Source organism: Lepus europaeus, chromosome 4, assembly GCF_033115175.1.
Source record: "Lepus europaeus isolate LE1 chromosome 4, mLepTim1.pri, whole genome shotgun sequence".
NCBI lineage: Eukaryota > Metazoa > Chordata > Mammalia > Lagomorpha > Leporidae > Lepus > Lepus europaeus.
This window is the reverse complement of record NC_084830.1, coordinates 140,522,262-141,632,159: the sequence shown is the minus strand read 5'-3', so window position 1 is coordinate 141,632,159 and position 1,109,898 is coordinate 140,522,262. Positions and strand designations below refer to the sequence as shown.

The 1,109,898-nt window shown below is 46.2% G+C and overlaps 17 protein-coding genes, 4 non-coding genes and 1 pseudogene across 32 annotated transcripts; 9 read left to right on the top strand and 13 right to left on the bottom strand.

Moving 5' to 3' along the window:
- Positions 1-727: 727 nt before the first annotated feature.
- On the bottom strand, positions 728-15,242 carry LOC133758025 (bromodomain-containing protein 8-like). The gene is made up of 6 exons (XM_062189085.1): positions 14,964-15,242; positions 10,692-10,846; positions 4,772-4,861; positions 3,483-3,551; positions 1,364-1,541; positions 728-796 (listed from the first exon to the last, which is right to left on the bottom strand). The coding sequence occupies exons 1-6, from the start codon at positions 15,240-15,242 to the stop codon at positions 758-760; spliced, it is 810 nt and encodes a 269-aa protein (XP_062045069.1). The 3' UTR covers positions 728-757.
- Positions 15,243-17,672: 2,430 nt separating this feature from the next.
- Positions 17,673-39,340, bottom strand: BRD8 (bromodomain containing 8). 3 transcript variants are annotated; one of them, XM_062189080.1, is made up of 22 exons: positions 38,961-39,340; positions 37,630-37,726; positions 34,064-34,133; positions 32,055-32,104; positions 31,727-31,849; positions 31,526-31,606; positions 31,049-31,113; positions 28,687-28,823; positions 27,964-28,182; positions 27,446-27,590; positions 26,361-26,570; positions 25,690-25,970; positions 24,901-25,353; positions 24,490-24,583; positions 24,245-24,291; positions 23,267-23,481; positions 22,647-22,739; positions 22,391-22,459; positions 21,690-21,867; positions 20,197-20,301; positions 19,699-19,743; positions 17,673-18,055 (listed from the first exon to the last, which is right to left on the bottom strand). In XM_062189080.1, the coding sequence occupies exons 1-22, from the start codon at positions 38,977-38,979 to the stop codon at positions 17,996-17,998; spliced, it is 2,856 nt and encodes a 951-aa protein (XP_062045064.1). In that variant the 5' UTR covers positions 38,980-39,340; the 3' UTR covers positions 17,673-17,995. The 3 variants fall into 3 exon arrangements, with proteins under 3 accessions (XP_062045064.1, XP_062045065.1, XP_062045066.1); XM_062189081.1 differs by lacking the exon at positions 26,361-26,570; XM_062189082.1 differs by lacking the exon at positions 27,964-28,182.
- A 105-nt stretch (positions 39,341-39,445) lies between these two features.
- Positions 39,446-49,189, top strand: KIF20A (kinesin family member 20A). Its single transcript, XM_062189083.1, has 19 exons — positions 39,446-39,553; positions 39,989-40,175; positions 42,305-42,391; positions 42,478-42,597; positions 43,175-43,313; positions 43,439-43,626; positions 43,715-43,844; positions 44,007-44,201; positions 44,308-44,419; positions 44,527-44,595; positions 45,409-45,552; positions 45,694-45,859; positions 45,948-46,112; positions 46,245-46,384; positions 46,496-46,598; positions 46,867-47,065; positions 47,248-47,339; positions 47,583-47,720; positions 48,634-49,189. Exons 2-19 carry the CDS (start codon positions 40,011-40,013, stop codon positions 48,952-48,954), a joined length of 2,673 nt encoding a protein of 890 aa, XP_062045067.1. The 5' UTR covers positions 39,446-39,553; positions 39,989-40,010; the 3' UTR covers positions 48,955-49,189.
- A 52-nt stretch (positions 49,190-49,241) lies between these two features.
- Positions 49,242-76,271, bottom strand: CDC23 (cell division cycle 23). The gene is made up of 16 exons (XM_062189084.1): positions 76,082-76,271; positions 75,922-75,994; positions 71,847-71,984; positions 69,487-69,529; positions 68,547-68,652; positions 68,312-68,444; positions 64,594-64,771; positions 64,415-64,512; positions 63,917-63,998; positions 57,318-57,471; positions 57,081-57,200; positions 55,111-55,186; positions 54,741-54,802; positions 51,734-51,812; positions 51,538-51,657; positions 49,242-50,634 (listed from the first exon to the last, which is right to left on the bottom strand). Exons 1-16 carry the CDS (start codon positions 76,240-76,242, stop codon positions 50,464-50,466), a joined length of 1,794 nt encoding a protein of 597 aa, XP_062045068.1. The 5' UTR covers positions 76,243-76,271; the 3' UTR covers positions 49,242-50,463.
- A 29,341-nt stretch (positions 76,272-105,612) lies between these two features.
- GFRA3 (GDNF family receptor alpha 3) lies at positions 105,613-130,082 on the bottom strand. The gene is made up of 8 exons (XM_062189947.1): positions 129,962-130,082; positions 129,205-129,534; positions 114,420-114,512; positions 112,842-113,154; positions 107,248-107,351; positions 106,950-107,084; positions 106,519-106,607; positions 105,613-106,309 (listed from the first exon to the last, which is right to left on the bottom strand). Exons 1-8 carry the CDS (start codon positions 130,080-130,082, stop codon positions 106,220-106,222), a joined length of 1,275 nt encoding a protein of 424 aa, XP_062045931.1. The 3' UTR covers positions 105,613-106,219.
- Positions 118,876-171,284, bottom strand: CDC25C (cell division cycle 25C). Of its 6 annotated transcripts, XM_062189073.1 has the most exons (16): positions 170,966-171,284; positions 170,463-170,690; positions 169,687-169,781; positions 168,557-168,602; positions 166,082-166,115; positions 165,877-165,966; positions 164,820-164,918; positions 163,224-163,382; positions 151,598-151,747; positions 149,398-149,499; positions 147,157-147,219; positions 142,168-142,266; positions 140,253-140,386; positions 139,437-139,548; positions 139,121-139,276; positions 118,876-118,943 (listed from the first exon to the last, which is right to left on the bottom strand). In XM_062189073.1, exons 2-15 carry the CDS (start codon positions 170,654-170,656, stop codon positions 139,127-139,129), a joined length of 1,527 nt encoding a protein of 508 aa, XP_062045057.1. In that variant the 5' UTR covers positions 170,657-170,690; positions 170,966-171,284; the 3' UTR covers positions 118,876-118,943; positions 139,121-139,126. The 6 variants fall into 6 exon arrangements, with proteins under 6 accessions (XP_062045057.1, XP_062045059.1, XP_062045055.1 ...); XM_062189071.1 differs by lacking the exon at positions 118,876-118,943 and having other exon boundaries at positions 136,965-139,276; XM_062189072.1 differs by lacking the exon at positions 118,876-118,943 and having other exon boundaries at positions 136,965-139,276; positions 171,080-171,284.
- LOC133758980 (small nucleolar RNA U13) lies at positions 143,298-143,403 on the bottom strand. Its single transcript, XR_009865874.1, has one exon. It is a non-coding gene; the product is annotated as a small nucleolar RNA U13 (small nucleolar RNA).
- A 5,504-nt stretch (positions 171,285-176,788) lies between the features above and the next one.
- FAM53C (family with sequence similarity 53 member C) lies at positions 176,789-188,265 on the top strand. 2 transcript variants are annotated; one of them, XM_062189078.1, is made up of 5 exons: positions 176,789-176,847; positions 179,995-180,226; positions 180,619-180,676; positions 183,593-184,377; positions 185,246-188,265. In XM_062189078.1, exons 2-5 carry the CDS (start codon positions 180,149-180,151, stop codon positions 185,501-185,503), a joined length of 1,179 nt encoding a protein of 392 aa, XP_062045062.1. In that variant the 5' UTR covers positions 176,789-176,847; positions 179,995-180,148; the 3' UTR covers positions 185,504-188,265. The 2 variants fall into 2 exon arrangements, with proteins under 2 accessions (XP_062045062.1, XP_062045063.1); XM_062189079.1 differs by lacking the exons at positions 176,789-176,847; positions 179,995-180,226; positions 180,619-180,676 and adding an exon at positions 182,189-182,319.
- A 3,267-nt stretch (positions 188,266-191,532) lies between these two features.
- KDM3B (lysine demethylase 3B) lies at positions 191,533-273,774 on the top strand. Its single transcript, XM_062189070.1, has 24 exons — positions 191,533-191,724; positions 214,228-214,395; positions 216,739-216,852; positions 218,200-218,305; positions 220,788-220,912; positions 223,542-223,616; positions 226,193-226,789; positions 232,232-233,477; positions 234,345-234,546; positions 236,366-236,580; positions 237,197-237,349; positions 244,567-244,674; positions 248,330-248,457; positions 251,043-251,322; positions 252,064-252,320; positions 256,380-256,646; positions 258,147-258,318; positions 259,470-259,560; positions 259,667-259,797; positions 260,766-260,885; positions 262,572-262,711; positions 263,957-264,133; positions 265,334-265,468; positions 272,377-273,774. Exons 1-24 carry the CDS (start codon positions 191,533-191,535, stop codon positions 272,455-272,457), a joined length of 5,280 nt encoding a protein of 1,759 aa, XP_062045054.1. The 3' UTR covers positions 272,458-273,774.
- Positions 273,775-275,437: 1,663 nt separating this feature from the next.
- On the top strand, positions 275,438-280,444 carry REEP2 (receptor accessory protein 2). 2 transcript variants are annotated; one of them, XM_062189756.1, is made up of 8 exons: positions 275,438-275,531; positions 277,041-277,113; positions 277,412-277,488; positions 279,005-279,125; positions 279,311-279,424; positions 279,768-279,909; positions 280,009-280,139; positions 280,218-280,444. In XM_062189756.1, the coding sequence occupies exons 1-8, from the start codon at positions 275,500-275,502 to the stop codon at positions 280,284-280,286; spliced, it is 759 nt and encodes a 252-aa protein (XP_062045740.1). In that variant the 5' UTR covers positions 275,438-275,499; the 3' UTR covers positions 280,287-280,444. The 2 variants fall into 2 exon arrangements, with proteins under 2 accessions (XP_062045740.1, XP_062045739.1); XM_062189755.1 differs by having other exon boundaries at positions 279,762-279,909.
- Positions 280,445-295,087: 14,643 nt separating this feature from the next.
- On the top strand, positions 295,088-298,843 carry EGR1 (early growth response 1). The gene is made up of 2 exons (XM_062189069.1): positions 295,088-295,652; positions 296,292-298,843. Exons 1-2 carry the CDS (start codon positions 295,355-295,357, stop codon positions 297,626-297,628), a joined length of 1,635 nt encoding a protein of 544 aa, XP_062045053.1. The 5' UTR covers positions 295,088-295,354; the 3' UTR covers positions 297,629-298,843.
- Positions 298,844-313,646: 14,803 nt separating this feature from the next.
- Positions 313,647-335,648, top strand: LOC133758801 (uncharacterized). The gene is made up of 5 exons (XM_062189946.1): positions 313,647-314,088; positions 314,533-314,638; positions 315,934-316,070; positions 327,267-327,392; positions 335,512-335,648. Exons 1-4 carry the CDS (start codon positions 313,647-313,649, stop codon positions 327,302-327,304), a joined length of 723 nt encoding a protein of 240 aa, XP_062045930.1. The 3' UTR covers positions 327,305-327,392; positions 335,512-335,648.
- ETF1 (eukaryotic translation termination factor 1) lies at positions 328,187-362,426 on the bottom strand. Its single transcript, XM_062189068.1, has 11 exons — positions 362,314-362,426; positions 362,049-362,152; positions 338,729-338,904; positions 338,280-338,419; positions 334,412-334,550; positions 333,911-334,101; positions 333,017-333,146; positions 332,324-332,479; positions 331,638-331,702; positions 330,723-330,870; positions 328,187-330,487 (listed from the first exon to the last, which is right to left on the bottom strand). Exons 2-11 carry the CDS (start codon positions 362,132-362,134, stop codon positions 330,405-330,407), a joined length of 1,314 nt encoding a protein of 437 aa, XP_062045052.1. The 5' UTR covers positions 362,135-362,152; positions 362,314-362,426; the 3' UTR covers positions 328,187-330,404.
- A 9,801-nt stretch (positions 362,427-372,227) lies between these two features.
- Positions 372,228-391,465, bottom strand: HSPA9 (heat shock protein family A (Hsp70) member 9). The gene is made up of 17 exons (XM_062189067.1): positions 391,273-391,465; positions 390,086-390,144; positions 389,498-389,585; positions 387,960-388,141; positions 385,424-385,548; positions 383,860-383,933; positions 383,377-383,483; positions 380,541-380,703; positions 379,760-379,852; positions 377,964-378,173; positions 376,827-377,054; positions 375,743-375,847; positions 375,045-375,162; positions 374,275-374,369; positions 373,874-373,966; positions 373,216-373,356; positions 372,228-372,960 (listed from the first exon to the last, which is right to left on the bottom strand). The coding sequence occupies exons 1-17, from the start codon at positions 391,351-391,353 to the stop codon at positions 372,883-372,885; spliced, it is 2,040 nt and encodes a 679-aa protein (XP_062045051.1). The 5' UTR covers positions 391,354-391,465; the 3' UTR covers positions 372,228-372,882.
- On the bottom strand, positions 377,538-377,612 carry LOC133758953 (small nucleolar RNA SNORD63). The gene has a single exon (XR_009865850.1). It is a non-coding gene; the product is annotated as a small nucleolar RNA SNORD63 (small nucleolar RNA).
- Positions 391,466-555,321: 163,856 nt separating the features above from the next.
- CTNNA1 (catenin alpha 1) lies at positions 555,322-723,743 on the top strand. Its single transcript, XM_062189066.1, has 18 exons — positions 555,322-555,421; positions 583,757-583,863; positions 586,059-586,254; positions 616,095-616,261; positions 616,745-616,864; positions 628,588-628,860; positions 632,705-632,908; positions 684,525-684,605; positions 685,774-685,926; positions 698,610-698,702; positions 708,055-708,211; positions 715,004-715,204; positions 715,702-715,853; positions 719,444-719,554; positions 720,422-720,603; positions 720,694-720,799; positions 721,929-722,063; positions 722,706-723,743. The coding sequence occupies exons 2-18, from the start codon at positions 583,759-583,761 to the stop codon at positions 722,991-722,993; spliced, it is 2,724 nt and encodes a 907-aa protein (XP_062045050.1). The 5' UTR covers positions 555,322-555,421; positions 583,757-583,758; the 3' UTR covers positions 722,994-723,743.
- On the bottom strand, positions 671,791-673,745 carry LRRTM2 (leucine rich repeat transmembrane neuronal 2). The gene is made up of 2 exons (XM_062189388.1): positions 673,742-673,745; positions 671,791-673,413 (listed from the first exon to the last, which is right to left on the bottom strand). Exons 1-2 carry the CDS (start codon positions 673,743-673,745, stop codon positions 671,867-671,869), a joined length of 1,551 nt encoding a protein of 516 aa, XP_062045372.1. The 3' UTR covers positions 671,791-671,866.
- Positions 723,744-733,579: 9,836 nt separating the features above from the next.
- On the bottom strand, positions 733,580-1,049,206 carry SIL1 (SIL1 nucleotide exchange factor). 3 transcript variants are annotated; one of them, XM_062189064.1, is made up of 10 exons: positions 1,049,023-1,049,206; positions 913,481-913,595; positions 906,090-906,225; positions 832,059-832,179; positions 825,242-825,341; positions 807,431-807,622; positions 800,774-800,895; positions 737,927-738,023; positions 736,964-737,128; positions 733,580-734,100 (listed from the first exon to the last, which is right to left on the bottom strand). In XM_062189064.1, the coding sequence occupies exons 1-10, from the start codon at positions 1,049,115-1,049,117 to the stop codon at positions 733,744-733,746; spliced, it is 1,500 nt and encodes a 499-aa protein (XP_062045048.1). In that variant the 5' UTR covers positions 1,049,118-1,049,206; the 3' UTR covers positions 733,580-733,743. The 3 variants fall into 3 exon arrangements, with proteins under 3 accessions (XP_062045048.1, XP_062045046.1, XP_062045049.1); XM_062189062.1 differs by having other exon boundaries at positions 906,090-906,228; positions 1,049,023-1,049,196; XM_062189065.1 differs by lacking the exon at positions 1,049,023-1,049,206 and adding an exon at positions 1,030,043-1,030,153 and having other exon boundaries at positions 906,090-906,228.
- LOC133758198 (nucleophosmin-like) lies at positions 836,606-846,308 on the bottom strand (annotated as a pseudogene).
- Positions 930,803-930,929, bottom strand: LOC133758969 (small nucleolar RNA SNORA40). The gene has a single exon (XR_009865864.1). It is a non-coding gene; the product is annotated as a small nucleolar RNA SNORA40 (small nucleolar RNA).
- Positions 1,049,207-1,054,782: 5,576 nt separating the features above from the next.
- Positions 1,054,783-1,054,942, top strand: LOC133758986 (U1 spliceosomal RNA). The gene has a single exon (XR_009865879.1). It is a non-coding gene; the product is annotated as a U1 spliceosomal RNA (small nuclear RNA).
- Positions 1,054,943-1,067,925: 12,983 nt separating this feature from the next.
- LOC133758800 (large ribosomal subunit protein uL23-like) lies at positions 1,067,926-1,068,378 on the top strand. Its single transcript, XM_062189945.1, has one exon. It carries the CDS (start codon positions 1,067,926-1,067,928, stop codon positions 1,068,376-1,068,378), a length of 453 nt encoding a protein of 150 aa, XP_062045929.1.
- Positions 1,068,379-1,109,898: the final 41,520 nt, after the last annotated feature.

The following is a 1,109,898-nucleotide window of genomic DNA, read 5'->3' as shown; positions in this document are numbered from 1 at the left end:
CGCCCCACAGGACCCTCTCTGCGTACATGCAGGTCCCCAGGTCCTCTGTCTCTCTTTGGGCTGGATTCACACACTCCATGTCTGACCCTCTCACTCACCTCAGCGCTAGCTGCTCCCGATGCGGTGCGGCAGCTCGTTGCTAGGATACCTGAAGCCTCGGCCTAGGGACAGTGGCCGCTGAGGGCCAATCCCAGCAACAGGTTTGCAGCTTCTCAGGATCGTTTTAATCAAGGACGTCAGCCACCGGCATTTTACTCTCCTTGTGAATCTCAGAGCGCTATTCGTTTCTTAACATTTCCCTCACAATTTTTCTTATGCGGCCCTCCTGCCAATTAGACACTGCCGTCCACACAGACCTGTGGCAAGCACCTTCTTGTTCTATCAGATCATGCTGTTCCCTCTATTCCCAGTTTCTTTAAAATTAAAAAGCAATCTTTGTTTGTGAAATATTTATTTATAAAGCAGTAATAAAATGTTTAATTACCTCTAAATTGGGCTTATGGAACAAAGATGTGGGGTAACATTTATGACATAAATCCAAATCTCAACCCTCCTCCCTTCAATATTATATCCACAGGCACTGGTGCCTCCTTTTACTAGAACAGACAACAGAGAAGTGGTAAACAAAGTGTTAGGATTTCTCTGGGCCAGAGTTTCAGGAAGAGGTCCAAACTTGAGAAAAAAGGTCAGAGTAGCAGCTCCAGGTCAACCAAATACATTTTCATCACCCACTGGATTGGCTGGTTCTCACTCCAGACTACTTAAGTCTCCTTTTGTCTAACCAGATACTCAGCACCTGCAGGGTCAAGGCACAAATAGCGAGCTATGAACTTAAAAGCTAGAGGATTCAACATAATTTTCCCCTTATTTGGCAAATAGATGCAATTAAACTTTTTTTTCTTTAAAGTATAATGCTGCCCAGAAAAGAAACCCCCCAATGTTTCTTTAAAGCTACTAAGTCTTTTCCCCCAAAGATAGAAAACTGTGATGTGATTAATAGCAACAGTTGTAGTAACCAACAAATGGACAGTGACTCCAGCCTTCGGTTTGCTGTTCAGTCTTCCGACTTGAGGCTCTAGAAGCCGGAGTTCCCATCACTTACCTATCCCCAGCTTTCTTGAGAGGTCTTCACTGTTGCCTGTGTTGCTAGACTACATCACTTCACCTCACTCTCTACTAAAAATAGAACCTACTGAGGCTCAGGGTCCAAAGCAGCAGACACAACACCAGGTGTTGAATCACCTCTAAATATAAACTTTGGAAACACAGCACCACCTCAACATCACCTTTACTGTCACAGACTTTCCAAAACCAGATCGTAGTGGCTACACCCCTTTTACTTGCAGCACTCTACAAACAGTACCTGAATCTGCTCCAAGACTTCTCGCTGCATCTCCACAGCCATATGGTACACATGATGATCAGAATCATTGTACATCACAGCATTTTGGAACATCAGCATCAGGTCCCGCTGGAACTGAGCCAAGGTGCGAATTCGTCCCTTAGACAGATTTCTCTTCAGACTAGTTAAGTCCATGGGTCTGTAAATTGGCCAAGAGAAAGAGAGGAGATCAAACATTAATATGGAAGAGGTGGTGACCTACCATGCTCTTTTGGAGAATTGGTTCCTAACAAAAATAAATAGCAAAGTAACAACTCCCATCAGATAAAAGTAACTGCGATTAACATTTGACTGTTCATAGTAGGCTAACTTCTACTATAGGCACTTTCTGTAGTAACTTAGTCCTCTGAACCCATAAGGTAGGTATCATCATTATTTCCACTTAACCTCTAGAGAGGTTAAGTACTTGCCTAATGACACACAGCCTGGATTCAAATTCAAATCAACCTGACTACAGAACCCCATGGTCCAAGCCACTATTCTTACTGTGGGTGGTTGGCCAGGCATCAGAGCTGTAAGGGGCCCCAATTATCAGTTTGTCACACAATAGTTTTTGGCTGTTGGCAATGTAGTCATATAACAGGTATTTAATCTACTTCTCTTGTTGCATAAATCAAAAGTGAATTTTTTTCTCCTTTCACTAAGATGAAAAGAATGGAGATCAAATGAATAGTCACATAAATAAATATTTACAAAGAATAGATATATAGGAGAAAGCACAGCAGTGTAGAAAGGGCTGAACTGGAAGTAAGAATCTATAGCTTGGGGCAGGCGCCGTGGCGCACTAGGTTAATCCTCCGCCTGTGGCATCGGCATCCCATATGAGCCCCAGGTTCTAGTCCCAGTTGCTCCTCTTCCAGTCCAGCTCTATGCTGTGGCCTGAGATAGCGGTGGAGGATGGCCCAGGTGTTTGGGCCCCTGCACCCACATGGGAGGCCAGGAAGAAACTCCTGGCTCCTGGCTTCGGACTGGCGCAGCTCTGGCCATTGCGGCCATTTGGGGAATGAACCAACGGAGGGAAGACCCTTCTGTCTCTCCTATAAACTGTAAACCCTGTAGACTCTACCTATCAAATAAATAAATAAATAAATCTAAAAAAAAAAAAAAGCATCTATAGCTTTACTCTGCTATTAACTGTTGGTTGTTCATAGGTAAGTCACAACCACCTCTGGACATTAATTTCCCCATTTATATTACAAAGGAGTTTGTCTCTGCTATAGTTTCAATGATGATGTTCTCTCTGAAATTCACATTGAAACATATTCCCTAATGCAACAGTACTGAGTTATTGGAGAGGTGATTAAGTCATGAGGACGCCACCCTCATGATGGGATTAGTACCCTTATAAAGGAGGCTGAGATTGAGGGAAGCCCTCCTGCTTGTCTATTCTTCCTACCATGTAAGAACACAGCATCTGCCCCCTCAGGAGGATGTAGCAATAGGGCACCATCTTGGAAGCAGAGAACAGCCCTTTAGATATCAGTCCTGCAGGCAACTTGATCCTGAACTGCTCAGCATCCAGAATCATGAGAATAAATTTCTGTTGCTTATAAATTACCCAGTCTGTGGCATTTTATTTTAGCAGCACAAATGGACTAAGACAATCTCCAAAGATTCTTTCCTGATTACCATACTGACAGCATTTACGACACAATTTTAGATGAAGTATACTACAAAATTCCAAAATATTACAATTAACCAAGGTTTGTAACCAAGGTTTAGGTTAACATCTTTGCTTTAGCACACCTATAACTAACTACCTGAATAAGTATAGGATTTCTTTTAAAATTTCATTCCAAAGAACAGGGTCAAAACTAGCAAAGACTAATATATAATGAACGGACTGTAGTACTTAGAAGTCAACACTGCAAATAAATAATAAATAGCCTACATGATCCTTTTGTTCCCTGTATTCTTTCCCTAAAGAATACACTGAGCTCACCATAACTTACAAACTTCTTAGGCTGTAAAATGTATCATGAGTTTACATGTAAAAATAAATAATTTAATGGATGGGAAATAAAAATCGAAGTCAGATCTAAAAGCAACCAACCTTTTTTTTAACCCCTTTTCCACTGACCTTTTTACCACATCCTTGTATCCTGGGGCCTGCCTTTCTGACACAGGCTTCAGAAATGGACTGCTGAATCTGTTAACGGACAAACCCAAAGAGGATGAAGTAATGCTGGAAAATCATTCTAAATGAAAAGAGTGAACAAAAACACTTAAAAACTATGGAGCAGAACTTAGTTCTTGTTAGACCTGTCTTAGGGAATGCCAACTGTGAGTGCCATCAGGAAGAATCTATTAGTTTTCTCTTGCCAAATAGGAATAGCTGAACAAAAAACTACACAATATTTACTACTATACTGATTAATGGTTCAAAAATTTATTCAAGGGGTTGGTGCTGTGCGCAGTGAGTTAACACCCTGGCCTGAAGTGCCAGCATCCCATATGGGCACCAGTTCAAGACCTGGCTGCTCCACTTCCAATGCAGCTCTCTGTTATGGCCTGGAAAAGCAGTAGAAGATGGCTCAAGCCCTTGGGACCCTGCATCCACGTGGAAGACCCAGAAGGAACTCCCAGCTCCTGACTTCAGATAAGTGGAGCTCTGGCTGTTGCAGCCAATTGGGGAGTGAATCAACAGATGGAAGGCTTCTCTCTCTCTCTCTCTGTGCCTCTCCCTCTCTGTGTAACTCTGATTTACAAATAAATAACCTTTAAAAAAAAAAAGAAATTTATTCAAAGTTCCTGTGTTCTCTGTGGAAAAAAAGAGAGTCCACCATTTTGAAAAGTAGGTATACCTAGTCTAAATACAAATGTTATCATCTCATTGGAACGAATTTGTAGATGCAGTTTAAATGTCACTGCAAGTATGTTTTTTAATATTTATTTATTTGAAAGTCAGATTGAGAAAGAGAGAGAAAGAGAGAAAGATTTTCTATCTGCTGGTTCACTCCCAGATGGCCACAAAAGCTATGTGTAGGCCAGGCGGAAGCCAGGAACCAAGAACTCCATCCAGGTCCTCCCATATGGGTAGCAATTGCCCAAGTACTTGGACCATCTTTTGCTGCTTTCTGAGGTACATTAGCAGGAGGCTGGGTAACCAGCAGAGTAGCCAGGACTCAAACTGGCACTCTGATATGAGATGCTGGCATTGCAAGCTTAACCCACTGTGCCAAAATATCAGCCCCAGCAACTATTTTTTGTATAGACTAGTGAAAGCAGATATGTGTACTTGTGAATAGGCCAGGTTTAGATATAAGATCTGACTCCCAACTATGGATTGTGTGATGGGTGAATTATCTCCTTAATACATGATACTGCTTTAGTTCTAGACATAATCTTATTATCATTTTGGGGACCTACCTGTGACTAGCAATCATCTTCCAAACTGGCATAACAGTCTTCTTAAACAGCAAATGATCCTGAAGAGGGTCATCTTGGCTTAGACCAGTCCTATGGCATAAAACATGACAGAGACAGTAACTTCACAAATGGTATTCTGTCTCCCCAGGTGGATAAAGAGGTTTTCTCAAGACATCTGCTTCCAATTAACATCTGAAGGAATATAACACCACAGGAATAAAAATATACTTAATGCTTCTTAATGGACTCCAAACTCTATATTTTTGTTTATTCCCTTACTTATCACTATTACCCAATGAAGTAGTTGCCTTCTTATAAAGTGTTCTACAAATCTACAATTGCCTGTGGTGCCTTTTCCACTCACTCTAATTTGCTTTTTAGCACTTGTGATTTTAAAGAACTGGTCAATGAAAGTAGTGTGTTCACTGAAGTTTACCAAGTGCCTTTTACAGTTCCTAATACATAGCAGGTGCTCAATAAATATCTAATAAATTAAACTGATCCTGTTTTTATGCAGAAACATGCTACAATGATAAGTATCTTGCCCATGTTTCCAGGGAAGGAAATATTTTGTTTACATACCAAAGAATTCTCTTATGTTTCATCTGAATGCCGTACAACTTTTTTTCTTTTTCGCTCTCTTCCACATAGTAACCTTTAAGATACCTAAGAAAATTTCATTTTTTTTTTTTTTAAATTTTTGACAGGCAGAGTGGACAGTGAGAGAGAGAGACAGAGAGAAAGGTCTTCCTTTTTGCCGTTGGTTCACCCTCCAATGGCCGCCGCGGTAGCGCGCTGCGGCCGGCGCACCGCGCTGATCCGATGGCAGGAGCCAGGTGCTTATCCTGGTCTCCCATGGGGTGCAGGGCCCAAGGACTTGGGCCATCCTCCACTACACTCCCTGGCCACAGCAGAGAGCTGGCCTGGAAGAGGGGCAACCGGGACAGGATCGGTGCCCTGACCGGGACTAGAACCCGGTGTGCCGGCGCCGCAAGGCGGAGGATTAGCCTAGTGAGCCGCGGCGCCGGCCGAAAATTTCATTTTTTCTCATGATCCCTCTCTTTTCTTCCCCTCTCCTATTCTTCCTCCCTCCCTCCCTTCCTTCTTTCCTTCTCTGAAGGAATTGTCTTATTTACTTGGCTTTTCTTTAGAGATGCAACTGTCAAATGTTTTGTTTTATTTTTAATGAAAATGTCTAATGAATTTTAAATGAATTCATATTTATAATGAATTAATGAATTTTATAATGAATATTATATTTCCAGTTGGAAAACTGTCTAATTACTGGATAGTTAAACATCATGTTACACTGCTTACTTTATACCCTCTAAATAGGTTCTCTTCACATCCTCATTTTGCATTATGGAACCAGATGGTGTTTACCTATCTTTAAAAATATTTATTTATTTATTTGAAAGAGAGAGAGAGAGTGTGTGTGCACACACGCGTGCAAGCACAAGCGTAAGCAAGCCATTCTTCCATGTGCTGGTTGGTCACTCCTCAAATAACCACAATGGCCTGGGCTGGACCAAACTGAAGCCAGGAGCCTGGAACTTCATCCAGGTCTCCTATGTGGCTGACAAATGTACAAGTACTCGGGTCATCTTCTGCTGTTTTCCCAGGCACATAAGCAAGAAGCTGGATCAGAAGAATACACAGGAGTTGAACTGGAACTCTAATATGGGATCCCACCATTGCAAGCAGCAGCTTAAACCACTATGACACAACATCAGCCCCTGTCCACCAATTTGAGAACCATAACCTTCATTATTTTTCTTCAATCTGAGCACCTCCACGTAATTATTCATCTTCATTATATCACACTTCACCTATATCTAAATCACATACCACAAAAATCATACAGGTTTCACTGTGGTCTATAGTCAACATACCCTTCAATGCTGTTATAGAATCCTACCAGAACAACACATTTAAAGCCCCCAAAACAATTCTTTCTTTGTTTCTGGTCACTCAACTATAATCAGCAATAATTTCTTGGTACTGGTGGTATAACTTCATTCATACATCAGCGTTAACAGATACTTAATGTTTCCAGTGTATGAAAGATATTATGCTAGTTTCTGTAACCTTAAAATCAACCAACTTTGTTACATTTTTTAATTTATTTTTTATTTTATTTATTTATTTATTTTTTGACAGGCAGAGTGGATAAAGAGAGAGAGACAGAGAGAAAGGTCTTCTTTTGCTGTTGGTTCACCCTCCAATGGCCGCCGCAGTTGGCGCGCTGCGGCCAGCGCACCGCGATGACCCGATGGCAGGAGCCAGGTGCTTCTCCTGGTCTCCCATGGGGTGCAGGGCCCAAGCACTTGGGCCATCCTCCACTGCACTCCCTGGCCACAGCAGAGAGCTGGCCTGGAAGAGGGGCAACCGGGACAGAATCCGGTGCCCCGACTGGGACTAGAACCCGGTGTGCCGGCACCGCAAGGCGGAGGATTAGCCTAGTGGGCCGCAGCGTAGGCCCAACTTTGTTACATTTTATGAAACAATCTCTTGCACATTTTTATATTCATCTACTGGGGAATAAATGTCAAGCAACTACAAGTAAAACTGGGAGAGCAGAAAGGTGGTGCTCCAAAGGCTCTAATTCTCTACTCCTCAGAGTTAAAATAGCTTAAGAGAAAAGCCAGAGAAGAGGTGCCTAGAGAATGTCTCTGTTTTAAAGTAGTTTTAGGGGCAAGTGTTGTAGCACAGTGGGTTAAGCTGCCTCTGGAGACTCACACCGCTTATCAGAGTGCTGGTTCAAGTCTTGGTTTCTCTGCTTCTGATCTAGCTTCCTGGTAATGCACTTGAGAAAGCAGCAGAGGATGGCCCAATTACTTCGGTTACTGCCACCCATGTGGGAAACCTGGTGTTTTCAGTTCCTGGCTTCAACCTGGCTCAGATCTGGCTGTTACAGGGATTTAAGGGGTGAACCAGTAGATAGAAGATCTCTCTTTCCCTCCCTCTCACTCTCTCTCCCTTATCACGCTACCTTTCAAATAAATAAACAAGTAAATAAATTTTCAAAGTGCAAACAAACAAACAAAAAACCCTTAAGAACCCAGCTCTCTATCTCCCCTTAAGGTATCTGGTCAAGTAGACTTAATAATTGGTATCTATTATTTTCTAATAAAGATCTCATGTTTAACATAAATTCTAAGATAAGCTGATAAGAAGCACCATCCAACAGACTGAATGGTTAGGAGATAAAATGTCTCAGATGTCAAAATTTTCTATTTTTGGTAAAGTCACACAATGTCATGGAAGTATTCTCTTGCTCTTACTTGCATAAGGAGTTATAAAAAAGCAAAATAAGTCATTCTTCAACAAGCTAGGTTTCAAGCTATAGTTATGTACACAAATTTGAAATCTGTTTTAAAAATATATGCATGTTTCAGCTGTACACACAAAATTACACTAGGACAATTATCGGTTTTACCTTCCCACAGCTAATGTGGATGGATTTGGGATGTAGTAAAGAAAAAAATAGTTCAGACTATATTCTCTCATTAGATAAAGACCAGAAAAATAACTATTTATTTATTGCCATAATAAAAATAACTTTGCTATTCTGCTTTAAAAATTCATTCAATTAACTAAAAATAATCAATATTCTAAAATGGGCTCTTTAGCCCCCATAATTATCTATGAGACAATTATATAACAATTTCCCAAGATATGTGAAAAAGAAACCAAAGAAATCATAAACTTCAAAATAATTTTTATTTTAAGTTCAGAGGAGTTATTTCAATACTTTTAAACGAGGTATAGTTTGGGGGCCGGAGCTGTGGCACAGTAGGTTAATCCTCCACCTTCAGTGCCGGCATCCCATGCAGGTGTTGGTTCGAGTCCCAGCAGCTCCTCTTCTGATCCAGCTCTCTGTTATGGCCTGGGAAAGCAGTAGAAGATGGCCCAAGTGCTTGGGCCCCTACACCCGCGTGGGAGACCTGGAGAACACTCCTGGCTCCTGGTTTTGGATTGGCTCAGCTCCGGCCATTTGGGGAGTGAACCAGTGGGATGGAAGACCTCTCTCTCTCTCTGTCTCTCCCTCTCAATGTCTGTAACTCTACTTCTCAAATAAATAAATATTAAAGAGGTATAATGGGGCCGGCACTATGGCATAACAGGTAAAACCGTCACCTCCAGAGCCAACATCCCATATGGGCACCAGTTTGAATCACCGCTACTCCACTTCCAATCCAGCTCTCTGCTATGGCCTGGGAAAGCAGTAGAAGATGGCCCAAGTGCTTGGGCCCCCACACCTGTGTGGGAAACCAGGAGGAGGCTCCCAACTCCTGGCTTTGGATAGGCAAAGGTCTGGCTGGTGTGGCCATTTGGGGAGTTAACCAGCAGGTAGAAGACCTCTCTCTCTGCCTCTCCTTCTCTCTCTATGTAATTCTTTCAAATAAATAAATAAAAATCTTTTTTTTTTTTTTAAAAAAAGAGGTATAGTTTGTATGATATTAGACTTTAAGAGTTAATGACTCAGTAATGTTTCCTGAATAAATGTAGCTAGTAATTAGGATTATTATGGGACATATTTCTTTTTTAAAAATTAATTTCAGAGGCAGAGAGATAGTCAGCGAGAGACAGAAAACAAGCTCCCATCTGCTGGTTCACTCCCCAAATGTCCACATGGGCCCTCAGAGCTGGAGCCAGGGACTCAATCTAGGTCTCCCACATGGGTGGTAAGAATCCTACTATTTGAGCCATCATTGTTGCCTCCTAGTCTTTACTTTAGAAGGAAGCTGGAGTCAAGAGCCAGAGCTGAGTATGGAAATCTAAACACCTGCCCCATATGAAAAAGAATCTTAATGTTGATCAAATACTTGTTTGGGGCTTGTGTTGTGGCACAGCAGGTTAAGCTGATATGTGCAACGTTGGTATTCCATATCAGAGTGCTGTTTCTAGTACCATTTGCTCCACTTCCAATCCAGCTCTCTTCTAATGTGCCTGGGAAACCAGTGGAGGATGGCCCAAGTACTTTGGCCCCTGCCACCAATGTGGGAGACCCAGATGGAGTACCAGGCTCCTGGCTTCAACCTGGCTCAGCTCTGGCCATTGTAGACTTTTGGGGAGTGAACCAACAGATGGAAGATCTCCCTCTTTCTTTCTCTGTCACTCTGCCTTTCAAGTAAATCTTTAATTTTTTTTAAAGAAACTTTTTTTTTTTTTGACAGGCAGAGTGGATAGTGAGAGAGAGACAGAGAGAAAGGTCTTCCATTTTGCCGTTGGTTCACCCTCCAATGGCTGCTGCGGCCGGCACATCACGCTGATCCGAAGCCAGGAGCCAGGTGCTTCTCCTGGTCTCCCATGCGGGTGCAGGGCCCAAGGACTTGGGCCATCCTCCACTGCACTCCCGGGCCATAGCAGAGAGCTGGTCTGGAAGAGGGGCAACCGGGACAGAATCCGATGCCCCAACCGGGACTAGAACCGGGTGTGCCGGTGCCGCAAGGCGGAGGATTAGCCTGTTAAGCCACGGCGCTGGCCTAAAGAAACAATTTTAACAGCAAAGCATACAGGATTCTAGTTATGTGATGTTAAAATTGTATTTAATTCTATGGGGCTGGCATTGTGGTGTAGCAGGTTAAGCTGCTATCTGTGACACCAGCGTCCCATATGAGCACTGGTTTGAGTCCCAGCTGATCCAGCTTTCTGCTAATGAGCCTGGAAAAACAATGGAAAATGGTCGATGTGTTTTGTTCCCTGCCACTCGTGTGGGAGACCTGGAGTCATTTGGGGAATAAATCAACAGATGGTAGCTCTTCTCCGTGTCTGTCTCTCCCTGTCTCTGTAATTTCGCCTTTCAAAACAAAAAAAAAAACTTAAAAAAACTTTCAAATTGCATGGTAAATTCAAATAGGCATAAATAGAAGTAAAATATAAATCTTCACAACCTTGTATAAAAATCTATACTTACAGCTTTGAGGAGGTTGCATGGCTGAAAAGGATATCCACCAGGGGAGTCTCTTGAATGCTGAAGCCATCATCACACTCACCTGAAGGGGACTCTTCCGTCTCTGACACATACCCTTCACCCTGGTCCTCCTCTTTGGATTCTTGTTGAGCCTGCTCCTAGGAATCCAAGCAAACGCAGGCAATTTTAGAAACAGATTGATGATACTTTACTTGCACAGAGTAAATGAAGGCCAATGTTAACATAAGAAGAGGCCAATTATATGAAATTGTAATAGAAAATAGATAAAGTTGATTTTAGTAGACCCAAGTCAATGAATTATTAATAACAATCTTGCTGGACAAATTTGATTCTGCCCCTCTTTCCCACTCCCCTACAATGAAAAATCACTACTTAGTCAATTCTAGTTGGATGCTACATGCTTTAAAAACTATCATCACTGTGGCCCTGGGGTTAACTATACCACCTGGCCAGATAAAATTCATAACGGGATTTTTTTTAAAGATTTATTTATTTATTTGAATGTCAGAGTTACACAGAGAGAGAGAGAAGAGGCAAAGAGAAGGGGGGGGGGGTGTAGATCTTCCATCCACTGTTTCACTCCCCAACTGGCTGCAATGGCTGGAGCTGTGTTGATTCGAAGCCAGGAACCAGTAGCTTCCCCTGGGTCTTCCCAAGCCGGTGCAGGGGCCCAAGGACTTGGGCCATCTTCCACTGCTTTCCCAGGCCACAGCAGAGAGCTGGATCGGAAGTGGAGCAGCCAGGATCAGAATCGGTGCCCATATGGGATGCTGACACTGCAGGAGGTGGACCTACCTGCTACACCACAGCACCGGCCCCCATAATGGTATTCTAAATTTTACTGATTGCTTATTATAAGTGAGGCACTCTTCTAATTGCTTTACACGAACTGTCTTATTCAAACCACACAGCAAACTACCAAGTAGAAGTAGAGCACTATTATTTCATTTATAGCAGAAAATACTGAGCTTCTAAAATGTTCAGTAACATTCCTTAGGTCACACAACTAAAACTGGTGCTGGCCAGCGCCACGGCTCACTAGGCTAATCCTCCGCCTTGCGGCGCCGGCACACCGGGTTCTAGTCCCGGTCAGGGCACCGATCCTGTCCCGGTTGCCCCTCTTCCAGGCCAGCTCTCTGCTGTGGCCAGGGAGTGCAGTGGAGGATGGCCCAAGTCCTTGGGCCCTGCACCCCGTGGGAAACCAGGATAAGCACCTGGCTCCTGCCATCGGAACAGCACAGTGCGCCGGCCGCAGCGCGCTACCACGGCGGCCATTGGAGGGTGAACCAACGGCAAAAGGAAGACCTTTCTCTCTGTCTCTCTCTCACTGTCCACTCTGCCTGTCAAAAATTAAAAAAATAAATAAATAAATAAAAAATTAAAAAAAAAATACTGGTGCTAACACCATGATTTGGACTCAGGTATTAAGTCTCTGGAGTTAGCCTACATGCTAACCTGCGCAGAATACCAACTAGACAATTGATTTAATTATTCACTTACCTCTTCACTCTCTGTGGTTAGTCCCTGAACTGCACAAATATCCAAAGGAACTGGAGCTTCCTCTCGCTTTCCATTGTCTCTCAGTGACATTTTTTCAGCTTCTAAGGGGTCTACACTGGCTGAGAGCTCTTCAGTCATTCTACAGGACTCCCTTTCTCCTTTTGTAGCTTCAATTTTCCTTTCCTCTCGTTGCCTGGTACAGGATGGAAGGCAGCAGCCTTCACTTGATTCTCTGCTGCTAATGCACAATGGCTCCATTAAATAAGCTACCTGTAATCCAAGTTTCTTATTAGATGCATAGAAACATCAAGGGAAATCATCATCTTCATAATAATGCCACATGCTCACACTGTTACTGTGACTAAGTCTGAGATGACAAGTGGGCTTACTTAGTCCAATCATTTAAAGTTTATGACATCTCATATACACAGGTGCTAGATTAGTTGCTTACGTTATAACAGTGATCAAAACAGACAACGGTTCTTGCCTCTTCCAGGAGCTTATGTTCTAGCTTTTCATCTGAAGTATCAACCAGCGGCTTTTTTTTTTTTTTTTTTTTTTTTTTTGGCAGGCAGAGTGGACAGTAAGAGAGAGACAGAGAGAAAGGTCTTCCTTTTGCCGTTGGTTCACCCTCCAATGGCCGCCGCGGTAGGCACGCTGTGGCCGGCGCACCGCGCTGATCTGATGGCAGGAGCCAGGTACTTATCCTGGTCTCCCATGGGGTGCAGGGCCCAAGGACTTGGGCCATCCTCCACTGCACTCCCTGGCCACAGCAGAGAGCTGGCCTGGAAGAGGGGCAACCGGGACAGGATCGGTGCCCCGACCGGGACTAGAACCCGGTGTGCCGGCGCCGCAAGGTGGAGGATTAGCCTAGTGAGCCAAGGCGACGGCCAACCAGTGGCTTTCTAGGAAAAATGTTGACAACTTTGTGTCACAGACACTTCAGAGAGAAGGAGCAACATATGAACTGAATACTTAAAAGATCTTTACCTAGGTTCTTCTCAATGTGTTCAGTTGCAACTATCCAATTCTGTTTACTTTGGTCCTGAGGGTAACGACATTTTAAAAACACTACCTTGGGGCCAGCACTGTGGCATGTAGGCTGTCTCCATCCGCAGCGCTGGCATCCCATATGGGCACTGGTTCGTGTTCCAGCTGCTCCTTTTCTGATTTCCCCTCACCCCCATTTATGGCCTGGAAAAGCAGCGGAGGATGACCCAAGTGCTTAGGCCTCCACACTTACATGAACACTTGGATGAAGTTTCTGGCTCTTGGCTTTAGCCTGGTCCAGCTCTGGTCATTGAGGCCATTTTGGTAGTAAACCAGAGAGTGGAAGATCTAGCTATCCTTCTCTCTCTTTGTAACTCTGCCTTTCAAATAAATAAATAAAAATCTTAAAAAAAAAACAAAAAAAACCCTATCTTATGGGGCCCGTGCTGTGGCATAGCGGATAATGTGGCATAGCTGCAGTGCTGCCATCCCATATGGGCACCAATTCAAGTCCTAGCTGCTCCACCTCTGATCTAGCTCTCCGCTATGGCTTGGTAGAGAGGCTGGCTCAAGTCCTTGGGCCCCTGTACCCGCCTGGGAGAGGCAGAAGTGAAGCAGCTCCTGGCTTGTGGCTTCAGATTGGCCCAGCTCCTGCCACTGTGGTCTTCTGGGGAATGAACCAGTGGATGGAAAGCCTCTCTCTGCCTCTGCCTCTCTGTAACTCTCCCTTTCAAATACATATATAAATCTTTTAAAAAATAGTATCTAGAAGTCATAGCTTTTTAAACTTCAAGCAGGGGGACAGCAATATGGCACAGTGAGTTAAACTGCCACTTATGAGGCTGGCACCTAGTATGAGAGCCAGTTGGAGTCCCGACTGCTCCACTTCAATCCAGCTCCCTATTAATGTGCCTGAAAAAGCAGTGGGAAGTGGACTAAATGCGTAGATCCCTGCACCCATCTGATAGATCCAGATGAAGTTCCAAACTACTGGCTACTGGTTTTGGCCTGGACCAGCCCTGGCCATTGCAGCCATTTGTGGAGTGAACCAGTGGATGGAAGATCTGCCTGTCTCTCCATCACTGTGCCTTTGAAAATAATCTTTAAAGAAAAAAACAAACAAACAAACAAACTCAAGGAGAATTTATACAAGATTAATCTTCCAGATACTCTCAAGGCAATCTTATACTCAGAAATTCCAGTTCTGGGTCGGAATCAGGCCCCTAATGACTGGAATCTTGAAACAATGTCAAAAAGTATATTTGGGAGCTTACCCTATGACACAGCAGTTTCAGCTGCCACTTGCAATGTTAGCATCCCATACTGGAGTGCTGATTCAAGTTCTAGCTGCCCTACTTCCAATCCATTTTCCTGCTAATGCATATGGAGGAAAGCAGCAGCAGGTGGCCTAAGTATTTGGACTCTTGTCACCCATGTGGGACCTAGTTGGAGTTCCTGGTTCCAGGCTTCTGCCTGGCTCAGACCTGGCTGTTGTGGACATATGAGTGAACCAGTGGATGGAAGATCTTTCTCTCCCTTCCTGTCATTTTGTGTTTCAAATAAATAAATATATTTTTAAAGAATGCACTTGGTGCATATTCTGTATCAGCACCAAGTGCCAGGGATACAATATTAAATCATTTCTGTCAATGTGAGTCTCGTATTTTAGTAAACAATATTAAGAACATTAGAAACATGTGAGGGTAAACATTCTCTTAGAAAGTGGAGGTTCTCCCAGCTTTGGAAGTAGCAGCTCACCATTACCTCAGAAAGAAAGTGGAGGAGGTTCTGGCGGTTCACTTGCTCAGCCTCTCTCTGAGATTCCTCACTGCCTTCATCCCCCGCAAGCAGCTCACTAGGTTCTCTCCTTGGGCTGCTTTCTTCTAGTTCCTCAGCCCCTGGATCCTCAGTTTCCCTCCAGCTGCCCACATCAAGATCCAGACTGGAGTCCCATGAGCTGAAGAGGGACCTGTAGTAGTTGCTCAACTCAGAGTCATTGGGATAGTCTTGTACAGAATCCAACCAAACCCACTCATGCCCCATCTGTAAATACACAGAAAAAAAAAAAAAAAGCATTAAAATAATTCAAATTCATATTCCCAGGGACCTCAACCTCCTAAGTGCAGTAGAAAGATAAATACCAGAAATGACTTTCATCATCAAGAAGTATAAAACACAGCAGAAGAAAAATGCTGGGAGATGAAAATGATCTTAGGAATAAAAGTCCCATTTTAATAAAATAAAGATGTTAGGCTGTACAGTGCAGTACAATATATTACCCAATAACTATTATTTCCTCATACTCCAAAAGGGAAAGACCTAGAGCATAGCTAACGTAACAGACTTCCTGTATCCCCCAGTCACCCATAAACTCAGTTTCAAGGCAATAAACTTAAAGGAACACGGGATATTTTCCTTATTTTTTTAAGCTGTTTACCATTATATACTGAAAATACACTTTGATATTACCTTTGGCATCCTTATGGTCAAATCCACAATCACTTCTCAAAATGAGATCCTCAAGTTTCAAAAATACCTTCCCTTGCTTTCTAACTACCCTATTCTGATTTTCTTACAACTTTCTCCACTCCCTTTTGACTTTCAACAAATTTTGGTGTTCTATTTCCTTGCATAGTCCTGCTTCCTTAACACTTCCTCTAAAAAATAAAGCATTTTTTAAAGTTTCAACTTCGACCTCTATGATTTTGTTTCTTATCATTGTGTATACACACAATGTACACATATGTGCATACTGTTTCAACTTTGTACTCTCTGTAACTACCAAATCTCTCAACTTTTTATGCATTCTGATCTCATGCATCTGAAAGCAAATTCCCTTTTGAAATCCTACTATCTGCTTTAACTCAGCATTTTTACAACTAAAATCAATATTCTTCCTAATTTGCTCTCAATTTCTTTATCCCTATCACCACCACCATTTTCTTAGTCTACACAACTCAAAACTATTCTTAAAGTCAGCAATTTTTTCACAACTATCTTTTTGTCGTCATCCTTTGTTTCTGGGGAAATGCCAGGCTCCTTAAGAGTTTAACAATCTTTACTTCAACCTGCTCTCCGCCAAGTGTCAAGGCTTAAGAACAGCTATCGCCGGCGCCGCGGCTCACTAGGCTAATCCTCCGCCTAGCGGCGCCGGCACACCGGGTTCTAGTCCCGGTTGGGGCACCGATCCTGTCCCGGTTGCCCCTCTTCCAGGCCAGCTCTCTGCTGTGGCCAGGGAGTGCAGTGGAGGATGGCCCAAGTGCTTGGGACCTGCACCCCATGGGAGACCAGGATAAACACCTGGCTCCTGCCATCGGATCAGCGCGGTGCGCCGGCCGCAGCGCGCTACCGCGGCGGCCATTGGAGGGTGAACCAACGGCAAAAGGAAGACCTTTCTCTCTGTCTCTCTCTTCACTGTCCACTCTGTCAAAAATTAAAAAAAAAAAAAAAAAAAAAAAAAAAGCTATCATCTCAAACATGTTCTTAGTCTACCACTAAGTCTTCCATAATTAGTCCTACTTTATCCCCTTGACTGGTGTTATATCTCACTATTCCTTAGTATGATCATTGTTCTCTTATCTCATTGCTCCTACCATGGATGTGCAACACTATTAACTCATCTTGCATAGCACATCCATCCCTTTTCTAAACCAATACCTATGTCCTTTAATGGACTTTCCCCACAAACCTGCAATTTTTATTGCTTCAGTGTTTTTATCACATGCCTGTTTGTGGACTGCTTTGGCAACCAAATACTACAGGTACTTCATTTTCTAACTGTTGGATTGATTCCTTTCTATCACTACACAAGGACTATTATTTCCTACTTCCTGACAAGTGTTGTAATTCCTTTTGAAGGCCAAAAAATATTATCATGATCTTCTTAAACTCTTTCTCAACAGTGCATAGTCTAGATAACACCCCATTAATATCATCTCTATATAATAAAAAGGCTCATAATTAGTTCATTATCACTAATGAGCTAAAGTTTTTGTTGTTTAGTTAACAGAAGTTGGAATAGAACTCAGTGCCTAAATTTGTTAATTCTTAAACTGAGATTAGCCTTCCAACAGCAATGTGAAGAATTCTATTCACAAGAGCCCTACCCACAGAAAAGAAGGAAATGGTAAAATCTTATCCAGAAGTATGATCTGCAGATAGTCTGAAGTAGAACAAATTTTCCTGAAAGGTTAATGCTACCCATGTAGCATGCTTGAATCTTCTTTTAAAAGTGCCATGAATTCAACTCAAAAAACTTGTTTTCTCATTCAAAAGCTGAATAACCAAGTTCTTGCTAAACAATATCTCAAGACAGTAATTATAAATTCAATCCTGTTTACTCACCGTCTCAATTGAGTAGGCAATTCACATTATAAAGTCACTTTATCCTCTAATAATATTTTCACAAATAATGTATTACGTAGGAAGAAACAAAATTTTCAAATATACATACACACAAAAAGCACACACCAAAGGCTAGCATTTTTCTTTTACATTTATTGTATACACATACATTTCACAGGTTTATTTTAAAAAAATCTGTACACTTCACAGACAGTACAAACTAGCTACAATCTGTTAGCTACACATTAGGACATTAACACAGCCCATGATTTTTGCCCTAAAACAGACAATTGTGCTACTTCAACTCTCTGAGAGAGATTTTCCCAGCTTATGTCATGTGGCCCAGGCACTCCTCTTCCGTAACTTCCACTTCTGGAACTGGGCCTGCAAGCCCAAGCTTTATCTTGTTTACTTCTATTTCAGAGTCAGCTCAAAGAGGATACTCTCAGGCTTCACTTTTTCATCTTCATATCTGCTTCAATGGCACAGCGGCGTCCCCTGGTTCCTCCATCCTACATGACAACAGAAAAAGAAACGGAGCATGAGTGAGCTGGTTAGCCGCTGACAAAGTACAACAGCAAGGTTGGGGATTTGATTTCTTGGGGTAAAAGGGAAAGAATCAGCAGAAAAAATCCAGAGTTATGAGGGGTGTATTTCTGTCTTCCCAGAGAGTGGCTAAAGAACACGTGGTAGTTTTTAAGAGGAAATGCAGGACAGTATCCTGCTCTTGCCCACCACAGAGTCCTTGAAATTCACCTGGGGTCCCACAGTGATTAATAGTCATCCCACCCAGGCCCAAATCATGTGTAAAGAAAAGGAAGACTGAAAGAAAGGTGGGAAAGTAAAAGGGCAGTGGATAGTGAGGTTCTTGGCTAACATACCTGTCCAGCTGCTGGTCCCTATAAGAAAGGCCTTTCCTGCAGACTGACCCTGGCACTAGTTCCCTAGCACCTCCTGACAGTTGTTTTCCATGACATCAGGACAATCAGAAGGCTTCTTTCCATTTGCTGTTCTCTCCCTGCAGCCCAGCTCCTTCCTCTTGTGCAATACTTTGCTGTCTTCATCAGATAAAAGATCCTATTAACCAGCCTTGCGATAGCCAGCCAATTGCTTGGGGATCCAGAGTCACTGTCGCAGGCCAATAAGAGCAAACGGAGATTATAGTGTTCTGTATGTTGTACAGGCTGAGAGGCCTGTAGGCAAGATGAACTAGTGAACACTTTGTTGGGCCAGACCATTTTAACATTTCTAATATGCAAGGACTCTTAACATTTTTAGAGTTTGTGAACTTAAGTTGCATGTATGGCAACAATAAGAATCAAAATACCACCTTGCATTTACATAACATTCTTTTTTTTTTTTTCTTTCTCAAGCCAGTTCCATACCTATTGTCTCATTTGATCCTCACAACACCCCTGTGAGGTAGTCTGGACAGGTACCTCGTTATATGACCTCCATCACACAAAAGAGAAAAATAAGACCCCCAAAAATTATCTGAGCAGCTTAAGACCATACAGTTTTCTAGCCTGATGCCCCTCTTCCATTACATCATGCTCATTGCCCCATAATGAATAAACAGAGTCAGAACTTTTTAATTCATGGAGGAAAAGAATAAAATTCTTTAGGCTAGTTCTACTAAGCTTACAAGTAATTCCATCAGTCACTACAGTATACAGTTGTCATTGTTACTGAAACATTTAACTTATAATTTACTTATATTGTTTGTGTACCAGATATTAGTCTTGCAATTAAATTTTAGGAGAAAAGAGAAAAACTATGTGCCAAGTATCTGCCAGTACCAGTACAAAGCCAGGTAACAGCTGCTGTTCTGCAAAACCCATTTGTAAGAAAAGAGCTGATAAAAGATGTAGTAAAGAAATGAGGAGCAGATGCATCCTAGATACTTTATCGCCAGAATACCTCATTTCAGCCCAGTGATCTCATAAACGATCTCTACCCAGCATCCTCTTGCCCTAACCACCCCCACATGCAGAAAGACAGGAATGCAGAAGACATTTTCTTATTCAATGACCCGAATAAACAAAAGTTCAAGACATTGCAACAGTCTGAGTATTGGATTTCCCTCTGTCACTCATCCCCAGAAGGAGCTGAAACTTTCTGGCAACACCACCCTTTGCAGCCATTCAATACTTACAAAGAGAGAGAGAAGGAAGGCAGGAGAGCCCATGGGGACACTGTCCTGTGAGAGCACAAACAAACACTGATCAGGTTCCAAAAAGTCAGCTACAAGCACCACACAGCAGGACAGACACAAGCACCATTCACACAAACACGAAATTAAAAAACTTAGCAGCAAGAGAGATATCCCATGGCATTCTAGCCATTTTGTCTCTCAATAGGAACTGCTGCAAGCTAAGGCCTTTCCCCCACCTTTGAGAATACTTTCCCAGAGGAATTAATTCACTTACTTAGCTCACAATTTCTCCCATGTGACTGGACCTCACAGTCATAAGCTTCTTCAGTGTTTAGTGTTTTAAGTGGGAACAAATAACAATCATTCTAAGACCTGAATGTCTTTCCACCACTTGAAGGTAGAAGCTTAGAAATACAAGTAGTAACACAAGGTTCCCTCAACAGTTCAGACTTCTAGCACTAAAACACTGGTTCAGTGGCTCCTTCCTGGTCTCCTCACCTTCTCTGAAGAATCCTGTTTGCGGGTAGAATCTCTCCCTCGAAGACTTTTAGCACTGATACCAGACTCCGATGTTTGCATAATCAACTGTGTGGCCAAGAATTGCTATACATAAAAGAAACAGAGTTGGGCATAGAGACTTGATTCAGTGGGGAAAAATTATAACACTTCAGTCTTTGTAATTAGGACTTTGTATAGCACCCTGCTACTTTAACCCTTTTTGACTTATTGGAAGTTTACCTTAGTTTTTTTTTTTTTTTTTTTTTTAATATTTATTTATTTGAAAGTCAGAGTTACAGAGAAAGAGAGAAGAGGTAGAGAGCGAGAGTGAACGAGCAAGAGAGAGGTCTTCCACCCACTGGTTCACTCCCCAGATAACTGCAATGGCCAGAGGTGCACCTATCTGAAGCCAGGAGCTTCTTCCAGGTCTTCCCATGTGGGTGCAGGGGTCCAAGGACTTGGGCCATCTTCTACTGCTTTCCCAGGCCACAGCAGAGAGCTGGATGGGAAGTGGAGCAGCCGGGAACCGAAACAGGGCCCATATGGGAAGCTGGCACTGCAGGTGGTGGCTTTACCCACTATATCACAGCACCAGCCCCTACCTTAGACTTTAATTATAGTTACAGGTGTGCTGAAGAATCTGAAATGCCAAAGAGCCTTAATTTTTTTGTTACAATATAGCCTACTTGAACAAAACCTCTATCTTTTAAGAATGAGAAAAATAGTAAGAACAGGATGAACCAAAAACTATACAGCAATTTAAGTAATTAGGCAGACTCCACGAAGATATACAATATTCCTTTAGGTTCAACATCCCAAAGAGTACCTGGCAATTCAAGTACAGAGACATATTATTTGTAACATAAAAGAGATAAAAGGGCCTGTTGTTGTGGCAAGGCAGGTAAAGCCATTGTCGGCATCCTATATCAGAGTGCCAGTTTTAGTCCTAGCTATTCCACTTCTCATCAGTTCCCTGCTCATGTGCCTAGAAAGGCAGTGGAAGATGGCCCCAGTATTTGGGCCACAGTTAATCCACTTGGGAGACCCAGATGGAGTTCCAGATTCCTGGCTTTGGTCTGGCTTAGCCTTGGCCATTAGAGCCATTTGAGAAGTCAACCAGCATATGGAAGATCTGTCACTCTGCCTTTCAAATAAGCAAATGTTAAGAAAAAAAAAAAACAAAGAAAAAGAAAATAAAAACTCTTTGTTGAGTGTCTTTTATGTATTACTACTTCACAAAATTTAAAAACATGTATTTACTACTTACAGAAAATTTTATTAAAAAACTTCAGGGAGCTAAAGCTATTTGCCCAAGAAAGATATTCTATCATAACTCTTTCATCAAACCAGGGAAAATCAACCTGAGTTCAGTATGAACCAAAATATTCTAACTGTGTCCCCAGTGGCTATTCCGAATAAAAGCCACAGCACCTTCCCTTCTGTTGAGAATTTTCACTTCATTCTTCCCGAAACACAAAGGATCCGTGAAGTACCTGGATCTGTTCCAAGACATCTCGCTGCATCTCCACTGCCATGTGATAGACATCGTGGTCTGAGCTATTGTACATCACAGCATTCTGAAACATCAGCATAATGTCACGCTGAAATTCAGCTGTGCTGCGAATCAGTCCATTTTCAATGTTTTTCTTAATAGTTGATAAATCCATAGGCCTAAAAAAATGAAGAGGGGTAAAGGGCAGTAGAAGTGGGAAGAGGACTCACCTGATATCTAAATAAACGATAAACATAATACATGATAAACTTTCTTACATATACTTTATTCCTTCATTATTAGCTGCTAGGACACAAACGCCAAGCCCCCACTCCAAAACATGCACTTAAGACAGAGAGAGAAATCTTGCATCCACTGGTTCACTCCACAAATGCCCACAACAGCTGGGGACAGCCCAGGCCAATGCCAGGAGCCAGGAACTCCACCCAGGTCTCCCACATGGATGGCAAGATCCCAAGTACATGGGCCATCATCCACTGCCTCCCAAGTGCATTAGCAGTAAGCTGGATTGGAAGCAGAAGAATGGGACTCAAACCAGCACTGCAATATGTGATACGGGTGTCTCAAGCAGTGGCTTAACACACTATGCCACAACATCTACCTTTGTACTTAGATCTAAAGTAAAAATTCGCTAAGACTGGACAGTTTATAATTCAGGCAAGTCAGCAGAGCATGGCTTACCTCTGTACAATGCTGTGATAACCAGGTGCTATGTCATCTGTAACAGGCTGTAAGAAGACATTCGCATATCTGTCCAAAAATAATTAACATGCAATTACTAAACAGATGCACATGGGAAGGAACTTAGATTAAGTAGCTAAAGGTAGGCAGAGACACCACCAACAGTCCCACAGAAGCCTACTTAGACTGCTTTCTTTTTATCTACAAAGAGGAGGACCAGGAGGGAATGAACCTATTGATGGGTAAAGCCACTCACCTATGATTAGCTGCTGCTCTCCACACAAGCATGATGGCTTTCTTCCATATTTTCTGTGCTTGAATAGCTTCTTGATCCTCACTACAGACAGAACTGAAATAGACACACAGATCAGTAGGCAAGGTGAAAGAAAAAAAAAAAAGCCCTAATTATTTCATGTCAGCTATTTGTTCCAGGACAAGAATAGGAAGGTGAGAAAATAAGATTAAAGAAAAGGGGGCTGGCATGTGGCATAGCAGGTTAAGCCACCACCTGCAACACTGGCAACCATATGGGTGCCAGTTTGAGTCTTGGCTACTCCACTGCTGAGCCTGGTAATGCTCCAGGGAAAGCAGCAAATGGCCCAAGTACTTGGGCCCCTGCACCCATGTGGGAGACTGGGATGAAGTTACTGGCACCTGGATTCAGCCTGGCCCAGCCCCGCCTGTTGCCACCATTTGGGAAGTTAACCAGCGGATTAAAGATCTCTCTCTCCCTCTCTCTATCACTCCGCCTTTCAAATAAATAAGTCTTTAAAAAAAAAAAAAAAAAAAGAAACACAGTAAGACTAAAGAAAAGATTCTCTCCTACTTCTCACCTTGACTGCCTTGGACTCAAACAAAGAAATCTCTGATACTCACAACTGTGAAGAAGCAGGGCTGCTGGGGATGGAGTCGGCCAGTGTATGTGACTGCAGTGTAGCATTGTGTATGCTAAAGCCATCATCACTCTCGCTCACAGGGGGTTCATTATCCATTTCTGACAAATAGCCTTCTCCTTGATCTTCTTCCTTAGGTTCCTCTAGGCTGGCTGCTTCACTGACCCCATCTTCTTCCTCATCCTCACCTGGGGCATCCTTAGACACAGTGTGCTCCAGTCAACAAATGCACGTAAAGCTATCCAGCAAAGCATCATTAAACATGGTCTGTCTTTTGGGTTAGATCAACTCTAGAAATGGCCTCACACTTTCTTGACTGAGCCCTCTATCACTCATACTACCATCTACTTAGCAGACACTGACTAAATCAAGTAATCTAGAACCTGGACAAAGAATAAAATCCAGGATCTTTTTAAAAGGAAGAAAAAAAAAAAAGCTACTTACTTAAGACTAAGCTAAGAGGCGTTCCTTCTTTCCCCTTGCTCTTGAGAGGAACTCTGACCCTGGGTACAAAGTTATCAAAAATAGTTTTTACTTCGTGTCTCATTTGATGGAGCAAGCTCACATCGCATTACTTCAAATCTTTTTTATTACTGCTCTAGTAACTCTAAAATGAAAACTTCGGATGATTCTCTTTGAATAGTCTAAAAAAATCTGATTTTCTATAGTTTCTTCCTGGCTCTAGTATTCCTATTCACTCCAAATCACTTGGGGTGCATCAGAGCTTCTTTGTATACTACATGCCAAGAAAATAACCGTGTAATGTTCAGATGGGTAGCACGTGCAGTAATTATATGTACTCCCATATGCCTGACTGTCCACTACAGCTTTTCCCCATGCAACTCCTTACCAGTCTCATCTCAGAGAATAAAGCTGTGAGTTTACTGAAATTCATTAAAAAAGGGAGTGCTATAGGGAAATCTATCACATGGCAAGAGGAATAAAGAAAAATCTGAAATACCTTTATCTGGCTTCCAAAAATAGTCCCTGATTCTTCTTTCAATGAGTCTGCAGAGGAGAGAAAGACTACCTGAAGATTTTTCCACCTTAGCCTTCCCCTACTATGGACCGTAATCCCCTGCAGCTCTCCTTTCCATGCTGACCTATTCTACTTCCTGTACTTGCCCACAACCCACAATCCCTTAGAAGCCAAAGCAAATGATTTCAAGTTAGTCACAGAGTACAGGTTTCCTGGCCTTTATTTACCTGACATTTCAAATTTGTGTTGAGTCTCTGTCTCTAAAGGATCTTCAATGGGATTTGAGCCATGTGAGGGAGATAACATGCTCTCAGGGGATGCCTAAAGACCCAAAAACAAACAAACAAACAAACAAACAAACATCAATACTCTAAGTAATGGTAAATTCTAAGAGTTCACAAAATTTCATTTTTCAATAATAATGAACCTTACAGAGAATTCTAAGTCCTACTCATATAAAGACTCCAGTGGTCATCTTAACTGGAATAAATACATACAACAATAATCACAACATAAGTGCTTTTGTAGGATGCACCAAACATGTGAGAACTTCAGAACCGAATAAGAAAACAAAAGCCTGTCACCTTTTCCCTATAGTATAACTCTCCATCCTCCCAACCCTCAATCTTATTAAATACCTCTGTCTTCACAGTTGTAAGTGTGGTCTCATCGCCTTTCCCACTGGAAACATCTGCTTCAGAGATCTCTCCAGTTGCAATACTTCTGGGTTCTTCATCTAAGTCCTGACTCCTGAGTTCAGGTGGTTCCATACTCGTGGCTGGGACAACTCCAGCTACCATTTCAGGCCCCGAAATGCCTGGCTCTGTTTCCGCAGGTTCCACCTTGATCTCAACACTGGGTTCCCTCATGTCCACCAGTTCATGGATCCCCTTGTTTTCTGTTTCCTCAAAGTCCAATCTCTCTTGCTTAACCATCAGTTCTGGTGCAGGGAGAGGTACTGGCTTGTCCCGCTCCTGCTGGATAGGATGCTCCCAGGGGCCAGGCAGGGACTGGGGATCATCATTCTCTTCACAGAATGACAGTGCTGCTTCCACTGCTGCCACATCCAGCACTTCAGGGTGGTCATCTACCTGTCCCACAATACACAGACTGTTGAGGTCACAGATAGAAGCCCGAGTCCCTTAATTTTGTTAGCATTGAATGAGATGGCCTGAATCTGCAGCTTCTCTCTCCATCTTCTCCACGTAGTGGAAACAACCAGTGGATACCCACCTGTCCTATGCAAACCAGTAACACAGGAATGGCTGGGGAGATGACTAGCAAGTCAGCACCAAAAGGAATTGTGGACTACAGATATGGAGGTAGGCAGAAGAAGGAGAGCTGTTTAAGTAATTCTAAGACAGGCAGAGGAGAGCGGCCTAGGTAGGATGCACAAGAGACTCTCTAGGGCCTTGCTGAATAGTTACCTTGTCCTCAATGATGGCAATGATGTCTCCAACAGTTTCAAAGTCCAGTTCTTCACCTGTGTAAGACACAGCAATATCCATCTTCTCAGCCAGATCTAAATCTTCCTTCCCGTCTATGCTGGGAGGTTTTGATCCTCCAGGGGCCTCTGTTACCCCTGATCGGAAACACTCTTCTTTGATAGAATTAATAATCATGGAGATTTCACTGCTATCCATGGAAACAGTCACTGTATGTGGATCTCCCACAGTCTCCATAGGAACACAGGCATCAGGCTGACTCACTGAATAACAGGAAGAGAAACACATCTCAGACACTTACTGGGTACGAAGTAACCACCCAGAGATCACACCAGGACTGTAGACAGATGTCAAGAACCCACACAGTTGCAGTGAGAAAGCTGCATTTGCCCATGGTTTTCTCCACCCCAGTTTTGAGAGTTAAGCCTGCTCATATTTGTATACTTAGCCATTTCCCTACCTCCAAACACTTTCATGCCCACCCACCTCTTCTCACATTCTTTATTTTCTAAGGCTAAGGAAAGCTTATGTCTATGGAGAACAGAACAGATACATCTGAATGGAGTTGATGCGCTTGGTTATCTTTCTCTAACTGAAGCTCAAAATGAAATTCTGGACCTAGTGGCTGCTCAGGGCGTGGGTCAAGGACGCACCTGGAGCTACACTTTCAGGAGTGGAGACAGCCGGAGCAGAGGACGGTGCTGGCAGCGCAGGCATCATGACAATGGTAGCCTGGGACACAGACTCTACAGGGGGTGGCACAAGTTTAACTGGAGGCTCACTGGCAACAGTAGTGAAGGAAGCAAGAGGTGTGGTAAACTGTGTAGGACCAGCTTCTAAAAGCCGGGAAAGAGTGGGAGCACCTAACAGACAAAGAGGTACACAAAATGATGTAAGAAGATAGCATGTGAACAAGAAGTAATAGCCATTTAAAGACTCAACCAATAAAAATTTTAGTCTCAAAGGATGAAAGCCAACTCCTGTGCTGAACAAGCTAATTATCTATATCCTTAGTTCTCCTAATCTCACTTAAAGACTCTTCTCCAAATTAAGAATGAATCAAACAAAGCACTAGAACACACAATGTGTAAGGAAAACAGTGGCAATTTTTCTTCAGAGGAATATGAAATGATCTTCAAAAACAAAACAAAAAACTAGTATGAATAAGCCTGTCACTTCTGTTTCAGATCAGCATGCTGTAAACCATCCAAGTTCAACATCAAATAAGTATCAGTATCTTATGCCTATATAGCATTTCTCAAAGAACTTTTAATTTGGCTTTACATTCACTACATCATTCAAGTATCACGTGCTTGTGAAGCAACACCATTAGTAAAAAGGGTAACCAACGCTCAATAGTTACTCATCCAAGGTCACAAAACCAATGTGTGGCAGGCCCCAAATTCAAGCCCAGTTCATTGGTTCTCAAGCTCTCTCATTCTATAATCTCTAGTGTACATAAAGCCTTTCCACAATTTTGCAAACCACATAAAAGCAGCTTTACTGTGACTTTTGTCAGTATGTATGCTGTGGTCAACAGGGTTGTGAATAATCTGAATAAGGAATGGATTTGTAATTGGTAGCATTATGTCGTTTAATATGTAAGGTAGTTCCAAAAAAAAGTTAGAAAAGGCATTTGGGCTTTAAATCTAGGATTTATAATTGCTTAGTAACAAACTCTAAAACCATGGACAGTCAATGCCAAAAACAGCATCTCTGGAGTAAAGAAATGACTTACCTGAGGCAGCAGGGGAGGCTGCAACAGTATTGGGTGTTTGCTGTATCTCCCCACCATGTATCATGGGAAGGACCCCGCCTACCTCCAGGAGAACACCTGTACTGTTCAGGTGGCCAGAAGCCACAGCCATTTCACTCTCATTGACCTAACAGGGAAGAATAGAGGTGAAGGCTACCCTCAAGCTTTCCTTTACTACTATTTCCCAAAAAAAGCTCCAGCAGTCAACCAAACTTCATGAAAACTATAATATCCACAGAGAGGGAAAATGTAAACTGTAATATTCAGAACTTATTTGACTAGAGTTCTCTGGAGAAGAGAACCAAAATAATTGTAGTTCAGAAACCTCAGGGCCCAAGGACACTAGCAACTTATTATATATTTTTTTAAAAGTCAACAATTTAACTAAAAGATCTCTTCCTCTTTTGAACTTTTTTTTCCATGTTATATTTTAGGTCCCAGGCACTCCCTTCCAAGTACTAATCACCACAGCTCTCAAACACCCACAGAAGTCTCCATACCAGTCTGGGGCTAGTAGGCAGGAGGCTGCCCTTCTTCAAGAGCTCTGACAGCAGAGGGGAGGGGGGTGGAGTTGCTTTCTGTCCAAGCATCTTTTTCTGGGGTGAATCATCTGTTACTGGGGTCATGGGGGCTTCTAAGGGTGCAGAGCCTGGAGGAAGGGTGTCAGGAATCCCAGGAAACGAGGTGACTGGGGTATTCGGCAAAGTCCCAGGGGTTACCTAAGAGACAACAGAGAACCTTTATCTGACTTCTCAAACTATGGAAGGTTCTACTAATCTGGATGGGTTAGTGTGTGTCTATTACTTTATTAGTTCTGAGTGAAATTACCCAGAAACCCTCTACCCCTCCTATTCTAACCCATGTTCTTACAGTTTTTTCTCTTCTACCCACCCATTCAAACCTACAGTGACCCAACTACTCCTGCCTTTTACAAATTCTTCACTCACTATCAATTTTATTTACAAGGAAATTCTCTCTCATTTCATCAGGAATGTCATATGCCTAGTACTTAGCAAACAATGATTAACATGGTCCTTTATCTATCTCACAAAATGCCTTTGTCTCTTTATATTCAACCTTAACTTAGAACTAAATTAAATCATTTGTAATCAGACCAAGAGAGAAAGTTTGCTTTAGGCCAAAAGTGGTTTCCTCATCACTGATCTCTCTCCTGGCTTATGGACCCTTTGCTGATCAACTCCAAAGAATGGAAATATACTCACCCCAGAGGTGGCCTCTTCCATAGTAGCTGGAGTCAAGTCCCCAAGTGGATAATCACCTCCAGGGGAGGCAGAATCTATAGGAGAGCGGACCATCACAGTGGGTAACCTCCGAGGGGGTGTTTTTACTGCTTGACGGGCTAGAATATAAAAAAGAACAATACCCAAATTTTCGAGGGTAAACACAAAGTAGACCCTACTCTGCTAATACACAATAAAGGAAAACAGGAATGAAGCCATCACCAGAACAAAATTAGGACCCTGGGATTAGAAAACCTTCTGTAAATGCTTTTGGAGAAGGGTCATTTTTGTCCCAGGTTTTTCTAGGGACAATACGCATACTAAACAAACTCATTTAAACATTTAATTATTTGAAAAAGTCCTTAGAGGGGGTAAAAAATCCCTCAATATCCTCTTCAGCAACTTGTTTAAGATACTGCTTTTACAATAGAAGATGGCCCAAGTCCTTGGACCCCTGTACCCACATGGGAGACTAGGAAGAAGCTCTTGGCTCTGGATCAGCGCAGCTCTGGCTGTTGCGGCTAATTGGGGAGTGAACTGGCAGATGAAACACCTCTCTTTCTGCGCCTCTCCTTCTCTAACTCTGACATTCAAATAAATTTATCAATAAATCTTGAAAAAAAAAAAAGATTAAGATACTGCTTTTAAAATGAGGGAAAGATCTCATCGGTTCACCCCACATATTTGTAGAGTTGGAAACAACTAATTTTCCTGTCCTCATCTAATGACTCAGTTATTTTCAGTGTTTTCAAAGGCCTTTGACTTGACTTTTTTTAAAAATATTTTTGACAGGCAGAGTGGACAGTGAGAGAGAGAGAGAGATAGAGAGAGAGGTCTTCCTTTTTGCCATTGGTTCACCCTCCAATGGCCGCCGCAGTAGGCGCACTGTGGCCGGTGCACCGCGCTGATCCGATGGCAGGAGCCAGGTGCTTCTCCTGGTCTCCCATGGGGTGCAGGGCCCAAGCACTTGGGCCATCCTCCACTGCACTCCCCGGCCACAGCAGAGAGCTGGCCTGGAAGAGGGGCAACCGGGACAGGATCGGTGCCCCAACCGGGACTTGAACCCAGTGTGCCGGCGCCGCTAGGCGGAGGATTAGCCTGTTGAGCCGCGGCGCCGGCCAAAGGCCTTTGACTTCTAAAACCTCAATTACATTCAGTGTGCTATTGTCAAGTTCCTGTGTCTTCAAAGTTAATTCAGTCAAGTGAGATCTGAAGAGAACTAAAGAGACTTTTCTTCTAGGCATTACAGAATGTTTATATTCTAGTAAAGGAGAAGAGCAAAGGGCAAGGTTTGCAAGTAAATCTAAACTGGTGAAATACGTATTACAAAACAGTCTTCAGAGGCATGTATTAAACTTGGTGGTTAAGACACTGACTGAGATGTTTGCATCCCATGTTAGAGTACCTGGGTTCAATTCTTGGCTCACTCTCAATTCCAGCTTCCTGCTAATGTACACCTGGGTTGGTTCATGGAGGAAGACCTGGATTGAGTTCCCTACTAGCAGCCTGGCCTAGCTGCAGCCACTGCAGACATGTGGCAAGTGAACCAACAGATAGGAATTCTCTATTTCTCAAATAAATAAATTTTCTAAAAGTCTGTAAGGGGCCTACTTTGTGTTATAGCAAGTTAAGCTGCCACCTATGAAGCTAGCATACCACATGAGCAGTAATTCAAGTCCTACCTGCTCCACTTCCAATTCAGCTCCCTGTTAATGTATCAGGGAAAGCATTAGTAAGTGGCCTTGGTGCTTCAGCCCCTGGCACCCATATGGGAAACTCCAGATGGAATTCCAGGCTCCTGGTTTTGGCCTGGCCCACCAACAGCCACTAGAGTCTTTTGCAGCGTGCATCAGTTGATGAAGATCCCTTCCTGTCTCTCCCTCTAACTCTGCCCTTCAAATAAATTAAAAAAAAAAAAAAATTTTTTTTGACAGGCAGAGTGGATAGTGAGAGAGAGAGAGAGAGAGAGAGAAAGGTCTTCCTTTTTGCCGTTGGTTCACCATCCAATGGCCGCTGCGGCTGGCACATCTCGCTGATCCGAAGCTAGGAGCCAGGTGCTTCTCCTGGTCTCCCATGCGGGTGCAGGGCCCAAGGACTTGAGCCATCCTCCACTGCCTTCCCGGGCCATAGCAGAGAGCTGGCCTGGAAGAGGGGCAAGCGGGATAGAATCTGGCACCCCAACTGGGACTAGAACCCGGTGTGCCAGCGCTGCAAGGCGGAGGATTAGCCTGTTAAGCCACAGCGCCAGCCCAAATAAATTAATTCTTAAAAAAATAAAAAGGCCCTAAATGTCATTAGTATGTAGTACTGTATAAATTGCTAAGACACACTAGGTTTAGCTTACCCTGATATGCAGCATCTGTAGCTTTCCTTTTTACTTCAGCCTCTTCTTCCTCCAATTTCTTTTTCCTTGAGAGGGAATTAAGGGTTAAATGTCAGCAAGCTCTAGCTCCTCTCCACAGTTCAAAGCTGCCTTCCAAAGAAATTTTTAGGAAAACCAGTATTTTGTGGAGAAAAGGTCTCAATAGGAATACCAACCAGCAAAACAGAGAATTAATTCCCAGTTCTTTACTCAGGCAAAACAGACTCACTTTGAGGCAGAACAAAGTTATGTTTGCGTATTGAAATGTCCAATTGCATCCCCATCTAGGACTCACTCCCACTCCCAGCCACTACGCCACTCTACATGTTTCCCTTTCCAGAACTTTCTTAAGTTTAAAGGGAAGGTAGATGCAGGAAATAAGCCAGATTACTCGAGAGGGAAAGAGAGTGAAACAACAGAAAAAAAGCACAAACATATGAACAACACAATATAACCCACATTGCAATGTCATTGCAAAGTTCATCCAGTCTGCTATCCATGTGTCCAGCTTGAATTAGTTCTGCATCTCTTTTTAGCCGTCTGTAGGAAGAAAGAGAGGTAGACTTGGTCTTTTAATCTGCTATTTAAAAAAATGCTGACTAGTATCAGAAGTTAGCCACTTGTTTTTCCCAACCACTTGGCATTTTCTCTGATAAGTACCTATATCTCTCCTGGGTTTCCTTTATCACTTTCTTCAGCTCCTCTACTCGCTCAGCAGTCAATTTCCGAACAATCACATCCTCAACAGTTTCTACCACCTCTCCCTTCTCACCCCGTTTCCGTCTGTGGAAAAAATTTTTTAAAATAACAGTAAGATAAATTCACATTTGAATAAGACAACATTAGTTCTCACTCCCACTTGATTTCTGCCTTTTCTACCACTCAGTAACAGATAACTTCTGCTATACTTTCACCACCAAGTACTATAGACAAAAACGAGACTTCCTCAGTAAACATTCTCCACTAAAAGATCTGGCTTTGTACTCACTTTGGAGTTTCAGTGGTCTCCAGAAGCTCTGAATACTGAGAAGCACAATGCTACGGAGAAAAACAGTGAAAACATGATAAACAAGCTTTGAAAGGAGTGATCTTTCAAAGTTTCAACAGATTAAGGTTGGCAGAGGAAAGCTACATGTAAGATGTGAGTGGTTTCAAGGAGGACAATTTCTTTTCCAATCAAATTAGTTCAAAATAATCAAAAGCAAGACATAGATAGGGCCATCTTCTGGTCTAGAATTTGTGTATTTGGGGAAAATCAACTGTATGTCAGTATTTACAGCTACTATCAACTGCTCACCACATGAAAGGCTCTGTGCTAAATGCTTTACACATACTGGTATTACAATTAACTTTACACTACTCCAGAAGCTATTCTATTTATAAATGAGAAAACAGTCCAAAGAATTAGGTAAAGACATACTTAACCCAGATCTAATCTGCAATTGTGGGTTCTTATTTGTTATGCTACACTGACAAAGAATTTGTAAACAAGCAAACATACAATACAAACAAGGATGAAGTAAAAAGGCATTCCATATTATTCTCCCACTTCATGACATAAAAGCCTTGCAATTACAAGACTTGAAGTTGGTATTGTAGCACAGTGAGCTAAGTTGCTGCCTACAATGCCAGCACCCCACATCAGAACACAGGTTCGAGTCTCAGCTGCTCTGCTTATGACCCAGCTCCCTGCTAATGTACCTGGGAAGGCAGCGTAAGATGGCTAAAGCACTTGGGCCTCTGCCACCCGTGAGTTCTGGACTGAGTTCTCCCCTCCCAGCTTCAGAATTGCCCAGCCCCAGCCATTGTGGACATTTGGAAAGTGTACCAGTGGGTGGAAAAACTTTCTCTCCCTATCTTTTCCTTCTGCCTTTCAAATAAACAGTCTTAAAATAAATGAAGTCTTTTAAATAAATAAAATTATCAAAAAAAAATTTTAACAAAGGACCTAAGCAGAACCTATCTCACATCCCAAAGACTGCTCTAAAAGAGCAGTTGTAGGGGCCGGTGTTGTGACGCAGTGGGTAAAGCTGCCGCCTGAAGTGCCAGCATCCCATATGGGCAACGGTTCTAGTCCCGGCTGCTCCTCTTCCAATCCAGCTCTCTGCTATGGCCTGGGAAAGCAGTAGAAAATGGCCCAAGTTCTTGGGCCCCTGTACCCACATGGGAGACCTTGAAGAAACTCCTGGCTCCATATCAGCACAGCTCCAGACACTGTGGCCATCTGGGGAGTGAACCAGCGGATGGAAGACATCCCCCTGTCTCTGCCTCTGCCTTTCTGTAATTCTGCCTTCAAATAAATAAATCTTAAAAACAAAAAAAAGGAGCAGTTGTAGGGCCATTGTTGTGGCCCAGCTGATTAAGCTGCTGCTTGTAACACTGGCAACCCAAGCAGGCTCTGATTTGGCTTCCTGTGAATGTGCCTGGGAAGGCAGCGAAACATGGCTCAAGTACTTGGGTCTTTGCCACCCATGTGGGAAACCTGGATGGAGTTCCCAGAACCTAGGCTCCTGGCTTTGTCCTGGCCCAGCACTGGTTGTTGCAGCTATTTGGGGAGTATACCAGCGGTTGGAAAACCTGTCTCTGTTGCTATGCTTTTCAAATAAATAAAAATAAAAGCTTTTAAAAAAGAATAGGGGGCGATGTTATGGCTTAGCAGGTAAAGCTACTGCCTGCAGTGCCGGCATCCCATATGGGTGCTGATTCGTGACCTGGCTGCTCCACTTCTGATCCAGCTCTCTGCTATGGCCTGGCAAAGCAGAAGAAGACAGCCCAAGTCCTTGGGCCCCTGCACCTGTGTGGGAGATCCAGAAGAAGCTCCCTGGCTTCAAATCAGCATAGCTCCGGCCATTGTGGCCAACTGGGGAGTGAACCAGTGCATGGAAGACCTTTCTCTCTATGCCTCTCCTTCTCTGTATAACTCAGACTTTCAAATAAATTAATAAATCTTTAAAAAAAAAATAGTAAGAATAAAAAAGCATTTGCTCGGGAACTTACTTTTTGGGAAAACCAGTCTGGAGGACGTCCAGGTTCTGCGAAGGGCTTGATTGCTCTGCTAACTGATACCCTACAAAATCAGAAAAGCCTTATTACATACTAAACAAAAGAGGGGAAAGTATGCTGAGAGTTCAAGGTTTGGAGTTCAAGTTTTGAAATAAAAAACTACCATTGCGGGGTGGATGTTTAGACTACAGCTTAAGATACCCATATCCTGCATCAGAGTACCTGGATTTGATATCCAGTCACAGCTCTTGACTTCAGCACCCTGCTAATGTAGTCCCTGGTAACCAGCAGAGATGGTCACATAACTGGGTTCCTGCTCATGTGAAAGACTTTGGACCAGCTCATTTTCACTTAGTGCAGGCATTTGGGAAGCAAACCAACAGATCAAAGCTCTATGTCTAACTTCGTCTCTGCCTCTCAAAGAAATAAAAGAAAAAAAATTGTAAACCTCACCACTGGGGGGGAAAAAAACTACCACTGGTTGGCCGGCGCTGTGGCTCAACAGGTTAATCCTCCCCCTTGCGGCGCCGGCACACCGGGTTCTAGTCCTGGTCAGGGCGCCAGATTCTATCCCAGTTGCCCCTCTTCCAGGCCAACTCTCTGCTATGGCCCGGGAAGGCAGTGGAGGATGGCTCAAGTCCTTGGGCCCTGCACCCGCATGGGAGACCAGGAGAAGCACCTGGTTCCTAGCTTCGGATCAGCGTGATGTGCCGGCCGCAGCGGCCATTGGAGGGTGAACCAACGGCAAAAAGGAAGACCTTTCTCTCTCTCTCTCTCACTATCCACTCTGCCTGTCAAAAAAAAAAATAAATAAATAAAATAATAATAATAATAATAATAATAATAAAACTACCACTGGGAAATATTCCGGACGAGAGGAACAGAAAGTCTTTGCTAAATAGTTTTCCTGGGTGAAATACTTATTGGGTGAAGTGAAGTCAACCTCCTAAGCTGTTATTTCTGTTCATCTGGTTTGGTTTTTCTAAAAAAATAGCTGCCTGGGGCAAGTACTGTGGCACGGCAGGTTAAGCTGCCATTTGTGATGCCAGCTTAATATATCTGTGCCAGTTTGAGTCCCAGCTGTTCTACTTTCAATCAAGCTTCCTCCTAATGTGCTTGGCAAGGCAATGGAAGACAGCCCAAATGCTTGGGCCCCTACTACCCATGTAGAGAACAGAATGGAGTTCCTGGCTCCTGAACTCAGCACGGCCCAGCCCAGACTGTTGTAGCCAACTGGGGAGTGAATTAATGGATGGAAAATCTGTCTCTCTCTTTCACTGTGCCCTTCAAATAAACAAATAAATCTTAAAAAAAAAAAAAAAAGATCTGCCTTTTGAAAAGCAACTTGTAATATACTCTATAGCCAAAAAGTTATTATCTTTTGAGTCACTACTATGGTTCCTGGGAATATAATGTAAGGATGTAATTCAACAAAAAGAAAGTAAGCACCAAGAGGTTCACATAGACCTCTTCAGACTGACTAACAGTTGGCTTTCTCCACAAAAAATGCAACAGGATGTCTAATTTATTAATCTCAATTTGATGGAATGTTAAAAAGCCCACAAAAATAATTAAACATGATTAGGAATATATTTATAATACAATGTTAACTGAAGAAAGGATATAATTTTGTTATGACTGCAAATGTCTTTTTCTTTTTTAGAAAAGATCTTTTTATTTATTTGGAAGGCAGAGTTACAGAGAGACAGAGGCAGAGATAGATCTTCCATCCACTGGTTCACTACCCAAATGGTTGCAATGGCCAGAGCCAACCCAAAGCCTAGAGCCATGAGCTTCTTCCCAGTTCCCCACACGGGTGCAGGGGCCCAAGCACTTGGGCATCTTCTACTGCTTTCCCAAGCCACAGGAGAGAGCTGAATTGGAAGAGGAGCAACCGGGACTAGAACTTGCACCCATACAGGATGCCAGCACTGAAGGCGGAAGCTTTACCCATGATGCTACAATGACAGCTCCTGTAAATGCCTTTTAAGTCATAGGTATGGGACTGGCACTGTGACATGAAAGTTAAGCCTCTGCCTGAGTGCCAGTATCCCATATGGGTGCCAATTCAAGACCCAGATGCTCTGCTTCTGATCCAGCTAATACAATCCAAGTAGGAATATGGGTTTTAATTCAGCTTCCTGTCAATGCGCCTGGGAAAACACCGGAAGATGGCCCAAGTCCTTGAGCCCCTGCATCCATGTGAGAGACCTATTAGAAGTTCCTGATTCCTGGAACTTCCATTGCAGCCATCTGGGGGGTAACCCAGTGGATGGATGATCCATCTCTCTCTATTTCTGCCTTTCAAATCAAGGAAGGGTGTAAATTGTGCCCAACTGTGTCTGTTTATTTCTTTATTAAGAACAATGAGGGTATGGGCATGAGTTTGTGTCCCAGGTACTGCTTTTCCAATCCAGCTCTCTGCTATGGCTTGGGAAAGCAGTGTAAGATGGCCCAAGTGCTTGGGCCCCTGTACCTACATGGAAGACCTGGAAGAAGTTCTTGGCTCCTGTCATCAGATCTGCCCAGCTCTGACCAATGTGGCCATTTGGGAAGTGAACCAGCAAATAGATCTCTCTTTCCTTCTGTCTATAACTCTGTCTCTCAAACAAATAAAATCTAAAAAAATAAAAAAGAACAATGAGGGATAGGGGCCAGTGCTGTGGCACAGCATGTTAAGCTGTCACCTGCAATAACAGTATCTGATATGGACGCCAGTTCAAATCTTGGCTATTTCACTTCAGATCCAGTTCCACACTAATGAGCCTGGAAAAGCAACAGAAGGTGGACCCTGCCTCCTTTTTAGGAGAACCTGATGAAGTTCTCGGCTTTGGCCTGGTGGTTATGGTCATCCGGAGAGTGAACATTGAATGGAAGGTATCTCTCTCTCTCCGTAAGTCTGCCTTTTAGATAACAAATATCAACTGAAACAAAAAACAAAACAAAGACTCCTGGTTTTGGCCTGGATCATCCTGGGCAACTGTGGTCATCTGGGGAGTGAGCCAGCAGATGGAAGAGCTCTCCCTTTCTCTCTGTAATTCTGCCTTCCAGATAATTAAGTAAACCTTTTATATATTTGCACAATGAAATAAATCATTTTTGTAAAACAATAAAAATAAAAATAGTGGAGGAGCAGGCATTTGGTGTGGTGGTGAAGATGCTGATTGAGATGCTTACGTTCCATATTAGAGTGCCTGGGTTCAAATCCTGGCTTTTGATTCCAATTCCAGCTGCCAGCTAATGTACATTCTGAGAGGCAGCAGTGATAGCTTAAGTACTAGGGACCCCACCTTCCATGTGGGAGGCCTGACTTGAGTTCTGGGCTCAGTTCCCACTGATGCAGGCATTTAGAAAGTGAAACAGTGGATGAAGACCCATCTGTCTCAGTTCTTCAAATAAAATGAAAATAAATTTTTTTTAGGGAGAAGGAATACTTGAAATGAGTTAGTTTTACAAATTATATACCACTAAAGCTACTTACTACTCATACTAATATGACTAAAAAACCCATTAATGTTAAAAATACGCAACAATTCCTAAGATCCAAAAAAGTATCTTACCAATTTTGATCTCCACTCCTCATGACAGAAGATGCTAAACACAGCTTCTCTCGGATAGACCATGGCTCTGTGGGGCCAGTACTCAGCAGCTTGTGTTCTGAAAGGAAAATAGGCTAGGAGACCACCACTGGGAAAGTTGTCTGTGTCAAAGAAAGGACTGAAAGCCCAATACAAATATCAAAGATTCTTGATTTTCACCACACCACCGGCGATGGCACCTACTATATTCTTTACACTGGAATTATAGCATTATATTTTTTCAAATGCCATAGCTCAAGCTCAGATTAAAAAAAAAAAAAAAAAGGCAGGGAATGGGGAGGGAATGCCAGATTAAGATGAATCAGTTGGGGTCGGTGCTGTGGCATAGTGGGTAAAGCTGCCGCCTGCAGTGCCGGCATCCCATAAGGGCGCCGATTTGAGACCCGGATGCTCCACTTCCAATCCAGCTCTCTGCTATGGCCTGGAAAAGCATAAGATGGCCCATGTCCTTGGGCCCCTGCCACAAGGGAGACCTGGAAGAAGCTCCCGGCTCCTGACTTGGGATCAGTGCCGCTCTGCCGTTGCGGCCAATTGGGGAGTGAACCAGTGGATGAAGACCCCTCTCTCATCTCTCTCTCTCTCTCTCTCTGCCTCTCCTTCTCTCTCTGTGTAACTCTGATTTTCAAGTACAAATAAATGAATCTTAAAAAAAAAAAAAAAAAAAAAAGGTGAATCAATTATGCCAAGAGGCTGTTACTAGAATACAAGGATTCCAATTTGAACGGAAGGGCTTATTTCCCAGGATTCCGAGCGGCCGCCGGCCCCGCCTCCCTCTTAGCATAAACTTGTTTACTCCCAACCGCCCCTTCCCCCAACCGTCGGGCCTGAAGGTCCTCTCCTACCCCAAACACGGAAACGGCTGAAACCCACGAAACGCAACTTCCCCACGGGCAGAAAAAGCCCACGGCTCAAATACCCACTTCCACTGCCTCGCCACGTTGGTCCGAGAATGACTGGCTCTTTGAAACGCCTGCCACTCCCCACAGGGCTCGCGACAACCCTTCATCAGCAACCCCAGGTCTCCAAGCTGCCTTTACCTGTTACCCTCCACAGCTCATAACATAAAAATTCACGGAGCTGTCTTTCTCGCCCTTCTCCCGCCCTGAGGTGAAAGACCGTAAACTCTGGGGCCCTCCGACGCTTATCTTCACGACACGGCCTAGCCCACGTCCCTGAGGACTCCGGGCTCCCCGCCAAACCACTCTCCCGATTTCCTAGCCGTGCGACAGAAATGTGGTGTTTAACCCCGGCTCCCCAACGGCCTCCCAGACAAAAGCAGCTGCGATACTCACTGCCCGTCCCCGCCGCCATCTTGGCCCCGACGTCTAGCTCCTGAGGAGAGGCAGTCCGACTCGGCCGATCTCCGGGAACTCTGGGAACTAGAGTGCGGGCGTTGCTTCGCGGTGCCTCCTGGGAAATGTAGTTTTCCCTCCGAAGACGTAGCGAACGCCCTGAGCCAGCGGTCTTGTGCGTTCCGGGAAAGGACTGTTACCACAAAAAAAGACAAAATGGCGACTAAAACTTCACGACTTCTTTTAGGCCTCTTGGGGACGAAATGTCTAGACTTCAAGGAAAAGAGTCAGGAATCCCAGGTGAAACACCTGAGAGCCCGCAACGGTTGGTAACCCGGACCCACATGGCCGCGGAGAGGTCAAGCTTCAGCAAAACGGTCTCCCAGTCGTCCCCGCCTCCTTCCCTTACGCTGATTGGTAGCTACAGGCTTCGCCCGCTGATTGGCCGAGCGGACGCAGCGCGTAGTTTAAAACATTGTATCGGGAACAAAGCTGCACCTCGTGGGCGGAGTTCTGCTCCCAGGCAGCCGACGAGGTGATTCGGAACGAGACGTAGGCGGGTGCCGCAGAAGGAGCGAGCGTCGCGGCCTCGGGTGAGTGTGCGGACGGGCTGCACGCAGCGTTACCAGCTCTTGCCCGCGAGGAGCAGGCGTCCGGAGGGCGGAACTGGAGACGCCTCGTCTCGGTGGGCGTTGGGGTGAAGTCGGAGGAGCCTGCGATCCTCCCAGCCCCGGCGAGCCAGGCTCCCTCCTCGGAGCGTGGCCTTCCGCTTTTGCAGCCTGATGGCCCCGGATTAACGTTCGCGTTCGAAAATGCCGCCTTAGACTGGATTAACTTTCAATCCTCATCGCTTTTCCCTCTGCAGATAAGATACTGGGGCTGGGGGGGCGGGGGGAGGGCGTAGCAGTTCTGGCAGCCGGGCCGGGTGTCTTGGGACTGGGGCTTTTTTTTTTTTTTTTTTTTTTTAACCTGCAGTTTGAAGCCTCTTCGTCCCAAGTCCTTGGCTTCACTTGCTTGTCTCCTTTCAGACCTCGGCTGCCCCCTGCTGTCATGTCGCATGGGATCCTTTCTCCGCCCACGGGCTTTCTGTCAGATGAGGAGGTGGGCGTCTCCCCCATGTTTGAGTCCACAGCTGCAGATTTGGGGTCTGTGGTTCGCAAGGCACTGCTGTCGGACTGCTCCGTCATTTCCGCCTCTCTAGAGGACAAGCCACAGGTAAAGGAGTAGGGGGAGTGGCTCGGGCGGCAGAAGGCCTTAGCCACAGTTGTCCACGCAAGGTGGGAGTTCTGAGATAGCAATTCAGAATTAAGGGCACGACAAGCAAAAAACCCGTAGAATATGTGGCCTCAAGTACCTGCTCACAGTTAGCTCCAAGGGAGAGAGAGCAGTTACTTCTCTTCACCACGAGGCCCAGTTAAGTGTTAGATAATTTGCACAAGTTCGTCCTGGTGTTAAGTAAGTGGAATGGCTTAGCAACATCAGCCGTTTGTTTAGCTTTCCACTAGGCCAAGGTTTCTCAGCCACAGCATTATTGACATTTGGGGCCATAGTCTTTCTTGTAGGGGTTGGTCTTTGTATGGTAAGGTGTTTAACAGCATTCTTGGCCTCTGTCCACTGGATGTCAGTAGTAACTTCCCTCTTCTGATGACCAAAAAGTCTAGAGATCACTAAACGCCCCTTGTAGCTGGGAGAAGTGGAGAAATGGCCCTGGTTCAGAGCCACTTTACGAGGCCCAATGCTGAATATGTGTGTGTGTGTAGTTTTTTATTTTTATTTTTAATATTTATTTATTTATTTGAAAGGCAGAGGCAGAGAGAGGTATCCATCCACTAGTCTACTCCCCAGATGGCCACAAGGGCCGGAGCTGAGCTGTTCTGAAGCCAGAAGCCAGGAGCTTCTTCTGGGTCCCCGACACGGGTGCAAGGGCCCAAGGACTTGGGCCATCTTCTACTGCTTTTCCAGGCCATAGCAGAAAGCTAGATCAGAAGTGGAGCAGGCCGGCGCCGTGGCTCAACAGGCTAATCCTCCGCCTTGCGGCGCCGGCACACCGGGTTCTAGTCCCGGTTGGGGCACCGATCCTGTCCCGGTTGCCCCTCTTCCAGGCCAGCTCTCTGCTGTGGCCAGGGAGTGCAGTGGAGGATGGCCCAAGTGCTTGGGCCCTGCACCCTATGGGAGATCAGGATAAGTACCTGGCTCCTGCCACCGGAACAGCGCGGTACGCCGGCCGCAGCGCGCTATCGCGGCGGCCATTGGAGGGTGAACCAACGGCAAAAGGAAGACCTTTCTCTCTGTCTCTCTCTCTCACTGTCCACTCTGCCTGTCAAAAATTAAAAAAAAAAAAAGAAGTGGAGCAGTGGTCTTGAACCAGCGTCCATATGGGATGTTCACACTGGAGATGACAGCTTTATCCAGTATGCCACAGCACCAGCCCCTGCTAAATGTTAACATCCTTTGTTATATTGTCTTTTCTTCTTTTTTAAAGATTTGTGGAGAGAAAGAGATAGAGATCTTATATCTGCTGATTCACTCCCCAAATGGCTGTAATAGCTGGAGCTGGGCCAATCTGGAGCCAGGAGCTAGAAGCTTCTTCTGGGTCTCCCAGGGCCTATGCCTGAGGGCCATCTGCTGCTGCTTTCCCAGGCCATAGCAGAGAGCTGGATCAGAAGAGGAGCGGCCGGGATAGGAACAGACCGGCACTCATGGGATGCAGGCGCTGCAGGCACCTGCACTGCATGCCACAGTGACAACTCCTGTCCTTTCTTAGAGTTTTTCTTAGGGACTTATAAAAGTTCCATCATAATCGAGTCCCTGACAATGTCCCTCATGGACTACCAGAACCTGTTGGAGTTTGGGCCACAGTGGGCACTTTGAATGTCTGTTGAATGCTTGAACTGGTTGCCATTAACTCCATTCTACAGATGAGGAAACTGAGGCAAAACATTTTAAAAGTTGTTCAAGGCTTCATAGTTACTAACTGATGAAATTGGGACTCAAATTCAATTGCGTCTGCCTTGCAGCCTCCCAGCAGCTTAATGACTTGATATTCAATAGTATCACATACTGATTTTCATACCAATCAACCACTTCTAACTCAGGTAATTGGTATGGCAAACCAGGTTTGGAGGATACTGATAAGACAGAAAAGGGTGAGAAAGTAGTAAAAAGAGAAAAAAAGAAAAGTCTGTGTAGGTTGGAATGATTGTGGAACCAAAAGAGTAGCTGCACAGACATTTGAAATGGAATGGGTGATGTCAGCGTGGTTCCTAGGAACGGTGCTGTTTGCCATTTGCTCAGAGGGGGCTGCTGAGATTAATCCATGATTCCGGATTGGAATTCTGCCATAGGTTCCACCTGACAGTGCGGAGAAGGTGAAAGTTTACCTGAGGGTCAGGCCCTTGTTACCTTCAGAGTTGGAACGACAAGAGGATCAGGTGAGTGAGGAGGGAGTAATTTAAATGGAATAATGTACTAGAGAAGAGGTTCCCCCCTGTGTGACAGCTATTTCCCCCCATCAAAGGGCTGTGTCCGTATTGAGAATGTGGAGACCCTGGTTTTACAAGCACCCAAGGACTCCTTTGCCCAGAAGAGCACTGAGCGAGGAATTGGCCAAGCCACCCACAAGTTCACCTTTTCCCAGGTATGGAGGAACTGGTCTGTGAATAAGGGACAAGCTTCCAGGGGCAACTTGTTTCCTCTTGAGAAGGAGGGCTTCTCTCTAAGTTCCTTATTTATGCGCACGTCTACAATTCTGGGGGCCCTTGACATGTGCTCATCATTATGCCAGTTACTTCATGTGCATTAATATCCGACAGGTCTTATTATTACCATTGTCCCTGTTTTCTTGACAAGGAGTCTCTGGTTCAACAACAGTAATGTTGCCAAAGCCAAGCTGATTGTTAGTGGTGGAGTTAGGACTTGGATCCAGATCGTCCATCTCCAAAGCCTGTGCTTGGGACCATTGTGTTGCCTCGCTGGGTGTGCAGCACGGGGCCCAGCGCACAGCACTGCCGAAGTATTTGTTGAGCTGGATGAAAGACGCACTAGCAGAGTGGTTAAGTTGTCGGCATTTGGGGAACTTCCGGCAGCACTACAAGAAGGAACTCTGGGGTAGTTTCCAGAGCAAACCACGATGAAGGGATATGCCATGCTGGCTCTGCATGGGAGGAGAAGGGAAGGGAAAGGATCTGTCTCTGAGAAGCTGGGTCTGTCTCTAGATCTTCGGGCCGGAAGTCGGACAGGCGTCCTTCTTCAACCTGACTGTGAAGGAAATGGTGAAGGATGTAATCAAAGGGCAGAGCTGGCTCATCTACACCTATGGAGTCACCAACTCAGGGAAAACCCACACAATTCAAGGTGAGTAGTACAGCTATACAGTGTTGCTGACTGGCTTATAATGATTTTTTTTCTTTACTTTTTGATGCTCCAAGTTAGGGACAGAAAGGACTTGTTTCAGCTGTCCATCTTCTGTATGCCTCTAGGTACCATCAAGGATGGAGGGATCCTGCCCCGATCCCTGGCTCTGATCTTCAGTAGCCTCCAAGGCCAACTTCATCCGACACCTGACCTGAAGCCCTTGCTTTCCAATGAGGTAATCTGGCTAGACAGCAAGCAAATCCGACAGGAGGAAATGAAGAAGCTGTCCCTACTAAATGGAGGCCTCCAAGAGGTAAATTGTTGGTCTACATGGATGCTGGGGCAATAGCTACAAATCTCAAGAAAGTTTTATGCTAACCTTGTCCTTGCCGCCCCTCCAGGAGGAGCTGTCCACCTCCTTGAAGAGGAGCGTCTACATTGAGAGCCGGATGGGTACCAGCATCAGCTTTGACAGTGGCATTGCTGGGCTGTCGTCCACCAGTCAGTTTACCAGCAGTAGCCAGTTAGATGGTATGTACTGTGACTGCGTTCTATGTCAGGTAACAGTAGGAATCCATTCTTTGATACCAATAGGTGCCAGAGGTCTGAGCTCTGCCTTCTGAGGCTCCCCACAGGCCAAAAGTGAGATAGACTGTGCTAGGGCTAATGCTTATATGTTGGCTTCTTCCCCAGAAACAAGTCACCGATGGGCACAGCCAGACACTGCCCCAGTAAGTGTCCCAGCAGACATTCGCTTCTCCATCTGGATCTCCTTCTTTGAGATCTATAATGAACTGATTTATGATCTGTTAGAACCGCCTAACCAACAGCGCAAAAGGCAGACTCTACGGCTATGTGAAGATCAAAATGGCAATCCCTATGTAAAAGGTATGGGACTATTAGGGAGGCTGGCGTGAACCCTAGAGGGGACTTGGGGAGACACTAGGAAGAGCTAGGAGTTTGTATCTTATGCCCCTCTCTACTTTGACCTCAGATCTCAATTGGATTCATGTTCAAGATGCTGAGGAGGCCTGGAAACTCCTGAAGGTGGGTCGTAAGAACCAGAGTTTTGCCAGCACCCACCTGAACCAGAATTCCAGCCGCAGGTAAGTGGATTGTAAAAATAAACTCTTCACTATATCCAGGCATTATTAGTCCTGCATCTCGCCATGGAAAATATGAAATGACTTTTCTTCTTTTTCTTAACTTGTAGTCACAGCATCTTCTCAATCCGGATCCTGCATCTTCAGGGGGAAGGGGATATAGTCCCCAAGATCAGCGAGTAAGTTTTTCCATTTATAAATTGGGCTTTGGGGGCCTGTGTTGTGGCTCATCAAGTTAGCCCACTGTTGTGACATCAGCGTCCCATATTAGAATGCAGGTTCAAGTCCTTGGTACTCTGCTCCCAATCCAGATTCCTGCTAATGTGCCTGAGAAGGCAGCAAATCCCTAGGCCCTTGCCACTCATGTGTGAGATCAAAATAGAGCTCCTGGCTTTAGCCTGGCCCTCCCTGGACTTTTGTGGCCATTTGGGGAGTGAATCAGTAGGTGAAAAGATCGATCTCTCTCTCTTCCTTTCCCTCTAACTGCCTTTCAAGTAAATAATCTTTTCCGGAAAAAAAAGGTGGGGGAGGGGGCAGTGCTGTGACATAGCAGGTTAAACCACTGATATGGGCGCTGGTTTATGTCCTGGATGCACCACTTCCGATCCAGCTCCCTGCTGATGTGCCTGGGAAAGCAGTGGAAGATGGCCCAAGTCCTTGAGCCCCTGTACGTACATGGAAGACCCAGATGAAGCTCCTGGTTTTGGCCTGGTCCAGCCCTGACCATTGAAGCCATTTGGGGAGTGAAACAGAGAATAGAAGATTTTTTTTTCCTCTAACTCTTTCAAATAAATTTTAAAAAGAAATTTGGGCTTCTTATCCATAATAGATCCATAAATGGTAACTGGGGAATCAGGAGGCCCTCAAAATGATTTCTTTTCCTTCTTTGGGTACGGAGATTCTTGGTGGACCCTCCCTCTGAGAACCATATGAAGAGCTAAGAGGTTTCTAACACGTGAGGCCCTGCCATCCGGTTTTGTGCATTATTCTAGGCTGTCACTCTGTGATCTGGCTGGCTCAGAGCGCTGTAAAGATCAGAAGAGTGGTGAACGGCTGAAGGAAGCTGGAAATATTAACACTTCTCTCCACACCCTGGGCCGCTGTATTGCTGCCCTGCGGCAAAACCAGCAGAACCGGTGAGCTTGACTGTAAGCTGGGATGTCCTTGGGTGCTGTAGTTTGCTAAGAGACTTCCTGGTCATCATTGGATATGGTGCTGGGATACCCCAACGACTGCAGTTCTGCTGACAGCTCTATTATCTTTGATTTTTCTGCCAGGTCCAAGCAGAACCTGATTCCCTTCCGTGACAGCAAATTGACTCGAGTATTCCAAGGCTTCTTCACAGGCCGAGGCCGTTCCTGCATGATCGTCAACATCAATCCCTGTGCGTCTGCTTACGATGAGACTCTTCATGTAGCCAAGTTCTCAGCCATTGCCAGCCAGGTGAGACACTAAAGGGGTAATGGTCTGATAACTTTAAAAAAAGCTATCATGGACTGGTTATAGAATTAAGTTTTTTCCCCCCCTCTAGCTTGTACATGCCCCACCTGTACAACTGGGACTCCCATCCCTGCATGCATTCATCAAGGAACACAGTCTTCATGCATCCCCCGGCTTAGATAAAGGGGCTAAGGCAGGCCCAGGTCTTGATGATGACACTGAAAATGAAGCTGACATCTCTGTGTATGGCAAGGAGGTGAGAATACAAGGAAGCTTTGGGGCCACAGCTTAATGGCTACACATTTTCCATGCTACCTTCTCAGTGCACATGACCCTTCTGAGGCATGACTCTCTAAATAGTGTCCTCTGACATGGGTGTTCCTTTTAGGAGCTCCTTCAGGTGGTAGAAGCCATGAAAGCACTGCTATTGAAAGAAAGACAGGAAAAGTTGCAGCTGGAGATGCAGCTCCGTGATGAAATTTGCAATGAGATGGTGGAGCAGATGCAACAGCGAGAACAGTGGTGCAGGTACTAGCTAAGACACCCTCTGGCCCTGTGACAGACCCACCTGGGACAGGGTGGGAAAGTAGGGACTGAGATGGGATTGTCCCTCACAATCTTTACTCACTTCTCTGACAGTGAACATTTAGATACCCAAAAGGAACTACTGGAGGAAATGTATGAAGAGAAACTAAAAATCCTCAAGGAGTCCCTAACAAGTTTTTACCAAGAAGAAATTCAGGTAAGTTACCTTGAACCAGCCCCAACTAGCTGTTCAGATCACTAGGTAAATAGATTTTATAAATGCTGGCAAAGGGCAGGAATGAGTTAAGTCGCTTCTCTGTTCCCTTTAGAGCTTTGTAGGCATTCAGTCTATTTGCTGAAATAATTAAGGGTTTAGTTGGCCAGGCTTTCAAGCCTGGAGTGTCAGGAAAGTTTTATTCATTTGTTCAGACATCTATTCCTGCAGTATTTGACTCTGGACAAAACTGCTTTCTGCTTCCTCTTAGGAGCGGGATGAAAGGATTGAAGAGCTAGAAGCTCTCTTGCAGGAAGCCAGACAGCAGCCAGCGGCCAATCAACAGTCAGGGTCTGAACTGTCCCTACGGCGGTCACAAAGGTTGGCAGCTTCTGCCTCCACTCAGCAGCTCCAGGAGGTTAAAACTAAACTAGAGCAGTGCAAAGCAGAGCTACACTCCACCACTGAAGGTGAGGAAGGAGAGAAGGCAGAAAGCCCAACAGTGGTTCAGGAACAGCTGTTATTCAAACTGGGCTTTCTGAATCCAATTCCAACATAATTTCTTCAACTTTGAGCTATGTCCCCGATCTACTACAGGCTACTGTTAACTCAGTAAATCTACATATTTAGGTTCTCTGCTTCCTTCCCTCAGAATTGCAGAAGTATCAGAAAATGTTAGAACCACCACCTTCTGCCAAGCCTTTCACCATTGATGTGGACAAGAAGTTAGAGGAGGGCCAGAAGGTAATTTCCTGTGTTACCAGATCTCCTTTTTTTTGTCTGTAATATCCAGAATCATTATCACTGATTCATGTGAGGACAAGATATACTTTGTATATATATGTATATATAATGGTCCTAGAGTGGCTACTTCATTTAGCCAACCATCCTTTCTAATTTTACTTTTCTCAAATGGACAACGAGCCTATTCAGATCATTATCCAGGATGAACTTGGCCAGTTTGATCTCTTATTTCTCCTTTTTCAGAATATAAGGTTGCTGCGGATAGAGCTTCAGAAACTCGGTGAGTCTCTCCAGTCAGCAGAGCGAGCCTGTTGCCACAGCACCGGGGCAGGAAAACTCCGACAAGCCTTCACCACTTGTGATGACATCTTACTCAAACAGGTTAGGGCAGCCTATGTACCCTTTCCTGTCCTGCCAACCCTCCCCAGAGCACATGCAAGAAAACAGGAGTGAGGGGTGGAAGAGAAAAGGTGAATATTTTTTTAGGCTGTTTCTCTGTTCTAACAACACTGAGAGGTGGATACAGTCATATTCCCTCCAAGGTGCCATGGACATTTTTATGTACTATTAAGAAAAACATTACATTTGTTATCAATAAGATGCATCCTGATGCCAAAAATGCTAAAGAGGCCGGCGCCGTGGCTTAACAGGCTAATCCTCCGCCTTGCGGCACCGGCACACCGGGTTCTAGTCCCGGTTGGGGCATCGGATTCTGTCCCGGTTGCCCCTCTTCCAGGCCAGCTCTCTGCTATGGCCCGGGAAGGCAGTGGAGGATGGCCCAAGTCCTTGGGCCCTGCACTCACATGGGAGACCAGAAGCACCTGGCTCCTGGCTTCAGATCAGCACGATGCGCTGGCCACAGTGGCCACTGGAGGGTGAACCAATGGCAAAAAGGAAGACCTTTCTGTCTCTCTCTCACTATCCACTCTGTCAAAAAAAAAAAAAAGAAAGAAAGAAATGCTAAAGAAAAATGTACAACTTTTGACTAAACATTAAATTTGATGGGGGAAACTGAAGCTCTTGGAAAGTAAACCTATGCAGGCTCATATTATGTGTTACAAAATGTCATACTCAGATTACTTATGTTTGAGTCTTGTTCACCTTTTTGAAGAAAATATTTATTTATTTATTAATTTGAAAGGCAGTTAGAGATCTTCCATCCACTAGTTCACTCTCCAGATGGCCAAAATGGCCAAGGGTATGCCAGGTCAAAGCCTTGTCAAGCTTTGTCTTCTTGTTTCTCCAACATACCAGGAAGAAAAGTGAGAAATGTGTTTTTTTGGTCTTCCTTTAGGACCAGACCCTGGCTGAGCTACAGAATAACATGATGCTAGTGAAGCTGGACCTGCGGAAGAAGGCAGCCTGCATTGCTGAGCAGTATCACACTGTGCTAAAACTCCAAGGCCAGGCCTCTTCTGCCAAAAAACGTCTTGGTGCCAACCAGGAAAACCAGCAACCAAACCAGCAACCCCCAGGGAAGAAACCATTCCTTAGAAATTTACTTCCCCGGACACCCACCTGCCAAAGCTCAACAGACTGCAGCCCTTATGCCCGGATCTTGCGCTCACGGCGCTCCCCTCTACTAAAATCTGGACCTTTTGGCAAAAAATATTAAGTCTGTAGAAGGAGAGCTTGGTTATTGCTCTCAGGTGATTCAGCTGCTCAGCTTAATAGGTCTCTTTTAAGCTTTACATTATACTTGGAACGCTATGCACAATGTAATACTCGGATACTAGTTGTTTTTCCCATTTTGTATTATAATCTACCTATGCAATCTCATATTTTTTCACTCACATGGTTTCTATGCACACAAAGAAGTATATAAAATAAAGATATTATTGTTTACATTTTTATTGGAATTCCAAATTTAGGAAAAATAATTAAAACATTATAAAATGGGTGTAAAAACAGAATCAAACACCTGGGAATGGCAGTGGAGACGAGTAACTAGTGTACAACTAATCTGACTTACTAAGAAATAAATTCAAGTGGCATGAGCTATTCTAACTTTTCTTAATATAAAATGAAATGTCATACGTTAGGAGGTGAACAGGTAACAAATGATGTTCCAAGAATAAAAAGGAAGGAAAGCTGGAACCTGAGCTCAGGATGGTCCACAGATCTTCTGTACAAATTCATTATAGCAGACATTACAATGAGAGCAAATTACCTCCTGAACACACATGCACAGGACTGGAACCCTCCAAGACCACAGTAAGAATGATTCCCTTTACCTTGTCTAGACAGATAAAGGCTGAAAAAACATGTGTTCTGTTGGAGATAGGAGGCAAAAAGATAATTACGCATAAAAAATTAAAACAGACTAGTTTGAAGTGAGTTTATTCCCATCGGTGTAGTAGCAAAAGTCATTTTCAAATGTCCATGAAAGCATCTGTAATCCTGTCTCCTTGGTTTGCTTTGGTAGGGGTATAGCTAACACTATAGCCATCTTTGGCCCTCAGTAAGGGTCATCAGCAGTTCCATGCTTCAGTGAGTTTCTTTTGTCCTTTTATTCAACTCTAGTAACTTCCAACTTGAAAGCTTTTAGAAGACTCCTTCTCAAACCAGTTTTGGAAGAATGCCTCCCTTGAGAAAGTACAAATGGATAGCTCTACTCCATTTAAACCTAATCTCTGACTTCAAAATTGGGGTCATGCTCAGCTGATCCAAGAATGAGGTTATTTCTACAAAGTGCCCTGACCTCCTCCTAGGGTACTCAGTTATGGCTACTGCCAGCAGAAAGTACAGTGGCAGACTTTGCTTCCTTCCTTGTCTCTCGCACTCCAGAAGCATTAACACTTTGTTCCTGAAGCCTGTGCTAAAGTGCTGTAAAAGGGATACTTTTAGGGGGATGAAAAATGCCTCTGTGAAGAAGACCAAGATCTGCAGCCACTCTGTGAACGGAAGAGACACAAGTGCTCCTAACTGGCAAAAGACAAAATCTGTACCTGCCAATATTCATCTGTCAGTCCGCCTCTGGAGGTGATTATATACACTGTCCCCAAGGAGCTGTTTCCATCTGTAGAAATGAGAGCTGAGGTCCTTGGATGAACAACATGGCCATTCTTTACATGGAAGTAAGGCTTACTATGGGTCTAGCAATGTACTTGCTTGAAGTAGCCAATTACGGTGTGACAGAAGACAAGTTGAGTGGAGAAACTCTGCGGGTGGGAGTGTTGTTGGCAGACAGCGAGGCAGGGAGGAAAAAGGGAGCAGGCATCTCACTGGTCGGAGTCTCGCCTTGGTTCCGGAGCTGTAGGATTTGCCGAAGCAAGGCCTTACCTTCTTCCCGGGTCTGAAACAAAAGCAGATGATCATTTCAAAATATGCCCAACGCTGCTTTTTTTTTTTTTTTTTTTTTTTTTTTGGACAGGCAGAGTTAGACAGTGAGAGACAGAGACAGAGAGAAAGGTCTTCTTTTTCCGTTGGTTCACCCCTCAGATGGCCGCTATGGCTGGCGCACTGCGCTGATCCAAAGCCAGGAGCCAGGTGCTTCCTCCTGGTCTCCCATGCAGGTACAGGGCCCAAGGATCTGGGCCATCCTCCACTGCACTCCTGGGCTACAGCAGAGAGCTGGACTGGAAGAGGAGCAACTAGGACAGAATCCGGCGCCCCGACCAGGACTAGAACCTGGTGTGCCGGCACCGCAGGTGGAGGACTAGCCTATTGAGCCGCGGTGCCAGCGCAAGACTATTTTTAAAAACAAGTTATTGGGGCCAGTGCTGTGGCACAGCAGGTTAACGCCCTGGCCTGAAGCGCAGGCATAGTATATGGGCACCAGTTCGAGACCCGACTCCTCCACTTCTGATGCAGCTCTCTGCTATGCCCTGGGAAAGCAGGAGAAGATGGCCCAAGTCCTTGGGCCCCTGTACCCGTGTGGGAGACCCAGAAGAAACTCCTGGCTCCTGGCTTCAGATCAACGCAGCTCCGGCCATTGTGGCCAATTGGGGAGTGAACCATCGGATGTAATACCTCTCTCTCTCTCTCAGCCTCTCCTCTCTCTGTGTAACTTTGACTTTCAAATAAATAAATAAATCTTTAAAAAAAAAAGTTATTGAGGTACTGATGATATACGAGTTCCACAAATCAGAGTAGGCTTTTCATTTACATTCTTAACCACTCTCCACCCTCACATTATAGTAAAGACCTTACATTCTAGCCTAAAATCCAAAGCCTTTATTAAAGAACCGATACTCACATCATTGAATGCACAACACTTCTGGGCACAAGTTGAAGCTTCATCCCACAGCTTGCACTTAAAGTAGTACTGGGCCAGATAGCGGAAGGCTGTGCTTTCCTCCAAGTGTTCCACTATCTCCTAGACAGGGAAAGCAGGAATGACTGCGGTGGCAAGAACAAGATGAACGACACAGTTCTCATGCTATGACACATACCCCACAGGAATAGATATCTTGAATATATTTGATGTAGCACTGGGCAGCCTGTTCTGACTCTGTCAACTGTTCATGAAGCCTACAAAAAAAATTGGCCTTTTAGTACAAATCAGATCTCAGAGCAAATTAATGATAAGTATAAGCACACAATGAAGACATAAAATTACAGTACAGATGGGTATAAATTTTGGCATAAATGGTACACTGAGACCTGTAAGCATGAATACCAACAGATGTCATGGTTTCTGTTATCAAAGCTAGCAGATTCATTACTCTGCTACTAATGATGAAGGAAAGTTAGTGAATACTTAAGTTGGATAACACATTCTCACTAAATTGTCTGCTAATAACTAGAGTGAGATTTTAAAAGGACATTAAGGGGCCAGTGCTGTAGCATAGCGGGTAAAGTCACTGCCTGCAGTGCCGGCATCCCATATGGGCGCCAGTTCAAGTCCTGGCTGTTCTACTTCCCATCCAGCTCTCTGTTATGCCCTGGGAAAGCAAGAGAAGATGGCCCAAGTCCTTGGGCCCCTGCAACTGTGTGGGAGAACCGGAGGAAGCTCCTGACTCCTGGCTTCGGATCGGCATAGCTCTGGCCAACTGGCGAGTGAAATAGCAGATGGAAGACCTCTCTCTCTCTCTCTCTCTGCCTCTCTTTCTCTCTCTGTAACTCTGACCTTCAAATGAAATAAATAAGATCTTTAAAAAAAAAAAAAAAAAGGACATGAAAGAATTCAGGATTAAAGAATACAGAAGGGGCCAGCACTGTGGCGCAGTAGGTTAACCCTCCACCTGTGGCGCCAACATCCTATATGGGTGCTGGTTTGAGTCCCAGCTGTTCCACTTCTTATCCAGCTCCCTGCTATAGCCTGGGAAAACAGTGGAAGACTGCCCAAGTCCTTCGGCCCCTGCATCCATGTGGGAGACCCAAAAGATCTGGAATAAGCTCCTGGCTCTTGGCTTCAGATCAGCCCAACTCTAGCTGTTGCTGCCATTTGGGGAGTGAACCAGTGGATAGAAGACCTTTTTTTCTCTCTCCCTTTCACTGTCTATAACTCTACCTCTCAAATAAATAAAAATCTTTAAAAAAAAAAAATACAGAAAAGAACAGATAGAAATGAAACTGCATTTTTTTTTTTTTTTTTTTTTTTTTTTGGACAGGCAGAGTGGATAGTGAGAGAGAGAGACAGAGAGAAAGGTCTTCCTTTTTGCCGTTGGTTCACCCTCCAATGGCCGCTGCGGCCGGCGCATCACGCTGATCCGAAGCCAGGAGCCAGGTGCTTCTCCTGGTCTCCCATGGGGTGCAGAGCCCAAGGACTTGGCCCATCCTCCACTGCCTTCCCGGGCCATAGCAGAGAGCTGGCCTGGAAGAGGGGCAACCGGGATAGAATCTGGTGCCCCAACCGGGACTAGAACCCAGTGTGCCGGCGCCGCAAGGCGGAGGATTAGCCTGTTGAGCCACAGCGCCGGCCTGAAACTGCATTTTAAGAATCTCCTTGGCAGTGCTGCCATCCCATATGCGTGCTGGTTCATGTCCTGGCTCCTCCAGAACTTGGGACCCTGCACCCACGTTGGAGACCCAGAAGAAACTGCTGGTTCGTTCGTTTGTTCGTTCTTTCTTTCTCTCTCTTTTTCTTTCAAGATTTATTTATTTGAAAGGCAGAATCACAGAGAGGCAAAGAAAAAGAGAGAGAGAGGTCTTCCATCCGCTGCTTTACTCCCCAAATGGCTGCAATGGCTGCAACTGAGCCAATCTGAAGCCAGGAACCAAGAGCCTCCTCCAGGTCTCCCACGTGGGTGCGGGGGCCTAAGGACCTGGGCCATCCTCCACCACTCTCCCAGGCCACAACAGAGTTGGACCGGAAGAGCAGCCGGGACTCGAACCAGCACCCATATGGGATGCTGGCACTGCAGGTGGCGGATTCACCCACCATGCCATAGCACCAGCCCCTCTCTTCCTCTGTAACTCTTTCAAATAAAGATGCCAATAAGTCTAATACATCTATCTCTACATATAGAGATAGATATAGATATATCTACCGCCTGACCATGAAACAGGTGTTTGGCCTAACTATGAAGATGCCTGAATCCCAGTTCAGAGTGCTTGGGTTTGAAGCATGGCTCCAACTTCTGACTCCAGCTTCCTGCTAATGCAGACCCTGGGAGGTAGAGTGGTGATGGCTCAAGTACATGGGTTCCTGCTACCCATGTAAGAGACCCAGATGGGGGCCGGTGCTGTGGCGCAGCGGGTTAACGCCTGGCCTGAAGTGCCGGCATCCCATATGAGTGCGAGTTTGAGACCCAGCTGTTCCCCTTCCAATTCAGCTCTCTGCTATGGCCTGGGAAAGCAGGAGAAGATGACCCAAGTCCTTGGGCCCCTGACCAGCGTGGGAGACCCAGAGGAAGCTCCTGGCTCCTGGCTTCGGATCAGCGCAGCTCTGGCCATTGTGGCCATCTGGGGTGTGAACTAATGGATGGAAGACCTCTCTCTCTGTGCCTCTCCTCTCTCTGAGTAACTCTGACTTGCAAATAAATAAATAAATATTAAAAAAAAAGACAGAGACCTAGATGGAATTTCTGGCTCCTCACTTCAGCCTGGCTAACCCTTGGCTGCTGCAGGCATTTGGGGAGTGAACCAGTGGATGGAAGATCTCTGTCTCTCTCTGTCTCTTCCTCTCTCTCTGTCACTCTGCCATTCAAATAAATTACTAAATAAAAAAATATTTAAGGAAAAAAAGGCCATTTCCTAGATTGCTCTCACATAAAAATACCATTTTTTTCTTCAATTCACTCCTGATCCCTTGCCCAATAAGAAAGCAATTCTCCTTTCAAGAAGTAACATTCTCTCAAGATGGCTAAATTCCCAGACCAGCATTCAGACATCCTGCTATATCTACATATTCATGTAGGAAAATGGGTGACAGGAGGCTCTGGAGCACGCAGGTAGGACCCACTAGCCCAGAGAAGCCAACAGAAACAGCAGCAACATTGTACTCCTTTCACTCACTTTGCCAGTTTCACCAGAGCCATCTTCTCCACATCTCCCACGGCATAAGCTCTCCAGTAACACTGTCAAAAAAATAAACTGATCATTTTGACCACTGACCCATGTGTCACAGTTAATCACAAAAAGGGTAAGGCCCTGCAAACTTCCCAGAAGTTCTGACCTGCAGGATACAAGGCATTTTAACTAGTTCTGATAGGTGCTGAAACTCCCTCTGATCATCCCAAATCAGCTTTGTTTTTATCTTACATTAACTAATATTCAGACTTTCCTATGCACATAGCTCAGAATAAAAACTTAGAGCACAAATAGTTCCACCTGCATCTAAACAGCAAATTTCCATTCAAATTTTTCAGGGCCCAATTTCAGGTACCTTTTTGGCTTCTACTAGTTGATTGAGTTTCTCATAACATTCTCCTAAAGCAACCAGCATACGAGAATCATTGGGCCTGAGGAAGAAGAACAGAAGTCTCAGCAAACACGTGATCACTAACGAAGCCCTCGCCCCACTATTTTGCATCTACTCAAGGACTGGTCTCTAACACTTCATGTAATTAGATTAATTAGTGTTCATAATTATGCTATTAGTGAAATATACTAAATTCAACATGTATTAGCAAGTTTAAACTCAGGTCTCCAATAATCAAAACCATTTGCTGTGGGGCTGCATTGTGGCACAGCAGGTTGAGTCACCACCTGTGATGCTGGTATCCCCTATGCAGGTTCTGGTTCAAGTCCCAACTACTCCACTTCTGATCCAGCTTCCTGCTAATGTGTTTGGCAAGTCCTTGGGCCCCTGCCAACTATGTGAAGACTCAGATAGAGTTCCAGCCTTCTGATTTTGGCATGACCTAAGCCTGGTTGTTGCAAATAATTAATTAAAAAAAAAAAAAAACATTTGCTGTGATTAACGGCTATCAAAGAGAAAGGAGATGGTGAGTAGTGGCACTGGTGGCACCTGGGGTACCTCCATTGCTGCGCACATTTGCCCACCGTGCCTGTCTCCTCAGGTTGCACCTTCCTGAAGCAAGGTCAGATCTGTGTGGTGCACTACAACTGGATGCTTGCAGATGGAAATAAATTTTATTCCTCCAGAGACAGAAACAAGCCTTTTAAGTTTATACTGGGCAACAGGGAGTGACCCGAGGCTAGGAAGAAGTTGCCCAGATAAGTCCCCAAAATATGCCCACAATGTCACTGGGCATCTGGGCACCATCCTACCACATGCCACTCTCATCTTTGATGTGGAGCTTCCAAAAGTGGAATGACACGAATGGCATCCCCTCTTAGCTCCTGGTTCTTATATCCGCCGTGGAGGGGTCCGGTACTCAAGACGTGTAAACATGGCTTCATGCAGAGCTTTGCCTGTGGTTCTAGTACGTTCTATACAAACATCTGCCTGACTAAATGGATTCCGTCACTCAGCTTTGCATCTGACACCCCTATTTCCTTTGCCCTTCTTCCTGTGTGTGTTCACCTAAGTATGTCATAAACCTCAACTGACTCTTTTTATTTTGTTTTCACTTTGGGGTGAAGACTGAGTTTCAGCCTTGGATCTAGGTTTCCAGTTGGGATGCAGTCAGGTATTAACCGCATGGTGCTAGGTAAACTTTAGAACAGGAATTGGTGGTGGGGGGACAGGTTTTTGAGAATCTTTATTTTTATTATTTTTTGGATGAATTTTCTATCTATGATGTATTAAACCATCTTGCTACTGCACTGCAAAGTCAGCAGATTCTAGACGCTGAATTATTCTGCAATCTGAGCGATGTCCTTGGGTTAGATTAACAGCCCTGCCCAAAACTGAAGTTGGGAGGGGGAAACCCTTTGCGTCCACAGCCCCAGCCCAGCCTCCCTGTGATGCTGAAATACTATAGGTTCTTGTCTCCAGGGACCAATGAAGTCTTGTAACCTGGCTTATTTATTTATAATCTCCTAACTCTCCAAACTCTTCCAACACTTCCTAAATGGTAAGAAACTCTAATTCACAGTTTAAACTGAAGGTGCTGTTTGTAAAAGCCTGGCCATCACGACAAATCTTTCGAGTATTCTCTTGAGAAGGTGATGCTGCTACTCACAGGCTCAGCACCTCCCCGTGTTTGGTGCTTAGCTCTCTGCTCATTTCAGTTTCCTGGCTTTTCCTCCCCAGCCCTTCGCACCCCTCTGCTGTCCTGGTGACACAAAATACTGCTGCCCATCCCTGCCCGTTGGCACTACACATGAGTTTTGAGTCTTATTACTGCAGTAGAAGAGAGGGAAGAAGAGGAAGAGAGAGAAAGAAGGAAAAATGGGTGATCATCAGTCCTTCCCACACCAAATACACTGTCAAGTGACCAGACTTACCGAAGCTGGTGGGCTCGTCTGTAATAATAAAGGCAGTAAAATGGCATTTTAAGGATTTCATAGGTCTGCCCAAGGCCATACCAGGCTCTGTAGTCCCGCTTGTTGACTTCAATGGCATGTCTAAGAAGCAGAAAAGACAGACTGGTCAGAGGGCAGAATCAAGGTTAGCCAGTGCATGTGCATCACTGTCTGACAGTAGCGCCGCCTACTCCACCTCACCCTCCACTATATGCTCACCTGTAAGCCTGGATAGCAGCAGAGGTGTTCTTCATTTCCATGTACTCGTGTCCCATCAGTGTCCAGGCCCCTAGGTACCGAGGATTCAATTTCAGGGCTCTCTGGAAATATAAGGCTGCTTTCTCATGCTGAGAACGTAAACTGTAATAATTACCTGATTAAAAAACAACAGAAAACTACAAATAAGTAGAAAGGTAAAAATAAAAGTCTACTAAAATAGATAACCCACTAAACAGCCATGAAACTATAACCTCCTAACCCCAAAAGTTCTGGCAAAAAAACCTCAATTGTACACAGGGAGTATCATCATTCTCTTGGGAAATATAGTTCATCTTTTATAGACTATTTTTTTTTTAAAGTATTCTGAAACACTGAAAGTTTCTCTAAATTTTATCTCATCTGGATACAGCACTTACATAGTTTCTTAATTAAGAGTAGGAAATTTTGAAAGTATGCTTTAGATTAGGGTTTTCTATCTATATTCCTCCGAGCCTGGGTTTCACAGGGTCCAAGGAAAGGCAGAGCTCTGAGCTTCCCTTTAGCTCAGAAGCCAAAAACATGCCTGAAATTGGACCCTGAAGAGTTTGAATGGAAACCTGCTGTTTAGACGCAAGTGGAACTATCTGTGCTCGAATTTTTCTTTATTTTGTGAACAGGAAAAGTATACCTTGAGAAGGAAGCTCTGAGCTTCCCTCTCCCACAAGAATCAGAGCAGCTCTATTATCATTAGTTTTGAAAAGGTTAACTGAAAGACTTTAAGGCTCTGTGAAAGATTTTATTTGAAGAGTATAAAAGCTCTGTCTTATATCAACTGGTGAATGGATCAAAAAAATATGGTACACATGGGGTGAGCATTTGGAACAGTGGGTAAGATGTCACCTCAGACACTTGCATTCCATGTGAGAGTATGTGCGAGCCAAGTCCCAGCTCTGTTTCTGATTTGTTTCTTGCTGACATGCACCCTTGGAGGCAGCAAGCCCAAGTAACTGGGTCCCTGCCACCCACATTAAGTTCCCTGCTCTAAGCTTTGGCCTGGCCCAACCCACGTGTGAACATTTGGGAAGTGAACAAGGGATGGGTGTGGGGAGGGTTCTCTGTTTCTGAATCTTTCTCTCTCATTCTCCAACTATCTACCTTTCATATAAATGAAATTATTTTTAAAAGAATTACTGATAAACATACAACATGGCTGAATACTCAAAATATGTTGAAAAAAGCCAGACAATAAGACTAAAGATTACAGGATTCCATTTATATGAAATCCCAAAACTATAGACAGAAAGCAGTGGTTTCTGGGGGAAGATAATGGGACTGACTGCAGAGACAAAAGGCAACATGTTAGGGCGCTACAGCATTCTAACTGAATTACAGTGATAGCTACAAAACTGTGTGAATTTACAAAAAACTCATTGAACTATAAACTTAAAATTAGTGAATTTTATGGTATGTAAGTTGTACTTCAATTAAGTTTTTTAAAGGAATGAATCACTATAAAGACTTGGAGGGATTATAGTTGAATGAGAAAAGTGAAATGCAGATATATGTATATCTTAATAGCCCATTAAACCACGCATATGTGTATATACACTTTTATGTGATATGAAAACATGCTAACATATATAATGGGAGAAGGGTGCAGCAAGCAAAAGCAAACATAAAACTTTATACTAAAAAAAACCCTGCTTTATGTATAAATTGTATTGCATAAACAAATCAGATGAAAAGACAGATGTTATATATACTAATGTGTAAAGATCATCAGATACTGTCAAGAAGAAAAAGCAAGTTAGATTTATTTATTTATTTCAAAGGCAGAAATACTGAGAGAGAAGGAGACATGGAATGAGAGACAGAGATCTTCCACTTGCTGCTTCCTCCCCAAATGGCCACAATGGCTGGGACTGGGCCAGGCTGAAGTCTGGAGCTTCTTCTGGGTCACCCACATGAATGCATGGGCCACCTTGCACTGTTCTCCCAGGCACATCAGCAGGGAGCTGGATCAGAAATGGAGGCAATCAGTACTCCAACTAGCACCCATATGGGATATTGGGACTGCAGGCGGAGGCTTAACCTTCTACACCACAGCACCAGCCTTATCCATATATGTTTTAACTGTCTAGATTTAGCTTTTTAGTCTGATTCAGGAGAAATCAATCACACCAATTATCTACCCTTCATACCTGATTACTTAGGTTCAAACTCAATTTCATGTTCATCTGGGAAAAAGCAATAATGGAGGGTTGAATGTCCTACAGGATATATTTGCTTTTGCCACTGACTCAGACTCAAATATAGGAGGTGTAAGAAGACTCTAGGCAGAGTCCCTAAAAATTAACTTCTGTAACAGAGTAGAGAAGTAGGTTAGCGGCAACAAGAGTTCAGACCCTGGCTGCTAAAGAAGTCAGCATGACAAGGAGATGTTAAGGGAAGCAGAATAAGCAAGTCCAAAAATTAAGTAGATGAGACTTGTTAACCAGTTGGAACAGCTAAAATGAACTGAATGAATACAATAAGCTTGGCAACTTACATTGTTACAAATACTTTATACAGAAAAGGAAGACTTCAAATTCATGGAAGGAAGTAACAGATAAGTTTATTTTGGCAAAGAAAAAATAATTTTATACACAGGTATTAATTTATTTGATCTTGACAAATGCATGAGGAAAGGTTCTACTTGTTATTCTCCCTTTATTGACAAAAAACTAATGCACAGAGAAGGGTGGGCATTTGACCTTGAAAAAAAAAAAAAAAAAAGTTTTTGAAGATTTACTAATTTTAAAAGCAGCCGGCACCGTGACTTAACAGGCTTATCCTCTGCCTTGCGGCGCCGGCACACCGGGTTCTAGTCCCAGTTGGGGCGCCGGATTCTGTCCTGGTTGTCCCTCTTCCAGGCCAGCTCTCTGCTATGGCCCAGGAGGGCAGTGGAGGATGGCCCAAGTGCTTGGGCCCTGCACCCGCATGGGAGACCAGGAGAAGCACCTGGCTCCTGGCTTCGGATCAGCGAGATGCGCCGGCCGCAGCGGCCATTGGAGGGTGAACCAACGGCAAAAAGGAAGACCTTTCTCTCTGTCTCTCTCTATCCACTCTGCCTGTCAAAAAAAAAAAAAAAAAAAAAAAAAAAAAGTAAAGGCAGAGTGACAGAAGGAGAGAGAGAGACATAAAAAGAGAAAGAGAGAGATATTCTATGTGCTGGTTCACTCCCTAAATGCCCACAACAGCCAAGGCCTAACCAGACCAAAATCAGGTGCCAAAAACTCCACTGGGGTCTCTCACAAAGGTGGAAGGGACTCAAGTACTTGAGCCATCATCTCCTGCCTTCCAGGTGCATTAGCAGAGAGGTGGATCAGAAACAGAGAACAGACTTGGACTCTTACTCTGATAGGAGATAAGAGTTCCCAAATGGTGGCCCAACCTGCTACAACACAACGCTCACATCCAAACATGTAAAAACAATTTTTTTAGATTATTATACAAAAAAAATTTTCAGTTAATAAAATCAAAAGTTTATTTGAGGGGCCAGCATTGGGGTGTAGTGGATTAAGCTGTTTCTGTGACGCTGGTATTCCATATTGGCGCACTGGTTCAAGTTTAGTTGCTCTGCTTCCATCCAGGTCCCTGCTACCGTACCTGGGAAGGTAATGAAAGATGGCTCAAGTGCTGGGGCCCCTGACATTCACACAGGGCACCCGCATAGAGTTCCAGGCTCTTGGCTTTAGTCTGGTCCAGCCCAGCCTCTGTAGTCATTTGGGGAGTGAACCAGTGAATGGAAGATCTCTTTCTCTTTATGTCTTTTGCCCTCTTTCCTTGTTGATCTGTCTTTCAAATAAATAAATCTTTACAAATAAGTAAGTTATTTGTTCATTTATTTTCATTTTACTTGGAAGACAGAGAGACAAACAGAACTCTTCCATTCAGGGGCCGGCCAGCACTATGGCATAGCGGGTAAGGCCACTAGCTGCAGTCCCGGCATCCCACGTGGGTGCTGGTTCGAGACTCAGCTGCTCCATTTCTTTTTTCTTGACAGGCAGAGTGGACAGTGAGAGAGAGAGACAGAGAGAAAGGTCTTCCTTTGCCGTTGGTTCACCCTCCAATGGCCACCGTGGCCGGCGCGCTGATCCGATGGCAGGAGCCAGGTGCTTCTGGTCTCCCATGGGGTGCAGAGCCCAAGGACTTGGGCATCCTCCACTGCACTCCCTGGCCACAGCAGAGAGCTGGCCTGGAAGAGGGGCAACCGGGACAGAATCCGGCGCCCCGACCGGGACTAGAACCTGGTGTGCCGGCGCCACAAGGCAGAGAATTAGCCTATTGAGCCATGGCGCCAGCCCTGCTCCATTTCTGATCCAGCTCTCTACTGTGGCCTGGGAAAGCAGTAGAGGATGGTCAAAGTGCTTGGGCCCCTGCAGCCACATGGGAGACCTAGAAGAGGCTCCTGGATCCTTGGCTTCGGATAGGCCCAGCTCCGGCCGTTGTGACCATTTGGGGAGTGAACTAGCAGATGGAAGATCTCTCTCTGCCTCTGCCTCTCTGTAACTCTACCTTCTAAATCAATCTATCTATCTATCTTAAAAAGAAAGAAATCTTCCATTCACTGTTTCACTCCCCAAATGCTCCCAAAGCCGGGAGCCCAGACCTCCCAGGTGAGTAGCAAGGACCAAAGGACTTGAATCACTACCTGCTGCTTCCATGGGTGCACATCAGTAGGAAGTCAGAATCAGGAGAGGAGCCAGGACTCAAATCTGCATTCTGATATGGGATATAGGTCCCAAGTAGCATCTTAACCATTGTGCCACCTGCCCAAAATTTCAAAATTTTTTTTGTACCAAAACACACTTTGTAATTCCATTTTTCCATGAACTTTTTGAAGTCCTCAAATTTTTCAAGCACAATGTCTGTTCCACACTTAATATTGCCAAAAATCACTTTCTTCAAGAAACCTCCCTGAGTCTCAAACTGGATCACTTTTTCTATATACTCCCAAAGCATCCTACATTTACCTCAATCGCAATACTCAATCCACTGTGTTAAAGCTGTTTTCTTATCAGTCTTCACTGATGGACAACTAGGGTAGGTATTTCAATACAAAGCACAATACCTAAGATACAAATGATGCTCAAAAGGTGTTTTTTAACAAACTAGGGGTTTTTTTGTTTTTATTTATTTTTTTTTTGACAGGCAGAGTAGACAGTGAGAGAGAGAGAAAGGTCTTCCTTTTCCGTTGGTTCATCCCACAATGGCTGCTGCGGCTGGGATCTGAAGCCAGGAGCCAGGTACTTCCTCCTGGTCTCCCATGCAGGTACAGGGTCCAAGGACCTGGACCATCATCCATTGCACTCCCGGGCCACAGCAGAGAGCTGGACTGGAAGAGGAGCAACCGGGACTAGAACCCGGTATGCCGGCACCGCAGGCGGAGGATTAGCCTATTGAGCTGTGGCGCCAACCCAAACTAGGGTTCTACTCTCACCTTAATAGACTTTAATCCGTAAAGCTATGATGTTGAAAAGATCACTTATTCCTACCTTATTTGTGTTTCACAGCACTTACTACACTTCATGTAAATGCTTACTTCCTATACTAGAACCTAACTTCCTCAAAAGAGCCAGAAATATTTATTGAATCACAGATAAATTAAAATCCCATCAGTTCATTAGTAATATCCTGAACTGCAAAAGCACAAATGTATGCTTTCAATGTAATGTGATCAAAGCCCAAGGAACATGCATCTCTTTCATCTCCAAAAAGCCTAGGCTCTCAATCACAACCAACCAAGGTTACTTTCACCAAGGAGTGGTTATTTACCTGTCAACTGATTATCATGCCACAGTGTGGCCAAGTACACAGAACCATGATTCTCAACCAAGGATGACTCTAACTCCCACAGGGCATTTGACAGTGTCTAGAAACACTTTTAGTTGTCATAACTGGGGGAAACAGGTTTCTAGCTTATAGTGAGTAGAGCCTAAGGATACTACTTAGACCTAAAATAGGACAGACCATCCCAAACAACAACAAACAAATGACCTAGCCCCAAAAGTCAACAATGCTGAGAATGGGACATCCTAATCCAGGAAGTAGGCACTCTCATATCTGTCTGTAGGACTGTCTTAGAAACATTTTAGTTACATTAAAGTTTAAGCATACTCACCTTTGCCCTAGCCTTTCACTGCTATTAACTTATTATACAGATAGTTCACAGACATGCAGAAACAAATGTACATACACAAACACATTCCCTGAAACAATCTTTATAATAGAAACACTAATCACAATTTACATAATAGAAAACTTACATAAAAGTAATATAAATTAACATGTACTAACAGGTAAATATAGCAAAGATATATCGAACTTTAAAAAAGGGAGTTCCAAAGTAATAGGTAGCATATTGATCTAGTCATTGCAAACAAACTATTCCATGCCAGTCACACTTTCAAAGTATTTGCGCAGAAAAATATCCTAGAGTCACATTCATCAGTCTTACAGTAGGATTATAGTGAGTTCTCACATTCTGTGGTGTATTAATTTTATTACTTTTGACAGCTTAAAAGTTATTTTTATATTTGTTACTTAAAATATAAGAAAAAAATGTAGTTAACTCTTACCAATTACACAGCATGTTTCTACACGATATTTATCAATCTCACAGAGGTTATGAGCCAAATAACTCAATTCAGATTTCATACTCTGGAAGAAAAGACAAAGATAATCTAAGCATGAAAAAGAACTCCCTAGGGAGTGCGCATCTGGCCTAGTGGTTAAAATACTAGCCTGTGTTCCATATCAAAGAGCCTAGGTTCAATACCTGCCCCACTCCTGACTCCATCTTCCTGCTACTGCAGACCCTAGTTCAAGTGGCTGATTCTTGTCACCCACATAGGAGACCTGGATTGCGTTCCAGCTCCTGGCTTCTGCCTGGCCCAGTCCCAGCTGTTGCAAGTTTTTGGGGAGTGAACAAACAGATGGGAGCATTCTCTCTCTATGCCTCCCATATTAAATAAACAAGAACTGACTCAATTATTTTTCATGTACTAAGTGACGACTCAACCCAGTAGTACAACACAAATGAGCATAATCAAGCCTGAGAAAGGGAAGCAGCTCACTCTGACATAAAGCAGGTTGGAGAATGTGTCCATATTTTCAATCCTGTAAGGGTCTTGCTTCCTCAGCTCATTAAAAATGGAGAGGGCTTTGTCGATATCTGCAAAAAGATGACAGAATTCAGAAAAAACATCAAGCACACTCCAGGAATGATGGTATGTCATTGTCTCTATTAACTCACCTCTGATATTGTGATATGCAACTGCAATTTGGGAAACAATATAAGAGCTTTTAGAAAAGCCCACATCAATGAGATTCTGATACTTCTGAAGGGCCTCCTCTATCAACTGCAACTCTGTGTATATATGAGCCAGAAAAAACTCTTTCATCCAGGTGTCTGGCAAAGACAGGAACTTCAGCTGGGCAGCAGGAGAGAGAGGGACATATTAATATAATTTGACTTCTCCCCCAAACATTAAGAAACTATATTATCTAAAAGAATTTTTTTTTACAAAATTATTTATTTATTTATTTGAAAGAGTTACAGAGAAAGAAAGAGAGGCAGAAAGAGAGAGAGAGAGAGGCCAGCACTGTGGCTCAATAGGCTAATCCTCCACCTGCAGTGCTGGCACATCGGGTTCTAGTCCCGGTCGGGGAGCCGGATTCTGTCCCGGTTGCCCCTCTTCCAGGCCAGCTCTCTGCTGTGGCCTGGGAGTGCAGTGGAGGATGGCCCAAGTGCTTGGGCCCTGTACCCACATGGGAGACCAGGAGAAGCACCTGGCTCCTGGCTTCGGATCAGCGTGGTGTGCTGGCCATGGCGGCCATTGGAGGGTGAACCAACGGTAAAGGAAGACCTTTCTCTCTGTCTCTCTCTCTCTCACTGTCCACTCTACCTGTCCAAAAAAGAAAAGAAAAAAGAAACACAGAGAGAGAGAGGTCTTCCATCTGCTGGTTCACTCCCCAGTAGGCCACAATGGCCACAGCTGTGCCTATCCAAAGCCAGGAGTCAGTTGCTTCCTCAGAGTCTCCCACACGGGTGCAGGGGCCCAAGCACTTGGGTCATCTTCCACTGCGTTCCCAGGCTACAGCAGAGAGCTGGATCGGAAGAGGAGCAGCTGGGACTCAAACTGGCGCCCATGTGGGATGCCAACACTGCAGGCCGTGGCTTTAACCGCTATGCCACAGTGTCAGCCCCTCTAAAAGAAATTTTGTCACTAAAATTTTATTAGAGTGCCTACTAATGAACACAGGTAGTCCAATTAAGTGAATATGACATACAAGCACAACAGGGAAGAATGGCCTGGTCAGGAAAGGATCTGAGGTAAATCTTAGAGGATGAGTAAGATTTGAATAGAAAAGAGGAAAGGAAGAGAAAGAAAACAGTATTGTAGGCTCAGGCAACAACAAAAATGGAAGTCATAAGTGTACGTAAGCAGGATAAGGAAACTAGCTTGGTCTGACATGAGGCTATGCGTTGCAAAGAAGTGGAAAAATAAGACTGAACTGGTAGGAGAGGTTCTACTGTGCAACAGAAAAGGCAATGTAATAAAAAACTACTGTAAATTTTTGGCAAGAAAATGACATGATGACGTGTGTTATAAGAATAAGTTTGGGGGGCCAGTGCTGCAGTGCAGTGGGTTAACGCCGTAGCCTGAAGTGCTGGCATCCCATATGGGCGCCGGTTCTAATCCCGGTTGCTCCACTTCCAATCCAGCTCTCTGCTGTGGCCTGGGAAAGCAGTAGAAGATGGCCCAAGTCCTTGGGTCCCTGCAACCGCATGGGAGACCCAGAAGAAGCTCCTGGCTCCTGGCTTCGGATCAGCGCAGCTCTTTCCATTGCAGCCATCTGGGGAGTGAACCAGTGGATGGAAGACCTCTCTCTCTGCCTCTCCTCTCTCTGTGTAACTCTGACTTTCAAATAAATAAATAAAAATATTTAAAAAAAAAAAAAAAAAAGAATAAGTTTGGGGGCCAGTACTGTGGCACAGCAGGTAAAGCCACTGCCTGCAGTGCCGGCATCCCATATGGGTGACGGTTCCAGACCTGGCTGTTCCATTTCCAATCCAGCTCTCTGCTACAGTCTGGGAAAGCAACAGAAGATGGCCCAAGTCCTTGTGCCCCCGCACCCACATGTGAGACCCAGAGGAAGCTCCTGGTTCCTGACAGGCACTGCTCCAGCCACTGTGGCCAACTGGGGAGTGAGCCAGCAGATGGAAGACCTCTCTCTCTCTGCCTCTCCTTCTCTCTGTGTAACTCTGACTTTCAAATAAATAAATAAATCTTAAAAAAAAAAAAAAAAAAAGAGTAAGTTTGGAAAAAGGATAAAAGATGGCTTGGAAATGGAAGTGCAAGAATGGAAAAGCTAGATGGAAACTATTACTTATATGTAATCCAAATGTGAGATGATAATTGAGATGGCAAGAGACACCAAGAGAAGAGATGTATATGAAAGTAACCATGGCAATGTCTCATGACCGACTAGTTAGAGAGAAAAGAGAAAGGGAAAAGATAAATATGATTCTGAGGTGTCAAGACTGAGTGTTGAGACAAACACTAGTGACATCAGTGAGGGTCTATTAGGTTGGGATGAAGAAAGAGAATTTGGAAATCAAGAAAAGAAATTTGGTTTTGCATATTTTGAATTCAGAGATAAAAGAAACTTCTAATTAAAGTCTATTAGAAAGACAGGAATACAAATAAACCAAGATAAGGTTCCAGTCACAGAATTAGTAGTCTGAATCATTATTAGGGAAAATCAACCAGTCTTTGGCTCTTTAGGCCAACAAAAGGAAGAGTGTCATTGCTTCTATTAACTATAAAGAACAGCAAAATTAACACAATGGACAATGTTCTCTAATAATGACTAATAAAATGACTGCAGTTATAGAGTATTCACATACATTATTTCATTAACAAATCTTCAATATTTTTATAGAATCCATGACAGCTCAAAAGAGGCCTAGGCCAGCACTGCGGCTTACTAGGCTAATCCTCAACCTGCAGTGCCGGCACCGGATTCTGTCCTGGTTGCTCCTCTTCCAGTCCAGCTCTCTGCTGTGGCCCGGGAAGGCAGTGGAGGATGGCCCAGGTCCTTGGGCCCTGCACCCGCATGGGAGACTGAGAAGCACCTGGTTCCTGGCTCCTGGCTTCGGATTGGTGCAGCTCCGACCGTAGCAGCCATTTGGGGGGTGAACCAACAGAAGGAAGACCTTTCTCTCTGTCTCTCACTGTCTAACTCTGTCTGTCCAAAAAAATAAAAAGAGGCCTAAAAAATGTTTTAATTCAATCCTTGATATCAGAGAGAACTTTCCTATGCCATCTTTGGAATTAGGGAAGAACTCTAATATATGTAGCATTTAGTATACAAAACAAATTATAGTAAGAATTGAATTTGAAAACTTGAATATGAAAAAATATTCTGAGGCCAGAGTAGTGGTGTAGTAAGTAAAGCCACCACCTGTGAAGCCGGCATCCCATATGGACACTGCTCTACTTTTCATCCAGTTCCCTGCTAATGCACCTGGGAAAGCAGTGGAAGATGCTCCAAGTGCTTGGGTCCCTGCACGCACATGGGAGACAGGGATAAAGCTCTGGCTCCTGGCTCCGGCCTGGCTGAGCCCCAGCCACTGCAGCCATTTGGGGAGTGAACCAACGAATGGAAGATCTCTCTTCCTCTTTCTGTCTCTCCCTCTTTATAACTCTTTCAAATAAAGAAACAAATCTTTTAAAAAAGGAGAGAAAATATTCTAATAGAACTGGATAAAAATTCAACAACTACTGAACAAAAGGTAGTCATGTGTCTTTCAAATCAAGACTTCAATTCTAAATCAGTGAAAGAGACACAGCAAAGAGCTGGCTTTAACCAAAGGTCAGGCAAAACTCTGCCTACTCCTTCCTACATTACTGCAAAATTATATAAGATTGGCGCATAAAGTTTTCATGTAGCTCCTCTCAATTTACCATCTCTTTGTCTGTGATCAGGTTACAAAGTTCTAACCAGGCTCCCCAATGCAAAGGTAAAACATGGGTGGCCTCCACAAACACATCAATGGCCTCTTTCACCAAGTCCAGTTTTCGAAGCACCACACCATACCTGGGAAAGAAAGACACAATCACACAAGTTAATGCTTTATGACATCACCCTTCTACTCATAAGAATATGTTACGGAACGTTCCAAATTACTATTACACTTACAGATAAAGGCCAAATCCATCAAGTTCCCGAGCTTGGTGTTTTTTGCTAAGCTCCACTCTCAGTTCTCTAAGAGCCTCATTTTTCACTTGTCCTTTTTCCAAGGGGCCTAGGAAAGAAACAGTCTCTAATCCAGGGGAAGGATAATGGTTTTCATTTTCACAGACCTAGACAATCCCTGAAACCTCTAGAAAACACTCCCAAGTGGCCAACAGTATCTTACACAATTAATTTACTTTATTCTAAAATTTGTCACTGATAATGGGTCTGTAGTCATATTTTGCTAGACTCATACAGTTTTTAAAATTTTTGAATTCATGGGACAGCACTATGGCATGGTGGGTAAAGTTACTGCTACAGCGTTGGTGTCCCATATGGGCGCTGGTTCTAGTCCAAACTATTCCACTTGTGATCCAGCTCCCTGCCAGTGTACCTGGGAAAGCAGTGGAGGATGGCCCAGGTACTTGGACCCCTGCACCCACGTGGGAGACCTAAGTGAAACTCCTGGCTCCTAGCATCAGCCTGGCCCAGCCCTGGCCATTGTGACCATTTGGGGAGTGAACCAGCAGATGAAGCTCTTTTTTTTATTTCTCGCTGCCACTCCCTCTCATGGCTCTGCCTTACAAATAAATAATAAATTTTTAAAAGCAAAAAAATTTTGAATTTGTGTTTCAAAGAAACCTCAACTAAAAATCTGAATATCCAGCTTCATATCACAGGGACAGAGAAGGGCCAAGGGATAAAAACGCTACAACATCAGGCCCAGATTCCTCACTGAAGTTCAACCATAGCTAGGTGACAACCAGGCAGCTGACATAAGCCATGTGCTCTCCAATTTGCAATAGTCCTCTCAGTCCATCTGTATTACCTGCCTGGCTCCTGTAGGCATTTAAGTTTGCAACTCTGATTTCTAGGTGAAAAGGTAAGAGAAAGATTGTCATACCTAGGCTATCAACTGTTTCATCATCCTTCTTTTTCTCTCCAGACTGTAAGAGAAAATCAACAAATAAGTCTTTTTTCATTTTATTCTAAAATACATTCTAAAGCTTGCAATGTGATTCTACCTAAAAGGCCCAAGTCCAACCAAAATGCATCTACCTTTGATTACTATGTAAAATAAGTATAGCAGGGTTTTCACCAGACAAATCTGGGACAGCCTGAGTATCAAAACAATTAAGTAATGAATTATAAACAATCAAAATATAGGAATTGATGAAAAAAAAGAATTAATGAGTCCATATTGGTGATAAGTGGATAAATAAAAGGGGAAGGGGAAGGAAGGCTCTCGCTTAGAGTACCAAGTGTTCAACAGTAAATGTACTATTATTCATGCTTCAGTAGAAAATCATCATCTTGCAACATCATAGTAAAGAGTGCTTTAGGCAATAATTAACAATGGATATTAAATTTAGGGAGAAATTTTGAAGAGCAGGACATTTGCATATCCTTCAGTGTATTCTTGTAGACTGCTGATTAGCTGCTAGAGAAGTGATAAATACAGTGGAGAAGGACTATCAACACTATTAACAAATGATCAAAATTATCATTATCAGTGAGGGGTACACAAATATCATATATCACCAGATACAATGCCCTTATGAGATTCCACTTACATACTATACTGGCTAGGTTGTATATAACTAGAATAAAACTATGAAGAAATATCAGACATACCCAGAGTAAAAAATGTTCTATTTTTAAAGAGAAAAGGGATAAAAACGCATAGAACACAAAATACAGAGCAAAACATGCATTTCTGTTGAACATAATGTGTCAATGCTGTTTCACTAGTTATAATACATATACCACACTAGTGCAGGATACTGATAGAGAAGGTGGCATATGGGAACTCACGTATTCCCTGCTCAATTATACTGTGAATCTAAAACTGCTCTACAACAATAAAGTCTGTCAATTAAAAAGGGAAAGGAGAAATGGAGAACTGTCAGCTTTGAAACTTGTCAATGTTACAAAAGACAAAAACTGTTCTGTATTATAGATTAAAGGGACATGAAAAGTAAATGTAATTCCTGATAATAGTTTTTACTGAGGGGGAAACACTATAGAAGACATTGCTGGGCCAACTGACAAGATTAGAATTCAATGGTAAGGGGCCAGCGTTGTAGTACAGCGGGTTAACCCCCTGGCCTGAAGCGCCGGCATCCCTTATGGGCACTGGTTCGGGACCCGGGTGCTCCACTTCCTATCCAGCTCTCTGCTGTGGCCTGGGAAAGCAATAGAAGATGGCCCAAGTCCTTGGGCCCCTGAACCTGCTTGGGAGACTCGAAACAAACTTCCAGCTCCTGGCTTCAGATTGGCCCAGCTCCGGCCGTCGTGGTCATCGGGGGAGTAAAACAGCGGATGGAAGACCTCTCTCTCTCTCTCTCTCTCTCTCTCTGTGTGTGTGTGTGTGTAACTCTGACTTTCAAGTAAATAAATCTTAAAAAAAAAAAAAAAAAGAAAAAAAGAAGCCAGCCACAAAACCATAAATACTATAGGATTCCACTTAGATAGTTCTATAGTAGTCAAAAATCTCAGAAAACACAAAGGTGGCTTAAAGGGTTGGGGAAGGGAAAATAGGGAGTTATTCTTTAACTGGTAGAGTTTCAGTTTGACCAGATGAAAAGAGTTCTGCAAATGGATAGTAGTGATGGCTGTATAATATTATGAAGGTATTTAATACCATTGAATTACACATTAAAGAATGATTAAGATGGTGAATTTTACAAATAATTTATCACCAAAAAAAATTGGGGGAAAAAGATAAATTAAATGTAATCCAGACTGCAAATACAGACTATGCTAATAACCTGGATATGAATACAGAAAGTTTCTTAAAAATCCATTTACATAGAACAGAACAAAGAAAAACTAAGAGAGTACACTAATAAATTATAGTTGAATTGTTACTCAATATAGTATTAAACTATTTTACTTGCATTTCTTCACATTCATAATCTTAATAGCCAAAAAGTAAAAACAATATAAATGCAATGATTGATTTTATAAATTTAAAAATCAGCCCAGGCTTTTGAACTTTTTTTTTTTTTCTAACTTAACTCTTAAACAATAATATCAATCCGCTGGTATAAAAAACATATATAATCTAAAGAAAATGATCAGGATTGTTACTAATCATCCTCTTATTCCTAAAGATATTATCTATCATACTGTCTTTTTAAAAATTTATTTATGGTATATCTGGCCCACTGCTAAGCTATTTAAAAGATTAAACTTTTTCTACTGGGCTTTCAAAATGGATGCTTCACTGAAAGCATAATGGCAGCTTCAAACAGTGCTCACCAGGTATCTGGAATACATGTACAGGAAATAGGCTTTCTTGCTATTGCAGCCATGCAGGAAATGTGCTGCCCGATCATACTCTTTAACATCAAAGTAGGCCTTGGCCAGGGTGTAAGCATCCATGTCCTGGGCATCCTCCTAGAAAGAGACAGGTTTATATAAATGGTTGTGAATAGGATGACAAAAGTTCAGATCTAAGAAGCACAGTCCCTAATTTCAAAACACAGCAAAAAAAGTTGTTTTCCTCCTTCTAGAATTCTAACATACATAAAGATGTATATATACTATTGCTATGTTTCATTACTATGTAAAGCTATAGAATTTTTTTTTTTCAAAATGTATGTATTTTTAAATTTATCTGAGAGGGGAACAGAGAGACAAAGAGCTCCCTCATCCACTGGTTCACTCTCCAAATGCCCACAAGAGCTAGAACTGGGCCAGGTGCCAAAGCTGAATGCTGAGAACTCAGCCGTTCTCTGCTGCTTTCCCAGGTGGATTAGCCCAAATGAGATGCCGGCGCTGCCCGTGGCAGCTAAACCTACTCTGCCACAATGCCAGGCCCCAGACTCCAGCTTCTTGTTAATGCAGCAGTGATGGCTCAAGTAACTGGGTTCCTATTATCCACGTGGGAGACCCAGATGAAGTTCCCAGCTCTTAGCTTCAACCTGGCCTAGCCCTAGCCACTGTACACATTTGAGAAGTGAATCAGCAGCTAGAAATGCATCCACTCTCAAATAAATTCCTTCATAAGTGCACTCTACCGTGCAGTAGAGTACTTATGTTTTACATTTCAATAGTTTTGTCATAAGTTAGTATTGCTGAGAGATAGAACATGGCTATGGCCGGCGCCGTGGCTCAACAGGCTAATCCTCCGCCTTGCGGCGCCGGCACACCGGGTTCTAGTCCCGGTCGGGGCACCGATTCTGTCCCGGTTGCCCCTCTTCCAGGCCAGCTCTCTGCTGTGGCCAGGGAGTGCAGTGGAGGATGGCCCAAGTGCTTGGGCCCTGCACCCCATGGGAGACCAGGAGAAGCACCTGGCTCCTGCCATCGGAACAGCGCGGTGCGCCGGCCGCAGCAGCTATTGGAGGGTGAACCAACGGCAAAAGGAAGACCTTCTCTCTGTCTTCTCTCTCTCTCACTATCCACTCTGCCTGTCAAAAATTTTTTAAAAAAAAATTAAAAAAAAAAAAAAAGAACATGGCTATAATTTTCTATGTAAAACATGGCACAATCAAAACTACAATTCCCCAAATTCTAGGGATGAGTTGATTAAAACTTGAATTTAATTTTCCTCATTCTTCTAATCCCAAATATAACCAGTACAAAACTGGAACTAAAACATATTTAGTGTTTTGTTCCACTGGATCAACATATCCTAAATGTAGCCGTTCAGTTTTCAGATTCTAAACACTCTTCATATCCACTCACTAATTGCTTATTTCTTTGCCCCTGCCCTCACTTGCATTATACCATTTTTTGAGTAAGAGATATTTATTGGTTTTGAGTGGAGGAAAAATTTTATCTTCAGGAAAAACAAATGGATTATGATGAAAATCATTTAGATTACAAAAGGCTATGTAAACATACACATTATAGTCCATACATTAAAATACATTCATGGGGCTGTCACTGTGGCATAGTAGGTTAAGATGTTGCCTGCAGTACTGGCATCCTATATGGGGGCTGGTTCAAGTCCCAGCTGCTCCACTTTCGATCCAGCTCCTTGCTGATGGCCTGGGTAAACAGTGGAAGATGGCCCAAGTGCTTGGGCACTTGCACCCAGGTGGGAGATCCAGATGAAACTCCTGGCCCCAGCTTTGGGTCAGCCCAGCTCTGGCTGTTTAAGCTATTTGGGGAGTAAACCAGCAGGTGGAAGACCTCTCTCTTTGTAACTCTGCCTCTCAAATAAATAAATCTTTAAAAAAATATATATGTATATATATTTTTTTCAGATCAGCCCAGCTCCAGCTATTGCATCCATTTGGGAGTGAACCAGTGGATGGAAGACCTTTCTGTCTGTCTCTGTATCTGTAACTCTTCTTCTCAAATCAAAATCTTAAAAATATATACATATTAATAAAACTCAGAAAGTTTTAGTATTTGAATTATAAAGTGCTTAAAATTTTAGTTCCATTCTTTATTTTTTCTTAAGATTTTATTTCTTCATTTGAGAGGTAGAATTAGAGAGAGAGAGAGGAAGGTCTTCCATTCACTGGTTCACTCCTTAGATGGTCGCAACGCCAGCACTGAGCTGATCTAAAGCCAGGAGCTTCTTCCCAGTCTCCCATGTGAATGCAGGGGTCTAAGCACTTAGGACATCTTCCACTGCTTTCCCAGGCCATAAGCAGAGAGCTGGATCGGAAAAGGAACAACCAGGACACGAATTGGCATCCATATGGGATATCAGTGTCTCAAGCAAAGGCTTAACCTACCATGCCACAATGCCAACTCCAGTTCCATCCTTGCATATGGGAAATACCTAAAAAGTTCCACTTAAAGTTATATATAACATCGAGAAGCATTTAGCAGTGTGGTTAAGCTTTTAAATCAAGTTGTCACAATTGGTCCTAGTCACATCTCATTATTCAGAAAAGGTAAGTTTAGGGTTCAAGACAAGAGTATAACAAGCTAAAATACTCAAATGCTTTTTTGTTAATGTTTATAAAACATCGACAGTAAGCTATAACAAACACCTACTAAACAGATTTGAGGAAACCATAATAATCAATATCAGCAACTCTCTAAAGACCACAAGAGGTTTGGTCTAGTTTAGGTCAAGGCAGAAAAATTAGATCAAAATGTCTCTCTGGGGTTTTTCAGAGATACTCCTTACCTAGAGAACACCACAAAACACTAAATGTGCAACAAATTAGCCAACAGGCTACTGAATCAGTATACCCCACAGCAAGTTGAAAGTTACTAAACCAACCAATAGCTAATACTTTCCAATAATTCAATAATGGTCAGGTATCTGCAGTATGTTAATCCTGATGTATTATACAAACTCGGGAGAGCGGGCTATTAACAGACTCTTCCTCAGTCTCTGTGCTCTATTTACTCATTCAACAACTGATTTTCCTTTACAGGATGGAGAAGGTGCCTAGGCACCTGTGAAAGAAGATACAGAGGGGAGAATGCTAATAATATAGATATAACTCACATTCATACAACAATTAATGTAAGTATAATGTATGTTTTATCTTTATGGTCTTAATAAATCTTTTTGAAAGCCCAGCAATGATTAATAGTATCTACAAATGAGATCGGTATCACTTAGAGATCATTTGCCCACATCGATGCTACCAGTTAAGAATCCAGATGCAAATCTACGTCCACCTAGCAATAATCCACTATCACTCCTTATCCAATCGAAACAATGATTAACAGCTCATTTTACTCAGTCCTATGTGCCAAGTACGCTTCTAAGGGGTTTCAGCATGTAAATATTATTTACCTGATTCTCTCAATATCCCCATAAACTACAAACTTTTTGTCTTTATTTCAGGGATAAGGAAACGGGATGAGGAGAGATAGGTGCTAAATGCCACCAGTTTGAGACCTGAACTCAAAACCTTCTCAGGGCAGAGACCACACTTTTAACCAATTCTCTATGCCACACTAACAGCACAGGAACAGTTTCACACTGCTGTAAAAAAAAAAAAATTAAAAAAAAAAAAAAAAACCTCGGTTCTCATTTTCATGAGGGCTGTCTCCAACTTGGGGTACAGAAACTTAAAAGGCTGAAATTTTTAGCAATGACTATTTAGCAATTCTCTCCAGCATAAGTAAGAGCATCGCCAGATGTTTCAAAACGGGTAAAACCGCTGGTTAGCAACCTGCTCTTCCAAGGCGCGCCTTCCCCGCGACTCCCTCCTGCTGGGCAGAGCAATCCGCTCTCCTCCATCACAGGGCCCTCAGCGCGCGGGGCCCCCCAAAAGTTCGTGGAAATGGGGGAAAAACAAAAAAACTTGGCACGGATTGCAAAACTCCTCCCACCAACATAAGTTTATCTCTGGATTCCGTTCCTCGGCGATCCTCCCGATACAACCCTGCGTGCACGGACACCGCTCCTTACCTCGGTAACAGGCGGCGGCGGCTGCAGCTCGGCCAAAGGCAGGGCCGGGAGGGAGAAGGCCAACTCCGCCGACCTGCAACAGCCACACGAACTGCATCAGCTCCACAAGCCCCCGAGGCCACGTATCCGAGCCCGGCCCCTGCCAACCCCCAGATCTCACCATTTGCTACTGTGCAGCAGGCCCCGCTCCCGGGTAAGGCCTGCGATCAGCAGCAGCTGCTTTTTAATTTCCCGCAAATCTGAGAAATCGGCGTTCGTGGCCAGGACAGGCACCACAGCCGCCGTCACAGCCACCGGGGCTACGGACGTACTCGCGGCCATTTTCCTGGCTCGGGCCACTCCAGCCAATCACCGGGGACAATACTAACTGATCGGATGCCTCTAAAACGTCTGCCTATCATTGGCCGGGTCTTGTTCCGCAAAAACCAATCACAAGTCTCTCTTGCAAACGTCACGAAAAGGCGGGAAAAATAGACAATTACATCCCTGATTGGCCACGGGCTGCGGAGGCGGGAAAGGTAGAGTAAGAGCTAAGGGAGGACAGGATCTGCGAGCTCCGGAAGGGGCGCAGAGGAAATAAGGCCCTGGAAAGGCGGGCTGCAGCCGCGGAGTCGGGGCGAGAAAGGGTGCAGGTGTGGTTTCAGAGAAGATCCTGCACCGGGGGATGCGGACGACGGGGTGTGCTGGTCCGTGGTCTAGCAAGGATGCCCAGGAGCCTCTGGATTTTTCTTTCAGCTACCCTAAGAGGGCGACTGGCCCTGTTACCGGAGAAATTGCAGGGTTCTTGTCTTCGCGCAAGAAAGAACTCAGGCGTGAGACAGAGTAGTGGGAGGTAAAATAGCAAGGTTTATTAGGGAAGGGACATCCGTAAGGATGGATGGGCACCTCTCCAGAAAGGACCTGAGAGGGTGCCCAGTCGCTCGGACTGGGGAGGTGGAGGGGGCGAGGTTACTGTTGAGTGGAGAGATTACACCTGGCCAGGCCAGGCAGGCAGCTCAGCAGAGAGGCAGAGGGCTGAGCGCACAGTCCAGTTGAGGCTGGGGGTTTTTAAGGAGATGGGTCTTGCTTCCCCACTTCTGCTCCTCTTAGAACAAAGGGCTTTTTGGATGTAAATAGAAAAACTCCTCTCTTGAAGGTCTGAAACCAAGGACTTTATGGATGCAAGTGTTATCAGACTGGAGGAAGGGAGCTGGGTGTTTGAGATGCAGATACTGGGCTGCACCTGGGAGGTTGTGGAAGCTTGTCAGGCAGAAGGGGTGGGGACCTCCACCTGGCAGGTTATCTGGTAGCAGGGGGCAGGGCAGGGCAGGATGTGAATACCGGGCTGCCCCTGAAACACCATCGGGATGACCTTGAGATGCAGCATATGCTGGACATAGATGTTATGTCGCACACACATAAGCTCATAACTGACTTCCTACCTAACATCCCCATGTGGAGGATTCTTCCTCTTGTTTACCTTTTTAGTTTTTAATCCCAGGGGAGACTGAGGATTTATGCTGCGACAGGTTCTGTGCTTTTTTTTTTTTTTTTTTTTTTTTTTTTTGACAGGCAGAGTGGACAGTGAAGAGAGAGAGAGACAGAGAGAAAGATCTTCCTTTTGCCGTTGGTTCACCCTCCAATGGCCGCCGCGGTAGCGCGCTGCGGCCGGCGAACCGAGCTGATCCAATGGCAGGAGCCAGGTGCTTCTCCTGGTCTCCCATGGGGTACAGGGCCCAAGCACTTGGGCCATCCTCCACTGCACTCCCGGGCCATAGCAGAGAGCTGGCCTGGAAGAGGGGCAACCGGGACAGGATCGGTGCCCCCCCCTTTTTTTTTTTTAAAGGCAGAGTTGCAGAGAGCGAGCTCTTCCATCCACTGGTTGACTCCCCAGATGGCTGCAATGGTCAGAGCTGCGCAGATCCGAAGCCAGGGGCCAGGAGTTTCTTCACGTTCTCCCGTGATGGTGCAGGGGCCCAAGCACTTGGGCCATCTTCCTCTGCTTTCCTAGGCGCATCAGCAGGGAGATGGATAGGAAGTGGAGCAGCTGGGACTCGAACCTGCGTTCATATGGGATGCCAGCACTGCAGGCAGTGGCTTTACTCACTATGCCACAGTACCGCGCCTGAGTTCTGTACTTTCTCAGGAATAATCTAGTCTAACCTTAAAAACAGCAGGAGGATATTGATAGCAGCTCACTGAGGTCCTGTTACTCTTCCAGGGAGAGTGTCTAGATTATAACTCAGATCTGACTCCACACCTGGTGTTCTTAAACATTACATGAATATTTTTCAACATTTAAAAAAATATTTATTTATTTAAAAGGCAGAGTTACAGAGAGGTAGAGGCACAGAGAGAGAGAGGTCTTCCATCCGCTGATTCACTCCCCAGATAGCTGCGACGGCCAGAGCTGGGCCGATCTGAAGCCAGGAACCAGGAGCTTCTTCCAGGTCTCCCACGCGGGTGCAGGGGCCCAAGGACTTGGGCCATTTTCTACTGCTTTCCCAGGCGATGGCAGAGAGCTGGATCGGAGGTGGAGCAGCCAGGTCTCGAACCAGTACCCATATGGGATGCTGGCACTGCAGATGGCAGCTCTACTTGCTACACCACAGTGCCGGCCCCTTTTCAACATTTTTTTGCTTTTAAAAATTTTTATTTGTTTATTATAATTACTTAAAAGGCAGAGACAGACACACAGAAATAAGTCTTCCACCTGCTGATTCATCCCCAGATGCCCACAATAGGGCTCCCATATGGGTAGCAGGGGCCCATGTAGTTGAGCCATCACCTGCTGTCTCCCACGGTGTGCATTAACAGGAAGCTGGAGTTGGAAACATTCTGATAGGGGACTCTGGCATCCCAAGCAGCATCTTTTTTTAAAAAATATTTTATTTTATTTTATTTAGTAAATATAAATTTCCAAAGTACAGTTTATGGATTACAATGGCTTCCCCCCCCCCCATAATTTCCCTCCCACTCGCACCACCCCATCTCCCACTCCCTCTCCCATTTCATTCACATCAAGATTCATTTTTCAATTATCTTTTTATACAGAAGATCGATTTAGTATATATTAAGTAAAGATTTCATCAGATTGCACCCACACAGAAACACAAAGTGTAAAGTACTGTTTCAGTACTAGTTATAGCATTACTTCACATTGGACAACACATTAAGGACAGATCCCACATGAGAAGTAAGTACACAGTGACTCCTGTTGTTGACTTAACAATTTGACACTCTTGTTTATGGTGTCAGTAATCCCCCTAGGCTCTAGTCATGAGTTGCCAAGGCTATGGAAGCCTTTAGAGTTCGCGGACTTCAATCTTATTCCGACAGGGTCATAGTCAAAGTGGAAGTTCTCTCCTCCCTTCAGAGAAAGGTACCTCCTTCTTTGATGGCCCTGTTCTTTCCACTGGGATCTCACTCACAGAGACCTTTCATTTAGGTCTTCTTCTTCTTCTTCTTTTTTTTTTCCAGAGTGTCTTGGCTTTCCATGCCTAAAATACTCTCATGGGCTCTTGAGCCATATCCGAATGCCTTAAGGGCTGATTCTGAGGCCAGAGTGCTATTTATGACATCTGCTATTCTATGGGTCTGCTGTGTCTCCCGCTTCCTATGTTGGATCGTTCTCTCCCTTTTTGATTCTATCAGTTAGTATTAGCAGACACTAGTCTTGTTTGTGTGATCCCTTTGACTCTTAGACCTATCAGTGTGATCAATTGTGAACTGAAATTGATTACTTGGACTAGTGAGATGGCATTGGTACATGCCACCTTGACGGGATTGTATTGGAATCCCCTGGCACATTTCTAACTCCACCATTTGGGGCAAGTCCGATTGAGCATGTCCCAAATTGTACATCTCCTCCCTCTCTTATTCCCACTCTTATATTTAACAGGGATCACTTTTCAGTTAAAATTTAAACACCTAAGAATACTTGTGTGTTAATTACAGAGTTCAACCAATAGTACTAGAACAAAAAAAAATACTAAAATTAATAAAGTGTTACATTGTACATCAACAGTCAGGATAAGAGCTGATCAAGTCACTGTTTCTCATAGTGTCCATTTCACTTCAACAGGTTTCCCCTTTGGTGCTAGTTAGTTGTTGCCGATCAGGGAGAACATATGATATTTGTCCCTTTGGGACTGGCTTAATTCACTCGGCATAATGTTTTTCAGATTCCTCCATCTTGTTGCAAATGACCGGCTTGCTTTCTTTCTTTCTTTCTTTTTTTTTTTTTTTTTTTTTTTGACAGGCAGAGTGGATAGTGAGAGAGAGAGACAGAGAGAAAGGTCTTCCTTTTTGCCGTTGGTTCACCCTCCAATGGCTGCTGCGGCCAGCGCATCTCGCTGATCCAAAGCCAGGAGCCAGGTGCTTCTCCTGGTCTCCCATGCGGGTGCAAGGCCCAAGCACTAGGGCCATCCTCCACTGCCTTCTCAGGCCATAGCAGAGAGCTGGCCTGGAAGAGGGGCAACCGGGATAGAATCCGGCGCCCTGACCGAGACTAGAACCTGGTGTGCTGGCGCCATAAGGCGGAGGATTTAGCCTGTTAAGCTACGGCGCCGGCCAGGATAAACTTTTTTAAAAATGTCTAAGTCACTGCTGTGTTTAGAATGTGCAGCTCCTGGTTCTGTGGAAACTCTTGAGCCTCCTCCAGAAACAAGTCAGAGACCCCAGGCCTTTCTCTAATTATCTCACCTGATTTACCACTAAAACTCCCTCCCCATAAGATAAGACAGAACCTCCCCCCCCTGAAGGGAAGGAGGGTACAGAGGAGACCAGAGTCCCAGTCCCCCAGCTCACTGTGGATCTCTGTACTATTGTCCCAGGTTGTATTTTCCCTTCGAATGAGTCCCCACTGTATCTGTTCATTGATCATGATGCTCTCAAGTCTGAACAACAATGTTCAGCATGGGACCAGAGTTTTAGTTTAACAGGTAAAGCCTCTGCCTGCAACACCAGCATTCCATATGGGTGCTGCTAATGGCCTGGGGAAAGCAGCAGCAGATGGCCCAAATGCTTGGGCCCCTGCACTTGACAGACTCAAATAAAGCTCCACTTCCCATCGAGTTCCCTACTGATATGCCTGCGAGGGTAGCAGAGGATGGCCCAAGTGCTTGGGCCCCTACACCTACATGGGAGACTCAGATGCAGCTCCTGGCTTTGGTTTGGCCCAGCCCTGGTCAATTCGACCATTTGGGAAGTGAACCAGAGGATGGAAGACCCTGTTCTCTGTTTCTCTGTAATTCTGACTTTCAAATAAATGAATCTTTAATTTAAAAAAAAATGACAACTTCAGTGGCAAATATTCTTAAAAAATTTTTTTTTAATTTTTAAATTTTTTTTATTTTTGACAGGCAGAGTGGACAGAAAAAAATTTTGTTTAATGAAAAAAAGTAAAGCTAACAGAGCTGAATTCTGAGCTCTGGAGAAGCTGCTGCAAGCACACAGCTGCTGTTAATTCTCCATTGTGGGAAAATGGATCTGGATAAAGAGGAAGAAGTGAGAGGGAGGAGAGAAACATCAACCTTTATGTCTGCTGTGTGGTCAGTCCCACCCATGGGTGGCATCACCCTCACTCTGTGGATGTCTGTGCCTTGCATAAAGCCACGCTGCTGGCCGGCACCACAGCTCAATAGGCTAATTCTCTGCCTGCGGAACCGGAACACCATTCTAATCCTGGTTGGGGCGCCAGATTCTGTCCTGGTTGCTCCTCTTCCAGTCCAGCTCTCTACTGTGGCCCAGGAAGGCAGTGGAGGATGGCCCAAGTGCTTGGGCCCTGCACCCCATGGGAGACCAGGAGAAGCACCTGGCTCCTGCCTTCGGATCAGCGCAGTGCACTGGCTGCAGCAGCCATTGTGGGGTGAACCAACGGAAAACGAAGACCTTTCTGTCTCTCTCTCTCATTGTCCACTCTGCCTGTCAAAAAAAAAAAAGCCACGCTGCTGGAGAATCAGAGAACCAGTGTCTGATTCCAAAGTGCACGCTTATCTCCATGGTGCCACAGAGTCCTATCAGAGGAGAAGGTGTTTTAAAATAATAATATTTAGGCCGGCGCCACGGCTCAATAGGCTAATCCTCCACCATGCGGCGCCGGCACACGGGGTTCTAGTCCCGGTCGGGGCGTCAGATTCTATCCCGGTTGCCCCTCTTCCAGGCCAGCTCTCTGCTATGGCCCAGGAAGGCAGTGGAGGATGGCCCAAGTGCTTGGGCCCTGCACCCCATGGGAGACCAGGAGAAGCACCTGGCTCCTGGCTTCGGATCAGCGTGATGCGCCGGCCGCAGCGGCCATTGGAGGGTGAACCAACGGCAAAAGGAAGACCTTTCTCTCTGTCTCTCGCTCTTCACTGTCCACTCTGCCTGTCAAAAAAATAAATAAATAAAATAAAATAAAATAATATTTATAGAAACAGCTCCCAGTTATTGAGTGCCAATTGTATGCCAATATCTGTGCTGGGGCTTGACGCAGAGGTTCCCATTTAACCCCTACACAGACATTATTTCACTAAGTTTCACAATAAGACAGTAAGAATGGTACTGTTATTATTCCCATTTTATGGAAAAGAAGAATGTGGGGGTTGGGGGAGATGTGAAAAAAAAGAAGTGTGAATAAAAAAATATTGAAGCCCATAAGAATTAACTATCTTGCTCTATATTTCACAGCTATCAAAAGAGGGCTGCACTGTGGCACAGTGGGCTAAGCCTCTGCCAGTGATATAGGCATCCCAGATGGAAGCACCAGTTCGAGCCCCAGCTTCTCTAACTTGATTCCTTTGAGGGCCAGTGCTTTGGTGTAGCAGGTAAAGCCAATGCCTGAGGTGCCATCAACCCATATGAATGCCTGTTCGAGTCCCAGCTGCTCCATTTCCTACCCAGCTCACTGCTAATACACCTGGGAAGGCAGCAGAAGGCGGCCCAAGTGTTTGGGTCCCTGCCAAGCCCAATATGTGGGTTTCCCACACGCAGATGGAGTTCCAGGCTTCTAACTTTGCCCTGGCCCAGCCCTGGCTGTTGTGGCCATGTGGAGAGTGACCAGTGGATGGACAAGTTCTCTCTCTCTCTGTTATTCTGCCTTTCAAATAAATAAAACACAAATAAGTCTTGAAAAAGAGAAAAAAGAAGGAATTTTCCTCTAGAATGGAAGAAGTAAAGCATATATGGAAAAAAAGGAAAGGGAAAAAAATCAAAGAGAAAATGAGAAAGGAAGGAAACAGAGCTGCTTGTGTCACTGCGACATGCAGGTTTCTAAAGATCTGGTTGTGGTCTGTCTTAATCTGAGTAGTGGGATGTGCCTGATTCCTTTAGTCTTATTTTTTTTTTTTAAAAAAAGATTTATTTATTTATTTTAAAGGCAAAGAATTACAGTGAGGCAGAGGCAGAGAGAGGGAGAGAGAGAAACTTCCATTCCCTGGTTCAAACCCCAAATGGCCGTAATGGCTGCAGTTGGGCTGATCTGAAGCCAGGAGCCAGGAGCTTCCTCCGAGTCTCCCACGTGAGTACAGCGGTCCAAGCACTTGGGCCACCTTCCACTGCTTTTCCAGGCCATAGCAGAGAGCTGGATCAGAAGTGGAGCAGCCGGGATTCAAACTAGCGCCCATATGGGATGCTGACACTGCAGGCGGCAGCTTTAACTGCTACACCACAGCACCAGCCCTTAATCTTAAACTATATTTATATACTGTGTACTATATGTACGTATATGAATGTGTTGCAAATGACATAAATGTATCATGTTTCACAATTTGAAATAATCAGAAGGAATGCATTTCAAGCTGCTAAACATAACCCCAGGCCTTAAACTCATGCTTGTCACACATGCTAGCTTCAGTAACAAATTTATCCAGTCACATGCTGCCCCAGAGAACTTTGTCCCACTCCCAAAGTCGACCCACCAGAGGCCCTTCCAGGAAAATTGTTGCCTTCTCCTGTTGTGGTCCCGGATCTGGCCAACAGGTGGAGCCATTCCCTCCTTTCCCAGCTCATAGAAGCACAAGAGAGACCAAAGCAAGGCAAGGCCTGGCTGCTACTTGGAAGAACTTAATACATCTACACCCTGAAAAAACTGAAAAAACAGCCAGTTCCCAGCAAAGTTTCTGAACTCCAGCACAAGTGACATTTTGGCCTGAACGATTTTAGGATGAGCAGTGTATCCATTTAACAACTTCTTAGCCCCTACTATGTGCCAAGGTATGCGGATAGACAGATGAACGTGATAGTCAATCTTTACTCTCGTGGACATTTTTTGTTTGTTTGTTTGAAAGGCAGAGGGACAGAAAGGCAAAGAGAGATCTTCCATTTGCTGGTTTCCTTCTCTAATTCCTGCAGCAGCCAAGGCTGGGCCAGGCCAAAGCCAGGAGTCAGGAACTCCATTCTGGTCCCCAGTGTAGGTGGTAGGGGCCAAAGTACTTGAGCCCATCTTCTACTGCTTTCCTGGGGACAGTATCAGGAGCCGGATCAGAAGCAGAGCAGCTGAGATTTGAACCTGTGCTCCAATGTGGGATGATAGTATTGCAAACAGTTGCTTAACCTGATGCATCACCATGCCAGCCCCAGCCACTATTTTCTTATGGAGCTTCACCAGAAGCCTGTACTAGGCTGTGGGCAAAGATGGCCACAAGTCCTCCATCCCTGGCTATATGCTCTTTTGCAATATTACTTTGCATCCGGAGGTGAGTCTATATCCGGATCTTGAATCTGCACTGGCCCCGTGAACTGCTTTAGCCAAATGAACGTATTCATTAGAAGTGAGTCTTGACCTCAAGAGACCTTGCACCTTTAACTTTTGTTCTCTCGCTTTGCTGAAGCCACCACGTAAGGAAGCCCCAGATTGACCTGTTAGCTGTCCCAGTCCTTTCAGCGCTTCCTGCTGTCCCCACCACTTTACCTAAGGCTCCAGACCTATGCCCAAGGATATGCAGGACCAGCCAGCACTCAGGCAACCTGACAACTGACTGCAGCTGCAGAGGTGACCCAGCAAGACCTCCCCAGGAGGCCAGCGTTGCAGCTCAGTGGGTTAAAGCACAGATTGCAGCACCAGCATCCCCTATGGATGCCAGTATTATTCCTGGCTGCACCTCTTCTGATCCAGCTCCCTGTTAATGCATCTGGGAAGGCAGTGGAAGATGGCCCAAATCTTTGGGCCCCTTTACCCAAAAGGGAGACCTGGATGGAGTTCCAGGCATCTGTCTTTGGCCTGGCCCAGCCTGAGTCATTGTCATTGTAGCCATTTGCGGAGTGAACCAGCACATGGAAGATCTCTGTCTCTACCTTTTGCTGTAAGTCTGCCTTTCAAATAAATTAATTTTTAAAAAAATGACATAGCCCAACCAGAAATGCAGAATCAAGAGTAAATACCTGATTGGGAACTGTTTGCTGTGCAGCAATGGGAAATCAATACAAGGCCCTAACCTGGCTTGGGGTAGGACAGGGGGCCAGGGAAGGCTTCCTTGAAGAGGCAGATGTAGTTCTTAGCACAAAGCCCTCCAAGTGTTGTCTCTGCTGCCTGGCTGCCATTCCCCTGTGCTCTACTAGTCTGGCTTCCACTTACCTTTATGCCCCAACTTACACTTAGGTTTAGTAGACCCTGACCAGTGAGGGCAGTGTTTGACTTACCACCCACCATCCACCCCCTTCCCTGGGCCAACTTTCAGGTTTTATCACATTCTAGGTACATCCATGGGCTGTGTCAAGTACCTGCATCTCATCCACTATGGTATGTTGAAGAACCAAAAATTGAAAATACAGATCAACATTAACCTGCCTCCAAGAAGCTTGGGGAAGGTTGAGTCACTGCCTTCTGGGGATGAATGCCATGAGGATGACAAGGAAGCCTGAGCAAGGGAGAAATGTGTTTTTAATAGCTATGATGGCCGTCAAAGCTATTATGGCCCCATCTTCACTGATCTAAGCTCATACTTAAATGGAAATTCACTTGAAAAGCCCTTTCTTTGCATAATGGAAAGGCAAGCTTGTCCAATTCCAGCTCCCCAAGGTAATGACCCCAGGACGTAATGGGATCCTTCATTGCCAACTCAGCATGTTAGGGGCTCCTACTCTGTATGGCTCAGCCTGGGTACCTTCCCTTTCCAGCATCCTTCGTTCCTATTACTCAACAAAGTTCCCCCAAGGATGCCTCACCTCCAAGGTCACTGTTGAGCACTGCTGGAAAGAGGGGGAATTGATTGGGCTGATGTCACTGTGTTGCTCTGCTTCTCCATCTGTCTAGGGAAAGTGATCCAGCGGAACTCCCCTTCGGGGCAACAGGCTGAGCCTGATTGCAGCAAGCTTCCCATCAGACAGGCAAGAGCAACTCAAAACCCTATACCCAGGCACTTCAATGGTTCCAGTAGTCTGAGGACAGAGACAGGATAAGCCCAGCTCTGAGTTGACTGCCTTGGCTTCATCCTTATCCTGTTGGGATGAGGGTCCCACTACTAACCCTTATCAAAGAGACAGGTGCTTACCTTTTTTTTTTTTTTAAAGTTTATGTATTTTCATTTTATTTGAAAGGCAGGGAGATGGAGATCTTCCCTCTGATGATTCATTTCCCAAATGCCTACAACACAGTTGAGGCTGGGCCAGGCCCAAACCAGGAGCCTGGAACACTATCCAGGTCTCCCAACATGGGTGGCAGGGGCTAAAGTAGTTGAGCCATCGCTGCTGCCTCCCAGGATGTGCACTGAGGAAGCTGGATGGGAAGCAGAGTGGCCATGACTGGAACTGATGGGAAATGTGGACACCCCCATGGCAACTTCATCATTATGCCAAATGTCTACCCCCACATTTTTTTAAGTACAAAAACTGAACGTTTACTTAACATTAACTTTTTGGGATAGGTCTTTGGCCTAGTGGCTATCATGATGATTGGGATGCCTGCATCCCTTATTGGATTGCCTGGATTCAAACTTCAAAGGGAGAACTTGGAATGAGTTCTCATTTTCAGGCTTCAACCAGTCCAGCTCCAGCTGTTATATGTGACAGGTCTCCCTGTCTTTGGATGGCCTCCGGATAACACAGCTCATACCTGCCTACTCCAAGCCCCATCTGAGTGTTGGAGGCTGAACTCTGTGGTTCTCGCCTCCTCCTGCTCTGCCCTCCAAGCTGAGGCAGGTCTCAGGCTGACCCAGTTCCATAAACACATCTCTACAGTGGAAATATCCTGGAAGTGGCTTCAGGATCTTCCCCGAGGGGCCAGTAAATGGCCCCATCCATGCTGCCCTAAGGAGGAAGGTTGTGAGTTCCCGTTTATCAAGCAGGGTTAGGAGTGGGGGTGCACATGCAGGTAAGCACTAACAACTTCAGATGCCTGGTTTCTCCAATCCTTACCACCCTGGGAGGGAAGTGTTACCATTTTCTTTTCACACAGGAGGAAACAGGCTGTGGGAAGTTAACAGAAAAAGGAAGAAGCTGGTGTGTGGCCAAGCTAGGACCCAAACCTAGATTTATCTCAAAATCTTGTTTTAACCAGTACATTTCCATTTATTTATAATTATGTGATTTCTTTTTTTTTTTTTTTCATTTTTCAGCATTTATTTTCACTTTATTTGAAAAACAGAGAGATAGACACAGAATTTCCATCTGCTGTATCACTCCCCAAAATGCCCACAACAAGCTGGGCTGGGCCAGGCTGAAGCCAAGAGCCTGGAATTCCATTTGAGTCTCCCATGCAGGAACACAAGGACTTGAGCCATCATCTGCTGCCTCCCAGGGTGCCCATTAGCAAGAAGCCGGAATCAGAAGCAGAGAAGCTGGGACTTGAACCAAGCATTCTAATATGGGAAGCAAGCTTCCTAAGCTTTTGAACCTCTGAACTAAATGCCTGCCTCTATTTCCATCTAAATTAATGTTCTGTAGGGAAGGTTAATGTTCGGAACTCACAGATGAAAAAAAAAAAGACTCAGAGAAATTTGGTAACAACCTTGCAATCCATTCCACAACTATTCCTCTGTCCCTCTGACTCTGTTTGCTGATGGCCCACATCCCTGTTGATGCTGTTTCAGAAGGAGCTGCTGAGCAGGGGTCCAGGCCTCCCTCTTTGCTCCTGTGCTGTGCCCAGGATGGATCTGCCTGTAGCCTCCTCACGTAGCCAGTGCTTGCTAATTGAAACAAAACCCCGATGACTGCCAGAGCCTCTTCTTAGCCCTTGTCTCTAAAGGTCCCTTGGGCCCAAAGAAGTGTGATGACCTCAGATTGGGCCAAAGGCAATAACCAAGAGCTGCCGGCATCCAGCCTGAGGTAGCAGCCAGAAGGCCCCAGAGCAACTGATTTAATCCCATAATGGAATGTGACTCAGATAAGGCTTTTAAAATCAGTGCTTCCCGAGCTGTGGAACAAAAAGACCACCCCAGGGTCATGGAGGGACACTTTCCACTCTTCTGGGCCTGCCCAGAGGTCCCAGAAGGCCTAACCCCACAGTGGTGGGGGTGCAGTGTCCAGAGGACAGTGGAGATAGCAAGGAGCCTTAGTCCCAGACTTTCAGGAGTGAGGAAACAAATGGAAGAGGAGGAGACTAGGGCATCCACACATTCAAGCAGAGAAATCAAATGTTAACAACACTTAATAATAACAGCTATTACTTATGAGGCACTGTGTTAAGCATTTAAATGCTTTGTCTCACAAAATCCTTATTTGGGAGGTGCCCTCTGGCAGGTAAGTTGCCTGTCAAAGGTCATGCAGCTGTTAAGGTGCCACAGCTGGGGAGAAGGCATTTGGTACAGCGGTTAAGATGCCACTTGGGTGTGCACATGCCGTATCCAAGTACCTGGTGCTACTCTCTATCCTAGGTTCCTGCTAATGTACACCCTGGGAGGCAACAGGTTATTGCTGAAGTACTTGGGTCTCTGTCATCCACGCGAGAGACCTAGATTGAGTTCTGGGCTCTGGGCTTGGCCAGGCCCAACGCTGGTTGTTGTGGACATTTGGGGAGTGAATCAACAGATGGACCATCTCTCTCTCTGTCTTTGTCTCTGTGCCTTTCAAATAAATAAAAAGTCAGTAAAAATTATAAAAATTGAAAAAGGCAGAGGGGTGGGATTTACACCTCAATCTGCTTGGTTCTGATGCCCTCCAGCCTCACAGTGGTGCTGATGCTGACACAGGTATTCTCAGTCACGTGCTGCTTTACCCCCTGAATCTTTGTTTGCCAAGACCTCCACACTTGCCCTTTTCCTAGGAGAATTCCAGGAAGCTTTATGTAACCACAAGGTTCTCCTTCCCCATCACCCCAAAAGGGAGGAAATAAAGGAGAAAGCAAGGTGCAATGACCAATCAGGAGTAGAGGGGCCATTCAGCCCCCACCTCCCAACCCCCAGAGGCAGCCACACCAAAGGCAAAGTGGAGTCTGGCGCCCTGCCAACTGCTTTCTCTGTGCCCCTTCCTCCTTTCCTCCCCCAGTCCCACCCTCTCCACCCCCTCTTCTCATTCTTCCCTCGATCAACTTGGCTTTCCAGGCTCCCACCCCACTGATCTTGCCCGTTCAAGAACACTTCTAAATACCTACCATCACCAACAGACTGGGGAGTCACCTCCTTTATCAGACAGAAGCACAGATAATTCAAGATTAATCAAAACAGCTTACACTTAATGAACACTTACTATGTGCCACTCACTTTTTTTTTTTTTTTTTCATCTTGAGCTGAAAAGTGCAGGCGGAACCAGCAGCAGCTTTTATGTCAATTACAACAAGAATAAATCAGACAAGGGGCGGGATCTGATATCCCATGAGTTTTTTGATTTGCTGCCCAGGACCCTCTCAGGAGCCAGAAGAAGGTGAACTTGGAGCTCACGCAGACTTGGGTCTGAAGTCAGCTTCATTGCTGACAAGCAGTGCATTTATAGATAAGCTAATTCTCTGAGTCTCAGTTTCTTCATGTACGAAGCTTAGATAATAGCAGCTCTCATCTCCTGGGGTTGATTAAAGAAATGAAGTGTGCAGTGCTTGGCCAAGTCCCTGACCGATTAATAATCAATGTATAGCAGTTATTATTACTTATTAAATTAGTGTGAAGGTGAAATAGCCAAATAACTCCAAGCTTATTTTTAAAGCTCTTCAGATCTAAGTAGCAATTATTATTATAATTTCTTAATTATATAGTTGATGTTGAGTGGACTTGAAGTTACTGTGCTCCTTGTGACTTGTCAAGGGCTTTCCACCTTGTTTTTTCATTTTTAATTTTTTAAAGATTTTTATTTATTTATTTATTTGAGAGGCAGTTACAGACAGGGAGAGGGAGAGACAGAGAGGTCTTCCATCTGCTGGTTCACTCCCCACATGGCCACAATTGCTGGAGCCAGGCCAATCTGAAGCCAGGAGCCAGGAGCAAACACTTGGGCCATCTTCTACTGCTTTCCCAGGCCATAAGCAGAGAGCATCCTGGATGCCACAGGCGGAAGCTTAGCCCCCTATGCCACAGCGCTGGCCCCTCTACCTTGTTTTACCTAACACACATGGCAGGAGCCGTTATAGCAGAAATGATTCAAGGTGAGAAGATACAGAAGTAAATACCTGGACTTGGGAGAGCCAGAAAGGTAGCATTCTTGGATTTTTTTGTTTTTGTGTATCATTTTTCTAGGGATGCCATAACAAAGTACAACAGCTAAATGGCTAAAACAACAGATATTTACTTTGTTTATTTAGTTTTATTTATTTAATGGTAGAGAGAAGAAAGGGAGGGAGAGAGAGACAAGTCTTCCATCCACTGCTGGTTCACTCCCCAAATGGATGCAACAGTCATGGCTGGGCCAGGCTGAAATGAGGAGCCTGGAACTCTGAGTCTGCCACACGGGAGGCAGGTCCCCAAGCATTTGGACCATCTTCCGTTGCTTTCCCAGGAACATTAGTGGGGAGCTGGACTGGAAATGGAGCACTTGGGACTCCAACTAACACACATATGGATGCTGGTATGTCAGGCAGCAGTTAAATGTGCTGCGCTACAGTGCTGGTACCCGAATTGTGCTTTTTTTTTTTTCTCCCCAAAGATTTATTTATTTATTTAAAAGGCAATTACAGAGAGGCAGAGGCAGAGAAAGAAAGAGGTCTTCCATCCGCTGGTTCACTCGCCAAATGACCACAACAGCTGGAGCTGGGCCGATCAGGAGCCAGGAGCTTCTTCCAAGTCTCCCACATGGGTACAGGGGCCCAAGGACTTGGGCCATCTTCTGCTGCGTTCCCAGGCACATTAGCAGGGAGCTGGATCGGGAAGTGGAGCAGCCAGGACTCAAACCGGCACCCATATGGGATGTCAGCACTGCAGGTGGTGGCTTTACCCGCTACGCAACATGTGCTCTTAACCACTAGATAGGAAGTTTCTGCTATTGCAGTAAAGAGCAGTTTTTAGCTGCTGGATTAGCTTAAAACCGTAACCTCAAATGCTTATGTAAGGTCTACAAACTTCCTTAAATTGCATTTACATCAATGACTTATAGGAGCCCACAGCAACACGTGAAACAGGTCAGGTTCACACCAAGTGCCTTGTCCAGCCACAAAGGTGGGACTCTTGGTTCCATGGCTGAAGACCTGTCTATTATCAGTAGTTGTTTGGTCGTCAAGAGCAGTTTCTGGACCTCCACAGATGCCCCAGTCTCCTGGTTCTCCTGCATCACTGAGGATTGTGTGGGTTTTAGAAGTTCCTCTCCCCAACTCCCACTCCAACCTGTGTACCCTCCCCCAGCAAACTTTGGCCTCTGTAACCTCCTTGCTGATAATAAGAGATGGTATCCCTCACGTTTAGGCAGAAACACACAACAAGGATTTCTGGTTAGGGAGAAAACTACCTGATTTATACTGGGCTTCTTTTCCATTAAGATTGAAAGTTGCAAATCAATCAGGAGAAAATTACCCTGGGGACCACTGAGCAGACATCTTCACTCAAATCAGGCCATGAGTGTGTGTGTCAAAAGCACCTCGCACTCTCGTTCATTGCCAGCTGAGTCTCTGGGGCAGTCCAATTGATTTGGAAGCCTTCAGTCAGAGCTAATGTTCACGGCATACATCTTCTGCGCATTGTAGCTGCCAGGTCAGCCATCTGATTACAACTTCACGTTTACTGCCCCAAGGGGCAAGATGAGCATACAGTGTGGCAAGGAGAATACTAGGGAATGAAAGACAGAGCTATTGTCCTTCACAGTCCAGGACTACTGAGCTCAGAAGACTGAGGCATGGCAAATTGTTGCAGTTTTAAAGGAGTCCTGGGCAGAGGCATTTGGCTCTGTGGTTAGGATGCCACTTGAGGGGCCTGAATCCCCTATCAAGCGCCTATGTTCAAATCCTGGCTCCACTTCCAATTTTACTATTGTGCGTGCTAGGAGGCAGCGGAAGACGGCTCTAGTGCTTGAGTGTCTGCCACCCAAGCAGGAGTTCCAGCCCCCAGGCTTAAGCCTGACTCAACCTCCACCATCACAGGTATTTGGGGAGTGAACCGGCAGATCCAAGATCTCTGTCATGGTCTCTCTGCCTCTCAAATAAAAATAAATAAAGTCAGGACTGGCTTTGTGGCATAGCAATTTTTTTTTTTTTTGACAGGCAGAGTGGACAGTGAGAGAGAGAGAGAGAGACAGAGAGAAAGGTCTTCCTTTTGCCGTTGGTTCACCCTCCAATGGCCACCGCGGCCGGCGCACTATGGCCGGTGCACCATGCTGATCCGAAGGCAGGAGCCAGGTGCTTCTCCTGGTCTCCCATGGGGTGCAGGGCCCAAGCACTTGGGCCATCCTCCACTGCACTCCCTGGCCACAGCAGAGAGCTGGCCTGGAAGAGGGGCAACCAGGACAGAATCCGGTGCCCCAACCGGGACTAGAACCCGGTGTGCCAGCACCACAAGGCAGAGGATTAACCTATTGAGCTGCGGTGCCGGCCGTGGCATAGCAATTTAACCACTGCCTGCAATGCTGGCATCCCACATGGGTTTCAGTTTGCAATCCAGCTCCATTCTAATGAGCCTGGGAAAGCAGCAAAAATGGCTCACATGCTTGGGCCCCTGCACACACATGGGAGACCCAGAAGCAGCTCCTGGCCCCTGGCTTCAGCCTGGGACAACCCCAGCCATTTTGGCCATTTGGGAAGTGAATCAATGGATGGAAGATTTCCTATCTCTCCCTCCCTCTCTCTCTCTCTGTCTCTTCCCTCTCTCTCTATAACTCTGCTGTTCAAATAAATAAATAAATCTTTTAAAAATAGTGAACAGGGGCTGGCGCTGTGGCATAGCGTATAAAGCCGCCGCCTGTGGTGCCGGCATCCTATATGGGTACCAGTTCAAGTCCCAGTTGCTCCACTTCCAATCCAGCTCTCTGCTGTGGCCTGAGAAAGCAGTAGAGGATGGCCCAAGTGCTTGGGCCCCTGCACCTGCATGAGAAAACCTGGAGGAAACTCCTGGTTCTTGTCTTAGAACCAGCGCAGTTCTGGCCCTTGCAGCCAATTAGGGAGTGAACCAGCTGATGGAAGACCTCCTCTCTGCCTCTCCTTTCTCTGTGTAACTCTGACTCTAAAATAAACAAATAAATCTTTAAAAAAATAGTGAACAATTCAATGTTAAATATATGTTAACATTTACATATATAATATTGGGGCCAGCACTGTGGCACAGCTTAATCATCCACCTGTGGCACCCGCATCCCATACAGATGGCAGTTCTAGTCCCTGCTGCTCCTCCTTCTGATCCAGCTCTCTGCTATGGCCTGGGAAATAAATGGAAGATGGCCCAAGTGCTTGGGCCCCTATACCCATGTGGGAGCCCTGGAAGAAACTGCTGGCTCCTGGCTTCGAATTAGCCTAGCTTTGGCCATTCCATGTGGCCATCTAGGGAGAGAACCAGTGGATGGAAGACCTTTCTCTCTGTCTCTCCCTCTAACTCTACCTCTCAAAAAATAAAAATATATATTCTATGTTTAATATATAAGGAGTTGAGGGTGGGTTTATCAGATTCTTGGTGTACATCAGCTCATTTAATCTTCATAAGTCTACCAGGTAGATGTTATTATTACCTTCATATTTTTGGGCAAGTGTAAATAATATATTAGCTATGGAAGACAGATTTGTTTTAAGATTTACTTTTTATTTATTTGAAAGGAAGCATTACAGAGAGAGGAGGAGAGACAGGAAGAGGGAGAAGGAAGATAGATCTTTCATCTGCTGGTTCACTCCCTAAATGGCTGCAGTGGCTGGAGGTAGGCCAGGCGGAAGCCAGAAGCTTCTTCTTTTTTTTAAGATTAATTTTTTAAAAATTTATTTTAAAGGCAGAATTAGAGAGAGGCAGAGGCAGAGAGAGAGAGATGGCCCAAGGACTTGGACCATCTTCTACTGCTTTCCCAGGCCACAGCAGAGAGCTGGATGGGAAGTGGAGCAGCTGGGCCTCGAACCGGTGCTCATATGGGATGCTGGTGTTGCAGGCAGTGCCTTAACCTGCTATGCCACAATGCAATAAGTTCTGGTGACCTGCGGTGACACAGGGGAGCAATGGATCTGAGGGCAAACAGGCAAAGCAGGGGCCCAGCTCCTGCTAGTTAAGGGCTTCCTTTATAAAATGATTTCCATCTTGGGGCTGGCGCTGTGGCACAGAGAATTAAGCCACCGTCTGCAGTGCTGGCATTCCATCTGGGTGCTGGTTCAAGACCTGGCTGCTCCACTTCCAGCTCGATGGTAATGTGCTTGGGAAAACAGTGGAAGATGGCCCAAGTCCTTTGGCCCCTATACACATGTGGAAGAACCAGAACAAGCTACTGGGTTCTGGCTTCAGCCTGGCCCAGCCCCTGCCCTTGTAGCCATTTGGGGAATTAACTAGCAAATGGAAGATTTCTGTCTCTTCCCCTTTCTCTGTAACTCTTGCCTTTCAAATTAATAAATAAATTTAAAATAAAGCAAGATTTCCATTTCACAGGGTTTTTGTGAAAATTGAATGAGCAAATATAAATGAAATCTAAGCATAGTCCCTGACACCTAGTCTGGAAGCAGCACCAGGAGAGCTTCCCGAGGTCCCGGTGCGGACCCTGCCTGCCCTGGGTCACCGACCCCGCATTCAGGCCCGGCCTGCGACCACCTTTCCAGCCTTCCCAGCAGGGCCCCGCGTGCTCTCTTCGTTTGGCTCCTGCGCTGCGGGGCCGAGGGTCGGCTAATGAGAATCAAATCTCTGCTTGCTTGCTTGCTTGGGCCCGCGGCTCGCTCAGAGAGTGCGGCGGCGCTGCCAGAGTCTCTTCATTCCCTTTGCATCGATCTCGCCGTTAATGACATAACCTTCTCCCCTAATTAACTGACAACTGCATTAGGCTGCGAACCTCCTCTGCCCACCGCCCGCGGCTTCCCGCCGCGTCTCCACCCGCAGCTACCGCCTTCACTCAGCCGGGGTTCTGCTACTGGAGTGAGGAGAGCCAGTGTTTGGGATTTCTGTCCTCCCTTATGTAAGCAGCTCCCTGGGCGCCAACACTGCGCTAAGCACCTCACAGACTGAGTCCGTCCGACCGCCCAGAGGCAGAGCGGAAGCTGGGGCTCGGAGGTTTGGGGAGGCACCTGCAGCAACCGCGGATGCGCAGCTGCGACACTGGGCAGGCAGCGCTCCCAGCCTCCGAACCAGCCCGCTGGGCTACAAGTCTGTGTGGATAACTTCCAGGCAGGCCACCTCCCAGTGTATAATTAAGACTTCCCAAAGATACTAGATTGAAGAAGAGGAGCTGGCAGATTGTGAGCACTCACAAACTCTTTTTTTCTTTCTTTTTCTTTTTCTTTTTTTTGAGAGGCAGACACGGAGAGAAAGCTCCCATCCCTAGTTCACACCCCCAGATGCTTGCAACCGCTGGGGCTGGGCTGAGGCAGAAGGGAAGAACTCACTCCAGGTCTCCCACATGCATGGCAGGGACCCAGTGACTTTGCCATCACTGCCTCCCAGGATCTGCAGTAGCAGGAAGCTGCAGTCAGGAGCTGGAGCAGGCATGGAAATGCAGGCACTCCCAGGGGTCTTAGACCTCTCAGCTAAACAGCTGCCCCTGCAATGGCATTTGAAGGTGAAGATACAGGCTTGGGAGAGTATCATGGAATTGTCCTGCCATGGCAATGAGGCGTAAGGCCTGGAAACCTCCTGCACCTGTTTCATCTACCGTCTCTTTCCCTTCAATTGCTGGGAGTTGTCTTCCTGCCCAAGCTCCTGGTATCTCATACTCAGTGCACTTCCTGTAGATTTGACAAGTCCTCACCACCCAACACCTAACTATTAGATCAGTGTACTCCCCAGTCAGCCCTTTCTTGTCCTGACAAGTCCACTGGACACCACTCTGTAGCTAACAGGGCATCAGTTTTTAGATGGAGAGACTGAAACTCAGCAAGACCAAGCAACTTGTCTAAATTCACCAGCTAAGTGGTTTTGCTGACTCAAACCCAGGTCGGGCTGGAACTCCTTTGCCTTGTACCTATTAGGTGACAACATGCTTTTCTTGAACAACCAAAGGGCCTCGTTCCCTAAGACAGTCATGACATGTAATTCCTGGGGAACCAAGTCCCTTTCACTTGAGAGTTCATTTCTGGGACCCTGCATCACAGATCTTGCTGTCTTTCCTATAGTGGGGGGTCAGTCTGAGTCAGAAGGCCTCTTTTGGAAGACACAGGAGGCTTTGTGGTGGAGGCTGTTTGAAGGCCACAGCAGATCTGCCTGGGGCAAAGTTGGGAAGCAGGCCAGTGTCCTAAGGGCCAGACTCACCCCTTTACTGAAAAGGGGTGAAATCGGCTACCCTCTGACATGCCATTATCCCGCAGGCTCTCTCCCTGGGCCTCCTTCCCTCCCTTCTTGAGAAACACTTGACACTGCTATGTTGCTGGCTGGGCTTCTCTATCATTTGTGTTTCGATCACTACAAGCTGAATTACCTGCCTCCTCCTCAGACATCTCAGAGACCCACAGCAAGCACAGAATCGGCTCCAAACCCACTTGTCAGTGATTAGTTTTGTGACCTTGGGCAAGATTTAGCCTCTAGGACATCTGCTTCTACATCTGTAAAAGGGGAACAATATTCACAGGTGCTCACCCTCACAGCTCTGTGAGGAAGTTTAAATTTGATTACATATGTGAGCTAAAGAAAAAATCATTAACTATATACTGTTTCGTGGCCTCAGTGTTTCCTCTGGGAGAGTATGGAGGGGAAGAGAGAGTTGGGCTGGGGGACTGCTTTGTGCATGCAATACAGAGAGAGATGAGGACAGAGGGTTTTAAATCTTGGAGGCAGCAGATGATGACTCAAGTACTTCAGAACCTGCCACTCACATGGGAAAACTGGATTGAGTTCTGGGCTCCTGGCTTTGGCCTGGGCCCAACCCTGGCTGTTGTGGGCATTTGGGGAATGAGCCAACAGAGGGAAGATTTGTATGTCTCTGTCTTTCAAAAAAAATAAATTAATGTATTATATCTTTCTGAATATATTTTTCAAAAGACTGTGCAATTATTATTTAATTTTTTCCCAGATTGGCACCATGTGGAGACAAAACCGTGAGGCAGCTCAGCTTTAAAACAGATACACTTACAGAGCTCTTAATGTGGTGTTTTACATTTAACCAGTACTCAAATCATGCCATCTCTACTGGTTGTTTCCACAACAAAACTTGTCTTTATCTCTGTGTCAACCTACTGCCTGCCTTCCCCAAGCCACAGCAGGTACTCAGAAACCCAAAGCCAACCAAAGTTCAGGGAAGACTAGGCTTTCGGAAGAAATGTCCTACCGTTTACAGCAACTGGTGTTAGGGTCAGCGCCAGGCAAGGGCTGTGTGCAGGGCCCCTTCTGTGGGGGATGGGCTATCCCATGCTGCTTGTCACTGTTCCCAGCCCAAACACAGGCTCCTTTCATCCTCTCACCCACACACACTGACCTTTGCCCTGAGATGTCACACAAGGGTTGAGAAGCTATGGAGCTTCCCACAGCCAGAGATACCAAGCATGCTAGGGCAGAATTCTGCACACCCGTTCCCTAGGACTGCTGCCTGCTCACTGGACCAGGCTTGCAGACCCACAGTCCCGCAGCTGGGTGTGTCTGCAGAGGCTGTCCCTTCCCCTTGCACAGTGAGGGGGTGAGGGTGGTGGGGAGAAGACTGACAAGAAGACCTGGGAGCAAGTCTGCTCACACAACTCCAGTCACAGCAGCCTCCTTGTCATCCCCCAATGCTCCCTGCCCTTTCCTTCCTCTGGGTTTGCTCATTCTGATCTCTGGGGTGCCCTTTTCCTGTTTCTGCCTATTAAATCCTCCCCATTCTTCAAGGCTTGACCCAAATAGCTTCTCTTACAAGAAACCCTCCCCACCCTACCCCCCAATCCTGGCCTCTACTATGGTGCAGGATGTGTGATCTCACCCAAATACTACATGAATGTGACGAGTCACAGACTGTGCCAGAGAATCAGGAAGACTTGGGTTTGATTCTGGGATCAGCTCTATAACCTTGGACAAATTTGAAGGCTTTGCTAAAACCTTCTTATAAAATCAGAAAAATAATACAGGATAGTTATGAAAATTAAATGTAATATGCATATTAAGTCATTAACAGGGAGCCTGGTACACATTAAACACTCAATAAATACAATATCTCATTATTGTCATCCAGCCACAGAATCCCAGATAAGCCTTCGACTAGCTCAGTATTTAAAGGTAGAATTTTTTTAATCAAATTTCTCAGGTTCCAGACCTCCTCCAGAGAGAAACAGAGATGCCAAAAAGAGACTGAAGTTTCTAAGAACCAGAGAACCCAAGAGAGGAATGAGGGCAAGAGCCCACAACTATTGGTCAGATGGGCTATAGAGGGGAAGACGGCGGGTTATCAGCCAGGAAAGTAGTACTGTTTTTGTTGGGTAGGAAAAAAAAAAAAAGCTTTTCCTTTATTCTCTTATGTTCAGTGTGTGGAGGCCCACGAACCTAACAAATGGAAGATTAGCAGGAGAAAAGGCACACAACTTTATTAATATATGCATAAGAGTTCACAGAAAAAAAGCAAAAGGCAAGGAGCAGCTAGACCTGGGAACTTAAGAAAAAGGATTTGGACTTGAAGGGACAGTAAGTGGGAAGGTGACCAGGATATACCGAGAGAACTAACGAAAGCCAAGTGCTATTTGGGTAAGGTCTGTTTATGAAAACTCGTCTTGATGTCAAGCCCCTGTTTTTGATGCTAAGTCACTTTCCTCATTCTGCTAGAGGGAAGGCACCTTCCTCAAAGGAAAATTTACATCCTGCTTTCAGGCAGATAAAGGGAGGACAGAGAACTTTGCCAGCTTCTGCTGCTACTCGACTGCCTTCAGCTCTAAGCCAGCTCCAGCCAAAGTGGCATATAGGGCACAGGATATTCTGATGCCCTGCCTTTGCCTTATTCTTCAACTGCCAGCCCCAGAAGTCTAGCAAGCACCCCAAAAGCAAATCCCCCTCCTTCACCCATGAACCACCTCCACTCAGATCTACTCCCAGGATGGTTCTCAGAAACGGAGGAGCTGTAGCATTGCTTCTGCGATCCTGCAGCCCACCTCTTCAGTGCATCCAAGAAGGAAACTGAGGGAAGATACTCCTAGGCCTGGGAGTAAGCCACAGAAGAAACCAAGTCAGAGCCCAGGTGATTGTTAGATACTCCAGCTCCCTGGTGGGTCCTCCGGACCTGCACTGCCTTCTCTGAAAACTGTTCTCCACTAATAGGTTTGGGGTCCCATAATTACTGCAGTGGCATATGTCCCTTTGTTTCTTTTACCCAGCTAACAGGTCTGGGCTGGATCCTTCGCCCAGAAAAGCCAGTCTAGAACCTGAACCCAAATAATCAGATTTCCTTTCTCTGTGAATTTGGAATTGGGATGGGTGTAGGAGATTAGGCAGCTGCAGACCCTGGAGTGAGAGGTCATGCAAAGGAAGGTCTGCAGAGAGTCCAGTGGATGGTCTAAGGTGTCCAGCCATTCAAGAGATGAGGCCCAAGACTGGTTCCTCACTTTCCCAAGGGCTGGCCGAACTTCCTGGGACTGGGTTGCAGAACATTCCCCTTTTACAAAGTAATTCCAATGTTTCTTTTTGCCGTTGTTTCTTTTTATTTTCATTTTATTTGAAAGTCACAGAGACAAAGGGAAGGAGATCCTCCAATTGCTTATTCACTCTCTATACACCTGCAACAGGCAGAGCTGGGCCCGGCTGAAGTCAGGAGCCCAAAACTCAATCTAGGTGTTCCACATAGGTGGCAGGGACCCAAGTACTTGGGCCATCACCACTGCATCCCAGGGTGTGTGTTCTCAGCAAGCTGGATTGGAAGCAGATTAGCCAGCACTTTAACCAGGCACTCTGATAGGGTATGGAAGCAACCCAAGAGGTAACTTAACCCCTACATGAAATGCCTGTGCCTCCTCCCAACCCTACCCTTGCCATGTTTCTGTTCCTCCTACCCATCAGAGCACTAGCTAAGACACTGACTTCCTCTGCTTTCATGATTTGTTCAAGGCCCCTCAAGGCCTGTGTTACAGACTCAGACCTCTGGCTTCCATCTTGATTAACAAGTTGTCCTGCTTTCTCCACCCAAAATTCAGTCCACAACTGGAGGGGGAGTCAGCACCATCATCTTACTACTGTTCCAGGGCAGAGAACAGAATACATGGTACCTCCCAGAAGTAGTAAAAATGAAAGCTGTCATTTACTGAGTGTTCATCCTATACCAGGCACCATAGTAAGTGTTACAAGTTCCATTCCTCAAAACAACTGAGTTGACTTTAAATATTTTTACTGTTATCTAAATTAAATATGCATGGATATAAAAATGGGCACAGATACTTCATGCTTAGAAGCATCTGTAGAAATAGGAAGTCAGAAACACATGTTAAGATACTGCTTGAAATATCTCATATTTAAGTACCCGGATTTGAGTTCTGGCTCTGCCCTCCATTCCAGCTTCCTGATAATGTACACCCTGGGAGGCAGCAGGTGATGGCTCAAGTTGTCAAGTCCCTGCCACCCAAGTGGGAGATACGAATTGAGTTCTAGGTTCCTGATTTCTATGTGACCCATCCCTGGCTAGTGCCGTCAACCGAGGAGTAAATCAGCAGAGGGGAGATCTCTCTTTGGTTGCCTCTGTCTGCGTTTCTCTACTTTTCAAATAACTAAATAGAAATTGGAAGCCAAAAACATTGCCAAATAAAACCATTAAAACTGATATATTATTTGACATTGCCAATTAGACTTTTGATAGAAATTAAATTAAATCAGATTTAGGCTAATGTATTTGTTAAGAAAAAAATAGCAAAGCAAAAACAATGAAGAAACATTGGCTCAGAGAGGTATGCAAGGTTTCCCAAGGTCAAACAGCTGAATGTTAAAATCAACCAAGGTATTTCAAATAAATAAATAAATAAATAAATATTTAAAAATAAACAAAACATCTAAGCAATGAAAACAAAATCAATCAATCAATCAATCAGGATAACTGGAGACTCCCAACTGCCTAAACTTAGGTGAGTCCTGGGCTGCCGCTTCACTGAAATTGTAGCTCATGAGTGGACAGAGACAGACTTTTTTTTTTTTGTAAAAAATTCAAAGCCGGCTGGCGCCGCGGCTCAGTAGGCTAATCCTCCGCCTTGCGGCGCCAGCACACCGGGTTCTAGTCCCGGTCGGGGCACCGATCCTATCCCGGTTGCCCCTCTTCCAGGCCAGCTCTCTGCTGTGGCCAGGGAGTGCAGTGGAGGATGGCACAAGTTCTTGGGCCCTGCACCCCATGGGAGACCAGGAGAAGCACCTGGCTCCTGCCATCAGAACAGCATGGTGCGCCGGCCGCAGCGCACCTACCGCGGCGGCCATTGGAGGGTGAACCAACGGCAAAAGGAAGACCTTTCTCTCTGTCTATACTGTCCACTCTGCCTGTCAAAAAAAAAAAAAAATTAAATTAAAAAAAATTTCAAAGCCTAGGACAGAGACACCAGTTATTAAAAGTTTACTGAATGATAAAACAACAAACAACAACAAGGGTTTACTGAATGAATGAATGATTGAATTTGGAGATAGTTGTTTCAAAGACAGCCTTTCCACCCCAGACTGTAATTCAGCACTCTCCATTTACCAAAGCTGCAGCAGCCCTTCCCACCTTGTCACCCAGAAGCTACGCTAATGGCATTAACCATCTCAGCCAGCCATAACACCATTTAAAGCTTTAGCCCAGTCATTGTGCCCCCACTCCAGGTCTTGGCTCTGGTCCCTGGGCTGTGAGAGTAGTCTGATTGTTTACCAGGAATTTGGACCCTCTTCAGAGAAAAGCATAGATGACCTATTAGTCTAATTCAAGCACTTAGCAAGGAATGTCTGTACCATTCACACCCCCAGCCCCAGCCTAATGGAGCCAAGGCAAATGGAGAGGCCTTGACTGCTCAGAGATCTTTCTGGGAGGGAGGAGGAAGGAAGGTCGACCCAGTGTACCTCTGGAGTTTGCAGGGAGTCAGCTTGGCTGAGCATTTCCTGGGGCTTGGCAGGCTATGGGAATACAAGAATGCTCAGGGTGAGGCTGGCCTATTCCACCCACCACTCCAGCAGCTCCTATGTATATCCTATCCCCAGTTACCTCCTTCACTGCTTTAAAACTGAGCTCAGACACAGGGCCGGCACCATGACTCACTTGGTTAATCCTCCGCCTGTGGCACCGGCATCCCATCTGGGCACCGGGTTCCAGTCCCGGTTGCTCCTCTTCCAGTCCAGCTCTCTACTGTGGCCCGGGAAGGCAGTGGAGGATGGCCCAAGTGCTTGGGCCCTGCACCCGCATGGGAGACCAGGAGAAGCACCTGGCTCCTGCCTTCGGATCAGAACAGAGCACTCATGAGCTACAATTTCAGCATGCCAGCTGTAGCGGCCATTTGAGGGGTGAACCAACGGAAAAGGAAGACCTGTCTCTCTGTCTCTCTCTCTCACTGTCCAACTCTGCCTGTCAAATAATAAATTAAAAAAAAAAAAACCAAAACTGAGCTCAGACAAAAACAGGAAGGTAACCAAATATTCGTCAATACAGAACTGGTTAAATAAACTACATATATAGAAATATGCACTCACACAAGTCTACGTCATGTATCTGACAAAAAGGTTGATAGAGACCAAGTTCTATTCATGGATGCTAGAAGACGTCTGTAACTTACCCTTTGATATTGTTGACCTAAAACTCTGGAGGTACACAGATTACTGAAATAAAAGGACTTATTGAGCCATTAAACATGCTAGCCAGGGCCAGCGCTGCGGCTCAATAGGCTAATCCTCCGCCTGCGGCACCGGCACACTGGGTTCTAGTCCTGGTCGGGGCGCCAGATTCTGTCCTGGCTGCCCCTCTTCCAGGCCAGCTCTCTGCTGTGGCCAGGGAGTGCAGTGGAGGATGGCACAAGTCCTTGGGCCCTGCACCCACATGGGAGACCAGGATAAGCACCTGGTTCCTGCCTTCGGATCGGAGTGGTGCACGGGCCACAGTGCGCTGGCCGCACCGGCCATTGGAGGATGAACCAACGGCAAAAGGAAGACCTTTCTCTCTGTCTCTCTCTCTCTCACTGTCCACTCTGCCTGTCAAAAAAAAAAATAAAATAAAATAAAAATAAAAAAATAAAAATGCTAGCCAGAAAGAAAGACTGTTGCTGGGACACTGACGCTGTTTCCTGAGTCAACAGCAGCAAGACTAGGTAGCAGCTGCACTAGACCTAAAAACCCAGGGTATTTGCCTAAGAGATGTTTTGGGAAACAAAAGCATAAAATGCTTTCACTGAACTTACATGGGTTATAGGTAAGAATTCTGGGTGGGACACCGTGAAGAAGGCAGTTTTGGGTTAAGAGGACAACCTATAAGGAAAAGAACTTGTTTCTTGATTGGTTAGAGTGGTAAACAGGAAGCAGTGGTGCCTTGATAGTCAACCTCTCAGGGTTTTAAATTAAGGTTTCAACATACATTGATAATATGGGAAGGTTTTTTTTATGTTTATTTTTATCTACTTGAAAGGCAGAATGAGAAAGAAAGAGAGAAAGAGAGAGAGAGAGAATCTTCCCTCTACTGATTCACTCACTCCCCAAATGTCTGCAATAGCTAGGGCTGGGCCACGATGAAGTCAGAACTAGGAACTCCATCGGGGTTTTCCATGTGGGTTGTAGGGGCAAAAGCACTTGAGCCATTGTATTCTGCCTCCTAGGATCTGTCACTAGGAAGTTAGATCTGAAACAGAATAGCCAGGGCTTGAATGTGTATCCCAAGCAGTAGCTTAACCTGTTGTGTCACAATACTGCCCCTGTGGAGCATGTTGTTGGTTTGGCCCAAAGCTGTTAGCTTTTTTAAATTTTTTTATTTTTTAATATTTATTTTATCTATTTGAAAGGCAGAGGGAGAAAGGGAGAGACACAGAGAGGAAAGAGAACTTCCATCAACTGGTTCACTCCCCAAATGGCCACAACAGCCAGGACTGAGTCAAGCCAAATCTAGGAGCAAGGAGCCCAGAACTCCATCTGGGTCTCCCACATGGGAGGCAGGGACCAGGTATTTTTGAGCTATCATTCACTGCCTTCCCAGGTGCATTAGCAGGGATGTGGATTGGAAGCAGAGCAGCCAGGCCTCACAGCTTAACCTGCTACTGCTACGCCAAAATGCCAGCTCCAGTTGGCTCTTATCTTTCCTTCCCTCCATCCTCTGGCTCTTGTAATTAAATCTGGGATATTTCAGAATTTAAAAAATCATCAATATGCAGTATGTGTAAAATTATAGATAGAGATATAGATTTTTATGGTTACAGAGGTACAGGAAGCAGTCTGGAAGCTTGAGAGAGAAATTTTAAAGATTTTGTTTTCTTTAGAATTGTTTGTACTGCCCAAATTGTCTACAAAAGCCATACACGAGAATTGCTATCTTTTTTGCTTTCTTACTATGTGTCAGGCATTATGCCTTTCTTTACACAATTAGCTCATCCTTGAGGAAGTGGGTTCTGTTCTTTTCCATATTACAGATTTGGATAGTGAGGCCCAGAGTAAGCTCAAGATTACAGAGTCTGGTGCTGCTGGAGCATTAAATGAACTGATGCATGTACTTGCACACAGTAGGTGCACAGTAGTATTTGGTACATGGTAGGGGTCAATAATTGAGGGTTGTTATTATGAATATTGAATAGCACTGATCACACTGCATTGCTCTTATTGACTATCATCTGCGTCTTTGCTCTGGAGTGGGAAAGGTCTGAAAATAAAATCTGCATCTTATTACTTCGGAATCTCCTGCACTAGGACAATGTCTTGTAGAGCCAGCACTTATCGAATGCTTATGGGAAGAGTAAGGGAATGAATTAATAGACAAATAGCCACAGCCTTTAAATATATTCTTCCAGCTACTTCACATGGGTAGGTGTTTCCTCATCCTAATAGGATTACAAATTCTTTGAGCTCCAGTCTCTGCTTTCTTCTGAAACCCACTGAGATCTGGGGCAGACCAGCAAATCAAGCAAGTGCTCAATAAATGCTACGGAAGGATAAGGATGCCTATCTCAGCAGTCTGAGCAGATGCCCCAGAGACGACTGGGACAGGTACCAGGTCCAAAGCCTCACATAAGCTATGTTTTCTTCCAACTCCATGTCAAGGACACAGAGGGAGGCTGAGAGACTTGCCTGAAATCATACAGTAGTTGGTAGTAGGGTGGCTGTGTCTCCTCATCGGCTGGCCTGTACTCTTGTGTCCGTATACACTTAGTTCTGCATAAGCTGCATAAGTTCATAATTTGAGAAAATGAGAAAAGAGCAAGGTCTTCAAATTGTTTAATCATGATCCAAGAGGCTGGGGGGACTTGGGGACAGCAGCAGGAACAAAGCAAGCCCAAAGGCTCCGACTCCTGATTCCCACATGCTCTGTGGGATTCTGCAGGCAGACCAGGGCAGATGACAGGTTCCCACCCCCATTCGGAGAAGGAGACAAGGGCACAGGAGTCCTGCTCCAGACTTCCTCATGACAGGGACTATCTTTCTAGGCTGCCTCGGAACACTCAGCCCTACCCACCTGGAAGATGAAACAGAAACGACTGTTTTGTCAAACTTCAGGTAATGGTTGTGGGGATTAGGAAAAAGCTTGGTGGAGCTGGTCACCACCAGAGGATACAATTAATCTGTGGTCACCAAGTCCTAAAGAGGAGCAGCCTGACTCAGAGGTGGGAGTAGGAAGGTAAGGCAGATGCACCAGCCAATAATCAAGATCTGGAGGTCTTCACAGTCCCTATTTCTACCATGTCCACACCTGGACATGCCAGGTAGGTCAGGGTTGCAATGCTATGCTCAGCACCTCCTTCCTGTCTTTTGCTCACTCTTGCAGGCTGCAAGTCTGGCTGGGTGTGGTGGAGGGGAAGGGGGCCCCCAGGGAAGTCCAGCTACCAGAGGCTCAGAAGCAGAATCAAGATAAGTGTGCAGGAGAACAGAAGGAGCAACCAGGGCTGTGGCCGCAGAGCAGGGTTTTGATTCTGTGGAAGAAATGGAATGGAGTCAGCTCAGGGAACTACCTCCACCTGGACCACCTCAGCCAAGACTTCCTCCTTTCCCTGGGTTGTTGATCAGAGGTCATAGCACAAGGAGGTCGACCTTTTGCCCTCACTCCCCTTGGTCTCACTGCTTTGGGTTTTCCCCAGCTGGGCCAGTAAAGCTATCAAAGGATTAACACAAGAGGCCCTACCTGGTGTTCCATCACGGAAAAAGTAGAGTCCGCCCCATTCTGGGAGAAGAATTGGCTGTGAAAACGCATCTTAGCTGCCATGGCCTTCACTGAGTAGAGGAGAGAAAGCAGGTTGAAAAGGGTGGTGGCAGGGTGTCTCACAGACTCCCAAGGAAGGTAAAGGAATGTCATAGGGAATCGGGGACACGAGACAGTGGGGTGTGGGGGTGGGAGTGGGAATTGGATATTATCTCATTGCTTGAGGGGCCAGACAGGCTGAGAAGACAGGGTGTGGGAGTATGGGGGCCACTCAAGAAAGGCCCAGACTGAGAAGGGGCTGCTCTGTCTGAAGGAGACAGAGCCAGTTCTAGGCCACAGAGTTGGCCCTTTCCTTCCCCCTGGCTCCATCTAACTTGGCCACAGGGGCTGGGAACAAATGGGGGCACACTCACTGAGGCAGGGGTTGTGGGAAAAGGACGCTTCCAGCCGCTCACACTCCTCCTGCAGGTTGCCACTGCCTCGGCAGGTGCAGCTTAAGGCAACACTGGTATTGATGTTGCTGACAAAGTTGGGGGTCATGGCAGTCCCTGTGGGGTGAAAAGGGGAAGGGTTTATCAGGGCCTAGGCTAACCCAAACTTTAGCTCCTGACCCTCTCCCACCTGTCTCTGGATCACACCACATGGGTTCCAGAGCATTCTTAGCCTCAGGGGCAGCCCGCCTGTGGCTCCCTATCTATTCCCCAGCCTTACCAATCAGCCCCAGGTATGCTCGTAGACATCTGGACTGCTCTGTTGCACAAGTCCCCAAGATATCCATGGGATGGCAGTGGGTCTGGAAATCTGCCAGGCGTGATCTAGCAGAAGGGAAACATCGTTAGACCGGCTGAGGGTCTGGCCTGCAACCTTCACCTTGGCCACCCTTTTACTTGGCAGGTCCATCTTCCTGTCAAATCCTCCTCTGCCTTCAGGGTCTGGCCCAGGGCCTCCTCCCCACGAAAGCCTGCCCCTAGTACAGTGATATGTACCACCTCCCATTCCCCATAGCATGTCACTCTGAATTTGGACTCCACAATCTATAGTTACGAGACCTCAGGCAGCTTCTTTCACCTGTTCTGTGGACTATGAAAGAGAGGTTAACAGTACCACCTCATGGAGTTCTGTGAGGATGAAATAAGAGACTGCATGTATCAGGAGCTGGTGTTATGGCACAGCAGAGTAAGCCACTGCTTACAATACTGGTATCCCATATTGGAACTCTGTTCAAGTCCTGGCTACTCTACTTCTGACCCAGATCTCTGCTAATGTACCTGAGAAAACAGAAGAAGATGGCCCAAGTACCTGGGCCCCTGCGACTCATGTGTAAGACCAGGCTGGTGTTCTTAGCTCCTGGTTTCCGCATGGCTCAGCCCTAGCCATTGCAGCCATTTTGGAGGGAACCATCAGATGGCATATTCTCTCTCTCTCTGTAATTCTGCCTTTAAAAGAAACAATTTTTTTTTTAAATTAAAAAGAAAGAATGCTGCATTGCATTTGGCATAGTGCCAGGTACATATTAAGTGTTCAATATATGTTATATATTGTTTTATTTACATTCATCCTACAATAGGTAAAGCTGATTATTTTCAGGTAATGAGATTATGAATATGTTTTTCTGTACACATTTCTATATTTTGTTACATTTTGCCTTCTTTTAGGTTAATAGTTCATTTCCCTGTCACTGCTACTTAACTATGAACTCCTTGAAGACAGGGACAGTATGTTAGCCATCTAGCCCAGGAACTGCTATGACGTGGTGTATTTTCATTGTGTTGGGGTAGGCTTCACTGAAGAGGACTAGTAATACTTCAAAAAGTTCATGGAAAAATGGAATTAAAAGATAAGCTTATTTTGGTACAAGAATTTTGAGGGGCTGTCATTGTGATGTAGCCAGTAAAGCCACCACCTACTACACAGTTAGAGTCCTGGCACCTTTACTTCTGATCCAGCTCCCTGCTAATGGCCTGGGGAAAGCAGCACCAGATGGCCCAAGTACTGGATTAAGTTCCTGGCTCCTGACTTTGGCCTGGCCAAACCCTGGATATTCTGGCCATCTGTGGCATGAACCAGTGGATGGAAGACCTTTCTCTGTCTTCCCTCTCTCTCTGTCACTCCGACTTTCAAATAAGTAAATAAATCTTAAAAAAAAAATTGAAGCCCACATATAGGTTTTTCTTTAATACACATTCCATAAACTGTTTGAAGATCCCTCTTATGCATGGATTTTAAGATTTTTTGGGGAGCCGGCACTGTGGCGTAGTGGGTAAAGCTGCCACTGCAGTGCTAGCATCCCATATGGGCACCAGTTCAAGAGCCAGCTGCTCCACTTCTGATCCAGCTCTCTGGTATGGCCTGGGAAAGCAGTAGAAGATGGCCCAAGTCCTTAGGCCCCTGAACCCACATGGGAAGACCCAGAGGAAACTCTTGGCTCCTGGCTTTGGATCAGCACAGCTCTGGCTGGTGCAGCCATTTGGGGAATGAACCAGTGGAGGGAAGACCTCTCTCTCTCTCTTCCTCTCCTTCTCTCTCTGTGTAACTATGACTTTCAGATAAATAAATAAGTCTTTAAAAAACATTTTTGTGCCAAAATAAGCTTTTTACATTGCATTTTCCATAAACTTGTATAATACGTAGGGCAGAGCAGTTAAGATGAGCAGGTCCTAAACCAGGTCCTCCATATTCCAAACCTAACTTAAACCCAACTAACTAGCTGGTTGATCTTGAGCAAAGTTGATCTTGAACAAGGTTTTTAACCTCTCTCTATTCTGGTTTCTTCATTTTTAAACTGAGAATGATTTTTTAAAATAGCACCTATCTTATGGGGTTCTTGTGAAAATCAGATTAGTTAATACATGTTAAATACTTTAAAAAGTATTCAGCAAAAAGTGAGTACACAGTAAATATTAGTATTATGATTATTGAGAGCCTTGAATATGCAGAAGTTGAGGAAAGTAATAGTCACAGAGGTTAAGTAACTTGCTCAAGGTTACAAAGAAGTAAAAGGTAGAGCTAAGTTGCAAATCAAGGTTGGCATGACTCTTATTGTCAACCATGTCACTTTAAGAGATGACAACTTCAAAGGCAGAGGAAACCACATCGGAGTTTCAGAGTTTCTGAACAATACATTATAAATCTTCATGTCCTCTAGTCTAGTAATAGAACTTGCAGCAACACATCCTAAGTAGAAATTGCATTTATGCACAAAGTTTAAAGAGTGTTTATTGTAGCTTTATTTATGGCAATAAAGAAAACAACTGAGGGAGCCAGCGCCATGGCGCACTAGGTTAATCCTCCACCTGCGGCACCGGCATCCCATATGGGTGCCAGTTCTAGTCCTGGTTGCTCCTCTTCCAGTCCAGCTCTCTGCTGTGGCCTGGGAAAGCAGTGGAGGATGGCCTAAGTGCTTGGGCTCCTGCACCCGCATGGGAGACCAGGAAGAAGCACCTGGCTCCCGGCTTCGGATCGGCGTAGCTCTGGCTGTTGCGGCCATTTGGGGAGTGAACCAATGGAAGGAAGACCTTTCTCTCCCTCTCTCTCTCTCACTGTCTGTAACTCTACCTCTCAAATAAATAAATAAATAATTAAAAAAAAAACCCTGAAATATCTAACAACAGAATGATGGTTAGAGTTAAATAGGGGGCATCCATACAATGCAGGTGTTCAAAAATCAAGTTCTTTAAGGATAACAAATGATAAAAATAAGTACTATCATTTACTGAGCACTTACTCTGTACTGACAAGCTAAGCTAAGTACTCTACATAAAATCTAATTTAATTCTCACTTGAATCCCAGGAGGTTTTCATTACTAGCCCAGATATTACAGAAGACTAAGCAGAACCTTAGGTTAAGTGATGGAATTTCAGGTTAACTGGCGAGCTCTAGATTACACTGACCCTAGACTTAATTTCTTATCTGTCTGACATCAGAGCTGATCTTAACTCCATACTGCTTCTATGGGAAAATGCTCATGAAATATGTACCATAATTTAAAAAAAAAAAAAGCAAGTCACAATAAAAAGGTACTTCAGAAAGTGGAATTAAAAGATAAAATTTTTGGCCGGCACCGCGGCTCAATAGGTTAATCCTCCACCTTGCGGCGCCGGCACACTGGGTTCTAGTCCCCATTGGGGCACCGGATTCTGTCCCGGTTGCCCCTCTTCCAGGCCAGCTCTCTGCTGTGGCCAGGGAGTGCAGTGGAGGATGGCCCAAGTGCTTGGGCCCTGCACCCCATGGGAGACCAGGAGAAGCACCTGGCTCCTGCCATCGGATCAGTGCGGTGCGCCGGCTGCAGCGCGCCGGCCGCAGCGGCCATTGGAGGGTGAACCAACGGCAAAGGAAGACCTTTCTCTCTATCTCTCTCTCTCACTGTCCACTCTGCCTGTCAAAAAAAAAAAAAAAGATAAAATTTTTGAAATCCATGCATATGAGGGGGTCTTCAAAAAGTCCATAAAAAACATGGATTTCAAAAATGTTTTGCACCATTTACATGAGCTTAAAATAATTTTTTAAAGATTTGTTACTTATTTGAAAAAGTTACAGGTGGTGGGAGAAACAGAGAGAGGGAGATTTTCTTTCTGCTGGTTCACTCCCCAAATGGCCACAATGGCCAGGGCTAGTCAGGTTTGAGTCAGGAGCTAGGAACCCCATCCTGGTCTTCCATGAGGGTAGCAGGGTATACAAGGATTTGGGCCACCTTCTTGTTTTTAGCAGGAAGCTGGGACGTGAACCAGTGCTCACCTGTGAAGCCAGTATCACAGACAGCAGCTCAACCCACTTTGCCACAATGCTGGCCAAACTTAAACATTTTTTTAATTGCATTTTATTTACTTGACAGAGAAAAATAGAGAGAGAATCTCCCATGCACTGGTTCACACCCTAAATTCCTGCAAAGGCCAGAGCTAGACCAGGCTGAAGCCAGGAGCCTGGAACTCCATCCTGTTCTTCCACATGAGTGGCACTTACTACTTCCAAGGGCATAAGCTGGAATCGGGAACAGAGCTGGAGCTCAAACCCAGGTACTCTGACCAACCACTAATGCCCACTCCTCTATGAACTATTTTTTTTAAAAGATTTATTTAATTGAAAGGAAGAGTGTCAGAGAGAGGAAGAGACAGATACAGAGGGAGGGAGAGAGAAAAGAGAGAGAGAGAGACATTTTCCACGTGCTGGTTCACACCCACAATAACCAAGCCTGGGCCAGGTCAAAGCCAGGAGCCAGGAACTCTACCCTGGACTCCCACATGGCTAACAGGGGTCCAAAAAGCTGCACCTTCCCAGCAGCATGAACAGAGTGGTCTGACCAATCACTGCTCAGATATAGGAAGCCGTTGTCCTAAACAGCAGCTTAACCTGCTGCCCTGCAACGCAGCCCCTCCAAGAACTTCTTGAAGTACTCCCCACCATTTAAAATTTTGTCACTTGAAGATACCTTACCATATTTTGAGGAGCATTTCTTCCCAGTTATCTTTCTTTTGTTTTTAAGTTATCATGCATTTAAAAAATTTTTTTTAAATTTATTTGAAAGGCAGAGTTATACAGAGAGAAGCAAAGAGCAAAGACAGTGAGAGAGAGATCTTCCAGCTGCTGGTTCACTCCCCAGGTCACCACAATGGCAGCGGCTGGGCTAGGGCCAGGCTGAAGCCAGGAGCCAGGAGCTTCCTCCAGGTCTCCCATGAGGGGACAGCGGTCCAACACTGGGCCATCTCTGCTGCTTCCCCTTCTGCATTAGTAGGGAGTTGGTTCAGAAGTGCAGCAGCCTGGTCTTGAATTGGTGCCCACCTGGGATGCTGGTTTGGCAGGCGGAGGCTCAACCCCTAAGCCACAGCACTGGCCTCTCCCAGTTGTCTTTCTATCCAGATAACAAAAATGGCCTGGGAAAGCAGTAGATGATGGCTCAAGTCCTTGGACCCCTATACCCGTTGGGAGACTGGAGAAGGCTCCTGGCTCCTGCCTTCGGATCGGCACAACTCCAACTTGTTGCAGTCAATTGGGGAGTGAACCAGCGGATGGAGGACCTCTTTCTCTCTCTGCCTCTCCTCTCTGTAACTCTTTCACATAAACAAATAAATCTTTAAAATGTTTTAAATCGATCCATATGAGTATTTTTATGTATTTTTAAAATATTTTCTGAAGTATTTAGACAAAGACAGACATTCTTTCCAGAACAGTTGCACAAACTGTTTAAGGTGGCCACCTGGCTTAGCAGCCAACGGATCCACAGTCTCCTGGGAAGTGAGAACCAAGCCCGCAGAGGGAGGAGGCGGAAAGGAAGGGTGCGGCTTGGTCCCCGCCCACCCACGCCCCGCACCTGCACAGTGGGTCCGAGAGGCAGAGGCGCCGCAGCTCCAGGCAGTTGGAGGCCACCCGTGGCAGCGCGCAGCTGGGGGCGATGGTGTTGCGGCGGCGCTCCCCGCAGCCCAGGTCGGTGGACGCGCACGGGCACAGCAGCAGGCCTTGAGCGTGGGGCTCCGCCGCCTTCTCGAAGAAGGCGCGCAGCTGCTCCAGGCAGGCGAGGCGTTGGCAGCGGGGCCCCGAACAAGCCTCCACATAGGCCTTGCGCAGCCGGTCGCACTTGTCATTAAGAGTACACAGCATGGCGGACTTGAGACAGAGGTCTGAGCCTAGGGGAGGGGAGCACTGAATCACCGGGCACACCTGGTGCCCAGTCTCCACTGGAACATGAGCAAATCTCCGGTGTGACAAAGAAAAAAGCCAAGATTGTCTTGAAGAAAGCCACTCCTAAGCCAGGGCTTTCCCTCTAGCCACAAACCAAACGTTTCTGCCTTTGGCATCCTGCTCCTCACCCTTATCATCATCGTCACCACCACCACCACCACCACTATCTTCATCACCATCATGATCATCATCATCACCTACTAACACACATTTATCTAGAATTCAAGCAAGGAGGAAGCTCAAATACCACCCCCCCCAAAAAAAAAAAAAAAAAAAAACTAAAAACAAACAAACAAAACCCTTGACTCAGGCTTGCAGTGAGGTCTGAGGAGGGAAACCATAACTTGAGACCCTGCTATATTCTAAAGCACTTTCTGCAGGTCCCAAGCAGATGTCACCAAACTCTATTCAGGCCTTTGGTTTGTCTTACACCTGTCAATGCCACTCAATTTAAAAGTCATCTGTTCATCTTTCACTTGCTGATTCGTGTAGAAAGTTCCCTATACTGTGAGACTTGGGGAATTATGGTGATGTTTCTATTAACAGAATATTTCAACAGCCAGCATGACTGAGTCATTGGAACAGGCTATTTACTAGTGAGAGTTTGTCATGTATAACTCTCTATGCTTTTTTTCCCTCAAAATGTGAATATATAGAACTGATTATACAAAAAAGCTCACATTTCTCAAAATAAAAGTGCATGTGTGTATGTTCTTTCTCAATTAACTCTCAGGCCCACTTTCCTGAAAAACAAGCATCATAGTTCTTGACAGGCCGATGGCTCTCCACCACTCACATCTCTCTCTGTTCTCCTTGCCTAACACCTCACCCATCCCATTAGAATGGTTGAAAACAAGCAATTTCCTGGTCTTCAGGGACAAAAAAACTACTTTACTGGCTGCCTTGAATGCGGGTAAATAGTCCATTTCAACACATTTTTTCTGGAACTGCTGCCACTCCTAGTGCACCCTTTGCAGGTCCCGCCTGTTGGAACTAGGGAACTCTAATGGGCTCTCTTTGATGGTTATTCTGGGAGGACTCCAGTGAGAATAGATCATGAATCACAGCTCAGACCTCTACCCTGACAAAGTGCACCTGCAATCACATGAAAGACTAGGAACTTTTCCTGTATGAATCTCCCAGTTTGTGCCCCACCCTTCCCCAGGCCCAGGCCCAGCTTCCCATTCCCAGCCTAGGGGCGCCCTCCAACCTGGTTTGAGCATGTTCAGTTTGCTGAGGTCCATTTTCCAGGGTTTGCTGGTCACCGTGTCTTCGTAGGGGGAGACATCCAGCTCGTAGTCACCTAGAGAGAAGGTGGGGACAGCAGAATGCTGAGGAACACGGCAGAGTGGGGCAGGAGGAGCTCAGGCTGCTGAGTCAGACCTCAAACCCCTGCACAGAAAAGGAAAAGGCACAGCCTCTACTTAACCAGCTGCAAGCTGTGCAAGCTGAAAAAAAACGCAGGGCAGTAAAGGCACAGGTTGAGGTCAATGAATGAGCTGATGAGAATAGAAAAGCTAACCATTTGCCGAGCACACCGTATGCTGGCCACTACAAGGCATTTCCAAAGTTCATGGGAAATAGATGAAAACATGTTTATTTAGGTGCAAAACTTTTTTGGAATCCATGCACTGTTTCTTTATAGTATGCATTCTTCCTGAACTTTTTAAAGATCCATTGGATTTCAAAAAATTTTGCAGCAAAACAAACTGATCTTTTAATAAAAGTTCTTTTTCAAGAACTTTAAAATTATTTGTTTATTTTCATTTTATTTAAAAGGGAGAGAGAGAGAGAGAGAGAGAGAGAGAGAGAGAGAAACATATGTAGAGACAGTCCATTTGCTGGTTCATTCCCCAAATGCTTACCCCAGACACAGCTAGCTAGACTGATTTCAGAAACCCAGCCCCAGAGCTCAGTCTGGATCTCCCGAATGGCTAGCAGGAGCCCATGTACGTCAGCCATCATCTGCTGCCTAGCAGGATGTGCATTAGCAGGAAGCTGAGTGACCAGGACAAGAACCAGCACTCTGACATAGGATGCAGTTGCTTCAAGTGGTGACTTAACCAGCTGTGCATATGAAAATGCATTGGTACCTAGAAGCAGTGTGCTACAGTAACAACAATAAAAAAAGAAAACCTGAAATGCGTGGCACTGGCTTTTATACTAGGCAGTAGGTGGTGAAGAAGCTGCTATTGGGGGATGGAAAGATGGCAGACCTCATTATGTACAGCGAAGCATTTGGTAAAATTGCTTCCTGCAGTAACTTGGAAGAAAGGTGATATGATGATGAGCACGTGCTTTAAAGGGAAGAAGATGAGAAGCAGAAGGTTACTAGAATGTCTTGATTGCTATGGGCTGCATTTAGCAAGGTGCTATCAAAGAAGGCTGTAAGTTCAGAAAAGAATTGGCCAGTTTGCAAGGAGAGAGGAAACAGAAAAGAGAATCCAGAAATTCCAGGACTTGCAGAATTAAAGGTACCACTGTTTCTCATATTCAAATGGCACAAGATAAAACTGAAGAATACTTTGAGTGATAAGGTTGATTACAGCTCAGCCTTGGGAAAAGACCAAATAAATTATGTGACTATCATTCCGTTTGTGATCTCCCAATTGATTAAGATGATATCCAATAAATCCTGCCAGTTGGACAAATGCACTTAGAGAAAGAAAGGCTAAAGTAGTGGCTCTCCCACAGAAGCCTGATAAGGACAAGGTGCCTCTAATTAGGTCTAGGAAAAGATGCCTGGCTTGAATTGTGGGAAAAGCTACTGGCACACAAGATGACAGAAATCAAAGATATAAAAAGCAATTATGTTTTGAGAGAGTTGTGCTGCTAAGAGCTGGATTAAAGGAGACTGGGACTATTGAGACTTAAAATGCCCCCAGAATTCCTCAGGCAGGAAGCAGGTTGAGCATTTTGGTCAGTCCCCAAGGAGGTTGTAGTCTCTGATGCCCTTCTACAAAAAGGACAAAGAGAATAACAGGAAAGGAAGGACCTCCCAGAGGGCTGGGCCAAGAGCCCCAGAGAACCTTGGGGAGGGCTACTACTCCCATCGAGCAGAAACGGGGCCTTATTAAAGAAAAATCCCCATTTCCAGGAAGAAAACATGCCTAGCAGGATTTCAGAAGTGCTATGAATCAATGTCTGCTGTGTGCCTCCCATTCTTCCCCTTTCTGTGAGTGCTTGTTAGGTAATCCTGTCCTGTTCCTTTATTGTACACTGAATATACATTGTCTTTCTAGCTTATATGTTCATACATCAAGAGGAGCCCACATTGGGGGCCAGTGTTGTGGTGCAGCAGGTTAAGCTGTTACCTGTGACAATGACATGCTATATTGGAGCACCAGTTGGAGACCTACCTGCCCTGCTTCTGATCCAACTCCCTACTAATGTGCCTGAGAAAGCAGCAGAAGATGGCACAAATACCTGGGCATCTGCCACCAACATGTGAGACCTGGATGGAGTTCCAGACTCCTGGCTTCAGCCTGGCCCAGTTCTAGCTATTATGGTCATTTGGGGAGTGAACCAGCAGATGGAAGATTTCTCTCTCTTGCTCTCTCTCTCTCGCGCTCTCTCTCTCTCTATCTGTGTGTCACTCTACCCTTCAAATAAATAAAATAAATCTTTAAAAAAGGCACTTACTAAAAAGGAGGAGCCATATCTAGAGCCAATGTAGAAACTATCATGAGATCCTAATGTCATGTTTGGAAAGAACTTTTAGGACTATTCCTTAGAAGGTGGGTAGGTGTATCTTACTTGTGGAAGGGAGGGAAATGAATATTTTTGACCAAGTGGTGGAGTATAGTGGACTACATTACTTTTTCCAATTACTCTTTGCCTTCTTTTTTATTTTTCTTTAAAGATTTATGTGCTTTGAAAGACAATTACAGAGAGAGATAGAAGGAGAGACAGAAATCTTCCAACCTACTGGTTCACTCCACAAATGGCCACAATGGCCAAAGCTGGGCCAATCTGAGCTTCTTCCTGGTTTCCCATACGGGTTTGGGGACCCAAGGGGCCCAAGGAAAGAGAGCTCTTATATGCTAATTTGTTCCCCAAATGTTGGCAATGGCTTGAGCTGGGCCAGGCAAAGGCTGGAAGGTGGGAACCCAATCTAGGTCTCCTATGTGGATGGCAAGGAACCAACCCCTAGGGTCTGCATTAGCAGGCAGCTACAATTGGGGGCAGACCCAGAACTCAAATCCAAGCATTTTGAAATGAGATATGGGCATCCCAACTAGTGCCTTAACTGCTAGGCCTAACACCTCCCTTACCATGTAATTTTTGATGTCTCCTTGTGGGAGAAGTACACTTCTCTATCATATCACAGCGATGTCGCTTAGCTGTGTGATTTGCTGTGAATGTGAGAAGTAGCATATGTGACATCTAGGAAGCTTCTAATGACATCACATGGTGTTGCCAATGTCCATTTCCTTCTGCCATGAGAAGGGAACATCTTAGAGAGACTGCACTTTCAGTCTGAAACCCAAAATGAAGAAGATACACGAAACAGCCAACATAGAACATGAGCAAGAACCCAACCTGTGCTTGGCAAGTCATTGTTTAAAAGTGGCCACAATAAAAATAATCCAATAAAAGCTGACTACTATAGATAGGAGTTGAGATGGTGTTGTGGTACAGTAGGTTAAGCCACAGGCTGCAATACCAGCATCCAATATGAGCACCAGTTTGAGCCCTGGCTATTCTATTTCCAATCCAGCTCCCTGATAATGCATCTGGGAAATATTTTTAAATTTGAGAGGCAGAGAGAAAGAAAATGACAGCTAGTCAGAGACAGAGAGTTCTCAACTACTGCTTCACTCCTTAAATGTCTACAACAGCCTGTGCAGGGCTGGGCTGAAGCTGGGTCTCCCACATGGGTGGCAGGGACCCAACTACCAGAGCCATCCATGATGCATCCTAGGGTATGCAGGGACATGAAGCTCAAATCAGAGGCAGGGATCAAACCCAGGTATTGTGATGTGGGGCACAAGTTCTTTAACTGGCAACTTAACCACTAGGCCACATGCCTGCCCTGGGTTTGACTTTTCATGTCCTTTTTCTTTCTTATCATCTCCCATCTGGTTAACAAGTGTCCTTTCTGTTAAAGGCTGGAACAAGGTGTTACCTCCCTGTAGTTGTGGATTGCACGTTCTTTGGAGTCTATTTGTGGGTTAAGCCCCTTTTATTTGACTCATCTCTACTGCTTTATGTTCCAGGTTGAGCCTCAGCCTCCTTTGGAGCTCTGCTCGGAGGGAGCTACACTGCCCGAAGGAAGGGCAGTGTGGTGGAGGCCACAGAGGATACTGGCCCTTTCCTCTCCCACCTTTCACTCTAATGCATAGCTTCATCATCACCCCCATAAGCAGCTACCATGAGGCCCAAACCTTGTACGGTTATAAAACAGATGCCAAGAGTCATGCTCCCCAGCTTAGTCTGCTCTTACCAGGGCTGCGGGCAGGGTGAACAGTCCAATAGATGTCTAGGCAGGCAGTTTGATGCTTCATGCGCCGGTGGCATGTGCAGCCTATCAGAGAGCTGTTTTTGAGTTGTTGTACTGCCTCTAGGCACTCTGCAGGGACTGCAGGCTCCTCTGAGGGCAACAGGGTGCTTAGATTGGAGGTGCAGGAACCCAGGTGGTCGTAGGCAGCCTTGCAAGTGGGGTTGGCCTGGCACTTCCTCCTGGCTTGGATACAGCTGTTCATGAGCCGGCTCTCTGTGGGAAGGGGCTCTCCTGGGGAAGGAGAGATCAGGTGAGGCTCACATAAGGGCAAAGTAGCTATCTGGGAGTACCAAGTCGTGAGGCAGGGTGGGGAGGATTCCCGATTAGACCTTGAAAGTCTTTGGGGAGCACGAAAGGCATTTAGGAATTAGTGTGGGGAGAAGAAACTCAGCAGGACTAGACACTTGCTAGCTGTCATAATCTAGACAGAACAAATCATGCTCAAGAAAGACAGGGGTTTGAAGAAAGGCTGCTTAGCTTCTAGGGAGGTGAAAGAAAGCAGAGGCTTGAAGCTGAGCCTGTTGACCCTGCCAGGAACAATAGAAGAGGGCAGGGCCATGCCTTGGACAGGGCTAGCATCATAACCACAGAGTTGAGAATCGCAAAACAGTGTGAAATCAGAGTTAGCAACAACTTTGAGTCTTTCATTAAAAATCATTTCAAATTTTGGGTCAGCATTGCAGTGCAGCAAGTTAAACCATTTGCCCATGACGCTGGCATCCCATATTGGTGTGCCAGTGCAACTCCTGGATAACCCCATTTCAGATCCAGGTTCCTGCTAATGTGCCTGGGAAAGCATAGAAAAACGGTCCAAGTGCTTGGGCTCTTGCCACCCATACGTGATACCTAGATGGATGATACCTAGATGGAGTTCCTGGCTCCTGACTTCAGTTTGTCCGGGCCCTGGCCATTTGAGAAGTAAATCCCCTGATGGAAAATCTCTTCCTCCCTCTTTTTCTTTCTTTCTGTCACTATTTCTTTCAAACAAGCAAAATATTTTTTTTGAAAAATCATGTAAAAATATCTAGGGGCAGGGGTTTGGTGCAGCAGTTAAGCCACAGTTTGGGATGCCTGCATCCCATATCTGAGTGCATGGATTTTAGTCCTGGCTCCACTTCCAGAATGAGCTTCCTCTTAATGTGCACACTGGGAGGAAGCAGGTGATTACTCAACTACTTGGGTCCCTGCTATTCATGGATGGAGTTCTTAGCTCCTGGTTTTGCCCTGGCCCAGCCCTGGTTCTTGCAGATATTGGGGGATGTGAACCAATAGATGGAAGACCTCTCTCTCTGTCAGCTTCTGTCTTTGTCTCTCGCTACCTTTCAAATAAATATAAATAAATAAATATTATATTTTAAAAATAAAGTGGGAAATGGCTGAAACTGGGGTGGGGAGTTATTGCCAAAAGGGAAGAAAATACAATCTGACCCTATCACTTACTGAGAAATACCAGGGTCGGTTACTGCTCAGCTAGAGGAAGACCCTGCATCCTAGGACACAGAGTCCCTGTCATGGGATGACACCATTCCCCTGCCCACCTGTTCAAAATGAAAAATCTAGGAGTCATTCTTAATTCTTCTCTTTTCTTCATGTCCTATGTTCAGTGCAACAAATCCTGTAAACCCCACAACACACCTGGAATCTCTCTACTTTTCTTTATGTCTGCCACCACCATCTCCTTTGGTCATCGGCCAGAGGCTTTTTTTAAGATTTTAAAAATTTATTCAAATGCCACAGTAACAGAGAGGGAGAGAGGGAGAGAGGGAGAGAGGGAGAGAGGGAGAGAGGGAGAGAGAGAGAGAGAGAGAGAGGGAGAGAGGGAGAGGGAGAGAGAGAGAGAGAGAGAGAGAGAGAGAGAGAGAGAGAGATAATCTTCCATTTGATGGTTCACTCTCCAAAAAGCCAGCTGGGCAGTGCCAGGCTGAAGCCATGAACCCAAAACTCCATCTGGGTCTCCAACATGGGCGGTAGGGACTCAAAGACTTGAGTCATCATTTGCTGCCTCCCAGTGTTCACAATAGTAGGAACCTGAAATAGAGAGCAGCAGAGCTGGGACTTGACCCATGCATTCTGATAGGGGCATACCAACAGCATTTAAACCACTGCACTAAATGCCTGCCCCAGATGTCTTTTTAAATGAACCTTTATTTTTTATAGAGGCTAAATTCAAACAACTTAACCTTTTTAAAAATGTACAATTAAGTGGCATTTAGTACATTCACAGAGGCCAGTGCTGTGGCATACTGGGTAGACACTATCTGTAATGCTGGCATCCCATATTGGTACCTGTTCAAGTCCCAGCTGATCCACTTCCAATCCAGCTCCCTGCTAACGTGCCAGGAAAAGCACCAAAGGATGTCAAGTGCTTGGGCCCCTGCATCCATGTGGGAGACACAGAAGCAGCTCCTGACTCCTGAGTTTGGACTGACCCAGCCCTAGCTGTTGTGGCCATTTTGGGAGTGAACTAGCTGATGGCAGATCTTTTTGTCTGTCTGTCTCTTCCTCTCTCTAAGTAAATAAAATAAATCTTTTTTTAATAAAAAGAACATTCGCAATATTGTACAGCAATCATTCTAAATAATTCTAATATATGATTATCACCCTAAAAGGAAACACACATCCATTAAACAATCCCTTCTCGTGGTCCCTCGACCCCCAACCCCCAGCCTCTGGTAACCACTAATCTGCTTTCTGTCTTGATGGATTCACCTATCCTGGATATTTCGTGTGACTGGAATGAGCCGATTCCATTTGGTCTTCTGTCTGGCTTCTTTCACACAGCATGATGTGTTTAAGATCCATCCACACTGTAGCATGTATCACTGCTTCACTTCTTCCTGTGGATGACTATTCCAAGGCCCAGATGCCACATGTGGCTTAGTCACTCATCAGGTGATGGGCATTTGGGTTGTTTTCACCCTCTGGTTATTGTGAATAGCACTTCTATGAACATTCACGTGTAAGTATTTGAACACCTGTACTGGATTCACTTGAAGGTATAGCTAGCAGCAGAATTGCTGGGTCATATAGCAATTCTGTTTCACTTTTTGAGGAACCGCCAGATTGTTTTCCAGAGCAGCTGCACCATGTTACAGTCCTACCAGCAATGTAGGAGGATCCCAGTTTTTCCACATACTTTGCCAGCTCTTGTTATTTTGCATTTTACTTTTATTATAGCCATCCTGTGGGTGTGAAGTGGTACCTCATTGTGGTTTCTGTTTGCATTTTCCTAATGACTAAGGATGTTGAACATATTTTTATATGCTTGTATTTTATGCAATTTGTACATCTTTTTTGGTAGTAAGCTTTTTACTGAAGTATAATATATAGAATAGTGCATGAATCAAAAATGTACCACTCAGGGCCAGCATTGTGGCACAGTGGGTTAAAGCCCCCACCTGCAGTTCTGGCATCCCATATAGGTGCCGGTTCAAGTCTTGGCTGCTCCACTTCAGCAGCGGAGGATGGCCTAAGTGCTTTGGCCCCTGCACCCACGTTGGGGACCTGGAAGAAGCTCCTGGCTCTTGGCTTCATATGGGTTCAGCTCCACTGCGGCCATTTGGAGAGTGAACCAGTGGATGAAACACCTCTCTCTCTGTAACTCTCTCAAATTTTTTTTTAAAGCTTTATTTTATTTATTGGAAAAACAGAGTTATAGAGAGAGGTAGAGACAGAAGGAGAGGTCTTTCATCCACTGGGTCAGTCCCCAAATAGCCACAACATCCAGAGCTGGGCCGATCCAAATCCAGGAGCCAGAAGCTTGTTCCAGGTCTCCCACATGTGTGCAGGGGCCCAAGCACTTGGTCCATCCTCCACTGCTTGCCCAGGAGCATCAGCAGGGAACTGGATCAGAAGTAGAGCAGCCAGGACTCGAACCAGCACCCATATGGGATGCTGGTGCTGCAGGCCAGGGCTTTAACCCATTGCGCCACAGAGCCAGACCCTCAAATAAATGTTTTTAAAAATGTATTGTTCAGGGATTGGCACTGTGGCGCAGGTTAATCCTCTGCCTGGTGTGCTGGCATCCCATATGGGTGCCAGTTCGAGTCTTGGCTGCTCCTCTTCCAGTCCAGTTCTCTGCTGTGGCCTGGGAAGGCAGTAGAAGACCGCCCAAGTCCTTGGGCCCCTGCACCCGCATGGGAGATTGGGAAGAAGCATCTGGCAGCTGGCTCCTGGCTCCTGGCTTCAGATCAGTGCAGCTCCGGCCATTGCAGCCATTTGGGGAGTAAACCAGCGGATGGAAGACCTTTCTTTCTGTCTCTCCCTCTCACTGTCTGTAACTCTACCTCTCAAATAAATAAAAAATAAATCTTAAAAAAAATGTACTGCTCAGTGAATTTCACAAATGAATACACAAATGAATAACCGGAAGCCAGATAAAACAATAGGACATTACCAGTAACCCAGAAGCCTTCTTCCAGCCACTGTCTCCCCAAGGAAACCAGTTTCCCAGATCCTAACACCAGATATTAGTTTTTGCCTTTTTTTCTTTAAGATTTATTTATTTACTTGCAAGAGAGAGAAAGAGAGAGAATCTTCCATTCACTGGTTCACTCCCCAAATGGCTGCAATGGCCTGGCTAGGCCAAGCTGAAGCCAGGAGCCAAGAATACCATTTGGGTCTCCCATCTGGATGACATCTGCTATGTTCCCAGGCACATTAGTAGGAAGCTGAATCAGAAGTGGAGCAACCAGGACTTGAACTGGTGCTCATATGGAAGCTGGCATCACAGGTAGCAGCTTAACCTGCTGTACCACAATGTTGGCCTCTTGACTGTTTTTCTTTTCCTTTTTTGTCAGATTTTAAAATTTATTTATTTTCATTTTATTTGAAAGGCAGAGAGATCATCTATACCCTGGTTCACTCCCCAAAAGGTGCAAACAGCTGTGGCTGGTCCAGGCCAAAACCAGGAGCCCATAACTCAATCCAGGTCTCCCATGTGGGTGGCAGGGGAGTGAACCAATGGGTGGTAGACCTACCTCTCTCTCTCTCTCTCTCCTCTCCTCTCCTCCTCTCTCTGTGTAACTCTTTCAAGTAAATAAATAAATCTTTAAAAAAAAAAACTATAAATCAGATCATCTCATTTTTCTCCTTAAATGTCCCTAGCAACTTCCACAGAGAGAAAGGTCTTCCTTTTTTGCCGCTGGTTCACCCTCCAATGGCCGCTGCGGCCAGCGCATCTCGCTGATCTGAAGGCAGGAGCCAGGTGCTTCTCCTGGTCTCCCATGCAGGTGCAGGGCCCAAGCACTTGGGCCATCCTCCACTGCCTTCCCGGGCCATAGCAGAGAGCTGGCCTGGAAGAGGGGCAACCGGGACAGAATCCGGCACCCCAACCGGGACTAGAACCCGGTGTGCCGGCGCCGCAAGGCGGAGGATTCGCCTGTTAAGCCACAGCGCCGGCCTAACTTCACCTTTCAACCCTCTCTCCTACTCCTACTCCTCTTCAGCCACAGTGGCCTCCCTTCTGGTTGCCTCTGAGCAGGACAAGCTACAGTTGTTACCCTGGGCTTTCTTTTTGCTTGGAAAGCCCTTCCATCCACCTTCTCATGGCAGCCCCTTCTGACAAGTCAGGTTGCAGCTTATAGTTTCGGAAGGGACTCCCTCAACCAGTGTAGACTCCTAGTCACTGTCATTGCTCTACTACCATTGCAGCACTTACTGCCATTGGATTTTTCTTGGTTGGTGTTTTTATTGATGAGCTCCCCTCCAGACTGCCATGTCTGTCTTATCACCACTTTATCTCCAGGGCCAACGACAGTGATTGTTTACTGTGAGCTCCTGTTTTTTTAAAGAATAAACAAAACTAAATCAGGGACATGCTGTGAGGCACTTCTACAATTTCTCCGGGCCTGTTCCCTCTATTTAAAATTAAAGGGTCCCAGAATTGGAATGGACCACTAGTTTAACCTCCTCTTCCAATCACATCATAACCAATCAGATAAATTACTGAGCTACACATTTCTGAGTCTCACTGTAGTCCTAATGAGTCAGAATCTCTGGGGATTAAGCCTGGAAATCTGAATTGTGGCACATTCACTGGTGAGTCTGAACTCCTTAAAGTTTCAGAACTGGTGTCACATCTAGTGCGTAAATACAGGATCCACAATGATTCTTCCTTTTGCCCCAGGATCCAGTGTGCCTCAGTATGGCACTGTTACTCTACTTAAAATTTTGATATTTTGTTCATCATAGATTGCATAGAATTAATTTTGATTTTTAAAGAAACACTGCAGTAAAGTATTATTTATCTCAGGGCCAGTGTTGTGACATGGTGGGTTAAGCTGCTGTCTCCAACACTGACATTCCATATGAGTGCCAGTTCAAGTCCCAGATGCTCCACTTCCAATCCAGTTCCCTGCTAATGTGCCTGGAAAATCAGCAGAAGATGGCCCAAGTACTTGGGCCATTCTCACCCAGATGGGAGATCCAGATGGAATAACAGGCTCTTGGCTTCCGCCTGGCCCACCAGTGACCATTATGGCCATTTTGGGAGTGAACCAGTAGATGAAGAGCTCTCTTCTTTCTCGCTCTCTCCCTCTCCCTTCTTTCTCTATGTAACTCTGACTTGTAAATAAATAGATAAGTAAATCCTTAAAAATATTATATAGCTCTACTACTCATTTTCTTGGTATCTCTTTCCCTTGCCTCATCCAGGACCTGGCCCTGCCTAGGGTAATTGACTTAACCTCTGGACCTTATTTTCTTCAATTGTAAGATGAGGGAATTGGATTAGTACAGAGTTTTTCAGTGAAGGGGATTTGGAGAGCACATTAGAATTTTTTAAGGGGATGTATAGTTGGAAAAAAAGTGAATTTTTATATGTAGTAGGTGAAAAAAAACTTTAGAAATTCAAAATCTTATTTAAGTAAGATATTATTTTTTACCCTACCAAAATGAGGGTATGGATTTGAATGGGCTGAACAATTATAAAAAATGTAATGTTACTTCAGATAGAAACCCACTAAGTGTCCGTATTGAAAGAAATGCAGCAGGTTCAAGTTTTATTGTTGTAACTGGACTATATATTTAACTGGACTAAATATGGATTCATAACTGTTTTTGAAGGGAAACCTCTCTAATTTCTTAGCTGATAGTTCACTAAGTTTCAGCCATGATGGAGTTAAGGCATTCAGGCTCAACAAATAACTTGAGGTCTTTATTAAATTTCATCACAACATGGTGGAATTTGTGTTTCTAAGATTGTGAAACACAGAGCTTGATCCAGCAAAAAGATTAAGAACTGTCCAGTATGCAAATAGACAGAGTATTTTCTTTGTTTCTGTTTTGCAACTTTATATATAATATTTTCTTAAAGTTTCAATTGTTAGTCAATATTTAAAAATCAGAAGATTTCATATAAAATTATGGACTTCTAATTTCTCTTAACAAATGAAAACAGCTAGGACCATGTGCCCACAGTGTAACTGCTGGAATGGAGTAGTGAATGCCCCCTTCTGACAAGGCAGGCCTTTTCAGTTTGGCACAGTCCCTATCACTCACTAGTGTACCTGCCCTACCTCTACGTCTACACTGCCACTGCTGTGTCTATTCCATACTTGTTAGGCAACAGCCAGGTTTCTGGACTTAGTTCTCTGCTTCTTAGTTCATCAGAAAATGCCTGGCTGCAAATGGGGCAGATCAAGTCAGGCCATAGGACCTTCACTTGTTCCTCTTTGATGAGGTCCATAGCATAGGGCACCCAATTTATAGACAGACAAGCAAAGAAAACTAAGAGAGGCACCAGGAGACGCAGCAAGTCAAGACTGAGTCAATGTCAAACCAAGGACTCCACCTCCATCCAGTTTTTAAATGTGTTTTAATTAATTAATTTCATTTATTTATTTGAAAGAGAGAGACAATGCCTATAACAGACAGGGCTGGGCCAGGCTGAAGCAACAATCTGGGTGGCAGGAACCCACGTACTTGAGCCATCACCAGCTGTCTCCAGGATGCATGTGAACAGAAGCCAGGATCAGGGCTGAGTCTTAAATCCAGGCACTCAAACATGGAACATGGGCATCTCAAGTGGCATCTGTTCTTTCTTTCTTTTTTTTTTTTTTTTTTTTGACAGGTAGAGTTACAGACAGTGAGAGAGAGACAGAGAGAAAGGTCTTCCTTCTGTTGGTTCACTCCCCTAATGGCCGCTACTGCCGGTGCTATGCCGATCCAAAGCCAGGAGCCAGATGCTTCCTCTTGGTCTCCCATGTGGGTGCAGGGACCCAAGCACTTGGGCCATCTTCCACTACCCTCCCAGGCCACAGCAGAAAGCTGGACTGGAAGAGGAGCAACCGGGACTAGTGCCCGGCACCCCAACTGGAACTAGAACCCCGGGGTGCCGGTGCCACAAGTGGAGGATTAACCAAGTGAGCCATGGCACCGGCCTCAAGTGGCTTCTTAACCACTGTGTCAAACACCCTCCCCTCCTACCTGGTTTAGAATGATTTTCAGTATAAGCTACCACTTCCCTGAGAATGACAGTTCTGCTTTAAGCTTGGCTTTTTTTTTTTTGACAGGCAGAGTGGATAGTGAGAGAGAGAGACAGACAGAGAGAAAGGTCTTCCTTTGCCGTTGGTTCACCCTCCAATGGCCACCGCAGCTGGTGCACTGTGGCCGGCGCACCGCACTGATCCGAAGCCAGGAGCCAGGTGCTTATCCTGGTCTCCCATGGGGTGCAGGGCCCAAGCACTTGGGCCATCCTCCACTGCACTCCCGGGCCACAGCAGAGAGCTGGCCTGGAAGAGGGGCAACCGGGACAGAATCTGGCGCCCCGACCGGGACTAGAACCTGGTGTGCCGGCGCCGCAAGGTGGAGGATTAGCCTATTGAGCTGCGGCGCCGGCCTAAGCTTGGGTTTTTAAAATATGTTTTTATTTATTTGAGAGACAGAGGCGAAGCTGCCATCTATGGGCTTACTCTCAAAATGCTGTAGTCCTGCACATCAGCAGAAAGCTAGAATTGGGAACAGAGCCAGGATTCGAACCCAGGCACACTGATATGGGATGTGGGCATCCCAAGAGGCAGCTTGGCTTTGGGAGGCCTGGAATGGTGGTACTTTCCAGGCAGCTGTTAAAAGCTTCTGTTGGTTTGGGCTCCTGGGAAGTACCTGGCCCTACATGGCAGCTCTTGGATTGCTGTTTATGGATTTTCCATAAGGCCACTTCTCCAGGAATCACTGCTGTCAGCCAAGCACTACCATGGAAAAGAAACCTGTTGGGGCTGGTGCTGTTGGCCTGGAAAAGCAGCAGAAGATGGCCCAAGTCTTTGGGCCCCTGAACCCACATGGGAGACCCGGCAGAAGCTCCTGGATTCTGGCTTTGGATTGGCCCAGCTCTGACTGTTGCAGCCCTCTGGGGAGTGAACCAGTAGATAGAAGACCTTCTTTCTCTCTGCTGCTCTGTAACTCTGCCTTTCAAATAAATAAATAAATATGAAAAAGAAAAGAAACCTATCACCCATTCTCCACTTAATTAGTTAATGAGGAAGGTGTTTAGTGTTTACCTCAGGTCCCAACATGTAGCCACACTGTTAGAGTTCATGGAGTTTCCTGGGTGGCCAATTCACATCTGGGTTGTGGGGCTGCCCTGATTTCTTGGTGGAGTCGGACAGACCAGTCCTTTCCAACCTGCAGTGCCACCTTGGGAACCCAGGTGTCAGGGCCATGTGTGTGGTCTCTGCATCAGAATTGTATCCACACAGGCTCTGGGCTGGAGCCCCACCAAGAGATTCCATGCACTGTCCCACTCCAAAGGCCATGGGCATGTTTCCAGGGATCCCAGGCTTCCCTTCTTGGGGGAATGGCACAGTTCCAAAACCACGTCTTGGACTTATACTACTCACTACTACTGTGGCTCTGTTATCCACAGGACAAGGCTTTGCACTGGGCAGCTTGCAGGGACAATGCCATCCTGTCCAAGAGCTGCTTTTCTGCACAGATTAAAATGGTAAGCATAGCCCAGGGGGATAGGGGAGAGGTACAGGTTGCTGGTAACAGTCTAGCCAGTATAACCAAACAATGGTTTTAGCAAGTTCTGGGCAGTAGTTTACAACCCTAATCTGTGACAAGTCACTTCTAACAAACTTCTCTTCATTCCTACTGCTTCCTCATTCAGAAAGGGGGTGCAAGTCTTGAAGAAGCCCACGTGGAGCGAACAGCAATCTAGCTTCTGATTAGATTCTCCCTGCCTCCAGGGGCCACCGGTTTGGCAGTGTAGACACAGCTCAAAAGAAAGTAGTAAAGGGAACCAGGGGCAGGAAGATGCCTGGGTGCCCAGGCCACTGCTGCCACTCACTCTGTATCAGTTCAGACACTGTGTGAGGCACAGAAACCAAACCCTTCCTAGCACCCTGAACTAGCCTTTCATGGTGGTTGAATGCCCGGGACCAGGCTGTGCCCTCTCTGGGACGGGGTGACCAGGACCACAAGCACACTCCTCTTCACTTCCCTTTACAGCCCTGACTGGTGCGGGATCCGTGAACGGACGGACGACACTCACCAGCTCCGAGAGGCAGCAGCAACGGCAACAGCAGGACCACTAGCGGCACGGGTCGCAGGTTGCTGGGACGCATCATGTTGGGGGTGTAGCGCCTGGTGTCCGCCCCGGACCGCTCAGCCCTGTGCCGGGCAACAGGCTCGCCGCTCTTCGCGCTGGAGCTCAGCGATCCCTGGGCCCCAGGACCGGCGCCTCCCACCAGCACCTCCCACCCCTCCCGGCGCAGCGCTGACACTCGCCCACCAGGGTCCTGGGCGCCGCCCTCCAACTCTACGGCGCGCGGCCGCACCACACCGCTTCTAATGCTGCCCCAAGCGCGCGCCCCAGGAGCGGCTGGGGTTTGGGGCAGAAATAGGTGCCGCGCCCGAGTCTGCCCACCTGCTGCACTCCCGCTGCCAACTTCGCTCAGCAAGAGGGGGTGGAAACTGCTCCTGGACACTCGCAAATACTTCCAAAAAAAAAAAAAAAAGTCTCCTTTCTCACTTTCCAATCCCCAGCTCCTCCCCGGGAATGACTGCCAACTACCACAAATAAAATCGCGTATCAACTCTTGAACAAATCAATGCAAAGGCACTTGCACTTCTACTATTTTTCTTAGAGTTTGCACAACTGTGATCTCATTTTTCCCTTCATAAATATTTTCAAGAGTAAGATTCAGATTAACCCTGAGATTCTGCAAAAATAGGTCCCAGACAGGTAAAACGACTTTTCTGGGAGCAGACCTGGGGCCAGAGCCCAGGAGCTTTGTCAGTCTAGACACCAAAATTCAGCTCCTTGGGTGTCAGAAGGGAAGATGACTGGGTTAAATCCCTGAGACTAAATAGCACAGATTTCCCTGGACCAAAGACAAGGGCACTGAAGAAGGTGACCGCTAAGACCATTTACGTGCCATTATTTTTGGTTGAAGACAATTTCAGAGAGCAAGCTGTTCTACCAGTATTAAACAATAAGGTAGAGACACCACTGTGCCCAGAATTCATGATGTCTACCCATATGGAAAAGGGTATTTATTAACCATGAGCCTGATTACCACCAGCTTGGAGGGTAAATATAGAGGCAAGAATGACTTGGAAGAATGAGAACCAGACAGTGCACAGAAACACAAGAGGAGGATGAAAGAAGTGTAGGGTTTCATCCCCCAACCCTTCAACTTGGGCCCCTCCTTACTTCCACAGCCTGCCTGGCAGAGGGCCAGGAGGGAGGGAATTGAGAAGCTCAATAAAAACCTCAGAGATTTATTGGCTGCTGCTTCTGAATACGGCCATCCTGCTGTGGCCTCTGGGGGGCATTTGCCGATGTAATCAGCCCAGAAAGAGAGTCATTCCAGCCAGGGGTGTAAATCACCCTTCACAAAGCTACTAGAGAGACATGTGGCCCCAGATAAGGAAGGAGACTGATGTGGCCTCTGTGCCCCTCCCTCCCTTCTCCTGCCCAAGGGGAGCTGGTTCCTGAGCTGTAATGCACTTTAAATGGAGTTTGTGCTTCATTTTAATCTATATCTGCCCTGCCGGTTTTATAGGAGAGCTGTGAAAGTGAACATCTGGCTGCCGAGCTACTGCACAAGGGCCTGTGTTCCCCAGCGCCACCCTATCTCTATGTACCTTTCTCAAGCCCCTCCCTCTCAGTAAGGTTAGGCAATCTGAAGCTGGAGAGCAAACAGCCCCCTCTTGCCACTCCCCTCTGGAAAGAGAAATTTACAAAACAAAAGGTAACCAGGTGGTTGGGATGCTAGGGAAGGGCTGAGGCTCATGAACCAAAAAAGATGTGAAGTTGTCAAGGGGTATCAATTCTGCCTTGCCTCTTCTCCAGCAACCAAGCCAAGTTTGCATAGGAGGGGTACCTCTCTATTACTAGTATCCCCCATGGAATGGACCAAGAATCCAGAAACAGAGTCAAGTTAATGGGGTGGGGAGCAACACCCAATACCATCTGCAAGAGGTTAGCCTTTCTCTGAGAGTGCATGAGGTGCCTGGAGGATCTTTCTACCTGGACACTGGAGTAGAGACTAGTATCAGAGGGCCTTGAGGATTGGTAACCAAGGCTAGGGGAGGTTTGAGGAGCCTGTGCAAATAAACAGGACTCTAAGACTAATATTGACAACTCTTAGCATACTCTCTCCCCACCAACCATGTCCTCTGTGACTGCCAACACCTGCTAGATAAGCAGCATTGCCGTTGGGAACCTTGTGGATAATGACAAATGAGCCAGTCCTTTCTAGAAAGATGATGTTACTCAGCCGTCATTCAATTCGGTAATGTCTTTTGATTATGGATCCAGTTTTGTGCTAGGTGCAAAATGATGAAGACACAAACTCTGCCTTTCAAACCAGATTATCAGGGCTTCAAGGTCCAGACTGTATCTTACTCCACTTTCATCTGTAATCTTGATTTTCTTCTCTTAAGGTTGGACTATATATGTGGATTATGCCTTCTTTCAAGTGTATTTTTCCTGTTGAGCCTTAATCTCTGCTGCTATCCTAAATTATGTTAGCAGTATAGTGAATAGTTAAGACTACAAGCTTTATAGATTGCTCAGGTTCAATGCCATTTACAAATACTTGTTGGGTGATTTGCGACAAGTCATGTTTTTTGTGCTTTTGTTTCTTCATCTTTAGGGATAATAGTATCTATTGCAAATAATAGTTGTGAGAACTTAACAAGTACATATTGGGGGAAAGGGTTTAACATAGTTCCTGGCACATAGCAAATCACTGAATAAATGATAACATCCCAGGCAGCATGTGGAGTTAATCTGGGAACTAGAATATTCCTCATCACCAAACCTGCTGATCTGGAGCTGGAGGTTGCTGTATTTATTTCTTCTTTTTTTGAAGATTATTGTGGGCAAGGGTGCTTGTAGTGGTAGAAACAACGAACCATTTTCCTACTTTGTGCATTTAAAACATTTTTAAACTTATTTCATTTTATGGAGGCCAGCACTGTGGCTCAGTGGGTTAAAGCAGCAGCCTGCAGTGCTGGCATCCCATAAGAGTGCCGGTTTGAGTCCCTGATGTTTCACTTCCAATCCAGCTCCCTGCTAATGTGCCTGGGAAAGCAGTAGAAGATGGCCCAAATGCTTGGGCCCCTGCACCCACAAGGGAGACCACGAAGAAGCTCCTGGTTCCTGGCTTAGGCCTGGCCCAGTACAGGTTGTTGCAGCCATTTGGGGAGTAAACAAGCAGATGGAAGATCTCTCTCTCTCTCCTTCTCTCTCTGTAACTCTACTTTTCAAATAAAATAAAATAAATTTACAGAGAGAAGAAGGAGAGAGAGAGAGAGAGAGATCTTCCGTCTGCTGGTTCACTCCCCAAATGGGGATACACACACACACACACACACTTTCCCTTCTTTCTCTGTAACTCTACCTTTCAAATAAATAAATCTTAAAAATAAATTTACATATATAGATATACACATACATACACACACATATGGAGAGAGGGAGAAGGAGAGGGAGAGGGAGAGAATATCTCTCTAACTGGCTGTAACTGACAGAGCTGACCAGATCTCTCACGTGGATGCAGGGTCTCAAGCACTTGAGCCATCTTCAGCTGCTTTCTCAGGCACATGAGCAGGGAGCTGGATCAGAAGTGGAGCAGCTAGGACTCAACTGGCACCCATATAGGATGCCAGCATTGCAGGTGGCAGCTTAACCTGCTACATCACAACACCAGCCCCTGAAAATACTGTTTTTTTAATTTCTCTCTTTTTTAATGTTTCTCATTCTTATTTTTTCTATATTCTGTTTTTTAAAATATTTATTTATTTATTTGAAAGGCAGAGCTACAGAGAGGCAGAGGCAGAGAGTGAGTGAGAAAGGTCTCCTATCTGCTGGTTCAGTTCCCAGATGGCCGCAATGGCCGGAGCTGTGTTGATCCAAAGCCAGGAGCCAGGAGCTTCTTCCAGGTCTCCCACACGCTTGCAGGGACCCAAGAATTTGAGCCATCTTCCACTGCTTTCCCAGGCCTTAGACGTGAGATGGATTGGAAGTAGAGCAGCCAGGACTTGAACCAGGGCCCCTGTGGGATGGCGGCACTGCAGGCCACAGCCTTACCTGCAATACCACAGCACCGGCGCCTCTCATTCTGATTTTTTAAAGATTTTATTAGTTTTTAACTGATTCAATATAGTTCATAGAAAAAATTCTAAGAATATGATATTCCCTTCCTCTCTCCTTAAAACATTTTAATATTTTGAGAGGGAGAGAGATAGAGAGAGCGAGAGCGAGCGAGAGCGCACCCTCCTATCCACTGGTTGATTCCCAAATGCCTGCAATGGCAGGGACTGGACTGGGCTGATGCCAGGAGCCAAGAACTTGATCCAGGTCTCCCATGTGAGTGATAGGAACTCAATTACTTGAGCCATCACTGCTGCCTCCCAGGGTCAGCATTAGCAGGAAGCTAGAGTCAGGAGCTGGAGTCAAGTATTAAACTCAGGTACTTAAATATGAAATGCAAGCATCTTAACTACCAAGTTTTGTAGCTTCACAGACAGTATTGGCAGGCTCTATTGGTTTGGCTGTCTGGTGAGGCCAGAGGATGACACTCATGGAGTGTGCACAGGAGAATGACCACATGGTGATCCAAGAAGCAGAATTAGGAGGTGGGGGTGGGTTATAGGTTCTACTCAACTTTATATAATCAACCTTCCAGTGATCACTTTCTTGTGAGGGTATGCTACCAATGATCTAAGGATATCCCACTAGGCTCATCTCCTAAGCATAATTGAACAAATCTCCACCTTGTAGTATCATTAATTCATTAATTCATGACGTTGGGACTTAATTGTCAGCATGAGGTGGGTAGCCATGTCATGTTTCAACTATGGCACCAACTTTTCAAGAACTTAAAATTGAGGCTTTTACAGATTTAACATCCAGTACACTACGAATTATAGAAAAGCACACTGTTCTTTGGTGAGAATTTGTTAACAGCAAAAATCACAAAGGGCAATAACTACTGAATCATATTATCTGGGTTCAAAGCCCAACTCTGACATTTATTAACTGTGTAACCTCAAATAAATTACTTAATTCCTCTGACCCTCAATTTTTATATCTACATGCCTGGCAGAACTGTTGTGAAAATTAATTTGCTTTTATATAAAATGAGTTTAGAAAGTCTTATACAGTATGCAAGGAGCACCTGAAAAAAGTTAGCTAATACTTTTATTCCTGAAAATTACATGAATCAGATCACATGGTGCCCCCACACAATGGGAAGATAAGAACACGGTACTGGGGCCTGCACTGTGGCACAGTAGGTTAATCCTCCGCCTGCAGTGCCAGCATCCCATAAGGGCACTGGTTGTAGTCCCAGCTGCTCCTCTTCCAATCCAGCTCTCTGCTATGGCCTGGGAAAGCAGTAGAGGATGGCTCAAGTCCTTGGGCCCCTACACCCATGTGGGAGACTGGATGAGGCTCCTGGCTCCTGGCTTTGGGTCGGCGCAGCTTCGGCTGTTGCGGCCATCTGGGGAGTGAACCAATGACGGAATACCTTTCTCTCTGTCTCTCCCTCTCACTGTCTGTAACTCTATCTCTCAAATAAACAAAATCTTAAAAAAAAAAAAAAAAAAAAAAAGCATGGTGCCTTTGAGCAAACACAACTTTTCACTGAGTAGATAACTAAGTCCAAGCTTTTTGTCTTGAGACACGGAACTTGCTACTTAATTAAAATTACTGAAATGTGAATATATGTACACCAATGTCAGGGCTTAAATCTGTCTTTCTGGGGAGAATTATCAGTAAATGAGGCACAAGGACAGGCAGTGAACTGGGAACCATCCTCACACTTGGAAGAAGAGGTGTTTCAAGCAGTTTTTCCCTTGGGCTACTGGGAATCCCTGCTTAGGGGACAGGGGATACGTGTGTGGGTCAAATGAAGAAGAGCAGTGTTCCCCCAGGTGCCTCCAGCTAACACAGCAGCAGCTCTCCTCTCCGTTGTCCTGTCAGCCCTCTGAGCTCTGAGCTCTGAGCTCTGAGCTCAGGCAGAGGGTTGGGGAGGTAGCTGCATTCTTGATGACAGGCAAGCGCAGTAGGTAGCAGTGGAGGCTGTCCTGGAGAATACAGCACTGCCCTCTGCTGTGAGGTCTGCACATGGCAATTCAGGGCAGGGGCAATGCACAAAAAACCTCGCAAAAAAACCAATCCAGTTGCCCAGGCTGCCCTGTGACTACAACCCTTCTTCCCTCTCAATTAAAAAAAGATAGGTTAAAAAAAAAAAAAGTCTCCCTGCTCCAGAACCTAGAGAGTTATTTCTGTCTCTATTTTATCTGAAGCCTAGGCTTCAGAGCACTTTGCTCTTTTCTAGTCCTGGGCTATCAGTCTACTAGGATAATGCCAGAAAACGATAATGTTCAGCCAATTCCATGCCACCCTTGGCCAAATCAGGCTATGCCTCACTGTTCAGATAAAGCTTACCCACCTTAAGAAGCTCTAAGGAAGCAAAGCCTGGGATGAAACTGAAGATTACAGTTTCAAAGATTTTTCTTATGTCTAATGATCTAACTTGATACTTTTATTTTATTTGTATCAGTATATCACAAATCTCTACTTCCAACCACCCCAAATCCTAAACTTACGAGAAACAGAGTAAAGAGTTTGAAAAAGTCAAAACTCCACTGCAGACTGGAACCTTTTGAGCCTCATCCAGATCAATGATTTGCCTTAGAGAATGCCAATCATCTTGGTTTTCCTTTTTAAAAAAGTTAAACCAAGATTGCTAATGTGTTTTTTTTTTTAAGATTTATTTATTTATTTGATTTATTTATTTGAAAAACAGAGTTACAGAGAGGCAGAGGCAGAGAGAAAGAGAGAGAGGTCTTCCATCTGCTGGTTTTCTCCCCAGATGGCTGCAACGGCAGGAGCTGCACCAATCCGAAGCCAGGAGCTTCCTCCAGGTCCCCAAACAGGTGCAGGGGCCCAAGGACTTGGGGCATCTTCTACTGCTTTTGCAGGCCATAGCATAGAGCTAGATCAGAAGTGGAGTAGCCGAGACTCGAGTCATCAGAGAGGTCTTCTTGTCGTTGCTTCACTCCCCAAATGACTGCAATAGCCAGGAACTTCATCTGGGTTTCCCACGTGGGTGGCAGGGGCCCAATCACTTAGGCCATCTTCTGCCACTTTCCCAGGCCATCAGCAGGGAGCTGGATCAAAAGTGGAACAGCCAAGACAGGAACTAGCGTTCATAGGGGATGTTAGTGTTACAGGCAGCAGCTTTACCCACTAAACCACAATGCCAGCCCCTATTATATCTTTTATAAAGAACTCCTCCAAAGGGACTGGCTCTGTGGTACAGCAGTTAAAGCTGCTGCCTGCCGTGCCGGCATCCCATATGGGCACCAATTCCAGACCCGGCTGCTCCACTTCCGATCCAGCTCTCTGCTACAGCCTGGAAAAGCAGTAGAAGATGGCCCAAGTGCTTTGGCTGCTACACCTGTGTGGGAGACCCAGAAGAAGCTCCCGGCTCCCGGCTCCTGGCTCTTGGCTTCAGAGCAGTTCAGCTCCAGACATTGAGGCCATCTGGGGAATGAACCAGCGGATGGAAGGTCTCTCTGTGCCTCTGCCTCTCTGTAACTCTGTCCTTCAGAAAAAATAAATAAATGTTTAAAAATTAAAGAACTCCTCCAAGACCTGGAAGAAGCTCCTGTCTCATGGCTTTGGCCTGGCCCAGCCCTGGCCATTACAACCATTTGGGAGTGAATCAGCAAATGTAAGATGTCTCTGTCTCTCCCTCCCTCCCCACCCCTGCAACTCTGCCTTTCAAATAAACAAAATAAATATTCACAAAAAAGGCAGGCAGGGTGATGTTGTGGAATGGTGGGTTAAGAACTCTCCCTGCACCCATGTAGGAGACCGGGAAGAAGTTCCTGGCTCCTGGCTTCTGCTCAGCCCAGCCCCAGCCATTTGGTCATTTGAGGAGTAAACCAGCAGATGGAAGATGTCTCTTTAACTGTAATTTTCAAATAAATAAATGAATCTTTAAAAGAAAACTAAGAGTTAGAAGATTCCTAACACAAAAAAATGACAAATTTTTAAAGAACTAGATATGTTAATTACCCTGACTTGATCATCACACACTGTATTCATGCCATTTATGAACCGAATTATCACAATGTAACCTATAAATACATACAATTATTATTTGTCAATTAAAAATACATAAAACAAGTGCTGGCATTGTTGTGTAGCAGGTAAAGTCACTGCCTGTGATGGTGGCATCCCACATGGGTGCCAGTTTGAGTCCAGATTGTTCCACTTCTGATCCAGCTCCCTGCTAATGGCCTGGGGAAAGCAGAAGATGCCCCAATGGTTGGGCCCCTGCTATCCAAGTGGGAAATCCAAATGAAGTCCCTAGCTCCTGGATTCTGCGTGGCCCCATCCAGGCCACTGCAGCCATCTGGGGAGTGAACCAGAAGATAGAAGATCAATCTCTCTCTCTCTGTGTCTCTCCTTCTCTACAACTCTTTCAAGTGAATAAAAAAAAATCTTTTTTTAAAAAATACATAAAGGTGAAAGCATTGTGGTGTGGCGGGTAATGCCACCACCTGTAACGTCGGCACTCTGGTTTGTGTCCTAGCTGTTCCACTTCCAATCCAGCTCCTTGTTATCGGCCTGGGGAAAGCAGCGGAAGATGGGCCCAGTGTTTGGGCCCCTACCACACACATGAGAGATCCAAAAGAAGCTCCTGGCTCCTGACTTCATCCTGCCCCAGCTCTGGACATTGTAGCCCCCTAAGGAGTGAACCAGTAATGTAGGGTCTCTCTCTGTCTTTCCCTCTCTCTCTGTGACTTTCTTTTCTTTTTTTAAAAAAAGGTTTACTTTATTTGAAAGACAGAGTTACAGAGAGAGATGGAGAGAGAGAGAGAGAGAGAGAGAGAGAGAGGTCTTTCATCTGCTGATTCAATCCCCCAATGGCCACAAAGGCCGGAGCTGAACCGTTCCCAAGCCAGGAGCTTCTTCTGGGTCTCTCACATGGTACAGAGGCCCAAGCATTTGGGCCATCCTCTGTTTTTCCCAGTTGCATTAGCAGGGAGCTGGATCAGAAGTGGTACAGCCTGGATGCATATGGGCCCAAATGGGATGCCAGCGCCAAAGTGGTAGCTTTACCTGATAACCCATGGCACTGGCCCTTGGACTTCCAAATAAATAAACCAATCCTAAAAAATAAATACATAAAGAAAAAAACCTTAAAAAACTCAGATTTCTGGGCCTTAACATAATAGGTTCTGATTTAGTAAGTCTGAAGTGAACCTGAAAATTTCCATCTCAAAGTCAGATGATGCTGATGGTCCAAGGACCCAGCTGAGACCTAGCAGTTTACAAAAAAGCACCTTGGTCTTAGCTGTGAACAAAGACAGTTACACCTCTATGTCCAAAGGAGTCTAAATGAGTAACCTCTTGCTTCTATATATTCTAGGAGCAGTCTGGACTCACAATTGCATCTGATTCTGCAATGTTTATTTTCTATTTAAAAAAAAAAAAGAGAGAGAGAGAGAGAGAAGGGGAACAAGAAAACAGAGAGAAAGAAGGTGGAAAACTGTTCTGCCTATGCAGAAGCCCAGCATGAGAGAGTCTGGCTGGCTTGTGAGGAACCATGAGTAGTTGGACAGAAGCGTGCAGGAGCTCCTGGAAGCAACACACATCTCTATGAACTCAAGGCCACAGCTTCACAGGGCCAGCTCCAGGACTCAGCTGCCAGCCAGCCACCAGCCAGCGCTCTGATGAAATCTAGACAATCCCAGGCCTAAAGTTACAACAGTTTGGCAGCCCGTTGGCTCGTGAACATCTTTTAACAAAGAATCTTGGAGCTATGTAGACGATATCCTCTACAAAGCCTCTATATAGTTGCACAGGTGACGGCCTCTTTCTGCTCATGGTTTCTACAGTATCCTTGGTGACTCCTTAGCAGCCAGTGGCTGACCTGTTCTCAGGGACAAACATCCTTCACCAGCAGGGCAATCTGCTCCCTCAGCTGCCGCTCCCCTTCCTCTGCTTTGCTCTGGCTTCGGCACTTCAGCAGCTCAGCCTTGTGCTCCAGGTGATGCATAGGACAGTAGCTCTGTGGTTCACACAGTTCCTGAAAGGTAGAAGACAGAGTAAGAGATTTCCTAGACTGTGGAACTTTGCCTACCAAGTATGACAGAACATGGCTGCCAGCAGCGGCTGAGAAGGAATAGCAGTAGGCCCTGGGAACTGCATGCTAAAAGTGGCTATCCCAAGAGTTAGCTCCCCTTTACCATATATTCTGGAAAGAAGTCTCTGTAACCCCCTTTGAGGATATACAGCTCTGGGTAGTGTAATGCAGGATACCGGTTCAGCGCCCTGTCCTCTTCTCTTAGAGAGCGGCACCTTTAGAGAAAACCCAGAGATAAGTGGGAGGGAAGGCAGCAAGGTCAGTATCAGACACGTTGTCACTGGGGAAGGAGGGAGAAGGACAAACTTGTTAACCCCAAAGGGTCTTCAGATCTCACTGTCTTTGCAAAGGGAGGTCCAAGGAGCACCACCCTTCCCTCTTCCCTCCATTAGGACCTCACTTGTAATCCTTTTTTCTTTACTGCTCCAAACTTTTTGGGTTTAGAAATTCCATTCTTCTGGCCAGCACTGAGCTCACTAGGCTAGTCCTCCGCCTGCAGCGCTGGCACCCCGGGTTTTTGTCCCAGTTCGGGCGCCGGATTCTGTCCCGGTTGCTCCTCTTCCAGTCCAGCTCTCTGCTGTGGCCCAGGAAGACAGTGGAGGATGGCCCAAGTGCTTGGGCCCTGCACCCGCATGGGAGACCAGGAGGAAGCACCTGGCTCCTGGCTTCGGATTGGTGCAGCGTGCTGGCCATAGTGGCCATTTGGGGAGTGAACCAACAGAGAGAAGACCTTTCTTTCTGTCTCTCTCTCTCACTGTCTAACTCTGACTGTCAAAAAAAAAAAAATTCCATCCTTCTACCTTCCTCACATGCTTCAAGCTGTGGTGGAGAGCACTCACTCAGCTGCCCTCTTTGAACTGCTGTGGGGACTCCACCTTAAGATCCACCACGATCACCCGCTCTACCCACAGACACTCACATTCGGGGGCCCCTCTCAGACGAGAATTCACAGTGGAACACGAGGATTATTCTTTTCTGGACATCCAAGGGGACAATGGGCTTCTTCAGAAAGAAGTTACGCAGTTCTTCTTGACTATACAAGTTTAAGGCGCCCTGCCGAAGAAGAATTTTATTTTATTTTATTAAAGAAGAATTTTAAATATTTCCTCAAGGGCCTGTGGATGCTATGAGATACTGTCAATACTTAGAAATGGCTGTGATCCCATCCTAGGATATTTGGGCCAAAAAAGCCAAATTATAAGCACTTTCAGGGCAAAGAGTTAAGTATGAAGGTACTTCAAAAAATTCATAGAATAAAAATAAAATGAAACATTTATTTTATTGCAAGATATTTTTGAAATCCAAGCATAGTTTTTTCAAATATGTATCTCCCATGAACTTTCTAATGACCCCTTGTATATCTTTCTTTGTCTCTAGCCCTAGGGCCTAGCATAGAGCTTGGTATGCAGTAAATGCCCAATAAAGTGTTCACAGAACTAAACTGCCTCAAGTGTAGGGACCACTGCAAGTAATGTCCATGAGCAGTGTTTGCAGAGTGCTTCTCAGTCCTGGTATTAATGCTTCATTTCAGGTTGGAGCCCTTGACTACTGTAGAAAAGAGAGAGAGGTCTAAGAAAGAAAGGGAAAGTAAGTTATTGAAGGTATAAAGAATTAAAACAGGTGGCTGGCATTGTAGCAGAGAGAGTCAAGCTGCTGTCTACAAAGCTGGCATCCCTTAACTGAGCACTGGTTTCTGTCCCAACTGCTGTTTTTCCGATACAGCTCCCTGTTAATGCATCTGGGAAAGCAGCAGATGATGGCCCAAGTGTTTGGGCCCCTGCTACCCACTTGGGAGACCTGGATGGAGCTCCAGGCTCCTGGTTTTAGCCTGGACCAACCCCAGCAATTGTGGCCATTTGCGGAGTGAACCAGCAGATCTGTTTCTACCCTATTCAAATAAATATTTTTTTTTAAAGATTTATTTATTTATTTGAAAAGCAGAGTTGCAGAGGCAGAGGCAGAGAGAGAGGTCTTCCATCCACTGGTTCACTCCCCAAGTGGCCACAATGGCCAGAGCTGGGCCAGTTGGAAGCAAGGACCTAGGCTGATCTGAAACTAGGAACCTGGAGCTTCTTCGTGGGTGCAGGTGCCCAAGGACTTGGGCCATCTTCTATTACTTTCTCAGGCCATAGCAGAGAGCTGGATTAGAAGTAGAGCAGCTAGAACTCAAACCAGAGTTCCTATGGGATGCCAGCACTGCAGGCAGTGACTTTACCCACAGCACTGGCCCCAAAAAAATAAAATTTTTTTTTCCACGCAGTCAGGCCAGTCACGTAGCCTTTTTTTTTTTTTAAACGCTTTTTTTTTTCTTTGACAGGCAGAGTTAGAGAGTGAGAGAGAGAGACAGAGAGAAAGGTCTTCCTTTTTCCATTGGTTCACCCCCGAAGTGGCCGCTACGGCTGGCCAGTGTGCTGTGGCCGGCGTGCTACACCAATCCAAAGCCAGGAGCCAGGTGCTTCCTCCTGGTCTCCCATGAGGGTACAGGGCCCAAGGACCTGGGCCATCCTCCACTGTACTCCTGGGCCACAGCAGAGAGCTGGACTGAAAGAGGAGCAACCGGGACAGAATCTAGTACCCCAACCGGGACTAGAAGCCGGGGTGGGGTGCCAGTGCCGCAGGTGGAGGATTAGCCTAGTGAGCAGCGGCATCGGCTATAAATAAATCTTAAAAAAAAAAAAAATTAAAACAGGAATGAGAACTTCAGTCTTGATGTGTTCCAATTGCGTGACTTTTGTCCTGGACCAAGAGTCCATAGGATACTTTGTCCACAAACTCTTAACAATAAAGAAGTATCTCTGGCCCCTTCCCTGCTAATATTCACAATGTACTCTCACCTGGATGTGTCCTCCCAGGTACTCATAGGGATAGCGGCAATCGATGATATAAAACTTTTCAATCAGACCCTGGAACTTTCCCAACAGTAAATCAGCCACCTGCACAGAAACAGTAACTCTCAGGGACAGCACTGCCAGTCACCCAGATCCTTACATGCACACTCCCAGTAGTCACCCAGGATTCCACCATCTGCCCAGTCTCCAAAGGCAGCTTGTATCTGAAATGTGGCAATGGTTTAGCCCTATCACACATAAGATGATGAAATAGGAAGTGGTTTTTGTAAAGAAACAAAATAGCTGGTACTGCCAAGATACCAAGGAAGACCGCATACTGGTACCCACTCGGAGGCAGGCAAGCCTGGAGTCAATCCCTCAGAAAACACCCAAGGACTTCTGCGGTGGCAGAGGTGGCAGCCAGAGGTCCTGATTTTGCAAAAAGAGTTGAGAAATGATTACCCACCCACCCACCATTATAAAGAAAGCAAGTCTTTCACAAAAGGATATGTAAGAAGGTTGATACATAGAGAAGGAAAGTTAAGCCACTAGTAGGAGTGTAAATGACTTCAGTCTTTTTTACAAAGGTAACTTTGTAAATATATTTTCTTTTTTTTTTTTTTAAAGATTTATTTATTTGAAAGTCAGAGTTACACAGATAGAAGAGAGGCAGAGAGAAAGTCTTCCATCCGATGGTTCACTCCCCAGGTGGTCACAATGGTGAGAGCTGCACTGATCCGAAGCCAGGAGCTAGGGGCTTCTTCCAGGTCTCCCATGTGGGTGCAGGGGCCCAAGCACTTGGGCCATTCTCTACTGCTTTCCCAGGCCATAGCAGAGAGCTGGATTGGAAGTGGAGCAGCCGGGACACTAGAACCAGTGCCCATATGGGATGCCAGCGCTTCAGGCCAGGGTATTAACCAGCTGCGCCACAGCGCCGACCCCTGTAAATATATTTTCAAAAATGCAATTATACCTCAAAAACATGAATATGATATGTTTTCTTTGATTTGTGGGAATATAGAGTACCAAAAAAAGTAAATAGAAAAAAAGTAAAAATAAATATTTTGTTCTCAAAGAAAATACGTAGTTACACTTTGACTCAATAAATCTTTTCTAACATCTTTTTTTCTTTTCCACTTCAGACAGGTATTGTGCCACTGTCATAATGAGGTTTACAGAGAGGCACATCTCACAAAGATGTGTGTACATCCAATCACCACACTTATGAACCACAAAAAGGATTTATTTTCTAGCATCTTAAGTAAACATAAAAGTATACCAAGATTGGAGCCAGCATTGTGATGCAATGGGTTAAGCCACTACTTGTAATAAAGGCATCCCAGTTTGACTCCTGGTTTGCTCTGCTTCTGATCCGGCTCCCTGCCAATGCACTTGGGTAAACAAATGAAATGGATCTAGTACTTTGGCCCTCGCCACCAAGGTGAGACACCCAGAAGGAATTCTGGACTCCTGGTTCTGACCTAGACTAGCTCTAGCTGTTGCAGTCACTTGGGAGGTGAACCAGTGAATAGATGTCTCTCTATCCCTCTATCTCTGTTGCTCTTTCAAAATAATTAATTAAATCTTAAAAAAAATAAATAAAGGGGCCCACACTGTGGACTAATGGGTTAAGCTGCTACCTGCAGAGCGAGCATCCCATATGGGAGCCAGTTTGAGTCTCGGCTGCTCCACTTCAGATCCAGGTCCCTGCTAATGTGCCTGGGAAAGCAGTAGAAAATCATCCAAGTTCTTGGGTCCCTGCACCCATGTGGGAGACCCAGAAGAAACTCCTGGTCCTAGCTTCAGCCCGGCCCAATTCTGGCTGTTGTGGCCATTTGGAAAGTGAATCAGAGGATAGAACATCTCTCTTTCTTTTTCTCTCTCTCTCATCCCCTCTTTGTAACTCTCCCTTTCAAATAAATAAATCTTTAAAAAATAAAAATTAGGGATCAGCGCTGTGGCATAGTAGGTAAAGCCGCCACGTACACTGCTGGCATCCCATGCGGGCGCCAATTCGAGTCCTGGCTTCTCTACTTCCAATTCAGCTCCCTGTTACAGCTTGGGAAAGCAGAAGATGGCCCAAGTCCTTGGGCCCCTGCACCAGCGTGGGAGACCCAGAAGAAGCTCTTGGCTCCTGGCTTCGGATCAGTGAAGTTCTGGTCATTGCGGCCATCTGGGGAATGAACCAGCGGATGGAAGACCTCTCTCTCTCTCTCTCTCTCTCTCTCTCTCTCTCTCTGCCTCTCCTCTCTGTATAACTCTGACTTTCAAATAAATCTTTAAGCTCCCTTTCAAATAAATAAATCTTTAAAAAATAAAAATTAGGGGCCGGCGCCGTGGCTTAACAGGCTAATCCTCCGCCTTGCGGCGCCGGCACACCGGGTTCTAGTCCCAGTTGGGGTGCCAGATTCTATCCCGGTTGCCCCTCTTCCAGGCCAGCTCTCTGCTATGGCCCGGGAGTGCAGTGGAGAATGGCCCAAGTGCTTGGGCCCTGCACCCGCATGGGAGACCAGGAGAAGCACCTGGCTCCTGGCTTCGGATCAGTGAGATGCGCCGGCCGCAGCAGCCATTGGAGGGTGAACCAACAGCAAAAAGGAAGACCTTTCTCTCTGTCTCTCTCTCTCTCACTATCCACTCTGCCTGTCCAAAAAAAAAAAAAAAAAAAAAAAAAAAATTAGGGACCGGCACTGTGGCATAGTAGGTAAAGCCTCCACCTGCAGTGCTGGCATCCCATGTGGGCGCCAATTCGAGTCCTGGCTTCTCCACTTCCAATCCAGCTCCCTATTACATCTTGGGAAAGCAGTAGAAGATGACCCAAGGAGCCGCTACACCCATATGGGAGACCTGGAAGAAGCTCCTGGCTCTTGGCTTCAAATCAGCCCAGTTCTGGCAGTTGTGGCCATCTGGGGAGTGAACCAGCAGATGGAAGACCTTCTCTCTCCCTCCCTCTCTGCCTCTGCTTCTCTGTAACTATGACTTTCAAATAAATAAATATTCTTTTATTTATTTATTTATTTATTTATTGACTGACAGGCAGAGTGGACAGTGAGAGAGAGAGACAGAGAGAAAGGTCTTCCTTTTGCCGTTGGTTCACCTTCCAATGGCTACTGCGGCCGGCACGCTGCAGCCGGTGCACCGCGCTGATCCGAAGCCAGCAACCAGGTGCTTCTCCTGGTCTCCCATGCGGGTACAGGGCCCAAGCACTTGGGCCATCCTCCACTGCACTCCCGGGCCACAGGAGAGAGCTGGACTGGAAGAGGAGCGACCAGGACAGAATCTGGTGCCCTGACCGGGACTAGAACCCGGTGTGCCGGCGCTGCAGGCGGAGGATTAGCCTCTTGAGCTACGGTGCCAGCCAAATAAATAAATATTCTTAAAAAAATGAAAATTAAAATAAAACAATAAAAACAGATATAGATGCAATAACGTTTACCTCAGGATTGTTTTAGTTTATCAACATATTAGAAATGATTAAATATTCCAAAACAAGTTTGATTAAAAAAAAGAGTAAACAGGACTAAATAAATTTAAACAATATTAAATAAGATCATCCCAGCTCTGGCCAATGCAGCCATTTGGGGGTGAGCCAGTGGAAGGAAGACCTCTCTCTCTCTCTCCGCCTCTGCCTTTCAAATAAAATAAATCATTAAAAAATTTACTATTAAATATTGTTGAATAACAAATATTCAATAAGTTTGATTAAATAAATTATACATGAGTAGAAAAGATTATATATCCACTAAAATTATAATGTAGTAACTTTTTATTGATATGGAGAGATGATTATAATATCTTGTTAAGCTAATTGCAACATTGTATATTCATCATGATCCCATTTAAAAAATTTGTTTATTTTCATTTTATTTGAAAGGCAGGGAGACAGACACAGAGTGAAAAAGAGCTATCTCCATCTACTGGTTGACTCTCAAATGCCTGCAACAGCTGGATCTGGGCCAGGCCAAAGCCAGGACCCCAGAACTTAAACTGGGTCTCACATATGAGTGGCAGGGGGTAAAGTACTTGAGGCACTACTTGCTGCCTCCCAGAGTGTGCATTAGCAGGAAACATACTGGAAGTGAAGCTGAACTAGAACCTTCGCACTCTGGTACACAAAGTAGGTATCCCAAGCAGCATCCCAACTGCTGCGCTAAATACCCATCCCAACAATCCCACTTTTATAAAACAGATGTTAGCATAAAATCTAGAAGGCCATAAGGACAATATTATTTCTGATTATCTTGGGTAGAGAGATTCCATGTAGAATGACCCAATAATTATTGTATAAATTAAGAGGTTTTGGAAATGAACAAGAACAATATCAATAATTATCCTCACTGGGGCCGGTGCTGTGGCCTAGCAGGTAAAGCCGCCATGCCGGTGACCCATCTGGGCGCCGGTTCAAGTCCTGGCTGCTCCACTTCCAATCCAGCTTTCTGCTAAGGTCTGGGAAAGCAACAGTGGATGGCCCAGGTTCTTGGCTCCCTGCATCTATCTGCACGGGAGAGCCGGAGGAAGCTCCTGGCTCCTGGCTTCGGATCAGCCCAGCTCCAGCCAAGGGGTGAACCAGTGGATGGAGGACCTCTCTGTCTCTCTCCCTCTTTCTCTCTCTACCTTTCTGTAACTCTGCCTTTCAAATGAATAAATAAATCTTTAAAAAAAGTTTTCATTGTTTTTCTGCCTTTTAGTTAGAAATGGGATCATAAAATGTAAAACAGGATGTACAGTTATTCTAACTGAATGAGCTTTCTTTTTTGTGTTTTGTAGTTTGTTTTCTTCTCCCCCTTTTTTCCCCTCCCCTCTTTTTTAAACAGATTAAAATAAGAGAGATATAAGAATGATACAAAAGGGGGTCCTTTAGTACAAGCTACAGTTGAATAAAGAGCTTATGTGAGTGAACACAGTAAAAGAAACACAAATGGAAGTGGGGATTTTAGGGACAGAACAGACCAGATGGTAGCTTATGTAACCAGTTGCCATCTCCAGCAATCTGCTTACTGTTTCTGGGTTGATGTACTTCAGATCTTGGTGTCTCCCTGACACGGTTGGCAGCACACATACCTAGAAATACCCAAGAGTTGAAATAATAGCAAGTATTCCATACCCAAGTTTGGGATCAAAGACCCATATATTGTCCTTTCCAAAAGACAATTAAAAGCACAGAAATCTTCAAAAATCAATGGCCTTTATAAAATGCACATGCAGCAGTTTTTGAGAACTGAATCCGAGGAACTAACCAAAGATGTGCACAAAATTTTAGATTTCTCTATAAATTATGTTCATCTTGGCACCATTCATAAGGAAAAGTTACAAAACTAAATATTCAGTCAGCACTGTGGCATAGCTGGTAAAGCCACCGTCCTGCAGTGCCGACATCCCATATGGGCACCAGTTTGAGTTCCAGTTGCTCTACTTCTGATCCAGCTCTCTGTTGTGGCCTGGGAAAGCAGTAGAAGAGGGCTGAAGTCCTTGAGCCCCTACACCCATGTGGGAGACCTGGAAGAAGCTCCTGGCTCTTGGCTTCAGATCAGCCCAGCTCCAGCAGTTGTAGCCATCTGGGGAGTGAACCAGTGGATGGAAGCTCACTCCCGTTCTTTCTCTCTTTGCCTCTGCCTCTAACTTTGCCTTTCAAATAAATAAATAAATTCTTAAAAAAAAAAAAAAAACCTAAATATTCTGGGGCCGGCACTGTGGCATAGCGGGCAAGGCCACTGTCTGTAGTGCCAGCATTCCATATGGATGCCGGTTTGAGACCCGGATGCTCCTCTTCTGATCCACCTCTCTGCTATGGCCTGGAAAAGCAGTGAAAAATGGCCCAGGTCCTTGGACCCCTGCATCCGCGTGGGAGACCTGGAAGAACTCCAGGCTGCTAGCTTCGGATCAGCACAGCTCCGGCCACTGCGGTCAATTGGGGAGTAAACTAGCAAATGGAAGACCTCTCTCTCTCTCTCTGCCTCTCCTTCTCTCTGTGTAACTCCAACTTTCAAATAAATAAATAAATTTCTTTAAAAAAATAAGTATTTGACAAGAAAGGATTTATAAATTAATTATGAGTAGCCAAAAAATGCACCGGCGCCGCAGCTCAATAGGCTAATCCTCTGCCTGCAGCACCGGCACACTGGATTCTGTCCCGGTCGCTCCTCTTCCAGGCCAGCTCTCTGCTGTGGCCCGGGAGTGCAGTGGAGAATGGCCCAAGTGCTTGGGCCCTGTACCCGCATGGGAGACCAGGAGGAAGCAACTGGCTCCTGGCTTCGGATCAGCATGGTGCACCGGCCGTAGCAGCCATTTGAGGGGTGAACCAACGGAAAAGGAATACCTTTCTCTCTGTCTCTCTCTCTCACTGTCCACTCTGCCTGTCAAAAAAAAAAAAATACAATAACATGTAGTTGTTAGAAATAATGAGATGATACAGAATTGTTATTGATATGAAAATATGCCTCTGATACAATTTTTAAAAATATTTATTTATTTATTTATTTATTTGAAAGTCAGAGCTAGGCAGAGAGGAAAGGCAGAGAGAGTGGTGTTCCGTCCAGTGGTTCACTCCTCAGTTGGCTGCAACGGCCGGAGCTGCGCCAATCCAAAGCCAGGAGCCAGGAGCTTCTTCCAGGTCTCCCATGCAGGTGCAGGGGCCCAAGGACTTGAGCCATCTTCTACTGCTTTCCCAGGCCACAGCAGAGAGCTGAATCAGAAGAGGAGCAGCTGGGACTAGAACCAGTGCCCATTTGGGATGCCGGCGCTTCAGGCCAGGGCGTTAACCCGCTGTGCCACAGCGCCAGTCCCACCCCTGATATAATATTAAATGGGGCAGAGGGCAGGTAACCCAGCAGATCATAAGCTATTATAAACTATTTCTGTGGAAAAACTAAACAAAAAAGTATTTCTGGGTTTTCTAGGTGTGCATGTGTTTGTGAAAATATATAGAAAAAACTGTGGTACATACACTAAGAAATAATTACTCTGGTTAAGTTTTGGGATAAATCTCTTCATTTTCTGCCTTTTCTGTAATGATCAATATTATTAATATAAAGATGCTTTTAAAAAGGTGAAAAGTTTTATACTTTCTTGACTGTTCTAGATTTTCCTAGAAGAAGTAAGGAATACTTTCTCACTGGAAGGGCTTAAGGTTTAGATCTTAAAATGGTGCTTGGTGAGGACACATAATTATATTCAGTGTTTCTGCAAAGACAGAGGACAAAAGATTCAGCTGCAAAATGAATTACTGAATATGGGACTCACCTTGGAGAAATCACCAATCAGATGCCCCTGGTTAGACTCTTCTTCCAGCATGTGAGCAATATTAACGTCACAGAGGGAAAGTGTCTTCTTTGGACCCACACCCTGAAAATGACAAGATTCCCACTGATGCCCAATGCTCGTGTTAAGGGTTTAGAGATCAGAGATAGGGGAGTGGAGGTTCTTTAATAACAGCATACCTCTCTCCCCAAGGAAATAAAGATAAGCACAAGGACTTGGCAATAAGGATGGATATCCCAGCATGTTCATAACAGGATACAAACACTAATAAATCTTATAGGATCTTGGTTAAACAAATCACATTCCACACATTATAGATTGCCATGATAGAGTACAAAGTATGGTGTTGGTTAATTTTACTGACATGGAAATAAGTTTATCATTAAGTGTGTTACAAATCACGTACTTTGTAATACCACTTTAATACAAGATAGGTAAAAAGGCCTGGAAGACCATACATCAATCAAGTGCTAACTGTAATTATTGCTGACATGTGAGATTATGAGTACTTTACACTAGCTGCTTTTTGCTCATTTTGATTTTTAATTTTCCTATAGTATCATATACTGGTTTTAAAATATCTAATGATATTCAGAATTTTTTAAAAGGGGAACCAGGGCTAAGTTTTCTGGAAGTGGCTTTCTATCACACTTGTGTGTTCTGAGAGGTGGTTTCTGCAGACTACACAGAGCAGTATTAAGGCTCCATCCCAGGTAGGTTCCCCTGCATTCTCTCAGGTTTTAGAAGAGAAGGTTGTCGTTGTGCACTAACTTCCCACACAGGACCTCTGCCCTCAGAGAGTTTTATGATGAGAGTTAACAGTAAAACTTGTTTCTCAGCCGGTGCTGCAGCTCACTTGGCTAATCCTCTGCCTGCAGCGCCGGTACCCCGGGTTCCAGTTCCAGTTGGGGCGCCGGATTCTGTCCCGGTTGCCCCTCTTCCAGGCCAGCTCTCTGCTGTGGCCCAGGAAGACAGTGGAGGATGGCCCAAGTGCTTGGGCCCTGCACCACGTAGGAGACCAAGAGGAAGCACCTGGCTCCTGGCTTCGGATCGGCACAGAGCGCTGGCCATAGCGGCCATTTGGGGGGTGAACCAACTGAAGGAAGACCTTTCTCTCTGTCTCTCTCTGTCTAATTCTGCCTGTCAAAAAAAAAAAAAAAAAAAAACTTGTTTCTCAAAGATTTATTCATTTCATTTTAGTGATTAAGTGGAGGATATTCTTATGTTCATAAAAATAAAAAAGTTGTAGGGATCGGTGCTGTGGCGTAGTAGGAAAAGTTGCTGCCTGCATTGCCGGCATCCCACATGGGTGCCGGTTCAAGTCCTGGCCACTCTATTTCCCATCCAGCTCTCTGCTATAGACTGTGTGCGAAAGTAGTGGAGGATAGCCCAAGTCCTTGGATCCCTGTAGCCACATGGGAGACTTCAGGCTCCTGGCTTTGGATCGGCTCAGCTCTGGCTGTTGCAATCATCTGGAGAGTGAACCAGCAGGTGGAAGACCTCTCTCTTTGTTTCTGCCTCTGTCTCTCTGTAACTTTGCCTTTCAAATAAATAAATATCTTAAAAAAGAAAAAAGACAATGAAGAGATAACCTAAATAGTTGCTTAAAAAAAGGCTGTAAAGACAGTATGATGATATCACTTCTTAAACTATGCTATAACATATTTATTTTTTATAAGTCTTTTTTTTAAAAAAGATTTATTTTATTTATTTGAAAGAGTTACAGAGAGAGAGACAGAGAGAGAGAGGTCTTCCATCTTCCCAGGTGGCCACAATGGTTGGAGCTATGCCGATGAAGGCAGGAGCCAGGAGCTTCTTCCAGGTCTTCCACGTGGGTGCAGGGGCCCAAGGTCTTGGGCCATCTTCTACTGCTTTTTCAGGCTATCCCAGAGAGCTGGACCAAAAGAGGAGCAGCCAGGACTAGAACTGGCACCCATATGGGATGGGGGCACTTCAGGCCAGGGCTTTAACCCACTGCGCCACAGCACCGGCCCATAATATATTTATTGTTAAATATTTTATGTATGTATAAAATATTTTCTGTATAAAGAACAAAAAAAAAAGCAGCAAAGATCAAATAGAGAAAAGGAAAAGGAAAAAGACAAAAAAGCAATTCCCAGACCAGAAAAGTAGAGAGGACAATGAGAAAGAACAACAGGTTCTGATCTTAAAAAGTTCTTACCTTCCTGAACATCTTATGGCCAGAACAATACTTTTTGTATACTTTATTTGGTATCATGTTGTCCTTGGATTTTACCTGCTTTAGTCTTGGCCCGTTCAGACCCTCTGGCATCGAGGGTGAGCGATAAAGGCAGCTTCTGTTCAGGGATGCCTGTTTGGGAATACCAAGTGAGAAGCCAAAAAAGTTAGTCTAAATAAAGATTATATTTTTTTTTTTTTTTGACAGGCAGAGTGGACAGTGAGAGAGGGAGAGACAGAGAGAAAGGTCTTCCTTTGCCGTTGGTTCACCCTCCAATGGCCACCGCGGTTGGCGCGCTGCGACCCGCGCACCGCGCTGATCCGATGGCAGGAGCCAGGTGCTTCTCCTGGTCTCCCATGGGGTGCAGGGCCCAAGCAGTTTCTAGGTAAAAAAAAAAATGAGTAAAGTGGAAACAGTTGCAAACCATAAAAAAAAAAAAAAAAGAAAGAAAGAAAGAAAAGAAAAGAAAGGAAGAAATGGAGCAGCTAGGATATGAACCAGTGCCCAAATGGAATGCCAGTGTTGCAGGCAGCAGCTTAACTTACTACACCACAACACAGGCCCTAGGTGAAAATTATTAAACAACATATGTGTATGTCACTTTTTTGGTAGTAGTTTCTTTGAGTGAGAGAGAAAAAATATAAGCCAGTTTTTTTAAAAAGTAATTATTAATGGAGAAGGGGAAAAGTCACAAATTAAACATCATGCAAGAAAAAGAGAAACACTAGAATCATGGAGCAGGATGACAAATATAGGATTGACACTATGAAGCTCATCAGGAAAAATATGGACAAAATACTATGAAGAATTAGCCCTGAGAGTTGTTGACATAGAAATGGACTAAAGTACAGAGGACAGATTATTGCTTATTTGAAAGGCCTTATTTGGGCATATTATACCCAGAGGTAGGGAGATCTATGAAATGATTTGTGATAACTACCAACTAATGCAAGATTTTATCATTGGTCCAAGATACCTTCTACCTTGGGCTGAGATAACAGGCAAAAGCTCTCTCTCTCTACAAAGTCACCTCACCAGTGTTATGAATTGGTTTAGGAGAGGGCTAGACAATGAGGGAGCCATTAGTGGAAGACAGCTGATGGACAATGATTTCTGAGGGAAGACAATAGGAATATTAATATTTTACTTTATACCAACTATGCCTATCATGTTGTTTATTATATCCACAGTTGGCCCTTGCTCATGGGCCAGTTAGCTACGCAGTGCACATTTTATATACCAGTGTTCTACATCCACCCCTTCCCTTGGACAATCCTCCTTATGTCTCTGTCTACTGGACCCCTAGCCACTGATGACAGAACTATAATGCAGGTTGATCACACCTATTTAGTGGTGTATTTTGTTGTTGTTGTTGTTTTTAAGATTTATTTATTTATTTACTTGAAAGTCAGAGTTACACAGAGAGAGAAGGAAAGGCAGAGGCAAAGAGACAGAGAGGTCTTCCATCTGTTGGTTCATTTCCCCGCTGGCCACTATGGCCAGAGCTGTGCCAATTCAAAGCCAGGAGCCAATGTCTTCTTCCAGGTCTCCCACACGGGTGGGAGATGTACTTGAGCTATCTTCCACTGCTTTCCCAGGCCATAGCAGAGAGTTGGATCGAAAGAGGAGCATTTGGGACTCAAATCAGTGCCCATATGGGATGCTAGCACTGCAGGCAGTGGCTTTACCTACTACACTACAGCGCCAGCCTGTAGTGGTATAGAATCAGAAATAAATGACCCAGGCCTATCAGATTTCCTTTTTTCATGTCTAATCTGGAAAAATGAAGAAGTAATTAAGCTGGTAGGGGCCGGAGTTCTGGAGTGGCGGGTGGGGCCACCGCCTGCAAAGCTGTCATTCATATGGGCGCCAGTTCGAGTCCCAGCTGCTCCACTTCCGATCCAGCTTTCTGCTGTGGCCTGAGAAAGCAGTAGAAGATGGCCCAGGTCCTTGCCCCTGCACCCACATAGGAAGACCCAGAGGAGGTTCCTAGCTCCTGGCTTCAAATCGGCACAGCTCCAGCTGCTGCAGCTGTTTGGGGAGTGGGCCAGTGGATGGAGGATCTCTCTCTCTTTCTGGCTCTACATCTCTCTGTAACTCTGTCTTTCAAATAAATATTAAAAAAAAAAAAAGGAAATAATTAAGATGACAAGAAGGAAGCCAAGAGATACAGCTGCAGTCAAGCAGACAGAAGAAGGGAGTTTATGAGAGGAGTGGTCAGGAATTGAGAAGCAGGTTGCCTAGGCTCTGTGACAGACTTCCCTTTATGTAATTTCAGTTTTTCCCTGAGAGGGCAGGACAGAGTTAGATCAAAATTCAAATTTGCAGGCCTTAGTGTAATCTTTGTTGTATCCGAAAGAGCATCTCCAGGAACACAACATAATTGTTAAGGTAAACACTCATTTTATAGAGTTTGCAATTAATTAACTAAATGAAATGGATCTAACTTTCTGTACTGCATCTAAGGAATTTTTATCTAACTGAAAGTCACAAAATTTTTCTCCAATGTTTTCTTCAAATGTTGCAGTTTCTGTCCTGCAATTCCTGTCCTGGCTATTCCACCTCCAATTCAGCTACCTGGTGATGGCTAGGAAAAGTAGCAAAATATAGCCCATGTTTAGGCCCCTGCCACATACTTGGGAGACCTGGATGAAGCTTTTGGCTCCTTTCTTCAGCATGGCCCAGTCCTATCCATTGCAGCCATCAGGGGAGTCAATCAGAGGATGGAAGATCTCTCTCTCTCTCTCTCTCGCTATCTCTATCTCTGACTTTCAAATAAATGCTTAAAAAAAAGAATACTAGCTCTCAAACTTCAGTGTGCATCAAAATCACCTGGAAGAATAGTAAAAATACAAATTGTGGGGCCAATCCCAGAGTCTCTGATTCAGAAGCTCTAGGATGGGACCCATAAATTTGCATTACTAAGAAATTTGCTGGGAGGGCGGCGCGGTGGCGTAGTGGGTTAAGCCGCAGCCCGTATTGCTGGCATCCTATATGGGCACCAGTTCGAGTCCCGGCTGCTCCACTTCTGATCCAGCTCTCTGTTGTGGCCTGGGAAAGCAGTGAAAGATGGGCCAAGTCCTTGGACCCTTGCACCTGTGTGGGAGACCCAGAAGGAGCTCCTGGCTCCTGGCTTCGGATTGGTACAGCTCTGGCCGTTGCAGTCAATTGGGGGGTGAACCAGTGGATGGAAGACTTCTCTTTCTACCTCTCCTTCTCTATGTAACTCTAACATTCAAATAAATAAATAAATAAATAAATCTTTAAAAAAAAAAAAAAAGAAATTTGCTGGTAAGTAGTAAGTGTTTAGCCTGGTGGCTGGGAGGCCCGAGTCCCACATTCTGGTGTCTTGGATGCATTCCTGGCTCTGGCTCCTGAATCTAGCTTCCTGCTAACGCAGACTCTGGGAGGTAGCAGTGATGGCTCAAATTATTGTGTTCTTGCCTATCACATGGAGACTTGGATTGCATTCCTGGTTCCTGGATCCAGCCACTGCCAGCATTTGGGGAGGAACCAGCACAGTACCTTGGTTGCACTAGCCATATATATTAAGTTCTCAATAGCTACAAATGGTTAATGGCTACAGTATTGGACAGATATGAAACATTTCTTTACTCTCAGAGAGTTTTTCTTTTAAAAAAAAAAAAAACTATTAATTTGAAAGGAAGAGTTACAGAGAGACAAGGAGAGACAGAGAGAGGTTTTCCATCTGTTACTTCACTCCTCAAATGGCTGCAACAACCAAGGTTGGGCCAGGCTGAAGCCAAGAGACAGGAGCTTCTTCCAAATCTTCCACGTGGGTGCAGGGGCTCAAGGACTTGGACCATCCTCTGCTACTTTCTCAGGCTTATTAGCAGGGAGATGGGATTGGAAGTGGAATAGCTGGGACATGAACCAGTACGCATATGGGAGGCTGGCATCATAGGTGGTGGTTTAATCCACTATACCATAGTGCCGGCCCCTACTCTCAGAAAGTTTTTCTGAATAGCATTGCTCCAGATAAAAAAAACAATGCTGAATCAATTTTTTCTTTTTAATTTACGTATTTGAGAAGTAGTTACAGACACAGGGAGGGAGAGACAGAGAAAGTTTTCCCATCCATTGGTTCACTTCCCAAATGGCCACAATGGCTGAAGCTGAGCCTATTTGAAGCCAGGAGCCAGGAGCTTCTTCTGGGTCTCCCACAAGGGTGCAGGGGCTCAAGCACTTGGGGCATCCTCCACTGCTTTCCCCAGCTGTTACTAGAAAGCTGGACTGAAAGAGGGGTAGCATATATGGAATGCCAGCCCTATAGGTGAAGGCTTAGCCTACTATGCCACAACTCCAGCCCCTCAACATTATTTTTATACTTTATTCAAACTCTGAGGAATTAAGTTTATCAACCTTATTGAAAAAAAGCAATTATCAATGTTACATATTCCTAGGAAGATTTTTACCTCTCAGGTATCTTCAACAGGAAACACAATATTATTCAGAACACAGGCTAGAGGCAGGCAGGTCTCAGTTTAAGTCCTGGCTCTGTCACTTTAACTATGTGACTTTAGATAAGATACTTTACCTCAAGGCCCAATGGCCTCCCCTTAAAGTGAGAGATAATATTCATTCTTCTGACAGAATTAAATGTGGCATTAGATACTGATGTAAACTGTCCAGTGCACGCTAAGTAGTCAACTAACAGGAGCTATAATGAGCCAGCTCTCATTCTTCTTTCTCACCCTAGTCTTTTAGTATCTCCAATACTAAAACCAACAGCATTTCCTTTTTTTTTTTTTTAAGATTTATTTTATTGATTTGAAAGACAGAGTTACAGAGAGAGAGGGAGAGACATTTTCCATGCACTGATTCTCTCTCTAAATGGCCACAATGGCCAGGGCTGGCTCAGGCCACAGCCAGGAGCCAGGAGCTTCTTCCAGGTCTCCCATGTGGGTGCAGGAGCACAAATATTTGGGTAATTCTACACTGCTTTCCCAAGCCATTAGCAAGGAGCTCCAAAGTGGAGCAGCAGGGACTTGGGTGGCAGCTTAATCCGCCATACCACACTCTGGTCCAAACATTTCACTTTCCTACAATGCTCATTAATAATGCTTTGGAAAGTGACTTCATAACTCATCAAACGCCTGCACTAAGCTTTTCCAGCACCCTGCATTAGGCTCTCACAAACTGATATTTAAAAAGAAAAAATCTACTCTACCACCAAGAGGTCAAATGCAATATGGCCTCAGACTGACTAAAATCGCTGTCGGGGCTGGTGTTGTGGCACAGTGGGTTAAACTGCCACTTGCAGCACCAGCATCCCATATGGGCACTAGTTCAAGTTCTGGCTACTCCACTTCTGATCCAGCTCCCTGCTGCTGCACATGGGAAAGCAGCAGAGGATGGCCCAAGTGCTTGGGCCCATGCACCCACATGGGAGACCCAGATGGAGTTCCAGGTTCCTGGCTTCTGCATAGCCATTGCAGCCACATGGGGCACGAACCAGCAAATGGAATATCTCTGTATCTCTCCCTCTCTATGTAACTCAGTCTTTCAAATAAAAAAAAAAATCTTTATTTATTTATTTATTTGAAAGGCAGTGTTACAGAGGCAGAGAGAGAGAGGAAGGCAGGTCTTCCATCACCTGTTCACTCTCCAAATGGGCACAATGGCTGGAGCTGGGCCAATCAGAAGCCAGGAGCCTAGAGCCTCCCCCACATCTTCCACATAGGTGCAGGGGCCCAAGGACTTGGGCCATCCCCTATTGCTTTCCCAGGCCATAGCAGAGAGAGGGATCAGAAGTGGAGCAGTCAGGACTCAAACTGGTGCCTAAATGGGACACCGGCATGGTGGCTTCATCTGCTAGGCCACAGCACTGGCCCCATAAATAAATCTTTAAAAAAACAAAATCTCCCCCATCTCTCAAACTTTCTGTCAGCAACTTCTAATCACATTACTGTCCTTACCTTACTGTGTCTACCTAATGGGATCCTGCTTCCCACCCAGGTTTTCATTTGTCACTGTTGACTGCACGGCTACCTTTAGCATCATCACCTTCATTTACCGTGGGCAATCCCCCACCTCACTTAATTATCCCTGGCTTTCCAAAGCCTCCACTCTTGCTTCCAGGCCAGAGCATTCTTGTAGGAAGACATTAGGCTATGCAGGTCTATCTTACAAGACCACACAAATATAATCTTATTAACCTTTTAGTAATTCTGTAGTATATAAAAGTCAACCATACTCTTTCTCTCTCTCTCACTGTCCACTCTGCCTGTCAAAAAAAAAAAAAAAGAGTCAACCATAGCCTTCTTAACACTCTTCAAGACCCTTAGCTACCAATCTTCTCAGAGCAATCAAATTACTTTCATGTTTACTCTGCTGAGACCATCAAGGCCAACAAGCACCCCTTACTTATCAGCCTTCTTCATAACTCCACATATTTCACTCCTTAGCCTACGATAATTAAGCACTTGTATTACATAGCACCAATAATTAAGCACTGTTGACAAGTATTGTTCTATAAGCTTTATGTGTAATTATCTCATTCGATCTTTATGGTAACCCTACCAAATAAACATTAAAACTATGTCTGGGCCAGTGCCTGCAGGCCCGGCACACTGGGTTCTAGTTCCAGTCAGGGCGCCAGATTCTGTCCCGGTTGCCCCTCTTCCAGGCCAGCTCTCTGCTGTGGCCTGGGAGTACAGTGGAGGATGGCCCAAGTGCTTGGGCCCTGCACCTGCTTGGGAGACCAGGAGAAGCTCCTGGCTCCTGGCTTCAGATCAGCGCAGTGTTGGAGGGTGAACCAACAGTAAAGGAAGAACTTTCTCCCTGTCTCTCTCTCACTGTCCACTCTGCCTGCCAAAACAAACAAACAAACAAAACTATGTCTGTTTTATAGATTTTTTTTTTAAAGATTTATTTACTTGAAAGTCAGAGTTACACAGAGAGAAGGAGAGGTAGAAAGAAAGATAGAGAGGTCTTCCATCCGCTGGTTTCCTTCCCAATTGGCCTCAATGGCCAGAGCTACACTGATCTGAAGCCAGGAGCCAGGAGCCAGGAGCTTCTTCTGGGACTCCCACGCGTTTGCAGGGGCCCAAGCACTTGGGCCATCTTCTGCTGCTTTCCAAGGCCATAGCAGAGAGCTAGATCGGAAGTGGAACATCCGGGACTCGAACCGGTTCCCATATGGCATGCTGGCACTGCAGGCAGAGGCTTTACCCGCTATGCCACAGCGCTGGCCCCGTTTTATAGATTAAGAAATTAAGGTATGGGGCCGGCATTGTGGCATAGTGCTTTAAGCCACTGCTGGCATCCTATGTGGGTGCTGGTTCAAGACCCGGCTGCTCCAAATCCACCTAGCTCCCTGCTAATGTGTCTGGGAAAGCAGCAGACAATGGCCCAGGTACTTGGGCCCCTGCCACCCACGAGAGACCCAGAAGTTCCAACTTCCTAGCTTCAGCCTGGTACAGTCCCAGATTTTGCAGCCATTTGGGAAAGAACCAGCAGATGGAAGATTTCTCTCTCTCTATTTCTGCCTTTCAAATAAATAAAAAAGAAATTAAAAAAAAAAAAAAAGAAATTGAGGTACAGGGAGGATTCCTCCATGGTCATACAACTACAAGTGGCAGGGTTAGGCTAGGCACTGTGGTGCAGCAGGTTAAAATGCTGCTTGTGATGCACATATCATGTACTGAAATGCTGGTTCAAGTACTAGCTATTCCACTTCCCTTCCAGCTTCTTGCTAATGTGCCTAGAAAGGCAGTGGCTGATGACCCAAGCATTTGGGTTCCTGCCATGCAAGTGGGAGACCTGGATGGAGTTCCTGCTTCCTGGCTTCAGCCTGGCCCAGACCTGGCTGCTGTGGCCATTTTGGGAGTGAACCAGCAAATGCAAGATTGATCTCTCTCCCTCCCCATCAACCCTGATACTCTATCTTTCAAACAAATAGTAAAAATAAATTATTAAAGAATCATTAAAATGGTAAACTTTATGTACCTCATACTTTATTACAATTTTTAAAATGCATAAAGTGAACAAGTATATATAAGGGACCATTACTTTTATATATTTATTTTTAAATTTTTATTTATTTTCCCTTTATTTGAAAGGCACATACACAGATAGAGATATATCTTCCATTGGCTGGCTCATTCCCCAGATGTTCACAATAGCTGGGACTGGGCCAGGCCAAAGCCAGGAGCCAGGACTCAATTTGAGTCTCCCACTTGGATGGCAGGAACCCAAGGACTTGAGCCTCCTGTGCAGCCTCCCAGGGTGTACATTCACAGGAAGCTGGCCTGGAAGTGGGACAGCCAGGGTGCAAGCCAGCACTCTGAAGTGGGACATGAGAGTCCCAAGCAGCGGCTTAATCTGCTGGTCAGGACACCAACTGTTGCATCTTTATTCTGAATCACTACTTTCTAGTTTTTTTAGGCCGGCGCCGCGGCTCGATAGTCTAATCCTCCGCCTTGCGGCGCCGGCACACCGGGTTCTAGTCCCGGTCGGGGTGCCAGATTCTGTCCTGGTTGCCCCTCTTCCAGGCCAGCTCTCTGCTGTGGCCCGGGAGGGCAGTGGAGGATGGCCCAAGTGCTTGGGCCCTGCACCCCATGGGAGACCAGGAGAAGCACCTGGCTCTTGCCATCGGATCTGCGCGGTGCGCCGGCCGCAGTGCGCCAGCCGCAGTGGCCACTGCAGGGTGAACCAACAGCAAAAGGAAGACCTTTCTCTCTCTCTCTCTCACTGTCCACTCTGCCTGTCAAAAAAAAAAAAAAAAGATCTAGTTTTTGACTGATATTACTCCTTTCCTCAGTAGCTACTATGGAAAGCTCTTTCTCTCTGCTTTATACTTGGAGTCATTAGCCTTCCTTGTCTCTTCTATGCAGTTGGTCCTGAAGGCTCCAACTCCTTATTCTGTATTTCCATTTAAATTTCCCGTGATCATCTCTAACTCAAATGCCTAAAACAGAACATATTTGGTCCCTTTGAATTTACCTTTATTTTCTTTTTTTAGATTTTTTTTTTAATTTATTTGACAGGTAGAGTTACATACAGTGAGAGGGAGAGACAGAGAATAAGGTCTTCCTTCCGTTGGTTCACTCCCCAAATGGCCACTACGGCCGGAGCTACGCCGATCCGAAGCCAGGAGCCAGGTGCTTCTTCCTGGTCCCCCACGCGGGTGCAGGCGCCCAAGCACTTGGGCCATCCTCCACTGCCTTCCCGGGCCACAGCAGAGAGCTGGACTGGAAGAGGAGCAACCAGGACTAGAACCCGGAGCCCATAAAGGATTCCGGCGCCACAGGCGGAGGATTAGCCAAGTGAGCCATGGCGCCTGCCCCATACCTTTATTTTCAAATTTATTATAGTATTACCAGTTATTATAGTATCACCAGTATCTCTACCACTCAGAATAAACCCAAAAGTTGTATCCTCACAAACTTCTCTGTCCTTTTGTCAGATCACCCTGTCATTGAAAGCACTTTTGGCTGGCGCCGCGGCTCAATAGGCTAATCCTCCATCTGTGGTGCCAGCACACCGGGTTCTAGTCCCGGTCAGGGTGCCAGATTCTGTCCCGGTTGCTCCTCTTCCAGGGCAGCTCTCTGCTGTGGCTCGGGAGTACAGTGGAGGATGGCCCAAGTCCTTGGGCTCTGCACCCCATGGGAGACCAAGAGAAGCACCTGGCTCCTGGCTTCGGATCAGCATGGTGCGCCAGTGCACTGGCTGCGGCGGCCATTGGAGGGTGAACCAACAGCAAAGGAAGACCTTTCTCTCTGTCTCTCTCTCACTGTCCACTCTGCCTGTCAAAAACAAAAAAAAAAAACAAAAAAAAACAAAAAAAAGCACTTTTGACAAACTGCTATTATCCTACTTATTGGATGACTTCTTTATATTGTTTATCTTCTTAATCAGAAAAAAATAAAGTACACTCTTCATGAAAATTATAAATTGAGTTTGGGGCTGGCAGTGTGGCATAGTGGGCTAAAGCCTCCACCTGTGGCACTAGCATCCCATATGAGAGCCAGTTCGAGTCCCAGCCGCTCCTCTTCCAATCCAGCTCTCTGCAATGGCCTGGGAAAGCAGTATAAGATGGCCCAAGTGCTTGGGTCCCTGCAACTGCATGGAAGATCTGGAAGAAGTTACTGGCTCCTGGCTTCAGATCAGATCAGCTCTGGCTACTGATCAGCATTTGGGGAGTCAACCAGCAGACAGAAGACCTGTCTGTCTATCCCTCTCTCTGTCTGTAACTACCTCTCAAAATAAATAAATATTTTTAAAAAAAGAATATCTTCTAAAAAAATTGTGTGTTCTCATCATGACAGTGTCCTCAGTTCTAATATAGCACCTGGTGTCTATCAGTATCATAATAAATAGTGAACATTGTTACTAATTCCATTCATTTTTATTCTTAATAATAAAGTATGTGGAGTATGATAAACTGCTTTAAAAATTTTTCCAGTTTTATTGAGGTTTAATTGACAAAATCAGCATTTATTCAAGGTATACAATATGCTGATTTATATACTCTTATGCATGTGTAATGATAACCACAATTAAATTAATCAGCACATCCTTCAGCACAGTTATTATTTTGTATGTGAGAGAGAGAGAAACAGATGGGGGGGGTAAGATAAAGAGGTGAGCACACAAACTGCTTTACACTGTGTCACATATACAACAATCCTATTGAAGGAGTAGATCATTATTATGCTCTCCACTGAATAATAAAATAAACCACAGAATGGTTAACTGTCTTGCAAATGGTTTCAGTATTAGCAAACAAGAGAAGAACTAGAATCCAAGTGTTCCAACACCACTATACCATATTTGTCTTGTATAATGAACACATGTTTAGGGGCCAGCATTGTGGTGCAGCAGGTTATGCCACCATTTGTAACACCAGGATGCCATATCAGAGTACCGGCTCCAGTCCTGGCTGCTCTGCCACTACCAGTCCATCTACCCACTAATGTGTCTGGGAAGGCAGTGGAAAATGGCCCAAATTAGGGCCCATGTCACACACATGGGAGTTCCAGATGGAGTTCCAGGCTTCTGTCCCAACCCCAGCTATTGAGGCCATTTGGTGAGTGAACCAGCAGATAGAAGATCTGTCTCTTATCTCTCTATCATTCTGCCTTTCAAATAAATACAAAAAGTGTAAAAAACCACATTCATATCCATATTTGTTTCTAAGAAATTAAATAGATTCAGAAATGAAAAATGCTTCAAATGCTCTTAAGCATATCAGTATGTCCATGGCCTATAAGGTTCAGACCCTAGATGTATCTGCCAGTGATGTGTCAAAGATAAATGGAAACAGAAGAAGGATACTGTGAGATACCTGAAAAATCCTGTCAGGTACATTCCATCTATTACTATTATCCTGGAGTTGGTACTTAAAAAGTATCTGTGGTGATCTACTCAAACTACTAACTGCAACCTGCCCACCCAGCAAAACAGTCACATGGTGATGTGACACCCTATCAGTCAGGGAACTCTTAGAATCTAAAAGCCACATCTTCTTGATTTCAACAGCCTAAGCATTTGGTACAGTGGTTGTACCATATGAATACAGACAATACTCTTTATTCAAGAATGAAGGAATGTGGAGAATACAAAACATCAGAGAACACCTTACCTTGCCCTCTTCTTGATCCTCCAAGGAAAATTCCATCAATTCATCTGAAATCTCTTCTGCTCTATCTTCTACTGCTTCTGGATTTTTATCCAATTTTGGAAATAGAGTAATGGGACTGCCCAAATAATTCATCTCACTTTCCACCAAGTCTCCATTGTCCTACCAAGTATATGAAAAATATTAAAAACTCTTCAAGATCCTTGCCTTACACTGTATACAAAAATTAACACAAAATATATCAGAGGCTTAAATGTAAGAGCTAAAACACTAAACCTCTTAGAAGAAAACACAGATGGAAAAGTTTAATGACATTGGATCTGGGAATGACTTCCTGGATCCGACACCAAAACTTCATGTTCAGCAAAATGAAAAACTTGTGTGTATCAAAGGACACTGTTGAGGATGGCATTATCATAGAGTGGGTTAAGCTGCCAACTGCAAAACAAGCATCTCATAATATAGGCACCAATTTGAGTCCCAGTTGCTTCACTTTTGATCCAGTTCCCTGCTAATGTGCCTGGGAAAACAGAAGATGCCCCAAATGCTTAGGCACCTGCCAGCCACATGAGACCCAGATGGAGTTTTAGGATCCTGGCTTCTGCCTGACTTCAGCCTGGTCCAGCCGTTAAGACCATGTGGAGAGTGAAGCAGCAGATTTAAGATCTTTCTATTTCTCTCTCTCTCTCTCTCTCTCTCTCTCTCTCTCTCTGTAAATCTGCCTTTCAAATAAATCTTTAAAAAAAAAAATACTAATACAATTGAGAACATGAAAAGACAACCTAGAAAATGGAAGAAAACATTTGCAAATTATAGATTCAACTAGGGCTTAATATCAAAATATTATCTCAGAGCTGAACAATAAAAAAAAAAATACCCCAAACAAGACTCAAATAGACATTTTCCCAAGGAAGATACACAATGGTCAAGAAAGCACATCATAAATGCTAACTGCTCATTGATCATAGCAGCTCAACATAAATAATCATTTGTGAAATGCAAATCAAAATTACAATGAGATAAGATTCCAAACCAACCAGGATAGCTATTAGGACCTTTCAAAAGTTTGTAGGGGAATGGAATTAAGTTTATTCTGGTACAAAAAAATTTTAAATCCATGCATAGTTTTTTCATTATAGTCATTTTTATGAACTTTCTGAAAAACAGAGACACAGGCTCCCATCTGCTTCCCAAATGCCTGCAATAGCCAGAGCTCAATACAGGTCTCCCATGTGGATGGCAGGAATCCAACTACTTGAGCCATCATTTGTTCCCCACAAGGGTGTGCATTAGCAAGAAGTTGGAATAAGAAGTGAAACTGGTACTTAAACCCAGGCACTACAATTTGAGAGGCAGGTATGCCAAATGGCATCGTAACTGCTCCAACAAACCCCCACCTCTCCTCCTTAAATTTAAACAAATGAAAAGGTCAGAGGACATATGGCTTCTCTCTTTCATTGTTCAAACTTTACTTCTCCCATCCCTTTTCTCATCCAAGTCATCTGAGAAAAAAAAAAAAAAGGTCATAAACCCCACAACTGCCATCCCATAGCTCCTATTACCTAAATAAACCCTTAAGCACGATGTTCAGAGACTCACCAGCAAAGAAAGGGGTGACACGTAAGGCCCCCTTGGTCTCTTTTGAAACCTCAGGTTCCTGGGTGCCTGCCACTGGGAAGGCTTCAAAGTGTTGCGTGCCTACATAAAGAAAATGCATTGGCAGGAGGAAGAGATGTACTAGTGGGCCCTGCCAAAAACATTTCATCTGATCACACCATGAATAATCTTCATGAAGCACATTAAATGTAATCAAGGCTGACCCTATATCCTGAAGATTCAAATTATGGTTTGAGTTTTATGAGTGGCCCAGATTTACTGTGGAGGATACTAATCTGATGATCACAAGCAAAATGAATGGGGGGATTGGGGAGGAAGCCTGCCTGGGGAGAGGATGGTGAGATTTTTAAAAAGTGATTATAAAGGGAGATTAGAAAGGTAGTATAAAATCAAGAAAAAGCTGATTACAATAGCCAGAAACATGGCATATCTTAGTCAATGGAAGAAAAGAACAGCATCTATCTTTTATGCACACTGACCTGGGGGAAGGGAAGCAGGAAAGAAACAAGATGGCTAGAAAAAGGGATTAGGTAGAGAATTATCTTCATGATTAGGGGGCTCTGGAGAGGCCAGTTTCAACTTGGAACTGAAGGATGTCCTAAGACTTAGACAGGGAAGGCCATGGCTTCCTTAGGATGGGGGCTCTTAAGCTAGACTAAGGGGAAAATAAGAAGAAATCTACATTTGTATGTAAAGCTATGTAAAGAATCTCTGAACAGATTATGTAACTTAAACTATCCCTTTAAAAGAAAAACAAATTCCCAGTTCTTTACACTACAGTAACAGCCATTTTTGTTCTCACAACAATTGAATATGAGTAATGATAATAACTTCCTATGGGGGACTTTGAGCTAGGTTTCTCTTCTAGGACCAAACCTCAATAAGAAAACAAAACAAAACAAAACAAAACGTTTCCCCGTACTGATTCAGTTTGCTTATCTAGCATATGAACTGCTCCACATCTCACAATGATACCAATGAGTTGCTTCACTCAAAGAAATAAAATGCTAATGCATTTAAGTTTCCATTAAACACTCACATTTTCTTTATTTGTAGATGAGGTACACACTGCATCTTTCTTTCTGCGCCCATGGCCCAAAGCATTTGGAGTACTACAAAGAAGCTGCGCCTAAAAGAGATTGCTTGCTGAGAACATCCAGAACGCCCAAGCCACAGGTGAGTTGGAAACCCTTTGCCTCCCACCTGAGAAACTCACTCAAACCCAAAAAGGAGGTGCTACTTACTGGGCTGCTTTTCAAAGGGCACTGGTGGTGATTCCTGCAAATGAAAGCCAACTACCAGTCAAAGTAAGCCCCAAATACTCCGTTTATTCTTCAGCAAGATGGGGGCAGCCTATCTTGTCTTTCTTCCATTCTAGGAGCCTTATTCCTACTTGCCATTCCTAGTTGATCCAATAATACATAGTGTATTCTCTATGATAAACATTGTGTCTCCAGTAATATGTTGAGACTAAGGCCTTCATTTCTCTTGTGTAGGCATTTATAGAGATAAGCACCAAAGATGAGTGAGTTTATCTTACATCTTCTGTAGACATGATTTGCAATTTATTAATTTTCCAGCATTGACTACTGGGGGCTAATTTTTCTTTATGTCTATCCTTCAATTTCTATCTTTCCAGTCTGTAAATGATTACAACATTTAAAGCAATTCAAAGAAAATGCATGCAATACAAATGAAAATTTCACATATATTGATGAAAACAGTCATGGAAAGACTTCTCTAGTGCATTGAAGTACTACCTAATTCACCTACACATCAAAGGATAAAGTTCTAAGAATAAAATGGTCAAGGAGAAAATTTACAGTAAGTTTAAGAAGGGCTGAACTAAAATTTACTCCCTGAGTATTCTATGAACATTTTAAGTTTTCCAACAAGGAATCCATAATAGTAATAGTAGCAAACAGATCAAACTACTTGGTATGTGTGAGACACAAATTTTCATTTAACCCAAACAATAGCTGTTTATGAGAAGTGCTTTGATTACCTTCATGCTGCAAATGAAGTTAAGAAACTTGTCAGAGTCAGCTGGTGTAGCAGTAAATCACCAGAATATAGATAATCTGATTCCAAAGCCTGTATTCTGTTCTTTAAATTTCTTTTCAAATACATTTGAGTGGCAGAGAGAGAGAGAGAGACAGAGACAGACAGAGAAATCATGTACTGCCATCTGCTAGTTTATTTCATAAATGCCCATGGTGAGGAGAGGCTAGGAACTCAATCCAGGCATCCCATGTCAGTGGCAGGAACCTAACCATATGAGTCATCAATGCTGCTTCGCAGGTTCTGCAGCAGCAACAAGCTGAAATCAATAGTTGGAGCCAAGAGTGTAACCCAGATACTCAGATATGAGATCTGGAAGTTTTAACTGGTATCTTTACCTCTAGGTAAAATGCTCACCCTTCCCCTACACCCCCACCTTTGTGTGTGTGTGTGTGTGTATGTGTTTTCCCAAGCACATAAGTAGGGAGCTGGTTCGGAAGTGGAGCAGCCAGGACTCCAATCAGCACTCATATAGAATGCCAGTACTGCAGGGAGTGGCTTTACCCACTAGGCCACAGTGCCGGCCCCAATCCCTGTCCTTTTTTCCTTTAAGATTTATTTATGGCCGGCGCCGTGGCTTAACAGGCTAATCCTCTGCGTTGCGGCGCCGGCACACCGGGTTCTAGTCCCGGTCGGGGCGCCGGATTCTATCCCAGTTGCCCCTCTTCCAGGCCAGCTCTCTGCTATGGCCCGGGAAGGCAGTAGAGGATGGCCCAAGTGCTTGGGCCCTGCACCCGCATGGGAGACCAGGAGAAGCACCTGGCTCCTGGCTTCGGATCAGCGCGATGAGCCGGCTGCAGCGGCCATTGGAGGGTGAACCAACGGCAAAAAGGAAGACCTTTCTCTCTGTCTCTCACTATCCACTCTGCCTGTCAAAAAAAAAAAAAAGATTTATTTATGGCCGGCGCCGTGGCGCAATAGGCTAATCCTCCGCCTTGTGGCGCTGGCACACCGGGTTCTAGTCCCGGTCGGGGCACCAGATTCTGTCCCGGTTGCCCCTCTTCCAGGCCAGCTCTCTGCTATGGCCCAGGAGTGCAGTGGAGGATGGCCCAAGTCCTTAGGCCCTGCACCTGTAAGGGAGACCAGGAGAAGCACCTGGCTCCTGGCTTCGGATCAGCACGATGCGCTGGCCGCAGCGCGCCGGCTGCAGCGCGCCGGCCGCAGCGGCCATTGGAGGGTGAACCAACGGCAAAAGGAAGACCTTTCTCTCTCTCTCTCTCTCTCTCTCACTGTCCACTCTGCCTGTCAAAAAATAAAAAAAGATTTATTTATTTGAAAGGCAGAGTTACAGAGTGCCATAGCTGGTAAAGCCTCCGCCTGCAGTGCTGGCATCCCATATGGGAGCTGGTTTGTATCACAGCTGCTCCACTTCTGATCCAGCTCTCTCCTATGGCCTGCAAAAGCAGTAGAAGATGGCCCGAGTCCTTGGGCCCCTGCACCCACATGGGAGACCCAGAAGAAGCTCCTGGTTCCTGATCGACGCAATTCCGGCTGCTGCAGCCATCTGAGGAGTGAACCCACGGATGGGAGATCTCTCTCTCTCTGCTTCTGCCTCTCTGTAACTCTTTCAAATAAATCTTTAAAAACAAACAAAAAAATCCTTTGACCAGCACTGAAATGGCTTTAGCATGGGGTTCATTTAGCAAAAATGAACTTACATCTCAGCTAACTGTACTTCCTGAGGTTCTGAAGAATCCATGTGACCTGCAATCAGACATAAAGAACCAGTAAGAGGCATTATTCTTATCCATGCATCTGTTTTTTCCTTCAGAATTTCTCCTTTACCAGTAAGTTACGTTAATTTCAAAACCTGAACTTAGCTTTTGAACACAAAACCTCTTGATTGGTAGCCATTTCATAGTAAAAAGTACCGAGGTACAAGGTACAAATTCATGGAAGTTTAAGGATTTACATGTGTCGCTGAAAAAAAAAATTGCTGGTAATACTGCACTATGTTAACATACAGAACATTTTTTTCATGAATAGAAATAAAAGATATCACTCAGGAAATTTGAAATTAGAATACTAGAATGATTGATTATTGAACCATTCCTTTTGTACACAGACCTATAAACACACATAAGAATTAAATGGATCCTCCGCCTTGCGGCGCTGGCACACCGGGTTCTAGTCCCGGTCGGGGCACCGATCCTGTCCCGGTTGCCCCTCTTCCAGGCCAGCTCTCTGCTGTGGCCAGGGAGTGCAGTGGAGGATGGCCCAAGTGCTTGGGCCCTGCACCCCATGGGAGACCAGGAGAAGCACCTGGCTCCTGCCATCGGAACAGCGCGGTGCGCCGGCCGCAGCGCGCCTACCGCGGCGGCCATTGGAGGGTGAACCAACGGCAAAAGGAAGACCTTTCTCTCTGTCTCTCTCTCACTGTCCACTCTGCCTGTCAAAAAAAAAAAAAAAAAAAAAAAAAGAATTAAATGGAAAAGTATTTATGTTGGTTTCTTTGCCTCAGCGGGGATTACATCAGGGCACAAAACTTCTCAGGTCCTAACTATTAGGCTTTCATTCTCACCATTAATCAGTCAATAAAATATATTCCTTTTTGTCTAACTGCTTCAAATACAAAGTGACTTCTTTTAGTGTTACTATCTTTCTCTGTTGGCCTCATCATTTAAGAATGGAAAAAAAAAAAAAAAAAACAAAACCCTAGTTATCCAGGAAATTCAACTCTTTAGAGGGGATCTCTAACCTGCTTTCTCCAACTTCTAAATCTAATCTACTACTCTGTTCTCTCCCATAAAAGTTACTGGTCCATTTGAGATCTCGAGCTTCTCCCTACCAGTTTCATCAAGGTCTGCAGAAGTGGCGAGCTGAGTGGCAAACATCTCCCCATTGCTAAGATTCGAAAGATCAAGGCAACGTTTTGGGGTTTCTCTGTTGAGACATAACAGTACATTAAGATCCCTGTTAGATCGTAAAATCCTTAAAAGGCAAAGGTCATTTGAAACACCTTTAATGTCTATAACATGAGCTGAACAGTGTCAAAACATGAGTTAATCTAATTGCTTTTTGGAAATATCTCAGACTGGGCAGAGAAAAATCTCCCATATTTTCTTGACTCCAATAATCAGTACCCCATTATCTCTTCATCAACATAATGAGACAGTATAACTCTACTTTTATGGGGCTCAACTTTATTTACAAAGGGATTTCTTGACTTCATCATATCCTCTGTGCTGTGCACCATGAACACACAGATTTGGTTTCTTCTTGGAATCTGTTACACTTCTGTTTGGTAGCCAAGGTATCACGACATGGTATGGCCTGAAGTACAAGACCTCCACCGCCAATATTACCAGAAATAAAGTGACCAGCTCACATAATGATATGGAGTTTTCCCAGATATCACATTATTTAACTCCTACCAGAACCCAGGAAGACAGGAAGAGATTATTAGTTCTGTGCGACAGAAAAGTAGTCTGAGATTCAAAAGGGTCAGAGCAGAGCTGAGACTCCAATGTTGATCTTTGAGCCAGGATAATTAAAAAACTAAACACACACACACTTGTTTAGAGAAGTCAAGGAGATAGGCTGTAAGAATAAAGGTGCATTTACCCAGACAAAACGCTGAGATTTGCAGAATCACTAAGCAGTCTGTCCCCTGGAGTTCTCGGGAGCTCTGGACAGAGGGTAAAGGAATTGTCTCTCTCCAAGAGCAGGTGTAGCATCTTCCTCTGATTGCACCTAAAGCTGGGGCCTGAGCCAAAGCTCCCCTCCTCTCTCGTGGACGAAAAGAGATCTGCAGACATGGTCTCGGAGCTCTCACCAAGGAAAAGGCGAAACCTAGCGAGCAGAAGAGAGAACGTCGCTCCTGTAAGTGCAGCGCAGCCCCTTCCGATTCCCAGCCCCTCAGGTGTGAGGTCAAGGGGACCGGAGCCGCACCAGGGGCATCCGCAAAGGGCGGATCACCGCCTCGCTCGGCGCTGAAGGCACTTGCCCCAAGCGGCTGGGCGTTTTCGTCAGAGCCTGAACTTACCGAGAGGCCACCTCAGGACTTTAACCGCGGAATACAGACAGACCTTCGACCTGCTCAGAGCCACACAACCGGACACTCCTACCTGGAAGGGGCTCAGCTCTCCCAAGTCGTGGCGATGCCCATTCGGTCCTCTGAACTAATCGAGGGGACAATGAGGTCCCGGGCACTCTGTGGCGGAGACTGCGGCCAAGTTTACCTCACGTTTGTAGTCTGACACCGGCCTTCGGGAGAAAGTGGGTAGCGGTCGGACACGAGTGAAGACTCGAGCAGAATGAAAGGACGCGGTTCACCAGCCTGAAATTCCGCTTGTCGACTGCGTAGGCCAGGGTCGGGCTTCGCCGACCCTCAGGTCAGAAAGCCAGCGCTAGACCATCAACAGCCGCGGGTCTCGACCATTCAAATCTTCCGCCCTCCCAATGACCTATCCCCGCTGGCCTCCAAGACGCGTCAGCCAATCTCCGCGCGCCCGCCCACATCCTGGCAGCCAATCTTTTGGCTCGTACCTCACCCGGGGGGCGTGAGCAGGTTCCGGAAGTGGGGCAAAACATGCCCCACCCCTGGAGCCAGAGCAGGGTGGCGATTGGTGCACTAGCGTCGGGCAAGCTTGTGAATAGGCTCCGCCCCGCAGGGAGCCTGACGCACCACTGGCTCTCCCTCTGGCCAATCGCCACACCTTCTCTGTACTTTCCCTTTGCCCCGCCCCGCCAACCCCGGGAGATTTAAATTGCTCCTCGTTAACCACCACCATTTGCTAAGATACTAGAAGAGATAATTAGGGGTGTGAGGGTGTTTTAAGCATTATTTTTTCCTTGCTTTTCTCGCGTCGTTATGGGACCTTTCCGTTAGTTTTGCTAGCTTTCCTCTGAGGACCAGGCATTTGCTGCGGGGGTGGCAGGTGGAGGTGTGAGCAGGTGTGTGTGTTTATGCTAAGAAAGATAGGTGCCTTCCAAGGAGCTTCCGTTGTCCGGTGCCCCTTTGAGAGCGCAGCAGCTCACAGTCGATAGATTATGTGGTTAAGAAGAAATTGCTTCTCAGGGAAAGTAAGGAAGTTGAATCATCCAGGCACAATCCATCCTTATCACAGTGCAAAAGATCTTTAGAAATCTGAACACTGACTAGTTGAAATTTTTCAACGCTGGGAAGATGCTTCTTAATAATTGGGTGGTTTGTATATGAGATTTGTCATGACTGTTGGGTCATGGAGGTGTCCATCATATTAGGGTTTCCTAAAATTTAGTTTTGCCTTCTAATCATCTGGAGATCCTGTCAAAATGCAGATTCTGGTTCAGTAGGGCTGCATTGTGTCTCAAGATCCTGCACTTTAAACAAATGCCCAGCTGATGTTGAGGCACTTGGACTTGGGAGCACACTTTGGTGAGGGATTATGCTATACTCGTCACACTTCAGTGAGAATTTAGAATGGCTCATTAAAAAAAAAAGCTTTATAAGCTTATAAAAGCTGTTTAAAATGCAGGCCTCCAAAAAGATGTTGCCATAGGTGTAGTGTGGGGACCAGGTATTATCAAGACCTAACCACCTCACCCCAGGGCACTACCCATACAGATGGCTCACAGACCCCACTTTGAGAAATAAAAGTCAGAAATGCAAACGTTATCTTTGAGATGCAATAAATCAGCAATACAACTTACATTGACCTCAGGATCTTGGCGATGGCAGTGAATGAGCAGTGCAGACTAGTCAGATGGGTTTTATTTTAACTTTGTCATCTGTGGAGCCTGCTTCCCCAGAAAGGAGGTGTGTGAACAGTCTTTGTCCTCCAGGACAGAGGTGGTGAGTGTGGGAGTCAGCACGAAGCCTTACTCTACCAAATGAGCTAGAAAATCAGACAGAAATTAAGAGTGTGTGCATTGATTTCTGCTTTGATATATTTTAAAGGGAAGTCAAATTTTGTCTTTTATATCTTGACTTCTGAGAGGATTGGAATATATCTAATTTACACTTCCCAGAAGAAAGAACATCAGGGTAGTAGAAAGCTAGGTGTTTAGACTGACATGAAGATGAAGATGTACTTTTTCTGTTAGATAGAGGATATTGATCTTATGTCATTCTCAGAAATTACTATCTAGCCTCCCGATTCACTGTGATAAGCAGTGAGCAGTGTCTCTTCACACTGACCTCAGTGTGACCCATATTTGTTATTGCCAGGCCACAGTGACAGCCAGGGCTTCACCTTCAAACCTCAAACAAGAACAGAAGGTACAGCCATTGCTCCTCAGATATCCAGATTAGGTAATGGAGAAGGGCCCTACACACCTGGGACCCCTACCCACCTCCGGCCAACCTCTACAGGGCAGGGTGTCACTACTCCTGCTTACTTCCATGAGTGATGGACTGAGGTCTGCCTCTCTCCACTTTGCAGAGGTTTACTTTTCCCTGGGTGAAAAGAGAGCGTCTGCATGAATGCATCTGCCTCTGACTACCTTTGTAGGCAGGGAATGGAGAGACCCCCTCAAGCAAACGGATTCTTCCCTTTGGAGGACTTCCTGGATGACTGGCCCCAGGCCCTGGAAACCTCATTGAATTTGCATGGACACCAGGAGGGGGCCCAGGAAGCATACTCTGTTGAAACTCTTTGGAGCAAGATCACAGATGGAGTCTGATCCATGAGGGCACAATTAAGATTGGACTCCGGGGCTGGCATTGTGGCATAGCTGGTTAAGGTGCTGCCTGTGACACTGGCATCCCATATAGATGCTGATGGTTTATGTCCCAGCTGCTCCATTTCCTTTCCAGCTCCCTACTATGTGCCTGGGAGGGCAGTGGAGGATGGCCCAAGTGCTTAGGCCCCCACACCCACACAGGAGATCTGGAGGAAGCTTCTGGTGCCTGGCTCAGCCCGGTGACCATTTGGGGAGTGAACTGGCTGTTGGGGGATCTCTCTCTCTCTTTCTCACTCACTCACTCTCCCTGTAACTTTATCAAATAAATAAAAATAGCTATTTACAAAAAATAAAAAAAAAGTAGAGATGCTTTGAACAGCCCTTGTTTCTACTGTTGAGAAACACTTGTGTGTGTGTGTGTGTGCAAATTGTTGAACCCTTTACTTAGTATAGAGTTGGTCTTCTGTGTATAAGGTTAACTGAAAATGGATCTTAGTGGAGAATGGGACTGGGAGTGAGGGAAGAGGAGGGTGGCAGTGTGGGTACGGTGGGAAGAATCACTATCCTACAGTTACACTTATGAAATGCATGAAGTTTGTATTTCTTCAATAAAAGGTTTATTGAGGAAAGAATAAAAAGATTGGATTCCAAGTAGTAGCCTAAGAGTGAAGAATAAAGGGGGGGTGGTGCAGGGAGAAAAATAGTAGGACATCAGTAAAAAAAAAAAAAAAAGTTGAGAACAAAAGGTGGCAGAAAGACATTTAATTGTGGGCAGGAGTGTTAGGCTGTATGGGGTGGGGTGGGGGGGGAGGCAGTGAATTATTTTATACTTGACGAAAGGATGTAGCCTTCCTATGAAATGAGGCCTGAGATGTCACTTGCAGGGATTTTCTATTCTTAAGCATCATAATTTCTTTCAGTGTTTTGCAAATGAGCCAATGCCACCTTAACTTCTTTTACTCAACCATTTAACTTAGTAAGCAAGGTTAATAATAAAAAGGGGAACAGCCTCGTGGTGAAAGGCAGGGCTTCAGAGCCTTGGACTGCTTCTTGAGACTACTTTTGCCTACCCACGAGCAGTCCGTTAACTTCTCCAGCTCTTTCATCTGTGAAATAAGGAGTTTTTTTTTTTTCATTTGGTGATTGTAAGCAAAAATGAGAATACATGTTTGAAGTATGTTGCATGGTATCTGGCACATCATATGTGCAGTTACAGAAACCATCTCCCCTACACTTCATGGCCCCTGCCTCTGCCCCTTCTCCTTTGCTAAAGGGAAATGTGCAGTGCAAGGTAAATGTGTCCACTGCTACTTTCTCAACTGATACCTCACTTTTCCTTTACTCTCCCATTTCAGTTTGCAGATTCGGTTGCTTCTGCTTGTTTCCTTTCCTGGCTCAGCGAGGAAGATTCCCCATCACTGGATCACTGGCTCTGCTTTCTTGCTGATCAAAGCTTTTACCTATCCCAGGTTTGAGTAGGGCTGAAAATATTTACGGAAAACATAGGTCTCTCGGGGAGCTTGCTGCCGAGTGTTAATAATGAACATGACCTGCATTACTATTAATTTCCAATCAATTTTAAAAGAAATATAGACAGCAGAGTTTGGCCTGGTAGCTAAGGAGTGCATCTCAGATACAAGGTACAGGGTTCAGTACCCACCTCTGGCTCCTGACTCTAGCTTCCTGCTAATTCAGACCATCGGAGGCACTGGAGATGCCTCACTTAACTGGGTTCCTGCCACTCTTGTAGGAGAGCTGAGTTGAGTTCTGGTTTTTGACTTTTTGGCTCAGCCCTAACAATTGTAGTCATTTGGGAAGGAAACCAGGGATGGGGATACTTGCTCTCACTCTTGTTCTTCTCTCTCAAATAATTAAAAAATTTAAAAAAAAAATAAAAAAATAAAAAACCTAAAAGACTGCCCTACAAAGAGCTCATAATCCAAAGGTGTTATTTCAAGCCTTATTTTTCCATTTTTTTTCTTGTCTTTCCAAACTGTTTTTTAAATTTTTTTATTTGCTTTTATTTGATTTGAAAGGCAGAGTGACAGAAAGAAAAATACCCTTCATCCAATGGTTCACTCCCCAAATGGCAGCAACTGCCGTTGTTTGGGCCAGGCTGAAGCCAGGAGCCAGAAACTCCATCCGGGTCTCCTGCGTGGGTGGCAGGAACCGAAGCACTTAAGCCATCACCTGCTGCTGCCCTAGGGTGGGCCTCCCGTTCGGGGGTTTGGGAGTCCCAGCTGGAGCCACCTACCTGCCCCTCTCTGCGCCATCCTTGATGTTGAGACTGAAATCTACCTAACAGCCAGAAGCCATCTAACCAACCTATTAATGCATACATTCAGTTTCTTAAAAAAAAAAAAAAACTTTGCTGGGGTGGTGATAATGATGGAGACTTAATAAAAGGTGGTTTCCTCGAGGAACATAGCGCAGCCAACATCTTCTCCCATCTGCCCGTTTCCACGCTCCCTGTCTTAAGGAAAGTGGTCCAGCTGTAACCACCGTGCTCCCCCGCTCCCCCCTCCCCCGCAAGCCACTGAACCGCCTATGATGTCATAATCACAATCCCATTACCTCATCCTGCTGAGGGGGGCATAGCGGGAGGGGAGGGAGTGAACGGCCCTGGGCCCTCCTTAGCTCTGCAAAGTGTGCTGGGTAAGGGCAAACTATAGAACCAAGCGGGAACGTCCCCGCAACCGTTCTAAGGGCTGGATTTATAAGGTTCGAGCCGATCCGGTTTCTGGAAGAGCGGCTCCTGGGACTCAGAGCAGGCCCTAATCGGCGCTTGGACTACACTTCCCAGCAGCCTTCGCGCCTAGGACTGGTCCTTTGCTGGGGGAAGGGGGATTCCTCCAGAGAAGTGGCCGTGGAGGGCGGGGCAAGAGAGCAGGTGAGAGGCACCGTGGCTAATTCTATTACCGGAGCGGACCCAGTGGGAGGCTGCAGTTGAGCCGCTGTGGGAATGGAGGGCAGGGATGATGGCTTTGTTTACCTTCGTCCGACATGGCCTCCCCCGCGGATTTGAAGATATGCCTCCAACTGGGCCCATCCACTTTCACCGATATTTTGGAGGGGGTGACTCGTTACTGAAGAAACATCCCCCGTCCCTGAATCAAGGTGCCAGGCTCGTTTCCGACAGCGCTGTCGGAGGAAGACTTTAAGAGACAAGTGACGCTGGGCCTGGGCCTCCGCGGGTGGTTCCGGTGATTCCGCGAACCGGAATCATCCCCCTACGCTCCTTAGGGGCCAGTTGGTTCGCGCCGGCGCCTTTTAAGGGCACCGTGGGGCGAACGGAGCGCTCAGAGCTGCTCCGGCCGCGGCCCTGGGAACTGGAGGAGCCGCGGTAGGTGGCGGAGGGCAGGTGGCGCTGGGGCCTCGGGGCGGGCACCTCGACCGTCCCTCCCTCCTTCCCTCTTTCCCCTCCCCCAGCCCGGCCGCCCGCGCGGCCCGGCCTCGCAGGCCGCCTCCGCGGGGAGAGCACGGGACCCGGTGGGGGAGGGGGTGGCGGAGTGCTAAGTCCCAGACCCTCCCCATCCCCTGCGTTCTGAGTTCGCCTCCCGCGGCCAGATGATGGACCTGGAGTGGGAAGAGGCGGGCGACAACCCCCATGAGCGAGGCCTGGCGCCCCCCCCAGGGGCCCCGGATGCCCCAAGCCCCACCCCGCGGGGACGTGCAGGGCAACAGAGGGAGAGGTGGAAGATTGGGGTGGGGGGGCAAGCCTTTTGCTTCTTCATCGGTGGGGGGAGGGGTGCTCCCCACTTGTCACTCCTATCTCCACCACACCATATGGAGGAAGAGCAGTCAGGTTCCCCCACTTACCTGTTAGTGCACCTCCCTGTCTCCCTCGTGTTTTCCTTCTATCTCCCCCAGAGGAGTGGGCTGAGACCTGGGGGAAGGTCTCCGGGGGATTTGAGTCTCGCCTCCCCCTTGGCCTGACCTGCTCCTGGTTGCCCAGGTTTCAGCACAACCTCAGCAGCATCCCTCAAGCACGGGTGTCAGGGGTTCCTGCCAACCAGTAGGCCATGGGCTGGGGGATTTGATCTTTGTGTTTGGGGAGCTGGTGGTGAGGAGGGAAAGCCTGGTCTGAGAGTTGGGCCCGGTTGCAGGGAGGGCGCAGCGGCCTGCTGCTCCGCGAAGGGCTGAGCCCTGTGCCAGTTGTTAAGCTGAGAAGTTTTAACTTGTTCAGTGAATGTTCAGGACTGTCCCCAGCCCTCAGATACACAAAATGGAAGGGGAAGGAAGGCGGCAGGAGAGGGCTTCTTGCACTTTTTCAGTGCCTGCTTGAGAAAGAGGAGGCCCCTCGTGGAGCTGGTTTGCCTTCTTTTGTGTCCTGGTTTGATTCCTTATGGCTTCCGTTCTGTTCCCCCTCTCAGCCTGGCCTGCTTTAGGAGACTCAGGCCGAGAGTATCAGTTGTGTGCTGGTAGTTGCATTGTTCCAGTTACCGCTGTGTGTGGCCACATCCCAACAATTAAAATGCAGAAAAACACAAAATCACTCTCTTCACTTGATCCTAGCGAGGGCTGGGAGTTCGCTGTTTGTCCAAATGCCTCATGAAAAGCTTGAAAGAGTTTGCTTCACTCCCTGCGCCTCGTGGCTGGTCAGCCTGAGGCCTGGGGTCTCTAGGGTAAAAGCCTGCAATTAGGTTCCCTCTCTGGTTTATGTTTTAGGGCAGAGTTGAGAAACCAAGAGCAGAAGTGATAGAAGCTTCAGCTTCTCTCACAAGAAGTAAGGGAGCTCTCAGGAAGCAGGAACTTTGTCCGGGGCGTTAAGAATAATTATGCATGAAAATGATAGTTAACTCTAATGATGATTGACTTCTGCACCTTTCTTCCAAAGAACTCTGAAGTACAGCCCAGCGTCTTTCTCTGCTCTTCCTGGTGGCCTCCCTCTGAGGCGAGTATGGGGTAGAGATAATTCTAGATCACAGGCAGAGTGATCTGCCCCCAAGGTCACAGAAGGAAGAGCCCTCTCCCGGGCCCCTTGGTGTGCAGTGAGGGTCCGAGAGACCCCATCTTCTTCCTAATGGTAGCATCACTCGAGGCATTCTGCAGCTTTGAAGAGCAATCCACAGGAGGGATGAGAAACAGCATTCTACATGGACTTCTGGTTTTACAGGCCAGATGGCGTGCCTGCGCATATTTTGATATTTCTTATGTTGTTCCTGTGCTGCGTTAAGATTATTCTGCCCATTTTACATATGGGTAAACCGAAGTCAAGAAATGTTCAGTGCTTTGCCTAAACTATCTGCAAACCTGATTACAATTTAGATTTCCTGATTGATTGCTCTCTCTGTAGCGAATGCCACGTATATCCTCTGGTGAGCTGTCTGCTGGCTCGCCATTTGTGGGAACAGGCAGAACAGAATCAAAACACCGTGTTAACCTCCCCTTTTCCCTGGAGCGGGGCCCTTCAGGCGTTTGTGTGGGCTTGAAGCCTGTTTGTTGATAGTTTGGCTGTATCAGAAACTGAGCATCTCGATTAATTCTATTTATGGTCTTTAAGATCAGGTAACAAATTTAGTTGAACAAAGACATGGACTTTTTAAACATCTGTAGAATTGAAATGTAGTTGGAATTGTCTTGACCATTTCCTTACCTCCTTCTCATTTTGCAAGTAGCTATTGGAAAATATTGTTCAGCTGGTCAGTCTCTCGGGAGGATATAAAATCCCATTTTCTCTGATTTCAAGCAGAAAGTTGTGCCTACAATCACTGGTCCTCCCTCTTCTCTAGTTCTGTTTCTGTAATGTCATAGAAGGGTCCCTCTTTTTGCTTCTGACTGGAAGGTAAAGAAAATATTGGGGGAAGAGTGTGAGGAGCAGCAGTTACGTCAGTTCTTCAGACGCCCACATCCCATATCGGAGTGCCTGGTTTGCGTCCCGGCTTCTACATTTTCAGTCCAGTTTCTTGATAATGAGTGCTCTGGGAGACAGCAGATGCAGGCTTGAGAAGTTGGGTCCCTGCCACCCATGTGGGAGACCTGGATTGAGTTCTGGGTTCCTGGCTTCAGCTTGTCCTCGACCTGCGTTTTGCCAACCTTTGAGGAGTAAACCAGTAGATAGAAGATCTCTGTCTCTGTCTCTGCCTTTCAAATAAAATGAAAATAAATTTTACTCTTTTTTATAAATGAAAGAAAAAATATTGGGCTAGTCAGGTTGGAAATAACTATTTGGGCATTCCTCTGTCTCACTGTTTTTTAAGTGGCACTGGAACTCTAGGAGAAGCAGCAGAGCTTGAACCAGGTTAGGAGTGGCAAATAGGTTTCAACTTGCTCATCAACTCCAGTTTACTTGACTGGATAGCTGGAGTGCTAAGTTCAGAATGTCTCTGAGGCTGTGTTTAGGCTTAACAGGAAAGAGCTGTGACGAGTTAAAGATGTCTGCCAGAGGCCTGGCGTAAGGGGTGCTGTGGTATGTGTGCCATGCGTTTTCCATCTCTGGACCAGGTACATCTCTAATGTCGCTTGGGGCTGGTCCCTCTGTAATTGGCAGACTCAGCAGGCATGACTGGCGAGGGAAGTCCCAATGGTGCTAGAATGGTGCTGCAGTGGCAGAAGACGGCTCACGAGTGAGGTCTCTGGAAGAACAACAGGGAAGACATCCATCATTTGCTCCAAAGTGTGCAAGTCAAATCCTGGGGAGAATCATGATAACCCTGATCACTGAGCAGCTACAGAAGCAGACTCTGGATGAGCTGAAATGCACACGCTTCAGCATCAGTCTGGTAAAAGACCAGTCTTCCTGCTTCTCCACGACCCCCTCCCCCTTTTTTCTGAGGCTGTTTGTTGCTATTACTTTACCCTTGTCCTGTGTTGTATGAATCATGGTGTTTGTACTGGAAGAGCCCACCAAGGGCTCAAAACCCAGCTCAAAAGGAAGGGGGCAGGGATTTTTCCACCAGTAGAGAAGGGACCCCAAACATGGGTGGAGAAGGGTTTGAGATGTTGATGGATGTGAATTATTTTACTCACTAACTTTGGGAAGACGAGAGGAAGAACACACTTAGGAGTCCCTAACATTCTCCTAGCCCATGAATCGCAGGGGAGAACTGAAGAGGGCTTCCTAGACTCAGTGTATTCTGAACCCGCGTCATGATCCATGTTCTCTCTCTCTCAGCCTTTGCCTGATCATGCAGACATCTCCAACTGTGGGAACCCTTTCCAGCTTGTGTCTGGTAAGGCACTATGTGTGTGTGTGTGTGTGTGTGTGTTTGCTCACGCCTCTGTGCACACATTTCTTTCATTGGTTTCCAGTGACCAGGGTTACCTAGCCTACCTCTAGAACTTTGTTTCAGGGTCACCTTCTGAGATTGGCACTTGTCTCCATTTTACTGACCCAGCATAAGATTTACCTATTTAGTTTGCTTTGATTCTAGCCTTGTGGGGACTGTTAGAATCAATTTTTTTGGCTAGCTCGTATATTCACATGGTTTGTAGATTTAAAAATAACAGAAAAGGTATTCTGAGGAAAGTCTCCCTTCCTCCCTCTGCTATCCCCTACCCACTCAGCTCCTGCCACCTCCCTAAAAGAGATTCCTATTACTAGTTTCTTGTATATTCCACTAGAATTTTTCTTTTTGTTAGAATTTTTTTAAATTTATTTATTTAGGGGTGGGTGGGTGAGTGGGTGGTGCAGCCACACTTGGGATACCCACATCTTGTATCAGAGTGCCTGGTTCGAGTCCTGGCTCTGCCTTCTGCTAATGCGCACCCTGAGAGGCAGCAGGTGGTGGCTCAAGTTCTTAGGTCCTTGCCACTCAGGTGGAGACCTGGATTAAGTTCCTGACTCCTGGCCTCAGCTTGCCTCAGCCCTGGCTGCTGGGGCCATTGGAAGTGAGCCAGTGGTTGGAAGATCTTTCTGTATCCGTCTGTCTGTCTCTTTCTGCCTTACTAAATAGATACTTTTAAAAATCTGATATAATTTGGAAGTTACTTATTATAATTTTATTTGAAAGGCAGAGAGACAGAGACAGATACAGTGAGAATTTCCATCTGCTGATTTAGTCCCCAGATGCCCACAATAGGCAGGAGCTCTAAACCCAATCCAGATCTCCCATGTGGGTCGCCATCACCTGCTGATGATGACCTGAGCCATCACCTGCTGCCTCCCAGGGTGTGTATTAACAGGAAGTTGGATTGGAAGCAAAGGACCCAGGACTCAAACCAGGGACTCTGTTAAGGGACACGGGCACCCCAAGCAGCAGTGTAACTACTGCACCAAACACCCATCCCTGGAATTCCCTTATGCAAATACAAGTTAATAAAAGTATGTATATTTATCACCACTTTTTTTTCTATGCAAAGGGTTGCATACTATATAGCAATCTGGTTTTTTTGTTGTTGTTTTTGTCTTCACTACAATATACCCAGGAGTCTGTCAGTGTGCTGAACAGTTCCTTATTTTATGTAACTGCATATAATTACCTTGTCTGAATATACCATAATTTAACCAGTCTCCTACTGATGTACCTTCAGGTTATTTCCCATCTTTTGGTATGACACACAGAACTCATGCATAGGTCATTTTTAACATGTGAGCATCTATCTGAGGTACAAATTCCTAGTTATGAGATAATCAAAGGGTCTCTGATTGTGAGAATATTTAGATAAAGGCATCACTAGTAGACAACCAGAACTTTCTAACCTGTGCTGCTGGGCTGTTCTACATCTTGTTGCCTTTTCTTAGATACCTGGCAAAGGGAGTTGGTTGGCAAAAGGATCTTCATGCAGTCTCTTCCTCCTAATTATTAATTACGAGCTGAGAGCCAGATGTTGGGCCACCAGTTAGGGGGAAGAACTGTTGACCAAGTAGAATCAGGTACGAGTTTTGCCATGATCAAGTCTGAGTACATAAACTTGTTGTTTGCTCCAAATATCCAGCCCATGCAGAATTCTAGCCAGCTAGCCAGGGGACTTTGGAGTAGGCTGTTTGTCCCTTAATGAGCTACATGACAAAAGTCACCATTTTGGGCCGGCGCTGCGGCTCACTAGGCTAATCCTCCGCCTTGCGGCGCCGGCACACCGGGTTCTAGTCCTGGTCGGGGCACCGATCCTGTCCCGGTTGCCCCTCTTCCAGGCCAGCTCTCTGCTGTGGCCCGGGAGTGCAGTGGAGGATGGCCCAAGTGCTTGGGCCCTGCACCCCATGGGAGACCAGGAGAAGCACCTGGCTCCTGGCTTCGGATCAGCACGATGCGCCGGCAGCAGTGCGCCTACCGCGGTGGCCATTGGAGGGTGAACCAACGGCAAAAGGAAGACCTTTCTCTCTGTCTCTCTCTCTCACTGTCCACTCTGCCTGTCAAAAAATAAAAATAAAAAAAAAATTTAAAAATAAGAAAGTCACCATTTTGGTTGGAATGCTGTAAGTTAGAATCATTTCTTTCATCATATCCCCCTTCTCCCCATGGTCCCTCCATCCATTTGGATACGAGAGAAGGCCTAGGAAAAGGGAACCAGAGTATGTGGCTGGCCAGACAGAAAGGAGTGTGAACGACACGAAGAATTAAGGCCTCCCAAGCCCCTGTTCCACTGTCAGAGGCCTCCCCTACCTTAGGAATAAAAGTGATCTCTTACCTGCTTGATTACCTCTTACTTCCTGGCAGCCCTAACTCATGTTTGGTGCTGTTGACACATGAGAAGGGAAAGGTCAACGAAGGAGAGCATAGGGCTGCTTTTCAGAAGCCAGGGATGGGGCCGGGGGCAAGGGGCAGCATTGGCAAACAGGGCCAGGTGGGGTGGTGTGAGGGGTGGCAGGGATGCACAGGGACTTGTTTCTCTTGTCCTACCTTTGGGATGAAATGGCAGGTAGAATATGAAATATGTTTTGATTCCTCACAATGGGCACTGCAGCACAATGGTTAGGAATCCTAGCTGAGACATCAGACGGTCCTGGGTTTGACTGGGGTTTGCTGGGGTGGTTTGATGGCTGGGTGATTTGGACAAATCACTGTGCTACTCTCATGTGAAATGGGAATTGTCATAGTATCTACCCCATGAGATTTTGGGACATACGTAAAGTGCTCACTACATTGTGTGGCACTTGGTAAGCTCTTCCAAGGGATGTTGGCTATCGCTAATGTTATCTTCACTTGCAGAAGGTGCTTCCTGGAGGGGCCTGCCCCACTGTTCCTGTGCTGAGTTCCAGGACAGCCTCAGCTTCAGCTACCACCCCTCAGGCTTGAGCCTGCACCTCAGACCACCAAGTCGGGGAAACTCCCCACAGGAGCAACCTCTCTCCCAAGTCCTAAGCCCTGAGCCCCCAGACCCAGAGAAGCTTCCTGTGCCCCCTGCCCCTCCATCCAAAAGGCACTGCCGCTCACTCTCAGTGCCCGTGGACCTGTCTCGCTGGCAGCCGGTGTGGCGGCCCGCCCCCTCCAAGCTGTGGACTCCCATCAAGCATCGGGGCAGTGGTGGAGGGGGTGGGCCGCAGGTGCCTCACCAGAGCCCCCCAAAGCGGGTCTCCAGCCTCAGGTTCCTCCAAGCTCCCAGTGCCTCTTCTCAATGTGCCCCAACCCACAGGCCCTACAGCCCTCCTTTCTTCAGCTTGGCCCTAGCCCAAGATTCTTCTCGACCCTGCGCTGCCTCCCCTCAGAGTGGCTCCTGGGAGAGTGATGCTGAGTCCCTCTCGCCTTGCCCACCCCAGCGCCGCTTCTCGCTGTCACCCAGCCTGGGCCCACAGGCAAGCCGCTTCTTGCCCTCTGCCCGGAGCTCCCCTGCATCCTCCCCGGAGCTGCCCTGGCGACCTCGAGGTCTGCGCAACCTTCCCCGAAGCCGATCACAGCCTTGCGATTTGGATGCCCGCAAAACTGGGGTCAAGCGACGGCATGAGGAGGACCCCCGGCGGCTGCGGCCTTCCTTGGACTTTGACAAGATGAATCAGGTGGGGCCGATGAGAGAGACTAGGGGAGCTGGGATGGAAGCTGGGGGGACTGTGTTCCCACTTGTGAGCTGCCCTCCTGGCAGGGCCTCCCCAGGAGTTCCTTGCTGTCTGAGCTTTTACTAGGGAAACCCATTTTGCTGATTTGCCTAACACTGTCCCATTTGGGTGCTGGAAGTCCCCTGTTCTGGGGGACTCTTCAGTCCTTGAGGTTCCAGAGAAACTGGGGTGAGAGCTGTGTTAAATCTTCCGGCAAGGATCCCACATTGGCCTGCTAGAGGGACCTTCTTTCCTCTCTGGAATGCATAGGCCAAAAACGTCCCATCGCGGTGCCCTGCTGCTCCTCGTACTCGAGGCTGATCTTGCCACTTGCCCTTCGCTGTCTCAAGTGGGTCCGTGAGGGCTTGCGCGAGATGGGCCGCTGCATCACTTGTGTTCAGTCAGTGGTGCTTGACTTGCTCATGTGAGCACAGTTGTTGTATGTACTTGCCCACCTTTTTTCGTATGCTTTTTTTTTTCTATACCACTGAGTCACTTTCAGAATTTACTCGTAGAGTTATCCAACCAGTCAGCAGGCATTTAGTAAATACCTACTATATACTGGGCACTCACTGCAGAGGAGGTGATGCTCCTGCCTGCATATCCACAAATGTTTGTGCTTGAATCTGATGGATTCTGTGGACAATCTGAGAAATGTGTATGGAACACTAACCTTGTTAGGTTTTATTAGAAGGTTTACAAACCTCACACTAAAGCCTAGGTTTCCTGCTTTCTAGTGTAACTGATAGCGATACTTTGAAATATATCTTAGAGTGCTCTGGGAAGTTGGTGTCTTTGTTGGAAGTTCTGAATTCTGTTGTTTGTTTTACAGAAACCATACTCAGGAGGTCTCTCTCTCCAAGAAACAGCCCGGGAAGGCAGCAGCATCTCTCCACCGTGGTTCATGGCCTGTAGCCCCCCGCCCCTCTCTGCTTCCTGCAGCCCCGTTGGGGGTTCCTCCCAGGTGCTGAGTGAAAGCGAAGAGGAGGAGGAGGGGGCCGTCCGGTGGGGGCGGCAGGCGCTGAGCAAGCGGACACTGTGCCAGCAGGACTTTGGGGACCTGGACTTGAACCTGATTGAGGAGAACTAAAACCGAGAGGCTGCTTCCTGGGGCCACACAGACTGATTCTCTTATGGCTACTAACAAGTGTCGAGGCTCCAAGGCTGGGAGTCCAGCCTGGGAATGGGGGTGAGTGGAGGGCTCCGACTCAGGGCAGCCGGAAATCTTCTCACTCCAGCAAGCTCGACCATGCCAAGAGACTGGCCAGGACAAGATAAACGGAGCTGGTGGCGGGAGGGACAGCCCCAGAGCAGACCCTTCCTATGGCGGCCCTGAGTGTGAGTATCCCTGCCACCAAGAGAGCAATGGGCAGGGAAGGAAGGGGTCTACTGACCCCACCTCGGGGAATTTCACTAGCCCCTTTGCTTCAAAGGGCACTTGTGTCTTAGAATTTGGCCAGGGTGGGGGGTTCAGCCTCCATGGAGAAACTGTGTGAGAGTGTGTGTGCATGGGAGTGTACTTGAGCAATGGTGTGTTTGCGTAGCCTTAGGGAAGGAAGGCGACAGCTCCTTAACAGCAGAGCATCGTGACACCCCCAGGAGCTTGAGTTTTTGTAGGACAGTGGGCTTGTTCAGGGAGTCGAGAGGAGGGCTCCACGTTTTCCTTTTTTCTAAATAGCTCTGGAACCAGGCTTGTAGTCCATAGCATCACTGGCTCTGCACGGGATTCTGTGTTGGGGTACAGCAGGGTGTTTTAAGTGCTCTGATCTCAGCGAATGGTCTTTTCCTCAACCCCAACCCCTCCCCACTAGGTAGATGTAATATTGCAGGCTGCAGGGGGTTGCCATGTATAATCTGAGCTGGCCTTTTTTCTCACCAGATTGTCTAGTCTGTGTACAGCCTGCCTCTCTTGCTCTCATGTGCAAGCACACGTGGACAACCGAGGCAGGGTTGAAGGGCTCCACCTCTCTCTTCTCTTCGGAGGGAACCCTTTCTCTTTTCCCCCTCACCCACTGACACCCCAGATCAGAGCCAAGGTAGGAAGGCCCTGTACTGGTCCTTCTGTACTGCGGCAGCAGAACTGACATTCAGTCCCTGCAGGCAGGAGAGCGCTCAGTCCAGCCCTGCCCTTTGGAAACAGACCGCTGGGAAACCAGTTCTTACAAGATCTGGGCCCAGCCTCTTCTGTAACCTGCTTGAGAAGGAGGAAAGGGTGTTCAGCATTTAATAGTTTGCTTGTCTTCCACTTCTGCCAGGAAATGTTTATTTGCCTCTAATTGGCCCTGAGGGACTGCAGGGAGGTAGCGGCTCACTGAGGGATTGGCTGAGGATGTGTAAAGCAGAGGCTGTGAGAAGCAGTTGGGAGTTTGTTGTTGTTGGACTGAATTTCCTTTTTTGTTTCTCACCCACTACTTGATCCAGGGCAGCAGGTTCCAGTGGCCACAGCGATGGGCTCAAGGGCAGGAGGTACTTTGGTAGGGCTGGCACCAGGAGAAAAGCATACAAAAGCTGCTGTCAGAGTAGTTTGTGGGGCTTTGTCCAGCTTTGGTTAGACCCAACATGGCCAAATTGGACTTGCCCTTCATGTTTATTGCAAGAAGGGCATTTTTCTCTTTATTTTTTCAGGATATCTTAGGACCCAATTCCTCAAGGTAGGGAAGAAGACCAGGGTCTGTGTTTTCTTCCTCACAGAATTGAACCTGACGTTTTCTGGGTCTCCCACATGTTGGATAGGAGCATCAGTGAGGCTTCAGCCTCCTCACCTCCACGCCAGAGGGGTGGCCGTGTCTTCTTGAGCTTCTAGCCCCCAGAGGTTCTGCCCTTCTAGGGCTCCTCCCCTTCTCCTGGCTGGTGACCACGTGTTGCCCCTAGGCTACCAGGTCCTTAGGGGCCTGCGGGAGGCTCTCTGGAGAACCCAGGGAAGCTGTGAGCCCAGGAGTTGCCCGTCCTTGGTTGCATCCCTCTCCTGGCTCCTCTTCTTTGGGCCATAATTTCCCTGGTGCCAGCTTCTTTTCCTCCTGGGCCATCCTCATCCCTGGGCCCTCTGCTGCAGATTGGCTGTGCCAGCCTCCAGGAGGCCACTGGCAATGCCAATGGGGTCTCTGTAGGCCCTAAACTGAAGAAGTGAGGGCAATAATTCTGCCTCCATCAGGGCTTCCCCAGAGTCCTGGAGCACCATCCTTAGGGGAGGAGGTCTACAGTTACTGTGTTGTAATACTATTACTTTAAGTCTGGAAAGTTAAACTAGTCAGAACTATCATCTGCTTCCCAATCTCGGCACCTGTGGCCCTGGAGCAAGCCTTTTCAAGAAGTGGTTCATTTTGCTTTACACAGTAGGTCTGTTTAAACAGTGCTGTGTAAACCAAATGCTGTTCTGATGCATTTGGACTGCTGACCATTTAAAAGCAGCCTATGATTGCTTCTGTTGTAAAGCAAGCAACTTCCCTCTACTCTAGCTGTTTTGACTATTTGGATTTCACATCTTGGGCTCACCCAGAGTGGTGCACACCTCCAGGGCTTGTTGCTGACGCTGGGTAGACGTCTGCATCTGTGCTGTGTGTGTGGCGTGGCTGGCCAGTAGGTGAGTATTCCTGCGTGTGTGAGTGAAGCCACTCCCAGGCTGGTGCTCTCCTCCTGTGCCCAGTGACTGCCCAGTGGCAGCCCCAGCTGCCCTTCACTCCCACCTGCTGCCAAAGTCCCTATGCTAATGGGATTACAAATACAAAAAGTGGAAAAAAAATTTTTCGTAAACTTTGTTTTATATTAAAAAAAATCCATAAGTCTGTGTGTGTTAAACATGAGGTTCTGCCTCTGTGGCTGTGTTTGAAAAAATAAAGTTTTATTAGAATAATCCATTTTCCCAAGCAATCTTGTGTACTACAGTGTCTTCTTCCCTTCCCCATAAAGAAAGGCAAGGAGGAAGCAGGGAAAAGGCCAGCTACTTGTTCTAGCTCTTTCCTCTAAGACAGGGTGGCAAATCTTTTTTTCTGCCAAGGGCCATTTGCATATTTATAACATCACTTCGTGGGCCATACAACATTATCAGCTTGAAAATGACCCTGCTATGGACTTAACTGAATTTTGAGTCCTGCCTGTGGCTGCCTTGGCAGGACCAGACTACATGATTTTGCAGGTTCTATATGGCCTGTGAGCCAGATGTTCCCCACCCTCACTCTGCGACATGGCTGAGCCTTTTCAAAAAGGCCAGTATCTGATCTCTAGGCCATTTGCCAGCCACACCAGATTGTATCCTATGGCCCAGGTTTCTGCGAAGGCCTCAGTTATTTCTGACAGTCTGCTTTTGTCTCCTTCTTCCTGGCAGTCATACCTGTCCCCTTTTCCTTGCTGTCATTCTCATTTCCAGCAGGTTGAAATACATTCCAGCCCCCTGAGGAATGCTTGGTGGTGTAGTCAGGAAGTTGCCTAGATTACTTTGTAGACTTTGAGAGGCAAGGGGAAGGCAGGAGTGGGAGGTGACCAGGAATCTTTTCCTTTCTTAAGAGTTTTCAAATGTTGCATCCAAGAGAGATGAAGATTGTTATCAGGATTCAGATTCTGAAGACCTACGCAATTTGTCCATCCTAAAAATACCGCTTTTGGAAAATTAGCCTTGCAGCAAAGCCTCTCTTTTGTCCTAGGAGAGAGGGTATTTTCCCTAAAGCTTCAATTTGGAATCCTCATTTGCTGAAAAAAGCTATGTGGCTCACTCTTACTCTCTCTTTAGACCTTTCTATTTCACCCTTTCTTCTCCCTATGTTAGCATTCTTCCAAATGTGTGGGTGAAATGTAGTTGCTTAGAGATCCAGGCAGGAGTCTCTGTCCCTAAGGCTCAGCCTTTCCTTACCAGTTGTGACGTTGACTTGCCAGACAGCAAGAAGAGTCAAATTGCTTAGCCTACATCCTAGTTTCCTGCTTCAAATTGGTGGCACTCATCATGGAATACCAATGAAGTGTGCAGGAGGGCAGGATTGGCTTGAGTACCTGTGGCAGGAACCTGTGTAAAACTACAATTTGAGAGTGGGGACTTGTTACCTGCCTTGGAAGTGAAGGGAGGGTCTGCAGGATGAATTAGGGCAACTGACGGGTGGTTCAAACTTCAAATTACAGTTTTTCACTTTATTTAAAACCAAGGTTTTGTTTCACCTGTTGCTTGAGCTAGGGGGTAAAGTTTGAACAACTAAAATGAATTTAACCCCACCTCCCTTCCCTTTCTTTTGAATTGTTATAGTTGGGTATTTTTAGTGTTTATTTTCTGGGAAATCTAGAGTAATTTCATTTTTCATTCCTGAAGTCTTGCTAGCACAGGAAAGTAGACTCCATGAGGGCAAGGGTTTTGTTTTATTTGGTGTTGTGTCCCAACACTTTGAAAAGTTCCTGGCACATGAGAAGTGCCTGCCCTGTTTGTTGAATGAATTTCCCCTTTGCCCTTCCTGTCCCTCAGCTTCAGCACATGTCTGTCTTTGGTGTGGGGAGAAACCAGCCTTCCACAGTGGGGCAGTAATTCAAGCCCTGCATAGGAGAAAGTCCCAGAAGTTTTTACAAAATGTTTATAGAAAAGCTGTAAGGCAGATGTGTCCTGTATGACTCCATCCTTTCCCCCTTCTTACTAACTACTACTACTGGGCTGTATGCTTTAAGAAGTTTCTCTCAGCCCAGAAAATTATTCTGAATCAGGCCTCAGGTTGGCTGCAGGAGACAGAAAAAAAAAAAAAGGGGGGAATACAGAAGGAATGGCTTCATTGGTGCTCCACAGGGTTGGTCCTAAAATGACTTCTAGACATGTTGTACTTTTATTGAAGCCAATAGTTGGTGCCTGCCTCTTTGTAACCTTTGCTATAAGAAAAACAGGTCAAGGGTATAGACAAGGTATGGATAGGACATAACTGGATAGGCCCAGAAGCCTTGGAGAAGCAGCTACTGCTGTTTCCTGTATATATGGCAGATCAATGAAACAAATAACCACTTTTAGAGCACACAGTTATGGGTTATTTTCAGGCCCTTTATGTTTCTGATTTGTTTATACCCAGTCTCTGCATCCGTGAGACCAATGGAGCATGCTAGTTTGACATTACCAGCATGAAATGATTGACATTTCCCATGGCCTGTTGTGGAGTAACATTCTAGTCCAAAATCTCAGCATGTCCTCATCTCTACAGCCTCCTTTTGTAATCAGGAGCCATCATTCTCAAACAGGTATCAAGGAGTTCATATAGGAGTTAGGGGATTTTCACTACTTGTGTAGTAAGTTGAGGTGCTACTGAATCAGGGACAAGAATCTCCTTAACTACTAGTTTGTTCCAATACTCCCAAGAGTTGAGTTGAGAAACACCTACATTGAGTAACACTGAAAGACTAGGGAGAAAAGCTTTGGGTTTAAGGCAAGACATCAGAATGTTAGAGGCAAATTGGCCTTTTGCCAATGGATAGAGTGGTATTATCACATCCAATGGGTGTAATACACTGACGAATTGGAAAGGAATATATGAAGTACTGGCAATATAGAATAGAATGGTACTAGGTGATGGGCCAATGAGAATGGAGGTACTGTGTCCCATGGACCAATGGGTGAACATTTCCTAAAAGAACTCAGAAGGGGTAGTTCATTTTCAGAATAGTAAACCAGTGGGGTACTGAGGACACTAATTAGCTCAAGTACCTTACCCCTTGGCCCCCAGCTCAAAAGTCTTCGTTGTCCAAGGAGGGTAAGCTAAGGCCTTCTCAGATGTGGACCCCCTGAAGAAAAACTGGGTCCAGGGATGGTGCCATGGGGACCTGAAGGACCCTCCCACTTCCCCACCCCCGGCCGCACCTGCAATTCCCCTCCCGGCCGCAGGGGGCACTGCAGGCCCCGGGGAGGTTGGGGCGGAGCGCTGCGAGGGGCCCGGAGCTGTCGCCCCGCTCCAGAACGCGGGGGGCGCTGTGCGGGGCCCGGGCTGCGGCTCCGCTCCCGGCCACGGGGGGCGCTGCACGGCGCCGGTGGTTGGTGGTGGCTGTTGGGGGGGTGGGGGGGAGCGGCGGCCGCGGGTGGTGCGGAGGGAGGCCTTGCGGGCGGATCGGGCGCTCGGCGGCGGAGGTGGTGGGAGGCGGCGGGCGGGAGCGCGGGTCCGGCTGGTCCTGGCGATGGCGGACGCAGCGGCCTCCCCGGTGGGCAAGCGGCTGTTGCTTCTGTTCGCGGACACCGCGGCCTCAGCTTCGGCCTCGGCCCCCGCGGCGGCGGCAGCAAGCGGAGATCCGGGGCCTGCGCTGCGCACTCGGGCCTGGCGGGCCGGCACGGTGCGGGCCATGAGCGGGGCGGTGCCCCAGGACCTAGCGGTGAGTGGCGGCCGTGGCGGGCACTCGAGGCCGGGGCTGTGGGGCCTGTGGGCGGCCTCCCCGGGGGCCTTTGTGAGGGGGCGGTGGGGTGGGGGTGACCCAGTTCCGCGCCCCTGGGTCTCCTTAGCGCCCCCCGCCGGTACGTTGGCACCCCGACACCCCGAGCTCTGTCCGGCATGGCTTCCGCGTCGGGGTGTGCGCCCCGCTTTCCCCCCGGGGGCGTCCAGGGCGCCAGGAGCTGCTGTTTCCAGCCGGCAGGCCCCGCCTCCTGGGCGACCCTTTTCTCAGCGTACCCCCCCAACCCGCCTTCCGAGCAGCCCCTCGAACCCTGGACCCCCGAGCCCCTCAATTCGCTTAGAAGAAGCGGACCTGTGGTCCCCAGCCTCTCCCAGGAGACCTGCTCCCTGCGCCGTGTTGCCTTCCTCCCGGAGCCCCGAGTGGGGCGGGAATGTGGGCAGCGGTGGGAGGCACGGAGGCTGCAGTTGGAGCTGCTCGGGGCTTTTTTATCTGGCACTTACTTCCTCCTTGTCTGAGCCAGGCTCGGCCTGGCACTCTCCAGAAAGGCCAGCTCTCGAGGCTGTCTCGGGCTCTCCTCTCTCAGCGCCTCTGGGTGACAGGAGCTGCAGTTGTGGTTGTTTTTTGATAAGTTTGAGAGGTGTCTTAGGCAGCCGAGTGGGGCTGCTGGGTGGTGCTTGCTTGCTACCAGCTCGGCTTCTCTCAGCCTTTGGAGAGGTTTTGTTTTGAAACTTTGTGCTGGGGCATGGCGGCTTTAGAATGCTTGCCTCGGTGTATTTCGTGATTTGAGTTGCTCGGTGATAGACCTTAAGTAGCATTCAGAACAGTGTTATTTTTGTTAATGTGGCGGCAAAATACTGGCTTTGAGTTTTGGCAGCTTCTTTAGTTCCTCATTCTCATAGCGGCCCTGGCTTCTCCGGTGAGATAAGGCTATGAAAAATGGGGAGCCGAGAGTGGAGGGAGGTTTACTCTGAATTATAATAGATTGGCAACCAGAAGGTAATTTTTCTTGATGAACTTGCTTCTGCCGACGTGTTGTTCACTGTAACCGGGGATGCATTTTGTGTGATTTGGAAGTAATGCTGCAGGTTTCTGATGTTCATTTTTCTTCCTATTGATCAGCAGTGTTAGACCATCTTTTTTTTTTTTTTTTTTCCCTGATGTAAAAGCTTTATGGATTGTTTGGCTTGTGGTCGGCTTAGGCTTTGCTTCTGCTGTGTTTGAGTTCACTTGCTTTGATCTTTTTTCTATGCTCTTTAAGAAAAGCTGCTAGAACACTTAGGAGGTTTCCTGGAGGGGGGGATTTGTAAAAAGATCGAAGGGATATAAGGGGGTGGTGATGATGATTAATACTGAGACTTGGATCTAAATTCGTTTCCCTTAGAAGATGGCTAGGGTGAGGGAGAATTGTCCCTTTCATAGCCAGTAATTCACTGTACCCTCTTGGAGGCAAAACATTCTTGGGATCCACCAGTATGTGCGTTCTTTGACCTAAGGCCAAAACACCCTAGGTTTTCAGTTGGGATTTTGTGTTCCGTTTTTTTCCCCTTGGTTTTTTCCTCCATCAGATGAATTGCTAATGAGCTCTGCACCTGAAATGGCTACCCAGTCACTTTGTTTGCCCGGCTCCCTAAGGGCAGAGGTTTTTGAAGCTTGCTGAGATGCTGGACATCTACTAAGCTAAATACTGCATAATGTTACTGCTGGGCCCATGGAACTGTGTTCTGAAACCAAGTAAAAAGTTGCAGTGATTCTTGGAAATTAAAGCAAGGTGCATGTTATGACTGTGTTGAGATCTTACATGAGGCTGTGAGAATGTAAAAGCAAAGGCAAGCTTGGGTTTTGAGACAGATTTATGCATGTTGTGGATGTATATCCAGAAGATAGATAAGAAAACAGCCACATCAAAACTTAAGAGCCTTTAGATTTTTTTTTTCACTAGCTTGTAAAATTGCTCAAGAATTGCAGTTATGTTGAGGTTCTGTTAATGACAATGACTAATACAGGATCAGAACTGGCTGTTTTGTTTTCCTTTTTCATTAAAGAGATTTCCTTTGGACTCTGGGCATGTGGACCTTTCCAATTTGCACCACACTCCGTAGTAAACACAACCGTCTTCCAATCAAAAGTGTTCTTCCTGTACTCATGGGTGGAGTTTTCAAGCAGCTGGCCTCTGATTGGGCAGATTTTCATTCAGTTATGTTTAAGATGTTTTCAGGCATGCTTGGTTTTGAGTAATGCATAGCAGGGCGCCCCCTGTTAAGGATGAGCAATTGAGGGTTGGATGAATGAGTTTCTAAACTGATTGAAAACATATTTCTCAATTTTAGGCTTCATTAATATCCTCTTTCTAAATACTTTTTGATCCAGAAATCCTTCTAGATACAACACCAGTCCATTTAAGGAAACCTTTTTTGGAAAGCAATCCTGAAACTGTGTGCTACCTTAAGATGACTTACTAGAAAGGGAAAGCCAGTGTCTTCTTGGTTGGGAGTTTTTTGTTAAGGATGATAAAGGTGGCATCATCACCAGCAAATCTGTGCTGACAAGTAACTACTGAGATTTTTTAGCCAAAGAAGGAAGAAAGCTCCCACTGCCTTGGAATAGTAGTTTTGTTGTTCAAAATAGACCTGTTATGCTTTAAAAAAAAAAAAAGAAGAAGAAGAAGATGATGAAGTCCTGTTGCAAAATAAATCTAATGGCTTTTTGTCTCTAGTTTTTCTTACCTAACCCAGTGCCCTCTTTTTGTTCCTAAATTGTTATTGGTTGTAGAGACCTGGGGGCCTTCACATGTGTAGCCTTCATGTGTTCTCCTTTTTTTTTTTTATTGTTATGAAAGCAAAACTTGGAGTTTGCAAAACATCATACATAGGTGTATACAACAATCTCTGTCCTCTGCTAGCTTCCTCTTAGCAAAGAAGGGTAAGTTACCTACCTTTGCTCATCTTTCTTAGCAATAGTATCGATAATATGGAAACATCTGTATACAAAGATGTACAGTATCGCTATCAGATGACATCACACTGCACAGTGTCTGAAGTCTGCATTTTTTTTAACAGTGTACCATGGACCTCAATACCTATAGATCTTACTCATCATTTTTGATAACTACAGTATATATCCATAGAATGTACCATAATTTATTCACTCACGCTGCCTTATGATGGATGTTTGGGCTTTTTTGGTGCTGCAAACAATGTTGCCATTTATATACTTGTACATGTGTCTTCATGTAATTCAATGTTTATGTATTTTAAGCATCCATGAGTGAGATTATTAGGATAAATAGTATAAGTATTTTTTTATTTTACTAGGTACCATTGGTTATTTTCCAGTAAGATTGTAGCATTTCATACTCCCACAGTGCTTTTTGGCTTGTCCTATTTCCCTTCACCTTTGCATGTGCTGGTATAATCAGTCTTTTTTTTTTTTTTAAAGGTTTATTTATTTATTTGAACGAATTACAGAGAGGTGGAGAGACAGATCATCAGTCTTTTTAATTTTTGTCACTCTACTGGGTGAAAAATAATATCTAATATTTTCATGGCTGCCGGTATTTTTCTATGTGTATTGGCTTTTTTACATTTCTTTTATTACTTATTTTTGTGTATTTTCTGCCTGTTTAAAAAAAAAGAGTTGTTACTCTGTATAAGTCTTATGGGTGAACTCCTTTACCTTTCTAGTATGTTGCAATTAATTTATTTTGTCTTTTGACTTTGTTCATTTGTTGCTTTATCAAATAGAACAATAAAATTTTTGTCACCCAAGCTTTCAAAAAGTTTTTCTGTAATTTTTTTATTGATTTTATTTATTTGAAAGGCAGAGAGAGAGATAGGGACAGACAGACACCTTGTATCTACTGGTTCATTCCGCAAATGCCTACCACACCTAGTGCTGGGGAGGTCAAAGCCAAGAGCCTGGAATTTCAGCCCTGTCAGTGGCAGGGACCCATCACCTACTGTCTCCAAGGCTGCACTTGAGCAGGGAGCTGGAACGGAGAGAGGGCTAGGAGTCTGACCCAGGAATTCTGATAGGGATGGGGATGTCTTTCCTTCTGTGGCAAAGGCCTACCCCTTCAGGCTTCTCTGAATGATTTCTGGATTTGCTTACTTGGCAAGAGCTCTCTCAAGCCTACATAAATATTCTTCAAACTTTATTTCTGTTTTCACTTTTTTTTTTTTTTTTAATGTCTGTAATATCTTTGGATATTTGGTGTTTAAGGTAGGGGAAACAAAGTTTTGTGTTGTGTTTTTTTTTCTACTGAGTAATTGTGGCAGCACTAAATTCCATTAAATATACCATCCTCTTATTACAGTATAGTAGAATTAAATGATGCCATAAATGTGGCACCCTTTGTGTGTGTGTGTGTGTGTGTTGATTCCTTTTTTTAAAAACTTCTTTTTTCTTTTTTTCTTACCGATTTGTTTTGAATGTTTGTCATAGCTACTTCAAGCATCTAGAACTTCCAACAGGAATGAAAGTACATCTGCCTTTTTTTTTTTTTCCTCTCAATCTTTCATCTCTATCTCAAGAGAAAGATGCACTCTAAAATACTTCTTCCCCTTGATTGGAGATAATATAGTAATTGTAGCAGAGTCCAGGTAGTGCCCTGTTTCTTTTATCTGGAAGTCTTCCAAGAAGAGTGAAAGTGTATCTGCCTTGTTTTTTATCATCCTCCCCCACCCTTTGCTTGTTTCAGGGGGGAGTGATAGATTCTCAAATACCTATCTCTCTTTACTTTGTTTCTGGATAATGTAATTATAGCCAGGTCCAGGGTAGTACCATATTTCTGATACACAATCCATTGTTATTTATTCTGTACCTGTTTTCAGACCTGGAATTTCAACCCTAAGTGAATGGGAGTTTCTGGTCTCTTAAATAGTTTTCCTCAGTTCCTTCTCTCTCTCTCTCTTTTATTTTTTAAGATTTATTTATTTATTGGAAACAGCTACACAGAGGAGAGGCAGAGAGAGAGAGAGAGGTCCTCTATCTGCCAGTTCACTCCCCAAAAGGCCACAACGGCTAGAGCTGTGCTGATTGGAAGCCAGGAACCAGAAGCCTCGCCCAGGTCCCCCATGAGGGTGCAGGGGCCCAAGGACTTGGGCCATCTGCTGCTGCTTTCCCAGGCCACAGCAGAGAGCCGAATCGAAAGCAGAGTAGCCAGAACTCGAACGACTCTCACCCGCCATGCCACTGTGCTCCCCTCACCCCAGTTCCCTTTCCTTTTTTTTTTTCTTTTTTTCTTTTTTTTTTTTTTTTTTGACAGGCAGAGTGGACAGTGAGAGAGAGAGACAGAGAGAAAGGTCTTCCTTGGCCGTTGGTTCACCCTCCAATGGCTGCCGCGGCCGGCGCACTGCCCTGATCCGAAGGCAGGAGCCAGGTGCTTCTCCATGGGGTGCAGGGCCCAAGCACTTGGGCCATCTTCCACTGCACTCCCTGGCCACAGCAGAGAGCTGGCCTGGAAGAGGGGCAACCGGGACAGAATCCAATGCCCCTACTGGGACTAGAACCTGGTGTGCCAGCGCTGCAAGGTGGAGGATTAGCCTATTAAGCCATGGTGCCGGCCCCCAGTTCCTTTTCTTACAGTGCCAAAAGTTAAATAATATGAGTGATACCATAATACCTTATGCTCTGGCTCACTTGGCTAATCCTCCACCTGCAGCGCCAGCACCCTGGGTTCTAGTCCCAGTTAGGGCACCAGATTCTGTCTCAGTTGCTCCTCTTCCAGACCAGCTCTCTGCTGTGGCCTGGGAAGGCAGTGGAGGATGGCCCAAGTCCTTGAGCCCTGCACCAGCATGGGAGACCAGGAGGAGGCACCTGGCTCCTGGCTTCAGATTGACACAGTGTGCCGCCTGTAGCGGCCATTTGAGGGGTGAACCAACGGAAAAGGAAGACCTTTCTCTCTCTCACTGTCTAACTCTGCTCGTTCAAAAAAAAAAAAATACCTTATGCTCTATTTTTTAAAGTAGATCAAATATGATCTGTTGGTCAGTGTATGGTTTAGAGTACTTTAAAAATGAGTTTGTACTTATTTGAAGACAAGAATATCTTGTTTGTTTATTTTTTAAAAAGATTATTTATTTGAAGGGTAGGGTTACAGAGAGGCAGTGGTGGGGGTGGGGAGTGTCTTCCATTCACTGGTTCACTCCCAAAATAGCTGCAATGGTGGGAGCTGAACTAATCCATAGCCAGAAGCCTGGAGCTTCTTTTGGGTCTCCCAAGCGGGTACAGGGACCCAAGGACTTGGACCATCTTCTGCTTTCCCAGGCCTTACCAGAGAGCTTGATGGGAAGTGGAGCAGCTAGGACTCGAACTGGCATCGTATAGGATGCCGGCGCTACAGGCGGCAGCTTTTACCTTGCTACACCACAGTGCTGCTCCAAGAATATTTTTTTAATAGTGAGGCTCTCCAAGCACACTTACCTTAACTTTTCTCCTCAGCAGCATATCTGCTTTACAAATCCTGAGCTATGGTCCCATTTTTCAGGCACTCATGTGCTTTGTAAAGTTCACATTTTTAAACACTTGGCTTATTGTGGGTTTGTGTTTCTATGTATGTGATTTTTAGAAACTCCATTTTGGTTTTTTTTTTTTTTTTTGAGATTTATATATTTATTTATTTGAAAAGCAGAGTGACAGAGAAAGAGACAGAAAAATTTATCCGCTTGTTCACTTTCCAAATCACTACAACCAGCAGATTTGAGCCAGGCTGAAGCCAGAAGTCAGGAACTCCATCCTGGTCTTTCACATGGGTGACAGGGGCCCAAGCAGTTGGGCCATCCTCCGCTGCTTTCCCAAGCATATTAGCAGGAGGCTGGATCATGGAATAGTCTGCTTTCTGATACGGGGTGCCAACATCAAAAGGGATGGCTTAACCCACTGTGCCACAACGCCAGCTTCAGTAGCTCCATTTTAATTTGCCTCTGTATTCTGTTTGTTTCAGGGCTGTGCAGTGATAACGTTGTATACTGCTCAGTTTGTCCAGTGTTGTCTTCCTTTACAACACAATCAGCTTTTCCCTCTTAATTATTCTTTTTTTTTTTTTTTCCTAAAGGACTTGCTTTATTAACTCCCTACCTGCCAAGGGCTTATTTTCTCCTTTGGTTTCATTCCCAACTCGTTCTGGTTGATTTAGTTCCCCCTTAACTGTCAGATTTAAAATGGTATGTAAGAAACATAGGATTTTCTCAACAGATGGAATGGGTTCCTATAGGCTTTCCTCCCACAAAGCTTGAGGTATACAACACCTGTTGTTGCTCCTCACTTTTCCACTGCCTTTGACAGGTTGGTGATTTTTAAGCCCTCCCCACCACACCATCCCCATTGTTAAAGTGTCTTTCACCCTCATTCTTTAGAGGGTAAGACCTGCCTGATTGTTTAATAATGACTCAAATGGTGTGACCTGTCTTGATTTTTGCAAGGGCAGAAACTCCATTTCTTTAGTGATTTCAGAGGTAAACAGGCTCTAGGGAACTGATTTTCACTAACCAAATTCTCTGGGGTCTGATTTGTAAATCTACGTGCAGAGTTATTAATTTACAGTGGGAGGTATTTCTTTCCAGAGGTCTACAGAGGGTCCCCTCCTGGTCTACTCAAGAGACCAAATTACACACGAGAAGGATACTTGGTGTGCAAAGAACCAGACAAGGGACGCTGGGTATTGCCAAAAGGATGTTCATAGCAAGCAGCCCTGATTTGGTGATCCTCCACTTGCCTACTTCTTTCTGACTTCCATTGTTTTGTTTTGTTTTTAATTTTTTAATTTTTTTTGACAGGCAGAGTGGACAGTTAGAGAGACAGAGAGAAAGGTCTTCCTTTATCGTTGGTTCACTCTCCAATGGCCGCCACGGTCGTCGCACCACGCCGATCCGAAGGCAGGAGCCAGGTGCTTCTCCTGGTCTCCCATGGGGTGCAGGGCCCAAGCACTTGGGCCATCCTCCACTGCACTCCCAGGCCACAGCAGAGAGCTGGCCTGGAAGACGGGCAACCGGGACAGAATCTGGTGCCCCAGCCGGGACTAGAACCAGGTGTGCCAGCGCTGCAAGGCGGAGGATTAGCCTATTGAGCCGGCCCTTCCCTTAACTCTTTGTTATTAATGTTGTCATTCATCAAAATCTCATCAAGAGAAAAGAAAACCTGCTTGTCCTTCAAGCTGGTTTATCCTAGGAGCTCCAGCCCCTGTTAAGCATTTCTGAATCCCCAGCATGTTGTTTTGTTCTTTGCTCCATTAGCATTCTTTGGGAATTTTTATCATAGTCTTTCTTGTTAAAGATATGTAGCAAGATATTTAGCTTGCTTATCTGTTCTACTAGATTGTAAGTCCAAGGACAGGAAATGCATTTTTCTAATATTGTTTGAAAAGGCCTTTCCTGACCACCACATCTAAAAAAGTAGATTCTTAAAACTCCATTATCTGGCTAATATTCACTTAAAAATTTTTTTATGGAATTTCTACTCTGTGGCCCTCTGTTTTATGTATTTATAATTAATCTAAGGGTTTTTTATTTTGTGTATTTTCATTTTTATGGACTCACTAATATTTTTATCTTGATGCTGTTGGAATCAAATTGGGAACCCTGAGGCCGGCCCATGCCGTGGCATAGTAGATTAAGCCCCCTCCTGCAACACCAATATTCCATATGGGCACTGGTTTGATCCCTGACTGCTCCACTTCTAATCCAACTCCTGCTGATGTGCCTGGGAAAGCAACAGAAGGTAGCCCAGATACATGGGCCCCTGCACCCACATGGGAGACACGGAAGAAGCTCCTGGTTCCTGACTTCAGCCTGGTGGTTGTGGCCATTTGGGAAGTGAACCAGCAGATGGAATAACTCTGTCTTATTATTGTTATTGAATTCATAACTGTATTTCCAATTTTGAGGTATGCTTTTTTACTTAACATAGCAATTTTTTATTACTGAAAATTCTTTCTTTATGGGTGGTTTTAATTTTCTTTGTGCTTTTGTGTCTTTTCTTTTTTTAAAGATTTATTTACTTATTTATTTGAAAGAGTTACACATGGAGAGAAGGAGAGGCAGAGAGAGAGAGAGAGAGAGAGAGAGAGAGAGAGAGAGGTCTTCATCTGCTGGTTCAGTCCCCAATTGGCTGCAGTGGCCGCAGTCCGAAGCCAGGAGCTTCTTCTGGGTCTCCCACGTGGGTGTAGGCCCCCAAGGGCTTGGGCTTGGGTCTGGGCCATCCTCTACTGCTTTCCCAGGCCATGGCAGAGAGCTGGATTGGAAATGGAGCAGCCAGGACTTGAACCAGCATCCATATGGGATGCCAGCACTGCAGGCGGCAGCTTTACCTGCAGCGCCAGCACCTTGTGTGTTTTCTGTAGGTAACATATATTGCTATTATAACTGAAAGGAAAATAATAAATGCTCTGTAAGAATATCTTACAAATATATGTTTTTTTGGGTGGTTTATTCCTCTTTCATTGGAAGTTCTTTGGAATTTGAGGCTTCATCAGTAATGCTGTAATGGGTATTTTTGTGAATAAATTTTTTGAATTATTTTCTAGGATTAACACCAGGACTGCTATTATAGAGGCAGCGTATGCACATAGTTAAAATTCTTGACATACAGGAAATTTCTTTTTTAAGTCATACCAATTTATACCCTGACTAGTAGTATGAGTTTAAGGAATGAGCGTCAGGAGACTGTGTTGTGCTAGGCATCTTACTAGATTTCATATAATCCACAGGCAATCCTTTGAGTTCCTTATTGTCCCTATTTATAGGCAAAGGCAATAAGGCTCAAAGAGGTTAAAGTAACTTGCTCCAGGCTACACAGCTAAGAAGTGAGGGAGTTGGAATGTAAATCCTAATATTTGTGATTCCACAGCTCTTAAACTTATTCAGATTTTCCCTGTTGTACCCAAGTACTTCACATTTAATTTATTCAGGGTGTTAGAAAGTTTTGTTTTGTTTTGTTTTGTTTTTTAAAGGGAGGAGGGAAGGGTATGGATACTTGGTAGGAAGCTATCCTTGAAAATCGAAGAACTATAAAGTGAAAACTATTTTTTATTTGAAAACAACAATATTCTAGTTAGGCATCATTCTCCACCTTGGCTGATGAGACCAAATCCCTATACAAATGACCCAGCCTCTCATCTGTCTCTCTTAGTCCATGGTGTCCTTGCCTGTATTTTAGGATTAACCACTTATCAAGAGGAATTCACTGAATTTAAGGAATAGTACAGCTGGCCCTGCAAGAGTCTAATCACTTAGCTCAGGAAGTCATTTGCTTCTCCGATAGATAAAAGTTTGTGGGGCCATCCTCCACCTGGGGCATCAGCCTCCCATATGGGTGCTGTTCACATCCCAGCTGTTTCTCTTCTGATCCAGCTCTCTACTATGGCATGGAGAAGCAGTAGAAGATGGCCCAAGTCCTTGAGCCCCTGTACCCACTTGGGAGACCCGGAAGAAGCTCCTGGCTCCTTGATTTGGATAGACCCAGCTCTGTCTGTTGTGGCCATTTGGTTAGTGGATCAGGAGGTGGAAGACCTTCCCGTCTCTCCTCCTCTCTCTCTCTGTAACTCTATGTCTCAAATAAATAAATAAAATCTTTAGGCCGGCACCGCAGCTCAATAGGCTAATCCTCCGCCTGCGGCGCCGGCACACCGGGTTCTAGTCCCTGTTGGGGTACAGGTTCTGTCCCAGTTGCTCCTCTTCCAGTCCAGCTCTCTACTGTGGCCTGGGAGTGCAATGAAGGATGGCCCAAGTGCTTAGGTCCTGCACCCGCATGGGAGACCAGGAGGAAGCAATTGGCTCCTGGCTTCAGATCAGCGTGGTGCGCCGGCTGCAGCACACCTGCCACAGTGGCCATTGGAGGGTAAACCAACGGTAAAGGAAGACCTTTCTCTCTCTCTCTCTCACTGTCCACTCTGCCTGTCAAAAAATAAAAAATAAATAAATAAAATCTTTTTTAAAACAAACTTTCTTGGCCGGCGCCGTGGCTTAACAGGCTAATCCTCTGCCTTGTGGCGCCGGCACACCGGGTTCTAGTCCCGGTTGGGGCACCAGATTCTATCCTGGTTGCCCCTCTTCCTGTCCAGCTCTCTGCTATGGCCCGGGAAGGCAGTGGAGGATGGCCCAAGTGCTTGGGCCCTGCACCCCATGGGAGACCAGGAGAAGCACCTGGCTCCTGGCTTCGGATCAGAGATGCGCTGGCCGCAGCAGCCATTGGAGGGTGAACCAACAGCAAAAAGAAGACCTTTCTCTCTGTTTCTCTCTCACTATCCACTCTGCCTGTCAAAAAAAAACCAAAAAACCAAAAAAACAACTTTCTTGGCCAGTGTTATCTGGAGGGCTTTTTTTTTTTTTTAATTACTTTAGGGTTTTAATTTTATTTTTTTCCCAAATCTTTTATTTAAGGAATATAGATTTCATAAGTATAACTTTAGGAATACAGTGATTCTTCCCACCGTACTCACCCTCCCACCCCTACTCCCACCCCTCCACTTCCTCCCTCTCCCATTCCCAGTCCCATTCTCCATTAAGATTCATTTTCAATTAACTTTATACACAGAATACCAACTGTATACTAAGTAAAGATTTCAACAATTTGCACACACACACACACAAACTATTTGAGAATAGTTTTTACAGTTAATTCTCAAAGTACAACTCATTGAGGACAGAGGTCCTACCTTGGAAGTTAGTGTTGTTAATTCAACAATTAACACTCTTATGTATGACATCAGTGACCACCCAAGGCTCATGAGCTGCTTAGCCTATGGAAGTCTTTTGAATCCACAAACTCCATCAGTGTTTAGACAAGGTTATAAGCAATGTGGAAATTCTCTCTTCCCTTTAAAGAAAAGTACATTCTTTTTTTTTTTTTTTGACAGGCAGAGTGGACAGTGAGAGAGAGAGACAGAGAGACAGGTCTTCCTTTTCCGTTGGTTCACCCCCCAATGGCCGCTGCGGCCGGCGCACTGCAGCTGATCTGAAGGCAGGAGTCAGGTGCTTCTCCTGGTCTCCCATGCGGGTGCAGGGCCCAAGCACTTGGGCCATCCTCCACTGCCCTCCCGGGCCATAGCAGAGAGCTGGCCTGGAAGAGGGGCAACCGGAACAGAATCTGGCACCCCGACCGGGACTAGAACCCGGTGTGCCGGCGCTGCAGGCGGAGGATTAGCCTAGTGAGCCACGGCGCGGGCTGAAAGAAAAGTACATCCTTCTTTGATGGCCACTTCTTTTCCCTGGGGTCCTGGAGGGCTTTTGTTGATGATTCCATGTCTGTGGCGGAATATAACTACCACCTGCATGTAACACCCAAGACCAACTGGAGCCCACCTGGCTAGCATGTGAATTCCCTGAAGAGGTCGGCGCACTGACCAATCAGAGGAAGGCTACAAGCATCACTGACCAACCAGGAACTTGGACACAAACTGATCATGCACCTCAGAGCCCCAACTTTAGTCCATATAAACCTTCTCCCTGAATCCCTTGGTGAGCCTCAGAATTAAGCCACAGCTACCCAATTCCTTGCTTTGCGCTTTGCAAATAAATACCTGCTGTCTTTTACCACTCCAGTGTCAGTGATTGACTTTCTGTGCATCTGGTGAACAGACTTCAGGTTTGGGGGTTTATAGCAACACCTCCAGCTGGTTTGGGGGTTTGTTGTGCAACAGTTTTTAAAGTCATTTAACAGAATTCACATTTTGTTTAGAATGTAGGAAAGAAATTTGAAAAGGTTAGGGATCTTGGAAATTAATCTCCTATTTTCTCTACCTTCTCACAATCATCACCATATCCTGTTTTATTTCTCTCTCTTTTTTTTTTTTTTTTTTTAATATTTATTTAGTTGGGGGCCGGTGCTGTGGCGCAGTGGATTGTTGCCCTGGCTGAAGCACCAGCATCCCATATGGGTGCTCCATTTCCAATCCAGCCCTCTGCTATGGCCTGGGAAAGCAGTGAAGGGTGGCCCAAGTGCTTGGGCCTCAGCACCCATGTGGGAGACCCGGAGGAAGCTCCTGGTTCCCAGCTTCAGATCGGTGCAGCTCCAGCCATTGTGCCCAATTGGAGAGTGAACCATCGGATGGAAGACCCCTCTCTCTCTCTGCTTCTCTTCTCTGTGTAACTCTTTCAAATAAATAAATAAATCTTTTTTAAAAAAGATTAGTTGAAAGTCAGTGTTAAAAAGAGAGGGAAAGAGATACAGCTCTTTGATCTGCTGGTTCCCTTCCCAGATGGCTGCAATGGCCAGTACTGTGCCAAGCTGAAGCCAGGAGCCAGGAGCTTCCTCTAGGTCTCCCACATGGGTAGCAGAGGTCCAAGGACTTTGGTATCCACCGCTGCTTTTCCCAGGCCATTATCAGGTAGCTGGGTCAGAGTGGAGCAGCCAGAACATAAACTGGTCGATACAGGATGCTGACATCTCTGGCAGCAGCTTGACCCACTACACCACAATCCTGGCCTCTTCAAATATACTTTCCAATCATGTAGTCTTCTTACTAGTCTAGACATTTTCCATTTCTTTGAATTATTTTATTTATTGAATTTATTTGAGAGGCAGATAGGCAAAGAGAGATTTTATTTTTATTTTTATTTTTGAAGATTTTATTTATTTATTTGAAAAGTAGAGTTACAGACAGTGAGAGGGAGAGACAGAGAGAAAGGTCTTCCATCTGCTGGTTCACCTCAAATGGCCACAATGGCCAGAGCGGAGCTGAGCCAATCCGAAGCCAGGAGCCAGGAGCTTCTTCCAGGTCCCCGACATGGTGCAGGGGCCCAAACCCCAGGCCTCCTCCTTCTGCTTTCCCAGTTGATATCAGAGAACTGAATAGGAAGAGGGGCAGCCAGGACTCCAACCGTTGCCCATTTGGGTTGCTGCTGCTGCAGGTGGATGATTAACCTACTGTGCCACAGTGTCAGCCTCAAGAGCTTTACTTTTTACTTGCCAAATGCCCACAAGGGTTGGAACTGGACTAGGCAAAAACCAGGAGCTTGTAATTCAGTCTAGGTCTCTCCCAACACCCACATCTCCTCTGCATGGCAAGAACCCAATTACTTGAGCCATCATTGCTGCTTCTTAGGGTCTGCATTATTAGGAAGCTAGATGAGACAAGAACCTCTTAACATCTAGATCAGACTGCTCTCTCCCTTTTTAATCTCTTAACTAGATTACTGTTGCTTTACAATTGGTCTCCCTGCCTGCAGTATTTTTCCCTCTACCATCTTCCAGTCTGATCCCAAAGTTAATTCTTTTTTGTTTAAAATGAAAAAAAAAAAAAATTGTGGAGTGGGCATTTGGCACAGCAGTTAAGACACTGCTTAGGCCACCCACATTCCGTAAAGAGTGCCTGAGTTTAAGTCCCAGCTCTGATTCCAATTCTAGCTTCCTGCTGATGTACACGATGGGGGTAAGCAGGTGGTAGCTTAAGTTTTGGGTTACTGCTACTCATGTGGGGAACCCAAATTGAGTTCTGGACTTCAGCTTGATTCAGCCCTTGCTGTTGCAGACATTTGAAGAGTGAATGGAAGATTGAGCTCTGTCTCAAATAAATACAAATAAGCAAATTTTTTTCAAAAAAGGGTGGAGTAATGGTGGCTACTTAATGTATGTATAGTCCCTAATGATGTTCAAATGCTCATTAAAGGCCAAGAGGCAAACACTCCACTGGCCAAGCAACACACTTTTGCCAACAGGTTTCAAGTTATCATTCATTAACGTGCCAGGCAGAGCCCTCTGCAGCTTGCTTATTTACCAGCTTCTCCTCCTTCCAGAACAGTTGGTCTGTTTTCTATTTCTCTGCTTTTGAACCTGCTGGAAAGTCTTTCCCTCACTTCTTTGCCCAAAGAATGTAGCGTGTAGCTTGTCCTTTAAGTCCCGATTTGCCTTCTGCTACCTCTTCTGTGAAGACACTGTACTTCCAAGGTAGATGCTTAGTCCACCCTAATGTAGAATGTTCATATCTTTATTACTGCTTATTACATAGATCTATAATAATTTCTGTACTTCTTGTTTGGCTCGGGAAGAGTATGAGTCTCTCCTGCAAAGTTCTACCTTATTTACCTTAAAAAATATATATATTTAAGATTTCTTTATTTACTTGAAAGGTAGAGTTAGAGAGATCCTCCATCTGCTGGTTCACTCCCCAGATGGTTGCACTGGCCGGAGCTGGGCCAGCTAAAGCCAGAAGCCAGGAGCTTCCTCCAGGTCTCCCACATAGGTGGAGGGGCCCAAGCACTTTGGCCATCTTCCACTGCTTTCCCAGGCCCATCAGCAGGAAGCTGGATTAGAAGTGGAGTGGCCGGCCGGCGCCGTGGCTCAATAGGCTAATCCTCCACCTTGCGGCGCGGGCACACAGGGTTCTAGTCCCAGTCAGGGTGCCGGATTCTGTCCCGGTTGCCCCTCTTCCAGGCCAGCTCTCTGCTACGGCCCGGGAAGGCAGTGGAGGATGGCCCAAGTGCTTGGGCCCTGCACCCCATGGGAAACCAGGAGAAGCACCTGGCTCCTGCCATCGGATCAGCGCGGTGCACTGGCCGCAGCGCACCAGCCGTGGCGGCCATTGGAGGTGAATCAACGGTAAAGGAAGACCTTTCTCTCTCTCTCTCTCTCACTATCCACTCTGCCTGTCAAAAAAAAAAAAAAAAAAAAAAAAAAAAAAAAAGAAGTGGAGTGGCCAGCACTCAAACAGGCGCCCAAATGGGATGCTGGCATTGCAGATGGCTTCTTTACCCACTCTGTCACAACGCTAACCCCTACATTGATATTCTTGGGCCTCACAAGTTCTGTACGGGTAAGAGATGTCCTAGTTTTGTTGAATGAGTAGATAAATAAATAATCTTATTAATTGTAGTAAGAATGGTTTTGTAGAGAGCCAGAATCCAAACTGATTACGTGATCATTCAACAAACATGAAATCTTGTGCATCCAGATTATTGCCATATGATTTTATGAAACTTAAGGTAATTTTATTTATTTATTTTTATTTGAAAGGCACAGATAGACACAGATCTCCCATCTGCCGGTTCATTCCCCATTGGCCACAACAGCAAGGGCTGAACCAGGCCAAAGCCAGGAGCCAGGAACTCCATCCAGGTCTCTAGCAGGAAGCTGGAATTGAGAGCAGAGTTGAGGCTCAAACCCAGGCACTTTGATATGGGATGCAGGTATCCCAAGTGACATCTTAAATTAAACCACATAACAATCCCAGCTTTTTTTTTTTATGAATTTATTTGATTTTATTGTCACTTAGATGATTGTATAATCATCACTATAGACCGTAAAGAGAATTTTGAAATGAGAGTTTAATACTAACTTGCGTTAATGAATAAAATGCATTATATTTGATCCTTGGGGATCAGGTAGCTAGTGTAGTAGTATTTGCTACTTTTTCTAGTGGTAGAAATGTAATCAGACTTTTAAAAAATTATCTCAAAGTATTTTAATACTGTTCTATGTAGATTCCAACCTACTTTGGTCATCTCTGACTCAGTCCAGCCACTACCATTGATTTTTTTTTAAAGGTTTCATTTTTATTTATTTGAGAAATAGAGTTACACACACAGAGAGAGACAGAGAGACAGAGAAAAAGGTTCTGCATCCACTGGTTTGTTCCCCAAATGGCCTCAGTGGCCAGAACTGAGCCAATCTGAAGCCAGGAGCTTTTTCTGGGTCTCCTACATGGGTGCAAAGGCCCCAAGCACTTGGGCCATCTTCTGCTGCTTTCCTGCTTCTACTGCTCTCTGCCTTAAGCAGACAGCTGGGTTGGAGGAGGAGCAGCTGGGACACTAATCGGCACCTGTATAGGAGGCCAGTGCTGTAGGCAGAGGCTTAGCACCAGCCCCAGTTTTTATTTGTTTATATCCTTTCTTCCTATCCCATGGACTAGCCCAGTACCATTTTAAGACTTTGTTTTGTGTACTTCAATTTGAAATACTTCTTTACTTTGTATATTCTGATTCCTTCCAGTTCTTTAGTTAGTAAGTGAAGTGCAATGCTAGAGCCAGTTCTCCTTACTATTGGGAAAACACGTTTACATGTATCCATATTACATATTGCTCCCAAAACAAATTTATATCATTAGCCTGGAGCTATTGCTTCATCTCACAATGTAGATAAGGTAGTGGTTGGCAAGTCACTTTATTCCATATCCTTTGCCCAGGCAGGTTAAAAGATAATTGCTTTTAAATTGAGTAAAATCTGGCTCCCATGTATATTTCAACTTTTCTCTGATGTTTTCAGATACATGATGATAGCATTTGAGTTTTAGCTTGTAGAATGTTGAATTTCTTAGTAACAGAGGGAAAAAAAAGCTACCACTTTAGCACAATCACTTATTTTAGTGTTGTATGTTGGTATTATAGACTTTTATGACTCTCATGTTGATTTTTAAAGTCATTGGGAGATTAGGAGGACAGCAAATGGAGCCTCAACTTCTGGGTTTTTGATGATGTGTGGGAGAATAATGTCCAACTCAGGGTCAGATCCAGCTGGTATTGAAGCACTCTACTGTTTTTCATGGCTTGCAAAGTCTTGTGTGTCATCTAGCTATCATCTCCTAATAGCAGTTTATCTTTGTAATGGCACTACTTCCATTAGTCTCTGATTCAAAATCCAAGTCATTTTCGAAATCTTCCTGACCTCTCTGTCCAACCAGCCATCAAACTCGGTAACATGGCTCATGGGTTCCCACAAGCACCAGTCACTTCTTTTCTTGCTGTTCGCACTCTAGGCACTGTAAGAACACCTGCTACTCCCAAACCCCTCCCCTCAGCAGCAGCTAGATGGAGCCCAAAGTTCTTTGTATATATACTGCTTTATAATGCACCAAAGTATTTTTACTGATTTTTTATGTTATGAACCCCTTAAGTAGATACTTGTTTATTTGAAAGAGAGAAACAGAGCTCCCATCTGCTGTTTGACTCTCAAAATGCCCACAACAGCAGCTTCTGGTCAGGCCCAGACTGAGACCCAGGAACTTATGTGAACCTTCACCTGCTGCCTCTCAGGGCACACATGAGCAGGAAGGTGGAACGGAGATTGGAGTTGGAACTCAAACCCAGGCATTCTGATGTGGACTGCAAGCATCCCAAGTGACAGCTTAACTGCTAGGTCAAAGGTACACACACACACACCCAAGTATATGTGAATGTTACCTCATTCAATTTTCTTTTTTTTTATTATTATTTTTCTTTTTTTATTTTTTATTTTTGGGCAGAGTGGACAGTAAGAGAGAGAGACAGAGAGAAAGGTCTTCCTTTGCCGTTGGTTCACCCTCCAATGGCACTGCGGCCGGTGCACCACGCTGTTCCGAAGGCAGGAGCCAGGTGCTTCTCCTGGTCTCCCATGGGGTGCAGGGCCCAAGGACTTGGGCCATCCTCCACTGCCTTCCTGGGCCATAGCAGAGAGCTGGCCTGGAAGAGGGGCAACCGGGACAGAATCCAGCGCCCGGACTGGGACTAGAACCCGGTGTGCTGGCGCCGCAAGGCGGAGGATTAGCCTGTTGAGCCACGGTGCCGGCAGTACCTCATTCAATTTTCATAGCCAGTCTGTGAGCTAAGAAAGGGCGGTGTGGCTTATCACAAGAAAGGAGAGCTGGATCAGAAGAGGAGCAGCTGAGACTAGAACTGGCACCTATATGGGATGCCGGTGCTTCAGGCCAGGACTTTAACCCGCTGTGCCGCAGCACCGGCCCCTCTATTTTTTATTTTTTATTTTATTTATTTATTTTTTTTGACAGGCAGAGTGGATAGTGAGAGAGAGAGACAGAGAGAAAGGTCTTCCTTTTTGCCATTGGTTCACCCTCCAATGGCCACTGCGGACGGCACATCTCGCTGAACCGAAGCCAGGAGTCAGGTGCTTCTCCTGGTCTCCCATGGGGTACAGTGCCCAAGGACTTGGGCCATCCTCCACTGCCTTCCCGGGCCATATCAGAGAGCTGGACAGGAAGAGGGGCAACCGGGACAGAATCCGGCACCCCAACCGGGACTAGAACCCGGTGTACCGGCGCCACAAGGCAGAGGATTAGCCTGTTAAGCCACGGCGCCGGCCTTATTTTTTATTTTTAATAACATTTTTCTACAGTATTATTTTTAAAATTTTGTTACTTATTTGAAAGGCAAAGCAACACACACACACACACAGATTTTCCATCTTCTGGTTAACTCCCTAAATGTTCACAACAGCCAGGTTTGGGCCAAGCCAAAGCCAGTAACCTGGTCTCCCACATGAGTGGCAGTGGCTCACCTCTTGCTGTCATCTGGCTTCCAGAATGCTTAGCAGGAAAGGATTGGAAGTGGAGGAGCCAGGACTCAAACCAGGGACTCCATTATGGGATACTTCCTGATTAAATTTTCCTTTTGTCACTTCTGTAGTGATTTTCTATTGTAGTTTACTTGCCTCTGATTTTTTTTTAAAGATTTACTTATTTATTTGAAAGGCAGAGTTAGAGAGAGGCAGAGAGAGAGAGAAAAGTCTTCTATCTGCTGGTTTACTCCCCAGACGGTCACAATGGCCAGAGGTGGGTTGATCCAAAGTCTGAAGCGAGGAGCTTCTCCAGGTCTCCCATGTGGATGCAGGGGTTCAAGGACTTGGGCCATTTTCCACTGCTTTCCCAGACCATAGCAGAGAGCTGGATCAGAAGAGGAGCAGCTAGTACTAGAACCAACGCCTATATGGGATGCCGGCATTGCAGGTGGTGGCTTTACCCACTACATACCGTGCCAACCCCTTGCCTCTGATTTTTTAACATGTTTTGTTTTATTGCATATGTTTCCCAAAAGTCAACTAAAATTCTTTTTTGAAGATGAAATGGTATATAAATACATAAATACTTTAACCCTTCCTTGTAACCAGCTATGTGTCAGGCACTGGACATATCTATACTCATACCTACATGTGTATGTCTTGTTGTTTGTGCTGTGTTGAATCATGGGCAGAAGTCAGAATTTATATAGAAAGCCAAATCTAAGCATATTTTTCATTTAGTATAAATTGCTTTCAAAAACTGACACTTTGAGATGCAGTGGTTTTAAACAGCCCTTGCTTTGACTGTTGAGGATCAATGTTTTTCTTTTTTGTTTATTGTTGTTGTTTACTTTTTTTTTTTAAAGATTTTTAAAATTTATTTGTGAATTAGAGTTATAGAAAATGAGAGGGAAAAACAGAAAGGTCTTCCATCCACTGGTTCACTTCCCAAATGGCTGCAATGGCTGGAGCTGCACCGACCCGGAGCCAGGAGCCAGGAACTTCTGGGTTTCCCATAGTTGCAGGGGCCCAGGTACTTGGGCCGTCTTCCACTGCTTTCCCAGGCCATAGCAGAGAGCTGGATCAGAAGAGGAGCAGGCGGGACGAGAACCAGTGCCCATATGGGATGCCAGCACTGCAGGCAAAGTTAATCTACTGCACCACGGTGCTGGCCCTTTTTACTTCTTTTTTCTTCATACTAATCGTGAACTCTTTACTTAGTGTAAGAGTGTAAAAATTAACTGAAAATTGATCTCCATAGAAAGTAAAAATAGGAAAGGAAGATGGTAGACAAAAAAAGGTGGGAGTATGGCTGGGAGTAGGGGGTGGAATCATCATGCTCCCAAATCTGTATATATTAAATGCATGAAGTTGTATTCCTTAAACAAAATTTAAAACAATTTTTAAATGGACTTGGATGAATCTGGAGATGATAGATACTTAATGAAGGAAATAAAGGAAAAGGAACTTTTGTAGTCTGAAGGGACAACTTCTAACTTCAAAAGATAAGTGTGTGGTTTCTGTCATTGTAAATGACACAGTTGATAGTTTTCAGAAAAAATAGATGAACAAGACAAAAAAATCACTTATGATACCACCATTTAGTAATATGCCACTTAAAATTTTAAACGTAAAGTTATAGTATTTTTCCATGTAAATAAAGATATTTCTTCAGTGCTTGCCGTATCTTCACCGTATCTTCTTAAGTATATCTCAGGAAGTAAGACTGTCTCTTCAGGGAGGAAGTAAAGCATTGTTGCAACTACACTATGCTTTTGGATAGCAGATAGGAGATCACTTCTGGCAGGAGCACTTAAAAATCTGTATCCAGGACTAGGAGAGAAATTCTTTACTTTTCACTGCTTATTCTTTTAAGATTTATGCTATATGCATACATTACTTAGACTATCATAATGGCTCAGTGGATTAAAGCCAGCATCCCATATTGGAGTGCTTGTTCAAGTCCTGGCTGCTCTGCTTCTGATCTGTTTTCCTGCCAATGGTTTGGGAAGGCAATGGATGATAGATAGCTCAAATGCTTCCCACCACATTGGAGATTCACATGGGAGGCCAGTATGGAGTTCCTGGCTTTTGGCTTTGGCCTGGCTCAGCCATTTGGGGAGTGAACCAGTGAATGGATGATGTCTCTCTTCTCTCTGTCACTGCACCTTTCAAATAACTTTTCTGTAAATATTTATTTTATTTATTTGAAAAACAGAGTGACGGAGTAAAAAGAATAGACAGAGAAAGAGATCTTCCATCTGCTGGTTCACTCCCCAAATAGTTGCTACAGCCCTTGCTGTGCCAGGCTAAAGCAGAAACCAGGAACTCCATCTGGGTCTCCCACATGAGTGACAGGGATCCAAGCCATCTCCTGCCATCTTCCTAGGCAGTATTGGTGCTCTGATATGGGATACTGGGTCACAAGTGTAGCTTATAACTCACTGTGCCACAACTCTGGCCCCCAAATAAAAATCAATAGAAGTATAAAATGTTCCTCCTCTTATTAAACTATGAGCTCTCTGAGACCAGGAAATGTGCCAGATTCCTCTCTCCATTCTTAACCCAACACAGTACCTTATAGATAGCAAGCCCCAACTTTGTGTGTGTAGAAATGAACTGGAAAGTAAAAATTGACTAAAAATTATTGAATGGCTATAGATAATGCATCCATTTTATTTATTTATTTATTTTTTATTTTTTATTTTTTTTTTGACAGGCAGAGTGGACAGTGAGAGAGAGAGACAGAGAGCAAGGTCTTCCTTTTCGCCGTTGGTTCACCCTCCAATGGCTGCCGCGGTAGGCGCGCTGCGGCCAGCGCACCACGCTGTTCCGATGGCAGGAACCAGGTGCTTCTCCTGGTCTCCCATGGGGTGCAGGGCCCAAGGACTTGGGCCATCCTCCACTGCACTCCCTGGCCACAGCAGAGAGCTGGCCTGGAAGAGGGGCAACCGGGACAGGATCAGTGCCCCGACCGGGACTAGAACCCGGTGTGCCGGCGCCGCAAGGCGGAGGATTAGCCTGTTAAGCCACGGTGCTGGCCTAATGCATCCATTTTTTTAGAGTAGGGCTGAGACCAGGTTCCCGGTTCCAAAGTAAATCAGTTTTTATTGACATCCTTTAAATTCTGCTAACTTAAGTTAGCAGAATTTTCCTTGGTCAATTGTTCAAAACAGGGGTTTATGTTTGTTTATATGTTATAGTGTGAGATTTTTCCAAGTGTAATTTCCAACTGTTTATCGCTCTCTCTTGCTCTTTTTTTTTTTTTTTTCTTCTTTTTTCTTTTTACAGATCTTTGTAGAATTTGATGGCTGTAACTGGAAGCAACACTCCTGGGTTAAAGTTCATGCTGAAGAAGTTATTGTGCTTCTACTGGAAGGGTCACTTGTGTGGGCACCTCGTAAAGATCCAGTCCTTCTCCAGGGCACTCGAGTTTCAATTGCACAGTGGCCAGCCCTGGTAAGTGGCTTTTATTTGATCTTTTTTCAGATAACTTTACTATTTATCCAATACCTGAACTTTTTAGAATTCTCAGAAACTACTTGTGTGTGCCTTGTTCGTAAGTCACTTTTATTCTGAAGTCACTAAAGCAAAATTTAGGAAAAATCTTTTCTCATATGTTCTCCAAAACTTTCTGTGTTAGATAATATTTGATACTTTCTCATTTCTAAAGAACTGTTTTCACCATTAGTCTGTTCTCATACCAAAGTTTTAGTTTTTTTTTTTTTTTTAATTATTTATCTGAAATGCAAAGTTACAGAGAGAAAGAGAGAGAGAGAGAGAGAGAGAGAGAGAGAGAGAAATCTTCCATCCTCTGGCTCACCCCCCAAGTCTTCGCAACAGCCAGGGCTGAGCCAGGCTGAAGCCAGGAGCCAGGAGATTCATCTGAGTCTCCCATGTGGATACAAGGGCCTCAGCACTTGGGCCATCTTCTGCTGTTTTCCCAGGCACTTCAGCAGGGAGCTGAATTGGAAGTGGAGTGCCCATGCGGTATGCCAGCGTCACTGGCAGCAGCTTAATCCGCTACACCACAATGCCAGCCCCATGCCATAGTTTTAAAACAGTGCTTGTAATCCTTGAAGTTTTTGAATTATCAAGTTTGGTTTTGTGAAATGAGACAAAAGCTATAAAATTTAATTCTAAGAGTATCTATTTATTTCAATCCTCTTAGCAAAGCATAAGCATAAAATGTCAACATTTTTATAAAAAGTTCATTCTCCTCTGACACTTTTTTCTTAAACATATTTCCTTTTTTTTTTTTTTAAGATTTATTCATTTATTTGAAAGGCAGAGTTACAGAGAGAGGTAGAGACAGAGAGAGAGGTCTTCTATCTGCTGGTTCACTCCCCAGATGGCCACAATGGCCAGAGATGTGCCGATCCAAAGCCAGGAGCCTGGAGCTTCTTCCGGGTCTCCCACGTGGGTGCAGGGGCCCAAGGACTTGGGCCATCTTCTATTGCTTCCCAGGCCATAGCAGAGCGCTGGATCGGAAGTGGTGGAACAGCTGAGACTAGAACTGGTGCCTATATGGGATGCTGGTGCTTCAGGACAGGGCTTTAATCCGCTGCGCTACAGCACTGGCCCCTCTCCTCTGACACTTTTTTTATTTTTGACAGGCAGAGTGGACAGTGAGAGAGGTCTTCCTTTTTGCCGTTGGTTCACCCTCCAATGGCCGCCGTGGCCGGCGTGCTGCAGCCAGCGCACCGCGCTGATCCGAAGGCAGGAGCCAGGTGCTTCTCCTGGTCTCCCATGGGGTGCAGGGCCCAAGCACTTGGGCCATCCTCCACTGCACTCCTGGGCCACAGCAGAGAGCTGGCCTGGAAGAGGGGCAACTGGGACAGAATCCGGCGCCCCGACCGGGACTAGAACCCGGTGTGCCGGTGCCGCAGGCGGAGGATTAGCCTGTTGAGCCATGGCGCCGGCTCCTCTGACACTTTTTAAAACATATTTACCTATTGTTTGTACATGTCATCACTTAGTAATCTGCCTTCTTTCATTTGTTATTAAGGCCACTTTCCAATTGAACTTTTTGTTGAAGCTCTTTTATATGTGGATATGGAATCTAGTTACTTATGAAATAATAAGAATTTACACATACCTATTTATTATATCAGTGATACTTTCTACACTGTAAGTTACAATTTTATCTTTTTTTATATTTATGTCTTTTTATTTGTTTGAAAGGCAGAGAGAGAGATTTTCCAGTCATGGGTTCGCTTCCCAAATGTCTCAACAGCCAAGGCTGGGACAGGCCCGTGCCTGGAGCTTAAAATTTTATCCATGTTTCCCATGTGGGTGGCTGAGAGTCAAGTACCTGAGCCATCATCTGCTGCCTCCTAGAATGTGCATTAACAGGAAGCTGGATTGGAAACAGAGTAGCCAGGATTTCATCTAGGCACTCTGATAGATAGCATGTCAGCATTCCAAGCAGCTGCTTAACAGTAGTGCCCCAACAGTGTAGCTCTTTATTCTGGGAATTTATTGAAGCTTGGACTTCGTAAAGCCTGGCAAGATTAGTCAGATACCTAGGGAGAATTTGGAGTTACTCATTCCTGTTGTCTTTTTAAACCGTAAGTAAGAGTATTGAGTTGCCTTTCTGGTTTAGTTTGCTCCTATGATTATTTGAAGGACAGCTGCCAAGTTGGGAATGTTTCCAAGGACTTATGCTTTAGCTTATCTCCCCCACAGGGATGAAAGATTTAATAATAGGGAATGCTTTCTCTAAAGTAGAGAGATTCTGTTGAATTGTTACATATTTTCATTTCAGAGTTCTAATAAAATTCTTGTCATTGTACCTCACAGACCTTCACTCCTCTAGTAGATAAACTGGGTTTGGGTTCTGTGGTTCCAGTTGAATACCTTCTGGATCGAGAGCTTCGATTCCTGTCAGATGCTAATGGCTTGCACCTGTTCCAGGTACTTAACACTTGCTCTAGTCCTGAGCCTGCTGTTTCCCTCCTTGTTGATTGCTTTGTTGATATGAGTATTTCCTATTTTCATTCAGCATTTCTTTATTACTCCCACCCATAAATTCCCCTAATCCTTTTTTTTTTAAGAAATTTTTTTTTTTTGACAGGCAGAGTGGACAGTAGAGAGAGACAGAGAGAAAGGTCTTCCTTTTTGCCGTTGGTTCACCCTCCAATGGCCGCCGCGGTAGGCGCGCTGCGGCCGGCGCACCGCACTGTTCCGATGGCAGGAACCAGATGCTTCTCCTGGTCTCCCATAGGGTGCAGGGCCCAAGAACTTGGGCCATCCTCCACTGCACTCCCTGGCCACAGCAGAGAGCTGGCCTGGAAGAGGGGCAACCGGGACAGGATCGGTGCCCCGACCGGGACTAGAACCCGTTGTGCCGGTGCCGCAAGGCGGAGGATTAGCCTATAAATTCCCCTAATCCTTTTAAAGTTTCATGTTCCCTAGAAAAGTACATTTCATGTTCCCTTGAAGCTTCTTTCCTGTTCTGCCCACCTCCATCATACCCTGAACCACCAAGACTTAAGACCACACTTCTAAGAGTCTCTTCCAAAGAGGTTGCTTTCCTGAGATGGCTCTTCTGTAACTTGAGTCTGAGGGGCCTCTGTTTACATTAGTGGCAGGTAGGCTGAGGGAGTTTGGGCTGGTTTCAGGCAGAATGAATTATTGAATGACGAAGAAAAGGGGAAAGCTAGTAGTGAGAAAGGAAAAGGATGTTAGTAGCTTAAACAACTAACATCTGAGTTGCAATTTCAGAATTTAAGAAGGGTAGTATTCATTTTTTATTTGTAAGGGTTGCTAACTGAAGGTTAAAAATTAGGATATTTCCGTAAGTTTTGTGGCAGCCAACAGCATTATTTCCTCAACTGTGTTTTTTGAGATATTAATGATGATTTCTTTGTTGATATATCTTCCTCCTTGGTTGTCCTCATTCTCATGGTTAAATCAGTATGAGAAACACTGTCCAAAATAAGTTTCTTTCCTATGTGATTTCTCAGAGCTTTAATATGCTATTACATGTGTTATTTCCTAAGCCCAGTTGATCTTAGTATTCTTAATTTTTGCAAAGCAACTCATAAGATGAGTTCTACAGACAATCTTAAAAAAATATTGGTATAGAGCTCCTTAGGGTATATTTTCTCCTATGCTATTCATTTTAATATTTAGTTGTTTTCTTTTTTTAAACTTTTATTTAATAAATATAAATTTCCAAAGTACAGCTTTTGGATGGCAGTGGCTTTTTCCCCCTATAACTTCCTTCCCACCCCAGTTGTTTTCTTTTATCTTTACCAGATGGGAACAGAGAGCCAAAACCAGATTCTTTTGGAACATGCTGCACTGAGAGAAACAGTTAATGCTTTGATCAGTGACCAAAGGCTACAAGAGATATTCAGCCGAGGTAAGAATGGGTAGTCTTCTGTCCCTGAATACTGAATCAAGTGAATGGCCAATGTTGAGTGATAGAATGGGACACCACACAACTTTAAACATTTATTATTCTTTTTGTGGGAGGAGATGGAGTATTTTCAATTAGCTGAATCTCTAGAATAGGCTGGAAACATGGGCTCTCACTAAGACTAGTGTTTCCTTTCCATTCTGATTTCATGCCCACAGTTTTCTTGCGAGTTTCTGTTGATTTTTCATTTCTTTTTTGAATATTTTATTAAAATAATTACCAAGAAATGCAATAAGTATACTTTTAACCAACACCCACCTTAAGGACAAAGCATTACTAGTAGTCCAAGAGTCCTCACTATTCTCTCCTTCCATTTCTTTCTTTTTTTTTTTTTTTTTTTTTTCCATTTATTTGACAGAACTATAGACAGTGAGAGAGACAGAGAGAAAGGTCTTCTTTCCATTGGTTCACTCCCCAAATGGCCGCTATAGGCGGCACGCTGCATCAATCTGAAGCCAGGAGCCAGGTGCCTCTTCCTGGTCTCCCATGCGGGTGCAGGGGCCCAAGCACTTGGGCCATCCTCCACTGCCCTTCCGGGCCACAGCAGAGAGCTGGACTGGAAGAGGAGCAACCGGGACTAGAACCCGGCACCCATATGGATGCCAGCACCGCAGGCGGAGGATTAACCATTTCTTTTTTTTAACATGTGAAATAAGAATAGATTGTCATTTACATGATATGATTCAATTAAATACCATTTATAACTATACCGAATGATATGAAATCCAATTTTTATACTCCATATGTTAACTACCAAGAGAAAACATGATATTTGTGGTTTTGGGTTTTTCTTTTCTTTTTTTTTTTTTTTTAAAGATTTATTTATGTATTTGAAAGTCAGAGTTACACAGTTACACAGAGAGAGGAGAGGCAGAGAGAGGTGTCTTCCATCCTCTGGTTCACTCCCTAATTGGCCACAACGGCCGGAGCTGTGCCAATCCAAAGCCAGGAGCCTGGAGCTTCTTCCAGGTCTCCTGCGTGGGTTCAGGGGCCCAACAACTTGGGCCATCTTCTACTGCTTTCCCAGGCCAAAGCAGAGAGCTGGATCGGAAGTGGAGCAGCCAGGTCTCGAACCAGCGCCCATAGGGATGCTGGTGCTTCAGGCCAGGGTGTTAACCTGCTGTGCCACAGTGCCAGCCCCAAGGGTTTTTCATTTCTTAAATATGTGTTAAAGACTTACCATGTGCTAAACACTATGTTGAGACAATGGAGATATAGCTTGAGATGAAAAATCTTATTTTTCTTGATTATACTGTATGCACATTTCTCAAGAACTAAAGATTGTTAACACCAACAAATAACTTGGTGTGCAAAGTGTATTCATAAAACATTGCATCCACAGACTCATTCACATTCACAGCATGTTATCTTTAAGAACAAAAAATTGTTACTAAAGTTGACATACAGATTTTACCTAAGATTCTACATGAATGATAGACTTGTTTCATTTATCTTTCTCTTCGTCTTGTACATCCACTCCCCTTACTTCCTTGGCCTCCTGATAATCTTAATTTTCAGTGAAAAACTGTTCTTGGTTCTCTTTTGTCAAAATAAATACAAATAGGTAAAGGTAAGAAAACAACCTATTGAGGAAGGAAGATGTGGGGTAAAATGATGTTTAGTAACCTGGGAAAGATATGGAAGAAGAAAGAATATGAAGAAAAATTGGTAGCAGAAAAGAAAATTGGACAGAAGGAGAGGTGGGGAGTGTGAGTGTATATATAAAAATTAAAGAATCTTAATTATAGCTCTGAGAGAGAATAATCTAAAATTAGTAATGATTTAGCCATATAACCTCAAATGTATAAAAATATAGGATAGAAAAACTGCCCTTCTTGGTGGGCCAGCTGAAATCGCAGGGTAACATTACCTGCTGATAAAATAGTATCTTTGAAACTCTGCATTCCTAGAAAGACAGGTGCATATTTGTTTCGACTATTATTAGTACAGGGGCTGCAAAACTCATAAATTGAACTCTTTACCCACTGTTATTGAAAGTCAGGTAGCAGAATATTAATGGTCATATAAAATTTCTGCAGTCACTTAACATAGTAGCACATTTAACTTAGTGGTTTCCCACTTTTTTCATGTACATGTCATGTATCTGAGTGCATTTCCATGTTTTCTGTAGTTTTTGACTTATAGGTTATCTTTCCCTTCCTGTTACCTCCAGAATTGAAAGATTAAGAAGTGGTGGAATCAGGGGCCTCTGAGATTTTAAGGAATCTCCAAATATATGAAGAACTTAGGGAGATCACTCAGAAAAATCATTTATGTTTACTTTTTCTGAGTTTAATAGATCTGGACTTGCTGAGATCTGAAAGCACCAAATGTTTACATCATACAATTGCCCTTCTTCTTTTAGAAACAACTATGAAGTATAGCTTAGCCAAAACTACTCAGTGCTGATTAATCTCTCTTTTAGGTCCCTATAGTGTTCAAGGTCACAGAGTCAAAATATATCAACCAGAGGGGGAAGAGGGGTGGCTCTACGGTGTCGTAAGTCATCAAGACTCCATCACGCGTCTTATGGATGTGTCTGTTACTGAGGTGAGGCTTTGTGTCTATCCATCTACGGTCCATCCATTCCTGACACTGGGGTAGGGAAGGTGAACACTTCATTACACATAAGAAGACTTGAATTCCTTCTCTGGTTCTATTGGTTTATGATAGTATGGCACTGTGTAAGGCTGTTCAACTTTCTCAGTCCCACTGTTCTCATCTGTAAGTTGGAGATAATTATATAAAGTTCCCACTGACCTCACAGCACTACTTTGGGGACTGTCATAATGTATTTAAAAGTTCTCTAGTATCTGTAAAATAATATGCAAATGAAAATTGTTATTAACATTTTATTATATTTTCATAAAGGTTAGTAGTTGGTTCGTCAAAAGTAGAAAGTATTAGTCAACATTTGTTTCTGTAAGGTTTTTGCTGCTGTATCCTAGATGCTAAAACAAATGAATTGTTTCCAAAAATAAACAGAGGGTCCTCTGGTGTTTGGCCTAACACTTAAGATGCTGAAAAGGACACCCATGTCCCACATTGTGTGTCTGGGTTTGTCTCCTGGTTAAAGCTCCTGATTCCAGATTTCTGCTAATTTGGACCCAGATAGGCAGCAGTGATGGCTCAAGTAGTTGGATTCCTGCCATCCATGTAGGAGACCTGGATTGATTTCCTGACTCCCAGTTTCAACTACCTTCCCCGCTGCCCCTGGCTATTCCAGGTATCTGAAGTGTGAACCCATGAACCTCTCTTTTTCTCTCTGTTTCTGCCTCTCACATACAGAAAAAGGAAAAAAAGAAAGAATGTAGCATATAGAGATACATAGAGAATTATTTAAGAAAATAATAGATGAGTATTTTGAGGCAAACAAATAGGCATTTATGATACCCTTCATTTCAGAGTTGCCCTTAGCAGTCACATAAAATATAAGCATAACTGTTTTTTTTTTTTTAATTTTTTTGACAGAGAGAGTGGACAGTGAGAGAGAGACAGAGAGAAAGGTCTTCCTTTTCTGTTGGTTCACCCTCCAATGGCCACTGTGGCCGGTGCACTGCGCTGATCCGAAGCCAGGAACCAAGTGCTTCTCCTGGTCTCTCATGTGGGTGCAGGGCCCAAGGACTTGGGCCATCCTCCACTGCACTCCCAGGTCACAGCAGAGAGCTGGCCTGGAAGAGGGGCAATCGGGACAGAATCCGGTGCCCCGACTGGGACTAGAACCAGGTGTGCCGGTGCCGGCAGAGGATTAGTCTATTGAGCCTTGGCGCCAGCAAGCATAATTTTTTTTTTAATTATCCAATTAAAAATATTAAGATAATCTTCATTTCCAAATTTCAGAAAATATACTTATCTATAGTAGGTGCTAAAACTGTCCATTCCCCTACTAGGGGTGAGGAATGTCTAGAATGTGGGCCTAGAGTATAACTCCATAATTTGGTCTGACCCTGCCAAGGCAACTACAGGCAGGGCTCGAAGTTCAATAAATATAGTAACTGATTTTTAAGTTGATAATTTTGTATGGCCCACGAATGATGTTATAAATATCCAAATGGCCCTTGGCAGATTAAAGGTTCCCCACCCATGTGCCTAGGCAAAAATCACTCCATATTCTTCCAAATAATTTCTATTTGTGAATGTGTTTGTATATATAATGACATTTATATGTTGTGTATTCTAGAAATAGATCTTCCATCTGTTGATTGACTCCCCAAATGGCCACTGGTCACAATAGCTGGATCTGGGCCAGGCCAAAGCCCAGATCCCAGAACTCAATCGAGGTCTCTCACTTGGATGGCAGGATCCTAAGTGTTTTCCCAGATGCCTTATCAGGGAGCTGGGTTGGAAGTGGGACAATGGGGACTTGAACCAGCACTCCAATATAGGACACAGACATTAATCCACTGTGCCATAATGCCTGCCTCTATATTGTGTATTTATGTGATACATAATTATGTCACACTTTAGGAACAAATATCATCATATATAAGGTTATATAATTTATCTTTTTTACTTAATTTTATATAACATGTAAATATAGAGATCTGTCTCATCCTTTTAAAATAGATGTGGACTATTCCACTGAATGGATGTATCGTAACTACTTTAATCTAAAATTGATGAACATTAAATTATTATCAGTATTTTCACTATTACTGTACAAGTAATGCCACACTGAACATTTTTGAACATTTATTGTTTTTTGGAATAAATTCCTAGGTATTTAACTGTTAGGTCAAAGGATATGCATAATGAATTTGGCACCTTGTCAAATCCCTCCCCACCAAAGGTTTTTTTCCCTTTAATAGTAAAGTGATACTTATACTGCTTGCCGGTACTGAAGATTTGGGTTTCATATAGAATGGAGAATTTGAAATTAACATCTAAAAGACACACTACGGCATTGAACTCAATTCTTTCATTCATTAACTTAACAAATAATTGAATACTTACTGTATTCCAGATCTTATTTCAGATGTTATCACTATAGCAATGGTCATTGTAGCAGCGAATGAGGGAGTTGACATGTCTGCTCTCATAAGGCTTTCATTCTAATGGGGAAGTAGAAATGATAGAGATAACCATATGGATTAAGAGAATATATAAATTATGTCTTGGTGGACAGACATTGAATATTTTCCTCCTTTTTCATATTTCCGCTGTCCTGCTGATACTGTAGAGTGGTGAGATCAAGTCAGTAGATCCAAGACTAATCCATGTGATGCTGATGGATAACTCGACGCCTCAAAGTGAGGTATGGTAATAGATGGAATCTTTGAGCAGACTCATGAGCTTGCATTGTCTTGTCATGTAGATTTCTCATGTGTTTTCTGTGGATGCTTTTGGGTTATTTAACTCTGCTCACAGTCTGTCTAGTTATGGGAGATAGTCTCAAGAAGAAGGCCTATTTTGAGTAAACTGTTTTAATAATGTCTGTGTTCCCTAGTTACTTTTAAAATCCTAGGGCTAACTGCTTTATTCTCTTAGGACAGGCATATTTGAAAGATTGTAGACAGTTAACACTGTAATATGCAGTAGTAAATTCATGAATATTCATGACCTACCCAGTTACAAGAATTGAAGAACCAGATGTGGCCTTTTTATCCCCTCATAAGATGGCAGTGAGCTCCAAGGGAGTCTGCCTTTTGTATTCGCAAGTAGAATCAAAGAAAACAGGTGCCTGGTTCATTGCTCAGCACACAGTGGATTGCTCTGAATCATTATAAACCAGGTCTACTCTTGGTTCATTCAGAATGATCATAGCCTAAAAAAAAAAAAAACCATTATAAATCTGTGCCTACTCCAATCAAGGAATCCTGTGTGAATTTCCTTGAGTTGGCCAATTGTCCACATATTCCTCATCATATCTTTGCACTTCTGTAAATATTGCTGACTTGGCCACTCTTGCTAAGTGTACAGTTCTTCCCCATCATTATCCAGTTAATCTTCACTTGATAATGAAGAACAGAGTAGGAAAAGAAGAATCAAGCATGAATTTAATAACACTTTATTCTCTACTATATTACCACAAATAGAATAAATTTCTTGACTGTATCTGCATGGATGAAAACACCTATTACTTTGAATGGTATATTGGGCCCCATTTTTATTACTTTCTTTATTTGTTAATTAAGCACCTACTGCATGCAAGGTACTATTCAACCAGCCAAGTGTAACTAGAGAGTACTGATCTCAGTGTTCTAGGCTGCCTACTCATGTGTGAGTAGCTTGCTATACGTAAGACATACCTATAAGTTGTTGTCTAATGAACAGTAAGAGGTTGCTGTGAGTCAGACTCTGCAGGGGACTGGATGAATTAGAGATGGAATCTGCAACAGAGATTGGCTCTTCCCTTTTTGGCTTTGCCAGGATGTGACTATTTTCTTGGCTGGAAAATTATGATTATTGATAGTTCTGCCAGGCTTTCATTAACCTGTCTTAGAGATCTGTGATCACCTTATCTCCTTTAAGTATGAATATGAATAAGCAAGCAAGCAAGAACAAATTTTGCTGATTGTACTTATGTAGTTCACAACATTAAAAACTATGTAGTGATAGAAGTTGAAGAAAGGATAAAATTTTAAAAGAGGATCAATTGAAAATAGGGCTTAGCAAAAACAGACAAACAAAAAACAGTTCCTGAGCAATAGATTTGACAGTCTTAGATTAATACTACCAGAAATGTGGGAAAATGAAAGTAAATCTTGCGCTTCATTTTAAAGTTGTAGAATAAAATTAAAAGAGAACAGATAGAAATGAAGACAACAAATAAAAATATATGTATGTATATATACTGGCAAGCAGATATATAAAATTTGAAAAATTATCCATTATAACAGGTATAATAATGATTATAATAAACATACAGTTCTGCAGAGAATCTTAAATATTCAAGAGCTATAAAAGTAAATTAATTGATAAATATGAATGGCTAAATAACTATGTGTCACTAGCTTGTTACCACCCAAACACACATTCCTGAACAAAGCCAAAACAAATAACTGCTTCATAGTGAGACACCAGTCTAAAACCTTCTGAGTATAAGTCTTTGCCACGCAGAGATTGCTCTAGAGAAGGTTAGCTGTGTCCCACTCCCCCGTACTCTTTTCATTCTCAAGGAAGGGTTTTATTCAGAGATAAGAATTGTCCCTTGTAATGTGATATTTCTGGAGATTTTCTGGCCCTTCAAATAAGACATGTAAGATTTCATGAGATAGTCTGAGATGATTAGAAGATATAACTGATTTGACTTTTTGGTGACTTGCTTCCACCTACCCCTTCCTTTAATACTTTGAAGTAAGGTCTGGAGATTAATGATTTATAGTCTGTATATAAGCAGTACAAACCTGTCTGTCAGACTTACTTTTCCTTTGGTCACATTCACAAATGCTGGTTTTAGGGACTTCTGGTAAAATGAGATTTCAGTACTTGAAATGCAAGTTTCTGTCAAACAAGGAGATAAATATGTAATAAAACAAATTATTTCATCAAGGAACGTATGAATGCCCAGCCTAGCTCTCGCAGTCTATTTTATAAAAGAAATTCAACAAATTGTTAAAACCCTCAAAAAGGTCCATTTGAGGAAGTAATGCGTTTTATTCAGGAGGTTTACCAAGTGAGTTAACCTCTAATATATGTTATTTTAAATGTGTGTGTGAATTGAGTTGCAGGAAGATTGGAGCTTTTTTGACAAAGGGTGTGTCTTAGAGCTGGCATTGGAACTGGCGTCTGTGCCTGCTTTGCTTCTAGAGATGGGAAAGCTAATGGTTTATGGTTTTCACAAGATGAAAGGTCCCTTGTAATAAATCTTTTTTGAATTTTGTTTTGTAGGGGGGTACGTTAAAAGCAGTAAAATCTTCCAAAGGAAAGAAGAAGAGAGAGAGCATAGAGGGGAAAGATGGCCGGAGGAGAAAAAGTGCTTCGGACTCTGGGTGTGACCCTGCATCAAAGAAATTAAAAGGAGACAGGGGTGAAGTAGACAGTAATGGGAGCGATGGAGGTGAGGCAAGCCGAGGGCCCTGGAAAGGAGGGAATGCCAGTGGAGAGCCAGGGCTGGATCAGAGAGCCAAGCAGCAACCATCTACATTTGTCCCCCAGATTAACCGCAACATTCGCTTTGCCACTTACACCAAAGAAAACGGCAGGACTCTGGTGGTGCAGGATGAGCCTGTAGGTGGGGACACACCTGTACCTTTCACTCCATATTCTACAGCCGCAGGTCAGACACCTTTGGCCCCAGAGGTGGGTCGAACCGAAATCAAAGAGGCAGGAAAAACACTGGAACAAGTTGGCCAGGGAATGGTGGCTTCAGCTGTGGTCACTACCGCCAGCTCCACGCCAACCACAGTGAGGATCTCAGACACTGGCCTTACAGCTGGGACTGGGCCGGAAAAACAGAAAGGCAGCTGGTCGCAGGCCTCAGGAGAGGTGAGTTGCTTCAGGGGCAGATTTGCAAGTTTGGGGTTACTCTTTCACGCTTCTATGTTAACACACTAGAATACATCCCAAATGCCACAGGGAAGCAATATTTGCTAGATGTGCTGAAATTATACTCTGGATAGTCCTTTACTGCTCATTGGGCAAATGCGTATGTTTTAGTAACTTCTTCAGCTCTTAAGAAGTTACCTGAACAATTGGTCTCATCAAAAAATGATTATACAATACAACCCAATGTAATGAGATGTTAAAATAGATCTGGTGGGGGATCTTTTAGCTTGAGTTATCTATTTAGTTCACATAGTGATTGAGCCTCCACCAGTCCTATGAGAGGTAAGATTAATGAATTACAATGTTGGTGATAGTGAACACTTTGATTATGGTTATGTGTACAAGCTGTTGTTATTCTGTTTTCAGTTCATCATTTTCTGTGATATTTTCCCTTGAGGCTAGGTTGCTTTCCATCATGTGGTAGGGCCATAAAGGTTTGTTTTGGAAAATTTTATGGCATCAATCTCAAGTAACCAGTTTACTGTTACCGTCTTGTTCATTTGATTTGCATACATTGTTGCTAAAATGAAACTTTGCTTAAGAGTAATTTAACATCAGTTTGGCTCCCCAGTTGAAACTTGAAACAATATCAAAATCACTTGTAGTCTTACTGACTGATTTTGATCACCAGAGTGTGGTTTATGGGGCTAGCCTTATTTTTTTTCCCCAAAAGGGACTGTTAACTTGAGCTAAAATATAAACTACAAAGATGAAATGTGTAGTGATAATTGAAAAATTATATATAGGAAACTACTGTGTGCCAAATAGTGTATATAATAAAATAAATGAAATCCCTGTTTGAAGGAGCTTACATCCTAAAATGAAACCATTTCAGCTATGAAGATGCCAGATAAAGTATGGCATATGCATTTCATCGGATTTTTCCTCCTCTGCACATGAACATGGTAATCCCTAGTGAATAGGGATGGGGAAGGAAATGGTATGTCCAGGCAGAAGAGGAGAAGGCCTGTAAATGTGAATTTGACAGTGTTTATGGTTTGCTCTCTGTCATTGACCAGTATTTCCAAGAGAACCAAGTGAGGATTTTTATGTGAATTTCCTGTATGTGCATGAGTTATTTAAAATCAACTCCATGTCAAAGACAGTGTGAATGTCAATGAGGCTTACAAAGTAGATCAAATTTTATATGCTTTGAGAAGAGATTCCCCGAAAACTGCTATTATTGAAGTGGCAAAGCTGAGTAGATGAAATGTAGATTCAAAAGTATTTCTTGTGAACAGGTTGGAGAAATTTCTGAGACAGTCATTTTGCTAATGTTTCAACTTGACTCTTCTCCAGGGATATGATTTAAAAGTATAGAAATGAATGCTTCTATTACAATGTCTAATGTACAATAAGGACATAGCCATCAGGAAACTTCTTGTCCTAAAAATTGAGTTCAAATCAATTTGTCATCACTCTCTTATAAGAAAAGGATTTGGAATTTAATCATTTGAAAGAAAATGAAAGGCCATCCAAATTATTTTTCATTCATGTGTGTATTTTTAAAGGGTAACGTTAGTAGTGTAACATGAGCTACTACCCATGCCAGTTCCTTGCAGTCATGCAGGTGTCAAGGCTCCTTGCCAAATCCTGCAACAGCAGAACCTCAGGCCTCTGTCTGTCTGTTCTCGTCTCTCTTTTGGGGAAGGGGTTTAAGTCACTGCTTATTGGTTAGTGGGAAGAAAATGAATTTTAATTTTTTAACTCTAAAGTGTCTGAAGCCATCTCGGTAGCAGATGTCAATTGGAGGCTAGCCATAAATAGGCTGCCTGGTGTTTATACCTCTGCATCATGCTCAAAAGAGAGCATGAATGTTGATTCCTCTTGCATATTTAAAAAATAACTGTAATAAATTAAAACTCTGTTTTAAAAAAATCTTTTGTTTAGCTTGATTAGTTCTTTTTAATTAGAATAAAATACACATAACACTGCTCTTGCCTGTTTTCCTGATATACTATATATATATATATATATATATATATATATATATATTTTTTAAGATTTATTTATTTATTTATTTGAAAGAGTTACAGAGAGGGAGAGGCAGAGAGAAGTCTTCCATCGGCTGGTTCACCTCCAATGGCCAGGGTTGGGCGAGACTGAAGCCAGGAGCCAGGAGCTTTATATGGGTCTACCACATGGATATAGGAGCCCAAAGGCTTGGGCCATCTTGTATTGCTTTCCCAGGTGTGTTAACAGGGAGCTGGTTGAAAAGTGGAGCAGCTGGAACTTCATCTGGTGCCCATATGGAACACTAGCACTGCAGGCAGAGACTTTACTTGCTGTGCCACAGCACCAGCCCCTTTTGGTTGTTGAACTCTTTTATTTAGTAAAGCCATTGAGCCTTTGACTATAATGTAACTTAAAAATGTTATCTCAGAAAATAAATATAAAGTTGAAAAAATAGGGGCCGGCATTGTGGTGTACTGGGTTAAGCTGCCTCCTGCAGTGCTGGCATCCCATATGGGCACCGGTTCAAGACCCGGCTGCTCCACTTCCAATCCAGCTCTCTGCTTTGGCCTGGGAAAGCAGTAGAAAATGGCCCAAGTCCTTGGGCCCCTGCACCTGTGTGGGAGACCTGGAAGAAGCTCCTGGCTCCTGGCTTCAGATTGGCACAGCTCCAGCCATTGCAGCCAATTGAAGAATGAACCAGTGGATGGAAGACCGCTCTCTCTCTGACTGCCTCTCCTTCTCTCTTTGTGTAACTCTGACTTTTAAATTAAATAAATAAATCTTTTTAAAAATGAATACACATAAGATTTCCCATTTTAACAAATTTTTAGGAGATTGATTTATTTGAAAGGCAGAGTTAGAGATGTAGAGAAGGTGAGAGAGAGAAAGAGAGAGAGAGGGAAACATGCGTGCATGAAAGAGAGTGAGTTACCTTCCATCCACTGGTTCACTTCCTAAATGGCCAGGACAGGGCTGGGCCAGGCTAAAGCCAGGAGCCTGGAACTCCATCCAGGGATCCTACATAGGTGGCAGGGGTACAGGCATTTGGGTCATCTTCTGCTGTTTTTCCAGACAGATTAGCAGGGAGCTGGATCACAAGTGGAGTAGCTGGGGGGCCGGTGCCATGGCATAGTAGGTAAAGCTGCTGCCTGCAGTGCTGGGATCCCTTATGGGTGCCGGTTCAAGTCCCAGCTGCTCCACTTCCTATCCAGTCTCTGCTATGGCCTGGGAAAGCAATGGAAGATGGCCCAAGTTCTTGGGCCCCTACACCTACATGGGAAGACCTGGAGGGAAGCTCCTGGCTCCTGGCTTCAGATCGGCACAGCTCTGGCCGTTACGATCAGTTGGGGGAGTGAGCCAACAGATGGAAGACCTATCTCTCTCTCTCTCTCTTTTTTTTTTTTTTTTTTTTTTTGTTGACAGGCAGAGTTAGACAGTGAGAGAGAGAGAAACAGAGAGAAAGGTCTTCCTTTTTCCACTGGTTCACCCCCAAGTGGCCGCCATATCCGGTGTGTTGCGGCCAGCACGCTGCGCCGATCTGAAGCCAGAAGCCAGGTGCTTCCTCCTGGTCTCCCATGCGGGTGCAGGGCCCAAGGACCTGAGCCATCCTCTACTGCCCTCCTGTGCCACAGCAGAGAGCTGGCCTGGAAGAGGAACAACTGGGACTAGAACCTGGGGTGCCGGCACCACAGGCAGAGGATTAGCCTAGTGAGCCGTGGCACCAGCCGGAAGACCTCTCTTTCTGCTTCTCCTTCTCTCTCTGTGTAATTCTGACTTTAAAATAAATAAATGAATCTTAAAAAGAAATGGAATAGCTGGACTCAAACTGATGCTCATATAAGATACTGGCAGTGCAGGCCAACACTTCTCCCACTGCTCCACACCATTGACCCTCACTATTTTAACCATTTTAAAATGTGCAATTCTGGTTAATTTCATGTATACACACTGATCAAATAATCACCACTATCTGGTTCCAGGAATTTTCATCATCCCAGAAGGAAACCCCCATATTCATTAAGCACCGTGGAATAATTTTTATTTCTAATATTTTGAAATTTCTTTTTAGGGATATTATCCTCTACTACTTGAAAGTTAATTTTTATAGTAATCTGATTGACAAATCAAGTGTTAGGATCTGAATTTTATTTAATTAACAAGTATTAAGTAAGAGCTCTATATATCTATGGGTGTCTATCTGTGTATATGTATTGGGGTCTATAATATATGTGAAAGTGTCCTTTATCCACATAATCATTCACATGTAAAAGTTAATGTTTTATTTTTTAAAAAATTGATTGATTGATTTGAAAGGCAGAGTTACAGGGAGGTAGAGGCAGAGAGAGCAGAAAGGTCTTCCATGCATTCATTCACTCCCCAGATGGCCACAACAGTCGCAGCTGTGCCAATCTGAAGCCAGAGGCCAGGAGCTTCTTCCGGGTCTCCTATGCAGCTGCTGGGGCCCAAGCACTTGGACCATAGACTACTGCTTTCCCAGGCCATAGCAGAGAGCTGAATCAGAAGTAGAGCAGCAGGGACTTGAACTGGCACTCATTTGGGATGCCAGCACTGCAGGCAGCAGCTTTACCTGCTACACCACAGCACCAGCCCCAAAATTTAACATTTTCAAGGTAAAAGGGAAGGAAGGTGTTTTATCATTTCATTATCCAGTTATACTGTATTTTTATTTGGCAGATATTGACAGTCTATACATTTCACCTCCAGAGTCTTGTTAACTCCTAGTTACAATAAAAGATCTCAATAAATAGTATGTTTTCCTTTGACTTAGTGTTGTTAAATATAATATTAATCAAGATGCAACTTTTAGGTTAACTTGAACCCATAAATGGATGGCTTCATTCCATAAGGAACCATCTTGTGGAATTCCAAATTAATTAAGAGAATATATTAATATGCTTATCATGGGACTAAAGTCACTTTTTATAAGATGGGCAGTTTTTAGTAGCTTAAATATTTACTAATAGCTTTTAAGGTCATTGAAATAGATTGCTCTTTCCAACTGTCTCTAGGTGTATTTTAGATTAAAAATTGTTCATGTTCAGGAACCCTTTCCCACAGTTCCCTAGTGGAGACTCTCTACTTTGTGATACTATGGATACCAAGAAGCTGCCGCCACAACCTAAAACTGTGCCAGCCAACTGGGTAACAGCCAAGGGAGTGGCAGGATGAATGACATCTTGCTATTTCTGGCTCCCCTTGCTAAAGATGCCCTCTCTGTGGTCTTTGGCAGATTTCTTCCCCATTGCTGGTAAAATCCAGTTCCAAGAGCAGATCTGTGGAAATGTGACAGAGAAAAGTTAATCATCTGACGAGAAATGTTGATCCAGCAATAGCTAGGTCAAACAAAGAGATCTTTAGGTCATCTTGAGTAACCAGCATCACTAACTCAAGCTGTCTTCCTTTCAGAATTCAAGAAATTCTATTCTGGCCTCTTCTGGATTTGGAGCATCCCTCCCAAGTTCTTCACAACCTTTGACTTTTGGAAGTGGAAGGAGTCAATCCAATGGAGTTCTAGCCACAGAGAACAAACCTTTGGGCTTTTCTTTTGGCTGTAGCCCTGCACCAGAGTCTCAGAAAGATTCTGATCTCTCCAAAAACTTGTTTTTTCAATGCATGTCCCAAACTTTACCCACCAGTAACTACTTCACTACGGTTTCAGAGAGTTTGGCTGATGATTCCTCTAGTCGGGACTCATTCAAACAAAGCCTTGAGAGCCTGAGCTCAGGCCTGTGTAAGGGCAGATCCGCTCTTGGAGCAGATACTAAGCCAGGCTCTAAGGCCGGTAGCTCTGTGGACCGGAAAGTGCCTGCAGAGTCCATGCCTACCCTCACTCCAGCCTTCCCAAGGAGCCTCCTAAATAACCGTACCCCAGAGAGTCATGAAAATCTATTTTTACAGCCCCCCAAACTGTCCCGAGAAGAGCCTTCTAACCCTTTCCTGGCATTTGTGGAGAAAGTCGAACATAGCCCTTTCAGCAGCTTTGCATCTCAGGCATCAGGTAGCTCTTCCTCTGCTACCACTGTCACCTCCAAGGCAGCACCCAGCTGGTCCGAGTCTCACTCTGCAGATTCGGCGTCTTTAGCAAAGAAGAAAACCCTCTTCATTACAACTGACTCCTCCAAGCTGGTGTCTGGTGTTCTCGGCTCAGCTCTTACCAGTGGGGGCCCAACCCTCTCTGCCATGGGCAATGGCCGCTCCAGCTCTCCCACCAGCAGCCTCTCCCAGCCCATTGAGATGCCTACTCTCTCCTCCAGCCCCACAGAGGAGAGGCCAACTGTGGCTCCTGGGCAGCAGGACAATCCCCTCCTCAAAACCTTTAGTAACGTCTTTGGCAGGCACTCAGGCGGCTTTCTGTCCTCCCCGGCAGATTTTTCACAGGAGAACAAAGCTCCTTTTGAAGCTGTGAAAAGGTTCTCACTGGATGAGCGAAGCTTGGCTTGCAGACAGGACTCGGACTCCAGCACCAACAGTGACCTGTCAGATTTGAGCGATTCTGAGGAGCAGCTGCAGGCCAAGACTGGCCTGAAGGGGATTCCGGAGCACCTGATGGGGAAACTGGGCCCCAACGGGGAACGCAGTGCTGAGCTATTGCTGGGCAAAGGCAAAGGAAAGCAGGCCCCCAAGGGCCGGCCTCGGACCGCCCCCCTGAAAGGTGATCCTGCTGGGGCTGTACATGGGCTTTGCATGGCATTAGCTTCCAATGCCTGTTGTGCTCTTGTGCAAAAGAGGCCGTCGCTTTGGTGGAAAGTTCTATAATCTCGTGGAATTACAGAGCCAAAAGGGCCCAGCAGAGAGGCCCCTCATCAGACCTGGTTTAGGGCAGGATTGCATCTAAATCAGCACTCTAGGAGGGATACCTGTCCCATATAATGATAATCCCACAGAAGAGGACTCTTGATCTTTGTCATTGTGTTACTTTTGGTCAGGAACTATTTCCTTGTGTTTATCTTAGCCCTTTTTTCTTCGCCTTGGCCCATCGTTTTTAACTTACTTCGGAGGCATTATTGACAACCGGTCTCCATTTCCACATAGCAGCTTTTTGTAGAACTGATGAAGCAAAGAGAATCCCCCTCAGATTGCTCCCTTGTGAAACACACATAAGGATTTTGACACCTCTCCCATCAACTTTCTCTGATGTGAGATTATAGTCCAAAAGTGTGCAAGAGAAAATCTGGAGGTAAAATTAGCTGTTTTCATTAGGAATCTGTATCCCATGGGAGCTAAAGATTAATTAACAGAATAGCCAGATCCTGAGAGACTAAGGTCTTCTGTCCCCTTGGCTTTTTAATACTTACAGTCAGAGTTGTTTTGTGCAGTGGGCCACTTCCCACAAATTCTTCATGTACTGTAGTTCCCAGTTAAGGGCTCCTTGTTCCCTTTCTGGGTCCCTACTGAGTACATGCCCAAGCAGTGCAGTAAAGAGTAGCTTAGATCAGGGCAAATGTCTTTCCCTAAGAGGACAGCTCATTGGGCTCTATTTTTCCTCTCATGACATCCTCTTCTCCATCCCTTGCCACAGTTGGCCAGTCAGTGCTGAAAGATGTGAGCAAAGTGAAGAAGCTGAAGCAGTCTGGAGAACCCTTCCTGCAGGATGGGTCATGCATCAACGTGGCGCCTCACCTGCACAAGTGTCGCGAGTGTCGCCTGGAGCGGTATCGGAAGTTTAAGGAACAGGAGCAAGATGATTCTACTGTAGCCTGCCGCTTTTTTCACTTCCGGAGGTACCCAGACTCCTATCTTTGCCTCCATTCCCAATTTTTGTTAGTGACACATATCTTCGATTCTTCTCTGAATTTTTAAATATCTCACCGTCTTCCTCCTCACTTTCCTTTACCTATTTGCTTCAAGTCTTTGCCAAAACTCTATAGTTTAGTAGTTTGGATTTTGAAGTGACATGTGGCTTTGTCCTTGGAGAATGGAAGTTAAGCAGTCTTAGTTGCAGCTGTAGTTCAGAGTAGCAGATCAAAGGGAGTACAAGGGTCAGTTGCAGTAAAGTACAGTAGAGTGATGAAAGCCTGCTGTAGAAGTTCTCTGACTCCTCCCTACTCAGTGGAGTAGGAATTGAGGGCTTGTGGAGCGATAAATATTGGAGGTTTGAAAAGACAGAAGGTATGAAACAGGTATCTAGGAGAGGGAGTGCACCAGGAAACCATACTGACTGTCAGGCAATATTATGGGATTGCCTGAGGTAGGTGGATGTCAGTGTATAAAGTGTGAGGCATTAATGTCTTTATTTCTGGTCACATTCAGTGCCATAGGGGCAGGTGTAAAACAGGTGGATAAAAAAAACTAATAACTTTGGTAACAGCTTCTTAAAGAATTGAAACCTACTGAGTGTTAACAAGCTTTTCTATTAGCAAAGAACAGAGTTGGTCCTCTGTGTGCATTAAGTCTCCATACATATGGGTTCTGCATTCACAGATTCAACCATGGATTGAGAACAGATTTAAGCCAACAACATTGATAAATGAACATGCAGAGACTTTTTTCTTGTCATTATTCCTTAAACAATATAGTATTAAAAACTATTTCCACAGCATTTACAGTGTATTAGATACTGTAAGTAATCTGGAAATAATTTAAAATACACAGGAGGGGCTGGCGCCGCGGCTCACTAGGCTAATCCTCCACCTTGCGGCGCCGGCACACCGGGTTCTAGTCCCGGTCGGGGCTCCGGTTCTGTCCCAGCTGCCCCTCTTCCGGGCCAGCTCTATGCTGTGGCCAGGGAGTGCAGTGGAGGATGGCTCAAGTGCTTGGGCCCTGCACCCCATGGGAGACCAGGATAGGCACCTGGCTCCTGCCATCGGATCGGTGCAGTGCGCCGGCCGCAGCGCGCCAGCTGCGGCGGCCATTGGAGGGTGAACCAACGGCAAAGGAAGACCTTTCTCTGTCTCTCTCTCTCTCTCACTTTCCACTCTGCCTGTCAAAAAAAAAAAAATACACAGGAGGGTGTATTCGTTAAATGCAAACTATACAATTTTACCTAAGGGATTTGAGCATCTACGAATTTATCTCAAGTATCTCACATATATTTTATATCACATGCTGAGGAGAGCTAGAACCAGTCCCCAAGGGATGACTGTACTGTGTTGGTTAAATATCGTGAAAATTCTTAGCTTGATTACTATTAAGTATCATTTCAGGTTCTAGTATTTTACATGCATGTTAGTTTGCATTGCTTGTGCAGTTGGCCCTTGGTATCCGCAGCTAATGCATCTACAGATTCAGCCAACTATAGGTCAGAAGTATTTCAGAAAAAAAATAGAGCTGTGATGAACATGCAGAGATTTTTTTCTTGTCATTGTGCCCCAAACAATACAGTGTAACAACTGTTTACGTAGCATAGACATTGTATTAGGAATTAGAAGCAATCTGGAGATGAGTTAAAGCATGTAGGAAGATGTATACAGGTTCTATGCACATACTGTACCCTTTTATACAAGGGATTGAGCATCCCAGAAGTTGAAGGGAATGCCCTGGAATCAGTCCCCTGGGATACCAAAGGATTACTGTGTTTCACTGTCTGCTTTCCTGTCTCAGGTTGATCTTCACTCGAAAGGGGGTACTTCGTGTGGAGGGATTTCTAAGCCCTCAGCAAAGTGATCCTGATGCCATGAACCTGTGGATTCCCTCTTCCTCCCTAGCAGAAGGGATAGACCTAGAGACCTCAAAATACATCCTGGCCAATGTTGGGGACCAGTTCTGCCAGCTTGTAATGTCTGAGAAGGAGGCTATGATGATGGTGGAACCACACCGTAAGGACCCTCTTGCTTGTCTTCCAGGCACTCCCACTTCAAAACTTTGATTTTCTTTCACCTAAAGGAGGATTGGGAGAAGTGGCAGGTGGCATTTTTTGTGGATGAATGAAAGCTTCAAGACTTCTCTTTGTACCAACCTGTAGCAGAGGCTTTAACTGTATCCAGCAGACCTCATTCAGTCTAAGACAGTTGGGTGTGGTTTGGCCTAAATATTTTCAGTTTGCTTTGAACCACTTTCAATAAACAGTACCCTATGATTTGTGAATAAATGAAATTCTACTGTGTGCTGTGTTTCACAGGAGAACCCACATTATTCAGACATTGATCATATTTCCATGTCTATAAGCTATTACTCCCTTTTCCAAACCAAGAGAAATTATACCACGAAATTACACCCTAAATTTCAGCAGAAGAATCCTCTTATCTCAAACTACCCAGTGGGAAATTTTACAGTATCTTGCTTATTAACATGTAGCATTAATTCTCTGTGGACCCTAGGTTAAATCATATTATCATAAACCCTTGTAATACTAGAACAGCTTGAATGTGGAATTGGGGTCTTTTGCTGCTTGTTAGGATGGCTAATACCTGAACTTCGTTCTCTGTCCACCAGAGAAAGTGGCGTGGAAGCGAGCTGTGCGCGGTGTACGGGAGATGTGTGATGTCTGTGAAACAACTCTCTTCAACATCCACTGGGTTTGTCGCAAATGTGGATTTGGGGTCTGCCTTGACTGTTACCGGCTGAGGAAAAGCCGTCCACGCAGTGGTGAGCATATGTTGTCCTATGTGGTTCTAAAGGTAACCTTTGTAGGTATGTGTCAGTCGAATTATGAGACTTGGAAATTGAAGCAAGAATGGGCATGTGGGCTCTCTTTAACTGCATAGCTTCACTGTTTTATTGTTAAGATCTTAAATTGCCATTACTGTGCCTAACTGGGAAGGCTAAAAAAAGCCAAGAGAGATATTCTATATTTTTTTAAGATTTATTTATTTATTTTAAAGGCAGAGTTACAGAGAGAGAGGTCATTTATCCCCTCGTTCACTCCCCAAATGGCCATGATTGCTTGAGCGGGGCCCATGCAATCTGAAGCCAGGAGCCAGGAACTTCCTCTGGGTTTCCCACATAAATGCAGAGCCCCAGTAACTTGGATCATCTTCCCCTGCTTTCCCAGGCACATTCTCAGGGAGCTGGATCAGAAGTGGAGCTGCCAGAACTCAAACTGGTGCCAGTATGGGATGGCAGCACCACAGGTGGCAGCTTTACTTGCTGTGCCATAGCGCTTGCCCCAAGAATATCTCTTATCTTCCTTTTTAAAAAACATCTTTATAGAGAGATAATTCACATACCATAAAATTCACCCTTTTACTTATTTATTTGAAAGGCAGATAGAGAAGATAGATCTTCTACTTGCTGCATTCCCCAAATGCCCATAAGCCGTGGGTGAATTTTGAGCCAAGCCAAACACAGTAGCTGGGAACTCAGTCCAAGTACCCCATCTGGGAGGCAGGTACCCAAGTACTGAGCCATAGCCTACTGCCTCCCAGGCTGTGCTGTAGCAGGAAGCTGCATCAGAAGTACAGTCAGGAGTTGAACTTAGACACTCAGATATGAGATGCCAGGGTCCCAAACAGCATATTAAACCGCCTCATGAAATACCTACCCCACAGTTCACCCTTTTAAAATACACAGTCATTGGTTTAATTCACAAAGTTCTACAACCATCACAAATATCTAATTCTATTTTCGTCAGCCCCCTCAAGAACTTTGTGCCCATTAGCAGCCATTCCCCAACCTCCTTCACCCAATCCTTGGTAACTACTGATTACTTTTTTTATCTGTAGATACCTCTATTCTGGACTTACCATATCAATGGAATCATGCAATATTTGGCCTCTTTTACTCAACGTAATGTTTTAAAGTTTCATCCATGTTATATAGCACATATCAGTAATCCATTCCTTTGTACTGCAGGTAATATGCCATAATACAGACACACTACAATTTTTTCATCAGTTGATAGCTATTTAGATTGTCTCCACTTTGGGCTATTATAAATAATGCCATTGTTGGCCAGTGCCACTGCTCACTTGGCTAATCCTCCGCCTGAGGCACCAGCACCCCGGGTTCTAGTCCTGGTTGGGGCGCCGGATTCTGTCCCGGTTGCCCCTCTTCCAGTCCAGCTCTCTGCTGTGGCCTGGGAAAGCAGTGGAGGATGGCCCAAGTCCTTGGGCCCTGCACCCGCATGGGAGACCAGGAGAAGCACCTGGCTCCTGGCTTCGGATCAGCGAGACGCGCCGGCCACAGCAGCCATTTGGGGGGTGAACCAACGGAAGAAAGACCTTTCTCTCTGTCTCTCTCTCACTGTCTAACTCTGTCTGTCAAAAAATAAATAAATAAATAATGCCATTGTAAATATTTGTGTGCAAGTTTTTTTTTTTCTGTATCCTTGAAGATTTATTTCAACTATTTGAAAGCCACAATGACAAAGAGAGAGCCAGAGACAGAGGATTTTCCATTTGCTGATTGACTACCCAAATGGCCTCAATGGCCAGGACTGTGCCAGGCCATAGCCAGGAGCCAGGAGCTCCTTCTGGGTCTCTCATATGTGTGGCCAGGGCCCCAAATATTTGGGCCATCTTCCTTTTCCCAGGCACATTAATAGGGAGCTGGATTAGAAGCAAGGCAGTTGGAACTTGAACTGGTGCTCTGATATGGCATGCCAACATCACAGGTGGTGGCTTAATCTAGTCTGCCACAATGCTAGCCTCTTTGTGCAGGTTTTTGTGTGGACATGTGTTTGCAGTTCTTGGTTTTATGCCTAACAATGGAATTGCTGGGTCATATGATGGTTCTACATTCAAGCTTTTGAGGAACTGCAACTGCCAAATTGCATTCCAAAGTAGCTGCACCATTTTTCAATACCACCAGAATGTATGAGGGCTCCAATTTTCCTATATTCACGCCATCACTTGTCATTCTTTGTCTTTTTGTTAGACGTCATAGTGCCTGTGAAATAGCATCTCTTTGTGGTTTTGACCTGCATTTCCCTGATGACTAGTGATGTTTATTTTTATTTGTTTTCATCTGCTTAAAAGACAGAAACAGGGAAAAATATATCCACTGGTTCACTCCTCAAATGTCTGCAACAGCCAGGGCTGGGCCACACTGAACCAGGAGCCTGTAACTCTATTTGAGTATCTCATTAGGGTGGCAGGGACCCAAGTACTTGAGTCAGGATCTGCTGCCTCCCAGGATGCATTAGCAGGATGCTAGATTGGAAACAGAGTAGCTAGGACTTGAATCAGCACTCCAAATAGGACGTGGGCATCCCAGGCAGCAGCTTAACTTGCTGCACCACGGCACCCTGTTGTGAAGTATCTTTTCATGTGCTTATTGTTCATTTGTTTATTTTTTCTGGAGAATGTCTACTCAGATTCTTTGTTTCTTTTGGTTATTGATTTATCTTATTACATGCCAACAGTCCTTGCCCCTTGATCTTCTCATTCTTGCTTCAGACATACAGTGTGACCATTATAACGTGATTTATTAAAGATGTATATATTTGAAAGGTAAAGTTACTGAGATACAGAAGGAGAGAGAGAGAGAGAGAGAGAGAGAGAGTTATCATCCATTTGTTCAGAGAGAGAGAGAGATCATCCATTCACTGCTTTAGAGAGAGATCATCCATTCGCTGCTTTACTCTCCAAATGGCCACAATGGTTAGGCCTGTGCTAGGCCGAAGCCAGGAGGCAAGAGCTTCTTCTGGGTCTGCCATGTAGATACATGGACCCAAGGACTTGGGCCATCCTTTGCTGATTACCCAGGTGCGTTAACGAGGAGCTCGATTAAAAGTGTAGCAGTCAGGACTCGAACCAGCATCCATATGGGTTGCCAGCACTGCAGGCCATGGCTTAACCTGCTGCTCTACAGCACCAGCCCCAACAGTGATTTATTTAGAGCTTAGGCTACTAGAATTTGAAAGCTACTTCTGTGAAATATTGTTAGACCAACTATGGTATCTTAACCCCTCAGAATCTCAATTTCCTTGTCTGTAAAACAAAGATAATTCCATTGCTTTCCTTACAAAATTGTTGTTATATTGTATAGTGATTAGTAAAAAACCTGACTACACACTATACATTCCATAAATGTTAGCTGTTAGAATTCTTCCCTTCCTCCCTTTTGTCCCCTCTGCCATGATCAACAAGTATACTAGGTAAAATATAGGAAACTACAGTTTGAAACATTTGACAATAGGGAATGTGATCTGTGAGAGAAAGGAGACAAGGTGAGCCCTGCAATTGCCCTGGCTTACTGCCTAGAGTCAGTTTGCAGGCTTCCGCAAAAGAAAAGGGGACTAAGACAGCCTGGCAACCTCAGAGTTGAGACAGAGATCAGAGTTTGAGAAGAATCAGAGTCCAGAAAAACTAGGAACTGCCCAGAGAGAACACCAGAAATTTCCAGAGAGATCCCCTCCATGTTTGCCTTTATTTTGTCTACCAACAAAATCCGGTACCCAGAAACCTAATCACAAAGCTCTGGATTCAATCAGTAGTTATCAGGTATGCAGAAAAGCAGGATGATATGATCAATGAGCTGGAAAAACAAGCAGTAGACACAAACCCAAAAATGACAGTGGAATTGGTAGAAAAAGACCTTAGGAGCAGATGGTTTGCACGGTAGTTAAGATACTGCTTTGGATGTCTACATCCCATTTTGTGTTGCCTGTGTTTGAGTCCCAGCTCTGTTCCACTTTCCAGCTTCCTGCCGGAAGACAGCCAATGGTGGCTCACTGCCACCCATGTCGGAAACCCAGATTGAGTTCCAGATTGCTATTGTGCTGTTGTGGGCATTGAGGGAGTGACCCTCTGGATAGGAGATCTCTGTGTCTGTCTTTCTCCCTCCTTCCTTCCCTCTCTCTCTGCTTCTCCACCCCCCCCCCCCATCATTCTCCCTCTCAGATAAATAAACTTTAAAACTATATATGGTAGTTGGTGCTGTGGTATAGCAGGTAAACCTGCCACCTGCAATGTGGACATCCCATATGGGCACCAGTTCAAGACCTGGCTGCTCCACTTCTTTTTTATTTCAAGATTTTTATTTATTTATTTATTTGAGAGGTAGAGTTACAGACAGAAAGAGGGAGGGATGGGAGAAAGATCTTTTATCCACTGGTTTCTCCCCAAATGGCCACAATGGCCAGAGCTGGGCCAATCTGAAGCCAGAGGCCAAGAGCTTCTTCTGGGTCTCCCATGTGGGTTCAGGGGCCCAAGGTCTTGGGCCATCTTCTGCTTCTTTCCCAGGCCACAGCAGAGAGTTGGATCTGAGGAGGAACAGAAGGGCCTTGAACTGGTGCCCATGTAGGATACCAGCAGTGCAAGTGGCAGCTTTACCCACTACGCCACAGCACTGGTCTTGGCTTCTCCACTTATGATCCTGCTCCCTGCTAAAGCACTTGAGAAAGCAGCCGAAGATGGCCCAAGCACTCGGGCCCCTGTGCCCACATGGGAGACCCAGAAGAAACTCTAGACTCTTGGCTTGAATTGGCCCAGCTCATCATTGGAGCCATTTAGAGAATGAAGAAGCAAGTGGAAAATCGGTTCATTCTCTCTCTCTCTCTCTCTCTCTCTCTCTCTCTCTCTCTCAATCTGCCTTTCAAATAAATAATAAATCTTTTGGAAAACCTAGATGGGCTGAAAGTAAAAAGATGGAACATGATATACTATATGTCTCATTCAGTTCAAAAGAAGCCTAGGTGATCATTAGCAGGAAGCTGGAATTGAGAACAGAGCCATGTTGTGGAAACAGGCACTCCAACATGGGACACAGGTGTCATGGGCAGCATCTTTTTCCCCCCAAATATTTATGAATCCTTTAAAGATTTATGAACTACATGAATATCAGAAAAGGTAGATTTCAGAGCAAAGACTATTAGTAGTGGGGGAGGTATTTGGTGCAGTTGTAAAGGTGCCACTTGTAGGGCTAGCGCTGTAGCATAGTAGGCCAGGCTTTCTGCTTGTGGCACCAGCATCCCATATGGATGCCGGCTTGTGTCCTGGCTAATTATCTTCTGATCTAGCTCTCTGCTATGGCCTGGGAAAGCAGAAGATGGCCCAAGTGTTTAGGCCCCTACACACACGTGGGAGACCTGGAAGAAGCTCCTGGGCTCTGGCTTCAAATCAGCCTATCTCTGGTCATTGCAGCCATTTGGGGAGTGAACCAGCAGATGGAAGACCTTTCTGTCATTCTCTTTCTGTGTCTGTAACTCTACCCCTCAAGTAAATAAATAGGAAATCTTAAAAAAAAAAAAATGCCACTTATGGCTCTGTTCCCAGTTCCAACTTCCTACTAATAAACACCTAGGGTGACAGCAGGTGATGGCTCAATTAGTTGGATCCCTACCATCTTACCTAGATGAAGTTTTTCACTCCTAGCTTCAGCCTGACCGAGCTTTAACTGTTTTTGGCCATTTGGGGAGTGAACCAGCAGATAGGTATCTCTCTCTCTCTGTCACTCTGCCTTTCAAATTAATTAATTAGTTAATAAGAGGATATTCCAGGGGCCGGCATTGTGGGATAGCAGGTTAAGCCACCACCTGCAGTGCCAGCATTCCATATAGGTACTGGTTTGATTCCCAGCTACTGCACTTCTGATCCAGCTCCTTGCTAATGTGCCTGAGAAAGCAGAAGATGGCTCAAGTGCTTGGGCCATTGCACCCATTTGGAAAACCCGGAGAAAGCTCCTGACTCCTGGCATCAGCCTGGCCCAGCTCTGGCCATTGTGGCCATTTGGGGAGTGAACCAGTGGATGGAAGACCTCATTCTGTCTATAGCTCTGCCTTTCAAATAAAAAACAAAACTTAAAAAAAAAAAAAAGATATGCCAGTGGTAATAAGAATGTAGAGAATTGTCATTATCATATTTACTAGGGAAACGCAAACTAAAACCATAATGAAAAGCCAGGTAGCCACCAGAATGGTTAAAATTTTAAAAACTGACAATATCAGGTATTGTGAGGATTTGGATGAACTAGAATACTGGTAGAGGGGACGGCACTGTGGCATAGCAGGTAAAGCCGCTGCCTGCAGTGCCGGCATCCAGTGTGGGTGCCAGTTTGAGTCCTGGCTGCTTACTTCCAATCCAGCTCTCTGTTGTGGCCTGGGAAAGCAGTAGAAGATGGCCCAGATACTTGGGCCCCTGCACCCATATTTGGGGCCTGGAGGAAGCTCCTGGCTCCTGGTTTTGGATCAGCATAGCTCCAGGCATTGCAACCATCTGGGGAGTGAACCAGCAGATAGAAGAATTCTCTCTCTCCCTCTCTCTCTCCCTCCCTCTCTCACCCTCTCTCCCTCTCTCCCTCTGTCTCTCCGTCTCTCCTCCCTCTCCCTCCCCCTCTCTCCCTCTCTCCCTCTGTCTCTCCGTCTCTCCTCCCTCTCCCTCCCCCTCTCTCCCTCTCTCCCTCTCTCCCTTCTTCTCTCCCTTCTTCTCTCTCTCCCTCTCCCTCCCTCCCTCTCTCCCTCTCTCTCTCCCTCTCTCACCCTCTCTCCCTCTCTCCCTCTGTCTCTCCGTCTCTCCTCCCTCTCCCTCCCCCTCTCTCCCTCTCTCCCTTCTTCTCTCCCTTCTTCTCTCCCTCCCTCTGCCTTTCTTTGCCTCTGCCTCTGCCTCTCTGTGGCTCTGCCTTTCTAGTAAATACAGAAGTGGAGTAACCCTGCACAAACTGGTGCCTTTGTGGGATGCTGGCATTGCGGATGGCTGCTTTATCCGGTTTGCCACAGCACAGGCCCCCCTAATACTTTTGTTGAAACTTATTGTGATACACAGTGAGTTTAAGTTGTTGAGTTTATTATATGTAAATTATACCACAGCAAAGCATATTTTTAAAAGGTAGCTGTTAACCTTCTTTGTTTATGGTTCTGAAACTCCCAGTCACTGAGGAAGATCCATCTTGTGACCCTATGTGAAGTTATTTTGTTTCTGTTTCAGAGACAGAGGAGATGGGTGATGAAGAAGTTTTCTCCTGGTTGAAGTGTGCAAAAGGACAGTCACATGAACCAGAGAATCTCATGCCCACCCAGATCATCCCTGGCACAGGTAAAGAAATGCCTTTTTCACATTTCACATGAAAATATTTGCACGTGTTTTTAATTGAGATACTCACATACCATAAAATTTGATGTAATGGTTTGTCTTTACCAGAGGTTTTTTGTTTTTTTTTTTTTAATGTCTATTAATGAATTCAAATGCTGGTTTCTTTCTTTTTTTTCTTTCTTTTTAAGATTTATTTCTTTTTAAAGTCAGAGTTACAAATTGAGAGGGAGAGACAGATATCTTTCTTTTTTTTTTTTTTAATTTTATTTAATGAACATAAATTTCCAAAGTACAGCTTATGGATTACAGACAGATATCTTTCATCTGCTGGTTTACTTCCCAGATGGCTGCAACAGCAAGCACTTAGCCTTGCAAAGCCAGCAGCCAGGAGCTTCAACCGGGTCTGCCACATGGGTGCAGTGGCCGAAGGACCTGGGCCATCTTCTGCTGCCTTCCCAGGCCATTAGCCAGGAGCTGGACCAGAAGTGGAGCATCTGGGAAACCAGTTAGCACCCATAGAGGATGCCAGCATCATGGGCGGCAGCTTTACCCACTTTGCCACAAAGCTGCGCCTGCCTGATTTTTTTTTTTTTTTTAAGATTTATTTATTTATTTGAAAATCAGAGTTACACAGAGAAAGAGAGCTCTTCCATCCGATGGTTCATTCCCCAATTGGCCACAATGGCCAGAGCTGTGCCCATCCAAAGCCAGGAGCCACGAGCTTCTTCTGGGTCTCCTATGCAGGGGAAGGACTTGGGCATCTTCCACTGCTTTCCTAGGCATAGCAGAGAGCTGGATCAGAAGTGGAGCAGCCAGCAGCGCTCACTTGGGATGCTGGCACTTCAGGCCAGGGCATTAACCCGCTGTGTCACAGCGCTGGCCCCTGCCTGATTTTTTTTAAGCCTTATATTTTTTTGAGAATTTGAGCCTTTAGATGTGTGTTAGAGAGCATGTAGCTACTGCACACTCTGCTACCCATTTCTCATCAGAGGAGCTAGTAATATTTCCAGACATCATTCCGCATTCCCATGGTTGGCTGAGCCTGAATAAAAAAAGCCAGTCCCTAGGCTTCCAGAAAGTACTCTGGTTTTAGGCTTGCAAGAATCTAACTGAAGGTAGTCAAATCTCTTAACTGCTTAAGGAAGGGAGCTAGCTTAAAAGAAGGAAATAAAGATTATTTTTGTGTCACAATCCCATTTTCTCCAAAAATTCTGATTTCTCAAAAAATCTATGTATTAACATAGATTCAGTACAGATAGGTGAATCCACAAAACTAATGCCTATATTCTCCTCCACTTAAGAGAGCTTTTGAGGGTGTGGGCACCCCTTGGGTCCTTTATACCCTGTTGCTTCCACATCGAAGGCTTCTTGAACACAGTGATGGGCAAGCTGTCTGCTGGTCTAAGCATGGTTAAATGTTTCCCCGTGTAAAATTTCCATTGATTTTTTTTTTTTTTTACTTTTTTTTAAAGCTGTAACGTACAGTAAAGTGTACAATTCAAAATGTTTATCTCTTGAACATAAGTAATGTGCCCCTACATTTTCTCCTGGAAAACACCCTATTAATATTTACTAAAGGAGGGGGAGACATTATAGCTTAGCATGCACAGAACTTTTGGACTCGATACAAATTTAACGTGGGTTAAAGCCTAAGTGCTTAACATTTCCCAATTTGATGCACTTATCTTGGCAAATGACTTGACTTCTCTAAGTCTCAGTGTGATCATGAAAACTTGAGGACAAAAGTAGCTACCTTACTGAACTCTAAGAATTGAGGCAGATAATGTAAAGAAGATCCTTAAAACAATTTGTTCAGGGACTGGCACTGTGGCATAGAGGGTTAAAACACCACTTGCAGTGCCAGTATCCCATTATGGGCTATAGTTGGGAGTCCTAGTCGCTCCAGTTCTGATCCAGCTCCTTGCCCAGTGCACCTGGGAAAGAAGTAGAGAATGGCCCAAGTACTTGGGCCTCTGTACCACATGGGAGACCCGTATGAAGCTCCTGTCTCATGGCTTAATTCTGGCCCAGCCCTGGCCATTGCAACCATTTGGGAAGTGAACCAGCAGATAGATAGATAGGTAGGAAGATAGATTTCTTCCTCTTTTTCCTCTCTCCCTCTCTTTCTCTAATTGTGCCTTTCAAATAAATAAAGAATTCTTTAAAAAAAATATTTAATTTATTTTCTTTGAAAATAAGTTACACAGAGAGAGAAGGAGAGGCAGAGATAGAGGTCTTCCATTCAATGGTTCACTCCCAGGTGGCCGCAACAGCCAGAGCTGCACCATTCTGAAGCCAGGAGCCAGGAGCTTCCTCTGGGTCTCCCACATGGGTGCAGGGGTCCAACAACTTGGGCCATCTTCTGCTGCTTTCCCAGGCCATAGCAGAGAGCTGGATCAGAAGTGGAACAGCAAGGACTCGAACCAGTGCCCATATGGGATGCTGGCACTGCAGGTAGCAGGTTAACACCCTGGCCTGAAGTGCCGGCATTCCATATAGGCACCGGTTCTAGTCCTGGCTGCTCCTCTTCCTATCCAGCTCTCTGCTATGGCCTGGGAAAGCAGAGGAAGATAGCCCAAGTCCTTGGGTCCCTGCACCCACATGGGAGACTCAAAAGAAGCTCCTGGCTCCTGGCTTTGAATCAGCACAGCTCCGGGCGTTGCAACTGATTGGGGAGTGAACCATCAGATGGAAGACCTCTCTCTGCCTCTTCTCTCTCTGTGTAACTCTGAATTTCATGTAAATAAATAAATCTTTTTAAAAAATAAATAAATAATTTATGTATGTTTGAGGGGGCTTCTAAAAGTTTATGGAAAATGGAACTAGAAGATAATGTGCTTTTTCCATGAATGCTTTTTTTTAAAGATTTGTTTCTTTATTTGAAAGGCAGAGTTAAAAAAAAAAAAGAAAGAAAGAAAAAAAAAAAGGTAGAGTTAGGGGCCAGCGCTGTGGTGGAGCGGGTAAATCCGCTGCCTGTGGTGCTGGCATCTCATATGGGCAGTGGTTCAACTCTGCTACTCCACATCCAATCCAGCTCTCTGTTATGGCCAGGGAAGCAGAAGAAGATGGCCCAAGTCTTTGGGCCTCTGTACCCATGTGGGAGACCAGGAGGAAGCTCTTGGCTCCTGTCTTCAGATTGGCACAGCTCTGGCTGTTGCTGCCAACTGGGGAGTGAAACAACAGATGGAAGACCTCTCCTCTCTCTCTGCCTCTCCTTCTCTGTGTAACTCTGACTTTCAAATAAATAAATAAACCCTTAAAAAAAAAAAAAAAAAAAAGGAAGGGAAGAAAGAAAGGCAGACTTAGAGAGAGGGAGGGAGAAAGAGGGGTCTTCCATGCACTGGTTTACTCCTGAAATGGCTGAAGTGGTCGGAGCTGCAGATCTGAAGCCAAGAGTCTGAAGCTTCTTCTGGGTTTCCCACATGGGTACAGGGGCCGAAGAACTTGGACCCTCTTCTACTACTTTCCCAGGCCATAGCAGAGAGCTGGATCAGACGTGGAGCAGCCTGGACTTGAACTGACGCCCATGTGGGATGCCGGCACTGCAGGTGGCGGCTTTACCCACTATGCCACAACACCATCCCCTCCATTAACTTTTTGAATCTTCCTAGTACAAATGTTGTTGTGTCGATTGACATTATTAATTTATTTTTCCTAGCTCTTTATAATATTGGAGACATGGTACATGCTGCCCGTGGCAAGTGGGGAATTAAAGCAAACTGTCCTTGTATAAGTCGGCAAAACAAATCTGTGTTGAGACCTGCTGTCACCAATGGGATGTCACAGGTAAAAAAGTGTGTATGGGTATAACTGAGTGACTCAAATTCTTAGGACCAGAAATACCTCATTTTTACCTCTGTTGTTCCTTGCTTTTATGGAATTCCTGGAAAAATTAAGGTATGGTTAAGTCTTTCTAGAAAGAATCCAAAAAAATTTATCCAAAGGGACTTTAGTTACCTTTGACTGTTAAGATTTCTGTACATTCACTTTTTTTTTTTTTTTTTTTTACAAGCAGAGTTAGACAGAGAGGAATGTCTTCCTTCCATTGGTTCACCCCACAAATGGCCACTACAGCTGGTACACTGCGCCGATCCAAAGCCAGGAGCCAGGTGCTTCCTCTGGTCTCCCATGCGGGTGCAGGGCCCAAGGACCTGGGCCATCCTCCACTGCCTTCCTGGGCCACAGCAGAGAGCTGGACTGGAAGAGGAGCAACCAGAACAGAATCCGGTGCCCCAACTGGGACTAGAACCCAGGGTGCCGGTGCCACAGGCAGAGGATTAGCCTAGTGATCCGTGGCGCCGGCCTGTACATTCACTTTTAAACCAGTTCAGGCTTGGTTGATAAATAGCACAAAGAGATTCTTTGCATCTTTTTTTTTTTATAAGATTTTATTTAGGCCGGCGCCGTAGCTCAACAGGCTAATCCTCCGCCTTGCGGTGCCGGCACTCCGGGTTCTAGTCCCGGTCGGGGTGCCAGATTCTGTCCCGGTTGCCCCTCTTCCAGGCCAGCTCTCTGCTATGGCCCAGGAAGGCAGTGGAGGATGGCCCAAGTTATTGGGCCCTGCACCCACAAGGGAGACCAGGAGAAGCACCTGGCTCCTGCCTTTGGATCAGCGTGGTGCGCTGGCCGCAGCGCGCCGGCCGTGGCGGCCATTGGAGGGAGAACCAACGGCAAAAAGGAAGACCTTTCTCTCTCTCTCTTTCTCTCTCTTACTGTCCACTCTACCTGTCAAAAATAAATAAATAAATAAAAGGATTTTATTTATTTATTTGAGAGGTAGAGTTACAGACAATGAGAGGAAGAGACAGAGAGAAAGGTCTTCCTTCCGTTGGTTTACTTCCTAATGGCCACAACAGCTAGAGTTGCGCTAATCCAAAGCCAAGAGCCAGGAGCTTCTTCCCGGTCTCCCACACAGCTGCAGGGGCCCAAGCACTTGGGCAATCTTCTACTGCTTTCCCAGCTTATAGCAGAGAGCTGGATCAGAAGTGGAACAGTTGGGCCTTGAACCGGCGCCCGTATGGGATGCCGGCGCTGCAGGTAGAGGATTAACCTACTGCGCCACAGCCCCGAAATTCTTTGCATCTTATGATATATACCTCATGGTGTATGAATTAGGGAAGAGTGTAGGAAAGGTGACTCGGAATGCCATTGTTCTCAGCCATATCTCTGAAGGTGCATGAACTTATCTCTGGGTTCACCTTAACTATAGAGGACAGAAATATGGAAATTGGCCCACTGAGCTGGACTCATTCTACCCTCAAAATAATCCTAAGGCTCTAAGAAGAAGCAGTGGTTTTCTCATTGCTTCGTCACACACAGAGGTCATTCTGATTTGGTAATCACTGGTTTGAACATGCAGGTTTTGTTTTGTTTTGTGTGTGTGTGTGTGTGTGTTTTTTTTTTTTTTTTTTTTGACAGGCAGAGTGGACAGTGAGAGACAGAGAGAAAGGTCTTCCTTTGCCGTTGGTTCACCCTCCAATGGCCGCCGCGGTAGGCACACTGCGGCCGGTGCACCGCGCTGATCTGATGGCAGGAGCCAGGTGCTTATCCTGGTCTCCCATGGGGTGCAGGCCCAAGGACCTGGGCCATCCTCCACTGCACTCCCTGGCCACAGCAGAGAGCTGGCCTGGAAGAGGGGCAACCGGGACAGGATCGGTGCCCCGACCGGGACTAGAACCCGTTGTGCCGGCGCCACAAGGTAGAGGATTAGCCTAGTGAGCCGCGGCGCCAGCCTATGCAGTTGTTTTTTTAAAAAAACACACAACACACACAGAACCAACTGTTGATCCCATGAGGCTTTTCTAGAATACTACCAACACATGGTCAATGATAAGAGGCACAGGGATTACTGCTGAAGGATCTAGAGACATATTTTTAAAAGAGTTGACCTATAAGAATAAATTATTTGGAAAATTTAATAATCAAGTAACAAACATTTATTGAGCTTTTATGTGTGCCAGAACTGTGCTAAGACCTGTTAATGCCATAGTAGAGAGCTGAATCAGAAGTGGAGCGGCCAAGACTTGAACTGGTGCTCTTGCAGAGTGCCAGCACTGTAGGCGGTGACTACCTGCTACACCACAGTGCCCGTGTGAAGTGGAGTTTTAATCCCCAATTTGCCATTATAGGAATTGTTTCAGGCATGATAAATAAATATTTTAGGTTATAAACTTCAAGACTTGTTCACTGCTCTTCCCACATCTATCACAGTTTGGCACAGAGTGAGACCCAATAAATATATGCTGAATTGCAGAATGAATGAAATAACTTATGGGACAGTTTTGGATTATTCTTCCCAGACCCATTTAGTGTCAGAAGCCATGACTAATACCAAAAAACATACTCTAACTATGTTTGCTTCTCTGGTTTAGCTTCCTAGCATCAACCCTAGTGCCTCTTCTGGAAATGAAACTACCTTCTCAGGTGGAGGAGGAACTGCATCGGTAACAACTACGGAGACCGACCATGGTCCCAAAGCCGACAGCACTGACAGCAGATCTGAAGAGCCTCTGAAAGCAGACAGTTCAGCAGCAAATAGCAATAGTGAGCTAAAAGCCATCAGGCCTCCTTGCCCCGACACAGCCCCACCCTCCTCTGCCCTGCACTGGTTGGCAGATTTAGCAACTCAGAAGGCTAAAGAAGAAACAAAAGGTGAGATAAACACAAGCCTCTGCCCTGTCAGTTAATGAGACCTATGGGTTATTTGGGGATTCTTTAATTCACAAATTACCATCTCATTTATGAAACATACCACTTGCTTTCTCTGGCTGTTCACATAAAATTAAGGAATCTCTCTCGCCTTTTTACTAGAAGTGGAGCTTTTTTTAAAAAGTACATGCCTGGGCCCTAGGCTAGGCATCTTTAATCAGAGTTGATCATGGTTTTAACAAGCATCCCAAATGGTTCTGTCATGCAGCCAGGGTTGAGAGCTAGGCTTAGAACAGTAATTTTCACTGGGTACAAGAACCAAGTCGGAAACTATTAAAAGTGCAGATTCCAGGGGCAGGGGTGGAATAAAAAATGCAGATTCATGTGTCCCACCCACAACTATTAAATCAGAATCTCAGAGTAAGATCAAGTCTCCATTTTTAACAGGCACTCTGGGTAATTCCAGTACTGGTTCCAGAAACCCACTTGAAATAAATGCTGACTTAGTGAAGAAGATGAAAGATAGATGGGAACAAAAGAAAGAAGTAGGAAATTTTCTCCTTGGCCATTAAACCTCCTGTTTTATAGCTTGTCAGGCTTGGCCCAGGCAAACCATCCATAGTTTGAGGGACAGGGCGGGAGAGGGTGTTTTCTCTTTCCCAGTGGCTGATTTTTAGGAATCAGATGCATGCTGGATATTCCTTGTTGTGCGTAATGCTGTTTTTCCTGGTTATGTTCTTACAGAAGCAGGGTCCCTGAGGTCGGTGCTCAATAAAGAGTCTCATTCACCCTTTGGGCTGGACTCGTTCAACTCTACTGCAAAGGTCTCTCCATTGACTCCAAAGCTTTTTAACAGTCTGTTACTGGGTCCCACTGCCTCTAACAACAAAACCGAAGGCTCTAGCCTTAGAGACCTCCTCCACTCTGGGCCTGGAAAGCTTCCTCAAACCCCTCTGGACACAGGCATACCCTTCCCCCCGGTCTTCTCTGCCTCTTCAGCAGTAAGTGTCAACAGCCCCAGCCTTTGTGCTTTTCCATGAAAACACCGTCAGGGGTCTGATGATTGGATTAGGGGGTATGTGGGTGATTTGTGTGTCCATATTGTCAAAGGGACACGATTGCTCTTTACATTAAATTCTGGAAATGTCTGAGAACATTTTAAGCAGTGAGTGAGCCTTTTGTCCTATGTTGAGATGTCAGTAAAAGTTGATATTTTTCAGTCAGCATCAGAAAAGTTACTATATTGCTCACCTGATTTTATTGATAATGACAGACTTTAAATTTGGCCAGGGTGGAGTGGCGGTGGGGGTGTGAGGAATTGTGGTGCAACAGATTAAACTGCCACTTACAACACTGATATCCCACATCAGAGCACCAGTTTGAGTTAGCTGTTCCACTTCCAATTCAGCTCCATGCTAATGTGCCTGGGTAAGCTGCAAAAGATGGCCCAGATACCTGGGCCCCTGCCACCACATAGGAAACCAGGATGAAGTTCCAGGCTGCTGGCTTCAGCCTGACCCAGCCCCAGCTGTCAGCCAGTTAATGGAAGATTTCTCTGTCTCTCCTTCTCTGTTGCTCTGCTTTTCAAATGAATAAGTAAATCTTTAAAAATGATTTTTTTTAACCTAAGAAGGTCTATTAGTAGTATTCTGGGTATCTAATGTCAAAGCTTTAACATATTTTAGACTGAACCCCCAATCTGCCTATAAGCCTGCTCCTCAGTTTTCTTCTCTTGATAAGTGGTATTTCCAGCCTTGCAGTTGCTCATGCTGAAACTCTCAGGCTTGTTTGGGTTTCCCTTCTCTTACATTTCTTATCAGTCTGCAAATCCTTTCAGTTTGGTCTTCAAATGTCTTCACAGTCCACACATTTCCTCTCTGGTCTGGGCCAACATCCTCTCAGGCCTAAAATTTTGCAGTAAATTCTTTATAGCTGTCCTTGATTCTATCATTCACAGCTTAGCAGCCATGATAATCCTTTTGAAGTTGAAGTCACATCATGTCACCTAAGTCCACCATTCTTCTAGGGCTTCCGATTTCTTATTAAGAACAGCAGAGTGTTATAGTGGACTAGGAGCCCTGGCTCTGTCTGTGCTTCCTCACCTGTTCAGCTTTGGCTGCTTCTCTTCCTCACTCTGTTGTAGCCACACCTGCCAACTTGTTCCTTGAACGTGGCCTGGCGTACTCTTCTTCACATCTTTGCACCTGTTGTTTCCTCCACCTAGAATTCCTTTCCCTTAGAACCAGTGGTTGCTTCATTAGATTCCTTGCTTCCCTCCTGAAATGTCATCCTCAATAAGCCCTTTTTTATATGAGAGTACTTTGGAAAGTTCATGGAAAATTGAATTAAAAGAAAAATGTATTTTGGCACAAATACTGAAATCCATTTATGGTTTCTTTATTATATGCATTCCCATAAACTTTTTGAAAACCCCACAGATGTATGGATTTCTTTTTTTCGGGGGGAGGGGAGTCTTCGAAATAAACTCATTTTAGGGCCAGCATTGTGAAATAGTAACTTAAGTCACTACATGCAATGCTAGCATCCCATATTGGAGCACCGGTTTGAATCCTAGCTACTCCGTTTCCTCTCCAGCTCTCCACTAATTTGTCAGGGAAAGCAGCAGAAGATGGCTCAACTAGTTGGCTCCCGCCACCATGTGGGTGACCAAGATGGAGTTCCACAGCTCCTGGCTTCAGCCTGACCCAGCCCTGACCATTGCAGTCATGTGGAAAGTGAACTAGCAAATGAAATCTCTCTATGTATAACCCTGCCTTTCAAATACATGAATCTTAAAAATAAACCTATCTTTTAATTTGTTTTCCACAAACTTGTTAAAGTACCTTTATATATGAACCATCTTAAAAGCCCATGTGCTTTGTCATCTGCCCTACTTACTATATGTTTTATTACTGTCTGTCTTTTTCTTTTCCTAAAGGAATTTTTGACTCTGATTCACTGGTATATGCCTAGTGCCACAGTGTTTGATATATAGTCATGTTTGTAAGCCTTTTTGGAATGAATGATGTCACAAGATACAAATTTTAAAGGATCCAAAACATTTGCACAAATGTTCTACACTTTGCTTTTCTGCTTTCAGTTTATGTATCTTACAGATAATTTCAAACAGATATATGAGTATATTTGTCTTGGGGTGCGTGTTGGGTATAGTGATTAAGTCCCAACTTGGGATGCCCACATGCCATATTGGAATGCCTGGCTCAAGTCCCAGCACTCCACTTCTGATTCAGTTGCCCTCTAACATGCATCCTGGGGGGGCAGCAGATGATGGCTCAAGTACTTGGGTCCCTGCCACCCAAGTGGGATTTAGGGCCAGGTTCCTGGCTTCAGGCTGGCCCTACCCTGGCTGTTGTGGGCATTTGAGGAGAGAATCAGCAGATGGAAGATCTCTCTTTCTCTCTCTCTCTCTCTCTTTCTCTCTCTCTGTGTGTGTGTGTTTCTGTTTCTATCTCTGCCTTTCAAATAAATAATAAGGAAAATAATTTTTTTAAAGATTATTTTATTTGAAAGAGTTACAGAGAAGGAGAAGCAGAGAGAGAGAGAAGCCTTCTATCCTCTGGTTTACTCCCCAAATGGCCCAATGACCAGGGTTGGGCCAGGCTGAAGCCAGGAACTAGGAGCTTCATCCAGGTCTCCCATGTAGATGTCAGGGACCCAAGGTCTTGGGCTGTCTTCCCCTGCTTTCCCAGACTTAGAAGCAAGGAGCTGTATCGGAAGTAGAGCAGCCAGGTCTCAAACCAGTACCGTATAGGATACTGGCACTGCAGGTGGCAGCTTTACCCATTACACCACAGAGCCAGCCCAAATAAGATTTTCTTTAAAAAAGGATCTCGAGTACTTTAATCATAAAAAATCTATGTTTCTAATTCTGTTTTATGATTAATGAGTGAAACTGATTTGATGAACTATGAGTGATTGAACCCTGTACAATTAGAGTTCTTTGCTTTTTTAAAAAGCAAAACAGAGTCATTTCTTTTGGTTCTTTTCTATTTGTACTTGCTTATACCTTCAGTTCTTTTTAAAAATTTTCAGAATGTTAACGTATTTATATACTTTATAGAGATAGTGATTAGCAGTACTTCAGACATTAGATGATCAAGTTTATAAAAGACCTGTTCTATGCCCTTAGTTGTGTCTCTTTTGTCTCTAGGCCAGAGCTTTCATATCAGGTGAAATAGATGAGATTCTCAATGGGCTGTGGTAAGGGAAGGATTGGAGAGTGGGAGGCTGCTTTCAGAATATACCTTCTCTCAGATAGTCTGGTACATCCCTTTAGTGAAGTACTCCCTGCTATAAAGTTACTGCCTTAATAAGTCTTTCCAGTTACATAATTGAAATATTGTATTCTTTGGGTATGCTGACTAGAAAAAATGTAGAACTCCCAAACTAAATGATCATTTTTACTCATTTATAGCATTTTTTGAACTCTGTAGTCTATATGCATATGCTTAATACAAGACTGAATGGGAAAGATGTTTTAGGTTTCAAATCTCTTGAGGCAGATAGGATCTTTCTCTACTCTTCTATCATAAATGTAATGTGAAATAGGAAAGATAATAACTTTTATGGAATTTAAGAAGATTGGTGGGAGGCCAGCGCCGCAGCTCACTAGGCTAATCCTCTGCCTTGTGGCGCCGGCACACCAGGTTCTAGTCCCGGCCAGGGTGCAGGATTCTGTCCCGGTTGCCCCTCTTCCAGGCCAGCTCTCTGCTGTGGCCAGGGAGTGCAGTGGAGGATGGCCCAAGTGCTTGGGCCCTGCACCCCATGGAAGACCAGGAGAAGCACCTGGCTCCTGCCATCGGATCTGCGCAGTGCGCCAGCCGCAGCACGCCAGCCGCGGCAGCCATTGGAGGGTGAACCAATGGCAAAGGAAGACCTTTCTCTCTGTCTCTCTCTCTCACTGTCCACTCTGCCTGTCAAAAAAAAAAAAAAAAAAAAAAGATTGGTGAGAACTTGTAAATACTAATTGTGAAATAATTTTTTGAGTATTCTTCTTATGGTACCTCATCAAGTTTATCCAATGGATTTGTGCCTGGCAGGGAGTGAAGAGCAAGGCCAGCCTACCCAACTTTCTTGACCACATCATTGCCTCAGTGGTAGAAAATAAGAAAACCTCAGATGCTTCAAAGCGGGCCTGCAACTTGACTGATACCCAAAAGGAAGTGAAGGAGATGGTAATGGGGTTAAATGTGCTAGACCCCCATACTTCTCACTCCTGGCTCTGTGATGGAAGACTCCTGTGTCTCCATGACCCTAGCAACAAAAACAATTGGAAGATCTTCCGTGAGTGTTGGAAGCAAGGCCAGGTAAGTAAGAGATAGTTCCTAGCTGGCTGGCTGCTTACTACAGCTACCAAGACAATTCCAGGTCTCTGAGAGATTTTTTGCCAGGGATATTCAGGAATAGTAAACTTGTTATAGACAGCCTTTATACTTCACACTCCTTGGGTTTTTAAAATCAAAGAGATTCCTAAAAATATATTGTACATCACTTTATTTCTAGCTGTGTTGCTGTGTTCTTAAAAGACGAGTATTAGTTCTTGTTAGCTGTGATGACACTTTGAAGGAAAGTCCTTAAGTGTGTTATGGCATGGAGTGAGGGTGTGAATGGAAGTGGGTAGTGCTTTACTAGGTAAATGTTTCAAGGCCACAGAAGTTTATATGATATGTGGTAATAACACTCTCATAGTTTTATCCTATAGGAGATTCTTTAGGAAGGGGGAGCTTACCAGTTTTTCATTTTCAGTGTAATGAAGTCTTCTCAAAGTTGTATCTGTCAGCTTTTTGTCCTTTCAACTCAAAATAATAGTAGATCTGGGCCGGCGCTGTGGCTCACTAGGCTAATCCTCCGCCTTGCAGCGCCGGCACACCGGGTTCTAGTCCCGGTCAGGGCACCGATCCTGTCCCGGTTGCCCCTCTTCCAGGCCAGCTGTCTGCTGTGGCCAGGGAGTGCAGTGGAGGATGGCCCAAGTGCTTGGGTCCTGCACCCCACGGGAGACCAGGAGAAGCACCTGGCTCCTGCCATCGGATCAGCGCGGTGTGCCGGCCGCAGCGCGCCAACCGCGGCGGCCATTGGAGGGTGAACCAACGGCAAAAGGAAGACCTTTCTCTCTGTCTCTCTCTCACTGTCCACTCTGCCTGTCAAAAAAATAAAAAATAAAAAAATTTTAAAAAAAAAATAATAATAATAGTAGATCTGAGGCCAAATTAACAATTTCTGTGGCATGCCACCTAGGGTGAAATTCAGGGATAAAAATGGAGTAGAAACAGTTTCCATTCACTTGAGCTGACATGTTGAAATCCATAGATTAGGGGCCAGGGCTTTGGCACAGCTGATAAAGCTGCTGCCTGCAGTGCCAGCATCCCTTCTGGGTACCAGTTCAAGTCCTGCCTGCTCCAATTCCTGTCAAGCTCTCTGCTATGGCTTGGGAAAGCAGTAGAAGATGGCCCAAGTCCTTGGGCCCCTGCACCCACGTGGGAGACCTGGAAGAAGCTCCTGGTTCCTGACTTCAGATTGGCACAGCTCTTACCATTGTAGCCATCTGAGGAGGGGACCAGCGGATGGAAGACTTGTTTCTCTCTCTCTCTCTCTCTCTGCCTCTGCCTCTGCCTTTCTGTAACTATGCCTTTCAAATAAATATATATTTAAAAGAAAAAAAAAAGAAATCTATAGATTATAAAACTGGGTAGGAACAATAGATTTTTGTGAAAAAGAAAAGACCCTTACCAGGAAACCCTCCTATTTTGTCCCTTGGCCCTGGACCTAAGAGTATTTCTGCTCTGATTGCGATGTTTTTATTTCTACAGCCTGTGCTGGTTTCAGGAGTACATAAAAAGCTCAAGTCTGAACTCTGGAAGCCAGAAGCCTTTAGCCAGGAATTTGGAGACCAGGATGTTGACTTGGTAAACTGCAGGAACTGCGCTATAATTTCTGATGTCAAAGTTCGGGACTTCTGGGATGGCTTTGAGATCATATGCAGTAAGTAGCTTTGCTGTCTAGTTCAGTGAAGGCATACTGGGAAGTAAGCATCTATATGCCCATCACTGCTCCTGGAGTAACAAATATACCCTCTTGGCTGGAGGAACATTCTCTCCTGGTGCTGATCGTAGCGTAGTTTGCCTGGCAGTTTCATGGGAGGCCATGGGGTATATGTAGCACTTTGACTCCGAGGAAGGGTGATAGAATCCCTGTGAAGTGGAAAAACAGAGTATATACTAAAGCAGTGGGTGAGAAAAATAAAACCCAAATAACCTAGTCCTTATGTAAGTTTACAAGTCTGAAATAAGAAGTTGGCCTTTGGGGCCAGCATTGTGGTTAAGCCACCACCTGCAATGCTAGTATTCTATTTTGGGTGCCAGTTTGAGACCCACCTGTTCCACTTCCAATCTGGCTCCCTGTTAATTTGGGAATTCAATGGAAGATAGCCCAAGCGCTCGGACCCCTGCACCCATGTGGGAGACCCAGAAGAATCTCCTTGCTGCTGGCCCCGGCTATTGAGGCCATTTGGGGAGTAAACCAGTGGATGAAAGATTTCTGTCTCTCTCTCTTTGTGTAACTCTGCCTTCCAAATAAATTTTTTTAAAAATCGTTTAAAAAAGGGGCGGGGGGGGGGGAGGAGCCATTGTAATCCATAAGCTGTACTTTGGAAATTTATATTCATTAAATAAAAGATAAAAAAAAAAAATCTTTAAAAAAAAATGTAGGGGCCAGTGCTGTGGCTTAGCAGGTAAAGCCACCACCTGCAGTGCCGGCATCCCCTTACAGGTGCCAGTTTATATCCCAGCTGCTTCACTTTCAATCCAGCTCTCTGCTCTGGCCTGGGAAAGCAATAGAAGATGGCCCAAGTCTGTGGGCCCCTGCACCCACATGGGAGACCCGGAAGAAGCTCCTGGTTGCTGGCTTCAGATTGGCTCAGCTCCAGCCATTGTGGCCAACTGGGGAGCTGAACCAATGGATGGAAGACCTCTCTTTCTGCCTCTCCTTCTCTCTCCATGTAACTCTGACTTTCAAACAAATAAATAAATCTTTAAAAAACAATTTAAAAGAAGTTAGCCTTCTAAGATCTTTAGTCTCTGGAAAATCAGGCAGAGGTACAGCAGGTGTTCACGGAAGTACTGTCTTTCTTCTAGAGCGACTGAGATCAGAAGATGGGCAGCCAATGGTGCTCAAACTCAAGGACTGGCCTCCTGGTGAAGATTTTCGAGATATGATGCCAACAAGGTGAGTGACCTACAGTGGTCATCACAAAGTAACCAGAAAAGTAAATTTTGCCTCTTTGCTTTCTTTGCCTGTCACAAGCTGAGTTATCTTTGTTGCCCTTTTATAGGTTTGAAGATCTGATGGAAAACCTTCCTCTTCCAGAATATACCAAACGTGATGGCAGGCTCAATCTGGCCTCGAGGCTGCCCAGCTACTTTGTAAGACCTGATCTGGGCCCCAAGATGTACAACGCCTATGGTATGAGGGAGAGGTCTGATTGGCCTCTTTGGGGACTGTTCTCATTTTAGTTAGAGAGGGTGATTTGTGGTCTGGGTCATGTGTAGAGATGACTGAGCCAAGTGGCAGATACCAGAGAAGTTAAAGGTATCCAGAATGTTGGTTTTTTTTTTTTTTTTTTTCTTTTTTAATTAACAGATAGGGTTAGACAGTGAGAGAGAGACAGAGAGAAAGGTCTTCCTTCCGTTGGTTCACCCCTCAAATGGCCGCTATGGCTGGCGCACTGCGCTGATCCAAAGCCAGGAGCCAGGTGCTTCCTCCTGGTCTCCCATGCAGGTGCAGGCGCCCAAGCACTTGGGCCACCCTCCACTGCCTTCCTGGGCCACAGCAGAGAGCTGGACTGGAAGAGGAGCAGCCGGGTCTAGAACCTGGCACCCATATGGGATGCTGGTGCCGCAAGTGGAGGATTAGCCAAGTGAGCCATGGCGCCGGCCTCCAGAATAGTTTTAAATGTGTTTGCTTTGATCATACTAATTTGTGTAACATCCATATGGGCCCATTCCATAAGCATGTATATCTCTATGAGTTGGAAGTCTCCTCAAAAATGCTGCCAAAGGAGACATAAAATAACAATGAAGAGTGCTGGCTGCCATGTTCCCCAGCCAGAGCTTTTTGAAGTCCACTAATGACCTAAATCACCATGAAGGTGGGCTTCACCTGAATGTCCTTATTGCTCAAATCTGTTTTACTTTTCAAGGAGAGATCAATTGGGAGGAGTGAATGGGTTTAATGGCCAAAGCTAATGATAGTGCCAACCGAGTTAGAAATCAGTCTGCACTAGTATAAAAGATACAAGGCGAGTGATTTCTTGGTAAGCGTGTATTTCACTCCCATGTTACTCATTTGAGGCCATCCTTGAGCATGTTTTTCAGTCTGTGGATTTTCAGAACGTTGCTCCCTCACTTTGCTTGTTTCCTTTCCCCCTGTAGGCTTGATAACAGCAGAAGATAGAAGAGTCGGCACAACAAATCTTCACTTGGATGTGTCTGATGCCGTAAATGTGATGGTGTATGTTGGGATCCCCATCGGGGAGGGTGCTCATGATGAAGGTATGACTTCCAGATAGCCAGTCTTGACCTTGGGGTAGAACTGGGTGTTTTCCTCCTCAGCCAGGGCCAAGGGCTTTTCCTTTTTTATCTCCCTAGTGCTTTTTCTCAAGTTTCTACCAGGCTTGATGCATAGTAGTTGTCCAGAGGATATTGCTAAACAAATTGAGGCTCTACAGAGAAGAGAGGCACTCATATGTCTTTGACCCAAGCTGTTCTCTTTCTGGAAATGATGCCCTTTTCCGCTGAATTGTGGCATCACAGTGAGAAAAAAGAAGGAAGGGCAAACCTCTCTGCTTGGTCCCTCAGCCAGATCGGCTGTGGAGCAACAAAGGGTGCAGCCAGGTCATCTGCACAGAAGTGAAACATAAAAGTGATGCTTAGCTGCACTCTTACTTTCTCTCCCTGCCTTGTCAATATTAAAGTTAATAGGTGTTCATTTTGGAAATTCAGAATAAAACCAAAAAAAAGTAAAATAAAAATTTAAAATAACTTAAAATATCAAGGTTCAGTGTCACTACTTTGGTGTATTTCCAGCTACACATTCCATTTTTAAAAAAATATTTAACTATTTGAAAGCCACAGTGACAGAGGGAGACACAGAGAGATCTTCCATCCACTGGTTCACTTCCCAAATGGCCATGACACCCAGGGCTAGGCCAGACTGAAGCCAGGAGCCTGGAGCTCCATCCAGGTTTCCCACATATGTGTCAAGTACTTGGGTCATCTTCTGCTGATTTCCCAGGCACATTAGCAGAGAGCTGAATTGAAGTGGAACAGCCGCCAGGACTCGAACTGGCGCACATATGGGATGCCAACATTGCAGGCAGTGGCATATCCCGCTGTGTCACGATGCTGGCTCCCTGATTTGCTTTTGATGCTGCACACCTATAGACCATTCTATTTTGTTGTCTTTTAGGGGATTATAATAGAAAAGCATTGAAAGCCAGCCCTCTTAACCTGAAAGAGAAGCTTTATGCTTTGTGGGCTGAAATCCACAAAATCCTAGAGTTTGAAGAGCTCTTGGGAAAATATATAGACTCCATCTATTTGTAACAGAAAATAACCCAAACTTTGTCATGAAATACATGGCTACAGAGTTTAAGCAAGAAGTGTGTTTTAAAGGAAAACTATACCTCCAGGAATTCTGGGTCTTTAATAAGTGAGGAATGGGGCTAGCACTGTGGTGTTTGGGTAAAGCCGCCCCCTGCAGTACCAGTATCCCATATGGGTGCCGGTTCAAGTCCCGGCTTTTCCACTTCCAGTTCTCTGTTATGGCCTGGGAAAACAGTAGAAGATGGCCCAAGTCCTTGGGCGCCTGCACCTGCATGGAAACCCAGAAGCGGCTCCTGGCTTCGGATCGGCCCAGCTCCAGCCATTGCAGCCATTTGGGGAGTAAACCAGTGGATGAAAGACTTTTTCTCTCTCCCTCTCTCCCTTTCTCTCTGCCTCTGCCCTTCAAATAAATAAATAAATCTTTAAAAAAATAAGTATGGAAGATTTTATGTTGCTTTTCCTGTGTGTAGGGAAACTTTGACCAATATGAGTTTTGAGTCTGATTCTGCCTTACATTATTACTCCAGAGAGATGGAGAAAATAAGACTAAGCCTTTTTGAACTGGATGTCAGGCTTCACTTAGAGCTAGTGAAGCGGCTGGTTACGTTGAAGGTGTCATTTTGCTCTTTTCAGAGGTGCTCAAGACAATTGATGAGGGAGATGCAGATGAGGTGACAAAGCAGAGGATCCATGATGGAAAAGAAAAGCCAGGTGCTCTGTGGCACATCTATGCAGCCAAGGATGCTGAAAAGATCCGAGAGCTACTCCGAAAGGTACACTTCTGAGTGGGCTGAGTCAGCCTATATAGGAGGAGACATATGGAGTCATTTGGCGTTAAAAAGTATTAGCCATAGTGCCTCTTGTTGAAATGCCCAGAGGACGTGTATCTACCCCTAGAAGACATTGAATAGGGTAAAGCAGAAGCTTTGGCCTAACAGGGACGTTGTTGCAGCAAGTTGGATTTACGCTGTTAGTATTTATGTATCCATAGTAGTCACTCCCTTATCCATGGGGGATACATTCCCAGACCTGCAGCATATGCCTAAAACTGCAGATATTGGTTTTTTATCCTGTACATACATTTTTGTGATAAAGTTTGATTTATAGGCCAGCATTGTGGTGTAACAGGTTAAGCCTCTGCCTGAGACGCCAGCTTCCCGTTTGGACACCAGTTTGAGACCCCACCCGGCTGCTCCACTTCTGATCCAGCTCCCTGCTAGTGTGCCTGGGAAAGCAGCGGGAGATGGCCCAAGTACCTGGGCCTCTGCGCCCATGCGGGAGACCTGAAAGAAGTTCTGGGCTCCTGGCTTCGGCCTGGTCCAGCTCCGGCCATTCCTGCCATTTGGGGAGCAAATCAAAGATCTCTATCTCTGTCTTTCCTCATCTCTCTGTAACTCTGCCTTTCAAATAAATAAAATTAAATAAATAAATCTAAAGTTTAATTTACAAACTAGACACAGTAAGAAATTAATAGCAGTAGCAAGTAATAAGATAGAACAACTACAGTTGTACACTGTAATAAAAGTTATGTGACTGGACTCCCACGTTCTCTCCCTCTCTGTCTCTGTCCTCCCCTCTCAAAATATTTTATTGTACATTTACCACTGCACTCACAGCTTCTCTTGGTGTATCTGAATTATCAGCATCACTAGTCTTATACCTTGGGGCCTTTATTAAGTAAAATAAGAGTTAGTCAAACGTAGACGCTGCAAAACTGGCACAGCCAGTCTGATAACCAAGATGGTTACTGAGTGCCTAACAGGCAGGCAGTGTATATAATGTAGACAACGGGACAGAGGAGTGATTTATGTCCCAGGATGAATGGACAGAACACTGCAAAACTGTATCATGCTGCTCATAACAAGAGTCATTTGAATTGTTTATTTCTGGAATTTCTCATTTAGTATTTTCAGACCTCAGTTTATTGTGGGTAACTGAGACCACAGAAAAGGGAACTGTGGACAAGGGAGTACCACTGTAGTGGTTTTTTGATTTTTTGATTTCAATCGTGGCTTTAGGTTGGAGAAGAACAAGGCCAAGAGAATCCCCCTGATCATGACCCAATTCATGACCAAAGTTGGTATCTGGACCAGACCCTCCGGAAGCGACTTTATGAGGAGTATGGTGTACAAGGCTGGGCTATTGTGCAGTTCCTAGGTGATGCTGTCTTCATACCTGCTGGAGCCCCTCACCAAGTAGGTTCCATCTTGGGGGCTGGACTCAACAGTTCTGTGGGCTTCCTTATCTCTGCTTTCTTTTCAAATCTTGCAAGGATTATACTGATTGTTCTTAAACTGTTTTTTGTTTTGTTTTGTTTTGCTTTTTACTTTTCTCCTTGTGATTTTAAATGCTTGCTTTAAAAAAATTTATTTTATTTTATTTTATTTTTTTTTGACAGGCAGAGTGGACAGTGAGAGAGAGAGACAGAGAGAAAGGTCTTCCTTTGCCGTTGGTTCACCCTCCAATGGCCGCCGCGGTAGTGCGCTACGGCCGGCGCACTGCGCTGATCTGATGGCAGGAGCCAGGTGCTTCTCCTGGTCTCCCATGGGGTGCAGGGCCCAAGCACTTGGGCCATCCTCCACTGCACTCCCTGGCCACAGCAGAGAGCTGGCCTGGAAGAGGGGCAACCGGGACAGGATCGGTGCCCCGACCGGGACTAGAACCCGGTGTGCCGGCGCCGCAAGGTGGAGGATTAGCCTAGTGAGCCGCAGCGCCGGCCTTAAAATTTTTAAACAGGGGCCAGCGCTGTGTCACAATCAGTTAAGCCACCATCTGCAGCGCCGGCATCCCATATGGACACCGGTTTGAGTCCCGGCTGCTCCACTTACGATCTGCCTCCCTGCTAATGCTCCTGGGAAAGCAGCAGAGGATGGCCCAAGTGCTTGGGCCTCTGCACCCATGTGGGAGACCTGGAAGAAGCTCCTGGCTCCTGGCTTTGACCTGGTCCAGCCCTGGCCATTGTGGCCATTTGGGGAGTAAACCAGCGGATGGAAGATTCTTTCACTCACTCTCTCTCTCTCTCTCCCTCCCTCCCTCTCTTCCTCTCTCTGATTTATAAAGTAAATGTTTATGTTTAAAAAAGTTTTTTAAGCAATTTAGACTATCAGAGAACAACTGAAAATCTCATCTCAGCTGCATGTGCCATACTACCCCTTGTCAGTCCATCCCAATCTAGTTTCCTTGCCTTGAGGTAGCTACCATTTACAATTTGCTATATATTTCTCCAGGGCATTTTCTGTGAATATTTTTTATTGATACATTTGCACTTCAGTTTTTCTGTTTTGTCATTATTATAAAAATGAAGTGTTAATTGTTTTTAACTGTATCATGGACATTTCCCGTGTGTTACTGAATCCCTAATGTCTGATGTCTTCCTTCTGAACTTTCCCTCCCAGGTTCACAACCTGTACAGTTGCATAAAAGTCGCAGAAGACTTTGTGTCTCCGGAACATGTAAAGCACTGTTTCCGCCTGACTCAGGAGTTCAGGCATCTCTCTAACACTCATACAAACCATGAAGATAAACTGCAGGTAGGTAACTCCTGTGTCCCCGCCTCTGTCTGCCTGTCTCACACTAACATCCATGTTCGCCTTCGTGAAGGGCTGACTCTGGAGGATAAATGACTCAGGGAAACCATGTCTGGGGATGTGGAGTCTCCTTTCAGGAAACATGTGACCGGTCTCCCTCAGTTTGGTCGCACAGAACACTCATTTTAAGCTAATTATTTCCGGTGACATAGCGGGTCTGTGTTAGTAACTGGTTAGACTGCCCTCCCCAGTCAGGTGTTTACCAGAAGAGGAATTGACCTGCAGCTGCTGCTTAGAGCAGATTTCTGTGCAGATTCAATTCCAGGTCACTACCAGAAATGCAGTCCATCTCCCTAGGAACTGCACTCCCAGGGAGCAGGGCTGTGTTCTCTCCCAGGAAGCTGGGCTGGACAGTTAGCTTAGCTTTCTTCTGCTTTTGAAATACATTGGAATTTTAAGGACAGAATTTCATTATTGGTATATTTGGTCACCTGAGTAGCATAAAATGAACAAAGAATAAGGAAATAAGATTCTCCACATCAGCAGTGTGAGTGCACAACTCCCAGCCTTTCATTGGGGCCTGCTTTCTTCCATCAGGCCTGTGGCTTGGGGAATCTTCGATTGGTGATCCATCAGGTTGCAGGTGATTTTTCTCAATCATCCTCAACCCTGAATCTGATCTGCTTTTCCTATTTCAAAATTATGAAGCATTTCAGCTGTAAAATTCTTATACAAAGTGTAAGTACAGATATACAGCTATACATGTTTCAGACCCTACCTCCTTCAGGTCTCTACTTGTAACTTATCACTTAACCGTCAGACCTTACCTGACCACCATACTAAGAATAACATCAGGGCAGGCATTTGACCCAGCAGTTAAGATGCCAGTTAAAGGGCCGACACCATGGCACAGTGGGCTGAACCACATATTGGCAATGCTGATATCCTGTATTAGAGAACTGGTTCGAGTCCCAGCTGCTCCACTTCCAATCCAGCTCCTTGCTAATGCACCTGAGAAAGCAGCAGAGGATGGCCCAAGTATTTGGGCCCCTGCCGTCCATGTGGGAAACATAGATGGAATTCCTGTCTATTGGCATCTGTGTGGCCCAGCCCCAGCCATTGCAGCCATCTGGGGGATGAAGCAATGGATAGAATATCCTTTTCTCTCTGTGTCTCTTCCTCTTTCTATGTCACTGTGTTTTTCAGATAAAAATTAAAAAAAAAAAAAAAAATGGGGGACAGCGCAGTGGCGTAGCAGGTTAGGCCTCCACCTTCATTGCTGGAATCCCATATGGGCACCAGTTTGAGTCCCGGCTGCTCCATTTCCGATCCAGCTCTCTGCTGTGGCCTGGAAAGTCAGTGGAAGGTGCCCCGAGTCCTTGGGCTCCTGCGCCCGCATGGGAGACCTAGAGGAAACTCCTGGCTCCTGGCTTCAGATTGAAGCTGTTGCAGCCAATTGGAGAGTGAACCAGCGGATTGAAAGACCTCTCTCTCTCTCTCTCTCTCTCTGTGTGTGTGTGTAACTCTGAGTTTCAAATAAATTAATAAATCTTTAAAAAAAAAAAAAGATTTTCAGTTAGGATGCCCATATCCCATATCAGAGTACCTGGGTTCAAATCTGCAGTGCCCTCCATGCCAGTGTCCTGCTAATGCAAACCTGACAGGCAGCAGGTGATGGTACAAGTAGTTAGGCCCCTGCCACCCACACTGGAGACCTATATTGAGTTCCCAGCTCCCATTTTGGAAATGAAACAGCAAATAGGAGCTCTGTGTCTCTGTCTCTGTCCCTCTTTCCATCTCTCTCTGTCAAACAAACAAAATTAATAAATACAAATGTTTTAAAACTTTAGGGGAGGCTGGCGCCGTGGCTTAACAGGCTAATCCTCCGCCTTGCGGCGCCGGCACACCGGGTTCTAGTCCCGGTCAGGGCACCGGATTCTATCCTGGTTGCCTCTCTTCCAAGCCAGCTCTCTGCTATGGCCCGGGAAGGCAGTGGAGGATGGCCCAAGTCCTTGGGCCTTGCACCCACATGGGAGACCGGGAGAAGCACCTGGCTCCTGGCTTCGGATCAGCGAGACGGGCCGGCCGCAGCGGCCATTGGAGGGTGAACCAACGGCAAAAAGGAAGACCTTTCTCTCTGTCTCTCTCTCTCACTATCCACTCTGCCTGTCAAAGGAAAAAAAAAAAAAAAAAACTTTAGGGGAGAGGCTGGTGCTTTGGCCATCGGGTTAAGCCACAGACTGCAGCACCAGTATCCCATATGGATCCCAGTTCAAGTCCCAGCTCTTCTATTTTTGAACCAGCTCCCTAACTAACATTCCTGAGGACACAGCAGAGGATGGCACAAGTATTTGGGCCCCTGCCCCCACAGAGACCCAGAAGAGTCACCTGGCTCCAAGATCCAGGCTCTAGCCTGGCCCAGGCCCAGTCGTTGCAGACATCTGGGAAGTAAACCAGCAGATGGAAGATCTCTCTCGCTGTGTCTCTCCTTATCTCTTTCAAATAAATGAATAAATATTTAAAGATAAAAATAGGAATGAGACTTAAAGTCTCATTCTAGAAAAAGATGTTCAGGGAAGAGTGAAATTCAAAGATAAGTTTATTAAGACAACATCAGCTGCAGTACTCAAATACCTTTTCAGCATTTATTTTTTGCAGTAGCATTTCTACTCATCTGACATATATCTTGTACAATGTCTGGCACATAGGAGGTACTCAGTAATTAATACTAAAAAAGAGAATAGCATAAGAGGGACTTGTGTACTATCATTCTGTTTAAGAAATAAGATGCCATGTACGTGTACAGCCTGCACACATACAGCCCATCTGCAGGGAGCACATGTGTACATAAACAGCATGTGCACATACAACACCTGCACTGCTGATACTCCATGCACCCTTCCCATTTCCCTACTTGCCTTCCTCAGTGATAACCACAGTCTTCATGTCCTTTTAAAAAACTTAGTATCTTCAACTGGTTCATTTTATTTTAATAACTTTTGTTGTTGTTTCTTCCAGCTTCACATGTCACATGTGTTCATTTTAGACTAATTAGAAAATATATATATATATAACTGCAAAGGGAAAAAATATCCCATAATTGTGCCTTACACTGTTGTTAAGTTTGAGGACCAGCATTGTAGTACACCAGTCTAGCCACTGCTTGCAGCACCAGAATATTGTATCAGAGTACTGGCTCTGGAGCCGACGCCGTGGCTCACTTGGTTACTCCTCCACCTGCGGCGCCGGCATCCCATATGGGCTCTGGGTTCTAGTCCCGGCTGCTCCTCTTTCAGTCCAGCTCCCTACTGTGGCCCGGGAGGGCAGTGGAGGATGGCCCAGGTGCTTGGGCCCCTGCACCTGCATGGGAGACCAGGAAGAGGCACCTGTATCTGGCTTTGGATCAGCATGGCACGCCGGCTGTAGCAACCATTTGGGGAGTGAACCAACGGAGGGAAGACCTTTCTCTCTCTCTCTCTCTCTCACTAACTCTATCTGTCAAATAAAAAAGAAATAAAGTACTGGCTCAAGTCCTAGCTGTTCTACTTATAGCTTCCTGCTAATGCATCTGGAAAGACAGCAGAAGATGGCCCAGGTGTTTGGGCCCCTGACATCCTACTTGGGAGACCAGGATGGAGTATCTGGCTCCTGGCTTCAGCCTGACTCAGACCTGGCTGTTGTAGCCATTTGAGGAGTCAACCAGCAGATGGAATATATCTGTGTGTATGGTTGTCTCCCTCTTCTCTTTGTCACCCTGCCTTTCAATTAAGTAAATCTTTAAAAGAAATAAATAAAAGATAAGTTTATGGTAGGCACTGCAGCTGTGGTAGGCATTGGGCCTAGTATTGAAGCCTGCACTTGGGCTGCTGCTCCCTGTCCTGGCTTCCTGCTCACATGCACCCTGCTGGCAGCAGGTGGTGGCTCAGGTGCTTGTGTCCTTGCCACCCAGGTAGGAGACCTGGACTGAGTCCCACTCCTGGCTTCAGCCTGGCCCAGCCTAGGCTGTTGCAGGCATTTGAGGAGTGAACCAAAGAATAGGCAGTCTTTTATTTTGTCTCTCTGCCTCTCAGATAATTGGGCGGGGTATTTATTTTAGTGCAAAAAAAAAAATAAATGTTTACATGTATACATAAAAAGGGTTTTTTTGTTTTTTAAGATTTCATGTAGAGTTACATACAGAGAGAGTGAGAGACAGAGAGAAAGGTATTCCATCCACTGGTTCACTCCCCAAATGGCCAGAACGGCCAGAGCTGCGCCTATCTGAAGCCAGGAGCCAGGAGCTTCTTCCGGTCTTCCACACGGGTGCCGGACCCAAAGACTTGAGCCATCTTCTACTGCTTTCCCAGGCCATAGCAGAGAGCTGGAAAAAAAGGGTTTTGTTTTGTTTTGTTTTTCTTGACAAGCAGAGTGGACAGTGAGAGAGAGAGACAGAGAGAAAGGTCTTCCTTTTGCCATTGGTTCACCCTTCAATGGCCGTCGTGGCCAGCGCGCTGCGGCCGGCGTACCGCACTGATCCGAAAGCAGGAGCCAGGTGCTTCTCCTGGTCTCCCATGGGGTGCAGGGCCCAAGCACTTGGGCCATCCTCCACTGCACTCCCTGGCCACAGCAGAGAGCTGGCCTGGAAGAGGGGCAACCGGGACAGAATCCAGTGCCCTGACCAGAACTAGAACTTGGTGTGCCGGCGCCGCAAGGCGGAGGATTAGCCTATTGAGCCGCAGCGCCAGCCTTGTTTTGTTTTGTTTTTGTTTTTGTTTTTTAAAAGATTATTTACTTGAGAGGCAGAGTTACAGACAAGAGGTCTTTCATCCGCTGGTTCACTCCCCAGATAGCCACAATGGCTGTAGCAGGGCTGATCCAAAGCTAGGAGCCAGGAGCTTCTTCTGGGTCTCCCACGTAGGTGCAGGGGCTCAAGCACTTCAGCCATCCTCCACTGCTTTCCCAGGCCATCAGCAGGGAGCTGGATTGGAAGTGGAATAGCCAGGACTCGAACCAGTGTCCATATGGGATGCCAGCACCATAGGCGGATGCTTAACCTACTGTGCCTCAGCACAACCCCATAAAAAGAGTCTTTAAAAAGGACATGGGGGGCCGGCGCCGCGGCTCACTAGGCTAATCCTCCGCCTTGCGGCGCCGGCACACCGGGTTCTAGTCCCGGTCGGGGCACCGATCCTGTCCCGGTTGCCCCTCTTCCAGGCCAGCTCTCTGCTGTGGCTAGGGAGTGCAGTGGAGGATGGCCCAAGTCCTTGGGTCCTGCACCCCATGGGAGACCAGGAGAAGCACCTGGCTCCTGCCATCGGAACAGCGCGGTGCGCCGGCCGCAGCGCGCTACCGCGGCGGCCATTGGAGGGTGAACCAACGGCAAAAGGAAGACCTTTCTCTCTGTCTCTCTCTCTCTCTGTCCACTCTGCCTGTCAAAAAAAAAAAAAAAAAAAAAAAAAAGGACATGGGGGTCAGCATTGTGACATAGCGGGTAAAGTTGGTGCCTGTGACACCAGCATCCCTTATGGGCACTGGTTTGAGTCCCAGTTTGACATCTAATCCAGCTCCCTGCTGGTGGCTTGGGAAAAGCAGTGGAGGATGGCCATTCATTTGGGAGACCCAGGTGAAGCTCCTGGTTCCTGGCTTCAGCCTGCCCAGCCATCTGGGTAGTGAACCAGCAGATAGAAGATTCTCTCTCTCTGTGTCTGTCTCTGTCTCTCTGTCTCTCTCTCTCTCAATTTCTCTGATGCGTGTATGTATCTCCCTCTCTCTGTAACTCTACTTAAAAAAAAAAAATTTGATTGATTTGAAAGGCAGAATTAGAGAGAGACAGGGAGAGAAAGAAGTCTTCCTTCGACCTACTGGTCTACTCCCTGCATGGCCACAACAGCCAGAGATGGGCTGATGCGAAGCCAGGAGCCAAGAGCTAGGATCTTATTCTGGGTCTCCCATGCCACAGTGCCGGCCCCTAAAAAAAATATTTTAGGTGCATGGAAAGGCAAATGTGTAGCCTGGTAGTTGAAACTCTGGCTGAGACACCCTTGTCTCATATGGGAGTGCCTGAGTTCAGTGCCTGGCTCTGGCTCCTTACTCTAGCCTCCTGCTAATGCAGACCCTGGAAGGCAGCAACGATAACAGAGGAACTGAGTTGCTGCCACCCTCAGAGGAGACCTGGATTGTGTTCCTGGCTCCCAGCTTCAGCCACGTGCCAGCTCTGCCTTTGCAGTTATTTGGAGAGTGAACCAGCAGATGGGAGTGCTCTCTTTGTCTCTGTCTCTGCCTATCAGATAATGGAGTTATTTTGTAATGAAAAAAATAAATGTTTTCATAAAAGTTATGCAGGGCTTTTGACTTCTGTGAACAAAAATAACCTTTAATTCCTTTCTTCCACAAACTTTTTGAGGTACCCTCATAGTAAGCATATAGGTGATGGTGCATATAAACTTTCTAATGATTGTATCCTTTTCTTTTGAATACAAAGTTTTTTTTTTCTGAGAGGCAGAGAGAAAAAGGGAGCTCCCATCCACTTGTGGTTTACTCCCCAAATGCCTGCAATGGCTTGCGTTGGGCAGTGGCCTACACACAGGAGCAGAAACACAATCAGGATTTTCCCATGGAGGCAGCAGGAAGGCAATTCCAAAAGCTATCAGCGCTGCCTCCCAACGTCTGAATTGTCAGGGGGCAAGCCAGGCATCAAACTCAGGAGCTACAGTATGAGACCTGGGCAGCTCAGCTGGCATCCTCACCTGCTTTAGACCTTATATCTTACGTGGCTTGCAGATAAATTTGGGAATGATTTGGGAAGCACACAGTCATTGTTGGGGGTGTCCTCCTCAACCTGAAGGCATATAGTCAGGGTACAGCGTGCATTTACAAGCGTAGCACACAGCGTGCGACTGCCATGAGCTGACTGTACTGCTTGCTTTCTCCAGGTGAAGAACATCATTTACCACGCAGTGAAGGATGCTGTCGGCACTCTGAAGGCTCATGAATCCAAACTGGCCAGGTCTTAGACACGGAGAAACTCCAGACTCCCTGTGAAGCAGGTCTTTCACTCACAACACTTACAGGGAACGGCAGGGTTCTCTGCTGGAGCAGAGGCCCTTCACCCAGAGCCAGTGTGGTCAGTATTACAAACTCTCCAGCCACTCTTTTCTCGCTGCCTCAACACTGAAGGTTGGCACAGGAAGGTCGCACTGTTCACACACACAGTTTCAGACTCCAAGCCAAGGGTGCCACATCCCCATCCTGTGGCCTTTTGGGAATTCAAATTGCCTGAACGTCCCTGGGCTTTCCTTCACACTCTCCTGATTGGAGATTCATGGAGACCAGGAATGTGGGCACAGCTTTGTTTTCTTCTCTTGGGCCTCCCTACCTGGAATGTGTTTGGAGGTAGGGGGAATCATGTAGCTGATGCAGGTGGAGGGCGGGCATGTCAGCATGCCTGGCGGGAGCCTGACTGTGTCTCAGCACCTGACCTCTGACACAGCCCATCCCAGGGGACGGGGTGAAGCCATTCCCCACACTGTCCCATGAACACTGGAGTCTGGCAGGACCCAGGGAGAACCCACTGCTTTTCCCAGGAGGCTCCAGGATTAGGAAACGTGTGTATTTAGTGAAAAATAGGTTTGTAGTGAAATAGTTACTATTTCATGAAAGTAGATATTTTTAGAATTTTTGAAATACCACAGTTGTTTTCCTGGATTATGAGGAAAGGCACATTACATTTAGTCTTCCTTTCGATAAAACTCTTTGAAGAAATAGGATTTTTAGAAATCAGTTGCCCACTATAGCACAAAGTCAGCCAAAGCAGAATTTGAAAGAATTGGCTTTTTAGGATTCTTTTAGTTTCTCCCCCTCTCCTCTCAGTCTTGCCTTGAGGGAACAGTCATCTGCGAACTTCGTCATGTCTGAGCTGTGGTGTGTTCCCCACACACACTGGTGACTCCGGGAACCATTTTCACCTAGTACCAGCGTTCCCTTGGGACTCCTCCTGTGTTTCCAAATGCAAAGGAAAGTTTGATTTCCAACTTGAAGTTTTTTTGTTTCTTGGGTTTTTTGTCCAGAAATATTTTCAACAAAACTTTCCAACTCAGTGAAGTTTTATTAAGGATTTATTTGAAAATGATGGAATTCATTGGCCCATAGGTACATTGGGAATGTATCTCTTTCCAGCTGTACTGTAGTGCCCTGCCGGTTTGTTTATATGTTCACAGTTAACTTTTTTTTTTTTTTAAATAAAAGTCATTTACTGTAGAATACTTTTAATTTCACTTTCTGTATTTTAATTTTGTTGAAGGGCTGATTGGGATTTCCATGTTCTTATTAAAAAGCTAACAAATTTGTTTGGAGTGGACTGAATTCTTCCCTTGCCGATCCTTGTGAACTCAAGGCCACGTTGCGGGCCAGGTAGGAGCTGGGGGATACATTACTGTGCTGCGCCTGATCCTTACTCTGCTTCCTGAACTTTTCCCCAGTTGGTAGAAAGAAAAATGCCAAGGTGAAGTCAGTGTGGTTCGGAGGCTTTTGAGAAGGCACCAGGACACATGAGTCAGGGCTGGGAGGAGAGAAAGGTGTCCCATAGTTACTGCTTCTACTTCCCTGGGGCTGAGTGTTGAGGGGAAAGGCCATGAGGTATGGCCTGAGCATGGCGTGGGGTAGTCCGTGGTGGGATTCCTCAAAGCACAAGACCCTGGCTGCCCATAGACAAAACCCAGTCGGCCTCGCTGATGGTGGAGAAGGCCCATGGGATTTATTGCTTATCAAGGAGCAGTGCAGCATCTTGAAGGATGAGTACAGGCTGCAACCAGCCAAGAGGGCTTTGGGAAAGGAGGTTGTTAAAAAGATAGCAAGAGGGGTCATCAGAGGCTGCTTCTCTGGAACCTACTGGGAAACATCTTCCAAAGGGTTTGAGCCTCGAAATGTAATTAGCAGGTTGGAAATGGACTATTGTGTGGTCAAGACTGAGGTTGAATTACGACAGAACTCAAGTACGGAACTCTGTGTCCTTTTAGCCTGGAGGGGCATAGATTGATGCTGTTGTCACCATAGGATTTCACCTCAACATAAAAGGGAGAGGAGCACAAAAGCTCCAAAGTGGGACAGGAAAGCAGAGCAGTGGGAGGAGGGGCATTGGAGCCTGGTGGCTTGGTGAGGATCAGGAGCTGCACTAGCCTACATTCTGGATACCAGCGTCTTCAGAATTAGGACATCCACCGCACCAGTTCCGCTCATGTTGGCGGCCCAGCCCCTCCTCCACCCTCTCTGAAATGAAGGTCTCACCCTGCCGCGCAGTGCAGGGGCCACCACCTGTGTCCTCTCAGCAGGGGGTTGGTAAGGGTGGACAGGTGCAGCTGTGCCTCTGCCTTCAAGAGCTCAGGTGTATGTCGTTTCTGGGTCCATAAATGGGGATGGGCTGGGGTGTGGAGGCTGTCAGAATGTAGGCTTCCTGCCTGTTTATAAAGCCTGCCCACTAGTGGCTTTGTGATCCGCAGCAAATTATTGAATCTCCCTAAGCTTCCCATTTTTCTTATCTTCAAAATGAGGATAATTATAACTCTCCCTTATCAGGTTGTCCTAAGAATTTGAAATCATGCATGTGAAGCTCTTAGCACAGGTCTGTGCACACAATGAGCACTCCACACAGGAGCTATGATTTCCTCCTAGGATTTTTAGGCCTTGCAGCTTGAGGTGGGCTGTGGCTGAGGTCTGGGCGAAACCAGCCTCCAGAACCTCAGGCCTAGCGCTCGAAACGCAAGGAAGGTGAACAAGCAATTACCAGACAGGGCACTGAGGGTCGAAGGCGCATGCCCAGCCACAGCAGGTGCCGGGGTGGGGGCGCGCCGTTGCTGCCGCGGCCTCCCCTTTAAGAGCGCCACCGCCCACAGCCGGTGGCTGCGGCAGGGACCTCCCCTTTAACGGCGGCGGCTTCGCGCTCCGCTGCCCCCGCGGCGGCTGCTGCTACTGCGGCTCCTGCTGCCGCCGCGGCTCGGCCTCCGGCAGCTGCATCCTCGGCCCGGGCCGGGTACCCGCCCGGCGCCGAGCGCGGCCCCGCCATGGTGTCCTGGATCATCTCTCGCCTGGTGGTGTGAGTGTGGAGACGGCGGGCGCGCCCGGCGGGGAGGGCCGGGGCTGGTGATGGAGGAGAGGCGGGGGTGGACAGCGCCGGGGCTGCTAACGGCAGTCACCTCGAGGCACGCCGCCCCTGGTTGGTGTCCCCGGAGACATGGAGATGTGGGCCCTGAGGGGTGCACCCCATTTATTTTTAATAACTCCTTTTATTTTTAATTTCCCTGCTTCCCGCACGGCGTGATTCATTAAGGGGCACAACGCCCTCCCACCTAGCCTATTTGGGAGCAGCTGGGGAGGGCGGGGGCCCCCAGGCCAGGGGCAAGAGAAGAGCGTGGGGGCGAGGCAGGGCCTCATTCCTGAGCTTACAGCCTTTGCCAGCTGCCCGGCCGTCCTCCCCGCGTGCTGCCTGTCCAGAAGCTGGGGGTGAGGACACATGTTCTGAAGGCCCCGGGCAGCCGGCTGGAGGACAGGGTATGGGAGGAAGCGGAGAGGGGGTGTGTGTGTGTCTGCAGCCGGGGTGCGCAGGCCACTGCAGCGAGGACCTCCGTTCCAGGCTGCCAGCCACACTGTGGAGCTGTGTCCCTGACGCTTCCCCAGGCTCCCGAGGGAGCCGGCACACACATCCCACCAGGACCCCAGACTTTGTCCTTGACGACAGCACTTTGCAAGTATCCTGCCTTCACTGGGCAGGTCCATGTGGAAACAGCACTCACAGCACTCACTCCCACCCCAGCCCAGGACCCTGCCACTCGGTCTCCCACCGTGGGACTGCACCCAGCAGCCCCGCCCTGCTGCAGTCTCCCCATGCCCTGCTGTCACGCGCTTGTGCGCTGGACCTACCGAATCTCCTGCCTCCTCAAGAGGGAGTCTGGGGCCTCCCACCTCCATGTGGCCTTGAGGGGGCTGGGCTGCTTCTGTCCAGCCTGAGCAACATCCCCAAGGGGTATCACTGTCCCATCTGTGTTCTGTAACGGGATCGCTCGGCAGGGCCTTGAGCCCAACCCCTCCCCTGAGCTTGTCCCAGGGGTACGTCCATGGGGGGAAATAAACCTCTTTGTCCCTCACAGGCCCTCTTGCCTCTGTGCCCTCTGCTCCCCACGTCCCCAGGGTCACAGTGGTGCCTCAGACTGGCAGGTGGAGTGCCCTGTTAGGTGTGTCGGGTTCCCTCAGGGAGCTGGCCCTGCCTGGGCTGCCTGAGACTGGGAGGTGGAAAGTAAGGGCAGGTGGGTGTGAATGGGCTTGGAGCTGAGAAGGGAGACACCAGCCATCCCCAGGGCAGTGACCAGACTTCCACTCCCCACGACACGTGTGTGTATAACCAAGGGCCATGACTAAAGGGATCGCTTGGAGCCTCTGACCTCCAGGTCGCTCTGCCTTTTCCGGGTAGGAAGGAGGGTCACCAGCCGAGCTGGCCGGAGCTCTGTGCTTTGACCTTAGCACCTGTCTCAGTCCCTCTGCCTGGCCCTCTGGAGTCGTGGGCCAGTGGCCCCTTCCCTGGGCCCCAGTAACTGTGCTGCCTCCCCAGGCTCATCTTCGGCACCCTATACCCAGCCTATTCTTCCTACAAGGCCGTGAAGACGAAGAACGTGAAGGAATATGTGAGTGGGAGACCCTTCCACACAGGCAAGAGAGGGGAGAGCAGCAGGCGTGTTTACATGGGGCGACTTTGTGCCAACACTGTCAGCCGCCAACGGGACCCTGGAGCAGAGGAGGTCGCCGGGTGGCCTGATGCCCCAGGAAGTGAGGTCCCGGGCGTCCCTTCCTGCTGTAGCTGAGGCAGAGCGGGGCTCCCGGGTGTTGCCCACAGCCTTGTCATGATCAGCAAGCCGTGCTGGGGGCCCCAGGGTGGGGGTTCCTCCGGCCCAGCCCCCGCCGACAGTGCCCCCGCTCCCTCAGGTGAAGTGGATGATGTACTGGATCGTCTTCGCCTTCTTCACCACAGCCGAGACGCTCACCGACATCGTGCTCTCCTGGTGAGGCCCAGCGTCCCCTCCCCACCTCTGTCTGCCCAGGCCCAGCAGGCCACTGAGACCCAGCTCAGGGTCCTCCATGCCCTCCGTGCTGACCTGATCAGCAGAGCGAGCACAGACCCAACCCCCTGCTTCTCCTCCTGGTGGCAGCAAAGCGCCACAGGTGACTCGGGAACCCTGCTTCTGTCAAGCTTCCCAGGTAGCAATTCTCAGCCTCAGGGCCCCCATCTGTCAAAGAGGCGTGAGAGTCAGTGCTGTCAACATTGGAGGCTTGCGATTCCGAGGCGTTCTCCTCCGGCACCGTTAGGCTGTGTATGTGTGAGCGCTCTGAGCCCAGGGAATAGGTGTTCAGAAACCTTTATTGAATGTGTACATGGCTCTTAGAAGAAAGGATTAGCCACCACATTGCAAGCCAAGGGAAGAGACTTGTCCTGGGGACCGTGGACTAAAGATCATTTGGACTGCAGATAAGTCCTTGTGTTTGAGCAAAGTAATGCTAGCAGAGGAAGGAGATTAGGAAAGCCGGGCTTACACATTGAGGGTTGGACTGCACATCTGACACAGTGGTTAAAACACCACTCAGGAACCTGCACCCCAGATCAGGGCCCCTGGGTTCAGGTCGTGGCTCCACTTCCAATTCCAGCTTCCTGCTAACGCATAACCTGGGAGACTTGGGTCACTGCCACACATGTGGGGGACTCAGGTTGAGTTCCAGGTTCCTGACCTTGTCCTTGCCCAGCCCTGGCTTTTGTCAGCATTTGGGAAGTGAACTAGTAGATGGGAGATCTCTTTCTCTCTCTGCCTTTCAAATATTTTTTTTTTAACTTGGGGCAGGCATTTGGCATAGCAGGTAAGATGCCACTCAGCAAGCTGACATCACATATCAAAGTGCCTAGGGTTGACACCCAGCTGGCTTCCCTGTCCCAACTTCCTGCTAATGCACACCCTGGGAGGCAGCAGTGATGGCTCCAGTCACCGGGTCCCTGCCACCCACACGGAAGGGACTGCTGGCTTCTGCCTGGCCCAGCCCCAATCGCCACCTGCATTTGGAAAGTGAACCAGCGGATGGAGGATCCATCTCTCTCCTTCTCTGCCTTTCAAATAAATTAATGAATTTTTTTAAAAGGGGCCCTGTTTAAACAAAAATAAATAAATAAATGAAGGCATTTCAGAAGCCGTGTGACCCAAGCTCAGGAGAGAGCTTTCCAAGGGCTGGGTGAGGACACGGCAGGCCTGAAAGACTCTGGCTTGTAGAAGAAGCTGAGGGCTGGAGGGGCCCTGGCCTGGGCCTGGCCAGTGAGGGGGGTTCCCCTGGGTGCTGACCCAGAGCAGAGGAGCTAGGGGTCTTCTGCAGGAGGGTGAGGGCAAGGAGAGCCACTCCAGCAGGAAATTCCTTCCGGGGTCACTTGCTTTCCTCCCACCTTCTGGGTGAGGAATGACCCAGCCCAGTGAGAGGTGAGGGGGTGTGCCCTCCTGACTCCCCGCCCTGTGCTCTGCGCTTGCCCCCGTCTCCCAACAGGTTCCCCTTCTACTTTGAGCTCAAGATCGCCTTCGTGATATGGCTGCTGTCTCCTTACACCAAGGGTTCCAGCGTGCTCTACCGCAAGTTCGTGCACCCAACCCTGTCCAACAAGGAGAAGGTTGGTCCCTACTCTCAGCCACGTACCTCCCTGCCCTCTCTGGGTGCCCAGAGCCTGGAGAGACCTGGCAGGACCCCAGCCTTCTGGAGCAGACACTGCCTGTGTCCAGGGGTGAGCCAGGATAGGGCAGGGCCCCTAGCACAGCACCAAGTCTCACCTCCTCCTCCTTCCCCTACCCCACTCAGGAAATCGACGAGTACATCACACAGGCCCGAGACAAGAGTTATGAGACCATGATGAGGGTGGGCAAGAGGGGCCTGAACCTTGCTGCCAATGCCGCTGTCACAGCTGCTACCAAGGTGAGATGGGGGTGGGCCCGTACTCCCACGGCCCCCCTGGGGTCCATCATGTGCCCCAGGGCAGGGCCCCTGGGCACCCAGCCTGTCTTTGGGTCTTTGAAACTCAGGGTTACAGCCCTGGCTGTGCCACCCTCCAGCTGAGTCACTTCCACTGGCCAGCCTGAGCTTCCTCATCAGTCCAAAGGGGCAGCACAGCCCCGGACTCAGCACTGCCTAGGCCTCGGTGATGACTGTGTAGGGAGGACTCTGAGCCTGGGGGCAGCTGCCGCCGCCCTGGTGACCTCTGTCCCCACCCCGCCCCTGCCCCTGCTCTCGCGGTGCGTGGTGGTGACCCTAGGGCCAGGGGGTGCTGTCGGAGAAGCTCAGAAGCTTCAGCATGCAGGACCTGACCCTGATCCGGGACGAGGATGCGCTGCCCCTGCAGGCGCCCGACAGCCGCCTCCGACCAGGCCCCGGCAGCCTGCTGGACACCATCGAGGACTTAGGTACCGCCGGGACCTGGGGCTGAGTGAGGGTGGGGCTGAAGGGCAAGGAGGCAGAGCAGAGACCCCGGGAGCCCTGCTCTGCTTATGTCCTGCGAACAGGAGATGACCCCGCCCTGAGTCTAAGGCCGAGCACCAACCAGGCAGATCCCCGGACAGAGGCCTCTGAGGAGGATGTGGGAGACAAGGCCCCCAAGAGGGTCAAATCCATCAAAAAAGTGCCCAAAGCTGAGGTGAGAGCCTGGGCCAGAGCTTGGGAAGGTGGAAAGCATGCAGCTCCGGCTGAGCTGCCCCTCGCCTTCCCTTCACAGCCACCGGCCTCCAAGACTCTGAAGACAAGGCCCAAGAAGAAGCCTGTGGGCGGGGGTGACTCCGCTTGAGCCAGAAGGAAGCTTCCCGGTGGGCCTGAGCCCAGCCCCTGCTCCAAGCTGTGCCACTGGCCTGGCTCTCTCAGGCCCCTGGGGCTCCTCCCACGGCCAGTTCTGGTGCCTGTCCAGGGGCCACTCCTCTGGCGGGGCAGGAGGGGGGGCTTGGAAGAGAGAGGGGTGGGCCCAGCTGTAGGGTTTGGGGGGTAGAGGCTGGCCCAGGGCCTGAGCACTGAGCCACCCAGGGAGGCGGGGGCTCCTCGGCCCGCCCCGCCCTTCTCCCCATGGCAGCCCCGCCCCGCCCACCCAGTGCCTTGCTGAAGACCGTGGCCATTCCCTTCTCTGAGGTCCCACCACACCCCCACTGCTCTCCGTGGGTTGGAACAGCACAGGCCACCGCCCAGATGGACCAAGGCTGGGCCTGAAGGTGCCTGTGAGAAAAGGGGGCTGCAGGCTGCCCTTATGACCGGAGGGCGGGGGTCAGCGTGGGCTCAAATGACCAACAGGGCCAGGCCAGAGCTGCAGCCGGCTTGGCGCGTGCTGCATGTCCCCTTGGGAGGTGGGTGTCCCTGGGGCTGTGGTATGGCTGGGCGTGGCTCTCCAGGGCTGGGCTGGCCTCCTCTGTTCCTCCTTCTACCCTCAGCCCCACAGCAGCTGGCCGCTCCCCCTCCTTCCCCTGCCTCCCTCCCCTCCCTGCCTCCTAGTCTCTGAGTTCAGAGAACCCCAGCCCTTCAGAGAAGGGGGCTCTGAGGGATCCCACTCCCCCACTCCCGCAGCACCCCGTGCTGAACTCCTCCACCCCTCGGGACTGGGGCCTCCTTCCCCACGGCCCTCATGTCCCCTTGCTGTGCCAAGCAGACTGGCCCTGTATGAGCCCAGGCTCCATGCCACATCCTGCTGCAGCTTCTGCCATGGCATCAGTCAGGTCAGGAAGAACCTGGGAGGAAGATGAGAATGCAGGAGCCAGCCGGGAGCTCCCGAATCCTTGGGAAGAGGGTGCTCGTTGGACCTTCAGCATTGGATGAGCCAATAAACCGAACGCTGGCACCTCACTGACTTTGGCCTCTGAGCATTGTTCTTGCCTCCCTTGGCTGACAGGCAGGAAGGATCCAAGTAAGAATTAGCAAGGCCTAGCTGTGGGATGTGGGGTGGGGGCCAGAGAAGCAGACCAAACCCAGGAGCTCTGGTCTCCAGGGAAGAGATAGGCTTGAGCTGGTCTTTCTGGGGAAATGGTTTGGGTGTTCAAGATAAGGCCAGGGGCCTAAGAGGCTAGGACTTCAGGGCCAGAGGGAAGGGTGTTGTGGCACAGCAGGTTGGTCTGCCCCTTGGCATGTCTGCGTCCCATACTGGAATGCTGGTTCACACTTCCAATCCGGCTTCCTACTAATGCACCTGGGAAGCAGCTGATGGCTCAAGTATTTGAGTTCCTGTTACCCAACTGGGACACCTGAATGGAGCTCCTGGCCCTTGGCTTTGGCCTGGCCCAGTCTCTGCTGTTGTGGCCGTTTGAGGAATAAACCAGTGGATGGATGGAAGACCTCTCTCTGTCTCTCGCTTGCTCTGTCACTCTGCCTTTCAAGTAAGTAAATAAATCTTTAAAAAAAAAAAAGTGAGCCAGAGGCTGCAACCCCCAAAATCAGGCTTTTTTTTTTTTTTTTTTAATAAAAAAGAATTAAAAAAAAAAAAAAAAACATTTGTTTGTTTGAAAGGCAGAGCAAGAGATCTTCCATCTGCTGGTTTACTCTGCAAATGTCTGCAACAGCTGAGGCTGGGCCAGGTGGGAGCCAGGAGCCAGGAGCTCCACCTGGGCTCACACTTAGGTGGAAAGGATCTACCACCTCCCAGGGAGAACATCAGCAGAAAGCTGGATTGGAAGTGGAACGGGGACTTGAACCTAGGGACCTGATATGGGATGTCGGCATCCCAAGCAGTATCTTACCCACTGTATTAAATGCCTACCCCCAAGACTCCAGTTGGACCTTCTGGTATCCCACCGAGAGATACGGGCTATGGGAACAAAGGCCCCAGAGAATGGCTAAGGGCCTGCTGGGGCTTGGGCGGTCACCATGCCAAGAGAGGCCAAAAGACGCCAAGGGGTTAAGCCAGAGACACAGAATGTTGAGGAAAGAGGCAGAGATTAGGAAGCCAAGAAAGGGGGCTATGCAGAAAACAGCCCCATCGCTCCCGGGCACACACAAGGGAGACAGGGCACCAAGGGCTGGGACCGAAGAGGCACACCCTGAGGAAGGAAGGGGACAAGGCCTGAACTGCTGGGCCAGGTTGCAGAAGAAAAAGGGCTGCAGGGCATGGGATGCGAGCCCAGGGGAGGTCGAGCCAAGTCCACCAGAAGCCAAGAAGCAGAGTTAGCTGCAGATGAGATCCCAGAAGCTGGGGCCCAGGAGAAGGGAACGGGTGGCAGAGGAGCAGTGGCAGCGACACAAGAGAGGTCAACAGAGGCAGAGAGTGGAGGGGCAGGGAGGGAAAGAGCAGCTCATCCTTGGGGGCACAAACAGAGGATCCAGAGCATAGCATGGGGTAGGGGTGTGAGTGGGGTCCTGCGCCCAGGCTCTGGACCACAAGTTTTGGAAAATGCCCCTTGTCAGTCTCTCCTCTCCTTCCCTGGTAGCATGGGGCATGTCCACCTGCTACACTTGAGCCAATCTACTTAAAAACCTCCTGAACTCAAGGTCAAAGTAGGGGCAAGAGGTGAGATGACCCTTTAGACTCCCCTGGTGTCCTCCGGTCAACCAGCCCTCTTCCCAGCTCTTCTGAAGGTCACTGCCTTCAGCACTGGTCTCCGAGAAACTGGCCCCTTTCTCCATCAGGAGAAGGTACCAAGGAACAGATTTGTTCTAGAAAGATCCCCAGAAACCAAGATGCTGCAGCCCCATGCTAGTAGGTTCCATATGGTCAGTAAACCAGATTAGGCACTGTCCACCTGAATCTCATCTGCTTGCACACACACACACACATGCTCACACCCAGGTGTGTGCTTGTACCATCATGGCTTAAGGAGATCACTGTGAGGTTCGGCACTGCCAGGCACTCTGTACACATTTGGGTTTCTCAATGTTGACAGGTACATGCTCAGATTGCTAAGTGCCTTGGTCTGTTGCCATGGAAACATGCAGGTTTCTAGAACTGTGGGCACAGGGCCTGCCCCCTGTGGTGCAGGAGGAGAGAGGAGAGAAGCGGAGGGTGACAAAAAGGATGGATGGAAAGGCCCCTGGGAGCAGGCTGGCCAGTGGGACACATCTGGGTCCAGGGGACCTCTCACTGTCACCCCACGCCCTGGAGCCACCTGCCCTTCTAGAAGGCTCTGCCTCAGCAGATCTCTCCGGGACAGGGGAGTGGAGAACAGAATTGTGTGGCCAGAGCTGTGTAGAGGGTCCTAGATCTGTGCCTGGACCCCCAGGGGCTTTGAGAGGTATTCACTTGGGCTGGGGGCAGGGAGCTGGGGGCTGGAGCTCTGCATGTAGGCCTCCTGGGGGATACTGGGCAGCCCTCCAGGCCCAAGGCTCCTGGCTGGAATAGCTTCAATCCTGGCACAACTTCAGCTGGCTCCCCCTCCCTTTCTTGTGGGTGCCCCACACCCAGAGAACCTGCTTAAAATGGGATTTCCAGGCTGTGACGTCAAAGGAAAGCCAGCAGCAGTTCCATCCAGCCTCCACCAGCTCTGCAAATCAGCTGAGCTCTGTCCAGCCTTGCTCGCCTGGAAGGAGGCAGCACTGGCAGAGGGAGCAGGGAGTGGCCTGGAGCACTGGGTTCTGGTCAGCATCCAGGATGAAGGCTGAGGTTACTTCCAAGCCAAAAGCCCCTGATGGCTTCCCCAGTACCCTTAAATTTCAGCCAATACATGATCATCTCCTTCCCAAACTCCCCTAGTGTTTCTTTCTTTCTCTGAGCTGGGTCAGGTCTGTGTGGAGCTGGAGGGAACCACATGTTCCAGCATTGGGACTGGTTCCTGTCTGCGAGGAAGTCCCAAATCTAGGCAGGAGGCAGCAAGGGTGGTGCAGAGCCTGCAAGGAGACAAAAGGCCACTAGATGGCGCAGCTCCCTCCCAATGCAGGCATCTATAGGCACAGGCAGACAGGGACAATTCTCCCCTGCAGCCGGTGGCTCAGGGTTTGTTGAGCAGTGTGGCCCGTGCTCCTCTCCCTAGAGCTGGAGATTGTTAAGAAAGCATCCTTGAGGGTGGACAGGACAGCTGAGGGCTCCAAGCAGTCTCTTGCCAAGCCCAGCCTGTTGCACACAAAGCACGGGGTGTATCCTGAGCTGGGACGGTGCCAGGCCGACCTTGGGAGGGCCCTGCGGCCCAGGGCACCCACCCTGGGCTTCTGAAAGTGCATCTTGGTATCCCAGGCTGCTGGAACTCATTTGGGAGTCATGAGGGGACAAGGACCCACAGGAAATGAAGAGGGTGGGGCTGGGGTGGGGAGGGCTGGGCCCAGAGGGAGACCGACACACACTGGCCTATTCCTAGGATGTGGCCTACCGGTGGCCACCATGGCAGTTCTGGGCCTGCTCCAGATTCTCTTGCCCTCTGCCCCTTCCTTTATAATAATCCAGGTACCGTGGAGTTGAAATGAGAGAGTAGACCCTGGGACCCCGAAGTGTTCTTGCCAGGGCCTGTGGTGGGGCCCCTGACCAGCCTAACCTTTCCCTGACCTCTTTCCCCAGCTGACCCCACCAGGCCTACATCCCCTATAAATTACACTCTGCTTTTGTTCCAGCCAGAAGAGTGATCAATAAATAATGCTGCTTGAAATATTGATGGCAGGTTTTACACCTGCATCCCTTAGCTGTGCCCATCAACTGGGAACTCAAGTGCCGGTGGGGAAATACATGACCCCCAGATGGCTCTTCCTGTGTCAGCCAACAGAGGCTTCCTTTTTCAAGATTCTGCCCCATTCCGATCTCAGCCAGAATTACTGGTTAGTCCCGTCAGCTAAGAAGAGGAGGAGGGTTTCCCCAGAGATCAGCTCAGCCAGCTCCCTGAGAAGCACGGGATACGCTGAACCAAGCAGAGACCCTCTTGGACAGCCTGGTTTCCCACGATGAGATCAAAATCCCTTCCTCCATTCTGCCAGGCCCTGTTCTGCAAGTGACCAGCTCAGAAGGCGACTACAGCCTTCCAGGCCCCACCTGGACTGTCTGGAGCCCAAGCAGACTTCTCTGGTGCAGGTCACTCTCATCTGGGAGAAGAGGAGGGGGTGGGGAACAGGCAGCAGGGGAAGCTCTTGAGCCCTCCTGAGCTCTCTAGAGTCCAGCTCACCCAGTCCCAGTTCCCGTCTGCAGAAACCGAGTCCACTCAAACCTCGGCATTCACGGTCTCTTCTGTCCAAAGCACATGTGTTCTCCACCAGGTCAGCTCCTAGCTACGCTTCAGGTCTCAGCTCAGACACAGCTCCCCAGGCCACCCCACCCCAGCTGGCAGACACCCCTCCAGACCCCTCCGAATCTGTCCTTCCCCGCTGACAGCACGCATCACCCTGTTTGGTCGTTGCCTATTTCTTAGTCTGTTTCCCTGCCAGGCTAAGCTGGGTGAAAGTCGTTGAGTACAGCTGGTTCGCTGTTTGCCCAGACGGTAGCACAGGGCCTGGCACACACCAGGCACGTTTCTGCAGGATGCCTGGATGGCGCCCCTGCAGCATTCTCCCACTCCTGTTGAAAGAACCGTCAACGGTCAATAGGTCAATATCTCTCCACCCGGTGCTTGCCTGCCCCTGAGAATGGTGTCTGCCCTGGACTGGAGCTGCTCAGATGGGCCGCCCTCGCTGCACTTCCCCCAGCCTGAGCCGTGCTCACTTGCTCTCCTAGTTTCCTCTCACACACACAGATGGGAGCCAGCTTTCCAGCCACATTCAGTTCTCACTTTAATTCAAATGCTAAATTGGGAAGAAGAGCAGCTTCACACTCCCAATTTAGCCTGGAAGAGAAAAAGTGAGAGAGCCTGGATGTTGCCAGGGAAAGAAGAAACTTGGGTCTGAGTTTGGGGTGGGGGTGGCAGAGACACCCAGAGCCCAACAGGAAATCACAAAACCCCTACTACCCAGCTCTAAAAATAAAACACCCAGATCTATGGCCCCAGGGTGACCCCTAAAGCCTCTTTCTATACCAGGGCATTACCTTAAGTCTCAGGGGAGGGTTAGGGCGAACAGAGAAGTCTCTGGTTATTAAAACCATCTAGGAGGGAGATGTTACTGCTTTGACTACTGGTAGTAGGACAGCGGAAGTTCTTCCTAAATCTGACTGTAATCCCCCTAGCTGTAGCTGTAGGTTAATATCTATAGATGTTGACTTCAGACCCTGAGCCCACAGATTCTTGCGCACTGATACTTACAGCAGTGTCACTCATTCACACAATAGCCAAAAGGCAGAAGCAGCCCTTTACCCACGAGTAAATGAATGGATAAGCAAAACGCAGCACACCCATACAATGGAATATCATTCAGCCTTAACGAGGACCAACATTGTGATACACACCGCCACAGTGACGAAGGGGAAAACAAGGAAGGAGGCCCAACACACAAGGACCTGCATTTTGTGACTTCACTCATGTGCGCTCTGAGAGCTGTCAAATTGACAGAGACAGGAGCGGCAGCAGAGGTTTGCGGACCGAGGGGCAGTTATTGTTTAGTGAGTGCACGTTGCTGTTTGGAAGATGAGAGAGTTCTGGTAACAGATGGTGCAAATAGTGAATGTGCTTAACACCACAGAATTGTAAAAATGATTAAAATGATAAATTTTAAGTGGAGATTTTAGTCAAATTAAAATGTAAAAGACACTGAGTTTAGTGGTAGCTTTTTTTTTTTTTTTTTTTTTTGACAGGCAGAGTTAGTGAGAGGGAGAGACAGAGAAAGGTCTTCCTTCTGTTGGTTCACCCCCCAAATGGCTGCTATGGCTGGCGCACAGAGCCGATCTGAAGCCAGGAGTCAGGTGCCTCCTCCTGGTCTCCCATGCGGGTACAGGGCCCAAGCACTTGGGCCATCCTCCACTGCACTCCCGGGCCACAGCAGAGAGCCGGACTAGAAGAGAAATGACCGGGACAGACCCCAGCACCCCGACCAGGACTAGAACCCAGGGTACTGGTGCCGCAGGTGGAGGATTAGCCTAGTGAGCCACGGCACCGGCCTTAGTGTTAGCTTAAAGACATCATCATCATTATCAATCAAGGCCAGCGCTGTGGCGTAGTGGGTAAAGCCACCCCCTGCAGTGCCGGCATCCCATATGGGTGCCGGTTCCAGTCCCGGTTGCCCCACTTCCAATCCAGCTCTCTGCTATGGCCTGGGAAGGCAGTAGAAGATGGATGGCTCAAGTCCTTGGGCCCTTGCACCCGCGTTGGAGACCGGAAGAAGCTCCTGGCTCTTGGTTTCGGATTGGCACAGCTCCAGCCGTTGGGGCCACCTGGGGAGTGAACCAGCAGGTGGAAGACTCTTCTATCTCTCTCTGCCTCTGCCTTTCTGTAACTCTGCCTTTCAATTAAATAAATAAATCGTTAAAAAAAAAAAAAAAAGACATCAGGCCGGCGCCATGGCTCAACAGGCTAATCCTCCGCCTTGCAGCGCCGGCACACCGGGTTCTAGTCCCGGTTGGGGCACTGGATTCTGTCCCGGTTGCCCCTCTTCCAGGCCAGCTCTCTGCTGTGGCCAGGGAGTGCAGTGGAAGATGGCCCAAGTGCTTGGGCCCTGCACCCCATGGGAGACCAGGAGAAGCACCTGGCTCCTGCCATCGGATCAGTGCGGTGCGCCGGCCGCAGCGCGCTACCGCGGAGGCCATTGGAGGGTGAACCAATGGCAAAAGGAAGACCTTTCTCTCTGTCTCTCTCCCTCTCTCCACTCTGCCTGTCAAAAAAAAAAAAAAAAAAAAAAGACATCATCATCATCAGAGAGCTGGAGCTGTGGCGCAGTGGGCATCCCATATGAGTACAATCTGGAGTCCCAGATGCTCCACTTCTGATTCAGGTCCCTGCTAATGGGCCTGGGAAAGTAGCAGAAGATGGCCCGAGTGCTTGGGCCCATGCACCCAGGCCCTGGCTTCAGTCTGGCCCACCCCTGGCCATTGCCGCCATTTGGAAAGTGAACCAGTTGATGGTGAACCAGTGGATGGAAGATTGTGTGTGTGTGCATGTGTGTGTGTGTGTCTCCTTCTCTGTAACTCTGCCTTGCAAATAAATAACCTTTCAAAAATAAATAAATCTTACAAAAACAAAACTCCATCATTTGCCATGACAGCTCTCTCTGCAACTGGACCCTGGGGAAAAACTGGCTGCTCTAAGTCCCAAACACCTTCCCCTCCTTTCTTTGCCTGCCGGTCAGTGCGGCAGTGCTGCCTCTACCCAGGACAAAGTGACTGGGGACAGGAGCTGGGCCTCTTTCCTCCTGTTGCTCCTTGGCAATCTGATCATCTAGACAAAGCTCTTCCTCCCGGTGCTGGGTGCCAGCTGCCTCTTCACTCGTTTGACTTTGTCTTAAAACAGGCTTCCCATTTGGGGGAAATCCATAGGAGAGTGGTTGGAGGAGGAAGAAGAAAGGGGGCCCTCCCCCAACCCTGTCACCATGGTATCCAGGGGAACAGATACTCCTTGGCGCTGAGCTGCCTGTCAGCAAATTTCGGAGTCACTCTTCTTGCTGCCTTCCTGCCTGTCCCTGCGAGGCCCCAAGGGAGGCCCCAAAGCTGCTGCTGCGCCGTTCACACACCCAGATCTCACTCTCCTGGGCCATGGCACGGTTGCCCGTGGGCCTCCCACATGCCCTTCCCCAACCCCCAGCCTCCTGCAGTTATCCCTAAGTGGCAAGTTTGGAGCTCAGACTGCTGGGGAAGCATGTCAGTGGGTGGGAGCAGGGTTAGGGGCTCCCACCCTCACAGTGCTCCCTGGGAGAGCCCACTTCACTGTTTCCCTCACCTGACTCCCTCACTGGGCTGTAAGAGGGGGACCTCCTTACTTCTCTGTGCCCTGAATGCCTGGACCAGAGATGATGTTGATAGAGAACTGCTGGGTGGCATCTGTCGCCATGTCATCTGCCTCCCCCAGCCGCCTGCATTCAACAACCCTGCAGTGAAAGCTCTGCCTGACTCATTCCCAGACCCCAGAGAACAGTTCTTGGTAGGAGCTGGACGGCTAGAGCCCGCTCAGAGTGAGAATGGCCTTGGACGCCAAACACCTGTCACACCACACAGTGAATGTGCTGGGAGGGTGGGCAGAGGAGTGGGGAGTGCATCCCAAGGTGGAGGAAAACCCGAGGAAGCTCGCACCACAGAGAGCATCCTGGTGTCTGTTGAGGGGGAGGGAAGGCCAGCGCCAGAGCAGGGTAACCCCAGGGGTTTCCCTCTGCTCCCGCCCCCTCCCAACCCGATCTGCAGAATGCACGCTCACCCACCAAGAAGCAAGGCAGCCCCACGGTGGGCGGTGGTGAGGGGCCAGAAATAACCGCCCTTGCTGTTGCTGCCTTTCTGGGCTGGGTGGAAACGCTGCTTTTCTAATCTAAAGGCAGCTCTCGACTTCCTGCACATCAGTGGGCTCTTATGTAACACTCCCCTCCCTCTCCTGCCCAACGAGCTTCCAGAGATTTCTGCAGTCGGCTGGCTTTGCCGCACACTCTGCTGGGGGTGGGGGCAGCAAAGATTGTCCTCCAGCCTCAGACCTGGGAGAGGACTGGACACCCAAGGACAGCAGCCTCTTTCTGTACCTGCAGGGCACTTGCCGACAGAGAGGGGCAGATGCCCCACCCCAAGCGCCCATCTCCCTCCACCCAGCCATCCCCCTTCCTCACAGAACCTCAAGGGGACAGACTGTTACCACCCCAAGTTGCTGTGCCCCAGAGTCCTCCATGCTAGGCCTAACCTAGCTGGTCACCCATCCTCAGGCCATACCCTAACTCTCTCAGGCAGCTCCCCGAACACCTGCAGCCAAATCCTCCCTGGTCTCTTCCCCTGCATCCCTGGATCCTGGGCACCCTCTTCGTTCCTGTCTGCCCAGGCCTCACTCTCACTCTGCACGGGCTGCCTTCTGTCTTAGGGCCCGGAGTTGTCCCCTGGCACCAGAGCACGTGAGGGGGTGCCACACTTCAGCTCTATCCCCGTCTTTGCCCGTCTCCCCACACTCTCATGTCCCTTCTGCCCCACTCCATGCCTAGGCCCCTCAGGCTTCTTGTCACCACTTAAGGTCCTCCCTGCAGTGGGAGCAGAGCTGCCCCCAGACCCATTCAAGGCCAAGGCCTCCGTGTTTCCAGTGGGGCCCATCAGCCGTCATCGGAAAGTGTGACGGGAGCCCCAAACTGAACCCAAGAGTCACTTCCTGAGCCCCGGGCCGGCCACAGCCATGGCAAACCACGGCCTGAGCTGTGCACGTGGGTGCTGACGTGGCCGGGGCTGAGGAGGAGGAAGTGGCAATGGAAAAAGGGGCTTGTTTTCCTCGGGGAGTTCAGCCTGCTCAGCCCGGGGCTGGTTGTGCGGGACAGGATGGCTCCCTGGGGTCCTCTCCCCTTGCAAGGAGTGTCTGACTGAAGATAGCAGCTCTGGCCAGCAAAGCCACCGAGGGGCTCCCACCTTTCCCAGGGCTCTGGCTGGCAGGGTCTGAGGGCAGCCTGAAGCACCCCTTGGTCAGCTGCAGGAGAAGCTCAGGGCCTCCCTAACCTCCAGGCTGGCTTACACAGGCCCCACTCCAGTTCTTCCATCTGGGCCTTGGGAGGGGCCAACACTTGTCCCCACCTCTTCACCCCTTCCTGCTCCCCTAGCCACAGCCGACAGAAGTGTGCCATTGGCCAAAGACAGACCAGAGGTGAAGGGGATGTCCCGGAGGCCCCCAGCTCCACTGCTGAGAAGTCAGGCCACAGAATAACCCTGGCTAGGGAGGGGACCCTCAGGCCTGCCTTCTCACCAGTTTTTCCACCCCTGTTCCTGGGAGGAAGGTGCCTTCCCGCGACTTACCCTGCAGAGGCGGCCAGCACTGAGCTCATCTTCTCCTCGTATGAGCCAGGAGAGCAGACAAGGGAGGAGTGGAGCGAGGTGTAGCTCTAGACGTTGCTCTGCCCACACCGGAGCCTGAGGCCCTAGGCTGGCCCCAGCAGGAACTCTTTCCTTGGCAAGGCTGTGCCTTTGCCTCGAATGCTCTCCCCACCACACTCCTCCGTGAGGCATCGCTGTCCTCTCATCTTTTCTGTCTCTGTATAAATGTCACCTCCTCCAAATGCCTTCCTCGCCTCCTCGGTATGCAAGCTGCTTTCCATAATCTGAAATTACTCCTTTTATTTGCGTCTTGTTTACTTCTGCCTACGCCAGCCAGTGAATGAGTTTCCCCAGGGGCTAATGCTCTTTGCAATCCCTGAGACACAGCCCTGCTCCTGATAGGAGCAGCTGCCACCAATGAACCTTCTTGGGAAGAACCAAAGTTTTCTTTAACCCTCCCTTCTGCTGCCTCCAAACAGGAACCCTGTCTGCTGCAGCCCATTCTCTCACGTCCACTCGTCCTAGCCTGAAATAGCTTCTCCCCTCCCCCCAAGTTGGTGCTCCCCAAGTTCACTCTCCTCTAGAATCTCATCATGGTCTCTGCCCTCCTCTCATTCCTGTGCCCTGTTGCATCTCTGACTTTCGCTGGCTAATGGGGCCTCTTCTTTGCCACGCTTTTTTAACACAGACCCCGGGGCTCCCATTCACCCAACTGCAAGCTCCTTAGAGGCTCTGCTGTAGGTGTGATTCCCAGACCGTGCCTGTGAGAAGCCCTCGTGGCAAGCAACAGAAAGTTGGTGCTGCTGTTGATAACAGGTGCATTCGTCGGAACCTGTCGTGTTATGAGCAACAGAAGCTGAACGGAGGCTGGGAGGCTGCGTTACTTTATCAAAAAGGGAATCATCAGCCTAACAAAAAGCCTAACCAGAGTCTAGGGGCTTACACTCTGTGTCTTCTCTCTGACTTTCCCTCACTGGCTCTTTCTCAGGCAGTACTGCCCCCTCCAGCAGTAAATCTACTGGTTTACTGCTAACTGGGGATGAGAATTTCTTTTTCCCAAGAGCTCTAGAAAAAGCCCCAGGACGATTCTCATTGCTTGGCTGAGGTCCCGTACCCAACCCTGTGGCCAGGGAGAAGACGTGCTCCTAGCTGGAGGAGCATCCTAGATGGATGGCCAGGCCTGGGTTGCAAGCTCCTCCGAGACCTAGGGTGAGGGTACAGTCCCTCAGCCCTTGGATTGCGGTGGTTCCCCTAAAGAAGTTACCATCCTAGGAACAGTTAAGAAAACAAAGGGGAATTGATGGTGGCCACGCAAAACCAAAGGTGTGGATTGCAAGGATTCCCATGCCCCGCTGGACAAGGACCTGAAGATACCTTAGGTCGGCTTGCACAGTCCAGTCACACGGCAACAGTTTGCCCTTGCTGGAGGAGGGGGAGGAAGAGGTTCTCGCAAAGCCGGAGGAGGATCCCAGGATGAGGTGCCTACTCCGTTCTAGCACCCACAGTTTCAGGAAGATGGTGATTTTGTTGCACCTGTCAAGGTTGAAAACAATGTGCTGTAGGAAGTGGTGCAGTAGGGACTCAGGTCAGCTCCTAGGGACACGTCCCTGCGTTAGCACTGGTTTCTGGACAGTTTTCCAGAAAAGGGTCACTGGGGTTTCCTTAGAAACTCGGGATGGGGGTGGGGTGTGAACTGTGGGTGATGCCAGAGTCCAAAGCCCCGGAAAATAACAGTAGCCACTGATACAACATCAGCTGTCAGGCAGACGTGGGCTTTGGGATTTCACAGATGGGAGCTCCTGTGGATTTCATCTCCACAACCACCAATGCCATCCCCTTTATTACAGAAGAAAGTGGGATAAACAGCGAGTGTGGCCAAAGCACCCTCCTCAGGGAGGGGCAAAACGAGGGTTCAGACAGCAACTCTCTGACCCTGCCCTGCCTTGCCGTCCTACACCGCAACAGGGGCCTGCCCCTAATGGACAACTTGGTGGGCAGCAGGAAAAGCCCCCCTCCCGCCTCGCCCACGCAATTGAGCGGTGGGGAGGGGCCTCAAGAATCGGGGAGTCCTGGTTCACTGCTAGATTCTTTAAGTCGATTTTTGTAAGAAAATGTGGGGGTGGGGAGAAGTAGAGACGCAGGTATGAAGTCCTAGAGAATTCCATCCATCGCCCTAAAACCTCCCTGGCCCTGGGCTTCCCTCCTGGGGCTGTCAGCACCCTCCTTCCACACACACACACTCTCTGCTTTCTTCTTAAATTCAGAAAAAACAGCACCTCCCTGGATTTGCAGCGAGAGCAGGAGCCTTCCCTTCCCGGAATCCCTGTTTCCTTCGGAGTGCGCATTTGGTTGCGAGGTGGGGGCGGGGAGGGCTTCCCTGTTCGCCGCTCGCTCCCGGGAGACCTGGGGGGAGCGTTCCGCCCAGCGCCCCCGCCCGTGGCCTGGCTCAGGGAGGGGAGTGTCATCCCGCAGCCTGGGCGCCTCGGCAGCGGCGCCTCCCCGGAGACTGCAGGGAGAGCCCGGGCCGCGGCGCCTGCTCAGTTCGCGCGCACTGCGTCGAAGGCTCCCCCGGCCAGGCTTGGCTGCGCGCCCAGCACCGGGCGGGAGGGGAGCGTGGAGGCGGCGGAAGAGCCCGCTCGGCCGGGGGCCGACGCCGGAGCGGGGACCTCCAGGGGGCAGCAGCGAGCCTCCCGCCAGGTCCTCTCTTCGCGCCAAGCCTGGGGTCCCCAGGCATCCCGCAGGGAAGCCCCCTCTTCGAGGTCCCGCCGCGTCCGCGCCGCCCCCAACTAGGCTGGGTAAAAGTGGGGAGGCGCCCCCGCGGCCCTTCCCAAACCACTAGCTCCCGCTGGGGACACAGTCGGGTCTCTCCTAGGGCAATCGAGGCCCCCAGTCCGCCCCCCCCCCAAAGGTGTGCTCTTTTCAGGCGGAGACCAGGGAGCAGGTTTTCGGTTCTGGGTGGCGCTGAGGGTCTCAGGCCCCGACTGGTGGCCAGGAAGCAGGCGCCCCACTGCCAAGCGGTGTCCCCAAAACACGGGGCGCTGCGTCCCTGGCCTCAGTTTCCACGGCGACACCTGGAAAGTGGCCGTGTCATTGGTCCAGGCCCGAGGTCAAGGCTCCGCCCCTCCTGGGCGGCCTCTGCCCCCGCCAGCCCAGCCGCTCCTCCCCTCCGCTACCCGCTCGCTCCCACGGTCCCCGAGGTGGGCGGGCGGGCCTTGGATGACGGCCGCAGAACCCTGGCCCGTCTCGCCCTCGCCCCCGCTCCGGGTCCGGCTTTCCCCAGCCCAGTTCGCGCCCGGCAGCCGCCGGAGCGGCCGCGCGCCCAGCGCTCCGCGCCTCGCGCCCTCCCCGCCCGGGCGTCCCTGGCCCCTGCGCGCGCGCTCGGGCTCCCAGCTCGGACCCGGGGAGGAGGGGGGACCGAGGGAGCAACCGGCAGCGACCCGGAAACACCATATAAGGAGCAGGAAGGATCCCCCGCCGGAACAGCCCTTATTTGGGCAGAGCCTTATTTGGAGCGGCCAGATATGGTCCGGCCGCTTCCGGCGCGGGGAGGAGGGGAGAAGGCGGAGGGAAGGGGCGGGGGCAAGCTGGGAACTCCGGAGCGGCCGGAGTCCGGGAGCCCCGGGCTTGTGGCTCTGGCCCGGGGGCTGCCCCGGAGCCTCGGCGCCCGCGATGCGGGAGCGGGCGCGGGGCCCCGGTGCGGGACGGAGGCGCTCCCAGCTCTCCGAAAGGGGGCTTCACGTCACTCCGGGTCCTCCCGGCCGGTCCTGCCATATTAGGGCTTCCTGCTCCCCAAATATGGCCATGTACGTCACGCCGGAGGCGGGCCCGTGCTGTTACAGACCCTTCAAATAGAAGCGGATCTGGGGAGCCGCGAGAGATCCCAGCGCGCAGAACTTGGGGAGCCGCCGCCAGCCGCCACCAGCCGCCGCCGCAGGACCGGCCCCTGCCCTGCTCTGCAACCGCGCCGTGTCCACGCCCGCCCGCGGCGAGGGCGAGCCGGGACCCCGCAGCGCTCGCCCCAGTGCGCCCCGCATGTGACCGGGCCGGGCCCCTACGAGTGTGTCCCCGGCAGCGGCGGCCCCGGGCTGCGCGCACCCGCCCCGACACCAGCTCTGCCGTCCGCCCGCCGGTTCGGGATGGCCGCGGCCAAGGCCGAGATGCAGCTGATGTCTCCGCTGCAGATTTCCGACCCCTTTGGCTCCTTTCCCCATTCGCCCACCATGGACAACTACCCCAAGCTGGAGGAGATGCTGCTGCTGAGCAACGGGGCTCCCCAGTTCCTCGGGGCCGCCGGGGCTCCAGAGGGCAGCGGCGGTAGCAGCGGCGGCAGCAGCGGGGGCGGTGGAGGTGGAGGGGGCGGCAGCGGCAGCAGCAGCAGCGCCTTCAACCCTCAGGGGGAGACGGGCGACCAGCCCTACGAGCACCTGACCGCAGGTAAGCCGGGGCCTACGCCACCGTCCTACCCTCCGGTCCTTCACCCGCAGGAGTGCTCTGGGGCCTTGGGGATGCGACCGGGGTTTCCCTTCTCCTCCTCGTGTGTCCAGGGTCAGGTGGTCAGAGGGACACCTGGGACACCCCTGCCCTGGTCCTCGGCGCGCAGAGGAGCGAGCTTTGGCTCTGCGTGGAGAGCTCCGGAGCTGCGTGGGTGGGTGGAGCGGGCAGCCGCGGGGTTGAGGGGGGGGACTTGTTTTGCTGAGCAGCGATGCGCCCCCGTGCAAAAAGCCTTGCCTTGCCTGCCGCCGGTTCCCAAGGAAGGGCCGGCATCCGAGGCCGGGGGCGCGCCCCCGCCGCGGCCGTGGGGGTGCCGGCGGGAATCCTCGCCCGCGCAGCCGCCGCTGCGCAGCGCTGGGAGCCGCAGTGGAGGGGGATCCTCCGTGTTTGCGTCAGCTGTTGTTGCAATGGGCCCTGCCGCTGGAGCCGAGCCAGGAACATTGCAATCGACTGCTATCAATTATTAACTAGCTCGGGAGTCGGTGGTGGCCGCGCGACCTCTTGTCTGGCAGCTGGGGTCGTCCTCGTCCGCCAGGGATTGCTGTCCGGTAACCGGGCCTCCATCCTCTGTTTCTCCTGCAGAGTCTTTCCCCGACATCTCTCTGAATAGCGACAAGGCGCTGGTGGAGACCAGTTACCCCAGCCAGACCACACGGCTGCCCCCCATCACCTACACCGGCCGCTTCTCGCTGGAGCCCGCGCCCAACAGTGGCAACACCCTGTGGCCCGAGCCCCTCTTCAGCCTGGTCAGTGGCCTCGTGAGCATGACCAACCCTCCGGCCTCGACCTCGGCGCCGTCTCCAGCAGCCTCCTCAGCCTCGGCCTCTTCCTCCTCCTCTTCCTCCTCCTCTTCCTCCTCGGCCTCCCAGAGCCCACCCCTGAGCTGCGCCGTGCCCTCCAACGACAGCAGCCCCATCTACTCGGCGGCGCCCACCTTCCCCACGCCCAACGCTGACATTTTCCCTGAGCCTCAGAGCCAGGCCTTCCCCGGTGCTGCGGGCGCGGCACTCCAGTACCCGCCTCCTGCCTACCCCGCCGCCAAGGGCGGCTTCCAGGTCCCCATGATCCCCGACTACCTGTTTCCGCAGCAGCAGGGGGACCTGGGCCTGGGCACCCCAGACCAGAAGCCCTTCCAGGGCCTGGAGAGCCGAACCCAGCAGCCCTCCCTCACTCCACTCTCCACCATCAAGGCCTTTGCCACCCAGTCGGGCTCGCAGGACCTGAAGGCCCTCAATGCCACCTACCAGTCGCAGCTCATCAAGCCCAGCCGCATGCGCAAGTACCCCAACAGGCCCAGCAAGACGCCACCGCACGAGCGCCCCTATGCCTGCCCGGTGGAGTCCTGCGACCGCCGCTTCTCGCGCTCTGACGAGCTCACCCGCCACATCCGCATCCACACGGGCCAGAAGCCCTTCCAGTGCCGCATCTGCATGCGCAACTTCAGCCGCAGCGACCACCTCACTACCCACATCCGCACCCACACAGGCGAAAAGCCCTTCGCCTGCGACATTTGCGGGAGAAAATTTGCGCGGAGCGATGAACGCAAGAGGCACACCAAGATCCACTTGCGGCAGAAGGACAAGAAAGCAGACAAGAGTGCCGTGGCCTCTTCGGCCACCGCCTCCCTCTCTTCCTACCCGTCCCCGGTCACTACCTCTTACGCGTCCCCGGCCGCCACCTCGTACCCGTCCCCGGTGCCCACCTCCTATTCCTCCCCCGGCTCCTCCACCTACCCGTCCCCGGTGCACAGCGGCTTCCCCTCGCCGTCGGTGGCCACCACGTACTCGTCCGTGCCTCCCGCTTTCCCCGGCCAGGTCAGCAGCTTCCCTTCCTCGGCTGTCACCAGCTCCTTCAGCGCCTCCACGGGGCTTTCGGACATGACGGCGACCTTTTCTCCCAGGACAATTGAAATTTGCTAAGGGGAAAGAGGAAACGAAGGGAGAAGGGAGAGAAAGAAACACAAGAGACTTCAAGGACAGGAGAGGAGGGTGTGGCCGGAGTCTTAGGTCAGATGGTGGAGGGGCTTCCCTCTGCTGCAGAGTGGAAGGTCCAACGGCCTACAATCCCTTCTGTCCACTTCCCCTCCCCCCGGTTCCCATTCCCTGTGACTTCAGCTGCCTGAAACAGCCATGTCCAAGTTCTTCACCTCTATCCAAAGAACTTGATTTGCATGGATTTTTGGATAAATCATTTCAGTATCATCTCCATCATACGCCTGACCCCTTGTTCCCTTTGATGCTAGAAAATCAAGTTGGCAAAAATGGGTTTTGGGCCCCTCAGAGCCCTGCCCTGCACCCCTGTACAGTGTCTGTGCCATGGGTTTTGTTTTTCTTGGGGTACTCTTGATGTGAAGATAATTTGCATATTCTATTGTATTATTTGGAATTAGATCCTCACTTTGGGGGGGAAAAAAAAGAAAAGCCAAGCAAACCAATGGTGATCCTCTATTTTGTGATGATGCTGTGACAATAAGTTTAAAGCTTTCTTTGAAACAGCAGTCCTCGGTATTAATCAGAGCATGTGTCAGAGTGTTGTTCCGTTAACCTTTCTGTAAATAGTGCTCGATTGTACTCTCACATGTGGCAAAATATGGTTTGGTTTTTCTTTTCTGCTTTTGGAAAATGTTTTATTTTTGTCCTCTCGGTTCAAAAAGTTTCACGTCTTGGTGCCTTTTGTGTGATGCGCCTGGCTGATGGCTTGACATGTGCAACTGTGAGGGACATGCTCACCTCTAGCCTTAAGGGGGGCAGGGAGTGACAATTTCGGGGGAGGCTTTGGGAGCAAAATAAGGAAGAGGGTTGAGCCGAGCCTCGGTTCTCCAGAATGTAAGGAAACAAAATCTAAAACAAAATCTGAACTCTCAAAAGTCTATTTTTTTAACTGAAAATGTAAATTTATAAATATATTCAGGAGTTGGAATGTTGTAGTTACCTACTGAGTAGGCGGCGATTTTTTTGTATGTTATGAACATGCAGTTCATTATTTTGTGGTTTTACTTTACTTTGTACTTGTGTTTGCTTAAACAAAGTGACTGTTTGGCCTATAAACACATCGAATGCGCTTTATTGCCCATGGGATATGTGGTGTATAGCCTTCAGAAAAATTAAAAGGATAATAAAGTAGCTGTGATTGGATATGTGTTTCCTGGGCTGGGGGAAGCATGCAGCAGCAGCATCTCCATCCAGGGGGTGAGGTTTTCTGAAGACTCTGGGGCCTTTAGAGATAGGAAGAGGCTCCAGCCAGTGTCATACCGTCTGTGTGTCGCTGGAGTGAATTCCTCATGAGGACTAAGTAGGGGTCTCCTCTTCTTGATACTGGGCCTATTCCTCTTCAGTTATTTTGGGCTACAGTTTACCTTGGGAGATTAAAGCTTAAAGGGGAAAGGGAAAAAAAAAAAAAAATCCCAGAGTTAGGGAAGGGACACGTCTGGCCAGAGACAGTGCTACCTTCCAGGCATCAATTGTTTGGTTAGGCCTGCCCGCCACCTCTACCCAGGGTTGGGAAACCCTGCCAAGTGCATTTGGAGGAGATAGGGTGAGCACAGGACTGGGAAATAATAATGATCAGCACAGCTCCTTCGACCTCTACTGCCCATCCCCCACGTCCCCAGCAACTGGAGGGCATCAAAGAACCATAGTTGAGGCCAGGGCCAGTGCTCAAGCCAAGAATCCTTCCAGGAAGAAAAATATCATTTGCCAGCTGGAACTGTCGTCCTTGGCAGTTTCCTGGGACACGGGGCAGAGTGGATAGGAGGCTGGCTTGATGTCTCAAGTTCCCAACCAGGCCAAGTCTGCCCCCACTGTGTGGGCGGCAGACAGTGCTAGGTTCTTTGGGCCCCAGCTCCCTAAGCGTTTATTGTCACTGCTGGAACAACCCTTATGGGCATGTGAGCATCTGTCTGCTCTGAGAGGCCTTGACCTGGCCATGGCAGAACAGCTTCTATTCCAAGAATTCAGACTGTTGGTCAGGGAGACAGAGATGTAAGCCAGGAATGACAACGTGGTGTTAAGTTACATAACATGGGCAAGTGCGAGGCTCTGTGGGAGCATAGGGTAGGGCACCCAGCTGACCTAGGGGCTTAGGAGATGTGGAAAAGTTGAGTTGGGAAGCATAGATAGGAGTCAACTCGATTGATTAGGTTTGTATGTGAGGCAGGGAGGATGCTGGCTAAGTCTCTACCAAAGAGCATGGCTGGGACGGAAGCACCACCTCCAACCCTGATGTCTGTGTCTTTTCTGAACTGGTCGGACACCATTGGCCTTTGAACAGATGGGTGCAATAGATTTGGTGTCTCGGGGATGAGTGTTTGGCCTGGTGGTTAAGAGGCCCACATCCCAGCCCTAATGATTAAGTTCCGGCTCCAATTCTGATTCCAGCTTCCTGCCAATGAGAACCCTAGGAGCAAGTGATGGCTCAAGTAGTTGGGTTCCCTGCCACCCACATGGGAGACTTGGACTGAATTACTGGCTTCCAGATTTGGCTTGCCCCAGCCAAAGGCATCTGGGGAGCGAACTAGCAGATAACTCTGTCTCTTTGTCTGTCTCCCCTTCCCCCCTCTCTCTCTCTCTCTCACTGTCTCTCTTGCCTTTCAAATAAAGAAAAGAAAAGAAAAAAAGAAAGAAAGATAAAAATAAAAAAGGAAAGCTTTGATATCCTGGGATTCCCAAACGTTTGCTCTCCCTCCCAGTGTCTGACCCCTAAAATCAGAGACAATGAAGTATTCTCTCTGCCCACTGCAGTTATTGGGCCCTAGAACCCCTCCACCCCGTCTCCCTCTGAGGGTCTCCCAGGTTCTCACCAACACCTCCTTGAGCTAGGAGAATTTCAATAACCCTTGGCATCAGCTCTATTCTTTCTCTTAGATTCTAGCTTTCTCCCTCATGACCTCTTTTGCTCTCCGCCCTTTCCCGTGACAACTCTTCTGCCTGCAACAGCGGTGAAACAGGCACCCCCTCTAGCAAAGGCCCCTCCCTGGGTGCCTCCTGGTGAGCTTGCCAGGTCCTCATAGGACACTGTTTATGCTGGTGCGCCTCTTCTCAGCTTCACCTACCCCTCCTCCCCACCTCACTCTGGGCCAAAGAACACAAGTCTCTGCCTGTTACACATTCTTCAGAGTTCCTCACCCCAGACTCTCAAGAGGCAGAACATAGCAAAAATAAGACATGATGGAAGGTGCAAGGAGACTCTGTTCCTTCAGAGCACAGGGTCTCATCTGTCACAGCGCATCAGGAGATTCCCAGGTCCACGTCCAGAGCATCCTGTGGATACCCTGCATCTGGATGTGGTCCTGGAGCTGACTTTGGCATCAAGGCTGCTCCAAACAGGTGGCTTGTAGAGGAATTGTGCCAAGCTTGTTAGCTAAGTTTTATTAGTACCACCACCAGGGTTTCTTGAGGCTCTGAAATTCTAAATTTCGCATGGCTGAAATGGAGCACAACTCAAAAAATTGCTCCATTTTCTGGTCCTGAAGACTCACCCCTGCTCCTGTGCAGGCAGCGCTGATAAGAGCTGTCATCATCATAAAGGTTGGGGCTTGGAAGGGGCTTGAACAATTGACCGCTGCCTGGGGATGCCGCCTAGGGCTTCAGGAATGTGAGGAGGGACAAAGCAAGTAGGACCGAAGAGGGGAGCTAGAGAGGAAACTCAACTAAGGACGGGTTAGCTTCTGAAGAGAGCTAGGTCCTAAGGAGCCTCCAGCCTTCTTCCTGGTACCTGAAAGGTGCTCTTTTTGTTTGAATTTCAGGACTGTTCAGTCTCATCTATTTTGAAGGATTCTGAGCACTCAGCGAGCTGGAGCCTAGCCTGGCTGTGAGGCGAAGGTGGGGGGGAGGGTTGCTGTGCTCTTCCTTCTACCCCCTCCCAAATGGACAGCCCCTCGCAAAAAAAGGAACCAGGTATGTATACTACAGGGTCAGAGGCACTCCTTGCCCTATCTCCCCTCCTTTCCCCAGCTTTTTTTTTTTTTTTAAAGATTTATTTATCTATCTGAAAGTGAGAGTCACAAAGAGAGGGAGAGAGCGAGCGAGCGAGAGAGATCTTCCAGGAAGAGAGAGAGAGAGAGACCTTCCAGGGTCACCCCTCCCAGATGGCCATAACAGCTAGCCCTGGGCCAGGCTGAAGCCAGGAGCCAGAAACTTCTTCTAGTTCTCCCACGTGGATGTAGGAGCCCAGACACTTGGGCTATCTTCCACTACTTTTCCCAGGCCATCAGCAGGGAGCTGGATCAGAAGTGGGGCAGCCAGGACTCAAACCAGCATCCATATGGGATTCCAGTGCTGCAGGAAGCAGCTTTACCCACTGTGCCACAACACCAGCCCCCATTTCTATCTGTTTTTCATGCTTCATGCCGCACTTAGTGCAGTTGGAGAGGGAAGACATTGGGTAGAGTGAGATCCTGGGGTCCTAAGGGAAATGAAGCCAAGTTTAAAAGAATCAGATGTCAAGCAAACAACATTTTAACATTTTAATGAGAGACCTGTGGGTACCTGCGATTTCCGCACCCGAGCAGCACATCTCACCCTGCACTTGAGAGATGTTTTTTCCCCTATCCCTCTTTCCTCATCACTAGGACTTTTGCAGCTACACTTGGCTTGAGATGATCTCTTAGGTCAAACTGATGACTCAGTTTCTCAGCTCCTTTTAAATCTATCTCATCTCCCTTTGGGGGGAGATCTATCCATCAAGCTATTCTCATAAACACTTAGAGTTTTAAAAAACACTATTGCCACTCTATTGTGGTACAATAAACTGTCTGTATAAACTGCACAATTTGATGAATCCTCACACATATACAAACAGGTGAAACCCCCACCACAATTAAAGCAGTAAACATATCCATTGTCTCTAAACATTTCCCCATGCAGCTTGGAAATCTTTCCACTCCTGTCCATCTGCTTTCCATCACGGTAGATTTGTTGGCAGTTTCTAGAGCTTCTTATTAGCGGACTCATGTGCAGTAGGTGCTTGTTGGTTCTAACTTCTTTCACTTAGCATCTTTCTGTTGAGATTCATTCATGTTGTTGTGTGTACAAATAGTTATTCCCTTCTACTACTGAGTGTTCTTCCAGTCTCTGGCTCCACCACAATCTGTTTATCTTTTTTTTTCTTCCCCTGTGGAAGGCTATTGGGGTCAGTTCCCTTTTAGGACTGTTAACACATAAAGCTGCTGTGAAGTTTTGGATACAAGGCTCTGTGTGGATGGTCCCCACTTACTCCAAATGCTCCCTCTACCTTCTGGTACCTCTTCAACCATATTCTCATTTATTCACTTCCCTCACCTCTGAAACTACAATCATCCATGTGTTCCTGCCCCCTGCTACCCCTCTCCAGTCAGGGTCCGGCCTCCTAAAAGATTTGCTTCTTTCATCTCTCCTTGAGTAAACAGAGCCAGCCTCTGTATATATAAAATATCATTTTTATTACTGTACTCCAAACTCTCTCTTGTTTGTTTATATCTTCCTGGTAATGAGATGTTTGTTTGTTTATATCTTCCTGGTAATGAGATGTCTGGGCTAAGCAATGTATATTCTCATTATCTACGCAGCTCAGCAGACGTACATATGGCCTTGATGAAACTTTGTTAAGGAAGAAAGGCACATGGCCCAGAGTGGCCAGGGACTGCATAGCTGCCATCCCAAAAAAAGAGGAAGGGAACTGAGCATTACACAGTGTAGACAGGGATGGAAACATCTCATCAAACCCCATAAATAGGTATAATTTTTAGGTACCAGTTAAAGATAAATTTTTTTTTAGGATTTATTTATTTATTTGAAAATCAGTTATACACAGAGAAGAAGTGAGAGAGAGAGAGAGTGAGAGAGAGAGAGATCTTCCATCCTCTGGTTCACTCTCCAAATGGCTACTGGGGATGGGCTGATCTGAAGCCAAGAGCCAGGTCTCCCACGTGGGTGCAGCGGCCCAGTCACTTGGGCCATGTTCCACTGCTTTTCCCAGGCCATCAGCAGGGAGCTGGACCAGAAGTGGAGCAGGGGCCAGTGCTGTGGCACAGTGGATTAAAGCCCTGGCCTGAAGCACTGGCATCCCATGTAGGTGCTGATTCTAGTCCAGGCTGCTCCACTTCCAATCCAGCTCTCTGCTATGGCCTGGGAAAGCAGTGGAGGATGGCCTGGGTCCTTGGGCCCCTGCACCCATGTGGGAGACCCAGTAAAAGCTTCTGGCTCCTGGCTTCGCTCAGCTCTGGCTATTATGATCATTTGGAGAGTAGACTAGCAGATGGAAGACCTCTCTCTCATTCTGTAACTCTTTCAAATAAATAAAATAAATCTTAAGAAAAAAAAAAAAAGTGGATCAGCTGGGTCTTGAACTGGAGCCCATATGGAATTCTGGTGTCATATGTGGCAATTTTATCTGCTGTGCTGCAATGCCAGCCCCTAAAGATAAAAATTAAAAAAAAAAAAAAAAAAAAGAGGAAGAGGGGAGGGTGGGCATTCAGCACAGTGGTTAAGTGGCCACTTAGTTGCCCCCCACCCCAATCCTATATCAGGTGACACGCCTGGGTTTGTGTCCTGGCTCCACTCTCCATTGCAGCTTCCTGTTAATGCACACCCTGGGAGGCAGCAAGCAATGGCTTAAGAACAAACAGAGTTCTTGGCGCCTGGCTTCAGCTTGGCCCAGCCTTGCCTGTTGCAGGCATTTGGGAAGTGAACAAGCAGATGGAAGCTCTCTCTTTGTGTATTTCTGTCCCTGACTTTCAAATAAAAAGAAAACAGTTACAAACGTAAAAAGAATTATCCTTTTTTTTGCTGTCTTTGCGCCCATTCTCCAGGTGGGCCCCCAGCTTTCTTCCCATCTTATCTGCCTTTCTTCCACCTCCGGGGTGACCCCTAGGCCCTGTCTGCTCAGGAGCCTGCTCAGACCCCAGGCTAGTTTCCGAACTGAAGGCCACAGAACCAATCCTGGAATAGTGGGCGGTGAGGCCCTCCTAAGATTCTCTCTAGAGGCTCCTTTTGACGGAAGGGACTCAAGAAACCTGGGGGAGTCTTGCGGGTAGAAATGAACCTCTCCTGAGGTCCCTTGTTCCCCAGGTAAACCAGGCTGCCCAGCGGGCCCAGGTGCTCTGTCAGCTCCCAGGCAAACCCAGATGCTGCCGTCTCCGCTGAACCAGCAGCGGGATCCCTCCTGGGACGAAACGGTTTCAGCCTCCTCAGAAGCTCGCTTCCCCTCAGAATCCACTTTGCAGCGGTTCCGTGGCTCACTAGGCTAATCCTCCGCCTGCGGCGCCGGCACACCGGGTTCTAGTCCCGGTTGGGGCGCTGGATTCTATCCCGGCTGCTCCTCTTCCAGGCCAGCTTTCTGCTATGGCCCAGGAAGGCAGTGGAGGATGGCCCAAGTGCTTGGGCTCTGCACCCGCATGGGAGACCAGGAGAAGCACCTGGCTCCTGGCTTCGGATCAGCGTGATGAGCCGGCCGCAGCGGCCATTGGAGGGTGAACCAACGGCAAAAAGGAAGACCTTTCTCTCTGTCTCTCTCTCTCTCTCTCACTGTCCACTCTGCCTGTCAAAAAAAAAAAAAAAATCCACTTTGCATCCTAGAGCCTTCATGACGGGGGCTCCGGAGAACCAAACTGCTTCTCCTCCATTGAACAGTCAGTGGAGCTCCTTCTGTGAGTGGCTGGGTCTTGGCAATCTGGGGGGCGTCTGGGAGAAGGAAGAACTAAACCGCTCTAGTCTGGCCAACCACTTTTGAATCTCCTGCAGACTAACTTTGAATTCCCTCTGAAGGGCTTCTCACACACAGCGCTTCCCCGCCAGCTGCCTGACCAGAACGGGTTTATAGCCGCCTCAGCACCCCCCGCCCATCCACGCTGCTCCTCAGACCCAGCTGACTTGGTCCCTTGGTAACCTCAGTTCTTAACCACACCAACACAACTTCTATCATCCCCAAGTGCCCACAAAGCAGAAATTCTCAAGTGGAGACCGCTTCTGGTTTCATCACAGCAGCCTGAGAACCGATTTTGTCACCTCGGATTGGTGATGACGCCCCTGGGACTGCTGCGTCCTCAGAGCCAGCATTCATTCTCTTCAGAGCCACATTTCACTCTTGGCTCATGAAATGACCAAAGTCCTTAGAACTTGCTTCTCAGATTGTGCCTTGGTTCTACCTAGGAACCCTTTGGGCCTTCTCAGGCCCACTGTCAGTCTTCATGAAGTAAGTTTTATTTTTAAAAAATTTTGCTTATTTATTCTCATCATTTAAAAGGCAGGAAAACAGAAAGAGGGAGAGAGACAAACAAGAGGCAGCAAGAGCAAGAACTCTTCCATTTGCTGGTTCATTCCCCAAATGTCCACCACAGCCAGCACGGGGCCAGGGTGAAGCCAGCAGCCAAGAACTCCATCCATTCTAGGCTCCTATGTGGGTGACAGGAACCTAAGCACTTGGGCCAAATATCTGTTGCCTTCCCAGGCAGCATTAGCAGGAAGCCGGAATGGTAAGTGTGGAGCAGTGGAGACTCCAGTCACCACCCTGATATGGGATGTGAGCATCCCAAGTGGCATGCACCAAGTGCTGCACCACAGCACCTACCGCAAAGCAAGTTTTTATATTACCCATCCATGGGCATCAGTCTCTCCATCTGCTTGCAGAGAAAGGAGTGCTGCTGATTATCTTATTCTTCCTTGGGAGGATAAAACAATTTTTTTTTTTACTACAAAATGCATTCATGGTGAAAATATTAAGTGTCTTCCTTTTCCACACATTAAAAGAAAGAAAAGCACTTTGATGCATGAAACTTTCCTGTGTGGGAAAGGCCAGCTTTCCTGAGGGTGCTGCAACAGCAGGAACCAAGAGCCTTCTCAAGATTCCTACCTTGTCTCCCAGCGGTTCTGCCAGGGCTGCTGTGAACCACACCAGGTTATGTAATGGAGGAAAAATGGCAATCATATAACTATCTGGTGCATGATGGCTGAAATGAATGATCATATCATATGGTGGACTGCTAGGCAGTCACTTTAAATCATGTCCTAAAATAATTATTTTTTTTTACTTATTTTTTAACTTTTTTTATTTATATAAAGAAAACACATTTCATGTATTTCATATATACAGTTTTTTGTTTTTGTTTTTTTTTTTTTTTTGACAGGCAGAGTGGACAGTGAGAGAGAGAGAGAGAGAGAGAGAGACGGAGAGAAAGGTCTTCCTGGGCCGGCGCCGCGGCTCACTAGGCTAATCCTCTGCCTTGCGGCGCTGGCACACCGGGTTCTAGTCCCGGTTGGGGCACCGATCCTGTCCCGGTTGTCCCTCTTCCAGGCCAGCTCTCTGCTGTGGCCAGGGAGTGCAGTGGAGGATGGCCCAAGTCCTTGGGCCCTGCACCCCATGGGAGACCAGGAGAAGCACCTGGCTCCTGCCATCGGAACAGCGCGGTGCGCTGGCCGCAGCGCGCTACCGCGGCGGCCATTGGAGGGTGAACCAACGGCAAAAGGAAGACCTTTCTCTCTGTCTCTCACTGTCCACTCTGCCTGTCAAAAAAAAAAAAAAAAAAAAGAAAGGTCTTCCTTTACCGTTGGTTCACCCTCCAATTGCCGCTGCAGTCGGTGCACTGCGGCCAGCGCACCGCACTGATCCAAAGCCAGGAACCAGGAGCCAGGTGCTTCTCCTGGTCTCCCATGGGGTGCAGGGCCCAAGCACTTGGGCCATCCTCCACTGCACTCCCGGGCCATAGCAGAGAGCCGGACTGGAAGAGGGGCAACCGGGACAGAATCCGGCGCCCCAACCGGGACTAGAACCTGGTGTGCCGGCGCCGCAGGTGGAGGATTAGCCTATTGAGCCGCGGTGCCAGCCCTAAAATAATCATTGACCTGAAACATGCTCACAATATTATACTAAGTAATACAAGTAAACCCTTATATGGCACGATTCCAGTTTTATAAAGTGCACATGCACAAATCCTATACATCAGAGGCTAATAGTTGTTATTTCTAGATAGTGGAGTTATGGGTAATTTTTATTTTGTTTTTAAACCTTTCTTTATTTTCCAAATGAGCAAGTGTTTCTAACATTAGCAGAGAATTATTCTGTTTAAGAAAGAACAATTTGGGGCTGGTGCTGTGGTGTAGAGGATTAAGCTGCCCCCTGTGATGCTGGCATCCCATATAGATGTCAGTTTGATTCCTGGTTGCTCCTCTTCTGATCCAGCTCCCTGCTAGTATGTCTGGAAAGGCAGTGGAAAATGGCCCAAGTGCTTGGGCCCCTGCACCCACATAGGAGACCCAGAAGAAGCTCCTGGCTCCTGGCTTCTGTCTGGCGCAGGTCTGGACATTGTGGCCATTTAGGGAGTTAACCAGCAGATAGAAGATCTCTCTCTCATCTCTCCCTCTCCCTCCCTCCCTCCCTCTCTCTCTTTCTCTCTAACCCTGCCTTTCAAATAAAATTAATAAATCTTTTAAAAAAGAGAAAAAATTTTTAAAATGAGACTATGTAAGTAATTATGGCTTAAAATTATGGTAGGGCTCTTTAAGAGGGCCTTCCGATGGAGTATTTTCTCTTTCTGCAGAATCTGCCCCTTCATTAATGAAAGCATTAAAGAAGAGTGATAAAACAAGTAGGGGGTTGGGGGGGCTTTGGCACAGTGGTTGAGACGTCGCTTGGGATGTCTGGATTCAAGTTCCGGCTCTGCTCCCATCTCCAGCTTCCTGTTATGCTCGGAGGCAGCAGGTGATGGCTCAGGTACTCGAATCCCCGTCACCTACATGGGAGACCTGGACTGAGTTCCTAGTTCTTGGCCTCGGCCTGGTCCAGTCTTGGCGCTTGTACTCATTTGGGAGGTAAACCAGATGGGAGGTCTCTGTCTGTCCTTCTGCCTTTCAAATAAATTAAATTTAAAAAATAAAGACATCCTAGGAATTTGGGGTTCTAGGTTCTTTACTGAATAGATGCAAATTGTTGTTCAATACTCCCCATAGGTGGATTTTCTGTTACAGTCTTGCAGGATGGAATCACCAGACAGCTAACAGTACAATTCTTTTTTTTTTTTTTTAAAGTAAGGAAAGGTTATTTATTAGTTAAGCAAGCTCCTTCACCTATCACCTAGAGACCTTCTGAGATCCTGCCCACCACTGGATTCCCTATCCATCCCCACTTCCAATGTACCCACTCTCACATCTACCACTAAGATCAAAGCCTTTCTCTTTTTTTTATTTTTATTTATTTTTTTAAAGATTTACTTATTTATTTGAAAGGCAGGATTACACAGAGGCTGAGCCAGAGGCAGAGAAAGAGAGAGGTCTTCCATCTGCTGGTTCACTCCCCGTAATGGCCACAATGGTCAGAGCTGGGCCGATCCCAAGCCAGGAGCCAGGAGCTTCTTCCAGGTCTCCCATGTGGATGCATGGGCCCAAGCACTTGGACCATCTTCTACTGCTTTTCCAGGCTATAGCATAGAGCTGGATATGGGATGTTGGCACTGCAGGTGGGGGCTTTTACCCACCATACCACAGAGCCAGTGCCCTATTATTTTACTTATTTATTCCCCCCCCCCAAAAAAAAGCATTTATTTAAGGAATACAAACTTCACGTATTTCTTAAGTACAACTTTAGTGCAACTTCCCACCATACCACTCTCCCACCCACACTGCCACCCTTCTTTCTCCTCCCTCTTCTATTCCCATTCTTATTTTTTACTAAGATCTATTTTCAACTAACTTTTTGCACACATGATTATCTCGAAGTGTCAATTTCACTTCCGTAGCTTACCTTTTTGTGCTCTATTAGTTATCACAGAGCAGGGAGAACATATGGTATTTGTCCTTTCAGGACTGAAAGCCTTTCTCTCAAACTCCTTTCTTCTGCTTGTTCCTGACTTGATGTTAGCCAGGTGGTTTTGCTGGTTATGCTTGGGTCAGGCTGTGCCTTGTTGCTCCCTGCTTTAGTGGGCACCTCTTAGATGGAAGAGCCCAAGTCTGGGTAACTTTCTCCTGGCCGCACACAGTAGTGGGCCATCCTAAGTGATTCCTTCAGTCACTGAGCCAAAATTGATCTAAAAAAATGACATCATGCCTACTTAGTGTCAGACCCTGAGCATGTAAACAGGATAAACCAGCAGCAGCAGCACTGACTTGGGTGGGGGGAGACTTAGAAATACAGACTTGCCCTACAGTGTGATATGTAAGATGCCTAAGCAGAGCAAGGAGTGGCCAATTCTATTCAAGGAGCAGAGAGGTGAGAATAGAGTGTAGGAGGGAGGCGGGAAAGGCCAGTGTGTTTGGGAAACAGCAATTAGTGGTGGCGTGGCCAGGAAGCGAGGAGAGGCCAGGAGAGGCTGGCCAGGGAGTGCGGCTGGAAAGGCAGGTTGGGGCGAGATTCGGAAGGACCTCAGTGACAGTCCAGTGAACTGTACTTTCCCTGGAGGCATTCCAGAGTAGGCCAAGAATTCAGTTTGTATTTCTGGGTGTTTGAAAGATTGCATGGCTTCCTGCCTCCCCACTCCTGATCCAGTTACTGTGATAATAACAATAATTTAGACCAATCACTTCAGATTTTATGCGTGCTTTTTATTTTCTGCTTTCAAATAAGTATGAGTCACCTCAAACTCAATTATTCTATTTTTGATATTTTTCTCTAAAAAAAGATATCACTTCCAACTATGCTCTATTTTCACAGATAGATTAAGCCTTATTTTAAAAAATTGTGTATATTTTCAAACATTCACAAAAGTAAGGGGGTTTAGTGTAAGGAATCTCTCTGTATCTGTCTCCCAGTTTACAATGATCAATTCCTTTATACTCCTCTTCTCCCTCCACTTTGAAGCAAAGTTCAGACATTATATAATTTCATCTGTAAATACTTCAGTGTATATTTTTAAAATGAATTTTTAAATTCTATTTTTATTTAAGAGGCAGAGTGACAGAGAGACACAGAGATCATCCATCTGCTGGTTCACTCACCAAATGCTTGCAACAGCTGTTCAGAGGTGGAGAGAGGGAGAGAGAGAGAGAGAGAGAGAGAGAGAGAGAGAGAGAGAGAGAGAGAGATTTAATCTGCCGGTTCACTCCCCAATGGCCACAACAGCCAGGACTTGTCCAGGCCAAATCCAGGAGCCAGGAGCTTGCTCCTAGTCTCCCACATGGGTGCAGGGACCCAAGCACCTGGGCCATTCTTTGCTGCTTTCCCAGGTGCATGATCAGAGGGAGTGGATTGGAAGTGGAGCAGCCGGGACATGAACCAGTACCCATATGGGATGTTGACGCCACAGGCCATGGCTTTAGCATGCTGTACCACAGCACTGACTCCTATTAATACTGTTAATACCTCCCCAGTTTTGCTTTAGGTCACAGCCCCACAGTTCCCCCTCCTGGTTTCTCCCAAGCCCTTGTTCCTGTTGCCAGAGAAAGGCTCTTCTAGTCTATTCAGCCAGCAGAAACAGGAGCAGGAGACCTGCCTCTCCTTTCCTCCCACCACTCTCTCAAACCCAGGGCTTTCCTGCTAGCGTCTACTGGGTGGAAGTTCTGCCCAAGGGTTCATTTCAGAGACGTCTGTAATCCCAAGAGGATCAGCTTTAAGCTTCCCCACCTACAAGATGAATGGCAGCTTGAAGCCAAGTGCTTCCCAGCCAGGGAGAGAGACCCGGATGTGTCCTTTTCTCCTCTCTGTCTCCCCCTCCCACCCCCTTGTGCAGGGGAGCTGACTGTGCTGCTCTGGGGAGGGACTGAGGGAAGCTGGGCTGGCTCTGGTGCAAGTCGCCAGCACGGAGCTGGCAGCAGAGAACCACTTTCTCTCGTCTTGCCCCCTGCTGGGGAAACTCCAAGACAGAGCCGGGAGAAGACTCTGGATGGGAGCTCCCAGGCTGCTGCAGGGCCAGGCAGGGCCACACAGGGCCACACAGGACCACGTGGGCCATGGAGGCAGAGGCTGATGCCACCTTTCCTTCCAGAGAACTCCCTAGAAAGGCGAGGCAAATATCAAGGCCCACGGGACAGGGTGGAGCGTGTGGGACTGGGGACTGCAGACCTGCGTCCTGGACCTGTGGCTACCACTCCATGGCTGTGTGATGTTTGGTTAAACTGTTTAGGATTTCTGCCCCAATTCTAGCTTCTCTATTTATAAAATGAGTGTGGTTTGTAATACCTCCCTCCTAGAGCTGTGGGGGAAGAATTAGCTGAAAGAACGGATGGGGAGCTGGAACATCGGGAGCTGGTTAATAAATATTCATTGATTCCACAGAGGAACTGGAGAGAAAGGAAACCACTGGATTCTGGAGGCTTAGCGAATTCTCGGCTCATTCTATAGAATTCTGTACTGGATGACAGGCATCTGTCACGCTTCTGGTTTTCAGCGAAGATGCATGTTTATCGTTCACCACGAGATCCCAAGAGGCTCCCTAAATATTCTGGGCTTCAGAAGGGCTTTCTCTGGCCTGCTGCAGATCAACACGGAGGGCAGAAGGAGCCTGCTCCCCGGAGATCCAATGGCCTCTCTCTCAAGCCGTTTGCTGCCCTGTGAGAAGCAGCCCTTCCTCCATGCTCCCAGCTGCTCGGTCCTGTTCTGGGGGAGGCCAGAATGACACAGCTCCATGTCGCCTGCCCTGTGGCCTACAGTGGGGGAAGGAGCTGTGTCCCTGCTGGAACTGAAAAACATCATCAAGGGCTGCAACTTTTACAGGGAAGGTTACCATGCCAACCACAGCCTCCTTGCCCAACAGGAATGAAAGGAAACAAGGCCGTAGGTGACATGTGTCTATTGTGTGTCCAGAAACTTGCCTGCAACCTATTGGGGGCTGCTAGCTGCTACTCAGCAGGATGGGGTGCAGGGATTCAGGTTGGATTGCAGTGGGACTCCGGCGTGGCAGGGCTGCTGAGGGCAGGGTGGACCCAGAGCATTGGGAAACTGTCTTCCGAGATTGATACCCATCTCTTGGTGAGATGTGTGGGTGTGGTACTGACAGCAGGCGTGGGAGGGGATGGTGTCCTAGATACCAGGTTCTGGCTGCGACGGGAACTTCAACTTCCTCCAGGTTCCTTTTGCCCTTGCCAGGGAGCACAGGAGGTCACCGCTGCTGGGGGGCGGGGGGCGGGAAGGGGGGAGAAGGGCAGCCAGCAGGGACTGCACTGGGAAAGGGGACGGGCAGGGACACAGATGCCCCTCGGTGAAGGTACCAAAGCTTGGCAATCAGGGCCCAGACATGCCAGAGGAGAGGCGGTGCCCCCAAGGGGGAGGAAAGGCCAAGGGCTCAAACCTCCACTCCTGAACTAGGAAATTGTAGAGACTTAAAGTGACATTTATGAAGCACCTGTCCTGCATCAACCATTCGACACCAGTTCGCGCACGCGCGTGTGTACACACACACACACACACACACCTCGTTTCACTCGATTATGAGAACAAAACTGCAAATCAGTAATTATTCCCCCCCATTTCACCAATGAGATGAGGACATTAGGCTGACAGAGGGTAATTCTCTTCCCCAGCATCAGACAGGTCGTCAGGGCATTGGAACTCCCTCTGCCTGAGTCCTGCGTGGGAAAACTCCACGAGATTACGGTTGCCCTATTTTCTTCTGGAAAGATCTCCTCCCAAGCTCCCCAGGTTCCGGCTTCCCAGGGACCAAGGCGGTTGGGAAGAGACTAAAGGTCGACCACGGCTGGTTTACCCCCAGCCCTAGGCCACAATAGCTAGGGCGAAGGAGCGGCGCCAAGAGGCGCTTCATCTGCACCCACTCCTTTGATCCCACCATCCCTGGGGCGGCGAAAGCCTCTTGCACAAGGTCACTGAGCTAGCGCCTGGCCGAGCTGGGATTCCCACTCGGCTCGGCCAGGGGTCAAGGCTGCGCGGAGCCCGCGAGCCTCCTGCGGCGCCCTAGGGTGGTGCAGCTCCCGCTGGGGGAGGGTCCAAGGGGCTGGGGGTGGGCGCGGGCGCGGCGGCGGAAGCGGCCTCCATCCCGGGCAGGCTCCCCGCCCCCGGCCCGCCTCCGCCCGCCCCGCGCCATGTATGGTGCTTCCTCCCGGAGCCCTACAAGGCGCTTCCTCCCTGCCAGAGGCCCATACAAGGCGCTTCCTTCCCGGCGCGTCTGGCAGGCGGCCCGCGGGCGGCTGCGGGCTGGGAGCCCGGGCTCGGAGTCCGCCCGCACCCGGGAGCCCGCGGTCAGGGGGACCCGCTGCCAAGGAGGGGGCGGCCGGCGGGAGGGGCCGGGAGAGCGCGGCCCGGCGCGGGGAAACGCGCACAGGGCGGCTTCGAGGCCGTTGGCAGGCGCAGTCCCTTCCTCCACACCCCGGAGGTCGGAGGCGCCCTCGGCTCCCCACAGCTTTCGCATTTCCCCCCACTTCCTTCCCCGACCCCTTGCTGGAGATCCGTCAGCAGCTCCCAGCCCGGAACCTGAAGCCCCAACTCCCAAGCACCGCGTCCGAGCCCGCCCGCTCGTCTCCTGTGTTTGGCAAGTTGGTCCTCGGTCATCCCTAACTGCTTCTCCCTGTGCCTTCCTCCCTCCTAGCCGGTTCCCGCTCCTCCCTGCCTTTCCTCCAGCTGTCCCCATGTTCCCGGGGGCCCCTCCCACAACCATTCTCTGAGCGAACGCCTCACCCGCGTCCCGGCGGTCAGGAGACCTATGACCTTGACAATTGGCTCCCGCTCACCTTTGCGTTTCTCCTTCTGACCTCGGGAAATGGTCACTAGGATTGTATCTGGGCGAGGGGAAGTGGGGAAGGCCTGTTTTTACCTCAGAGGACCTTGATTTTACCTTCGGTCTGGAGTTAGATGAGCAGCTTTACGGTGTAGGGGAACTTGGATGGGTGGGCTGGGATGCGTGCAGACCGAGAAGGGGCTAGCAGTGCCTGCTGGGTGCCCCCCTCCCGAACGGCCTCTGTTGCTCCACCTACAGATCTGGTCAACCCACTACTGCAAGAATCCCCCAGCCCCCACGGGCTCTCCCCAGAGCACCTCCAGAGACTTAAACCCGGCCCAAACACGTGGCTACCCTGCCCTGGGTGAGGACCAAAGGGACAGGATCTCAGCAGACACAGAAGCAGCCGCAGGTCCCCAGCTCCCATCCCCTAGCTGGGACCAGCATGTTCCAGCGGCACAGTTGTCCTCAAAGCCCAGGTTTTCTGCTGGGGAGGAGACAGGCCAGCCACCATGTGGCCAGCTGGGCTGAGTGCCCTGATTGTGCCTCCGCAGGTGAGGCAGGTAAAGAGAGGCTCCGAATTTGGGGATGACCGGAGTGTGTGTGTGTGTGTGTGTGTGTGTGTGTGGTGACTTGCCAAAAAGGAGCTAGTGCCAAACAGCTTCTGGGTCTGATCCAGAATTAAAATCACTCAAAGGCTTCCGGACACACACGTGCGCAGTGTGATTGTAAATAAGAAGCTTTGCGGGTCTTCCCAGCCCCAGAGCTGCTGAGTGCCTGTGAATAGTGTGCATGCATAGAGAGGCTTCCAAAAATCTGGAGTCAGGTTTTGTAAAAAGCTGGGACTCAAGGCCGAGCCTCGCAATCCTGGCCTGGAACGCCGCCTGTCCTGTTTTCCCAGCCAGGGCTGCAGGTCCCCCACAAGCCTACGCGCCCGGTTGCCACCTAGGATTGTGGGTAATGTAGTCCATAGAAGCCAGGCTCCCTGCGACGGTGCTTCCCGCCCTTTTCCCGCTTCCTCTCCGCCCCCTGCCGGCCATCACCCGCTCCTGCCTGAGGCTGAGGGAGTGAAGGGTGAGCCGTGTTTGCGGGCTGGGAGATCCCCGACGGGAAACCAGCGAGCTATTTATAACGGAGCCTGGAGGAGGGGAAGGCCTGAGAGGAGGTGGGGCGTCCCTGGAGGCTGCCGCAGAATTTTCAGGAACCCCAGGCCCCTGCCTGGGCAGGACTTCTGTTCTCTTCCGTGTGAGGGCACTGGGAGCACCCGAAAATCCTGTGAAGCATAGAGGTCCTGGGCTGTTCCTTGGCTTGAGAGGACGCAGTGGACCCTGGAACCTGGCCTTTGGGCCTTTCTGTGGTGGGAACATTGAAACCTGGATTTTGATAAACAGGCTTTTTATGGGGAGGAAAAAATCGAGTGAGACACCCTATTAAGATCAATTGGCTGATATGAGGGTACTTAAAAAAAAAGATTTATTTATTTGAAAGGCACAACGTTAGAAAGAGGGCGAGATGGAGAGAGAGAGATCTTCCGTCTTCTGGTTTACTCCCCAAACGGCTGCGACGCCTGGGGCTGAGCCAGGAGCTAGGAACTCCATCTGGGTCTCCTGTGTGGGTGCAGCAGCCGAAGTACTCGAGTGTCCTCCGCTGTTTTCCCAGGTGCAGTAGCAGGGAGCCAGGCTGGAAGCAGATCAGCTGGGACTCAGTCAGCTCTCACATGGGATGCCGGCGGCGCCAGAGGCGGCCGCTGTACAAGAGTACTTCAACAAGAGTTTCTGGAGAAGTGCAGCTACTAGGTAAGTTTATTTTGGTGCCAACAATTTTGAAGGAAGATGCATTGTCTTCTCATTGCTTTGCTGTGCTTTCTCCTCAGCCAAATTAGATGCTCTTTACAGACAGGAACCAAACCCCTCAAAATGGTACCCACCCCTCCTTACCACGACTGGATTGGGTGCTGTTTTTCATACTCCCTGCACCTTTGCTTCTTGGTGATGTGGACTGTGTCTTTATTATATCCCCCTTGCCTGACATAATATACAGTTGTTGAATGAATGAATGTGTGACTATGAATCAGTGATAGTGCACACTGTTTGTGAAATGCTTGATAAGTACTGCCTTGACATCTCCTCAGTGTTTTGTGGACTGCAAACCAGCTTCTATTGTTTAAATGCTTGTCACCAAGATCTTTTGTGTTTGAGCGGTGATAGGAACTGGTACCTGGCTTCAGATGGACGCTTAGCTGTGGCCAGAGTTTGCCTTCCTTCCTGCTGGCTGCCCAGCAGGCGGATGGGCGAGGGGGTAAACAGTGGGAACTGGACTGAGCCTCCTGCTGTGCACACCTGTCATGGCCCTCTGACATAGCCTTTTTTTTTTTTTTAATGTTTACTTATTTATTCCCTTTTAGAAAAGCAGAACAATAAAGGAGACAGCTCCCTGTTCCATCTGGTGGTCCAGAAAGAGAGAGCGAGCGAGCTAGGGAGAGAGGGAGGGAGGGAGGGAGGGAGGGAGACAGCCAGCCAGCCAGCTCTCTTTTCCATCTGGTGGTCCACTCCCTGCGAGAGGCTGGGTTGTGTGAGGCAGAAGCCAGAGCCTAGGCGCTTCATCCAGGTCTCCCATGTGGGTTTCAGGGACCTAAGTACTTAGGTCATCATCTGCTTTATCCCAGCGTGCCTTAGCAGGGAGCTGGACTGGAAGGGGACCATTTGGGACTGAAATTAGCACTCTGACATGGGACGCCAGTGTGCTAAGCAGTGACTTACCTCACTGCACCACAAAGCTCACCCCTGATGCAGTACTTGAGTCAGCTTGAACAGCTGCACTGAATTCTGAGACGCTAATGAAAAAAACCTGCTCCAGGGGAGTCCTGAGCTGCCGCAGTGGGACTGGATCCAGCAGCCCCCTTGGAGGGTTGGCCATTGTCTGCTGACTCCCCAGTTGTTACCAGGGACCTCCTGTCTCTGAATCAGTAGGACTTTTTCAGTCTTCACATGGTTTGACTGTTTCCTAGCAGCATTTGACTTCTTTGTGATCATCTCTCTTTCAAAATCCTCTTCAATCCTGTCATGTCGATTTTTAGAGAGAGTGATTGATTTGAAAGGCAGAGTTATAAACAGAGGCAGAGAAAGAGAGATCTTTGATCTGCTGGTTCACTCCCCAAATGGCCGCAATGGGTTGGCCTGGCCAGGCTAGAAACAGGAGCCAGGAGTTTTTCTGGGTCTCCCATGTGGGTGCAGGGGTGTGGGCCATCTTCCACTGCTTTCCCAGGTGCATTAGGAGGGTTCCTGATCGGAAGTGAAGCAGCTGGGACTCGAACCGGCACCCATATGCAATGCTGGTGCTGCAGGCAGTGGTTTGCCATACTTCACAGCACCTTCCCCCTTTTAAGACTTATTCAAACATTTACCTGAAATACAAAGTGACGTGAAAGAGAGGGAGGGAGGAGGAAAGAGAGTGAAAGATCTGTCGGCTGGTTCATTTCCCCAAACTCCTGCAACAGCCAGATTTGGGCCAGGTGGAAGGCCGGAGCCCGGAACTCCATCCTTGTCTCCCATGTGGGTGGCAGAGGCCAAGTATGCTGGCTATCTTCATCTTCAGCTACCTTCCCAGGCACATTAGCAGGGAGATTGCAGAGCGAAGCAGCTGGAATTCAAACTAGCATGCTCATAAGGAATGCTAGCATTGCAAGTGGCAGCTTCTCACTCCCATTTCTTTTTTTTTTTTCTTTAAGAGATTGATTTATTTATTTGGAAGGCGTACTTATAAAGACAGAAGTTCTCCATCCGCTGATTCACTCCCCAAATGGCCACAACATCGGAGTTGGGTTGATCTGAAGCCAGGAGCCAGGAGCTTCCTCTGGGTCTCCTATGCGGGTGCAGGGGCCTAAGGACTTGGGCCACATTCCACTGCTTTCCCAGGCCATAGCAGAGAACTGGATGGTAAGTGGAACAGCCGGGACTCAAACTGGTGCCCATACAGGATGCTGGCATTGCAGGTGGCGGCTTTACTTGATATACCACAGCTCCGGTGCCCCTCCTTTTTTTTTTTTTTTTTTTTTAAGGATTTTATTTATTTGAGAGGTAGAGTTACAGACAGAGGGAGAGACAGAAAAAAAAGGTCTTTGGGGCCTGCACTGTGGCGCAGTGGGTTAACGCCCTGGCCTGAAGCACCGGCATCCCATATGGGTGCTGGTTTTAGTCCCAGCTGCTCCTCTTCCGATCCGGCGCTCTGCTATGGCCTGGGAAAGCAGTAGAAGGTGGCCCAAGTCTTTGGGCCCCTGCACCTGTGTGGGAGACCCAGAAGAAGCTCCTGGCTCCTGGCTTCAGATCGGCGCAGCTCTGGCCATTGCGGCCATCTGGGGAGTGAACCAGTGGATGGAAGACCTCTCTGTCTCTGCCTCTCTGTAACTCTGTCTTTCAAATTAATAAAATAAATCTTTTAAAAAAATCATATACCTTTTTTAAAAAAAGAAAGAAAAAAAGGTTTTCCGTCTGCTGGTTTACTCCTCAAATGGTTGCAGATGAGCCAAATAGAAACCAGGAGCATCTTGCAGGTCTCCCACGTGGGTGCAGGGGGCTAAGGACTTGGGCTATTTTCTATCGCTTTCTTAGATCATAGCAGATAGCTGGATTGGAAGAGGAGCAGCCAGGACACGATCTGGCGCCCAAATGGGATGCCGGCACTGCAGGTGGCGGCTTTACCTGCACCACAGCACTGGCGTCTGGGAGTTTGTTTTCAGTGCAAAGAATAAGGAGTCGGGCAGATACCACCTAATTCTACGATTCCTCAACGGATTAAAGGCAATGAATCTTTTTTTTTTTTTACTTTAAAAAAAAAAATTTTTTTTTTGACAGGCAGAGTGGACAGTAGAGGGAGACAGAGAGAAAGGTCTTCCTTTGCCGTTGGTTCACCCTCCAATGGCCGCTGCGGTAGGTGCACCGCGCTGAGCCAAAGACAGGAGCCAGGTGCTTCTCCTGGTCTCCCATGCTGGTGCAGGGCCCAAGAACTTGGGCCATCCTCCACTGCACTCCCTGGCCACAGCAGAGAGCTGGCCTGGAAGAGGGGCAACCAGGACAGGATCGGTGCCCCAACCGGGACTAGAACCCGGTGTGCCGGGACCGCAAGGCGGAGGATTAGCCTACTGAGCTGCGGTGCCAGCTAAAGGCAATGAATCTTAATAAGTGGGGGTCGAGCAGTGCCTGCTCATGTGCAGACCCCTGAATGGTTCACAGTGCTATCGGTCAGCGACAAGAAGCCACTATTTTCTGAAGATATTGATGTTGGTAAGGAGTTGGGGACCAGAGAAAACTGGCAGAAACAGGTCACCATACTGTTCACCAAGGTAGTCTCTAAAATTGCTCCCATAGGAACAGAGAGTGGGACAGTAGGCTAAACTACTGCTTGGGATACCAACATCCCATATCGGAATGCTAGTTCAAGTCACAGCTCTCTGGTTCTCATCCAACTTGCTGCTTATCTGTCCAGTGATGTAGCACATGATCATGGCCCAGTAATTGGATTCTTGCCACCCACATGGGAGATCTTGAAGGAGTTCTAGGGTCTTGGCTTCCACCTGATCCAGCCCTGGCTGTTAGGGGCATTTGGGGAGTGAATCAGCAGAAAGAAAATCTCTGTCTCTCTCATTTCTGCCTTTCAAGTAGATGAAAATAAATAAATGTGAAGGAATATTTAAAAAAATAAAATTCCTCCCACTGCCTGCAACCCAAGATCATCACTGTAGCAAAGCCACAGCCCAGAACCAGCTCCTGCAAAAGATATCTAACATTGCTTCTGACTGCGTCCTGTTACAATATCATTACCTATTACAATATCATTATAATTAAATTATCATGGCAGAAATTCCCACTCCCATCATGTACCTGAAGCTACTTCCAAGACTTCCTAAAAAGGTCAGAAAGCTGAAGGTCATCAAACTTCTGGAAAACTCCACCCAAAGTACCACCCACTGTGCCTCCAGATCACATAAAGCAATGACCCCATAACTTGTGGGTTGCAGCTCACTCTTGAGCATGCCCTGCTCCCCCTCTTTTTTAAAGATTATTTATTCACTTGAAAGTCAGAGTTACACAGAGAGAGGAGAGAGAGAGAGAGAGAGAGAGAGAGTCTTCCATCCGATGGTTCACTCCCCATTTGGCCACAACAGCTGGAGCTGTGCCGATCCGAAGCCAGGAGCTTCTTCTAGGTCTCCTACATGCGTGCAGTGTCCCAAGGACTTGGGCCATCTTCTACTGCTTTCCCAGGCCATAGCAGAGCGCTGGATTGGAAGTGGAGCAGCCAGGACTAGAACCGGCACCCTTATGGGATGCTGGTGCTACAAGCCAGGATGTTAACCCACTGTGCCCCAGCCAGCCCCAGCGCCCCCTCTTGAGAGTATATTTTTGATTTTATTAATACATCTTGTTCCTCTGCTAACCTTCATTTGTGCCCCATCCTCAAATTCTTTCTTGCATTGGAGACAAGAACTTGAGCTCCTTAACTCCTAAAACTGACTCCCTTGGGAGTCTGTGGGTAGATGGGTTACTACTTTGATCAGGGCTTGAGGGTCCTGCAAAACTTCTCAGAATAGTCTAGTAGTAGGAAGTCAGCCATGGAGATGACTACTGAATTCTGAGTCTTGTAATCCTTGCCAGCTTGACCCTTATGGCACCCCTTTAATTTAGTGGGTTATTAATATTTAGTGAGGATTTAACTTGTAACCACCACAGTGAGGATTTAACTTGTAACCACCACAGAAAAATTGCAAGCTCAGGGAGAGAGACTGGGGCCTGATACAGTCTGCATCAAAGCCATTAGAGATGGGGGCTTGGTTCCAATATTCCAAGGTGTGGCACAGTGTCTGGCTGTAGTAGACAGTTATTTTATGTAGCAAGTTAAGTAAAAACTTTAATAAAATACTCCATTATAAACATGAAGAAACTGAAAGAGAGCTTAAGTGACATATCCAAGGTCACACACTGGTCTAGTAAATGGCACAGTCACTCCCTGGACATCTGCCTCCACTCTGCCAGGCACTAGTAAACAGGGAGGGAAGGAGAAAGGTATTTGGGAAACAAAAGGGGCTACTCCTTTCTCCACTCAAGGAAGTGCAAAACTGGAGGTTAACCGGGAAAGATCACACTTCTCACACACACACAAACACACACACACACAAATACTGGAATGGTTTCTATGCACATGAAAAGATGCTCAATAGCACTGTAATTGGGGAAAATGCACATCAAAACCAGAGTGACACCAGTAATGAACAATCTTATCAAGAAATTCAGGAGGCTGGCGCTCTGGCATAGTGGGTAAAGCCACTACCTGCGGTGCTGGCATCGCATATGGGTGCCGGTTTCGTTTGAGTCTGGGCTTCTCCACTTCTGATCCAGCTCTCTGCTGTGGCCTGGGAAAGCAGTGGAAGATGGCCCAAGTCCTTGGGCCTCTGCACCTACATGGGAGACCTGGCAGAGGCTCCTGGCTCCCAGTCAGTGCAGCTCCAGCCATTGGGGCCAACTAGGGAGTGAGCCAGTGGATGGAAGACCTCTCTTTCCACCTCTTCTGTGTAACTCTGACTTTCAAGTAAGTAAATAAATTTTAAAAAAAAATTCAGAAAACCATTCCACTTAAAATAGCATCCAAAAGAATAAAATGTTTAGGAATAAATTTATTTTTTTAAAGATTTATTTATTTATTTGAAAGTCAGAGTTAGACACAGAGAGGAGAGCCAGAGAGAGAGAGAGAGAGAGGTCATCCATCAGCTGGCTCACTCCCCAATTGCCCGCAAAGTCTGAGAGAGAGAGAGAGAGAGAGAGAGAGAGGTCATCCATCAGCTGGCTCACTCCCCAGTTGCCCGCAAAGTCTGGACCTGGGCTGATCCAAAGCCACGAGCTAGGAGCTTTTTTTGCGTCTTCCACATGGGTGCAGGGGCCCAAGGACTCGGGCCATCTTGTACTGCTTTCCCAGGCCATAGCAGAGAGCAGGATCGGAAATGGAGCAGCCGAGACTCGAACCGGTGCCCATATGGGATGCTGGCATTGCAGGAGGCAGCTTCATCTGCTATGCCACAGTGCCGGCCCCAGAAATAAATTTAACCACCTTAAAAGACTTAAGAACTGTAAAATGTTGCTGAAAGAAATTAAATAATACCTAAATAAATGGATAAGATTCTGAGTTCATGGATTGGAAAACTTTATATTGATAGTGGTGCTACCTAAAGCAATCTACAGATTGAATGCAATCCATATTAAAAATCCAGTGGCCTTTTTGGCAGAAATGGAAAAGCTGATCTTAGTTTACTGTGGGACTTCAAGAAGCCCTAAATAGCTAAAACAATATTGAAAAAGTTGGAGGACTCAGTCTTATTGATTTCAAAATTCTCTACAGGGGTGGACATTTTGGTACAGCAGGTTAAGGGTTGCCTGCATTCCATTTCAGAGTCCAGGCTGCTCTGTTTTTGATGGAACAACTATCTGAGTTCCTATCACCTTTGTGGGAGACTCAGATAGGATTCCTAGTTCCTGGCTTCATCTTTGCACAGACCTGGCTGTTGTGGGCATTTGGTGGATGAAAGATCTCTGTCTCCATCTCTGTTGCTTTCACATAAATGTATAAATCTAAAAACAAAGACTGCTGCCATTCCTGCCTGGAGCCTTCCTCAAGTTTCCAGCCTTCTTCCCTGGTCTCCTGGCTTTACTGCTTTGCTGTTTTGCTGTTTAGGTCTCCCTTCGGTGGGTCTGGAGAGCCCAGCAGGAGGGGCTAAGCCTAGATGGGGTTTGTCAGCAGAGAGGACAGGAGCTGGGAGCCAGTGGTTGGCAGGGAAAGCTCCATGAAGCTGGTTAGGAAGCCCAGGGGTGCGGGAGAAGTTAATCTCTGTATGCTCAAGTCAACCCTGACTCACAGGGAAATGATTTCAGCTCCCACAACCTCTTGGGATGTTGGCCGTTTCCCTTCTCAGCTCTACCTTGGCTTCAGGCCACTCCGTTGCCCCTTCTGATCCTCTCTTTTCTCATCCCCAGCACTGGAGACAATGAGGCTTAGATGAAGGGCTAACAAGATCACTCATGTGTTAAGAGCACTGAGTTTGGAGTTCAGCACTAATTGTTCACATTGTTTCTGCTGATTGGCTTTGTGAACCTGACAGGCCATCGTGTTCTCTGGGCTTCAGCTTCCTTCTCTCTTCAGTGAGTCCTTTGGACGAAGTAAGGTTCAGGGCCCTTTCAAGTGCTGAGAGGTGTCCCAGAGAAGAGCCGTTTATGGGGGAGGCGTAAGCAGAACTGCAGTCTGAGATACTGGTCCTGAGAATGGGTTCCCAGTACAGTAGACCTGTGCCTTCTTGCCATCACCTCCAGGGTTGCTCACCAAGCCACAGGTCCAAGGGCCTTCCACAAGGCCCTTGTCCTTCACATTGCCTCAACTGGCCTGGCACCCAGGGCTGATTTCACTTTGGATGCCTCTGCTGCCTCCTTTTTAGTCTGGGCTCTGTCTCCCAGGCCTCAACCAGTTCCACTGGTTGCCTCAGGACAGATCTCTTCTGAACTTCAAGCCCTGCAGAAAGGACTCTTAAAGGCTGACGAGTAAAACCAGACTTCAGTGAAGAATCAAACTGAATTTTTATAATGCATACCTTGAGCCTAGTAAGATCCCAAATGCTATACATATCATGTTCTAAAATGGGTGTTTGTGGCCGGCGCCGTGGCTTAACAGGCTAATCCTCTGCCTTGCGGCACCGGCACACCGGGTTCTAGTACCGGTTGGGGCACCGGATTCTATCCCGGTTGTCCCTCTTCCAGGCCAGCTCTCTGCTATGGCCCGGGAAGGCAGTGGAGGATGGCCCAAGTGCTTGAGCCCTGCACCCACATGGGAGACCAGGAGAAGCACCTGGCTCCGGATCAGCACGATGAGCTGCAGTGGCCATTGGAGGGTGAACCAACGGCAAAAAGGAAGACCTTTCTCTCTGTCTCTCTCTCTCACTATCCACTCTGCCTGTCAAAAATAAAAATAAATAAAATGGATGTTTGTGACAAACCTAAATTACTAAAAAATGGCAGCCAGTATTGTGTCACAGCAGTTTAAGCCACCACCTGTGACACTGGCATCCCATATGAGATCCAGATGCCCACTTTTTAAAGATTTACTTATTTATTTGAAAGAGTTACACAGAGAAGGAGGCAGAGAAAGAAGTCTTCCATCTGCTGGTTCACTTCCCAGTTGGCCGCAACGGCTGGAGCTGCACTGATCTGAAGCCAGGAGCCAGAAGCTTCTTCCAGGTCTCCCACGCAGGTGCAGGGGTCCAAGGACTTGGGCCATCCTCTGCTGATTTCCCAGGGCATAGCAGAGAGCTGGATCGGAGGTGGAGCAGCTGGGTCCTGAACCGGTGCCCACATGGGTAGCTTTACCTGCTACACCACAGTGCCGGCCCCAATGCTCCACTTCTGGTCCAGCTCCCTGCTAATGTGCTTGGGAGAGCAGTGGAAGATGGGTCAAATGCTTGGGCCCCTGCACTTGCATGGGAGAGCAGGATGGAGTTCCTGACTCATGCCATTGGCCTGGCCCATTCCCCATCAGTACCAGTGGGATGGAAGATCATCTCTCAAATTCTGCTTTTCAAATAAATACCAGTGGATGGAAGATCATCTCTCAAATTCTGCTTTTCAAATAAATACAGTTTTTAAAAAATGTGTGATGTTGAGAACATTTAAAAAATGATAGTATGTTTTCTCTATTTCTGAAGTTTCAGTAATTTCCTTATTGAATTTTTTTTCTAAACTCCTTCATACTTTAATATACATTTCCTAAGAAAAAGTATTGTTATAAAACCAGTGGTTATCAAGCTTAGATTTACTATTGATAATAGCACTTTTTATCTATAGTCTACATTTCAAATTTGTTACAATTGTCTAACTTAATGACAGATTTTAAGAACAGGGGCAGACAACACTTTAATATCTGAGAAGTCCCCTTGTATGTGTCCATTCTTCACTGAGGATACTGGATAAATTATAGGGTCCTCTCCAGAGAATCCAAGGGCACATTCCTTTTATCCATCCTCATCCATGGCTGTGGCTGTGCTTAGCAGTCCACATGTGTGGGGGGAAGGATGTGTTAGAAACACTCAATGACTTTCAGGTGCTCTCCAAGCTACTGTTAGTCTCTGAAAGCTCAGGAGGGGTGGGTGAGATGAGTCCTGTCTTCTCGGCTGTCCCAGGAGGGTTCTTTTTTTTTAAAAATTTTTGACAGGCAGAGTGGACAGTGAGAGAGAGACAGAGAGAAAGGTCTTCCTTTTGCCGTTGGTTCACCCACCAATGGCCGCCGCGGCAGCGCGCTGCAGCCGGCGCACCGCGCTGATCCGATGGCAGGAGCCAGGTGCTTCTCCTGGTCTCCCATGGGGTGCAGGGCCCAAGCACTTGGGCCATCCTCCACTGCACTCCCTGGCCACAGCAGAGAGCTGGCCTGGAAGAGGGGCAACTGGGACAGGATCGGTGCCCCGACCGGGACCAGAACCCGGTGTGCCGGCGCCGCAAGGCAGAGGATTAGCCTAGTGAGCCGCGGCGCCGGCCCCAGGAGGGTTCTTGAGTGAGGAATGACCCATATTGGCATTGGCTTTGGCACAAAACAGAACTGAGTCCCAGATTTTGCCACTTTGTAGGTTGTGGACTAGGACAGGCAGAAATCAAAAGATGCAATCTCTACCTTTCAAATAAGTAAATAAACCTTTAAAAAATCAAATGACATAACGCATATTTTTAAAAAAGCTTTACATAACTGTAACTGTTCAATAAATGTCAGTGACTAAATTATTTTACAGATGTCTAGCTCAAAGGCCAGATTGCTGAGTGCTATAAAAACGGGACTGAGCTGGAGTGAGACTCCTGGGCTCTCCTTTCATTCATCCTCACTTCTTTTGGTAGACTGCCCATTCTATTTCTCCAAAATTTAAGGGCAAAGCAAATTGTCCTAGGCATCTGTTTATCACTTACCAGAAAACAGCTCCTCCTTAGGAGTTAAGTTTACACAGCCCATATCCTTCACTGTAGCACCACCTTGTGGTCACCAGTACAAACTCACCCTGGCCACCTCCAGAGGATGGACTTGGCAATGGAGGTATCCTTACCAAAGCAGCTCCCAATTCCTGTGGTAGGTAAATGCCAGGCACTATATACTACGTCGTTCACTTATCTTACTCCATTAAAACCTTGTTACCCCAATATTCACGAAGCAGGCATTGTTACAGGGAGGAAAACTTGCACAGAGACATGGGGTAATCAGCCAGTGTCCCAGGGAAAGCCAAGATTTTCTACCCCAGGCCTACTTCACTGCTCCCCCTCCTGACTTGGATATCCTAATGGAAAAGCCCTTTAGATTCAAGGCATGCCTTACATTGACAGGGAAATCAAAAGTCAGGAAAGGACTTACCTGATGTCACAGCCTAGCTAATAGCAGAGACAGAACAAAGAACCAGATCTCTTGATAAGACCCCTTGTCTGGGCTCTTAGCTGAGCACACCATGTCTTGTAGGGATATTCCTAGAGGTGTCTACCTGAAGCAGAGTTCACTGAGACAGGACTGAGACTTGATTTAGAAAATCCTGGAGGAAGTGACTTGTTTGTCCATGTTATCTCTAGTTGCTCTGTTGTTAGCAACTTGTGGCACCCACCCAATCTGCTACAAAATGAGCAACCATGCCCCATCTCTCTGGTGTTACTGCGATGCTCCCACACCCTCTGCCTTGTCAGTTCCTGTCCCCTAAAGTGCAGTCCCATCAGGGTGGGACTTGGCAGGAGGAGTCCCAGCTGGCACACACTCAAATTGGCAACAAGGGAGAAGCTGGCATGAGGCTCAAATTCTGCCTTGGCACTTAGCCCTGAATCCACTGTGCCTGTCTGGGAGCGCCACAGCATGGGAACCAGAGCCAGAGAACAAAAGATAGCAAGTGCAGCAGGCCCAAACAGGCAAGCACCGTAACCCACACCCGGCACCACTGTGCTTCCTTCCAGAAATCCCAACTTCAAGAATAGCACCTAGGGATGCATGATGATGAGAAACGCCAGCTCCACCTGACCAGGCATGCTTGCCCTTTGCAGAGGACAACTGGATTTCAGCAGGGCCATCATGCAGATCAGGTGAGAAAGCAGTGAAAGTGTGCTGAGAGCACGAAGTCACAGAGAAACTGCTGGCAGGGTGCCTTTATTGAAAACATCTTTCTCAGGTCTGGAGAGCACAAGCCACATACCACCTTGGCTCTTTAGTGAAGGCTTCAGAAACTACCAAATAAGGTCTAGCACACCTCATACTTCGGGAAAATAACACAACAGTCCCTCTTCTGCTCCTAACCTGAACCGAGGGCCCCCACTCCTCGGGCCAACCCGACTTGCTCTCAGATTACTCTGCTACCCAATATGAGGTATGCAGCACTGAGGCAGAGTGGGAGGGAAAGGGCCTAGCCTAATTTGTCTGCTCTTCCATCTGGACCACTCTATTGTAGGGCTCAAAGACAAACAGATGCAGAAAGAGCATCAATTGTGCAGGTAGGCCTGGGGTGAAATTTTGGTTTCACCACTGGCAGGCTGTGACTTAAAGCTCTTTTAGTTGATTTATAAAACGGAGCACATCTCCCTGTTATGAGACAACATACTTGAAAGTGGGGGAAATAGTTCCCTTTTGACAAATGTATATGGAAAGGAGGGAAGTGGGATACAATCAAGTTGAAGCTCCCTTCTGTAGGGTAATCTTGAGATCATACCTCAGACGTCATATGCATATGCCCTTCCATGGGCAGTGTATGGAAAACTCAGATCTAAGGCTGGGAAGTTACTAGCCACCACTGATCTGACATATGCCTCGGAGAACTCATACCTTTCTAGGAACCTCAGACCTTTCTAGGAACAGTCCTAAAAAATCTCAAGCACACAAAGTGTATTCTTAAATATGGTTTAATACTCTTCTCCATTTCTGTACATCACAACACCAAGATTTTGCTGCTTAGGATCTCTCTGCAGAGGCTATAGAGAATGCAAAGGCTACGGTTTTCACCCCCTCTTATTTCTGTGTTTGTAAGTGTAAGTGTAATACATATCAGTATATATTGATACACACATCAATATATAATGCAATATATATCACTGAAGAGAACACATTGATTAAAGAAATACAAAATTTGGCATCATTTCCAAACTTAAATAGTAAAAATAAAAACTACAAAAGGAGCTGCATACCCTAAATGTATCATGTGAAACAACAAGCATATTTAAAAATGTAAATTTACATCCAATTTCTCTGGTCTTGTCATATCACATTAGACCCATTTACAATGGCAAAACCCTAAGGTACTGCTGTGAAGAGAGCATGTTTGCTTGCTCTTGGGTATTCTGCAAACAAACAGCAGAGCCCAAAGCAAAAGCCGGTGAAGCCTCCCACGCTGGTGAACAGCAGAGTTGACTCTTCTCGCTGGGGGTTGAGACAACAGGTTACGCATCGACAGACAGTCATTTGGACCTCTGAGTACAGTGTGAGAACCACAAGCTTTACATTTAAGACATACTCCCTTCATTCAAGTGAAACAGGATTATTGGAACGATAGGCAGGTCTGTAACCTGGGAACAAAGAGCTGGTTCAGACCAGTAAAGCTACAAGTGACTGAGTCAAGTCAGTGAAGAACAGCAGTCAGGCACTATAGTGTTAAAAGTACCCAATTTGAAAAACCAAATGCACCCCATGACCCTAACCAGGTGTGAGAGTGATACCAATTGACTTTTAAAACCTTTGGTCCTTCAAAGCCCATTTGGTACACTTTTTTCCATTGCTGCTACTGGGCACATCCTATACGTTTTGTTCACTGTCACCTCGAGCACGCCATGACCTTGCATATCAACTGGGTTCACATCCTAAGGACGGCCCAGCTGTGAAGCACATGCTTCAGGTTTTCAGGTCAATTTTTGGATTCAACATGGTAAAGTCCATGGTGCCAGAAGCTGTGTCCCATCCCTTCCCCGCCCCTGCCCTACCCGCCCCACTCCCATAATTTCTCCTGTGAGAGGTGCTTGTAAAGTCCCACATTTGAAACAGATGCTCCAACCCCACCAGGAGGTCAGGGGCTTATAATTACATGCACAGTCATACATGTTTTGTCTGTCGTTCCTGTGAAAAATCTTGCAGTTCATTTTTTAAAAATCAAAACATTCACATAATCTCATGCCATCCAACACAAGGAAAACACACCCACCTCCCTTTTACCAAGGATAGACCCAAGCAAATAAACTTTAAATTTCTTCACTTCCACTGAAATTGCATGTTTTATTTCTCCCAATCCCAGCAACAGCACAGAAGCCCCATCATATCCATCTCCAACTGGTTTCTAATAGGCTAGGATTAGGGGACCTTTGTCAAAGCAACTGATACAAAGGGCTCCCAAATGCTGTGCCCAAATGCGGCTGCCAAACACATGGAAGTAAACAGTGCACTGGCCCAGATGCTTCTTGAGTCAGTTTGACCTTGCAATGCAGTTTGCATCCTTGAAATTGACAGTCTGTAGGGGAAGGGAGAGTGTGAGGGAGTGAAGATGACATTGCCTCCTATTAGCTCACCCTTTCAACATTAAACAGAGACCAAGAGAGAAATGGTTCCAACATTTCACCACATATATTTCTTCTTATGCAGTCTAAGCTGAGAATGCCATGTAAATGGGTCACTGCGAAATGCAGCAATTTAATTTTTCTCCAATCAAAATAAGAAACAAACCAGTATGATCTCACTTCTATTAACTTTTGAAGGTTTACAGCAGTTAAAGTATTTTTGCTTCTATGTATGAAGGTTAAAAAAATCATTTTTTCATAAAATACAAGAGCAACCAATTTCACCATCGAGTAAAAGTAAAAATTGGGATTCTTTTTTAAATTAGTCCAAAGTGGCATTTAGGAACTTAGTTGTAGGCTGCTGCGCTGACACCATGACAAACCAAAGTGTAGGGTTGGGCCTGGTTTTGTTTCGGTTTTCTTTTCAATATCCAATGCTCATGGATTAAGTTCTGGAAATGTTCCAATTGTAAGGCAGGGATCTGTTTGGATTCCACCACGGGTATGCTCCTTGGGTTGGATGCTGGAGGGCGAGGCACGTTTTGCCGGACCCATGTCGACTACCTAGTAGTCATCAAGGTCAAAAAATTCATCGTCTCCTCCTTGATATTCCATTCCCTGGAAATCTACTCGGTACCGCAAGATACCTGGAGAAAGAAACCACAAATATAAAGACCAGCTCTCTTACACAATTATAGAAAAACAAAGAGATAATGATAAAAACTGGTCCAAATCAAAGATTGTGTAACCATCTGCGTCCCAACCACCTGCCTCGGTAGCCAATGAGTACAGCTAATCTGAAGTAATTTATTTTAGGCTAGTCAGCATAGGCCTTGGCCTGAGACCCTGTTTTTAAGTTCATTTTGTTGATACGCTACTCACCTCCAATTCCACCAAATCCTTTCACAAACTGGGATCCTTCTTGTGACTTATCTGTGACAATTTCCAATGTAGCTCCAAATTTTTTATAGTTGTTAGCAAACCATTCCAACAGGGGCATGCTCTCGATCAGCTCATGTTCCTGTCCTGTCTACAGGGATTCACCAGAAGACAGCAAAATCCAAGTGATTAGGACATAGCAAGGCCTCACTCCCTCACTTCTCTTGCCTACCATCATTTGGTGCTGTCACTCATTACATATGTGTGTGTGCACGTACACCCCTATAAAACAAAGTGAATTCTGGTTTCTAATAACATAATACAGACTGCAGAGAAATTGTGGGATTATTTTAAATACTCCTCCTTGGGCTCGAGCCTCAGTCATGAGATGTCAACAGACACTCCAGTGGTTTTGACTTTTATGACTCCTGCTGACTCTGGAAGTCAGGCTGCTGCAGTGTCTCTATGTGGCAGCCATTCAGCAGACCAGAAGAGACATGCCAGAACTGCTCTTGGGAGCGGCTCTTAAAGAACAAAGTCCAACAACTCAGAGTTTGAGGAAGCTACCACTTAAAAGTCATCTTGTGGTAAGGTGACACTTTAAATTAAATGTCATGACACATTTAGACCAAGCCCAAAGATGCTGTTGTGGTGGAGCAGCTAATAAAGTAAGTGAAACAAAGCAGCACAGGTTTCAGAGCGTGAGAGGCATATTCAAATAAAATCTTCCTCTCTATTATTTCAAGGATAGGGGAAAGTTCTCCTTAGTGCTTAACTACCTTAAGAAAAAAAATCCCCACTGAACTCCTCAAGCAGAATGTGGTTTGATTTCCCAAGGCTGACACTGTAACTGCCTGAGCTCTAACACACAATCATGTTTCCTTGCGTGTATACCAAACCAAGAAAATAACCACATACCTCTTTGTCTGTGAAATGAGATTTATCCTTCTCTTGTTCTGGAGTTAGGTAAAGAATTTTCTCCTCTGTAGTATTAAAAGGAAAACAATGTGTTAAACTGGTTGTCAAATACTAATGGGTGTAAGTCCTACGAAATGAGGCCAGTTGGATAAGGAAAGGGCTTCTCGATTCATTCTATAAACTTCCTTTCCACCAGCATTCACTGAGTGTCAAGCAGGTAAATTGCTCCCACCATAAAAAAATAAATAAATAAATAAATAAAATCAAAGACAATAAACACTGGCCCTCAGGTGAGTGGTCTGGCCCAATGGTTGCTTGAGTTCCAGTTTTGGCTCTGCTCTGGGTTTATATTTCCTGACAATGTGCATCCTGGTAGACAAAAAGTGATGTCTCAAATACTTAGGTCCCTATCACCAACCCATTTGAGCATTTGGGGAATGAACCAACAGATGAGAGCTCTCTTTAGCAAGTAAGAAGAACAAAAAAACAGAGACTGCTCTTCAGGAAATATAATCAGACATTAAGCAGTTCAAGCTGAAAAATTTACGCAGGTATGTGCTATGACCAAAGCAGTGGAGAAAGGAGAGTAGATCTGACTTCTGACTGCTCAAGAAATCAGCCATCCCTCAGGCTTCCTGAATGCACAGATCAGTATCAACTAGCAACCTATTTTCTAATTCTCATACCTTCCGTGCCTTGGCAATGAAGAACGTATCTCATTATATCCAAATTTTCATAGACTATTAGAATTTCTACGGCTCCCATTTCCAAAGCTTTTAGCGTATCTTCAACTCCAAAACAGTACTTGCCCGTGTCTTGACTGATTTCATCAAAGTATCGTCCTGTGGTATTAGTGACAGGTCAATAAAGCATACAATTGGATTTTATAATCCGCAGATTCAACCAACTCAAGATCAAAAAGATGTGTGTGTGTGGGAGAACCAGTTAAGCTGTCGTTGAAAAGTACTTTATAGCTGGGCCTGAATATGTAACAAACATGTACAGATTTTTAATCCTGTCATTATTCCGTACACAATACAGCATAATGCCCACATACAAAAACTATGCCATTTTATAGAAGAGATTTAAGCATCTGTGGATTTTGGTATCAGGGTAGAGAAGGAGAAGGTCTAGCACCAGCCTCGATCAGGTACTGAAAGGTGAACGTACATTGTTTTCCCTTGTGGATATGAATATGGTTAAGCACACTTATTAGACCTAATGACTGAATATTAAAAATAATGATTCCACAGAAGCAGAAGATTTAACAAAATACTTCATCTTTTTTTTTTTACCTTTCCAGTGTCTCGTTTCATACATATCATCCATACACATTAATACACAAAAACATATAATAAGTAGCTGCATTTCATTGATACCTATTAATTTCTTCTCTTGAATGAATTTCACGTTGGAGAGGACCTCAGTAGATAACTCAATAGCTTGGTTGAATCCATTTTCACCGCCATAGGATATATCAACTAATTTTAAAACTTTTGACTGCAACCTCTGACACAATTAAAAAAAATCATTATTACTTTAAAACATCTTTACCAAGACTCCTTTACCTCTTAATGACATGCAAAGATTAACACTGTAATCACTAATGTCTAAATATGGAGGATTCCTATTTATTCAAGGGCTAACTCAAAAGTGAGCAATGTTGCCAGAGCAAACTTTTATAGCCATTCATACGACACATTATGTTAAACCTACAGTAGGATAACTCATTCGATGTACACAAAAGTAAGTATCTTAGGAATAAAAGGGGGAGCTACTGGCTCCTGCCACTTAAGAATATAAGATGGTATCTTTGGTGATACTGTCTACCATATTGCTATCTCTCCCATAAGAACTCCTTGGGAATAGGTTATGGCTGAGCCTGTATCTTGAACCAGAAGATCCTTCTGGATTAAATGCTTTAGGCTTAATACCTCTGTCATTTTGCTGCTTTATTTACCTTAGGAATAAATCAGAATAAGACAGTAAAGAAGTTTATAGTTTCTGTGAAGTCAAATTCTTTTTTAAAACCAATTATGCCATAGCACCCCAACTCAAAAATGGCTGACTTCAAAAGAGGAAGGATCCAGAAAAGCAGGTAATGTTTCCTAATAAACACCTATAAGCCCACCATCATTTATCTTAAAGCTATGTTTTTGACCCAGGGAAGGTATTGTAAATTCAAACAGGTATGTGTACCCAGTGCTCATACAAAGGACTCAACCTACTCATACCCATAGACATATACAATGGACTATCTACTTCTCACTTACCTGATCAAACATATCAGATTGACTTAGTTCAGTTTTAAAGTCAGCTGATCCAGCTAAAACGAGACCAGCCACATTCACTTTGTCCCCAGAAATAAACAGCTGTACAGCAGTCTCTGCTACTTTCCGAACATAGTTGTGTCGCTTTTCCATTCTTAAACGGGCAAAACGCAAGGCTGACTGACCTCCTCTACCTTTGACATAAAAGTAGTGAGAGAAAAAGGCAATTATTAAGAAGTACACAAGGCCTTGCATTTTAAAAAGCAATAAAATAAAAAACAACCATGCATGTTATTATCCAAGGAAAAAAAATTACCATCCTTGAACAAAAGGTCTAGCATAAACTGTTACTTATTTTTTCAAAGAGTTAACTACTAAATCTACCACTAAGTCCAGGATGACTTCCTCTCTATTACCTAGATCTCCTGCCCCCCCATCATACTATTTGGGTTTCCTTATTGTTAAGCAAAAGACAAATAGGGTCGTGTTCTCTTTCAATATTACCGTGTTTCTTTGGGAGATCCACAGTGAATTTGTGCAGGACTTCTCTTGTATTTCCCTGCAGTGTGCCAAAAAGCGCACCACTACCATCTATTACAATGAAGCCAAACTTGCTATCATCTGAAAGTAGTGCTGTAAGAGCCTGAAAAGCAAACACAAGTACCACATGATGAATTCCAAATCTCTGTTAAGGTCAGAACCTGGAAGGACACATATAAGCCCTTTTATTCCACTCATTGTGGTATAAGAGCTATGAAAAAAATGATTTAATGAAATAATTTAGAAACTTCAGATGTAGGTAAGTAATCCTTATAGACAAATTTTAACTGATGTCATAATAGTCAGTGGTTATCTATGTGGAGTCCTTCAATACACTTGACCTAGGTATGTAAACACAAAACCAATACAGATTTAAAAATATTTCTATACTCATGTTTACGATATCATTATTCATTTGGAAGTAACCCGTCTATCAATGGATAAATGGATAAGCAAAGTAGATAAGTGGTATATCAATACACTGAAAAATTAGTCTCAAAAAACGTAGCTAATTTTGCAATATGCTATAACATGAATGAATAAGGACATACTATGCAAAGTGAACTAGGCTAGTTACAAAAAAGACAAACACTGCATGATTTTATTCATACAGGGTACTAAGGGTAGTTAATGGTGGTTACCAGGTGTTGGAGGGAAGGGGAAAACGGAGTTTTTTTTTTTAAATAATTTATTTGAAACAGTTTTGGACACAGAGAATGAGCTCTTCCATCTGCTGGTACACTCCCCCAAATAGCCACAGCCAGAAAGTCCATCCACGCATCCCACGTGGATGGCAGAGTAGTACTTGTTCCATGTTCTGCTGCTTTCCCAAGTGCATTAGCAGGGAGCGGGACCAGCAGTAGAGCAGCTAGGACTTGAAGTGGTGCTCACATGGGACACTTGCATCACAGGCAGCAGCTTAACCCATTGTGTCATGATGCTGGCCCCAGGAGTTATTTTTTAATGAGTATTAAGTTTCTGCTTTGCATAATGAAAAGAATTTTGGAGGTAGACATATGGCACAGTGGCTGGCACACTTATGACACCCACATTCCTTGTTACAGTTGGTTTGAGCCTCAGCTTCCCTGCTTCTGATACAGCTTTCTGCCAACACCAGGCCTGGGATGAAGCAAGTCATGGCTCCAGTATACTTGGGTCCATGACACCCTCACGGAAGACTCAAACTGAGCTCCATTAATGATGCCTGGATGTTAAACTCAAAATATTTAAATAGTCCTGTGGGCCACCACTATGACATAGTAGGTTAAACTTCCATCTGTGGCGCTGGCATCCCATACAGGTGCCAATTTGTGTCCCAGCTGCTTCACTTCCGATCCAGCTCTCTGCTAATGGCCTGGGAAATCAGTGGAAGAAGGCCCAGTGCTTGGGCCGCTGCTCCCCTGTGGGAGACCTGGAGAAGGCTCCTGGCTTCCCCCCATCAGCCCAGCTCTGGCAGTTATGGCCATTTGGGGAGTGAGCCAGCAGATGGAGTACCTCTCCATCTCTCCCTCTCCTGTAACTTTACCTCTCAAATAAATTAATTAAAAAAAATAGTTCTGGGACCCATAGACAGATAAAAGTTTTCATGATGGAATTTGAATTCTATGGGCTTGGCAGATCACTAGTTGCCAGGTGACAATCTCTTTACAACTAAAAAATTATTAATACTCCTTGTTTTCTCCAATTATGTATTCATTTATTTGAGAGACAGAGAAGGAGAGGGAGAGAGAAAGCAATGAGCTCGCCTGTCTGCTGGTTCACACCCCCAACTGCCTGCAACAGCTGGGACAGGCCAAAGCCAGGAGCTGGGAACACGTGGGTGGCAGAGCCTTAAGTACCTGAGCCACCACCTGTGCCTCCCAGGGTCTGCACTGGTAGGAAGCTGGAGTCAGAGCTGAGTTGGGTACAGAACCCAGGCACTCCACTGAAGCATGGAGGCATCTTAATCAGCTTAACTGCTAGACCACATGCAATTACATTTTTAACTGAGGAAGAAAATAGCTCCTTCAAGAACTGCCTACAAAGGAGATGAATCTACTAGGAATCCATCTTTAACCAAACCACCCTCGATAATTAGCATAAAGACATGAATACTGCACATGTTAAAAACAATCGCTTTTTTGGCCGGTGCCGTGGCTCACTAGGCTAATCCTCCGCCTTGCGGCGCCAGCACACCGGGTTCTAGTCCCGGTCGGGGCACCGATCCTGTCCCGGTTGCCCCTCTTCCAGGCCAGCTCTCTGCTGTGGCCAGGGAGTGCAGTGGAGGATGGCCCAAGTCCTTGGGCCCTGCACCCCATGGGAGACCAGCATAAACACCTGGCTCCTGCCATTGGATCAGCGCGGTGCGCCAGCCGCAGCGCGCCTACCGCAGCGGCCATTGGAGGGTGAACCAACGGCAAAAGGAAGACCTTTCTCTCTGTCTCTCTCTCACTGTCCACTCTGCCTGTCAAAAAAAAAAAAAAAAAAAATCACTTTTTTATAATGTCAGGTAGCTTGAGGTTTCCAGCAAGTCTGCTTGTCAAGGAATAGATTTATCCCTTACTACATTCACTTCTATTATTCACAGATCAGTTAAAACCAAAATATACAAAACTAGCAAAATTAAACAGTACCTTAAAGGAAGAGTTAAGGCTTAGAAAAATTAGTGTAAAGCTAGACAAAATGGGTACAAGATACTGCTTAAATCAAGATTCAAGACTTGCTTTCATCAAAACAACATAGGTAGTAGGACAGAATAGTTAAGATCCTCCCCAGTGAAGCCCCTGCCAGGAGGCGGCTGTGGTAGTTAAGAGAAAAACAGCCTGGATCATCTAAGCAGTTGACTAAGATCCAACTGGAACTGGACTTCCTGTCAAGTTAGCAAAAATCATCCATTGTAAACTGTGTCGACAAATGTCAGTTCTAATTCCACTGTAGAGGTTTTTCCCTTGGTCGATGAAAAGCAAGAGACGGAACTAGGAGCCAGCTGTGAATTCCTGATTGTTCTACTGTTGACTGATTTAGGTCACTCTAATGAGGTTTCCTTTCCACCATTAAAGTTCATCTCATGGCAGCTCCTGTCATTCAAAAGTTTTATGGTGGGGTGAGGGAAGCAGCTTATAGTTCCATTACTAAAAATTTTACAATTTGTGAGCTAAAAACCAGGCTGCAATGTATCACTAGTACATTGGGAGAGATGGAGACCAAGTAGCCTATTAATTTTTTTTTGTCTCTAATTAGTTCTCCAAATCTAGTTAACCACTTCCCTCAAACAAGCTGAATGACTCTTGCCACAAAAAATGTAAGCTATTCTACTTTGTGTAATAGCCAGGCATATAAAAAAGTTAAATGGTTTGGAAAACAGTCTGATGATGTCTCTAAAAGTTAAATGTAGTTATCACATGACCCAGCAATTACACTCCTAGATATAAGAGAAACGAAAATAGTCATATTAAAACTTGCATATGAATGTTCACAGCAGCATTATTCACAAAAGCTTAACAATGCAAACAACCTAACTGTACATCAATGGATAAACTATGTAAAATGTGGCATTCCTGAATAATGAAATGTTATTTGGACACCAAAGAAAAGTAGTAGTACTGACACATATTACCACATAGATGAACCTTGAAAACATAAAGCTAAGTGAAAGATGCCAGTCACAAAAGGCCACAAATTGCATTACACCATTATATAAAATGTCTACCATTAACAAATTAATAAACAAAACAGATTAGTGGTTGCCTAGAGCTGAGAGAGGTTGGTGGTGGGCAGGTGATCTCACTGACTACTGATGCATGTGGCTTATCTTTCTGAAGTGATGAAAACGTTCTGTGCTTCAGTATCTTACCTCTGTATGGAATTTGTTGTCACACAAATACAATGACGTATTAATTGGTTTGAAAGGTTCAAAGTCAATGTTGACTTTCTTTTCCTTTCCTTCTTCTGTTACAATTGTTCCACAGTAAACAACCAGACCATTTGGAGGTACTGAAAAGAACATAAACAAGTTCTCTAACTTTAAATATTCCCAGTCTATTGTTCCTTGCCCCTTTATTTAAATATTAAATCATCATTTAAATAAAATAGAAATATGCTTAACTCTCTCAGGCAGAATCTTTTAATTTTCAATAAAAAATGCAACAAAACAAAGAAGTTAAAAACACAAAAGCCAAAGAGACACCAATGACAGCTGCTAGAAGGAAACACTAGGGAAGAAAGCACCACAGCAGGGTCAAAATGGAAAATATAACCAAGACAAACAATGCAGAAAAGAAACAGGGTCCAGCTCTAGATTACCTTTGTTATAAAGTTTGAGTCTTTGCTGTACAGATGTAATGGCTCCCAGGACTGAAAGGCGGTTTACTCGGGACTTAATGTTGGATGCAGTTCCAAATTCATCTGCTAACATTTTTGCCACTCGGGAAATCTGGTCTTTGGGAGGAATGATCAATGATATCATGCTGGTGCCATTGCTGTGGAGGAAGGAATAACGCATTAGAAGTTCAAATACTGTAAGTAGAGAGTTTACATTAATTTATCTTTAGTAAAGTGAGCTAGCATGAAACGCCTCTCAGTTAACAGAAACAGGTCACTCCCAAGGTGACCAGGAAGGTAGGGACTATAGTCATAGTACTCAACCAAGTTTACCGACAGGTACAGTGTTCAGACAAAATAGGTGTTCAGTTATTTGAATGAATAATGAGTGACACAAACTATAAGGAAAGCATCTGAAGGGATGAGTGGGAAACACTTCAATCCCCTAGGATGAAGCTTTGACAAGGGGGTGTCAGTAGAGTAGAACTTGGCTATGAGGCCCCATCCATGGCAGAGGCTTGTCATCTGGTGGCTCTTCAATGGGAGATGCCACATGCCAGGATGAGGCAACTTTTTCCAAAGCCTAGAGGAAACAACAGTATCATCCTTTTCTCTCCTTAAAAAAAAAAAAAAGCAAAAAAATTCAGGCTCACCACGAAAATTTATAAACATTAATTTGGTGGCCAAGTACTTTGATAATGAGAACAGTAGAGCTTTGGAATTCACACAAATATCTCAGTTATGAAATCTCTTTCTCATATTCTGCAACCACCACCAAGAGCCTGCCAGAAGGAAGTCCCATCTGAATAGCCATCAACCCCTCTCTCACCTCAATTCTTTTGCCAATCAACACAGGTAACTTTAATCTGCACCTTCCCAAGATACTTATTACCACTTCCAGTTAAGAAACACTTCATTTTGAATATTCCTCCTTCTACCTGAAGCAAACATAAAACTACATATTCAAAACATATCAATCCATCACTAACCATTAGGGAACTACAAATCAAAACCACAATGAATGGTGGCTGGAATATGGCACAAGAGGCCAAGCCACCACTTGGAATGCCCATATCCCTTATCAGAGTGCCAGTTTGATTCCTAGCTATTCTGCTTCTAACCCAGCTCCCTGCTAATGCACCTGGGGAGCAGCAGATGATGGCTCAAGTGCTTGAGTGCCTACCACCTACCTATGTGGGAGACCCAGATGGAGTTTCTGGCTCCTGGCTTCAGCCTGGCCTATTTGGGAGTGAAACAGTGGATGGGACATCTAGCTCTATCTTTCTTTCCAATACAAAAATAAAAAGAAATAAGCAATAAAAACAATTTAAAACATAATTCCTCCAAAAAATAGTTCTCAACCTTGCCTATGCATTGCAATCATGGGACAAGTTCATTCTAGGAGGTTCCTATAAATTTTATTTCTTCTTATCCTGACCTGTCATAAATATTATGTAAAAAAAAAATGGGGCCGGCACCATGGCACAGTAGGTTAATCCTCCACCTGCGGCATCAGCATCCTATATGGGTGCTGGTTCTATTCCTGGCTGCTCCTCTTGCAATCCAGCTGTCTGCTACGGCCTAGGAGAGCAGAAGATGGTCCAAGTCCTTGGGCCCCTGCACCCACGTAGGAGACCGGGAAGAAGCTCCTGACTCCTAGCTTCGGATCGGAGCAGTTCCAGCCGTTGCCGGTCATTTGGAGAGTGAAACAACGGAAGGAAGACTTTTCTCTGTCTCTTCCTCTCACTGTCTTTAACTCTACCTCTCAAATAAAATAAGTAAAATCTTAAAAAACAAACAAACAAGGCTGGCGCCGCGGCTCACTAGGCTAATCCTCCGCCTTGCGGCGCCAGCACACCGGGTTCTAGTCCCGGTCAGGGCACCGATCCTGTCCCGGTTGCCCCTCTTCCAGGCCAGCTCTCTGCTGTGGCCAGGGAGTGCAGTGGAGGATGGCCCAAGTCCTTGGGCCCTGCACCCCATGGGAGACCAGGATAGTACCTGGCTCCTGCCATCGGAACAGCACAGTGCGCCGGCCGCAGCGCGCCTACCGCGGCGGCCATTGGAGGGTGAACCAACAGCAAAAGGAAGACCTTTCTCTCTGTCTCTCTCTCACTATCCACTCTGCCTGTCAAAAAAAAAAAAAAAAAAAAAAAGGGGGGGGGTGGGGGAGCGATGCTGTGGCTCACTTGGCTAATCCTCTGCCTGTGGCGCCGGCTTCCCATATGAGCACTGGTTCTAGTCCCGGTTGCTCCTCTTCCAGTCCAGCTCTCTGCTGTGGCCCAGGAGGGCAGTGGAGGATATCCCAAGTGCTTGGGCCCCTGCACCTGCATGGGAGACCAGGAAGAAGCACCTGGCTCCTGGCTTCGGATCGGTGCAGCACCGGCCGTAGTGGCCATTTGGGGGGTGAACCAACGGAAGGAAGACCTTTCTGTCTATAACTACCTGTCAAATTAAAAAAAAAAATTATGTAAAGAATATCAACAACATATGAAGAACTCTTACAACTCAACAGCAAAAAGACAACCTGAATAAAAAAGTGGACAATGGGAGTGGATAGATAATTTCTCTGAAAAGATACAGCACTTGGAGACATTGAAACTCATTGGAAATTCCATGATAAGCATGACTCACACTATTGAAAAAGAGCAACTGTATATTTATTTACATCACACCAAGTAAATGTAATCACAAAGACCATGTATTGTGTAGTTTCTTTTATAGAAAATGGCAGAATAGACACTCTAGAGAGTGACAAACAGGATATTTCCTTTACAGTTTGGTGGTCTTTTTAAAAAAGACTTATTTATTTTATTTTGAAAGTCAGAGTTACAAAGAGAGGGAGCAAGATACCTTCCCCATCAGCTGGCTCACTCCCCAAACAAATGGCCACAAGCAGGACTGGGCTGGCTGAAGCCTGGAGCCTGGAACTCCATCCAGGTCTCCCACGGGGGTTGGGGACCCAAGCACTGGGGCCATCTTTTGGTGCCCTCCCAGGTTCATTACCAGGGAGCTAGATTGGAAGTCAAGCAGCTCAACTCTGCTGCAATGCCTGTCTTTTTATTTTTTAAAAGATTGGCAATTTGAAAGACAAAGGGACAGTGAAGAGTGAGTGAGTGAGATAGAGAGAGAGAACTTCCATCTATTGTTTCACTTCCCAAATGGCCAGGGCTGGAGACAGGCTGAAGCCAGGAACCTAGAATTCCATCTGGGTCTCTCCTGTAGGTGGCAGGTGCCCATGTACTTCGGTTGTCTTCTGTTGCTTTCCCAGGTGTATCAGCAGGGAGCTGGATGGGAAGTGGAAGAGCCAGGACTCAATGAACACTCAAATGGGATGCAGCTTAACCTGCTGCATCACAATGCTAGGCCCTGGTGGTCTCTTAACCTGACAGCTTATTCTGGAAAAGCCAAAGCATGTTTTCAAGAGCAATGTTAATTTGTGTTACTAGATCACCAATAAATTTATTTCATCATATGGAGAAAACTAGATTACCAGTTTTAAAAGGAAAAAGACTGACAATATGAACAGACTGAGTCTACATCATGAAAAATTTAAAGGCCCAGAACTAACATGACTAGATTGAAAGTCTAGCTTCATTACAATAGAGGGGATTTATACTGTGAAGGGAAAAGTTGATCTGATCTGATGTCAAGCACATTAAGATTTTTTTTTTTTAATCATTTTTCAGCTGTTCCTACTTTCTACTTAGGGACTGTTACTTCTTGAGACCTTTATGGATCAACCTCTTAGAAAGCTGTAAGTTTAAAAATTAGACTTATTAGTGTCCTTGGATAACAGGTGGGGTACAAGAAAGGTAAATTGGGAAGACTGCCAGAAATGTCTCAGCTTTCCCCTAATACAGCAGCCCAACATGCCAGCTTTAATAGAATTTCACACATCCCAGAGTTCAACGAAAGCTGGCAAGAAAAAGAAACTAGAAAGCTGGGTACAAGTCAAATGAACCATGTGCCAAGTGACTGCTAAGAAAAAATGGAAGCAGCACTGTGAGGAGATTGCTAAGATGTAAAGAAACCTCCATATAGCTTTGTAACTACAGGTGTTTGAAATCTAAGAATGTATGAAATAAGGTCCTAGGGTATTTCAGAAAGTTCATGGGAAACAGAAATTAAAATAAGGGGTGAGTATTCAGCACAGTTTCACTACTTGGGACACTGCACCCCTTATCAGAATGCCGAATCTGAGTCCTGGCTTTTCTGCTTCCAATCCAGCTTCCTGCTAATGTGCATCCTGTGAGGTAACAGATGATGGCTCAACTACGTGGGTCCCTAGCTTTAGCCCAGCCCGGCCCAGTCCTGCTTATTGTGGGCATTTGAGTAGTTTTCCAGAGATGGAAAACACATGTCTCTTTCTGCCTTTCCAAAAACTTTTTTTTTTTTTAAAGATTTTATTTATTTTACTTGAAAGGCAGAGTTACACAGAGAGAAGGAGAGGCAGAGAGAAAGAGAGAGAGAAAGAGAAACAGAAAGAGGTCTTCCACCCGCTGGTTCACTCCCCAGATGGCCACAACAGCCGGAGCTGAGCTGATCTGAAGCCAGGAGCTAGGAGATTCTTCCAGGTCTCCCACAGAGGTGCAGGGGCCCAAGGACTTGAGACATCTTCCACTGCTTTCCCAGGCCATAGCAGAGAGCTGGATTGGAAGTGGAGTAGCCAGGTCTCGAACCAGCCCCCACAGGAAATGCCAGCCAGCAATGCAGGCAGCGGCTTTACCTGCTACGTCACACTGCTGACCTCATCTCTTGGTAAATTAAAGGAAGTTAAAGAAAAAAATTATTTATTTTTTAAAGAGATTTATTTATTTATTTGAAAGACAGAGTTACAGAGAGAGGTAGAAACAGAGAGGTCTTCCATTCTGCTGGTTCACTCCCCAGATGGCTGCAATGGCCAGAGCTGCACCAATCCGAAGCTAGGAGCCAGGAGCTTCCTCCGGGTGTCCCACATAGGTGCAGGGGCCCAAGGAGTTGGGCCATCTTCTACTGCTTTCTAAGGCCATAGCAGAGAGCTGGATTGGAAGAAGCACATCCGGGACTTGAACTGGCGCCCATATGGGATGCCGGTGCTTCAGGCTAGGGCATTAACCTGCTGTACCACAGCGCTGGCCCCAAGAAAAAATTTAAAGTGTTAAGTTTTGCTGCAAAACTTTGATACCCATACATGTGATATGTGAGGAGGTCTTCAGAAAGTTCATGGAAATTTCATGCTAAGAAAAAACTGTGGGGGGGGGGTGTGCTGGTGGTGTGGCATAAAGGGTAAAGTCACCACTTCAATGCCAGCATCTCATAGGGGCGTTGGTTTGGGTCCCGGCTGCTCCACTTCTGATCCAGCTCTCTGCTATGGCCTGGGAAAGCAGTAGAAGATGGCCCAAGTTCTCGGGCCCCTGCATCCGCATGGGAAACCCAGAGGAAGCTGCTGGCTTCGGATTGGCCCAGCTCCAGCTGTTGTGGCTAGCTAGGGAGTGAACCAGCAGATGGAAGACTCTCTCTCTCTCCCCAACTCTGCCTTTCAAATAAATAAATAATTAAAAGAAAAGAAGAAGAAGAAAAAGGATGGCCTATGGGCTACTGCCACCCATGTGGGAGACCTGGATGCAGTTCTTGGCTCTGGCCTAGCCTATTCCCTAGCTGTTGCGATCATTTGGGAAGTGAACCAGTGAATGAAAGACAGATCTTGAGATATGTTCCTTTCAAATAAATAAATCTTGGAGAAGGGAAAAAAAAAAATCAAAATAAAAAACTACATGAATTCCTTAAGATTTTGACTCAAACTCATCCTTGTTTTCCATGAACTTTTTGAAATACTGTTGTACTTTCACATAGCAAAGGTATTTTTCTTTTTTAAAAAAGATTTATTTATTTATTTTTAAATGTTTGTTTATTTGAAAGTCAGAGTTACACAGAGAGAAGGAAGCAGAGAGAGGTCTTAAGCCAGGAGCCAGGAGCATCTTCTGGGTCTCCCATGCAGGTGCAGGGGCCCAAGAACTTGGGCCATCTTCCACTGTTTTCCCAGGCCATAGCAGAGAGCTGGATTGGAAGTGGAACAGCCGGGATGCAAACCGGCGCCCATATGGGATGCCAGCACAGCAAGTGGTGGCTTCACTCACTATGCTACAGTGCCAGCCCAAAGATAATTTCATATGTATGCACCATGGTGCCTTCCCTTCATTATTTCCATTAGGGAGAGACCTCATATCGGGAAGTTTACTCCTAGGTAGAGCAGTTTTCTTCACAAGCAGACAAATTTGGTATCCAAGTCTTTCACTATGACGAATAGTTACTCTCAGATTGTCAGGTCAAATTACTTCTCTAACACCAGTACTATTTCTGTTGGAGTGTCTACCTGAAACCTAGAAGGCTGGGTCATAATCTTTGTGACATTTTCCCCAATAAGCTACAAGTTTTGAGCAGTAAACAGAAGACAGTATGGTGTGCTCTGCTGCCACCCCTTGGATAGGGGCGCAAGGATTCTCAGCATACTGAGGAATCAGGAAATGTATGACCATTTAATTTCAGTTGTCATCACAAAGATTTGCTGGGCTTCTAAAACCAAGTATCTGAAAAAAATTTTTGATGATTCTTTTAGGAGTTACATCAGAGTCTAGAGATCAAGCAAGAGAAAAGAAATTTGCTTTGAGTGGGCCTAGTAACATTTGGCAGGAAAATTCAACTTCAAATATGGTCCAAACTGTAGGTGCCACCTACTTGTCTTCTATGCAGAAGTCAAATCATATATATGAAAAATGAGGACAGCCAAGTTTGAAAAGCAACTCTGCTAGCTTGTGCTGATTTTCTGATGAACAATTCTCAAGAGGGCACGTATCTTCACACTAGGTTCTCTTGGAATTTTTAGGAGCCAAGGGAGTTAAGGGTTCAGTGTTTTAAAGAGCTGACATGTCCTGATTTATAGAGTAGTTTTTTAGGAGATGAAACTAGCACAGAGGCAGTCAGTAGGGAATGGAATGAGGATGGGCTTCAAAGATAGTAGGGGTAGGGGCTGGCTATTATAGTACAGTGGGTTAAGCTGCTGCCTGCAATACTGGCATCCCATAGGGTACCAGTTCAATTCTCTTCAAATGAGCCTGGGAAAGCACTGGAAGATGGCCCAACTGCTTGGGCCCTTGTACCCATTTGGGAAACCCAGATGGAGTCTTAGGATCCTAGTTTCAGCACAGCCCAGCCTGAACTGTTAAGGCAATTTGGGGAGTGAAACAGTGAATGGAATATCTCTGTCTCTTCCTCTTCTCTAACTCTTTCAAATAAATAAAGGAAATCTTAAAAAACAAAACACTCTTTTCTTTCTCCTCAGCTCGTGGATCCAGGAAGAGCAGAGCAGGTGGGTTAAAGCCCCAGCCTGCAGTGCTGGCATCCTATATGGGCACTGGTTTGAGTCCCAGTTGCTCCACTTCTGATCCAGCTCCCTGCTAATGTACCTTGGAAAGCAGCAGAGGATGGCCCAAGTCCTTGGCCTCCTGCACCCATGTGGGAGACCTGGAAGAAGCTCCTAGCTTCGGACTGGTTCAGCTCCAGCCGTTGCAGCCGTGTGGTGAGTGAACCAGAGAATGGAAGACCTCTCTATTTCAAATAAATAAATCTCAAAACAAATAAATAAATAAACCTTACCATGCTAGGGAGAGAAGAGAAAGAGACAGCAGTTGTGAAGGTTCACAGCTGAAGAGAGGACAGACAACAGACTCCAATGGATTAGAAAGTTTGAGGCCGAGGAGGATGTTGGGACAAATTAACAATGTGAATCCAAAACACAAGCAAGACAAGGATGTGGATGGAAGGTAAAGCAATGACCTTAAGATAAACCTCTATTTACTTTCCACTGCAGATAGGTTAAGAAGATAAACATTCATTATGCAACTTTACTGTATAACACAGCTGGACAACCTTATACTCACATCCATTCTAGAGAGGGCAAAGAAGTGAATACACACCTAAGAGCATGATCTTGTCCGAAGAACCCATTTTTAAAAATGGTTCAGAAGCACAGCTTGCCAAAGAACAGTTCTGTTAGATTTCTATCAGGCTGTTAAATCTGAAACACTACTTGAAAGCTAGTCTAGGATTCTCACTCCTTTTGAATTTTGTGTGAAAAATTACCTTTCATGAGTCTCCTCGCACACCTTTCCCTACCATCTGTGGGAAAACATTTTATTTGAAGACACCTGACTGGAGGAGAAATACATATTATGAAATGGGTGGCTTCCACTTTAAAACTGTAAAAGCTACTTTAAAAACCCCTGCTTTATAAGTCAGGTTTAATACAAGCAGATTATAGTTTTTCCAGGAAAGTTTCCAAATAAGATAAACACTCATTTACCCCTGAGGCAAGACAATCAAAGTTGTCAGACCAGTTTGTGTAAACAAAAAAATAAAAATTAAAGAGTCTCATGTTAAAGTAGAGCAAACCTCTTGGAGAGAATGAAAAATAAAGCTGTTGCATTAAGAAGTGCTCGCTGCATAGGCAACCTGTAACATTCTTTAATTTTACTAAGTTTCCCCCTATTTTACTGCTGCCACTATATCCCTTTTCCAAAATCAAAAAGGCTTAGGGGTTATTTTGCCTAGCAGTTAAGATGCTCACATCCCATACTGGAACACCTGGGTTTAGTTCCCAGCTCCAGCTTCCTGCTATTGCAGACCCTGGGAGGCAGTAGTCTACAATTGAGTTCTTCCAATTTTAGTTTATGTGCTGCCCTAGAGAGCACTGCAACTGAGTTCTTGCCACCCATGTGGGAGACTAGGACTGAGTTCCCTGCTCCTGACTTTGGTCCCAGCTATTGTGGGCATTTGAGGAACAAACCAGCAGATGGGGAGTTCTCTCTCTCTGTCTCTCTCTCTCTCTACACACACACACTCTCTCTCTCTCTCTCTCAGATCCAATTTTAGGGGGCACACTTCCTTATCAAAGATGTTTTCAACAGTGTTTCCACCCAGGGGATTCATTTCAGAAAATGAAATAACTAAGAAACAGGAGGAGGAAGCGGTTGTAAATAGACTAAATAGAATAAACAGAACTAGACCAAACAAACAAACAAATCCCCAAAACAAAAACCCTGGAATTTAAAATAGTTGTCAGCTTTCCCTTTCCTCTCCTCCAAAGGCACCATCTGGAGCAGACTTTGAGGGTAGGGACGGCTGGTCAAACACTAAAACCTGCCGGCACCTTGATCTTGACTTTCTGAGCTGCCAGAACTCCATAAAATCAGGTTTTTTTTTTTCGTACTTTTTTTTGGGGGGGACAGGTAGAGTTATAGACAGTGAGAGAGACAGAAAGGTCTGTCTTCCTTCCATTGGTTCACTCCCCAAATGGCTGCTACAGCCGGCACTGCACTGATTTGAGCCCAGGAGCCAGGTGCTTCCTCCTGGTCTCCCATGCGGGTGCAGGGCCCAAGCACTTGGGCCATCCTCCACTGCCCTCCTGCGCCATAGCAGAGAGCTGGACTGGAACAGGAGCATCCAGACTAGAACCCGGCGCCCATATAGGATGCCGGCACTGCAGGCGGAGGATTAACTAAGTGAGCCATGGCGCCAGCCCCATAAAAATCAGTTTCATTTAAAACCTACCCACTCTGTGGTCTTGTGACAGCAGCCCAGATTACAGTATTCTAGCTCTAACATAACTAAATTGAATAGTGAAAGCTCAGGGGTCCCTGGTTTCTTTTCAAGAGTTATTTATTTATTTGAATGGCATAATTACAGAAAGTGAAAAAGGGAAATCTTCCATCTGCTGGTTCACTTCTTGCCAGAACGACCAGGGCTGGGCCATTCTCTACTGCTTTACCAGGTGCATTAGCAGGGAGCTGGGTCAGAGTGGAGCAGCTGGAACATGAACTGGTGCCCATATGGGATGCCGGCATCACAGGCAGTGGCTTTATCTGCTATGCCACAACACTGGCATGAGGCCCCAGGTTTTACAAGCTGGAACACTTCCCATCAAATGCCCTGCCATCCAACTCATCACTCTTACTAGAGGAGCTCCTTTCAAGTCAAGATCAGGAACATTTTAGAGACCACTTACTAAAAACTCCAGCTGGGATTCAGAGTACCTGCTGCCCAAACAAGCTTAGCGTTGTGCCGAAGATACAGATGGCCAAGGATTAAAAAAAAAAAAAAAAAAAAAAAAAAGATTTATTTTATTTATTTGCAAGGCATAGTTACAGAAAGAGAGGTCAATCTTCCATCCACTGGTTCAGTCCCCAAATGGCTGCAATGGCTATGGTTGGGCCAGGGCAAAGCCAGGAGCTGGGAGCTTTATCTTGGTCTCTTGCGTAGGTGCAGGAGCCCAAGTACTTGAGTAATCTTCCGCTGCTCTCCCAGGCGCATTAGCAGGGAGCTGCATCAGAAGCAGAGCAGCTGATACTTGAATCAGCATCCATTTGGAATGCTGGCATTAGGCAGCGGCTTAACTCACTATGCTATGCTACCAGCCCTAAACGATTTCAATCATCCTTTTTTCAAGTTCATACCCATTAGTGTCTCAACAAAGCTCAACTTAAATCTCAGCAGGAAAAGTTCTGGCAAAGTAACTAAGCTTGCAGTATGATATGGATCACCAGCTAAAATATCAATCAGTTCCCCTCCAATTTCTACTCCATTTCCAAAATTGCTTTATTCACTGTGGGTTTTCCATTTATCTTCTCCCAAATGAGTAAAACTAAGTGCAAACCTTAAAAAATATTATATTTTAATTTTTAAAAATATAGATACACGGGGCCAACGCTGTGGCGCAGCAGGTTAAAGCCCTAGCCTGCAGGGCTGGCATCCCATACAGGCGCTGGTTTGAGTCCTGGCTGCTCCACTTCCAATCAGCTCTCTGCTATGGCCTGGGAAAGCAGTACAAGATGGCCTAACTCCTTGGGCCCCTGCACTTGTGTGGGAGGCCTGGAAGAAGCATCTGGCTCCAGATCAGTTCAGCTCTGACTGTTGCAGGCATTTGGGGAGTGAACCAGTGGAATGGAAGACCTTTTTCTCTCTCTGGCTCTACCTCTCTCTGTAACTGTCTTTTAAATAAATGAAATAATTTGGCCGGCACCGTGGCTTAACAGGCTAATCCTCCGCCTTGCGGCACCAGCACACCAGGTTCTAGTCCCAGTTGGGGCGCCGGATTCTGTCCCGGTTGCCCCTCTTCCAGGCCAGCTCTCTGCTATGGTCCGTGAGTGCAGTGGAGGATGGTCCAAGTCCTTGGGCCCTGCACCCCATGGGAGACCAGGAGAAGCACCTGGCTCCTGGCTTCGGATCAGCACGATGCACTGGCCGCATCGGCCGTTGCAGGGTGAACCAACGGCAAAAAAAAAGGAAGGCCTTTCTCTCTATCTCTCTCCCTCTCTATCCACTCTGCCTGTAATTAAATAAATAAATAAATTAATTAATTAATGAAATAATTCTTTAAAAAAAAAAAGGTATATGCACTTAAACTTTTTAAGAGGCAACGATACAGAGCATGTGTGCCAATCTGCCGGTTCATTCCCCATATATGTCAATGCAACTGGGAGCTGGGAACTCAATCCTTGTCTCCCACATGGGTGGCAGGGACCCAGTTATTTGATCAATCACGTTCTGCCTCCCAGGGTCTGTGACAGCAGGAAGATGGACTCAGGGAACGGGGCTGAGACTAACTGAACAATATTCCAATATGGCATGTGGGCTAAACATCTGCTCCAAGTCCACCCTTTTGATGTGACTTTAATATGGGACTCGAGTAAGTGCACAGGGACTGGCACTGTGGTCCAACGGGTTAAAGCCCCAACCTGCAGTGCCAGGATCCCATACAAGCGCTGGTTTGAGTCCTGGCTGCTCCACTTCAGACCTAGCTCTCTGCTGGGGCCTGGGAAAGCAGTAGAAGATGGCCCAAGTCCTTGGGCCCCTGCACGCACATGGAAGACCTGGAAGTGGCCGGTGCCGCGCCACAATAGGCTAATCCTCCGCCTGCAGCGCTGGCACCCCGGGTTCTAGTCCCGGTTGCTCCTCTTCCAGTCCAGCTCTCTGCTGTGGCCTGGGAGTGCAGTGGAGGATGGCCCAGGTCCTTGGGCCCTGCACCCGCATGGGAGACCAGGAGAAGCACCTGGTTCCTGGCTTCGGATCAGCACGGTGCGCCAGCCACAACGCACCAGACGTAGCAGCCACTTTGGGGGTGAACCAACGGCAAAAGGAAGACCTTTCTCTCTGTCTCTCTCTCACTGTCCATGCTGCCTGTCATTAAAAAAAAAAAAAACAAAAAACAAAAAAACTGGAAGAAGCTCCTGGCTTTGGATCAGCTCAGATCTGGCTGTTGCAGTCATTTGGGGAATGAGCCAGCAGACGGAGTATCTCACCTCTCTGTAACTCTTTTTCTTCTCTCTTTTTTTAAGATTTATTTTATTTATTTGAAAGAGTTAGAGAGAGAGGTCTTCCATCTACTGCTTCACTCCCCGATGGCTGCAACGGCCAGAGCTGCACCGATCTGTAGCCAGGTTCTTCTGGGTCTCCCACGTGGGTGCAGGGGCCCAAGGAGTTGGGCCATTTTCTACTGTTTTCTCAGGCCATAGCAGAGAGCTGGATTGGAAGAGGAGCAACCGGGACTAGAACCGGCGCCCATGTGGGATGCCAGCGCTGCAGGCCAAGGCGTTAACACACTGTGCCACAGCGTCGGCACCAACTCTTTCATATAAATAAAATAAATCTTTCTTTTTTTAATAAGTTTATAGGCTTTACAATCAGGCAGATTCAGGCTCATGTCCTATTCTGTTTAATGGCTGTGTAACCTAAGGAAAATCACACAAACCCCTGGAGGTCTGTTTCTACTTACTTAACAAGGTCATGAGGATTCTATAAGATAATATATGTCAAGTGATAGTTTAAATATTAAGTCACCACTAAATCTAGATGGAGCTCCAGGTCTTTTCCTCATCTAGTCCTTCCCTTTAATAGTTCATTAAAAAAAAAAGTACCACAATATAGCTAGAAATAAGGGGAGAAGGACTGTCAGGTAGTGTCAATGTCTAAGTCTATTTATTGTTAAGGGAGAACTAAAGCTTTGTTTCCCCCTGAAACTTTTTTTTTCCCAGATTTTATTTGAAAGGCAAAGTTCCAGAATTTTCCATCTGCTGGTTTACTTCCCAAATGGCTGCAACAGCCAGGGCTGGACCAGGCTAAAGCCAGGATCCAGGAACTTCACCCAGGACTCCCATGTGGTTTTCTCAGGTGCATTAGCAGGGAGCTGAATCAGAAGTGGAGCAGCCAGGACTTGAAATGTTATGCCCATATGGCATACCGGAGTTGTAGGTGGCAGCTTAACCTGCTCTGCTTGCTACAACATCCGCCCCTCTCTCCCCTAAAACTTTAATTACCTGTATTATATAAAAGCCTAAGTGGCTCTAGCCTACAGCTGTAGCATACGATTAGTATTCTGAGATAACCAAGGGATCAATCACTTCAAAGGGCACCGACATAATCCTCTGCCTGCAGCGCCAGTACCCCAGGTTCTAGTCCCGGTTGTTCCTCTTCCAGTCCAAGCTCTCTGCTGTGGCCCGGGAAGGCAGTGAGAGGAGGATGGCCCATCTGTTTGGGTCCCTGCACCTGCATGGGAGACCAGGAGGAAGCAACTGGCTCCTGGCTTTGGATTGGCACAGCGCACCGGCGGTAGCAGCCATTTGGGGGGGGTGAACCAATGGAAGGAAGACCTTGCTCTCTGTCTCTCTCTTGCTGTCTAACTCTCCTGTCAAAAAAACAAACACACACACACACAAAAAAACCCTGGTGCCTTTCAAATAAATAAATCTTGAAGAAAAGTATACTAGGCTAATTAAAGGCACTGACATTGACTTCTATTCTCTCTCCCACCAAGAATCAAATCATGAAACACACTGCTAACACTAGGTCTGTGTAAGCTTCTTGGGGGGGTGGCAGTGGTGGAGAAATCATTTTAACACAAAGTAGTGCTCACAGATTTGATGAATGGATAAATGGTTAATCTTTAACATCAAAAAACAGTACTGGGGCCTGGCCTTGTAGTGCAGTAGCTTAAGCTGCCAGTATCCTATATGGGCTCTGGTTCAAATCCTTTCTAACGCACCTGGGAAGGCAGAAGATGACCCAAGTGCTTAGGCTTCTGCCGCCCATGTGGGAGTTCCAGGCTCCTGGCTTCAGGCTGGCCCAGCCCCAACCATTTTGGACATTTGGGAAGTGAAATCAGTGGATGGAAGCTCTCTCTGCCTCTCAAATAAATGTCTTTTTAAAAAATACAGTTTCCTCAATATACTCTCTTCTATGCAGACACCAGATCTATTCTCAACCACCGAATAAAACACCAATTTATTTAATTAATTTATTTGAAAGGGAGAGTGAGAATGAGAGGTCTTCCATCTACTGGTTTATTCTCCAAATGGCCACAATGGCCAGGGCCTGGGATTCCAGAGCTCCATCTAGGTCTCCAACTTGGGTGGCAGGGACCCATGTACTTGGGCCATCTTCTACTGCTTTCCCAGACATGAAAGCAGGAAGTTGGGTTGGAAGCAGAGCAGCTAGGACTTGAATTAGCATTCCTATATGGGATACTGGCATTGCAGGCAGCAGCTTAGCTGGTTGTGCCACAATGCCAGCCCTCAGTTTTCATCTCCTTTAAAGCTGTGTTTTTCACACTTTAGTCTTTACCCTAACAAGACCAACACTTTCATGTCTTTTTACTTCATTGAAATTCACTGTGATGTCCTTCTCCATCACTGCTGCTGCCATCGTTAAGTGATAGGTTAGGAGGCAGACATACCTTCATACAAGGAGTTGCCTTGTTTAAAGAGCTTGGTTAGAGGGCCCAAAACTGTGGCACAGCAGGTTAAGCCATCGCCTGTGACAGCAGCATACCATAGGAGTGCTGGTTCCCTTCCCAGCGGCCCAATTTCTAATCCAGCTACCTAATAAAGCACCCAGGAATGCAGCAGAAAATGGTCCAAGTACTTGGGTCCCTGACACCCACATGGGAGACCTGAATGGAGTTCTAGGCTCCTGACTTCAGCCTGGCCCAGCCCTGGCTATTGTGGCCATTTGAGGGATGAACCACTAGATGGAAGATTTCTCTTGGGGCTGGTGTAGCGGCAAAGGGAGTAATGCCACCGCCTGCAATGCTGGCATCCCCTATGGGCACTGGTTTGTATCCGAGTTTCTCCACTCCAGCTCCCCACTGATGGCCTGGGAAAAGCAGTGGAAGAAGGCCCAGGTGCTTGGGCCCTGCTAACCATGTGGGAGACCTGGAAGAAGTTCCTGGCTTCAGCCTGGTTGCTGTGGTCATCTGGAGAGTGAACCAGTGAATGGAAGATCTCTCAGTAACTTGGACTTTTAAATAAATAGATAAATCTATAAATAAACACTTTAGAAAGAATAATTTTGTTACTGTTCAAAGGACCTACGAAAGTTACCTGAAATTGGCTCAAGCAATTAACTTTAGGGTCCCGATGCTATTAACAGATGGGAAAGGTACCAAGAACTTTCTGAAACATTAAAGTAGCCTCTATCACAGGATTCAGAATAACTCCAATGTCTCAACAATTTTCAGCAGATACTTAATAGAAATTTTTATTATAGTGTTTTATCTCAAAAAACACAAGGATTAGGCAGCCATCTAACACAAAGTACACTTCTGGTGGAACATTTTTTCTACAATTATAGGCACTGACTTTATCTTAGAAAAAGTAAATAAAAGAATTTTACAAAACTAACCTAGTGGAATATTCCACTGAGGAGGAGCAAAGGGTGGAAAATTTCTTTCGTGTTTTCCTAAGCAAACACAGTTGAGTTAGGGTCATACTACCAATGTTCTATATGGGATCCTATAAATGATAAGAGTCTTTTTCTTCCTTGACCACTATGGAAGTACTTTTCTATAAGGCAAAAGTCACTGCCTTCTTGTTAACCTTTTTAATACACAAATGAGCTTCTGGGGAGGGATTTGGCAACAAGTTATTCCCTCACCACTGATGTTCTTCCTAGGGTAGAAGTACAAATAGCATGTCTATTTTCCTTCCATCTTTGCCTCTGGGTTTCAGCACACCTGCTCCCCCTAGTAAATTACAAGTCTCTCTGGAGAGGAGTCTCCCTTTCAGAAGTGGGTAAGAAATGTTTCTATTCAGTAAAAGAAACAGTTTCCAAAGAACAAGGTAGTATAGTACAATTTAGGATCGGTTAGGTTTTGAAATCAGAAAAGTGGCAACAGAATCTAGCACTGCCACTTAGTAGGCTGTGATATTAGACAGTTACTTTCTCTGTACTTCAAATTCTTCTTACATGCACAGGCAATAGCTTTCCCTACACAGCTGTTAAAAGGAACATGCTATTATCTTCAGAAAACTAGTTTCAGCATTTGACTAACATATATCTCAGGTCTGAACTTCTAACCCTGTGTCTTTACTGAGGCTCTACTTTGTTCAACAAGTTAGTAAGACCACAAAATAGTGTTGCACATTAAGAAAAAGGAATTCTTTTTGGTAAAAAGCTAAAAATACCAGAGATATAACGGCATTAATGCTTGGGGATAAATACAAGTACATTTTCATTTCCTGTAAGTTTATTTAGGCTGAAAAAGTTGTGTTAGGATTGCCTTAAATTTTGCCATGCCAACTTTACCAACAAAGCACATATATGCAAATGTTCCGCACTATTTCAATTCCCTGACAGCTTACCATCAACCAACACAAAGCTTTTCAATATACTTTTAGGCTAGCTGGCATTTAGTTGAGAATGATTTTCAATCAGTTTCAAAGTTGCAGATCAGTGACAGTTCCACTCCATCACTGTATCAAAGTTACTGTATCAGCCAAATAGAACTAATGCCCAAAGTAACACTTTGTAACACTGGCTTGCCTTACCTAGGAAATCTGCTACATTTTGCCTGAATAGTTACACAATAATCTCTTTTCAGTTTTGACAATGATGAACACCTCACTCAAGACCCCAATCCTCTGTGTAACCCCCCTTCACTATGTGCTTTGCTATTGTGTGCTTAGGAATATGAGGCTAGATATGGTTTATTAGCACTCCAGCATTATGTAGCAGACCATGTTCTCATTTTATTACAGACTTCTTCCAAAGTGTCTAGTGGTTAACTCACAGAAACCAGCTAACAGTAAAAACACAATTTATGAGCTTCATTTTTCACCTACATGTGTTTGGGGGAAAATAGCTAGATGTGCTTTGACTAGGATCATTCTTCTAAAGGTGATCTGAAAATGTCAAGCCCTGAACCTGGAGGGAAAGATATGACAATAAAGACAGTAGGCAAGGGTCCAAAGTGTGTCCAACAGAATAAGATACAGCTGTTATCAGAGTGAGCTTCATTATGCTGAAGAGTGTGCCCCAGGGTGAAGCCTCATAATTTCTAACCTGCTGGAAAAGAACCCCGAAGAGCCCCAATCCCTTCGCTAAGATAGCAGGCTGGTGCTAAAGAATTAAGACACACCTACAGAATGTATCCTAGGAGAAGATTCTATTCTGAGATCCCTGGAAAACAGGCTGGACTCAAGAAGAAATTTGTTGTTCAAGTTCCCAGCTGGACAGATTCAGCAGTAGAAAGGCCAATTTCTCCTTCTTCAAATAGCATCTAAGACCATTTAGCAGGGCTGCAAAGCTGACACCTGAAGTTTTCTCAAACCAAACTTTCCGAGCATAGGTGGCTGTGCTGTGCTTCGCGTATTAACCTCAAATTCAAAGAAAAAAGGCCCTCTGTGAAACGGATCCAACTGGTGTACGTGTAAAAGACAGGACGAGTCCATAACCTACATTGTATTCTGCCTTAACTGGCATTCTAATTAGGTACTCTTGCTTACCTAGGAGTGTGTCCAGAGTAAGCCTTCCTTCACTGGAAGGGTAAGTGTATCTGCTATTACAATGAGAAGCCTGTCAAGAGTTGAAATTCAAAGAGAGTAATTGTTCATTAGGTCCACAGTGTGCAGAATACCAAGCCAAAATACAATGGGTATTAGAACTAGCTCTGAGTAGAGGCAGGCAGCTTATGACACTTGGGGGAAACTGAGGAACAGTACCACATGCTATCACATATACTCTCATCTCTCTACCCCTTATACAGTCTTTCCTCATTTTTAACTCATATCTTCATGACTGTTACCACCCAATCCAAGATCATGGTCCGTAGTTACGCATATGGAAACCAAGGCTTGAAAAGAATAACTTCCCACAGCTTCATATAGCTCATAAGTTAGAGACCACCAAGAGCTCTGTAGTTGCTGGGTCCAGAATCATCTTTTCTCACAAAACTTGTAACATTCTAATACTTGATTTTCTCTCAAATGGTCTTTAACTATCAGTGATTGGGGAAAAAGCTAAAGCAGAAGACAGGAAAAAAAGTCTTCTTTAAGAGTCTAAACCTTGAATGGTCCTGAAATCTGTATGAAAAGACTACAAGATATCAATTTAGTTACAATTAGCCCTACAAGGATATCCTGATGTCAAAGTTTAAAAAGTACCTGTAGTATAGTGATTTGACAACATTCCTTGTATCATCATTTAGGTGAATATTCTATTAATCAACAATGTTCACATGGGGAAGCAAAAACATTTAGCATACTTCAACTTACACAAATTATACAGATTTTAAAAATCCAGGGGCTGGCGCTGTGGTGCAGTAGGTTAATGCCCTGGCCTGAAGCGCCAGCATCCCATATGGGTGTTTGTTCAAAACCTAGCTGCTCCACTTCTGATCCAGCTCTCTGCTGTGGCCTGGGAAAGCAATAGAAGATGGCCCAAGTCCTTGGGCCCCTGCACCTGGAAGAGAGACCCGGAAGAGCTCTTGGCTCCTGTTTTCAGATCGGCACAGCTCTTACCATTGTGGCCAATTGGGGAGTGAACCATCTGATGGAAGACCTCTCTCTCTCTCTCTGCCTCTCCTCTCTCTGTGTAACTCTGACTTTCAAATAAATAAATAAATCTTTAAAAAAAAAACCCATATAATCTGATTACCTTATTTATCTAAGATTTAAAGAAGTTAATGATCTCAATTAACTTTTAATTCAACATAATGTGAGCTGTCTATACAGAGTCTTTAAATGGTTATATGTGGGGGCAGGAAAAGAGTTATATATAAAATCAGGTTATTTCTATTTCTATTGACAATTAATATTTGAAATATATACTAGAGAAGTAAAAAAAAATCACCTAGATATAACTTAACCCAAAATAACACTTTATTTATAATATTCTCTGCTGTCCTTGGTTAGAACAGGCTCTGGTTGTGATTTTCTTACCTGCAAACTATAAAGCTTTGAACACTATTTCTGGGGCTACTTCTGGACTACTCAAAAACACAACAGATGAAAAAAAATCCCCACCTATCTTTCTTGTAACACATGTTCACCTGTTTTATTTCCTTATTTAAGACACCCAAATCCACAGTTTTACTCTAGTTCCAGTTTTGTCTTTCTAAGGCAACCATAAACAGGGACAAACTATCACCCACTTTAAGTGAGGCTTACATATAGCACTGGTCTTATATGAAACAAGGCAGGTAAGTATATTCATTTCAACTCAAAAAAGATTAAGCATATTGCTAGTTAAAAAACCAAATACTAGGCCGGCGCCGTGGCTTAACAGGCTAATCCTCCACCTTGCGGCGCCGGCACACCGGGTTCTAGTCCCGGTTGGGGCGCCGGATTCTATCCCGGTTGCCCCTCTTCCAGGCCAGCTCTCTGCTATGGCCCGGGAGTGCAGTGGAGGATGGCCCAAGTCCTTGGGTACTGCACCCGCATGGGAGACCAGGAGAAGCACCTGGCTCCTGGCTTTGGATCAGCGAGATGCGCCGGCCGCAGCGGCCATTGGAGGGTGAACCAACGGCAAAAGGAAGACCTTTCTCTCTGTCTCTCTCTCTCTCACTATCCACTCTGCCTGTCAAAAAAAAAAAAAAAAAACCACACACACCAAATACTAGTAAACTCCCCATTTTAATAATTTGATCCCTATGAAATGATCATCCACAGACATAACATAGTTTATTATAGCTCAGATTGCAAAGAGTAAATCTAGCTTTATATTTTTTGAGTAAATACATATGGTGTAGCACAGTGGATCAAGTTTTGGACTCTATCATTTTTGTGACATTTTGGACATTATTATTATTATTATTACTTTTTGACAGGCAGAGTGGACAGAGAGAGAGAGAGACAGAGAGAAAGGTCTTCCTTTTGCTGTTGGTTCACCCTCCAACGGCCGCCACTGCCGGCGCACTGCGGCCAGTGCACCGTGCTGATCCCAAGGCAGGAGCCAGGTGCTTATCCTGGTCTCCCATGGGGTGCAGGGCCCAAGCACTTGGGCCATAGCAGAGAGCTGGCCTGGAAGAGGGGCAACTGGGACAGAATCCGGTGCCCCAACCGGGACTAGAACCTGGTGTGCCGGCGCCGCTAGGCGGAAGATTAGCCTGTTGAGCCACGGCGCCGGCCCTTGGACATTAATTTTTCTAACCTCTCAGCCTCAGCTGTCTTGTCAAATGGTGGCAGTACATATTGTTGAGATTAAATGACATAAAGCACAGCTTAGAACAGAGCCTACAACATACTAAGTCCTCAAAAAATTATTCTGTCTGGGTACTTGACTCTGTTCAGATGTACTCTGTAAGTCTATTTGCAGGTGGTCCCTTTTTAAAGCTACATTGTTTTCGTTATGTATCAAGACGATTATATTGTGACAACCTTAATCTCAAATTATTTATTCTAACATACTTTCAAAGCTAGTATTAAAAATAAACCAATCCTTGATTCTCATATCCATAATTCCACACTGCTTGGGGGACAAGAGTTAGAAAAATGTGCTTTCACACTTCTAAAACAGTTCTGATAACCCATCACCAAGCTTCAGTGCCTTGTGCTAATAACCATGATTAAACACAACCTCAGTCTGTTCCTGAAACCCACATGGTACCCTATAAACATCAGCAGGCAGGATTTATTTCACCATCGTCTGTCTTTAAAAGTCCAATACAATTGTCCTAAAAATATCTTAGTATTGAGAAATACTTCTCATTGTATGCTAAGAAAATCAAGTCGATGAAAATACAATCTTGCTATTTCCCAAAAGAAACTGATGTATAATAGGAAACTTCTGAGCCACAGAGAATAAACTTCTAACTTCCCAACCAACACCCAGAGATGGCCAAGCTTTCAGATTTTCATGTGGGATCAAGATGCAACCAAATCTTGACTAAAAGCAAAGTAAAACATGCCTTACTTATTTAGACGAACATCTCCCAGAAATTTTAGAGTTAAATACTGCCTAAAATATTTAAACTCTATCACTTGGAAGACAAGTTGTGCCTAAAAACTTGCACTTTTAGCATTCTTTAAACTTTACTAAACTTGGCTAACCGAAAAGATAAAAAGTTTTCAAAAACTTTAAAGAGGGTTTTAAAAGTTTCAGAGTCACTATGTAATATGCCTAGGAGTAAATTTAAGAATGAGCTTCCTTCATCAAGCAGTAGAAAGGAATGCTGTTACTTATTAAGCAGTGTTATTGTGAATGTTTCTTCACTCAGACAACAAGCAAATTACAGTGGTAAATTAATATTTTAAACTGCTTTTCAAAGAATACAGTGTATGCAAATTATAACTATGAACCTGTCTCTAAATTAAAGTCACAAGAATAAATTCACAGGTGACATCCAACTTTAAACACAACAATCTGTAAAAGTCAATGAACAGTTCAAATAACACAACAGAAGCTCCAAGTGAAACAAAGGAACCTGGCTAATTCCAGGTAATGTATTATAATGGGTCATGACCTATATTACCCTTCCTCTACCCGATTCTCACATTTTGGGAGTAATTATTCACTTTATCATATGGCACAAGTTCCTGTGAGATCACTAAGTCGGTGTGAATATTCTATCAAATCCAAAGAAAAACCTAAGGAACAAAAAATGAGTTGTTACCTTCAGTTCATGTTAATTTCTCCAGCACACCAACGGAGTGAGCAAAAGTCCAAGTCACAGAACCACTCACTGCTAATTTATTAAGAACGACACACCACAGCAAAACCAGCCTGTTAAACCTGGGCTTTCAGTAGAATTAAGCACATGGTTTCAAAAAATAATAAAGAGCTGGGAGAGGTGGTCATCCCACCATTGCAAATCTACCCCTCAATGACAAACCTGGGCCAAAACCCAAAATGTCTAATTCTTGGGCTGAAATCAACTTTCCACATGGCCTGGGGCAAACCACTAATTATCCTAAGAATGCTCAGAAATATCAATACAAAATGTTCCAAACATTTTTTTTTGGGGGGGGGGGGAGTGGGGAACGACCCTGTAAGTAAAAGGTTTCTATGTCTGGGGAAGGGACAAAATAGAGTAGTAAACTGAGGAAACAAGAACACCATTGGCACACCTTCCTTATATGAGCAACGTTAAAAAAAAACAAACACGGTTAATTTTAATCTAGCCTACTCTTCCCACAATGGACACACCTACAGTTTGTTATCAAAACTTTCAAGTGAAGACTCACAGCCCACTTAATTCAGTTCTGAATTTAACAAGCATCAGTACATCAAGCACCTCTCTAGTGACATCCTCCACAAGTTCCAGAAAAAGGCCATTAGGGACTCTTACGTCAGGCACACACACATACAGATCATCAGCCAAAACCTATCCTACCCACCCTCCATCCCGCACACGCTGGCAGTTTCAATTTATAGGCGGGTCTTGGAAGAGCTGCAACCAGGAAGCTCCAGGCGTAATGAGAGGACTTGCGGAAGTCATCTCAGGGAAGGTGGAAGACCCAGAGAAATCAAGGGAGTCAGGAGGAGGATGTCTCTCCTGACTCCCCGTCCCCGTCCCGTCTAAACTTCACACACCCGGGCCCAAGGAGCCCAGGAGGGGGTGGCCATTTTAATGAGGCCCTGCTTAAGGGCATGAAGGGACACGGAGAGAGGAAATCAGGGAAGGGCGATCGGAAAGGAAGGCCGAGCCCTTTCCCCCAGCAGCACCCGACTCGGCCGGCAGTCCCTAAAGCCTGACGAGTAAGGAGTTGGATTTAAGGGCCCGAGAGGGGTACAAAAGTAGCAGTGTAATATCACGAGGGGGGCCGAGCGGTCTGAGCCCCGGGGGCGCGGGCCCCTTACCCCCAAGCGGGGCAAGAACCCCTATTCAGGCCAACCGCGCCGACCCTCGGCCCCGGCGTCAGGGGCTACTACCCGGAGGTCCAGAAGGCGGGAGTTGGCTAGTGCCCGGTTCTCCTCATCCGGCCATGCGGCGCGGGGGCGGCCATCCTGAGGGGTCCGGGAACCCAGAGGGCACGGGGGGGCCGGACGCGGCGCTCACCCGCGGGCCGCCTCCAAGCTCTTAATGAGCTTCTTGATCTTCCAGATTTCCACGTTCCTGTCGGCAGCACTGGGGTCGTCCGCCATCTTCTCGCCTCCTCCTCCCTAGAGCGGCCCGGCGGGGCCCGGAGACACCAAGACCACAGAGTTAGCGCCGCCGCTGGGGCAGAGCGGCCCCCTTCCTCGCCGCCCCCGAGAGGCCCTCCTCTCCCCACCCCGCGCGGACCGCCGCGTAGGTCGCTGGGCTCTCCCTTCCCCTGACTTACCTAAGGGCCCAGACCTGGGCGGCAGCGGCTGCTCCTCCCCGGCGGCGGCTCCGCGGCGGCGGCTCTGACGTAGGACACCGGCTCCCTCTCTCCAGGCAGCTGCATGTGTTGCAATCCGCTCACATGGGGCCTGTGACATCACTTCCTCCGCCAGAGGCGGAGTGGAAGGCGGCGGGCGGAAGGGAGGGGGCCGGTGCGGACGCAGGGAGGCGCTGCGCGCGCCGCGACTTTCCATTGGTTCTCGGCGCCGCGGCCTACAATGAGCCCGCTGATTGGTCGCAGCGGGGGCCGCGCTGTCTTGTGAGGTAGAGGCCGAGGGGCGGGAGGCGCCGCCTTTCTTCCGGCCCGGCAAGCTGAGAGGAGGAAGCCCGAGGAAGCCGGCGGCTCTCGCGAGGGTTTATCCAGCGCCCCGCCAGTTGTATGGGGGTTCTTAAAGGGCGAGACGCCGGAGTCATCATCTTCTGCGTCCCTCTTCTGAAGTGGGCGTCTGAAGCTCTGCGACGCAAAGCTAGACCCTCGGGTCCGGACGCGCGCGGGGGCGAATGGCGCCCGAGGAGCCTTCAAAGTAAGCCCTTCAAGCCTCGCGGCTTCATCGGTCACGAAGTGCTCTGGCCTGAGTGCGTCCCGGCTGCGCGAACCAATGTTCCGTCTCGACCAGCGATTCGGAAGAGGGGCCTGACCGGCTCCAGAGTGGACCCTCACCCTCAGGAGCGAAACCGGCACGTTCCCTGTCGCCACAGTGCTTGGGGCTTTGTGGGGTTGAAGAAACAGGGGCTGCCGGAGGTAGGCGACCTGAGGTAGCGGACCCCGTGAGTGGCTGGGTCTGAGCAGCTGGATGTTGAAGCAAACCGAGTTAGTGCTTGTCTTACTGAGCTAGGCTGCTGGATGCCTCCTCTCACTGCACTTGGCACTCGTGCACATGCTGTAGTTCAGACGGGGTGCTAGATCCTGTTTTCCTGGGGACTCCGGGGTGAACCAAACAGGAGACCGTTAGTAGGGTCTAGTTGCGTTTATAACTGTTTGCGACTTTATACTTCTGTGTAATAAAATGAGCGGATGCTTAAGTGCTTCAAGGTGGTCTGAGAGTTTGTGAAATGAGACCCACAAGCTAAGTAGGAGTTTGTCCAGAGGGAGCCTCCCACGTTTGAGGGACGACAGACTAGACAGTGTGCCGGAGGGAGGTCAGGAATGGGGAGAGTGCTGTGGAGAAGCGGCAGAGAAATATCATCAGGGCCCTTTTTAAGTCAGGATTTGGAGTCTGGCTTCTTTTCCGTGGTTAGAGCCCTCGCGTGGGTTGGAGAGAGCAAAAGTGGAAGCTTAGAGACCGTTTTCGCTACTTCAGTCTCCAGTGAGAAGATTGTAACCTTGTCCAGGGTGGCAGTGGAGGGCGTGGGTAATGATACAGTGTGTATGAGGGCTACAGTGCGCAGGACTGGTTGGTGGATTGGATGTGGAGGATGAGGAAGAGCAAGAATGGCTCCCGGAGTACCGAAATGATGACATTTACTGGCGTGGCAGAGATGAGGAGTCACTTCCTCTTTGGGGGGGATGATTCAGAATTTCATCAGGGCCTACTAACTTTGAGGTTGGCCTATGTGAGGTCAGTCATGCAATTGGATTTGTCTGGGGGCCTTGAATATTTTGCATGTTTTCTTTGCCCACACTTTGGAGGTGGGGTATTATCCCCATTTCATACATAGGAAATCTGTGGCAAAGTGAAAGGGAATTGCTCAGTTTATAACTTCCAGTCTCCAAGTTCAGTGGCCAGTGCAGTTTATCATGCACTGACTTAATTATCTATATTCCATTGGGATGGGACACAGACTTCTGTTGGGCTTATCCCTCTCCCAGGAAATGAATTCACAGGAAGAAATCTCTTAGGTTGAATAGTTTTCAGTGTGTGTTCATTGGTTATTTTTTTATTTTTTGACAGGCAGAGCGGATAGTGAGAGAGAGAGACAGAGAGAAAGGTCTTCCTTTTTGCCGTTGGTTCACCCTCCAATGGCCGCTGCAGCCGGCGCATCTCGCTGATCCAAAGCCAGGAGCCAGGTGCTTCTCCTGGTCTCCCATGAGGGTGCAGTGCCCAAGGACTTGGGCCATCCTCCACTGCACTCCCTGGCCATAGCAGAGAGCTGGCCTGGAAGAGGGGCAACCAGGATAGAATCCGGCGCCCCAACCGGGACTAGAACCTGGTGTGCCGGCGCCGCAAGGTGGAGGATTAGCCTGTTAAGCCACGGCGCCGGCCTCATTGGTTATTTAATATTGCACTACTGTGTACCGCTCACTGTACTTATTTTTTAAAAGATTTATTTACTTATTAAACATTTATTTTATTTGAAAGACAGAGTTACAGAGAGAGGTCTTCCATCCACTGGTTCATTCCCAGATGTCTGCAACAGCCGGAGCTGCGCTGATCTGAGGCCAGGAGCCAGGAGCTTCTTCCGGGTCTCCCACAGGGGTGCAGGGGCCCAAGGACTTGGGCCATCTTCTACTACTTTCTCAGGCCATAGCAGAGAGGTGGATTGGGAGAGGAGCAGCCAGTTCTAGAATTGGCGCCCGTATGGGATGCCAGCGCTTCAGGCCAGGGCTTTAACCTGCTGCGCCATAGCGCTGGCCCCTAAAAATTTATTTATTTGAAAGGCAGAGTTACAGAGACAGAGGGAGAAAGAGAGAAACAGGAAGATCGTCCATCTGCTGGGTCACTTCCCAAATGGCTGCAACAGCCAGAACTGGGCCGTTCCAAAACCACGAGCTTCTTCCAGGTCTCCCATGTGGGTTCAGGGCCCAAGCACTTGGGCCATCTTCTACTGTTTTCCTAGGCCATTACCAGGGAGCTGGATTGGAAGTGGTGCAGCTAGGATTCGAACAGGCACAGTACTGCAGGCAGAGACTTAACCCACTACACCACAGTGCAGGCCCTGTAGTGACTTTTTTTTTTTTTTTTTTTAAATCCCGCAGTCAGGCCAGCAGGCCTGGCCGCGCTGGGCTTGGTCTGCCTCTCACCTGCCCCAGGGCACGCAAGAGCCAGCCCGGTGCTCCAAATGGGCCCCAAGTCCTACCTAGAGGCTGAGGCCTGCCTCTGGAGGCCTCAAGCACACCACATCTTTTAAAATAGTTGTAAACACTGGCCGGTGCCACGGCTCACTAGGCTAATCCTCCGCCTTGCGGCGCCGGCACACCGGGTTCTAGTCCCAGTCGGGGCACCGATCCTGTCCTGGTTGCCCCTCTTCCAGGCCAGCTCTCTGCTGTGGCCAGGGAGTGCAGTGGAGGATGGCCCAAGTCCTTGGGCACTGCACCCTCATGGGAGACCAGGAGAAGCACCTGGCTCCTGGCTTTGGATCAGCACGGTGCGCCGGCTGCAGCGACCATTGGAGGGTGAACCAACGGCAAAAGGAAGACCTTTCTCTCTGTCTCTCTCTCACTGTCCACTCTGCCTGTCAAAAAAAAAAATAGTTGTAAACACTGCTTACAGACTACAGTGTGTTCCAAATTTTTTCCCTACTTCATTTCCCTAGTCTCAGTTCCTGGTGTTAGGTTGCCTTGGTCTGTCTTTCCTACTTATAGTTAGGTTTGTGTTTGTGGCATTGCTTTAGGTCTATTTTGAAGGTGTGTTTATTTTCTGTGTGATTCATACGGAAGTAAGATTGTAACATCCCAGATAGGATTGCCACTTTTTAGCCTTTGAATTCATCAAACTTGTTTCTTAGGATATTGCAGACCTAGGCAATTTTACTGTAGCCCCCAAATCTCAGTTGACCAGTAGGTACAAATTCATCATCTCACCGTTTAGAACTGGAAATCAGTACATTAGAGACAAAGGCTGTGATGAATAGTAGAAGAGATTTTGGGGGAATGGAGCCGAAATCCTAGTCCTTTCAGCAAGGCAGAGCCTTTTTAAATGGGTCTGTGACCATCCAGTGTTGAGGAAGAACTTTGTGTGTTAGAAGGGTGATACAGAATTTTTAAAACTGTTACATGGTGAAGATAGGCTGTATAATCCCTCTAGCCTCAGATTCTCTGTAATTGTTCACAGTGGTCTCAGAACTACTTCTGTGGCTCTGATATTAGATAATCAAGTTAAATATTGGGACATAGGTGATATTCCCAATGTGTGGAATTTAGGGAAGACTACAGATGGATTGTGAGTTTTGATGCTGAAAGCACAAACAGATTAAGAACTGCTGGTGCCGCAGCTCACTAGGCTAATCCTCCGCCTGCGGCACTGGCACCCTGGGTACTAGTCCCAGTTTGGGGCGCCGATTCTGTCCTGGCTGCTCCTCTTCCCGTCCAGCTCTCTGCTATGGCCCAGGAGGGCAGTGGAGGGTGGCCCGAGTCCTTGGGCCCTGCACCCACATGGGAGACCAGGAGGAAGCACCTGGCACCTGGCTTCAGATCGGCTCAGTGCGCTGGCCGAAGCGGCCATCTGGGGGGTGAACCAATAGAAGGAAGACCTTTCTCTCTGTCTCTCTCTCTCACTGTCTAACTCTGCCTGTCAAAACAACAACAAAAAACCAAAACAGTACTGTTGTCCAAAGAATAAGATTAATTGGCTGCTAATATGAAGGCCAATTCAAGAATAGCCAAGATGGGGAAGGCAGAAAAAGAGATGATTGTACAAAGATTTGTTAAGAGCAATACCCTGAACCTGAGTCCCTGAACTTAAGTGATTAAGTGGGAACTGAGAAACTGCTAATGACATAACAGGGATGCAGTCTGTAACATCTGAAATGTAGGTGATGCTGCAGGACCAGTGGTTCAGTTTCTTCAACAAATTACAAGGGAGAAAAAAAGGCAGGTAAGTCTATAAACTTGCGCAACCTGTAAACCAAGATAACTCAGACCCTTATCTGATTCCTCACTCAAATCTGTTTTGAAGTTAAGAAAGTATTGGGAAAAACTCAAAACTTGGTGTTTACTATTAAGGAGATGCTTTTTTTTTTTTTTTTTTTTTTTTGGTGTCAAAATGATGGATTTTATAGAATAATGCTTTTAGAGGTATACAATGTTTGGGTAAAATTATGAATTCTGGAATTTGTTTCAAAATAATCCAAAGTAAGGTGGGGAAAATAAGAGATAAGGTCCTGGGCTGGCACTGTGGCCTAGCTGGTAAAGCTGCTGCCTGCAGTGCCACCATACTTTATGAGCGTCAGTTCAAGTCCCTGCTGCTGCACTTCTGATCCAGCTCCTTGCTAATGCTCCTGTGAAAGCAGTGGGAGATGGCCCAAGTGTTTGGGCCCCTGCACCAACATGGGAGACCTGGAGAAAGCTCTTGGCTTTGGAGCAGTCCAGCTGCAGCCATTGTGGCCATTGGGGAGTGAACCAACAGATGGAAGACCTCTCTTTCTCTGCCTGTAAATCTGCCTTTCTAATAAATAAATAAATCTTTAAAAAAAAAAAAAAGCCAACTTGCTAATTTGAACGTTAAGAAGTTAACAAGACAATTTGAGTGTAATGATTGATGTGGGTTGAGTGGGGCAGGCTTCATGGAGGAGTTAGGTAAACCAAGTATGCTTAAGACATAGGGCCGGCTCACACCATGAGGTGGCTCACTAGGCTAATCCTCCACCTGCAGCGCTGGCACCCCGGGTTTCTAGTCCTGGTTGCTCCTCTTCCAGTCCAGCTCTCTGCTGTGGCCCGGGAAGGCAGTGGAGGATGGCCCAAGTGCTTGGGCTCTTCACCCACATGGTAGACCTGAAGGAAGCACCTGGCTCCTGGCTTCGGATCGGCGCAACGCGCTGGCTGTAGCACACTGGCCGTAGCAGCCATTTGGGGGGTGAACCAATGGAAGGAAGACCTTTCTCTAACTCTGCCTGTCAAACAAACAAAAAAACCAACTCAGACATTATTGAGTGGATGGCAGATGGCAGGAGCAGTTAGGAACCAGAAAGGTTTCCCTTGAATTTAAGCCAGTAAAGCTACTAAGGTATTTGATTTCCCAGATAGGGAAGCTGTATAGGTCACAGAAACCAACCAAAAGCAAGGGATCATTTCCCTAGAAAAATGGTCTAACACAGTCCTGAGGGGTGTGTGTGTGTGTGTGTTTTAAAGATTTCTTTATTTGAAAGGCAGAATTAGAGAGAGCTGCACTGATCTGAAGCCAGGAGCCAGGTGATTCTTCCTGGTCTCCTGTGTGGGTGCAGGGGCTTCTGCTTTTCCAGGCCACAGCAGAGAGCTGGACTGGAAGAGGAACAGCTGGGACTCAAACTGGCATCCATATGGGATGCTGGCGGCACAGATTAATCTACTGCACCACAGCACTGGCCCCCATGATACTATGCTTAGTTTTTAGATTGGTAAATTTCAAAAGTTGGAAAAAAAAAAATTCCACCTGCCTAAATAGCACTTATTTTTTTCAAGATCACACAGGTGGCCAGTGTAGAGGGAAAAGCTACCTGCAATGCTGGTATTCCATATGGGCCCATGTTCAAGTCCTGGCTGCTCCAGTTCTGATCCAGCTCCTTGCTAATGGCAGCAGCAGATGACCCAAGTGTTTGGGTCTCTATCACCCACGAGGGAGACCTGAAGCTCAAGTTCCTGGTCCGTGGTTCAAGCGTGGCCCAGTCATAGCTGTTGTGACCATCTGGGGAGTCAGCTAGAGAATGGAAGATAGATCTCTCTCTCTCTTTCTCATATATTGTTATAGTAGCACAAAATGGACCAAGATGGTGTTTCTTCTGGTCAGTATAATTTTCTTTATTGGTTTTGGAAAACCTCAGGCAGGCTACATTTCTATTTTTTTAAAAAACATTTTCATTTTTATTTTAAAGGCAAAGAGAGATCTTCCATTAGCCAGGGGTGGGACAGCTGAAGCCAGGAGCCTGAAACTTCCATCTGGGTCTTCCACATGGATGGCAGGGACCAAACTGAGCATCTCCTTCACCCAGGATGCACATTCAGGGTAAACTGGATGAAAAGTAAAGGAGCTGGGACTCAAATCAAACACTCCCATTAAGGAATGGGAGCATTCCAAGCAGCAGTTTTAACTGGGTTCTTCATAGGTTGTCTCCAATATGGAGTTGAGAATGCTGATTTGCGTATGTGCTAGGCACTGGGAAATGGCAGTGAAGCAAAGTTACTCATGGAGGTTACATTTTTTTTTTTTTTTTTTTTTGGACAGGCAGAGTGGACAGTGAGAGAGAGAAGAGAGAAAGGTCTTCCTTTTTGCCGTTGGTTCACCCTCCAATGGCGGCTGGCGCATCGTGCTGATCCGATGGCAGGAGCCAGGTGTTTATGCTGGTCTCCCATGGGGTGCAGGGCCCAAGCACTTGGGCCATCCTCCACTGTCTTCCTGGGCCACAGCAGAGAGCTGGCCTGGAAGAGGGGCAACCGGGACTAGAACCCGGTGTGCCGGCGCCGCAAAGCGGAGGATTAGCCTAGTGAGCCGCAGCGCCGGCTGGAGGTTACATTTTACGACAATAAATTGATACTGCCATGGCCAAAGAGGAGAATAAGAAAATAGGAAATGAGAGGGACTTGAGGAGGGTTTACTTAACGATAGGTCATAACATTATGCAAAAAGTGAGTGAACCAAGTTGAAATCTGGAGGTAAAGGCTGCAAGATAAATTGAGAGGGGGAAACACCAGAGCACATTAAGCCTGTGGTCAGAGGCCTTTGGCAGAGCTTTCAGCAGGAGACACAACTATCTGAATGCTGTGGGAAAGACCTAGGGTATAAACAGAAGCCCAGTTAAAACTGGAATCATCCAAGTTGCAACATAACACTAAACGGAGTAGGGATCGTGATTCTGGATGTTAAAATTTGCTGATTCCAGGATCTTTTAACTGTGCAACCCTAAGAAACATTAACTTTTGAGATGGATAAGGCCAGTTAAGAAAAGAGGAAGAGAGAAATCATAAGTTACTTTTGGGATGAACACTAAAAATAAAACCAAACCATTTGGTTTTGCCTTTTGTGATGGGTATTTTATAATGTCCCTTTGACTAGTTGATGGTATGCCAGGTACCTGATTCAGCATTTCTGGGTGTCTATGGGGGCGCTTCCCTACAAGATAAAAGTGCTGAACTGGGATGAAGCAGACTGCTTATTTCAATGTAGGCAGGAAATTATTCAGTTAAAAGGCCCAGACAGAACAGAACTAAACAAAACCAAAAAGCAGAATTTGGAATTCTGTTAGACATAATACCATAGTGTTCCCCATGACTAGTGCTTTAAGATTTTTATTTATTCAAGAGGCAGAGCTACATGGAGAGAGACAGAAAGAAAGGTCCTCGATCTGCTGGCTACCCCAGGGCACTGGCAGAGCACTAGCTGGGAGAAGAGCAGCTGGGATGTGAACCAGTGCCTGCATGGGACTCTGGCAGCTCAGGCAGAGGCCCAGCCTACTATGCCACAGCACTGGCTTCTGGGAGTTTAACCTTTTAAAAAATGTATTTTGGTTTCAAAGGCAGAAACAAATCTGCTGGCTGACTTCTCAAATGGTGCCAACAGCTGGGGCTGAGCTAGGCTAAAGCCAGAAATCCTGAGCTCAATAGGGTCCCTCACATGGGTGTCAGGGTTCCAAGTACTTGAGCCAGCACCTACTGATTTTCAGCATATACCTTGGCAGGAACAAGAAATTGGAACCACAGGTGAACTCAAACACAGATACTGTGACACACAATGTAGGTGTCCCCACCTGCATTTTAACTGGTGTGCCAAACAAATGCCCAGGTACCTGGAATTTTACACTGGTTTTCTTATGTTGCCAGCTTAAAATAGACTCCTCAGCTTCTATAATTATGTTGAGCCAACTCTGTTTTTTGGGGGAATCCTAGTATACCTTTATTGATGATATATATTACATATATTGATAATATAGCTGAAAATCTGAAGCACAGAAAAATTTTCAGAAGTGTCTTTTATATGAGTATTGATGAACACTCAATATTCAGGAGTGTGATTATTGTCTGATCATTTCCTTAACCTTGGAATCTGATTTCTTAAATTGGTTTTTTAAGAGTTCAATTTCTAGGTATCTCTACACAGCAGTATAAAACGGAGACATTAAGTTTCATGATTTAAGTCTATTTTCTTTTTTTTAATTTTTAATTTTTTTTGACAGGCAGAGTGGACAGTGAGAGAGAGAGACAGAGAGAAAGGTCTTCCTTTTGCCGTTGGTTCACCCTCCAATGGCCGCCGCGGCTGGCGCGCTGCGGCCGGCACACCGCGCTGATCCGATGGCAGGAGCCAGGTGCTTCTCCTGGTCTCCCATGGGGTGCAGGGCCCAAGCACTTGGGCCATCCTCCACTGCACTCCCTGGCCACAGCAGAGAGCTGGCCTGGAAGAGGGGCAGCCGGGATAGAACCGGCGCCCCGACTGGGACTAGAACCCGGTGTGCCGGCGCCGCAAAGCGGAGGATTAGCCTATTGAGCCGTGGCGCCGGCCTTAAGTCTGTTTTCTTAATAAAGGTTCCTTTAGTCACAGTATGGTAATCCACAAAACTGAGGAATAATTCTTAAGTTGGTAATTCTTAATGCTTAACAGGGCGTGCAAAAAAATACCTAGTCACTTTCTGTTTCCTAAGCAGTCAACATGTGATCATTAGAAAATCTGGACAACCAGGAAACTCAAAATGGGAAAGAAATAGGGAAGGAACCTGTTATTTTGGAGACACTAAAACTTTAACTTCAAACTAATTATTGGTTAGCAGTTTCTTTGATGTAAGCCAGTCTGTTTGGACTTTTTGGTGGTTAGAAGTAAAAGTAACCTGAAAATAGTAGCCCTATGCTAGATGGTGTTTCAAGATTCACAATTTAAAACTGGGAAACCAGTTCTGCCCATGTTGATACTCAACATTAGAAAATCTCTTATTTCCTCCACTGAGAAAATGAGTCATGTCATATTCCTTAAAGCTCAATCACAGAGCCTCAATTCTAAAAAACAAGAGATAAGAATGTGTTTCATATTTATTAAAAAAAAAAAAAAAGTGGATCCAAAGAACAACCTCAGGGATGGAGGTGTCAGGACACAGACCCATAGGTAGCTAGAAAAGTATGCCTTAGGGAAATTTAGGGAGCCTCATTACTACCTTGTTTACATGCTATAAGTAGCTAGCTTAGTTTTCCATTCTTCTGTCCCACCCACTTACAAACATGGCACAGCTACTGGCTTGCCTAGTAAGGCCTCAGTTAAAGGACCCCATTTACACAGATTCGGTACAGCAGTACTTCTAACTTAAAAAGATCTCATCCCCATACAGTCTTGTTCTAGATCTTTGGCTGACTATCTTTATTGTTGCGTGTGAGATGGTTTCACCCCTTGAACACACAAAGCCATGTTAAGTCTTTATAGTTATCAATAAATTGTACTGCCCTCTCTTTTACATGCAGCTAAAAAATGGCGAAAGGCCAGGACAAAACACAGTGAATGCTATACTGTTGCAATTATCACCCATTAAACGATCATTTGCTAATAACGGTCACTAAATTTATATATTAAAGAAATTATATATAGAATACTGCAAAAACACAGTAAAAAGACTGAAATTTGCTCATTTCTGCTCAGGAAGTCCCTTCAATCCCAAGCTTCATCATATGCCATCCTTTCAGCTTCAAAATTTACTGCTGTTACTACTGCTTCTCCTCCTTTTGATCTTCCTTTTGTTCCCCAGTGCCAGAACTTCCAGAGCCTTCTCGCTCGGATGCCATCTGTTGAGAAAATATTAGAGAACCACTTAACTTCAGGGCTAACAGTTTGTTTTCTGTTGTACACAAATGAAAAATATTCTTACACTATCTTCACTTCCAAACTAGAGTCAAGAAGGCAAGAGACTATTTTCAACTTCAACACACCCTCTCAGTTACATACATGTCTATGAAAGGAGCAGGAACCCACAAGTGACAGTAATCAAGAACAGTTACATCAATTACATAAGGATCCAAACAACCCTTCAGCGCTTGTACCTTTTTGTATGCCATTTCGAAGAGCTTCAATGATGCCTGCTGAAGGGAAGATGCTGCCTGCCTAATGTTTTCTCCTGTTTCGCTGTCTTTTCGAGCCAGGAGCTCCCTCATTTTGGAAATCTCTTCTTTTAGCTTGTTGCACTTAAAAACAGAAAACAAAAATTGTTGCTTTTCCAGGTCTCCTGTCATGTCACATCTAGCAGTAATCAGAAACATTTTTAATCTTTTTATTATTATTATTTATTTGACAGATAGTTTCTCAAGAGAGAGAGAGAGAGAGAGAGAAAGGTCTTCCCTCCATTGGTTCACCCCCCAAATGGCCACCACGGCCGGAGCTACGCAGATCTGAAGCCAGGAGCCAGGTGCCTCCTCCTGGTCTCCCATGCGGGCACAGGGGCCCAAGCACCTGGGCCATCCTCCACTGCCCTCCCGGGCCACAGCAGAGAGCTGGATTGGAAGAGGAGCAGCTGGGACTAGAACCCAGTGCTCATATGGGATGCTGGCACCGCAGGTGGAGGATTAACCAAGTGAGCCACAGTGCTGGCCCCCAGAAACATTTTTAAAAAGCTAAATCCCTATTAAGACCCACAGTAAAGTGAACTTCACTGACACGGTTAATGCTTCCTCCATTACTCCTTATTTTTAAGATAGAAATCACCTCATCAGCAGGCAACTGGTCCTTGAATTCTTCCATCTTGGTTTCTGTGTCATGAATGATTCCTTCAGCCATATTAACTGCTTCAACCCGTTCCTTAGAGAAATTAAAAGTTTAATCAACCAAAGTTTTCTAAACAAGATAAGCTTTCTACTGCATACAGAGTAAAAACACTTAAGAGGCAAAAATAATTATTGTCCGAGGTAATCTGGAATAGACTTAAGAGAGCTGGAGTCTTAAATATGAGAATTTCTGGCAGAGGGGCCATTCCACCCTTAAGTTATCACAGTCAAAGCAGAAGGAAAGCTAAACAGAAATATGCCCAGTATCATGTCTAGTTTTCCATTTTAATGTCCTATCTTTGCTAAAATTAAGCACTAAGAATAAAGGCAAAAAGTTATCACCTTCTTTCGCCGGTCTTCCTCAGCATACTTTTCTGCATTTTTAACCATATTTTCAATGTCATCTTTGCTTAATCCACCTGAAGACTGGATTACAACTACAGTAAAAAGAAGCCATCTCATTAATTCCCAGACAAAAAATATATACCTCTTTGTTCTCTACTGCCTCAAGAAAGAGTGCGTCTTCTCATAGCTGATCTTGATACAAATTATGAAGAGTAACCCAGGCAGGTGTTGTGGTTTAAGTGGGTAAAGCTGCCACCTGCCATGCCCGCATCACATATGGGCACAGGTTCACATCCTGGCTGTTAAACTTCCGATCCAGTTCCCTACTGATGGGAGAAGCCATGCAGAATGACCCAGGTTGTTTGGACCCCTGCCACTCTTGTGGGAGACCTGGATGGAGATCTTGGCTCTTGCTTGGCCCAGTCCTGGCCTTTGCAAGCCATCTGGGGAGTGAATCAGCAAATGGAAGATCTGTTTCTCCTTTTCTATGACTTGTAATTGTCATACAAATAAATCTTAAAATAAAATAAAATTAAAAAAAAGTAATTCCCTAATGTCCAATAATAAGTAAAAGAAAACAAAAAAAACTAACTTATCTTTAGAACATGTGGCCTACATACCTAATGAAACACCACTACTGTTATAAAAGGGACTGAAAGGATGGACTCATTATCCTTCCCCAGAGTCTTGGAGAACAAGATGTGAATAACAGGTTCTATTTCTCAACAGGGGTCCCTCAACTCTGAGTCTGATAAATAAGGACTTACTCTGCTGCTCGCGTCCTGTGCCCTTATCTTTCGCAGAAACATGTACAATCCCATTGGCATCAATATCAAATGTAACTTCAATCTGAGGGACTCCTCGAGGTGCTGGAGGAATTCCAATCTAAAATAAGTAAACAAAGACTCAGAATAAGCTCATCTCATAGGAGTCCAATCTTCTAGTTCCAAATAGGCAATCTTTTCTAGTAAACAAATTACTTAGTTCCTAGGTAGAACAAGTGATACCATCACTTAATGTACATAAACACAGGTTTTTAAGTGAGGGCAGTAGTTTCATTGGTGCCTGAAATCATCAGGGGTTAAAACCACAGAAGGTCAACTACACGAAGTAGTCACAGTGGCTGTACTGGACTCAGCGATGGTGAATGACAGCAAACTTCCCTTCTGTTGTTCATACCACCAAAAACCAGTAAGAAATGCTGATCAGAAGTACCAAATGTCTTTTAAGTAAGTAGTCAAGAATTCTCTGATGTAAGTGTTGTTTTTTAACTTTCCGCTGGCTCTTTATAAACTTAATAGAGCAAGGTTTTTCAGTAAAAACTGAAGTCATATCTAGTTCCACAATCTGTCTGCATACCTTTTCAAGATATGTTGTACCTCAGCAGTCTAAAGTATTCTTTTCAGGGGTTAGCCTACATTTACATGAGGAAATTGAGCACAATTCAGGATTCATTAATACGTACCAAAGTGAACTGTCCAAGAAGTTTGTTGTCTCCAGCCATCTCTCTCTCCCCCTGACATACTTTAATCTCGACTTGAGTCTGCCCATCAGCAGCAGTAGAAAACACCTACAAAAAGAAAATTTCCTGAGTTGGCAATGTGATTAAACTAGTCCTCTTATACAGACAAAAGACAAGCAAGAGAAAGAAATTCACATCCCAACATTGGAAGGATCCTAATATACACTATATTCAGAAAAAAATGCTCATCTTTACAGGGAAGAAGAGTAAGATTAGTACAGCAAAAGGACAGACGATAGCTACTGCTTTGTAGCATTAGCAGAGAAGGGCTCAAGACAAGGAGCTGAAATGCTGAAATGTGCTATTTGGGAAACAGGTGATATATGTGCTCAGTTCAGGAAGTCACCACACACTTTTTCAGGATGATGTGTCGAAAAAAAACATTACAAAAATACAGCAACAGCCACAGTTCTTCAGAAAAAAAGACTGAGAAAGTGAGGAAATAATAATTTATGATAGACCCAGCCATGTCTAAATGGCCCTGCTTGATATCTGAGATCCCCACCCTCATTTACCCATATACAAACATACTCCCCTTGTCTATGCCAGGGTATGCTTTTTACTGTTCTTGAATACAGAAGACTACGGAACATTCAGTCCCAAATTATGAAGGAGAGGCTACTGATGCCCTCCCTACAGAATCACTGCTAGCTGACAAATAATGAACTTCTCCCAAACAAAAAGTTCTCACCACCCTCAGTCAACCTGTCTGGACCACAAACAGAAAGCAAGTTTTTCCTTCTAAAAAGGCTCACAAAAGTGCCTGCAAAGGTTGGTGTTTGGCTTAGTGGTTAATTTGGAATACCCACATCCCACGCGAGTGTCTGGATTCAACCACCAATTCCATTCCAGATTCCAGCTTCTTGCTAATGTGCTCCTGGGAGTTAGCAGGCAATAGCTCAAATAGCTGGGTCCCTGCCACCCACAAGGGAGTCCTAGATTAATTATGACTTTGGCAGGTTAAGGTGCTAGGAGTATTTGAGGAGTGAACCAGTCCCATAACAAGGTAGGAATGGGTGGCTCTTACCTGGCTCTTTTTGGTTGGAATAGTGGTGTTCCTGTTAATAAGCTTGGTGAAGACACCTCCTAGAGTCTCAATACCCAGAGACAGGGGAGTGACATCCAGGAGCAGCACATCTGTGACATCACCAGCCAATACGCCTCCTTGAATAGCAGCTCCAATAGCCACAGCTTCATCAGGATTGACAGCTTTACTTGGGGCTCGGCCAAAAAGATCCTGCACAGTCTGCTGGACCTGGGCAACAGAAGAAAGAAATCTGTTACCCAACATCGAGGGTAACTGCCTGAGAAGAGTGAGAGCACGCATGTGTTAAGACCTCAACGCAATCTCAAGGCAGGCTAATTCAGATCCAACAAGGTTTACTCAAATTATTGGTTCACAGCTCAGTTCTTGTTAAAGATCCAGTAATACGTACTTTACTCATCATCTGAAATGGTAATAGGCAAGGGGACTTATATATACATTGTGTACTCCAAGTTCTCTTTTACACAATTAAAGGAAGCCATAGAAATAATGCAATACGGTTACCAATGACATGGTTATCCCTCCTGTTTATCATATTAGGGTTAAGAAAAAGTGTGTTTAAATAGTATCTGGGAAAACTTAACGTAAAAGGCTCTAGCTCAGAGCCTTTAATTTTCTTAGGTTTATCCTGTGCATATTTCCATGATTACTTAACTCCAGCCTAGGATAATCATGTTCAGACTTCAACAGGTTTGTGCTCAGTCATTAGTTCTCCACACATCTGTGAGTTCAGAATGATGTGTTGTTAAATAAAATGCATCACTGCACAAAATCTGTTGAAGAGATGGTAAGGTACGGTGTACAAAGACACATGTCTAAAGACCCTCACGGCTTGTGACCAACATTCCAGTCTCAGACCTTAAACTTAGTTTCATTCCTAAAAATCTACAAGACAGAACTTAGGGTCCTCCCTGAGGATATTCTGCCCCTGTTAATTTTTAATACCAACTTAAAAAAAAGGCAGAACAGAAACCTTAAGTGAGGATACAATCTTATTCTTCTTTCAAGCCACCCTGGTAAAAAGAGCAACATGCTTACATCTGCAAGATAGGCCACCTGTCCCAAGAGTGTTTTATGGGGTGACCCCTTTTCTATGTCAAAAATTCCAAGGGTCCATACCTTGGGCATCCTAGTCATGCCACCAACAAGAATCACTTCTCCTATGTCACTCTTGCTAACTTCTGCATCTTGCATAGCTTTCTGGCATGGAGCTATAGTCCTCTTGATCAGATCTGCAACAATTCCCTCAAATTGAGCCCGGGTCAACTTCATGTTCAAATGCTTGGGTCCGGAAGCATCCATCGTAAGATACGGCAAGTTGATGTCGGTCTGCAAAAGAAATGTTTTATCATTCAGTGTGAGACAAATGGTGGTTACATTTTATTATTTTAAAATAAGACCATACACTAAGACAGGCTTGAAAAGCCACAGCAATGATCAAACCTGGTTTATTTGAGCAGCTACTAAAGACAGTGACTGGGAAGATGCAACCTCCCACCTCCCTACAGAAACCATTTAAATAAAATCTATAGTTATTAACAATGAAAAATGGAGTACTCAAGTAGTTCAAATTCCTCTTCACACTAAACATTAAGAATTACAATACAAGGGCTGGAGCTGTGGTGCAGCAGGTTAAATTGCTGCTTTGAACTTATCCATTTGCCAGTTTGAGTCCCAGCTGCCCCATTTCCAATACAGCTTACTGATAATGCACCTGGGAAGGCACAGATGATGGCCCTAGTACGTGGATTCCTGCCACCCATGTGGGAGACCTGTCTTCTGGTTTCACCCTAATCTGACCCAGGCATTGAGAGTAAAAATGGAATCTCTGCCACTCTGCCTTTCAAATATACAAACAACTTGGAAACTCTTCTGGTGTTTGTATTCCTCTTTCACAGATCTCAGTTCTACAGAACACAGTAACTCACTTGGCGGGCTGGCCTATGCCTGCCCCACTTTATCCACTATGGCCCTTTCTCAGGTCTTCACCCTTTTCCTTTTATCTTTTCAAGGTCAATTTCATCTCTCAGAAGTTATTCTAATTATGCCAAACATCTGTCAGATTCTTTTCTGTAATTATAAATATAATTGGCTTTTAAACCACTTCTTACATTAATAAATTAGGAGAACATGGCCCAAGTCCTTGGACCCCTGCACCAGATGAAGCTCCTGGCTCCAAACTGATGCAGCTCCGGTCATTGTGACCATCTGGGGAGTGAATCAGCAGAAGGAAGACCTTTCTCTCTCTGCCTTTCAAATAAAAACAAACAAACAAAAAAAACCGAGGTAGGGACTTGAACCTAAGCATTCTGCAGTACCATTTACTCTGTATCACTTCAGGTTTGACATTTATTAATGCAAGGACCTAACTGTCTTATCAGACCACACTGTTAACTCCACAAGGGTAAAAGTGTCCAAGAACACAGATTTACAATCACCTATGCAAACCTCAAAGTACAAGGATGCTCAATGCAATTTATTAGAATAGCCAAGTGCTGAAAAATAATTCAAATGCCTATCAGTAAAATACAGCCTACTAATTAAAACCAAGCAATGTATTCCAACACCTCACCCCAGCAAAAGTATCCAACTCCAGCAAAGAATTAGAAGCTATCTTCTGGCAGTCCCACAAATTTCAGTATCAAAGCTAATGCCATGTTGCAAAATTCTGCAACTTCACATGACAGCAGGAGCAAAGTAACCCCCAAAATGGATACATGTATAACTTTGTCACTCCTCACAGCTACTTTTAAAACACCTCGGGTTTGACTGCAGGTTAATCAGCACAACCACTTTACATACCTCTTCCCTGTGGCTGGCTAAACTAAGGCAACAGCTCTGTTCTTCCTGCTGCTGCCCAAAAATGGGGAATAAATCTAAGAAAAAAGAAAGACTGGAATTAGTCCATGTCTCACCTGCACAGATGAGGAGAGCTCACATTTGGCTTTCTCAGCAGCTTCTCTCACTCTCTGCAGTGCCATGTTGTCTTTGGTCAAATCAACTCCTGTCTACAAAGTGATGGCATGAAAGAGAATTAGCAAAGTGATGAATATTATTTTATTTGCAAGTATTAGAATAGGCAAGCATGAAGCACTTTCTTTTGCTCTTAAAAAATTAGACAGGCATGGGTGTTTTGGTACAGCAGGTTATGCTGTACGTGGGACCCCCATATCCCATTTCAGAGTGCCAATTAGAGTCTGAACCAGCTTCCAGCTAATCCTTGGAGGCAGCAGATGATGGCTCAAGTGCTTGGACCTCTGTCACCCACAAGGTTCTTAGCTTCAGCCTAGCTGAGCCCCAGCTACTGCAGGCATTTGGGGACTGAACCAACAGACAGAAGATCGGTTTCTTTCAAATAAAATAAAAACTTTTAAAAGGTAGAGAAACAAACAAAAACCCCCCTACTTTGGAAAAGTAATTGGTGCCTGCAAATAGGCCTGAACTAATCTTCAGTTCTTTCCAGTCCTAGGACTGCAGTTCAAAAAAAAGTCCTCCAAATTCCTTTTCCAAAGTGGCATACTGATTGCCTTATACTTAGGTCTCCTGTTTGCTCTCAATGTGAAGATTATAGTAACTAAATAGTTCATTCTACCCAGGAACCTGAAATGTAATTATTTCAGTGCTCTATTAAAGCAAAAAAGCAATCATGAACAAAGAAATTATCCCAATGTCTACATATTAACCACAATAACTGACCTCCCTCTTGAACTCCTTCACAATGTGTCGTAACAAGGCCTGGTCAAAGTCTTCACCACCTAAGAAAGTGTCCCCATTTGTGGATTTCACTTCAAATACTCCTTTCTGAATTTCCAGGATGGAAATATCAAAAGTTCCACCACCTAAATCATACACAGCAATGCTAAAAAGAAAAAGAGTACCTTAAGGAATGAAACCTATCACAAGAGCATAAATTTCAATAACCAAATGAAGACAAGCTTAGCCATTTCCCTGAACTGCAATAATTCTAGAATTTGTTAACTCCATCGGTGACTTGTTAACATGTGCCCCCAACAGGTTAAATGTAAACTGCACAGCTAAAATGAAACCCACAAATCAATCTAACCAATGGCATTTGGAAGCCAGTGTTGTGGCACAACAGGTTAAGTCACTGCCTGTGATGCTGGCATCCCTCTGAGTGCTGGTTTAAGACCTGGCAACTCCACTTCCAATCCAGTTCCCTGGGAAAGGAGTGGAAGATGGCCGAAGTACTTGGGCCCCGGGCCCCTGCCAACTACATAGGAGACCTGGATAAAGTTCCTGGCTCCTGGCTTCAGCTTGGCCCAGTTCTATTTGCTACAGCCGCTAGGCAAGTTAACCATTAGACAAATGCTCCTTCCCTCTGCCTTTCTAATGAATAAATCTTTTTTAAACTTTTATTTAATAAATATAAATTTCCAAAGTACAGCTTTTGGATTACAGTGGCTTCCCCACCCCCATAACTTCCCTCCCACCTGCAACCCTCCCATCTCCTGCTCCCTCTCCCATTCCATTCATATCAAGATTCATTTTCTATTATCTTTATATACAGAAGATCAGTTTAGTATATATTAAGTAAAGATTTCAACAGTTTGCACCCACACAGAAACACTAAGTGTGAAATACTGTTTGAGTACTAGTTATAGCATTAATTCACATTGCACAGCACATTAAGGACAGAGATTCTACATGGGGAGTAAGTGCACAGTGACTCCTGTTGTTGACTTAACAAATTGACACTCTTGGCCAGCGCCGTGGCTCAACAGGCTAATCCTCCGCCTGCCGCGCCGGCACACTGGGTTCTAGTCCCGGTCAGGGTGCTGGATTCTGTCCTGGTTGCCCCTCTTCCAGGCCAGCTCTCTGCTATGGCCCGTGAGTGCAGTGGAGGATGGCCCAAGTGCTTGGGCCCTGTACCCCATGGGAGACCAGGATAAGCACCTGGCTCCTGCCTTCAGATCAGTGCAATGTGCCGGCCATTGGAGGGTGAACCAACGGCAAAGGAAGACCTTTCTCTCTGTCTCTCTCTCACTGTCCACTCTGCCTGTCCAAAAAAAAAAAAAAAAAATTGACACTCTTGTTTATGGCATCAGTAATCACCCTAGGCTCTTCTCATGAGTTGCCAAGGCTATGGAAGCCTTTTGAGTTCGCTGAGTCCGATCTTATTTAGACAAGGTCATAGTCAAAGTGGAAGTTCTCTCCTCCCTTCAGAGAAAGGTACCTCCTTCTTTGATGGCCATGTAAGGACTGCAGAATCATTTGGTCTGACCCTGTCAAGGCAACTGCAGTGTTCAAGCTACCAGCAGGCTCTTTTTTTTTTTGACAGGCAGAGTGGAGAGTGAGAGAGAGACAGAGAGAAAGGTCTTCCTTTTTGCCGTTGGTTCACCCTCCAATGGCCGCTTCGGCCGGCACGTTGCGCTAATCCGAAGCCAGGAGCCAGGTGCTTCTCCTGGTCTCCCATGCGGGTCCAGGGCCCAAGGACTTGGGCCATCCTCCACTGCACTCCCGGGCCATAGCAGAGAGCTGGCCTGGAAGAGGGGCAACCGGGATAGAATCCGGTGCCCCAACCGGGACTAGAACCCGGAGTGCTGGCACCGCAGGTGGAGGATCAGCCTGTTAAGCCACGGCGCCGGCCGATGGCCCATTCTTTCCACTGGGATCTCGCAGATCTTTCATTTAGGGTTTTTTTTTGTTTTGTTTTGTTTTTGCCAGAGTGTCTTCGCTTTCCATGCCTAAAATACTCTCTTGGGCTTTTTAGCTGGATCCAAATGCCCTAAGGGCTGATTCTGAGGCCAGAGTGCTGTTTAGGACATCTGCCATTCTATGAGTCTGCTGTGTATCCCGATGGATACACACGTTCTCTCCTTTTTAATTCTATCAGTTAGCATTAACAGACACTAGTCTTGTTTATGTGATCCCTTTGACTCTTAATCCTATTATGATCAACTGTGAACTGAAACTGATCACTTTGACTAGAGAGATGGCATTAGTATATGCCACTTTGATGGGATTGTATTGGAATCCCCTGGCACGTTTCTAACTCTACCATTTGGGGCAAGTCAGATTGAGCATGTCCCAAATTGTACATCTCTTCCCTCTCTTATTCCCACTTTTATATTTAACAGGGATCACTTTTCAGTTAAATTTAAACACCTAAGAATAACTGTTAATTAAATAGTTCAAACAATAGTATTAAGTAGATCAAAAAAATACTAAAAGGGATAAAGTATTATTAAGTTAGTTATTCATCAACATTCAGGACAGGGCTGATCAAGTCACTGCTTCTCATAGTGTCCATTTCACTTCAACAGGTTTCCTTTTTGGTGCTCGGTTAGTTGTCAGCACATGTATCAAAGAAAAATGACACAACCCAAAAGTAAACAAAGGAATGATCTTGAAATGAATACAAAATATATACCATATAGCCTAAAAGGTAAAAGAAGTATTTTTACTTGGAATACAAGGCTCAGTCACAGAGAAATACAGATTATAAAGGGTGCATGTCATATATCGATGACCTTAGTTTTATACAACCAGGAGGCATTTACTGCAAACTTACATTTTATCTTCAGATTTGTCTAGACCGTAGGCCAGAGCAGCAGCTGTGGGTTCATTAATCACCCGAAGCACATTTAGGCCAGATATCTGACCAGCATCCTTAGTAGCCTAGAGAAAACAAAAGGCATTTTCTCACCTTGTGTCCCAGGTACCACTACTTTTTGTGAGTAAGACTATTTAGGAGGCTGGCATTGTTGATGCAGATGGTTAGTCTGCCGTCTGCTGCACTTCTGATCCGGCTCCATTCTGATGCACCAGAGAGGGCAGCAGAGGATGGCCAGAGTCCTTGGGACCCTGTCACCCACATGGGAGACCCCAGTGGAGTTTTAGGTTCCTGGCTTTGGACTGCCCTAGCACTGGCCATGCAGCCTTTTAGGGAGTAGACCAGAAGATGCAAGCGCTCTCTCAGTTACTCTTTCAAATGGATAAATAGATCTTTCAAAACAAAAACAAACAAACAAAACACTCGACTAATTGGTCTCACCTGTCTCTGTGAGTCATTGAAATAAGCTGGGACTGTGATTACAGCATTCTTTGCCGCGTGTCCCAAGTAGTTTTCTATGAAAAAGCCAAGAACAAAATTCAATCATAGCAACAATTACTAATGTAGCCTAACCTCCATCATCCTCTTTTGGAGCCACTGACAACATCAGTTAGTTTTCTGGCAAGTGACCTAACATACAGAACCCTCTTAGGAAAACACTCCATTTTTTAAATTATTATTATTTGACAGAGTTATAGACAGTGAGAGAGAGAGAGACAGATAGGAAGGTCTTCCTTCCATTGGTTCACTCTCTAAATAGCTGCCACAGACAGCGCTACACCAATCTGAAGCCATGAGTCAGGTGTTTCTTCCTGGTCTCCCATGTGGATGCAGGAGCCCAAGCACCTGGGCCATCCTCCACTATCCTCCTGGGCCACAGCATAGAGCTGGACTGGAAGAGGGGCAGCCGGGACTAGAACCTGGCACCCATATGGGATGCTGGCACCGCAGGTGGAGGATTAACCAAGTGAGCCACGGCGCCAGCCCCAAAACACTACATTTTTAAAGACACCTTCAATACTTTACTGAAGGTCCACCAAGCTACAATGTAAAATGTAAAAGTCACTAATTTCTTCAAATGTAAATTTCTAAGTTTTACCTAACAGGGACAACAGCTTAATGTGTGGATTTCTGGCTTTCAAAAAAGAGCACTACCTGGGGCCAGCACTGTGGCATGGCAGGTAAAGCCACCACTTGTGATGCTGCCATCCTATATGGTCACCAGTTGAGTCTCAGCTAGCTGTTCCACTTTGATCCAGATCCCTGCTAGTGCACCTAGGAAACCAGCAATAGATGGCCAAGTGCTTGGGCCCCATATGGGAAACCCCACGTGGGAAACCCAGAAGAAGCTCCTGGTTTTGGTCTGGCCCAGTCCCAGTCATTGCAGCCATTTGGGGAGTGAACCAGAGGATGGGAAGATCTGTCTATAACTCTGACTTAAAAAAAAAAAAATCGTAACACACACATACACACACACACAAACACCACCACCTCATTGCCCACTACTGGAAAAAAGCAGCTATCCAACATTAGGAAAACCTGAAGAATCTGCAAAGTATGAAGCATAACATTCAGTAAACTTTACTCTTTTTCAATATGGAACTTTTTTTTACCTTTTTCAAGAACATTACAATGTATAAATATATTTCCCACATGGACTAAATATTAAATACAGATAATGAAAATTAGCTTGCTAAATAATATGTCTAAATTCCATTTCATTCTGTATTAAAATAAATTGAATAAAACTGAGTTTATACTGGGAAGGAATTACTTTAACAACTTTGTGTACACTGCTATGTAGATTTAAAGTGAATTATAATAAACATGTTTGCCCACTTCTATATTTTCTGTACAAAGGGTACCACAGAACCCTGGGGTCATGGAGTGATGCCCACTTCTATATTTTCTGTACAAAGGGTACCACAGAACCCTGGGGTCATGGAGTGAGTGATCGCAGATCACCTAGTTCTCTGAACTATCCCAGATCCCAACAAAAGCTCACCTGCAGTCTCTTTCATCTTCATCAACACAAATGCTCCTATCTGACTTGGAGAATAGAGCTTTCCATGAGCCTCAACCCAGGCATCGCCATTGGAGGCACGGACTATTTTAAATGGAACATTTTTACTGAAAGACATAAAAAATCATTTGAGAGAAAATGTACCATAGCCACCTACCATCACAAAGTTACCACACACCAAAAAAATCCATCTTCCAACCTCTATAGAGACTCTGGCCAACAAGTTAACTTCAGAAATGAATCTCATGAAAACCTCTGGAAACCAACCCTTAAAATGTGAAAACATCATTCTAATGAACGCTGAACATTACTTCACCAAGTAGCTGCTCTGGAAGTGGTCTAGCAGCTCTAGCTGAGGGTGAAACATGACCCAGAAATTCCAATACTAGGAATCTATTTTAAGGTAAACAAACCACACTTATGACAGCATTATTTCTAATAAACAAAAAGTAAAATCCCAAATGTCCCATCAACTATCAATACACAAAAAAGTGACCACAAAAAGGATCAAGAGTAATACATGCTACAACATGGATAAACTTTGACAATATGCTAATTCAACCAAGTCACACTGCAGTCCACATATACAATGATATATTTTTAAAAATATTTATTTATTTGTAAGTCAGAGCAACATGGAGAAGAGAGGCAGAGAGAGAAGCCTTCCATCTGCTAGTTCATTTTTTTCCCCAGTTGGCTGCAGCAGCTGGAGCTGTGCCGATCCAAAGCCAGGAGCCAAGAGTTTCCTCTGGGTCTTCCCATGTGGGTGCAGGGGCCCGAGGACCTGGGCCATCCTCTACCACTTTCCCAGGCCACAGCAGAGAACTGGATCGGGAATGGGGCAGCCGGGACTTGAACCAGCACCCACAAGGGATGCCAGCATGGCAGGTGGCAGCCTCATATGCCACGGCACAGCACCAGCCCCTACAGTGATATTTTTAAAAGTTCATGGAGGGGTTGGCATTTGGCAGAGTGGTTAAGATAGCCATACTGGAGGGGGCCGGCACAGTGGCATAGCGGATAAAGCCACAACCTGCAATGCTGGCATCACATGTGGGCACTGGTTCTAGTTCTGGCTGCTCCACTTCCGATCCAGCTCTCTGCCACAGCCTGGAGAACAGTGGAAGATGGCCCAAATCCCTGGGCCTCTGCACCCATGTGGGTGACCTGGAAGAAGCTTCTGGCTTTGGATTGGCCCACCCCTGGCCATTCTGGCCATTTGTGGAGTGAACCAGTGGATGGAAAATCTCTCTCTCTCTCTCTCTCTCTCTCTGCCTCTCAAATAAATAAATAAATCTTTATTTAAAAAAAAAAAAAAAAAAAGATGCCCATATCAGAGTGCCTTGGTTCAAGTCCCAGCTCTGCTGTTGACTGCAGCTTTCTGCTAATGCACACCCTGGGAACCAGCATATGATTCCTCAAGTAATTGGATCCCTCCTACCCACATAGGAGATCTAATCCCAGCTGTTGTGGGCCTTTGGGGGGAATGAACCAGTAGATGGAAAATCTTCATCTTTCTGCCCTTAAAATAAAATGAGACTAAATTTTAAATATTCTTAAATTCTATCAGCCTATTTTCTAAAAGGTTCATGGAAAATGAAATTTTTGTTATGGGACAAAAATTTCTGAAATCTGCATGTAAGTAGTTTTCAAACAGTTGATGGAAAATGCTTATCAGGAAAAAATTATACATGTTCTAAACATCTAAACAAAACAGACTCATATTTTGATTTCATTTTTTTCAGTAACTTTTTGAAGTACCCTTCTCTATGACTCCATTTGTAACCAAATAAAGCCATTTAAAAACAGACTGAGGTGCTAAAGGCTGGCATTGTGGCACAGCAGGTTAAACCACTGATTACAATGCTGGCATCCCATATCAGAGTGCTGCTCTGACTCCTGGTTACTCCACTTCCAATCAGTTCCCTACTAATGGGCCCTGGGAAGGCAGAAGATGATGGCCCAAGTACTTGGGCTCCTGCCACCTGTGTGGGAGACCTATATGGAATTCCTAGTTCCTGGCTTTGGCCTGGCCCAAACCTGGCTGTTGCAGCCATTGAGGGAAAAGAACCAGGGGATGGGCTCTCTCCTGCTGCTGCCCTGCTTTCATATAAATTTTTTAAAAGGCAAAACCCAAAAAATTGCAATATAAAAAATGTACCTCTAGTATGTTTAATCTGAAGGAAAAAAGTTTGTTTTTCTTCCATGTATATACATATATAATATACATATATCTAATCAACACATGAATCCATGACATTATTTGCTTCATGTGTTAAACACCAATTCAGGAAAGCTTCACAAATCTTCACAGATCATGTCAATATTTATATACCAAAGACCTAATCTGTGAAGGCAAAAATAAATCTCTTAAAGAGTTCCCACGAGGCATGGATTTTCCCTAAGGACAATGTCAGTATGTAACATGACCAAAGTGAAGTGTCCACAGAACCTGAACAACCTTGAAAGCTTCTTTTAAATGACCTCTGTAAACAACTGTGCCTTTGCTATTACTCACATGTCTTTCTGTACTTCAGGGTCATCATAGCGCCGGCCAATAAGACGTTTGGTGGCATAAAATGTATTGTTCGGGTTAGTGACAGCCTGTCGCTTGGCTGGCATGCCAACAAGACGCTCACCATCTGCAGTAAAGGCCACAACGGAAGGGGTGGTCCTGGCACCTTCGGCATTCTCCAGCACCTAAAACTCCCCAAATAAGAGAATCATGTTCTAAGTCATCAGTGGCATCACTGTAGCAATTTAAACTTTAAGACACAAAATGGTCCCAAATCACAAAATAAATACTCAAGTAACAGTTTCAGGGGGCATGCCTTACCACTATGAATGCTGACCCAATAAATGCTTATACTTAATACTTAAGAAAGCAGATATTTAAGGTATCTTATACCTTTAGTCCTTTACCTTGAAACAACTTACAAAGTTAAAAACCAAAAATGGAACAGAGACTATAAACCAGCATTTTAATACTTGAACTTATAATACCGTTCATAAATAAATTCTACTTACTTTTCAAACTTTCCTTTCATGGAGGCTACACATTTCAGGTGTATAGGACTGAAGTGCTAAGAAGCATAAATTAAGTTGCAGGAAGGAATCAGCTCTTAGTTCCCAAAAAGTGGGAATAAAAGTCCCTGGACAGCTTAGGATGTTTCAGAAAAGTACATGCAGGAGAGATGCCACAGAAAATGAATAGAGGCAAAATTAAAAAATCCCTGGTGTTCTAAATCTTGGTTAAGAACCTAAAGGGAATAGGTTTCATACCCAGAATAAAGACTGAACAGCCTTTACCACACCAGGGAGCTCCCCAAAACAAGATTTAGGATGTTGAACTCTACATGCTTCTAGTCTGTCTTATCCCCAACCTTGGTTCAACTGACTTACAAAATGCAGAACTTTGATTACATGATTAATCAACAGTCTAACTGTTCCAATTCCTCCTAATGATAAATTCGTCTCATCCCCACACTAGATGACGCATTAAAATCCTAGTCTGGGGGCCGGCACCGTGGCTCAACAGGCTAATTCTCCGCCTTGCAGCACCGGCACACCGGGTTATAGTCCCGGTCTGGGCACCGATCCTGTCCCGGTTGCCCCTCTTCCAGGCCAGCTCTCTGCTGTGGCCAGGGAGTGCAGTGGAGGATGGCCCAAGTACTTGGGCCCTGCACCCCATGGGAGACCAGGAGAAGCACCTGGCTCCTGCCATCGGAACAGCGCGGTGCGCTGGCCGCAGCGCGCCTACCGTGGTGGCCACTGGAGGGTGAACCAACAGAAAAAGGAAGACCTTTCTCTCTGTCTCCCTCTACTGTCCACTCTGCCTGTCAAAAAAATAAATAAATAAATAAATAAATAAATTCCTAGTCTGGGAAGTCAAATCCATTCAACAATCAGTACCATAAAAGTGCACAAGAGCCTTAAAAACATCTTAGTTTCTAAATACAAACCAGGTCTCAGAATCCTAATTAAATCAAAGGGCACAGGTCTTTGTATGGGGGACAAGACATCTTTAAGTTACCTGCAGTTATCAATCATGCTCACCTTTGCTTGTTTACCTTCCATAACTGCAACACAGGAGTTTGTAGTACCCAGATCAATTCCAACAACTGCACCCTTAATTGCTTCTGACCTGCAAGATATTGAAAACAATGCCATGGTTATCATTATCAACAGTAGTCTCTGAAATGACTACAGGAAACAATGGATTTGATAAAGGAGTGGGGGGGGAGCACAATACATAACCTACACAATTACAGTTAAGTAACTATAGAGGAATGGTTAATCACAAATGTAGAGGGGTCGGCACTGCAGTGGGTTAGGGCCCTGGCCTAAAGTGCCGGCATCCCATATGGGCACTGGCTGCTCCTTTTATGATCCAGCTCTCTGCTTTGGCCTGGGAAAGCAGTGGAAGATGGCCCAAGCTTAGGGCCCCTGCACCCACATGGGAGACCCAGTGTAAGCTCCTGGCTCCTGACTTTGGATCAGCTCAGCTCTGGCCGTTGTGGCCGTCTGGGGGGTAAACCGGAGGATGGAAGACCTCTCCGTCTCTACCTGTCTCTATTAACTCTGTCTTTCAAATAAATAAAATTAATCCCTGCTTTCTCTCAAAGGACATGAAGGTATACTTACGCATAATCCCGCCTTGAAACAATTCTGAACGCCTCATGACTAAAGCCATTCCAGCCATCCTAAAAAAGAACAAAACTGCATCACCCCTCAACTATATAAGAAAACAAGCTCGTTCCAATTATGCTAAGAAAAAGTTTCCAATTTGCACTCTGCTGAGCAGCTACCATGTGTAAAACCACAGTGGAATGAAATACTGCAGACTGTTTAAGAGACATTATTATGGCACTAAAACAGCAAACATTTAGTAAACATAACAATTTTCCATGTAAAACAAATATAGGATTTCTCAACCTTAGCACTAATCTTGAGCCAGCTCTTTGTTGGGCGGGGGCTCTTCTGTGCCTTGTAGGATATTCTGCAGCATCCCTGGCCTGTACCCACTGGAAGCCAGTAAGCAGCAACCCATACTCCTAAAGCACAACAAACACTACCAAATGTCCCCAGGAGGTAGAATGCCCCGAGTAAGAACCAGTGCATTCATTACACACTGCTCGGATCGCTCTCAATCTCCCTGTAGCAGCATGTAACTTCCCCTGACGCTGTCATGCAATCGCCTTCAGCAAAGTAGCATCAGCGATTTGTGGAGCCACGAAAAAAATTACACAAAAACGTTAGCTTGCTTCCAACAAGATAACGACCTTCGTAACGACCTACCCTCAGGCCACTTGCAAGCCCTCCTTCAGGCCCACCCTGAACAGATACATTTCCTAAGATTTAAGAGATGCTCGTTATTTTTCAGAGCGAGCAAGCGCCCCACAGCCTTTTCCCCTTCTCTATTTTTATAAAGAAACAAACGAGTTTTCAACCGAAAACTTTGAAAAAACGTTACTAACTACGAAAAATCGGAGCTGGAGTCTGTGACTTTGGATTTACCGTTTAGATGCTTTCTTTGCACTCTTAAGAAAAATAAAACCCAGGCCACGGTTCTCTCCCGAGACTGCATGCCTCGCTCAAGGCCGAATGTGCCCATCAGGACCACTACCGTGAACTCGTGGGGAGAGACCCGATCCCGAGTGTGACTCAGCAGGGCCCGAGGCACGGAAGCAAGACCTAGATCAAGTCCGGACCCGGCAGCGCTCACGGGGCCAGGCCCGTTATTCTCCTGCTGTCCCGATCTCTCGCGGAGGATTCTGACCCCGAGGCCCCAGGCCGCGAGCCCTCTCCGGAAAGGCCCGACGGTTTCTCACCTGGTGGCGGGCGGCCGCGGGGCCCCGGGAGGCTGCGGCGCCTACAAGGCGAGCTGCTGCGGCTCGGCTGGCACTTATCATGGCGACGAGACGGAGGGCGTACGAGGCTGCAAAAAAGAGCACCCGGGCGCACAGGAGCTGCGCGGAGCGGCGGTGGCAGCGCTTCTGGAAACCTCCAACCACGTGGGACGGGGGGCGGGGGCCGGTCACTGCCTCCCTAAGGCCCTCTCTTCCGCTGAGGAGGCCCCCGCGCCGCCTGACCAGCGATTGCCTGACTGAGGCTCCCGGAGCCAGGGTCTCCAGGTAATGTGCTTCTCAGCATGATGACTGAAAAAGACCTGCCCTCCCTTTGCAGTGGCGGCTGTTCTGGGGTCAGCGAGAGGCGACGAGGCGAAGAGAGCGACGAAGGCAGCGCCGCAGACAGCCCCGGTCCTTGGCGGCAGGAAAGACTCAAGGTCACACGGGATAAACTGCGAACCGATTACAGTCTCCTTGCGTCAGTTGCGCGAGAGGAGGAGCTTGTTGCGCTTGCGCAGCTGATATCCGTCTGAGGGTCTAGAGCGCATGTGCACAGAGAGTGGCGGAAAAAGAAGGTTTAGGCTCGTTATGGCGCTCATTGGATGTCCCAACGCTCGCGAGTCTGACCTGAGAGGAGCCCGGGGCGAGCCCGGGCGCGTGCACGCTCCACGCGCGCGGACGTGTTCCTCGCCTCCGCTCCGCGAGCAGGGCGCCATCTTGCCCTGGGACTTTAAAACGAGACGACGGAATGGTGGTTACCCGGTCTCGCTGTTTGTCCACAACGTGAAAGAACACCCGGATAAGCAGATCTGAGACTAAGTCCGGGCTGCGCTTTTACCACAACTTCAGGTTTCCATCTACTAAAGCAGTGTTTCGTTCCCTTATAGCATTGAGTCGCCTTCGGCTAATTGTCGTGGAAGCCCTCAAGGGAAAAATTCTTATCCCAGCTCAGGATCGTCCCCGCCCTGCGGTGCTGGGCCTCACTGAGGCCCATTCGGCACATTTGAAACTTTGTGCTGGTTGCCAGATTTTAGTTACCACCCTGTTCTGTGACCAGCTAGGATTTTAAAGAAAAAACTGGAACACCTGTCATGTCAGGCTCTGCTCCAGGGGTGAGAACACAGTGAAAGCAAAAACATGAAGCCACTGATGAGATGGCAGTGAGATTGAACTTGATTTGGAGGTGACGTAATTTGTCCTTGAAAAGTGCTTCAGGCCCCTACCACTTCCTTCAGGAAAATCAGTAAGTGATCACTGTGTGAGCAGTTGGGAAGAAATTGTTGGGAAAAATTGGGGAGGAAAAGAAACTAACAGAAGAGTATATTCTGAGGGGGATGCAGTGGGAGTGAGAAACAGAAAAGTCAGACATACATCGATTACAGATTATGCAGATTTTAAAAGTTTAAAAAAAGCCTCCTACACCCTTTTCCTTAAGTGTTAGCTATTGTTATATCACCCTCACTATTTAACACCCTGATTTCTCTTGCTTTTTAATTCCATGAGGTAGGCTTGCTTTCCCCCGGTTATCAAAATTAGAGGCACATAAACCCCTATTTGTAGGAATTTATGTTCTAGAACAATATGGTGCAAAAAACATAGTCATGGCAAATAAATAATACTAAACATTGAAGCAAAATAGAAATTGAGACCATCTTCACCTTATGAGAGAGGAGGGCAGGTGAAAACTCATTCTCACTTCTCTCTTCTCTCAGTCTGTTTTAAGAGTTTCCTTTTCTTCTTTTAGCTCGGTACATTGAAAAGCCACAATGTGTTAATCAGAAGAATCCAGGAATCAAACGGTGTTAGCTGAAGGGTTTCTGAGCCCATGATTAAGTGGATACGAATTTGATGGCATCTTGGCGGTTTCCCCAGGCGCCTGGTGTATATTCCCCATGACCACGAGGGGGATGTGGTATCCCTGGATATTCGAAGCAGGAGCCTGAGAATGAGGGCTTTGTAATACATGCCAGCGTGAAGGACGGGCTTCTGGGCTGCTTTGCAGATGACCAGAGCTGAAGGCTTGAAGAAATGAGCCTGAATCCAAGGAAAGATGGGGTTCAAATGAAAAACAATGGGTAGTTAGATCCACAGCAGAGTGGTGTAACTCATCACCAGGCAGCACATACTGTATTCGATTTCTTTGTTGTCATCTCATTGTTACTCTGGGAAATGGAAGGAGCTGGTATGTAATTTGCATGTAGATGAAGATTTAGCAGACACAACAGGTGGCTGACCACTACATGTGCATACTATATTTTTTAATGTTCTGAACAAGCATGATTATTTTAACACATTTGAGAATAGGTAGCTACCTTTTAGTATTTGATGCTGTCATTATTATGAATTGTCATTAGAATAGGAATAGCTAATAATGGTTGTTGAGTGTTTATCCAAGTGCCACCTACTATCCTAAATGCTTTCTGTACATTGTCTAATGGCATGCTCACAAAAATGGTCTCAAGTAGGTAACTTGCTATTCCCATTTTACAGATGTAGAAACTGAGGCTTAGAGTAGTTAAGTGTGTTACATGGGGTCACAGAGCAATTGAATGGTAAAGCCAGAATTTGAAGTCAGACGGTCTGATTCTAGAACCTACACCAGTAACCGTTAGGTTCTGCCACCTTGTAACCACACTGGGTCTGATGTTTTACCTCTGCATTTATTTATATAGTAGATGAGTCTTAGAATACTAGCCTATATAATAACTATAAAAACAGCAGCTATTTTAAGCACTGGAATTAAAAAGTTGGAGGGGCCGGCACTGTGCGCAGTGGATTAAAGCCCCAGGCTGCAGAGCCAATATCCCATATAGGGGTCAGTTTGAGTCCCAGGTGTTCCACTTCCGGTCCAGCTCCCAGCTAATGTGCCTGGGAAAGCAATGGAGGATGGCCCAAGTGCTTGGGCCCCAGCATCCACATGGGAGGCCCCGGAAGAAGCTTCTGGCTCCTGACTTCAGATCTCTGTCTTTCAAATAAATAAAATAAATCTTTTTTAAAAAGTTGGAAATATTTAAACTTTTTTTAAGATTTATTTTACTTATTTGAAATGAGAGAGAGAGGTAGAGACAGAGTTCTTCCATCCGCTGGTTCCCTCCCCAGTGTCCGCAATGACCAGAGCTGAGCCTATCTGAAGCCAGGAGCTTCTTCAGGGTCTCCCACGTGGATGCTGGGGCCCAAGCACTTGAGCCATCCTCCATTGCTTTCCCAGGCACATTAGTGGGAGCTGGATCGGAAGTGCAACAGCTGGGACTCAAACTGACCCCCATGTGGGACGTAGGCACTGCAGGCCAGGGCTTTAACCTGCTATACGCCAGAGTGCCGGCCCCTACTTAAACATTTTTTAAATATAGTTTAGGTTCTAGGACAACCATGAAAGTTTGATCTCTAATCTAGTTCATAAGATCAAGTTGATATCTTAAAAGCAAAGTCTTTTTATAAAGTGGTGACTCAGAAAATATTTTATTCCATCTCCTCAAAGATGACTGTCAAGCTGTGGTACCTTCCATCTTCAGGAAATAAAACTGTGGCATACTGCAGGGATTTATCACTTTCTTTCTCTTGGAATCTTTCATGTACCTGCAGCAGATTTCAGGAGGCAGGTCCCACTTTTCTGGTTTGGCATGAGTTGCACTGTATTGGTGTGCATTACACGGTGTCGCGCCACTCAAGCCTGGTTCAACAGAGCTTGTCCCAGTGAAGCATAGGAAGCATGTCAGGTGATGTCTTTGTCCTTAGGAGCAGTGACAATTAGCAGGTTTCGTTCTCTGCTGAGTGCCCAGTAACCCACCAAACTGCCCTCTTCTGATAGGAGAAAAATAATAGGATGGCCCTGAAAGAAAAGGAAGCAGTAAATCAAAAAAGCTGTCACTTTGATTAGATAGGACATTTACATTCCAGTTATAATGTAGTCTTATTACACAGGAAAAAGCAGTCAGTGAATCCAACTGGATTTTCTTTCAGGTTTGGAGAACAGTTAGCTGTTGAATAGGTCAAGGACTTCTGCAGGAAGTTTCTATTTGGGAAGGGGATAGGAATGACAAAACCCAGAGATTTGCTCTTCATGAAGATCCACTTAAAATTTGATACTTGGAGGCAGGCATGTAGCACAGTAGCTAAGACACCACTTGGAATGTATCACATTATGGAGCATGGGTTCATGTCCTGGCACCACTTCTGATTTCACCTTCTGGCTAATGCACATCCGTGGAGGCTGCAGATGATGATCTTGAGTCCTTGCCACGTGCGTTGGAGACTTTGGTTGAGTTCTGAAGTCCTGGCTTTGGCTTGACCCAGTCTCTGCTGTTGCAGGCATTTGGGGAGTGAACCAGTGGATGGAAGAGCAATCTCTGTTTCTGTCTCTCTGCCATTCAAATAAAACAAAAAATAAACAAAAATTAAAATTTAGTTATTAAGAACATAGGAAACTTCTCTAAAGGTTTTAGTTTAAGGGCTGAACTTGTGGCACAGTGGGTTATGTTGCCACCTGTAATGTTCACATCCCATGTAAACTCTGGTTCGAGTCCAAGCTGCTCCACTTCTGATCCAGCTCCATGTTAATGTGCCTGGGAAAACAATGGAAGATGGCCCAAGTGCTTGGGTCCCTGATGCCCATGTGGGAGACCTGGGTGGAGTTCCAGGCTTCTAAAGTTGGCCTGGCCCAGCCCTGGCCATTGCAGCCTTTTGGGGAGTGAACCAGCAGATGGAAGATCTATGTCTCTCACTTCCCTATGTAACACTGTCTTTCAAAGAAATAAGAAAATAATTTTTTTTAGTTTAAAGGGCTAGAGTTTTACTTTATTCTTGACCATCATGGTTATAGTGAAAAGAACTCCAGTTTAGGTATTGAGCTTGAATTTTGATTCTAGGAATATGAGCAGGATCTTAGATATCATTTAAATAATAAAATCAGTTAATTGTCCAAGGTCACACAGACAGTGTGGGTATGTGATTTATAGCCTCCTTGTTGACTTGCTGTGTTTTTTTAGAAATCAACCACATGATTTCTGATTAAATATTCAATCAGTACAGGACCTTTTTCATATGTTTTCAGACAACTCTGGTTCTTATCTCCTCTTCTTCCTATCTCATCCTCACTCTTTAAGACACATTATTAGTGAGATCATGTCATCTTTTGTTTTTCTAAGATTTGTTTGCTTATCTGTTAGGCGAAGTGATGGAGAGTGGGAGACAGATCTCCCATTCACTGATTCACTCCCCAGATGGCTACAATAGCCAGGTCTGGACCAGGCAGAAGCCAGGAGCCAGGGACTCCACTCCATCTTGGTCTCCCACATGGGGCCAGAGGCCCAGATCCTGTCCGTCTTTCACTGCCTTCCCAGGTGCATTAGCAGGAACATGAGTCAGAAATGCAATAGCTGGAACTTGATCCTACACTCTTGATATGGGATGCTGGCGTCACAATGTCAGTTTAATTTGCTCTGCCAGAGCTGTCGTCCTAATTGGCTTGAACTGCCTGTGCTGTCTCTGTGAGGGACTGTTGGTTTATGCTAGGGTCCCTAATCCCCAATGTGATGGTTTTCAGAGGGTGACCCTGGGGTTAATTAGGTCATGAGAATGGGCCCTCTGGATAGAATTAGTTCCCTTCTAAGAAGTTGCTCAAGGAACAGTTGATCTCTCCACCATGAAAAGAGCCCTAACAAGACTCCTACCTTGTTGGCACCTTGATTTCAGACTTCTAGCCTCAAGAACTGTAAGGTATAAATTTCTTTTGTTTATTTTATTTACTTGAGTTACAGAGATGGGGGGAGAGAGCTGGTTCACTTCCTAAATGGCTGTAACAGCTGGTGCCAGGCCAGGCTAAAACTAGGAGTCCGGAGTTCCTTCTGGGTTTCCCACATGGGTGCAGAAGCCCAAGCAGTTGGGCCATGCTCCGATGCTTTCCCAGGAGCAACAACAGGGTGCTAGTTCAGATGTGGAGCTGGGCCGGCACTGTGGCATAGTGGGTAAAGCCGCCACCTGCAGTGCCTGCATTCCATATGGGTGCCAGTTCAAGTCCTGCTGCTCCACTTCTGATCCAGCTCTCTGCTGTGGCCTGGGAAAGCAGTAGAAGATGGCCCAAGTGCTTGGGCCCCTGCACCCACATGGAAGACCCAGAGGAAGCTCCTGGCTCCTGGCATTGGATCAGCTCAGATCAGCTCAGCTCCGGCTGCTGCAGCCAGTTGGGGTATAAACCATCAGATGAAGACCTCTCTCTCTTCCTCTCCTTCTCTCTCTATGTAACTCTAACTTTCAAATAAATAAATCTTAAAAAAAAAAAAGAAAAAAGTGGAGCGGCCGAGACTCAAACCAGCACACAAATGGGATGCTGATGCTACAAACAGCAATTAACTCACTATGCCACAGCACCGGCCCCACCAAGACAGATTTCTAAGGTTCCCCATCTGTCAGCACAGGAAATGGCCAGGTTCCCCAGGTGATGAGGATGTAATGGAAGACTAGGGAAGTACAGCATTATCTCAATATCCATAGACAGTTCTGGAAGGACAGGGATGGTGGTTCTTCCTCCCTGGTTGGGCCCTGGCAGGAGCTACACTGCCGTGTTAACTCATCTTCCTCTCAGAAATAGAATTCGGGCTTTCTTGTTTCTAGTGACTGCTCTTTTCTTAGCTCTGCTTCTTTGTTTCTCTAATTCTGCTACTTCAGTGATTCCCACATTTCAGGAGGAATCAGGAGCTCCCGAACTCCCCTCCCCTGGACATTCAGGTCCTAAAGGTCTGAAGTAGGTGAAGTTTAACAAGTTCCACAGGGAATTCTGATGGGGAAGTGGGTATGAAGGACCACATATCCTTATTAGAAGAATACTTGAGGGGAGGTCAGGTATTTTGGTGTGGTGGTTAAGACACTGCTTGGGATGTCCACATCCCATACTGAGTGCCTATGTTCAAAATCTGGCTCTGTTTGCAAGTCCAGCTTCCTGTTGATGTACACCATAGGAGGCAGCAGGTGATGGCTCAAGTACTTGGGTTCCTGCCATCCATATGGGAGACCCAGATTGAGTCCCTGACTCCTGGCTTCTGCCTGACCCAAGGTCAGCTGTTGTGGGCATTTGGGAATTGAACTACTGTGTGGGAGATCTCTCTCTCTCCACCTTTTTTTTTCTCTCTTTTTTCAATCTCTCTCTCTCCTTCCCTCTGTTTCGAATAAATAAATAACAATATTTGAGTAGTGGATATTTGACCTAATGGTTAAGATGCCTGTGTCTCCTGTATCAGAGAGCCTGGGTTTGATTTCTGGCTCTGGCTCCTAACTCCAGCTTCCAGCTAATGCATTACCTTGGAGGCGGTGTTGATGGCTCAAGTAATTGGGTTCCTGCCATCCACTTGGAAGATCTGGATTAAGTTCCTAGCTGCTAGCCTTGTCTCCCTCTCAAATAATTTTTTTAAATGTTCTTATTTTTTAAAAAGATTTTTCTGTTTAAAAAGCAGAGTTGGAGAAAGAGAAGGAGAACAGATCTTCCAGACAGTGGTTCACTCCCTGATGACTGGAACAGGAGCCTGGAACTCCATCTGAGTCTCCCATGTGGGTGGCAGGGGCCCAAGTACTCAGGCCATCTTCTACTGCTCTCCCAGGTGCATTAGCAGGAAGCTGGATTGGAAGTGGAAAAGCCAGACTTGAACTAGTACCCATATGGCATTGCAGGTGTTGGCTTAAGCTGCTGAGCCACAATGCCAGCCCATGAATTTTTTTAAAAGAAAAAAAAATTTTTTTTAAAAAAGGAAAAGTGAGCACATCCTATCATGATGTATATATTTATGTACAAATATTTATGAACTACAGGCACGTACCATAATTGAATATATGTAAAAACAGGAAAGATAAATATAAATGGGAATAGGCCATTTTGGATGCCTGCATCCCATGTTAGAATCCCTGGTTTGAGTCCTGGCTCCTTTTTTTTTTTTTTTTTAAAGATTTTTATTTATTTATTTGAAAGGTAGAGTTACAGACAGTGAGAGGGAAAGATAGAGAGAAATGTCCTCTTTCCGTTGGTTCACTCGCCAAATGGCTGCAACAGCCCGAGCTGCACTGATCCAAAGCCAAGAGCCAGGTGTTTCTTCCCAGTCTCCCATGCAGATGCAGGGGCCCAAGCACTTGGGCCATCTTCTACTTCTTTCCCAGGCCATAGCAGAGAGCTGGACTGGAAGAGGAGCAACCGGGACTAGAACCGGCGCCCATATGGATGCCAACGCCACAGGCAGAGGATTAACCTACTGTGCCACAGCGCCGGCCCTGAGTTCTGGCTCCTTTACTTCTCATCTAGCTTCCTGCTGATGTCCACCTTGGGAGGCAGCAAATGATAACTGAAGTACCTGGGTTCCTGCCACCGAAGTGGGACACCCACATGTGCTCCTGGTGTCAGCGTCACCTAGCCCTGGCTGTTGTAGGCATTTGGAAAATGAGCCAGCAGATGGAAAATTACTCTGTCTCTCTCCACCTTTCAAGTAAAAATTTAAAATATAAAAAGATAAATGGGCCGGCGCCATGGCTCAACAGGCTAATCCTCCGCCTTGCGGCGCCGGCACACCGGGTTCTAGTCCCGGTCGGGGCACCGATCCTGTCCCGGTTGCCCCTCTTCCAGGCCAGCTCTCTGCTGTGGCCAGGGAGTGCAGTGGAGGATGGCCCAAGTGTTTGGGCTCTGCACCCCATGGGAGACCAGGAGAAGCACCTGGCTCCTGCCATCGGAACAGAGCGGTGCGCCGGCCGCAGCGCGCTACCGCGGCGGCCATTGGAGGGTGAACCAACGGCAAAAGGAAGACCTTTCTAACTGTCTCTCTCTCACTGTCCACTCTGCCTGTCAAAAAAAAAAAAAAAAAAAAAAAAAAAAAAAAAAAAAGATAAATGGATTGTATTTTCTGTGCCCTATGGCACAGAATCCCTTGGACTGCCTGCAGCACCGTTGCTTCCTTTCTTTGAGTGGCTTGAGTCACATCATCTCACAGGGACTGCCTTTACTGGCTAGAATAAAGGTTCAGTAAAGAGCCAAGTGCCATGACCTGAAGCAATCTGGTTTACCTCAAAGGAGCCCTGTGACCACTTCTTCAGGTGAAAGGGGGCTCTGGGAGCCTGATAGCTGCTGAGCGTCTCAGGAATGCCTCTCCTCCATAGGATAATGAACTCTTTCTAGGCCTGGCACAGTGCAGAGGCAACCTATGGTGCTGTGAATGAGGCTACCCTGCCTATGCTCTGCAGTTTTTTTCCAGAAGGAAGTCTGTGCACCACGCTGTTTGTGGAGATGTGTGTGTTTGGTACTGGCCCACTTCTTATTCCATTATATCATGAATGGCTGGCCTGAGCTGGAGAGATCCCTCTCAAGATGAAAGACAGCACACAGAACACAGGCACCCATAGCCCTTGAGAAGAGCAGTGGAGTGTGAGTGGTCAGGTGTCCACCGCCTAAGGAAAAGTGGTTACCTAGTCCCTGAGCCCAGGTGCACCTCCTCCCTGGGGTCCAGCTCCATCTCCTCAGCACTCAGGTATCTTCCCAGTTGCTAGAGAGGCATCGTTTTTCCTGGTGCATAATAATTGGTTCTCTTGTTTTAAGGCACCATTATGTGAGTGAAACATTGGTTCTACGTTGGGATCAGCACATAGGCATTACTAGAGCACAGATGACAAATAGGCAAATCCCAGACTCGTTTCAGAAATCAAATGACCAAACAGGAAGGAACAATCTCCCCCAAAGGCATATGTAATGATTAACTTTGGAGATGAGCTCCTTCCCTTCCTTTTTCTTAAATTTTCTGCTCCTACTTTTTACATTTTAACCTTTCTTCCAAGGACTTAGTTATTTGACTGCTGGTGTTCTGTACTTTCAAAGGCCAGAGAGGGCCTAACAGCGTTCAGGGAGCTCTGCAAAGAAGGAAGGGAGGAACAGTGTTTCTTGGACTCCGGGCAGTTAGCAGCTGTGTGTATTTTTCTGTGTATATTTCTATTTCCTAATGGATAGGACTATTTGAAAGTATACCATTGAAAATATCAAAGCTCGGCCGGCGTCGTGGCTCACTAGGCTAATCCTCCGCCTTGCGGCGCCGGCACACCGGGTTCTAGTCCCAGTCGGGGCACCGGATTCTGTCCCAGTTGCCCCTCTTCCAGGCCAGCTCTCTGCTGTGGCCAGGGATTGCAGTGGAGGATGGCCCAAGTGCTTGGGCCCTGCACCCAATGGGAGACCAGGAGAAGCACCTGGCTCCTGCCATCGGATCAGCGCCGTGCGCCGGCTGCAGCGTGCCGGCAGCGGCGGCCATTGGAGGGTGAAGCAACGGTAAAAGGAAGACCTTTCTTTCTGTCTCTCTCTCTCTCACTGTCCACTCTGCCTGTCAAAAAAAAAAAAAAAAAAAAATCAAAGCTCAAAAGCACCGTTTTTTTTTTTTTTTTTCTGTCATTTTGTATACTGCTGTTTTAGCTTAGCCTTATCTTATGTAGGATTTTTTACATGCCAACCTGTCCCAATATACATGACTTTTTTTTTTTTTAAAAGATTTTTGAAGATTTGCTTATTTATTTGAAAGTCAGAGTTGCACAGAGGGAGAGAGAGAGAGAAAAAGAGAGAGGTCTTCCATCTGCTGATTCACTCCCCAATTGGCTTCAACAGCTGGAGCTGTGCCAATCTGAAGCCAGGAGCCAGGAGCTTCTTCCAGGTCTTGCAGGTGGGTACAGGGGCCCAAGGATTTGGGCCATCTTCTACTGCTTTCCCAGGCCATAGCAGAGAGCTGGATTGGAAGTGGAGCAACCAGGACTCTAACTGGTGCCCATATGGAATGCCGGCACTGCAGGCGGAGGCTTTACCTGCTATGCCACAGCACTGGCCCCCATATACCTGTCATTTTTAATGGCTGTGGATATACTCTTATTCTTTGTTGGAAGTACATAAATTTATTGCATGTAGTCTTCTGTGCTTCCACTTTGTTGTGTAGGGTATGGGGAAAGATCAGCTGCATTTCTGAAATATCTGTTAAAACAAGCTGCAGATGGGAACCTGAATCACCTTTTGATTTTCTTCACTTTGAGAGCATACACAGGAAGCCATTGGACACAACAAGCTATTGAATTACCTTCTCTGAAGTCCACATCTGTGGGTCTGGCTGGGCCACTTGATGAGAAATCTCAGCAAGAAGCCTCAGACACCAAACTGGGGGAAAAATTGAACTGACAGAATGCTTGATATTTCCAAGGAGTCACTTAGGTTCTGTCTTATTACTGCAGTGTTCAAAGCACAGACATAGTTCAGTGCTGTGATTAAAGTGACTTTTGCTGTTAGCCTCTTTGTTCATGTAGGATATAGTGGTGGGCTATTGCTATTTCATCATTTGGGGATGTAATGGTTAGCTAAAGCTATTTTTCTCCACAGGGCCAGTTATTTCTTTAGTTTTTCTCCAAAACTTCAGCTCTAGCAGGAAGAAGCCATAAATTCTGCGACATAGCTGCCTTCTTATCTGTCTTGGGAGTTATAGACTACACATAGATGACAATTCATGTACCTCTGCATAATGAGGTGAGTTTTATAAATCATAAATCTTCACTTAACATGCAGGTGGTGTTGGGTGCCAGGTTTAGAAAAACTGATGTAGTTGCCAAGTTCATGAATGTCGTAAATCATTCATGCTAAGGTAGCCTGTCCTCTGAGGCAGACCAATTTCAAGGTGATTGTTAAACACAAAAATGTGAGTCTCCATGATTGTTTTTCAAAATCAAATGCACTTTTTATTTAAGGATTAAATACCAAATGACCTTTCATTTTTTAGCTGAAGTCAGTTCTGTAAGACCCTCCTTTTTACCTTTAAAGAATCTATCAGTGATGTCTTTCCTTCCTTGATCCCTGAATTCTAATCAGAAATACAACACAAAATATATAATCTGTGCATTTGCAATCCAGATCTTTAATGTGCTGAAAATGAAATTTAGACATTTCACTAAATCTTGAGACACCCCCTGGAGATTTGAGAATTATCTTTTTGTTTTATATTTTACCTGTCACCATGAATTAAAGAAACAGTTATCTTAGTAGGCAGGTATAGCCCTGTTCCACACTGCTTGTCCTTTGTGGTCAAAGGCAAGGAAAGAATAGGGCCTACAGAGATGTGATCCCCAGTCAGTGAGCTTGAATCTCTATGGTATAATGTACCCTCCGAGTTCCCAGGCTTTGTCCAGGTTCCTGGGACATATACATTAAACTGAAGTGCTTTTGCTGAAAGTTGCTCACTGGGTAGATGAAGAAATCTATTACTGAGCAATAAAAACCTGCCAGTGGTTTTGGTGAAAAGCCGTCAATATGAAAATAAAAAATAAAAAAAAAAGAGAGAAAAATGATTTTGCCTGAGGCTATCAGGTTTTCCAATAGTAAGTATGTGTCAGTATGTCTTTGTGTGGTCTGGCACAGAGTCATATAGTAGCAGATTACATGGGACTTCCCTTTGGTGTACCTTGGAACTCCTTCTGTGGCAATTATGTGGATATCAGTGTTCATAATCTGGGTAGCTTGCCCTTGGTTAAAGATTGTAGGGACAGGCTTAGTGGGTAAAGCCATGCCTGCAGTGCCAGCATCCCATATGGATGCTGATTTGAGTCTTGCTGCTCCACTTCCAATCCAGCTCCCTACTAATGCACTGGGAAAGCAGAGGAAGATGAACCAAGTCCTTGGGCCCCTGCACCAGCATGGGACACCTGAAAGAAGTTCCTGGCTCCTGGCTTTGGACTGGCCCACCTCTTCCTGTTGAGGCCATTTTAGTGAGTGAACCTCTCTGTCTCTCCCTCTCTTTCTTTCTGTTACTCTGCCTTTCAAATAAATAAATAAATATATATATATATATATTTTTTTTTTTTGACAGGCAGAATGGACAGTGAGAGAGAGAGACAGAGAGAAAGGTCTTCCTTTTTCCGTTGGTTCACCCCCCAATGGCCACTGTGGCTGGCGCGCTGCGGCCGGCGCACCATGCCTATCCGAAGCCAGGAGCCAGGTGCTTCTCCTGGTCTCCCATGCGGGTGCAGGGCCCAAGGACCTGGGCCATCCTCCACTGCACTCCTGGGCCACAGCAGAGAGCTGGACAGGAAGAGGAGTGACCGGGACTAGAACCTGGTGTGCCGGCGCTTCAGGTGGAGGATTAGCCTATTGAGCTGTGGCACTGGCCAATATTTTTAAAAAATTGTAAAGACATGGGGCTGGCATGGTGCAGTGGTTAAGTTATGTTTGCAACAGCCAGATTCCCTATCAGAGTGCCTGCTTTGAGGCCCAGCTCCTGTACTTCCAATCCAGCTTCCTCCACACCCTTGGAGGCAGCAGGTAATGACTCAAGTACTTGGGTTTCTGCCACCCATGTGGTGGATCTGTGGTGGAACTAGAGTTCTGGGCTCTTGGCTTTGTCCTGGCCCATCCCTGGCTATTGCAGGCATTTAGAGAGTGAACCAGTAGATATAAGATGTTTCTCTCTCTGCCTTTCAAATGAAGTGAAAATAAATAAAGGGAGGGAAAATGGTTGTAGGAACCAAGTCCAGGCAGGCAGAACATTGTTTTCACTGAGTGCAACTGAGTTTCATCTTTGCTATGATTTGGATGTATTTTGTGCTGGAAGCTTGATTTCCAGTGTAGTGGTCTTGAGGTGGTTGAAGAGGTGAGACATAGCAGAAGGTGGTTAGGTCTTGAAATCACTGCCCTCAAAAGGGATTAATGCTGGTCTTATGGAGTGAATATATAACACGAGTGGATTGTTCTAAATATATATATTCACTTTTCCTGTAATGCCCATGGCCAATTCCTTTTCTGCTTCTTTGTGGATATAGCTGGAAGAGCCCAGAAGATGCTGCCATTCTGCTCTCAGAGCTTCAAAACTGACCCATATCACCTCTTTATAAAGTATCCAGCCTCTGGGCCGGCACCACGGCTCAACAGGCTAATCCTCCGCCTGCGGCACTGGCACACCAGGTTCTAGTCCCGGTCAGGGTGCCTGATTCTGTCCCGGTTGCCCCTCTTCCAGTCCAGCTCTCTGCTGTGGCCCGGGAAGGCAGTGGGGGATGGCCCAAGTGCTTGGGCCTTGCACCTGCATGGGAGACCAGGAGGAAGCACCTGGCTCCTGGCTTCAGATCGGCACAATTCGCCGTCCATGGCGGCCATTTGGCGGGGGTGAACCAACGGAAAAGGAAGACCTTTCTGTCTCTGTCTCTCTCTCTCACTGTCTAACTCCGCCTGTCAAAAAAAAAAAAAAAAAAAAAAAAAAAAAAAAAAAAAAGTATCCAGCCTCTGGTATTTGTTACAACACAAAACAGATTAATATAATCTATTGCAGTGATCCCACTTACCCTGTAACTCCTACTCCAAGGCTTGGAAATAGCTCTATTTTTGAATTGGCAAAATCGTTTATGTGATCTTTGTAATGAAATTCATCATGTGAAAATACTAGGAAGCTAGTTTCCTGCCAACTTGTTTACTTTTCCTAACCTCTCCCCATCACAAGTACCACTTTTTTTATGATTTCCTACTTTGTGCATTCTGTTCCCACTGTCTAGAATTCTCTTTCTTATCCAAATGTTGAAATGCTAGTCATCCTTTCAAAGCCACATAAATCTCACCTTCTCTGTAAAGTTTTCTCTGGCTTTCAGAGGCAGGTATTGTCACTTGATCCTCTGTGCTTCTTGGGTGCTTATCCACAGCTTTGTCATGACACATCACAGGGCTTAAATTATTTGTTGACCTGTCCATCCCTCCCATTAGATATAGTGAGCATCTCAAGGACACGAACAGAGTTTTAGTAACTTTAGTATTATTAGTACTCCACTGTACCCACTGTATCTGATAACAAAGTAGAGACAAGGAGAGTAAATCTCTCTTTTTTTTTTTTCTCCTTGTCCACCTGAGCTCTAACACATATTCTTAGGAGGATAAAAAGCTTTTTTAGTTGCATTTTTTCAGAACTTAGAGATGATGACAGTCACTCATAAAGCTTTTACTTGGGGACCGGCGCTGTGGCATAGCGGGTAAAGCTGCCGCCTGCAATGCCGGTATCCCATATTGGCACCAGTTCAAGACCCGGCTGCTCCACTTCCGATCCAGCTCTCTGCTATGGCCTGGGAAAGCAATAGAAGATGGCCCAAGTCCTTGGGCCCCTGCACCCATGTGGGAGACCCAGAAGAAGCTCCTGGCTCCTGGCTTTGGATCAGCACAGCTCTGGCTGTTGTGGCCATCTGGGGAATGAACCAGTGGATGGAAGACTCTCTTTCTCCCTCTCTCTCTGCCTCTCTGCTTGTCCTCTCTCTGTCTAACTGTGACTTGTAGGTAAAATAAATAAATCTTAAAAAAAAAAAAAAGCATTTTACTTGGTCTCTATGCCTTATGGATAGAGAGCAACAGAGACAAAGAGAATTTTCTTGCATTCACAGTGTGTCCTCAGGTTTTCTGTAGATTGTGGGTAGATCAAGTGCTATTCTTTTTTTAAATTATTTGACAGGTAGAGTTATAGACAGTGAGAGAGAGACAGAGACAGAAGGGTCTTCCTTCCTTTGGTTCACTCCCCTAATGGCTACCACGGCCAGCGTTACATCGATCCGAAGCCAGGAGTTGGGTACTTCCTCCCGGTCTCCCATGTGGGTGCAGGGACCCAGGCACTTGGACCATCCTCCACTGCCCTCCAGGGACACAGCAGAGAGCTGGACTGGAAGAGGAGCAACCGGGACTAGTGCCTGGTGCCCCAACTGGGACTAGAACCCGGTGTGCCAGCGCCACAGGCCCACAGCCAAGTGAGCCATGGTACCGGCCCAAGTGCTATTCTTTATTCCTACATCTCTAGGACTCTTATATCTTTGTCTTCATTGTAGTCATTTTAATCTAGGTCTCATCACACTTGAACCGTAGCAGTTGCAGCAGATATGACTTTCATTTATAAATTCTTATGTGTAGGAAGTATCACATTTATTTATATTCTTGAATAAAGGTAAACTCCCATTATATGCTCTGATCCCATCTGACTGATGAAAAATTTCACCTCATTTATTTCTTTTCTTTTTTTAAAAAAAATTATTTATTTTATTTATTTATTAATTTGACAGGCAGAGTGGACAGTGAGAGAGAGAGAGACAGAGAGAAAGGTCTTCCTTTGCCATTGGTTCACCCTCCAGTGGCCACCACGGCCAGCACACTGCAGCCGGCGCACCGCGCTGATCCGAAGGCAGGAGCCAGGTACTTCTCCTGGTCTCCCATGGGGTGTAGGGCCCAAGCACTTGGGCCATCCTCCACTGCACTCCTGGGCCACAGCAGAGAGCTGGACTGGAAGAAGGGCAACCGGGACAGAATCTGGTGCCCCTTCCGGGACTAGAACCCGGTGTGCTGGCGCTGCAAGGTGGAGGATTAGCCTATTGAGCCACGGTGCCGGCCCTATTTATTTATTTGAAAGTAAGAATTACATAGGGAGATGGAGAGAGAGATCTTCCATCCATTGGTTCATGCTCCAAATGGCTGCATTGGCTAGGGCTGGGTCAGGCTGAAGCCAGCAGCTTTATAAGGATATCTCACATGGGTGCAGGAGTCTAAGTACTTGGGCCATCTTCCGATACTTTCCCAGGTGCATTAGCAAGGAGCTGGATTGGAAGTGGAGAAGCCAGAACTCAAACCGGCCCCATAAGGGTTGCCATCACAGGCGATGCTTAACCCACTATGTCACAACACTGGCTGCCACCTCATTTATTTCTCATTTGCAGGTTTGGATTGTGGCTACAGGGGCTTATACATTGCATGAGATTAGAGAGAGCTTTGAATTGCTGGTTACTGCTGAGATATATGCTGTCCTACCATTTGCACGATCTCTCTCTCTCTTCTCTCTCTCTCTCTCTTTTAATTACTTGAGAGGCAAAAGAAAAGACAGACCAAGAGAGTGAGAAAGACAGAAAAATAGAGTTTGAGCTCTCATCTGCTGGTTCATTTTCCAAATGCCTGCAAAGGCCAGGGCTGGGCAAGTGCCAAACTTGGGAGTTAGGAACTTAGTTCACATCTTTCCCAATCACTTGAGCTATTACTGCTGCCTATGCATTAACAGGAAGCTGGAATTGAAAGCAGAGCTGGAACTTGAAACTGGCACTCTGATACAGGATGCAGGCACCTTAACCTCTAGGTCAGATGTCTGCCCCAATTTGTGCCGTCTCTCCAGGTCCAGGTACTGACTGCCTGCTATTTACCCTCACCTCACAGGAATATTTTATGAGGCCATGAAGCCTGCTGCCTAGGGTCTTTCTTAGATGTACCATGTGGCCAGCCCTCTCTTAGGTCTTGCTCCCTCCTCAGGGACTGCCAGGGAGCAAGGCCCAGGTCCACCCCTTTCCTACCTAACAAATCATCCTCCTTCCCAGGCTCAGGGAGTCTTTCTAATTTGCATGAAGTGTCTTCCTCCACACACTGTCTGAGGCCAGTTTCCACAAGTTGTAGCCTTCCTCTTCTTCTTTTACAGTGTAGTCTTTGATGGTCTTTTAAGTTGCAAACCCCTTTCACTACAACCTCATGGTGATTATGACTACCTTTTGTTGCATGTTTCTGTCTTCCTCATCTAGATTTGTGAGTCTCCAGTGTAGACCTTCATTGTCTTGCTTCTTTGAGGCACCACATATTTCTTGTTGATTAATGGTGATGATAACATAGGCCTGAGACCCTTCCTAGCACACCCAGCTTTGCCATTCGGTAGGTACTATACATGGGTGTTTCACTAGTTTGTATCACCAAGAAATAGCCTTTTTGTGCTGTTACCAGCACAGAGGCATTCCCCTACTTTTGATGAACAAATCCCACTTACCAGGTTCCGCGAGCTATGGCTCCTCTGGGCAGTGGCCACACTGGATTTTCTGTCCCTTGGCTGCTTCACAGAGTGCCTTGCCTAGCCCTCAACTGTAGGTTGCTGTGTCATAAATTCAAGTTAGCTAGGTCCTCTTGAACAAATGAACCTCCCTTACACTTGCTCAAGATAATTACTCTTCCAATGAGCTATAGTGAATAGACATGAATGGTGGTTATGCACTTCACCTCCGTCATCCTGTGAACAAATCTTCATGTAAATAAGTTGACCAGAGGGCCAGCTCTGGTTCCTTCTCTGGTGTCAGGGAAATGGAACCAAGAACCCTCCCGCCTCAGCTCTTGGGTGGTCCTGGGTACTTCACTGGCTCTTCTGCCAAGTCAGAGGTGGTTCCTGTGATTCCCTGCCAACTCCTTTCTGGCCTCCACAGGTGATATGGAATGGACAGAGAGGATTTCCAACATCACTTGGATGGTTGGGCTGGATAACCTTTAAAGTTCCTTCTCATCTTTGAATCTTTGATCCTGTAATTTTTGCTTCCTTTGTTCTTAAGCTAAAATCTCCTAGCCTCCTGCTGATCCCTCCAAACTCCATCTCGATCCCTTTTCCCACTTGATAGATAAATTGGCTTCAGCTACACTGGCCTTGCAGTTCCTTGAATGTTCCTTCTGCATTCTCAGATGTTGTTTCTTCCTGGATCACTGTTCTCCTCACAGTCGTTTGTGTAGCGCTTTATAGGCTTCAGGCTCTATTTTATTTTTATTTTTTAAAAATATTTTTTTTATTTTTTTATTTTTTGACAGGCAGAGTGGACAGTGAGAGAGAGACAGAGAGAAAGGTCTTCCTTTTACCGTTGGTTCACCCTCCAATGGCTGCCGCGGTAGGCGCGCTGCGGCCGGCGCACCGCGCCGATCGGATGGCAGGAGCCAGGTGCTTCTCCTGGTCTCCCATGGGGTGCAGGGCCCAAGCACTTGGGCCATCCTCCACTGCACTCCCTGGCCACAGCAGAGAGCTGGCCTGGATGAGGGGCAACCGGGACAGGATCAGTGCCCCGACCAGGACTAGAACCCGGTGTGCTGGCGCCGCAAGGCGGAGGATTAGCCTAGTGAGCTGCGGCGCCGGCTAAAAATATTTTATTTATTTATTTGAGAGGTAGAGTTACAGACAGTGAGAGGGAGAGACAGAGAGAAAGGTCTTCCAACCATTGGTTCACTCCCCAAACTGCAATGGCCGGAGCTGCATCGATCAGAAGCCAGGAGCCAGGAGCATCCTCTGGTCTCCCACATGGGTGCAGAGGCCCAAGGACTTGGGCCATCTTCTGCTATCCCAGGCCATAGCAGAGAGCTGAATAGGAAGAGGAGCAGCCGGGACTAGAACTGGCGTCCCTATGTGATGCCGGTGCTGTAAGCGGAGGATTAACCTACTGCACCACCATGCTGGCCCCTTCAGGCTCCATTTTAAATGTCACTTGTATAGACAAGCTTTTCTAGGCCCTAATTAGATTAGATTAATGCCTAGACCAACCCTGCATGTTATCTTCCATAGCATTTTCCACATCTATATCCACAGATACTTAAAAAAAGATTTATGTATTTCTATATTTAAAGAGTTATAGAGGAAGGAAGGGAGGGAGGGAGGGAGGGGGAAGAGAGAGAGAGAAAGATCTTCCATTGCTGATTTACTACTCAAATGACCACAACATCTAGGTTTGAGCCAAGCCAAAGCCGAGATCCAGGAACTCCATCTGGGTCTCCCACATGAATGGCAGGTGTCCAAGTACTTGGACCATAATCTGGTGCTTTCTGAGGCTATAGCAGGAAGCTGGATTGGAAATGAAGCATCTAGGACTCTAGCTGGAGTTCTGATATGGGATGCCAGCATCGCAAGTGGCAGCTTAACCATGTATACCACAATGCTGACTTCTTTAAAAATACTTTCATGGAGTAAAAGCAGTAAAAAGATGTTTGGTATTTATCTTGGTTTGTAACTTGAAATCTCCATGTGTATGAACTGTGTCTATCCTATTCAAAATGTCATTCCCAGGACCAACCCCAAAACCTGACACGTAGTAGTTGTTTGGTGAACAGTCTTTGGCCACATCTGGGTCATGCATTTACCCTGCTGCTGTTCATTCATAAGTTGTTTTCATGCTATTTATGTGTTTACACTTGTCTGTTTAATGTAGCTGCCTTCAGTAGTACGTTCCTGGGGAGCAGAGAATCCATGTATATAATTTTCTTTGCATAGTGCATTGTACGTGGGTGTATGTATGTGTATCTCACCCTTTGACTGTAGGAAAAGAATGAAAAGGTAAAGCGGAGAAATTGGCAGTAAGTGCTACCTTGGAGGAGACTCTAAAACTCCGTTGAGATGATTTTTGAGTCTCTGTGTTGTCATTAAAATGGGCAGGGTGCAAGGGGCAGGGTTAGGTTAGGAATGTGACAGCACAGGGGGTTCTGGGACATTGTTGAGAGTAACTGCACCCAGAACTGTGGTACACACTGCAGGGTAACAGAAGAGAGGATGCACTGGGAAACTGAGAAGGAAGAGAAGTGAGCAGAGCTTAAACCTGTAGGCCTCATTTCCAAAGGATGTCCAAGTGCTGTTAAGTCAAAGTGAATGATTAGGTCTGACAGCAGCTTTTCTGATAGTGACCACTTTGGTGGTGTTTGGTTTTACAGTTTTTTTTTTTCCCTTAAGATTTACTTATTTATTTGAAAGGTAGAGTTACAGAGGGAGAGGAATATAAAGAGAAGTCGATCTTCTATTTGATTGTTCACTTAGCAGGAAGCTGGATCATAAGTGGAGTAGGAAGGACTCTATTGGTATTCATGAAGGAAGCCAGCATTGCAGGTAGCAGCTTAACCTGCTGTGCCACAATGCTGGCCTCTAGGTTTTTACTTATTTATTTATTTTAAAGATTTATTTATTTATTTGAAAGGCAGAGTTACAGAGAGATAGAGTGAGAGAGAAGTCTTCTATTTACTGATTCACTCTGTCAGTCCCCAAGTGGCTGCACTGGCTGGGGCTGGGCCATACTGAAGCCTAGAGCCTGAAAGTCCATTCTGGACTCCCACATGGGTGGTAGAGGTCCAGTTACCTGGACCTTTCTCTGCTGCTGGACTGGAAGTAGAGAAGCTAGGATCTGAACCAGCACTCATACGGGATACTGACATTGCAGGCAGCAGATTCTGGCACCCATTTAAATTTTTTTTTTAATTTGTAAATTTATTTTTTATTTTTTGACAGGCAGAGTGGATGGTGAGAGAGAGAGAGAGACAGAGAGAAAGGTCTTCCTTTTTACCGTTGGTTCACCCTCCAATGGCCACTGCGGCTGGCTTGCTGTGGCCGGTGCACCATGCTGATCTGATGGCAGGAGCCAGGTGCTTTTCCTGGTCTCCCATGTGGGTGCAGGGCCCAAGGACTTGGGCCATCCTCCACTGCGCTCTTGGGTCACAGCAGAGAGCTGGCCTGGAAGAGGGGCATCCGGCACAGAATCTGGCGCCCCGACCAAGACTAGAACCTAGTGTGCCACTGCTGCAGGTGGAGGATCAGGCTATTGAGCTGTGGCACCGGCCCCCATTTTAATTTTTTAATTTTTATATTATTTCAAAGGCAGAGAGGGGCCGGCACCGTGACACAGTAGGTTAATCCTCTGCCTGTGGCACTGGCATCCCATATGGGCACTGGGTTCTAGTGCTGGCTGCTCCTCTTCCAATCCAGCTCTCTGCTATGGCCTGGGAAAGCAGTAGATGGTGGCCCAAGTGCTTGGGCCCCTACATCCATATGGGAGACTAGGAAGAAGTACCTGGCTCCTGGCTTTGGATCGGTGTAGTTCTGGCCATTGCGGCCATCTGGAGAGTGAACCAATGGAAGAAAGACCTTTCTCTCTGTCTCTCCCTCTCACCAGTCATAGAAGCAGAGCACCTGGGACTTAAACTGGCACCCATATGAGATGCCAGTGCCACAGACAGAGGTTTAACCTACTATGCCACAGCACCAGCCCTGACTCAGGCTTCTTAATCTATCTTTTTTTTAAAAAAAAATTTATTTATTTATTTGAGAGGTAGAGTTACAAACAGTAAGAGAGAGAGACAGAGAGAAAGGTCTTCCATCCATTGGTTCATTCCCCAGATGGCCACAACAGCCAGAGCTGCGCCGATCCGAAGTCAGGAGCCAGGTGCTTCTTCCCAGTCTCCCATGTAGGTGCAGGGGCCCAAGCACTTGGGCCATCTTCTACTGATTTCTGAGGCCACAGCAGAGAGTAGGATTGGAAGAAGAGCAGCTGGGATTAGAACCGGAGCTCATATGGGATGCTGGCACCGCAGGTGGAGGATTAACCTACTATGCCATGGCACTGGCCCCAATTCTTAATCTATCTTAACCGATAGGCTTGATGCCCACCTGAGTGGTGTTTTCATTATGTTTTTAAAGTAAGGATTAAGAAACAACTTTGATAATTGCAACTGGAAAACTGACATGGGGTATAATCATAAGAGGAACTTTGTTTTTGGCTTCCGTTTTTTTTTTTTTTTTTTTTTTTTTTTTTGACAGGCAGAGTGGACAGTGAGAGAGAGAGAGACACAGAGAAAGGTCTTCCATTTTGCCGTTGGTTCACCCTCCAATGGCCGCCGCGGTTGGCGCGCTGCGGCCGGTGCACCGCGCTGATCCGATGGCAGGAGCCAGGTGCTTCTCCTGGTCTCCCATGGGGTGCAGGGCCCAAGCACTTGGGCCATCCTCCACTGCACTCCCTGGCCACAGCAGAGAGCTGGCCTGGATGAGGGGCAACCGGGACAGGATCAGTGCCCCGACCAGGACTAGAACCCGGTGTGCCGGTGCCGCAAGGCGGAGGATTAGCCTGTTGAGCCGCGGCGCCGGCCTGCTTCCGTTGTTTCTTTAAACTTGCTTTGTAGTGATGGTCCTAACTCTCCTATTGGACAAATACTTTTCTGGATTTCCTGTAGGTGTGAGGAAGTCCCATAGTCATTTTCCATAGTAATATGTACTTTTCGTTAGATACTTAAAATGCTCACTGGTGGAGAGAGTTAGGCTTATAGCACAGGGGTTTAAGCCAACACTTGGGATACCTATATCCCAAATCAGAGTGCTGGTTCAAATCCCAGCTAGTCTGCTTCACATCCAGCTTCCTGATAACATGCCTGGGAAGGCAGCAGAAGATGGCCAAGGACTTGGCCCCTGCCACCAATGTGGGAGACCTGGATGGAATTCCAGGCCTCTGGCCCAGTCCCGGTAGTCGCAACCACTGGGGGAATGAATGAACCAGCAGATGGAAGATTCATTCCCTCTCTCTCTGTGTCTCCCTCTGTAACTCAGTATTTCAAATAAATAAATCTTTTTTTTTTTTTAAGGTGAGCTGTTTGTCCTTTCTCATGTGGGACTTGCTGTAAGTCTTGAATTTTCTGACACTGCCAGGATTAGAGCACAAGGAGTGGGAAGTAATAGTAAATATTGTACTTGTCTCGTATTGTTGGAGCTTTGTGCTCCCCAGGCAGAGCCAGTGTTTAAATCTGACTTGCTTTACACACACACACACACACACTCACACTTTCTCTCTCTCTCTCCTTCTGTCTGTCTGTCTCTCTCTCTCTCTCTCTCACACACACACACACATTATCTCTCTGTTTCACACACACAGGCATACTTTCTCAGACACATACATTCTCCCACAGACTCACACACATACTCTAACTCCGACACACACACACATACTCTCTCACTGTCACACACACATGCATTCTGCTGCAGTTCCTGTGACATGAATGACCTGGGCAAGTGCACTCCCTTTGTAAGTTGCCCTCTTCCACTGTGCTCCTTAATGCACCAGTCTGTTTCCATTTTGCAGCTAACATCCATCGAAAGCCTTTAAGATGATCTCTAAGCCATCCCCCCAAACATGTGGCCTGCCTCAGGTTTCTAAGAAACACACTTTGCACAAAGAAACTCTGAAACCATGGGCAGATCCCAACATCAAAAAACAGCTGCTGGCATATATTGCTACCCATAAGTTTCTTAGGCTGGAACCGTAAATTGGTCCACTCTGCCCTGCTAACTGCAAGAGATACAGCATTCATCCTGTGGTGAAACACAGGTATCTCTCTTTGCAGCAGGGTACTCTTAGCTCACCAATATTTCTTACTAAATCTTTTTCAAAAATATTCTGTTGGGTTCAGCATTGTGGCACAGTTGGTTAAGCTACCTCCTGCAACCTTGGCATCCCATTTGAATGCCATTTGGAGTCCCACCTGCTCCATGTCCTATCCAGTTCCCTGCTTATGCACCTGGGAAGGCAGCAGAAGATGGCACAAGTGCTTGGGTCCCTGCCATTCATGTGGAAGAACAGGATGGAATTCCTGACCCATGGCTTTGGCCTGGCCCGGCCCCAGCCATTGTGGCCATTTGGGGAGTGAACTAGTGGCTGGAAGGTCTCTTTTCTCTGTCTCTCCCTCTCCCTCTGTAACTCTTCCTTTCAAATAAATAAATCTTTTTTGGAAAAAAAAACATTAATATTCAACAATTTTTTTAAAAAGAGGTTTATTGATATATTTGAACAGCAGAGGTACAGAGAGGCATAGGCAGAGGCAGAGAGAAAGAGTTCTTTCATCTGGGCCAGCGCCGTGGCTTAACAGGCTAATCCTCCACCTTGCGGCACTGGCACACCGGGTTCTAGTCCCGGTTGGGGTGCCGGATTCTATCCCAGTTGCCCCTCTTCCAGGCCAGCTCTCTGCTATGGCCCGGGAAGGCAGTGGAGGATGGCCCAAGTGCTTGGGCCCTGCACCCGCATGGGAGACCAGGATAAGCACCTGGCTCCTGGTGCTCCTCGGATCAGTGAGATGCGCCGGCTGCAGCGGCCACTGGAGGGTGAACCAATGGCAAAAAGGAAGACCTTTCTCTGTGTCTCTCTCTCTCTCACTATCCACTCTGTCTGTCAAAAAAAAAAAAAAAAAAAAAGAAAAGTTCTTTCATCTGCTTGTTCATCCCAAGGTGGCTGCAACGGCCTGAGCTGAGCAGATCTGAAGACCAGGTCTCCCACACTGGTGCAGAGGTCTGAGGACTTGGGCCATCTTTCACTGCTCTCCCAGGCCACAGCTGAGAGCCGAATCAGAAGTGGAGCAGTTGGGACTCGAACTGATGCCCAAATGAGATGCCGGCACTGCAGGCAGCAGCTTTACCTGCTATGCTACAGCACCAGCCTCCAACAGCTTCTTCTTCTTCTTCTTCTTCTTTTTTTATTTAAAGATTTATTTACTTCAAAGTGTTAACACAGAGAGAGGAGAGGCAGAGAGAGAGGGAGAAGCGTCTTCCATCTGCTGGTTCACTCCCCAATTGGCCACAACGGCCATAGCTGCACCCATCTGAAGCCAGGAGCCAGAAGCTTCTTCTGGGTCTCCCACGTGGGTGCAGGAGCCCAAGGACTTGGGCCATCTTCCACTGCTTTCCCTGGCCATAGCAGAGAGCTGGATCAGAAGTGGAGCAGCCGGGACTCGAACCGACGCTTATATGGGATGCCGGCAATGCAGACGGCGGCTTTACCTGTTACATCATAGCACCGGCCCCAAACAACTTCTTTTTAACCCTTGTTACAGGTGAAAAGTTTCAGAGTCCCATAACTGATTTCCAACTGTTGTCCATGAAAATGCTCTCTGTGCTGGCCGTGCTGGCTCCTCACTTTGATGTGAACCAGGGACTAGATATGGGAATATCTGCTGGTTTAATGTCCAGATAATACAATGCAGTTGCTGTGGTCAAACAAGGGATTTCAGAAACCAGGTAATTAAGTTCTGAGTAGGGGTAGGTAATGACATCATTGTTTTCTGTAATTGTCTTCAGTGCATTAAATGGAACCCCATCCTTTCCTTGACTTCAGAAAGAATAAATAAGAAACTGAGCACTGGGACTGGTGCTGTGGCGTAGCAGGTAAAGCTTCCATCTACATTGCCGGCATCCCATATGAGTTTTGGTTCAAGTCCTGGCTGCTCCAGTTCCAATCCAGTTCTCTGCTATGGCCTGGGAAAACAGTAGAAGTTGGTCCAAGTCCTTGGGCCCCTGCACCCACCTGCAAGACCTGGAAGAAGCTCCTGGCTTCTGGCTTCTGGCTTCAAATAAGCCCAGCTCCAGCTGTTGTGGCAATTTGGGGAGTGAACTGGCAAATGAAAGATCTTTCTCTCTCTCTCTGCCTTTCAAATAAATAAATAAATCTTAAAAAAAAGAAAAGAAAAGAAAAAGAGCAGAAAAATGAATCTGGATGGCCCATTGATCCTGTGGAATAGTTAAATAATTGCAGAAGAAGCTTTTTATACAAAGAAAGCCACATTGTTGTTAAGATTTATTTATTTACCTGAAAGTCAGAGTTACACACAGAGAGAAAGACACACACACACACACACAGAATTAGAGAAATCTTCCATCCACTGGTTCACCCCCTAAATGGCTGCTGGGACTGGGTCAGGCCCAAACCAGGAGTCAGGAATCTCCTCTGGGTCTCCCACTGAGTGCAGGAGCCAAGCACCCAGGCCATCCTCCACTGCTGTCCCAGGCACACCGCAGGGAGTCAGACTGGAAGCAGAGCAGCCTGGACTTGAACCAGCACCCATGTGTCTCAGGTGGCAGCTTTACCTGGTACACCACAACAGTAGCCCCCCCCCCCCCTTTGTTTTATTGTTTGAAAGGCAGAGTTTCAGAGAGAGAGCGAGAGACTTCCCATCTGCTGGCTCACTCCCAAACAGCCTCAGCGGCCAGAGGTGAGCCATTGTGAAGCAAGGAGCCAGGAGTTTTAACAGATCTCCCATTTAGGTGCAGGGGCCCAAGCACTCGGGCCATCTTCTGCTGCTTTCTCAGGCATATTAGCAGGGAGCTGGATGGGAATGGAGCAGCCAGGACTTGAACTGGCATCCATACAGGATATTCGCACCTCAGGCAGTGGCTTTACCCACTACACCACAGTGCTGGCCCCCGAAGAATTTCAAGTTAGAGAAGGGCTTGATGGAAACATGGAAATGCAAACCTCACCTGTGTTTTTGTACTCTCCATCCTTGGTTTGAAACTGTCTTCTTCTTGTAAGCAGGCCTCCATATTACTCCAAAACAGTGCTTGCCCAGAGCAGACCCAGAGGCTGCTGGACTTGCTTGCTTCCCCAGGTTCCTTTAGAAAGATCAGTAATCCTTGGCTCTGTGGTTTTTAGCTGCATTTGTGTCTGTGGGTTTTAGGCGGGAGGGGTAGATGGCATCACCTTTGACAAAAGTGCTGAATATATTTTTTCTATCATGATGGAAAGACATTTTGGTCTTCAGTTCAGAGCCAGAGTCTGCCTTGCCAAGCAATTCAAGGGCTCCTACCTGAAGCCTCTGTCAAACCAGCAGATGGAGTAGCAGTCCTTCTCTGTGTGTCTGTGTGCCCACCTGGGCATTGTGCAGGGTGATGCTGGACCCAGCTCTGGGGCCAGAAGGGACAGGCAATGCATAAAAATTGATTGTGCCTGTTGCTGTAACTTTTGTCCTGTCTGCGGAGAACTTTGCTGACGTATGAGCCATGGGAGGTTGTTTTCACCTATGTCCCTGGAATTACCACGGAAGCAGTCAGAAGGAGTGAGTGCTTTTGTGCCTGAGATAACAACAAGGCATAAGGGAGGGGAAGATAACAGAACCAAGTTCTTGGTGGTACAGGACTATAGCATAATAACCTTACCCTAGAAAACCTGAGGCAGGACACGGGATCTAACCAGTGGCTTTTGGTGGGAAAGAGGAGCCTTAAGAGGAAAGTTGGATAATGAACTTGAATTACTATCTGCCAGACTCACTGTTGTCTGAATTGTAGGCACTGGGGTCCCTGTTACTAAGCTCTGTAGACTGCTTCAGAAATTGACTTTGGGGCCAATACAGTTTAAGCTTCTCTGAGATTACTTTTTACTGCTTTCAAAGCACCTGCCACACAGCTGGATAGATGGAAGCTCTTAAGTAACAGAGGTGTGAATGGCATTCTCACTGAGCCTGCTCCTCTGCCCGTGTCCAGCCTATCGGAATTCTGTGAAGTAGAGTCCTCCCCACCTCCCCTCTTAGCTGCAGAATGGAGGAAGGGGAGTGGATGGATTCTGCTTTCTGAAGGCAGGACCCATGACCCTCCTTGACTTCCTCTATGGAAATAGCCCAAATCCAGGAGTAGAAGGGGGTGCTCAGCAGAACAGCTTCTATGACCCTAGCCCAGCCCCAGCAGAATGTTTAGGAAGCCAAAGGGAGGGCCAGCCTCCTGGCTGGTCCTTGCTCAATCCTGAACTCATCTGCAAGGCGAGTGAGTGTGTTTGGGTTCTTAGCTGCAGGGCTGGTGGCATAGTTTCTTCATTGGGAATCCGAAAGTGTCTGGCAAGCCTCTTGGCCACAGGCGTCCCTGGAGCCCAGAGATCTTTGAAGAGAAGAAAAGGTTCCAGGAACAAGAAAGCTGCTTCTCTTGATGAGAAAGTCAGGAGGGAAGAAAATGAGACTAACAAGGGCTGAAGAGAACTGTCTGCATGCTGAAGAGAATGTTAATGGCTCTGCTCCCGAGCTTCAAAGCCTGAGCTGGGTGGGAGTGCGCACAGATGCCTCTGCTGTCACCTACAGAATACTTACCAAGGACTGAGACTTGTGAACAGTCCCAGCCTGATTTTCCTGGAGCAAAAAGCTGCACCTGCAGAGAGAGAGGAAAGTCAAACAGTTGGGAAATCCTAGGCCTGGCCCAGATATTTGGCATCTAACATCTCTTTTGCATCAGTCAACAAATGGGATTCCTGGAAGAATGTAGATGCAAGGGAAATGGCTGGCCAGAAACAGCTGCATTGAACAAATCTGCCCAACGTTTGCCTGTTTTCCCTGTTTACAAAATGATAGCTGCTGTGGACTGAATTATGTGTCTCCAAAATTCATATGTTCAAGCCCTAACCCCCCAGCATGATGGTATTTGAACCCAGTGATAGGTTTAGATGAGGTGAAGATGAGCCTGGATGGTGATGGTTAGTGCCCCTTTAGGAATAATACTGTGGGGCTTTCATTGCACACATTCTCTCTTGCTCTCTCACACATTTTCTCCCTTCTTCCCACTCCCAACACAGACTTGCAGCTCCAGAACTGTGAGAAAATACATTTCTGTTGTTTAAGCCATGCAGTCTATGGGGTTGTGTGATAGCAATGCAAGAGGAGGCAGTCTTGCCATGAACCTGAGGGTTGTTCCAGGAAGAGCAGCCTGCCACACAGTAACATGTAGTTAATGTTTGTGGAATGGCTTCTCAGAGGATCATAGGCCAAAGAGGAAGCTGAGAGAAGCAGAAAGAGTTCCACTCTGACCAAGTCATGTTGCCACAATTTGCCAATACTAAACTAGAGCTAATAATTTAGGGTTTTCCCACCTTAAAATGGTTGATTTGTTGTCTTCATTCTAAACAGCTGGTAAATGTATAACTTAATAGTTCACAGTGGGGGGCAGGGCAGGTATGAGATAGGAATGACAGGTGGGTGCTGGTCTCAGGGCCAGAATCCTCAGAAACAGGCAGTCTTCCTTCTGTGAATGGCTTGTAGACTGTGATATTGCAGTAAATTCTCACAATTACACCTTTCATGAAGATTACTCAACCAGAACTTACAGTAACGTTTTCTCACCTGATGGGCCTTTGGGAGGTACTTGCAGATAGACACTGCCCACCAGCCTCCTCCCATCTCTCCATGTGCTGTCTTTGTGGCTGGCAGCTAGGCAGACTCTAAGCAAGCATGAGATTCTCAGGGAGTTGCCATTGAATGACCTGGCTGAAGCACAATGTGGAAATGAAAAGATAAAAACCTGAGATTATGTGGTGGGGGCTGCGTTTTTGAATAAATGGGTTCAGGCCCTCTGCCCAGTTAGCCTAAGGCTCTGGCAGCTGCTGCATTTAATGGATGACTCCATTAACATCTCCCTTGGCCAGGAGTGGGGAGAGAGAAATGTGTGTTAGGAGAAAACTAAAAAGGCTTGGAGCTTTCCTGCATGTCCACTTGGAGTCACTCTTTACAGTTGATAAGTCTGTTTTTGTTGGCTTCTTCTTCTTCTTCTTTTTTTTTTTTTCTTTTTTTAAGTTTCCCAGGGGAACTTTGTGGTTCCCTTAGTGTGTGTGCCTTTACAGGCACAGGTAGCTGGGGTAGAACTGGCAGGAGTAGCAGTTTTGGTAGGTAGAAGTAGGGCTCAGACCACCTGCCTTCTCAGCGCTACAAGTGAAAGAGGAGAGAAGGAACGAAGAATGTATGCCTCCGCTGTCCCCCGTAATAAAGTCTCAGTCGCAGGATTCAGAAGATAAAAACCTGGGGACTTTGGGATGCTCTCAGAGATCTGTGATGATGCTAGTGACTGAGGAGAGGGCAGGGAAGACCCATGATTCTAAAGACACTGGTTCCCAGAGAAGAGGGACAGGTCTAAAGAGGGGAACCAAGGGAGAAGTCAGACTGCTCGTTCTCCTAAGAGTGCTTTGATTCGGGCCTTCCCTGGAGGTCAGAGAAGGATGAGACATCTCTTACCATGGCTAATGAATGAGACTCAAAACCCATCTGATAATTGTGGTGCTTGAGACTTTCTGAGTCCCTGGTAACTCAGAGATCAGAAACGGTGGTAGCAAGAAACCATGTTTCCACTGAGGGATTTTCAGTCTTCGTATCTTCCCACTCCAGCCTTTTAGCTGCTGTCAGACCATATTAGGATAGAATATTGAACCTGACCATATCACAACTACTGGGAATTTCCCCAGAGGAGGGTGTGTGACAAGAGCAGGCAGAGTCGCTCTGATCCAAGACTTTGCTTATGGCATCTCTGGATGTCCTTGCCAGCTCACCTCCTCTCAAAAGTGAGTTCCAGAATCTAAGCTAGGTATTTGGGGTGCAGCTTCCCCACAAATCCACAGAACTGAGTATGACCTGCCCAGAGACATGTTCAGCAGAATGGTTGATTCCTGGTCTAGCCCTGGGTCCTGAGGCTATACTGGAGGGAACAGTTGATCGACCCCTGGCTTAAGATGAGATGTGCTGAGTTCAAGTTCTGGTTCTACTCTGTGTGGTTATATGACCTTGAGCTTTAGTTTTTCATATCTAAAATGGAAATACTAATGACTCTCAAGAGCTATTAGCCAAATCAGATAAAGTAGTATAACATAAAATTTTACCTTGTGAAATTTCATATTAGTAGAAATAATTATTTCCTTCATTTCTTCATTCTGTCTCTTAAATCCAAAGGCTTCTCTTTGGGATGTGTGAAAGCTGTTGGATTTAAGGTAAGCCACTAGAAAGATATGTGGGTGGTGAGATCAAGGAAAAAGGGAGGGAGAGTAGAAGATGTGGGGAACTGGTATCCTCTGTAGTCATGGAAGATATGGCATTAGCTTCTGGCTCTTGACAGTGAGAGTCTATAAACACCTATTGAGTTGGCATCCCAGCCAGGAAGCAGCTAGCTTAAAATATCTGAGGGCCAAAGCTGCTCTAATAAAAGGAGGAAAACAGGGTGCTATGGTTTGAATATGTCCCCCAGTGTAAGTGTTGGAAACTTCATCCTCAGTGCATCAGTGTTGGGAGGTGGGGCCTATTGGGAGGTGTTTAAGTCCTGAGCGTGGAGCCCTCATGAATGGTTTGATACTGATGATAAATAAAAGGACTTGAGGCAATGATTTCAATCTGTTGTTCTTTCATGTGTGCAGTCTGCTGTGGAATGACAGAGCGAGAATGCCCTCACCAGGTACAGGCTCCTTGACCTTGGACCTCCCAGCCTTCAGAACTGTAACAAAAACAAAACAAAGCAAACAAACTGTGTTCTTTTAAATTACCCAGTCTCAGATATTCTGTTACAGACACGCAAAACAGATTGAGACATTGAGACACAGGGACAGCCAGAAATGGGACTGGAGGTATGGAAAGTGAGGGGCAGATTCTGGGCAAAATTGGTTGCTTTGACTCTTCTTTATTAGCTTTATTTATTTGGGAGGCAGAAAGGAAGACACGGGGTTGGCGCTGTGGCATAGCAGGTAAAGCCGCCGACTGCAATGCTGGCATCCCATGTGGGCACTGGTTTGAGTCCCAGTTGCTCCACTTCTGATCCAGCTCTCTGTATGGCCTGGGAATGCAGAGGAAGACGGCCCAACTCCTTGGATCCCTGTACCCGCATGGGAGACCTGGAGGAAGCTCCTGGCTCCTGGCTTTGGGTCAGCACAGCTCTGGCTGTTGTGTCCAATTGAGGAGTGAACCAATGGATGGAAGACCTCTCTCTGTTTCTCCTTCTCTTTCTGTGTAACTCTGACTTTCAAATGAATAAAATAAATATTTAAGAAAAAACAAAGTGGACACACAGAGATTGCACTCCCGTGTGCTGGTTTACTCCCCAAATGCCTACAACAGCTGAGATTGAGCTGGTGTGGAAGCTGGAGCTGAGAACTCAACTCAGGTCTCCCATTCAAGTGGCAGAAAACCAGAGTAAATCAGAGCCAGGAATTGAACCCAAGTACACTGATTTTGGACATGGATGTCTTTTTTTTTTTTTTTAAGACTTATTTATTTCTTTGGAAGTCAGAGTGGGGCCGGCACTGTGGTGTAGCAGGTGAAGCCCACCACCTGCAGTGCCAGCATCCCATATGAGCACCGATTCAAGTCCTGGCTCTTTCACTTCTGATCCAGCTCTCTGCAATGGCCTGGGGAGGCAGTGGAAGATGGCCCAAGTCCTTGGTTCCTGCACCCGTTTGGGAAGCCCGGAGGAAGCTCCTGGCTCCTGGCTTCGGATAGGCACAGCTCCAGCCCCTGAGGCCATCTGGGGAGTGAACCAGTGGATGGAAGACCTTTTTCTCTCTCTTTGCCTCTCCTTCTCTCTCTGTGTAACTCTGACTTTCAAATAAATAAATAAATCTTGAAAGGAAGGAAGGAAGGATGAAAGAAAGAGTTATACAGAGAAGGAGAGGCAGAGAGAGAGTGAGAGAGAGAGGTCTTTCATCCACTGGTTCACCCTCCAGTTGGCCACAATAGCCAGAGCTGCACCAATCCAAAGCCGGGAGCCAGGACGTTCTTCCAGGTCTTTCCATGCAGGTGCAGGGGCCCAATTACTTGGGCCATCTTCCACTGCTTTCCAAGGCCATAATAGAAGAGAACTAGATCGGAAGTGGAGCATCCGGTACTCAAACTGGCACCCATATGGGATGGCGGTGCTGCAGGCAGCGGCTTTACCAGCTATGCCGCAGCGATGGCTCCAGGGACATGGATGTCTTAACTTGCAACTTAATTGCTAGAGTAGACAGCGACCCTTGGATACTCTGTATACATCTTTCCAGCTTTTACCTCCACTGTTGGACATTTGGTCCCATGTTCATTCTGAATTCTCCAAAGAGAGAGTCATAGCTTGTAAACAGCTTCTGTATGCTTACTCTGTACTGAGGTAGTGCTGTGGGTGAAGCTACTCTGCTAAACAAGAGTGGTGGGTGTGTAGGCAGTGTGCTTGACATATGTAGTCCAGATGCATCCTGCAGGAGGCAAGGCAAACAAACTGGATTCCAGAATCTTCCAGCTGTTTATAAGTGCTCCTTTAGGAGCAATGAATGGGTGTGGCATGAAAATCATTCCATTGCCATTTAAGGTTGGTAAACGCTAATGAGACGGGTCTATAGCCCCCCTGACATATTCCACTCAAGAGACTGTTTTTCCCATTGTTAAATCTAGAGTTTCCCAACATTTTCTGAGCCAAGAGCTCATTTTTTTTTTCTTTGTAACATAGCTGTTAATATACAATGGACCTCAGGACTGCTGGTTTAGGAAATGTTCTTCTAGACTGTTCCTCCAGCCTGTTCCCCTCAGCCCCTAGGAGTAACGGCAGCACCTTTCATAGCAGCTAAGATGTCTGTGAGCACAAATTACCTGGTGGCCAGTTGGCTCAGAAGGCGACCACGGAATATTAAATTAACCCAGGTTAGGTAGCTGCGGAAGTTTCCAGGTTACATAAAGAAGCCATCCAACAGAGCTGGGTGGTTTGTTTCTTCCTAGCATTTCCCCACTGCTGCTTTTGTCTAGACCCTTCTCATGTCAAGTCTAGACTGTCAAGACAGCCTCCTGAATAGTCCCCCTTCCCTTCTGTTCTCCCCTCCAGTCTGTCCTGCACACCTGGCTGGATCTGTCTTCCTAAAGCACTGCTTTGAGCTTGCCACTTCCGTGGCCTAAATGTGTTAATTCAGCTTTCAAGACTGCCCTGGATGGCCCCAGCCTGCTCCCTCCACACAGCCAGCATTGTCGGCGAAGCTGAGTCATAATGGAACCCCTCTGTGCTCTGCTGCTTTCTCCCAGTGCTACCTCCCATGTCTTTCTCTTAGTGTGTTATGTTTCTTTTTATTCACTTACCCATTCAAGAAGCATTTATTTTGTGCCTGTGTGCCATGCCATTTTGTGCTAGAATAAGATGCATTCCTAAAGAACCTTATAAAAACAGATAAATGTTAAACCATGAGGTATGTTAGGGTAACAATGATGCACGGGGGTTCATGGGCAGGGATACCTATGCTTGCTTGGCACAGAAAATGATAGGATTCCTGGAGAAATGGATGTTGAAGCTTAAAAGTACAAATGAGGGCCAGAGTCCTGGCTCAGTGGGTTAAGTCACTACTTGCAACACCAGCATCCCCCATCAGAGTGCCAGTTCAAGTCCTGACTGCTCTGCTTCTTCTTCTTCTTTTTTTAAAGACTTATTTATTTATTTGAAAGGCTGCTTTACAGAGAGGCAGAGGCAGAGAGAGAGAGAGAGAGAGAGGTCCTCCATCCACTGGTCCACTCCCCAGATGGCCATGATGGCCAGAGCTTTGCCAATCCGAAGCCAGGAACCAGAAGCTTCTTGTGGGTCTCCCATGCGGGTAGAGAGGCCCAAGCACTTGGGCCATCTTCTACTGCTTTCCCAGGCCATAGCAGAGAGCTGGATCAGAAGTGGAGCAGCAGGGACTTGGACCATTGGCCAAATGGGATACCAGCACTGCAGGCATAGGCTTTACCTGCTATGCCACAATGCTGGCTCTTGGCTGCTCCGCCTCTGATCCAGCTTCCTGCTAATGTTCCTAGGAATGCAGTAAATAATGGCCCAACTACTCCCTGCTACCAACCAGATGGAGACCAGATGGAGTTCCTGGCTCCTGGCTTCAGTCTGTCCCAGCCCTGGCTATTGCAGGTATTTGGGGAGTGAACCAGCAGTTGGAAGATCTCTGTTTCTGCTGTGTCTCTACCTTCCATATAAAATGAAAATAAGTAAAAAAAATATTAAAAGGATGAAATAGTCATTTGAGAACATACAGTGTGCAAGGAACTGGCCAAGCTGACCTGTTGACCTGAGGGAGACAAGGGAAGGGACACACTTAACACTCTTCAGGAGAGTGGGGTCTCAGGCAGGGAGCAGGAAAGAAGGACAATGACTGACATTATCCCTGCATCCAATGGTTCAAGGGCTGCCCCCCTCCTCCCCGGCTCTCAGCTCTCCTCTAAAAGATAACAGCCACTGAAGCAGCTTGGTTGCCAAGGGCAACCCCAGAATGCAGCCTCATTCTAAAGGCAGACACTGAAGCCCCCTACCAGGGGCCTTACAATCTGGCTCCAATAGACTGTGGGTAGCTGGCTCAACTCAACCAGTCCCCTCTAGGCAGTGCTGAGGTACATCTGAGTGGAGGGTGTAGAAGATAGCCCTTCAAGCTACTAAGCAGGGGCCTGAGAAAAGAAAGGTGGCTTGAAAAACACTAGGTAGTGTTTGAATCCGTGCTAATACTTGATATGAGGAACATAACCTGGATTTTCTGAGACCCAGCCTAATTTATTTTGGGCCTCAGGCTTAGTAACAGCATTGACAACCTGCAGGTCTGAGGCACATGTGTGTAGGTTTGCAGTGCTAATGAGATTGTGCAAGTGGTGACTTGTTCACCATTTCTCGCCTGTGGAGGTTGTTCATCTCTAACTTTCTCCTCCTAAGCAAGGGCCAGTGACCTGGGAATATGGGTACTACTTAGGGGAGCAGGCAGAGCAGGCAGCCTCCTTTGAGAGAGCATCCCTCGTGCAACTGGCACGTAATTGGGTTTACCAAGGCTCCCTGCTTCTTTCTCTTGTTCCTGATGGTCTGCCTGCTTGAACTGCCTGATGCTCTTCCTACAATGAGGGAAGCCTGTGCTACGTAGTCAGAACACTTGGGTTTCATTTTCTGCTCTGTAACTTGAGTGGTGTTTTTAACATTCCTAAGCCTCAGTTTCCTTTCCCATGAAATGAAAACAGTGACACCTGCCCACTCAATAACAAAGTTATTGTTATAAATATGAAATGAGACCTCTTCTGAGAAAGTGCTTCCTAAACTGTAAGCAGCATCAATAAGCCAATTATTCAATGATTGCTGTACCAATTTCTGCCCTGTTTACATGATATCTTTTTAATCAAGGAATTATTTTTATTAAGGTAGTCTCTGTCCTGTAAGACTCAGCTCACAATTCACTTTCTCCTGAAAACTGCTTTGGGTGCTCTTCATTGTGTTGGTTCCTAGCTTCTCTGAACTAGTGCACCATCTAGGTTAACTCACCATCATTTCACAAATTCAAGTTCTGTCTCCCCAGCTGCATTATAAGGTCCTTCAGGATAGGGACTAGGTGTTCTGTTTCACTTGGCTTTCCCATAATAGTGAACATGTATTAGGTACTAATAGAAAACTTGATGTTGAAAATATCTGGTCACAAAGCTATTGCACAAATTTAGAATTCCCTATATTTTGCAAAGTAAGGGTGGAGATGTTTGTCTTTGCCATCAGAAAAGGACCCACCTTCCCCAGTTAGGAGGGTAATCGTCACCCTCGCCAGGATGATTCCCATTACCTGGGCTGGGAGTTCTAATTGTAGGACCTGCCTCTAGAAATGTAACCATGGGGCCAGTGCTGGCATTCCATATGGGTACCAGTTTGAGCCCCAGCTGCTCCATTTCTGATTCAGCTCTCTGCTGTGGCCTGGGAAAGCAGTAGTAGATGGCCCAAGTCCTTGGGCCCCTGCACCCACGTGGGAGACCTGGAAGAAGCCCCTGGCTCCTAGCTTTGGACTGATGTAGCCCCGGCCATTGAGGCCAGTCGGTGAGTGAACCAGTGGATGGAAGACCTCTCTCTCTCTCTGCCTCTCCTTTCTCTGTTTAACTCTGACTTTCAAATAAATAAATAAATATTTTTTTTAAAAAATGTCAAACTGACTCTAAGACTGAAGGACATAGCAAGGAAGCCTAGAGTTAGCTATCAGGAATGTCTTCTCTCCCACCCCAGTGTGAATACTCAGGAGCAGGGATATATGGACATTAGACTTTAAGTAGAGAAACTTCCTGCTTCCTAATTCTCTCCAGCTCATCTTAAATCACTGCTCTCTGGCCTAGCCAGCATGCCCCAAACACATAACCCTCTTGTCTCACCCTAGGACCTGCCATGTCAAGTCTAGCTCAGAGCCTTTGTACCAACTATGCCCACAGCCTGGAAGCTGCTGCTCTGACATCTTCACTTCCTGAAACCTCATCATTCAAGTTTTAGCCAATATTACAAGTCTCCTCTGTTCTCTCAAATTTAAAATAAATTCCTTAAGGACAAAAACAGACTATTCACATGTACTTGTTTTTGTATGAATGACTTTCCCCGGAAGAATGCACAATTAACATTTGGTGCTCACAGAGAGGGAAGTTGGATAGCTGGGAGGCAGAACCAGGAGAGAGACTTCTTTGCATAGTGTTTTCTATTTAAAATGTGTAGACTTATTAAGTATATTATCTTTTTTAAAAAATTCTTTAAAAAATACAAATTAAAGAAGAAAAAATAAAGTAGCCCCCTGCCAAGCATTCTTTCTTTGTTTTATTTGCAAATTTTATTTACAGAGCAGGTGGTGGGCCAATTTGGCCCACAGACCTTGGTTTGCTGATCAGTCCCTGCCCTGCTGTATCATATCATCTTATTTAAGATTCATCCTAGCTCTGATTATTGATTTGCTTATTTCTTGTTTTAATTTTTGTGTATTTTCATTCTATTTGAAAGAGAGAAACAGAGATCTTTTATATGCTGGTTTACTCCCCAAATGCTTGGAACAGCCATGGCTGGGACAGTCTGACACCAGGATCCCGGAGCTCAGTCTGAGTCGCCCATGTGGTTAGCATGGTCCCAGTTATTTGAGCCATCATCTGCTGCCTGCCAGAGTATGCCTTAGCAAGATGCTGAGAGCCAAGACTTGAACCAGGCACTCCCACGAAGGATGTAGGTGTTCCAAGCAGCAACTTAACTGCTGTGTAAAGCACCAGCCCCTGGGTTGCTAGTTTCTTATTTGCTTTCCCCTTAGAACTCAAGCTTCAGGAGAGCAGAGTGCTTTCTGTCTGTTTACTACTTTGTCCCTGCACCTGGTGTGGGTGGGTTCTAGCTTATGGAGACTCAGTAAATACTTGTTGAATAAGTGAGAATTTGAATGAATTGTTTGGGCTGCAGGGAGGAGTAGTCCTGTTTGGAGGAAGATAAGGGGTAACCTTTTACTGACAGCCCCTCTTGGAAGAGGACTCTTCAGTGTAGTCAGCCACAGGAAAGTCCATAGTTCTTGCCTCATGAAGGAGGTGCTCAGGCCTGCTTCCTTAAATCTAGTATGAAACTAAGTACCTGCCATGCTAGGACATGTTCCGAAGATAGGGAAACCAATGAGTTTGCCAACTGACAAGGAAAAAAATACAGCTTACACACACACACACACACAGACCTTGGAGAGACTTCAGAACCTGGGGAGGCTGCACAGTTGGTAAGCTGAGTTTTGCAGACTATCAGTCTTGCCTGCTTGAGGTAGTGCAGAATGACTTCCCTGCCAGAGTGGCAGGGGTGGCAGCCAGGACCTGGAGAGGAGGTGGAGCTGGGGGAAGTAGGAGGAGGAAATTTGGCACATTCCAGTTTAGGCAGCATATCACTGAACAAACAGCCTGTATCACCATGTGCTTATTAATTTAAAAAATGCGTCTGAGTCAACACATTCTTTGCATGTCCGGGGCTGGGCATTTTGTAGTCATGTAACACATTGGCCAAGAAAGGGGAGTCCTGGAGGAGAAATGGCTCTAGATGAATCACCCATGGCATTGGACACTGTCTAACCAGGACTGGCAGTGAGCCTATATCATAGTACTTGCACAAAACTAACTGAGCATACAGAGATCCAGGTTGCACTACACTTTATCCCTCAGAAGGTCAACAGTGGCATAATGGATAAAGTTGCTGCCTGCAGTGCCGGCATCCCATGTGTGTGCCAGTTCAAGTCTTGGATGCTCCATTTCCAATCCAGCTCTCTGCTGTGGCCTGGGATAGCAGTGGGAGATGGTCCAAGTCTTTGGGCCCCTGCACTCACGTGAGAGACCCAGAAGAAGCTCCTGGCTCCTGGCTTCGGATCCGCACAGCTCTGGCCATTGTGGCCAATTGGGGAGTGAATCAGTAGATGGAAGACCTCGCTCTCTCTCTCTGCCTCTCCTTCTCTCTGTGTAACTCCAACTTTAAAGTAAATAAATAAATCTAAAAAAAAAAAAAAAAAGGTCAACAAGGGGCTGGCATTGTGGCTTAGCAGTAAAGCTGCGGCCTGCAGTGATGGCATCCCATATGGGCACCGGTTTGAGTCCCGGCTGCTCCACGGAAAACAGTGGAAGATGGCCCAAGTTCTTGGGCCCCTGCACCTGTGTGGGAGACCCAGAAGAGGTTCCTGGCTCCTGGCTTCAGATTGACCCAGCTCCAACTGTTGAAGGCATCTGGGGAGTGAATCAGTGGATGGAAGATTCTCCCTCTCTGTGCTTCTGCCTCTCTGTAACTCTGCCTTTCAAATAAATAAATTAATTAAAAAAAAAAAAAGTCAGTAGGCAGGTGCCCCCTCTGTCTTCCGCAACACTATCTTCACTGCCAGACACATTTCTCCCAGCCCCTCAGAGAAATCTGGGAGGGATTCCAGTGGCATGTCCTTGAGATGCTATAGAAAGGGCAAAGGTTCTGACTTATCCAGGCCTGTGCCAATCCTGGGTCCTTCATTTGCTGGCCCTGTAATCTTTATCAAGTCATGTAAAATCTGTAATCTCCCAAGGGTTCTCAACTTTCTCTACAATAAAACCTTATGGAATTATTTAAATTTTTAAAATTTTTACATACAGCACAAGAATTAGGGGCAGGTGTTTGACACAGACCTTAATGACCTGCCGTCCACATCAGAGCACCTGGGTTCAAGTCCTGAGTCTCCTTCCAATTCCTGGTTCTTGCTAATGCACACCTTGGGAGGCAGTAGGTACCTGGGTTCCTGCTACTCACATGAGAGATCCAGATTGAATTCTGAGCTTCTGGCTTCAACCCTGGACCAGCTCTGGCTGCTGTGGGTATTTGGAGAGTGAACCAGCAGATGGAAGATCTCTGTGTCTCTGGCTTTCGAGTAAATAAAAATAAATGAACAGGGAAGTAATTTAAATTATTGAAATATAAGAATTTGTTTAGATACCTAATAGAGAGGAAGATGTAGGCAGGGAGGGAGGCAGCATTATTTCCCACTGGTGGCTATGAGACTGGCTACTCAGAGCTGAGCCCATGCTCTCAACTTGTGTCCCCTCACCACAGAGAATGTCCTTTTCACTTTCCTGACTAGGATTAGCTTGGCAGCAGTGGGTCCTCTGGTTTTCAGTACATCACCTGGCTTCTCTTGGTTGGTTCGCCTGGAGCTTTGGGAGAGCTCTCAGAAGCCATATCCTTTCTCTTTTCCTTCATGTAGCAGGGCCTTACCTTCAGAGAGGCTCCAGACCTACTTGCTATCAGTTGAGCCTGAAGAGAGTGAGGCCACAGTCTATGGGCTACTGCCCCTCTCTTCCGCCCTCTGACCAGGACTTGCTCTGTTTTCCAGGGTGTGCTGTTGGAGCCCTGAGGACAGGTATCTCTGGTTCCTGTGTGCTGAGACTGCTAAGCCGGTGTCAGGTAGGCTGCTGGCACTGCCACCATCAGGCCCTCTGCTTGAAGTGTGCCCTTCTCATATATCACGGTTTGCTCAGGCCAGGGGAGAGGAGGGCCTACGCAGCATTGCTTTGGGCAGATTCACGCCACTGAGAAATGGGATTTCCTGCCTGACTGTTACTGTGGGGCGGTGCTGCCCGTGATAGTCCTGCGCGTGTGTCTGTGTACGTCTGTACAGGCGAGGGAGGGGCTGCACAACTCTGTGTGTTCATTCCATGCTCAGGGTCAGCTGGAGGGAGCTTCTAGGATTTGTTGGTAGCCTGATCTCCTGGAGGGGGAGCTGTAACTCAGCCCTGAGGTACCTAGCTGCACTCCCCTCCCCCAACCCAGCAGCATCTCACTGTCACAACAAGGAGCTTTGGCAGAAAGGGGGGGAGCGTGGGTGCCGCACAGAGAAAAACACCCTGAAGTTTCAGTAAAATGGCAGGAGAGATGCCAGCATGCAGAGAGCAGGAGCCTTCTGCTTCTCACAGCCTGCACTGCTAGGCCTGGGTGGAGACCGTGATTTCCCTTCCTTCCTTCCTCCTTTCTTTTCTTCCCACCCACCCTGGGAGATATTCAGGAAAGGGAACCTTACGGTGAGGAGAAAGGGAACAGAGACATGCTGTTTGGAAGGATCTATGGATTTTTTTGTAACTGCCTGCTTTGAGCAAAGTAGGGTGTGTGTGTGTGTGTGTGCGCGCGCACGAGAAAGAGAGAGAGAGAGAAAGAGAGAGAGAGACTGTGTCTGTGCATGTGGTGTTGGTGTGTGAGTACTTGTGTCTGGGAGTGTGTGTGTTGAGGGGCAGTAAAGATGAAGAGCAAAGAGAACACAAAGACACAAACACAGCACAGTCAGGTAGCTGCTTAGATGATCCACACATGAATAATCCAACACCAATGGTGTTTGTGCAGTGGGTTGGCCGTTACTTTGCAATTTTGTGGCAGTAGAATAAAGATATGTAAAAAGAAAAACCTCAAGATTGACATTTTTCCCTCATACTTTTGAAATTAGGGCATCTCATTTGGGCAGTGGCTTCTACTCAAAGTTCAAGCAACAGTTTTGTGATCATTTCACCTAATAAGGAGTTTATCTTAGCATTATTTGCTTACAAAATGTTTGAGTTTGCAAACAAGATCCCACAGGGAATGTTCATCCCACTCCATAAAATGAGTTCGTTTTCACTTCTTTTAAGATCTATTTGCATTCGAACAATATGATACATAAATCACTTTTTTATAACAATTCATTAAAGCAACTCCTAGAAGCAATAGTTTTAAAAAATAGTAAGGCTGTGTTTTTTTTATTTGAACAGTAGAGTTATAGAGAGGCAGAGGCAGAGAGAGAGAGAGAGGGAGAAAGAGAAAGAGAGATGTTCTGTACACTGGTTCACTCCCCAGATGTCCACAATGGCTAGGACTATGCCAAGCCGAAGCCAGGAGCTTTCTGCAGGCCTCCCACATTGGTAGCAGGGTCCCAAGCATCTAAGCCATCCTTGGCTGTGCTTGCCAGCCCATCAGCAGGGAACTGGATTGGAAGTGGAGTGGCTGTGACTTGAAACTGTGCCTGTATGGGACACTGGCATTTGCATGTGGCAGCTTTTCCTGCTTTACCATAGTGCTGACCTCCCATACTTTCTTTTTAAAAACTTGTTTTCTTTCCATTATTATTATTATTACTTAAGGCGAAGAAACAGAGACTGACAGAGAATAACGTCGGTTCATTCGGGAAATGTCTGCAATAGCTGGGGCTTGGGGACATCAAAGCCAGGAGCCCGGAACTCAATCTGAGTCTCCCATGTGTGTGCAGGGACCCAGGTACCATCACCTGCTGCCTCCCAGGGTGTGTTTTAGCAGGGAGCTGGCATCAGAAGCAGATCTGTGATTGGAACCCAGGCACGGTGATATGGAATGCAGACATTCCAAGTGGCCTATTAACTGCTACACCAGAGTCCACAACACCAGGTACTTGCTTAAATGCTTCATATGCATGTTCTCATTTGGTGCTCCCAACATTTGTAGAGAAGTTAAGTAGCTTAATTAAGGTCATGTAGGTAATAATGTCAGGGAAGAATCTGAATTCTGGTTTTGACTCCAAAGCCCCATGCCTTATTCCAGGTGCGCAATGTGTCCCTTTATATTTTACTGACCAAGGATGTTAAACCATGCGGCAAGAGGAGCAACTACATGCATGCCTGTAGAAGCCTGTCCCCTCCCAAAATCTTAGCTCCTGGTCCAGTTCAAGTGTCAAGGCTAGTCCAACTCTGAGCATATAATTCCTGTTGTTGGGGTGGGTGAAGATAAGTCCCACTGTGTTTTGACTCAGTTCTCTCTGGGACAGCAGATTTTTGTACAGGTCATCTCTGGTCAAAGTATATGTGGTGGGATAGGGGTGATATTATGTAGCAGGTTTAGCTGCCACTCAGGACACCCACATCCTATATTGGAGTGCTGGTTTGAGTCTCAGCACCTCTGCTTCCAATCCAGCTCCCTTCCCAGAAGGCTGAATACAATGACACAAGTGCTTGGGCCCTTGCCACACTTATGGGAGACCCAGATAGAGTCTAGAATCCTGGCTTCATCCGGACCCAGCCCTGGCAACTTTGGGCATTTGAGGAGTAAACTAGTAGACAGAGGCTCTCTTGTCTGTCTGTCTGTCTCTCTCATTCTTCTTTTCAAGGAGATGAAAAAAAAAAAAAAGTATACCTGGGATGTTGGCCTGAAGAAATCAGTGAATGCAAAGCCTATTATGAGGTATTTACAATTATCTTCAAAAAGTTCATGACAAAATGAATTTAAAATTGTGAAGACCGATCCAGCTGAGAATGAGCTCAGAAGGTTCTAGGAAGAATGCACAACTTTGAGGATGAGCGGTGATCCTGAATTCCCTCTGGAGGGAGTGAGGAGAGGAAGCAGAGGGAGGAAAGGAAGGTGATGGGTAGAGGTTGAGGAGGGGCCTCATGGGGCTTGTCTGACTGGGAGGAAGCATACAACCAGATAAATTATGGAAAGTATCTTTATTACTTTGACTTTTTGAAATAATAACTGGCTATGAAGGTAGGGGAGCAAGCAGCCTGGGAATAAATTAAATGGGAAAGGAAATTGAAGCCATCATTTTTGGCCTGCTGATGAACAGATGTCAGCAGGCCCCTAGCCTCTTGCTGTATTCAGTGCTTTTCTAGAGATAAATGGTAGAGCTCAAAGAGGTTCCAGCAGGGCCTGTGCTCAAATCTCGAAGGCCCTGGGATATTTTGGTCACAAGAAAAGAAAGAGGGTTGGAAGTTGGAGACGAGGCTTCTAGTCTCCGAGGATTTTTTTTTTTTTTTTACATGAGCTATTTCACTATTACCACTGATTTTAACTGCAAAACTGAAGGTAGGTAAGGTAAAAATTTATAAAAGAAAAGGTCATAAGATGTTGGAATTCTTTAGGGACAGATTTGTTGGGAGATCTAGAAGGCAAAATACCCTCACCAAGCCACTGAGACGCCTGGCAGAGCAGAGTTCTTGGAGCAAATCCTGCCTTTAGGCCCTTCCTTAAGAGAAACCAGAGCAGGGGAGACAGGGTTCAGTAAGCAGCTAGCTGAAAGAGACAGGGAGGGAGGCTGGTGAGAGACCCAGCCTGGGAAAGCAGCCCCTGTGCTGAAATGAATGAGCAATTCTCTGTGAAGACTAACCCTGCAAAGGGAGATAGGCCGAGTGCACCCTGAAGACTAGCATCCAAGTCACTGTTTTCTTTGGCTCTCCTCCAGATGCTGCCAAAAAGAGTTATTTACCAACAGTTGCGGGAATCTGGCAAAGATGACAACTTGATGGATTAGCCAAGGTCTTCGGCCCTCCTTTTTGGGGTACAGACCTAGCACAGAAAACAGTTTTGCCTGTGGGGTAGACCTTCCTGACTCAAAATCTATCCAACCTGAAAACCTGTCTCTAACAGACAAGATTGAGGGCCTGAGATAGAGAGAATTTCAGGGGTGTCATGAATACCAGGATCCCAGGATTTTGATGGCTTAGAGGTTGGATTGTCCTGTTGGAAGTCTAGCCCATAAATAGTGCTGGAATCAATAAGTACTTATTGAATATCTTTTGAGGTTATAAAGAGGATGCCAAAAAAAAAAAAAAAGGAGGGGGCATAAGACTGCTCTTACTATAGAGGAAATTAATGTTTCTGCTAATGAGGTTGGCCCCCTCTTCATGCCCCTTGCCGCAGTCATTGTTTCTCATGTGTGGTCATTCACCTCTATTTCCTCCCTCTTGTCCTCTCATCTTCCTTCTCTGACTCCTTCCCACTGCTTTTGGTGATATTCCTCTCCAAAAATTTTTTTTGTATTGTTTTGTTTTAAGATTTTGTTTATTTGAAAGGCAGAGTTACAGGGGGTGAGGGGGAGAGAGACAGAGAGATTTTTCCATCCACTGATTCTTTCCCCAAATGGCCACAAAGACCAGGGCTGGGCCAAGCCAAAGCCAAGGACCTGGAACTCCATTCCATCCAGGTTACCCACATGGGTGGCAGGGACTCAAGTACTTGGACCACCCTCCACTGCTTTCCTAGGCACATTAGCAGGGAGTTCTATTGGAAGTAGATCAGCCAGGACTTGAATTTGTGATCATATGGGATGCCAGCATTGCAGACAGTGACTTAACCTGCTTCACCACAACGCCTACCCCCTCTCCAGAATTCTTTGTTCAGTCTTCTACATGGTCTTTCCTAACCTCCGATTACTTTTTCTCTTGATTTTTACAAGTCTTTTCCTGTTTTGGGGTAATGATAACCTAGCAGCACTATGGACTCCAGATTGCTATAAGGCTCCTGGAAAAGTTGAAATTCTGTGATCCTGCACTTGATTCCCCATAATTTAGAAACTGCTCAGTTCTGCTGAGGATTCTATGATTGAGTCCAGGAGATACACTGATAGTAGGTAGAGAAACAGGGGGAAAGTATCCAAGTTTATCATATGCATGGATTCATCATATGAAGGAAAAGTACCCAGTGAGACCTAGAAGCTTATATATCTTCTTCATAGGGAAGAGGTGAGAGAGGACATAGCCCGTTTTGGGGGCTCAGTGATCTGGGAGATAGACAAATGGGCCCTTTAGAAGAATAGATGATAGCCTGTCACCAATCTCATCTGGGTGTGTTGTGGCCCTCCAGTCTCCTTTCCTGTAATCTGAGTTTAGTGTAACTTAGTTGGAGAAATTCCCAGGCAGGGAATTCATGACAATTAAGTTCCTTTTAGAGGATCTGTCTTTGGACGGAAAAGGGAAGTTCAGAGAAAGCCGATCCCTGCATTTGCCCCTTCCCAGGTATCCTCAGTTTGAAGTTCAAAGCACCAAAGTATATTGGGGGGTACGGGGTGGGGCGTGAGGGTGTAGGGAGTGCTACGGTTTAAATATGGTTTGTTAATACCAAAACTCATGTTGAGGCCACAGTGTTAAGAGGTGTTGGGGCCTTTAAGAGGTGATTAGGTCAGTAAGAGGGATTAGTGTTTTTCCTGAGGGAGTGAGTTGTGTTTACCTTCACTGGTGAGAGTGGATTATTATGCCAGAAGGCCCTCCCATGCGCTCGCTCAGCTCCTTCTGTGCTGGCCATTTCCCGTTCAGCTTCTCTGTCTTGAGCTGAACAGCCCACAACCATTACCAGAAGCCAAGCAAATGCCAGTGTCGTGCTCTTGTACCTCCAGAACCATAAGATAACTAAGCCCCTTTTCTTTATAAATCACTCAGCCTTGGGCATTTTGTTATAGCACTAGAAAACGGAATAAGACAGGTGGCATTTCCTCCCCTCCCTCAGAACTAATCTCTCAGAAGGCAGGTGGAGTCTGGGTGAGAGGAGTGTTAGCCATGCCCAAGTTATATTAATGCGTGAGTCAGGAAGCACATGCTGCCCCACTTTTTTTTTTAGGATAATGGCTAAAAGATATATAAGAAATTAATGTGGAGTTGATGGAGAGTGACTCATTAAAATTATTATAATAATTAGGAGCAAGCAGAGAAAGACCGTAGAAAGAGGATGGTTTCATGTGTGAGATCTTACGTTTTCCCACATTTTATATTTGGAGAGTGTGTAGGAGTGATCAACACAGTCACACTCTACTCATCTTCAGCTACAACTTCAGTTTCAACAAAAAACTTATTTTGAAGTCCTCACCCCAGACTCTTTCCTTGTACTGAGCACTAAGGCTCCTGTAGGTATTCTTGGCAGCTGTGGCTCCAGGGTGGAGGTAAATGGGTTTGTGTAAATGACTTTTTAAAAAGTTATTTATTTTCATTTTACTTAGATAGGCAGAGACAGAGATCTATCTATGGTTGATTTCCTAAATTGATCACAACAGGCAGGGCTGTCACTCAATCAGGGACTTCCAAGTGGGTAGCAGGGACCCAAGTACAATTATCTGTTGTCTCTGAGGGTACACATTAGAGGCCAGGTGGATCGGAAGCAGAGGATCCAGGACTTGAATCAGGCACTCCAGTATGGGATGCAGGTATCCCAAGTGGTGACTTAACTGCTGAACCAAACATCTGCCCCCTGGTTTTTTGTTTGTTTGTTTGTTTTTGTGAACCAGAGGGAAAGAGATGGGGCAGAAATAAAGAGACAGAAAGATAAGGAGAGCTTCCATCAACTGATTCACTCAGATACCTGCAATGGCCAGGTCTGGCCAGGGCTAAAGCCAGGAGCTGGTAATCCATTCCAGGACTTCTATGTGGGTGGCAGAAAAACAATGCTTGAGCCATGACCACTGCCTCCCAGGGTTTTCAGAAGCAGTTAGCTGGTGGCAGGAGCTGGAGACAGGCATGGAAGCCAGGTACTTTGGTATGGCATTTGGTCATCTGACCCACTAAGCCACACACTCATCCCAGTATAAGTGACTCTTTAGGTAAAATGATACCTGGATTTTCCTTGTCCAGCTTCAGCGATGCCTAAGGCATTAAAAAGTAACAAGGGCTGCTGTGGGGCTTTGGTCAGAGAGTAGAGTTGTTTCAGACTGCTTTTTATTCCCTATAGGTAGGAACCTAAAAATAAAATTACTTTATTCCACATTGCCTCTAACTCTGGACTGCCCAGAAAGAAAGGGAGTTGGTTGGTTCATTGTCCCCCCTCCACACTGGCCCTTTTCAGTCACAATGCCAAACATTGAAGATGTAAGAATGGAAAGTCAATGTACCTGTCCTTCATGAGCCACAGTCTTATAAAGGAGACAGGTAGAAATCACTATGCAAGTTGGTAATTGCTCTTGTACTGGTATTCTGTGATTTCAGAGGAGAGGAGAGCACAGCTAACATTAAGGAGAGAGAGAAGCTAGATCCTAAGGAGTTTGGAGTCGGCTAGTCCAAAAGGAAAAGCAGATTCCAGGCAGAGAGAATAGAAGATACAAAGGCACAAAGGAGGCACGTGCTCGGGAGAATGGGCAGCTACTGTGAGTAGAAGTGAGGAACTTCCTGCAGAAGGATCTGAAGGATCCAGAGGGAGGCTGGAGAACAAGTGTAAAGGCATTGGGTGGTGTGTTCCGCTAAGGAGCTTGGACTTCCCTGCATAGGCAGTGAGGACATGTTGAAGACTATTGAACAAGAGAGTAGGATAATCAGAGATTTGCATTATAATAAAGAGGTCACAGAGTAGAATTTAGTGTAGACAATTTATTCCAAGGTCCCAAGTACAGCAGGGCTTGACATCTGTCCCCTACCCCGTTCCTCAAATGGGGAATTCCTTCCTTCCTCTCTTCTTGTCCTTCCTCCTTCCATGAACATGTGGTGAGTATTAACCGTAAGCCTGGCTCTGAGTTAGGTCCTGGGAATACCCAAATGGGTAAGTACCATTCCCTGCCTGGAGGAGCTCACAGGCTGTTGTTGTTCTTCCTAAAGTCTGGTCCATTGTACCATCATGCTGAAATGAGAAAAGGCAAGGACAGTGCAGTGAGTCTTTAAATGAAGCTAAGTATATTCAGTGTAGAACCCTTCTTCATTAGCTTGAAGTTATTATGTATATTTTTTTGCTTGAAAGAAACTGGTGGTAGATAGTAGTTGTCTTTGGGTTTTTTCACTTGCTTATTTATTTCCTTTCTTGGCAAAGTGAACTTTAAGCAATCCTTTGTCACATTCCAGAAAGAATGTGTGTGTGTGTTGGGGATTGTTGCTGGTTAAAGATTCGTTTCATCTTCCAAGGGTGGGTTTTTTTTTTTAAAGATTTATTTATTTATTTGAAAGTCAGAGTTACACAGAGAGAGAATGAAAGACAGAGAGAGAGAGGTCTTCTATTTGCTGGTTCACTCCCCAATTGGCCGCAATGGCTGGAGCTGTGCCGATCTGAAGCCAGGAGCCTTCCAGGTCTCCCACATGGGTGCAGGAGCCCAAGGACTTGGACCATCTTCCACTGCTTTCCCAGGCCATAGCAGAGAGTTGAATCAGAAGTGGAGCAGCCGGGACTTGAACCAGCGCCCACATGGGATGCTGACACTGCAGGTGGTGTCTTTACCCACTATGCCACAGTGCCAGCCCTCCAAGGGTGGGATTAAGAGCCAGTCTTTCCCATCTGTTTCAGGGCACATGTGTTGACTGGACATGACCGAAAGAAAAGCAGGCTCTCATGCCATTTCCCACCCTACCTAAACTCAGAAGTGGGGGAAAGGGAAAAGTCAGGAGATCAGGATTTGGCAGTGTCCCTTCTAGACAAGGGTTGTTGCTCCTGACAACACAGAGGAGATAACTGATACTATAGCAGGCCACAACCTGGGGTACCTGGGTTCATCTCCCTTGGGGCTGTGGTAGCAAGTCTACAGAAGGTTTAAGCAGGCTGAACAGGAAAAGTTGGTAAAACAAGAACAGGCTGAGCTCTTCAACTCCACCCCCAGAGAAGAGAGCTTCTGGCTCTGTCTTTTATGGGATTATTGAATATGGTCACCAATTTTTATTGAAATTAGCTAGGCATTCATGGTTTGCATGGCCCAGGCACAAATAACCCACCCACCAATCCTTTAAAATTATCTCCCTTACCCAGTCACATATTTGCTCTCAGCATAGCATCAATAACAAGGCCACATCATCCTGCTTATAACTTAAGGTTGAAACTAGTTTAGGAGTCAGTCTGGGGACCAGAGGGAGAAAGTGTTATTATGAGCTGGCAATTTGCTTAGAGACTAGGATGCAAATGAAATCCAGAGGTTGGGGAACCAGTAGTTTTATGAGAGTTAAATATGTAAGCAGTTATCTTAGTACAGATTATTAAATGCAGGTATAGAGGCACAAAGAACCACAGTATAAGCGAAGAAGGGTGTGTTCAGTATGAGTGGAGGTATAGAGCAACTGTTGAAGTGCCTGAAAGGACTTGCAAGGGAGATTGGAGCCTAACTACCAAGGGGCAGACTCAGAGGAAATTTTTGAGAAGCAGAGCTGAGGGGAGAGCTGCTGGCGTATGGACTAGGTAGGGGTGTTGGGAAAGGTTTTCCCAAAGAGCGGTCACCTGAGATGGAGTCTCTCTTCACTGTCTGCTTTAAGGTTCTCTTCCCTGTTTTCTTTCCCCCTGCCCCACATTTCCAGTGTGTGCCAGAACATCATCACAGGCTGCTGCTCTAATTACTTCATTCCATTTTAATTCTGCTGAGTTAGGAGCCTGTGAACTCAAGAGGAAATTCATGCAAAATACTCAACAAATTGGATGTGCTGGCGTTTTAGAAAAAGGCCTGACCCTATCTGCCCTCTTCATTCTCCCTTCCTCTAGCTCTGCTTCTATCCAGTGACAGCTTGAAAAATCCTGGGGCCAAAGTGCTTGGGGAAGAGGGTTGGCATTGATGGATACGATTGGTTGGACTGAATCATGTGAGCCATTTCTATTGGAAGGTGAGAAGGATAGGATGGTGGCTCTTGCATGGGGGCTTCTATGAGACTCTTTTGGGAACTAAGAATGTCTTTCTCTAGAGCTCTGAAATACTGTGTTAGTAAGTCATAGTGTTTCCTCATCCCTTGAGATACTTCAAATTAGGGAAGATTCCTAAAAGTAAGCTCTTTGTTCACTGAGGCAAGAGGATGGCAGTTCTTAAATCAGCAGTTCTCAAACTCTTTGGTCTCAGGATTCCTTTCTACTGCAAGAGCTTTTGTTATGTGGTTAAATCTATCAATGGTTACTGTATTAAAATTGAAAACTAAGAAGTTAAAAGAATATTTACCAATTTATTTTAAATGACAATAAACCATTGTAAATAACACATTTTGGTGAAAAAAAACTATATTTTACTCAAATATATTGATAAGGTTGTCATGTTTTTTTTTATTTTTGACAGGCAGAGTGGACAGTGAGAGAGAGAGAGATAGAGAGAAAGGTCTTCCTTTTGCCGTTAGTTCACCCTCCAATGGCCGCCGCGGTAGCGCGCTGCGGCCGGCGCACCGCGCTGATCCGATGGCAGGAGCCAGGTGCTTCTCCTGGTCTCCCATGGGGTTCAGGGCCCAAGCACTTGGGCCTCCTCCACTGCACTCCCGGGCCACGCAGAGAGCTGGCCTGGAAGAGGGGCAACCGGGACAGGATCGGTGCCCCGACCGGGACTAGAACCCGGTGTGCCGGCGCCGCAAGGCGGAGGATTAGCCTAGTGAGCCACAGCGCCAGCCGGTTGTCATGTTTTAAATACTTATAACTCTACTTAATATCTAGCTTAATAGAAAACGTCTAGATTTTCATATCTGTTTTTGCTTTCAACCACTTTCAATATGTTGCTTTAGTTGAAGTATAGGAAGGAAATCTGACTTCACAGAGTTGGAAAAGTGAGGAATATTTTGGTTTTCAAAAAATTTTGGGTTTTTTCTTTAGTATTACCCCAAAACTCAACACATGATAGTTTCCTAAAGGTAGTTGCAATGTAGAATGGGAGACCTTACCTATCACTTTGTATTCTATGTCATTAAAATCCATTGGTTTATCTTGAACTTCAGAGAGATTTTGTAATGCCATGCATTGGTGATTTGGAAAATACAGATCCACTGAATGATATAGATCTCCCAAATGTTGATATATTTTGTTATACAATGTTTAAAAATCACATTCGTTATATTACCATCAATCTCGTCAGGGAAATCTTCAAGTATTGAGAAACTTTCAAGTTCATGGTGGTAGGCACAAGTGTTCCAAATTCTAATTTTTCACTTGAAAGCTTGAATTTTATCATTGGCAACAAATGCCATCAGTTGTTTTCCTTGAAGTGACAGGCTCACTTTGTTCATTTGTGAGAAACTATCTGCCAAGCACTCAAATCTGAATAATCATAGTTTATCTCTCAGTCATTCTTTCAAGTAAAAATGATGGTTCATGAAAAAAAGAGGCTAGTTCAGCTTGAAACTCAAACAATTACAGAAATGCTTTCCTGGAGGTGTAATTGTTATACTTTGGGATATAGCAGAATTACTCTGTGAGTACTTCCTGTTTTGCCTGACAGAATGCTGAAAAGATATACTCAAGGTTGAGATTTAGTAGAAATTAATCATTTTTACCATATTATCAAGAATGTTCCTAAGTGAAAGTGGAATCATTTAAGTGCATGTGTATGGCAATGAAGAGTCCAGTGACTACTAGCAGCACAGTTTAGCATCACTGCTTTGCTGTGGTACAAGCTGTTTGACACACAATTGCTTGTACACCATCAGTGCAAGTGTCACCACAATAAAAAAGGTGAATAATACCATTTAGTATTATGCAAATAGTTTCTTAAAGATGTATTTATTTGAGAGGCAGCGTTATAGACAGAGAGAGGGAAAGACACCGAGAGGTCTTGCAGATTCACTCCCCCAATGGCTTCAACAGCCAGAGCTGGGCTGATCTGGAGCCAAGAGCCAGGAGCTTCTTCTGGATCTCCCACATGGTTGCAGGGGTCCAAGTACTTGGGCCATCTTCTACTGCTTTCCCAGGCTATTAGCAGGGAGTTGGATTGGAAGTGGAGCAGCTGGGACTCAAACTGGTGCCCACATGAGATGCCAGTGCTGCAGGCAACAGCTTAACCTACTACAGCTGCTATGCCACATTGCTGACCTCTATGAAAATAACTTTAACCTCAACCTTGAGAGAGCCTCAGGGATCACCCAAGCTTCCCTGGACTACATCTCCTGAACCACAGCCCTAAATGGCATGTCTGAGTTCCTCAGGGTTTGGCCCCAGGCTTTCTTTTCTTCTCATTCTCTACTGTCTACTGCCTCTGAGCAAATGACCTACACAATTATCATCTCCACCCTTGACCTCTCCCTGGATCTCCAGCACATGTATCCAGCTGCCAACTCAATTTTGGCACATGGACATATAAAAGGCAGCGTGTCCCAAGGCATTGTTTGAGGTCTTTGTTCAGTTATACAAGCCACAATTTTTGTCCTCGTTACATTCCTCCTCACCCCATATACAATCATTAAATCTTATAAATGTCATCTCCTGAATCTTTTCTTAAAGATTTATTTATTTATTTGAAAGGCAGAGTTACAGAAAGCCAGAGAGAGAGAGAAAGAGAGAGGTCTTCCATCCACTGGTTTGCTCCCCAAATGGCCCAAATGGCAGCCACAGCCTAAGCTGGGCCAAGCCGAAGCCAGGAGCCAAGAACTTATTCTGGGTCTCCCAAGTGGGTGCAGGGGCCAAGGAATTGGGCCATCTTCCACTGCTTCCACAGGGCATAGCAGAGAACCAGATCGGAAGTGGAGCAGCCGGGACTTGAACCGCCGCCCATATGGGATGCCAGCACTGCAGGCGGTGGCTTTACCTGATATGCCACAACACCAGCCCCTCCTCAATCTCTTTAATCTATAATGTCTCTCTATATCTACTACCACTACTAGCCCCAAAGCCAGATACCATTATCTCTTACTGAATTACCACAACAGTACCTTTTTTTTTTTTTCTTTCTTTCTTTTTTTTTTTTTAAGGTGAATAGAAGGGAGCTGGTGCTTTGTGGCATAGATGGTTAAGCCTCTGCCTGTGGTGCCAGCATCCAATATGGGCACCTGTTAGAGTCCCAGCTGCTTAATTTCTGATCCAGCTCTCTGCTAAGGCATATGGGAAAGCAGTGGAAGATGGCTCAAGTCCTTGGGCCCCTGCACTCATGTGGAAAACCTCGGAGAAGCTTCTGGCTCCTGCCTTCTGACCAACCCAAGTCTGGCCGTTGCAGTCATTAGGTGAGTGAACCAGCATTTGTTAGATCTCTCTCCTCTCTCTCTGTGTTTCTGCCTTTCAAATAAATAAATCTTAAAAAAGGTGAACAGAAGAACAGTATTTATTTAAAGGCCAAGTGATAGAGAGAATTGCTCAGTGTATTTGTCCTGTAGCCAGAGTAATCTTTCACAACACAAATATAATCATGCCAAACCTTGTTAGAAACCTTCCATGGGATGGGCATTCGGCACAGCAATTAATATACTTCTTGCGGGGCTGGTGCTGTGACATAGTGGGCTAAGCCTCCTCCTATGGCGCCGGCATCCCATATGGGATCCGATTCGAGTCCCGGCTGCTCTTCTTCCATCCTAGCTCTCTGCTATGGACTGGGAAAGCAATAGGAGGTGGCCCAAGTGTTTTGACCCCTTATCCACATGGGAGACCCGAGAGAAGCTCCTGGTTCCTGGCTTCTGATCAGCAAAGCTCTGGCCATTGAGGTCATTTGAGGAGTGAGCCAGTAGATAGAAGACCTCTCTTTCTGTCTCTTCCTCTCTCTATCTGTAACTCTAGCTCTCAAGTCAATGAATAAATATCTAAAAAATTTTAGAGGCCAGAGCTGGGGCTCACTTGGTTGATCCTCCGCCTGCGGCGCCGGCATCCCATGTGGGCGCCAGGTTCTGGTCCCAGTTGCTCCTCTTCCGGTCCGGCTCTCTGCTGTGGCCCGGGAAGGCAGTGGAGAATGGCCCAAGTGCTTCAAACTAGTTACAATGATGGATTAAGGCCATCAATATGCAAACATTCTCAACTATTGAAAAAATAAAATAAAATAAAATTTTTTTTTAAATTTAAAAAAGATACTACTCGTAATAACTGTATCCCTATCAGAGTGCCTGGTTCATGTCTTGGTTCCTCCTTTAATCCAGCTTCCTGCTAATGTGCATCCTGGGAGGCAGCAGATGATGGTTAGGTTGCAGTTACTTATGTGGAAGACCAAGATGAGGTTCTGGATTCCTGGCTTCAGTCTGAACCAGCCCACGTTATTGTAGACATTTAGGGAGTAAAATAGTGAATGGAAGAGCTCTTTCAGTCTCTTCCTCTCTGTCTGTCTTTGAAACAAAATTTTAAAAATAAATAAAATGAAATTAAAACCCTTCAACAATCTCCCCTTACTCTCAAGATGAAGATCAAAATTTTAACGTGATCTAGTCCTGCAATCTAGTCCTGCTAGATTTTTTTTTTTTAGTTTTATTTTCTTATTGTTTAAACATTTATTTTATTTGAAAGGCAGAGTTTACAGAGAAAGAAGGAGACAAAGAGAGATCTTCATCTGCTGGTTCACTCCCCAGATGGCTGCAACATCCAGGGCTGGGCCACGCTGAAACCAGGTGTTAGGAGCTTCATCCTGGGCTACATAGTTGCAGGGGCCCAAGTACTTAGGCCATCTTTTGCTGCTTTTTCACATGCATTTAGCAGGAATTGTTTTGCAAGTAGAGCAACCAGGACACGAACTGGTGCCCATAAGGGATGCTGGCATCATAGACAATGGCTTAACCACAATACCGGCCCCTCTAGGTCAGAATCTTTGGTATATGTTCTCATAGAATCATGCACCTTTCCTTCTTAACATTCTTCTTACAGTCTATTCATTAATAGGATTGTTTGATTTATGTCTGTTCCTGATAAGGTTGTAAGTTTCATGAGAGCAGAGACAGGCACTTAGTAGACATTTGTAAAATATTTGCCATGTCAGTGGTTAAATGAAGTCTAAGACAACCACTCTGAGCATGGATTAGGCACAGAAAAATCAGTCTTCTCTCTAGTGCCCTCGAGTTGGGGGAAGACCTATTTTTATTTTTATTGTCTCGTGGCATTTCAAAGAAAAACGCTCCCTTGTCCCAGGCATTCCATCAAAGTGTCCTCCTAAGCGTGAGGGCACATTTATCTTCCTTTTGATATAGGAGCCCTCTTTGCTCCTGATCACTCGTCCTGCCAGGAGCTCTTAAAGAGCGTTAGCTAGCAATCTTGGCCCTCAGGTTTATGAGAGAGGAGATTCCATCTTTCTGTCTTCTAGGTACTTGACCAGGAGGCCCTTTGAGCAGCAGAGATCAAAATAGAGTCAGTCCTCCCTGCTGTCTGCATATTCCACCACATCTACATATTCAACCAACTGTGGATTGAAAACTCTCTTAAAAAACTGTCTGTTCTGAACATGTATAGAATTTTTTCTTTTCTTTTTTAAAAGATATATGTATTTATTTGAAAGGCAGAGTTACAGAGAGAAAGACTGAGACACACACACATACACACACACACAGAGAGAGAGAGAGAGAGAGAGAAAGAGATCTTCCATCCACTGGTTCACTACCCAAATGGTCGCAAAAGCCAGGGCTGAGTAAGGCTGAAGCTAAGAACTTGGAAGTCCATCTGGGTCCCACAAGTGAGTGGCAGGGACTCAAGCACTTGGCCATCAGTCACCGTTTTCCCAGTCACTTTGGCAGGGATCTGGAGCAGAAGGGGAGTACCCAGGACTCAAACTGGCACTCACATGGAATGCCATCATGGTAGGCGATGACCTAACCCAATGTCCCACGACGCCAGCCCCAGACTTTTTTTTCTTATATTTCCCTAAGCAATGCAGCATAACATCTGTTTACATAACATTTACATTATATTAGATGTTATAAGTAATCTAGACAGTATTTAAATTATATGGGAGATGGTGGGCCGGCACTATGGTATAGTGGGTAAAGCTGCAGCCTGCAGTGCTGGCATCCCATATGGGCACCAATTCTAGTCCTGGCTGCTCCTCTTTCAATCCAGCTCTCTGCTATGGCCTACGAAAGCAGTAGAAAATGGCCCAACTCCTTGGGCCCCTGCACCTGCATGAGAGACCTGGAAGAAGCTCCTGACTCCTGGCTTCAGATCGGCGCAGCTATGGTGGTTGCGGCTAGTTGGGAGTGAACCGGCGGATGGAAGACCTCTCTCTTCCTCTCCTCTCTCTGCGAAAGTCAGAGTTCTGACTTTCAAATAAATAAATAAATCTTTTAAAAAATATTATATAGGAAAGGGGGCTGGCATTGTGCCGCAGCAGGTTAAGCCACTGCTTACAGAACTGGCATCTAATAATGGAGTGCCGGTTTGATTACCAGCTGTTCTGCTTCTGATCCAGCTTTCTGCTAGTGTTCCTGGGAAGGCAGCAGAAGACTGCCTAGTACTTGTGTCTCTGCCATCCATGAGGGAGACCCAGTTGGAGTTCCTGACTCCTGGCTTCAGCCTGGCCAACCACCATCTGTTGCGACCTTTTGAGGAGTGAATTAGTAGGTGAAAGATTCTCTCTCTCTCTGCCTTTCCAATAAATCAATTTATTTATTTATTTATTTATCTCATATGAACCAGTGCTCATATGGGATGTTGGCATTGCAGGCAGTGACTTAATCTGCTGCATCACCATGCTGACCCCCAAATAAATTTTTAGAGGCAAAAATTAAATTATTCAGGAGAATATGTGTAGGTTATATGCAAATACCACACTACTTTATATAAGGGATTTGAGCTTCTTTGGGTTTTATTATCTTCAAGGAGTCCTGGAACTCCGTAAGTACTAAGACGAGACTAGATGGCCTTTCTTCCAGAAGAGAAGGGAAGACAAACCATCACTTAGTAAGCACCCACTGTGTGCTAGGTACTTTTACTTTGTTCTCCTATCTGATCTTTACAAAAATCTTGTGAAATAAGAATTGTTACATTTATGTAAATAAGAAAACAACTGAGCCCCAGAGAAGTGAAATAACATGCCTAAAGCAACACTGTATAATGTATCAGACCCATTTACCTACTTACTCCACAGATCCCCTCTAAGGCAGTCTGTACTGGCCAAGACATTGCAGTAGGCCATATTATATACCATATGACACCCTGCCCACCCTCTTTCTTAAACCTCCACTTACTTATCCCTGTTCTCTTCTGTGCTGGGTGATTAGGCCAGAAGGAAGTTCTAAACTAAGGCCCATCAGGGACTGACCAGTTACCTCTAACTTACAGCTTGGTACACAAAATGAGTGTAATCAATAGCATTCCCTCTCAGAAGCATCAGCTCAATGCAAAGAGTTCCCTAGCAGGGAGCAAAGCCTGGAAGAGAAGCAGACAGGTCCAGTATGGTTGAATCACACCAAGGGCTGGCAAGCCTGAGAAGGAAGAGCTGGCTGGCGCCACGGCTCAATAGGCTAATTCTCTGCCTGTGGCGCTGGCACACCCGGTTCTAGTCCTGGTCGGGGCACTGGATTCTGTCCTGGTTGCCCCCCTTCCTGGCCAGCTCTCTGCTATGGCCCGGGAGTGCAGTGGAGGATGGCTCAAGTCCTTGGGCCCTGCACTCCATGGGAGACCAGGAGAAGCACCTGGCTCCTGCCTTCAGATCAGTGCAGTGCTCCGGCCACAGCGTGCTGGCCACGGTGGCCATTGGAGAGTGAACAAATGGCAAAGGAAGACCTTTCTCTCTGTCTCTCTCTCACTGTCCACTCTGCCTGTCAAAAAAAAAAAAAAAAAAATTTAAAAAAAAAAAAAAAAAAGGAAGAGCCATGACCTGTAGCCACTGAGGAGTTTTCAATCCTGATTCCTCCCCAACTTCAGCACCTGCCCTGGGATTTTCCTGAGAGGCCCCTCATGTCATGCATTTACTGCTGACCTTCTGTACTTGCACTAACACAAGGGGTGTGTTTTCTCACAATTCATGGTATTGAGAATGAAGGCTTTGAACTCAAAGGAGCAGGCATTGTGGTGCAACACCTGAATCCCATATCAGAGTGCTGGATTGAGTACTGGTTACTCCACTTGTGATCCATTCCCTGCTAATGCATCCTGGGCAGCAGCAAATGATAACTACTTGGGCCCCTGGCACCTATGTGGGAGACACAAATGGAGTTCCTAGTACCTGGCTTTGGCCTGGCCCAGCTCTGGCATTTAGGGAGTAAACCAGCAAATAGATAGATAGATAGGCAGACAGACAGACAGAAACCCCTCCCCCCCTTCTGTCTCTGGTTCTGCTTTTCAAGTAGATGGAGATAAATTTTTTTAAAAAAGAATTTGAACCTAAGCTTGTGTGATCACATAGCTCCTCCTCCTTTTGTTATTCCACACTGCAGAGAGTGAGTCCCTGAGCAGAGTCAAGGGCACAATATCCTGGGAATGAGCACCGTCAGCTTTGGAGAAAGGAACCAATGTGTGGAAGGATGTGTGAGATCTCTCCTGCTGGGGCTGTGGAATGGTGGAAAGGCTGGTGAAAAGTACCTGGCCTTATGTTGGGAAGCCTTCCTCAGAAGTGCAAGCCATGCTATCTAGCAGCCTTCCTAGAAACATAGAATTAAATAAGAAAGAAGGAAAACCCAAAAACGACAGCAACAAAGTTAAAGACATTGAAGCCCTCCCACTGTGATCACAGTGCAGTGTGTGACATCATGTGTGAAGTCATTCGTCATCAGTAGTGTCAGTAATGACACTTCCAAAATGGCCCTGGAACATTAGCAGCTCAGGGTGGGAAACCAGAAAGACAGATGCTTTGGAATCAGGCAGACTGGGGTTCAAGTCTTCTTCCTGACTGCTCTTGGGAGAGACAGCACTGCTTTCCTGTCAGCCCCTCAGCTTCCTCATCTGTAAAAATGGGGTAATCCCTGCTCCACAGTAGGCATGGCAAGAGATAAACGTAAGGTCCTACACTGGAGGAAGTTAGTGTTTAATGGGTACAGAGAAGATGAAAAAGTTCTGGAGACAGTTGATGGTGAAGGTTATACAACAGTGTGATACACTAAATGCCACAGAACTGCATGCTTTAAAATGACTAAAACAATAATAAATTTAAAATAATAAAGGCCTAAAATTGTAACTTTTATGTTATGTATATTTTATAACATCAACAACAAAAGACCTTACCTTGGACCGCCCATGTAGCAGGTGTGTTATAAATGCTGATTTTCTGTCTTTAACCCTTGTAGCTGAAGCCGAAGTCAAGTCAATCCTGGTGCCCTTAACCTAAGGCACCCCTCTCTTCTCCAAGATCTTGCGGCACAGAGAGCCCCTATCCCTGAGAGCTGGAGGCCATCGGAATGATGAAATAGGCTTTTCAGACTTGGGAGATCAGGACGCTCTTATGAGCTGAGCATTCCAGGCCAGAGGTCAGGACTTGAAGTTGTTGGGACAGAGGAGGGTTGGATCTAAGCCTTATCCAGGCCAGTTCCAAGATGCCAGGCCACAAGGAAATGTCTAGGCCTGCTGAGGCTGTCTCTGCTGGACAGAGGAACACCAGGAGGCTCTTCATCTGGCAAGGGTGGATGGGTGAGTTGCATCTGTGCCGGAAATTCCAGATCTTGTCTGCTGTGGAAGGGCTCCTTTCTCTCTAGCCATCCGTTTTCTGATCACACCACTAGCACTGCTCATTCTGTGCAATGTGGAGCTGGCCTGCTGCCCCCATCTCTTCCTCACAGCAACCCCCCTGCTTCCCCCAAGCCAGTGCCCGTGTTAATGTGATAATGCCATGATAATGGTCAGGAGATGTCTTCAGCTCGCTGATTAGGCTCTCTGGAGTAGCATCCAAGGCTCGGGCTTAATTCTCCCTGGTGAGGAGGCAGTCGGGGCCCGGGCTGGAGCACAAGGCGCTGGCTGGGAAATTGCATCTGGGAAAGCACTGAGGGGGAAAATTGGAAGTATCAGAATTTCCCAGGTTGCTATTCCATAGGGGCCAAACATCGTTAGCAGCAGCACTAATTATGATCCAAGAGAGTCAGGCCTGGCTGCCTCTCCTGCCAAGGCAGTCCTTGAGAGTGGCCTTGGGAGTCAGTAGGGCAGAGGCAGAGTTGCAGGGAGGCTGGGGCTCTGCAGTAGCTGGAGGAATTTGGGAGTGGAGGGACTGTAGGCTCCTTCAGATTCATGGGGAAGTGGAGCTGGATAGGTTAGTTGCTGGGTGTCCTCATGTCCTTTAAAAGGCTTAGAGCTTACTCTGTCTACTTGCCAGGAATTCAGAGTTATCCCTACCAATCCTCTCTCTCTTTCTCTCTCTCTCTCTTTTTTTTTTTTTTTTACAGGCAGAGTGGATAGTGAGAGAGAGACAGAGAGAAAGGTCTTCCTTTTTGCCGTTGGTTCACCCACCAATGGCCGCTGCGGCTGGCGCATCGTGCTGATCCGAAGGCAGGAGCCAGGTGCTTCTCCTGGTCTCCCGTGCGGGTGCAGGGCCCAAGGACTTGGGCCATCCTCCACTGCCTTCCCGGGCCATAGCAGAGAGCTGGACTGGAAGAGGAGCAACTGGGACAGAATCCGGCGCCCCAACCGGGACTAGAACCCGGGGTGGGCGCTGCAGGCGGAGGATTATCCTAGTGAGCCGCAGCGCCGGCCCCCCATTTTCTCTTGTCCCCATTGCTCCACAGAAAATTCTCTTTTCACTGTCACCAGTGACTTCCATGTTGCCAATTTCAGCTGTCTTTTCTTAGTCCTCATCTTACTTACCTTAGCATCAGCATTTGACACAGATGGACACTTGTGTTCTTCCCCTCCTTTTTTTTAGGTTAATTACTTATTTGAAAGGCAGTGGGAGGGACAGAGAGAGAGAGAATCTTCCATCCACTAGTTCATTCCTCAAATGCCTACAACAACTAGGGTTAGACCAAGCCAAAACCAGGAGCCAGGAACTCCAGCGGCTCTCCCATGTGAGTGGCAGGAACCCAAGTTCTTGGGACATCATCTGCTGCTTCCTAGGCTTATTAGCAGGGAGCTACATCAAAAATGTGGAGTAGCTGAGACTTGAACCAGGCACTTCAATATGGGATATGGGTATCCCAAACAATGGCTTAGTCTGCTGTGCTACAACACCATCCTGTTTGTTTGTTAAGACATTATTTCTGTTTGTCCTCTGTGATACTCCTTTCTAAGTTCTCTTCCTACATCTGTTGCTGCTCCACATCTTCCTTATCTCTGGATGCTCCAGGATTGTCCTTGTACCCCTATTCTTCTCTACCCATTCTTACCTCATAAATAACTTTACCTAACTCAGGTCTCTTTTTAAAATTTATTTTTATTTATTTTAAATGGAGAGAAAGAGAGAGAGGTCTTTCATCCTGTGGTTCACTCCCCAAATGCTCCCAACAGCTAGCTGTAGGGTCCGGGTAGGGGATGGGATGCCCAGGCTGAGCCAGGCTGAATCCAGGAGCTGGGAATGACATCTGGGTCTCTTACTTGGGTGGGAGGGACTCAAGTACTTGAGCCATCATCTGCTGCTTTCCAGGACATACATTTGTAGGAAGCTAGAATTGGAAGCAGAACCAGAAATAGAACCCAGGGGATCTAATATGGTATATGAGGTGTGTCGATGTCTGCCATTAGCTGAAGTCCTTAAAGCCAGCTATATTGACCAGTCCCAGTCAAGTCCAGCCACCACTTGCCATCTCCAGATGAATGTGCCTCATAGTTTTCTCAAACTCTCAATGACTCCCAGGTCTTCTCCAAGTCTTGCAATACATGCAGATCTTTTTTTAAAAAAATTATTTATTTGAAGGGCAGGATATAGAGAGAAAGGGATAGACAGAGAATGAGATGTTCTATCCTCTGGTTCACTCCCCAGATGATCACAGCAGCTGGGGCTGAGGCTGTGGCTGTGGCTGGAGCTGGGGCATAACTGGATGTATGTATGCAGAAGAATTAAATTAGATCCATATACCTTTCACCATATACAAAAATCAACTGAAGATGGATCAAAGACCTAAATCAGTGTCTGTGTGCATGTACATGGATTAAGCTATGGGCTATCTGTTCTATTATCTATGCCAATACTATGCTGTGTTAGTTACTATAGCTTTGTTGTATGCTTTGAAATCAAGTATTATGATGCCTACAGCTTGAATTTTCTTGCTGAGGATCCTTTGGTTATTTTAGGTCTTTTGTGATTCCATATGAATTTTAGGATTTTTTTTTCTAATTCTGTAAAGAATGCTATTGGTATTTTGACAGGGACCGCATTGAATGTCTAGATTGTTCTAGGTAGCACAGACATTTTATTTATTTATCTATTTAAAGATTTATTTGTTTATTTGAAAGGTATACTTACCAAGAGAGAGAAAGAGATACAGGATGGAGAATCACCGAACAACCTCTATACTTTGGTTACTTAGGTACTCATCACCACTTTCAAAAATTTACAGAGTGTGAATGAGAACTAACTGTTGATTAAATTTATGAAACCACAGAAAAGAAATAAGAATATGAATTAAAAGTTTCAGTTATCGCTTCTATTCCCATTTTGTTGGTTGCGTTTTGTCACCGGGCCGTACCTGGCTACAAGTGATGTTGGGCAATGTAGTCCTTTTTCTGAGGAGCCAACTACCTAGCTAAAATGTGGAAGGAGATAATAAATTTGGGGGGACAACTCTGGCTCTTCTACAGTTTCCTAAATAGTTTCTTGTATCTGCCTTCTACAGGTTCTCAATACAACAGCCAGAGTAGTCCTGTTAAATCAGAATGTGTCACCTGTTTGTGCATAACCGTCCAATGACTTCCCATCTCACTCAGAATTAAAACTAAAAAGAAGGCATTGTGGGAGCTAGTGCAATGTGGTGCACTAGGTTAATCCTCTGCCTGTGGTGCTGGCATCCCATATTGGCAGCAGTTCTAGTCCCTGTTGCTCCTTTTCCAATCCAGCTCTCTGCTGTGGCCTGGGAAAGCAGTAGAAGATTGCCCAAGTGCTTGGGCCCCTACCATCTGCATGGGAGACCAGGAAGAAGCACCTGGCTCCTGGCTTTTGATCGGCGCAGCTCCAGCCATTGCAGCCATTTGGGGAGTGAACCAACAGAAGGAAGACCTTTCTCTCTGTCTCTCTCTCACTGTCTGTAATTCTACCTGTCAAATAAATAAATAAAATCTTAAAAAAAAAAAAAAAAGAAGAAGAAGAAGAAGAAGGCTTTGTGGCACAGCAGGTTAAGCTGCTTCTTGGATCAACTGCGTCTATATCAGGGTTCCTGGGATCCAGTCTTTTTTTTTTTAATTAATTAATTTATTTGAAAGGCAGAATTATAGACACAGAGGTAAAGAGAGCAAGAGAGTCTTCTATCCACTGGTTTACTCCCCAAATGGCTGCAACGGCCAGAGCTGGTCCCATCTGGAGCTAGGGGCCTGGAGTTTCTTCCAAGTCTCCCACATGGGTGCAGGGGCCCAAGGACTTGGACCATTTTCTACTGCTTTCCCAGGCCATAGCAGAGAGCCCCATAGGAAGTGGAACAGCTGGGACTCAAACCGACGCCCATATGGGATGCCAGCACAACAGGCAGCAACTTAACCCAGTATGCCACAATGCCAGCTCCTGGGATGGAGTCTTGCCTCTGCTTCTGACTCAGCCTCCCTGGAAGGCAGATAACTCAGGTATTCAGGTCCCTGCTACCTACATTGGAGACCCAAATGGATTTCCTGACTCCTGGTTTCAGCCTGGGCCATCCCTGGATATTGCAGGCATTTGAAGAGTCAGCCAGCAGATGGAAGGTATCTCTCTGTCTCTTGCTCTCGCTCTGTCAAATAAATAAATAAACTTTTAAAAATAATTCTAAAATTCCTGCCATTGTAGCAAGGTTAATAGGGTGCAGGCAACTAAGCACAATAAACCGTACTAATCATAGACTCTAGGGTCATTGGGCCTCCTAATGATTAATGTAACACTGGAATCTTAACACAATACTTTGTCTCTTTCAGATTTAAGCCAAATAATGTTTTTCAGGTACTCACTCATGCAGAATATCCTGTTATGTTCCACCCCTGTTAAGATCAAGCCGTCAGTCTCCTTTAAACATGTTTCTCAAGAAACTGGGCTAATGTTTAAGATATCTTAGGAAAAAAAAAACCCTGTTATTAGACCCACAACTCATCAACATTGGTTTTCTACTCCTGAGCCCCTGCTTTGAATTCCTGATGTGCCGTTAGTCATGTCCTTCCAAGTACAGCTTCCCCTTCTGAAATACTTAAAACCCTGAGCTGCCCTTACTCAGCACAGTAGAGACATTTGCTATCTTCTTTGTTTACCAGGAGATTTTTTTTTTTTTAAGGTTTATTTATTTGAAAGGCAGAGTTACAGAGAGGCAGAGGCAGAGAGATAAAGAGGTCTTCCATTTGCTGGTTCACTCCCCAGATGGCTACAATAGCCAGAGCTGCACCGATCTGAAGCCAGGATCCAGGAGCTTCTTCCGGGTCTCCCACATGGGTGCAGAAGCCCAAGGATTTGAGCCATTTTCTATTGCTTTCCCAGACCATAGCAGAGAGCTGAATTGGAAGTGGAGCAGCTGGGTCTTGTACCAGCACCCATACGGCATGCCAGCACTGTGGGCGGCAGCTTTACCTGCTATGCTACAGTGTCAGCCCCTACCAGTAGGTCTTAAACTTTTTCTTTCCTTTATCTTCATGCTTGGTCCACAGCACCATTGACAAGGACCAGACTTTCAGTAAACCATCATCTACAAGATCCTGCATGATTTGAGCACCAATTTGTCTTTGCCCTTCTCTCCTACCTCTCTCCATTGCTCAATCCACTCGAACCATGCTGGACTCCTTGTAAAATGCCTCTGCTTCAGAACTTGTGAACTTGCTATTCCCTGTGCCTGGAGCCCTCTTCCCCTAGATAGCTTTATTTCTAGATCCTTTGCCTCCTTCAGGAATCTGCACAAATGTCTCCCTCTTAGAGGGCTTTCCCTGACCTCTCTTCCCACCATCCCTCATCCCTTTACTACACTTAGTTTTCCCCTGAGGCTATTAGTACTTCCTAAATATTATACATTTGCTTACCTTATGTCTGTTCCCTCTACTGGGGCACGTGATCTGGGGTGCAGGTGTGCCACACATGCTTACTGAATGGATGAATGGAGGAAGATGCCCATGCATGACACAAAGGTAGCAGAGTGTGGCTTCCTCCTTGCTCATTTCAGGAAGACTCATTTCTTGATCTTTATTGTGGTTCCAGTTTACAAATAGGCTCCTTAGTTTACTTTATCAAATATTCATTACACATCTAGTGTAATAGCTATCTGTTATTGTAGATCTAAAAGGAGAACAAGCTAAAGGCCAGCACTGATCCTCAGGAAACTTGTGCATTGGTTAGGAGTTCCAATTTTATTCTTTATTTTTTCCCTTTGCAAGTGTGACCATTCAGGCTTGCCATAAAAGAAGCATCAGGTAAAGACTGGCTTCTTTCTTTAGGGTAGCACCACGCTGGTGTTGCCTAGATGGGGGGAGAGGGAGGGGTATGAAGGGGGATGGCTTACCATAGTTCTAGTTTTTATTTTATTTTTTAAAGATTAACTTATTTATTTGAAAGAGTTATAGAGATGGGGAGAGAGACAGAGAAAGCTTCCTTTTGCTAGTTCACTCCCCAAGTGGGTGTATCAGCCAGAGCTGGGCCAGGCCGAAGCTAGGAGCCAAAAGCTTCATCTTGGTCTCTCACATGGGTGGCAGGGGCCCAGTCACTTGGGCCATCTTCTGCTGCTTTCTCAGGCCTTTAGCAGGGAACTGGATCTGAAGTGGAGCAGCCAGGTCTCACCTCGAACCAGTGCCCCCATGGGATGATGACATTGCAGGTGTTGACTTTACTCACTATGCCACAATGCTGGCCCCAGTTCTATGTGTATGGTGGGCTTTTTCTTCTTCCCTTCAGGGGAGGGCTTCACTAAATGCTAGTGTACTTAAGAAACAATTTGAATCAGCTCTCAATTAGTGGGTGATGGGAAAAGAAATTGGGGGGGTAGTCCAGCCAGAGGGCTGGGGGAAATAGAGAAATAGGCAATAGGGGGAGAGCTGGGAGTGTCAGGGAGGGAAAGGTAGCTGAGAAAAGCTGGTGCTGAGCAGGAGATAAATTACCTGAAATGATTGCTCCATTATCCTTTCCTGCTCTGGGCAAAATGCAAAAGGTCATGGTTGGTTATTTTCCCCAGATTCCTCCTAGCTAGGCCACTTAGACATTGCTCTGACATTTACAACTAGAGAAGATCAGAGGCCTCCTCGGAGGCCTGGCTCTGGGATTCCACATTAGGAAAGTTCCATTTTTTCCCCTTTGAATGAAGCTGCTTGTTGCATGTCCTCCTGATTCTTCCTGCTCTTTGCATTCCCTTTCCATCTGAGGGGAAAGGCCAAGAGCATTGGTTATCGAAAATATGTTGGGCGGGGCAGGGGGGAGTTGTCTTGTTGAACCGCGTTTACCTAATGCCACACCCATAGTTTCTGATTCAGTAGGTCTGGGGTAGGCCTGAAAACTTAGATTTCTAGGAGGCTCCCAGTTTCTGCTGCCAGTCGCAACCCTATTGGGAGAACCGTTGGCCTAGAGCAACGAATGCAAGTCTAAAACTTCCACCTTCGGATCTTCCCTCTTACCCTTCAACCAAGAGGAAGTGGGCTTGAGTTATCACAGATTCATTCACATTTGACTTCCTGAGCATCAGGGTTGGTGGCCCAGGCAGTTTCTGGATAATTCCTCCCACCCCACCCCACCCCCCACCCCCACGTACATCTTTGAGAATCTCTTCCATTCACATATGTCTGGGTGAGTAAAGACTTGTTCTCCTCTTCCATCACCTCTTTCCTGATCAGAAGGGATCCCTGGACCTGAGAATTGCAGAAACTTACAGGAGGAACCAAGGATGCAGAATAAGTGGAAGGAAACCCCTCCCCTCCTAATCTTCTATGTCTTTGAGATTAAAATATTTGTTTTCTTCCTGGGCTGTGTTCATGCAGATGTCTGGGAAATCATTTGTTCTAAATGTCCCCAAACTATTAGCAGCCCAGCGTGGGACTCTCTAATCAGGCTCCTTAATGGCAGTCCTGTGAAGAGTGAAGTTGTGAGTATCTGTACCAGCTTTCCCAGTCTCAGCTGGAAAGGGAGCAGCTTGGTATAGATTAGGGCCCAGGTAGGCTCAGAGGTACCCTGAAAATGATTCATGCCAGCTTAGGGACCGACCTGCTGATAACCTGCGCTCTACCTCCATTTTTGTAGGAGTGACAGAATAGGGTCCTTTTTACCTTGACTGAAGTAGCAAGACCCTACCACTTCAACTGTAGCCTTCTTTTCTCAAATTAGAGAACACTGGCCTCCTTTGGAACATATTCCTGTCCCAGTGGTCCTCATCCAGTGTTTATTGACTACCTCTATTCATGAATGATTCTGCACATCACTTGCTTCCCCCTTCAAAATCCAAAAGCCTATACTCTAGTCGAGGGGTTGGGAACATCAGGCCTGCAAGCCATATAAGGCCCAGGAAGTCTTCTGGTCTGTCGCTGCCAAGGCAGCTGCAGGTGCGGCTTGAAATTCAGTAAATCTATCGCAGACTAATTTTTAAGCTGATCATTTTGTGTAGTCCATGAATGATGTTATAAATATCCAAATGGCCCTTGGCAGAAAGAAAACTTCCCCACCCCTGCTATAGATGGTGAAGGCCTTTGCCATGGAATCTAGGGGAATTCCTGAGGATTTTTTGGCACTAAGAATTGGTGCTTCTGAATTTGCTACTACTTCTGCTACTACCCTTGAAGAGCTTGGGTTCTGTAACTTTGATCTACAGGAGGAGCGTTTAGAGTATTCTCATTTACAAATAACCAGACATATGCTCAGAGATGAGGCTAGTCTTGAAGAATTGTCTCTTGATATTCTTGACCTCATAATGTGTTTGGTCCTTCCTACAGGCTGAATGTTTGTATCCCTGTACATGAAATTTGTGTACTGGAACAGTATGACGATATTAGGAGGGGGGACCTGTCAAAAGACAAAAATAGAACCAATGAGATTTAAAGATATGAATTGGCTTTTATTTGAAATTCTATAGTTGGGCAACAATTCATTCCATAAAATAGAAGGGGTGCTCCAGTGAGCTGAGCAGAGGAGGCTGGTTTTGTGGACAGAATTCTGGCTGAGGAAAGTTGAATCAGAGAACAAAAAGCAGATAGTTTGTTTTGAAGTTAACTTTCTTTATAAATGTTAAAGCAAAGGGAGCTCCTTTATCATACCAGTTAGAACTGTCTTGCTTGGGAATTTGACAATAATCTATTCTTCTGATTTCTCAGAAGATCAGGTAAACAACTTTATTTCACCTTGATGATGTGAAACTTTATCATAAGTAACTCCAATCTGGTTTGGCCAGCTGGGCCTAGTACAGGACCTCCATCCACACCAATGGGCTCCTATAAATTTTATTAAACAGAATTAGGCATTGTAGCATAGCAGATTTTGAGGCCACTTGGGACACTCAGATCCTGACATCCTAGTTGAAGTCCAGGCTCCTCCACTTCCTATCCAGCTTCCTGCTAATGCATTCTGGGAGGTAGCAGATGATGGCTCAAGTACTTGGATCCCTGCCACCCATGTGGGAGACCTGGATGGAATCCCAGTGTTTTGGGCATTTGGGAGTAAGCTACTGAATGGAAGATCTGTCTTTCTCTGTCACTCTTTCAAATAAAATAAATATTAAAATTTTTTTGTTGAGTAGGCCTTTGGGAAGTGATTAGAATTAGATGAGGTCATGAGGGTGGAGCCCTCATGAATGGGATTAGTGTTCTCATAAGAGTCATGAGAGAGCTTGTGTCCTCTTGGCCCTCAGCTGTGTAAGGATACAATGAGAAGTTGGCCATCTGCAGCCCACGAGAGGACCCTCACCAGAACCCAACCAGGCTTGTACTCCAGGCTTGGATTTCTGGTCTTCAGAGATGTGAGGAATAGATCTCTATAGTTCGAGAACCACCCAGTTTGTGGCGCTTTGTTACGGTAGCCTGAACCACATCAGACTACTCAAACCACTGGCTACCCTGCAAGATGCTGGAAGGGAACAGTACTCTGCTCCTACCTACATTCACCAAAACACTTGAGAAAGTTGAGTGTCTACTAAGAGTCATGGAAGGTGGAGAGAACCAGCTAGTGCCAGTAATTGTTCCTATTCACCATCCCTTCAATTCTGGAAACTTCAGGACCTGGAAGAGGTAGAGCACCTCTAATGGGGACCCCAACTCTGAGCCTCAGCCATTAGGTTCATGGGGCTGGAAAATGCTGACTTTGCTCCTTCCAAGCAGGGAGAGTCCATATGGGCACCTGTATTCCAGTTACCAATAAGCTGACAGATTGACTAAGAGCTCAGTGGCGTCTTCTCTCCTGCTTTTACTATCCTGGCTCCTCAGCCTCAAGCCTGAGCCATGGGAAACCCTCTCCAATCTGCTGGAATAGAACATCTGAGACTGCTCCTGTTGTGGTCTGGGCCACTAGCTCCCCAGCCTGCTGCTGCTAGAAGAAGGCTAGGATGTTAGTAATCAGTCCACAGCACCCCTCCACACGCCAGTCCCTCTGTGGGAGGAGACTGCCCATTTGGAAAGAATCACATCTGAAGCAGGCAATTTGGAGAGCATAGGGAGAATGGAGGAAAGCAAAAGTGCTCAGATCGCCAATTGTGTAAAGCTGCGTTTCAGCCAGGCCACATTAAGCCTATGCTTCTCCCTCAGCCCAGCCTTCCACATGGCCAGTTCAGGCCCATCTGCCCAACTTTCTTCCTTTTGCCTGCCTCCAGGCCCTGTCGAAATGCCAGCTCTTCCCTCTCTGTCTCTACTGCCCTCCAGGCCCCACCTGGCCCATCCCCAAGATGTACAAACCTCCCAGCTGGAGGCTGGCTTGGCAGCAGGCAGTGTGAGCAGGGCACAGGCTGGCACTCTAAGTCTGAGCTAGAGAACCTATGTTCCAGAGCCAAGGGAGGTAGGCACACTCAGCCCTGAAATGCTACCTGCTTCCTGGTCCCCTTCCCCACTAGGACACAGTCTCCCTAAAGGCAGACTTTGAGGTACCTATTCCTCCCTGTCTCTTTCCAGCTTTGGACACATTGGCTCCTCACTTGCTCATCAGTAGAGTGAGGGCAGTACTTAGGGTAATTTGGGAGGGAATGAATGAACTCGGAACTGCAGTGCAGATCTCTGGTATCCCCATGTCCTCCCCTTTGGACCTTCTGCCCACAAAGGAGATGCTCTCTTTTCTGCCAGAGGAGTTGGGATGCTCCCAGCAGGCAGCCCCACTCTGCCCAGGAGCAGCCAGTGCCCTAAAACCTGCAGGAAGCGGAGGGTGAGTCCACATCCACATGGTCTTTCCACAACCCATGGAAGGGGAAGTGGACAAGAACTTAGGTCAGAGGAGACCTTGTCAGGTGGCAGGGCTGGGACAAGGACTCAGAGCATAAGCACCAGGTACTCCTGCCTGGCCCTGGCCAAATTTAAAGGAGGAATCCCCACAAGAGAGTGATGTCACGGCTTGCCTTCTCCTCCCCAGTCTCATCCTTGGGGACTTAAAGAAATTATTTGGAAACAGGAGTTAATGGAAGTGGCTTGCTAGTGTGTGGGCGAATTCATCACTGTCTCCCTGCATTCCAAGAGCAGATCTGTCTTTCAGGGTGTGATGTCCTGGAGCGACTTCTCAAGGTCTGAGAAGTACAGGCTGCCTGAGAGTACGGGGCTGTGGCCAGCCTGGGCAGAGATTTTGGAAAGCTGGGCTGACTGCAAAGTGGTTCTAAGCACTGACAGGAAGGGCTTTGCCTTTTGTTTCTTTAATTACAGAGAGAAGGAAGACAGAGGGTATTGGCATCCATGGGGATGCTGTTGCTCCAGGCCTCTCCCCAGCTACCAGTCAAGCTGTCTCCTGCCCTGGGCAATAGGCAGCCCAGTACTCTTACAGCTGCCCAAGGCAGTGATGAAAGAGGAGCAGGGGAGGTAGCACTCTGGGTGGAAGAAAACTCACTCCCCTCCCTTCCAACCCCCCAGCCCCCCACCCCCTACCCCCAGTCCTGTCAGCTCAAGGAGGGAGCTGCTTTGAAAAGCTGCTTCTAGTGCTAGAAGGCTGGCAAACTAGGGGCAGGGAGGGGATTATGATGAGGGGAAAGATAATTCTGTAGGTGGGGACAGAACTCATTGATGCAAGAGAGGAGAGCTGCCCTCTACTACCCTGTACACAGCCAGCCAATCTCTTCCCACAGTGCAGGTACATGGAGAGGGAGAGGGAGAGGGAGAGAGAGAGAGAGAGAGAGAACGCACACGCAGGCGCACACGCACTCAGACATAACTAGACAGGAGCTGAACTTGCTCTCTACCCCTCCCGTCACTCACATGGTTTCTTCCAGACATTTATTTAGGTTTTATTTGGTCATCTGTCTACTCCTTTACTCTCAATTCTTCTTTCTCCTCTCTAAGTTTCTCAGCTTTTCCTCTCTTTTCCCTTCCGTCACTCTTTCTGATCATGAAACTGGGGCATGTTGGAGTGGAGAGCCTCCCTCCCCGCTGCCACTATTTCAGACGCAGCGAGACAGATTCGTATCTGGGAGGAAGGAGCTAGAGAGGGCAGGAGTGGATGGTTCAGGAGAGAAGGAAGTCACTGCGGCGGGGGTGGAGCTCCGTAAGTCTGTAGAATGTTAGAAGCAAACCTGAGGAGTCCTTGAGTCTCTCCTATGTTTACAGACAAGGAGCAGCAGGTTTTTTTGGAAGTTGCTGTTACTGTCTGTCAGTGGCAAATGTGGACATGTCCCCGGAAGGTTTGTGGAGAACAGGGGTCCTCAGGGCTGGCAGATCCGCCACTACATTTGCATTGCCCTGAGATAATTTCCTCTGTGTGTCTCAGCCTCTTCTTTTGCAGGCTCAGAGAGAGACTGGGTTTGCTATGGGGACATGGCTTTCTCTTGAAGCTGGGGACATCAGCAGGCTGGACACTCTACAGAGCTCTGGCTTGCAGGACCCCATCAATGACAACCTAGGCATCCTTCCCGTGGGTCAGCTGCTTTCTAGACATCCTTCTCCGTGGTCCTGATGGCCCCTGGGCAAGTCCAGGCTCTGGCACTGTGTTGAGGGGACAGTCTCAAAGCCAGGCCTGCGTCAGCAGCTGTGTTTGAGTATTACAGATAGAATCTACTTGAACTGTTCTTTTCTTCCTTACCCCCAACTAGCTTCAGTCAAATCAGACAGCAGGGGGTGCTCCTGGGTCATCCTAGGGCCCTGATAACTTCACTTTGGCTCAGAGTGTTGGACATTTTGTCCAACCTTTTATCTGAAAATGGGCGAGGCAGATCCTTTGAGACCTGGAAACATTCTTTTTTCGATAGGCAGACTTGAGAGTTTTCTGGTTTGTCCTGAGACTTATTAGGTAGATCAGCTTGTGGGGCAGGTCATATGGGAGCCATGGCCAAGGCTGGCTGGGTCCTAGTTTTGGGACAGTGTAACTCCTGGAGCTTTTCCAGACCCTAGCAGCCCACTCTGGTTTGGTTTTCCTGAGGGAGCTGAAGGGTCCCAGTTTTCTTCAGAATTGTTTCTTGAATATTTCTGTGTTGCTGTTACCCAGGCCTGCCTAATGGTTCTTGATGGGGGAAAATGTGGCTTTCCCTTTCTCCCAGACCTACCCAGTCCTCTTTACCTGGACCTGTCCCTGAGTCCAGAGTCCGATGGTGCTGGCCTGAGGCTGAGAGCTGAGCAGGGCGGCAGGGTGTGGCACATTCCTGACCAGGAAATTGACCTGGCAGGAGATTTAGGGGCAGCAGATGCCCTGAGGAAAAGCCTCAGACGGGGAAGGGGCTTTCCAAGGTCCCAATCAATCCGGTTTTCTGTCTTCCTTAGGCTTCCTCTCCCCCCATCCCTCATCCCACAACCCCCACCCCATTACCCCCAAAGCTACCAACCCTTAGGAATTTCTCCATTCCAGTAAAAGGGCTTGTGTGGGGACAGGGAGATAGGGAGCTGTGTCGGGTTACACAGCCCCAGAAGAGGAGCTTGGCCTTTGGCACCTGGCGCCTCTACATTCTCTTTGTTCAAGGCACAGTGGCTGGTGTGAGGACAGACAGTTGGGATGGAGACAGAGGTTTTGTTGCCAATGGAGCTGAGAACAGGCCTGACCTGTGAATTTGTCCTAAAGGAAGCTGTGCCTGAGTCCTGGGCATCCTTTTTATTTTTTTAATGTTTGTTTATTGATTTTTATGTATTTTAAAGCCAGAGTGACAGAGACAGAAATAAAAAGAGAGATCTTCCATCTGTTGGTTCATTTTGCAAAGCCTTTAATAGCCAGGGCTGGGCCAAGTTGAAGCAAGGAGTCAGGAACTCCATCCAGGTCTCCCATGTGCGTGACAGGGACTCAGTACTCCAGCCGTCATCTCTATCTCCTATGTGCATTAGCAGAAAGCTCGGTTAGAAATAGAGACATAGGCATGCCCCAATCCCAAACATCTGATGGATTCAGGCATCCCAAGTATTGGCTTACCCTGCTAAACCATAATGCCTATACCCCAGATCTGAGCATCCTAACTGGCAACCTAACTGCTAGGTTAAAAGCCCGCCTCAGCAGTATTTTTGTTTAACTGACTCAGTGCCAGGCCCTGTGCAAGCACATACTATCTATGGTACTATTAAAGCCTGGAAATTCATCATTAATTAAAAATTATCCCTATTTTTAGCTAAAGAAACTGAGACTGACTTGAGAAAGATGTGATTTCCCCAAGGTCATGAAGTCTTAGACAATAACCAAGCCAGAGCCAAACCCACTTCTGTCTGATTCCAGTGCAGCCCGTGTACACAATGCCTTATTGTCAGGATTGCTTCCTGAGGGCCATCATGTAGGTTACCAGAGTTCCATTATCTTTTTTTTTTTTTATTTTTTATTTTTTTATTTTGAGAGAGAGAGAGAGAGAGCTCCATATCTTCTGGTTCACTCCCCAAATACCCGCAATGGCTAGGACAGAGACTGGGTTGGGCTGAAGCTGGGAGCTGGGGACTCAATTCATATCTCCCATGTAGGTAGCAGGAATTCAATTATTTGAGCCCTCAGCACTGCCTCCCAGGGTCTGGGAGTCAGGACCTAGGGCCAGGTATTGAGCCCAGGTATTGAATTAATAAAATGGAATATGGGCATCTAAACATACTAGGCTAGATGCTTGCCCCCTCTGAGGCGAGAGGTGCTTCTTTGAAAGCAGGAGTACTCTTGGCCATGGGCAGGAAGGGGTAGGGGGAGCTGTATTGTCAGGCATGCTTTGAGGTTGTGGAGGCGCTTCCCCTGCCCCCATCCTCATCCCCACATGACAGGGAAGGAAGATTTGATAGTGTCTTCTCATTCACCTGAGACTGAACTGTGTAAAACCAACCCAGACCCTGCAGGAAAACAGATCCTAGCACAGGCTGCACAAGAAGGCAGGAGCTGTTTGCTCTGGCTTGGAACCCCTGCCTCCCTGCTCACTCTTGGATGTGTGCCCCCACCCTGGCATCCTGTCCAGGGCTCCTGTCAGTCTCTGCTCCCTCTCCAACATCACTGTGAATCTTGCAGAGCTGCCGTTGCCTTGGTAACTTGATGAGAAGCTCTTGAGGTTTTCTGGAGCCAGACAGGGCTGTGGAGGAAAGAACCAGGCTTTGTTGTGCTGCTGGTCACATAAGAGAAGAAACCACTGCAGTGCTTTCTGGCCCTGAAGCCAGCCAGTCCTTCCTCTGGTCTGGCCTCAGCCCTTCTATTGCATCTGCAGGGGCTTTGTTCACATGGCCTTTGGGACTAGGCCTAAGGGGAGGGAGTTACAGGGACTGCTCTGTCCTTGGAGCTGGCTTCCAGTGTCACCAGAGCTCCCGGGACTCCTGCTTGCTCCCATGCCCTGGCCCCACCGTCTTAATTGGTTTTATGAAGTTCAATGCCTATTTTTTATGAGACAGATAATTACAGTGAGGGGAGGTCAGGCCCTCCTCTGCTGGACTTGGCGGGGCCTCCAGAATTGCTGACTTTCCAATCAGCACCAAGCAGACTTATGGGATCAGGGTGGACAGAGGCAGCCAGACCTCTAGGTCACTCACTGTGGAAGTGGGGGGCTGAGTCCCCACCTTCCGGTGCCTGTGATGGGGTCAGGGTAGAGAATGTACTTGCCTTGTCAAGGGCAAACCCCCTTATGTCCTTGCCGTTGGCACAAGCAGGGGCTGAGGAAGGTGGGGCTAGACTGGGGGTGGGGGGATGGGGTAGAGCAAGACACTGTGCTGACACTGGGGTAGCTCTTCTCCAGCCCTCTTGGCCAGGAAGAATATGGGGCTCAGGGGCTTGTGTGCTTCTCTCCAGGCTAGGAGCTATTGTCCAAGATTGTGACTTCCAGAGGGGACGATAAGTTGGTTCTAGTCTCCAAGCTGAGTCCCCTGCTCCCCTTAGCCGTCTGGGAAAAAACTCTGGCAACCTGCTCTGGCTCTAGTTACTCTGTCTTCGTCTCCTCCTCCATAGGAGGAAAATATGGGGGACAAAGGGGACCTACCATTCATGGCAGATACAGAACTTCACTGTAAGACTCAGTCAGTGCTGAGTCTCACACTGAGGTGTGACACAAGGTAACCTCAGGAAGACCCTTATCTACTCAATGTATCCCCATCTCCCTGCCCTCCCTTGCTGTTTCGCTCAGTAACCAATACCCCAGGAGTTGTTTCCTCTTTTTATAATGTAGAGTTTATTTATTTTTAGTACGTGAAAGGCAGAGATCCTGCATCCACTGGTTCACTTCCCAAATGCCCACACTAGCCAGGCTGGACCAACCTTAGGCCAGGAGCCAGGTCTCCCATAGGGCTGGCAGGGACCCAAGTACTTGAGCCATCATCTGCTGCCTTCTAGGAGCATTATTAGCAGGAAACTGGATTGGAAATGGAGGTGGGGCTTCATCTCAAGCACACCAACGTGGGATGACACAGGAGTGGTCTAACCCATGCCACAATGCCCGCCCTGCTTCCTCTTTAGGGTAAGTCCATTATTGCAAGAGAAAAGAGGGGAAGGGGATGGCACTGGGGCGTAGCGGGTTAAGCCGCTACCTGTAGCACTGCATCCCACTTCCCTCCAGCACCTGGGAAAGTTGCAGAGGATGGCCTAAGTGCTTGGGCCCCTGCACCCACACAGGAGACCCAGAAGAAGCTCCTGGCTGCTGGCTTCAGTCTAGCCCAGCCCTGACCATTGCAGCCATTTGGGGAATGAACCAGTGGATAAAACTCCTCTCTCTCTCTCTCTCTCTCTCTCTCTCTCTCTGTAACTCTTTCAGGTAAATAAAAAATAAAGCTTTAAAAAAGAAAGGTAGAGAAGGGAAGAGTGAGTTGAGCTTCCCTGGTCACAAAGCCTGGAGTACCCCACTGCAGGGGCCAGGCCCTTCTTCCTCTCTGCCCCATCCTCTCCTCCATTTAATTAGATAATGTCTGCAAAGAGCTGCGTGATAGAAAAGCCCTATACAAATGTTGAGCACAATTTCATTTCCAAGGCTAGCCAGGAATATATTTGCAGACTTGAGAAAAAGGTCACTGAGTCTGCCTGGGCCAGAGGAAGGACTCCCTACAGCACCCAGAGGGAGGATGCCCTTGGGAGGCTGGGACAGGTGGAGCAGAGGCCATGTCAGGGCCACAATGCGGGCCAGGTGCTTTCCTCCTTGCTCCTTGAGTGCGGTATCTCGGCACCATGCCTGCTTCTCATTGCCCCCAGCCCCACCTGACTCCCAGGGTCCTAGAGGTTGAGCCCCTCTGCAGGGCTTTCCTCCAGGAGATTATGCTAGTACAACTGCTAATATTGAGCACTTACTGTGTGCCAGACTGTGCTGAGGAGGCTGGAGCTCTCCCATGTGGAGACAGGTGGCTGCCTCCAGGGATGGGCTGGAGGCACTTTTCCTGGGTGATGTGAAATCTCTCTGGAACCTTGACAAAGGGTCATTGACCTCTGAGCAATGAGAGGAGTCAGTGGTTTGTGACCTCCCAAGTCGCTCAAGTTATAGATGTTCGGTGAGTTTCTGTATGCTCCTTTCCTTTCCTCAGTGAAAACTTACCCGGCCCTAAATCCATTATGAAAGAAGAGTGAGGCCAATTAGCCTCAACAGACCCCATATCCAAAGGGCGACTTTCCAGTTTCTGGTCCTCCAAGACCTGTAGGGGCCACCTATGTGTCCCTGCCTGCTCAGGTTTCTGTTATCTGTGCTCTCAGTGCGCCCCTTTCTCCATCTCAGGGCATGCCCTGCCTTTGGGTCAGGGCCAAGGTGGAGGAGGCTGGGAGAGAAGAGCCAGCCAAGCCCTCATAGCTCCATGGTCAAGGAGAGTGCTTTGGAGGGCAAGAGAGGAACATATGGATTGGAGGGCTTGGGAAGAGGCGTACAAGACTGCCAAGGATGTGGATAATATGTTTCTGGCATCTCCTAGGCCTCCTTTATCCCATCCCTTTCCCTTCTATGAGCTCAACAAAAGGGATGGGCTTTCCAGGAGATGTCCTCCAGCTCCCAGGCCCTGCTGACCTCCACTTTGTTCCCAGACACTGCTTCCCTGGCGTCTCTCCCAGGGGCCTGCGTGTGTGTCATCAGCTCGCTATCGTTCTGATAAGTCATTAGACCTTGAAAAAGCATGACTCCCCCACTGAGGCCACTCACCCCTCCACCCCCGCCAGCCTAAGAGGAATACAACTAGCTGGAGACATGAGGGCAGGGATGGAACAGACACAGCAAGCACAGGGCGCCCATTACTCCGGTGTGCATGAATGGACACACGTCCCCCGACTCAGACAGCCACACACCTTTATGGGCCCACAGAGCTGTGCGGCTGCGCTCCCAGAGTTTTGCACATCCTTGAGCCTCAGCAGCCTCAGCTTCTGGCAAACACAGAAGCCAGGCCCCAGGCCCTGGGGGTTGGGGTGGTGTAGGAGTGAAATATAGAGACAAAGGTGAGCAACCTCTGGGTTCCATTAGCCACAAGAAGCATATCCTGAATGTAAAAGCTGTGGAAGAAGAGCGGCTTCTGACAGCAGCCTGCTTCCCACCCCTTCCCCCACCAGGGTGCTCCTGGCTGTCGCAGAGTCATTTAGGGATTAGAGCAGCTCTCTCCATAAAAGCTGCTTACTCAAAAGGTACTTTCAGTGCATTTACATTTCCTTCGTGGGTATTAGAACACACGCAAGAGTTTCCGCCTCATTCCATTTGCTGTCCTCAGCTTGGATCCCTGGCCCACGCTAGGTGTTAGTTTGAATACTCAGTGGGGAGTGGGAGGTGGTAAGCACCAGCCCCAGAGAGCAGTTTCAGGGACAACCAGGAAGGGCCACAGTGGAAGCGAGTGCTCCCAAGGGAGAAGGAGGGCAGGGCAAGGCTGCTATCTTCGGGAAGGGTGAGGCTTACTGTTTATGAGTGGGAGTATAATAAGGGATGGGGTGGAGCAGGCCTCGGCCTCCAGGATCAACTCCTGGCAGCCACCCTCCATGTACTCAGTTCATTCAGAGGCTACTTAGTTAATGGCCAGTGTGTGCACGTGGAATAGAGTGGCAAGTAAGACAGTGTAGCCACTGCCTTTGTGGAACGTGTACTCTAGGAAGGAAAACCCAAAAATGAGGAAACTAGACAATAGATAGAGAATTATGAGTTATTGTGAGTACTATAAAATGAACAAACATGGTGTCAGGACCAGAAGTAACATATCAGGCCTGGGGGACCTGTTTCAAGTGGGGTCATCAGTGTAGGACAGTTATACAGAAACAGGCTTAATAGGGATGAGGAAATCAGGTTTTAGCAACCACCAGTGCAAAGGCTCTGTGGCAGAAATGCTGGGGCAATAAGAAGCAGAGTGGCTCCAGTGAGGTGATGAGGGGAGGACTGGACCAATGAGGTTGACAAGGCAAAAGTGGGAAGGGTCAGGCTTTGTGAGGCCTGGTAGGGAATTTTTAAAAATTAATTATTTAATTCATTTGAAAGGAAGAGTTAGAGAGAGAGATAGAGATTCCATTTGCTGGTTCACTCCCCAAATGCTCTCAACAGCCAGGACTCAGTCAGGCCAGCCAGGAGCCAGAAGCCTCCTCCAGGTCTTCCACATGAGTGCAAGGACCAAGCACTTGAGCCGTCTTTCACTGCTTTCCTAGGAGCATCAGCAGGGAACTAGATTGTAGGTAGAGCAGCTGGGACAGGATGCTAACGTGGGCATCTGGCATTGCAGGCTTTAACTGTACCCTCTAAGCCACAATGCCTGCCCCCTGGTAAGGAATTTTATGTTGTCTTAAGAGAGGAAGGAAGCTTCTAAAGACATCTAAATAGGGGAAGGAAGGGCTGGCCCTTGTGACCATTTGGGGAGTGAACCAGCAAATGGAAGCTCTCTCTCTCTCTCTTTCTCTCTCTGTACTACCTTTCAATAAAATTATTTAAAAATATTTAATTTTTTGAAAGTCAGAGTTACACAGAGAGGCAGAGAGAGAGAGAGAGAGAGAGAAAGAGAGAGAGGTCTTCCATCTGTTGAGAGAGAGAGAGAGAGAGGTCTTCCATCTGTTGGTTTATTCCCCAACTGGCCACAATAGCCGGAGCTGTGCCAATCCGAAGCCAAGAGCTTCCTCTGGGTCTCCCATGCGGGTGCAGGGGCCCAAGGACTTGCTTCTTCCACTGCTTTCTTCCACTGCTTTCCCAGGCCATAGTAAAGAGCTGAATCAGAAGTGGAGACACCGGAACTCAAACTGGCGCCCATATGGGATGATGGCACTGCAGGCGGTGGCTTTACCCACTATGCCACAGCGCCGGCCAATCAATACTTTTTTTAAAAAAATGAAGTAAATGGGGGAGAGAGAGGCATGGCCTGGCTTCCATTTGGCAAGGCAGGCATTAGTGGGTACTAGCAGGTATAGGCACAGTGAGGAGTGAGGCTAGTGTCATCCTTGAGCGAAGGAGGGCAGGAAGGGAAGAAGGAAAGGACTTAGCTTTTTTTTTTTTTTTTTTTTTTTTTCCCAAGAGGATCATCATCCTCAAGATCCCTGTGACATACAATTCACGAATGTTTCTCTTCACTTGTCCTTTTATCACCCCGGAGGTACATCATGGGGTCTCCCATTCCAACTCAGGGAAGCACCATCTCCTTAGCAGCCTACAGCATGGGTGCTGTTTTTTGAGGCTCTTCAGGGGAGGGGACCAGTTGCTTGGTAAGACACCCAGCAGGACTGGAGAGAGCTTGCTATTATGGGGGAAATGTCATTGCCTTCCAGCCCAGTCGATGTGGAGCATGTCCAGCCTGGCTGAGGAAGCTGCCCATACCCATTGCTAACCCAGGGGCCCAGAGATCCTCAAGCCAGTTCCACTTTCCTCTCACCATCAGTCAGGATAGGGACTGTTTCAGGACTGGGACTTGGGGAAGCAGGAGCCTTATCGGAGCCTGAACCACTCCTCAGGGACAGAGGAATATGAGGCAAGGATCCTGAGCTAGAACATTTACAGGTAGCACTCAGGATTGAAAACTGATTTATAGTCGGAAGGCAGGCAGGAGGGAGCAGGAGGAAGGCAGGGAGCTGCGTGTACAGTGCAGCCTTGTGGGGCGGTGGTAATTATATATTACATTGAACTGTCCTTGCAGCCCAGTGAAGGGCAGAGGGAATGAGACTCTAAATCACGCTTTCCTGATGCTCCTCATAGCTCACCTCCCTGTGATGTGGCCCCAGAGCCCAGGCTGACACTTCCACTTTCTCTCTCTCTCTCTCTCTCTCTCTCTCTCTCTCTCTCACACACACACACACACACACACACACGTGCGCCACAGCCTGAGGGAAGCAGCCTGATTGCAGAGGGACCCAGAGAGCAAGAAGATGGGATGTTATCAATTCTGGCAGCTTCTAGGGGGCTGGCCATTCTACAGGCTGCATTGTTATTGCCTACCCACCCCCAGCCTCCCAGGTCCCTCTCCCTTCTTCCCTGGAATGTGGCCATGCTGTGTCCTCCCTTCCTTCCTTCCTTAGCCACTGCAGCGCTTCTCTTCTCCATAGCACGGTGGCTGCCTTTGCTTTGTTGGGGACTTCACTATTTATCCCCTGGATTTTCAGCACCATTTCTTATCTAACTGTTCTCTCCTAGCTCACCCCCACGCCTAGTCCATCATCCTTTGCTTCATTGCCCTAGTGATCTCCCTAACCATGCCTCTGACTTGACTCTGGAACATTTGTCTGGGGATTCCAGGAGTGGGGGGGGGGGGGTGGTCCTGCTTTTGTTTGGGAGGACCCTGGGGGAAGCTGGAATTGCAGCTTCTGTCTTGGCACCCAGGCTCTTGGCAGGTTGGTGGATGCTGGCTCACCTCATTCCCGGAACTAAGGAGGAATGCTAGTACTCACCCTTCCTGATTGGGAACGTGGCTAGACCCAGGCCCTCAGGCCTGGTCACCTGGACTTCAGCCAATCCTCTGTGCTCCTCGCCAGGCCCCTGCATGCCCTGACTCACAGGCACTGGGAGTGCTTAGTGGTGAAGAGAAAGGGTTCTTGGGTCAAACAGATCTGGATTTGAATTCCGGCCTTGGTCATGCCCAAGTTATTTGAGTAGTGTACTGATTGAAGTCTGCAGCTAGGTGCCCAGTGTTTGGCCAGTGGTTAAGAGGCCACTTGGGATGTCCACATCCCAAATCAGAGTGCCTGGGTTCAGATCCTGGCTCCACTTCTGATTCTAACTTCATTCTTCTTCTTCTTCTTTTTTTTTTTTTAATTTTTTTTTTTTATTTTTTGACAGGCAGAGTGGACAGTGAGAGAGAGACAGAGAGAAAGGTCTTCCTTTTGCCGTTGGTTCACCCTCCAATGGCCGCCGCGGCTGGCGCACTGTGGCCGGCGCACCACGCTGATCCGATGGCAGGAACCAGGTGCTTCTCCTGGTCTCCCATGGGGTGCAGGGCCCAAGCACTTGGGCCATCCTCCACTGCACTCCCTGGCCATAGCAGAGAGCTGGCCTGGAAGAGGGGCAACCGGGACAGAATCCGGCGCCCCGACCGGGACTAGAACCCAGGAGGATTAGCCTAGTGAGCTGCGGCGCCGGCCCATTCTTCTTCTTTTTAAAAGATTTATCTATTTATTTGAAAGGCAGAATGAGAGTGACAGAGAAGCAGAGAAAGATAGTCCATTCATCTGCAGGTTCGTTCCCTAAATGGTTCCAATAGTCAGGCCACAGCCAGGAGCCAGGAACTCCATCCGGGTCTACCACTTCGGTGGTAGGGGCCTAGCACTTGTGCCATTATTTTTTTTTTTTTAACAGGTAGAATTATAGACAGTGAGAGAGAGAGAGAGACAGAGAGAAAGGTCTTCCTTCCATTGGTTCACCCCTCAAATGGCCGCTATGGCCAGAGCTGTGCTGAAGCCAGGAGCCAGGTGCTTCCTTCCAGTCTCCCATGCAGGTGCAGGGTCCCAAGCACTTGGGCCATCCTCCACTGCCCTCCCGGGCCACAGCAGAGAGCTGGACTGGAAGAGGAGCAACCGGGACTAGAACCTGGCGCCCATATGGGATGCCAGTGCCACAGGCGGAGGATTAACCAAGTGAGCCACGGCACCAGCCCTGCCATTATATGTTACCTTCCCCAGCACATTAGCAGGAAGCTGGATCAGAAGCAGAAGAGCTGGGACTTAAGCTGGTATTCTGTATGGGGTGCCAGTGTTTCAAGTAGTGGCTTAACCGACTGTACTATAGTGCCAGTCCCTCCAGCTTACTTCTAATGCACACATTAGGAGACCCAAATTGAGCTCCAGAATCCTAGTGTCAGCTGACCCAGCCTCAGCTATCGAAGGTATTTAGGAATGAACCAACAGATAGAAGATCTCTCTCTGTTTCTTAAAAAAAAATCTGCAGCCAGACAGCTTTGGCTAACTAACAGCAAGTGGCTTAACTTCTCTGTGCAGTGTTCCCATTTCTAAAATGAAGATAATGATAGTATCTACCTCACAGGGTTGTTGAGCAGATGAAATGAATCAATATAGGTGATTATTGCTGCTAACACAACAGCTTTGTGCTGATGAGCTATTATTACTGTAATTTGACCTTTGTGAGCCGCAGTTTCCTTGTCTGTAACAAATCTCCATAGGGTCTCTCCTTCTTGCCTCAGACTTATGAATATCATTTTCCCTTTGCATACTCTGAGAGGCTTCACAGACATGAGGTATTATTGTTTATTAATAGCACTTGCTCCTTAGGGTTCTCAGGATTTGGGCAAGAGGACCACATTCTTCTTGTATGCAGTGAAACAGTAGCTACCTGCTTCCTCGTCCTATACTAGCCTCAAAGCACAAAACTGTGAAGTTCTGAAAGTAGGAGCAGTCTTGCAGGTCATGGGGTCCTCTTCCACTCACAGGAGGGGGAATACTAGAGGACCTCAAAAAGTTCATGGAAAGTGGGCTGAAAAGATAAGTTTATTTTGTGCAAATAATTTTCATATCTAGACATACTTTTTCCATAATAACCATGTCCCACGAACTTTTCGAAGACCTGTCATATAAAGCCATGTGAGAAGGCCATGTGAACAGACACATCTCTGGTAGAGAAAGATGATCTTTAAAGGAGGCTGCCAATTAAACTAACAGCAGAGGGCTTACCAGCATTTTATGCAACTACCTGCTTCATTGCAGAGGTAGGTGCAGGTTTTGTGGGGTCCAAAACCTATGCCATTTGGGGAGCCCTCTTTAAGAAAAAATGCAAAATTATGAATATGAAAACTGCTAAATGTAGGCTTTGGAAGAGACCTGTGTGAATGAAGAATTGTGAAGCCTAAGTTTCATTAGTCAGGTGAGTGTTTGAAACACACTTACCAGTTGGTTACCTATGACCAGGACAAACTATTGCCATCAGCCACAGGTGGGCCAGTATCTCCGGGGACTGGAGTAGCTACATCTTTCACCCAGACTCTGGAAGTCACCCCATTACTAGGCTGTGGCTTCTCCATTGGCTTCACCTCAGGCTAATTGTTCTTTTTCAAGACTCACCAGCTATTTATTTTTGCTCTTGATATATTTGCATTTTATTTACATAACATTAGTATTCGCACTCACGTTTGGGAACCTTTTCTGTGTCCCAACTTAAGCTGAATTCCTGGGATGTAGTTACCTGGCGAGTTACAACTTTCTCTCTCCCAGAATCGAGGGGAATAAATTCATTCAATTTGAAGGGAGAGGAGGATGAAAATGACATTTGTCCTGGATTCTGTTTCTAAAGTCTCTGGCCCCATCCAAATTATTCTCCTTCATGCATCCCCTCTGCTTCCACCCCCAGCCTCATTGCAACCCAGTTTCCCTCTGATTACGGAATTGGGAATGCACATTCTTGGGACACACACACCTGCCCAAATGTGTGGATTATTTGTGCTTAAGATGTGGCCCCCAATGTGAGGAGGTGCCTGGCATCAAAATGCCAGCAGACAAGAGCACGCAGGGGCTCCTCCTCAGTTTGCCCCCAGGGAGGGTCAGCACCCTAGTCCCCTGGCACCATTTGGAGGTCCAGTTTCTATGATTCCCCTCACTGCAGGAAACAGGTGGCAGATAAGAGGATGGGTGAGTGTGTGTGTGCATGTGAGGTGTGCATAGAGGAGTATGCACCCATCTGTGACACAGCCAGTGCCCACAAGCACATTATAACTCCGACCCAGACATGCACACTGAGGTTCTTTTTTTTTTTTTTTTTTTTTGCCAGGCAGAGTTAGACAGTGAGAGAGAGAGAGAGAGAGAGAGAGAGAGAGTTATAGACAGTGAGAGAGAGACAGAGAGAAAGGTCCTCCTTCCATGAGAGAGAGAGAGAGAGAGAGAGTTATAGACAGTGAGAGAGAGACAGAGAGAAAGGTCCTCCTTCCATGGTTCACTCCCCTAATGGCCACCACTGCCAGCGCTACGTCGATCTGAAGCCAGGAGCCGGGTACTTCCTCCCAGTCTCCCATGCGGGTACAGGGTCCCAAGCACTTGGCCATCCTCCTCTGCCCTCCCAGGCCACAGCAGAGAGCTGGACTGGAAGAGGAGCAACTGGTACTAGTACCCGGTGCCTCAACTGAGACTAGAACCTGGGATGCCAGCGCCGCAGACAGAGGATTATCCAAGTGAGCCACGGCACCGACCCCACACTGAGGTTCTAAACATCCTCAAAGGTAACACTTGCTTGCCCAGCGCTGTCTTTTAATGGGTAGGCAAAAAAGCTGGCAAGGCAAGAAAAGGTTTCTGGGCGGGCATGAGGTACAGCTGCCAGTGTCACCACCAACCCTAGCAGTGACATCACTCTCTCTGATCCCTCCCCTGAGATGGTGAGTCATCAGAGTCCAATCGATACTGCATTCCATTTGTCTGTGCCATCTTCATGCTCTCAGGGACCAGCCCTGCCCCCATGTGCCCTGAGGAGCCTGCCCTATCCCAGCCCTGAGGCTTAGCTCTGTTTTCAGTCTTTTGTCAGAGAACAGGAATCTCTGCTTCTGGGTCAGGCAGTCAAAGACACAAATATGAAGAGAGAGAGAACAAGATGAACAGAGAGAAAGACTCTTCTGTATGTGAAGCGGTCTGGGAACAGAAGTTGAAAACTGGAAAACGCAGCCTGAGAAAGGAGCAGAAAAAAGCCGGTGGAAAGGAGAGAGTGAGCAGAGAAAGCAGGAGCAGGGAGCTGGAACTGCAGACAGGTGGGGCGAGGTGATGGGGACAGCCATAGAGTCTCCCCAGGAGCTCGGGATTGCTGGCCCAATTGCCTGTCTAATTTGGATCCCTCAGACCAACTGATGAAGGAAGAATCAATGTTGCATGCCAGGTCCCCCGGGAGAGAGCCCTCAATGCCCTAGCTCAGTCAGATGGGGATTGGAAGAATAAGAAATGAAGAGAAGGGGAGCAAAGAGTGAGAAGCATAAGGAGAAGGCAACACCCACTGGGGAAGCTCTGGTTTCTCTCTTGGAACCTCAGTTTCCTCCCAAGACCTTGGCAGCTGCCCAGCCATTGTTCTTCTGGCCTGGCCCGCGTGCTCCGTGCAGCCGAGCGTCATCTCCCGCCACTGGTGGGAATCAGAACAAGGGGCCCTTTATCCGACAGCAGGATGCACTCTGCATCTCTGTGACTCTAATTTCCCAAGATGTTGTTTGTTTCTGGTGTAAATGGAGCTGCCTCAAGGAAATCAGAGCCGTGGTATCTATGTCTGAGTGAACATGATGGCACGAGTGGGAAGATCAGGCTCCTCTGAGACCACAGACAGCTTCTGGTGGAGACCCCTCGTCTGGGGTTTTCCTCTCTCCTCACTGTGGCTGAATGTCTGTACCAGCCAAGAAAGCTGGTCTCCAGTCCCCCCTTCTTAACGCTCCATCAACAGCAACAGCACTAGTACAACCAATAATAATATTTTAAAGATTTATTTATTTACTAGAAAGTCAGAGTTATACAGAGAGAGAAGGAGAGGCAGAGAGAGAGAGAGAGAGAGAGAGAGAGGGCTGCCATCCTCTGGTTCACTCCTCAGTTGGCTGCAATGGCCAGACTTGTGCTGATCTGAAGCCAGGAGCCAGGAGCTTCTTCTAGGTCTCCCATGCAGGTGCAGGGGCCCAAGGACTTGGAACATCTTTTACTGCTTTCCCAGGCCATAGCAGAGGGCTGGATCGGAGTGGAGCAGCAGGACTCGAACCTGTGCCCATATGGGATGCTGGCATTGCATGCTGTGGTTTTTACCCGCTATGTCACGGCGCTGGCCCCTACCAATAGTAATATTAATGGCACCATTTACTGAGTGCCTCTTGATGCCAGAGACCTTAGTAAGAGTCTTATGCATGGGGCCGGCACTGTGATACAGTGGGTTAAAGCCCTGGCCTGAAGTGCCAGCATCCCATATTGGCACCGGTTGTAGTCCCGGCTGCTCCTCTTCCGATCCAGCTCTCTGCTATGGCCTGGGAAAGCAGTAGAAGACGGCCCAAGTCCTTCGGCCCATGCACCTGCATGGGAGACCTGGAGGAAGCTCCTGGTTCCTGCTTCGGATCGGCACAGCTCCGCCCATTGCGGCCATCTGGGGAAGACCTCTCTCTGTAACTCTGTCTTTCAAATGAATAAAATAAATCTTAAAAAGAAGTCTTATGCACATTGTTTTATTTAATCCATAAAAACACTATAAAATAATCACCACTGTGGAAAGTAGAGAAGGAAACTGGTGGTTCCAGAAGTTGTCTGAGATTTCGCAGCTTGAGATGGAGCTGAAATTTGAACCCAAATCTGCCTCATCTGCCTTCACTTTTCTATGTTGCTCTGGCCTGTCATATCTTTGGGAAGCTCCTGGTTTTGCGGGCTTTCCCCCTGCTGGCTTGGCCTAGGTCTGGAGCTCCCTCCATGGCTCTAAAGGGTGGAAATGGTGAGGATGAAAGCAGTCTAGCCCTGGACTCCCACTCTCCAGAGAGGAGGAGAAGGCAGTGAAAGTGGAGCCCTGCTCACCAGGGGCAACAACACGAGGTTATTGGAGAACTTTAGTGTCACATGAGGCCTTGGACCCTGGTTCCCGTGAGGAGAGACCTGCCCACAAAAGAGAATGGAAGGGCGTGGAAAACTAGCAGGTCCTCTGGGGAGCTGGGGATAGGGCAAAGGTGGAACAAGAACTGCCTCTGTCAGCACCCGGCTCCCTGGAAAGTTGGTGCTGTTGTCTGCCCTCAGGACGGCACCACTCCTAGCGCTTGAGATGCATGCACTGGAGCCTCTCGCAGACCTAGGAAGCCGCCCAGGCACCTCCCACCCGGCAGCCACCGCAGGGCCCCTTGGAGGCGATGTTCTTGATGGCACGTCCCTCTGAGAGTCTGAGCACATCAGAGAGAGATGTGCATCACGGAAAGTGGAGCAGGGCAAAGGCAGCTGGGGTGTGTCACACAGGGAGGAGCAGGCCTGGAGGACAGAGCAGGAAGCTCCGCGAAGGAATGAGGCAGCCGCCAGCCGAGCTGGGCGCAGCCTGCGACATGGCTCCAGGCCCGGTTTAGGACACAGCAAGGACGCTGAGGCTCAGAGAGTGGACGGCAGCTGCCGTAGAGCATAGAGCTCCTGAATGAGTCTCCCACTCAGGGCTCTTAAAACGAAGAAAGCTGTCCCGCTTTGGCTGTCTCATGGAAGGCAAGGGGTCCTGAAGAGGAGAGGTCACCGCCCAATGTCCTCCCACTGCTGCCCCTTCCCCAGGACCTCAGGGCCTGCCACCTTGCATCTGTAAAACGCGGTGGGCTCTCAGTCTCCTCACTTCTCTCCTGGCAGGGCTGTTGTAAGGACCCTCTGGAAATAAGGTGTGGGGAAGGGCTTCCAAGTGCGTGTTATTAAGTTTGCAGTTAGTTCACTTCAGCAAGGTCCGTGGGAGCAATGGGAGGATTAATGCCCACAATGTGGGAAGGAGGGAGGCTAAAGTGTGCCCTGTCCTCTTCTCTCGGTCACCTGCCCCGAGAGAAAGCAGTCGATGCTGCCAAATTGACTTAAATAAGAAATGTGTGGCAGCAGCAGCCATCCCACACTCAGCCTTCACTTGCCCAAGGCAGAGAGATTTTAATTTTCGAGCTGTAATGAGAAAAAGAAACTCAGAATTAAAGAATATTCCAGTGAAGCAGTCAAAATAGCTGTCCAGATTCTGAATCAAGGGGAGACTTGGAAATTAAAATCTCCCTCTCCATCTCGCGCTCCAGCTGGGCTTGAGGAAGCAGGGCCCAGCAGCTATGAAGGCCCCCTGACCCTGGCCCTGAGTTCAGATGGGTGGGCAACTGGCAGGACAGGGAACAGAAACTCTTCCACTCACTCACAGGGGAGATTTGCTTGCATCCAAGCTGCCTCCCCTGAATGAGGTCAGGCCCTGAATGCTGACTTCAGGAGGTGTGAGTTCTGGGCCCCCCCACTGTCAAGTTTCCAGAGGCTCAGAGATGCTGCTGCCTACTTGTTTCTCATCTCCCCAATACTGGCTCACTCAAATACTACAAACCTCTCTTTGTCCACCCTGGCCCTGGCTCAGGACAGGGAACCATGGGAGTGGGAAGGTGGAGACACCTGGTACCTCAGCTCATTCTTTGGAGCTTCAGTCTGTCCCCAAGGCAATGCCCTTCCAATTGCACTTGCACTTTGGGATGGTGGGAATGACCAGGGCCCTGGGAAAGATGTGTGAGCCTGAGGGCTAGGCCACCTGCCTACCTTCTAACACAGAGGACCCCTTGGCCTGACCCAGCCTTATATCTACCCTTAGCCTACTCCACTCTCTCCTTTTCTCTTATCCACTTATAGCAGAGACATTGACTGTGGGGCTACTGTGTGCCAGCACTGTGCAGGGGTTATAGAGCTAAACCCCACTCTTCCTACTGTTGGACAGAAAAGAAAGACAGCCGGGCTGTGTATGATGACACAGCACAGAGTGTGCTGGCAGTGAGTGTGGGAGGTGGCCAAAACTCTGGAGTCACACTGCTCTGGTTCAACAGTGCCCCCAGCTTCTACCTCTTACAGTGTGACCTCAGGCAAATTGTCTAACCTCAATAAGTTTCAGTTTAGTCATCTGCAAAATGGGGATCATAATACTTGCCTTACAGAATTGTTAAGAAGATTAAATTAGGTAATCTTGGAAAACTGCTTGGAACAGGGCCTGACGTAATGTAAATGCTTATTAAAGGCCAGTTAATTTTTTTTTTTTTTTTTGACAGGCAGAGTGGACAATGAGAGAGAGAGAGACAGAAAGAAAGGTCTTCCTTTTAGCCATTGGTTCACCCTCCAATGGCTGCTGCGGCCGGTGCACTGCGGTTGGCGCACCGCGCTGAGCCAAAGGCAGGAGCCAGGTGCTTCTCCTGGTCTCCCATGCTGGTGCAGGGCCCAAGCACTTGGGCCATCCTCCACTGCACTCCCTGGCCACAGCAGAGAGCTGGCCTGGAAGAGGAGCAACCAGGACAGAATCCGGCACCCTGACCAGGACTAGAACCCGGTGTGCCAGCGCCACAAGGCGGAGGATTAGCCTATTGAGCCGTGGCGCCGGCAAGTATTGTTTTAAGTGTCCTAACAATAATGCTGACATCCATTATCCTGTATTGGGCTCTCACTCTGAGCCAGCCAGGGTGCAAAGCATACAGCAGTGACCCAACTGTGGCCCTCATCCTGAGGAGTCCTCAGTCTATTAGAGGTGACACATGTATAAACAGACCACTGGAAAAGTGTGATCACTGTCGTCCTAACTCCAGAAGTTGTCATTCCTGAGCCCTGATAATGTGCCAAGTGCAACACGAGGTTTTAAAGAGGGGCAGCATTGTGGTGCAACAGGTTAGGCTGCCACCTGTAATGTCGGCATCCTGTAGGGGTCCATATTAGATTCCTGGCTTTTCCGCTTTTTCCGTCAAGCTCCCTACTAACACCTCAGAAAGCAGTGGGGGATGACCCAAGTTCTTGAGCCTCTTCAACCCATGTGGGACACCCAGATGGACTTCCAGGCTCTAGGCTTTGGCCTGGCCCAGCCCCAATTGTTGTGGCCAACTGGGGAGTGAACTAGCAGATAGAAGACCTCTGTCTCTCCCTCCCTCTTTCTAACTCTGCTTTTCAAATAAATAAATTAAAATTTAAAGATTAAATAAAAATAAAAACACATGATTGGGGTGGGCTTGTGGTACAGCAGGTTAAGCCACCAATTGCAATACTCACATCTCATATCTGAATGGTAGTTCAAGTCTCAGCTGCTCTGCTTCTGATCCAGCTTCCTGGTAATGTGCCTGGGAGATTAGTGGAGGTTGACTCAAGTACTTGGGTCCCTGCCACTCATGTGGAAGACCCAAATGGAGTTCTTGGCTCCTAGCTTTGACATAGCCAAGCTGTGGCTATTGCAGACATTTGGATAGTGAACCAGTGGATGGAAAGTCAGTCTCTCTCTCTCTCTCTCTCTCTCTCTCTGCCTTTCAAGTAGATGAAAACAAATAAATATGATTTTTAAAATAATATTATTTATTTATTTATTTATTTAAGAGTTAGAGTTACAAACAGAGAGAGGAAGAGACAGAGAGAAAGCATTCCATCTGTTGGTTCACTATCCAAATGGCCGCAATGGCTGGAGCTGAGCCAATTCAAAGCAGGAGCCAAGAGTTTTTCCAGGTCTCCCACGCAGGTGCAGGGGCCCAAGTGCTTGGGCCATCTTCCACTCCTTTCCCAAGCCATAGCAGAGAGCTGGGTTGGAAGATGGGTAGCTGGGACTAGAACTGGCACCATATGGGATACTAGTGCCGCAGGCAGAGTATTAACATACTGTGCTGCAGTGCTGGCCCCAGTAAATATGTTTTTAAAGGACACATTATCTCTAATTCCTCACTAATCCTTGGAAGGGGCATACATGAGGGAAGTCTTCAAAAAGTTCATGGAAAATGCATATTATAAAAAAGTATGCATCAGTTTTAAAAACTTTTACACAAAAAGACTCATCTTTTAATTCCATTTTTCCATGATTTTTTTTAAAGTAACCTTAGATTTTCCCTATTTTACAGTGCTTCTGAAATAATTAGTAATGTGTGGGCCGATGCTGTAGCATAGCAGGTGAAGTTCACCTGCAATGCTGGCGTTCCATATGGGCACCAGTTTGAGTCCCGGCTGTTCCACTTCCGATCCAGATCTCTGCTATGGCCTGGGAAAGCACTGGAAGATGGCTCAAATCCTTGGGTCCCTGTACCCCCTTGGGAGACCTGGAAGCTGGCACGGGCTTCAGATTGGCTCAGCTCAGGCCCTTGCGGCCATTAGGGGCATGAACCAGCAGATGGAAGACCTCTCTCTCTCTCTCTCTCTCTGCTTTTCAAATAGATAGATAAACCTTTATTTTTATTTTTATTTTTTTATTTTTTGACAGGCAGAGTGGACAGTGAGAGAGAGAGAGACAGAGAGAAAGGTCTCCCTTTGCCGTTGGTTCACTCTCCAATGGCCGCCACGGCTGGCGCGCTGCGGCCGGCACACCACGCTGATCCAAAGGCAGGAGCCAGGTGCTTCTCTTGGTCTCCCATGGGGTGCAGGGCCCAAGGACTTGGGCCATCCTCTACTGTACTCCCTGGCCACAGCAGAGAGCTGGCCTGGAAGGGGGGCAACCGGGACAGAATCCGGTGCCCCGACCAGGACTAGAACCCGGTATGCCGGCACCACAAGGTGGAGGATTAGCCTGTTGAGCCGTGGCGCCGGCTGGATAGATAAACCTTTAAAAAACAATAATAATTAATAATGTGTTCCAGCTTGTAGTCATTAGTAATGTGTTTGAAGAATGAAACATTGACTTGGAGAAGACTGATCAGCTCAGCCTGAAAGGGGACCAGGGAAGGCTTCTGAAGAGGTGACCTTTCATCAGGATTTTGAAGAATGACTAGGAGTTTTCCAGGTGCCAAGACTGGGGAGGGGTGGCATGGCACCATTCTGTTGAGGCCTGCAGGAGGGCTGGAGTTGCCACCAGCATCCACAAGAGTTCTCTGGCTCCTTGTGTCTTTAAACAGACCTGTGGTTCCCTGCACCCACCCCAGCAGTCGTTCCCTTGTGTCCCCCATGTCACAGCCTATGTGCAAGGTGATTATTGCAGAGGATGAGGTCAACTGGCCTGTAATCCCAAAGGATTTCTTCCAGATCCCAGAGCCCCTCCATCCCCATGTCCACTGGCCTGGCCCAGGGCGCTGGTGCCCAGCAGTCAGGGCTGTGAGCTGGGATCCCCAGGAGCCTGGAAGGCACTGACTAGCCAGGGAGACAGTCTCCACTTGATGTGGAGCAGACAAAAATGAAACCTCTGCCTTGGTTTCATTTGTGATGTCGGCACTCTGCCTGTTCACTTCCCTCCCCCCACCCCCACAACAGCCACAGAGGAGGCAGCCATCTTGGTACATTCTCAGGTCTGGGGGACAGAGCCAGGAAGTGACATGAGGATCTTCTGACTCATCATTAGCATGCTGCTTCTCTACTCAGAGCGAGGAGAGGCTGGCAGCCGGCGCTGAGGTCGGCGACAAGGGGCACTCCTGTACAAAGCAGCCTTTGGCGCGAGGCCGGCCGCCCTGCCCTCTGCCAATGCAGCCTGGTGCTTCCAGCACGGTGCAGACATGAGGGAGACCCGAGGTATGCCTGTGACAGACGGGTGGCAGGTGCTCCCAAATGGTTCTAGAGGGAAGGGAGTGGACCAGGGGCCTGCTCTCCACTCTCCTCTTAAAGCAGCCCCCACCTGCCTTGCAGGCCTGATTCATTCCTCACATTTAGAAGCGGCCCTGGGAGGGAATGGCCTCACGGAAGCAGGAAGCACGTGTACCTTCCAATAAAGCATTCAAAGAGGCAATTATTTCTGCACTGCCTATCCCAGCCCAGTGTACAGGCAGCCAGATTTCCAGAGCTGCTGTCATTGCCTCTGGCTGTTGGCAAAATTAAACTTCTTGAGAAATCAGAATGAGCTGGCCCCCAGCAAGAGGGGGTTGGAATCGTTTGGATACCTGGGCTGCTAGTGAGGGGCTGAGGAGAGCCAGGAAGGTATGTGGGGGGAGAGGGGAGCTGGGGGAGGGGGGAGGATTATGGAGGAAGCAGAAGGGCACCACAGGCCCCCACAAGGGAACACATGCCTGTTCCATGTACACATTGAAATGTGTGTGCAGTGTGTACAAAGTGTGCATGTCACCTGCTGGGGTGTGAGCTTGGTGAGGACAAGGACTGTGACAGTCTTGTTCACACTCACTTCCCCAGCACCTGGGACAGTGCCTGGAGCTTCGCAGAGGCTCAGCAACCAGATATTGAGTGCTGAGTGAATGTGTACACTTGGGGCCCTGGCCAAGGCCCATGACAAACACCAAGGGTCTTCCCCAGACCTTCAGCTAACATAAGTTATGTCAGTGCTCCACCCCCTCACCCTCCCCATGGGGTGATACTGCAGGTTATTTAATGACTTCCTCCAAAAGTGAAAAGTGGCCTCCTTGGGGCATGAAAGAGTAGGCAGTGGCCTGTTTAGGCACCCCACAAAGAGGGCCCAGGCCTCTGACCACAGCTCCCTCTTCTACTTCCATCAGGAACATTTGCATGCCCAATTTCCACTGTCCTATCCCCAGCCTCACATCGTGTCCCTCTTACTCTGGGAGACATCTCTCGTGTACTGCTTCACATTCCGGCCACTGTTGCGACAACCGCTCCATGCTAGCTTCAACCAGTTCATGCTGTGCAACCTGACAGCACCATCTTGCTCCTGACGTTGCTCTCTTGCTCTCTGCCCCAGGGCTTCTCTTTTGCAACTGCAGCCTTTCCTGCCTGGGCAGCGCAGGAGTGCAGTGTACTTAATACCCTGGCAGCAGCTCTTGGCAGTGGGGGTGGGAAGCACTGGATCAAGGCATGAGGGGGACAGTTCTGAAAGCCTTGCTAAAGCTTCTCAGGAGGCTCCCTGGTTGCCTGAAGCCACGGCCAACTCTGGAATACTTTCTCACACAGGCTTCCCTTCTGCACCTCACTCCCCTGTCCCTCAGCCCTGCTCTCTGGATCACAGCCTTTGTGGAACCGAGGCCAAATCAGTCCCTTCTCCCTTGGCACATTCTGCCCCAACCACACTGATTTCTCTCATTCCTTCCACTCTTTCCCACTGAAGGGCCATCCCACAAGCTTTCCACACTGCCTGGAGTACTTCTGTCTGCTCAGGAACTGCCTTGGCTAAGACTTGAGTGATCAGCAAGAAGCCGCCCTAAGACCTAAGGCAGTGGAGTGCTCCGGGCAGGAGCAGCAGCCAGTGCAGGAGCCTGCAGCAGGCATGATACAGGTTTGCCCAGGCTACACAAGAAGGCCCCCGGGGTTATAGGTGGGTGAGAGAATGAAGGAGGGGCACAGAATGCCGCTGGAGAGGACAGGGACCAGCCGTGTGTGGTTCAGCGGGCCACAGCAGAATCTGCAGTATTAGTGCACCAGGAAATAGGCTCTGTGAGGGCAGAGGGGTTTGTCCGAGTCACTGTGGGAGCCCTATATGTAGTATGCCCTCGATTAATGTCTGTGGAGTGAGTGCAAAGACACTCTTTTCTGTGTTGTCTGTATCCATGTTCCAGCCACCTGCTCCCACACAAGGTGACAGAGCAGTCCTCGCTTCTGAGATGACAGCCCCTAAGAGGGGAGGGTTGGCTGCAGGAGGCTGATCTTGTTTTTGCCACTGACAAGAATCCTCTGGGAGTGAGAGCCCTGCCCGCTCTGGGCCTTGCCTCCTCTCCCCGAGTCAGTCCTGATCCTACTGCTCACGGTGTGCTCCCGCTGGGTTTTGCTCCTGACACCATTAGCCCCCTCCCTGGGCTCTCAGCTTCCTTAATGAGCTGCTGTCTCATCTTCCCTGCCTGCTGCTTCCCTGGGGAAGCCACAGTCTGGGGCGAGGCTGCCGGGCTCTGAGAAGGTTCCCAGTCTTTGTCCCTGCTTCCCACTGTGCTCTGAAGGTGGGGGAGGCAAAGAGGATTCTCTCTGGGCAAAGCACAAGGAAAGTGGAAGACTGCTGAGGTTTAGGGGTTCATTCTGAAGGGGTCCCAGGTTTGCTGCTAGAAGGAGTTGATAGAGAACACAGTTGCTCATTTTCTGCCGCTCCGACAAGGACCAGGCAGAGACAGCAGTGGACAGGATAGAAGCGAGGTATATGAGAGAGAACCATCTGGACGGCCTTGGCAGAGGGCCTTTGGGCGGACCACAGTGAGCTTCTGCCAAACACCAGTGAACACTGGGTGCAGACGCCCTGGCGGCTGTTGGTCACACTGAGGCGGCCCTGGGCCTTCCATGCTGCTGTGCTGTGTAAGAGGCTATAGAGGGGGCCCACAGAAAAGATAGAGCAGCCTGAAAGGGCAAGCTGAGGAGAGGCTTGTGGAGGGATTACTCACGGTGGGGAAGGTTCCGGGAAACACCCAGGGATGGCGAGGCACCTGGGGCCTCGCCCTGGAGAAACCTTTCCCTGGTCCAGCACTAGGCCAGCTGAGGAAGAGGAGGGACTGATGGTGTTGGACCCCAATGAGAGCTGCAGCTGGGGAGAGCTCAGGCTCCCCAGGAGCATATTTCTACTGTGGAGAAATATGGCTGCTGCCAGTGCTGCAGCCCAGCCATGGGGCTAAGGGTGGGGACAAATACCCTGCCACTCTGCCAGGGTGATTCTGGTCCACAGGAGTCAGCTTTCTGGGCACTGGGCAGAGCAGAGCAGCATGGAGAACAGACTGGGAAGAGGCCCGTGCTGTAGCATAGTAGGCTAAGCCTCTGCCTGCAGCGCCAGCACTCCTTGTGGGCGCCGATTTGTGTCCCAGCTGCTTCTCTTCTGATCCAGCTCCCTGCTATGGCCTGGGAAAGCTGTGGAAGATGGCCCAAGTGCTTGGACCCCTGCACCCTCGTGGGAGGAAGTTCCTGGCTCCTGGCTTTGGATTGCCCCAGCTCTGGCCGCTGCAGCCATTTGGGGAATGAACCAGCAGATGGAAGACCTTTCTCTCTGTCTCTCCCTCTGTCTGTAGCTCTACTTCTCAAATAAAACAAGTGAATTGAGAATGTCTGTCTCTTTTTTATGATGTCCCCACCTCCTCCCTATTCTCTGAAAAGCTCACCTGCATTTTATCTCTCAGACTGTGGTGGGCCAGGCTCAGGGAGGGTACCAACCAGGTGACAAGGGTGTTGGTGGCTCTGAGTCTGCCTGCGGTCCAGCTGTTCAGCATCAGGATTCCCAGATGGATCCGTTCTCCACCCACTGGGCCTCAGGAACCAAAGGCTGGGTCATTGCACTTTCTCAGTGAACACCTGCCCCAAGGCCTCTATGAACTGATTAAAGAAGGTTTCTCCTTGCTTCTCCCCTGCATGGACCCTGGCTTTTGCCCCTTTCCTCTGCAATTCTATTTTGATGTGAAGGGTCTGGGCAAGCTGGGGACACTGACCCTCCCAGCATCTGAGATGCTAAGGAACAGTCTGTTGTCCATGCTCAACACAGTCCTGGGAATGCTTGGGATTATTTATTTATTTACTTATTTAAAGATTTATTTATTTATCTGAAAGGCATAGTTATATATAGAGAGAAAGACAGAGAGATCTTCCATCTCCTGGTTCACCCCGAAATGGTCACAATGGCCAGGGCAGAGCCAGTCCAAAACCAGGGCCAGAGGCTTCTTCCTGGTCTCCCATGTAGGTGTAGGGGCCCAAGGACTTGAACCATCCTCCAGTGCTTTCCCAGGTGCATTAGCAGGGAGCTGGGTGGGAAATGGAGCAGCCAGGACTTGAGCCTGCACTCATATGGGATCTTGGTGCCTCAGGTGGAGACTTAACCCACTACAGCCAGCCTTTTTTTGGTAAAGATTAATGTTTGCCTTTATTAAATTATGTCCATGTCCAGGGGACACTTATTACCCTGTCCTGAGGTTCCCAACCAGGTTGTACAAGCTTGAATTAGCTCCTCCTTCACAGCAGCTCATTTCTTTCCCTGGTCACCCTGTCGGCCTCTGAGGGAGGAACTTGAAGTGGATGCTAAGCTCAGGCCTAGAGGTGCAGTGCAAAATACACAGAACCCTTCAGGTGGCTTCCTCACCCTTCCCCTCCACCAACCTCCAGCACCGGGAGATCCTGAGGCCTTTCTCATGCACACACTGTGTAGCTGAGAGCTGCTGTTGTGGCCTGCCCTCTGTCAATTTTCCTTAGAGCCAGCATTGAGGGCTTGGCTCAGGGACACTGTTAAAGCAGTGAGGGCTCCTTCCATTTCCTGGCCAATGTGTTGGTGGGTGACCCAGGCTAGGCCAATTGCATGCTCTCTCCTCCCTGAGTCTTGGGTGGAGTGATGAGAAAATGTAATTTTTGTATCCCCAAGGCAGCAGTGTGAAGGCATTTTTCTTATCATCAGCCCCTTGATTTCACCATCCTGGTTCCTCATCATTTTGGGTTCAGCCTGCTTAGCATTTTCTTCGATTCTGTAAGCCTGTTTATTTTCTTTTAAGATTTATTTATTTATTGAAAGTCAGAGTTATACAGAGGAGAGGCAGAGAGAGAGAGAGAGAGAGAGAGAGGTCTTCCATCAGCTGGTTCACTCCTCAACCAGCCACAATGGCCAGAGCTGAGCTGATCCGAAGCCAGGAGCCAGGATCTTCTTCCGGGTCTCCCATGTGGGTGCAGGGACCCAAGGACTTGCGCTATCTTCTACTGCTTTCCCAGGCCATAGCAGAGAGTGGGATGGGAAGTGGAGCAGCTGGAACTCAAACCAGTGCCCATATGGGATGCTGGCACTGCAAGTGGTGGCTTCACCCACTATGCCACAGTACCAGCCCCAAGCCCATTTCTTTCTAATATGATTTTTTTTTCTTAAGTTGGCTAGCATTTCTCGGTTGCTTGTAACCAATACCAATTCTTCCTTCTTGGAGATTAGCTATCTTTCCCTTGGTTGGTATCCCATCTGTGGTCTCTGGGTTGGATTCAGATCTTACCTGTTCTTGGAGTGAGAGGAATGGAAGGCACTGCTGCAGTGGATGCGTGTTGCACCTAGTCCTTGTTCCCTGCTTCACCGGGATCCAGTTCCAGCCTGGTCTCCACACTCAGGCCATAGCCTGAAATAGCCACACTTACCTCCCATGACTCCCTACCAGAAGTCCTACAGTCAGGTCATGCTCCTCTCCTTGTTGTTTTCCAGAAATAGCAAGCTGATTCCTGTGTGATGCCTTTGCTTGTTATATTCTTTGACACCTGATATGCAAGTGCCAACCCCAACCACCCCAAGTGTCTCAGCCTTCCCTGGCCTCAGGCCCTGGGCCACATCCTGCCTCAGTCGCTTCTGAACCAAGCCCTTCCTCTGGTTGTATGTGATGAGGGTTGGAGCAAGGGGTCATGCTTGCATGGTACTTGGTACTTGGTACTTGGCTTCCTTTGTAGATGCTAGTCTTGGAGGACTTGGGTCCGGGCTCCAGGTGCGGTAGTTTTCTTGAATAGGCCTCAGCATGTGGCTTGAGGCTGGGCGCACGAGGGGAGTCATATTTACCTCTCCACCCCTCGTTTGGAAATTGTTCTGGTCTTGTGACCCATGTTCTTGATTCATGAACCCAACATTTATCAAGTACCTACTATATGTGGCTTCAGTCCTGAGCTCTGGCAGTACTCAAAAATAACAATAGCCAAGGAATTCATGGTCTAATATGGAAGATTTTTTGAGATTTAAAAGTAGCAGATGACCTTTTAAGAAAATAACCATGTATGGCTGGCGCCGTGGCTCACTAGGCTAATCCTCCACCTGCGGCGCCGGCACACTGGGTTCCAGTCCCGGTTGGGGCGCTGGATTCTGTCCCAGTTGCTCCTCTTCCTGTTCAGCTCTCTGCTATGGCCCGGGAAGGCAGTGGAGGATGGCCCAAGTGCTTGGGCCCTACACCCACATGGGAGACCAGGAGAAAGCACCTGGTTCCTGGCTTCGGATCAGTGCAGCTCTGGCCGTAGCAGCCATTTTGAGGGTGAACCAACGGAAGGAAGACCTTTCTGTCTCTCTCTCTCTCTCTCTATCTAAATCTGCCTGTCACAAAAAAAAGAAAAAAGAAAATAACCATGTCTAGTTTTTTCTCACTTCAAAAGAATGAAAGGCATTCCACCTCTGGGGGAGATCCAAGCTTTTTATCCTTGAATTTTTGGCTGTTTTGGGCCCCCTCCACACCCTTTCAAGGACTAATGTGTTTCAGGGTAGAGAGAAGAAGCTACACGCAGCAGGCACCCCAGAAGATAACTTCCAAATAGTTTTTAAAATCCATATTAGAGTTGGAGGTACAGTGCGTCCCAGAATGAAGAGGAATAGTTCCAACTCAAGAGGATTAGTTGGAACTCTCCTGACTAGAAAGAAAGGGAAGGAAGGAGTAAGATCTGAGCTCACAGGAATGGAAATCTCTGAGACGGGAGGACCTAGGAGCAAGACTGTTGATGCTAGGGCCAGCATTGTGGTGTAGCGGGTTAAACTGCCACCATCTATAATGCCAGCATCCCGTATGGGCACCTGTTTGTGTCCCAGCTGTTCCGCTTCCTAGTCAGCTCCATGTTAATGGCCTGGGAAAACAGCAAGATGGCCCAAGTCCTTGGGCCCCTGCCACCCACATGGGAGACCCAGAAGAAGCTCTTGGCTCCTGGCTTCTGCCTGGCCCAGCCCTGGCCATTGCAGTCATTTGGGGAGTGAACCAAGAGATGGAAGATCTGTGTGTGTGTGTGTCTCCCTCTCAGAAACTCTAATTTTCAAATAAATTTTTTTTAAATTGAAGGAGTATTCTATAATTATATAATAGAACAATAAATATAAACATAAATAATATAATAAATGATAAGGTAAGCAAGACTCAATACAGCAACAGCCAGCATTCATCGCATTCTTACAGTAATGCCAGATGCTGTGTAAAGCAATTGCTATATATTCATTTATTTTCTTGCAAGAACACTATAAACCAGGTTCTATTATTTTTTTATTTTATAGATGAGGCAAAGGAACAATAAATGAATTGGCCAAGGTTATGAATTCAAGAATCAACCCCAGCAATCAAATTTCACTGAAGGCTATTGCTACGTGAGAGGGTTAAGCACAGTGGACCACAGTTGGGTGGCCACAGCTGGACTTGTCACAGAAGAGCGATCCCAGCTGCCTACGTGGGTCACAGCCAGCCAGGAGGGTTAGCTCTTGCAACCGGCATGAACTGAGGACCCATAATCTTGGTAAGAAGGAACTGGTGTCGTTAACTGTGGCCTCAATCCTGCTGAATAACGTCCCATTTTGCTGGCATACAGCAGTAAGCATTTGTTTAGCGCATGTGTTTGGGGTCCAGCTAGGAGTTCAGTCTGTGGTGCTAAGGGCTGTCTTAGGCGGTCCTGGCTTTGGCTTCACTGCCAATGTCTCTTGTCCTCCCTTCAGGACCAGCAGGCCAGCCAGGGAATGCTCAGGGAGATGCTCACAGGGATGTCACAGGCCCCTTGAAGCTTTTGCTTATGTCTTGTCTGCTAAAATACCACTGCTCAAAACAGGTCAGCTGACTGGATCCAGAGTCCAGGTGTGGAGAGTTAGACTCCCTGCAGGGTGAGCATCCTGCACAATTGCCTGGCCAACCAAGTGGGTGTGTATTCCCCATTGCCCAGGAAGGGGTAAAGAGGTGGAACTCTCAGCTACCGCTCCACTCGATGTAAACTGGGTTCATTTTATTTAAAGAAGGAATGAAATACTACATCATGTCATGATGTGGTTCATGCCTGTTATAAAATCTATCTTCAGGGACCACAAAATTTGCTGTGAGAATATTTAAAATTTAAAATTTCATTTTAGTGAAAATCTTAAAGTGTTAACAAGAACATACTCTGGGTGATCCATGAGACTGTGACAGCTGCCTTATAGTTTTCAGAGCTCCCATGATCAACTGCAGTGCCAGACTTTAACTTAAAAATATATTTTTAGGCCAACGTTGCAGCTCACTAGGCTAATCCTCCGCCTGAGGCGCCGGCACCCCAGGTTCTAGTCCCGGTTGGGGCACTGGATTTTGTCCCGGTTGCTCCTCTTCCAATCCAGCTCTCTGCTGTGGCCTGGGAAGGCAGTGGAAGATGGCCCAAGTGATTGGACCCTGCACCTGCATGGGAGACCAGGAGGAAGCACCTGGCTCCCGGCCTCGGATGGGAGCAATTCTGGCCATAGTGGCCATTTTAGGGGGTGAACCAACGGAAGGAAGACCTTTCTCTCTGTCTCTCTCTCTCACTGTCTAACTCTGCCTGTCAAATATATATATATATATATATTTTTTAATGTATTTGTTGGGGCCAGCATTGTGTCATAGCGGGTAAAAGCTGCTGGCAGCGACAACAGAATCCCGTGGTGGCACTGGGTTGGGTCCCAGCTATTTTACTTCACATCCAGCTCCCTACTAATGGCCTGGGAAAAGCAGAGGAAGATGGCCCAAGTGCTTGGTCTCCTGCCACTCACGTGAAAGAAGCTCCTGGCTCCTGGTGTTGCAGCCATCTGGGGAGTAAACCAGTGGATGAAGATCTCTCTCTGTGTCTCTCCCTCTCTCCCTGTAACTCATTCAAATAAATAAATAACTGTTTTAAAGGAAAGCATTTCTTTATTTGGAAGGTAGAAAGAGAGAAGGAGAGAGCTCCCGTAGGCTGGTTTACTCTCCCAATGCCCATAATGGCTAGAACTGAGCTGGGCCAAGACTGGGAGCTCAATCCATGTCTTCCACGTTGTGTGGTACAAATCCAATTACTTGACTGATCACCACTGCCTCCCAAGGCCTGCACCAGCAGGAAGCTGAAATTGGTAGCAGGGCCAAGGCTTGAACCCAGGAACTCCAGTATGGGATATGAGTGTCTTAACTGGCATCATAATCACTAGGCTAGATTTCTCCCCCTCTTTTTTAATTTTTAAGATTGATTTATGAGACAAAAAGATATATATAGAGAGACAAAACATTTAACTTTGAAATGCAAACTATAGTCTATGTTTTCAAGCAGCTATGCATTTTCAAGGCTGAACGACAGTGGTGAGAATGATATACAGCAGAGAACATACAGACAAGGCCCAAAAAAACAATGCTCAGGGCATCCACAGTGGAGGAAGCTGGGCAGCTAAGGGACTCAGGGCTAACGGTGCTCTACAGAAAAGTAACGGCAACATTTGAGAGACTGGTATTGTGGGATCCTGGGGATGATCACCAAATTCCTTCCCTGAGCGGACATAATCAGATTCCTTGTTTCAAGGGCTTTCTGCTCTCACATGTGTGCAGCCAATTACAGCGTGTTAAGAAGAGGCTGGGAAGTGTACTGGCCCAGCAGGGACGATGACTCGCTCTGGGCCCCCAGGCAAGTTGCTTGAACTCTGGGAGCCTCTGTGTCCTCATTTGAAGCAAGGAATCCTGGATATTCTCATGGGGAGTTTGAAGAATTAGAACGTGCCACAGAAGCCTGGGATTTTCTTCATGGGAGGTTTTTTGACTTCTGATTAAATTCCTTTAATGGTTATAGGATTATCCAGATTTCATATTTCAAGGTGAGTCAATTTTGGTAATTTATATATTTCAAGTAATTTGTCTGTTTCACATATATCTTCAATTTTATTGGTGCAAGGTTATTCATAATCTCCTCATATTTTCTTTCTAATGTCTGGAGTAACCATAGCAATGTCTTTCTTCTCATTCCTGAGATTGAATTATTTTTGTCTTCTTTCAACTTTTTCTTGATCATTATCACCAGAGATCTATCGATTTTCACAGAATTGACTTTTGGCTTGGCAGATCCTCTCTGCCACACATTTCTTCACTTTATTTCCTGCCCTCTACTTGGAGTTTATTTTGCTGTGTATTTTCCCCAACTTATTAAGATAGATTCTTAGTTCATTAATTTTCCATCTTTTTTTTCTTGTCCAAGATGTGCATCTAAAGCTATACATTTCCTTTTGAAAGCTTAAATGAAAAAGAAATACATCTAATTGCCTGGCATTAAGTGGGCACTCGGTTAATATCATCACCATCATCATCATGACCCAGTGTCTTTTGTGGTGGACTCCCCAGCAGTTTCCAGCTCTCGCTCTCTGACGTGATGGATATCCACAAAGTGTCCACTCTCTTAGGACCTATCCCAGGCCTTAAGTCTCCTTCCTGTTTGGGTTCTGGGGAGGCTTCCTCTGAAAGTTAGAGCAGGGCACAGTCAGGGGCCTGTGCCTTCGGTGCTGTCTTCCTCAGTGAGCTCAGACTTCATCTTCCTGGCAAGGCCCGAGGCCCTGGGGAAGTATGAGTTCTAACCTGCAGACTGAGGCAGATTGTATTCTCCAGAGATGGTCACAGTAATCTCTCCCATCCCACCTGCCCTTCTAGAGCCTTGTCCTTTCCCTTACCAACAGTATTAGGTACTGGAGGGGTGAGTGCTGTGGTACAGTGGGTTAAACTGCCGCTCAGCATGCTTGCATCCTGCAGTGCCTGGGCTTGAGTGCTGCCTCTGCTTCTAATCCAGCTTCCCATCAATACACCTGGAAGAAGCAGATGATGATTCAAGCATCTGGGTCCCATGCCACCCATGTGGGAGACCCAAATGGAGTTCCTGGCCCCTGGCTTCATCGTGGCCCAGCTTTAGCTGTTACACACATTTGTAAAGTGAACCAATGAAAGGAAGCTTGTACTCGCTTGCTCTCTCTCTCTCTCTCTCTCTCTCTCCCCCTATCACTTTGTCAGTCTGACTTTCAAATAAATCAATAAATATTTCTTAAAAATCAAAGAGAGAAATGGAGTATTATTCCCCTCCTCTTGAGTTAGGTAGCTTGTGACCCTATTACAACGAAGCAGATTATAGCAGACGTAATACAGAGAAACTTCTGAGGCTTAGTCATGAAAGGTATCAGATGGCTAGCATTTACTGAGGACTTACTAAATAGCAGGCACTGTGCTAAGCATTTTACATATGTTACCCTCATAACATGCCTACTGACTGCTGTCATTCCCATTTTACAGATGTGAAGCGAGGTGGAAGGGTGGCCTGGTCAACTGTTCTGCTTATCAAACACAGCACACAGGGGGGCTGGTAGGAGGATCTCCAGGTTCCTCACCATGGAGTCTTCCAGCTGAGGGTGTGCCCATCTACACTTTCCCCTCAGACCTGGGAGCCTCCGTCCATATTTCCTCCGTTCCTTTGATAGCTGGCTTCCTGTTAGGTTCTGCCAGTTGGAACCATTGGCCAGAGAGTGGAAGGCACGTAAAGGAATACTTATTCTCCTTTCTGCTTTTGATGGCTCCTCTGGCCGTGGCCACATGGCTCACTCCTTTGTTCCCAATCAGATATTCAGGTTCCTGACAGTAGTCTCAGTGACTCCACAATTGCTGACTACTGTTGTCACCACTTCTCATTTTGCTCTTCCAGCCTTGGGGCTTATAGTAACTTCCTATAATTATTAATCTTTGGATGACTTTATCTCCTCTTTTTGCTCCTCCAGCACTTCCACCATGTTTGTTACCAGTTCCTCAAAGTAAATTCCTTCTACTTAAAATATGTAGGTGATTTCTGATTGTTCCTGACTTTCTATTGACTAGCACACATGGCTTTATAGAACTTAGCGTAAGCTGACCCTTATTCGACTCTCTGAGCTCCATCTCCAAAGCATTCTCCCTCTTGCTCAAGACGCTTTGGCTTCCCTTTCCCCCTTTCTGCCCCCTGGATGACTGCAGTCTTTTCCTACCTGTGGCCTTTGAACCCATCTTCTTCACTACTTAGAATGTTCTTCCCCCCCAGCACTTTGCAGAACTGGCTCCTCCCCAGGTCTCAGATCCCAGCATCAATGCCTGCTTTGCAGAGCAGCCCTCCCTGGGCACTGGGCCTTGCCTAGGCCTACCAGACACCCAGGCACCCTTGTATTGTCTTCATGGCACTTGTTACCAACCTTATCTTGCTGATTCACTCCTTGTTTATATTCAGTTTACCAGATTAAAAGGATACTCTGAAAGAGCAGGAAGCCTGTCTGTCTGGCTTGTCACTGTATTCTGTGCCTGGCACAGAGCTGGTGCCTAATGCATAGTTTGGAGTGAGTGAATGATGGGATGACTGATTGGAAAACTGTGCTCGGACAGGAGGTAGGCCTGGAGCTTACTGATATGTTTAGCACTGGAAGCTACCAAGGGAGGGATCTGTCTGCCTCCCTGAGGCAGGACCACCAAGGTCTGTGCCCAGCAGCAGGGTCCGGAGCTCTACTTGTTCCTTCAGGCAGGCTTCTCCTGGGTGGTGGGAGGCCTCCCTGTGGCTCTGCCCTGGCTTCTGGCACATCCTAGACAGTCTGTTTCTTTCCATGCTTCCAGCAGGCTTCAGGGCATTAATGATTAAGAGTGCAAACCTGCCCAAGGCCAGTATCAATTAGACCACACGCCCACTATCCGGGCAGCTCATTAATTCCAACAAGCCAGGACTCACTCTCACAAAGCTTTTTCTCATCTGTGTACTGGATTTGAGACCTACAAAGAAAACAAACAAGATTGTTATAAAATTAATTTTACTGATCATCACATTCTTATCACATAATGAGAAGCAGCAAGTTTCTGTTACATAAACATTTAACCCAAATCATTGCTGTAATAAGCTGAAACCAAAAAGACAATGACATTCCTACTGTAATGCAGGCAACTGTGAAGAACCATTATATTTTTCTTTTATGACATTGTGAGCAAAATAAATTATGAGATCTTATTCTGAACAAAACAAAAATTCATTTTACTGCTGCAGAAGAAAGTTGTCAGCAGGGTGAGGCTGCCTGTGCAGGGATGGGGGTTGCAGCAGCGTGCCCCGTCTTCCCGCCTGCCTGTGCAGAGGCCTCTGTTTGGGGTTTGACATCTAGTTAGGGACTGTCCTCTGGGTGGCAGGCTGGCTGATGCAGCAGAGGGAACATGCAGAAAAACCCCAGAGACTGTAGACAATAATAATATAACACATATATTTGTTTTAAAGAGCCTCAAAAAGCTTGAAGGAGCTTGAATATTTTCACCTTAAAGAGATGTTCAGTATTTGAGGAAATGATAGGTTCACCCTGATTGGACCTGCATTCATGTATGGAAACATCACACGGTATTTTTAAATGTGTAATTTTGTATTTATTGATTTTAAAAAGGACCAAAAACCTTTCAGAATGTTAGGAGTGCAATTCCCGACAAGATGTTCAGCGTGGAGAGAGAAAAACTGACCTTGGCTGGAATTTGTGTTTGACCAATCCAGAAAGGGCAGAGGAGCCAGACAAAGGCCTGCCTGCTGTGGACTGATTTCCCAGCAAGTGCAGCACTTCCTCCGTCCAGGAATTCCTGACTGGGCAGCTGGGGTGGCGCAGGAGCCTCTGGCAGGCGGACGCACTGCAGAGCCGCATGCTTCCCTTATTGCCTCCCAGCTCCCATGCTTGGTGCTAACTAAATGTCCACCTTTCCTCTTCTGTGCTTTTCTTGTGCTTTTCCTCTTCTAGAACACCCTGTCTTCTTCTTTACCATCTAGATCCTCTAGTATTGTTCCCCCAGCCCTAAAACCGCTTCCTCAAAGTCTCTGATCTCTCCAACTGGGAAGTATTGCTGTGCCTTTGAACTCCTAATGTCCTGATCATGTGACTCAGCTCAGCTTCTCTTATGTGATGTGGTTCATGATGTTGCCATGTATTTTTTTAAAAAGATCTATTCATTTATTTGAAAGGCAGAGTTACAGAGAGAGAGAGAGAGAGAGAGAGCAAGTGAGAGCGAGATCTTCCATCTGCTGGTTCACTCCCCAGATGACTGTAATGGCTGGAGCTGGGTCGATTTGAAAGCCAGGAGCCAGGAGTTTCTTTCAGGTCTCTCATGTGGGTGCAGGGGCCCAAGCACTTGGGCCCTCCTCCACTGCTTTCCCAGGCGCATTAGCAGGGAACTGGATTGGAAGTGAAGCAGCTGAGATTCTAACTGTTGCCCATATCGGATGCTGGCACTGCAGGTGGTGGCTTTACCTATATGCCACAGAGACGGCCCTGATCCATATTATTTTTAAAGATTTATTTATATATTTGAAAGGCAGAGTTACAAAGGCAGAAGAAGAAAGAGAGAGAGAGAGAGGAAGGGGGAGAGAGAGAGAAAAAAAAAAGAGAGAGAAGAGGTTTTCCATCTGTTGGTTCAGTCCCCAAATGGCTGCCAAGGCCAGAGTCATGTCTATTAGAAGCCAGGAGCTTCTTCCAGGTCTCCTATGTGGGTGCAGGGGCTAAAGGACTTGGGCCGTCTTCTACTGCTTTCCCAGGCCATAGCAGAGAGCTGGATTGGAAGTGGAGCAGCTAGAATTTGAACCAGTGCTTGTATGGAATGCCAGTACTGCAAGCTGCAGCCTTTACCCACTACTCCACAGTGCTGGCCCCATGTATGTTTTTTAAGATTTATTTATGAATTTATTTAAAAATTTTTAAAAGATTTATTTTATTTGTTTGAAAGGCAGAGTTACAGAGAGAGAGAGAGAGTCAGATCTTCCATCCACTGGTTTGCTCCTCAAATGGCCACAAGAGCTGGGGCTGAGCCAATCCAAACCAGGTCTCCATGTGGGTGCAGAAGCCCAAGCAATTGGGCCATCCTCTGCTGCTTTCCCAGGTGCATTAACAAGAAGCTGAATCAAAAGTGGAGCAGCCGGGATTCGAACTGGCGCCCATATGGGATGCTGACACTGCAGGCAACAGCTTAATCCATTATGCCACAGTGCCAGCCCTTTATTTATTTCTTTATTTGAAAGGCAGAGTAACAGAGAAAGAAGAGATAGAAGGAGAGAGAGAAATCTTCCATCTACTGGTCTGTTCCCTAAACGGCCACAACAGGTAGGTTTGGGCCAGGCAAAAGCCAAGAGTCATGAACCCCAGCCTGGTCTCCTACATGGGTGGTAGAAGCCAAGCATTTGTGCCATCTTCCACTGCTTTTCCAGGCACATTAGCAGAAAGCTGGATTGGAAGCAGAGTAAGCAGGATTCTAACTAGCACTCCTAGACGGGATGCCAGCATTGCAAGTAGCAGGTTAACCTGCTGTGTAAACATGGCTGCCCCATCATATAATTAATTTTATTTTTTAAAAGATTTATTTATTTATTTGAGAGATAGAGTTACAGACAGATAGAAGGACTTGGGCCGTCTTCTACTGCTTTCCCAGGCCATAGCAGAGAGCTGGATTGGAAGTGGAGCAGCTGGGACTTGAACCCGCACCCATGTGGGATGTGGCACTGCAGGTGGCAGCTTTTACCCTTTACGCCACAGGGCTGGCCCCCATCATATAATTGTTAATGCCTTCCTATGGGAATAAGATACCTCACCACCCCACTGGCCATGTGGCTTGCTGTGGCCTATGAAATGGAAATGAAAGTGAAGAGAGCAGAAGCTTTAAGAGCCGCCACTGGATCCTCTGCACTCTCTGCTGTGAAGAGGACATATACTAGAAAGAGCAGAAACTTCCCTGAAGCTGATGAGCAAGCAACAAGCCTTTGTTGCTGTGAGCCACGAAGTTTTGGGGGCCATATGTTATCACAACACGGCCAGGCGAAAGCTGGCTAGTATAAGGGGATTTCAAAATCTGTAGAAAATGAAATTAGAAGATAGATTTATTTTGGTGCAAAAAAATATTTGAAATCCATGCAGTTTTTCATTGTATTCATTTCCAGTGACTTTTTAAAGGCCCCTTTACTAACCTGCAAACCCCTCGATGGGGAAGATCCCATCTATGTGTGATTTGTCCCTTATCCTTCAGGAGCCGAGCACAGAGGCTCATCTGCAGGCTCAGCAGCTGTTTACTGAGATAACAAACACACAAATGAAACCAGCGTTTATTAAGTGCTGCTGGAATAGTCCCTCGCCTTGGACGGTGCTGTGAAATCCATGATGCACTTGCACAGACGCTTTCCCTTGGCCTTAGAGCAATCTAGGAGAGCAGCCGCGGCGAAGGGTTATCAATTACTTTCCATCTGAGTGCCTCCGTTCTTTGGAGATCTACCCCTCCCACTATCTCATGTTCTGGTTGGGCTGCCAATCACAACACCAGCCTCCTCTTGTCCTAGGAGTGGACGAATGACCCAAGGCTGCTCAGTCAGTATCTCATCCTCTGGATGTGGTGATTGGCCCAGAGATAAGCCTATGACCTAAAAGGGCCCGTCACAGCCCTTTCCTGGGAGGAGGTGCACTCAAGAAAGATGTGTATGGAGCCGGCACTGTGGCGCAGTGGGTTAAAGCCCTGGCCTGCAGCTCCATATTCCATATGGGCACTACTGTGAGTTCCAGATGTCCCAGGTTCTCCCTGCTAATACACCTGGGAAAACAGCAGAGATTGCCCAATTCTTGGGCCCCTGCACCCAAGGGAGACCCATTAGAAGCTTCTTTGGCTGGCGCCGTGGCTCACCAGGCTAATCCTCCTCCTGCGGCGCCGGCACACCGGGTTCTAGTCCCAGTCGGGGCGTCGGATTCTGTCCCGGTTGCCCCTCTTCCAGGACAGCTCTCTGCTACGGCCCGGGAAGGCAGTGGAGGATGGCCCAAGTGCTTGGGCCCTGCACCCCATGGGAGACCAGGATAGGCACCTGGCTCCTGTGTTCGGATCAGCGCGGTGCGCCGGCTGCAGCGCGCCAGCCGCGGCGGCCATTGGTGGGTGAACCAACGGCAAAAAGGAAGACCTTTCTCTCTGTCTCTCTCACTGTCCACTCTGCCTGTCAAAAAAAAAAAAAAGCTTCTGGCTTCAGATTAGCTCGGCTCTGGCCTTTGCAGCCATTTGGAGAGTGAACCAGTGGATGGAAGCTCTCTCCCTCTGTCTCTACCTCTATGTAACTCTGTTTTTCAAATAAATAAAATAAATCTTTAAAAAAAGTGGAAATGTCCAAGCATTAATGGAAAATCTTAAGAGGACATTTAATAGCAGTTTTTAATCCTTCAACACTCTTCTGATAGTTTTTTTTTAAGAATTATTTTATTTTATTTGAAAGACAGAGATACAGAGAGAGGCAGAATCAGAGAGATCTTCCATTCCACTGGTTCACTCTCCAAATGGCTGCCAACAGCCAGAGCTGAGCTGATCTGAAGCCAGGAGCTTCTGTCAGGTCTCCCATGCTGGTGCAGGGACCCAAGGACTTGGGCCATCTTCCACTGTTTTCCCAGGCCATAGCAGACAGGTGGATTGGAAGAGGAGCAGCCAAGACTTGAACCAGCACCCATATGGGATGCCGGTGCCACAGGTGGAGGGTTAGCTCACTACGCCACAGCGCCAGCCCCAACACCTTTCATTTTCTTTACTCCTCATTTTCAGCTGATGGCCTTATCTCATGCCTCATGAAGAAAACAGAAGTGATTAGACAGGTACTTCCTTGTTTTCCTAGCACCAGTCCTACTTCCCCACCTGAGTGTGTATTCACATGATCTGCTTCCCCTTCTTCTACAGTGGATACAATGGTCCTGCTCCCACCTTTGGCAGATTGGTTCACTAGACCATGCTCATCAGCACGCAGATATTCCTAACATATCCCAGCTTTAAAACACATCAGTGGCCGGCGCCGTGGCTCACTAGGCTAATCCTCCACCTTGCGGTGCCGGCACACCGGGTTCTAGTCCTGGTCAGGGAGCCGGATTCTGTCCCGGTTGCCCCTCTTCCAGGCCAGCTCTCTGCTGTGGCCAGGGAGTGCAGTGGAGGATGGCCCAAGTCCTTGGGCCCTGCACCCCATGGGAGACCAGGAGAAGCACCTGGCTCCTGCCATCGGATCAGCGCGGTGCGCCGGCTGCAGCGCACCTACCGCGGCGGCCATTGGAGGGTGAACCAATGGCAAAAGGAAGACCTTTCTCTGTCTCTCTCTCACTGTCCACTCTGCCTGTCAAAAAAAAAAAAAACACATCAGTGACATTCCTGTAACCTTATGTCTCCCCCACCCCGTCACCCAGTTTTTACCGTGCTTCATAACAAAGCTTCTTGAAAGAGTTGCCTATACCTGCTGCCTTCGCTTTCTTCTCCATATTCTCTTTTTAGCCCCTCCAAGTGGGCTTCCATGCCGCCTACATGAAACTGGTCATGTCAGGATCACCAATGGCCATCACACTGCCAGGTCCAAAAGCCACTTCTCAACATGCTGCCTGCTGCTGCTTTTTTGAAACACGCCCCCTCTTGGCTTCTAGGACATCGTAGTCTCTTGTTTGGATACACGTCTCAGTCTCCTGTGCTACCTCCTTTTCCTGTGCCAAGTTGCTAAATATTGCAAAGTCCCAGGGCTCAACTTTTCCGCTTCTCTCTCATTTTTTTGGTAAATATTTATTTATTTATTTGAAAGAGAGAGAAGGAGAGACAGAGAGAGAGAGAGAGAGAGAGAGGTCTTCCATCCACTGGTTCACTTCCCAACTGGCTGCAACGGTCAGAGCTGCACTGATCCGAAGCCAGGAGCCAGCAGTTTCTTCCAGGTCTCCCACATGGTAGCAGGGACCTAAACACTTGGGTCATCTTCTACTGCTTTCCCAGGCCATAGCAGTGAGCTGGATCGAAAGTGGAGTAGCCAGGACTCAAACTGGTGCCCATATGGGATGCCAGCACTGCAGATGGCGGCTTTACCTGATATGCCACAGCACTGGCTGCTCCCCTTTTCTTCTTTATTTGCATGTATTTCTATAATGGTTTTCTTGTCTGCAAAATTAATATCTTAAAACTAAACACTGAATTTCAGCCTTGTGTACCCATCAGTACATTAGACATATATTTTACTGTCTATTATCGGTTTAAGTATATCTCCTAAAAAAGACATGTTTGAAGGGCTGGCGCTGTAGCGTAGCGAGTAAAGCCACTGCCTAGAAAGCCAGCATCCAAGTGGGCGCTGGTTCATGACCTGGCTGCTCTACTTCCAATCCAGCTCCTTGCTAATAATAGCCTGGGTAAAGCAGCAGAAGATGGCTCAAGTGTATGGGCTCCTGCTATCCGGGAAGACCAGGATGAAGCTCCTGGCTTCAGCCTGGCTCAGCTCCCACCATTGTGGCCATTTGGAGCATGAACCGATGGATGGAAGATCTCCCTCCCTCTCTCTTCGTCTCTCTCTCACTCTGTAATTCTGTCTTTCAAATAAATAATATAAACTTAAAAAAAAAAAAAATTCTGGGCCGGTGCCGTGGCTCAACAGGCTAATCCTCCACCTTGCAGCGCCGGCACACTGGGTTCTAGCGCCGGATTCTATCCCAGTTGCCCCTCTTCCAGGCCAGCTCTCTGCTATGGCCCGGGAAGGCAGTGGAGGATGGCCCAAGTGCTTGGGCCCTGTACCCGCATGGGAGACCGGGAGAAGCACCTGGCTCCTGCCTTCGGATCAGCGAGATGCACCGGCCGCGGCGGCCATTGGAGGGTGAACCAACGGCAAAAAGGAAGACCTTTCTCTCTGTCTCTCTCACTATCCACTCTGCCTGTCAATATAGCTCCATTTTTGCTGAAGAGTTTGAGGGAGTTTCTGGCAGTTTTGGTAGAAAAAGAGAAGCATAGCCTTTACAGAAGACCCTACTCCAGGAATGCTGCTCATAAGACCTCTGCGGGATTTAACTTAGCATCCTCAAACCTCCCAGCATGCCGTGGGAAAGGCCCATTTCCAGCTTTCAACAAGAGTGGGAGGAGGCAGAGCTCAGTTTATCTCCCAAACGCCATCACCCACCATACCACCATCAGAGTCTCCCTGAGCACGGCCTCCTTCCAGACTGAGGGAGAAGCAGAGCCGCACAGAACTGGAAGGAGAGGGGTCCCATCCCAACGGTGTGTGTGATCTGCAGGTTGCCACCAACTCCTTCAGAGGCACAAGGAGCTCTGCAGCTCTGCGTGTCCCTGGGGGGTGAGGATCACCTTTCTGCCCATTGACCATGTTCCCTGCAAGGCCCTGTGCTATCTGATAATGATAATGAAGCCACGAGGGCAGGCTGTGGACAGGGCACAGTGCCAGGCACTTGAAAAGCATTGTATCTTCTAACCCTCACAACAGTTCTCTGAGGCAGTGTTTTGTTTTTTTTAATTTGTATTTCTTTATTCGAGAGATAGAGAGTATGCATCTGCTGGTTCACTCCCCAAATGCCTGAAATGGCCAAATGTAGGAGCCAGGAATGTGATACCACATGAGTGGCAGGAACCCAATTACCTGAGCCATGACTGCTGCTTCCCAGGGTCTACCTTAGCAGGAAGCTGGAATCAGAAGCCAGAGCCAGGAAGTGAACCCAGGTACTCTGATGTGTGACACAAGCAGCTTAATTGTTAGGGTAATCACCTGCTCCTGTCACAGTGTTGTTACCCTCACCTCACAAATGAAGAAGCAAGCTCAATGAGCAGAAGGGGCTTGCCAGGTGGTCCCTATTGCAAAGCTGTGCTCTTTCTTCTACAAGGCATTGTCTCCTCCCTAAACCTGGCACCTGGTTCCCAGTATGAGCACCTGTTACTAAATACAAGGGATTGAGAGCTGCTACCCTGTTATTCCAGCCAGTAAGTCACTGGGTGAAGACCTGGCAGCTCAGGAATCTGTCCCTCAAGAAAGCTGCTCCAGCCCTTCTACCCAGGGGAGATATCAGGGCCTGAGTCACTTAGCTGGGAACTCTCCTGCAGAGACCATCCTTAGAAAAAGATAATAAAGGAATCTGGGCTGGACTTCCAAGGGTCCCATTTCAGCAATCAGGCAGCACGAGTGGACTTAGAGTTTCTCCAGATATGGACAGGCAGAAGCTGCTGGGGTGGGACAAGCAGCACACATAGAAGGCCCCTGGGGACAAGTGGGCATTGTTGTGCATTACATTAAGCTGCCATTGAGACACCCATGTCCTCCCATATCAGGGTGCCTGGTTCCAGTCCTGGATACTCTGCTTCCAATCGAGGTTTCTGCAAATGTGTCTATGAGGCAGCAGATGATGGCCCAGGTGCTTGGTTCCTGTCACCCATGTGAGAGACCGGAATGGAGTTCTGTTCTGGCCTTGCTTTGGACTGGCCCAGCCCTGGCTGTTGTGGGCATTTGAGGAGTGAACTAGTGGGTGGATCCTCTCTCTCCTTCTCTCTGTTTCTCTCCTTCTCTGTCATTCTGCCTTTCAACTAAATACATACATTAAAAAAAATTTTTTTTTTAAGAAAAAGCTCAAGTAGATTGCTCCTTAGAGATGTGGTGGGCAAGAGTCATGAGTTCAGGCTGGGCACTAACACAGGCCTGAAGAGAGTAATGCATAGTGTGTTGGCTAAGGGAGTCTTTAGGGTCCTGAATTCCAGCCTGCTTGTTGCATAAATTGGGAAACTGAGGCACTGCCAGGGTGGATATCTGCTCAAGGACTCACAGCAAATGAGTGATAGAGCTGCCACCTCCCACACTTCTAGGTCTTTAGGTAAGAAACCCATCTCCTCTCTCATTTAGCACTAAAAATGGGACGTTGAGTATTTGAGGGGGGGCCGTGGTGAGCCTGGCTGCTTTGGAGGGTCTGTGTCTGAGCCCTCGCGACGCTGCCTGAGTGGCTGGCATCCAGAGCTGTGGGCTGTCACACACCAGCCCAGCCCCGCGTGCAGGAGGGTGTTCCCCAAACCCTCTGGGCACGGCGTCTTTGCCCGTGATTTTCCTCTGATGATATCTTGTTTTGCCAACTAAATTAAGACTATGACAGAGAACAGAGACTACCTCTAGCAGTTTAGTTCAATTAAGATTTCACATCAACAAATTAAAATGCAGCCTCACCGTCTGTAAAGTAAATCTGCCTGCATTTGGGAGGAGGTGCTGACATGTGCCTTTCGGGCACGAGGCTGGGTGAGCTGAGCGTCCGAGAGGGCCCACTTCTTTTGGGACTGATCCGGGGAGTCAGGGCCAGGATTTGTCTCCAGGGAGCTCCAGCCTGCGGGCTAGGGCTTCTGAAGCAGAGTGTGAGGGCCGGACTCAGTCCTGTACGAAGTCTTCACTGTTCTTAAAATGACAAAAATGGAATGATGATGTCATATTTTCCGTAAGACTAAGTTCATTCAAACTAAAGGGCTACCAGCAAATACTTTTTTCCTTTAAATATTTATTTATTTTTCATTTGAAAGGCAGAGTTACAGAGAGAGGCAAAGACAGAGATCTTCCATCCGCTGGTTCACTCCCCAAATAGCTGCAACAGCCGGACCTGTGCTGATCAGGAGCCAGGAACTTCTTCCGGGTCTCCCATGCGGGTGCAGGGGCCCAAGCACTTGGGCCATCTTCCCCAGTACATTAGCAGCGAGCTGGATTGTAAATTGAGAGTCAGGACTCAAACCAGTGCCCATATGGGATGCCAGTGCTGGCACCGCAGGCAGCTGCTTTACACACTACGCCACAGCATCAGCCCCAACAAACACTGTTAGTGCTTAATTTGTCAATCACTCTTCAAGAGACTGGGGATGCAGCAATCAACAGACAAAATCCCTGCTCTCCCAGAGCTTTTATTCCATGGGGGAGAAACAGACAGTAAACAAGACAAATGAGTAAAATATTCAAACAGTTTGTGAGCAATAAGAGAAATGAACACAGATAAAGCCAACAAAGAGGATGAGGAACGTGGCGGGCAGATGAGTTTGCCTTTTTTTTTTTTTTTTTTTTTTTGATTGATTTAAAAGACAGAGTGACATGGCTGGTGCCACGGCTCAATAGGCTAATCCTCCGCCTGCGGCGCCGGCACACCAAGTTCTAGTCCCGGTTGGGGCGCCAGATTCTGTCCCGGTTGCTCCTCTTCCAGGCCAGCTCTCTGCTGTAGCCCGGGAGTGCAGTGGAGGATGGCCCCAAGTCCTTGGGCCCTGCCCCCGCACGGGAGACAAGGAGAAGCACCTGGCTCCTGCCTTAGGCTCAGCACGGTGCGCCAGCCGCAACGGCCATTGGGGGTTGAACCAACGTCAAAGGAAGACCTTTCTCTCTGTCTCTCTCTGTCTCTCTCTCTCTCTCTTACTGTCCACTCTGCCTGTCCAAAAAAAAAAAAAAAAAAAAAGGCAGAGTGACAGAGAGAAGGCAAAACAGAAAGTGAGCCCACTGCTTCACTCCCGAAATGTACACAACAGCCAGGGCTGGCCCAGGCTAAAGCCAGCAGCCAGGAATTCCATCCAGGTCTCCCATGTGCTTGAGCCATCACCTGCTGCCTCTCAGGCACATTAGCAGGAAACTCGATCTGAAGTGGTGTAGCCAGAACTCAAACAGGCACTCTGATGGGGGATGCAGGCATCCCAAGCAGCAGCTTAACACCCTGTGCCATCACACCTGCCATGAGCTTGTGACTTTAAATAAGGTAGTTGGGGAAAACCTCAAGGAGAAGGTGAGAGTTGAATCAATACCTACCAAGCTGAGGGAGTCAGCTACGAGAATGTGGAGTACCTGGGGCAGCATGTGGGCAAAGGGTTGTGGAGAGTACATTCTGATGTGGTGTTGGGAGTGGTGCATGGAGGAAGGAGGCCAGTGTGGCTGCAGCTGAGTGAGAGGAGCAGCGAAAGAGGGAGGACTGGGGCTATAGGCCTTTGTGGGGACTGAGGAACCCAGCTCCTGCTTTGGAGCAGAGAGAGATAAGCTCTATCTTCCATTTTAATGGGTGAGTGCAGCTGTTCCATAGAGAAAAGATAGAAGGAAGGTTAAGATTGGGAGCAGGATGTCTAATCATGAGGGTATTGTGGTAACGGAAGTGTTATGGTGGTGGCCAGAGTAGGAGCAGAGCTTCTGGTAATATGGGGGTCATGGCCTCAAAATATTTATAACCAATATCCTAGGAAATCCAGTAGATTTGGTCAGGATTCCCTTGAGACCTTTGCCAATGGTAGTTCCAATGGCATTTGGTCCTGGGAAACTGAGGCCAAGGTGTTCCCAACAGTGGACCATTTGCTCTGGGAATCGAGATGGGTCATTTTACTTGTTAGAGAGGGGCTGGTAAAGGGTGTTTCCCAGTTGAACACGAGAGTAGAGGACTGGATAGAAGGAAAACTGCACCAGGGCATGTTCTGGGTTCACAGCCTATTCTCAGATGTTCCGAGCACCTGGGTGAGGTCGTGACTCAAAAGTTGGTTGAAGAATGAATGAGTGCCATTTCTCCTACATCTAAGTAGGATTTCAAGCAATTTTAATAATGAATTCTGAACACGTATACTTTTTATTTTTAAATCCCAAAGGGCTCCAGTGTGTCCCTGGTTTTTGTTGTGTTGTTCTGTGAATATAAAGGATTGTTATGACACAGATTAGGTTTTGCTTCTGAAGGATTTGGGTAATTTGGGTGTGGCATCTCCTTCTCTTGTTCTTCCTCTCTTTCCCCAGTTTCCTTTCTCCCTCTTTCACACTAATCTTTGTTGGCCATTTTGTAAAATGGAACAGAGTTTTATGCTTCCTCTTCCTACTATTTAAAGTGGATGCGTGGAATGTTTTTGATTTCTGTCTCTTAGAAAAACACAACAGCTAAGTTAAATATCTTTTTTAGCATAACTCTCCATTGATTTCTCTCTCACTGTTTGTCAGCATCCCCACTCTGAGAACCTGAGGAGCTGATATCACTTCCCAGGGAGAAGGAAAACACACCCAACATGGGTCTCTGGACTTCCCACCACTTGAAACTTCTCTATTTAACTTGCATGGTAATTTGCATAGATCTACATATGTTATGCAATCAGCCTGCTCCCCTTTTACATTTAAGCCGAAAATAATTTTGCTTTTATGATGTTTTCCTTCTCTACTGCCTTCTTATTTCTTTCTGGTCCTGAGACTTAGATTTTTGTAAAGGGAATTGATAAAGGCCTATGGGGGAGAAGGAGACTGGAGGGCAGCATGGTGAGATTGTCTCTGGAGCTCATGTGTTCATTCACCAAACGCTCATTGAGCATCTACTATAGGTCAATCCCTGTGCCAGGTGCTGGAAGTACAGTGATGAGCGAACAAGGCACTATTCCTACTCACATGGAGTTGACACTCTGGTGAGGAAAACGGACAACCAACAAGTACACAGCTAAATAAACAGATGAGTTCTGACACCAACCAGTGCTGTAAAGAAAGCAGAGTGACTGGAAGACTGGCTTATTTTGAGTGGTTTGTAAAAAGTCTCTCTGGAGGAGTGACATTTGGGCTGTGGCCTGGTGGACAGCGAGGATCCAGCCCTGTGAACGTCTGGTGGAAAAATGTTCCAGACGGTGAGAAGCAGCTCGTGAGGATACCTTGAAATGAGAAGGCGCAGGCAGGGCTTGTGCAGCAGAAAGAAGCATTGTCATTTAGAACGTTGCAGTGGAAAGAAAGAGAAGTCCCAATTCAAAATGTCACCAACGAGAAGAGATTTAGTGACCTGAGGCCATCTGGACCAGGTTCCGAGGTTGGTTAATTCAGCAAACCAGTGTCACCAGGGCCCAGCCTGTGCCCTTTCTGCTCAGCCTCCCTCTTGCACTGGCCTCTTCTGAATGCCAAGATGGCTGCGGACACTGCTGTCTCCAACGTCCTCATCATCACGCAGCGTCCAGAGGCAGGAAGCAGTAGTGTCAAGCAACCCTGCCCGTGTCCCTGAACAACTTTCTCTTTACATCTCACAGCACAGGAAAATTTCCCCACATGCTTGTTCCCGGCTGATCATTAACCATGGGAGTGGGATTGCTGCAAGGTGTCGGGCGCATAACAAATCTTCCCAGCCAAATGAATCAATTAATTCACAAGCTTTTATTGGGATCCCCCCACCCCAGGTGAAGTTCACCAGTCCCAACAGAGCAGGGCCGGGTAAGTCGAGTGTCAGAGGTTGGGAGGGCTCCTTTTATAGATACAGGGCATGGGGGTTAAAGGTTGAGGCAGGTCTGATCCTCATTGGTTGACCTTTAGGCACCTGCGGGACCTTGACAAGGACTTTTTGTTCCTGGAAGTGCATGTAGGGACTCTCCATTCCCTGAATTGTAGGCCTTCTCTCCTTGTGGATCCCAAAGCTACCAATTGCTAAGGCCCAGCTTGTGCAGGACTTCACTGAAGGACGAGTGCTCCCCATTGCTGGCACAGAACAGGCTTCAGTGAGCAAGGGGTGGTGAAAGCTGGCTGTGAAGTAGGTGATCAAGAACAGCAGCCTAGGACGGGTGTTGTGGCGCAGTGGGTTAAACCACTGCTTGGGGTGCCTGGGGCGGAGTCCTGCCTCCACTTCTGTTTCAGTTTCCTGCTAATGCACCTGCAAAGGCAGCATATGATGATCCCAAATATTGGGTTCCTGCCACCATGCAGGAGACCCAGATGGAGTTCCTGGCTCAGTCCTGGCTGTTGCTGGCATCCGGAGAGTGAAGCAGTGAATAGAAGATCTCTCTCTTTCTCTCTGTCACTCTGCCTTGCAAATAAATAACCATTTTTTTAAAAGATGTAATAACATTTGTCATGCTAGCTATGCAAGAATGTTGTAAGAATCACATGAAAGTATCTGCATGTTCTTTGAAATCCGTGAAGCGCCACAGTTATTGTTATTATACTTGCTGTTCTTTATCTTCATGAGAAACAAAGGGATTTTAAATTAGGAGGCACCCCCCCCCCCCGCCCCGCTCCTCGGGAAGGGAGGGACAGCTGTCACTCTGGAAAGCTGTGCACTCCAGGCACCACTGGACTCGTCATCCCCAGGCCTCTCTCAGCACACCCAGCCTCCCGAGAGCCTTCTCGCTTCATGTCAGCAATGTCCTTGGAAACAAGCTAGGCTGACGTTCAGTAGAATGTAAGTCAAAGCTGGCTGAGTTATTATCTTTTTTTCTTGATAAAAAGAGAGTATGTATTTTCATTACTGGCTGAGCTTTTAGCTGGTGCGGACAATTAAGCCTTGGAAATGCAGCAATCCATTTCCCACCGCAAGGAAATGCAGGCTGACTCCCTCCAAAACCCAGGCCTGGAGGAGCTGAAACTTGGTAGCTGTGCCCAGTGACTGGAAGCCAGGAATTTCTGGGTGAAAGGTGAAGCAGCCGGCTGGCCTGCGGTGCAGTGGGTAAAGCTGCCGCCTGCGGTGCGGTGTCCCGTGTCAGCGCTGGTTCAAGTCCTGGCTGCTCCTGTTCTGATCCAGCTCTCTGCTATGGCCTGGGAAAGCAGTGGAGGATGGCCCAAGTGTGTGGGCCCCTGCATCCACGTGGGAGACCCGGAGGAGACTCCTGGCTCCTGGCTCTGGATAGGCCCAGCTCTGGCTGGTGTGGCCATTTGGGGAGTGAACCAGCAGGTGGAAGACTTCTTTCTTCCTCTCTGCCTCTGCCTCTCTATAACTCTGCCTTTCAAATAAATAAATAAATGTTCAAAAAAAAAAAAAAAAAAGCTGAAGCAGCCCCAGCCACTCCTGCGGGTTGCCCTCAGGGAACGATTCTCTTGCTGCTGCCTCTCAAGCCTTCCTCGGCCATATTCTCCCTGCTCCTCCCCAGCTCTTGAGACGGCCGGGAGTGGGGAGTGCCAGGCTATTGGCAACAGCTTCTCCTACATTTTGCCTTTTAGGTTTAGCTGCTCCTCTTGGTTTTCTTTTGTGGTCTCCTGCTCCTCTCCCTTCCTTCTGGAGCCAGACCCAGTCTCCTAAGACTTGGACCTGGGACCCAGTGAGTCACCCATTGCTAAGCTCCTGGGCTGGTGCAAATGTTGTCCTATAGCGGCCGACACCCTCCTCTCTTTCCCTTCCTTCTTTGCTTCTCTTTTATTTCTTTCCTGTTTTGTTTTTTTGTTTGTTTGGTTTTTGGTTTTTTAATGACAAGTTAGCAGCTCTAGTTTCTAGCGCTCAGAGGGAGAGGCAAGATGACCACCCCTCACGTTCCCTATCCTACCCCAACCCCAGCCAGAGAGAGAATCTTAAGTGGCAGATTCTTAGAAGCAAGAAATTGACAGGTGATGGGGCTTTTCTGGTGACACATCTGCCTCTGCCTTACACAGAGTGGAACCAGGGCCTGGGCGATTCCCGGCTCTCTCTCTCCTGTAGCCACCACAGTCAGTTTCCGATGTTTGATGAACAAAAGAAAGAATGACCAGGCGAATGCAGCCCTCTGTGTGTCGGTTGACTTCTCACACCTTTGTCTCTCTGTGCTGTGGAACGCCCACAGTGCCTCCCGGCTCATTCAGAAGCTAGATATGACTTCAGAGACGTAGGTACCGAGTGAGGATCAGTGGCGTGATGGCGATGTGCTACATTATTATAATTTTTTCCTTGAAGCACTTAAGCTCTGGTTTTCCTCCCGCTTACTGTTAGCAGCAGCCTCACATCAGTCATGAACCTTCCTCTGCCTTGAGGGAGTAAGAAGAGAGGGCCGGGGTGGTTGTCCAAGCTTATTATCTTCTCCATTACTCAGGCGTGTTCCCCTGAGCTTTTGCATGATTTTATTTTAATGTAGTTATTTGTATTAGGCGAGTCTCCAGCTCAGCCAGGCCAAAAAGGGAGATGGGGGAACCAGGGAGGAGCTGATGGAAAAATAAATACCCTGAAGGGCCATGATGATCTGACCATGGCTTTAATATGAATCAAATTTGCTCTAACCTGCTCTCCCACAGTCAGCATTTCTACTAGAAATAATTTGTAATTACCAAACTCCAGTTAGGCCAAAAGACTCCTTGTAAAGGACTTTGATGTGATTAGGGAACGGCTTGGAAATACAATTTGCATGGTTGTAGCCCTCTCTGCCAATGACATTCCTGGAGAAGGCAGCTTGTCCTTCCTGGCAGGAGAAAATCCAAGGACAGATAGGCTCTGGGAACCAGACTTTAGGACTGACACAAGAAGATGCTTTCCTGGAGTAATGAGCCTTAGAGGTTTCTCTCTCTCAGCACTCAAGGGCTGAGAGTCAGTGAGTGATCCAGAGACAGAGCCAAATGTGCGCTGGCCGGCAGCTGTACCCAGCACTGCAGCACGAAGGCCCCTCGGTAACTGCCCAGCTCCAGTTTGGGTCACCCCAGAGGATTCCTGGTCTTGCCACTGACTGAGAAATTGTGACAGCTCCTCTTCTCACATCTGAACTCATCAGCACGTCAGCAGTTCAGCTAGGATAGAACAAAAGTAATGCAAATGTGCACTGAAAAATACAAAAAGTTGAAAGAAAAATCAGTGGAAAGACATCCTGTGTTCACGGAAGATGGCAATACTCCCCGGACAGAGCTGCAGAGTCAGCACAATTGCTCTCAAAATCTCGGCTTCCTTACGCTAAGAAAGAAGTCCGACGAGCTGAAAGGCAACGTTTCTTCGGTCCATCATAGACCCGATGCCACAGGATAGATGGTTTTCCTGAGTGCAGGAGAGACAGATGAATACGGGTGAGTGCAGCCGGAACCAGGAGTGGAGTGCTGACTCTGACTACGCTGTGGAGGAGCCTTGGAAACACAAAGGTGTTGTGTTAAGTGACAGAAGACACAAAGACCACATAGTGTATGAGTCCCTTGATGTGAAATGTCCAGAACAGGCAAATCCAGAGAGACAGGAAGTAGATTAGTAGCTGTCAGGGCTGAGGGAAGTGGGAAATGACTGCTAATGGGTTCAAGGTTTCTCTCTGGAATAACGAGGATATTTTGGAATCGGAGAGCTGTAATGGCAGGTGGGTGTTTGCTGCTGCAGTTAAAATGGTGCTTGGGAGTTGTGGGGTCGAATCCCAGCTCCCGCTTCAACTCAACTTCCAGCTCCAGCTTCCTGCCAATGTGCACCCTGGCAGGCAACAGGTAATGGCTCCCTGCCACCCACACTGAAGACCCAGGTTGACTTCCAGGCTCCTCACTTCAGCCTTGCCCAGCCCTGGCTGTTACAGTCATTTGGGGCATAAACCATTGGATGGAAAATCTGTGTCTTTGTCTCTGTCTCCCTCTGTCACTCTGCCTTTCAAATAAATAAAAATTAATAAATTAAAAACACTGTCTTAAAAAAAAAAAAAAAAGGAAAGAACTTTTGGCATCCCTGGCCCTCCATTACTAACGTGAACATAACCCAACTGTCAGACTCTTCCCTCTCTGTTCCACTGGAAGGACTCCAGCTGCCCCTACCCCCGGAGAGCCAAGGCCTGACCCTGTGTCACTGAAGGCTCTGGAGGGCAGTGATGTGTGATGCCTAAGAGAGCAGCATGATGCTGGGCATTGTTTAACTTCTCTGTCCTGGAGTTTCCCTCTTTTGTCGGGGTTGGAATGAGAATGAAATGAATTACTAGTGATTGAGGAATAGAAAGCACTTAGATCTGTATCTGCCATGCTGTTAAATGCCATAAAAATGTTTGATCTTGTAGCCTGCACTGTGGTGTAGCAGGTAAAGCCACTGTCTGCAGTGCCAGCATCCCATATGGGCACCGGTTCGAGTCCCGGCTGCTCCACTTATGATCCAGCTCTCTGCTATGGCCTGGGAAAGCAGTAGAAAATGGCCCAAGTCCTTGGGCCCTTGCACACACATGAGACACCCGGAGGAAAGCTCCTGGCTTTGGATTGGCCCAGCTCCAGCTGTTGCAGCCAGCTGGGGAGTGAACCAGCAGATGGAACACCTCTCTCTCTCTCTCTCTCTCTCTGCCTCTCTGAGTAACTCTTTCGAATAAATAAATAAATAAATCTTTAAAAATAATGTTTGAGCTTAGCCAGTTTCTACTGAATTCCTGACCCATTACATACCACATCCCTTTCTTCTCTCATGCTGCACCTGTCTTTCTCTGCTGTGTGTGGCGGCCCGAGGGAAGTGGCAGGGCCCATGCTACACGGTGAGGCCGGCAGCGACAAGTCACGTCTTGGGCTTCACTGCTTCCCTATTCCCTCAGCCGCTGCCCGTCGTTTCTTCTCTGAAGCCAGCTGCTGCTTTGCTTCTTCACCTACTTTCCACCTTCTCACGCGTCCTCTCCTTCCCAGCACCTCACCCTGGGCCCCCCTCCCCATCTGTGTGTCTCTCAGCCTCCCTGGAGCCAATCTCAGCCCTGCCTGAGACTGAGGCAGTGAGGGCTGGCCAAGGGATTCACCTTTTACATCCTTGGAGGTAGCTTTCTGATGAAGAAGGTTCTCTCACTACGCAAGGCGACATCAGAGGCCCAGCGAGGGGCAGAGCCGCCACCAAGGTTCCTCGGTGAGCAAGAAGGGGCCGTCATCACACTGCCCGCAAAAGTCACAGGAGACCCTCCCTCCCTGGACCAAAAAAAAAAAAAAGGTATCAGAAAGCAGTGCAGGTTAAACCGGCCCCCGGTGCCGCTTGTCCAGATGGTCAGGGAGGCATTGCTTTGGAGGGAGGGTCTGCAGTGATCTGTTAGCCCATTAAGGCCTCCGCTTCCCAACATCTCATTTTCCTCAGGCAGCGCACTGAGCTGGCTCCCTAGCTGCCAAGGCAGGCAGGATTTCAGGGGAAGGTAATTTATGTTAATTTTTCCCTTTCTGGTCCATTAACTTTTGTGATGTTAATACATTTTCTGTGGGGCCTTCTGTGCGGCATCCTGTAGGATGCCGGGCCAGTGTGGTGTGTACCTCCTGCGGGCACAAATGCCTGTGCTGCTCTGCCCTTCCTCCAGGTCCACTGCCTGGGACCTGGGAGCTGGGGGCGGGGGAGCTGCTCCTGCCGCTCTCATCGAAGTTTATCCTTCTGGGCCCAGGGAGCCCTGGAAGTTCTGGAGAGGCGAAAGTCTGCCCTAGACAGGTCTTTTTCAGAGTCCCTGCTATACCTGTTCCCAGCTCAGTTTGACAGTGTGCCCCAAAGGCGCCAGCCGGGGAAATCCTGAGAGGAGTGGAGGGTACAATAAACCAATGACGAACGCTTTGCCAGACCCTGTTCCTGCCAAGCAGCTTTCTTAGGAAGTTTCGGGGATTCACATTGAATGCAACATAGTCTGTGCCCTCAAAGTTCTTTCCATCTGGTGGGGCTTGGAGGGGGGGGAGGTGCCCAAGTACAAGAAGGTGATGTGTGCGCCCAATAATCACTGAGCTCTCCAAAATCCCTCAAGGCCTGTGGGGAACATGGTGTGGGGGCACAGCATGGGAAACTGTTAGTGACCTAAGGAAAATACAGGAACCGGGCCAGTTAAGCTGCTACCTGCAATGCCTGGCTGCTCCACTTCTGATCCAGCTCCCTGCTAATGTGCCTGGGAAAGCAGCACAAGGGTGCTTGGACCCCTGCACCCACATGGGAGATCTGGATGAAGCTCCTGGCCCAGCCCAGGCCATTGTGGCCATTTGGGGAGTGAACCAGTAGATGGAAGATCTCTGTCTGTCTCTCTCTGTAAGTCTGCCTTTCAAATAAATTTAAAAATTCATTTTTTAAAGATTTATTTTATTTATTTGAAAGACAGACTTGAAGAGAGAGAGAGATCTTCCATCTGCTGGTTCACTCCCCAGATGGCCGTAACGGCTGGAGTTGCACTGATCCGAAGCCAGGAGCCTGGAGCTTCTTCTGGGTCTCCCATGTGGGTGCAGGGAGACCCAAGCACTTGGGCCATCTTTTAGTGTTTTCCCAGATCATAGCAGAGAGCTGGATCAGAAGAGGAGCAGCTGGGACTAGAACCGGTGCCCATATGGGATGCCAGTGCTTCAGGTCAGGGCTTTAACCCGCTGCGCTACAGCACCCGCCCCTAAAATAAATCTTTAAAAAAATATATAGGAACCTGGTAAGGCTGGTAGCACAACTTAAAGATGTTCAATTGTGAAGCAAAACGTAAAGACTGTAGCAAGCACGGCTCTTTACCTTGAAAAAGACTCACAGCTTGCCCAGGGAAGTAGGTGTCAGAAAAGTTGGTGCTTGTGAGTTACTGGGAAGTGCTGGCACGAGGGTTGTCGGAAATGTGATGGGAAGCTGTCAGGCCGGAAGCGGACGTATGCTGCGTGATGATGCTCGGTTTTGTGTAGCCCTCCTTGGGTTGATTCAGCTGGGTGCAGATGAAGTAGTGCAGAAGCCAATGTGAAATTTGCATTTGTGCTCAAATTGTCCCCTTATGTGTCAATCACTTTGGAACAAACTGACGTCTTCAGAACAAGTGTTATAGGAACATAAGACACAGTGCATATACCATATTCTATAAGATAGGCTTGTAACAGGATCATTTATTGGGTTGTTATTTCATCTGTTCTCTTAACATTTTTTCCTCTTCTCCATTCCAAGAAGATAGCCAAATCTTGTGTTTTTTGTTTTTTTTTTAAGATTTATTTATTTATTTGAAAGGCAGAGTTACATGGGGCAAGGGGACAGACAGAGAGAGGTCCTCCATCTGCTGGTTCACTCCCCAAATGGCCTGAACGGCCAGGGCTGAGCCAGGCTGAAGCCAAGAGCCAGGAGCTTTTTCTGGGTCTCTCAGGTGGGTGCAGGGGCCCAAACACTTGGACCATCTTCCTCTGCTTTCCCAGGCATGTTAGGAGGGAGCTGGATCAGAAATAGAGCAAGTGGGCCTTGAACCAGTGCCCACATGAGATGCCGGCGCCACACCTGGTGGTTTTACCCACTGTACCACAGCACTGGCCTGGTAGCCAATCTTAGGCAATTGTTGCCCCAGGGCCATGTGCAGAACAGAAAACCTTCATTCATTCATTCATTCATTCAGTGTGCTTTCTACATGCCAAGTGGGGACAGAGCAGTGAGCAAACCCACACAGCCTCTGTCTTTGTGAAGCCTGAGCTCTAGAGGGAGAGATGGACAATGAGTACAGGAGTATAACACAATGTTAGGGAGTGAAGATGCTATCAAGGAACAGAGCAATGAGTGGCAAGGGAGGGACTGGCCGGGGAGGGGAAAGGAGAGGACTCCCACAGGGAGGAGCCCTCCAGGCAAATGACTAAATGGAGAGGGAGGAGGCCAAGTGGTTACTTCAGGGAAGATTTTCAAGACAATAACAGCAAGTGCAAAGGCCCTGAGGGAGAAGCATGTAGCTTCTCTCCCTGAGGGAGAGGCCAGTAGCTTGTGGTAAGCACTGTCTCAGTGGTTAAGATGCCACTTGGAACGCCCACATCCCCATCCCATACCGCAGTGGCTGGGTTCAAGTCTCAGCTCCACTTCCTATCCAGCTTCCTGCTTGTGCACACCCTGCGAGGCAGCAGGTGATGGCTCACATACCTGGATCCCTGCCACCCATGTGAGAGATCCGGATTGAGTTTCAGTCTCTTGGCTTCAGCCTGGGCAGTCTTGGCTGTTGTGGGTATTTGGGAAGTAAACCGGCAGATGGAAGATCTGTCGGTCTCTCTGAATCTTTCTGTCTTTGAAAATTTTTTAAAAAGGTGGAGGGGAGGTGAAGAATGTGGAATAAGAAAAAGTTGGGTTTGAATTCCAGGTTTCTCCCATACATAGCTGTGTGGTTTGGGACAATTAGCCTCAGTTAATTGTTTCTGGTCCTCAGTTTACTCTTTTTTTTTTTTTTTTTTTTTGACAGGCAGAGTCGATAGTGAGAGAGAGAGAGAGAAAGGTCTTTCTTTGCCGTTGGTTCACCCTCCAATGGCCACTGCTACCGGTGCACCGCTCTGATCCGAAGCCAGGAGCCAGGTGCTTCTCCAGGTCTCCCATGCGGGTGCAGGACCCAAGCACTTGGGCCATCCTCCACTGCACTCCCTGGCCACAGCAGAGGTCTGGACTGGAAGAGGGGCAACCGGAACAGAATCTGGCGCCCCAACTCAGGACTAGAACCCAGTGTGCCAGCACTGCAGGTGGAAGATTAGCCTATTGAGCCGCGGCACCGGCCTTCAGTTTACTCCTTCACAAAATGGGATCTCATGGGTTTACAATGCGGTTTAAATAACATATGTGAAATTTTAAAATGAATAGTTTTTTTTTTTTTTAATAGCATTTGGAAACCATCTGACACAGCATGTGATACAGAGTGAGAGTTCAGTACATGCTACTTTTCTTCCCTGGGGGCCCTGGGGAATTGGCCAGAGCAGCTGCCATTGGTTTCAGCCCCAGGATCCTCATTGCTGCCTGGTGTCTCCCCTGGTTTGACCTAGATTCTCTGCTGCTTGCTTAGATCCCATCATGCCCTTTTCTCCCCTGCATAAATTCTAAGCACCTGCTTGTTATTAAAGCAAAATTCTCTCTGCCTAGTACCTTGTGATCTGAAAAAGCAGCTGTAAATAGAAGAAGGAAGAGGGTGTGCTCCCCATGACACAGCAATATTGGCATTTTGCTCTTTAAAGGTTAATGGCCTGGGCTGGACTTCTGGAAACCTCGGCCAGCTGTGTTCACCAGAAGTAATTGCAATTGCAGGGAGGCGGGGGTGGTGGTGGGGGTAGGGGCAGGCTGGAAAGATGGAGGAGAGATCGTCCAATAAGGCCTGTGGAGCGAGAAGGTGAGCCGCTCTGGGAAGAGTGGTATATTCTAGGAGAAAAAAAAAAAAAAAGATGGGGCATTGTAAGCCCCCAGCCGTGAGAGGTAGCAGGGCTGCAACTTCCATCCAGTCCCTTCCTGGACTGAATTCTTATTACAGAGCCATCTCTGGACAGCAAGAGCTCCTGAGAGGACGTGCTGTGATAATTTGGTGCCTGATCATGCTTCAGTTGCAATTTATTTAAAGTTGACAATAGGGTTCCTGTCTTTTACAAGCAGATTCGCAGCACTTGAATCTCTGCAGGCTGGATTTTGTGACTTGATGGAAAAGAAGTTAAATTTCACACTTATTATAGCACCTGGCACCTGACACCCTCCAGAGAGTTTATAAAGACTAATGAAATGAACTGCGCAGCACTGCGGTAAACAGGGGAGGACAGGAGACCCATGTTCCCTCTCACAGGAAACAGAAGGCCAAAGCAGTCTCACCTCCACCCGTGAGTGCACACATTACTTCTTAGGCCATACTTCATAGGACTCCTGACCTCCCCAGAGAGGTTCTGGTGAGCACACTTCTCGGAGGGAGAATCTGCCAGGAAAACCGGTTGCAGTGGCACCAGCGGTCAGGTCGGACCTGCTGGAGCAGAAGCCTCCTGAACTAGGAATCCCTCTCCAGCTTTCTGCTCTGAGCAGCAGACAGCACCCTGTCAGGAAGACTGGAAGGTGGGTCTTTGCCAGATGTCTCAGGAGTTGAAGTGTGTGGGCATGAATGCCCTGTGTCCGGAAGGTAAATGCAGGCTTTGGGGTGTGGTCCAACTGAGGAACAGTGCAGCAATGTGACCCCCTGCCCCAGCCCAGCAGGTCCCTTCACCCCCTCCCAGGGTGAATCTCCAGTAAGAAAATGGTGGGTTTTATATTCAAACAGATCCAAATTCAAATCGTTCTTCAAGTCACTTACTAACCTTAAAACTTCAAGTTTTAAAGCAACTTTGAAATTCTCTCCAGGTGTCAATTTCCACCTCTGTGCAATAGGAATAATGTTACTGTGATGGTAATCTCTTGTGTGTAACAGCCTCAAACTTGGTGGCATAAAAAAATTATCCAATTTGTGCTGCTCACAGATCCTTGCATGAGTAATCTGAGCAAGGCACAGTGGGGAGTGATTGTTTCTGGGACTTTAGCTCAGCAGGCTTGAGTGAATGGGTGATTTTTTAGAAAAGATTTATTTACTTATTTGAAAGAGTTACACAGAGGTAAAGAGAGGGAGAGAGGTAAAGAGAGGGAGAGAGGTAAAGAGAGGGAGAGAGGTAAAAAGAGGGAGAGAGAGAGAGAGATCTTTCATCCACTGGTTCACTCCCCAGATGCCCACAATGGCTAGGGCTGGGCCAGGCTGAAGCCAGGAGCTAGGAGCTTCTTTCAGGTCTCCCATGGGGGTGCAGGGGCACTTGGACCATCTTGCTGTGCTTTCCCAGGCCATTAGCAGGGAACTGGATTGAAAATGGAGCAACCAGAACTTGAACGGGTGCTCACATGGGTTGCTGGGTTTCAGGCTGCAGCTTTACCCATTATGCAACAATGCCAACCCCTGAATGGGTGATTTTACTGGCTGGAATTGTCTGGAGACTTTTTTTTTTTTTTTTTTTTTTTGACAGGCAGAGTGGACAGTGAGAGAGAGAGACAGAGAGAAAGGTCTTCCTTTTGCCGTTGGTTCACCCTCCAATGGCCGCTGCGGCTGGCGCGCTGCGGCTGGCGCACCGCGCTGATCCGAAGGCAGGAGCCAGGTGCTTCTCCTGGTCTCCCAAGCGGGTACAGGGCCCAAGCACTTGGGCCATCCTCCACTGCACTCCCAGGCCATAGCAGAGAGCTGGCCTGGAAGAGGGGCAACCGGGACAGAATCTGGCGCCCCGACCGGGACTAGAACCTGGTATGCCAGCGCTGCAAGGCAGAGGATTAGCCTAGTGAGCCGCGGCGCCAGCGTCTGGAGACCTTTTGACTTACAATCTGGTACTCGGACTCGGATGAATTGAAAGTGGATGTCTCGGGGCCGGCACAGTGGCATAGCAGATAAAAGCCACCGTTTGCAGTGCTGGCATCCCGTGTGGGCGCAGCTCTGGTCCTTGCAGCCAATTGGGCAGTAAACCAGCAGATGGGAGACCTCTCTCTCTATATATATATGCCTCTCCTTCTCCCTCTGTGTAACTCTGACTTTCAAAATAAACAAATAAATCCTTTAAAAAACGAAAGAAAGAAAGTGGGTGTCTCTCCATGGCTTCTCCCCATGGCTTGGGCTTCCTCATAGCATGGTGGCCTCTCGGCTTCAAGAGTGTGTGCTCCAGCCACCAAGGCAGGAGCTCTGTGACCTTTTGTGACCTGGCCTTGAGAGTCACACAGCATCCTTTCTTTCATACTCAATGGCCGCAGAAGTCAACAGGCTCTCCAGGCCGGCGCCGTGGCTCAACAGGCTAATCCTCCGCCTTGCGGCGCCGGCACACCGGGTTCTAGTCCCGGTCGGGGCACCGATCCTGTCCCGGTTGCCCCTCTTCCAGGCCAGCTCTCTGCTGTGGCCAGGGAGTGCAGTGGAGGATAGCCCAAGTGTTTGGGCCCTGCACCCCATGGGAGACCAGGATAAGCACCTGGCTCCTGCCATCGGAACAGCGCGGTGCGCCGGCCGCAGCGCGCTACCGCGGCGGCCATTGGAGGGTGAACCAACGGCAAAAGGAAGACCTTTCTCTCTGTCTCTCTCTCTCTCACTGTCCACGCTGCCTGTCAAAAAAAAAAAAAAAAAAAAAAAAAAAAAAAACAGGCTCTCCAGATTCCAGGGGAAAGAGCGCGGAAGAGGTTCCACATCTTGGAGACAGGAGGGCCAAGAATTTGAAACTTTTTTTTTTTTAAACATTTATTTATTTATTTGAAAGTCAGAGCCACAGAGAGTCAGAGAGAAAGAGAGAAGTCTTCCATCTGCTGGTTCACTCCCTAGTTGGCCTCAACGGCTGGAATTGTGTTGATCTGAAGCCAGGAGCCAGGAGCTTCTTCCGGGTCTCCCACGTGGGTGCAGGGGCCCAAGGACTTAGACCATCTTCTACTGCTTTGCCAGGCCATAGCAGAGAGCTGGATCAGAAGTGGAACAGCCAAGACTGGAACTGGTGCCTACATGGGTTGCTGGCATTGCAGGTGGTGGCTTTACCCACTACATCACAGCGCCTGCCCCATGAAACCCTGTTTTAAAACTACCATCAGGGGCCGGCACTGTGGCATAATTTATTATTTACTTGGTTCTTGTGAAGAATTAAAGAAATAGCAACCATGAGCATAGTAGTGGCTTAATAAATAGCATTCTGGATCCTCCCAACTCCTTCAGGGCTTTCAGATCAGTGTGTACTCACTCTGAAGGAAGAGCGAGGAAGCAAAGTTGCCCAAGATAACTTTGAGAGTTTGACCATGACTTGGCCCCTGAACTCCTGACTTTAACCCCCAAAGTCATAAGTTAATGTCACTTTGAGGGTGGAAAATTCATCTAGTATGGTGTTTAGAAGTGAAGTCTCTTGGAAGTGATTAGGTTCGGCTAGCTGTTTGGGGTGCACCCCTTGTGATGGAATCTTGGTGGATGTATAAGAGACCAGAGAGACAGACACAGACATGTTCATGCCCTGGCTCCTGCTGTGTGATGCGGTGTGCTGCTCCTGGACTCTGGCAGCAACACCCTCACCAGAGGCTGAACCTGTGGAGCCCACCTGACCTTGGACTGTGAACCTCCAGAAATGGAGTCAAAATAAACCTCTTTCCTTTGTAAAGTTAGGCTGCCTCAAGTATTTGCTTACAGTACTGAAGAAGTAATTAATACAATAACTAAACCTGCTTCTCTCTTCTCCTATCTTAATTTTTTAAAAAAAATTATTTATTTGAAAGGCAGAATTACAGAGGGTGGGGAGAGACAGAGACAGAGATCTTCCATTTGCAGGTTCTCTCCCCAAATGTCTGCAATGGCTGGGGCTGGGCCAAGCTGAAGCCAGGAGCCAGGAGCTTCATCCAAGTCTCCCACATGGGTAGCAGGGGTCCAAGCACTTGGGCCATCTTCTACTGCGTTCCCAGGCACATTAGCAGGGAGCTAGATAGGAGGTGGAGTAGCTGGGACTCAAACTGGCATCCACATGGGATGCCAGCATCACTGGAGGCAGTTTAACTGGCTGTGCCACAATGCTGGCCCCTCTCTCTTCTATCTCATCTCCTATTGTGGGAAATTACAAAGTCTGCTGAAATACTGCCAAATCTTAGGGTGGTAATATGGGCAGACAGGTAGTTTAGTGACCCTTGGGGATTTCCAGAGATGCTTCTGGGATAGAAAACTGCAACAACAGGGGAAGCCAAGGTCTAGAGCTTGAACTCTGTGCCGAGAGAGAACCCAGTGCTGCAATTCTGTGCTGTGCAAGTGTGCCCTGTGCTGTAGCAGTATGATGATTCTGTCTGCACGGGTCTTTCCACTATGGCCTCCTAAGAAGTTGCCCTGGCAAGGGTCTGTGCAGCTCTGATGGAGATGGCAGTCCAGTGGGCAGAGGCTGAATCCAAGGAGGGCCAGGACTCTGCCAGGATTGGAGCCCACTCAGAGGAACACAAATTCCACAGTTAAAAACTCAATCCCAACTTTCTGAGGCCCAAGTTCCATTGATTCTTGGCACACTAAATTCTTTTGTTCATGGAGAGAGTATAAGCTTTATGGGGCTCAGGGAAAAACCTCTCTCACGTCAAATCACTCTCATAAAGCCAGGGGAAGGGGCGAGCATACATGAATCAGGAAATTACGGCTTCTTTATTCCTTTGAATTGTGTAAGGGAACATAAATGCAGGAGGAAAAATGCCAAGGGAAATAAAAACGTGAGGAGTTTTAGCCAACTCTGAGCTCTGAAAGCAGCATCAGAACCATGCTGTAACACTCTGTGCTGGGCCCGCCCAGAGGTGCTAGTGAGCGGGTGGGCAGCGGGCATGGATGAGACGAGCAGCAAGGCCCTGGATATTAGGGGATGCTTACACGGTGGAAGGTGGTATATTATTTACTGCTGTGTAACAAATTATCCCCAGATGAGAGCCAGAAATCAGGAGAATCTTAGCTAAGTGGTTCTGGCTCAGGGTCTAATGACGGTGCATAGATTAGGGCTATAGGATCTTTATATATATATGGATATATATAGGCAGAGTGACAGAGAGAAAGACAGTGAGGGAGGGAGGGAGGGAGAGAGAGAGACATCTTCCATGTATTAGTTCACTTCCTAAATGGCTGTAACAACCAGGGCTGGGCCAGGTCAAACCCAGGAGCTAGGAACTCCATCAAGGTCTCCATTCGAAAGACAGGGACATAAGAACTTGGGCCATCACCAGCTGCTTTCTCAGGTGCATTAGCAAAGAGCTGGATCAGGGGCAGTACAGCCAGGACTGAAACTGGTACTCCAGTATGGAGTGTGGGCATCCCGAGTGGCAGCTGGTTCATTTCCCAAAGGGTCACAACGGCTGAAGCTAGGGTCAGGCTGAAGCCAGGAGCCTTGGACTCCATCCTGGTCTTCCACGTGGGTGCAGGGGCCTAAGTACTTGAGCCATCTTCTGCTGCCTTCCCAGGCTCATTAGAAGGGAGATGGATTGTATGTGGAGCAGCTGGAGCTGAATCAGCATTCATATGGGGTGGCAGCTTCGCAGGTTGCAGTTTACCCTGCTGCACCACAACGCCAGCCCCTGAGTCAACTACTTGAACCATCACCTTCTCACCCCCAGGATATACACCAGCAGAAAGCTGGACTCGGGAGCAAAGCCAGGACTTGAATCCAGGCACTCTGATGTGGGATGTGGGCCCACGAGGGGTCTTAACCACTGCACCAAATGCCTGCCCTGTAGCATCTTTTTTTTTTTTTTTAACTTGACAGGTAGAGTCATAGATAGAGAGAGAGAGAGAAAGGTCTTCCTTCCGTTGGTTCACCCCCCAAATGGCCACTATGGCCAGTGTTGCGCCGATACAAAGCCAGGAGCCAGGTGCCTCCTCCTGGTCTCCCGTGCGGGTCAGGGGCCCAAGCACTTGGGCCATCCTCCACTGCCCTCCCGGGCCACAGCAGAGAGCTGGCCTGGAAGAGGAGCAACCGGAACTAGAACTTGACACCCATATGGGATGCCGGCGCCGCAGGCGGAGGATTAACCAAGTGAGCCACGGCGCCGGCCCCGCCCTGTAGAATCCTTTATAAACTAATGTCAGAAGCAGCACTCCATAGCTTCTGCTGTATTCTGTTGGTCATCTCAACCAATGCTGGCACAGGAGGGAAGGCACTACATGGCCATGAATACCAGGAGAGGGATTGCTGAAGGCTGCTTCAAACAGACAGGGAGGGGCCCAGGGACCCAGCGGGCAGGTGCCTCTGGCTCCTCAAGGCTTTCCGGTTCAGAGAAAGACAACTTTCCTGTGAGCTCTGCCCCATCTCTCCTCTACCACTGTGGGCCGAAAACTCTGTAAGGACAGGAGTTGTGCAGCTGTGCCTGTCTTATTCTCTGCCGCTCCCCTGCGGTCTGGCACATGCCTGGTATATAGTGAGGCCTTTGACAAATGTTGGTTATTAGTGAGAAGACAGAAGTAGGGAAGGTAGAAATGGTTGGCAGATTAAGGTACTGTATTCCGGAGCTTGGACTTTGTGTCATGGGCGACAGGAAGGCACTGGGCGGGAGCCCCTCAGCTCCTGTTTTTGTGCCGGCTCTTGCCTGGCATACTCCAATGATTCCTGGTCAATACTCAGGGAGGGTCACTGATGCTAGAACAAGTCTTGGAGGAAGCAGTGTGTGTATGTGTGCACGTGTGTGTGTGTTCCTGTGTGCTCAGGTGGAAGGAAGTTCTAGGCCAGAGCACAAAAGGAAAGAATGGGTAGAGAAGCAGATGTTTTGAGGTCTTTGAAGAGGGACACCATAGGGCCACAGGTTCAAGAGAAAGGAGAGGAGTGAAGACACCTGTGCTGCCTGGTTGAGTCCTGGGAGTGATGAGAAAAAACGGATGTATCCCAGAGAAAGCTGTTTAGTTTCAGGGGCCAGAAACCCTCTCAAGGTGGCGCAAGTTCGAGGTGTGGAGCAGAGGGCCACAGGGCCTGTAGCACACGTTGCCCCACTCAAATCTCAGTTGTCACCTCTGTATCCCGAGACTGCTCACTGCAGATGCCTGGGGCTCTGCCTGAGGGTTTCACTGTGGCCACAGAAGCGAACATGGCCTCTACACTGGGAAAGGAAGAAGTGCAGCTGTCCACCAAGCACAGCGCGGGCTGGTGGGAGGGATAAACAGCCCGGAATGCTCACCCCTCCATGGTGCAGCCTTGGAGTATCTTCCATGTAGTCTTCCCAGCAGATGTGAGCCCCACAGATCCATGAATGTGTTAACAACAACAGACCCTGTAGTGGTTTCCTTCCCTTCCTTCTCTCACTTCCTCCCTCCCCGACCAAGCTATTTGCACTTGAACCCCTGTTTCAGGCCAAACTGGAGCAGTACGGTTGTGTCACTAACACAGGCATAGGGCAGAAGGCTTCAGGTCTTGCTTGAAGGAGATGAAAGAAAGAGTCTGCCTTTCCAAAGCCCAGCACCAGGAAGAAGGTTCCACAAGACACTTTCCTTTCCATTTGTCCAGCCCTCGTGGTTACTACACTAATGGAGTCTTTATCTTTTCTCCCTTTCACCAAAAGCTGTCGTCCAGTTGCCTAGTTTGGTATATGCTCTAGTTTCTGCTCTTTGACATATGACTGATATTTCTTTTTCTTTTTTAAAAAAGATTTATTTTATTTATTTGAAAGACAGTTACAGAGAGAAGTAGAGACAGAGAGAGAGGTCTTCCATCTGCTGGTTCACTCCCCAGATGATGGCAATGGCCAGAGCTGTGCCGATCTGAAGCCAGGAGCCAAGGGGCCAGAAGTTTTTCCAGGTCTCCCATGTGGGTACAGGGGCCCAAGCATTTGGGTATCCTCTGCTGCTTTCCCAGGCCATAGTAAAGAGCTGGATTGGAAAAGGAGCAGCCGGGACTCGAACCAGCACCCATATGGGATGCTGGCACTGCAGGCCAGGGCTTTAACCCACTGCACCATAGTGCCGGCCCCATGACTGATATTTCTTAAAGGCTGATATTTCTTAAAGAACTTGAGAAATTGTAAAGTGCTGAACAAATGGAACTAGGGAGGAAGAAGGGGAAGAAGAAAAGCAAGGGGCGGGGCAAGCACTTGGTGTGGCGGTTAAGATGCCCCTAAAAACACCTGCATCCCACATTGGAGAACCAGCTCTGGCTTCTGACCCTAGTTTCCTGCTAGTGGAACCCTGGGAGGCAGTGGTGATGGCTCAAGTAGTTGGGTCACTGCCACCCACACAGGAAACCTGGGTTGGTTTCTTGGCTCCTGGCTTCTGCCTGGCTCAGTCATGGCCATTTTGGGCATGTGGGGAGTCAACCTCTCTCTCTGCCTCTCAAATAAAATGAAGTGAGTAATCCACTTAAAAACAACAACAAAGGACAGGAAGATGGGCTGGAAGCAGAACATGTCCTGCACAGTGAGACAAAGGAGGCCACGGCAGGGCAGGGCGGGGCGGGGAGGCTGGCCCCACAGGGGGCCAGCGGCTAGCTTAGCCACTGAGCTTTGGCAGGAGGCCAGGGCTAAAGCCTGTGAAGAGCAGACCTAGGGCTTGGCTTCTAGCTGGTTCTTCAGGTCTCCTCAGCCGCCTTGTAAGTCAGCCCTTCCATCAGGCTGAGACTGGGCCCACGCAGCGATGATGCCTGGCTGCACACAGCTGTGCTGGCAACACAGGGAGCGAATTTCTTCCCTTTCCTCTCTCACTTCTTCCCCGCTGGCAGCCGGCAGGGTGGGAGCTGAGAGGACTGGCTGTGAGGCATGTGCATTCCTGGGTGAACAGCTCTCTGAGCAGGGGAGCCTCCCAGGAACGGACCTGCGGAGCGTCAGGCACGCAGTATCGGATTTCACTGGGGCTGAAATATGAGAAGTTGGAGGAGTGATAGGACTGGGCCAGCGGCTGCAGGGTTGGGCTGGGGTGGGATGATCTTGGGTTCAAATGCCAGCAAGGCCAACCTAGCCTTCAGGCCTTCTGGGGAGATAAAGCCAGGACTGCAATCGCAATCAAGCCAGGAATGCAGGGGTGGCTGGGAATCAAAACTCCTCCTGCCCTTGCCCCAAGAGGAGCCTTTGTGCTTCCTGCCTGCCTGGACTCCTCCAGCCTGGGAAGAGGAACAGGCCTGGGAGAGAGTCCTCAGGGCACAGAGGAACACAGCCTGAGGCAGGGAGCCAGAGCCTGAAGCACACTGCGCGGCTGTTTGAGCTTGGGGAAGGAGGCTTTGTGTGCTCACGCTGTCACGCATGTGGCCACTCATGCGTCATCTGTGGGCAGGAGCTCCAAGGCTGCCCAGATGCAGAGGCTTCCTGACTTGCAGGCCAGGTCACTGCCCCTGGGGATGGCTGTCCCCTCAGCTGTTCTGTGTGGGGCCGGGTGTGAATGCTCGGGCCCTGGAGCTCTAGGTAGGGCTTGCAGACTGCTGCCTGGAGAGGGGACGGGCAGGCAGGGTGAGATCTCTGTGGCCCCCTTTTGGCCATTTCCTCCATTCCCCTGAGCCCCAGGTCTTAGCTCCCGGCTCCCGCAGCTCTCCACGAGCAGAAGGGGTGGGACTGGCAGGGTGACATCTTCCTTCCCCTCTTCGGCCCTTTCTTCCTTCCTCCCTTTCTCTCTCTCTTTTTTTTTTTTTTTTTGACAGGCAGAGTGGATAGTGAGAGAGAGACAGAGAGAAAGGTCTTCCTTTTGCCGTTGGTTCACCCTCCAATGGCCGCCGCGGTAGGCGCGCTGCGGCCGGCGCACCGCGCTGTTCCGATGGCAGGAGCCAGGTGCTTCTCCTGGTCTCCCATACTTGGGCCATCCTCCACTGCACTCCCTGGCCACAGCAGAGAGCTGGCCTGGAAGAGGGGCAACCGGGACAGGATCGGTGCCCCAACCGGGACTAGAACCCGGTGTGCCGGTGCCGCAAGGCGGAGGATTAGCCTAGTGAGCCGCGGCGCCGGCCCTCCTTCCTCCCTTTCTCCTCTCCTCCCTTGCTCCCTTCATCCTCTCTTCCTCCCTCCTTCCTCTTTGCTTTTTCTAATTCTACCTAGAGCCTGCCCGGCACACTGCCAGCTGCCCTCCTGGAAGCTGTTAAGGAGAGATAGATGGTGCTGTCCAGACTGGAGCGATTCTATCGCCATGCACGTTTCTCTCCTCACCCCACTCCCTCTGGCCACACGAGCTGGGCAGAGATGTTTTTTCTCCTTCTCTCTTCTTCTGCCTCAGCTTGTTTCTCTGAGGCACACAGGGTAGCCTTGGGGACTTCCCACCAGAGCTGCCCCTCTCGCTTCCCCCTTTCTTTCAACTCGGAGGGGCCGGCGGAGGCCAAGGCGCCTCGAGTCCTGCTTGCCTGTTCCTGGGTCAGTCCCATCAGCCCTTTGGCCACTTCAGGGCCTATGGGATCAGGTTTTCTGGAGCCAGGACACTTTCACAACCCGCAGAGAAGACCAAAGCCATTCCAGCCAAAGGTTCTCTCCTAAGTGGCTCCTGCCTCAATGGCTACCCTTCCCCCCCATCGACACCGCCTTTTTTGGGCTTGTTTCTGCCTCAGGCACATTTTCTCTGTAATTTTTGGAACCCAAATATAAGGGAAATCTCATTTTCTCCGTTCTGACTCATTTACAATTAAATACACTTGTTCCCATCTGTGTCTGTATGCATCTGCATACATTTGCTATAGCATCGCCCTTAATTTTGGAAAATGATGCGGCTGCTGTTATTTTTATCCTGACTGCCAAATCGGCTGAGAAGACCAGTGGGTGTTCACCCACCCAGTGACGACCCCCACGCAGGCCTGTCCCGAGGGAGGAGGTGACAGTTGTCCCGTGGGCAGGACATGTGGACCCCATGGGCAGTACTAGTCTTTGCGGTTGCTTGGATGAAGGGGTCCAGCTACCTGGACTCAGCGCATTGCTGTCCATCTCAGCTCCCAGGCCTCACTGATCACAGAGATGGGCCCTGCCTCCCAGGCCACTTGCTTGCAGCTGCTTTGCCAAGTGTGGGATTTGGAGGTGAGCATGGAGGGCTTCCTGAGCATCAAGGGATGTGACACTGAGGAAGCTCTGCCAGGTCACCTCAGCCTCACCCCTCGGAGCCAGGGAGAAGAAGGAGCCATCTTGGCTGTTCACAGAGACGTGGGGGCACATGTGGGTGCCTGCCTCACTTACATACCTAAAAATACCACATCGTGGTTATCTACCAGTTGTTTTAAAAGCAGGTTATGCTGTAAATTTATCCACATTGAATGAGATGGTGATGCCTGTCAGCACACTTTTTAATGCTATCTGACTGGTATACCATGATGCTGAAGTAGAACTTGACCAACAAGGCTTGCAGGATACAGAAAATAAAATGTTAACTGCTGCCAATTAAAAAAAAGTTAACATCAAAACAATATTTCAGAGATCTCATGGCACAGCAGGTTAAGCTGTAGCTTGGGACACCCACCTCCCATACTGGGGTGCCTGGAATCAAGCCCTGCCTCTGCTTCTGTTCCAGCTTTCCGCCCATGCGTAGCAGAAGATGGCCCAAGTACTCGTGGTTCCCTGCCACTCATGGGGGAGACCCAGAGGGAGCACCCAGCAGCTGGCTTCAGCTTTGCCTGGCTCTACTGTTGTGGGCATTTGGGGAGTGAACCAGTGAATAGAAGCTCTCTCTCTCTCTCTGTGTCTCTGTCTCTGTCTTTCTCCCTCTCTGTCACTCTCCTTTCCAATACATAAAAATAAATAATCTTTAAAAATATTTGAAACAATATTTGCTTTTTGCTGATCTACAACTTTGTCTTCTGTGATAGGCATTGCTGCTGCTGACATTGAAAAAGAATTCAGGGGCCGGTGCTGTGGCACAGCAGGTTAAGACACTGCCTGCCATGCCAGCATCCCATACAGTCACCAGTTTGAGTCCTGACTGTTCCACTTATGATCTAGCTTCCTGCTAATGTGCCTAGGAAAGCAATGGAAGATGGCCCAGGTCAGTGGGTCAGGACCCAGATGGAGCTCCTGGCTCTTGTCTTCAGCCTGTCCCAGCCCTGGCAGTTATGGCCATTTGGGGAGTGGACTAGCTCAGTACTTGTTAAAAGAATGGGTGAATGAATATGTACTAACTGAAGTCAGTTTATGGAATCTAAGACCCACAAGAGTCAACTCTACTCTTTGTATTGTGGGAGAAGCTGACTTCCTGAGAAAGAAAGTGATCTCGCACCTATAGACATAAGCAGTGTCTGAGTCATATTTTCATCGTTATAATGAAATACCTGGGCAACTAAGTTTGCATTGAAAAGATTGAGCTCATGGTTTGAAGGTTTTAGTCTAAGACTGGCTGCCCCATTAGTTGAGCCTCTGGCAAGGACAGTGAGGAAGAATGGCAGGAGCCTAGGTTGGAGCAAATGGGCACATCTCAAGCCACAAAGCAGAGAATGTGGGCCCAAACCCAGGATTTTGTAGGAGCCCTCTCAGGGGAACTCCAGAGGTCACATGAGAACTAACTTCCAAGGGCACACCCCCAGCGGCCTAAGGACGACCTCCCAGTAGTGCCGCCCTGGGAACCACGCCTAACATATGGACCTTCAGGGAATGCTCAGATGCACATCCACACCACAGTAAGCAGTGGGATAACAGGTGACCTTAATTTTCTTTTTTTAACTTGTGTTTTTCTAACTTTTCTGTAATGAAAAGCTACATGTATACATAGATATACTTATCAAAAGATGTTAAAATTGTATCATGCACAATTATTCTTTTTTTTTTTTTTTTTTTTTTTTTTTGACAGGCAGAGTTAGACAGTGAGAGAGAGAAACAAAGAGAAAGGTCTTCCTTTGCCGTTGGTTCACCCCCCAGTGGCTGCTATGGCCGGCGCACTGCCAGCGCACCGCGCTGATCCGAAGGCAGGAGCCAGGTGCTTCTCCTGGTCTCCCATGGGGTGCAGGGCCCAAGCACTTGGGCCATCCTCCACTGCACTCCCGGGCCACTGCAGAGAGTTGGCCTGGAAGAGGGGCAACCAGGACAGAATCCGGCGCCCCGACTGGGACTAGAACCCGGGGTGACGGCGCCGCAGGTGGAGGATTAGCCTATTGAGCTGCGGTGCCGGCCCATGCACAATTATTCTGTGTAAAAATCCTGAGTAACATTTTTAAAAAAGATTTTATTTATTTGAGACGTAGAGTTACAGACAGAGAGAGAGTGAAAGAGAGAGGTCTTCCTTCTGCTGGTTCACTCCCCAGATGGCCACAATAGCCAGAGCTGTACCAATCCAAAGCCAGCAGCCAGGAGCTTCTTCTGGGTCTCCCACATGCGTATGGGGGCCCATCTTGGACTTGGGCCATCATCTACTGCTTTCCCAGGCCATAGCAGAGAGTTGGATTGGAAGAGGAGCAGCTGGGACTCAAACCAGCACCCATACGCTGGCGCTGCAGGCGGAGGATTAACCTATGCGCCACAGCATTGGTCCCGAGTAATTTTTTTAAATGATTTAAATATTTCTTCCCCTCTCCAAGAAAGAATCACGCTGATACTTGATGTTTATTAAGAGGCTTTCATGTTAATGAGATGGGAATAGGCAGGCAAGATGTTTACTGGGGGAGCATCTGTGCAGGATTGGGGAGAGGAGCAGGGGGAGCTGGAGAGAGCCTTCCGACTGACGTGGACTCGACAGGGTGTCGACAGAGGTGGGGACGAGGGAGGACTGGTAGCAAGAACTGCAAACTGAAATGCGGGTCTGAGGAATCTCAGCCTGACCGATTAAGAGTCCCTGAGTGCCGGCGCCGTGGCTCACTAGGCTAATTCTCTACCTGCGGTGCCAGCACCCTGGGTTCTAGTCCCGATTGGGGCGCCGGTTCTGTCTGGTTGCTCCTCTTCCTGTCCAGCTCTCTGCTGTGGTACTGGAGTGCAGTGGAGGATGACCCAAGTGCTTGGGTCCTGCACCCGCATGGGAGACCAGAAGCACCTGGCTCCTGGCTTCAGATCAGCACAGCTTGCCAGCTGCAATGCGCCAGCTGTAGAGGCCACTTGGGGGTGAACCAATGGAAAAAGGAAGACCTTTCTCTCTCTCTCTCTCTCTCTCTCTCTCTCTCTCACTGTCTTACTCTGCCTGTCAAAAAAAAAAAAAAAAAAAAAGAGTCCCTGAGCGAAGGTGGCCCATCAGATGCCTGGGTAAACTAAATGTGGCTACACGGACTGTGGGACAGTACTCAGACTCAGGGGAGGTAGGAGGAAGAGGATTCGGAGACTTGCTGCAACGCGGGTGAAATCCGAAGGCGTTCTGCTAAGCAGATGAGCTAGTCACAAAGGGTACATGCTTGTGCAAGGACTCCACTCCTGCAAGTTGTGTAGAGCAGTCAAACTCACAAAAAGTAAATGTTGGTTGAGTGGGGCAGGAGGAGGGAATGCTTTGAGTTGTTGTCTGATGGGTCTGGGGTTTCAGTTCAGAAAGATGAAAAAGATTTGGAGATGGATGCTACTGAATTGGACAGTTGACAGTGATTAAAATTGCTGTCTTAATGCCATGTATCTTTTACCACCTGCCTCCCCCCAAAAGCATCCCGCACTGGGCAGATGGTCTGACTCTAGCACATGCTCAGTCATTGCGTGGCTCAGGGGAAGCATGGTCTTGGTGTGAATGCTGTGGTTGAGCTCAGGGTCAGTCAACTCTGCTTCCCAAAACAGCACACGCACGCACACACACACACACACCCTGCTACCATTGCTGTGCGGCACAGAGGTTGAGATGCTGGCCTCTGGATTGAGGCTGGCCCAGCTCTGGTGCTTTCTGACTGCAACCATGCCAGGTCCTTCAACTTGCCTGTGTCTTCATTTCTTTATTTATAAGGCAGGAGTAGTGATACTAGTGTCCACCTCATAGGGTGACCATGTAAATGAGCTCACGTTCTTAGAACACTGCCTAGCACGAAGTTGGTATGTGAGCCTTTGCTGGGTGACACCATGAGGCACTTATTGTGCTGGAGGCACCATGGTAATGCTTTAGAGATGCATCAGAAGAGCTTTTCAACAACCCTGTGATTCAGATAACAGTTTCTCCACTTAGAGATAGGAAACTGAGCCTGGGCAAAGCCACACAGCCTGTACGAAGTGACACTCTGAAGAGGTCCTGGGTGGCCCAACTCAAGAGGCCAGGTTAACTTTGAGCAGCACTACTTTCTGATCAGCCCTTTGCCTACAGCCCTAGCTCTGACTCTGTTCTTTCTTTCTTATTTTATTTATTTGAGAAGTAGAGCTATAGAAAGAGGGAGAAACAGAGACACAAAGCCTTCCATCCGTGGGTTCATTCCCCAAATGACCTCAACAGCCAAAGTTGAACCAATCCAAAACCAGGAGCTTTTTCCAGGTCTCTCACATGGGTGCAGGAGCCTAAGCCCTTGGGGCATCTTCCACTGTTTTCCCAGGCCATCAGCAGGGAGCTGGATTGGAAGAGGAACAGTGGGGACATGAACCAGTACCCATAGGGGATGCCAGCATCATAGGCAGAGGCTTAGGCTATTATGCCATAGCCCTAGCCCATGACTCCATTCTTTTTTTTTTTTTTTTTTTTTTTTTTTTTTTTTTTTTTTTTTACAGGCAGAGTTAGACAGTGAGAGAGAGAGAGACAGACAGAAAGAAAAGTCTTCCTTCTGTTGGTTCACCCCCAAGTGGCCACTAAGGCTGGCGCGCTGCACCGATCTGAAGCCAGGAGCCAGGTGCTTCTTCCTGGTCTCCCATGGGGTGCAGGGCCCAAGTACTTGGGCCATTCTCCACTGCACTCCCGGGCCACAGCAGAGAGCTGGACAGGAAGAGGAGCAACTGGGGCAGAACCAGCACCCCAGCCGGGACTAGAACCTGGTGTGCCAGCACCGCAGGCGGAGGATTAGCCTAGTGAGCCGCGGCACCGGCCCATGACTCCATTCTAAGATCAAGATTCTCTCCTGGCCCTGACCTTCAGTGGTAGAATCTTTACCACAATCATTATCAAAATTGTCATTGTCTTCAGAATCATCAGCATCCAAAATGGCGTTATTACAAGCAACGAATTACACATTGTACTACTGTGTGTTTTAGACAGCGATAATTACACAGACTTCTGGGAGCTTAGCAACTGAAACTGGGGCAAGCATTCTAAGAGCTCCCTAAATGCAGAATGAAGGAATTGCTGTATCACAACTTCTGCTGGCAGCTCCTTGGACAGGCTGCTGCACCTCTCTGAGACTTGGAATACGAGGAACTATTTCCCTTCTCCCTGGACACCCATCAGATAAGGGTTGAGCATGTGCTTGGTGGAGTGACAAGCACTGTGCACACTTTAGCTGCTGCTTCTCTGGGCTCTCTGATTGATCCTGCAGGGTGGATAATGAGATTCTCCTGCTTCCCACCCCTGAACGAACTGCCCTCTCGCACCTGAAAGAACGCCGGTGATGGGAAACCATTCGCCACAATCACTTCCTTTTGTGTTTACTTTTAAGAGTTTAAGTTATTTTCTTAGTTTGGCCCTAAAGAAGGGGTTGTCTCTCTGCTGTAGACTTTACTTTATTTTTTAAAAAACATTTACTTATTTATTAGGCAGAATTGCAGAGAGAGAGAGGGAGAGAGAGAGAGAGAGAGATCTCTTCCATCCACTGGTTTACTCTTCAAATGGCTGCAGGTGGGGCCAGGCCAAAGCAAGGAGCCAGGAGCTTCTGAGTGTTGTGGGGTCCCAAGCACTTGGGCCATCCTCCACTGCTTTCCCAGGCACATTAGCAGGGAGCTGGACCTGATGCAGAGCAGCTGGGACTCAAACTGGCACCCCTATGGGATGTCGGTGTTAGAGGTAGCAGCTTAACCCACTACACCACAATGCTGGCCCCAGGTTTTATTTTATGACAGTCCCTCTACCACTGCCATAAACATGACAGCAGTGGGGCAGGAACTGTGGTTCAACAAGTTAAGTTGCTGCTTATGATGCCTGCTTCCCATATTTCGAGTCCTGCCCTGCTTTCCTGTCTAGCTTCCTGCTAATGTGCCTGGGAAGCAGCAGATGATGGCCCAAGCCAGCTGCTACCCACAGGGAAGACTCCTGGCTTCAGGCTGGCCAGCTCCAGCTGTTGTGGCTATTCGACAAGTGAACCAGTGAATTGAAGATTTCTCTCTCTTTCTCTCTCTGTCCCTCCCTCCCTCCCTTCCTCCTTCCCTGTCCTTTTCAACGAATAAAGCTGTTTTTTGTTTGTTTCTTTCTTTCTTTGTTTTAGTGACCAGTTTCCTAATCCATGGTTCTCTGAACTACATCTTGGTATGTGGTCAATAAGCAAACATTAACTAAGCACCTACTCTGTGCTGGCTATATGTTGCATGCTAGGGATAAGGAAGTGAATGGATGTCTTCCTGGAGGTGTTCAGAGACAGGTGGGATAGGTGAGAGGAGAATGTGTCATTGTAGGACAGTCCAGTGGACAGAGGTGTGAACAAGGATTGAATATCTGGGAGGATTTCAGAATCTGGAAGAACAGGGAGAATAAACAAGGGGACAATGACATGGTGGTTAGGAAAAGAGGAAAGACACTCAGGCTGAGGAAGTAGCAGGGCAGGTCTAAAGAAGTCCATAACCCTCTGTCGCTCCAAGACTTGAGGGGTGAGTGCAAGAATGGAATGGGATAAATCTGGAAATTCAGGCCCTGGCCACTCATCCTCTCATTAGCACCTGCTGCACGTCATGCATCGTTCCAGGCCCTGGTTATCAAACAGTGGGTGAGACAGACAAGGTCCCTGCCATTAGGACACATCCTTAAGAGAGAAGACCTACACAAGGAAGCAGACAAACACATAGTTTTGGACAGTGAGGTATGCTTTAAAGAAAATACAGTAGGGTGATGGCTCAGAGATTGACTTGTGAGATACCTGCAATCGAGAGGTCAGGAAAGGCATTGTGAGGAGGCTGAGGCTTGGGTGATGAAAGGACACCGCCACTGGAAGGTGCAGGGGCAGAGTCCTACAGGCAGGGGCCAGTGGGTGGGGAGGAGTGTCCTGGAGGGTTCCGGAGGTTCTGTGTCCAGATCTGTCTGTGATGAGGCAAGGTCCACCTGCAGCACAGTGGGCCTGTGCAGACCACATTCTAGAAATCTCATCCTGCTCTCCTGAGCCTCAGCCTGCATGGAGACAAGAATTCCTCCCTCAACCCCCAAATCTAAAGGCCCATTGAGGGGCCGGGCGATCAGGAGACACTTCCAGCAACAGGTAAAGGGGGATTTGGTCCACAGCACTGGCCACTTGAAGTCCAGAGTAAGATAGCTGAGAGCGAATGATGGCCATCCACGGGTCGCGGCCTCACCTTGAGCAAATCGATGAGAAGGAACAGGACCTCGCACCATCTGCTGCATTCCTGTCCAGCAGGCAGGGGCACCTGGGTCTCTTGGGGTGCCCAGTCCTGGAGGCATTGATGGGTTGTTTCTGGGCACAAGCCGATGCCTTCTAGGTCCATCTCTCCTACTGGCCCAACAGGGAGAGGCAGTACTGGGATGGCCATTACCTACTAAACAGATCTTTTTTTTTTTTTTACACACATTATCCTGTTTATTGCTCCCTCCGGATTTTTCTTGTTGAGCCAACGGGCCAATTTATTACCACCAGATCAGAATTTCCTTTCTTATGTTTTGGGATCAGTTTGTGAATTCTCCTGGATGGAGGTTTTCAAAGGAACACATTGCCATCGCAGTGACTTCTGTATCTCAGGGCATCCTCAGCGGACATCCCGTCCTGGTCCTGAGCGGCTTCAGCCAGAACCGCTCCACGTGCTTCATGACCCGCTTTATAAGCCTCGCACAAAGAGCTGGAGCCGCCGTCAACAGATCCTTGACCATTGCTTAACCTAGAAAATCCTGAGAGGGCTTTCACTGAGTGCATAACACCCACTTTCAGTGGCTGTGCTGTGCCTGATACATCATGGCATGTTGTGGGGGAGGTCAGCCCAGCCTCTTTGCTGTGTAGCCAGAGCAATTTGTTTCCTTTTTTAAAAGTTAATTAATTTATTTGAAAGTCAGAATTACACAGAGAGAAAAGGAGCGACAGATCTTATGTCTGCTGTTTCACTCCCCAAATGGCTGCAACTGCTAGGGCACGGACAGGCTGGAGACAGGAGCCAAGAGTTTCATCTGGGTCTTCCATGTGGGTGCAGGGGCCCAAGCACTTGGGCCATCGTCTGCTGCTTTCCCAGGCACGTTAGCAGAGAGCTACATCAGAAGTGGAGCAGCTGGGACTCCAACTGGTGCCCAGATGGCGGCTTTCCCCACTACACCATAGTGCCAGCCCCAGAGCAGTTTGTAATACACTGTCTGGCCAGTTCCCTGCTTCCCTCAGGATGAAGTTCAGAAGCATTCCTTAGTGTGGCGGAATTCTGATCCTGCTCATTTCTCCGTGCTCTTTGACCACGCTGTGCCATTCTACTCTGCAGCCCTGCTGTTGTAAACCCCTCCCCACGCCCAACCTACTATGTTCTGTGGCAGCCATACCTTTGTCTGGGTGCCTTCCCTACCCGTCTAACTCCCCTTTTCCTGGCTAACTCCTGCTGGCCTTAAGCAGTCAGCTTAGATGCCACAAAGTCTTCGGTGATCCACAGAGCTGGGCTGGAACTCAGTGGCCCACGCACCCTTCCCCTCCCATTTTACCGGCTTACTTGCAGTTCATGCGGCAGCAGCAGGCAGCAGGCAGCTCCATCAGCTTCTCCTGAGTCCTCTCTGACTATATTAAGCTCCCCTCTTACATACTCTCAGTTATGTTTCTTTCACAACCCAATAGCACCATAGGCAGTGATGGGTCTGTGAGAGCATTTGATTTATCTCTGCTCCTCCAGCACTAAGTACACACCACGGGGCATCTGCCTTCCCTGTTTACTTCACCATTGTATCCCAAGAACTTGTCACATCAGTATTTACCAAATAGATGTGTGTCTCTGGGCTCCCAGGACACAAAGGTTATCCCTGCGTCACAAAGGCCTGGGTCCTTCCCTGTGTCCCCCAGTACCTTGTGAGCGCCCTGAAGACAGGAGCGACCTTTGCCCACCAGGACTTCCACTTCTTGGCCCAATGCCTGGCCACTGGGTTCTCAAAAAATATTTCTGAATGGATGAACAAATGAACCAATGATGATGACATTCATTCACGTCCTCTTACACTTCATTCTTTATTCAGCAAAGCAGCCTTTTACAAATGCAAATCAGAACATGTTCACTTTACTATTCAGGCTTGCAAGGGTTTCCCATTTTGCTCTTAAAATAAAACCCCAACTCCCTGCAGTCACCTCCAGGGCCTGGAAGGATTTGCAACCCACCCGCACCTCCCCCCCCCCCCCCCCCATCTACTTCTCCGACCTTGTCTACTATTCCCTGATGTTCTCACGTCCTCTGCACTGCACACTGGCCTGCCTTCTGCTCCTGAAGTGCGCCGCCTTATTCCCACCCTCACCCTCTGCACTCGCTGTTTTCCTGCCACCATGGTCTCCCTCTAGTTGTTCAGGTTTCAGTGAAGCCTTTGCTTCCCTTCCCCATTGCTCTGACCCCGACGGCTCCCTGAAGCCGTACTGTTTGTTACCTGTTTACTGCCTTTCTCCCTCCCTAGAATGTAAATTTCACAAAGGCTGCCTACCACGGGATCTCCTGGTTTGGTGGTTTAGTACAATGCATGTCTCGTGCTAAGGACTTCAAAATATTGGTTTGACTGAGCAAAGGAACGAATAGGGTGATAGCCTGTGACAGAGCGCATTCCTGCTAGCTTCACAGGCAGATGGAAGAATGATTTATTGTGATGAAGAAAAGGAGGGTGGGCATTTGGCACAGAGGTTAGAATGCCATTTGGGATGCCTGCGTCCCATATCACAGTGCGTGGGTTTGAGACCTGACTCTGTTCCCGATTCCAGCTTCCAGCTGATGCACACCCTGGGAGGCAGCAGATGATGGCCCCAGAACAGGGGTGTCATCCACTCATGTGGGAGATGTGGAGTGAATTCCAGGCTCCCAGCTTTGGCCTGGCCTAGCCTCAGCTATTGCAGGCTTTTTGGGCATGAACCAGTGGGTAGAATATTTCTATCTCTGTCTTTCTGCTTTTCAAATAAAAGAGAAATAAGTTAAAAGAAGAAGAAGAATGTGGAAAATATCCTCACTTGTCCACTCAACAGATGGACACAGGAAGTGCAGTGAGGGCGAGACTTTATTGTTGGTGTTGAGCAGTCCATTGTCTGATGTGTCTGATGTGCAGGTGTGCCAGGAGCAGTTATAGCCAGCGGTTTATATCCCAGCTCGCAGGTCCCTCCCCCGTACCTGCTTGGCTGAGTACTCTGGGGTGTGCAATCTTCCCAGACACTGCAGTTGCCTTCCTTCCTCCTTCTCCCCTTTTGAGTTGGCTTCTCCCCCCAACCTTTTTTTTTTTTTTTTTTTTTTTTTTTGACAGGCAGACTGGATAGTGAGAGAGAGAGAGACAGAGAGAAAGGTCTTCCTTTTTGCCGCTGGTTCACCCTCCAATGGCCGCTGCGGCTGGTGCATCTCGCTGATCCGAAGCCAGGAGCCAGGTGCTTCTCCTGGTCTCCCATGCAGGTGCAGAGCCCAAGGACTTGGGCCATCCTCCACTGCCTTCCTGGGCCATAGCAGAGAGCTGGCCTGGAAGAGGGGCAACCGGGATAGAATCCGGCGCCCCAACCGGGACTAGAACCCGGTGTGCCGGTGCCGCAAGGTGGAGGATTAGCCTGTTAAGCCACGGCGCCAGCCTTTTTTTTTTTTAAGATTTATTTTATTTATTTGACAAGCAGAGTTACAGAGAGAGGTAGAGACAGAGAGAAAAGTTTTCCATCCGCTGGTTCACTCCCCAGATGGCCACAATGGCTGGAGCTGAGCTGATCCGAAGCCAGGAGCCTGGAGCTTCTTCCAGGTCTCCCATGTAGGTGCAGGGGCCCAAGGACTTGGGCCATCCCCTACTGCTATCCCAGGACATAGCAGAGAGCTGGATCAGAAGAGGAGAAGCTGGGACTAGAACCGGTGCCCATATGGGATGCCGGTGCTTCAGGCCAGGGCTTCAACCCACTGCGCCACAGTGCCAGCCCCAAATTGGCTTCTCCCTAACATCTTGTTTGCTTGGTGAGTTCTGTAATATCCGTGAGTGAGCTAACAGTAATTTTCCATTTTGTGTTTAAAATGGAACACCAGACATTTTCCTTCAAAGAAAAAAGAAAAAGAAAGGAAGAAGGAAAGAAAAAAGAAAAGAAGAAACAAAAAAGCTGGACTGGTAAGCATTGGTGCCGGGAGCCAAGGTGGAGTGCAGGTTCTCCATGCTCTACCCTGAGCACATGGAGTCTGGTAATCCCAGGTCCACCCAGCCTCCTGACTCTGGTCAACCCAGAGTCAAAGTAACATGGATAAGCCAACAACAAAAGCTTCCCCAGCTTTCACTTTAGCTCCTTGTATCTCCAGAGTGCTTGTCTATAAAAAGTCCACAAAAAGTCCTACAAAAAATCTACAAAAAGAGTGGGGCTGGTATTGCTGCACAGGGAGCTAAGCTGCTTCCTGCCAACTTGCATCCTATTTCGGAATGCTGGGTTGAATCCTGGCTGCTCTGCTTCCGATTCAGTTCTCTGCTAATGCACTTGGGAAGACAAGAAAAGATGGTGCAAGTGCTTGGGCCCTTGGCATCCATATAGGAGACCCAGGTGGAGCTCCATGTTCCTGGCTTTGGCCCTGGACTAACCTGGCTGTTGAGGCTATTTGAGGGGGTGAACCAATGGATGAAAGATCTTTCTCTTTCTGTCTCACTTTGCCTTTCATTAAAAAAAAAAAAAAAAAAAGAGAGAGAGAGAGAGAGTTGAGGGAGTCACCGAGGGGCAGGGATTTGGCACAGTGGTTCAGACACTGCTTTTGATACTCGTGCTGTATCAGAGTCCTTGAGTTCGAGTCCAGCTTCACTTCTGATCCAGCTTCCTGCTGATGTACACCCCGGAAAGTAGCAGTGTGGGTCCTGGGTGCCCACACAGGAGACCTGGATTGAGTTTCTAGATGAAGCTCCTGGCTCCTGAATTTGGCCTGGTCCAGCCCTGGTCGTTGTAGCCATTTGGAGAGTCTACCAGTGGATGGAAGATCTCTCTCTTCTCTCTCTCTGTTTCTCCCTCTCTAGCTGTAACTCTGGCTTTCAAATAAATATGTTAATATTAAAAAAAGAGAGAGAGAGAAAAGAAGAGAAAAGGAAAGAAAAGAAAAAAAAAAAAAAACCTATGCATCGGGGCTGGTGTTGTGGTGTATGGGGTAAAGCTGCCACCTGCAACACCAGCATCCCATATGGATGCTATTTAGAGTCGTAGCTGCTCCAGTGCCCATCCAGCTCCCTGCTAATGCACCTGGGAAAGCAGCAGAAGATGGCCCAAGTGTTTGGGTTCCCTGCACCCACGTGGGAGATCTGGATGAAGCTCCTGACGCTGACCATTTGGGGGAGAACCAGTGGATGAAAGATCAATCTCTCTTTGTCCCTCCCTCTCTCTAACTCTGCCTTTCAAATAAATAAATCTTTGAAAGATTATTTTAATTTTTTTAATTTTCATTTTATTTTAAAGGCCTAGGTTCAATGACAGAAAGAGACAAAGATAAACAGAGATCTCCCATTTGCTGGTTTACCCTCCAAATGCCCACAGCAGCCCGGCTGGACCAGGCCAAAGCTAGAGGCCTGGAGGCTGGTGTTGTGGTACACAAGTTAGACCATTGCTTGTGTTGCTGTTTCAACTCCTGGCTGCTTTGCTTCTGATCCAGCTCACTGCGTATGCACCTGGGAAAGCAGTGGACGCTGACCCGAGAGCTTGGGCCCCTGTGACCCATGTGAGAGACCTGGATGGGGTTCCAGATTCCTGGCTCAGCACCAGCCTTTGTAGCCATTAGGGAACGGACTGAAGCAATGTATGGAAGATTCTCTCTCTCTCTCTCTCTCTCTCTCTCTCTCTGTGTGTGTGTGTGTTTCTGTCACTGTGTCTCTCCCTCTCTGTCTGTAACTCTGCCTTTCAAATAAGTAAAGCTTAAAAAAAAAAAATCTAGGACTAGACAAACTACTCAATCCAGGTCTCCCGCTTGGGTAGCAGGGACAGAACAACTTGAGCCATCACTTGCTGCCTCCCAGGGCTTTCCTGAAAGTGGAGCCAGATCTAGAACTGTTGAAGTTAGAAATCAGCCTGTGTTTGTGTGAGAAGGGCCTGAAGAAACCAGTGGAAGCCCCAGAAGCCCAGCAATTTGCACTTCAAAGTGCTGCTCAGACCCAGATAACCTTCCAGGTGGTCTCATTCCTTCCAGCAAGGAAAGCTCCCAGGAGAATTCTCTCTCCTCAGGACCTAGTGGGCTACCTGACACGGAGCAATAAAACCTTCAAGGATGCCCTAAAGGACGCCCCTCTGCTCTGCCCAGCTCCAGCAAACCTGAGGAGGAATTTGCTAATTTACTCGCCACAAACCCCTTTATCCTAAAGGAGAAGGGGGAGGGGGTAGAAACTCTCTTAAAAACCCGGAATCTGGCCGGCGCCGCGGCTCAATTGGCTAATCCTCTGCCTTGCGGCGCTGGCACCCCGGGTTCTAGTCCCGGTTGGGGCGCCACATTCTGTCCCGGTTGCCCCTCTTCCAGGCCAGCTCTGCTGTGGCCTGGGAGTGCAGTGGAGGATGGCCCAAGTGCTTGGGCCCTGCACCCCATGCGGAGACCAAGAGAAGCACCTGGCTCCTGCCTTCAGTGCACCGGCCGCAGTGGCCATTGGAGGGTGAACCAACGGCAAAGGAAGACCTTTCTGTCTCTCTCTCTCTCACTGTGCACTCTGCCTGTCAAAAAAAAGTAAAAAGTAAAAATAAATAAATAAAAAATAAAAAACCAGGAATCTAAACAAAGACTGCACTCAGCTCTCACCTGGCCTGCCCAGGTGATTTCTCTCCATTCAACCATGTAACCTTACTTTCTCCCAGCCTGAATGACTGGGCACTCTATCCCTTCCGTTCTGATGGATGTCCTGTCCCCAGCAAAGCCTTATTATTTTGCTCTCTGTCTCACACCTGGATTTTTTTTTGCATGAAGACAAGAACCCCATGATTTCTCTATGGTGATAGACCCAGCCACTCTCAAATGGGATGTGTCCCAAGTGATTTTTTTTATTTTTATTTTTTTTATTTTTTACAGGCAGAGTGGATAGTGAGAGAGAGAGAGACAGAGAGAAAGGTCTTCCTTTGCCATCGGTTCACCCTCCAATGGCCGCCACGGCCGGCGCGCTGCAGCCGGCGCACCTCGCTGATCCAAAGCCAGGAGCCAGGTGCTTCTCCTGGTCTCCCATGGGGTGCAGGGCCCAAGCACTTGGGCCATCCTCCACTGCACTCCTGGGCCATAGCAGAGAGCTGGCCTGGAAGAGGGGCAACCGGGACAGAATCCGGCGCCCCTACCGGTGTGTCGGCTCCGCAAGGTGGAGGATTAGCCTGTTGAGCCACGGCGCTGGCCCCAAGTGATGTTTTAACCTCTCTGCCAATGTCCACCCTTGGGCTTCAAACATTTTTGGCACCAGAATCAATGTGCTTTGTAATTCCATTTTCCATGAATTTTTTGAAGTGTTCTCATTCAGGGATCTATAGGCATGTACCCTGGCAGATGTACTTTTCTGCTCTATTCCAACACATTTTTTTATCTCCAAGTTTTTTGAAATTAAAAAAAAAAATGTTTTCAGGCAACAGGAACAATGAATGGAGACAGATGACTCATTCACCAATATTTCTGAGATCTATAATGTATTAATTCACTTTATATTATAATGAAGCTTTGATAGGACTTCTCACACCCTTATACGAATCTGAAAATTCCAGATAAAAATCGAGTTTTTAGAGTGGTGAATACCAAGAGCCAGGTTTCCACAACACAACCCACTGGTGCTTTAAAAGAGAAACAAAACAAAACAAATGCATAGCTCCTTCTCCCATCCCTGCCCCTTGAAAATGAAGTCCTTTTAGGTACAATTTTGCTTTGTTGCCACAGTCTTTAACTACCCCTCCCCCCAGTTTCTCATTCCTCATTGTTATCAGCCAACAAGGGAGGCAGACAGGAACGGGAAGGGCTTGTTTTTATGTAAACATCTTTGATCGGATCGGAGAGGAAGGAACCAGGCGCTTGCGCTGCCGGCTCACCATAAGCCAAAATCAGGACGGCGGTTTCTGCAGGGAGGATAAACAACCGCAAAGCCGAGAGCTACCCATCTTTCTTAAGCGTCAGCGGCCTTCTTTTTATTTCCAAATTTAACTCCCTGGTGAAAGCCAATCACATCCTCTGTTAGGAAAGGGCTGCAAGGAGTGCCCCCTTAAATGCCCTGACCTGCCCCCCCCCCACCGTGAGAAGGTGCCAAGCTATGCAAAAAGACAAAAATGCATACAGCGTGACAACCCCCCCCCCCCACTCCCCTCCCACCCCGCAGTGACCTCCCTCATGGTGTGTTCTGGACAGGAAAACTGTTTTGAGTATGGCTTTTCAACAGAGACTTCTCCAAAGCACTTGAGGCTACGTGGGCGTGGTAAGAGCCTGGCTCTGGATGCCTGCACATGGGGGCTGACACGTACTCCCAGTGTGACAAGAGCCTCATATTTCCTCATTTACAGCATGGGGACTACAGGTAAGTACCTCACAGTGACTGAGAGGCCCGGAGGAATGACAAGGCTCTTAGCTCAGAGCCTGGGAGAGACTTAGTAAGTAGGAGCTATTGTTTTTAGTCTTGAAAGTGTTAACACAATTGTTATTGTATGTTACGTATACAAGCCTTGACTGTAGTCCCTGCTTAGCTCAACTAGGTTTCATCCGTGATTCTGAACTCTGGCTGCTCATTAGAATCGTCTAGGGAGGGGCTGGCACAGCCTGTGAGGAACCCTGGTTCCAGCTCCCTGCTAGTGTGATTGGGAAAGCAGCCGAAGATGGCCCAAGTCCTTGGGTCCCTGCACCCACATGGGACTCCCGGATGGGGTTCTAGGCTCCTGGGTATGGCCCTGGCTCAGCCCTGGCCATTGTGGCCATTTGGGGAGTAAGCCAGCGATGGAATATCTTTCTCTCTTTAATTCTGCCAAATAAATAAATAAATAAAATCACCTAGGGAGATTTTTTTGCATTTCTGTTCTTTATAGCACTCACCTCCTTCAAGGACTGTCTTGTTTACTGGTTTGTTTTCTGTCTTCTGCATTGGGAGGAGCTTCCTAAGGACAAGACCTTGTCTGACTTTTCCACTTTTTTTTTTTAAATTAATTAATTTATTTGAGAGTCAGAGTTACACAGAGAAAGAAGAAGTAGACAGAGAGAGAGAAACAGACAGACAGAGAGGTCTTCCAACTGCTAGTTCACTCCCCAGTTGGTCGCAACGGCCAGAGCTGCGCTGATCTGAAGCCAGGAGCCAGGAGACTCTTCCAGGTCTCCTGCACAGGTACAGGGGCCCAAGGACTTGGGCCATCCTCTACTACTTTCCCAGGCCATAGCAGAGAGCTGGATTGGAAGTGGAGCACCCGGGTCTCAAACCAGTGCCCATATGGGATGCTGGCACTGTAGTGGTAGCTTCACCCCTATGCCACAGCTCTCGCCCCCACTTCTTACTCCAATAATTAAGCACAAAACCCAGCACCTAAAATGCACTTAAGAAATGTTTTCAGATGGGGCCAGTGCTATTGTGTAGTAGGTGAAGCTTCCACCTGTGGCACCAGCATCCCATATGGGCGTTGGTTTGAGTTCTGGCAGCTCTTCTGATCCTGCTCTCTGCTAATGGTTTGGGAAGACAGTGGAGGGTGGCCCAAGTGCTTGGGCTCCTGCACCCATGTGGGAGACCCAGAAGTTGCTCCTGGATTCTGGCTTCGGATTGGCTCAGCTTCAGCCATTGTGGCAATCTGAGGAGTGAACCAGCAGATGGAAGATCTCTCTCTGTCTCTGTCTCTCCCTCTCTCTGTAACTCTGCCTCTTAAATAATTTTTTTTTTTTTTTTTTGACAGGCAGAGTGGATAGTGAGAGAGAGAAAGGTCTTCCTTTTTGCTGTTGATTCACTCTCCAATGGCCGCTGCGGCCGGCGCATCTTGCTGATCCGAAGCCAGGAGCCAGGTGCTTCTCCTGGTCTCCCATGCGGGTGCAGGGCCCAAGCACTTGGGCCATCCTCCACTGCCTTCCTGGGCCATAGCAGAGAGCTGGCCTGGAAGAGGGGCAACCGGGATAGAATCCGGTGCCCCAACCGGGACTAGAACACGGTGTGCCGGCGCCGCAAGGCAGAGGATTAGCCTGTTAAGCCACGGCGCCGGCCTAATTTTTTTTTTTTTTTTTAAAAGATCTTTGCAGATGGGACGGGCATTTGGCCTAGTGGTCAATAAGCCACTTGGGATGCTCAGAGCCCCTTTTTAGGTGCCTGGGTTGGAGCTCCAGCTCTGTTCCTGGCTCCAGTGGGAGATGATACCTCCTCCTGCCCCCAAAACACCACATCCATCCCACTGGCAAGACCTAGGATTCTGATTTTCTGCGTAGCACTCCCACCTACTCACTGCATTCCATCCCCACTAAACAGGACACCAGGTCCCCATAGACTGGAAGTCTCCCTTGGTCCCCTCCCCATGTGGTGTCAGCACTTTGCTATGCATCCTTACAGACTGAACCATTCAGCTCACTTCATTATTTCTTGTGCGGCACTGTTCTAGGTGCTGGAGCTACCAACAGTGAACAGAGAATACCTACTTTAATGACACTCACATTGCAATGGAAGACAGTAAGTAAATAACCCATAATGTGCTAGGTGGGAGGGGGGAGGTGCTATGAAGTAAAGAAGTAAAATGGCTGGGGCCGGCGCTGTGGCACAGCAGGTTCACACCCTGGCCTGAATTGCATCCCATATGGGCACCGGTTCACGACCCTGCCACTCCACTTCCGATCCAGCTCTCTGCTATGGCCTGGGATAGCAGTAGAAGATGACCCAAGTCCTTGGGCCCCTGCACCCGTATGGAAGACCTGGAAGAAGCTCCTGGCTCCTGGCTTCGGATAGGTGCAGCTCCAGCCATTGCGGCCAATTGGGGAGTGAACCAGTGGATGGAAGACTCTCTCTCTCTCTAACTCTGACTTTCAAATAAATAAATAAATAAATAAATAAATAAATAAATAAATATTTAAGGAAAAAAAAAAGTGAAATGGGGAGGAGAGTGGAGGGAAGTGAGGGCTGGTGCTGTTTCACAGAGAGTGAGAAGGGAAAGCAACTAGGTGGCGAGGTGATGTTTGGGCGAATGAAGTGACAGAGCGAGCGAGAAGAAGGGGATGTCTGGAAAGGTCATCCTAAGCAGGGGGACTGGAAATGTAAAGGCCCTGATGCAGGAGAGATCTTGATGCCCCCAGCATAGGCCCGAGTGGAAAGAGCAATAGCCCAAGCCAGCTACGGGGTGGCTGGGCGAGATCATGCAGGTTTCACTCAGTGTGAGATAGGAAGCTCTGGAGGGTTCTTCACAGAGGAGTGAGGCTTTCAATGTCGCCACTACCGGGGGAAAGAGCATTCTCTCTCTCTCTAACTTTATCATTCATCTACCTACCTATGGATTCTGTTCCAACATAAAAAGGACGCTGTGTGAGTTGCTTTCCTATTTTTTGTTTCCAAAGTGAATTTTGGAAAAACAAAACCTGGTCATGTCTTTCCCTTGTTTAAACTCCTTTGTGCCCTCCCAGTTTGGACTCTGGCCACCTCTCCAGCTGCCCAGGGACAGAATTTCTTTTCCTGTAGTGGGACTCAGGACTTTCTGTTTTTTAAAATGTTTATTTTATTTATTTCAAAGGTAGAGTTATACAGAGGAAGAGAGAGAGGAAGAGATAGAAGTCCTCCATCACTGTTTCACTCCCCATAGGGCCGCAATGGCCGAAGCCAGGAGCCAGGAGCTTCTTCTGGGTCTCCCACATGGGTGCAGGGGCTCAAGCCCAAGCACTTGGGCCATTCTCTACTGCATTCCAAGGTGCATCAGCAGGGAGCTGGATTGGAAGTGGAGCATCCAGGGGCTTGAACCAGTGCCCATGTGGAATGCTGGTACTGCAGACAGCGGCTTAGCCTGCTGTGCTGCTGAGCTGGCCCCAATGGGCTCAGGACCTTCAAACACGCTTGTCCCACTGGTCTGGATTCTCTTTGCTTCTCTCCCCATCTGCCCTATCAACATTTGTCTAGGTCTCATCCATTCTTTTCTTTTCTTTTTAAAGATTTATTTATTTATTTATTTGAAAGAGTTAGAGAGGGAAGCAGAGGCAGAGAGAGAGAGAGGGAGAGCGAGAGGTCTTCCATCCACTAGTTCACTCCCCAATTGGCTGCAATGACCAGATCTGCGCCAATATGAAGCCAGGAGCCAGGAACTTCCTCCAGGTCTCCCACAAAGGTGCAGGAGCCCAAGGACTTGGGCCATCTTCTACTGCTTTCCCAGACCATAGCAGAGAGCTGGGTTGAAAGTGGAGCAGCTGGGACTCAAACTGGCGCCCATATGGGACGCTGGCACTGCAGGTGGTGGCTTTACACACTATGCCACAGCGCCGGCCCCATTCATTCATTCATTCATTCATTTCATTCTCTCATCAAATTTTTACCAAGGGCTTGCTCTGGGACAAGCACTGCTGTAGGCACTAGGAACACAGATAAAACTGACAAAATTCTATGAACAAAGTAGACAAGAATTCTAGCCCTCTGTGGCTTAAATTCTAGTGGGAGGAAGACAGGAAAATTATGTGTATAACTTATTATTTTTAATAATAATGTATAATTTAGTAAATTATATATTATATGTGATTTTATATATCATTTGTAGACATTAAAATATGAGCTTGTAAGTCAGAGGTGATGCATGCGAAGGAGAAAAACAAACAAGGAAGGGGGGATGCTGGGCGGGGCATGGTGATTTTAGACAAGGTGGCTGAGAGGAAGCCTTGCCGGGACAGTGACAGGTGAGCAGAGACCTGGCAGGGGTGAGGGTGCGAGTCAGGCAGGTGTTTGGAGGACAGCATTCCAGGCAGAAAGCAAATACCTTATGGGGAGAGCTTGTGTGACCTGTTCCTGGAACAGCAGAGAAGTGTGTAGGGCAGGTGAGCGGGCAGGCCCTTGTAAGGACTTGTCTGTTACCCCCAGGGACTCGGGAGCCAGCAGAGGGCTTGGGCAGAGCAGGAGCTGCGAGTTCCGACTTGGAGGCCAACAGGATCGCTCAGGGTGCAGAATTTAGACTCAGCTGAGGGAGGCGGATCGGTTAGGAGCCTTCTGTGAAATTCTACTGAAGAGATGATGGTGGCTTGATTCAGCATGGCACAACAGAGGTGGTAAAAGGTTGGTGGATTCTGAATATAGTTTGATTGTGGAAGCACAGGATTTACGGAAAAATCACATGTGAAATGTGTGACACAAAGGAAATAGTCAAGGATGATTCTAAGGTTTTTGCCTAAACCATTAGAATGGAATTACCAGGTTGCTTTTTGTTTGTTTTTTGAAAGACAGATTGACAGACAGCGAGGGAGGGAGGGAGAGAAGGAGAGAGAGAGAGAGAGAGAGAGAGAGAGAGAGAGAGAGAGAGAAAGGTCTTTTATCCACTGGTTCATTGTAGCACCAATCCCCAATAACAACTTTTAAAAAATATTTTGTTTTATTTATTTGAAAGGCAGAGTTACAGAGATAGAGGGAGAAGCAGACAGAGACAGAGGTCTGGGGCTGTGGCCTAGCGGGTGGGGCTGCCGCCTACAGTGCTGGCATCCCATATGGGTGCCAGTTCGAGTCCTGGCTGCTCCACTTCCGATCTACCTCTTTGCTATGGCCCAGGTCCTTGGGACCCCGCACCTGTGTCGGAGACCTGGAGGAAGCTCCAGGCTTTGGATCGGCGCAGCTCCAGCCACTGCAGCCAGTTGGGGAGTGAACCAGTGGATGGTAGACCTCTCTATCTTTCTGCTTCTTCTCTCTGTGTGTAACTCTTTCAAATAAATAAATAAATCTTAAAAAAAAAAAAAAAAGAGAGAGACAGAGATCTTCCATGTGGTTCACTCCCAAAATGGCTGAAACAGCTGGGGCTGGGCCAAGCTGAAGCCAGGATCCTAGAACTCCACTAGGGTCTCCCACATGGGTGGCAGGGACCCAAGCATTTGGACCACCTTCTGCTGCTTTCCCAGGTACATTAGCAGGGAGCTGGATCAATACTGGAGCAGCCAATACTTGAATTGGCACTCATATGGGATGCCAGTGTCTTGGGCAGTGGCTCAACCTGATGGACCACAATGCTGGCCCCATAGCACATCTTAAATTACTTATTTAAAAAATTTTATTTGAAAGGCAGAGTGACAGAGAGGGAGAGAGATCTTGCATCACTGGTTTACTTCTCAAATGGCTGTAACAGCTAGGCCTACGCCAAAGTGAAGCCAGGAGCCCAGAGCTCCATCTATGGCAGGAGGAACTCAAGTACTTGGGTCATCATCTGCTGCCTTCCAGGTGCATTAGCAGGAAACAGGGTACTCAGGACGCCTACGGGCACTCAGGAGGGCTGCAGGTGTCTCAAGCAGCATGGTAACCTGCTGGGCTGCAGCGCCTGCCCCAAGCACAATTTTTGATCAACACCTAATAGCCATACGTAATCATAGGGCAGAATGTATGTGACAGTTCAACAAATGTATATACAATGCGTATTGATCACATAAGGATGATTAATGCTTCCCTCTCCCCATCATTACTTTATGTTTGAAGACCTTCAGCTCCTTTCTCCTACTTACTCACGTAGTATACAATAGGTTGTCATCAGCTGCAGTCTTCCAGCGTGCTGTGCACCCCTACAGTTCATTCCTCCCACGTAACTGTGTTTTAGTACCTGTTACCCAACCTCCCTCCCCTCTGAATTACCTGTTTTCTTTCTACATGCTTATATTTATTTGGAAGGCAGAATGGGTGGGGGGAGGGAGGAGAGAGAAATCTTCCATATGCTTCCATATCCTTTACACCCCAAATGCCTGCAATAGCCAGAGCTGGGCCAGGCCAAAGCCAGGAACCCTGAATTCCATCCAGGTCTCCCCCTTGGGTGGCAGGGACTCAAGTACTTAAGGCCTCATCGAATGCCTCTGAGGATGTGAGAACAGGAAGCTGATTGGAAGCAGAGGTGCTGTTTGAACTAGACAAATGGAGATGGGATGCAGGCACATCCCAAGCGCCCACCCCTGAATTCCTTGTTCTAATACTTGTTTCCACTAATACATTTTTCATGAAGGAAGAACCGGGACCAAGTCAGTTTTTATTCCCTTCCTCAGCACAGAGTGCCTGAGGCCTCCCTGTAAGTTTTTCAGGGTTTCTCACAAGCAGGGAACAGACTCAGAGCCTCAGCTTACTGGACATGCCACGGTCTCTCATTTTCTTACAAAGATCTCAGGCTGGGCTTCATGCTCTGCTGTTTGGAAATAGTTAATAATCTTTGAACAAGGGTCCTTGCAAATTAAGTAGTTGGTTCTGGATTAAGTGATAGATTTATTTATTTTTTAAAGATTTATTTATTTGAAAGGCAGAGATACAAAGAGGTGGAGAGACAGAGGGATAGCTTCCTCTGCTGGTTTACTCCTCAGATGCCCACAGTGGATGAGTCTGGGCCAACTGGAAGACAGGGACTTTCTTCCACTGCTTTCCCGGGCACATTAGCAGGGAGCTGGATCAGAAGTGGAGCAGCTGGATGGTGCCCATATGGGATTCCAGAGTATCACAGGCTGGAGGTGTAACCCACTGTGCCACAAAGTGATACTGATAGATTTACCAAGTTATGAAGCACAGTCCTTTAACTCTGTCATTTCAAATGCTTATTGATTACTATGTCCTGCAGCAGCCAGGTGAAGAGGGAGGAAGCCCTTGGCATTCCAGCCAGACACAGAAGGGAGTGGGGCTGACTAAGCCTGGTCAGGCCTCGCCTTTCTCTTGAAGGCTGTTCTCTTCCTGCTTCATGTCCAGGTGCCCTTTGCTGATGCACAGTCCGGTTCTGTGAATTACACTGGGCACCACCTAGGGGACACAGCTCCTGGAGTGGGCCAGGTCTCCCAGGCACCTGCTCAGCACCACCGGGCCTGCGTTACTTTGGATTTGAGGCCTATACTGAACTCAATCTTGGTCCCGTGACCCAGGGAGCGGTTGAGGTTGAATGTGCAGGATTCCTGTTTGCTTTCTGTGTCGTTTGTTTGTTTTGTCATTTTGTTTTGTTTTCGGAGCACTCACCGGGAAGATAAGAAAGGTGGGAGTAAACTTCCCTAAATGGCCAGAGGGATTGGGATAGGCCGGAGCGCGTGTGGCCGTGCGCTGGGGGCGGGGGGCTGTGTCCGGGGCGGCCGCGGGTCCTGGAGGGCTCAGGTGGGCCGGGCACGCCTCTGGCTCTCGGTGTGCGAGGTCCCGGCTGGCGGACTCCAGTTCCTCCCTGATCCACGCCCCAAGGCTTCCACTTGGCTTCGGTTTCTCCTTCTGGAGAGCCAGGGAGCGGGCCCAGGGCATTTTTCGGGGCGCCCGCATTTCGAGGACACCTGTGACCCTCCCCAGGACCCCGCGTCGCCGCGCACCGTCCCGGGGGCGAGCGCGGGGCCGCGCCCGGGGACTCACCTGTGCGCCGAGCGGTGACTCACCTGCCCCCCGCCCTCCCCCGCTCGCGGGCTGTTCCAGGAGTCACCGCTCCTCCTTCCTGCCGGGGCCCGAGCGCCCGACCGGGGCCTGGGATGAAGTGAGGCCGGGGGTAGGGGCCGAGAGGCAGAGGGCCCCTGGGAGATCCGGCCCGCCGCTGGGTTCCCCTTGCGGAAGGGCCGCTCCCCGCAAGCCCCGGCCTCCGGGCCGGGAGCAACCGGCGGGAGGCGGCGGGAGGCGCGGGGAAGAGCGAGCCGGAGGGAGGTGCCGGGAAGGGCGGGCGGGGCCGCGGCCGCGGGCGGGGGGCGGGCCGGGGGCGGGGGCGCCGGCGGCCCATTTCCTCCTGGGAGCCGGACGGGCTGGAGACAAAGCGGCCAGCGTCGGCCTCTGGCTTCGGGAGTGTCCCGCGCTCGCCCCGCTCGCCCCGCTCGCCGCAGGTAACTCTCTTCGCACCTCGCTGGACGCGAGAGCGGGGCTCCTGGGGCTGGGGCGCCGTCTGCTCCGCGCCGCCGCCCGGCGTCGGGCTCCCGGGGGTCGCGGGGCCGGCGTCGGGTCGGCGGCCGCGGCTTCCCCGGCGGGGCGCGGGCCTGGGCCCCGGGCGGGCGGGCGGGGCCGGCGTTCCCCGGCTCTCGGGAAGTCGAGGCGCCGCGGCTGCCGGAGAGGAGGCGGCGCGGGCCCGGCGCGCCGCGGCGCGTCCTGTGGGAAAAGTTTCTCCCGGTTTCCAAACTTTGTTCGGGCTGCCTCGGGGCGCGCGCCGGCTGCCTCGCCTTGGGCGGCGGGCACGTCCGCGCGCGGGCGGAGGCGGGGGGCTCGGCGTTGCGCGCGCGGGGCAGGGCCGGGGGTCTGGCGCTCCGGTTTCTGCACCCCCCCCACCGCCCCCCGAGACGTGCGGGGGTGCGGGCGGACGGCGGCGGGCCGCGGCCAGGCCTCCCTTCTGGGGCCCGGTGCCGCGGGCTGGGCGCGCCACACCCTTCGCTGTGGAATTCCTCAGCCGGACTCCCTCACGCCTCCCTGTCAGCCGTGGCGGTAGCGGGACTTTCTTCTTCTTGGTGACTTTCAAAGGAGAGAGCGAGTTTGCGCGCGCGCGCGCGAGAACTTGCCTGGAGCTCGCCCCGAACGCGGGCCTCTCCTCGCCCCGCGCCCCGTTCCCGTGCGTGTGCGTGTGGGAAGCCCCGGCTGAGTTCGGGCGGTTCGTTGTTCTGATGAAGGAAACGGACGGCTGTGGCAGAGGAGAGCGTGTTTGTGTGGAGCAGTGATTTTTAAGACCGTCAGGTGGCTGGGACTTGGAATGGAATGTGCAGATCACATGAATTAGGCTGCGTTGTTATCTTTCACTAGAGAGGCGAGTGCGGGAGTTATCTGCACTCTGTCCAGTTACATACCTTTCTTTCTTTTAGCTAAAAAAAAAAAACAAAACCCTTTTACCCTGTTTCTTAAGGACTCACCGATAATGAAGACGAGGTCACCTGCCCCTAAGGGCTCTCACTGTAATAGGGAGAGGCCCAGGCTGGAACAGAGGATGATGGGTCAGCTGTTACACCAGGGTTCTTCAGAAAAGCTCCTGGAAAATAGAATCGTGTATGTAGGGATACAGAGGAGACTTGAGAAATCCTGAACAGGGCCTGTGGATAAGTCTGGAAAGACTTCCTGGAGAAGGTGGCATTTGGAGTAGATGGAACATGAGCTGAGGTTTGCCAAGTGAAAGGGTAGAGAAATACAAAACTGAGATTTTGGGCAACTGTGGTCTCACTTTCCTGGTTTTCCTTTACTTTTGGCTCTGCTCAGTTTTTTCCTTCCTAATTTTTTTCTCCCATTCCACTCATGCCCAAGGCTGTATCCGAAGTTCCTTGTGGCGTCATATTTACTCTGATCAGTAACCTGATTCCTTGTAACGGCGTAGAGCTGAGAGCAGTTGCGCAGTCTTGTGGTCATCAGTGCCGTAAGCTGGAGCAGGAACGGCTGTTTTGAGGGCAGGTGCCTCCTGACCTACATGGTCAGCTGTGTACGGAGGAGTGTTTGGGAGTGCCAGGGGTACCTCAAATTCAGCATGTCCAAACTGGGACTCCTCTCTCTTCTGGAGGCATAAAGCAGGTGTGGAGAGCCAGAGCAGCTGGCAGGGCCATGTCATTTCTTTGAGAAAGACATGAATGCGACAGACATCCTGGTGGCTGGAGTGGTGGTGGTGGTGTGTGTGCTGGTGGGGATCGGGACAGAGGAACTCAGATTATGGGGCTCCAGTCCTTGGCTTCGTCAGCATGGCTGTCTTTGACCTACCTCTGTGCTCTCTGCCAATCTGATGTGCGCCTTCTCCTGACCCCAGCGGAACCACCTCTCCACAGTCCTCCCTGGGGTCTCTAAGCACAAGGAGTCTTTCCTGTCTCAGGACATTGACACATACAGAAGATTCTGTAGCCTGGCAACCACAGATTGTTATTATTATTATTTTAAAAGACTTATTTTTATTTATTTGAAAGAGTTACGCAGAGAAAGCAGAGGCAGAGAGAGAGAGAGGTCTTCCGTCTGATGGTTCACTCCCCAGATGGCCACAACGGCCGGAGCTGCGATCCGAAGCCAGGAGCTTCTTCTGGGTCTCCCACGTGGGTGCAGGGGCCTGAGGACTTGGGCCATCTTCTACTGCTATCCCAGGCCATAGCAGAGAGCTGGATAGGAAGTGGAGCAGCCGGGACTTGAACCGGTGCCCATATGGGATGCCAGCGCTTCAGGCCAGGGTATTAACCCGCTGCGACACAGCGCCGGCCCCAAGATTATTTTTTTTTTTTCAACAAGATTTATCTATTTATTTGAAAGGCAGACCGATACAGAAGGGGAGACAGAGTAAGAGATCTTCCACTAGCCCCAGAAGGCTGTGTTAGTTGTGGCTGGGCCAGGAGGAAGCCAGGAGCCTGGAACTCCATCCAGGTCTTCCTTGAGGGGTAAGGGCGTAAGTACTTGGGATGTCACCCATTTCTTTCCCAGGCACATTGGCAGGGAGCTGGATTGGAAGCAGAGCAACTGCCACTTGAATTGTCACTCTGATTTAGGATGCTGGCATCACAGGTGCAACCTTTTTTTTTAAAGATTTATTTTTTTATTTGAAAGAGTTGCAGAGAGGCAGATGCGAGGGGGAGTGTCTTCGATCCTCTGGTTCACTCCCCAGATAGCCGCAACTGCCGAAGCTGGGCCGATCCGAAGCCAGGAGCCAGCAACTTCTTCCGGGTCTCCTATGGGGGTGCAGGGGCCCAAGGACTTGGAACATCTTCCACTGCCTCCCCAGGCCATAGCAGAGAGCTGGATCGGAAGTGAAGCGCTGGGACTTGAACTGGGGCCCATAAAGCAACAATGCTGCAGGTGCAACTTAACCCATTGCAGCACCACAGCGCCCCGAGTTTTCTAATTTTGATGAAGTGTAGTTTATCTGTTTTTGTTGCTTATGCATCTGGTGTCATATCTAGGAAACTGTTGCCACATCCAGTGTCCTGGAGCATTTCCCCCTTCAGGTAAACTGTGGATATCTTGAGGGCAGAAAATTAAGTTTTCATTGTAGTCATTTTATCCTAGAGTAAGCAAGCACATGGAGGGCAAGGAAAGAATTTTTAAAATGTAATTTTGAGATGAGCATTTGTCCTAGTGGTTAAGATGCCAAGTTGGGATGCCCACATTTCATACTGGAGTGTCTGGGTTCTAGTCCCAGCTCTGTTCCTGATTCCAGCTTCCTGCTTGTGTACACTCTGAGAAGTAGCTGTGTGATGGCTTGATTGGTTGAGTCCCTGCCACTATGTGGGAGACCTGGATTAGGATTCCTGTTCAGCCTGGGCCGTTCCTGGGCCTTGTGGGCATTTGGGGAATGAGCCAGCAGATGGGAGCTCGCTCTGCTTGTCTGCCTGCTTCCTTATCTCTCAAATTATAAAGTGTGATTCTTTTTTAAAAAAAATGTTAATTTACTTGAAAGGCAAAGAGACAGAAAGATATACAGATCTCTTCTGTCAGCTAATCTCTCTCCAGATGTCCTCAGCAGCCAGGGTGGACCAGGCTGGAGCCAGGTCCGTGTTGCAGAGTTTGAGCTTTTACTAGCTGCCCCTCAGGATGCATGTTAGCATGCATGTTAGCATGTTAGCATGGAAGTGGAGGAGCTGGAACTTGAACCAGACACAAAGTGTCTCAAGTGTTGGCTTAACTTGCTGTGTCATATTGGCTGAATGCTCCCTTGAAGTGAAAAATTCTTAAAAGATCATTAAGAAAAATGGAGTTGGGGCTGGCATTGTGGCTTAGTAGATTAAGATTCCTCCTGTGGCACTGGCATCCCATATGGACGCTGGTTTGAATCCTGGCTGCTCTACTTCCAGTCCAGCCCTCTGCTATGGCCTGGGAAAGCAATAGAAGATGGCCCAAGTGCTTAGGCCGCTGCACCCAGGTGGGAGACCCAGAAGAAGCTCTTGGCTCCAGGCTGTTGGCTTTGGATCAGTCCAACTCTGGCCATTGGGACTGTTTGCGGGGGGTGAACCAGCAGAGGGAAGATTTTCCTGTTTCTTCTTCTCTCTGTCTGTAACTTTGCCTCTCAAATAAATAAATAAATCTTTAAAGAAGAGTTATGTGTTGGGACGTTTCCTATTATTGCTAATTTGATACTGATTTTCTGTGTGTTATCTGTTGAATTACAATAGTAACATACTCTCCAGAGGTTTTATTCTGAGACTCTGCCTTAGAGTTTGAACTTTGTCATCTGTGTAATGTAGCAAATGATTTACAGAGGATATTTATTTTAACTTCTGATAGGATAAAACACTCATTCTTTCAGTTATGGAGTGCTGGACAGGACATATTTTTATCTGTAATGAGTGGGTTGTCTTTCAAATAAAACCAGTGAACAAGTTCAGTATTTAAGTATCATTAAAAGTTGCTGACTTACCTTCAATAAAACTCTTCAGACCATACATTCTTTTGCTAAATGTTGAACTCCTTCAAGGCACTTCTGTTGTGTATCTTTGTTTCCGATAATAGCTGATTAATTTCTTTGCCCATGGCAGGTACTACTCAATAAATATTGAATTAGTTATAATAGATGCACTTACGGTATATGTAGGATTATGCCAAGTCTGTATGGGAGTGGAGACATAGTTTAACATCCAGTTCATTAAGTTTTTTCTTGTGGTAGGTGTTGTGGTCCAGCAGGTTAAGCTCACCTGGGGTGCCCATATACCTTATTGGAGTGCCTGGTTTGAGTCTCAGCTAGTGTGCTTCAAATCCAGCTTCCTGCTAATGCAGCTGGGAAGGAGTGGTGATGGCCTCAGGTACTGGAGTCAGTGCCACCTACGTGGAGGACCTGGATGGCATTCTAGGCTCATTACTGGGCCTGGCTCATTCCCTGCTGTTGTGGGCAGTTGAGGAGTAAAGCAGTGGAAATTCATTCCCTCCCCCCCCTCACACACACACACACACACACTTACACATTGAGGGAAATAGATCTCCTGTCCACTGGTTCATTCCCCAGATGCCTGCAGTGACTGAAGGGCCTGAAACTGTGAACAAGGAACTTGATCCAGGTCTCCCATGTGGGTGGCAGGAACCCAACTACTTGAGTCATCACCTCTGTCTTCAGGGTGTGCATTAGCCGGAAGTTAGAATAAGCACAGTTGAGAAGTGAACCCAGGCACTCCCATATAGAACTTGGGTGTCCTAACTTGTGGCTTAATTGCCAGGCCAAACACCCCCCTCTGTTGTATATCCTTTAATTATTTTGTCTAGGTATGTATGCTGACCACATGTAACTTCTGTGAAAACTGGATATTACTTTTTGTGCTGTTTTGTAATCTGTCCACTTATATAACTTGAACATTGTCCCTATTGGTATAGTAAGACTAATCTTTTATTTTATGTACCACAAAGAAGAAATGCATCCAAGGGGCTAGCGCTGTGGTATAGTGGATAAAGCCACCGACTGTGATGCCAGCATCCCATATGGGCAATAGTTTGAGTCTGGACTCCCATCCTGCTCCCTGCCAGTGCTACTGGGGAAGCAGCAGAAGATGGTCCAAGTGCTTGGGTCCCTGAACCCATGTGGGAGACCTGGAAGAAACTCTTGGCTACTGGCTTCAGTTTGGCTCAGCTCTGGCCTTTGTGTCTGTTTGGGGAGTGAACCAGGAGATGGAAGACCTCTCTGTCATTCTGTCTTGTAAATAAAATAACTAAATCTAAAAAAAAAGTGTCCAAATCAGCTAGAAAATGCCATCAGTTGTAAGACAACATCCAGACTTCAGAGACTTAAAAATGTAGAGTAAGTTGTGTTGTAGAACTGTGGAAGTATGACTGACCCCGAGTGTGGGATGTTAGTGCCCTTCGTCTTCTGTTGCGAAGCTGCCTTAATCAGGCCTCTGTAGAGCCCTTGGCAGCCTTCCAGGGTGGAGCTTTAGCTTTGTTGTTTTTTTTTTTTTTTTTGACAGGCAGAGTGGATAGTGAGAGAGAGAGACAGAGAGAAAGGTCTTCCTTTGCCGTTGGTTCACCCTCCAATGGCCGCTGCGGACGGCGCATCTCACTGATCCGAAGCCAGGAGCCAGGTGCTTCTCCTAGTCTCCCATGCGGGTGCAGGGCCCAAGGACTTGGGCCATCCTCCACTGCCTTCCCAGGCCATAGCAGAGAGCTGGACTGGAAGAGGGGCAACCGGGACTAGAACCCAGTGTGCCGGCGCCGCAAGGCGTAGGATTAGCCTGTTAAGCTATGGCACTGGTCGAGGGTGGAGCTTTAGTTTGTAGCTAAAGCAGCTTTTGCCTGTTCTTGACTATTCCTGGGTGAAAAGTGCTTGCTTGCTTTCTTTTCTGAATATGGTGGTTATAAAATTGACCGTGTTAACTACAGCGGTGTGCCAGTTCACTGGGGACACTGTTCTGAGACATGTGATTTCCTTGTGGTGTGCTCTTCACACGGTGTGCTCACACTGACCTAGGTGGTATAGGTCAGCCATTCTTTTTCTTTTTTTAAAGATTTATTTATTTTATTTGAAAGGCAGAGTTACAGAGAGGCAGAGAGAGTTAGTTAGTTCTTTAATATGCTGGTTCACTCCACAAATGGCTGCAACGGTTAGAGCTGAGCTGATCTGAAACCAGGAGCCAGGAGCTTCTTCTGGGTCTCCCACACATGGGTGCTGGGGCCCAAAGACTTGGGCCATCTTCTGCCAGGCTAGAGCAGAGAGCATCTGGGACTTGAACCGGCGCCCATATGGGATGCCAGCAGTGCAGGCAGCAGCTTTACCTGCTACACCACAGTGCTGGCCCTGAGGTCAGCCATTCTTGATACAGTCAAGAGAGTGCTAAACGAGATGAATGAGGCTGCTGACGGCGTTTCTTTTTTTAAAATGTTTTTTTTGTTTGTTTGTTTGTTTGTTTGTTTTTTTAACATTTATTTGAAAGGCACAGTTACAGAGAGGGAGAGGGAGAGACAGAGAGAGCTCTTTAATCTGATACATTCACCAAATAGCTGCAATGGGCATAGCTGGGCTGGTTGAAGCCAGGAGCTTCATCTGGGTCTCCTATGTGGGTACAGGGGCCCCAAGCTCTTGGGCCATCCTCCACAGCTTTCCCAGGCACATAAGCAGGAAGCAGGATGGGAAGTGGAGCAGCCAGGACTCAACCTGGCACCCATATGGGATGCTGATGCTGCAGGCAGTGGCTTAACCTGCTGCACCATGACTCTGGCCCCAGGTTCTTTGTCTTTCTAGAACTTGGTATTTTCTATTTGTTATGGTCTGTCTGCTTTTTCAGGATCAGCCTGAGGTGTGAACATAAGATCTTAGATCTTGGCATGCACCCCAGTCACTCTTTGTTTTCCTTCCACCCCCTAAATATGATTGCTTTTAAATGTGCCTTTGAAGTCTGTCTCCTAAAAAGAGGAATCAGAAAAAAGAAAGAGGGGAGGAAAAGGGTGCTGGCCCATTAAATTCCTTGGAAGCTACTTCAGCTAAAGGGGGAGGTGGTGTGCAGCCTTGGAGGGGGTGCTGTGATGGCTGCCCCTCACAGTGCTTCACCTTGCTCATTTGAAGCAGCACTCAGATCGCCCACATTTGGAGAATGATGTCCTTCTTGCCCACCCTGGCTTCTGCAGGCTGTTTACAACCAGCTTCAGGACTGGAGTTTAGAGGGTGGGGAGCTGCTGCTGACCTAAGAGCAGAAATAACCCAACTTAACATCCAGGCCTCTGCGTGGAAGTTGTAGGTTTTCAGTAGACCCCAGCGTAGTTAACATCAGACAGACTCTGTAGTTGTTGGCTGTGTAGAGAAACAGATTCCTGGTGCTTTCCACGCTGTCATCCTCCCAGAATCTCTTTCTTTTAAAGTGAAATAGTACCGCATTGTTCACATATACCACAGTTTGTTTATCCACTTAGCTTTTGTTGATGTGGATTGTTTCCAAGATAGCTACTTTTTGTTGCTTTTAAAATTCTGCCAAATTCCCCTCTGGAAATGGGCTTGATTGGCATCTGTGGTACCTCAGGGTATTTTCTGCTTCAAACTTTCTCACTACTTGATGCTTGGCAGTGTGGACTGCAGGCCACCTGAATAAGTGAATGAAGCCGGAAGGAATCTTGTGGGCAGGTCACACTCCTTGGATGGAGGTAGAAACGTCCCGCAGGCTGGTCAGATAAGTCCTGGGAGGACCACGTGCTGGCGTTGCTCTCATCCAGAGAGGGTTTGGCCCTAAATTTTGATCCAGCAGTGTTCCTTGTCAAGGATGACCGTAATTCTACCTTCTCACCTGTAATTCTCCTTCAGCCTTTTCAGAGTTGAATGCTAATGTAGCTCTTGAAGCAGAAGTCCTGAGTAAATACTTTTTTTTTAAAAAAAAGTCTTATTTATTTGAATGACTAAGTTAGAAAGAGAAGGAGAGACAGAGGTCTTCCACCTGCTGATTCATTCCCTGGGGCTGTGTGAGGCTGAAGCCAAGAGCTTCTGGGTCTCCCTTGTGGGTGCTGGCCTCAACCATTTGGGCCACCTTCCACTGCTTTCCCAGGTGCATCAGCAGGGGGCTGGAAACCAGCAATGAAGCAGCAGGGACTTGAAAACCGGCTCCCATATGGGAGGCAGCACTGTAGGCCATGGCTTAACTCACTCTGTCACAGCGCTGGCCCCATAAATACTGTTTTGTACGCATAGGTTCTGTGGTTTAGTTGTGTATATATGCTGCTTTAAAAGTAAAATCATTTAGGCCTGGCGCTGTGGTGCAGCGGTAAAGCCACCACCTACAGTGCTGGCATTTCATATGACCACTGGTTTGAGTACTGGCTGCTCTACTTCTGATTTTTACTTATTTATTTATAATATTTATAAATAACTATTTTTTTTTAAAAAGATTTATTTATTTGAAAGTTGGAGTCACACAAAGAAGGAGAGGCAGAGAGAGAGAGAGGTCTTCCATCGGCTGATTCACCCCCCCAGATGACTGCAACGGCTGGCGCTGCGCCGATCCGAAGCGAGGAGCCAGGAGCTTCCTCTTGGTCTCCCTCGTGGATGCAGGGGCCCAAGGACTTGGGCCATCTTCTACTGCTTTCCTAGGCCACAGCAGAGAGCTGGATCAGAAGCGGAGCAGCCAGCACTAGAACCAGCGTGCACATGGGATGCTGGTGCTGCAGGCCAGGGCGCTAACCTGCTGCGCCACAGTGCTGGCCCCAATAACTGTTTTTCTAAAAATATTTATTTGTTTATTTGAAAGGCAAAGTTACAGAGGCAGAGAGCGAGATCTGCCATTGGCTGGTTCACTCCTCAAATGGCTGCAATGGCTGGAGCTGAGCTGATCCAAAGCTAGGAGCCAGGAGCTTCTTCCAGTTCTCCCACGTAGGTGCAGGGGCCCAAGCACCCAGGCCATCCTCTGCTGTTTTCCTAGGCCATCAGCAGGGAGCTGGATTGGAAGTAGAGCAGCTGGGACTCCAACCGGTGCCCATATGGGAGGCTGGCGTGGCAGGCAGTGGCTTTACTTGCTACGCCACAGTGCTGGCCCCCTATTTATTATTTATTTGTTTGAAAGGCAGAGTTACAGAGACAGGAGGAGAGACTGTTTTCTGGTTCACTCCCCAAATGTACACAACATCTGGGACTGGGCCAGGCCCAAGCCAGGGGCCAGGAACTCCACTGTGGTACTTGGGCCATCTTCTGCTTTCCCAGATGCATGAGCAGGGAGCTGGGCCAGAAGTAGAGCAGCTGGGACTTGAGCCAGAAACCATCTGGGATGGTGATGTTGCAGCCACTTGGTTAAACATCTGCACCATGATGTGGGCCTCTACAGCACTGTATGTATGTGTGTATTTACTTACAAAAGATTTATTTAGGGCCTGCCATTATGGCATAGTGGGTAAAGCCGCCGCCTGCAAATATAGTAAATCTTTAAGAAATAAAAAGATTTATTTATTTGTAGGCCAGCGCTGTGGCTTAACAGGCTAATCCTCTGCCTTGCGACGCCGGCACACCGGGTTCTAGTCCCGGTTGGGGTGCCGGATTCTATCCCGGTTGCCCCTCTTCCAGGCCAGCTCTCTGCTATGGCCCGGGAAGGCAGTGGAGGGTGGCCCAAGTCCTTGGGCCCTGCACCCGCCTGGGAGACTAGGAGAAGCACCTGGCTCCTGGCTTCGGATCAGTGAGATGCGCCGTCCGCAGCGGCCATTGGAGGGTGAACCAACGGCAAAGGAAGACCTTTCTCTCTGTCTCTCTCTCTCACTATCCACTCTGCCTGTCAAAAAAATAAATAAATAAATAAATAAAAATAAAAAATAAAAGTAATAAAAAGATTTATTTATTTGAAAGGCAGAGTTAGAGAAGGAGACACACATACAAACAGAGAGAGAGGGAGAGGGAGAGGGAGAGGGAGGAAGAGAGAAAGATAGCTTCCATTCACTGATTGACTCCCCAGAAGGTCATAATAAGCAGGGCTGAGCCAGGAACTCTTATCCAGGTCTGCTACATGAGTGCCAGTGTCCAGCACTTGGGCCATTTTCTGCTTTTCCCAGGGACATTATCAGGGAGCTGAATTCGAAGTGGAGCACCTGGGATGGGAACCAGTGCCCATATGGTATGCTGGCGTGGCAGGCAGTGAGTTTATCTGCTACACCACAATACTCGTACACCACTTGAGTAAATTTTATTGTATGAAAAAGTGAAAAAATGAACAGGTTAAAAAGAAACTCATTCAAAAATTTCTCGGCAGTTTTGATCATGTAATAAATAAGTAGTGAAAAACATGAACTCCATCATCACACACTTTGATGCCATCAAGAAATTCTGGTTATACTATACATGTTGGAGGACTTGTCTTATTAGCACTTTCTGTTTTCTCTGAAGGAACAAACACATCAGGCATTTTAGGCAGGTCTCGTAGAGCAGCAGTTTCAGAAACTTGCCCAAGTGTCTGTGCTGGCTTCCAGAACCTAGAGGGTGTTGCTTATGCAGCTGGTGTCTGCTCAGCTCCTGAGGTTGTAGGCCTGCACCTAGTGGGGGTGAGGATTGGACAGTCTGGCTCAGCTTGGCCTGCTGCATGCTGTTTGCTCACTGGTAAGAATGCTGCACTGAGTCATCCGTTACTGAGGGGTTGCAGTGTGCAGTAAACCATCCACATTGCCCTTTCTCAGTTAGAGCCTCTCAGTGCTCATTATTTTTTTAATTAGTTTTTTCATAGTTGTCACTTTTTTTTTTTTCCCACGTGCAAGTGTTCCCCAACTCTGGTTCTAATGGAGCTTGAAATTAACATGCATTTCTATTTACTTGTTGCTGGACTGCCATCTCTCAGCCCTACTTTTTTTTTTTTTTTAAGATTTATTTATTTGAAAGGCAGAGTTACAGAGAGGCAGAGAGACAGATCTTCCATTCTTTGCTTCACTCCCTAAATGGCTGCAACAGCTGGAGCTGTTGGCCGATCTGGAGCCAGGAGCCAGGAGCATCTTCTGGGTCTCCCACATGGGTGCAGGTGCAAGGACTTGGGCCACCTTCTACTGCCTTCCCAGGCCATAGCAGAGAACTGGATCAGAAGTGGAGCAGTCAGGACTCCAACTGGCACCGCAGGTGGTGGCTTTACCTGCTTTGCCACAGCGTAAGCCCCTGCCCTACTTGATTGGGATTTAGTTTGTGCCTTGTCACTGACTGCAAGTTTGGAATAACTTATCTAATGTACATAGGGTTTGCAGGGTGACTCTCTTTGGTCTAAATATTTGTAACCAAGATTTGATCATTTGGAACATGTGTGTGAGTAATGTGATTGGTTTTTTAAAATGTCTGCCATTTTTTCATGTTCTTATTTTATGAAGAGAAAGCATGTAATTATAGTGTGCAAACTATTGTAATTTTCATTTTAAGAGGACTTTACAGAAGAACTTTTTTTGCATTAAAATTTTGAAATGAGTACTTTAACCCAGTTTAATCTTAAATAATTGGTCTTATTTATTTGCTAGTTTAAAGGCTAATTCGTTCCTAGAATGCTCAGTTTGTGTGTGTGTGTGTGTGTGATATTGATTCATTTATTTGAAAGCAAAGTTACAGAGAGAGAGAGAGATCTTGCCATCTGCTGGTTCACTCCCCAAATATCTGCTACAGCCAGGGCTGGATGAGGCTGAAGCCAGGAGCCAGAAATTCAGTCTAGGTCTCTAAAATGGATGATAAGAATCTGAGGATTTGGGCCATCTTCTGTTGCCTTCCAGGCACATTAACAGGAAGCTGGATTGGAAGCAGAGCGGCTGGCACTTGAACCCCAGTAGTCTGATAGAGGTTGCTGGTGTTGCAGGTGTTGGTTTAACCTGCTGTACCACAGACTAGACTGCTTAGTTTTTGACTGTTCCATTCCATTATATTGAGCTGCAGAGTTGCCTTATTTTTGTGTTCTGAGGTTTCATTATTAGATATTATCAAAAGTAAGTGCACAATCAGTTGTCTTGAAAATGTTTTATTGCTGTGGTTTGTGTTACTTTGTTAGTATCTGACATTCTAAATTGAGGATGTGAGTTGGAAACCTGGTTAATATGAGGTTACGTAATCCTGTACTGGTTTATTAACCAGGTTAGACTGCAAACTGTTCTTGAAACCTTAAGTGCTGTCATAACTCAGAAAACACATTCAGTGTGGCCCATTTCAAGTGACATGAAGGATAGGAGCATTTCCTAATAGTCCATTTGCCCTGTGCAGCTGACACATACTTTCTTCCTGAGCACGAAGATGCATTGTTAACATTCCTTCATGGTGTGTTGAATATTTCATTATATTAAATATTTCAATATTAATCCAGACTCTTAATCATGGTTTATGAAATATGATAGTGCAGTGAGTAATCTGAGGCTGAAAGGGAGAGGGAAGTTACCATCACTGATGAGATGGTGTTTGTGGGGTTTTCTATTTCTAGGGAATTTTCCTAAAATGATTTGTTACTGCTTTCTTGCTCCAGTGGACCTGGGGTCAGCATGTTCTCAGAAAAGGTTTAGACTGAACCTGAAGTATATCTTTAGAAACCTGTCATTTTACAGACAAATGGCTAAGTGAAATGTTAAATTTGATCCCTTTAGGAGGGGGGAAAATTCAAGGAGATGGAAGATGGCAGCCCTTGAGAGACACTGAAGTTGACTTGATTTCTTTACAATCAGTGAAAGATCTAATATTTTCTAGGTGGCTTAATTGAATACCTCAATTGCTGTATCTCAGTTACATTGGGAAGGGTTTACCTCAATACGGTACATTTATAAAAGGTCTGCATTCAGAGTGGTGTGCCAGGTGCTGGGAGATGTTAATGTGTAAGCCAACATTGCTTACTTCCTGAAAGTTGATGAACTAAAGTGATGAGCTTTGGTGACATTGCTGATTGGTAAGAATTAGCAGTGTGTACCTGTTTTTGCTAAAGTGCAACAAGAGTGGTAACTCCTTATTTGTTTTTTTTCATGTGCTAATGTTACTAGATGAAACCCAAAGTAGTAGGGCTGATTCAGTTACACATGTGTAGCATGTTAGATTGGTAGAGATCACACTCAGAAAAGCCACACTGTGTGTGCTGAAAGGAGCTGCCACATTCCTGGGGGACAGACACGCAGATACAAGTGCCGTGTGGTGAGGCTTGAACCGCAGGCAGGGTTTCCTTTGTGAGGTGGAGCTGACACGTGACCATGTCTTGAAGGAGGGTGAGAGCTTTACAGTGGAAGAGTCTGGAAGGTGCTGTAAGTGCAAGAGCGGCCTTGTCTGAGGTTCTGGAGGCAGTGCTGGCGTCGGCAGGGAAGAGGTGTGATTGGTGTGCTTTTGGCTTCATCCCGTCTGTGGTGAGGAAGCCATCCCAGGGTTTTTCACAAGAGTGAGCCAATGACAGTGACAACTAGGGCTGCCTGGAGAGCGATTGGAAGTGAGAAGACTTCTAGATACACCAAGCCAGGGAGAACGAGAATAGGAAGCCTTGGTGGGGTGACAGGTGTTTACTGAGGTGCAGAGAGGGAGAAGAGAAGGGAGGAGGAGAACCTGGATCCAGTCTCCTTCTAGGGGTCCTGGTTTGGTGGACTTCGGTCACTGGGGGTGGCGAAGGCCATAGGTGGCTTAAGCTGAAGGGAATAGGGGGACATAGGGGAAACAGGCTTGGTTTGGGGGCCGTGGAGTTTGAGTGCATGAAGAGGTCCTATAAGCTCCCATGGAGAGGGCAGTCTGGCTGTTTCCTGCACTGTGCTGACTGGAAGTGAGGTTTGATCCTTTGTTGTTCTTGGTGGTGGAGGGAAGGGGTTATTCCAAGATTTATTTACTTATTTGAAAGGCAGAGTTACAGAGGCAGAGAGAGAGAGAGAGAGAGAAAGAGAAAGAGAGAGACTGAGAGGTCTTCCATCTGCTGGTTCACTCCCCAAATGGCTGCAACAGCCAGAGCTGGGCCAGGCTGAAGACAGGAACTTCCTCCAGGTATCACACATGGGTGCAAGGGGACCAAACACTTGGGCCATCTTCTACTGCTTTCCTAGGCCAAAGCAGAGAGCTGGATCCGAAGTGGAGCAGCTGGGTCTTGAACCGGTGCCTGTATGGGATGCTGGCACTGCAGGCGGTGGCTTTATCCACTACACCACAGCGCCAACCCCATCAAGTAATTGTTCTAAACTGGAAGAATAGAATGGGTCTAAAATTTTTTTTAAAGATTTTATTTATTTTATTTGAGAGAGTTACAGACAATGAGAGGGAGAGACAGTGAAAGGTCTTCCTTCTGTTGGTTCACTTTCCAAATGGCTGCAATGGCCAGAGCTGCACCAAGCCAAAGCCAGGAGCCAGATGTTTCTTCCTGGTCTCCCATGTGAGTGCAGGGGCCCAAGGACTTGGGCCATCTTCTACTGCTTTCCCAGGTCATAGCAGAGAGCTGGATTGGAAGTGGAGCAACTGGGACTCCAGTCGGCGCCCATATGGGATGCCGGCACTGCAGGCAGAGGATTAACCTACTGTGCCACGGCGCTGGCCCCCCAAAATATTTTTAAGTTAGGAAGGATAAAGTGCAAACCTCTAATGCCTTGTTACTTTCTTTCTTTCTTTTTTTTTTTTGACAGGCAGAGTGGATAGTGAGAGAGAGACAGAGAGAAAGGTCTTCCTTTTTGCCGCTGGTTCACCCTGCAATGGCCGCTGCGGTCGGCGCATTGCACTGATGCGAAGCCAGGAGCCAGGTGCTCCTCCTGGTCTCCCATGCGGGTGCAGGGCCCAAGGACTTGGGCCATCCTCCACTGCCTTCCCGGGCCATAGCAGAGAGTTGGCCTGGAAGAGGGGCAACCGGGATAGAATCGGGCGCCCCAACCGGGACTAGAACCCAGTGTGCAGGCGCCGCAAGGTGGAGGATTAGCCTGTTAAGCCACGGCGCCAGCCTGTTGCCTTGTTACTTTCTTAGCTTATCCTTTAGCCTTATCACCTGCCACTTTAGTGCCTGTCTGTTTCTCACCACACTGCGGTTGCTGGAAGGTGCCATCGTTCAGCCTCCCTTCCCGTGGGTAGCTGCCAGCTTGTCAGTGAGTCCTCACTGAGTGGTTGAAAGCCCCTCCTGGGTGTTCCGAGCCTCTGTTGGGCACTTTATAACTTTACACCTGCTGTTGGATTGTAACTTGTTTGCTGTGTAAATTGTGAGCCTTTTCCTCCAACTTTTCTTGGTAAATTTTTTTTAAAGATTTATTTATTTATTTGAAAGAATTACAGAAAGAGATCTTCCATCTGCTGGTTCACCCCCCAGATAGATGGCTGCAGTGGCTGGAGCTGGGCCGATCCAAAGCCAAGAGTCAGGACTTCATCCGGGTCTCCCACATAGGTGTAGGGATCCAAGTACCTGGGTCATCTTACGCTACTTTCCCAGGACCATTAGAAGGGAGCTGGATTGGAAGTGGAGCAGCCGAAACTTGAATGGGTGATCAAATGGGATGTCATTGCTGTAGGTAGTGGCTTTACCTACTATATCAGAGCTTGAACTGCTCTTGATAAAATCTGAAAACCTACAAAAAAGTTGGTAAGTGGCTGGCGCTGCGCCTCACTAGGCTAATCCTCCGCCTGTTGCTCCTCTTCCAGTCCAGCTCTCTGCTGTGGCCTGGGAAGGCAGTGGGGGATGGCCCAAGTGCCATCCTGTCTAACTCTGCCTGTCCAAAAAAAAAAAAAAAAAAAAAAAAAAAGATAAATACCACGCGCATTTGATTCACCAGCTCACTTAGATTCGCCAGTTGGTAACATTTTCAGATGTGCTCAATTATGCTGCATACACTTTTTTTGTGAGTCATTTGTAAATTAGCTACAGCCCTTGTGGCACATCATTCCTAAGTTCTTCAGCTTGGGGATGGGTTTTTGGCTCAGTGGGTTAAGTTGCTGTTCAGGATGCGGAGAGTCTGCCTCCGCTTTGCATCCAGCTTCTTGCTGATGTACCTGGGAGGCAGCTAATGGTGGCCCAAGTACTTAGCCCAAGTACCACTGACTTGGGATACCTGGATTGAGTTGCTGCTTTGGCCTGGTTCAGTTCTGATTGTTGCAGGCATTTGGAGAGTGCCATTGGATGAAAGGAAGATCCCGCTCTATGTCACTCTGCCTTTCAAATAAACTAATTTAAATTCTTCAACTTGTTGCTACCCTAGGTCTTCTGGATTAGAATCTGCCTTTATCAGGACCCACAGGGGGTACTAATCTCTTGTACAGTCCATATTCACTGTATTCCTATCCAGATTCTACCAGTTGGCCTGGTGTATTTCATATCCTTTTCTTTTTATTTCTTTCTTTCTTTTTAAAGATTTATTTATTTGAAAGTCAGAGCCACAGAGACAAGGAGAGGCAGAGAGAGAGAGGTTTTCCATCTGCTGGTTCACTCCCCAGTTGGTCACAACGGCCAAGCTGCGCTGATCAGGAGCCAGGAGCTTCTTCCTGATCTCCCACATAGGTGCAGGGTCCCAAGGGCTTGGGCCATCTTCTACTGCTTTCCCAGGCCATAGGAGAGAGCTGGATTGGAAGTGGAGCAGCTGGGATATGAACTGGCGCCCATATGGGATGCTGGCACTGCAAGCGGCGGCTTTGCCTGCTACGCCACAGTGCTGGCCCCTCATATCCATTTCTATACATAACAGGACTCACTAAACGATCACATACTGGATTTTGTGATCTTGATTTCCAACACTTTCCCTCCATGACATTGATGTTTTGTAAGAGATGAGGCAAGTTTTGTAGTGCCCCACACTTTGCATTTTCTGATAGATGGTGTGTTTTTCTTTGGACATTGCAGCAACAGGTTGTCAGATTGTTCCACTGGTGGTGATGCTGAGTTTAAAACAGTTGATTAAGTAACATCTGCCAGATTGTTTCATTGTCAAGACACCTGTTTCCTTTTGGTCTTAATAATTAGTTGCTGTGGTATGTGCTAGGGATTTCTAATTAGTCTTTGGCATCTAGCAGGATTCAGAACATGGTAATTTGTCAATGATGAATAAATGACAAAATAGGGTATCAAAAGTACATATAACAGATGCATGTGTTAGAAATTCTTACCACTTTTCTTACCAAAAAAACCCCACACTATTTTTTTTATTCAAAAGGTAGAGTGAAAGAGAGGAAGGGAAACTGATACCTTCCATCTTCCTTGGGCCATCTTCTGTTGCCTTCCTGGGCATGTTGGCAGGTAGCTGGGTTGGAAGCTGAGCAGCTAGACTTAAACCAGAATTCCAGCATGGACTGCTGGTGTAGCAGGTGGCAGCTTAACTTGTTGTGTCAACACTGGCCCCTTCTTGTCTGTTTTCGTTCCATCTGGGTAACAGCTATGAATCTCTTCTCAACTCTAGGTGTCTTCTCGCCTGGCTCTCCAAGAAAAGTATGTTCTTTGTGGGCTTCTCAGCTGTGTGAAAAATTTCTCTGCCTCTTAGTCCCTTTGTTGGAAAACAAAAACCTCTTTTCCCTGTTGTGTTTCCTTTCTCTTGTGCAGATGCTTATTTCATATCCTTTGCTTTTCTGACTGGAGTCATTCACTCTTCTGTGGAAACAGGGACTTCCTGTACACCCATAATCACTTGTCTGTGATGAAGGCTTAACACAGCTAGCTTTGTGTTAAACACTCTTCTGTTGTTACTGGTCTCAACCATAATGGGGCAGAAGCTAAGTACATAAACAGATACCTGCTCCATACAGCAAACTGTCACTTCACATCTGGGATTGCTGTGTTCTCTCTTCTTTTTAAAAATTTATTTATTTACTCATTTGAAAGGCAGAGTGACAGAGATCTGTCCTTTGGTCCACTCCCGAAATGCATGTTAACAGCCAGGGCTGGGGCAGGCCAAAGCCCAGGAGCCAGGAATTCCATGCTGTGCCACAATACCCACTCCTCTTACTTCTTGTTCTACTCCAGCCATGTTGCCTGCCTCTTTTTCCAAGTCCCCACAATACTGTCTAATCTCTGTTAGCTCTCCTTGTAATCTCTTCCCCCAGGTACTTAGTTAGGTTTTCTGTTCACTTTGAGTATTTGGCTCAGATCTTCCCAAGGCAGGAAAAACCCTCCAGGGACTGTACCTAATTCCACTACTCTGGCTAGCATTATTATTATTTTTTTAAATTTACTCTTTTATGTCATTGTTGCAGTGTAAGCTTTATGAAGGCCAGAGTCCTGTTGTCTGGAATGGTGTCTGTATGGAGAAGGTGCTCAAATACTTGCCAAGTAATTGGCTGAAAGGTGGACAGAACACTGCGTATTTAAGTTTACCTTTTGTCCTTTTCTTAGTACTTTTTAATTTAATTTATTTTTTGACAGGCAGAGTGGATAGTGAGAGAGAGAGACAGAGAGAAAGGTCTTCCTTCCGTTGGTTCACCCCCCAAATGGCTGCTGCGGCCGGCACTCCGCGCTGATCTGAAGGCAGGAGCCAGATGCTTCTCCTGGTCTCCCATGCGGGTGCAGGACCAAGGACTTGGACCATCCTCCACTGCACTCCTGGGCCACAGCAGAGAGCTGGCCTGGAAGAGGGGCAACCGGGACTAGAACCCAGTGTGCCGGCGCTGCAAGTGGAGGATTAGCGTATTGAGCCACGGCGCTGACCCCTTTTCTTAGTACTTTTTGTAATCAGTGTGTCTCCTCGTGCTTTGGCCATGGCTTGTCTGCCTGAATTTGATCATCCCTCCCTCACTCCTCCCATCCACCCACCCCCCCTTTTTTTTAATTTATTTGAAAAGCATGGTTACAGAGAGAGTGGGAGAGACAGATCTTCCATTCACTGGTTCACTTTCCAGATGGCTGCGATGGCCAGTGCTGTGCCAGACCAAAGCTAGGAACCAGGAGTTTCATCTGGGTCCACCATGTTGATGGCAGGGGCCTAAGTACCTGAGCCATCCTCTCCTGCTTTCCCAGGCATACCAGCAGGGAGCCGCATTGAAGTGGAGTTGCCAGGAGTGGAAACCAATAAAGAATGCCAGCATTGCAGGTGGTAGCCTAACTAGCTGCGCCACAATGCTGGCCCCAGGGACATGACATTTCTTTGATTATGTGTTCCCTGTGTTTCCCCATTGCCTTTGGTGTTCTCAAGAAAATAAGAAAAGGAACAACATTAAGAATGATTTAATAGTTTTATGATTATTTTTGGAATTTTGCTTTATTTAGAAACATTTAAATTGTTTTCATGTTATTTGAAAGAGAAGGAGAAAGAGTCAGGTCTTCATCTGCTGGTTCACTCCCCAAATGTCTGCAGCAGCCAGGCCAGGGCCTTGCCAGAGCCAGGAGCCCAGAACTCCATCCAGGTCTCCCATAGTGGTGTTAAGGACCCACCCAAATACTTGAGCCATCACCTGGTGCTGGATCACAAACTGAGCTGGGATTCAAACCAGGTTCTCTGGTATGGGATATAGGCATTCCAAGCAGTCACTTGACTGCTGTGCCAAATGTCTGCTGCCTATTGTAATTATTTTTTAAAGGATTTGCCGAATGTCCTTTTGCCCTTAGATCCTTATATTTGAAAGGAGAGTGACAACTTCTGTGGCAATATGAATGTCTGATATAAAATATGTGTGGGTTGGTCAGACAGATGATGGCTGGCTCATTAATCCAGTTGCTTTGTGTTAGGTACTTGGAACCTTTTTATTTTGGCTCTCAGGTTTAACATAGACTCAGAATTGTTATGGATGGTAACATTGCAGTTGTGATTAGAAAAGGGAACTGTTTCCTTGGACTTTGTGCATGTTTATACTTGTTACTTTCTTACCCTTCCCCTCAGACCTCAGTTGGTTTACAGTTTAGAAGCAGAAGGTGACAGGTGAGGGGGACGGGAGCCTTAATTATCAGGGTTACCCTGTGTCTTTTTTTTTTGTAGTTACCAGGAAATTGAGAGATTCCTATAGCTTTGTTAGCTCTGCTTAACACGAATGCAACCTGGTGTAACTGTGACAGCACTGAGTAATCTGCAATGCTATATTTTGTGCAGTGTGACAGTTTTGTTGCTTTAGATACTTTTAATTTCTAAATTTCCTGATTTGGCATTTAAATGAACCACCCTAATATTTCATTAACTTAACCTTGCTGTTAAAAAAAATTGGCATTCAGTAGCTTGGTTAAGGATTGTGTAAAACTTTGCAGTAGACACATTTCAGAATGATGTGGCCAAGCCCCTGTAATGAGCCTCTGCCTGCTTTTGAGAAGGTGTGCCTGTCTTTGCAGGATTGGGGTCGTTTGCCAGCCCTCAGCCCCTTGACTCTGATGGAAGTGTGCTTTTATTTTTTCCTTAGTGCTTCTCCATTTCTCTTGTTTCATAAAGAGTACTAGTCAGATGACTACATCGCTACCCCCTTTTTGAATTTATAGCAGACTTTTTGTTTTATAGCCAGGATTGCCATTTATGAGGTAATGAAGACTGAATAACTACAGTTTAACTTTTTATTTAGTTCCACTAACCACAGTTCCTCTTGGAAACCTAAGGTTGCTGTAATTCATTAAGGTTGGCTAGCTCCAGTATGTTTTGTAATAGATCTTGCGAAGGAGTGTTCTGTAAGTTAATTGGAAAGCTAGAAACTGCCAAGAGTTTAGAAGTTATTTGTTTAGCGTCTTTGAGCAATACCATTAATTGTAGATGACCAGAAGATATGACTAAGATTAAGGCAGAAGCCTTTTTCTTGGAGGCTTGTAAATATTTTCAAATCAGCTGGCAGAAATTCGGTTCAGTTAATGCCTGCCTGCCTGCACAAAGCACAGGGCCACTGAGTTACGGGGTGTAAAGAATCACAAAGCATCATTATATCCTTAACCCTAAAATATAGCTAGAAAAAACACATTCTAAACCTGAGAAAATTAAGTTGAATAAAACAATTCAAAGACTGTTGAGAGAACATAAATGAAAAGAGCATTACAATGTCAGGGCTGGCAGGGCTTAGAGTATAGAATTCAACCTCATTCTGTAGTTCAATGTGAATTAATGATATGACTAGTACTCAAACAGTATTTGGCACTTCGTGTGGAGGCAAACTGATGAAATCTTTACTTAATATATACTAAATTGATCTTCTGTATATAAAGATAATTGAAAATGAATCTTGATGTGAATGGAATGGGAGAGGGAGCGGGAGATGGGAGGGTTGTGGGTGGGAGGGAAGTTATGGGGGGGGGGAGCCATTGTAATCCACAAAGTGTACTTTGGAAATTTGTATCTACTAAATAAAAGTTAAAAAAAAAAAAAAAAAGAATTGAACCTCATTCAAGCAGAGGATCTAGAAGGGTGCAATGACTTGCCCAAGGTCAAGGGAATAAGTTAGTGACACAGTTGGTAACAGAAGTTGGTGTTCTTTTCAGTGCAGCACGTTCTCTCTAACTTTTAAGTTCTCTATTTTCCTTTTTTGAAATCCTCTTAGGGTTGGAGTCATTGAAAGCACAACTTGACTTGCTAGCATGGTTTAATAATGTTCAATGTCACTCTTGGCAGGACTTGATTAAAGGTGCTTGTACCAGGCAGTCCGTTTCCATCATGCATATTGAAAATTTTGAAAACACTGAATGAGTTCTCAATTTTCAAGTGTCAGTATAGTTCAAGTTTCTGAATGTAAAGGAGTGATTGAGTCCTTTGCTTTTAACCCCTTTAGCGAGTACCTGAGTCTCATGAATTTTTATGGGGAAAGAAGGAAACCTTCTCAGAGACATTACTTAAGAAGATGTGGAGGTTGGGCCTGTGGCGTAGTGGGTAAAGCTACTGTCTGCAGTGCTGGCATCCCATATGGGTGCCAGTTCATGTCCTGGCTGCTCTACTTCCAATCCAGCTCTCTGCTATGGCCTGGGAAAGCCGTAGAAGATGACCCAAGTGCTTGGGCCCCTGTACCCACATGGGAGACCTGGAAGAAGCTCCTGGCTCTGAATCAGCACAGCTCTGGTCATTGTGGCCATCTGGGGAGTGAACCAGTGGATGGAAGAGCTCTTTATGTCTCTCCTCTTTCTGTAACTCTGACTTTCATCTAAAAAATAAATCTTAAAAAACAGAAAAACAAAATTAGGAAAATGAAAAGCCAAGAAATGATCATTTCAAGAAAAGCAGAAGAGTATATTTCTTTGGAAAACTGCATTATGTTCTTGTTTAATAATTAAGTACGGATGTGACCACATGTATCTAAATGTCCACTTCAGCTAGCTTCACTTAAGTTGCCACTTGGTTCCCTCCCTCTAAAATCTTGAAAGTTCTGTTTCATTTGTGTTGAAGCAGGGCTTGTGGAATGTAGGATACACCAGGCAAATAGTTTCTTCTGAAATGTCTTATCTGTGACATTTGATGACATTTGCTTGAACTGTCTGCAGCCCTTTAGCAGTCCAGAGCATTCTGTCTCCTAAGGTTTACTGACTTGGGTTGATCAGTTTAGTGGTCAAATAACCTTTAAAAACCCAAGCATGGGCCTGTAAGAGCAAATTTGCCCACCTGCAGTGAAACAAATTCTCTGGCACCTGGCATTCTGTGTTACCAGATTAGGCAAATCCAGACTCCTTTAGGCATCCCCATCTCAGTGATTTTAGCATTTTTTGATGCTTGGGGTAACCACAATGTAATGATGAAAATTTAGATTTTTTTTTTAAAAAGAAATTTATTTGAGAGGCACAGAGAGAGAAGGAGAGACAGAGACATCTTCTATCCACTGGTTTACTCCCCAAATGGCTGCAATGGCTGGGACTGGGCCAGGCGATAGCCAGGAGCTTCATTCAGGTCTCTCCCCTGTGGGAGACCCTGAAGAAGCTCCTGGCTTCTGCCTGGCCCAGCCCTGGTGTTGTCATTTGGGGAGTGAACCAGTGGATAGAAGATCTCTCTCAATCTCTCTCTCATTCTCTGTAACTCTGCCTTTCAAATATATATATTTTTTTAAAAAAGAAAATGAGAAATTTCAGATACACAAAGAAGTTAAAGGGTGGCAGACCTTTGACCTTGTGGTTAAACTGCCATTTGGAACATCTGTGTCCCTGACTTCGGCTTCCTGCTAGTGTGCGTCCTGGCAGGCATCAGATAAAGGATCAAGTAGTTAAGTCCCTGCTCCCCAGGTGAGATACGGGGATGGAGTTCCTGGTTCTCTGCTTCAGCCATGCCCAGTTCTGGCTTTTGTGGGCATTTAGGGAGTGAACCAGTGGATGGGAGCGCTCTCTCTTGGGCTGTTGGCCTCGATCTCTCAAAAAAATGAATTATGAACATTGACCTATAGACCTCCACATATATTCAACAGTTAAAAGGTTTTTTTTTTTTTAAATTATTTTTGACAGGCAGAGTGGATAGTGAGAGAGAGAGAGAGAGACTGAGAGAAAGGTCTTCCTTTTGCCGTTGGTTCACCCTCCAATGGCCGCCGTGGCCGGTGCACTGCGGCCGGTGCACCGCACTGATCTGAAGCCAGGAGCCAGGTGCTTCTCCTGGTCTCCCATGGGGCTTGGGCTCTCCTCCACTGCACTCCCTGACCATAGCAGAGAGCTGGCCTGGAAGAGTGGCAACCGGGACTAGAACCCGGTGTGCCTTGCGCCGCAAGGCGGAGGATTAGCCTGTTGAGCCACGGTGCCAGCCAAAAGTACTTTTAATCATTCCTTGAACTCCTTGAATTTTTAACTAATATTTAATATATATATATATTTTGACAGGCAGAGTGGATAGTGAGAGAGAGAGACAGAGAGAAAGGTCTTCCTTCCGTTGGTTCACCCTCCAATGGCCGCTGCGGCCGGTGCATTGCACTGATGCGAAGCCAGGAGCCAGGTGCTTCTCCTGGTCTCCCATGCGGGTGCAGGGCCCAAGGACTTGGGCCATCCTCCACTGCCTTCCTGGGCCATAGCAGAGAGTTGGCCTGGAAGAGGGGCAACCGGGATAGAATCCGGCGCCCCAACCGGGACTAGAACCTGGTGTGCCGGCGCCGCAAGGTGGAGGATTAGCCTGTTGAGCCACGGCGCCGGCCAAGATTTAATATCTTGACATTTTTCCCTGAGTATTTCAGCATGTCTCTCGAAAATACATTTCTGCACAGTCAAAATTCTGTTACTGTTTCTGAGAAATTGAACAGAAATTCTATAATTAAAATTTCATACTAATGATTGACTAGTTTCCTATGAATGTTTAGAGCTTGTTTCTAATCAAGTTCCAGACAAGGTACATGTATTGCTTTGTGTGCATATGTCTCAGTGTAGAACAGGCTTCCCATATCCTGCCTGTGCAAGACAGTTTGAAGAGTTACAGCCTGACGTTACAGAGCCTTGTAGGATGCTCTGTATTCTGTATTTGTCTCTGTCTTGTGTTGCTTAACATGCTTCTGTTCTTGAAAGTTAGTGTAGATTAGGGTTTCTTAACCTAGAGTCAGTGAGTTTGGATTGGAAAATTTTGTTTTCCTTACTCTCTAACAGGAAATTAGCGTTTCTTTCTATGAATGTAGACAGCAAACTACACATTTAAGCTGTATTTGTAACTTTGGCACAGTAGGAGTATCAGGGCTTTTCATATCTGCAATAGTGGTAATAAAGAGTTTTTGAATAAAATATGTATATATAGGGTCTGAGTGTGGTATAGTGGGTTAAGTCACCTCTGAGAATCCGTCATCCATACGGGCACTGGTTCAAGTCCTGACTGCTCCACATCGGATCCAACTCCCTTCTAATGTCTCTTGGGAAGCAGCAGCAGTTGATAGGAGTGCTTAGGCCTCCACCACCCAGATGGAGTTCCAGGCTCTTGGTTTTGGCCTGACCCAGCCCCATCCATTGTGGGTATTTGGAGAGTGAACCAGCCAATGGAAGATACCCCCACCGTGTGTGGTGTGTGTGTGTGTGTGCGCGCATGCATGCATGCTGTATCTCCATTCCCCCTGCTCTGTAATGCTGCCTTTCAAGTAATAAGTAACTCTTTAAAAAAGTATATATTCTTTATTTCTTGTAGTTTTGAGACCTCTTGTCAGATCTTAATTAATAAAGGAGCAGGTATTTTACTGTATCACACATTTGTTTTTTCTGAAATACATGTTTAAAAGATTTATTTGAAAGGTGGAGTGACAGAGCAAGCATGTATGCACTGGTTGACTCCCTGAGTACCCGCAACAGCTGTGGTTAGGCTGGGCTGAGCAGGAGCAAGAACTGCTAGGTCTCCCACCTGAGTGGCAGTAGCCCAAGTACTTGGACCAGCTGCTTCTGCTTTCCAGGTGCATTAGTAGGGAGCTGGATTGGAATCAGAGCAGCTGGATCTAGAATAAGTGCTCCTGTAGGGGCGCCTGCTCACAGTGCTGACCCCACACCAATTTCTTTTCACTTTTTTCAGTGTGACAACTAGGAAATTTTAGATTATAATGTGTCTCCATATTGTATTTCTGTTGAACAATGTTGGGGTATAGGCTCCATAAGACTTCCAAAGGGATCCACCGCATTAAAAGCAAATATTTGAATCTCCATGAAGGAAGTTGATTAGACTCAGGCTAAACATGTAAAACAGCTGTTTTCTCAAGAATACATTATGGGTGATAAAGGGTACTTCCTATTTCTTCTTAAAAGAGACATTTAATACCAGGTGTCCCATTATTAGCACTTATTTTAATTATTTGCTTAAGGTGGTGACATGAGATATCATCATTATAAAGATGTATCTTGGCCGGCACCATGGCTCACTTGGTTAATCCTCCACCTACGGCACCGGCATCCCATATGGGCGCGGAGTTCTAGTCCTGGCTGCTCCTCTTCCACTCCAGCTCTCTGCTGTGGTCCAGGAGGGCAGTGGAGGATGGCCCAAGTGCTTGGTAACATGCACCTGCATGGGAGACCAGGAGGAAGCACCTGGTTCCTGGCTTCGGATCGGCGCAGCTCCAGCTGTAGCGGCCATTTGGGGAGTGAACCAACGGAAGGAAGACCTTTCTGTCTGTCTGTCTCTCTCTTTCTCTCTCTCTCACTGTCTAACTCTAACTGTCAAAAAAAAAAAAGTTTCTTGTCCTTTATTAGTATGTCAGGTGATACTTTGGCACTTTTTAAATATCCTATTACTTAGTAACCTTTAACTTAATGTTTTTTTAGATCCATTGATGATCCTTGTCTCAGTTATTACCATGGTAATTTTCTAATTCTCTTCTACATAGTGTAAAGAGATTCCCTCTCCCATCTCTTCTGTTTTGAGAATACCTGTGGTCATAGGATATTTATTTAGGTAGTTGTGTGTTGGTTCAGTGATATTTTTGTTATTTTTTAAAAAAGATTCTTAACTTAAAAAAATACTTATTTGAAAGAGGAGAGACAGAGACCTTTAATCCATTGCTTTACTCCCTAGACGGCCATAGTGGCCTGGACTGGGATGGGCTGAAGCCAGGAGCTTCTTCTGGATTTCTCACATGGGTGACAAGGGCCCAAGCACTTGGGCCATCTTCTGCTTTCACAGGTGCATTAGCAGGGAGCTGGATTGGAAGTGTAGCATCTGGGACTTGAACTGGCATCCAAACAAGATGCCATCGCCGCAGGCAGCAGCTTAACCTGTTAGACCACAGTGTGGACACTTGGGCTTTCCTCAGTCCATTAGCATAGCAGGGAGCAGGATTGGAATTGGAGCAGCCAGGACATGAACTGGCACCTATGTGGGATGCAAGTGTTGTGTGTGGTGGCTTTACTCACTAGGCCACTATGCTGGCCCCTAATAATTTTAAATGCGAAGAGATGAAAGTGGATTTTTCATCTGCTGGTTTATTCCCTAAATGACTCAAACAGTCAGGGCTGGGCCAGGTTGAAGCCAGGAACTTCATCTTAGTCTCCCACGTGGGTAGCAGGAGCCCAAGTACTTGGGCCATCTTCCACTACCATCAAAGGCACGTTAACAGGGAGTTGGATTGGAGGCAGAGCTACTACATTTCAAACCAGCGCTCCAATATAGGATGCCAGCATCACATTGCTGGTCTTTTTCTGTTATGTAATTTTTTCCCCTCTAATCTCTTAATTTTAATCTTTAAATTTATTTAATTTATTTGAAGAGCACAGACAGAAAGAAGGAGAGAGAGCTAGAGGTTCTCTGTCTACTCCCCAGATGCCATCAGTAGCTATGGCTGGGCCAGGCTGGACTGAAGCCAGGAGTCCAGAACAGAACCTGGGTCTCCCACTTGGGTGGCAGGGACCCGAGTACTTGAGCCATCACTTGCTGCCTTCCAGGGTGTACATTAGCTGGAAGCTGGAACTCAAAATGAGCCAGGACAGGAAGCTAAGGACTCTGATATGGGATGTGGACATCCCGGGAGGTATCATAATTGCTGCTCCAAGCACCCACCCTTTCCCATACTCTTACAGCCTCTTCTAATGGAAGTTTGCCTTGGCAGTGATGCAGTGATGTTTAACTAAGGGCGACTTGAAGTTTCCTCTGGCTAAGAGTGATAATGGCTGTAGATGTGGAGGGCAGCAGACTCAAGCATTATGTTTTAATAGAGTAAGACAAGATAGTCTCAAAGAATCCATCAAAATACGCAGTGAAGCGTCCCTGTTAGATAATATGTAGTATAAATGTGGAGTCAGAAAAAACAGGATCTTCTATATTCATTTCTGAGGAGATTTCTTTTAAAAGTGGCATTCGTTTACTTTGGTTTTCATCCTCCTCAAGTCAAGTGGGGTGGGATAGAGACTAGAAGTGGACCTGTCTCCATGCCAGAAAGCCCCAAAGGGAATGGCGCTGCATGTCTGGGAATGCCCCCTTGTAGCACCTCTAGTGTTGGGGACAACAGGGTCGTCGTTAAGTGTAGGTGATTGTAGGTTACTTGGTCTTTGTTGTGCCAGGCCAGTTAAAATTCTTTATCTTGTGGTGAAAGTAGTTTTCCTGACAAAGCCCTTAAGCAGTGGAGATTTGTTAATGTATTTCATCTTGTGTTTGGAGTTTGACTTTCCTTTTTGTTTTTGCCCTAGAAATGACTGCTGTCCATACAGGCAACATAAATTTCAAATGGGACCCCAAAAGCCTGGAGATCAGGACTCTGGCAGTGGAAAGACTGTTGGAGCCTCTTGTCACTCAGGTAAGAATCTGAGAATACAAGCACATGGCTGTTGTAACATGAGTCTGTCGCACTAGGCTGTGCACAGAGTGACATTACTTAGTTCAAAGCCTTACTCTGAGTGGCTGAGTTGAGGTTGATAGTAGTTGATGACTCGGCTCTGATAGTAGTTAAATAGTGATGCCTGGGTTTTTCGAACCCTTTAGGACATGGCTGACTACCATTTTCTTTCTTTACTTTTTTAAAGATTTTATTTGAGAGGTATAGTTAAAGATAGAAAGAAAGTTCTCCCATCCACAGGTTCACTCCCCAGATGGCCACAATGGCAGGAGCTGAGCTGATCCAAAGCTAGGAGCCTGAAGCTTCTCCTGGGTCTTTCGTGTGGTACAGAGGCCCAAGCATTTTGGCTGTCTTCTACTGCTTTTCCAGGCCATAGCTGAGAGCTAGGCTGGGAGAGGAGCAGCTGAGACACCAACTGGTAGTTACGTGGGATGCCTGCACCACAGGCAGAGGCTTAGCTTACTTGCCACAGTGCTGGCCTTAGCTTACTACCATTTTCTTCAATCTTTCCAAGTGTTTTCACTTTGTAAAGCTCTTCACCCTTCTTCAGAGGGCGCACCCAACCAAGGTGGGATCTTTGGTTGTGTAGGATTACTTAGAAGGTAATTCAGTGTGAGGATATAGTTTTAGTGTGTTCTGTTACAACTACTGATTAACAGAGTGATGACGTTTCATTAATCGTTAGCAACTAGCTGTGTACGTTTGGTTTGCCATAGTTGTCATCAGTGTGAATAAGTGTAAGAGTATAGGAGAGGGAGAGATAAAATGAGGTTCAAGTGGTATGTACTTTTTAAGACTCCATCCCAACTCATAAATATAAACAAGTATTTTATATATCTATATGTAGGAGTGTTTGGTAAGACTTTGAAATATTTACTTGGTTGTAGCCCATCTACTGTAGCCCTCAGTAGGTCTTCTATTTGGCAAATTTGCGTTGTAACAAATCTTTAATCATCTTCAACCTACAGATCATCTGGTGTTACACATGTTAATGATGATTCTGGGAGTTAAACCATCATCACAGTAGGCTACTTTGGGCAATCATTCCTTACTTTATGAAGAGCCTTTACTAATTAATTGCTGAGATTTACATGAATAAACAACGACAAGACTTCAGAAGCAGATTATCTTAAAACATTTTGTAAAGATTGAAACAGTGGTGAGGGGCCGGTGCTGTGGCGTAGTGGGTAAAGCTGCCGCCTGCAGTGCCGGCATCGCATATGGGTGCTGTTCGAGTCCTGGCTGCTTCACTTTCGATCCAGCTCTCTGCTATGGCCTGGGAAAGCAGTAGAAGATGGCCCAAGTCCTTGGGTCCTTGCACCCGCATGAGAGACCTGGAAGAAACTCCTGGTTCCTGGCTTCGGATCGACGCAGCTCTGGCCGTTGCGGCCAACTGGGGAGTGAACCAGCGGATGGAAGACCTCTGTCTCTCTCTCTCTGCCTCTCCTTCTTTCTGCGTAACTCTGACTTTCAAATAAATAAATAAATCTTTAAAAAGAAATGGTGAAATGTAACCTCCAGGTAAAGCTAATCAGTGCATTGTGCTCCCCCCCCCCCCCGCTAAAGATTTATTTATTTATTTTGAAAGAGTTAGAGGGGGAAACAGCCAAGGGATTTTTCAATCCACTGATTCACCATGCAGATGGCTGCTACAGCCAGCGCTGGCCAGTCTGAAGCCAGGAGCTGAAAGCTTCTTGGTCACCAACAAACAACAGCACCCACATAGGATGCTGGCATCACAGGCAGTGGTGTTACCTGCTACGCCACAATGCCAGGCGCAAATCATTTCACTGTTTATCTTTCTCTAGAACTTCTTGGTGGCATACTCCTGTAGTATGGATAACTTGTCTCTAATCACTGTTGAATTTGTAAAATCAAACTGAAAACGTATTGATTATATTTAAAGAGTTGAAGTGCATTTTATATTTGTTTCATATACTGGGAAAGCAAAATTATTTTAGAAACTATAGTAACATTGCTGTATGTCTTAAATGTAGAGATGGAGGTAAGTTATTTGTTAATGCTTAGTGGAATGTCATAAATGTGATGTTTCATTTCTTTGTGAATAACTTACTCTTACTGTCTTTAAAGATGTTATCCTTTCTATTTTCATTTCAGTTGACTGAAATTTACTTTTTTAAAAATGAAACTTTTAGGTCACAACCCTGGTAAACACAAATAGCAAGGGGCCCTCTAATAAAAAGCGAGGTCGTTCTAAGAAGGCTCATGTTTTGGCTGCGTCTGTTGAACAAGCAACTGAGAATTTCCTGGAGAAGGGGGATAAAATTGCAAAAGAGAGTCAGTTTCTCAAGGAGGAGCTTGTGGCTGCTGTGGAGGATGTTCGGAAACAAGGTAGGCCAATATCACTTTATATATTTTTTTTAAAAAAGCCGTTCTAGAAAATCGGTCTTTGAAAGAGATATTTTGTGGTCAATGTTCTCATTCTCATGCTTGCCAATTGCTGAGTAACTTAAGATATTCAGTTACCAGTTATCAGAGATGTGTTTAAGTTCTATTGGGTCATATTTTAATCAAGAGAGATGCTTACAAAGGAACGTCTCTTTGGAAACTCTGAATCTACTACTTTTAGGGGTTTCATGTAATATTAAGCTTTAGAAATGTTGTAACACAATTTGATAGGAAATAAATGGGACTTTTTATCCTGTATGGTGCCTCTTTATTATTATTATTTTTTAAAGAATGCTGTGGCATTCTAGGTTAAGCTGCCATTGACAGTGCCGGCATCCTGTATGGGTGTGAGTTTGAGTCTTGGTTGCTCCATTTCCAGTTGAGTTCCCTACATATGTGCCTGGGAAAGCAGTGGAAGATGGCCCAAGTCCTTGGGCCTCTGCACCTACTTGGTGACCCGGGAAAAGCTCTGGTTGTTGCGGCCATTTGGGGAGTGAGCCAGTGTTTGAAAGATCTCTGTTTCTATGTAACTCTGCTTCTCAAATAAATAAATAAATCTTTTAAAAAATATAAGAATTATTTGGTTGGTATTGAGGCATAGCAGGTTAAACATCCGCCTGTGATGTTGGCATCCTATATCGGCACCAGCTTGAGATCCAGCTGCTCCACTTCCAATCCAGCTTCCTGCTAATAATGTGCCTGAGAAAGCAGGGGAAGATGGTCCGTGCACTCATGTGGGAGACCCTGAAGAAGCTCCCCGTTCCTGGCTTCAGCCTGGCCCAGCTCTGGCTGTTGTGGCCATCTGGGGAGTGAACCAGTGGATGGAAGATCTCTTTGTCTTCTCTCTCTGTAACTCTGCCTTTAAAAAACAAACAAAAACAACTTTGATTTGAAAGGCTGCAATGGCTGAGATTTTTCCAGGTGGAAGCCAGGAGCCCCATCTAGGTCTCTTACATGGGTGATAAGGACCAAACCACTTGGGTTGTCTTCTGCTTTCCCAGGTGCATTGTGGGGGGAACTGGATTGGAAGCAGAGCAATTAGGAGTTGAACTGATGCTCTGATATGGGATGCTGGCGTTGCAGGTGACAAGTTAAATCACTGTACCACAATGCTGTCCTCATGATTCCTCTCTTTAGTTCATGCTGAGGAAATGAAAGCGGTAAGATGCAAGTGTTTAGTCTGATAATATTCAGTAATCTGATTTCATTATTCTGTTACATTGGTATGTTAAGTCAACCATGTATATTTGTGCTGGTTTGAGTTGGATGTAAATTGGGCTTAAAATAATCATGTTTTGGGAAATTTCAAATACACAGAAGATGAAATGGTGATCTGTAGCCTACCAGTGGTAACTGTGGGCAAAGTTTTCATCATTATTGTGTTACAAGTGAAAAAGAAGACTTTAAATCTGGCAGATAAACTTCTTGGAACCTGTAGTGTTGTGTGAGATAGACTTAGGTTTCAGTAGGAGGACATCAACGAAGATAGAGGATTTTATAAGCTGTTAGGTATCAGCTGAATTAGCCCCTCTGTGTACTAGTGCATTGCCAGCCTTTTGGTAGACCTCACTGGATTTCTGGTGCCTGACAGCACAGTGCATTAGACCAGTGGAGACTTAGGTCAGATTCATTTTTTTCTTTTCAACTTTTATTTAATAAATATGAATTTCCAAAGTAGATCTTTTGAATTATAGCGGCTTTTCCTCCCATAACCTCCCTCCCACCTGCAACCATCCCATCTCCCACTCCCTCTCCCACCCCATTCTTCATCATGATTCATTTTCAGTTCTTTATATACCAGATTCATTTTTGTACCCAGGAAGGGGCAGGGCATTAAGTAGAGATAACATCCCTTATTGTTAATCTGAAATTGTGAACTCTAAACCTTGAATGGTGAATATTATTCTCAGTTCTCAGGCTGAAGATAAGTATTTCTAATAGTACGAATGATGAGATTATTGAAATTTCATAATAGGCGAGTGTATTAGATTCATGGGCCTACCATAAACAAATTATTATGAATGTGGTATCTGAGAAGAGTAGCTGAGAGTTTTGGAGGCCAGACATCTGCAGTCAGGAGTCAGCATGCTTGGTCCCTTCCTGGGGCTCTAGGACAGTGTGTTCCATGCCTATCTCCTGGCTTCTGGTGATTGTCAGCAATCCTTACTTGTGGCTTGTAGTGACATCACTCCAGTCTCTACTATCATATGCTATTCTCCCTCTGTTTACATTTCACTCCTTATAAAAACATCAGTCATTGAATTAGGACATATCCTCAGGCAGTATAACCTTAATATATAACTTTGCAGAGACTCATTTCTGAAGTCAAATTAAGTTCCAGGTAGACATGATTTTCTGGGGGGATACTATATAGCATGGTACAGTGTTTTTTGGTTTTTTTTAATTGTTGATTTGAAAGGCAGAGTTGCAGAGGCAGAAAGAGAAGGAGAGACAGAGAGAAGGGTTTTCCATCCGTGGGTTCACTTCCCAGATGGCCCCAATGGCTGCAGCTGTGGGCTATTCAGGAGCCAGGAGCTTCTTCTGCGTCTCCCATGCAGGTACAGGGGCCCAAGGATTTGGATCATCTTTTACTGCTTCCCAGTCCACAGTGGAGAGCTGGATTGGAAGTGGAACAGCTGGGTGTTGAACTGGTGCACACATGGGATGCCAGCACTGCAGTCAGCGGCCTTATCTGCTACACCACAGCGCTGGCCCCTCAAATAAATAAATTTTAATAAAAAGAAGTTACATTGCAAAAATTGTATGTATATACTTTTATGTTTCTGGTAATTATGATTATACAGAAAGCACAAGGCAAGTACAGACTCAAAGACATGTTAAGTTTTGGCTCAAAGATGTTAGAAATAAATACTTTCTTGAAAACAGTAAGCTCATATCCTTAAAAGTTTGGGAAGATCCTAGATCAGAGTTAGCAAACTACAGCCTGTGAGCCAAACCTAGTGTACCTCTTTGCTTTCTAGATAAATCCTATGGGAACCTATGACCATTTGTTTAGATACTGTGTATAGCTATTTTCCTAGTACAACAGCACAGCTGAAGAATTCCAGTAGAGACCTCACAGCTAGTAAAGCCTAAAACACTACCTGCTTCTATACAGAAAATATTTGCCAGACCCTAATCTAAACAAAATTAGCACTGACTCAGAACAGAGAAATCCTCTTACTCATCATTTAGCAGTCATTTCAGTGGACATGCGTCTTTTTTTATAAGCATATACATTCTCAGTGAAATCCTCAGCTGTTAGGTCGAGGTTTTGCATAAATGCTGAGAACAACTGAATTCAGGCCAGGAAACTGTATTTAATCTTATTTTGTTGCCCAACGAATTATTCTAAAAGTTGATAGCTTAGAACAAACAAGACTTATCTTCCATTGTTTTCTGCGGGTCAGGGATTCAGGATGGGTTGGAGCTGCTGTCATGTGAAACCTGCTTCTAAGGCAGATCATCTGCGTGCTTAGCGAATGAGTACTGACTGTAGCAAAGGACCTCCTGGTGCCCTCTTGGCAGAGCAGCTAGCTTTTCTCAGGCTGAATAACCCATGTACCGCCTTTGTGTAGCCTTGCCTTCAAGGTAGACAGTAATAATACCACGGCATTCTACTCGTAGAATTGAGTCTCACCTTCAAAGAGATCAAGGTTAAATTCTGCTTTTTTTTTTTTTAAAGATTTTATTTATTTATTTGACAGGTAGAGTTACAGACAGTGAGAGAGAAAGACAGAAAGGTCTTCCTTCCGTTGGTTCACTCCTGAAATGGTTGCAACGGCCGGAGCTGCCCTGGTGCAAAGCCAGGAGCCAGGTGCTTCCTCCAGGTCTCCATGCGGGTGCAGGGGCCCAAGCACTTGGGCCATCCTCCACTGCCCTCCCGGGCCACAGCAGAGAGCTGGACTGGAAGAGGAGCAGCTGGGACTAGAACCGGCACCCATATGGGATGCCAGTGCCACAGGCGGAGGATTAACCTCGTGTGCTATGGCACTTGGCCCCAAATTCAGCTTTTTTTTTTTTTTTAAGGAGGGGGTCAAAGATTGTGCAGGCGTCTTAACACCACTACAGGGTTCCAAATGATGAGTGAGCAGAAATATAGCCAGCATGACATGTGGATTAAAGAATCTCGGATTAATAACTTCCATGATATATATTTTGCTCTATTTATGACAGATGAGAGATTTTACCACCATTTGTTAAGATGCTCCAAAGATCAAAGTAAGCCAAGAAAAAATAGCAGTTTCAACTTTGCGTATCTGCTTCAATTGAGATGATAGGAGGCAGTTACATTTCGGTTATAGCTCCCCCTGCCCTGGGAGATGGCAAATTTTGGTGACTTGATCATGATCATAAATAACTGCAAGGTTATGATTCAGAAACCCATAAAATTTTTTCACAGATATAAATAATAATAAGAAAAGAGAAATCCAGATATACCTTCAGAGTTGTGGGGTGTTTTAGGGAGCTGCATGGTTGTTACACATTTCCATCAGAGAAACTTCTGATTTCAGAGACAGAGGGGCCAGCGCTGTGGTGCAGTAGGTTAATCCTCCACCTGCATTGCCAGCATCCCATATGGGCACCTGTTCTAGTCCCAGCTGCTCCTCTTCCAGTCCAGCTCTCTACTATGCCCTGTAAGTAGTAGAAGATGGCCCTAGTCCTTGGGCCCCTGTACCCACTTGGGAGACCCAGGAGAAGCGCCTGGCTTCGAATCAGCTCAGCTCTGGCTGTTGCGGCCATTTGGGGAGAAAACTAGTGGATGGAAGAGCTCTCTGTCTCTACTTCTGCCTTTCTGTAACTCTGCCTTCCAAATAAATAAATAAAGCTTAAAAAAAAAATGTATTTGAAAGGTAGAGTAACAGAAAGGGGATGGGAAGGGGAGAGAAAGAGAGTGAGAGAGCAAGAAATATCTTCAATCTGCTTGTTCATTCCCCAAATGGTCACAATGGCCAGGGCTGGCCAGGCTGAAGGCTGAACGCAGGAGGCCAAAACTTCATCCGGTTTTCCATTTGGGTGCAGGGACCCAAACAATTCAGCTGTCCTCTGCTGCTGTCCCAGGCACGTTGGGGAGCTGGATGGGAAATGGAGCAGCTGGGAATTTGAACCTGGGCGGTGTGGGACGCTGGCATCACAGGTGGCAGCATAACCTGTTGCGTCACAATGCCGGCCCCACTTAACTTTCTTTATTATTAGTCCCTGAATAATAAACACTAACATTTAAATATTTTATTTTTTATTTTTATTTTATTTATTTATTTGTAAGGCAGAGTTAGAGGGGAGAGACAGAGAATCTTCCATCTGCTGGTTCACTCCCCAAATGGTCACCACAGCCAGGGCTGGACCAAGTTGAAGCCAGGAGCTTCTTTTCTGGTCTCCTACATGGGAGCAGGGGCCCAAGGACTTGGGTCATCTTCACTGTTTTTCCAGGTGCCTTAGTGGGGAGCTGAATCTGAAGTGCAGCAGCTGGGGCTCCAACTGGTGCCCGTATGAGTTGTTGGTGATACAGGCGGTGGCTTTACCCGCTGTGCCACAGCACCAGCCCCAACAATAATGTAAAACATTTTATATGTAAAACTTGGGTCATTTGACCTCAAGGCTAATGCAGCATCCAGCCGAGCTTCCTGTGTGATTGGGAGCCAGTCAGTGTTTGCTTAACATAAAAATCCCTGCAATTTGGGAGTGTCACTGTACTTCTGATCAGCTGAAGCTGGTGGTGAGCAGCTTCCTTGTGTGAGCCGAGGTATTCATGTACTTCTTAGATGTGCTTGTTTCTCTCTGTGGAACTTTACCGTCCATAGCTGTCCTGTGGTTAGGCCATTCTTGCCTTTCTCTTGCTAGCTCTTACCATGGTGGTAATTAAATTGGTTTCTTTTTCTTCTTTGGTAGCTTAATCTTTACAACAATACTTGTCCCTCTTATCTTTATGTAAAATGATAAATAATTCACCCTTTTAAATTATATAATTCAGTGGCTCTTACAGTATTCCCAGAGTTAGGCAGCTGTCACCCTTTTCTAATTCTAGAATATTTCCATCACCCCAAAAGGAATCCTCATCTCTGTTAGCAGTCACTCCCCATACATGTATATATTAACAGTAGATGAAGAATAGGAGCTGCTTCTTGGTGTCTGAAGTGTAATTTAAGAGTTTTTGAGTAGAGTTGTGACCAGAAAAAGAGGGCCCTTAGCTGGATAAGGGGACATTAGGGAACAGATGGGGATACCTAAATGAAGCCTGTTTGAAAAAGATGAGACATTAAAAACAGAATTGGTGATGTTAACTTGAAAGTGGAGTGATGAGTAATAATTTGTACTGAGACAGGGTTTTATAGTCTATTAGTCACAATTCACAGTTGGATCTCAAAAGCCAGACTCAGAGACTTCTGCCCCATCTGTTGCTTCTTCCTTAGAGGTCACGGGCATTTCTGGGTGGATTGAGGGGCAGAAGACCCAAAGAGACTGAGCTACACCTTCATGTACATCTATATTGCTTCTAACTGTATTTAATTCAGTGGACCAAAGGAATGATTGGTATGCTGGGCAACAGTGGATTTCCTGGGAAGAGGCTTGTGTCAGAGAAACCACAGTAGGGAAGGGGCTGGTTGATTGTGTATGGTCCCTGATGGAGACTGTCTTCTAGCAGACAGGATCCTGTGTATCCTGCATTGTCCTAGAGCTGATAATCAGGGTATATAGACATGAAAGAGAATTAATGACCAGATTGGTAGGGGAATGGTATAGTAAGCATGGGGTTGGAAAAGTTTCTTGCACGTGTTGGAGTTTGCACTGCGTCTTGGAAGATGGAAGGCAGGAAGAGGGAAGTCATCCAGGTATGAAAAACAGCAGATGCGGCCTACACTATGGCGAAGTGGATTCGGCCGCCCCCTGCGTCACCGGCATTCCATATGGGCGCTGGTTTGGGTCCTGGCTGTTCCACTTGGGATCCAGCTCCATGCTAATGCATCTGGGAAGGTAGCTGGAGGAGGATCCAGGTACCTGGGCCCCTGCATTCACATGGGAGACCTAGAGGATGCTCCTGACTCCTGGCTTCAGCCCAGCCTATCCTGGACTGTTGGAGCCATTTGGGTAGTGATCTGGCAGATGGAGTACTTCTCTATTTCTGTCTTTCTCTGTAACTCTGCCTTTTAAATAAAATAATTTAAAAAAAAATAGCGGATGATGCGAGAGGTGCTGAGGAACAGAGGGCCATGAGTGTATGTAGGTGCTTGCCTTGTTGAGTACTGCTGGTAGGAAGGGTTGGGGGGAAGTTGGAGGCTGGCTTTGAGAGGGTGGCTTGGAACACAGGTGAGGAAAGGAGGATTGACTCTTAGGGAAATGATGGAGAATGAGAGATACTTGCTTGGGATAGGTCTCATAGCTTAGATGGTTCAGGTTCCCATATGCTTGAATATATCAAGTGACACAGGACTCCCTACCTCAGGAAGCAGCTCTTTGCAGTATTGGTTTGTGTTTATTTTTAAAGCTTTTTTCTTAAATTAAACTGAAATATGTCTCTTTAATTTTCTTCCTGTCTTATAAAGTTCTGCCATCTGGGCAACATAGAATATGAGGAAAAGTGGTGTTTTGGGAGATAAGTCTCTGAGCTGTGCCCAAGAAGGGTTAAAGGGGTAGGGAAAGAGCAGTAGTGGGGTGACATGGAGCTGCAAGGGAGGAGGCTGCTACAGTAGCCTCTGCAAGAGAGAAGCAGCTAGGTGTCAATGCAGGTTAACTGATAGCTTGGCCTGTGCAGATAGCTGATGTTCTCCAAAGATAGAACTAAGGAACTTGAGATCTGGAAAATTATAATAATTTATTTTCTGTAAGTTATTTATTTTTTGAATTGTTGAGGCAGCATATGCTGCTAAACCTCAGGTGAATCATTGGGAGTTATAGCGTATTCTTTTTTTTTTTTTTTTTTTTTTTAAGATTTAGGATTTATTTGAAAGGCAGAGGTACAGAGAGAGAAGCAGAGAGAAAGCATTTTCCATTCCCTGGTGGCTGGGCCAGGCCAAAGCCAGGAACGTCCTCCAAGTTTTTCCCGTAGGAGTAGGTCCCCAAGAATTTGGGCCATCTTCTGCTGCTTTTCCAGGCTCATTAACAGGGAGCTGGATCGGAACTTGATCAGCTGGGACTTGAATCTGCACCCATATGGGACGCTGGCACTGTAGGTGGCAGCTTAACCTGCTGTGTCACAGTGCTGGCCCCTACAGCATATTCTTAACTTAGAGCTGTTAACAAAATTGCTTGACCCTATTTGCCTCAGGGTTTAGTTACACTAATAAAAAAAATGTCAGTTAGGGGCTGGCGCTGTGGTATAGCAGGTAAAGCCTCCACCTGCAGTGCTGACATCCAATATGGGTGCGGTTTGAGTCCCAGCTGCTCCACTTCTGATCCAGCTCTCTACTATGGCCTGGGAAAGCAGTAGAAGATGGCCCAGTTCCTTGGACCCCTGTACCTGCGTGGGGGACTGGGAAGAAGCTCCTGGCTCCTGGCTTCGGAATGGCACAGCTCCAGCTGTTGTGGGCATCTTGGTGGTTAACCAGTGGATGGAATGCCTCTCTCTCTATCTCTGCCTCTGCTTCTTTCTTTGTAACTCTGCGTTTCGAATAAATACATAAATCTTAAAAAAAAAATCAGCTAGTAAGTATTAAAAAAAAATTTTTTTTTGACAGGCAGAGTGGACAGTGAGAGAGAGACAGAGAGAAAGGTCTTCCTTTTGCCGTTGGTTCACCCTCCAATGGCTGGCGCGACCGGCGTGCTGCGGCAGGCGCACCGCGCTGATCCGATGGCAGGAGCCAGGTGCTTCTCCTGGTCTCCCATGGGGTGTAGGGCCCAAGCACTTGGGCCATCCTCCACTGCACTCCTGGGCCACAGCAGAGAGCTGGCCTGGAAGAGGGGCGACAGGGACAGAATCCGGCGCCCTGACCGGGACTAGTACCTGGGGTGCCAGCGCCGCAGGCAGAGGATTAGCCTATTGAGCCGCAGCGCCGGCCAAGTATTAATTTTTTAATCTTTTATTTTGAAATAACTGATTCACAGGAATTTGTGGAGATAGTATAGAGGGGTCCATTGTACTCCTCACCCAGTCCTTTTGCCTTTCCTTCCCCCATTGGTTATATTTCAGGGAATTATGCAGAACTCAAAAAAGAAAGTTGGCATGGCATTGGTTCAGCATGTGCATGTAGTTCTCTGTCCTCATACAGATTTGTGTAACCACTGCTGCAGTGTAGACAGAGGTAGTTCATAACTATGGGGTGTTAGGCTGTCACAGAACACACCAAACACCTTAGTAAGGGAAAGGGTTTATTGGGGGAAAACCCAGCAGGCTGGAGGGAAGGGACGAAGAAGGAAAAGAGAGAGGAGAGTGTAAGAGAGAGACAGAGATGAGAGGAGCTAGCGAGGAGAAAAGAGAGAGAAGAGAGACAAGAGGAGCCAAGAGAGCCACGTGTTCAGGAATAGGCCCTTTTAAAACTTCGCCAGAGGGTGGGCAGGGAAGTAGGAGCAGCGAATCCCATTAGGGTGGGGTGGAGCTTGACACCGGTGGTTGGTCCATGTGGCCACCTGGCTTCCAGCAATGGTGGCGGGGGCTAGAGCCTAGGATGGTGTTAGGATGTAGATTGCGCTATAGATAAAACTGCACCATTTTCCTAACATGGGGGCCTCCCTCATAACTCACTGGCAGCAAAGCTGTTCTCCATTTCTGTAGGTCTGTTCTTTCAAGAATGTTGTGTAAATGGAATGTTACAGTGTATGACCTTTCATTGAGATTGGCTTTTTTTAGTCAGTAGCATGTCCTTGAGATCCATCCAGGTTGATGTGTCAGTAGGCTGTATTGCTAGGTAATAATTCCATGGATACTGTATGCCATAGGTACTCTATTGTCTGGAAAAGGGAGGCTTTCCTTTTAACTTTCCATCCCCTTAACAGGGTTTTTGGTACTAACATTTTTAAACTTTGATGAAGTGTATTTCCAAAAATGGAATATAGGCAGAGATCTTCTCAATAAAGTAGATACATACAATAAACTGCACAAAACGGTGTGTAGCTTGATGAAGTTTTACATAGGTATATACTCAGAAATTTTCCTCAGAGTCATATTTTTTTCCTTTAATTTTACTTAATTGAAAGCAGAGTTACACAGAGAGGGAAAGATGGAGGGAGCTCTTTCATCCAAATGGCTGTAACATCCAGGGCTGGACCAGACCAAAGCCAGGGGCCAGGAGCTTCTTCCTAGTCTCTCAGTGTGGGTGCAGGAATCCAAGCAGTTGGGTCATCTTGCATTGCTTTTCTCAGGTGTGTTAGCAGGGAGCTGGATCAGAAGTAGTACAGCTGGAACTTGAACCCGTCCCCGTATGGGATGCTGGCACAGCAGGTGGTGTCTTAACCTTCCACACCATAGCACTGGTCCCGGTAATTTTTTTATAAATGCTTCCTTTTGGAAAATTTGTTACTTGATGGTAATGTTTGAACTTTTTTTTTTTTTTTTTTTTTCTTGACAGGCAGAGTGGTCAGTGAGAGAGAGACAGAGAGAAAGGTCTTCCTTTTTCCGTTGGTTTACCCCCGAATGGCCGCTGTGGCTGGCGCACAGCAGCCTGCGCACCGCGCTGATCCGAAGCCAGGAGCCAGGTGCTTCTCCTGGTCTCCCATGCGGGTGCAGGTCCCAAGCACTTGGGCCATCTTCCACTGCACTCCTGGGTAACAGCAGAGAGCTGGACTGGAAGAGGAGCGACTGGGACAGAATCTGGTGCCCCGACCGGGACTAGTACCTGGGGTGCTGGCGCCGCAGGCGGAGGATTAGCCTATTGAGCCGTGGCGCTGGCCATGTTTTAACATTAAAAAAAAAAAAAAAAAAAAAACAAATTTATTTATTTAAGAGGTAGAGTTATAGACAGATTTTCCATCTGCTGGTTCACTTGCCCATTGGCTGCAATGGCTAGACTTAGGCTGATGCAAAGACAGAAGCCAGGAGTTTCTTCAAGGTTTCCCACGTGGGTTCAGGGGCCCAAATATTTGGGCCATCTTCTGCTTTCCCAGGACATTAGCAAGGCGCTGGATCAGAAGAGGAGCAGCCGGGACAGGAACCGGCACCCATATGGGATGCTGGTGCTGCAGGTGGAGGCTTAGCCCACTACCCCACAGCGCTGCCCCCTGGTTGAACATTTTTATATGTGTTTATTAATGTATCTGAAGCATTATAGCACTTGGTTGAGTTCCTCAGACATTATGTTAGGTACCTATAAACACCAGTGCTGCCGGCGCCACAGCTCACTAGGCTAATCCTCTGCCTTGCAGTGCCGGCACACCGGGTTCTAGTCCCGATCGGGGCACCGATCCTGTCCCAGTTGTCCCTCTTCCAGGCCAGCTCTCTGCTGTGGCCCAGGAGTGCAGTGGAGGATGGTCCAAGTTCTTGGGCCCTGCACCCCATGGGAGACCAGGAGAAGCACCTGGCTCCTGCCATCGGATCAGCGTGGTGCGCCGGCCGCAGCGCGCCTACCGTGGCGGCCATTGGAGGGTGAACCAATGGCAAAAGGAAGACCTTTCTCTCTGTCTCTCTCTCACTGTCCACTCTGCCTGTCAAAAAACAAAAACCAAAAACCAAAAACCAAAAAACAAACAAACAAAAAAAAACCACCAGTGCTTCTTTGGCTTTTGGTATGTCGAGGCCCCATTATTTTCTTACTGATCTTTGTTTTGTGTTGTTAGAACCACCAACCACAGCCATTCACTGCCCACATGTGTACTGCTATTTATTGGTGGGCATCATAAAAATGCCTGGATGGGAGCTGGCGCCATGGTGTATCAGGTAAAGCCACTGTCTGTGGTACTGGCATCCCATATGGGCACTGGTTCGAGTCCTGGCTGCTCCTCTTCTGATCCAGCTCCCTGCTAATGTGCCTGGGAAAGCAGTAGAAGATAGGCCAAGTGCTTGGGCCCCTGTACCTACATCAGAGTCCAGGAAGCAGCTCCTGGCTTCTGATCTGCCCAGCTCCAGCCGTTGAGGCCATTTGGGGAGTGAACCAGAGGATGAAAGATCTCTCAGGGCCGGCGCTGTGGCTTAGTGGCTAAACCCACTACCTGTAGTGCCAGCATCCCATATGGACACCGGTTCAAGTCCTGGCTGCTCCACTTCTGATCCAGCTCTCTGCTATGGCCTGGGAAAACAGTAGAAGATGAACCAAGTCCTTAGGCCCCTGCACCTGCATGGGAGGACCCGGAGGAAGTTCCTGGCTTCTGGCTTCGGAATGACACTGCTGCAGCCAGTTGGGGAATGAATCAGCAGATGGAAGACCTCTCTGTGTAACTCTTTCAAATTTAAAAAAAAAAAAAAAAAAAAAAAAAAAAAATTCTCTTTCTCCTCTGTAACTTTCAAATAAATACATCTTTTTAAAAAAAACCTGATGGACTCTTTCCAGCCTTTTCCCCCAGTGTTGTTAAAACATTTAGTGTGATACCTGTATACCACTGGTTCACTCCTCAAATGCTGAAGCCAGGAGCCAGGAGCTCCATCTGGGTCTCCCATGTGGGTGGCAGAGGCCCAGGGTACTTGGATCTTCCTCCGCTGTCTTCCAGATGCTTTAGCAGGGAGCTGGATTGGAAGTGGAATAGCTGGGATTTGAATAGGTGCTCAGACAAGGAATTCTAGTGTTGCAGGCCATGGCTTCACCCAGTGCACCACAATGGCAGCCCCTCCTGGGATTTTTAATTGATATCAGACATTCTTGTACTTTATTTGATATTTGTTTAGTGAGGTTGAGGATATAGGTGCCATCTTTTTTTTTTTTTTTCTTTTGAAGATTTATTTATTTATTTGAAAGTCAGAGTTACACAGAGAGAAGGAGAGGCAGAGAGAGAGGGCTTCCATCCGCAGTTGGCTGCAACAGCCAGAGCTGTGCAGGTCCGAAACCAGGAGCCAGGAGCTTCTTCTGGGTCTCCCATGTGGGTGCAGGGGCCCAAGGACTTGGGCCATCTTCCACCTTTTTCCCAGGCCTTAGCAGAGAGCTGGATCGGAAGTGGAGCAGCCAGGACTTGAACCAGTGTCCATATGGGATGCCAGCACTGCAGGTGGTGGCTTTACCCACTACGCCACAGCGCCGGCTCTGATGCCAGCTTCTACACTTGATTTTAGGTAAAAGACCGAGAAGCGATAGTAGATGCCGTCTTCTTTAATGCAGCTTGAGTGATTTGTATATAGGGAGAAAAAAATACGTAACACATACATATGGGTGTGTGTTTTCATTGTGAATCTTGGCAAGGCAATCTTAAGGAGAATAATGATGTATTTCACCCTTGACAGAGGGATATTGAGCACAAGGTGTCAGGCTCTTAGGTATAATTTCTTTCCTGGCAGCTGACTAGAGTCAGAATGAAGGAGGTCAGATTGGTCTCTTGTCCAGTGAGCTGTTGGCAGTTGCAGACTGATGTCCCCACAGCTGGTGTGGGCAGCTTGGGAGTGGATGATGAAAGGCAGCTGTGATCAGGACAAAGCAGCTATCAGTGAGGGTTCTGATAGGCTCGAGAGATGGACAGGAGGCGCAGGGGAAACTGGGTCTCCGTAGTTCCTGATGTGCACACTTGAAACCAAGCTGTGCAGAGTTTTGTGTGGGTGTGAGAGAGTGTGCATTTTAATTTGTCTCATCTGATTAGTGTGGTTTTAATCAGGTTGAGACTGTAAGCTTGATCTTACATATGGGCTCTTAAATTTTTCAGAGGAGAAAAATGACAAACAAGTGTTCCTAACTTTGGAATGTAGAGTTTGGATGTCAGAAAGTGTTAATGATGCTGTCTGTGGAAGAACAGTAGCTGGGAAACATTTAACATTTTGAAGAAGATGAAAGTTAATTAGGTTTCAGATTAGTGTAATAAATTCATTAAATCTAGTAAGACATCAGTTGGTTTATCTCAGATCCTGCTCTGAAGTCCTGCTTCTCCCTGCCCTCCTACCTCTTCCCTTGGCTGTCTTGCTGGAGTCATCATCCTGTTTTTGCCTTTTTTTGTGTGGATGTCTGTTTTCATGTGATCCTGGTGGTTCAGTGTGTCCTTGGAGGTGGTCTCACTCCAATTCCCACCCCTGTATGTTTGTGAGGACTGTGATTAAGTTGAAAATTGTCTGATATCGACTCAGATTCTTCCAGTCTCACTGTTTAATCCATTTTCTTTTACTCTTCATTTAACTTGAGCAGGAAAAGAAAAAAATAAATTCTGAAAAATCATTAGCTGGTTGTCATCTGGGAGTTTTATGTCTGAAAGTTGTCTGTCTGATTTGAGCTGCTGATCTCTGGGGAGGTGGCTGTATTTTTTCTGACATGGGGTGTGTCAAGGATGCTGTCTGCTTCTGGATCACCACCCGTGTGAGCATATGCTGCTTTGCAGGGACGCGGGTGCTGTGCAACCAGCTTGCAAGCCAGGGAAGAAGAGCGAAAGTAGTAAATTCTGATGTTTTGTGTCATTTTGAAACTGCTTCTCTCTCTCTCTTTTTTTTTTTTTTCCCAAAGTCTGCCTTATTAAACTTGAAAAAAAAATAACACCGGGATAACGATACTTCTAAGTTACAGTGGGTAATATTACTACCTTACTGTATTTGTATAGTGTGACTTGAGGGAGTTATCTTAGGTAGTAAAATTTTGGGTTTGGCTTGACTTCAACCATGATGTTGCAGTAACTTGGTTTCTACTAGTTAATGTCTTAGGAAAGTGATTCCAGGTTGAATGCATGTTATGCATGTATTTGAATTTGTAATCAGGAAGTAAGTGCCTCTCTTTGGAGTGTTTCTGAATAGCAGCAGGGCACACTTGAATTAGTAAGGAAAATGAGAACAGGAATATGTGTGGTACTCTATTTTAACTTAAAAAAAAAAAAAAAAAAAACCATTCGTCTGTCAGTTGGGAAAAAGTAGAAATTTCAGAGCTCCTTTTCTTATCCTCAGGGTGCTAGAAACAGGATGGGGGTGTGTCGATGGGAAGGTTTTCCAGGTTCTGTGTGATTCACGTGGACTTACAATATTTAAATAACTGGATATTAAACGTTTATTTCTTGGGTTGACTTTGAAAATATAAACTGATTTGGCCGGCACCGTGGCTTATCAGGCTAATCCTCCGCCTTGCGGCGCTGGCACACCAGGTTCAAGTCCCGGTTGGGGCGCTGGATTCTATCCCGGTTGCCCCTCTCCCAGGCCAACTCTCTGCTATGGCCCGGGAAGGCAGTGGAGGATGGCCCAAGTCCTTGGGCCCTGCACCCGCATGGGAGACCAGGAGAAGCACCTGGCTTCGGATCAGCGCGATGCGCTGGCTGCAGCGGCCATTGGAGGGTGAACCAGCGGCAAAAAGGAAGACCTTTCTACTCTGTCTCTCTCTCTCACTATCCACTCTGCCTGTCAACAACAACAAAAAAAAAAAAAACCAAAAAAACAAAGAAAACTGATTTATGGGTTAAAAAGATGGCATCTCAGAAATTTCTCTTAAAGCACCTATCAGGGATTCTTTGAATTATGGTCAGTTTATGTGTAATTATGGGTGCATCTCCTCTGCACCCCCTTGCCCCCTGAGGGAAGAAAGGATGAAGAGGGAGAGATGGAAATGTGTTCAGGTTCATCTTCATTCACAGCTTATGCAGGTTTGCCAGATCCATAAGGGCTGTGCTGTGGAGTGCGTGATTCTTTGTAGCTGTATTCACAGTTTATCTTCATTGAGAAGTGTGGAAAATGTCTTCCTTTACTCTCAGATCATAAAAAAATGAAAGATTTTGAGGGGCTCAGGGGATAGGATGGAATGGTACAGGTATTAGCTTTTGATTTTCTTGGGATTAACAGATACTTTTGTGAGGTCTTGTTCCTGTCATTTTTTTATTTTATTTTTTATTTTTTTGACAGGCAGAGTGGACAGTGAGAGAGAGAGAGAGACAGAGAGAAAGGTCTTCCTTTTTCCATTGGTTTACCCCCCGAATGGCCGCTGCGGCCGGTGCATCGCGCTGATCCGAAGCCAGGAGCCAGGTGCTTCTCCTGGTCTCCCATGTGGGTGCAGGGCCCAAGGACTTGGGCCACCCTCCACTGCCTTCCCGGGCCATAGCAGAGAGCTGGCCTGGAAGAGGGGCAACCGGGATAGAATCCGGCGCCCCAACCGGGACTTGAACCTGGTGTGCCGGCGCCGCAAGGTGGAGGATTAGCCTGTTGAGCCACGGCGCCGGCCTATTTTATTGTTTTGTATAAGGAGACTTAGTGAGATGGTAATAAAGGCTTGAAAATAGTTTTATCGTGTCCTGGTGAGATTCCTTAATTAGATATATTTAAGCTAATTTGCTGTACAGTAGGTTTCTAATCACTGGAGCTAAAGCACTAAAAGGTTAGGAATCTTATTATATGGAAATTTTAGGCATTTAAATCCAGAGCTAGATTTTTTAAATAAACAGACTTTAGGGGGGCTGGTGCTGTGGTGTAGTAGACGAAGCCTTCGACTGTGGCATCATGTCCCAGATGGGCACTGATTCAAGTCCCGCCTGCTCCTCTTCAGATCCAGCTTTTTGCTATGGTCTGGGAAAGCAGTGGAAGATGGCCCAATTGCTTGGGCCCCTCTACTCATGTGGGAGACCCAGAACAAGTTCCTTGCTCCTGACTTTCCATCTGCTTAGCCCTGGCTTTTGTGGCCATTTGGGGAGTGAACCAGTGGATAGAAGACCTTTCTCTCTTTCTTTCCCTCTCTGACTTTAACTTTACCTTTCAAATAAATAAAAATCTTAAATCTCACAGCTTCAAAAAGATGCTAAGTTGTTAAGTGCAGAACAGCTGGTAACAGGCTTTGCTATGATGTTATGTTGGTTTCTTGCTCTTTTTTTTTCCCCGTGGCTACTGCCTGGTTAGAATTTAAAATACCTTATAAGTGAAAGTTAATTTTCTGTAGTGAATGTGTGTTTTAATAGCAAAAGCTAGCCGGTGCCACGGCTCACTAGGCTAATCCTCCGCCTGCGGTGCTGGCACCCCAGGTTCTAGTCCTGGTAGCGGTGCCAGATTCTGTCCTGGTTGTTCCTCTTCCAGGCCAGCTCTCTACTGTGGACCGGGAGTACAGTGGAGGATGGCCCAGGTCCTTGGGCCTTGCACCCGCATGGGAGACCAGGAGGAAGTACCTGGCTCCTGGTTTCAGATCGGCACAGCACGCCAGCCACAAAGCGTTGGCCATAGCAGCCACTTTGAGGGTGAATCAACGGAAAAAGGAAGACCTCTCTCTCTGTTTCTCTCTCTCTCACTGTCTAAACTCTGCCTGTCCAAAAAAAAAAAAAAAAAAAAAAGGCAAAAGCTAAATGAAAAAGTAAAAATCACTTAAAATTTTGTAACTCAGGGATGAAACTAATGATTAACATTTTGTCTAAACCCTTCCAGTTTGTTTTCTGTGAATTTATTCCTATGGGTATAAAGGTGTTGTGCTTGATTGAATCATTTACTTTTAAATTTAATCTATCGTTAGCATCTTTTGTTATCTTAGAATATCTCCTGCAACATGATTTTTTTTTTTTTTTTGACAGGCAAAGTTAGACAGTGAGAGAGAGAGAGAGAGAGAGAGACAGAGAGAAAGGTCTTCCTTCCGTTGGTTCATCCCCCAAAATGGCCACCATGGGCAGCGCGCTGCGCTGATCCGAAGCCAGGAGCCAGGTGCTTCTCCTGGTCTCCCATGCGGGTGCAGGGCCCAAGGACCTGGGCCATCCTCCACTGCCTTCCCGGGCCACAGCAGAGAGCTGGCCTGGAAGAGGAGCGACCGGGACAGAATCCGGTGCCCTGACTGGGACTAGAACCCGGTGTGCCGGCGCCGCAGGCGGAGGATTAGCCTAGTGAGCCGTGGCACCAGCCGCAACATGATTCTTTATAGCTGAGTATTATCCTCTGTAGAATAATGTGATTTAAGGACGTTATTTTGTACCACGAAACTAATGACTTCTCTTTAATCTTGTTACTGCCAGTTGCACTCACTTTTCAAAGTTTAATAAGAGTATGGTAATTAGAGATAATGATAATTTTTTTTAAAGACTGAAGGCTGTTATTGTTAACAAGTATAAGATATCTGAGAAGAAAACAGGTTTTAGACAGATAAGAGACTGAAGGGAGGGAGTCGAAATTCTGTAGATGTCAGTGAAGCTGATTCTGACGTGAATAACTTCAGAATGTTTGAGATGGTCACTGACATTTACATGTTCACCTGGAAGCTTCTGTTGTTTGAACACAGGGCTACTTTTGTTCGTTCACAAAAGCATATTCAGGTGAATGTCTTAAAATAACCTTTGTTGGACTTGGCAGTTGATAGCAAGCAGTATGCTCTCATAAACGTTCTGTAGAAGAAATGCCTGCGTGTAGTCTGTGTTAACAGGTGAATAGCTTTCCCTGCAGCAGCTAAACGTGAAATAAAAGCCATGAGATTGTGACTGCCGCTGTCTCCTTACTTTACCACGTGGCTCACTTGTGTTTTGGTTGAGCCAGTTAAGATAACTGATTTTATAAAAATTTGCAGTGTGTGCTAATTTTACAAAGATTTTAGTAATATGTTTTATTAATTTTTTTAATTTTTGCCATGAACTAACTAGTAGCCATTGGATTTTTGCACCTTAAAATAGGTATTTTGAAATCTGAGTTTTATATATTTATACCCATGAATTAAGATATTTAAAACTTTTATCATCATTTAAAACTTTCTGTTATAGAAGTACTTTGAGCAGGCAGTCATCAACCCAAGACTATACTGCCTTGCAGTAAACTATGTCAGTATTTTGGTATATGTTGGAATAGTCCATCCTGTTCCTTCTCCAAGAAATCAACACATCTGATCTCTGTTCTCACTTCAGGGTAGATTGTTATTTATTTGATACTTAAAGTGGAAATGAAATAAAAAACATTAATGGAGACATCTGGTATGGGAGGATTGTGTAATCTATGGAAGATAAATCATGTTCTCCTACTGTGCTGACTACCTTGTTGTCTTTTTCTGGACCTTAAAAGCAGGAAGGGTTTGGTTCAGGAGCCTAGTAAAAGTACCTTTAGTAGTATCTTTGGGAATCAGGTCCTGCTTTCTTTATTTTTCTTCCTTTCTTCCTTTCTCTCTTACTCTCTTTCTCCTCTCTTTGTCTCTTTCTCCTCTGTTTCTCTTTCTTTTTCTCTTTCATTTTCTCTTTCTTTCTTTCTTTCTTTCTTTCTTTCTTTCTTTCTTTCTTTCTTTCTTTCTTTCTTTTTTTTGACAGGCAGAGTGGATAGTGAGAGAGAGAGAGAGAGAGACAGAGAGAAAGGTCTTCCTTTTTGCCGTTGGTTCACCCTCCAATGGCCGCTGCGGCCGGCGCATCGCGCTGATCCGAAACCAGGAGCCAGGTGCTTCTCCTGGTCTCCCATGTGGGTACAGGGCCCAAGGACTTGGGCCATCCTCCACTGCACTCCCTGGCCACAGCAGAGAGCTGGCCTGGAAGAGGAGCAACCAGGATAGAATCCGGCACCCTGACCGGGACTAGAACCTGGTGTGCCGGCGCCGCAAGGTGGAGGATTAGCCTGTTAAGCCACGGCGCTGGCCATCTTTCTTTCTTTTTTTAAATTTGACTGAGTTATAGACAGTGAGATAGAGAGACAGAAAGGTCTTCCTTCCGTTGGTTCACCCCCCAAAATGGCCACTATGGCCAGAATTGCTCCGATCCGAAGCCGGGAGCCAGGCACTTCCTCCTGGTCTCCCATGCGGGTGCAGGGCTCAAGCACTTGGGCCATCCTCCACTGCCTTCCTGGACCACAGCAGAGAGCTGGCCTGGAAGAGGAGCAGCTGGGACTAGAACTGGTGCCCATATGGGATGCTGGTGCCTCAGGCGGAGGATTAACCAAGTGAGCCATGGCGCCGGCCCCAGGTACTGTTTTTCTATGGAAGCTCCTTTGGAGAACTTGCGGAGGCTGCGGAGGTGTTTTCAGACTGGATTTCTGAGGACCCACAGCTATACCTGCCGTTGTGTTTGGGAGGTATCCTGGTTGTATCCTGGTTGTAGTGCAGTGGAGGCTTTTGCACTTGAGGCTGTAAATGGGATCGATGAGGGAGGTGACCAGTTCCTGAGAAACGGAGGGAATCTCAGCTTGACTTCAGACTGTTCCCTCTTCTCCAGTGGGTATATATGGGTAGTGGTTATGGTAGCTCTTGGGATATCCACATTCTATATTGGAGTGTCTGGGTTTAAGTCTCACTTCTCCATATCCTACCTTTCTGATAATGTATACCCTGGGATGTATCGACTTCTCAAGTACTTGAGTCCTTGGCACCCACGTGGGAGATCTGGATGGAATTCCCAGCTCTGGCTTCCCTGGCCCAGCCCTTGCCTTTGCAACATGGGAGGAGTGAGCCAGTAGGTTGGGGGTGGGGGTGGGGGTACTCTCTTCAGCTCTCTCACTCTAGGCATCCCTTCCTCCCTACAAGTCCTTCCATGTAACTTAATAAAGTGTGTTTGCTTTGAGAGGAATTTACTCACATATTTGATGCTTCAGAAAGGCTTTAATCTTGTCCTCTTCTGATAAAGAACGGTGGGTTTTGGGGTTTACTTCCTTTATAATTACCTATTATTGGGCGGGCACTGTGGCATAGTGGGTGAAGCCGCTGCCTGCAGTGCCAGCATCCACTATGGGCTCCGATTTGAGCCCCATGGCTGCTCCACTTCTGATCCAGCTCTCTACTATGGCCTCGGAAAGCAGTAGAAAATGGCCCAAGCCTTGGGCCCCTATACCCATGTGGGAGACCTGGAAGAGGCTCCTGGCTCCTGGCTTTGGATTGGCTCAGCTCCAGCCATTGCGGCCATCTGGGGAGTGAACCAGTGGATGGGAGACCTCTCCCTCTCTTTTTTCTGTCTGCCTCTCGTTCCCTCTCTGTGTAACTCTTTCAAGTAAATAAATCTTTAAAAAAAAAAAAAAATACCTGTTGTCTTTCCTTTGAAGGCAGAGCAGCTTAAGCTGTATCCCCAGTTGAGTTGGAGAGATCACCAGGGCATCCCAGTGGATGTGCAGGAGCAGTGGGTTCATCTTACTTAGGTCTCTGTACTTGAGGCAGCTAGGACAAAGCCAGAAGACCCAGTTCTGTTTCTGGCCTTTACTGCTGACCCTGTGACCTTGAATGGGTTTCTTGTCTGCCACAGTCTCCCTACTTTGCCCCCCCCTCCCCCTTTTTTAAGGATTTGTTTATTTTAAAGTCAGAGTTACACAGAGAGAGAGAGAGAGGGAGAGAGAGAGAAATCTTCCCTCTACTGATTCACTCACTCACCTCTCTACAAAGAGATCAAGAAACTCCACAACAACAAAACAACCCACTTAAGAGATGATCCCAAGACTTAAACAGACATTTTTTAAAAAAAGATTTATTTTATTTATTTGAAAGACAGAGATGTAGAGAGTGAGAGAGAGGTCTTTCATTCGCTGGTTCACTCCCCAGTTGGCCGCAACAGCCGGAGCTGCGCTGATCCGAAGCCAGGAGCTTCTTCCAGATCTCCCACGAGGGTGCAGGGGTCCAAGGACCTGGGCCATCTTCTGCTGCTTTCCCCGGCTATAGCAGAGAGCTGGATCGGAAAGAGGAGCTGCCAGGTCTCAAACCAGCTCCCATATGGGATGCTGGCACTTCAGTCCAGGGCGTTAACCCACTGCGCCACAGAGCTGGGCCCTACTTTGCCCTTTTGTGTATTAAATTATTACTTAAAAAAAAATCTCAGAAATGTGCTCTGTAAGCCAATTGATAAAGTTTTTATTTTTAAAGACTTTGTAATCCTTTTTTGCTTTAAACACCTTGAATCAATCTTAAGGTCATGTTCCTTTTCTAAAGGGACCATATAGCAGAAGTTTGAACACCTTGTTTCTGGCTGGGATATATTTACACATTTGTCCACATGAATAGAGAAAATTTGGATGTTTTGACTCACCATGCAGCTGGTTTCTGATTATTGTGTGTTTTCCTCATTACTGATAATGTATTAGCCATGAATTTAAGATTTGCCATTATGGTGCTATGTGATAATAGAGGTCAGGGTAGATGTAAATATAGTTTACCTGGTTTCTTTTTTGATATCATTTGATCTGATATTACTTGGAATTATTTATTTATTTGAGAGAGAGTGAGCCTCTCTGCGGGCCCCTTGCTCAGTGTCCCTGACAGTTGCAGAGCTCAAGGTGGAAGCTGAGATCTCAGTCTGGGTCTCCCAGGAGGACATCAGGGACCTGAGATCTTGAACTAGGGTCTGCAGTGGGAGCCAGGAAGTGGTTTTGGATGTGGATGTCTTAACTGCCATTGTAACTGCTAGACCAAACCCCTGCCTTTATACTATTATTTTATTTACTATAATTTTTAAAGATTTATTTATTTGAAAGGCAAGAATCAGAGAGAAGGAGGGATAGAGATCTTCCATCCACTGGTTCACTCCACAGATTGCCGTAATGGCCAGAGTTGGGCTGCTCCAAAACCAGGAGCTTTTTCTGGGTCTCCCATGTGGGTGCAGGGGACTAAGGACTTTAGTCTTGTTCCAGTGGTTTCTCAGATGCATTAGCAGGGAACTAGATTGGAACTGGAGCATCCGGGACTTGAGCTGGTGTCCATATGGGATGCCAGTGCCACAGGTGGTGGCTTTAATCCACTATACCATAGTGCCGCAGCCCCCCTCTCCTTAAAAAAAATTGATTTATTTATTTGAAAGGCAGAGTCACAGAGAGGAGATAAAAAGAATTATTTGAAGGATTTATTTGCTTGAAAGGCAGTGACAAGAGGGAGGGGGAGTGAGAAGAGAGGGAGGAGGGGAGGGAAGGAGAGGAAGAGGTGGAGAGATTGAGGAAGAGAGAGAGAGATCTTCATCCACTAGTTCATTCTCCAAATGGCTGCAATGAGCGGTGCTGCGGCCACTTGGGGAGTGAACCATTGGATGGAAGACCTTTCTCTCTGTCTCTCCCTCTCACTGTCTAACCCTGCTTCTCAAATAAATAAATAAAACCTTTAAAAAAAAGCTAATTGTTGAAGAATTTTTTTGCGTTTAGGTTTATTATAGGTTTAAAGGTTTATTTTAAGTTCCTCCTGTTTGGCGTACCATGCATCTTACCTTGTCCTACAGTTCTTTGATTTACCTCAAGTTAGTATCACTTTCATTTCCATGACAGCTGCTTCAGAGTTTCTGCACTCTGCTAGACCCTCGCTTCCATCTCCTGTTCAGTTGTCAGGAGTGTGCCCGACCTCTGGTATCTAAAACCAAGGTTCCCTGGTTTTACCAAGCTTCATATTGCGTGGAAGCCTCTTGCTGCTTCTACCTTCACTGCTCACTCGGGAGTACAAGAACCAGCCTCCACTCTCCTCATGGCTCTCAGCACTTCTGTGCGGCTCTGATTGTATATGACTGTATATGATGCAGAATCTTCTTCAGTGTGTTCTTTTCACCCCCCCATTCCTCATCTATGTGTAATAAATTTCTGTAGTGATAACAGAAAGTATGAGAATGCTAGGCACGTACTAAGCTCTGCTGAGTGTGTTGTGTGTCCTGGAACATTTGGTTTTGTCTCAACAGCAACCCTGGGAGATGGGATAGGGAGTCCTCACTTCGCATGGTTCCTGTATGCACAAATTTCAGCTACGATGGTATAAATAATACCAGTCCCTCAACGACATGGTTCACATTTTAATTACCACGGTATATTAATTGAGTAATTGCATATAGGAAGTACAAACATCGCATCTAACTCTAAAGCATACAAATTGCTATATAAGAAACTTGTGCTTTCTGAATATGTCATTTCTTTCCTAGTCTCTGTGATTGTTCACTGCTCAGTGCTTCGCTTTATGCTGTGTGTGGTTGGGTCACTTCCTTCTCTTACAGTGATAAACCCATTTAAACCATTTTACATGAATAATTAAAAAGATGTTTATTTATTTGAAAGGGAAAGAGAGAGGGAGAGAGAGAAGTAGGCAGGTGGGTGGGGGTGTCTTTTACCTGCTGGTTCATTTCCCAAAAGCCCACAAGAGTCAGAGCTTGGAACTTCCGTGTGTGTCTCCTATGTGGGTGACAGGGTCTCAAATACTTGAGCAATCATCTGCTGCCTCCCAGGCACAGTAACAGGAAGTCCCAAGTGGTAGCTTTAATCCCCTTCTACCATAAAGCCTGCTCTAGAAGTGGACAATTTTGAAACCGAGTATAAGCCAGCAAAGATGAATGTGCAGCAAAGACATTAAGAGTGACAAACCTGGGATTGAAACTTGAGTAGAATATAATGGAAGAAATACCTGACTGGAAGTGTTGACTCTGTTCATCCCTGCTGTCCTAAGACCCTGCTCTGCAATCAGGAATTCAGTGAAGCAAACTGCTGGACTTAAATGAGGAATGTGGTTATGGTGAAAAGCATTGTCAAACGAAGCTCTTAGAGGAATTACATGACGCTGAAAGTGCAAAGGATAAATGTTAGAAACTGAGCTAAGGCCGGCGCCGCGGCTCAACAGGCTAATCCTCCACCTGCGGTGCCGGCATCCCAGGTTCTAGTTCCGGTTGGAACGCTGGATTCTGTCCCGGTTGCCCCTCTTCCAGTCCAGCTCTCTGCTGTGGCCCGGGAAGGCAGTGGAGGATGGCCCAAGTGCTTGGACCCTGCACCCGCATGGGAGACCAGGAGAAGCACCTGGCTCCTGGCTTCGGATCAGCACGATGAGCCGGCCGCAGCAGCCATTGGAGGGTGAACCAACGGAAAAGGAAGACCTTTCTCTCTGTCTCTCTCTCTCACTGTCCACTCTGCCTGTCAAAAAAAAAAAAAAAAAAAAAACTGAGCTAAGGAATAAGGTAGTTTGCCAAGGAATATAAAAGATGCTTGTAGTATACTTTATATTTTTTTGTAAAGATTTTATTTATTTATTTGAAAGTCAGAGTTACACAGAGAGAGGAGAGGCAGAGAGAGAGGGAGAGAGGGGTCTTCCATCGATGGTTCACTCCCCATTTGGCTGCAATGGCTGGAGCTGCGCTGATCCGAAGCCAGGAGCCAGGAGCTTTCTCTGGGTCTCCCATGTGGGTTCAGGGGCCCAAGGACATGGGCCATTTTCTACAGTTCTCCCAGGCCATAGCAGAGAGCTGCATCGGAAGTGGAGCAGCCTTGTCTCGAACCGACACCCCTATGGGTTGCTGGTGCTTCAGGCTAGGGCATTAACCCGCTGTGGCACAGTGCCAGCCCCTGCAATATATTTTAAGAAGACAAGTGTTGTTCAGACTACTTTTGAGGGGCTTGTGTTACCGTACAGAGGGTTAAGCTGCTGCATGCGACTCTGGCATCCCATATCAGAACACCAGTTCAAGTCCTAGCTACTCTGCTTCTAGTCCAGGTTACTGTTGATGCACTTGGGAAGGCAGTGGAAGATGGCTCAAATACCTGGGCCATCGCCACCATATGGGAAACCTAGATGGAGTCCGAGGCTCCTGGCTTAGGCCTGACCGAGACCTGGATGTTACAGACATTTGGGGTGTGAATTAGTGGATGGAAGATGCCTCTCGGTCTCCCTTTTCACTCTCTGTCACTCTGCCTTTCAAATATATAAGTAAATCTTAAAAAGAGCGAATGCCCCCTGCTTGTAAGTGGCTGATAGAATTAAAATGTATGTGTGCCATAGAGTGGACATGATCACACTGCTGTGTCTTCTGCTTGAGGTCTTACCCTCCATAGCTCTACCATCATTGGAGGCATGGGTCCATTCAGAGTACCATGCCTTCCACGTAGCAGTTGTTGGCCTTTCACTTATCCCCTCCCCTCTTTGAAATCCCCTCGGGGCAGTGCTGTGGCTTAGTAAGTAAAGCTGCCGCCTGCGGTGCCGACATCCCATATAGGTGCCGGTTTAAGTCCTGGTGACTCCTCTTCTTATGCAGCCCTCTGTCATGGCCTGGGAAAGCAGTAGACAGTAGAAGATGGCCTGAGTCCTTGGGCCCCTGTACCTATGTGGGAGACCTGGAAGAAGCTTCTGGCTTCAGATTGGCGAAGTTCCAGCTGTTTTGGCCATTTGGGGAGTGAACCAGCTGATGGAAGACCTCTCTCTCCCTCTTCCGGGTCTCCCATGTGGGTGCAGGGGCCCAAGGACTTGGGCCATCTTCTACTACTCTCCCAGGCCATAGTAGAGAGCTGGATCAGAAGAGGAGCAGCCAGGACTCCAACCGGTGCCCAAATGGGATGCCGGCTCTTCAGGCCAGGGCTTCAACCTGCACCACAGCGCTGGCCCCACAAATAGATTATTCTTTAAAAAAAAAAAATAATAATCCATAGTGCTTTGTGCTTTTTTTTTTTTTTTTTGAAGATTTATTTTTTATTTATCTGAAAGGCAGAGTTACAGAAATGACACAGAGGGAGAGGGAGAGAGACCTTCCATCCACTGCTTCACTCCCGAAATGGCTGTAATAGCCAGAGCTGGGCTGGTCCAAAGTGAGGAGGTTTTTCTGGGTCTCCCACGTGGGTGCAGGGGCCCAAGGACTTTGCCCATGTTCCACTGGTTTCCCAGCGCATGAGCAGGGAGCTGGGTTGGAACTGGAGCAGCTAATTCTTGATCCATTGCCCATATGGGATGCTGGTGTCGCAGGTGGCAGGCTGAACTTACCACGCTACGATACTGGCCTCTGCTTTGTGCTTTTCTTATAGCGTCTGTATTGAAGTGTCACATCATTTCTCAGTGGTCACATTTCTCTTTTCTGGATTTAAACCACTTCAAAGCAGGGCTGGTATTGCTCAGATTCGTGTTTGTGGCAGTGGATTTGTTTTAGTGTATAATAACTGCTCAATTAATAAGTGAGATTCCATTTACCATGTAAGGGTGATATTTTTTGCCTACTCTTGTTTAATATTTACATTGTTAAGACGATATTAATATTGTTTAAGGCAGACAACCATTTTAGCAAGACTTTCCAGATAAATTTTTCCCCTAAGTAAATTATTTTCTGCGCTGATTTCTCAGAGCTCTTAGATTCTAGTTGCATTGTATATGGGCTAATTTTTGAGACTTTCAGTATGGGTGTCTTGTCTTACTCAGCTCTTACTTAATTTGTGAGACAGAGTGTGTGTTTTTGCCCCTATCTGCTGCTTCTCTCCCCAAGTGCCACAGTACACTAGGGACTAAGGCTAGAAACCAAGGACCTAATCTGGGTCTCCCATGTTAGTGGCACTAACCCAACTACTTGAACTGTTACCTGCTGCCTCACAGGGCCTGTGTTAGCAGGAAGCTGAGATCAGTGGCTGGGAACTGAAGCCAGGCACTTGGATGTGGAAGCTGGCATCCTTACTAGTGACTTTTTTTTTTTTTAAGATTTATTTTATTTTACTTTATTTTTTTTTTGAAATGCAGAATTATAGAGAGAGGAGGAGAGACAGACAGAAAGAGACCTTCCGCTTGCTTGTTTCCTCCCCAAATGCCACAACAACTGGCCCTGGACCAGGCCAAAAACAGGAGCCTCGAACTCCATCTAGGTTTTCCTTGTGAGTGGCAGGGACCCTAGCATTTCGATGATGATTGACTGCTTTCCCAGACACATTAGCAGGGAGCTAGATCTGAAGCAGAGCATCTGGGACTTGAATCCCAGTTACAGGTGATGATTTAACCCACTGTACCACACTGCCAGTTACCTTACGAGTGTCTTAACTGCTAGGCTGAACGCCTACCCCACAGCTTGCTTGTCTACCCATGCACCATAGAGTTCCGTGAGGGCATGTGCTGTTTCTTGTATTCTGAATGACCAGTACGTAATGTGATCCTTGATATATGGTGAGTACTCAGATATTTGTTAAATAAGTGAATGAGCTCTGTCTTTTTAAAACTTTTACCTGAGAGACAGAAACAGATGGAGAGAGACCTTCATCTACTGTTCATTCCCTAGTACTAAGCTGGACTGAAGTTGGGAGCTCGATCCAGGTCTTCGACGTGGGTAACAGGAACCCAAGTGCTTCAGCCACTGCCTCCTAGGGTCTGCATTAGCAGGAAGTTGGGGTTAGGAGCCAGAGTGGACACTCAGGCACTCTAATGTGGGGTGCGAGTGTCCTAACCTGTGTCTTAACCTCTAGGCCAGACTTCTGCACTGAGCTGTCTTTTGAAATACTATAGAATATTATTGTTAATAATTGCTGTGATTGCTGTGTCTTTATCTTCCATAAAGATATGAGAAGACTAGGAGCTAGGAAAAATTTTTTAAGTTTCTCTTTTGTGAGTTTTTTTTTTTTTTAAAGATTTATTTAAAAGGCAGAGTTATAGAGAGGCAGAGAGAGAGAGAGAGAGGTCTTCCATCCATTGGTTCACTCCCCAAATGGCCGCAGGGGCCAGAGCTGGGCTGATCCAAAACCAGGAGCCAGGAGCTTCTTCCCAGTCTCCCACATGGGTGCAGGGACCAAAGGACTTGGGCCATCTTCCACTGCTTTCCCAGATCGTAGCAGAGAGCTGACTTGGAAGTGGAGCAGCAGGGATTTGAATCGGCCCTCATATGGGATGCCAGCACCTTACCCACTACACCACAGCGCCAGGCTCCTGTGAGTTGTTTCTGATCTGACAAATACAGTGAGCTTCTTTACTCTTCAGTGCCTTATGGTGCGTCTAAACCTAATTAATACATGAATCTAGGGTGAATCTAACTTGCCCAATTAAAGTTGACAACTGAGAGGAATGTGACAGGTCAGTTGAAAAATAACTAGGCTTCTTCCCTTTTAAATAAATTCATAGAATAGATGAGTGAGTGAGTGGCCTTTAGGCTTTTTTCTGAAGCAGGCACACTCAGGAATCCGTAGATGGTCATTGTCAGTAAAACCAGTGGGTAAGACACAGCCCTCTATTTCTTGCCAGCCATAGTCAAAGGACTGTAGGAACCCTAAATGGTTATTAATAGAAATAAATGAAAATAAATAGTGCAAGTTTCCAGGAAACCTTTATTTTTAAGATTTATTTATTTGTATGAAAGGCAGAAATCAGGTTGTATGAGTTGAATATTCATAATACTATGGTAAAATCTGTTGTATGCTTATTGCCTAATTTTTATTAAACATTCTAACTGTTCATTATAGAAATTTTTTATAAAAGTGCACAATAAAAAGACAGAGTATAATGTAATGATAACCAGTGTTTGTCTTTAACTCCAGTCTTTATATGTTTTTTAAAAAAATACCGATTATAGTAATGTATTTGTAATATCTTTTTTCTCTTTAGGTTTCATATTAAGCCTTAACATTGTACATTTTTCATATATATGCTAATATTTGCATAAAAACCAGCTGTAGACTGCATCATCATTTGCTTCACAAATGATGCTTATGGTTCATCATTTGAGCTGTTGGCAGTGTTTTACTATTAGGGATATGAACAAATCACTGCCTAAACTCTGTTTTCACATTTCAGTGAGTCCCTGTTAAGGCTGTCCACACTGAGTGCTTTCGATGGTTAGTGAAGTGTGGTGTGATGATGTTTCTGAGTCATTCTGTGAGTGTGAGGGTAGATTGCATTAGATCCATTTTTTTCTCCTCTTTAGATTTTGGATTTTTTTTTTTTTAAGAATATATGTACTATTCCTTTTTGGAGAGAAGTATTATTAGATCAATGGGAAGAAGTATTTTTAAGCCTCTTGATATGTAGAGCCAACTCACTTTCCAATTATTTTGCTTTCACCAGCAGTAAATGAGGGTGCTTTTTAAAGTGAGAGCTATAACAAATGCAGATAAAAAAAAGAAAACCCTCAAATTAAATGTGTAGTTGAAACATAATCAAGTTTTAACCATCTTTCTGCTTCTAAACGTAACTCAGTATTCAGATGTGTTCCTGCTGAGTTTGATTTCTCATGCTGTGAAACAGGTGACTTGATGAAGAGTGCTGCGGGAGAGTTCGCGGATGACCCCTGCTCCTCTGTGAAGCGAGGCAACATGGTTCGGGCAGCTCGAGCTTTGCTCTCTGCTGTTACCCGGCTGCTGATCTTGGCTGACATGGCGGATGTCTACAAACTACTTGTGCAGCTGAAAGTTGTAAGTACAGGCCTGTGTCTGTGAGGATTTAGTTTGGTTTTGAACTTGGTTTATCTAAATGGACCAGAGATGTTTTTGTATAGTTTCCACTGAACTCCTTGTTTCCAAATGTGCAAGATACTGGTTCTGCCTTGAGCCTGTTGTTTTGGTCCTAAGGACAAACTTGGAGCAGATGTGTTGTTTTGACTTACCTGTTCTTGCAGTGGTTTAATTAATAGAGTTTTAGAGTTGAGAAACTAAGAATACATTAAGCTATATACTCTGAGAGAGGCCACTGTAATAGCATCTTTCCCCTCTTCTGTAAAGCTGCTGTCTAATAGCTGCTCATATTTCAGGGCCATGCAAAATTAAGAGACTTGTGTTTGGATTGTTTTCTGAGTAGATGTTAAAAGGAACAAACAATTCTCAAACTTTTTTTTTTTTTTTTTAATCTATAGACTTAATTTTTTCAGAATTTCGTTTTGGGATGATTATATTTTATAGGTGGAAGATGGTATCTTGAAACTCAGGAATGCTGGCAATGAACAAGACTTAGGAATACAGTACAAAGCCCTGAAACCGGAAGTGGATAAGCTGAACATTATGGCAGCCAAAAGACAACAGGTACCATCCTGTTTTGGGGATGTATTGAAGTTTATATCATTTTCTAGTGGGGAAATCCATTTTGCCTAAGTTTTCTGGAGGTTCCATTACTTCCTGCTTATATAGTTTGATGAAAACAAATAAACAAAGAAGTGTCTATCCAGTATTGTGCTGTTAATAAAATAGTGTTAATAAAGCTGTTAATAAAACGTTGCATTCATTTTATATTCCTATTTTAATTCTTGTGAAATTTATAATTTAAGTAACTCAGAAATTTGTGATGAAGCTTCTAGGCCTTTGTTATGTGCATTCAAGGATTCACCTGAGTTGGTGGTAGAATTTAATTCAAATTTTTAAAAAGCCTAAACTGGTTAAAACGTATTGGAATTATCTCTGTATCAGAAAGTACTTCTAGCTTTCTATTCTCCAGCTTCATGTTTTGACACCTTTTTTGTATTTGTCTCTTACTAATCACTACTAGCAGTCTCTGTTACGTGACATGTGAATCAGTGTTCTTACTTTTCCAAGCTCTGATAGCCTTTGGCGTTGTTGCTGGTGGGGTCTTCAGCACGTTTCCTTGCCCTTCCTCTTGGACGCTGTGTGTCTTGGGTGTGCGTTCTGCCCAGATGGTGCTTTCATTGCCATCCAGCTGCTTGTAACGTCTTCAGTCCTGTTCAGTCCTTCAGTGTGCTGTTAAGTCTTACTGGTTTTAAAAAATTTTATTTGAAAGAGTGATAGATAAGGAAAGAGAGCGACATTTGCTGGTTTATTTCCCAAATGCCTGCAGAAACCAGGGGTAGGCTAGGCTGAATCCGGGAGCCAGGAACTCCATCCTGTCTTTCATGTGTGTGGCAGGAACCGAACTACGTGGGCCATCACCTATTGCTTCTCAGGTGCATCAGCTGAAAGCTGAATAGGAAGCATGGAGTAGCTAGAACTTGAACTGCACTCTGATTTGGAATGTGGGATCTCAAATGATGGCTTTTAACTCAGTGTGCCACCATGTCTACTTCTTAATTCTTAATTTTAAAAAAAGCCCTGAAAAGATGAGTTTTTATTGTTGTTAGTATATCTGTGTGAGTTAAGATACTTTCCACTGTAGTTCATAGAATATCCAACTCCCAAACCACTTGAGCTATGGGAATTCATTTTCTCACTAACTAGATGTCCCAGATTAGGTTAAGTGACTTCAGCATTGTTAAGTTTAAGGACTGTGCAGTATCATCAAGGATCAAGGTTCTTGACATTTTCAACGCTGCCATCTTGGATTGACTGACTCTGAGGCTGCACACTTCGGTATGTCTGATGAGGAAGAAGAGGACTGTGTCTTCCATATGTCTCTCTCCATAAGTAGTCTAGCAGCCCATAGCAGACTGCTCTACATCTGTGCTATGCGCCGGGCCTGTTCTTCACTTACATTGGCAAGACAAGAGGAGTTACCATGCCTGAACGAGGCTTAGTCAGGAGAGTTAGCCTTCTGCTCCTGGGATAAGGGCCTCCCTCCTGAGGCCAAGAATATTCCCCACCTCTCTGACAAGAGGAGGACATTGGGTGGGGAGGGTGGGCACAGCGGGGGGTCCATTTGGGTAAGCAGCCTGCTATGACTGGTATAGGGTTTTTTTTCATTCTGGGAAAGTAAATATATGATATATGACAGCCTCAGCATTGGATACTTCTCAGTCATTTGGATATATGTAGATTTGTATAAAATATGACACAGGGTTGCAGGAATTAAATTCAGTTATGTGTGGGGTACTTAATACAGTGCCAGACAGGAAGAAAGCTGTATGCGGTGGGCGCTTGGTGAAGAGTAACTTATTGTTCACTTTCTAAGTCATTAGATGTGATTGGACTAACTCTTTACATATGAAATCCTGGCTTTACATTTCTGTAGTTAAGATTATAAATGATGATGCGGCTAAATTTGGTGTACTCCCTGAGAATTCAGTTAGCTTGGGCTCAATGTGCTTTTATCATTTTTTTTTTAAAGATTTATTTATTTATTTGAAAGAGTTACAGGGAGGCAGAGGTAGAGAGATCTTACACGTGCTGGTTCACTCCCAAAATAGCCACAGTGGTTGGAGCTGGGCCATTCCGAAGCCAGGAGCTTCAAGTCTCCCACTTAAGCGCAGGGGCCCAAGCACTTGGGTCATCTTTTGCTGCTTTTTCAGGCCATAGCAGAGAGGTGGATTGAAAATGGAGCAGCTAGCTGGGTCTCAAACTGGCGCCATATGGGATGCTGGCACTGCTGGTGGTGGCTTTACCTGGTGTGCCACCGTGCCAGCCCCACATCATTTATTTTTATGTTTGCTTAATCTCCTATCACATGCATTGTTAGTTCCCCCTGCTCCCCTTTTTGCTTGTGCTAACTGATCCTGAGAAGAAATTGTTTAATACAATGGTAACTGTGTAAATATGGCAAACTGGCCAAATTCTGTTCATATTTTATTTTCATATTTTATTTAGTGTTGTTGACATAAATTCTCATTTGAATCAGTAACATAAATATGGAGTTAGGTTTAAAAAAACCACTTTGAATAGTCCTACTGTCTTAAAGTCAGTATTATCTTGGTTTATGATGACTTAGTATTATTTAGGTACAGTAAGAACATTTAGGTTGCCACTTAATGCTGTGCATCTTTGCAAAATGGTAGAATAAGTCAGTAGATGGTGTTTTTCTTTTTTTTTTTTTTAAAAGATTTATTTATTTATTTGAAAGTCAGAGTTACACAGAGAGAAGAGGCAGAGAGAGAGGTTTTCCATCTGCTGGTTCAGTCCCCAATTGGCCGCAGTGGCCAGAGCTGTGCCGATCTGAAACTAGGAGCCAGGAGCTTCTTCCAGGTCTCCCATGTGGATGCAGGAGCCATCTTACACTGCTTTCCTAGGCCACAGCAGAGAGCTGGATCAGAAGTGGAGCAGCTGGGATGTGAACTGCTGCCCATATGGGATGCCAGTACTGCAGGCAGCGGCCTTACTTGCTATGCCACAGTGCTAGCCACAGTAGGTGGTGTTCTTGACATGAAACATAACAGCAGTTCTGGATTTTGTACAGTATTGGTGATACTTCCTGGGAAATAATGCTGAGTTTTCTCTGTGCCATGAATCCATTAATAATCCTTGTACTTAATCCCTGATGTATAGCAAAATAGAGAGGTAATTGTGAAGCAATTCTAAAATAAGATGTCACAAAAATCGTGGAGTTATTGCATGTATACATGCTGGACAATCTTCTGTTTGCCCCTCTGTATCTGTTTTCTTTGCCCCAAGAACCTAACCTCTTTGGGCGACATCCATGGGCCCCTTTGCCCTCTGGTTGCTGGTTGAGTTTGGCTTGTGTGAACGGCAGCCGGAGGTCAGAAGAGTGAGGCTGGGTGTTGGTCCCACACTTCCTCCCTGCTGGTTACCCTGGGTGCTAAAAGTCAAAGCTGCTGTGAACAGCAGTGCTCCCTGGGCTCTGATTGTCTGGTGATCGCTGCTTGCTCCTGTCTGTCCAGGCCAGAGTGACTCCCCTCTGCTTTGCTGAGACCTTTTCAGCAGGGCCCCACGTCGTCTTTGAATGACTTGGTTTGATTTTATTGTCCTTTTTTCCCTTTCTTTTGGGATCTTGAGTGATTATAAATCCAAGAAAAGGAGAATATTAGTGTGTCATAATCATTTACAGTTTGCCTGATTCTTTTTTTTTTTTTAAAGATTTATTTATTTATTTGAAAGTCAGAGTTACGCAGAGAGAGAGAGAGAGAGAGAGAGAGAGAGAGAGAGAGGTCTTCCATCCGATGGTTCACTCCCCAGTTGGCCGCAACGGCTGGGGCTGCAGCGATCTGCAGCGATCCGAAACCAGGAGCTTCTTCTAGGTCTCCCACGTGGGTGCAGGGGCCCAAGGACTACTGCTATCCCAGGCGACAGGAAGTGGAGCAGCCGGGTCTCAAACTGGCACCCATATGGGAAGCCGGCACTTCAGGCCAGGGTGTTAACCCGCTGCACACAGTGCTGGCCCCTTGCCTGATTCTTTAAACTTTAGTATTAGCTCCCAAAAAGATAAGACTGAGTGTGGGATCCTGGTGAAAGATGGCCTTTTGCAGGACATGGCCTTGATGCATATATTCACTTAATACTAAGGGCCTGGCCTGGTAGAAACTTCACTTTGCCCATTACCTCCTTTAGTTTCTAGTCCTGCTTCTCCACACTGTTTTTGGTGGAATTTCTTCACTGCTATCTACTTAGCCTCTGGGGCTGTTTTTCTTTCTTTCTTTCTTTCTTTCTTTCTTTCTTTCTTTCTTTCTTTCTTTCTTTCTTTCTTTTCTTTCTTCTCTCTTCTTTCTCTCTTTCTCTCTTTCTCTCTTTCTCTCTTTCTCTCTTTCTCTCTTTCTCTTTCTCTCTTTCTCTCTCTCTTTCTCTCTCTCTCTCTCTCTTTCTCTCTCTCTTTCTCTCTCTCTTTCTCTCTCTTTCTTTCTCTCTCTCTTTCTCTCGTCTCTTTCTCTCTCTCTTTCTCTCTCTCTTTTTCTCTCTCTCTCTTTCTCTCTTTCTCTCTTTCTCTTTCTCTCTTTCTCTCTCTCTTTCTCTCTTTCTCTCTCTCTTTCTCTCTCTCTTTCTCTCTCTCTTTCTCTCTCTTTCTTTCTCTCTCTCTTTCTCTCGTCTCTTTCTCTCTCTCTTTCTCTCTCTCTCTCTTTTTCTCTCTCTCTCTTTCTCTCTTTCTCCCTCTCTTTCTATCTCTCTTCTCTTTCTCTCTCTCTTTCCCTCCCTCCCTCCCTCCCTCCCTTCCTTCCTTCCTTCCTTCCTTCCGTCCTTCCTTCCTTCCGTCCTTCCGTCCTTCCATCCTTCCGTCCTTCCTTCCACAGAGAGAGAGACAGAGAGAAAGGTCTTCCTTCCATTGGTTCACCCTCCAAGTGGCCGCCACGGCTGGAGCTACACTGATCTGAAGTCAGGGGCCAGGTGCTTCCTCCTGGTCTCCCATGCAGGTGCAGGGCCCAAGCACTTGGGCCATCCTCCACTGCTCTCCCGGCCACAGCAGAGAGCTGGCCTGGAAGAGGAGCAACTGGGACTAGAACCCAGCGCCCATATGGGATGCCAGCGCTGCAGTTGGAGGATTAGCCAAGTGAGCCACGGCGCCGGCCCCCTGGGGCTGTTTTCAGTGCTGACTTTTTCTTTCCCCAGGCGTGTTCCATGACATTTGCCTTCTCTCTGAGCCACCCTTTGTAGGTGTCCCTAGTCCTGGAAAGGATTTTTTCCTCAAGAGCAGTGGTTTTTTTTTTTTTTTTTTTGTAAAAGATTTATTTATTTATTTGAAAGAGTTACACAGAGAGAGGTAGAGGTAGAGAGCGAGAGCGAGACAGAGAGAGAGAGAGAGGTCTTCCATCTGTTGGTTCATTCCCCAGTTGGCCGCAACGCTGAACTGCGCCGATCCGAAGGCAGGAGCCAGGAGCCTCTTCTGGGTCTCCCACGTGGGTGCAGGGGCCCAAGGTCTTGGGGCCATTTTCCACTGCTATCTCAGGCCGTAGCAGAAAGCTGGATTGGAAGTGGAGCAGCTGGGTCTCGAACCAGGGCCCATATGGGATGCTGGCACTTTAGGCCAGGGTGTTAACCCCGCTGAGCCATAGCGCAAGAGTGGTCTTTTAAAGTGTGATGTGTGTACTGGTTTCCTTGCCTGCCTTGAGTCATTAAAACAGAAGCCATCCATTAAAGGAAAACTTCCTAAGGTCTGCAGGCTCTCTAGAATGTACTGATTTGTTTTTATGAAGTTTTGCTGGAATACAGTGTGGGATGATGATAATTTGACCAAAAATAATAGTGGGTGGCTTAAATAACGTACTATATGCCAAACAGTGTTATAACCACTTTATAAAATAAGGTCGTGGGACTGGTACTGGAGTGTGGTGGGTAAAGCAGCTGCCTGCAGTGTCGGCATCCCACTCTGGGTGCCTATTTGAGTCTCAGCTGTTTCACTTTTTTTTTTTTTTTTTTAAAGATTTATTTATTTGAAAGAGTTAAACAGAGAGAGAAAGGAGAGACAGAGAGAAAGAGAGGTCTTCCATCCTCTGGTTCACTCCCAAAATGGCTGCAATGGCCAGAGCTGGGCAAGTCCAAACCCAGGAGCCAGGGACTTCTTCACCAGATCTCCCATGTGAGTGCAGGGGCCCAGGGACTTGGGCTGTCTTCTACTGCTTTCCTAGGCCATAGCAGAGAGCTGGATGTGAAGTGGAGCATCCAGGTCTTGAACCAGTCCCATGTGGGATGCCAGCACTGCTGGTAGTGGCCTTAACCACTATGCCACAGCACCAGCACCAACTGTTTCACTTTTGACCTAGCTCACTGCTAATGCACTTGGGAGAGCAGCAGAAGATGACTCACGTACTTGGGCCCCTGCACCTGCGTGGGAGACCTGGAGAAGAAACTCCTGGCTCCTGGGTTTGGACTTGCCCAGCTCTGGCCATTGGCAACCATTTGGGGAGTGAACTAGTGGACAGAAGATTTCTGTCTTTCCTTCCCTCCCTCCCTTTCTTTGTAACTCAGCCTTTCAAATAAATTAATCTTTAAAACAGGGAAACATAAGTTCACTTAATCTTCACAAAAACAGTACATAGGTACTTCAAAAAAGTTTGTGTAAAACGGAATTAAAAGGTAAGTTTATTTTGATGCATAATAAAAGAAGTGTCTTCAAAAAGTTCAAAAAATATGTATTATTGAAAAACTTTGCATGACCGTTACCCTTATGATCTCATTTAATTCTAGTGCCCTCCTGAAGGCCCCACGTCCAAATACCATCCACAGTTCTTAGAGTTTCTCTCTTGAACTTCAATGTTTTTGTTTTTTTAATTTTTTTGACAGGCAGAGTTAGTGAGAGAGAGAGACAGAGAGACAGGTCTTCCTTCCGTTGGTTCACTCCCCAAATGGCCGCTACGGCTGGCGTGCTGCGCCAATCCGAAGCCAGGAGCCAGGCGCTTCCTCCTGGTCTCCCATGCGGGTACAGGACCCAAGCACTCGGGCCATCCTCCACTGCCTTCCCGGGCCACAGCAGAGAGCTGGACTGGAAGAGGAGCAACTTGGACAGAACCAGCACCCCAACCGGACTAGAACCCGGGGTGCCGGTGCCGCAGGTGGAGGATTAGCCTAGTGAGCCCTGGCGCCGGCCCTGAACTTAAATGTTAATTTTCCAGCCTGTGAGCTGTTGACAACAAAGGGTGAAAGTGGTAGCAGAGGTAGGGATGGGCTGGCATAGCCCTGGTTCCTGTGGAGAGGACCACCTTTGCCTGGCGTTGTCACCTCTGACTTCCCAGCACAGTTTGATGTTTATATCCCCTTACCCACAAGAGCTTTCTGAAATATTTGGTAAGAATGCTTCTTATTTTCCTTTTAATATATATTTGAGAGGTAGAGAGATCTGATGATTTGTGCTCTATGTTGGGCCAGACTGAAGCTACTAGATGGAAACTCAATTCAGGTCTCTCACAGTGGGTGGTAGGGACACAATTACTTGAACATCACTGCTACCTCCCAGGGTCTTATTACCAGGATGCTGGAGTCAGGAGCCAGAGCATGGGTGTTGAGCTCAGGTACTTCAAAATGGGATGCAGGTGTGCTTAGATTTTATGTTACCTGGTTTATTAGCTTTGACTTTCACAATTATTTCTCTGAAATGATGAACAGATGCATTGGTAATGTACTGTCAGTGTTTTACTTGTAAATAATCTGGACTGATTGGCTATTTGACCAAGGACTGTTTTTAAAGTATAGTCATGTGAATTCAAGAGAAAGCATCCGATCAAATCCATCTAAAGCTGCAATTTTGTATTGTTAAGAGGGAAATGAGGGGAAACTTCCTGCTTAAGTTTGTATCTGTTGGGTAGAGATAGTGTTATAGCTTGCTTAGAAGTTAGTTTCAATTTCTTCTCCTACTCCTTCCCTCCTCCCCTTCCTCCTCTCTTCTTTATTTATTTATAAGTCAGAGTTACAGAGAGAAGGAAAGAGATAGAGATCTTCCATCCCCTGGTTTGCTTCTTAAATGGCCGCAATAGCCAGAGCTGGGCTGGTTCGAGGCCAGGAGCCAGGAGCTTCTGGGTCTCTATTTTGGGTGTAGGGACTCGTGCATTTGGGCCATCCTCTTTCTCTTTCCAAAGCTCATTAGCAGGAAGCTGGATTGGAAGCAGGGTGGCCACATAGGATGCTGGCATTGCAGGTGGTGGCTTTACCTGCTATGCTGCAATACTGGCCCCAGCTTCAGTTTCTTGATCACTGCATGGGATGGGTAGTTCAGATCACCTTGAAAGCAGTTATTTCCTTTTTATGTTTTCTCCTTGGTTCTTCCTGAATCTGCTTTAAAATGGTAGAGTTGGGAAGTCATGAAGGCTAAAGTAGACCCAGGGATTCTGATTTGATAATTAATCCTGTACTTTGCTTAATAGCCTTCTTTTATCAGTAATGTAGATTGCTTCTCACCACTGTATGTCTTGAGAAGAATATGTTTGATTATTCTTACTATAGTGATGCCCTGTGATAGTGTTTATTTTCCTATCGTAACAAAATCTAGCTTCTTTGTGCTAAGGCAGAGGCAGTTCTAAAGAGAAAAAGTGGAACACTCTAGCAGCTAGAATAAATGATGGAATTTTTTTGTCATTTTCATTATAGTTTAAAATATATTCCCCGTCATTAGCAAATAGGAGTCTGTCAGAGATACATTGTGGTGAAGGCAAGACATGAAGAGAATGCCACAATGAACAGGTGCACCAGCCTTGTAAGCATGGTTTAGCCACAGCACCTGGTCTTTTTTTTTTTTTTTTAAGGTTATTTTATTTATTTGAAAGATGTATACAGAGGAGAGGTAGAGAAAGAGAGAAAAGAGAGAGAGACAAAGAGAGGTTTCTTCCATCTGCTAGGTCACTCCCCAATTGGCTGCAACAGTCAGAGCTGCACCTATCAGGAGCCAGGAGCTTCTTCCAGGTCTTCCACGTGGATGCAGGGGCCCAAGGACTACTGCTTTCCAAGGCTATGGTAGAGAGCTGGATCGGAAGAGGAGCAGCTGAGACTCGAACTGGCGCCCGTATGGGATGCCTGCACTGCAGGCGGCGGCTTTAACTGCTATGCCACAGCACCGGCCCTGTGCACCTGGTCTTAAGATGACTCAGCAAAGTATGACCAGTTGTCTAGATCCATAGGGTCCTGTTAGGAATGTTTAGCCTAATTTAGTCTTTGGAAAAGTTGAGGTTTTTCATACTGGACAAGACAGTGGCATAAAAAGTCAGATGTTGATTTGTCATTCTGGCATCTGTTGACTTTAGGTGACTCTGGTGTCTTTGGTAACCTTTATGAGGCTGTGCTGATCCAGGTTACAGGTACTTGGGGGGAATGCCAAAGCTGATGGCAGAGCAGCTTCAAAGTAGAGGACAGTGTAAGCAGTTACAGGCAGGTGCTTGGCTAGATGACTTCTAAGGTTGTGGTGAGGGCAGAATATTTAGAAAATGCCACACAGAGCATGTGTAGCAGCTTGTTTTAGCTTAATGGTCAGCCATAGCTCCTTGTCATGGCTTGAATCTTAATGCGATCACTGATCCCCTGAATCCACAGGGTCCTGTTTCTGAATATTTAGCGTAATGTATTATGTTATAGGGCATTTGAGTGCTGTGAGCTATTAATTGCAAATTCAGATTCCAAACGAGAAAAGAAATCTGGTAGGAAAAGTGAGCTGTCATATCATACTAGGTCTGAATTAAGATACAACCCTAAAATACAGACTGACAACAAATTTCAGGAAAAGGAAGCCAAAGGAAGTTTAGTTGTCTCTAATGCTTAATTAGGAATTCATCTAGAAAGATGAGCCATGAATAGCTAAGTCAGTCTTTTAATTGAGTAATTGACTTTGGCCTTTTAAGTTAGTCAATTTTATCTTACTGTTTACACATGTAATACTCGTTTTTGAAGTATTTACATTTATACTCTAGAATTCAGTTGGTAACATTAATGTTGAAGTTCCATGATCACACATCAGATAAAGTTGGCATTCATTTGGTGGTCAGGTAACTCTGATCTATATTCCTCTTCTGTGGCACTGATCCAAATTTACTATAGATGTTAAATTTTAAAAATTACTTTAAAATTTATTTGGGGGAGAGTAAGAAAAGGAGAGAGAGACAGAGAGAATGCATGTATGCACATAAGAGAGCTAGCAAGTGTTACCCCATCCACTAGTTCCCTTCCCAAATGCTTGCAGTGGCCCAGAGGGAAGTTGGTCACTCAATCCAGGTTTCCCACCTGGGTGGGAGGAACCTGAATACTTGAGACTGCTGGAGCCATCACTGCTGCCTGCCAAGGCACACATGAGCACGAAGCTGAAGTCAGAAGGCACCCTGGTCCCCTACTCCACCCCCCAGCTAAATGTTTGCTGCTGCTCTGGGTATTTTTTTTTTTTTTAAATATAATGATGTATTTATTCATTTGAAAGAGTTACACAGAGGGGGAGTGGGAGGGAGAGCAAGAGGGATAAGGGAGGGGGGTGGTGAGGGAGGGAGAGAGAGATATCTTCCATCTGCTAGGTCATTCCCCAGATGGCTGCAACTGCCAGGGCTGGGTCAGACTGAAGCCAGAAGCCAGGAGCTTTTTCTGGATCTCCCATTTGGGTAGCAGGGGCCCAGATACTTTGGCCATTTTTCCCCTGGCCATAAGCAGGGAGCTGGATTGGAAATGGAGCAGCCAACATCTGGTGCCTATATGGGATGCCAGCTTCATTTGGCGGTATCTTAAACATTCCAGCCCCAGCTCTTGATTATTTTGATGTCACTTACTTGTCGTTTATCTTATCTAGTAGTAGATTTTTATTTTTTATTTTTATTTTTTGACAGGCAGAGTGGACAGTGAGAGAGACAGAGAGAAAGGTCTTCCTTTTCCGTTGGTTCACTCCCCAATGGCCGCTGCGGCCGGCGCGCTGCGCTGATCCGAAATCAGGAGCCAGGTGCTTTTCCCGGTCTCCCACGTGGGTGCAGGGCCCAAAGACTTGGGCCATCTTCCGCTGCACTCCCGGGCCACAGCAGAGAGCTGGACTGGAAGAGGAGCAACCGGGACAGGATCCGGCGCCTGGTCTGGGACTAGAACCTGGGTTGCTGGCGCCGCAGGCAGAGGATTAGCCTATTGAGCCACGGCGCTGGCCTGGTAGTAGATGTTAATAGTAGAAATGGTGCAAAGAACTTTACATCCCTTTAACTGTGCATTACAGTTTTGGGTTAAGACCACATCTAAACAATCGGTTGTTGTAATCATGAATTGTAATTATTGGATCATGTGGGTCTCGATTGTCATGAGCCGTGTAACTTAATGATAAATACATCTTTATTGTTAATTTTACTTTATTTAAATGTTGGTCCACGTAGTCTTTCTGTGTTGGTTGGGACAGGTAAAGTACAGTTCATGTTTTATGTGTTGTCTTTGATTAGTTATGTGCTAAGTGCTTTACATGCATTATTCCATTTAATCTTGAAAACAGTGCCGAGAGGTACAATTCTTGTTGATATACTACAGGTACAAAGAGTTAAACCAAGGGTATGGTAGTTCAGAAAGAAGTCTGGTTGGAGATCCACAGATGGGCCCATGTGGGTCCAGAGCTCACAGTTGTTCCTTATTAAGGTGCATTGAACTTTTAAGTCAGATTGTTAGTGGAAAAAATGTGCCTGAACATTATAAACCAGCTTGCCAGTGTGTACTAGCAAACTTACTGGAGTATAACCTGTCTAAAGATCATGCCAATTTCTTGTTTACTCTTGTAGGAACTGAAAGATGTGGGCCATCGGGATCAGATGGCTGCGGCTAGAGGGATCCTGCAGAAGAATGTTCCCATCCTGTATACTGCATCCCAGGCCTGCCTGCAGCACCCAGATGTTGCCGCCTATAAGGCCAACAGGGACCTGATCTATAAGCAGCTGCAGCAAGCAGTTACCGGCATTTCCAATGCAGCCCAGGCCACCACGTCAGATGACGCCTCTCAGCACCCGGGTGGCAGTGGCGGCGGCGAGCTGGCGTATGCGCTCAATAACTTTGATGTAAGTTGTCTTTGGGAGGAACTTCAGGCTTTTCACCTGGGGGAAATGCGATGAAGGCATTTGAAAGCTCAATTTCCACTCATATTTGCAATGTAAATAAAGAAAATTTTTAGGAATCGTCAGGCTACTTGACCTTAACTTGACCCAAAGCATTTCTTTATTTCTTTATTTCAAGAGTGGGTTAAAGTTTCTGGATTCTTTTTCTCCAACTTGTGTTTCCTGTAAGATCATTCTTCATTGAGGTTGTTAGTTTGGTTAATTTCAACCCAGATTTTGACTTTCTGGCAGATGTGAAGCTGTGGGAGATATAGAAGTGCACAGAGGCTCTGCATGCTCTCCCCTCCCCTGTGAGAACACTGTAATTTATTTAGATACAGGCACATTATAAGTGCTGCAATAAGAACTGTGCTCTTAATCTTACTTGTCTTCCTACATATACTTCAAGTGACTAAGTGGGAATAATGGACAAAATTAATGAAGCAGAAACAAATTTGGAATTAAAATATTTTCTTAGCATAATAGCAAATAATTCACCTTTCATGGTTGATGTCTTAGGTCTGTGTTGTGTCTGTATTGTTTGTTTGCTCACACCGTACTATATGCACTCACTGGGTGCTGCTGTGGTTGACTTCGTGTTTTTAATTCCTGCCCACAGTGCTTAGTGGTTTCCAGCAGATGGCAGCAGCTTAAGATTTTTTTCAGTTTGATTTTTAAAAAACCAACTGCTGTGAAAATTTTTTTAGAAATAAAGGGAAACTTGTGTTTCAGGCAGGCAGCTTTCTTTCCTAAGTAGGAGTGCTTTGAAGAATCAGTATAGTGCATTGCATTTTGTTTTTTTTTCATCCCCCCCCCCTTTTTTTTTAAAGATTTATTTATTGGGGCTGGAGTGGTGCATTGCACCACTTGCAATGCCAGCATCCCGTATGGGTGCAGGTTTGTGTTGTGGTTGCTTCTTTCCATCTAGTTCTCTGCTCATGTGCTTGGGGAAACAGTGGAAGATGGCCCAAAGTGCTTGGGCAGCTGCCACCCAAGTTGGAGACCTGGAAGAAGCTCCTGGCTTTGGCCTGACCCAGCCCTGGCCTTTGCAGTTATTTGGGGAATGAACCAGTGGATGGAAGAGCTCTCTTTAAAAAATTTTTTTAAAAAGAATTATTATTTATTTGAATGGCAGAGTGACAGAGAGAGAGAGTGAAAGAGAAAGAGAGAAAAGATATCTTATATACATGCTGGTTCACTCTCCAAATATTGCCAATAGTTAGGGCTCAGCTAGGCTAAGGCCAGGAACCAGAAGCTGCTTCTGGATCTCTCACATGGGTGGCAGGGCCTCAGATACTTGAACCATCCTCTGCTGTTCCATAGGTACATTACCGGGAAGCTGGATTGGAAGTAGAATAGCCGGGATTCAGACTTGCACTCTGATATAAGATATGTGTCCCAAGCATGGCTTAACACCTGTGCTTCAGCGTAGGTTGCCATAGTCAATGGCCTTTCTTTTCTTTATGCCACCCTTTTCTTTGGCTTGGGTTACCGCTTGCATCACTGATTTAAGACTTTTTATGTAGGCCTGTGCCGCAGCTCAATAGGCTAATCCTCTGCCTGCGGCGCCAGCAACCCGGGTTCTAGTCCCTTTCGGGGCGCGGAATTCTGTCCTGGTTGCTCCTCTTCCAGTCCAGCTCTTTGCTGTGGCCCGGGAGTGCAGCAGAGGATGGCCCAAGTCTTTGGGCCCTGCACCCACATGGGAGAGCAGGAGAAGCACCTGGTTCCTGGCTTCGGATCAGCGCGGTGCGCCGGCCACAGCAGCCATTGAGGAGTGAACCAACGGAAAAGGAAGACCTTTCTCTCTCTCTCTCTCTCTCTCTCTCTCTCTCTCATTGTCCACTCTGCCTGTGGGGGGGAAAAAAAAAAAAGACTTCTCATGTAGTAAGAGGATGACAGTGTTTAAGCCTATCAGAACTAGTGGTTTTTACCCTGGAGCCTTAAACATTAAATGACTTTATAATAACCTGTTAAGATGGATCTGATGGTTTACTGTCACTGTTGTCTCCCTTTCCCTCAAGTTTGACATTGGTGGATCTTTGTTTCAGGGATATGAGGATCATATTTTGCCCTGAGTTGAGTGGTGCCTATCAGAAACCATGTAACCTCTTAGGTCTGTAGCTCCTTCACTTATAAAATGAGAGGATTTTACTCAGTGAAGCATTACAAGCTTGTTGAGGCTCTGTGACTCCTATTAAAATTCCATGATCATTCATTCCTCATTTTCTATTAGCCAGAAAGCATTGTATATTCAGTTTTGACTGGAGAAATCCTATAATAACCTAAAAGAAAGGTAAACAGCTGAAAAGTAGGCTAATATTAAACTTAAGGTTTTGCATGTTCAGTTTTAAAACTAGGAGTTCTTTGGGAATAGATGAAGAAATGTATCCTTACTGGAAAAGGGCAAGCTATCGGTAGGAAAAAATTGGCATTTAAGTTAAAATCAGTAGGGGCACAGTCCCTTTAAAGAACTAGTAAAGTCACAATATTTGCATAGATGGTTACCAGTATAAATTTTATCAAGGGGGGAATCTGGAGGGAAGCCAGTAGCTGCTGCCCTGGTGTTGTTGATAATTGACCTTGTCCCTGTAGCTTGTGACCAGGTCTTACTCAGCACTGGGTGAGCTGGATTCATGTGGAGTTGGGGGGTGGGGAGAGGGGAGGAAAGACAGAGAATGGATTTTTTTCTTTAAAAAAATTTATATATTTATTTAAAAGGCAGATCAAAAAAAGAGAAAAAGATCTTTCATCACCTCGTTCATTTTCCAAATGTCCACAGTAATATGATCTGAGCTAGGAACTCCCTTTGATCTCCCACATGGGTGGCCAGATCCCAAGTACTTGGACTATGTTCCACTGCCTTCCCAGCAGCATTAGCAGGAAGCTGGTTCAGAAGTAGAGCAGCAGGACTAGAACTGCCATTCCAGTATGGGGTGCCAGCAGCAGCTTAACTTGCGGCACCACAGTGCCATCTTCTCTCCAACCCCCCTTTTAAAGATTTATTTGTTTGTTTATTTGAAAGACAAAGCAACAGAGAGAGAGAGAGAGAGAGAGAAAGAGAAAGACAAACAGAGAAAACGAGTTTCCATCCACTGGTTCACTCCCCAACTGGACACAACAGCCAAATCTGGGGTCAGGCCAAAGCTAGGAGCCAGAACACTGTCTGGTCTTGTGCATAGATGACAGGGGCCCAAGTACATGAAATACTTTCAGTCTCCCAGGATATCCATTAGCAGGAAGCTGGATCGGAGGCAGAATAGCCAGGACTCAAATTAGGTACCCCAGTGGGGACATGAACATCCCATCCCGTGTGGAAACTTAACTGCATCAAATGCCTTTCCTGTCTTAAACTTGGAAGACAGAGGTCAGTGTTATTTTTACTTTGTGGTAAAATAGTTCTTTTAATATCATGTAGCAGTTTTATATTTTGTGCATAAGAAAGTGAGAGGACTTTCCGTTTTCTTGCAGTTTTCCTTTGATGATTATGTGAAGCATCCATAGGCTGACCTGTAGATAATTATAACAAGTATTATGGACATGGTAACATTTCTGTTCGCATTTGTGGTATGATACCTTGCCCAGCCCATTGGACTGGTTAGTATTGCTGCCACTGTTTTCTTTTTGAAGTGACCTCCCACAGGCCAGCTTACATGGAATGGCCCTTCATCTGCCAAGAAGCATAACTTACTTTCAGGCGTTGGGATTTTTGTGTTAAATCTTGATATTCCTAGCCATTACTTTCTGTGCCTTCTTGAATAGTGGAAGGAACAGGGATGAGCACTAACATTTGGTGATGCTTCCTCCACAGAAACAAATTATTGTGGACCCCTTGAGCTTCAGTGAGGAGCGCTTTAGGCCTTCCTTGGAGGAGCGCCTGGAAAGCATCATCAGTGGGGCTGCCTTGATGGCCGACTCTTCCTGCACGCGTGATGACCGACGTGAGCGAATTGTGGCAGAATGCAATGCTGTTCGCCAGGCCCTCCAGGACCTGCTCTCGGAGTACATGGGCAATGTGAGTGTCTTGTCTTTGCAGTAAGGTATTTATGTCTCCAGAGTTCCACTACGTGTCTTTACCATTACTGTGAGATACATCTGTCAGATAGGTTCTTGGCTCCTTGTCTATTGTGGTTGGAGCGTATTTCTCAAGGGATGGCTAAGTGGCTTTCTGAATTGCCCTTTTCTCTCCAGCTTTTTATTTTGAGAAACTTCACACATATACAAATCCTACAGTGCCCCTGCATTTACCCTTCATGCACATAATGTAGACATATTTGACTCATAGATGCATCTCTGCATATGTGTGTAAATGTTTTCATGTGCAAGTGTATGTAAAGTGTACTTTTCTTCTCTGAAATGTTCGGAAGTGAGGTGCAGACACTGTGATACTTCACCTCAGTGTCTTTCAGTGTGTGTCTTTAAGGATGATGATCTTGGATACTGTTAAATTCCATTATCACAAATAGGTGCCCAAGCAGCTAATTTTGGAATCCTTTTCTTGTTATTATTTATAATTTGTAAATTTTTAAATTTAGGAGTAGATAATTGCCAAGTAGACCTCTATGAGGCAAACTGTGGGTAATGTTTGGGATTAAACAAACAAACAAACAAACAAACAAACAAAAACTACAGAGAAAGGGAGAGAGAGATCTTCTATCTTTTGGTTCACTCCCGAGATGGCCACAGTGGCTAGGGCTGACTCAGACTGAAGGAAGGAGCTTCATCCTGGTCTCCCATGTAGGGCCCAAACATTAGGCCAACGTCTGCTACTTTTCCCAGGCGATTAGCGGGGAAGCTGGAATAGAAGTGGAACAGCTGGGACAGGATTTGGTGCCCATATGGGATGCCAACATTGCAGTTGACAGCTTTACCCATTGCGCCACAGTGCTGTCCTTGATGTTTTGAATTTTTTTTAAAAAAAGTTATTTGAGAGACAGAAAGAGAGAGAAAATGAGCATTCCTGTTCACTGATTGACTCCCTAAATACAGACATCAGCTTGGGCTGGGCTGGACCAAAGTTGGGAGTCCGGTACTCAATCCACATCTGCCACATGAGTGAAAGGAGCTGAATTATCTGAGCCATCACTTTTGTCTCCGTGAGTCTGCATTAGCTGGAAGCTGGAATCAGTAGCCTGAACCAGGTATCAAACCCTAGACTCTCTGATATGAGATAGAGGATCATAATTGCTAGACTAAACAGTTGTCCTGTTTGGGAATTTTTAAAGTTTGTGGTTTTGTTTGTTTGTTTGTTTTTTGTTTTTTGACAGGCAGAGTAGACAGAGAGAGAGACAGAGAGAAAGGTCTTCCTTTACCGTTGGTTCACCCTCCAATGGCCGCCGCGGCTGGCGCTCTGCGGCCGGCACACTGCGCTGATCCGAAGGCAGGAGCCAGGTGCTTCTCCTGCTCTCCTATGGGGTGCAGGGCCCAAGCACTTGGGCCATCCTCCACTGCACTCCCGGGCCACAGCAGAGAGCTGGACTGGAAGAGGAGCAACTGGGACAGAATCTGGCGCCCCGACCGGGACTAGAACCCGGTGTGCTGGCGCCACAGGCAGAGGATTAGCCTATTGAGCCGCGGCGCCAGCCTCAAAAGTTTGTGTTTAAAAACCATTGATGCATTTTACTGTTGAAAAGAAGGAATATATTAAATGAAAATTATATAAAATAATTTTAAAGAGATGAGGGACCATCTGAATTCGTTGTCATTACTAGTGGTTTTCTTTGCTACTTTAACACTTTTTAGGAAAAGATCTTAGTCCTTTCTGTTCACATCTTTGTTCACATCTTTGTTGTTTACTTATATGTGAAGAGATAATGGGGAGTCAGGATGGAATTCCTGCCGTGAAGATGAATGAGTGCCTTACTTTAGCTTCTTTGTACCATGTTGTGAAATTAGTGGAGCATATACAATGTGTTAAAGCCATTGCAATGTTTTGATCTTAGGCAACTTACCTCAGAAAAATGAGATTATAGGTTTAGTTAAATTGAATGGAAAAAGTCGTTGATAAGTCACAATGAGAATAAGGGACTCATTAAAAAAATCTGTATTTAAGGTTGAACATGGGAAAATACTTAATTTTTTAAGTTGAGGAATGTTTCGCAATGTTGGTGTTCAAAACAGAAACCAAGACCTGTGGTGTGTGTGGTGCGTTCCCCTACCGTGGTGTAGCAGTGGCAGTGTAGTGCAGCTGTGTCCAGCACAGTTGCAGTTAGGAAACTGCTTTGAAAGTTCTCTCTGGTGAGGAAGAAGGTAAGTCTGCTCTCATTGCTCCCAGAGCTTTCTAACCCGTCTACATGAAACCCCTGGAGTCCTGGGGTTGCTCAGCCACCCCTACTCGTGAGTCTGACTTCTGTCTAGAGTAGAGGTAGGGAACCATTTTTTTCTGCGAAGGGCAATTTGGATATTTATTACATAATTTATGGGGCCTTAGAAAATCATCAGTTTAAAAGGTATCTTTCTGTAGATTTATTGAATTTTGAGTTCTGCCTGTGGTTGCCTTGGGCGGGGCCCGATCACATGAGTTTGAGTGCCTCACATGGCCTGTGGGCCGCAGGTTCCCAACCCCTGCTCTAGCGGGTCATAAGTGCCACAGAGTAAGAAAAGGTGGGAAACATTCATTCACACAAAAAAACATGGTGATCATAATAGCGCTTTTTTTTTTTTTTTTAAAGAGGCTATTTTTATTTGAAAGGCAGAGTTAGAGAGCGAGAGAGAGAGAGAGAGAGATCTATGATCCACTTGTCCACTCTCCCAATATCTTCAATGGGCTGGGCTTGGCCAGGATCCTGGAACTCCATCCAGATCTCCCATGTGTGTGGCAGGACCCAGGCACCCAGGTGCATTGGAAGGGAGCTGGATCAGAAGTGGAATGACCAGCACTCACTCTTGTTGCTCATATGAGTGTTGCTATAGCCGTCAGCTTAGCCTGCTGAGCTGGTATTCCAGCCCCCATGTTAGCATTCTTTCATGACAACCAGAATAAGGCTTGATGGGAACTGAATTCATGTACATTGTGGTGGCACTCTTGAAACAAATTTTCCTGAGATTCAGAAATATATTTTAGGGATCCTCTCAGGGTATGTTTCTCCTAAAGGTAAAAATCTTTAGTTTCTTTTATGACTCATGTAACAGTGAGCAGGCTTGGTACTGTCGAAAAAGCAGCAGAGTGAGGATGAAGGGTAAGAGCAATGGAAAATACTCACGGAAAGTTAGAGCTGTGAAAGGATTTGGAAGCAGTAGAAGCAAGTTGGGATAGATTTTCGCTTATTTTTGAAGCATTGCAAAACATGTAGAACCTCTGTTGACCAGCAGAACTTAATCAGAATCGCCTGTCACTCAGTTCACATTGAGTGTGTGTCATTTGCAAAGTATTGTGCTAGGCACTCTGCAGGAGGCTGAACAAGGCTTGGACCCTCCCTTCTGGTGTCCCAGTGCACTTCCTGAGAGTGTTGCCACAGGCGTAGCTAAAATGCCACAGGAATTGCAAGGAGGGTGAGATTACTTCTATGTGGGTAATCCGAGAGGTTTTCTGGAAGATATGTTTTATATTCTTTTGGTTGGTTCTACCTGAATTTTAAAAAGTGGTTCAGTTTTTTTTTTTTTTAAAGATTTATTTTATTTATTTGAAAGACAGTTAAAGAGAGAGGTAGAGCCAAAGAGAGAGAGGTCTTCCATTCTGCTGGTTTGTTCTCCAAATAACCGAAACAGTCATATCTGAGCTGATCCGAAGCCAGGAGCTTCCCCCAGGCCTCCCACGTAGGTGCAGGGGCCCAAAGACCTAGGCTATCCTCCACTGCTTTCCCAGGCCACAGCAGAGAGCTGGGTCAGAAGAACAGCAGCCGGGACTCGAACTGGCACCCATCTGGGATGCTAGCACTGCAGGCTGGGACTTTAACCCACTCTGCCGCAGCGCTGGCCCTCACTTAAAATTTAAATTATTTCTTCTGATAAATCATAGACTAATAATTATGGTATGTAGAGAATTAAAGCCACCTGCATTAATTAAAACTTGTTCACTATGTGAAACATTGTAAATAGAGTGGTAGAGTTCCTAAGAGTACACTTATTTTCACTTTTTCAGTTCCCTGGATTCTTGCATCATTGCCATCATTTTTATAGATGTACGTATTGTTGCAGTTTCTGAGTCTTCCTTCTTCATAAGGTGTTGTGTTCCCAGTGATCAAGTTTCGCTGATTTTTGTTTTTTTCTTCTAAGGCAATGACTTAACTGTGTGTGCAGATGAGAGTCCCTGGGGAGCTGGTAAAACACCCCCATGTCCAGGTTTACTCTTGGCCAATCAAGACAGACCTCTGGTTGGGATCCAAGGTCAGTCTTTGTAAAAGCTTCCTAGGTGACTCCGTGTACAGTGGAGGTGGAGAAACTGCTCTGCTCAGTTATTCCATTTGTCCCTTTCTGTCCCCATTGCCTTCTTCAGGCCCCCTCACTCCATTTTGTGATCTGTTCTGCCTGCACGGGCCCGGCCCCGGCTGTGCTCATGTCTTCAGCAGCACATTGTCTAGACTGTACCATCCTGCATTATTTCTTTGGTTCTTGAAGTTTTGCACCTAATTATATACTTCCTGAATTGTTGCACAGTTAAATTTCTTTTATCCATGTAATTTCTATAGCTTTTGGGAGATGGGAACTATTTAGACGAGGGACTCGGTAAGTACCTGGTTAGCAAACTCATGTTGGCTTGCGAGAATGAATAGCATGAAGTTTCAGATATTTGTGCTGCTAAGAATACGTTAGTGGGGAAAAACCTAAAGATTCCTGTCTTTATGGGCCTTAAGCTTCTGAGGGGTTCAAGGAAGAGGCCATGAGTGGTTTGCTTCTACTTCCTGTAGGTCTTTCAGTATATAGACAGCATTTGTAGAAACCAATTAAACCAAGTACTCTGAAATCAGGAATTTCTGAAAGTGATACCTTAAATCAGAGTGAGGGCCAAGTTCCATTTTAGAGGCTCCAGGGTCAGAAGACAATGGTGTTGATGTTTGTGCTCACATTGTGGTCTGGAGTTGGAGGATAGTCTTGGCAATACCACAAACATACTGTATGAGCTGAGAGGTGCTGATGTAAAAATGATACTTTTGGCCTTACTTAGTGTTATGGAAATGCCACTGGTGCATGACAGCAGAGATTTCATGGCCTGTCATTGTGTTCTCGTAGTTTTCTTCAAGTGCATTGTGGTTGTTGTGGTTAAGTTTAATTTGTTTCTGCTCTTATAGCCTAACATTGCTGGCCTGTGAGGGTTCTAGAGAAGGGAAAACAGCTTTGAATGGGTGTTGTAATCTTAAGAGGTTTAAAAGTGAATATGTTGAAATTTAAGTTACTGCCATTTTGTATGTTTTTTTCTTGATTAAAACTCGTGGGGACCAGGGCTGTGGCATAGTGGGTAAAGATGCCACCTGCAGTGCCGACAACTCATGTGGGCGCTGGTTTGAGTCCTGGCTGCTCCACTTCCCGTCCCGCACTTTGCTATGGCCCGGGAAAGCAGTAGAAGATGGCTCAAGTCCCTGGGCCCTTGCACCCACATGGGAGACCCGGAAAAAGCTCCTGGCTCCTGGCTTTGGATCAGCGCAGCTCCGTCCGTTGCAGCCAACTAGGGAGTGAACCAGCGGATGGAAGACCTCTCTCTCCCCCGTCCCCCTTCCCTCCCCTCCCCTCCCCCTCTCCCTCCCCTCCCCTCCCCTCCCCCTCCCCCTCTCTTTCTCTTTCTCTGTGTAACTGACTTTCCAATAAATGAGTAAATCCTGAAAAAAAAAACAAAACAAAAGAAAACTTAACACTGAACCACTGCCACTGTTAACATTTAGGGTTATATATTTCCAGACTTTTTTCCTTTCTTTCATATAGAACATTAAAAAATTTTATTTTTCTGTGTATAAACACAAAAATATTAGTAGAACTAGAGCTCAAACAATTTGTTTCATGGGTTAAAACAGCTTACTGTTGGGTTAATGGGTTATAATTTCTATTCCTTAAATATGCAGCTGACTTGGATGCCCAGTTGTGTGTTTCCAGACCTCTGAAGGGCTGTGTACTTTACACAGCGTTGACTACACAGGGATGTGCTGATCCTTACTACGTTCTTTTGTCCCTTTTCTAGGGCATGCATTTTTCCATTGGTGATATTGCTTGGAAGTAAGGTTATTTGCTTCTATTCGCACAACTGTCTTTAACCCCTGATACTTGCCCCCCGCCTCCAAAAAAAAAAAAAACACCAAACATGATCTTCCAAAATCTGAAATCTGAAAATGATTAAGATAGTATCTGAAACACAGAGGACCTTCAGTCTTTGAAATCTATTTGATTTGGTTTTGTTCTGAACAGTTTTGCCCAGCAGTTTATGGTAATGTGTAAGCAGCTGGAATTAGGATTTAGAATTAGTAAGTTGCAAACATGTGCTATAGGCTTGAGTATCTCTGGCTCCGTGCTGTTCAGCATGGGAGCACTTGAAATGTGATGGGTTCCTGTGGAGATGTGCTTTAAACTACACACCAGATTTCAAAGTACATGAAAAAGAATGTAAAATACCTCATTGATAAACTTGTGGATATATTAGGATAATAAAAGCTGTTACTAAGCCTAATTTTTACATATTTCCTTAGTTATGGTTACCAGAAAATTTAAAACTATGCACATGGTTTATGTTTTTGATTTGTATTTCTACTGAACCTAACAGCTGAGATGAATAGATAAGAGTTTAGCATCTTGGGGCCTGCATTGTGGCATAGTGGTTAAAGCCGCTGTGACAACGGGTTACATATGGGTGCCAGTTTGTGTCCTAGCTGCTATACTCTGATCCAGCTTCCTGCTGATGTGCCTGGGAAAAGCAGCTGAAGAGGGTCCCAGTCTTTGGGCAGCTGCTACCCTCATGAAAGATGAAGCTCCTGGCTCCGGCCTGGCCTAGCCCTGTCTGTTGTGGCCATTTGGAGAGTGAACCAGTAGATGGAAGAAATATATGTCCTTCTCTGTCTGTAACTCTTCCTTTGCATAAAAAAATAAGTCTTATAAAGCTTTAGTATCAGTTTCTTCATTGAATTTTAGAATGGAACAGTAATCGATACATAGTAGCTATATTATGTTGTATAAAAATCCTTAAGTATAAGCATACTTAAAACTGTAGTTGTAGGTAAAAGAAAATTCGTACATCTTGGGAACCACAGAGGATGTTATTGCCTAAGGAGAAACTTTGTCTTTGTTCTTGCTCAATAACATTGGACATGTAGGTTGTAGAATCCCAAAAGAATGCAATAATGACATATTTTTGGAATTGAACTGGACATATATTTGAGGAGTTTGATTATGTTAATGTATCAGGTATAAAATTTTAATTGGATTTGGATTATGGTTTGATGTCAGACTTAGGAATAGTATGCAGTTAATGTTCACTTTCAAAGATCTTTTGAAAATATCTATCGTTACTGTAGTGAAGGGAAGCACTCAATTTAGATGCTGACCCCTTCTCAGTTTTGCAAATGCCTTCCTGGAATCACTTCAGCATAGCTGGAGCTTCCCAGCCTTTGAAGGACTCTGAAGAGCTTGTTACTGCATTATGTTGTGCTCTGAATTTTCTTCTCTTCAAAATTAGAATAGGTTGACTTTTTGACTTTGAATGAAAGTTCATTATATATTGCCTGTAATAGCATTCTATGCTTACTTTTGGATATGTGTGTGTGCTTCTTACCTCTCCCTATTTTTTTTAAGACTAGTGTTAGTAAAGATTAGCCGTACTATTATTGCTTACCATATGCCAGCCACTGTGCTTACTAGAAGACATTATTATGTATTTCATGCCCATGATAATGTTATTGAGTTGTTACCAGCTCAAAAGTATGTGGTACATACAGCTTCAATTTGAACTCAGATCCTGCTGACTGCAAAGTCTGAATGTTGAATTCTTTTACCATTGTGCATAGAACCTAGGATGGTGTCTGGGGTGTAGATCGCTCCATAGATAAGACTGTGCTGTTTTACTAACTTCTCCCCCACCCTCTTTTAAAGATTTATTTATTAATTTGAAAGGCAGAGTTACAGAGAGGAAAAGGCACAGAGAGAGGGAGGGAGGAGACTTCCATCTGCTGGTTCACTCTCCAGATAGCTGCAACAGCTGGAGTTGTGCCGATCCAAACCCAGGGGCCAGGAGCTTCTCCTGGGTCTCCCACATGGGTGCAAGGATCCAAGGACTTGCGCCATCTTCTGCTGCTTTCCTAGGCCATCACGGAGAGCTGGGTGGAAAGTGGAGCAGCTGGGACTCAAACCAGCGCCCATATGGGATGCCAGCACTGCAGGTGGCAACTTTACCTACTATGCCTCAGCACCAGCCCCACCCACCTTTTGTTTTTTACAAAGCTGCTGTCTCCTGGGTGGGGTGCTGAGTATATCCCTGTAGCAGCATTTGGTTGATTGCCTGGTTGGTGAAGGCCTTGGTTGGTTCCATTATCATCTCCTGTAAACACTTAAACAGACAGGATAGTATAAAAGACGAGGTGAAAATAGAAACGAATGGTCATAGTAGTGGTGTTAACCAGGTAATGAGAGGATTTCATAGAGGGGAGGAAATGAAGGGAGTCTATGGACCCTTGTGAAGACTGATGGATGTGGTTTAAAACTGATCTCAACCAAGACTGGGAGAAAGGCCACTCATCTTTTTCAAGTAGAAGGGTTGAGGCAGATATCTTCCACCCACTGATTTACTCCCCAAATGACCACAACAACCAGGTCTGGGCCAGGCCAAAGCCCAGAACTTCTTCTGGGTCTCCTACGAGGTTGTAGAGGCCCAACCACTTGGGCCATGTTCCACTGCTTTCCCAGATGCCTTAGTAGGGATCTGAATCAGAAGTGGAGCAGCTGGGATTCTAACTGACACTCATATGGATGGTGGCACTGAAGATGGCAGCTTAACCTGCACCATAGCACCAGCTCCTAATATTGCTTATTAATTCTTAGTGTAAAATGACCTGAAATACCAGAAAAATCGTAGATACTTAATCAATGACACTCAGCTAAAATTTCTTTTGTTTTATTTATTTGAAAGAGTGACAGAGGTGGAGAGACAGTGATCTTCATTCTACTTGTTCACTCCCAGATGGACACAGCGTTCTGGGCTGGGCCAGGCAGAAGCTGGTAGCCTGGAACTCCATCTGGGTGTCCCACCTAGGTGGCAGGGACCCAAGCACTTGGACCGTATTCTGTTGATTTTTCAGACACGTTTGTAGAGAGCTGAATTGGAAGTGGAGCAGCTTGGCAAATTTATCTCCCTTCCCCTTTCCCCCTCTCCACCTCTCACCCTCTCAGTTAGATTCTTAAGGGAGTTTGTATGGGTAAAACATGAGAAGATGATACAGTTCACAGTGGGAAATGAAGCAGGAAAGCAGGCCATCAAGTGGAGTCGGGGTTATGAGGGGTCTTGGCAGAAGTGAACTTGTGTGCAGCAGTTATGAATTAGATGTCTAGACCCACAGCAAGGATGAGTGAGAATGGTCAGGTGTCTGATCCTGGAGGAGGAGGTGGCCAGCCAAGAAGAAGAGTGTCTTGGGTTTGCTGTCAGGCTACGCCTCAGGCTAGTTGACCAGCTATGCTTGGGCTTCTCTGTGCATGTGTCCTGGAAGTAAACCCACTGTTGCTACTTTGGATTTTTTTTTAAAAATATTTTATTTATTTATTTGAAAGGCAGAGTTAGAGAGGGGGAGGCACAGAGAGATCTTCCATCTGCTGGTTCAGCCCCCAAATAGCTGCAACAGCTAGGACTAGGCCAGGCGGAGGCCAGGAGCCAGGAGCTTCTTTTGGTTTTCCCACATGGGTGCAGGAGCCCAATCATTTGGGCCGTCCTCTGCTGCTTTCCCAGATTCATTAGCAAGGAGCTGTATGGAAAGCAGCCGGGACTCGAACTGATAACCATGTGGAATATTGGTGCTGCTTAACCTGCCAGATTGGATTTGAGTTCCTTGATTCCCACAGAGGAGTGGCTCTGCTGAAATCATTGAGCAATGCAGATTTTTTCCTAAATCATTAGGGAGCGCTGTTTAAAAAGAAGGCCAGAAATGCTTATTGCTTCATCATCTAGACATTCCATTCAGTTTCTCAGGCACTTCTACAGTCACATTCCTTCTTGGAGTCATAGTTTTGAAGATGTATTATACACAGTAAGAAACTGTTTCTTTTGTATTTGTATATTACATCATATTGCATTATTGCTCATTAGACTTTGGGATTTAATAAATAGCAGCAACCAAATGTTTTTGTGGAGGTTCCTTATTCATTGTGAAGCTACCTCAGTACAGTTTTTGGAGACTTGAACACGTTTGGAATTTTAGGCTCCTCACTTTGGCTGTTAGTTTTTTTTTTTTTTTTTTTTTTTTTTTGACAGGCAGAGTGGACAGTGAGAGAGAGAGAGAGAGAGAGAGAGAGAGAAAGGTCTTCCTTTTGCCGTTGGTTCACCCTCCAATGGCCACCGCGGTAGGCGCGCTGCGGCCGGCGCACCGCGCTGATCCGATGGCAGGAGCCAGGTACTTCTCCTGGTCTCCCATGGGGTGCAGGGCCCAAGCACTTGGGCCATCCTCCACTGCACTCCCTGGCCACAGCAGAGAGCTGGCCTGGAAGAGGGGCAAGTGGGACAAAATCTGGCGCCCCAACCGGGACTAGAACCCGGGGTGCCAGTGCCACAGGTGGAGGATTAGTCTAGTGAGTTGAGGCGCTGGCCATGAAGTCTTAGGAAATGTTGGCTCCCCTCCCCTTTAATTTGCTCATCTGTGGAAAGTTTCTGTGTAAGAAACCAGCACTGACTCAGACTATGTAGTGATGAAGGGATTGTGCAGAGGTGTTTTGGCGATATTAATATTTTTTATTATAAACTCTTAGATCGACAGCTTTCTTCTAGTATGGATTTAGCCTTTGATACATTTCCTCAGGCTCAAGAAAATGAGCTGCTAAGGTAGAAGCGAATAAAACTATTGCACTTAGCCTCTAGACAGTGACACATTAAGAACTAATGACTGCCAAAGGAAATGTCAGTCACTAAGCCCGCCTGCTTTCCTTGGCAGCTGAGAATCCAGTGAATCAGCAGTTTCAAGGGGGGTGTGTGTTTAATGTGGGTGGGGGCAGCATGTCTCCCGTTTTTGAAGGCCATGTTAAGTTCAGCACTGTTGGACTTGGAGCCAGTTCCTACTTTTCTAAACCTAAGAAAGGCATAGGCTGTAGAATAAGGGTAGTTACCACTCATCATGTAGATAGTATTTTATGAAACTTTAAAAAAATGTGGTTATAGGCCTTATGCATTTTATTTATTTTTGTATTCATTTTTGTAAATATTTTCTCTCAATCTGTGGCTTGTTGAGAGATAAGTTTTCCATCCATTGGTTCACTCCCCAAATGGCCGCAATGGCAAGAGCTGAGCTGATCAGAATCCAGGAACCAGGAGCCTTTTCTGGCTCTCCTATACAAGTCAGGATCCCAAGCACTTGGGCCATTTTCTTTCCTTTCCTGTCCTGTCCTTTCCTTTCCTTTCCTTTCTTGACAGGCAGAGTGGACAGTGAGAGACAGAGAGAAAGGTCTTCCTTTGCTGTTGGTTCATCCTCCACTGGCTGTTGCGGCCAGTGCACTGTGCCGATCCGAAGGCAGGAGCCAGGTGCAGGGCCCCAGGACTTGGGCCAACCTCCATTGTACTCCCGGGCCACAGCAGAGAGCTGGCCTGGAAGAGGGGCAACCGGGACAGAATTCGGCGCCCCGACCGGAACTAGAACCTGGTGTGCCGGCGCCACAGGTGGAGGATTAGCCTAGTGAGCCGCAGCGCCGGCCTTGGGCCATTTTCTACTGCTTTCCCAGGCCATAGCAGAGACCTGGATATGACTCCAGCCGGTGCCCATATGGGATGCCAGCACGGCAGGCAGAGTCCTTACCCACTAAGCCACAGTGTTGGCCCTGGCCCCTCTTTATGCATTTTAAAATTTTATTTTTGAGACAAAAAGAGTATATACTTCCACTCCCTAGTTCACTCCCCTGAATGCCCACAATGATAGGGTGAAGGGTTAGGAGGGCATATGCTGGAGCTGGGAGCCAGGGGCTTACCAGTTTTCCCAAATGTGTGCAGGGACCCAGCTACCTGGACCATAACATCACTGCTACTTCTCAGGGCAGTCATTACTAGAAAGCTGGAATCAGCAGCCAGAAATGAACCCAGGTGTTCTGATGTGAGTTGTGGATATCCAAACCGGCATCTTAACTGCTAGGGCAGATAGATAACTGTGTCATCTTTCTGTGTTTTTAATTGCTCACAGGTGCAAAGAAGTGGTGTGTGTGTGTGTGTTTATGGGAGGGGTTTTGGTTGTCCCCATCCCCATTTCTATAGATAGAAATTATCATGGGGCTGGGATGGTCATTTAGCTCTGCAGCTCAGATATCCACATCCCATACTGAAGTTCCTGGGTTTGAGTCCTGACTCTGGGAGGCAGTGGATGATGGTCCAAGTACTTGGGTTACTGCTACCTGTGTGGGAGACCTGGATGGAGCTTCTGTATCCTGGCTGCAGCCAGGCCCAGCCCTAGTTGCTGCTGGCATTTTGGGGAGTTAGTGAGTGGATGGAAGATTTGTGTCACTCTACTTTTCAAGTTAATAAAATAAGTTTTAAAAAGTTCAAAAACTCAGCAATCCTATTGAACAACTATCCTTTCAAGCTATTTTTCATTTTTATTGTCTTCTGTGTGAAAAAGTGGTGAGTCTGTACAATATACAGATTGTTGGCCTATAAATTGTTAGGCATTTAGATTCTTATTTGAAGATTCTGCATATAATCACTTAGAGTTTTATATATGTAAAACTCTGAGAGTAAGAAAAAGATTGAATTTTTACCTTAATTACATAATGTATTTGATATTTTTTTAAATCAACAATACAGTGGTTTGGGGAGCACATTTTGCTTGAAATATTGGCATTCATAAATACATAGTTGTATTTTATAGCCTTTTAAAAAAGATACATTTTATTTATTTGAAAGAGTTACAGAGAGAAATAAAAAGAGAGAGAGATCTTCTATCTGTGGTTCATTTCCCAAATGGCCACAATAGCTAGAGCTGGGCTGATTGGAAGCCAGGAGACCGGAGCCTCTTCCAGGGCTCTCACATGGGTGCAGGGGCCCAAGGACTTGAACCATCTTTTACTGCTTACCCAGGCCGTAGCAGAGAGCTGGTTGGGAAGTTGAGCAGCTGGGACTTGAACTGGGGCCCATATGGGATGTCAGTGCTTCAGGCGGGCTTTATCAGGTATGCCACAGTGGCACTTCTCCACCTTTCCCCCAATATCTTTGATAAGTGATGAAATAGTTTTAGAGCCGTTTTCTCTTTTGTCTCCATTCTAGTAGTAATGTCTAAAGATTATATTAATTTTTAGCAAGCATGTCTCTGTTGACTGTTGATGTGGCTACTTTATTGCTCTCTGTTTTTCTTAACTGTCTTGCCTGAAGTTGATGGCTTTATTCCAAGATTCATAGTATGTTCTCTTCACTATTAAAATGTGCATTTTATACTTGGGCCTGGCATACTTCTTTGTAGTTGCTTCCTCGTGCCATGTAACTCAGAATTAAGACTCTGATCATCAATGTTCATTTTCTGAATTGAATTTTGTGTAAGCATCTCTGTAAAATCTCTTCATTATTGTTTCCCACTCATTTTAAATTTATTTGGTGATTTCATTTCAAACAGACTTCTTACTTGAGTACTGTAAACAGTCGTATATTTTCTCTAAGTTGTGTTTATGTTTTCTGTTTAGTTTATCTAAAAAGAAATTAACCCTAGCGGGAAAATGTTATGTATAAGGACTTAAAAATTATTTTGATAGACTTACTAGTTTACTGTTGAGACTTTACATCCCCTAAAGCTGGTTGAAAAATTAACCTTTTAAAATTCAAGGTGAGCACTTCCTTTGTAGCATAAAAGGATATCAGTGGGACAGGCAGTGTGAAGCTAGCAGGTGCTTCTGCCCTTCGTGCTGTGACCGGTCTTTCTGTTGAGGACTCTAAAGTGGCTGAACAGAAGAACCTTGTTAGGGAGGGTCTTCGTAGTTGGCCTGAGCCGACTCTGGATCAGGCACGAGGGCTGAGCGGCATTGTCATTCTCCACTGCATTGTGAACAGTTGTCTTGAGATGTTGTCCACCCACTCGCTCATGGGAGCTTCAGAAATGATAATAGAAAGTAAGAGCAATAGGAGAACTTTTCACTTCTGTCTCTTAGGGGTTTCTTGTTTTGAAACAAAAAGTCTCTTGTAATGAAATCCTTACTATTTCTTTGTACCTGATGCAAAATTTCTTTAAAATTTTAATACAGGGAAAGTGTTTACCTGATTAAGAGCATAGAAAAGAGCATATAGTGAGAAGTTCCCTCTCCCCAGACTCTAAGCCATCCAGTTTCTCTCCTTACAGTTTTTTCTGTTTTCTTCCAGAAATGTTTTATGTGCATGCAGTAAACGAAAACACAGAAGTTAAATCTGAAGAGTTTTAAATTAATTACAGGAGCTCCCACCCACTGATTCCATTCCCCAAGCACCCACACTGCTGGGGCTGGACCAGTACCAAAGCCAGGAGCTCAGTACAAATACCTGAGCCATCACCTGCTGTTTCCTCTGGAATCAGAAACTGGAGCCAGGAGCTGAACTAGGACTGCAGTGTGGGACATGATGTCTTAACTGCTAGGCTAAATGCCTGTTGCTCTGTTGCTTTTTGTTAGGAAAAGAGGGGCAGATTATTGCCTCCTCACACGGGGCACCAGAATGTTAGGAAAAGAGTACTGAACAGAGAGGAGACAGAATATGAACTCGCAGCCAGACTGAATTTATTCAGAGAAAATAACATCCGCAGAGGTCAACCAACTGCCGTCGTGTTCATAGATGGGACATGTGGCAGAGGCCCCGACCCCAGCAGGCTGAGCCCTTTTATATCTTGGGTGTGGTGGAGGTGGGGGGCAGTAGACAGAGATGAGCTTCTCCATGGTAGTTCTCCAGGTTCTGCCCACTGGCTTCCAAACCTGGGGAAGAATGCAGGGGGTGGGGTAGGAACAGTACAGGGTGTGGGATTGAAAGAAGGCAGAGGGGAACAAGAAACCTAAAATGGCTGAGACTTAGGTCCTTGTTGCATCACTTTTGACGTTATATTGAGAGTTGTATTATTTGATTGTGAAATAGGCTTTACTATAATCTGCTTTTACCTAGTTTTTTTTTTTTTGTTAAAAAATATTTTCTTAAGTATTCTTTAATTTGCTCTTATAGCTTTAAATCACATTCCATAACCAAAATCTCTGCATCCTATCCCCCCACCCCAGTTAAGAAAGCTATTTCCTTTCTGTCTCTCCTTTGCAGCTTCTTTCTTAGATATTTAAACCCAGTTGCCTCTGTTCCTGTGCTCTCCACTGTGGCATCACCTTTTAGTCTGTTACTGCTCTCAGCTCTGGAAAGCTCACATACCTGGAATGTAATCATTTTGCCTTGTTTCAAGTCTGAATTGTTTTTCAACTCAGTCTGAGGGAGTGGCCTTAGGCTAGGAGCTCTGTTATTGACTGTTTTGTATAATGCTGGATACTTGTATTTAACAAATAATTAATATTTATTATCTTTTTTTCATCACAGATGGTATGAAGTTTTGATGCACTGTGATAACCGTGAAACTTTTATTGTTTTAATATAGTCTCTTTTGGTTTGTATGTAATGTAACTCCTGTGGTCTTTAACTCCTGACCCTGCCTCTTGTCTAGTAAACATCATTTGTTCTTTCTTTCTTCTAAGTTTAATTTTTATTCATTTGAAAGAGAGAGGGGGGGAGAGACAGATCTTCATCCACTCGTTCACTCCTCAAGTAGTTGGAGTGGCCGGGATTGTGCCAGGCCAAAGCGAGTATCCTGGAGCTGCTTCTGGGTCTCCCATGTGGGTGGCAGGGGTCCAGATACTTGGACCGTCTTCAACTACTATCCCAGGCACATTAGGAAGAAACTGGATCGGAAGTGGATCAGCTAGGACACGAACTGGCAACCATGTGGGATGCCGGTGTTGCTGGCATCGATTTAACCTGCTACACCACAAGGCAGGCCCATTTGTTCTTTCTTAACTTTGAGTGATGCTTTCTGGTTTTAGAGCACAGAAGGCTTCTTGTACAGATTTAGTATTTACCACTGCAGAACACATGATTTAAAACAAACAAACAAAAAACCCAACCCTGTCTAGTCAGTTGTTTATGATGACATAGTAGTTTCTGTTTTCTAGTATTGTACCTCAACTTAAGACATGCAAAAGTTTTTACATTCACTTTTTTTAAAAAAAAGATTTATTTATTTATTTGAAAGTCAGGGTTACACATAGGAGAGGCAGAGAGAGCGAGAGCGAGATGTCTTCCATCCGATGGTTCACTCCCTAATTGGCCGCCATGGCTGGAGCTGTGCTGATCCAAAGCCAGGAGCCAGGAGCTTCTTCCGGGTCTTCCACGCGGGTGCAGGGTCCTAAGGACTTGGGTCATCTTCTACGCTATCCCAGGCCATAGCAGAGAGCTGGATCATAAGTGGAGCAGCCAGGTCTTGAACCAGCGCCCATATGGGATGCCAGCACTTCAGATGAGGGTGATAACCCACTGCGCCGGCCCCCTGCATTCATTTTTGAGCATTGCTTAAAGCCATGGTAAAAACCATAATGGTATGCACAAGGGAGGAAAGACTAAACAAAAAGTACACGAGGCGTTTGATGCTGTAGGCCAGCTGGCATCAGTATAGACAACACACAGTGCAGTGTCACCTGCGAGGTGGAGTTTCAGGACAGTCCCATCAACTGTATTCTGTTTTTAGAGCAGGCCATGAATGATCGGAGAGGAGAACTTGCATTGCTGCCTCACTGCCTTTCTCACTGAATGTCTTCTCCTGTCCTACTGGGCACTGTTGTGCTTGACGTCTCACCACAGGGCCTCTGTGTTCTTTAACCTCACATTCTTTGGACACTGTCCTATTGATTGGAGCAGGTGGTCACCATGAGACGTGATGCTGCGTTGCCTGTGGATGATGGTGAACTCTGGTATCACTGGGGAAGAGGGACTGAATTTTGTCTGAGTAGGGAGGAAAGTCAGTCTACGTACACCTGGTTAGTGGGGGGTGCCTCCTCGTTTGTAGTGTTATGGCTCTGGGTCTGGGTTCTGGAGGACACTTCTGGACCTATCATTAACCTTTAGTACTTGAATGAGGGATCTGGAATTTTTTTTTTTTTTTTGGACAGGCAGAGTGGATAGTGAGAGAGAGAGAGAGAGACAGAGAGAAAGGTCTTCCTTTTTGCCGTTGGTTCACCCTCCAGTGGCCGCTGCGGATGGCGCATCTCGCTGATCCGAAGCTGTTGGTTCACTTCCCAAATGGCTGCTACAGCCGATGCTGCACCAATCCGAAGCCAGGAGCCAGGCGCTTCTTCCTGGTCACCCATGCGGGTGCAGGGGCCCAAGCACCTGGGTCATCCTCCACTGCCTTCCCAGGCCACAGCAGAGAGCTGGACTGGAAGAGGAGCAACCGGGACTAGAACCCAGCACCCAAATGGGATGCTGGTGCCACAGGCAGAGGAGTAACCAAGTGAGCTACGGCACTGGCGAGAGACAGAGATCTTTCACCCACTGGTTCTCTGCCCCCAGATGACTGCAATGGCCAGGACTGGAACAGGCCAGAACCAGGAGCTTCTTCCAGGTCTCCTATGTGGATAGCAGGGACCCAAGCATTTGAGCCATCTTCCACTGCTTTTCTCAAGTCATTAGCAGGAGGGAGCTGGATCAGAAGTAGAGCAGCCAAGACACGAACTGGCGTCCTTATGGGATGTTGGCGTGGTAGGTGGAGGCCTTACCGACTGCAACACGACACAACACCAGTCCCCTTTATGTGTGTATTTAAACTATTTTTTTTTAAAGAATTATTTTATTTCTTTGAAAGGGTTACAGAGAGAGGTAGAGGCAGAGAGAGAGAGGTCTTCCATTCTTCTGGTTCGCTCCTCAAATGACTGCGATGGCCAGAGCTGAGCTGATCTGAAGCCAGGAGCTTCTTCTGGGTCTCCCACGTGGGTGCAGGGGCCCAAGGACTTGGGCCACCTTCTACTGCTTTCCCAGGCCATTGCAGAAAGCTGAATCAGAAGAGGAGCATCCGGGACTTAAAACAGCACCTGTATGAGATGCCGATGCTACAGGCTGGGACTTTAACCCACTGCGCCACAGCGCCGGCCCCAAGTGTAATTTAACTATTAACTGACTTTCTGTCTTTTGATACTGTATGTGATCTTGTAAAGTAAGTTGTATCAGAAGTAAATGTGGTGCACTAGGTTAAGCTGCCCCTTGGGTTACCCAGATCCCATATTGGAATACCTTGTTAAGTCCTGGCTACTCTGTACTTCTTGTTTTATTTTTATTTTTATTTATTTATTTATTTTATTTATTTGAAAGGCAGAATTACAGAGAGACTGGTTCACTCCCCAAATGGCCACAATGATCAGGGTTGGGCCAGACTGAAGCCAGGAGCTTCTTCCAGGTCCCCCAGGTGGGTGCAGGGATCAAAGAACTTGGGCCACCCTCTGCTGCTTTCTCATGTTCATTAGCAGGAAGCTGGATCAGAAGTGGAGCAGCCAGGTCTCCACCTGGTGCCCATATAGGATGCCGGTGCTGCAGGCCATGGCTTTAACCTGCTGCACCACAGTGCCAGCCTCTACTCTGCACTTCTGATCGGGTATCCTAATGATCTTGGGAGGCAGTAGATGATGACTCAAGTGTTAGGGTTCATGCCACTCATATGGGAGACCCAGATGGAATGGCTCTTCTCTTCAGTCTGTCCTGACTTGTGGACATTTGGGGAGTAAATCAGTTGACAGAAGATTTCTCTGCCACTCTGCTTTTCAAATAAATAGATAAATCTTTTTTTTTTTTTAAATCACATCAAAGGTTTTTAGTAAATGATATAGTATTTTGTTTAAAAAAGAAAAAAAAAAAAAAAACGATCATAAGGGAATGCCTCCATCTACTGGTTCACTCCCTAGATGCCTGCAGCAGTCGGCCAGGGCTGATCAAGCCGAAGCCATGATGCAGAAACTCAGTTTAGGTCTCCTGTATAGATGGCAGTCATGTAACTACTTGACGTCACCTGCTGCCTGCAGAGTGCACATAAGCAGGAAGCTGCCTGAACTCAGGCACTGGGATATAGGCTGTGGGTGTCATAGTGTATGACTTGACTGCTAGGCCAAACACCCGTGCCCAAGGCTTTGTTTGTATTTTTATGTATGTATGTTTATCTTTTGTGTTGTAGCTAGGGAGTTTCCTGTTTCGGATAAAAATGTCTTTCCTGCTTTAGATTATGTATACATTCACACACATTTCTCTCTTACAGGGTTAAGTTACAAAAGCAGAACAACTAAGCGAGATATAAGGGATTTATTGTAGAGACTTAGCATTATGCAATCATGGAAGCAGATTAAACAGTTCATATGAGGTTACTGCTTTTATAAAAGAGAAAGGACTTTTCAGCTTAGTGTTTTAAGAGAAGAGTTTTCACATTTCAAATTGAGAGTTTCATATAAATTGGCATGTTCCAAATTCAGACTGACTCCTTTGCAAAAATGTTGTGTTTTCAATACAAGGTAATAATTGCCTGATTTTGAGCTTTGAGGTTTTTAAAAAATAATTCTCATAGACCATTTTAATTTTCCAAGATCAGTATCTCTTTGACTTGGCTGGGTGGAAGAAGCCCAGGCCTGGGGCCGGCTCAGTGAGTTTTCAGAGTGCTGCTTCTGCTGCAGACTATGCTAACCCGTCCTTGCACAGCTCTCACTAGCATCACATCTGCAGCGTTTCTGTGCTTGTAAATAGTTTTAAGAATGTTTATTTTGTTTCTTTTTACCCACATCTGCAAATTTGTGTGGATATCTTCATATTATTTATGGAAATAGAAATTCTTGAATACAGGCACTGAATGTGCGTCTACATACATTTAAATGAGTGATTCTTTTTTTAAATCAAGTAAAGCAGACTAGTACAAGACTCAAAAATCAGAGGGTGGAGCCAAGTCCAAAAAAAAAAAAATCTTTGACAAAAAATGAACTAAATAATGACTTTTTCTTTGAAACGAATAGGGGCTGTTTTGTCCTGATCCAGGGTTGCTTGCCTCCATTTTCCCCCAGCTGAGCTCATGTACTCGTGTCTGTGCACACACTATGACGTAGACTTAAGTGAACCTTCTAAGGGCTTGAGAGCTCCCAACTGAGGAAAGAACAAAATGCTGAGTGGGCCGCCAGGCTTCACTGAAGAGAAACTGAAGTGGGAGGAAGAGAGGATGGTTGAGCAAACTCCTCAGACTGTAGCAGTCTAAAATTTATGAATTATGTGGTATGGTGCAAATGGAAGGATTTTAAGGACAAAATTGATTTGCCACAGTCGGCCTGTCTATTAGGAAAACAAGAAATCCACAGAGCTTCTCTAGACATTTTTCAGGTCTCTTTTCTTTGGCTACCTTTCTGTGATGCCATACTATTCTTAATCTCTATTGACACTATTTATTAGAAGTTGTAATGATGGCTTATATATTAATGTCATCTTGTATAGGAACATCTGCTTCCTACGTTATGGGATGTGGACTTTGAACGATTTCCTCCAGCATTGCTGATCTCCTTTTGAAACTGACAGATGTTTTCCACTTCAGAGAGAAAAAGCATGGGGGTTATTATGTGATGAGCAAAACTGATGCACATAACCAGCAAAGCCATGACTGTGTTTTTTTTTTTTTTTTTAAGATTATTTATTTGAAAGAGTTACAGAGAGAATAAGAGGAGAGGCACAGAGAGAGAGAGAGAGAGAGATGTCTTGTGTCTGCTGGTTCACTCCCCAGTTGGCCAAAATGGCCAGAGATGTGCTGATCTGAAGCCAGGAGCCAGGAGCTTCCTCCAGGTCTTTCCACATGGGTGCAGGGGTCCAAGCACTTGGGCCATTTGTCTACTGCTTTCCCAGGCCATAGCAAAGAGCTGGATTGGAAGTGGAGCAGCTGGGATATGAACTGGCACCCATAGCAGATGCTGGCTCTGCAGGCAGCAGCTTTACCCACTATGCCATAGCACCGGCTCCTGCTTTTTGATTTTCATATTTTAACCAAGAAAGCTAACTAGTCAGCTTTTTTATTTCCTGTATATAGATGAAACTGTGGGTACAAGAAATTGCAAATTCATCTTTAGAAGAATCTTTTAATAACAGTGAGAAAATCCAGCAGTGGGTTGAACTTTTTTGTCTGTTTCCTAAAAATTTGCACCTTGGTGATTTTTTTAGTCTGTCTTTTCCAACGCTGGAATGTTCTTGTACCAGTGGTTCTTACTGCTATTTGGTTAGAGGTGTTTGGGTGCTCACACTTCTATGAAGTGTTGAGTGGATGAGATGAGGCCTTAGATCTGTCACTGTCTTAGTAGAGGGGACTGTATGTGTCTTTTCTTGTAAAAGTCATTGGAAAAAGCAACAATAGTTAATTTATTTTTAAATTTCTATTCTTATTTTAAATTTATTTGAAAAAGTTAGAGGGAGAGGGAGAAAGAGATTGCATCTGCTGGTTCACTCCCCAGATGGCCTCCATAGCCCAAGGCAGGGCCATGCGGAAGACAGGAGCCAGGATCTTCATCTGGGTCTCCCATGTGGTTGCAGGAACCCAAACACCTGGGCCATCTTCTGCTGCTTTCTCCAGGCCATTAGCAAGGAGCTGGAACAGAAGTGGAGCAACTGGGATAGAAACCGGTGCTGATATGAAATTGCAGGCGGCAGCTTAACCCACTATACCACATTGCCGGTCTTGGTTGATTTCTTTTCTTTCTCTATTTTTTTTTTTATTTGACAGAGTTAGACAGTGAGAGAGAGAGAGACAGGTTCACCCCCAAAATGGCAGCTATGGCCAGAGCTACGCCGATCCAAAGCCAGGAGCCAGGAGCCAGGTGTCTCTTCCTGGTCTCCCATGCAGGTGCAGGGGCCCAAGCAGTTGGGCCATCCTCCACTGCCTTCCCCGGGCCACAGCAGAGAGCTGGACTGGAAGAGGAGCAACCAGGACTAGAACCCGGCACCCATATGGCATGCTGGCGCCGTAGGTGGAGGATTAACCAAGTGAGCCACAACGCCGACCTGGTTGTTCTTTTAGATATCCCTCATTTGGATTGGTCAAATAAAGAATACAGTAAAATTTTGTTGTCTGGCTCTCTGATATTTTTCAGTTGGCCTAAGTAGAGAAGTTCGAGTTATCAGCTAGTTTTGATTGTATTGAAATGAGGAGATAAAAAATTTATGTCCTTCCTTAAGATATTAGCATTCTTACAGTTGTGAGAATTTCTGAAAGAAGTACTTTCTTTGCTTTTTTTTTTTTTCCCCCCTAAAGATTTATTTATTTGAAAGACAAGAGAAGGTCAGAGATTTACTTCAGCCATTGATTCACTCCTTACATGGCCCCAGTGGCAGGGGATGGGCCAGGCTGAAGCCAGGAGCCAGGAACTCCATCTGGGTTTCCCAGGTAGGTGGCAGGGTTCCAGATATTTAGGCCATCTTCTGCATTCCCAAGTGCATTAATAGGGAGCTGGATTGGAAATGGAACAACAGGAGCCTGAACCGCTGCTGTGATATGGAAGAGGACGGCCCCTTGAAAGTGACTCTAGAAAGAGAAAGCATTTGTGTATGGAGAGGAAACTAGAGAATGATAAGGTTAGGTTCCAGGAGGAGTGAAGTGATTCTGAAATCCTGAGATTTCTTGGTATTGTGAAGTGTAACCCTTAAGATGCCCTCTTCAGTTTCTGTTAGTAAGATGGGAGATAGGTAATGGTTTGTGGCTTTTATTAAAATTGTATTGGCGGCCATGCCACATAGCAAAAACAGCAGTTCCATTAAGATTTCGTTAACAGTGAAACCATTAATGAACCTCTTACATATGAAAGTAACAAATTAAGCTTAATAATATGATTCTTTTGTAGTACATGAAGAAATTAAATTAACAGGTTGTCTCTGCAGTGTGCTTCTGCATTTGTTTAATATTTTGCACCATATTGGGCAGCCAGAAATGATTGTTCTAAAAGTTTAAAACCTTATGTCACCAGCGTTTTAGAGTATATCATTAAGTTTGGAAAAAAAGGTAGATTATACTGAAGTGTACTTCACAAAGCAGAAACTGGTTCTGGCTTTTCAGTGCCTAATTAATTCTTGAGAGGAAATTCTTATCCAGACTGGAAAAGAAAGCTGTAAATAGGGAAGCATATGAGAACTAGAGGGAAATTATGTGTCTTTTTAGAACTTAGTTGTATTAGCCAGCTGTTTGTCACTATAACAAAATGGCCAAGACAGGCTCCCCTTATAAAGGAAGGAGATTTATTTTGGTTCATGGCTCTTGGGGTTTGCAGTCCCAGACTAGCGGGGAGGGAGGTTGGTTTGGAGTCTGGTGATGACTTTTACTGGCAGAGCCCCGAAGAACATCCTACCACAGGAGACAGGCCATGCACACACATGTCTCTCTGAGTCCATGACCATTCCTTGTCTTTATGGAGCCTCCAGGACTCAGCCATGAAGGCCCCACCTAACGTGACCTCATCTTAATCTTATACTTCCCACAGGCCCCACCTTTAAATAAAATACCACCCTCTTACTACCATTAATTTATGACTCTGAGGTTTGAATTCCTATGTGAGTTTAGTGATCAAATAATATTTAAACGATAGCAGTAGTTAAATTGGAGATTAATAGTGAACTCTTGAAAATTAGCTTGGGTACTCTAGGGCTTCGTTGAGTACATCCTGGTGAACGAATGATTTCTTAAATCTTTTCCCCTCATATGCCAACCTGCTGCCCATTGCTTTTGAATAAAGCTCTTGAAGGCATTTGTTCTTTCTCAGCTGACCATTGGTTCTTCGCTTTTGCTTGTCTTTAAATAAATCATGTTTCCTTATCCATCTCCCTTAGCAGCTCTTTGCTAATAGTGGAGGTTTGGATTTGTTTTTCTCTGCACAAGAAAAATTGCCAGAATTCATCTTGTAGAATCACTGCTTTCATGCTCATGTACCAGCTACCTCCACAAATCTGGAGTGGCTGTTCTTGTCAACCATAGTTTGTTTGTTTTAGTATGTATTTATTTACTTATATTTATTTGAAAGGAGAGTGAAATGGAAAGAGATCTTCTCTGGTTCACTTCCCAAACACCCCCAACAGTCCTGGCTGGGCCAGGCTCCCCCCAGGATCCCAGAACTCTCCATCCAGGTGTCCCACTTGGATGGCAGTGACCCAAGAACTTGAGCCAATATCAGCTGCCTCCCAGGTGGTGCATTAGCAGGGAGTTGGCATGGAGGTGGAGGCAGTACTCAAACCTAGGCACTCTGATAGGGCAGGTGGGCATCCAGCCTGGTCTCTGAACCCACCCCCTTGTCAACCACAGTAAAGTAGTACTCCTTTACTGGTCCTAGAGGCCGTCTGCCATTTCTCCAAGCTGGGAGTAGCTTCACTTAAATGATTCCATCAGTTAAATGAGTGTCTTTGTGTATTGTCACCCTGAGACATATTGAAATCCTGCTGGACGTTGTATGCCAAGCTCAGAGCTTGTTTCTCTGCTATATTCTTAGATCCCCTCTCTGTTCTCTGAATGTCAGTAATCCCGGTGGTACTTTCCAGTTTATGAATTATTTTCTTGTATTAGTTTATTCATTGAATGTTGTTAGTTTTATTACCAACTAAACTATAAATTCCTAAGGCAAGAGCCTAGCACCTTGATGTTTTATATATTAATGAGGATATAGTGGACTTGTTTAATTATTTGTTTTAAAGATATATTTATTTTATTTGAAAGGCAGAGAAGCAGAGGCAGAGAGAGAAATAAATATTTTCCATCCCTTCCATCCACTGGTTCACTCCCCAAATGGCCCCAATGGCCAGAGCTGAGCCAATATGAAGCCAGGAGCCAGGAGCTTCTTCTGGATCTCCCACATGGGTGCAGGGGCCCAAGCACTTGGGTCATCTGCTGCTGCTTTCCCAGATGCTTTAGCAGGAAGCTGGATTGGAAGTGGGACAGCTGAGATTTGAATCAGCACCCATATGGGATGCTGGTGCCACAGGTGGTGTCTTAACTCAGTACACCAGAGCGTCAGCTCCTGAATTATTTAAAAGTATTCAATAGGGCGCATGCATTTGGCCTAGCCATTAAGACTCTGGTTAAGATGCCCATGTCCCTATCAAGAGTGCTGATTTTGATACCTTGCCCTGGCTCTGATTCCAGCTTCCTTTTGACTGAAGAAGTAGTAGTGATGCTTCATTAATTGGGTTTGTGCCACCCATATAAGAGACCTGGATTGAGTTCCTAGCTTCTGGCTTCAGCTTGGTTGTTGTAGGAATTCGGAGAGTGAAGCAGTAGATGGGAGCATGTTTCTCTCTCTCTCTCTCTCTCTCTCTCTCAGATCTCTCAGGTGGAGGTGCTATACTGTGTATCCAGCCTAACTCTCAAACAGTTCAGGTAGGTTGAGAGGAATAGTGTTAGACTAACTGCCATAAATTACAGTTACAGTTTACGAATTATGAGCATTCTGAGAGAAGCTGAAAGGTTTTCAAAATGAGCATCCGCATACGTACTTTTTCCTAGATTACATTATTAACATGTTGATAGATTTGCTTTGACATATTTGCCCATTCCTGTGTCTATCTTATTTTGATGTATTTCAAAGAAGATTGCAAACGTTTTTTGTACTCTGTGACCACCTTTAAACGTGACATCATAAACATCCTAACTAGAGTTGTTGTTTTAAGGTAAATTTTATACACACACAGTGAAATGTACAGATCTTAATTCTATATGCTGACTTGATAAATGTACATACTTTGTAACACAAACCTCTAAGATAAAGGAAAATACATGGTTCTCTTTTTAAAAGGTTTATTATTCATTCGTTCGTTCGTTCATTCATTCATTCATGTGTGTATGTATGTAGTTGAAAGCAAGAGTAACGGGATGGGGAGGGAAGAAGGGAGGGAGAGAGAAATCTTCCATGCATTGGTTCGCTTCCCTAATGGCAACATGGCTGGGCCTGGGCCTGGCTGAAGCCGGGAGCCAAGAACTCCGTCCTGGTCTTCCACGTAAGTAGCAGGTGCCCAAGTACTTGGCCTTCCTCTACTGCCTTCCCAGATTCATTGGCAGGAAACTAGTTTGGAGGCAGAGCAGCTGGGACTCGAAGTGGCACTCTGACATGATATACTGATGTTGGGACTTTGGCTTAACCTGCTGTGCCACAGTTCTTGGCCTTCCCTTCCCCCCATTTTAAAGATTTCTCCGAGTGGTCTAGCAGCAAAGTGTGAGTCTCTGAGTTGCTTCTCCATCTTGCTGATCTCATCTAGACTCATGACTTTAAATACCTGTATGTATTTATTTATTTATTTATGTATTTATTTTTGACAGGCAGAGTGGATAGTGAGAAAGAGAGACAGAGAGAAAGGTCTTCCTTTTTGCCGTTGGTTCATCCTCCAATGGCCGCTGCGGCCGGCGCATCTCGCTGATCCGAAGCCAGGAGCCAGGTGCTTTTCCTGGTCTCCCATGTGGGTGCAGGGCCCAAGTATTTGGGCCATCTTCCACTGCCTTCCTGGGCCATAGCAGAGAGCTGGCCTGGAAGAGGGGCAACCGGAATAGAATCTGGCGCCCCATCTGGGACTAGAACCTGGTGTGCCAGCGCCACAAGGCAGAGGATTAGCCTGTTAAGCCACGGCGCCGGCTAAATACCTGTATTTATTGATGATGAGTTCTAAATTTATATTGTCTGCTGGTCCTTTTCTCTGACGTTGTCATCTCTGTTGGGATGGCTGATACACAGTCTAACGTCATAAATTGAATCTTAATCGTTCCCCATTCTCTCTTCCCAATCTGTTCTATTGATAGTCTTCTTAATCTTAGTTGAAAGCAAGTCTTGGAAATCAGTTAGTTAGAATTCTAGTTACTGGGGTGGTTGTTTGGCTTAGAGGTTAACACACCTGCATCCCATATCAGAGTACCAATTCCACTCTAAATTCCAGCTTCCTGCTAATGCTTACTCTGGATGGCTATAGGTTATTGGTCAAGTACTTGGTCCCTACCACCCACATTGGAGGCCTGTATGGAGTTCCTGGCTGTCAGCTTCAAGTGGTCTGACCTACCTCTAGGTGTTGAAGGTATTTGGAGCGAGAACTTTCTGATGGGAGGTTCTCTCTCTGACTCTCAAATAAATTACAAAGCTAGTTAATAATAATAGAATAATGAGTTATATTTGTAGTCTCTAGACTCCCTCCTCAGTTTAAACTGAGGTGTGTGTGTATGTGTTTCATGGTTGACATAACATGTTTCAATGGCAGTTATCTTGTAAATTCTGATTGTTACTTTGGAAAGTCAGATTTGTGTTTTAATTGAAAAATATTGGATAAGTTTATTTATAACTTAGGAAGTGTTGTACTTCCAGAATGCTATATCAAAAAGGAGAAGATTCCTGACCACCTGCTGTTAAGTTTTTCATGTAGAATAGTTGATAAATCTTAGGCTAGAGATGACTGTAAACACAACAGTGAAATTTGTTCCAGTTGTTGGAAGCTGTTGGCAAGTGTCAGAGAGTGGTTTGCACACCAGCCAGCAGCACTGTGAGGTGATATGTTAATGGAACTCCATCCAGTTGCTTCCACGCTTGCTTTCAAGGATGTTTGAGTGTTTTCCTTTCTTTCTCACTGCAGTTTCTCCCCACTGAATTTCAAGGGAGAGTAAAGGGTGATGAGAGGGAAGTGGACTGGCAGGGCAGGCCCGATGACAGTTCTCAACGTGTGAGCCACAGGCACAGTCCTTCCCCATGCTAGATTCTCTGTCTTTCTGTATTTGGAGCAAACACTGTGGCAGAACATGCATTCACATAGAAGGTCAGCATTTTTGTGGCCAGTTCTATGGAATCCTGACAAAATTGGATTGAAGTTTTAGAGCATAGATGTGGGAAGTAAGGATTACTGCCTGTCATTACCCCAAGAATCCTACACTTCTAAAATTTTTACAACCACGTCCCTTACTCCTCAGTGCCCTTACCCCAACCCCCAAATAGAAAACACAAAGTAGTTATTCACCTTACAGCTGGTGAGGATTTTATTTGGTTAGGGTTGGAATGAATGCTGGTTACAGAAAGCAAAAAGAGTACTTTTTAAGTAGCTGGTATTTCTGGTCTTATTTATTTATTTATTTACTTGAAAGGGAGGTAGAGAGAATGAGATCTTTGATCCACTGGTTCACTCCCCAAATGGCCTCAATGGCTGGAGCTGGGCTGATCCAAAGCCAGGAGCCAGGAGTTTCTTCCGGGTCTCCCACATGGATGCAGGGGCCCAACACTTGGGCCATCTTCTGCTGCTTTCCCAGGTGCATTAGTAGGGAGCTGGATCAGAAGCTGAGCACCCAAGACTCAGACTGGTGCTCTGAAACGGGATGCTGGTATTGGAGGTGGTTGGCTACCCATCTGCACCGTGATGTTAGCCCCAATGATTTTATTTCTTATTTCCCTAATTGTGAGGATTTGTTTGTAGCTGGTAAGTACTTTTGTGGAGTTCGGGAGTACTGTGAAAATTACAGGCATTTTTTTAAAAGATTTATTTTTTATTTATTTGAAAGATAAGAGTTACAGATAGAGAGAGAGAAGTCTTTCTCTGATGGTTCACTCCCCAAATGACTACAACAACCAGAGCTGAGCTGATCCAAAGCCAGGAGCCAGTAGCTTCCTCCGGGTCTCTCACATGGGCACAGGGGCCCAAGAACTCGGGCCATCTTCTACTGGTTTCCCAGGCCATAGCAGAGAGCTGGATCAGAAGTGGAGCAGCCGGGATTCAAACTGGCGCCTATGTAGGATGCTGGTGCTGCAGGCCACGGTTTTAACCTGCTGTACCACAGCACCAGCCCCTATAGGCATTTGGTAGAAGGTGGAAGCCCAAAAAAAAGGTGAGTGCCCAGGAGTTGAAACATTATAACTGAACGGTTTCTTCTCAATAACCTGGTTTTCTTTGTAGTTTCGGGGCCCGGAGGAGAAGCAGGTAACAAATTCAAGGTCAAGAGCTCTGTGTGATTCAGTGGATTCAGTGATTTTCCTTGCTTGATAAACTGGGTCATAATCTTGGAAAGACAGTGACAAGAAGAAAGGAATTCTTGGAAAACCCTGGGCCACAGATCTGTACATTCTGATAAGATTGAATATGTATGTTTCTTTCCGATAGGTTAATTCTGAGCTTGTTTCTTGTTAAATAGAGATTTTTTTTTTTCTCACATAGAGGACCACCATCCAGCTATCTGAAAACATGCTGCTCTGTGTGCACTCTACTAGTAGGTTATCTTTACGCTTTAAGATTCTTCTACTTTCCTTGCCTGTACCCCTCAATAATTCTGGAAAATCTGACTTGAAGCCAAATCCACAATTGGAAGGGTTACTTCCAAATAGACTTGATATCCGTTTTTTTTTTTTTTTAAAGCAGAAATGAACAGATTGGTGATCCTTAATTTCCAGCCATGTATTATGTCCTCAGATGTGGTTGTCAGAGGCCGAGACATCAATGAGATTACTTATTTCTTTCTGGGGGAAAAAAAAAACCCAGCATCTATTTATTGTAATGGACACTATGTGGTTGTATAGTTTTACTGAACAAGGGAAAGAGGCACTGCTTGATTTTAAGTGACTGCCTCACACAGTAGAAATTTTGTAATTAGGGATTCTAAACCTTTAGAAATTTAGCCTTGATTCATTAAGGCAATCTAGAGTAATATTATGTCTAATATTATAATAAATTTTGTAAAGCACATAAATTGTGAGATAATGTGGTCAGTTTTAAAAAATCGATAGATGTATGGAGAGCAATCAGACTCATGAAAGCTCTGGCTGATTATCACTCTTCATTTTGGATAGTGTGTATTAACTTTGTGAGAAAATAAACAGTAGGAAATAGGGAGTTACAGGGGAGCGGCAGATGAATCTAACATGTATTTAATGTGATTGCATTTGCTGTAGCATTTAATTCTCCATGTTGCTGTTCAAAAATGGCAGACATGTTTGAGCTTTTGCCAGCTTCAGGACTTGGCATGAATAAACCCCTCTATGGTTGTCACTACTGCTAATTCTGTTTTAGGGGTGAAGGCCCTGAGGCACAGAGAGGTTGAAGAACTTGTCGTGGGTCACATGCTCAAGTGTGGAGTAAGCCTCTTAACTGCTGTGCTGTTTGATTTGCTCCTTTTGAAATCTTGGTGATTTTTCTAAGGGCTATAGAATGAGTATGTATGTGTATGTGTTAGTGTGTGTGTATGTATGCATGTATGTATTTATTTTTTAAAGATTATTTATTTATTTATTTGAAAGTCAGAGTTAAACAGAGGAGGAGAGACAGAGAGGTCTTCCATCAGCTGGTTCACTCCCTAGTTGGCTGCAGTGGCTGGAGCTGAGCTGATCCAAAGCCCGGAGCCAGGAACCAGGAGCCAAGGGCCAGGAGCTTCTTCTGGTTCTCCCATGTGGGTACAGGGGCCCAAGGACTTGGGCCATCTTCTTCTGCTTTCCCAGCCATAGCAGAGAGCTGGATCAGAAGTGGAGCAGCTGGGACTTGAACCGGCGCCCATATGGGACGCTGGCGCTGCAGGTGGAGGCTTTACCCGGTATGCCACAGTGCTGGCCCTGTGTGTATGTATTTAAATAGCTGAAAATTATTCAGTGTATTTCAAAGGAGAAAAAGATATTCCATCTTCTAATTCAGTTTTTTTTTTTTTTTTTTTTGACAGGTAGAGTGGACAGTGAGAGAGAGAGATAGAGAAAGGTCTTCCATTTTGCCATTGGTTCACCCTCCAATGGCCGCCGCGGTAGGTGCGCTGCGGCCAGCGCACCGCGCTGATCTGATGGCAGGAGCCAGGTGCTTCTCCTGGTCTCCAATGGGGTGCAGGGCCCAAGCACTTGGGCCATCCTCCACTGCACTCCCTGGCCACAGCAGAGAGCTGGCCTGGAAGAGGGGCAACCGGGACAGGATCAGTGAGATTCGTTTATTTCAAAGGCAGAAAGGCAGTTACAGAGAGACAGAGACAGAGAGACACAGAGAGAGATGTCTTCCATCCGCTGGTTCATTTCCCAGATGGCCACACAGCTGGTGCTGCGCTGATCCGAAGCCAGGAGTTTCCTGTGGGTCTCCCATGCGGGTGCAGGGGCCCAAGGACTTGAGCTTTCTTCTCCTGCTTTCCCAGGCCGTAGCAGAGAGCTGTATCAGAAGTGGAGCAGCCGGGATATGAACTGGTGCCCATATGGGACATCAGCACTGCAGGTAACGTCACAGCGCTGGCCTCATGTAATTCACTTTATAGAAGCCTGCACCAGCTGGGGCTGTGTCAAGCCAAGGAGCCTGGACCCAAGTACTTGAGCCATCACCTGTTACCTGCCAGGATGAGCATTAACAAGAAGTTGGATTGGAAGTAGAGCTGAGTCTTGAACCCAGGGACCCCAAAATGGAATGCAGTCATCCCAAGTAGTTTGTTAACCACCGTGCCAAATGCCTGTCTCTAGACTGAGTTTTAAAGAGATAGTTTAGGGGCTGGCACTGTGGTGTAGCAGGTAAAGCCGCCGCCTGTAGTACAGGCATCCTATATGGCTTCCAGTTCTTGTCCTAGCTGCTCCACTTCTGATCCAGCTCTCTGCTATGGCCTGGGAAAGCAGTAGAAGGCCCAAGCTCTTGAGCCCATTCATCTGCATGGGAGACCTGTAGGAAGCTCCTGGCTCCTGGTTTTGGATCATCAAAGCTCTGGCCATTGCAGCCAGTTGGGGAGCGAACCAGTTGATGGAAGAACTCTCTTTCTCAGCCTCTCTTTCTCTGTGTAACTCTGACTTTCAAATACATAAATAAATCTTTAAAAAAAAGAGTTCAATTCATGGTTGCTTTATCTTTTTTAATGCGTAGGTTCTTGGGAAATTAGTTGTTGTCTTGCAGATTCTTAACTGGGGAGAATATTTGTGTTTACTATCAGCACAACTGGAGATGTTCCTCAAAACACGTTTCTTTTCATTCCCCACTGTAGTAAAATATGTTTTAAAATTAAGATTGTACTCTGGTTTAGAAGATGTGTAACATTACGTAGTAGGTATTTACTGGGTGTCGTCTTTGTTTCTGAACACTGTAGTTAGGGTCCTAGAGATAGGGAGGAAGCACAGTTATTTTTCCAGGAGAATGCTCATTTATTTTTTACAGACCTTCTGGGCCTCATGGGTCACCACCAAGGTTAGATCATCACAGATCCTGCAGCATGCGTGTATAGGCTACCCACCTTTTCTTTCTTTCTTTCTTTCTTTCTTTCTTTCTTTCTTTCTTTCTTTCTTTCTTTCTTTCTTTCTTTCTTTTTAAATTTATTTACTTGGAAGTCAGAGTCACACAGAAGAGAGAAGGAGAGGCAGAGAGAGAAAGAGAGAAGTGTCTTCCATCTGCTGGTTCACTCCCCAATTGGCGACAACAGCTGGAGCTGCGTCGATCCGAAGCCAGGAGCCAGGCACTTCCTCCGGGTCTCTCACGTGGGTGCAGGGGCCCAGAGACTTGGGCTGTCCTCTACTGCTTTCCTAGGCTACAGCACAGAGCTTAGGCTACCCACCCTTAGCATTTATCAAGCATGTGCATGAAGAGCAAGTCTACCTGTTCTCCTTAACCTCCTTAGAGATACTGTTTCTCACATTTCCTTATTGTTCGTACAACTGGCTCTGTTTTACAAGTAACTCAACCAAGTTTGCACTTAAGTGTCTCTCCCCAGGATAAATCAGTGTGCTTCTTCATTTGATTGAAACTTTTGGTTTTTTTTTTTTTTTTTTTTGTCTTGACCAACTAAAAGATTAGGGCCAAATTGGTATATTCTAGAAATAAATATGCCATTGCTCTGTAAGGGCAGGCTAACGTTTCTTTGTGCATTGCCAAAAACCCTTTAGGATTTGTAGAATCTTTGGACTCACATCCAGTGTTGCATTGATTGCAAGAGATTCTTCAGTCCTCTAAAATACACCATGGACCCTTGAAGTTAAGGATGCTTTTGATTTTAACATCCTATTTTGTCTTTTCCATACACACAAAGATGTTATTCTGGGTTTCTTTTAATCTGTAGGTAGAGGTAATTTATATATCAGGTTTTTGGATGCTGATCAGTTGCCTGCCACGTATTGTCATCTAGGGCATGAGAAATGATTTTTGTTCATCACAAGAGGAACGTTTTTGGTCCTTGTGATGACAGAAAGGTGAGCTAATATGACAGTTGGCTTTAGGGTTTTTGTTTGAAACCACAGAAAAAGTAACCTGAAGATTCTGTAACTCTTCTTTTTGGTTCACATACTGGAGCCTAAAGATGGAGTTCTAGTGCTCTAAACACAATGGTGAGTGAATTACAGTCAAGTTGATGTTTACCCATGACATTTTTAATCCATGGTTCTTGGTAAAATCTTTGAAAGCTTAAGAAAATGTTTCAGGAATTGTCTGTGGGATGCACCTTGAAAATCTGATTCCAAGTGAATAAGGAGCCGTTGGGCTAGCTTCTGCTTCTGGGCCTCAGTGTGCAGGGGAATAGGGTGTTTAACTTTTGAGTTTTGTAGGATGACATGGCTATGGTATTTGTCTTTGGAGATAATTTTCTCTTTGATTTTAACCTTTGGAAGGGAAGGCTCAAGATCTGTCTTTAAGAGTGTCCCAATACATTGGCTAGTGAGAAGGAAGGTCAAACTCCTGCCAGAGGGGACATGTTTGGAATAGCTCGACTTTCCCATCTTCTTCCCCCTCTTTATAAAAGGCCGTTTGTGGTACATTTTGTCTAAGGGAGCCTCGAGTACCCAGCTGGTTAGATATATTTAAAGCAAGGGGGGGAAAAACACCTTAACAGGCCTTGAAGAAATCTATTATGTATTTGAGTGGGAACCTGAGAATGCTTTGAGCATACAGGCAAAATTAATTAAAATAACTGATAAAGAAATCTGATCTAATTTTACATGGAATTTGAAAGCTTAAAATGTGTGCAAATTATGTTAATAAGCTCCTTTTAACTCCATAAAGTTTGGAATTTGTTCTTTTGTGCAGTTTAAACCACCATCACCTGTGTATTGTCACGCACACGGGCTGAGTGTGACAGTGAAATGTTGTGTTGAGATTCTCTGCCTGTCTCTAAACAAACTGCTGTGATGCTTGGCGTGGGAACCTAGCATGCCTGGGCTTTGGGAAAAGGAAGGCCTTGTTTATTCCTGCTGGACCTACTATGCTGCTGTGGGGGTGGAGAAACAGTGCATCTTGGCAAGTGTGGCAGACTGCTCCGGGAGCCACGGCAGTTTATGCCCCAGAGCTGCCCAGGCGTAGCATTCTGTCTGAGGGTGTTATCTCTGCCAAGCCAGGGGCACTAGTTAAAAATCTTGTCTTTCTTTCCCAGTTAATTCTCTTTGAACTGGCATCTGGAGTAGAATGGGTCATGCAGGATTCCTAGTGATCTCAGTGTGGTTGACACCTGTGGTGCCTCCCTCCCTGGAGTGGTGTATTAAGATGCTGCTTAACCCACCCCTGACAAAGAGGCCAGGTTGCTGTTAGGTACATGGCGTGGGTGCTGTTTCGAAGTTGCCTAAGCTGTGGTGGCAGTCCACTGGAGCAGCAGTCTCAAGGCCTGAGAGCCTCCCAGACAGCTGTTGGTCCGCTTGCTCAGACTGTGCCAGCGCAGCTACTCACTATGCCGTACTTACTCTTACCTCTGCTTTCCTCTCAGTTTTGCCTCTCTGAAGAAGACAGGTGATGATTAGCTGCCCTCTTTCCAGCTGACATGCTTGGTATTGTAGAGGAACACAGTACAAAACAACTGTTCATTTCAGGTGTCTATATCTGTGACAAATAGCTCTTCAAGTTTCACATGTCAGAGGTGTTAAGTTACCAAGGAAGAGTTTAAAAAAGAGACATTCACTTTTTATGGTATGCACAATTTTAATAACAAAACTTTCCTGTACACTGCACCTGGTTGCCCTCCCCCCTCCCAGTCTCCCCTGGAATATTATTTTCTTCCTATCCCAACCCATCTGTCCCCATCCTGCCTTCCCCCCACCCCCAAATGGCTCTTGAAGGGGACTGAACACAATGTGTTTGGGGACTGTGGTTTGAATTTGCAGTCTCAGTGTTAATAGGAAATTTCACTAAACATTCCATAGATAAGACTTTAAAAAATTCACCAAGGAGGAAGTTAGTTGAAGGAATTGCAGAAGTTTCCAGATGTCTGCAGTAGCAGAAGGAAAAGCTTCAGCAGTTGTTTTCTGTTGGTTTTGGCCTTATTCAAGCACATGAGTTTGCCCTAGGTTAGCGAAATGTTGAATTATCTGTGAATGGCCTTGTCATCTACTTTGTCTTTTTCTGGTTCAAGCAGTTTAACCAGTAATGTGAAAAACTGTCCCCAGACACACTTGAGATAGATCTGTCACTGTATTGCTGTATTAGGAAAATGATCATGTAAGTAAACTGCTAAAAAAAATTCTTAAATTTTTATGTTGATAGCCATATGAGAGAGAGAGAGAGAGAAAGAGAGAGTGATCGCGCACACACTAGCGAGCAGGGCATTCATAGCTGTCCCCGTGGCTGTATGCCTTAGGAAGATGATATGCCTGTTTTGAATTTCAGGATTCAGAGCTGGTCCTACATAGAGCTCATTTTTATTGGAAAGATGGAGTCTAGCTCTTGGTGACTAGCATTAGAATAAGCAGATGGGTTTTAATAATTATTGGAGTTAGGAAGTTTAGTGAATTCCATTCATTGAATTGGTACAGAAATTAACCTAGGCATATTAAGAAATTGCATGTGTTAGTACAGATTTTTGGCTTAAAAATTAGTATCTTTGCTTTTTGGTGTTGGCAGAAGGAATCCTCAGAGTTGTGTGTGGATCTGCTAATTTCCATTCTACTGTCTCAGAAAGGTGATTGAAATCCCTCACAAGCTACAGAAATGAATGTAAATGATTTCAAAACTCGGTCTTCAGTTTCCTAGGCAGATATGGTGTCATAGTCTTCCTTAGCTTTCCTTTTCCCAGAGAGATTTATTATGTCTCTGGTTGTTGGTGGCCATTTCCCCTTAACCTTGAAAGTGAAAAGGAGGGGGTGGTGGTGCTGGTGAAGGGGATTCCCCTCCCCCACCCCTCAGCCCCGCCCCAGGTCAGAAGTGACCATGCTGTGTTCCCAGGATCTGCAGTGTTGCTGCGATGCTGCTCCACCCTAGCCAGGTGGCAGAGAACACAGATGACTGAGGCCAGAGCACGAACAGACAAGAATTAAGTGGAATCCTTCCTTCTACAGACTGTTAGGAAAGGAAGTTTGTGCTTTCAGTGAGAAAGGGAACTACTGGTTTGGCACTGTCATTCACTTCTCAGAGGGCATTACGGGAAAAATGGCGGGTAAAAAAACCAGTTATTATTCAACTGGAATGTATGCCATGGTGGCGTTGGCTGTGCTGTTCCTCTGAATTACGAAATGGTTTGCTTTTCCACACACATTAAGAATTTTGCCAGCTGACGGCCATTTTACTAACTGTACCTTTGAGATTAATGTGGGGATTCCCAGCCAGTATTCCCTTACCTTTTGACTTAGTTTGAATTAATTTTGGTTGTGGTTTGAAATGATGGAAAAACCTCTTCCACTTATCCTTCAGTGTTAATAGAATCTTGAGTGCTCAGGACAGAGTTTTATTGTGACTAAGCTGTCTTGTCACCTGACAAATGGCTGTGGTCACCCTGATAAATGGGTTGGTCAATTTCAGTTCGTGGAGTAGTAGGGGCTTCCTTTGTAGTAGGGGCTTCTGATCCAGCCCCTCTGTGGGGAGCTCACACACTGCATACCATGCCATAAAATCAGTTTCTGTCTGTACCCAGGCAAACTCAGGGCCTGGTTTAAGAAGAAACAAAATGCTTGGTGGTGAGGATCCTCTGAATTAAACTGAACTGAGATTTTGCCAAACTCATCTACCCACCCTGAAAAAGCCTAGAGTATATTTTTGCCATAATTCGTGATCTTGTCTGCTTTTTTACTGAGGCACATTTTCTTTGAAATGTAGGTACCCTTCTCAGAATTGAAGAAGAAAAATTACAGATAAATCTCAAGGGTTAAACTCTAATCTTAACGTGTTTTCAGTTCAGTCCTGAGAGGGAAGTATTCCTTGAATGAAAAAAACCTCATTAATGTTCATGATAAGGAAAAGATTTTAAAAAAATGTTAATGGTGGTGATTTCCTCTAAAGATGCATGCCTTTTTTCACATACAGTAAGTGACAGTTGCAAAATGCTTATTTTTCTGAAATCAAATTAGTGCTCCAATTTTTAGTTTTTCACATACAAGAGACCTTGTTTATGGAAAAATTCTATGTGAATTGGTAACTTACACCTAAATGCCAGATATTTCAGTTTTCCCATAGAAATCATAATTGAAAGAAATGGAATACTTATGGTTCTTTTCTGTATGAAAAATGTAGAATCATTATCACTTGTTAATCCTGGAGTTTATATTTACGCTGGAGAACCTCCTCCCTCTTCCCTTGTCAGTGGTGGGACCTGGGGCCTTACGTGTGGTACGGATTGTGTGTATGTGTGTAATCACTCTTGGCTGCGTGCTGACTTCGGCTAACCTGGCAGTCGAATTTCAAAATCTCCTTTCCTCTTCAGCTTCTCATCTCTGTGCTGCCTTTGAGTTGCCGCTGTGTGGCTGCATAGGCATGTCGAGTGTTCTCCTGTAAGATTCACCCGGTAATATGTTCACCCGGTAATATGTTCCCTTCATTTAGAAGGAACCACACTGAAAATGTGAATGTGTGCCTTTGTTAAAAGGCCAAAATTTGGCATATATTTATAAAGTGATTTTTAAAAATGGTCTCTTTATAGTCTAAGAATTCATTGTTATGCCTGTTGCTAGCCAATTATTTTTAATTTGGCTTTTTGAGGTTTGAAGATCAGGAAACAGCAGAAGGAAGAGGTTTAAACCCCTTTGTCAAGACGTCTTTGCTCATGATAGTTGAGAGACGAGAGAAAGTGTGTGTGTGTGTGTGTGTACTTTAAAACAAGAAAGCATGTCAGGGTTCTTAAATTGACTGTTTATCTTTTTTTCTGTCCAAAATAACTTCTGAATCTTTCCTTCCACATCTAAATGTAAATACAGGATTTAGTAAGTTAATTAGTAAAATGGTAATTAAATACTTTAAAACAATTGTCTAAATGGCACAAAAATCAACATGTCCATTACAAGTCAGAGTGGGGATGTATGATAAAAAGTCGGTGTAATTATTTAGTATTCATTTCACTGTAATGAGACTTTTTTACAGTCACTTGGATTGTTTAAATATATTAAAGAGACACTCTGCTTATTAGAATTACATAAAGGGTGCTGATGAGCATGATGTAGACTTTGATAATAGCTACTAACCCAGGCAAAAACTCTTGAAGAAGAGTGTTTAATGTTTACCAGTCTTAGCATACATGAAATTCTACTTCCCACACTGGCAGTAGGTTGTAGGTTTGAGTAAATACCAGATTTATCATACAAGAGAACTTTGCTGTCTGCTTTGAAGCAGCAGGCCAGTTGTGGAGCGTGGGATGGAGAGCAGTGATCAAACAGGTATTGATCTATATCTGTTTCTGCTCAATAGTTTCTTTCCAAACTGTTTTCAGTAGAAAAAAATAGCACATGGAGACCTTAGTGTAAATGTTTACACACAACAGTATATAATTACATACATGAAATGTCTTATTTTGAAGTAAGCATTTTTAGACTTTCCAACAGTTGTGCAAATTAACGTGAGCATTGCTTCATTTAACACTTAAAATATGATTTCATTTAAAAAATTAAAAATACTTCAACACTTCAAAAACTAAGTCTCCACTTGGTTTGGAAAATTAGGCTTAATGTCATCATTGGTAAAAATTAGATATGTATGCAGCCCCTACTATGCAACAGAGGTGACTTATCTGCTGGGCGTTCTGGTGCCGGGCAGGTGTTAGACTTCACATTCTTTGTATGGCAGCTGCTGACACTTGCACTGTCCGTAACCATTAATGATGATGAAGGGTCCTTCATGGGTGGGTTCATACTCATTATATGGTCCTTGGTCTGACATGTTTGACATATGGAGTCGTGTTTGGGATCGGAGCTGCCTGTGGTTCTGAATCATTGAGCACTGCCTAATTCTTCTTAAAGTGGGAGGGCAGCACTTCCTGGAGATGAACACTATAAAAATAATAAAAAAGAAAGAAAACAATAAAGCCATTGTTCCTGTAATTACCCGCTGAGTGAAGATGGCATTGTCTGGTTCAGGAAAGTGTTCCTCAGTAGTAACTGCTATGCCTGCAGTAGTTGGGATTTCTTTGTCTCCCACATGGTAACTTGAGGAGCTCATTCTTCTTGTATATTCAGTGGTTGGATCTCTGTAAGTTGTAGCCATGGCAGTGACAGTGGTTGATAAATTCCAGCAGAGCTGAAACCCATGGACTGCATCTAAGATATCCTCTCCTTGGGTGTGGTCAGGGCTGTGGCACAGGATGGAATGTTCCCACCGACCTTGGAAGCTGCCCAGCCAGGAGGCCAGAGCGCATATTCGGGGGCTGCATTCCCACAGATTGCCAGAGAGGCCAACGATGGTGAGGGACTTGAGGGAGTTTAAGATCTTGGAATCAAGGCTGTTTAACTTGTTGTTATCCATGAGGAGTATTTTAAGATTAGGCATCGTTTCAAACACTGTCAAGTCAATGGCTTTGATTTCATTTCCAGTCAGGTCCAGCTTTTCTAAAGTGCCCCAGGTCCACTCCATCCCACACGTCAAGTTGCTGATTTTGTTCCACTGTAAGAAGAGCGTGTGCAGACTGCTTAGCCGCAGGAAATGAGCAAAATTAATCTTGGTCAGCTGGTTGTGCTCCAGGTGAAGCTCTCTCAGTTTGATTAATCCTGCAAATCCATTGCGGGCCAAACTTCGCAAACGGTTTGTGCTCAAATCCAGAAACTCGAGACTACGACAGTCCCAGAACAGGCGTACTGGGATAGTCCGCAGGGAGTTGGAACGTAAATGCAAAGTCTGCAACTTCCGAAGGCCATAGAAGAGCTCTGGGTGCAGAGATGACAGCTGATTAAAAGACAGGTCCAAATTTTGCAGGTTAATCAGTTGGGTAAAAGTTGTGTTTGGCAAGTAAAATATTTTGTTGGAACTTAAGATTAATTCTTTAAGTTTATATAGTCCTTGAAAAGCATCTTCTTTTACTGTTGAAATTTGATTGTGGTCTAAGTGGAGCCAGGTAAGTTGACTGAAGCTGGCAAATTGATCTCTTTCGAGCTCTGTGATGTGATTGTGCCTCAGGGACAGGCCCAGGGAGCCCTTGTCTGTGGCGTTTGGCACTGAGTGGAAGCCCTGAGAGTCGCAGTAGAAGAGCAGCTTCTCGCAGCGGCATTTGGGTGGACACGCCATACCCAGGGCAGGCAGCATTTTTAAAATCATACTCATTGCATATATTGCTGCCAGCATAGGGGCCCCTAATGGCCACTTGAAATATAAGCCTGCAGAATATAGTTCAAGAAAAACAATAAGAGAGGATATCTTTCAGCAGAACATATGGACTATTAAAACAACAACAACATAACATTATGGTGAAAGATTTCACTGCGTATAACTCATTTTTCATTTACTGCAGAAAAATGAACCTTGTTTGTGTGACTGGAACAAAACTTAAACCATTTTAGAATAAAACAGCAATATATGCTTTTACCTAGATTGCAAAATCTCAAAATGTGACAGTGATTTCCTTTATAAAATGTGAATTCAATGGCTTATTTTAAAATGTGATTCCTTGTTGGCTGTACAAGACATAGAAATGCACAGACTTACCCATTCTTCTGAGCACATTGGAGGCTGCATTCAGTCGAGGTTGTTAGACTCAACGCAGTGAGTCTGTAAAAGGCTCTAACATGCAGGAGCCTTTGACCAGTGTCCTGTTTTCTGTGTCCCAGGCTTTCTTAGTAAAATTGATCCATCGGTGAGTTGTTTTCTTCCTTAGGATATTCCTCTGGAAAGCATTGGTTTCGTTTTCTCTGACCGCCCTGATCCCCTAAATCAGTTTTGAATATAAGTTATTAATTTCTTCCTCCTGTGACTGCTCAGTTGGTTAATCAAAGCTTCAGTCTCCCCTTTCCGCAGCCGTTAGTTCTCCCGGTCTTAACTTGTTGATGGCAGATGGGCGGCTTGTTGCAGAGAAGAGCTCCTGGAGCAGCATGAGTGCATTTACTGAAAAGCTTTTCCGAGAAACGGCACAAGAATGGATTTGCTTATGTGCTGCGACCACACAGAACTGTATATAGGCTGACGTCACCGGGTGACGTGTCTTTTGTTTGGGTTTTCCAGAAGCTTTACTGTTATAAAGCACTGTGCTTTGTAACAGTATCAGGGTCGTTGCAAGACCCCTGATTACAATAAAGCGAGAAAGAAGAGCTGCTGACTTAAAAACATGGTATTCCTTCAGTGTAGGAAGCAGCAGTGAGGTTGTAATAAAGGCTGCATTCAAGAAGACCCGTCTGAACAGTGAGTTGGGTAGCAGAGTGATGATTTTTAATGCGTGTGAGAGCCAGTGTTAGACTGCCGATTCTGCATAGAGAGATCATCTAAACGGGCAGAAGCCTATGCAATTTATGAAGTGCCGATTTAACGCCAGCCTGTGCAAGATAGTGCCGCTGTGCTGGTAGTTTGGAAAGCTGCTCAATTGCCTTGCTGTCATGCTTGGTTAAAATCAAAGTATGACTGTGATTTGCTGTAGATGTGTTGGTAAACTAGCTAAGTGGGCTTGGCTTCTTTGTCATTAAGAGCTTAACATCATAAACCAAGAATAAAGGGGAGAGAGAAAGCATTGGATTTTTTTTTTTCCGTTGAGAATTTCAGGGGAATTCTAATTAAATCTGTCCTATTTTATGACAAATGTTTTATCACCATGCTGATTGAAAAATAATGCTTGTTGATCGTTGGATGTTCTGTTAGGAGGAAGGGGCTATAGTCATTTTAATGCACGCGCTCTGAGATTGATCAGTGGAGCAGAGATGATTCAGGACAAGTGATGCAGCATGGCTGGATTCTGACACAGTCTCACTTGTGTTTACCTCCGAATCCCATCTCTTCCATCACTGAAAGCCTCAGCTGGCGGTGTTGGGGAAGGAGGGCGTTGGGGGAGGGCTGCAATCACAGAGCACTTGCTCACTGGTTCCTGCTGGCCCACCTAAGAACTGACCTTGGGCTCTCTAACTCCTTTTTGTTGGAATCTCTTGTAAATGAAAAGGTCTTATTCGTTCTTTGGAATAGGATTTGTGTGTTGGTTTGTTTTGCTTGACCTATCTGTAGCTTCTCTGTCCAGTAGTGACATGACTTTTCAGACTTCTGTTAGGAATGTGCAGTTCCATGTTTAGTGTTACATAAATACCAGAGGTTTTTCTGTATGAGTCAGTGTTACATTTTACACATCTGGTGTTGCTACTTTGACCCTACACATCTGTTTCTCCCATCCCATTGGCACTTAGCCTTGGTGGATCTTGAATTGGACCTGAAGGCAGAACCCTCAAAACTACCGATGGTGTCTGTGATTTGAGACCACCGGTTGCCTGTTGGCTTCCGAAGGCTTCATCCCACTGGATGACTTTAAGAAACGTGGTGTTAAGGGGTGAACCTTCTATGTTGGAGTGGGAAGCTGGAATGAGGACTGGCAGACCCTGAGGTCCCTCCTGTAGGGCCCTGTGCAAGTTGTGGCACTGCAGGTGTGTAGCTTGAGCCCTTCTAGAAGGGACCCCATGATGGGATTAGAAGTTCAAGAACTTTAATTGGGGGGAAATGCCTGGAAAACACAGAGGGAAAGAGAAGGCAAAACAGGAATCCTCTGAGAGCCTTATTACTGTGAAGCAGATCTGGCCCCCGTGCAGGGAGAGGAGGGAAGCCCCGGCAGGCGGTCTTGGAGTGCCCCACGGTTCTCAGTGTTGCCAGAGTGGCTGTGAGTGGGGTCTTGCAGCTTTACTGGTGAGCTTGCACTAGCACTCCTGTCATATTCCTACGTTATAGTTAAGGAACAGAGGAGGAGAGAGACCCCAAGGATGCTGCTCCCCACTGATTTTGATCCTTTCTATAGTGCCGTAGGGTGGAAGTTCTTAACCTGGGTCCATACCATAGACTGGCTTGGGAAATTTTTTTGCTTGCTCTTTTTTTCTGTGGATAAGGTTTACTCAGATTCCCTGGGTTTCAGAGACACTGTTCTACAGGAACTTGATCCCAAAAGTTCCGAAGAGAGCAATCTCATGGAAGTAGCCTCTTATTTTTTTTTTTTTTAACCTTTTTTAATGAAAAGAAGACCTTGAGATGTTGTAAATGCTCTTATTGAAGTCAGCTACCCTCTGATGAAAAAAGCCTTTGCCATGCAGGAGAAGTGGGTGGAGGAAAGCATTTGAATCTGTTGGATTATAGCAACTACAGTTAGGAGTGTATTGTATGAGAAAATTTAGGACAAGCATCTGGTCCCTCTTAGACTCTTGTTTCTTTTCCGCTTTCTAGTCTACTTGGCCTACCTGGTATATACGAATAAATAGAAACTACTTCAGTTATTACCTCAGCTCTCTACGGGCAAGGACAATCACTCAGAGAAGTGCCAGTGCAGTTGAGTAATTATTTTTTGATGCCCCTGCAGAAGTGGGCAGCACTGCCTACTCTCTTACAGTGCCCAGGGAGCACAGCTCCTTCCAGGTCACTAGCCATTCTCCTCACTTGCCCACTCTTGGGGTTCAAATGTTCAGGATATGGAACAAAGAAGACACAATGTTTGCCTTACAATTGGTGGGATGCACAGTTCCCGTTGATGGAGTTTTATCATTTTCTAGTCTTTATCTTTCTTTAACTAAAGGGGTTAAGTAAATGTCCTTGTTTTTTCTGAACTAAACTTATTCTTGGCTTCACAGTAAAGCAGCTTTATTCCATACATATGCCTTTGACTTAATTAAAGTGGTAGTACTACTTCTGAAAGGCGCTATCCGTATCTTCTGTTTCAGTTTTATGTTAGATGTTCCTGATACATCTCACCTGTCTCTACTTTCTGTAAATAGTTTTAAACAAATTAAGGCAAACTCTTGGGCTTAGGGAGATGTATGCATTCCTCCACAAGAATGTTGCTTTCCATGCATACTGCTTATTGGGCAGTCACTTCTCTATAGAGAGAAGCAGATGCACAGATATATACGTGAAACTTTCTATTTTGTGGTAGAAGGGGGAGCTTTATGTTTTAAAAGTTAAATATTTTGGGCCAGTGCCACGGCTCAATAGGCTAATCCTCCGCCTGCGGCACCGGCACACCAGGTTCTAGTCCCTGTCAGGGCACCAGATTCTGTCCCGGTTGCCCTTCTTCCAGGCCAGCTCTCTGGATAAGCCTATTAAACTGGAATTTGTTGCTAACAGCCTTACACACAGAGACCCACCCACCAACCCACCCATTTATTTGAAAGAGTTAGAGAGATCTTTAATCTGTGGTTTACTTCCAAATAGCTGCAACGGCTGGAGCTGGGCTGATCCCGATCTGAAGCCAGGAGCTTTTTCTCGGTCTCCCACATGGGTTCAGAGGCCCAAGGACTTGGACCATCCTCTGCTACTTCCCCAGGCCGTTAGTGGGGTGCTGGATTGGAAGTGGAGCAACTAGGACTCGAACTGATGCCCATATGGGATGCCGGCACCTCAGGCAGCGGTTTCACTTGCCATGCCTTAGTGCCAGCCCCTGCTGGGAGTCTTAATTGTTGCCTGGAAAATTCTCTTTCATGGTTACCAAAAAAGTGACAACAGCTATTAGTGTGGAATTCAAGATTTTCTGAGTATGTCCCCTGTTGTAAACTATATATACAGTCTTAGTTGGCAGCCACATATGAAGAATCGTCAAAAAGTTAATGGAAAAGGCTTATTATTTAAAAAAATCTGTGCATGGATTTTAGCTTTTTTGGTACCAAATGAACCTTATCTTTTAATTCCTTTTTAAAAAAACTTTTTGAAATACCTTTATACTAGGGCCCTTGGTGTATCAAGACTTGTATTAGAGTAAGAGGGCTAATTAGAGCCCCCCTCCTTTTTGGGGGGGGAGCACCAAGGAATCTTTGATTTCCAAAGCAGACTGCTCACATTCGGCCTCCAAGAGGGTCATTTTTCACCTGGATCCCTGCCCTCTGTTGATCTTGATGTTTAGAAGTCCTTTCTGTGCTCTTATTAGTAACCACAAAGCAGCAGAAAGCGATTCTGACGACTGGTGGCGGTGAGCTGTGTCCTTAGATGTTGCAACTGCACAGTTTGGGGACATGTGCAGTTTGGCAGCTGCTTCCGTTGGGCATCGTGTATCAGCCTCTTGCCTTGCGCTAGTGTTCTGTGCCCAGTGCTAAGCAGTGCAGGAGGGCCTCTTAGGTTGATGCACTGTATTGGACATTAGGCCAGGGAAATGTAATATAGAACTTTGGGCAGATGAGCATTTAAACTATGAGATCTTTGGTTTCTCCTACCGTGGACATGAAAACAAATCAAAAATCACAAACCATCTTGAAGTCTTGGTTGATACCCATCCTGAAATCTGTGTGGCAAAACCCATTCCTTTTTATTCTTTGACAGTGGCTTTATACTGTTAATGTTTCCACCTTCCTCTCTGTGTCACAGGCTTTGTCTTTTGTGTTGAAATTTGTAGCCACATTTGGGTTTGTCGCTCTGTCTTCCCCTCTGTACATTTCTGAGAAGCCTTTGATTGAGATGTGTTTCTTCCTACCATCGTAGACTGCTATAGACTATACAGAGCCATTTGCACTAGGTAGACTAGGAGTAGCACACCCATTCATACTCCCTTGAAGAATCTCTTTCAGTTCTAGTCGGCACCCTGTCCCAGTTGACTACATCTACAGGGACTGGTTTACATGGAAAGCGGCTGGGTGCTAGCACTTTGTTGCTGACACTTGGAAACTTCATTCTCTGAGATCCCTTTCAGTAGATTCTGGGGTAGATGGGCCGTGCCATTGGCTTGGCAAGTGATGAACAAGCATGATGTCAGTGCAAAAAGAAAATTTCTTAATATGAAATGCTTATAAAGAGTGTGTCAACATTGTATCTGCTGTTGAAATGTTGATTGCTTTTTTGCACATTGCTGACACAGGGTTAATTAAGGTTTGAGGGGGTGGGGTAAGACTGTCCTATGAAAGCTGGTTCTATGCTGCATGTTGTGTGTGCGTGTGTCTGCCTTTTACCTGTCTATCTAATATTTCCTTGTGTGTTTAAATACTAATTTATCAGGATAAAATAATATCTTTTTAATGTCTTTACATCCTTACGTAAGTTTATATATAGGTTACGTTCCTGGCAGTGAAATTGCTGGGTCACAGGCATATATATTTAAAATGGATGGAGATTGCTACATGATCTTTGAAAACTTTTACCTCTCTCCAAGTGTGTAATTATTCACTAACCATCTCTTCTTGCCATTAACACTGTATTGGAAGCCAACAACCTTTAAAAATGTCTACAAATGTGATAGGTGAAAAATACTCCTTGATTTGTTTCTTAATGATGAGTGATCTTGAAGATCATTTTGTATCCACATTGGCATTTTTTTTCTTTTCCTGTAGACTGTATTAAAATTGCTCATTCCTGTTCTTCATACACAATATTGCTCATTTTCTTAAATCTTTGGAAGATAGTTTTGCTTATTAAATAAACTGACCTTGGCATGTTTTGAAAGAAAGAAACACACATGATTGATTTATTTAGGAAGAGTTAAAGAGAGATAAACAGAGATCTGGTTTACTCTCCAGATGGCTGCAGCAGCCAGCACAGGGCCAGGCTGAGGCAAGGAGCTGAGAGCTTCATCGTAGTCTCCCACGTGGGTGGTAGGCACCCAAACACTTGGGCCATCTTCTTCTGCTTTGCCCAGGCCATTAGCAGGGAACAGGATCAGAAGTGAGGAAGCGGCCAGCGCCGTGGCTCACAGGCTAATCCTCTGCCTTGTGGCACCAGCACACTGGGTTCTAGTCCTGGTCGGGGCACCGGATTCTGTCCCGGTTGCCCCTCTTCCAGGCCAGCTCTCTGCTGTGGCCAGGGAGTGCAGTGGAGGATGGCCCAAGTGCTTGGGCCCTGCACCCCATGGGAGACCAGGAGAATCACTTGGCTTCTGCCTTCGGATCAGCGTGGTGCGCCGGCCACAGCGCGCTGGCCGCAGCAGCCATTGGAGGGTGAACCAACGGAAAAGGAAGACCTTTCTCTCTGTTTCTCTCTCTCACTGTCCACTCTGCCTGTCCAAAAAAAAAAGAAGAAGAAGAAGAAGAAGAAGAAGAAGAAGTGAGGAAGCCAGGATACAAACACCCATATGGGATGCTAGCATCACGGGGGTGGCTTAATCCCCTAGGCCATAGCGCTGGCCCCTTGACATGTATTTCATAAATATTTCTTCCAGTTACTCATTTGTCTTCTGAAAGGTTTTATGCTTTTTGCTAAAGGTGGCTCTGTCATCTGAGAAAATACACAGATAAAGTATAGCATTCATTTCTAGGCGCCCTGTGGAGGAAGAGAGAAAGAAAATGGTGTCATTTTTATATAATACTAAAATTCCCCACCCGTTTTTTTTTTTTTTTTAATTTTTAGGATGAAATAAGATAATACTAGACACATCAGAAATGGCTCAGTGCTTTGTAAGTTAAGAAAGGAATTCTTTGAAAGGAATTTAGAAATGCAGGTCTGTATAACCAATTATAATCTAAGACTGAGCTACCGTTGAGCTTTGCACAGGCTCCCAGCCACTCTGGTCACACGTTCAGCTTAAGCAGAGAGCATCAGCCATCGTTGGTGGCTGGAACAACCAAGGTTGTGGTGTTTCTCATGTTACATACTCAGTGTGTATTGCAAGCCAGCAAACCAGAACTGAGTTTAATAGAAACCAGTTTCCCTTGTTTTTTTAAACATTTTTCTCAGTGTTTTCTGTAAAGTCCCTCCTTCATCTATGAATCCTCACACTTGAGCAACATACATGCTCCAGAGTTGCTTTTTCTAACATTTTGTTTGAGTCCTGTTACTTTTGCCTGACCAAAGCTAGAAATGACAACTTTAATTTCCAAAGAAGTAAAATCTTTTTTGCAGATTGTAAGCTTTCTGCTTTTGTCCAACTCAGCGTTAACAATGTGTTAACCCTTTCACATTTCAAATGCTGGGAACCCTAAGTTTGTTTTTTGGACTATGTTTATATTCAAGCGTTGCTGTGCTTTAAAAGATGGTCAGTTTAGTATACCCTAAAAGCTTTAGAAGGTAACTGTTCCTGACCTGCCCCCTTCCGATTAATGAGGCACAAACCTCTGTTTCACGCAGTTAATGAGAAAGAGAAATTGATTTTCAGGGTAGACTGACAAAGACAGAGTTAACAGATTCATGGTGTGGGTTGCTTTGCATCTTAAAGTGAATTTTGCTATGTAACTGTAATTCCCTCAAAAGCCCATTTGAGGATTTTTTTTTTAATAGCCTTTACAGTAAATCCTTTTACCCAAGTTGAGGAAATCCCTAGACAGTCAGGATTGGAGGGGATCAGGGTGCTCCGGAGGTGAGCTCAACCTTTGAACTTCAGATTCCAGACATTTTCTGGGGCATATGATGTATTAGAAACACCCAAAAAATCATGACCAGGAGCAGAGATAAACTTTACTGGATTTATTTAAAGAAAATTTCTTGAAGTGTTGAGTGGCTAAGGAGTGTGCTGACAATTTTCCAGATTAAGGGATTAATTATGAGATCAGTTTGATTTTCATTCACTTTTAGGGACTTTTAGATCCTGGTATTTTGACCTTGAGATTTTCAGTAACTAATTATACTACTCAAGTTGAATTCTCCGGGCTGGCGCTGTGGCGTAGTGGGTAAAGACGCAGCCTGCAGTGCCAGCATCTCATATGGGCACCGGTTTGAGTCCTGGCTGCTGCACTTTCGATCTAGCTCTTTGCTATGGCCTGGGAAAGCAGTAGAAGATGGCCCAAGTCTTTGGGCCCCTGCACTTGCGTAGGAGACCCAGAAGATGCTCCTGGCTCCAGATCAGTGCAGCTTGGGCTGTTGCGGCCAGTTGGGAAGTGAACCTGCGGATGGAAGACCTCTCTCCTTCTCTCTGTGTGTAACTTTGACTTTCAAATAAATAAATAAATAAATAAAATAAACTTAAAAAAAAAAAAAAAAAAAAAAAGTTGAGTTCTCTTCTGACTGATACCCCTGAATAAATCAGTTTATTCCTGCAGGTAGAAGTCCTCATACTTACACCAGGTTGGTTTGTTTCGAGATGTCCTTTCCTACTGCACACCCCATTAATATTTCTGGTTTGTATTTGTTGGCAGGACAAAAATTTTGAGGGAAAAGAGTGAAGAGTGAAACTCCAATCCAATTTGATTGTGACCATGTTAGTTTGTTGTGTTTTAGCTCTTATTATTTAGTGGTCCCATCTTGTCTCCTTTCTTGTGTTCTGCAAAACGATCTATATCCCGGGCCAGTGCTGTGGCGTAGCGGGCAAAGCTGCAGCCTGCAGTGCCAGCATCCCATATGGACGCCAGTTCTAGTCTCTGTTGCTCCACTTCCGATCCAGCTCTCTGCTATCGCCTGGGATAGCTGTAGAGGATGACCCAAGTCCTTGGGCCCCTGCACCTGCGAGGGAGACCCGGAGAAAGCTTCTGGCTTCAGATCCACACAGTTCCGGCCATTGCAGCCAATTGGGGAGTGAACCATCGGATGGAAGACTTTCTCTCTCTCTCTCTCTCTCTTTCTCTCTCTCTCTCTCTCTGCCTCTCCTCTCTATGTGTAACTCTGACTCTCAAGTAAAAAATAAATAAATCTTTAAAAAAAAAAAAAAGATCTATATCCCTTAGTGTTTCTTCTCTCTTCTGCTCCTGCAGTTTGTCCATAGAGGTGATGGCAGGGAATATGTGACGTTTATCTTCAGAGTGAATACCAGGTGTCCATAAAAGGCATGTGATAGACATGTACGCGGTCTCTTCAGCCCCAGCCACTGGTCTGCTGTTCTGGCTTAGGTGTAGACACCTGTGCATACCAGAACATCTTGCAGGCACCAAAAGGGAGGATTTGGGATTCAGTTTGGGTTTTAGGTTCCTCTGTCCATTTCTCTCTCTCTGGTGATTACTGCATGTTTATAGAAAGAAGCTCTTTTGTGAGAATTAACTTCTGATGTGCTTCACAGTTTACCCTAGCCTATGTCTTACTGGTGTTTCCAGGCCCAGCTCTCACTGTCCCCATTCTTTGCACTCTTGTCCCTTTTGATTCTAAGACTGTTGCCTTGGGAAATCTCAGTTCAGCCTCCTAACCTCTGAGGAAATGCTGATTTACACACCCCTCTATGAGTGGCTAATGTGTTCTTTTATTTGCAGTACAATTGCAGTATGCTTAACCTATAGTTGTTAAAAAATATGCCTGAGGTAATTTACAGAATACTCTGCTCTGAGTTGCTTCTATCTATCCATTTAAATATACAAACAGACTCTGACCAGTTGTGGTATATCTTAGTTTTGAAATTCAGTGTTTTGCATTGTTTCTGTAACAGGTGCCACCTTTCACATCTTGGTATTCTTCAGATCTCAGAGTGTATCCAAGTGAAGTGTAATCTGTTGTTGCAGCTCTAGGAGAGCTGGTTCGTTAATGTAATTGGTATACACTGAACCCCCAGTTAAAATATAAATTCAAGTTTTAAATCCCAACTTTAAACCAAGTCTTTGTCTCATGGTGTTTCTATTTTGGCAAAACTCCATCAATTCCAGTCATCAGATAATGTGGAACCTAAGGGTTGTGTGGCTAGGTTTTTATGGGTAAAGTCACATAGTGCCTCTACCTCTTCATATTTCCCTAGTTGGCTAAAAAAGTTGTACTGGGTTTTTATTTTTATTTCTTTTTACTTTTTTTTTTTTTTTTTAAAAACAGGCAGAGTGGATGGTGAGAGAGAGAGACAGAGAGAAAGGTCTTCCTTTTTGCCGTTGGTTCACCCTCCAATGGCCGCTGCGGCCGGCACATCTCGCTGATCCGAAGCCAGGAGCCAGGTGCTCCTCCCGGTCTCCCATGCGGGTGCAGGGCCCAAGTACTTGGGCCATCCTCCACTGCCTTCCCGGGCCATAGCAGAGAGCTGGCCTGGAAGAGGGGCAACCAGGATAGAATCTGGTGCCCCGACTGGGACTAGAACCCGGTGTGCCGGCACAGCAAGGCGGAGTCTTCTTACTTTTTTATTTGAGAAGCAGAGAGCCAGAGAGAGAGAGCACAAGCACACCTCCATCTGCTGTTTGACTTCCCAGTTGCCTACAACAGCTGAGGCTGGTCTGGGCCAATATCGGAAGCATGGAGCACAAACCAGGTCTCCTGCATATATGGCAGGGACCCAAGCTTTGAGCCTTCACCTGCTGCCTCCCAGGATATGCAACAGGAGGAAGTCCAAATCAAAAGCAGAGCCAGTCCTCAACAGCCCAGGCACTCCTTCCTGGGGAGGCAGATGTCCTGAGCATTGTCTTAACCACTGTGCCATGTACTCTCCCTGTAGTGTTTTTACATTGTTGACTGGAACACAGGTAACTGTCAGGTTTCCATGTGAATTGCTAAAATGCCTTTTTATTTTTTTATCCAGGCTGGGCGTAAAGAAAGAAGTGATGCACTCAATTCTGCAATAGATAAAATGACCAAGAAGACGAGGGATTTGCGTAGACAGGTAAGTTGGAAGGATGTGCTGATTGCTTTACTAAGTTCTCAATGTTGTAGTTTTGATTAGAATCCCAATAAATAATGGGTTCATATTTTTTGCTGTAAAAAAGGATGAATTTTTGCAGGAAAGTGGCTATCTCTGTTGTGCTCAAAAGCCTCTTAATGGCCAATAAATTCTCTTAGAGGCATGGAATAATATCGTCTCACGGGAATGAATTGAATAAATTAGTTCTAGTGTAAAGAGGGTGTACAGGTAGGAAAATCAATTTCAGATGACTTGGGGCACCTCTGAAAATAACCCTGAAGGCTCTCATTTTGTTACTTATGTCCAGAAATTGAAGTTACAGATCTGACTTGCACTGTTCCGATTGCATACTTGCTTTGCCGTTGCCTCCTTGGTGAAGATGAGTTTCCAGTTCAAAATAGTAGATAAAAAAGATACTTGGGGTACTGGGGGGTTGTCCAAGTTAGTAAATAGAGAGTAAATAATCGGATCATTTAATGATAAATCACCCCTTTAGCATTTTGAAATCAAATTGAATTTAGTTTTTAAAGGTAGAATTTATAAATCAGTGTATTAAGACTTAAGCAGTTATAATAGTAATTCAATTTCCAAAAGTTAGTCGAGAGACATTTTATTGCTCATGTCTGATAGCAAAATTAAAGATGAATTGTATCTTTATTCCCTTTCCCTTTAGTGAAGCAATATCAATATGGTTACAAAGGTAACCTTTTAAGTTTTAAGGTTCATAGTCTCCTTACCCTTTTAGGTAAGTGGTAAAGTGCTCTTTTTTCTCTCTGCTTTCATTTTATTTAGCCAATTAAGCTAATTACTTACATTCTCAGGCTTTGTGCCAATTCAACCGAGAGCTGCTTTCGGTTCAACTTTGTATTATTTCTTTCAAATGTGAGCCTTAGTTTTACAATTCCCGGCAAAGAATCTTGTATTGAAAACCAAGATTTCCTTTGAAGAAAGGCTGCAACTAGAGTACAACTATTGTCTCCGTAGTCATGTGTTTTCTTTGTTGAGGATTAGATGCCTGTGTGGCTTACCTGAGATGTTCTAATATGAGTGCAGCTAATTTTTCATAGGCTCCCATTTGATTTACAAGAGACAAAAGGTGATCTAGCTTCTTGGTAGAAATAAAGTTAAAATTTTACAATCTAATTATTAGCTCCGCAAAGCTGTCATGGACCACGTTTCAGATTCTTTCCTGGAAACCAACGTTCCGCTTTTAGTGTTGATTGAAGCCGCAAAGAATGGAAATGAGAAAGAAGTTAAAGAATATGCCCAAGTTTTTCGAGAACATGCCAACAAGCTGATAGAGGTAAGTGTATTAGCAGTTTCATTAACTGTAGATAACTTGGTGAAGTGTGATGAGTTCTTATTATATAATTAGCTAAAAATTTTAAAGCATATATAAATATAATATATATAACATGTATAAAGTGATAAGACTTTTTTTTTTTTGGACAGGCACAGTGGATAGTGAGAGAGAGAGACAGAGAGAAAGGTCTTCCTTTTTGCTGCTGGTTCACCCTCCAATGGCTGCTGCGGCCGGCGCATCGCGCTGATCTGAAGCCAGGAGCCAGGAGCTTCTCCTGGTCTCCCATGCAGGTGCAGGGCCCAAGTACTTGGGCCATCCTCCACTGCCTTCCTGGGCCACAGCAGAGAGCTGGCCTGGAACAGGGGCAACCGGGATAGAATCCAGCGCCCCAACCGGGACTAGAACCCGGTGTGCCAGCGCCGCAAGGCGGAGGATTAGCCTGTTAAGCCACGGCGCCGGCCTGATAAAACTTTTTTTAAAAGATTTTATTTATTTATTTGAGAGGTAGAGTTACATACAGTGAGAGGGAGAGACAGAGAGAAACATCTTCTGTCCATTGGTTCATTCTCCAAATGGCCTCCACAGCTTGAGCTATGCCGTTCAGGAGCTAGGAGCCAGGAGCTTCCTCCAGTCTCCCACATGGATATAGGGGCCCAAGGACTTAAGCCATCTTCTTACTGCTTTCCCAGGCCATAGCAGAGAGCTGGATTGGAAGAGGAGCAGCCAGGACTAGATCCAGCACCCATATGGGATGCCAGCGCCACAGGTGGAGGATTAACCTACTGTGCTACTGCACAGGTCCCTAGACTTTCATTATTAGTTAATATCTGCCCAAGGCTAACATTTTGTAAGCTTACATTAATTATGTACATGATTAAATATAGTCTCTGGTAACACCTCTCCTTAATGCTGATGCAAATAAAGATGGATCAGGATATGACGTGACTCAAAGACAGCAGAGAAGGCAGCTGGGGCCACAGTCTGGATCTCAGGAGTCACACGTCTGGACTTCTGTCCTGGCAGGTTACCCAGCTTTCTCATTTCCTATTTCTGTTTCTAAGATGAGGATCCTCAGATTGCCCAGCTTGAGGTTACTGTGGGGACTTAAAGAGGTACTATATGTCAGGTGCCTAGCTGTACCCGAGACATAGGCTTTTGAGACAAGGCCAGATGTCTTAAAAGTGAAGAAACTAGGCCTTCACATGCTGCTCATTGGATGTGTGTGTGTGTGTAGAGATCTGTATCAAAGTGGTTGCTTTGTAGGGTATCTAAAGGCAAGTGCCACTTAACTTCCAGGTAACTTAGGCTTACTTTTTGCCTTGCTTTTGCTGTCTGAAATCACATTATTATTTAATATGCTCGCTTTGCTGTATTTTGTAAATACGAGACACAGTGAACATATACCCAGGTTATTTGAATTTGTAACCTTAGTGTAGAACATCTAATACTTGCACAAGATATTCTACAGACTGTTTGATAAGTGGTCACTAGGGAAGAACATCAGGTAGACCCTTACTTAAAATGTATCTTAGACATTTGGATTTATAATGACATTAGGCCAGGTAAATACCATAAAAATATTCCAAGGAAACCATCAGTAGTCACATGGAATACATTACTAATTTTACATGTAATTTTCCTTGAACACTGAGTGTTATTCTGATTCAGTTAGTTATGTATAGAATCCATAGGTTAGTCTGCCAGTGAGTTAATGATTCCATGATTTGGAACTAAAACTGGAGATTTTGATTTTGTGTCTCCATTAAGCATCATCTTGTTCACAGTAGTCACATGGCAGCATGAGATGTAAGCTCCACATGTGTGGAGCTGTACTGTGCAGGGAGCCCATCTTCTGTGAGTGGTGTGTATATTAAAATGATGTGGCAGGAAGCAAGGACAGTGCCAGCTGAGGCCTTGGCTCCCAGTGTAGCAGAGGGCACAGTGTGGAACCTGAGCAGACGGCAGCCGTACTCTGCACTGGAGCTGGGGAGCCCTTTCTTTATTAGAGCCAACTGCGTCATCCTCAGCCTGACAGAGCTGACGCTTGCCGAGTACCTGCTGGGTACCAACCTTGTGCAAGTACTGTCCACAGCATCCTTGCTCCAGTAAGGAAACGGAGGCATGGAGAGGTTAAGTAACTTGCCTGAGTTCCCCTGATTTACATCCCTTCAGTAATAAGGGCTATGTATTCAAGGTCACTGAACTAGTGGGCAGTCTGACACCCAGGGAGAAGCGTTCATCGGACCTGGTGGCATTGGAAACCTGGCTCCAGTTGCTTTTTCCAGGCTTAGGCTTTTTTTTTCCTCCTCCTGTTTTGAACATTACCAGTCAGAGGCCCCCTAGAGCGCAGAGTCTTGTGTTTCCCGTTAGAGTTCACAGTTCTGACCTCTTTCTTACCTCTCTGCCCTCTCCATGCCCTCCCTGTACCCTCATTACTAACCCCTACACATGTCATCTATGTATTCAATCACATGTGGCTTTTCATTGCTTAAGGCGGAACCATGGGCTTTGTAGTGCTGCTCTGCAAACAGTTACATTACATTTATGGTAATAGAGACAGGAGGGTATATAATTGCATATGTCCATGAAAAGGAAATGAGCTTTTAAAGTATTGTAGAAGCTTCAAAATCTTGACTCAAAGCAGAACTTTATTCTTCACTGACAAGTCTTCTCCTCCCTGTACCATTTTTGTATTATAATGAAACACGGAGCTAGTCGGAGACTTCTTTTAGGTAGAGGTGAAATACTTCATTGTGAGTGCTTTGTGTTAATACCTTGATGCATTCATTTCTATTCTTTAGTTCCCTCCTAACTGGAGTAAATGTCTACATGCCAGCTTTGGTTTAAGGGTCATTTTCCATTCTTTTTTTAAAGCTTCATTTATTTGAAAGGCAGAATGGGAGAGCCAGAGAGCATGTGAGCAAACATCCATCCTCTGGTTCACTTGCCAAATGGCCACAGTAGCCAGGTCTGGGGCAGGCCGAAGCCAGGAGCCAGCAACTCCATCCTCATCTCCCAAGTGGGTGGCAGGGATCCAAACCCTCAAGCCATCATCCTCTGCTTTCCCAGGCATATTAACAGGAAACTGGATTAGAAGTGGAGCAACTGGGGCTTGAACCGGCAGTCCTGTATTAAGTTGCTGTCATTATAAGGACGTCACAAGTAGTAGTTTAACCTGCTGTGCCACAGTGCCTGCCTCCTCCATTTTCTCTGGAGTGGAATAGGGGAGGAAGGGGACAGGACTGGTGGGGATAAACCTCTGGCCGGAAAGGAGAGACTCAGGTTCTGCAGCCAGTGAGAATTCTGTTGGATGTGTTTTGGGGGAGTGGTCCTCCCAAAGTACTATAAAGCAGTTCTCATGCTCACTACCCAGAGCTGCAGACCCCACAGATTAAAGCCGAGATGTCCAAGAAGACTGCGCTCACTTGAGATGCTGGCTGCAAGCTTGGGGTTCCATAGGCCTCCTGCACTGCAAATCAGAGGGTGTTTCAGTTTCAGATTCATTGTTGGTCCAGGAGGACTCTTAGGACATCTTACTGTAAAGGATACAAAGCAGGACACAGAGTGGGATCTGGGATGGTCCCAATGCGGTGCTTCTGTGCCACATTCCTATGTCGAATGCATTGTGTTCCCCATCTGGGAAGCACCTCTGGGTTTCATTGTATAGATGTGATTGATTGAATAATGATTGAGTTGAACTCCTATCGCCAGGTATCCTTCCCTCCAGTTGGGTCAGACCTCAAGTCCCAGTACTCCAGTCACAGGGTGGCCCCTATCCTGAGTCACCTTGTTAGCACAGTGTGTGCCAGGAGTAACACATTCCTGTTACTACTGAAGATCCAGAAGTTTAGGATTCCCTCCAGGAATTCAGACAAAGAACAGTTAAGTTGCGTAGTATACAACATCTCCCTGGAAAGTATGTTAGTGGCAAGGTTTTCAGGTAGCTTGATGACTGTACAGGCCAGCCTATCTTACTGCACAGGTTTAAACGCCACAGACAGAGAGGTGGTTTATGTAGATCTGTGTTTTGGCCATTACCAGACACTGAACACTGGCTGGTGCAGGCATTTGGGGAGTGAACCAGCAGAGTGAGAGATCTGTCCATTTGTCTCTTCCTGTGTATCTCTTTGTTTTTTGAAAAAGAAGAAGAAGAAGAAGAAGAAGAATATTAAATAGTTATGCAGAGAGAAGGAGAGGCAGAGGCAGAGAGATCTTCCATTCGCTGGTTCACTCCCCAATTGGCTATAACGGCCAGAGCTGTGTCGATCTGAAGCCTGGAGCCAGGAGTTTCTTCTGGGTCTTCCTACACGGGTACGGGGGCCCAAGGATTTGGGCCATCTTCTACTGCTTTCCCAGGCCATAGCAGAGAGCTGGATTGGAAGTGGAGTAGCCAGGGCTTGAACCAGCACCCATATGGGCTAGTGGCACTCTAGGCGGTGGCTTTACCTACTATGCTACAGCACTGGCCCCTGGTTTTTTAATAAATAAAACAAACTATACAAAATTGATACCATACTGATTTGTTTGGGGCAAATGATAAAATTTGTGACAATGTAGTCATTCCTCAGCTATCATAGAGTGACCATTTTGCTGTTACAGTGTAGTCACTTGCAGTATATTACATTGATTGCTTACTAGTCCATTTATTTAGGTTATTTTGATTGCGTTTAGTCTTTGTTATATATAATACTCTGATAAGCATTCTTGTACCTTCCTGTCCAGTTTCTCAAGCCAAAAATCCAGAGTTCATCTTTGGCTTTTCTTTGCCCATCGTGTCCTGAAGCCATAGCACAGCCTCCCTTGCCATTCCTGCTTCTTGGTTTCCATGGTCGCCTCCCTACTTCAGGCCACTGTTTCTTGCTGTAACTTCTGGAGCAGCAGCTTCCTGATTATTTCTTTGCGTTCCTTGTCAGCTTCTTTTCAGCACAGGAGCCAGTGAGATCCCTTGGAATAAGCTCCTGTCATTACTTTGTTTTGGCACCAGCCTTGCCCCTTGTGCTCTATGACAGCTGGGCATCCTTGTGATTAAACCCTAAATCCAGGTGCTTAGGCATGACCCAGAAGGTACCCCACCTGCATTTGCAGCTCCCTTTAGTCTCTTATCTTCTTGCCGACCAGACTGGTCCTGCCATGCTTGACCCCTTCTTCCTCTGCCAGTCTCACAGGGAAGCTTTTCTGGAGCCCTAGTCTTCTCCATCCCATCCTCCACAGGTCATTTTCCCCTCCTGTTGCCTTCTCTGTGTGCTTCATAGCTCTTCTCACTGTTGAAATTACTGAAGTTTAATTTTATTTGCCTTTCTCCCACCTGCTCCCCAGACTCCAGTAGGATGTAAGTTCCATGAGAACATGAACCTGAAATAGTGCCTAGAACATATTAGGTGCTCGGCAGCTCTATTAGGTGAATGAACCTGCTGATTCTCCAAAGTCATGAACATACGCGTTCCCAGGTAGGCAGTGTTTAGATTCCTGTGCCAACCTCTCCAGGAATCCTAATGCAGTGACTTGAGGACTGTGAGAAGCTGGGCTCCATTTTGTGTCTGGAGCTCAGTGAGCTTTCTTCTACTCTGAAGTATTTGTAATACCTCTGCAGAAGAGCATCATATTCCATCATTTGGTATGATGTGCTCATGAGGGGTTGGATTCTGAAACCTTCTGGGATGTGGAGATGAGGGGAAAAATTGAGACTCTTTTTCAAGGTTAAGGGACGTTGATTTGAGCAACATAATCTTGCTTGCTTGTTTGCTAGAAGGTAGCTTTCAAAAACTTAGAGCAAATGGTCTGTAGTTGGGTAGAAACAAATCATAACAAGCTTCTTAGAGTAAGTATCTGTAGAGTTCCGAATACATCCTGGTCACTGTTCAGGACACTAGGAATATAGTCAGTAAGTAAGACACAAATCCTGCCCACATGATCTTCTACCAGAATTTATCAGAATAAACACTTAATCACACTCAGCTGATGAGTGAAAAAAGTTACTCATTTTATCAGGATTTGATAGAAGCTGAGCAACAGCTGTGACTGCAGCAGCCTTTTTATCCAGGGCCAGAAGAGATTGGGAGCAGAGGTGTTGGCTCTTGCTAACTTTGTTTTTGGGAATCAGATGCATGGTTTTAATAGAAATCCGCCTACCTCCCCAGCCACGGGAAATGAGATTAAAAAGTTACACTTTACTTTGGGGTGTATATAGTTGTTTCCAGTGTATCAGTGGTTCCTGAGTGCTAGCAGGGATCTCACCACTAAGTGGAACCTTTTATGGTGCCTTCTGAGCGTGTCACATGAAGGTAACACAGGATTGCTTTTAAGGATACAAACTGTGTACTTACTACTGAGGTTTTTATCAGTAGGAGCAAATCCCTCCAGTCTGCCTGCGTGTACACAGCATCAGTCACTTTGTGATTCTGGCTGCTGATTGGATTCTTAGCAAATAAGTTTTGTTGTTTTACTTGAAAGGGAATAGCAGAATATTTGCCATGAAGTCTTTCTTACCCGTTCTGTTTTTGAGGGTCTGGCTAGGATCGCTGAGTGTGTCACACCACAGCTGTCAGTAGAATCCAGTAACTCGGTGCAGGGTGTTGCAGTCCCTTTGCTTACACGAAGGGTAGCAGAGACGTCTGTTTCCAGGGTCTGTGTCTGATCCTGGAGCTCCTTTTCCCCACTTGATTCAGTTTGGGAGCCCAGCTTGTACAGCAGTGTGGCTGTGCTTCAGGGTAACAATTACGCCTTCCGTGCTTGACGCTCTCTTCCATATCAAGTTAATGATTTCTTTATGCTGCTCTTCAATTTAAAGTGTATTGAGGTGAAACTTTATTTGCTGTCAGAAATATTTACCTTTTTGTCAATAATGCAACACCCATGTGTCCTTTTTAATTGCTTCATTCCTTGCCTACCTCCTTTGGCTATGAGCAGCTTTATAGCCAAATAACAATCCATTTTCCCTTTAATTTTACCCTCTTCTGAGTCCTTTCCCAGTTTTACCATTTGAGAGTGAAATAGAGAAAATGCCATCCCTGAGATCCTGCCTATAAAAGCCATGTATCATTTAGCATTTCTTTACCCTATGCCCAGTATTGTCCTAAAATACACCTCTGGTTATGTCTTTACTACAGTAAGACTGTATCTCATTCACTGTCTTGTGAATCAAAAATCAAAAAGTGAATGTAATTAGTTTGCTTGTGAGCCATACTGTCTCCATCTGCTACCTCCTCCCACCCTCCACCATTGGATTTCATAGGGTGTGGCTTTATTGGTTTGGAATGTGTGTTTTGACTACATGTTGGATGATCTGCATTGTACATTTTATTCTGTGCTGTGCTGATAATGTGTGGGAAATGGCCTTGAAGAAGGCTTTAGAAGGTGCCTTTGTGTAAAGTACCAACCTTAAACCACTACCCCTGAAATTCTGGGTGATTTCTCAGTGCTTCTGGTTGATACCATACGCTGAGATTCTGGCAAGTGGCAAATTAAATAGAGCTTTAGATTCCCAGGACTGTGGGATGTTTGCGTGAAGTCAGATTTCCTTGAGGTTATTCTGATCTTGGATTCCAAAAGAAGCCTGAGCATTTAGCTTGGTTTCCTGACAGTTCTAGGATTTGTCATTTCAGTTGCATGGGGGCTGTATGAGACAAGTATCTTTCATGTACCATTTTTAATATCTCAGCCCCAAGCACGCTGTTTTGTTTTGTTTTGCTTTCTGACCTTAATCACTTGGTCACATTTTGGCAGATCAGGCAAAGGCAGCTGGATGAACTCTGTTCTGCAGGGGCATCAGGGTTCTTTTATCCTCTTGCAGCATTGGTGGGAATGGTCGAGTAAGCACTGGGACCACCCTTGACTCAGTGGAGCTGATGGACTTTCTAGCTTTATTGAGAAATTATTCAGGCTTTTAGGCAGAATAGAAAAGGGTGATTTTTACTTATTTTTAAAAGTTTTAAACACTTTTTAACTAGTTTAATTTCCTTGAGAGAGAAAGAATGCAAATGTATGAGTGTTCCCATCCACCGATTAATTCCCCAAATGCCTGCAGTGGCTGGGCTGGGCTGTGCTGAAGCTGGGAGCTGACAGTTCAGTCCGGCTCTCTGGATGGCAGGGACTGAGTGACTCCATCACCACCACCTCCTGGGATGCACAGTAGTAACAATTGATGGAACTGGCAGTGGAGGTGGTATTTGAACCCTGGCACTCTGATGGGGAATGTGGGCATTCCAACTGGTGTCTTAACCAGAAGGCCACATGCCCATCCTAAGATGAGGAACTCTTGAAGTGGTATGTATAATACATGGATGTGGAGATGATTACAAGATAATTTGAGGCCGGCGCCGTGGCTTAACAGGCTAATCCTCCGCCTTGCGGCGTCGGCACACTGGGTTCTAGTCCCGGTTTGGGCGCTGGATTCTATCCCGGTTGCCCCTGTTCCAGGCCAGCTCTCTGCTATGGCCCGGGAGGGCAGTGGAGGATGGCCCAAGTCCTTGGGCCCTGCACCTGCATGGGAGACCAGGAGAGGCGCCTGGCTCCTGGCTTCGGATCAGCGAGATGTGCCGGCCGCAGCGGCCATTGGAGGGTGAACCAGCAGCAAAAAGGAAGACCTTTCTCTCTCTCTCTCTCTCTCTCTCTCTCTCTCACTGTCCACTCTGTCTGTCCAAAAAAAAAAAAAAAAAAAAATTGAGTGGTGGTCTACCGGTGGAAGCCTTAAAGAAAAAAAAGGCCAAATAGCCAAGCTTTTAACAGTTTGTCATCTTTCAGAGAAGTCACTATTTTTAATCTTTTGTTTATCCATGACTAGAAATCTTCTTGCTGGAATTAGACTGACATGGATTATTTTGAACAAAAATTTGGTAAAATAAGGTAGATGTGGTAACAGAACCAAGAAAAGAATAGTAGACAATTGCGAACTATAATTAACTGTGCTTGAGTTTGAGTTTCTTAGTGAAATTACTGGTAATAGGGAGGAAGGAGGGAGGCAAAAAACAGTTTTTGTTTTTTTAAGATTTACTTATGTTTTTGAAAGGTAGAGTTACAGAGAGAGAGGGAGAGACACACAGATCTTCCGTCCTGTAGTTCACTCCCCAAATGGTCACAATAGCTGAGTCTGGGCCAGGCTGAAGCCAGGATCCTGGAATGCTATCCATGTCTCCCACGTGGGTGGCAGATGCCCACGTACTTAGCCCATCTTCGGCTGCCTTCCCAGGCATCTTAATGAAGAGCTGGGTTGGAAGTGGAGCAGCTGGGACTCACACCTGTGCTAATGTGGAATGCCAACGTCATAAGCAGCAGCTTAACCCACAACACCACAGTGCTGGGCCCAGTTGTGTTCCTATCTTGAGGATGAAGGATGTATTGCCATTTTTTCATGGGAAATATTATGTATCCTTAAATTAAAGTGTAAAAATCATCTTTACATTAAAATTATTTATTTGAAAGGCAGAAATAGAGAAGTAAATGCCTGCAACATCCAGGCTTGTCCTCTGCTGAAGCCAGGAGCCAGGCATTCAGTCTAGACCCCCACTTGGGTGAGTGACCACCCTCTGTCTCCCAGGGTGAGCATTTCTCAGGAAGCAAGAATGGAGAGCCGATGAGGTACTCGAACCCTGGAACTCCGCTCTGGTATGTGAATATCCTCAGCAGTGTTTTAATTGTGTGCTAAATGTCCACCTTGAGGGATTCTGAAACAAATACGACTGCAGTTGGGACTTCTCATTTTGTGTTTGAAAAAGTGGAGTTTCCCGACTTCCCTGCCATTTTTTGATATCTGGGGGTTCAGACCATTTTATAGAAAAAAACTCAAGTGATATCTTGGCCAAGCCCAGAAAGAAAGAGATGTAGATTTCAGGTTTACCTCTGGCCTGCTCCTGGGTGGTGGTGTGGCTCTTCAGGGGGTCTCACAGCTCTGCTCCCCCAGACACGGGTGGAAAGCATTGTAGGAATACGTCCTTAATTTACCACTAAGAGCACAAGATGTAGGGTGAGAGGCCGTTTTACAACTCAGCTGTATTTGAAACCACATTTAGTTATGTGTTTGATTTCAGCAAATCGTCAGCCCACGTGTCATAAAAGAAAGCAGTCATAATGAGATATTTTCCCAACACAAAACGCTAATTGATAACATTTTACTTAAGTGGAGATAAGCTGTTAGGGAGTAAAGGTAGAGCATTCCTAATGACTGAATCTTCTCTCTGCTGTCACGTGCAGATGTTGTCTTACTGGTCTGATGCAGTCTTTCCTCTACAGCTCAGATTGTTGCTGGGCTGTTCCTGAAACCACAGAACCTGAGGCTGTGTTTTATGAGTGATTTGCAAGTTTTTGAAATGCTCTGTCTCCCCACTGGATCCCGATGATAGGGACTAGGCAGCAGTGGTGCGGACCAGACTCTGTGATCTCACAGCCGGCGGGGCCTTGTCTTCCTCACTCACCTGCACGAGCAGGACGCAGAGACGTTTAAGTTGTTCATACATGGCAGCTTTGGTAGCAGAGATCCACTGATTTGCTCTGAGAACAAACCAGAAGTCCTACTCTACCAAGTCCTGGTGAGGTTAGGGGCTCCCCCTGCTTTGAATTCAGATGTAGGACTCTTCTGTTCAGTACGCACTGCTCAGCCTCCACAGAGCAGGCACCCAGGAAGGCCCTCCTCTTGGCCCCTGCTGCCTGCAGTCAGGCCTGGTGCTGGTGTGTGAGGGTAGCTACTCAGCCGTGGGCGAGTTGTTGCATTTGCACGTTTGTCATTGTTGGAAGTGAGTGCCCTGTCCCTGCAGGGTGAATTGAAGCTCATTCATCCGGAGACGACTGTCCGTGACAGGCGCCGCTTCCTCCTCCCCAGCCCTCTGAAACGGCCAGTGTACTCCGTGGAGCGTTAGAGCCTCGGCAGGGCTGTGGCAAGGTTTTGTGTTTTCACGTAAAGAACGAGCCTCTTGGCCAGGGTTTGTAGCAGAAACAGAAGAGATGGTTTGAAGAAGTCGGCCATTTTAGCCTTAGCCTTCAGATCTCAATTTCAGTATTTGTTTGGATTTTTGAGGCAGCACTCCAGCAGCTGGTAATCCTGAGCCCTCACCTCCTGTGGCCACCGGAACACTGGCGTGGGTGGGGCTGCTGGGCCCAGCCCGCCTGCATCCCCTCCCCTCCCTGTGATCTGGATCCCTAGCTGCAGAGCCAGTGACCAGCATCACATTTCCTATTTGTTTTTCAACGTGTGCCTTCTTAAGGCAGAAAAGTGATAGAAGTTGTGGATTACTTTCCATAAACACATCTAATTTAAGCTTTCTCCTTCACTGTAGCATCAGAAATGTACATTTGGATGGAGTACTATTTGTTTTTAAATTTTACATTTTATAGAAATTTAGCCTAGGTCCTGTTTTGCAGTGGCTTTTAAATAGGCAGACTAGAAATCCAGTCACCTTGGTAAACTGCCGTCCTGGGAGAACTGCCTCTCTGCTCAGGGCCCACTGACAGCACAGGTGGAACTGGGAGCTCCCAGCAGAGTAAATGTTACCTGGGTATGTGATTTTGAAGGCCCCATAAACATTAGAGATCCGGCTTTCCAGTCTCCTTACGTTTTTACATTTCAGTTGCATATTTCTTATTTCGTTTCCCCTGGTGATCAGACATTGTGGGATTCTTGGTAGGCAGCAGTCTTACTGAAGGCTGATAACCCTTGGTTGCAGCACTGCCGACAACAGCCTTAATAGTGTGCCATTTCTCCTGTGCACTTGTATGCTTAAGTTGGGTGGAGGAGTAAAGATCAAAAGTTACTGCCTTTGCCCTTATTTACTCTGGCATTTAAATTCCGCACAGAGCCTCTGACACTCACCTGCCTGCACCTTTATCAGTAATAGCTCAGTCTGCTTCTGAGGTGAAACTGCCTCAGCATGTGTTCTGTTGGGCCCTGGTGCTGCCGGTGGAACTGACAAGCCTGTTGATTTAGAAACACAGGTGAGTTGATCATAGCCTTAGCCTTCACGCCAGGGCGCCACCCTACACACTGCCAGGACATCAGCAAAGGAAGTGTGTGTGACACCACTGGGAAAGGTGGTTTCTGACTCTCTGAGCTGCATCACTGAGGTAGCTGGGTGGGAAGGTCAAGATTTCAGTTCCGATTAAGCGGGTGTCAACCAGGAGAGCCCAGCTGAAGGGCAGTTTTGCTCCTCCCCACGGCCCATCATCGCTGCTATCATTTCCGTTCCTGATGTGGACGCTCTTGGATCTATCTTGATGTTGGCTTACCTGTGTTTGATTTGAAGAATAGGCTTTGTTCCAGTAAAACTCATCATGTCTTAAACTGAGCACCTAATCACCCGTCAAATGAGAATAGCAACTTGGAGTCCGATTTCCTTCCTTGTAAACAGCTGTAGAATGAGTGTTTCTTTGAGGATACTACTAACAGTTCCAAATGCCCGTGGTTCCTCAGCTCTCCTCCATTCTTGTGCCTTCCTTGCAGCAGGCTAGAGCTCACGCAGAGCCTGTGAGTGCAGGCCCTGAGGTCCTCGCAGTGCCATACGTGTTACGAGTCTGTGTGGTTTACTCAGCACAGAGCCTTCATGTGTGTTCTGGGAAGCAGATCATCAGCCTTTGGGAAGGGGATGCGCCACTGGCACTCTTGTCATCTGTTCTAGAAAGGTCGGGGACATGCTTGTTTTCTGTAGCAGTCAGAAGAGAACAAAGTTCACAGATCTTTTTGTGGTGTTCTCCCGTAATAGGTTGCTAACTTGGCCTGTTCCATCTCGAACAACGAGGAAGGCGTGAAGCTTGTTCGGATGTCTGCCAGCCAGTTAGAAGCCCTCTGTCCGCAGGTGAGTACAACTGGGACTTTGCGGTGTCGCTACGTTGGGTATTGGCTAGTGTGAAGATGATGTGAATGTTTTGTTATTTTTAACCAGACTTCAGATGGAAACTTGGACAGATCACTGAAGCACAGCACAAGTAGTTTAGAAAAGCTTGTGTCACTTCGTGTTGGCATCACCTATTAATGCTTACTTGCCTTTAAAAGAAGCACTCCCTTGCTGGGTAGTGACCACACTGCCCAGTTTGTACCCCTTGAGGAGGGTGCTCTGTAGCATGAGGTGTCCTGGAACCCTGAAAGCGACTGTGCGTCCGGGAGCTGCAGTGGCTGTCCAGCTCCACTCTGTCCTAATAACCTGTGCTGGGGGCAGGACAGGTTCCAGAGCTAGCTCCTTTCCTCTGTGGTAGGTTAGTCTGATGATGCACAGGCTAAAAACTTAATTCAGCCAGCCACTAAAGTAAAAGCTTGAGAATTCTTCTCTGCTAATAATAGCACGTTGGAAGCCTGGTGATTAGGCTGGGTTAAGCATCTGGCACTCCAGAAAGACTCTGAAGCACGTATAACAACGAATGCTTTTTTAAGTACTCAATGTGTTGCCTGCCTCCTTTAAGGGGAGCCCTGTGTTTGTGAGGTCTGATACTCCTTGCCACTCAGGCAGATTTCTAAGTGACGGAAGTGGTGTTTGTGTGCAAGAGGCTGAGGAGAATGCTCACGGTGCACTCTGAGCACTTGGTAACCTCTCTCCACCCAGCCTGCCAGATGGCAGTGGCTGCCACTAAAGTGGAGCGAGCAGAGGTCGTAGCAGTGAAGTCCTGTGTTGTGCCTGCAGCCAGCCTCAAAATAAAGTGTTCATGAATTTGGCACTTTTGGGTAGGTAATCCCTGAACACTCAGGGTGGGTGACCTGATTCAGTCAGGCCTGTCTCGGTGTTTATTAATCTGGAAAACTGGTCCTCGGGTTAGTCACCGTGTCCATTCTGATCCCCAACCGTGTGGGTTAGTTTGCCGTCGTCTGCTGTCTGTTGCTCACCTTTAATCCAGCCACAGCTATCTGCCAGGGATTGATGGCTGCGCACCCAGCAAGCACAGTGGGCTTATCCCTACGGTTAGAAAATTGAGGGATGACCCAGCTGTGTGTAATAAACATGCAGTGGATTTCTGGAGGTTGGGTGCTTTCTGCTCCACTTTGCCATTTTACCCTCTCAGCGCTTTGTTTTTCATGTCTTTGGTTCTCCGTTTGGTGTTAAAATGCTTGAAAAGCGACAATGCTTCCACATATCTGCTGAAACAGATGGTAACATACACTGATCACACCTACCGAGAGTATTTATATAAATGCTCTTCAAAGCCCAGGGAAAGCAGCATCCCATGGAGACTCTGGTAGACTCTAATGAAAATGTGGGTGTGCACAAGCATGGGTGGCTGGTTCCTGTCACACAGGTTTGAGCCATCACAAAGCCTCCTTTCTTCCCCTGCTTCGCAGGTTTCTCTTACTCAGATCTTGGAAGGAATGAGCTTTAGACAGCCAGTGCCCGGCCCGCAGTGGGCCTGGGCATCTGCAAGGGGTGAGCAGTGTCTCCCCAGGTGTCACTGCTCTCCAGATTCCCTCTGGGTTTCTCCGCCCCTTGCCCACACTGCTGTGCACACCGGGCTGGGCAGGCCCCGGCGTGGCAGGTAGCATAAGGCGTCTGCAGGTGAGGTGATGGAAAACTGGTCGGCGTGTGTTGTTGGTTTTCAGTGAGGCACTGTGGTCTCTCCAGCCCCATTATTGTCAGAACCTTGCATTAATTTTAAACAGTTGGCAGCTTAGATTTTTCTGTCACGTCTCAATTTGCGAGGGATGAGTCAAACATGCTTGTGAACCTCTCCGTGAAGGTATCTGGTAGCCGTCCCTCTGAGCTGAGGGCTTCACTGAGGGGCTTTTTTCACTCTTGGACCCGATGTGGCCAGTGATCCTGGGCCCTGTTGCCCCTTCCAGAGTCCAGACTGATTAACTGATGGACAGTTAGTGAGCCGCCCAGGCGGGTTAGGTACTTGACGAGGATTTTAAGTGGTGCTTTGTATGCGGCAGCATGAAGACACACATTTATTATGTTGACGTGTGTGTTTACTGTAAGCCTGGGATAGAGGTTCTGGATTTCTAGGGTGTGTTTGTGTCTCAGGTTCATGCTCCTGCAGTCCAGCAGCCCTGTGGTCCCACCCATGGTTTTGAGTTGGCTCCTGTACCTCGTTGTTCTTGTCGGGTAGGAAAAAATGACAGATGGAACCATGGGAGGAGTTTTCACTCCCCCAGGCCGGGTCTGTGCATGAAGATCCCTAGACCCCTGTGGTCATCTTGTAAGACTCACACGTTGCGTGTTGTGTTGTGTTCTTGTGAAGTCTGGTACATGTGTCATAAAAGTTGGAAACTGTTTCCTCTTCTGTTGTCTCAAGAAAGGGACATCTGTCTGATTGGTGTTAGTTATTCTTTAGATGTTTGGGAGGATTGACCAGTGAAGCCTGGGAGTTGGTAAACTCCATCTGGGCCTGGAGTTTGCTTTGTGGAAAGGTTTGTAACAGCGAATCCAATTGCTTTAACAGGAATATTCAGATTTTCTGATACTTCTCGAGTGAGCCTTAGTAATTTGTCCTTTTTTCATTTCTACTCCTTATTATGTTTTTCCTTTTGCTTCCATGGAGTTTGCTCTTTTTCTGACTTTAAAATGGGAGCTTTTAACTCATTGACTTTTGAGGTTTTCCCCTTTTCTAACTTATCGTTGAAACATTGTCATACTATACATCTCTTTCAAAATGCTGCTTTAGCTGCATATTACAGGTCTTGATTACGTTGCGTTTAATGGTGTGGTTAGGATGGTCCAGAAAGACCAAGACTATGACAGCTGAGCAGACCTGGAGCCCTGAGGGCAGAGGCAGTGCGTACCTTGGGTGCGTGAGGTGGGAGGCTTCCTGCAGAGGGAGTGACAGTGCGGAGGCGTTGAGGAAGGCGGGGCGAATGTCTAGCACAAGTTGTAGTGGGGGTGCTTTGAGAGCCCTGGTGAGTTCTTGGGTTTTGTTCTGAGTGACATAGGAAGCCATGGTAGAGTTTGAGTACAAGAGTGACATGATCTAACTGGGATTGGAACAAGAGCTTGCAGATTTCTCTGAATGAGAGAAGCAGCAGAGACACTTGAAGAAACTGTGGTTTGCAGAGTGACAACCTCAGATGTCTGTTTCCTGATTCCTCAAACCTGTGACTGTTGTCTCCAAGTCAGGGGTCTTTGCAGAGATGAATAACCCTATATCTTCAGATGGGCATCCTAGGTTTTTCCAGGTGGGTTCCCTAGTGCAAGCACAGTGTCTTTACGGAAGGGAGACAGGAGTGCCAGGGGTGCAGGAGGAGGTGTGATGGTGGAAAGAGATTGGAGTGTTGTGGCTACAAGCCAAGGAGTCAGACAGCCTGTGCAATTTGGGAAAGGCAAGGATTGTATTCTCCAGAATCCAGAAAGCACACAGCTCTGATGATACATTGGTTTTTAGCCTTATAAAACAGTAAGATAAAATATCTGTGGTGTTCTGAGTCCCTGGGTGTATGGTCATTTGTTACAACAGCCATAAGAAATTAAGATGTTACTGTGCTAACAAGGTCAGAGAACCGTCAGAAGTGGTAAGTCCTGGTTAGAGTCTGGATAAATTGTGAAAGAATTTCTTGAAGCGTTAGATGGGAAGTGGGAGAGAGGGAAAGGAATCAGGGAAAAATCTCAGGAGTTTGAGCCTAAGCAGCACGAGGGATGGAGCTGCCGTTTGTTTCCTGGGGGATAGATCAGCAGCTCGGTTTTGGAGGTGCCTGTCACATGTACAAGATGCAGTGTGGGGTTCAGGGAGGAGGTCTGGTTGAGCTGTGCAGACAGGAGATGGACTAATACATAGGAGTACGTGGTACTTCACCCGGAGTACGTGGTACTTCACCCATGAGCCTGGATGACGTCACCAGAGGCTTGCGTGAACGGAAACTGAGGACTGAGGGATGTGAGCAGTGGCCAGCAAAGGAGACTCATCAGAAGACATCAGCAGCTGGTTGTTTGTAGGAAGCCAAGTGAAAAAAGTATTTGTAGGAAAAGTGACAATTGATTTCAAATGGTTACAGAACGTGAATTGAGAATTGGTCCCTAGGTTAGTCAGCATACAGAGATCCCTTGGCCAGGTGGGGTTTATATAGAATATGGATAAATGTGGAGATAGGAATCTAAAGGTGTTCTCGTCCAATCACATTTGTTACTCATCTTCTCATTTGAATAGGGAACAGAAGTATAAACCAAGAGTGTGGGTGCTGGCAGAGCTATTACAGGTTTGAGGGGAAGGTAGGAAATGGGTAATTATTTAGAGTCTGTCCTAGGAGACTGACTAGGCCATGGAAATATGGTTCTCCAGTTTCAAGACTCCATTTGAAGTTGAATATGTAAGAATTTTGAGCGAGACCTATTCAACATAGTTTGGAGAAGAAAATCATGGATTTTATTTGGACATGTTCAATTAGAAATATCTGAGCCATCCAAGTAGAGCATTTTGGTGTGTAGTTGGGATATGGGTTGGAGGTTACAGTGGCTGGTCTCAGGGAGATGAGGCAGTGGTTGGCAGGTGGGTAACATTTAAATTCATGAGACTAGGTGAACTTGCTGGGGTGGGGGAGGCATGTAGAAAAGGAGTGAAAGCAGTGAGGGCCTCAGCCTTGGGGAACTCTACAGTGGTGGAAGAAGACAAGACAGCAGAGGATGCAGAAGAAACAGAAGTGGTCTACAAAATCCACCATCGATTCCTAATAAAAACTCTGCAGGCCAGGAATAGAGGAGAGCTCCCTTAGCTGACGGAGGGTGGCACCATTCACGCCGTGTTTGGTAGCGGAAGGCCGGTCCTTTGCCATCGATGTCCGCCCTTGCCACACACACGCAGCAACTTGTTGTGGTTCCACAGAAGCGGCATTTTCAGAGCTGTGGTGTAACCCAGTCGTAGTGAGAGCCTTGCTCGTGGCTGTCTGCGGCCTGAGTGAGCAAGAGTAGACACTCACGCTGGTTTCCATCTCTGACTGTGTTCTTGAGTCAGGGTCATTTTCTCAGACACGGGATTCTGCTGTGTGACAGATTCTGTTTTCAGACTCTCCTGTCCTAATACTTTTGCTTTATCTTGCATTTAGCCATCTCTTCATACTCATACTCTCTGTCTCCAAGATTTTCTTAGCTGTTTTCAACACCTAATTTCCTTGCTCATTTGTGAATAAATGTGCTGGTCTCTATACCCCTTAACACAGAGGGTGTTTCCATTGATTGAGGTTTGGTTAATCCACCTCAGAGAAGTTGAGCTACTTGTTTTGTTTCTTCAGTCATATTGATTTCTTAATAGACTGAATCCCACATATAACATATTAGTTGCCTTCTAAAGATCTGACAGCCCTTTCATTTTCTACCCCCACCTCCCCAAGGTATAGAAAGGTTGTTGGTTGACAGCGTATCTGTTTTCTGTAGCTGGATGGGTGACTGCTCATTCTAAAGTGCTTTCAGCTGACAGACCAGTTTCTCGCATAAACAAAGGTCACCTGCATTGAAAGGTGATTTGCTCAACTAACACCTTTTTTCTGCTGTTTCCATTTCACATCTCATTTTATTGGCTTAAAAGCCCATTCCATTGCTGTTTAACTCATGGTAGCAGTAGGGTGTACTGGTCAGTACCATCTTGATTTTTAAGGCAAATGACTCCAGAGTTTTACAACAAAGTGCTGTGTACATAATTATTTAACTGGTTTGTATATTTCTAATCCTAATTTACTAAGAGTCATCAGAAATGAGTAATTTTACCAAATGTCTTTTGTTAACAGTCCTGTGACAAAAAGGGGAGAGTTAACCTTAGACATAGTGCTTTACACTTATTATGCTGTATGAGACAATAAAGAAAACAGATTCTCTTTGAAATGGAAAATGCTCTGTGTTTGAAACATAATCAGGGCCCTACCCATGTTGATTTGGCTGTCTTAGGAAACATTTTCTCTAGCCAGATTTTTTTTTTTTTTTTTAAATTTTTTGGACAGGCAGAGGTGACAGTGAGAGAGACAGAGAAAGGTCTTCCTTGTCCGTTGGTTCACCCCCCAATGGCCGCCGCGGCCGGCGCGGTACGGCCGGCGCACTGCGCTGATCCGAAGGCAGGAGCCAGGTGCTTCCTCCTGGTCTCCCATGGGGTGCAGGGTCCAAGCACTTGGGCCATCCTCCACTGCACTCCCTGGCCACAGCAGAGAGCTGGCCTGGAAGAGGGGCAACCGGGACAGAATCCGGCGCCCCGACCAGGACTAGAACCCGGGGTGCTGGCGCCGCAGGCGGAGGATTAGCCTAGTGAGCTACTTCAGTGCTGGCTCTAGCCAGATATTCTTTGCACTCTGAAAATGCTGAGGACACATTCATGAAGTCCTGAGTTAATGAAGAGCGCCATACCTCTGTCTGCTCTGCAGCTACAGAAGGAACGGCAAGAAGAAGCAGAGCAGAAGCCTGGCCAGGCGGCAGGTGGGCAGCTGCAGACGGACGTCTCCGTCTCCACATTACCACCCAAGTCCAAACTCTTTGCAAAGCAGAGGGCTATTATTGATTAGAAAACTTGAGCTATCTGCATTTGTTAATCTGTAATTGACATGTTGATGGTCTACCGGTTGTTAGCATTTAGAGGGATGAGGAATAGTGGCCCCAGCCTGGTGGGTCTGACTCTTATTCAAGTGGCCACCATCAGTGGCTTCTTAGGGCTGAGTTAATAACTTCTGTTCAGCAAGAGGAGAGTTAGACACGCGATCCAAAGGTGAAAATGTCCCACACCCTGCTGCCGGCTTGCTGGATGTTACATAAACGCATTTATTCCTTGTAACCCATAAATGCTCTTTATAAAAGGGAGCTCCAAAACGTTAGTGGAAAATGGCATTAAATGGTGGTTATTTTGGTGTAGAAAAAATTTGACCTCCAGGTGCAGTTTTTTCATAATATACATTTAAACTTCTTCACCTGCTCTCCCATTGCAAGTCGGCCTCGTCATTCCCCCAGCTGATCTGCATGCCACTCAGCGTTTCCCTCATTCAGGAATGAAAGGAGCCGAAGAGACATTTCTCCAGAGAATATACACACGTGGTCAGTAAGCTCCTGAAAGGAGGTCCACTCCGTTAGCCACCAGGGAAATGCAGCCGAGACAGTACCGCCTCGCCCCCAGCAAAGCGGGGAAGTAGCCTGGGGCCCTCACACATGCTAGGGAGGACGTCAGATGGTGGTGCAGCCGCTGTGCGAAGACGTGAAGCAGCAGCTCCTCAACAGTTTTAGCCTCAAGTTCAGCCACAGGACCCAGCAATTTCATTCCATTCCAAGAGAAATGAGAACACAGAACTTAAATGTAAGGCTTACATATCCGAGGACGGGAGGCAGTTCAGATATCCGTCAACCAATGAACAATGAGGGGATAAGTAAAGTGTGGCATTTTTATGCCGTAGAATATTGTTTGTCAGTGAAAAGAGAGGAAGTACTGACACATACTACAGTATGAATGACCTTTTAGAATAGTTAAGTAAAACCAGCTAGTTAGGAAAGTCCACACATTTTAAATTCTGCTCCTAAGAAATGGGGAAATCCTCAGGGCTGGCGTTGTGGTGCAGTGGGTTAAGCAGCAGCCTGCAACACTGGCATCCCACATGGGCACTGGTTCCTATCCCACTGCTTCATTTCCAGTCCAGCTCCCTGCTAATGTGCCTGGAAAAGAGCAGAAAATGGGCCAGGTGCTTGGGTCCCCGCCACCCTTGAGGGGGACCTAGAAGAGTCTCCTGACTCCTAGCATTAGCAGGGCCCAGCCTGAGCCATGTGCCGTCAACTGGGGTGTGAACCAGCAGATGGAAGATCTCTTTCTTTGTCTCTCCCTCTTTCTGCAACTCTTTAAAATAAAGTAAATGAATCTTTAAAAAAAGAAGACAAAATGGGGAAAATAAACTGGTGACTGATTGCTGGAGCATGGGGGAAAGGAAAGTTGAGGGAAATGGAGGGTTACCGCTAGTGGCTTTCTTTTTGGAGAGAGAAAAATGCTCTAAAATGTAGTGTGGTGAATGCTGCACAGCTGTAGACACTGAACAGAGCCTAAACTGCACACTTGCAGGCTACGGGAATTACGTTAGTAGAACTTAACATTTCTGTTAAAACTTAATCATATACTTTCCAAGTAGCTTTTTTTTTTTTTTTTTTTTTTAATTTATTTGAGAGGTAGAGGTACAGAGGGAGAAACAGAGAGAAAGGTCTTCTATCCACTGGTTCAATCCCCAAATGGCCACAGTGGTCAGAACTGGGCTGTTTTGAAGGAAAAGAGTTAGAAAGATCTTCCATTCACTAGTTCAATCCCCAAATGGCAGGCGATGGCCAGGGCTGGGCCAGGCCAAAGTCAGGAGCCAGGAGCTTCTTCCAGGTCTCCCACATGGTTCAGGGGCCCAAGGACTTGGGACATTCTCCGATGCTTTCTCAGGATCATTAGCAGGGAACTGGATTGGAAGTGGAGCAGCTGCGACTGGAACCAGTGCCCATATGGGACCTCAGTGCTCAACAGGCAGAGAGGCTTAACCTGCTGTGCCACAGCGCCAGCCCCTGGAGAAGTATTTAAAAGAAGCAGATATCTGTCTCCCCCTCTATCGCTTTCCCTTTGTGTTTCAACTAAATAAGGCAGACCATAGCTCTGGGCTGCCCCTAGCCCACATCAAAGACTGGGGCCTAAGATTGAGTCCCACTCACACCTCTGATCCAGCTCCCTGCTAATGTGCCTGAGAGGCAACAGATGATGACTCCAGTGCTTGGGTTCCTGCCACCCACATGGGAGACATGGAGGGAGTTGTTGCTACCTGGCTTTGACATGACCCAGCCCTGGCTTTTGTGGGCCTATGGAGACTGAATTACAAGGTGGAAGATCGATCTCTGTCTCTTTGACTCTGCCTCTCAAAGAAAGAAAGAAAACAAATAAGAAACGGGATAGTCAGTTTAATGTAGCATATACTTCTGATTGGATGGTTTGGAGTATACTGACATACGTCCGTGTATAAGGAGAAAAAAGTCTGGAATTTAATGTCAGGGATGTAAAGAGTTGCCATCCCAGAGTGGAGAAATGTTTGTTTTACAATTATCTGTAGGTTCCACCTAAAATACTGCTTTGACAGAAAACTTACCGCTTAAGTCTTCTCTACTTCCTCTTTGTAGTAGTCACATTGGGACGCGTGGTATCGTGTCCTGGTGAAATTCACGGGAAACAAAGCCATGGCCACTGTGCTGACCAAACTGTCCTATCGTTTTCTTTGCATGACGCTGAGAAGGAAGCAACAAGGAGCTTTCCTGTCTTTTGCAGGTTATCAATGCTGCACTGGCATTGGCAGCAAAACCACAGAGTAAGCTGGCCCAAGAGAACATGGATCTTTTCAAGGAGCAGTGGGAGAAGCAAGTGCGTGTTCTCACAGATGCTGTCGATGACATTACTTCCATTGATGACTTCTTGGCTGTCTCAGGTAATGAGCTGGTTCCCCAGAGAAGCAAGTAAGGCTGTGCGTAATCACGTTCGTGTAAGTCACACTCATGGACAGTCTCACGCCCCCACGTCTGGGCAGGTAAATTATTCCAGCAATAATATTGTGCTGGTTTTCATTTTAATTAAAAAAAAGGGGGGGGGGGGCTAGCATTGACTGCTGAGCAGTGGGGGGTGAGATTGGAGCTGTTCCCTGTGGGGGGCTGGTCTAATCCTACAGGCACACAGGAGAAGACTGGCTGGTGAGGTGTTTCTTTGCTTGTGCAGGGTAGAGCCTCACCTCTAAGCCGTGGCGCGCCGGAGCCGTCCACCCTCTCGCTGCCAGTGTGCTTGCAGACAGCATGGCCCTGGAGCCAGGTCCCGACTGTGGTTATTTCTTGGGAGACTTGGAGAAGAAAGGGTTCTGGGCGCCATCCCCTCCCATTTCTTTTTCAATCACTTTTTTCCTTCCCGGGCAGCCTCTCTGTCTCAGAGATGATCATAGTTTAACTGCCTGCTTTCCTGAAGACTGTCTCCATGATGCACAGATAGAAAACAGAGAGGAAATATTTAACTGCCATTTAATTATGAACTTGCAAAAAATAAATCTGGGTAATTCACCTCACAAAAACAGTTGATTTCATTATATAAACATAAACTGGTAATGACATAGTAAATTGCATTCATATAGAAAATGTCTGTCAAGTGCAATAGATTTCAGCCCTGTCTCCTTAGGGTGAGTAACATTGCATGCATTCTGCATTTAATAAGCCTCTGTTGCCCTTGGCCGCATGGCTTGCTCTCTGGAAGTGCCAGGCTTCCTGAGGCCAGTGCCTGTGGGCAGAGTCGATGGCTGGGTTCTTGTGGGGCTGAAACTCCCTGTCACCCCAGGGGACCATAGGCTAGAGCGTGGGAGATGTGAGCGGCAATGGGGCTTGAAACGGAAGCAGGCTTAAGTACATGCACAGCACCGTCTCCGGCAGTGACCTATATAAGGGTGACAGTGTGTTCCGCATACCGATGGCTCCCTGTCTCTGCATGCTCTCCTTGGGATTGGTGGCTCTGGCTGGGTTTGAGAATGGGGGGAGCAGGCAGAAGGTGAACTGCCAAGGGGGAGGCGGGTGAGCCATGTTGCTGCAGGACTGCCAGATTGCAGGTGCTGGGACTTTAAAACAAAAACTAATTTGCAAGCACATCTTTGCAGGTGCCAAAAATGCAGCAATGGCTTTTTTGGGAAATCTTGGCCTTCTGTTGTTTTTCCCAATGAAGGACTGAATTATTCTTCTTCATAGGTTTAGAGAAAAACATTCCACCTTCACAGCACACTTTTAAGCAAACAAGGAATTCTGAAATCTAGATGCAAAGCCCCCCTGTGGACAGATACTCCATTCCTGAAGCCACTGCCTTGTGATGAGGCTGGGTGTAGTGCACACTGGATCTCAAGGGACTTTCAGTTCCTCTTTACAGTAAAATAAGATGAAATAGTCAAATGTCCCTCACGCAGGGGGCCTCAAGTCAGAGAACAAAGGGGATTCTGCAGCAGTGTTTAGTGGGATCCAGGCAGAAACCTTGGGGTACATGACATAAATCACAAGAATGGCACAGAGAAATCCAGTTCTTTTAACAGATACACCTTTGTTCCATTTTTATGCAAATGCATGAGTGTAGTGAGGATTGACTTAATGTTAAGGAGTTGAGACAGTTTCTGTTTCTGGGGTGGAAACATTGAGCAGTTCTATCAGGATGGTAGTGTGAGCTTCGTGTTCGGCCTGCCATGTTTTCTGAGTGTACTGTCATAGACTTGCTTAGTACTGTCAGATACTTTGGTGTTTAGTAGGGCAAGGCTATTGTTCACCATCCCTTTGGTTTTTTTCTTTTAAAGATTTTATTTATTCGAGAGGTCGAGAGGTCGAGAGAGAGAGGTCTTCCATCTGTTGGTTCATTCCCCAACTGGCCACAATGGCTGGAGCTGAGCCAAACAGGAGCTAGGAGCTTCTTCTGGGTCTCCCATATGGGATCAGGGGCCCAAGCACTTGGGCCATCTCGTTCTGCTTTCTCAGGCTGTAAGCAGGGGACTGGATCGGAAGAAGAGTAGCTGGGACATGAACCGGTACCTATATAGGATGTCAGTGCACGTCCCTTCAATTTTATGATGTGCTGTTTAGGAGCTGGGGTGGAGGGGAGACGTGCAGACGCCTGTGCAGCGTTGTGTTGGGGTGACGGGGCAGGCTGCCATGTTCAGACTCTGACGCTTCACGTGTCTCACCATGTCACCTGCAGCACAGGCAGCGTTCAGACAGGAAGCCACGTGTTGGCCTCACCCTGACCTGCCTCCTGGGCACACTGGTGTGTCGGTGGTCCTACTGAAGACAGGCTTGTTGCCGAGTTAGGAGGTCCCTGGCATAGGGCCGGGCTCGAGGTAGGTGGACTTCATAGGGTCAGGCTAAATGACAAGTAAGACCCCTGGGGTCTTGGGACCCTTTGGCAGTGTGTGTGGTCTTACAGAATATTTCCACTACACATTTTCTGCCGTCGGATTTCTATTAGGTTACAGGGCCTGGGTGTTGGCTGTAGCCCTGCCTGCTCACTGAGAGCCCATCCATGGGCCGGTTTTGCCTGGAGGAGGGCTGGGGTCCCTCTGCTTCTCTCACTGTCGCCTGTCTCGTCTGAGTCCAGAAGCTCCCTCATATTTGGTATAAATCATGTCCTGATACATGTTGCAGCAAGTGATGGTCTTCTTGGGTACAGCCTGGGGGAGCCACCAAGACCCCCCATGCTAGCGTTCTGCAGGAGGCTGCAGAGCAGGGGACACTTGGGTCACTCCGTGGCAGGTTGAGACAGTGGCATTTGTCTTTCAAGACAAGACCGTAAGGAGAGCAAGCAGGCTGCTCCCAGGGCAGGAGGAGTGGCGGCTCCTCTGCAGGGAGTGCGGAGCACCACCTTGCAGATGGCGTGGGTTGGGGTCCTGGAGCAGACTGAGGGTGTGTTCTTACTGACTGGTTCCCTTAGGGAGAGTGGCTTGAGATTTATCGAAGTGATAAAGACTTTAGATTTCATTTGAATTGTACTCGATAAATTGTGGGAATGTGATTTACTTTCTCACTCACTCTCGTTCATATTGAAGTCTTGGCTCTTTTTTTTTTTTTTATAAATGAGTGGTTCTAATTGGGTTAATTGTATTTTTTATGAAATACTTTTGCATTAAATACTTTAGGACAACATACAAGAGTGCTGATTGGGGCTTTCTTTTGTTAAGTCATGAAGTGTCAGTGTGCCCAGACAACTTGGTCTGATGTTGGTACAAAAGGATTACTGTACCTGTTTTTTCTTTTTGTGTTCAATAGCAAAACCTTAAAGCTATACTAGAGTTTCTTTGGAGGAAGTGATACAGGTATTGGTGAAGTCAGAAGCTTTGATTTGTGACTCCCATGTAAATCACACTGAACTTCGATTGAGTGGTGGTGATGTGAAAATACATGTGTGTGTGTCTGTGTGTGCACATGCGTGCCTGCATGGAGAGTGGAGCGTGAAGCACTGAGTAGTGCCTGGCCTCGGTGCGTGCACTGTCTGGAGCGTGCAGAGGCTGCACTAATAGAGATGCCCAGGGCAGAGGATGTGAGCAGGCCGTGGTCATGCACCACGCACCCGAGTTCTTACAGTGGCAGAGTGCCAGTTGGCACGGTTCCTGGAGGGCAGTTAGGTACCACATATCTACTTTAAACACGTATGCATTTTAACTCATTGCTAGAAGTTTTCCCCAGGGATAGGTTTCAGATGTCTGCCAAATGCCTTTATAAAAATGTTTTCTTCACCAGGAAGTCTAAGGAAAGACCGGCTGCGTGAGATTCGGTGGGGTTCTGTGCGGCTGTCACCGTGCAGGGGCAGATTTGCCAGGCAGAGGTAGAAGGGTTTTTACATGAAAGGGACAGTAGTGCCGATGATGTGACCCCTTTGTGTTTTTCATGTATATGTGTCCCTCCGTGTCGTCTAGATACAACTGACAGGTGGAGAGTGTGTGGATTTTTAAGCAGGCCTACAAATAGATAGTTGGATGTGTGGCTCAAAGGGCACCTGCTGGGAATTCAAAGGGATGTAGGGTTTTTGTTAGTGTGGGTGCCTCCTAACCTGTCACATTTGTACATGACTGGTAGACTCTCCCTCCCCCTCTGGGGTTCAAGTGTAGAGAGCAGGCGGGGTGCTCTTCTGGGTGTGTGTCTTTCATAGACAGCTGTTCAGTAAGGGGAGAGATTATTACTTTAGTCAGCTTCCTAAAATAGAAGATTTCTTTGTTGCTAAAGGATGCCATACCCTTCCCTTGTTTGGGGTCATCTGGGAAAAAAAAAAACAACATGAATTTAAGAAAGTCGAAATTGATTTTTTTAACATCAGGTATTTAGGGGAAGGTTAACAAATCCTTGCTGGAGGTTTGGGCTGCTTTGTTTAATGAACAAAAAAGAATGCCACCGCACTCCCAATCCCTGCCCCCAGGGTTAGCAGTCCTGGAACAGTAGGAGAAATCAGGAAGAGAAAATACCGGTGCGGAGCTTTGCTGGTACATCTTTTCTTTCCTTTGGACCACAGGATACAACGCAGAGATCAGGCTGTGTTAGATTCAATGAAAGCAGCAGCTTTTAACTGAAGGCCTTGTGTGATAGCGGCTCGGTACCACTTTATTTAGTTTAAATTTGTATTTGGAAAGATTGTATATGTTTGTGGGGGCCAGCATTGTGGCACAAGTTAATCCACTGCCTGCAGTGCCAGCATCCCATATGGGTGCTGGTTCAACTCCCAGCTGCTCCACTTCTGATCTGGCAAAATAGCAGAAGATGCCCAAGTCTTTGGGCTCCAGCCACCCAGGTGGGAGACCTGGATAGAGTTCCAGTCTCGTGGCTTTGGCCTGGCCCTGCCCCAACTGTTGTAGCCATTTGGGGAGTGAACCAGCTAGTGAAAGATCGATCTCTCTGTCTCTCCTCTCCTCTGTAACTTTGCTGTAAATAAATACACTTTTAAAATAATAACAAAAAAAGAGATACTTGTGGTCTAAATCCACTTCTCTTCGTTGAAATACCCTCCTAAAATTCATAAGAAGTTTGATGTTTACCCTTTCAATAGTGAAATGATGCGAATCTCATAAATTTTCAATTAAGAGAAGCCAAAATGTGGTCTTATATACTGGGGTCATCCATTTCCCTTCTGTAACAGGAATTCTTCCTATTTTTTTTTTTTCCAATGATTTATTTATTTATTTGAAAGGCAGAGTTTCAGAGAGGCAGCGAGAAAGAGGTCTTCCATCCACTGGTTCACTCCCCAAATGGCTGCAGTGGCTGGAGCTGAGCTGATCCAAAGCCTGGAACCCAGAGCTTCTCCAGGTCTCCTACATGGGTACAGGGGCCCAAGGACTTGGGCTGTCTTCTGCTGCTTTCTCAGGCATATTAGCAAGGAGCTGGATCAGAAGTGGAGCAGCTGGGACTCAAACCGGCGCCCATATGGGATGCTGGCACTGCAGGCAGGCTTTACCTGCTATGCCACAGCGCCGGCCTTGAATTCTGCCTGTTTCTGACTTTCCCTGCAAAGATGTTCGTTCTCGTTGTGACTTCCATCTGATCCCACCGTACTTGGGGCCCCAGAACACAGTCCCTTGAGGATCTTTGCAGGGCGCCTTGTGACAGGGCTGCTCCGGGCCAGGTCAGCTTGCGTGCTCTCTGCCTCCACGCCCCCTAGATGAAGGAATCACATTTGTGACCCAGTTCTTGTTTGGTGTCGTAAGAGGCCAGGTTTACTGTGGGGCTGTCAGGTGTAACTTGACTGTGTTAGCAGATGCTGCCAGGAAGGGACAGTGTTTTCTGGAAGTGGGTTAATTGTACCCTCGATAATGGTGTGTTCAAAGCAGTAGGCAGCTAGGGCTGGCAAAAAGAAGAACGAGAAAGAAGAAAAAAAGCCCAGGGTGACTGCGTTGGCTCTAATTATTTTGGTCCTTTGAGAGAAGCTTGGTCTTCGGCCTGCTCGGCTGGTCACTCTGCTGGTCTGGGAGTGAACATGTAGTTCTGTGTCTTAGAGCTCTGTCCAAGCAGGAGGCCTGGCAACCTGTCACACGGACTCTGCTGGTGGTCCCTGCGGCTCTGCGTGTGCCCATGCGCATGTGCCTCAGCTGTCTTGCTGGCTGCATCACCCCTGAACTCACCTGGCCACTCTTGGACATTGTGGTTGCTTTCACTTTGTTGTTAAAATTGGCTTGCTCTGTGCTTCCTGAAAACCCAGTCAGGTGTTAGGCATCGGGGCAGATAGTTCGGTGGGCGTCCGAATGCAGCCTGCCGACCGGTGGGAGCCATTACCGCCCTAACGGGGTCCTAGGGTTTCTGCCTCGAGGGAGCCGGCAGCTTCCGCAGTAGAGCCGCATGTGCCTCAAGAGGGCCCCTCCGAGGCCCTGCAGAACTGGCTCCAGGTGCTTCTGGGCTCCTCCTCCTGCCCCGGGTCTGCTGGCTTCTGGGAGGATGGTCTGCACAGCAAGTGGGGAAGGGCTGTGCGGGAGCAGCTTTGCGGGGGCTTCCTGACAGAGAAAGCGACGGGACTGAGTTCTGTAGCGAGAATGTTCTGCCGGGTGTGCAGTACAGCTGCCGGTCACCCGTGGCCGCTCTCCTTTCTTTGTAAAACCTGGACCCAGGATTGTTACTCTCGGGGTGGTCAGTTTCAGTTGCTGTGGTGACATGGTAGATGTGGCCAGCAGCAGCCACATGCTTCGTAAGTGACAGGGACAGCCACTGCTGTCGCCATCATTGAGCCTCTCCTTGTCCCACAGAGAACCACATTTTGGAAGACGTGAACAAATGCGTCATCGCTCTGCAAGAGAAAGATGTCGACGGGCTGGACCGCACAGCGGGTGCCATCCGCGGCCGGGCAGCCCGCGTCATCCACGTGGTCACCTCAGAGATGGACAACTATGAACCTGGGGTCTACACAGAGAAGGTTCTGGAAGCCACCAAGCTGCTTTCCAACACAGGTGCGGGACTCCCTAGAAAGTGCTCACAGACCAGGGTGGGTTCAGCTGTCCTGTTAACCCAGACCCCATTGTGACGACCTAGGGTTCACAGCTCAGCTGCGGCCTGGAGTCTGGGTCCTTCATCCGACTTGGGAGTCAGAGCCCGTGGACTCCAGGCCGCAGGGTCAGGTGCCTCTCGGGAGTGGTCGGGATTCATTGTGATCGCTGAGGGAGACTTGTGAGAGAGGTCTCCCGCGGGAGTCGGCAGCACACGGAGCCGGCTCCGATCTGAAGCCAGGTCTCACTGTAGAGCTCAGGTTCTTCCCCGCCGCACCCTGCACTGCAGAGGCTGGTCAGCGACGAAGGTGGCCGTGAAGCGCTGCGGTGAATGTATTTCACCAGGAATGCCCTTCCCCCAGTAGAAGCGGAGGCCCTTCGGCATGAGCCTCGTGGCCTCTGAGGGCCGGCAAGGCTGCGGGGGCTCAGCCAGCGCCATCTGCTGTGCTCTCCCCCGACAGTCATGCCACGCTTTACCGAGCAAGTTGAAGCTGCCGTGGAGGCCCTCAGCTCAGACCCTGCCCAGCCCATGGACGAGAACGAGTTTATTGATGCCTCGCGCCTGGTGTACGACGGCATCCGGGACATCAGGAAGGCGGTGCTGATGATAAGGGTGAGTAACTGTGCGTACCTGCACCTTGGGCGCTGTCACAGCTTCTCCCTTATCATCCGCTCAGCTCGAGCAATGTGTCATTCTGAAATCGGCAGTATGTTAGGTCCATGAATCTAAAGGCTGCTGGAGTAGGATGTATTTCATCACGCTGTCTGAAACAACTGTGGATACAAGTTTAGAGCCCAAACTTGGGCTGAGTAGGGGAGCCAGCATGAGCCGGCCTTGACGATTTAATTTAGAGTAAATGTCCCCATGATAGAGAGGAGCTGTTTTCTTCAGAGAGGCCACAGGCAGCAGGCAGGGAGCCCTGTGTTCAGGTAAGGGGAGGGTCGTGGCCCTAGCTGGATGGCGCTGTCACCTGTTCTGGGCCTGCAGCACCCATCTTGTCTGAGCACCTTGTCACTACCTGACAGAACGTCCAGGGCCGGGGTGGAGGGTCCCTGGGGCTCAGCCCAGTCTCCCAGCTGGCTCTCCACAGCTGGGTCCCGGTGCGCCGCCCCGAGTGCAAGCATACTGCTCAGGAATCTGAGGGTGGGGTTGTGAGTACTGTCCTGAGGGCCACCTGGCTGTCCCCCTGGGGGTGTAGCCAATCCCTGACCCAGCTGCGGAGCCCGCACTTGGCTGCTTGGCAGTGCTGGGGATCTTGCCGACCTGAGGGCGTTCATTTGTCCCTTCCCGGTTTCCCATGGCAGACAGCAATTCTGTCCTGTGCAGCCTCACCAGAATGTCACTGGCAAAAGGCCATCTCCATGGCAGTTGACACCATGATGATCCCCTCGAGTGCAGAGTAGAAATTCCTGGGCCAGACTCCACTCTGTGTGGGGGAGGGGCTGCTCCTGCACGCTCCAGGCCCTCATGGCCATTTTGGGGGTGGGGAGCAGCAGGCTAGTGGGGCTTGCACTTGCTGTATTCCTGCTGCCGTGCTAAAAAGGACCTGTGTTCAGCAGAGGCCTGGTGTGTGTATAGATGAGAAAACCAGTGGCTCTCACTTGTGGGTAAAAGAGCCGCAGAGACCACATACCCCGGGGGAGGGCCCAGAGCGGTTTCTCCAAACCTGTTTCCGAGCTGGCACACAGAGAATGCTCCTGACCACCAGGACTGGGCTGAAGCCAGGCCTGCTCGGGCTCCGGGAGCAGCAGGAGCGGCAGGGCAGCACAGGCGCCGGCAGGCAGTGTCGGCTCCCTTCCAGCAGGTTCCCTCGTGACGCTCGCCTCTGCTAAGTGGCAATAATGGTGGTTTTGATGGTTTTACTCAGGTAAAATGTCGGCCATGTGTTCGCCCAGGGCCGGGTACGTGATAGCTGTTTCTCACTGTGTCCGTGCTGTTCTGGGACAGAAAATAACGAGGGTCTGAACCCAGCTGGGGACAGTCAGGCAGGTGTGGTGTGAGAGCACCGGGGAGGGAGCCTTGTAGGGCAGCGTGGCTTGGTCAGCTGTGGCAAGGGCAGAGAGAGGCCTCTGACTCAAATCCTGTCCATTGCCTCCTTTGCCTTGCAAAACAGCAGATCGCAGGCTGAGCAGGTGCGGCTGCCCTGATGGAGTCCCTGAGACTAAGACCAGAGCTGCCCCCAATGTCCTGCAGCAGTCACCACGCCCCTCCATCTGTCCTGGGGCTCTTAGAGTGCCTGCTCCCGCCTTCCCCTGCGCTGGGCCCCGAATTCACCCACAGACTGCACTTTCCCCCCGTGGGTCCGGTTATCTTTCCAGTCACAAGGGAGAAAAACCTCCAGACAGGCGCGGCCTGTCAGAGTCCTACAACTCTCCCTGCCATGAGTCCACCTGCATCGATCCATGGGCTCCAGCCCCAGTTCTGGCCTTGAGAGCTGACGGCCTTCCCAGCTTCCCCTTGGAGCCCTTCAGTTCTGTTTGGGTCTCCTACTGCTCATCAGATCGGAGAATCTACACCTCTGCCTCCCCCTGGAGTCACACGGAGCCTCTCCACTGGTGCCTGTTCCTCCCTTAGTCCCTCCCAGTCTCTCATCCAGAGAGCGCAGCGCTTACACTGCCTCGAGCCTCTCTCTCCTGCTCTCCTGGGAACGAGGCAGCGCCCCTCACTCGCCTCCCTCCACGGTCCTGCCCCACTGCCTTCGTGGACACTTGCACAGGAGACCTTCTTGCCACTTCTGTAGGATTATAGCCCCCTGCACCTGTTGAGTCAGCATGACTCAACAGATGTATGAGTGATAAATGAAAGAAACAGGTAGTGCTTGGTTTTCTTGGCAAGAACTTGTCTCGGGGTCATGATGGGCTGTGGAGGGCGTGAGGAGGTGGCGGCCATGCTGGGGCATGGGGTTTGTGCCGCTGCATGAGCAGGACTGGGACCTCATGTGGCTGTGCTGCTGCGTGACTCCTGCCACCTTGTGTGGTCCCCCCCTCCTACCTCACTGCCCCTCACTGTCTCAAGGCAATAGTGAATCACGAGTGCTACTTGTTTGTGCAAAATAAGAATTTTATTATTTAAAGCAAAAGCTAAATCCTGGGTTTTACTCCTTTGATTGCCACAACACTGCTTGATAATTTATTTAATTTTTCCATAAAGTAGGAAAAGTTACCCAAGTCTGCTTCATGCTGGATAAAACACCTCTGTTTTAAGACAGCACCTTTTCCACTGAAGAGAATTCTCAGCTTTGTCTGAAAATGCAGGTGTTGAAAAGTATATTTTTAATGTGAAAACTGGGGTGGGTATTTGGCCTAGCAGTTGAGATACCATTGCATCCCATATCAGAGTACCTGGGTTCAGGCCCAGCTCCGTCCTGTCTCAGCTTCCTGCTGACGTGTACCTAGGCTGCGGGGTGATGGCTCAAGTAATTGAGTCCCTGCCACTTACATTGGAGACGGAGGCACAGATTGAGTTCCTCACTCCCGGCTTTGGCCTGGCCTAGCCCTGGCAGGCACTTGGGGAATAAATTGGCAGTGGAAGCTCAAAGTATTTCTCTGCCTTGTCAATAAATAAGGTCTTCACTTTTTTTAAGCTCTATATTTATTTGAGAGGCACAGTTACATAGAGAGAAAGGGAGAGACAGAGAAGTCGTCTTCAATGATTCACCCCCCAAATGGCTGCAACAGCCAGAGCTGGGCTGATGTGAAGCCAGGAGCTTCTTCCTGGTCTCCCACGTGGGAACAGGGGCCTAAGGACTTGGGCCATCTTCTGCTGCTTTCCCAGACCATAGCAGGGAGCTGGATCGGAAGTGGAGTAGCTAGGACTTGGTCGTCTACATGGGATGCTGGCACTGCAGACAGCAGCAGCTTAACCTGCTGCGCCATGGTGCTGGCCCTGCTCTTCAGTTTTTAGGAAATTTTTATGTTCTATAAAGAGAGTCGCAATTCAGTGGTAGAAACCGAGCCCTAAGCTTGAAGTAGCAGCCAGGCCTTTGGGGCATGCTGCCGTGCGGCCCACACTTGTGGTATGGTGGGCCGGGGCATCTGCCGTATGCACCATGACGCAGAAGCTCATGGGAGAAATGGCGCATGACTCCATCAGGCACAATTCTCCAGGCTGCTGCCTGTTCAAACCCAGAGGTCTGGCCTCCATGCATCCTGGCTGCGAGGCCCCAGGCTGCAACTGACTCCTGATCCCTGTCTCGGTGGCAGACCCCAGAGGAGCTGGATGACTCTGACTTTGAGACGGAAGATTTCGATGTCCGAAGCAGGACAAGCGTCCAGACTGAAGACGATCAGCTGATAGCCGGCCAAAGCGCCCGGGTAAGGACGTGCTCCAGGCTGGGGGGCTGGCTCCTTTGCTCCGCAGACCTGCCCTGTCCCCCTCAGGCCTGGCCTGTATCACTTCCTGGGGAACACTCTGCGTGCTTGGATCATTCTTCCTCTCTCCTTGTGGCTCCTGCTGGTCAACTGTAGGCCCCTCCAGAGTGTCGCCTCAGCTGTGCCCTGGGGCCCAGTCAATGCCGTGTTTGTTACAAGGTTGTGAAATCTGACCAGGATTGCTGGCTTTGCCCATTACACTGACACCATGGGTGTGAGACAGTGAATTATTCATGGGTTTAAGAAAATAACAGTGGCACATTGAAGAAAGGCAGGCAGAGCTGTTGCATTCATTTGAGTCATTAAATCTTCAATCAATAGTATTTATGCTTTTGGGAAGACGCCAAGAAATATTTCTAAGGAGTTTGTTTTTTTCAGTCCTTGGAAATCATTCTGTCTTGAGCAGCAAGCATCTCGGGAAGCCGAGGAGGAGCCGTGGGCCTGTGTTGTGTGGCCAGCATGCACACCCTGAGCTCTGCCAGCCTGCTGCAAGGCTGCCTTGAAGAGTGGGAAGGGGCAGTGCGCCGGCATGAGCCCCTTCTCCCACTGCCCGCCCCTGCACAGGAGGCAGAGGCTGGAATCTGAGGGTCTGCCCGTGCGCGGATGAGATTCCAAAGCCTCCCCATTAGCCTCCTACCCCTCACACCAGAATTGGTTCTTGACAGTGGGCCGGGAGTCTGGGCTGCGGGGAACGTCTGTGAAAACGAGCAGCAATGGCCCTCGAGGCCAGTGGCGCGTGCTGAAGGCCTGTCCTCGCTGTGGGAGCGTCCGCCCTCGCTCTGAAGGCTCCCTCTGTGCCCCTGGTTGCAGGCGATCATGGCGCAGCTTCCTCAGGAGCAGAAAGCCAAGATCGCCGAGCAGGTGGCCAGCTTCCAGGAGGAGAAGAGCAAGCTGGACGCGGAGGTGTCCAAATGGGACGACAGCGGCAACGACATCATTGTGCTGGCCAAGCAGATGTGCATGATCATGATGGAGATGACCGACTTCACCCGGTGAGCAGCTGCCCTGTGTGGAGATGGGGGTTGCTGTTCCCCTCCCCCCGTTACAGGGGCCTGGTCTACAACCATCCTTGTTCCCTGCAGAGGAAAGGGGCCGCTCAAAAACACATCCGACGTGATCAGTGCTGCCAAGAAGATTGCAGAGGCAGGGTCCCGGATGGACAAGCTGGGCCGAACCATCGCCGACCACGTAAGTGACGGAGCCCAGCTCGGGCAGCCCGGCACGTCCACTCTGTCCTTGCCTTCTCGGCACTGTCCCCAGCTCGCTCTCCCAGTTGAACACTTATTTCTCGAGCCAGGCCCCATTCCGTGTCCAGAGAACGGGCCTCCTCTCCCAGAGTTTGCCTACCCTTCTTGCTTCTCCAAACTCAGCCCCACGAGTACCACAGGATGAGTGACAGCTGTCCTGAGCACACCAGCCTGTAATACGCGTTGTTGCCTCTGATGGCAAACGCATCTTGATCAGCATCTCCTGCCTGGTGTGGCTGGGCCACCGTGGCCTCTTCCCACTCCATTCTCCAGTCCAACACGCATGGCGTCTCCTTGCTCCGGTGGCTTCCCAGAATAAGGTTCAGTCCCACTCTGATTCACTGAGCCCCCGGCTCCCTGGGAGATGGTGTTGGGTGGTAAATTTGTGAGGGAGGGTACAGCCTTCTAACCCAGCCCTGGGAGTGGGCAGCAAGATGGGCCCTGGGCAGGGGCCACCCTTCTCCCTGTGGCTGGCCAGGTCCTTGCGTCTCAGCGCTGTCTCACTTTGGTTGGCTTACCATCTTCCCCTTTGTCTATGGCGAGCATCTCCTTTTCTCGTGGCCAGGTCTCGTTCGCCATGGCTTTCTCTGACCTCAGGCCACAGGCTCCCTGATGCTGCAGAGTTAGTGAGCAGAGGCTGCTGGAGGTGGGAGGTGGGAAAGAAATGTAACGAGAAGACAAGCCGATTTGGTGACTCTCCCCCCGCCCCCACAAAATGCCATGCATACAGGGAGTCTTCAGAGTGTTTGTGGAAAACACATATGAAAAGATGGTACATGTGTTTTGTTTGTTTGTTTTCTGGCGGGCGGGGGGTGCGGTAAACCAGAATAAACTTGTTTCTCCGCAAACAGTCTGAAGGGGGCCAGTACTGACGGCACAACGAGGGCCAGTGTGCCTCTTGTGAGCACGGAGAGACCAGGGCTAGCTGCTGACAAATTCGCCTCCCTGCTCTTGGCTCCAGCAGGGTGTGCAAGTGGGCTGGTGCCTTGCTGCCCTTCAGCAGTAGCGCGGAGTGGGGGCGGTGGGGGCCCGGGCCTGGAGTGCTTGGTCCTAAGCTCCCTCTCCCACAGTGCCCAGACTCGGCCTGCAAGCAGGACCTGCTGGCCTACCTGCAGCGCATCGCCCTCTACTGCCACCAGCTCAACATCTGCAGCAAGGTCAAGGCCGAGGTGCAGAACCTCGGCGGAGAGCTCGTTGTCTCTGGGGTGAGTGATCTCGAAGGGAGGAAGGCCCCGGAGGAGCTGCTGACGCCGGGTGCTGTGTAGAGCCCCAGTCCCGTGGCGGCCACAAGCTGCACGGCACCCCCGCTCCATGCGCCACTGCTACTGGAGGCGGAGCCAGGCTGCTTACTAGGAAATCTCTTTCCATCTTCCTTGTTTCTCTCCCCCCTCCGTGAGAGGAGTAAAGCCTGTTTGGAAATTGCAAGACAGACACAGGCTTTTTGCTCAGCTCCCCCATGCCCTCCTAGGCCTGCACTGCACCCCGTAGGAGAGGAGTCCCATGGCAGCCCCCACCGTACCAGTCACTCCTCGGTGGCACCATGTCTGCCCTTGTCTTTGGAGAGTGCATGTTCTCTAAGTGAGGGGGGGAGACCCCTGTGCCGACTGATAGCTTGGGAGGTGGTTCTGGGTGATGGCCCGACTGTCCGTCCCAGGCCTGACAGGGAAGACACAGGTCCCCAGCGGGTAGGAGGGTTTTCATCACTGCTTCCTTCCTCCTCCAGGGGAGCTGCCGTGCGGGGGTGGCAGGACTCCCTGGGGGAGGGCTGCTGCTCAAGCCCTGGCCTGGGAGAGGACACTATGTCAGGTCCTGCGCGACCGCTCACCGCGGCCCTCTGTGCCTCACAGGTGGACAGCGCCATGTCCCTGATCCAGGCAGCCAAGAACCTGATGAATGCCGTGGTGCAGACGGTGAAGGCCTCCTACGTGGCCTCCACCAAGTACCAGAAGTCTCAGGGAATGGCGTCCCTGAACCTTCCCGCTGTGTCCTGGAAGATGAAGGCTCCTGAGAAAAAGCCTTTGGTGAAGAGAGAGAAGCAGGATGAGACGCAGACCAAGATTAAACGGGCGTCGCAGAAGAAGCACGTGAACCCCGTGCAGGCCCTTAGTGAGTTCAAAGCCATGGACAGCATCTAAATTCAAAGCCAGGGCCAGCCACCCCCAGCCCTCAGAGCTCCTGGGGCTCGGTCACTAGCGGGTTTGCTAAGTAGACACTGACATTAGATTCCAGAGGGATGTAGGCACACTTTGAACCCTGCCAGTTGGCAAACCTTGCAAAGACATATTTGCGTTTAAGTTGGGCAGAAGTGCTTTTAGAATTCAGGAGCATATTTCTAGCTATATTTTTATATGCTTAAATTTTTAAAATTCCATAACCAAAGAGAATTCCACATTAACATGTTAGTGATGCTCTTGACCAAATGCTGATACCCACTGCTGGACAAAAAGAATCCATGACTCAGCCTTGGGTCAGGAGAGAGTGGCTCCCGGCAGTCCCTGGGCAAGGACAGTTCTCTCGGGAGGTCGCCAGGGGGACAAACCCTAAGAAACTTAGCAACCGAGTCTCTATGACATGAGAATTTTAACGCTTGGTTACAATTACTAATGTACTCTGCTGTGGAACTTCAGAAAGTTGCTTCTCCAGCTAGCAGGTTGTGATGCTGTCATCGGACCAAGCTCCTGCCCCCCTTTCTCCCAGCTGCAAGCTCCTCATTGGGGTCACTTCTGATCACCAGTGTTCCCTGCCTTGGGCAGTAATCTAGTCTTTACCTTATTTGTGATTACTACAGCAATCACTTGAGCTGCAAGGTCTAATTTTACTGTCTTATTTAAATTTTATGAATTTTTTACACTAACATTCCCCAATAAAGTCCACTTTCAAACCAAGACCAACTGGCCAAAGCTGTTTTCTCTGCCAGAGGGATACCAGGGCCGACTCCTGCCAGCCCACAGCTGGGAGCGTGGGATCCGTCTGTCATGTCAGAACGCTGGGAGCATCCTGAGCTGTTCCCGCCCGGCATAGCTGAGCCTCCGGAGCAGAGCGTCTCCGTGTCACACACACCCCCATGCCCCAGGGCCTGCTCATCTCACTGAACGATTCTCTTCTGGGACTCCTGGCTCCAGAGAGCCCTCCCCTTTCTCTGGTTGCTGAGCCGTGGCTGACTCCGCTCTTCGGGCTTCCAGTCCCATCTCAATGCTGCCTTCACCCTGCAACTTGGATGTGGGACTTGGAGTCTCAGACTTGACCCATCCAAACTGCACTCACCACCCCCAGGACACACCAAAGCCCTCCTCCCTGCTCTCTTCCTCCCCTTAGCCCCACCCCCTGCTGGCACGACCCAGCTGCCATTTCTTGGGGCAGATGCCCGAAGTCAACTGAAGTGCACACGGGGTCTACTGCTCATGGAGTCTGCGCTATCGCCTGGCCTGAGCAGCATGCTGTCATTACCATGTGACAAATCACCCTGCCACTTAACAGCTCAAACAAAAAGCATTACCTCCCAGTCTCGAAGGTCAGGAATCCAGGAGCAGCGCAGCTGGGTGCCTGATTGGGCCTCATGAAGTAGCAGCCGAGCTGTCAGCGGAGGCTGTGGTCCCTGAAGGCTTCACTGGGGCTGGGTCTGCTCCAGGCTTGCTCATTCACGTGGCTCCTGGAAGAGCCAGTTTCCTCTGAGCCAGCTTCCCCGGGGAATCCGTGACCACAGTAGGAAGGAGTAACAGGCAGATGGGAGCCACAGCTCTTTTAAAACATCACAGGGAGTATTATCTAACACTTAGCACACTGGCTGGGATGCCGGAGACCTATGTTTCAGTGCCAAGCTGAGAGTCCTGGCTCTGGCTCCCAACTCCAGCTTCTATCGGTGCAGGCCCTGGGAGATGGCAGGTGGTGGTTCAGGTCATTGGGTGCCTTGCCATCCACGTGGGAGACCTGGATAGAGCTCTGGCTCTTGCGGGCAGTTGGGATGTGACCCAGCAGTTGGGAGCTCCCAGCTCTAGAACTTTGTGAGAAGACACAACCCAGTGCGAATGTCAGGGTTAGCAAACAGCCTCCCCTCACACCTGCTCCCCACAACAGGTCATTCCCTCAGCAGAGAGCTCCCATCGCCTCACGTCCTTCCCCTGGGGCTTGTGGCGCCCCTGCCTGGAGTGCATCCTCCCCGAGACACCCCTGGGCCAACCTGAGCATTTCCTTTAAGGGTCTCAACAAGCAGCCCCCTGGCACAGCAAAGCCCCCTGCCCTCAGCTCCCAGCACTGACCTGCACTACATGCCTGTTCCGTACATGCCTCCTGCAAGGCCCACACTCTGTTCACTGAGTCACCAAGGCCCAGGGCACTGGGAGGTACACTTGGAGATCTGTCTGTAAATGACACGGTGCTACTGTCGGGGCTTTTGTCCCCATCAAGTTTGGCACACTGCCAAACTGCCTGAGCCCACAGCCTTACCTGGATCCCTGCAGAGGCCCCCGAAGCAGCCTGCACCACACAACTGACCAGTGGAGCCTCCACGTAAGCCCGAGCGGACCACCCACTGCCCTCCTGCCACACTGGCGGCCCGGCATTGCTGTGGCCACCTCATGGCCTGCACCCACACCAGGTGCTTCCTGGGATCCCCTGCTTGCCCCGTGAGCCATCACAGAGCCTATCTTCCCTGCACCTCAGTCCCTAGTGCGTGGTCGCCACATCCCCCGGGGCTTAAGGCCATCGCGGGGGTGAGCACATCCCATTTGTGCAGAGATGCAAACAGGTGACTAACCCCTCCTCAGTCATGGAAACGCATATGGGTACCACAGCAGGAACCAACCAGCCCCTGCCCAGGATGCCCTTGGCCTTGTTCCTGCCTTTGCTCCACAAAGGGCTTGGCAAGGGCTTGACAGATGTAAGATGAAGTCCCCAAACACACTGGAGGCAAAAAGCCAGCAACCCAGGTGGCCCCAGAGGTGCTTCCAGCAGTTCTGGGAGTCCCAGCCCCGTGCCCACTGTAGGGCCATGTCGGCCTCCAGGCGCCGACCTGAGCAGCGGCTGCTGGTGGGTCTTGAGCTGTGGGCTTCCCAGGCGTGCCAGGGGAGAGCCTGTGCATCAGGGAGCCTGGAGCAGGTTGTGGTGAATGCAGTTAAAGGCATGCGTTGATTGTGGTGTCAGAACCACCGTAAAATCCAGGCTCAGATTTTCTATAATATGCATTTCCCATGTTATGAAAAATGTGTCACGCCAAAGTAAACCTGCACTTCTGGTTCCATTTCCCCTCACCTTTCTGAACGACCTCGTCTGAGCATCCTCCTACCACACTCACACAGGAGCCACCCACGCCTGGAGGCTCTGTGGGGCTGGCTGCGTCCCCGACACCCACGTGAGGCGCTGCCACGGGTGCAGGAGGGGCGCCTGCGGGCCTTGGGCAGCAGGAAGACAGAACCAACACCAGTGTGAGTTACCGGCGACACGGCGACATTACCCTGGCCTCACTTCTGGAAGTGCATACAAGCAACACCAACACAACTTGCAGTGAGATCCACAGCAGCTTCCGTTTCCACAGTGTGGGCGCTGGCGCCCACGTGCAGTCACCCCGTTCTCTCCAAGGCCCAGGCTGCAGTACGACGTGTGGTGGCTTCACCCGCTACACCACAGTGCCGGCCCCTATGACTGATTGAGTTAAATGTTTGCGTAAGATGTGAGGCCCACAGGTCAAGGCTTCTTGCAAACATCACGGCTGTGCAGCTGCTGCAGCACAGTTCACTGCAAAGGCCCTCTGCCCCTCTCTGGCCACTGAGTGGCTTTTGCACCTGCATCAAAAGTAAGTTTAGAGGTGGGTGTGGGTCTCAAGCCAGGTTTCAAGTCTCAGCTCTGCTTCCAATCCCACCTTCCTGCTAGGAGGCAGGAGGTGCTGGCTCACCTACATGGGTCTCTGCCACTTGTGTATGAGACTTGAGTTGCATTCCAGGCTCCTGGCTTTGGCCTGGCCCAGTCCCAGCTTACTGTGGGCACCTGAGGAGTGAGCCCACACATTAAACATACCTCTGCCTTTCTCTCTGTTTCAAATAATTAATTAAAAAGAAAAATTGATTAAGTATTCAGTAGCCCCTTCTCTGTGGTTTTGCTTTCCATTATTTCAGTTACCTGCAGTCAACCATGGTCCAAAATTTTAAATGGAAAATTCCAAAAATAACTCATGAGTAGCATGATGAAATCTCACACTGGGGCCAGTGCTATGGCGTAGAGGATAAAACCGCCACGTACAGCACCGGCGTCCCATATGGGTGCTGCTTTGACTCCTGGCTGTTCCACTTCCGATCCAGCTCTCTGCTATGGCCTGGGAAAGCAGTGGAAGATGGCCCAAGTCCTTGGGCCCCTGCACCCGCATGGGAGACCTGGAAGAAGCTCCTGGTTTCTGGCTTCGGATTGGCCTAGTTCTGGCTGTTGTGGCCACTTGGGTTGGAAGACCTCTCTCTCTGCGAAACTCTTTAAAATAAATAAATCTTAGGAAAAAAAAAAATCAGCAATCTGAGATGTGAAAGTAAAGAAAGAAAAGATATCAGGTTTAAAAAAAAAAAAAAAAAAAAAGCCGGCACCGTGGCTCAATAGGCTAATCCTCCGCCTTGCGGCGCCAGCACACCGGGGTCTGTTCCAGGTCAGGACGCCGGATTCTGTCCCGGTTGCCCCTCTTCCAGGCCAGCTCTCTGCTGTGGCCCAGGAGTGCAGTGGAGGATGGCCCAAGTCCTTGGTCCCTGCACCCCATGGGAGACAGGATAAGCACCTGGCTCCTGCCTTCAGATTAGTGCGGTGCGCCGGCTGCAGCACACTGGCTGTTGGAGGGTGAACCAACGGCAAAGGAAGACCTTTCTCTCTGTCTCTCTCTCACACTGTCCACTCTGCCTGTCAAAAAAAAAAAAAAAAAAAGAAAAAGAAAAAGAAAAAAAAGATATCAGGCATAGTTTATTCATAAAACACATTTTCCACAAACTTTCTGAAGATTCCTCATTTCTGTGTGGGTCAATGAAGGAATATAAAAAGTTTGTGGAAGATGATATTTTAAGGTAAGTTTAGGACTGGGCATTGAGCACAGGGGTTTAGCCACTGCTTGGGATGCTTGCATCCCAAATTGAGGCGTCTGGTGTGACTCCTGGCTCCTTTCTGATCCAGCGTCCTGCTGATGCATCTCCTGAGAGGCAGCAGGCGATGGTTCGAGTACTTGTGTCCCTGTCACCTGTTAGGAGACCCCAGTTACATTCTAGGCTCCTGACTTCCTCTAGACCTAGCCTTGGCTGTTGTAGGCATTTGGGAAATGAACCTAGTGGATTTAAGAACACTTTCCATCTCTTTGTCACTCTGCCTTTCAAATTAAAATAAAAATTTAAAAAAAATTTTTGAAATCTATGTATATATAAGAGGTTTTCAAAAAGGTAACAGAAAATGTTCATGAAAACAAAAACTATGGGTTCAGTGCTGTGGTGCGGCAGGTTAGAGCTGCTGTCTGCAGCACCGGCATCCCATATGGACACTGGTTCGTTTCCCACTGCTCTTCCGATCCAGCTCTCTGCCATGGCCTGGGAAAGCAGTGGAAGACAGCCCAAATGCCTAGGCACCTGCACCCACATGGGAGACCTGGAAGAAGCTTCTGGCTCCTGGCTTCAGATTGGCCCAGCTCTGGCCATTACGGCTGCTGGGGGAGAGAACCAGTGGATGGAAGAATCTCTCTCTCTCTCTCTGTCCCTCTCTCTCTAGTTCTGACTTATAAGTAAATAAAACCTTTAAAAACTATGTATGGATTTGAAAAATTTCTTGCAAAATACATTTATGTTTTAATTCCACTTTCCCATAAACTTTCTGAAATACTCTCCACTGTGATTCGTTGATCTGTGTGTCTGTCCTTTTGAGCACTGTCACCCTGTCTCAACTGCTTGCAGTTTTGCGGCAAGTCTTAAACTAGTGCGAGTCTTTGGCTTTGGTCCTTTTTCAAAATAGCTTTAGCCATGCTAGTTTCTTTGTCTTTCCACATAAATTTCCGAGTAAGACTCCTGACATCCACAAACTTCTTGCTGGGATTGCACAGAATCTATAGATAATTTTGTGAGGAATGACATCTTAACAGTACTGAGTCTCCCAGCCCATGAACTCAGTATCTCTCTCCATTATTTAGGTCTTCTTTGACTTCTCCATCAGTATTTTACAATTTTCAGAATAAAATCCTGCACCTACTGTGTTTCAGTATAAAGCCCAACATATATTTCATTTTTTGGTGCCATTATAAATGGTACTGTTTTTAAAATTTAATTTCCATTGTTCTTTGCTGGTATATAGAAATACAATTGACTGGCCTACACTGGCCCTGTATCCTGTGATCTTGCTGAATTCATCTGCTAGGTGGAGATTTGTTGGCAGATTCCACGGGACTTTCTATGTCGACAACCATGTCATCCTGAGTAGAGACAGCTTTAGGTCTCCTCTCCCCATCTCTATGCTTATTTCATTTTATTGCTTTAAGACACCTCTCAAGACTGCCAGCATAGTCTTAAAAAGGAGTTCTGCAAGTGGATATCCGTGCCTTGTCCCAGTCTTGAAAGAATTCAGCCTTTCACCATTAACTCTGACGGGGGATCTAGGTTTGTCCGTGGTTTCCCTTCATGAGGTTAAAGAAGTTTGCTCGGTTACTGCATTGCATGGCTGTGACTGACTGGATGCCGTCAGGTGTCTGTCCGCATCTGGGGCGGGCAGCACATAGCCTCGGCACGTTCTGTAGTCTTCCCACGTGGCCGGTCTGCGTGGACGGGCGTCACACTCGAGGGTGAGCTCCCCTGGCTGGGAAGTGTTTGGTTGCCCTCTTGTGCACTGCTGTGCTCGGGGTGCTGGCGATGACGCCTGCACCGCCCTCCACCACCACCTGGGAGGCCTGCTGTCCTCCCCTCGCTGCCTCCACAGCTGGTGAGGAGCACTGGTCTGCAGGGTGTTTTTCCTTGTGCTATCTTCATCTGGTTTTAGTATCAGAGGAAATGAACCTGGACATGTCTTCTCCTTGTTCTGTAAGATTATGTAGGATCTGTAGACTGCGGAATTTGCTAATAAAGACATCTGGGTCTGGAGTTTTGTGGGAAGATTTTCAACCATGAAGGAATTCAATTTCTTTAATGGATATAGGACTATATAAGTGATCTATTTATTTTTTATTTAATTCACAGGTATTTACTATTTATTCATTTTGTTTCATCTACTTGAAAGGGAGGGAAGGAAGGGTAGAGGGAGAGAGGGAAAGAGAGAGAGAGAAACATATACTTCCATCTGCTGGTTCACTTCCCAGATGACCCAGAACTCAATCTGGGTCTCCTGTGTGGGTGGCAGGGGCTCAAGCATATCAGCCATCTTCTGCTGTTTCCCAGGATGCATTAGCAGGAAGCTGGATCAAAGTCGCCAACTGGTGCTTCAACAAGGGATATGGGTAACCCAAGCCGTGGCTTAAACTGCTATGCCGCAGTACCTGCCCCAATCTATTCTTGAGTGTGATATGGTAGTTTGTGCCTTGAATAGGCAGAATGATGGCTCCCCGAAGCAGTCTACATCCTGCTCCCTGGAATCTGTGTTCTGTCCCACAGGAACGAGCTGTAGGTGGCCCCAGGGCTGCTAGCTGTCTGAGGGCAGAGGGGAAGATGAGCCGGGATTCTCCCAGGGGCCCTGTGCACTCAGAAAGGCCTTTCAAGGTGGAAGACAGACACAGAAGAGGGCAGAGTAACCTGATGGCGGAGGGACGGGACTCGTTTTCCCAGCATTGCAGACGGAGGAAGGGCTGTTGGGCATGACAGGCAGCTTCTGGAAGCTGGAAGAGGGAAGGAAGTGGAGCCCACAGAGAGCAGACAGAAAGGAACCAGCCCTGCAACGCCTTGACTTTTGTCCCGTGAGGACCTTGTCAGACTTCTAACCTACACAAGGCGAGATGACCTTGGGTCCCTCGCAGGCACTTGGTACATGCTCATTTGCTGCAGGAGCCACAGGAAGGGAACCCAGAGACTGTGCTGGCCAGGTGCGGCCCTACCCTGTGCTCTGTGGTCACGGGGGGCTGATAGCGCAGACTTGTTGGGAGTCCTCCCGTGCTACCCTCCACTGCGTGTGGAGTCCCCTCCTCTGTCCCTCGCAGCAATCATCCGAGTCTGCCTTCTTTTTCGAAGAACCATCTTTTCATTTCATTGATTTCAGGTTTTTCTGTCTTCAATTTACTGGTTTTTGCTCTTATCTTTATTGTTTCCTTTTCCCCTGCTTTCTTTGGGCTTAATTTGCTGTTCTTTTACTTGCTTTTTAAAATTACCTTTGCCTTTTGCAATCTGTTACTTAACCACAAAAGTGTAGGATTTAAGTGCTGTGTCTAACAGCAACTGCCATGCACAGCCTCCACACCCTGTGCCTCTGGCCCCCACCACCTGCCCACCTGCCCTACCTGAATGCCCCTCTTGAGACAACCACACCCAGAAGGTGCCTGTCACTGACCCCTAGTCCTCCCCGCTTTTGCAAACACCTCCACACACAGGCGTCACCCTTGACCCCTCTCGCAGATCCTCAAAGGGCCACTTCTGCCGCCTGTCTGCAGCCTGGGCATTTTGCCCCTACGCTTCTGTCAGCCACCTGCTCCTCACACACTGCACCCAGATCCCAGCCGGGGCTCCCTGTTCTTAGCCTGCCCCAGGGTCCTCCACTCTCCCCAGGCCGATGAGAGAGACAAATGCCAGTCCCATGAGGCCTCCTGTTCGCGGCTCACAAGGCACCCCACAACAGCAAGCTCAAGTCCCCAACACAGCTTCCAGGGCACTGGTGATGGTAGCCCTGTTCCCGCCTGAGGGCTTCAGCTGAGCCCTTGGTCCACGAGGCCTGTGCCCTGGGGGCCACACGGCCCATGCTACCGCCACGTGGCCACACTCCCCATGGCTGGGCGCAGCACTCCCCTGGCAGCCTGTTGTCGGGGTCTGCCCCTGTCCTGCCTGTCTTCCACTTTCTGTCCTGCGGGGAAGACGTGGCAGCCCCTGGGCCAAGGCATTTTCTGGGGCGTGGAGGCCATGCGCCCCTTGCTGCCCGTGCGACACCACACACACAGGGGCCTCCGGAGGACAGTGCTGCTCGGGGCCAAAACCTCCCGCCCACATGTCCCTGATCTTTACACAGCCTGCATTACTCTATTTGGAATCACTGTCTCCCTGAGGCCTTCCTGACCCCCTCAACTCAGTCAGGGACACCCCAGTCCTGGTGTGCGTCCCCCCACCAGCCAAAGCTCCTTGGCAGCCAGGCGGTGACCTCCTTGTCTGTGAGCCTGGAGGCCTGACACGCACCATGGCTCAACACACACAACACGAGCCAGCGAGAGTGAGGCAGTGCACTGGTGAAACCCACTCCTGCTGAGAGTGGATCAGGCCTGCCACACCTGTCCCTCCCGACTGTCCCCGGAAATGAGGGTCTGGCTCAGCCCATCCTGGGAGCAGGACACCAACAAGGGTATGACACCAGATCCCCTCTAGCTTAGTCCTGGCCTGTAACTGCCAGGTCCCCCCAGGAACGAGCTCATAACCCTAGGTCCTGTGGCTGTGGCCCCCTCTGCCATTCTGTGGCCAGCACGGAGCCTAGCTCCCACTCCTCAGCCCCGGTTCGCAGGGTGGCACCCAGAGCGAAGGCCCAGAGGGGGGCTCCTCCCAGACCTAAAGGCAGCAGTCACTGAGGAATTAGGGGGTGGAGCCAGAACCTACCCCAGTGCAGCCTGAACCTGGGTCCACTGGCTAGCATGCCCATGTCGGGTCCCCGCCATGTCTGAGCCCTGGGGCTTCCTACACTGGGGAAAGTGTGGGGGGCTGGCTCCCCTCCTGCCCTCTCCCACTGTGGTGGGAGGTGGACATGAGAAGGGCTGAGGGGGTGCTACTTCCCCTGTGCAGCTCTGAGCCTCAGTTTCCCCTCTGCTCAGTGGGAGTGAGATTTCTATAAGCTGGGCCCGACCAGGAAAGCAGAGGCCTGTCCCACACCAGCCTGCCCAACTTCACCCACAGGAGACAGGCAGGGCGCCTGTGCCAGCAGGAGTGAGCCTCTGGTGCATTGAGGAAGGCTGAAAAACAAACGCACCAGAATCCAAATCAGGAAAGCCCAGAGCTGGCGTTGCCATGGCAACCTGCAGCAGGCTCCCAGCCTGAGCTGGCCTCACGGGTGGGGGCCGGGCCTCACCAGGCTCAGCTGCCCCCAACTGTGCGGCCTCCTCCTGGGGTTGTCCCCAGTGCCTCCTTGTGCAAGGAAAGGGGAGGGCACGGGGCCCTCCAGATGGGTGGGGCAGGCCTGTCCCCTGCCTCCCGCCCCTGACAGCTCCAAGGAGATGACTCTTCTGTGGAGAGCCTCCCCCTGTGCCTGGGCTGAGACAGCTTCCCTGTGTGCAGATGCCCTGGGCTTCCCCAAGGCCAGTGTTGGACGCGGGGAGAGACGACAGACCTTCCTCATCCCCAGGGCAGGGAAGACGCCAGCTCAGGGGACAGGCACACACCACTGGTGCAGTGTCTATGCAAGCTCGCTCTCTGTCCGTGGCACTACCTCTGACGGAGGCACAGACAAGCTCAGAGCAGTGACTCCTCAAGGTCATAGTGCTTCTGCGGGGGTGAAAGACCAGAGGTTTCCACGGATTTCCTGCTGACAGACGCCCTGCCCTAACTGCACCCCCAGGCATCCCAGGCACAGCCCAGGGCCTGCCCAAGTCTGCCCAGAGACTCAGCAGACAACAGCCTTCATGTCTTCATTTAATGGCCACACCAGCACTGCCCACATGGTGCCCACACCCCAGTAGGGAAATCTTCCCTCCTGCCTTATGTCCCCTGAAGAGCCCACCCAAGCAGAGACCCCAAGCCTCACAAGCAGTGCCCCAGTCCAGTCGTGGAGTCAGGGGCAACCTCATCTCAGCTCCTTCAGCAGGCCGTCGATGGAGCCCAGCAGCTCCCGGAAGTAGCCCTCATCCTCACCCTCCTGTAGCTCCAGGGTGGCCAGTGCCTGGTACTCGGCCTGCAGGCTGACAAGCATCCTGCTGAGCTGCGGGTCCTGACGGTAATGGTCCCGGCAGGTGACCAGGAGGGCACCCAGGGTCTGCAGCACCTTCTCGCGGGCGTCGTGTTCAGGCAGCGCCAGGAGGTGGGCTGTGATCTCACACCACCCCTGTTCCCGCAGGCCTGGCAGCAGATGCACCTGGCGATACTGCTGCAACTTCTCTGGAGATGTGTCTCGGGTCAGCTCGGCCTCCTCCTCAGCAAACATCTGCCCTCCGCACAGCCAGGAGCCAGGTTGGGGGTGGGGGAGAATACAAAGAACACGGTCAGTCCTGCCCTTCAGATGCCAAGGCCATGGCTGAGCCATGAGGCCAGATCCTCGTCCTCCACACTCAGGCCTCAGAAGACCTCATGGGGGAAGGGCTTCACACACACCTCCGTGCACGTACACATTCCTCCTCCTCTCTCATACACACGCCTTCTCACTAAGTCACCTGCGCACTGTGCCAGGAGTTAGAGAAACCAAGATTGAGACAGGTCCCAGCTCTGAAGGAGCTCTCCGGGTCTAGCAGATGAATTACAACTAACAGGTAACTGCTTATAGCATGCTGGACTTAACCAACCACGCAGTGAGGGCCACACAGGCTGGGTTCCGATTCCTGCTGTCTCCAACTTGTGGAATGCCTCCCTTGGGCCCCAGGCAGCCACCTCGCAGGGGAGAGTCCACGGCCCATTTGGACAGCCAAAGTGCAGTCAGTGCACAGCACGAAGTCCATGCTCAACAACTAGCATCACCCACAGCACAGGTGCCTCCCCAGACGTTCAGTACACTCACAGCCGCCATCTTTATCACCATCATCCTTATTACCAGGGGCCTGGGAGATGCGGGAGGAGGGAACTTCCCAAGCCATTCAAGCGCACAAGGGTGAGGGGCCAGTCCACATGGGTCGGCAGCATAGGCCTGCGCCTCCTCGAAGGGCACACTGTTCTGGTGTGTGAGGTTTGGGGACCCAACACCCAGAGCCCTGGGCAGCCCTCCCATGAGCAGCCTCTACTGGGAGGAGCAGGGTACTTGCGGAAGCCTGGAGGGGAACACGCTCATGGCCTTGGTCTGTAACCACGGCTTCCTTGGCGAATGTGGTGGAACAGCCCTGAGGGTTGCCAGGGGTAGGAAAGGCAGCACGTGAACCTGACAAGCAGGGAGTGTGTCTCCAGGGTCAGGCAGAGGAGCAGAGGGGCAGGAGGGTGGGCTCTGCCACGCCAGTGCACTGAGTGCGCCTGTGCTAGGAAAGCCAGAAGCCCCGACCTGACCCAGGCAGAGAGGCATGGGGAGCCTGGAGAGGGCAGGAGGGTGGCCCGGGGAAGAGAGCTGGAGCCACTGGCTGATGGGCACACGGAGGCAGCAGGGTGGGCAAGCCCTGCATCCTGTGACAGGAACGCTGAGAGGGATCCCACCATCCTCTTCTCACTCTAGTCCCACGTCCGCCAGCCTCCTCCCAGACACCCTCAGTCCTCTCTTGGCCCCTGCCCATGGCTGGCACCCACAGCCTCCAACTTCCACCCTGCCTCCTCCAGTCTGTGGCTGGCAGCCAGCGTCGCCACCAAGGTTGGCATTTCTGATGACAAAGTCTGAGCACCTACCCCGGGCCTGGCAATCTCTAGCTGCGTCCCTGCTCACCTCAGCACTGGTCAGGCTAGCTTGACCCTCTGCCTTCACAAGTGCAGCTCCTGCTGCCAGGTGCACAGAGCTCAGCACCACAGTCCTGCCTGCCCCGCTGCCCAGCAGGGAGCACCCTTGTCATGGGCCAAGGCATACAGGAGGCAATGCCTGGGCCAGGTGGCCCCCAGCAGGAGTACGCCAGGAACTCCAGCAGTCTGACGGGGACCTACACTCTCCTTGGGAAACCCATGGGTCGGTGGCCGTCTCCCAACACCAATACCTTGGGGTGCATGGCACCCCAGGAGGCACCACCACCTCCGTGCAGCTCTGGGCCCACCAGCTGGAGACACGACCATCTGGACCACAGGGCACAGCCACGCAAGCTCGCAGGCTGGGCCCCCACCCTGGAGGAGGAAGGATGTCTCTCTGCTGTCTGCAGCTGACTCAGGGCAGCCGTATGAGACCGCCTGGTGGTGCTGTTCCAGTGATGGGTGGATGCCCTAGAACCCATGTCAGGCTGGGGGCAGCAGAGACACACACACACAAGACACCAGAAGAGAGAGATCACATCCCCTTGGGAAATGTCAAGCCAATGAGCATAGCTTCCTCCAAGTTGGCCCGCTCCCAGGATGTCAACTGTGCCCAGGCCTTATTAACTAACTCTGAGCACTGCATGGCTGCTGGCTGCTGGCTGCTCTGAAAACCTGGATTTCTGCAGCTTGGATTGAGAGAGAGAAAAAGAGACAGAAGCAGACCAAGAATCAAGCCAGGCAGAGAGGCAGCGGGGGAGAGGGAGGATGAGTGAGAGAGAGGCTGCCATGGGCAGCCCAGCCCTGCCTGGGGGAGGGGGCGAAGAGCTGGCGAGGACTGGTGGGGGGTGCTCTCAGCCTCCAGCATTCAGCCACGGTTGCAGCATCCCAGCCCTGCTCCGCCAATCAGCAGCCGGCTGTTCCGGGAGCATGAGGCCCGGGAGAGGCAACTAAGAAGGCCGTGCCAAGGCTCTCCGCAGCAGCTGAATTAGGAAGCCAGGCCTGGCTGGTTTCCTCTCTCCTCCTTAATTAAGACGCTTCTCAGGCATGCAAAAACCAAAGTAGGATGGGCACCAATTCTTCTCTCAGGTGGCAAGCAATGGGGTACCTGGGGCTCTCAAGGGCTGTGGTTCTGAGCTCCTGCCCCCAGAGAAGGCACCTGCAGGTTTACAGAATCCTAAGAGTCAGCCCCGTCAGCCTGGATCCTTGGTCTCCTGGCTCCCAGGCTCAGCTGCCCCAGCCCACCCCATGCCTTTCATTCCACGAAGGACCTGGCACTGTTTCTCAGTCTCACTCCTGCACCCCTGGTCACCAGCACGCAGGTTGCAGCTTAGTTGTGACCTCTTCCATCCCTGTACATGGACGGGCAGATGCAGGAGACTTGGGAGGGGGCCTGGGTAAAATGGCCAGAAGCAAGGGAGGTGGGCAGGCAGGGCACGCACCTTCTCAGTGACCAGGTCGTACAGCAGGGTGACCACACGCACGGACAGCACCTCCGTGTTCTTTTCCTGCACCAGACTCCTCAGGACCTGCAGCCCCCCCAGCTTCAGGAACTGCTGCTGGGCATAGGGAAAGTGACGTAGCAGGGAGCACAATGCAAACAGGACCTGGGGAGGCACAGATCCAGGGATAGGTAAGTGGCTCCAGAGAGCTAGACCTACTCCCCAAGACTCAGAAAAGGCAGATGTGCCCCAGTGACCCCACCCAGCCTCCACTCTTCTTAGCCCCTCACCACTCTGGGGTATAGCTGTATCCTAGAACCCAGGACTATGAGAGCCCGGAGAGACATCAGATATCTTCAGCCAATCAGAGAGAGAGGGTAAACGGAGGTGGGCAGGAAGCTGCAGGTGGGGCCCAAGGCCACTGGAGCTCACCCAGGGCCCAGCCACCTCTACACACTACCATCTACTTTTTTTTTTTGACAGGCAGAGTGGACAGTGTGAGAGAGAGACAGAGAGAAAGGTCTTCCTTTGCCGTTGGTTCACCCTCCAATGGCTGCCGCGGCCAGCACACTGCGGCCGGCACACCACGCCGATCTGAAAGCAAGAGCCAAGTGCTTCTCCTGGTCTCCCATGCGGGTGCAGGGCCCAAGCACTTGGGCCATCCTCCACTGCACTCCTGGGCCACAGCAGAGAGCTGGCCTGCAAGAGGGGCAACCGGGACAGAATCCGGCGCCCCGACCGGGACTAGAACCTGGTGTGCCGGCACCACTAGGCGGAGGATTAGCCTATTGAGCCGCAGCGCCAGCCACCATCTACTTTCATAGGCTCAGTGTGACCTCTCGCCTGTTCCTCAGTGGATGACACTCAGGACCCAGGGACATGTGCACAGCCTGGGAAGGGACCCCATCCTTTCAGGCCTCACAGGGTCTGGGAGTGGGCAGGAAGAAGGAGACAGAGACTCACCTTCTTCTTTGCAGAGAGAGGCTGCTCAGTGGCCAGGATGACCAGCAGCTTCTGCAGGGCTCCCCCTTCGATGGCCTCCACCTGGACCTTTGGGTTGCTGCAGAAGAAAGCAGAGGAAAGAGTGGCCACTCTGCCCAGCCTGCCTGGCAGCTAGCCCTGGGGAGAGAGGAGGAGCCTCAGGGCGGTTCCTGCTCAGGAGAAGCTGGACTTCAGCTGGGACAACAAAGACTAGCTCAGACGATGGGCCAGAGCTGGGGCTCACCACCAGTAACCAATGGCCAGCTGGACTGGTCCTGGGGGTGGGAGTAGGGGTGAGGGAAGTCACCTCTACCACAGAGCCCACCCCCATGGCCAGGGGCCAGTTCACCAGCTCTCCTGTATGAAGCCTCCTCCAGGCTGGTGCTGAATGCGCCGCCCCCCACCATCCCAGGCACATCACACCTCGGGTGTGCAGCCCTCTGCCAGGGCCAGGGCCTCGCTCCCCTCCTCTCTCCTCCTCGGTAGGCACATAGAAAACACTTGTGAGGGGAGGGCAGGCAGAGAGCACAGTGCCCAGAGAGCAACCGAGCACCTCGATAAATCCTCAACCAGGCCCAGTGGTGCTCCCTGTGGGTTCTTACTCCCCAGGAGCAGCCGCAGGGATTTCCTCCGGCCCTGTATTTGCAGCGCTCTGCATAGAGCCCACCGTGAACAGGAGCCACAGCGAAGCAGCCGCCAACCAACAAGTAATACGGGCAGCCTGGCCTGCCTCTGTCACACCTCTGCCCATTCTGTCCAGAGGAGCAGTACAGAGCCACACACCCACAGGCCTAGCCCCCTAGATGAAAGGATGGGAGCCGGTGGGCACCCTCCTTTAGGGCAGGGTGCCAGGCAAGGGATACAGCTGGGAATCCTGCAGGACATGGTTTTGCAGAATCCCTGCTTTCCTGGCTGACAACGGTGAGCAGTTAAGGGGCAAGTGATCAGTGCAGAGAACCTCACGGTCAGTCCCTGAGAAGGTGGTCTCCCCCCAACTCCCACAGTCATTTTAGGGCCCAAGAGAACAGAAGAGCAAAGGCACATACAAGGTCTGTAGCCAGAAGCAAGGAGAAGGCCAGAACAGAGGTCATACATTGGCTGTCTCACCCACCCACCAAGGGAACCAGAGTCTCCCAAAGTCTCTCAGTGTCTCTGGCTGCCTTACCTTAGTTTGACGATAAGTTTCCCAGAGACCCCCAAAGTACCTGTTCCTCCTAACCGCCAACCCTCCCAACCAGGGCCTCTCACCACATTCTGGAGAGGAAAGAGGCTGGAGGGAAGCAAAGACAAAAAGGAAGGAGTTGATTCCTGGTCCAAAATGCAGAAAAGAGAGGAGTTAGGTAACAAGAGAGATCATACCCTGGGCAGCTGCCCGCGCTCCTAAAGCTGGCCAAATGCCAAGACACGGGGGCCCAGGTTACCCCTAGATGATGGTCTACCCCTTCTATTCCTGCCAGGAACCAGCCTCAAGAATCAAGGCAGACCTGGCATGGGAGCCAGGATCCCTGTTGTCAAAAGGGAGGTCCCTCTGCTTCTTCCCAGCTGGAGAGGAAACGTAGGGGTGTGCTGGCCGGTCTGCCGCAGTCCAGCCTCCTGTCTGAGGAGCAGCCTGGCAATAGCATGAGTCCACTGAGACAGGCAAGCTGACAGCTCCTGTCCTGCGAGGCAGGTGGGCACTGGCAGGAGGGCCTGGAGCTCGGCCCCTCTGCAGCCCCTGTCCCCCTGACTTGCGAAGGTGGCGGCTTCATCAGAGCCAAGCTAACTGGGTCTGTCTCTGCCACCGCATGCCTGATTATGCTCACCCACAGCAGGCACGGGCAGGAACGGAAGGTCCCACGCAGAGATGTCCACACAAAGAGCCAGCACTGCTTCTCAGCAAGGGCAGTTGCGAGGCCTCACCGCACCAGCCCCAGGGCCACTGCTGGGATGCCTGGTCCTCATGGCCCAAGCATCAGACAGGGCTCTTCATCAACAGTCTGGCCTGCAGCCTAGGACCCTCGTGTTGTCTGGATTGGAGCCACACACAGGTATGTGCTGGTCTTCAGAGGCAGCCTGCCGTGAGCCAGGGCCCCACAGCCAGAGTGGTCCTGCATGCCCTACCCTGTTGCCATCCTCCCCATGGGGAAAGCCCACTTAGAGAAGAGAGAATGACACCCAGGGCAGGGAAGTCAGCCAAAGGGACAGGAAAACCTGGTGCCCTCTGGCAGGTTGCTGGCATCATTGTATAAGGCGCCAAATCCAATGCCTGCAGTAGGGTCCTGAAGGGACTGCGAGGGGACAACAGCACCTCTAGCCAAACAGGCCCTTGGCAGAGGGCAGCCTGGGCCACGCCCTGCCCAGCTTGAACGATGAGCCCACGCTGACTGCTTGGAGCACAGTCCCTGGCACAGCCCCAGCTCTTCCTAACAGCCCCACCAAGGGGCTGAGCAAGTGTGGCAGGGGCAGGGGTGAGCTCAGGCCTCCATCCCAGCAATGACAGCAGAGCTGAGTATCTTCTGGTAGGGGTGGGGGGTCCCCGGGGCAGCTCAGCCATGGGCTCTGAAGAGCTCCAAGTGAAGTCAGAGTGTGCAAGATCCAGGGCCTGGAGGATCCTGGGGAGAGTTTCTGTGAACAATGTCTAATGACCCTGGGCAAGTCTCTTCACTTTGTGAGGGAGAGCCAGGACTATTAAGACTACTTTTCATTAAAGACAGGACAGCCACCCTGCTAATAGTCTGGGAAAAGTGGCAGAAGACAGACCCAAGTGCTTGGGCCCCTGCCACTCATGTGGGAGATCTGCATGAAACACTTGGCTTTGGCCTGACAAAAGCCCTGGCCAATGCAGTCATCTGGGAAGTGAATCGGCAGACAGAAGCTATCTCTCTTTGTCTCTCCCTCTTTCTGTGAATCTTTCAAGTAAGTAAATAAGTAAATAAACAAAAAACAAAAAAACAAAACAGCTAAGGAATGCCAAATGCTAGTCAATGAATTGGGGCCAAAAGGTAATAACTCTTCTGACTTTGGTACAAAACAGGCCAGTTGAGGCCTTGAGAATGAGGCTCTACTCAGCCCAGCACACCCAGGCCAGCCTTGTCGCCATCTAGCCTAGGGGCTCTGGACCACAACTGTGGCCCATGTCTACAGAGGCCAGTCCTGCTGCCTGGACAGCTGGGATTTGAGAGAGTTAAAAGGGCAGGCACCTGGCTTGCCTCTCCGTGACATCAGTGGTGCTGGTGTGTTCAAAGTCAACAGAAGGATACTAAGGAAGTAGCTCGCCTCCAACACTACAGATGAGAATAAACCTTGTTCAGGGCTAAGGCGGCTGGACTGAATAAATACCATTAGCACTTGGATTACTGAGATGTTCACAATCAGCAGGCAAGTCAGCTGTCTGTGTGCAGAGGGACGGCGGCAGCTGCTACTCTGTAAATCTTGGCGGGGACGGGCAGGGGTGGGAGGGATGGAAGCGACTGTATTTGCAGAAACCAGTTTGGGGCAGGGTGACAGCAACATGGGCAATCTGCCAACGGTCAGGGGTCATACTGAGCTAAGGACAGCTGGGCAAGTGTCCGGGGGAGGGAAGAGAGCTGTTGATCTCAGGGACAGCAGCAGGGCCAGGCCAGGAGCTGCAGAGGAGGCTTCCTTTCTCCCCCTCTGGCACCCAGCACCCAAACACTATGGAAAGAGGGGCCTTTGTTAAAAAGTAGTTAGGAATTTCTGGGACCGGTGCCCTGGTGCAGTGGGTTAATCCTCTAAGGCACTGGCATCCCATATGGGTGCCGGTTCGAGTCCTGGCTGCTCCTCTTCCTATCCAGCTCTCTGCTATGGCCTGGGAAAGCAGTAGAAGATGGCCCAAGTCCTTGGGCCCCTGCACCCACGTAGGAGACCCAGAAGAAGCACCTGGTTCCTGACTTGCGGCCATTTGGGGAGTGAACCAACAGAAGGAAGATCTTTTTCTGTCTCTCCTTCTCATTGTCTGTAACTATACCTCTCAAGTAAATAAATAAAAATTTTAAAAAGAAAAAAAAAGTGGTTAGGAATTATTTTAACACAGTGAGTAGAGCATGAAGTCAGGTCTGGGCCCTTCCCAGTTTAGGGACCTGTGCCACTGTGGGGCTGCAGGCCCCAGGCTTGTACACAGTGAATGAATGTGCACAGAAGTTCCACTCAGGGGCAAATCAAAACCAGGGCTGAAAGCAGAGCCTGATCAGAAAAGCAGAGAACCTGGACGAGAAGGGGCTCTGGACCTGGAAATAAGGCTGCGTGTGACCAGGCAGGTGGCAGCAAGGAGACGCCGGGGTGAAGGCCATGCAGTCAGCAGCACCCACTCCCACACCAAGCCTGCGCTCAGACCCATGGCTGTGCTCCCTCAGGGGTCCTCACAGTATTTCTAAGAGGGACAAAGGTGCTTTCTCTAAATTCTCTTAGTAGCAGAGGCATGAACTGCCACTGTCCGCCTGAAATGTGAAGACGTGCAGCAGGGATGAGCCCACCCCAGGCATTTTCTAATGAATATTCTGAAGACCCCTGGTATACATGGATTTCAAATTTTTTTTCAGCACCTGAATAAATATACTTTTTAACTCTAATATTTTCCAAGAACTTTTTGAAGAATTGTTGTATTTCCCAAGAACAAAACTACAATACAATTACAAAATCAATAAATTGACACTGACATGATGACCTACAGATAATCGGATTTTGCCAAGACGTATTTTTGGTCCCAGGTCCACTGAACAGGGCCACAATGACCAAGTTCCTTTCATCTGGGCCCCTCCCCTCCTTGGTCTGTCTTTTTCATGACTTTGACACTGCTGAAGTGCACTGGCCAGCTGTATAATGTTCTAACGTCTCATTTGGGTCGGATGTGTTAAACCCTTTTGCAGCAGTACGACAATGCTGCACCTTTCTCAGTGCATCTTGTCTGGGGGTTTTGATGTCACCCAGTCCCACAACTGGCCATGTTCACTCTGAGTACTGGCTAGAATTTCTGCCAGATCTCTCCACTACAAAGTTACTATCTGTCCCTCTGAAACTAATAAATAGTTTGTAGGGAGAACAGACAATCTGTTCCTCATCAACCTTTCATCCACTAGTTTTGACATTCCTTGATAATTCTTGCTTCAAGTAACATTACTTCTAAGTTTGTCAAAGCTTCTTTTTTGGTGGCACTCTACTTGAAAGAAGAGACTTCCCTTCTCTCCCATTCATTCATTTATATCGATATGGATTCATGGATTCTTAATATATGGAATATAAGGCACTTTTATCATTATATTGATGCTCCAATTATCCTTGAATTAATCACCAACACCTTTTCATACTGCCTCCTGTGTCTTTTTGACATGTTTCTATCATTCTTTGAGAATACTTCCTTATTCTCTGGCACAAGATGTTCTTGTACAAGATGCTGTACTTTCCCTGTGCCAGCCACGGACTTAGCCATTTCTCCAAGGAGCACTCGAGGAACTTTTTGAAAATACAGATGTCAAACCCTAACCAATGTATACTCAATCATAATCTCAGGGGTTGGGGCTCTAAAAACCTGCTTTTTCAAAACTGCCTGCATGATTCTTACTCTTACATTCTGAGGACCACACATGGGATAACTAGGGCCAGCCTTTTCGCCAGTACAGCAGCCCCAGTCAGCAGCCCCGGTACAGAGTACCCAAAGACTATGGCAGTGGAGCAAACTCCAACACACCAAACACCCTTATGCCCTTTTAAAACTTCCCCAATTTCTAGAAAAATGTCTCTGATACTGAACTGAAATCTGCTTGCCTGAAGATAATATTCATGGATCCCAAGTCTATCTCTTTAAAAAAAAAAAAAAAAAGTATGACGGGGGCTGGTGCTGTGGTGTAGCCAGTAAAGCCACTGCTGCAGTACCAGCATCCCACATGGGTGCCAGTTTGTGTCCCAGCTGCTTAACTACCAATCCAGCTTCCTGCTGATGGCCTGGGAAAGCCCTACACACACATGGGAGACCCAGAAGAAGCTCCTGGTTTCTGGCTTTGGATGGGCTGTTGCAGCTATTTGGGGAGTGAATGAGTGGATGGAAGATTTTTTCTGTCTCTCCGGAGCTCTGTCTGCGACTCTACCTCTCAAATAAATAAATAAATCTTTAAGGGGAAAAAAAAGTATGTCACTGAAAGGCACACACACACACAGAGAGAGAGAGAGAGAGAGAGAGAGAGAGAGGGAGGGAGGGATACCCATCTACCCACACAGAATCTGCCATCCACTGGTTCATTTTCCAAATGGCTGCAATGGCCAGGATTGGTCCCAGCTAAGTCAGGAGCTCCATGCTGGTTTCCCACGTGGGTGGCATGGTGCCAAGTACTTGAACCATCACTTGCTTCCCGGGGTGAGCTTTAGAAGTAACTGTAATCAGAAGCGGAGCTGGGGCTAGAACTCAGGCATGCAGGCATCCCAACGAGCATCTGGAAGCCTGTCCCCCAGGTCTAGCTCTTACAGCAGTGCTGCCTAGTCCTACATGACAGGTCAGCCCTTCTGAAGCCCAGGAGCAGCCAAGTGCCACTGAGAAAGTCCCTTTCTCCCAATCTGCCATCCCAGGACCCTGTACTCTTTCTGACAGTGCTCTATGAGATGCTGCTCCATGGATGGACAATCCCCGCAGAGGGAGCCAAAACCTCCCTGCAGGGCTCCACCTGACCACCCCTTCAGAGTCCAGTGAGCCTGGCTATCTCTGTCCCAGGGCCATTCTGGACCAATGCCTCAAGCCATCCTTAGGTTTTGAGCAGTGCAGAACTAACTCTCATGAGCCAAGGGTTCCCCCACTACCATGGGCCTGAACCTAAACATAGGGCCTCACTGCTACTCTTTCAGATTAGCAGGCAAAAATGGGTGATATGACACCATCATATTTATTTCTCAGTGGTGGGATTTCCTTTACAAATGAGCCTTATACAGAGCAACAGTTACTAATACATGGTTTTTTTATAACGAAATGAAACACCTCATTTGGCCTGCAGGGCCCTCCACCCTAGCCTGCCATCCTGTCATGTGTCCACCATGTTGGCAACCCCTTCTGGACCTGTGTCACGCCCTCCTGTGTCTTCACCCAGGAGGCAGGATGTAGGACAGACAGGACGGGTGCCGATGAGCTCTCTGGCACATCTCAGAGCAGAGGTTCTGCTGCCATGGAACCGCTTACAAACCACTTACTCACGGGGTGAATGCTCAGGCTGCTCCAGGTCCCTGTCTATTTATCATCATCTCTCTATCATGAGATTCCACCATGCACTCTCCTGAGAAGCGGATGTCCTCTGTGTCTAACTAATTGGTCTCATCTCTCCAGGAAAGGGAAATTAGAAATGAGAGTCCCCCAGGGGTATCGACAATGTTTTATTTTATGACCTGGGTGGTGGTTGAAGGGGTATGTTCCCTTTCAATAATTTCAAGTGTGTGTATTAAGACTGATAAACTCTTCTGTGTATGGAAGGGAAGAAGAGAGGGAGGGAGGGAAAGACTTTAGTTTTAACACCTGCTTTTACAGAACTCATGTTAGCTCAAATCACTCTTCTCTTTAGAAATGCCCATGAATCACATCTCCACAGCTTACTGTTATTCTGAAAACCAAAACCGTTCATCATCTATCTCTCTGCCCCTCTCAACCCCTAGCGTACCAAAGACTCAGGCACATGTAGGCTCCAGGATGATGTTCGGAGTTTCACGTGGCTGTGATCTTTCATACCCTAACCCACCAGTAAGAGGCCAGTGGCTCTTCTTCCTCACACAATCTTAGCCTCAATTCCTCTTAATGGTGTTTGGTTTATTTGTGCCAGCAGAAAGTCATTCTCCTTAAAAGAGAAGGCACAGGTAACACAGAGAAAGCAGCAACAAAGGAGATGCTACCTCTGGCACCTGCTACGCTGAACCACCTGACTAAACAGGTGGCCTGAAGCTTTCCTAGCCATTTCTCTTATTCCGACCATTAACTGCGGAGGCCCTCTCCCTGCTCTGAGCATTTCCCTTCCCAAGTCTCCTGCACCGGGTATTGCTGGCGGCCTTCTGAGGCTGATGTTCTCTCCTCTGTTCCCACATGGCTCCTGGGTCCCTCTGGGCGTCTGTTTCCTTGTTCCCTGCAGTAATCACTCGTGACTCCATTAAGCACATCTCAGTTTTTAGATTATGAGTCACCCTTCCTTTCAAAGTTGCTGTTCAGACATCATATCTGCTCTTCCCTAGATCTTCTGAAATCTGCTCTCCCCAGACTTGGAGTTTTGCACTCCCCTCAACTTCTCCAACCATGGTCACTTTCCTAAAACTTCAACTTCACTATAGAAATCCTCGCTGCCCAGATGCAATTTCAGTGAGGCCCTTTTCCTCACTGCTTCTTTAACTTGCAGAGACACAAAACTGTCAGAAAAATAAGTGAATAATTAATGTGGGTCAAAGATTTATCACAGCCTGTTTTCTTGCAGATGGAGTTTTCTAGCTACTCCAATGAACACCCCAGTGCCACTTCAGTGTGCTTCTGCCAGCTCTGTCATTTCAATTCAGAAAGCCTCTGTCACATCGGGCCGAAGTGGGGGGGGGATGGAGAGGGGCCTAACAGCTCATACCTACCTCAGGGCTGATTGGTTCATATTTTCCTGAGCTAACAGCCAACGATCTGGACTTGTTTGTCACCAAAAATCCCAAAATCAGGAAGCAAACCAGTGAATAAGCACTGCTCTGGGTCAACGAAACTTGGGCTGAAGTTCTAGCTCCAATGTTTTTAATCTGCGTGACTAAGTAAGGAAGCCTCTTTGGCCTTCAGCTTCTGCACTGCTAGAACAAGGACTAATAACATCACCTATCATTGAGAGCACAGTAGAGCTGTGGCGGTGGCCAGAACCAAATAATTGCTCCCAGAGAAATCCCAAGGAAAAATATTGCACACTCCAGTGGAAGTTGTCGGATTGGGCTCTAACGGAAGGGGCGGAGAGACTCGATCAGTTAGCATGGAATTTGGAGAGAAAGTCCTTCCAGAATATGGAGGCACTATGACAGTTCTAGATGACCAATATCATTTTTTACTTAGCGATGGCAACCTCCTTAGAAAATATGCAGACTGAGGGCCAGTGCTGTGGCGTAGCAGGTAGGGCTGCCACCTGCAGTGCTGGAATCCCATGTGGGCACTGATTCGAGTGCCGGCTGCTCCACTTCCAATCCAGCTCTCTGCTATGGCCTGGGAAAGCAGTGGAAAGTGGCCCAGATGCTTGGGCCCCTGCACCAGCATGGGAGAACTGGAGGAGGCTCCTGGCTCCTGATCAGCCCAACTCTGGCATTCATGGCCAAATGGGGAGTGAGCCAGTGGATGGAAGACCTTTCTCTTTCTCTTTCTGTCTCTCTGTAACTATCAAATAACTTAAAAAAAAAAAAAAACAGACTGAAATAAGTTTTGAAATAGCATCATGTGAACCGCCCATTCCACTACAGCTCTGAACTCTTTCATCATGTAAATAATTTCCATGTTTCTTTTATAATAAACTAATGACATGTAACTCAAAACACTGTCTCTAAAAGTTACACTACACTGGTACAAACATTTCCCAATAAAATATCTAAAAGAAAATGTGTATTTCATGCAATTATTGTGGGAATGAACTATGATAATATATGAGCATATAAAGTTCCTGCCAAATGCCACACATCAGAATGACAGTGGTTTTCTGACAAAATAAAGTATTTAACAAAATTATTCTTTGTATTCTTCTGTAAAGACAGACTACCAGGTCCGGCACTGTGGTATAGAAGGCCAAGCCTCTGCCTGCAGCTCTGGCATCCCACATGGGCACCAGTTTGATTCCTGGCTGCTCCATTTCCAATCCAGCTTCCTGTTAATGTGCTTGGGAATGCAAGGGAAGATGGCCCAAGTGACTGGGCCTCTACGCCCACGTGGGAGACCTTGAAAAAGCTCCTGGCTCTTGTCTCTGGCAGCCATTTGTGGAGTGAACCAGCAGATGGAATATCAGTCTCTTTCTCTACTTATTTATTTAAATACATACATTTTTAAAAACAAAGAAGTTGCGGGAGCTTCCCATGGCAGGGTATACACAGAAGAAGGCACTGCGTCACACTGAGTGGCCCTAGATCCTCATTCCCAGCATCTCTGGCTGGACAAAGCCACAGCAGAAAGAATTCATGGGGGAGAAATGTAATTAACAAACAAGAGAGAGAGGCTGGGAGGAAGGATCAAAGACGCTAATTAGAACTGGCTAAAGAGAGACCACAGGATAGGGAACATGGAAGACAGCCGGCTAAAGAGAATTATCTGTGGCCTATAATTATTCAAAGAATGTCTCCGAGTAATTGTCTCAGGCAGTCAGAGAGAGGCAAGGTGGGAGTAACAAGGTTAAGCAGAAGAAAATTTAGGCTAAAAACATACCAAAGATTTCTCACACACAGACTTACCAGCTTTACGAGCGAACACGGAGATGTGGTTTTAGGTCGTCTACACCAGTTGGTTGTCTAACTACCCCCATAGGTGCTGGGAGGAAAATGAGTGTGTCGGATCTCGCAGAGCAAGGGGGCTCCAGGGAAGTCCCTGGGCAGCTAATCTCTGCTGCAAGCTACAGCCACACACATGGCTGCAGGCCTATGTGGCTCAGCCCTGACCTTCCTTTGTCACCCAGCTCCTGTGCACAACGGTTCTGAGCTGTACGCGGGGGAATCAGCAGCTCTTCCTCCGACCTCCTCATCCTCTCGCCCTCCCTGCATTCTCTAATAAATCTGACAAACGTGATAAACCACACTGTGGGAAACATCATCTGCTCAATCAGAGCCAATGGAATCAAGCAGGGCCTATTTTGTTTTTGCTGTGCAACTGCAGGCATGTTTATGAATGAGCCATCTCTTAATAGCAAAAGAAAAGGCAGTGATCGTGGGATGGTCTATAGCTGAGAATGACAACACTGAAATGCTTCATTTACAGGATTTGGAAGTCGTATAGACTACAAATTTCTCTGCCGTGCAACATACATAACAAGTCCCCAAAATATCCTTTGTTTGCTGAGGTTTTGCTCAGATATTTAAGGTTTCTGACAGTTTAAATATGGTGAACAATATGGTGAACCATCCAAATATTCTGCATCAATGGTATTTGGAAAGATCTTTATGAACAATTAGTTCTAGTTCTAAGAGGCAATTGGAACATCCCAGCTGCTGGCTTTCCAAAGGGTGGATCAACATGGACTCTGTGGCCAGTACCACATTATGTGCACATGTTATGACCACTCTCACTGACCCCCCACCCCTGCCCCGCTGGCACGGACTTCCTGCCCACAGCCACTTCTCTCATGGTGTCACAAGGAGGTATGTGGGTAGAGGGTATGTGCTGACTACCATGTCAGGTTCAGGGCACAACTGGGAGGTCTGACCTTACCCTTGGGCCTGACTCAAGTAGCCTGAACAGGGGTCTAAAGGGAAAGCTGTAACACCCCATTGTGTGGAAGTCTTGAAGAAATGGAGAAAATTCTATTATTTATAGCTTCACAGGACAGAATGTTAGATAGTTCTGTCTGAGAACATGTTATCTGAGGCTCTCCTTCCCGTCAGTGGGTCAGCAAACACTGATGGGGGCCAGCACATGCATGTCCTCAGCTGAGCACCTTAGGGCCAGAGTGAGAATGAGCACAGTTCCTCCCCCATTAGACACAATTGACAGCCAATCGGGACACAGAGATGTTCTCAATCAGACGAGCCACTGTGTGGGAGAAGGTCGCTTGAAAACAGATGCTTGGTCAGAAGGATGGCTGTGGCACGATCAAAAGTCACGAGGATGGGAGCAGAAAGACTAAAATTCTATAAGTACTGCCTATCTAAATTCAGATAAAAACTCACTTTTTTTTTCTTTCTCAAAGAACGTGTTAAGAGTCACCTTCCATGGACCCTTTCAACTATCTTTCTGATAAATCATGAAAAGGCTTCTGCTGGAATCATCCAAATGCCAAATAAAAAGTTACACTCATAAAATGGTTAATGTCAAAATGTAAATGGTTTGTTTAAGATTCAGCAATTGTTGCTGAATCAAACACAAAATCTCTATGGCTTGAACAGCGAGGGAAACAAAAGGCTTGACGATTTAGCGCTCGTTAAAGTCTGTCTGGCTGAATTTTAGATTGCAACTTAAAAGAAAAAACATTAAACCAGTTCAAGTGTGAACTGACATATGCACAGAGGTTTTCAGCTGTCTGCAAATGTGGCAAGGACACAGCCTGGAATGGGGCTGCACAGGCCCTGGCTGAGCAGGGGCCTGCGTCCAGCCCCTAACAATAAGCCCAGTACCAGAGTAGAGGCACAGGGCCAGAGGCCAGCAGAACCCTGCACAAGAAAGCTCTGGAGGGGCCGGCACTGTGGTATAGCAGGTGAGGCCACTGCCTTCAGTGCCGGCAACCCATACAGGCACTGGTTTGAGTCCCAGCTGCTCCACTTCCAATCCAGCTCTCTGCTGTGACCTGGGAAAGCAGTACAAGATGGCCCAAATCCTTGGGCCCCTTCCCCCACGTGGGAGACCTAGAATAATCTCCTGGCTCCTGACTTCGGATCAGCACAGCTCCAGCCATTGCAGCCATTTGGGGAGTGAACCAATGGATGGAAGACCTCTTTCTCTCTGGCTCTCCTTCTCTCTCTGTGTAACTCTTTCAAGTAAATAAATAAATCTTAAAAAAAAAAAAAAAAAGAAAGAAAGAAAGCAAGCACTGGAAAGCTGAGGCCAGAGTCTCAGCAGTGGTTGAAGGTGGCTATGTGCCAAGGGCCAACCCCCATGAGCCTGCTGCTGTAGGAAGGCTGGGACTTTAAGAAGAATCAACTGGCCGGTGCCGTGGCTCACTAGGCTAATCCTCCACCTTGCGGCGCCGGCACACCGGGTTCTAGTCCTGGTCAGGGCGCCGGCTTCTGTCCCGGTTGCCCCTCTTCCAGGCCAGCTCTCTGCTGTGGCCCAGGAGTGCAGTGGAGGATGGCCCAAGTGCTTGGGCCCTGCACCCCATGGGAGACCAGGAGAAGCACCTGGCTCCTGCCATTGGATCAGTGCGGTGTGCCGGCTGCAGCACGCTAGCCGCGGTGGCCATTGGAGGGTGAACCAACAGCAAAGGAAGACCTTTCTCTCTCTCTCTGTCCACTCTGCCTGTCAAAAAAAAAAAAAAAAAAAAAAAAGAGAATCAACTGCGAGACAGGGCTAGCTCCTGTAGCTCCTGCCTGGGGAGCTAGAGAAGCAACAGCTTTGCCCTCCTATTCTCCTCACCTGGCCTTGCTTGTCAGGTGCTCACATGGGCCACACAGGAAATTCCTGCCAGGCCCAACTGTCCAAGCCTGCTGATCCTGCAGCTCTCAAGTGTGGCCATAGAAACAACTCTTCCTGGGAGGGTTGAAGAGCTGCTGAGCAAGGAATTTTGGATTCTCTTGCCCACTGGGTCATAAGAGTAATTAAAACTTCACCATCGGGGATTCATTTCTTTGAGTCTTCAAAACAATTCTATTTTTTAGGGTCCCCTATTAAAATGCCATTACCTCTAGGTTGGAAGGAATGGTAGTCATGTGTAAGTCGGATGACCACTTAATTTATTATCCAAACTGGGACACCATTAAGAGACAAAGGGGGCACTGTTAATCACTGCACTGGGACAAGAGGCATAAACAGAACATCTGGTTTCCCTGATGAAGGCCTTGTGATAGGGTCTCTGGAAGATGCAAAGGTCAATAAAGCATGTTCATGGTCCCAGAACCTGGACTTGAGCTGAGGGACAAGGGATTCTGAATAGGCCAAGGTCAGGCACCTGCAGAGGGTGCAGATGGCCCCCGGAGGGAACCATCACAGCAACTCCACAGTGGAAAAGACCTCGGTTCTCAAGTCAGGCTGATCTGAGTCAGAATTCTGCATTTCCTTTCAGCATGACCTTGAGATAAATCAATCAACCTGTCTTTGCCCAAGCTTCCTAATCTGTCAAGTGAGGATAATTTTGTAAGGTTGCTGTGAGGATTTAAATGAGATACCAAATGTAAGGGCACCTGGCCCACAGGTTCCATACTACCACTAGCACCATCAGGAGCAGCCCTAAACTTTAAACCTCACATACTTCTGTAAATGCTTCCGTCAGAAGGTGGAGGAAAGGCAGGAAGAGGGGCAGGAGCTGTGGCGCAGTGGGTTAAAGCCCCAGCCTGCAGCTCTGGCATCCTATATGGGTGCCAGTTTGAGTTCTGGCTGCTCTACTTTCAATTCAGCTCTCTGCTATGCCTGGGAAAGCAGTAGAAGATGGCCCAAGTCCTTGGGCCCCTGCACCTGCGTGGGAGGACCTGGAGGAGGCTCCTGGCTCCAGATCAGCTCATCTCTGGCTGTTGTGGCCATTTGGGAAGTGAACCACTGGATGAAAGACTTCTCGCTCTATCTCTATCTGTAACTCTGTCTTTCAAGTAAATAAAATAAATCTTTTTTTTTTTTTTTAAAGGAGGGGAGCAGAAAGAGACAAGCAGAAAAGGGCAAACTAGCCTTCTCCAAGGCCTGTGCATGGCCGAGCAGTGCAAAGTCCTTGACTGCAGCAGCTGCCCAGCAGTGGACCAGATGAGCCAGGCCTCCCCACTCTCCTGACCCCAACCATCGGTGACTGCTCCACCTTCAACGCCTGGACATAATTGCCATTTCTCTCAGGGTGGGCCAAGGATAGATGTGACTTTCCAAAGTGACTGAGCCTCACTCTGATACCTGTCTGATAGGGAAATGGTACAGCTTTCTGGGCCCCTTGTGACAGAGACATAAACATACGAGAAGTGCCTCACATTCATTGGGAGAATGGCTTCTGGAAAGTCACCTTTTAATGGCTCTCAAGTGCTCTTCAAATATGAACTTACGTAATCCTTAGGACAACTCCAGGAGGCACACGCTATTGCCTCCATTTCACAGAGAAACAAACTGAGTCACAGAAAGCTGAGTCATTTCCCCAAGGTCACCTGCCTAAAAAGTGGCCGTCACAAAATTTCTGAAATTAGGTCTGCCACCGCGGACCAGAAACCAGGAGCTGGATGGCCAGGAAAGGGTCCTTAACTGATTGGACTTTACTACCATTGTTTGTCAAGAAGCTGTGCTGCTCAACCAAAGGATCCACAGTGAGTGTGAAAGGACACCAGGCAAGGACAGTGACTGTGCATCCCAGCCTACATCTGCCACCAGGGTTTACAGACAGATGCAGACCCAGCAGAGAAGGGACCTACTCCCTGCTCACCATGACTTGAGGTGCAGCACAAACTGTGCTAAAGCCATGGTTTTCAAAATCTGATCTCTGGGCTAGCAGCACGACCAACATGAGGGGCTTCAAAAAGTTCATGAGAAATGCACATGGTCTTTTAAAAAATGATTTATTTACTTATGTGAAAGCAGGCAGAGATCTTCTGTCTGCTGGTTCACTCCCCCAAATGCCTTTAACAGCTGGGGTTGGGCCAGACTGAAGTCAGGATCCTGAACGGAATCTACGTCACCTGTGTGGGTGGCAGGGCCATTACCTGCTACCTCCCAGGGTGCACAGCAGCAGGAAGCTGGAATCAGGCACCCCAATATGGGATGTAGGTATCCCAAGTGCTGTCTTAACTACTGTACTGTGCCAAATGCCAACCACCACATTATCTTTTAATTCTATTTTTTCACAAACCCTCTCATGCTTGAGGGCTAGTTGGAAATGCACATTCTCAGATCCCACCCAGCCATATTCAGTCAGGGACTTTAGGGGAGCAGCCTGGGCCTCTGAAGGTTGACAAGCCTCCCAGGTGTATCTGATGCGTTCATAAGCTTGAGAGCCCTGGGCTAGCCCAGACAGCTAACAGCTAGGCTTCTTCTTGCCCTCGCCAGGACAGGACTGCTCAGAGGCCTGAGGCAGAGTCCAGCTCCTGCAAGAAGACCCAGGCCGCTGACGGCCACTGCCGAGAAGATGAAAAGTTCCCGATTACACCCAGACCTACACGGCCACAGTGATCCAAACACAATCAAGGAGAAAGCGAGAAACCTGACAAGAGAGAAATGCAGCTCCGGTGGGGGACAAAATACAGCAATCTTCTGTGGGAGATGAGAAGCATAAAAGGGATGTTAGATGTTCAAAGAGCCAAATGTCGACACGACAGAAAAAACGCAAGAACAAAGACACAGTGCGGCTGTCAATGCCACATGGGCTTCGGCCTGACAGCGGCAGCAGCAGGGAACGGCAGCGCCCCCAGCCTATCGCCTCCTCTCCCCACCCCCAACAAATAGTCTTGAGGGAAGAAAGCTAGCAATTAGTCACTGATTCCTGCTTGGTGGCAAGAGGGGACATGCGTGCAAAGCCACCGGATGTTGCAGTGGGAAGGGCTGCGCAGCGGGGCCATGTGCCCAGGCGGGAGTGTGATCATCAAGGCAGAAGGCCTGTGGGTGTCCCTGCAGTCTTTGATGCCTGCCAAGTCTTAACCTGGAAGGGAAATGGAGGGTCTGGTCATTGAGCTAGATGGAGCTCTAGCCCAGGCCCACAGCCAGGCTGGAAGCTTCAGCTTGGTTGGGCAACCTCATCTTGGGCTGTGGGGGCCCCTCTAAGAGGTAGCAGGATGCAGCTCTGAACAAAGAGCCTGCTCACCAAACAGGGGTCCTGCCCCAGCCCCCAGGGTGTCCGCTGTGGAGGCAGGAACAGGGACCAACCCACGCCTCCACTTAGGAAACTTGTTGGAAACGATCCCGTATCAGGACCAAAAGTGACGAGGGGGTGGACCTCCCTTCCTCCACTCAGAGGTCTGCCTCCGCTGCCTCCACCTGCAGTGCCCTCTGTGGCTCTCTGCACCTCTACCCCATGTTTGTCTGGCTGTAGGGAACCTCCATGTCCTCAGAGGAACACCCACTGGCCACCTGACCCTCCCAGGGCTCCTGTTGTGCGTTCCTGGGCTTGCCTTCTCCTCCGATCCTCTCAACAGACCTAACCAAAATCTGTTTTCTTTTATTTATTCATTTATTTGAAAGTCAGAGTTACACAGAGAGAGGAGAGGCAGAGACAGAGAGAGATGTCTTCTATCTGATGGTTCACTCTCCAACTGGCTTCAACGGCCAAAGCTGCACCGATCTGAAGCCAGCAGCCAGGAGCTTCTTCCTAGTCTCCCACGTGTGTGCAGAAGCCCAAGGACTTGGGCCATCTTCTACTGCTTTCCCAGGCCATAGCAGAGAGTTGGATCGGAAGTGGAGTAGCCGGGTCTCGAACCTGTGCCCATATGGGATGCCGGTGCTTCAGGCCAGGGTGTTAACCCATGGCACCACAGCGCCAACCCCCAAAATCTGTTTTCTTTATGAAACCATTAAGTTCCTGAAGGACACAGCCTATGCCTTGTGGCCTGGTCTTCTGTGACCTCATGCTAGGTGGTCTAGCCCAGTACCCAGCATGCAATTAACAGGAGCTGCCTGTAGAGATGAGGCTGGCTGCACACCCTTTTCCCTGCTGGGACATTGGGCCTGGACTGTCTAGCCCCTAAGCAGGAATGTGGGTGGGCAGACACATGACCTCCCTCCCTTGATGGGCATCTTCCTTACCCTGAGAGCTGATGGAGAGCAGACTCCTGCCAATGTCCTCAGTTTTGCCTTCTTATCCCCTATCTCTCCGAGGTGGTTTCCTTGCAACTCCATTGAGTGTCCCCATCACAATGTATCCCCTGCCTGCGTAAGGTTACAGCAAAGGTGTTCAGTGACCCCTAGGGCACTCCTCCTAGGATAAAGACTCACTTGTAAAACCAAGAAATTGGGGTTGGTGCTGTGGCACAGCAGGTTAAGGCCCTGGCCTGAAGTGCCCGCATCCCATATGGGTGCCGGTTCTAGTCCCGGCTGCTCCGCTTCTGATCCAGCTCTCTACTATGGCCTGGGAAAGCAGTAGAAGATGGCCCAACCCCTTGGGCCCCTGTACACACATGGGAGACCCCGAAGAAGCTTCTGGCTCCCGGCTTTGGATTGGTGCAGCTCTGGGCATTGTGGCCAATTGGGGAGTGAACCATTGGAGGGAAGACCTATCTCTCTCTCTGCCTCTCCTCTCTGTGTAACTCTTTCAAATAATAAAAAAAAAATCTTCAAAAAAAAAAAAAAACAACAACAAGAAATTAATTCCCAATGGCATCACTAACATTTCAGGCAGCAGCAAGAAGAGAAAAAAATTTTGGGGCTAGAGACCTCCACATGGTTCCTGACATTATCTCCAGTAGGTAACATCTGCCTCTACCATGTTTAAGATCAATACTGAGGACGGGCACCCACTTGCCAGGAGTAGCAGGAAGTCCACGGCTGTCTATGGGCGGACACTGTCAACTCCATTCACCCTGACCTCACCCTGACAACAGCCCTTCTGGATGCAGACTGCTAGGACTTCTGTCTTCTCCTCTGGCACTCCAACACCAAATTTCTACACCTTCGCCAGATCAGCAAGGCATCAGAGGTGGCTCCTTAGCTACTCTCCTCCTGCAGTACTCCAAGCTTCATCAACCACTGCTCCATCTATGAGCCACTCAGCCAGCTCTGCCTGGGAGTTCCAACAGATCGGCTAGTGCCAGGGATCCACGAAGAAGTGGCACAGAGCCACGCAGAGGAGCAAGAGCAGTGGAAGAGGGCAAGGTCAAGTTGACAAATACCGTACAATAAGAAAAGAATTGCATGAACTGCAGTGGCATAATGTAGCATAACAGATGGATAATTAGATTTATTCTAAGAGCTGTAAAAGTAAGTAATTAAATAAAAATATGGAACAATGAATCTGCCACAGAGAGACACCTAACAGCCTCATGAGGGCCCTGCAGCTGGCACAAGCAGCCTGGGAAAGAAGCAGTGGGCAAGGAACCTTCAACACTGCCCTGATGTTTTAGGCACAATAAATTCGGCACCAGCTCAAGCTGGGCACCAGGGGACGGCCTGATCTCAGAGGGAGACAATCAGACCTGAGGCTGCAAACAGTGTTGGACCACATGAGCCCAGTCTCCTGTCAACATCTGGAAGACAGCAGCCTGAGGTAGACTGAAATCCCCCCCGACCCCACCCACCACTGCCACCACTGGTGTGGTTGGCAAGGCCTCTGCAAATGAGACTGACAGATTGTATTTATCTTTGCAGAAGCACATGTAGAGAGGAAGGCAGACCAAAAATACGTGCACAGGTAACAGACTCACTCTCCTACCAAAGGGTGGTGGCTTTCTCAGTCTTTTTTTTTTTTTCCTGTTGCTAAAATACCTGCATCTGGGTACTTCATAAAGAAAGAGGTTTACTTAGCTCACAGTCCTAGAGATTCAAGATCCTGGCACCAGTTTTTGCTTGGCTCCAGTGTAGGCCTTCTGGCTACATCACAACATGGCAAATGCTATCTGGGTAGGAGCATGTCAGAAGGAGAGACCACATGGCAGGGCATGGCCAGAGATTCAGTGACCTGGCCTGCCTTCTTTTTGACAGCTCATTCTCCTGATGGCTGACCAGGGTCTCTCATTTTTGTTTGTTTGTTTGTTTAGGATTTGTTTACTCGAAAGGAAGGGCAACAGAGACCGGGATAGACAGACAGATCTTCTAGCCACAACAGCCAGGGCCGGGCCAGGCTGAAGCCAGAAACTCCATCTAGGTGTCCCATGTAGGCTGCAGGGGCCCAATTACTTGGGCCATTGTCTACTGCCTTCCCAGGCACATTAGGAAGAAGCTGAGTTAGAAGAAGCAGAGAGCTGGGACTCAAGAATTGATGCGGGGCTGGTGCTGTGGCGTGGCGGGTAAGGCAAGCAACCAGTGTGTGCACAGCACAGCATTAGGCACAGGAGTGCACGAAGGATGGGCTTTCCTGGGCAGGGCATTAGCTACTTAGAAAAGAAGAGGTCGGCTAGAAGCAGTTTTGTATTAGTCAGGACTCTGTCTTTTAAGTGAGTCATGTGAGGAAAACAGAATCTGTGGGGTTCCATCATGAAGAAAGACAACAAGGGGAAAAGCACAGCTGGCTCAAGAAGCCAGCCAGGACCCTCCCTCGGCTGCTTCTCTACCTTGGCTCCTCTCCCTGGGTAGTCTGCATTCTCCACGCAGGGATGAGTCCCTGTACACACCAACCCCAGCATCTAGGAAGCCTCTCCCTCCCAAGTGGCATACAATTCCAGGGAAGGACTTTGATTGGCACTGCTTGTGTCACATGCCCTGGACCAACCATCGTACAGAAGGAAGTGATACTATGATTGGCTAGCTTAGGTCCTATGAATGCCCTAACTGGAAAGGGAACAGGTAGGACACAAAGAAAAACAGCCTTGCCAGACCACGTGGTAGTAGTGAAGAGACTCCCAAAGGAAAGCAAGTGTTATCCTTCAAAGTAGGGATCAAAACCAGCAGAAATCAGGAGTGTTCACAGCCTACCTCGTAGTTTCATGCTGCCTCAAGCCAAGGCATTAGGTAATAATTGGCTGCTGGGGACTAGCCTGGGTGTTGGGCCAGGTCTGTCACAGTCTGGCTGGAGCTCTGACTTGCAGAAATCTGGTTGGACTGTAGCAACCTGATATTCATATAAAGCCCTGCTTCTGTCCCTTTAACAGCAGTCTATCCCCACAGACCTGTCGCCAGGGCTTGAGCACAGGATTAGGCAGACATCAAACCCACGCAGTCCTTGGGGGGAGCTTCTGCACCTACTAGCTTGAATATCCATCCTAAACACCAACCATAGAGAATGAACTCTCCCCCAACCTGGAAACCTCCACACCTTAGGTGGGGGGCCAAGGGTGGGAATGGCTCAGGGTTGCCACCCAGTCACACCAATGGCTCCACAGAGCACAGCTTTCTCCTTAGGAGAGGAGCTGGGTATTTTAGTTGCAGAAGTAGAAAGCCCACCACATTCCACGGCCACAAAAGCCACCACTATGCTCAGGGGCTAGCACAAAGGGCTCACAGTGAGGTTCTCTCTGCAATCTGGCTTGAAAGAAGACAGGCCCTTTGCCTTCCTTCTTCATCCAAGGGTCCACTACATAGTCTTTTAATTCCTCAATCAGGCTCCAGCCAAAACCTCTCTTGCTTTCTCAAGGGTGTCTGGGAATTTAGACTTCTTTTGGGTCACATGGATGACACCTCCAAGAGCCCAGAATGAGCTCTGTCAGAGTTGCTGCTGAAAGCTGATATATTCTTTGTTCCAGGGCCAGCGGGGGCTATGGGGTCAGAGGTCCCCTCAGAAGCCAGGCCCAGCAGGAGCATCACTAGGCTTCAGCTCCTGAGCTCTGCACCTTCCTAATGGTTTGGTCAACTTCTCCACTGACCTGCCCTTAGCAGTGGTGCTAGTTAGCCAACACCTTGGGGACCAGATCCTCTGCCACCACCACCTGCCCAGTGAAGACCCCCCTGAGAAATGTAGTTCAGCTCCCACATGAAGCACTTAAATGCTCTGGCTATGCCTGGTACTTGGAGCCACATTTGAAGGTCTGGTTCAATGCAGCCATGCTGGGCCCAGATATAAGAACGTTGAGCCAGGCTGAAAGCAGCTTACCCACGATGGAGCCTCTCTGAGCTGGCTCTGCTCCTGTTCTCCACATGCGCAATTTGCTGCTGCTTCTGTTCTGAGCTCCAGAGACAAGACGGCTCCTGCCTCCCACATTTCCCCTGCTCCTTCCTCAGCACAGGCTGGAGCCAATCACCAGCCACAACCTGACTGAATCTCCAATGCTAGGAATTCCAAACTGAGCTCAAATGATACTTCTTGAGCCACAAAGTAAATCAACATACAGAGAAACCATTCCAAGAGCAATTAACCTTTTTGTCCTTTAAAAACTATCAAACTTGGACAAACTGAATACAACAAAATAGAATCAGAATCAAGAGTTTACTCCTCCCTGGAGGCAGAGAAGACTATGCAGGAACCAGAGTAACCCAGGGTTCAGTAGATACAGGACACATGGTTGCTGGGTCCTCAAAGACGAGAGAAGAGTAGTAAGTGCAGGAGGAAGGATGGCAGCCTCGGCGCTGAGGCACCGGAGGCCATGGGGAGAGAAGGGCTAGAGGAGCCACACAAGGGCAGTGAGACTCTGTGACAAGCCTGGCTACCACATTCTGGAGTAATGCCTACCCAGCCCCCCTGGCAGAAGAGAACTGGGCAAACCTTTGAAGCAAATTAAAAGCTGTGCAAGGCACACCCAGTATCTCCATTCCACAGCCCAGAGAGCAGCCCTGAAATCTGACAGGAACTTCCATGTGGCAATTGTTATATATTTAACTTAGACAATTGCGTAAGCTCATGGTAAGAAAAAAAAAAATGCAAGCAGTACAAAAGGATGCCAAACATTAAGAAAAAGTCCCTCTTTCACATATACCCTCATTCCCCACACCCTGAGTTAAAAATACAAACGGAGTAGGGGCCGGTGCTGTGGCATGTCGGGTTAAGCCACCACCTGTAGCACCAAAATCCCATATGAGTCCCTGCTGTTCCAGTTCAAATCCACCTCCAAGCTAATGCACCTGGGAAAGCAGAGGAGGATGGCCCAAGTACCTGGAGCCCTGTGCCCACATGGGAGACCCAGAAGAAACTCCTGGGTTTGGCTTAGTTCAGATCTGGCCCTTGTGGCCATTTGGGGGAATTAACCAGCTGAGGGAAGATATCTCTCTCTCTCTGGAAATCTTTAAAAAATATAAATGCCACAGAAACATATACACAAGTCTTTACATATTTACCCTTCATATTGCAGGACTCCTCCCACACGTGCTGTTCCCAGTGGGACCTTACTTTATAGAACACAGCGGCTCTGCTGGTCTCTCAGTGCAGCCCTTCACACCCAACTGAGTGGCAAATAGAAGGGAAGAGGGGTGGTCAGTCCTGTTGTAAAAGACGCCAGAAGACTTAACATTACAGAATCAAAATCCAGGAGCTCCTCAGGGAAGTCTGAACTCAGCGGCAACACAGTATCTCCCTGTGGCCCAGGGGAGAGGGAAGACAGTCTGTGAACCTTGCTCCTGGCTCTCCTGCCCCGCAGGACAGCCTTGTCTCCACACTTCATGTGAGGTCCACGTGCCTTCCCATCAGGCCTGTCACCACCTCTGCCCTCTCCCCTAGGCTCAGCTCTGCAGCCTGCACGTTCCTCAGAAACATCGCCATGGCAGGGCTGAGCAGCTGAGAACCACAGGAGATGACCTCGCAGCCTTCACATTCTAATGCCAGCTTCCAATTACTTGTACTGCTGAATAATTGAAAGAGGAGAATAATCCACTGAGCTGATTTGGGAAGCCAGCCAGGCACACAGATTATCTCAGAGTGAATTATTCACACTAGGGATAATTGGGAGTTGCCCAAACTTCTATTTGTGGTTCGTGCATCACGTGGAAGAACAGTCAGAAGACATGAACAGTAGAAGAGGGAAGGTGAGCCTATTCTCTGGCCACGTTTCCTTTCTGTGGCTTGTTAAGTCACTGCCCCTCTCATTCTCAGTGAGCATAATAACTAGTGACAGCTCTTATTATATTTCCTCACTGCACGGCCTGTGTGCTCTGGGCACTCCATATACCATCCAAACATTGGCTCCCTCAGTTCTCTCAAGGGCTCTGTTTAGTCTGTCTCACAGAGGGAGCTGCAGCTTAGGCAGGTGAAACAAGCCGCCCAGGAACACACAGCACCAAGCTGTCTGTCAGACCAACATCCACTCTTACCCAAGGAGCTCTTTCATCACCCAACTCTGCTCTCTCCCTCTGTGGAGGGAAGAGTCTCCACTAAAGAACACCTCAACCTCAAACTATAAAGGAAAAAAATTGCCCTCCTCCCTTTTTAGTATACTTCTATCCACCCTCTTGTTGAAATGACTAGATTTCAATATAACCCAAACAGTTCTCCTGCAGTTAGCAAGAAGCCTGCAGGAAGAGGCTACTCAGCCGCTCAGTCCATTTCAAGAAATCCCAAGGCTGGATGCACAAGCTATAGGCAGACTGCCAGGAGATGGCATGCTTCCATCACTCACTTCATCTGGAATCATGATCAAAGACTCAAAACTGGAACCACTGTCCTTCCACTGATGAGCCACCACTTCAGCCAAGAGGCAGTCCCCAAGCCAGGCAGCCCCGTGTTGTACACCCAGAGTGGGAAGGCAGGGTCGGTGCTGCAAGCCATGATGGGCGCCATTCTACCTCACACACAAGGTCTACTATGTGCCCCCCAACCCCAAAGGGCCTCAGACAGTGTCCTTGGACACCAGGAACGGGAGCCAGTTTCCTAACGGCTGGCCATCAGTGATCTTCACCTTCCTGTGATTATGCCATTGACTAGCTGCCTCCCACATCTATCGAGGCTGATCAGCGTGACCAAAAGAATAAAGCAGAGGTGAGTGTTGAATTCTGGACTAGGTCATAAAAGACACTGAAGCTTGTTATCTTGCTCTCTTATGCTCTTCACTCCGGAGGAAGGCACAGGGTGTCTGGACAGCCCCACACAGAGGTTCACACGAGCAAGAACTGAGGCTTCTCACAAGCAGCCAGCACTGGCTTGGCAGGCACATGAATGAGAAGCAGAGCCTGCAGCTCCCACTGGAGCCAACATCTTGACTGCACTTGGAAATTCCAGACCCACCGAAACTGTGAGAAGTAACAAATGACTACTGTTGTTTTAACCCACTAAGGTGGAGACTAAATTTTTAGATAACAATAAGTAGCTAATGAGCTGGACAAGAAGGAAAGCAGGGAGATGCTTCACAGCACTGTTTCCTGACAGTGAGAGGCATCTGTGGGAGAACCAGATCTGTGTCAGGGGCACCAAAAGGCCTGACTAAGCCCTTGAGGCCCAGAACACTATACAAGAGAGTACACTGACCTTCAAGTCCAGATGTCCCAGCTCTCTGGTCAAGAAAAAGCTTGCAGAAAATATAACTGCCCAAAACCCAGCTTCCAGTACGATGATAAAAAGAGTAGAAGTCCCATTACTGACAATGTTCTTACATGATCTCCTTTACTCCTCAGTGGGACTCTTAGAGGAAGCTCCAAGCAGGTCCTCAGTAAATATTTGTTGCATGGGTGAAGGAACTACATCAGGCTGTTCTCTGCAACCGATCTACATCCCTCTGACACCATTTCAACTTTCTATCTTACACATTACTTTAGTGTTGGAAGAGCTTTCACTCAATATGTATTACTGATATAGTCAAAGGGAAAAACGCACATGAAAAGTTTAAAAAAAAAAAAACACCTGCAGAGCAAAAGCCCTAATGACCTGGTGCCATCCTCCATCTCTCTGTGCTACTCCATCCTATGCAAACCCTCTGAGGCAACGTCAGGGTGAACACAGAGAAGGTGAGTGCAGCGGTGAATACTCCTGGGCACTGCTCGCTAGCACTCTTCCAAACCTCTGACATGTATCAGTACATTTAATTTCCACAACAATGCATGCTAGGAGGTGCTACCATCAGCCCCCTTCACAGATGGGCAAACTTCTGAACTTTCCCAAGGTTACACAGCTCTCCAGTCATTGAGCTCAGATTCAAACCCAAGCCACATAGCTCCTACTTTACATTCCAAATCACAACCTACGACCGCTCAGGAGCCACCTGGATCCAGAAGAGCTCACTCCAATCCTGCCACTAGCTTGTGGGACTTCCAAGACAGCACCCCGTGTGGCCTAACTTCCAGACTGTCCTCACTCTCAGAGGAAGGGAGTGAGGATGTTGCTAGCTGGAAGTGGCATCTTAGGGCAGAGAGCGTGGTCCTGAGCCTGGCAGAGAAAATTGCTTGATAAAAGCAGCCGGGTCCATGGAGAGACACAAAGCTTTCAGACTCCATTTTCCAGTCTGGACAATAACCATCTTCTCAGTTATAAAGGACTACCTTAACCATACACTCTACCACCCCAAATCAGATGATGGGGAGGACCTGAATCAGACACAAAAAATAATGCAAAGTGGGAATTGCCAATGTCAGAGACTATCTTCTGAAAACATGAAGAGTTCCTTTCACAAAACAAGGATAAGGGTCATTTAAAAAAAAAAATAGGGGCTGGTGCAGCGTCATAGTAGGCTAAGCTTCTGCTTGTGGTGCAGGCATCCCCTATGAGTACTGGTTTGTGTCCTTGTTGCTCCTCTTCTGATCCAGCTCTCTGCTCATGGCCTGGGAAAACAGTGGAAGATGGCCCAAGTGCTTGAGTCCCTGTACCCACGTGGGAGACCCAGAAGAAACTCTTGGCTGTTGGCTTTGGATAAGCCCCAGCTCCAGCCATTGTGGCCATTTGGGGAGCGAACTAGCAGATGGAAGACCTTTCTCTCTGTCTCTCCCTCTATCTGCCTGTAACTCTCTCAAATAAATAAATCTTATAAAAAATTAAAGATTTATTTACTTGAAAGGCAGACTGACAGAAGGAGATATTAATTTGGTGTTTCACACCTCAAATGGCCACAACGACCAGGACTGGGCCAGGCCAAAGCCAGGAACCAGAAACTCCATCCAAGTCTCCCACATGGGTGACAGGGGCCCAAGCACCAGGGCCAGCTCTACCCCTACGACCACTACCACAACATGTATTAGCAGGAAGCTGGATCTAAATTGGAGCATCTGGGACTCAAACCTGCATTCTGATATAGGATGTATGTCAGTATTACAGGCTGTGGCTTATGCCCTCTGAGCTACATCACTGGCCCCTCACTATAATTTAAGAAATATTTTCATCTGCCTCCTTCCAAAAACCTCCTTCCCACCCAGCAATAGGAAACCAGTGTTCTACTTTTTATCTCTATGGATTTGTATATTTTAGCTATTTCATATAAATGGAATAATACAATATGCAATCATTTGTGACTAGCTCCTGTCAGCATATTCAAAAATTTCACCCATGCATAGCACGTATCAGTACTTCATTTGTTTTACAATGAAATACACCACCGTATGGATATACCACATTATATTTATCTGCTTCCCATGTAACGGACATTCAATTGCTTCTACTTTCTGGCTATTATGAACAATGCTACATACTCAGGTACAAGTGGAAACATGCTCTCACTTCTCTGGCATACAATGAAGCCTGAAGTTTCTGTGTTACTGTATTTAACAGTTTGAGGAACTACTATGGCATTTTTTTACAGTGGGTAGATCATCTGATGCTCCCATAGCAGTGTATGAGGATCCTACTTTTTCCATGTCTCTGCTGACACTTACTACTAGCTGTTTTTTGTTTTGTTTTTTTTTTTTAAATAACAGCTACCCTAGTTAGTGAGTATGAAGTGTTTCCTCAGAGCACCATTGGATGGCTCACTTTGCCTATTTTTTAATTGGGTTATCTATCTTTTCTCATGTTTTATTTATTTGTTTGAAAGGCAGAAACACAGAGAGGGAGAAACAGACTCTCACATATCTCTTTCATTTACTGGTTCACTCCTCAAATGCCTGTAACAGCAGACTGGGTCAGGCTAAAGTCGGGAGTCATGAACTTTCCAGGTCTCCCACAAGGGTGGCAGAAATCCTAGTACCTGGGCCATTGTCCGCTGCCTCCCAAGTGCATTAGCAGGAAGCTGGATCAGAGGTGGAGTAGCTGGGATTTGAGCCAGGCACTCCAAAATGAGCTGTGGACATCCCAAGTAGGGACTTTACCACTGCGCCACATGCTAGTCTCAAGTGCAGGTTTTCACTGGGGGAAAAAATAAGGTGAACCTTGGCCCCTTAGTTTCCTCATTGAGCCTTTGCAAAGAACAACAGTAAAAACATCTGAAGACGGGCCTGGCATTGTGGCATACTGGGTAAAGCTGCTGCCTGCAACAATGGCATCCCATTTCAAGAACAGACTGCTCCACTTCGGACCCATCTCCCTGCAGATGGTCACGGAAAGGCAGTGGAGGATGGCCTGAGTGCTTGGGTCCTTGTTATCCACATGGGAGACCTGGAAGAAGATCCTTGCTCCTGCTTTGGTGTGGCCCAGCTCTGGCTATTGTAGCCATCTGGGGAATGAACCAGAAGATGGAAGATCTCTCTCTCTCTGTAACTCTGACTTTCAAATAAATATACAAATCTTTAAAAAACAATTGAAGAGCTGAGCCTCCAAGCCAGGGCACATCATCAAAGCACTTGAGAGATCCTGAATGTGACACCCACAGGGAGGCATTTCACCAGCCAGCAAGGAAGCTGGAGATACACTATGGGCATTCAGGGTTAGCAGAATTTAGAAAAGGTAGACAGTCTGAGCCCCAGGGCAAGGGCAGAGGTAACCTAAGTGGCAGGTAAGGATCTAGAGCGGAGGGGCGAGAACTCATCTGCAGCATCAAAGACAGGGATTCAAAGACAAGGCAGGGCCTCCGTCCTTCCACTTCCTGGCTTCTACTATGTCACCGTTCATGACAGGAAAGGAAGATGGATAGAGTGAATTTCGGAGGCACATGTGTGTGTGCACACACACATATATGGCATTGCCTCTGGGAGAGTAAATAAATATTCATGAACAGTTCAGTGTGTGAAAAGCAAGGACAGAGGATGACAAATGGTGCCAATTAGAAAGAACGGGTGGTATCTATTTTTAAAGTGGCTGAATAAATGATAAAGGATTGCTTGCTAAAAATACTGTGCTTGACCCTCTCACCAGTGGCAGAGTCCCTCTCCTGTGCTTGATGACAAGAGGCAGGCTCTCCTTCCAGTGGGGCAGACTGAACACTGCCATGGCAGCCCCACGTTCACATCAGAGGTTCATCCTGGGTTCCTTCTCCAGCAGCAAGGAGATAAGACTGCTGGTGAATAGCATCTGGGCCCAGGACCACAAGCTGAGATGACACTCAGGTCTCAGAGGAAACTCAGGTTCTCAATGACCCCAAAAGGAGCCCTTGGGAAGGAAGGGGCACGTGAATGGAGAACTCTATTGGAAAATTCAGCTACAGCCATACCAGAACCCAGGGATGTCAAAAAAGGAGGGAAGAACTCTCCAACTACTCTCCCAGGGTCCTCCCTCTCACAGCAGAGTGTGACAGGGTGATTTCATGGGACCATAGAGCCACTGTGACCAAGTCCTGTTACACACACCTCAGGATATCCCCCCAAGGGTGGTTCTGACCATGGAAATGGAAATAAAAGCAAGCAATCAGACGGATTCTGACTCACAGGCAGAGAAACAACAGGAACCCAAACTGTATGTAGGCCGGTGGTAGGCAAGGGCTGCAGTTCCACTTCTGTCCCAGAAGTCCAAAATCTTACCCAATACCGGGAGAAAGTTCTCCTTTCTCACTCTCCACATGTATCACCACTTAGCAGGCACAGTGGCTAAGAGCTCAGCTTTTTTTTTTTTTTTTTTTTTTTGACAGGCAGAGTGGACAGTGAGAGAGAGAGACAGAGAGAAAGGTCTTCCTTTGCTGTTGGTTCACCCTCCAAGGGCCGCCACGGTAGGCATGCTGCGGCCGGCGCACCACGCTGATCCGATGGTAGGAGCCAGGTGCTTCTCCTGGTCTCCCATGGGGTGCAGGGCCCAAGGACTTGGGCCATCCTCCACTGTACTCCCTGGCCACAGCAGAGAGCTGGCCTGGAAGAGGGGCACCGGGACAGGATCGGTGCCCCAACCGGGACTAGAACCCGGTGTGCCGGCGCCGCAAGGCGGAGGATTAGCCTAGTGAGCTGCGGCGCCGGCCTAAGAGCTCAGCTTTCAAGGCACCGTGACTGGGTTTCATGTCTTGGCTGTAACAGTTTAGCTGTGTGACCCTACACAAGTACTTAACCTCCCCAAACCTGCTTATTCACAAGTAAAATGGAAATAACCATTGTACTTTAGAACAGAACTGACTCGGCCAGATTCAAGGAGCACATGTAGTGAGCTGGTAGAGCCTATGTACTCTTGTTTCTAAGAATTCTTCACATCTTGATCTAGACTCTAAACATTTTGAGGGCAGTAACTGTGCCAAATGCATCTCTCTATCACCTAGGAGCATAGCAGGGTTGAAATTCAGTGAACATTTGTCAGATAAGCTGGCTTCCCTGAACCTGTCTGTCAGAGGCAATAAGCGCAGCCGCCACTTGCATCTGTCCAGTTCAGGGGCCCTGCTATGCTCATTACTGCAAGAGTAATTCTCCCAACCACGAGCGAGGTGTGCAGGGCAGGAATCATCTGCCCCTCCCTTCATTAGGAAAAGGTGAGAATAAATTGGAAAACAAACAGGCGTGGGCAGTACTTGCAGCTCCTCAGAGTGCTGCCCTATCGATTTTCAAGTGTCACTATTAGTAACAACAACAACTGGCAGATATACAACATTTTTCTTCCAAGACAACCAGGGCATTTTGTAGGGACATCTATCTCACCATGGCCCCTGAGGTAGAGGAGAATATCTCCAGCTTCTAGGGAAGGGCATGAGAGACCAAGGGGTTCGGCCAGCATCACTGTGCAAGTCAGTGGGAGCCTTGTACTCCTGGCCTCTGGGTCCCTCTGTGCTCCTGGATGGTATCTCTGCTGCTTGTAGGGCTTTCATAGCATGGTTCCTGGGGGGTGGTTAGCAAAGTCACCTTTAATCGAATGACCCATGGGGTGGTGGCACCATGGCACAAAGTATCCTTGTTGGTGGGATGCCCATAGCCATGGTTGTTTCTTGGCTTAGTCCTCCCCTTCCTGCTTGTCATCAAAAATCACATCTTCCTAGTAGTCTAGAGGACCAGGATCCCACAAAGAGCAGGTGAGGAGAGTTCCTTTCATCATCCATGAGCCACACCGGAGAGGTGTGTCCTGGCAGATGCTTACCCTACAACTACCTGGGTCTCCCAGGCTCCATTCCTCCCCAAAAGACTTTGTACATCTACTCAGTCACACCAGAGAACCCTGCTTCCAAGAGCAGAAATGGAACAGGGAGGCCTGGCAGAAACTGTGAATGTCGATGACCATGATGCCCAAATGGATGGAAACATTTGTCTCTATGAGATAAGAGCCTAGCTGGCTTCCTTCCTCCAGAGACAGATCCTAACCACCCCAAGATAAGAGCTTTCTCTGCTGGGAACAGATCAGCCAGCCATCTCCCCGATACATTGTTGCCCACAGCTCTGGGCACTGGACAGATGAGCGGGACAGGACAGCTAAAGTAGTGTGTCATCTTAGAGGCTACAAAGCTGCCTGTCACACTAGGCTACCTCGGGGGATTAGCCAAGGTGGCTGGTTGTTCCCTGAACTCAGAGGACAGGTTTCAACCAATGTGGAAAAACAAAAGCTAAGGAAGATGCTGAGTAATACCGCCCCACCTTATATAATCAGCAGGTTAAGTGTCTAGCCTGTCCTCTTGTCATGGGGCAGAGCAGCTGTATTCCAGGACTACCCCAGAAACAGTGCAAGACCAGATAGGAAGCATGATCCAGGCTCAAGTACAAAAGAAAGCACCTCATACCCTGGATTCCAAGGGTTATTAGTCCCGGCTAAGGCTGACCTTCCTCTTTCTTGAGGTCTCTAAGCTCCAGGTAATCACACACACCCTCCAGAACAGAACTGCCATCCCCCTTCACTTGCCCTCACCCTCAGACAAAAGCAGGAAGGAAAACCTGAGCACGGCATGCTCTCGGGGCCCAGTGGAGGGTGTGGGAGAGGGTCCAGCTGAGCCTGAGCTGGGAAGCAGAGGCCCCTGACAAGAACAAAGTGTGTCTCATATCTCTCAGGTGCTGTTCTTGACAAAGGGGACATCAACAAAACAAGCAAAATTAAGCTCCTTTGTAACACAATGGTGGCACTGGAAGCAACAGCCAGAGCAGCTAGTAGGGGCCAAGGCAGTGGAAGAACTGGCAGGGGGGAAATGGGGAGAAGAGGAGCAGGCCCAGTTCTGACCCATAGGGTGGCCTGAAGATGTACAGATAAGCCACCTGTGTGGGACCAAGGTTCACCTCCTTCTCTTGGGGACAGCATCTTTTAAGTATGTTCCATTTGGAGTGTCTCAGAGTTGAGAAATGTCATCAAGGGAGTGTCCCCTTCTGAGATGCTCTGCTGTACTGGTTTCCATCTAGGGAAGAGTGAGACCCCCTGTTAGTCCCTCTGACCTGCCTGGTGAGTGATTCAACAGGAAAACACCCTCCACAGCAAAATCAAAGTAGACTTCAGGCTGCTTTCCTTCTGGCTGACTCCCATGCAAATGAGCTACCTGGAGCATGACTCACAGAAGCTAGAAAAATGAAGAGAAAAAAGAGAGTAGAGTTCAAAGGTAAAGGTGAGCCTTGCCCATCAAATGTGGCTTCGGTAGCCTCTACCCAGCATGCCTCCATGGACCTGGCATGGGCACCAGCACCTGGAAGACAACTCAGGAAGGAAAGCAAGAATGGCACACTTCTTGAGTCAGAAAAAACCCCAGGTGTCTGTCCTCTTGTTTTTACAAAGAGGGACTTCAAGCCCCACAGAATTAAAATGATGGCTTATTGGGGCTGGCGCTGTGGCGCAGTGGGTTAAAGCCCTGGCCTGAAACCCAGGCATCCCATATGGGCGCTGGTTCTAGTTCCGGCTGCTCCACTTCTGATCCAGCTCTCTGATATGCCCTGGGAGGGCAGTGGAGGATGGCCCAGGTCCTTGGGCCCCTGCACTCATATGGGAGACCTGCAAGAAGCTCCTGGCTCTTGGATTCAGATCGGTGCAGCTCCGGCCGTTGCGGACATCTGGGGAGTGAACCAGCGGTTGGAGGACCTCTCTCTCTGTCTCTACCTCTCTCTGTAACTCTTTCAAATAGATAAAATAAATCTTCAAAAAAAAAAAAAATGATGGCTGGCCGACGCTGCGGCGCAATAGGCTAATCCTCTGCCTGCAGCACCAGCACACCGGGTTCTAGTCCCAGTTGGGGCACTGGATTCTGTCCCGGTTGCCCCTCTTCCAGGCCAGCTCTCTGCTGTGGCCAGGGAGTGCAGTGGAGGATGGCCCAAGTGGTTGGGCCCTACACCCCATGGGAGACCAGGAGAAGCACCTGGCTCCTGCCTTTGGATCAGCGCGGTGCGCCGGCCGCAGCACGCCGGTCGTGGTGGCCATTGGAGAGTGAACCAACGGCAAAGGAAGACCTTTCTCTCTGTCTCTCTCTCTCTCACTGTCCACTCTGCCTGTCAAAAACAAAAACAAACAAACAAAAAACAAAAAAACAAAACAAAACAAAAATGATGGCTTACATATGAGCTGCTTGTGGACCTAAGAACATGTCCTGTATAGGACGCCATCAGAGTCATATCCCATCCCATGATTATGATTAGGGATGGGTGCTGGTGGAGTATCAGGAGATAACTTGGGCTTCCTTCCTAAGCTCCTGGTCTGGCAACTGCGGCCCAGGAGTGAAGGCCAATCCTGAGCTCTCTGGCCCCATGGATGATGTTCTGTAGTGGAGGCCTCATGGTAACGCACCAGAGTACCCATCACCCTAATGGCTCTGGTGATGAACACAGCTGTGGTCCCTGACAGCACCAGGCCTTCCCACTTCCCTGTTCCTAGACTGCAGGGTCCCCACAGGCAGCAGCTGCCCTAGGTGACTGTTTGATCCAAACATTAAAAAAAGAACATATCTATGTGTTCACTATGGAGAAGAGGCACTCATTTCAAACCTATACATTACACATCCCCACTTGTGAGAACAAAAGAGTAAAATTAAATTAAAATTCTCCTTGGAAGACTTCTACCCAAAAGACAAACACTCTGGAGCCATATGCAGTGCCTGACTCTAATCAGCTCTCGGCACCACCACCATGGCCACCCACCCTCTTCTCCTGGCTGCAAGGCTCCAGACACGTCTGAGCACCCGAACAATAACGCATCCTCAGAACAAATCATGGACTCTGATTTAGGAGGCAACTTGCACAAATACCTGTAATCTAGTTCTAATCTTGTTTGTTTCCATTCCAATTATCCTGCATCAATGGTTTAAAAATGGGAACCGTCTGGTGCATATATCCAATCTGCTTTAATCGAGGATAAATCTGGGTTATTGTGACCCTTCCTCTCACAGGCTCAGGACAGCACCAGCCATCTCAAGGCGCTGATTGGGCCGAGTCAGCTCTAACTCTATTCAACTCTTCAAGGATTCAATTAATCATAAAGCCAATTCCATTCTGGGCTCCATCTGCATTGCCTCCTTCAGGGACTAATAATCACTCACTGTGTGTTTTTACACACTAGTTGAACAGAAATTAAGACTGATTTCATCACAGAGCCCTCAAAAAGAAAATGCATTTCTTGGAGGAAAATTTCAGTGCTATTTTAATGTTCTATTCAGATATAGACATTTTTAAATAAACAAAAGAAGGTCTTCTTAACTTTCGAATTCTTGACGTTGTAAAACAATTGCTGCCATCCAAATCCTGGAAAGAGGGCAGCTCCTCAGAGCCAGAAACTCTCAACATGGGATCAGACAACAGAGAGACTCAATTTGTCCTTACGCAAAGAACACAAGGGTACCCCAAAAATGTCAGGAACAATTGAGTCCAGTTGATTTCTGATAGTGGACTGGATTTACAATTTGGAATTGTTTTTATTTTACATTCTTATTCTAAAGAGGAGGGAGGCAGGGAAGACAGGCACCATGTTCTTTCCAGTATACAGGACCTCTGGATGTCGTCAGCTGGTCTTGAGGGTCCACGCCCTCACATTCCTCTAAAGGGCAAGACATACCACTTTGGTCTTCTGTAAATAGCCTGGCTCACCAGCAAACACTCTCAGTGGAGCCCTCTTGCCTACCCCAACTCCTTCCCCAGGCATTTGAGGATAGTCTCTTTACCAGGAAAATGGTCATGAAAAGGGTCATCGCCCAACTAACTGGCCACCGGTGTCTGGAAGCACTCCCAGCTTGTCAGCAGGATTCAGTAGGGCAAGTGTAAATAGCTGAGCTTCTTATTTTTACTTTTCACCGTTGCAAGGTGAAAGAATTTGAGTCTCTCCATAGTCCAAAGCTCCTGGTGGCCATGGCACACTCAGCACAGTCCTTGTACCTGGTTCTCCAACACAGCAGAGGGGAGACACTATAGCCAATGAGACCCAGCACAGGGCTTCTTGCTGCCTTAACAGATTCTGAACTCAAATTCTGAACTGCACAGACACAATCAGAACTAATGACACAGTCATTCCAAACTTAACATCAAAGATGTTTTGTGAGTCATACTGGCTCTAAAAAGCCACCCGTAATCACTTCTTAGACACAACAATCAAATACCACCTTCATTTAAACAATACATTATGCCTAGTAATAAGTCTAATTAATTGGAGCACTGTCATTTCTAAACATGGGTCAAGGCAAGCATATTCCCAAAAGCTTCCACCTGAGTCATTCTACAATTAATAAAAACAATACCTCCCATGAAGCTCTTTATGGATGGATAAAGAATGATACTCAAGATACTGTTAAATGGAAAAAAGTCAGCTGTAGACTCCTGTTATCTACATTAAACTGATTTCTGTATGAAAGCAGGGGGAAAACCATGTATGGCTATATTTACTTGAAGTGCATAAATAGCTCTATGACACTGGTTGCCCTGAGGATAGCAAAGAAGGCAACAAAGGGGCCACACTTCTTGTACCCTTTGAATTTTGAGCCATGTGACTGTCTTCTCAAATCAGAGTTGAAAATATAAAATGTAAATTTAAGTGAATGTCATCGCAGACACTAATCTGGGCATTTACCAAAATACTACAGAGAAGTTCGGAGCATGTTTCACAGGGCAAATGAGATTTTGCGTGGCTCAGCCCTAAGGTTTTAGTGAACCTCCATGTGTCAACCCCAAGAGCACAAGATCAGCCACAGCAGGAGAGGTGTGGGGCCACAAATGGTCAGCTGTGCACGTCTACAGACAGGCCACGGCGGCAAAAGAGGCAGGGGACGGGAGGTAAGGCAGGCTCGAAGGTTGGTGTGCAGCTCTTTTGTCCCATGAGGCATGATGAACTTGATAAAGCCCCAAGAGCTTCTCACTTTTACAGAAAGGAGAAATGGAAGTTCATTTAAGTCCAAGTTCCCAGGGAGTTCCAGGGCTGCAGGCTGCAGTTCCTCACAGAAACATGTCACTCCTAAGCCCAGGGTTCTCTGACTGAAGGCCGCTATCTTAGCCTGAAAACTCAAGTGCTGTGGACTTGTCTCCTCAGGCTGGCTGCCAGCTGGCTCTGGGGTCTGGAACACTTCACCTCAGCACCCCGGGAACTGAGGCTCTTCCCTATGGCCACTGGCCTCTGCCTGGGGCTCTACAGCAACAGCCTCTGTGCTACAGGCCACGGGTCTGCCCCAGGGCCTCGCGACTCCCCAGCAAATTCACTCTGGGTCCACTTCCTGCCTGGCCTCTGCTTCTTTTTGAACGTCCATGCCCTTGCCAATGTAGACCTGTACTGTTCTTAAACAGTCTTCTGTCAAGATAGCAAGGACTATGAAAACACGCCTGCTCTGAGTCCAGGCACACAGGGACCACAGACGCCCCCAGCCTCCCAGCATAACTGCAAGCAGAAACCCTCTGCTGGAAGCATTTCGTCTCAACTCCTGCCACAAGTCAGAATGACCAGGTAAGCACAGAAGGTAAATGGCTGGGGTCGAGCGGGGGACTTCTGGGGACTGAGCAAGTGGTTTTCCTCTTATTTTTCATGTGTGTTCCAACTGACTCTTTGTCCTTTCCAATCTCTGAGTGTTCTATGAAGGGTAGGCTCTGTGATGGAAGACTCCAAAGTGCAAACCATCCTGTGCCTGTGCCTGCCTGTCAGCAACTGGAGGGAGGCCTGAGACACTCAGTTTTCTGGCACAACGGCCAGATGCCCTGGAAGGAGACGGGCACCAGGATTCAACCACAATCCTTTCTCAGCAACCTGGCTGAAGTAGCAGTGGAATCAGGGCAACAGACTGAAAGCAGAATAAAAGCTCTGAGAAAATGGGATGGAAATAAATGAGCTCTAAACCTTGGGGTTGTGTATGCAGTGGGGGCTAGGAGGTGGCCTGGGAAGTCAGTCTCAGATTTCCCTGAAACAAAAGGAAGAGGAAATCCTTCAGTTACACAGCGTTGCAATAGCCTCTCTTACTCAGTAATGCTCATTAAACATTTCACACACATTCTGAATAATGGGAAGCAGACCTTGTACTGCAAGCCCCCAGAAGACACCCCTACCAGGTCTTCCACCTGCGCTGCACAGGGCTCAAAGCAGGGCCACCTCCAGCAGGGGTAGGGTTAGTGCCCTCCCCTTGGCCTGTATTGATGTTCCTCTCTCAGTAATGGACTTCTGTTACCAGCAGCTGAGAGTCTATGAGAGAAAATGTTGAACTGATCAAAATTCAATACACAAAACAGTCAAAAGTGCTGACTGGACAACAGACAATGCTGTATATATGGCACTGTGACTTAAATGTCCCAGAAAAGCATTCAGAAGGGGCACTACTGTTCCAAAAGATGAACCAGAGCAGTAGAGTTTGAAAATACTCATATCAGGGTTAAAACAGTGCTGTTACTGAAAAGGCTGATGAGAGCTGTTCTCAGGGTTTGCTGCCAGTGAGTGGAAGCAGCCTGTGGATATGAGATTCCTAATGAGCCCCAACCCAGTGGGTCATGTCCAGGTGCCACTGGACACCTCTTAATGCAAAAGTAAGCCACGGAAGAAAGGTAGATACAGACTTAGGCAGTCTCATCCTGACCACCACTGAAAAAAAGAGTCCGTGCCATGAATCTAGCTGCTCCTTTCCTGGGTCATTCTATATTCCCCAAATATCAAAGTCAAGAACTGTGTGACTAATTAGGAAAGATACCAGGGGCCCCATTCAAGTCCCTCAGAGGAGAGGCTCTTTCTCTGCGAGTCCATTAGCTCTTCAAACCACAGAAAGAACATGAGTTGTGACATCAAAGCTCTGGGATTAAAGTGTAATCCTCCCATAAATTATCTGAATGCCCTTGGGCAAGCACCTTCCTCTCTAAAGTCAGAATATCATTACTCACTCTACGCCTTGTGAAGCACAGTCGTTTGGTGCAGCAGTTAAGATGCCCCTTCAGTAGGCCTGCTCCCCACAGCAGAGTGCCTGGTTTGAGCTGCACCTCTGTTGCCAATCCAGCTTCCTACTAATATGCACCCTGGTAAACAGCAGGTAATAGCTCAAGTACTTGGGTCTCTGCTACCCACATGGGAGACCCAATGTGAGTTGCAGGCTCCTGGCTTTGGCCAGGTCCAACCCAGGCTGTTGTGGGCATCTGGGGAGTGAACCAGTGAATGAAAGATCTTTCTCTGTCTTTGAAATAATTTTTTTAAAAAAAGAGGTGTGGGGAGAGTATCTGAGACAATGTGTGTAAAAACCCTATTCTGAACTGGCTGCCTCCCACAGCCAACTCACCTCACATGTGCACATCTCCCTGCATACCTGATACATGGTTGGTACATGTGTCAACTTGTTGTACTTATTCCCTCTGAAACTGAGTCACGATAAATTCTCAGGTTATCTTTGCAAATCTCAGAAAAATTAGGAAATTTTATGCTAAATTATTTCACAGCAAAGATAATTGTTCTTGTTTTCTCTCTTTCTCTCTTTCACTTACTTACTTAAACTAACTGTGACGGGAACTCCACATGGTCCTCGATGAATTTTTCCCACTCTCCTATAATAGCAGGACTTTGGGCAAATACAATGTAAAGATCTCTCTCAGCCTCTGTAATTGTTGGGTTACAGATTGTAAACAGAATCATCTCTGACAGCTTCACAGATATGTTTATGAGACTTTTCTTTTTTTAAAGATCAATTTATTTATGAGAGAGAGATAGAGACAGAGAAAGCAAGTGAGTGCACACTTCCATCCGCTGGTTCATTCCCCAAATGGCCAGAACAGCAAGGCCAAGTTGAAGGCATAAGCCAGGAACCCCACCTTGGTCTCCCATATGCGTATCAGAAGCCCAAGCACTTGGGCCATCTACCATTGCCTTCCCAGGTGCATTAGCAGTACACTGTATAGGAAGTGGAGTAGCTGGGACTCCAACTAACAGTCTGATACAAGACACCACCATTGCGAGCAGTGGCTTAATCTGCTGTACCACAAAATTGGCCTCCTAAGAGACTTCTGTGCCCTTTGCCTCCCTTCTATGTCCCTTCTCCCACACTGCTCTCTGGAAGGTAGATACTGCCAAGTTTGCTAATGAGGACAGGGTAACTCCTTAGGTATGGCATAATAATGCGACTGGAAGGAACCCAGGGTCTCAGGGTCTACTGAGTGGAGGGCTGCCACACCAGCCCTAAGCTGTTGACCAGAACCTGTCTTCTTTATGTCATTTTCTGTTGTTGCAGCCAAACTCATAATGTCCTGACCAAAACCAGATATATCCTATCATTTAATCACCTTCTCTTGACTGCTGTAACCAACAGAATACAGCAAACATGACAGGATGAACGTGATATGTGGATGTGTTTATGCTACATAAGACTGTAACATCGGTTTTGCTGAGAAATTCTATCCCCTGCTGACATCAAAGAAGCAAGCTGCCAATGGAGATCTGCTTATGAAGATGTCCATGCGGCAAGAAAGTGAGGGCAGACTCTAGCAGTAAGAAACCTAGGCCTCCAGCCCAACAACCTGCAGAGAACTGAGTTCCACCAAAGATCACATGAACTTATAAGGGGGTTTTGCCTAGACAAGCCCCACCTCCAGCTCCTCCTGACATCTTGGACTGAAGCTAAGTCATGCCAGGACTCCCGACTCCTAGGAACTAGATGTAAGCATGTGCTGTTTTTACGTCACTAAGTTTGCAGTAAAGTCACTAAATTGGCAGCAATTTATTATACAGCAACAGATAACTAATACAGTGACCAAGAAAATGTATTACAGAAATGTAAGAATGATTCACTATTTTGTGATACATTTCACCCAAAGAAAGTCACAGGAGTCACAGAAGTGAGTCACAGGAGAAGTGTATTATGTGGTCATCTTAGAAGGAAAAGTAAAAATAAATACCTAACAAAGGCCCTTGATGAAAATGAAATTGATATAAAAATATTTAATATGGCCGGCGCCGCAGCTCAATAGGCTAATCCTCCGCCTAGTGGCACCAGCACACCGGGTTCTAGTCCTGGTTGGGGCACCGATCCTGTCCCGGTTGCCCCTCTTCCAGGCCAGCTCTCTGCTGTGGCCAGGGAGTGCAGTGGAGGATGGCCCAAGTACTTGGGCCCTGCACACCATGGGAGACCAGGAGAAGCACCTGGCTCCTGCCTTCAGATCGGCGTGGTGTGCCGGCCGCGGTGGGCCAGCCGCAGCAGCCATTGGAGGGTGAACCAACGGCAAAGGAAGACCTTTCTCTCTGTTTCTCTCTCTCACTGTCCACTCTGCCTGTCAAAAAATAAAAAAATAATAATAAATTAAAAAAAAATATTTAATATAACATATCTACTTAACCCAAACATACACGTATACAAATGGATATATACACAAACTCAAGTAAATAGCAGCATCATGCATAATCATAGAAGACCAAAGCACTCCTGTGAAGAACAAATATCAAAACTATTGCTGAAAAAAATTATTATTTTTTGCAGCATTACAACTGTATAAATAAAAGAATGAGCTGAAAAGCTATTTAAAAGTAGAGGTGATTGAGTAAGCTAGTTAGCAATATTTTTTTAAATCAATAACCAATTCTCATTTCCAAAGATGGTGAGTTAGAATATACAAATCAATCCATCTTTTGAAAATAAACAAGCAAGCTAAATAAAATATTTTAAAATTCTCCCTATAAGCATCCAAAGCAATACGCTAAGTAGGAACTGCCAGCCAAAAATTAAAGAGAAAGGAAACCCAGAGTATTAAAGGCAGTCAGGCCCAGAGCATCCACAGACTCAGGTAACCTTGGGTTTTGGCTTTGGCAATCTTTAAGGAGCAAGGGGCATAAATCAGGGACAAGAGTCACAGAAAGGGTAAAATTCTCTCCCAGCATTCTACAAACACAGTCTTCGGGGTTCCAGCTTAAAGGTGAATCAGAAGGGTATAAGGGGGGAAAGGGAGTGGGGGAGAGATGAGAACGCAAAAGCTGAAGCTGTGCCGTTAAAGTTAAAGCCACAATCCAGCCTTCATGTATTTTTACACCTTGGTCACACCCCTTGAGTGGTCTGGAACATCTCAAGCTCTAAAGTTGATTTGAGATGGTCCCAGATAGTTAATTACCTCCAGGAACCTGGCAGAAGTGAACACAAATCCTCTCAGAAGAAACAAACTTTCCTTCTTAGGCCCTAAACCATTTTTTCAAAAGCAGTAAGTGGTGAACAGAAACAAAACAAAACAAAAAAAACCAAGCAAGGGCAGGCCTTTAGCCTAGTAGGCAAGATGCCAGTTAAGATACCCACATACTGTACTAAACTGTATGGCTTCATACAGCTTCAATTCTTGTCTTTCTCGCTCCACATTCTAGATTTCAGCTTCTTGCAAATGCAAACCCTGAGAGGCAGCAGATGATGGCTCAAAGGATTGGGCCCTTGACACCCATGGGGGAGACCTGGAATGAGTTTCTAGCCCCAGTTTCCAGCTTCAGCCTAGCCCCATCCTGGCTGCCGAGGCTATTTAGGGGATAAACCAGTAGATGAGAGGTCTGTCTCTGTCTCTCTGCCAGAAATTTTGAATAAAATAAAATAACCAAGCACATGAAGAAAGAAGGCAAACTAGCAGAAACATACCTGGAATTATAAGACATAGGTTACAAAATAACTGAATCTGCAATGTTTCAATAAATGAAAGGCATCCTTAAAAATACATATCTGAAGTGATCAGGAAACAGTAAAAAACAGATACACCATATATTGACAAAGATGAAAACAAAACTTCTAAACATTAGAAATACATAGAAATCCACAATTAAACATTTAATAGATCCAATAGATTAGATCTGTTGGATAGAAATAGATTTTGGATAAATTAGAAAAAGAAAAAATAACTGACAAATAGGTCACAAAATTATCCAGATTTCAAAGGAGATGTACACAGATAGGAGATACAGAGAAACTGGTTCAGAAATATTGAAGACTGAGTAAGAAGAGCTAAGGTATGTTTAACTGATATTTCAGAAAGACAGGAAAGAGAAAGGAGCAGAGATAACATTGGCAGAGATAATAGCTGAAAGTCTTCAAACTATATGAAAGACACAAATCCAGACCGAGTAAGTTCAACAACCTCCAAGAAGAAAATTAAAAAAAAAAAAAAATACAACCATATACCTCTTCATTGCAAATGAACAGAAAAACAGAGAAAATCTTAAAAGCAGTTGCAGGGGCACCATTTTTTAAAAAGTGAACAAAGTTGTTAGTGATAGCTAACTTTAACAGCAATAATAAAAGACAGAATGGAACATTTGCATAATTGACTGAAAGAAAACACATCATAAAATTCTATATCAAGAGAAAGTATCTTAGAAAATAAGAACGGCCGGCGCCGCAGCTCAATAGGCTAATCCTCTGCCTGTGGCACCAGGACACTGGGTTCTAGTCCCGGTCGGGGCACCGGATTCTGTCCCGGTTGCCCCTCTTCCAGGCCAGCTCTCTGCTATGGTCCGGGAAGGCAGTGGAGGATGGCCCAAGTGCTTGGGCCCTGCACCCCATGGGAGACCAGGAGAAGCACCTGGCTCCTGCCTTCAGATCAGCGTGATGCGCCAGCCGCAGCGCGCTGGCCGTGGCGGCCATTGGAGGGTGAACCAACGGCAAAGAAAGACCTTTCTCTCTGTCTCTCTCACTGTCCACTCTGCCTGTGGAAGGAAGGAGAGTGAGGAAGGAAGGAAGGGAGGAAGGAGAGGAAGGAGAGGAAGGAAGGAAGGGAGGAAGGAAGGAAGGAAGAAAATAAGATTAACATATTTTAAGACAAATAAAATACTTTGGCACCATATTTTTATCTGTGTGTGTATAAATGCACATATGTACATGTGTGAAACCTATATAGAAATGAAAAATAAGAGTCCTTTAGGGCCAGTGCTGTGGTGCCATGGGTTAAAGCCCCAGCCTACAGCACCGGCATCCCATATGGGTACTGGTTCTAATCCCGGCTGCTCCTCTCCAATCCAGCTCTCTGCTATGGCTTGGGAAAACAGTGTAAGATGGCCCAGGTGTTTGGGCTCCTGCACCCCCATGGGAGACCTGGAAGAAGCTCTTGGCTCCTGGCTTTGCATCAGCTCAGCTCTATATGTAACTCCGTCTTTCAAATAAATAATACTTTATTTATTTATTTGAAAGGCAGAGAGGCAGAGGCAGAGGCAGAGGCAGAGAGAGGTCTTCCATCTGTTGGCTCACTCCCCAGATGGCCACAACGGCAGAGCTGAGCCAACCTAAGGCCAGGAGCCAGGAAATTCCTCTGGGTCTCCCACGTGGGTGCAGGGACCCAAGCACCTGAGCCATCTTCTGCTGCTTTCCCAAGCCACAGAAGAGAGCAGGATTGGAAGTGGAACAGCTGGGACTCAAACAGGCGTCCAAATGGGATGCCAGTTATGCCACAGCGTTGGCCCATAAAATAAATCTTTAAAAAAAAAGAGTCCTTTAATACTAAAAACTCTATGCATGTCAAATAATTAGACACAACCGAAGGAAGAACCTGTTAACCAGAAAATAAAGTGGAAGAAATCATCCATGTGGACACAGAAAAGATGAAGAAATAAAAAATACAAAAAAAAAATTGAGACGTTTGGAAAAGATGATCCAATACAGTCCTCAAATAGAGAAAATGGAGGAGAGCCACTGAAGCAGGTAATAATGGTGATAAATCAGTGAGTGGTGAGTGAACTAGCAGATGGAAGAGTTCTGGGTCGCTCTCTTTGACTTTCAAGTAAAGTGAAAATTTAAATAGTAAATGCATCACAAGTTTATTTTGATGCAAAAAATTTTTGAAATCCATGCAGTTCTTTTCATAATACACATTTTCCATGACCTTTTAAAGATCCCTTCCATGCATAGATTTTGAATTTTTTTTTGCAGCAAAGCAAACTTATCGTAATTCCATGTCCTACAAACTTTCTGAGAATCTTCACCTAAGTACCCTGATTACATATAAAATATAAATGCCTACTCAAAAATAAAAGTGTCCATGGAAAATGGGCAAAACATATTAAGAGGAAGTTTTAGAGAGAGGCAGCCCTGATAGCAAGACAACATACAAAAAGATACTCACAGATCCCAAAGGAACAATAAATCTCCCAGCTGTATGCATACTGTGATCCCAATTATGAGGAAAAAATACTCAACCTCTACAGCAGTCAGAGAAGAGAAAACGTGAAAGAATGAGATACCATGCTGTCCCCAACAGATGAGCCAAAAACCACAACTCTAATGATATGAAGGACTGACAAAGATCTGAGAAGTAAAGACTCAAACACAGGAACGGTTTATCTCCACCAGCAATCATTTGGAAAACAATCTGTCATTGTCTGCTTGTACATGAATAGGCTATGACTTAGCAACTCCACTTTTATTTTTTATTTTTTAAAAACTTTTATTTAGTAGATATAAATTTCCAAAGTACAGTTTATGGATTACAATGGCTTTTTCCCCTCCATAACTTCCCTCCTACCTGCAACTCTCCCATCTCCCATTCCTTCTCCCATTCCATTCACATCAAGATTCATTTTTGATTATCTTTATATACAGAAGATCAATTTAGCATATATTAAGTAAAGATTTCATCAGTTTGCCCCCACACAGAACACAAAGTGCCAAATACTGTTTGGGAACTAGTCATATCATTAATTCACATTGAACTACACATTAAGGACAGAGATCCTACATGGGGAGTAAGTGCACAGTGACTCCTGTTGTTGACTTAACAAATTGACACTCTTGTTTAAGGTGTCAGCAATCTCCCCAGGCTCTAGTCATGAGTTGCCAAGGTCATGGAAGCCCCCTGAGCTTGCTGACTTTGATCTTATTTTGACAAGGCCATAGTCAAAGTAGAAGTTCTCCCTTCAGAGAAAGGTACCTCCTTCTTTGATGGCCCATTCTTTCTACTGGGATCTCAATCACAGAGATGTTTCATGTAGGTGTTTTTTTTTTTTTTTTTTTTTTTTTTTTTTTTTTTTTTTTTTTGCCAGAGTGTGTTGGCTTTCCATGCTTAAAATGCTCTCATGGGCTCTTCAGTCAGATCCGAATGCCTTAAGGGCCGATTCCGAGGCCAGAGTGCTGTTTAGGACAACTGCCATTCTATGAATCTGCTGTGTATCCTGCTTCCCATGTTGGATCGTTCTCTCCCTTTTTTATTCTATCAGTTAGTATTAGCAGACACTAGTCTTGTTTATGTGATCCCTTTGACTCTTAGACCTATCATTATGGTCTATTGTGACCTGAAATTGATCACTTGGACTATCATCACTGTTGATGTACAATTTAATACTATATCCCTTTTAGTATTTTTGTTTGTTCTACTTAATACCATTGGTTGAGTTATGTAATTAACACACAATTATTCTTAGGTGTTTAAAGTTAACTGAAAAGTGATCTCTGTTAAATATAAGAGTGGGAATAAGAGAGGGAGGGGATGTACAATTTGGGACATGCTCAAGCTGACTTTCCCCAAGTGGTGGAGGTAGAAATATGCCAGCGGATTCCAATACAATCCCATCAAGGTAGCAACTCCACTTTTAGGCACATACCCTAGAGAAGGGCTTGCATATGTACCTAAGGAGTCATGCACAGAGCACTCACTGCAACACTGTGTGTAACAGTGAAAAACTGGCAGCTACCTCAAAGTCCATCAAAAAGAAGATGAGCAAAACAAACCCCAAACAATGGAATGTTACACAGAAGCTGTACACAGAGCTATATGTAACAGCATAAAAAACTATTAAAACTATTTATGTATTTTTATTTAATATGTGCATATTTCAAAAAGTTCATGGAAGGGCAGGCATTTGAGGTACAGTGTTCAAGTTGCCACTTGGGACTCCAGGACCCATTTTGGAGTCCCTGCATTCAACTCCTGTCTACTTCCAATGCAGCTAACTTGCACGCTGAGAAGAAGTATGTGATGGCTCCAGTACTTGGGTCCCTGAATTCACATGAGAGACCTGGATAGAGTACCAGACTCCTGGCTTCAGCATGGCCCAGCCCTAACCATTGTGGGCATTTGAGAAACGAACCAGTCAGTGGAATATATCTTTCAAATTAATTAATTATTTTCAAAAGTTCACAGAAAAATGGAAATAAAATTGAAATTCATGCACTGCTTTTTCGTAATACACATTTTCCATGAACTTTGTAGAGACCTTTCATGTGTATATATATGCACATGTACCACACAAAATAAAAACAAATAAATAAAACACAAAGATGAAACACTAAATTCAGAACACTGGTTATGCCAGGGGGAAGAGAAATGTAAACTGGAAAGGGTTATGACAGTGTCTTCTATATCTAATATGTTATACCTTTAAAAAACCTAAAGCAAACATAGCGAATTTTAGTTTATTAAATCTGGGTAGCAAGGCCAACATTGTGGCACAGCAGCTGAAACTGTTGCTTAGGACACGCGTTACCTATATTAGAGCGTGAGTTTCAGCCATGCCTCCTCTGTACTTCTGACCAGCTTTCTGCTAATGGAAGGGATGGATTTACACGCAGTGGATGATGGGTTCCTGCCATTCACGTGGGAAACCCAGACGGAGTTTCTCATTGCTGACTTCAGCCTGGTCTAGTTCTGGATATTAAAGACATTTGGGGAGTGAACCAGCAGATTCATCTCATTCTGCCTTTCAAATATATCTTTAAAAAAAATGGGTCAAGTGAAACATTTTCTGAACTCTTCTTTGTGTCTGAAATATTTCCTATGTTTAAGTAATATGAAAAATTACATATTTTCTCAGAAAGACTTTATTAAGTATGTCATAAAAAACCAGAAACCAGGGGCCAGTGCTGTGGCACAGTAAATTAATCCTCTGCCTGTGGGGCCGGCATCCCATATGGGCATCAGTTCTAGTTCTGGCTGCTCCTCTTCCAACCCGGCTCTCTGCTGGGTCATAGGAGTGCTATGGAGGGTGGCCCCGGTGCTTGGGCCAACCCTACATTTGCGTGGGAAACCCAGAGAAGCTACTGGCTCTGGCTTCAAATTGGCCCAGCTCCAGCCACTGTGGCCATTTGGAGAGTGAACCAGCAGGTGGAAGACTTTTCTGTCTCTTCCTCTCATGGTCTTTAACTCTACCTCGCAAATAAATAAAGTCTTTAAAAAATATATAGAAACCATGAAATAATACATTATCAGAGTTCTCTAATATATTTAACTTCCACATGAAAATCATCATAAATAATGCTCAAAGAAAAATACAAACTTGAAAAAAATTTAAAACACAAAAAGTGAATCCATAAAATATAAATATTGCTGTTGTTTCCAAAAATGCCATGAGACACAAACTGCGCCTCTTAATTCTGTCTCCTCTGAAAGGGCAGTTTCTGAGGTCGCGGTGTGACACGTGTTCTGGTCCTAGGAGGGCTCCTCCCACCTCTCTTGCTCGCTGGTCGCCTCGGGAAGATGAGTCCCTCCACAGTCCGTGCTACAGGTCAGTCCGTGAAGTTCCTCCCCAGGGGCTTTTCACCACAACCTGAACTGTTTTTTTTTTTTTTTTTTAAAGATTTATTTATTTATTTGAAGGGCAGAGTTATAGAAAGGCAGAGACAGAGAGTCAGAGAGAGGTCTTTCATCCACTGGTTCACTCCCAAAATGGTCACAACAGCCAGAACTTGGGAATCTGAAGCCAAGAGTTTTTTCTGGGTCTCCTATGCAGGTGCAGGGGCCCAAGTAGTTGGGCCATCTTCCACTGCTTTCCCAGGCCATAGCAGACAGCTGGATTGGAAGAGGAACAGCTGGGACTCGAACCGGTGCTCACAGAGGATGCCGGCACTGCAGACAGAGGCTTCACCTGCTATGCCACAGCGCCAGCCTCTGAACTGTTTTTGAGAGTGTCCCTAGGTTTCAACTTCAGCATGATCTGCTGCAAATAAAGTGAGTTCCTTTGGGACAAGATCAGGAATGATCTATTTAATGGCCCACTTCTCCCCCAGGAAAAACCTCTGATTTAGGACTCTTAAGTGGGACACAACGACAAACCTCTCTCCCAGGGACGCCCCCAATGCCAGAAGCTTGCATGCTCAGAAGGTGAAGCCAATCAGGACCCCAGGATTCTCAGTGTACCACAGCCAAGGAGGAGTCTCCATTCTAAAGATGGTGGGCTAAAGAAGGGCGCCCCCTCAAATTCCTAAGTGCATTAAATGGATTCGGCCTCAGTAACAGGTAGTCTGGCATAAAACGAGAAATGCTAACCTCTGCTCCTTCTGGGAGCTGCAGGGAGGGGAGCCTGCAGCGGTTTGGAATGGAGTCTGCACTTCAGGAAGCTTAAGTGGGGATGGAGGGGATGGTTGTATCTAAAACACAGAGCCTCATCTTTCACACCAAATTTCATAATTCCCTTGAACAGATGTTTCTATATTTACTGTTTGCCCATAGGATCATTTCTAGAGGCTTTCTGCAAGCAAAAAATAATTGTCACCAGTTTCCCTGGTGAGTGGGGGTCAACACAGCTCACACTGTCAGGTTAGAAGGTGGTCTCTGTTTTTATCATCCCAAATGTCTTATGCCACTAAGTGTCTTTCCATACAAATCCTCGAGAATTTAAAAAAAAAAAAAAAAAAGAAGAAGACAAGAGAGAAAAACTAAGGCCCGGCAGGAAGTAATAAAGGAAGAACTTGGGAAACAGCAAGGGAAGCCCATCTGGCCCTCTCCCCACCAGGCTCTGTAGCTCCACTCCCTAAGCCCATGACAGGCACATACCAAGAAACTTGGTGGACCTGCAACACCTCCAGCTTTGGGAAGCACTGTGGATTGCTGCTTGAGTCTAGATGTCTACTGTGGAATGCACATGGGGTCAAGAAAGAAACGTCAAAGGCCACAGCACCATGGTGTAAAATAATCATTGCCTAGAAGTGCTGAAATGACATAGGAGCCCTCTAGACCTCCGGCCAACCAGCAACTAGGTGAAGCACAGTTAAGAGCCATATTTTTTCTCTTTTTGTCACTCTGCTACTACATAGCTAATCAGTCTTTTCACTGCCTGTTTTTACTTCTACTTACATTTTAAATTTTATTTGTTTCATCTAGTTCAAAGGCAGAGTGACACAGAGTGAGAGTAAGAGGAAGACAGAGAGGAGAGAGAGAAATCTCCCCTCCACGGCTTCACTCCTCAAATGCCTGCAACAGTCAGGACTGGGCCAGGTGCAAGCCAGGAGCTCAGAACTCCATTTGGGTCTCCCATGTGCATGGCGGGGGCCTGAGCATTCGAGTCATCATCCTGCTTACCAGGACGCGTTAGCAGAAAGCTGCGCTGGAAGTGGAGTAGCCAGAACTCAAACCAACACTTGGGTGTGGGGACATAGGCATCCCAAGCAGAGGTTTAACCCACTGTACCATAACACCCTCCCCTGTCTGCTTTTACAGCCCTAAGTTTCTGTGGTTTCACTATGTTGGTAGAAACAAATTTCTTCTTAATCATGGTACTTAAGATTCAACGAAATTCTAGGATCAGAATTCACCTCTCTCATCAATTTTAGAAAATTTTAGAAAACTCTTTAAACACAGCCTAACCCACATTCTCTTTAACCATCTGAAACTCACTTTAGATATTTTCATTCTATTGTCCACATCTGTTAACCTTTTTCCTTTTTAAATTTTTCTATTCAACTGTCTATGTTGCACTTTAATTTTGATTCTATATTCCTGTTCACTTAATTATTCTTAGCTATGTCGAAATAGTTGTTTACCTTGTCTACTTAATTCCTAATTGCAGCTGTTAAATTACCTACTTCTAGAAGTTCCATTTGCAAATCAATCTAAGTGTCCATCAACAGATAAATGAATAAAGAAAACGGAACACACACAATGAATTACTATTTGGTCATAAAGAAGAAGGAAATCAAATCATCTGTAACAACATGGATGAACCTGGAAGACATCATATTAAGTCATATGAAAATAAGCCAGGTACAGGAAGCGAAGTAATACACGATCTTTCTCTTAGGTAGAATATTAAGAAGTTAACCCCAGAGAAGCGAACAGTTCATAGAAGTAGAGAGTAGAATGGTGGTTATCAGGGGCTGAAGTGACTGGAAGGGGCAGAGTATGTTGAGATACTGGTCAAAGGATACAAAAATTCTGTTAGAAAGGAGGACTGAGCCTAAGAGATTTATTGTACAACATGATGGCTGTAGGTAATATGTGGTAGTCTTGAAATAAGCTAAAAGTGAAGGTAAATCATTTCTCACCACAAAAATAACCATGTGAGATAACACACATTCTAATTACTTAGTCATTCCACAATGTATATATCAGGGGGTCTTCAACAACTTTGTGGAAAATGTTTATCACGAAAAAAAACTACATACAAATTTCAATTTTTTGCACCAAAAAAACTAATCTTTTAATTCCACTTTCCATGAACTTTCTGAAGTTCTCTTGTACAGAATAAATAGTTTGTTTGTGGTTTTTTTTTTTTTTTTTGACAGAGTGGACAGTGAGAGAGAGAGACAGAAAGGTCTTCCTTTTTCCGTTGGTTTACCCCCCAATGGCTGCTGCGGCCGGTGCGCTGCGGCTGGCGCCCAGCGCTGATCCGAAGCCAGGAGCCAGGTGCTTCTCCTGGTCTCCCATGCAGGTGCAGGGCCCAAGGATTTGGGCCATCCTCCACTGCACTCCCAGGCCACAGCAGAGAGCTGGCCTGGAAAAGGAGCAACCAGGACAGAATCCGGCACCCTGACTGGGACTAGAACCTGGGGTGCCTGCGCCGCAGGCAGAGGATTAGTCTATTGAGGCACGATGCCAGCCAAATACAGTTTTTAAAAAAAGATTTATTTAGGTCGGCGCCGCGGCTCACTAGGCTAATCCTCTGCCTTGTGGCGCTGGCACACCGGGTTCTAGTCCCGGTCGGGGCACCGATCCTGTCCCGGTTGCCCCTCTTCCAGGCCAGCTCTCTGCTGTGGCCCGGAAAGGCAGTGGAGGATGGCCCAAGTGGTTGGGTCCTGCACCCCATGGGAGACTAGGATAAGCACCTGGCTCCTGCCATCAGATCAGCGCAGTGCGCCGGCCGCAGCGCGCCAACCGCGGCGGCCATTGGAGGGTGAACCAACGGCAAAAGGAAGACCTTTCTCTCTGTCTCTCTCTCACTGTCCACTCTGCCTGTAAAAAAAAGAAAAAGAAAAAGATTTATTTATTTGAAAGGCAGATTTACAGAGAGAGAATTTCTTCCATCTGCTGGTTCACTCTCCAGATGCCCCCAAAGGGCAGGGCTGGGCCAGGCCAAATCCAGGAGCCCAGAACTCCATCTGGGTCTCTCACATGGATGGCAGGAGCACAAGCACTTGGGTCATCATCCACTGCCTTCCCAGGCACATTAGCAGGGATCTGGATGTGAAGCAGAGCAGATGGGACCTGAACTGGCACTCCAATATGGCATGTTGTAAGCAGCAGGTTAACCCACACCACCACAAAACCAACCACCAAATATTTCTTCTTTCAACACATTAAAATAATTACCTTATACTCCGTACCTTCAGAATTTTACTACCTATAGTTAGGAAGATCTGATTTTATTGTTTCTGCTGTCTTTCACATGTAGTATCTTACTGTGTGTGCGCTTTGTGATACTCGGATTGTGAACTCAGGATCACTGCAAGCTTTCTACTTGTGGGGATGCTTTGAAGCCTGTATTTAAGTCCCTCCAAAGAGGATTCATCTAAGCTTCTACAAGCAACTTGGAAATTCTGGCAATATGGAACTGCATTAAAAACAAAAATTTCTCTCAGGAAATGTTTTCATCTGTGTTCTAAAGTGAGAGAATGGTATAATAATCCTCCACGATCCCTTCACGTGACTTTAAAAATCATGAAGTTAGGGCCAGTTTCAACCATATCCAACCCACCCTCCTCCTCCAGATAGCACATATAAAGCAAAACGCAGATATGCTATCATTCACCTAAAAATTTTAAGCATACTTTTCTAAAAGGACTATTTGAAAAGTACAGTTTTGGGGGCTGCCATTGTGGTACAGTGGGTTACTATGCTGCTTTGTGACACCAGTATCCAATATGAGTGCTGGTTCATGTCTCAGCTGCTCCATTTCTGATCCAGTTCCCTGTTAATGCACCTGGGAAGGCAGCAAGATGATGGCACAGTGCTTGGGACCCTGCCACCCATATGAGAGACCCTGATGGAGTTCTAGGCTCCTGGCTTTGGCCTGCCCGAGACTTGGATGTTTTGGCCATTTGAGTGAACTACTAGATGGAAGATATCTTTCTCCCACTCTTCCTTTCGAATAAAATAAATTAAAAAAACATAAGTTTCACACTAAAAACTTCTAATAATATCAAACAAGTATTTAAATTTTCTCAATGCTCTCTTCATTGACTCAATCAAGATTCCTGGCTGACACTTATTTAAAGTATCTTTTAACTTACTGGTTTTACTCCATCTCTTTGCTTATCATTTGTGTTAACTTGATGGAAAACTCAGTAGCTAGTCCTATGGTTTCCCTGTCTAGCCATTGCCTAACCCATGTTCCTAGTATTTCCTTTTTTTTTCCCTATAAGATTTTTTAAAAAATTAACATTACTTGAAAAGAGGAGAGAGAAAGAAAAATTAACAGATCTCCCCTCAGTGGAATCACTCTCCAAATGCTCACAACAGCTGGGGATGGGCCAGTCCAAAGACAGGAACTGGGAACTCAAATCAGGTCTTCCACATGGGTGACAGGGATCTACCTATTTAAGCTATCACCTACTGTGCCTCCCAAGGTGGGCATTAGCAGGAAGATGCAATTGTATGCAAAGCTGAGATTTGAACCCAGGCACTCCAGAGGAGATGTGGGTGTCCCAGGCAACAACTAAACTATTATACCAAATGCCCACCCCAGTATTTCCTTTAAATTAAAAGTGGGATCAAGAAGTTTGAACAAATTTCTATTTGGTTCTCTATCAGGAATACTTCATGTGTGGTGAGGTACTTTCAGCAGGCATATCAAACTCAGTTTCCTTAGGAAACAGATTTGCAGGCAGGCTTACAGGGGAGTGCGCTTGGGTTCAACACCTGTGAAGAGGGAGGGAAGCAAGATGAGGCCATAGGAAGAGCTGAACTATGGTGAGGCTGCAATGGACGGACGTCTTAAGTGATCCCACAGGGTCCTATGGAGCTAGGGTGGTCTTTCAGAGCTACCTCCTTTGAGACAAGAATGGAAGTGCTTTGAACTTTGCTTTGTGATGGAAGATGGAAAGGGCTACCATCTTGCACAAGGTAGCTTCCTTCTGGATTAAGTGAGTTAAGAGAGTCTTTTTTTTTTTTTTTTTTTTTTTTGACAGGCAGAGTGGATAGTGAGAGAGAGAGACAGAGAGAAAGGTCTTCCTTTTTACCATTGGTTCACCCTCCAATGGCCGCTGCGGCCAGCGCATCTTGCTGATCCGAAGCCAGGAGCCAGGTGCTTCTCCTGGTCTCCCATGCGGGTGCAGGACCCAACCACTTGGGCCATCCTCCACTGCCTTTCCGGGCCACAGCAGAGAGCTGGCCTGGAAGAGGGGCAACCGGGATAGAATCCAGTGCCCCAACTGGGACTAGAACCCGGTGTGCCGGCGCCACAAGGTGGAGGTTTAGCCTGTTAAGCCACGGCGCCGGCCTTTTTTTTTTTTTTTTTTTTCCCTGACAGGCAGAGTGGATAGTGAGAGAGAGACAGAGAGAAGGGTCTTCCTTTTTGCCATTGGTTCACCCTCCAATGGCTGCTGCGGCCGGCGCATCTCGCTGATCCGAAGGCAGGAGCCAGGTGCTTCTCCTGGTCTCCCATGTGGGTGCAGGGCCCAAAGACTTGGGCCATCCTCCACTGCCTTTCCGGGCCATAGCAGAGAGCTGGCCTGGAAGAGGGGCAACCGGGATAGAATCCGGCGCTCCAACCGGGACTAGAACCCGGTGTGCCGGCGCTGCAAGGCGGAGGACTAGCCTGTTAAGCCACAGCGCTGGCCGATCACCAAAATAATTTTTTTAACAACAACAAAAATAAACTCTTTATGAATTCATACCATTACTGCCAATTCAGCTTCAGGACAATGGGGGGGTTTAACCCAGTCCCTAATTTGAGATCTTCCTTTTGTCATACTGAAATCCTGGTTTTCAAAGATGCTCAGAATACACACGAACAGTCTCAGAATAACAACACCAATGCCACTGTGAACAACCGGGTTTCTGGAAAGTTTTGCAGGTTTTTTGGTCCTTGTCTTGAAATCAGACAAAATATTTTCTCCCTGTATATTTTTGTCACATTTGTTTTTTCTTGCTTCTGAATTTGAAGATTTAAATTTTTTAAATTATGTAAAATATTTGCATGGTTGCAAAGATCCTCTCCCCATAGTAGACACTTACCTATCGTTTTTAAAATATAAGCATATATATACAATTACTAGCATTTTATTCATAGTTTTCTCTACCTTTTTCACGTAATAATATATCTTGAAATAGATAGCAACATTCTTTATTACGCTGAAAAACTTTTCAATCTTTTTAATAACTGTATAGTACCCCATAGAATAAATTTGATAATTCATTCAATCCTTTCTATAGGGATGGACATCTCAGTTGTTTTCTGACTTTTGCTGGTACAAACAGTGCTATCATGAATGACTATGAGCACACAGTATTTTTCTATTTTCACCAATATAGTTTAGAAGTAGAATCCAGGAAATGTCAATGCTATTTCAAAGGGTAAATATGTTCACTACCCACTGCTGACTGCCCTGTGATAAGGGAGTGCTGACTTACAATTCCACCTGCAATGTCTGAGAAACTATCTCCTTACAGGTTCACAGACAGAGGTGCTGTCAACTTCTGGGCTTGTGCCAGCACAGTGGGTTAGCAGCAGGTCTCAGCCTGGTTTAGGTGGTCTTTCTCTTCATATGAGTGAAGTTAAGCATTCTTTTGTGTGGTTAAGCCATCTTTATAGCTTTAATTCCATAAATGTATTTGTCTATCCTGTTTTTCTACAAGGTTGTTAGTGTGTTTGTTCTCCATTTTTAGAGAGTAATGGTAGAAAAATTAATGCTATGTCTGTGATACAGTTTCCAAACTTTTTCCCCCCAGTTTATTATTTTTTTGAGATCATTATAAACTGAATTCTCACCTTGGAGACTTTCAGGCCACAAAAGGAGTACAATTTCCATACCAAATGTGCTCTTGGCCTGGCTTGGATGAAGAATTGTGGGGGAGAATTTTTTTCCCTACTCAAAGCCAAATTGCCTTAATAACTACTTTTGAATGAACGATTTCCACTTTTCTAATTCACTCTTCATGAGCCGCCATTTATTAAGCCTGTTGAAACCAAAAGCTCTCTGTCACTAGGGAACTACCAGTGTTCCTAAGACAGCTGTCAATTGCAGTGTTCTCAGTCTCCCAGGATTTGACCTCTCCATTTAAATTTGGCTATAGGATTTCTCGCACTTTCTTGAACAGTCACCACACAAAGAACATGACAACTGTGCAAAGTGGTGGTCCTGCAGTTTCTTATCCTCCTAAATGAATCAAGCATTTAAGGAAACGTTTAAATGTGTCATCAAGCATCTTCAGGTACTCTGAATCAAGAGTGCTTCCTGAGAAATGTAAGCTGCTACTGGCTACATACAAGTCACACTGTTGTTTTTTGGCTTGTTTTGTTACTTACTATTTAAAATTTAATTACAGAAATAATGCATACTCACTGCAAAGTTCCTTTGCCCAAAGTATTAATTTACCTTTCAATTACTTTATATATATATGTATGTATATATATACAATTACTGATGTTTTATGCAGACTTTTTTCTACATTTTTCATTTAATAGTTTATCTTCAGATACAGAGCAACATTATTTATCATACTGAAATACTTGTCACCAAACAAAAGAGAAGAAGAGAAAATAAAGGACCCTCTGCTATTGGTGTCTTGTCTATAATGGTTCCCACTCTGAAGAAGCTGTTGATTGTACTGGAGAAATAGATGGCAGAACTAACAAACAAGACATCGATGCATTAAGGAGTTAGCTGAGAGCCCAGAGGGCAAATGCTAATTAAGTTGAAGATAAAGAAAGGAACTCTGGACTGGGGACAGGCAGGGAAGGAATTAAGAAACAGGGAGTCAGCAGCGAAAAAATCTGAAAGCGGCCTCATGGAGAATGAGGAGGAGGCAGAGGCACATCTCAGAGATGGATTCAAAAGAAATGCTGAAGGGACAAGTTCATTAAGCAAAGCGATGCCTCCCTCCCCAAAATGAAGTTTTGATTCCTGCAGTACTCAGGGCAGCTGGTCAGGCTTAGAGCTCATTTTCCATTTGTTATTAATTGCTATTTGAAAAAAAGTAATCAGACTTTGAATGCAGCTTAAGAGCTATGGCTATCCAATTGCCCAAGCCAATCTTGGTTAATATGCTAATTAATCTATAAGATACATATGGTCTGTGCACCTCTCCTGTCCCTGGAGGAGTGTGGAAAAATTAGCAACTGGAGACAAGAGGTCAGACTAGTCCCAGGGGTCACATTTGAACTTTTATTTAAATGCTGGCATCTCCCATGTCTGACCTCATCCCAATCTCTACCCTTCTATTTTCTGGGCCTTCAGCCAGTGAGAATAAACACTCATTTCCATGGCTTCATATTTTAAAGGGTCAAGGTGTGGTATCTGAATCATCCACTAACTATTACATCATTAATTAATAATAAAAACAGCACTTTCCACTCAGCTTCTATATGTTATTTGAAAAACAACTCATTCCCTGAGTATCAACTTATTTCCTTTGTTTCTTTTCTTTCTTTTTTTTTTTTAGCTTATTTATTTATTTGAAAGGCAGAGTTACAGAGAGAGGTGGAGAGACAGAGGTATCTTCCAGCTGCTGGTTTACTCCCCAAATAGCAGCAATGGTTGGACTGGGCCAGGCTGAAGCCAGGAGATTTATCTGGATCATTCATGTGGGTACAGGTGCCCGAGTACTGGGCCATCTTTTGCTGCATTCCAAAGCATATTAGCAAGGAGCTGGATTAGAAGTGGAGCAGCCTAGACTTGAACCAGCTCCCATATGGGATGCCAGCATTGGAGGCCATGGCTTAACCCGCTGTGCCACAATGCAGGCCCCCATCATTCCTTTGCTTATTTATTCATGCAGTAATTATTTCCTGAGCATTTTCTCAATGTTAGGTCCTGTGCTACTCACTAGGAACACATCTAGATTGAGAAAAAGGGACCTGACCCCTCCTAGTACTAATAAGTCAGATCAATAATAATCAGGTAATCTCACAGATACCTAACTGCAAACTGAAATGAGTGCTATGAAGAAGCAGGGATAATTTAAAAGAATTTTAAACATCTAATAAGGAAATGTTACCAATATAAATATAAATTCAATTGCAAGTAACAGAATAATGACTAAGAATGCTTTAAAAACAACAAGGACATCTAATTACTTCTTCAAGCAAAGTCTGCAAGCCAGTGGTTCCAAAGCCACCATAATGGCTCAACTACATCACGAATTTTCCTGCTCTGCTATCCTCCTCACCACTGGCTGTTTGCTCTTGATCTTCTCACCTCACTGATCCAAGGCAGCTGCTACAGCTCTACTACACTGCAATCACAGCAGAAAGAAGTTGGCACGGTCTCCTCACTACCTTTCTTTTTATACGAGCAGAATTCTTCCCAGAAGCTTCTAAGCAAACAACTCCTTATGTCTCAGTGGTCAGAACTATGTCACATGCCTAACTCTAAATCAACCCACATGCACAGAGAATGAGATTGCAAAACTTGGTTTAGACCATTCATGGCTCATTTCTTGGCACAAAGGGAAGGAACACCCTCAATCAACATGATGCTGCCCTTACAAGAAGATGATTCTTTGAACTAGATGAAAAAGGGGAAATGGTTGCTCAGTAGACAACAAATATGGAAATAAAAATCCACAGGACTTATTCACCAACTTAATGAGAGAACAAAGGGATAAAGAATCCTTAAATATCATTCAAAAGTTTTAAGCTTGGGTAACTATAATAATCATGGGGACAATAACAGATACAAAGAGAACGAGAGAGGAAAAAGCTGGTTTACATGGGACGCAATGATGAGGTCCACTTGGTTTTCCTGGCGTTTGAGATGCAAACATTTTAAAAGAAATGTGGAGCGAGATCTCAGCAGAAAGGCTGGACTTGAATGTAGACACAGGAGTGACTATATGAATAAATTAGAGAAAGAAGAGGCCCGAAGAATGGTGGCGAATGGTTACAATCAGAAGCCAGTAAGATACTGCTGTGGCCATGGGAAAAGAACAGGGAATGATTAACTATACACATCTCAAACCTAAGGGACTGTAATGCTACAGCATTACACGGTAACCAAGAAGAAAGGCTTCCAAGGGAAAGTTGTGGCTAGCACTGTTTACAACTCCAGAGATGTCAATGACAGCAAAGTACTCTTGAATATGTGTAGGCCTGGTAGGGACAGAATCAGGACTACAGGAATAGCATTTCTGAGTACTTGCACATAAGGCTCATGTGCACTTATTTATAACCTTTTTTGTCTACTCTTTCAGTAAGTTGGGGAGAATATAGGGTGGCAAGTTGATGGACAGGGTCAATAGAAAGATAACCTGAGTACATCTGCAGGCTAAGAGGAAGGAGCCTAGACACAGCGAAAGCAGTGAGGACACTGAAGTTGATTAGGAAAACAGGAAGATATGCAGGGCTGGAGGTAGGAGCAAAAATGTGTTCAGGAGGAGACATGCTCTCTCTCTCACACACACACACACACACACACACGAGAATGTAGGTTATTAAGAGGGAGGATTCCTAAACAGACTGAGGCAGCTACATGAGAATGGCAAAGTCAATGCTATCTAGGGCAGGCACACCAGTTTGTTTTTAAGTTTTTTTTTTTTTTTTTGTAAGGTAGAGTTAGAGAGAGAGGAGGGGAAGAGAGGGAGGGAGGCAGGGAAAGGGAAAGGGGGAGAGGACAAGGGGGAGGGGGAGAGAGAGAGAGAGAGAGAGAGAGAGCAAGAGCGCTATTGCTGGTTCACTCCCCAAATGTCCGCAATGGCTCGGACTGCGCCAGGCCAAAGCCAGGAGCTAGGAGTTTCTTACAGGTGTCCCATGTGGGTGCAGATTCAAGCACTTGGGCCATCCCTGCTGTTTCCCCAGGCAAAGCAGGGACCTGGATCTGAAGCAGAGCAGCTGAGTCTCAAACTGGCGCCCACATGGCATGCTGGCATTGCAGGCAGAAGCTTAACCTGCTACAGCACAATGCCAGTCCCACTAGTTTCTTTTTATTTTTCTTTCTTTCTTTTTTTTTTTTTGGACAGGCAGAGTTAGACAGTGAGAGAGAGAGAGACAGAGAGAAAGGTCTTTCTTCCATTGGTTCACCCCCCAAACGGCTGCTACAGCCAGCGCAGCACTGATCTGAAGCCAGGAGCCAGGTACTTCCTGGCAGGTGCAGGGCCCAAGCACTTGGGCCATCCTCCACTGCACTCCCGGGTCACAGCAGAGAGCTGGACTGGAAGAGGAGCAACAGGGACTAGAACCCGGGGAGCCTGTGCTGCAGGCGGAGGATTAGCCTAGTGAGCCGCAGCGCCAGCCCACTAGTTTCTTAATAGTTAACTCCTGGCAGCCAAAAGGAAAAGGCTACATACAGGGAGATAAGAGGAAAACAAAAGTAGGCAGCCAGTTTGCTGAGAAATAAAACCAAAACCAGGTTACAGAAAACATGGTCTCTGAAATTCATAAAGCTTTTTCCAGACTTCTCTTAAGAGAAACAAAAGATGTGTCTGGGACTGCAGAGATTCCTGGGAGGGCAGACTGCAGACAGACACTCACAGGTGCCAACGTGAGATGAAATTAGGTCACAGAAAGGCAAAGAAATGTAACTGAAGAAGGAAAAAAAGGACTTCCTTTTTTTAAAGAAAAAAAATAAACCATGAAAAGATGGAGCTGCTAAAATCACTAGCTCCCAATCCCTGTATATTCAGAGCTGGCCCTGCCTCACCCCTGGGCTAGAGTAGCAGAAAATGAGTGTGTGAACCACAAATGTGAATAAAATACTGATATGTGTTATTTGATACAGGATATATTGTTGTTGAAGAGAAGAAACAAGCTGTATTTCAGAGGACATGTAACATTCAGTGGCCAAGTCAGTTATATTTATATCAATTTGCTCTTCTTGATCTTGCAATAATTGCTATATGTTTAACATCAGGGAAAAGCTCTCTTCATCCACAGAAATGTGTGTGGAGCCTTATTGAGCAATTAACCCAGACAGGCAAATGATCCCTCTCACACAGCATCAAGATTGCTACCAAGAGATCTGTGACAGAACATAACCACCTTATCAGGAAAGAAAATGAGAAAGGTAAAGGTTGGTGCTGTAGAAAGGAAAGAAACAAGCATTTTCTCAGACTAAAAACTCATAGTAAAAAGGACACTTCACGGTGAGAGTGATGAAGATACATACAGACACCACCTTATCACTGACAGCGGCTCTTGTAACCGTCTTCAAAGACTTACTGGATACTAGGGTACTTAACACTCACTCAACTTTATGAAACACACAAGACACCTGTCATTGCTCCCTATCAATAAACGAAAAGGACGAGCTTTGCAAGAGTTGTCCATGGGCACACAGACAGGAAGTAGGGAAAACAGACTTGAATTCTTTATTTTCTAACTCCAGGTGAGGGGCCTGACCAGTCCTCCCAAATAATCAATCACCTACACTGAATAAGCAGTACTCTTGCCATCAGAAGCAATGACCTCTGGCTAACAGCCCCAGCCCTGGGACCCCATGGTCTCAGGGTGCTCACAATTCCTTTAACAAAGAGCAAGCTCATCCAGCCACTATGTGTGTGTGAGTATGTGTGTGTTTGTGTGTACACATGCACACACATGTATAGAGCAGTAGTTATGGAGATGCAGAACCAATACTTAGGACAACAAGAGTAAATAATGAGATCAGACTAGAGCCCTGCGACTGGCCTCTCTGTGTAGAAATAATCTTACCTTGCATCAAGTTCCTCTCTGCATAAATATTGACATTTTCATGGCGTTTAGGAGCATGCCATTGGCTTCTGAAAGATCTGGCGCCACACCATGCTGTCACTGTAACAGCCCTCCAATGAGCCATCAAAAACCCAGCTAGCACATTTTGAATACAGCAGTCTGATTGCCACCAAATCACTAAATTGCGATATTTTATATTTATTTCTATTTAAGTTTTAGTGATGCTGCATAAATGTTGACGTGGTCTTACACTCATCCAATCAGGGAAAAGTCCTAATAACACCACATATTGGCACAGCCCCTGGAAAAGTTATGGTCTGCTAGGCAGTTCCAATGCATGCTTACGTCACTAGTTAGTCTCCCTTAAGTGGGACGTGACATGAAAATACTAGAGTTTCCCTCAAGAAATGTATTTCTAGAAGCAATGGTAAGGGATGTGTTCATACTGAAGGTAGAAAGAAAATAATGGGAAATAATTCAAACAACTGTGTGGGCAGACTGGTTAATAATGTTTGATTTAGCTCTCTTCTAGCTCAAGAAGGAAAAAGTGAGATTGGTAAATTCTCTAGTCTTTAAAGCCTTTTGAAGACAAGACTTTGGACGTCCCCAGGCTGAGGCCACAGTGACTAACCACAATGATACTCAACACTTTTCCAGTGGCTGCTCAGGAGATTTCCCTGGGCTTCCTTGGAGCCTCTGGCTCTGGAAGGTGAGACCAAAGGAGATGGCATCGCTGTGGAGATCAGGGCCTTATCTTCAGTAACACAACCACACGACAACAGGGCTTGAAGACCAAGGCAGTATGGTGAGAAGGGAGACAGAGGCCTGCAGTGTCCTGTCTTTCCTCATGGAATGACTCTTCCAGGTTTCCCAGCTCTGCTCCTCAACTTACTACAAAAAGCATCAGAGAATCCGATTAAACAAAGATAAGCATGGGTAACACGAAAAGGAAAGTCTACAAAAGAAAATGTGTTGAGAACAGCCTTTCTCCTGCTATATTACAAGTCCTACATCTAAGCAAGGCAGCCAAATAGCCACCAACCAGGCCTCTGCATCAAGAATCAGAGTATTTGTTCCTATTTTGTTGGCACAAATGGTCCTAGAAGCAATTTCCAAAAATGGGTGAAAATATTGAGCTCCAACAGATCAAATACAGCATGAAGACATCTTAACCTTTTATTATGAGTATGATGGATGTGGTATCCACCTATCTTTCTGTAGCTTCTCTTCCTAGAGACTACCTCCCTACAACTCCTGCTTAACCAGTTTTCTAACACAAGCCAGATTGGCGGAAATTCTAAAGAACCCCCAACCCAAAGAGTATGAGACAATGCAGGGAAGACACATTCCCACTAAAGGCCTTCCTTGGTCAGGGTCATCATTCATTCATCACTTGATGCCAAAAGGATAAACTACTGGAGTTCATTCCTCTCCCACCCTACTACCTGTGTATGGTCTATTTGCTTTGGATAAATGTGACCTAAGATGTGTTATTAAACGTCCATGTGTGTGAGTATGTGTGTGTTTGTGTGTACACATGCACACACATGTATAGAGCAGTAGTTATGGAGATGCAGAACCAATACTTAGGACAACAAGAGTAAATAATGAGATCAGACTAGAGCCCTGCGACTGGCCTCTCTGTGTAGAAATAATCTTACCTTGCATCAAGTTCCTCTCTGCATAAATATTGACATTTTCATGGCGTTTAGGAGCATGCCATTGGCTTCTGAAAGATCTGGCGCCACACCATGCTGTCACTGTAACAGCCCTCCAATGAGCCATCAAAAACCCATCTAGCACATTTTGAATACAGCAAAGTCATAGATGGAGACAACATGGGTCAAAATTCATATGCACTTGGAATAGTGGCAGAATCTCATTCTTACTGCACTTTCATTGGGATCACACTGAAATGTGGGTTGTGCTTAAGTTCAAGTGTAACCTTCTTCCAAGTCTATTAGGCTACCTTATCCTGGCCAATGGGACGCCGGGCCTCGGTACTCACCTGGAAAAGGCAGCCCCCAGAACAAATGCAGCATATTCCTTCACCAGGGACTCTGTGCTGTTCAATCCATTGATTACCACTTGAAGGCCTCCAAAGGAAAGCAGATCCTGTGCATTATCCATCTGCAATAAAGGCATCACTTAGTATAGTACAGACACCAAGGAAAGGAGATCTCTTCTCACACCCTTTCTTTTGGTGACTGTCCAAAAAAAAAAATAAAAAGTCAACTACAAAGCAAGAGTGGCTTTTCTGAATAACTAGAAAAGGATATGTAAAAACAAATCAAATTTTTAAACAGATTTAAATTTGAAAACTCCTAATTCATCTAAAATGACTTATCAGCACCTACATGGGAATCAGCGGAAATGGCACCTAGCTATTGCTTATGCCAAACATGTCCTGGAAAATTCTAATATGGTAATGAGTCACAAAGCTTATTCCTAATGTACAAGCTGTTAACACAAAGAATCTGGTGTCATCAGCACCACTAAATGGTGCCACGTTTCCTGTTGATGTCCAACCCCAATGGTGGCAGTGAAATCAGCAAACATTAAAAAAAATTAAGGCTGATTTTTATTTTTTATTTATTTATTTTTAAAAGATCTTATTTATTTATTTGAAAGTTAGAGTTACAGACAGTGAGAAGGAGAGACAGAGAGAAAGGTCTTCTGTCCGCTAGTTCACTCCCCAAATGGCTGCAAGGGCCAGAGCTGTGCCGATCCGAAGCCAGGAGCCAGGAGCTTCCTCCGGTCTCCCACATGAGTGCAGGGGCCCAAGGGCCATCTTCTACTGCTTTCCCAGGCCATAGCAGAGAGCTGGATTGGAAGAGGAGCAGCTGGGACTAGGCCGGCCATGTGGGATGCCGGCACCGCAGGCAGAGGATTAACCTACTGCACCACTGCACCACAGCACCGGCCCTAAAGGCTGATTTTTAACTAGAAGCCGGAAACTATAAAAAAAGTCCTATGGATAGAGGAGGTGGGGTACAGCGGAGAGTGCTCTAAGAGTGCTAGGAGAGGAATGACATTAGAACCCTTCTTTTCCATCTAAGGTTGATTGAATCTGAAGACATTCATGATCAAACCTGTACAAAAATCACTCTCAGTGCAGACATTTCTATCACATAAAATTATAATAGACAGCATTTGTTTAAGCTATTATTTCAGCTCCAAATCCTAGAGTCCTATCTCTTCCCCCTCCCTCTCTCCCTCTCATTCTATTGAGGATCTCATTCCCCAGGCTTCATTAGTATCCTAGAATAAGAAGACTCAACTTCCTCAGAAGGGCACTGGATCCTGTCTTTTTCATATAATAGCTACAGTCTCCCTTGAAAGTGTTTTTGTTGCTACAAAGGATGCCTCTCATCCACATGCTAATCCCACTCTAAAAATTCATTAGGAAAACTCAGGAAGGTAGACCCCAAAAGCAATATGACTGCTACCCACTCTTCTCCAGATTCTACAGAGCCATTTCCCACTTCTGCCTCCCAAATTGAAGAGGGCTTTGACAGAAATGGAGGGTAAGATCAGATACTGATCTGAGTCCACCAATGATTTTGGGCAAACCTGGCTTATTATTTTCCATCACTTGGAAAGACATTGTTACATATTTTGATGGGATGTCTATAAGAACAGGGGTTTTTGTCTATCCATCCACTGTTGTAAATCCAATGATTAGAACATTGCTATGCTTATAGTGAGGTGCTCAATAAATAATCACTGAACTGATGAATATGAATTTGATCAGGAAAAAAAGTGTTCCTGGGATAAAACTGCAGTGTGAATTTTTAAAAGGCAATCTGGCATATCTGTGCCAACAAAATGGATTGGTCCCTGGTACTACAGACCTAGGAAAACGGCCAATCCAGGTCATGAAGTAAGCATGAAGCCTGCTCTGTCTCATGGCTCCAGGGCAAGGCTAGGATTTTTCAACCCTAATCTGACCTCAATGAAGAGGAGTGACTACTGAGCCACAGCCTAGCCCACCAGGGAGATGCAGAGTTGGGGGCTTTGCTGACAACAAGCACCTTTCTTCTTCACCTGCTCAGGTTTAAAATAAATGAATTTATCCATATCCTTGGTCCCTCCTTTCCCTAGGTTCTCCCAATGCTGAATCATGGTTTAGAATCCTGTCCCTCCATGCCTGACAAGGACACTTACAAACCTGATAGAGCAGCTGTCACTCTGTTGGCCCAAAAGCAACACAGTCCTGAGTCACGGACAAACTGTCCATCTTAAATTCGGTTTAGCTCTACTACTACACCAGTGGTTCAGTGTGATATGAACGCTGATATCTCTTTTAGCCTTTTCAAGATGTTTTCTAAGTTTTTATTTTACTGGTAGTAAGGAAGGAAAGGTGTATTCTGCCCACTGTGCACCCAAAGCTGGGCCCTCCTCAGGGTGACAAAGGAGATGGCAGGACCACAGCTCAGGTCCACAGCTCCCAGAAAGAACAAGAGCACTGACAGGTTCATCAGACTGCAGGGCCAGGGCAAGGGTGAAATGGCAGTAAAGAACAGAGGAGTCACACGAGGGAAGGCACAGGTACTGCCATAGGGTAGGTGGGGCCGAAAGAAGCTGCTCCTTACAAATAAGCCACCAACTGCTTTCCACAGGCCAGGTTTTGCTTTTCACATGTCCTGTTTAATAATTCAAATGTGCTGCAAGGAATCCTGAGGTAAACCCAGTTTGGGTCCTTGAAGTCCATGGCTCCTCAAACCTCCATTCACTGAGTGGGACAGAAATGGAATGAGGAAGTTCTAGACCAGACAGTCTTATCTCCCTCAAAGCTAAGCATTGTATCACCTAAATTCTCCATCACAGCTGGAAATGGCAGCCGAGTCATCTTCTTCAAATCACAGCTTGACACATCCATGCCAGCCTGACAGACTAGTCTAAATCATGAACCTTACACTTCCAGTCAAATGCCAATGACCCAGAACATTTCAACCCTCTTGCCAACACAGTGAGTTTGGCATCAGTCAGGGGACTGGTTCCTGGGATGACCTCAGGCTGAGACTGGTGATGTCCAAGAACAGTTTACCCTACCCAGTGACCTGCACAAGTAGAATGAGATGTCACCTTAGGGATGACACTGCCAGGTGACCAGGGAGTGTGTGTGTGTGTGGGGGAATGGTTGAGGAACTGCCAGCCCAAGCTGCCTGTACATCCAGTGCTTCCTAGCTGTGGTACACTCTCCAGTCATCTCAGCCTTTCATGTGCAACTAAAGCAAGAGCCTACAGAATGCTGACAGCCAAAGATCTACCCGCGAATGTTAGGGTAAGAAAGAATAAACACTGTCAGAGCAGGACTGAGTGGGCCAATAACCCCTGGGATCCTTAATGCTTTAAATATCTCTAGCGGAGAAGCTGTTGGAGTTTTTGTTTTTCACCCTGGACAGAAAGACTAGAAAGGAGAAAGAGAAGGCAGGTTCATTTTTTTTTCTCTAAGAGATCACAATTATGGAGGCTTAAGAAAGAGTTATAAGCAAAAAAAGAAGATGAAGAGGCTGCCCCAAAATTCCTGAAGACACAGGGCACACTCATCCCCTCCCCAGAGAAGCTGGCAAACCCTAAAGAAAGGAAAAATGTGTTAGCCTGGTTTGTAGAGGACAGGATGCTGTCATGCATGAGAGGATAACAGGATTGGTGTCTTGATGAGGATCTCAAACGAGCCTTTGATTATAATTTCATTGCCTCCTGGGCCACCATTGTCCCTGGTCTGGATCATGGCAGTAGCCCCCAGTCTGGTCTCTGTCTCTCCCCCAGGCTCCATACCACCAAGCGAATGCTCAACACAGCAGCTCGAGGGATGGATGGATTGATTTATAAAGATTTATTTATGTTTTTGAAAGGCAGAATTACAGACATAGAAGGAGAGACAGAGATCTTTCATCTGTTTGTTCACTCCCCAAATGGCCACAATGACTAGTGCAGGACCAGGCCAAAGCCAGGAGCCTGGTACTCCACCCAAGTTTCCCATGTGGATGGCAGAGCCCCAATTTCTCAGGCCATCTTCCACTGCTTTTCCAAGAGCATGAACAGGGAGCTGGATCAGAAGCTGAGCAGCCAGAACTTGAACCCATGCTCATATGCAATGATGGCAGTGGTTTACTCTACTATGCCGCAACTGTGGCCCTTGGCGGGATCCTTTTAAAAGAAAGACAGATTGTAGCATTCTTCTGTTCAACAATGTCCACAAATATCCAGTTTTTTTCTCTTCCATGGTCTCCACAGCGTGCCATCCTCCTCTTCCCCTTATCTCTCTCTGAGCTGCTACTTCTCTTTCCCCTTCTCTGCTGCAGCTACACTGGCCTCCTTGGGGTTCCTCAAGCATGCCAGCCATGCTTCCACCTCATGGCACCTGTACCCGCCATTCCTCCAACTTGAGACACCTTTCTCAACACTGTTCATCCCCAACCTGCTCCACTTTTTTTTGTCCATAAGATTTATCACCTTCAAGTATTCTATTTATAATTTATTTGTTGTGTTTGTCTATCTCCCTAAACTAGAAGGTAAGCTCCAATTTTATTCATCGATAAACCTCCAATGTCCAGAAACAGTGCCTGCTAGGGTACTGGATAAATTTATTTATGGAATAAGTAAATGGCTTCTTTAGACTTCTTTTTCCTTTGCTTCACCTACTCACTTTTGAGCTTCATTTAAAAGATATCAGTTTCCTGTGAAAAGCAGAGTGGTCAAAAGCTTAAGAGCAGAGTTTAAGGTCACAAAGGGTGTTAGGTCACATACTGCTGTAGATCCCAGCTCTGCAACTCACTAGCTGAGTGATCTTGAACAATCACATAATCATACAAACTGTGCCTCATTTGCTTCAGTTAAAAAATGAGATTATGGATGGGAGTTTGGCATAGAGGTTAAGGTACCACCTGGAATGCTTACATCCCACATTGGAATGTCAGAGTTCAAATCCTGGCTCTGCTCCCAATTCCAGTTTCCTATTAATGGGCACCTGGGAGGTAGCAGTTGGGTCTCCGCCATATATGGGAGGCCTGGACTGAGTTCCTGGCTGCAGCCTGGTCCAGCTCCTGCTGCTGTGGGCCTTTAGGAAGTAAACCTACAAATAGAAAATTTCTGTCTCTGTGTCTATGTCTCTCTCAACATTTCAAATAAATAAAAAGTCAGTTCTGGAAAATGGAATGTGGGGTGAGTGTTGTGGCACAGCAGGTTAAACTGTTTCAGGATATCTGCATGCTGTATCAGAGTGCTGGTTCAACTCCCAGCAAATCCACTGCAAATCCAGCTTCCTGATAAAAATGCTTGGGAAGGCAGTGAATTATGGCCCAAGAACTTGGGTCTCTGCCACTTACGTGGGAGACCGAGACGGAGTTCATGGTTTCAGTCTGGCCCCAGCCCTGACTATTGCAGGAGTTAGGAAAGTGAACAGTGGATGAAACATTACATCTCTCTCTCTTTCCATCTCCTTCTCTCTATCTCTCTCTCTCTCTCTCTCTCTCTGCCATTCATTTCTTTCAAAAAAACAAACAAAATAAATAGAAAAAAAAATTAGGAGTCTGCATTGTGCACAGCAAGTTAAGCTGCTGCTTGCAAAGCCAACATCCCATATCAGAGCACTTGGAGTCCCTGCTGCTCTGCTTCTGAGCCATCTTCCTGCTAATGTGTCTAAGAAAGAGGCAACTGATGGCCCAAGTACTTGGGGACGTGTCACACATGTGGGAGACTCAAAATGAGATCCTGGCTCCTGGCTTCAGCCTGGTCCAGACCTAGATATTGTGGCCATTTGGGAAGTGAACTAGCAGATAGAAGATCTCTCCCTGTTGCTCTGCCTTTCAAATAAATAAATGTCTTTAAAAAATAAAAATGGGAGTAATATTGGTGGCTACTCATGGTAGCTACGGAAGTCAATTAATCAGTACTAAGCATTTGGAACAATGCCTGGTACATAATAATGCTCAATAAATATTATCTGTAACTACCTAATCAATTATCTCCCTGCATCAGACTCTTCAGTGGTTCTCAGGATCAAGGCTAAAATCACACAGACCGTAATATTCCCAAGCTCACCTCTGACTCCCCAACTTCCCACTCTATCTATGACATATTCCTCCCCCACCTATTGTGCCTCAGGTACTCCAATTTTTTCCAGGCTCTCAACTTCAGCAAGCTCTTCTCTGCACATGTTGTTTACTCAGCCTAGAATGTTCTAATCCAGAGACTGACAAACTTGTTCTAAAGGACTTAAAAGTTAGTGTTTACTTTGTGGGCTAAAGCCTCTACCTGCATACCGGTATCCTATATGGGCATCAGTCCGAGTCCAGGCTGTTCCTTTTCCGATCCAGCTCTCTGCTATGGCCTGGGAAAGCAGTGGAAGATGGCCCAATTATTTGGGCCCCTGCACCCACATGGGAGATGTGGAAGAAGTTCCTGGCTCCTGCTTCACATTGGCCTACCTCCAGCTGTTGTGGCCATTTGGGGAATGAACCAGCGGATAGAAGACCTTTCTCTCTGTCTCTCCCTCTCAATGTCTGTAACTGCCTCTCAGATAAATAAGTAAAAATCTTAAAAAAATATTCTATACCCTGGAAGAGAGGTCAATGATGCTGATATTTTCTTAGGACTTGGGGCAGGGGGATTTCTGGAGCTGTTAAAAGTCAAACTTAAGAACAACGAAATACAGTACCTGATGGACATAATATTCGAGATCAAAGAGTGCAGCAATCTTCTCTTCCAGGCTGGAGTTCGAACTATTGAACTTGTTGATCAGTCGTACCATGATCTGCATGTCAGTCTCAATGACAACATTCAGCTCATCAAACTCCTTCTTCAGCTCCTCAATGGGGCGGAAGAGCCTCTTTACTTCGGCCTGCCTTGCCTGAGGAAAGTAGCAAAGAGAGGATTGATCCACTCAGCTGGAGAAACCCATGCCCAAGATGGCCTAGTCCACCGCAGGTGCCCATCCTCAGAGAACTGCTGCTCCCAGACTCACAACCTTCTCCTCTATCTCCACTATTAAAAATCCTGGTATTTTCTAAGTCTTCTAAGTCTGGAGAATGGAGCTCTCAGAGTTTACCATGCAGGCCTCTGCTCCAAAATCACAAGATTTTTCAAGGTTCACTTATTCAAGTCCAACTTCAAACATTTAAGAAGAATGAAAGTCTTATGGATCAGGCTCACCTTCAACCCCTAACTACATATGTGATGGCAAAGCTCAAAGGTAAAATAATCCACACCCCAGTTCTCTATCTTCTGCAACCATAGACTATCTTGGCTTTGCCCCGCCCATCTTAGCAACATTTTAGGGAAACCCAGATATCAGAAACTGTGGGTAGGAGCTGTCAGAACAGGAACAATTTGCTGATGCAAATTAAATCACTGTCATTACTGTCAATCTAACCACAGGTGTACAATTTGTTCAACTGTTTGAAATGGCTAAATTACTGTATGTACTATACTGAAATCTTGAAAAATTTTCTCTCAATCTCTCCCCACCCCACACACATATAAAGATTTTTTAAAATGAAGTTATATTGGAAGAGAATAAGACTAATTGTTTTTGTCCCAATTTTAGTGGACAGCACTTATGGAAAGAGTCTGAAGGTCACTGTGGTTGATGTATCTGTCTTCCAAGAAAAATTAAAAAGCAAGAACATTTATAAAAAGCAGGATGATGAGCAGCTGTCAGCTCCCAATTGCTCATCTAATACCTATGGGTTTCTCTCCCCAGTTACAAGCACTCCATAGAAACACTGACTACAGAAACCAATCAGCCTCTTTGAAAAGTCCAATCACCTAGCAGAGCAATCATGTCCACAGGGTGCTGCATCCTGATTCTCTTGGCTTGAACAATGGGAACTCCTCTACCTGGCACCCAACTAAAGGACTCACGATGGCTGCCAAAGCTAGGCAAGGAGGTATGCAAGAGCTGAATCCTTTATAGAGCTATGGATGACAGGCAAGTGGGCACAGAAGAAAAGAGTGACCTCTGCCTCACAAGATGATGTGTGCCTGCCCCTCAAGAAGACCTTTAAAAATTTTTTTATTTGGAAATAATCATATGTTCATTGGAAATTATAAAAATAGTACAAAGTTTATAATACACTCTTCATCTGGCTTCCTCCAATAGCAACATCTTAAATAATGAAAATATAAAAGCAAAACCAAGAAAAGGACATAGGTACAATACCGGTAACTGACTGTAGGTTTTGTTCTGATTTCACCACCTTTTATGTGTACTTATCTGCATATATGCATGTATAAAATTTTATCCAAAATATATACATGGGTAATCACCAGAACAATCATGTTATCATACCCATCAATAGTTAATCTCTTTTTCTGACAAAGTAGTATTCCATGATACATATACATAATATGCTTTGTTTAACCACTGACAGGTTGAAGAACATCTGAGTTGTTTCTGTTTTTTAGATATGGTGACTAAAACTGTTATGAACATTTGCACACAAGTTTTTATTTAAGCATAAGCTCTTATTTCCCTGGGGTATGCCCAAGAGTACAATGGTTGGATTAAATGTTAAGTTTATGTTTTATTTCATAAGATACTGCCAAAATGTTTTCCAGAGTAACTGTACCTTTGACACTCCCATCACCAATGTATGAAAGATCAGTTTTCTCTATTTCCTCACTTGTATTTATTATTATCAACATGTTTAAATTTCAGGCATTCATACAGATATGGAGTGACATATCACTGGATAGCATTAGCATTTTATAATGGTTAATGATACAAACCATCTTTTCATATGTTTATTCATTATCCTTTATCCTCCTAGGTAAACTGTGAACATTTTTTCTTTATTTTTTTTTGGGGTATTTTTTTTTATTAAACTTTTATTTAATGAATATAAATTTCCAAAGTACAGCTTATGGGTTACAATGGCTTCCCCCCTCCCATAACTTCCCTCCCGCCCGCAACCCTCCCTTTTCCCGCTCCCTTTCCCCTTCCATTCATGTAAAGATTCATTTTCAATTCTCTTTGTATACAGAAGATCAGTTTAGTATATATTAGGTAAAGATTTCAACATTTTGCCCATATAGAAACATAAAGTGAAAAAACTACCATTGGATTACTAATTATAGCATTAAATAGCAATGTACAGCACATTAAAGACAGACAACCTACATAATTTTTTTTCAAATTAATTAATTTTCTATGCCATTTCCATTTTAACACCAGGTTGTTTTTTTTTTTTTTCATTTCCAATTCTCTTTATATACAGAAGATCACTTCAGTATATAATTAGTAAAGACCTCATCAGTTTGTGCCCACACAGAAACGCAAAGTATAAAAATACTGTTTCAGTACTAGTTGTAGCATCACTTCGCTTTAGACGACACATTAGGGACAGATTCCACATGGGGTGTAAGTACACAGTGACTCCTGTTGCTGATTTAACAATTTGACACTCCTGTTCATGGCGTCAGTAATCTCCCTAGGCTCTAGTCATGAGTTGCCAGGGCTATGGAAGCCTTTAGAGTTCGCTGACTTTGATCTTATTCCGATAGGGTCATAGTCAAAGTGGAAGTTCTCTCCTCCCTTCGGAGAAGGGTACCTCCTTCTTTGATGGCCCCGTTCTTTCCACTGGGATCTCACTCACAGAGATCATTCATTTAGGTCTTTTTTTTTTTTTTCCATGATATCTTGGCTTTCCATACCTGCTATACTCTCATGGGCTCTTCCGCCAGATCCGAATGCCTTGAGGGCTGATTCTGAGGCCAGAGTGTTGTTTAGGACATCTGCCATTCTATGAGTCTGCAGTGTATCCCACTTCCCATGTTGGATCTTTCTCTCCCTTTTTGATTCTATCAGTTAGTATTAGCAGATACTTGTCTTGTTTGTGTGATCTCTTTGACTCTTAGACCTATCAGAGCTATCAATTGTGAGCTGAAATTTATCACTTGGACTAGTGCGATGGCATTGGTACATGCCATCTTGATGGGATTGTGTTGGAATCCCCTGGCACATTTCTAACTCAACCATTTGCGGCCAGTCTACTGTGAACATTTTTTCTAAATAGACTGTTGGTCCTTATTGTTGAATTGGTCCTTATTGTTGAATTTCTTTTCTAAGTTGTTTCTTAAAAATTATTTATTTGAAAAGTAGAGGGGCATTGTCTACCTTAGAAAAACTACTACAGAACATGCCTGTGACTATAGACTTGTAGTTCAGGCCACCGAAGATTAGAGATGGGACACGGGCACTCCCTTGACTTGCAGCCTCTGGTCTGCTTTAACACAAACCAGGAGGAAAAGAAAGCTCGGCATCAGAAGCAATGGGTGGCAGGCCTATTAATGGCTGATCTGTACAGTGATCTGCCTCAAAGAGACCCAACAGGCCAGTCCACTGCACTGGCTTTCAATATGGTAAGCCTGGGCTTCAGCAGAAGTCAGCTTGTGAAGAGCCCTGGCAGCTCTGCCAAAAGTTGGATCACTGGAAATGGACCTGCCCTGGAGTCGAAGGATGCCCAGGTCAGAGCCACAGATCTTATTGGCTCTAAGCTGAAAAGCCCTTCACTCAGCCCAACTTCCAAAGTGACCACTGCAGCTGAGGGTATGGTCAAGTAGGGTCAGCAACATTGCAGGCAGAACTGTAAATTTCTTGTTAGAGATGCCCCCTGCCTTTATCTGGCCAGCTCTCCTCCCAGGCCAGCCAAATAATGAAAGTCAACAGAGTGCCTTCCCCTAGGAGGTTCACACCTCCCTTAGGATATACCCCATGTGAAGAGATAGATAGGCCTGGGCCTCTTAACTCACAAGGCCTAAAGCCCACCAGATTATTATCAAGCCCCTTCTGTCAGGTTCTATTTGCCTCTCAATCAGAAAAATTACTTGTAGCTTAGACAGCACCTTTCTTAGCTCCTCTAATAATGACTCTGTCCTTTGTTCTAGGCCCTGTCTAGTGCACTTGGGCCTCATTCCTTTGTAATCATAACCTCTACTCTACCACCAATGGCTCTACTCCCAACCTGCATGTACTGATGGTCCTCTTCCCCACTTAATGCTGTATAATTGTTCAAACCTGGTAAATGCCACTCTTAGGATCATTGGTTACTATCCTCACTCTGTCTTTTATGACCTTGTCTAAATATGATCAGAGTCGGCAAACTTGGAAGACTTCCATAGCCTTGGCAACTCATGACGACAGCCTAGGGTGGTTACTGGCACCATAAACTAGAGTGTCAATTTGTTGGGTCAACAACAGGAGCCACTGTCCACTTGCTCCTCATATGGGATCTCTGTCCTTAATGTGCTGTACATTGTGATTTAATGCTATAACTAGTACTCAAACAGTATGTTTCACTTTGTGTTTCTATGTGGGTGCCAACTGTTGAAATCTTTATACTAAATTGATCTTCTGTATATAAAGAGAATTGAAAATGAATCTTGATGCAAATGGAAGGGGAGAGGGAGTGGGAGAGGGGAGGGTTGCGGGTGGGAGGGAAGTTATGGGAGGGGGAAGCCATTGTAATCCATAAGCTGTACACTGGAAATTTATATTCATTAAATAAAAGTTAAAAAAAAAAAAAGTAGAGGGGCTGGCACTGTGGTGCAGTGGGTTAAAGTCCTGGCCTGCTGTGCTGGCATCCCATATGGGTGCTGGTTCAAGTCCCAGCTGCTCCACTTATGATCCAGCTCCCTGCTGATGCACCTAGGAAAGCAGGGAAGGGTAGCCCAAGTCCTTGGGCCCTTGTACCTGCATGAGAGACCTGGAAAAAGCTCCTGGCTCCAGATCATCTCAGCTCCATCGTGGCCATCTGAGGAGTAAATCAGCAGATGGAGGACCTCTCTTCTCTGTTTCTCGCTTTAACTCTGTCTTTAAAATAAATAAATCTGTTCTTTTAAAAGAAAAAAGAGAGAGACAAATACAGAGAGATAGCTGTTATCCACTGTTCCATTTCTGATCCAGCTCCCTGCTAGTGAGTCTAGAAAGGGAAGGTGTGCCTAGAAAGGGAACAGAAGACAGCCCAAGTACTTGGGAACCTGCCACTCATATACCTGGGTTCTGGTTTGGCCTGGCCCAGGCCTGGAGCTGTTGCAGTCATTTGGAGAGTGAACAGAAGATCTCTGTCACTTTGCCTTTCAAATAATAAATAAATATTTAAAAAATTAAAAAAAGAAATTTGACAACATTAAAAGTGCAAAGGATAAAAGATTAGAGGTTGACCCACATTTTTAAAGGAGTATAACTGTCAAGGAATAGAAGAGATGCTTAATTCATATCATAAGTCATACAATGAGAAACTAAGCACTGTTCAAACTATTCTTTGATAAGTTTTTCATAAAGAAATACAAAATTTTCTCAACGTGCCTAACTTTTAAAATTAGACTACTAAATAAATTAGCATTGCTATCTTTCCATATCTATACACAATTTTAAGCAAAAATGTAGTTTTTTACTTGTTCAATAAAAACTGTTAAAGATCATGGAACAATCATAACTTCCATAGATTATTAAGACTACCTTCCATAGCTTTAGTTTGCACACCTATCCAGATCTCAAACATGGGTGGTCCTAGTTTCCAAAGATTTTCTCCTACATTTAGTTCTAAAAGCTTTTTATAAGTTTTTCATGTTTCATTTTACATTTAGAGCTATGGTTCTTTTCTTTTTTTTTCTTTTTTCTTTTTTCTTTATTTTTTGACAGACAGAGTGGATAGTGAGAGAGAGAGAGACAGAGAGAAAGGTCTTCCTTTTTGCCGTTGGTTCACCCTCCAATGGCCGCTGCAGCCGGCATATCTCGCTGATCCGAAGCCAGGAGCCAGGTGCTTCTCCTGGTCTCCCATGCGGGTGCAGGGCCCAAGGACTTGGGCCATCCTCCACTGCCTTCCCGGGCCCATAGCAGAGAACTGGCCTGGAAGAGGGGCAACCGGGATAGAATCCAGTGCCCCAACTGGGACTAGAACCCGGGGTGCCGGCGCCACAAGGCAGAGGATTAGCCTGTTAAGCCATGGCGCCGCCTAGAGCTATGGTTTCAAAATGATTTTTAAAAAATCTTATCTGTTTATTTATATAAAAGAGATGAAGGTACACAGACACACACAAAGAGACAGAGACAAACACAGGTACAAATATAACCCACCTGCTCGTTCATTCCCCTAAATGAACTGCAATAGCCAGGGCTGGGCCAAGCCAAAGCCAGGAGCCCAGAATGCAATTTTTTTAAAAAAAGATTTTTATTTATTTGAGAGATAGACTTATAAACAGAGAGGGGAAGAAATAGAGAGAAAGGTCTTCCATCTGCTGGTTCACTCCCCAAATGGCCACAATTGCAGGAACTTGGCTGGTTCAAAATCAGGAGCCAGGAGCTTCTTCCAGGTCTTCCACATGGGTGTAGGGCCCTAAGCACTTGGGCCATGTCTACTGTTTTCCCAGGTCATAAGCAGAGAGCTGGATTGAAAGAGGAGCACCTGGGACAAGAACCAGCACCCATAAGGGATGCCAGCATCACAGGCAGACCCTTAGCCTTACTATGCCACAGTGCAAGCCCTACTGGAACTCAATTGTGATCTCCCATGTGGTTGACAGGGATCCAAGTATGTGAGCCATCAGCTGCTGCCTCCCAGGAAGCTAGACCCACAAGCAGAGCCAGGACTCAACCTCAGGTATTCTGGTACTGGACGCGGACATCCAAAGTGATGGTTTAACCTCCACATAAACATCTGCCCCTGAATTTTTATTTTTTAAGAAGGTGGCAAGTTTAGGTCATGGGTCATATTTTTGCTTATGCATATCTACTATTTGTTGAAATCCCTGTTTTCTGTTGAACTCCTTTATGCACCTCTGTCAAAAATCAGTCAGTGTATAGGTATGGGCCTACTTCTGGATTTTTTATTCTGTTGCAATGTTCCATTCATTATCTATGTTTCTCTCCCTCCAACACATTTTGTTGATTACTGCAGCTACAGAGTAAGTCTTAAAATCCAGTAGAGTAATTCTACTTTATGATTCTTTTACAAAATTGTTTTAGTTAGTCTAGTTCCTTCATCTTTCTATGTAAACTTTAGAATAAGCTTGTCTATGTCTATAAAAAGTCTGGCTAGAATTTGACAAGAATTACATGATACCTAGATCAACTGGGGGAGAACTGACACTTTTACTATACTGAATCTTTCAATACATTGACACAGTGTGTATTTTCACTGATTTAAATCTTTGATTCAATCTCATCATTGTCTTTCATCAACTTTTTTAATTGTCAGCATAGAGATCCTATACATGTCTTCTTGGATTTATTCCTAAATATTTCATTTTTAAGGAAGCAATTATAAATGGTACTGGTGAGTTTTAAAAATATTTTCACCTTATTTGAAAGGAATAGAGGTAGATAGAGATTTTTCCATCTGCTAGTTTACTACCCAAATGTCCCAAAACGCCAGGGCTGGGCCAAGCCAAAATGAGTTGCCCAGAACTCAGTCTCTCTCCTGCGTGGCAGGGACTCAAGTACTTGAGCCAACCTCTGATGCCCCCAGGGTGCCAATTTGCAGGAAGCTGAATTGAAAGCAGAGCCAGGATTTGGACCAACACTCCAAAATGAGATGCAGGCATCCTAAACAGCATATTAACTACCCACCCCAGTATGTTTTTAACCATAATTCCCACATTATTAATTTCTAGTATATGAGAACACAATAAATTTGTGTTGTCTTTGTATACTCTGACCTTGCTGAACTCAATTATTAATTCTAGCTGGTTTAGGATGGGGGGTGTTCTTTGAGATTTAGACAGTCATGTCATCTGCAAATACAAATAGTTTTACCTCTTCCTTTCTAATCTGTATTTTTTCAAATTTCCTTCTCTTGTCTTACAGCATTGGCCAGGGACTGTGCTGAACAAAGAATGAGAGTGAAAACCTTTGCCCTGTTCTTGACCTCAGCAGAAAGTGTCCAGTCTCTCATTAAGTATGATGTTGGGTGCAGACTTTTTTTGGTAGACGCTCTCTATGTTTTTTAAAAGATTTATTTATTTATTTATTTAAGAGGCAGAGAGAGAGTCTTTCATCTGCTGGTTCACTCCCCAAATGGCCTCAATGGCAGGAGCTGGCCGGAACCAAAGTCAGGAGCCAGGAGCTTCTTCTGGGTCTCCCACGCAGGTGCAGGGGTCCAACGACTTGGGCGATCTTCTACTGCTTTCCAAGGCAATAGCAAAGAGCTGGATCGGAAGTGGAGCAGCCAGGTCTCAAACTACTGTCCATATGGGATGCCAGCACTGTAGGCAGCAGCTTTATCCACTATGCCACAGATCCCGGCCCCTGTAGATGCTCTTTATCAAGTTGAAAACAGTTTATATTTCTTGATTTCTAGTTTTTTTTTTTTTTTTTGATGGGCAGAGTTAGTGTGAGAGAGAGAGAGACAGAGAGAAAGGTCTTCCTTTCCATTCATTCACCACCCCCCCCAAATGGCCGCTATGGCTGGCGCACTGCGCCAATCCAAAGCCAGGAGCCAGGAGCTTCCTCCTGGTCCCCCATGCGGGTGCAGGGCCCAAACACTTGGGCCATCCTCCACTGTCTTTCCGGGCCACAGCAGAGAGCTGGACTGAAAGAGGAGCAACTGGGACAGAATCTGGCACCCCAACTGGGACTAGAACCTGGGGTGCTGGTGCCGCAGGCGGTGGATTAGTCAAGTGAGCCACAGTGCCGGCCAATTTCTAGTATTTTATCATAAGAACGGATGTTGCATTCTGCTAAATGTTCTCAGTGTATCAAGTAATACATGATGATGCAGTTTTTCTTCTTTAGCCTATGGATACAGGTGATACTAACTGATTTTTGGATGTTAAACCATCTTTGCATTCCTGTAATAAATCCCACTTGATTGCCATGTATAATTCTTTTTATATATTTATAGATTTGATTTGCTAATAGTTTGTTGAGGATTTCTACATTTATGCCAATGAAGGATATTGATAAAGGGTCTTTCGTTTTGTTTCGTACTTTGTCTGGTTTAGGTATCAGCATTAACACTGGCTGCATATAATAAACTGGGAGTATTCCTACTCCATTTTTCTGGATGAGATTGTGCAGAACTGATGTTAATTGGTTTTCATTGTAAATTGAGTTTAATGGTTAGAAGAATATTCAGATTACTTCATATTGGGTAAGTTTGAATATTATGTATTTCTGAACTATTTCATGTAAGTCTTCAAATTTAGATGAAGAGAGTTGTATAAAAAATAATTTTATTTTACCTTTAATGTGTGTAGGATCTATAATGTAACAGGTTTCAATCCTGATACTGTTTATATCTCACTGATTTTTTACTTTATTAGTCTTCAGAGAGGTTTACCTCTTTTCGGTTTTGCTGATTATCTCTGCTTTTATGTTTTATGTTTTATGATTTATTTATTTATTTATTTTGACAGGCAGAGAGGATAGTGAGAGAGACACAGAGAGAAAGGTCTTCCTTTTGCCGTTGGTTCACCCTCCAATGGCCGCTGCGGCCGGCGCACCGCACTGATCCGAAGCCAGGAGCCAGGCGCTTCTCCCGGTCTCCCATGCGGGTGCAGGGCCCAAGCACCTGGGCCATCCTCCACTGCACTCCTGGGCCACAGCAGAGAGCTGGCCTGGAAGAGGGGCAACCGGGATAGAATCCGGCACTCCAACCGGGACTAGAACCCGGTGTGCCGGCGCCGCAAGGCGGAGGATTAGCCTGTCAAGCCATGGCGCCGGCCTATTTATTTATTTTTTTATTTGACAGATATAGTTAGACAGTGAGAGAGAGACAGAGAGAAAGGTCTTCTCTCCGGTGGTTCACCCCCCAAATGGCCGCCATGGCTAGAGCTACACCAATCCGAAGCCAGGAGCCAGGTGCTTCCTCCTGGTCTCCCATGTGGATGCAGGGGCCCAAGCACTGCCTTCCTGGGCCACAGCAGAGAGCTGGAGAGGAAGAAGAGCAACCAAGACTAGAACCCGGAGCCCACATGGGATGCCAGTGCCGCAGGCAGAGGATCAACCAAGTGAGCCATGGCATCGGCCCCTGCTTTTATGTTTTAAGTTTCATTGATTTCGGCTATTATTTGCTTTCTTCTGCCTGCTTTGAGCTTATTTTGATCATCTTTTCCTATTTCCTTGAGGTAGAATCTTTTATTAGACTTCAGATTTTACTTTTCTAATATAAGCATTTAGCATGATAGATTTCTCTTTCAGCTTTAGTTGTATGCCACAAATTTGGTAAGTTTTAATTTTTTTTATCCAGTTCAATATACTTTTTACAAACTTTCATTGAGATTTCCTACTTGACACACATGTTTGGAGAGCCTCCTGCTATCTACTACTGACTTCTGGTTTGATTCTTTTATTGTCACAAAATACACTCTATAATTTCAAGTCTTTTATAATCTAGAATATAATGTTATCTTGGTGAATGTTCAATGGTCAGTTGAAAACAATATATATCCTGTTATTAAATGGAATATTCTGAAAATGTCAATTAAGTCTTGCTGTTATTATTCAGCTCTTTCATATCCTTGCTGGTTTGCTGTCCAGTACTTGTTTTAGTAATTCTGAGAAAGGAGTGTTGACATCCCAATTTTAATTGCAGATCTGTTTCTATCAGTTTTATCATTCAGCTATTTTGATTTACAAAGTAAAACTTTGGTGCATACACATTTAAAATTACTACATTTGTTAGTGGATTGATCCTTTTATCATTATGTAGTATTACTCTGTATTGCTGATCATTTCCTATGCTCTCAAGTCAATGTTATGTTTTAAAATTAGTACTTGTGTGATACACTTTCTATTCTTTTACTTCCAGTGTACCCCCTTTAATATTATATTTGGGTTTCTTGTAGAAAGCATTTATTTGGGCCATTTAAAAAAATCCACTGTAAGAATGTTTCCTTGTTAGTATATTTGAATCATACATATATTAATGTAATTATTCTTATGTTACAGCTTAAGTATGCCACTTTATTTTTTATTTTCTGTTTATTCTGTTATTTGGCTTCTCTACGGAGTTCCTGAGTACATCTGTTTATATAATTTTATACTGATTGTTTTACTGTTCCAGTATTTTATCACACTCTGTATAGAAACTATCTCCCATTATGTTCTTTAATCCTTTTCTTTTTATAACTGCCAGAAAAACTTTCTTTACATTGAGAAAGAGAATAGATATTATAATTTTTGTTTCAACTATCAAATAATTTTTAAAGTTCAACAAAGACTATTATTTTTATTGGGTTTTTATTCATTTCATTGGCCTTCCTCCCATATGTTCCAAGTTTCCTTCTACTATTTTTCCTTTCCAGTTGGGGAATATTTTTAACTATTCTTTTAGCGTAGATATGCTAGTGAAAACTGTGCTTAATTTTCCTTTGAGTATGTCTTGATTTCTGTGTCACCGACTTAAGGATATTCATGGGCTGCAGAATGTTGACAGTTCTTTTTTTTTTTTTTTGGACAGGCAGAGTGGGCAGTGAGAGAGAGAGACAGAGAGAAAGGTCTTCCTTTGCCATTGGTTCACCCTCCAATGGCAGCCGCGGCCGGTGCGCTGCAGTTGGCGCACCGCGCTGATCTGAAGGCAGGAGCCAGGTGCTTCTCCTGGTCTCCCATGCGGGTGCAGGGCCCAAGCACTTGGGCCATCCTCCACTGCACTCCCTGGCCACAGCAGAGAGCTGGCCTGGAAGAGGGGCAACCGGGACAGTTTATTTTTTTAAGCACTTGAAAAATGTGCAACACACTGTGGCTTCTGTGGTTGTAGATGAAAAATTCACTATCATTCAATCCCTGTTTTCCTTTAGATAACAATTTTGTTTCTTTCTTTTTTTTTTTTTTTTTGGACAGGCAGAGTGGACAGCAAGAGAGAGAGACAGAAAAAAGGTCTTCCTTTTCCGTTGGTTCACCCCCCAATGGCTGCTGCGGCTGGCGCATCGCGCTGATCCAAAGCCAGGAGCCAGGTGCTTCTCCTGGTCTCCCATGCAGGTGCAGGGCCCAAGGACCTGGGTCATCCTCCACTGCCTTCCAGGGCCACAGCAGAGAGCTGGACTGGAAGAGGAGCAACCGGGACAGAATCCTGCGCCCCAACCAGGACTAGAACCCGGGGTGCTGGCGCCACAGGCAGAGGATTAGCCTATTGAGCCGCGGTGCCGGCCCTCTCTAGTTGTTTTAAAGACTTTTTTTTTTTTCTGACTTTAGTTCTCAGAAGTTTGATGGTGCTATATATCTTGGTACTGGTTTGAGTTTATCCTGTCTGGAGTTTACTTGGCTTCTTGAATCTTTGGATTTATGCCTTTCACCAGATTGGAGATCACTTAGTCACTGTCTCTTTGATTATATTTTTCAGTACTATATTTGTTTTCCTCTCTTTCTAGACCCCCAATATGACACAAATGTTAAATATTTTGTCATAGTCCCAAAGAACTCTCAATTCTGTGCAAACCCTGCCCCTTCCTCTATTTTCTGCTATTCAGATTTTAAAATTTTACTTATTCATCTTCAAGTTTACTGACTGTTCTCTCTGGCATCTCTAGTTTGCTACTAAGCCCAGCCAATGACTCAAAATATTACATTTTTTTAGCTCTATAAATCCATTTGGCTCTTTTTTGAACCTTCTTTTTCTTTGCTGACGTTTTCATTTGTTTCAAGAGTGTTCACAATTGCTCATGGCAATTTTATGATAGCTGCTTTAAAATCCTTGTTAGATAATTCCAACTTCTGAGTCATCTCAGTGTTGGCATCTGTCTTACTCAGATCCGGTTGCTATAATTAAATGCCATAGACTGGGTGGCTTAAACAACAGACATATATTTCTCATGGTTCTGGAGGCGGGACAATCCAAGATCAAGGAATCAACCAGTACAGTTCCTGGCAAAGTCCTCTTCCTAGTTTGCAGAGAGACACTGTTTAGTTGTGTCTTCACATGGCTGAAATCTCTTTTCTCCTCTTATACGGATGCTAATCCTTCATGGAGATCCACTCTCACGACCCCGCTTTAAATCTGATTACTTCCCAAAGCTCCCCTACCCCAACATAACATCATATTAGGGGCTAGGGCTTGAACATGTAAATGTGGAGAGAGACAAAAACGTTCAATCCATACAGCATCTATCAACTGTCTTTCCTAACCCAAGTTGTGATTTTCCTGGTTCTTATTGTGTCAGGTGATCTTCAGTTGTATCCTACACATCTTGGATATTAAGTTGTGAGACTTTGGATCCTATTTAATATTTTCCAGCAGGCAGTCACTCTGTTGAGGTTTGTTGTACTGATTCTGGTTTACTTATTTGGGCTGTGGCTCCAATGATAATTTCATTTTCAGAGCCTTTGCAGTGCTATTCTGCTCTGTTTCCTTTGTGTGCTACACAGAGGCCAATCTAAAAACCTGAGCAGGATTCCACACTGGTTGTTGAGTTCTCAAGTCTGTTGAAGTGTTAATTCTGGTCAGTTTCTTACAGGGTTCACTGGGTGATGTGTCCAAGACTTCATGCATCCAGATCCTTTTTCTCCAAAATCATACCCTCACTCTCTAGTTGTAAGGTGGTGGGGCAACACCTATTACCAATGGATGCTGGACAGCGGGAGTAGAATTCTAGGTTCCTCCCTTGGCCTCTATTGATACCATTCTTCCCTAGTGGGTAAACCAAAACACTGCCTCATTGCTGCTGATCTAAAGACAGAAGTTCATATTCTTCACTTACTCCAGAGGAAAAGAAGAATGCTGCCTCACTGCTACCAGATTAGGGTGGAAGGACAGACTCTCCATGTCCCAGTATTGACATTACCCCATCAAGATGCTGCTAGGCTGAGGACATTCAAGTTCCCTGCCTGGATGTTGCTTATACCATCCTAGCAGGATATGTAGTCTTCTGCTCTCAGATAGGAGGGGGAAATTACACACAGTTGACTTCTTCTGGAACTAGGAGGAAGAGCAGAGCAGCAGAGGAAACAGAATACTACCTCATATGTTGTTGTTATTGGGAGGAGTTTCAAGTTCAGGCACTCCACTTGGTTTCTGTCAATCCTGGTGGAGTTCTGCTTACTACCAACAGCAAGTAGAGGGTAAGAAGTCCAGACTCCCCACTTAACTTCCACAAGCAAGGGTAGGGGATTTTCATTGCCCTTGACTAGAGTAGGATGGCTATTATAAAAAATATTTTTGTCTTGTTAGGTTGCTGTTTTCTCAGTCCTTGGTGGTGGTGGGGGGGTGAGGCAGAGGGAGAGTTTTCCATTCATTGGTTCACTCCCCAAATGGGTGCAATGGCCAGGGTTGGGTCAGGCCAAAGCCAGGAGCTTTACCCAGGTTTTCCATATGGGTGAACGGGGCCCAAAGGGAGCTGGATTGGAAGTGGAGCAGCCAGGATTTGAACCAGCACCCATATGGGATGCTGGTGTTGCAGGCAGAGGCTTAACCCATTATGCCACAATGCCGGCCCCTCTGAGATTTAAAAAATATGTACCTGTTGGTATTATGTATGGCTTATGTAGGGTATGGCTTATGTCCAGAGCCTAGTCTGGGATATATAGAAGGCAAAAAGAAAACCCAAGGAACCCTTCGCCATGTCATTCCTCCAGTTTGAAGTCCCACAATCAATTTCCCACTTTCTTACCACCTTTTAGAGTTTTTCTATATTGGTTTTTCATATTACCTCAGGATTTCTAGTTATCTTTAGTGGAAGAAGTAGGGGAAATGAGTCTACTACATCTTGCTGACAATCAAAAGTTTAAGAATATCATATATGAGAGGTAACAATCTGTGTAATACAGGTGAACAACAGCTTACATGACAAAACACAAAGCATCAAGCAATTTTTATAGTAATACATGGATAAACGGATAAGATTCAACAACAAAACTCAAATCTTTTGGGCGACACAGAGCTTTGCTGAGAAGCAAGGAACTCTGGAAAGCACTAATTCAGATTTACTAAGGTGCCTATGGACACAATGGAATTGTGTCCTTCTCTCCCCAAAACAATCAAACTCAAAAAATTCAATTGAGAAGATATGGCCCTATATCTAACAGAACTGTCTCTATAAATAGCAAAAGCACCATCTTGGGCCTGCATGACACCACACAGGCTACATTTAAAGATTAATAAATAAAAATTATTACAGCCTCTGAAGCCAGGAGTTTGAGACATGTAAGAAACTACTGTATCGATTTCAGGTCAGAGCCACTGTAACAGCACACTGGCAGCGAGGTCAGTCAGTCCAGAGAGGCTCCAAATGACAGCAAGAGAAGGACCTCTGGACCCAGCACCTCAATGAAGGAGCTAACAAGCTAAGCTCAGCTGAAGCAAAGAAAGAGTGTGGCAGCCAAACTTGAGAAGTGACTCAAGTCAGCAGGTACTGGGATCTCACATTTGCATGCCAATAGTGGTATCCCCTTGCTGGGGGAAGATTATTTTTAACTGCAAAAACCAGTAACTAAAAACTTTAAAATAATCTCCTGATTTTAGATTTTTCTAATCTTTTCATTAACATTCATTTTTTTTTTTACACTAACTGAACCATGCACTCCAAGAGAGCAAAGACAAACAGGTAAAGTGGGTCTTTCATCCACAGCAAAGAGGAAGTGATTCCCCCCCCCCCCAAGAAACCTTTTATTTAATGAGCACAAATTTCTTCCTCCCTCTCCCATTTCTCCCTAGTCCCATTCTCCATTAAGATTCATTTTCAATTAACTTTATACACAGAAGACCAACTTTACTAAGTAAAGATTTCAACAATTTGTGCACGCACACACACACACACAATTGTTTAAGAACAAATTTTACAGTTAATTCTCATAATACAACTCATTGAGGACAGAAGTCCTGCAAGGGAAGTAAGTGTGGAGTAACTCTTGTTATTAATTTAACAATTAACATTCTCATGTATGACATCAGAGATCACCCAAAGCTCTTGACATGAGCTGCCAAGGCTATGGAAGCTTTGTGAATCCACAATTTCTGTCAGTATTTAGACAAGACCATAAGCATAGTAGAAGTTCTCTCCTCCAGGAAATGACTTTCATGCTCCTGTGAGCCCAACATGGAGCCCATAGTTAGGGAGCAATAAGCATGCAGGGGCCAAAGCCTTGGCTGCCAAAACACTAATCCCCATCCTAGCCACCTGGTATACATATTTTTTTCTCCTAACCTCACCTTCAACAGGCATGTTGGGATGCAACTACATGCATCACCCTCCTTTATCTGCTGCTGCTGCTACCCTGACCCTGACCTTCCCACACCACACACACTCTCTATGCAGGATGTGTAACCTTGGTAAGATAAGTAAAGACATAGAGACTTGGCTTGCTTATTAACACAGCATAAATAGGTCAACAACAGCCCTTCCCCCTCAAGAAAAGCTTCATTTGCCTCAGAAATACTTTGTTCTGAGGGATATGAAAGACCTATGACTTATTTCTCCAACACAGAACCCAGTGCTGCTTCTCTGTGTTACTGCCAGGATTTGCAGAGAGGTCAGAGGTGTATCAAGGTAGAGAACCTACATCTCCAAGGTGGCCATCTTTCAAGGACTGACAGGACTCCATTGGAAACAGAAATGATTTGTAACATTTTATGGCTGTGCCAGGAGCTCATGATCCATCTAAGAGGAAGATTTTGTCCTGGTGTAGGTCTTATACCTCTGAGTCCTCCCAAAAATTACAGATGTGGCCAAGGGGCTGTGATTCTTTCCCATTCCTTTAGCAAGCCTAAGTCATTGTCTTATCCCAGCCCCATGCTGTTTATTTTAAAGATTTATTTATTTATTTATTTGAAAGGCAGAATGCCGGGGTTGGGGCAGGTGGGAAGGCAGAGGTGAGGCTGGGGAGGGGAGAGAGAGATCTTCCATATGCTGGCTACTCCCCAAATGGCTACAATGGCCACAGCTGAGTCAAGAGCCAGGCACTCCATTCAGGTCTCCTAAATGAGTAGTAGGGGCCCAAGTTCTTGGGCCACCTTGCACTGCCATCTCAGGTGCTTAGCAGGAAGCTGTAGCTAAAGTAAAGAAGTTTGGACCAACCAATGCTCCCATATGGGATACTGGCATAGAAAGCAGTGGCTTAACCTGCTGTGCCAAAATGCTGGCCCTAATTTGTATGTTAGGAGTCCAAGGCCTAAAAGAAATACATTTGTTACATGTTCAAATGACAGGACAAGGCCACACTTCTTCCTTCTTGATCCAGCTCTTCTATTGTTTTAGACCAAGCTTATGACTAAACTGAGCAGGATTGAGAAGATCTAGATTGTATTTACTCCCTCAAGTCCATGTTAATGGAGAACATCTCTGCTATATGCCTCAATTTTTCTAAACAGGTAATGGAAAGTTGGATTCTAACCTAAATTATGACAAAAATGCTCCCAGAATTGTTTTTTAAGTAGCCTATAAAGGATTTCTTACTGTCATGAACAGAGCTTTAAATTATTTTTTAATATTATTATCTCATGTTTATTGTAAAATGTTCCCCAAAATATGATTCCTTTATTTGCAAAAATACCAAGGCCAATGTTACAGGGTTATACCAACTGGGAAAAGTATTACATACCTTGTCTTCCTTCGAGCTTTTTATGTCTGTTCCCTCCTTGAATTTTGCAAGAGCACTCTTGAGATCTTCAGATGTGTAGGTGTTGGTGTTGATGTCCAATCTGTCCAAAGAGAAGCTCAGAGTCAGGAGGAAGGCATTACACCCCCCAAGAAAGGCAATGCTACTGGGTGACTGGCACCCCAAGGTAAGCAAGGACAGCCCTGCTCTAATTCTGAGTACACTATCAGACCTCTACCTTCAGGCAACGAGGGCAGACAGGGCAACCCTACCCTGAAGCTAGAGGAGGAAAACATAACTGGAGATGGGCCTATTTCATGAAAAAGCAGGAAATGACTTGAGGCAGACAGAAGCTCGTAAGAGACACAGAGCTTTTAGTCCACTGCTCAGGCAGACACAAACCTGGAATGTGTGCAATGCTGCTCTCTCAACACTTGCCCCAGCAGAACCACATGGATGGCAGTGGGCACAGACCCAGGGAGTAACATCCACTCTTATTTATATTCTTCTGGGAAAGGGGAGAACAGAAATCCAAGCCCCAGACTGTGTCTGACTCGATTTGACAAGTCTAAGCAAAGAGGAAGGCAATGTGCAGCAACCTGACAAAAGAAAGGATCTGAAATAACAAGGCAAAGAATCAAGGCCAGCCACCTTTCACAGCCAGCTTCCAGTGGTAAGGAGAAAGGAACCAATGTGGATGTAATCTCAGGACCCTATTGAAGATTAGCATGGTGCCCTCGCCAAGACCTTCAGAGCTGATCCAAGCCCTGGCCATTCATCTTGACTGGAGAGAAGGCATGCATGAGAGGCAGCAGGTGTGACCACTAGCGTTTATTCCAGTTCAGTGGACAGAGCTAAGCACAGACTGATGAGCAGAGAGGGAAGTGTGCATGTGGGCTGTGCATGACAACACTGTCTAGCTATGGCTGGGTTAAGGATAATTCAGAAGATTTCGGGGGAGGGGATGCTGGAGTGAAGGGCTACTGGCCTGCTCTACTTCAAGCGAGACAAGTGTGTAAGTCACACAGTCTAAGATCCAAGCAGGATTTAGCTGTTATGAGAGGGCAATATAGCAGGGGTTTTGATAACTCAGTCTTTGATTCATCCTAGACTCTTTAGGGTCTTGGAAAAAAACCCTTGTCTTCTCCAGTCTCAGCCCTCCTAGCTAATTAGTAAAAGCTACTCATGTCCATTAACTGAGCACTTAACTAAGTGTCAGGCAGTGTGTCAGAAGTAGTATTTTATTCAAATACTTACTGCAATCGTACCACGTTAAGGAGAGGATGCCAAATCCCTCTCCTCACAGAGTACGGTCACCTGCCAAGTACATGAGAAGGCCACACCTAAGAGAGAGCTAAGGAGTCAAGAGCCAGAGCATGACTTTATCTCTTCCCTCTCTGAAGACTTGGTCAGTGCTAATTCCATTGTGCCTCACATCTCCGTTTATTGCCCTAATTCCAAGTCTCCTAGGCCATCCTTCATCACCCACACAGACCCCAACTACACACACACACACAAGAAGCTGGTGCTATCACTTCATTCCTCACTGAGAAAATGGAAATTATCATCAATAACTTCCTCATCTTCCTATCATTAGCTCTGCAAACCAACTTGCACGAACTCTACAGGTCTCTACCTTCTCTTCTACTACAATGGACAAGAGTATCCCTACTGCTGTTAAACTTAGGTTCCAGATCTCTCTTGCCTTCACAAAGGCTTTAACTCCTAGGGTTAAACCACAACCTCCTACCCACACCATCAAGTTCTGCCTTTGGTTGGATGGCCCCTTAGCTCCTTTGACCCCGCTGTTTCTTGTGGTTATTATGCAGTTTCCCTGTTCCCACTAAGCTTATGCAACCACCATCTTCCCTCAGTCTTCCCACCCTCTACCTCTATTTACATCACCATTGGCTCCAATCTGTTTTATTCCCACAACTCCACTAATACTACTCATCCATGTAACAAATAATTGATGGTCAGATCAACAAACCTTTCACTAACTTTGTGTTCCTCAACTACTCAGCAGCATTTACATGCTTTCTGCCCCTACGTCTCCCGGCCCTTTCTGAAACACTGTCCTTGCCTGGCTTCTTATGACTGCAGTCTCCTGTTTCTCCCCCTCCCTCATTGCTTCTTCGCCTCCCGCCTAACCCTCTATGCTGAAACGCCCCAGTTTAGCACTAGATTCCTTCTCTCTGTCTTCAGGAGATTTCTGAATAACCACCTGTCAGTGCTGCTCAGACTGACATCTTTGACCAGACCTGTCCTCGGAGCAGCGAGACTCTTGTACGACTACATAACTGATTCATCTTGGGTCTCAGGTGTTTAATAAGTACCTCAAACTGAGGGAATTTAAAGCATAGCTCTTGATGCTTCTTTCTCTCTTCTTCTGACTTTTGTTTCAATAAATTGTAGCACCAAACGCTCAATTGCCCAAGCTCCCAAGTGAGGCTTTATCCTGAATCCTCTCCTCTCCCTTCAATTCCTTCATCTGAACTATAAGCAAGTTCTATTGCTCAACCTACTAATTAAATCTCCAAATTCATCCATTCTTGACTTTGATATTCCAAGACTAAGTCACCATTCTGTTGCCTGATTTACTGAAATGGCATCCTAATGTTCTCTGTGCTTTTGTTCACCTTCAATCTCCAGACATACATCAACTAGTTATCTTACAAAACTACACTACAGAAATTACTCTCCTGCCTAGAACCTTTTGATAGCTTTCCATTACAATTAAAAGTGAATGAAGGGGGCTGGCATTGTGGAGCAGCAGGTTAAGCAGCCACATGTGATGCCGGCTTTAAACAACTGCCTGCGATGCCAGCATCCCATTTGGGCATTGGTTTGAGTCTGCTCCATTTCCAATACAGCTCCCTCCCTGCTAGGGTGCCTGAGAAAGCAGCACAAGATCGCCCAAGTACTTGGACCCCTGAACCCATGTGAGAGACCTGAATTAAGCTTGTGGCATCAACATGGCCCTGCCCTTGCTGCTGCAGTCATTTGGAGAGTGAACCAGCATATGCAAGATTCCCTATCTCTCTGTTTCTACTTCTCTCTATATATTTCTGCCTTTCAAATAAATAAATCTTCAGGAAAACAGAGAATGAAGAACAATGCACATACTCCTAGAGATTCCACATCATCTGACCCTCACCTATCTATCCAATCACATCTCTTAGCAGTCTCCTTCTTTCTCCTCTATCATCTGGATCACTTTCTTGTTTTTCAAACTTAACAAAGCCATTTCTGGACATAGGCAGGAATTCTTGTTGTTCCATCTGTTTGAAATGCTCTAAACACTAAACCTATAGACTTAACACTCTTTGTGGCTAAATTGCTCTCATTCTTCAGGTTTTGATGAGGCTCTCCAAACCATCCTAGCTAAAGAAGCTTCTCCAGGGACTTATCACCTTGTTTATTTCTTCCCTAACACTTATAATACAATCTGTGAACACCTTCTTTATGTGTTCATTTACCTGCTTTTCTACCTGCCAGTTTCCCTAATGCTCACATCTTGGCAGTTTTATTTAGTACAGTATCCCAATGTCTAGCACATGAGCACTCAATAAATCTTTTGTGAAATTAATGAGTAGATCAAGTAAATAGCTCTATCCTTGGCCCATCCCCTTAAGCAGTTGATAAATGCTCAATCCAAAATGGCACAACTTTGATGTGGTTTATCTTCATCCCATAAACACAGGAGGAAGATCAAAAGAAGCTGGTTGTTCCAGGGCAAAAACATGGTCCATGGAGATGTTGACAGGTATACAGACAAAAACTAGTCCAGTGGAGAGAGCAATCCCCAAAGTGTAGGAGCCAAACATGCAATGAGCTTAGACACAGACAAGAGAACCCTCCAAGCTAAGCCACTGTCAGGGTCACATCCTAGACCTGAGAGCCGAGGACACCGTAGCTCTCGGCAGGAGTATGGAGACTCTGCCATGAATTAGGCTTAACAGATTATCCCCAACTGCTTCTAAGCCAATGGTTCTTAACTCTGTGAGATCACCACATTCTATGACAATATGAAGGAAATCTATGGATCTTATCTTCCAAAACATTGAGTAAGCAAAATACTGTAATAATGCTAAGCTATTGGCCCCACCCATGACCTCTGTTTCCATTCTAGTATTAAAGAGCTTGGAAGACACTATGAAATGGAATTGGAAGAACATAGAATGAGACCCATCCCTGGAGAATAATAAAGTCCCACCAAGGGCCACCAAGCCTCACTGAGCTCACACCTCCAAACTTCCACACACCTTGTGAATGGTTTTGGTGTTCTATTCAGAGGTTTATCCTTAGCCATAAATGCTGAGAAAAAGAAGAAATGTGCAGCAAATCTTGGAGGTCATTCCAGGACACAGCCCTCAGAAATACTCCAAGAGTGCTGGTTCAAGTCCTGGTTACTCTGCTTCCACTCCGGCTTTCTGTTAATGCACCCTGGGAGGCAGCAGATGATGGCTGAAGCACTTGGGCCCCTGGCTTCAGTCTAGCCTAGCCATGGCTATTGTGGGCATTTGGGGAGTGACCCAGCAGCTGGAAGATCTTCCTCTGTCTCTCTGCCTTTCAAGTAGATGAAAATAATTAAATACTGGGGCCAACACTGTGGCGCAGTGGGTTAATGCCCTGGCCTGAAGAGTCGGCATCCCATATGGGTGCCAGTTTGAGACCCGGCTGCTCCACTTCCGTCCAGCTCTCTGCTATGGCCTGGGAAAGCAATAGAAGATGGCCCAGGTCCTTGGACCCCTGCATCCATCTGGAAGACCCGGAAGAAGCTTCTGGCTCCTGGCTTCGGATCAGCACAGCTCTGGCCATTGCAGCCATCTGGGGAGTGAACCATCGGATGGAAGACCTCTCTCTTTCTCTCCTTCTCTCTCTCTGCCTCTCCTCTCTCTGTGTAACTCTTTCAAATAAATAAAATCTTAAAAAAAAAAGAAAATAACTAAATACTAAAATAAAATAAAATAAAATAAAATAAAGAGGTAGTAATGAGAACAAATATTTCTCCCTTATGCTGTGTCTCTAAAAACCATGTGGATGGCTCTGCTCCTATTCTAAAAAGATACAAGCAACATAGAAAACAGTAAGTGCTGCCACTGATTATCTATACCCAGGACGTAGAAAAGCAACTTCTCATGGTATAAAAAACAAACAAAAAGCTCAAAACTAATCAACTCACTAAATCAATAGTCTCAAAGCAAGAAAAAAAAGGCTTTCTCTTGAAAACATAAATAAATAAATAAAAGGCTTAGATTAAATCTGAGGAAAGAATTTATAAAAGTACTCTGAGATGCTGAAATACACGTGTATGTGCATATGCTGGGGATGGAGAAAGGCCGGAAGGGCCGTACGATGCTGCTTGATGATTTCTCAGACGGTGGTAAGGATGAAGTAACTGCCTGACCTGGGCCACTCTGGGTTTCAGCCTATCTGGAGAGACAGAGATGAAAGATCCTTCCTGGTCTAGGGTGACTGTAAGGAGGGCACATGCCTCTACCTAAACATAAAGGACAATTTTCAAACAGAGAAAACTGTACAAACCTGAACAGGCTGCTCTGTGGGGCTGTGTGCTACCTGGCTAATGGGGCATGTGGGCTGGCTGAATGCCCTCTCGCCAGGTATGTCTGGCAAAGAGTCAGGTTCAAATTGGGTCTCTAAGGTCCTTTCATGACTCATACCTAACTGAAAAATATTGTTAGAATAAAATTCCAAGGACTGAGTAACACTAACCTTATTCAAATCATGATTAATTCCTAACAGTTACATTATTCAAAATAGGGGTCAACAAACTACCTGTAACAACCAGGTAATATTTGTAGGCATTGTGGGCCTTATAGTGTCTGTTCCAACTAATCAGCTCTGACATTGTAGTAAGAAGGCAGCTATAGACAATATGTTTAAAAATGAACATGGCCATGTTCCAATAAAATTTTATTTATAGACATGAAAATGTGAATTGCATATAAATTTCATGAGTCATGAAATAATCGTCTTCTGAATTTTTTCTCAGCCATGAAAATATAAAAATCAACTTAGCTTGTCAGCTAACCCAAACAGACAGCACTCCCAATATGGCCCACAGGCCGTAATGTACTAGTCCCTGTGTTAGAATTTCATGGCTGGTGTTTATACTGAGCTTTCAAACTGCACAGTTCCAGTAACCCCTGCAATCTTATGCCTTGCCTTTATTCAGGAAAGACTAAGCCACCCCTCCCCCCCAAAAAACTTGTTAATTCAAGACAATGTACAGAAAAGTATATGAAATGTTTAAAATCAAATAATCTGAAGTTGTTATTAAAAATACGGTTAACTCTAACCATTGCAAACTTTCAGTAACTTCCATTTTTATAGTATAAAGAAACCTGTTTTAATACTCACTAACAAGAGGAAAAGTTAGCCTGAATTAAAGACTTTCAAATGCAATTTTATTGTTCACCAAGGAAGGATTACTGCAAAGCAGAAGGCCTAACAGGCCTGTTTTAATGAATAGATGACTCATCTGTAATCAGTGCATTAATTGTTGGGATTCAAATGGGTGCTCTTAAAGTACTGGGAAAAACAGCTTCATTTTTAAGGCAGGTTAAGCATTCCCCCTACAGCCTTTCTTGAAGTATCAATTTGCTTTGAAAACTGTTTTTTCCAAAGACTATAGAAGTAAACTTCCATAAACCCTGACAGATTTATCAAACTTCCATGCTATTAAATTTCAAATAATAATAATTTTTAAAAAAGCCAGACAAACTCGGGTAACACTTTTGGTATTACAAAATCAGTGTCATTACTTGGCATCCCAGGCCTCATGGTTGATATTTACCTTTTGCCTTTTTTCAACCCTTTCAAATTATTTTGGAACTTGTCTTCATACTGTAGCTTCACTTCTCTTGCCCCAGTTTGAAGATTCAACCGCACGTGGGATCCTGCAGGGACAGCCTGACCTGAAAGCCAAGAAGAAAAAACAGTTGTGAAGTACATAGTCCTTGGAGGGACAATGTGAAGGAACAACTGGCTGACAAACCAACAGAAAGACCAGACACTGCTGCATTCACTTACCATCACAAGCCATCCATCGCTCTCCCACTAACACACACTCACACAATACTTGCATACATCCCTTCTGCTCATCTGTAAGTGAATGTGTTTGCGATTAAGGCAGAGGGAGAGGGGGTGAAAGGATAACACTTGAATCTTGCCCAATCAGAACCTATAGAATAAAGCTAGTCTATGTTTTTCTTCAACTGAGCTAATAAGCCTTCTTGTGACATGCAGTAGTAAATGATGAATACCTATTTATTTGTCAGGACACAGTTACATTACTGCCTCCTCCATGACACCCTTCCTGCCCCTTCCCTCAAAGTCCCACTAAACCCCAAGCAGCCTGCCATCCCAGCAAGCTTACACCTCGCCATGCTCTCGTGTTTAAGTTGGCTCCTTCTGTAAGGCTTGCTGCTCCCTGAGCATAGGGTGTCTATCTCTTCCTTTTTGCATTCCCAAGTCCTTGGGCCAGAGCTTGGAACAGAAAATGGGTTGCACTTAACATCTGTAAGAGGGAGGAAGGGCTGACGCTGTGGCATAGGGGGTTAAGCCACCCCTTGCAGTGCCAGCATCCCACATGGGTGCCAGTTTAAGTCCTGGCTGCTCCACTTCCAATCCAGCTCTCTGCAATGGCCTGGGAAAGCAGTAGAAGTTGGCCCAAGTTCTTGGGCCCTGCACCCACAAGGGAGACCCGGAGGAAGCTTCTGGTTCCTGATTGATGCAGCTCCGGCCGTTGTGGCCAATTGGGGAATGAACCAGCAGATGGAAGACCTCTCTCTCTCTCTCTCTCTCCTTCTCTCTCTGTGTAACTCTTTCAAATAAATAAATCAATCTTTAAAAAAAAAAAAAAAGGAGGAAGACAGAAGACTGGGACAAGCCAAGGGAGCAGGGAGTGAAACCAAGAGAAACTGAAAACCTGCACCCACCTATCTCAAAACTGATTCACTAGCTAGCTAAACAAGTGCAGTGAATGTATGGACCATTCATAGCCACCACACAAAATTATCCAAGGACAGTTAATGAACAATTGTCCAATATTACACATTACCAAGAGCACGTGATACCCCTTCACTCATCCATGCATAGAACTGACATCTACCAACAAACTACTACACTCAGTTGCTACTAGTAGTTCTAGGAACACAAAGATGAATCTGAATGGCTGCAAGGACAATGTCTGCGAAAAACCTTTACAGGAGCCTGGCCATTTAAAGCCAAGAAGATGCTTCTGACACCTGGTCTTTGATTCTGCTTTCTCCTTCCCAGAGGATGGCCTCAGTGTGCTAGTCTAAGTTTGAGTCAGGAACCAAAAATGATGACAACCTGAAAAAATTCCTTCCAGGGAAGCACTCAGTACAAGTTCTTTCAAAATGATCAGGTTGGCCGGCGCCACAGCTCACTTGGCTAATCCTCCACCTGAAGCACCGGCACCCCAGGCTCTAGTCCTGGTTGGGGCACCGGATTCTGTCCTGGTTACTCCTCTGCCAGTCCAGCTCTCTGCTGTGGCCCGGGAAGCAGTGGAGGATGGCCCAAGTGCTTGGCGGAGGATTAGCCAAGTGAGCCACAGTGCCGGCCAAACAAATGTTTGAAACATGTTTTTGTGGTTGGCTTGTCCTGAGATTCTATCATCACCATGAGAAAGCACAACTTGTCACTGCTAGCCTTCTGGTCTGAGAAGGCTGAGAGACCCATGGAACAAGGCTGGAGGCAACTGTGGATCTGAGCTGAGCCCAGTCACACTCATCGAGTATAGCTGTCCTGCAGACATGTGAGCAAGAATAAATGACTGGATTTCTTTGTAAGTTTTTTACTTTGAACTCCTTTTAAACTTAGACAATATTTGCAAAAATGGTACAGACTTTGTCAATATACCTCTCACAGTCTTTCCACATTATGATGATCAAAACTGGAAAATTAACAATATGCTTAACCAAACTAATGATCCTTTTCAAACCTTCTGGTGTTCCTATTAATGTCCTTTTTCTGTGCCAGGAGCCCACATGGCCTTTCTCCCTAGTGTCCTCAGTCTCCCTTTGTCTCTCATCACCCTGACATCCCTGAGGATACTGATCAGTTATTCAGGTGAGATCAACAGCAAGTTCTTCTCACTGTGAAACTGAAGTCACACATCTCCAGAGGAAGCAGCACAAAACTGATGCCATGGACTTCTCGGGGAGTCTTATCAGTGTGGTACCAATATGTCTTGATCAACCAGAAAAGGTCACATCAACTTTTGCTCTATAGTACCCAAAAATCATGAGAACCTGCCTGACTGTAGAAAACAGCTTGGTAGTGTCTCAAAACCTAAACAGAGTTACCCTATGAAGCCAACAATTCCACACTCAGCTGTATACCCAAGAGAACTAATACCATGTACTCACACAAAGCAAACTGACACATGAATGCCCACAGCAGCACTGATCACGGCTGAAATCTGACAACACCACAAATATCCATCAAAAAATAAACACACATGTCCATATAATTAAGTACGGTTTAGCCATTAAAAATATGAGAAATATTGATACATAAGGCCTTCAAAAATGTATGAAAGTATGTATTATAAAAATTATTCATTTGATTTCAAAAAGATTTTTTTAAAGATTTTTTATTTATTTGAAAGTCAGAGTTAAAGAGAGAGGAGAAACGGAGATCTTCCATCCTTTGGTTCACTCCCCAAATTGCCACAATGGTTGAAGCTGTACTGATTCGAAGACAGGAGCCAGGAACTTCTAGGTCTCCCACATGGGTGCAGGGGACCAAGCACTTGGGCTATCCTCCCCTGCTTTCCCAGGTGTATTAGCAGGGAGCTGGATCAGAAATGAAGCAGCTGGAACTTGAACTGGCACCCATATGGCCTGCTAGCACTGCAAGCAACGGCTTTACAAGCTACGCCACACAGCCCCTCAAAAATATTTTAAACCAAAATAATCTTATCTGCTCATTTTATTTTCCATGAAACTTTGTTTTTTTTTTTACTTTAATAGAATACTGAGTTTATTTCACATGCATACACATTTTTTAAAGATCTATATTTTGGGGCCAGCACTGTGGTACAGCAGGTTATGCTGTTGCCTACAACATTAGTATCCCATTCAAGTCCCAGCCACTCCACTTCTGATTCAGCTCCCTGTTTGTGTTCATGCAAAAGCAGTGGAAGATGGCCTATATGGGAGACCTGATGGAGTTCTGGGATCCTGGTTTCAGCCTGGACTAGCCCTAGCTGTTGCAGCCATGCAGGGAGTGAACCAGTAGATGAAAGATTAATCTCTCTCTGTCTCTGCCTTTCAAACAAATAAATAAATATTTAAAATATTTTATTTCAAAGGCAGAGTGACAGAAAAGGGGGCAGGGAGACAGAAATTTTTCCATCCCCAAATGGTTTCAACAGATATGACTGGGCCAAGCCAAAGTCAGCAGTCAGGATCTGCATTATGGTCTCCCCCAGGAGCAGCAGGAGCCTAATCACTTGGGAAATCCTCCATTGCTTTCCTAGGCATATTAGCAGGGAGCTGACTGATAGCAGAGCAGCCAGGACTCAAACTGAAGCTCTGATATGGGATGTCACAAGCAGTGATTTAACCTGCTGCAACGCAATGACTGCTCCCTATGTGTGTGTATATTTTTTTAAATACTTATTTATTTAAAAGTCAGAGTTACAAACAGAGAGGGAAAGGCAGAAAGAGAGAGAGAAAGGCAAAGAGGGAGGGTGGGGAGGGGAGACAGAGAAAGAAACTGAGAGGGAGAGGGAGGGAGAGAGAAAGACAGAGAGAGACACACAGAGAGAAAGACAGAGAGACAATCTCCCAAAGCTACTTCGCAGATGGCCGCAATGGCTGGGGGTGGGCCAAACTGAAGCCAGGAGCTTCATCTGAGTCTCTCAGGTAAGTGACAAGGGCCCAAGCACTTTGGTCATCTGCTGCTGCTTTTCCCAGGTGCATTAACAAGGAGCTGGATTTGAAGTGGAGCAGCCAGGACACAAACTGATGCCCACATGGGAAGCCTGCATCCAAGGCAGTAGCTTTATCTGCTATACCATGCCTCTACATGTGTATTTTTGTCTCCCCACCATTTCCATGATCAACTACTGCCACTACTATGTCCTATCATAGCATTCCTTACAAACGTAAAACCAAGCAAACGATGGAGTTCCATCTTTACAAACTAAATAGGCATTTTGAACAACACATTCTTGGCAATGGAACCTGGACAACATTTATCAAACACAGTAGGCAAAGTTCTCACTCTGCAATATAAAAAGAACAGCCAGATATCAACTGTGACAGAAATGAAATCACATGGAAAAAAATTTTAAACTGTTTATTTTTTTTAAAGGATACTTCCTCCACTACCAAAGTAGTGAACAGCTTCCTGGTCAGTCAACCCAAAGCAGTTCTTCCCACAATTGATGAAACTGGCTTCCATTTTAGAAAAAGAACCACCTTGTTCTGTACTTCCTTGTTTTTTGGCTTAAAGCCTTCCATACAACTAGGTCCTTTTGATGTTTTAGGAGGTTTTTTGTTTTATTTTCCTATGTTTTGAAGGATTCATAACCTTTTGATCTTGGTATTGGTGGTTTTGAGTCTTTTCCATTCTGATTTGATTTTCTGTGCATTTTTGGCTGGGGTATCTCATATAGATTTCTTCATGGGAGCTTTTTCCAGCTTATCATAAAAATCATCATCATCTTCATCATCAACATATTTGATTTTTTTGAAGGTATCTTGCTGCCACTTCCAGTAGTAGATTGCATTCCAGATATAATTAATATTTTTAAATTCTCCTCCTTTTTACCTTCTAAATCTGATCTTTCTCCACAGCTACTAAGTGCTGCCCACTAATATGTACAGGCTCTGAGCCACACTTCGCTTCAAGACCACAGGTGGTGGGGCCGGCGTCATGGCTCACTTGGTTAATCCTCTACCTGCGGTGCCGGCATCCCATATGGGCACTGGGTTCTAGTCCCAGTTGCTCCTCTTCCAGTCCAGCTCTCTGCTGTGGCCCTGGAAGGCAGTGGAGGATGGCCCAAGTGCTTGAGCCCCTGCATCCACATGGGAGACCAGGAGGAAGCACCTGGCTCCTGGCTTTGGATCGGCACAGCGCCGGCCGCAGCAGCCATTTGGGGAGTGAACCAACAGAAGGAAGACCTTTCTCTATCTCTTTCTCTCTGTTTATAACTCTGTCAAATTAAAACAAACAAACAAACAAACAAACAAAAAAACACCACAGGTGGTATTACTTCAAAGCCCCAAGGGAAACTGCTGGCTGCACAGGTATTTTCAGAGTTTCCAATGTTACTTTAACTGGAATGCATTCATAATTCATCGCCTCTGCTTCAACAATGTGCATTTCAACCTTTGTACCAGCAGCTAACCTGACTAGTCTTAAAGGTAACTGGTGCTCATTTTTGTCATTGTCCGCTATAAAGTTACAGTCTTTGTTGGCCTTCAGTTCAACCACAAAGATAGTTCTGGGGCCTCAAGGGGATCATGTCCGTGTCCATCAAATCTTCCACGGGGTGGTGGCCACACTTAGGTGGGAGAGGAGGCAGACAGAGACAGATGCCTACTGCTGCAAAACACAGCTGTGCAGGACAGAATCCTGCCAGGCTGATTTTCTTTTAAAACCATGCATTTTTCAAGTACTGTCATCTGTCTGCAACATGGATAAAACTTGAAAACATTACACTAAGTGAAAGGCACAAAAAGGAAAAGCCCCATATCATATAACTCCTACTATACAAAATGTCCAGAATAGGCAAACACATATACAGTGGATTAGTAGTTATGGGGGGGTTGGCAAGGCAGGAATGGGGAATGACAGCTGGGGTGTCTTTTAGGGATAATGACAATGTTCTGCACTTAGATAGTATTAATAGTTACATAACACTGTGGATAAACTTTTTAAAAATAAGACAACTGAAGCACTTTTAAGAATTAAAAACAGGGGCCAGCGCTATGGCATAGCAAGGTAAAGCTGCCGCCTTCAGTGCCAGCATCCCACACGGGTACTGGTTCAAGCCCCAGCTGCTCCACTTCCATTCCAGCTCTCTACTATGGCCTGAGAAAGCAGTAGAAGATGGCCCAAGTCCGTAGGTCCATGCATCCGCGTGGGAGACCAGGAAGAAGCTCCTGGCTTCTGGCTTCGGACTGGCACAGCTCCAGCCGTTTCGGCCATTTGGGGAGTGAACCAGTGGATGGAACATTTCTTTCTCTCTCTCTCTGCCTCTGCCTCTCTGTAACCCTACCTTTCAAATAAAGACACAGGGAAAATACTTCCAGTTTACACAAATCTTCTTGCTCTTTAAATGTTTTCACACCATCAGGGGAACCACAATTACCACTCAAGTGATCACCTAATAGCAATTTTCCACTTATTCCTTTCTTATGCATTTACATCTTAGAATTTCATTGCAGGAAAAACAGTGGCTCCTCCATTCATTTAATTAGTTATTTATATACGTAAAGACTCAGATTCATTGTGGTGCTCATGTTGTTTCAGCGTTAGCAATTAGGAGCTGTGTCAAGGCTGGTCCTTTCCCTTGATCATCGTTCTTTTAATAAAAGTATTTCAATACGCTCTAGTTCCATAGATGCTTCTGAGTCTTCATGCTATCCCCACCCCTCAACTCTGACATCAGCCACTGTTCTCAAAGGCCCAGTTTTGTTTTGTTTTGTTTTGTTTTTTTTTGACAGGCAGAGTGGATAGTGAGAGAGAGAGAGACAGAGAGAAAGGTCTTCCTTTGCCGCTGGTTCACCCTCCAATGGCCGCCGTGGCCGGCGCATTGCGCTGATCCGAAGCCAGGAGCCAGGTGCTTCTCCTGGTCTCCCATGCGGATGCAGGGCCCAAGGACTTGGGCCATCCTCCACTGCCTTTCCGGGCCATAGCAGAGAGCTGGCCTGGAAGAGGAGCAACCGGGATAGAATCCGGTGCCCCAACCGGAACTAGAACCTGGTGTGCTGGCGCCGCAAGGCGGAGGATTAGCCTGTTAAGCCACGGCGCCGGCCAAAGGTCCAGTTTTTTAAACTGGAGAATGGTGTTAAGAAACCAAGATCAGGGCCTGGCGCCGTGGCTCACTTGGTTAATCCTCCACCTGCAGCACCGGCATCCCATATGGGCACCGGGTTCTAGTCCCGGTTGTTCCTCTTCTAGTCCAGCTCTCTGCTATGGCCCAGGAAGGCAGTGGAGGATGGCCCAAGTGCTTGGGCCTCTGCATCCGCATGGGAGACCAGGAAGAAGCACCTGGCTCCTGGCTTTGAACCAGTGCAGCCCTGGCAGTGGTGGCCATTTGGGGAGTGAACCAACAGAGGGAAGACCTTTCTCTCCATCTCTCTCTCACTGTCTAACTCTGTCAAATAAATAAATAAATAAATAATTTCTAAAAAAAAAAAAAAAACCAAGATCAAGACACTAGGTATGTTCAGTACTACTAGGCTGTCATTGTTTCACATCTATACACTTCTGTATCTATTCATTTGCATAACTATTTTAAACTACAAGTTTGTATTGATACCAGTCTAACACCACAGGTTCATTTGTCTTCCCACTTTCCTTACTTATAAACTCTTTGTCTGAAAGTGAGAAAGTTGGCTCTTAATATCTATAATGTAGTCATTTACTGTTCATTTCTAACATACAAATATAGTAGTTCCCAAACTGCTAACCTGGGGCAAACCATTAGCACATTTAAGAAAACACTTGAGATGCCCACATTCCATTTCAGAGTGCACAGATTCAAGTTCTGGATCCACTTTCAATCCAGCTTCCTGCTAACGTACATCCTGGGTGGCAGCAGATGTTGGCTCAAGTAGATTGGTTCCTGCCACCCATGTGGGAGACCAGGATGGAGTTTCAAGTTCCTGGCTTTGGCTTGGCTGGGCCCTAGCTGGTGCAGGCTTTTGGGTGAACTAGTAGCTGATCTCTTATCTGTCTCTCTGCCTTTCAGATAAAATTAAATAATTTTTTAAAAAATTTTAAAGGTTTATGTGAAAGGTATGATGACAGAGAGTGGGAGAAGGAGAAAGGAGGTATGGTCATAATTGTCCATAATAGCCAGATCTGGGCCAGGCTAAAGCCAGGAGCATGCAACTCCATTCTTGTTTCCCATGTGAGTTGGAGGGACTCAAATACTTGGGCCAACTTCTATTGCTTTTCCAGGCACATTAGTAGGCAACCGGGTTGCAAGCAGAGCAGCCAGGACTTGAACCAGCACTCCAATATGAGAAGCCAGTCTTGCAAGCAGCAGCTTAACCTACTACACCACAACGTCGGCACCTAAGTAAATTTTTTTTAAAAATTACTAACCCATACCTCTATGAGAAACATATTTACCAAACTAGACTGCAGCATTGGTGTATAGTTCTTCTGCTTTTGCTTTTAGCACCCAGTCAAGATTCTGTATCACAAAGCCCCTTAGTCAGGGCCAACGCTGTAGGCTTAGCTTCTGCCTGTGGTGCCGGAATCCCATTTGGGTGCTGGTTTGCATCCCAGCTACTCTTCTGATGCAGCTCTCTGCATATGGCCTGGGAAAGCAGTGGAAGATGGCCCAAGTGCTTGGGCCTCTGTAGCCACTTGGGAAACCTGGAAGAGGCTCCTGGCTCCTGGCTTTGGATCATCCTAGCTCCACCCACAGAAGTCATTTGGGGAGTGAACCAGCGGATAGAAGACCTCTCTGTCTCTCCGTCTCTGTGTCTCTAACTCTGCCTTTCAAATAAATAAATAAAATCATTTTTTAAAAAAAAAGCCCTTTAGTCTACTTGTCTCCTCCCCATTTCAGTATAGCCATGCTATTAATTTGTAATTTGTAAATTAATTTGTATAAGGGGACTTCAAAAAGTTCATGAAAACTACATATAGGAAAAAACTATGCATGAGTATAATTTTTTTTCATCAGAATAAATATATCTTCTAATTCTGTTTTCCATTAACTTGTTGAGGTCCTCTGGTGTAGCTGGCTGTCAGTATTCCAGTTTCCACATCCTCAGACTGAACCAACCATAGATGGAAAAGAGAATACACCTGTACTGAGCGTGTTATTCCCCCAGTGCTGCAGTGTATCAGCTATTTACATGGGGTTTATATCACAGCAGGTAGTGTAAGCAACCTGGAGGTGATTTAAAGTCTATGGGAAAAGAAATGCAGGTTCCAGGCACGTAAGGGACCTAAGCATCCACACACCAAGGGATGACCGTACATGGCTCATTTTTTAGTATTTATATCCCACTGTGACTTCCACCCCTCCAGATCCTGGTTGGCTTAGCTGTTCATCTAGGGGCAGATGAAGGGTAGGTGAACTATTGCCACATGGTTCTAAGAACCAGAGCTACACAAAAATAAATTCTTAATTGTTTGAAGTCACCAAACTTTGAAGTGCTTTGTTTACTGTGGTAATTTTTTTCCAGTGGTCCTGAAACAAGGAAATTAAAAGCATCTAATATAAGCAATAGTTTTTTTACTTCCTGAAACTACATAGTCTATATCACTTTAGTGTTAAAATGTCCTCTTACAAAATGCAATGAGGATGATGATAAATGCCATGGGTTGTTTCTATGTAAAGGCTCTTAACTCAGCAAAACAAAAAATTGGCCTGGATCTCCCATGTTTTCTTTCTTTTTAAAATTTTTTAAAAATATTTAATTATTTGGGAGGCATAGAGACAGATAAAGACAATGAATGATACAGTTGGACAGAGAGCACTCCCATCCACTGGCTCACCCTGCAAATGCCCATAACAGCCAGGGTAGGGCTGGGTTGAAAATCCAGGAGCTAGAAATGCATTCCAGGTCTCTCATATAAGTGGCAGGAACTCAATTACTTGAGCCATCGCAACTGCCTCCCAGGGTCCACATTAGCAGGAAGCAGATCAGGAGCCAGAGACAGGTATCTAACCCAGGCACTCAGATATGGGACAGAGATCTTAGCCATGAGGTTAAACACGTAATTCCTGTTTTCTTTTTGTGATTTGGTGCCAGTATTGTGGCACAGGAGTCAAGCTACTGCCTGTGACACAGGCATTCCATGTTGGAACACAGATTCAAGCCCACTTCTGATCCAGCTCCCAGCTAATGAGCCTGTGTCCTAAGTACTTGAGCCCCTGCCACCCACATGGGAGACTCGGATGGAGTTCCAGGATCCTGGCTTCAGCCTGGCCCAGCTCTAACTGTTGCAGCCATTTGGGAAGTGAACTAGATGTACAATCCTTCTCTTTCTTTCTGTCCCTCTTTCTGTCACTCTGCCTTTCAAATAAATAAATATTTTTTAAGAAAATAAAAAACACATAAAATTTTTCAGGTTCATGAATACCATAGTCTGGAAACCACTCTAATCATCTACCAACCTTCCCTAGGCTGTTTGAGAATTATTCCCATTTTATACTTTAAAAGAATGATTTTGATAGTATATAAATTATATCTCAACAAAGTTGTTTTAAAAATGCTCTCTTTTGGACAAGTTAGTATCCCTTTGAATCCCTGTCCCAAGTGACAGCAGGTATTTCTAGGGGCCCAAGTTAGAGAGCCATGCTTAGAGCCTACACGCAGCCCTGCGAGGGGAGTGCAGGCAAGAGCAGGGAGAGGAAAGGGCCTAAGAAGCCTGAGGCCACAAAGCACCTGGACAAAAGGAACCATGGTGAAAGGCAGGAGCCACCTCAAACGGCCGCAAGAGGCAGGCAACTGGATGGACAGTGAGGAGGGTCACCTGTGAGAAAACAGGGAAAGGTACAAACTGTGAAAAATATGCTTTCTGAAAGCATTTGAATTTAAAAAACCTAAAAGGCAACCCCTCCCCCCAAAAAATCTATAAACAGAATTCAGACCACAGCCCATTTGTGACTTTGAGATGAGGTAAGATTTAACTATTAATAAATGTTGCCCAACTCAGTCTTAGTTCCAACTCATCATGGGCCCAGTGATTAGAAACCTGCCTTCCCCAGGGAGCATCTGCAATGACACTGTAGGGTGGCCAGCTGCCCTGCTTCTGTAGAGACAGGGCCGACGACAATATGCGTTGTTGTCTACCTTGGCAGCACCACATGTTTCCAGAGCTTTGAAACTCCCAGAGGGGTGAGAAGTTTGGGGTTTGGGGTGTCTTCTGTAAGCTCCTATCTGGAAACTTCCCACTCCAGGGACTTCCAGTCAAACCTGGACACAATGACACAAAGCCCAGGGCTGCCTGGCTCCCCATGCCACTGTGAGCACTAGAACTCGGCCACCCACTCAACTCATTCTTGGACAGTATAGTGGATTCAGCCAAATTCCCCTATCTTTCAGAATCTTCCTTCCCCTAGCTGTCAAGCATAAAGAATTTAGGTTCACTTTCCTTAATGTGCTGGAATGTTGTGAAGAATAGGTAAGAAAAGAACTATGTCAGTGCTCAGAAGTATAAAAAGTGTGCTTCAGGAAAAGCAGCTGAAAAACAGTTCCGAAAAGGGAAATATTACCACAGCTGAAACAAAGACATTTTATTTGTCAAGTCCTGTAGGTACCTGCTACGAGTAAAAACTCTATTACGCTTTTTGAAGGGCAGGGGACTAATTACTTGGGCCCAGAGCTCAGGCTAAGCTCGAGGCACTGTGCAGGGCTCCAGAAAGGTCAGCTCAGATGCCAGCTGCCCCTTCCTCAGACCAAAGGCAAAGAGAGAACACGAATGGGAAGCAATGCCACTCACCTCACTGAAGCCAGGGAGCTCCTAATGAGGGCTGGTCAGGGCTGAGACTCCAGGCCCGTTGCCATGACTACCACAGCCCTATCCTCCTGCTTTTTTATTCAAAATCCCCAAGCAAGTCCTGGCAAGACCCCTGCCTCACACAAATGAGCATCTATCCTGTCTCCAAGGCAGGACTTGAATTGAACCAGTAACAAAAACATGTGCACAGACCTCTGTAGGGTGCTGAACTCTGAACCAATGCTTAATGCTCCTATCTTTTAAGGGGACCATGAACAGAGGCCTTTTGTTTAACCAGGAAAACACACAATGAGCTGCTCTGGACTGTAGTTATATTTTTGAGTTTCTAAAGGACTGTGCAATGACGAACCAAGAAAAATAAAAATAATCTCTAAAGTGATTCTTCATTCTGAGTCGCTGAATCTAGAAACTGGGGAGTGCCATAGAGTTCTCTGGTATGACTTTCAGACAAGGGCTGAAGTCCTGACCCTCAGAACACAAGACTCATTGGTCTCCCCCAGGGAGAAAAGACCCTGACAGTTCCCAACATACCTCCAGAGGGACCACATAAAATTACATCTGCTGAAATTTAACCAATGTCTCTTTTCCAGGCCTCAAGGAGAACAGACAATAGCTGGTCAAACTTAAACACACAGAATTCACAAAAGCAATGCTTTCCAAAGACAATCAATGCTACTCAGAAGATTTCCTGCTTATAGCAGACGATGTACCTTTAACATTCTTGGGAACAATGGCTCAAACTAACCATCCGTAGGACACAGTAAGGCTCTGTCCATACTGGCTGGTCACTGAGCACCTTGACTGAGGACAAGGCAAAGCCAGTTCTTTTCTAGGCAACCCTTCTACCATATCTTACCATACACCCACAGGGGGCCACATGCTGTGTTGGGCAGCAGGAAGGTTACCACCATGAATAGGAAGACCAAGCCCTACCACTGAGGAACATGAAGTACATGTGAAGAGAACAGCTTTCAGCAAGCAGTGAGTAACTCCACTGGAAGCATTTGGAACTTAGCACATAACACAGGGAGACAAAAAGCAGGGAGGCCAACTGGTAGGTTGCTGTAATTATCCTAATCAGAGACCATTAAAGCCTGAACCAAGGGAATGGATGAGGACTGGGAAGACTGAGCTAGCAGCAAGGGATGGCAGCTTATTGACTAGAGAAACCAAGGATCCTATCCTGGTGCTGTCGGCCCTCCTCCTCACAAAAGCATCAGACCTCTAGCCATGTGCAGTAACTCAACCCAGGGGACATATCATAGGCCCCAAAAGTAATAGGTCCACAGGTGAAGTAAAGGACACCAAGGGGAGGGAGCAGAAGCACTACTTTCACCCTCCCACTCCTGAGGAGCACTTGCACCTGTTACCAAGCCAGTTGATCGTTTTGGCTCCCCTTCTAGCTCAACCTTCAATGTGTCCCATGTTCCTCTTCAGCTCTGAAGACCCAGCGAGTGAGACTAATAGGTATGGCACAGCCTCTTAATCACAGCACATGGGCTTATACATCCATGTTGGGAATCTGGCTTCCAATAATCCTGCTGACTACTATGGTTCACTAGCACTTTCCATGTCTCTATTTTTAGATACATTCTCTACCTACTCCCTGCTCCCTCATCCCTACAAAACTGAACATGGCTGGACTTCATTTTCAGTGTGTGTGTGTGTATGTGTGTGTGCCGGGTGAGGAGACAAAAAAAGACTCAAGAAAATGAGAGGAGAAAGGGAATCATCAAGAGACCGAAGGTCAGGTGGTTGGGAATAAGCCGCTGCACAGCTACAGTTCTTCTAACTCCCAAAACCCACTTAGACACTGAGTCAAATAAAAACACATCTCTTACCATAACTGAAGTTAACCACGAGATACTGGCAATGAGCTTGAAAGAAGTTAAATGTGCCCATTTCCCAGGGGTTAAGGCCCTCAGCTCCACCACTGCTCATTTTCTGGAGAAGACTCTTGACTATTCAGAGGGTGTGCATTTCCCACCCAAAAACCACAATTTCATTAGCAGCTCATTAGCAGGAGTGGTGCAACCATTTCTGACTCTTGTTTTTCATACTTATTGGTTAATTGACACTTTGAACACAGGTTGACTGAGAACCAAATGAAAGTGCTAAAACCGCTCATTAGTCAAATTTAAAACACAAAGATTGTATCCTAAACATACCCTTTGTTCTCATTTATTTTCCTCCAACAGAAGTCGTGATTTAATAAGGGGGTTAAAAGAGCAAAGTGCCAAGATACTGTGCTTTAATTTTTAATGCTTTCTTCACCTACCCCTTCAAGCCCCAGGGATCCTGACATCGTAATTGGCTCTATTCGTTCTCTTTTAACACCTGTTACCTCCATGGCCAAACATGGTTCTATGAATTATTTCAAAACAGTATCAGCTACTCCTGACCTCTACATTTCCCCGGTGCCTGCCACAAAGGCTCCTCAGTTTAGATGCTACCAGCAGTGGAAAGAAGAAATCCATGGGGAAACTGGAACAAACTTCGTATGGTAGAATTTTTCTCTAAACAAGCTCAAAAATACGGGACTGTGCAATTTCTTTTTTGGAGGGAGGTAAGGGGCAAAATATGAACCAGAGTTGGAGAAGCAGCAGCAGGAGCAATAGGTACACTGTAGAGAAGGCAGTGATGGCAACACCTCCTCTCTCTCTGTGTAACTCCGCCTTTCAAATAAATAAATAAATCTTTAAAAAAAGAAGAAGAAGAAGACAGGCTGCAGGTCTCAGTCCATAAGTTAAAAAGTCTGAGATCTTGGGCAAATACCTCTGTAACAATCTGTAGAACAGGCATCAGAGTGCCCGCTTTCTAGGGTTCTCTATGAGGAGACACAAAGACTTGGCCACAAGTCTTTGTCATGGGAGGATCCCTTGTAAACACAGGCAACCTGGACAACACAAAGAAGTTCATCATCAGAGCCTTCTTTTATATGTCAAAGGGTAATGATGGTCTCAATTTTGCTGTCTCTTAGCTTAAAGTTTTGAGTCATCAGTTTTCAGAGACCTGCTACACAGGGCTTCACTTTGCCTTCCTCAGCAGCAGTGCTAGCTTCTTGCATAGAGCTGCAGTCTAGCACTGGGGTGAACAATGGAGTTGTTCTGCCTCAAGAAGACTGGCTGGGGCTGGCGTTGCGGCATAGCGGGTAAAGCTGCCTTCTACAGTCCCGGCATTCCATACGGGTGCCGGTTCAAGTCCCAGCTGCTCCACTTCCCATCCAGCTCTCTCCTAGGGCCTGGGAATGCAGCAGAAGATGGACCAAGTCCTTAGGTCTCTGCACCCAAATGGAAGACCCAAAAGAAGCTCCCAGCTCCTGGCTTCAGATTAGCTCATCCTCCAGCTGTCACAGCCAACTGGGGAGTGAACCAGCTGATGGAAGACCTCCCCCCTACCCCTCTCTCTCTGTCTCTCTTCCTCTCTCTCTGTGTAACTCCGCCTTTCAAATAAATAAATAAATCTTTAAAAAAAGAAGAAGAAGAAGAAGACAGGCTGCAGGTCTCAGTTCATAAGTTAAAAAGTCTGAGACCTTGGGCAAATACCTCTAAAACAATCTGTAGAACAGGCATCAGAGTGCCCACTTTCTAGGGTTCTCTATGAGGAATGAGAGGTTACACGTAAGAGATGCTTAGAGCTGACACAAGAGAGCCCTCAATAATGGTCTTCACCGGGCTCCTACCTCCTCTCTGACTTGTTTGGCTTTCACAACTGTGAGACAGGGACCAGTGCCATGACAGGTACTCAATCTGAATATTCCTAGCTCTCAACACCCAACTGATTGAGCTTTGTAGAAAAGGAGTGCATTATTTTTTGTAAGATTTTCATGTCAGACTGCCTCATTAAAGCTGCAAAAAAAAAAAAAAATCAGTAACAGTGAAGGCTGCAGGACATCCCAACTGAAAAATCTGCAAATGAGCTGGTGAAATGGGGCCTGTTCCACACTGAAAACAACTGCTACGGCCTTCCTTGGCTTGGGGCACCTGCAGGTCACTGAACCCATTCAGGATGGGGCAATCTCTGTCCCATTCTCCAAGACATCAGAACAGAAATCAAAATGGCCATTTCCAGCAGTATAACATAGGCCAACATCAGAGGGATTTAAATGAGAACAAAAGGCAGCCAAGCAACAAGGGAGACGGGTTTCAGGTTTCCCAATAAACTTCTCTCAGTCACAAACCCAAACCAGTTTTACAAGTGTGCACCAAGCAGCTTATAAAAGCAGCTGCCTGGCTCTGGCTTTGTGCTTCTCAGAGGGCTGTGCTGGCAGGTGCCCACCCAAGCATGGGCAAGGAGGCCTGAAAGTTCTGGGCCAATGAGCACAAGGTTGGTGCTTGAGTGTCCTGCTGATGTGCACAATTCTGACAGGCAGCCTGCCTCACCTCTACCCACTGCCCTGGCTGCACCTTCCCAGACCCCCAAGCCTTAGCACTTAAAGTGAGCTGGTAGGTGAACTCTCATGTGATGATATGCACTCACTTCACACTCTACTCTCAAGTCCCCAACAAGCACCCTGGCAGTATGTGGGAATTCTGGCCTTGGTGTGCCCTCCTACTCAGATTCAGACCCTTCTAAGCACTTCAGATCTGAATCCCTTCTGACAGAAGTCATCTCCCAACAAGCTGTCTTCCTCTACGCATCTTCTCATAGTCACTGGGGTTCTTGTGACCTGGTAAATGCACATTTACAGACCATCTACCACGGGCCAGGTTTTAGAGAAATCAAGGATGACACATGGCTTCTCTAGTCTTGAGGAGATCACCCACTGAGTGAGGAAAACAAATCTAGAGGAACTGTACTTGTCAAATTTCCCCCCACAGATTATCTGCTCACTGAAGTCAGAACATCTTTACACTCCTTATATTTCTACACAGAGTACTTAGGACTTAGTGAAGGTCCACTGTGACCATGCTCTGAAACAAAGATGTATGGGTTTATAGGAAGAAAAGCAAACAATTTCCTCTTTCTGAAATGTGGATACAGGGATATTTTGTTGCAAAGACAGTCTTTAGTTGGGACTAGGGGAAATGAAACTTGATATAATAAACACAACATACATTTGCAGATGCATTTTAATTCCACAATATCACTCCTTAATCCACACGGGAAACGGAAGAGGGGTACAAACACTGAGAACTGTAAAGACAAAAACAGGGCAAGAGACTGAAACAGAACAGGAGAGAAGCATGGTTTAGTTCTCAACTGTAATCACATCCACCTGACTTCACTGTAGGCTTCAGAGTTTTTATCACCTCACACCATAGGATTTGGGGCATGAACTGTTGGTCACAGCTCTGTAACTGCTCTTTTTTTTTTTTAGATTTATTTATTTATTTGAAAAGAGTTACACAGAGAGAGGAGAAGCAGAGAGAGAGAGAGAGAGAGAGAGAGAGAGAGAGAGAGAGAGAGAGAGAGAGAGGTTTTCCATCCGATGGTTCACTCTCCAATTGGCTGGAGCTGTGCCAATCTGAAGCCAGGATCCAGGAGCTTCTTCCAGGTCTCCCATGCAGGTGCAGGGGCCCAAGGATTTGAGCCATTTTCTACTGCTTTCCCAGGCCATAGCAGAGAGTTGGATAGGAAGTAGAGCAGCTGGGTCTCAAACCGGCACCCATATAGGATGCTGGTGCTTCAGGCCAGGGCGTTAATCCGCTGTGCCACAGCACCGGCCCCTGTAACTGCTCTTTATTTCTTACCTAAAGTCCATCAAGTAGAAGCAACAACAAGAATAATGTTACCAGAGACCAGTTGGTAAAGGTCTCTGAAGCTGCATGTGAAAGTTTTAAGAATGCAATGTCTTTTTTCTAAGGAGAAGATACTTTTCACTAGGTTCTTATCAAACACTAGAAATCATTCCCCAAACACACATACAAATACCCATGTCTTAGAAAACCTCTAGGTCAACATTCACAAGGCTATGCAGGAATAGGAACCCTAATGTACTGTGTAGGTAAGGATCTAATGTATGCAATGCTTGTGGGCATTTGGCAACATCTGTTAAAACTTTACTTGTTCTTCTTGCCTGACCCACAAGATTCCAATTACAGGAATTTAACCAGTGGAAACATTCAAAGAAGCTCACAGTAATATATGGGTAGAATGTTCACTACAGAATTTTAATAACTGCAAACAATGAGTAACAAAAATGTCCATCAGTAGCGAATTTATTACATAACAAGCATATCCTTTCAATGGAATATGATAATCTTTAAAAAGCTAGAGAGAGACTTAGACTTGTACTAACATAAAAGATGACAACAGAGAAGGTATATGGCCTAATAGTTACGACTCCAATTAAGACACCTGCTTCCCCCATTGGAGTCGAGTACTAGAGTTCAAGGCACAGCTCCGGTTCCTCAGACTCTAGCTTCCTGCTAACACAGGCCCTGGGAGGAAGTGGTAATGGCTCAAGTTCCTGCTCATACAGGAATCCTGGACTGAGTTCCTCATTACCAACTCTGGCACTGGCCCAGCCCCAGATACTATGGGCATTTAGGGAATGATCCAGCAAATGGGAGAGCATTCTCTCTTCCATTCACATAAATTATTTTAAAAAATATTTTAAGGGGCTGGTATTGTAGTGCAGAGGGTTAAGTCACCACTGGCTTCCCATATTTGAGTGCTAATTCTAGTCCCAGCTGTTCCAATTTTTATCCAGCTCTCTACTAATACAACTGGGAAAGCAGAGGAAGATACCCAAGTGCTTGGGCCCCTGCACTCATGTGGGAGACCCACATGGAGTTCCTGGCTCCCGGCTTCAGCCTGGGCCAGATCTGGCTGTTACAGCCTTTTGGGGAGCAGCAGATATAAGATCAACCTCTCTCATTCTCTCTCCCTCTCTGTCACTCTGAGATCAATTAAGTAAATATTTAAAAATAATTTTCAAGAAGATGACTAAGATTAATAAAAAACAAGTTGCAAATACTACATACAATTTTATCTCTTTTAAAAGAATACATATTTTAATAAGGCAGCAGCAGTTGGTGCTGCGGCTCACTTAGCTAATCCACCTGCAGTGCCAGCACCCCAGGTTCTAGTCCTGGTTGCTCCTCTTCCAGGCCAGCTCTCTGCTGTGGCCCGGGAAGGCAGTGGAGGATGGCCCAGGTGCTTGGGCCCTGCACCCGCGTGGGAGACCAGGAGAAGCACCTGGCTCCTGGCTTTGGATCAGCGCAGCGGCCATTTGGGCGGTGAACCAACAGAAGGAAGACCTTTCTTTCTGTCTCTCTCTCTCACTGTCTAACTCTGCCTGTCAAAAAAATAATAAATAAATAAGGCAGCAGCATAATTTTTAATGATGTAGTCAAATCTTTATATAACAGAGTTGGCAGGCTAGCATTGTGATACAGCAGATGAGGTCACTGCCTGCGATGTCAGCAACCCACATTGGTGCTGGTTCTTGTCCTGGCTGCTCCACTTCCAATCCAGCTCCCTGCAAGAGGCCTGGAAAAAGCAGTGGAACGTAGCCCACGTGTCTGGGCTCCTGCCACCCACATAGGAGACAAGGATGAAGCTCCTGGCTGTTGCAGCCATCTAGGGAGGGAAGTGGACAGAAGATATCTCTTTCTGTATCTCCCTCTATTTCAAATAAATACATAAATCTTTTTTTTTTTTTGACAGGCAGAGTGGACAGTGAGAGAGAGAGACAGAGAGAAAGGTCTTCCTTTTGCCGTTGGTTCACCCTCCAATGGCCATCGCAGCTGGCGCGCTGCAGCCGGCACACCGCGCTGATCCAATGGCAGGAGCCAGGTGCTTCTCCTGGTCTCCCATGGGGTGCAGGGCCCAAGCACTTGGGTCATCCTCCACTGCACTCCCGGGCCACAGAAGAGAGCTGGCCTGGAAGAGGGGCAACCGGGATAGAATCCGGTGCCCCGACCGGGACTAGAACCCGGTGTGCCGGTGCCACAAGGCAGAGGATTAGCCTATTGAGCCACAGCGCCGGCCAAATAAATACGTAAATCTTTAAAGAGAGAGAAAGACAGAGACATAGAATTATGTGACCAGATAGCAAAAGCAGACTCTTAAGTAAAATTTATGTCAAAACTATGTGAAAAGATATCAGGAAGGAGAAAGGTGTCTAAAGGATCTAAGAACAACAAAATCAAAATATAAATTCACTAAAAACAAACAAAACCCACAGCAGGCCAAGGGGAGAACAGAAAATGAACCTAGAAGAGAATTTCCTCTGTCCAACACTGGGGAAGGGCAGGAAGCCTGGAGTAAGATTCTAAGGGGCTAGAACTGTGTAGCTCCACTGAACCCTCACTAGAACAGGACCTCACACTGAAAAGACACCGCTCAGAGTACAACCAAAACGCAGACTGGGACAATGGAAGTAAGAGAAAGAGAAGGTCCAAATTACAGTAAGGGAGGAAAACAAAGCCAGAAACCCTCATAGAGCAAGCTGCCACTTTTCTGAGCACTACAGGAACACAACAGAAGAGGGAGCACCATGAATTAGAAAAGGTCACTAAAGCCATGCTTCCTTCTTAAAGTTCAAGAAATTTAACTTCACAGAAAAATAAGCAACGAAAAAAGTGCTGGAGTATAATTCTGAATTTACAATAAAATTTTAAGAAAAAAGCATAACAAGAAAGAAAACAGTCCTTACAGACAATGAAAACATGCCAGACACCAACACAAACACATCAAACCTGTAACTTCCTCTTTCAAAATGAGAAGAGATTTTCTAAATGATACAAGATATGCAAGAACAAAAATCAGCAATGAGTTACTAGAACTGACAGAAAAATTAGAAATCATAGAATCACAACCAAAAATGCCTTAAGATGAAAAGGAAGAAAATAGGGAAAACCAAAAAGAAAAGCAAGATATGTTAGAGACTGATAAACAATGAGGACAAAGAAAATCCAGCATAAAGAAGAAAATCTAAAGAGAACATAGGGAGCCATGTTTCCTCCCTCCCTCCGTCCCTTCCCTCCTTCTTTCCTGGTTATTTATTTGAAAGGCAGAGTGACAGAGACAGAGAGAGAGAGAGAGAGAATCTTTCACCTGCTGGTTCCACAGCCCAGGCTGGGCCAGGCAGAAGCAAAGAGCCAGGAACTCTCCCACATAGATCACAGAGATCCAAGTACTTGTGCCACTTTCCTCTGTTTTTCCAGGCACATTAGCAGGGAGCTGAATCAAAAGCAGAGCAGCAGAGACCTGAACCGGTGCTGATATGGGATGCCAGCATCACAATTCTCAGCTTAATCCAATGCACCAAAATGTCAGTCCCATGCTTCTTTCTAAAGGTTCACAAGATCCAATATCTCAAAAAAATGAGCAACAAAAATATTTTCATTCAAGAAAACTTTCCTAAAATAAAATATTTAAAACAATATTGAATGAGCACACTACAAAGCTGAGAATCCTAACCAGGAATGAACAACGAGGTATATTCCAGTAAATTCATCGCATTTTAAAGAAAAAAAAGGACAGATCATTTTAGCATCTAAGCAAAAACCAACAAGTGACTCACAAAGAAAATTAGACTGTTATCACCGTTTTTTGTTTCTGTTTTATAGCAAAGCCTACTGCCGGCCGGCGCTGTGGCTCACTAGGCTAATCCTCCACCTTGCAGCGCCGGCACACCGGGTTCTAGTCCCGGTCGGGGCACCGATCCTGTCCCGGTTGCCCCTCTTCCAGGCCAGCTCTCTGCTGTGGCCAGGGAGTGCAGTGGAGGATGGCCCAAGTGCTTGGGCCCTGCACCCCATGGGAGACCAGGAGAAGCACCTGGCTCCTGCCATCGGATCAGCGCGGTGCGCCGGCCGCAGCGCGCCAACCGCGGCAGCCATTGGAGGGTGAACCAACGGCAAAAGGAAGACCTTTCTCTCTGTCTCTCTCTCACTGTCCACTCTGCCTGTCCAAAAAAAAAAAAAAAAAAAAAAGCCTACTGCCAACAGAAGATGGACTACTCAGTGCAGGCATTGTGACACAGCTGGTTAAGCAGACACTTGGGACACCTGCATCTCTTATCAGAGTGCCTGGTTTGGGTTCCACATATTCTGTGCTTCTGGGCCAGTTTCCTGCTAAAGTGCCAGGGAAGCAACAGTAATGGCCTACGTGGTTGGGTTCCTAGAACCTAGGTGACAGACCTGGGTGGAATTCCTGGCTCCTGGCTTTGGTCTGGCTTAGCTGCAGCTGTGGTAAGCCAGTAAATGATGGAAAATAAGTGTCTCCCTTCCTCTGTCACTCTGCCTTTCAAATAAATACATCTTAAAAATAATACTGATCTTTAGTAAGAAAGGAAATGAAAGATGGCATTCTAAAAGAAAAACAGAGGATTCTATATCCTATCAAAATGAATTTGGGGTGTAAACACCACAAACAAACTTAACATTCAAGAACACAGAGAATACTGCTTCAATGAACCTTTCAAGAATTTATTAGAATACCGATGGAGTTTGTGGACTCAGAAGGCTTCCACAGCCTTGGCAGGGCATATCAAGAGCCTCAGGTGGTCACTGACATTAAAAAAAAAAAAAAAAGTGTTAATTGTTAAATCAACAAAAGGAGTCACTGTGCACTTACTCCCCATGTTGTACCTCTGTCCTCAATGAGGCATACTATGAGAATTAACAGTAAAACCTGTCTTCAAACAGTACTTTATACTTCAAGTGTCTGTGTGGATGCAAACCGTTGATATCTCTGCTTAGTACAGAGTAGGTCTTCTGTCTATTAAGTGAATTAAAAACAAATCTTAGGGGCTGACGCTGTGCTGCCGTGGTTAATGCCCTGGCCTGAAGTGTCGGCATCCCATATGGGCGCCAGTTCAAGACCCGGCTGTTCCACTTTCGATCCAGCTCTCTGCTATGGCCTGGGAAAGCCGTAGAAGATGGCCCAAGTGCTTGGGCTCCTGTACCCATGAAGGAGACCCGGAAAAAGCTTCTGGCTCCTGGCTTCAGATCAGCGCAGCTCCGGCTGTTGCAGCCAATTGGAGAGTGAACCATCAGATGGAGGATCTCTCTCTTTTCTCTCTCTTTTCTCTCTCTTTTCTCTCTCTCTCTCTCTCTGCCTCTTCTTGCTCTGTGTGTAACTCCAACTTTCAAATAAATAAATAAATCTTTTTTAAAAAAAATCTTAATGAAGGCCGGCGCTGTGGCTTAACAGGCTAATCCTCCACCTTGCGGCGCCGGCACACTGGGTTCTAGTCCCGGTTGGGGCACCGATCCTGTCCCGGTTGCCCCTCTTCCAGGCCAGCTCTCTGCTGTGGCCAGGGAGTGCAGTGGAGGATGGTCCAAGTTCTTGGGCCCTGCACCCCATGGGAGACCAGGAGAAGCACCTGGCTCCTGCCATCGGAACAGCGCCGGCCGCAGCACGCCTACCGCGGCGGCCATTGGAGGGTGAACCAACGGCAAAAAGGAAGATCTTTCTCTCTGTCTCCCTCTACTGTCCACTCTGCCTGTCAAAAATTAAAAAAAAAAATCTTAATGAAAAATGGAATGGGAGAGGGAATAGGAGGTGAGATGGGAGTGGGGGTGGGAGGGCGGAAATGCAGGGAAGAAACAGTATATTCCTAAAAGCTGTACATATGAGATTTATATTCATTAAATAAAAACCTTAAAAATATTTTAAAAAGAATTTATTAGAAAATACATTTCAGACAACCAAAATAACTAAGACTGATGGTGAACATTAAATATATAGTTATTTGTAGAAATAAGTGAATGTTAGCAAGGAAAAAGTACACAATGGCTGTATGATCATGCAGCACAGACGCAGTAGAGCTGTTTAAGAACAACAGGGTCAGTGGCATTGTGGCACCATGGGTTAAGCCACTGCTTGCAATGCCAGCATCCCATATGGGAGCGCCAGTTTGAGTTCTGGCTACAGATTCAGCCCCCTGCTGATACACCTGGGAAGGCACTTAGGCCCCTGCCACCAACTAGGATGGAGTTCCTGGCTCCTGGCTATAGCCTGGCTCAGTCCTGTAGTCCTGACTATGAACAGGAAGTATCCAAATGGGTATCTCTGCTTTTCAAATAAATAAATAAATCTTTAAAAAAGAAAAAAAGGGGTCAGTGTCATGGCACACTAGGTTAATCCTCTGCCTAAGGGGCTGGCATCCCATATGGGTACTGGTTCCAGTCCCGATTGCTCCTCTTCCAGTCCAGCTCTCTGCTATGGCCTGGGATAACAGTGGAGGATGGCCCAAGTGCTTGGGCCCCTGAACCGGCATGGGAGACTCGGAGGAGGCTTCTGGCTTCTGATCGGCACAGTTCCAGCCATTGCGGTCACTTGAGGAGTGAACCAGTGGAAGGAAGACCTTTCTCTCTCTCTCTGTCTCTCTCTCTCTCTCACTGTCTGTAACTCTACCTGTCAAATAAATAAATAAAAAAATCTTAAAAAAAAAAAAACCACAATCAGGACAACATCAAAGGACTTACTTGAAAACCATCAACTGACCAAAGGCAGGACAATTTAAGCTTAACAAAAATTATAATTGCAAAGATTAAAACCTTAGAAATGTGCTTAAATTCTTGAGATCATAAAGGGAAAAAATGTAATTGACCATTTTCAGAGAATGATGAGGAACCAACTCATTATCTTTAAAACTGGCAAATATGGAGAAAAATATTTATCCCATCTTTCTTTAATGAACTGTACCACTGGGTGATAACATAGTATATGAGGGGATGAATCTCTTTATAAAACTCATGCAGCTAAAAATGAAAAAGAAATGACAAGAGTATCATCATCCTGCAGTACCACAAAAAGAAAGTCATTCCGATATTATGTACTTCTTAATGAAACAGTCCAAAATTACTGATGGTCATGCCAAAAGGATGCAGCCCAAGTCTGATTGAGCCTTTGGTTACAGCTGACTATTTCCAAAAAATACAGAGATCCGCAGACATGCTGAACTACACTGTGAGTATGAAATCAGCAAAATTTAGTTTGAGAAATGACCTGAGTTCTTCAACAGACAAATCATAAGGATAAGAAAGGGATGGAGGGGTAGACTATAGATTCGAAGAGACTTAAAGGACATAAAATTTGTTAAAAGGAGGCAACAGTAAATTATTGAGTCTAGGGTATAGTTGGGTGATAAAACTATTTTAAGAGGTGGGAGTTTGGGCCAAGGTTAAGATGCTATGCAGGAAGCCTGCACCCCACACTGGAGTTCCTGGGTTTATCTCCCAACTCCAAATCCTGATTCCAGCTTCCTGTCAAGGCAGGTGACAGTTGTGGTGATAGCTCAAGTAACTGGGTTCATGCCACCATGTGAGAGATCTGCTTCCCAGTTTCATCCAGGAGGGCATCTGGGGAGTGAACAGGTAGATGGAAACTGTGTGTTTGTGTTTGTCTATGCGTGTCTCTGTCTGTGTGTCTAATCTGCCTCTCCAGTATCTCCAATTGGGGAGTGAACCAGCAGATGGAAGACCTCTCTCTCTCTCTGCCTCTCCTCTCTCTGTGTAACTCTGACTTTCAAATAAATAAATAAATCTTAAAAATATATATTATAAATTAGTTTATCTCTAGTGAAGAAATTAGACTAAGAGGACTTTTTACTCCATAAATTAAATGCTTCTGTAATTATAAATTCCCTACAGTGAGGATGTATTACTTTTATTATAAGAAAAAAAAATTTTTTTAAGATTTTTTAAATTTATTTGAAAGAGTTACAGAGAGACGTAGACACACAGAGAGAGGTCTTCCATCTGCTGGTTCACTCCCCAGATGGCTACAATGGCTGGAGCTATGCTGATCCGAAGTCAGGAGCCAGGAGCTTCTTTGGGTCTCCCAAGTGGGTGCAGGGACCCAAGGACTTGGGCCATCTTCCACTGCTTTCCCAGGCCATAGCGGAGAGCTGGATCGGAAGTGGAGCAGCTGGGACTACAACCAGCGCCTACATGTGATGCCAGCGCTTCAGACCAGGGCTTCAACCCACTGTGCCACAGCACCAGCCCCTATTAGAAAATTTTCTAGGCCGGCGCCATGGCTCAATGGGCTAATCCTCCGCCTGCGGCGCCAGCACACCGGGTTCTAGTCCCGGTTGGGGCGCTGGATTCTGTCCCGGTTGCCCCTCTTCCAGGCCAGCTCTCTGCTATGGCCCGGGAAGGCAGTAGAGGATGGCCCAAGTGCTTGGGCCCTGCACCCCATGGGAGACCAGGAGAAGCACCTGGCTCCTGCCTTTGGCTCAGCGCGGTGCGCCGGTCGCGGCGGCCATTGGAGGGTGAACCAACGGCAAGAGGAAGACCTTTCTCTCTCTCTCACTGTCCCCTCTGCCTGTCAAAAACTAAAAAGAAATTTTTCTAAAATATTCATCTATTTATTTGAAAAGCAGAGTTACAGAGAGAAGGGGAGAGAGAGAGATCTTCTATCTACTGATTCACTCCCCAAATGGCTGCAATGGCACGGACTGAGCCAGGCTGAAGCAGGAGCTTCATCCAGGTCTACTACATGGTTACAGGGGTCCAAACACTGGGCCATCTCTGGCTGCCTTTACAGGTGCATTAGCAGAGAACTGGATCATAAGTGGAGCAGCTGGGACTCAAACCAGTATCTAAATGGAATGTTGGCATTGCAGGCAGAAGCTTAAAATGCTGGCCCCTATTAGAACATTTTAATTTTTAACCTTCATTCTTCAGGGACTTTTTGTCACTAAATACATGGTATCTTTTTGAACAAAAGATCTAAGTTTTTTGGGCACCAAATAAATACTTCAAAAATACAAAAAGCATAAAACTGGGACATTTTATTTATTTTTGTAGGAGAAATCATTTTTAATCTTTTAAAATGTAATATTATTTATTAGTTCCTTATTTTATGTGAAAAGCAAAGAGACAGAGTCGCAGACAGAAAAAGAGAGCGGCGTAAATGGCTTTGTGGCCAGTATCCCTTATGAGCACTGGTTCAAGTCCCATCTGCTCCGCTTCCCTGCTAATGCACCTGGGAAAGCAGTGTAAGATGACCCAAGTATATGGGAGATGCAGATGGAGTACCAGGCTCCTGGCTTTGGCCTGGCCCAGCCCTGAACATTGCATCATTTGGGGAGTGAACAAGCAGATGAAAAGATCTTTCTCTGTTTTTCCCTCCCTCTGTGTAACTATGCCTTTCAAATAAATATATAAATGAATATTTTAAAAGAAAGAAAGACTGGCCAACCATTGGTTCGTTCCCAAAAGGTTGCAAAAACCAGGGCTGGACCAGGTTGAAACCAGGAGCCTGGAACTCCATCCAGTTCTCTCATATGGGTGGCAGGGACCCATGCACCTGAGCCATCACTTGCTGCTTGCCAGGATGCACATTAGTAGGGAGCTGGAATCAGAAGCAGAGCCAGGTCTTGAACCCAGGCGTTCCGAGATGGGAAACGGCCACCTTCACCAGCATCTTAACTGCTATGCCAAAAACCCGACCCTGTGACATATTTTTAAAAAAAGAAGAAAGAGGTAGCTGGAAAGAACAAATCAATCAATTATTTGGTGAGTATTACTATAAGAAGGGTTCATTTGGGCCCCACTAAATATACTATTAGAACAAGGGTCTGTTATAAATTATATAACCACAGCAAAGCAAACATACATTCTCAAACAAGAAGTCTCGACTCAAAAGACCACAGCCTCACAACGACCATATATTCCTGTTACAGAAACTTGGGGTGGGAAAACTCCCTCCATTCAAACTGCCAGCACAGACAGCAGAGGATCAAGCAGTTTATTATGCCAGTGGGCTCAGCTAGAATCATTTCCTGAGAACTGAGCAACAATTCCAAGTTTCTTACAATATTAATAGGTTCATTAGCATCATACCTTAGCTGTTACAGCATTGATAGGTTTAAATTGCAGCCTACAAGACTTAGGACCACACTTCCAAAGGCTGGTGGGCCTGGTATGTTTGTAAAAGAGATACCAGGGGCAGATTTATTAGGACAGATGTATGACTGGAGTTTACAGAAGAACTTAGGACTTCTTCCCTCCCTAGACAAGGTAACAGTGGGCAGTTGCTTCACTAGTTAGTTGCGAGCAGCCACTTTTCAAGGTCTGTGTTGAGAGGAGGGGTCTGCTTTTCTTTCTTTGCCTCTGCTTGCAGCCGTATTTCCTCTACACTCCTTGGACCCATTCTAGCACATTCTGATAAACAAACATGAATACAATCAAATTTAAGTTTTATATTTAAAACGAGATACTACACAGGTATTTCTGGAAGTCTAGAAAGAGAGATTTTGTTCAAACCCAAACCAGCAAGGTTTGACCTTAACGCCTTTATTCCCACATGATCTTGAATTGTGCCCTCTCTAGACCAGCCCCTCTGCCCCTCGAGGCTCAAGCAGAGAAGCCAGAGTAAAGAGGACAGGTGCTTGGCGAGGAGGGTTGCTTCCATGTTGGCAGTGGTGGGTAAGGTAGAAGTGCAGGAGACTTTTCAAAAGGTCTTTTGTTTTTTGTTGTTGTTTTCAATCTTTTTTATTTTTTAAAGATTGTTTTACTTACTTGATAGGCAGAACAACAGAGAGAGAGGAAGAGAAAGAGAGAGAGAGAGAAATCTTTCATCCATTGATTCACTCCCCGAAGGGCTGCAATGGGGCCAGGAGCCAGGAGCCAGGAAGTCTGTTCAGGTCTCCCACATGGGTGCAAGGGCCCAAGCACTTGGACCATCTTTTGCTGCTTTCCCAGGCACATTAGCAGGGAGCTGGATTGGAAATGGAGCAGATGGAATTCAGAGCAGGGCTCATCCAGGATGCCATCATTGCAGGCAGCAACTTAAGCCACCGAACCATATAGCTGGCCCCTGATTCCAAAGTTTTTAAAATAGTAATCATTTCCCTTCCTCATCTCTGGGTTATGTTTAATGCTAAACACCCATTATGACTGAAAAGCAGAAATCCCCAGGCAGAGCATGTGAGCATTCTTCACAGAAACCTCCAAAAGGAGAGTGTCCTGACCAACCTGGACGGGGCTCAGTGCAGTTCTGCCCTGAGGCAGATGGAGGGAAGCACGACTTTTTAAATTTCCATCCCAGAGAACTTTATTTTCCCTCTGCAGCATGAGGCATTTCAAAACAAGGACATCAGGCCAAACTGCTCTGTAGAGGAAAAGCAAAGACTTTTCTGAGCACGCAGCAGCCACCGAAATGCATGAAAATAATAGGTATGCTTAGCTTTTATGTCCACTGCTACTAACTATGCAAAAATGAAACTAGTTCCCTCAAAGAATCAACAGCTCCTGGATGCCCTAAGCAGTTCCTGCCACTTGGCTGGCTCTGCAACCATCAGTAACAGCACGTCACAGGGAATAAAACACAGTCCTAAGATAATGCTACATAAACACAAGCGCCTTTATGGGGAATAAACGTCAAGGTAAAGCAGGAATATTTATTTTCCATGTGGAAGATGGAGATCCTGTATGTCAATGCCCCATTATGGTGAATTCATTTTAGTTTTGTCAAATCACTAAAATATCTCACACTCATCATTTTAGACAGCTAGGGCTGTCACAGGGAAAGAAGCTGCAATGACCTTCCACAAAGTCTAGTCCGGACTTCTGGACTTCACAATCTTCCCCACACTAAGGTTCCATTTTCCCAGGACAGAGGCGTAGTGGGGCATGATGAGCTAGTTAGCAAGTTACTATTCCCAACTGCACTTGGCCATTCATCCTCTTGGCCCTTTGGCCAAAAAGATGAACCCCATATCCTTTCATGCATCCTAATGTCCTGTCATTTACTTCCCTCTGAAAGTTGTTTAAAGTGACATAAAGGAAGACACTAATTTACAGCCCTATTCTTTTAATCTTGGTCAGCCAGATTTCCGCAGACATCAGTTTATTTCACTTTATAATATATTAGACAAAACAACGCTACTGGAGTCAGCTCCAAGGCAGCAACTCACTCTCAGGGGTTCAGCTGACATTTATAAACTGATCCTATTTCTCTCTTGTGTTTTATGTTATCAGCTAAACCTGTCAACTTAAATTATTGCCTTGTAACAAAATCAGAGTTATCTATTACTCTGGTATGTGTACATTTCTGAAGCTTTGTACCTATATCAAGTTTTGCAAGGGTAGAAAGCAAGAACATAAATAAACAAATGGAAAACAGAATATGTTACCATTACTTTAGCAACAGAAGCTAAAAGTCAAATGCATTACACAGAAAGCCACTAAAACAGCTGAATATATAGACCTTGGGAACAGCAAAAGCTTGATACTGATACAGTCATTTGCGCATTACTCCATTCCACGATCAATCTCTAGGCTACAGTTCCTCAGAGCTCCTCTGTTTAGAAGAATAAATGATTGTTCCCAGGGCCTGTGACAGGTGGGTGGACATTCAAAAAGCTGAAGACAGGATGTCAGAAAGGTCAGATTTATAGCCATCCCATTATTTCACAGCACAGTAGACTAAGAACCCAATTTCCCTTCAATTGGTATGGCTAATGGTAATTCTTTATCCAAAGACCATTGTGACCCAAACTGGGCATAAAGAGCCACCAGAAAGAAATAAAAAAGCTTTCCCCGCCCCAGGGGCTAATTCTGGTTATTTAACTACCCCTTCCCCACATTCAACCTAAAAGCAACCTATTGTCCAAGTTTTTCTGTGATTTCATGCCGCTTAACACTTTATACCTTTATGAACAAACCACAGGATTCTTCTTTAGGTTCCAAAATAAATAATTCACTTCTAAACGATAAGAAGTATAAATCTGTGACATATATTTCAATTTCCCCCAAATTTTCATTATTCAGCCCCAAGATTTTCTCATTATTTCATGTTTTTAGATTCATTACAGTGACCCAATCTACAATTCCATCTCCCTCAATTGTTCTTACATGGATTATGATTCCAGTCCAACAACCTTTTTAATTCTCTCTGGGAATTTATTGTTTACTCCTCCTCAACTTCTCCCAGCAGTTATCACCACACTTCCTAAGCCCAGAAATGGAGGCCTCAAACACAGCTCGGGACCTTTCCCCAAAGCCTTCTCTCTGGCTAAACCCGCATTGAGCCTGAAAGGGCGAAGCAGCAGGCACAGAATTACTCAGAGGCACCAGTCATCAAGGTGCTGGGATTTGAGATACTGGATTCCCCAAAACCACCCCTAGAATCCTCCGGAATCAAATCTTTTGCTTCTACTAGGACAAATCCTATGTTTTAGTGAAGCTTGGGATGGCAAGGGTATGAGGCATGCTGTGAGTGTACCTCCCAACAATTCTCATCCCCCCACACACATTCCAAACTGAAGCGCTTATCAAGGGACCTAGAGGTGATGGAAATACTTAGGACAGGCCCAGGGCCACTTGCGCAAAGTGGCTACATTTTTTTCCATCCAATATAAAATCCTACATTCACACTGCTGGGTACAAAAACAGTATTTGGATTCTATAGACTCTTGTGTCTTTGATTTTTGACCAATCCCACCTGCCTGAAAACAGATTACTAAGAATTGGGATGAGCATTTGGTGTAGCAGTGAAGATTCCACTTGGAACACTTGCACCCCAAATCAGAGTACCTGGGTTCAAGTCTCAGCTCTGTTCCCAATGCCAGCTTCCTGCTAATGCATACCCTGGGAGGCAGCAAGTGATGCCTCCAAGTAACTGGGTACCTGCTACCCAAGTAGCTAACCCAGATCAAGTTCCAGGCTCCTGGCTTCAGCCTGGCCCCAGCAGTCTTGGGCATTTTTGGAATGAAGCAGCAGACAGAATATTCATATTCTCTCTCTCTCTTTGTGTCTCTCTGTGTGTGTGCATGCGGATGTGCACACATTTCTGCTTTTTAAATAAATGAATAAATTTTTAAATGAAAGATTATCAACAATTATAATGGACTGAATTGTAACTGACAAAAATAAGTACCAATTTTTCATTAAGGTTTCTAGATTAAAAAAAATAAATCCTTCACTTCTTGAATTATCTTAGCTCACCTGGAAACTTTGGTGATCCTGTGCCTGGCAGGGAGACTGCCTGGCTAGCCCGTGTAGGAGGTTGAGAGGGCATGGAACACCAGGCCTCCCCGGACCCTTTGGGGGCTCAGCACACTGACCCACATATGACCAGAATGCTGGCAGGGGGCAGAAGCCCCAGGCACATTTCTCCCACCCACACCCCCACCCCCACTTCCTGTTAAAGGGCCTTGTAATTGTCAACCAGATAAGGTCCAGACCCATAAGGACCACCTGGAAGGCTACCTAGACTATGTCACCTTCAAGTTGATTGAAGAACCATAGCAGTGCCAGTATCAGCTTTATCCTATAGAATTACTGTTGCCCTGAACTAGCTACTCCCCTCTTTGCCTGCCATTTAAAAGCAGTGTCTCTCTGTAATAAATGGACATGTTCACCAAAAGTGTCTCCGGTGCTTCTTGTCGAAGAATGCCATTGTCCCACCATCCCGATAGTATGTGCCTCACAGGACGAGCACACAGGAAACCTCTCGACTTGATTTTCACAATTTAGGTCTTTGAAAGCCAAGCAACATCCCAGCTGAACCTCCAAATTTCATTAGACCTATTTTCTCTATGCCTCCCTGCTGAGAAGAGTCAGAACAGTGGGAGAAGACAAGACTCCCCTGCAGAGGCCAAATATTGATCAGGTGCAGCTTCTCTGCTGAGCAGCTCAGTCTTAAAACCTGCAGGTCCACTCCTCACATTCTAGTGGATGGAAAACCACCACCACTTGGCACACAGATAAAATGCCAGGCAACAAGAGGCAGAGAATGTGGCACTGTTGCCAATGGCTTTAGCTAGAAGTATCTAGCACTTTTCACTTGATGATTTTAAATTAATAAAGCAGCAAAATAGTGATCATCAAGAAGCTATTTAAGAGATGGGAGGGGGGTGTTTTTCTGTATCAGCAGACAATGAAAGTCAACTAGCATCAGCTACCCACCTTCCAGACCAGTGCCATCCAACAGAACTTTTGCAATGTTAGAAATTTTCTGTATGTGCACTGTCCATTACAGTTGCCCCTGACTACGTGGCTACAGAGCATTTGAAATTTAACTAGTGACACTAGGGAACTGAATCTTACTCATTTGAATTAAAATTATTACAAATGGCTAGTGACTACTGTATCAGACAGCAAGGAAGTAGATCTTCATTTCACAAATGGCATGTACCTAGAATACCAGGAGGACTCAAAGGATGAAAGAGGGCTTTCAGAGGTATGATGGACAGCACAAACATAAGCTGCCATCCAGGGCACTGCAGCAGAGGCCCCCCTGAGGGACTTAACTCCGGTTTAGGAGCCTGAGTACCTCCTGCTGTTCCAATTCAGAAGACCCTGAGCCAAGGAGTAAACAAGAGCAGTGGCTCTCCAGAGGAGTCAGAGAGACCAGGGACCCATTAGTACTACATCTCTTCTGAGGACAAGAATTATGGGTAATTCCCCTCTCTCCAGAGCTAATTGTTAGAACAGATACCCACTCCCTAAAACAAAAATGCTCAAGGGCCATCCCCGTAATTGAAAGGAAGGCTGAGTATAATTGAATGCAAACATAAATAATGGATAAAAACAAGTACAGCATGCCCTGCCCTCCCAAATAATTCAGAGAACCTTTTCAGACAAGGAGGGGGACAGGCTAGAAAATAACTTACTAATGAGGGGGCAAAGGACAATGGACTGCCCTGGATTTCTTGAGTTCAGGCAGTAGCCAAAAAAAGCAAGTGGAAAATTAAACTCTGCCAAATAGCTTCTTACAGAACTAAGTGAAACCAAAAGGTTCAACAAAGAAAAACCCCTTCATAATGACTTTATTCATACACAGCCTCGTGGTTTCTCCCTGTTTCTGAGATCTGAAGGATTTGTTCCCAACAGTAAATGTTCACTGGCTACATCAACATTTTCCAAGGACATTTTTCTTCCCCATGCCCAACCTCAAAGTTCCCAGAAAACTGAAGGCAAAGTACAGGAAACCCTGGGATTTCTACTTTCCCTATTGTAGCCACAATTAACAAGTCTCAGCAAGTCTCCTAAGCTTATGTTTATACTTCTGATCTCAAACAAAAAAATTTGTTTTGTAACCAAAGGCTACATACATTATTGTATTTGGTGATCTTGAATGATGTATCTTTTCCAGCAATTAAAACTGTACAAACATAAAGCTTGCCTGAAATAGATTATACCACCAATTGGACATACTAATGAAAACAATTAAGCAAATTGCTAGATTTTTAAAATTAAAAAGTCAACATGTGCTCCATTTTCACCTTGCCACAATGCATGTAATATGAACATGAATGGGTCGTTCCATAGGAAGTGCTGTGGGCTGAAGTTGTCTTGTAAGGTCAAACACTGGCCAGCTGGATTGTGCCAAGTCCTGGCTATCATTTTCCATCTTCATTTCACTCCTGTTCAGTCCCTGCCAAACACCAACCTGACAGACCAGGTCTTTGAGGAAGGCAGTTAACAGGTGGGATCTCTATCCACTCTGTAAGGTGATTCTACACTATATCAAATATAAAAGAAGAACACTCAATGGATTTGTCCTCTTAGAACACAAACCCATGGAATCCTGCCCTCAGATTTTGTGCAGAGTCTGTGGAACAAACAGTTTTTTAAAAAAAAAAAAACAACACTCTTACATTTTCTGAAACAAGCTTGTTAAAGACACTGTCCAACACACGGTTTAATGTCTATTATAAAAATGCTTTTAGATCAGCTCTAATAACATGAAAAAGCTCCTTTCTCAGCAGACAACCGATATACTAATTAGCTTTTTTATTGGACAATAATTATGTAATTCATCACCATCTTTCCCATCTTGCTCTCAGGACGTTCAGAACTGCGGTTAGTACTTAGGCCCTAGAACCAAAGTAGCCAACAAGGTTGTTGTATTTGTTTTCCTGCAACCCCCCCCCATCCACAGAGAATTAAACTGGTTTTAATTTATATTTAAGCAGTTTCTTATATATGTATCTTTGACTAAAAGCTGCTTGAGATCCTTCCTATTAGCAGACAGCCTCACAAATGAGCCAGACAAGCACAGCATTCACCAATGAATCCCAGCGTGCTATCAGTGATGGTTCGCCACATAAACTCCTGTTCTAAGTCAGACACTCCTGGGAAGTGAAATGAGTAAAGGCAGGACACTGGGATGGAGAACACAGCATCCTGCAGGATCAATGGCTATTAGAGGATGCCCACTGCCATTCTTCTCAAAAATCTGTATTAGAGATTGGGACTGTAATACAGATTCTGGACAATACAAATAAGACTTTTCTATAGTTAAGAAACGATGACAGGGTTCAAGTGAGCTTTCCTTAGTCCTTGGAACTCTGTGCTGGACCACACTGCTGTGCCATAAACTGATGCTGCTGGTGGAGCCTCCACAGACTCCATGGATGGACCCTGGGGGAGGCCAACACCTGTTAAAGAATGAAATCAGCCTAAGTCATTCTCATGGCAGCCTAGTAAACACACACAGATTATGTCACAAGATTCTTAACCTTTAAGGGCAAAAGAGAGAAGGAGGCAGAACTAAGGAAACTGGCAGATGCCAACTGTCTCTCTTGATGCTAGACACTAGAATTGCTGGAGGAGGCGGCAAGATGGCGGAATAGGCAGGAAGCACACTTAGTCCGGGGGGAGAGAAAGTTTAATATAAGTGGAGATACTGCAGTGTCAAGGAAGAGTAGGGGATGAAACAGCAGAGGAAACTCTTCCGGAACTAGTGATTCACAGTGGACCTGCGTGGAGAGCGTGGGAGCCCAAGTTCGGGACACCAGCGGCAGACTCAACGCACCAGCGCTGGAACGCGAGGTGAGCCGAACCTCAATAGCCCGAGATACCAGCAGGCAAGCGGAAAGAGGAGGCTAGAGGGAAAGAGGCTTGAAACTCCGTGGGGAAAAGTTCACCAGGCTAACTAGAAGAGAGAGAAAAAAAATAAAAAAAGTGACTGATACGGACACAAGTTTCTCTCTCTCCACTCACCTCTCACAGGCGAGCAAGACAGAGCAGGCGCCATTTTGGACATACGTCATAAGCAGGGCGACCTCAGGTCTGCACCAGCCCTGAGCCTAGCAGAAAAACCTGACTCTGGGGGGAGGGGTGAAATAACAGGAGATTAGCATCTAACTTGGCAACCCAGTGGGAGACTGCAGGAGAATTGGAGCCCACACTGAGGGCAGCAGAGATTCCCTGTGTTGTCCTTGGGAAAGAGCTTCCGATCTCTGGCTCCTGTGGGTATATCATTTGCCTGCTAACTACCTCCAATTACGTTCAGCTGTGCGGAATTACTTCCCTTTTAAATCAAAAAAAGAAAGAGAGATTTACCACACCTAACCTGGGAGTGTCATCCTTGACACACCCTCAACCCTGAGGAACCAAACACAGCTCTCAGTCCACACTCATCTCAAGCCTCTAAGGCTCCACTGAAAGCAGACAGTCCACTTAATATAGAGCCATAGTGTAACAAGAAAAAACACCACAGTGAAGAAACCAAATATCTCCAACATGCCAAACAACAAACGCAAAAACCAAGCTAACAAGAACAAGGAAGAAACTATGACGCCCCCAAATGAAAAAGACACCCCAATTCAAGATTATGAAGATGATGAGATCGAAGAAATGCAAGAAGCGGATCTCAAAAAATTGATAAGAACATTAAGAAGTTCTCAAAAACAAATTCTTGAACTACAGAAATCCTTCATGGACAAGATAGAAAATCTCTCTCGTGAAAGTGAAATATTAAGGAGGAATCAAAATGAAATGAAACAACTAGTGGAAGAAGAAACTCTGATAGTGACTAGAAATCATAATGAAATGAAGAGTTCAATAGATCAAATGACAAACACATTAGAGAGCCTTAAAAACAGAATGGGCAAAGCAGAAGAGAGAATATCAGACTTAGAAGACAGAGAACAGGAAAGGAAACAGGCAAACCAAAGAAAAGAAGAAGAAATTAGAAATCTAAAAAATATTGTCAGGAATTTACAGGATACTATTAAAAAACCCAACATTCGGGTTCTAGGAGTTCCTGAAGGCATGGAGAGGGAGAAAGGATTAGAAGGCATTTTCAGTGAGATACTAGCAGAAAATTTCCCAGGTTTGGAGAAGGACAGAGGCATCTTAGTACAGGAAGCTTATAGAACCCCTAATAAACATGACCAAAAGAGATCCTCACCACGACATGTTGTAATCAAACTCACCACAGTGAAACATAAAGAAAAGATCCTAAAAGGTGCAAGAGAGAAACGTCGGATCACTCTTAGAGGATCTCCAATTAGACTCACAGCAGACTTCTCATCAGAAACCCTACAAGCTAGAAGGGAATGGCGAGACATAGCCCAGGTACTAAGAGAGAAAAACTGCCAGCCCAGAATACTATATCCTGCAAAGCTCTCATTTGTGAATGAAGGTGAAATTAAGACTTTTCATAGCAAACAGAAACTGAAAGAATTTGTTGCCACTCATCCTGCCCTGCAAAAGATGCTTAAAGATGTGCTACACACAGAAACACAGAAACATGGTCACCAATATGAAAGAAGGTAAAGGAAGGAAACCTCACAGCAAAAGATCACAGGAAGCTCAATTTCTCTTTGACATAGAATTAAACTCTGATGCTCTGTTAAAGCAATGTGTTAAAGTAATCTATTATGTTCTCTTGATGTCTGTTAAATTCTAATTGTTCAAAAACAGCTGAATTTTTATTAAGAGCTATGGGTTATTTAAATATGTGCTTTTTTCAAAAATTTGAATATCTGCTGCTCATAAAACTAAAGCGTTGTTGGTTCTGTGTTTAGCTGTCCTCCTATAGGTTCCTATGGACTTTTTCCAGCCACTTTTATTGTATTCAGTACTTTGGGATGGCTCTGTAAACAGATGAAACCAATAATGTATTAACAGTACCAACTGAGAGAAAGTATGGTTAACTGAGGTTACTAAAAAGAAAAAGCAATTCAAATCAATTGGCAATCTACAAAAAGAGTTAAAGATTTTAAAAGCTATTATTAAAATTGATGTATTGGTCTATTATGCTATATTATATGTGTGTACATATTGTATGTCCACATGGGGAAATTTTATTGAGTTTTATTTTAAATGGCTTATAGATAAGATTGTCCATAAATTTAAGCTGCTAAAATCAATCAAAGATACATTTTAATTTGTGGGACCTGAATCTGTGTATCATATGTTTTAGACTTGTTGGTAGAAAGAAACTAAAAACATTTTAGATGGTTGTGCTTAAGTTTACTGGCTAAACAAACTACACCATGTTAGATATTTTAGAGGTGTTTTCAAATACATGATTCTTAAAATTTATAGAAGGCATTGGACCTTCTGGTAAATGTTTTCTTAAGTTGTTATCTAATGGTTGAAACGGTTTGCTAAGTATTCATGTGATATTGCTATTGTCAGCAAGCAATCTAGGACTTGCTCCCTCATTTCTCTATTCTAAGCCCAACTTGTTCTTTCATTTCTCTATTCTCTTCAAGGTAGGAAACTAATTCTATTATGAAGGAATCTGTAGGATGCACAATTTAATCTTTAGACCTTATAAAAGACATGGCTAACATTTTTCTGCAATAGCATAGCCAAAATAAGAACTTAAATAATAATCTCATAGCTAGATTCACTTCGCCATCAGCGAAGTATGCAGTAAGTAGAAAAAACCTCCCTTTCAGACCAAAGGGAAAGAAAGTTTTAAAGTGAAAATTTAATTTTCCTCATGGGCATTGTCTACCTTAGAAAAACTACTACAGAACATGCCTGTGACTATAGACTTTTAGTTCAGGCCACCGAAGATTAGAGATGGGAAACGGGCACTCCCTTGACTTGCATCCTCTGGTCTGCTTTAACACAAAACAGGAGGAAAAGAAAGCTAGGCATCAGAAGCAATGGGTGGCAGGCCTATTAATGGCTGATCTGTACAGTGATCTGCCCTCAAGGAGACCCAACAGGCCAGTCCACTGCAGTGGCTTTCAATGTGGTAAGCCTGGGCTTCAGCAGAAGTCAGCTTGTGAAGAGCCCTGGCAGCTCTGCCAAGAGTTGGATCCCTGGAAATGGACCTGCCCTGGAGTCGAAGGATGCCCAGGTCAGAGCCACAGATCTTATTGGCTCTAAGCTGAAAAGCCCTTCACTCAGCCCAACTTCCAAAGTGACCACTGCAGCTGAGGGGATGGTCAAGTAGGGTCAGCAACATTGCAGGCAGAACTGTACATTTCTTGTTAGAGATGCCACCTGCCTTTACCTGGCCAGCTCTCCTCCCAGGCCAGCCAAGTAATGAAAGTCAACAGAGTGCCTTCCCCTAGGAGGTTCACACCTCCCTTAGGATATACCCCATGTGAAGAGATAGATAGGTCTGGGCCTCTGAATTTACAAGGCCTAAAGCCCACCAGATTATTATCAAGCCCCTTCTATCAGGTTCTATTTGCCTCTCAATCAGAAAACTTCATTGTAGCTTAGACAGCACCTTTCTTAGCTCCTCTAATAATGACTCTGTCCTTTGTTCTAGGCCCTGTCTAGTGCACTTGGGCCTCATTCCTTTGTAATCATAACCTCTACTCTACCACCAATGGCTCTACTCCCAACATGTGTGTACTGATGGTCCTCTTCCCCACTTAATGCTGTATAATTGTTCAAACCTGGTAAATGCCACTCTTAGGATCATTGGTTACTATCCTCACTCTGTCTTTTATGACCTTGTCTAAATATGATCAGAGTCGGTGAACTTGGAAGGCTTCCATAGCCTTGGCAACTCATGACGACAGCCTAGGATGGTTACTGGCGCCATAAACTAGAGTGTCAATTTGTTGGGTCAACAACAGGAGCCATTGTGCACTTGCTCCTCATGTGGGATCTCTGTCCTTAATGTGCTGTACATTGTGATTTAATGCTATAACTAGTACTCAAACAGTATGTTTCACTTTGTGTTTCTATGTGGGTGCAAACTGTTGAAATCTTTATACTAAATTGATCTTCTGTATATAAAGAGAATTGAAAATGAATCTTGATGCAAATGGAAGGGGAGAGGGAGCGGGAGGGGGGAGGGTTGCGGGTGGGAGGGAAGTTATTGGGGGGGGGGGGGAAGCCATTGTAATCCATAAGCTGTACACTGGAAATTTATATTCATTAAATAAAAGTTAAAAAAAAAAAAAAAGAATTGCTGCTATACACAGTCTTAATGAATTTTCAAAACAATTATAACATGTAGGTATTTTTATTTTACAAAGAATTCTTAGGTTACACCATTAGTTTGATTCAGTAACTGTTTACCAAACACTAAATTGCCACACATCTTAGGTCCTGCAACCTACAGAAGTCCCTGCCTAGAGCAGCCTTCAGGCAGGTCATAAAACTTAGTCTTCAATCAGGTCTGACTTCAAAGCAGTTCTTCCAGGGCTGGTGTTGTGGCATAGCGGGTAAACCCGCCGTCTGCAACACCAGCATCCCATATGAGCACCAGTTCGTGTCCTGGCTGCTCTACTCCCGATCCAACTCCCTGCTAAAGGGCTGGGAAAAGTAGTGAAGGATGGCCCAAATGTCTAGGCCCCTGACACCAATGTGGGAGACGCAGATGAAGCTCCAGGCTCCTAGCTTTGGCCTGGCCTGGCCCTGGTTGGTATAGCCATTTGGGGAGTGTGCCAGTGGATGGGAGATCTCTCTCTTTTTCTCTGTCTCCTGTAACTCTGATTTTCAAATAAACAAACAAACCTTTTCTTAAAAAAAAAAAAAAAAAAAAAAAAGGGCAATTCTTCCAACACCTGACACTTATTCCCCTTTGTGCCTATACCAAGTTGAGGACATGCAGAGTCTGACAGCACCTCAGGAACAATCAAATCCCAATGAGCCATCAATACCTCCCCACCTCACCCAAAAGACTGATTAGGCCCAACAGGAACATCTCTCACTATGTGCTACAAGTCCTTTGGTGCCAAGTCCAGAATCTACTCCAACCCTGCCAAGCAGACATTGTTAAGGCTCAGCAGAGATATCAGTGGGGGCCGGTAGGATAATGGATTCCCTAGAGGCTGACCAGCTCAGTCCCTTTGGCCAAAAACCCTTCTATCATTCCTCCTGCCACTCTTGGCAGGCATTAATCCATACTTCAATTACTTTGTGTCTTGATGGACTGCAGAACTGAATTAATAGAATGCTTGCTATGTGGGAATGGATTCCTCTAGAGATCAGTAAGAACACACATGAGATTTCCAATAACAGTCTTATCAATCATAATCAATGGGATACTAGTCAGAAAGGTGGTAATGAATTAAAGGCCAATCGATCGGCTCTATCAGTCAAATAGCTCTGACCATGAGAGCAGGGCCTTCACTTCCTCCCAAACTAGAGGAGCATCAAGGCCCCAGACACGCAAGGATGCCTGGGGCACAGCAGCCCAGCTCAACAAACAGTGATGGAACAGTCACTGAACACAGGCACAAGGCCAAGCCTACAGGGGCTCAAGGATTCTAAAGATACCAAGTGCTTCTGATTCATGAGCAAGAAGAGGTGAATAAAGCAAATCCACAGGCTACTGTAATATGAAGCTTAGGGTAGACTCTATACCAAAGAGTGTGCAGGGGTGGTGATATGAATAAGAGTACCTGTCCACTTGGGAGAAATCAGGGAGGACAATGTCTGGATGTACCCAAAAGATTAGGGCCAACTTTCTCTCTCTCTCTCTCTCTCTCTCTCTCTCTCTCTCTCTCTCTCTCTCACACACACACACACACACATAGCCACTTTTCTCTTGCTTTCTGATTCTTACTGAAACATATAACTATTTTTTTTAAATCAAGCATTACAGGAATATATAACCACTTTATAATCTTTGCTTTTCAAGGATAATCATCAACAGGACATAGTTTTCTAACTTTTTTTTCCCATTTCATTCATTTACATTTATGACTATTAGTAACTTCTCAAGAATATCATACACATTGTTGTACAATTTTTAAAATTTATTTTCTTGAAAATCAGAGCAACAGAGAGAGAGACAGAGAAAAAAAGATCTTCCATCCCATTGGTTCATTCCTCAAAAGGCTACAACAGTCAGGGATGGGCCAGACTAAAGACGTGAGCCAGGTACTCCATGCTGTCACATGGCTAGCAGGTTGCCCGAGCACTTGGGCCATCATCTGCTGCCTTCCTAGGAACATCAGCAGGAAGCTGGATTAAAGTAGAACAACCAGTACTTGAATCAGTGCTCCAATTTGGGATGCTTGCATCACAAATGGCAGCTTAACCCACTGTGTCATAGCACTGGCCCTGAAACATGGTTTTTATTATCCAGCAGTATACTGTATCATTCTATGGCAGGACATGTACATCGACCTTATTTCTCAAAAGGGTAACAGTATTCCACTACAATGGATACAGATATAAATCAATATGGGTTTTTTAAAACACCTAATTTTTGAAGATTTATTTCAAAGGCAGAGTGACAGAGAGAGAGACAATGAAGAGGGAAATCTTCTATCTACACTTCCCAAATAGTCACAATCCAGGAGCCTAGAATTCTCTTTGTTCTCCCACTGGGGTGGCAGGGCCCAAGTACCTGGGCCATCATCTGCTGTTTTCCAAAGTACATTAACAGGGAGCTAGATCAAAAGTGGAACAGTGGATACTTGAATCAGCACTCCACTATAGGATGTTGGCAAGTCAAGTGGCAGCTAAACCTGATGTACTAAAATGTTGGCCTTCAATAAGGTTTTAACAAGTAGAATTATGTAGACTGAGGAGCAAGAGAGAAACAGGGAAAAGCTAAGGGATGAAAAGTAACCTAATAAAGGTGGGAAGGGGGAAAGTATAGAACACAGGGAAAATGGAAGCAGTCCTGTGGCTAGGAAAGGGAGGTTTGAGTGCACAGGATATTAGCAAGAGATGTGGGAGAGCTAGTGGCTTCACAGTCCAGGTTGAAAAGTCAGGTTTTCACTCTCTAGGCAGTAAAGAACCACTTCAGTGTCTTCTGGGTAAGATCTTGTTAGGAAAGAACAGTGGTTCCCAGTGACTGGTGCAGTGGCTGATACGTGTTAAGATGTGCTCAGAGGCAGATATACCTAGAGTTGCGGGAGCTGGGTAAGGAACTATTGCCATAGCTCAGAAAGAAGTCATGGAGTAGAAATAAGAAGGAACAATGGGACTGGAAATAATGATGGGATGCAGCAAAGCAAGGTGAATGACGAGACTGGCCTGAGGAAAAGGAGAGAGACGCCAAAGTTTCCAAGGGATATGACTTGGAGAAAGAGGATGTCAGGATTAAAGAGGTACACCAATAGGCTGGCTGAGGCCAGGGACAGGGACAATTATTCTAAGTTTGGTTTAAAGGATTCTTTAGCACCAATGGGACAGGCACACACACCTCAGACGGCTGAAAATATGGGATGAGGATCAGAAGAGGGTAAGGTTGAAGCTGCAAACATCAACTTGGAAGTCATCTGCATGGCAATGAGGGCTGAAGCCAGAAGTCTCTGAAGCAGAAAGTAGAGAGAAGAAGAAGCAGTATTTACGACAGAATCTGCTAAATGTCTACATCTGTAAAGTGGAAGGAAGAAAAGGAATTGGGAAAGAGGGTTAGATTGGACTCTAGTGAAATAGCAGATTAGGAGCTATTTGCCAAAGCTGACTTCTACATAAATGAGTTATTAAAACAATAAATTGTTTTCTTTCTTCTGTTCCCCTCTCCCAGAACCACTCCTGCCATGAGGCTAACCATCAGGTATCATCACCAGCTCAGATTCCAGGCCTCTAACTTCCACCCGATGGCCATTTCCTTGTTTCTAATCCAACATCGGGATCTAGTCCCACCACTTTCTCCATATAACAAGAAAGTTAAAGACTCAAGGGGCTGGCAGTAGTGCTCTGGAAACACAGATGCCATGAAGTCACAAGGACACTGAACCAAGAGGGAGGCTGATAGGTCATCAGTCTGGGTCTCTGAGGTAAAACAGAATATGAGAATTGGGACCAGAATCAGTGGCCCAGAGTAAAGGAACAACTATATTGGTTTAGGTTCTGGAAGAAGTGAGGATAGAGGAGGTGAGGCTGTGAGGTTATAGGAGGGAGCTACCAGAAGAAGGGAAAGTCACAGGGTAGTTAAGTGGGTATAGATTCTGAAGCTGCTTAATGTAGGAGGAACCAAGCTAACAAGGAAACCTTCCTCCTTGCACCAAGTTCTGAAACAATAGGGAAGGGAAAGGCTTCAGAGAAAGGTTACCAGACCACCCCTTCCATGGCCTAAGCACCCATCCACCACCAGGCACCTACTCTCCCCTCCTCCATGCCAGCTGAAGCAGTTTGCACCCATGTCTCCAGCACTTTGGTCACCTTCCTAGCCTGCCATGGAATACTGCTTCTGCTCCAGGTTCTATCCTGTATCCTCTCTCTCCATGCTGAGTAATTACTAAAATGTCTGTTTGGCTGCTACTGCTAGAGCCCAGGCTCCTCTGAACACATGACACAGATGTTGACCCTCTGGTTCCTGCTGCGGCTCAACCCACAATGGTCCTTTCATTCACTTGTTCAGCAAACATTTGCTGACTGCTTACCGGGTGCCCTTTCCTTTTTTGTCATTTCTCCGACAAAGAATAGTGAAGTAGAAAGCATCATGAAACATTTTCAAAACCCACACCCTTCCTAGTTAGTTGAATGGCTGAGAATAAAACCTTTGTACTAAGTGAGATTTCTCTCCCCTAAGGAACACATGCCCCTGTCCCTCAAATGCCACCTGAGAGGCAGGATATGCCTATTGCCAGCTCCACCAGCCCACCCAGTTCCCATGCATAAGCTCAGTGTGTCACAGACCTTCTAAAGTCTACTTCCCATTGGCCTGGACTCAGCTGTTCCAGCTGGCTCCCAACTAGACTGCCAAAGCCAGGTACAAATGCCCAGGTCCCCATCTTTAAGGCAAGACCTACTTTGGTCAGCGGAACCCACAGTTTTCAGCTCCTATAGGTATGCGTCATTTACAGAGCACTACCTGGCTTGAGATCACAACCTTCTGGGGCAGCTTGAAACTGGTGACTGAGCTAGGCATGAGTATTGCAAACCTAATCATCCTAATCAATTTTGCTCGGTGCAGGACAATCTCAAGGACAATATTCACTCCAGAATTCTCTACTGACATAGCCTAGGCTTCAATTCTGCCCCAATCCTGCTTCTTCTCTCTTCCTCCTACAGGGGTTAATCCCTAAGAAATACAATCCACCCTGTAACTCACATTTACTTTAGGAGAAGCCAACCCACAACACTTAGCACAGGCTTTACAAACTTGTGAAGTGACTACACCTGTGGACTCTGTGTGTGGCAACACCTCAAGCTCTGGTGTGACTGGAATGCTGTCTTAGAAGAAGGAAGCAGAAATAGTAAATATCCTTTGGTGACTACACAGCATTTGGAGAGCTTCCCAAAAAGACTTTCCACAAACTGAAATAAACAGTGGGCACCATCATAACCATAGTCTCTAGTTGGCCAGTTTTCCTCCTCTCCTCACTCACACATTTAGTGAACCTTCCTTTCAGCCACTGACTTCCCCGTCTCTGTGGAAGCTTGGCCTTTTATATCATAAAGCAAACAGAAGCTGTCAGATGATATCTCCCCAGGTTCTCAATTCGAAATGGTTACAGTCCATCTTTCCAAGAATCTTAGCTTTACCCACCCTTTTTCCTGAATCTTCCACCTGTCTCTACATACTGGAATCTTTCCATTAGCATTTTATGTAGTTTCTAGTTTCTTCTTTGTTTAAAAACACACAAAGAATCCGTCAGCAGATGAACAAATAAGCAGATTTACCCAAACAATGGTACAACCACATGATGGACTACTATTCAGCCATAAAAAGGAATGAAGCATCGATACATGCTGCTACACGGAGGAACTTCAAAAAAATTATTATACTAAGTGAAAGAAGTCAAAGAAAAAATGTCAAATATTATATAACTCCATGTATATGAAATATCCAAGAGAGATAAAACCATACAGACAGAAAGGAATCTGATGGTTGCCAGAGGCCAGGGGATTGCAGAATGAGGGGGAAAAGCTTAATGTGTTGTTTTCCTTTGAGGTGATGAAAACATTTCAGAATGAGATAGAAGTTGTGATTGCACAACAATGAATCTATTAAACTGCTCATTTAAAAATGGTTAATTTCTTATTAAGTAAATTTTACCTCAACTTAAGACAAAAAGACAAAGTAGAAAAGAAAATCCTCCCTAAACCCCTTCTGGGTACCACTTTCTCTCATTTCATTTTTCTATAGATAAGTTTCTAAAGAATTGTCTATACTCCAAGAGCCTACATCCTCACTTCCCATTCACCCCAAAGCCTTCTCCACTGTCCTCCTGAGTGACAGCCCTGATGATTCTCACTGATCGCCCCATGAGCTCTCCTGGCAGCATTTGACAAGTGAGACCTGTACCTGAGCCCTGCAGTGCTCTGCCCTGACTTCCTCAGGACCACACACTTCTGATTAGCTCCTAACTCTGGATTCCCAGGAGTGGGGAACATCCAGCCCAGGGGCCATACTGGGCCTGCAAAATCAACTGATCTGGCCCTGCCAAGGAAACTGCATGTGAAACTCTAAATCAATCTATAGCAGGGTAATTTTTAGTTGATAATTTTGTATGGCCCATGAATGATGTTATAAATATGCACACTGTCCTTGGCAGAAAAAAGCTTCCCACCCCAGCGCTAAAGGTTCTTCTTTGCCAAATTAAGGTCTTCTACTTGCAGTAGGAGTTGACCTAAGTTCTCATGTCTCTAGCTGCCATCTATACAGACACACATACAAACACAAACACTCATACACAACTGCAGAGATAAAACTAGAAAGACCATTTGGATAATAAAACACACTGCAGGGGCCAGAATTGTGGCATAGAGAGCAAACCATATGGGAGTTGGTTCAAGTTCCAGCTGCCCCACTTCAGATCCAGCTACCTGCCAATAGCCTGGGAAAAGCAGTGGAGGATGGCCGAAGCCCTTGGGCTCCTGTATCCACATGGGAGACCCAGATAAAACTCCTGGCTTCAGCATGGCTCAGCCCTGGCCATTGTTGCCACTTGGGAAGTGAAACAGTGGATGGAAGATCTCTCTCTGCCTCTTCTCTGTAACTCTTTTAAATAAATAAATAAATCTTTAAAAATTTAAAATCCACATATTGTAAAGCTGCTATAATTAAATCGGTTTGATACTGGCACATGAATAGACAGAATTACCAATGGAACAGAAAATTCAAAAATAGACCCAACTGCATATGGAAATTTAATATACAATAAGGGTAGCACCAAAAATATATTCAGAAAGGACAGACTTTTAATAAGCAAGGTTGAAATAACTTAAATATATGTTGAAAAAGAAAATTAATTCTATCCCTTATGTCTAAGTATGAGGATAAATTCTAAACAAATCAGGTATTTAAATGTTAATAATGAAACCACATACGTATCAGAAGAAAGTATTGGTGAGTCCTCTATAATCTGAGAGCAGTGAAAACACTTTTCTAATTATGATTCAAAATACAGAAGCGTAACAAAGTATTAATAAATTTATGTAAAAATAAATTTAATAAAAATTTAAAATGCATTGGAAAATATCATAGGGAAGGACATAAAAGACAAACCGGGGAAAGCAGCTACACCTCAATTATTTTTAAACTTTTTTTCTGGGAAGTGGTGCTGTGATATAGCAGGTAAAGCTGCCGCCTGCAGTACTAGCATCCCATATGAGTGCCGGTTCAAGTCTCCGCTGCTCTACTTCCCATCTAGCTCTCTGCTATGGCTTACGAAAGCAATAGAAGATGGTCCAAGTCCTTGGGCTCCTGCACCTGTGTGGGAGACCTGGAAGAAGCTCCTGGCTCCTGGCTGCACACCAGCCCAGCACTGGCTGTTGCAGCCAATTCAGGAGTGAATGAGCAGATGGAAGACTTCTCTCTCTCTCTCTCTCTGCCTCTGCCTCTCTCTACTACCTTACAAATAAATTAATTAATTTAAAATATTTTTCTTTAAGAAGTCTTCTTTTCCTTAAGATAGCTACTTGACTTTTTAAAAAATTATTTTATAATAATATATATAATATTTAATAACTCTGGAAATCAGAGTTAAAGAGAACAAGAGAGAGAGAAAAGACAGGTATCTTCCATCTGCTGGTTCACTTCCCAAATGGCCCCAACAACCAGGCTGTGCCAGGTTGAAGCCAGGAGCCAGGAGCTTCTTCCTGGTCTCTCACATGGATGCAGAAGCCCAAGGACTTGGACCATCTTCCATTGCTTTCCCAGGAGCATTAGCAGGGAGCTAGATCGGAAGTGAAGCAGCTGGCACTCGAACTGGTGCCCATAGGAGAAGCTGGCACCACAGGCCATGGCTTTATCCATGGTGCCAAAGCACTGACCTCAGTTACCTGACTTTAAAAGATAGATTTGTTTATTTATGTATTTGAAGGCAAAGCGACAGAGAGAAGGAGAAATGGGGTTGGGGACTTGTATAGATCTTCCATCTAATGGCCCCAAATGGCCAAAACAGGTCCAGGCCAGGAGCTATGAACTCCATCCTAATCTCCCTTGTAGGCAGAAGGGGCCCAAGTATTTGGGCCATCCTCTGCTGCCTTCCCAGGCATGTAAGACAGAAGCTAGATCAAAAGCCCGGTCTCAGTGCTCCAAGATGGGATGTGGGAATCACAAGTGGTAGCTTAACCCACTGTACCACAACACTGGCCCCTGTAACTTAATTTCATAGACAAAAGTGTCAATACCCCTAAATACATAAGGGGCTTAAGAAAATAAGGAGGAAAAAGACCAACAATACTATAGAAAAAAAAGGACTGGGGTCATGAACAGGCAGTTCACAGGAAAAGAGATACAATGCCTTTACCCCTACAAAGACACACAACTTTGCCCATAATAGGAAGAAGGCCAAATGAAATTACAGCAAGACAGCATGTCCCACCTATAAGTTTGATAAATACATACTCTGCAGCTGATATTGGGGAGTGAACACCTGCATATACTAATGGCAGCACAGCCCTGACAGTGGGAAATTCAGCACCATCTTAATAAAATTATAACTGCATTTACCCTTTGACCCTCAAATTTTACTCCAAGAACTGACCGTAAAGAAATACTGGCAGCAATCTGAATTAACTTGGAAGCAGATTCTTCCCCAGAGCCTCTGAAAAGCAACATAGCCTGGCTAACACCTCGTTTCAGGCTACAAAGCCCACAGCAGAAGACCTGCCTAACCAGTGCCTGGACTTGTGACCCATATAAATTGTGAGACTGTAACGGTGCTGTTCAAAGCCACTGTTTGTGGTAATTTGCTTCACAGCTGTAATCTGCAGTATGACAGCTCTGAAGAAGGGTGAAAGGACCCATACCAAGGCCCAGAGGTGGGAGCAAGTGGGCTATGTGAGCCTTTAGGCTCTCTAGGGTGACAAAAGCAGCAGGCAGACAGTGCTAGGTACCTGGAAAAGAGCTGAGCGTCTCGAGGTCAGCCTTTCTGGTTGACCCAGGGGTGGGAGAGTGGAAAAGAGGAAGGTCAGGGAGTGGAAGGAAGCCCGTGGCATCTGCACTGCTGGTGAAGAGCAGACGACCACTGCGACCTCAGATTTACCCTCAAGAATCCACAAGTACGTTTTGTTTCTTTCACTTTCCCTTCTCTTTTCCACGGACACTCAGACTTTCAACTGCATGGCCTTGACAAAGAAGAAAGAAAGAAAAAAAAACCCTTTGACAAAAGGTAGCCCATTATTTGGTACAAATTTCTTCTTTATAAGGTTTCCTTTACATAAGCATTTCTGCAGATAATTGAACCCAACTGTGGTATCTGAATGATTTTAAGAAAACACATTCTGACTTACTTACAAAGGGAGGGGACCCTTGGCCTCTTCCTCAAGACAAGCAAAATGGAAGGAGATACAAGAGGTCCTGCTTATTTCTCTCCAGAAGGATCAACCACTGCTCCAGCCCAAATCCTGTCCCCAGTAGGGAGCAGGTCTTTGTCAGAGCAACACAGGTGTTAAGGCACAGCAAGGCACAGCAAAGCAGAACTGTTGCATCTTTGGGCTCCAGAACGGAGAGGGAGAGTGTCAGGCAGAAGGGAAATACCTTTGATCTCACAGTTTTGTTGCTCTGAATGACTCTGTTCAAGCCTCAAATCAGTATGACTCCATCTTTGGGAAATACATTCTATGGAAGCTTTAAAATAAATTATGAGACAAATCAAGTTCCAACACAGGAAAAAAAACAAAATAGAACAAAACAGGTGCTACTGAATGGGCACTGCCCACCATCCTTCAGAGTTGAGTTAGCCACATCTCTCTTCCTAAAGTAAGCTACTTTCTGCATCTCAAAGGGTGGTGACAATAAAATCTACCCAGTATGGCCACCAGAAAGAATATCAGTGGAACCCACAGGACCTTGAGGCATGAGCACTAGCAGTGGAAGAGATTGGTCCTCTGTGATGGTCAAGGAAGGTCCTCAGACTCTCTCTCCATTCCTCACCCATCACACTATCACTCACACATTCTTCTATGGTAGTTTTGAATCTATACCTTCAACTGCGTACTTGACACGCACCGTATGAGGTGGAGTCCCTTTTACTTATCCTAAATTTAGTTCCCTTGAAATCAAGCAGAATTGTCAGGCTCTCTCACCAGGATTTGCTGACCCAGTGCACATTCCTGCTGTCTTCACCCTGTAAGTTTTCAGTCTGTGATACACACAAGCTCAATAAGCACAGAGATTAAATCTATTTTCCTTCTCTGGCTTTACTCTTCCAGATCAAAGGGTCCCGTGCCTCCCCACTGTCCTCACATCCACACACCTTCCACATCTATCATGGCTGACAGAATGAGAGACAACATTCCTCCTCTGAAGCAGCCAGTCCTGGACCACAGGTTTAAACAGGAGCAGGTGAGGGTTTGTCTCACAATGAAGCCCTCACCTTAGGGAATTTCTGCCAGGCAAGTTGTAAAGTTGTAAAGGACACTATGAGCTTGCTCTTCCTGCTGCAGTGACGGGATACGCTGGACAGGATACTGCAGAACCCACCCCAATATGACCATTATTTTTATGCTGAGCAAAAGTAGAAAACAAAAAAATAGTCATTTCCCTCACTGGAATGGGAAACCACTGGAAATTTCACAAGAGAAAGCAAGGCCCCAGATACAAGGGTGATATAGAGGAATTCATTCCTTCATTCATTAATAAATATTTATTAAAAACTTACTATGAGCCACGAACCATTCTGGGCCCTAAAGATCTAGATGAAAGCAAGACAGAGAAAGACTTTTTGCCTCTCAAGAGTTCGCATGCAAGTAGGCATCAGACCAAAAAAAGTACACAGTATTAAATGGTAAAGTGCTAAGGAACAAAATAATGCAGGAAGAGAGATACAAAACGACACAAAAGGAGAAAACTTTTTGAGAGAATAAACAGAGAAGGCCTTGATGAGAAAGTCACTTTTGCTCTTCTGGAATAATTTCAAATTTACATAAAACTTAAAAGGACAGTTGACAGAGTTCCTAGAATCCTTAGACATCCTTTGCCCAGTTTCAGTTTCTGTAATGCTGTCACCTTACATTACCATGGTAATTGTCAAAACCAGAAACCAACACTAGCACATTACTGTTGACTAAACTCCAGCTTCTTCATGTTTCATCAGTTCATCAGTTTTTGTTTTGTTTTGTTTTGTTTTTCAAATCAATGTGTGTTTCTGTTCCAGCAGTGGTTAGGATGTGGTTAGGATGCCTGTGTCCCATCTTGAAGTGCCTGGGTTCAGTTCCCATCTCCAGCTCCCAATTCGAGCTTTCTGCTACTGCAGACCATAGGAGGCAGTAAATGATGATTATAGCAGTTGTCCCTGCCAGCCATACAGGTGATGTCATTGATTTTTTTCCTGGCTCCTGACTCCAACCCCAGCCCAACCTCCATCACTGGGAGCATTTGGAGCATGAACAAGCAGGTAAGAGCTCTTTTTCTGCTTGTCTGTCTGTTTCTTTCTGTCTCTTTACCTCTCAAATTTTTTAAAAAAGATGAAGAACTGCATTTAGATGTCATGTCTTCTCTGGTCTGTGACAGTTTCTTGCTGTATTTATCACCACAATGACAGTTTGAAGAATACTACTCAGGTTTTTATAGAATGCCCTTCAAACTGGGTTTGTCTGATAGTTTTCTCACAACAAGGCTGGGGTTACTACGTTTGGGGAAGAGCAGAGCAAAGGTGAAATGCCCATGTTGTCTCATCCTATCACAGATCAAAAAATGACACGTTATAATACAGGTGATGCTAGGCTTGATCATAGGTAGTACATAGCAGGCTTCTCCACTGTGAAGTTACTATTTTTCCCTTCCCAAAATCTATTCATTAGAGATAAGTCACTAAGTCACTCAACAGATTTAAACTTCTCCTTTTATTAAGGGCGAGAGGGGCAGTATCTCCATATATTATGGGAAGTTTTCTATTTACTTATTTGAGTTTAGAGTCATATGTATTTATATTACACATCAGGTTATAATCCAATGCCACTTTGCTCATTGTGTTGGTTAAATCCTTCAGCCCTGACCACTGGGAGAGGAGGTCATTTTGCTAGGGAAAATGAGGGCACCACAAACCTCTCCAGCTGCAGAGCTTTCTGGGTCCAAGTTATGATGGGCTCCGTGTGTTCAAAGAACATAAGGGAGGCCAATGTAACAGAGGAGGGGTAACGTAAGAGACAACAGCAGAGGAAATGACTAAAGGATGGTGAGCCACTTCATAGGCCTATGTAGGCCATGGAAGGGGCCCTTCCTTTGTGTGAGAAGGAACACCAAGGGACATCAGCACATAGGCAGACATGATAAAACGATCACTGGAAGATGTGTTGAAAAGTGACTGCAGGTGATAACAGCAGAAGAAAGGAGGCCAATGAGGAAGCTTTACAATAGCCCAAACCAGAGATAATGGTGGCTGTGGGGGTGACAAGAAGAAGTGATCAAATTCTGCATACGATCTGAAGACAGAGCTATAAGAATTTGCTATCAGCTGGATTGTGTGATGTTAGAGAAAGACAGGCAACAAGAATGGCTGCAATGATTTTGGTCTGAACAACTTCAAAAGGACAGGGCTGCAATTAACTGAGGTAAGGAAACTGAGAGGGTTTCAATTTTAAACATGATCAATGTGAGATGCCTATCCAAGAAGAAGTATCTAGTAGAGACACAGATCTGGAGGTCTGAGAAGTCTGGGCTGGGGATTTAAAAAATCTGGGAATCATCAGCATACAGATGAAATGTAAAGCCGTCAGGTCGGATGATATCACCAAGGGCCCAAGTACAGAATGACAGGGGCAGAGGTCTCAGGGCTTAGGCCTGGGGGTGGTCTGGCACTGAGAGAAATCTACACTTTTTTTAAGATTTATTTTATGTATTTGAAAGAGTTACAGAGAGAGGTAGAGATAGAGAGGAGAGATCTTCCATGCACTGGTTCACTCCCCCAGATGGCCGCAACAGCCAGAGCTACACTGATCTGAAGCCAGGAGCTTCTTCCGGGTCTCCCACATGGGCGCAGGGGCCCAAAGACTTGGGCCATCTTCTACTGCTTTCCCAGATCATAGCAGAGAGCTGGATCAGAAGAGCAGCAGCCAGGACTAGAATCGGTGCCCATACAGGATGCTGGGGCTTCAGGCCAAGGCGTTAACCCGCTGCACCACAGGGCCAGCCCCAAATCTAGACTTTCTTACCTGCCCTTTAATCAGAGGGGAATTTAGTAAGGTTTTTCTCACCCACAGTAAAATCCAATACTGCTCTGGGTCCCACAACTCTCAGGATTCTTGACAAGCAACCTTAATTCTCCCTCACCTCTTCGCAACTCTCCATCCCATCTGTTCCTGTGCTGCTGTGTGCTTGGTCACTATCACAAGACAGTCATTATTGCCACCACTCTTTCGCAAGCTGTTCCTCCCACTTGGTTAACCCTCTACACTCTGCCTCATCAAACGCCAGCTCTTTTTAAAGGCACAGCTAATGTCCTACCTGAAATGCACTGATCCTGAAATGCACTAATTCCTCTGACTCAGAATGAATATGCTTCCTCTGCAAGGCAGCCCAGGGACAACCACCTTGAACCTCTGTGAGATCTGCTCTCTGTACAGTATTCATCAGTTGCTGACCTATGTCGCTAGCTAACTTTAACCTATAAATACAAAAGTTTCCTTTCAGAAGAACAGCATATTAGCCTCTTCTGTTCCCCTAACAAGAGCCTGAACCAAGTACCTACCATATAGCAACTGCTCAATAAAAGTATGTGGATTGTTTCATGTCAATTCTGATATCCTTCAGCAAATTCCTTGAAGGCAGGGGCTTGTTTTGGAATCCTCCTCCACCTGGTACTGGTTGGACACAGGGAGGCAGGCACACAATAACTGTTCACTGTCAAAGAGGGTGATAATGGGGCTGGTGCTGTGACAAAGTGGGTTAATGCCCTGGCCTGAAGCGCCGGCATCCCATAAGGGCGCTGGTTCAAGACCCAGCTGCTCCACTTCCTACCCAGCTCTCTGCTATGGCCTGGGAAAGCAGTAGAAGATGGCTTAAGTCCTTGGACTCCTGCACCTGCGTGGGAGCCCCAGAAGAAGCTCCTGGCTCCTGGCTCCAGATTGGCACAGCTCCAGCTGTTGCAGCCAATTAGGGAGTGAATCAGTGGATGGAAGACCTCCTGCCCTCGCCCTCTCGCCCTCCCCCCCTCCCCCCCCCTCCCTCTCTTCCTCTCTCCCTCTCTCCCTGCCTCTCCTTCTCTCTGTGTAACTCTTTCAAATAAATAAATCCTTTTTTTTTTTTTTTTTTTTTTTACAGGCAGAGTGGACAGTGAGAGAGAGAGACAGAGAAAGGTCTTCCTTTTGCCGTTGGTTCACCCTCCAATGGCCGCCGCGGCCAGCGCGCTGCGGCCGGCGCACCGCGCTGATCCCATGGCAGGAGCCAGGTGCTTCTCCTGGTCTCCCATGGGGTGCAGGGCCCAAGCACTTGGGCCATCCTCCACTGCACTCCCTGGCCACAGCAGAGAGCTGGCCTGGAAGAGGGGCAACCAGGACAGGATCGGTGCCCCGACCGGGACTAGAACCCGGTGTGCCGGCGCCACAAGGTGGAGGATTAGCCTAGTGAGCCGCGGCGCCGGCCTAAAATAAATCTTAAAAAAAAAAAAAAAAAAAAACGAAGAGGGTGATGATGATATCCCTGTCCTTAGGGACCTCACAATCTGAGCATAAAACAGCAAAAATTTGTGTTCTGTACCTGCTGCCCTGCCTAACATGAAGCCAGCCATTTCCTAGTTAAAGGAGAAGTACCCGGGAACCATGTGGGAAGGAAATCCCCGGCATCTGATGTGTGATACAGAGCAGGGGTGAGAGGTGCTCACATCTCTGGTGTTATCTAAACGGCCCAGACAAAAGGTTGAGAAGCTGGACAAGATAATGTAGGAGACAAGTCAGATCCTTTCTAAGAACACAGAAAACAGAGAGAGTCTATAAAAATATAAAGATGTTTTCTGAAGAATTATTTACAACAGCAAAAATCTAAAAACCATTTAAAAGTTCAACAATAAGGGCCGGCTCCGTGGTTCACCTGGTTAATCCTCTTCCTGCAGCACCAGCATACCATATGGGCACCGGGTTCTAGTCCCGGTTCCTCCTCTTCCAGTTCAGCTCTCTGCTGTGGCCCGGGAGGGCAGTGGAGGATGGCCCAAGTGTTTGGGCCCTTACACCCGCATGGGAGATCAGGAAGAAGCACCTGGCTCCTGGCTTTGGATCAGTGCAGCACCAGCCACAGCGGCCATTGGGGATTGAACCAATAGAAGGAAGATCTTTCTGTCTCTCTCACTGTCTATAACCCTACTGTCAAATAAAAAAAAAATAAATAAAAAGTTAAACAATAATCAACTAAGTATAATTTGGTAAACTCACACAATTGAACATATTAAAGATCAGCACCTAGAAAATGTTCACTGTATGTCTAATTAATGTCAATGGCTCTAACTTTTTAAAATGTTCTGTTTCTAGAGGGAAAGTATCAGTCTCAAAATAGTATGAACAGCAACAACAGCAGTTTTGTAAAAACAACTGGAAAAACAGAACCATAATGTCAATTTTACATCTTTAAAATGTGGGTGGGTTTTTTTTTTTAAGATTTATTTATTTACTTGAAAGGCAGAGGCTTAGCCTACTGTGCCACAGTGCAAGCCATATATATATATATATATATATATATATGCATTTTAAAAACAAACAGGGTCTTGGAGCATTTCTCAATTATCTAGGCATCTGACTGCTAGAAGGCTCCTACTTCCAGGATACAACACAAAAATCCTAAGGGCCAACCCTCCACTCAGCCCTTCCCACATGCACATACCCAAGACAGAGGGAAAAATCAATGAAACTATAAACCAAGATCTGCAGGGAAACATCCTGTCCTGTTGGCCTTTGGTCTCCTAGCCGTTTTTTTTTCGGTGCTCAGTAAACATGAAGGACAAGGAGGAAGCTGTGGGGGACCTGTAAGGCCCAGATTCCACTGAAGCAGTGGCATCATTCCCTCCTCCCCCTTTACCCTATTCTAGGACTGCTTCCTCTCCTTTCTGAGGCTGGGCAGCACACAGACCTAGCAAGTAGCTTTTAGAACAGATAAACTGCTGACTCTTTGCACCACAGCATTCATCTTTTGCATTTTTTTTTCCCTGCTTCCTTTCTCCCTCTTCTTAAAAGGTGATCTTGCCTTTCAGCTAGTACAATGCGGCAACACACTGAACCAGTGTGCCAGTCTGCAGAGAATCATTGAGAGAATGAATTTGAATAATAAAAGCCAGAAGAAGGCGATACCTCCGAGAGAGACTTGGTGTAGTACCTTCAATTTAGAACCTCATTTCAGTGGCTAATGCAGTCGTTGGAGACATTAGCCTAATTTCTGCCAGGAGAGTCCAGTAACACAGCAATACTAAACACGGGCACAGAGGACCTTGCTCATCTCAAAGACAGAGTGCGAAGAATGAAATTAGCAGCACTGCACTTCTGCAGCAGAGGAAAGCAAATTCTCACCCTCCCTCAATTCATCGTCAACCATGGTTAAAATGAAAAGATCCAGGAATGTGTGTGGGAGTCAGCACAAGCATGAAGTTCAAGGGAAGCCAAGAACCTCAAGAGGCTCTCGTGAGGCACTTAAGGACTACAGGCAAGCTAACTTTAAAGGACGTCCGATAAATGCAGTCCTGCAACAGATCTTGTCACTGCCAAGCCCTGTTTGCTGCAGGCTTGGGAAGGCTCCAGAACCTGCTGGCAGCTCAGCTAGCTGAGGCCACAAATGGACAGGGAAGTCCACCAAGGCCAACCTGGAAGAGAGAGGCTCAGCTCCAATACATCTACACAGGAGGGGTTCCTGAAACAAGAGCTTCCCCTTGGCCACGTTACAACGAAGCTACAACTGGTCTGGTCAAGCCACCTCTTAAGTCTCAGTCTCCTTGTTACAAGAGCATAACAGGACCTTTGGCATTTCTGTAGCTGTGTGGCTATTTGAAGAGCGGGCATGAGGCTTGGCGCTAGCACAAACATCCTCAGGGAGCACAGTGCAGGGGCCTCGTGGCTCTGCTCTAGGCTGCGCTTACAGTGCATCCAGTACTGTCTCCTTGGCTAGCCAGGCTGAGGAAGGTACTATTTTCTCTTGTTCTAAAAGATTGGTGAGCCAATAGCTCCCTCTTTTCTTCCTGTATCTTTCTCATTGCCTTCTTCCTCAAAGTTCTGTTCTGCTTCTTACTCTGTTGCTCTGGGTTTCTGGGTTCTTTTTTTAACTTATTTAGGAATAGGTGAAAAGATGACAAAATCCAAGTCTTCATAGCTAAGGATTTTCTAGAACCTAATGCTCCCTCCCTACCCCATGAGAGGGCAAAAGAGAGGCCAATGTTACCAGTAACTCACCTTTTTTTTTTTTTTTTTTAAGGGCCCAAGCACATACGCCATCCTTCACTGCACTCCCGGGCCATAGCAGAGAGCTGGCCTGGAAGAGGGGCAACCGGGACTAGAACCCGGTGTGCCAGCGCCGCAGGCAGAGGATTAGCCTATTGAGCCGCGGCGCCGGCCAACTAGTAACTCACTTTGAACAGCATAACCAAACCAGCACTAGCCTAAAGGCCTCAATGACCTTCACAGATCAACACTGCAATGGCAGATCCAAAGTCACCTATAATCCAGATGCTGTGAGTGGGTTGCTGGGAACTGCAACTTTCTGTTTGAGTGGATCCCTAGGTTGTTTATTGTGCTTAAGGTAGTGAGGCACCCTACCATGCTCTGACTATACTTGACACGACAGGCACACAGCAAGCACTCAAACACCAACCTTGGGACTAGAAATCTTCCCAGGGGTCATCATGAAGTCTCTGGGATATGAGTGACTGCCCTCTGTTCCTTACAAGATACTAAAGGCCAACCACTGAGGAGAAGCAAGGGTTGGGAGGACAAGCAGGAGAATTGAGAGGCTCAACACCCCAAACTCCACCCAAGGGCATACACAATGAGAGGGGCAGCGCAGGGATAGGGAAGCAGAGGCAGGGAGGCAGGACGTGCTCTTAACACACACAGCCTGCCTGCCAACACTTACTGGATGGCAGGAGTCTTCGCTCCGTGGGCGAGGACTGAATCACGTTATGCATCTTCTTTTTCTAAGCAGCATGTACAAAACTCCCTCATCTCAGGAAGCGAAGGTGAAGAGGAGGGGTGGGGGGAGCATGTGAGAAAGTGGTAGTCTGCAACTGGAAGCAAGATTTCATTCTAATCCTACAACAGCTTCCTCAAACCATAAGGGGCCCATTCTGGGAAAAGCTAGACAGGCCAGGGGGGTCAGACTGTGGCTTTGGATAGCATCAAAACACCATGAAACTGTACCATTGTAGTATTGTTAATTTCCCTGTAAGAAGCAAATCTTCCCATAAACATAAATCAATCCTTCACTGCAATTTTAGAAATCTATTCCAAAAAGAAAAAATCAGTTATTACCAGAAACTCTAAATGCTCAGCACTAGAAGCATAATTAGGGGAGATTCTGAACAGTGCCCTGAGGCAGGCCATACAAGAATAGGGTAGAAAGGAGTTACATACACTTAGAAAGCTCATTTAGGGAATGGGCTGTGCATAATGCATACAGGCCCTGGAGTGCAGACACTCCCTCCCGGCAGCCTGCTCAGAGGCAGGCTGCGAGCCGCGACACTGGCAGATGGCTGCCCCAGTGGCAATTGTGCACGCTCCACCAGCCGCCTCCTCCTATCCCACCCTTAAGCACAGACTCACACTCCCAGGAGGGGTGGGAAGCACGGGCAGACATTACCCCCAAAGAATAGTGACATTCCCTAGGGAAGGTAAACATTTCCATCAGAAGGCAGAAGCCGGCACAAGGCAATTTGTCTCCGTGCAGGGAAAAAGAGCCACAAACATAAAGTTGCTCATTCAAAAGAGACAGATGATCTCTGCAAGCCAGGCGGTGCCAGACGGTCTGCAAAGGGTTTGTATATCCATCAGCACAAGTGGCTGTGCTGAGAGAGGGAGGAGGGTGGGCAGAAGGACAGGTGGGGTGCAGGACTCTCGGGCATCAGAAATCCTATGACAGGTCAGGTGGCCATCTTGCCTCTGGGGTTAGAGCCCAAACACAGTGGCAGCAAAGATTTGGTTTTTGGCAGATTCTCTCTCCTCTGACCCTGGTATTCCCAATCTTCCTGGTCCATACCCAATGTCTGTCCACTCAGAGCCTCTGCACTCGCAAGCTTTCAGGGGTAGTTCATTGTCCCCACTTGAGCCAGATACTGCTCCTGTCATCAATGTCTCCATCTTTTTTTTTTTTTAATCACATGTGACTCAAAGAGAAATGACAGTTCACTAGTCTTCTGCCTAAAATAACCTACAGAAAAGTATGGTTTATGAACTCCCTCCTAATACAATACATAATTCAAAGCCCAGCCATTTGTCACAGTATTGAGTAATGCACATGCATCCCAAGGGTCTGACAATAAAATGTGTAAATCAATAGCAAAAAGCAGTATACCTTAGCCACTGAGTTAAAACACAAAGAACATTTTTTAGCATTGATTTTTTTAACTCAGAAAATATGGGCTTCAAGGGTAAACACTTGTAAGGGAGATGTATGCTAGAATGGAAGATGTTATACTTTGCAGATCCCCCTCCCCCCCCCCCACAGCTGACTTCAATGCAAAACTAAAAACTACAAAACTCACATTCTCCCAATGATGGTTTTCTTCTACAAACCTTGCTATTAGCATGACAGGGATGGCCACATCAGTCATAAGAAAAGCACAAGTACCTTTTACACTCAAGAAAAGCAAGCAAAATACCTGCTTTGTGCAAAAGCAAGGTACTTAAAACAGGAAAGAAAATAATAAATTATTGCAAAGCTAGGTTTGAACCTATTTTTCTTTCTTTTGGATGATCAAACAGTGAGCGTAGGGGTAAGAATTGCAATCCACAAACACATTGCCATAGTGACTGCTGCTTAGATAAAGGGATAAAACAGACAGAATTTCATTTATAATTCAAGGGACAAAGACAAGTGCCCCAATCACTCAGCCTGCAGAGTCCCAATGCCAAATGAGTGGCCTCCGCTCGAGTTGCTATATGGCACTGCTGCAGGACCACACCTGGGCTGGGTGTTTGCTCTGCTACCTGATCAATCATCTGCCTAGAGCAGATTGCGCCTCAGGAGCACAGGGGCTAAAGTAAGCCCTCAGTAAGAGCCCTCATGCTGACATGGACAGTGAGACCAAACCAGGTGCTACCTGTTGTACAAGAGGAATGGCTACACCCTGGTCAGTTTCTCCTTTACTTAAAAGGCCACTTGGACATGCACTTATTTTAACATTTTATTCTGAAATAATTTTACATACATATTATTTAACTTTTATTAATTGATTTATCTGCATTTATTCAAAAGGCAGACAGAGGCAGAAAGAACTTCCCACTGGTTCATTCCCCCAAATGCCCACAACAGTCCGGGTTGGGCCAGGCTGAAGATGGAAGTGAGGAACTCCACTGGGGTCTCCCATGCAGGTGGCAGGATCACCTGCTGCTGCCCGGAGTGCACACTAGCAGGAAGCTGGAATCAGAAATAGAGCTGGGGGACCAGTGTTGTGGCGTCGCAGTAAAGCTATATCCTGCAGTGCCAGCATCCCATATGGGTGCTAGTTCAAGTCCTGGTTGCTCCACTTCCAATCCAGCTCTCTGCTATGGCCTGGGAAAGCAGTAGAAGATGGCCCAAGACGTTGGGCCCCTTCACCCATGTGGAAGAAGCTCCTGGCTTCTGGCTTCAAATCAGCACAGCTCTGGCCGTTGCAGCCAATTGGGGAGTGAACCAGTGGATACAAGACCTCTCTTTCTCTCTCTGCCTCTCCTTCTCTCTGTGTGTAACTCTGACCTTCAAATAAACAAAATCTAAAAATAACAAACAAAAAAGCAAACAGAGCTGAGACTTGAACCCAGGGCATCCTAAGTGGCAGGTAAACCACTGTGCAAAACACTAGCTCCTGAAATAACTTCAGACTTACAGAAAAGTTGCTCAAAAAAGCACAGCTCTCATACACTCTTCATTAGATTCCCTGGATATTAATATCTTACATAACTACAGAAATTATCAGAATTAAGAAATTAACATTGATATACCAATAGTAGCTAAACTATTTCATCAATTTTTCTACTTTTTTTCTGTTCCACAATCGAATCTAGGCAACATACTGTATTCATTGTCATGTTTTCTTAGTCTGCTCCACCTGTGACAGTCCTTCAGCCTTCGTCTTTCTTGACTTAGATACATCTGATGAACACTGGTCAGTTATTCTGCAGATCATACCTCAGTTCAGGCTGAGGCATACAACAGAAACAGCAGCAGCAGCTAACATTTATTGAGATGCTACTATGCACCTAGTACCACACTAAATGCTTCATATTTACCTTACTACTCAAAATAACCCTCTGAGGTTGGTATCACTAGCCTTATTTTACAGGAGAGGATAGTTCATTAAATCTTAGTGGAATTGGGGTGGGTGCTGTGGTGCAGCTTGGGACACCTGTATCACATACTGGAATGCTAAGGCTACTTCCAGCTTCCGAACTAGCTTCCTGCTAATGCACCTGGCAAGCAGCAGATGGCCTAAGTTCCTGGGTTCCTGCCACCCATCTAGGAGACTCAGATGGAGTTCCTGGGTCCTAGATTCAGCCTGGCCCCAGCACTTGCAGGTATTTGGGGAATGAACCAGCAGATGGAAGAGCTCTCCTCAGTCTTTCAAATAAAATTTAAAAAACCTCTAAGAAAAACCTTAGTGAAACTAAGTAACTTGTCTAAAACCACTCAGATGTTAAAACAAAACAAACCACAGCTGCAACATGAGACCCTGATAGACTGACTCTACAACACTCCGCTGTCCACTGTATTCAAGGAATTACAATAGCTAAATGCCAAAAAACAGCCTGGGCTCGGCCCTCTGACTGGTCCCTCTCTGAAAAACATGTCTCACTGAAAAACAGGCATTCTAGACTTTGTCTTTGTTCTGAAGGAGACAAACTGCTCCACTGTAATTTAAACATTTTGCCCATACAACCAGAAGAACGCTTCCTCCTAATAAGAAGTACCTTCCTGGCCTAAGGACAAAGAAGGGGCCACTGTTCTCCAGAGACCTCACTCTAAACTGGTTCCAGGCAGAAGGGGAATATACAAGTGCACAATGTGTTTAACTCCAGTGATCCAAGCCTTTGTCGAGTGTATGCAGACATAGAGGTCACAGGTTAAAACAAAGAAAACACACCAGCCAAGGATCGCATCCTTTCCACCTCACACCGAGATATCTGATGATGGGCAATACAGGCCAGTGCCTTCTTGTCAGCATTCAGTTCCACAGCCATTCATACAGCAAGCACAGTGTGTGTGTGTGTGTGTGTGTGTGATTCCTACAGCAAGCACAGTGTGTATGTGTGTGATTCATACAGCAAGCACAGTGTGTGTGTGTGAGATTCATACAGCACAGTATGTGTGTGTGTGTGAGAGAGAGAGAATGAGAGAGAGAGAGAGAGAGAGAAAGGGACTGGGCTCTGGGAGACAGGTTGGGAAGAACTCCAGCTGTACTCTGGGATTTGTTTTTAATGCTTATGACTTTAGATCACTCAGTTCCACAGACTTGATTTTCCCCAAATCCCCTCTCTGGCAGTGCTAATGTGTTTTTCTTCTCGTTCTGACTGATCAGCGAAATACGTGGCTGGAAGGAATGGCTTGGAAGTCATTTATTTGATGCTGGCAAAATCGAGAAAATATCCCCACAGCTACACACACCTCTGTCCATACGGCCACCTGCCACTCAGCTGCAGGAAGAGGCCACTACACCAAGGGAGGAGAAGAGGCAAAGCAGACAGAATGTGAGGGAGGAAAAACAGGAGAAGGGCAGAAGGAATGAGAATGGGGGGGAAGGGGGGGAGAGGGAGGGGGGAGAGAGGGAGAGAGGGAGGGAGGGAGAGAGGGAAAGAGAGGAAAAGAGCATTTTGTTAAACAAGCTACAATAACAACAAGATTGTCATTGACATGTATAAGCAGGGTCAAGTGATGCAGTAAAAAGGTGAAAAAGTTTTCATCTTCCTTCGATTTGTCTTCCTCTTACTTCTCTTCACTCCCTAAGTGCACCCCCGAAACTGTCACTAAGAGGAACTCCTATAAATCAAACATACCATCTGGCTGCCCCATTACTGTCATATTTCTAAGAGAAAGAGTCCCTCCCCTTTGAAATCAACCATGCTATACCTATCTCCAACGTAATTTCTGCTAACTTTTTTGATCACATACTGGAAGTTGAAATGTTAACGATCTGTAAGGAACAATTTGCCCAGCCTCTCCATCTGCAACCTAACCCAGAGGGAATCTAAAGCCAGCTAACAGCCTGAAATCATACGGCACACAGGGTCACTTAATCCACCATGTTTAAGGACAACTGGATCTACTCCTCAGATCTAACCTAGGAAACCAAGACGGGCAGCTTGAATAATTCTGCATCCACTTGAATAATTTCCGCCTCCTAATGTCAACAGTCTCCAGCAGTCATATTATTTTGTTCCCACACAGACTTTAAATAATACTGCTTTCAGTAATGACACTGTAGTTTCTATATTAAGAAGAAAGAAAGGAAATCCTAGGAAAAGCAATGAGATCTGAAAAGAGAAATCTCCAACAGAGACCAGGAGAAAATGTAGCCATTCCCTCATGGGGTATCTTGAGGGTTCTTTTCTATAATAGACACAGAGTACCAGCACAATGGGATCTCCCAAAGGATGTTCCTTTCCTCCCTTCCCCATTCAACTATCAGGACAGGATTCCTGGGTTCTGTTCTGCCTGTGCCATTCTTGCCTACAAGTTTAGGACAACTCCCTCCCTTTCTGTCTAAAAGCCTGAGCTGGCAAAACCAGGAGATGATGGAATGGAGATGAACAAGATGATGTTTATGCAACATTTGGAAGGCTACTAGGCCAGAGAGCAGGGGTAGTTTTTTTTTTTTTTTTCCCTTAGGCAAAAGGAACTTTACAAATACAGCATCCTCTTATTACTATTCCATAAAAACTCACCTCTGCCCAGATAAACTAATTATGGCCACAGGTAATCAAATCTGAAAACTTTTTAATCCAAAGAAATGGTTCTGTCCTTCCAAACAACTGCATTATACAAACCATAAACAGACTATTCTGGGAATTAAAGAAATTAAAATAAAACTCAATCTTTGTTTGCCCAAATCAACGTACTATGGGAAATAAGGCAAGACCAACAACCTATGAGTTTATGAAGGAACAAAACCAAACCTCAACATGCGCAGAAAGACAATCAGTCTGACCAGAGCACAAACAAGAGCATTGGAATGCTCCTGTATGCAGAGCCCTGCCTCTCTCAACTGTTTTCCAGGCCTGCCAGATCAGTGACTAACGAGTGCACCCACACCCTGACCTTGGGCATCGCCAGGGGCCTCAGAGAGTCCCCTACATGTTCCTTCTCCAGAGAGGGAAGGTTGGTACAAGTTCCAAGCGGCTTCCATAAAGCTCTCCAGCTTGCCAAAACCCTGGCCTTCTTTTCCACAAAGCCCCACAGACAGCGGAGACAAAGGCCTCCCTCACCAACACCATGTGGGAACACGGGTTCCTGGAATGATCTGCCCATCATTCCTCAGACTCCACCTTTCCCTCTGTCCATGTAAACACTGTCCAGGGACCTGAGTGGTTGAAAACTCATGAAAGCCCCAGTCCTGGCCCACTACAAAGTCAAGTTGTCAAATGTCAGCTGGATCCTTCCCAATGCTGGGTGATGTTTAGTTCTGACCTTTTGATTCTTCAAGCACCCTGCCCACAGAGGTTCTACCTAACCTTTCATTTCTCAAGCACCCAATCAAGTCCTTCTCTTTCATTACCAAAGACAGAAGCCCACTATCAGGTTTGCTCAGAGAATCAAAGATGTCCAAGAGAGGCTTCCTCAGTTCCCTTCTGCATCTCCCCAACCTTTCCATGTTTCCTTCTGGTCTCTGCCTCTAATTTCTAAGGCTCAACACAATTATGAGGCCAAGAACTTTCATCTGCTACCTAAATAACTTTGCCCCATCAAATGCTCTCCTCTCTGGGGATTTAAATCTCTCCATCACCACCGAGTCGTTTCCCCTCTGCCTTCAGAAAAACACAAGCTCTCTCCATTCGGCTTGAAGCATCTTGCCTTTGGGAAGTCTTTCCTTCACAGCCACACTCGCGTCTGGTAGTCCTCCTACACCCTAAGTCCATGACCTCTGTCATGCCCACCCAGGTATCCCCAGCATGGAGCACCATACTTGGAATGCTGACGAAACATAAAATAAATGAGGTTGTTGACCCAGTTGTCTCTGACAAGGCCACCTGAGTTCTCTTCTTCCACTTCATGACTCCGTCAGAATGCAGGAGATCACATCATTTTTCTTCATCTCCTCATCGGCCAGTACAGCCCTGGTTGGACTCCATGACAGGCTCACAGGTTACACTTACTTTCATATTTTAGTATCTACCGGATTGTCAGTTCTCCTCGTTATCTCCCTTCCCGCCCACTGCCCCCCATCTCTGACAGAATGGATGCTGCCAACTACCAATGGCCCATTATTCCTCTACACACCCTTACCACTCCAGCCAGGCAGACATACTCCCTCTCCCTCTTGCTTCCCACCTTGTCCTCTTCCCTAGTCAAATATTATCTCCTCTATTATCTCCAGGTCAATTCCCAGTGTTTTGACAAAACCATGGATGTAACAGGTTCTGGAAAAGGGTCTCTCATCTCAGGTCCAGGCCAGCACTTGAAAGCCATCCCCAGCCCTAATTAATCCAAACCCTGGAGTTGGGCTGTATTCTCTTGGCCAGGAGTTGAGCCCAATGTTGGAGAAAAAAGGGAAGTCAGAGCTATACACGTTCTCTGAACTTGAAATACAGCCAAGATCTGGGCCTGAGAACTGGGACTGTTTCGCAAGTTTCCTATCATCTATGTACTCTAAGTTTTCACCTCAACCACTTCAGGTGTCCCAACTTTTGGAAGGTGACACTATGCCACTCTCCTAAGTATTCTTGATTATACCTCAAAGAGAACAGGTAGGTGGAAGAAAGAAAAGGGAGGATGAGGGCCTCAGGGTGAGTATTAAGCATTCAAATAGTTATTAAATGAGGATGGCCAACAGCTGCTCTCTATCACCTGACAAATATACAGATTGCAAACTGGACTCTGGCCTGTGCCAATCCTTGAGCAGAGATGGCCAGGTATCTGGTGCCAGCGAAGAGCTCAGCCAGATGGCTATAAAGTAGTCTTGGCCTTGGCAGTGGCAGCCATGGAGGTCAAGGGCCTTCCTACCTTTGTCTCCACTTGCTCCCTGGGACATGTGGAACTTTGCTGCTGGGGACAACAGTCAGACACTCTGGGAGGCTCACGAAGAAACCTTCCGACATGACAGATGAGATCTGAAATGAAGATTTCTAAGCCGCCCCCGTGGAACCTCTGGGCCTGCATGAATTCCAGTGCCCCATCCTTTCTCTTCCAGTGCATGGTAATGAGAAGCCTCAGAAACTGCAAGTGGCCTCACATCCTGCCATCTCCAAGTGGTTCACCCTGATAAGTCTGCATTACAAGGAGCAAAGCAGATGCTCAGAGTGGAGTGAAGAACACTTAACAAAGCTGGCAGAGTGACAGTGATAGGAACAAAGGGACCAAAAGTATAGGCAGGAGAGGAACAAAGTTCTCAGGGAATCCCAAGATTCAGAGAACTGAATCCCAAGTCTCAGAGAACTGAAAGGCCACAAAGCAGGAAAGCACTGTGCAGAAGGAGCCAGCACTAAGGATAAGCTCTGATAAACATCTAAAAACAAACATGCTGGGGATAGCAACTTGAACCCAGAAAGGAGACAGATCATAAGGCAACACTACACTGGCTGCTCTACCCAGCCACTACCCCGCCTTCCCAGCACTGCCCTTGAGCCAGTAAGAGACCATCTCACAGAGCCACCTGGCTATACCCCTCTTGCAGGCCATTTCCTTCTGCTGGGATCCAAGAAGTCCCTCTAACCCCACTTTGATGACTTAGGTATAAGGGGCCCTTTACTGCCAATCCGGCTCTCAAACACCCCTCACAGGCAAGCACACATGTATGCGTATGCACACACGTAGAGGAGGAGACAGAAGAGGCCACATTCTCGGGGACCACTCTGGGAATTCAGTGATCAGTAAGGATGACCCATCAGCCTAAGGGATGGAGAGATGATCATCTACCTCCCAAGCATGGAGCTGGGGAGGGGCAGAAGGCACTGGAAACTTTCCCCCTTAATCTCACTTCAATTAAGCCTCTGATATAATTAAAATATATATGAGGGGCCTAAGGAAAAAAAAAAACTGTGGAAAAATCACAAATAACTTTTAATTCCATTTTCCACAAACTTTTGAAGGACTTTGTCCCTAGTGCAGTGGCCCTAAAAGCCTAGTAATTTCCTGACAGGCATGTCTTTTATGACAATTCATAACAAAGCATAAAGAACACATCTGAGTTTATGCTAACAACATGACTCTCAATGGGGCCTCCAGGTAGCTTTGGAACGGGGGCTGCTACCTGGAAAGACCAACCAATGATTAGAGGCCAGGGACTTCCGGCCCCCTCCCCACTTCCCCAACTCTGATCTCTGGGGAGGAAGCACAGGCTGAGGGCTGAGATCAGTCATCTGGCCAGTGCTTTAATCAGTCACACCCACATAATGAAACATCATCAACAATGGGGTTCAAAGAGCTTCCTGAAACCCACCTGAGCTTCACATGCTGGCAGGATGGTACACCTGGAGAGCATGTGAAAGCTGTATTTGCCAGCCCCCACAGCCACTTTGACAGATCACCCCATGCAGCTTTTCCCTTTGGCTATTCCTGATTGCATTCTTTACTATAAGGTGTGAATTTATTTTCCTGAGCTCTTTGAGTGATTTGAGAAAATTCTCAAACCTAAGCATGGGGTTGTGGGAGTCCTTGATTTACAGTTGCTCAGTCAGAAGTACAGGTGGGGGCCGGCACCGCAGCTCAATAGGCTAATCCTCCGCCTTGTGGCACCAGCACACCAGGTTCTAGTCCCGGTCGGGGCACCAGATTCTGTCCCGGTTGCCCCTCTTCCAGGCCAGCTCTCTGGTATGCCGGAAAGGCAGTGGAGGATGGCCCAAGTCCTTGGGCCCTGCACCCGCATGGGAGACCAGGAGAGGCACCTGGCTCCTGGCTTCGGATCAGTGCAATGCGCCGGCCGCGGCGGCCATTGGAGGGTGAACCAACGGCAAAGGAAGACCTTTCTCTCTGTCTCTCTCACTGTCCACTCTGCCTGTAAAAAAAAAAAAAAAAAAAGTACAGGTGGCCCAGGACTTGGGAATGGCATCTGAAAATGGGCAGTCTTATGTGACTTTGCCCTTCAACTTGTGGGATCTGACACAAATCCCCAGTAGACAGTATCAGAATTGAACTGAACTGAACATCACGTTGGTGTCAGATGATCGGAAAACCACACAGTCCCTCCAAAGCTGCAGAGGGTCAAAGGCTCCGCAGAGACAGTCCTCAGAGTCACCCAGTCAGAGTCAGGTGCTCTTTCAGACAGATGTCCAGGGCCTGCAGGAAATCAGACTCCTCGCTTAAATACTTGAAACCAGAGTAGTTGGTCTACTATAAATGAGGTTTTTAAAATTCAATTCCCTCTTATTGCTCGTGCAGATCTGAAATGATCTGACCAGATGGCTGGTGCTCTATAATTCTTGGATTGCTCTCATCAGTTGTTGATGATTTGGAATTTTTTTTTTTTCTCTCCCTCACATGAACGTGTTGCTGCACAAGCTTCCTGCGTGCTTCCACTGAGTGAGCTCTTTGTGTTAATGCCAATATTTCAGAGACTCTCACAGCCGCCTGAGGTCAGATCAGGTCAACAAGGAGCCCCAGGTTTGATCCTGGTTATGCTTTCCTGAGTCTGCACTGGGCCCTCATGCAGCATTGGCCTGAACAATATCAGAGGGTTCTTTGCCTAGGCCACCCCCTGCCTCCTCTCCCTCTATCAGCTCCCCAAAAAAAGGGAGGTAGCAAAGGTATATTTTTCAAAATGACAAATACAGCTACTTAGTGACTACGTCCTATGTGCCAGACACTGCAAAATACTTGATATGTGTTTATCTTATTTCATCCTAATATCAGCTCTGTGCATATTTTTATCCCTATTTTCACATGAGGAAACTGAAGTTCAGAGATTCTAAGCAACTTGACCAAGCCCACACAGCTCAAAAAGGGAACTATAGGAAGAGGCGGCATTTTGAATTTGATTAACTGCCCTACCAGAAACTCAGAATTAAACCAAAAAGGCCCAGGGCAGACCTTTACCACAGTGTTCTTTATACACTCACTGAGCCCACAACAGCTCATCAGGACATTTGAAAACACACTGGTGGGTTTCTTCACTGTCTCCACAGCCTCTGTGAGTCTCTAAGCTACTCAAGGGCAGGAAAGCATGGCACAGTGGTTACACCCTGGGACTTAGAGCCACACAGAGCTAGGTTTGAGATCTTACTCTACCACTTCTTGGCTGGTTAGCTAAGACATTTCTTCTCTGAGACTTTGTCTCTGAGACTTTTGTCTGTAAAAATCAGAGTGATGACAGCACCTGCCCTCCAAGGATGTTTGGCAACACTGATGCTCAGTAAATGTGACTATTATCTCTATCTCTGGCTACAAGTAAATCACCTGGCACCAAGTAGGATCTCAGGAAATACCCACAGTGAATCTGGCTATGACCAGGTTTCTTCAACAAGTGTAAAGGTGTTTAGGGGTCCTCAACCCCAGAACAAATCCCTGAGTTCCTTGCCCGAAGCCCACAAGACCTGCCAGCAAACAGTTTTCCTCGGTTTGCTTGTGAGCAGCTGATGCTGAATCCACACTCAGATGCTTGCTGTGCCTCCGTAAGGTGAGGTAGATCCCAAAATAAACCACAAGAGACAGAAAAATCACTTCCAGGAACAAGTGACTTCCATCCAGTGAGGATGCTGACAGTAATGACAGAGGAAGGCAGAATTCAGGAGCGTGACCTGCAGCTGCTTCCACTGCTGAGTGGCTGGAGCCCGATTCCCCCCCCCCCCCCCCCAGCCTAGCAGAAAGACCCCTCAAGTCACCAGTTGGGCATTTTGGTGTTCCAATCAGCGACAAGGCAATCTGGAAATTACCTTTAAATAAGCCCAACCCACAACCAAAACAGCCCATGTACCCTAGGACCCCCTGCTTGGAAGCAGGAGGGAAAGAGAGCCATGGCCCTCCCTTTGGAGACCTGAGTGGACACAAGGCACTGAACTGGGGTCACTCACTGTTGGTTTAAATCTGTTCTATTTAAATCCCCAAAAGCAATTCCTCCATCTTCCTGTGCCTCACCCGGGTCTCTCAAGCCAGAAATTCTCTACTAACCCTTCTCCTCACCATTAGCCCTGTTCCTTTACCAGAATCCACAGTGAGGGAGGCAGGGAGAAAGTTGTCTAGACCACGGAAGGGTCTCCTTCGTACCCCAAAATCCCTCTCCCACCCAAGGCCAGAGAGACAGGAAGGCTGCACACTAATGGTCCCCTCACTGGCATCCAACTTCTTAACTGACCTGAAGGGGTGATGCAGGTGGGGAATATACCTCTGAAAATTAGAATGGCCTTGTACTGCATTATGTGCTCAATCAGGAACTGGGCAGAGGGCTCTGTATCTGCCGCTCACTACACACAACTGCCTCTGCAGTGTGCAGGGCAGGATGCTTCCCCCACATCACCAACAAGGAAACCAAAGAGCAGAAAGATGCAGTGAATGCAGTGACGTGCCCAACATCTTCTTAGTAAAGCTGGGGTTTGAAACCGGCGCTGGCTGAGTCTGAGTCTTTAGTCTTATCACTAAATTATGCTACCTCCCCATCTATCTACCTGTCAGAGAAGTTCTCCAGACTGGCAACATTTTTTTTCACCATTAGGTAACTGTATCAGAAGCTCCTGGACAGCATCAGAATGTGAATTAAATATTATATTCTGGCAGAAAACAAGTGCCAGTTATCCATGCAGACTAATGAAAGGCCAATTTCCTAACAACACATCAAACAAAACACCTAAGTCCTGTGGTGGGGCCTAAAAATGTCTTGTCTGCTCCCACAGGGCTAATCTATGGTTCCAGACCTGCAATCTATGGTGCCATGTCTGAGAGTGAGGCTCAAACAAGCCTCACCCAACCTCCCCAGAACCAGTCCTTCTTGGGGAGTAGTGCTCTTGGAGTTCAGCTGACAGGACTGGAACCAGAGTTTCTCTGATTTCCAAGCTGCAAGCCCCTAGTATCTATGCTCAACTGCAACACACCAGCCTTTGGGGCAGCTGCAAGGGAGTGTTGTGCAGAGGCTTTAAAAAGGACTCTCTCCAAAAAGTACAATGCAGAGGGTAAGGTCAATAGAGCAACCAGTTAAATGTAAAAACCCATGTTCCACTCTAATTCTCTGGAAGCCTCTCAGAGCTCATGGCCTGCCTTTATCATATAAGCTCTGCTTTCCTTCCCCAACGTGCACAGGGGGCGTCTTTTCTTTATCCATTAACAGCAGCTCCATTGTCTCAAGGGCCCAAGGTCAGAACCATCAGCCTTGTTATGTTTGCAATGTGGACCAAAGCCATAAAGGGCACTACTGACTCAATCACAGGGACAGAGAGGGTAAGAAGTGGAGGCAACAAGACTTCGGTCACCTGCTCTAGGCATTTGCCTGGTTAAAAGTGATACAAGCAGGGCTGGCACTGTGGCGCCGTAGGTAAAGCCACCATCTAAAGCACCAGCATCCCATATGGGTGCCAGTTCGAGTCCTAGCTGCTCCACTTTCAATCTAGCTCCCTACTGATGTGCCTGGGAGGGCAACAGAAGATGGCCCAAGTGCTTGGGTCCTTGCAGCCACATGGCAGACTCAGATCAAACTCCTGGCTGCTGGCTTTGGTCTGGTCCAGCCCAGGTTATTGCGACCATTTGGTATGTGAGCCAGTGCATGGAAGATCTATCTCTCTCTCTCTCTCTCTCTCTCTCTCTCTCTCTCTCTCTCTCTCTCTCCGCTTCTCCCCTAACTCTTTGAAATAAAATTCAAGGCCTTGCGGTGCCAGCACACCGGGTTCTAGTCCCGGTCGGGGCACTGGATTCTGTCCCGGTTGCCCCTCTTCCAGGCCAGCTCTCTGCTGTGGCCAGGGAGTGCAGTGGAGGATGGCCCAAGTGCTTGGGCCCTGCACCCCATGGGAGACCAGGAGAAGCACCTGGCTCCTGCCATCGGATCAGCACGGTGCGCCGGCCGCAGCGCGCTGGCCGCGGCGGCCATTGGAGGGTGAACCAACAGCAAAGGAAGACCTTTCTCTCTGTCTCTCTCTCTCTCACTGTCCCCTCTGCCTGTCAAAAAATAAAAAAAATTTTTTTTAAATGAAATAAAATTTTAAAAATTTTAAAAGTGATACAAGCAATATCACATAAACCTAGTGGGAATAGCCCATGTCTTCCCCTCCCCAAACTAGAGTCCCTCTAGTTTTAGTACCCAGGGACCAGGGAGGCTCAGTTCTCAGGGAAGCTGGGAGAGAACAGCCAGAGGTTGGATCTGCTAAATCCAGAGCCTCTGTTCCTAAAGCCTCCCTCTGCTCTAACACCATTAGCTCTCACTTGGCTTCCTTGGTGCTTCATCACTCTTCCGTGGCAGCAACTACCCGTATGCAAGCCCAGCAGGAGTGATATTGCTACCAGAAAGCTGGCTGGCACAGCAAATGCTGTCCCTGCCAGCACAGCAGCAATGGGGGCAGTGAGGACATGGTGATGAACATCGGCAAGGAACTGATGAAACTGGCCTGTGCCAGCTGCCAGGGTTTGCCATCTACCTTGCCACAGTGCAGAATGCAAACAGCCTAATCCTGAGAACAGTCCCAAGTGTCAGCGTAGTGGGCTCTGACCAAGGACAACTGGAACTGGGAAGGAGAAGTGGGAGGAGAATGGATCCATGCTCCAGGGTCAATGACAGAGGACAAGTCAGCTGGATGACATGGGACAAATTACTTAACCTCTCTAAGCATCAATATGTTCAACTGAAAATAAAAACAATCCTTACCATTGTGAAGACTGAACAAGATTACACACATGAGGCACCAAGCACAGTACCGGAATATTGTGAACACTCTGCAACTGCTGGCCATTTTCATTATTATTTTAAGCCCTGGGCCCAGGTTCACAAAAGAATTAGAAAGCAGTTCCTTCTGAGAATGCCCCATTTAAAATCCAGGCCAGGACCAGTCCAATCCCAGCCACAGGTTGAACAAGAAAACACTCCCGCCCCGCACCGACGCTCAGGACTCTCCTGTGAACAATATTTCAGCAGCACTGAGCCGAGCAGCAGAGCTGAAAATAGCATTTGCAGAGCAAGGCACATGTCACTGCCTCTCCTGTGCTTCAGAAGCGCAAGGAAAGAAAGTTTTCAATCACCTGCTCGGAAAGCTCGGCCACCCACCACCTGCCTTCCTTCCGGGGCACTCAGATGCTTCAGTCTCGGCCCTTCTGGAGAATGAGGGTCTCTGGGGCCTGCCGCAGCAGCCAATGCTCTAACCCACCACACTGTTCCCCTCCCGCAGGCCTGAGAGCGGCTGCCTCTGCAAAGCAGCTCCCTGAAGACAAAGGACCCACTTAGTCTGAATCCTGGTGTGTCTCGTGAGGACAGGGCAGAGCACGGTACCTGGTCGAAGGGCCTGCCACTCGTGGGTAGGGTGAAACACCTCCAGGACCTCAGTGTCCAGCTCATCCTCTGTCCTGGTTTCCTTCCTCTCTGTTTCTTTAGTGCCACTCTTCTCTGGGTTGGTAAGTGCAAACTCCTTCTGGGAAAAGAAAACACAGGGCATGAACCACGCCACACGTTCCAGGAAGCAAAAGGTAAATCATCGGATGTGGCACTTTCTTTACCCCTCTCCAGACACAAATGGACACCTGCAACACAAAGTCAGTCTCAAGACCACAGTGAGATGGCATGGCTTAGTGAATACAGCCTGCTGTGGCACTCTGTATAATCATACGGATTCTACACTATCTTGAGAGGGTTAAGGAAACATACTTGGGAAAGGTTACCAAAAGAAGACATTAAGATCCATCTACTTTTTTTTTTTTTGGGGGGGGGGGCATTTATTTCAAAGGCACAGTGAGAGAAAGGAAGAGACAGAGATAGATCTTACATCCACTGGCTCACTCTCCAAATGGTCACAATGGCCAGGGCTGAGCCAGGCTGAAGCCAAAAGACCTCCATCCAGGTTTCCCACAGAGGTGACAGAGACGCAAGTATTTGGGTCATCTCCCACCATCTTCTCAGGCACATTAGCAGGGAGCTGGATCAGAAACACAGCAGCCAGGACCTGAACTGGCGCTCTGATAGAGGATGCCAGCATGGTAGGCGGTGGCTCAACTGACTGGGCCACAATGCTAGCCCCAAGCTATTTACTTTTTACTTGACATGCTACTATATATACACTGTTAAATATTTAAAACTCTTACTATTTTCACAATAAAAAAGGATATGTATACAAAAGCAGCACATATATGAGCAGAAGAGGAAGGCCTCCAATGGTTACCACAGATGTACACAAGCTGGTAGCCGAGAACCTAGTGGTTCCCAACAGCCCAGTGGGCACAGCATAGCCCTGCCAACCTCCCTAGGGGGCTTATATGGCCCAAATGCTTCTTGGAACATTACAAACCATGGAGGAAAAGGTGCAAGTAAGATGGCTGAGGTTCAGTGAGGCTAAGGAAGGAAGATTGCCAGATTGGAAGCCACTTCTCCACCTTACTTTCTCCCACTCTAAGAACACAGAGGATAAAGAAGATGGTGTCTGTGTAGCACATGAGCTCAGGAGAGAGATGCAGGAATGAAAAGAAATGATACAAAGTGTCACTCATTTGCTCCTTCCCAACTTTCCCATCTTCCTTTTTCCACCTAAAAGCAGTAAGGCCTCTCTCAGGAAACTGGAAACACAGGAGTCCAGAGCCCGGGGAACAAGGAGAGCCCACGTTAGAACACCGAGAGGTTATTTCAGCCCTCCTACCTCCCCATCACCAGCCTTCAGTCTGGCTCAGCCCTGGCCATTGCAGCCATTTTGGGAGTTAACCAACAGATAAAAGATCTCTCTCTCTCTAATTCTGCCTTTCAAATAAATAAAATCTTAAAAAAGAGAAAAGCTTAAAATATAGAAGGAAGAACTGCAGACCTTACTGAGGATTAGCAAGGAAAATATCTTGGTCAAATAAGTGCCTTCCAATCATCTCCAAGTTTATGAGAAGCACTAATCCCAGCAGAGTAGTTAACGCAAGTCTGCATCAGATAGCACAACACGGGAATCCCCATTTCTTCTGACTCTGGCAAAGTTGCTCTAAATTCTAGGCCTCAGTTTCCACTGAAAAGTAGAAATAACAACAGTATCTAGCTCATATGTTAGATAAGTGTTGTAAACTACTAGCCTGGGGTACATGGTAGATATTACTGACAAGTCAGATGAGTCTGTGCTGTGACATCCAACAGTGACTACAATAGAGCTCCATTCAGGCAGGTCAGAATGGGGTACAGCCTGGACCCTCAACACCCCTCCTATCCTTCAACTTGAAGTTTGTACAAACCTGAGCTCTAAAGAAGAATTGGTGCAGATGAAGGTGTGCTTGGGAGACTACAGAAAAATACTGGCAGGAAGCACCCTTCATTCCGAGGATATGGACATCAAGGACTTCCAACAGCTCAGCTTTCTGAGGCCAGGCACTGTGTCAGACTCTTTATTACTAAATCCCCATGCCCAGGACAGGGCTGAACAAATGCATGAACATCCCTCTCATAGGTGAGGGTGTCTTTTGGGTGCCTTAAGCTGTGGTGAACTCAGAGTACCTGATTTGCTGAAGGTAGGCACTAACGTCATATTTCAGAACAAAGACTACCTTGTCTATGAAGCACCCAGAGCCCAACCCTGCTGGCCAGCCCCTGCCAGAAGTACTAGACGGTGGAATTAAGAAAGTACTGATAAAATTACCTAAGAAGTGTGTCACACAGCACCACAAAGGGCACAATACCTCCAGAGGGTGGGGTGGGGGTTAGGGGTGGTAGTGGTAGATATAAGTGAATGAAGGGAGCCAGGTAAATAGCAGGAGGTGGTGGGACTGTGGGGACTGGAGCCCTTCTGCCTGCACAAAGGAAAGAAGCTGTTACTCGGCAGGTCCACTGCTGCCACCCAGGCATTCAGCTTCAAGAGAAAAGGAATATATATGTGTGTGTGTGTTTGTGTGTGTGTGTATATATATATATATAATATATTTACATATTAAACATACATTATGTACATTATACATTATATATAATCTATGTATTAAATAAAATACAATATGTCATATATATATATATATATATATATATATATATATAGTGAAATGTTCTTATTTTTAAAATTCTAAGAGGGCCAAACTAAACACATCTAAGCTTCAAAGTGCAACTCACACTTCACTGGACTTATTAGTCAGTTAACTCCAGGCAGGTGTGGCTACAAGAAAGTGGTAACATTCTCGTTATCAACAGAAGCAGATAGAGAAAAAGGAGATGGTGATAATGGGAAGATGAGAGGCAGGCCCAGTGTTCATTCTGCTGCCAGGGGCTGGGAAAGCCTTTTTCTAGATTTCACCAATAAAGTTTACAAAATAGATTCAAAGAGGATTATAATGAGACCAATGAACCATGAGCTACACACTTCAGGCTTCAGGGAGGCCAAATGCTTGTGCAACATCCTATGTTTTCTGTTTTTTAAAAGATTTATTTATTTGAAAGGCAGAGTTACAGAGAGGCAGAGATAAAGGGAGAGAAAGAGAAATCTTCCATTCACTGGTATACTCCACAAATGGCTACAACAGCCAGGAGCTTCTTCCTGGTCTCCTACATTGGTGTAGGGACTCAAAGACTTGGGCCATCTTCCACTGCTTTCTCAGGTGTATTAGAAGGGAAGGGAATCAGAAGTGGAGTAGCTAAGAGTCAAACCAGCACCCATATGGGATGCTGGCATTGCAGGCAGAAGCTCAACCCACTACCCCACAGCGCCGGCTCCAAATCCCATGTTTTCTGGTCTCCTGATATCATCTTTGAACCCAATTTTAAAACACAAACAAATGTGTCATTATGTTATGTTACACTCACTTTTCAGTGATGGGGCATACAAATCCCGTCTGATCAGCACCCCTTCTTCACTATTTCTGGTTCAGAGCAACTTTAGATACTTTGCCCAGATCCCATCTGCCCACCCTCCAAGTCCAAAGACTCAGATGCACTGAAAGAGGCTCAGTGATAGGAAAACATGCAGGATAGGCCCTGCACTCAGAAGGGGAGGGGGAGGGTTCCAGAAAAGGCTTTGAGGAAAAGTGGCACCATGAGGACATGGTTATAAAATTCACAGCAAGTGATCATTCATTAAGTCCTCATCAGGCACTGGGTTAAACTGCCTTCCATGACTCAATTCTTCTAAGTCTCACCTGTGAAGCACATCCTATTATTCCTATGTTCATATATGGTCTGCTCAAAATCACAGTGTCCAGAAAAACATAGATTTAATTCCAGACCTGCCTGGTTCCAACTCTCACGCATGAATTCTGACTAAATTTTGTGTTTCTTTCTTGGCTGGGAATCCTGATGGTTGTACCTGGGGCTGATTTTTGTGGCATGAAATAAGGCCATGAGATCACCTTGGCACATCTACCAACACCTCCCCTTTCCCAAATAAAGACTTCCATGGACCAGAGAAAGGATAAGCGAAAACAGTCTCTGCCCAGGCAGTTCCTGAACTGGAGAGAGGACCAAGAAGTTAGAGAAGCAGGCCAGACTCTGGTCAGCTCTGAGGCAAATCCCAGGCTCTGGTGCCTTCCCAGCTAGATTCCCAGGGCTTCCTTCCAGGATACACCCCCAGCACTCCCTTCTCTCATCACCACCACTCCAAATATCAATTTCCTCTCAGCTGACTGGCAAGAAATGCCAGCTAACGTGTTAGCTGACAACAGCTTACCACGTCACACTTCCCTGTACTTGTACCTGCATAACAGAGTATTAAACACCAAAGCTTTCAAGACCCACAAGAGTGAATGAACCTCTAATGGCAGGGTGATGGGCACTGACAGACTGCCGGGGCAACATTTTGGACATGAGCCCCTTCGACACAGTCCCAAGTTAAACGATACAAGCAGCCACTCCCACACTAAAACCAACAACTGGTATTTACTGACATACTGTGCCTGTTCCAATGCTAGGTGCTATATACACACAAACATGTATGTGTGTATATACATATACATATATACGTATATATACATATACACACACGTGTGTGTATATGTATATAAAATCACATTTAACTTTGAGAGGTACCAGCAGCTTTATAAACAAGGAGAAAAAGCTCAAAAAAGGTCAAACAGCCATTGTAAGTAGTAATAGGGAGCTGATGAAGGGCCTGTGCTCCTTCCAATGGCTCCACTACCACCTTCAATGTTCAACATTCTTTTTTTTTTTTTTTTTTTTTTTTTTTTAACGGAGATCTTCCATCTGCCGTTTCACACTCCCAAATGGCCGCAATTGTCAGGTCAAAGCCAAGAGTCCAGAACCCAATCTGGGTCTCTCACATGGGTAGCTGAGACCCAAGTATTTGAGCCATCACCTGCTGTCCCCCAGGGTGCACATTAGCAGGAAGCTGGATCAGAAGTGCAATAGCCAGGACTTGAACGAGGCACTCTGATATGGGACGTGGGTATCCCAAGCAGCATCGCAACTGCGACACCGTGGCCTGCCCCGCAGCACCGCTGTGAAGGCCTGTACCACACAACCAAGCCCCCCTGGCCTCTACACTCCTGACATGTGGCATCCCAGAGGCCAGGAGGAAGGCTGGCTCAAGATCCTTCTCTAATACACACAATCCAACCTTTCCAGGGTGGACACTAACTGACACAAACATCGTTGGAGGGGCAAAATTTCAGGGCATCAGGAAACCCGCCTATACCCCAGGCTCTGGAATATAACCACTCCCACCTCTACTCCATTTGCACTGTTTTGGGAAGGTTGCTAGCTCTGTAATTTGGATTTTAAACACCATTAGGGCAGTAATTTTTGTGGTATGGGAGAAAAGATGCTTCCACTCCTACTTGTGCTTACCACATGATGAAAGATTATGACAAATGGATGCAGCTTAGGAACAGACATAAGGATAAAAGCAGCTTCTGTTGATGAAAGTCAGTATTAACATTTTTCTGAGACTAGGCTCAATAGAGCTAATATAAATGGGCCAGAATAATTATGGCTCTGAAAGCTCATCTATCTGGTTAGACTATTATCCAAAAGGGACTTACTAACACACAGTCCTTAAGTAAATTCATCAGCACGCTTTTGTGAACTGTGCATCTGCTCAAGTTCACCATGGAAAGCCTGGGGATCCTCACGCACTGCTAGTTAGGCAAAGGGATACAGCCCTGATCCCTCAAGACGCTTGGGCGCTTTTCTGGCCCATTCCACTGCCGAGGCATGCCAAAGACAGCCCGAACCTCATGCAGTAGCCAGTCCCACCTTCAGGAGCCCCTGGGGTCCCCTTTACACTGTCCTTGAAGAAGAGGCCAAAAAACAGCACCAACAAGATCTTAGTCAGAGAACATTAAAGGCTCAAAAGGATTCGTGACTCCTAACTGTACATTCTCTCCTGCTCCACAAAGTAGGGAGAAAGGCAAAAAGGAAACAAATGACTTCAGAGAGAAGGTGGAAGCTTGCCATGAGCCAGAGGTGAACCTCTGCTGAGCTGGATTGTTATTAAATTCATCACAATTGTCATTTGCACTTCAAGAGCTTCTGGCTCCAAAGCCTCCAGCGCTTTACCCAACACTTAGTGGGAACCCTGGGGGTTGGAGAAGGTGGCCAGGGGAGGGTGAAACTGTCAGAGCTGACAGTTAGAGCTTCTTGAGGGGGAAGACAAGGAGGGCACCAGGAGCTGGTCAAGGGCAGGCGGTTGCTGGCACAGGCTGGGGAAACAGGGCTAGAATCCTAGCGCTGCAGCCAGGCCAGGCTCAGGGCCTTCTTGGGCATTATCTTCCTGCCTGTGTCAATGACAGAAGCCCTGAGCAATGAATGAGGTCTAGGTTAATGAAGAGAGGCCTGCAAAGAACAGAGAGAAAAAGGGAAAGGAGAATACTGACTGAGAGAGCACAAACAAGATATGGGTGGAGGAAGAAGCAGTCTTAACTTGGGACTGGTACTTACCTCCCCACACCCAGTTCATGGGGGAAATCCTGGCTATGTGATTTTGACAAAGTTAATTAATATTTATGACCTTAAGTCTCCTTCTGGAAACAAGGATAATAATTATGGCACCTCTTTCGCAGCACTGTTGAGAAGATTAAATTAGGATACATATAAAGCACTGAGTGCCTGGTATGTGGCAGCTTATTTTTTATATTATTATCATCATCTTCTTCATCTTTTTCCCAAAGGGAAAACTGTGCCAGAAGCCAGAGGACTCAGGAATGAGGAGGAAGAAGTACACATACTCTGACAATCAATGCTGGTCACACACCCATATGAAAAAAAACAGGGGCCAGCACTGCGGTTCAGCAGGTTGAGCCACTGCCTACGACAACAACATCCCATGGATGGGCAACAGTTTGAGTTCAGCTGCTCCACTTACAATCCAGGCTAATGTGCCTGGGAAAGCAGCAGAAGATGGCCCAAGTACTTGGGCCCCTAACACCCACATAGGAGACCAGGATGGAGTTCCACGTTCCTGGCTTTGGTCTGCCCCAGCACTGGCCTTTCCAACCATTTTGGAGTGAACCAACAGATGGAGGACTGATCCTTCTGTCTCTGCCTCTCTCTCTCCCCTTGTCACTTTACCTTTCAAAATAAATACAGAAAGGAAGAAAGAAAGGAAGGGAGGGAGGGAGGAAGAAAGGGAGAAAAGTAGGAAGAAAGGGAGAATGAGGGAGAAAGGAGAGAAGGAAGAATAAAAGCCTGCCTATTTCCACAGCAGCCCTGATGACAGGGAGGGTTTCTCAGACCTCATGAGGGATCGTTGCTATTTGCAGTCAGACACTTACCAGGTTCTGACGACTGAGGCAGAAGGTGAAGCAGGAGGCCATCAGCAGCCCAAACAGCATGCCCAGAGGAGCCATCCTAGATGGAGGTAGGCTCTGGGGAGCCATAGCTAGGGACCTGAGGGTACAGAGACAGAAAATAGCAGGTTATGAACAGCTGACATCTGATCCCTCGTGATTCGCACAATGACACTTGCTCAACAGATGTCAGACATCTCCTGCATGGATATTCTACTACTTCTAGATAAACCTGAAGCCTACATCTCCCACAAGTCTAGCCATCCAAGGGAGATATGCCCTGGTTAGAACCATACAGTCAACCAGGACATTCACATGAGCTATATAACAGCCCTGTCCCTTACTTCCTCATTAACAACTTCTTGTCAGGTTGTAGAGCATAGGGAGATAAGGAAACTAACCAAATGATCTGAGTGTACTTAAGCCTTTGTACCCATCCATTCCTAAATGACATCCATTATCATACTTGAAGACAGACAGCATCAGCATCCCCAAGCTAGCAAACTCCAATATTCCCAAGTCACAAAACCTTTCACAACACTTTTCAAATGGCCAAACAAACCAAAGAGCAGGCCCTGGTAGCTGTCAATATTAAAAAGACATAAAGACAGGGGCTGGTGCTGTGGTGTATTGGGTAAAGCTGCAACCCGCAGTGCCATCACCCCATATGGGCACCAGTTTGAGTCCCGGCTGCTCCACTTCTGATCCAGCTCTCTGCTATGGCTTGGGAAAGCAGTAGAAGATGGCCCAAGTCCTTGGGCCCCTGCACCTGTGTGGTGGGAGACCAGCTCCTGGCTCCTGATCGGCATAGCTCTGGCTGTTACAGCCATTTGGGAAGTGAAGCGGCAGATGGAACACATCTCTCTCTCTCTCTCTCTCTCTGCCTCTGCCTCTGCCTCTGCTTCTCTGTAACCCTGCCTTTCAAATAATAAACAAATAAATCTTAAAAAAAAAAGACATAAAGGCCATCCCATGTTCACTGATTAGATACTGAAGATGACAATATTACCGAAGGCAACATTAAGAGTCAATGCAATTTCTATCAAAATCCTCAGGGAGTTTTTTGCAGAAATGAAGTAACACATACTGAAATTAAAATGGAATTTCAAGAGACCCAGAATAGCCAAAACAATCTTGAAAAAGAAGAAAGTTGGAAGACCTCACATTTCTTGATTTCAGAAATTATTAGAAAGCTATGGTAATCAAAAGTATGGTACTGTAATATAAACTCTTTGAACAGAACTGAGAGCCACAAAATAATCATCTATATGATCAATTAATTTTTAACAAAGGTGACAAGACCTTTCAATGGGGGAAGGATAGTTTCTTCAACAAACAGTGCTGAGGTAACTGGATATCAATATGGAAAAGAATGAAGTTGGACCCTCCCCTTACACCATACATAAAACCTACTTAAAGTGGATCAAAGACCAAAACTTAAGAGCTAAGCAGCCGGCTCCACGGCTCACTTGGCTAATCCTCTGCCTGCAGCGCCGGCACCCTGGGTTCTAGTCCCGGTTGGGGTGCCGGATTCTGTCCCAGTTGCCCCTCTTTCAGGCCAGCTCTCTGCTGTGGCCAGGGAATGCAGTGGAGGATGGCCCAAGTCCTTGGGCCCTGCACCCGCGTGGGAGACCAGGAGAAGCACCTGGTTCTTGGCTTCAGATCAGCACAGTGCGCCGGCCGCAGTGCACCAGCCACAGTGGCCACTGGAGGGTAAACCAATGGAAAAGGAAGACCTTTCTCTCTGTCTCTCTCTCACTGTCCACTCTGCTTGTCCAAAAAAAAAAAAAAAAGAAAAGAAAAAAAAAAAAGAAAAAGAAAAAAGAAAAAAAAAAAGCTAAGTATAAAACTATTAGAAGAAAATATGGGTATAATCTTCATGGACATGGATTTGGCAATGGTTTCCAAAATACAACACCAAAAGTACAAAGAGTGAAAGAAAAAACTGGACTTCAACAAAGTTAAAAAGCTTTTTTTATCTCAAAGGATTTATTAACAGAGTAAAAAGACACGACAGAGAATGGGAGAAAATATTTACAAGTCAAATATCTTGTAAGGGTTTAATGCCCAGAATTTATCAAGAATTTCTAAATCTTAACAATAAGCAAAGATTGGCAATCCAAATTAAAAATGGGTGAAGGACCTGAATAGACATTTCTCCAAAGAAAATATAAAAATGACTGAGGGGAACAGTGTCATTGTCATTAACCATTAGGGAAATGCAAATCAGAACCACAAAGATAAACCATTCTACATCTATTAGAATGACTGTAATTTTTTAAAAATAAAATAACAAGTGTTGGACAGTATATGGATCAACTAGAACTGTCATATGTTACTAGTGGGAATGTAAAATGCTACAGTCACTATGGAACACAGTTTGATAGCTCCTCCAAAAACTAATTATAGAAATACTATAAGTCTCAGCAGTTATACTCCTAGACATATATCCAAAAGAAATGAATACACAGACCCAGATACTCGTACATCAATGTCCAATGCAATATCATCCATAATATCCAAAAGGTGAAAACAACCAATGTACTTGTCCAGATGTGAATGGGTAAAAAAATGTATAACATACACACAAAGGAATATTATACAACCATAAAAGCAATGAAATTGATACCTGCCACCATAAGAATGAACCTTGAAAACATTATGCCAACAGAAGTAAGCCAGATACAAAAGGACAGATATTCTATGATTCTGTTTATATAAATACCCAGGATATTTAAATTTATAAAAACAGAAAGTATAGCAGAGGTTGCCATGGAAGGAAGGGAAGGAAGAGATGACAGTTATTACTTAATAGGCACAAAGTTTCTGAGTAGTGTACAGTCATGTGCCAGATAACAGAACACATGTACAACAGTGGTCCTGTGAGATTATTTTGGAGCTGAAAAATTCCTATGACCAAGTGACCTCACAGCCATCATAAAGTCATAGTGCAACACTTTGCCATGTGAGGCAACACTGTATTTTTTTTTAACTTTTATTTAATGAATATAAATTTCCAATGTACAGCTTATGGATTACAATGGCTTCCCCCTCCCATAACTTCCCTCCCACCCGCAACACTCCCCTCTCCTGCTCCCTCTCCCCTTCTATTTGCATCAAGATTCATTTTCAATTCTCTTTATATACAGAAGATCAATTTAGTATAAAGATTTCAACAGTTTGCACCCACATAGAAACACAAAGTGAAACATACTGTTTGAGTACTAGTTATAGCATTAAATCACAATGTACAGCACATTAAGGACAGAGATCCCACATGAGGAGCAAGTGCACAGTGGCTCCTGTTGTTGACCCAACAAATTGATACTCTAGTTTATGGCGCCAGTAACCATCCTAGGCTGTCGTCATGAGTTGCCAAGGCTATGGAAGCCTTCCAAGTTTGCCGACTCTGATCATATTTAGACAAGGTCATAAAAGACAGGGTGAGGATAGTAACCAATGATCCTAAGAGTGGCATTTACCAGGTTTGAACAATTATACAGCATGAAATGGGGAAGAGGACCATCAGTACACACAGGTTGGGAGTAGAGCCATTGGAGGTAGAATAGAGGTTATGATTACAAAGGAATGAGGCCCAAGTGCACTAGACAGGGCCTAGAACAAAGGACAGAGTCATTATTAGATGTGCTAAGAAAGGTGCTGTCTAAGCTACAATTAAGTTTTCTGATTGAGAGGCAAATAGAACCTGACAGAAGGGGCTTGATAATAATCTGGTGGGCTTTAGGCCTTGTAAGTTAAGAGGCCCAGACCTATCTATCTCTTCACATGGGGTATATCCTAAGGGAGGTGTGAACCTCCTAGGGGAAGGCACTCTGTTGACTTTCATTACTTGGCTGGCCTGGGAGGAGAGCTGGCCAGGTAAAGGCAGGGGGCATCTCTAAGAAGAAATTTACAGTTCTGCCTTCAATGTTGCTGACCCTACTTGACCATACCCTCAGCTGCGGTGGTCACTTTGGAAGTTGGGCTGAGTGAAGGGCTTTTCAGCTTAGAGCCAATAAGATCTGTGGCTCTGACCTGGGCATCCTTCGACTCCAGGGCAGGTCCATTTCCAGTGATGCAACTCTTGGCAGAGCTGCCAGGGCTCTTCACAAGCTGACTTCTGCTGAAGCCCAGGCTTACCACATTGAAAGCCACTGCAGTGGACTGGCCTGTTGGGTCTCCTTGAGGGCAGATCACTGTACAGATCAGCCATTAATAGGCCTGCCACCCATTGCTTCTGATGCCGAGCTTTCTTTTCCTCCTGGTTTGTGTTAAAGCAGACCAGAGGATGCAAGTCAAGGGAGTGCCCGTGTCCCATCTCTAATCTTCGGTGGCCTGAACTACAAGTCTATAGTCTCAGGCATGTTCTGTAGTAGTTTTTCTAAGGTAGACAATGCCCATGAGGAAAATTATATTCTCGCTTAAAAACTTTCTTTCCCTTTTGTCTGAAAGGGAGGTTTTTTCTACTTACTGCATACTTCGCTGATGGCGAAGTGAATCTAGCTATGAGATTATTATTTAAGTTCTTATTTTGGCTATGCTATTGCAGAAAAATGGCAACACTGGTATAAACCAACAACTACAATGCCAGTTGAATAAAAGTATTACACATGTAATAGGTATAGTATGTAACACTTGATAATATTCATAACTGACTTATGTGCATACCATATTAATACTTTTATTACTTTAGTGTACTCCTTCTACTTACTAGAACAAAAGGGTTTTGTGTAAAACAGTTTACTATGTTATGCTCCCAGCAGCACACATGCATCTCATGTTACCTTGTCTTTTGACTGCATCAAGAAGCCATGCTGAGTGGCTGACTTACCATTCAGGTTCAAGTAAGTACTTGCTACGATGTGCACAAGACCAAGAAATCAACTAACCACACATCTCTCAGAGTATGTCCCTGTTGTTAAGCAAAGCTTGACTGTAATGGAAAACCTGTGGTCAGTAAATGAGTGTAAATCAAGACAACAACCCAAACTGGCAAATAATCTAGGAAAGAGTGAAAGGAAAACAAAATAAGACAAGGCAAAAGACAATGAAAGAAGACTCTCAGAAAAACTCAGAATGTGCTGTTAGACTGTACCTTATCAAAGGTTTTTGTGTTTAGCGCTCAGCCCTAGTGTACCTCATTCTGCAGTTTACTCAATACGAATCTTAATGGTGAATTAATTACAGGGAGGCATCTCTGAAGAGTGTAGTGTTTACCTTCCCTCTCCTTTTCCTGCTACTCTCCTCCCTTCTCCACCTCATGAAATCAGTCTCAAGGTACAAGAGCAGTGGGCCCCAAAGCCTTGCCTGAACCCTCTCTCAGAATTTACTGCCCCTCAGCTCAGCACACACCTTTTCGGGAGAAGACAGAAACTTTTTCTAAGGACATCTGCAGCCACGAAGAACAGCCCTGCTGGCCCGCACTGTGCTAAAAAAGCACAGCCAAATGGAAAAGCAAAGGCTTGGGCGCTAAAAATAGCTGCTACACTCACCCAGCAGCTAAAGCCTTTGCTTTCTGCCAGCCCCTCCCCACCCCCTCTCTGTCAACAAAATGGAACAGCTGAGTGCCACACAAGCTTCCCCAGCAACCTGGCTCCCTGGAGGCACCAATCAATGCAAAGACAGGGAGTTCACAGCATGACACTAGTTTCTGGACAGGTGCCTGGCCATGCCTGAGTGTGAGAGATGGAAGGGCCAGGCTGCATCAGGATGAAAAGGGGCAGAGGTTGCCACACCAGGAGGGAGAAGGTAGGGAGGCCCAGCCCTGGAGCTCCCTCTAATGCCCTATACCTTTTTGAACTCCACAGTCTTGCCTATGCTGCAGGGAAGGAATAGAGGTGGGGTTCACAGCATTATCAGGGTGATACCATAATACAAGAAGACATAGATTAACCCCAAAGTGACATGGCAGGGTTCATGTGATAGCTAGCACACACACACAGAGGCAGATCCCTTCTCACAGCCAGAGAAAAACACTGAAACTGGTGCTGGGGGAAAAGACAAGCAGCCAACGATAAACGAGAAGGAAGACATCAAGGGCAAAGGAGACAAAGGAGCAGGAGAAGCAGGCCCAAAAGGGACTGAGACAGAAGAGGTCAGGGACAGCTGATGCACAAACAGCAGCTTCCCACCTTCTGCAGTGGCAAGAGTAGAGGGCCAGAGAAATGGCACCTCTCCAAGGGCTCTCTGCCACCTCCATCTCTGCACACACACACTAACACCATCAGAAGCATTTTCTGCCAACACTTAAGGTGAAATCAATTCGTAAATGGATCTTTCATCTCCCCCAGTGATTCCACACAGACTGCACACCAGATTTATTTATTGCGTCCATATGATCTCCCACAAGATGGAACCAGGGACAGGGCAGAGAGTGGGGGAGAGGCCCAGGTGAAGTAAGGCTGGGAGAAAAGTGTGGGACAATTTCCAAGCTCCCCAGGAGAACCCGGAGAGCAGGTACACACTGCAGCACACAGACATAGACACAGCATCCTCTGTCCATTTAAGGACTGGTCCGTAACCATATCCTTTGCTCTTGGTCCTTACTCACAAAGGGTCAGGTGGGGCTGGCATTGTGGCATAGCAGGTAAAGCCCCTACCTGAGATGCTAGCATTCCATATGGGTGCCAGTTCATATCCTGGCTGCTCTACCTCCAATCCAGTTCCCTGAATAATGGCCTGGGAAAAGTAGAAGATGGCAATGGCCCAAGTGTCTGGTTTCAGCCTGGCCTAGCTCTAGCCACTGCAGCCATTTGGGAAGTGAACCAGCAGATGGTAGATCTCTGTCTATATAACTAGCTTTGATTAAAAAAAAAAAAAGAAGAAGAAGTGGCAGGTGCAGGACACAGAGTTGCGGAGTTGGCCCTGCTGAAGCTGAGGGAGAGGAGGAAACAAAGAAAGGGGCAGCGGCACCCCCCTGTATCCTGCCAGCTTGGCACACCCGCAAGCTGGAGCCAGGCAGCAGAAGCAACAAAGAAAACCTTGGTCCCTGCCAAAGTGGGAGTGTCCAGATGAACCTCAGTTGGGCACTCCTAACCTGAAGATGATGCTCTCCCCCAAACCACGTGCCGTCCATGAATTCTGTTCACTTGAGTACCCTGAGAGCCAATGTTCCCATCATCCTTGGCTCCCAATTGAGGACAGTCCTACAGCTTCAGTTTTATGGCCTTTTTGCAACTTAAAACACCATCACTCAGTCCAGGAAAGGGGAACTTACTTCAGTGTTTGACCAGTAACTCTCTCCTTAAGTACCCTGGGCTTTGGGACAAAAGAGATAATAAAGTACTTGCAATGTCCATTTTTCTAACAAAACTGCCTATTTGTAGGCTGTATCTCTACTTAAATAGAGGCTGGATGCTCTCAGCCATCTTTATTTGCCAGCTGACTGCAGCCACAGCACGTGCTGGGGAGGTAGTGGAAAAGGGCCACCTAGCCCCTGTTGCTCCCCAACCCCGAAGTGCCCTCCACTCAATTCAGACAGGAGTCACGGGAGGGTCCTGAGTCTTGTGGAACAAGACATCTTCCACAACTTCCATCTTCTCTGTAGAGAGAATACAAAGGAATGTTACGTGACTGGCAAGAAGCCAATGGAGGGAGGGGAAGGGGAGCACTGGGTCTCTGACAGCTACTGAAACAAAGAGATAAGAACATCAGGTAGAAAATAGAGCATGTGGATTCAGAGGCACATAGGTCGAAGGGTGAACCTTGGCTCTGCCAATTCCTAGCTATGCAATCCTGAATGCAACTTCACCACACCTCAGTTTCTTCACCTGTAAAATGGGTACAATAAAAGCTCCTACTTCAAAGGCCAGTAGGGAGGATTAAATAAAGCAAGATGTACAAAGTGCCTGATACAGCACTTAGAACCTGGTTATCACTCCATCATTAGAACATGGATGATGTCGTTGCTTCGGAAGCCTCAGCCAGCTAGGGCTGGGCCAAGCTCCCTAGAGTCTTTCTCTAGAGCTTCTACCTCCTGGATAAATGTGTTCTCCTGTTGGCCATGTGCCTCCAACTGGGACCAGAGTCTTTTGTCAGGTAACTACACCCAGGCGGTGAAAGAAATAGATGTTCAAGGAATACAGCTGGAGCTGAAAATGAGGAGTCCCAAGCCAGTTTTCTGCTGAGCCCCAAGGCAGACTCAGCCAACTAAATGCTTTAGCCAGCACACTGGCAACCAGAGACAGTCCACCAGCATGCAGAACTGCCAGCTGCACAAACAGCTGTAAGACAATCTCCTACTTTACAAACTGAAGGTTAGAGGATGAGCTCTTTCCATAGACACACATTCATTACTATTTATGGGCTGCACAAACTCACACACACACACACAGTCACTCACCTCTACACAAACAGCAGCTCACCAACTAATTTAAGCAGACAAATATGAAGCTAAAGAAACAAAGCAGAGGGGACACTGAAAGGACAACCTCAGCAAGGCAGAACATGCAGAGGCTTAAGAAAAGAAATGGCATTTTAGAGAATGTGAAGGACAAGAGAAACAAGTATGGTGTAGGCAGGCAAACAGAACTTTTCCCCCTAAGATATACACTAAACAGAAACTCAAGTGGTAGAAAGAAATTAAATGGAAAAAGCCTTTCAACAGCAAAAGAAATGTGGTTTCTAACTGCAGCCCTAGCCTCAAGTGGGTAGGCTAGATTAGAACTCATTGAGCAACTGGCTTTTTGTGCAATGAAGACAACATCTGCCCCAAGTATTGAAGTCATGCCTATAGCCAAACGACACACACCCAAGGTACCCACAATGCCAAGTGATTACAGGAGACTATTAAAAGGAGAAGGTTCACAATGAATCCGAGCTTCTGCCTACCTGGAGAGCTATAAGGCTAAAATCCACTCTTTGTGTATGCAAGGGAGAGCCCAACAAGAGACCCTTCCAGTAGCAGCGCAGAGGCAGGTGCTTGTCCTGCCCCAGGACCCAGGGAGCCAAGAAGGGTTCTTCCACAGGCATGGCTATGCCTGGGACCCTGGAGGGAGGGCAACAAAGGATAAATAACTAAAATATTAAAACAATAATATAACAAGAATTACAAAGGCCAAGAGAGCAGAGAGTCACAAGAAAGTAAAAGCGTGTGAAACAATGTCAAGAGATCAGAATAAGAAAATCCACTGAATTTAGCAGTAAGGCAGCTGAAGGGCCCTTCAGAACAGCACCCACATGCCAAAGAGGAGAAAGCAGGAAAGCACATTCTCCAAGAAGAAACTCCCATCACAACTCCCAGAGGCAGCTCTACCTTCCCTGAGCTCTCAGCCACACCTCAGACTGCTCATACTTTGTTGAGCAGTCTACAATAATCTCAATTGTAGCAGTTGGTGTACAGCAAGGCAAGAATACCCCAGTGACACTCCTCATTCCATATTCAAATGTATCCCAGAGGAAAATAAATTTTGTCAAATAATATTTACAGTCAACATTTAGAGAGCATTTCATATGTTCCAAGCCAAGTATTAAGCTCATTTGCTCTTCACCACAACCCATAGTTGGTTCCAGTATGCTGCTAATTCCACCCATGAGGGGACCAGAATCCAGAGAGGTTAAGCAACTTGCCAGAGTTCGTGTAGCCAGAGAGCAGTAGAGGCAGGATTCAATCCAGTTTGGCCCCAGAACCCATGCTATTTCCACAGACCATGCTCTCTCTCCAGTGGACTGTGAAATCAGTCACAGAAACTGGATTCATCACCTTATTTGTTCTGCAACAGTATAAATAAAAAGGCACCTTTTTTATTAAAATGGAAATTTTAAAGGGAACCTACTAGGGCCCTCTTGTGGAGAAACCCACCCCTACTACAGCCAAGTTTCTACAATACACACACACATACACACAGAGTTCCTTGACATCCTTGACACAGAACTGCCCACTGCAAAGGCCCAGATATTCAGGAGAAAGAAAGCCTTTGCATCCAACAGCAGTCAGCTCACTTGTTCCCTGTGTGGCTTGACCTCTTATCATTCATGCTTCCCAGCTGCATAGGGAGCAAAAACATCCCCTCCCAGGGTCCAGCACCAAGCACTCCCCTCATAGAGATCCAACTACCTGGCAAGAACTCAGAAAGTGGAGGCCATAATGATATATCTAAAATCATTTCCAACTAATCTGTTATCCTGACACCCCAAGAGGAAATACATAAAACAAGACTGTTCCTCTGTTAAAAAAAAAAGTTATTAATTGATTATTTGAAAGGGAGGGAGAAAGAGGTATAGAGAGAAAAAGAGAAACTGAACAATTCCATCTACTGGTTAACTCTCCCAATGGTCTCAACAACCAAGACTGTGCCAAAAACTCTATCCAGGTCTCCCCAAGTACTTGGATCATCATCCACTGCCCTCCCAGGCACACTAACAGAAACTGGAATGGAAGTAGAGCAGTCAGGACTCAACCCAGCACTCCCATATGGGAGGCCAGCATCACGAGTGGCAGCTTCACCCACTGCACCGCAATGCCAAACCTATGGTTGTTTCTTCATAGCAGGTAAAGCAAAGAGAGCTCGGAAAGGGGAATGGGGCTTGACTAAGTACATCAGCAAGTGAACAGGTAAACTAGAGAGAGACCCTGTACCTGGTCAGTGTACTTTCCACTACGCTCTAAATTGTAAAGCTCCTAGCAGGAAGCAGGCAAGAAGACCTGCTCCCTGCATTTGCTCCCTGCCTGAGAACCTGAGTGATAAGCTGGTGTCTGATGACAACCACAGAGGTTATCAGAAGCACCATCCCACTCCACTCCACTGTAATAGGTTCCAACCCAGATCTCCCCAACGAGCTGTATGACTTTGGCCAAGATGTTTAACCTCTCTACATTTCAATTCCTTCATCTATTAAGGGGCTCAATAGTAAGTATTCTATAGCATGGATATCTGTACTAAATGAGCTGACATACATCAGAGAGCATAACGTTTCACACAAAATGAGGGCTCAAGAAGCTCGAAGTTCTTGCTACTATTATTAGAGATAATTCTGAGTGAAGGGTAGGACAAGCAAAAGTACTGAGGGCAGGGGGCCAGTGCAGTGGCACAGCAGGTAAAGCCCGGCTGCTCCACTTCCAATCCAGCTCTCTGCTATGGCCTGGGAAAGCAGTAGAAGATGAACCAAGTCCTTGGGTCCCTGCACCCACGTGGGAGACCTGGAAGAAGTTCCTGGCTTCTGGCTTTGGATAGGCGCAGCTCTGGCCATTGAGGCCAATTGAAGAGTGGACCAGTGGATGAAAGACCTCTCTCTCTGCCTTTCCTTCTCTGTGTAACTCAGACTTTCAAATAAATAAATGAATCTTAAAAAAAAAAAAGCACTGAGGGCTTCATCTCCACACAGATTTGTCTTCTGCTTTGCCAGCCAAGCTTCCTGCAGCCCAGCATCCTGGAGCTACAAGTGTACCCACACACCTGGACTACACACTGGGTGGCTGCAGACACACTTCCACTGAAACCTCTAAGCAATGCTGGCTGGCTCTGCATCAGTGACAGCTGACCAAAAGCAGATGCTTCAGAGTCCAGCTTCCTGATGACTCAGAACTGTCTTCTAATTTCTGCCATTGCTCTCCCAGCAACCAGAAGAGTTAGTGAAGGAGGGCAGTGATAGGCAGGTAGAGGCAACAGTTGTAGGCTGCTGAGATCACCCTAGATAGAGGCAGCTGGCATCCAGGGAGTAAGGGCCCCACAACTTCCTTCTTCTCTTCCCTTCTGAAATCACAACTGGGCTTCTGGACAGCAGGCAGGGGACTTTTTCCACAGCCTGCTCCCAAAGAGAGCCAGGAACTTTCACACACTCATCCACCCACACACCACAGTATAAGGACAGGAGGGATCCGAGTTCACCTCTCCTTTCCCCTGCTATCGCTAACCTTCCCGAGAATATCATGCCTTATTGGGAATAAAATAGAGAAAAAGGTAGGGACTTCCAGTCCAAAGCACCTAAAGGATGTCCTGCCAATCAGTAAGCACCCCCTACTTTAGCCTGCAACACTATGGCTTATAAGCAATCAGCAAAATTCACACTCTGGAAACCAGCACCACACAAAGACAGTTCTGCATGAGCCTTGGCTCCCTGTGCACATGGGGCACGATGCCAGAGAAGAGAGAGCACAGACGACACCGCCACTGCCCTCAGGTAGTTGATGTCTGTTTAAAATAAGTGGGGAAGATAGCCTTCCACTTCTGAGTCTCAGACAGAACAATTACAGAACAGAAAGCCCCCTTAAGGAACATTCCATGAGAAAATGGATACTGTTCTGGGCAACCTGAGACACAAATTGCAACTTTGTAATGATGAAGCAGGCAACAATTAGGGTGCTCCTTAAACTAATTGAGGAGCCCCAAGAAAACAGCATTTACTTACAAAAGCACTTAGCAGCAATACAAGGACCGGTCACCAAGGCAGGAACACACTATCACCACGCTGGTAATGAACATGTCCTCCAGGTACATCACTGACGAAATCATTATGTTTTATTTTGTTTCTAACACGCCTGAGAGCCTAACACTATTTATAATACCAGATCCTTAAAATCTTGAAAGGGAGATGAATCTTAAAGTGTACACATTTACATACGTGGGCAGAAACACAAAAATCAGATGCCTCTCAATACAGCTCAGGGAGCTGTAACTCACGGGTTTCACAATCCCACCTAACACCCAGAGAAAATTCGGGCACCTTCTCTGAGAGATGGTGGGAGGCTGGGTAGGTAGCCAAGAAACAAAGAAACCTAAACTCAGCACTTGGCAGGACAATTAAGGAGCAGAAGATTTTAAATGCATTGTTTCTGACTCTAAATACGTCTACATTTATTACCAATTTGGGATCAGAAACTACATTTAGTTCTGCTGTGACCACGCGCTAAAAATATTAGGCAGAATATTGCCTAGGAAACAGCAGCCTTCCGTGCTGCGGCAGCCCCATTTCAGAGCCATCTCCACCACATTTCCCGTATTCTCCACCCTGGGCTCTGCTTAGAGCCCAGTTACATACACAACTGCCATTGTCCTGCCAAGGTCTTGCTTACATCTTAGAAGGTAGCAACAGGAAACAGAGCAAGGGACCACACAACGTCCTCATCCAACAGCTGGCAGTGAAGTTAGATTTCTCAGGCCCATAACAACTAGAATCCGCCTGATGGGGAGCTCAACAAGGGAAGAGAGGATTGCATGCCGAACTCACTGCTGTAGCTTCACTGTGTAGTAATATGACTGAGGGGAAAAAAGTCACCTAGAATATCACAACAGAAAACAAGGTCATTAAACACAGGTAAAAATACGGACTGAGGTAATACATGAAAACAGGTCATAAAATACTGTCACATGGAAGCACCAGAGCACAAACAGCACAATATTTAAGAATTAGAGTCCCAGAAAAAGTACATGCGGCCACCTCTACTATCAGATGTGAAGTTAGAATTGTAGGAAGCTGTACTGAATGAGATATTTTATCCTAAAATGTTAGGTATCTGAGAAAATATGTAAGCATTGTTTTTAACACAGAACTCATTCCCTCTACAGCTGGTTTGTGTTGACCCCTGGAATGGCTCAGAGGCCTTGTTTCTATTCTGCATTCCTTTTATTCAGACCCTTCATCCATCAGCCCAAGGAAACAGAATACATGGAAAAAGCTAAGGTCTTAAAAGCCAATTTACCAACTCAACCTGTGTACCAGGGCAGCTTTCAGTCTGCCTCTTCAGTAAGACTGGCTCCCTAAACAGGTGGCCAAGATGGAGGTGGCAGAAAAGCATGGAAAGGTTGACCTAGCACAGCTTCAAGACTGGAGCTCCAAATACAAACCCCAAGCTAGAGCCCAGGGCTAACTGGCTTGTCAGCTGCTTGTTTAAAGGCGTAGTGGTACACCACCAGTCCTTCTCACACTCTTCCAAAAACAAAAATAGAAGAAAAGGGAGCACTTCCTAATTCATTACATGAGGCCAGCATTATCCAAATACCAAAGCAAGACAAAGACACGACAAGAAAAGCATAGACCAATATATACCTTATGAATATACATGACAAAATCATTAATAAAATACTAGCAAGCCAAATTCAGCAGCATATCAAGAGGATTACACACATGACAAAGTGGCATTTATCTCAGGAATATAATGGGTCTTCAAAAAGTGGAAAACACATTAAAAAAAAACTACATATGGATTACACAATTTTTTACAACGAAAGGAATTTCTCTTTTTTTAAAGATGTATTTAGTTATTTGAAAGTCAGAGTTACACAGAGAGAAGGAGGGGCAGAGAGAGAGAGGTGTTCCATCCACTGGCTCACTCTCCAGATGGCAGCAACAGCTGGAGCTGTGCTGATGTGAAACCAGGAGCTTCTCTGGCGTCTCCCGTGAAGGTGCAGGGACATAAGGACTTGGGCCATCTTCTACTGCTTTCCCAGGCTATAGCAGAGAGCTGGATCAGAAGTGGAGCAAGTGGATCAGAAATGGACTCGAACCAGCACCAATATGGGATGCGGGCAATGTGGGCAGTGGCTTTACCCGCTATGCCACAGCATTGGCCCCAACTTATCTTTCATTTTCCATAATCTTTTTTTCCCAAAATTTGTTTTATTTATTTGAAAGACAGAGTTAGAGAAAGAGGTAGGGAGAGACAGAGAGAGGTATTCATCCACCGGTTCACCCCCTAAATGGCCGCAATGGCTGAAGCTGCACCTATCCAAAGCCAGGAGCCAGGAGAGTCTTCTGGGTCTCCTAAGTGGGTATAAGGGCCCAAGGACGTGGGCCATCCTCGACTGTTTTCCCAGGTGCATTAGCAGAGAGCTGGATCAGAAATGGAGTAGCCAGGAACACAAATTGGCACCCATATGGGATGCCGGGTCTGCAGGATGGGGTTTTTAATCCACTGCGCCACAGCGCCAGTCCGCTTTCCCTAAACTTTTTAAAATGCCCTTGTATAAAAGTGGCTCAACATATGAAAAGCAACAACAAACTATATCACATTAATGAAAGAAAAAACTACATGATCATCTCAATTGATACAAAACAAGCATTTGGCAAAACCCAATACCCTTTCATGATAAAAACGCCAGGCACAGAAGAGAACATCCTACAAAAGGGCATATATGAAATTATCCACAGCCAACATATTCAATGGTGACAGACTGAAACCTTCCGCATAAGACCAAGAATAAGACAAGGATCTTGATTTCACCAGTCTGTTCTACATAGCATTTAACATTCTACCCAAAGCAATTAGGTGAGAAAAAGATAAAAGACTTCTTCATGGAAGAATAAGCAAAACTACCTCTATATGCAGAAGACATAATCTTATATGTAAAAAATCCTAATCTTAAAAAAAAAAAAAAAAAAGGAGGGGGGCTGGCGCGCTGTGGGTAAACGCCCTGGCCTGAAGTGCTAGTTTGAGTCTCAGATGTTCCACTTCTGATCCAGCTCTCTTTGATGGCCTGGGAAAGCAGAAGACGGTCCAAGTCCTTATGTCCCTGCACCTTCAAGGGAGACACTGAAGAAGCTCCTGGCTTCAGTTCAGCACAGTTCCAGCCGTTGTGGCCAATTGGGAAGTGAACCATCGGATGGAAGACCTCTCTCTCTGTCTCTGCCTCTCCTCTCTCTGTGTAACTCTGACTTTCAAATAAATAAATCTTTAAAAAAATCCTAAATAATCTACCCAAACAAAAAACCAATTGGAGATAAAAGACATTCTCAGCAAAGTTGCATGATACAAAATGAATATTCAAAAATCCGTTTCATTTCTGCATACCAGCAAGGACGACCCGAAAAGGAAATTAATAAAGTAATTACACTTAAAACAGCATCAAGGCCGGCGCCGTGGCTCAACAGGCTAATCCTCCGCCTTGCGGCGCCGGCACACCGGGTTCTAGTCCCGGTCGGGGCACCGATCCTGTCCCGGTTGCCCCTCTTCCAGGCCAGCTCTCTGCTGTGGCTAGGGAGTGCAGTGGAGGATGGCCCAAGTCCTTGGGTCCTGCACCCCATGGGAGACCAGGAGAAGCACCTGGCTCCTGCCATCGGAACAGCGCGGTGCGCCGGCCGCAGCGCGCTACCGCGGCGGCCATTGGAGGGTGAACCAACGGCAAAAGGAAGACCTTTCTCTCTGTCTCTCTCTCTCACTGTCCACTCTGCCTGTCAAAAAAAAAAAAAAACAGCATCAAAAATAATAAAATATTTATAAATATCATGAGACACAAAAATTGTATATTAAAAACTATAAAACACTGCTAAAGAAAATAAAGGACCTAAATAAATGCAAAGATGTTTTGTATTCATGGATGGAAATTTTAATATGGCAGCTCCACTTCCAATCCAGCTCCCTGCTAATGTGCCTCAAAAAACAGCAGAGGATGGCCTAAATACTTGGGTTCTCCGCATTTAGGGAAGACTATAGGAGATGCAAAAGAAGTTCCTGGCTTCTGGCTTCTGGCTTCTGGCTTCAGTCTGGCACAGCCCCAATTGTTGCAGTCATTTGGGGAGTGTACCAGCAGATGGAATATCGATCTCTCCCACTCTCTCTGCAACTCAGTATTTCAAGTAACTAAACAAATCCTTGGGGAAAAAAAAAAAAGAGGTGAGCATTTGGCCTAGAGGTGAGGACAGTCACATCACACATCAGAATACCTGGGTTCAGTTCCTAGCTCTGGTTCCTGACTCCAGCTTCCTGCCAAAGCAGATCCTAGGTAGGTAATGGCTCAACTAGCAGGGCTGCTGACATCCAAATGGGAAACATGGATTGAGTTTCTGGCTCCAGTTTTGGATCTCTACCCCACTACCACAGGTATTTGGACAGTGAACCAGTGGATGGGAGTATACTCTCACACTTTTATTTCTTCTGTTTCTGTCTCAAACACTAAAAACAAAAATTTTTTAAAAGAACAAATACTGGCAGAGAGAAACTGGAACTCCTTACATAGTGCTAGTAGGAATGTAAACTGATACAGGTGCTGAGAAAATGTATGGCAGCTTTTCAAAATCTAAACATAGAAGCTGGCTCTACGGTGCAGTGGATTGAGCCACCATCTGCAATGCCAGCATTACATATGGGTGTCAGATCTGGGCTGCTCCACTTCTGACCCAGCTTTCTGCTAATGTGCCAGGGAAAGCAGCAGAATATGGCCCAACTCCTTGGGCCCCTACAACCATGTGGGAGCCCTGGATGAAGCTCTTGGCTCCCAGCTTCAGACTAGCCCAGCCTCTGCTGTTACGGCCACTTGGGGAATGAACCAGCACTTTATTTTTTTTTTTTGAAAATAAGAATATTAATATCTTTAATCCTAAACCAACCCTTATAGCTACAAATACTCCACCCATCACTTTTAACCACGGTAGGCATCTATTCCTGCTTGTATGTATCAAAATTCATACTGATCAATGAGTTCTGGGTTGCAAAAGAGGATTTACTTTTTGCACCTGTATGTCAGTCTTTGTCCAAATTAGACAAAAACATATGCCAAGTGCAGATGAACCAGCATTTTAAAAAAATAAATAAATCTGAAAAAACAAAAATATAAAATCATCATATGACTCAGGAATTCTACTCAGACACCCAAAAGATCTGAAAATGGTGACTCAAACAGATTTTTGCTTGTCAATATTCATAGCAGCACTATTCACAACATCCAATAGGTAGATATAATTCAAAGATCCATCAACAGAGAAGTGGATTTTTATAAAATGTGGTGTGTTATATCATCACAACAGAATATTATTCAGCCAAAAAAAAAAATGAAGCTCTGATACAAGCTACAACATGGATAGCCCTAAAAACTATTATGCTAAGTGAAATAAGACAGATATAAAAAGGGCAAATATTGTATAATTCCACTTACATCAAATATCTACAATAGGAAAATTCATATAGATAGAAAGCAGACTGGAGTCACCAGAAGCAATCAGTTACAGTAGGTAATGGGAAATTATCGCTTAATGGGTACAGAGGGTACAGAGTTTCTGGTTGAGGTTAAAAAAGAAAAAAACAGTAGTGGGGCAACAGTGTGGTGCAGTGAGTTAAATATCCCATATCTGAGCAGAGGTTCGAGTCCCAACAGCTCCACTTCTGATACAGCTTCCTGCTGATGTGCCTGGGAAAGCAGTGGAAAATGGTCTAAGTGCTAGGGTCCTGCCACCCATATGGGAGAGCCAGATGGTGTTCCGGGCTCCCTGCTTTGGCCTGGCCCAGCCCCAGCAATAGTAGTCATTTGGGGAATAAACTAGCAGATGGACAGACTCTTAATCTTTTCCCTCTGTGTGTCACCTGGCCTTTCAAAAAAAATTTTTAAATAAATCTTTAAAAAAAAGTAGTGATAGTTGCACAACGTTGAAATACTAAACATATATATGCCACACGATTGTATACTTTAAAAATGGTCACGGGAGTCAGCACTGCAGTGTAGTAGGTTAAGCATCCACCTGTGGCACTGGCATCCTATGTGGGTGCCAGTTTGTGTCCCAGCTGCTCCACTTCGATGAAGCTCCACACCATGGCCTGGGAAAGCAATAGAGAATGGCCCAAGTGCTTGGGTCCCTGAACCCACGTGGGAGATCAGGAAGAAGCTCCTGGCTTCAGACTGGCCCAGCTTGGGCCATTGCAGCCATTTGGGGAATGAATCAGCAGCTAGAAGACCTCTCTCTCTCTCTGTCTCTCCCTCCCTCTCTCTAATTCTGCCTCAGGTAAATAATCTTTTAAAAAACAACAACAGGCCGGCGCCGTGGCTTAACAGGCTAATCCTCCGCCTTGCGGCGCCGGCACACCAGGTTCTAGTCCCGGTCGGGGCGCTGGATTCTATCCCGGTTGCCCCTCTTCCAGGCCAGCTCTCTGCTATGGCCCGGGAAGGCAGTGGAGGATGGCCCAAGTCCTTGGACCCTGCACCCACATGGGAGACCAGGAGAAACACCTGGCTCCTGGCTTCGGTCAGTGCGATGCGCCGGCCGCAGCGGCCATTGGAGGGTGAACCAACGGCAAAAAGGAAGACCTTTCTCTCTGTCTCTCTCTCTCACTATCCACTCTGCCTGTCCAAAAAAAAAAAACCAACAACAACAACAAATGGTCAGAATGACAAACTTTTTGCTGTATTTATTCTAATACATGAAAAAATTACTAAAATATTAAAACTGTTCATAGGTTGGTAATTGCCAAAGCTGGACATCCAGTACATGGGCACACTGTACCATTCTCTCTTCTAAAATTTTAAAAAATAAAAAAATATTTCAGTACCTTTTTTTTTTTTTTTTTTTTTTTTGACAGGCAGAGTGGATAGTGAGAGAGAGAGAGACAGAGAGAAAGGTCTTCCTTTTTGCCGTTGGTTCACCCTCCAATGGCCGCTGTGGCCAGTGCATCGTGCTGATCCAAAGCCAGGAGCCAGGTGTTTCTCCTGGTCTCCCATGTGGGTGCAGGGTCCAAGGACTTGGGCCATCCTCCACTGCCTTCCCGGGCCATAGCAGAGAGCTGGCCTGGAAGAGGGGCAACCGGGATAGAATCCGGCACCCCAACTGGGACTAGAATCCGGTGTGCCGGCACCACAAGGCGGAGGATTAGCCTGTTAAGCCACGGCGCCGGCCTCAGTACCTTTTGACAGAAAGTTTTTTATCAAGGTAAAGAATAGGCTTTATCATAAATAGGTGTTAAATTTTCTCAAGTGTGCTTTCTCTATCTATTGAGATGACCATATATTTTACCTCTACCCTGTCAACATGGCACATTTTAGATGTACATTTTCTAATGTTAAACCACCCTCGAATTCTTAGGATAAGCCCAACTTGGCCAGATTATCACTTTCATATGCTGTTGGATTTTATCTGACATAGTCTATTGGTCTTTCATGTACTCCCATAATTCTCTGTACAGCTATCCCAAGATCCAACAAACTGCACGGTAAATATGAAATCCCTGAGGTAGGGTTCTTACTTCATTTACTGTTCTGTCCCTAGCTAGGGCTGGATCCAACCCAGAGTGAGCACTCAAAGCATGGCTGATGAACAACTAAGTGAATGAATGATGGAGTTGAGATGAACAAGTGAGCAGACCAGAGTAGTGATACTTGGCCTGGTAGGCATGTAGGCCAGCTTTTTTCAGGCACGGAGACCTTCCAAAGGGCAGTCACCCCCCCAACACACACACACACAGCAGCGGTGCCTGTTCTATCTGTGGACAAGTCACTGTGCCAGCAGCTCTGTAAGCTGAACCCGAAGACTCTCATCTCCCTGCATCTCTCTTTATTCAGTCAACAATATTACAGAGCTCAGTGTCTACCTTCACCCAACAGCATGCAGCCCTCATATCACAACTGACCCCAATATTTAGATCCTATGCTGAGATTGAGGGGGAATGCGGCATTAGTTTCAAACTCAACGTGTTCTTCCCAATCTCAGAGTTTACTACCAACAATCAAAATGGCCTCATCCCAACCCTGATTGGCACAGCAAGAACCCATTCCATTAACAATTCACTGCATCAGCAGTAAAGAGGAGAGCAATCAGCAAAGGAAACAGCTGAATTATTTCAGCAGCTGTAAATTATGTGTTCTCTTCCCCTCCTCCAAGTCCACATCCAACTGTGCCCCACGCCTCCACACTGAACTTGGGTTTGTCAAGTATCTATGTCAACTGCAGTAACCAAACTTGAGTTCAAGAAGCAATATTAAAAAGCACTAATTAACTGATATTTAAATAACTGTGTTTAAAGTCAACAAAATCACACTTTAACTTTAAACACCCCTAGTCTATTAGTTGCTTAATTAAGTTTCTTAAGATACTTGGACACTGACACAGAGCACAATGCCCTGGGGAGTGGTTCCCAGGCCTGGCTGGCTGTGGAAGAGGAGGGGCTCAGACCCCTGAGAGGTACCAGGAGAGCCCTGGTTTTCTTCTAGAGTCTACTAATGACGTGGTTTCTCTTCACAGCTCTGCTAGTCTCAATAGGGCAGCAAGAACATGACAAATAAACACATTCTGAGCATGGAAAAGTGCCAAATCGGGCTACAATTTATGTTTTCAGTGTATTTAAAAAAAAAAAAAAGCACACATAAACCCCAGAGAGTTACTTTTCCCATCTGGTATCTTTTCTTCTGCAGAGTGGTATATCACGAAACATTCAAACTTGTGTACGAGGGATACACAACAGAATTTGTGACAGCAGGTGGGGTCATGGAGCCCTGCAAGACGCCACCAACCAAATCCCAGCCTGCCAGGAGTCACTAGCCTGCAACTGACAGGGGTACAGCTCGGCCAACAGCAGCATCCTGGGCTGGAACTTGCAAAGGGACTCTGGGTTCCAGTGAGTGAGCTTGTGATGGAGATGCCAGTAGGACCCCAGAAAGTCTCTCCCACCACAGCAGGCTCCAAGGGGACAGCTTGCCAGCTAGCCTTCCCACCAAACCAGATTTGCTGAAAGGGAATAACATGCCAGCTACCTGCCTAGGTAAACATATCCTGGACACCGTCTACCTCACTGCCTCCAGCCTGAGCACGCTCAGCCAACCATCAGTAAGCATCTGGAGCTTACATTTAGGGTAGCAGATGCGCTGAACCCAATCCCACTGGGTCACAAATAACAATATGGGTTTAAGAGCAACAAGGGTGCGAGTGATGCCAAGTGGCCCCCCCTTGCTCACTCTCACTGCAGGGAGCAGTTCACTCTAGTTCCTTCACAGAACCACCACCTCATTTACTCAGCCCCTCCTTTCCTGCACATTCCTGTGTTTTGCCTCATGGCCTTGCCCTTCTGCAAAGCAAAAGGCAATTCTTTCCAATTCTTCTATGATGACTCTCACTGCTCAGAGACTCCTCTTGTGACAGCTCTCCCTAAGACACTGCAGCCACTGCTAAGACCACGAGAAAACACTGGGCAGCAGAAGCCTGGTTAACATGACAGACTCACACCCTCAGTGGCAACCACCTCCATAAACAGAGAGCTGTGAGCCCTGGTTCCAGAAAAGCCAGATGTTTGGGTTGCCGCTCACGAAAACATGGAAAGCATCCAGAAAAACACAAGATCGCTGTGCCCACGCAGCCCTGACGTGCTGTTCACTTACTACCTGTGGTTCCACCCACACCAAAGCCATTTAAACTGAAGATGAGCAGTTAACAGTCATATCAATCTGGAAAAAAATATATATTTTTGCAAAGACTTCACTCTCCCATAGAGAAGATCCTACCAAAAGGGCAAAAGTCTGTGCACAAAGAAAAGATTAAGATCTCTGAAGACCACTATGGAATATTCATTCAGTTGCTACTCCCAACACATTTAACTGGAAGATTATTCATCCCTCAATATTCATTTGTTGAGACATGCTGCATCTCAGATATGCACCAGGTGCTAGGGATACAAAGAACAGGTAAACAAGGTCTTGTCTTCCAAGAGCTTCCAGACAGGAGAGAGAGGACTAAATCAGCAGTACAGAGAGTACTGGGTTGAAAGAGCTGTGTCAAGAGACGGCTCTGTGACAGGAGAGAACAAACACCTGCACAAGGAGAATGAGGTCAGGGAGGACTTCCTGGAGGAAGTGAGCTTTGAAGATTAAGAGGAAAAGGAGTTAGCCAAACAAAAACAGTAAGAAAGGCATCCTAGGCAGAGGCAAGAGTGCTTTTAGAAGGCATGCAATGTGAAACTAGAAACATGCACTTATTTCAACAAATGTATGCTGGAGCAAAGGGCTATAGGGGAGGGGGAATACCATCATGATACAGAATAACTTTAAGTGAGATGAATAGTTTCAGAGGCACGGATCATTGTACTATCCTAGCAAACCACTGGAATCTGTCTCATTTTCAGAACTGTCCTGTGGTGAGAGGGGAACTTAGGACAGAAAGAAATCTGTAAGCCTGCTACATGGCTCAGAATGTAACCATGGTTTATGGACTCTCATGAACTCATCCCTTTGCCTTGCCATTCAGTAGTTTGTTAGCCCTTGCCAACTCTTACCTTTTTTTTTTTTTTAAAGATTTATTTATTTATTTGAAAGTCAGAGTTACACAGAGAGAGGAGAGGCAGAGAGAGAGAGAGAGGTCTTCCATCCACTGGTTTACTCCCCAACTGGCCGCAAAGGCTGGAGCTGCGCCTACCTGAAGCCAGGAGCCAGGAGCTCCTTCTGGGTCTCCCACATGGGTGCAGGGGCCCAAGGACTTGGACCACCTTCTACTGCTTTCCCAGGCCATAGCAGAGAGCTGGATTGGAAGTGGAGTAGCCGGGTCTCGAACCAGCACCCATATGGGATGCAGGAACTTCAGGCCAGGGTGTTAAACAGCTGCACCACAGCGCTGACCCCACCTTTTGTTTCTGTAAACACAAGGAGCCCTCAAAGAGAATCCAGAGTTGAACTATCTTTCCCATCCACGGTGGATCTCCCCTCTGTGGGCTAAGTGGATAACTTGAATAGGAAAGCAGCCTGAGACTCTAGGTATGGTGTTGGTGCCACATCACCCTAAGGGATATGCCTACTAAATTCTCCTCTTGTGTGTTTCACACTCAGTAAGGCCAAAGCTGAGCTCCTGCTCATCCTACCACATGCTCAACCCTTGCTAGAATCGCCTACCTCCTACTGCACAAACCAGAAACTTAGAAGCTCTCAATGCCTCCCTCTCCTTCCCCACCTACCCTTCCTCATCAACTGTTGTCAATTTGTTTTACTAAAGACCTCCCTTCCCCACGCTCCTGCTCACAGACTTCTCAGGTGAAGGCAACCTCAACAGGCTTTCAATAAGGCCAGGCCCAGGCAGAGCCATGGAATGAGGAAGCATAAAGCACACAGCTATGATGAATCTCTTATTTGCTGGGCCCAGATTTTCTGGGATTCCCAATACCCAGGCTCCTGAAACACTCTGAAAGGCTCTCCATAAGTGCCATTTTTTCACCCTTCAGATAAAGTGAGGCACCACTACCATTTGAATATAGCTTGTGTCCCCCAGAAGGTTCGTGTGTTGGTCCCCAGAATTACGATATTTAAGAGGTGAAGCCTACTGGAAGGGCATCAGAATGAATTGATGCATAGGAACCCAGTGTCTGTCTGCTTCCTGTCTCACAATGTGGTCTCTGCCTTTCCCACGGACACCTGACAATTTGATGCCATTGCCAGGAGAACCTCACCAGAGCCTTGCTGATGTGTTACACTCTTCAACCTCCAGAACTGTAACCTAAATAAACCTTTTCCTCATGCAGTAATGAAAAAGGATTAACATGGGGTCCATTCAATAGCAGCAGCAAGCTGAAGGCTGGGCTGCAGCGAAGGTTTGGTGTCCATGAGAATCCTCTGGAAACATCAATGCCTTGGGAACCTAGAGCCTGAAGACAGACCTATAATTACAGGAAACAAATCCAAGCAAGGTCAGCTGTGCTTCCCATGACCCTACTCCGCTCATCCTATGGAGATCGATTACTGGGACAGCCACTGAACTGAAGAGTCTTCCAATTCTCTACAACCCTTCTTTGTCATAAGGAAAACCACTTGGTGGAGCCATTTGTTCCCACCAAAGCAGGTGGAAGTAGGCAATTTTCAGGAGGATGATGTTGGTATTGATAGTACCTTGGAAATCTATTTTTCAAAACAAAAGACAAAAAAAGGTACTAAAGAGGAAAGAAAGACCTGACTGTGCTTCAATGGAAGCCTTCCCTTCACTACATTCCCTACAACTGGCCCTCACAGCAGTCCAGATTGAATAAATTTATGTTGAATGAACAAACGGATGAAGAAATTAACAAATAGCAGGCTGAGAAACTAGAGGGAAGGGCAACAGGAGAGAAAGAAAATCCTACACAAAGCCATCCTTGTGGGGCAAGTATTTGGCACGGCAGTTAAGACATTACCTGGAGGGCAAGATGGTGGAATAGGAAGGGAGCACACTGATAGTCCAGGAAGAGACAGTTTAATAAAAGTGGAGATACTGCAGGTTCAAGGAAGAGTAGGGGAAGAAACAGCAGAGGAAACTCTTCCAGAACAGGTGATACACAGTGGACCTGCGTGGAGAGCATGGGAGCCCAAGTTCGGGACACCAGCGGCAGACTCAACACACCAGCGCTGGAACGCGAGGTGAGCCGAACCTCAATAGTCCGAGACACCAGCAGGAAAGCGGAAAGAGGAGACTAGAGGGAACGAGGCTTGAAACCCCGTGGGGAAAAGTTCACCAGGCTAACTAGAAGAGAGAGAGGAAAAAAATAAAAAAAGTGACCAATACCAACACGAGTTTCTCTCTCTCCGCTCACCTCTCAAAGGCGAGCAAGACAGAGCAGGTGCCATTTTGGACATACGTCATAAGCAGGGCGACCTCAGGTCTGCACCGGCCCTGAGCCTAGCAGAAAAACCTGACTCTGGGGGGTGAAATAACAGAAGCTTAGGATCTCACTTGGCAACCCAGTGGGAGACTGCAGGAGAAGTGGAGCCCACACTGAGGGCAGCAGAGATTCCCTGTGTGGTCCTTGGGAAAGAGCTTCCAATCTCTGGCTCCTGTGGGTATATCATTTGCCTGCTAACTACCTCCAATTACGTTCAGCTGTGTGGAATTACTTCCCTTTTGAATAAAAAAAAAAAAAAGACAGAGAGAGAGATTTACCACTCCTAACCTGGGAGTGTCACCTTTGGCACACCCTCAACCCTGAGGAACCAACAGAGCTCTCAGGCCACACTCATCTCAAGCCTCTAAGGCTCCATCAAAAGCAGACAGTCCACTTAATATAGAGCCATAGAATAACAAGAAAAAACATCGGCCGGCGCCGTGGCTAAACAGGCTAATCCTCCGCCTTGCGGCGCCGGCACACCAGGTTCTAGTCCCGGTTGGGGCGCCGGATTCTATCCCAGTTGCCCCTCTTCCAGGCCAGCTCTCTGCTATGGCCCGGGAAGGCAGTGGAGGATGGCCCAAGTCCTTGGGCCCTGCACCCGCATGGGAGACCAGGAGAAGCACCTGGTTCCTGGCTTCAGATCAGCGCGATGCGCCGGCCGCAACGACCATTGGAGGGTGAACCAACGGCAAAAAGGAAGACCTTTCTCTCTGTCTCTCTCACTATGAAGCAAGGAAGGAAGGAAGGAAGGAAGGAAGGAAGGAAGGAAGGAAGGAAGGAAGGAAGGAAGGAAGGAAGGAAGGACCACAGTGAAGAAACCAAATATCTCCAACATGCCAAACAACAAACGCAAAAACCAAAGTAACAAGAACAAGGAAGACACTATGACGCCCCCAAATGAAAAAGACACCCCAATTCAAGATTATGAGGATGATGAGATTGAAGAAATGCAAGAAGCGGATCTCAAAAAATTGATAAGAACATTAAGAGTTCTCAAAAACAAATTCTTGAACTACAGAATCCTTAATGGACAAGATAGAAAATCTCTCTCGTGAAAATGAAATATCAAGCAGGAATCAAAATGAAATGAAACAACTAGTAGAACAAGAAACTGTGATAGTGATGAGAAATCATAATGAAATGAAGAATTCAATAGATTAAATGGCAAACACATTAGATGGCCTTAAAAACAGAATGGGTGAAGCAAAAGAGAGACTATCGGACTTAGAAGACAGAGCACAGGAAAGTATACAGTCAAACCAAAGAAAAGAAGAGGAAAATAAAAATCTAAAAAATATTGTTCGGAATCTACAGGATACTATTAAAAACCTAACATTTGGGTTCTAGGAGTTCCTGAAGGCCTGGGGAGGGAGAAAGGATTAGAAGGCCTTTTCAGTGAGATACTAGCAGAAAATTTCCCAGGTTTGGAGAAGGACAGAGGCATCTTAGTACAGGAAGCTTATAGAACCCCTAATAAACATGATCAAAAGAGATCCTCACCACGACAGGTTGTAATCAAACTCACCACAGTGAAACATAAAGAAAACATTCTAAAATGTGCAAGAGAGAAACATCAGCTCACTCTCAGAGGATCTCCAATTAGACTCACAGCAGACTTTTCAGCAGAAACCCTACAAGCTAGAAGGGAATGGCGAGACATAGCCCAGGTACTAAGAGAGAAAAACTGCCAGCCCAGAATAGTATATCCTGCAAAGCTCTCATTTGTGAATGAAGGTGAAATTAAGACTTTTCATAGCAAACAGAAACTGAAAGAATTTGTTGCCACTCATCCTGCCCTGCAAAACATGCTTAAAGATATGTTACACACAGAAACACAGAAACACGGTCACCAATATGAAAGAAGGTAAAGGAAGGAAACCTCACAGCAAAAGATCACAGGAAGCTCAATTTCTCTTTGACATAGAATTAAACTCTGATGCTCTGTGAAAGCAATGTGTTAAAGTAATCTATTATGTTCTCTTGATGTCTGTTAAATTCTCATTGTTCAAAAACAGCTGAATTTTTATTAAGAGCTATGGGTTATTTAAATATGTGCTTATTTTCAAAGATTTGAATAATCACCTTGTAACAATGATCAAATTTGGTCTATGGTATGTCATGATTTTAAGGAATCTTATTTCAACCAGATATTTTGGATTTTGAGCCTTCTTGGCATTCTTGACAGGCATTCAAAAAATCAAAGTTTCAAAATCTGGACTCTAAAATTTCCAGTAAATCCTGGACTTGGTTTTTCCAGTTTGGGCCCAACTGAAAAAATCGAAGGACCTATGTCTCTCATCTTATAGAGACACCAACTAATCAGGCTATTTGCATTATATTAGAAGTACTGTCAAGATGTGACGTGGTACTAAATTTTAAGTTTCTAGAATGGAAAATGCTATTAATACAAATGTTTGAGAATTAAAAAGTCTAATGATCTTGTGTTACTAAACATGATAGTTATCTTAATGAGAAAGCCCCAGAGGCCTAAAGGGTTAAATACTTGTAAAATCCTACACGTGCTTTCAAAAATACTGTGAAGTAAGCAAGTGTCTCTTGTTGGTTCATGAGTGTATAATTTTAAACATGGCGACTTAAAGTCTTTTGTCATCCACAGTTATATATGATGTGCTGCTCATAAAACTAAAGCGTTGTTGGTTCTGGGTTTAGCTGTCCTCCTATAGGTTCCTATGGACTTTTTCCAGCCACCTCTATAGTATTCAGTACTTTGGGATGGCTCTGTAAACAGATGAAACCAATAATGTGTTAACAGTACCAACTGAGAGAAAGTATGGTTAACTGAGGTTCCTAAAAACAAAAAGCAATTCAAATCAACTGGCAATTTACAAAAAGAGTTAAAGATTTTAAAAGCTATTATTAAAATTGCTATATTGGTCTATTATGTTAGGTTATATGTGTGTACATGTTGTATGTCCACATGGGAAATTTTATTAAGAGTTTTATTTTAATTGGCTTATAGATAAGATTGTCCATAAATTTAAGCTGCTAAAATCAATCAAAGATACGTTTTAATTCGTGTGACCTGAATCTCTGCATCATGTGTTTTATACTTGTTGGTAGAAAGAAACTAAAAACATTTTATATGGTTGTGCTTAAGTTTACTGGTTAAACAAACTACACCATGTTAGATATTTAAGAGGTGTTTCCAAATACATGATTCTTAAAATTTATAGAAGGCACTGGACCTTCTGGTAAATGTTTTCTTAAGTTGTTATCTAATGGTTGAAACTGTTTGCTAAGTTTTCATGTGACATTGCTATTGTCAGCAAGCGATCTAGGACTTGCTCCCTCATTTCTCTATTCTAAGCCCAACTTGTTCTTTCATTTCTCTATTCTCCTCAAGGTAGGAAACTAATTCTATTATGAAGGAATCTGTAGGACGCACAATTTAATCTTTAGACCTTATAAAAGAGATGGCTAACATTTTTCTGTAATAGCATAGCCAAAATAAAAGCTTAAATTATAATCTCATAGCTAGATTCACTTTGCCATCAGCAAAGTAAACAGTAAGTAGAAAAAAACCTCCCTTTCAGACAAAAGGGAAAGAAAGTTTTTAAGTGAGAATATAATTTTCCTCATGGGCATTGTCTACCTTAGAAAAACTACTACAGGACATGCCTGTGACTACAGACTTGTAGTTTAGGCCACTGAAGATTAGAGATGGGACTTGGGCACTCCCTTGACTTGCAGCCTCTGGTCTGCTTTAACAAAAACCAGGAGGAAAAGAAAGCTAGGCATCAGAAACAATGGGTGGCAGGCCTATTAATGGCTGATCTGTACAGTGATCTGCCCTCAAGGAGACCCAGCAGGCCAGTCCACTGCACTGGCTTTCAGTGTGGTAAGCCTGGGCTTCAGCAGAAGTCAGCTTGTGAAGAGCCCTGGCAGCTCTGCCAAGAGTTGCATCACTGGAAATGGACCTGCCCTGGAGTCGAAGGATGCCCAGGTCAGAGCCACAGATCTTATTGGCTCTAAGCTGAAAAGCCCTTCACTCAGCCCAACTTCCAAAGTGACCACCGCAGCTGAGGGGACGGCCAAGTAGGGTCAGCAACATTGAAGGCAGAACTGTAAATTTCTTCTTAGAGATGCCCCCTGCCTTTACCTGGCCAGCTCTCCTCCCAGGCCAGCCAAGTAATGAAAGTCAACAGAGTGCCTTCCCCTAGGAGGATCACACCTCCCTTAGGATGTACCCCATGTGAAGAGATAGATAGGTCTGGGCCTCTTAACTCACAAGGCCTAAAGCCCACCAGATTATTAGCAAGCCCCTTCTCTCAGGTTCTATTTGCCTCTCAATCAGAAAACTTAATTGTAGCTTAGACAGCACCTTTCTTAGCTCCTCTAATAATGACTCTGTCCTTTGTTCTAGACCCTGTCTAGCGTACTTGGGCCTCATTCCTTTGTAGTCATAACCTCTACTCTACCACCAATGGCTCTACTCCCAACCTGTGTGTACTGATGGTCCTCTTCCCCATTTAAAGCTGTATAATTGTTCAGACCTGGTTAATGCCATTCTTAGGATCATTGGTTACTATCCTCACCCTGTCTTTTATGACCTTGTCTAAATATGATCAGAGTCGGCAAACTTGAAAGGCTTCCATAGCCTTGGCAACTCATGACGACAGCCTAGGGTGGTTACTGGTGCCATAAACTAGAGTGTCAATTTATTGGGTCAACAACAGGGGTTACTGTGCACTTGCTCCTCATGTGGGATCTCTGTCCTTAATGTGCTATACATTGTGATTTAATGCTATAACTAGTACTCAAACAGTATGTTTCACTTTGTGTTTCTGTGTGGGTGCAAACTGTTGAAATCTTTACTTAATGTATACTAAATTGATCTTCTGTATATAAAGAGAATTGAAAATGAATCTTGATGTGAATGGAAGGGGAGAGGGAGCGGGAAAGGGGAGGGTTGCGGGTGGGAGGGAAGTTATGGGAGGGGAAAGCCATTGTAATCCATAAGCTGTACTTTGGAAATTTATATTCATTAAATAAAAGTTTAAAAAAATTGGAAATTGGATAGAAAATTAATCAATTTTTTAAAAATATCATATAGGATCTCTGTCCTTAATGTGCTGTACATTGTGATTTAATGCTACAACTAGTACTCCAACAGTATTTTTCACTTTGTGTTACCATGTTGAGGCATACTGTTGAAATCTTTAGTTAATATATACTAAACTGATCTTCTATATATTAAGAGAATTGAAAATGAATCTTGATTTGAATGGAAGGGGAGAGGGAGCGGGAAAGGGGAGGGTTGCGGGTTGGAGGGAAATTTATGGGCCGGGGGAAGCCATTGTAATCCATATGCTGTACTTTGGAAATTTATATTCATTAAATAAAAGTTAAAAATAAAAAAAATTTAAAAAAGAGACATTACCTGGAACACCCGTATCTGAGTATTAGTATATGAGTATCTGAGTGCCTAGGTTTGAGTCCCAGCTCCGCTTCTACTTCCAGCTTCCTGGTAATGTGCACTCTGGGAGGCAGCATATGATGGCTTAAATTCTTGGGTTTCTGCCAACCACGTGGGAGGCCCAGATTGAGTTCTAGCCTCCTGGCTTTGGTCTGACCCAACCCCAGATGTTGCAGGCATTTGAGGGGTGAATCTATGAAAGACCTTTTCCTCTGTTTAACAGCTTCTCTCTGCCTTTCAATTAATAATTCTTGTTTTTAAAAACTATCCTTTTATTCTGACATCTCCAAGCACCCACCATGTATTGTGTACCTGTGCAAAGTGCTGGGAACATACTAATACTCTTGTGCACAAACTGTCAAAGGGCAGAAGAAAAGCACTTTCCTGCATTTCCCTGGAATGGCATCTTTTCAACGTTACTTTAACAGCACCTACTGTTTGCCTGACATGAAAGCCATGCCTAACAGCACATGCATGAATAAAAACTTCACTTTTCATTGTATCCAGGACTTTGGAGCCTTGTGGTTTCTTTTCGAAGGAAGAATAGCCCATTCATCTCCTTGATTAAAAATTGATTTAAAGTGCCTTTCATTAGGTAAGTACAAGAGAAAAATATACAGATTCACAGAGATCCCTCACCCGGCAACAGGACTGTGAGGAGCTCCAGTGACTGCACGGTTGGGTCCCAAACCGCCACCGATGAAAAAAAAATTAAAAAGCTCACAATGTGGAGCTTAAGCTCCAGCCAAAAGGAATTATCTTCTCACAAGCGTCTCTGTCAGATTTTTGGTTAATGGAAAAAACTTTCAAAAGGAAAGGAAAAGAAACCCCAAGGATATTTAACATATAGCTTAGAGTTTCTATATTTTTCAAATTCCCTTGCAGGGAGAAAAGGTAAAGAGGTCTGTATTTCTCAGTTCCAAAACTTTTCCCACTAATTTCACATTGTCACAGAGATTTTCAGTTTGTGGAGCACATGCAGCAAAGGTGCAGGGGCTCTGATTCGGAAATGGGCAGAGCAGGAGGAGGAGGAGGAGCAGCAGCCCCGAACCCCACATGCTCAGCAGCGCTACCTTGGGCTGTGAGTCTGAGATCAAACACCAGGGACTGAGCCTACAGCAGACAATGCTCTCACTTCAGATCCCACAGTCAGTCATCTGGAGCAAATGGGCACAATTCACTGCAATGTCAAAGGCGCCTCAGGAGACAGATCAGCAAGTCACAAATAGACATCTTGATTAAATGTCAGAGGGACTAGTTCTATAGCCCGAGCATGAGTTTGCTTGAAACCAACAGGTTGATTTTCCCCTGGGACCCTCAGAGTAAAAGCCAAATTCCACACCCAGATCCCAGATCCTCCACCATTCAACCAATGCCTGCAGTTTCATCTCTTTTCCTCTCCCTGTCTATAGTTGGCCTTATACAAAGTTTTTCCAATGCTCTAAGACATCTCATCTCCCACCTCCAGGCTTTTGCACGTCATTTCCTCTGCTTGGAAGGCGATTTCCGTTCCTCTTTATCTGACAAATTCGTACTCATCCTATAGGCTTTGGTTTAAAAGATACTTCCTCCTGGAGGCCTTCCCTAACCCAACAGCGGGTTTGGAGATGCTGCCAGAACACAGCACCTATTTTGCCTTATTTTAGAGTTGTCCTTTCCCCTGTAAGGGCTTAAGCTTGGTAAGGACAGGGACCATGTCCACTCTGTATGCACACAGAACAGATCTAATAGTCCAACCAGCATGACATTGAGGCAGAAAAGATGTCAAATACATTCTTAAAGGATCATTTACAATCAGTGACAGGCTCACTTTTCAATTCTATACTGATTCACCCCTCCCCCAAATCATTGTGCACCTGCCAACCCATCCCTGGCCCAATCCCTCACATTTCAGTTCTTAATGAATGGCTTACCCAAGCCTTAACCTTAAGCATGTTCATCAGCCATACTGTACAGCCACGTCTTGGGCCCAGGGTTAAGTAATGAAGAAACAGACATGCTTGAACCCTTTCTCTTGTCTTCAAGAAGAGGAATATAAACATATATGATTACATATACACAATATGACAGGTGGTGCATAGAAGGCACATCAGAGGTCCGCCATTCTTCTTCCCCACTACTTGAGCTGTCTGTTCTCTGTCCTCCTCATTCTCACAGACAGAAATTCTTACTGAGCTCTTTCTCTGGGTACCTAGCCAGATAAGACTTGTCCAAGTTGAGCTCCCATTCTGTTACAGATTACTTCAAAGCCTTTCTGGCTTCTGCTGTCTAATCTTCTTCAGTTCCTTTTCCAAACATCTCACTCACTTGCATCCCTGCCTCTACCCTATCCTCAGCCAACTTGTCCAAATGAATGGTGTTACTGCCTCCTCCCTCAACCGTCTTGGATGATCACTTGGCATTTATAAAACATCTGCACTTACAAAGAACATATATAACAGTCTAAGTCTACAATGAAGGAGAGATTCTTAAGGCCAAAACACCAGAATTAAATGCAAGCTACACTATCATAAACGCAGGTTTCTTCCTCTACTGCTTCCTCTTACAGACCCAAGAGTGAGGGCATTGTGGTGCTCAAGAGGATGTCGCCAACTGGGCTACATTTCCAGGAGCTTAAAGTGCCCCTCACTCATTAGCATCCAGGCACTGAACCCCTGGCCTGCCCCTGCAGCTTTGCTATCCAGCCACATATTCATGTAACCAACAAGTATTAAGCACCCACAATGCAGTGCACTATGTCTGGTACTGATTAACATCTACGATTGAAGCACCGATAACAATGATACTCTCCTGCCCATTATTCAGGAATACCCTTGTACAAAAAACAACCTGTGATGTAGCCTGAGGTCAGGCTACATCTGAGCCCAGATCAGGGAGACTTTTGCCCAGTCAAGAAGTTGCTAGCACGGCCTTCCCATCACCATACCAAGAAGGCCAGAGAACCTGGTGTTATAAAGCAACCTTTTAATCAAGAGACTTGTCTCCTGTTAGTATAGATTTAAGGAAAATTTTTCTCAAGGAACCGGGAATAAATGGAGGGGATGAAAAGAACAGAAATTAATGAACATAGTAATTATCCCCCAAAGTTGCAAATCAGAACAATTCCTCACTTGAAGACAAGTATGAAAAACAAGATTAAAATGCTTCAGGGATGTGTTCACAAAACAGCAGGTAATAGAATAGATAAAATGTATTTACAGTACCTCGCTGGGGACACGTACCTTTTGGCTAATAGCTATCAGATACTAACTACCGCTGTAAAAATAATATTCTCCCATCCTTCATTATGCAGTTACAATTTTCCATGGGAAAGCAGCAACATGGCAAACTATTCTGAATGGTAACTGGGAACAATTCCAGAGCCCAGACTTATCCCTAAGTGGCTAGGCACAACTGGGTAAGAGCCAGGTTATAGCCCCTGTATTTATCTGCTCATGCTGCCATAACAAATACTATAGTCCAGAGGCTTAAACAACAGTAATTTATTTCTCCACAATTCTGGAGAAATCCAAGATCAAGGTTACATACAATTCAGTTTGTGGTGAAGACTAGCATCCCTGCTCACAAACAGCTGCCTTCTCAAAATATCCTAACACAGCCTTTCCTCACTGTGTACATACATATACATATAGGAGAGTGGCAGGGACAGGTTAAATGACCTCAATGACCTCATTTAATCTTCATTATTTACTCCATATACAGCCGCACTTGGGGACAGGACTTCAACATATAAATGTGGCAGGGATACGTGTAGTCCATACCACCCCCTACAGGGAGAGACCTGTTCCTAAAGACCAGCCCACTCATGATAAAGGAAAACAGATGACTGGGTAAGACAGTGGCCTTGGGGCTACCATGCAGGGTGGAAGGCAAAGACCCTAGGGCAAAAGAGGCCATGTAGGCAGGATGGGGCACTGTTCCTGAAGAAATAAATTATTAACGAATGATTCCGCTCCCTTTCATAAAAGATGACTAAATAACAAGAACAATATTGTAACATACATGTATGTATATAATAAAAATATTTATTGGGTAGGCATCAACTAAATACCTGCCAGTTTTAATTTATTTATTTGAAAGGCAGAGTAACAGAGTGAGAGTCAAAGAGAGATCATCATCTACTGGTTCACTCCTCATATGGCTGCAATAGCCAACTCTGGGCCAAGCCTAAGCCAGGAACCATGAAATCGACTGAGGTATCCCATGTGGATAGCAGGGGCCCAAGTATTTGGGTCATCTTCTGCTGCCTTCTCAGGTAAATTACTAGGAAGGTAGACTGGAAGCACAACAGCCAGGATTCAAACTGGTGCTCCAATATGGGATGTTGGTGTTGTAAACAGCAGCTTGACCCACTACACCAATAAATCAGCCCGCATATCCACCACTTCAACATATGTTAACATGTTTAGCATGCAAGATTTCCTTTAAGATTTTTTAAGACTTATTTATTCGAAAGGCAGAGTTACAGAGAGGCAGAGAGAGAAAAAGAGAAAGAGATAGAGAGAGAGAGAGACAGACAGACAGTGACCTTCCCTCTACTGGTTCATTCCCAAAATGGCTGCCACGGCCGGAGTGGGGTTGCTCCAAAGCCAGGAGCCTCCTCCAGGTCTCTCATGCAGGTGCAGGGGCCCAAGGACTTGGGCCATCCTCCACTGCTTTCCCAGGCCACAGCAGAGAGCTAGATCAGAAGGGGAGTAGCCAGATCTTGAACCTGAGCCCATATGGGCTGCCAGCACTGCAGGCAGTGGCTTTACCCGCTATGCCAGCAGAGCACCAGCCACTCCTTTAAGTATTATAGCAATTCAACATAGAAAATACTATCATTTTTATTTTACAAATAAGGAAATAAGCTCACATTAGTGAAAGTCGTATGCCCAAGGTCACTGAGCATGGTAGGCAGAATAACTCCTTGAAGACACCCAGTCCTAATCCCTGGAACCTGTAAATGTTTCCTTATAAGGAAAAAACAACTTTGCTGATGTGGATCTTAGAATGATTATACTGGATTTCCAAGTAGGCCATAAACACAATCACAAGTGCCCTTATAAAAAACAAGGAAGGGCCAGCATTGTGGCATAACAGGTTAAGTTAAGCCACCACCTGCAATGCTGGCATCTCATATGGGCACCCATTCAAGTCCTGGCTGCTATATTTTCCATCCAGCTCCCTGCTAAAGTGCCTGGGAAAGCAGTCAAAGATGGGAAGATGGGCCTAGCCCTTGGGTACCTGCACCCACGTGAGAGACATGGATGAACTCCTGAGTCCTGGGTTCAGCCTGGCCCAGCCCCAGCTGTTGTGGCCATTTGGGCTATGAACCAGCAGATGGAAGACTTCTCCCTCCCTCCCTCTTCTCTCTATAACCCTGTCCTTCAAATAAATAAGAATTTCTTTAAAAAAATAAAGAGGGAGTGGGAGATTTGACATAGTCATTAAAAGAAGATGCCATCATGACAGAACAGAAAGAGATTTTAAGATGTTAGTCTTGAAAGTTAGAATGATGTCAGGCTAATCCTCCGCCTTGCGGCGCCGGCACACCGGGTTCTAGTCCCGGTCGGGGCACCGATCCTGTCCCGGTTGCCCCTCTTCCAGGCCAGCTCTCTGCTGTGGCTAGGGAGTGCAGTGGAGGATGGCCCAGGTCCTTGGGTCCTGCACCCCATGGGAGACCAGGAGAAGCACCTGGCTCCTGCCATCAGAACAGCGCGGTGCGCCGGCCGCAGCGCGCTACCGCGGCGGACATTGGAGGGTGAACCAACGGCAAAAGGAAGACCTTTCTCTCTGTCTCTCTCTCTCACTGTCCACTCTGCCTGTCAAAAAAAAAAAAAAGAAAGTTAGAATGATGTGGTCACAAGCCAAGGAATGCTGGTAGCCCCAAGAAACTGGAAGAAATCAAGGAACAGATTGTGCCCTAGAACCTGTAGAAGAAGCACAGCTCTGCCAATACCTTGATTTCAGTGCAGTGATACTAATCGCAGACTTCTGGAATCCAAAACTACTAAAGAATAAATCTCTGTTGTTTTAGGCCATCAAACTATGCTAATCTGTCACAGTGGCCACAGGAAACAAATACACTCAGGTAGCAGTGGCAAAGCCAGCTCTGAATCCTAGTCCTTGTGACTCCAGGCCTGCACTCCAGAGCTCCATACCTTGTTTTTCTGCACAAGGCCCTTCCAGTCACCCTCCACACAGTCTGACAGAGATCCCCTCAATCAGCACTGACAGCTCCCCAGCTGTACAAGCTTCAGACGAGTCTCTCCATTCTTCCCAGACCCTGACAGCAAGAGCTTGAGAGAGGCTGAACGGACCTCTCAGTGTTCTAATTATCAGGGATGGAAAGAAACAGCCTGGAACCCAGCATCTTCATGAGAAAGCAAATCAAACTGTCCAACAAAGGTTTTCAACTAATTTATTTGTTTGCACTTAACCATTTTCCAAATCAAGAAGCTCCTAACCTCTGCCACTCTGTTCCAACCAGCTCACGAAGTGTTATTTGTCACAAAGACACACACAGGGAGGAGTAGCAGCCCGGGAGCAGTTCAGTTTCTCCCCTGGCCCTTCACAAGTGCTGCTGCTGATCACCATTTTATGACTTCCCAGGGGCTCTGGCGAACAAATGAGCCACCCTGTGCCACTCTCTCAAAGCTTTCAGGTTGAGTACTGGTGTGAGCCAGCTTGTGTAGAGGTGCCTCCAGTTAACCAATCCTGGACTTAGCAAGCAAACTAATAAATATATTGTCAAGACAAAGGTACAGCATCCCAAAATGTACTTTCTGAACCTATTTTGACAAGTACAGTTCAGCTTTATTTAGAATACTTCAGAGTACAGGTGGCCAAACAGAGTACCGTGCTTTGTAAAAACAAGGATGTCTTGGTAATGATAGACACTGTGGCAGTTGAGGGTTTTAAATTTTTGCTGAGGAGCCGGTGCAATGAGTTTCATGTACTAGGGGAAACAAACAGATGCGGGGATTTTCAAAGGGGAAGACTAGGAATTTACTAACCTAGTAAGATGATAGGTAACTCATTAAAGTACTCAGAGCTCTTCTACTGCTCATCTTGCTATATATTTTTTTCTCTTCTTCAACCTCATGTCCTTCTTTAAGGTTCTAGCAATTGTCTACCTCCTTTTTATATTGCCTATGGGGTTGATCCTAGTCCATTTTGTGCTGCATTAACAGAATAAACAAGACTGGATAATATACAAATAAACAGAAATTCATTTAGGGAGACTAGGAAGTCCCAGATCTTGTGAGAGACTCACTGCTGTGTCACCACATTGAAGGCAGCATCACATGGGTGAAAAGCAGGGGGCCCAACTTGTCTTTTTATTGAGAACCTACTCCCACAATAATAGTATTAATTACCTCTTAAAGTTCCTCCTCTCAACACTGTTAAGTTTCCAATACATGAATTTTGGGGAGTACATTGAAACCCTAACAAGGTTCAATTCAATTTTCCATCAGTATCCTGAAATAACCATTATTGTTAACATTTATACAGTACAACCATATGTCATATGTACCATCATTATCCCCCTATTACCCATGATGCAGCTCAGACTCAGAGATATTAAGTCACCTTCCCAAGATCACAGAGCTAATCTATGGCACAGCCAGATTTAGCACATCAGACGCTAAAGCCCAAGCTCTCAAACACAATATTTAATTTCTCACCTCCTGAATGAACTGGGTGTAGGGGAGTCTTACTATGTTCACCAGAGAAAGACCTTAATTAAGGAGAAAAAAAATCTCTTAAGCACTCAGATGAGATAAATGTGCTCTTTGAACTATACAAAAAAATGTTCCATTCCTTATATCCTCAGAGAGAATTATCTGGAAAATAGTTATTTCACAGAAACCTTTGGTGAGGTGGGGGACAAATGAACCTAGAAATGAAGGCAAGATTACCCCTTCTACAGTTGATCCCAATCCCCAGATTCAGTAGCACCTGGAAGCAGCCTCCCCCTGCTCCCTCTACCTGTCTGAATCCCAGCATGCTGTCACAAGCAAGAACATGGAAAGAATATAAGGGTCTCAAGCCTGGGAGAGAAAACCAACAAAGAAAGCAAACAGAGAAGGAACAAGCAAGAAGAGCACAGAGCCCAAACTCCTATCCATTCTGTATCAGCAGCTTCCAATTTTCTAAGCTGCTTATTAAGAGGGTCTGGCTTCACATTAGTTTTCTTTGCTTAGTCTTAATTATTGCTTTAGTTCTCTTGGAATGGGTCCCCAAAGACATTGAAAAAATATAACTGAAAGGTGAACTTGTTCAATGAGAACTGCAGGAAGACTCCCTGACATCCTGCTCTAAGATGCTATTTTGTACCTTCATGGGGATAATACCCAAGAAGTAATCATGGTAAAGAATTCTCCATTTCTCCTGGCAACAGGGTTCATGCAGGCTGGAGGGCCAGGGGAAAGAAAGCTGGCACTAAAAAACAAAATGCTCCCATCTCCTCATTTAGCAGCACATGCACAGAATTGGCTCATCAACACTGCCCAGAGCTGTAGGCTAGCACCGCCAACAAATTCCAAAGCCACACGTCACGACATGACAGCATCCCTTCTGACAGAGGAAGGGCCAGCAGGACGTGGGGAGGGGAAGAACTAGGGCAGCAAAGCAAGGGAACAGAGGAGAAATGTAAACGGTAAATTAGGACCAGGAGTCCTACTGCTTCTCCTGCCAGGAGCCGGCAAGGAAGGCCTGGATCAAGTTTCTCAGAGGTAAGACCATGAAAGGGGATGTTAAAATAAATTGAGAGAGAAAACAGAAAAAGATCAGAGGAGCAAAGGAAAGTCTTGCAGCACCAGGTTTGCAATTTGTCTGCTTTCAGAACTAAAGCTCAGAGTACCAGATTTTTTAAGGTTTATTTTAAGACCTTTGAGGTCTCGTTAAAAAAAAAAAAAAAAAAAAAAAAAAAAAAAAAAAAAGTGTAAGAAGAGTCACTAATTCTATCTCTTTCGTCTTCAGAATTTTTCCACAATGGAGGGCACTTTCATGAAACAGGATGAGTTCCTCTTGGAGAAGAGTCTGTTCCTTAGAACAAAGCTGTGTTCATGCATGTGTGTGCCTGTGGTCTGAAAGCTGTTTTCACAGCAGTCCAGTCTTCTGTCACAGGCACAGATGAGAATGTGGAGGCAGAGCTGGGAGGCCTGATCCACCAAATCTTTGGGAACCAGAAGGCTGGCAAACAAAAGGGGATGTGAACTTGTTTACTTTTAACAGACAAGCACAAAACAAAACAAAACTTGATCTCAAAAAAATCTTAACCGGCGCCGCGGCTCACTAGGCTAATCCTCCGCCTCGCGGCGCCAGCACACCGGGTTCTAGTCCCGGTCAGGGCACCGATCCTGTCCCGGTTGCCCCTCTTCCAGGCCAGCTCTCTGCTGTGGCCAGGGAGTGCAGTGGAGGATGGCCCAAGTGCTTGGGCCCTGCACCCCATGGGAGACCAGGAAAAGCACCTGGCTCCTGCCTTCGGATCAGTGCGGTGCGCCGGCCGCAGCGCGCCTACCGCAGTGGCCATTGGAGGGTGAACCAACGGCAAAAGGAAGACCTTTCTCTCTGTCTCTCTCTCTCTCACTGTCCACTCTGCCTGTAAAAAAAAAAAAAAAAAAAAAAAAAATCTTAATAGGTTGCCTGCTTTGGCATCAGAGAAACTTAGGCCATCACCAGCCCTGAGGTCAGGAGCATTACCAGTTCGGGGACCCTTTGATCGATCCACCTTTACAGGATACAGGCTCATGGATGATAGTCAAAATGGGATAGGAGCAGAACAATGCATTTTACCCATCCCAACCACATTTCTACTCTCTCACACACACACACGTTATAGCCTGGGGAAGGGGGAGATGGAACAAAAAATATTACCTACAACCCTAAGCAGACAACAGCTGTGAAAATTTCTGAAAGAAAACACTCTTTTGAACAGGAATTGCAGAAACAACACAGGGGCCGGAAAACAGAACAAGTGAGAAAAGATTAAAGAAATCAGGATCATCATTTAGCACAGAAAAGACTCAGGAGTGGCATAAAAAGAAGTGAGAAGAGGCTTACTGATATCAGAGCCCAGAGAAAGCTGCTTGACAGAGCCACTCACTGCTCTACCAAAATGCCACCTTCTGGCCCCAGCACCTTCATATACCCATCTTGCTGACTCAAAGCTGAAGTTCTGCATTTAAAAAAAAAGAAAGAAAGAAGGCTTCATTAAAAGTGGACTTGTAGATAAGCTAGAAGACAAGTTCAGACTTATCCCAAATGGATAAAGGATAATCAGTAACTAAAGCAAGATCAGATATTTACTTCACAGTAGTAGCAAGAGTGACCAGATACCCTCAATTGGCCACAAGGCTAAGTCCTGCAAAGCAAGGAAGTAAAGGACACAGCTAACATGGAGGCCACCCAACAAGCCTTCATCTGAGAAGCTCACACAGAGTGAAGAGTCAACACTCTCTAAGTTAGGTTAAGAAAACCATGTGATTTGAGAAAAGCAAAAGGAGGAAACAGAATAGGATAGGAGAAGGGATACTAGAAATGAAAGGAAACAAGCACCAGCAGGGCGAGTTTTCAATAAACACAGCAACACTTCAGGAATAAAAACCAAGCTCTAACACCAACCCTTGCTCCAGATATCCTCTCTTGCTCATATCCACCCCTGACAGTTTATGCTTGAAGAACCAGGTCTTAGAGCATCAGTGACTTTTAGGACTCAAACATATGCGAAAGTGGCTAGAGTCCTATCTCCTCCTCAATCCTGGGAACTTGGAGCACTTCCCTAACAGAGCAAAGAAAAAGGATTGCCCAGGCACCACCAGGTGGGCAAACTGGCACAAGGCTGCCGTCTACAATCTCTGCAGCAAGGCGACAGGTCCTGTGAAAGGGCAACAGTTAAACTGACCCAGAGTCTCCATCACACAGCCAATACTGGCCATGAAGAAACCAGACCACTGTTAGAAAGAGAAGCACAATCCCCTCAGACTGCCCCATCTCTCACCCTGCCACCCACTCACATTTTGTGAATTTTGTTTCTATCCGGCCACTGTCAATTTGTCAATTCTTGTCTAATGGTCTTGTCTAAAAACTTAGGTAGTATTGCAAAAAGTGTCGTCAGAAAATCAGAGTGAGATAAATTTGCCATGTCCTGTTTAGTTTTTGTGTTCATTTTATTCCAAGCAAATGCACTAAAGCTTGCTTCCTTATAACAGAAAACCTAAAAATCAATGCTCAAAGTCCAGAAAACACAAACTCCCCTTTCCAATAACAAAATGCCAGGAAGAAAAAGAACCACATAAAATGAAGCAAAGAAAAACAGCCTCTCCCCAGAAGGTTCCAATTAATGAGAGCAAGGGAGGGTGGACACTTAATAAATAATAAACAAGAAAATCATCTTGGTTACATTTATTTAGGAAACAAGGCACTAAGAACATCACCTACATTCCCATGTTCTAAGTAATAAAAACACACACTCTCATCACTATATTCCTAAAGTTGTACTTATAAAATGCATGACATTTGTATTCCTTAAATAAAAGGTTTCTTTGGGGAAAAAAAGAAAAAATAATTTTGTTAAGATTTTTTTTAAAACTCATTCTTCCTATTTGTTTCTGTTGTATGCTTTTAGCTGCAGGTATTCACTGTAAATTGCATGCATTTGAGAAGATACATAAACTGACAAATAAGTGTAAACTTTGCAATAACAAAAAAATAAAAACACACATTCTCATTCACAAGTTCATTCATTCAACAAATGCTGTTTGATCATATACTACTCCTATGTACCAGGTCCAATTCCTAGCACTGGGAATACATCTGTGTACATGACAAATACTCAACAGATCCTATACTCATGGATCTTATATTCTAGAAGAGAGGAAAAATAGTCAACAAGAAGCAATGAAACAAGAAAAAAAATAGATGACACTATGCTTTGTCCACAACAATATTCTTAAAATTTGGTTGCTAAAAAAAATAAAATAAAATAAAACCTAGTGGTCTATTTAACAATATTGAAAAGGGGAGGGACTTTCAAGAGGAGATTAGGTCATGTGGACTCCACCCTCTCATGAATGGATTAATGTAGTTCTCACAGGTCTGAGTTAGTTCGTTTTTTTGTTTGTTTGTTTTTTAATTTTATTTAAGGTATACAAGTTTCGGCCAATGCTCCAGCTCAATAGGCTAATCCTCCGCCTAGCGGCACCGGCACACCAGGATCTAGTCCTGGTCGGAGCGCCGGATTCTGTCCCTGTTGTTCCTCTTCCAGTCCAGCTCTCTGCTGTGGCCCGGGAGGTCAGTGGAGGATGGCCCAAGTGCTTGGGCCCTGCACCCCATGGGAGACCAGGAAAAGCACCTGGCTCCTGGCTTCAGATCAGCACAGTGCGCCGGCCATAGCGCGCCAGCCACAGCGGCCATTGGGGGGTGAACCAATAGAAAAGGAAGACCTTTCTCTCTGTCTCTCTCTCACTGTCCACTCTGCCTGTCCAAAAAAAAAAAAAAAAAAGGTATACAAATTTCATGTATGTCATATGTACAGATTTAGGGACATAGTGATATTTCCTACCCTATCATACCTCCCGTCCATGCTCCCATCCTTCTTCCTCCTCCTTCTCCTATTCCCACTTTTCATTTTTACTAACATTTATTTTCAGTTTACATTATAATCATAAGATTAACCCTACACTATGTAAAGAGTTCAACAAATAGTATGAACAACAACAACAAAAAAAACCTGTTCCTCAATAATAGACAAGGGCTGTAAACAATGATGCAATCTCAAAATGTCAATTTCACTTTAATACATTACAATTTAGGTTCTCTATTAGTTACCAAAGATCAGGGAAAACACGCAGTATCTGTATTTTTTGGACTGGCTTATTTCACTAAGTATAATGGTTTCCAATAGTATCCATTTTGTTGCAAAAGACAGGATTTCATATTTGTTTTACCATTTAGTATTCCACAGTGTATATATAACATAATTTCTTTATCCAATCATCAGTTGCTGGGTTGATTCCATATCTTAGCTATTGTGAATTGAGCTGCAATGAACACAGGGGAGGGGGAGGGGAGGTACACATAAGTCCTTCATATGCTGACTTCATTGTTTGGGTAAATTCCCAGGAGTGGCATGGCTAGGTCATATGGTACACCTACTTTCACATTTCAATTTTTTATAAAAAGCTTTAATAAACATAAATTTCATAGGTTCAACTTTTGGATTATAGCAGCTCTTCCCCCCAAACCCATCCTCCCACCCCCCAAACCATCCTACCTCCTACTCCCTCTCCCCTCCCATTCTTCATTAAGATTCTTTTTTAATTATCTTTTTATACAGAAGATCAACTCTATACTGAGTAAAGATTTCAACAGTTTGAACCCACACAGACACACAAAGTACAAAGTACTGTTTGAAAATTAGTTTTACCGTTAATTCTCATAGTACAACACATTAAGGACAGAGGTCCTACATCGGGAGCAAGTGGACAGTGACTCCTGTCGTAGATTTAACAATTGACACTCATTTATGATGTCAGTGATCACCCAAGCTCTTGTCATGAGCTGCCAAGGCTATAAGTCCACAAACTCTTGTCATTATTTAGACAGGGCCATAATCAAAGTGGAAGTTCTCTTCTCCCTTCAGAGTATCCTTTTTTGATGGCCCCTTCTGTCCACCAGGATCTCACTCACTCACAGATCTTTTATGTAGGTCATTTTTTTGCCACAGTGTCATGGCTTTCCATGCCTGAAATGCTCTCACGAACTTTTTAGCCAGATCCGAATGCCTTAAGGGCTGACTCTGAGGCTAGAGTGCTGTTTAGTGCATTTGTCATTCTATGAGTCTGCTGTGTGGCCTGGATCCCATGTTGGATAGCTCTCTCCTTTTAAATTATATTATTATTAGTTGACACTTGGTCTTATTTACGTGATCCCTCTGAAACTTATTCCTATCTTTATGATCAGTTATGCACTTAAAATGATCACTTTAACTAGTACGATGGTATTAATACCTGCCAACTTAATGGGATTTGTAGTCCCATGGCAAGTTTTTAGCTTTACCCTTAGCTAACCCCTTACTTTGGGTAAGTCTAAGGGAATGTGCACTGAACTGTACATCTCCTCCCTCTCTTATTTCCACTCTTGTTTTTAACAGGGATCAATTTTCAATTGGATTTAAACACCTAAGAATAATTCTGTGTTAAGTAAAGAGTTCAACCAATGGTATTAAGTAGAAAAAGAAAATACTAAAAAAAATAAAATAGTAAGCTGCTCCTCATCAGTCAGGACAAGGGCTGATCAAGTCATTGCTTCTCGGCCGGCGCCATAGCTACTTGGTTAAACCTCTGCCTGCAGCACCGGCATCCCATATGGGTGTTGGGTTCTAGTCTTGGTTGCTCCTCTTCTAGTCCAGCTCTCTGCCATGGCCTAGGAGGGCAGTGGAGGATGGCCCAAGTGCTTGGGCCCCTGTACCCAATGGGAGACCAGGAAGAAGCACCTGGCTCTTGGCTTTGGATCAGCACAGAGCCGGCTGTAGCAGCCATTTGGGGAGTGAACCAACAGAAGGAAGACCTTTCTCTCTGTCTCTCTCTCACTGTCTATAACTCTGTCAAATTAAAAAAAAAAAGTCATTGCTTCTCATAGTATCAGTTTCACTTCTACAGGTTTCCTTTTAGGTGATCAGTTAGTTGGCACAGATCAGAGAGAACATATATTTGTCCCTGTGGGACTGGCTTACTTCACTCAGCATGATGTTTTCCAGATTCCTCCATTTTGTTGCAAATGACTGGATTTTTTTTTTTTTTTACACCACTGGGCAGTATTCAATAGAGTATATATCTCATATTTTCTTTATCCAGTCTTCCTCTGAAAGACATTCAGGTTGATTCCATGTCTTAAGTATTGTGAATTGAGCTGCAATAAACATGGAGGTGCAGATAGCTATTTACCAATTTAATTTCCCTTGGGTAATTTCCAAGGAGTGGGATGGCTAGGTCATGTGGTAGGGCTATATTCAGATTTCTGAGGTATTTCCAAACTGTATTCCATAGTGGCTTACCATTTTAGATTACCACCAACAGTGGGTTAGTGTGCCTTTTCCCCCACATCCTCGCCAGCACTTGTTGTTGTTGATTTCTGTATGTAAGCCATTCTAACCTGGGTGAGGTGAAACCTCATTGTGCTTTCAATTTGCATTTCTCTGACGACTAATGATCCTGGACATTTTTTCATGTGTCTTTTGGCCATTTGGACTTCCTCTTTTCAAAAAATGTCTGTTTAATGGGGCCGGCGCTGTGGTGCAGTGGATTAAAGCACTGGCCTGAAGTGCCAGCGACTCATATGGGTGCCAGTTCTAGTCCTGGCTGCTCCTCTTCTGATTCAGCTCTCTGCTGTGGCCTGGGAAAGCAGTGGAAGATGGCCCAAGTCTTTGGGCCCCTGCACCCATGTGGAAGACCCGTAAGAAGCTCCTGCCTCCTGGCTTCGGATCAGCGCAGCTCCGGCTGTTGCAGCCAACTGGGGAGTGAACCAGCAAATGGAAGACCTCTCTCTCTGTCTCTACGTCTCTAACTCTGTCTTTCAAATACATAAAATAAATATTTTTTAAAAAATGTCTGTTTAAGTCCTTGGATCATCTCTTAAGTGGGTTGTTTTGTTGTGGAGTTTCTTGATCTCTTTGTAGATTCTGGTTATTAATCCTTTATCAGTTGAATAATTTGCAAATAATTTCTCCCATTCTGTCAGTTGCCTCTTCACTTTCCTGTTTCTTTTGCAGTACAGAAACTTCTCAATTTGATGTAATCCCAGTTGTTAATTTTGGCTTTGGCTGCCTATGCCTCTGGGGTCTTTTCCAAGAAGTCTGTACCTGTGCCAATATCTTGCAGGGTTTCTCCAATGTTCTCTAATAATTTGATGGTGTCAGGTTGTCAGGTTGTAGATTTAGATCTTTAATCCATGTTGAGTGGATTTTTGTGTAAGGTGTTAGGTAGGGGTCTTGCTTCATACTTCTGCACGTGGAAATCCAGTTTTTCTAGCACCATTTGTTGAATAGACTCTCCTTGCTCCAGGAAATGGTTTTAGCTCCTTGATCAAATATAAGTTGTTTGTAAATGTTTGGATTGATTTCTGGTGTCTCTATTCTGTTCCACTGGTCTATCCATCTGTTTGTGTACTAATACCAGGCTGTTTTGATTATAACTGCCTTGTAGTATATCTTGAAATCTGGTATTATGATGCCTCTGGCTTTGTTTTTGTTGTCTAAAATTGCTTTAGCTATTTGAGGTCTCCTGTGCCTCCATATGAATTTCAGTATCTCCTTGGTATTTTGATTGGTATCACATTGAATCTGCAAATTGCTTTTGGAAGGCTGGACATTTTGATGATACCAATTCTTCCAATCCATGAACATGAAAGATTTTTCCTGTTTTTAGTGTCTCCTTTGGTTTCTTTAAAATTTTGTAATTCCCATAGTAGAGATCCTTGATATCCTTGGTTAAGTTTATTCCAAGGTATTTTATTTTATTTTTTGTAGCTATTGTGAGTGAGAATGATCTTAGAAGTTATTTCTCAGCTGTGGCATTGCCTGTGTGTACAAAGGCTATTGACTTTTGTGTATTGATTTTATATCCTGCGACTTTACCAAACTTTTCTATGAGTTTCAATAATCTCTAAGTGGAATTCTTTGGATCCCCTAAATAAACAATCATGTTGTCTGCAAATACGGATAGTTTGACTTCTTCATTCCCAATTTGTATCCCTTTGATTTCTTTTTCTTGCCTAATGGCTCTGGCTAAAACTTCCAGTACTATATTGAATAGCAACGATCAGAGTAGGCATCCCTGTCTGGTACTGAATCTCAGTGGGAATGCTTTCAAACTTTTCCCCATTCAATAGGATGCTGGCCATGAGTTTGTCATAAATTGCCATGATTATGTTGAGGAATGTTCCTTCTATACTCAAGTTGCTTAGAGTTTTCATTATGAATGGGTGTTGTATTTTATCAAATGCTTTCTCGGCACATATTGAGATTATCAGATGGTTTTCATTCAGCAGTTTGTTAATGTGATGTATCATAATAATTGATTTGAGAATGCTGAACCATCCCTGCATTCCAAGGATAAATCCCACTTGGTCTGGGTGGATGATCTTTCTGATGTGTTGCTGGATTCAACTGGCAAGAATTTTGTTGAGAATTTTTGCATCTATGTTCATCAGGGAAACTGGTCTGTAATTCTCTTTCTCTGTTGCTTCTTTTTCAGGTTTAGGAATTAAGGTGATGCTGGCTTCATAGAAAGAATTTGGGAGGATTCCCTCTTTAAATTATTTTGCAGATTTCTTCTATTTCTTTTTTTAAAAAAAAAACTATTTTTTTTAATCTAATGATTTTTTTAAGAGTTATTTATTTAGGGAATGGCATCCTGGCTCACTTGGTTAATCCTCCACCTGCGGCGCCAGCATCCTGAAAAAGGCGCCAGATTCTAGGCCCGGTTGCTCCTCTTCCAGCCCAGCACTCTGCTGTGGCCTGGGAGGGCAGTGGAGGATGGCCCAAGTGCTTGGCCCCTGCACCCGATGGGAGACCAGGAAGAAGCACCTGGCTCCTGGCTTTGGATCAGCACAGCGCTGGCCATAGCAGCCATTTGGGAAGTGAACCAACAGAAGGAAGACCTTTCTCTCTGTCTCTCTCTCTCCCTCTCACTGTCTATACCTCTGCCTGTCAAATAAATAAAAAAGATTTATTTATTTATTTGAATGACACAGAGAGGCAGAGAGAGAAAGAGAGGTCTTCCATCTGCAGGTTCACTCCCCAGATGACCTCAATGGCCAGAGCTGCGTCAATGCAAAGCCAGGAGCTTCCTCCAGGTCTCCCACACAGGTTCAGGGACCCAAGGACTTGGGCCATCTTGTACTGCTTTCCCAAGCCACAGCAGAGAGCTGAGTTGGAAGTGGAGCTGCTGGGATTCAAACCAGTGCCTAAATGGGATGCTGGTACTACAGGCAGTGGCTTTACTCACTACACCACAGCTCTGGCCCCATATTTTCAGATTTCTGAGGTATCATCATACTTTTTTATTTTTTTTAATTTATTTATTTTATTGGAAACACAGAGTTAAAGACAGAGGGAGGGAGGGAGGGAAGCAGGGAGGGAAGGATCTTCCATCCATTGGTTCACTCCCCAAACAGCAGCAATGGTCGAGGCTAGGCCAATCAGAAGCCAGGTCTCCCACATGAGTTCACAGGCCCAAGCACTCAGGCCATCTTCCACTGCTTTGCTAGGCCATAATCAGAGAGCTGAATCAAAAGTGGAATAGCTGGGACACCAACTGGCATCCTCATGGGATGCCAGCACCATACGCAGAGGTTTAACCTACTACACCATAGCACTGGCCCCTTGTCCTACATGGGTGTCCAGTCAATCCTCCAAGCTGGATTCAAAGTCAGTACAGAATGCAATTTTTCCCTCTGCTAGAATCTCTGGATCACATGTGTGCAAGAAAGCCACTGGCCGAATACTGCCTTCTCCCCACCGGCTGCCAGGTACACACACTCGAGCTGCTGCCTCTGGGACTGCTAACAAGATGGTGTCTTGTTCCAGTCAGTTGCTGGCCACGAGCACAAGAGCTTCCACAGCTGCTGCTTATGCCCAAAATGGTGCCTGTCCTCTCTCAGCCAGTTGCCATGCACCATTTTAGGGGAGACGGGGAAAGAGAAACGTGTCCCTTTTTCTTTTTTTTTTTTGACAGGCAGAGTGGACAGTAAGAGAGAGACAGAGACAAAGGTCTTCCTTTGCCATTGGTTCACCCTCCAATGGCCACTGCGGCTGGCGCGCTGCAGCCAGCACACCGTGCTGATCCGAAAGCAGGAGCCAGGTGCTTATCCTGGCCTCCCATGTGGGTGCAGGGCCCAAGCACTTGGGCCATCCTCCACCGCACTCCCGGGCTGGCCTGGAAGAGGGGCAACCGGAACAGAATCTAGCGCCCCGACTGGGACTAGAACCCGGTGTGCCGGCGCCGCAAGGCGGAGGATTAGCCTATTGAGCCATGGCGCCCGCCTCCCTTTTTCTTTACTGAGTTAGCAGGTACCATATCCCCCTCACAGCTTCAGACCAGGCTTATGCCAAGCGCTCTCTCTGCGTATATCACCAGTGGCACAGGCTGCTGCAGTCTGATATCACCTCACTCTCCAAAGCTGGTGCTTTCTGGCTGCTGGGGTCATGTGTTGTATCTATGTTCATACTGTGTGTCCACACCTTCTACGCCAATCTACAGTGTTCCTCTTCCTTCCATAAAATTTCCATTGTGGTTTTCTCTCTAACTCTCCCCTGAGAATGTACTTCCTGACTTTTTTTTTTTTTTTGCAACTATTTACCCCTAGCCTAGAGCAGTATGCCCTTCTCTATTCTGCCATCTTTGAACCTCTGGGTTAGTTCATTGAAGAGTAGGTTGTCATAAATCGAGCCAGCCCTTGTATTCACATTCTACCACACACACCTGCTTGTCCTTCCATTTTCCACCATGTTGAAGAAGCACAGAAGCCAGAAGCCTCACCAGAAGACAGGTGGATGCCAGCAATGTGGCTCCTGGACTTCCCTGCCTCATGAACCATGAGCCAAAATAAATTTCTGCTCTATATAAATTACCCAGTTTCAGGTATTTTTTAATATCAACATAAAACAGACTGAGACAGACAATTATGTCATGGTAACTTAGTCACATTATGCCAGGTCAAAGGAAGGGTCAAAGTTATGTTCTCATAATTTAGAACAGCATACCAAGATGTATGCGACAAGGGGCCAGTCAAGTGAAGAAGAGGGAAGAGTAGTCTAGAAGAGAGTATAGTTAGAGCAAACACCCTCTGTTCAAGGAACAAAAGCAAAGGCGAGGGTGAGAATTTAGAAAAGGAAGCTACGAAGGCAGGCAGGCAGGGATCAGAATGTGTAAGCTTCGAAACCAGGTAAAGAGTTTGGATTGATTCTAAGTTTGATAGTAAGCCATCAGAGGGTGTGAGGCAGAGAAAAGACAGGCTCCTTAGAAACTCATTGAGGGAGTTGATAACCAACTCCCAGATACAGACTGGCTTTTCAAAATAGTTATCAGGCCACAGATGTTCAGAGCAGCTGAATTTATTTACCAAGAGAAATGCTTGTTTTTAAGTCTATCAGCTACTGAATATATACTATGTGAAGGGCACTGTAGTGTATTACATTCGCTATTTTATTTAATCTTCATCCAATACTACCGGTAGATTTAACTTCCACTTTACAGATAAATTACTCCAAGATCAGAAAAGAGGGAAAGAACTCCCCCAAGACCACAAAATATTTATATGCCAGAGCTAGAACTGGGACCTAGGTCTGTCTGAATGAAGAGACCAGGGGATCCCAGCCATTTTGCTCCAATGACTCTAACTGTCTCTGACAGAGGAAAGAGACAACCGTTCTTCTGGAAGGCCACCCAAGGTTTCTGTCTGCTACTTTCCTTCAACTTAAAGCAGCCACTCATCTTTCCCAAGGAAAGACCCCTATTAGGATATCACTCCAAAAGCATTCTCCAAGAATCCACTCTAACAAAGCAAACCCAACCCCACAGCTCCATGGCCAGCTTCTCTCAGCATCTACAGTCCAATCTATAGTTTGAATTCTTTAAAGACATTATAATCCTCATTACTCACGGGCACCTACAAAATGCCGGGCACATGACAGGCACTATTTCATTTCATTATAACTGCCCCAGAAAGGTACGTATCACCCTTACTCAGATGAAGAAATTGAGTCATAAAATAACTGACACAAGGTTAAAAAGCTAATAACAGAGAGCACTGATGGAAGATTGTATGGCAGGAAGCACAAGAAATCTGTACTCCCAGCTAAACAACAGTTGCCCTGACAGATTCTGTCTGATATAACTACTTTGGAACTCTGCAGGTGATAGAAGACTTGCAACTTTCAGCGGAAGGCTTGCATGGTAAACTGCAGTTAATTTCTGTCAATCTCAAATCTTAACATGGTAGCAGCTACCCATTCGTGCCCTCATAGCAAACAACTGCACATACATTTCTGGGACAGCCTGCACAAAGCTTGCAGGGGCAAGGGTATGCAAAAAAGAATCTTATCGTCCTAATATTGGAGATCTGTGCTCAGATCACTGCTGCTTCTGATCACAAAGCAAACACATATACATGGAAAATTAGAAAGTCACTGCACACACCCAGGTACAGGCTCAGAAAAGACCTGAGACAATCTCAGTTTTATTCCTGAGGCTAATCAGGAATAAACGTCAGCAAATTGGCAGTGGCAGCCTACAACAATCAAAGCAAACAAACCAACAAACCAAAAACCCAAACTCTGGGAAGGGAGATAATCTGATTTCCAGAGTTACCACACTGTTAGACTGAAATGTCCAGTTTTTAAGATTTTATTTTATTTATTTGAAAGACAGAGTTACAGAGAGAGATAGAGACAGAGAGACAGAAGTTTTCCATCCACTAGTTCACTCCCCAGATGGCCCTACCAGCCAGAACTGAGCCTATCCCACACCAAGAGCTGAGAGCTTCTTCTGGATCTCCCACATGGATGTGGGGGCTTAAGACCTTGGGCCAATCTCTGCTGCTTTCTCAGGCACATTAGCAGAGAACTGGATTGGAAGTGGAGCAGCTGGGACTTGAAGGGGCATCCATATGGGATGCTAGTGTTGCAGTCCGGGGCTTTAAATCATTGCACCACAGTACTGGCCCCCAAGTGTCCAGTTTTTAAAATGTAAGAACAAGGTACACAAGGAAACACAAAAGAACAGCACATAAAAAGAAAAAATAAACCAATTGAACCTGATCCTAAAAATACCTGATGGGGCTGCTGCTGTGGCACAGCAGGTAAAGCCGCCGCCTGCAGTGCCAGCATCCCATATAGGCACCGGTTCAAGACCTGGCTGCTCCACTTCCAATCTGGCTCTCTGCTGTGGCCTGGGAAAGCAGGAGAGGATGGTCCAAGTCCTTGGGTCCCTGCACCTGCATGGGAGACCTGGAAGAAGTTCCTGGCTCCTGGCTTCAGATCAGCATGGTTCCAGCTTTTGCAGCTAATTGGGGAGTGAACCAACAGATCAAAGACTGACCAACCTCTCTCTCTCTTTCTCTCCCTCTCTCTCTCTCTCTCTCTCTGCCTCTCCTTCTCTCTGTATAACTCTGACTTTCAAATAAATAAATCTTTTATTTATTTATTTATTTATTTTGACAGGCAGAGTGGATAGTGAGAGAGAGAGACAGAGAAAGGTCTTCCTTTTTGCCGTTGGTTCACCCTCCAATGGCCGCTGCAGCCGGCGCATCGCGCTGATCCAAAGCCAGGAGCCAGGTGCTTCCCCTGGTCTCCCATGCGGGTGCAGGGCCCAAGCACTTGGGCCATCCTCCACTGCCTTCCCGGGCCATAGCAGAGAGCTGGCCTGGAAGAGGGGCAACCGGGATAGAATCCGGTGCCCCAACCGGGACTAGAACCCGGTGTGCCGGCGCCACAAGGCGGAGGATTAGATAAATAAATCTTTAAAAAAAAAGGAAACACCTGATGGCAAGTCTACTAAACAAAGACTTTAAGATAACTGTCTTAGAAATCCAAGATGGCGGAATAGGAAGGGAGCACATTGATATTCTTCGGCAAGACACAGGTTAATAAAAGTGGAGATACTGCAGGATCAAGGAAGAGTAGGGGAAGAAACAGCAGAGGAAACTCTTCCGGAACTAGTGATTCACAGTGGACCTGCGTGGAGAGCGTGGGAGCCCAAGTTCGGGACACCAGTAGCAGACTCAACGCACCAGCGCTGGAACGCGAGGTGAGCCGAACCTCCATAGCCCGAGACACCAGCGGGCAAGCGGAAAGAGGAGGCTAGAGGGAACGAGGCTTGAAACTCCGTGGGGAAAAGTTCACCAGGCTAACTAGAAGAGAGAGAGGGGAAAAAAAAAAAGTGACCGAAACGGACACGAGTTTCTCTCTCTCCGCTCACCCCTCAAGGGCGAGCAAGACAAAGAGCAGGCGCCATTTTGGACATACGTCATAAGCAGGGCGACCTCAGGTCTGCACCGGCCCTGAGCCTAGCAGAAAAACCTGACTCTGGGGGGAGGGGTGAAATAACTGGAGATTAGCATCTAACTTGGCAACCCAGTGGGAGACTGCAGGAGAATTGGAGCCCACACTGAGGGCAGCAGAGATTCCCTGTGTGGTCCTTGGGAAAGAGCTCCCAATCTCTGGCTCCTGTGGGTATATCATTTGCCTGCTAACTACCTCCAATTACATTCAGCTGTGCGGAATTACTTCCCTTTTGAATCAACAAAAGAAAGAGACATTTACCACACCTAACCTGGGAGTGTCATCTTGACACACCCTCAACCCTGAAGAACCAAACACAGCTCTCAGTCCACACCCATCTCAAGCCTCTAAGGCTCCACCAAAAGCAGACAGTCCACTTAATCTAGAGTCATAGTATAACAAGAAAAAAAAAAACACCACAGTGAAGAAACCAAATATCTCCAACATGCCATACAACAAACGCAAAAACCGAGGTAACAAGAACAAGGAAGACACTATGACGCCCCCAAATGAAAAAGACACCCCAACTCAAGATTATGAAGATGATGAGATAGAAGAAATGCAAGAAGCGGATCTCAAAAAATTGATAAGAACATTAAGAAGTTCTCAAAAACAAATTCTTGAACTACAGAAATCCTTAAAGGACAAGATAGAAAATCTCTCTCGTGAAAGTGAAATATTAAAGAGGAATCAAAATGAAATGAAACAACTAGTGGAACAAGAAATGGTGATTGTAACGAGATATCATAATGAAATGAAGAATTCAATAGATCAAATGACAAACACATTAGAGAGCCTTAAAAACAGAATGGGCGAAGCAGAAGAGAGAATATCAGACTTAGAAGACAGAGAACAGGAAAGGAAACAGGCAAACCAAAGAAAAGAAGAAGAAATTAGAAGTCTAAAAAATATTGTCGGGAATCTACAGGATACTATTAAAAAATCTAGCATTCGGGTTCTAGGAGTTCCTGAAGGCATGGAAAGGGAGAAAGGATTAGAAGGCATTTTCAGTGAGATACTAGCAGAAAATTTCCCAGGTTTGGAGGACAGAGGCATCTTAGTACAGGAAGCTTATAGAACCCCTAATAAACATGACCAAAAGAGATCCTCACCACGACAGGTTGTAATCAAACTCACCACAGTGAAACATAAAGAAAACATTCTAAAAGGTGCAAGAGAGAATCGTCAGATTACTCTCAGAGGATCTCCAATTAGACTCACAGCAGACTTCTCATCAGAAACCCTACAAGCTAGAAGGGAATGGCGAGACATAGCCCAGGTACTAAGAGAGAAAAACTGCCAGCCCAGAATAGTATATCCTGCAAAGCTCTCATTTGTGAATGAAGGTGAAATTAAGACTTTTCATAGCAAACAGAAACTGAAAGAATTTGTTGCCACTCATCCTGCCCTGCAAAAGATGCTTAAAGATGTGTTACACACAGAAACACAGAAACACGGTCACCAATATGAAAGAAGGTAAAGGAAGGAAACCTCACAGCAAAAGATCACAGGAAGCTCAATTTCTCTTTGACATAGAATTAAACTCTGATGCTCTGTTAAAGCAATGTGTTAAAGTGATCTATTATGTTCTCTTGATGTCTGTTAAATTCTAATTTTTCAAAAACAGCTGAATTTTTATTAAGAGCTATGGGTTATTTAACTATGTGCTTATTTTCAAAGACATGAATAATCACCTTGTAACAATGATCAAATTTGGTCTATGGTATGTCATGATTTTAAGGAATCTTAGTTCAACCAGATATTTTGGATTTTGATATTGGTCTATTATGCTATGTTATATGTGCGTACATATTGTATGTCCACATGGGGAAATTTTATTAAGAGTTTTATTTTAAATGGCTTTTAGATAAGATTGTCCATAAATTTAAGCTGCTAAAATCAATCAAAGATACATTTTAATTTGTGTGACCTGAATCTGTGTATCATATGTTTTAAACTTGTTGGTAGAAAGAAACTAAAAACATTTTATATGGTTGTGCTTAAGTTTACTGGCTAAACAAACTACACCATCTTAGATATTTAAGAGGTGTTTTCAAATATATGATTCTTAAAATTTATAGAAGGCATTGGACCTTCTGGTAAATGTTTTATTAAGTTCTTATCTAAGGGTTGAAACAGTTTGCTAAGTATTCATGTAATATTGCTATTGTCAGCAAGTGATCTAGGACTTGCTCCCTCATTTCTCTATTCTAAGCCCAACTTGTTCTTTCATTTCTCTATTCTCTTCAAGGTAGGGAACTAATTCTATTATGAAGGAATCTGTAGGACGCACAATTTAATCTTTAGACCTTATAAGAGATGGCTAACATTTTTCTGTAATAGCATAGCCAAAATAAAAGTTTAAATAATAATCTCATAGCTAGATGCACATCGCCATCAGCGAAGTATACAGTAAGTAGAAAAAAAAAAACCTCCCTTTGAGACCAAAGGGAAAGAAAGTTTTAAAGTGAGAATATAATTTTCCTCATGGGCATTGTCTACCTTAGAAAAACTACTACAGAACATGCCTGTGACTATAGACTTGTAGTTCAGGCCACCGAAGATTAGAGATGGGACACGGGCACTCCCTTGACTTGCATCCTCTGGTCTGCTTTAACACAAACCAGGAGGAAAAGAAAGCTAGGCATCAGAAGCAATGGGTGGCAGGCCTATTAATGGCTGATCTGTACGGTGATCTGCCCTCAAGGAGACCCAACAGGCCAGTCCACTGCAGTGGCTTTCAATGTGGTAAGTCTGGGCTTCAGCAGAAGTCAGCTTGTGAAGAGCCCTGGCAGCTCTGCCAAGAGTTGGGTCACTGGAAATGGACCTGCCCTGGAGTCGAAGGATGCCCAGGTCAGAGCCACAGATCTTATTGGCTCTAAGCTGAAAAGCCCTTCACTCAGCCCAACTTCCAAAGTGACCACCGCAGCTGAGGGGACGGCCAAGTAGGGTCAGCAACATTGCAGGCAGAACTGTAAATTTCTTGTTAGAGATGCCCCCTGCCTTTACCTGGCCAGCTCTCCTCCCAGGCCAGCCAAGTAATGAAAGTCAACAGAGTGCCTTCCCCTAGGAGGTTCACACCTCCCTTAGGATGTACCCCTCTTGGGAAGAGATAGATAGGTCTGGGCCTCTTAACTTACAGGGCCTAAAGCCCACCAGATTATTATCAAGCCCCTTCTATCAGGTTCTATTTGCCTCTCAATCAGAAAACTTAATTGTAGCTTAGACAGCACCTTTCTTAGCTCCTCTAATAATGACTCTGTCCTTTGTTCTAGACCCTGTCTAGCGCACTTGGGCCTCATTCCTTTGTAATCATAACCTCTACTCTACCTCCAATGGCTCTACTCCCAACCTGTATGTACTGATGGTCCTCTTCCCCACTTAATGCTGTATAATTGTTCAGACCTGGTAAATGCCACTCTTAGGATCATTGGTTACTATCCTCACCCTGTCTTTTATGACCTTGTCTAAATATGATCAGAGTCGGGGAACTTGGAAGGCTTCCATAGCCTTGGCAACTCATGACGACAGCCTAGGGTGGTTACTGGTGCCATAAACTAGAGTGTCAATTTGTTGGGTCAACAACAGGAGCCACTGTGCGCTTGCTCCTGATGTGGGATCTCTGTCCTTAATGTACTGTACATTTTGATTTAATGCTATAACTAGTACTCAAACAGTATGTTTCACTTTGTGTTTCTATGTGGGTGCAAACTGTTGAAATCTTTACTTAATGTATACTAAATTGATCTTCTGTATATAAAGAGAATTGAAAATGAATCTTAATGTGAATGGAAGGGGAGAGGGAGCGGGAGAGGGGAGGGTTGCGGGTGGGAGGGAAATTATGGGAAGGGGAAGCCATTGTAATCCATAAGCTGTATCCTGGAAATTTATATTCATTAAATAAAAGTTTAAAAAAAAAAGATAACTGTCTTAAAGATGCCCAAAGAACTAAAGAAATGCATGGAGAGTCAATAAAACAATCTTAAAAAAAAAATAGAAAAATCAACCAAGAGATAATCTAAAAAGAAAAATTGAAAAAAAATTTTGGAGCTCAAAAGTACAGTAACTGAAATGAAAAATTCACTAGAAGCCTATTTGGGCAAACCAAAGAAGATACAATGAACCTTAAGATAGAACAATGGAAATTATCGAATCTAAGGAAAACAAAGATAAAAGAATGATGAAAAGTAAAGAGACTAAGGAACCTGTGTGAACAGACCAACATACATATAGTAAGAGTCCTAGGAACAGAAGAAAATAGCAAAGGACAAAGAGAATATTTGAAGAAATAATGGCCAAGGGGCAAGCACTGTGAGGTAGGAGGTTAAGCCTATACCTGCGGCACTGGCATTTCATATGGGTGCTGGTTCAAGTCCTGGCTGTTCCTCTTAAGATCTAGCTCTCTTACTTATATGTATTTTAAGGCAATTGGTAAAAGATCCCAGTTAAAAATAAGAGAGGGAATAAGAGATGGAGGAGATAGTCTAAAACTGTAACAGTCTAGTTCTCCATATAGTCATATAGACTTACCTTTAAGGGTACAGCCTAAGAACTAGTCATGGGTCTCCAAACCCATAAGAATAGGTGGTATAAATGCCATTTTCATTGTTTAAATGATCTTATTAAATATTAAAGGCAACAGATAGATTGGTCTAAGTTTAAAAGGGATGATATAAATAACATCAAGTACCTGCTAAAAATAATACAATTAAAAAGGAAGGAAGGAACAACATGCAAAGCAGTCCACACAGCAGATTCCTAGAATGATATTCATAGTAAATAACACTCTGACCTCAGAATCAACCCTTAAGGCTTCCTGGTCGGGCTAAAAGGCCTGTGAGAGCATTTCAGGCATGGAAAGACAAGACTCTGTGAGCAAAAAATATCCTACACAGATGATCTCTGTGAGACCTCAGAGGAAAGAAAGGGTCATCAAAGAAGGAGACGCTTTCTCTGAAGGGAGAGGAGGACAACCACTTTGGTTATGGCCATGTCCAAATATCAATGGAGTCTATGGTCACAAAAGGCTTCCAAAGCCTTGGCAGCCCATGGGCAAGAGCCTCAGATGATCACCAACGTCATAACAAAAGTGTTAGTAGTCACTGTGCACTTGCTCCCTATGTAGGACCTCTGTCCCTAATGAATTGTAATATGAGAATTGACTGCAAATTCTCTCCCCAAACTGTACTCTATATGTTGTGTGTGGGCATGGGTGCAAATTGTTAAAGTCTATGATTAGCATAGAGTTGGTCCTCTATATATAAAGTCATACTAAAATGAACCATAATGAAGAAGATGGGAGAGGGAATGGGAGGTGGGATGGGAGCTGGGAGGAGGGTATGCGGGGAAGAATCATTATATTCCTAGTTATATCTATGTAAAAATGCATTCATTAAATAAAATTTTTTTAAAAAAAAGATCCAGCTCTCTGCTTATAGCCAGGGAAAGCAGTGAAAGATGGCCCAAGTGCTTGAGTCCCTGCTCCTGCCTGGGACACCCAAAAGAAGTTTCTGGCTCCTGGCTTTGGATCAGCTCAGCTCTGGCCAGTGTGGACATTTGGGGAGTGGACCAGCACATGGAAGACCTTTCTCCCTTTCTCTCTGTCTATAACTCTACCTCTCAAATACATTTTTAAAAATCTTGGGAAAAAATGGCCAAAAACTTACCAAAGTTTATGTACAATATGAACATAAATATCCAAGACACTAAACAAATTACAAATAGGATGAACTCAGAGAGACTAAAACCAAGACACATTATAACCAAATTACTGATAAACACAGAATCTTTAGAGAAAGCAAAGAAGCAAATTGTTATATACAAAAGATGCTCAGAAAGCTTACAAGCCAACTTCTCATTAAAACTCTGGAAACCAGAACACAGTGAGCTAACAGTTCAAAGTGCTAAAAGAAAAAAACTGTCAACCAAGAATCCCCTATCTAGCATAACTATCCTTCAAAAATTAAATCATTCTCTGATTAACAAAAGCTGAATGAGTTGGTTACCATTAGACCTACCCTGCAAGAAATGTTAAGTGGAGTACAATAGGCTGGAATGAAAGGGCACTGCACACTTGAAGTTGTATAAAGAAATATCTCAGTAAAGGTAAAGGCATGGACGAGTATAAAAGCTAGTGTTATTGTAATTTCATTATGTAACGTTATTTTGTTTTCTATATAATTTAAGAGAATAATGCATTATAGTTTTAGGCACACAATAAATAAGATGTAATTTTTTTTTTTTTTTGACAGGCAGAGTGGATAGTTAGAGAGAGAGACAGAGAGAAAGGTCTTCCTTTTTGCCGCTGGTTCACCCTCCAATGGCCACTGCGGCCGGCGCATTGTGCTGATCCAAAGCCAGGAGCCAGGTGCTTCTCCTGGTCTCCCTTGCGGGTGCAGGGCCCAAGCACTCGGGCCATCCTCCACTGCCTTCCCAGGCCATAGCACAGAGCTGGCCTGGAAGAGGGGCAACCGGGATAGAATCCAGCGCCCCAACCAGGACTAGAACCCGGTGTGCCAGCGCTGCAAGGCGGAGGATTAGCCTGTTAAGCCACAGCACCGGCTTGAGATGTAATATTCCGATATCAACAACCAAAAGGATTGGGAAACAGCTGTTGAAGGAGCCATTTTTGTATATGGAATGGAAAAGGATATTCCATGCAAATAATAACCAGAACAAAGCAGGGCTACTATACTAACATCAGACAAAAGAGATTTTAAAAAGTTAAAGAGACATATAAAGACATCACATATTGATAAAAAAAATCAACACAGCAAGATTTAACAATTTTAAAAATTTGCCTAACAACAGACTAGCAAAATATACCAAGTAAATATTGACAGATTTAAAAGGAGACAGCTCTATAATAGCTGGAGACTTCAATATTCACCAATTTTTTTTAAAAAAATTATTTATTTATTTGAAAGGCAGAGTTACAAAGAGGCAGAGGCAGACAGAGATAAAGTGTGCGGTTCCATTCACTGGTTCACTCCCCAAATGGCCACAACACACGGTTCCATTCACTGGTTCACTCCCCAAATGGCCATAATAGCTGGAGATGGGCCAATATGAAGCCAGGAGCCAGGAGCTTCTTCCAGGTCTCCCACGTGGGTGCAGGGGCCAAGGACTTGGGACATCTTCCACTGCTTTCCCAGGCCATAGCAGAGAGCTAGATCAGAAATAGAGCAGCTGAATCTCAAACTGGTGCCCATATGGGATGCTGGCACTGCAGATGGCAGTTCTACCCGCTATGCCACAGCGCCAGTCCCCCATATTCACTCTTAAAAACGGATAGAACCAAACAGAAGTAAGAAAAGGGAGGATCTGAACAATACAATATACCAACAAGATCTATCAGCTGTGTACAAAACACCCTACCAAACAACACATTCTTCTTAAGTGAACATGGGACATTTTCCAGGGTACAACATATGCTAGGCCAAAAACTAAGTCTCAGCAGATTTTAAAAGATAGATATTGTACAAAGAATTTTCTCTAGCCATAACAGGATGAAGTTAGAAATCAATAACAGAAGGAAAACTGTAAATGCACAAATTTGTAGAAATTAAATAACATTCTTTATTTAAAAAAAAAAAAAAGATTCATTTTATTTATTTGAAAGGCAGAGTAACCGAGAGAGAGGGAGATTCAGAGAGAGAGACAGACAGAAAGACAGGGGGTTCTTCCATCTACTGGTTGACTCCCCAGATGTCTGAAACAGCCAGGGCTGCCAGGGCAAAGCCAGGAGCCAGGAGCTTTTTCCAGGTGTCCCACATGGATGACAGCTCAAGCACTTGGACAATCTCCAGCTACTTTCCCAGGCAAAACAGCAAGGAACTGGATCAGCAGCAGAGCAGCAAGGACTCAAACCAGCACTCATATGGGATGCCAGCACTGCAGGTGATGGCTTAACCCACTGCACAACGTTAGCCCCTAAATAACATTATTAAACAACTACTGCATCAAAGAAAAAGCACAAGGGAAATTAGAGGAGCCAGCACTGTACTTATGAAATGCATGTAGTTTGTATTCCTTAAACAAAAGGTTTCTTTGGGGGGGAAAAAAGAGAAAGAAATGAACTTAACAAAATTACTACTGAATCTACATAAATAAAAGGGACTATAAGAAAATACTATAGTCAAGGGCCGGCGCCGTGGCTCACTTGGTTAATCCTCCGCCTGCGGCACTGGCATCCCATATGAGCACCGGTTCTAGTCCCGGCTGCTCTTCTTCCAAACCAGCTCTCTGCTGGTGCCTGGGAGGGCAGTGGAGGATGGCTCAAGTGCTTGGGCCCCTGCACCCGCATGGGAGACCAGGGGAGAAGCACCTGGCTCCTGGCTTCGGATCGGTGTAGCTCCAGCCATAGCAGCCATTTGGGGAGTGAACCAAGAAGAAGACCTTTCTGTCTCTCTCTCTCTGTCTGTAACTCTACCTGTCAAATAAATAAATAAAATCTTAAAAAAAAAAAAAAAGAAAGAAAATACTATAGTCAAATGTACACCAATAAACTGAATAACCCAGATGACAGTGACAAAATCAAAGAAACACAAACCCTACCAAGATTGATTCATGAGTCAACAAAAAATCTGAAAACCTGTAAGTAGTAAGGAGATCGAATTATCAATCAAAAGTATCCCAAAAAGAGAAGCCCTGGACCTGACAGCTTCACCAGTGAAATCGACCAAACATGTAAAGAAAAACTAATACAAAATCCTTCTCAAACACTTCAAGAAAAACTGAAGACGATGGAACACTAATTTTTTTTTTTTTTTGACAGGCAGAGTGGACAGTGAGAGAGAGAGAGACAGAGAGAAAGGTCTTCCTTTACCGTTGGTTCACCTTCCAAAGGCCACCGCAGTCAGCGTGCTGCGGCTGGTGCACCACGCTGATCCGAAGCCAGGAGCCAGGTGCTTATCCTGGTCTCCCATGGGTTGCAAGGCCCAAGCACCTGGGCCATCCTCCACTGCACTCCCGGGCCACAGCAGAGAGCCGGCCTGGAAGAGGGGCAACAGGGACAGAATCCGGTGCCCCGACCAGGACTAGAACCCAGTGTGCTGGCGCCGCAGGCGGAGGATTAGCCTATTGAGCCATGGCACCGGCCTAATTCATTCTTGTGTGTTTGTGTATGTGTAACTCATTCTATGAGACTAGCATTACCCTGATAACAAAGTCAGACAAAGATACACCAATATCAAAAATTCTCCACAGAATACTGGTTTACCAAATTTATCACATATTAAAAGGATTATAGAGGCCAGAGCTGTGGCGTAGTAAGCTAGGCCTCCACCTGCAGCGCCAGCATCCTAAGTGAGCACCAGTTTGTGTCCTGCCACTCTTCTGATTCAACTCTTTGCTGATGGCCTGGGAAAGCAATGGAAAATAGCCCAAGTGCTTGGGCACCTGAATCTACATAGGAGACACAGAGGAAGTTTCTGGCTCTGCTTCAGATAGGCCCAGCGCTGGCTGCTGTGGCCATTAGTGGAGCGAATCAGCAGACTGAAGACCTTTCTCTCTGTCTCTCCCTCTGTAACTCTGCCTCTCAAATAAATAAATATTTAAAAAAACAAAAAAAGGATTATACACCATGACCAAATGAGATTTATTCCTGGAATGCAAGGATAGTTCAACATACAAAAGCTGATCAATGTGATACATCACATTAAAAATAAAGTGAGGGGCCTGCATTGTGACACAGTAGCTTAAGCTACCTCCTGCAACACCAGCATCCAATACTGGTGCTGGTTCCAGTTCCGGCTGTTCCACTTCTGATCTAACTCCCTCCTAAATGTGCCAGCATTAATACACAGCAGCAGAAGATGGCCCAAGTGTATGGGCCCCTGCATCCATACGAAATACCAGGACAGAGTTCCTGGCTCCTGGCTTCAATCTGGTCCAGTGCTGACTGTTACAGCCCTCTGGGAGTTTATCAGTGGATAAAAGATCTCTGTTCCTCTGTATTTCTCTCTCTGTGTAATACTTCCTTTCAAATAAAAAATTTTTCAAAAAAGAAAAACATCACATGATTATCTCAATTGACACAGAAAAAGCATTTAGAAAAGATACTCAAGTAAATGGACTAAAACTACCTAAACATAACTATAGCCACAAATGAAAAACCTATAGCAAATATCATACTCAGTGATGAAAGTCTGAAAGCCTTTCCCCAAGATCAGGAACAAAACAAGGATGCCTACTTCCAGTACTTCTATTCATCACAGAACTGAAAATCCAGAGCAATTAGATAAGAAAATGAAATAAAAGGCATCCAAATTGGAAAAGTAGCAGTTAAATTATCTGTTAACAGATGACATGATCTTATATGTAGGAAATTCTGAAGTTTCTAAGAAAAAAACTCTTAGAACTAATAAATTCAGCAAAGCCAAAGGAAAAGCAGTCAATACACAAAACCAGCTGTACTTCTATTTCTATACAGTAACAAAGAACAACCCAAAAACGGCAATTACGAAAATAATTCCATTTACAATAGAAACAAACTGGAAAAAAGAATTATCATGGAGGTGAAATGCTTGTACAATAGAAACTATAAAACACCGCTGAAAGAAAATAAAAATAACAAACAGAAGCACATCCCATGTTCATAGACTGGAAGACTATGTATTAAGACATCAATATGACCTAAAGCAATCAACATATCAAATGAAATCCCTATCAAAATCCCTATGTTTTGTTAAGAAACAAACAAAAGCCACCCTGTAATTCATGTGGAATCTCAAGGGACTCCAAATAGTCAAAACAATATTGAAAATTAAGAACAGAGCTGGAGGACTCACACTTCCTGACTTCAAAATTTACTAGAAGGCTACAAAAATTAAGTGTGTGATTCTGGCAAAAGGCCAGACACACAGACCAATGGAACAGAATTAAGAGCTTTGCTGAGTGAAGCCTAGGTCTCACAGGAAGGAGGCAGGGGCTTCCCACTCTTCCAGAAAGCAGGTACACACTGGTGGCTCTGCCATTTTGGGGGACCCTATCTCCAAGGATTTCCACTGGCAATCATTCCAGTGGGGTCTCTTTGCAGTGGCCCTGACCTTACAGCACTATAAGGCACTGCTCTGGGGGTGCTCTGTGTGGTGGCCCCACCCCTACAGCCATTTTTTCTCTAGGCCCTGCTTTAGGGCATACTTTGAAATACAAGTATAGGTGGAGGGAGCCACGTCCCTACAGCTCATGCACTCTGAGCACCTGTGGAGAGGTGTCGCCATGGTTTATTGCCAGTGCCTTCCAGAGGAGCAGTTCCAGCCATACTTGGGCCCACTTGAGCCATAAGTAGGGTGGCCAAAGAGCACTGCACCAGAATGCAGGCAACAGAGCCTCTAAATCATTCTGCCTGGAGGCCATGGCACTCTGGACTCAATATAGATGGGCAGCCGCAATATCTCTAAGATACCTTCAGGATAATTCTTCACTGTCTTGATGAACAGAACTGGGCTTCCTCTTATCCATACTAATCTTTTCGAGTGGACACTTGGCTACACTCTTACTTTCATTCCTGAATATTCTTTTAAATTCTTTACCATACAGCCAGGTCAAGAATTTTCAAAATCTTTAAGCTCTGCTTCCCTTTTTTATAAATTCTTTTTCTAATTCATTTATCTCCTGTTGCATTTTATTATAGGCAGTCAAGAGAAGCCATACCACATGCTCAGTATTTTGCTTATATTTCTTTTTTGCTTAACCATTTCTTCCACTAAATACTTCTATTTCTTTTTTTTTTAACTTTTATTTAATGAATATAAATTTCCAATGTACAGCTTATGGATTACAATGGCTTCCCCCTCCCATAACTTCCCTCCCACCCACAACCCTCCCCTCTTCTGTTCCCTCTCCCCTTCCATTCACATCAAGATTCATTTTCAATTCTTTATATACAGAAGATCAGCTTGGTATATATTAAGTAAAAATTTCAACAGTTTGCACCCACACAGAAACACAAAGTGAAACATACTGTTTGAGTACTAGTTATAGCATTAAATCACAATGTATAGCACATTAAGGACAGAGATCCCACATGAGGAGCAAGTGCACAGTGACTCCTGTTGTTGACCCAACAAATTAACACTCTAGTTTATGGCGCCAGTAACCACCCTAGGCTCTCATCATGAGTTGCCAAGGCTATGGAAGCCTTCCGAGTTCGCCGACTCTGATCATATTTAGACGAGGTCATAAAAGACAGGGTGAGGATAGTAACCAATGATCCTAAGAATGGCATTAACCAGGTCTGAACAATTATACAGCATTAAATGGGGAAGAGGACCATCAGTACACACAGGTTGGGAGTAGAGCCATTGGAGGTAGAATAGAGGTTATGATTACGAAGGAATGAGGCCCAAGTATGCTAGACAGGGTCTAGAACAAAGGACAGAGTCATTATTAGAGGAGCTAAGAAAGGTGCTGTCTAAGCTACAATTAAGTTTTCTGATTGAGAGGCAAATAGAACCTGACAGAAGGGGCTTGATAATAATCTGGTGGGCTTTAGGCCTTGTAAGTTAAGAGGCCCAGACCTATCTATCTCTTCACATGGGGTACATCCTAAGGGAGGTGTGAACCTCCTGGGGGATGGCACTCTGTTGACTTTCATTACTTGGCTGGCCTGTGAGGAGAGCTGGCCAGGTAAAGGCAGGTGGCATCTCTAAGAAGAAATTTACAGTTCTGCCTTCAATGTTGCTGACCCTACTTGGCCGTCCCCTCAGCTGCGGTGGTCACTTTGGAAGTTGGGCTGAGTGAAGGGCTTTTCAGCTTAGAGCTAATAAGATCTGTGGCTCTGACCTGGGCATCCTTCGACTCCAGGGCAGGTCCATTTCCAGTGATGCAACTCTTGGCAGAGCTGCCAGGGCTCTTCACAAGCTGACTTCTGCTGAAGCCCAGACTTACCACATTGAAAGTCAGTGCAGTGGACTGGCCTGCTGGGTCTCCTTGAGGGCAGATCACTGTACAGATCAGCCATTAATAGGCCTGCCACCCATTGTTTCTGATGCCTAGCTTTCTTTTCCTCCTGGTTTTTGTTAAAGCAGACCAGAGGCTGCAAGTCAAGGGAGTGCCCAAGTCCCATCTCTAATCTTCGGTGGCCTAAACTACAAGTCTGTAGTCACAGGCATGTCCTGTAGTAGTTTTTCTAAGGTAGACAATGCCCATGAGGAAAATTATATTCTCACTTAAAAACTTTCTTTCCCTTTGGTCTGAAAGGGAGGTTTTTTCTACTTACGGTTTACTCTGCTGATGGCAAAGTAAATCTAGCTATGAGATTATAATTTAAGCTCTTATTTTGGCTATGCTATTACAGAAAAATGTTAGCCATCTCTTTTATAAGGTCTAAAGATTAAATTGTGCGTCCTACAGATTCCTTCATAATAGAATTAGTTTCCTACCTTGAGGAGAATAGAGAAATGAAAGAACAAGTTGGGCTTAGAATAGAGAAATGAGGGAGCAAGTTCTAGATCGCTTGCTGACAATAGCAATGTCACATGAAAACTTAGCAAACAGTTTCAACCATTAGATAACAACTTAAAAAAACATTTACCAGAAGGTCCAGTGCCTTCTATAAATTTTAAGAATCATGTATTTGGAAACACCTCTTAAATATCTAACATGGTGTAGTTTGTTTAACCAGTAAACTTAAGTACAACCATATAAAATGATTTTAGTTTCTTTCTACCAACAAGTTTAAAACATATGATACAGAGATTCAAGTCACACGAATTAAAATGTATCTTTGATTAATTTTAACAGCTTTTTATGGACAATCTTATCTATAAGCCAATTAAAATAAAACTCAATAAAATTTTCCCATGTGGACATACAATATGTACACACATATAACCTAACATAATAGAATAATATAGCAATTTTTTTCTCTTTATTTTTTTTATTTTTGACAGGCAGAGTGGACAGTGAGAGAGAGAGAGAGACAGAGAGAAAGGTCTTCCTTTTGCCGTTGGTTCACCCTCCAATGGCCGCCGCGGTAGGCGCGCTTTGGCCAGCGCACCGCGCCGATCAGACGGCAGGAGCCAGGTGCTTATCCTGGTCTCCCATGGGGTGCAGGGCCCAAGCACCTGGGCCATCCTCCACTGCCTTCCCTGGCCACAGCAGAGAGCTGGCCTGGAAGAGGGGCAACCGGGACAGGATCGGTGCCCCGACCGGGACTAGAACCCAGTGTGCTGGCGCCGCAAGGCGGAGGATTAGCCTAGTGAGCCACAGCGCCGGCCTCAATATAGCAATTTTAATAATAGCTTTTAAAGTCTTTAAACTCTTTTTGTAAATTGCCAATTGATTTGAATTGCTTTTTGTTTTTAGGAATCTCAGTTAACCATACTTTCTCTCAGTTGGTACTGTACATTATTGGCTTCATCTGTTTACAGAGCCATCCCAAAGTAGTGAATACAATAGAAGTGGCTGGAAAAAGTCCATAGGAACCTATAGGAGGGCAGCTATTTCATAACTCATAAGTGCGATCTTCCACAAAGCACTAAGACAAGAACAAAATTCAGCCTAGTTCTTTGCTACTTTATAACAAGGTAGCCTTTCCTCCAGTTTCCAAAAACACATTTCTCATTTTCACCTGAGACTGCAATAGAAGGGCTTTTACTGTCCATGTTTCTCCCAACATTCTGATCACAACCACCTAAGTAATCTCTAAGAAAACTGAGGCTTTCCCTAGCTCTCCTGTTCTGGGCTTGCATCAGGTTTGCCCTTAAGGCTCCTGTCATATCAACGTACCTCAAAACTCTTCCAGTCTCTACACATTTCCCTATTCCAGTGCTGCTTCCACGTTTTAAGATATTTGTAATATGGCCGGCGCCGCGGCTCACTAGTCTAATCCTCCACCTTGTGGCGCCGGCACACCGGGTTCTAGTCCCGGTCGGGGCACCGATCCTGTCCCGGTTGCCCCTCTTCCAGGCCAGCTCTCTGCTGTGGCCCGGGAGTGCAGTGGAGGATGGCCCAAGTGCTTGGGCCCTGCACCCCATGGGAGACCAGGATAAGCACCTGGCTCCTGCCTTCGGATCAGCGCAGTGCGCCGGCTGCAGCGCGCCTACCGCGGCGGCCATTGGAGGGTGAACCAACGGCAAAAGGAAGATCTTTCTGTCTCTCTCTCACTGTCCACTCTGCCTGTCAAAAATAAAAATTAAAAAAATAATAATAAAAATAAAAAGATATTTGTAATAGCAGCACCCCATTTCTCAGTGCCAATTTATGCTTTAGTCTATGCAGGCTGCTGTAGGAAAAGAGCTTAGACTGAATGCTTTAGAAGTAATAGTAATGCATTGCTCAAAGATATAGTAGATTGGAAATTCAAGATCAAGGTAACCACAGATTCAGTGCCCAGGAAGGGTCCTCTGCTCTATAAACGACACCTCTTTACAATGTCTTCACACAGCAAAGGGGGCAAGAAGCCTCCGAGGCCTCTTTTATAAGCAAACAAACCCAATTCCTCAAAGGCACTATCAAAAGGCCCTTTTTTTAAAATGACTTATTTTGTTTGAAAGGCCAAGAGAGAGAGAGAAGGAGGGATAGAGCATGCGAGAGCAAGCAAGAAGGAGGGAGGGAGGAGAGAGAGAAGGAGGGGGGAGAGGGGAGAGAATCTTCCAAATAGCCACAACAGCCAGGGCTGGGCCAGGCCAAAGCCAGGAGCTTGGAACTCTATCCAGTTCTACCACATGGGTGGCAGGGGCCCAAGCACTTGGGCAGTATTCTGCTGGCTTCCCAGGTACATTAGCAGGAAGCTGGATAAGAAGCAGAGCAGCTGAGAGCTGAACCAGTGCTCATGAGGAATGCCAGCACCACAGGAAGCAGCTTCATCCTAGGTACCACAACACTCACCTCAAGGTCCGACTTAATATCATTACTTTGGGGATTAGGAGACAACATGTGAATCTGGGGAGAAGATACATGCAGAGCATGGCATTATCATTATTTCCCATTTAGAGCTGAGAAAACTATGGGTCAATAAAGTGAAGTAACGTGTCCAAGGTCACACAGTGTCTACATGGTAAATCTGAGATGCTAGCTAAAGTCAGTCCAAGTGCAAAGGCTATGCTTCTCTCTACTGTGCAGCATGACCTTCCAGATGATTCTGTGAAAGGAGCTATGGTACCACTGAGGCTGGGCTCTGATACAGAGTCTAAAGTACCCACCACACACTTGACACTTGGGCTAACAACATAAACTCTACCCTAGTTTTCCTTATATTGCAGGCCCCTCCCATATCTCAGTCTTCCTGGCTACACAGGGGAAGAACAACATCAGCCCTCTAGACACTGGCTGCCGCTAAGCAAGAATATGTGCATACCTACATCAACCAGAACCAAACATTACACAAACCACAGGCACTGGTTTTGCTACATTGGCACATCACATCTCAGGGAGTTGCCAGTGTCGGTGGCTCAAGCAGCCCAAGGTGAAAGGAGCAGCCCCCATTCAGCAGTGACAGCGAATGAAGGGATGGTGACACAGCAGGTTAAAAAGGGCTCTGTATCTGTCAGATGTTAACAAGTGACAAGCCTGAAACCTCCAGGCCTCTTTCTGGGCAGGTGGAAAGATGCCAGATGCTGACAGCCTGGGCCATCATGTCTGCTGAGTTGCCAGGTGGCACCAACAATACACTGACAACAGATACTGAGAGAGGACTTGAATCAGGAGGAACAAGACAACACGTCAGGGTGCCACTCTCAGAATTACCACTGAGCTGACTGAAGAGAACAAGCCAACTGTTAGAGGAATGCTCCTTTTCTGATCCTCATTCTTATTCCCTCACCAAAACCCATCCACTCACTGTCCAACTGTGTGCTGCTGCTACTGCAAACCCAATCATCTCCCACCACAATCACCAATGACCCACTGGAGCCTTCCCCTGCTTTCCATGGCTGACCATGCCTGCTCTTTCCTCCAACCTCATCCCATAACTTATCTCCCCTCACTCTCTGGGCCCCAGCTACACTTTAAGCTCCTCAGTGTACTCCCGGTCCCTCTCCATCCCTGGAGCCTTTACAAAAGCCAGCCCTCAGCCTCAAGTGCTTTGCAATGTCACACTGCCTTGCTTAGTAAATATTTATCTGCTATTCACAACTTAGTTCAAGCATCATCTCCTCAAAGACACCTTCCTGATACCCACTTAGCACAAGGACCAAGTCAAATCACTGTCGGATGTACTCAGGATGCCATACTCCTCATATACACTTATGACAGCTGCAATTTTACATGTATATGTTTGACCATAATTTGATGTATTCATCCACTCCAAGCAGCAACCATATCTGACTTGGTCATGGCTGTATCTCAGAGCCTAATACAGTGTCTAGACCATAACAGAGATTTTATATATATTTGTTGACTAAAAGAACAAAATTTCAGAGGCTGGCACTAAGGCACACCAGGTAAAGCCAACTGCAGTGCCAGCATCACATATGGGCACCAGTTCAAGCGCCAGCTGCTCCACTGTGAGTCCAGCTCTCCGCTATGGTCTGGGAAAGCAGTGGAAGATGAACCAAGTCCTTGGTCCTTTGGCTCCTGTACCCGCATGTGAGATCCAGAAGAACCACCTGGCTCCTGGCTTCAGAATAGCCCAGCTCCAGCCACTGCAGCCATTTGGGGAGTAATCCAGCCAAATGGAAGACCTCTCTCTCCACCTCTGCCTCTCTGATAAATTTTAAAAAAATGTTTTTCAGAGAAAAGAGAAATGAGGCCCTGTCCAAAAGGTTCTACTTAGAGAGGCCATTCTCCTCATGTGATCATAGGCAAACTATTCTTTATCCTCCCCTTTTCCTCCCTGCTTTATTTTAAAAAAGAAGAAGGAGAAGAACAAAGAAGAAAGAAGAAAGACGGGCTGGCACCATGGCTCAACAGGCTAATCCTCCGCCTTGCGGTGCCGGCACACCAGGTTCTAGTTCCGGTTGGGGCGCCAGATTCTGTTCTGGTTGCCCCTCTTCCAGTCCAGCTCTCTGCTGTGGCCCGGGAGTGCAGTGGAGGATGGCCCAAGTGCTTGGGCCCTGCACCCGCATGGGAGACCAGGAGAAGCACCTGGCTCCCAGCTTTGGATCAGCGCGGTGCGGTGCACCGGCCGCAGCGGCCATTGGAGGGTGAACCAACGGTAAAGGAAGACCTTTCTCTCTGTCTCTCTCTCTCTCTATCCACTCTGCCTGTCAAAAAAAATAAAATAAAATAAAGAAGAAAGACGAGCAGGGGGAGGGGAGAGGATAAAAAGGGCTGGCACTGTGGTATAACGGGTAAGGCCACTTCCCTGCAGTGCCAGCATCTCATACGGGCACTGGTTTGAGTCCCGGCTGCTCCACTTCTGATCCAGCTCTCTGCTATGGCCAGACAGAGCAGTAGAGGATGGCCTGTGTCCTTGAGACCCTGCATCCATGTGGGAGACACCAATAAAGTTCCTGGTTCCTGGCTTCAGATGGGCTCAGCTGTAGCCATTGTGGTCATCTAGAGAGTGAACCAGTGGACCTCTCTTTCTCTCTCTGCCTCTCTGTAACTGCCTTTCAAATAAAGATTTATTTTATTTCATTTGAAAAGTAGAGTTAAAGAAACAGAAAGGTCTTCCATCTACTGGTTCATTTTGCAAATGGTCACAACATCAGAGTGGGCCAGACCTTACTCAGGAGCCAAGAACTTCCAGGTCTCCCATGTCAGCGCAGAGGCCGAAGCACTAGGGCCAGCCCCCACTGCTTTCAGCAGGGAGCTGGATCACTAGAAGAACTGCCAGAACTCACTCTGGCACCCATAGGGATGCTGGTACTGCAGGCGGCAGCTTACTCCAGAGTAAGACCCGCCAAATTTCTTTCAGAAGTTACCTTCTACATCCTACCAGTGTTCAGGCAAGTGATAGTCATTGTGGTAAGTTTTTTTGGTGTACTGCCAAAAATAGTCTAAAAACGTATCACCTCTGGGGCTGGGGCGTAGTGGTTAAAGCTGATGCTTACCATGCCGGCATCCCATTTGGGTACACCAGTTCGAGACCCGGCTGTTCAGTTTCCAATCCAGCTTCCTGCTATGGCCTGGGAAGCAGAAGATGGCCTAAGTGCTTGGGCCTCAATACCCATATGGGACACCCGAAGAAGCTCCTGGCTCCTGGCTTTGGATCAGCCCAGCTCCAGACACCGCAGCCATGTGGGGAGTAAACCAGAGGATGGATGACCCCCAGCCCTGCCTCTCTGTCTCTCTATAACTCTTTCAATTAAATAAATAAGTCTAAAAAAAAAAAAAGGCCCACACAGTTATAAACACAAAAATCTTTTTCTAGGAAAGACATTGAACCAAACAACCAGCAGCCCATGCAAGAAATGAGTGATCCCCAAGTAGGCAGTACCCTTAAGTGACCCATCCAAAGGAAAAAGGGATGAAGGCAAAGCTCTAGGGGTCTGAAGCAGAAGCAAGGGCCTACAGGTTTTGTTTTGGTTTTTTTTTTAAGATTTATTTATTTTATTTTAAAGGTAGAGTTATATATAGAGAGAGCTATCTTACATCAGCTGATTCACTCCCCCAACGGCCACAATGGCTAGGGTTGAGCCAGGTCAAAGTCAGGAAGCTAGAACTCCCTCCATCCGGGTCTCCCATATGGGTGCAGGGGCCCAAGTATTTGGGGCATCTTCTGCTGTTTTCCTAGGTATATTAGTAGGGAGCCAGATCAAAAGTGGAGAGCGAGGACTCAAACCAGTGCTCATATGGGATGCTGACATGACAGGCAGTAGCTTACTCTGCTATGCCACAATGCTGGCCCCAAGGGATTTTTGTAATTGTTGTTTTAAGGAGAGAGAGTCAGCACATAGGCATTTCCATTTGCTGGCTTACTCCCCAAATGCCCATTAACAGACAGGCCTAGGCAAGGCTGAAGCCAGGAACCAGAAACTCAATCCAGGTCTCCTATGTTGGTATCAGGATCCCAATTACTTGAACCACCAACACTGCTTCCTTGTATTAGCAAGAAACTGGAGTTAGGAGCAGAGCCAGGTATTAAATCAGGTACTCCAGTATGGGATGCAGGCACCCTAATGTGCGTCTTAACTGCTAAGTCAAATACCCATATTCTTGCTCCCCCATAAGGGATTTTAAATGTTATCTTTTCTTCCTTAAATAAAACAGAAATGTATTCCAACATTAAATATCTAAGTCTCCACTGATAAGGCAGCTTCAGAGGACTACAGATCATAGCTCAGAGAAGAAATATCGGTGCCTGAAGAGGTTCACATAAGGCTCTAATTTGGGCCAAAATTCCCCCGACAGGAGCAGGAGTATCTCCTTTCTGCCTTTTTTTAAAAAAAAAAAAATTTATTTATTTATTTGAAAGTCAGAATTACACACAGAGAGAGGAGAGGCAGAGAGAGGTCTTCCATCCAATGGTTCACTCCCCAATTGGCCACAACCGCTGGAGCTGTGCTGATCCGAAGCCATGAGCCAGGAGTTTCCTCCAGGTCTCCCACATGGGTGTAGGGGCCCAAGGACTCTTCCACTGCTATCCCAGGCCACAGCAGAGAGCTGGATTGGAAGAGGAGCAGCCAGGACTAGAACCGGTGCCCATATGGGATGCTGGCACTTCAGGCCAGGGCATTAATCTGCTGCACCATAGTGCCGGCCCCTCCTTTCTGCCTTTCAATTCTTTAGAGTAGGCAGGTGGGGGCAGGATGAGGGAAGACAGAGATACATGCTGAGCACCACTTAGTGCCAGGCACAGTGACAGGAACCTTATAGACAGATCGTCAGTGCAAACCAAATGAAAAACAGATGAGCACTTGTCCAACAGCTACTGAATCCAAGGACAGGCGTCCATTCCAAAGACTCTTCTCCCCTACTGCTATTATTGTGGGTCATCTAGCTGCTCCTCACCCCTTCATCACCACCTTCCAAGCCAAAATTGGGAATTGCCACTCCAAGCAAGCTCTCTGGCACAGCCAAGTCTACCTTCCCTGAGAACTACCCACCACCATCATGTACAGCAGTCAAGGCATTGCCCATCCCAGGTAGAGTGCAGTTCACCATGAGAGGCAGCACTCAGAATCTGCAGACAGAGGATGAGGCTAGATTTTCTGAGAATCCCAAAACAGCCCAGAGATGAAGTTTCTGCCTTTCCTAGAACCCACTGCAGATGGGCACTGGGATGGAAATCTTAAACCAAACACCTTAAACCAAGCACCTTAAACCAAACAGTGGTATGCTCCATCACACACTATAGTGTTTATAGTATAGTACCTGTAGGGCAGACACCCTAGCTGAAGTCCCCATGCTCCACACATACAGGGTGGCAGTTTCATATTTGAATCATTACATCTATTCAGCATCATCTCCAAGTTTAAGCACCCATTCACTGTGCTGTAGTTCAAAGTTAACCCTTCCCCCATGCTCACTTCAGGATCTGCCTCTTATCAAAAGCTATGCCAGCTGATTATTATAATGATAACTATTATGCCATTATAATAACATTATTGCACTTTTTTCTTGTACTTGACATCTGTTGGCTGATAGGTTTAACTGGTACATAAGCAATAATTACACAGTGTTCTCTACTTTCTAACCAAGCCTCTACTGTGACTCTTATTGCTAAATCCAACTGCAGCAAATGCCCAGCCCCAGAACCAGTGGAAATCCGGCTCATCTGGGCTTACCCACCACAGCTTCAGTGCCCACAGAGCAAGAAAGAGAGGGTCAGCGGCGCCGCGGCTCACTTGGCTAATCCTCCGTCTGTGGCGCTGGCACCCCAGGTTCTAGGCCCGGTTGGGATGCCAGATTCTGTCCTGGTTGCTCCTCTTCCAGTCCAGCTCTCTGCTGTGGCCTGGGAAGGCAGTGGAGGATGGCCCAAGTGCTTGGGCCCTGCACCTCCATGGGAGACCAGGAGGAACTGGCTCCTGGCTTCGGATCGGCACAGCACGCCAGCCACAGCAGCCATTTGGGGGGTGAACCAACGGAAAAAGGAAGACCTTTCTCTCTGTCTCTAACTCTGCCTGTCAAAAAATAAAAATTAAAATAAAATAAAAAATAAAACGAAAGAGAGGGTCAACTGGCTCCTGACTGTTAACACACTCCCCTAGCCTCCCAAGAAGGTGGTGGCACTTGGGGGAAACACCATCCAGCAAACAACTGTCGTTGAAAACCCCAACAGAGCTACAAGAGTCATACACAGGTCACACTATTGCAGAGGAACAAGCAGTACCAAATCACAATGTCTCACACCACAACAAGAGAAGGAAGAGTGGAAATACACTTATTCACTGGGAGTTCTCAAATAATTGGCTCCCAGAGAGCCATTCAGCCTGCTCCCCATCACAGACCCTGGCAACTGCTGGCAAAATCAGCAACAGGGAGGGAGGGGGAACAAAGGGCTGCCTCAGGCCCCTCCTCCGAAACAAAAATCACCCTCCTGGCTATTGGGCCTTTCTCATGCAGCATCCACTACTGGTCAGGAGGGAGCCTGGAGCCCACAGCAGAGAAACAAGTCCCACTCGTCAGCCAAACAGTCTGAATCTCCTTGTCACACCAGTTACAACAAAAGGTAGAGAGAGATGTAGTGTCTGTGACTGCAGAATATCAACTGCCTGAATTACACATTAGTCCCATTAAAGTGAAGGCAACCAGAGGGAGGCTACATACAGAACACACATGATAAAACAAACTGCTCCAGGAGACAGGGCTGGCCTGCTTTGTTCCCTACCCTATAACATACAGGTCTTTTTTTTTTTTTTTTTTCAGGGTGGAGAGGAGGTGGAATTTAAATTACTACTGAACACCATAATCTGTGTGCAAGGTGAAAAGGAACACGCAGGAGTGCCAAGAACAGGCTTTCAGGACATGTGTGATTGAGGCAGAAGTGGCCCACAGGGCTTTTTCCTTCAGCCTCAGCACGCTGCTCTCATCTCTTGGGGGCAGGCAAGCCAACAAGCAAGGCCCACGCAGCACAACAAATCACTGTCCCTATGTCTAGGGAGAAGGATTGCCCTGTAGAAGGCAATTAATATGAAACAGCAAAGAATGAGCAAGACCAGTTATCCACAGCTAAGAAGAGACTTTGGAGAGGTGCTACTGAGGGCAAGGTCCACACCAGGCTCATTCATTACTATATTCCAAATGGCCAAGCAAGACCCAGCATGGAGTAGGTGCTCAGCAAGTTAACTGTGGGTTCAACAGTAACCAGAAAGAATCCTTGGGTTGAAACTGACTGACATGAGTTAGGATCCAGTTGTTCCCACTATAATAACCTGTAGGAACAGAAAGCTGTGATCTATAAAGATTCATAAAAGGGAAACTACATGAACTGATATTGGTCGTAGCAGTGTGATGCCACTTGGGATGCCCTTGAAATATACTACCTGGCTTCAAGCCCCAGTTCCACTTCCAATTCTAGTTTCCTGTTGCACACCTTGAGAGACTAGTGGTAATGGAACACATAGTTGGGTCTCTGCCATCTACTTGGGAGACCTGAGTGGAGCTCCAGGCCCCTCGCTTCTGCCTAGTCCAGCCTCAGCTACTGCAGGCATCTGGGGGAGTAAACCAGCAGACTGAACCTATCTCTTTCCCCCTCCCTCCCTCCCTTTCACCTCCATCTCTCTCATTTACTCTCTCTCTCTCTCTCTCTGCCTTTCAAATAAAAATAAAGAGGTGGGCATTGGCACAATGGTTGTCACTTGAGATGCCCACATCTCATATCAGAGTGCCTGGATTCAAGTCCCGGCTCTGCTTCCAATTCTAGCTTCCTGCTGTTGCACACCCTGGGAGGCAGCAGTGTTGGCTCAGATTGGCTCAGATACTTGGATATCTGTCACCCACATTGGAGACCCAGACTGAGTTTCAGGCTCCCAACTTCAGCCAGGTCCAACTCTGACCACTGAAATGGATGAAAACTTGTTCATTTTCTCTCTTTCAAATAAAATGTAATAAAATTTCAAAAGGGAGGAGAATCTAGAGAACACAAATGAATCTATCTCCAATACCTGGTACCCTAATAGAATGGCAAGTGTATTTTGGTCAGATCACATATATAGTCCTAGAAGGACAATGTGGAGAGGAGAAAGAGAAGGAAGGAGAGAGGTGAACAAGCAAAACAAAACTCTGATTGAGTGCTTAGTATGAATACGTGTGAAAGCCCCAGCACTGGGGTTACAGACAAGGAAATAGCAGCAGAAAGGTTAAACGGAGCCTCTGAAGTTGCACAGTTGGTATACGGTTTAAATCTGAGTGTATGTGATGCTATAACCCAAAAGCTTGCTACGGCACTTTCCAGTGATTTTCTCCAGAGGATAGCTGACTTCCTAGCCAACTTTCCTATAGAAGAGAAAATGCTCTTACCCGTCCACACAAATCAACTTGGTAGTCATGTTTCCTGAAAGTGGTTAACTGGAGCTGTGTCTTGATGGTCTCAGCAGTTTCACATGCCTGAGATCGCCCCCAGGAACTTAAAACTTGTTTGAACTAGCCGAAATCCCAGGCCAGTAAAGCTGCCCACAAACAAGTCCCCGAGTAAGCTGGTACCTCTAAGGTGATTCTTTTTAGCACCGTACAGGTTAAGACTGGATAAGGAAAGAACCCAAGCATGACCTCCACATGCCCTCAATAATCTCTTCTGAGATTGCAAAGGAATCTCCCCAACTCCAAGCTGCGTCAATAACATACAAAATTCTCTCTGAAGGCTTCAAATTCTGTTTAAGTAGAAACAGCAGAAGTACAAGCCAAGGATTTCTATTTTGTCTTTGAAGTAAATAAGCCTTCCCTTCATGGTGCTTGCTGCCGCCCTGGAGCTTCCAGAGACCCTCCACTCCCATGATGCCAGGGGCAGCAGAGTCACAAAGGGCAGTGTTGTGTTCTCACGAGACAAGAGGGGAGCCTAAAGTAGGGCACACCCAGAGGATGCTAAGTAGCACTAAAACACGCTGTCACTTCTCAGGGTATCTGTTTATTTTGCCTCCTATGTGGAGACTTTCATCAGTTAAAATGGATTGTTTCAAAGCTGATGATTCACCCAGGTGCACAACAGCTGCTGGGAAGACCTGTGGGAAGGGGCCACCCGGCAAAGGCAGGCTGTGTGTGGTGAGGAGGGTCTCCAAGGAATGCCCTACATGCCAAGCCATCTGCTGTCAGGATATTAATCCAAGCCCATCTTGCACACTTTACAGTGTTTACTCTCTCTGGGATATGCAGCATTAAATTATAATCCAAGGACTACATGAGTCCTTCCAATTCTATTCCACACTTACTTCCTTGCTAAAAAGATTTGTAACTTGGAAACAAAGCCCTCTCAGCCTAACAGTAGCAGTAATTCTCAGCAAAGAATAAAAACCATACTGCCAATTCAAACTCCCCTGAAAGATACTGTCCCAATGAGCCTTAGTTTACCCCACCCAGGCAATAGAGAAACCCTCCTCATCCCTATTCTCCAGGGAAGACAGATCTTACAACTATGAGTCCTGAGCAGGGGAAGGCACAGACCAAGAGAGCAAGAGGGAACATTACAGCCCCACTCTTGCCCCAACTGAAATAGCTCTGGAAAGCCAGAGCTGTGAGAGAATCCCAAGATAGGACTGGCTCACTGCAAAAAAAAAACTACAAGCAAGGGGCAGGAACATGCGGCAACACTACCTGGACCCCTGGCTGGCTGGAGGACCCTGAAGCAGTCATCTGCATTCTTCAAAGCTCAGTTTTTGACCACCATAAAATGGTGATGTTCTAAGGATGGTCTAAACTCATGTATCCAGAAGCCCTCTGAAAACTAAAATACCAAATATACTTCAAAGATCCTTGGGTGAGAAACCTTCAGCTTCCTGGGAGCAGAGAGGCAAAACTGAAATCCAAAAGGTGAACTGCAGTGACTGGATCCAGGAGTTTGCAGAGAAAGCCACACTTGAATTCTGAGGAGGAAACCAGGTCGGGGTTTGCTCAGGTAAACTAAAAAAATTTTTTTAATTTAAAAAAAATTTTAAAAAAACCAACAGGGACCAATGCTATGGTGCATTTCAGAATATCAGTTCCAGTCCCAGCTACTCTGCTGCTGGTCCAGCTTCCTTTGTTTTTTCTTTTCTTTTTTTTTTTTTTTTTTTTTTTTTTTTTTTTTTTTTTTTTGGCAGGCAGAGTTAGTGAGAGAGAGAGAGAGAGAGAGAAAGGTCCTCCTTCCACTGGTTCACCCCACAAATGGCTGATACAGCCAGCACGCTGCGCTAATCCAAAGCCAGGAGCCAGGCGCTTCCTCCTGGTCTCCCATGCGGGTGCATGGCCCAAGCACTTGGGCCATCCTCCACTGCCTTCCCGGGCCATAGCAAAGAGCTGGACTAGAAGAGGAGCAACCGGGACTAGAACCTGGAGTGCCAGTGCCGCAGGCGGAGGATTGGCCTAGTGAGCCACGGCGCCAGCCTCCAGCTTCCTTCTAACGCATGTGGGAAGGCAATAGAACATGGTCCAAGTTCTTCGGTCCCTGTCACCCACATGGGAGACCCTGATGGAGTTCCTGGCTGTTGGCTTCAGCCTGGCTCAGTTCTGGCTGTTGTGGGCTTTTGGGAAGTAAACCAGCAGATGGAAGATCTCTATTTATTCCTGTCACTTTGCCTCTTCTAAATTTTAATTGTTTACTTGAAAGTCAGAGTTACAGATAGGCAGAGGCAGAGAGAGAGAGGTCTTTCAGTCACAGGTCCACTCCCTAGATGGCCGCAATGGCTGGAGCTGCACCGATCCAAAGCCAGGAGCTTCCTTTGGGTCTCCTACGTGGATGCAGGGGCCCAAGGACTTGGGCCATCTTCTACTGCTTTCACAGGCCATAGCAAAAAGCTGGATAGAAAGTAGAGCAGCCAAGACTCAAACTGGTGCCTATACAGGATGCTGGCACTGCAGGCAGCAGCTTTACCCGCTACACCACAGCACCAGCCCCTACTCTGCCTTTCTAGTAAATAAATCTTTAAAAATAAATAAATAAAATACAGATATGAAAAGGCATACAAGGGGCCAGCACTGTGGTGCAGTGGGTAAAGTCGCCGCCTGCAAAGCCTGCATCCCATATAGGTGCGGGTTAGAGTCCCAGCTGCTCCATTTCCAATCCAGCTCTCTGCTGTGGCCTGGGAAAGCAGAAGATGGCCCAAGTCCTTGGGCCCCTGCACCCACATGGGAGACCCAGAGGAGGTTCCTGGCTCCTGATTGGCACAGCTCTGACAGTTGCAGCCAGTTGGGGAGTGACCCAGCGGATGGAAGACCTCTCTCTCTCTCTGCCTCTCCTTCTCTCTCTGTGTAACTCTTTCAAGTAAATATAAATCTTAAAAAAAAAAAAAGAAAGAAAGAAAAGGCATACATACCTATAACACAAAAAGTCAGTCTCCCTCCTCCCCCATTCTCTAGCCAGCCAGGACCCCCTCACCAGAGACAACCACCATTTCTAGTTTCTCATGTATTCCTCCAGAAATATTTCCTCCAATCAGCTAGTTTCTACCTCAAATGGGAAACCATTAACAAAAATACATTCAGACCTAAAAGGCAATGCTGAGCAATTAAACCCTGCCGGATCACTTAGGGACTGTAAAAAGAATGAGGCAGTCGGAGGCTATCATCCCACAGAAAGTCTCACAGAAGTGCAGACTTCCTCGTTCCGGCTATCACCGACTTTGCCCCCTGGCTGGCCCCATCTAGGCAATGTCTTTGTTCAATACATTTCTCTTCCAGTCCTATTTGTTCACCTAGAGCTCCTCCTCAGACATGTTATTTTTTTTTTAATAATGAGAGAATTTATTTGCAAACTACAAAACTGATAAAGGATTAATTTTTTTAACAATATAGTGTTTTTTTTAACTTTTATTTAATGAATATAAATTTCCAATGTACAGCTTATGGATTACAATGGCTTTCTTCCCCCCCCAACTTCCCTCCCACCCGCAACTCCCCTTTTTCCCACTCCCTCTCCCCTTCCATTCACATCAAGATTCATTTTCGGGAGAGCGGCAAGATGGCGGAATAGGCAGGGAGCACACTATTAGTCCGGGAAGAGACAGTTTAATATAAGTGGAGATACTGCAGGGTCAAGGAAGAGTAGGGGATGAAACAGCAGAGGAAACTCTTCCGGAACTATTGATTCACAGTGGACCTGCGTGGAGAGCGTGGCAGCCCAAGTTCGGGACACCAGCGGCAGACTCAACACACCAGCGCTGGAACGCGAGGTGAGCCGAACCTCAATAGCCCGAGACACCAGCGGGCAAGCGGAAAGAGGAGGCTAGAGGGAACGAGGCTTGAAACTCCATGGGGAAAAATTCACCAGGCTAACTAGAAGAGAGAGAGGAAAAAAATAAAAAAAGTGACCGAAACAGACACAAGTTTCTCTATCCACTCACCTCTCAAAGGCGAGCAAGACAGAGCAGGCGCCATTTTGGACATACGTCATAAGCAGGGCGACCTCAGGTCTGCACCCGCCCTGAGCCTAGCAGAAAAACCTGACTCTGGGGGGAGGGGTGAAATAACAGGAGATTAGCATCTAACTTGGCAACCCAGTGGGAGACTGCAGGAGAATTGGAGCCCACACTGAGGGCAGCAGAGATTCCCTGTGTGTTCCTTGGGAAAGAGCTTCAGATCTCTGGCTCCTGTGGGTATATCATTTGCCTGCTAACTACCTCCAATTACGTTCAGCTATGCGGAATTACTTCCCTTTTGAATCAAAAAAAGAAAGAGATTTACCACACCTAACCTGGGAGTGTCACCTTTGACACACCCTCAACCCTGAGGAACCAAACACAGCTCTCAGTCCACACTCATCTCAAGCCTCTAAGGCTCCACTGAAAGCAGACAGTCCACTTAATATAGAGCCATAGTGTAACAAGAAAAAACACCACAGTGAAGAAACCAAATATCTCCAACATGCCAAACAACAAACGCAAAAACCAAGCTAACAAGAACAAGGAAGAAACTATGACGCCCCCAAATGAGAAAGACACCCCAATTCAAGATTATGAAGATGATGAGATCGAAGAAATGCAAGAAGCGGATCTCAAAAAATTGATAAGAACATTAAGAAGTTCTCAAAAACAAATTCTTGAACTACAGAAATCCTTAATGGACAAGATAGAAAATCTCTCTCGTGAAAATGAAATATTAAGGAGGAATCAAAATGAAATGAAACAACTAGTGGAACAAGAAACTGTGATAGTGAGGAGAAATCATAATGAAATGAAGAATTCAATAGATCAAATGACAAACACATTAGAGAGCCTTAAAAACAGAATGGGCGAAGCAAAAGAAAGAATATCAGACTTAGAAGACAGAGAACAGGAAAGGAAACAGGCAAACCAAAGAAAAGAAGAAGAAATTAGAAGTCTAAAAAATATTGTCGGGAATCTACAGGATACTATTAAAAAACCCAACATTCGGGTTCTAGGAGTTCCTGAAGGCATGGAGAGGGAGAAAGGATTAGAAGGCATTTTCAGTGAGATACTAGCAGAAAATTTCCCATGTTTGGAGAAGGACAGAGGCATCTTAGTACAGGAAGCTTATAGAACCCCTAATAAACATGACCAAAAGAGATCCTCACCACGACAGGTTGTAATCAAACTCACCACAGTGAAACATAAAGAAAGATCCTAAAATGTGCAAGAGAGAAACGTCAGATTACTCTCAGAGGATCTCCAATTAGACTCACAGCAGACTTCTCAGCAGAAACCCTACAAGCTAGAAGGGAATGGCGAGACATAGCCCAGGTACTAAGAGAGAAAAACTGCCAGCCCAGAATAGTATATCCTGCAAAGCTCTCATTTGTGAATGAAGGTGAAATTAAGACTTTTCATAGCAAACAGAAACTGAAAGAATTTGTTGCCACTCATCCTGCCCTGCAAAAGATGCTTAAAGATGTGTTACACACAGAAACACAGAAACACGGTCACCAATATGAAAGAAGGTAAAGGAAGGAAACCTCACAGCAAAAGATCACAGGAAGCTCAATTTCTCTTTGACATAGAATTAAACTCTGATGCTCTGTGAAAGCAATGTGTTAAAGTAATCTATTATGTTCTCTTGATGTCTGTTAAATTCTCATTGTTCAAAAACAGCTGAATTTTTATTAAGAGCTATGGGTTATTTAAATATGTGCTTATTTTCAAAGATTTGAATAATCACCTTGTAACAATGATCAAACTTGGTCTATGTTATGTCATGATTTTAAGGAATCTTATTTCAACCAGATATTTTGGATTTTGAGCCTTCTTGGCATTCTTGACAGGCATTCAAAACATCAAAGTTTCAAACAATCTGGTCTCTAAATTTTCCAGTAAATCCTGGACTTTGGTTTTTCCAGTTTGGGCCCAACTGAAAAAACTGAAGGACCTATGTCTCTCATCTTATAGAGACACCAACTAATCAGGCTATTTGCATTATATTAGAAGTACTGTCAAGATGTGACGTGGTACTAAATTTTAAGTTTCTAGAATGGAAAATGCTATTAATACAAATGTTTGAGAATTAAAAAGTCTAATGATCTTGTGTTACTAGACATGATAGTTATCTTAATGAGAAATCCCCAGAGGCCTAAAGGGTTAAATACTTGTAAAATCCTACATGTGCTTTCAAAAATACTGTGAAGTAAGCAAGTGCCTCTTGTTGGTTCATGAGTGTATAATTTTAAACATGGCGACTTAAAGTCTTTTGTCATCCACAGTTATATATGATGTGCTGCTCATAAAACTAAAGCGTTGTTGGTTCTGGGTTTAGCTGTCCTCCTATAGGTTCCTATGGACTTTTTCCAGCCACCTCTATAGTATTCAGTACTTTGGGATGGCTCTGTAAACAGATGAAGCCAATAATGTATTAACAGTACCAACTGAGAGAAAGTATGGTTAACTGAGGTTACTAAAAACAAAAAGCAATTCAAATCAATTGGCAATCTACAAAAAGTTTATAAAGATTTTAAAAGCTATTATTAAAATTGCTATATCAGTCTATTACATTAGGTTATATGTGTGTACATATTGTATGTCCACATGGGGAAATTTTATTAAGAGTTTTATTTTAAATGGCTTTTAGATAAGATTGTCCATAAATTTAAGCTGCTAAAATCAATCAAAGATACATTTTAATTTGTGTGACCTGAATCTGTGTATCATATGTTTTAAACGTGTTGGTAGAAAGAAACTAAAAACATTTTATATGGTTGTGCTTAAGTTTACTGGCTAAACAAACTACACCATGTTAGATATTTAAGAGGTGTTTTCAAAAACATGATTCTTAAAATTTATAGAAAGCATTGGACCTTCTGGTAAATGTTTTCTTAAGTTGTTATCTAATGGTTGAAACGGTTTGCTAAGTATTCATGTAATATTGCTATTGTCAGCAAGCGATCTAGGACTTGCTCCCTCATTTCTCTATTCTAAGCCCAACTTGTTCTTTCATTTCTCTATTCTCTTCAAGGTAGGAAACTAATTCTATTACGAAGGAATCTGTAGGACGCACAATTTAATCTTTAGACCTTATAAAAGAGATGGCTAACATTTTTCTGTAATAGCATAGCCAAAATAAGAGCTTAAATTATAATATCATAGCTAGATTCACTTTGCCATCAGCGAAGTATACAGTAAGTAGAAAAAAACCTCCCTTTCAGACAAAAGGGAAAGAAAGTTTTTAAGTGAGAATATAATTTTCCTCATGGGCATTGTCTACCTTAGAAAAACTACTACAGGACATGCCTGTGACTACAGACTTGTAGTTTAGGCCACCGAAGATTAGAGATGGGACTTGGGCACTCCCTTGACTTGCAGCCTCTGGTCTGCTTTAACACAAACCAGGAGGAAAAGAAATCTAGGCATCAGAAGCAATGGGTGGCAGGCCTATTAATGGCTGATCTGTACAGTGATCTGCCCTCAAGGAGACCCAGCAGGCCAGTCCACTGCACTGGCTTTCAATGTGGTAAGCCTGGGCTTCAGCAGAAGTCAGCTTGTGAAGAGCCCTGGCAGCTCTGCCAAGAGTTGCATCACTGGAAATGGACCTGCCCTGGAGTCGAAGGATGCCCGGGTCAGAGCCACAGATCTTATTAGCTCTAAGCTGAAAAGCCCTTCACTCAGCCCAACTTCCAAAGTGACCACCGCAGCTGAGGGGACGGCCAAGTAGGGTCAGCAACATTGCAGGCAGAACTGTAAATTTCTTCTTAGAGATGTCCCCTGCCTTTACCTGGCCAGCTCTCCTCCCAGGCCAGCCAAGTAATGAAAGTCAACAGAGTGCCTTCCCCTAGGAGGTTCACACCTCCCTTAGGATGTACCCCATGTGAAGAGATAGATAGGTCTGGGCCTCTTAACTCACAAGGCCTAAAGCCCAACAGATTATTATCAAGCCCCTTCTGTCAGGTCTATTTGCCTCTCAATCAGAAAAATTACTTGTAGCTTAGGCAGCACCTTTCTTAGCTCCTCTAATAATGACTCTGTCCTTTGTTCTAGACCCTGTCTAGTGCACTTGGGCCTCATTCCTTTGTAATCATAACCTCTACTCTACCACCAATGGCTCTACTCCCAACCTGTGTGTACTGATGGTCCTCTTCCCCACTTAATGCTGTATAATTGTTCAAACTTGGTAAATGCCACTCTTAGGATCACTGGTTACTATCCTCGCTCTGTCTTTTATGACCTTGTCTAAATATGATCAGAGTCGGCAAACTTGGAAGGCTCCCATAGCCTTGGCAACTCATGACGACAGCCTAGGATGGTTACTGGCGCCATAAACTAGAGTGTCATTATGTTGGGTCAACAACAGGAGCCACTGTGCACTTGCTCCTCATGTGGGATCTCTGTCCTTAATGTGCTGTACATTTTGATTTAATGCTATAACTAGTATTCAAACAGTATTTTTCACTTTGTGTTTCTATGTGGGTGCCAACTGTTGAAATCTTTATACTAAATTGATCTTCTGTATATAAAGAGAATTGAAAATGAATCTTGATGCAAATGGAAGGGGAGAGGGAGCAGGAGAGGGGAGTGTTGCGGGTGGGAGGGAAGTTATGGGAGGGGGAAGCCATTGTAATCCATAAGCTGTACACTGGAAATTTATATTCATTAAATAAAAGTTAAAAAAAAAAAAGATTCATTTCCGGCCGGCGCCGTGGCTCAGCAGGCTAATCCTCCGCCTTGCAGCACCGGCACACCGGGTTCTAGTTCCCGTTGGGGCGCCGGATTCTATCCCGATTGCCCCTCTTCCAGGCCAGCTCTCTGCTATGGCCCGGGAAGGCAGTGGAGGATGGCCCAAGTCCTTGGGCCCTGCACCCGTATGGGAGACCAGGAGAAGCACCTGGCTCCTGGCTTCGGATCAGCGCGATGCGCCGGCCGCAGTGGCCATTGAAGGGTGAACCAACGGCAAAACGGAAGACCTTTCTCTCTGTCTCTCTCTCTCTCTCACTATCCACTCTGTCAAAAAAAAAAAAAAGATTCATTTTCAATTCTCTTTATATACAGAAGATCAGTTTAGTATATATTAAGTAAAGATTTCAACAGTTTGCACCCACATAGAAACACAAATTGAAAAATACTGTTGGAGTACTAGTTACAGCATTAAATCACAATGTACAGCACATTAAGGACAGAGATCCCACATGAGGAGTAAGTGTACAGTGACTCCTGTTGTTGACTTAACAAATTGACACTCTTGTTTATGGCATCAGTAATCACCCTAGGCTCTTGTCATGAGTTGCTAAGGCTATGGAAGCCTTCCAAGTTCACCAACTCTGATCATATTTAGACAAGGTCGTAGTCAAAGTGGAAGTTCTCTCCTCCCTTCAGAGAAAGGTACCTCCTTCTTTGATGACCTGTTCTTTCCACTGGGATCTCACTCATGGAGATCTTTCATTTAGTTTGTTTGTTTTGTTTTGTTTTGTTTTTTGACAGAATGTCTTGGCTTTCCATGCCTCTCAGACATGTTATTAACAACAGTGGTCTCTGGGACCTCAAGCTGTATCAGCCTGACTACCAGTTCCTTCACAGTAGTCAGAAGCTGGAGCAACTGTCAAAGCTACCTCAGCAGAGAAATAGCAGAAGGGCAAAAATCACAGAGGTCCTTGAGTCACCATCATTAGAGTTCCTTTTCATAGCCCAGTGAAATCAGAATGCAAGGCAGGACAAAACACAAACCAAACACAATGTTCCACCAGACATGGCCAAAAAGACAGAGTCACTGCCCATACTAAAATTACAAAACACTTTCACAGCTAGCCTTTTACCAAAAGTCCCTCAAGGCTTTCACATTATGTGCCCTTCCCTTTATTTACGCATAGGGACCTTAAAGATGAAAAATGCCAGCCACTACTGATAAAGTCGTACAGGTAGCCTCTAGGTCAAACCTGGACTACAGATGTGTTGTGGTAGTCGCCAGAAATTACACAAAAAAATCTGGATCACTGGCTTCTACTGTAGTATGAGTTGATGAGGCCACCGGAGTTATACTCACCCATGACAGCGACAGGCTGAGGAGCAACTGTCCCTCACAGAACAGACAAGCACTTTAGGTGGACAGGCCTGCCATTCCAAGGCACCTCACACTGTTTCCCATCAGACCCTGAAAACATCTGAGTTGGAGATCTCCAGCCAGTGAGTGAGAGAGGAGGCTGAACAACTGGCAGGCTCATCAGCTGGCCAAATAGCAGGACTCCATAAGTCACAAGCACTTGTTGAACACCCTCTATGTGACAGGAACCATGCTGAGGGCAGGGTGCCCAAAGAGGATCAAGGATGCTGTATCTGCCCTCTAGGAATTTCTAATCCAGCTGGGAGCATAAGACTTACTCTAAGGAGTCAGAGTCATTGCTGCTGGGGAAGAAGTGGGAATGCAACAGGAATCCTATCACTTCTTGGGTTTTCATTCATCTATCAACATTTATGTTGTCTATGCCAAAGTCAGCATTATTCTGGGAGACATGTAATAAAGCACAGTCCATGTCCTTGAAAAGCTCATATAAAAAGAGACAGATAACAAATCAGAATAAAGGGTAATGGATTCTATAATCAAGCTGTTGCTATGTGAATAGAGATGAGGAGGTATGAAGGCTCTGAGACCTGACATAGAGCACTAAGGATAAAGTACTCTAGGCAAAAGAACTGGTAGAGATACACACACGAGGCATATATGGTCCAATTTGTCAGAAGCACAGAATATGTGTAGGTGATGGTGTAGGATATAATAAAAGTATCAGGATAGGAATATATTGTATAAGCTTGTGGCACCAAGACAATTTGATACATTTGGGGTTTATTCCACAGCCAGTGGGTACCATGGAAGCACTCCAAGCAGCAGTGTTATCCGATCAGCACTGGATATAGGCAGTCCCAAAGGGGCACTGGTACGAGATGTCCTCAAAGAAACTGAAGCAAGAAATAGGAAGAGGTTTCTGCAGTAGCTCAAAAGTAATAGAAAACAGGAAAAGCAGTCAAATTCAGTCAAGAAGATATTGCAGAAGGCTGTCAAAACTTTAAGACAATGTCATTTCATTAAAAATCCTCTAATTCCTATTTTTTTTTTAAGATTTTTATTTGAAAGTTAGAGAGACAGGAGCAGAGAGAGAGAGAGAGAGATCGATCCTCCAATGACTGGTCACTGCCTAAATGGCTGTCAAAGCCAGGGAGAGGCTAGGCCACAACCAGGAGCCAGGAGCTAGGAGCTTCATGGTGCAGGGGCCCAAGCACCTGGGCCATCCCTTGCTGCTTGTTTTCCCAGGCACATTAGCAGGGAGCTGCATCAGAAGAGGAGCAGCCAGGATTCAAACCAGCCACCACATGGGATGCTGGTGTTGCAGATGGTGGCTTAACCCCCTACGACACAGCGCTGGCCCTCTAATCCCTATTTTTGTAATTCAGACTAGCCTTTTTCAAAATAAACAGCTTTTAACTTATTTCTTTCCTTCTGAGAGGTATAGACTATAGTTGTATACTCAGATTTTTTAGAAACTCAGCTTCAGATCCATTTGACAGGAATGGTTTCAGGGACATCCCCAATCCCATTGCTACAATGAACCTGTTGTAAATATCAAAGGGAAAGACAGTACAAAATCCAGGTCAGTGTATTTGACTATGTCTCTCTGACCTTGCACAAGGACCAGAAATGGGCATACAAATCAGAGGAAAGCCGTGATGGAAGTCAAAGTTCCCTTAATGAGCTAATTGCTTTATGTCTGGCTGAAGAGCAGAAAACAAGAGATGAGAACACACTGTCAAGAGGGCCCCCAGGCAGGCTCTGGATGAGCCAGCCCTGCTCCAGTAAAATCCCAGGTCAGACACTAGACACAAAACATAGCCTGCCAGCTCAGGCTCCTGTTAGAATAAGCCTGAAAAAGGTGAAAACTGAACAAAAGAATGAAGGAGATGGCAGAGAAGCCACAAAGTTCCTTGCTATTCACAACCTGCAGTTAGCTGTCGGCATGAGTGACCATAATTATTGATAAGAATGATAAACTGACCCACAAAGAAGACAATGAAGTGATGGTCAAAACCTGTTTGGTCAGCATAACCTACCCTCAAATCAAGTCTTGTGTCAGGAACTAGAAACTGCTATTTTCATCACTAGTGAAGACAATTTAGAGCCTTCCTCTGGCCAGAGGAAGCACTTTCTGCTTATATCTTTTTTTTTTTTAATAGGCAGAGTTAGACAGAGAGAGAGAGAGAGAGAGAGAGTCTTCTTTTTTCCATTGGTTCACCCCCCAAATGGCCGCTATGGCCGGCGCACCGCGTTGATCCAAAGGCAGGAGCCAGGTGCTTTTCCTGGTCTCCCATGCGGGTGCAGGGCCCAAGGACTTGGGTCATCCTCCACTGCACTCCCCGGCCACAGTAGAGAGCTGGAATGGAAGAAGAGCAACCAGGACACAATCCGGCACCCCAACCAGGCCTAGAACCCGGGGTGCCGGCGCCACAGGTGGAGGATTAGCCTAGTGAGCCATGGCGCCTGCCTGCTTATATCTCTTAATTCTTTAAAAAAAAAAAAAGGTTTATTTATTTATTTGATAGCGTTACAAAGGGGGGGGGGGTCTTTCATTCACTGGTTCACTCCCCAATTGGCCACAACAGCCAGAGCTGTGCCAATCCAAAGCCAGGAGCCAGGAGCCTCCTCTGGGTCTCCCATGCAGGTGCAGGGGCCTAAGGACTTGGGCCATCTTCTGCTGCTTTCCCAGCCTGAAGCAGAGAACTGGATCAGAAGTCGAGCAGCTGTGACTCGAACCGGCAGTCATATGGGAAGCCAGCACTGCAGGCAGTGGCTATACCCACTATGCCACAGCACCAGCCCCTATATCTCTTAATTCTTAAGGCAGCTACAAAAATAAGTATTACTATTATCATTCCACAGGTCATGAAACTAATGCACAATAAATTTTAATTACCCATGTTCTGACAGCTAGTAAGTCAGTAACAGAATATGAATCCCACTGAGACTGACTTCAAGTGTTCCTAAACCACTTGTCATACATTCATTCTTTCTCTTTTCTTTTAGAGATGCACAAAAGGTTTTTGTGGACCACCAGCTTGTGCACATGGCCCCATTCTTTATGGAAAACATAGACGTCCGACCTGAACATGATTTCTTTGTTTCTAACACAGGGAAGACTTTCAAGTGTTTTTCTGGCTGGCATCTGGCACAGCAGCCAAGATGCTGCCTGGAGCATATCAGAGTGTCTGGGTTCAACTCTAGGCTTCATAAGCATGTGGGGAGTGAAACAATGGATCGAAGATCTTTCTGCTTTTCAAATAAAATGAAAATAATTTTTAAATAGGGTTTTTAAAAATGTGTTTCCTCTGAGATAAGAACAAGACTAAATACTTCATCCTAAGGAGGAAAATAAAACAGCATGCCAGCCAAAACCCTTAACAGTCAGGGTTAAGATAATGTACAAGGCAAGTCACTCAAAAAGGGGCCAGTAGCTCCCCTGGAAATTTTTTAACTCAAAAGCATCTTGTATCTTTACAATGCTTTAAACAATTCTCACAACTTCTATGGCCACCCTCGGTGAATGCCTCTGCTTGTGCCCCAGCCCTCACTAGAGTCCCACTAACATATGGATGGCCCTGAAAGAGTTATGTGGCCCACTTCAATTCTTGGGGTTGAGAATAAAGCTGGAACACAGGGGCTGGCACTGTGGCATAGCAGGTAAAGCTGCCGCCTGCAGTGCCAGCAACCCATATGGTTGCCGGCTCAAGTCCCAGCTGCTCCACTTCCAATCCATCTCTCTGCTAAGGTCTGGGAAAGCAGTAGAAGATGGCCCAAGTCCTTGGGTCCCTGCACCCATGTAGGAGACCTGGAAGAAGCTCCTGGTTCCTGGCTTCGGATTGGCACAGCTCTGGCTGTTGCAACCAACTAGGGAGTGAACCAGCAAACGGAAGACTTCCCTCCCTCCCTTCCTCCCTCGCTCCCTCTGTCTGTCTCTCTCTCTCTCCCTCTCTCTCTCTCTCTGCCTCTCCTCTCTCTGTGTAACTCTTTCAAGTAAATGTATAAATCTTAAAAAAAAAAAAAAGCTGGGACACATCCAATGTAAAACTGAGGCCTTGGGCAGAGACAGAACTAAAAGGGTATCTCAATACTCTTCAACTTAGCCAAGGAGGTACCAACAAAGAACCATTCCTTAGAGCTGACCCAAACACAGCTGTGATGTTTGCAAGGAAATAAAGACCTCTAGGATAATCACTTGCAGCCCAATATTCCAACTTAGACTTCAGCAGCTGGGTCCAAGGATGGAAAGCCAACTCCTCAGGAGTAGGAGATTGGGGAGTAGGGGAATCAAAACCAACTTTAAATACCTTGCTTAGGAGTTGGCACCTTAAGCTTCCAATATCTACTACTCACTGGACTCAAAGCATGACCAATCAATGTAGTCTATATTGATTATGTTACTTTACGTTACTTCTGCTGGAATGAAGCCTACTAGTTTTCTAGAGTAGGGTCAGATAGCTATTTTCTCCTTGGGGACCTCACTGAAATTAGAAGCATTTAAGCAAGAGATGAAGGCCAGTGATGAAGTGAAATTCACTGGCATCGGTCTTCCTCACCAGACCTTTCAGATGCATCTCAAATTCTTCTTCCAGTTTCTAGAATCTTTCCCCCATCACAAGACAAAGAAGGAAAACTATCTGGAGACAGAGAAGGGGTCACCGACTGCTGTGAAGTTCCTCTGCCTGTGCTGAAAATAAGTGCTGATTCAAAAGAACAATCAAGAACTTTCTTAGTCACTTAACAGCCAGCAAGTAGACCTGACCGTGGGAGCCTCGAGTGCTGAGACTGTGAAAACACTGTGGCTGTCTGGGAGGGTGCAGGATGTGGCTGGCTCCACACACTCGGGGCTCCCTGATTCCCTGGTGAGGGTCATTGCTGTGGGATCTATGCTCACACAGAGAATTGCATGAATCCTTTGTGTGATTCTTCTGGCAATGCAGATGAATACTGTACCCACATGGGCTAGCATCCAGGTCTGGTCTCCTTGGAGGAAAGGAGGTGAGTGTAAGATTATGCCAACAAAGCAGATCAAACATACCTTCTGATAAAAAGAGAGTGAGAGGGGCCAGCACGGTGGCGTAGTGGGTAAAGCCACCACCTGCAGTGCCAGCATCCCATAAGGGTGCCGATTAAAGTCCCGGCTACTCCACTTCCATCCAGCTCTATGCTATGGTCTGGGAAAGCAGTAGAAGATGGTCCAAGTCCTTGGGCCCCTGCACACACATGGGAGACCTGGAAGAAGCTCCTGGCTCCTGGCTTTGGATCTGCACAGCTCCGGCCGTTGCGGCCAACTGGGGATTGAACCAATGGATATAGAAGACCTCTCTGTCTCTCTCTGCCTCTCCTCTCTGTGTAACTCTTCCAACTAAATAAATAAATCTTCAAGAAAGAGAGAGAGAGATTTACCGTGCCAAACTTGGGTATTACCTTGGACATTCCCTCACCCTGGAGCACTAAACAGAACTCCCTGGCCACACCCATCACATACCTCTGGGTATTCACTGAAAGAGCAGACACTCCACTAAGCCACAAAGGTGTGGTCCAAAGACAAAAGCCATGGGGGGGGGGGGGGGCAACAAGTATCTCCACAAACACCTAATAATAAAAGTGGCAATTCATGAAACAAGAATAAGGAAGACAACATGATGCCTCCAAAGGAATACACACTTCAATATTAGAATGTGAAGATGAAGAAATTGAAGACATGCCAGAAACAGAATTCAAAAAAAAAAAAAAAAGATCATAAGATTACTTAGAAGTGGCCGGTGCTGTGGCTCAACAGGCTAATCCTCCGCCTTGCGGCGCTGGCACACCGGGTTCTAGTCCCAGTCGGAGCGTCGGATTCTGTCCCAGTTGCCCCTCCTCCAGGCCAGCTCTCTGCTATGGCCCAGGAGTGCAGTGGAGGATGGCCCAAGTACTTGGGCCCTGCACCCGCATGGGAGATCAGGATAAGCACCTGGCTCCTGGCTTCAGATCAGCGTAGTGCACCGGCCGCAGCGCGCCAGACATTGGAGGGTGAACCAACAGCAAAAGAAGACCTTTCTCTCTGTCTCTCTCTCTCACTGTCCACTCTGCCTGTCAAAAATAAAAATAATAATAATAAAAAAAAGATTACTTAGAAGTAATCAGAAACAAATCCAAAAATTAAAGAAATCCATACATGATATGAACAAAAATTTTTCCCATGAAATTGAGATTTCAAAGAGAAATCAAAACAAAATATTAGAAATGAAGAATTCAATAGAACGAATAAAAAATGTGATGGAAAGCCTTAACAACAGACTCAGTAAGGCAGAAAAAAGATTATCTGAGTTAGAAGACAAATCCTTAGAAATTTTACAGTCAGACCAAAAAAAAAGAAGAAATTAGAAAACTATAAAACTAGTAACAGAGGCCAGCACTGTGGCGTAGCAGGTAAAGCTGCAGCCTGCAGTGCCAGCATCCCGTATGGAGTCTCAGCTGCTCCATTTCCTTTTTTCTTTTTTTTTTTTTTTTTTTTTTTTTTTGACAGGCAGAGTGGATAGTGAGAGAGAGAGACAGAGAGAAAGGTCTTCCTTTTGCCGTTGGTTTACCCTCCAATGGCCGCCGCGGTAGCGCGCTGCGGCCGGCGCACCGCGCTGTTCCGATGGCAGGAGCCAGGTGCTTCTCCTGGTCTCCCATGGGGTGCAGAGCCCAAACACTTGGGCCATCCTCCACTGCACTCCCTAGCCACAGCAGAGAGCTGGCATGGAAGAGGGGCAACCGGGACAGGATCGGATTCCGATTCAGCTTTCTGCTGTGGCCTGGGAAGGCAGCAGAAGATGGCCCAAGTCTTTGGGTCCCTGTACCCAAGTGGGAGACCCAAAGGAAGCTCCTGGCTCCTGATCAGCACAGATCCAGCGGATGCAAGACCTCTCTCTCTCTCTCTCTCTTTGCCTCTCCTTCTCTCTCCGTGTAACTCTGACTTGCAAATAAATAAACACATATTTTAAAAACACAAAAAATAATAAAAGAGATCTATGGGATAGTATCAAATGACCCAGCATACGGATCTTAAGAATTCCTGAAGGTATGCAAAAAGAGAATGGATTAGAAAGCCTTTTTAGTGAAATAATTACAGAAAACTTCCCTAATTTGGAGAAAGAGAAATCCAAGAACTGGAAGTACACAGAATTCCAAATGGACATGAACAGAAAAGATCTTCACCACGACACACTGTAGGCAAACTCTCCACAGAAAAAGACTCTAAAATGTGCACAAGAGAAATGCCAGATTACTTTTCAGAGAATCACTAATTAGACTCAAAGCTGACTTCTCATCAAAAACCATACAGGCTAGGAGAAAATGGCGACATAAATTTCAAGTCTTAAGAGAAAAAAAAGTCAGAGCTGGCACTGTGGCATAGCGGGTAAAGCTGCCACCTGCAGTACACACATCCCATATGGATGCCCGTTTGAGTCCCGGCTGCTCCAATTCTGATCCATCTCTCTGCTATGGCCTGGGAAAGCAGTAGAAAAAGGCCCAAGTCCTTGGGCCCCTGCACCCACGTGGGAGACCTGGAAGAAGCTCCTGGTTCCTGGCTTCATATTGGCCCATCTCCAGCTATTATGGCCATTTGGGGAGTGAACCAGTGAATGGAACTGTGTATCGGCATAGCTCTGACCACTGCAGCCATCTGAGAGTGAACCAGTGGATGGAAGACTTCTCTCTCTCTTTTTCTCTCTCTGCCTCTGCCTCTCTCTAACTCTGCCTTTCAAATAAAACAAATCTTTTAAAAAAAAGAGAGAAAAGGCCGGCGCCCTGGCTCAACAGGCTAATCCTCCGCCTTGCGGCGCCGGCACACCGGGTTCTAGTCCCAGTCGGGGCACCGATCCTGTCCCGGTTGCCCCTCTTCCAGGCCAGCTCTCTGCTGTGGCCAGGGAGTGCAGTGGAGGATGGCCCAAGTGTTTGGGCTCTGCACCCCATGGGAGACCAGGAGAAGCACCTGGCTCCTGCCATCGGAACAGCGCGGTGCGCCGGCCGCAGCGCGCTACCACGGCGGCCATTGGAGGGTGAACCAATGGCAAAAGGAAGACCTTTCTCTCTGTCTCTCTCTCACTATCCACTCTGCCTGTCAAAAATAAAAAAAAAATTTAAAAAAAGAGAGAGAAAAAAGAAAAGTCAACTCAGAATACTGTACCCTGCAAAGCTCTCATTTACGAATAAAGGTGAAATAAAGATCTTCCATAACAAATAGAAATTAAAACAATTTGTCACCACTTGTCCAGCCTTATAAAAGATGCTTAAGGATGTGCTACACACATAAACGCAGAAATACGGTCATCACTATGAAAGAAGGTGAAGGCAGAAAATTTCCCACTAAAAGTACAAAGGAAATTCAAGCAAACAATAGGAATATTTACAGGAAAATGGCAGGGCCAATTTGTTACTTATCAATAGTCACCTTGAATGCAAATGGCCTCAACTCTCCAGTTGAAAGGTACAAATTGGCAGAATTAAAAAAAAAAAAAACCTACCTATTTGCTGCCTACCAGAAACATATCTCAGCAACAAAGAAAGATGCAGACTGAAAGTGAAAGGATGTAAAAAGATATCCCATGCTGACAGAAACAAAAAGGAGCTGGTATAGCTACCTAAGTATCAGACAAAATAGACTGTAGCACAAAAACTGCTAAAAGAGACAAAGAAGGGCACTATGCAATGACTAAGGGATCAATTCAATAGGAAAATGTGAATATAATAAATGGATATGCACCTAACTACAGGGCACCTGGCTATTTAAAAGAAATGGTAAGGGATCTAAAAGGAGACATACATTCCAATACAATAGTAATGAGGTGGGCCAGCACTGTGGCGCAGTGGGTTAAAGCCCTGGCCTGAAGCACTGGCATCCCATATGGGCGCTGGTTCTAGTCCCAGCTATTCCTCTTCCAATCCAACTCTCTGCTATGGCCTGGGAAAGTAGTAGAAGATGGCCTAAGTCCTTGGGCCCCTGCACACATGTGGGAGACCCAGAAGAAGATCCTGGTTCTTGGCTTCGGATTGGCATAGCTCTAGCCGTTGTGGCCATCTGGGGAGTGAACCAGCGGATCAAAGACCTCTTTGTCTCTACCTCTCTCTATAACTCTTTCAAATAAATAAAATTTAAAAAAAAAAAGAGGAAATAGAAGATGTCTCAAGTCCTTGGGCCCCTGCACCCACGTGGGAGACCCAAAAAAGCTCCTGGCTCCTGGCTTTGGATCGGCACAGCTCCAAACGTTGTGGCCAATTGGAGAGTGAACCAGCGGATGGAAGACACCCTGCCCCGTGCAACTCTTTCAAATAAATAAATAAATATTAAAAAAATAGTAATGAGGGACTTCAACACCCCACTTTCAGCAATGGACAGATCAACCAGATTTAAAATAAGCAAGAAAACAACAGAATTAATAGGGGCTGGTGCTGTGGCATAGCAGGTAAAGCCACCGTCTGCAGTGCCAGCATCCTATATGGACACTGATTCAAGTCCCAGCTACTCCACTTCTGATCCAGCTCTCTGTTATGCCCTGGGAAAGCAGAAGTTGGCCCAAGGACCCCTGCACCCACGTGGGAGACCCAGAGGAAGCTCCTGCCTCCTGGCTTCAGATTAGCACAGCTCCAGTTGTTGCAGCCAACTAAGGAATGAACCAGTGGATGCAAGACTTTTCTTTCTCTGCCTCTCCTTCTTTCTTTGTGTAACTCTTTCAAATAAATAACTAAATTATTTAAAAAAAAAAAAAGACACTATAAACCAAATGGACCTAACAGATATCTATGGAACTTGTCATCCTACAGTTGCAAAATACACATTCTTCTCAACAGTGTATGGCTCTTTCTCTAGGATAGACCACATGCTAGGGCATAACAAGTCTCAGCAAATTAAAAAAAAAAAATCTAAATCATACCACTCATCTTTTCTGACCACAATGAAATGAAGCTGTAAATCAACAATTCAAGAATATCTAGAACATATGCAAACACACAGAGAATGAAGAACATGCTCCTGAATGAATAGTAGGTCACAGAAGAAATCAAAAGAAAAATCAAAACATTTCTGGAAACAAATGAAGATGACAATACAACATATCAAAACTTATGGGATACAGCAAAAGCAGTGCTAAGAACAAAATTTATAGCAACTGGTGCCTACATGAAAAATCAGAGGATGGCGCTGTGGCACAGTGGGTTAATCCTCTGCCTGCAATGCCAGCTTCCCATATGGGTGTCGGTTCTAGTACCAGCTGCTGCTCTTCCTATCCAGCTCTCTGCTATGGCTTGGGAAAGTTGTAGAGGATTGCCCAAGTGCTTGGGCACCTGCACCTGTTTGGGAGATCCAGAAGAGGCTCCTGGCTTTGGATCCGCCCAGCAGATCGAAGACCTTTCTCTCTGTCTCTCCCTCTCACTGTCTGTAACTCTGTCAAATTAATTAATTAATTAATTTTTAAAATCCTTAAAAAAAAAAAAATTGGAAAGGCACCAAATAAGTGGCCCATCGATGCATCTCAAGGACCTAGAAAAACATTAAACCAAACCGAAAATTAGGAGTAAAAAATAATTAAAATTAGAAAATAAACAAAATTGAAACAAAAAATACAAAAGACTAACAAAATTAAGAACCAGTTTTTTTTAAAAAATAAACAAAACTGACACACCATTGGCCCAACTAATCAAGAAAAAGAAGCAGAAGATCAAAATCAATAAAATCAGAGAAGAAAAAGGAAATATAACAACGGATAGCATAGAAATAAAAACAATCATCAGAAACTACCACGAAGAGCTGTATGCCAACAAGAGGAAATGGACAGATTCCAGGGCACATACCTAATTAAGAACTGAGCCATAAAGACACAGAAAACCTAAACAAAAATTCAATCAGTAATAAAGACCTCCCAACAAAGAAAAACTCAGGACTGAATGGTTTCACTGCTGAATTTTACCAGACATTTAAAGAAGTACTAATTCCAATCCTTCTCAAGATACTCAAAACAATTGAAAGGGAAGGATCCTCCCAAACTCCTTCTATGAAGCCAGTATCACCTTAATTCCTAAACCTGAAAAAGATACAAAAGAAAAATACAGACCAATTTCCCTGATGAACACAGACACAAAAATCCTGAACAAAATACTAGCCAATTGACTCCAACAACACATCAGAAAGATCATTCACCTGGACCAAGCACATTAACCAACTGAAAAACAAAATCCAGATTATTATCTCAATAGATGCAGAGAAAGCATTTGATAAAATACAACATCTTTTCATGATTAAAACCTTAAGTAGGGGGCGGAGCCAAGATGGCGGATAGTGAGGACGTGCGCCTTTAGTTTGGGAGAATAAAGTTTCATAAAAGTGGAATTACTGTAGCCTCAGGAAAAGACTCAAGAAAAAAACTGCAGAGGAAACGCTTCCGGATCTTGTGGATGGGACACAGAGGACTTACAGGGAGCCCACCGCGTGGAAAACCAACCAAGACGAGCCGAGCAGCGGGAGAGGAGCCAGAGCCACAGATTCTCGCCAGCGCGGGAACCGAGGAGGCGGACCCAAAGAACTCTACTAAGAGACTACTGGAACTCATCGAAGAGTTTGGCAAAGTAGCAGGATATAAAATCAATCCACAAAAATCAAGAGCCTTTGTATACACAGGCAATGCCACGGCTGAGGAAGAACTTCTAAGATCTATCTCATTCACAATAGCTACAAAAACAATCAAATACCTTGGAATAAACTTAACCAAGGACGTTAAAGATCTCTACGATGAAAACTACAAAACCTTAAAGAAAGAAATAGAAGAGGATACCAAAAAATGGAGAAATCTTCCATGCTCATGGATTGGAAGAATCAATATCATCAAAATGTCTATTCTCCCAAGAGCAATTTATACATTCAATGCAATACCAATCAAGATACCGAAGACATTCTTCTCAGATCTGGAAAAAATAATGCTGAAATTCATATGGAGACACAGAAGACCTCGAATAGCCAAAGCAATCTTGTACAACAAAAACAAAGCCGGAGGCATCACAATCCCAGATTTCAGGGCATACTACAGGGCAGTTGTCATCAAAACAGCATGGTACTGGTACAGAAACAGATGGATAGACCAATGGAACAGAATAGAAACACCAGAAATCAATCCAAACATCTACAGCCAACTTATATTTGATCAAAGATCCAAAACTAATCCCTGGAATAAGGACAGTCTATTCAATAAATGGTGCTGGGAAAATTGGATTTCCATGTGCAGAAGCTTGAAGCAAGACCCATACCTTTCACCTTACACAAAAATTCACTCAACGTGGATTAAAGACTTAAATCTACGACCCGAAACCATCAAATTATTAGAGAGCATTGGAGAAACCCTGCAAGATATAGGTACAGGCAAAGACTTCCTGGAAAATACTCCAACAGCACAGGCAGTCAAAACCAAAATTAACATTTGGGATTGCATCAAATTGAGAAGTTTCTGTACTTCAAAAGAAACAGTCAGGAAAGTGAAGAGGCAACCGACAGAATGGGAAAAAATATTTGCAAACTATACTACAGATAAAGGGTTGATAACCAGAATCTACATAGAAATCAAGAAAATCCACAACAACAGAACAAACAACCCACTGAAGAGATGGGCCAAGGACCTCAATAGTCATTTTTCAAAAGAGGAAATCCAAATGGCCAACAGACACATGAAAAAATGTTCAAGATCACTAGCAATCAGAGAAATGCAAATCAAAACCACAATGAGGTTTCACCTCACCCCGGTGATAATGGCTCACATTCAGAAATCTACCAACAATAGATGCTGGAGAGGAAGTGGGGAAAAAGGGACACTAACCCACTGTTGGTGGGAATGCAAACTGGTTAGGCCACTATGGAAGTCAGTCTGGAGATTCCTCAGAAACCTGAACATAACCCTACCATACAACCCAGCCATCCCACTCCTTGGAATTTACCCAAAGGAAATTAATTTGGCTAATAAAAAAGCCATCTGCACATTAATGTTTATTGCAGCCCAATTCACAATAGCTAAGACCTGGAACCAACCCAAATGCCCATCAACAGTAGACTGGATAAAGAAATTATGGGACATGTACTCCATAGAATACTATACAGCAGTAAGGAACAATGAAACCCAGTCATTTGCAACAAGATGGAGGGATCTGGAAAGCATCATGCTGAGTGAATTAAGCCAGTCCCAAAGAGACAAATATCATTTGTTTTCCCTGATCGGCGACAATTGAGCACCAAAGGGGAAACCTGTTGAAGTGAAATGGACACTATAAGAAACAATGACCTGATCAGCTTTTGTCCTGACTCTAGATGTACAATGTAATACTTTATCCTTTTTAGTATTTGTTGTTGTTGTTGTTGTTCTAGTACTAGTGGTTGAACTCTGTAATTAACACACAATTATTCTTAGGTGTTTAAATTTTAACTGAAAAGTGATCCCTGTTAAATTTCAGAGTGGAAAAAGAGAGGGAGGAGATGTACAATTTGGGACATGCACAATCAGACTTGCCCCAAATGATGGAGTTAGTAATGTGCCAGGGGATTCCAATACAATCCCATCAAGGTGGCATGTACCAATGCCATCTCACTAGTCCAAGTGATCAATTTCAGTTCACATTCGATGGCTTGGATAGGTCTAAGAAACAAAGGGATCACACAAACAAGACAAGTGTCTGCTAATACTAACTGATAGAATCAAAAAGGGAGAGAAAGATCCAGCATGGGAAGTGGGATACACAGCAGACTCATAGAATGGCAGATGTCCTAAACAACACTCTGGCCTCAGAATCAGCCCTTAAGGCTTTCGGATCTGGCTGAAGAGCCCATGAGAGCATTGTAGGCATGGAAAGCCAAGACACCATGGAAAAGAAAAAAAGAAGAAGACCTAAATGAAAGATCTCTGTGAGTGAGATCCCAGTGGAAAGAACGGGGCCATCAAAGAAGGAGGTACCTTTCTCTGAAGGGAGGAGAGAACTTCCACTTTGACTGTGACCCTATCGGAATAAGTCAGCGAACCCTAAAGGCTTCCATAGCCCTGGCAACTCATGACTAGAGCCTAGGGAGATTACTGACACCATGAACAAGAGTGTCAAATTGTTAAGTCAGCAACAGGAGTCACTGTGTACTTACATCCCATGTGGGATCTGTCCTTAATGTGTTGTCTAATGTGCAGTGATGCTATAACTAGTACTGAAACAGTATTTTTACACTTTGTGTTTCTGCGTGCGTACAAACTGATGAGATCTTTACTAATTATATACTGGATCGATCTCCTGTATATAAAGATAATTGGAAATGAAAAAAAAAAAAACCTGGTGTTAAATTGGAAATGGCATAGAAAATTAATTTAAAAAAAAAAAATAATATGTTGGATCTCTGCCTTTAATGTGCTGTACACTCTTATTTAATGCTATAACTAGTACTCCAACAGTATTTTTTTTTTCACTTTGTGTTGCTATATGGGGGCAAACTGTTGAAATCGTTATCTAATTTATACTAAACTGATCTTTTGTATATAAGGAGAATTGAAAATGAATCATGATGTGATTGGAAGGGGAGAGGAAGCAGGAAAGGGGAGGGTTGTGGGTGGGAGGGAAATTTTGGGAGGGGGAAGCCATTGTAACCCATGAGCTGTACTTTGGAAATTTATATTCATTAAATGAAAGTTAAAAAAAAAAAAAAGCCGGCGCCGTGGCTCAACAGGCTAATCCTCCACCTTGCAGCGCCGGCACACCGGGTTCTAGTCCCAGTCGGGGCACCGATCCTGTCCCGGTTGCCCCTCTTCCAGGCCAGCTCTCTGCTGTGGCCAGGGAGTGCAGTGGAGGATGGCCCAAGTGTTTGGGCTCTGCACCCCAGGGGAGACCAGGAGAAGCACCTGGCTCCTGCCATCGGAACAGCGCGGTGCGCCGGCCGCAGCGCGCTACCGCGGCGGCCATTGGATTGTGAACCAACGGCAAAAGGAAGACCTTTCTCTCTGTCTCTCTCTCACTGTCCACTCTGCCTGTCCAAAAAAAAAACCTTAAGTAAATTGGATATAGAAGGAACATTCCTCAACACAATCAAGGCAATTTGTGATGGCCAGCATCCTAATGAATGGGGAAAATTTGGAAGCATTCCCACTAACATCCAGAAACAGACAAGGATGCCCACTCTCACCACTGCTAGTCAATATAGTACTGGAAGTTTTAGCCAGAGCCATTACGCAAAAAAAAAGAAAGAAAGAAAAAAAGAAATCAAAGGGACACAAATAGGGAAGGAGGAAGTCAAACTATCCCTATTTGCTGATGACATGATTCTACTCCACTGAGAGACTATTGGAACTCATAAAAGAGTTTGGAAAATAGTATAATATAAAATAAACACACAAAAATCAATAGCCTTTCTATACACAGACAATACCATGGCTGAGAAAGAGCTTCTAAGATCAATCCCATTCACAATAGCTACCAAAAAAATAAAATATTTTGGAATAAATTTAACCACAGACATTAACAATCTCTATGATTAGAATAGTAAAACATTAAAGAAAGAAACCAAAGAAGACACCAAAATATAGAAAAATCTTTCATGTTCATAGATTAGAAGAATCAATACCATCAAAATGTCCATACTACCAAAAGCAGTCTACAGATTCAATGTGATACCATCAAAACACCAAGGACATTCTTCTCAGATATAGAAAAAACAATGCTGAAATTCATACGGAAACACAGGAGATCCCAAATAGCTAAAGCAATCTTAGACAACAAAAACAAAGCTGGAGGCATCACAATACCAGATTTCAAGACATACTACAGGGCAGTTATAATCAAAATAGCCTGGTACTGGCACAAAAACAGATGGGTAGAAATGCCAGAAATCAACCCATGCATGTACAACCAATTTCTTTGACAAAGGAGCTAAAATCAATCCCTGGAGCAAGGATAGTCTCTACAACAAATGGTGCTGAGAAAAATGGACTGCCACATGCAGAAGTATGAAGCAAGATGCCCACCTAACACCTTATACAAAATGGATCAAAGATCTAAATCTATGACCTAATACCATCAAATTAATAGAGAATATGGGGAAACCCTGCAAGATATCGGCATAGGCAGAGTACTTGGGAAAGACCCCAGAGGCACAAGCAATCAAAGCCAAAATTGACAAATGGGATTATATCAAACTGAGAAGTTTCTGCACTGCAAAAGAAACACTCAGCAAAGTGAAGAGGCAACCAACAGGTTGGGAGAAATTATTTGCAAACTATATGAATGATAGAGGATTCATAACCAGAATATTTAAAAGCTCAAGATACTCAACAACAACAAAACAAACAACCCAGTTAAGAAATGGACAGGGAGCAGCAAGATGGCGGAATAGGAAGGGAGCACACTGATAGTCTGGGAAGAGACAGTTTAATAAAAGTGGAGATACTGCAGGTTCAAGGAAGAGTAGGGGAAGAAACAGCAGAGGAAACTCTTCCGGAACTAGTGATTCACAGTGGACCTGCGTGGAGAGCGTGCGAGCCCATGATTAGAGACACCAGCTGCGGAATCAACACACCAGCGCTGGAACGCGAGGTGAGCGGAACCTCAATAGCCCGAGACACCAGCGGGCAAGCGGAAAGAGGAGACTAGAGGGAACGAGGCTTGAAACCCCGTGGGGAAAGTTCACCTGGCTAACTAGAAGAGAGAGGAAAAAAAAAAGAAGTAACCGATACGGACATGAGTTTCTCTCTCTCTGCTCACCTCTCAAAGGCGAGCAAGACAAAGAGCAGGTGCCATTTTGGACATATGTCATAAGCGGGGCAACCTCAGGCCTATACTGGCTCTCAGCCAAGCAGAAAAACATGACTCTGAGGGGGGTGAAATAACAGGAAATTAGGACCTAGTGAATGTGTGGTGCTAATGAACTGAGACTGTGAAAAAAGAGACGGTGGGGGAGAGAACTCACAGAATTCACGTGAGTACTCTCCAGAGACGCTACAATTCGGTAACCTTGGCAACCCAGTGGAAGACTGCAGGACAATTTGAGCCCACACTGAGGGCAGCACAGATTCCCTGTGTGGCCCTTGGGAAAGAGCTTCCGATCGCGGGCTCCTGTGGGTATATCATTCGCCTGCTAAGTACCTCCAGTTCTGCTCAGCTGTGCGGAATGACTTCCCTTCTGAATCAAAAAAAGAAAGAAAGAGACAGAGATTTACCACGACTAACCTAGGAGTGTCACACCCTTAACCCTGAGGAACCAAACAGAACTCTCAGTACACACCCATCCCAAGCCTCTAAGGCTCCATCAAAAGCAGACAGTCCACTTAATACAGTCATAGTATAACAAGAAAAAACACCACAGCAAGGGTAGGAGAATCCAAAGAATAGCTCTACAATGCCAAGCAACAAACGCAAAAACCGAGAAAACAAGAACAAGAATGACATTATGACACCCCCAAATGAACAAGACACCTCAAGCCAAGATTATGAAGATGATGAGATGGAAGAAATGCAAGATACGGATTTCAAAAAATTTATGATAAGAACAATTAGAAGTGTTCAAAAACAAATGCTTGAGCTACGGATTTCCTTACTGGACAGGATAGAAAATCTCCTTCAAGAAAATGAAATCTTTAGGAGGAATCAAAATGAAACGCAGAAACTAGTAGAACAGGCAAGTGTGATAGTGAAGAGAAATCAAAATGAAATGAAGAACTCAACAGATCAAATGTCAAACACATTAGAGAGCCTTAAAAACAGAGTCAGTGAAACAGAAGAGAGACTATCAGACTTAGAAGACAGAGCACAGGAAAGTATACAATCAAACCAAAGAAAAGAAGAGGAAATTAGAAATCTAAAAAATATTGTTGGGAATCTACAGGATACTCTTAAAAAACCCAACATTCGGGTTCTAGGAGTTCCTGAAGGCATGGAGAGAGAGAAAGGATTAGAAAGCCTTTTTAGTGAGATACTTGCAGAGAACTTCCCGGGTCTGGAAAAGGACAGACACATCCTAGTACAGGAAGCTCATAGAACCCCTAGTAAACATGACCAAAAGAGATCCTCACCATGACACGTAGTAATCAAACTCACCACAGTGAAACATAAAGATCCTAAAATGTGCAAGGGAGAAACGTCAGCTCACTCTCAGAGGATCTCCAATTAGACTCACAGCAGACTTCTCAGCAGAAACCCTACAAGCTAGAAGGGAATGGCGAGACATAGCCTAGGTACTAAGAGAGAAAAACTGCCAGCCCAGAATATTATATCCTGCAAAGCTCTCATTTGTGAATGAAGGTGAAATTAAGACCTTTCACAGCAAACAGAAATTGAAAGAATTTCTCGCCACTCGTCCAGCCCTGTAAAAGATGCTTAAAGATGCGTTACACACAGTAACACAGAAACACGGTCATCAATATGAAAGAAGGTAAAGGAAGGAAACCTCACAGCAAAAGATCACAGGAAGCTCAAAGTATATATCAGAAAATATCTTTGGCAAATGGGAGGGCAAAGTTACTACTTATCAATAATCACAATGAACGTTAATGACCTGAACTGTCCAGTTAAAAGACACAGATTGGCTGATTGGGTTAAGGAACAAAACCCATCTATTTGCTGTTTACAAGAAACACATCTTTCCAACAAAGAGGCATACAGACTGAAAGTGAAAGGCTGGAAAAAGATATACCATGCCAACAGAAATGAAAAAAACTCAGGCTAAAATTTGTGTTACCTTATCCTAATTGTTACTAGACATGATAGTTATCTTAATGAGAAAGCCCCAGAGGCCTAAAGGGTTAAATACTTGTAAAATCCTGTGCTTTCAAAAATACTGTGAAGTAAGCAAGTGCCTCTTGTTGGTTCATGAGTGTATAATTTTAAACATGGCAACTTAAAGTCTTTTGTCATCCACAGTTATATATGATGTGCTGCTCATAAAATTAAAGCATCATTGGTTCTGTGTTTAGCTGTCCTCCTATAGGTTCCTATGGACTTTTTCCAGCCACTTCTATTGTATTCAGTACTTTGGGATGGCTCTGTAAACAGATGAAACCAATAATGTATTAACAGTACCAACTGAGAGAAAGTATGGTTAACTGAGGTTACTAAAAACAAAAAGCAATTCAAATCAATTGGCAATTTACAAAAAGTTTATAAAGACTTTAAAAGCTATTATTAAAATTGCTATATCAGTCTATTATGTTAGGTTATATGTGTGTACATATTGTATGTCCACATGGGAAAATTTTATTAAGAGTTTTATTTTAATTGGCTTATAGATAAGATTGTCCATAAATTTAAGCTGCTAAAATCAATCAAAGATACGTTTTAATTCGTGTGACCTGAATCTCTGCATCATATGTTTTATACTTGTTGGTAGAAAGAAACTAAAAACATTTTATATGGTTGTGCATAAGTTTACTGGTTAAACAAACTACACCATGTTAGATATTTAAGAGGCGTTTCCAAATACATGATTCTTAAAATTTATAGAAGGCACTGGACCTTCTGGTAAATGTTTTCTTAAGTTGTTATCTAATGGTTGAAACTGTTTGCTAAGTTTTCATGTGATAATTCCTATTGTCAGCAAGCGATCTAGGACTTGCTCCCTCATTTCTCTATTCTAAGCCCAACTTGTTCTTTCATTTCTCTATTCTCCTCAAGGTAGGAAACTAATTCTATTATGAAGGAATCTGTAGGACGCACAATTTAATCTTTAGACCTTATAAAAGAGATGGCTAACATTTTTCTGTAATAGCATAGCCAAAATAAGAGCTTAAATTATAATCTCATAGCTAGATTCACTTTGCCATCAGCAAAGTAAACAGTAAGTAGAAAAAAACCTCCCTTTCAGACCAAAGGGAAAGAAAGTTTTTAAGTGAGAATATAATTTTCCTCATGGGCATTGTCTACCTTAGAAAAACTACTACAGGACATGCCTGTGACTACAGACTTGTAGTTTAGGCCACCGAAGATTGGAGATGGGACTTGGGCACTCCCTTGACTTGCATCCTCTGGTCTGCTTTAACAAAAACCAGGAGGAAAAGAAAGCTAGGCATCAGAAACAATGGGTGGCAGGCCTATTAAAGGCTGATCTGTACAGTGATCTGCCCTCAAGGAGACCCAGCAGGCCAGTCCACTGCACTGGCTTTCAATGTGGTAAGCCTGGGCTTCAGCAGAAGTCAGCTTGTGAAGAGCCCTGGCAGCTCTGCCAAGAGTTGCATCACTGGAAATGGACCTGCCCTGGAGTCGAAGGATGCCCAGGTCAGAGCCACAGATCTTATTAGCTCTAAGCTGAAAAGCCCTTCACTCAGCCCAACTTCCAAAGTGACCACCGCAGCTGAGGGGACGGCCAAGTAGGGTCAGCAACATTGCAGGCAGAACTGTAAATTTCTTCTTAGAGATGTCCCCTGCCTTTACCTGGCCAGCTCTCCTCCCAGGCCAGCCAAGTAATGAAAGTCAACAGAGTGCCTTCCCCCAGGAGGTTCACACCTCCCTTAGGATGTACCCCATGTGAAGAGATAGATAGGTCTGGGCCTCTTAACTCACAAGGCCTAAAGCCCAACAGATTATTAGCAAGCCCCTTCTGTCAGGTTCTATTTGCCTCTCAATCAGAAAACTTAATTGTAGCTTAGACAGCACCTTTCTTAGCTCCTCTAATAATGACTCTGTCCTTTGTTCTACACCCTGTCTAGCGTACTTGGGCCTCATTCCTTTGTAATCATAACCTCTATTCTACCTCCAATGGCTCTACTCCCAACCTGTGTGTACTGATGGTCCTCTTCCCCATTTAATGCTGCATAATTGTTCAGACCTGGTTAATGCCACTCTTAGGATCATTGGTTACTATCCTCACCCTGTCTTTATGACCTTGTCTAAATATGATCAGAGTCGGCGAACTCGGAAGGCTTCCATAGTTTTGGCAACTCATGACGAGAGCCTAGGGTGGTTACTGGCGCCATAAACTAGAGTGTCAATTTGTTGGGTCAACAACAGGGGCACTGTGCACTTGCTCCTCATGTGGGAATCTCTGTCCTTAATGTGCTATACATTGTGATTTAATGCTATAACTAGTATTCAAACAGTATGTTTTACTTTGTGTTTCTGTGTGGGTGCTAACTGTTGAAATCTTTACTTAATATATACTAAATTGACCTTCTGTATATAAAGAGAATTGAAAATGAATCTTGATGTGCATTCACACAAGGGGAGAGGGAGTTGGAAAGGGGAGGGTTGCGGGTGGGAGGGAAATTATGGGAGGGGGGGAGCCATTGTAATCCATAAGCTGTACTTTGGAAACTTATATTCATGAAATAAAAGTAAAAAAAAAGAAATGGACAAAGGACTTAAACAGGCATTTTTCAAAAGAGGAAATCCAAATGCCAACAGACATGTGAAAAAATGCTCTGGATCACTAGCCATCACGGCGATGCAAATCCAAACCACAATGAGGTTTTTACCTCACCCCCCTTAGAATGGCTTTCATACAGAAATCAACAAATGGTGAGGATGTGGTGTAAAAGGTACCCTAATCCACTGTTGGTGGGAATATAAACTGGTACAGCCACTTTAGAAGCCAAGATGGAGATACCTCAGAAATCTGAATACAGACCTACCATTTGACCCAGCCAGCCCATCCCTGGGAATTTACCCAAGATAAATGAAATCAGCATACAAAGGAGTTAACTGTACCCCTATGTTTATTGCAGCTCAATTTATAATAGCTAAAATATGGAATCAATCCAAAAGTCTGCCAAATGAAGACTGGATAAAGAAATTATGGGATTTGTACACCGTGGAATACTATACATCAGTAACTTAAAAAATGAAATCCTATCATTTGCAAAAAAATGTATGAAGCTGGAAAACATCACACCAGTCCCAAAAGGACAAATACTATATGTTCTCTTTGATCTGTGGTAATTAATGGAGCACCTAAAAAGTACTCTATCGCAGTGAAACTGACACTATGAGAAGCAATGACTTTGAACAGCCTTGACTGTTGAGGAACAGGTTTGGTTTTTGTTTTCTTCATACTGTTTGTTGACATCTTTACTAAATATAGACAATCATATGTATATAAAGTTAACTGCAAATAGATCATAGAAAAAAATAAGGATGGGAAAAAAAAAGGGAGGAGGAAGAAGGGTGGAAGTGTAGGTGGGAGGGTGGGTATGGTGGGAAGAATCACTCTTTTCCTAAAGTTGTATTTATGAAATGTATGAAGTTTGTATAACTTAAATAAAAAGTTTCTGAGAAAAAAATAAATAAATCTCTAAAAAAAAAAAGATTATGCATTCTCAAAGTGTACAGTATCACCTGAGGGGATGAAAACTGCCCTGGTACACCGTACAGAGTGTATCTGTGGCATTAAAATTTCATGGGGAAGCGGACAATTAGGAAAAGAGCCTCAAAATGTGATAATGAACAAAAGGTTAAGAAACACTGATTAGATGAATCCAAATGGCTGACCTAGTTCCCAAAAAACAGCATATACATTGATTTGCATAAGCTATGGGTAGAGTGACCAACTCGTGCTGGGTTGCCCTGGACTTTACTGGTTTTGTTACCAAAAGTCTCACACCTGGAAAATCCTTCTGCCCTGGTCAAACTGGAATGATTGTTCATCCTTTCTACAGGAGAGATTAATGAAGGCATTCCCATTTCACAAATGAGGTGACACCGAGAAACATGGTCGCTGTCATGAAGAATTTACCACACATCTGTAACATTATTGAGATGACTGGCATTTTCCATTTGCCCAGCCCTATGCTCAGAGCTCTCAGCCCCTAACCTCCACCAAGGCCTTGACACGGAATGTTACTTGTGCATGGATTACACCTCTTCCTTCTCAACCCCAAAGTGAAAGGCAGTATTAGGAAGATGAAAACAGACATGGCCAGCTAGTACAACCACACCCTTGTCTATGAGCTGGAACCTGAAGGAACTACAAGTCTGCACTGACCATAGAACTCTGTTGCCACTGGATTCTGTCTCCAGATAGAAAACTGAACAAGTGAGAATGCCAAGTGTAAACTCCTCAAAAGTCAGGAAAATTCCACAGAGTCCTCTACAAGTGTCTGGGCAGTTTGAATTTTTTCAATAATTTTTTATAGTTTTAATAATTTTTTGAATAATTTTTTGTCCCAAACTCAGTGTTGATGCTAGGACTCCGGGTTACCCACAGCCTCACCTAAACAGCAGCAACAGGCTATCCTCCTGCTTCCCCACTCAGCAGTGAAATCCTTGGTGAAAGTAAATGCAGAAAAGAAAAGGGGAGGCTAGTCCCTCTTCAGGCCACATATAATTAAAACACAAAGCCCTCTGCTGTGAAAGACTAAGGCTTGCAGCTTAAGGCTGACTCAGAGAAGGATGAAGTATTCATCCTCACTCAGAAAGAGAAAAAGATTAGCTCCACAAGGACAGGTATTCAAATTGACACCAAATCCAGGAGTTAGAGATGCCTGCGCTATAGAGCGTGATCTAAGCACTAGCTGAAACCCCAGAGAAAAATCCCCAGGAATACACAACCAAGCAGCTAGCATTTTAAGAATGTTCAGATTAGCTCTCCTGCAAAGAGGCTTATTCCAAGAGACTGGCAGGCAGCCTCTGCAGCACAGCTTCACCCAGGAAGGATAGAAAACAAATGAAGAAAAAGGCAAGGTGAGAGTACAAATTCACAAACATGAAAAAGACAACTGGAAGGTATCAACATATTTGGAAAATAGTACACTTCCCATTAGATACTGCCCTGTTCTTCTGAATATTCTAACAGAATCTTCATTCTTTGAGAGTGAAAACATGTATTGATTTCCTGCATCCCAAGATCTTTCATGTGTACTCCCTCATTTAACAACCCTTGCAAGTAAAGTATTACTCCTACTTTTATGCAGGAGAGTCTAAGAGGTGAATATCTTATCCAAAGTCATACAGCTAACAAGCGGTAGACTCGTAGGCAAAACACATTCTCCACACTTGAAAATCCATGATGTCCACCTCCAAAGAACTACTAACTCACCTGAAAACCAGTCAGAGGACAAAGTTGCCAAACTATGTCACCTGTGGTTTGTAGAAATAATAGTATGATTCCACATATTAATGAGACTGATCGCTCTAATAGCTCAAAAATGTCTCTGCAAATAATCCTGAGGTGGATTTTCAAAACTGTCTTGGCCAATGGCCGTATCACCTTGGTGATGCCACCCTCAACCCCCATGGTCCACTCCTACACACATCACTCTAAAAGGACAACAATCACTGGACGATCAAGTATGGAATGTTTGTTGTTTTAAAAACCATTTTGGTAGTTTTCAGCTTTACTTAATTAGCCTTTTTCCTGCCAATGAAATATACCAGGGCTCAAAGTTGGCCTCTGCAAAGAAGTAATAGTTGGCCTTCAACCAACAGCAGGGTAGAGGAGGAAAAAAGGTATCAAAGTAGCAGGCAAGTTTTCTTTCCTGGGCTGCCACATGTCTCTTCACATACTCTGTTCCAATCATCCATAAAATGAGGGTACTAAGTCTTTATTTCTTGCCAACTTCATCAGAACAGCACTTGTACTAATTAGAGGATTAAATTCACTAAGCATCTGAAAGAAAGGTTAAAATAAATCTCGGGTGGCCATGTTCTCAACTGAAACCACAAACCAACTTCTGACCCAGGTTACACAAACATCAATCCTAGGGGCCAGCGCTGTGGCACAACAGGTTAGCCTGCCATCTGCAGTGTCGGCATCTATATGGGCAAATATAGATTTCAAATACTGGCTACTTCACTTCTGATCCAGCTCCCTGTTAATGCACCTGGGAAAGCAGTGGAGGATGGTCCAAGTGCTCAGGCCCCCAAACCCACAGCTCCTTGCTCCTGGCTCCAGCCTGGCCTAGTCCTGATTGTTGTGCCCATACGTGGAGTGAACCAGCAGAGAAGATTTCTCTCCTCTCTCCCTCTCTCACTTTAACTCTTTCAAATAAAACAAATAAATCTTTATTTAAAAAAATATAAATCTTAATATGGTTATACCCTGGCTCCCAGGAAAATCTTATTTCAAAATCTGGCTATACTATTATCAGAAAACAAAAAAAGTGTGTGCACACACACACATTTTCACTGTCAAAACAAATACTTTTAGTATTGTGAAAAATGTCTGGCTGTGCATTTTCAACACAGAATGGAAAATTGTTAGCTGACTCACAAATGTAGCAAAACTCACTAGGCAAACAGGATATTATGGAATAGCCAACTCCCAAGAAGAAATTAGAGAAGGAAGGAAGAAAGTGACTCTGTAACTCAGGCAACTTATGTTAGGTCCAGTAAGCTTGTACACCACATAGCATTTAGCCAACGAGGAACTGGGGGAGGGATCTATGGACTAGGATATGAATTGCTTACTGTAACTGCTCCTGGTGTGCCTGATCATCCGACACTTGATCTTGTAATATCAATGAAAATAAAGTCTCACTTTCACTGCACTTCCATCTCTTGACGAGACAGGTAAGGATATTTCACACAGTATTTATAAACGTTATCAGTTTATCCAAGCAAATACGGATAATTCATTCTGCTGTCTAGTCATGGTTAACATAACCCTCTCCATCCCTCAAAGCAGTTTATGGTTTTGTTTATTAACATGAGAAAGCCAGCTGGGCTTGGATCAAAATCAGGCATTTAGAAATATTTATTAGAAGGGTTGGCACTGCGGCATAGCAGGTAAAGCCATTTGTAGTGCCAGCATCCCATATGGGTGCTGGTTCGAATCCCAGCTACTCCACTCTCACTCTCTCTGCTATGTCCTAGTAAAGCAATAGAAGATGGCCAACATGCTTGGGCCCCTGCACTCACGTGGGAGACCCAGAAGTTGTTCCTGGCTTCTGACTGGCCCAGCTCCAGCCATTACAGCCATTTGAGTGACCCACTGCATGGAAGATCTCCTTCCCTCCCTCCTTCCCTCTCCCCCTCCTCTTTCTCTCTCTCCCTCCCTGTAACTCTTTCAAATAAATAAATAACTCTTAAAAAAAATCTGGGGAGGGGCACTGGTGCTGTGGCGTAGCAGGTTAAGGCCCTAGCCTAAAGCACCAGCATCCCATATGGGCGCCGGTTCCAGTCCCAGCTGCTCTTCTTCCAATCCAGCTCTCTGCTATGGCCTGGGATAGCAGAGATGGCCCAAGTCCTTGGGCCCCTGCAACCATGTGGGAGACCTGGAGAAAGCTTCTGGCTCCTGGCTTCGGATCAGCGAGGTCTGACTGTTACAGCCATCTGGGGAGTGAACCAGTGGATGGAAGACCTCTCTCTCTCTCTCTCTCTCTCTCTCTCTGTAACTGTCTTTCAAATAAATAAAATAAATCTTAAAAAAAAAAATATTGGGGCTGGAGCTGTGGCACAGTAGGTTAATCCTCCATCTGTGGCACCGGCATCCCAAATGGGTGCTAGTTCTAGTCCTGGCTGCTCCTCTTCTGATCCAGCTCTCTGCTGTGGCCTGGGAAAGCAAAAGGTGGCCCAGGTCCTTGGGCCCCTGTATCCATGAGGGAGACCAAGAAGAAGCTTCTGGCTCTTGGCTTCCGATCAGCTCAGCTCTGGCCCTTGCAGCCATTTGGGGGGTGAACCAGTGGATGGAAGACCTCTCTCTCTCTCCCTCTCACTGTCTGTAACTGTTCCTCTCAATTAAATTAATTAAAAATCCAAAAAGAATATTTATTAGAAGAGCCAGCACTGTGGGTTACCCTGCTAACATACTTGCATTCCATATAAGCACCACTTTGTGTCCAGGTTCAAATCCTGGTTGCTCCACTTCCACTCCAGCACCCTGCTAATGTTCCTGAGAAAGCAGCAGAAAATGGCCCAAGTGCCTGCGTCCCTGCCACTCCCACGGTAGACTCAAATGAGGCTACAAATTCCTGGCTTCTGTCTGACCCAGCCCAGGACTTCGTGGTCATTTGGGATGTGAACTAGCAGATGGAACTGCTCTTTCCCCCTCTGTACATAACTCTGGCTTTCATATAAATAAATCTTTAAAATATTTATTTATTAGAAAACTGATCTTGCATGAGTAAATGTATATATATACTTTTTATTTGACAGGCAGAGTTAGACAGTGAGAGAGGGAGAGACAAAGATCTTCCTTCTGTTGGTTCACCCCCAAAATAGCCACCACACTGCGCCGATCTGAAGCCAGGAGCCAGGTGCTTCCTCCTGGTCTCCCATGCGGGTACAGGGGCCCAAGCACTTGAGCCATCCTCCACTGCCCTCCCGGGCCACAGCAGAGAGCTGGACTGGAAGAGGAGCAACTGGGACTAGAATCTGGTGCCCATATGGGATGCCTGTGCCGCAGGCAGAGAATCAAGTGAGCCATGGCACTGGCGCCGGCCTGAGTAAATGTGTATTTCAAAAGGCATTAAACTGGGGCCAGCACCATGGTGTAGTAGGTTAAGCCTCTGCCTGCGGCACCAGCACCCCATATGCTTGCTGGTTCATATCCCAGCTGCTCCACTTCCAATCCAGCTCCCTGCTAACGTGCCTGGGAAAGTAGTGGAAGATGGTCCAAATGCTTGGGCCCCTACATCCTCGTGGGAGGACTGGAACAAACTCCTGGCTCCTGGTTTCAGATCTGCCCAGCTCCGGCTGATGGGGCTATTTGGGGAGTGAACCTGGGAATGGAAGACCTCTCTCTCTCTCCCCCCACCCCCCAGCCCTCAGTCTGTAACTCTACCTCTCAAACAAACAAATCTTTATTAAAAAGTGGAAACCAAAGCCATCAGTCTACCTCCTATGGTGTAAAGGAAGCCTCCACTGGTCTCTCAAGTGTTGGGCATTTCCTGATTCCTGGTCTTTCCCCAAAGGAGTCCCATCCCAGGTGCTCTTAGGTAAGTGATGATCTCCAGCCTTTTAAAGTACAGCTTCTCAAAGGGATGGTTCCAGGACCACCCAAATGGGAACCACCTGGCGTGGGAACTGCTGTTCAATCCAAAACCGCAGGGGACGCAGCCCAGGGACGATGCGTAAACCCCTAAGAGACCTGAGGACACAGAAGTCTTCCATCTGCCGGAGCAAAGGCAAACACGCAACGGGCAAGAGGAAATCGTAAGGAGGCAGGGCACAGCTCCTGATGGAGAAGGGACACGAGAGATCTCGCCACGAACACTGGAGGGGTCTCAGAGAGCACCATCGAATCCACAGATGCGGAAACTGAGGCCGGGAGAAGGGGACACGGCAGGAAACGGAAACACACGTGAGGCCCACAGCCAGTCTCCACTCCCACTGCCTCATCTACTTGGCGAGGAAGGGGTGGCTGAACACCAAGTCAGGAAAGGCTGAGCGCGCCAGCTGACTAGGACACGAGAGGAAACGTGTAGGCACCCTGGACCGCCGGTGGGAAGGCGCCGAGGTCGCTGGCAGGAGGAGGCCCAGGCAGCGCCCTGAGCCCCCCGCCCCGTTCCACGGCCGAGCGGCCCTCACAGCCCCTACCTGCGGCCTCCGGCCACGGCAGCCGAGGGGCAGACACAACCCCCACAATTCCAGGCGGCTGCAGCGACAACCAGCTCCCGGCGCGCAAACGCAGCGACGACCGCGTGAATGCCAGCGCGCGCAGCTATTACGTCGCCTACGGCCACGCCCAATTGTTGACGGCCAGGTCGGCGGGCGGCCGCTTCGCTCCCTCCGCGCACTCAGCGGCTTTAGCCCCGCCCCTAGCGTCTTCCTACGCCGACCTCTTGGTATTTGTGTGTGTCCCTCCGCCGCAGTAGGAGAAATCGAAAGAGCCAACGGCCCTGGGGTTTTTTCCAAGTTTCTTCCCCGCTTTCTCAACAGCGTAACTTGTTTCTAGCGGAAAGAGACGCAGAAAGAAACCAGAGGGGGTAGGAGTAAAAATAAATCAAGCTATTATGACTCAGTTTGAGACAGAAGTTGAGGCTCAAGCAATAAATAGTCCTTTGAAAATCGACGCCAAGTAGGCTACTTGTGTCACCCACTTTAAATAGGCGAGTATTGTGTAAGTTTTGACAACCAATTATTTAAAAATAAGGAAGTTCACCTGCAATTCTAATTCTGCTCTACAACTGAATAAATTTATATGAGCCAGGTGCTGCAAATACATTATATTTACTTCACATAATTTCCTAAGATGGGAACTGTCATTTTTTTTTAAAGATTCACTTGAAAGGCAGAGTCACAGAGTCAGAGGGAGAGAAAGAGGTCCTCCATCCGCTGCCTCACTCCCCCAGATGGCTCCAATGGCCAGATCTGCGCCAATCCGAAGCCATGAGCCAGGAGCTTCTTCCAGGTCTCCCACCTGGGTGCAGGGGCCCAAGGACTTGAGACATCTTCTACTGCTTTCCCAGGCCATAGCAGAGAGCTGGATCAGAAGTGGAGCAGCCAGATCTCGAATCAGCGCCCATATGGGATGCCAGCACTGCAGGTGGTGGCTTCACCTGTTACGCCCCAGCCCCAGCCCCATCATCTCTTTTTATAAGTGGGGAACCTGAGGCTCACAGGAGTTAAAGGATTTATACAAGATCAAATGGGCAGGAAGTAGTAGAGCTCAGAATTCAAGCTAGATTTGGATGCTTCTAAAGTCCTGTTCTCTTGTCACTGTTCCACCCTGCTGGACCTTCGTCTTGCCTAGAACAGGCCAGCAAGATGGGTGCTGCCTGCATCCTCAGAACAAACACGCAGTGATTCCTGCTCATTCATAAATGGGGTGAGGAGAATAATGCAAACCAACACCTCCCCCAAAGACAGCAATCAACCTGGTGCTGAGATCTGAAATTCCTTTCCCTTTCTGGTAAGTCAGGTGAGCTTCTAGCAGTCCACTTACCTTCTTGATCATACATCTACCTCAGACCGGTGGGAAATTGACTTCACAGCCACTGAACTCACCTTGATTAGTAGCAGCCTGGGAAGGAAGAGCACACGCCTCCCATTTCACTCCCAGATCTGTGAGAGTAGCTGGGCCTGGAATGATTCTAGTTTGTGTCTCTAACTAGAATAACCATGGACACATAATAAAATGTTCACTAAATATCTGTCGTATGAAAGATAAATTATAGAATAAATAAATTATAATTGGACCTGGCACAACTTATAAATGAAAAGTACTAACAGAGTAAAACTCTTGAAAATAAAATAACCTCAAATCTTAAAAATGAATCAATGGGGCTGGCACCGTGGCTTAACAGGCTAATCCTCCACCTTGCGGCGCCAGCACCCTGGGTTCTAGTCCCGGTTGGAGCGCCAGATTCTGTCCCGGTTGCCCCTCTTCCAGGCCAGCTCTCTGCTATGGCCCGGGAAGGCAGTGGAGGATGGCCCAAGTCCTTGGGCCCTGCACCCCATGGGAGACCAGGAGAAGCACCTGGCTCCTGGCTTCGGATCAGCGCGATGCGCCGGCCACAGCGGCCATTGGAAGGTAAACCAACAGCAAAAAAGAAGACCTTTCTCTCTGTCTCTCTCTCACTGTCCACTCTGCCTGTCCAAAAAAAAAAAAAAATGAATCAATGGAATCCATGGGCCAAAGAGAAGCATCCAGCAGAACCCTGAGCTGACAACACTCATAGGTGCCTGGCTTCTTCCTTAGGACAGACCTAACCAGCTTAGTTATTTGGAGAAAGGATATTCTGTGCCTTGTAGTCCTCAAACTTTGAATAATTCTGCTGTGATCTGAATGTTAGTGTCTCTCAAAATTCATATTAATATCCAATATGATAGATGAGACCTTTGGGGAAATAATTAAGTCTTGAAGTCTTCATCTTACAAATAACCCAGCAGGTTAAGCCACTCCTTGTAGTGCTGGCATTCCATAAAGGAGTGCTGCTTCAAGTCCCAAATGCTTCACTTCTGATACAGCTCCCTGCTGATTCTCCTGGTGTAAGAAAAAGTCTGGAGATCTGGCACTGTGGCTCAGCAGGCCGCGGCTCACTAGGCTAATGCTCCGCCTAGTGGCACCGGCACACCGGGTTCTAGTCCCGGTAGGGGCACCGGATTCTGTCCTGGTTGCCCCTCTTCCAGGCCAGCTCTCTGCTGTGGCCTGGGAAGGCAGTGGAAGATGGCCCAAGTACTTGGGTCCTGCACCCCATGGGAGACCAGGATAAGCACCTGGCTCCTGCCATTGGATCAGTGCGGTGCGCTGGCCGCAGCGCGCCAGCCGCGGCAGCCATTGGAGAGTGAACCAACGGCAAAGGAAGACCTTTCTCTCTGTCTCTCTCTCTCACTGTCCACTCTGCCTGTCAAAAAAAAAAAAAAAAAAAACCCTGCCTGCAGCACCGGCATCTATATGGGTTCGAGTCCTGGTTCGAGTCCCAGCTGCTCTGCTTCTGATCTAGCTCCCTTCTGATGTGCCTGGGAAGGCTATAGAAGACGGCCCAAGTCCTTGGGCCCCTGCACCCACATAGGAGACCCACATGAAGCCCCTAGCTCCTGGCTTTGGATCAGCTCAGCTCCTGCCGCTGCAGCCATTTAAATAAATTTTAAAAAAAAGAAAAAGTCTAGTGGTTCCATGTTCGACACAGAATGGGAAATTACTGTTAGCAGACTTACAGATGTAGCAAAACTCACTAGCCAAACAGGATGTTATGTAGTAGCCAACACAAAGAGTATATTAAAGTAAGGAGAAGGAAAGATAACTTTCTAACTTAGGTGACATCTGGGATAGCAGAGTTAACACAGAAAAGAAAAAGCAGGCACCTTGGAAGCCAGGCAACCTAGTGTGTGAACCAAAGTAGGAAACACTGGACTATAAGTACTGCCTTGGTGGTTGGGTATTTTTGGAGGTCAAGTACGTGACACTGAAATGTGTCCTAAATACACAGCAAATGCAGAGTCCTAATCCACAGCTTTGTTCTCTCAGAAGCAAAATGGCCAGAAGCAGACAAAGTGGGTGCCATAGTGTGCAAGAAACCTCCACTACAGAGGCGGGAGGGTAGTGAGCTCACAGGAAACTTCTGTGTGGGGTGCAAGAAATCATCACAGGGGCTGGCGTTCTGGCATACCAGGTAAAGCCGCCACCTGCAATGCCACAGTTCCATATGGGTGCTGCTTTTCCAGCACTAGAAGGTAGCCCCAGTGCTTGGGCCCTGGTACCTACATGAGAGACTCGAAAGAGGTCTCCTGGCTCCTGGCTTTGTACTGGCCCAGCTCCAGCCATTGCAGCCTTTTGGGGAGTGAACCAGCAAATGGAAGATCTCTCTCTCTCCCTCTCTCTGTAACTCTGCCTTTCACGTAAATAAATAAATAAATAAATAAATAAATAAAATAAAGAAGGGAAGAAGGAAGGCAGGTAATCTCGATTACAGGTGATTGAGTGCACAGGACAATTCAGACACAGAGACCAGCTCAAAATGGGAAATCAGAATTCCAGGCCTGGGGAAAGTGGGGTGAAGATGCTCCCTCTGACATTCCCCCAGAGAGTCCACTGCGGAGAGAGTTGGAATCTTGGAGGAACATGCCTCAAACCAGGAACAAAGGAAAGCAAAAGATGATTAAAGATTGCTGTTTGATTTGGCATAAAGACTCAATTCGCGAACGCTTGGTGTTTGGGCCCAAGTCTGGCCCAGATGAAGATTGGATGTGCCAGGCTGTACTGTTCTACGTGAACGACAAAACCCCATCCTTACGAGAAGAAATGCGGGAGTCTGCTCTCTGCTGGATGAAGGAGCTGACCCCTGCGTCCCCCTCAAAAGGGAGGAGGAGGGTCCCACTGTAAAGCCTGGGACCCCTTGTCATGTCTGTCCCTTCCCTATGTCCCTCAGAGGGCAGGACAAGAAAATCAAGGGGCAGCAGGAGGATCAGAGGGAGGAGGATCTGGAGATAAGGAAGTTGAACCAACAGACCCCATAAATCCTGACCCTAAATGAAGAAAGGAATTAGAATAATGTGAAACGGATCTAGAAAACTTCCCTATCTGACCCCCACCCAAAAAAACAACAACAAACATCTAGTCCATTTGCTCTTCGGGAAGTTTCCGTAGGACTAGAAGAAATTGGGGTTGTGAATCCTCCCCTTACCAGTACTGAGGTCAGAAATTTCTTTTTTAAAAAATAAGATTTATTTATTTATTTGAAAGACAGAACTACAGAGAGTCAGAGGCAGAGAGAAATAGAGAGGTCTTCCGCTCACTTGTTCACTCCCCAAATGGCTGCAGTGGTAGGAGCTGGCCCGATCCAAAGCCAGGAGCCAGGAGCTTCTTCTGGGTCTCCCATGTGGGTGCAGGGGCCCAAGGACTTGAGCCATCCTCCGATGATTTCCCAGGCACATTAGCAGGGAGCTGGATGGGAAGTGGAGCAGGCAGGACTCAAACCGGTACCCATATGGGATGCTGGCACTGCAGGCAGCATCTTTACTTGCTCCACCACAGCACCGGCCTCCAGAAACTTCAAAAGAGAAATAAAACCATTCTGAGGGTATCCTCTGGGACTAGCCAATCAACTAGACCAGTTCCCAGGACCCAGTTTCTATGTTTGGACTGAAATGATGTCTATAATGAAGCTCCTGGTCACAGAAAGGGGCAGGTGGCAATGATTAGGAGGGCAGCCATGGTCATTTGGGGAAAACAGCAGGAATCTTATCAGCTGAACAAAAATTTCCAAATTTTGATCCTGCGAGGAATAATAAGAATCCCAGGAATGGAGCACAAATGCAAAAGCTCAGAGTAAAGTAATGAAAGAGTCTACTCCCAGGTCACAAAGTATCTCTAAGGCATTTGAGATTCAACAGGAAAATGAGGAAACTCCTTGTGTTTTTCTATAGAGGCTTAGAGATCAAATAAGGAAATACTCTGGACTGGATCCAGAGGACCCAGAGGGAAAAGGACTTTCAAAAGTTAATTTTGGGGCCAGCGCCGCAGCTCACTGAGCTAATCCTCCACCTGTGGTGCCGGCACCCCGGGTCCTAATCCCAGTTGGGGCGCTGGATTCTGTCCCGGTTGCTCCTCTTCCAGGCCAGCTCTCTGCTGTGGCCCAGGAGGGCAGTGGAGGATGGCCCAAGCACTTGGGCCCTGCACTCACATGGGAGACCAGGAGAAGCACCTGGCTCCTAGCTTCCGATCAGCGCAGCGCTGGCTGTAGTGGCCATTTGGGGGGTGAACCAACAGAAGGAAGACCTTTCTCTCTGTCTCTCTTACTGTCTAACTCCGCCTGTAAAAAAAAAAAAAAAAAAAAAAAAAAAAAGCTGCGCCACTGGGGCCAATGCTATGGCACAGCAGGTTAAAGCCCTGGCCTAAAGCACCGGCATCCCCATATGGGTGCCGGTTCTAGTCCTGGCTGCTCCACTTCCAATCCAGCTCTCTGCTGTGGCCTGGGGAAGCAGCAGAAGATGGCCCAAGTCCTTGCACCTCTGCACCCACATGGGAGACCCAGAGGAAGCTCCTGGATCCTGGCTTCGGATCGGCAAAGCTCTGGCCATTGCGGCCATCTGGGGAGTGAACCAGCGGATGGAAGACCTCTCTGTGTGTCTCTACCTCTCTCTGTAACTCTTTCAAATAAATAAAATAAATCTTTTTTTAAAAAAATGCCACTACAAATCGAACAACTGGGAAAGACAGTTTGTAGAAGACAATATTCAATTCCTATTTAAGGGAAGAAGAGTTTACAACCAGTTATAGAGGGGTTAATCAGAGATGGATTGTGGAACTTTACATGTCACCATACAATACCCAATTCTCCCAGTTAAGAAACCCATGGGACTTAAGAGCTACATATCAAATTGTCCAGGCCCATCACCCCATAGTACCAAACCCTACACCCTCCTTAGTAGGAGCCCATACTAATACAAATGCTTTAGTGTGGTGGATTTAAAAGAAGCATTTTGGACTTGTCCCTTAGATCAGAGAAGCAAAGGTCTTTTTTGCGTTTGAGTAGGAAAATCCTGAAAATGGAAGGAAACAACAATGCCATTCGACTTTGTTGCCTCAAGGCTTTGCAGAAGCCTCAGATCTATTTGGCCAAGTGTTAGAAAAAGTCTTGGAGGAGTCCCAGCCCTCTATGGAGTCTCAGTTGCTATGCTATGTAGATGATCTAATCTTGGGAAAGAAGCGGGGTGAAATGCCAGAGACCACTATAACCTTGCTTAACTTTTGGGAGGATAAGGGCTTATAAGTATTCAAAAGTAACTACAGGGGGCGGCACTGTGGTGCAGTAGGTTAATCCTCTGCCTGCAGCACCAGCATCCCATATGGGCACTGGTTCTAGTCCCGGCTGCTCTTCTTCCAATCCAGCTCTCTGCAATGGCCTGGGAAAGCAGTAGAAGATGGCCCAAGTCCTTGGGCCCCTGCAACGGTATGGGAGATCGTAGAAAGCTCCTGGCTCCTGGCTTTGGATCAGTGCAGCTCCGGCCCTTACGGCCATTTGGGGAGTGAACCAGCGGACAGATGGCCTTTCTCTCTGTCTCTCCCTCTCACTGTCTGTAACTCTCTCAAATAAATAAAATCTTTTTTTTAAAGTAACTATAGTTTGTAAAATAAGAGGTAAGATACTGAGGACATTTAATTAGTGAAGGAAACCAAAAAAATCAATCCAGAGAGGTTATCAGGTATAGTGAGTCTGCCTTTGCCAAAAACAAAAAGGGAGCTCAGAAAGCTTTGGGGACTGACCCGTGATTGCAGATTGTGGACAGACTCTCACACTCCAAAGACAAAGACTACATCAAAAATTGTTAGAATAAGAACCTGCTCCCCTTCCATGGTCTCCAGAAGAAATTCAGGCAGTAGAACTAAAACATGCCCTTATTTAAGCTCCAGTCCTGGCTCTCCTGTGCTGAGAAAAACCATTCCATCTGATGAGGGCATGGTTCTTGGTGTACTCCCTCAGATGTGGGGAGGGAAAAGACCAGCAGTGGCAGTCACCACCCTATTAATGGAAGAGAGCAGAAAACTAACCTCTGGTGGTGCTCTGGTAGTGAGCACTCCACATCAGGTCAGAAACCACTGGGAAGTAACAGCAGTCTCTGGCCTGACTCCCACTAGTTTGCTAAGGAAAAGGAAGCAGAGTCAAAAAACATCAGACCAGGCTGGAGCTGTGGCACAACTGGTAAGGTCCCTGCCTGTGCTGCTGGCATCCCACAGGGGTGCAGGTTTGGGGCCCAGCTGCTCCATTTCCAATCCAGATCTCTGAAAAAGGCCTGGGAAAAGCAGCAGGAGATTGTCCAAGTGCTTGGGCCCCTGCCACTCAGGTGGGACAACTGTATGAAGCTCCTGGTTCTCCTCCTCTCTCTCTCTCTCTCTCTCTCTCTCTCTCTCTCTCTCTAACTCTGCCTTTCAAAAAATCTTTTAAAAAATAAAAAGAGGGACAGGCATTGTAGCGCAGCAGGTTAAGCTGCCGCCTCTGATGCTAGCATCCCATATGAGTGCTGGTTCTAGGCCCAGCTGCTTGACTTCCAATCTAGCTCCTTGGTAATAAACCTGGGAGGGCAGCAAAAGATGGCCCCGTGCTTAGGCCACCACTACCCCCATGGGAGACTTGGATGGAGTTTCAGGTTCTTAACTTCAGCCAGGCCCAGCCTTGGCTATTGTGGCCATTTGGGGAGTGAGTCAGCTGATGGAGGGTGTCTGTCTGTCTGTCTCTCTCTCTCTCTCTCTCTAACTTTGATTTTCAAATAAATAAGTAAATCTTAAAAAAGAAAAGAGTGGCCAGCACTGTGGTGCAGCAGGTTAGAGCCCCAGCCTGCAGTACTGGCATAAGAGCACAGTTTCGAGTCCCAGCTACTCCTCTTCTGATCCAGCTCTCTGCTCTGACTTGGCAAAGCGGTAGAAGATGGCCCAGGTGCTTGGGCCCCTACTCATACGTGGGAGACCAGGAGGAAGCTCCTGGCTCCTGGCTTCAGAGCAGCTCAGCTCTGGCCATTGTGGTCATTTGGGGAGAAAACCAGCTGATGGAAGACTTCTCTCACTCTGGCTTTACCTCTCTCTGTAACTCTGTCTTTCAAATAAATAAAATAATTAAAAAAGAAAAAAGAAGTGTTGGAACACAACTACTTAGACATTACAGAACACCAGACTAGTGTCAGGCCAAGTCTCAGGGAAGCCCCACAAATGACAGGATGAGATTGTTCGTGGATGGTTCATCCTAATAGACAAAGACACAATGATCATGCTACTGTCAATGATAATAGCCAATTCTTATATGAGGGTGAACAACTACCTAACAATTGGCCAGCTGGGGCCAGAGCCGTGGCATAGCAGGTAAAGCCACCACCTGCAGTGCCAGCATTCCATATGGGCGCCAGTTCAAGTCCCAGGTGCTCCACTTCCCATCTAGCTCTCTGCTATGGCCTGGGAAAGCAGTGGAATGTGGCCCAATTCCTTGGGCCCCTGCTCCCGCATAGGAGACCCAGAAGAAGCTCCTGGCTCCTGGCGTCAGATCAGCTCATCTCCAACCATTGCAGCCAATTGGGGAGTGAACCAGCGGATGGAACACCTCTCTCTCTCTCTCTGCCTCCCCTTCTCTGTATATATATAACTCTGACTTTCAAATAAATAACTCTGACTTTCAAATAAATAAATAAATAAATCTTTAAAAAAAATTGGAAGTTGGCACTGTGGCACAGAGGGTTAACTCGCTGGCCAAAGCGCTGGCATCCCATATGGGCACTGCTTCAAGTCCCGGCTGTTCCACTTCCAATCCAGCTCTCTGCTATGGTCTGGGAAAGCAGTACAAGATGGCCCAAGTCCTTGGGCCCCTGCACCCACATGGGAGAACCGGAGGAAGCTCCTGGCTCTTGGCTTAGGATCAGCACAGCTCCAGTTGTTGCGGCCAACTGGGGAGTGAACCATCGGATGGAAGACCTCTCTCTCTCTCTCTCTCTCTCTCTCTCTCTGCCTCTCCTCTCTCTGCTGTGTAACTCTAACTTTCAAATAAATAAATAAATCTTTTTAAAAAAGCACATACACACACAATTGGTCAGCCCAAACCTGTGAATTTTATGCTTTCAACCAAGCTCTAAAACTCCTCAAAGGCCAAGAAGGTACTTTACACATGGATTCTAAATATGCCTAGGGGAGGTGCATACCTTTGGGGAAATCTGGACTGAAATGGGCATTATAAATAGTAGAGGAAAGGAACTCGTATGTGGGGAAGGGAAATAGTAAAATAAGTTCCAGAAAGCCTCTTACTTCCAACAGAAGTGGCCATAGTTAATGTAAACGGTTATCTAAGGGGTATACAGGAAACAGACTTGCAAATGAAAGGGCTAAGCAAGAAGGAATTAAATTATCCAATCCAATCCCACACATGCCTAGAGTAACACTAAGACCCCAGTTTACCAGAAGAAAGAGAGGAACTACACAGAAAAGGAGCCACTCAACCTGAAGAGGGAAAATGGGTGTTCCCTGATGGGAGAGAAACGTTAAGCAAACCCATGATGAGGGAACTAATGTCCATGTCACATAAAGGGAGCCACTGGGTCCCCCAAGCTACATGTGATGCAATACATAGAGAATCTGTACCATTCTTGAGCAGGTGTGTGGAGCCTGTGTACCATGTCAGAGGATAAGTAAAAAGGTAATTAGAAAACCACAGGAAGGCCTCCTGGGTTCAGGCCATTTCAAACTATTCAGATTGTACAGAAACACCTAAGGTGGAGAGACTATGATAGATCATTCTTCCAGCTGGGTGGAAGCTTTCTCTCTCACAACCACCACCAACAAAATGTCATCAGAACAATATTAGAACAAATTATACCGAGATTTGACCTTGTAGAGAATATTGATTCAGACAATAGGAGTCACTTTACATCAATGATACTGCAGGGGGGTTATGGAAGGCTTGGCTAATCTACTCCCTGGCATCCTCTCTCTCCAGGAAAGGTAGAAAGGAGGAATCAAATCTCTAAAAAGCAGATTGTTGGGGCTGGTGCTGTGGCATACTAGGCTAAGCCTCCACCTGTGGCACCGGCATCCCATACGGGCACCAGTTTGTGTTCAGCTGGTCCACTTCCAATCTAGTTCTCTGCCATGGCCTGGAAAAGCAGTGGAAGATGGCACAAGTGCTTGGGCTCCTACACCCATGTGGGAAACCCAGAGGAAGCTCCTGGTTCCTGGCTTTGGATCAGCCCAGCTCTGGCTGTTGCAGCCATTTGGGAAGTGAACCAGAGGACAGAAGATCTTTCTGTCTCTCCTTTTCTCTGTAACTCTACCTCTCAAGTAAATAAATAAAATCTTTTTTAAAAAATTCAGATTGCTAAACTAATCTTGGAAACTGAATACCTTAGAGCAAATACCTCCCAATAGCACTCCTTAGGATTAGAACAGCTCCAAAAAGGAGGTGGAAGTATTCCCTTGTGAAATGTTATCGGGGCTCCTTTACTTATGTAGGAGCACAGACCTCGCTATCATGGAAACCATAGGCCAATCTCTAGGGAACTATGTACTGCCTGTATCTTCTACTTTATCTTCCCTAAGGTTAAAAGGACTCCTTGCCCAGAGGCCACCTCTCGAGTCACAGTTCATCAATTTCTTTTTTTATTATTATTTATTTATTTATTTATTTATTTTTGACAGGCAGAGTGGACAGTGAGAGAGAGAGACAGAGAGAAAGGTCTTCCTTTTTGCTGTTGGTTCACCCTCCAATGGCCGCTGCAGCCGGCGCGCTGCGGCCGGCGCATCGCGCTGATCCGATGGCAGGAGCCAGGTGGTTCTCCTGGTCTCCCATGGGGTGCAGGGCCCAAGGACTTGGGCCATCCTCCACTGCACTCCCTGGCCATAGCAGAGAGCTGGCCTGGAAGGGGGGCAACCAGGACAGAATCCGGCGCCCTGACCGGGACTAGAACCCGGTGTGCCGGCGCTGCTAGGCGGAGGATTAGCCTGTTGAGCCACGGTGCCGGCCTCATCAATTTCAACCAATAACTTGGGGCTGATTAAGACCTAGAATGAAGACAAGCTCCAAGTGTGTCAGCAGGGCACATACCAGGCATTCTTGACCACTGAGACAGCCATACCACAAGCAGATAAAGGGCAGGCTCATTTCACTTTGGTCAAAGGAATGGTTAAAAAAGCAAACAAAGAAACAAAAACAGAACTCTGATAGAAAGAGGAGTCCAGTGAAGTGTATGAGTCATCTACAGAACCCTTAAAAGTGACTCTAAAAATAATCCCAGCCCCTCTCTCTGAGCCTCCCCTTCCCTGATGGAGGCCATGGAATTCATCGTGCATGGGTGGGATGGGCTGCCGAAGAAGGAAGTTGGAAAGGGACGCCTGAATATGGGTTTCTGATGTACTCAGGATGCCCCATTGGGGGAAGCTGGTCAGCTTGATGCTACTGGTCAAATGGGCTGGGAAAACAGAAATTATCTAGAAAATATTTTATTTAAAAAAATATTTATTTGAAAGTCACAGTTACACAGAAAGAGAAGGAGATGCAGAGAGAGAGAGGTCTTCCATCTGCTGGTTCACTCCCCTCATGACCGCAATGGCCAGAGCTGGGCCGATCCAAAGCCAGGAGCCAAAAGGTTCTTCTGGGTCTCCCACACAGGTGCAGAGGCCCAAGGACTTAGGCCATATTCTGCTTTCCCAGGTCGTAGCAGAGAGCTGGATTGGAGTGGAGCAGCCGGTACTTGTACTGGCGCCCAAGAGATGCTGGCACTACAGGCAGTGGCCTTACCCACTACACCACAGCACCAGTCTCTCTAGGTAAGATTTCAAAATGCTTTAATAATGACTACATTGCTGGGTGGCTCAAAGCGCACTTTAGGAAATAAAAGGGTGACAATCTGAGAACAAAAAAACGAGTGAAAATGGGACCAAAAAGTGTAAAAATGAAGAGAAGAGGAATTTGCAAGAAAATGTTTGCTGGTCCATTTTCTGCTTTTTTTTTTTTTTTTAAGGCTTATTTTATTTATTTGAAAGGCAGAGTTACAGAGAGAGAGCAAGAGAGAGAGATCTTTCATCTTCTGGATCTGCTGGTTCACTCCCCAAATGGCCACAACACCCAGGACTGGGCCAGACCGAAGTCAGGAGCCACGAGCTTCATCTGGGTCTCCCATGTGGGTGCAGGAGCCTGGGGACTTGGGCCATCTCCTGCTGCTTTCCCAGGCACATTAACATGGAGCTGGATTAGAAACGGATAAGCCAGGATTCAAACCAGTACCCATATGGGATGCTAGAATTGCAGGTGGTGGTTTTACCCACTATGCCACAATGCTTTAGTCCCTGAAAATGTCTGGTGGTCTATTTTCAACACAGAATGGAAATTTACTGTTAGCAGACTTGCAGAAGTAGCAAAACACACTAGGGAAACAAGATATTATGGAATAGCCAACTCAAAAGAGGAAATTAAAGTACAGAGATGGAAAGAGGAAGGTAACTTTGTAACATGGGTGACACCTGGGATAATACTATACCCCATAGTACTCAGCCAACGTGGAACCGGGGAGGATCCTGCAGGATAGGATATGAATTGCTTGCTGTAACTGCTCTGGATATGCCTGCTCATCAGGTATCTGATCTTGCAAGACTGGTAATAGAGTCTTGCTTTCACTACCTCTTGAGTGGATAGGTGAGGATATTTCCTATACTGGGAAGGCAGTAGAGGATGGCACAAGTGCTTAGACTCCTGCCACCCAAGTAGGAGACCCAAATGGAGTTCCTGGCTTCTGGATTTGGATTAGCCCAGCACTGACCATTTGGGGAGTAAATCAGTAGATGGAAGATCTGTCTTTCTCCCTGCCTCTGTCATTTTGCCTTTCAAATAAATCAATCTCTTGTAAAAATAGGAAGAAGAAAGAGGAGGAGGAGATGATTTGTGCCCTTATAAAAGAGAGCTGCCTTGCCCCTTTTAGTGAGACCCAACAAGACACCATCTATCTTCAAAGGAGAAACAACCCCTCAGGAGACACTGAATCTGTCGGCATCTTAACCTCGAATTTCTCAGCTTCTAGAACTGTGAGCAGTAAATTTCTGTTGATTAAAAATTACCCACTCTAGGGGCCGGCGCCGTGGCTCACTTGGTTAATCCTCAACCTGCAGCGCCGGCATCCCAAATGGGCGCCAGGTCTAGTCCTGGTTGCTCCTCTTCCAGTCCAGCTCTCTGCTGTGGCCCGGGAAGGTAGTGGAGGATGGCCCAGATGCTTGGGCCCCTGCACCTGCGTGGAAGACCAGGAAGAAGCACCTGGCTTCTGGCTTTGGATCGGCATAGCTCCGGCCATGGCGGCCATTTAGGGAGTGAACCAATGGAAGGAAGACCTTTCTCTCTGTCTCTCTCCCTGTCTAGCTCTATCTTTCAAATAAATAAATAATAATTTTTAAAAATTACCCAGTCTAAAATGTTTTTTATTTTAGTAGCAAACAAAGAAATCACAAGAAGCATCTTCTCAAGGGAACTAGCTCACAGCTCCTCCTAAGCTGCTGGAGCCGGCGTGCCGCTATGAGTCAGACAGCCTCAGCCGGCACGGCCTGCGAGCAAGGGAGACTTCAGTAAGGGATCAGAATGAGTGGTGCGGTCATGGAAGTTGTCTGTGTTTCCCCGTATCACTCTTGAAACTGAGCAAAAATAAGTTTAAATTTTCCTTTCAAGAAAGCAAACAATCACCACAAAGTCATCTCTCCCTCACTACTCACCGCTGGTTCCCTCTCCTGCTCCCCCTTTGGAAGCCCAGGAGGGCGGAGCGGCTGACGAATCACCTTCAACCTGGCCACCTTCGATCAAACCAAAGGAAACTGCGGCATCCACCCCAGAGCCCCGGCAAGGCAGAGACTGCTGTGACCACTTTGGCCTCCTCAACAGGCAGAGTGAGTTGAGTGGATCACTTCTCCCTGAAGAGCCTTTCCCAGTTAACTCCCACAACCTGATGCCCTGCTGTGGAAGTGTTCTCGGCACCAGGAATTGCTCCCTGATGCCTCTGACTGGGCCTAGAATGTTCAGTCGGGAGCAGGAGCCCCTCCTCTCTGTCTCTCCAATACACTGCCCTGCCTCTTCCTCTCCGCCCACCCAACGTTCCCCATACACCTCGAATCCTGTTGCCAAGAATCCCTCCCGGATTCCAAACAATGTAATCACCTGAACCAGAGCACCAAGCTGCATGCCAGCCATTGGCTGCATGAACACAGCTGTGGAACAGTCCTACAGAGCTCTTACCCTGAAGAGTTCAGGGTCAAATAAGAGACACCAAAACACAAGTGCTTGAAAGAAGAGACCCAAAAGGCAGACAGGATTTCAAAGTGTTCTCACCAAACAACCTCCTACCAAGGTCAAAGTGAAGCCCTGACACACATGTCTGACACAAATGCACTGCCTGCAGGCACCCCAAACCTAAACAGCCCAGCCAGTGCCATTCAACAGAAATATTAACAAAGGGCTATAAGAATAAGCACACCCAGTTCACATTGCTCTTTCCAGATGCCTTTTGTGAGTAAAGCTCTCTCACATTCATCATCTTGTGTGTTCTGACAGCCCTGTGAAATAGGTGGGGCAGGTTTTATTGCTGTTTTTACACACACAGACTCTCCAGAGCTGTACTGTCCAATATGGTAACAAATATTGAGATTTTGGCGGGCGCCGTGGCTTAACAGGCTAATCCTCCACCTTGTGGCACCGGCACACCGGGTTCTAGTCCCGGTCGGGGCGCAGGATTCTATCCTGGTTGCCCCTCTTCCAGGCCAGCTCTCTGCTATGGCCCGGGAAGGCAGTGGAGGATGGCCCAAGTGCTTGGGCCCTGCACCCGCATGGGAGACCAGGAGAAGCACCTGGCTCCTGGCTTCGGATCAGCGAGATGCGCCGGCTGCAGCAGCCATTGGAGGGTAAACCAATGGCAAAAAGGAAGACCTTTCTCTCTGTCTCTCTCTCTCTCACTATCCACTCTGCCTGTCAAAAAAAAAAAAAAAAACAAATATTGAGATTTACATAAAGTAAGATGAAAGTGAAAACTCAGTTGCTATTCACACTAGCCACATTTCAAGACAACCACCATATATGCGGCTAATGCCTACCGTATTGGGCAGTGAAGATTAGAGAACGTTTTTACCATCACAGGAGGCTGCAGGGGGCAACCATGCTTCAGAGGTCCAGGGAGCTAGCGAGAAGGCAGGAACATGAAGCCAGAGCTTTCAGCATTCCCAGAACAGCTAAGTCAAGCTGCCAAATGGAAGGAGAAGGAAACCAAAGGGCATCTAAGAAGAGCCACGGGGAACTGCTCATCTCCTGCACGAGGATCCTCCACTGCCTGTGCTGCCTTCAGCAGGGGTGGGCTGCAGCAGCCTGGGCCAGGCCAAGAACTGATGATTTGTGCGCAGGAACCCACGGACCTAAAGACACCTAAGCCTGTACCCAGGGACCTAAGGACACCTAAGCCTGTAGCAGCAGCTTCCTCGGTGCCAATCAAGAATTCCATGTCTCTCCACCGCAAAGGATTTCAAGGACCCCAGTGACTGTATTTTTCTCTGACTCCGGTTCATTTCTAAAGGCAGAAAAGGAAAAATAAACAACCCGCCAAAAAAAAGCCAGTCTTTCAGCTCCTGTGAAAGGGATATGAGGGCTCTGGATGGCAGTCTCCCACCTGCTGGAGCTCTTGGCAGCTCCAAGAGGCTTAAGCGGGAAGAAGGTCAGCAAATTAAAGCTGCATATGCCGTCAGCTAAACAGACCTTTATGGTTCAAAGGGAAAACACTCAAAAGAAGAGATGAAGAAGACAGACAAGATTTCAAAGTGTTCTCACCACAGCTCCCCATGAAGGTCAAAGCAATGCCCCAAGAACCGTGACCCTGCCTCCAGGAACACCTTCCACCACAGACCTATTCATGAGCATAGACATCTGACACACATGTCCTGCCTGCAGGCACCCACAAAGGCGTGGAATCACAGGAACACACACACAGGGCACACGCAGCTCCAGCCCTGAGCTGATTATCTACTGCTGCAGAGAAAAGCATCCCCAAACTTCAGGAGCTTAAAATAACAACAATCATTTATTTAGCAGTTTGGGCAGAGCTTGGCAGGGAAGAACTGCCTGTGCCATCAGCTGGGTAGCACAACGAAGGCAAGATGCTCACTCACGTGGCCGCCTGTGGATGCTGGCTGGCACTGGAACCTCAGCTGGTGCTGTCAGCCAAGACACTGACAAGTGGCCTCTCCAAGTAGCTGTTTGGCCTCTGTCTTAGTCTGTTTTCTGTTGCTATAACAAAATACCACGGACTGGGTAATTTATAATGAACAGAAATTTATTTAGCTTTTGAACAAAAATTTATTTAGCTCACAGTTCTGGAGACTAGAAGGCCAAGACAGAGGGGTTGATCCGGTGAGAGCCTTTGGGCTACATCTTCCCATGGTGGCAGGGCAGGAGAGCAAGCGTGTGTAAAAGAGCAAAGTTGGAAGGGGCAGACCTGCCACTTCTGAGATAACCACACTAATAAATGCATGAGAATGGAGCTCCCATCACCTAGTCACTTTTTTTTTTTTTAAGATTTATTTATTTATTTGAAAGGCAGAGTCACAGAGAGACAGGCAGAGAGAAAGGTCTTCCATCTTCTGGTTCACTCCCCAGATGCACCAGAATCCTAGTTACTTTTTAAAGGTCACATCTCTTAACATTCTTTTTTTTTTTTTTTTTTTTTTTTTGACAGGCAGAGTGGATAGTGAGAGAGAGAGAGACAGAGAGAAAGGTCTTCCTTTTTGCCGTTGGTTCACCCTCCAATGGCCTCTGCGGCTGGCATATCATGCTGATCCGAAGCCAGGAACCAGGTGCTTCTCCTGGTCTCCCATGCGGGTGCAGGGCCCAAGCACTTGGGCCATCCTCCACTGCCTTCCCAGGCCATAGCAGAGAGCTGGCCTGGAAGAGGGGCAACCGGCACAGAATCTGGTACCCCAACTGGGACTAGAACCCGGTGTGCCGGCGCCGCAAGGCAGAGGATTAGCCTGGCATCTCTTAACATTCTTAACATTCAAACCATAGCAGCCTCCTTGCATCTTTGTTTTAAAAAGAAAGAAAGATGGAGCCTGTGTTGTGGCATAGCAGGTGAAGCCACTGCCTGCAGTGCCAGCAGCCCATATGAGCTCCAGTTCAAGTCCTGGCTGCTCCACTTCTGATCCAGCTTTCTGCTATGCCCTGGGAAAGCAGTAGAAGATGGCCCAAGTCCTTGGGCCCCTGCACCTGTTTGGGAGATCCAGAGGAACCTCCTGGCTCCTGGCTTCAGATCGGCGCAGCTCCAACCATTGCAGCCATCTGGGGAGTGAACAAGCAGATGGAAGACCTCCCTCTCTCTCTGCCTCTGCCTCTCTGAAACTCTGCCTTCCAAATAAATAAATATTTTTCTTTAAAATATTTATTTGAAAGGCATAGTGATAGACAGAGAGGGAGATATGGAAGAGAGATCTTCCAGTTGCTGATTCATTCCCCAAATGCTACAACAGCCAGGGGTGGAGCAAGCACAAGCCAAGAGCCAGGAGCTCGATCCAGGTCTTCTACATGGGTGACAGGAACCCAAGTGCTTGGGCCATCCTCCACTGCTTCCCAGGTGGCTGGATTAAAAGCACAAATATCGGCTGTGCACATCTCAGGCAGCCACTTAACCCACTGTACGATACAACCTACTCCTCACAGCTTGGTGGCTGGTTTCCAGGAATAAGCACCCTAGGAAAGTGCATGCCTCAGGACTGACCTAGTATCACATTTGCCATCCTCTTTGACTAAGGGAACATGGAGGTCTGGCCACAATCAAGGACAGAGAAGAAGAGCCCACTCTGAACCTCCCATTATAAGGGAAACACAAAGGATGCGTTACCCCATGGCAGCCACCTGTAGAAAAGGCAGTCTGCCACACGCCCCACACCCAGGCACAACCACCCACACTTGTGGACACAGCTTCCACATTCAGCACACACACAGCACACAGACCATGTAGATAAAGTAAAACATTCTGCACACAGTCTCACAACAATATGCACACTGGTGCAGCCACGCGACATGGCTACACAATTAGACACGTGTAGTTAAACATGGAAACAGGCACACAATACAGCCTCAAAAACCAATCACGGCCCCTTAGGAAACCAGATGGGGAGCAGATGGAGCATACTCTAGATGTCAGCTGTCCCCTCACCCTCCTCCATCTCCCTATCAACAGCCCATACCCACAAAAGCATCTTTGTGAGAAGCAAGATGTGCCAAAGATAAGCAGGGGTGATGGAGGAGGCCGTTCACACCACACAGCCCACAGCAGAAGTTCCTCTCAACTGGATTGCGCCCGTGGGTCACCTCTCACGTTTTCTTTCCCTTGCACAGCACCTAGTCGGTCAGCACATTCGTCTTTCTCCTGGATCTTCCCTCAAGCTTCCAAATTCAGTGCCCCCTTTTTATTCAGGACACTTCTGGTTTGCCCAGACCCATGGTAAAAGGTCCAGGCAGGGACTAGAGCTGCTGCCGAGGGGGTCTGAAGACAGGATACTCCCCAGGGCCACCCTCCTCACAGACCACTTGTGCTCTCACTTTTGTCGTCTTCATTGTCTGTGACAAAATATCCCAGGTGAAGAGGAGACTTACTTTAGCTCACCATTCTGAAGATCCAAAGTCCGTCCAGCACGATGCAGGCTTTGCTGAGGGCCTCCCTTGGCTGTATCAAGTCCTAGTGGGAACATGCACACCTATCTGTATGATTCTCTCGCCCTCTCCTTATAACGTCACCAGGATTCAGTCATGGGAGCTTCAACTTAATGACCCAATCAAACTATTCTCTAAAATTTCCACCTCCAAACAGCTCTACCTACCACTGACTTAAAGTTCTGGTGACGAATCATATTCTCAGTATAGCATGACCTGCATTTGCCAAGGTGTCTGACTGCCAAGACTGTTCAAGTCTACATTCCAGATTTGGAGTGAGCCACAATGACTGGAACGGTTTGTTGCAATCTTCACCCCTTACCTGGAAGGCTCCCAAAAAGCAGCCTACTGCAAGACTATGATCCCCTCCCCAGTTGAATCAGTGTCGACCCCTACACAAAGGCCAAGGCTGCTGCACCAAGCAGGGAGCTGCAGAAGAGGCGGCCTCTGTTGCAAGAGGATGGTAGGCATGGTGGGGACAGTGGCCAGGTACGTAAGCCTAGCCCTAGGTCAGCAGACCAAAAATAGGAGAACTCTTCCCTCCTCTGATGCTGTCCATAATAAAGGTTGCCATGTGTCAAAACTTTTGGACACCAAATGTGGAGAATAAGGATAACTGTGTGGTATACCTCCGAGCATGAGGCCCTCTAATCCAAAACTGTTGTCAAGAGAGCCCAGAGTTAGGATTCTGGAACAGCTAAGAACATCCTTTAGAATCAAATATAGGTCTCAGTCCTGACTCTGCCTCTCTCTAGCTTAACGGGTAGTTTAACTATAACCAACCTTAATGAGTAGTTTTTTTTCATATCTGTGAAACAGAGATAATATTAGTACTCACTTCAAGTACTGATATGGAAACTGAATGAAACAATATATGCAAAGCGTTCAGCATGCTGTCTGGCACTCTGTAAGTGCTGGATGTGTGTTATCTATTTACTATAGCTCTTCTCCATGCCCATGGACTACACACACATCATGCCAGAAGCTGAACCAACAGAACTCACACAGGGGAGCCTGCTTGCTAGTCCACCTAACATTCCAAGTAACTATCCCACTCTGAGACCCCACACACAGCACACACGTTTTACATCGTGCTCAGGCTATCTGGGGGCTTTTGTGGAAAGGTTGGAAAAAGAAGTATCACTCAGGTAGACAAACCCTCACTCCCATAGGAAATGGGACACCGGAAATGAGCGACACGGGAGCGTCTCTGGAACAAGAAGCCTGCGGAGGCTGCGGTCCCTGGCGCGTTGAGAACAACAAGCGCAGTGTGATTTTTCTCAGAAGAGCCTTTCTTACTCCGTGTGCTGGAGCGCACAAAGGCCCAACTCAGGTGACAATGGGCTGGCCAGAGTCAACGCATCTTTATTACTCTAGCCATCATGGCTTCCTGCTCCCCCCCATCCCCCCACAGAGACAGCCAAAGAGGGAGGCATCGGCACCAAGATCGTTAGGGAGTTGGAAGGCCCATTGGACCATCGTAGGAGCCACCACAGAGGAATACATCTTGGCTGAGGCTGGATGGCTGAGCCACAGGAACCTCACTGCATTCTTCTCACGCCTACTCCTTGGGAACAGGGAGCAGTAGAGGCTGGAAGGTGGGGTAAGGAGGAGGGACCTGTCTCCAGGGCAGGGGATCTGAGTGCTGTGGCCTTATCCACGGCCCATGCCAGGGCAACAGCAACACTAATGATCACCTAATATTGAACAGAACGTTACAGGGTAGAGAGCTTTCTCACATTCCTTTTACTGTTTAATTCTCTCAGAAACCCTGTGAGATCTAGCATCAACTTCCCCTCATTAATCAAAATAGGAGCCAAAGTTCCAATGCACTGAGACATACAGCACCATGCTGGGTGCACGCCAGCCCTGAAATGGAACACGAGGAATGGAGTGCTCCCTGAGGGCCCAAGTAGACCTCAGCCTGGATTTGGCTCCAAAGCCAGTATTTTCGCATTATGAATATGTCAGATTCCACCTATCAGAGTGTGTCCCTTAGCTGAGTTCACACCCCAGGTGCTGTGCTATGAGGCGGGGGATACAATAGACTCAATCCTGAGGTAGATTAAAAATGGCCCCAAGGGGCAGGCACTTGGCAAAGCAGCCAAGATTCTTGAACCCCATATCAGACTATCTGGGTTTGAATCTTATCTCCAGCTCCTAACTCCAAGTAATGCACACCCTGAAAGACAGTAGGTGATGGCTCTAGTTGTTGGGTCCCTGCCACCCACATGGGAAACCTGGATTGAGTTTCCAGCTCCCAGCCTTGGCCTATCCCAGACCCAGTTCAGGCCACTGTGAGAATTTAGGCATGAACTAATGGTTGGGAGTGTTTCTCTCTCTCTCTCTCTCTCTCTCTCTCTCTCTCTCTCTCTGCCTGTCACATAAAAAAAAATAATAATAATAGAGTTATAGACAGTGAGAGAGAGAGACAGAGAAAAAGGTCTTCCTTCCATTGGTTCACCCCCCAAATGGCCGCTATAGCAGGCACTATGCCGATCCGAAGCCAGAAGTCAGGTGCTTCCTCCTGGTCTCCCATGCGGGTGCAGGGCCCAAGCACTTGGGCCATCCTCCACTGCCTTCCCGGGCCACAGCAGAGAGCTGGACTGGAAGAGGGGCAACCGGGACTAGAACCCAGTGCCCACATGGGATGCCGGCGCCACTGGCAGAGAATTAACCAAGTGAGCCACGGCGCCCCCCCCCCCCCCCACAAAAAATAAATTTTTTAAGATAGCTTTAGAGGCTGGTATTGTGGTGCACCAGTTTAAGCTACCATCTATAATGCCAGCATACCATATGAGTGCTGGTTGAAGTCCCATTGTTCCACTTACAATCCAGCTCCCTGCTAACATGCCTGGGAAGGCAGCAGAAAATGGCCCAAGGATTTGGGCCCCTGCCACCCATGTGTGAGACCTAGATGGAGTTTCTGGTTCCTGGCTTGACCTGGCCCAACTCTGGCCATTGTAGCCATTTGGGGAGTGAGCCAGAAGATGGAATATCTCTCTCTTTCTCTCTCTAGCTCTCACTCTTACTCTTTGTAACCTGCCTTCCAAATAAATAAATAGATCTTAAAAAAAAAAAAGGCTCAAATTCTTTGCTACTCCTGTCATCAAGAGGTAGGACATGTGCTTTCTCTCCCTTTAGTCATAGGCTGGCCTGCGACTCTTCTGACCAACAGGGGAGAGGAATGGTGGAGCTATGCAGCTAGAAACCTAGTCTTTGAGAGCTTCCACCTGGGGGAGGGGGGACTCCTGCAGCCCTTAGTCACTCTGTGACCAAGTCTCTTCCCAGGACAGAGAGGGTGTGGAAAAGGACTGGGACCCAGCAGGGTGCAGCCTCCCAGGCCGTCCTGCCAGGGCACCAGATGTGTGAATGAAGCCTTTTTGGATCTTCCAGACCAGACTGGCAAGCAGCTGAGCACCCCAACAGGTCCCAGTCAACATCACAAGGAGCAGAATGGCCATGCCCAATCCTCCCCAAAAGCCTGACTCACAGAAACTTGGGGTATAACCAAATGGTTGCTTGAATACACAGACTGGCAAACTTCTGAGAAGGACTACATCATAAATTTAAGGCTTTGTGCGCCACATATTGTCCTGTCTTTTCTTCTGTTGCTGGTATTGGTGTTGGTTTGGTGTGTTGGGTTTTTTGTTTTTTCACAATCCCTTGAAAATGTGAAAAACCATTCTTAACTTGCCAGCTATACAAACAAGGCTGTGGGCAGCATCTAGCACGTGGGCCAACTTTGCCAACTTGTTTTTTTTTGTTTTTTGGGTTTTTTTGTTTTGTTTTGTTTTGTTTTTTTTGCCAGGCAGAGTTAGTGAGAGAGAGAGACAGGGAGAAAGGTCTTCCTTCTGTTGGTTCACCCCCGAAATGGCCGCTACAGCCGGTGCACTGCACTGATCTGAAGTCAGGAGCCAGGTGCTTCCTCCTGGTCTCCCATGCGGGTGCAGGGCCCAAGCACTTGGGCCACCTTCCACTGCCTTCCCGGGCCACAGCAGAGAGCTGGACTGGAAGAGGAGCAACCAGGACAGAACCGGCGCCCCAGCTGGGACTAGAACCCAGGATACCGGCGCCAGCCATTCAACCCGTTTTAAGTACTAATGTTTAAGGTAGCTTGTAATCCAGCAGAGTCCCTTCTTTCATGAAGCTAAAACATTTTAAGGGCAGGCGTTTGGCTCCAGTGGTTAAGTCACCACTCGGAATGTGAGTCCTGGCTCCACTTCAAATCCAGCTTCCTACTAAGTGCACCCTGGGAAGGCAGCAGATAATGGCCCACATAGTTGAGTCCCTGCCACACATATGGAAGACGCAGACTGAGTTCCCAGCTCCTGACTTCATCCCGGCCCAGTCCCATTTTGCAGGAATTTGGAGAGTGAACCAGCATTTGAGAAATGGATCTTACTCTTTCTCAATCTCTCTCTCTCTCTCTCTCTGACTCTGCCTTTCAAATAATTGGAAAAAAAATAAGTTTAAATGCTGTAAGACAAATATAAAACAAAAAATAAGCAATTATAATCAAATTAGTACCCATAAAGTAAATGTGCCCGGTGCCATGTTTTGGTTTTGTTTTTAAAGATTTATTTATTTATTTATTTGAAAGGCAGAGTTCCAGAGAGGCAGAGGCAGAGACAGAGAGCAAGAGAGGTCTTCCATCTACTGGTTTGCTCCTCAAATGACTTCAATAGCCAGAGCTGCACCAATCCCAAGCCAAGAGCCAGGAGCTTCTTTTGGGTCTTCCATATGAGTGCAGGGGCCCAAAGACTTAGGCCATCTTCTACTGCTTTCCCAGGCCATCACAGAGAGCTGGATGAGAAGTGGAACAGCCGGGACTTGAACTGGTGCCCATATGGGATGCCAGCACTACAGGCAGCAGCTTTACTCACTATGCCACGGTACCAACCTCATGGCATGGGTTTTAATGTCATTAGGGATTCCAGTAAAACCTCCCCCCAAAAGGCAACATTTAGGCTGAGACTTGGAGGATGGCTAGAAGTTTGCTGGCAGAGAGAAGCAGGGTACAATATAATGGCCCAGCATGGTACCTTCTGCATAGCACCCCTCGCCCGAGAACTCTCTTCTGGATGGTCAAGAGCCTGCATCACATTGCACTTCTTCCTCTGCCAAATGCTGCGCCTGTGCCCTTTCTTTCACAGCCATTGTTCCCCCAACATCTTGAACCCCAAGCTCTATTTCAGGGCCTGCCTCTGGAGAACCTAACCTGTGAAACTGGCCAAAACAGAAAAGGAATTGACGGGTGTAATTGAAGAGTCAGTGGGTAAAGTCTTGAGTTTCAAACCAAGGTGGATTCAGAGCCCCAACTAAGGTAACTGACATGATATACAGACTTTCAGTGCAAACCCCAGGAAAATCCAAGGCAAAGAGGGACAGGTGGTGACTACAGCTGTGACGGATAACCAGGTCTTAGTGCCTTCGTGTTTCCTGGCTCTGCTTTCAGCCAGTTGGACAGTTCAGTCTCAGGCTCTACATGAAGCAAGACAGGTCAGCAGCTCCAGACCCTATGGTTTCTCAGGTCTGAGCCCTCCAAGAAAGGAACTAGTTTGTTCCTCCCATGACTCCAAAGGATTCTACTGAATCTCACTAGCTGTCATTCATCTGCTCTAGTCATGTGCCCATTTCTTTTTTGGTTTAGTATTTTTGTAACTGAAATACAATTTACACATTATAAAAATTACAGTTTAAAAATTTGTAGCTACAAACTTACCATGATCATGAAGCTAGTTTTCCAGGGTGAGGCTCATCCTTTGCACTCAAGATGTGTTGACCCCTGAAATTTCCCCAATGTGGGAAACTCGACTGCATAATTTGTGGTAGTGGGGTACTGTGTTCGCCCTCTCCTCTGTTAAAAAATAAAATGAAATGTGCACTTATTTATTTTTATTTGAAAGACAGAGAGAGAGACATATAGACACAGAGGTCTTCTATCTGCTGGTTCACTCCCCAGATGCCCATAATAGCCAGGGCTGCACCAGGCCAAAGGCAGGAGCCTAGAACTCAATTTGTGTCTCCCGGAGGGTGGTAGGGACCTAATTACCTTAGCAACAACCTGCTGCCTCCCAGGTTATGCATCAGCAGGAAGCTGGAATTGAGAGTAGATCCAGGATTCAAACCAGGCACCCTGATAGAGCACACGTCCAATACAGAATGCAGATGTCTTAAGCACCATTTCTTTTTTTTGTTTTGTTTTGTTTTGTTTTTGTTTTTTTGTTTTTGACAGGCAGAGTGGACAGTGAGAGAGAGAGAGACAGAGAGAAAGGTCTTCCTTTGCCGTTGGTTCACCCTCCAATGGCCGCTCCGGCCGGTGTGCTGTGGCCAGTGCACCACGCTGATTCGAAGCCAAGAACCAGGTTCTTCTCCTGGTCTCCCATGCGGGTGCAGGGCCCAAGGACCTGGGCCATCCTCCACTGCCTTCCCGGGCCATAGCAGAGAGCTGGCCTGGAAGAGGGGCAACCGGGATAGAACCCGGTGTGCCGGTGCCGCAAGGCAGAGGATTAGCCTGTTAAGCCACGGCGCCAGCCTTAAGCACCATTTCAACCACTGAGCCAAATAACTGCTCCAGAATCATTTTTTAAAGCAAGTATTTCAGTACTTTTTTAAAGCATATTTGTAATGCTACATAACTATCAATACTCTGTAATTCTAAAACACTTTAATAATCCCAAAGAGAAACCCTATACCCAGTAGCAGTCACTCCACATTACTCTCTCTTCCAGTACCTGTCAATCACTGATCAGCTGTTGGCCTCCCTGGAATTGCCCATTCTGGGTATTTCACATAAATGCAATTATGTAACATATGGCCTTATGCACCTACCATCTTTCACTCAGCATAATGTTTTCAAGGTTCATCCATCTTGTGGCATAAATCAGTAGTAAGATCCCTCTTCTGGATGAGTAATATTTCATTGCATTGTTTGCCAGATTTTATGTATCCATTCATCAGATGAGGGACGTTTGGGTTTTTCCCACTTTTTGGCTATTGCAAACAATGCTGCTGTAATGTTCATATACAAGTTGTTGCTTGAACACTGGTTTTCAACTCCCTCATATACATTCCTAAAAGTGGAATTGCAGAGTCACAGAGTGACTCTATGTATGGAATGTTTTATTTTTTAAGAGTTATTTATTTATTTGAAAAAGCAATGTGGAGGGAAGAGAGATCTTCTATTTGCTGGCTCACTCTCCAAATGGCCACAACAGCAGGGGCTGGGCCAGGTCAAAGCCAGAAGCCTAGAAACTCCAACCAGGTCTTCCATGTGAGTGACAGGGGCCCAAGCACTTGGCCATGTTCTACTGCCTTCTACTGGCACATTAGCATGGAACTAGATTGGAAGTTGAACAGCCAGGACTCGAATGAGTGCTCATATGGTATGCTGGCATTGCAGGCATGATTTAGCCTACTGCACCACAACAATGAGCCCTGACTACCCAATTTAAACTTAAGTCATATATTCTACTCATGGTGCTGGGGGCAGAGTCAGCTTCACCAGAACCACACAGACTAAAGAAAGAATAATGGTGCATTGGAAAGAAATAGGATACAACCATCAGGTGGAAGACGAATGGACTTTCAGCAGCAAATTCACAGATGACCACTGCAAATAGCTGCATTTATTTATTGCTGGAACCAGGCACTGTATTAAGTACATGCAATATAGCACGTAACTCTCACAGCAACTTTGTAAGTATTCTATTATCATTCCCATGTTACAGATGAGGAAAGCGAGCCTCGGAAAACTTGAGAAATTTATCCAAGTTTATATAGCTCAGAGGTGGGTATTTGAACTCAGATCTGACTGCAAAGTGTCAGAGAAAAACAGATTTTGAGTTATGTTAAAATATATCTGTTAGAGGCCCTTTTCCTTCATTTGCCCAGTACTTTTTATAGTCACTGGGGAAGAGTCTGTGTAACCAAAAATTCCCTTTCACACCAAGGACAGGGAAGAACAGGTTTTCATAATGAAAAAAACCTGTTGACATTTTTTTTCCTTTAGATTTCCAAGTCAGCTTCCCAGTTTTGTCAGATACTGCATCACTGGCATTGGGATTTAAAAGCTATATTTTTCAGAAAGCTTTCATTCTTCTTATAACCACCCATCTTCTTCTAAGAGGCCTAGAAATTCAGCTAAATTCAGCTTGCCACAGGATCAGGAAACGCAGAAGTCCATGCCGCACTCCTACCCTTCTCCAGACAGGATTTCCTGGTGCCCTGGCCCCTTCACGGGTCCTTAGGGTGAGGACGTGGGGCCAGAGGTCTCTCTCTGACCCCCATCCTCCGCTCCTCTCCACCAAAGCCCAGACTGCATGAGAGCAGGGGCAGGGGAAGACGGGAGGTGTGGGGAACACCAGACAGTTGAGGGGATAGAAGGAGTCGAATTTCACCCACCCTCTGCCAATTTCCAAAGGCCAGCTCTTGGAGAATCACAGCAGAGCAACCTCATTATGAGCTGTATACTATATTAAGCTTCATGCTGAGCTGCAGGCTTACCACACCATACCGGCTCCTTGAGAGACCCCATCCTGCCACCCCCTCCTCTCCGTACACGCGCATCTCCACCAAAGCAACGTATATCCAAAGCCCTCGAAAGATTTACTGCCAGCACTGCAGACAAATAAGTGAATACCCAGCAGTTGATTCCAAAGACAGGATGCTCATTTGCATGAGGAGTTGCATGTTATTTGCATTATATTTGCAAGTCATTTGCATATCACGTCTGCCCTGTCAAAATGTACATAAATCCTTTATACTTTCACTTCTTTTTAGAAAAAAAAAAAAGACTACACCCCCACATCCTGCCCAGACTGTCTGGTGAAATCTCTGGTTGAGTATTCCTAGCTTGATCGTGAAGAGCCTCACAGGACACACTGTGAAGACTGCAAACTGCAGGAGATCCCCTAGGATCTCAGAAGCTAGTTTGAGAAACTTCACTCACTCATTTATTCAATAATTCACTGAACATATCTAGTGTACCAGGTACTGTTGTTGTAGATGCTGAAGATGTATTTGTGAACAGATAAAAATAATGACAGCATTAAACGTTAAATGCTGTCATTTCGGAAGATTCCTTTGGCATCATCCGTGATCAATAAATGCAAGAGCAAAGCAAGACACTCAGATTTACCAGAATTGGTTACAAGGTCACGTGGGTATCACAGACTATTACATTATTACTTATATTATTAATTTAAGATTAATCCTGAAATTAAAACAAATAAAAATAAAATAAACAAATAATAAAAAAGTATACTCAAGACACATGAGCGTGTGTCCCCACACACCCATGAACCCCAGGTTTGAGACACTCTGGGGTTTACAGGATTTAAACAGGAAAATATCTTCGAAAGATCACTTTAGAGCAGGAGTGGAGGCTGGAAGGGCACTGGATCAGATGCAGAGAGGTCAGTGCGAGGCCCTGTTGGCCTGGGTGTATTTAGATGTGGAGCTGTCCACACTGCCAGCCTCATAAAAATCCAGGGCCCCAGCACAGGTATCCATCAGAAATGGATCCACTGCACACATGGCAGCTGCAGAAACATTTAATGAGGATTTTTACGGTTGAGGGGAAGGGTGGACTCACGACCCATATTGTTTTACTTGAATGCTCAGTTTTGGACATGTCTATCCAAGTTCTTCACGTAGTCACAAGTCCGCCTCAATTCTTCTGTCTCCCAGCTCTCAAATGACTATGATCTCCCTTTTCCTGATGCTTTAAACTCTGGAACTCCAAATTCATCATCCCTTTATTTTACAGAGCAATTCAGCTGCTATTCCTGAATCTCAGGTCATGTGAGAAAACAGAGCCATTCAGTTCCAAGACCTACACTGGGGGAGGATATAAATAACTGTTTTAGAAAGTCTGTCCTTGGGACAGGCACTTGGCACAGTGGTTAAGACACTGCCTGGGACACCAGCTTCCCATATTGGAGAGCCTGGGTTTGAGTCTAGGCTCTGTTTCTGATCCAGCTGCCTGAAAATGCTCACCCTGCAAGGCAGCAGGTGATGGCTCAAGTACTCGGATCCCATCCACTCATATGGGAGACCCAGATTAGGTTCCTGACTGCAAGCTTGGCCTGGCCTACTCCTAGCTGTTTTGAGCATTTGGAAAGTGAACCAGTGAATGAGAGATCTCTGTTTATTTCTGTCTCTTTCTCTCTGCCTTTCAAATCAAAAGTGGAAATGATTTTTTTTTCAAGATTTATTTTATTTATTTCAAAGACAGAGTTACAGAGAGAGGTAGAGACCAAGAGAGGTCTTCCATTGGCTGGTTCACTCCCCAAATGGCTGTAAAGGCTGGAGGTGAGTAGATCCGAAGCCAGGAGCAGGAGCTTCTTCTGCGTCTCCCACTTGGGTGCAGGGTCCCAAGTAGTTGGGCCATCTTCTGCTACTTTCCCACGGCACATTAGCAAGGAGCTGGATCGGAAAAGGAGAAGCCAGGACTAGAACCAGCACCCATGGGATGCCAGTGCACAAGCCAGGGCCTTAACTCACTGTGCCACAGTGCTGGCCCCCAAAATGTATTTATTTAGAAGTCTGTGCTAATCTGGTATGTTAAGCCATCACTTAGAATGCCAACATCCTATATTAGAGTGCCAGTTCATGTCCCAGCTATTCCACTTTCAATCCAGCTCCCTGCTAATGCACCTAGAAAAACAGAAGAGTACTAAGTACCCTTAGTACTAGTACAAGTACTAGTACTAAGTCCCCTGCACATGGGAGACCCAGATGAAGTTCCAGGCTCCTGGCTTTGGCCTGCCCTACCCCTGGCTGTTGTGACCATTTGAGGAGTGAACCAAATGAAGAAAATATTTCTTTCTCTTTGTCTCTCCTCCTCTCTCTGTCTCCTGCCTTTCAAACAAGTAAATCCCAAAAAAAAAAAAAGTCTGTCCTTAAGAAAAAGTTGATAGGTGCCGGTGCTGTGACATAGTGGGTAAAGCCACTGCCTGCATATGGACACCAGTCTGAGTCCCAGCTGCTCCACTTCTGATCTAGCTCTGCTATGGCCTAGTAGGACAGCAAACATTGGCCCAAGTCCTTGGGCCCCTGCACCTATGTGAGAGATCTGTAAGAAACTCAAGACTCCTGGCTTCAGATGGGCCCAGCTCCGGCCATTGTGGCCAATTGGGGAGCGAACCAGCACATAGAACATCTCTCTCTCTCTCTCTCTCTCTGCCTCTGTAACGCTGCCTTTCAAATAAATAGGTCTTTAAAAATGAACAAGAAAAGAAAAAAAAAAAAAAAAAGGCCGGCGCCGCAGCTCACTAGGCTAATCCTCCGCCTTGCGGTGCCGGCACACCGGGTTCTAGTCCCGGTCGGGTTACCGATCCTGTCCCGGTTGCCCCTCTTCCAGGCCAGCTCTCTGCTGTGGCCAGGCAGTGCAGTGGAGGATGGCCCAAGTGCTTGGGCCCTGCACCCCATGGGAGACAGGATAAGCACCTGGCTCCTGCCATCGGATCAGCGCAGTGCGCCGGCCGCAGTGCACTACCGCGGCGGCCATTGGAGGGTGAACCAACGGCAAAAAGGAAGACCTTTCTCTCTGTCTCTCTCTCTCACTATCCACTCTGCCTGTCAAAAAAAAAAAAAAAGTCTTCAAGCCTTTGCTTTTCTGTCTTGTGAGCTCATCCTATGCAGGGCCTTGGCAGCCATGTTTGGACCATGAGCAGAATAACTCAAGAATGTGTGTCTGGCAAAGAGGAAGGTGAGGAAAAACCTGTATTTTTGAGGACATCAAGTCTGAAGCCACCTACCTCTGAATTTCCTTTTATGTGAGAAAAAAAAGTCCTTACTGCTTAAATCACTGTTAGTCACTAATCCATTATTTGCAATGATGATACATGGTGGCCAGAATTACATCTACCAAGGAAGGAACAGGGAACAGGACAATAAAGCTACTAAGTGGTGTACAGTGGCTTCCAAATGATGATCAGTGAACCAGCTGGGGCCAGTGTTGTGGCACAGCCAGTTAAACCACCACCTGTGACGCTGGCATCCCATATGAGCACTGGTCCGAGTCCTGGCTGCTCCATTTCCAATCCAGTTCCCTGTCAATGCACCCAGGAAAGCAGTGGAAGATAGCCCAAGTGTTTGGACGTCTGAACCTACAGGGGATAGTTGCATAAATGGATTTTCCACTGGCCCAGCTCCAGCTGTTTCAGCTATTTGTGGAGTGAACCAGCAGATGGAAGATCTCTGTTCCTCCTCCCTCTCTATAACTCTACCTCTCAAATGAATGAATATATTCTTAAAAAAAAAAAAAACTCATGTTGGGGTAGGATGGCCTTTTAGCCTAGCAGTCAAGATGTGAATTAAGACATCTATGTCCCATTGGATTACCTAGGTTCAAGTCCTTTTTTTTTGAAGATTTATTTATTTTACTTGAAAGTCAGAGTTACACAGAGAGAGGAGAGGCAGAGAGAGAGAGAGAGGTCTTCCATCCACTGGTTCACTCCCCAATTGGCCGCAACAGCCGAAGCTGTGCCAATCCAGAGCCAGGAGCTTCTTCGGGGTCTCCCATGTGGGTGCAGGGGCCCAAGGACTTGGGCCATCCTCCACTGCTTTCCCAGGTCATCAGCAGAGAGCTGGATGAGAAGTGGAACAGCCGGGACTAGAACCAGAGCCCATATGGGATGCCGGCACTGAAGGCAGCAGCTTTACCCACTATACCATAGCACCGGCCCCAGGGTTCAATTCTTGAATCCAAATCCCAACTCCATCTTCCTACTAATGTATACCCTAGGAGGCAGCAAGTAAGCTCAGGGAAGTGGATCCCTGCATTTACGTGGGATATATGGAATGAATTCCCAACTCCCACCCTTAGCCCAGTCCAGACCATCCCTGGCCACTGCAAGCATTGGGGGAGTGAGTCAGTAGATGGGAGCTTTCTCCCTTTCTCTCTCTCTCTGCCTCTCAAATAAATAAATACATTTTTAAAATTACATGGGGAGCTTTATAAGCATAGAAGAATATGTCAAAAACTTCTTGGAAACCCCATGTTATGAAGAAACCATACATGGTTAGGCATTTGGTACAGCAGCCTATGTCTCTGCTTGAGATGCCCACATCCCATATTAGGCGGCCTGGTTTGAGTCCCACTCTGCTGCTGCTTTTTTGCTTTTTTTTTTCCCAAAAAAGATTATTTATTTATTTTGAAAGTCAGAGGTATACGGAAGGCTTCCATAGCCTTGGCAACTCATGACGAGAGCCTAGGGTGGTTACTGGCGCCATAAACTAGAGTGTCAATTTGTTGGGTCAACAACAGGAGTTACTGTGCACTTGCTCCTCATGTGGGATCTCTGTCCTTAATGTGCTATACATTGTGATTTAATGCTATAATTAGTACTCAAACAGTATGTTTCACTTTGTGTTTCTGTGTGGGTGCAAACTGTTGAAATCTTTACTTAATATATACTAAATTGATCTTCTGTATATAAAGAGAATTGAAAATGAAAAAAAAAAAAGAAAGAAAGTCAGAGTTACAGAGAGAGGGAGAGACAGAGAGATCTTCCATCCACTGGTTCACTCCTCAGATGGCCTAAATGCCCGGAGCAGGGCCAGGCCAAAACCGGGAGCCAGGAGCTTCTTCCAGGTCTCCCACGTGGGTGCAGGGGCCCAAGCAACCTGTGCCATTTTCTGCTGCTTTCCCAGGCCATTAGCAGAGAGCTGGATTGGAGGTGGAGCAGCTGGGACACAAACTGGTGCCCATTGGGATGCTAGTGTCACAGGCGGCAGTTTTACCAGCTACACCACAACGCCAGCCCCGTGACTCGGCTTCTTATCCACCATCCTGCTAATGCACATTCTGTGAGGCTTCACTGTTTGGTGTCCCTGACACCCACAGGCAGGCAGGGATTGAGTTTCAGGCTCCTGGCTTTGGCCCAGCCCTAGCTGTTTTGTGCATTTGGGAAATGAACCAGCAATTGTAATCTCTCTGTCTCTATGCCTTTCAAACAGAATTACAATAAGTAAGATTTTTAAAACTATGCACTGATTTAAAACATTTTAGCATCAAAATAAACTTATGCTTTAATTCCATTTTCCATCAGCTTTTTCAAGTACCCTCATACTGCTTTCTGGCCTTTATGACACCGTTTTGGAAAACTGTTGACATTTTCTGATAAGGCTAAATATACCCCAATTCTATAACTCCTATACATTTTACCAAGAAAATTGTATGTTCACAAAGAGACGTGTATGAGAATGCCCACAGCAATATTATTCACAACAGTTAAAATTGAAAACAGCCCCAAATATCTGTAACAGGAGAATGAAAGAGATAAGGATTATCAAGGGGCATCGAGGGCCTGATGATGACGGGAAATCAGACACTGGAGCCAGTGAACACGATTCTGGGTTTTTTTCTAGCACCTGGAAGGCAGGAGCAGAGAAAATGAATTTTATTCATGCTGAGTCTGGGAATTAGTGTAGGAGGGCAGACATGAGAGGAGGAAAGGAACTTGAGGTAGTGGTGAGAATGGAGGCAAAAGACTGCTGCTAAGAGCCCTTTTTTAAAAGATTCATTCATTCATTTATTTGTCTGAAAGGCAGAGACACAGAGAGAAGGAGAGACAGACAGACAGAGATCTTCCATCCACTGGTTCACTCCCCAAGTGGAAGCAATGGCCAGGACTGGGCCAGGCCAAAGCCAGGAGCCAGAATTTTCTTCCAGGCCTCTCACATGGGTGCAGGGGCCCAAGCACTTGGGCCATCCTCTGCTGCTTTCCCAGGCACATTAGCAGGAAGCTGGATCAGAAATGGAGCATCCAGGAATCAAACTTGAACCAGCACCCGTATGGGATGCCGACACTGCAGGTGGAGGCTTAACCTTCTACACCACAGCACCGCTCCCCTAAGAGCACTTTGGAATGCACTAGACACAAAGTAAACCTGAGATCAGGGTTGGTTTTTGACCAACAGCAGAGCTTCCCTTCTGCTCCCATTAGCTCCACCCCGTGCTTCCAGGTCTCATGCCTCCTCCTTGGATGCAAGGTGGAAAAATCAGCCAAAGCCCTTTGCAACATGGATTTAGGATTAAACAGGGAAGGCAATAAGAGTTGCAGAGAATATCAAAAGGAGGCTCAGCAACAGAGCTGGCAAGGCAGAGGTGCCCCATGGAGGTGCTTCCAATCGGGAGATGACTAAAAAGGACAGGGGTAAATCTTGAGTCTGTGTGGCCACCAAGGAGGATGCCTCTGCTCTTACTGAGTGTCTAAGATGTCATCTGCAAAATATGGTAAATGGGTGGTCTAAACAATTAAGTAGGGGGTGAGAGTTTGCCACAGCAGTTAAGCCATCACTTGGGATGCACACACCCTATATCAGAGTGCATGATTTCATATCCCGGCTCATCTTCCAATTCTAGCTTTTGTTACTGTGTACCCTAACAGGTGAGGGCTTCAGTAGTTGGGACCCTGCCACCCATGTGGGACATTTGGAATAGTGACAAGCTCCTGGCTTCAGCCTGACCCAGACCTGGCTTTTCAGGCACTTAGTAAGTGAATCTACAGATGGAAAATTCATCTCTCTACATCTATTTATATATCTCCACCTTTCAAATAAATCACAATTTTTAAAAATTAATTGTACTGAGACCAGTGTTATGCTGTAGTGGATAAAGCCAATGCCTGCAACACCAATGTCCAACATGGGTGCAGATTTGTGTCCCAATTACCCCACTTCTAATCCAGCTCCCTGCTAATGGCCTGGGAAAAGCAGTACAAGATGGCCCAAATATTTGGGCCCCTGCCACCCACATAGGAGACCCAGATGAATCTCCTGGCTTCCCACTTCAGCCTGGACCAGCCCTGGCTGTGGTAGCCATTTAGGAAATGAACCAGCAAATGGAAGATATCTCTCTCTCTCTATCTCTCTATCTCTCTATCTCTCTCTCTCTCTCTCTGTTTTTCGCCCTCTCTTTGTAACTCTGCCTTTCAAAATAAATGAATGTTTAAAAAATCCATTGGTCGGCTTCAGATAAGACAAAGAACAGAAAGTCTGTCCAGTCAGGTGCTGTGCTAACTTTGCAAGCAGCTGGGTGCTAATCCTCTTCTCTTCACTATCCTTTGTCCCTCTGTCAAGGCTGCAGACAGCTGGACCAAGATCCTTCCTCTCAGTCCCTGTAGGCTCAAGGAAAAGCAAACAAACCAACACTTACCAAATATCTGCTTGTGTCCAGCATATGCTGGAGGCTTTCATGTTAATCTTCCCAACAATGCTGCCAACCTAAGATTATGTGCATTCTTGCATGCAAGAAAAAGTAGAATGTGGGGGAGGAGAATGTTGCGTGACCAGTGAGGGGCCAGGCCAAGACCCCAGAACAGGTCAGTCCTCAACTTTTTCTACCAGACTGAGCTGAGCAGTGCCTTCTGTGTGTACATCAAAAATTAATTGACCACCTGGTTAGTGTAGATACTGAGGTGTAGGAATAGGATCCATTTCCCTAACTCCTAGGGCATCAGCGACAGGCAGAGCAACAACTAAGACTGTAACCCACCAATAATAACAACAAGGGCCACCACTTGGGGAGATCTTACTAAGTGCCAGACATTGTTTGAAGTGCTTAATAGGGGCCAGTGTTGGGGCCAGCGCTGTGGCGCAGCAGGTTAACGCCCTGGCCTAAAGCACCAGCATCCCATATAGGCGCCGGTTCAAGACCCGGCTGCTCCACTTCCGATCCAGCTCTCTGCTATGGCCTGAGAAAGCAGTAGAAGATGGCCCAAGTTCTTGGGCCCCTGCACCCACATGGAAGACCTGGATGAAGCTCCCGACTCCTGGCTTTGGATTGGCACAGCTCCAGCTATTACAGCCAACTGGGGAGTGAACCAGCAGATGGAAGACCTCTCTCTCTCTCTCTCTCTCTCTCTCTCTCTCTCTCTCTGCTTCTCCTCTCTGTATATCTCTGACTTTCAAATAAATAAATAAATCTTTAAAAACAAATAGGGGCCAGTGTTTGGTGCAGAAGATTAAGCCGCCACTTATAATACCCGCATCACATATGGGAGTGCTGGTTTGAGTCCTGGCTGCTCCTCTTCCAATCCAGCTCCCTCATCATGTGCCTAGAAGAGTAGCAGCAGACGACCCAAGTACCTGGTTCTCTGCCACCCATGTGGGAGATGCAAATGTAGTTCCTAGCTCCTGGCTTTGGCCTGGAGCAGGCTTGTCCATTGTGGCCATTTGGGGAGTAAACCAGGAGATAGAAGATCTTTCTCGCTGTTTCTCTCTCTCTTTCTGTAACACTGCCTTTCAAGTAAATAAATAAAATACTTAAAAATAATTTTTACATAATTAAATTGATATATTATCTAATGCTTATTCTTATAATATCCCCATAAGGCAACTAACAATTATTTTTTCAGACACCCAAAGAACATTTAAAAAAAACCTGATCACATACTAGGCCAGAGAGCACATCTCATCAGATATCAAAAAATCAATAGACCACTTTCTCTAACCAAAATAGAACTCGACAACAGGAAGATAACAAGAGCCCCATGTGTTTGCAAACACTTCTGGACTGTTTCCAGAATGAAGATATTTAGAAATGAAAGATAGCTATAGAAGGCAGATAAAATGGTTCTTATAAAGAAATGCATGGATTTAAATGCCTGTATAAGAAAAACAAAAGGGTGAGGCATTTGGCTGAGTGGATGAGGCACCACAGGAGACACCCGCATCCTTTACCAGAGTGCCTGGATTTGAGTCCCAGCTCCACTCCCAAGTCCAGCTTCCTGCTAATGCACACCATGGAAGGAGGCAGGTGACAGTTTATGTACTTGGGTCCCTATCACCCAAGTGGGAGACCCAGATGGAGTTCCCAGTTCCTGGCTCTGGCCTTGCCCAGCCACAGCAGTTGTGGACACGGGGGAGTGACACAGATGGGAGCTCCTGCTTGCCCAGGCTCTCTCTCTGTCTATCAAATGAATGCATGCATACACAAATAAAAAAAATTTCAAAAGAAAAACATGGGGCCAACACGTGGCTTAGTAGATAAAGCCACCACCTGCGATGCCAGCATCACATATGGGCACCAGTTCATGTTCTGGCTGCTCCACTTCCAATCCAGCTCCCTGCTAAGTGTCTTGAAAAAGCATCAGAGTATGGCCCAAGTGTCTGGGCCCCTGCCACCCACATGGGAGACCCAGATGAAGCTCCTGGCATCTGGCTTCAGCCTAGCCCAACCCTTGCCATAGTGGCCATCTGGGGAGTGAACCAGCAGATGGGAGATCTCTCTGTTTCTCCCTATCTCCCTGAAACTCTGACTTTCAAATAAATAAATAAATCTTTAAAAAACCGGGGCGGGGGGGTCTGGCGATGTAGTATAGTGGACTAAGCCTTTGCTTGTGGCATTGGCAACCCACATGGGTACCAGTTCTAGTCCCAGCTGTTCCACTTCTGATCCATCTCTCTACTATCGTCTGAAAAAGCAGCAGAAGACGGTCCAAGAGCTTTGGCTCCTGCACTCGCATGGGAGACCCAGAAGAAGCTCCTGGTTCTTGGCTTTAGATCCGTCTGGCTCCAGAGTTGCAGCCATTTTGGGAGTGAACCAGCAGATGAAAGACCTTTCTCTCTGAATCTTCCTCTTTGTTTGTAACTCTACCTCTCAAATTAAAAAGTAAATAAATCTTTAAAAAAAAAAAGAAAAACCGAAAAAAGGATCCAACTCAGGAAGTCAAAGATGAGCAAACTAAATCAAAAGAAAGTAGAAGGAAGAAAGCACAAGACAAAGGAAAAAATTATTAAGTACTAATGAACTGGAAAAGAAAGATAGCACAGAAGATCAATAAAAGTTTTTGACAAGCTCAATGAAGATAAAGACAAGGACTTTTCAACAAGATGGTGCCAAAGGCAGAGGCAGAAGCTTCCACCCATCTGAAAAGTGAAGCTAAATCAAAGGGTTTGAAGGCCAAGAAGTCAGAGCCAAAATACAGGCACATAAAAAAACTCCACACGTCACCCACCTCGCAGGAGCCCAAGACGCTGCTGCTCTGGAGGCAGCCCAAGTATCCTCAGAAGAGCGCCTCCAGGGGAAACAAGCTTGACCACCACGCCATCATAAGGTTTCCACTGACCAATGAGTCTGCCATGAAGAAGACAAGACAACAGCACACTGTGTTCACAGTGACCGTCAAGGCCAACAAGGTCCAGCTCAAACAGGCAGTGAAGAAACTCAGTGACTTGGAAGTGGCCAAGGTCGACGCCCTGATCAGGCCTGATGGACAGAAGAAGGCGCAAGTTTGTCCTGATGATGATGCTTTGGATGTTGCCAACAAAACTGGGATCCTCTGAATGGAGTCCAGCTGGCTAATTCTAAATGTATGTTTTACACCATGAAAAAGGAGAGAGAAAAGATAAGGCATAAATAAATAGCCTCAAAAATTTTAAGAGGGGACACAGACATATTTCAGATGAGGTAGAAATTGTTAAAAGTCATAAGAGAATACTATAAAAAACTTTTAGGGCAAAAAAAATGGAAATTTTGATTGAATGATAAATATCCTTAAAATGGAAAAAAAAACTCTCATAATGGAGACATCATTATTATTCCTTCTTCAAAGATTGAAAAAAAAAATTAAAAGAATTAACTTGTGGAGCCAGCGCTGTGGCATTATGTGGCATCAGCATTCCATATGGGCAAGGTTCAAGTCCCGGATGCTCCACTTCCAATCTAGTTCCCTGCTAATATGCCTGGGAAAGCAACCAAAGATGGCCCAAGTACTTGGGCCCTTGCACCCATGTGGGAGACCCAGAAGAAGCTCCTGGCTTCAGATCAGTTCAGCTTCAGCCATTGCAGCCATTTGGGGAGTGAATCAGTGGATGGAAGACCTCTCAATCTCTCTCTCTCCATCTCTCTCTCTCTTTCTCTAATTCTCTCTTTCAAATAAAATAGAGCAAATAAATAAATCTTTTTTTAAAAAATAGTAACTCAATGAATTTTTTTTAAAAAGAATTAACTTGTTTAGGGGCAGACATTTGGCTCAGTGGTTAAGACACTTGCATCCCATTTTAGAAAGCCTAGGTTTGAATTTCACTCAGCTTCCTATCCCAATTCCTGCTAATGCACACCCTGGAAGGCAGCAAGTGATTGCTTAAGCACCTGGGTCCCCATCATCCGTGTGGGAGACCTGGATGCAGTCCCTGACTCTTGGCTTCAGCCTGGCTGAGGCATGGTTATATGCAGGCATTTAGGGAATAAACCAACAGACCCTCTGTACTTAAAACAAAGAAAAATAAATTAATCTTAAAAAGAACTAACTTGGGGGGCTAGCGCTATGGCTCACTTGGTTAATCCTCCACCTGCGGTGCTGGCATCCCATATGGGCGCCGGGTTCCAGTCCCGGTTGCTCCTCTTCAGTCCAGCAATCTGCTGTGGCCCGGGGAAGGCAGTGGAGGATGGCCCAAGTGCTTGGGCCCCGCACCCACTTGGGAGACCAGGAGGAAGCACCTGGCTCCCGGCTTCAGATTGCCATAGTGCCAGTTGTAGCGGCCATTTGGGGGTTGAACCAATGGAAGGAAGACCTTTCTGTCTGTCTCTCTCACTAACTCTGTCAAATTAAAAAAAAAAAAAAAAAAAAAAAAAAGAGGAGAGCGGCAAGATGCCAGAATAGGAAGGGAGCACACTGATAGTCCGGGAAGAGACAGTTTAACTGCAGGTTCAAGGAAGAGTAGGGGATGAAACAGCAGAGGAAACTCTTACGGAACAGGTGATTCACAGTGGACCTGCGTGGAGAGCGTGGGAGCCCAAGTTCGGGATACCAGCGGCAGACTCAACACACCAGCACTGGAACACGAGGTGAGCTGAACCTCAATAGCCTGAGACACCAGCGGGAAAGCGGAAAGAGGGGACTAGAGGGAACGAGGCTTGAAACTCCGTGGGGAAAAGTTCACCAGGCTAACTAGAAGAGAGAGAGAGAAAAAAAAAAGTGACTGATACCGACACAAGTTTCTCTCTCTCCGCTCACCTCTCAAAGGCTACCAAGACAAAGATCAGGTGCCATTATGCTTACGTCATAAGCAGGGCAACCTTAGGTCTGCTCCGGCCCTGAGCCTAGCAGTAAAACCTGACTCTGGAGGGGGTTAAATAACAGGAGATTAGGATCTAACTTGGCAACCCAGTGGGAGACCGCAGGAGAAGTGGAGCCCACACTGAGAGCAGCAGAGATTCCCTGTGTGGTCCTTGGGAAAGAGCTTCAGATCTCTGGCTCCTGTGGGTATACCATTCGCCTGCTAACTACATCCAGTTCCGTTCAGCTGTGTGGAATTACTTCCCTTTTGAATCAAAAAAAAAAAAAAAAAAAGAATGAAAGAAAGAGATTTACCACGCCTAACCTGGAAGTGTCACCTTTGGCACACCCTCAACCCTGAGGAACCAAACAGAGCTCTCAGGCCACACTCATCTCAAGCCTCTAAGGCTCCATCAAAAGCAGACAGTCCACTTAATATAAAGCCATAGTATAACCAGAAAAAACACCACAGTGAAGAAACCAAATATCTCCAACATGCCAAACAACAAACACAAAAACCAAGGTAACAAGAATAAGGAAGACACTATGACGCCCCCAAATGAAAAAGACACCCCAATTCAAGATTATGAAGATGATGAGATAGAAGAAATGCAAGAAGCAGATCTCAAAAAATTGATAAGAACATTAAGAAGTTCTCAAAAACAAATTCTTGAACTACAGAAATTCTTAATGGACAAGATAGAAAATCTCTCTCAGGAAAATGAAATATTAAGGAGGAATCAAAATGAAATGAAACAACTAGTAGAACAAGAAACTGTGATAGTGATGAGAAATCATAATGAAATGAAGAATTCAATAGATCAAATGGCAAACACATTAGAGAGCCTTAAAAACAGAATGGGCAAAGAGGAAGAGAGAATATCGGACTTAGAAGACAGAACACGAAAGGAAACAGGCAAACCAAAGAAAAGAAGAGGAAATTAGAAATCTAAAAAATATTGTCGGGAATCTACAGGATACTATTAAAAAACCCAACATTCGAGTTCTAGGAGTTCCTGAAGGCATGGAGAGGGAGAAAGGATTAGAAGGCCTTTTTAGTGAGATACTAGCAGAAAATTTCCCAGGTTTGGAGAAGGACAGAGGCATCTTAGTACAGGAAGCTTATAGAACCCCTAATAAACATGACCAGAGATCCTCACCTCGACATGTTGTAATCAAACTCACCACAGTGAAACATAAAGAAAACATTCTAAAATGTGCAAGAGAGAAACATCAGCTCACTCTCAGAGGATCTCCAATTAGACTCACAGCAGACTTCTCAGCAGAAACCCTACAAGCTAGAAGGGAATGGCGAGACATAGCCCAGGTACTAAGAGAGAAAAACTGCCAGCCCAGAATACTATATCCTGCAAAGCTCTCATTTGTGAATGAAGGTGAAATTAAGACTTTTCATAGCAAACAGAACTTGAAAGAATTTGTTGCCACTTGTCCTGCCCTGCAAAAGATGCTTAAAGATGTGTTACACACAGAAACACAGAAATACGGTCACCAATATGAAAGAAGGTAAAGGAAAGAAACCTCACAGCAGAAGATCACAGGAAGCTCAATTTCTCTTTGACATAGAATTAAAATCTGATTCTCTGTTAAAGCAATGTGTTAAAGTAATCTATTTATGTTCTCTTGATGTCTGTTAAATTCTCATTGTTCAAAAACAGCTGAATTTTTATTAAGAGCTATGGGTTATTTAAATATGTGCTTATTTTCAAAGATTTGAATAATCACCTTGTAACAATGATCAAATTTGGTCTATGTTATGTCATGATTTTAAGGAATCTTATTTCAACCAGATATTTTGGATTTTGAGCCTTCTTGGCATTCTTGACAGGCATTCAAAAAATCAAAGTTTCAAACAATCTGGACTCTAAAATTCCCAGAAAATCTTGGACTTTGGTTTTTCCAGTTTGGGCCCAACTGAAAAAAATCGAAGGACCTATGTCTCTCATCTTATAGAGACACCAACTAATCAGGCTATTTGGATTATATTAGAAGTACTGTCAAGATGTGACGTGGTACTAAATTTTAAGTTTCTATAATGGAAAATGCTATTAATACAAATGTTTGAGAATTAAAAAGTCTAATGATCTTGTGTTACTAGACATGATAGTTATCTTAATGAGAAAGCCCCAGAGGCCTAAAGGGTTAAATACTTGTAAAATCCTACACGTGCTTTCAAAAATACTGTGAAGTAAGCAAGTGCCTCTTGTTGGTTCATGAGTTTATAATTTTTTTTTTGACAGGCATAGTGGACAGTGATAGAGAGAGACAGAGAGAAAGGTCTTCCTTTGCCGTTGGTTCACCCTCCAATGGCCGCCGCGGTCGGCGCGCTGCAGCCGGTGCACCGCGCTGATCCGATGGCAGGAGCCAGGTGCTTCTCCTGGTCTCCCATGGGGTGCAGGACCCAAGCACTTGGGCCATCCTCCACTACACTCCCGGGCCATAGCAGAGAGCTGGCCTGGAAGAGGGGCAACCGGGACAGGGTCGGTGCCCCGACCGGGACTAGAACCTGGTGTGCCGGCGCCGCAAGGCGGAGGATTAGCCTAGTGAGCCGTGGCGCTGGGGATGAGTTTATAATTTTAAACATGGCAACTTAAAGTCTTTTGTCATCCACAGTTATATATGATTTGCTGCTCACAACACTAAACCGTTGTTGGTTCTGTGTTTAGCTGTCCTCCTATAGGTTCCTATGGACTTTTTCCAGCCACTTCTATTGTATTCAGTACTTTGGGATGGCTCTGTAAACAGATGAAGCCAATAATGTATTAACAGTACCAACTGAGAGAAAATATGGTTAACTGAGGTTCCTAAAAACAAAAAGCAATTCAAATCAATTGGCAATCTACAAAAAGAGTTAAAGATTTTAAAAGCTATTATTAAAATTGCTATATTGTTCTATTATGTTAGGTTATATGTGTGTACATATTGTATATCCACATGGGAAAATTTTATTAAGAATTTTATTTAATTGGCTTATAGATAAGATTGTCCATAAATTTAAGCTGCTAAAATTAATCAAAGATACATTTTAATTCGTGTGACCTGAATCTCTGCATCATATGTTTTATACTTGTTGGTAGAAAGAAACAAAGAAACTAAAAACATTTTATATGGTTGTGCATAAGTTTACTGGTTACACAAACTACACCATGTTAGATATTTAAGAGGCGTTTTCAAATACATGATTCTTAAAATTTATAGAAGGCATTGGACTTCTGGTAAATGTTTTCTTAAGTTGTTATCTAATGGTCGAAACTGTTTGCTAAGTTTTCATGTGATATTGCTATTGTCAGCAAGCGATCTAGGACTTGCTCCCTCATTTCTCTATTCTAAGCCCAACTTGTTCTTTCATTTCTCTATTCTCCTCAAGGTAGGAAACTAATTCTATTATGAAGGAATCTATAGGACGCACAATTTAATCTTTAGACCTTATAAAAGAGATGGCTAACATTTTTCTGTAATAGCATAGCCAAAATAAGAGCTTAAATTATAATCTCATAGCTAGGGGCCGGCGCCGCAGCTCAATAGGCTAATCCTCCTCCTTGCGGCACCAGCACACCGGGTTCTAGTTCCGGTCAGGGCACCGATCCTGTCCCGGTTGCCCCTCTTCCAGGCCAGCTCGCTGCTGTGGCCAGGGAGTGCAGTGGAGGATGGCCCAAGTGCTTGGGCCCTGCACCCCATGGGAGACAGGAGAAGCACCTGGCTTCTGCCATCGGATCAGCGCGGTGCGCCGACGGCAGCGCGCCAACCGCGGCGGCCATTGGAGGGTGAACCAACGGCAAAGGAAGACCTTTCTCTCTCTCTCTCTCACTGTCCACTCTACCTGTCCAAAAAAAATCTCATAGCTAGATTTACTTCGCCATCAGCAAAGTAAACAGTAAGTAGAAAAAACTCCCTTTCAGATCAAAGGGAAAGAAAGTTTTTAAGTGAGAATATAATTTTCCTCATGGGCATTGTCTACCTTAGAAAAACTACTACAGAACATGCCTGTGACTATAGACTTGTAGTTTAGGCCACCGAAGATTAGAGATGGGACTTGGGCACTCCCTTGACTTGCATCCTCTGGTCTGCTTTAACACAAACCAGGAGGAAAAGAAAGCTAGGCATCAGAAGCAATGGGTGGCAGGCCTATTAATGGCTGATCTGTACAGTGATCTGCCCTCAAGGAGACCCAGAAGGCCAGTACACTGCACTGGCTTTCAATGTGGGAAGCCTGGGCTTCAGCAGAAGTCAGCTTGTGAAGAGCCCTGGCAGCTCTGCCAAGAGTTGCATCACTGGAAATGGACCTGCCCTGGAGTCGAAGGATGCCCAGGTCAGAGCCACAGATCTTATTGGCTCTAAGCTGAAAAGCCCTTCACTCAGCCCAACTTCCAAAGTGACCACCGCAGCTGAGGGACGGCCAAGTAGGGTCAGCAACATTGAAGGCAGAACTGTAAATTTCTTCTTAGAGATGCCACCTGCCTTTACCTGGCCAGCTCTCCTCCCAGGCCAGCCAAGTAATGAAAGTCAACAGAGTGCCTTCTTATAGGAGGTTCACACCTCCCTTAGGATGTACCCCATGTGAAGAGATAGATAGGTCTGGGCCTCTTAACTTACAAGGCCTAAAGCCCACCAGATTATTATCAAGCCCCTTCTGTCAGGTTCTATTTGCCTCTCAATCAGAAAACTTAATTGTAGCTTAGACAGCACCTTTCTTAGCTCCTCTAATAATGACTCTGTCCTTTGCTCTAGACCCTGTCTAGTGCACTTGGGCCTCATTCCTTCGGAATCATAACCTCTACTCTACCACCAATGGCTCTACTCCCAACCTGTGTGTACTGATGGTCCTCTTCCCCACTTAATGCTGTATAATTGTTCAGACCTGGTTAATGCCACTCTTAGGATCACTGGTTACTATCCTCACCCTGTCTTTATGACCTTGTCTAAATATGATCAGAGTCGGTGAACTCAGAAGGCTTCCATAGCCTTGGCAACTCATGACGAGAGCCTAGGGTGGTTATTGGCGCCATAAACTAGAGTGTTAATTTGTTGGGTCAACAACAGGAGTCACTGTGCACTTGCTCCTCATGTAGGATCTCTCTCTTTAATGTACTGTACATTGTAATTTAATGCTATAACTAGTACTCAAACAGTATTTTTCACTTTGTGTTTCTATGTGGGTGCAAACTGTTGAAATCTTTGCTTAATATATACTAAATTGATCTTCTGTATATAAAGAGAATTGAAAATGAATCTTGATGTGAATGGTAGGGGATAGGGAGTGGGAGAGTAGAGGGTTGCGGGTAGGAGGGAAGTTATGGGAGGGGGAAGCCATTGTAATCCATAAGCTGTACATTGGAAATTTATATTCATTAAATAAAAGTTAAAAAAAAAAACACTAAAAAATTTAAAAAAAAAAGAAAGAAAGAACTCAGGGCTGGCACTGGGTTTGGCAGGTAAAGCCACTGCCTGGGATACCAACATCCCATCTGGGCGCCGGTTTGAGTCCCAGCTGCTCCACTTCCCATCTAGCTCTCTGCTATGGCCTGGGAAAGCAGTAGAAGATGGCCCAAGTCCTTGGGCTCCTGCACCCATGTCGGAGACCCGGAAGAGGCTCCTGGCTCCTGGCTTCAGATTGGCACAGCTCTGGCCGTTGTGGCCATCTGGGGAGTGAACCAGCTGATGGAAGACCTCTCTCTCTCTGTGTGTCTCTCCTTCTCTTTCTCTCTCTGTAACTCTGACTTTCAAGTAAATAAATAAATCTTAAAAAAAAAAAAGACATGGTCTCTAGTTTGTTTGTTTGTTTTGGACAGGGAGAGTGGATAGTGAGAGAGAGAGAGAGAGAGAGAGAGAGAGAGACAGAGAGAAAGGTCTTCCTTTTTGCCGTTGGTTCACCCTCCAATAGCCACTGCGGACGGCGCATCACGCTGATCCAAAGCCACGAGCCAGGTGCTTCTCCTGTCTCCCATGGGGTGCAGGACCCAAGCACTTGGGCCATCCTCCACTGCCCTCCCGGGCCATAGCAGAGAGCTGGCCTGGAAGAGGGGCAACCGGGACAGAATCCGGCGCCCCAACCGGGACTAGAACCTGGTGTGCCGGCGCCGCAAGCGGAGGATTAGCCTGTTAAGCCACAGCACCGGCCGGTCTCTAGTTTTTTTAAAAAAAACTAATTCATTCAGGCCGGCGCCGCGGCTCACTAGGCTAATCCTCCGCCTTGCGGCGCCGGCACACCGGGTTCTAGTCCCGGTCGGGGCACCGATCCTGTCCCGGTTGCCCCTCTTCCAGGCCAGCTCTCTGCTGTGGCCAGGGAGTGCAGTGGAGGATGGCCCAAGTCCTTGGGCCCTGCACCCCATGGGAGACCAGGATAAGTACCTGGCTCCTGCCATCGGATCAGCGCGGTGCGCCGGCCGCAGCGCGCTACCGCGGCGGCCATTGGAGGGTGAACCAACGGCAAAAAGGAAGACCTTTCTCTCTGTCTCTCTCTCACTGTCCACTCTGCCTGTCAAAAAATAAAAAAAAATTAAAAAAGTAAAATAATAAAAATAAAAAAAACTAATTCATTCAGTTTCCCATTGCTGCAAAGATAGTCCAGATTTTTTTTTAAAGATGTATTTATTTGAAAGAGTTACACAAAGAGAAGGAGATACAGCGAGAGAGATAGGTCTTCCATTTGCTGGTTCATTCCCCAATTAGCCGCAATAGCCAGAGCTGTGTCAATCCAAAGCCAGGAGCCAGGAGCTTCTTTTGGGTCTCCCACGTGGGTGCAGGGGCCCAAGGACTTGGGCCATCTTCTACTGCTTTCCCGGGTCATAGTAGAGAGCTGGATGAGAAGTGGAGCAGCCAGGACTGGAACCAGTGCCCACATGGGATGCTGGCACTGCAGACAGCAGTCCTACCTGCTACACCACAGCACCAGCCCCAACAGTCTAGATTTAAAGGCTGCGGCAGTGGGCCTCTCATCCCTGCTTCCTCCCTCCTTGTTTTCCGTTCACTGGGGACCCACTAGGCAGCAGCCATTTGCTAAAGATTACCAGAATGAAAGGCAAAGCTCTGGCCCACAGGAAGCTCCCAAACCAGGAGATGAGTCTAGGGTCAGGACTAGAGTCAATCAAGTGAGACACTCAGGGTACATTTAAGGTGTCTGTGTCTTGCACAACTTGCCTCGAGCTGTGCACTACACTAGTATTACCCTAACAGCAAAGTAAGTGAAGCAAGGGAGACATCTGAGCTACAGTAGAGTGAAAGGCATTCCAGGCAGGGGGACTGGTACTAGCAAAGGACAAAGCAGAGGAGCAGCAGGGTCCCAAGTGGGACTGCAAGCAGTTTGTTATTTCTGAGGCATACGAATCAGTGCAAGGTAGAGAATGGCAGAGATGAGGTTAGAGAGGGGCCCAGGTGCCAGTCACCACAGGCACTACCGGGCATGCTGAGGAGCCCCGCCTCTCCCCTGAGGGCTTAAGCAGGAGACTAACAAAGGCATAGTTGTATTTTATAATGATCCTTCTGGTGGGAACCTGGGGACAAGGCTGAAGACAGAGAGAAGGTAGGAGGATGTGGCCGTTACCCAGGCGAGAGAAGAGGAAAATCTGCACTAGGGCAATAGCAGCTGAAATGAAGAACAGGGAGCAGTTTTGAGAATTATTTGGGAATGTAAAATTGGCAGGACTTTGTGGATGATTGCATGTGGGAGGCGAAAGTGTGGAAGGAATCAAGAATGAGGGCCCTCACCACCCAGTTTCTCTCATGAATAACTAGAATGCAGAGTAGTGGCACCAACTTCCATCCATCTGCTTCTCCATTCATTCATACAACCAATAATCTATCCATCTGTTTGATCACCCATTTATTCATTAGTCCATTCATCCATCCACGTATTTACATACATCTATCTATATAACTATTCAGATTCTTACGAATATCATAACACCGTGAGGAATGCATGTATGAAAAGGGCACAATACTTGGCCTTTTTCACTTTTTCATTCATTCATTAAACTTTGGCTGATATCTTCCTACGTGCCAAGCATGATCCTAGGTAATAGAGATGCTGATATAGCAGTGAAACAATCAGAAAAGTTCCTGATTTTAGGACCTAATGTTCTAGTAGGAGGTACAGAGAGAATGCAAAGACATAATATAATTTCAGGTAGTGCAATTTCATTGCAATAAAAGGAACCAGGGATCATTGGAGAAATGGCTGATTCGAAGGTTGGGGCAGGAAATATATAATATGAGCCTGGAGAATTTTGTAATGCTGGAAAGAAAGAAAGGCTCAAACAAAAACCCACACTGGGGTACATCACAGGGACACAGGAACCAACTGAAAGAACTCCCAGTGAACAAAACTGGAACAATTTGAGCAGTGAAACAAAATGTTATTGGATTAAAACCCAAAGTACAAAACAAACATCCCTCAGTCCATACTGATGTAAAATAATTGACTGAACAAGCAAATAAACAGGACAGAAAACACAAATTGTCCTTGTAGAACACCCTAAGGGTGGCCTTCACACAGTGACTTTCTTTCAAAGAGTATAGGGAGAGAGAGGAACCACTTCACAATGGAGACACAGGGCAATCTTCAACACAGACAGGAGATGGTTACTGCAGCAGCGCTGAGTCATGCTAACTGATGATGACAAGGCTATTTATTTTGTGGTCTTCCTCCCCCAAACACATGAATCTAGTCTAATGATGAGAAAAGCTTAGACAATCCCAGTTAGGGAACATTCTACAAAACATGTGATCTACACTCGTTAAAAGTGTTAATAAAGGTCATAAAAACGAAGTAAGCTTCAGTGACAGTGCTGCGGCACAGTGGGTTAAGCCCTTACAACTCCGGCATCCCATATGAGCACCAGTTCAAATCCCAGGTGCTCCATGTCTAATCCAGCTCCCCACTAATGCATCCAGGAAAGCAGTAGGGGATGGCCCAAGCGCTCAGGCCCCTATATCCACATGGGAGACCCAGATGGAGTTCCTGGCTCCTGGCTTGGGTCTGGTCCAACCACAGCCAGTGATTGTAGCCATCTGGGGAGTGAATCAATGGATGCAAGATTTCTCTCTCTCTCCCTCTCTGACACCTTGTGTTTCAAATAAATCTTTAAAAAAAGTCAATAAAAACAAAGAAAGCCTGAGAGAGTGTCATAGGCAAGAGGAGCCTGTGGAGATAACTGTAATTGGAGGCAATGTGCTGCTCAGGAACAGCAAAAGGACATCACGGGGCAGGTCTTTGGGCTGCCAGTTAAGATGCCTGCGTCCCACATCAGAGCGCTTGGGTCTGATTCCCAGCTCCAGCTCCTGATTCTAGGTTCCTGCTAATGTAGACTCTAGGAGGCAGCAGGGATGGCTCAAGTAGTTTGGCCATATGGGAGACCTGGAATGAATTCCCAACTCCTGACTCCAGCCTAGTCCAGTCCCAGCTGTTGCAGGCATTTGGGGAATGAACTATCAGATGAGAGCTCTCTCTCTCTCTGTCTCTCTGCCTCTCAATAGATTAAAAAAAAAAAAAACACAACTTAAAAAAATGAGAGAAAAAGGAAAGGGAACTTAGGCAAAAACTAAGAAGACCCAAATTTTAAAAAATCTGAATAAAGCGTAAGGTTTAATAACATTGTGTCAAACACTGGCTAGGTATTTGTGGCAAATGTACCTTCCTGGTATAAGGTTGGTGTTGATAACAGATGGAGAAATGAGGAACCAAGGTGTGCAGCACACGGGATCTCTGTACCATGTTCGCAGCTTTTCTGTAAACCTAAAACTATCCTAAAACAGGAAGTTGATTCTTCAAAAGGAGCTTTGAAGAAACAAAGCAGAGGACAGGACAGTTAGTGATCGAATGGTCCCTGTTTTGGATACGGAGACCTTGGAAGACCTCTCAAAAGTAACACAAGGACAGAGCCTGGATGAGGTGAGGGGTGAGCCACGCAGATGAAGGCAAAGAGCTGGCCAGACGCAAAGACCCAGAGACTAGCGCCTGTTTTGTATGATCAAGGTCTGTGAGCCTGGAGTGAAGTCAGTGGCAAAGCCACTGGGAGAAACAGACAGGGGCCAGGTCACGGGAGCCTTTATTTTACTTTTGAATTCTGAAAAAATACATCTGCTATATAATTTACCGTCTTAACGGGTTTTAAGTTAGTTTTTGAGTATAGTTCAGTAGCATTAAGTACATTCAAGTTAATGTGCAATCAATTTCCAAGACTCTTCATTTTACAAAACTAAAACTGGGGGCCGGCACTGTGGCGTAGCAGGTGAAGCCGCCTTTTGCAGTGCTGTCATTCCAAATGGGCGCTGGCTGGAGTCCCAGCTGCTCTGCTTCTGATCCAGCTCCCTGCTAATGCACCTGGAAATGCAGATGAAGATGGCCCAAGTGCTTCAGCCCCTGCCACACAAATAGGAGACCCGGAAGAAGTTCCTTGATCCTGGCTCCAGGCTTTGTCCTGGTCCCGCCCCAGCCATTGCAGCCATTTAGGGAGTGAACAAACAGATGGAAGATCTCTCTGTGTCTCTCCTTCTCTCTAACTATGACTTTTAAATAAATAAATAAATCTTTGTAAAATGGAAAAACAAAACAAAACAAAAAAAACCCTGAAGTTCTACAGCCATCATGCGATACCTTTAAGCCATAGTGAGTAAAGGTTTATAGGATGGCCAGAACAAATCTTTGGTGACTTAAAATAACAAAAATTGGCCGGCGCCGTGGCTCAACAGGCTAATCCTCCGCCTTGCGGCGCCGGCACACCGGGTTCTAGTCCCGGTTGGGGCACCGATCCTGTCCCGGTTGCCCCTCTTCCAGGCCAGCTCTCTGCTGTGGCTAGGGAGTGCAGTGGAGGATGGCCCAAGTCCTTGGGTCCTGCACCCCATGGGAGACCAGGAGAAGCACCTGGCTCCTGCCATCGGAACAGCGCGGTGCGCCAGCCGCAGCGCGCTACCGCGGCGGCCATTGGAGGGTGAACCAACGGCAAAAGGAAGACCTTTCTCTCTGTCTCTCTCTCTCACTGTCCACTCTGCCTGTCAAAAAAAAAAAAAAAACAAAAAAAAAACAAAAATTTATCCTCTCACAGTTCTGGAGGCCAATAGTTCCACATCAGCTTAAATACATTCACATTTCATTCCTTTTCATTGTTGCATAGGATTCCACCAAGTGGACATACAACCATTTGTTTAGCCATTCTCTTACTGGCCTACAATTAGGTTATTTCTATGTTAGGGCAATCATGAATAAAGTTTCTATGTACATTCCTATACATGTATTTTTGTAGACATACATACTCATTTATCTTGAGCATTCATCTGGGAGCCCAATTGCTACCCAATAGAGAAGCTATTTGTTTAGCTTTGGTAGAAATGCCAGCTTACCTAAGTGCAGTTACAGCTACCACCTATAATGCCGGTATCCCCTACGGGCACAGAGTCCCAGCTGCTCCACTTTTGGTCCAGCTCCCTGCTAATGTGCCTAGGAAAGCAGTGGAGGATGGTCCAAGTACCAGGGCCCCTGCCACCCATGTGGGAGACCCAGAAGAAGCTCCTAGCTCCTGGCTTTGGCCTGGCCCAGCCTTGACCATTGCAGCCATTTGGGGTGTGAACCAGTGCAAGGAAAACTGATCTCTCTCTCTCTCTCTCTCCTCACTTCCATCTCTGTATCTGCCCTTCAAATAAATAAATAAATCTTAGTTAAATTTTTTAAAAATTAAGGATTTACTTATTTATTTATTTGAAAGGCAGGTTCCAGAGAGAGAGAGAGGAAAAGAAAGTATCTTTCTTTCACTGGTTCATGCCCCATATGGCTGCAATGGCCAAAGCTGGGCCAGGCCAAAGCTAGGGGCCAGTAGCTTCACCCAGGTCTCCCATGTGGGTGCAGGAACCCAAGCACTTGGGCCATCCTCAGCTCCCTTCTCAGGCGCATTAGCAGGGCACTGGATTAGACATGAACTTGGGCCTGTAAGAGATGCCAGCATTACAGGTGGCGGTTTAACTCACTATGCCATGACACTGGCACTGCAAAGGAATTTTTCTTTTAACAAAAAGATACAGCTCACAGATCTAGCTAGCTGATAGGTTAAATATAGACTGAGCCAAATAAAGGAGGCAAGAATGTCCCTTAGTTATTCAACTTCAGCAAACAGACAACTCTCTCCCCTTGGAGAATGTTGAGTCCTAAGAGAGTGCAAGGAATGGCAAGCAAGGAGGGGCAAGGAATGAAGAACTCTCTCTGAAGTATCAAGTTGAGATTCCTATCAGACATGCAAGTGGAGAAGTCAGGTAGGTACGCGGTGGCTGAGTCTGGGGCTCAGAAGGGAGGGCCAAGCTAGAGATGGAAACCACGCATTGTCAGTTTAAAAAGAATCTAGAGATCGATGCTGGGGAAAATCACTCACTAATGAATGTGGATAGAAGACAGATCCCTGGGGCCTTGAACATGCAGAGGGTATGAAGACAGCGGAAGGAGCTGCTAGGAAAACAGAAGGCCAGGAGAGTGCTGGTGACCCCAGCACCAAGTGTTCCCAAAGGAAGGATGTGATCTCCTGGGGCAAATGCCGCCGAAACACGGAGCAGCGAGTGAAAATGCACAGATCTGGTAAGTGGCTTTAAGTTGCTTCTTATCCAAGGGAGGGGCTAAGAAAGTGAGGAAAGCAAGGGACCATCTCTGTTGCCCTGGAAACAAGCCAGAATACAATCCTTAACCAGGCCGTCTGGCAGAGGAGAGCAGGATATTTAAAGAAGAAACCCTCCAGATTGTCAGGATCAAACACTTGTACCTCAAGCCATCAACCCAAACAGGGCAATTCTTGAATCTTCAGGCTAGAAGAATCAGTAGCAGCAAACACAAAATCTCCTCTTAGGGTGGGCATTTGGCATAGGAGCTAAGCACTAAAATGCTGCCTGGGACATCTGTGGCCCCTATTGGAATCCCTGGATTCAAGTCCAAGCCCTGCTTCAAATTCCAGCTTCCTGCTGATGCAAACACTAGGAGGAGGCAATGATGGCTCAAGTATGTGGGTCCCTGTACCCACATGAAAGAACTGGATCAAGTTCCGGGTTCCTAGCTTTGGCAACTCTGTCTGTCCCTGTCTCTCTGTCTCTCTACCCTTAAACCAAAAAACAATTTTTTTTTTTTAATTTAAAAAGAAGTTGATGGGAAAATGGAATTGATGAAAAGTACAGCTTTTAAAAAGCAAAAAAACAAAACTTACTCCTTATCTTCTGAAAACATCTGAACTAGCCATAAACATTTTTCAAAAAAAGAACAAAAACAATTGTTGTTTAGTCTCTGGGGGCAGGGGGTAGTGAAAGAAGGGCTTGCTGGCTGAAGGAAGCATCCTAGGATTCAATGCTGCCTTCACTGTGTACTTACAGAGCCCTTACCAGGTAGTCTACAGACACCATGGAAATAGCAGAGAACAAAACAGACAAAGCTCAGCTCCCAGATCCCTGCACCTTCCTCCAGGCTCATCCCTCCTCCCATGCCAAGTGGTCCTGAGGCTGCAAAGTAGAGCCGGGCAGCCCCTCACCCACAACCGGCTCCCTGCTGCCTTCAGAGCACATGGGAGAAACTTCGCCCAGGACAAAGTACAGAGATCAGCCCCCTTGCTGGAGGTTGAATTTTCCCCAGGCCAAATCTAGGGAGCACAGGCCCCACATCTGGTGAGCAATTAGTTTAGATGTCACTGCAATTATCACGTTGGCACCCGACAAAGCCCAGTCACAATTGAGGACAGGATTTTAAATCAGGACTTTCTAGAGTCTCATTAGGTAATTGATGCTGATCACATTGCTTAATGGGGACCCATAAAATGCCTGCTATTTATATTACAAGGGGTAGAGAAAAGGCTCAACTGACCAGATAATTGACAGATGATATGGGGGTCAGTGTGAAGAGAAGGAAGAGGCAGGGAGACCTGGTGAAATTTGCCTGTCTCTGGGTTTTAGCTTCTTATTGGTGATGATTGTTTGACCGGATTCAGACAACTGTGCTGTGGTCTCCACAAAGCACAGAGCTGCCCTTCCCAAGAGCAAGGGACTGAGATAAGAATTGTCACTTAATAGGATTTTCTACAGCTGGCTAAATCGTTCGCTAAATGAGCAATTTCAATCATCCTCTCTCCATCCACTAGGAGTTAAGCTGGATTCTCCACCAGCCAGATCCCCCCTCCCACAGCCTCATTCTCTCATCAGCTTTTAACCAGAAAGACAGTCTGGCTGGGATGCAGAAGGTGAGATCATAGCGAGACCCTTTGGGCCCAGCTGAGCTCACTACATCATGAGGCTCTAAAAGGCTTGCAGCCCCATTCCCCACCCTGCATAAGGCTGGGCGCCCTGAAGATCCGTGTACATCCCCTACCCCCGTATACCAGACTCCCCAGGACAGAGGCCTTAGGGCAGGCCAAATTATCTGACAGTTAAACAAGAAGAGCTAACAATTCCACTGCAGAAATATTTAATTATTTGAAAGTCAGAATTACACAGAGAGAGGAGAGGCAGAGAGAGAAAGAGAGATGTCTTCCATCCACTGGTTCACTCCCCAATTGGCCATAACAGTTGGAGCTGCGCTGATCTGCAGCCAGGAGCTTCTTCTGGATCTCCCACGTGGGTGCAGGGGCCCAAGGACTTGGGCCACCTTCTACTGCTTTCCCAGACCATAGCAGAGAGCTGGATGGGAAGAGGAGCAGCCAGGACTAGAACCGGCGCCCATATGGGATGCCAGCACTTCAACCCAGGGCTCTAACCCACTGCGCCACAGCGCTAGCCCCCAACATAGGGCTTTTCAACAAGGAGCCTTCATTAAATCCTACAAATTGGTTGGGAGTTTAGCATAGCAGTTAAGATGCCACTTGGGATACTTGGGCATCACACTAGAGAGCTTCAGTTTGAGTCTCAACTCCAGGGTCAACTCCAGCTTCCTGCTAATGCACACCCTGGAATGCAACAGGTGATGGCCCAAGTACTTGAGTCCCTGACACCCATTTGGGAGATCACAACTGAGTTTCTGGCTCCTGACTTCGACATGGCCAAGTCCTGGCTGTTGTGGCCATTTGGGGAATGAACCAGTGGATGAAAGATTCTCCCTCCTCCTTCCCTTCCCCCTCCCCCCTTCTGTTAATTCTTTCAAGTGCAACAATGGAATATATTTGAGATTCCAGAGTAAACCCTCACGTTTATAGCCAATTGGTTTTCAACAAAGCTGCCAAGATAATTCAGTGCTAAAAGAACAATCTTTTCAATAAATGATGCTAGACAACTAGATATCTACATGCAAAAATATTACCTTCTAACTCTTTCTTACATAATATACAAAAAAGAACTCAAAATTGAAAGCATAAAACTGGCTGGCACCGCAGCTCACTTGGCTAATCCTCCGCCTGTGGCGCCAGCACCCTGGGTTCTAGTCCCAGTCGGGGCACTAGATTCTGTCCTGGTTGCTCCTCTTCCAGTCCAGCTCTCTGCTGTGGCCCGGGAAGGCAGTGGAGGATGGCCCAAGTGCTTGGGCCCTGCACCCGCGTGGGAGACCAGGAGGAAGCATCTGGCTCCTGGCTTTGGATCGGCACAGCACGCCGGCCGTGGCGGCCATTTTGGGGTGAACCAATGGAAGGAAGACCTTTCTCTCTGTCTCTGAATGTCTAACTCTGCCTGTCAAAAAAAAAAAAAAAAAAAAAGAGTTAAAACTATAAAACTCCCTGAAGAAAGACACATTTTGGGGCCCAGCACTGTAGTTAAGCCTCCACCTGCAGTGCCAGCATCCCATATGGGCACCAGTTCAAGTCCCAACTGTTCCACTTCCAACCCATCTCCCTGCTATACCTTAGGAAAGCAGTGAAAGATGGCCCAAGTCCTTGGGACCCCTGCACCCACATGGGAGACTGAGAAGAAGCTCCTGGCTTCGGGTCAACTCAGCTCCAGCTGTTGCAGCCATTTGTGGAATGAACCACCAGATGGAAGAGCTTTCTCTCTCTGAAAGTCAGCCTTTCAAATAAATAAATCTTTTAAAAAACAGTCTTTTTGACTTTGGATCAGGCAAAACCTTCCTAGGTTTGACAACAAAAGCACAAGAGACAAAGGCGGAAGAAAGGTAATATATATGCCATCAAAATAAAAAAACAGGCAGGTGTTGTGGTGACGTAGGTTATGCCACCATTGGGATGCCCTCATCCCATATTGAAGTACCTGGTTCAAGTCCCGGCTACTCTGAGCTTTGATCCAGCTTCCTGATAAAATGCTGGGAGTCAACAGAAGATAGCTCTAGTGTGTGGGCTCCACCCATGTGGAAGACTCAGATGGAGTTCCTGGCTGCTGACTGCAGCCTGGCCCAGCCCCAACTGTTGTGGGCATTTGGGGAATAAACTACCAGATGGAAGACCTTTGTGTGTGTGTGTGTGTGTGCCTCCCCTTCCCTCTGTCAATTTGACTCTCAAGTAAATAAATCTTTTAAAAAAAATTTTGTGTGCTTCAAAGGATACCAATAAGATAACTCAAGGAATGAGAGATATTTGCAAATCACAAATATAATAATGGACTTGAATCTAGAATATATTAAAAAAAAAAAAAAAAAAAAAACTCTGGCCGGCACTGTGGCGCAACAGGCTAATCCTCCACCTAGCGGCGCCGGCACACCGGGTTCTAGTCCCAGTCCGGGCGCCGGATTCTGTCCCGGTTGCCCCTCTTCCAGGCCAGCTCTCTGCTGTGGCCAGGGAGTGCAGTGGAGGATGGCCCAAGTCCTTGGGCCCTGCACCCCATGGGGGACCAGGAGAAGCACCTGGCTCCTGGCTTCGGATCAGCGCGGTGCACTGGCCGCAGCATGCCGGCCGCGGCGGCCATTGGAGGGTGAACCAATGGCAAAAGGAAGACCTTACTCTCTGTCTCTCTCTCACTGCCCACTCTGCCTGTCAAAAAAAAAAAAAAAAAAAAGAAAAGAAAAGAAAAAGAAAAAGAAAGAAAGAAAGAAAAGGGAAAAACTTAACGGCAAAAACAGCTGGAAAGGAAAAACAAACAAACAAAACGAGCAGAAAAAATAAACAAAAAACAAACAAAAAAAAACCTCAATAATAAATAATAGGGGGCTGATGTTGTGATGCAGTGAGGTAAGCCGCCTCCTGCAATGCTGGCATCCCATGTAAGTCCTGGTTTGAGTCCTGGTTGCCCTGTTTCCCACCTAGCTCCCTGCTAATGTGTCTGGGAAAGCAGCAGAAGATGGCCCAAGTGCTTGGGCCCCTGCATCCACGTAAGAGACCTAGATGGAGCTCCTGGCTCCTGGCCATTTGGGGGGTAAACCAGCAGATAGAAGATCCCTCTCTCTAACTTTGCCTTTCAAATTTTAAAAACCTTAAAAAATGAAATGATAAGTAACCCAATTTAAAAGTGAGTAAGCAATCTGAATAGACATTTCACTGATGAAGATCTGCATACCATAAGCACATAAAAAGACAATCAACATCATTAGCCATCAGGGAAATTAAAAACAAAACCACAGTGAGATACTACTTCATACCACAAGGATGACTGTAACAAAAATATCAAAACAAGCGTTAGAGAGGATGTGGAGATATTGGAACCTTCAGACACTGCTGGGGTATTGCAAAATGCTACAGCTGCTTTGGAAAACAAAAGGCCTCAATTCCTAACTCCAATATATGTTCAAGTAAATGGAAAGACACATTCATGTAAAACTTTATACACAAATGTTCATAGCAACATTATTGATCATAGCCAAAAAGTGAAAACAATTAACATGTCCATCAACTGATACACATAAACAATATTATTCAGCAATTTGGATCTGGTGCTGTGGTACAGCAGGTTAAATCACAACCTGTAGTGCCAGCATTCTATATGGGCACGAGTTCATATCCTGGCTGCTCCACTTGCCATTCAGCTCCCTGCTAGTAGCCTGGGAAAGCAGAGGCAGATGGCCCAAGACCTTGGGCCTCCACACCCATGTGGGAGACCTGGAAGAAACTCCTAACTTCAGCCTGGCCCAGCCCTGGCTGATGTAGCCATTTGGGCGGTGAACAAGAGAATGGAAGATCTCTCTCTATATTTAACTCTGCTTTACAAATAAATATCAAAAAATAAAATTTACAAAAAGAGTATTATTCAGCAATTAAAAGAAATGAAGGATGGGTTTATGCTACAATGCGGATACACCTGGAGAAGAACACACTAACAGTAATGTAGCTTTTTGTGAATGATTCCATTTATATGAAATATCCAGACAAGGCAAATCTATGAGACAGAAAGTAGACCAGAGGTCACGCAGAGTTGAGAAAGTTGGAGGGGAACAGGAATGACTTCAAATAGGTGTGGAGCTTTCCTGTGGGATGATAAGGTTCTAGGATTGACTGCAACCATCACCTTGTCTACTGTAAATGAATGAATTGTATAGTATACAAATTACATCTCAATAAAACAGATTAACTACAAATTCTTTGTCAAATTCTTACAACTAAGAGTTCTGATTGTTATCTTTAAAACAGTAATTAAAAGATTCTTAAAAGAAGAATAACAGAAAAAGTGAATGCTTTCCTGGCAAATCTCAGTTCCGCCACCGGCTGACTGTGTCACCTGGAACATATTCCTTAACCTCGTTGAGCTCATTTTCTCGTCTCTAAAATAAAGAAACTAATGTGTGAGGACACTGGGCACATAGTAGATGCTTACTAAATAGAGACCATAAAGCAGAACAGCAGTGACTAAAGAAAGAGAGAGGAAGAAAAAGCTGTATTTCTGGGCCCAGGCCACATCTGTACATTTTTGCCTAACACTTGCCTGGGCTCTAGAGATAGCAAGATGACACTGACTTTGAGGAGATGGAAGACTGAGGGATCAGATAGATTGCCCAGAGGCAGAGGGAAAATCTTTTAATGGAGAGAAGATTCATTTATTGATTCATTTAGTTTTCATCTATTATTTCTTTATTAAAGAGGCAGACAGACAAGCAGAGACACTGTCCATCTACTGGTTTGTACCCCAAGCACCTAAACAACCAGGAAACTGGAACTCAGTCTGGGTCTCCCAAGTGAGTGGCAGGGACCCAATTATCAAAGTCACCACTGGCCTCCTAGCAGGGTCTACACTAGCAAGAAGCCGGAATAAAGAGTCAAGAATTGAACCCAGGCACTCTGATATGGGATACAAACATCTTTTCTTTTCTTTTTTTTTTTTTTTTTTGACAGGAAGAGTGGACAGTGAGAGAGAGAGAGAGAGAGAGAGAAAGGTCTTCCTTTTCCTTTGGTTCACCCCCCAATGGCTGCTGCAGCTGGCGCACCTCGCTGATCCAAAGCCAGGAGCCAAGTGCTTCTCCTGGTCTCCCATGCAGGTACAGGGCCCAAGGACTTGGGCCATCCTCCACTGCACTCCCGGGCCACAGCAGAGAGCTGGACAGGAAGAGGAGCTACCGGGACAGAATCCGGCGCCCTGACCAGGACTAGAACCCAGTGTGCCAGTGCCACAGGCAGAGGATTAGCCTATTTAACCGCGGCGCCGGCCCAAACATCCTTTTTTAAAAAGACTTTATTTATTTGAGAGGTAGAGTTACAGAGAGAGGTAGCAACAAAGAAAAAGGTCTTCCATCCACTGGTTCACTCCCCAGATGGCTGCAATGGCCGAAGCTGGACCAATCTGAAGCCAGGAGCCTGGAGCTTCTTCCAGGTCTCCCATGTGGGTGCAGGGGCCCAAGGACTTAGGCCATCTTCTACTGCTTTCCCAGGCCATAGCAGAGAGCTGGATCAGAAGAGGAGCAGCCAGGACTAGAATGCATGCTGCAGATGGAGACTGAGCCCACTACACCACAGCGCCTCCCGAGGACACGAGCATCTTAACCAGCATGTCAACCATCAGGCCAAAGGCCCCCCAAGGGCCTTTTCAGAGTTGACCAGAAGAATGTGAAACATCTCTCTCTGGAAAAAAGTGGCCCAACAGAGGCTGAAGCCAGAAGAACAACTGATGTTTTATGGACAGGGCAGAGAGCAAAGCTGCCGCAGGACGGGGCCTAGCTCCCTGGGTAAGTAAGTGGGTCTTCGGAGCTCCTCCTCGCTCCCCTTACACCGAGTTCCCGGCGGCCCTAAGCTCTGAATCTCCTTCTCCCTCCCACTAGTCCTCTTTTGGGGAACAGAACCCGATGCTCCGTGGGCAGCGCATGACGCCTCCATCACTCCTCCCTCTGGTGACTCATTCCCAAGACCGGGGGTGGCAGGAAGTGGCAGGGCCCCCGAGCTGCAGCCCCATCCGGATTCTGGCAGCTCAGAGACATCCTCTGTTCTTCCCTCCTCCCTCCACCCCCGCCACCTCCCTCACTTCCAGCTCTGACTCTTGACATTTCTTCATGGAGACACCCACCTCCCCCAAAACTCTTCTTGCCTTTCTATCGCCTCCTCCAATCCTCAGCTCCATCTCCCAGGGACTGCTGAGTGTAGACAGCTTGATCCCAAGAGAAGCAGACACAACTCAGACCTGGGGCCCCTTCGCTGGGGACAGTGACGAGGCAGGGTCTGTATTTCCATGGCCACGGCTTTGACAGGTAGGCCCGCAACCAAAGCATTCTGATTGCCACTTAAAACAACAAGAAAATTGTTTTAGTACATGCTACCTCTTCACAAGCTTTGCCTCATTTATTTCTCACAACAAGCAGATACCATTATCACTGGCATTTCGCAAGTAAAAAATGAGAGGAAGCTCCTTTGGAAAGTAGCAGAGTTAGAGCTTTTAACTACCAGTCTTACAGCGCTGTTTTAGAAACCAAGGGCTCTGTAGCAGTCTTTGTGCACCTAGGCCTAAGTAACTGAGAATGGCACGTGCAATTCTGAAGCCCCCAGGACAGCTTGCCTGGGGTCCGGTCTCCCTTCTAGTTCCCCATCCCTCTGTGCATCTAGCCCACCCTTGATTCTAGTCAGGTGGGAATGTGGAGAGTTTCTCCGAAGATCCTCATCCCCTTCAACAGCTTACCTTCCTATTCAAGTTGGAGGACAAACAGTCTTCTAATTGTGGGATGCCAAGAGCTATGTAGAAAGAAACAAACGGGGTCTGCACTGCGGCTCACTAGGCTAATCCTCCTGCGGCACCAGCACCCCGGGGTTCTAGTCCCGGTTGCTCCTCTTCCAGTCCAGCTCTCTGCTATGGCCAGGGAGTGCAGTGGAGGATGGCCCAGGTCCTTGGGCCCCTGCACCCACATGGGAGACCAGGAGGAAGCACCTGGCTCCTGGCTTCAGATCGGCGCAGCACACCAGCTGGAGCAGCCACTTGGGGGGTGAACCAACAGAAAAAAGGGAAGACCTTTCTCTCTCTCTCTCTCTCGTTCTCGCTCTCTCTCTCACTGTCTAATTCTGCCTGTTTAAAAAAAAAAAAAAAAAAAAAGAGGCCAGTGCTGTGGCTCACTAGGCTAATCCTCTGCCTTCGGCGCCGGCACTCCAGGTTCTAGTCCCAGTTGGGGCGCCGGTTCTGTCCCGGTTGCTCCTCTTCCAGTCCAGCTCTCTGCTGTGGCCCGGGAATGCAGTGGCCCAAGTGCTTGGGCCCTGCACCCACATGGGAGACCAGGAAAAAGCACCTGGCTCCTGGCTTCAGATCAGTGCAGTGCGCCGGGCATAGTGGCCATTTGGGGGGTGAACCAACGGCAAAAGGAAGACCTTTCTCTCTGTCTCTCTCTCTCACTGTCAAAAAAAAAAAAAAAAACTTGTTAAAAAAATAAAAGAAACAGGAAGGCATTGCTCAAAGATGCAGGCGAGCAAAGGATGCTACGGACACCCAAGAGTGGGGTCAGCCCTGGTTTCAGACAGACCCAGCATCCATCAGGCCAAACAGACACAGAGACAGCCCACATAGCAATAGAAATAATGCCCTTGGATTATGTAGCACTTGATAATTTCTCAAACATTTGCTCCTGCAGATGACCTGCAAGCACCCAAGGAGGTAGAAAGAAAGCATCTTCTGTCAGCTGTCCCCACCTGCCAAGCCTCCCCCAGAGGGGAGACAGGAGGTGGGCAAGGCAGCAAGGGAGTTCAGGAAGCCCAGGCCCTCGGTGATTGAGAGATTTTATGGTGACTTTTCCCTCAGACTCTTCCGATCTCCCACTTCCACTGGATTACAACATTTACATAGCAGTGTGTGGTGAGGGACCCTGATAAATCTCCTCTGCGTGGGGCTGAATACAGTGGAAATGTACTTCTGCTGACAGCGCTTTGTTTTACTGCTCGGCTGCCCTTCAGTTGAGGGAGCAAAGAGCAAGGCTACTGCTCTGTGAAGGGGGGAGAGAAAGGCAAGGGGGAGGAATCAAGATCAGAGAGCCCGAAGAGGAGGGAAGAGAAGAGAAGAGACGGGGAAAGGCGGCAAAGAAAGCAAAGGAAGAAGGCAGCATCGGCTGCTGGGCAGCCAGGGTTACCTACTGAGACGATGGTGTGGAGTGAGCGGCTCTGCAGGACCAGTGGGGGCCACTGGAGGATGGTGAGGAACAGTCTGGAGGTGGGTACCGTGCCCTCTCCTTTGTTCTTGGTCGCAAGAGGTTGGAAAAAGAAGGAAGAGTTCCAGGCCTAGAGCTCCTTTTATGCCCGATTTGAGGTGGTACCAGGGCCTGTCTGGATCTTGTCCCACTGCTGTCATCCACCTGTTTCCGGGGGACCTTTCAGAGGCATGGGCTCTGCCACCAATTTCACTGCACGGTTTCCATCTCTAAACTCTCAGCTTGCTTCCTCTCTTGGTAAAATGGGAATTCACTTACCCAACAAACCTGTACAGATTGTATGTCAGACATGGGGCTATGTGGTCATCTACACAGCAGTAAGCAAGACAGACAGTGGTCCTTTCCTTCAACGAGTGCACATTCCTGGGACTGGCACTGTGGCACAGCAAGTTAAGCCACTGCCTGCAATGCTGGCATCCCCTATGGATGACAGTTCAAGTCCTGGCTGCTCCACTTCCAATCCAGCTTCCTGCTAATGCACCTGGGAAAGCAGCAGAAATTGGCCCAAGTGCTTCCACCCCTGCACGCACATGGGAGTCCCAGAAGAAGCTCCTGGCTCTTGGCTGTGGCCTGGCCTAGCCCTGGCTGTTGCAACCATTTGGGGGAGTAAACCAGATTAGAAAATCAATCTCTCTCTTTCTCCCCTCGCCACTTTCTCTCTGTAACTCTGCCTTTCCAATAAATAAAATGAACCTTTAAAAAAAATAAAATAAAAAAAGCACACAACCCAAAGAAAAACATCAAACTTCCCAAGATCAACAGGCCCTGCCAGCACCAGGGTAATAGTGAAGAGAGCTTGCTCTGTAAGCATCCCGTGCGTTAAGCCCTGGGATCCCATGGCAGCCCGGTAAGGAAGGTCCCGTTACTCCTCACTTGCACAGGTGAGAATGCCCTGATCGGGGCAACCTCCCCGACACACCCAGTCCTGTTATTCTGTTATATTTCCCTCACCGCCTGTGCTGCTATTTAAAAGAGACTTATTAACTCACCTTACATGCTTGTTGCCTGTTCACAGCTGTACCCTTAGCACCTTGAACAGCTTCTGACCCAAAGTAGGCGCTTAATAAATATTTGCTGGAAGAATGAAGGAAGTGCCTCCCTCTCCGGGTGCCGGTGAGGGTGAAGTGAGGGTAGGTGCTGCTGGAGCAGGATCACTCTGTAGAAACACAGGGGACGATTATCAGCTGGCATTTATTTAGGGAAAAGAGCCTCTCTCCTAGCTCATCTCCAGCTGCTTTCTTTTCTCTTTTTCTTTTCTTTTTTTTTCAAACCTCCCTGAGACGTCCTGCCCTTTCCTGTCCCCGGATGCGTTCTGCATCCTCTGTGTCCTCCTCAGTTCTTCTGTCTCATTCGCATTCTTGTCCTTTTTGCTCCCCGAACTTCTTTGTTTCTCTTTTCCATGCCTCATGGGAGAAAAAGCTCGCCCAGCTGAATTGTAGTTGGTGATTTCTGAGGCCGAGAGGAAGTTCAGACCTGGGTGAAAGCCTTCTCCCCGCAGAGGGTGCTTTGCTCCATCCGTAAAGTGGGCCGAGTTCTGGCGGATTGTCTTGAGTCAGTGCTGTGAGCCTGCTGGGGGAGCAGTGTCAGGACCACGGCACTGACCCTCCCACATCCTCGCCCAGAGAAGCCTCACCAAACGAAGCCTTGGCCGCAGCAGCCCAATAGCCTGACAAAGAGCTGTCCCCTCCCCCTCTGTCATGTGCTACCTCCTGTCACTTGCACTAAACATAAATCAGGGGATAAACATCCTGCCCCCGGCTCATTCTTCAGGGTCTTGAAAACTGCTCGGTGTCTTGCATAGCAGGGGGGGTAAGACCCTGGGTTAAGTGCACGTCCCCATGGGATCAGCCACATGTTGAAGTGCCTGAGAGGTGAGCCTCGAGGCCCAGCTCTGAGTTTGAAGGCTGGCTCAGCTGCCACCTCTGAGCCTCCGGGCAAGATGGCTGCCGTTCAAGTGGGCACAGAGATGTGCCATCCTCTGTGCACATGCTGCTCTTTCTGCCTGGAAATCCTTTGTTCTCTTCTCTAGATAACCCTGGAAGTCTCCTCTTTGGCACTTTTCTAGGCTTTCCTCCCAGGACCCTTTTCGAGTCCCCTGTGCCAAACAAGTGGCAAGATTTGGCCAAGTCGTGTTGCGGTTATTTCCTGCTTGACTGTCCAGTCCATCGCTCTGAGCTGCTCACAATCAAGAACTGAGTTTCCTCTTCCCTGTCTCCCCAGAGCCACGCCTCGTACCAGCTATGAAAGGGCGCTGTCCAGACCCCCAGAACTCCTTCTCCTCTTGGCGATGCTGCTCCTCAAGATGGCTATGCTCAGCATCTGTAGTGTGCCAGGCACCCTAGATGTGTTATCTCATCTAATCCTCATGTTGGCCCCTGAGCTAGGCATCAAATGAGACAGACCAGCAGCACTCTCCCTAAGGAAAGAGCCCCCTTCTGGAAGATTCCTGAGTTCATCGGACACTCACCCTTGCCACTTACAATCTACTCAAACAGCAGCCAGAGTGATCCTTCAAAGTCATGTCATGGGAGTGGATGTTTAGCCTAGTGGTTAAGGTGCCTGCATCCCACATAGGAATGCCTGGATTCAATTTCCAGGTCTGACTCCTGATTCCAGCTTCTTGTTAATGCAAACGCTGGAAGGCAGTGGTGGTGGCTCAAGTAATTGTATTCTTACTACCCTTGTGGGAGACCTAGACTGAGTTCCTGGTTCTTGGGTTCAGCCCAGACCAGTCATGGCTATTGTGGGCATCTAGGGAGTGAACCAGTAGACGGGAGCTATTTTTCTCTTGCTGTCTCTCTGCTTCTCAAATAAGAGAGAGACAGAGAGGAAACTAATTGCCTTCCCACTGATTGTTGTCTGGACTTTGTGACTCCTTTCTAAAGAATAGAACACAGTAGAAGTAATGGTGTGTGACTTGTAGCGCAAGGTCATAGAAGACACTGACTAACCCAGTCTGATCAGGAGAAAACATTATACAAATTGAGAGACATTATACAAAATTACCTGTTCTTCAACGTTGTCAAGGTCATAAAAAATTAAAACAGACTGTCCCAGATGGAAGCAGACTAGGGAACACGAGCACTAAACACAATGTCCTGGATGGATCCTGGAACAGAAAAAGGGCATTGATGAAAACCTGGTGAAATCTGCAAAAAGTATGTTAATAGTCATGCACCAGTGTTAACTTCTTAGTTTTGACAAATGTACCATGGTTATGTAAGATATTAACTTTAGAGAAAGCTGAGTGAAATATACTTGGGAATGTGGGAACTCTATACTATCTTTGCAACTCGTCTGTAAATCTAAAATTATTCTAAAAGTTAAAGTAAAAAAGGCAGCGTCTTCCTCCTTGCTCTCTTCCTCGGATCACACACTGCTGTGTTATAAAGGCATTCAAACATTTCTATGGAGAAGATCACGTAGTGAGCAGCCCAGGCCTCTGGCACAAAGACAGGTGAGTGTGCAGTCCTGGAAGCAGACCCTCCGGTCTTAGCCAAGCCTCTAGCCTGCAGTCCTGGCTGACACCTTGATTGCTATGTCAAGAGGAACCTCATATCAGAACCACCCAGCTAAGCCATTCCCAAATTCCTGACCCTCAGAAACTTGGAGATAAGAAGTATTTATGGGCTGGTGCCGTGGCTCAATAGGCTAATCCTCCCCCTTGCGGCACCGGCACCCCAGGTTCTAGTCTCGGTCAGGGCACCGGATTCTGTCCCGGTTGCCCCTCTTCCAGGCCAGCTCTCTGCTATGGCCTGGGAAGGCAGTGGAGGATGGCCCAAGTCCTTGGGCCCTGCACCCCATGGGGGACCAGGAGAAGCACCTGGCTCCTGCCTTCGGATCAGTGCGAAGCGCCGGCCACAGCGCGCCGCCAGCGGCGGCCATCAGAGGGTAAACCAACGGCAAAAAGGAAGACCTTTCTCTCTGTCTCTCTCTCTCTCTCACTGTCCACTCTGCCTGTCAAAAAAAAAAAAAAAAGAAGAAGTATTTATGGTTACTTTAAGCCTTTCTGTTCTTGCTTAATTTATTATGCAGCAATAGATTCCCTCTATCTCAAACAGACTCCTTATGATCACATCCGATTCCCTTTGCTGACCTTCATTTTATTTATAGCTCTTAACACTTGACATGCTATGAGCTTGGTTATTTTAACTTCTGTCTCCACACTAGAATGTGAGCTACATGAGAATGAAGACTTCGATTTATTTGGGTCCCCAATAGCTAGAACTGTGCCTGACAGATGGTAACTGCGAGTAAAGGATAGGGGAGGTAGCAGTGGTTAACAGAGTTACAGACACGAAAACCCCTTCCCTGTCATCAGCTGGGAAGGAAAGACCTAGACTCCGTGGTGAGGCACTGTGGCCCTGGGAAGTCTGAAACCCTGGGCTCTGGGTCTCAGTTCCTCACCCACTGAGGCAAGTCTCTGTCCCTCTGGGTCTCTGTCTCCACAACTGTAAAGCTCACAGATGGGGATAATCTGCAAGATCACTAAGATTTCTTTCAGCTTGAACAGTCACTGTGTCTAAGGATGGGCTGGGAGGAGTGCTAAGGAGAACTCAGCACTGGGGCTGGGGAAGAAGAGGGGCTGAAGAACCTCCTCGATCATCACAGGGAGCTGCCCCCGTTCATGTTGTCATAGTCTGAAAATCTTTCCTATTTGATCCTCTAAGCCTTGGCCAAGGCTCAGCTTCCCTCCTCTAAGAAGCCTTCCCAGGCTCACCTGGGCTGGGTTAGTTGTACCGTCCTCCGGCTTCCACAATCTTCTTCACGTGTTTGAGGCACTAACACAAGATTGTGCTGAGCCTATAACAGGAACAGGTGGTCCCCAAGCAATAATCTCAGGCTTACAATGCCCTCCGGGAGACCTGGGGCCCTGACGGAAGGAGGTCAGGAGGAAACAAGAGAAGGATTGGAAGTTCAGGGATACACTGGGGCTCCCTTGAAAATTCCCCTTTTCAGGACCTACACTGTGGCCCAGCGGGGTAAGCTGCCACTTGGGATACCCGCATCCCATATCAGCATGCCCGGTTTGAGTGCTGTCTACTCCAGGGTTCCAATCCAGCATTCCTGCTAATACACCTGGGAGGCAGTAGATGATGGCCCAAGTGCTTGGATCGCTGCCAACCTCATGGGAAACCCAGTTGGAGATCCTGGAATCTGGCTTCAGCCTGGCCCAGCCCTGGCAGTTGTGGGCATTTGGGGAATGAACCAGCAGATGGAAGATATCTCTGTCTCTGTCTGTGTCTCTCTCTCTCCCTCTCTTTCTCTGTCACTCTGCCTTTCAAATAAATACATCTTAAAATAATAATAATAATAATCCCCCTTCTCACCCAGTCTTAGTGCCACTGTCAAGAGAAACATACCCCTCAGCTCACCTGCCCTCTGTCTCCCCCAAGCACTTTGTCATTTATTTTGCCATATTAACTTCCTCCTGTTCTTTCTTAGTACACCATCCTCCTCTCACAATACGCATGTACTGGGTCCCTTCCCAGTGGTGCTCCAGGTCTCTGACAGCTTTCTGGTATTTGGTGTGAAGATGGGCTTGAGAGGCCATTTTCTCTCCAATAGAACAACTTGGGCAAAGGCTTGAAGAATCTGGTTTGTTCTGGAAATCCGAAGCGGTGGGGTAAAGTGAGGGTGGGAGCACTAGGAGATAAGGCAGGATAGGCTGACAGGGGCCAGTCTTGGTGGTTGTCTTCGTCCATTTTGTGTTGCTATAGCAGAATAACTGACACCAGGTAATCAACTGATAAAGGATTGAAATTCATTTCCTACAGTTCCAGAGGCTGGGAAGTCCACAGCTGAGAGGCCAGCATCTGGGAGGCCTTCTTGCTTCATCATCCCTGCAAGAAGGTGAAGGGCAAGGAAACATGAGAGCAAGAAGAGGATGTGCCTGCTTTTTCCTTTTTAATTTAAGTGACAGAGAGAAGGAAACAGAGACAGACACCCACACACACTGAGAGAAAGAGAGAGAAAGAGATCTTCCATCTGCTGGTTCACTCCCTCAAATGCCTGCAATAGCAAAATCTGGACCAGGCTAAAGCCAGGAGCCAGGAACTCCAGCTGGGCTTCCCACGTGGGTGGAAGGGGTACAGGTGCTTGAGCCATTATCTGCTGCCTTCCAGGATGCATTATTAGCAAGAATACTGAATGGGAAGTCGAGGCAGGATTCTATCCCAGACATTCCAATATGGGATGCAGATGTCCCAAGTGGCAGCTTAACCTGCTGCACGACAATGCTCCTCCACTCTCTCGACAATTTACCTACCCCTAAAATAAGGACAGTAATCCATTCCTAAGGGCAGAGCCCTCAAGACATAATCACCTGTTATCAGGCACCGCCTTCCAACACTGTTACATTGTGAAGTAGGCTTGCAGCATATGACTGTGGGGAGATACCTGCATGTCATTTGCCTTGGAAACCATTGAAGAATTCTGCACACATGGAGCTCAGTCCTCTTTTCCTGAGCCCGCCTTTCTTATCCTTTCCTAACTCCTTGCCCTATATTCCAAGCCCTGTTTGGCTTATATCAAAATCTTTGTAACACCAAAGACTTTTTGAGAATCTTCCCCATGTAAGCTGTCTGTTCACATTACCTCATTTCAACCTTACAGCACTGACAGGTGAGGAAAATGATTCTGTTATTTCTCCTAAGTCACAAATCCAGTAAGAAGCAGAGCCCAGTTTCTTAACCATTACGCTGGTTGGCCCACGCTCTCTACTCATTTCTAAGTCTCTTCTTTAGAGAAAAAACAGTTATAGATGTCTGTGTGATGTCTTTGGGGCATAGAAGCAGAAGGGGCAAGTGTAAGTCAGGGACTGGGTGATTCTGAATCCCTGGGACTCATCTCACTTCTCTGTGCTGGGCAATCTCCTGCCCCCCTTTCTTGGTTCACCTGCTTACTTCCTTGGACACTGTTTGGTCTTGTCTTCTGGATTCTGGGTAATGCATTTGCTCTGCAAAATTCCCAAATGGACTGTAGCCTTCTGGAACCCCTGCAGATAATCTGGGTAACTGCAAGAGGTGGTCAAACCTCTCAGCTCCTTCCCAGCTCCACTAAAAGGGGGTTAGTAACAACCTAGGCTCCCAAAGCTCTTCAGCAAAGCTTTGCTTCATGCTGCCTCATCGCCCATTCCTATCCCTGTGTCCTTTCCCAAACTGAAAATACCTAAACACATGTGCTTCCCAAATCACGCCAAGCTCCTGCAAACTCATGTACAATTGCTTCCTCTGAACACCAGCATCCACCCTACCTGGAAAATTCCTAACTGTTCTCAATTTCAACCCAAACATGACATCTTCCCCCATGACATCATCATCACAAAGAACATCACTTCTTGCCCAGACTCCTTAACTGGTCTCTAGGATACCACTCCGGCCCTGCCCCCTCCATTTTCCACACTGTACCCAGAGTAATCTCTCTAATTAGAAACTTGACCTCATCAACACCTTTCTTAAAACTCTTAAATGTGTCCCCAGGCCCTAAAGGTAAGCCATTCTCCTTGACCTGGCTTTGAGCTCTCCCACCCCATTCCCACCTACTTCTCTTGATTCCTGTCTTCCCACCCACCCACTACCCTGCTGTAACTCCAGCCAGCATTCTTGACACATTTGCTCATTTCCTTGAAACTTGCCAGGATCTCTCACCTTCGCATATTTTCCTTGGCCTGGAACTCTTTTTCCCTCTTTTTCTCCACCTAATTTCTATGGACCTCTCAAGTGGTCTTAGCCTGAACTCATGGCACCATAAAGCCTTCCAGAATCCCCCAGCCTAGGCTGGATGCTTTTTGCCCTCCTACCCAGCATTTCCCCCATGAAGACACATGCCCTGGTAGTTACTGCCTATTTGTTTGTTTATATGATGCCAACAACTGGGAGCCCCCTGAGGGCAAGGACCTACCTTATTCCCTGCCATAGCCCAGCATCTAGTAGGCTCTCCGTGAGCAATCCTTGAATTGAGGAGTGAATAAAGCCTTTCCTGTCTCTGCAGTGAGACTCAGGCACCACTGCAGCTCCTACCACCACCATCCTCGCAGCTCCTATTCAGGATTGTGAGTGATTGCTTGTCTGGGTGCTCCTCTCTCTTAATGAACTGGGATTGCACTTTTCATACTTGTGGCCACAGTGCCCAATTCAGAGTTTAGCCTAATTCCTTCCATCTATCTACTTGTTTTTGTTTTAATTATTTATTTGAGTGGCAGAGAGAAACAGTCCCCATTTACTGGTTTGCTCCCCAAATGCCAACCAGCTGAAGCTGGGGAGCCATGAACTGTACCCAGGTCTTCCACTTGCACCATCATCATTGCCTCCCAGGGTTTGTAGTAGCAGGAAGCTAGTCAGGAGCCAGAGGAAGGCATTGAACACATGCACTCCAATAGAGGATGTGGGTATTTTAGCCACTGGGCCAAATGCCTGCTCCATCCACTCTTTTTTTTTTTTTTTTTAACAGTGATTAAGTATGTGCTATGTACTAGATCCTATGGGTACAGCATAAACAAAGTAGAGAGGGCCCTGCCCTCAAGCTCACATCCTAGGGGTATATAGTGGGTGCTCAGCAAACAGGAGGCTCAGTGGATCTTAGTCCTACTGGGAAGCCCATGGGTCTCCCCTGTCCTGAGCTACAAGCAGAACACAGGCTCTGCGGAAGGAGGGTAGGTTGTCTGTAGGTTGTCTTGGTGACCTCTGGACCTCCCCATGTCCAGGTCCCCTTGGGACTAGCAATCAAGCAGCAGCAGGGAGGGGGTACCCAAGAGGGCAGAAGGGGGAGCTCAGTGGAGAGGATCTCAGCTGCTTAGGACACACCCTGCTGTTGCAGCTCCGTGCCCATGGCCACTTTGCCAAGGCAGTTGGTAATGCTTTCTTCACTAGCCCGGAACACAGGAAAGAAATAAACACAGAGAGGGAAGAGGAAATCGAGGAGGAGAAGGAGGAGATCAGAAACCTAGGGCAGAGACAGAGGCCTTCAGGACTGAGCCCTGCCTTCATCACTGGCAGGCATCTCTAGGGTGTAGCTCCTCCTCTGGGTCCTGAGGAAGAAAAAGGATTCGATTCTGAACGCTTGCGATTCCCTTGATTGCTTTTTAGAACCCATGGATGCATCAGGTTTTCTCTGCTCCCTTCTGGCCATGCCAGGAGGCTTCTGCCAGGGAGCTGCCAGCCCCCAAACCAGGACTTTCTGTGTGGGGACGCTCACAGACAAGGAGCAGACAATGATGGAAGAACAGTCTCCCTGAGAACAGCAGCTACTGACATTTATCATTTTCAGAAACGATCATAGAAAAGACCCAGTGTTCACCATCTGTTGCCTGACTGGGGGCCGTCGGGCCCTGCTCTCTGAGCTATTGGCCACACAGTACCCTATGCTGCAGGCACAGAGCCGAAATGTCCCTGAGCTGGGAGCTGGGGAGGCAGGGGCCCCCGCTGCAGGAGCCCCCAGGTGCCAAGCCAGCAGGAGCCGCTGCTTTTGCCAGCAGCCTCAGCTGCTCGCTCCTGAGGCTGCAATGCCATCTGCTGCTCACTTCTGAAACTGGCCGAGCCAGGCTGGGCAGGAGGACACCCCGGGTCTCAGGAGAACCAAGTCTTTGTTTCTGGACAAACTCCATACTGGTCCTTGGGGATGGAGTGAATGCTCTGTGTGCTGTCATCAGTCATTCTTCTAAGATGATGCCTGTGTGCCATGGGGAAGCTACCCAGGGATGCTGGAGGCGTGGGTGGGTCGGTTCTGCCCTCCATAAAAGACCAGTGTCATCTCAGGGTAAAATTACCTAGAACAGTCCCAGCCTACCTTTGGGGTGCGACAGCTTTCATCAAAGGATTTTCTTAACAGGTTTATTTATTAGTTTGTAAGTCAGAATTACAGAGCGAGAGGGAGAGAGAGAGATCTTCCATCCACTGGTTCACTCCCCAGGTGGCTGCAATGCCTAAGGCTGGGCCAGGCCCAAGCCAGGAGGCAGGAGCTTCACTTGGGTGTCCCACATAGATGCAAGGGCCCAAACCCTTGGGCCATTTTCTGCTGCTCTCCCAGGCCATTAGTGGGGAGCTGGATCAGAAGTGAAGCAGCCAGGACTTGAACAAGAGCCCAAATGGGTTGCTGGTGTCCCAGACAGAGACTACACCACAGCACTGACCCAGAAGCTTTTTTTTTTTTTTTTTTTTTTTTTTTTTCCGAAAAGTTTAACGGAGTATTCCAAGTTGAATTACTTGGGCAAATGAAATAATGAGGCAATTGTGAGAGGAAGTGGGTCTTTGAAGACACAAGCAATAAGCATGCTCATGCAGAATTGAAATGACACCTTGAAACTCTTGGCAGGTTTCTGTGTTGACTCTGTTGAGGCTCATCCCACAGAGGGGTGTGACTGCCACTGTTTTAGGGACCACAAATTCGTTGATACATCTTGAAGAAATGAGTAGTCTGAGGGAATTTTCTGCAAACCAGTTGTGGTAGCCATCCTCCAAGATGATCCCAGTCTGTTGGTGTTTATGCACTGGTGGTCCCCTCCCACCTGGTACCAGGGACGATCTGTGTCAACAACAGAATATGGCAGAGTAATCTTGTACAGGGACAAGTATCTGGTGCAGTGACTGAGACACTGACATGCCTGCATCCCACACTGGAGTGCTGGGTTTGAGTCCTGGCTTCTCCACTTCCCTTCCAGCTTCCTGTTAATGCAAACCCTGGGGTAGCAGATGGTGGCTCAAGTACTTGTCTCCCTGCTACCCAAATGGGGAACCCAGATTGCATTCTGTGCTCTTGGTTTTGTCTTGGCTGAGCCCTGATTGTTGTGGGCGTTTGGAGAGTAAATCAGCGGATGGAAGATCTTTCTCTCTCTTTGTCTCTCTCTGCCTTTCAAATTAATTAAAAATAAATAATAAAAATTAAAAGAAGCAATCAGGGGCTGGCGCTGTGGCACAGCGGGTTAATGCCCTGGCCTGAAGTGCCAGCATCCCAATATGGGCATCGGTTCGAGTCTCAGATGCTCCACTTTTGATCCAGCTCTCTGCTATGGCCTGGGAAAGCAGTACAAGATGGCCCAAGTTCTTGGGCCCTTGCACCCAAGTGGGAGACCCAGAAGAAACTCCTGGCTCCCGGCTTTGGATCAGCACAGCTCTGGCAACTGTGGCCAATTCGGGAGTGAACCAGCAGATGGAAGAACTCCCTCTCTCCCTCTGCCTCTCCTCTCTCTGTGTAACTCTGACTTTCAAATAAATACATAAATCTTTAAAAAAAAAATAAAAGAAGCAATCATACGCAGTTTCCATAATGAAGCCATAGCTTCCTTTAAGGCTACTCTCTATGTCTCTGGGATCACTCCTGGGGAAACCAGTGGCCGTGTTGTGATCGGCCCTATGGAGAGGCTCATGTGGGAGAACTGAGGCCTTTGTCAGCAGCCATGCGAATCATCTCCAGCCGCAGCCAAGGCTTCAGTGGACTGCAGCCCTCGTGGACAGCTGCACCGTAACCTCAGGAGCGACCCGAGCCAGCTCGGCTCAGCTGCTCCCAGATCTCGCCCCACACAAACTGTGTGACATAAACAGGTGTTGTTTCAGGCTCTTAAAGTTCGGGGTAATTTGTGTTGTAGCAACCTAACAGCCCTGTCCTAGGGTACTATTACATCATGGCACATCACCAGCCCTGTCAGCTCATTTCCTTACAAGATTAGTATCTGCATTCCCGCCCCTCAATCTCTCCAACCTCCTCTCCTGCTACCCGGCCTCCTCCCCAGTCAGCTTCACCCTTGGGTCATTTCTGCCTCAGGCCCTTGGAATGGACTTTTCTCTCTGCTGGAACACCCACCCACTCCCCAAATCTCTGCATGGTCACTCCCTAATCTCCTTCAGGTCTTTACTCAAATGTCACCTTTTCAGTATGGCCTTTCCTGACTCCTTCCAGCCCTTAAATTGCAGCCCCCCCACCCCCCATCTTCCTACCCCGTGCCTTACTTTATTTCTAGCTTTCGCCCTCAGGGTTAGGAAGCATATATATAATAAAATATTTGACGCATTTATTTTGTAACTTCTATGTCCCCTCACTAGAATGTAAACTCCAGGAAGGTAAGAACGTGTGTTTTTGTCTATTTTTGTCACTGTTCTAACCCCACCTTGACTAATCACCTTGACTAGTGATTAGTGCATACTTAGTTGAATGGGAAAAAATTAATGTCATGGGATCATTGTTGTGGTGCAGCAGGTTAAGCTGCTGCCTGTAATGCTGACATCCCATAATGGAGTGCTATTCAAGTGCCGCCTGCTCCACTTCCAATCCGTCTCCCTGCTAACGTGCCTGGAAAGGCAGCAGAAGATGGCTCAAGAACTTGGACCTCTGCCACCTACATGGGAAACCAAGATGGAGTTCCTGTCCCCTGGCTTTAGCCTGGCCCAGATATGGCTGTTGCAGTTATACAATGAGAGAACCAGTAGATGGGACATCTCTGTCTCTGACTCTCCCTCTCTCCAACACCCTGTCCTTCAAAGAAATAAATCTTCAAAAAATGAATGTCATAATTCACCAATTATAGTATGACTTCTTAATTCCATTTCACTTATCATGTGTCACATTCTAGAAGGGCACATATATGTTATAAACAAATGCAGTGCAAGGCAGTGCAGAGACTAAAGCCATACATGAGATCTGGATTTGTTGCTTGCTGGCTCATCATGTGACCATGGTGTGGCCTCTCTGTGCCTCCATTTTATTTGTCTGTGAAGTGGGAATAACGTAACTTCCCTGTCCCATCATAGAATAGCTGTGAGGAATCAAATGAAATAATAAATGCTAGGGCCAGCGCTGTGGTGCAGTGGGTTAAAGCCACAGACTGCAGAGCCAGCGTCTCATATGGGCACAGGTTCGAGACCCGGCTGCTGCACTTCTGATCCAGCTCTTTGCTATGGCATGGGAAAGCAGCAGAAGATGGTCCAAGTCTTTGGGCCCCTGCACCCAAGTGGGAGACCCAGAAGAAGCTCTTAGCTCCTGGCTTCGGATCAGCTCAGCTCTGGCCATTGCAGTCATCTGGGGAGTGAACCAGAGGATGGAAGACGACCTATCTCTCTTTCTCTGGTTCTACCTCTCTGTGTAACTCTGTCTTTCAAATAAATAAAAAGAAATCTTTTTTAAAAATAATAGATGTTACAGCACGTAAGAAAAGTGTAATACATGACATAAATGTTTCCTAAAATGTGTTCCCAAAGACCAGTTGTCCCAGGACAAGCTATATGAAGGGAGAAAATAGAGACGCAAAGCCAGCGCCGCGGCTCACTAGGCTAATCCTCCGCCTTGCGGCGCCGGCACACCGGGTTCTAGACCCGGTCGGGGCACCGATCCTGTCCCGGTTGCTCCTCTTCCAGGCCAGCTCTCTGCTGTGGCCAGGGAGTGCAGTGGAGGATGGCCCAAGTCCTTGGGTCCTGCACCCCATGGGAGACCAGGATAAGTACCTGGCTCCTGCCATCGGATCAGTGCGCTGCGCTGGCCGCAGTGCGCCTACCGCGGCTGCCATTGGAGGGTGAACCAACGGCAAAAGGAAGACCTTTCTCTCTGTCTCTCTCTCTCACTGTCCACTCTGCCTGTCAAAAAAAAAAAAAAAAATAGAGACGCAAGAAGTTTTGGAAATGTGGGTTCAAACATGCTAACCCTGTGGACATTCACAGTTCATGTAATCTGGTCATTTATATTATCAAATTATATTGCCACTTTAGACCAAGAAGGAAGGCTCAAGTTCTTGGAATGGATACCCAGTGGAGTGTGCAATAAGAGCCCAGCAGGTAAAATGGTAATCGGAAGGACAGAGAGGAAGAAAAAACAAAAATGGAAGATGAGGAGGTACAAGAGAGGAGGGAAGGAACATGAGAACACAGGAACAGAGAAGGAAGCAGAAAGAAAAATGATGGTCAAGGGGGAGAGAGACAAGCAAACCGATACCCTGTGCTAGGAACAGGAGAACAAAGGAAACCAGAAATTCCCTGCAGCTGCAGCCCAGGGCAGTGGTCCTGGTGCTGCTCGCTGAGGCTGCATAGTCCTTTGAGTGTTGCCATTTCCACGGCTGATGCTCAGGCTTCCTTTGCAGCTTCAACGAAACTCTGATTGAAGAGATTTCTTCTATTACCAGGGAGGAGGAATCGGATAAACCCAATCAGCAGCGTCTTACTTAGCGCACTTCTGAAGCGCCTGAAATGGCAGCTGTCATTTTTTCCTTTCCCCGGGAGCAAGAAGCTTTCTTGGCAGCAATTCTCTCTGCAGAGCACGTCTGGCTAGAAAAGGGAATAGAAACAGCCATTCCTGCTGCAAGGATTCCTTGGGCTGCGTGGGACAGGAAGCAGCAGGCGGGTGCATCCTTGACCTCCAGGCAGGCCAGTACTGGCACAGTCCAAACACATAGTCTCAGGAAAGGAGATTTTGTAGCTCTCTCTGGCATCCACTCTCATGTCCAGCCCTCATAGTGAGGAAGTCCTTTGTTATATCTACTTGTCTTTTTCCTATGCTTTCATTTTTCACTGTCATTTTACAGATCACACCCAGAGGAAGGATGTGATCTGACTGTCATAAGCTGTATGCATAATGCATGCAACCAATATGGTAACTGTCCATCTCTTAGGGCTTATGTATGATTGGTGAGCATCATTTGAGAAACCATATTTTCTTTTTTTTTTAATATTTGTTTTATTTATTTGAAAGGCAGAGTAAAAGAGAGAGGGAGACAGAGAGATCTTCTATTTGCTTGTTCTCTCCCCAAATGCCCCAGCCAAAGTGTGGAACTCAATCCAGGTTTCCCAAGTCTGGGGCATGAGCCAAAGCACACGCTGCCTTCCCAGAACCATTATTGGGGAGCTGGACTGGAAGTGCAGCAGCTAAGACTTGAACCTGTGGCACTCATAAGGGACACTGGGGTCCCAGGAGGCAGCCCAACACTGCACCACAATGCCGACCCCAGAGAAATCTTATTTTCAATCAGTTGGGAGACTAGGTTTCTTTCTCTTTATTCATGGAAGGTTTTTAAATCTTTTATTTACTTGAAAGAAACAGAGAGAGAAAGAGAGAGAGACGAGAGAGAGCATTCCACCCACTGGTTCATTCCCTAGATGTCTGCTTGGAGGCAGAAACTCAATTCAAGTCTCCCACATGTGCGGCAGGAACCCAATTAGTTGCGCCATCACTGCTGCATTCTATGGTCTGTATTAGCAGGAAGCTGGAGTCAGAAGCTGGCGCCCCACAGCAAACCCAGGCACACCCATGTAGAACATGGGCATCTTAACCAGGGTCTTAGACATTAGGCTAAACTTATTCCTGTTTTTATTTTTATTAATTTGAGAAACAAAAAGACAAAGAGCTCCCATCTGCTGGCTCACTACCCAAATGTCTGCAATGACCAAGCCTGAAGCCAGGAGCCTAAAACTCAATCCAGCCTCCCATGGGGTGGCACGGACCCCAGCATGTAAACCATTACCACCACCTCGCAGGGTCTGCACTAGCAGGAAGCTGGAGTCAGGACCTGGAGCCAAGGATGGAACTCAGGCACTTAGACAGGGGATACTGATGTCTTAACTGGCATCTCAACCACTAAACCAAAAGCCTGCTCCATGTTTTTGTTTATTTTTTTAAAGATTTATTTATGTATCCATTTGGAAAGCAGATTGACACAGAAAGAGGGAGAGGGAGAGGCGCTGACCTCTCATTTATTGGTTCACTCCCCAAATGCCTACAACAGCCAGGACTAAAGCTGGGAGCCAGGAACACTATCAGGGTCTCCCACAGGGGTGGCAGGAATTCAAGTACTTGAGCCATCATCTGCTGGAAACTGGATCAGAAGTGGAACAGTTGGAATTCAAAGCAGAACTCAGATATGAGACACACACGTCGTAGGCAGTAGGAATGCCCACCCCTCTGTGTTTATTTTTAACTGTAGGATTCAAAATTAGGATAGGGAAGTAATAAGTGATACACCAGATACCTCCCTGGTCCCTTACACTTGATATCTCATTTAATCCATACAACAACCCTCAAATGTAGAGATTACAATCCCCATTTTCATAACTGAGAGAAGTGAAGTCTAGAGTTTTTTGGTTTTATATATATATATATATATATATATATTTTGACAGGTAGAGTGGATAGTGAGAGAGAGAGACAGAGAGAAAGGTCTTCCTTTTTGCCATTGGTTCACCCTCCAATGGCCGCTGCGGCCGGTGCATCGCGCTGATCCAAAGCCAGGAGCCAGGTGCTTCTCCTGGTCTCCCATGCGGGTGCAGGGCCCAAGGACTTGGGCCATCCTCCACTGCCTTCCCGGGCCATAGCAGAGAGCTGGCCTGGAAGAGGGGCAACCAGGATAGAATCCGGCACCCCGACCGGGACTAGAACCCGGTGTGCCGGCGCCGCAAGGCGGAGGATTAGCCCGTTAAGCCATGGCGCCAGCCAAGAGCTCTTTTATCTAAAAGTGAACAACTAATATGTAAGTGGTGGAGTTACAATCAGATCCCCATCTGACTCCAAAATCCATGTTCTCTCTACCCAGAGGGTTTGTATACATGACACAGAAACCCATGTCTTTGGTTTCCTTATGCGATATTTGGCTTATTTTCTAATGAACATGCTGGGGTTCTGGCTATTTTCACATGCCTATTTACTGGACGGCAAGTTTAGCACCAGAAAAGTACAAATGCGGCCAGCATTGTAGCATAGCTAGTTAAGCCACCACCTGCAACATCCACATCCAATATGGGCACTGGTTCAAGTCCTGGCTGCTCCACTTCTGATGCAGCTCTCTGCTAATGCGCTTGGGAAAGCAGCAGAAAATGGGTCAACTGTGTCCCTGCACCCATGTGGGAAACCTGGAAGATGCTCCTGGCTCCTGGCTTCAGTCTGTCCCAGCCCCAGCAGTTATGGCCATTTGGGGTGTGAACCAGCAGATGCATTTTCTGTTTCTCACTCTGTCTCTATAACTCTACCTTTCAAAAAAATGATTAATCTTTAGGAAGGAAGGAAGGAAGGAAGGGAGGGAGGAGGGAGGGAGCGAGGGAAGGAGGGAGGGGGGAAGAAGAGTACAAGTAATTCCCTCACGGCTTTCCCATGACCAACCCTGAACTCACTCTGCCTATTGTCCACCTCCCCTATCAGAACGTAGTCCCCATTACAGTGAGGACTATGTCTTACTCATCACTGTATCCTTCCTAGTACCTGGCCCAGGGCCTCCTTAATGGTAGATACTCAGTATTTATTTATTTATTTATTTATTGACAGGCAGAGTGGACAGTGAGAGAGAGAGACAGAAAGGTCTTCCTTTGCTGTTGGTTCACCCTCTAATGGCTGCCGCGCTGAGGCCGGCGCATCACGCTGATCTGAAGGCAGGAGCCAGGTGCTTCTCCTGGTCTCCCATGCGGGTGC

Bases quoted from the DNA above. Each gene is read 5' to 3' on its own strand.
- LOC133758025 (XM_062189085.1), bottom strand. From the start codon at position 15,242: ATGGGGCATGAGTGGGTTTGGTTGGATTCTGTACAAGACTATCCCAAT. The intron at 4,862-10,691 runs GTAAGTATAGAT...TTTATGCCATAG, and splicing joins CATGCAACCTCCTCAAAGCT to GACTGGTCTAAGCCAAGATG. The intron at 1,542-3,482 runs GTCAGTGGAAAA...GCCAATTTACAG, and splicing joins TACAAGGATGTGGTAAAAAG to ACCCATGGACTTAACTAGTC.
- BRD8 (XM_062189080.1), bottom strand. The intron at 25,971-26,360 runs GTGCGTCCTTGA...CCTGTTATTCAG, and splicing joins TCCTGAAAGTGTAGCTCCAG to TGAGTCAGCCTGATGCCTGT. The intron at 19,744-20,196 runs GTGAGGAGACCA...GTGCTCTCACAG, and splicing joins AACAGGATTCTTCAGAGAAG to GACAGTGTCCCCATGGGCTC.
- KIF20A (XM_062189083.1), top strand. From the start codon at position 40,011: ATGTCGCATGGGATCCTTTCTCCGCCCACGGGCTTTCTGTCAGATGAG. The intron at 44,202-44,307 runs GTATGGGACTAT...CTTTGACCTCAG, and splicing joins TGGCAATCCCTATGTAAAAG to ATCTCAATTGGATTCATGTT. The intron at 44,420-44,526 runs GTAAGTGGATTG...CTTAACTTGTAG, and splicing joins AACCAGAATTCCAGCCGCAG to TCACAGCATCTTCTCAATCC.
- CDC23 (XM_062189084.1), bottom strand. From the start codon at position 76,242: ATGGCCGCGAGTACGTCCGTAGCCCCGGTGGCTGTGACGGCGGCTGTG. The intron at 69,530-71,846 runs GTGAGCACTGTT...TTTCTCTTACAG, and splicing joins ACATGTATTCCAGATACCTG to TCTGGAGAGAAAAAGAAGGA. The intron at 51,813-54,740 runs GTGAGTGAAAGG...TTTTTTTTGTAG, and splicing joins GCTCTGGTGAAACTGGCAAA to GCTTCATGAACAGTTGACAG.
- GFRA3 (XM_062189947.1), bottom strand. From the start codon at position 130,082: ATGGTCTTAGCGGTCACCTTCTTCAGTGCCCTTGTCTTTGGTCCAGGG. The intron at 113,155-114,419 runs GTTGGAGGGCGC...CCCCTCCCCTAG, and splicing joins ACTGAACATGCTCAAACCAG to GCTCAGACCTCTGTCTCAAG. The intron at 107,352-112,841 runs GTGCGGGGCGTG...CCCTTCTGCTAG, and splicing joins CTCTCGGACCCACTGTGCAG to ATCACGCCTGGCAGATTTCC.
- CDC25C (XM_062189073.1), bottom strand. From the start codon at position 170,656: ATGTCTGCAGATCTCTTTTCGTCCACGAGAGAGGAGGGGAGCTTTGGC. The intron at 168,603-169,686 runs GTAGGGAGAAGC...GTCTGATTGCAG, and splicing joins TGCAGACCTTGATGAAACTG to GTCACATGGATTCTTCAGAA. The intron at 165,967-166,081 runs GTAAGTAGCACC...AATCTCTTTTAG, and splicing joins GCCCTTTGAAAAGCAGCCCA to GCGCAGCTTCTTTGTAGTAC.
- FAM53C (XM_062189078.1), top strand. From the start codon at position 180,149: ATGATAACCCTGATCACTGAGCAGCTACAGAAGCAGACTCTGGATGAG. The intron at 180,677-183,592 runs GTAAGGCACTAT...CTTCACTTGCAG, and splicing joins CCCTTTCCAGCTTGTGTCTG to AAGGTGCTTCCTGGAGGGGC. The intron at 184,378-185,245 runs GTGGGGCCGATG...TTTGTTTTACAG, and splicing joins ACTTTGACAAGATGAATCAG to AAACCATACTCAGGAGGTCT.
- KDM3B (XM_062189070.1), top strand. From the start codon at position 191,533: ATGGCGGACGCAGCGGCCTCCCCGGTGGGCAAGCGGCTGTTGCTTCTG. The intron at 216,853-218,199 runs GTACTTAACACT...TATCTTTACCAG, and splicing joins ATGGCTTGCACCTGTTCCAG to ATGGGAACAGAGAGCCAAAA. The intron at 233,478-234,344 runs GTGATCCTGCTG...CCCTTGCCACAG, and splicing joins TCGGACCGCCCCCCTGAAAG to TTGGCCAGTCAGTGCTGAAA.
- REEP2 (XM_062189755.1), top strand. From the start codon at position 275,500: ATGGTGTCCTGGATCATCTCTCGCCTGGTGGT. The intron at 275,532-277,040 runs GTGAGTGTGGAG...CTGCCTCCCCAG, and splicing joins ATCATCTCTCGCCTGGTGGT to GCTCATCTTCGGCACCCTAT. The intron at 277,114-277,411 runs GTGAGTGGGAGA...CCGCTCCCTCAG, and splicing joins CGAAGAACGTGAAGGAATAT to GTGAAGTGGATGATGTACTG.
- EGR1 (XM_062189069.1), top strand. From the start codon at position 295,355: ATGGCCGCGGCCAAGGCCGAGATGCAGCTGATGTCTCCGCTGCAGATT. The intron at 295,653-296,291 runs GTAAGCCGGGGC...TTTCTCCTGCAG, and splicing joins CTACGAGCACCTGACCGCAG to AGTCTTTCCCCGACATCTCT.
- LOC133758801 (XM_062189946.1), top strand. From the start codon at position 313,647: ATGGTGCTTCCTCCCGGAGCCCTACAAGGCGCTTCCTCCCTGCCAGAG. The intron at 314,639-315,933 runs GTGAGGACCAAA...CTGTTTTCCCAG, and splicing joins ACGTGGCTACCCTGCCCTGG to GTGCAGTAGCAGGGAGCCAG. The intron at 316,071-327,266 runs GTAAGTTTATTT...GCTTCCTTCCAG, and splicing joins TGGAGAAGTGCAGCTACTAG to AAATCCCAACTTCAAGAATA.
- ETF1 (XM_062189068.1), bottom strand. From the start codon at position 362,134: ATGGCGGACGACCCCAGTGCTGCCGACAGGAACGTGGAAATCTGGAAG. The intron at 338,905-362,048 runs GTGAGCGCCGCG...CTTCCTCCACAG, and splicing joins AGCTTGGAGGCGGCCCGCGG to CAATGGCACCAGCATGATAT. The intron at 338,420-338,728 runs GTAATCTAGAGC...TGTTCTTTTCAG, and splicing joins ACTCAAACTTTATAACAAAG to TACCTCCAAATGGTCTGGTT.
- HSPA9 (XM_062189067.1), bottom strand. From the start codon at position 391,353: ATGATAAGTGCCAGCCGAGCCGCAGCAGCTCGCCTTGTAGGCGCCGCA. The intron at 383,484-383,859 runs GTGAGACCAATT...TGTTTTCTCTAG, and splicing joins TCAATGACTCACAGAGACAG to GCTACTAAGGATGCTGGTCA. The intron at 374,370-375,044 runs GTAAGTCCTTAT...TTTTTACTGTAG, and splicing joins CACAGGACGCGAGCAGCAGA to TTGTAATCCAGTCTTCAGGT.
- CTNNA1 (XM_062189066.1), top strand. From the start codon at position 583,759: ATGACTGCTGTCCATACAGGCAACATAAATTTCAAATGGGACCCCAAA. The intron at 720,604-720,693 runs GTGAGCAGCTGC...TGTTCCCTGCAG, and splicing joins GAGATGACCGACTTCACCCG to AGGAAAGGGGCCGCTCAAAA. The intron at 722,064-722,705 runs GTGAGTGATCTC...TGTGCCTCACAG, and splicing joins GAGAGCTCGTTGTCTCTGGG to GTGGACAGCGCCATGTCCCT.
- SIL1 (XM_062189062.1), bottom strand. From the start codon at position 1,049,117: ATGTTCCCACTAGGACTTGATACAGCCAAGGGAGGCCCTCAGCAAAGC. The intron at 913,596-1,049,022 runs GTAAGTCTCCTC...CTGTACCCTCAG, and splicing joins CTTCAGAATGGTGAGCTAAA to GTCCCTAGCTATGGCTCCCC. The intron at 734,101-736,963 runs GTGCGTGCCCTG...TGCGGAGGGCAG, and splicing joins ACGACCTGGTCACTGAGAAG to ATGTTTGCTGAGGAGGAGGC.
- LOC133758800 (XM_062189945.1), top strand. From the start codon at position 1,067,926: ATGGTGCCAAAGGCAGAGGCAGAAGCTTCCACCCATCTGAAAAGTGAA.